The 955,000-nt window shown below is 51.9% G+C and overlaps 4 protein-coding genes, 2 long non-coding RNA genes and 1 other non-coding gene across 7 annotated transcripts; 4 read left to right on the top strand and 3 right to left on the bottom strand.

The window, feature by feature from the left end:
• Positions 1–26,562: 26,562 nt before the first annotated feature.
• Positions 26,563–49,067, bottom strand: Slc15a4 (solute carrier family 15 member 4). Its single transcript, XM_026408046.2, has 8 exons — positions 48,519–49,067; positions 42,480–42,772; positions 38,341–38,509; positions 37,839–37,916; positions 37,312–37,480; positions 31,856–32,011; positions 30,329–30,487; positions 26,563–27,102 (listed from the first exon to the last, which is right to left on the bottom strand). The coding sequence occupies exons 1-8, from the start codon at positions 49,065–49,067 to the stop codon at positions 26,954–26,956; spliced, it is 1,722 nt and encodes a 573-aa protein (XP_026263831.1). The 3' UTR covers positions 26,563–26,953.
• A 10,722-nt stretch (positions 49,068–59,789) lies between these two features.
• On the top strand, positions 59,790–59,862 carry Trnav-uac (transfer RNA valine (anticodon UAC)). Its single transcript has one exon. It is a non-coding gene; the product is annotated as a tRNA-Val (tRNA).
• A 1,355-nt stretch (positions 59,863–61,217) lies between these two features.
• Positions 61,218–130,395, top strand: Glt1d1 (glycosyltransferase 1 domain containing 1). The gene is made up of 12 exons (XM_026408048.2): positions 61,218–61,285; positions 71,847–71,995; positions 80,357–80,462; positions 84,775–84,826; positions 95,272–95,308; positions 96,829–96,885; positions 102,531–102,626; positions 103,256–103,305; positions 113,337–113,380; positions 114,431–114,551; positions 117,461–117,559; positions 130,234–130,395. Exons 1-12 carry the CDS (start codon positions 61,218–61,220, stop codon positions 130,393–130,395), a joined length of 1,041 nt encoding a protein of 346 aa, XP_026263833.2.
• A 50,411-nt stretch (positions 130,396–180,806) lies between these two features.
• On the bottom strand, positions 180,807–678,541 carry Tmem132d (transmembrane protein 132D). The gene is made up of 9 exons (XM_026408042.2): positions 678,463–678,541; positions 558,200–559,085; positions 452,595–452,741; positions 332,968–333,151; positions 250,710–250,853; positions 187,658–187,863; positions 186,483–186,756; positions 184,310–184,501; positions 180,807–181,991 (listed from the first exon to the last, which is right to left on the bottom strand). The coding sequence occupies exons 1-9, from the start codon at positions 678,539–678,541 to the stop codon at positions 180,807–180,809; spliced, it is 3,297 nt and encodes a 1,098-aa protein (XP_026263827.2).
• LOC113196256 (uncharacterized) lies at positions 214,488–215,973 on the top strand. The gene is made up of 3 exons (XR_003302534.2): positions 214,488–214,554; positions 214,909–215,003; positions 215,753–215,973. It is a non-coding gene; the product is annotated as an uncharacterized LOC113196256 (long non-coding RNA).
• Positions 678,542–816,662: 138,121 nt separating the features above from the next.
• On the bottom strand, positions 816,663–830,898 carry LOC144253517 (uncharacterized). The gene is made up of 3 exons (XR_013343299.1): positions 830,789–830,898; positions 817,294–817,439; positions 816,663–816,790 (listed from the first exon to the last, which is right to left on the bottom strand). It is a non-coding gene; the product is annotated as an uncharacterized LOC144253517 (long non-coding RNA).
• A 4,207-nt stretch (positions 830,899–835,105) lies between these two features.
• Positions 835,106–838,266, top strand: Fzd10 (frizzled class receptor 10). Its single transcript, XM_026408047.2, has one exon. The coding sequence runs from the start codon at positions 835,489–835,491 to the stop codon at positions 837,232–837,234; it is 1,746 nt and encodes a 581-aa protein (XP_026263832.1). The 5' UTR covers positions 835,106–835,488; the 3' UTR covers positions 837,235–838,266.
• Positions 838,267–955,000: the final 116,734 nt, after the last annotated feature.

The raw sequence follows: 955,000 nt of genomic DNA, 5'->3' as shown, positions 1-955,000 counted from the left end.
GGCTCCCCCGGGGCTCAGCCAGGGCTTTCTGTTACAGGAGGGGAGGGGGTGGAAAACTGAGGGGTCTTCACGTCCATCCAGCAGGACGTTCCTTAACTGCACGATGGCCAGGAACATTCAGGAATCCACCAGACCAGAAGGCTCCAGACTTATACTTCAGTTTCAAGGAACAAAAAATTCAGTGAGAAAGAAGACCCCTACCCCCACCCCCCCAAACACACACACCCATGGAAGCACAGACTTAGGGTAAGTAGTCAACCTCGGGGAGCTAGCAAAGATAAAACCAGTCCCAGACCACGGGCCCTTCAGCCCATGCCCGTCCATCTGAGGACCCTGGTTTTCAGAAGGACCTTTTGGTGCCTACACAGGTGGCCTCACTGAGCAACAGCTTTGTCCAGATCAGTTTCCTGTGACTTCATTTTAGTGCTGTTTGATGACACCGGTGCTCGTGCATCCATGTGGCTCTGTGACTTGATCATCCTGATGCGACTAGGAGCCCAGGGCAAGAGAAAACAGGTGAGAAGAGCAAAATGAGAGGGTGAATGAAACTAGGAAAGGAGAAAACATGGAGACCAGGAGAGAAAACAGTATTATATGATTTCTGCATGAAGTAGGACTCTTTTGGTTCTAAAAGATAAAATAATAATAATAATAATAATAATAATAATTCTCGAGATGGCTTTAGGGGAAAAAAAGTTGGGAGTACCAGGAGAGGCTAGCTGAAATTAAAAGTTCGGGGAGCTTCAGGTACAGCTGGATTCAGGTGATTATACCAGGTCCCAACTATGTCTCCCTGTCTGTCTCCTGGCTCTAGTTTTTCTCTGCATTAACTCTGTTCCCAGGCAGGCAGGAAAGTGACTAATCAGGAGGCAGTTTCCAAACCTCTCAGTACCTCCAGGGACAGAATCATTTTCCCCCTAACCACTCAAACAAAAGACTTGGGATTGAGTCTCTTTGGGTCAATCCATGCAGATTGCTTGGTCCGATGTCTACCTCCAGAGTCAAGAGAAAACCTCGAGGACTGAAAGTGAGGCAAATCTACTGCCCAAAACATGATACGTCTTTGTCACCTAAGAAGACAAGATGGATACAGGACCGGGAAGAGAAGAGATCAAGAGGGCACAGCTTTTCCAGACGACTTCACATGCGGGGAGTGGGGGCTTTCAGAGCCCCCAACGTGGCTCCCTGGTGCACACCCACCCGGCACACGTGCTCTCCTGATTCGAAGACCCCAGGGCAGGGAAGGTGAGCGTGGCACCCATCTACCCTGGCACTGCACACACACACTCCGAGGATGCCGCACGCTTGCTGAGAGGTTCAAGCAGGGAGCAGAACCCAGCACGGCCCTGACTCTGTTCCCGGCCCTGGTCAGGTCTCCATGATTGACAGGTAATCCTGAAGAACCTGGCAGGTCCCTCCCCCTCCTCCCTCTTTCCCTCTTCTGTGCACACCCAAGGTGCTTGGAAGAGATAAGGAGTCTCTAAGAGCATAGAAGTCCCCGGCTGTGCAGGTGGGCAGCTCCAGGGTGCTGTGGGATCGGGGAGGTGAAGGACATGCAGCTTTTGAAGCAGCACTGAGCCCTCGTCAGAGCAGATAACTGTCTGTCCAGACAGAAAGCAAATCAATAGCCGGTGAGGCCTGGGCTTCCCATCAGGCAGGTGCTGCCCACGCCAAGGTCCTCGCGGGCTCCCTGTTGCACTTCTGCTGAGGGAAGGGTGAGGTAGAAAAGAGCCAGAGACACGAGCATGGGAGGGGGTCTGCAGCGGGGCTTTGGGACCCATTTTATGCCACATCGTCAGGAATGAGCACAGGTTAAGACCCAGCAGCCTCCTGGGTGCGGGGGAGGTCCTTCGATGCCCAGGTCCCAGAGAGCTCAGGCTGCAGCCACAGATAAACCAACTGCTCGAGAGTAAACAAAAGAGGCCACAGCAGCTTAAGAGCGACACTCCTGGTCTCCTGTGTCAGAGTTGACCAGCTGCTGAGCTCAAGGACAGTTTCAAGGACACAGGGACCCTTGGTCCAGCTGGGACCCAACACCAAAGCCATTTCCAGAATCACACAGTAGCCCTGGCCAATGGGGAGTCCCACAGCTCTCCTGACCCATCCAGCAGGGACGGCCCCAGGGAGAAGGTGGCCTCCTCCCGCCCGTGGTGCCACCTGGGCACGTGAGCGGGACCACGCATTCACTGAGGAAGATCCGAGACGGGTGTCAGGCTGGGCTCCTTCTCTGATTCTCACCTGGAAACCAAGACACACCCAGGTGTCCAGCGAGCAGGTCCAGGCCTCACTGTGGGAAGAGGGGTCACAGGGGCCCGAGCATCCTGCCGCAGGACCTGGCCCAACAGGCAGTCCTTTCTGCAGATGACCTTGTAGGTGGCTGGGAAGGTCATGGTGCTCTTGGAGCACCAGCTGGGTGTGTGTGCACCCCAGGGCAGGGACCCCCACTGCTCTGCTGCACTGAGGCACTGGCCCTCGCCCTGGGCTCCCGCTGTGGTGCAGCTCACTGTGTGTGTGGCCGCCAGCAGGGCCCCTGTGCCGTGCATGTGGCTGCACAGGAGGCCTCTGGGAGGGGTAGTTACCAAGACAATCACCGTGTGGAAGTGTACCCCACAGTAATTTGCATGGGTTACAGTTCAACTGCATGTTAGTCATTCCATCGTTCTCGACTTTCTGTATTTGTGTTATATTCAATATAAAAAAATTTTAAAACACATAAGCATTTAGGGCTTCGGTGCCACGTTCTCCCTGTTCCTGTGCCCCACGTGAGTGGCCAGTGCCTTGCTCTGGTATGTTCAGCCTTAGGGTCAACCTGAGGTAGCCGTGGAGTCGGGGGTCCTCCGCTGGGTGCCGCACGGCTGGTGTGGGAGTCTTGGTGCGCCTCTTTTCCTGCAGGAGGGCAGGGTCCTCCCTGACAGCCAGCCCCCTCTCAGCAAGGCAGGGCTGGGCCCTGACTCCTAGGATGGGAAAGAGAGACTTCCCTGGGGGAGAAGGAGTGAGGACATACAGGTCCCAAGTCTGGAATCTGTGACTGCGTTACCTCCATGGCCAAAGGAACTTTATCCTCGTGATAGAGCTAGGAGCATCCTGGATTAGCCAGGTGGGCCCAGCATGATCACAGGGTCCCCAGGGTAGGGGCAGTGGGAGGGGAGGACATAACTACCGTGGAGAGGCCCAAGAGATGCAGCATTCCTGGCCGGGAGGATGGATGAGGGGCCAGGAGCCACAGGGTGCTGGAGTCTTTTAAAGCCAAGAATAGGGATTCTACCCAAAGCTTCTAGAAGGAATGACACCTTCATTACAAGCCCGCTCATTTCAGACTCTGACCCACAGTCTGATAAAATAATAAATCTGTGTTGCCTGAAGCCACTTATGTTTGTGGTAATTTGTTACAGCAGCAATAGGAAACTAATACACGCTCTCAATTTAAAAGACTATTTCCAAGTTAACATGTGAACCCAAAAAGGGCCAGACAGAACAGGCACAGGGCCTGCTGTGCAGCAAAGGGTGGCGCCTCCGCTTTGCAAGGCATCCTCACCTGGCTGCAGAGAGAAGCATGGGAGGAGATCAGGTAAGGAGACTCTGTCCTGGGTCCCAGCCTGAGCTTTCTCCTACAGCTCTGAGCTCTTTCAACATGACCTGGACATGGTAGGCAATGGCCTCCAGCCCAGCCCTGTGCTTGCACACTGCACGGCCCCTATCTGCCTTCCAGGCTCTCAAAGAAGCCCTCTGGGGACTTGGCTGGACAAACCAAAACCCTCCTTACACAAAGATGCTGGGGGGTGGGAGACAACACCAGACCACTTCACCTGGAGAAGCGGCAAGAGCAGTCACTTGGTAGTTTTAAGGCGTATTTTGCATTAAGTTGGTCGCATTGAAAAAAAATTAAAGAAAACCTCAAAATATTATTACTGCATGCTTAGGAGACAAAATTAAGTGAGGCTCAGGAAGGAGAGGGATTCCACTGAAAATGTGTTGGGCTGTCAAGGTGAGCTGTCCTGACAGATGTGGGCACGCTGTTCCCACCACCAGCTGAGAACAGGCCTTCCTGGGCCCGGCCCCCACCCCCACAGGCCTACAGTTGGGCCTCTGGACACAGTTTTAGAACTCAGGTAGGAATAGAGGGTGGCCTGGGACAGAATGGCAGAGGGTTCTGGAGCCTAGCACCTTGTTCCATGGGGTTCCCAAGTCTCCTGCTGTATCAAGTACTGATGTGCGTCGTCGTTACATGAATCTAAAAGAAAATAGACTGGAGAACTCAATTATTAACAAAATTTAAAATAATGTGAAACGCTTGTGTGGAGAATTCATCAGCAGTCACATAAACTTAAGAGTTGTGGAACAAAGTCCCTTGTGACCAGGACGCGGCCAAGGGACACATTATGGTGCCATATTTTACCTGGTGGACAGAATTAGCCCCAACACTGTCAGGAACATCTCCAATTAAGTGTCGAATCAGAGCCAGGACTTTGGAACTGCACGTCTCCCCAGGGAGTGACATTCTGGATCCTAATGCCTTATAAATCCTCATCGCGGAACGGCGAGTGGCCGAGAAACACTTGAAGAGATTCTCAGTGGCACTAAGGATGGGGGACAGAAAGGAAAGTTAAGCAGAACATTTGGGGCTTCTCAAGTTGGCGGGAGAAAGCGTGATCTTGTTAAAGAGCCTCAGTGAGCTCGCAGGGCCTGAATCCCCCTCCACCCCTGCCAGAGTGTCGAGAGCTGGGGCGGGTGTGGGGGCCTGGGTGAGGGCTGAGCCCGCTGGGGATGAGCACAGTGACCACAGGGTCTGTTCCAGAAAGGGAGTGTGTACTCACCTCCCTCCTGCCATGTTATGATACAGCCAGAAGGCTCCCCAGACCTGCACCCCGGGCTTCTAGACTTCCTGGCCTCCAGAACCATGGGCCAAATGAACTCCTATTGTTTATAAATCACCAGGCCTCGGGTATTCTGTGATAGTAGTGTAAAATCAACTAAGAAGACAGAGAAACATGCTGACAAGTGAAAGACGCCACACGTATGTCATTCCACCCACAGGGAGGCCAATCCACCAGAAGTAGGAAGGTAACCGGCACCACCAGGGCTGGGCAGGGAGGGGTCTCCTCCTAGGGTGGTCCACGCTCACTGATTGGGGTGGGGGCAGCTCTGAGAGCCTACGAATGGCACCCGCTGCCGTGTGATGAGGAACTGCGAGCTCTGTGACTCTGACCTCACTGAAGCTGCTGGAGAGAAACCACAGACCTGCAAGGAGTCCGCAGAGTAACAGAGGACACCCGAGGGCTGGCTTCCCAGAGACGGAGGGCAGAGGGCAAGAGCAGGGTGGGGCTGCAGGGGGCAGGGTAGCAGCGGGGTCAGTCTCCAGGGCACAGGGTAGCAGCAGGGCCTGGCTCGCTCTGCAGGGAGACTGTTAAAATGGGTCGGGGGCAGACCCAGGGACACGGAACACACTCCTCCCTACTTTTGTGCATCAATGTTTCCAGAATTTCTGAAAAGTGAGGTGCGGCAGATAAAACGATCAGGGCAGAGTGTTGCTGACTGTAGACGTAGAGGACACACGGTGAACGACCTGGTACCCGTCCCTCCACTTCTGTGTAATTGAAGAGCGTTTGGTTTTGCAGAGGCTTTGAGGTATGGCAGAGAGCAAGGGGTGATTATCTCCTGTTTCACGTGAGATGACGGGAGGCACACTGTGCCCAGGGCAGTAAACACAGACCTGCATTGGGCTAAGTGCAGCAGAGACAGACAGTGACCTGGGCTTCCTCCTGATGCACGGGGTGGAGTGAATTCCATTTTCCACGTAGCGTACTTTTTAATTGCTTGAATTTTTACAGCAAGCAGGTGTTGTTTGCAAACACAAAATAAAAATAGAAAAAAAAAAACGTAATCCCACAAATAAAGCAAAGCATTGAGGGAGACGTAGGAGGGCGTGGGCAGCCAGGGCAGGAGGGCGAAGGTGGAGGGCAGGCAGGGCCAGAACAAAGGAGCCCGGGGAGGGTCTTCTGGTGAGGTCAGCACTGGTCTTGTGGACACAGGTGGGGACCCAATCACACAGACACTTCCGAACAACTAAGCAATAGAAAAACTCAGACAGACGCGTGGACCAGGAGACCAACATATAATAGTGAGGAGCGCGGGGACAGGGGGAGATGAGGAGAGGAGGAAATTCCAGAGACCACAAAAAGAACAGGCCAGGACTCCTCGGGATTCCGGCTCCAGTCCCCTGCTCCTCAGAGAAGTCTGTCTCTGTGTCTGTCACTTTGCCCTGAGCCTGCTGCTTGCCTGCCGTCTCTGTGTCCTGCTCTTCACTCCTTTGCTGAATGGAGACTTCGAACCCAACACCCCTGGATGGTAACAGAGGGATGTGGGTGTGGGCACTCCTGGGCCCAGTGTCCATAGCTGGACTCCACTGATCAGCAAACCCGATCCCCCCCACTTGGCTAAGAGGCTGCCCAGCTGCGGCGACTACACCCACCGCAGCCCCTCATCTGGGAGGTTTGCATCAGGCCTCTCTCTTCCCCAGCCCGACAAGACAGAATAAAGCCACCACAGACTTTTCCAGTCCCACGGGAGAGATAGCAGCAGTGCCCGCCATGGCCACAGAGACTTTGAGAGAAAATGACATTTTTTTTCTTTAAATGAAAGCCTTTGTCAGGGTTTGTGGAGACACTGGTTTAAATAACCTTGTAATTCATTCCCACCGGGAGGAAGCCTGGGATTGGAGTGAATCACAGACAGGCAGCAAGGAGCGGGCCCCCCCTTGTCCTGTCCATGTGCTTGGATAGACACTGGGGTGTGAGCTGGGGAGGCATCTCACATCTGAGGCGAGGCTGGTCACCTTGCCAGGAAAGTCCTTGTCCACATGGGTTTTGCCAGGGGCAAAAGAGGACATATTTCTGTCATTATGCAACAGCGAGGAGAGCGTCGCGATGCCAGGACCTGGAACCCAACGTGCCCGGCTAGAGAATGCAGCATCGGGTGGGGTCAAGGCTTGGTGGAGGCACAGCAGAGGCCTGCGGGGGTGGGGCTGGTCTAGCAGCCAGTTGGTCATCCACATCTGTGGACACCCTGTGATGTGCCCAGTGTCCTCACCTAAAGTGACTGAGCTGGTCACACACACCCTCGTTCCCCTGAGAAGAGCTCTGTGTGCAACGCTCACTCTGGTATGGGGGAGGCTGCCGGTCATGGGCCTCGGATCTTGCCTTTTTCCTAGGGAGAAAACTAAGAACCGAATAGGTAACCAGCACTACTAGGAAACACAGATTGCTCTGCAGTGGTGTGGAAGAAATGTGAAGACATGAAAAGAAACCTGTCCCCCCCCCAAAAAAAATAGATATAACACGTTTAAAATCATATTGGGAGATTCCATTCATATGAAATGTCCAAGAGGCAAATCCGCCCAGACGGAGCCTCCCTTGGTGACTTCCCGGGCCTGTCATCGGGTAGAAACAGGGTGTGGTCCATAGTGAGAAACGGGTTTCTCTCTTAAGTGGTGCAAATGCTCTGAAGTTGATTGACAGATGGAGCCCAAATCTAAATGCACCTAGAACACTCATCAGAGTGACCCGTGGTGCCCATGGGCTGTGTCTCAGTGAGGCTGCTGAGCCAGGGTGTGTTGGGATCCATACAGTCACATGCTGTCCCAGGCACAATGGCCAGCAACCCACGCTGATGACTGACCCTGAGTGGGTGGGTAGGTCGGGGGGCTCCGCTGACCTTGGCTGGTTGCTCAGGTCATCTGGAGGGCAGCTGAGGGTGAGCAATCCGGACGAGCTTGCTCACATGTCCTGCAGCTGTCTCACTGCCTGCTGGGGCCATGGCAACCTCTCTGTGCCCTCTTCCACCAGATTAGGCTGTGCTTGCACCACATGTGTCAGTAGGACCCTGAGGAATGGCCTCACGGGTAAGGTTCTGGACAGCTCAGAACTGGTAGAGGGCCACTTCTGCCTCTCCTTCAGGCACAGTGAGCCACAAAGCCAGCTGGGAATCCAACGGTGTCCATCACTGTTGAACAGCTTTATTAAGGTAGAATTCACACACCATCCAACCCACCCGCTCCAAGTGTGCATGTGAACAGCTGTCAGTATATTCACGGTGCTGTGTTCCTGTCACTGAGCTCCAGCGTAGAATTTTCTCATTACCCACCCCCCAGAAAAGCCTGTCGTCCCTGGCCGCCAATCTCCCTTCTGTCTCTGTGGATTTACCCTCTTTGCACCTCACACAAATGGACCCATCCATGCCCAAATCCTTGTCGGCTGGCTTCCTTCAGGGAGCATGACGCTCTCAAGACTGTGCCTGTATCCGCACCATGGCACCTACGGTGCTTTGTGTTTTCCTTGCTATACAATATTCCATTGCACAGACAACTCCCGCAGAAGGCGAGTATTCTCTTGAGAGGGAGCCCGTCTCTTTCTGGAGGAGCTGTGAAGCCATCTTGCTAGGAACACAGAAGCAGGAAGCGGGGATTGAGGCTACTTTTGCAAACAGCCTGCTTGGAATTTATTTGTTTATCCCTTTTCCTTGGCATCAACCTGCAGAGCTAGCAATGTGCCCAGTCCCATGGCGAGTCGTGCATGTGCAAGCCGCATGGGCCAATCGCCTTCCTTTGGCCAGTAGCTGGCCAGTGGGGCCATGGGACTCAGTGCTGGTCAATGAGATGAAAGGGGCTTCTGCTGGAGTCTCTGAGAATTTCCTCCCTCATGAAGAAAAAGGTACCCAAGAAGACCTTTTATTCTCTCTCCAGAAGGTTGCTTTTCCTCCCTTTTCTTATTTTTTCATTCATTTATTTATTTGTGGCACTGGAGATGGAGACCCAGGGGTGCTCAACACTGAGCCACACCTCCAGCCTTTTCAGTTTTTATTTTGAGACAGGATCTCTCTAAGTTGCCCAGGCTGGCCTCAAACTTGTCATCCTCCTAACTCAGCCTCCAGAGTAGCTGAGATTATAGGCGTGGCCACCCTGTCCTGTGCCCCAAAGGGGCTTTCAGGTCATTCGAGCTGTGCATAACTTGGGCTTCATACAACCTCTAAGAACCATCACTACAGGTACTCCTCTGGACCACGGACACTCTTCTCCTATCCACTCAGAATCCAGGAAGTGAACTTAGGAGAATCAGACCTTTACAGATAAGATCACATTCCAGTGAAGCGGTCCTCTACTGGGGTGATCCTGACCGAGTGGTTGATGTCCTTGTAAGAAGAGGGAGGGTCACATGCCGTGTAAAGGCCGAGACAGAGCCTGGCATGATGTGTCCACAAGCCAAGGGACACAGAGGACGCTAGCAGCTGCCTGCTGGAGCCCTGAGCTCCAGCTTCCCCTCCAGGACGGTGAGAAATCGCATTCCAGATGTTTAAAACCCATCATTTCAGTATTTGAGAAATAGTCCGATTCTTTACAACAAGCCACCTGACTGGTCTCCAGGGAGGAAAGCAGCTCCCCGGCCTGTTTGGACACTGCGGCGGGAAGAGACCGAGGCCGTGGGAAGAGCAGGAGGGGGACAGATGGGACAGATGAAGGGTGACTAAAGGAGGAGCCAGGAGGTGGCCAGAGGACAGGCTCACCTGCAAGGTCATGCCACAGGGTGTCCATGGAGGTGATGATCACCTGGCTCCGTGTCCTTGGCCTCAGCATCTGGCAGCTGACCTGAGTGACCTGCCAGTCAGAACAGGCTGCAGTTAGGACGTCCCCCAGCCTTGGACACAACGCTGACCCACCCCCCTCTGAGAAGCCTCCCAGCCCTTGCCCTGGTTCTGTGGACCCGAATTGCAGGTCTTAGTTTTCGGAATCAAGGTGACTTCCACAGGCCTTGTGGTCCATCTTGCTTTTAACCAACCCAGGTGAGGCCGGGGAGGAGCACAACCAGGGCTTTGGAGACCATCCCCTGAAGCCCTCCAGGCCTCGCGGTCCTTGGATCCCAGACCCAGAGCCCCCACGACCAGCTCTGCCCTGCAGGACATCATCCTTCTTCCCCAGCAAACAAGTGACCTTCACGTGGAGACCCCAGGGAAGGCAGTGGCTCACTGCTCTCTCTTCGCAGAGCCAGACTTTTATTGCTAGAAAGAAAATATATGATTTCTCATTTTAAAGGATTATGGGCCATTGAGGCTGCTTCCATAAGTTAAGAGCAAATCAAATGACTGAGGGAAGAAGGAAGGGAACGGCTCGAGGTCTGCTCACCACGATACAGTAATTTTCTTCTTATTATGAAGCAGTTTGGTTGGAGGTGACAAAAAGATATCAAGATGGGCGGGTCAGCCTTTGGTCAAGGACGGTGGCCTTGCTGGGCCTCTCGCTGAGGCCGTCAGATGCTGTTCAGGTAAGGAATCACATGTCACATACCAGGCAATGGCAGTACCCTGAGTCTGGTCCCCAAGGCTGCTACTTAGTGATTCATGCACAGGTGCCTGCACACTCACATGCACACGCAAACACACAAGCACACACACAAGTGTCCAGAGACATCTGGGTGCACACACACACACACACAGGCACCTGCATACACATGCATAATACATGAACACATGTGCACACTTAGCATGCACAGAGACACACAGGGTCTCGTGCATAATGCACAAGAACCCTGTCACATCCACGTTCACATGGTACACACACACACACGAGAACACCAGGGCACACTGGGCACACAGAAGTGCACGCAGACACACACAGGTGTCCCTCCTTCCCACACCTCCTGGTCTCATTCAATAGGCACGGGTACTGTGATTGTGGGCTGTGGAGGGCAAGGGGTGCCTGGGGGCCTCGGAGGCTGCCCCCTGGAGAAGGTGTCTGCTTGCCTCCCAGCAGGGACCACCCTAGGAGATAGACTCACTCAGCCCTGTGGCAATGACTTCCATGACTGTCCCCTCATGGTCAGTATCTCTTCCTGCCATGATAGGGCCCTCAAAATGCCCACCTGACCTGCGGCTACCACCTCCATCTGACTCCGAGAAGTTTTTCCACTTTTAGAAGAAAAGCTGTACCCACTAAGCCAGAGGATGGCAGCCCCAGGCTCTGAGTCTTCCACTTGAGACTCCAGACATCCATGAACCAGTGACAAGCTGTCCCTGTGCTGTCCCTCCTGAAGACCCACAAGTCTGAGAACACAGCAGGGGTTGTTCAGAACGGCTTTCAGGGTGATGTGGGTAAGGTGCTGTGCGGCTAGTGAGATGGCCGTCAGACCTGGGCACCACTGGGTGTAGAGGGCATGCTGGAGAAGGTGGGGGACTCCAGGACCCCAGCTCCGAGGGGCTTTCAGCTGAGAAAAATGAGGACGCACACCCTCCATCAGGCCAACCTGGTCGCCACAGCTGGGGTACAGAGGACAGCGCCCCTCCAGAAAGCCAGCACACTCCGCTTCCTCCATGGTCACCCAACTCAACATGGCTGAGCCCCAGGAGGATGGATTCCCTTCTATAACCACGCTCCGGGCATGGAAGTTTCCAGGGTGTTGACCCAATCGGGAGCTCCTCTGCTGCCCCAGGGTGTAGGCTTCTGCCCTGGGAGCCCCCCTCCTGGCCCCAGAGGGCAGCCAGAGCTCCAGACCGCACCCAGGGATCCCCCACCAGGAGGCTGCTCCTCCCCTGCGTCCCCCAGGAGCAGGGGCACTTCCCAGGTGCCTCCCCTGCCTTCCTGTGGCTGGAGCTGTTTCACAGGCTGTTCTAAACCAGTGGGACCCATGGCCATGCCTTTGTAGAGGGCAGGAGATTGCCCTGTAAGGTCCGGGCTCCTTTGGAGGAGGACCTCAGAGGGCTTTTGAGGATGACTCTGAGCAGGTTCCCCACTGCTGTGAGGAGAGGGGAAGGCTGCAGTGTGGCGGAGCCCGTCCCTGGAGGGTGCGGTGCACCTCACTGTGCAGGAAACCTGGAGAAGGAACCAGACCCAGCTTGGTCCTCCTGAGACTCCTCAGGCTGAACCTCCTGAACCTTCTGCCTCGACCTGTGGGCCTGAGTCACTTCTCCTGGCTGATGGACATCTCCAGATGTTGGGCTGTGGTCAGCCTTTTACCTCTTTGATCAGATGTCCACAGGCATCTCGGCTGTTTAGCTTAAGATCACAAACAGTGACAGGTTCCTGTCCCCCCAAGCCCTTAGTGGGGCTGGATGTGTGAATCAGATTGGATTTTCCATCAGCCTAGAGCTTAACCTTAGCAGCAACCAGCTCTCGGGGACAGGAATCAATGGAGAGGTAATTAAGGATCATGTCGTATTGGGGAAATAATTGCAGGGGGAGGAGGAACCCAGCCGTTCTCAGAAGCCACGGCCAAGAACTGCACCAGCCAGCCATGAAGCGGGGCTCCGAGGGAGGACCTCAGAGGTGTGGCTGCAGCAACGGTGGTCAGACGTCAATAGAGCGAGCACAACCACGGTGCTCAGGAGGCCTGGGCTTCCCTTGCAAGTGCAGGGCAGGGGCGCTGGTCTGGAGGAGCGGGTGGGTGGATTTTAAAATATCCCAGTCTGTAGGAAAAAAATCCCCCCATGCCTAGGGCCTGTCCCCCGTCTCTAGAGGGAAGTTGAATTTGACCCCCACTCCTGCTGAATGTTTTATCCCAGCCCTGGCCTGTCCCCCAGCTCTGTCCTCCCCAAGCCCTCTGCTTAGGTTAATCCACACAGGTGGCCTCTTGGATACTAAAGATGGTGGCATCGCCAGGAGGGGTCAGAGAGCACAGGACAGCACAAATCTCGGGGGCCTCCCACCAGGTGGATGGGCTTCCCACTCATGTTTCCATTCAGGGCCGGTCAGGAAGTCTTCCTTGCAGTGATGACTCAAGTATGTGACCTCTTTGTGACTCTGAGACCATCCCAGCAGAACAGCTGGGGATAATGGCCCTCTAAGTGTGTCATCGTTCGAACCTGGGACCTGTAAACATGTCCCTGCATGTGGCGAAAGGGACTTTGCAGGCGTCATTGGGGCAAAGACCCCCACTGGGGAGAGGATCCTGCACTGTCCCTGGTGGGGTTGGGGTGCCGGTCACAGGGGTCCTCATAAGAGGAGAGTCTGCTTTCTTTTGACACCCTCTGTCTTGCTCTGGACAGTCACCTTTCTTCAGGAAACAGCTTGGTGGCATTTTGGTCACAGCCCTCCTCCTACTCAAGGGAGGGCCCCTGACCTGTGCCACTCAACGCTGCACACCTTCTCTGCAGTCTCTGTCCCCAGTCCTCCCACTGGGTCCCTGAGAGGCCCCAATTCCCTTTCCCAAGCCTGGTCTCTGCTTCTTAAGGTACATGAACTACCTACCCCACGTCACCCCAACAACAGTGAGAACTGTCCAGCCAGAGCAGGTTTCTGTTTCTTGGACCTAAAGGATGTCATTGGACACGTGCTTTAAGAGTGATGCCAGGATCCCAGACAGCACTACTTTGTAAGAATACCTGGGAAGGCCCCAGGGGAGAGGGAAGGACATGGGGGAGAGGGAAGGACCCGGGGGAGAGGGAAGGACCCGGAGCAGTGTGGGTGGGGCCGAGGCCCTGGAGGCAGGGAGGTTGGGTGAGAGAGGTGAGGAGGAGAGGAGACAGGGGGAGGCCCCAGTGGCACGGTGTGCCCCTCTGCTGAGGGCCATTACCAAGTAGGTATGACGCATCAAAATCTCCTTGCCAGCGTACCCCATGCTGCTTAGGACATTCGATGGGACATTGCATGTATGCTTTAGTAAGATGACCCTGCTCAAGGTGATCGAGGGTGGATCCAGGTTTGAGGAAGTATCCTGCAGGTTTGAGGAAGTATCCCAGTCCTTGGGTTTAGGGTGTTCCTGGTTTAAGGTGTTTCCCGGTTTAAGAATATGGGTTTTAGGGAATTTGAGGTTGAAGATTATGGCTGCTGGGATTAGGGTGTTCCTGCGTCTTGTTGAGTTCTCTTGAGATTAAAATGGGATTTGGGAAAAGCCTCGTGGAGTAGGTGAATTGTGAGGGAGAACGAGACTGCCCCTGAAGGTGTGTGGAAGCTGGTGTGAGATCCGGAATAAAGAATTGCTGTTTGAACCTACAAAGCTGTGGTGCCTCCTGATTCTGGTGCCCCCCAAGACATCGGCACCCCTCCACGGAGTGGCCCCTCCTACAGCTGGCCACGTGCCGCAAACTGCCCGGCCCCGGGCCGGCTGAGTCCCGCTCCTGCTGCCGAGCACTGCCTGCGGCACCCCTGCTGAGCGATTCCCTGCTGAGCTGTCAGTGCACGCGGGCTTGCAATCTTGCAACCCGGTTGGGCACAAAAACACAAGCCAGTCAAACTGAGACAAAGTTTTATTTAGAGAGAGGCCGTGTGCGTCCCCTAACAGGTGGGTCCGCCACGTGTGTGTTCTACCTGAGCCGGGCGGTTTCCCCTTCCCCCGGAACACCCTCCTACCATCCTTTCCCAACCAATGGGAACTCTCCCATTACAAGAGTGACATGAGTAACCTGAGTCCTGAAAATGGGCCCAGCTAGACAGCATGAGTCCAATTACCATATGAATGTGAATTGCTGGCTGGCAGTCATAAAATCCAAAGGTGCCTGTATCAATATTTTTGCTGTGGCTCCTAACAGCCACGGCCATGCAATGGGCCCTGGGGTGTATCTGTGCAATTAGTTCAGGAGAAAGCATCACAGGAACGTGTGTCCCCTCCTCTCTTTGTTAGTTTTCTGTGTCTTCTGTCACAAATCATCAGGAGCTTGGAGGCTTAAAACAGCACAAGTTTCTTTTTTTGTTGTTTTTTTTCCCACTGCTGGAGGCCAGGAGTCCAAAAGGAGTCATGGCAAGTGTTAGGGGTGAACTGCGTCCCTTCAGGTTCACAGGTTGGCGTTCTAGCCCCCAGTCCCTCAGAGTACGGCCTTACGAGGAAATGGGGTCACTGCAGCTGTCACTGTTCACGAGGTCATTAGGGCAGGGCCATGTCCAGCACCACAGTGTCCTCAGAAGAAGAGCAGATGTGGCCCAGCAGCATGCACACCAGGAGGATGAGGAGGAGACCTGGGAAGAGGACAGAGCCACTGCCCGCCAGGAGCGAGGCCTGGGCAGGGGGAGCCCCAAGCCAACCCTCGAGGGGGGACTTCTGGCTTCAGGATTGGGAGACAGTGAAGTGGTGTGGTTGCTGCTCAGCTGGAGCGACAGCAGCCCAGGGACACACACATCTTAACATCCCTGGGTCAGCAGGCCGCTGCTTCTGAACCTCCAGGAGGGCTGTCCCTTCCTCGTCCCCTCTGCTGCTGCTGGCATTCCTTGGCCCAGGGCCACCTCTCCCACATCTGCTTCTGAGGTCCTTCTCCTCCCTCTCTCAGACACCCCAGTGTCATCAGGAAAGGGCAGGAGGAGGACGCAGCCTCTGCCCTTCCCGTGGGGGCCTTAGGTTTTCTTCTTAGGAGTCCAGCGGCCATCACAGGGATGTGATCAGACCCTCCAGGCAAGGATGAGGCCTGCTTAATGTGTGAGTGATGGTTCCCGTCGTTTCTCACCTTGGATGGACTCGCTTTGCCCGTCCCCCATGGACAACTGACTCGGGGTCTGGTGTGGGCAGAAACATCTCAGTTTCGGGGCCTTGGGACTCTGGGTGTGGTGAGGGCTGCGGGCTGGCTGTCAGGATGCAGCACTGTGGCTGGCACCTGGGCGGCAGGGGGCTGCAGGAGATGGGAGGGGCCAGGGGACGGTGCAGGCGACCCATCAAGCACACCTGGCACAGAGCCCACTGTCTGCCAGCTGTGTGCCCCAGCAAGTTAGGCCGACTCCCTGGGCTCTGTCCCCGACACAGTGGCGGTGAGGACTGCCACGCAGCCTGTCCCGCCAAGTGTCAGGGGCAGGAGGAGCAGGAATACTCCAGAGTAGACAGTGGCCGCTGCTTGAGGAGAGGGGTAGACGTCACATAGAGCAGGACCACGTGACTGAAGGCCCAACACTCTGGGGGACACGAGGGGCCTCCAGTGGTCAACCTTGAGCCCCTCCCCACTGTCCACGGAGAAGGCCTTCGAGCCAGGCTACGCCCCGTCCTGTGGCATCAGGCAATGATTGCCTGTCCCAGTCCACAGGGTTATGGGACAAGCCCATCCTGCCCTCCCCCAGGAGGGGAGGGAGCCAGGGCGCCACAGCCTCCTCCCCAGCCCCGGGCTCCTCCCTGTGGCCCTGCTCCTCCGGGGCTGAAGCTGTGACTGACAGGGCACCGTGGTCTTATCTGTGCCAAGGGTCGTGTGGCCTTCCTGTGGGGCTCCCTCGTAGGAAGCCACTGGCAGTGGGAGTGCGTTCTGATCTGGTCAGCCCTGCCCAGTCCCCCAGCCTCTGTTCTCCAGCTAGAAGGAGGACGTGGTACTGCCCCACCTGTCACGAAGAACACACCAGCTCCAAGCAGCACCGAGTGTAGGTCCCACGGTCCCCCCTGCCGTGGGACAGGCCGGTGTGAGTATATCTCAGGAACGCTGGCTTTGCAAAACCCTGTGAAAGGTCAACACTCCTCACAGCCCAGCCACCTGGAGCCCTGGCCTGGAAATTCAGGGTCTCCACAGTCCCTTTCTCCAGTGGCTCCAAGGTACCTGCTCTGGAGTGAGGGAGAGGCCCAGCCCCAGGCCAGACTGTCACTCTCCAGCTTGGTCACCAGGGAAGCTGCCCAAGCCACAGTCTCTTCCTCTGTAAAGTAGGGACAGTAACAGGTCCTCCCCCTAGGGCTGCCACAGGACCAGCAGGACTATGCATTGAGTTGGAGCCACAAACACTCCTGGGTCCCTCCTGGTGAACTTCAATGCTCCCACAGGAGCTCCCCAAAGAAAGACGTTCAATCTTTTTACTGAACACAGGCTTGGGAGAATGTGAGGCTCAGGGTGTGGTTCACTTTCTACACTGTGACAAAATACCTGATTAATATAACTTAAAGGGAAGAAAGGTTCATGTTGGCTCCTGGTGTCACCATCCATCATGGCAGAAGGAGGGGGGCAGTTGCTCACCTCAAGGTGTCAAGGAAGCAAAAAGAGAGAGGAAGGGGCTGGAGTTCCCACCTTCCTTGAAGGGCACCCCCTGCTGACCGGACTTCCTCCCATTGGCCCCACCTCCCAGTAGCCCTGGGCCTGTGACCATGTCTGGTGCGTGGCTTGGGTGGGTGCTAGAGTGCCCTCACAGCAGAGTGAGCATCTTGGGAGCCCACAAGACTCCAACAGAGAAGAGGGGAGGAGAGCAGAAGCTTGTCCGACAGAACGTGGTGTGGGTCGTGGGTTTGCTGGGTAGAGCATGCGTCCTTAACCTGAGGTGCCCTGGAGGAGGGATCTGGAGGTCAGGGAGAGGTGGATGTGTCCCTCAAGCACACGGGGTTTGGAGGGAGTCATACTACAGAGATGGGTCGGTGCGCGAAACACCGGGAGTCAACTGAAACGGGGCAGGGCCGGGCTTCTCATGGCCCCGCGGAGGAGCTGCTGGTCTTAGTTGAATTTTCTCGGTGGGAAGGTGGGTGTTGTGGAGTCTCCCAAAGCGCTCATCCTGCAAGACCCATATGAAACATTCCCAGACCACATGAAGCCACGCTTGGGATCTGCTCCAGAGTTGGTGTGTGAAGGAGGAGAAGGGGGTGGGAGTGAATGGTACTATCCGTGAATCGGCCCTCACGGAAGCCAGACCTGGAGTTCATTGGGATTTTATTTTAACAATGTATAGATTTGAACATGTTCTATAATGCAAAATCTAAGTGATGCATTGCGATTCAAACGTTGACTCATCAAGGGAAGATCGACGCACGGAGATGCAGCAGGAGTGTCTGTCTGTATTTCATGGCAAGCGATGGCCTTGCTGTTTGATCAAAGGACTGCTCTCCAAGGAAGTGGGTTCCCCCTTGGTTTTCTCAGGCACGTGGAGACACTGACGGGAGGCAGCAGCTCCACCAGCCAAGAAAGAGCTCCAGGGACCTGGCTTCGTATGTGACACTTCACGTGAAACAGCAGCTGCCACAGTATTCAAACAAAGGGGGCCTCATGGACCTCGGTTTCTGGAACTTTCAGCAGGTTGCAATCACTCAAAGAAACAAAACAAATCTGGAATGGAGAAGGACATTGAGGTGGAGCCTACGGAAGCCAAGGAGGAAGGACCCGTTACACAATGGGGCCACGAGCTGGCAGGACTTGGTTCAAAACCACAGGACAGGGGGGCCTTCTGGGAGGCTGCCCCTGTAATGACACAGATCTGCTTCTGTGTCAGGCAGAGGGGAGCCGAGACAGCTCACATCTGGCTGCAAAGGACCCCAAAAGGCCTCCAGAGATGTCCTTTGACAGGTTTTGTGATGTAGGACTATTGCCAAGGAAAGGGGCCTCTGGATGGGGACAAAAGGCCCCTGCCCGTGACAGTCCTCACACTGTGTGTGTGTGCCACATCATGAACTGTCCTGAGCACGTGATGAAACTAATCAGCTCTTTGAAGAATCACGGTTGGCTGGGTGGAGAACTGGCTCTAAGTTATGGTGGTGTCACCCGAGCTCCAGGCACCTCTCACGCCTCTCACGAGGGCCCAGGATGCTCCGGGGGGGAGGAGAGCCAGCAGGGACTGGGGCTGTGGGAAAAGCTGCAGAGCGGGCCAAGGGGATGTGATGGTGGGCAGCGCGGGGGCGACCACCTACACACACGTGGAGCTCAGGATGTACTGGCCCTGGTCTAGACACTCAGCACGTGACGACTCCCTCAGTCCCCAGTGACACCGGGACAGTGATCACCTTGGGGACTTGCTCAGGCAGGGGAGGGGGACCTGAGCCTGCGTGCAGTCCCTCTGGAGGGACGTGATAACCCTCCACTGTGCTTGGTAGGCTTCATTTGGAGAGCGAGGCCTGCTGGGAGAGGCGACCGTGTGCCTAGGACACCGCCAATGCCCCGGACGTGGCCTGCTCTTTGGGCACAGTCTCTGCTGCTGCCCCAGTGAGAGCTGAGAGATGCCTTCTGGGCGGAGCCTAGAGCTGCCAAGGGAAAGGCGGGTGCCCTCATTGCTTGGCTGGAGAGAATAGTGCAGGAGACTTGGCCAGCTCTTCTGCAGTCTTGCTGCGACAGAAGAAGCCTGCGATGACCCAGGAGCCCGCCCGGGCACTAGAGAGAGAAACGGTGGTGCATTTACACAGCACAAGATCAGAGGGAGGGGGAGAGGCCTGGGCACCCACCTGCACCTCCACGGCCAAATCTCAGTCTGAAATGCCGTGTCCATAAAGAGCAGCAGGCTTGTGTGTGGACAGCTGCAGTGCACACCCATGTGCTCACACATGCATGGGGAGCCAGCCGGGATCAGCCTGCAGTCCACGGGTGGGCAGGGGCATGGCAGGCTGTGGGCTGCCTCAGGGTGCTGCCGCTTTCGTGGGGGCCTGTGCAGCTCACTGTATTCTTCCGTTCAGGACGTTGGTCACGCGTATGGTTTTCAGTATGGAATTTTGCACAATCTGTTAAAAATGGGCCATCTGTGTTGGAAACGGACACAAAGGGTGACACCCAAGAGCATGAACCACTGGACAACATGACCCACACAGGCAGCCGCGGGGTCTCCACCTCCTGGACCCTCCCCCTGCTGGACCAGGGGCCATCCTGACCTCGCGCGCTTGGGCCCTGGGTGTGGCCTCCGCAGGACAGAGCTGAAACTCAGAGACAGAGGGTAAGGCTGGCCTTGGGGTCAGTGTGTGCTCCTGCACATGTGTCTGCAAGTGTGCCTGAGTGTTTGTGTGCATGTGTGTAAATGTGTACAGGCACATGTGGGTGAGTGTGCACTGTAGGACCTGCCTACACACGTACGTGTGGAGAGGACGTTGCTGCCTTGCCCTTGGTGGGCCCTACTCATTGCAGTCTGGAGACGAAGGGTGGCCGGCTCACGGGTACTGACGACTGGCACTGAGGGGGCTGAGTGGAGGGCCACAGACCAGTCAGTAGTCCACCTGGGTGAGGGGGACCCCTCTTTCCGTGGCAGTGGGGCATCTCCCTGAGAGAAGGCTGGGGAGGTCCTGGCATGCAGGCCCTGGGCCCCTGGCTGGAAGGAGGCTGGCTGTCACTCTGAGCTAGGGCTCACAGGCAGCAGCCCCCAGCACAGCCAACACTGGGCGCTGAAGGAAGGCCACTCGTGTTTCCACGGTGCAGGGAGGAGTGTCTCAGGGCACACACCAAGGCCACCAGGGGGAGTCCTGCCTGTGTGGCTATAGCACCTCCAGGTACTGGTCGCCTCTCAGGGTGTGGCTGAGCTTGGCTGCTTTTGGCTTTTGTGCGTGATCCTGGCTTGTTCAGGGCAGTGATGGCTTTCTGCTCAAATAATAGGATAACAGGTGCTGTTCTCCTCCTTAGGCAGACATGGTGCAGAGATGAAGCAATTCCCCGAAAGTCCTCAGCTTCAAGCAGAGGAGCCACGGCTGGTCTCCAGGGACCTGCTCTGTGCTGTTTCGGATCCAGGTTAGGGGAAAAAACAAGCCAAAGAAAAATAGAGAAAGTAGTCCCAACAGCTATGCCCAAATCCTAACCCTGCTGCCTGGGCCATGATCCTGCTGGAGGAGGGTCTCGGCACAGGTCCCTGGTTGAGGAGAAGGCACAGGGTGGGTGTACTGAAAAAGGACAGAGGAAACGCAGAGACCTCGAGGAGAAGGGCGCAGAGCCGGGGTGAGTGACAGGTCTGCGGCCAGAGCCACAGGAACAGGAACAGGGGAGAAGCCCCTGTCCCCATCCACCCTCCAGAGGGAGGGGGCCCCACTGGTGACCCGATTCAGACTCCTGACCCCAGCACTGTGCCTTCAGGTGGTAGGAACCACGGTGCACCTGATCTGAGCGTGGCTCTGGCCCTCTTGGACCACCTCACTGTGAGGACCTCCTCTGCCTGCTCTCCACTGGCCAAGGTGCACACCCCACCATCTCAGGGTCTCAGGCTGGTGCCCCATGACCTCGTTGTTCCCCTGTGACCTCACTGTTCCCTGGCGTGTGCTTCTCCATTTTTGGACTCTCACCACTTCTACAGGACCCGGTCCCTGTGCAAAGACCACCACCAAGCCAACATCCAAGCCAAGGGTCAGTGCCCAAGACCGACTCTCTGAGTGTGAGGTCAATGGACTTCCATGGGGAGCCCAAGGCCCTGCCAAGCACTAGGCGGGCACCCGGCATGTTGATACAAAATTGGGCTTCACCCTGCAGTGGCTGTGGGATGGACAGGGCCATGGTGCTCGGTGATCTTGCTCAGGAAGGTGGCCGACACACAGGCAAGACTGCTGTTAGGCTAGACTCAGGCTGAGGGGAGACTCAGAGGGTCCCCAGGCAGGGTGGGCTGCCGCCCTGGCAGCAGACACCCGTTGGCTTGTTTAAAGCTGCTCCTCCTCTTGTGAGGACAGGCACCCCACGATCCCCCAGAGAGCCGTCCCCTGTCTACCCATGTGGTCTGAGAGCTGGTCCTGTGTGACCCAGCCCTGCCAACTGGAAAACTGCACCTTCCTGGCCATGGTGACAGGCAGGTGCCTGTGATCCTACCAGTTAGAACCGGAAAGATCAATTCTAAGACTACTATTAGAACTTTTGGGAAAGAGAAACCCAATTTTCACAGGATTTAATGCAGACAGAATGGAAGGGTGGGGTTCCTGGGGGTCAGGGGCTCCTGTGGTTTTGTGGGTAAAGACAGACTGAGGCCAACACAGACATGACCACATCTAAAGACAGGAGAGACTGAGTTCTGACAGCAGGAGGCAGGCTGCTGGAACCAGCCATAACTGACACCCATGGGTCAGCCTTGTTTAAGCTGATTCTGTTGTGTGTAAGCTCTTGGGTTGGATTTCTGTTGCTTATAGCCTATGACTATAGACAAAGCTTGCCCAGTGCTGACTTTGTAGACTAGAGAACTGGACGCCTTTTCACACAGGCAAGAGAAGGCTATGGACAGTAGAGTCTGGGGACCTCTCCCCGAGGTCGGAGCCACCTGGGCTGATGCCTTTGGGAGTAATGGCATCACTTAAGTGACATAGGCTTCTATAATGCGAATCGCCTGCGAGGCAGAGCAGCCCAGGGAGGTTATGCTCCAACCTGTGACCTCACAAAACATCAGCCTGTGAATCAGGACATGTGAATCAGCTCCATCTAGCAGCTCCAGAAGTCCTCTAAATTCCTACACATAGCACCCCAACTAGAGGCGAGTGTAGTCATGTCCCCCTATTTCCTCTTCATTTTTGGTCCAGGATATACCATAAATCAACATGCTGTATATGGTGAGATATATATATATATAGAATTGGAGAACAAACTCAAGGTTTGGTGCCTGTTACCAAGAAACAAGGTGCTTTAGGAGGAGGCCAGCTCAGGTGCAGGTCCCTGGGCCACCCCACTCAGGGTACTGGCCAGGGGCTATAAGCATTTCCTCAGTGCAGAAGGGAACTCCCAGGGGGTGACAGATCCTCCTGGGTGGGACAGCGACAGTGCTGGGAACCAAGGAGAAGGCGGGCCACCACCACGGTGGGCCCTGCAGAGGCCTCGCAGCGCAGACCTTTCTCCCTCAGCACCTTCCGTTTTAAAGGTACACTCACTGAGCGACGGCCCTAGCGCTTCTTCTCCGATTTGCAGTGGGAATGGGGACAGCAGCTACAGAGTAGCCATCTGGGGATGGCCCCTCATTGGAGCAGATGGTAACTGCTACACAATCGCCCTCATAAGCCATGCTGTGTTGGACTTTCAACGGACACTGGCCTGCGCGTTTTCCCGGACTACTGGAGCACATTACTTGTGTTCAGGAGGTAGAAAAATTAAAGTTCTGGACCAAAAATGAAGAGGAAATAGGGGGACATGACTACACTCGCCTCTGGTCGAGGTGCTATGCGTAGGCATTTGGAGGACTTCACGGTGCCACAGGTCCTAATTTAGTTTCCTTAAATTGATATTCTTGCTCAAGCCAGTATCTGTGCTGAGAAAGTGAATTTATGCAGTGGTACAAAGCATAAGACTTCATGTCTGGATCTGTCAAGGAGATTTTAATTTTGTTGGCTATTAGCACTGCCGGTCCTGGAGTATCGGCTGCATTTCTACCGACTTTGTGGGGAAGACAGGATTTATTTAGGGACTGCTCCTGAGCCTCTGCAGCATAGAACGGTGCCCCCAGGACATCCCCAACTCCCAGTCTGTGGGGAGGCTGGGACCCAGGGCCGCGGGGGCTGGCTCCCCTGTGACCCAGGTCTGTAGGATGCTGGTTCCCCTGTGCTCCAGGGCTATTGCGGGGCCTGGCTCCTCTGTACAGAGAACCAACCTACAAGTGAGCTGACACAGATCCAGCTGGGCCCACATAATCACAAGGTCCTTGTGGTGCAAGAGGGAGGCAGAGTGATGAGAGATGACAAGAAAGTCACTGCCACAGTTCTGGGGTGGGGAGAACGCAGGGGCTCGCGGCTGCCTGGGCTGGACCATGGATTCTCCCTGCCCCCTCCAGAAGCAGCCCTGCTGATGCTGTTATCCTGGTACAGAGAGGCTGTCCTGGATCCCCAACGCACAGCAGAGGGGATTTATATGCTCCTAGGTCACCTCTCAGGACACACACCCCAGCTTCCGCAGCACCTGCACAGAGCCTTCTCCTGAGCCTCTGCCCAGGTTTCCCTCTTATGAGGACATGGCTCACGTTGGCAACGACATCAGAGGCTGGAACTCAGCTCACCCTGGCCAGCCATGTCCAGTTCCCACGTGGCTAGAACCCTGGAAAGCCTTTTTCATTTCTCTAATCTTCAAAAGAGGTGAAAATCACCTGCCCTGCGGCACCCCTCCTTCTGATTCCTCAGGACAGCCTGACTCTCCAGTGCTGCTGACCTCTGTCACGGGCCCATGAGGACCAGAATCAGGTCAGACCCCCGCTCAACCGCAGCTCGGCGCCTGGCCATGAGCGCACACAAACCCAGGATGGGTGTCAGTGACACACAGGATCCAATTCATGCCTCCCAGTGACTGTCCCCAAAAACCCCTGAGGCAGAATCCAATGATTACCCAGAGAACACTGGGAAAAAGGAACACAAAGTTTTTCAAAAAACCCAAGAGGACAGCTCTGACCTAGGGAACTGCAGTCGCCGTGCCAGTCTCAGTTCCACGTGGACGAGGTGGCCGCCCTGCAACTGCCCAGCTCCTCCTCAGGCTCTGCTGCCATGGGAGGCAGTGCACACAGAAGGGCAGAGTGGCTGGGCCCAGCCTGGCCCTCCAGCCGTGGTGCAGGTGTCCGCTCAGAGTCTGGGCTCGCCTCCCTCAGCCCACACACTCCTCCCACCAGGCCTCCCTCAGCCCACACACTCCTCCCACCAGGTGACCTGAGCACCATCCAGCTAGGGATGGATCCACCAACGCCAGTACTCCCATTACCCAGCTTCCCACCACTGGGATTCCCAGCTTCCTGCCCTTCAGATCTCCTTGCTCACGTGTTTAATATGCTCAACAAACCAGTTCTCATTCATCATTTGCCTTAAAAGAACCTGTCTAAAAGGTATTGGAGCATTTTAACACAGCCACTCAGGTGACTTTGTCCATTTGAATGGCAGTGAGTCACCACTGCCCATAACGTCACCAATTCACCAGCTCCCACTCTGCTGACCTGCTCTGATTTTCAGAGAGGGGCCGCTGTGCCAAGTGGAACCCCGTGGCAACACTGAAGACCGGTCCTGGGCGTCCAGGTAACTGAGGGGATGCAGTACTGTGCAATCCGCCCTGCGAAAATCAGGCCACCTCAACCAGGCACCAGTGGGCAAGAGGCCCCGGATGGGCAGAATCTTGCAGCAGGTGAAGAACAGGGCACAGGACCAGGCCTGCTCCCTTAACTGACTGCAGACTGAGAACCACCCACACCTGCAAAGGTGCCTCCTAGTACCAACACCGCCTGAGACCTCCCTACCTCCCTGTAGAGCAGGGACTGCATCTGGAGGGACACTCACTGAGGACAGGAGGGACAGCCGGCTTCGGGCAAGCCAGCTCCAACACCTCCCGCACAGCACAGGGGTGCTCAGTGGGCTTCCCCTCACTCTTGGGGCGCTGGGGAGTGAGCCTGGTGCCCACCCTCCACTCTTTGCTCACAGTCCAAAAACCAGGGACTGGAGTGGCTCCAGAGCTCAGGGAGACACTGAGGTTTGCCCACTGCCTATAAAGGATATCCCAAGGACACAGATGACCAGCCCAAGAGAAGAGACCCTCAGGGCAAGTTGTATGGGCAGGGCGAAGAGCTCCAGGGCCCTCAGGTGGCCACACTCCAGCCTCCTGCGGGCAGCAGCCAGGGAGGCTCCACAGCCTGCTCTGGGGTTTTAGGAAGACCCAGAGGCAGGACAGCAGAGGTGCCCACAACTTCCCCTCCTGCTGCACCCCTTCCCAGGGCAGCAGGCAGGGTGACTTCACCAGGCACCAGCTCCCACCCCAAGGTGGCCTCATCAGGACAAGAGGCTCTAGCACCCCAGAAAACACCAAGTCAAAGGCCACATACAGGAAGAAGAGTCCAGGATTTCAGGAGGTTGGTGCCAGGAGTGGAGCAGAGCCTTGTGTGCACTTATCACGATATCACAAGTGCCACCCGGTTCTGGGGAGAGCCCCCACCCAGTGGCCAGTGTGCACCATGTGGGCAGATGAGATGAGGCCGAGGGCAGGGGTGGGGGCCATGGGGTCCCACACAGGGGATCTGCAGTAGCACAGGCAGAAAGGGCTGGGTCCGCACATCTGCTCTGCTCTTGCCCTACGCGGCGAGTCCCCGGGAGGGAACCTGGCTCTGCCAGCACAGGGCAGTGAGCTGGGGCACACAGCATGCCCCAAAGACACCACCACACCTCTGCAGAGCAGACTCTTCCTGAAACACTTCCCTTTCCTTCCCTCCTTCCCCAGCAGGCTCGCACCTCCAGCCCCATGAGAACCATGGCCGCCCGCTTGCCGGCCAGTCCCAGGTCACATCCCCAGGGCTCCTTCTACGGCTCTTGTCCACTCTGTCCAACAGCGAGCGCCTCACCATTGCCTTCAGGTTTGCTGCCAGGGGCTTCACGGCAGAGACTCCCGCTGGAAATGGAAAGGCTGTGCCAGGCAGCACCACACCAGGGCTCCTCATCTGACACTGCCTCATAGGAATCGAGAATCCTCACAGAATCTCTATGTCAAGGCTGGACCAGGGCCGACGTGGACAAACCACTCAGAGAACTCATCTGGGTCTCATGTTTGAGATGCTTTTATAATAAAATTATACCAAAAACACAGCGACACACAGTGAATAGCTTAGTGGACAAACTCAGAACCCCAGCTAGGTCAGCAACATAGGAGTCGGCCACCAGCCCCGCAGCTCAAGTTCACGGTGAGTGTTTAATTATTTGTTACACTAATTCTGTTCACAAGAGCGCTCTCCCCCAGCCACCCACAACCAGCCTTCAGTCTCACGCAGACCCAAAATAAAACTAGAGATTAGGACTGTCTAGGCAGGATCCAAAACACCCCACAAGTTGTTCTGCAGCTCGAGATAGGACACGTGGCCATAAATAATTACTGACACATGTTCCTGCTTAAAAACAAGTCACGTCAAAAGTTTAAGAAATGTTTCTTGAAGCAGCAGATGAAATATGCACTACGACTTGCCAAGGACGTGGCGATGGCAGGACGGTAGCTCAGGGAGAACCACGAACAGGACTCCATGAACCCCACCCCCACCCCGCACTTGGCCTTGCTCTTAAAGACCCCACCCCCTCCTCAGAAGTAAACGCTATTAGTTTTTCAAAAGGGCGCTCACAGGGTTGTGGGAGGGGATGAAGTATGGGAAAGCGGGCTCCAGCACCGCGGCCTCAGGCCCCGGGGTCTTAGTCTGCATGTTCTGGGGACCAAGAGTCCTCCTCTCAGGACCAAGAGCCCTTGGAGACAGTGCCACATGCTTACACCTGCTTTTTGCTCCGGGAGCTGGGTGCCAGGAGGCAGAGCTCAGGAAGGCACTCACCAGCTCGAGGGGCAGAGGGAAGGGGAAGGGTGTAGACGGCACGCGAGCACAGAAGGCCAGTGGCCAGCCCACAAGCCCACCCAGGCCTGCCCACTGTCCCACACTCAGTCCAGGGCCACAGCGGCTCTCAGATCAGGCCCGGGCACTGGCAGGGGTCCCATCTGCTCTGGATCGTTGCCGGTCATACTTCACAGAGACGATGAGGAAGAGCAGGAGGGTGGCCCCCTGGACAGCGGCCAGCAGGAAGAAGTAGTAGTTCAGGTGACAGCCGTTGATGTTGCCTGGAGGGAGGGAGGGAGGGAGGGAGGGCATGAGATTTCCACACCTGGTCCCTGCATGGGGCTATGGGCTTCCACCCCACAGGCACCAAGAAATGGCAGAATCCGTGTCCCCAACACAGAAAGCCTACCCCTCTGCATTCAAGCCCCTAGGGAAGTCCCCACAGTGGTCCCCACCACCCAGGGCTCTGCACCCTTGTGTTCCTCCTGTCCCACCCACCTCCGACCCTGATGACACAGGTGGGGGGATGCCTGGCTGAGGGACGCAGCGGCAACCCAGAGGTGACCCAGAGCTGGCTGCAGCTCCCTGGTACCAGGGACTGCCACCCCAGGCTGAGCAGGTGAAAAGGCAAGGGTGAGGCAAAGCCGTCAGTCATAGCCAGCCTCTGAGAGCCAGCAGGAGGTAAGGGGGCCCTTATTAATTTTCTTTTCCTCTAAATCAAAATTTGACTGAAGTATAAAACATCGGCTTCCTCTGCCTCGCCCCCAGAAGCATTTGCTCCAGCCTTCTTCCAAGGGCTCTTCTGTCGCTATGAAACAACTTAGAAGCCTCTACGTTCTGCCCAAGACCAACATGGAGATGGCGTTCTACTGAAGAGTGCCTGGTTGCTCCCACACCAAGCCTGGGCCGCCACCTGTGCACTTCTCAACACAAAGAGCCAGGAGTTGGCTGCTCAGGCCCACGTGCTCTAGACCATTGCCAGGTCCCTGGGAAACCCCTAACGTGCACCCTTGGTAAGCCGGGCAGATACAGCAACGAAATTCCAAACACCATAGGGACACCAAGTTTGTTTCCAGAACTTCCTCAACACTTTCAGGTTTTAGTGCCTGCAAGCTGACACTCTGCTGGTAAATCTGCATCCCTGACGCTAGTGTTAGCGCCCACTGGTACGCTGACTACCGGCTTTGTCCCAGGCCATGTGGCTTTTAAAACAGTGCTGAACTCCCAACAAGTACCAAGAAGACAGGACCGTGCAGAAGAGAGGACCACACAGGTCCAGAACCCCCGATTCTGTGGACCCGCAGTCACCCCTTGAAGAACTTGCAGACCCCTGGCTAATGCACCCACAGAGAAGTGGCAGGACATTGGCTTGGCACAGCCGCATGGCAAGGGGCACTCGAGCCTCAGTCTGTGCCACCAGGGCAGCACTGCCTGTCCCCACAAGCCTGCAGGGTACGCAGCAATTCCCAAAGAGACAGGGAAACAGGCATGCACGGCCACTGAGGCCGTGAGGACACAGCTGCCTGCAGAGTAAACTGCTTCGCTTTCCAACAGACTCACAAGCACAGACTGATTTACTGACTGAAAAGCGAGACTCCTCCCTTCCCAAAGGCCTGTGTTGGGTGATCCTGAGACTCCTCCTTCTGCTCTCTGAACAGTTCACGAGGACCCCAGGCCTAACAGTGCAGTGATCAAGTTAACATGATGCATAGGGACAGCGGGACAGCATGCGTGTTTACGTAAGTGCTGATCCACAGTTTGAGGAAACCAGAGTTTCCCGAGTGTGAACTGCTAACTCTTTAGATTTCTGACAGACACAGTGCTATTCGACAGGCGCTATGCAGTATGGCCTGAGCCCCTGCCATAGCCCAGGCTTCACCATGGGCACCTGTAGACGGAGCCTCGCCCACCTGCTGGGGCCTGGCACTTGCTCAGTCCTAATCCAGGAGCAGCACTGATGCTGCCTCCACCAGGAAGGTCGAAACACCAACGAAGTCACTGATGTGCCAGTTCTGAAGTATGAATCTTCCCAAAATGCTTCTAGAGCTCAAAGCTGACAGGCCAAGCCGAATGTGCTTGTGTCAGCCTCTGTGTGGGGACGTCAGAGCCTATGGCAGAGTTCACACCAAGCCGTGCCAGGACCAGCCTCATTCTGGATCATGCCAGGCCCTCAGTGATGCACCCAACATCTAAGAAGCAGTGCCACCACCCCCAGCCCCAGAAGCATGGAGGACACAGGGAACCCTGGCCCTGTGGTGGTGGGTGGCTATGTGCAGCTGCTGCCCCTTCTAGGAACGAAGTCTCTCCAAGGGGGTGCACTGCATCTTGCTCTCTCCAAGGGGAGGAAAAAGCAGCAGAGTCAGGCCCAGGACCCACAGGCCACGCCACAGACTGACCTAAACTCCCACAGGCAGAAAAACAAGAAGCACCCGTGAGAGCTGAGAGCAGCCAGAAGGGGTCAGAGAGCCAGAAACCAAGGGAAGGACAACACATTCTACTCTCTAGGACACAAAAATAAACAGCGGCACAGAGACTGCGCCTTAGGACCCAGAGCCTGGTCCCCAGGAAGCCTTTGCAGGAAGTCTCCCACGTGCTCCAATCACAGCACCTGGAGCCTGGGGCCACAGGCCTCACGTAGGAGCGGCACCGGCCACCAAGGGCTGCTCACGCTCCAGGAACTGAGAGGGAGAGAAAAGCCCCAGGTCTGCCCACTACTCTCAGAACCAATGCATAGCACTGGACAGTCGGCATCTGTGACCACTGAGACGACAGCAGCTTGGACTTCTGGACACTTCGCCAGGACCTCACAGGAAGGAGTTTCAGTTCCACTTCTGGAGGGCTTTGGGGCTCTGCAACTAACAGAGAAAAGTCCCTGAACTGCCATCGATTTCCAGGGGATGAACAAACCACAGTGGGTAGCACCACTGAAACAGAGCAAGCACTCAAGCAGGAGGGAAGGCAGGAGGCTAGGTGCAAACAGCACATTGAAAACACAGGAGAAGAGGGAGTCTTCACCCCCACATCTATTATGAATCTGGAGAAAGCCAAACTCTGACTTTTGAGTGATTTTGTTCAAAACCCAAGATGCCACCTACTGGCATTAATTGCAAAATCCTATTATGATTGATCACGAATAATGTGTTTATTAAGAAACAAAAAGCAACTTAACTACCCTCGTCTTTTTAGTATCAGAAAACAAAAGTATTTGTCAAGAAAAGGAAAAAAAGTACATAAGATCAAGTTAAATAACGAGAACTTGTGACACGGATTTCACTTCCCCCAGAAGCAGTTACAGACAACAGGGACCCTCAGTCAAGGACCCTCCCAGCAGCAGCAGCTCAGCAGGGTGTGGCTAGGTGGCTGCAGTGAGGAGAGGCTCCTGAGGGCAAGTGGGCCCCTGTGTCCTGAGAAACATTGCCAGCCCACCCACCCATGTGCAGACCACCCGGCTCACCCACAGGTAGCCAGACTGCAGGGACTCCCCACACCACAGGAGCTGGCTCTTACCAAAGTCAGTGTGGCTGCTCATCCATCCGATGGCTTTGAGGGACACCAGGGCCAACAGCCCTGAGCCCACGAAGGACCCGACACCAGAGAAGAAGAAGAAGAGGCCCATGATGGCACTCTGCATGGACCTGGGGGCGGCCGAGTAGGCGAACTCCAGACCTGGGGGGAGGGGAGGGCTTCGGGTCAGGGGCACCTGACACCTGGGGGCGCCCTGCCCCTCCTGGTGCAGGAAGGCAACTCTGCTCGGATGGGAGCCCAGGAGGTGACCACTTCCTTCCTGCAGCAGTGGCTGCTCGGCCCACATGACAGCTCCTGAAGCATCAGGAAGCACAAAACCAGCCCCACCTCAGACACACTGCGGAAGGCTTGCTCCCAGAAGGTAACTACTCCCAGAACTTGTCAGAGAAACAACTCCCCCATGCCCAAGAGCTTTTTTCTTATTTATTTATTTTTAATATTTATTTTTTTGAGTTGTCATTGGACACAACACTTTTATCTATTTATTTATATGTGGTGCTGAGGATTGAACCCAGGGCCTCGCACGTGCTAGGCGAACATTCTACTGCTGAGCCAAAACCCCAGCCCATCAAGGGCTTTTTATTAAAAAATATTTTTTTAGCTGTAGGTGGACACAACACCTTTATTTTATTTTTATGTGGTGCTGAGGGTCGAACCCAGGGCCTCACATGTGCAAGGCAGGTGCTGCACCACTGAGCCCCAGCCTCAGCCCAAGGAAAGGGGACTCTCTTTCAGGATCCCTTGTCTTTGTTCCTAAGGTTTTGGACGGAACCCAGGGCCTCACACATGTTAGTCAAGTGCTCCACCACGGAGCTACAGGCCCAGCTCATTGACAGACCTTACAGGACCTCACTAAGGTACCCAGGCTGGGCTGGGACTTGTCATCGTCCTGCCTCAGGCTCCTGAGTCACTGGGATTAATGGCGTATGCCACTGTACCTGGCCAGGATTCCATTTCCATAAGTTTTAAACGACTTCAGCAGGCCCAGCTGTAAACTAAGATGCTTACAGCAGCAGGACTGAGAGGCGGGAACAGAAGGCCACTCTGCAGTGATGTACCCCTCACAGAGCCATCAGCCAGTGCTGCATGAGCCCCTCAGAGGTAAAGACCTCCGCTGCCCCCCAACCCTGGCCAGTGCTCCAGATTCTGGGAGTCACCGATTCCCACTTCCATCCAGTGGCCAGAATACAGAACATCCCTGACAGGGACACAGAGGCCTGTGAGCCAGACCTGCCACTTTACGCAAATCTGCGCCAACCACATGGAGCAGCAAGTGTGGCTTTCGTCCTCAGGATAAGGGGCACTCTGCAAACACCAGACCCAGAAGAAGCGATTTTCCCTCTCCACTCTGTGGCACCTAGAGGGGAGGCAGTGAGTGTCCATGCACCCTTGCTGCAGCTTCAGCACAAGCTCAGCAGCCATGTTCTAACCCACAGCTCCCTACAGGTGACACAGGAGCTCCTCAATTAGTAGAAACACCAAGTACTTCGGACACACATGAAGCTGTACCTGCTATGCTTGCAAATATCTCGCTGATGCCGATCAGCACATACTGTGGAACCTGCCACCAAATGGGCAAGTCCGCGGCATGGTACACCACTTTGCCGATGGTCTGATTGATGGTTTTCTCTTTAACAAGGTCCAGCCTTTTGCTTTCCAGAATTCCTAGAATTTATAAATGGGTTAGTGCAGCATCATTTATCAACATTTGTGATCAAACTAAAACTCTGCTTGCCAGACAGCTCTAGATGGTTCTGAAAAGCACCGGGAGGATGGCGCCCACCCAGCCACAGTGCCCGTGATTGAGGGGGCTGCAGCTTTCAGCTCCCCGGCAGGTTCCGAGTCCCCCTTCCCAACCCTGTCCACTGGTGCTTCTACAGCATCCTACACAAACAGGTTCTGCTCACTCATCCTCAAACACCTGACTGCTCGTGCACATTCTTGTGTCTGTTTTTAAAAGGAAGTGAGGGAATTCGCAGTTGTCCTGTTGGTGAAAAGACAGGACTTGAGGTGTCTTCCCCACCAGTGACAGCCTTTAGGTGACTCCGACACATTACCATCGTTATTACAACTGCTCATAGTGACACCCTCTTCCCTGCAGAGGCCAACTCAACTGAAACGCACAATCCACCTCTGCCCGCCCAGGACTGGGCCCAACTCAGGGGCAGACTAACTGGCCAGCACAGGCCAGCACACAAGAGCAGAGTGGCCACTCTTCTCGTGTCCGGGTGAGGGGAACATCAACTGGTAGTCACGGCCTTCTGTAAGAATCTCACCCACTTTCTTTTTTTTTTTTTTTATTTAAGAACTTCTAATTGCAAATAAAATGGACCCCCACTATCCAATGTTAATATAGAGATCTACTTATTTAAAAACACTATATGAGGGAGGGCAAGAGACTGGGAAGAAGGCAATGCAATGGATACACTAAAATCACTCCTTTTAAAGTGTGAGCAGGAGAAAGGACCAGAACACAATTTCCAGGGAGATAATGAATAAATTCCGGGATCTATGCTCCAAAATGTGCTCAGTTCGCTTCTCAACTGCACTGTCCCAGCAGAAACATCCTCCACATCCAGGCAGAGGCCTCCCGGCTAGGCCCAGCAGCTCCTCCATCAGGAAGCCCTGTGTGAGTGCTAAGATCACCAACAGCCTTCCTGAGATCCGAGAGCACCATGTTCCCATCAAGTCCATCAAGTCAGAAACCTGCAACAGCCCAGACAAGGACATACACCCTAGGCCACGTGGCCTGAAGGTCATCAGCAGAAGAGGCCAGCCATACTGTCCCAGGCAGGCATCATCGGGAAGAGGAGTAGGGGAAACGACGGGGCAAGAACCTGCTGCCAACCACAGGCGGGCACATGGAGGCCCTGGAGCTGGTGCAGTGAGCTGCAGTCAGAGATACCTCAAGTCTCAGTTGACCCGCAGAACCAAGCTGGGTCAGTCCTCCTTGCCAAGAGCCATCTTGCCACAAATGCTGCGTGCACTCCACAGAGAAAACATGAATCCCATATTCTTAAGACAAGCAAAGGACCTTGGAGCTGCTAGAAACACAGAGAATCTGCTGGAAACGCACCTGACCCATCCTCTCAGAACAAGCAGTCAATAAAAAGTAAGGCTTTCCTTGGTAAGAGGGTTGCAAATCAGACCCACATGCACAGCCAGGTGCAGATCTGAAGACAAGAAAGGATGCCTGGGGTCTCCACGCAGACAGCTCACAGTATCAAACAGCACGGCCCTGTCATCACCGCCTTGTTGTAACACACAGACATCATTAAGCCTGTGCTGCACCTTAGATTGCTGGCCAGGACCTGTGCCCCTGGTCGCCACAGACCCACTGGCTTACACTTGGCCTGCACCTCATCTGGGGAACCCCAAGGCCTGCAACTTAGGACTCCTGCTGTTAAAGCTGTGACTGGGCTGGGGAAGCAGCTCAGTTGTCAAGGTCCCGGGTTCCATCCCCAACGTGGCAGGAAGGCCTCAGAATATGACAACAGATAAATCACTTATTCAGCACCTGACTAAAGAGTTTTTAGAATGTCCATCAGGCCATAAAGGAAGTCTCAAAACCTCAAGACAGGACTTAAGAAAGCCACGATCTCACCAAACTCCCCAATAAAATGAACCATCATTTACAAAAGTATAGGTAAAAATATCAGTAAAAGTAAATGAAAAAATTCTCTGGAATTGTTCTTGGATCAAAAAGAAAACCACGGAACTGGAGATCATCTGGTAAGTGAAATAAGCCAGACCTAGAAAGTCAAAGGTTGAGCATTTTCTGAGACCTACATGGAAGCTAGTCCAAATAAGGGGGGGAGGGGAATGGGGCGGGGGAAATGCCATCAAAATAAAAGAAAGATCAGTGGACAGAAGAAGGAGACTGAGGGGGAGGAAAAGGGATGAGATAGGAAAAAACAGTGACCTGAATCTGACCTCGCTTTCCTATGCACACGTATGTCCACACCACAGGGAATCTTACCATCACGAATTTCCACAAGTCACTAAAAATAAGGGCAAGTGGGGGTGGGGGTGGGGGTGGAGGGTGGTGGTCCTGAGGACTGAATTAGAGCAAATCCTATTCTAAGATTTGGTAATTATGTCAAAATGAACCTTAATGTTATGTGTAACTATTATGAACCAATAAAAAATGGGGGGAAAAAGAAATCAAAATCAAGTTTCAACATTCACAGAAAATAAGAGACCAAAATAACAAATCAAAGTATACAATATCTGATTAAAGCAGTAATAACAGGCAAATTCTTAGCTTAAAATGTTTGCACTAATAAACAGAAAAAAATAAATAAAAGTGAACAAGGAATTTAACTTAATAAATGAGAAAAAAATACCAGAAACAAACCCAATGGAAAGTACTTCAACTAGAAGACACAGAGCCCAGAGAAACCACCTCCAAATCAGAGCACCTCTGACTCTCTGAAATCCTGCCAATGCCTCTCCTCTATTGTCTACACCTAAAACCTAATAAAACGATGTCAGTGCCTTAAACGAAGGTAAACATAGAAACAGGTAAACTGATAATCCAAGATACACTTGTAAGGAAATACAAAAGGCATACAAGTCTGGCAAGATGAACAAAGAGAGTATGTAAATACACGAGTCTGGAAATGAGGAAGGAAGCAACAGATTTACTTAAAAGACTATTTCTATCTCTTACACATTTTCCTAAAACTCAAGAAAATGCATGATTTAGTAGAGACTATTTTTAAAAAATTAGTGAATCATGAGAAAAAAAAATTGCATAAAATCAGAAAAGATTTTTTTAAAAAGTTACCAAACAAATGACCTCTTAGAGAGGAGATGGGCTCAGATGAATACTTTAGGCAAATATCTGAGGGACAACACAGAGGGAGAGCTCTCATGGCAGTCAACTATTCTAGGCCACAGGAAGGGACCTACCAACTGCTCAGTGACACATGGTCCAGACACTCCACCGGACAAAGCCACACAGACTCTGGCCAGGATGGAAGCAGACAGGCTGCACTGAAGGACATGCGGCCGATTCAGCCCTCTCAGCAAATGGCCTGCTCCAGAACTGCTCCAAGTGCTGACCACAGGAAGTGAGCACAGAATGACAGCAGCCCCAGTGAGACAGGAAGGAGAGATTCTCCTGCACCCCCCACCACCACCACCAGAGAATGATCCAGCACTCACTCCTGCCAAAAACCCCCAGTGAACCCGGGATGGAGGTTCTTGGTTTGCCACCACCAGAAATGCCACTGGAAACTCAGCAGCGAGCTGAAACCCGACTAGTAACATATGTTAAAACAATAATAAAACATTTTTTAATCCTTCAGGTAAGGAAAAAATAACAGAAGAAAACAATCAATACTGGCAAGAGAGCCATAAACCAGAATCTTAGACACAGCACTCACCCCTTCACATGATTCAACCCAAGGACATGCATGGGTAGGGTGAGCACACCACCTGTGTGGATAACCTCGGACCAACCATCATAGAAGGGAACACATTTTTAAATGACATAACATTAAAAATGGAATACACTAAAAGCATAATTTGAACATGTCATTGCTGACATGAAAAAATAGCTAAGTATATAATACATAAAAATGACACTATGAGCTTCGTGAATATCTTGTCCCTTTCTGCCCTGCAAAAGCAATTCAGTTATACACAGAAAGTGTTCTAGGACAATACAGATGCAGTGGACATGCTTAGATGGCAAAGATTATGGATTAATCTATTTCTAAAAACCGTGATTTGACTATATAACAACTTCAAAACCTTGCTACAGATTAGTGGTTAAATCTCTTCTAATGAAGGCTACGGCCAGAGAAGGCATTCAGAAGACTCTGCCTCAGATTCAGGATGCTTTCCCAGTCCAGAGCCCACCAGGGGAGTCCCGGGAACAGCAAGGGCTGGTGGCACCATGTGACGGTAGGTAAGAGACCAGCCTGCATAGGCTGGTCCACCAGGCCAGGTCCACACCCAGGGGACACACCCCAGCCAGGGAGAAAGGAGCTGAGGCCAGAACTGGGTCCCTACAGACAGCCGACAGACAAGCCTGCTCCTCCTCCAGATGACCCGTTAGTGATGCTGAAATTTACTCCGTATATCTCTTGTTTGCTTACATCACAGTTCTGAAGAGAAACTAACCTATAGAGAAAAACCTCACTCAGAGCACACTTTAATTATCTATTCACTCCAAAGATAAGGCAACTCTTCTAAAATGTCCTGGCTTCTTGAATACAGGCCTCCTAAGCCTCAGGACTAACTTCCTGACACCTGCTGAACACGGCTGCAGCTGTGCACTGCTGGCTTAGTAACACCAGCTTCCCTATCATGTAACTAAGTTATTTTATGGTTCAATGACCTTCAAGACTAATCAAGAAGGAACTTCAAAGCACATTTTAGGAGTCAGCAAAAGGCCAGCTTTATGAGCAAAGAGAAACAACATGTCAGAATGAGAACTAAAAAATGCAAAGGAGCCCTTCAAAAGAGCACTCCCTCCCTGGCACCTGCACATGTAGACATGAATTCCTGACATCTGGGAGCAGAAGCGTGACCTGAGCCTATAATAATTGATAAAGTCTTCCTCCCTAGGAAGATGCACAAAAATTTTCTATGAAAATTGGAAGGATTCTGGGGCCTTCTGAGGCTGACCCCTGCATGGAGATTCTCCTGCTGGAGAACCACAGAGCACTTCAGTTCAGCAGCACGCAGCCACACAGCAGCCGCTGCTCCAGACCAAACCAGGGGCAGAGGACGGCTCCTAAGAGCACACGTTTGGTTTCAGTTCTAGAAGGAAAGGAACAATGCATCTTGGAAGAAGATTGGAACTCTCATAGTGAAAAACTAGAAAATGGAGAACCATCCTAGGAAACGCTTGGTGGCCGACTTTCCCAGCACACACACTCCTGGGCCACATGCTGCAGAGCACACACCTGCACCACCTCAGCAGAGCAGTGGCAGGGGACAGAGGGGCTTACCTGCAGCGAAGGCAGAGCACATCACGAAGAACATGCCCACAGCGATCCTCTTCAGGGAGGACGGCAGCAGGCCGTGCCTCTTCAGGATGGGGTCCACCAGCTTATCCTTGAGCGGGATGAGCACCAGGATGAGCACAGCATCGAACATGGTGAGCCAGGCCGCTGGGAACTGCATTCAGAACACAGGGAGCGTCAGGCCCACAGCCCGAGCAGCCCTCCCTGACAGCCCAGAGGACAGTCCATCCCAACCCAGGGCACCCAGGGAAGCCACTCTCAGTTCGAAGACCTTGAACTGGGAACACTTATTTCTAAATGGATCTCTTGTTCTATGCTTGATAGGGGCCAGATAAAGATACTAATTGATGTGTGATTGCCATTGTCAATTCACTATGACAAATGGCCTGACCAATGGAAACATGTGCCGTGCGATGTGAAGGTTGAATCCCAGAAGAACGCTGTTAGTCTAGCGATGAATGGCAATGCATAAGACGTCCAAGTGTCCACCTCCGTCAGCCCAGTGGTCTTACCGTGTGAGGGTTGGTTGTGATGTTTGAGATCTCTGGAATCTTCAGATGAAGACTTTGTAAAACGTATGTGGTCTGCATCTGGGCACAGAAAGCAGCACTGTTACAAGTGAACCAGACATGGTGTCCAAGGACCGTGGCCATCTCCTCTCTAAACCAAGAGGGAGGCCTCATGGCAACTCTCAGAACAGATGGCGGTTCAAGTGAGAAGCAGAAAAGTCAACAATTTGTCACCGTAGGAGTCCTTGAGATGATTTTGGAAAAGAACTGCCAGTTATCCAAATTGAAACTAAGTTAACGGAGGGCCCAGAAAACCAGAAGCACATTACTTCTCAGCTTCTTTTCTGAAAAGGGTTTCAAAATATTTACAGCAGCCAAATGAGTCTATAACTAAAAACAAAAGCTCTTCAGAGATTCATGGGGAAAAAATCCCCTCAGTATTACACAGAACACATGAGGGCAGCGCGCCTGGGCAAGGGGCTGTCCAGCCGGCATGCACACCCACCTGGAAATACACTGTCCAGTAAGGGATCAGAGCCACGAACACAGGCACAATCTTGACGAGGGCTTTCACATCCTCCACTCTGTCCTCTGTGAACGGCCCTCCGCGAGACATCTTACATGAATCAAACAGACTTTGTTTAGAAGGTTGCTGAAAGACTCCAAGGCCTTCACTTTGGGAAACAAAATGAAGGAGTTAGTTTTCTTCCACCCCAGCAATCAAGTATTTGGTAACAATTTAAATTTGGGGTAGGAAACCAGCTCAGCACATGGATTCTGCTGTAGCTGTCCTATTACTAACTGTGCACACCACAATACAGCTACCAGAATTGTTTCTAAATGTGGCACAATGTGCTGGAGCAGCTGACAAAGGCCTTATGCTGGCCTGCCTACAGCTATAGCTGCTGTGACTGAGCAGGCCAGAGATGCAGCTGGACTGTAGTCCTAGGGCCCATCTAACCCAGCACTGGTCACCCTGCTCAGCAGGCTACTGTGCCAAGAGCCAGCAGTATCTACTCATCACTGAGTGGTGTTTAAAACAAACAAGCAACTGTGCTAGTCTTTTTTTTTAAAAAATATTTATTTTTTAGTTTTAGGTGTACACAAAATCTTTATTTTATTTTTACGTGGTGCTGAGAATCGAACCCAGTGCCTCGTGCATGCCAAGTGAGCGCGCTACCACTTCAGCCACATCCCCAGCCTCCTGTGTTTACTTTTCTCTTGCTGTGCGGGGGTCCAACCTGGGGCTTCTCACATGCTGGGCATGTGCTCTCCCACTGAGATGCACCCCCAGGCCCAGGCTACTCAACATCAAGGCTGACAGCCGGTCTCATGTTCAGTATAGCCACACTGGCATCCTCTCCCAGATGAAGAGGAGGGAGGGGAGGGCAATGCCAGAGGAGGGCAAGGAGATGGAAAACAGGGAGGGCTTCTGTTCTTGGAGCCTTGAGCACTTGGCCACTCACCCTGACCATGAGCCTGAGAAGTACTACAGGATCTACTGACTCATTTCACAGAGGAACCTGGGGCACAGAGAGGGTAAGAAATGTGCCAGAGTCACAAGACTACAAGGCTTGGGGACTCGGTGCAAATCCAAGAAGCCTTGGCCATGGTAGACACCACTGCCCTCTGCTCTGACCTCCATGTCTCCCTCACACACGGGCACCACAGTCCAGCGCATGGCTGAGCATCTGGTCCTTACACCAGCACCTTTGTTTCCCCCTCTGGCTCTGATTTGTCCTTCATAACATGAACAGATCCCACCAGGCAGCTCCAGACTCCTTCCTATGCCCCAAGGCTGGGGGAGTAGGCGGGGAGGGGGACTGCACATTCTCGCTAATGCCAAAGATACCAGAAGACAGTCATCTTAAGAGCACCTTCTAATTCTGGGACTCAGAGAGAAATGGCAATCATCCACTTTCTAGTTTACAAACTCATGTCCCATTTTACTAAGTTACCCCTATTTAAAATTATTTTTAACTTATAAAGTTGATGTTTCATCTAGACATCCAGAATAGGGAAAAATAAAAAAGCTAAAAACTACAAATTAATATTTTAACCAAATTTATCAAAATCAATTCAATAAGTATTTTCTGAGTACCTACTATGCACCCAGGGCTGTTATGATGGGTGCTGGGACAATGGAACACTCTGAAGTCTTTAGGCACTAGTTAGATCCTACCAGAGATGGGCCACATCACGCTAAGTATGTTTCTCCAAAAACATTTAAATTCCAAACAACGAATGCCCTTTGCATGAAGAAGCTTCCATATGGGTTACTAACTGGCTGCACTGCTTCTGCTTTTTATCACTTAAACATTTTAAAAACTGCAAAGTCAACACGCACCAAAACCCCTAGCTCACACATAGTTGGTACACTATTCAGTGACCTACCATAAAGTCACAGTCACATGTAACATCAGAACACAGACAAGAGCCCATGGTTTCTCCCTGGAAGCCCAGGGGCACAGAGCATGCTCTGTGGTAGAGGGCCATCAGTTCTCATGGGCTCTCCACTCAAGAAGGAGCAGATCTCAAGGAAGCACTCAGGCCCTTTAAACAGACCCTCAGTTCTCATTTAAAGTAAGCATTACATCATCTTCGAAACAAGAGAACCTAGACCAGAAACTGGGATTGGCCCAGATGAAGTTAAGAGTCTCACATGGAAACTGTGCGCACCCTACTTCCCTGGGCTCAAGTTGGTAGCTGCTACTGACTGGCCCCATCAGGGACTGGGCATCACACCTCAGACCGCACTGGGCCTCTCAGTCCACCTCCACTATGCAAAAAGAGAAGGCCTAGCAAGGTCACTGACCCTCCAATGTCACACAGCCAGTTCACACAAACAGCACAGGTTGACAATTCTTTAAACCATCAACGTTTCTCCAAGTAGCCCTCTGTAATTACTTTTGCCCAGGAAGACTCCAAACACAAAAGCAGCTCTAACTCTCTTCCCTGTGCCAGCCGGGCCCACTCAGGCACAGGAGACAAGGAGGGCGGCCTGGAAAGGGCTGCCTATGGCCTGGATATCAGCTCACAGAATCAACATCTGTGGCCAAGACCTCACTTCTGCCTAATGGGAGTAAGGCCTACAAAATGCTGGCATCTCCGCCAGGTACTGTGGCGCACGCCTATGATCCCAGAGGCTGGGGAGGCCGAGGTAGGAGGACCTCACGTTCAAAGCCAGCCTCACAACTTACAGAGGCCCTGAACAACTCAGCAAAACACTGTCTCTAAATAAAATACAAAAAAGGGACGAGAGAGATGTTGCTCAGTGGAAAGTGCCCCTGGGTTCAATTCCTAGTAACACCCCCGCCACCCCACCCCCACCCCACCCACCTCCACCCACCCCGGGCCAAATGCTAGTGACTGCTGCTGAGCAGGGCAGCTCTGGTTTTAAAGAGTGCCTGAGTGTGCTCCCACTACTAGAAGGTTTGAATCAGGTGTCTGAAAACTGTGGTGACTCCCAGCATCCCCACCTGGCCTGCTGAGAAGAGCACACCTGTCACACACCACACAAGGGGCCTAGAAGCAACCTCAGACATTCTGCCTGCAGCAAAAAGGTTGGTACTGGGGCTTTTTTGGTGTAGCTTCAGAACGACCAGGGGCAGGAGTTCCAGTCAGACATGGCCACTGAGGCCCCAAGCACAGGAGAAGACAAACTGCAGGCACACGAGGTGGACATTCGGCCTTTACCAGGGGCATCCAGCAGTGAGGTACGCGGCCCCAAGGCCCAGTGAGAGACTGCTAGGCATCCCAGGCTGATGAAGAAATCCCTGGGGCTGACTGTAATGACCTGGGGACTCCTCTAGAGACAGAGTGTCCTACTTCTCGACTGTCCTGTCATGTCACAGAAACGCACAGCTTGAAGGGTACCACGTGAATGGCTAATGGGCAGCTCAACAAGTTAACAATGCAAAGATGACTGAGGTCTCTTCTTAAGCTAAGTTCCAGACTTTTCTTTATCAGCCTGCATTTGATGAGTACTTGTCACAGTATGAGGGGACATGGGGGGGGTTCCCGGGACACAGGACTTCCTGACTTAAGATGCCAGTTCCTGGAACACTCAGCACAAAGCTGAGGTGGTCTGGCTCCCTAAAATGCATCTCAAAACCCTGCTACTGGTCCTTCTGCTGGAGCAGCTGCCGCGGCCCCTGAAATTGGAACACCTGCTGACCTGACAGACTGCTTCTCTTGCCTCTGACAGAAAGAGACCAGCCAAGTAAACAGTGGCTTAGATGTTCATTAACGTATTTCAAGATGTTTCAACACGGAACATCAGGCATGCGGCATGTACTTGGTCTCTCTCTGCCCCGGGCTGCCCATCCTCACCTACAGGCTACACTAGACTGCTGGGGGCTTCCAGCTGCACTGGCAGTGGAATAAGTTGAACATGAGCTCCCCAGAGGCCCCACACCCTTTGCATGCCCGTCCCCGCCCCCAGATGAACACTAGAGACCAGACTCACTAGGGGACAGCAGGGAACAGTCCCTCAACACCCTGCCAAGCAGATGCAAGGCTAGAGACAGGACTCCCAAGTCACGCAGCCCCGTGCCCAGCACACACAACCACGTCATGTTAGCAGCTGTTCTGGTGACAGCAAGTGAACAGTCCCACAGCCCGAGAGGAGACTCAAGCACTTACCCGCTGCGGAGGCGCTCACCGCGCCTCTGGGAACAGCACGAGTATGTCAGTATCTTGAACATATCCGTGAAGGCGCTGCCGTCGGGGGGCTTGGTGATGAAAACACTCTGGCCACAGAGGAAGACCACGAATGCAATGGCAACGCAGACCGTGGGGATCAGGTACCCCGTGAAAAAGCTCATGTTCTGCTGAATGTAGGCAATGCCTCCTAGTGAAAGGATCGCTCCCAAGTTAATGCTCCAATAAAACCAATTAAAAAACCTCCTAGTGGCCTCTGGACCTCGATCTTTGACCTAAAATAACAGGAAGGAAAAAACACTTGAAAACAAGTGACAGTAACTTATTCCTTTATGTATCTTTTCTTTCTTTTCCTTCTTCTGAGTCAAGGTCTCACTGTGTTGCCCAGGCTGGCCTTGAACTCCAGGCTCAGGAGTCACCTTCCCAAGTAGCCAGGACCACAGTTGTGCCCATGGCAGCAGCAGGGCTGTAATAATCTTCACAGGTGAAAAAACAAGTATCATGAAATGCTTAAAATTACAGCTATCAACAACCTTTAAGAAATGCAACGCAATCAAAATGGTGCTTGCAGATACATTCAAGGGTCTCGTGACACTCACCTACTACCAACGCTGGGCTATCTAGGGTGGTTCCCCCAAATGCCAACAAATTCTACAGTACACTAAGTCTGTGGGTCACTTGCTGCAGGAACCCTGTAATGCTCCTAATGACAGAGGCACAGGACCACACTGCAGACCCCAAGTCACCTGGTCTGAGGCTGAGGTCTATGAGCCTGTGCTACAAGGCTGTGAGGTTCTTCTGCTCACAGGTAAGTTTCAGAAGTACTGCGCAGCTCATGCCTCACCCAGTTAAATGGCACAAAGCACCTGGCAAAGGCTTACCCCCTAGGGCTGGGCTGGGGCTCAGAGGAAGAGCACTTGCCTGGCATGTGTGAGGCACTGGGTTCCTTTCTCAGCACCACATTTAAAAAATAAATAAATAAAATAAAGGTTTTGTATCCACTTATAACTAAAAAATAAATAATAAAAAAAAGAAAAGAAAAAAAAAAAACGCTCACCTCCAAACACACTCCAGATAAATCCAAACACCCCTGCATTCTCCTGCCTTGGTGACTCTCCTGCCTCAATGTCTTGAGTGGCTGGATTACAGGCAAGGCCACTCCCCCCCACTTGATGCAATATTTTAAGCACTACTTTGTTTTTGTTTTTAAAATATTTTTAGTTGTCAATGGACCTTTATTTTATTTATTCATATGTGGTGCTGAGAATCAAACCCAGTGCCTCACACATGCTAGGCAAGCGCTGAACCCCAGCCCCACTACTTTATTTTTTAAATTAAAGTAGAGATATAAAAGACATCATTAAAACAGAGTATTGGCCAAAATCCATTATTTTTAAGTCAAAATGGTTAAGCATACCTACCACACTGGCAGGTTGAATTAACTATATGGTTATATCATCTCAAATTAAAAACCTGCATTTTAAATAAGCCACATTCATTCTCAAGAGTTTAAACTTCCTCCTGTGCACATCAGAATAGAACAGAGGCTCTGAACCAAATTCAAGCATTGCCACTGAACAGTGTGGACTGAGAATTTCTTCCACAGGGGCACACTGCTTTTCCTGCCTTTAAATCTTATTGAACAGTTAGCATGATGTTATATTGGAGACTTACACAAAGAAAAATGTGAGCTGAAAAATGTGACCAAAAAAACCATAAGTGTTAAAAAAATAAAAAATAAAATAACCAGCTGGGCGTGGTGGCAGTGCTCGCCGGTGACCCCAGTGGCTTGGGAGGCTGAGGCGGGAGGATCATGAGTTCAAAGCCAACTTCAGCAATGGTGAGGTACTAAGCAACTCAGTGAGATCCTGCCTCTAAATAAATACAAAACAGTGCTGGGGGTGTGGCTCAGTGGTTGAGCACCTCTGAGTTCAATTTCGGTACCAAAAAAAAGAAAAAGTAAGCAACAAAAGGGAAGAGGCCAGTCCACACACCAAATCTAACACAGAGAACTGATCCAGAATGCACAGGGCTTTCCGAGTGCCCACCGTGGCTCTGCACACAACCACAGGAAGGTGCAGCCCGTCTCCACATGAAGCAAGAACAAACCAACATCAGTTAGCCTAGCAGAATCCTAGCCTTGATATTCCACCCATCCCTGTTTTCTGGATAAACTTGTGGTCAGTTCATTTCAAATTCTAAGGGCTATCTGCCCAAATCAACTCATAACCAAAGCCCGTTCTTGGGGCCAAGTCACCACATACCAGCCATTCTGGCAACAACGGGAGGCTGGGAGGCTGGCAGACGCCCTGGGCACATCACCAGCCTCCTGCATCCGCTGACAGGCCACAGCCCCTACTTCCTACCAGCCATGCTGTGTCAACAAGTGTGCAACTGCCACCTACCCTGCCAGGGTAAGGCTTTTCAAAAGACTGGTCAAAGGACACCATCAAAATCAATTTGGAGAAGCTCAAAAGATGGAACTGAGCATCAGGTTAAATGGCTGGCTGACTTGGAAAAATCCCTTCAAATGCAGAGGAGGGCAATTTTCTCTACCAAAAAAAAAAAAAAAAAGAGCATTATTTGCTGTCTTCATCTTTCTGCACAATAAGATCTTCCTCCTTCAGACAACTACTCAATTACTGGATTCCCCCATCAAGAATGACCCCGACTTTGAAAAGGGGTAAACAACAGGGAAACGTAGGGCTGGCGGGATGTATATCAAAATAGTTCACCCCCTTGGACTCCCAGCTTACACACTCACTTTCAAAACCACCAGCCTGTCTCAAAGCCACACAGCCTGACCCCATTCACCTCTCCAATCAGAAGGTTTCTCAGGGGCCTATGTGGAAACCAACAGTCAGGAGAGAAAAAATACCTTAAAATGCAAGCAGGTTCCCTCCACATGAGAGGGCCTCCTGAATCCCACCAGGAACAGCAGGGACTGGCAGGGAACAAAGGCCCTGGCCTCAGGGTACTAATCCCAACATCTTCTGTGGAGGTACCATTTACATAAAATTTACCCCTTAAAAGCCTGGTCCAGGTGGGCAGTACAAACCACCACAACTACCCAGTGGGTCACACTTCCTTCACACTGCCAGCCCCTCCTTCAGCACCACTCCCAGGCCCCTTCAAGGCCATGGGCAACCACTGGCCCAACACTTCCTGTGCTAGATTTCCACATGAATGGGTATACATGGAATCCAGTGTCTGGCTTCCTCCAGATAATTAGTGTCATGTTGAGATTAATTAGCACTGCACTTCTTTTTTATGGCCCAATAATATTCCTCTGGCTTCCTCCAGATAATTAGTGTCATGTTGATATTAACCAGCACTTCACTTCTTTTTTTTTTTTAAAGATAGAGTGAGAGAGGAGAGAGAGAGAGAATTTTTAATATTTATTTTTTAGTTCTCGGCAGACACAACATCTTTGTTGGTATGTGGTGCTGAGGATTGAACCCGGGCCGCACGCATGCCAGGCGAGCGCGCTACCGCTTGAGCCACATCCCCAGCCCACTTCACTTCTTTTTTATGACCCAATAATATTCCTCTTTATGGCTATGCTGCATTTAGCTTATCCTTTCATTAGTTGACAGACATCCTCCTAACTTTTCAACTTACAGAAAAGTTTGGAAAAATCATAAAATGGACTCCTCTATACGCATCATATAGTTAACTTTTTTTTTCTAATGAAACCAGAATATTTCTGCCTGAACTATTTAGAAATAAGTTGTAGCACCATGAGTTCACCCACAAGATTCCATCACCCGTCTCCCAAAGCAAGGACATTCTTCTACACAATCGCAATGCCATCAGCACACCCAGAACTGTAACATCAAAGCATAAACCACCTGATGTGTGGTCGGTCAGCAGTCTAACATCTCATGTGCCCAGAAAGCACAGCTTCAGGAGACCCTCAGAAGCCCATCACTTTGACCTGGCAACCCCATAGCCTGTGTCAGTCCTTCTACCCAGGATGGTTCCTTTCTCACAGAGTGCTACATGGGAAGAGGTGAGCCAGGTGGCTTTGGATGAGACATCTCCACAAGTAACTATGGGTCAAAATAGTGCTGGTTCTTCCAGACCACTCAGGACAAGCTCCTCAGGACCACTCAGGCGTTCTTTTAAGAAACACCAATCACTGATCCGCGGAGTAAATGGAGAGCACAACCTTCTAATTCAGACTATGTTCAAAACCTGTGGCCCTGTGCACTCGCTGAGCAGTGAGAGGGACAGGACTACAGTGTGCACACCACAAGCTGTGGGGCTTGGGTAAGACATGGGCAGCACACACAGGAAGAGGCATCGATAACCAGTCATGCTGCGCTTGCCAGGTGTGAAGAGAAGGGTAAAGGTGCTCCTGGCTCCGTCCTACACCTTTGCCTGGGGCTGGGAGATGATGGTACCAGGGCCAACGCCATGAACCCAGACCTAGAAGCAGCTTGGGTGCCATGGCCAAATTAAAGGTTAGGAAATCAGTGCTGGATGCCAGGATGAAAGCCTGACTTGACCACTCCCTACCTTGCACAAGAAAACCTTGTGCCTCCACTTCCCCATCTGTAAGATGAATTTAAGACTCCCATGCAGCTTAAAGCACATCACTGTACAAATAGTAACTTCAAAATTCAGTATGTCAGGCAGCTACCGTCTCATTCCCCTAGGAAGCGTCTCCTTTGTGTATGGACAACCTCACACAGATGCAGTCAAAGCTCAGACTCAAGGGCAAGCTCCTGAACCGGGGCTCGGCTAGGTATTAGCTGGGAAACTTTAGGTAAATGATTCAACCTCTCTGGCCTCAGCTTCCTCATTTATGAACTGGGCACTTTACCAGCAGGGAGTCACGTGGACTAAGTGAGTACTCAGAAAATGGCCTGGGCACAGTAAGCACTCATGAATGTCAGCAAGGGACACTTGCAGAGCCACTGAGAACAGACCCTAGAAGTCGTCTTCCCCACTGCAGGGGGCACTCATCAGCACTCCCTACCCACCCCAAACTTCTAACTCCTTTTCCCCTGTTTCCATTCTAGTTCAGGCATCTCCCACTGGCCAGCTATAGCAGACTTGGAACTGGAACCCTCCTGATACCACTGCCCACTATGCAGCAGACTCCTGGAATCTGTTTCTGAGACAGAGCAAGTAGGTGCTGGAAGCATCATCTTCATAACTACTACTCAATTCTGTCACTGCAGGGAATGAGAGCAGGAATGGGGAGGTCTGTGTTTTAATAAAACTTTATTAACAAAATACTCTTTCCAACCACTTAAAGATGTAATAACCATTCTTAGCAAACAAGTCCTCAAAAACAAGGAAGTAGGCCTGATTTGGCACCCAGGCCATTTGCTAGCACTTCCTTTCTCACCCAAAGCTCTGCATGACTGACTCCAACCTCAACTTTGGGCAGGAATGATTCACAGCAGCAGCTGGATGTGAACTCAAAAACTCTTCCCCTGGCCTTTCCTACCAAGCCCACCCCAAATCCTTTAAAAAAACAAGGATGTTCACCCAGACCATTTATTTGTAAATGAAGCCCAGCAATAACGGGGACTTTCCCTTGCTTTCTGGTCCCAGGGTCTTTGCACTTGTTGACCTCACTGTAGGGAAACCTTCAACAGCAGCGACCATTTCTATCCTTCAAGTCTCAAAGAGTGGCACCACAGAGAGAAGTCCTTTCTCTTTTAGACCACCCTGGCTATCACTTTATGCATGGATCCCAACCCGCTTTCCTAGCACCCACCACACCTGTCTATACTGCTTTCTCCTTGATCCTCCTTACACTAGAAGAAGCTCCCCTGTTCCTACAGTCCCTTCCACACGGGGCAGGGGCTGGTAGGTGAGGCAGTGGGGTGGGCCACGGCTCTCTGCTTTCGAGCTCTCTTCTCCAAGGCAGAGGAACCCCGCCTGGCCGCTGGGTCCCGTCCCGTCCCGTCCGCGCCAGGTGCACGGCAAGGCGGGGGTGCCCAGCCACCGGCTCGCGGGCTCCGCCAGCACCAGAACGCAGGTGCAGGGACGCGGCGCGCTCACCTGGTCCGCGCCAAAGGGCGTGATGTTGGCCTTGACGGTGGCCACACCCAGGCCCACGAGCACCAGCCCCGCGAAGGTGGCGGGCGCGCAGCGGCGGGCGGCGGCGTCGGGGCAGGCGTCACTGCCGTTGGCCGGCAGCGCCGAGCAGTTGAGCACCCGCGTCGGGCGCGGGGTCCCGCAGAGCGCGGCGCGAGCGGCGGGCGCGGCCAGCAGCGGGAAGGCCAGCATCCCCAGCAAGTAAAGCGCCAGGCTGAGAAGGATGGCGCGCGCCCGGCCGAGCCGCGCGTCGGCCAGCCAGCCGCCGAAGGGCGAGCCCAGGTAGGTGAGGCCCATGAAGAGCAGCAGCGCCTGGCTGGCCTGCGCGCCCTCCCAGCCGAAGGGCGAGCCGTTCAGGAACAGCACCAGGTTGGACGTGACGCCGTAGAAGGCGGCGCGCTCCAGCAGCTCGGTCAAAAGCACGGCCCCACACGCCGCGCGCCGGCCTGCGAACGCCCCGGCCGCCGCCCGCCGCGCGCCCAGCAGCGGCGCCCGCTCTCCCGCACCCTCCATGCGTCGCGCCGCTCCGGCCGCCGGCGGCTCCCGAGAAGCCCCGCGCCACCCCGGTTAGAGACCTCCGGGTCGCACCGCCCCATTGGGCGGGGTCGCTTCCGGTCCCGCCCCGGAAGTCGCGGAGGCGAACTGCGGAGCGTGCGCCGAAGTGCGGGGCCGGCTGGGCGGGGCGTGGGGAGAGCTGGTCCCGCTTCCCTGGCATGCTTGGTGCCACAGCCTGGCAGATTCTCGCGGGGCGGCGGGGAACCGCGACTGGCCGCGTCCTCCGGGCGCTCCCTGGACTCGCCATGCGCCTGATGTCAGCTTCACCCCGCCGCCCCAGGCTGTGCAGCAGAAGACGACTCCGACGTCGCCCCAGCACCCCTGAGCGGCGACTCGCCCCACGGAGAGCCACCGCTCCACCTGTTTCAGATCTTCCCGGAGACTGCCCCATACCACCCTGTCACTGCCCCAGACCATCCCTGTCACGCTCCCACTCGTCCGGATCGGTAGTTCCCGAGAAGCCCGCGCAGGCCATCCCATCCCATCACCCTTTCCCTATAGAACCTGCTGCACGTATTTCCCACAGGCCCAGGCGGCAGAGATCTTAGCTCTTGCTCCTGTTCCCAGGCCCTCGCATCTGGGAAAGTAGCACCTGGTGGAGTGGCAGCGTGTCCTTCAAAAGCAACCCCAAGCATGGCTTGGGAATTGGGACCCAGAGCTGCAGTGATTCAAATGGTGTGGGTAAGACCACTTCCCCATCCTTAATCCTTACCTTCAGGAAGGCTAGGATGGAGCCATTACCTGGAAATGGGCTCCTCAGTAGTCATCAGGGCTAGGTAATCCTGCCATTTAGGTAGCATGCATTGTCTTTAGTTATTAGTTATTTTAGTTATTTTAATGTCACAGCAGGCAATGACTATCTGAGCCTTTTTTTTTTTTTTTTTTTTTTTTGTGGTGGTGGGGATTGAACCCAGGGCCTTAATGCATGCAAGGCAAGCACTCTGCCAACTCAGTTACATCCCCAGCGCCCAGAACTGAGCCTTTTCCAACTGTTAGTACTAATTTGTTTTTCAGTAGTCAGCTCAAATGTCACTTACCCAATTCTCCAGACTACATCAACTGTCCCTTTTTTATGTCATTTGTGCTCCCTGTACTTTTTTTTAATAACTCAAGAGTATTTATTTATTTTATGAAACCACTTAGGTCTGTTTTTGAAACTGGGTGGATTGGGATCTTGGTGATTTTGTTCCCTGTCATATTCCTGGAGTTTGTAGCACCTGCCAATAATAAATGTGTTTGGAGTTAACTGAATGAATGATAATTTGTTGAATTGCAAAAGATGAATGAACACCTTATGTTCACATTAGTACCCAAGCCCACTAATGATAAAAGCAAAACCCTCAAGATTTCTCTCCAGGGTCACATATTTAGTAGGTAAAGGAACTCTGGCTTAAGGAAAAGGCTTATTTTTAACCAATTCTTAGTCCCAGTACTTCTTCCAAGTTCCATCTAGTAGATGGACAGAATCTTTGAGGATTTGTTCTCAGTCTGATAGTCCTTACATGCTCAAACAAAGTTGAGAACTGAGTTAACATTAAACATGGAATAAAAGTGAAGTAATCTGATTTAATTATTTCCCAGTTAAAGATGTACATTTTGGATGGTAGCAGATAACCTGGTTGGGTTATTCATTTGAGAAATATAACACTAAGAAAAAAATGGTGGGGAGCAGTCTCCAGGTTCAGTGTATACTGAGGCATTGTGAGCAGTGTTCTGAGGTCCTATAGTTGGTACCTTGAGGTTGCAAAACAAATCCAGCATGTAAAAATATTTTGTTTTGATTGCAATGTTTAGGGTGAGGAGTGAGCAAAGAAGACATACTGCAAGATCCTGTTTATTTATTTATTTTTGGTACCAGGGAATGAACCCAGGGGCACATAGTCACTGTGCTACATCCCTAGCCCTTTATTAAAAAAAAATGTATATTTTATTTAGAGACAGATTCTCACTAAGTTGCTTAGGGCTTTACAATACTGCTGAGTCTGATTGTGAACTTGGGATCCTCCTACCTCATCCTCCCCATCTGTCACCATGCCCAGCTTCAAGATCCCGTTTATATGAAATGTGTGGAGCAGGCAAATATATAGAGATGAAATGCAGATTAGTGCTATGGTTGGCACATTGGTGGGCGGTAAGATTGGGGAGTGATTGATAAAGAGCATGGTGGGTTTTTTTAGGGTGATGAAAATGTTCTAAGATTGATTGTGGTGATGGTAGCACAACTTTGACTAAGAGCCATTGAGTTGTGTCCTTTAAATGGACAAATTGTGTAATACATGAATCTTGTCTCAATGAAGCTGTTACCAAAGAAAGTGAACTAAAAGTTAATGGAGAGGTTTCACATATAAATTTGGATATTCTGTTGCCCTTATGGGTTAAAATGGGAATTGAAGCAACACTGGGGCTTGTGGTTACCTGTTACTCTAGTGCCCCCACCCTGACCCCTGGGAACTATGTCTCATGGCATTCAAGTCTGCAGATGGTCCCCCTAGGTCACAGTGCCACATGGCTGAACCTGTGATCTGCTTTGACTAAGAGAATGCCACAGAAGAGTCCTAGACAGGTAGGAGCCTAAGCCTTGAGGAGGTCTGGCAGGGTCCGCTCTTGGGCCTTGTGCCCTGAGCCACTGTGCTAGAAGTCAGCCGGCTTGCTCCAGAGGTCCCACATTGAGGGAAATCCACAGCATCTGGGAGGAGGTCTTTGTCCCAGCATCCCAGCTAACTGCCAGGTGTATGCAGCCATATGGGTAGCTCCCAGGAAGCCTCAACCCAGAGTGCAGAACTATGAACAAGACGATTATCATTTAACCACCACGGTTTGGGAGCTTGTGTTGTTACATTGCAACAGAAGATGGAATGTACCTGCCTTCTTGTTTGACCACAGTCCATTGGCACCAGGTCTCAGCCACTGTGAGGAATTATTTTCCATATCTGCACAGTCCAATGAAGTAGCCACTAGCCACGCATGGCTGGCTACCTAAACTTAAATCAGTTGAAATTAAATAAAATGAAAAATTATCTTCCTCGGTCACACTGGCCATGCTTCACTGTCTGGGTACATGTGACTAATGGTGACCACAGTGGCCAACATAGCAGCTGTTGGCCACTGTGGGTGTGACTGATTACTTACTACTTATCAACACCCACTTTCTTACTCCAGAAAGAATCCAGATTCCATTCAGGTATTTATTCTAACCTCCTCACTACCCCTTCACACCAGCTAGTCCTGTAACTCAGAAGAAACTCACCTTTGCCCATGGTCTGACTGGTCAGTAGCAGTGCTCAGCCCTGTGCCTTTACCATGACTGGTTCAGAACCCAGGCTCTGACCACTCAGGACAAGGCACTTCCTTGCTTGCATTGTGGCCTGTCATTGGACACATGTCATACCTGGTTGGACTGTGACAAGAATTACTGCTCCGTTACAGCAAGGGATGCTGCTTCCAGGGTGGAGGTGAACTAGAAGGCCTGTGACCCTAATAGCTCTTGGCAGGTGTTGGACAACTGTCTGTGCAATAAGCCGGGAAGGATGAAACCAACTCAGTGGACAGCACTGTGAAGAATCTGGGAATAGCTGGATAATAAGAGATAATAAATGTACGTTGTTTCAGCCACTGTGTTGGGGTTTTTTTCTTCTTTGTAGCCAAAAGCCACCTACCAAGATTCTGTCCTAAAATGGGAAAAATAAGAGGACGAGAGAGGGCAGTCTGACTTTTTGTCACTAATGTCTGGTGCAGTTCATGGAATTTTCTACCTGGTCCTTGTAAGCACTGAGTTTGCGACTCATGTCCTTGGCCCCTGGGATCGGATCACTGAAGACTTCACCCTTTGTTGGGTGTACTTGCAATATACTTGCAGTTTATTGGAGAGTAATCGTGTGGGTGCCTTGCAACTAAAATAATCAAATAAGCGACCTACTGGAACAGCAGGCAGCATTGTCTTGAAAGCATGCTGTGGTAGGTGGCTGCTCATCTCCAGGACCTGCAAAGTACACTGAAATTGGAAATGCACTGTTGGCTCTAGAATGCACAGCCTTTCATTTTTCTGATGGCAACTGTCTTGTTCCTGATCCTTGTCTTTTGCAGATCTCAAAAGGATGCTGTTTGCTGTGATGAATTCAAGAACCCATTAGGGTTTGCCTAACTCTGACTTCTTCATGACATCTGTGCTTGTTGCTTCACGTTCTGGTTGATTGCACATCCCTAGCTGCCGGTCAGTTGCATCCCCTGATTCACAGTTTCGACTTCCTCAAAGCTCTGGTTCCAGAGCAGCCATCAGGGATCCTGTACCACCCATCCGCTGAACTCCTACCCAGAAGTCATGTCTGAGGGCTCAACCGCAGCCCAGCACTTCTGCCTGCCTGGATTTCCCAGTTGCTGGGGAGCAGCGCAGACAGGTCCAGCTCATCTTCCCCAATCAGGACAGCACACAGTCATGGGCCACGTAGAAGCAGAAAAATGCCAGAGTGAAGTAAGTCAAGAAACCAAGCAGTGGAGGGGAGCCGGTCTCACATCTTGGGCCCAGTCAGGGCCACGTGAAGCTGTGTGTGTTGATTCAGTGCTCAGGATGCCTTGGGCTTGCTTGTACAGAGGATATGAGACTGTCTGTTCAAGGAGATGGATTCTGATTGACATTTTGTGTATGGGGTGCACTAATTTTGGGCCTGTGAGTAGAAACGTCTACTTCTTGGGTACTTTTTCTCCTGAGTTTTAAAAACCCACAAGACATCAGCACATATCAGGCATTCACCACTGCGGGGGCAGTGGTAGAAGGGAGAGCAAGAGAGTAAGTGAAAGAAAAGGAACTCATGCTTCTATAGCAAGGAGGCAACCCGTTAACAAGTGTGCACCACACCTGCCCACCCTGACTAACTTCCGCTTTAAACTTCTCAGTCACCTTAGTCTATATTGTAATCATAAAACAGATCAAGCTGTAAACACACTCATTCTGTGGGTTTGGCCTACAGGAGCGATCAGGGTGATGGATACAGTGGACAAGGCTGGAGCAAGAGCTTGGGATAACTCAGCCCACGATGATAAAGGGGTTTCAGATCCCTGGGGAAAGAACGAATTGTTTAGTAAATTCTGTTGGAAAAAATAACTGAATGTATAGGATAAATAGGCTTCATAATTTATTCCAACATAATTCCAAATGGATTAAATACTAAAAGGAAGAAACCAAAAACAAGCATTAGGAGAAAAGGTTGGCAAATGTAAAATCTTAGGAAGGAAAATGCTTTTTAAAGCCTAACACTAATGTTAGAAGCTGTAAAGGGAAAGTTAATAGATTTGACTACTCAAAGACTAACATTTATGTATATAAAAAATCAGTGCAGGACTGGGATTGTGCTCAGAGGCAGGGTGCTCACCTAGCATGTGTGAGGCACTGGATTCGCTCATCAGCACCATATAAAAATAAAATAAAGGTATTGTGTCCACCTACAACTAAAAAAATAAATGTTTAAAAAAATCAATGCAGGGGCTGAGATTGTGGCTCAGTGGTAGAGTGTTTGCCTGGCATGTGTGAGGCCCTGGGTTCAATTCTCAGCACCACATACAAATAAATAAATAAAGGTCCATCAATGACTAAAAACATTTAAAAAAAATCAATGCAGTTAATGGCAAATAAACTGAAAAACTACTTGAAGTGTACATGACAGAGTTAATGTCCTGATTTCTTAAGAAACTTGTAAGCATCCAGTAAATAAAATTGGCATCGTGAATGGCCAGGCCCTTCAAAGGAAAGCTGCCTTGGGACCTATCAGCATCGTCCCTCTCTGGGGACCGCACCTTGGCTTTCCTTGGTTCATCAAGGCTGCCTGTGGTGAAAGTGGGCCTGGCTATACCCCCATATCCAGAAGAGTGCGTGTGACCCAAGCCTGTCCAACCAGCACTAAGCCATCTGTTGAACTGAAGGAATTAGTTCACAGATGGGTTCATGACGCAGGCTAGTCAGAGCTAACCAGGGCTTACTCTGTAATGAGAAGGAAGAGATTCTGCTTTCTTCTGGGACTGAAGATTTTAACAATATCTGCCTGGAGTTGCCTGGGACCATCTTGTAAAACTCAAGAATTAAGCAACCCAAAAGAATCTGGTAGAAATGAAAGACTTTTGTTTCAAAATGACAACATGTGGGTCTTGGTTCTGGTCATAGCTGAAAGATAATTCAATTATAAGCCCATACATTTTCCTTTTAGTTAAGCAAATGTGACTTTCTGTGATTTGTAATTGAAAACATCCAGGTACATACACATTCATGCACACACAGCAGATAAGGATACAGATGCCCTTCAAGGAACCAAATCAAAATACAACAGTAATCTAAACATGTGAAAAGAGGAGACATGTTTTGTCACTGACTTGAAAGTAATCAGTGTTGGCAATGTTTTGGAAAGCAGGTGAGTTCATAAAGGGCCACTGGAAAGATAAAGTGGTACAACTTTATGTGGGGTGCAATTTGTCATTTGTACCAAAACCATAATTGCCCACATTTTAAATGTGCAATTCCACATCAGGAATTGAAGAATGTATGCACTTAGCTGTAAAATACTCATTGCAGTGTTGATGAAAATAGCCCAAAGCTTGAAGAGGGCAAAGATGTCCAATAAGAAGGCATTGGTGAATTATGGTGCAGGCAGACATTGGGATACTATGCAATGATTCAGATCATACTGTAGATGCAGGACAAGGAGTTAGAAATGTGTTCATGATGTACTGCAATGATAGTTTTTCATTGCTGTGTCACAAATTACCACTTCAATGCTTAAAACAGCATCCATCTGTTAGTTCAAAGATCTGCAGGTCAGAAGTCTGAGTGTTGGCACAACCATCTCCTCTGCCCCAGCCTCACACAACTGAAGTCCAGTTGATGGCCAGGTAGACACTTCTGGAGTTCAGGGCCCTCTGTCCCCAGTGCTTGTGGTGGTGGCAGCATGTAGTCCCTTGAGATATGGCTGGACTGCCCATTTCCCTGCTGCCATCAGCTGGGGGCCTGGTCCCAGCCCAACTAAAGCCCACCAATGTTCCTCACCACATTGCCCCATCCTGGTCAGAGTTGGCAACAGAGACTCCCTCTCACACTTCAGTCATTCTGCTGTCAGAAAATGTTCAGTCTCTTTAAAAGGATGCTTATTAGGTGAGACCCAGCCTGCACTATCTTCCTATTCTAAGGTCAACTAACTTGGAAATCAAATCACATCTTCAAACTCTCTTCACCTCTGCTGCCTCTTCCCAAAAGCCCCTGGACTGGCACTTGATTGAATAACTCAGAGAAGTTGTGTGCACACCAGGAGATGGCAACTCTTGGGCCATGTTAGAACTTGCCTGCCATAATTAGGAAGTAACAAAGAGCATATTACCAGGAAAAGTGTAAAGTGTTCCTATTTTTGTAACAACAATGACAAAAAAAAAAACTGAACAAAAGTAAATAAAAAAAAAATGCAGGTTCCTGAGGAGCCATGGGAGATTGAAGCTCACAGGTGAAGAATAAAGACTCACGTATGAGATCTTGAAGACAAATAGCTGGGATCAGGTGGAGCGCTGCTCTTTGATGGAGAAGCAGGTCTAAAGAACTACATCAGCAATCTTTATTATATATGGCTCATTGATCAGATTAAATACTATGCAAGCATTATTCTTTGAAACCATGAAAGTTACAGAGTTAGCAACAGTATGCAGTTATTCCTTAGTTACATTCTCCAATTGCACTGTGCAATGTTAGGAGTATTGTGCAGCTCAAGAAAGTCTATTGTTTAAAGTTACTATCGTGCAGGCAGGTTCAGGAGCAGCAGAGGTGGTGAAACATTTTGGTTGTCTCAGAAAAGAGAATTCCTTCATTCCCAGGAGCTGTGAACCTGAGAGCAAGGTCGAGGCTGATAAGACTCTAGCACAGCCTCCCCATAGATGGCATTACTCTAGCAACCAGGCATCCTGCACCTTTTCACAGAAACTTTCCCAAGCACCAAGCATGTCACAGCCATGAAGTCATCAGGGACTCCATCTCAGACACTGGACTCCCATTCACTGTCACCACTCTCCATAACAATCCGGTATCCATGTAGCAGAGTCATAGAAACATAATGAAGAGTCCACTACCTTGGGGATATCTCAGGTGTGCCAGATACTGAAGCTCACAGGTGAAGTGCTAAGAGCTGCAGAATCTGCAGCTGAGGACTGGGGGCATTCTCTGAAGAGCAGGGACAGAGCTTAGATAGCTGTTAGGCACGTGGTCACAACCCAATGATTAGAATGTCATTGTGACGATATATATGAAAAGCCTGGAAAATGTGAAGTATTAATACTGTATCTCAGGGCAGTGGGATTTTGTGTGATTTTTTTTACCATTTTTTTTCCTGCTTACCTGTATTTAGCCTACTTAATACAAATAAACTAAAATGTCAAAAGATTAAAGAAGGACCTCCACCTCCACAGGTTGTTACTGGGCTCAGGTCAGATGAACCTCTGTCTTCCCCACAGTAAGCCTCTAGCAAGCACTGGACACAGGTCCTCTGATCTAGCCACAGCTCTAACCTGATTGGTACAGGAATCCTGGCAGCCGTGCCACATGTGGCCAGGCCTGCTTGTGGCAGCTGGAAGGGAGGGGAGTCTTTGGGAGAAGTATCTCTGGCTGAAAAATCTAGAGGCTGTCTGCCCAGTCTTCAGCAGTGTGGGGATGAAAGCCCTGATTTCACTCCCGTGCTCGTGGAAGAGCCACTCATTCCTCATGAACTTCATGTTCAGGGAGCAAAACCAGCAGGAAGGAGTTTCTCTCAGACTAACACTTTTTTTTGTTTTGCATTTGATCACTTCGGAAATCTGTCAATGGAAGTAAGGAAAAGGAAACTAACCAGGGCTGTCCCTGTCCTTTCCTTCTCTCTCATTTTCCCTCCATGTCTCTCTCATTTTCCCTGTGAATTTTTTCACAGGGAAAAGTTTACAAATCAAGGTTCCCGAGAAAAGCCTAAGCAACAAGAAATGTTTATCCCGCAGTTAATAATTTACACTAAGACCCCCGTTGTAAAGGTACAACCTGTGCAACAGACCCTCCTTTGCCTTACACAGGAATTGATGATGAGAATGGGAAACACATGGTTAATATTGATGGCAAATGGGTTGAGATGCAGAGTCTGCCCTTTAGTTAAAGATTATAAAGATATAATTGGTGTACTTTGACCAAGGATCAAAGAAACTCTTTAAGAAGGCAGTTAAAGAGGAAATTACCTTGGAAATTAAAAATTAATGTAAAATTAGTAGATATATTTTAGAGACACTTCAGAGTAATAGGCTTTCACTATTTTAAGTGTGTTTTGCTGGAACTTTAGAACTAAGAAAGCTTACCAATAATTATAGATATGCTTTAATGTTAAAGGTTAATGAAATAAGGTTGGGGATGTGGCTCAAGCGGTAGCCCTCTCGCCTGGCATGCGAGCGGCCCGGGTTCGATCCTCAGCACCACATACCAACAAAGATGTTGTGTCCGCCGAGAACTAAAAAATAAATATTAAAAAATTCTCTCTCTCTCTCTCTCTCTCTCTCTCTCTCTCTCTCTCTCTCTCTCTCCTCTCTCTCTTTATAAAAAAAAGGTTAATGAAATAATTATAGATATGCTTTAAAGTTAAAAGTTAATAGGTCAGGAGACATGTGGTCTAGTTTCGTAGTCTAGAACCTAGTGGTTGAGGTAAAAATATAAAAGGTTAATGGTGATTGGCAAGGGTTACAGGAAAAAATTTTAAACTATTTATTCAATATCTTAGGTAATCAATATATTTCAGAAAAGATTTTAACTCTTGAAAATTATGTAAATCAAAGAAGTTTCCGGCTTTGAGGCTATCCATTAACCACTTCAAAAAATAACTGCAAAAAAAGGTATAAAAATAAAGGCCCCTCTAGGGGCAGCAGATTTCTTTTGAAGGCTGCTTATAACTTGCAACCTGTCATCTCTTCTTTTGCCCACTCCACTCATCCTTCAGGATCCCCGTATCCCTGCTAGGGCTGGACCCCAGCATTCAGTACTACAGGGAGGAACAATGGGGCACAGACAAAACCTTTTGTAGGAACGAACACAGGAGCGCCTTGCTTCTCATTACTGTGAAGAGGGGAAAGATGTCAATTGTTGATTTCTATCACAGAGCTATTTCTAAAGCCAGCAGACCCACAGTGCTCTCCCTTGAAAATGCTATCATTTTTATACAGGGCAGATAATAAAGTTCCATTTTCCCTGGTGTTAGGAACTAGAAAAATAGTCAAGTAAATACTATGATCAGAGAGAAAACAGATTTTGCTTTACATGTATTTTAAGACCCTTACATTGAAAGCATCTGGGGAAGCTTCATGAGAGGTACCAACAACCTTTTCTGTTCCACTGACCCTCCCCCAGTAGTGATTTCTACCTACTCCACAGCAACACACTTGCCTTTGTACATTTTCTATTACCTATATGGGTGAATCATACAAGACTTCATGAAAATGAACTAATTAACTATGATATGATATTGTTTTTAGGTTTTTTCATCTTACAAATGAGTAAACTGAAGCAATGAAGGTTAAGTAATGTACCCTAAAAGGCACTTCAGAATCTCTCCCCCAATGAATCAGGGGTAGGTGGAAAAATCGCATGTAAGTTTCAGTCTGCAAACCCTCTTCTAGCATTTTCTAGCACTGACTCCCATTAAGAATCAGGAATGAGGGGATATAGCTCAGTTGGTAGAGTGCTTGCCTTACAAGCACAAGGACCTGGGTTCAATCCCCAGCATCACCACCCCCTCAAAAAAAGAATCAGGAATGATTTCTCACAGGATAGAACCTCACAACAGCGCATGACCCATGATTCATCTGAATTAAGCAAGCCTTTACTGAATGGGCTGGCCATGCCTGATGTTGCCCTGGGCACGCAGAGCTCACAGAGTGTCTTAGCTTTCAGGGAGGTCATGACTCAGTTGAGGGCAAAGGACTCTTATAAAGCAGGACTAAGAGGATGAAGGTTAGCCAGGGAATATTGAGAAGGTCCCAGATGAGGGGATTGGGGACCTCATAAATGCAGACATCTCCCAGATGGGGTTTTGTGGTGGGCTGAATGGCGGTAGACATCCTCATCCCAGAAGCCTATGAGTGGGGCTGCTCTCATCCATTTGTGCTGCTGTAACAAAATACCGTGGACTGAGTAATTTATACATAACAGAAATTTATTCCTCACAACTCTCGTGGCAGGAAAGCTCAAGACCCAGGAGGCAGCAGATTTGGTGAAGGGTGATGCAACTTTCCTGCTGGTTGTGGAGGAGCCTGGGTAGTGAGCACCCTGTTCTCACAAGACAGGAGGGGGAAGGGTGAAACGACTGCCCTTCCAGACCTTTCCAAAGGACCTATTCCATCCGCCAGGGCAGGGTCCCTCTGGCTCACCACTCTTAAAGGCCCTGTCCCCTCTAGGCACTAAAGTCAGGCAGGTTGTGGAAACCGAGGCTCAGATCCCTTTCCACATCTGTGGGCCTGGCCCCGTGGAGAGGGCTGCAACCACTCCTGCGCCTGGGTGAGCCCACTCATGGTCACTGCTCTTCTCCTCGGGAGGCGACGCAGACCACCAGTGGTCCTGATCTCCGTGAGACTGGACCTGCCCTCAACTCCACAGAGCTGCCTGAAATCCTCTTATCTGGCTCTCCTTCCCTTCCAGGGGGACCCCTTCCTGGCCCAGGGCCGCCACCTGCTCGCTCATCCTTCCTCTACAGCCTCCTCCTCACGGACTCCTACCCTTTGCTCCTCGCTGTCCCCTCGGGGTCCCGCGCACCACTCCCCGCGGACCCCGCCCCTCCCTTATCCGCTGACACCTCCCCTCCCTTCCAGTCCCCGCTGACCCTTCTCCTTCTCTCCCCTCCCCTCCCCACAGTCCCCTCCCCTCCCCTCCCCTCCCCTCCCCACAGTCCCCTCCCCACAGTCCCCTCCCCTCCCCTCTCCCTGGTCCCCTCCCCGCTCGCGTCCCCTCTGGGTGCCGGAGCCAGCGGGCGCGGACTAGGCCTGGGGAGCTTCCGGCGGGAGCGACCGAGCGCCGCCTCCGGGCCCGCGGTGGCTGCAGAACAGGTCTATGGCCAGGGCGGCGGCGGCGGCGGCGGCGGCGGCGGCGGCATGCGGCTGCTGTTCCTGGCGGTGCTGCGGCCGCACACCGGCAACGCGGTGACGGCCGAGCGTGTCCGGTAGGTGCGGGCCGCGCCGGGCCTGAGCATCCTGAGTTCCAACGGCAGCGCGCCCAGCTTGGCGCAGGTGGACCGCGCGGCGGTGGGACCCCGCGCAAGGTGTGAGGCTGCTCGCGGCCACGCGCGGAGTGCTGGCGGCCGGCGGCGGCAGCTGGTGGGTTGCACGGCCCAGCTCCTCCTCGCTGTGTTTCGAGCCACTGGGCCGGGGACGCAGCGCAGGGTCCGGAGAGATGCCATGCGGGTGCGGTGCCTGTGAATGGAGGCTCAGAGCGGGCCTCCCTGCTGAGGGAGCTCTGGGCACAACCAGGGGGACCAGGCGGCTCTGGTGGGCCAGATTCCGGGCAGAGGGTTTAGCACTAGCGAAGACTCTGCCCCTGTCTCAGGTCTGATTCCAAACAGTCCTGGCTCCCCCATCTGCATGGCTGCCCCAGTTTCCCTCCTGCACCCTCTATTCCCATCTTCCTCATGCTCTGTCTGGTTATCTTCTTAATACTCACCTTTTCTGCAACTATCTTGCTGTGTATTTTACCTCTTTGTCTTCCGGTCACTGGATCGCAAGCTTGGAGCCAAGAGGACAGGGAGGGGCGTTTTCATGGATACCTCTGGCCTAGTCCTGGCCCGCGCTGGGCTGTCTCAACTGGATGAAGGAACCAGGGCTGGGCTGAGGATGGTGGAGGACTGGCTGGGGTTGGACACAGGACCAGTGGAAGGGCACTGTTCTTCCCCTGTCCCTTTGCAGCAAACTATCTTGGTTCATGAAACTTCCCAATTTACTTCCCCTCTGTGGGTTCCTTTCCTCATCCTCAAAATGAGCAGTTGGGGCTCCATCAACTCTTGTGAGTACCTTTTAGCTAAAAAAAAAAAAAAAACGTTATAGTTCTCCTAAAGAAGAAAGTGGAAAGAACACATGGAAGATGAATCTGGGGAATTTACAATTAGGGATTTTATTGTATGAGTTTATCCTAAACTTAATTCAGGGAAATTCCATTCACTCCTTGGGCTGATCTGGGAGAAAGCCCCCAAGGATCTCTGTTGAATGGAGCACTGGGGAACAGACCCAGGGAAGGAAACAGAAGTAAAGGAAGGACCCCCAGGTGATTGGCGTCATTAAGAAAACAGAACAGGGTAACTTAAAGGCTGGGGGCCACTTTAGATAATGGGGTCCAGGAGGATCTCTGAGGAGGTTACAGTCAAGCTAAAAACCAGAATGAGGTAAACACTCTGAGACCTGAACGGAGGGTCCCAGGAAGGGGCAACTGCGGGAACACAGACCTGAGATGCCTGGCCAGAACCGTGAAGGCAGGTCACTGAAGGCAGCTGGGGACAAGAGCCAGGAATGAGGTCAGAGAGAGAGGCCAGGCCCAGCTGAGTCCTGGTGGAGAACAGATGGTGCTTTAGGAATTCAGACAGTGAGTGCCTGTCAATTAACATCTGGCCCTCTGGACACAGAGGGAAGGCTTCCTTCACCCTCGGAAGGTTCCCTAGGATGACTGGACAACAGACAGAGAGGAGAGACACATGGATGTGCAAAGAGGCAGAGTGTGACTACCCTCCAGGCCAGTGTGATCCGGAGTGTGTACAACCCTTTCCACAGGGGAGGAGGTGAACAGGCCATGGAGAAAATTGTGGTTTTTAAGTGTCTTCAGTGGGCTTGGCAGGACATACAATGACATGGGACAGAGCCATTGGCCCACAGTACAGACAATGGATTGTAATGATTGCCTTTGGAATACTGAATATAGTCCAAATAGAAGACAATGGTGTGTGCAGAAGTGTGTCCAGCATAGTGATAAACTTCAGGCTTTCTGCCTGCGACAAGAGCCTAGTTGATGAAAACTCGGGGAATGATCAGAAGGAATCGTTTTCCTCCTTGACAGTCTGAGCTTCTAGCTGACAAGATCTCCAGATAAGGCCTCTCTTGGCATCTGCTGCTCTCAGGTTCCTTAATTTAATACAATCAACATGAGGGCGCCGCATTTTGAGGTGACAGTCTCTGCACTCCTTCAACTCCTGTCTAGAATTATAAACCCACATCTTCTAAGGATCTATACTCAAACCCACCCAAAAGGCCACTCCTTACTTTTGTTCCAGTCACGAGATAAAGTAGAAAGCTACTGGTCCTCCCTAGAGCCGTCCATTCATTCCTTGATTCTTTCAAACGACAGGTTTGCCATGCCCCTGTGATGTTGCCCGTCTCGGAGGCCTTGGGGATGTGGAGGCAGACAAGGCAGGCTGCAGCTAACTTTTGTTCAGCCTGCTCCGCAACTAATAAGATTGAAGCCCCAAACACCCAGGTGAATTGTCCATTTCATGCATAGGCTGCACAAAGCATGGGCCAGCCATGGAGAGATACAAGTGGACAAAGGCTGTGCTCTCATAGTACCAGACCTAGTGGGGAAGCCAGCAAGGCCTGTCCTCTCAGGTCCCTCTTAGCCTCTGGGCAGCATTCCCTTCCCAGGCACAAGGCAGGACATCCTTCCGGGATGGGGTCTTACAGGCTTCCATCAGATGAGGCAGATGGAAGAATTTTTTTTGTATGTTCTTTTTAATTATACAAGGCGATAGAATGCATTTGCCATATTGCACACAGGGAGTACAACTTCCCATCCTTCTGGTTGAACATCATGTGGGATTATCATTATGTCGTGAATTCACATATGAATGTAGGAATGGAAGGCTTTCTTTATGGCCAGTTCAAGAGAGGGAGATTAATATTTTAGGCTTTATGGCTTTCTTGGAGAAATAAAATTCTAGATTTTTAGGACCTGCTGTGGGGCACAAAAATTCTAGTTTTCATAGCTGCTTTGAGGGGAAAAAGCCGGGAGGAGACAGGAGGACGGAGGTCAGAGAAAGACTGGAGTCTGAAGCTGCTTCTGAGGCTCGCTTCCGAGTGTGGTTTTCTGAGCCTCTGTGTTGGTGGTGCTGAGTCTGATCAGCCTGCTCCAGGTGGGGCCAGGAGATGCAACTGGAAAGGCAGCCAGGACCTCCTTCTCACAGGACCAGAAATAGCAGCCCTGAAAGGCCATGGGAGGTCTGCACGGGAAGGTTACGGTGACTGCAGATGGAGGGTGAGAAGGTGGGGACCCGAGGACACTTTTGGGTTTGGCATATTTAAGAATCAAGATGAACAGGGCTCAGGATTGAATGTGGGGAGTGAAGGGCAGATGCTGGGAGCAAGTAGGGGCACTCCTGGGTGCCCAGGCTCTCAGCAGGAAGCTCAGGCCTCCACTGCCTAGCCACTGTTTAGAAGATGTAGGTGACAGAGATGAAAATTGCATTCTGGGTAAAAAGTCTGGGATTGAAAACAGATCAATGTTGTAAGGTCTCCTCTCTCTATGTACACTTTGGGGTGAGCTAGCTGTGTGCAGGCTGTCTGAGCTACTGTTAGGTTACAGCTGATGGCTGGGTGTCAGCACTGTAGATGCATTGGATTGGCACCTACTCTGCAGAGGGGTCTCCTAAGCCCTGTGAATTAGGAACCCACATCTGAAGAGCAAAGCATCTCAGTAATAATTAGGGGCATCAAAGATATGGGTTCTTCTGGGAAGATGATGTGGGCCTTGAACAGGAAGTCAGAGACACACTCCTGCAGAACAGCCCTTGTGGTGACAGACAGCTGTAGTGGCTTTCTTCCCACTGTATGTAGACATATCCTGTGACCCAACTAGAAGGCAGGCCCAGGCTTCCAAGTGTGATTTGACACTGCTGGCCTGGCAGTCACCTGCACCCACATATTAGGCTGTAACCATTTGCAGTTGGATTTGGGCTAAGAATCTCATTCATTGTTTGGCACACTTGGTGGCCAGGTTGTAGGGGGACATATGGGTCCCACCTATAACTGACTGAGGCTGTCAGTAACTGCCAGAGGAGCCTGACACTCTCCCATGGAGCTGGGTGAATTCATCTAGAACAGCTCCTAACCTCAAAGTTAAAAATTAAAGAAGAACAAAGTTAAAAGCTAAAATTTACTCTGGTTTGCTAAAAAATAGAGTAGAACCCTGGAGAAAAAAGAATGGCACAGGTAATGGGTGTAAAAACATGTTCACACTCTGGCTTGGGCTTTGTTGGGTTGGTGATGGGTGAATCCATAGTCCCCAAGGCTGCCTCTTGTCCTGCTAGAGTAGAAGGCTGTCTTCAGAAACCTTGAAATGCGGTTAACAACCTTTCTAAACCAACTGTGACCCCTACTGCCTGGGCTCCACCTGGACCATAGCATGCAAGTGTTTTCATTTGAATGTGAATTGCTTTCCACAGCAGGAGCACACAGTGGAGCAGGGAGAGCAGGAGAAGGGCAGAGCAGTGCACAGGGCAGTACACCAGGCTTTCCCTTCCAACCCAGCTGCCTTCTGCTACTGCCATTCTGATTTCTGACCGGGTCACCAAGCCCTGGGGAACTAGGCAAAAGGCAGGAGGAAAGTTCTCCGGTTTCCTGGTTTTTCTTTAGAGCAGTAATAAGAAATTGTGGATGTCCAGTAAGTGGAGGGAAAGAGGCTACTTCATTTCCCTCTTAAGTAAAAGGTGTTGGAAGTCATTTCACGTTTTCATTTAGCAAATGTCTGCGGAGCGTCTGTCTCTAAGGGCGAAGTGGGTTCATCACATGGAGGAGCTTGCGAGGCAGCCCTCAGCCCTCAGCTCTGTGCTAAGCCCACCCGGAGGAAGTTTTTAGCACTCCAGCACAGAACACACACAATGCAGATAATTATACATAGGGCTGGGGCGGCACAGGGTGACCTCAGTCCATATGGAGGCAGGCCTCTCTCAGGGCTATGGGACAGCTCCCCCCCCAAAACAGCCGTCTCTTTCACATCACATAAAACTTATCCTTTTAAAGTGTACAATTTCCAGTATGTTCATAAAGTCATGCAAACATTACTACTATTCAATTCTGGGACATTTTCCTCACCTCCACAGCAGCCCTGAACCCATCCCCAGACCCTGGCCACCACTTATCTGCTTCCTGTCTCCATGGATTTGCCTGTCCTGATCATCTCATACACATGGAAATATACCCCATGTGGTCCTTTTCTAGGACTTTGCATGATCTATTAGTACTTCTTCATTCCTTTCTGTTGCGTGGACACAGTTTCACTCGCGTCTTCATCAGCCCAGGAGTGACGGGCATTTGGGTCACTTCCACTTTGCGCTGTTATGAATCTGCTGCACTGGGCATTTGTGTATGTGAAGCGACTTTAAAAAAAAAAAAAAACAGGTGTTAAAGGTTAGTGAAGTGGAGAGGGAGAGGGGCTGGGGGCAGCATCGGTGGCCAAAGGAGCTGTACATATGGGGGCCCCAGGGAGGAGGAGGCTGCCCTGCTGTGAGAGAGCATGGGAAGCAAAGGGTGAGCTGGGTGCTGTCCCTGTCACGTTGAGGCTCCTAGATTTGAAGCCACAGGCTTAAAGCGTGAGAGGTGGAGGTTGATGCCTTGGGAACAAATAAGAGAGCAGAAGAGAGCGCAGAGGGAGGAGGGAGGAGGGAAGAGGGTACAGAGATCTCCAGGTGTCTGGATGCTCTCTTAATGGAGACCCTGAAAGCGCCCTTCAAGGGGGTGAGAGGAGCTGTCCAGGTTCAGTGTGAGGTGCAGGCCACCTGTTCAACAAGGAGTGAGAAGGGACAGTGGGCATTGGCTCCAAGAGGTCGGCGGCTGTGCTCTCTGGCCTTGCTCTGGGGGAGCAACAGGGGATGGAGGCCCAGGAATGAGCAAGATTGAGAAGCAGAGTTGGGAAATGCAGGGGCCCTTGCATGGAGTTCTTCTGCCAAAGGAAGGGAGCAGAGAACCCGGTTAACTGGAGGTGGAGGAGGCAGGTTGCTGGAGAAGCCCTTGAAGGGCCTGGAGCTTATTTGCTGCTGCTGGGAAGGGAAGAGGAACCCCTGAAAGAATGGGGCTACATGGTGGGAAGCTCTCGAGGAGTCAGGGGCCTGGCTGCGGGGGGTGTGGTTGCTGGGTTAGGGTCTCAGGCTACTGGGAGGGGTTCAGAGGCTGGCAGGTGCAGGACAGGTGGGCCTGGTGGTTGAAGGCAGACCCCTCCCTGCCTCTTTCTCCCTTAACAATTTACAGAACATTCTCACAGATAAATAACATCCAGGTAATGCAATGTTCTGCAGATGGGTTGCTGTTATCTTACTTGATCCTCAGGAGGGAAAGGGCAGCCTTCGCTCCCCTTTGCTCTCTGAACAGCTTGAGGGCTTGCCCACATTGACACAGCGATTTTTCTCATCGAAGACCAGCACAATTTCTTTTACACATCCTCATTTCTTGAAGTGCTGTTCAGAGAACCACATGGTCCAGTCCAGCACAGCCGGCTTCCTCGTCTGCAGCACGAAGATCATTCTTGCTCCAGGCAGCTGCAGATGAGGGTGTGCACTGCCCAGCAGGAGCTGTGGGAAGCCAGCCAGGTGCTCATACATGCAGGCCACAGAGCAGGGAGGACTGCCATAGGACAGCCAGGTCCCTGTCTCCCATCTCAGGGTCTTCCAGGGCACAGGGAGCTGGAATGGGCTGCAGCTGGTGCTCCCTGCCCCAGTGGGATTGTTCTTGTTATTTTGTAAAAAATCAGACCTGGAGATTTGTGGGAATTCCCCTAAGGCAAACACTGAAACTAAGCTTCACTGTGACTCAGATGGGAGATGGAGGCAGGTGGGGGGACTGTCGGATTTCCAGCCAGGGATGCGCAAATCATTTCTTCTCTTCCTGCAACTGACAAGTAAATTCTCAAAGTCTCTTAATTTTTTTTTGGAGATACCTTCTTTCTCAAAAAAGCTTCCTTTTTAGGAAAAAAAGAAATAGAATTCTTTGGGCATAATAGGTGCTTCATGAATTTATTAGCTGAACTAAATTATTACTTGACAGAAGAAATAAAGATAGAGCAACTTAAAGGTGTTATATGTCAACTAGAAATGAAGGTAAAACGTTAATCCATAGAGGATTAAGATGAAAAAATTATTTACAGTATTTATGAGGTCATAAAGTCAGTGTCAAAATGCTGCTTAAAATAGGTCTCACAGATCAGGAAGGACGCATTATCATGAATCTCATCCCCTCCTAAGGCTGCCTTCCTGTTCTCTTCTGTATCGATTCTGCAGAGGTCATAAATCTCTCAAGAATGGATTCTCTGAGAAGAATTCAAACCCTTTTCCAATTATCAATACATTTTCTCAGCTGCTCATTTCTCAGAGCTTTAAGAAGATGGAATAGCAATTATTCCCTTCTGCTCATAAACATGTTAGATTCTTACCTTCGCATGATAACAATTTCTAGGCCCAAGTGGGCAGTAGCTGCATGGGCAGCAGGCCTTTCTCCAGCCTGCGGGTCAGTTATCATCTACATCTTCGAAGGCTGCAAAGTCTGGGGGAGAGGGACAGTGTTGCTGAACATCAATGACAGGATCAAATTCAACTGTGAAAATGAGAAAATCAAGATATACCACATACCTCAACAGCATAAGCCAATTTCAGTCCTAAGACCTAAGTTTTTCTTCATTTGCATGCTGCTGTTAGACCACTGGGTATTCAATTTACATTGTAGAAAGGAATCAGCAGGAAAGTTATCCTTCCTCTACAAGTGAGTAGGGCGGAATCTTGTCGCATGCCCACAGTGGATGCAAGCTTCAGGACTTGGATCTGCTGTTTTTCCCAAGTCCTTTGTTCCTATGTGGCTCCCAAATGCAAAGTCCTTGGCCGTGTTATGATCTGAACGAGTTCATGCTTTGAAACTGTGATGAAATACCTGAGGCTGGATAACTTTGTAAAGAAGAGGTTTGTTTAACTCACACCAGGTTCAAGGTTGAGGGGTTGATGACCTTCTCCCAGGCAGAGTCTCAAGGTGGCTCAGGGCATCACATGGCAAGAGACAGGGAACACACGTCGTGTGTCCCTTGTGCTCTCTCCCTCTTTGTGTAATTTTCCGGTACTCTATCATGAGGGCTGTACCTCATGGTGTTAGGTAATCTGCTGGCCTCCCAGAGTCCTTTCTAAACACCTGAGTAAGTTTCCACCTTAGTACTTCACAGTCAGGATTGAATTTCAGCAATGAGCCTAGGGGGTCACCCTGAAACCACAACCAAACAGTGCCCAAGAGTCAAGATAACCTCCTCCTCTTCCTCTTCCCCCTCTTCCTCCTCCTGCTCTTACACCCGTTACTGTTTCTCCTCTTCCTCCTGCTCTGCACATCCTTCCCCTCCTCCTCTTCTCCCACTGCATTTCCTTCTGACCTCTCTCCTCCTCGCATCTCTCCTTTCTCTCTTTCCTCAGTTCCCTCCTCCTCTTTCTTTGACTCTAACTCTTAGGATTTTGTGAAATATTTCTCCTCCACATCAGGAGGCCAATTCGTTTGTTTGAATAAGGACATAATGATCCCGCTGGTGGAGCTGAAGTAAAAAGGGCTCTGTTGGGCTTGCATCTCAGACTCTCAGGCTGTCTGGGTGATTTAGGAGAATTCTCAAGGGACATTTTAAGTGTATTTGATTATCATCTATTTGCTCATTTTGTTACCAGAGCCCCAACTTGTGACTTCACCATTCATGTAACTGTAGCACAGAGGGTGTAAGTGCGGCGGGGGGAGTGTGGCAGGGATACAGAGGGGGAGACCCAGAGCAGAGAGTGGGAGGAGGGTTGTCAACATTCATGGGCAGGAGGTGGGGCCAGGTGGCTGGCTAGTAATCTGTCCTGTGGGTGGAAGGCAGGGCTGGCCATGGGTGGCATCAGCTTGGGCTGTGGCGGGAGGTGGGGCCTGCCTGAGCTGGGCTGGGGTGTTTGGACTTTGCAGTGGGGACATGCTCAGCGGTCAGGTTATTCATTAACAAGACCAAGAGGGACCTCATTTTCATGTGGTTTAGTTGAACTGACTACTGTGAGCTGTTGGAGGTTTTAATCAGGGCAAAGACGTGGCTCTGAGTGTCACCTGCACATATACACACACATCTCAAATAATTATGAATTATAATGCATGCACACAGCAAAAAATCCCCAAGAGGATAAGGAATGTAGTGGGAAGTCCCCCTCCTGCTTCCATGTCCTGTTGGGACAGATTGTTACCATGCCTTTCTGGGTTTCCTTCAAGGTGCTCTGTGCAACACAGAATCTACACAGGCTTTCTCTGCTTTGCTCACCATGAGTCTGGAGCTCATTTGGAGTCGCTTTGTGGTGACCCACTCACTGCCTTGTCTTAGTGGCTGAAGATCAGGTTGGATGGTGGTTTTCAGTCCTGCTCTTTCAAACATAGTGGCGGTGCTATTCCTGGCTGCCCGTTTCTGCATAGAATTTAAATGTACCTCTGGAGTAAGTCCCTGGACATGGAGTTGTGGCCAGAAGGCTTGTGTGCTTTGGATTTGCTACTTGTTCCTGTACCACCCATCAAAGAGGTTGGACTAATCTACTTTCACAAATAGTGTGCAGGAGGGTTTATTTCATGAAGTCGTAGGAAGACTTCTTGGTCTTTATAGATATTTTACATTAAAAGGTGACAAAATTGAGTTCCATTTCCTTCATTTAAAATCCCAGTTGTTGGGGCTGGGGTTGTGGCTCAGAGGTAGAGCGCTCGCCAATCATGCATGAGGCACCAGGTTGGATCCTCAGCACCACATAAAAATAAAGATATTGTGTCCACCTATAACTAAAAAAATAAATTAATAAATTAAAAAATAAAATAAAATCCCAGTTGCTTTTGTTTTTCTGTGAATTGCAATGTTATGCCCAACTATATTTTTTCTATTGGATTATTAGGCTTTTTCTTATTGATTTATAAAAGTTCTTTATATATAAAGAAAATTAGCTTTTTCTCTTTTGTATGTGTTGTAAATGGTAGTTTTTTCCCAGTTTCTCATTTGTGCTGTTGGTATCATCCTGAACAGTTCTTTTCTGCATGTGTGACTTATGTTACCAGGAATTGAGTTAAAATGGGAAGAAGGAAGAGATGTGTTTGAAAGGGATTCTTTCTGAAGGTAGAAGGGAAGGGCCAGGAAGTAGTTTTTGAAGTCATGGTAATCGGTGACTTTTGAAGTCCTTTTTTTTTTTAAAATATTTATTTCTTAGTTCTCGGCGGACACAACATCTTTGTTGGTATGTGGTGCTGGGGATCGAACCCGGGCCGCACACATGCCAGACGAGCGCGCTACCGCATGAGCCACATTCCCAGCCCCTTGAAGTCCTTTTTAAGAAGTGACTAACAGCGGCCTGAAGACAGATTTGGGGTACAACCCACAATAAAGGGGCAAGAGAAAAAAGTGACACGTGGAGTCAAAGAAACAGAGAAGGAACTCTCTTGTTCAGCACATGTCACTGGAGATGGCAGAGTGGATTCCACGTCTGAAGTCTGCCAAGCCAGCCTGAATTAGCCATGGCCCTCTGACCATTATCCTGGCCGCAGTCTGTTGTGTCAGAGACTGGTGGACAAATGCTGCTGTCCTCGATGCTGAGCTGCCTTCTCGATTTCAAAGCAGATTTCCTCTAAAGGGCAATTCAGAAATAAAAATTACTCGTAGAATTGACTTAAACTCCCCATCACAGGAGTGAGCTGTGGCATGTCCGCATTCCTTCATCTTCCCCCATCTCTCTGTTTTTGACACAGGGACCATCTAGAAGCCGCAGGACACGTGTGCATTCTGAAAGACGCCTTTGACTTTGAAAGCCCGTCTGAAATCTCAGACCTCATTGTGGCTGAGAACTTGGAGGCAGCTCTGGCTCTTCACCTCTACAGGGGAGGCCGACTCTTACAAGGTAACCCTCCTGCTCTTTGTGGGGGTTTAGCTGTGAGCTATCCCCCAAGAGCTCATGTGTGACCATTCATGAAAGTTCTGAGGTGAAATGATTCAGTTATGAAAGTTTTGACCCAGTCAGTGAACTAATCCACCTGAATGGATTAGCTGGGAGGTAACTGTAGGCAGATGGGATGTGGCTGGAGGAGTGGGTCACATGGTGGGGGCCTGCCTTAGGGTTTATATTTTGTCCCTTGTGAGAGGAGCTCTCTGCTTCCTGGTTGCCCTGTCCTGAGCAGCTTTCCCCTGCCCCCAGTGCACTCTTTCTCACTCAGGCCCAGAGCAGTGGATTTGGCTGGCCATAGACTGAGTCCTCTCAAACCGTGAGCTCAGAGCCAACTTCCTCTACATTGTTCTTTATAAGTCTTTTGGTCACAGCAATGAAAAAGCTGACAAATACACTCTTCCAAAGTAAAACAGTGGGAATGCTGAAAACCCAGAGCACCCGGAACCTCCAAAATGCGCACAGTGGTGTACCCTGTTTATCCAGAACACAAGTGGAAGGAGTTCAAGGAGCTCTTCACTTTGTTTTTCTTCTGAGCAATTTTCCAAAATGTGGTCACTGTGTCCACACAGAACAAGTGGATGCTGAAACTGTCTTTACTGTGAAGAGGGCTATCCTATCTCCATGTGTACTTCCTATTTCAAAGTGTACCTTTCAGAAGCTAAACATGGGACTCTTTTCTACAGATGAGTCCTTATGACAGATTTTAATTCAGCTTAATGAGGAAAATGCTATGGCGCTAAAGCTAATTTAGACCACTTGTGAGAGTTGGGTTGAAACAGGCAATTCAGGAAATAATGTCATAATAAGATCACTAGGTTAACTGCAAAAGGAATGAAGGTCCAGTGGGTCATGGGGCCCTTGGCTTTGGGACTCTTTTGTACTGGACAGAAGTGATCGATATCTCTGCCTGATGCAGAGTGACAGATGGTTAACCTGATGGCAGAGGATGAGCTCTCAGACCAATGAGGTCAACAGCAGGACGTCCCTACAGAGACTGCTGCCCGCTCGGGAGCCCAGCAGGCTGCTTCCTGGGATACCCAGAGGAGGTGCACATTGTCCTTCTTTTCTCCTGTTTCAGTCTTGATCTTATTGCAGATGGTGGGTTTTGTAACATGCCCAGCCCGTCTGGCTTCCCTGAGAGCATAGCCCCGAGTTGGGGCAGGACAGGTGTTCTGTGTTAGCTGAGCCAGGAAGGACTTTCTTGAATTGGTGGCCTGGTGAAGGTGCCGTTTATGCTGTATGTTTCAGGGGACAGCAGTCACTTGTAGACCACCATTATCTACGGCACTCATGCTGGGATCACTTTTTGGTCACAAAATATGTGAAGCTTCCTCAGTGTTCGGAAGTTTCACTGTCAAGGGTGAGGTGAGGTTCTCCTCACTTCTGCAGTTGAGCCTCTTGGGACACTGTCTCCACACATGGGGACATTTGCTCTCATGCTCTTTTTTATTTGCATGGCAAAACATTCCCCCAGCTAGGAGTAAGGCCTGACTCCAGGGTGTGGCATGAAAAGGGATCTTTTGCCTGCCTCTTGTCCCCTATGCCTCATTTGACCTCCCCAGAGGCAGCCAGCTAGTATTTTTTCATGTAGATTCTTCTAGAAATATATCTACTGCATTAGTGACCTACTATTGCATAACCTCCAAACTTAGCTGCTCTCAGCGACACGCTTGCCAGCAACCTGGCTGGACATTCTGTCCTAGGGGCTCTCGTGTGCTCTGGTCAACCTGGGCGCTGGGTCAACCCGGGCTGTTGGAGGGTCATATCCATGTTTGCAGCTCAGTCAACTGTGGGCAGGAGATGAGGCTTCTCCACAGACATGTGAGTGTCCTCAGACGTGGTGGCCAGCTTCTCCCAGAGAGAAGAACCCAAGAGAGAGGAAATGCAAAGTCACTTTGTCTTCTACCACCCAGCCTCAGAAGCCGCCCAACACGAGTCCCGTTGGTTACCTGGCACTATATGGCATGGGTCCTAGCCAGAACGTATACAATTACTGTAAGAATGCACATATTTATTGAAGTCTGAGTTTTGCTGTTTTGAAGACTGGCCACCACGAAGGCCTTTGCCCGTTTGCGTAGATGCCCCTCCTTCAAGCCACACAGTTGAGGCATCTCCACCCATGGGAGCCCTAGCAACTCTACCTTGGAAGTGCCACGATTTGAAATATTCAATTTATAGACCTTAAATTGTCTTTGAATTTTTCTACTTCAGCCCCTGCAGTGCATGTCTTGGTATGGGCATCGTAGCTCATGAACCTGTAAGAGTGTACCTGCTGTCCTGTTTCTGGGACAGAAATCACTTCTGACAGAAATCACTGTCAGAAGTGATTTCTTTCCAGAAGCGGGGACCCTACTTCTGAAAGTGTTATTCCCAGAGAGTGCTTTTCTGTGAACAGCATAGGACCCCAAATCTCTTCTAAGTGACATAGGATGTAGCAGAGTCTGAGGTTTATCCCAGAATGTGCCAGGGTAACCTTCCTCCTGGAGCCAGAGAGAGGCCTGTGCTGGCTCTGGCTCACAGGTGCATGGGAGTCTATCGCCGATGGATAGCTGCAGCTGCCCCTCAGCCTAGTCTGGAGTCCTCCTAGCTACAAGAGGTATTGTCTATGTCGTCTATACCTGGTGTTTCTTTCAAATTGTTTCTCCTGCAATGTGGAATATATTTTATTCCTACAAGTCGGGCTATTCTGTATATTTCCTTATGTACCTTCCCCACTTGCGTAACTATTGTCAGCCTCCCCTCAGTGGCTGCCTGGTACAGGTTGAGTATTCCTATTCTGAAATGCTTGGGACAGAGTGTTTGTGATTTTATGTTTTTTTTTTTTTTAATTGTAGAGTATTTGCATATATATAATGAAATATTTGGGGAATGGGTCCCAAGTCTAAAAAGTCACTTATATTTCCTATACACCTTATTTCCTGGCCTGAAGGTAGTTCTATAGAGTATTGTAGTATGCCTGCCTTTTGTTGGTGACCTGTTATGTAAGGTCAGAATTGGAAATTTCCAGCTTGTGACTTCATGTCAGTCTTCAAAAAGCTTCCAATTTTGGAACATTTCCTATTTTGGATTTTTGGATTAGGCTTACTCAACCTGAATTTTACTGTAAGAATGCACATATTTATTGAAGTCTGAGTTTTGCTGTTCTAAGCAATGTTGAAGTACCTTTGATTATATGTCTTAACTTCATTATGAGAGCTATCAGTAGTACTAATTCCTAGGTAAACTTGTAGGCCAGGGGATAGTATTAGTATTATTATTATTTTAAATTTTGATTGACACTGACAAATTGCTACCCAGAAAGGTTATTCCAGTTTACATTCCACGCAGATGAGCAAGGACCTATTCCCCTCACTTTAGTCAAAAATGCTTTTTTTCTTTGAACCTGGGTTCTTTTCAGTTTTCCCATTCTTGACCTCTGTTTCAACAAACATGAAGACATCTGAAATTAGGTTTGCGTCTCTTCTCTTAAGAGTTGTGGTGCTCAAGCCCCCCATCCCCAGACAACCCTGAGGAAAAATCAATTAACCAATTTTATTGTACCACCTAACAAATTTCAAGGCCAGAGGCAGCACCCCTCAGAGTAAATTTGGCTCTGCTTTTATTTGTTTGTCTGTTGCTCATCTTTTCATTATGGAAATCAAATATCATCCTTCCCAAGGGCTATCTTTTAAAAAGTAAAACCGGGTATCTTGACCTGTGAAAAGCAACGGAAGCCCTGCCGGTGAGAAGCCTATTGCTGGGCCATGTGGTTTTCACCAGGCAAGGTACCCAGTACTCATGAGCCAGTTCTGCACATCAGCAGGTGCTACACTGTTACTAACTGCCTGGACTGCAGTTCTACTCCATGTACCATGAAACTTTTATAGTCTTTTATTAAATATATACATTCACTGATTTCTGAAATTACATTAGTAGGTGATTTGGAAACTACATAAAAAGGCAAGGAAGAAACTATGGCACCTGTGATTTTAGGCAGAAAGGACCAGACTCTGTGTGTGATTTGGTTTCATTTGTTTCACATTTTTATTCAAAAATTAAGTTTGCAAAAAAAGATACATTCTTATAATCTAAACTTGCAACTACCTTCAGAAGATGTTTGTCGGCTGCTGAGTAGGGGCTAAGCAGATATGAAATACTCAAAATGCTGCTCAGGTTTCTCACCATATTGCACAGTGTATATGTTTTAATTGTAGTCATATAGTACTTTTAGTTTAGTTACTTATTTTTACCTAACAATATTATCAGAACATTGCCTCTGTTGTCGAAGGATTGCATCTTATTTCCCCCTCAGTTATAAATAGTGTATTGATGAACAGACGTTTACATATTCTTTTGGAAAAAATTTCATCTCACTTACTTTAGAATTTTCTAGAAGTGATCTTAGGGTGTAGGCATTTCTAAACTTCTGATACATATTGCTGGAGGAAAACAAGCCATGGGTGTGTGGCTGTGTGTATTCAACATAAGCAAGACCTTAACCTGGACAAGTGCAAGTTCACTTTTTGTTTGTTTTTCCCTTGCGGTGCTGGGGATTGAACCCAGGGCCTTGCGCATGAGAGATAAGTACTCTATCAACTGAGCTCCATTCCCAGCTCACTTTTCTTTTTAAAATTAGTATTTGCTGAGGGCATGATTAAGTAAGAAAGTTGCTAGAACAAATATGCAGACAAAGGGCTAGCACCTTAGCAACATTGGTCTGCCTTGCAGATATACTGCAGTAATAGTGGGAGTATTTCAGAAAACAGTACAAATGTGAACTTTGAAATGGCACATTCATTACTCCCTCTGGGCCTGTCCACACTGCAGTCAGTCTCTGGAGTGTTTAATAAGGGACCCTTGTAGCTGTTCTCATTCGGGCTGTGACACCTGCCACCCTGCAGCTGGCTTTCTGGCCTCCTTTCAGGGGCCTTAACCAACGTGTGAGAGACAACTTTCCAGGACATTTGATGCTGGCAGTCCCCTGTGTGAATGAAGCCCTCCTGTGTTTCTTGTTGAAAATATGCTCAGGCTTGAACCTAACAGGGCAGCCGACAGGCTCAGGTGACTGATCAAGAAGGAGTCTAACCACTTGCTGTGCAGAGGAAACAGAATTGGTGATTTCCGAAAGTGAAACCCGGCATCCGGCTAGCTCTCTTCCTCCAGCCCACCCTCCAGCTCTCACTCTGCAGATTGTGGGTGTTTTTAAAATTGCAGTCATGTCATAATTCAGTTATCTATTTTTACCTAACACAATGTTTAGACCATTCCTTCTGTCCTTGAGTGGTCTTCCACAGTATGGTTGGCTAGGAAAGATTGTGTCTATTTCCATTTTCCCCTCCACTGTAAGCAATACTGGTGAGTAGACCACTGCATACATTTTTGGAGAGGGTCTCCCCTGCGTTCCTTAGGACATCTGCACCCCACATTCACTGAAGCATTGTTCACAACAGTTAAGATGGGGAATTGACCTCACTGTCCATCCATAGATGGGTGGATAAAGAAAATGGGTATATATACATGTGGGATTCTAGCTTTGAAAATCCTCTCATTTGCAAATACCTGGATGAATCAGAAGGATATTCTGTTAAGAGAAATAAGCCAGACACAGAAAGACAGATCCCCAGGAGCCCACTTACTGTGGAATCTCAGGATCCCTAGAAGCAGAGGCTGAAACCATGGTTCCAGAAGCTGCTGTGGGGTCACTGGGGAGCCGTTGGTAAAGACTCTAGCTTCAGTTAGTCAGAATGAGGAGACTGGAGATCTGTTGTGCAGCATGCTGACTGTCCTTAACAGAAATGAATTGCATCTTGAATATTGCTGGAGAATAGTTTTTATGTCCTTACCACAGAATGAACAGTCTGAGAGGTAATGTGTGTATTAATGAGCTTGTTCTAGCCATCCTACAATGTGCACATATTTCAAAACACCATAAATATGTACACTAATAAAAATAGCTTTGCAAATGCACTCTCCACATATCATGCTGCAGAAAAAGTCCAAAAGGGCTTCTAGAACTTATCAATTACAATTATGGTGAGTTTTTTTAAAAAAGTCTTGTGATTAAGACTAACGTGCGACTTATTTAGGACTTCCTTTTCTTAACTATAAAATGAGAACTGAAAAAATAAGTAGGTGAAATAGCTCACGTTCCATTCTTCTAAGTGCTAATGTAATTCAGAGAATTTCTGGACTGGTGTATTCGAGTGTCTTTGGTGTAAAGCAGCATGTGGCGTCTGCTGGGAACCTGGCATGTTGTGCACAGTCTCTTCTAAGATCTCAGAAATCAGTCAGTTAACCAGCTAATTAGTACCATCCCTGTTTCTGGGGAGAGGGCAAGGATCAGAGCAATGAGCACCTTGCCCTAAGTCACGTCTTCCAGGCGTAGCTGGTTGGAGCCCAGGGCGGACTGGAGCCCAAATCTGGCGCCTCCCCCACCGCGGCAGGGTCTCTTTGTGTCAATCAGACCTGGGGCCTTGTTTGCCTCTGAAGCAGCGTTTTAGGTGCTGAGAAAGGCTTTCCCTCTCTCCTCCTTTGCCTTCTTCACCAGCAGTCTTTGCCAAGGGCACTTCCTTGATGGCTTAGGCTGCATTGGCTGCCTAATGCTGCATGACAAGGTACCACAGGACCCATTCATTGTCCCACAGTTCTGGGGACCTGTGGATCTAGAGGTCCTAAGCTCAGGGGCTCAGCAGGTGGTGCTCACCCCCAGAGGCTCCTGGGTCAGTTCTCATCTTGCCCCACGGCCCCTCCTGCAGCTCCAAGCCCTCCATGGCTGTCTCCCTGTGTGACCCACACCTGCCTCCCTCCTGACCCTCAGGATGGACCACTGGGATAGCCCAGGGTGGTCTCCCCTGTCTGCAGGCAGCTTCTAGCAACCTCAGTTCTACTGGCTGCCCTACTGCCCCCAGAGATCTGCTAGTCCCCAGAGAGTCACGTCCTCCCACATGGGGTGAGCATCTGCCCATCCCAGCATCTTCAGGACCTAAGCCTGCTGCTCGGGGAACCAGGTTCACTGCGTACCTGTTCTGTCTGTGTATCTTGGGAAAGTTCATACAGGTCCACAATCAGGAATTCCAACAGCATAAAGCATCAGAGAGTGAACCTCAGTGTTACCTAGGACCTGGGGCCTGGTGGGTCTTCCCAGAGGCCGCGGCAGTTTGTTTCGAGTGTCTTTGCACAGATGTTAGATGTGTAGAGAAACATATTTATCACAGCCACACACACATTGTGTTGACCAACACGTGCTTGTTTTCCTCACTTAGCAGTAGATTTTGCAGTTTTTCTGAGTACACACACACACACTCACACACACCCCTCCTAAAACAAGGCTTGTCTCCACCAGTGATCAGCTAGATTGTGTCTCAGATTCTCCCTCTTCTAGCACCTTTATCGCACGCACTTGCATTACAGCTCTGCTCAGTATCTTGAGGCTGAATTCTTGGCAGTGACATTCTAGGGTGAGCGCAATCTAGATAGACAGAGAAGGATGGAATCTATTAATTTCCATGATGAAAAGAATTCCTTTGATTTAAAGGAAAGTTCAATATCTCTCCCTTACACACTCAAAGGGGTCATCTTGTGTGGGAAACCCCAGGATGACTCTGGTTGGACTTGACCTGTTGCAGGTTTGCAGGCCGTAGAGCCTTTGGAGACTCTAGTTGACCTTTGGAAGTCCTTTCAGGGAGCAGGGGAGTCGCTCGTGATGAGCACATCATTGAACTTGATCTGTGCACCTTGGTGCCCATGACTTGGTTCCTGAGTGAGCCGGGGACAGCCTCGCCCTGTGCTTCCCTCAACCTGGGCCTCCCCTGGGAATCTGCGTCTGCCCTCTCAGGGTCCCTCCTGCTGCAGTGCTCAGCACTGTGGGTACCTGGTTCCCACTGCAGCCCTGTGGCTATGATTTATCCCTCCTGCTGTGATGCATACTGCTTGGGGACTTGGTTGGGATCATGTCTCTTACACCCCCTCAGCCGCTGGCTGGCATGATGACAAACGACAGCTCTAAGCTGGGAGGCCCCTTTCTCTGTCACAAACCTCGATGGTCACAGATGAGCTTGTTTCCCAGAAATGATAAACTTGGCTTTGGTAGATGGTAGCTACCAATATTTTTCATCTGATAAAATTGAAAGCAAATTAATTGAAAAAAAAAAAGCCAGTCATGGACACAGCAGTTGGCATCTCCAGTGACGGATCTCAGAGCTGCCGCTGTGGGCTGAGACCCACTCCTCGCTCCGTACAGCACCTTGCTCTGAAATGGCAGCTTTCCATTCATCCTCTGGTGCGGGTTGCTGGGGACGTTTCCAAAGCTAAATCCTGTTTCCTGTCACCGGTTCCCAGGTCATCAAATTCCTTTTGGAATCATCTTCGGGGGAACGGATTTAAACGAGGATGCCAACCACAGGGAAAAAAACGAAGTGATGGGGAGAGTGCTCGAGGAAGCCAGGTAACCCCCGAGAAGCTCCCGGGTCCCACACTGAACCCACTTGCATGGGATTCACTGAAAGACTGAGCAGAGTGGTTGTTAGGCAGTTCCCATCTACCCACAGGCAACCAGCTTCCCGGCACCTCTCCCCTCATGTGCCACGGTGGTGTGTGGCCATGAATCCTCAGAGTACCCGACTCCGGGCCCTTGGCCTCCACTTAATACTGGGTGGGTTCTTATAGACTGTCCCCGTGGCAGAAAAGACAGCTGCTGCCTTCTCAGATGACACAGGGAACTCTTGCTTTATCAGCCCATGAATGAGGTGCACCTTGACTCAGGTTCGTCCCAGCTGTGGCTCCCTGCAGGGCTCCTGCCTGTCACTTCCTGAGCTCTACACATCCTTTGCAAGACAGGCCACCTGCTGGATCCCTAAACCACAGCTCAGTCTTTTGCTCAGTCATGCCACTCCCAGCCATGCCGTGAGTACAAGGAATATAAGTCTGTCCGCTGCTGTGGGGTGCTGCTCAAAGGTGGCACTACGAGCACCTGGGACCAGGAATCCCATATCCTATGGGGTTGGGGGACAAGCCCCTGACCCCAGATGCTGAATGTGGATAGCAGCTCCATCACTGCAGCCACCAGTATGCCTGCATGTGTTTCTACCCCCAGGTGGGGAGGTCAGAACTTCAGCTGGAATCACTTCCAGAGCTTTCCTGCCCAGGTGTTCAAAAGAGCACATTTGGTACAGTTCTTTTTTTGGTGCTGGGGATTGAACCCAGGGGTGCTTTACCACTGAGCCATGTCCCCAGCCCTTTTTATTTTTTAACTTGAGACAGGGTCTCACTAAGTTGCTTAGAGTCTCACTAAGTTGCTGAGGGCCTTTCCCATCTGTCAAGCTGACTGACCCCACCCAGCTCATCAGAACGCTCGCCCTGTTTACGGAGGCATTTCTGATCCTAGAATCTAACTAAAGCACAATATTTAAATTGGTTGTGATTTTGATTTTTAACAAGGCATACTTAGAAAATGGTTGTATTGTCAGCTTTTTTCATCACTGACCAAAAGTCTTGATGGAAAACACTTAAAGGAGGAAAGATGTACTCTGGCTCACAGTTTCAGAGGCCTCAGTCCGGCTGGCTGGCACCATGCTCTGGGCGTGAGGGAGGGCAGAAGAATATCTTGGTGGAAGAGCATATGGCTGAGGAAAGCTGCTCAGCTTTGGGCAGCCAGGAAGCAAGGGATGGCAGAGGGAGGACCAGCCAGGCACAAGATGAAGTCCTTAAGGGCATGCCCCCAGAATCAACTCCTTCAGCTGGGTCCCTTCAGCTGCTCCTGCGGTTTCTACCTGATCCCAGGAGTCCATTCAGATTACGAATCCATCGATGGATGAACTACCAGTGGGGTCAGAGCCCTCATCCACTCACTGCCCCATACTCCCCCTCTGGATATGGCTACATTAGGGAGAGGTCTTCAACACATAAGTCTTGGGGACACTTCGTATTGAAACCCTAGCGGTAATCGTATTTGTACGGCAGCCTGGAGTAAGTTGGACCCTACTGCCTAATGAATGCTACAGAGCTATACGAGAAGCCAGACCTAGAGCAGCAATAGGTGCCCTCCACTGTTCCATGCCAACTTGGAAGAAAGAGGAGGTTGATTGAAAGAAGTGAATGTGCACATGTACCCAAAATAGAGGGCTAAGCTAACGACACATTTCGAGGCGAGTGGCAGGCTTTGTGGGGTCCAGGAGGCCGGGCCTGTGCCGTTAGGCCTCCCTGGCACCCACTGGCTGCCCTGAGAAAGGCTCACCTCTGTAGAGCAACCCCATATCCAGGGACTGCCCGTGGGTCCTTTCCACTGTTTTTAATCTTCGTGTCACTGTAAAAGCAAAAGAAAACTCAACCGGATAATCGGTTTTTAGCCTGCTAAATCACCAGTTGTCAGTTTTCTGTAGCTCATCATTACGTCTGCTGGCTGTCAAGCCCTGGGGAGGTTGGAATGCTTGTGTGTTTATGTAGCTGGGTCACCCCCAACCCCCCAGGGCAGCCTATTTGTGTAACGTGGGTGCAGTCTTTGGAAACCCGTTGGGCCAGGGAATGCCGGGACCCTGTTATTCTTGAGGACTTGCTGAGCCCAAGTGGGTGGAAATGCAGCCTGTTGAAAATGGAGACCCACATTCTGAGTGCATGCTCATGTGTACCCCCAGTGGACAAAGGTGCTGACCCTTGGGGACCGCCTTGAAGGGCAGCCGTCCTACAGGGTTTCTCTGTGGTAATCTCACCCTCCAAACACTTATTACCTCTAGAATCATGTGATTTTTAACACACAGTTTTAAAGAAGAAAAATAATTCTGTTTACTAGAACAAATACTGAGCGAATCCATCTTAATGGTATTATCATTAGTATTATTCATTGCATTGTTATTAAAACAATTTTGATTTTTATTTGGGGGTCATTGATTGAGGTTAATGGGCAAGAAATTTGCAGGCATCAAACAGGTCTTGGCTGACACCAGAGTCCCTGTTCTATAAAGCAAAGCCTGGACCTTGCCTAACTCTGTGGTGTCTCATCTTCCATCAAAAAATTCTTAAATCAGTGCATTTTTTTCTATAGGGAATAGCTCAAACATTTTATTTCATATGTTAGCCTTTTTTTCTATATAGTATAGTGTCCAATTTTAATTTAGTATCAATCTTCAGCTTGTAAATATTATAATATAGTAATAATTTGGCAATTATTTTATAAATATCAAAATTAAATTAAAAGTATCCGCAAAATTGTGGAAATCATTTCATGGAGCATCATTCAGACAGCCATTGGGGAAAATATTGTTAAATCAATGATCCAGAGAGGGTTGACATAAAATGAAGAGGCATAAAAGTCATTTCATGATTAGAAAACTTCACCTCCTAGGTTAATGCCGTGGCTCTGCTGTTTGGTAGGTCAGCACTAGCTAAATACCGGTAATTCCATCTGTAGTTTTCTGAGCTGTAGTCTTGACTACTGATGTTTTCAACAAACAGAATCACAAGGCAAAGTGGGTAAACCCAATATTCAACCAAGGTGCAAGGGTCCTCGTTGGACACCTTTCACAAGAGGGCTGCTGTCTTCAAGTTCCTTCCTGGCCCAGGGTCTTAGGGCTCCACACTCTAGAGCGTTCTCTCTGAGGAGGGCAGAAACAGGGCGCCCTCGGAGAGGGCACACTGCCTGCTTGCTTGGAATAGTGATGCTGTTGGGCAGGAATGATGGACGGCCTCCAGTGCCCACCATGGTCTCCCGAGCCTTTGACTCAAGGTGCCCTCTGGGATGAAGCCCTCTAGGACTTCTTTTTTTTTTTTTTTATTGGTCGTTCATAACATTACATAGTTCTTAATACATCATATTACACGGTTGATTCACGTGGATTATGAACTCCCGCTTTTGGTCATGCGACAGCCTTCCTTGAATCCCTGTTCCCTGGGTGAACAGCAGTAGCTGGCAATGGGCCAGGATGCCCTTTGCACTGCTATTGAATTCTCATCTCACTTGGTGAACAGGAACATCTTCATATCCTTCCCACCTAGGAATGTGGTATTCATTTCCATTAAGAGGTATCTGTTAATATTTCTGTACTTCATGACAAACAAGAACTTCATGAATACCTTATCTTCTCATTCTTAGCTTGAGAGCCCCTTGAACATTTGCTGAAGGAGTATTTAACTGTATCAAAATGTAGATGTGCCGGGCATGATGGTGCATATCTTCGATCCCAGTGACTTGGGAGGCAGAGGCAGGAGGATCACAAGTTTGAGACCAACCAACCTCCGCAGCTTAGCAAGGCCCTGCTTCACAATTAAAAAAAAAAAAAAAAAAAAAAATTAAAAGGGCTGGGATGTGGTTCAGTGGTAGAGCACCTCAGGGTTCAATCTCTGGTTAAAAAAAAAGTAAATAAACAAATGCACAAATCCAATAAAATAACACATAGGTGTTCCTGTCCATCTGGTGAATCCCCACAGCCCTGGAGTTTCAGGGAGGCTTTAGCCAAGTGCCCTGCTTCTCTCCTGCACCTGGCTTGCTGGCTTTAATTCTACCCCTGCTTCTCTGACCTTGCATGGAATTAACACGAAAAATAGGAAGTTTTGAGCATCATTTGGTTTACTTCTTCCATAAGCAACTTTTTTGATGTGAGTGGAGTGTGAACCTAATGGTCAGTGACCACAAGTAATAAAGATTGATTGCACTTTAAATTCAGTGCCTTACCCTGTCTCTCATCATTTGTTCCGAGGAGCTGTTTCACAGTTTTGTTAATTGAATTCTGGCCTAATTGTCTCCATTATTTTTGTTCATTTACTAGATTTGCTGTCGCCTTCACGGAGTCGATGAAGGAGATGGCACAGACGCAGTGGGTACGTGTTTATCTGGTGTTGTCTTTGGTTGTGTGGGTGAGTCGCAGCCTTGGGGGGCTGGAATGCAGTCTGATTGGAGTTGACAGGGTCCTCTTGATGGTGCCTCGGGGCTCACAACAGTGCATTATGTTTCCCATACATTGATTTTTTTTTTTTTTTTACGTGCAGATCCTCTCAAAACTTCACTGATTTTTTTTATGTTATCATCAAATGACAAAACAGCCCAGTAGTCAAATCTTTTAATGTTTTGTCTATTTTATTTTATGATCTCAGATTGGGAGATTTACAGGCTGCACTCTAAATGTTGCGGCAGCCTCGTATACCTGAGTAACAACCTTAGGTGCAGAGGGAGCCTCCCAGGGCTACTGATTCGGAGAGCTTTAAAGAGTCAGAACTGTGCAGATCTGCAGGTTAATTTACTTATTGACTTCGTATTCTTTCTGACTTGGGGCAGGTGAAGTGAGTTGGGGGGAGTCTGGCAGAGTCCTTAGTAGGGAAGGAAAGGCAGCAGAGATGGGTGCCTGCAGAGCTAAAAAGAAGGCCATGCGCAGTCTCCTCTAGTGGGCAGGGCTGTTCCCTGGTGGTGGGCCAGCAGCCAGCCCCTGTCCCAGCCTGGGGTTTGCACAGGGCCCACGCCCTTCCCATGGGCAGGTGCAACCCCCTCTGGTAGGACTCTCGGGCTTCTGCCCATCCTTACACAACTCCAGTTCTCAAAACCCAGGCCCTGGAGAGGGCTGCCCAGGGGCCAGGACAGAGCCCTTGTCACCACACCCCCTGGGCCAGGACTCAGGCTGCACTTTTTCATGCAGATTCATTAATTGTCAAGCACAGAATTAGCAACAAAAACAGATGAACCCTGCAGCTGGTGAATCCCCGCAGCCCTGGAGTCTCCGGAGGCTTTAGCCAAGTGCCCTGGCTGTTAGCTTATTATCCTGTCCCTGGTTGACATTCACTCAGCCTCCTTAAGCTAGTCACCCCCAGATGGGGTCAATCCTGCTCTCCGATAATGCTAAGGGATCTTTGGCCTTCTGTACTGTGGGGACAGCAAGGTGAGTGGGGACAGCAAGGTGAGTCACCACCACCCACTTACCCAGCATCACATAATTCCTCACTGAAGCGATTCTGAGGACAACCTTGAAGCACCAACCCTTGTTTGCAAGTCTTGGGATGAAAGAGAACGCATGTCCACAGCACCCCTGAGGCCTCCTGAGGGCGTGTGACACTGCACTCAGAGGAGGCCCTTCCTGGCTGGCTGAGTTGCAAACTGAGTTTGCTGCCTCTGAGCCCGCCTTTCCCTGGGGAGACTGACTGGGGATGAACCACAGCTGCTCAGATGTTCCCCAGACACTTTCTCAACGCCCAGCAGATTGTCCCTTCCAGAAAAACGAGTGGCAGGCAGTATTGGTTGCCAACGACAAATGTGAATTTTCAAGCAAAGATTAGAATTGAAGCCAGCCACCTTTATTAAGGAGAAGGCGACATCTCGGAGTTCAGCGAACCCTTCCCCAACAGGGACAGTCAGCCCCGCCACGCCTGCTGCAATCCTTGGGGGAGCCTCCACCAAGCACAGGGCACACACTTGAAGACGCACCCAGAAGGTAGCAAATGTCGTGGATGAGGATGCAAGAGGCACTACACTATTGCCCGTCAGAAAAGGGATTAATTTGTGTCTGTGACTTAAAGCGGCAGGCTTATTAAATTTGAATGTGAAGCTGTTTTTTGATATACCTTTTTGTGGGTGGGTGGATTGTTTGATACAACTCAGCTCAATACCTTTATTTGATTATTTTTGTCAGTAATTAATTGTAGAATTAATATAAAGGTTTCTTATTCAATGATACAGATTTTGATCCATTCACTTATGCTCTTCGGTGCAGAATTGCCTGCTTTGGGTTTTAATTTTGTATTCTATCTCAGTGAGCAGGCTGGGCTCGGGTTGCAGTTTCGTTGATCTTACCTAGTTATCATCAAACCAGAATTGAATTTCAGTAAGCCCAGATTAGAAAAACTTATGGCATTTGTTCTTATTTCTTTTTGTGATTTCAGAAGAGAGAATGATCGTGTGTGTAGAGTTTATGTAGGTAATTGTAGTTCTGGGCATTAAAATCTAGGGTAAAACTCATATTTTCTCAATTGGCACTTAAAAAGGTCATTAAATGAAGGCACCCAGCAACACGGGTGCTGTTGGTACCAGTCCTGTTGGACAGACACGCGGTGCTGCCAGAGGTGTGATTGAAAACTCTCCAGTAGCTGCATTTAAAAAGCAACCAGACAGGTGTCACCTTAATCTTGGTGCTTCTGTCTTGTTGCTGCCCGCAAGCCACACTGCTCCTCACTGCCCAGAGCCTTCAGTCTCCAAGGCTGGCCTCCCTCCTCACACCAGTGGCAGGAAGGCGCGATGGGACACGTGGAGTGGGGCAATCCAGGATGCTCACCTGAGTTCACTGTCCCCAGTTTCACTGGGCCTTCTTCATGTGGGCAAGACGGACTGCCCCTTGCCCCTTGTTTGGACTCAGTCTCCAGACTGACTGACAGCACTCGACGTAAGTCCTCACTTGAAATCACCACGTCAGCCTTTCTGCAATGGCCAGCCCCAACCCCGGGACTACTGGGTGTGGCCAGCCCCATTCAGATCCAGCGTGGGGCCCCCCCACCCTAAACAAAGACAGTCCTCAGCTCTCAGGTGTCCTTGCCCAGCAGCTGAGGGCAAGGCCAGTGCTCTGTTTGGTCTGGGCCAAATTCTTTACTCCCCCGATCCGTGTCTAGAACCTCATCACAATGTGGAATCAGAACAGAGAAGACTGGGATACCTTCGCCCTTGTCTGGTACAGAGCCCTGGGGGCCAGTGCGTTTGTACTTACTGCACACCAGGGCTCTGGCCAGCTCCACCTCAGAGTGAGCACCACAGGTGGTGTGGCCCTGTGCCCACCAGCGCAGCTCCATGACGCAGGGGTGGAGCGGCCTCCAGCTTCTGGAACACTCAGACACAGTGTCTGATGGGGATGCCCGTGGACAGACTGTCCAGCCGGAGCGTGTCAGGTCACAGGTCCATGTCAGCCTCTGAGAGCTGGAGTGGCCTCGTGGGGACCGGATTTTGGAGGCTGTGTTTGTAATCTGTTGACAGCTGGCTCTACACAAACTTTGATAGGATTTCCACAAAGAGGGTTTTCTCTGTCTTAGTTTGAGATGCCTTTGTCTAGGCTCAGGTTGTCAATTTGACATCATGTGTGCTGTGTCCCCATGGGCCCCTCGCCAGGGTGGCAGGCCATGCAGCTGTGAGTCTCTCCTGCCCGGCCTTGGTCCTGTTTTGTGGTCTTTTGCTCCTGACTCAGCATTTTTGAGAATCTGATTCACTAGGTGCTTCCAACTGTGAGCTGTCTACTGTGAACATTGTAGAAATATCCTGTACGGGATTTTGACTTCTTGCTGCAGAACGTAATACCTGCAGAAGCAAATCTGGCTGATAGTTCTCATTCAAGTTTAGGATGTTTTTTTTTTCTCAAGACTTTCACCAGAAAAATGTAAACATTGATGTATAGGAACATGTTTGATTTGTGGGTATTGATTTTATATCCGCTAAGTTGCTGAATTTATTTATTCTAGAAGTTTTCTGATGGAATTTTTTAGGTCTTCTAAGTGTAGAATCATATCATCAGCAAATAGTGATAGTTTGAGTTCTTCTTTTTCTATTCTCATCCCTTTAATTTCTTTCATCTGTCTGGTTGCTTTGGCTAGAGTTTCAAGGGCTGTTGAAAGAGGGCATCCCTGTCTCCCTGTCTTGTTCCAGTTTTTAGAGGGAATGCCTTCAATTTTTCTCCATTTAGAATGATCTTACCTTGGCTTAGCATAGACAACTTTTACAATGTTGAGGTGCATTCCTATTATCCTAGTTTTTCTAGTGTTTTCAGCATGAAGTGTTGTGATTTTGTCAAATGCTTTTTCTGCATCTATTGAGATGATTATATGATTCTGGTCTTTAAATCCATTGATGTGGTGAATTATGTTCCTATATATCAGTGATGAATCCACTGAAAGAGAAATTAGGAAAACTACTCCATTCACAGTGGCCTCAGAAAATAAAATCAAATACTTGGGAATCAATCAAACAAAAGAGGAGAAAGACCTCTATAAAGAAAACTACAGAACACTAAAGAAAGAAATTGAAGAAGACCTTAGAAGATGGAGATATCTCCCTTGCTCTTGGATAAGCAGAATTAATATTGTCAAAATGGCCATACTACTCAAAGCACTATACAGATTTAATGCAATTCCTATTAAAATCCCAATGAGGGCTGGGGCTGTAGCTCAGTGGCAGAGCACTTGCCTTGCATGTGTGAAGCCCTGGGTTCAATCCTCAGCACCACATAAAAATAAATAAACAAAATAAAGGTATTGTGTCCAACTAAAAAATAAATATTAAAAAAAAATCCCAATGACATTCTTCATAGAACTAGAAAAGGCAATCATCAAATTCATATGTAAAAGTAAGAGGCCCAAAATAGCCAAAGCAATCCTTAATGAGAAAAGTAATGCAGGAGGCATCACAATACCAGACCTTAAACTATACTACAGAGCTATAGTAATAAAAAGGGCATGGTATTGGCACCAAAATAGACATGTAGACCAGTGGTGCAGTATGGAGGGCACAGAGACTAACCCACATAAATACAGTTATCTCATACTTGACAAAGGCACCATACACATACACTGGAGAAAAGAGAGCTTATTCAGAACAAATGGTACTGGGAAAACTGGAAAACCACATGTAGCAAAATGAAATTAAAACCCTATCTCTCACCCTGCACAAAACTCAAAGTAGATCAAAGACTTAGGCACTAGAATAGAGACCCTGCACCTAATAGAAGAAAAAGTAGGCCCAAATTTTCATCATGTCAGCCTAGGATCTGACTATCTTAACAAGACTCCTAAAGCACAAGAATTAATATTAAGAATCAAATTAAAAAGCTTCTGCTCAGCAAAGGAAGCAATAATATGAAGAAAGAGCCTATAAAATGGGAGAAAATTGATACCACATGCACCTCACATAGAGCACTAATCTCCACGATATATAAAGAGCTCAAAAACCTCAACACCAAAGAAATAAACAACCTAATCAATAAATGGGCTAAGGAAATGAATAGACAGTTCACAGAAGAAGAAATATAATTGATCAACAAACATATAAAAAAATGTTCAACATCTCTAGCAATTAGAGAAATGCAAACCAAAATTACACTGAGATTTTATCCCACTCCTGTCAGAATGGCAATCTTCAAGAATACAGGCAACAATAAATGTTGGTGAGGATGTGGGGGAAAAAGGCACACTCCTACACTGCTGGTGGAACTGCAAATTGGTGCAGCCACTATGGAAAGCAGTATGGAGACTTCTTAGAAAACTTGGAATGGAACCCTCATTTGACCCAGCTATCCCACTCCTCGGTTTAATACTCAAAGGACTTACAATCAGCATACAACAGTGATGCAGCCACATCAATATTTATAGCAGCTCAAATCATAATAGCCAAACTATAGAACCTATCTAGATGCCATTCAACAGATGAATGGACAAAGAAACTATGGTATCAGTCTGGGTTTGTGGCTCAGTGATAGAGCACTTGCCTAGCACATGTGAAGCACTGGGTGTGATCCTCAGCACCAAATAAAAATAAATAAATAAAATAAAAGGCATTGTGTTCATCTACAACTGAAAAAAATATTTAAAAAAAGAAACTGGTATATATGCACAATGGAATATTATTCAGCCTTAAAGAAGAATGAAATTATGGCATTTGAAGGTAAATGAATGGAGCTGGAGAACATCATGCTAAGTGAAATAAGCCAATCCCCTAAAACCAAAGGCTGACTGTTTTCTCTGATACGAAGATGCTAATTCACAATACGAAGTCCAGGGGTCGGGGTACTTTGGATTATGTAGAGGGGAGTGAAGGGAGGGGAGGGGCTCTGGGGGTAGGAAGGGTAGTAGGATGAATCAGAAATTCTTGCCCTGTGTACATCTATGATCACACAACTGGTGTGATTCTACATCATGTACAACCAGAGGAATGACAAGTTATATTCCACTTATGTGTGATGGATCAAAATGCATTCTACTGTCATAAATAACTAATAGGAAAAAAAATTTTTTTAAATCTTTAAAAATGTAAACATTTCACCAAAAACAAATTAGAAATTGATATCTAGCTCAGCGGCACCTCTTGCCCCTGCAGAAGCAATGATGATGTTTTGACATGTCTCCCTGGGTCTCGAGACCCTCATGCCTGTGGTCACACTCTGACCAATAATTATTCTAAGAGGACATTAAATCCCAGAATTTATTTATGCACTCCTTGTAAAAACCTTGTGTCTGAGAAAGCATGGCATTGTAATAGGCACGGTGACGGCAGGGTGGCCCCGGGGTGCAGTTGGCTGCGCTCAGCATGCAGCTGAGCTTCCTGGTGCTGTCACCTTTTTAGTGATGTGTGTGGCCATTTGAAAACTTTTGAGTCACCACCTCTGGGGCTTAATTCTCTTCCTTGCCTTGTAACCAAGATCTCTGTCCTCCAAGTCGTCGTGGTGGGCAGTAGCTCAAGTGCCATTTTACTTTCAGCCTGTACCTAAACTCATCAAGATTCTTTTGGAAACTAGAATGCAGAAAGCGAGGCAGATCTCAGGGACTGTCACACATATGGTTCATGTCACAGGTGAGCCCAAACGTCTCTGTGGGCATCCACACTGACCTAACCTGGGCCAGCTGCCTATTAACTAGTACTGACGTACGCAGCGAGTGCTTGCTGTCTCTGTGCTTGGTACTCCTCCTCTCCCCGCATGGCCACTGCTCTGTGCGCTGCTGCCTCTAAACGTTGCCTGGATAGTGTCTGAGCTACTGCCCACTCCTGCTGTGGTCCCGACCACCGAGGACACCTGAAATTGCCCACCTGGTGGGTGTCATCTCCTGGCTACCTACGGGTGGGCTGCCCTCTACACAGGGCTCCATGCGAGGCCCTCCAGGGATCAATGGCATCTTGGAAGCTGATCACTCCAAAAACTTGTGTTAAGATCGCCTTTCCTCAGAGAGTTCTTGAAGGAGGGCACATGTTTCTTTCACCTCCTGCCGTGTATGAATGGCTCCGGAATGAGAAGCTTCAAGGGAACCCAGCAGCAAGGGGCGAGCTCCTGGACTCTGGAGAACAGATCTGGAGCTGACCTGTTGTGTGACCTGGGCTCCGGCAGGTGGGAGGTGGGAGGTGGGAGCACCACTTCTCCTGGGCCAGGTAGCTGAGGAGGGCGGATGCTTCTGAGCACTCCGTCAGCAGTGGTTCTGAGTGTCGCTCCCAGAGATGTCACTGCTGGGAAAGCAAAAGTTCTCTGGCTTTTCCTGCCCATGGTTCCTATGCTTGACCTACTTCTGCCTTGGATGGGACACCCCCACTCCCCAGCTGTTGTGCAGGATCGTGGGTCCTTCTGGCTCTGTTTCTCCTGGTTCCTCCATGATTGGATAGGATGGTGTCCCCAGCTCACCTGGGTTGGAAGCCAGGGCCCCGGGCATGCTGGGGAAGTGCACCATCACCAAGCCACCATCCCAGCTGTTTCCTTTGCTTGGAGAGTATCTCTGCAGTTCAGTTTCGGGAGTTCAGCAGCAAGACTGTGTCCTTTGCACTCCCTTTTTAAAAAATATTATTTTCTTTTCTGGCTTGGAAAGAGATTTTCAATGGAAAAGAGTTAAGAAGGACAAGAAAACAAAACACCACATCCCCCCAGGGAAGTGCCCAATTTATGTGTTTGAGGCACAGACATATTTTCTGGAATGTCGTGAGCCACGGTGCTGGGGATGGAACCCAGGCCCTCGCATGCTGGGCAAGTGCCCTACCACTGAGCTGCAGCCGCAGCCCATGCAGACGTTTGATAAAGTCACAATCAGAAGCTGTATTGTAATTTCAAAATAAAAATTATTTTTGCCTCTTGAAGAGGATTTAATTATGCATACATTACAAGATTAATATTTATTGTAGTTTTCACATGCAGAAGGCTTCACTTCAGAAGATTAGCCTCGTGTTGCATTAGCTAAAGAATGGGGAGTCTCTCTGTGATTGCTGTTATTCCATTACCAAAAGTCACCAATGAGCATTTGCTTCTGTTACACCTATTTACATGCCTGTCTTTCATGTCTGTCAGGACACTGACTTTCTGTGTCTAGTCAGTGACAGGCTCAATTAAGCAACAGTTCCTCACAGATACTGAAATGGAGAGTCTTTTCCATCACACTCTTGTGTAGACCCAGTCCTTTTTATTTGACTTTATAAATAAAATAAAATGCATAGATGAGCTAATCTGGCAAGACAAGTGATACACAAGGACTTTGACTCATCGTAGGGCAAATGAAGCAATAAATATTGAACAAAGAAAACTAATTTGTATTTGTACCATTTTAATACAGAAAATGTTTTTCAAAATCAGTATAAGCCAATTGGCCTTTGCCGGATTTCTTTTAGCGCAATGATTACAAATAGCCCAGGTCCAGATATCTTTTATACTGTAGCTCTATTTTCTTGATTTGCTTTAGATCACATCTCAAAATATCATTGTTGATGTGTTGTAGAGGTCTGTACTAGACTGTTCATTTACTTACCTTTTCAGGCTTTCAATGGGTTTTGGAGAAATGATATTCAAAGAGTTATAAACACCAGTGGTTGAATCTAGGAGTCTCCATGCACATCAGTTCCTTCTGATTGTAGAGTTGACATAGCAGTTAAATGAGGTTTTTGGTAGAAAAGAGAACTTTCTAAGGGAACATTTTGCAAAGCGCATTTCATGCAGGGAGAGGCAAGACTATAAACTCTATTTTTCCTCTCCTTCATGAATCCGATTTACCCAGGATTATATGGACCCTGTTATCGTCACATGTGTGCACCAACACTGGCTGAGCTGCTGTCCAACGTGCTTTTAGCAGAACTTCGGCCTCCTCTGGCCGAGGTTCTGAGCCTCTGCTGCAGAGGTGTCCTAAGGCAGAACCCTCAGCCTCCACGGTCCAGCTGAGTTTTCTACAGCTCCCCAGTGAGGTTATGATCCAACCAAAGGAGGTTTTGGGGGCTCCCACCTTCAGTTCTCAGTTTCAACAGTTGCGTTATTTGGCTTTTCCCTGGAAGCTAGTGACTTCTTTAGCCAGGAGAGAAGGGAGCTTTGAAATGCCATCTCCTTGGGCTTAGATCATGTGCCTCTGCTGCCTGGTGAACAGAGAGGGCACTCAAGACCCCTGGAGGCCTAGGGTCTCACGGTTAAACACAACCTGGCATGCTCATGACCAACCAGACCCTTAGAGCTGCCAGGCTGGAGCTGGGCTGTCCCCCCACAGGAGGCCCGCCTTTCCCATGGGGGTGCTGCTCCAATGCCCACTCCTCGAATTGCAGGCTGGGTTGGGGGCACCAGCCAGCACACCCATACAGGGCCAGGGCCATATTACTTCAGGGACTGCACCTGCCCCTAGACAGACAGACACACACACACACACACACACACACACACACACACACGAGGACAGGGCTGTGACTCCTGTGACCTCCAGACATCTAGCTGGCTTGGTCATTTCATCCATTCATCTGGAAAATTTAGGTCACAGGGCCAAAAGTCACACATTTTGGACATTTGCCCCTGGAAACGTGTATATTTGGACCACTAAAAGAACGGTGGTGTCTGTGGGGGGGCCCCTCATTGGGTCCACAGTGGATGTCTCTCCACTCCCACTCCCGCCTTGCTGCTGACCTTGAGTTACAGACGACTTCTGCCACTGTTTCCCAATGAACTGGAAATAGATTATTTTTGCTAGTGGTTTTGTGCAGTTTCTCCAGAAAATACCACAAGGAATAGTCAGTACCTTGGCATAAACGCCAGGGTCACCCATGGAAGGGCCTGCAGGCCTGGGGCCCGGGAGCCCTGGGTCTGAGGTCCACCTGTCCTGGCCTGTGGGAGGAATCTGCCCCACATATGCGTCCCCTCCCTCCCCTTCTTACTTCCTCTCCTCTTTTTCTCTTTCTTTCTCCTGTCTTCTTTTGTCCTGGGGGAGGGGGATGGATCTCCCACTGGAGGGTGTGTGGCCCCAACCATACTCCCCAGGCTCCCCTCCGCTCCGGACAGCAGCAGCTGGGGCACTGGGAGCGCCATCGCGGCATGTTCTCCGCTGAGCGCCAGTAACTTCTGCTAACATAGTAACTGTGCAATCATGAAACTGCACTAACCCTAATCCCAGGGACTTCTTTTATGCTTCTTGCCTTATAGACGCTGTCATTTAATGGCCACACCCATTAAAAGTGGAGGTAACCCTGTGGGCAGCCGAGGGGGCGATGCCTAGAGATGTTTTCCAAAAGGATTTAAAATGGCTTTTATTTTGTTTGTAAAGTGTACACAATGGACTACCAAATTTACTTTTTTCTTTCTTCCTCTTTTCAAAAGCCACACGCTAAGGACAAGATCTATGTCCAAAGTCAAGGTAAGAGTCTTTAAAATACACATATTATGTTTTGAAAGAAGGTGTCCTTTAGAGAGACACACTGGGATGTTTTGGATGAGAGAATATGATTCTGATGTTTACTTAATGAGCAGGATGAACACAGTTTCATTGTTTTGTATCAGAATAAGAAATGAATAGAACACCTAGGGGAAATGACGAAAGAGTCCTTGAGGCTGCAGCCTTCCCCACACTTTCCGGCAGTGGGAGTGCAATCAACCTCACCCAGGGTGCGTGTACAACAGGGGCTGAGCAACCAGGTTGACTGAGTTGGGACTTGCCCCCCATCATGCACCCCACCCTCTTGACCTCACCCAGACTGTCCGGTGGTGGCATCTGGAGCCCTCAGCCCAACCCTGTGGGCTGTAATCACTCCTGCAAAACACTGTCGTGTGCAACCTGGAGTGGAAAGAGGGGATTCAAGGGAGGGCAGGTGACCTGACCCAGGCCAGGACAGGACAGGCAGAGGCCCAGGATGAATGCAAGGACTTCGTGGCTGGGACATCCCCTGGTGCTGCTCATCTCACGGCACATGCCTGAAGACCCTTCTCATTGTGTCACCATGGAAACATTGCTCCTGTGTCTCAGTGTTGTGTTTAGCATCAGGACTATTTTCACATATGCTCCTTTCTGGAGTGTGCACCATGAGCAGGTGTGCCGCCTGGCCTGCGAGGGAGGCTGCGTGGGCACAGGGCCAGGGGCCGGGTGGCAGGGAGGCTGGGGGTCTCCCTCGATTACAGCTGGGAGATGCTGGAGCAGGGAGGAAGCAGTGTGGGTGTGGATGCAGCTCCACGCTGACAAGCCGTGCCATCTCCGTGTCCAGCCAGAGAGGCCGGAGGAACCAACTTGGCGTGCAGATCTTAGGAGTATGGACAGTGGGTGGAGGCACTGCCCCTCCCCCTCCCCCTCCCCCCAAGGTCCCTGGCAGAGGGCTCCAGTGTGTTATATGAGCCAACCATGATTGCTAAAGTGGGTTCTAGAAGTGGTCAGATGACTTGATCGACGTGTTATAAAACTTCCAAGCTTCCTTCCCATCGTCAAAAATTCTGCTGAGTGTTGCTCTTGAATTTAGTCTAAATCTTACAGGTTTGCTTTTTAAGAAAAAATGTAAACTTAGCAAATCTGTTTGAGGAAATGTTACCCAGACTTTAGATGATTGGACACAAATTGGTGAGGTTGAGATGAGGAATTTTAAATAAAGATAAGATGGTACATGGGCCTGTTAGGGCTCAGTTCTGTTGTGTGGGAAACCTTCTACAGGGTTCCTAAGGAACCTGAGATCTGCATGACCCAGAGGCAGTTTGACCTGGCCACGGACGGGGCCAGAGGCCGGCTGTCCTGGTGGAACCTGGGGCTGCCCTTCCACCTCCCTTGCTGGAGGGTCGATGGGCCCAGTGGGGACTGGGCTGAGTGGGTTCCTAAGAACCAAAAAGTCCACAAGCTGCCATGTCTCCCAACCTCATCCATGCCCATGTTCTCTTTTTCTGTTTTCTTCGACCCAGGAATTGCAACAATACCGAACGCCGCTTTTAACTGGAACAGCTTTCTTCAGCGCTCAGGTAAGCTGAGGTGCCTTCTCCCAGAACTTGGATGCAAGTCCTCAGGGGCAGCTCCTGTCCCTTTCGTGGGCTCTGAAGGAGAGCTTGCCCAGCCCAGAGGTTGACTGGCTCGGGTGGGGCAGGACTAGGAAGCAAGACACTGGCACAAGGCCAGGAAGATGCGGAGAGCCCATGGGACATTTATTGGTCTTATTTATCTTCACAAGGGCTTGTATAGAGTGTTCATGCCTTTTAAAAAGTTCTCTTATGTATTTTATTGCTTCTGATGCAACTATAAACTTAAAAAATGTATTCTCAAAATGTCTGCTGCCCGTATGTATATATATATAAATTAATTGATTTTTGCGTGTCGATGTAACCTGTGGTTTCATGGTTGCCAACACTACAAACTGGCTTGACTGAACCTTTCAATGGGGCACTGGGGTTTTGTAGCCCCGTGGTGAGCAGTCAGGAGAGTGCCTTCACGTACCTGGCCCTTCTTTTCTTAGGAGGGTTCCCACCATAGGCTGTGCTAGACCACGCACCTGCTGGAGCTCCTGCCTCTAGAGAGATGCCTCCTGGAAAGGAGTCCACCCGAGATGCAGAGAGGGGCTTCTTCCCTGCCTGAGAGCAGAGCAGATGAACATGGCCATGATGTTCCTGCAGGATATTGCTGCACAGTGTCCTTAGTACAGGGCGCGTGGTGGTCCGCGGGAGAGGCACCCGGGGCATGGCCTGGGAGGAAAGCTTCCTCTCGGGCTGCCAGTCCAGCACTGCTGGGTGAAGGAGGGAGAAGAGGTGAAGTTGGATGCCGTGTGCAGTTGGAAGTCCAAGGATTCTTCTGCTTTAGTGGAGACGTGTTTTCCCCAGAGGGGACAGTGTAGGAGTGCTGTCTAGACGGACCCACCTGCAGGTGAAGTGGAGTTGAAATCACAGGTCTACGGGGAAGCTGAGAAGCGCCGTCCTCCCTTAGCCAACACCGAGGCTGGCCCATTTCACCCCAGATCCTCATGCAAAACCGTACCCACCACAAACTGTGTGTCAGTACTGGTTTCCCTGGAGAAAAAGAATCTCCAAACGTTTTATTAGAAATAATTTCTGGAGTGTGCTCCTGCATCCAAGTGACAGCAGCAGGGCCGCACTCAGCATTACCAATGCAGCTGCGCCGTCGGGCCACTTCATCACCTCGGCCAGGGTGCCATTATTCAGAACTGGTGGGCCCCTCTAAATGGCCTGTCGTGAGGTTATTTCATCTTCAGGGAATCCTGGGATGTGGTGATGGCATGACTGAGATTCATAATTCCTAAAGGAGGAGGATGCATCCTAGGTGCTGTGGCCTCCTGGCTGGTGTCTGGTGTTGCTACGGGGTGACCACAGAACACCCCGAGGGTCCAATGCTCCCTAGCAGACCTGTCTTCTGCGCCCTGCATGGCAGCAGTGTCCTCGTGGTGTGTGCGACTAGAAGCTTCCAGGTCCTTGGAACCCTCCGCCTGGGGAGTCTGGGAGTAGCTGGATGACTGCAAGATGGTGACCTCGGGTGGCTGGAATGGACCTGTGCCTGGGTTACCTGGCCAGGCGTCCGCTGGTCTGGGCCACCGTCTTTGTCCTATTCCAGGCTCTGAGGACAGACTGTCTTTGTCATCTCTCTTCCATCCTACCTTGGTCTCTGGGGCCTTTGGCACCTGTGGCTGTTTTGTCCCCTCCACTGAGCTTCAGTGAGGACAGAAGGTACACAGATTTGGGGCAGCTGTTATAGCCCAAACCCCTTTTGAATTCTCATGAGCTATTCCTCTGTAGAGCTTGGTGGGTGGGGGGGCCTCTCTGACCCCCTTCTACACAGCTGGCATCTGCTTGGTCACAAAGGCTGGTGGCGGGATAGTAGGCTTCTGCAGCGTTGGAGGACAACCTTTTATTTTTATTTTTTGGTACCAGGTATTGAAGCCAGGGACACTTAACCACTGAGCCACAACCCCAGTCCTTTTTAATATTTAATTATTTAGACACAGGGTCCGGCTGAGTTGCTTAGGGCCCTGCTAATTTGCTGAGGCTGGCTTTGAACTCTCCATCCTCCTGCCTCAGCCTCCTGAGCCACTAGGATTACAGGCGTGTGCCACTGCACCCTGCCTGAGGTGAGTCTTACCACGTGTTCTCCTCTGTCAGGTTCCCAGACAGTGTGACTTCTCTCAGCCATAGCTAACAAAGTAACTAGTCTCCTTGGTTGAAAACACTAAACCAGCTTGATGCTAGCAAGATCCATGTTTGCACATTTCAACTAAGAAGAATTTAACAGGCTACGTAGGGTACGGGCTTCTCTAGTTCCTCATGTGGTGTTTGTGGCAGCCATTCTGATCAAAAGATACGGGGCAGACCCCAGGTGAGTGAGCTGGTTGTAGGGTTCTGGGCACTGCCAGGTACATTCAGTGTAATGTCCATGGTATTTGCTCCTATGCCCAAGCTAACACCTCTGAAGCCAGAGTTCCTCAAAAGCTGGGCCACCAAACCCCCAAACTAGGATCAGAACTGATCCAGTCCTCTCCTTCCTATTTCTTTGTTTTTCATTTAATTTTTACTCCTATTGCTTATTTATTTTAGTCCCCCACCCTCAACACTTTGTATTTCTGAATGGAGCCCCTAAGATGCCTCACTCACACGTGGTCTTTTTCTTTCCCGGGCTATTCCTAAGAAAGCTGGCTTGTTTTTGATATGGAAAATTGGTATTACTAGATCTCTTTATTCTCACACAGCCACAAAATCAGATTTTTCAGTTGAAATTCAGTAAGCCTAATGTGCTTGGCTGAAGTTCTTGAGTTCTTTTCTCCTAATAATAACCATAAAATGTAGAGGGGGATGTTGAGCTCAGACAGGGTGGGCGCGGGGCTCAGCCCGTTGGTGCTGGTGTGGGTGCCAGACCATGCAAACAGCATGATTCTGTTCTGAAGACAAAAATATCACCCTGCAGGAAACGGTCCTGGCGGGAAGACGGGTGAATATGTGCATTTTTCAGTGAGGAGCTCACACCTGACTCATGCCTACCCTGGGTATCGCAGGAAACTCAGCAGTAAAAGTACCTCTGAGTTAAAACCAGGAAACACAATGCTCTGAGACTCACCCAGCTCGCAGGCCTCCTGCCTTAGGTGTCTTTTAAAACCTAGGCAGGAGCCGTCCTAGGCTGCAGGGAGCTGTGGCCGCTGTCTGGCTGATGCTTGAGTCAAGCAAGGACTTGAACTCTGGCAGAGGGGCAGGACTTTCCAGCTGTTGTCTTCATTTCCTTGAAAATGACACTTTCTGTGCGAGAGAAGTTCACACGAGACAGTCACATCTGAATGTTGTCTCCATGACTCATGTTCAGCATCCGAGGACAAGATGGAGCACTTAGTCTTTTGTTCTGCCACCTCTGACTTAGTTCCCCCAATTCCCTTGACATTTAGTCTCCACCTCACAACGAAGATGGGGAAGAGGTGGGGAGCGCCGGCTTCACTCCGACCCCTCCAGGGTCTTTGTCAGGAGTCTCAAAATCAATCCAGTGGGTCAGGAACAAGCACCTTAAAAAATGGAAGTGAAGCCAAATGGGACATACAGAGTGCCTCGTGTGGACAGGGCGGAAGGATTTCTTGCAGTTTCACGTGGGCTACTGGTGTGCATGGCACACGCCTGACCCCGAGTGTGCACACCTCGTGGTGAGCGGCACTCTCACCCGGGCTCTGCGTTGTGGGTCACCCTGCTCAGGGCCAGCTTTCCAAGGACCTGGGCCAGGGGACATGCAGGCCAGACTCCCTTTCCTGACCTGGCCAGGGGCCAAGAGGCCTTCAAACTGGTATTTGAGCTGCTGACAGCGGTGCTGGTGAGGGAGGGTGTCCTGCCCCCATCCATCTCTGGGGCAGCCTCGAGGGCTGTCTGTTCTGCATCTGTATTTCCCCCAGAACCACTGGTACTGATCTCTATGAATGCTGCATTTGGAGCACAGGGTTCCAGGGCTTCCTCTGTGGTTGGCTGGCTCCACTGCTTTCAGGCCTGTGGTGAAGCTGAACATGGTATGGAAGTGGAGGGAGCTTGGCCACCTCTTGGCAGCTGGAAAGCACAGACCCAGAGGAGGGGTGGAGTCCAATGCCCCCTCCCAGGGAAAGCCCCAACCTCAGGTCCTCTGACCTTCAGTTCAGGCTGTGCATCTATTTTGCAGCTCAGACTTCAAACAAGTGCTAAGGTTTATGTTCTAAGGTCATTGAGGATATTCAGAGTACTGGGGAGGTATTTTTATAAAACCCTCAACATCTCAATGACAGTTTCTACAGTTCAGAGATAGCAATAACTTTATTGTTTTCTTTTGTGGTGTAGAGGATTGAGCCCAGGGCCCTAGGCATGCTAGGCAAGTTCCCCACCGCCAGGGTCTAGCCCAGCTCAGGTGAGAACTTTTGAGGCTTTTTAGAGAGAATTTAGCCTGTGGGTAAAGTTTGTCTTCAGATTTAGATACACATTGCTTTTCTTAGGGTCTGGGAGTTCTGTTCACTGGCGTCCATAGTTAGACTCGTTGCATTTCTGTTCAAGACTCAGAAAAACAGCAGGTCGGAAATTGTTTGCATTGAATAATGGACAAATGCCCATCTTGGGAAAGATGACCTGGCAGGAGTTTATGGCCAGTTGTACTGGTTGCAAATGCCAGAGTGTCAGGTGGCCTGTATTGAGGCTGTCCGTTGCCAGGAGTCAGTCCTCTGCTGAGTGCAATCTAAGAGGTGCCAGGGTGCCCTGCTTGAGGGGCCACCTGAGAATCTCTCTTGCTTTTGTGGGTGGGCATCGTCATTTTGTGGCTGCTCCTGTCTGCTCCTTGGAGTCTGTGGGGCTCACTCACTGTGTGCAGTTGGCTGAGGTTCAGGGGGTCCTGCCTGGCCTTGCCACAGGTCTGGGGTCTCACTCAGCAGGCATGCACCTCTCCTCACAGTCTCATTCCCAACTCGGTTGCTGGGCCCCATTACTAGGCCCCCAGATGTGCCAGGCAGTGGGTGTGTGGGCTCCACAAAGCTCCTACGGCCAATGCGTGGAGGTCTCTGCAGCCTCCCTCACTGTGAGGCCAGCCCGAGGTCAGGGAAGGAAGTGGGCACCACTTCATGGGAATAGCTGCAAACTCACACCACAGCTCTCCACCTGGCAAACCCAATCCTTTTAAAAATCCTACGAACATATTCTTTTATTTTGAAACCCTTTCCAGCTTTATGGAGACATAATTGACAAATCAGAATTGTAATCTGAACGGTGCACAGTGTGAGGAATTGATGTACCCATGTGTTCTCTCACGGGCCTGTGGGCATGTGCACTTAGATGTGCAACCCTCTCCCTGCCTGGTTGTGTATTAAGCATACTTTAATATAGAAGCCTCTTTCCTAGCGTCACCAAGCAGAGTCCTCCCAGATGGAATCGGGTCCAAGTATTCTCTGGGCTGCTGGTCCCCTCTCTGCGGTTGGGTCAGCTCCCTTGGCCCGGCCCTTCCTCATTGCAGCAGAGGTTAGCATGCTGCAGAGGCTGAGGTGAGCCCAGGTGGACCCCCAGAGGGGGCTGAGGACGTTGAAGAAAGACCAGGGAGGAGGCTTCTGTCTTCCCAGCTGCCCAAGAGGCGACAGGGCTGTGGCGGCTCCAGGGGCGTGCTCTCCACTGAAGTGTCCCCCCTTGTGTTGCAGAGATTAACCAAAATGCTGACAACCTGCACGTGTTCCTTCTGATCTGCGGGCTCAGGCAGGTCAAAGACCCGCTCTACCTGGTGGATGCCTTTTCAGGTATGTTCCCTGCGGGGCCTGCGAGTGTCAGGACATTGAACGCGCCCGTCAGAGCTCTGACCCTGTCCTCTCTCTGTCCTCGTGCTCTGAACGTGAGCAGAACCGTTTCCAGATTGTTACAGCAGAAACCACGGGAAACATGGCTGAGGGGCTTAAGGGAGGGGTGGTGACTTCAGCCCAGTTTCCTGCTTTCCTCTGTCCTCAGAGCCAAGGAACTCATCAAATCACAGCTGATCAGGAGGCTACAAATTTTTATCTGGAAACTATTCCATACATGCCTATTTGCACAACAGGTTTACCACTGTATTTTGTTGTTGGAATTGATCTATTTACGATTGAGTTCATTCTAAACTCCATATTGGGTTTTGGTGGCATATTGGTCCTAGTTCTCTGGTAAATTAGAAATATGGATAATGTACAACATAGTGGGGAAAAAATCTTATTTAAAAACATAAACTGTCACATGTATAAATTCTCAAGAAATATTATTTACAATGGCTAATATTATGATTGGTAGTATAAGAATAAGAAATTATTTATATTTTGCAGTAATCATATTAAATTTAATTGTACAGCTGTGATTTAAAGCCATTTTAAAAAAATCTTTTTTCTTCTTTTTCCTTCTCAAGAATGGCATCAAGAAGAACCCAACGTTTACATGGTAATTGTGGGCCCTGAAGTAAGTCCATGTTCTGTGAACGTTTAGTTCATCTCTGTTTTCTTCTTTGTAATCTTTTATGTATTTTATAAAAATTAGTTTACATTACTCTCCTAACCAGCAGGACTTTTTTTCTCTTTTTAACTAAGTGAAATCAGTTTGCCTTTTAAAAATGAAAACTAGAGCAAGTTTAAAGATCATCACAACTGCAATTAATCTTTACAGTTAAGTTATTGCAGAAGTCATTACAATTAATCTTTACAACCACCTTTTTGCTGCAAAGGATAGCATACTTAAATTCTTATACAAATACAGATGGGTCATACAAAGAGAAAATTATTTAAAGTCGTATAAAGCGGAGGTTAGTCTAAATCAACATTGTGCACAGCCCACTTTGTCTCTAGAACTCTCTTACATTGTTCAAGAAGGGAACTCAGTGCTGTTTCTTCAACCCAGCCTCACACTGAGTTATCGGCCGTTGTTGAGAGGCCTTGTGTGGAGTGTGCTTGTGTGTAAGCAAAAGGAACTCAGGGGTGGGGAGATGTCCACAAGTGACCATGGCGACCCTTGCCAGGGAAGAGTCCAGTGGAGTCCTTGGAGCTGTCCCTCCTGTCCCCCACTGTCCAGGATGGTCAGTCACCTGCTCTGTCTCACACTCAGTTTTCGGTGCTCAGGACCCAGAGAACCTGTGGCCGCCCTGGCCGTCTCGTAAATAGGAGCTGACCCAGCAGTTGCTTCCAGCAATTTGGTATTTCTGGCCAGGAGGACACAATGTCGAAGCAACAAGTCCATTTCTTCCTGGGGTTTCTGGGCCAGGGTTGTTACTGGGGTCTGAATGCTGCGTCCCACCCCCATTCCTATGCGTAGTCCTGCCCCAGCATGCCAGGGTGTCTGGAGGTGGAGCATTTGGCTTCAGGGGATGGAGCCCTGGTGATGGGATTAGTGCCTCATCAAAGGTCCCAGAGAGCTGCTCTCTATCATTCTCAAGTGAGGACATAGGAAGAAGTCACCAGCTATGAGGCAGAAAGCGGACCTTGCCTGACTCCAAGTCCTCTGGCACCGTGACCTTGGACTTCCAAACTGCAGAATCGTGAGCAGCACGTTCCTGTTCTTTCATAGTCCTCAGTACATGGTGCGATGCTGCAGCGACCGGAACAACCAAGACAGTTAAGTCTGTGCCGTGCTGTGCTGGGTCCTGGGAACCACTTCTGCTCCCACCTTGCTGCCTTTGTGCGGGTGGAGACCCAGAGTTGTGATGGTACACAGGCTCCACCCTCTCTACATAGGAGCAACTCTAGCCAAGAACTCCAACTCCAGAGAAGGGACACCACACAAGTTCCCTGAGGCTTGTCCTTCTTCCTCAGCCGGTTTTTCTGGTTTTCTCAGGGACTGTAGCACTGTATACTTGCTTCATTACTCCCAAGGGCTTTTGGAAACAATTTGTTTTCCTACAAAGAGTCCAGAGAAGCTAGGCATCTGTGCAGCTGCGCTGCGTGCCACCTAGGAGAGGACCCCCATCCATGCCATGTGCTTGGTACAGCACACACTCTCACACCTCTGCACACATGCACACAGAGTGCTGGCTTTGGGTGGTAACAGATGATTCCTGGTGCACTAATTACACTTCAGTCCCACAGTGGGAAAGTTACTATTATTTTAAAAATCCTCCTTCCAGCCTTCTGTTTGAAGGACATGATTAGAAGAAAAAGTTTGATGCTGCAATTCTTGTTAGCCCAGGAGAAGCTTTCAGGCTTGGACTGTGGACTAGCAATGACAGCACCCAGAGAACTTAGTAAGGTGACTTTCTTGCTGGGCACAGTGACACATGCCTGTGACCCCAGTGGCTCAGGAGGCTGAGGCATGAGGATTGCAAGTTCAAAGCCAACCTCAGCATCTTAGCAAGATCCTAAGCAACTCAGCAAGACCCTTTTTATTTATAAAAAGGGCTGTGGATGTGGCTCAGTGGTAAAGTGGGCCAGGGTTGTTACAGGGTTGTTACTGGTTCAACCCCCAGTACTGGAAAAAAAAGACCCCCCAAAACAAGCAAAAAAATACTTTTGTTTTTCAACGTTTACATTTTCCTGATGCTATTCTACTTAGAGTACGTGGAACTGGTTTTCCGAATAGAATGATTTCCTTTAAACATAAAACAAATTGACTTCAGGAAAAGTCCTCAAGAAGCAATGGTACAGATGACACGCAGGCACGACAAATCGTGAGGACCCGTGCAAACAGCTGAGTCAGGTGTGGGTGTGCAGCGGGAGAAGAGGCCAGCACAACATGGGCGTGGGGCCCAAGTGGTCTTGGCTCCATATGTGTCCTCTTCAGGAAACCTGCGGGCCAAGTGAGCTGGGCCTGGTGGATAGTGCCACTGTGCGGGAGAAACCCTCCTGGGTCCCCACTGGGCTCCACCACAGCACCCCTCTATCACAGCCCTTCAGGGGGCACATCATCGCTTCTGTGCTCCTATGACACATGCCTTTTCTCCCCGTCTTTCTGGAATGCCTCTCCTCTTGCCAACCTTTGCCTGCTTTGTGAAGGAACCATCAGTGTGAAACGAGCTTCTCTTTCCTTCCCAGTGGGCAGTGAGGTCCACTGTCCCTGAGGTGGGGCGGCCGTGGTGAGCTGGGAGGGCTGCATCCAGCTGCAGCAGGGTTGTGGGGCTTGGAAGGTGCAGGACTCTGTGCCACCTTGTGAGAGCTATGTGTGTCTGGAGGCCTCATGGGTGTGTGTGTGGGTCACTGTTGCCCAGGATGATGGCGTGAGCTGCCTTCATTTCTAAGTGCCCACGCTGCGAGCCCTCACACACACCCCATCGCCCACGGAGGACCTGCACAGTGCGCTTCTCTTTTCTCCTCTGCTGTGGAAGGATGTAATCACTAACTGGTTTTGAGCAAAGACTGTGACAGCTTTGCCTGATGAGGTGTTGACCGGGGTTTGACGATCCAGGATTAGGGAGCAGAGGGTGGTTTGGGGCAGGTTGAAGGCCATGGTGGAGGGGCCTGTCTCAGCCATTGCCAGAGGCCCTACAGCCCCATTTCCAAGTGGATCTAACACCACTGCAGCTTCCCCGACCACAGGGTGCTTACCAGGCAAGCTAGGTACAGGGAAAGTCCCTGGGTCCCCACTCCCACTAGACCACCCCACCCAGGTCCCCTGGGACTGTTGTGGGGCTTTATCTGCAGCCCCACAGGTTAGTTCCCTGGGGTGGGGCAGAGGACACAGGCCATGAGAGCAGTCGCCAGGCAGCTCTTCAGCCGGGCTCTGGGACTCGGCGTGAAGCCTTCCCAGCTGAGAGTGCTTCAGCTCCTTGCCTGAGTCCCTCATGGCTCTGAAGCACCTCTCCCACGAGACACTTCACTATCTGTAATTAAAACCCCTCTGGGAAATGGAGCTGCATCTTCGGTTGTGCATTTGTTGCTGCGCAGAGCAGCCTCAGCACCAGGCTGGTGCGGGTCCGTGTTGCCCAGAGTTCTCCTGGGACTTGCCAGCTTCTTCTGCGATGGCAGGTGACACCGAATCTTCCAGGTCTGACTCTGGTTGCAGAAAGGTAGTGTCTCTGGGCTGTTTGGCAGAATCCAGGCTCTGTCCTGCCTTCTGAAAGATCTTTCTCACATCTCAGGTGGACACCCGACAGCCCCACAGACCTGCGCACCACCTCACAGAGCAGCTAGAGCGCCTGCACCCCAAGGCAGCTGAGGCCCTGTAGTTATGACCCTCCAGCCACCTGTGTCCTTCCTGTTGCTGTCTGTCCTTAGACATTTCTTTCTGGTACTGGGGATTGAACCCAGGGATGCACTACCACTGAGCCACTGTCCCTTTTATTTGAGGATAGTTCCTTGCTAAGCTGACCAGGTCAGCCTTGCACTTGAGATCCTCCTGCCTCAGCCTGCCAAGTTGCTGGGGTTACAGGCGTGTGCCACCATGCCTGGCTTGTCTTTAAGACTTAGCATTTTTTTTTTTGGATCCTTTGGCAATTCAGATGGGCTTGAGCCTCCACATTTTGTCTATGTTTTAGCCGTGGCCAATGGTAGTGCCGCAGACACTCAACCACCAGCTGTCTGCGGCAGGGCCCATTTGTGGAAAACCCTATTTGGCCTTCCATGGTGTAAGTGCTTTCACGGTGCTCAGTCCCAAGTTTCCAAGCTGATATCACTGAAGGCAGCCTTGAGAGGAGATGGGATGGGCACCAGCAGCTGTCACCAGCAGGCAGAGCCACCCCAACACATGCTATGTGGCAATGTGCTACACACACACACACACACACACACACACACACACGGGACTCACCTGCCACATGCACACACTGGAACGGAAAGGGTCAGCTAAACAACATTTACTTCTTGCAGTTCCTGCACTCTGATAGTTTAAAGAAACTTTTGGGGTCCCAGGTTCTGGCCTAGCAAGCACCCTGCTGTCAGGTACACCCCAGGTGCACTAGGCCTGCTTAGAAATGGGCCCAGGGGCCTTGGCAACCGTGACAAAGCTTCCAGAACAGGCCCTTCCACGTCCCTTTACAAAGTGCTGTTTCCACCTCAAATTTACTTACACGATTTGCTGTGTGGTCTGGGTGGCTTGAGCCATGCAGTGTGGCAGGTGTCTGTTTGTGCCAGACCCCACTGGACATTGCCTGTGTGAAGGCACACTTGCTGCTTCCTTGTGAGACTCCCCCTGGCTCACCTGGCTCCCAAGGGACCCTCTCAGGTGCACTCCCCTGAGCTCTCAGCTCCAACCCACCCCCTGTCGCTGCAGAACTCTGAATCCTCCAAGTCAGGCCTTCAGTTTGACATCATGTCTGGATCCAGAGCGAAGGAGACGGACATCATCTTACACTTGAGTTTGGACACGTACCACAGCATCAGGGGCCCACATGCTCATGATCTGGAGGCAGACAGAGAAGGGGCAAGAGGTCAATTCTAGGGACGCCTTAAATTCTTAGTTTAGTGACTGGCCTTCACAGATGGGACCTCTGAAGTGCACAGTTATCTGGGGCATCTGAGGTGGTGCACCCTCATTCTCCTCTGGTCCGCGTGCTTCTGCGTCAGCCGTGGCGCTCAGTGAGGGAGGAGCTCTTAAGACATGAGCTAGGTTCTTGGCGGGCCTCACCCTCCCAGGTCACGTCCAGTGCCTCTGTGCAGAAGCATTAGACCCTGTGTCATGAAGAGGAGCCCAGCCTGTTAGGGGGATGACTGCCGTGACCCGGGGTCCTGTCGGTCCTTATGCGGAGCCCATGTGAGCCGACCCCCTTGAAGAAATTGTACAGCTCACTCAAATGGCTTCGCCACGGGCACCAGAAATGAGCAGCCTCTTGCCCAAGGTCAGCAAAAGGGCATTGTGAGAATACAGGAGCTTGTTAAGGAGCGCTGGGGTGCTGAGGAACTGGCTTGGGTGTAGGCAGCAACCCCCAAATCGGAGGGGCACGGTGTCTGGTGGTGAAGAGCCTGGCTCAAGGCTGCACCCGGGACACCATTCCATCTGCTTCCTGCTCTCCAGGGTTCAGGGTCCAGGAAGAGGGCATCAGAATGTCCCAGCTCTGGTCACACAGCCTGCCCCATGGAAGGAGAGGACCAGCACCTGATGCTCCTCCCACTAGGCCCTCTCCATTGGGAAGAGGCGAGGAAGAATGCTGAGGCGGCCGGGCACCGGCCAGAGGGGCGGCAGGAACACGGAGCAGCGGAAGCAAAAAGGAAAGAAACTCCCACATGTGCACAGGTGTCTGTTCTCATCAAGAATCAAAGACAAGGACTGGGTACTTTTCTAGGTCAACTATGGCATCCTGTGGCTGTTTCACTTCTCCATCGGGGAGTTGGAAAGATCACGTCCTCAGCAGTGACCTGGGCAGGCAGCGGGGAAACCTCCGTGGCACTCTCTCTCCTGCAGCCGCCACCTCCAGGGGCACGCCCACCACATGGAGGCCCAGAGGAGGCTGGGGGAGGCTGGGTTTCTTTGTGTGCTTCCTGGTCCTGTGCTGTTGTGACCACGTCCCCATCCCGGTCTACAGCTCTCTCTGTAGGTCTGGGTCTAGGTCGGGGGATCTAGGTCATTTAACATCCACAGCTATGTTGAGGGCTTGCCCAGGAGTGAGTGCCTCTTCCAGGCCCCTGACGTATCCCGGTGGGCAGGATGGACCTGCTGTCTGTCTGCCTGCAGCCCACACTAGTTGGGAGAGACCTAAGCAGGCAGGACCAGCTGCAGGAAGCTCGCCGAGGGCAGTCTGGGGCTGGAGCCTGTTCCCTGGGCCTCTCACCCACCTTTCCTGTGCAGCCCAGAGGCAGTCACCCGGGCTCCACGGCGCTCGTTTGAATATCGTCACTCAGTCTGTCGTTGGCTTTTATCTACTCGACCAGCTCTTCTTACAAAATTGCAACCTGAGTGTTTCTTGATTGCTTTAAAAAAATCACCAATGCCATGTATTTTATTTTTTAGAGCTTTCTTACATGGGTTTATTTCTGTGGATTTCTTAGCAAGAGCTTTCCGGAAAGCTGGGTCCTAGTATCATATCAGCTGATGCATGAGCCGCTGCTACCTCTAGGGCAGCGCTCCTCAGTGGTGAGCATTACGGCTAGTAGAGGGTCACAGGCACGTCGCAGCACCCGGAACCTGGGGGCTCGTGACTTAACTGCCCTGTGCCTCTGTCTCCCTGTCTACAAATCGAGGATGACCAGGACAGCAGTATCTGCTCTCCATCTGTTGCGAGGTCCCAGTGAGGGAGACTGAGGCAGCGGCTGGTGCATGGTGGTCAAGTCCAAGCCAGTTGGTGCCCACGTTCCCTTTCTGCTCTGGGGGCCGAGGTGCAGCTCTGGACGCAGGATGCTCTGAGCTCGGCTTGGGTTTCCCATTAACGCGCCTTTGATCTCAGTTCACCCGTTTCCGCAGAGCGTGCGGCTCCGGCTCGCAGGGGCACCTTGTGTGGGTGCGTTCCTGGGCTCTTTGATGAGGAGTGCAGGGAGCACACTTGGTCTGGGCATGACAGCTTAATGACTTTCCACAATAACTTCTCATATCAAAGATTATTTCCCTGAAGCCCGGGAGCTGAAACAATATATTTTTGCTAGGAAATAAACAAACTTGGAAGAAGGAAATGAGAATTTTCTCTGCTGCTTGCAACAATTTGCCTTTAAAAATTTCATAACATGTGCTTTCATTAAATAAAAATATCCACCCTTCCTTTCCTTTTTATCTTGTGTTTTGTTCCACTTGGCTTCCCTAAGAGATTTGAAAATGAACTGATGTGGAAGATAAACCCAGAAAAACTCAATGCAGTTTGTAGCTTCATCTTCAGCGATGTTGTTAGACTTTCAGCGAAATTCTAGTTAAAGCACCAGGTACTTGGAGGCCGTACAAGCCTGGAGTTGTTTCCTTGACAAATCATCTTTCCCTGAATGTGTGATCTTGAGAGCCGAAGCGTGCTAGTAGAATTAAAAAGAGCGATTTCTAGCTAAAAGTCATCACAAGTAAAATATGAATGTGAAAGTTAGTCTGTGGGCCAGGAGGGCGTTCATAGGTGGTTTGCTGTGTCTCTGCGGGAGGCTGGGGTCACAGTGTCCTCATCTGAACAAAGGAAGCAGGATGGGTGCTGGACAGTAGGGCGAGCTGGGGCTGGTTCACCTGGAGGATGTCCCCAGGCACAGAGGGTGTGCAGACACTGCATGGCCTGGGGAGGGCCAGGAGGCTCCAGGGGGAGGGAAGGAGCCCCAGCCTGGCAGTGACAGGAGGACGGGGACCTGCCTTAGAGAGGTGGTGCAGGCTGCGTCTCGGAGACTGAGTAGGTCACGGGCACGGGGTGACGTTGCTGGGGAGATTGGGACTTAGATGGGTACAGAGGGCGAACCGTGGGTGAGTAGGGAGGTGTTCCTGGGACCACATGAGGTTTCTATGAGCTGTTTGATGAAGCACTTGGAGCAGAAGCCGGAGAGGCAGGAGATGCAGGAGAGCTTGGTTTTAAGGATCCAGGTGTCAGAGTCACTGCCTGAATTTGCATACCGGCCCGGTGTCCTTCCAGCAGCTGTGTGATCCTGGTGAGGTTACACGACCTCTCTGAGCATTAGTGTCCTCATGTGTAGAAAGGGACAATGATAGCGGGATTATGGCAAGGACTGAGTTATTGTGTGTGGCGGGCTCAGCATGGGGCTCAGCCCAGGTCTGGCACCTAGTGAGAGGCAGAGCATCGACTATAACATGTACAGTGGCGGAAAACACCAAGTTGCTCATGAGTTTTTCTAGGAATGATGTCAAATTTCTTCTGCATCCTTACGCATCCACCCCTGAGGCAGGCCGGCACAGTGGTTCCCAGTGGTGTGGTGCTTGGCCAGGGCTGCCCTGGCCCAGCACACTGTTCACCCCCCAGGGAGAAGCTGGAGGACTTGCTGGGGAGGTCTGGCCACTGTACTGCTCCTGTGAGCTCCTATACTCATGTGACTCCAGGATATGATGCAGGGCTGTGTGAGCAGGGCCATGTAGGATGGGCTGCGTGCCCCCTGCACAGCTAGGGTGGCTCTGTTAAGGTCTTCTCCCAAGGACTGCAGGAAAGGGGAGTAGCCAGCCCCCTGCCCATTTCCCTCCTGACCACACTCTTTAGAGACCTGCTATGTCACTGTGAGCTTCCTGACACCGATTGGTGTCGAGCCCAACACGTAAGGACGCCAGAGGTGTCAATAAACCTAACGTTACTTACCCTTGTGGGGAGCCCGGCAGCCCAGAGTGGTTCAGTGGAATACCTGGGGTCCAGCACACACACGAAGCATTTTCTTACCAGAGGATAGTGCACACACGATTCTAGGAAGCAGCATGGTGTCAGCCAGAGGGACAGCCTCCAGTCTTCAGAGCTGCCTGGCCTCCGTTCGCCCCTCCCACTGGAGGTGTAAATGGGAACAGAACTTGGTTCTGCCGGCTCCCAGCGCCTCCGAGCCCCAGGGAGACGCAGACGCTTCGTGCTCTGCTCACGCCCTCGTCGGCCTGTGATCTGAGACCATGTCGAGGATTCTGTGACAGCTTTGCATAAACTTAAGATGTTTTCAGTTATTTTAAAGTCGTGCTGTTGACCACTCATGGAGGGACAGTCAGGGCAGGACGGCAGCCTCCAGGTGGGTTGGGAAGAGCTTGTGGTTAGGTGGGGCGGATGTGGTGAGGAAGGACGTCCTGCCGCCTCGTGCTGAGTGGGCTGATGGGCGAGGAGGGCCCTCTGGCAGCTGCACTGAGCCCACCCACCCTCACAGCTCATCGCACTCAGCATCACAGGGGTTCTGGTCAGGAATGGGGTGCTGGCTCCCTTGGCACAGTGATCCCTTGGCCACCCCGGTGGCTTCCTTTCCTCTTCAGTCCCAGGTACTCGGGGTCCCCATCCCTGGGAAGGACACTTTTTGATTTAGCTTATCCACATGCTCCTTGACTTACACTGGGGCTGCTCCCTGCAAACCGTCGTAAGTGGGAAATACCGTTAAGTCAAAATTGCGCCAAGTCTACCTGCTCCGTGGCCAGCCCTGACTGTGCTCAGAGCACTTGCCTCTGGCCACACTGGGCAGGTCACTTAGCACAAAGCCTCATTGCAGAAAGTCCTGCCCACTCATGTGGTGTCTTAAACACTGTCCTGGAGGTGGTCACATGGGTGCTTGTGCCCTTCCCAACCTAGAGAATCCAAGTGGAGCCCTGGTGAGCCTGCACGCCTGTGTTTCCAGAGGGCTCCTGGACCCCCTGGATGCCCTGCCCTAGGCCTGCTCAGGGTGTTGAGGACAATTTCCACGTGCACTGATAGCAAGCAGCCTCACTGCAGGGCTTGGGGTACCACTGCTGCTCCTCCCAGGACCTCAGGTCACCCAAGGGCTCCCATCTCTGCCCATGGGTCTGCCTCCTGCAGGAGATGCATAACAGCCCCCCTCCTCTCCTGGGGTCCCTTCTGCCGCCATGTTTACTGGCCGCCATGTTTACTGCTTCATCACCAGACTCAGGACATAGTTTCCTTTATTGTTTTCCTTTCGGGATAATGGAGTCTGGCTGTGTTGCCACCACCTGATTCTCTGGGACCGGCACTCATTGGTCTGTCTCTCTCTTTTCAGGTCGACCCCGTGTTCACCAGGGAAGTGAAAGCCAGGGTCAAGAGGTAAGGGAGGGGAAAAGGCACTTTGCACGAGGGGCCCAAGTGGCCAGTGAAAGGCACAGTTCTCTCCCCCGAAGTCCCAGGCACTGCGCCAAGCACCTTGCTGCTGTCACGCCTTTTAATCCTCCCGTGATCCTATGAGATCCTGTTTTTGGCTTCCTTGTCCAGGCAAGGAAACTGATAGGCCAAGAACCTAAGACGCCCGTCTTACTGGTCTTCAGGGAATGGCCAGGGAGATCCCTTGGGAATCTCATTGGAAAACTTGAAAAGAGTTTGGAGGAATGCAGGGAAACGGCACAGTGTGGAAGGGGAGAGAGAAGCTTCAAGACGGTGGTTGTGGGGTGACAACCCCGCATATGAGGATGGAGGTGACAATTGGTCAGAAAACAGACCAAGACTACAAGCTGTGTGTCTCTTTCACTACGTCTCTCTTTTAATATTTCCACTTATAATCTTTTTTTAATATTTTTTAAGAGAGAGAGAGAGAGAGAGAGAGAGAGAGAGAGAGAGAGAATTTTAATATTTATTTTTTAGTTCTCGGCGGACACAACGTCTCTGTTTGTATGTGCTGAGGATCCAACCCGGGGGGCACGCATGCCAGGCGAGCGCGCTACCGCTTGAGCCATATCCCCAGCCCAATTATCTTCTTATATACAATTATTTAATTATCTTGTAGTATTTAATGATCTTTTAATATTTCTGCTATTTATTGCTATTCATTTTTCCCTCATTAGTGTTCATAAAGTCATTTGGGGAAAGGTTGAATTATTAGAGAGGTGTTGTTTTCCTGGTCCTACCCAGGAAAGGGCAAAAGCCGTCTGACTCTCTGTGTTTGAGAGCGTGTATCTCCCTCATGAAGCTGGTCCTAAATGGAAGCCCGAGTTTCAGTCCCTTGTCACCCAGGTGTGGCCCAATGTGCCTCCTCACCCCAGGGTGGCCTTCCCAAAGCCTCCACCAGCACCACCAGCGTTGACCCACATGTCCCTCCTCGGGGGCCGGGGCCTGCAGCCCCTCCTGGGCCAGCTGGATGCAGCCCCTCCTGCTCTGTTTCAGGGCCTCCGGGGTCCGGCTGATGGGGGAGATGCAGCGGGAGGACCTGCATGCGGCCTTGAGGAACTGCTTCGCTCTGGTGAACAGCTCTGTCTCCGAGGGCATGTCGGCCGCCATTCTGGAGGTAACCCTGTGAGGGGTCTCAGCGTGGGGTGAGACGGTCCCTCCGTCCCCCACTTGTGACAGTGATGTCTTGGTCAGTAACACTCTCCAAGCTGAAAGACCAAAGCAGCACGACCTGCGGAGTTTAAAGCCCCCTTGCAGTTCAGTCTGGGCCTCCAAAATGTCACCCCATTGCCCACAGCCACTGCCCTCACCAGCTGCAGAGACAAATAGATGCGGCCTGTGTTGTCCCCCGACCCTCTGGGTCGCTTCCCAGGAAGGCCACGGAGCTGTTCGAAAGCAGCCTGTTTTATGCCACCTCTCTTCTGGCTGCTCTGTCTTGAGCAGAAGAGTTGCACCCTGTCCCTGAAGGGAAGGGGACGGTGGTGCGGTGGACGCCGGTTGGCTCTGTCCTCTGTCTAGTGTTGGGGACACGCCATGGCCCCGCGTGCATCTCCAGCACAGCTCTGCAGGCAGCAGCCAGAGCTGCCTGTGTTTGCTGGGCTGAGACCACTGCAGGAAGGCTCTGCTCAGGAAGTCCTGGTGGGCTCTGCTGGGCAGTACGTGCACTGTGAGAGGGCATCAGTCTACTGTCTACTTTGTAACCTGACCCCCTAAAGCATCCCTTCTCACTGGAGAGCTTTCTGGGAAAGGGAATGTGACCAGAGCCGCTTAACTACTTCACTCTGAGTCCCCAAGATGGCTCTGGCACACGCCCACCGCACAGGCTTTCCCTTCTCTGGTGCCAAGTCTGGTTCCCCACATCTAGGGACCCTGCAGGGTGCGCTCCTGTGTGATCCCACAGCCGGCCACCGTCTTAGTGTCCTGTCCATAGTGCATGTGCTTTGGCCTGCACCAAACTTACTGACAAAAGGTACGATTTTCAAAGTTAGGGTTTCAGACAACATGATAAAGTAGGACAAGAAAATACTCTCCCTAAATTTAAGAAATGATTAGAGTTAATGTTTTCTTCTAATCTGGCATCATTTGGGAAGAAACACTCGGGAGCCAGTAGAAGCTAAATGCCGAGAACAGGAATCGGCACTGGGAGGCTTTGAGAGCACAGAGTGAGAACCTGCAGTGGCTTCTCTCCTGCCAGGTGTCCACGCCCAGGTCTGTGCCTGCCGATCACACCAGCACCACTGGGCTCTCAGCCGCAGCATGGGGACAACACTGTCCACCCTTCCTTTTAGCTTTGAATATGTACATTCTTAGAATGCACCCTTACAGCGGCTGCTGAGTCGCTCCTTTGTATGGAAATACACACTTTTTTCAACTTCTTAAGAAAAGGTAAAGCGGAGCCGGGGAATGATTTTATAACTAGCACACACAGCACTTCATCGCAGATGAATTGCTGTCAAACCTCGTTTACTTCAAAGGAAAGGCAGCTGTTGGCAATTCTGCCTGCCTTAAAATGTTGATGTTGTGTTCCTTTTGAAAAGTCCAAAATAACCTTTGGACGAAGGGTTCTGAATGGAACTGATTGTGGAGGCTGAATAGGGGTGCGCTTCATTAGGGGCAATTCAAGTAGCCCAGCGGCTCATCACCGAGTGGGCATGTTGCATCTGAAGGAAGTGATCTTTGACCTGTCAGAATCTGCTTGCTTCCCCATGGAAGCATGTGAGAGTGCCACTTGCTAAAGCACGTTCCTCCCCGACAGTGGGCTGGGTGCACAGCAGCAGGGTGAATAGTCCTGAAACCATAGCTCCTTCCAAGTTTGAGCTGAGTCCAGTCCCAAGTTCTGTGTAGAATTGCATTAAAAGAACACCAAGAACCATTTTCTATCCCTGTCTTCCTAATTCACACACTGCTTCTTCTCTGTGTCTGCCCCCTTCTCTCTCTCTCTCTCTCCTGTCCAGCACAGTTTGCCACCTGGGAGGAGGGAGGGAGGCTCAGTTCCACAGACAGAGGCAGCAAGGGCTCAACCCCTGACCTTGAGCCTGCAGGCTCTAGTGAGGGAACGTCTCCAAGACAACTGTGGCTGTGGCAGTTTGACTGACAGGTCTCAAAGTGCGAATGTTCGTGTGTACATGTGTGGCAGGATTATGCCCTGCCCACTTTGGAAAATGATGGGTCTCTTGAGTAGTCACAGCTAGGTTTACGTAACTGGCACGTGTTTAGGGTGCAGGGAGCTGTGGGAAGAGGGGTATTTTTCAAGGCACTGGGTAGTTCTTGCATCAAAGAATTACACCCCAAATGCCCCTGCATACCCAGGAGAGGCTCTCATAGCTCAGTGATGTAAGATCCGACATGCTGAGCATGTGTCAGTGGTGTGCTCAGACCAAGCCATGATCATTGGCTCAGTGCAACGTGTCGAGGGACTAGGGATGGCACTGGAGCTGCTCACAAGTTCAGCCATTCATCCACACGGGTGCCACATCTGCCCCTCTGTACTTGGGCTTCCTTTGTTCCCAGGCAGCCCTGGTCACTGAGTTTCCTTGGACTGGCCCTGAAGTACAGGCAGTCTCTCTGCGAGCAGCAGCCATACTGCTGAAAGAGGTGACTGCGGCAGAGGGTTCAGAAGGGTTGATGTGAAGCCTCCATCCACCTGTGAGGTGGGAGAGCTCTAGGGAAACTGGACCCAAGTGGGTTCAGAGGCAAAGAGGTATTGGGCGTGTCTGTCACGACTCACGTGTTTGTCCAGAGTCAAGTCCCTGGCACCAGGACTTAACCATTTACTGTCTCTAACTCCTAGCTGGCTCTGTGACGTTGGAATAGTGATTGTGTCAGATGTGATTGTGACAGCGTGCCATTTCCCAGGGCTTCTGAAAGTTTAGATGTAGTTTGAAAGTGCAGGCTGCAATGGGGTGTCTTTTTGGCAGGCAGGTCCATACTGTGCCCATGGCCAGCGACTTGGCTAACCTGAGAAGTTACTCTCCCTCAACCGCCCAACTCTCAAGATGTGCCCTGTGTCTCCTCCTGTCTCCCCAGGCGATGGATCTGGAGGTCCCTGTGTTGGCCAGGAACATCCCTGGGAATGCTGCCCTGGTGAAGCACGGAGTCACTGGGCTGCTGTTCTCTGATCCCCAGGTAAAGCCATTGCCTTGCATCGATCAGCTCTACACAGTTTCCATGCACGTTTGTGGAGAGTGGCTCTTGATTCTGTGTCTGCGGGAGCTCGGTGTCCCTGGCATGGTCAGGAGGGGCCCTGTGTGCAACGTGGCTTCTCCTGTTTCCATCAGAGCAGCTGCGGGGACGTGACTGGAGGGAATAAAGGAGGCTCAAGCAGTGGGCCCACTGGGTTCCATTTCTGGCTCAGCCACCACGTGGCTAGACTGGGCTTGTGCTGGCCAGCTCACTCTCAGTGCTCCTGGTTTCTGTGGTACTGAGCTAGGCATTCTTCAGGCACCTCGTACTGGTGGAGCCCCATGGCTTTCAGAAGGTGGCCGGGTGCCCTCACTTATAGTCCCTTGAAACAAAAGTAAATGCAGGCAGGATGCTTACATGCTTGCTCAAAAACACGTATGCAAGGTGCTTACACGTGTGATCACACACACGTATGCACCGGAAAACAAAGCCAAGCTGTGCAGCCGACGGAGGGCACAGTGGGCTGACCTGTGACTGCTGGGGTGCAGGCACGTTCCGCCACCCGGGAGGTGTGCGAGGGCTTTGCCCAGGCGTTGCTGCTGGGTCCGCAAGTAAGCCCTGGGGGTCACCTGCCTGCCGACCCTGGGTTCCTGTGCAGGCCTGGGACTCTGGCCGCGTGGCCCAACTCTCCAAGAACCACTTTCTCTTTGGGACCAGTGAAACGGAGGACAACGCCTGCCTCTTAGAGTTGTGGCAGGGCCCAGGGAGGTGACACATGGGGCCTGGAGCAGGGTCAGAGCCTGGCAGGCTTAGGCATGGGGGGAAGGGAGGGATTTGCAGTCTGGGGGGAAATGGATGCAAGCTTCGTTCTTTAAATCTGTGCTTTTAAAAACCAGGTGCTGCTCCTGACTGTCAAAGCACATGCTAGTTTCAGAAAAATAGGAAGTTGTTCTAGAAGTGACAATAACTTAAGGAAATTCGTTTTTTCCAAGTATCTTGTTGCAGGGTCTGGTCCCAGATAGCTAACCCTTTCTCTAACACCAGATCTTGTCCCCAGATCCCGCTTCTTGCCCCCAGCATGCAGGGTCACAGGCTCCAGCACAAACTGGCAACCAATGAGCTTCAGGGCTAAAGAACTGCAGGGCCAGGAGCCCTCTGGTGCCTAGTGGAGGGGACGCCATGGCTGTGTTCGGGGTGGGGGACACAGCAGGTGGGGGGTCCTGGCCTGCCTGACAGGCATGAGTGTGCTGGGCTCCTCCCTCTCAGCGGTAACAACTAGGGGCTGGTCAGGGGTGGAGTGTGGCCTGCGCTCGCCTGTCCATGCCACAGACACAGGCTTGCTGCTTTTTACCACAGCCCAGTTCTCCCGAAACCAGCCGAGGCCCAGCACTGCATGCTGGCAAACTGACCACCCCCATCTTCCAAAATAACAGTGCCCAGTTCCTCTATAGTGCCACTTTAAACTCTCCCAAGTGGAAGCCGGGTGGAGCAGGGGCAGGAGGCAGTGGCCCTGGAGAGGCTGGGCCTTGTGAGGGCTGCTGGTGACCTTGTGAGTGCTTTGTATATATAATTATAAATATATATAATTTGTATAATATAAATAGTAACATATACAGCCATACATGCTCTTTAGACTCTTGCTAAATCTAGAGTTACAGGTTCCGCTTTAGCTTTTATGCCTTGATCAAGAATATAAAGGAGACTCACCTCTAAGTGCGGGTCTAGAGGTCAGAGCAGGAGTTGGGAGGGACTAGGAGGGCCAGGGCCTGTGAGAGCCCATGGAGAGGAGCCCTGGGCAGCCTCTAGGAGCCAGGAGCAGCTCCTAGTCGACAGCCAGCAAGAGCAAGCTTGTCCGTCCCACAGCCAGGAGCTGCACCCTGCCGACAGCCTGTGGGCTCGAGGGCCTGCTCCTCCAGGGATGGAGCCAACTCCTTGGTTTCAGTCCCGTGAGGCCAGGAGCTGAGGCTGGCTCAGCCACGGCTGCACCTTGACCTTCAGAAACCTCGAGGCCACAAGTGCGTGTCATGTGAAGCTCTCCTTCGCATCAGCTTGTCCTGCTGTGCTGGAGAAGGGGCCCAGGAGGCAGGCTTGGGAACAGCGTGTGTCATGCCAGGGCAGCAGGCTACAAGCAAGGAAGAATGTGGTCCTGCCTATAGGGCTGGACTCCAAGAAAGGACGGTGACCATGCGGGACCCCAGAAAGAGCTTCAAGGAAGAACACGGGCCTCCTTGGAGGTGAGGGAGATCACTGGGGGTGCCACGGGGCCCTGCTGGAGACAAGCCACATATTTCCTTTCCCGTGAAGCCCCTCTGGACCCTCGCTTGCTCTAGGAACTGCTGGAGATCTGAGTGTGAGCTGTGTGGGGAGGGGAGTCGACTACCTAAAGCTGAGAGGTGCAGATGGAGGGTGTTCCTGCCTGGGGTGCCCTTAGGTGTCCTGCTGCCCTTGGAGAATGTCCACACATTTGGCAGCAGTCAGCAAGCTGCCCTGGGCAGCCCTGCCTGCCACTCTGCCCTCCAGGGCCTCCCCCGCTCTCCCTTCTGCAGCCCCCAGGGCTCCTTCTGCACCTGCACCGTGGGGGAAGGTACCCCTTCAGGGTGTTCTGGGTCTGCCTCTCGAGACAGGCCGGCACCAGCGCAGGACCTGGCACACAGTGTGTTAACAGTGACCTGTTCCAGCCAGAACCCAAGAGCCCCCCTGGGTGGCAGCTATTGGCATGAAGATAAAGGGAATCAGGAAGGAGGGAAGTGGGCTTTGGGCGCTCCAGAGAAACTAAAAAAATTTTAAAACAATTGATGGTTAGACAAAATCAAGTGTGGCAAGAATAGAATGGTCTCTATTTTACACCCCTCACCCCTGGAAAACTTCAGTATGAGCTAAGCCTTCCAAACCTATTCAACATTGATTTTCCATTACTGCAACAATCCTGTGATTTTGCCTTTTAAAAGAAAAGAGTTGCACTATTTCCCTGTGTGTTTTTTTTTTTTAAATAGCTTCAAAATTAAAATCCATTTGACATTTAATAGAAACTGTGAATCCATATTCTCTGGGCCAGAACCTAGATGGGTAGCTCAAGCTTATTTTACAGGGATATTCTGTTTGTGTTTTAGACAAGAGTAGAAAAACTGGGGATAGTCATGAAGCAGAGACTGACGTTCATGGAGTACGTGCCTGCTGTGTCCCAGCCACTGTCCTTACTGCTCTCCGTGATGTGAGATTTTAGTAGAGATAATTTCTTTTTCCTTTAAACAGACAGTGGCTCAGTGTTTGGAAAACGTGAGGCATGTTGGACAGATAGCCTCAAACTCTCCACCAGGCTGAGCCGGCCTCAGGACTGGAGTTTCCTGCTTGAGATCTGAATGATCCCTGAAGCCCTTTTTATTCTGTGCTCGTCCCCTCGTCTGGAAGATGGAGACTATGACCCGTCTTGAAGGGATAACAGGAAACACATGCTGTAGAGGCTCAACCTTTCCTTGAGGGGAACCACAGGGACCAGAGGCCATCTTCTGCAGCACAGTTGAGCCTGGTGCTGAGCAGCAGGGGACATGGCCAGCTTGTGCTCAGTGCAGTCAGAACATCTAGGCTGTGTTCTATGAGAGGCAGGTGCCAGCCCGAGAATGTCCCATGTCACGTTCATATCACAGTGTCCCTGGGGGACTGGGTGGAGGTCAGCCAACATTACATAACATAGGACTTCCTTCTTGCGTCTGTTAACTCTTAAGCTAACATGTAATTCTCAGAAGTTAAATGCTGCGCTGATAAGGAGGCACCCTTCCAGTGCCTGGACCTGATGGGACCTCATCAGGGTAAAACCCGGATGTGGTGGTCTCCAAGATGTGGATGGCATCTCCACTGAAACCCAAAAAGAAGCTCCGGACAACGTGGCCCACGCTGGAAGTTAATCCAAAACGCGTTTGCATGGATTTGCAAGTCCGATGGCCATATTGCTTCTTGAGTAAACCCAGCAAGCTCGAGAGTGGAAAGGACAGCTGGACTTGACCCATGGGTGGGGAGCCTGCCTGGAGTGTGCAATCAGGTGCTGGGCCAGTGGCATGAGTGGTCCGTCCAGTGGACAAGAGGGCAGCCAAGGACACCAGTCACGTTTTTATAGTAGCCATATTTAAGAAAAAATAAAGAAAAAGAAGAATTCTATTTTCGTAATACACTTGATTTAACTCAGCCTATTTGAACTTGCATCATCTCAGCTAGAAGTGACATCAACACTATTAGAACCCGCATTCTTTGTTCCCACTAAGCCTCTGCAGTGCTGTGCATGCTTGGCACTCCATTACAGCTCAATTTGGAGATTAGGTTCTTATTGAAAACTTGGTCTGCATCTAGCTCGGGAGGATCTATGCCTAAAAAATAGATTTGCCTCTCCAGGTTGTTCCAAATGCATAAAATTTTTGAGTAACTGAATAAGTACAGGTTTAAAATTTTAAATCTGTTAAAAATAATGAGGAAGAGTGCCCTTCCTCCGGCACACAGGCCACCTCCCAGGTGTTCAGAAGCCCTGGCTGGTGATGAGCGGCAACTGCAGTGTCGCACAGAGGGGCTCCAGGGCCGTCTGGGCAGGGGCCGCAGCTGGCCTTCCTGTGTGCTGGCCCCTTGCCAGCATGCTGCCTTGTCTTCACGACAGCCAGAGAGGGCAAGTCCCGAGCCCTGGGCCACTGTCCTAGAGCCGCCCACCCAGCCCAGCCCCCAGGAGTTTGATTCCAGAGCCGCACTCGGCCACCTGGAGCAGCCCACTGTCCCCACCCTGCCTGCCCTCTGTGGCTCGGCCTCAGCCTCTCCCTTTCCTTCTGCCTTTTCCTGAGTCCATTCCTTGGTCTCTTCCTCAGTTTCTCTGTATCGCTCTGCCTCCTCCTTCCCCTACCCTCCACTTCTCTCTCTGTCTCTCTCTCCCGTGTTCTCCACCTCCCTCCTCCTCCCCTCTCCTTTAGGTAGGAGAGGTGGCACTTTTCCACCCAAGAGTCCTCAAAGCGGATCCTCTCACTGCTTGCTTGTCTTCATTCTCAGGAGAAGGGACTTGTCCTTTCTAAGTCCCTGTCTTTTGCTTGTCCCTCTGATGGTCCTTGAGGCGAAGCTGTAACAGGGCTGAGCCACCAGGTGGGGCTCTTGCCCCAGTGAAGGGAGGCTGCGCCCCACTGTGAGTTGAGCAGGGGCCTGGCCCTGTGTGGCCAGTGCGAGGCCTGGAGCTGCATGTGGCCCTGGCCCTCCGGGTGAGGCAGGGGAACCCTGCTTCTCTGCAGTGCTCTTGACCTCAAGGGAGAGAGGAAGTGTGTTCCTCCCACTGAGGACACCCGGGGCCTCCGCCCCCCTCCCCACTCCGCGGCTGCAGGGCAGCTCCCCCAGACTGGCTGAGCCCCTGCTCTGAGCATGGCCAGTGCATTCAGCTGGACTTGTGACTTGAGGAGCAGCTGGCTGAGACCCAGAGTGATCCAAAAAGCTCCACAGGTCCCTCAGTAGCCCCCAAGCACACCCAGGCCAGCAGGACATCCTCTCCTTCCACCTGCTGGAATCACAGCCCCATGGGCTGCCTGTGGACCAGCCCAGCAGGCTTGCCCTGACTCCTGGACTTCAGAAAGAAGGACCTCAACTGCTAGCACTTGAGGAAGTTGGGCAGGCGGCCTGAGAGGACGCCCTGGGCTGCAGCCAGGGTGATGCTGCTGGAGACGGTGGGGCCAGCCAGCAGCCCTGGGTACTGTCCAGGGCCTCCCACCCTCCACCTGCCTCTTCCCCTCTGGCCCCACTTCTTGCTGGTTTTGTCTCCAAAATCAAGTGGGCTCTATCTCTCCAGTGTCCCCCCCACACACACTCCAAGTCACTGCCCAGTCTCATCTGGGCTCCTTCAGCAGCCTCCTCCATCCCAGCCCATGCAGGGTCCCCAGCAGCCGAAGGCCCTATACCCTCTGGGCTTTCCAGGGCACTGAGGAGGCAGTGAGCCTCCTAGATGGGCTCCCATGTGGCCCTGCTTCTCCCTCCTCTGCTCAGGACCTCAGCTATCCTGCCCTGTGGTCCCCAAGCTGGCTCCCTCTTGGCCCTATTGCAGCGGGCCCCACCCCGTTCCTCATGGTACTATGTTCCCTCTCCCACTGTGACCATTTGGGACTGTGCTCGTGCTTCTCCCTGGGCCCCGCCTCCTGGCAGATCTGGGCTCCCAAGGGCAGGCCCTTGCTCACTGTCCCCGGGCAGGGACTCTGGCAGATCTGTGCAGCTGTCCCAATGCCCAGGAGGAGGCGATGGCGCCTGGGTGTCAAAGCCACCCTGTGGGCAGGAGGGCTGTTGCTGAGCTTGGTGGTGGCCATGCAGTGTGCACACAAATGCAGCTTAACTGCTTGCTTTTCAAAGGAGCGGATGGCAGCAGGCATTTTGCCCCTGGCCCCTGTTGGGTCTGGTCACCATGCCTGACCAGCTCTGTTTGAAGTTGCATCCTGATCACAGGCGCCTGTGCTAGATGAGGCCAGCACCCCTGAGGGAACCTCACCGGTACTTAGACTGTCAGCAGAAATGTCAGCCCACCCCCTCCCTCCTCCTCCTCCCCTTCCTCATCCTCCTAGTGGGTACCCTGCCCTCCTCCCCTCTCCTCCTTGGGAGCCAAGCCCTCCTCAGAGCTGGGGTGGAAGAGCCGCTCCTCTTACCTCTACAGAGGCCCAGCCGCTGTCCTCATTTCCCACCCACCAGCCCACCTGAGGGCGTCACGTGTGGCCTGTGGGCAGGTTCTCTGGAAGTCTGAGGCAGAGGGCGGCCAGACAGGTGAAGTAAGCTCATGACCATTAGGGTGGCCATCGAGCCATGACACCCTGTGAGTGTGACCTGGGAGCACAGCTGGTGGCTGTGTCAGGGAGAGTGAGAGTTCCTTGTGCCGTCCATCCATCTGCGAGCAAGGTTGATGGCCAGCAGCAGGACAGGGGCTGTGGGTGGCTCCATGCTGGCCTGTGGGCTGTGACCACCTCCCTTGGCCTTACAGCAGGGAGACGCCCCTCAGGAGCCTGCCAGGACAGGGTGGCTGCCACGCGCTTGGCCCAGCCCCTCTGCCTCTGTTCTTTCCAGGCCTAGCTGAAGCCCCCTGCCACTCCCCAAGACTCCCACTGCAGGCCTCCCTCCCCCTGCTTCAACCCTGCTGCCTCCTCTCCCTGCATTCCCTCACCCTCTCCTCTTCCCTCCCCACCTGTCCCCTTCCTGGCTGAGCACTCTGGAGCGGCACCAGGGACGTCATGGCTGGCACATCTGGAGCAGGAGCGCATGACAAGCACAGAGGCAGAACTGTCCTGTTTAGTGCACCCTCTGGTCCCTGGTTCCACCACTGAGCAGTGGCTACGCCGACTCTGCTCCCCGCTCAGAGGCAGCAGGGGTTGGAGGGTGTCCCAGCTTCTGCCACTTGGTGACCACCGTTACCGGTGGCAGGTGCGTCTGTCTCTGTTGGGGGTCCTAGGAACAGCACCGCGCTTCCCAGGCTGCCGCCTGTGATACCAGATCCAAAGGCACCGAGAAAACGTTTGACTTTAGCGCCTCTGGGGCCAGTGCTCACTGGCACGACTCTGGCTGAGCTGATGTGACCGTGTGTGGCCGTTGCTTCTAGGGACTGCCCATGCATCAGGTTCAGCAATGCGGACAGCTGTCCTGGGGCTGCCCTGGAGCCTGCTGGAGATGGCGCGAGAGAGGCGCGTACACACCACACCCTTCAGATGCCCACACCTGCCTCCAGAACATGGTCTCACAGGTCCAGGGCCCCGCAGTGGCTGGTTGTTGTTACTAGGTTCTGGCTGGACACTCCCCCCACCCAAGGCCTGTGCTCTCCGTTAGAGAAGTGCTAAGAAGCTTTGCTACACTGAGGTAGACAGTGAGTGAGGCGGACCAGTCCTCTCCCCAGGGCTCCTTCCCTGCCTCCTCGCCTCCTCTCAGCAGCCAGGATCCTGCACATCCATCACTCCTGCTACTGCCCCATCCAGGCACCAGGGCTGTGTGATGCCCTGTTGGATACAAGCTCAGCATTCTCCCATGAAGGGCCTGAGCCCAAAGTTTCCAGCTCAGTGTGAGCAGGCAGGGCCCACTGCAGCCTCCCTAGTGGTCAGGCATGGGGTCCGCAGTGGGATAGCCACGGGGACGTCCTGGTGGGTCCAGAGCCTCCCACTTCTCAGACTCCACCTTGCACTTGGGGTGAGAGGGACAGCGCATGCAGGGGCGGGCTGGCTTCTTTGACTCAGACACCTACAGGGACCCTAGCAGCTGTTTTGATGTAACCATGGTATGGGGGTCACCAAACATCAGCTGTCCCCAACCTGCCCATTACTGCTGCCCCCTGAGAGATGACTGGGAGGCTTATGCTGAATCATCCAGGGGATGGCCACATGGAGTCCTTGTGGGAACGGCCCAGGCACTCTGACAGTTGGGAATCAGATGTGTTCTTTCCACTCCTGGTTGCTGTTAATGGTGGCCATTTGGTCAGTGTCATAAACGTGACCAAGAGGATGGTTTCAGGTATAGGAAAAGTGGTTCAGGCAAAAACATGTCCCTCTCCTAGAGTGCCAATTCTTGGAGTACCAGTTTCATCACTTGCAGCTTCCAAAAAATAAAGCTATTTTTATGGCCAAATAATTTTGAGGAAATAAGACAGGTCATCTGCTGCCTGAGTGACTTGCTCAGGATCGCTGGGGGTAGCTCTCAGCACAAGTGTTCAGGACCTCCCCCACCTGTCCAGTCAGAACATGGGGGCTGGGTTGGGGGGGGCACAGAGCTTAGGAACCAAGGCCACTGACTAAGCCTCTGCTTACTCTGTGTGAAACCAGTCCTGTTTGTCCTCCCTGGATCCTGGCAAAGGCTGGGGGATGGGGCAGTGGACAGGGTTTGGTGAGGAATTTACCCACTAGCAGCCGAGGACTGCTCAGGAAGGTCAGCTCCTAATTGGGTGGTTATTTCTGCATGGTTTCCAACCTGGCACATGTGTTACCTGAGCCAGGGTTTGCACACTAGGGCTCGGTGTGGCCCACACTTGGGTTTTGTTGGGCCTGGTGTGTTCTTTAATTTGAATTACTTGCTGGATTTGACATGGGGTACTTTTCATAAATATCCAGAATTTAGACTTTTCTTGGCAAAAAGCCAGGGTAACTGGCCAGAAGCCAGGCCCATGTCCACTCAGCAGGTGGGTTGGCGTGGCCCTCTTCACCTGTGCTCTTGGGGGCAGTTGAGTTCCCAGTGCTAATCTGGAACAGTGTCCACAGCTTTCTCTCTTCAGAGCTAGAATTTGCATGTTTAGTTTTGATTGTAATTGTTCCAGTTTGTGCACCTTGGTTGCTTATAGCTGATTTTTATAAGTGAATTTCAGGTGTGGTCATTATACAGCCTCTGGTCTCAGTAAGCGCCTGTCAGTCAGTGAATCGGCTCTGGGGCAAGCTCCATGCTGGAGCTTCCGTGACCCATAGGAGTAGACTTCTCCATGCAAGTTTTCTGCTCTTGTGAAGTGCCTTGGTCTATTCCATGAGGCATTCTGCATTAGAGCCCAGATGGGCAGCCAGCCTGATGTCTCGTGTCAGCCGAGTCTGTCTCTGAGTGTCCCAGCCTGGCCTTCACAGTGTGGCCTCTTCCTCCAGTGGGGAGACTGGCCGATCGGGGCAGCCTGAATGCACCAGAGGTAAGGGGCACAGTGTCCCCAGGGTCTTCTTAGAACCAGGCAGCATTTCCCAGAGGCAGGTGGGGCCTCTTGGCTCAGTGCCTGAATACGCTGCATCCGCCCTAGGCAGACTGGACAGGATCACTGTAGGCTGATGGCTACAGCTGCCTGCTCTGCTCTCTCAGCTCCTGGGGCGGGCCTGGGCTTGCTGCTCAGGATGTCCTGTCTCATGAAGCCGTCCCCAGGCTGCCTCCAGCCTGAGCCTCTGGCTGAGGTGGATTTGGTTTCTGATTGCAGGGCTGAGTTGGCCAGTCCCTAGCTGGCTGCTGGGTGGGGACTGCTCTCAGCTCTGAGAAGGGCTCAGGAAGCCCCTCCCCAGCCAGTGTAGGGAGGGTCCTTCCTGTGCAGCCCAGCCCTGGCAAGGGGTTGAAGCCCCAACCTTGGCCAGTATCTCTTGGTTGGAAGCAAGTCTCAGGCCCCACCATGTTCCAGTCATGGGGTGGGTTGTTTGGAGACCACAACAGCACAGTTGGGAGTTGGGGTCAGGGCTTCTCACCAGACCACATCACAGAGAGGCAGCATCGAAAATAACCTTGTTATTTTCCTCTAAGAAGAAGGAGGGCTGATTGATTCTTGTGTAGCCAAGAAACTGCACAGCCTGGTGACTTAGGCCTGCCACACCTCATCATCTCACAGCCACACGATGAGCCGTCTGGGCTGGACTCCACGGGTGGCTCTTGGCTGGTCTGGCCTGGGCCACTCGCCCAGGGACAGTCCCGAGCAGCTGCCTGGGACTGGATGGTCTAGGATGGCACCCCAACGCCTTCCTTGGTCTTTGGTGTTGGCCGTGGCCAGTATCTGTCCATGGGGTGCTCACCCTCATGGTTCTCCCCAGGGCACCCCGAGGGTTGGGGTGGAGGCTGGATGCTTTCCCAAAGCTTTTCTTGGAGCTGGATGCATCGCTCCTGGCACTGTGGGTGGCACTGAGGATGGGCAGAGGTCCCTCACTCACCTGTCTTCATGGGGAGGAGAAGCAGACCCTCAGTGGACACAAGGGACAGTCTGAGTCCAGGGAGTCTCTCACTGTCCACCGGCTGGGTTTGGAGGGCCTCCTGCTGTCAGTGTGACACCTTTGGAGTAGGCAGGGCCACCCACGCTCAGCCGGCCTCCCCTGTCCCCGACCTCTCCCCTGCCTTCCCTCCTCCTCCTCCAGGGCTTTATGGGGCCAATCCAGGATCTCTCCTGCTCTGGTAAAGTCGTCTTTCCAGGCTTGCTTGCTAAAAAAAAAAAAAAAAAAAAAAAAAAGAAGTATTTTATTGCAACTTTACCCTGGAAACTGTTGTTCAGATGCTGTTGTAAAGTGGCCTCACATTCTGCAGCCATGATAAGCAGGGGGTGGGTTTCAGCCCAAGATAAATCAAAGCTACGAGCTGCATTGTAAGTGGTGTTCCAGCCATGGCAAAAGCCCCGTCCACTGCCTCAGACTACCGGGCAGGAAGGACTCCCTTGTGTTTTATTGTGAGGAGAATACCAATTTACCATAAAGCGTCGATATCATATACAAGAATATGATTCTGCTCTTGTCTATACTGCTGTTTATTTGCTGGCTATCAGAGGCCTTCGATGTTTAATTAACAATAATTTTGAGACTACGTGGACACTTATTTTAGAAGCGAAGCATTGAAGGTTCATCTCAGTCACTGTGGCCTCAGGGGGGTGAGGAGAGTGACTCGTTTAGTCTTCTTAGAGCCCTGGCCGGAGACTCTGCCATCCCCTCATCTGTAGGTGGGTACTGAGATGTGGAGGTGGCATATGGCATGTGGCATGTGGTGTCTCCTGGCTCGAGAGCTGTGCCAGTGATTTACATGCAAGTGTAATAAATAACAAGCCTTCCCCTCCTCTGTGGGGATCCTCTTTAACGCCAGAGTAACCCTGACTGCGAGTCCTGAGGGCTTTGACGGGAAGGCTGAGCCACAGGAGCCCTTCCATCCCCACATAGGCCTGTGAGCTGCACGAGTAACAAGCCTGAGCATACGTGTGGCCTAAACCAAAGCAGACTTGGCCCCGCAGGATCCTCTGGGTTCTGCTTCTCCCTGCCTTCCTCATGCAGCCGGTGTGGCCCATCCCGTGTCCTGTGTCTCTTCACAGATAAGCCACAGTGTGGGACTCAGAGAGGTGAACCAGCATGCCCAAGCCACACAGCAGGGAGAAGCTGTGCAGAATTTGAACCCAGATCTGGCCTTGAACCTTAGAGCTCCCTTGCACCAGGTGCCACTGACCCTTGGTGGGAAGACACTGTCTGAGCCCAGGGGAGCCCCCGGGGCCTGAGACACAAGCAGGGCAGCAACCTGGAGGTTCTGTGTCCAGTGTGTGCAGCTCGGAGCCTGGGAAGGCCACGTTTGTATGGCAGGCTGAGCTCAGGTGGGTGTCACGGCTCCTGAGACCTCAGGGAGAGCAGCAGGTTTCACTGGTTTGGGGAAGAAAGGGACGAAGCGTAGCCCATGCTCCAGCATTTCCTGGGACTCTCACCTTGGCACGGATGTGTGCATGCGTGTGTGTGTGCAGGTGGGTGCATAGGTGTATGTAGACCTGTGTCCCTGCACATGTTGCACACATGTGTGTAATATGTATGCATGTGCATGTCTGCAGGCATTTTATACAGATAGGTGTGTACACATTTCTTCCTTTTTTGGGGGGGACTAGGGATTGAACCCAGGGGTGCTTAACCACTGAGCCACATGCCCAGCACTTTTGATGTTTTATTTTCAGACGGGGTCTCACTGAGTTGTTCAGGGCCTCACTAAGTTGCTGAGGCTGGCTTTGAACTTGCAATCCTCCTGCCTCAGCCTCCCAGTCACTGGGATTACAGGTGTGTGCCTCTGTGCCCAGCACACATTTTTTCCCTTAATCCAAATGCTTGGCATTAACTCCGGTCCTTCCTGAAGGTCTTTTTCTCCAGGGTGGGGTGGCAGGTGGGAGGGAGAACTGGAGCGAAAGCAGCGTGGGCACCTTCGTGAAACCCCCTCACCATGGCTCCCGCCCTTCTTCCCCACTTCCTTTTCTGCAGGAGTTTGTGCAGCTGGCGAAGAGACTCATCCGTGATCCTGCACTGGAGAGAGAGATCGTGGCCCAGGGGCGGGCACACGTGCAGAGGTACCACTCCTGGCAGGCAGAGAGGGAGACCTACCAGCACCTGGTGGGGAAACTCCAGGGGCCCCTGGAGGGCTGAGGGCCCGTGCCCGCCGTGCCCGCTGTGGCCACTGTGCCCACCACACCCACCATGCACCGCCATCCACACCTCAGTCCGTGCCCCTGGTGGGCACCCAGCAGGCCAGGCCAGGGCCCATTGGCCCTCTCATGGACTCGCAGGGTCTCCAGTGACCCCATGCCCAGGTGCGTCCACCTGGATCAGCCGCTGGAGGTGCATAGTGACTGCCAGGCTGGGGCTTCAGGAACTTGTCAAGAGAATTTGATCAGCAGCTTTGGGACTTTCTCGTGGAGGGCAGAGGCTTCCTCTGAAGTGCTCACAGTGCAGACCCCGGCCCCTCCTCTGAGTGACCTGTGCTCATCCCAGCCCTCACAGGCCCGTGGGGCTGGGCCGAAGCCATCCACGGGTGAGCCCTGGAGATTGCCGCCAGAACTCACAGCCTGAACTTTCCACCCTTCAGAAATGGTGCAGGGGAAGGCAGACTGTGTTGCTAGAAGAGGCCCGGCTGCCGTCCAGGCCCTGCCTACCTCTGCTGCTGCCCACACATGGCCTGGACAATATTTGGGTGGCCCTGAGTTGGAGGCCTCTGTCCCTGGGTCCAGTTGGGGCCCCTTCTTCCCCTCCCAGCATCAGGGAGCTGAGGCTGAGTGTCAGATGAGTCAGGAACCTCCAGCCCACGGCAGGACTGGGACTGTAGATCAGTATGAGTGCACAGCAGACCAGTCCAGTGGTCACTGTAACGGTAGCCTCCCTGGGTTTGCATAGCCTCTCTTGAAATAGTCTCCACTGACCTTCAGCTGCTGGGAAAACCAGCCTGGGAAGGCTTCCGCTGAGCACTGACATCATGGCCACCCAGTGGACATCCCTTACCTTCAGCGGGGGGTGAACTTACCTGTTGCCCTTCAAGAGTTGGAAGCTGGCAGCTTGAAGAGAAGAGGACACAGAGTAGTGACCAGGGTGCCCTCCTGGAAAGCGCTGATGAGGAGGCCACCTGGGCTCTGGTGGAGGCAGAGAGGGGAGGGACCAACACTGCACTTCTCCAAGTTCAAGGGCACGTCCCGGATGTCTTGCTGCTCACCACCATGTTCTTGAGGACAGCAGAGCCAGGATCTTGTTTTCAGAAGGAGCAGCCTCCAATCAGCACCAACCCGATGTCCTGGAGTGGACACCAGCCTGCTCTGTTTCCACACGGTGCCATTTGGCCTTTCACCCTGCACCTGGGTCATGGAAGAGCTGCTCTCCAGGGAGGCAGTGGATGGAGAGAGCAGGGCTCTTGCTCCTCTGGCTTTGCATCAGTAGCTGGCCAAGCAAGCATCGCTGGTTTCCCCTGGGCCCACATGGGTGCCAGGACACACTTCCACGCCTGGGCACAGGGAGAGGGAGGGAGACCAGGCTTGAGCCCCGAGTCTGGAGGGAGCAGTGCCACCCTAAGGGAAGGTACGGTTGGGGCAGGTCACTCAGTCACCACCCACACTGCTGCTATTTACCCGGTGCTGTTGGTCCTGAAGCGCAACTGTCCCCTCCCTGAGTGACCTGGACCGGGCCTGGCCTCCACCAGCCATCACCACAGAGCTACGTCTTGCCCAGCGCATGGTGAGGAGGGGCAGGTTTTAAGTTAATAAAGTGTGTCACCATCTGTGGTACAAACACAGCCACCGTTCATTCATCCTGTGAGCAACCTTTGGCAGGAACAGGTCTCCCTGCCCCAGGCCTTGCACCTTAACCGGAAGGACTGACACCCCGACATCTAATCTAGAGGAGTTGGAAATGCAGCCAGGTGTTTGCACCACCGCGTGTCCATCAGCCTTCCTCCACTGTAATCAGTGCCAAGAGGAAAACTTTATAAAGAGAAAAATGTTTATTTCAGTCACAGTTTTGGAGGTCCCGGTCCAAGGTGTATGTGGAAGACCACTCTCCCTTGTACAGTTTGGGTAGAATTTTGAGAACATCTGAATTCTCAGCAGGTGTTTTGGCTTCAAGTGGTCATACCCCTGTGTTGGGCTCTGTAGTAATACTAGCACAGCTATGTAACCTTTTCCCATGGAGGGTTCTTGATGGCTAAACCTGCCTCACCTGCCACATATCTGCAGCTCCCTACAAGGCAGGGACAGCGTCTTGCTTTGCCTTCTGCTGCAGCAGAAGGCCCTGGGATGCCTATTGTGTAATGCATAGAGACCTATTGGCTCCCAGGTCTGAAGGCTGCAAGTCCAAGGAGCTGCCACTGTCACCTGTGGTGGAAGGGCACAGCAGGGAGGGTGGGGGAGAGGGACCTGAACTTGGCCTTTTTGGGACTTCTGATAATGACCCCACTCCCTCAATGGGGGCATTAGCCAATTCATGAGGGGGTGGCCCCATGACCAAGTATCTCTGGTTAGGCGCCCACCTGACCCTACTGCATCCAGGATCAGGACTCCAACACAGGACCTGTGTGGCAAGCTGGCTCTCACCGGGGTTCCAGGACCCCCTCCCTCCTTCCTGGTTTTCCTCACTTCACCTCTTTGATCCTGATGTCCTTTTAGAGTGTCAGGGGGCTGATGGGGGAGGACCACACAGGAGGACATTCCCGCCCAACACTAGCCCTTACCAGAAGGCCCACTCAAATGGCAGTGCCTAGCCTTGGCTTCATGGAATCTGGGTGGTCAGCGGCCCCCTGGACCAAGCACCTCAGGTTGCCAGGGCAGGCCAGGCCGAGGCTCCCCAGAGGTCCAGTGTGCAATCCCCGTGGCAACTGCAGGATCATGCTATCCATGTAACTAGGAAGCAGAATTTCATGCAAAACAGGGATGTTCTAAGAAAAGCCCAGACTGGAATCCCCAGATTAATAAAACAGGTGAAATCTGTCCATGTTTAACCAGATGTAGAAGGATTTCCCGTGGCCCAGCCAAGAAGAAAGGAGCGACACACCAGGGCCTGTGGTGTCCCCGAACCTCGCTCTCCTTTGGTGTCTGGTGTCCTGCCCCGCATTCTGTCAGCCCAGCTGCTCACCTCCTTCATTCTACCCGGCCTCACGCTGCGCAAGCCTTGCAGGCCTGCCGTTCCAGTGCCAGTAGCCTTCATCCTCCACTGTGTTAGGGTCAGAAACTCCGGTGTCCTCGGCAACATTGGTGATTTCAGTTTCCAGAGCACTTACACCGTGTTGCGTTTTAACATTGAAAGCATCTGTAACCATCATAAGGACCAACTCGGCCTTGGTAGGGTGTGGGAGGGCTCAGGTAGGATTGCCGTTGGTCATGGCAGACAGGACATTACAAAATAGAGACTTAGCAAGAGACAAGGGCACCTTCTCTTGACTAGAAAGATTCACTGAGCGGGTGTGGTCTTCCTGGGATTAGAGACCCACCCTGCTTCTATTCTCTTCTTCCTACATCCTCAACAGGTGGCCATCCCTATCTCATGGTGTAACATGACTGCCTAAGTTCCATCATTGGGCCCGAATTCCAGGCAGGAAGATGGGAAGCAGGGACCCAGACACCTCTCCTCCCTTTTGGGAGAGTTTCCACTTTCATTTAATTGCCTGGCCCCACCCTGCAGCAGGGAGTCTTGGGTTCTGCTGGGAATTAGGGATCTATAACTGGGAAAGAGGGGGAGGGTATGGACTTCATGGGTAGCTGTCAGTGTAGCAGCCATGGAGATAAATGAGTGAGATTCCCGCAGCAGGTGCAGGAACCCTGGTTTGCATTAATCACAGAATACCTTTCAATGCCGAGAAGGGTTTCCATGGGGCTATCATTTGGCCTTTAAGGCCACACGACGCAGCTTGCATTTTCTTCCCAGGATGCTCATTTGTAACACGAGTTCTCTGCCAGCTGCAGGTATCGATTAGTACCTCAGACTTTGCAGTTTCTAAATTAAAAACCCAGTGTCAAGAGTACATCACCTTAAATGTCCTTTGTGTCAGGTGGAGCACAGTGCTGGATGGCACAGTGAAATCAAAGCTCTTGACCGTGGGTAGAATTCTGTTCCCTCTGAGTGCTCCTGAGGCGTCCTGAAGGAGGAAGCCCACCATTGTCTGAGTGGGTGGGTCTGGCCATATCAGAGTCTGTTCCGAAGGGATTCACGAGTCAGAAGTCCACTGACAGAAATCACTAATTTACATTAAAAATGGACACCGTGGAGTTCCATGATGCACAGAGTTTAGGTTCTAAACAGTATATAAAGCTAAAACCTTTCAAATCACAATTGTCCCTTCACTGCCCCTGGGCCTGGCATGTCTGATTGGACTCACGTAGCCCTGCAAAAATTTTGTCACCCCACACTTGATAGTTCAGGAGCCCCTGAGCTCTGGTGGAGAAAGATGTCCCAGGGCTTGGCCTTTCGAGCTGCTCTGTCCTGGGTTACAGAGTCCCTGCCTTCTGGGGGTGTGCTCCCTTCCATGTCCTCACAGGCACTCCTAAGGTCAATAGATGGGCACATGTGGCAGGGCCGGGCCACACACCAGCTGTGGGGCTACAGATACATCAGTGACGAAACCAGCTGCCCCCCTGGCAGGGCCACCTCCCAGGTCACAGCACGGCAAGACGATGCTCCACAATGGTGTTCAGTCCGAGGGCAGGTGACCTCTGTCTAAGAGTTGGGGTCAAGGGCCAGGAGAGCAGAGCACCATTTCTCAGAGTGCAGACTCCGTCCAAGATACCACGCAGAATTCTGAAGGGACTCTTCGGGCTCTCAAGAGCTTCTATCCATATGAACACAAAGGCAGGGGCAGCTGAAGGGAATGCTTTCATGTGTGCTCATGGCCGCAATCTGCCTTAGATTATTTTACAGTCCACCTGTCCTTTCAGACCCATAAATAGTCCCTGAGAGTCCAGCAGGAGGGAAGTGTCTTTCCACAGAATCATTCAGCTCTGCCCGATGGCACAGGCTTTCTCCTTAGCGGAGAAAAAAGAGCAGCCCCTTCCCGGGAGGCCCTGAAGTCACCCCGAGCATGGCAGAGCGCTTCACTAACACAGAAGACTCCCCTGGGCATCAGTGTTCTCAATGAAGCATCTGCATTAGGTGGGGTTGAGTCTTTCTCCAAGTCAGAAGGTTCGCAGCTGGACGTTTGAAACCAAAAATCTAGAGAGTGAGGCCCCGGGTGCTAGACTAGCCTTCTCCTTGGTATTTGGTGCAAATACCTCGATTTTAGAGCTGTCTGGAAACAACAGCTTACAAATCTAAAGCTCTGCAGGATCTGGGGTGGCTCAGAGAGCTTCCTGCCTTCTGTTTCCCCAGCCCGCCTCTCCTGGTGTCTTGTGAGTTTAAAAGCCGTGGTCAGTAGCATGTGAACAGCCTTCATGGACGGAGCAACTTACAGGGCTGCGTGTGTGTCTGGCACTTTGTTGAACGGGGCCGTCGCCCCAGTTTTGTCCAAAGTAAATGTGAACTGAACACCTACTGGGTGCCAGGTGTGGTGTGCAGAGTTGGCAGCACTAAACATTACTCGCGCCCTGGAAAATATTGGAGGTTCTGAAATGCCCCCATCCTTCTGCAAAGGCTGGCTCCAAGGACCCCCGCCCTGGACAGCTTGGCTGAGCTCAGACTCCCCTGCCCACGACTGCCTGTGGCAAGGTCTGACCCACCTTCCTTCACCTCATCAGAGATGAGCTGAACTGCTGTCCCCAGGGCTCAGTCAGAGCAAAACACACGTCAACCACACTGTCCAGGCTGCTCTGTGCTCGGACCCTAGAATTCCGCCTGCCTGAGCCATAGGCTCACTGTGGTGTCCACTGTTGGAGCCACACTCCTCAGGAAGTGCCCTGGGCCATGCAGCTGCCCTGGCCTCACGTGCATGCCCACTTTCAGGTAAAGCCTGCCTGGTCTGGCCTCGGGCAGGCTGCAGGTCCCCTGGTCAGAGCACTCTAGATGGTCTCTCCTTGGAACCATCTCTCCTTGTGGAACCTGGATTTGGTTTTTGTTCAAGAGCTGGGATACCTTGATTGGTCAAGGACTCCACGGGTGCTCAAGTAGCTCTGGAGAGGTCCTGAGGCGCCGGTGGGTCAGCGCTGGAGCAGGAGGCACAGGGAGCCGGAGGGTGGCAGCTGGGTGGTTGCTGGTCTCTGTCCCTCTTCCCTCTCACACTGGGATTAGACAGACCCTCCAGCAAGTCACAGGGCCATCGGTCTTAATATCTGCACATTTATTTTGAGTAAGTTGCATGGCCCAGAGGTTACTGATGGAAGTAGCCTAAGAAGGATTTTAAGTATTAAATACAATAAGACCATTTGTTTTAGACCGTTTGTAGTACCCTGGAAATGACCACTTTTTGGATAACCTCATCAACTATCATACGCAAAATCTGTCCACTTGGCGATGTCAAGCAAGCTCCCACGGGTTAGGTGCTGGTCTTCTCTGCAGGCAACACAAGAGACACATGCAGATAATTCACTGTGAAAATCCAATCTTCCTGAGCCTGTTGCTTTGGAGGGTGGAGGTGGGTGTTGCTGTGACCATGTTGGGATGACAAAGATTCCAATGTCTGGCCTTGGGTTTTGGAGGAGGCTTTTGAATGTCAGGAGAGAGAACAACAATTGACCCTGAAAACCAAAATCTTGCGCATTGCAGAGCAGGGGGATGGAGAGCAGAAGGTCTAGTGGCAAGGTCTAGTGGCGTCTGGGGTCCCCAGGGCTGGCATCTGTGCTCGCACACTGCAAAGGAAACCAAGGGGAGTCGGGTTAGCTGGGCCCTCAGTGCCGCCCAGGCTTGGGGGGGCAGGCAGGATGCCTGGAGCCCCGTGCTCCTTGCTGCCCTGCTGGGACAGTGACTAGAGGAGGTCTGGGGACAGAGGGCACAGCGTCTTCCCCCCTGGAGCTTTGGGAGGGTGGGCCCAGCAACATTGATGCAGAACAGGGAGGGGTGGTAAACATCCAGTCTGTTCTGAAGTACAAGTACGCTGGATCAGGAGTTTATTGGAGGCATCATGAGGCAGAGACCAGGGACAATTGCCATTCAATGGCAGTTTGTGACTCCCAGTTCCCAAGAGGGGGGATCAAGCAGGCCCCACAGGGCCCCACAGGGAGGAGAGGCAGGCATCAGGCTCTATGTGGCTTCTAGGGAAGGAACGGGCAAGGCAGATCCAGCAGGCTTAGGATTGACAGGTCTGGACGATTCTAACCAGCACTGAGCACAGGGGCTGTCCCTGGCTGTACAGCCCCTGGGCCTGGGGTATACAGTGGCCCTGGAAGTATTATGTTACCTAAAGCTCGGTCCTTGTCCCTTATGCCCGATCTTAAGGAAAAAGAAAAAGAAGGTTTATTGCTTTGCTCACAAAGGAGAAGCACTGGGGACTCCTGTCCCAGAGGCTGTGATTCTGCCCCTAAGCAGTAACAGGGGGCTTTTAAAGAGGTGATTCAGAGGCCATATTCCATGTGCACTCTGTCAGAGTTGCCATTCACTTGTTAATTTGAGAGACAGTCATTTCTGAGATCTTCTGGTGCCATCCCCAAGTCTGGATGATTTCATTCCTGTGGTGGGTGTGTGCTCAGGGACAGATACACCTGCCTGAAACAGGGAAGAAAGGTGACCCCTTTTCCTGAGAGTAGAGAGGGAGAGAGACTAGGGAGAAGCCTGGAGAGAGGAAGAGAAAGAAACATGTTCTTTCAAAAATAAATTGCAGAGGTGGAGCAGCAAGGGCCACATTCAAAGCAGAAAGTTGACATTATTATAGTTAGGGCAGGTGTGCAGCGGCCTGGGGGTGAATGGGCAGGTGTACAGAGGCCTTGGGGTGAATGGACAGGTGTGCAGCAGCCTGGGGGTGATTGGGCAGGTGTGCAGTGGCCTGGGGGTGATGGGGGCAGGTGCTAGGTGGCCTACAGGTGATAGGGACAGGTGCTAGTGGCTTGCCGGTGATGGGGCAGGCATGTGGGTGCCTGGGGTGATTTGTGGCAGGTGTGTGGTGTTCTGGGGCTGTGAGGGCAGGTGTGTGAGGCCCTCCCTGCTGGGCAGGGAGCTGTGGCCTGGGCGCTGTCTTGGTGAGTGGCATCTCAGAGTCCAGGGAGGCGGGAGGTGGAGGGGAGGGGACCCAGGCACACTGCTGGCCTGTGCAGAGCCAGGAGTGTGTGACACACGCAGAAACATGGGTGACACAGTGTCGGGGCCCTGGGTGGGGGAAGTCCAGCCTGCCGTGAGGGCTGCTGATGGCCATGAGGGCAGCCCTTCCCCCGGAGATGGCACTGTCCTGCTCTGTATCACACAGGAGGAAGGAAGGCAGGGAGAGGTGAGGAAACCGCAGGGACGTGGTGTCTTCTGGGGACTCTCCAGCAGAATGAGGCTGGGTGCAGTTCCCGCCCACCTAGTGCCATGGCCTCTGCAAGGGCTGCTCGGATCCTGCCTGGAGGGAGGACATGTCTGTCTTCCACCCCCTGAGAAGGACATAGGGTGGGCAGCCCTCCTGCTGCCCCCACCCCCGGTGGAGGTCAGAGGCATAAATCCAGGCCCCGCTTGCCCGCTGGCCCCCTCACTGGGATTCCCACCCCACGGCCTGCACTACAGTCCTGGGAGCACAGATGCATCTGTTGGGGACGGTGTCTGCAGCCCTGTTGGTCCATTGCCACCCTTGTCTAATGATTGTCCCCAATCCACAGGGGTGCTGCAGTGTAATGTCACAGATAGAATTTCAAAATGCCAAAAACAATCCTACAAATGATTAACAAGGCAACCGGCAGGGAAACCAAGCTGGTTTAAGAAAGGGAGAGGAGCCACTGATCTCTGCTTGGGGCAGCAGCTTTAGGAGATGACCACACAAGGGCGGGGTGGGGGTGTGTCCCGGCCACAGTCATGTGGCTGCCACTGGCAGTGAGGTGCAGGCCTCAGAGAGACAAAGTGTCATGCTGAGATCTACCTGCAGAATTTGAAAGCCGTCTGGCCATGATGGAGAACAGATAGGTGTATCCAGATACGGAGAGGACAGACACAGCCCATGCTCAGGACCTTGCTCTTGCCACACCTGTTGGTCCAGCTGAACAGCTGACCCAAGACAACAATCAGAGCCTTTCCCTGACAACTGGGAGCTGGGCAGAGAGAAAAAGTGTAATAAATGTGCAGAAAGGAGAACAATGAGAGAGACTCAGAGATGGGACGGGGAGAGAGAGGGAGAGAGAGGAAGGGAGAGAGGGAAAGAAAGGGAGAAACTACAGAAACCCCCAGAAACCACAGTCCAGCAAGCCCCATGCATTCTCTCAAGGGAGTCCCTGGGGCAGACACAGTTCACAGAAGCAGAGGATGGAAGCCCTCTGATCCCTGCCCCTAACTGCTCCCTGTGTCTGTCTCCTCCACTCCATCTTGGGAGGACAGTCCTCCTGCTGCAGAACCACCCAGAGGGTGGTTCCAGATCCCCACCTTCCTTACGTCTTCAAAGACACCAGGTTCAAACCACCCATGCTTAGGTCTTGGGTGGCCACCTTTTGGGGGCCGCGATTCAACCCTTGACCAGCACATACACTTCTGAGTCAGGTCAAGACCTTTTGTTTGCATGCCAACCAGGCCCAGAGGTTGAGACTAATGCTGGCTCCCCTGCAGCTCTTGGGGCACAGGAACCACCTGCTCTTTGGTGGGCTGTGGAGCCCATGAACCTCAGTTATTGTGGGGGTGCAGGCTTGAAGGGAGGGAGGGGTGCTCACGTTGAATCCTGAGGGACAGAGCCACAGCACTTGCTTTCTGCCATGTGGAATTAGAAGGCAGGACCCTCTGAAGACACAGGACCCACGAAGGATGTGAGCACTCGGGAGTCACCTTGCTCCTACGTGCAGTAGGGAGGGGGCAACCTGCAATTTGGGGTGGTGAACTGCAGCCAGAGCACAGCCTCTGTCTGAGGTAGCGTACATGCGTTGGGCACTGTCCAATGATACAAAGGATAGCTATAAAACACATAAATAGATGAACATTTAAACTTACACGAAGCTGTATATTTAGTAAATATAATTTATAATAGCACAGGATGACTTGTGAACTCATAAATATTAAAATGATAATATTTACAAAATTATAAAATATACTTGTAAATGTATATTATAAATAATGAATACAAATAATAAAAATTTAAATATACATATGGATAACCCAATACATGCATCCTCAAAAAGCCTTAAAAATTTAAAACCTTTAATGTGACCATTTCATTTCTAGGAATTTATCCTCAGGATGTAATCAGGGGTGATTTAAAAGATTTATGTTGAAAACAAATGCATCACAGCATTAGCTGTAAAGCCAAAGATTTCAAATAACACAAATATTTGGAAATAACAGATTAGTTAATCAAGTAATGCATGGTTATAAAGTGGAATTGCCAGCAGCCCTCCAAAGCTCTTTAGCCAGGTCAAGATAGATGCTCTGCTTGATGAGGATGGACAGCTGCCTGCCAAGCCATTGGTCCTGGTGAGATGGTGGCTGCCTGGGTTGGGAGTCAGCTGGCCCCACATACGTAGGAGGGCCACAGGGCTAGGGGTGGTTTTCATTTTCTTACCCATTGTTTCCCAAGTTTTCTGAAATGAGCATTTATTTTCGTGGGCCAAACCATGACATATTTAGGTGTAATTAAGGAAACACGGTGACTTCCTCATTGGTGAGTTCTGTCACCCCGGAGGACTATTTCCCAAGTTCCCACCAGGTTGGAGTGCTGGTGAGAATGGGCAGGGAGGTGTCCTGGGGTGCACTCATAGACAGCGTGGCAGAGACACAGGACGTCACCCACCCCCCTCTTTTCCTTAGGTGTCCTCTGGAGAAGCCTGGGAGTCCTCACTGGAGCCAAGATCCGGCTTCCTTCAGGGGCTCCTGGGGCTCCTGCTGAGACGGCTGTGCCTTCTCAGAAGTACCTAGCAGAACATGAGTTGAGCATCAAAACAGGGACATGCCCCAAATTCAGTGCCCCAGGTTGAAAAGTGGAGTGTTCAGCGACTGCCCAGCCCAGCATGTGACTTCAGCCCCCAGCTGAGAGGGAGATTTGGAGTAACTTCCACTCAGATGCACACAGTTAATGGATCAGTGTAGCCAATATGGTTCTTAACCCAGCTGAAGCGAGCGGCTCTGAGACTGTCCCTTTACCAGCATGTCAAGTCCTTGCAAGACTCTGCCCAGGCTCCGTGGATTCGTGGCAGACATGTGGTTGACCTGAATACCTGACCACCAGCCCTGGGGCACCAAAGTAGCCAAATGTGGATTATTTCTGAGCTCCCAGAGCTCAACCCTCCTTTTATCATCTAGTAACCTGGGTTACTAGGATTTCAAACTCGGCAGAGGAGGCTATGCCTCTCCTCCCGGACCAGGTGGGGGTGAACCATGCTGGAGCAAGCAAGCAGCTCTTCCTGTAGAAGTGAGCTGTCCCTCAGCCTGACTGAGAACCGTGTAATCAACCGCTCGGGATCATCAGAAGTGAAAGCATATCTGTCTTGAACCTTCTGTCCTTTTACCCACAGATGAGTCTCCCCCGATGGGGGCGAGGCCCAAAGGCTGAGAGGCTCAAAGGCAAGGCTACAGTGAGGAAGTCTCTGGCTAAGTTTTTCTCCATCCATAATGTTTCCGGGAAAGGTAAAGACGCAGTTTCTCAAGGGTTTCTCACAAGCGGTGAAGGTTTCCGTGCGGAGATCCACCGTTTATGCCTCAGTGGGAACCGGGGATGTCTCATCAAGTTGTCCAGTGTGATTTCGTTGTGCCACGGATGATTTAGTCTTCTCTGTCTTTCCAGTGGCTGGATGTGGTCAACTCTCTCTGCTGCCCCTGCAGAGGTCAGGCAGTGTCTGGGGCACATTCCAAATGCATCATCTGCACCTGTGCCCTGCGTGGCTCTGGGGTGTGTCTGTTGCACAGTTTGTTCTTTCCCAGTGGTGAGTGGTTACTGTCCCACCCTCCAACCGCCACCCGTCTGGTCTTGCCAGCTTTGCCGAGACACCTTCCAGGTGGCAGGCTCATTCTAGGCACCAAGGGGACCCACCCTCAGTATGGCACGGGCAGGAGCCGCTGGGTGCTCGGGGCAGTGGGGGAGCGCCTGCACTGAGGTGGGAACCCAGGAAGGTGAGGAGAGATGGACAGCGATGCGCAGAGCTGGCCAGAGGGGAGAGGAAGCGCAGAGCCCTGCGATGGAAGGAGACCTGGGTGTTGGAGGGACAGGTGGGGAAGGTGTAGGGTGGCTTAGGAGCCGAGGGAGGGGGCGTGGAGGTGACTCAGATCTTGGATCTCATGGATCTCACGGGGCTCAGGAAGGGAGACCTGGAGCTCAGGGTTTCCCCTTGAGAGGGAGGGGACACTGCTGCAGAGCAGGAAGTGGGGAGTGACAGGGTCAGACTTTGCCACTGCGAGGAGAGTGGGTGACAGGATAGCAAGAGCAGGCTCAGGAGGGAGCAGGTGACCATGGTGGCTTGTGCAGGGCAGCATTGAGACGGCATAGAAGTGGACGGACTTGGGGTGTATTAAGAGGTAGGACAGAGGGGACGTGCACTTAGGGTAGATGTGGAAGATGGTGGAAGTGAGCCATCGGGGGCACAGGCTGTGGTTTTGGCTCGAGCAGCTGGGTAGTGGGGGCATGGCGCCATTGTTAAGCGGGGGAAGATGGTGGTGGAGTCAAGATTGCTGGTGGCCAGGGGATGTCCCCTCATCTAGACCCTGGCTTCACTGGGGTGGAAACTGCTCAGACAGAGGCAGTGCAGAGCCGGCTTCCTCGGGGTCAGGCTGACCATGTGGCTAAGTCCTGGCCCAGCAGATCAAAGCAGCATCTTTGGAGGAACTTCCAGGAGGGTCTCTTGAAGGACTCTGACTCAGTAAAGGGGGATCCTTTTCCCTTTTCTCCTTCTTGTTTCCTGGACTGTTCATGTGATGACTGGAGCCCGAGGGGACACGGGGTGACCTTGAGGCAGCAGGAGCCTGGGTCTCTGATGGCTTTGCGGTCTCCACATCAGCCTGTTCTGTGAGCAGGGTCTGTGGTGTTCACGTGGTTGTTATTTCGGGGTTCTGTCCTATGTGGTCAAACTTACTCTGAAGGAGACAAACAAAATGGTAACAAAAATGCCCTGAGTCTGGGAGGTTAGGATGAGCTCAAGGAGGCTTTAGAGTCCCTGTGACGATGTCAAATAAAGATCCAAATGCACATTACAGGGGCGTGCAGTTAATTGCTAAATGAATTATTAATCCTGATGCTGCACAATAGGAAATTAGTCTTCTCTTTTGTGTCTACAGGAAAATCACTATTCTCATTAGCTTTGCAAAAACCAAAGTACAAGGACTGTCCTTCAAGAGATGCTCCAAACCAAGCACATTGGTACCACGCTGGCTGGGGACAATTTCCCTTCCCTCTACACAGTGCTGGCCATGCTGTAGGTGACGGCTCAGGAGAAGAGGCCAGAGGGGAACCTAAGAGCACTGGGTGGCGGGGGGGTGCTCTTGTAGGGTCTAAGCAAACACACTTCTCTTGGGACACAAGGAGAGACAGCAGTTGGGAGCAAGGTGTGTTTTCAAATGCTCCTGGGTTCAGCAGGGCTCCAGGATCCTATGTGATGTCGACCCCTTCATGTAAAAAACAGTTTCACCTTGTAATCACCTCCTTGGATCAAGGTGGCTTATCATTTTGATCAGGCTTCAACCTACATCCAGGGGGGTCTGAATCGAATCTCAGAGAGGCCCGAGTTGTTACTGAGGTCCTGGGGCAGTGAAACAAGAAGGAACGACTTTCATTTAACTTAAGTGGTCCATCTGGCCCCCACTGTATGCATGCGTGCCAACATCTCAGGCTGGCACGGGGGACTCTGCTCCCGGGATTGGGGAAGCCAAGCCATCCCCTGCTGTCCCTGGGTTTGTTTGGCAGTGGAACGTGCAAACCACCAGCTCCTGTGTGTTCTAAAATTAGTTGGAAGTCCCTGGGCCTTGGGGCATGTCCTCCATCCATAAGGTCAATCCTGCTTTTCTTTCGAGCCTGGGAAACTGGAAACACGTTCCGCATGTTCACTTGCTTTCTCCTCCTGTCAATTATGAGGTGTGACCTGTTACGAGGCCCGCTGTGTAGACCAGAGAGCCGAGGCACGTCCCTGGGAGAAGTCGCCGGAGAGCCGAGCTTCGCCCCGGGCTGGCTGGCTCGGGCTGGCTCTGGTGGCCGGGCTTCAGCCGTGCTCTTCCTCCTGGGATTGCAGAGGTAGATGAGAGCCGGTCCAGCCTGTGCCCCTCATGGCCATCTGCATTTATTTCCTACTGCTGCTGAAACGCACCCCCGGGAGGTGGGTGGCGTAACCTGGCACATTTCTCAGCAGACAGTTCCAGCGGTCAGGAGACCTGAAACCAAGGTGATGGCTGGCAGTGCCCCAGTGACAGCTCTAGGGGACAGTCCAGGTCCTGGCCTTCTGCACGCTTGAGGCTGTTCAGTTCCTGGTTCCCGGTCTCTGCCTCCATCCTCAGAGCCAGAAGCAGGGCATCTTCCTTGGCTCTCTCTCCTTCTCTGACCTCTGCTGTCGTCCTCACATCCCCTCTGGCTCTGGCATTCCATCTCCCCGTCATAAATCCTTTGATTATCTGGATGGTCCAGGATCTCCCGCCCACCTCGGGATCTGTAACTTCCCTGTGGACAGCACACAGGAAGGGACGTGCACAGATGTGCTGCCATATTCTACCTACCGAGCCGGCTGAGGGCCGTGGGGGAGGGGAATGGGACGTTTCTCCAGTCCCCATCTCAGCTTCTGCAAACCCGCTCCCTCAAGCCCCCGCTGCGAGTGCGCCTGGCAGAGCCCAGGGACAGCTGTTACCCTGCAGCCCACAGGGCAGAGTCTCGAGTTAGGAGGGTCTCTTCCCTTGTTCCAGGCTTTGCTCTCCATGGGGCAGTGCGTGGCGGTGGCCCAGGTGCATGTGCGGGGTGGGCAGCCTCCTAGGGAGGGCTCTGCATTCGCACGTTGCTGAACCTTGTTCAGCTGAGCTCCGTGTCTCTCTCCTCCGCGAGGCTGCCATCTCGAGGACCAGCTCCCCTCGTGGCCAGGCTTATGGTTCCAGCGTATCTTAGGTGACGGATTCGGTGGGAACAGCAGCAAAGATTAACGTTGGGCCTGAATGGCTTGAATTTGTCAGGTGTCAAAGAATAATTCCACTTAATGGCTCTTTTGAAAGTCTAATTGCTCTTCCCACACTTTGGGTTTAATTACAGCAATCTGCAAAGTCCTGGGAGCAGAGCTGGGCAGAGGAGGTGCCATGGCAGCAGAGAGAAGGTGGTGGCCAGGCAGGGGGCCGTGTTTGTAGCCAGGCTACCGCCTCTGCCTGGGCTCTGCTGTTTTGAGTCATCATCCATGTCCCTGTCCCTGGGTGGGACAGATGGTCTCACCTTGGCAATAGAAAGCTGTAGGGCCAGGGTCTGCCAGCTCTGGAGTCCTGCATGCCCAGATGCCTCCTTGAAAACCTGGACACCCTCATGGGCCCATGTGACCAGGCCAGGCCAGATGCTGGAGGACAAAGCCTTTGTGGAGCACAGAGGACTCATCCAGCTGAGGCCAGCCCAGGCCACACAGCTGGCCACAGACACCTGAGGAAGTCCAGCACCATCAGCTGGGCGTGACTCCAGCCAACAGAACAAAGGAGCATGAGCAATAATTGTGATAATGACAAGCCACTGTAATGAATTATAACCAATCAGCTCTGCTGCACTGCAATTTATGACCTGATGTTGTAAACGACAGCAGGAAGGGGACCACTTCCTTTTGAGGTCCCTGGGATTTGGTGTGGTTTTGCTACAAAATAATAGGCAAGAGAGGGTGTGGTGGGGGAAAGCAGCTCAGGACGTGGCACCAGGAAGCAGAGAACACTCCTCTCCCTATGGACAAACTATAACCCCCAAATGCCCACCCCCAGTGACCCACCTCCTCCAGTCACACCCTACCTGTCCACAGTCACCACCCAGTTAATCCTTATCAGTGGACTAATCCAATGATCAGGTTAAAGATCTCACAACTAGTCCTTTATTTGGTACCAGGGATTAAACCCAGGGACACTTAACCACGAAGCCACACTCCAACCCTTTATTATTATTATTTATTTGGGGACAGTGTCTGGCTGGGCACAATTCAGGAGCCACTTGTCAAAAGAAACGAACTTTATTTTTAGAACACACACACCACACCACACAGCTCCTCAGGAAAAACCCTCAGAGCCCAACTGCCACCACAGGCTTCCCACAAGCCTCTCAACCTCCCCCACTCCTCCTGTTCTTGAGGCCGATTGGCTGGGTCACGTGGGCGGAGCCAAAAAAGTCCCCCAATGAGTAGCTCCGTGGTCTGAAAGGGCAGGGAAACAGCCCAATGAGCATCACTGCAGAGGAGCCAATCAGTTGGCAGCTAGAAGTTTGCTGGGGCCGCTGTGAGCCAATCATCAACTGGCAGCTGGAAGTTTGCTGGGGCCCCTTCGGCTGTGGGTCTCAACAGCTAAGTTGCTTAGAACCTCACTAAGTTGTTGAGGCTGGCTTTGATGATCCTCCTCCCTGAGCCCCTGGGATTACAGGCAGGGCATCTCATATCTAAACTTTAATAGTGTCCCTTCCCGTCCCCATCCCCATAGAGCCCTCTGTGCTCACCTGTACCCACATGGGCTGAATACCTGCAGTTTTGTAACAAACATTATGACTGACAGAGTTTCCACCAAGGTCCTCAATGGTGCCAAATTCTGGTACCCTTACCACTGGGCAGGTCTTGGCCAGGCTGATTGGGCCAACCGTGTCACCAGTAGGTTACTATGGCATTGATGCAATGACAGCCAGTCCACCTGCAGCTCTCTCTCAGGCCCTCTGCTCTGGGAGAAGGCTCCCAGCACTCCAGGGAGAGGTCCACACGAACATGAGCTGAGGCCTTTGCCCACAGCCAGCCAGGAACAGAGGCCCTTCCACAGCCCTGAGTGACCTGAAGCCTTACCAAACCATGGGCCTCATGAGTGATCCTGAGCAGGACCAGGGGCAAAGCTGGTGCAGGTCCTTGACCTGCAGGGCCGGAGCGTTTGTTGTATCAGGGGACAGTTGGGGGCAGGGCGTGATGTAGATGTATCGGTTACTTATTGCTGCATAACAAATGTCCCCAAACAGCAGCTGGAAGCAGTTAGAGCCCATTCTCTCCAGGTTGAGGTGTGGGTCTGGGAGAATGTCATTTTCTCACAGTTTAGGAGGCTAGAAGCCTGAGATCAAGGCCACAGAAGGGTTGTGTTTGGCTGGGGCTCGCTTCCTGACTTGCAGGTGGTCTAGATTGCTGCCTTCTTGCTGGGTGCTCACATGGTAGAGAGAAGAGAGAGAGAGGGGGGGGGGTGCCTATGAGCCCTATCCTCTCTCCTTTGTCTCAAAAGGGCACTGGTCCTATTGGATTAAGAGTGACATTCTTAATCATTATCTCTTTAATGATTCTGTTTCCAGATATACGCATGCCCAGGGTTAGGGCATCAACATAGGAGTTTTGTAGAGGGGACATGATTAAGGTCATAATGGAAGTTATAGTCTTTTTATAACCTAATCTCCCCCAACTGACCTGCCATTGTTTCTGCCTCATTTCATCTGTGAGAAGGGAATCAGTGTGCTTGGGGCCCACAGCAGGGGAGGGGTCACACGGGGCTGAGGTACAATGTTGTGGAACAGATTTGTTCAGCCGACCGACCCCATCCTGTACTTTTAGAAGCACACAAAAATGTACCATGGCTAACAAACCAGCGTGACTTTCTTTTTAACTTTACTCCCTTGAATAAGCAATGCATTCACATGGTCAAAAAGTAGCATCTAGCTTCCTCTTTCTCCTGACACCTTTAGGAATTACCTATGTATCATGATAGCAAAACTTCCTGCAATCTGAAGCAACTACCATACTTATTTGATGTTCCCCACTCTTTTACACCCATAGTGGCCTGCTGTAATACTGTATTGAAACTTGCTGTTTTTTTTTTTTCCTCCCACCGAAACGTGTCTCTTTCTGAGTCAGCACACAGAGGGATCATTTGTTTTTGTATGTATGCAGAGCATCTCATTATACCTTCCAGTGGATGGGACAGCACGGTTCTTCAGCTGGTTTCCTACTGATGAACATATGGGTGATTTTCCATCTCTTGCTGCGACATAAAATTCTGCAATAAATACCCGCGTACACACACATTCCACGTGTGTGAGTGTGTGGGAAGGGCGGATTCCCAGGCGTCGGGTAGGAGGGTCAGAGGTGTGTGCGTTAGCGATCGTGATGTCTGTTGCCAGACCGATCCATATGGAGCTTGCGTCAGTTTATATTTCCACCAGCTATGTGTGAGGCCTGGCTTCCCACAGCTTCACCAACACGGCCCGCTTCTCCGCCTTGGGAATTGGGCCAATCTGCTAGGTTAAAAAATGGTATTTCAGCCTACTTTTAATTTATACTTCTGATATTGTGGCGTCAGGTTGAACCTCTCCCCATATGTCTAAGTGTTCCTCGCTCCCCTCTGGGTACCCTCTATTCCTGTGGAAATGGCATTGCTGAGTCTCTCGGGTTTTCCCGAGAAAACTAGAACACCTGGTCCTCTCCTTGACCTGACACATCATATTGTCAACCGAGGCCACTGTTCACTAGGATGCCAGGATCTGGCACAGCTCTTGAGAGTTACAGTGCCCCACAGCATCAGACTGTCCCCTAAAACGACAGGTGGAAGGATGCAGGGTGGGCCAGGAGCGGTCAGGGGGACAGAGCTTCCCGCTCCCAGCCTCAGCGTGTGGCCACATGTGTGGGCTGTTCTCGGCAGAGAAACTCACCCAGCCTTGGCGTCCAGCCTTCAGTGGATGTTGGTCCTGTAGACGTGGCTGACCACCCTTGTGGCTGACCTTCCTCCAGCATCTCCTTAGGTGGAACCCATAACTACATGGCCCAAGGACTCTGCCATGAATCCTATAGGCTACAGAGTATGGGTAAAGGGTCCCAGGATTAAAAAAAAAAAAAAAAAGACACTCTTATTAGGACGTCCAGGCAGCTTCCCAGGGCTGTCCTGCAAGATGAATCCTTTACTGCCCAAATACACATCGAGGCTCTGCCCCTGCTTTCAGGCTGGGCAGCAAAGTTCCTCCTGCATGAAACCTTGCTGGAATTCATTCAGCGAGAATGACGAAGAATCAATGTCCCATGTCCAGCACCCTAAAGCATGTTCATGACCCTCTATAACAGTCGTTGTCCTTGGATACTACTTTGAAGTGCCCATTATCAGGGTCATCTTGTAGATTTTTACATCACCAAAGGAGTCTACCCACCACACTCTCAGGGTCAAACACCTCAGGCCATGATCTCCGCCCCGATCGGTGCAGCTCATTCCCCTTGTTCTTCAATTTCAATGGTACTTTGACTGCCCCAGGACCTGCAGCCCACCGTCCACCTCCAACTCTCTGTCCTGCAGCCCTCCTCTGGGAGCAGGGAAGATCGGTCAAACTCAAACACCACCTTCATCCCTGTCCCCACTCTGCTCAGGCACACCACAGCCCTCTGCTCTCTTGGCCATCTCCCTGTCCATCCGATTCCCACGTCACAGCACCGGCCCTCGTAAAATACAATTCATTTATTTCACACCTGCACCCAGACAGCTGGGGAGAACACCCACCCACTCCCTCTGGTCTCCCTCTAAATTTCTGACCATTAACCGTGATGGATCCTCAGTGCAGCCCAGCAATCCCTTGATGGCTCCCTGGGCTCTTTGCTTCCTGTTCACTAAGAAAAATAGAAGCAGTAAGAAGAGGGTTTGTAGGCTCCCAGGGCCACATCCATCAGCCTGCAGAGACGTCCCATCTGATCCCTGTGGCTGTATTTCTGTGTTCTGACTGAAGGCAAATCCCTCTTCCTGGACACAGTGTCCCATCTATCAGTCACTTGAGAACACAGACATCGCAGAAGCTGTTCCTAACAACCCTTGCAGTATTACTTTCCTTCTCTCTACTGGACTGGCCATATTGCATGTGCCATATATAACTTTTAGGAAGACTTCAATGCCACCTTTCCTCTGGACTGTCCTTTTGCAACAACATCCCCAAGGAAAGTGCCCCTGGCAACTGCCTCTCTCCAGACCCTGGACTGAGCTTCTCCTCTGCTCCCAGCCCACCAGGTCCATCCACATCACCAACCATCCCCCTGTTGCTGAATTCTCCGCTTAACTCTGTCTCCCCCTTAGTCTTCAATAAACAGATGACATGGTCAACCACTGATTGCTTCTGGAAACAACTTCTCCCTTGGGCTCCCAGGACCCGACTCCCTCCCGTCTTTCGCCTTCTTTCATGGTCACCCCCTTCCCTCTTCCCAGACTCGCCCCTAATTCTTTTCTCAAACAGATCCCTCTTTCCTTCCCTCTCCACTCTCTTCCTTCGCTGTACAGAAGATCTGTGGGCCGCCCACCCTAATCTGCATCTCCTGCCTGGACGCCCACCCTGGACTCACATTTGCATGTCCGGCGTCTCTCTTGGATCTGTCCTCACGTAGCTAACACACATCTTGATTTAGCGAGTTTGAAATAGAACTCACGAGTGGGCTTGCTCCCTCTGCTGTCTGTCCCACCCGCCGGTGGCAGCTCTGGTTGTCAGATGCTCAGGCTAAAGCCTTCCAGCTACTGGCCCTCCTCCCCCCATCTTGCTGTACGGTAGGTCCATCCTCAAACCCTCCAGGTCTGTCAGGAACCGAAGACTGCTTCCCACCCTGCCTCTTGCTGGGGTTATTGCACCTCTTTTCCCTCCATCCACTCTCACTCTGCTATGGAGGAATCCATGGAAAACAAGTCACATCCCACGGCTCCCCTGCTGAAATCCTTCCAGGGTCCCTGAAAGGGTCTCCTAACTGGCTTCCCTTCTTCCACTCTTGAATGCCCTTAGCGCGAGGAGGACACCATCTGAGTCCTGCTTCTCTTCAGAAGGCTCCTGTGCTCCCCTCCCTCTCAGAGAGGTGAAAACATCCCACAAGACCTGAGACCATCCTCAACCAAGACCCTCTTGAATGTCGCTTTCCACCCTCTCCTCCTGCTCACTCGTTCCAGCCCCCAGCCTCCAATGGACCTTGGCCCTGGCTAGTCCCTGAGGCCTCGCTCTGCTCGAGGGGTCTTCTGCACCACTTCCTCCAGATCTCTTCTCCTATACCCCCAACTGCCCCAGGTACTAAAGCCCCTGCTATCAGGGAACAGGAGAACTCTAGTCCCCCTTTTTGTTTTATCTTATGGCACTTGTACTAATACACACGCACACACACGCACACACACACACACACACACACACACGTGTCCATACACACGTGCATAACGTGCATCTGTTGTGTCTGTCTTGCTCCTCTGGCCTGTGAGTCTCAGGAGGAAGGGCTTCTTATTTCTTTGTCCATCTCTTTCCCACTAGCAGCTTGGACAGTCCCTGGCACACAGCACTGTCCAGTATATTTTCTTTTCCTTGTCTTTGCTCTTCACATTCTTTCAAAATGGCCAGATCTTTTTTTTTTTTAAAGGAACTGACTACCATGTAATCAGAAAGCAAGGGCAGCAGGAAACGGTCCTGCATCAGAAGCCCCTGGTGTGGGAAAGCGCAGGGCCACCAGCAATGATGCTTCCTCTGCTGGGGGAGGGAGGGGTGGGGCACCTTGCACCTGGGAGGGAGCAGGAGCCCCTGGTACCTTCCATTTCCCGGAGTCCCAGGGCAGCTGGCTCAGTGCCCGACTTTCCTTCACATCCCGCCTAGAGACAGCCATGGAGAGGCTGCAGCGTGAGCCCAAGACAGCCTCTCGTTCCACGTGGGACCACAGATCACAGCACCCAGGATGCTCAGCAGAGCCGTTTATGAAACAGAAGCTCCTCATTCCAGGCTCAAACAGGCTTAGGAACAAACAAACAAACCAGCAAACAAAAACTTACAGCAGGTACGTGGAAAGTTGCTTACTGCTAGTCGTCAGAGACGTGCAGATCAAAACCACGGTGAGGTCACCCGGCCACTGTTAGAAGGCCAGAGGGGGAGTTGGAGGTGTGCAGAAAGGGACCCCCATGCATTGTTGGCAGGATGCAGTTTGGTATAGCTATGTCAGAAAACAGTTTCGAGAGCCCTCAAAAAAATTCCAAATAGAAGTACAAGAGGCCCACCAATCTCACTCCCGGGTGTACAGCCAAGTCTGTATGTCGGGGACGTCTGGTCCCGAGTTCAGTGCAGACACCTCACAAGAGCCAAGAAGTGGGATCAGCCCAGGAGGCCACCAGTGGGTACTCACACAAAGAAAATGCCACACACGTACTCATACCAAACACACACACACACACACACACTCACACCACACAAACATGTACACTCACACACATACACACTCTCTCTCACACACACACACACTCACACATCCACACACACTCACACATGCACACACTCACATTCACACATGCACACACCCACATGCACACACTCACACACTTACATTCACACTCACACTCACACCCCACACACTCATACTCTCACACATCATATACTCACATACACACCATACACTCACACACATGCATGCACACACATACACATACTCACACATTCATGCACTCACACACACACTCACACACACATCAAATGCACTCACATACACACCACACACACACACACACACACACACTCACAGGAACATTATCCAGGCTTTTAAAAGCCTTAAGAAGGAGATTCTGCTATTTGTAACAATATGGATGAACCTGTTCACTGAAATAAGCCAGGTACAGAAAGAAAAATACTATGCCGTCTCAGTTGTTGGAATCTATAAAGTTGAACTCACAGAGACAATGGAAGGGTGGTGGCCAGGGGTTGGGAGTGGGGGAAATGGGGACACGTTCATTAAAGTGTACAGACTTGTAGTTATAAGATGTATAACTAACTTGTAGTTATAAGGTGAACGTGTTCTTGGGACCCCACACAAAGGCTGGTGACTATAGTTACTAATGACCTATGCTTGGAATTTGCTAAGAGAGAGAAGCATTCCCAACACACACACACACACACACACACACACACACACACAGAGACTGTGAGGTTATGTTGAGGATATGATTTTCACAATGTATACATGCATCAAAATATCACACTGTCCACTTTGAATATGTGCAATTTTTATTTGAAAATTATACCTCCATTAAGCTGAGAAAAAAAGAGAGGATAAAATCAATGGAAGGGACATTTGAATTGGGGACTAAATGGTCAGGTGCATCACCCCTGGTAGAATCTGAGTTGGAGACAGCACTGCAGCTCCTGGGAGGGATGGAAACTGGTTTTGTACATGCCAGCTGCACCTACTCCATCGCTGTGTCTTGCACCCTGGGTGGCCCAAGGGCTGCAAGCACCCACAGCCTTGCAGAATGGAGGCTCACATCCCTGTGTAGTGGTCTGGGCTGGAGGAGCTTCTCAGTTTAGGCACTTCAGCACTCTCGGGTGGCTCAGAGCACCAGGCCAGGGCTGCTGCGTGGGCCGGCCAGGCACCCTGATGCATATGGGCACCATGCTGCCTTTCTAACTCATGCAGCAGTTCAGTCCAGCAGGTGCATAGAGGACAGCCTTGTCCAGGGTGACCAGGGACCCAGGTTCTCTTCCCCGTGCCCCACCCTCCTCTGGGCTTCCTCCTTCAGCTGGGGGGTGGGGACATGGAGAGATGGTGACCAGACGGCCTTCCTCGACACCCGTCACCTCCACCACAGTCCGCAGGCCAGATCTTGTGCTTGGCTGTACTTCACTGCAAGGGATTCTGGGAATTTTAGTTGAGCTGGGCTCCCGAGAGGGAAAGATGCTGGGTTTTGGGGAATGCTCGGCAGACAAGTGGAGCTTCACAGTTTGTCTCCTTACTCTCTTCCCTGCCTGTGGGGTAGGAGCGAGGTCATGGCCACTTGCTGGCATCACAGGCAGCAATGTGAGGGCCAGCAGGACATTGATAGGGAAGGAATGGAGACACATCAGAGAGGGAGTGGATGGCGGCTGTCAGGCTTGCCCAGTGAACCACAGTGGCTGGCCCTGGCGTCCGTATCGGATCACCTGTTAAGTGGACTCCTTGCAGCGTAAACTGTGGCTAAGTATTTTTAGCAAGGCCAAAAGTTCCCTTAAGCACTGTAATTATCTTGGTTGGAGATGTCAGGAGAGTGTACAGCTAAGGAAGAAGGCTGCCTGGTGCAGACTGATAATACCGTGCCCTCGGGCGGCTTCTCAGCCTCTGCCTGGCGCTGCCTCTGCAGCTGCCTTTACATATGGACTGGGGATGTGATTCTTGGAGGAGCCGTAGAGGTGTGATTTCCCTGCAGTAGAAGGAGGGGAGGTATTCTGACCCACACTGCTCACCCTCAGCAGGGAGGAAAACCCATCAGCAGTCCACAGTCTTCCCTGCTGCTGGCTCTGATGAGCCTCGCGGGTAGCTCTGGTGGCAGGCTGACTTCTGCAGGCAGGAGAATCCCAAGGCCCAGCCGAGCGCTTCTTCAGGATCTGGGGTGGTCTGGAGGGAAATAGATCCTGGGAGCTGGCATCTTCCTGGGGCGGGGAAGTCATCTTGGAATCCAGTGGTTTGAGTGACATCAAGGGTGACGGGCAAGAGAGTATTTGGGGGCTGAGATTTCCCCACCGTGAGGTCAGGCACCCCAACAGCTGACGTTCTTTGGCCTGTCTGTGGTTTGGTTACCTCTTCCTGTAGTAGAAAAAAAGGATGTGGATCATCCCACAGTCCCCAGGAAGCAGCGACCATCCCCTCTGCTCACATTTGTGCACAGAGCAGTCCCATGGCCACATCTGATGTCCTTGGGGCAGCGATGAGTGATTCTCCACAGGCCTGTCCTCCAGGGAAGAGGTATTTTAAACCATCATTCAATCGATCAGAGCCCTGCATCCTTCAGCAAAAGCTCTGGTGCTCAATGAGCTTTAAGGTTTATAGACTTTCAGGTTTTATATGCACACTCACGATGTGTCCCTCTGTATGCAGCAGCCTCCCCCGACCCCTTATCCACTGTAGGTGTGTTCCCAGACCTAGGGAACACCTTTCAGATTGTGGAGCCCTACATATGCTCTGCTTCTTCATGGATAAGCATTTCCTCTGCTGTATCCCTTTATTTTTCAAACACAGAAACAACTCATCCCAAATTTTCTTGGTATCTGCAACCAAGGCCAGCCTGAATTCAAGAGAGGAAGTGAACTGATCTTATAAGCACAGCTGATCAGGCCATAGTTACAGATTATGGTGAATGGGACTTGTGAGGAGGAGAGACGGTGCCCCGAAACTCACCTGAGCGACAGATGGCAAATTCATTGTCTAAGAGGTGACCCAAGTCGCTCTGCAGAAAGAGCAAGGTCTCCTTCTGTGGCATGCCTAGGTTAGAAGATGTCACTCGGTGCCAGGGCTGGTTAAATGATTCAGAAGGAGGTTGTGCTGTTCTGGGCAGGGAAGCCACTGGGGTGGAGACACGTGGAGTAGTGCAGAGCTGAAGGGACATCTGTGGACAGACAGGTACAGGGTGGCACCCAGGGCTGAAAGCAAAGCGAGTGCCCTTGAGGAGCTTCCTGGCCGCAGAGCCCGTGCTTGGGTCCTTGGACAGCCTTCTGTTTGTGAAGCTCACAGTTTGTAGGAGCTCAGACTAAATGTCATGGCATTGATACACTCTGGCTATCCTTGGAACTGGATGCATGCGTGTGTGTGTGTGTGTGTGTGTGTGTGTGTGTGTGCACGCATCATGTCCAAGGTGGTCTGTGGAAAGACACAACACAGGAGGGACCAGAAGGCAGTCACAGATCCCAACAAAGACCTGGATTCTTGTGGATAAGGTCTATTTGGAGTGGATCTGACCGCCACACCCAGTTCTCAAATCACCTTCCCAGGTGTGCTCTCCCATCTCCCACCAGGGGTGCACGCTGGCTCTCCTGGCTGCCAGGCAGGGGACAGGGACAGGAGACCATCCCTGCCTTAGCCATCCGTGTGCTTCCAGCCCAGACTGCCCATCGAGGGTGATGGAGCAGGGGGCAGCAGGGCTGTCTTAGCTGTGGTTGGGGGCACCTCAGAGTGGAGGCAAGAGATGAGGTCATCTGAGAACTGTTCCTGGCTGCCCCACCCAGGTCTCCTTGACCCCTCACCTGTTTCCTTTTATCTTTCTTTAAATCGACTCAAGTCAGTTTCTGTTGCTTGTCCTTAAGAACAGCAACTGGCTGACCTGTTGGCAAACATCACGCTTCTGTTCCCCATTTCATCACATTCCATTAATTTTGATAAATTCTGAGGTGTCATGGGCATGACATCACATTTGTTATTTTAGCCGTGCCTGCGTGCGATCGCTCACGGTGCTGCCCGTCCCCACCCCCGTCCCCAGAGGCTGCGTCACCCAGGGAGACTGGCACCTCCTCCTTCCTGTCCTGCCATCCGGGGAGCCTGTGTTCCGGTTCTGTCCTCCGATTTGGCCCAGCGTCCTAGAATGCTCTGGGCACCTGGTGTAAGCGAGCCGTCCAACGTCTGCCCTTCTGCCCATGGTATGTTCTGCGTGAAGCAGCGATTTCAAGGCCCGTCCACAGGTCACACATCCAGTCCCACCTGTCTGTGGAACCCCTTAGGGGGAGTGAGCTGTCCGTCCACGGGCTGCTGGGGGACACGAGTGGCTGCCTTGTTTGGCCGTTGTGAACAAAGGTGCCGTGGACACGGTGGGCACCACTGCTTGGACCTCTGCTGTGTTCCCTCCAGCATCCTCTGGCCCACCTCACAAAGGTGCCTTGGGGAGCCCGATGTGATTGTCTTTCTGTAGAGAAAATCAATCTCTCTCTCTCTGTCTCTCTCTCTCTCTCTCTCTCTCTCTCTCTCTCTCTCTCCCTCCCTCTCTCTCCTTCTCCCTCCCTCCCTCCCTCTTATTTCTTTCAGACTACAGGGGTTCATTATATCATAGTCTCCTCCACTTTGCTTTTGGGTTCTTTGGAACCGTCAGCTTTTCCACAAAGCCCCTTTGCCTTGGCTGCTGGGCCTCGCCCTCTCTGGCAGCTGAGGCCCCCACGGGTTCCCTCCTGCTCCCTTTCTGGCCCCCTATGCCGCCTCCCTAGGGCTTGCTGGACAGTGATACCAATCTGATTGAGCCATGTCAGAAATAATGGCTTAAAGTCCCTCTTGCAGGTCCGGCTGTGTCTTCACCAGGATCTGGGATGTCTGGTGGAAGGGGTCTGCGGCAGGACTTCCCACGCTGGCCGCCTGGGAGGCCGGGTGATGTGCCTCTAGGACTCTTCTGGCCAGCAAGCCGCCCATGTTCGTTCCACCATTGGGATCCTCGGCTTTGCGTGTGCAGCCAGCCTCGGAGGCCACCCCCCTCTGTGGCCCTGGTTGGCTTAGCCATGCTCTGCCAGAGCTCCAGGGACCAAGGGCAAAGCAATTTCTCACAGCCCTGCTCCCCTGTGAATAAGCCGAAAATCCACTCACGGGTGATTTTTGTTCTTGAATGATGTGACATTTTTCAGTTGGGTAATAACAAAGTGGAGACTGGCTCTTACAGGTTTGGGGGCTTGGATCAGCCCAAGACATGGGGCTCCTGTTTGCCTTTCTGTGTGGGTGACAGAGAAGAAGCGCTGCTCCTGCCCAGCCCACGCCCCGCCTGCTTCTGGGCCATGGGGCAGTCAGTCCTTGGCTGGGGCTTCACCAGGAACAGGAGACCTGGCCTTCCTCTGTTTAGCTGTCATGGTGCTTCCTATGGAGGGCAGCATGTGCTGGACACAGCGGTCACATTCTCCTTCTCTCAAAGGTCCTACTTGCTTAGGACCTCACTGAGTTGCCCTCTGCTGTCCCCTTCCTTCCTCATGGCACTGAGAGTAGCCTGCAGCAGCTGCACACAGATCCTGGCCACCCACGAGCCTCTTCCCAACCCTTGTCACAGATGCCGAGGCCCCGGCCACCTGGTCCTGCCCAGGCCTCATTCTCCTTCCCCAGGACTGCCTTCACTGCCCTTTCCTTCTCTGTCACTGGCCTTCCCCTGTCCCCTGGACACCTGCTGCTGGGCCCTGGAAAATCTGTTTTCCTGTGATACCCTGACCCCCTCTATTCACAAGGCTGGCTCCAAGGTGGCAACCCCTGTGTGTGACACAGAGCTCTGTCCTGCCACCTGGTGGTACCACTTCTCCAGCAGGGTCACTGTCTGTCTCCTTTCCCACCCCTCAGTGAGCGTCAGTGAAAGCCCCACTCTGCTCTTGGCCGCTGGGTCCCACCCAGTGAGGGCTTCCTGGCCCTTAGCAGGCTCTCAGCCATTTGGAAGAATCAGTGAGGGCTGGGGGTGCAGCTCAGGGGCAGAGCACTTGCCCAGCTTGTGCCAGGCCCTGGGAGGCCTGGGGTAATGAAGGGGTTAGTGAGGGCCTGGCAGCTCCCGGAGCTGGTTGGGATTTCCATGAGCAGAGCCCCTTGAAGCTCCGCTGGGCTTGGGGAAAGCCACTCCATCATTGCCCTCATCCCCATCGTCCTCGTTAATAAGAGGTTTAATCAGGAGGAAGAACCTTCAATCTATGGCCTCCAGGTCCAACCTATTCCACAGATTATTTGGATATTAGTATGTTTGGATGATTTTTTTTTAAATGGAGTCAATCTGAAAGGATAGGATCTGGGTTTTCCAGGATTTCAGGATGATTTATAGAGTCAATGATAATTATTATTATTATTATTTTGGTACTGGGGATTGAATCCAGGGCCACTCGACTACTGAGTCACATTCTAGCCCTTTTTATTTCTTATTTTGAGACAGGGTCTCGCTTACTTGCTTAGGACCTCGCTGAGTTGCTTAGGAGCTTGCTAAATTGCTGAGACTGGCTTTGAACTTGCCATCCTCCTGCCTTGGCCTTCTGAGCCACTGGGATTAGAGGCGTGTGCCACCACACCGGGCTCAATGATAATTTTAGTGTCCATCAACACCAAATCAGAAAATCCATGGGTTTGGACTGGTGTTCCACATTGTGACCCCTGGCTGCTGGCTCCCGTAGGGGGGTTCTAGCCCACCCTTGACTACTCCTTTTCACCTGGCCCTGAAAGCAATGGACTTTTTCTTCCACCCCAGTGAGCACCTGCATGGGTAACGTGAAGGGCACATGGAGACGGAGGCAGGCATTAGATTCCTAGGGTCTTTGTTTCTGATGCACAGATGGGAGGGGCGTCTCAGCAGCACAGATGTCTCTCTGGACCTCTTAGCTCCAGGGTCTGGACTATAAAGCTGCAGTCTCTGGGGTTTCCCCTCCTGGCAACAGGGTACAGTGGATATGGCTGGTACATCTGTGGGCAGTACTGGCTGGTGCCTGCCCCTGGCCTTCTGCACCCACTGTGCTAGTGAGAAGGAGTCCACTATTTCTGTAAATCCTCCTCTTCTTCCAGCTCACAGCCGCCTGGGAGTCTCGATGCTGTTGATGAGGTAGCAGCCCACGCTGACATCCGGTGCCCCGCAGTCAGCCTGGAGAAGGACAGAGACAAATGGGCATGGGTGTGCTGGCAGAGAGTTACCCAGAAGCTCTTGAGTGCTGCTGCTCCCCGGCATTGAGGGCCAGGACTTGTCACCCCCTCCAATCAATGAATAACGAAGACCGCCATCCTCAGCTCCCAGTCTGCAGAGCTGCCCCAGCTCTCACCTGCACACGACGGGCAAGCCAGCCTCGAACTGGACCGCCAAAGGATCTGGTGGCCTTCCTCACACACACATGATTTATGGTCCCTGCAATAGCTTAGCAGAGGGCGCCTTCTGAGCAGGAGTGGGCTGCGGAGCAGTTAGAATGAACGAGCATCCTGGCTGCTGGAGACTAGAAGCTGTCTGTGCTGTCACACGGGGAAACCTATGCTGCTGCAGGGTGCTGGTTCCAATGGCTGGTCAAGGGGCTCACCTATTGATGCGGGAGGGTCGCAGAGTCCTGGAGAATTCTCCCTGGTCTGTGGAAACCAGGGAGGGAAGGATGGCTACAGACATGCCCATACTCACAACCCATCTTTTGAGGGCTCATTGTGATAATTAAACTGGCACAATAATCAAAGGCTGATGGTTGAGCTGGATGTTTTGCAGATGCAGCCCGCGGAAGCCTTGCCCAGTAAGGAGCTTTCTCTGGAGCTGCACAGGGTACTGCAGGAGGGAGGGTGTTCTCAGATTTTGCCCCAACACCAAGAGCGAAGGTGACTGCGTGGCACCCGCCAGTGCTCTAAGGCATGCTGATCCTCTGTGGCCCCCACTCTCTGTTTCTTAATGCACTTCTTGCACAAGAGGCAAAGCATGGACGTGCATGTGTGTGTACTGAGTGTGGGTCCTCTTGGCAACAGACATTGCTGAGAAGGCCACTTGTCATCAAGATATCTAGTGTCCATGAAGATGCAAAATGAGGGATTTTGTTTTAGTTTCAGACTTTAGTTTGCTTGTTTTTTTTTTGTGTGTGTGTGTTTTTTTTTTTTTTTTTTTGAGCTGAAATACCACCCAGAACATGGGTAGAGAGATGCGGAAAGATTCGTAATTTGTCCTGTCCCTCCCCCGTCTCTCTTGTCTCCTGCTGGGGTTGTCCCTGTCTGTGGTGGGTTGAAGACTGTCCACCCAGAAGTCATGTCTACCTAGAACCTTAGAATACGACCTTATTTGAAGGCAGGTCTTGGCAGACTAACAAGTCGGGGATCTGGAGATGAAATCGTCTTGGATTCTGAGTGCGTCCCACCCCCCCGCCCGTGCAACAGCTTGGGGTCCTGGTAGAGAGGATTGGATTCTGCAAGGAGGAGGACCTGTGGTGCCCAGGCACAGCCTGGGGGGGTGCAGCCTTAATCCACCAGGAGCTGAACAGGCAGAGATGCTCCCGACATCCTTGGGAGGGGATGTGGCTCTGCTCACAGCTTGGTGTCAGACCTCTGGGCTGCAGCACTTGAAGGAGTAAGCTTCTGTCATTTCAAGTTGTCCCTTGGTAGCATTTGGCTGTGGTCTCCCAGGAAGCCAGCACACTGACCCGGATCTGAGGCTCTGAGGGCACGTTGGGGCTGGGTTCTGATCACCTGCAAAGCTTGCTGAAGGAGTCATCGAGTCAGGGGGTGAGAGAGGGTGGGTGGGAGCAGGAACCTGCTGCCCGAGGGCACTGTGCTTGCTGGGTCTCCAAGGTCCAACCTCAGCCCACCCCTCACTTTGGGTTAAGAACAAACAGGGAAGAGGAACATCACCTGCAGAGCCTTGTTCCCAGAATGGAAGTGTCAGATGTGTAAGGCTCATCCTTGGACACAAATGCCCAGGGCAATGCCTCGAGGGCACTTAGAAGAAGGAACATTGCCTGTGGAAATCGTGGAAAGCAAGCCATGTGTAAATGTGCCTCTTATCTGAGAAACCTGGTCTGCCCTCCAAAGCAGCCACCTAGTCGCCGTGACAAAATCCATCCTGTCCTGGTCCCGTCCTCCCCCAAGGCTGACATTTCTAAAGCTGTGATCACTCCATTTCATTACCCGGCACACACCAGGTATGCCTGGGCTTCTTCAGCTCAGGATTGTTCGATGAGGACACGTTTTGGAAGAGAGAGGAAGACAGAAGAGTTGGCCCAAGGGGAGAGGGGCTGGCAGGTAGGTGGGAAGGGGATAGCAAGGAGGTGCCTCACTGTCAGTTGGTATGAGAATGCAACCCAGCTGGTAAAGCAAGCAGAAAGCCTGCTCCAACTTTGCAGATTTAAAATCCCATTTGCTTCAGTGTACTGTTCATAGGGGATGAAGGAACTCCTCTGACAAAATAATGTTTATTTCCCCAACTTAAAAGAATTCTTTATAAATGAAGAAAAGACAATTGCTAATAAGCCAGTTTGGAAAAGATCCACAGACCTCCTTCTTCCTGTGCAGAGAGCCCCATGGACATCTGAATTTGCCCCTCTCCTGGTCATGGCATCCTGGCTGTCCTTCCAGGAAGCTGCCCTCTTCCACCAGGTCCCTGCGGGAGATGGCCCGCTGAGGATGGGGAGGGCGCTTCCTCCTTGACCAATCAGAAGATCCCATTTTAATGGCCCCATTCATTGGGCTCAAGGATGTGCATGTGATCCAGTCAGCCAATGAGAAGTGAGCCTGACACATGATGTGGGTCACCCTGTGGAAAGAGACTGCTGAGAACCATGCTAGACATTTCAGAGGAGAGCTGAGCCCAAGGACAAAGAGAACCCAGGTCCTGCTCTGTGCCATCCAGGCGCCAGTCTGTGTGTCTGTATGTCTGTCTGTCTTACTGGTGCCTCTGAATTCTCTTCTCTACTTGAAACAATCTGAGCCAGGTTTCTTTCACTTACAACCAAGTCTTGATAAATGTAGGCATCAGGACAGTCATGATGGACTTAAGGGCTGGTTCACCAGGACACAGGACAGAGGCCCGTGGACAGAGTGCCCATGCACAAGCTGTGGAACATATGCTTAATTAAACAAGCAACAGTTTCCTGCCCTACTCTGGGTATTCATTGGCCTCTTCCCAAAGCTTGCCCTGACTTGTTGCGGCAGGCCAGGCATCTCCTGGGTAGGAGTTCCCACCCTGACTGGCCCCTCCCCATTCTCTATGCAGAGGCACCTCAACCTCATCAAGACCTCGTCTTCACTCCTTCTCCTCCATGATGGTTACTGCAGGGGACTTTCCTTCAGAGGGCGGATCCCATCTGTGGAGCATGGCTTGCTGTTGGCACCTCCTAGATTGACATTTCTAAAAAATCCGGGGACTCATATTTGGGGGTTCATCCAAGATTCTTTGGTTGCCCAGGACAGAGGAACTGAAAGTTGGGTTTGAGGAACTGAAAGAATGATGGATGTTATTAAAAGGCTTTTGAGTATTTTATAAAATAAAGAAAGTAGAATGAAAATTAGACTAAAATGGACAGGAAGGACCCTAGCTGCAGGAGAGGTTGGGTCACAAAAATTGGAGGCGGCTCCCCTAAGGCACCAGGTAGATATCCCTTGAGCAGAAGAGACTAAGACATCTTTGTTGACAGTGTGACCAGACTGCATCCTGGGGGAAGTAGCTCCTCCAAAGCAAATGTGGGCTTCTACTGCCCAGAAAAGGACAGAACCTTTGCCAACAGCAATGCAGCAGGTAAGTGCCGCACCCTCTTTGACCGGCTTTCTTGATGGGCACAGGCTGTATGACCAACCTGTCAGGATGTACCAGCTATGAGGCCCTGCTGCTGCCCTAGCTGACCCTCAGCCCCAACTACAGGTTCACGTAATTTCACTTCGATTTTTTTTTTCTTTTTCTGAATGCTGGAGAAGAACAAATATCCCACACCGCTTCTTGCTCACGGTGCCTTTCCTACCTGGGTATTCATCTCTGCGTGATTTTAGGACCAGTGTGTCTAATGGGAAGAAAGCTGAGCTGGGAGTTCTGAGGCACTGTCACTACAACTCATCTTCAAAGATTGGGGGCCCCATTGTTTTATCTCAGTCTCAGTTTTTACCTTGTCAACGTGGGGCTTTGGACCTTTCAATTCAATTGAATTCAAGGACGCCCGGTTTTTAAGAGTCTCTCCGCCTAGCGGCTCATAGCTATGCAGCCAGTGACAAGTTCATTGACTGCAAAAAAAAGGCACCATCTCTGAATAGGACAGCCCCTCCTCTTCTGGCTGCTTCCTTAGACCGAGACACAAGACTTCCTGGAACTTGGAGACTTTGTCTCTCACATAGCATTTCCGCCAGCAGAGCTGGCACGAGCTGGATGAAACTCCTCCCAAGAACACCCAGTGTCTCTTCATCTTGGAGAACAATAGCTTAATTGCTTCAGCCATTTAGGAACCCAATGCATTGATATGCTCACTAATGAAGTGTTGCCTGCTACTTGGAGTCTTTCAGAGGAGAAGGAAGAAAAGGCCAACCATGATCTATAAATCAAGCTAAATCATTCCTGTTCCTTTCTACAGGAAACTTCTTTTTCACCCTCTGTGTGTTCTATTATCTGTATGAAACAGATACCAGCAAAGCAAAAAATGACAGGACATTCTAAGCAAATTCAATGAAGTAGCTCCAAATATTATATCAAAATAAATGAAGTGCATGATGCCGGGTGCCCATCCCTGGGCTTCTCTCTGCAACAGTAGCCATTGTGTGAGCCACACACCAGAGACCCTTCAGCAGGTGGCTGAGTTTACACCTTACATCCCAGCAGACAAGAACGAAATTGCTGTATTAAATTTCAGTAAATCTGTGAGTCCAGGCACTGGAAAGGAATAGGAGAGGAGAGAAGAAGAAAAATTGCAACCCTTCTGAGTCCAAGTTTTGCTTTAAGTGTGATTGGGTAGCAGCGGGCAGGTCCTGGGGTCTTAGCTCTCCGAGGCCTGTTGGTGAGCTCCAGTCACGGGAGGAAGGTTGCAGGAGCTTATGGAAGACTATTCTGAGGACAGCATGTGAGATCTAGGAGCCATGGCTCTCTGGAAGTCATTTTTGAAACCAAGAAAGGTGGTCGCTATAACACACCACTTCACAGCTCTTTTGGCAAAAGCTCAACTCAGGGTGTAGGGCTGGGTTCCCTGAGGTCCTGAACGTGGAGACACCAACACAACCCTTTCCCATGGGGACTTTGGAGTCTTTGCTGAAGGTCCTTCTGACCAAGCCTCTTAAACTTTTCCCAAAACTACATCCTTTGTGTTTATTCAAGACTGTAAATTCTGTAAGATTCATGTGTCAAAGAGCTTTCGTGGAAAGTTAATTTCAATTTTAAAAACCCAGCCTTGGGCTCCATTCTCCTGGGGTCACTTGGGCTTGTCCTGCTAACGTTAACAGCCTGGTCACATTCACCCTGACCTGGCAGATGGGAGTCTTGATCCTCAACTCCTCCTTCTGCAGCCGGGGAAGGATCACCACCCCCGCTTCTGTGTGGGCACTAGTCAACCAGCACCATGGTCAGCTCCACGGTCACTGTGCCTCCTGTATTAGTGACCAGATGAACCGGTGCTGGGCTTAGACTTGGTGTCCTAAATGCAGGATCACCAACTGGCCAGGGCCAGTTGGCAGACCAAAAAGCAGTAATAAATACAATGACTTTTCACACAGACATTCCACCCACAGATGTAAATGTCAGAGATTGTGCCTTGTTTTAAGCTACAGGAAGCTCAACTGAATTCAGAAAAGTCGTGACCTCACTGGAATAGCTGAATGCTTTATTAAAAAACAAACAAATAAATTAAAAAAAACAGAATTAAGTGAGACCTGTCCGCAGCAGACCTGTGCAGTGATGGGCTGGGTGTGCCCCTTGAGTGTGTGTGAGTGTGTATGTGCACCTCACCCAGGTCTACAGCCCCAGGCTCTGGAGCCAGCCTCATTTTCGATCCCAGGTCTGCTGCTGATGAGCTGTGTGACCTTGGGAAGTCTCATGCCCTCTCTGATTCTTGATTTTTCCCATTTACTGCATAGGGATAGCCGAAGGGTCATCTAGGGAGGTGTCTTCGAGAAGGAAATATAAGGACTACCCCTGGCCAGCATTCAGCATGTGGTCAATAAATCATTCATTTTTCTAGTTTCCCTGTTTGTCAGAATATAGTGGTTTATAGTTTCTATCATTTCTGTGACTACTGTATGGATTAAGGTATCGTTTAATACGGAAATTCAGAAACCTACAAATTTCTGCATCTGTGACCTCCACTCAGATCGGGCACCTGGCGCCCTTGGTGCTCCTGGACGTTCCCTGATGTCCTTTTGTTCAGTCTCATGTGCAAGTGGCCACTCTCTGGCATGGTCACCGTGTATTATTGTCCTCAGTGGCTGGGCTTCTCTAATGTGAAGCCTCCTCTGCTTCACAGTGTGTTCAGATACTCACTCTCTTTAATTTTTTATTATTTTAAGCCACTGTCCAGGGGTATATCCCCCCTTATGAATTATTTCCCATAATCCTAACATTTTTGTTAAGCAGCTCCTAAGTATCCCATACCTGGGGATTTCACGTAAATGTCCAACTTCCCTGATCCTTCTGAAAAGTCAAAAGACTGAAAACGTTGGACTTGCATCTGCGCCAGCTTCATGTGGGGGTGGTGGCCTCCTCTAAGGGCTTGGACCCAGTCCCTAGCCCTTCTTCTCCCTCCTGGCACTGGCCCTGGTCATCAGTGGGAGTGTCAATGGTCAGTGTTTTCTGTGTTTCTTGAATAATGGTGAAGAGAGTGGTTATCTGTCCAGGTCACGATCCTGCATAGCTGTTGACAATGCAGAGTATGAAGTGCTGTGTTGAAGGAAATGCAGTTGGTGTGACGGCTGGGCACCCACTCCTTGCCTGGTTTCCTTAGGCACTTGAGTTTTCTACCAGGGGGTAGTGGGTAGAGAGAGCAGAGCCATCCAGAGCCCAGACTCGTCTTTGCCACATACTCCTGTCAGTGTAGCCCAGACAGAGACGTCCCATTGAAAGAGGGGGATGAACCACCTTATGATCTGCTCTGAGGACGGAGGGATCATTTATCTCATGTAACCAGGTACATGTGCAAGGTGACAGTCCCAGCCAGGTGTCCAGGTGCCTTGGGTCAGAGACAGCTGTGTCTGTCTTCTGCATCTTCGTTGGCCCACCTGGACCTGGGCAGGCGACTCGTCAGCAGCTGCACATTCACAACTGTCTGCCAGACGCTTTCTAGTTGAGAGGTTTCATCAGGTGTATTTCCCACGGCTGTGTCAGACTGACGCTATAATTTCCCTGTTTACAGATGGGAGCGAGGGGCGCAGAGGCCTAACACTGTCGTTAAGGGTTCACGAGCTGCTGGGCGAGGATGTGAGCTCAGACACACTTCGGCTGCATGTTTTAAACCACCATGAAGAGGATGCAGTCTGCACCTGTGCTCCTGGGGCATTTCCAGGATTCTGAGGACTGAGGACTTCAAATGCCCAGAGGCTACCCCATGGACACTGTAGTCATGGGAGGCTAAGCCCTAAGGGGGAGTTGCATGGACCCTACAGAGATAAGGGTCCACGACAGCCCTAAAGGAGAATGTCAGCTCGCTATTAACGCAGAGTGTAAAACCCAAATCCAGCCATTTCAACTAATGGGCCTCGCAGACTGTGCCCTGGCTGGACAGCTCTGGTCTTGGCTGGGCTTACTGTTGTTCTGTGGTCATTAGTGGGTTAAGTTTTAGGTCCATTTGGCAGGTTTGGGCTGAGGGCTCTCATGCCTGAGCCCCCTCAAGGGCTTCTGCTCTGCCTGCCTGAAGCTTTGGCGAGCTGGCCTGGGCCTGCTGACATGAAGGCAGAATGTTCTAGAAAGGAGCAGGGGCTTGCAGAAGCTCTTGACACTTAGGGATGGAACTGTCACAATGTCCCTTCTACCATATTTGTATGGACTGAAGCCAGCCCAGATTCAAAGGGCAGGGAGCTGTGCTGCAGGTCACGAGAGGAAGGGTGGACCCTGAGGGCCACAGCATAGGGCACACACGAGTCAGCCCATCACAGTGCTGGCCTGGGATGTAAGCAATCTGTATATGTCAATTAAATATTTTGATTTTTTAAAAAAGAAAGAAATAGTGTATACAGGGGTAGAAGATTTGGAGCCCCAACTTGTGATCAATCCATTACCTAGTCTACACCGTTGGATTGTGGGGTCCACACCGACCAGAAGCTTGGAGGCACTCAGGGGACCTATGAAGGCCTGGCAGAGCCCGTGCCAGCCCTCGAGGGCCTTGGTCAGAACCCTGGACAGCCCAAGGCCCAGGGCCCCCTCACTGGCTTCCTGCTGCAGGTCTTTTGTTCCTTCCAAAGTTTTGTCACCACAGAGCAATGAGCTGTTCCAGAAATGACAGCAGGCCTCAATCTGTGTAGGCACAGCCGTGTGATTGTAGGGTGAACAGCCCAGCATCCTCCAAAGGAGGATCCCAGACTTTCCCTGGGGGTCGTGGTGGGGCGTCTCAGCAGCTGCACACAGGCTCTGGGTAGAAGCCTGCTCAGCCATCCCTGGAGGCAGCAGCGTCCAGGATGGGGGCTGGCCTCCCCGCTGCCTCCGACTCAGCCCTCCATGTCTTTCCCATTGGATGTGCTCCTCTTTCCCTTCTCCAGGCACCGGAAGCAGGGGCCGCGCTCCATCAAGCTGCAGCCACCTGATTCCATGAGGCAGAAGTCCGCAGCTCCGTGGTATTGTTGGAGCAGCCTCTGTGCCCAGCTTGACCTTGAGAGCCCACCAGCTCACGCAGAGCCATGCCAAGTGTGGAGGCAGAGCTATTGATCAGGACTGGAAGGAGGAAGGACGAGGGAGAGTCCTAATGATTATTAATGGCTGGAGAAGGGACTGCTGGGGCTTCTGGCATGGAGATAAAAGGGCAGAGTGAAAACTGGAATGTAGCACTTGAGAGTTGGAAGACCTTTCCCCAGCCCAGCGTCTGCCAGAGTCAATGGAGGGCCGCTTTGAAAATACCAGCTCCCAAGCCTGTCCCCAGCTCCCTCAGCTCAAGACACCTGGGAGGTGGCCTTCCAACCACGTGCTGTGCAGGCTCCCCAGGCCCATCTTAGGAACCAGAGACACTGTCTAATGCGGTGACCATTCTCAACACCCATGAGTCAGCCTGGCAGTGTTCACCAGGGTGAGGAAAGGCTGTGTCCAGGCTGCACACACCACTCCAAAGCCCTGGGGCAGATGTGTGGTCATTCCTCCTTAGTACGTGGTAACTGAGGTTTGGAGGTCACTGCAAAGGGCACCAGCCAGAAGGAGGCACAGCGCACCCCAACACCACCCAGCCTGGGTCCTTCCAGGTCTTGGTTGCTTCCTGTGCAGAGTGGGTGGCTGTGGCAGCCAGCTCCGAGGCTCTTCCCTGGGACCCTACAGCCGACGCTCTGAACCCACTGCCTCAGTGCAGGACCCACTGAAGCTAACTGCCCCGTCCTTGCAGCTCTGCTGCTCCAGGCCCTGTCCCTGTGGACCGGCAAGAAGAGATGGTGAGTGCGATGGACTGTGTATCTCTCTCTCAAAACAGAGTGCAGATTCACGTGCCTGCGTGTGCTGCGCATCTGCGTACGGGGGATCATACGTGTATGCTCTGTTTAATGTGCTGGGAATCTGTGTGTCTCACACCTGTGCTGTGTGTACACACAAGGGCAGCATTTCTCTGCTGAGTCAGTTACCATGGTCAGCAGCAGCCTGGACACCCCCCATGGGAGGGGCAGCTGTAGCCTGGACACGCCCTGTGGGAGGGGCGGCTGCAGCTGGACATGCCCCATGGGAGGGGAGCTTCAGCCTGGACACGCCCTGTGGGAGGGGCAGCTGCAGCCTGGGCACACTCTGTGGAAGGGGCAGCTGCAGCCTGGACATGCCCTGTAGGAGGGGCAGCTGCAGCCTGGACACGCCCCATGGGAGAGGGAGCTGCAGCCTGGGCACGCCCTGTGGGAGGGGCAGCTGCAGCCCCTGGTGCTGCTGCTGGTTTGCCTCCCTCTCCTGATCCGGAGGGATCTGTGTCATCCCACGTCTCAGGGACAGGGAGGTTGAGCACAGCACAAGGACAGGTTTTGAGAACAGCGAGACCATGTCTTCACAACCTTTACTCCAGGGCAGTTTGGACCCTTGGCGTTATCAGCTGTCATAGTCCCTCACCTTCCTCATAGGACTTCACCTTCCTCACCGTATGTCACACAAGGGAGAGAAATCACACACAGGCTAAAGGCTGCCTGCGGCTTCTGTGGACGAGGGGCTGCTGCACGTGGATCCGTGTGCACCTGGTGGTGTTAGGCGCATGCCTTGTCACACATATCACACATACACGTCTCACGCACAAACGCCATCTCTCCATGCACATCCTGCTGGGCACCTTGCACCCACCGGCCTTCCTGCACTGCCCTGGGGGACGCCTGCCCATGGGTCTCTACAGTCAGGCCCCTGGCAGAGAATGCTTTTGTCCCCAGAACTCATTCCCCAGCCTCCTTTTTAGTGAAGGGAACCCCCGCTCAGCGAGCATCTCTGGTTGAAATGTTACCTGGCCTCTCTTATAGCAGGGATCAGGGGACAAGCTGGCTCTAAAGTGTGTGGCAGAGGGGCCAGGCCCTCCTGAAAGGACGCCACGACTCTGCTTCTGTGCCTCCTGCCCTTTCCTGCTGTGGGCTGGGGCACGGCTTGGCTACAGGGAGAGGAGCGGGCTACTGGCTGCGGGTGGTGTCTGGAGTGCAGCTAGCTGTGCTACAGTTCAGACAGCCGCCCTGCAGCAGGGCCGAGGATGACCAGGATGCAGGTGAGGGCCACAGCCTGGGGAGTGTCAGGGTGGAAGGGCAGCGTTCCCTCATGAGCCAAGAGCAGAGCCAGGGCCGTTCTCCCACCGTTTCTTTCTAAACTACTGCTGGAGACAGAAATAAGCCCCTCCATCTCCTTCTCCCTGGAAGTGTAGTTTGCACCCTATCCGAGTTAGGGCCTTATCAAAATGCCAGGCTTCAGAGATCCCCATCTGACCGTGGCCTGGGTGTCACGCGGGAGAACGGAATGAGCTTTCGTTATCAGGCAGTGGCCAGTAGAAAGACAAGTGGAATCAGATAAGACGTGGGGTTGCAAGCAAGAATCGGACTCTCATCACCACAAGTAAGATGGCACTTTCCAGAAGGCCACTGAAACTCAGCACTGCCGGGAAGGGAGGGGCAGAGCGGGAGCAGGTGGCTCCTAGAGAGAAGGGAAAAACTGGAGAACTGGTCCACGCAGGAGCTCCTGAGGGTGAATGTGCTTCATCTGTTCTTATCTCTGGGTCCTAAGGTTGGGGGCACATGGCCCAGGAAAGAGCGTCTACCTGGCGGATGAGCTTAGGCCACATGCCTCCTGCTGGGCAGGCTCTGAGGTGGGACAGGAAGGTCTGAGTGGAGGAGCTTCCAGTTGACCCCTCCTATAGCACAGGGCCAGCCACATGCCTGCCCTCTCCACCAGGAACACAAACCGCGGGCACTGCAATTGCCGGAGGAACTTGGGGTGTTAGCAGGAAAGGGCTTGGATGTTGTGGGGTCTGAAACCAATGACCCGTGACCATGGCATTCGCTATCCACATAGCTCTGGAAAAATCCCTTTGCATTTTTTGGGGCCTGAAGATCAAGACAGGAATCAGTAATGACCTGTGTCCTCCCTTGGGAAGTGGCTGAGATCCACTCGGGCAGGCGTATCAGATGATTAATAGTTGCTGGTAACAGATTATCTCCCTTGCCAAGATCTATATATTGATAGGCTATTTGTCAATCCAATTCTACCTCAACAAATGGGAAATTTTAATTGTGCTTATTGATTGTGTCTCTGTGATGTGAGGAGGGCCAGCAAGATGGACTGGGGATGATTTTCAGAACCTTCCTGTGCTTTGAAGCATCTCAGAAGTTGGGAGAAACAGAAGGGTGGGCCATCCTGCAGTAACCATCTCCCCCTCTGGGGGCAGTGCTGTCTCCTGAATTTTAACCATGTAGGCTCACTGGCCTCGTGCCTGAGAGTGGGCCACTGACCTGCCGCAGTTCATCCCCAGTGGGCCTCCTACCTACTGTGGGGCAGACCTGCAGACAAATAGCTCATGACCAGCCCACTCCACGTCCAGCCAACTCTTGCTTGCCCATGGAGAGGTGGCATGGCTGAGGGGAGAATGCAGGCCTAAGGCTGATAGTGGCCAATCTCACCTGCTCCTCATCCCCCTTTCTTATGGAAATAGGAAAGGCCAAATTTCCCAGGGGGAAGTGCCATCCTCCACCTCAATCCAGGGGACTTGGGTAATTCTACCCCACTGCTGGACAAGTGGGCCCAGGGGCACAGCCACAGATGTCCCCTGTCCCCTGTGAATGTGGGTCAAGGAGGACCTCAAACTCAGGATTTTGTTGGAAACATTTGGGAGATGTTGCTCCTTTCCTCAGGGGTTTGCTGGGTGTTGGGTGTCACCTGTCACCTGGGGAAGGCTGTCACCTGGGGAAGGCTACAGACTGTGGGTGTCAGCCTACAAGATGGCATCCATGTGCGTGACCCACTGTGTTTAGGCCCTGTGTGTCCCTCCCACAGTCTATAAGACTAATCTGTGCAACTAGCAGAGTATCTGGGAGGTTTGTGATGCGTAATTTCCAGAGTTCAGTCGTACAGGGCATCGTGGCTTCTGCTTGTGGTCTCTGGGGTCAGCTATGCTGGGGAAGCTGGCTGCCATGTTCTGAGGATTGCTCCAGTAACCTGCAGAAGTCAAGTCCCAAAGCCTCCTTTGAGGACAAACACTAACTTCCTAGGTGTACAAGTGAGCTACCTGGGGAGTGTATTTTCTAGCTCAAATCAAACTTTCAGAGGATGTTAGCCCCAGCCGACCTCCAGCCCACCACAAATCATGAGAGACTCTCAGCCAGAGCCACCAGCTAGGCCACTCCTAGGTTCTGGCCCGCAGAAGGTGAGGGAGGTGGGAACTGCTCCCTGTTCTTCTCTGTAGGCATGGGTAGAGAACAGCATGGAGTCCCCACACATAGGGCTGCTCAGGCCAGAGGAGCGCCCAGGAGCCGCCTGGGAGTTTCAAAGCATTGAGGGACATTGCCCTGAAGGTGGAGGCTCCCTCTCCTGCCGTCCCTGCCTGGCCAGGTTTCCTTCTCTACCTCTGTGGAGGGGCAGTGGCCTTCCGCTCTCTGACCCACCATTGGAGGGATTCTCCAGGCCCCGGACTCAGAAGGTTTTTATCCTTGCTGCTTTTAAACCACACTGATTTTCAAATGCTTAAGGAATAACTGTGCCTTTTGCATATTCCTCGAGGCTTTTTATAACTGGTAGGATTTAGATTGTGTTTATTTATTCATGGAGAAAAATGTAACTTGGGAAGTTTCTCTCTTGCAGGTCCCCGAGTGATGCTCCAGGGGCCCTTCAGGCTCGGTGACTCTCCTCCCTGTGGTACAATGCAAGTGACAGTGTTGGCCAAGAACCTGCCCCTTGGTAATACACAGCCCCAGGACTCTGTCTACCCGCTGGGAGGACAAAACTGTCTGCTTTTCTGGGATGTGGCACTCACCACCTGTTCTAATGCTGAAAGACCACCATCCTGTGGTAAAAGGTATGGGGTTCAAGCTGGTACCTGGCCAGAGACTGTGAACTACATACTCCCACCGTCTGAGGCTGGAGGGCTGATCAAGGGCAGAAGGAGACCCAGCCAGGCTAGAAGCCAAAGAAGACTCCATATCACATCACCCTGCAGGCCCAATTCAGGAGGGCCACCCTCACCGAAGGCTGCTGGCTGTTGTCTTAACAGCTCTTCCTGTGTCCACACTACCTGATGACTGTCCTGTGATGAGCTGTGAGGGCTCTGGTCATCATAATGGGGTGGCCTGGTCTGCTGGCATGATAAGGCTCATCTGATCTGACCCAACCCTGGATCAGAGGCACAGACTCACACTTGGGGCTTAGCTGGGGTCACAGAAGTGGAAACCAAGAAAAACTAACCAACCAACAAAATAGCGTTGGTCCTAGAGATGGGGCGTCATAAAGGGCAGCTCAGCTTCCAGATACTCACAGGGCTGGGTGCACGGGGTCCCTCAGCCAGAGCCTCTGCTGTGCTGCCAAAGCACGCTGCACTTTTCCACTTCCAGGACCTTCTCCAGGGGTCCCCTGGCCAGGGGATCGTCTGCATATTACAAGCAATGAATTCAAGGCTCAGAGAGATGAAATGGTTCGTTCTGGCCTCCCATCGGTTACAGAATCAGGTCTCAGCCTCAGAAAGCACTGCTCAGCCAGCAGGAGCATGAAGACTGTGCAACCCTCATCTTCTCTGAGCAGCTGGGCCTCGCTGAGGGTCGAGCTGGAAGGCTGCCCAATATCTGCCACTCTCAGAAGGAGTGGGTCCTGCTGTTAGCTGACCTTAAGCAGCTTGGCATGTCTAGGGAGGCAGGACTGGGGCAGGGAGGTACAACCAGGCAAAACCTGTTTTTCCAGAGCTGTAGCCGCTCATCAGACAGGTAATTCTCTGCTAACTAATGAGCCCACTCTGGCCACGAGAGAGGAGCCAGTGAGTCCCACCATTGTAGGTACTAAGAATCGCAATTAGACCTCAGGGGACCTCTCTTCCCTCGAGATGACGCCTGCGTTCTGCTTCACAGGACAAGTCTGCATTGATGTCCAGGTCCTGCAGATCCTTAAAAGAAAAAATAAAAAGCTTGGCATGAATCTGGTGCCCTCCTGCACACCCGCGTCTTACTTTGACAGGAAGGTCTGCTCTCAGGGATTCAGCCACTCAATAGACCAAACAGCATCTCATCAATAACGATCGTGTTAATCAGTCAGGGTAGGTGTTGCTATAGCAACAAACCACCCAAAACAGGGGTGAGACAGAGTGAAGGTCCGTGCCTTGTCAAACAGTGACGGAGGAGGGGGCTCTCCCCCCCGGGGCCGGGCTCCTTTTGTGGTGACTCAGGGATCCTCTTGTGATGCCGCGTGTCATGGCATGGAGAGCTCACACTGGATCTTAACTGGAGTGTCCCCAGCCATGGCGGTCCACAGTTGCTGCTCAGAGTTAGCTGGGAGCTCTGACGTGAGCTGCAAGGCAGGCCGGGTTCTTGGGGTCTACAAAGGAAGAAGGAGCCCCCTTCCTTCCTCTGGGATATGAACATCCAAGGCCAAGCCCACCTGCTGTAGCCAGAAGATGCTGGTTGTCAGGAGCATGGGTGGAATCCACAGGGAGGCTGCGGCTGGCCTGGGAGGAGAGGATGCCTCCTCACATTCTGCAAAGCACCCTGAAAATAAGCCAGCGAGGTTCCCATGGAAGGAGATGAGAGGGAGCTTTATCTTCTAGGTGTCTCTTGGGGAGGGGGTGCATAGGACTGATGTGTGTCTCCTCTGAAGTGATTGATTCAGGGACAACAAAGGCTTATTTATTGGCTCAGCACCACGTCCGTATGGCAGAAGGCATGCGATCAGCTCTCTGGCAGCAGATCAGCTTCCTGCGTCCCACTAGGTGGTTGGCTGCACTTATCTGACGGAACTCTCGATGCCTGTGTTCTGTAGACCACTGCCCACTTGTCCATACATCCACTCAGCCCTCCATCTGTCACCCACTATTTATTTATCCACTTAGCCCTTCATCATCCATTATCTAATCATCTATCTACGATCATTTATCCATTTGTTCATCCATCCATCCACTTATCCATCCATTTACGTATCCATCCATCACCCACTCCTCCATGCATGCATGTATTCATCCATCAACTCATCCACCCACCCACCAACCCACAAGTTCATCTATCTGTCCATCCACCCACCCACCCATTCATATTCATATGTGCATACATACATCTACCCATCTATTCACCATCCATATATTCAAACCTTCAACCATTCATCCAAAAAAAATGTTTTTGATTGCTGACTCTTGCTAGGCCATCCAACAGCCACAAAATGATATAAACGGCTTTAGTCATGGGATATGTGGAAGAGAACAGATTGGACTGAATCCATCTCTTCTGAAAGCTTATATTCAACTAGGGAAGACCAGAACAAAGAAGAAAGCAAATACTTCAGAAGGACCATTCCAGAATGCTTTAAGAGCTATGAATTAGATAAGATGGGATGGTCAGCGTAGGAGGAACCGGGGTGTGAGACCCCTCTAGGAGTTCTCCAAGGGGGGTGAAGAATGCCGAGGAGGAGTCAGACCTGTGAAAATCTTGGGAACAGAGATCCAGAAAGAAGCAGCAATTAGGAAAAGGCCCTGGTTGGTGATGAGCTTGTGACGTCGGAGGACAAAGGGAGGAGCTCTGTGAGGGGAGCTGGAAGGTGGGTGGTGGGAGGTGAGGTGAATGATGGGCACCCCTGCATGTGACCTTTCAGCCATGGTTGGGAGTCTGGATTCTAGTCTGGGAATGATGGGCATCTCTTGGTGCTAGGCCAGGAATGGCGTGACCTGACCGTGGTTTAGCAGGCTGTCCTGTTAATTCTCACTTAGCAACACTGACTGTGTAATTGGTAGATTCATCTAATAGCCATGAAATGTTCTGTGTGTGCGTGAAGCAAACAAGAGTGAGACAGAAGCTTTTGAAGTCATAAAGAAACTTCTGCCCAAGGGCCTCGAGGCCATTAGCAGGACAGTTGGGTGAGGCTTGTTTTATCATCAGGAAAACAGCTCAGAGAAATTCAAAACCTGGCTGTCCAAGAAGAAGGGCCCTGCAGAGAGAGTGCTGGCTTTCCCCTCTTGTGGGGGGATCCAGCCAGGGAGTGAAGGGATTCTTCAGTGGAGGGGGTCTTGCTCCCATTTGTCAGCCTGGCCCTCCATATTCTGGGGTCCCACACATTTGTTTCAGAGTCTTTCCAATTATGTAGAGAGCAGAGCTCATAGGAACGTATTCTGGCGGGAGCTGAGAGAAGTGAATCCGTTTTCCCATTTCGGTGTCCTGAGCCTGCCGTGGGAATCTGCCCCCTCTCCATTCTGAGGCCCCAGGCTGTGGGTTAGGTCAGGATTGCCTCTCTTTTCCCTGGGCTCTAGGGCTGGAATAAGACTGCACAGCACTTCCCCGTGTGCACACCCTGCAGGGGCTGAGGTAAGGCAGGTGTGTTGCAGCTGTGAGGGGGCCTGCAAGCTGGGCCAGGAAGCCTCTGAGCCAAGTCCAGCTGCCTCTGAGGCTCTTGGCAGCATTGTCCCCTGCACACCACCTGGAGCATCATCCAGGTGGTAGGAGGCCCAGGATGGAGGATACATGTGTCCTGGGAGAGCATCCTTGGCTACCCACACCCCTGCCCCAACATCATCTGCTGCTGCCACAGCCACTGCAAGGGGGCAGGAGCTGAAGATGGTCCAGGAAGTGCCACAGAAGTGATTAGCTCAGCTCAGAGCTGTCCCAAGGCCCCTGGGCACACCACTCCCTTGCACTCCCAGGGTGGTTCACCTTCATTGGCAGAATGTGTGTGAAATGGGGTGAAGCTGGGCTTTGGTGACATAGTCCCAGAAGGCCCAGGCTGGTGCTGGAAGTAGCCAGCTGCCCAGGACCTCCCTGCCAAAGGCCAGCACATGGCTTAAATCCACCCCCCCCATGAGGGACCACACTTAATTTTGGACTGAGGATGAGCTAGTCCCCAGGATGTGAATGTGGCCTTATTTAGATATAGTGCTTGCAGATGCAATTAGTTAAGACGGGGCCACATGGGTGTAACTGGGGCCTGATCCAACATGCCTGGTGAAGCGGGACCTTTGGACACAGATCCACACAGGGAGGAGGCCAGGTGAAGATGGCAGGAGATGCAGGCTGATGTTCTACAAGGCTGGGAACAGCAGAGCTAGCCAGGAAACCACAGGAACTGGGAGAGAAGCGGGGAACGGACGCCCCTCAACACCCTTAGGACCATCTCTAACACCTTCAGGCTCCAGCTCTGCAAGATGTGTTTCTACTGCTCACATTTCCCAGGTTGTAGTCCTGTTAGGACCACATTCCTGCATGGGAACCTGAGAAGCAGAGAGCAGGTGCCTCCCCAGAAGGCCAGGTGGCAAGGGGAGGCTGGCTCTGCGCTTGCTCGGGCCTCCAGCACAAGATGGGAGACTCTCTGCTTGGCAGCCCACAGGGGGCGTAAGTGAGCTGGCAGCCAGGTGTGAGAAACAGCAGTGTCACTTTATTCACATCCCAAAAGATGCCCTGTAGGGACTTCAGCTCATTAAGACCTTTGCACATGGCCGTCTGGAAGTCTGGGCACATAGATCACATTAGGGAACTTGTCACAGTGGCACCTTCCTGTTGTTTTGAGGCAACGACCTCCCGTGTTGGCTTGGGAGGTGCTAAAGTGATACTCTGCTAATGGTCTTGGGAGCACAGGGTCTCTCTGGCTCTATCCGCTCTCCCCTCTTTGGGGTGGAGACAAGCTGGGGAGAAACGTTTCTCTAGGACAAGAAGAGCCGCAAGATGGGCACCCACGAGACTGCCATTCACAGCCAGGAAGACCTGGGTGGGGAGACCCCTACCCCTGCTCTGTCCAAGTCCAACCAGAAGCCCTTTCGCCCAGGTCTGGATCAGCAAGGGAGAGTAGAAATCTAGGTCATTTTAGGTGAAAGGGGCAAGATTTTTAAAAGTTAGCTCAACCTTTCTCTATTCTGAAACCTGTTTTATTGCCTTCTGTAAAACTATGGCTCTGCAAAAGATGTTTGTCATTAGTGCCCGCCCCACAAGTGGGTGAGGTCCTTGAGAGGGGCTGTAGCCACCTCTGCTCTATGTCCGGTGCTCACAGTTCCTCCTGGCACACAGCTGCTCAGGAAGTGCTGGTGGAATAATGGAGGATCCCGCCTGCTGTGTGCCTCTGGGACTCCATCAGCTTCTCTGTGTGATTGTCAGGCTGCAGGTGAGACAGGGTCTAACTTTAAGCCTTTGAACTCAGCCCAGTGTTACTGTGAGTGAGGACCAAGGCTGGAGAAGGACAGGGCACCCTCCTGGCTCCCGCTCGGAGCGAGGCTGCGCTGTGGCTCCTGAACAGCTCCAGCTTTCCACCATCCATCGCTCAGCGTGCTTTTAGGAGGGAATTACACGTGTGATTTATTTGCAAATCCTTTCCGGTCCTGGAGGAGAGATGCTTAGCACACAATGCAGTTTGTCATCAGATGTCAACATCCCCTCCATGCAGACAGCAGCATTACACGATGTCAGGGTGTAATTGGATTGTGCTGGATCCTCAAATCTGCATTTTCATTTACCAAAAGCCACTGCACCCGGAGAGCCATTTGCAACCGATGCCAGCCCCTGGGAGGGGTCAGCGCGCAGGGAGACAAAGATCAGCCATGACACTGCTGAATGCACGTTTTATATTTACAGTAGGCAAGTTTATAAATATATATTACATTCTTACAATCTACAATACATTCTACACAGAGATGGACTTGGGAGTGGGCAGTGGCTTCAGGAGTCAACGGAATGTCTCAGGGGAAGAATGGTGAGAAACAGGAGCAGGGGCAGAAAGCAAAGGACTGTCATGGGAAAGAGGTGACACTGAGTCACCCAACTAAACAAGGCGAGAAAACTGGGGACAGGAGCAGGTGACATACTGGCTGCAGGGATCCCAGTGTCAGAGCTGTTAGCACCACGGTTGGAGGGAGAGTGCCAGGGCTGGAAGGGTGGCCTGCTGGGACCGACACACGTGTCACACCACGGGAGTTCGACTACGTGGCAGGGAGAGAGAAAAAGAGGAGGCCAAGGAGAGGAAGGAAATAGAGACCCATAGAGGAAAGCGGCAGGAGGAGAGGAAGAAGAGAGTGCAGAGGACCAGAAAGGGAGTTTGGAAAAGAGCTGAAGAACAGAGAGAGAGAGAGAGGGGGCGGGGAGAGGGAGGAAATCGCACAGTTGAAAACACAGAGAGCCAGAGCTGGCTCCACAGCCTCTGCTCTATGTCTCTGCTCTATGGCCTCTGCTGCCACCTCCCCTCCACCTTCTCAGGTCCTGCCCCCCTGGGTGCATCCAGCCTGCCACTCTGCCTCCATGTGGGATGGGGTGAGGCTCACTCCACCCTCCCAGGTCTTTTATCTGAGGGTCTTCCCAGAGCCCTTTGGACGTTAAGCAAGGGTAAGCCTCCCAGGGCCACCTGGAGGACCGCGACCTAGTGCCGCCTCCTCCTCCCCTGCACTCCAGGCCTCCCTCTGCCTCTCCTGGGGAGGAAGCCCGCGGCCTGACCAGGCCCATGCAGGCCCACCTGCCTGCTGCCTCCTCTCACAGCCGGTCCTGCTCTGCACACCCTGCTTATGACACTCGGACCCCAGAGCTCTATTAATGGCCTGATGGCAAGTGGCTGGTGGAAGATCAAGGTGAACAGCATGGGCCCATCACAGAAGGGTCCCCTCTTCTTTCTAGCTAAGCAGCGAGAGGAACCCACCTCCTTTGGTGTTGAATTCACTGGATTCACTGCCCACTCCCCAGGGACCAGTCTCCCCCAGGTGAAGCATGTCCCGGGCTGCTCTGCTGAACGTCACCGGGAGTTGACACAAAACCCCAGGGAGGGGACTGAGCACATGCTGGAAGCTGCCCACCCCTACCCCAGATGCAGGTGACCAGCAGCTTCTGAAGGTGGAGACGCAGTGAGGAGCAAGATCTACAGAACAGACTTGTGAAGAGAGCCTCGTTTCTCGACCCTGAAATTCTGTGCCCAGTATCCTCGGTTTACCCAACGATGATGGCTCTGGAGTGCTGGGAAGAGCGGTGGTGTTTGTCTTGGCAAGTTGTTACAAAGGTATCTGTGGCCTATAAACCTCTGGTTGCCTTTCTGTCCTAGTCAGCACCTGCCTGGGTCTGTCAATAACCCAGGCAGCTTCAACCTGGCCCTTGGGAGGTGGCCACTCACAGCCGTGCCTGCTGTAGCTGCCAGGCACTTGATGGTGCCCATCGTCACGCTCACAGCCAGGCAGCTGCACCCGTGGGAGCACACACTTCTCCCATTGATTTGGGCACGTACAACCTGAACCTGGCTTTACTTCTGCTGTCCGTCATGTGGAATTTTACGAAATCCAAATTGCTTCCATTAAACAGAGACACTGGTTTTTGCTGGAAATGCTCAGAAGCTCCGTGATTCACAGTCCTTTTTGCTCCAAGTTTAGAGAATCTTCCCCTGAGCAAGACCTGGTGGGCCGTGACGTGAGCCTCAATGCTGGCCGGGCCTCCCCAGCCAACTGGGGCATTTTCTGGACGGTGCCAACCTTCTCCTGTCCTGCCCCCTCCCTTCTTCTGGGTGCCCTCATTCAAGGCTATAAGCATTGGACCAGCTCACACGTCTTCATGGAGCCTCTCCATGTACTCCTGCAGCTCCTTGCAGCCCCCGGGGTCCAGGTCCTGACAGACCCACTTGATGTCGTCCTCCCTGCTCATCACGGTGGAGCTCCCCGCGGGGCACCCGTCATCGGGGGAGAGGGCTGTGAAGGTTGTAAAGGTCACTCTTTTCCTTTTTGAGGTAGGGGATGTTGGGGGCTCACTTTTCTGGTCTTTCCCGGCCGTGAGCACCGCTCCTGCGGGTGTGAGCAGCTGCCCATTGATGCTTTTGTGAGAGCGCGTGCCCAGGAGGTACTTGCTCTCCTCCATGTCCAGCTCCCGGTCCACGGCAGTGATCTGCTCCTCCTGGGAGGATGCAAAGTTCATGTGGTTCTCCAGCAGCTCTGCCCGGTTGCTCAGCCCCACCCAGTCGTGGGCGTGGCTCATGCCCTCCTGCTCCTCGAAGGGCACCTGTTTGTGCCTGTACTTCAGCGCGAAGGCCACACAGTTGATTAGGAAGACCAGGATGGCCAGGCAGAAGACGCCCAGCAAGGCATACATCCCGATCTCCAGGTCGCTCAGCCCTTTGGATGCCTGAGCCGGGTCATTCTCCTCCGTCTCCACATTGCTTCGGGGGAGGTCCGCAGGGTCTGGGAAACTGGTGATGTCCACAGGGATGGTCTGCAGGCGGCTGTCACCATCTGGTGGGTTTCCCTGGCCGTCCTTCTTCGGGAAGGTGGACCTCTCGGTGGTGCTTCCTCTTCCCTCCATGAGTCCCATGGAAGAGCTGCCCAGGTACTGGCCTTCAGGGCTCCCCCATTCCTGCAGGGGTGCTTTGGACCTCCGATCCCCAATGTCACTTTCCAGGTGGACCCCTGTCCCCATGGGTCTGCCATCGCTGACATTGGGGTTAGCATCGTTCTGACCAAACTTAACTTTGATGTTTGCCGTTCCCACAGCGAGCACGCTTTTCCGCTTGGATTTCTGGCACGACTCACTAATGACCATCTCCACCTTGACCAGTGCTCCTTGTCCTTCCGATTCTGCAGCGATTATCGGCCACTTGAACCTGGGGTCTTGGTGGATGGAGACCACCTTTTCATCCAAGGACGTGGCCAGCAAGGAGAAGTCCTTCCCATCATAGATATCCAAGGGTGTGACTGAGCCGTCACTGAACTGGACCCAGCAACTGATGGCCGCTTCCTGTTGAGTAAAACAGGTGAATCAGAATGGGCTGGAAGCTCGCTGGCGGGTCCCAGAAAGGGAAACAGCAGCCGAAGGGGTGCTATGGAGCAGAGGAAACTGCTGGAGTGGTGTAGCAAGAGGTCAGAGGTAGCCAGGGCACGTAGGATTCATCCCCCCAAAGACTCACAATCAAAACAACAAAATGGCACCCGGCTGGAGTGCAGCATTGTGCACCAAGGTATGCTTCCCTGGGACGTTGGAGGGAAGATAGGCTGGTGGCTGCTCACTCCTGCACAACAAAGTCAATGGGGTGTCAGAGGGTGTCACTGGTTAGTGGGAGGGCTTACGAGGGTGGCCTGTGTAAGTGGAAGATATTCATTCTGTTATGTTTACATTGCCTTAAGGTGAGCCACCAGACTAAAGCCGAGCAGGAGGAGCGCTTCTAGAATCAGGGAGAGAAGCTTGACTTGGGGACAATCAGGGTGGATCCCAGATCCTGGGGCCATCCCTCCTTGCCTTGGGCACAGAGAGAGCTAACCACCTGCGAGTGCCTCTAGGAAATGATGAGGGTCCACTTCTGAACACGGAGGGAGCTTGTTCCACTTGCAAGGCCCATAAACAGCCCTCTGTGGAAACCCTTGTGTCAGCACACAGCCACACACACCCTCAGCTCACACACACAGCCACACACAACCTCAGCTCACACACACAGCCACACACACCCCTCAGCACACACACACAGCCACACACACCCTCAGCACACACACAGCCACACCAACCCTTAGCACACACACAGCCACACACATCCTCAGCTCACACACACAGCCACACACACCCCTCAGCTTACACACACAGCCACACACACCCCTCAGCACACACACACAGCCACACACACCCCTCAGCTCACACACACAGCCACACACACCCCTCAGCTCACACACACAGCTACACACCCTCAGCTCACACACACAGCCACACACAACCCTCAGCACGCACACCCAGCCACACACACACCCTCAGCATGCACACACAGCCACACACCCCTCAGCTCACACACAGCCACACACAACGCTCAGCTCACGCACACAGCCACACACACCCCTCAGCTCACACACACAGCCACACACACCCTCAGCACACACACACAGCCACACACAACCCTCAGCACACACACAGCCACACATACCCTCAGCTCACACACACAGCCACACACAACCCTCAGCACACACACACAGACACACACACACACCCTCAGCTCACACACACAGCCACACATACCCTCAGCACACACACACACAGCAACACACACCCCTCAGCTCACACACAGCTACACACCCTCAGCTCAAACACACAGCCACACACAACCCTCAGCACGCACACACAGCCACTCACACACCCTCAGCACGCACACATAGCCACACACACCCTCAGCATGCACACTTAGCCACACACCCTCAGCTCACAAACACATAGCCACACACACCCCTCAGCACACACACAGCCACACACACCCTCAGCACGCACACATAGCCACACACACCCTCAGCTCGCACCATAGCCACACACAACCCTCAGCTCATACACACATAGCCACACACACCCTCAGCTCGCACACACAGCCACACACAACCCTCAGCTCGCACACATAGGCACACACAACCATCAGCATGCACACATAGCCACACACACCCTCAGCTCACACACAACCACATGCAAACATAAGGTGCCTTCACAACACACAGCATACCCAACACACTCGACACAAATAGACACACATACACAAACACACACATGCGTTCACTCAGACAACAAACACACAGCCCACACCCTGTTATCACACAAGGAAGAAAATCACCAAGGGTGCCATCTTGCTTGTCCCCTTCTCCTGGAGCTAAACAACTAACTGGGGGTACAACCCCTGTCTCCTTCCCAGTCCCCAGACCTGGTGCCCGGCTCTGTGCAGGGCCTTGGTGCAGACTGTGATGATTCCCAAGGCTGCCCCTGCCCCTGTCCCTCCATGGCTGGTGAGGTCCCACATGTCTAGTCAGGACTGTTTGGACAGAGCAGGAATGGGCATGTGAGACAGCAGGTGACACTGTGACGTAGGTGGACCAAGGGCTCCCCGTTTGCTTTTGTGTCCTGGTGGCTCTCAGTTTCACCTGCTGAAATCTTTTCTGTCTTGGTTAGAGGGAGCTGGGGGGACCCAGGGGGAACAGCCACCTGCTGTGTGTCCCCCTCTTCTGGGAAGCCCTCCTGCAGTGGACATGAACTGTTTGGCCAGGTGTCCACCTGGTGCAAAACCCACCTGACCTGGGAGGAGCCTGACATCTGCTCACCTGTTTGGGCCTCTGCAAAAGTTCCTGAGCCACTGCGGTGGCAAAGATGGCTCTGTTGCTCCCAGGGCTGAGCTGCAGGGACAGTGACAGTCCTGTCACCAGCTGCACCCCCAGGTCTGTGATGGTCACCTTCTCATCCAGCACGGTGATGGTCTTTTCAGCCAGGATGGCATCCGACAGCGGGGACAGGATCTAAAGGGCAGAAGCAGCATCGTCAGAAAGGGCTCCGTGTGGTCCCAGGGACTTGTCCCCTGGCACAAGGATGCTCCACACAGGGTGGGAACCAGGACAGGAGAATGAGGAGTGGGAGGTGGGCCTCTCCCACGGGGCCTTGTTCTAGAACAGATCTCTTGGTCCAGTTTCCAGGCATCAGCGATCAATGGTCAGGTCTTTCAAGACCTTTGTCTTTGGTGGGAGTTGGAAGCTCTTGCCACGGGGAAGATGTCTGTCTGACATAAGTCATACTTGACGGTGGGATTAGTGGCCATTATTATTATTTTTTAAACCCAGAAGGTTTTATATAAAAGTGGAGATTTCTGGTTCCTGGAAACACTGCATTGAAAGGTGGCTCTGGGCCGGCAGCTCCTCCTGATGTCCCCTGCCACAGTCCTCTGTGCTCCCTATTGTCTGCCCAACCCTAAGCTCCCCACTGTTTCAACAAGCACACCTGGCCTGCTGCCCTCACTGATGACACTTTCTAGAGATCGTTGTGCATGTCAGTTCACAGCCCAAATCCATCTACAGCTCCCACGTCCCCAGCTCTGCATCAGATTCAACCGACGGTGATCAGCTGGGTGTAAACTGCACATGGGAGGACCCGTCCTTCTCTGCGTTCCCTGAACTACACACAGAATGGCACTGAGTTCCACAGCATCTGCACCACATTAAGGACTAGGAGTGAACCAGAGATGGCAGAGAGAGTGGCAGGGTGCCCACAGGGTATAGGCACATACTCTGCTGTGTGACGTGAGGACTGAGCCGGGGGGAGTCTTGTACCCTCAGAAACCAACCCCTGTGATTACCTCCTTGGATAAACTGATCTCTTTACCAGTCCATTTTGCAGAGTGGTTGAGTCTCAAATGTTCCATGTTCCAGTACCGCTGCAGCTCCAGGGTGTCCCCGGGCAGCGCTGATTTGGAAGCCTCAGATTGCCTGGGGTGCTCCCCTCTCCTACACGGGGCACTGTTAGGGGATGAACTCATCCTTTGTTCCCAGCTGGGGGGTAAATGACCAAACCTGCAGAAGCCTCCCGGTATGGTCTCCCGCCCCGGCCACTTGTACAAGCGTTTCTTCCAATCCCCCCGGAGCCACTGGGGCTTGAACCAAGGACTCAGAACTTGGTAGGCCAGTGCTCCTCCACTGGGCTACGAGGTCCTGGGCTCAATCCCCAATGCTGCAAACCCAAAATAAACTTAAAAATAAAGAGCAAATAAAGGATGGCTGCGTGGAGGGATCGGACATCCTAAATCCACAGGGAGGCCGGTGCAGAAGAGGGAGGAGGGAAGAGAGGAGGGGAGGAAAAATGGTGCGAGCTCAACAAAATCATGTTATGTGCACTTGTGTACCACAGGGGTCGCACCTTCCTGGATCTGTGGAAAGCACCAGTGAAAACAGATAGATAGAGGAGCACGAGGAAGGTCAGGGGGTAGAGGAGGGAGGAAGGGCGGGCGGGGTGGGGGAGGTGGACAGGAATCCATGTGCTCATGTGTGATTTTGTCAGTGTGGACCCACTACCCTGCACAACCATGGCGCTGCACTGTTTAAACCACCAGCATTGCCTGCGGGCCTCTCTGTGCCCCATTCCCCACAGCGGGCACCTGCCCACAAGGCCAATGGCGTGATAGCCCCCTGCCATCCCCACACCCCTGGGATGTTCAGGTGCCATCGGGTCAGAGGTGGGACTTGGCCAAGGTGGCAAAGACGTCATGGAGAAACATGAAGCTTAGGCGAGGACGTCGGAAGGTGGAGGGTGGAGGCCAGCGCGGGCCTGGCAGGTGCTCAGGGGAGGGCCACTCAGACCAGAGAGTATTTCCCAAGATCCAAGGCCAGTGTGACCCATGGAGCCCTTGCTTGTCAATGTCATTAAGGTCACCCCCAGAATGGAGTTTGCTCTGAGGAACAACAGACAGCTGAGGCAGGGACACAGAAGCCCTTGCCTCTGGGGACGTCCTACCTGAATGGTGGTCATCCCCAGCTCCTGCCCGGCCAGGACCAGCCCTCCCTGCAGCTTGGCGATCCTGGGCTCCTCCACCTGCATGAAGCCGCTTATGAGCTCCGTGATGTCCACTTGCCAGTCTGAGCCCAGCAGGTAGGCCAGGTGGCCCCCGGGGCTGGCCGCCTCGGCCACAAACTGTGTCAGGACGCGCACCATGGCATGCTGGTACTGCAGGGTGCAGCCGCGGCCCCGCCTCTCCTCGTCCTCCTCCTCCTCACTGTCCCGAGCTGGCCTGTCAGAGAGCCAGTCAGTCCATCGGATACTTACTGGGGGCCAACTGCTTATGGCTGGAAATGTGACCCCCACCCCACCCTTGAGGGGTTCACCGCTGGCTGTGAGGCTCAGACGCACACAGGGTGAGACTGAGACTGGGCCATCGGGATGGCCTGGGTGGCAAGCAGGCTCAGAGGTTCCCGCAGGTGGGGCGCCCAGTGGCAGGTGGGGCGTCCAGTGGCAGGCGAAGCCAACAGGAGGCTCTTGGAGCAGAGACTGGCAGCCCTGTCCTGCACATACCACAGGGAACCTTGGGTCCTGTCCTGCTGCACTGAGCTGCCCCTGCCCTTTCCCTCTGAGCCTAATCGCACTCAACATGGGTCTGCATTAGGGAGTCTGTCTCTCACCCAGGCATACACACACACACACACACTCACACACACACAGAGGCATACACACACACAGGCACACACACATAGGTGCACACACACAGGCACATGAACACACACACAGGCATACACAGGCACATACACAGAGGCACACGCACACACACACAGGCACACACACGCACACAGGCACATACACATAGGTGCACACACAGGCACATGAACACACACACAGGCATACACAGGCACATACACAGAGGCACATGCACACACACACAGGCACATACACACAGGCACATGCACATGCACACACATACAGAGGCAGACCCACACACCAGCACACACACACACACACACACACACACAGGCACACACACTCGAGAGGACTGCTCAGGTACACACACACACATACAGAGGCATATACAGAGGCACACGCACGCACATAGAGGCACACGCACAGGCACACACATAGTTACACACACAGGTACACTCACACACAGACACACACACGTGCACACGCACTCACTCACACACCTTTTGTTGGAGACGATGGGGACTCTCCAGCCCTTGATCTGGTTGAGCTCGGTGTCTGAGACCTCAATCTGCAGCGGGAGCCGGGGCACCCACACGGTCACCTCCAGAGGACTGCTCAGGTGCTGGTAGGTGAAGCTGACTACCGCGTTTACCTTGCCTTTCATCTCCTTCCCGTTGACGAAGATGTAGTCACACCTGTCGGAGACCTGGGAGGGCATGGGGAGAGACAGCGGGGGCCAGTGAGCCTCCGCAGGACCTGTGGCGCGGAGCACAGGCAGGCAAGAGGTTGTCGGGGACCGCCCTGGGAGGAGCAAGTTCCTGTGCAGGACAGGCACAGGCTGCTGCTTTTGCCAGCATGTGGCAGACGCTCTGACGAGGATGTGGTGTGGGCCATTGTGGATGTGACCAGCTAAGGACCTTCTATCCTCAGCTCCACTGGCAAATGAGCAATTAGCAAATGAAATCACCTAACATCACATGTACGTAAAGGGTACGACCTGATATCCTGGTAAAGAGGTGACCGTGAAATGGTGTCACAACCCAGCTAATTCACACCACCACCTCACAGCGACCTCTGGGTGTGTGTGTATGAGGACATTTATTACCTACTCTCTTGGGGAACTTCAGGCACACAATACGGTGTTGTTAAGGACCATCACCCTGTGGTACCTGCTGGGCCGTTGGGTCCCCATAATGCCACGTAGCTGGAGTCTGTGCCTGACCCAGGCGCCCACTCCCCTCTGCCCAGCCCTGGCAGCCTCACTTGTACCCTCTGCTTCATGAGGTCGACTGTGAAGCAGACTCCACGTGTGAGTGAGTGGGTGGGTGAGACCCTGTGGTGCCTGCCCTGGGTCTGGCTTATCCACTCGAGGTCCCCCGGGCTCATCCAGATGATCCCCGATGCTGGGGTGTCCCTCCTCAGTGGGCTGAGCCACATGTGCCCTGCTGCTTCTTCAGTCCCCTCAGTGGGCGCTGAGGCTGCTCCACGCCCTGGCCGCTGTGCAAGGTTCAGGATCTTGAGATGGGGACTCCCTGGAGTATTGGGGTGGCCCTAATCATCACGCAGCTGCTCCTGGGGGGGGGGGAGATTTGGTGCCAGCTGCAGAGGGGTGCTGTGGCCCTGGGCAGGTTGTCTCTGGCCAGCTGGAAGGTGGAGGGAGGGTCCAGGGAAGAAGCTGGGGAACCCTGGGGCCTCACAGGGAGCAGAGACAGACACCACCACCCTGACCCTGGGAAAGCCATGTCTGCCTTTGGCCTTGGAATGACAAGGTCAGGGTTTTTGGCGGCCCCAGGAGCTAACCTAGGGAGGGAGGGGGCTGGGCCAAGGGAGGAGCCAGGAGAGCATCCGTCCCAGGCTGGCTGGCCGGGCGAGGAGCGGGAGGGGAAGAGTCAGCGAGACCCTGAGGAGACCTAGGTGTAGAGCACCTGGCAGAGGACAGGGTTCTGGGCATCCTCCCTCCTGATGCTCATTGGGCCCAGGACACACATCTCACAGACGGTGAACCGGAGGCCTGAGACATGACGCCCCTTCTCTACATGCTGGAAAGAGGCAGAGAAGCACCAGGCCCAGGTCAGCCTCGGCCTGTCTGCCCCGCCCTGGCACATCCTTCTACCCAAATACCTTCTGGGTTCCCATTTTTTAAAGGATGGGAACCTCTTTTGGCACTTAAAGGGGCATGAACAAAAGCAGAGCAGCAATTATTGGGTTGTTCCAACATCACAGAAAGCATTTCCTGTGAAGGCCTTTCATCTGGGCACCAGGCATGGACTCCATATGCACAGGGGGCCAGGAGCTCGGCCTCTGGGTGGTGACCGATGCCTCAGAGAAGGTGGGACAGCTCCACTGTGAGGTGCAGGAGTTTGCCACCCTCAGTCCCTGCCCAAAGCAGAATGACTTCAGTCGGATTGCAAAGCACATGCACAAGGCTGTCTATAATCTGGGGCCTGGCCATGGTCCCTGCTCCTGACCCAGGTCACTTCCCTTCCATCTCCACCCCAGGCTGAACCGTCACAGAGGAGCAGATTTCTTGAAAGAAATAAAGACGGAAGGGAGAGAGGGAGGGAGAGGGAGAAAGAGAGAGGGAGGGAGACAGAGAGAAGAGAGAGTTGAGTGACAGGTGTTGTTTCCTTGCTGGTCCAAGGAGGGACCATCAGGAGCTTTGCCTTCTCCTCACCATGGTATCTGCCTGGTGTTTAAGGTGATGGTGGCCATCCGTCTAGATTCTCAGAGCCTGGGGTACCCTGAGCCTCCCTACAAGGCCATGAGGGTCAGGGTCCAAATGCGAGGTCCACCTTCCTCCTGCCTAGTAACTGGGACTTTGTTGGGGTTGTTTGTCACCAGCCCATTGTGACTGATACACCAGGCATAGACCTATTGTGAGGGCTGTACTAATAAAAATAGAATGGGCCAAATTAGTGGGTTTAGGAGGTGAGGGAGACCTCCTAAGTGAGTGAGTAAGGTGCATGAAGACAGAGGAGGCAATGTGGAGCTGGCTTCCAAGATTCTAGTTGTTGCAAACTCCGAACAAGCGTGGAGTCCACAGCGTGGGGCAGAGGTCTCCGTCATAAACACATCATCGCTGAGGCCGGGGTGATGGGAGCCGCCCTCCTCATGCTAAGGACTTTCTGCTGAGTGACAGAGCCCAGGACCCACGTCCATAGTAGTGGGGAGGAGAGTGGCAGCCTCTGCATGGCCTGGTGAGGTGGGGAGGCTGGGAAGAGCCCGAGGGGAGGTGGAGGTCAGGGAGGCGCAGGGAGGCTTGGTGGTAACGGGCAGCAGCGTCTCTGAGCTGTGCACCTGGGAAGGTGAGGACACGTGCCTGGGGACACCTGGATCATGTTTTTAAAAAAATTTGAATATTATTTATTTATAACTCACAAGCATTTCATCTTTAATGACATTGGTATTCCATGTGTTTATCAATGTATTTCACTGTTTGCTTTTTCAACGTGAACTTGTTTTACTCAGTAGCACGTTCGACACTTGGGCACCGGTGTGGGACACAGTGGCATGCCAGCCCGCGCCCTCTCCCCTTCACCTCCTGCACACATAGCAAGAGATAAGGCTGAAATCACAGAGCTGGCCTCAGAATGAGATGGCTTTATACAAACACTGAATGAACTCGACATAAACGTGGCTGTGATGAAGTCTAAGGAGGAGGGTCCTCTCCCCAGGTGACGAGGACCAGCCGTCCTGGAAGGGAGAGGGTACATGGTCAGAGCAGCTTAAGGTTCGCCCACGTGGACCAGCGGAACCTGTGCACCCTGCCTGGGTCTGGAAACCGACTTCACCCAGCAGAGGTTCAGAAAAGCCACAGGGAAGCCCCAAGCTGAGCCGTGATGGGTGACAGCCCTGGGGAACTTCACAGGTGAGAGAAGGGAGGCCGTGGATGGAGAGGGAGGGGGAAAGTGAACTTTTAAACATGAATCTCACTGTGCATACTCCAGGCACACCGCGTGCCTGGGGACTGGTGGGAGAACAAGGCACAGGCCACGTCTGCCCTCACAGAGGCACCAGGCTCTTGCTGTCCCTGTGGTGGGAGCTCAAGTCCACTCATGGAGTGGGTATCTGAGTGCAGCTCCATCGCCCTACAGTGCTCAGGGTGGACCCCAGGTGTCCAGTCTGTTCTCCCCCATATCTGCCCTTTGTGTCTCTAACTCCTGGCCCTGAACCCCCCCACCCCCCGCAGCCTTAGCCCCCTCCCTGCCTCTGGTCTCTGAGCCCCTCAGGGAGCCGAGCGCACGCGCTTCTGCCAGACCCACAGACACAGCACTGCGGATGAGCAGAGGAGACCTGTCCATCACATCTGGTTAGAACAGGGCTGGTGGTACCTGTCAGTAACTTATTAACTGCCACTTTCCAGTGCTGACAATGTGAAGGGATGATCTATGAAAGCTCTGGGCCCCCTTTGTACTCTGTGCCCGGCCAGCCGCCCTGTTCCGGGACGGAGTTAGAGTTAATATTTCCAACTCGTGTGCATAATCCGGCACTTATGTGAATTTAATGCCATTTCCTTCATTTGGGTTTAAATGCTGGATGAATTTAAATCTTAGTTAAATATCACCCATATTCATGGTACAATTTATGTTCTTCTGATATTTTTCTCTCTCCGCTTTTTTTTTTTTTTCCCAAGTGCAGAAGCTAAGGATATGGAAATTCCTCTTTCACCCTCAGGCTTGACAGCAGTATCACCCCCAGGGAGGCCAGTGTCCAGTCTGGCCCTGGTGGCCCCTCTTGTGGATGGTCTTCATCCTGGACTGAGACGGAGCATTGATAACGCGGTGGCAGTGAGCGCGGCAGCAGCTGATGACGCAACGTCCCGGGTGGACAATAATTTCCACTTTGCTAAGTCCCCACAGCACGCCAACTAGACAGGTGCTATTGCCCTGTGTCCCGATGGGGAAACCGAGGCTCAGGGCTAAGCAGTCACGAGGACCTGATCTCCTGGGCTAATTAATCAGAAGAGAAGTCTGGCTCGCTCTTCCCGGTGAGCTTTTTGGGAAAAGGTTTCACTGCACTCAGTGGCTTCTGATAGAGGACAGGAAACTCTCTGCCCAGGGAGACGTGCTGTAGAGAAGATGCTGGGCCAGGAGGATCTCTGGGAGCAGGCAGAGACAGGCTGCAGATGTGAGGCCAGCCCTTGGGGTCAGTGGACACCACAGAGGGAGTGAGAGCCAACTTGAGCCTGGAGTGACCCTAGAACGGTCTGAATCGGGTCCCCCCTCTCCCACGCTCGTATGCTGAAGCCCGGGCCCCCAGTTCCTCAGGATGCAACTCCACTTGGAGGAAGGTCTTTTAGGAACAGAGTGAGTTAAAATGGGCCACTGCCCTGGGTTCCGGTTCAGTCTGACGGGTGTCCTTACAGAGAAGAGGTTAGAAAACACAGAGACATCAGGTTTGCACACAGTGAGAGGGGCCGTACCCCACCAAGGAGGGTCCTCAGAGAAACCAGCCCTGCCTGCCCTCAGACTGAGTCTTCAGCCTTGGGAGTGGGATGGGAGGATGGGTTTCTATTGCCTGAGGCGCCAGTCTGCTGCCGGGTGCTGCTGTGGCAGCCCTGCAATCCAGGCAGCGGAGGCCACAGAAGAGCCTTCTTTGGCTCTGTCTTTGCGGCTGTTTGCCGTTTCAGGAGAACTTGCCAGCAGCGTGGAGAGGAGGCTGGCTGGGGCCTCCTCGGGGTGGCAGTGTTGGTGGAGTCTGGCTTCGGGGACGTGGCTCTCTGGAAACCTGGCAAGAGCCCACGTGTGGCCCCTCGGTTGGTTCTTGTGGTAGCAGATGAGGTAGGGGATCCTCCGACACCCACTGTACGGGTGAGACACGGGCATCCTGAGATGAGGTTGTGTGCTCAAGTTCACAAGGCTGCACATTGGGCCTGGGTGTGGTCCAGTCCAGGCCCCTGCTGGCCCTGGCTGACCTTGTAGGTGCTGCAGTGAGATTGTGGTGTCTGCTGGGTTGCAGGGCCCAGAGAGAAGGTCATTAGGTGGCAACTTCTATGAAGGACAAAAGGAAAGAGGTGGCCGTGCCAGGAGCCTTAATCTTCTGCAGGTGGCCACAGCTGACCACTGGGAGGGAGGCACAAGGGCCCAGGACCTCCCCACTGGGGCCCCTGCTCCCACCTCCCTGCGCCGAGCAGGAGACTGCCTGGGAGGAGGCTGGGTGGCTTCTTTTATCTGCTGTGACATACTCTTCATGAGACATGGAGGAGACGTCGGCGTCTTTGGGATCATCTTACTGGAAAGCCTATTTTCCTCCAGTCATAGATCCGTGTTCCCGGGAAGCTCCGGTATTTCCAGTGAGCTTCAGCCAGCAGGAGGCGTGTTCAGTGCACGTCTCTGCTCTCAACCTCGTGGTCATGGGGCACGGTCGCCTCCCACACGGTGCTCCCACAGGAGACCATTTCACCAGCCACGGAGCAGCTCTGACCACGGGCAGGCACTGCTCCAGACCAGGCTTTCTTGGCCTCAGCCACATCTATATTTGATGTCTCCTACTGACCTGGGCACAGCAGGACGTGGAGCAGCGTCCCTGGCCTCCTCCCTGCAGAGGCCAGCAGCAGCTCAAATCCAGTCCGTAACAATCGAAAGGACCCTGAGCAGCAGCAGCCTCTCCAGAGGAGGACCGCCATGCCGGGGTGGGTTCTGAATCTGGTCATTTAAGCCCCATAGCCTGCCTCTGCTTTGGACAGTGGACTCCAGATCCGTGGAGGCTTCCTGACACACGGCTTTACCCACCCACAGCGGGAGACTCTTTGCAGTCCCTCCTCAGGCTCAGTCGCTGTGTCTCCAGGTCTGTGCTGACACACGGCCCGTCTGTCCTTCCCATCATCCTGGAGGTTGGGGGACTCCATCCCCTTTATCTTCATGGAGAACTTTGGGACTCAGGGCCATGGACGTATGTGGCAGAAGGCGTTTCCCAGGAAGACCTGGCCACCTGTCCTGCCACTGACTTCCTCCTCTCCAGAGTGCCCTTCTCACAGCTCTGCTGGACAGCACAGTCCAGCCCCTGGTCTTGGTTCTGGGCTGGCCTCAGGGACCTGCTGACCAGCAGGATTTGGTGTAAGTGCTGCTGACCTGAGATCTCTCTTCTCTCTCAAATGGGATGGACCTGGGAAGAAGCCAGGCCCAGGATGGCGGAGGGCCTGACAGAGACCGAGAGGACCCTGCTTGGGGCTTTGGGTCCCTCCTCCCTGCACTCTGGACCCTGCCCTCATCCCCAAGGAGCAGGAAGGAGAGAAGCAAGCTGGATATGGGAGCTGGGCTCCACGAGTGACCAGCACATGCAGACTGGCCCTCCTCTCTCTCAGTTGCTGGGGAAACACGGTCACCATCAATGTCCCTCGCACACACGCATGCACACATAGGTACCAACACAGATACAAAGAGGGAAATTGGAACCCTCCAGAGAACCCTGAATAAGCTGACTTCTTCCTGCTCCCAGATGTTGATGTTTCCCCACGTGGCGGAGCCTTTTCTGGAATACCTTTTCTTCCTCTTTGAAGATGAAGCGTCACTCTTGTCAAAGCAATTACGTTTTTAAAAAGCATTTGAATTGGCACCTAATAATTGCACACATTTATGGGATACCCTGAGATAATTCGGTAACCGTACAATGTGCCATGGATAAAATCAGGGTGGAGATGTGTCCATCGCCTCAAGCATCTATTGTTTCTTTGTGTTAGAAATCCCTGGCTCCTTTCTTCTGCTTCTTTACAGGACAATTTATTGTGAGCCAGAGCCACCCTCCCCATGGTGCTATGGACACTAGAAATCGCTCTTCCTATTTTAGTTTCCTGAATGACTTTCAATAGTCGCTACTGACAAACCACAGGCTACCTCCGAGGCTGCTGCATGTGGTCATGCAGCGCTGTCGCTCTGAGGAAGCAAGTGAGGGTGCAGTTGGTGGAGAAGCGAGGACAGAGGGATCGGCTGCTTCCTATTGGCCCAAATGTCCACGTCCTATTTATGGATAAGCAATGTTTGTGCAAGTGCATTCTGTGTGCTGAGTTCCTCAGCACGCTGGAAGCGCTCTCAAGAGGAGCGTCAGCCAGCAATCGCTGGGTTCTGCTTCATGGAAATGAGACGCCCCGGATGTGACGACCTGAGGAGGGCAGCTGCTGTATCGGAGTTCCGAGCCCTCCTCCATGCCCTGTCTGACTTGCCCACTGTCCCTGCTCAGGGATTTCTGGGGGACGGCTGGAAGGACACTCCTGGGCTGGAGGACGGAGGGATTGTCCCCGCCCTTCTTCTCCTTGGGCTCCCGGCCTCCCCGCTGCTCCCTCGAGCACCCCCAGCAACACCTCCGGTTTCTCCAGCCTGCTCAGACCCAGCCTCATCTCTCCCCTGAGAGCAAGGGCACCAGCCAGCAGGCCCTCCTCAGGAGCTGACTCCACCTCCAGGGCTCCCTCTGCGCCAGCTGCTCAGCCAAGTCCCCTTGGAGGCTCCCAGGCCTGCAGGACATCTCACACCTAGCTGTGTTAGTTCATCACCAATCTGCCCACCTTCCAGCTCTCTGCCCATCTGCTGTTATGGTCCATTTCAAAGAAGCTGCCCACCCTTGCCTGCTTTGCCCCTGCAGGTTTCAGGCTGCTGTTAGCTTGGCACTACTACCAGAAGGGGAAGCGTTGTTGCCGGGCTGAGTTTAACTCCTCTTAAGCAGAGGGGCAGGAGCACCCGGGCAGCCCTGGTCCACATGGGCTAGGTTAGTCCCTGACCCCTCACTGCCCACCCCGTGGCCTGGGTGGGACCCCATCCCTGCCGCGGCTTCCTCATCTGTGAAACAGGATGATGCTAACAGTGCCCACGTCACCAGGAAAGGCTGGGCAGATACTTGGGCAGTGGCTGGACCTCGGCCTGCCCACAGTGGGCACTGGGTAAATGCAGTCCTGTGGTCCCTACCTGGACCCAGCATGTCACCCAAGGTGGTAGGCGGGAGGAGGGCCACTCCCCTCCTTCTCAAGAACCTAAATATGGGAAAACCCCCTGAGGTGCCTCCTGCCCTCCTTCCACATCCCGGAGCTGTGACCAGCATCCCGTTTGCTGGCCCTGCTGTTCCTCTCCGTCCCCTCTCTCCTTCACCCTGTCTTTTAACCTTGGGGGCCTTCCACTCTGCCTCCTGAAGTCACAATCCCCCCAGGGTCCCGAACGTTGTGACCTGAGATCCAGGTGAAGGGAGGTGAACACAGACCCCACGCCTGCCCTGACCCACCAGTCACAACAGTTCTGACCTTCAGACCCTTCAGACCACGAGGCTTTTGGTCCCCACGCATGGCGCAGCTGGGGACCCGAAGGTCTCGGCCCAGGGGGTGTCCCTCACCCCCTGTGTGGACGCCTGGCAGGTGCCGAGGTGGCAGGGCCACCACCAGAACTGTGGACTTCATTTCTGACACCACATGGCTCCCAGCCTCGTCCCCGTCCATACCTTTCATTGCCCTTTTAATAAACTGGACGAATCCCCTTCAGCACCAGCCAGCCCCCAACAGTGCTCTGTGGCTTGCAAAAGAGAATTCTGAGGGGGACAAGGACTGGGCACAGCAGGGAGGGCTGAGCCCAGGGATGAGTGTGCAGAGGTGGGGAACCCAAGAGGAGTCCATGGGTTTTAGATCCCAGGTGGGAGCCAGGACCCGGGACAGAGCTGCCCACCAAGTGGCCACCAGTGCCATGTGGACTCTGGGTGCAAATTAACTGTGATGAAAGAGAATGGAAAGCTGAGCTCTGCCTTGCAGGAGCCCCAGGAGGAGAGCTCAGAGCTTCGCGAGATGCAGCAGACATGGGGAGCAGGGGCTCCTGCTCCCTGCTGGCACAAAGCAAACCGGCAGCCACTTTGGGAGACAGCAGGGCAGCTCTCACCATTTGGTCCAACCTGACGCTCGTTGGTGTTGACCCAAATGAGTTTGCATCCACACAAAAGCCCGCATGTGGAGTTTACAGTAGCTTTATCCATAATTGCTGAAAATTGGAGGCAACCGCAGTGTCCATAGACAGGGGATGGATGAATCCACGTGGCACCTCCATGCTGGGAAATACTATATATCGATGAACAGGAACCAGCTGCCAAGCCAGGCAAGACGAGGAGGAAACTTGAACATGCACTGTTAAAAGAAGCCCGTCTGAAATGGCTGCATCCTGTAGGATTCTATTTATAGGCCATTTGGAAAAAGGCTGAACCACACCATCCTGATTAGGGTCAGTGGTGCAAGTGTCCCTGGGGTGGACGCTGAGGACTCGTGGGCAGAGAACAGGCACCTGGGACAGGGACTGCATTCTGGGTTACCATGGGGGAGTTCTGTCATCGTTTGTCAAGATGCACACAATGCCAGCCCAGAGGAAGCCCCTACAGGAGAGTGGGCCTGGTAAACAAGGAATCGGCCCAGGCTCACACAGAAGGCCGTCTTTACCACACTCCAGACTCTGACTCCAGGGCTTCACTCATGTTGAGTCACTGCGTCTTCACAAACCCCAGAGCAGAGCCATCTTATCACGCCTGCTCAAGAGGGAGGCCACCAGGCACTGCGAACCCAGGGAATGGCCTCTGGTCAGGGCTGAACCCAAGCAGGGGTGCCCGCCAGAGCTCAGGAGGGTCAGGCTGGGCAGGGCCCTGCAGAGCCGCGAGGCATCTCGAACTGTGAGCCTGCGACTTCTCCCAAGGACTTGTTTTCTGTGAGTCTCAAAGCGTTGTCATACTTACAAGTGCTTCACACTGGCTTTGAAAGTCTGAATACCTCATCGGAGATTTTCTTTTCAATTGTGTATTAATTTTTGTCATAAAAATGGGAAGTTGATACTGGCAAATGATTAAAAGTGTCAAAGCAAACAGAAAGAGGCACTTGCAGGCAGATCCAAGCCGCCCTGAGCCCGTCCGCCGTCCCTGAGGGCCGCTGTTGCACGAGCATTCCACGTGGTTTCCTCTTGTCCTCGGGAGTGGCCAGTTCCCCTCATTCTGTGACTTTCCTTCAGGATAACAGCTGAGTGTGTCCACCACCCCTCAGGAGCTTCGCTTCCAGGGTTCAGAAGCCTCAGAATCAAAGCCGCACTTCTGAGACGATGGCCAGGTAAATGGACGACGGCCCAGTGTCCCTTTAAGCACAGGGAGCAGGGGTGGCTGTGAACTTCCACCCAGCGTCTCCAGCAGTTGGGAGCCCCGTGGCTGCAGCGTGGCCTCCTGGTGGCTCTGGAGCCCTGGGACTCGGCCACAGTGCGTGCCCCTCCCCACCTCAGGCCCCCAGGAAGCGGGGAGCGCACCCCCATCCTTAGCACTTCTGCAGTGCTGGACTCTAGGGACAGGCCCCGAGGGCTGTGGTTCCCAGTGACACATGGACACGGGGACGTCCAGCGGTCCAGCTGGAGCTGCTTCTATGCTGAATGACACCTGCGGTCAGCCCTCAGCCCACGGCCTGTTAGAGGTCCCCATCAGAGCAAGCCAGCTGGCACTGCCGTTTTGATAGCAAAACAGATCCTTGTGACATGCCCCTGAAAGAAGCAGCCAGGAGACACAGGGAGCGTCCCGGCCATGGCGGGCCAGGGTCCAACCCACGGAGCTGTCTCTGCAGTAAGAACCTGGGGTGGCACGTGCTGATGCTGGGGGCTCAGGAAGGGACCCCAGTGGGAGGAAGGAAGCCGGGCTCAACTGCTCAGGAGCCCCCTCCCCTCTCTCCAGCCATCCTCCCCCCCCCCACAGTGCTGGACAAGCAGCCCCAGGGGCCCCCCGGGGAGCCGCAGTGGAGTCCACTCTGGCCTCCCTTCCAGCATGTCCCATTGGCTGTGCAGAGACTGGAGGGTGCCGAGTGCCGACCCTGAGCACTGAGTCCATGGAGGAGGAGGACAAGATGTCCAGGAGGAGTCCAGCTGGGGGAGCGTCCTTCTTCCTCTCTGCCTCCCTCCCTCTCTCCTTCCTTCCTTCTTGATGGGGTACATTTATTTATTCAGTTTAAAGTTTATCATTAATGTTAATTCTGATTAACAGACACTAATTTTGCCAATTTGTGGGGTACGACGGGGCGTTTCCACACACCACATCGTGGTGTGGTCAACATCTCTACGAGGTAGTGGTATTGCCGGGCTGGACTTTAGATCAGGGCGCTAGGATTAGGAGGCTCCTGGGAAGAGACCAGGGAAACTGGATTCAGGGTGTGGGACCCTTCTGCACCAGCACTGAGGGGATCCAGGGAGAGCACTGCCCTTGGGGGAGAGGCCTCGCTCACCACTGCCCGGAAGCCCCAGGGTCCTGAGGAATGCAGTGGTGGCCATGTGTCTGACTTCAGAAGCTGGCGGTATGGGGCCAGCTCACAGATGGGAACGTGGCTGGCTCTCGGGAACAGGCAATAAAGCAACGAGCTTCTCCAGAAGCTCGAGGGAGGCTGGGCATCGGGGGAGAGGACAGGGGAGGGAGGATCTATTTTAACCTCCACAGAAACTTCAGACCCAGGAGATGCAGGAGCTGAATGCAGGCAGGTCCTGGACTGGATCCTCCCACAGGGAGAGGAGATGAAGGGAACACCTGGCCTGTGTGTGTTGCACAGCATGCGGATACATCAATATGGTGTCGATATTATTGTCCTGGTTTGATGATCACACAATTGTTGGGGAACAAGGGAAAACGTGTACACAACACTAAAAAGCCTAATCATCTGCAAGAAAGTCCCCTAGAGGGGTGCAATGGCTTCTCAAAGATGCCCCTGCCCAGGACCCTGGAGCCTGAGGACCTGCAAGGTCACCTGTTGAAAAAGAACCAAGGACGGGGACAGAACTGGATTTTTCCAGTCAGGGGGACTTCAGTGGGGGCTTTTCTGAGGTTATGCAGGTGGGGTGGGGGTCCTTAAAATTGGAAAGAGGCTGCAGAGTGAGTCAGAGGAGATGTGAACGGAGCAGAGGCGGCGAAGGTGTGAGGACCCAGACCCCTGTTGGCTTGAGAGGGAGGGTGGGCGGATCAGGTGCCAGTGCTCTGGAAGCTGGGACAGATGAACAGATGGCTGTCCATTGGCCTCCAAAAGGAAATGCATTGGTGGGGTCACAGATGTGGCCCCATGCCTGCCCAGTCAGCCTCTCTCCACCATGACCAAAGGACCGGGCAAGAGCAACAGAGGGGAGGAGAAGTTTATTTTGGATCACGGTTTCAGAGGTTCAGTCCACAGCCAACCGACTTTGTTGCTCTGGGTCCGAGTGGGGTGGACCGTCATGGAGAGAGGGACTTATGGAGGAGAGCAGCTCAGGACATGGCACCAGGAAGCGGAGAGAACTCTGCTCACCAGGGAGGACAGATAAACCCCACAGACATACCCCCAGGGACTCCCTCCTCCAGCCACACCCTACCTGTCTTCAGTGACCACTGAATCCGTGGAAGTGGATTAGGCTACACCTCGCCTCTGAATATTCTGGCATGGTCTCACACATGAACTTCTGAGGGACACCTCATAGGGAAACCTGAACAGTGCCCCACTCTGACCTCTGTCACACACAGACACAGAAACTGACAAGGAAGAACAGCCCTGCTCCGTAAATCTTCTGCGAGCATTCAGGACAGATCTGTGCTGGTGATTGGTACACGGGGGGCGGGGGGGGCATTTGACGTTAAATAAATTTGCTATGTTTAGAGATGATGTCAGCCAAAATGGCGGGTGGATGAGCTATCGTGGGTGAGGGACAGGAGGGTTCTGCACGGAGCCTCTGACTTTCAGCTTTAGGAACTGGGTGGACACGGCTGAGGGAGCCGAGGGACATGCGCAGGTGGGAGAAGCAGCCATTTCTGTCCCTGGTCCCCACAGGAGGCCCTGGAGTGTGGTCTCCTATCTCTGGTCCTCATCACTACCACAGGAGATGCTGGGTGACCCGCCAGTGTGATTCCATGCAGCTGTCCCCAGGTCTGGATGGTTTTGGCTAAATCCCCCCCGCCCCCACTGTAGATTTAACATTTGGGTCTCATGGTGTCTGCCTCTCCAGAGCCAGCAGTCCACCTTCCCTGAGCTGAAAGTTGAGCCTCATCGTGGAGCATGTTGTTCATACCTGACACGCAGGTGCTGAGCGGGAAGGAAAGAGGGGGTCATGGACGGAGAGAGAGGAGGCTTAAAGAGGTGGTCCTGCTCTGGCTGGCCAAGGAGGATGCACTGGCGATGTCCAGGGAGTGAGATGCGGCCCTCAAGACCTGGCACCCCATCTGGTCTTGGAACCTGTGAGTTCCTGGCCAGGTGGCCTAAGAGCCTGGTGTTCAGGGATCCTGCTGGATTTATCTCCCTCTAGGACTCGCCCCTTTATGGCAAGAGAAATTCAATATATTTCCATCAAATGATCAAGTCAAATCTTAACACCGCAGAAACGGTTTAAGATTCCCGTGGTTCGAATGTGAAAAAGACCGAGCAAAAGACCCCTTGGAGCTTGGCCTACATGGTGGTGTGTAAACAAGTAGGCACTGGGGCTGGTCAAGCTGGTGACTCCCGCCCCAGGGACCTGGGCTTTCCAACCCCAGGTGGGAAACGAACCTTCTTGGTTGCCCCAGGGACACTGGATGGTTAATCTCTGTGTCTCCTCCATGGGCTCAGGGAGGCCCAAGTAGCCCTGATGCTACTTCTGTGTGTGTCTGTGAGGCTGTAGGTGGGTGAGCGTTTGAATCCATAAAGGAGATCCACCTTCCCAGTGTGGATAGGCCTCCTAAACTCCGTTGAGGCCCAAATTCAACTAAAAGGCAGGGGAATAGCAAATTCCTGAGTCAAGTCACCCATCTTGTCCAGCCCTTGGATTGCAGAGCTCCTGGTTCTCAGAGTGCTGGTCCAGAGTGCGGGTGACCCAGACCTCGGGCCTCAGGCTGGGCTTGAGCTGCTCACCTGGGTCTGCAGCTTGCAGGCAGCTTCTTGGGGCTTCTCAGCCTCTGTAACCAGGTGAGCTCATTCCTGAGGTCCATCTCCTCCTGCATGTGTCTCTGGATTTGCTATTGGGTGTTTCTTTAGAGGACAACCACAGACATCCTTGCAGTACCTTTTCCGTGCACTGTTGAATTTCTTGCAGATTTCAAGGTCGCGTGTCTTCTCACCTCTTACCTCTGCCTCTTTCCCCATGACAGGCATGGTACCTCGCTCATGAGCTCAGTCCCATACCCCCAGGGCCCCAACTCTATGCAGAGGAGCTCCTGTTTCCAAAATAACTGAGCTAAGCCTTAATACCCCCAAGTGCCCAAATCTAGATTGTTCAACGTGGTGCAGGTCCACGGGTGTCCCTGTGTAGCCCTCTGTGAGGTCACCCGTGGCAAGGACGCCCCTATAGTCTCCCAGGGTCCACCACAGCTGACCATCTTCTCCACGTCTCCTTTCCTAGGCCAGGTCTGCCTGTGTAGAGCCACTCCGGGAAACCAGGCAGCACATGCCCCTCTGCCGTCTGCTCCCCTTCTCCGGCCTGGGAGAGGTGTTGATGCCTTTGCACCCAACTTCAGCTCTGTCTCTCAGATGCCAGTTTCATCTCATTGTCCCAGGACACTGATGCCCCTGGGGATGGGCGTCCAGGTCATTCCCAGAGTTTGGCTGTTGTCCACGTGGCTCTCTGAGCTCTCCTGGACATAGCTCTTGGTGACGGTGCACTCTTATATCTGTCGTGATGGAATAACTTGGTCTTTGGGTAACATGTGCGTCATCCTGGCCCTGTATAGGGCCCCTTCCTCTCTGCCAATGAATGTGTGCTCCTCAGGGGGTGCTGGGGAGCTTGGCCATAATTATATCTCCACCCACACAATGAGGAGCCTAAGCTGCCTGTGGAGCTAGTTCTGAGCAGAGGGGAGGACAGGGTGTGTTCTCCTCTGGGATGAAGCGCGTTCTGACAAGGGAAGTGGGGGGACTCTCATTAGTGATGCTCCAAGCTGTTCTGGGGACCCACAGAGGCTTGATAGGAGCACGGCCCCGCTGTGCTGTGCTCCCGGAGATTCTGGTTTCCAGAGGAGTCACACATGTGGATGTGTGGAAATCTACACCAGCTCTTAAACACACTTCCGAGACACTGTCTGCTCACAGGAACTGTTCGTGATCAGCGAAGAGACGGGAAAGAGACGTCTGGGTTCCTTGTACCTCTCAGAAGGCGGCAGAGTGGACTCAACAGGACACAGAACACAGTCCACCATGTAGACTTCCTAACCTCCCTCGATGGAGAAAGCTGTATTTTTTATTCTGAAGTCTGAAGCCAGGAGGATCACAGGTTCAAGGCCAGCATAGGCAACATAGCAAGACCCTGTCTCAATGTAAAATATCAAAAGGGCTGGGGATGTAGCTCAGAGGTAGAGCACCCCTGGGATCAACCCCAGCACTCCCCACCCCCGTGCACACAAGTTGATATTTTAAAAAAATTCCGACCTAGCACACACTATCACTTTCACAGAATACGATAAAAATATGTGTTTGGATGAGGGGCGGTGCCTGATTGCTGGTGCCATTTCTCAGTGCTCGCTCTTGACTTCTGTACCCATCCAGGTGAGGACCAGAGATGATGTGCGTGACCTAGGCTGGTGCACCGAGTGTCCTTTGCCCAGCATTAGCGGGTGGCCCTTCCCTGACCTGAGTCCCTTCTGCAACACTCTGCCCATCTCCCCAGGCAGCAGCACATGGAAGCAGGCACCTGCCAGAGAAGGTACCAGGAGGTTTGGGCCCAGCCAAAGCCAGCACACCTCTGTGAGACTAGGGGCTTGGGCCCGGGCCCGAGGCTTCTCCACCTGGCTTCCCCCAGGGCTTTGCTTTACTTCTGCTCAATGTGCCACTCAAGGGGCAGGTCTTTAATATTAGCCCTGGAAAAACGTACGGGGGTCAGATCCACGTTACTCTCTGCACGTGCATTTCTGCCTGTCTCCACACTCGTGTCCTCACTGGGGCGTCTTCCAAAGCCTGCCAAATGTCCTGGTGGCTCTGTGACCCCCGGGGTCACCACTCCCCTCCCTTAGTTTACTTTCCTGATACTGGTTGTTTGCATTCCTGGGCTCCTGGGGCCTCCCAGCCATTGCTGAGGATGGGGGGAAGGGACAGATGTCATGAGCCATGGAGGGAATGGGACAGGCTGCTGGCTCCGTGTTTTTCTAATTGGTGCTGGTGACATCTCAGGTGCAGACCCACCCCGGGCGGCAAGCCTCCATCTGCGGCTTAGGATTCAGCTAACTCAAGAGCAGGATCATGGCGGCCCGTCGGAGGGAGGGGGAGGATTACAGGATGGTTAGGTTGGTATGCGCTGGGCAGGACTCGTGTTAGGTATTGAATTCCCTGAATTCAAACAGGAGGCTGGTTTCCAGAGTCCGACAGGACGATCTATAACAGGCAGTTTTCATCCATCTTAGTAGCACAAGATTTTTAAATGAACAAGGAACTTTTCTCCTCATTATGAGCATGAGGCTATTGCAAATGAGGACCTTGCTGCACATGAAAGGAAATGTCATTAGTGCTAACAGCCCTGTCACTGGGACACTGAGAAGCCTGGAGGGAAAGAAGGCAGTCGGGTCTCCAGGGATGTGGGCTGAGAGGCTCTGCAGTGGAGGACACCCCACGGGAAAGCCTGCTTCCCCACCAACGTGTCTTCCCTTCATTAGGGGCAACGGCTTAGTGACGAGGAATGACCGTCCTGCTGTCAGTCACGAAGGCCGAGAGAGACACAGATACTCACAAAGCCACCTGACGCACAGGCTCCCGGCCTTCCCATCACACGGATGCTCAGTGTACCAGAGCACATTTCCTCGAGGGTTTTCGATATTCCCAGTCACTCACATCCAAAGAGCTCCTCTCTCCTGTGCACCAGCCCAGGTCACGCACGTCATTGAGGGTCCTCACCTAGACAGGTACAGAAGTCAAGAGCAAACCCAGGGAACCCAGCACACTTCTCACCCAGGCTCTGGGCGGGGAGGAAGGAGAAGGTCTCCTACACATTCCTTAGAGCAAAAGACCAAGGGACGAGTCTGCCAGGGCCCCCTGGATGCTGGCCTAGATGGTGCACCTAGCTTCCGACTGCCAGAGGAGTGGCCACGCCACCAGGGACACCTCTCCTCTCCTGCTTCATCTCCTGCCCACCCGCCTTCTGATGGTGCACACCATTGCCAGAGCCAGCTGCTGCAGGTATGGCCTGCCAGCCCGTCACCCCTGCTGCCTCCAGTGTTGTGGAGGCTCCTGTGCAGGTCACAGGGGATGTGGGGGGCCTGCTTGGACTATGAGCGACTGTCCTGGGTGGCCAGGGCCCGCAGGGCTTCCTGAGATGTGAAACTTCAATGCTGAAACCAGGTCCACTCTGGGTCCCCACTGTGGACCACCAGGGCCACACCCCTCCCTGGTGTCTTGGGCAGGATTGGAGGGGTTCCTACACTCCTGCTCTGAGGTCCTCAGCAGGGCTGTGACTGACGGATGGAAGGCGGGTAGAAAGCGGGAGCAGGACTGGCACAAGCACCTTCTGGGGGTACCAGGCTCTGAGCACCAGAAAGTCTGGACCTATAGTAGCACCGCTGCAGATCATAGGAACAGGCAGGCCCAGGTCCCCTGCAGGCTGCAATGGATGCACACTTAGATTCCTGCTGAAAATGAGAGTGTGGGTGGCAAAGCCCGCAAATGTGCTTCTCCACCCGTTCAAACCAGATGCGGGACTGTCACAGTGCCCACTCCCAGGACTCTCGCAGAGACCCTGATGGCACTGGGCTCTGGCCTGGGTGTCCTGTGCTCCTGAGCTGTTTCTCTGGGTGGCCTAATTGATACCAGTGACCTGAGCACTTGCCCAGTGGACTGTGTACAAGACCATGCCCTGCAGACCACAAGGGTTTCTGAAGGAAAGCCCAGGAACAGAGCAGTCCCGGGGTGTACCCATGTGTCACATAGTCATGTGCATCACATGCACGTATGTGTAAGTATGTTACACACACAGCGTGCAAAAGTCCAGAGCATGTTCCTTGTTTTTGGGATCTTAAGATGCCTGTCATTGGAGGGAAATTATCCTAAAAATGCTCACAATACTGTCAGGACTGGGAATTGAGCACACTCAACTAATACTGAGTAAAGTGTGAAAAAAAAAATAGTAATGAAACTGGTAAAAACTGGCCAGCACAGGAGGCTGCCTGCTTCAGAACCAGCATGTTCTGCAACTCAGGATTTTAGTGGCACCGCTAGACCCCGTTCACTCATTCTGGTAATTGAATTCCTAACAGGAGCACACGGTCTTTGCTCTTGGAAACATTAAATGAAATACCAAAATTAAAAGCAAATATTTTCTTAATATCTTCCAAACTTTTACAGGAGTACACGCACGCTGAACTTCTAGCGAGGCTTCACTTGAGCGATTTTTAAATTTAGCCATCCTAAATTGTTGAGATCAACTCTGCAAAGAGGCAATGGGGCAAAGCAATTACCCTAGCCTCTCCTTACAAAAGAGCTGGTTCAAAGCTTTCTCCTGCACCTCATTGTCATTTTTATTTGCAATAAGTAATTTAAAAAGCATTTTAAAGGAAAGAATAATTGGTGCAATCAACGGCTCTAAAAAGAAAAAAAAACATTTTCTTTTAAATTTGTTTACCAGTAACTTATCTGTGCAGAAGGAGGGCCTATCATCTGTCATCTACCTACCTATCATCTGTCTGTCTGTCTGTCTAATTATCTATCTGTCATCCACCAATCTTCTATCATCTTAAATTCCTAAATGCCTAGGGAAGATTCTGGCTGAAGGAAATGGGAATGCAGTCCGTATACCTACTAGAATATTGAAATGGTTACATTGTGAGAGATTGTTTCTTTGGCAAGTTCAAAGCCACAGTCGCATTTCCAGAGATCTCTGGTGAAGAGGTTGGTCTCTATGATCTCTGGGGGTGCAGATGGGCAGTGGTCATTTGAGAACGTGGGCAGGATTCTCTTGTGTACACACTGGACAGCTGTCTCAGCACATTTCAAGAACTCCATGGTGTTACCAGCTGCAGCCACCATGCTGTGGATTCAGCCTCCACGCTCTGTTTTATAACTGCCCAGCACACGCCCTCTCACCAACCCTCACCCCGTGCCCTCCCACCCCACACACACCCTTCTGCTGTTTCTGTGAGTTCCACCTGAGGCTGTGTGGGCTGGTGACTACGTTCATGACTGATCATGGTGACCTTTTCAAGTGCATAGGAGGTCAATGCATCGTGCATCTTAAATCTACACAACTTTTGTAAATGTTCGAACTGGAAAAAAAGGGTTTCATGGATCCCAGGCTAGAGGTCTCAGTCTGTGGTGGCCACAGAGAGTCACAGGGCAGGTGTCCCGCCAAGAGAACCTGCTGCTGGGGCTGAGGAGGCTCTGGTGTCTCTGGGTGCTCTCACCTGGGATCCCAGCCTGCACCCGTGGCCATCCACGCCAAGAACACGCCCTCCTCCAAGGTCAAGGCAGGCCTGCGAGCACCGCCTCTCTATCCTCAGCCTTGGCTGGGTTACCCCTTGGGTCTGCTGAGCCTCCTGGGCCAGCTCTGCAGGCAAGGTTCCCCCATCCTCTTCCTCGCTCCCCAGGCGCCTTTGCCAGGCACCCAACATGCAGGGTTCTTTTTGAGAAGAGTAGCAGGGATTGAACTCCGGAGCGCTCGGCCACTGAGCCACGTCCCCAGCCCTATGTTGTATTTTATTTAGAGACAGGGTCTCAGTGAGTTGCTCAGCACCTTGCTTTTGCTGAGGCTGGCTTTGAACTCATGATCCTATTGCCTCAGTCTCCTGAGCCGCTGGGATTAGAGGCGTGGGCCATGGCGCCGGCCATTTTTTTTTTTTTAAATGTGGTAAAAATGCCCGGTGAGAGCTTTCCCTCGACACAGTTTCTGCACACAATGCAGTATTGTTAGCTAAGGCTGCGATGCTGCTTGGCAAATCGCCACGCTGTCTCATCTTTTTCCATGGGAACGTTGCACAGCTGGACAAGTCCCCATGCCCCAGTGTCCACTGGGGAATGAATAGAAAGGCAAGATGTGTTCTGTGCACACAGCGGAACATTACTGGGCCTCAGAAAAGAAGAAGGCACTGCTGCTGTTCACAGCGCCGTGGGGACTCTGGGGACATGATTCTGCCTCTGGATCCAGGTGCGGGCCTGAATCCTGTCTCCTCCCTGTTGTTGGACATCCTCGTGGGTCTTGGTGCCTGCTGCCCGGAGGTCCACGGCTGGCTCTGGTCATAACAGTAGAACGCCCGTCGCCTTGGTCTCTTAGCACCTGCCCCGCTCTCTCTTCAGACCCTCTGCTTCCCCACCCCTTAGTCTGAGAAGTTAGAGTGAGGAGGACCCTCCGTCCCCCTGTGTGGGCACTTGGGTCAGGTCTTCTGGAGCAGAGGACATCTCTTTCAACTCCCCAAGCAGTTCAGCGTTGGGCTGCAACGTACTTGGGGCACTGTGAGTTACATCCTGGACATTTGATGGAGCAGTGTGGACACCGGCACTCTCCCCTCTAGGTCATCACATGGAGAGAGCATGGCTGGAATCTGCTGGAGATGATTCTTGTCTCCTGGGGAAAGCCCACCTGAGGAAGAAGATGACATCTAGAGGAGATGGGTGGAGATTTCTGGGGCCGGTGCCTGAGCCCCTGGGTCTTGCAGTGCCTGAAGCTCCTAGATTTTGGAATCCATAGGAACCGGCCCAGTACTTTTGTTTGTGTGGAGTTGGAGTTTTTGCAACTTAGAAAGGAAAAGAGTTCTGAAAACCCAAGTTTCTGACAACAACATTCCATGTGACCTTGGGTTTTCTTTACCCTCCTTTGGAGAAGTTCCTCTTCCTCAAGGACACGGTTACAGAGAAGCTGCATGGTGGTGCAGGATTACTGTTCCGCCTCTGCCCACGCTGGGGCTCAGACTTCTTTTCTTCCTAGTGTCAATATCTTCACTGAAGAGCCTTCTTTCCCCTGACCCGGGCGACGGGGGTGGGATGATTTGGCGTCCCCGATCTCTGCAAGGCATCCTTCCAAGGGCCTCGTATGTATTATCTCAGAGAAGCCAGTTGCTCAGCGTAGGAGACAATTTATATTATTCTTTCCATTTAATAATTAAAACTCTGAGGCTCCAAGAGGGCATCTTGTCCAGTGTTACTCAGAGAGTAATGGAGGAGTCCAGCCTCAGCAGGCAGAACAGGTTGGGTATCTTGGTAGAGGGGCATGCGGTGCTCAGCCAGGCCTGGATGCTTGCTCTCTGGGCTGTGTCTGATAATCCTGCTTCTTCAGGAGTAACCTCATTCCCGAGCCGCAGAGCTGCCTGTCACAGGCAGGGCCAAGCACAGTGCCTGACCTTGAGGACTGGCCAAGCTGTGCCCAATCCCAGGCTTGTCCCTGCTGTTTGGTTCAGCTCTTGTCTCTGAGGAGACACACCGTCCTCTCTGTTCTTGGACACACAGAGGAGATCATTGGAGGTGCTCAGGCTGTGCTGCAGACCCCAGGGGAGCAGGCGGTGGGCTGTGGGGTGGTGGCCTTCAGGGGAGCGTGGACGGGAGAGAGCAGCCAGGGTGAGACGTGGGATGCAGCCGTGGAGGCGTCTGTGGCTCAGCCACTGGGGCTCAGGTCCAGAGCCGAGCTCCTGTCTGCAGCTCAAACATTTGAGCCAATCACTCCCTCTTTTTTTTTTTCTTTGTCATTCAAAGTCCTGAGTGACATGGAATGATGGCCAAGGGCTCAGAGGAGTCATAGACTCAAAGGTGACCATCAGATGGAGTTAGGTTCTACCCAGGAAACACGAGGGGTCCCTGGGGTTGATTCCAGCACAGGCATTTCAGGGTGTTGTGGTTTGGAGGTGAAGTGTCCCCAAAAGATCACGTGTGAGACAGTCAAGGAGGTTCAGAGGAGAAATGAGGTAGTGAGAGCCTTAATCCCATCAGTGAGCTAATCCTCTGCTGGTACCTGGGAGGCAGGTGGGTTGTGGCTGGAGGAGGTGGGCATTGGGGACGTGGCTTTGGGGAGTACATTTTGTATCTGGAGAGTGGAGTCTTTCTCTGCTTCCTGAACATGATGTGAGCCACTTCCCTCCTCCCTGCCCTCCCACCATGATGTCCAGCCTCACCTGAAGCCCCAGGGAATGAGTCAGCTGTCTGTGGACTGAGACCTCTGAAACTGTGAGCCCCCCGAATAAACGTTTCCTCCTCGAATTGTTCTTGTGGGTTTTTTAGTCACAGCAGTGAAAAAACTGACTAGACACAGGGCAGTGGAGGGGAGAGGTGCAGGGAGATGGCCTCTGCTCCCTGATCTCAGGTCACACGGACAGTCACCACAGCTGGACAGCACACATTTTATCTGAGCTTAACCCTGTTGCTCAGAGTGTCAACTGTCTAAGGATTGGCAAGGAGTGAGTGTTTGTTCCCTGGGCTGCTGTGACACAGTGCCACCCTCTAGGTCCTTAGGACAAAGAACTTCACTGCCTCATACTCTGGAGGCTGGAGATCTGTGGCCTCCATGTGCCAGGTATGTCCTTTAGAGGGTGTGAGGCAGAGCTGGCCCGGGGCCTCTCCTGGCTTCTGGGGGTTGCCGGTGATCTTCAGGCTCCTTGGCTTATAGACTGATATGGGTTAGATTTGAAATGTTCCCCAAATACCTCTGTGTGGGAGGCTTGGTCCCCAGGGCAGCAGTGTCCAGAGATATTCTTGGGGAGTGTTTGGTTCAGGAGGCCCTGACCTCATCAGTGGGTTAATCCACTGAGAGATCCCCACGTGATGGCATTATTGGGGGACCTAGATGAAGGATGGAGACCACAAGGGGTGCCCTGGCAGTGTTGAACTCTCTCTCTGTCCCCATCCACCATGATGCTCTGCTTCCCCTCAGGCCCAAAGCAATGACACTGGCCCACCATGGACTGAGACCTCCGAAACCATGAGCCACGGTGAGTAATTTTAGGCGTCCAGGGAGTTGCAAAGATAGTCTAGAACTACTAGAACTAATAAATGAATTCAGCAAAGTGGCAGGATATAAAATCAACACGCATAAATCAAAGGCATTTCTGTATATCAGCGACAAAACTTCTGAAATGGAAATGAGGAAAAACACTCCATTCACAATATCCTCAAAAAAAAATATTTGGAAATCAACCTAACAAAAGAGGTGAAAGATTTATACAATGAAAACTACAGAACCCTAAAGAGAGAAGTAGAAGAAGATCTTAGAAGATGGAAAAATATACCACGTTCATGGATAGGCAGAACTAACATTATCAAAATGGTGATATTACCAAAAGTTCTCTATAGGTTTAATGCAAAGCCAATCAAAATCCCAACGGCATTTCTTGTAGAAATAGATAAAGCAATCATGAAATTCATATGGAAAAATAAAAGACCCAGAATAGCAAAAGCAATTCTAAGCAGGAAGTGTGAATCAGGCGGTATAGCGATACCAGATTTCAAACTATATTACAGAGCAATAGTGACAAAAACAGCATGGTACTGGTACCAAAACAGGCAGGTGGACCAATGGTATAGAATAGAGGACACAGAGACTAATCCACAAAGTTACAACTATCTTATATTTGATAAAGGGGCTAAAAGCATGCAATGGAGGAAGGATAGCATCTTCAACAAATGGTGTTGGGAAAACTGGAAATCCATATGCAACAAAATGAAGCTGAACCCCTTTCTCTTGCCATGCACAAAAGTTAACTCAAAATGGATCAAGGAGCTTGATATCAAATCAGAGACTCTGCGTCTGATAGAAGAAAAAGTTGGCTCCGATCTACATATTGTGGGGTCGGGCTCCAAATTCCTTAATAGGACACCCATAGCACAAGAGTTAATAACAAGAATAAACAAATGGGACTTACTTAAACTAAAAAGTTTTTTCTCAGCAAGAGAAACAATAAGAGAGGTAAATAGGGAGCCTACATCCTGGGAACAAATTTTTACTCCTCACACTTCAGATAGAGCCCTAATATCCAGAATATACAAAGAACTCAAAAAATTAGACAATAAGATAACAAATAACCCAATCAACAAATGGGCCAAGGACCTGAACAGACACTTCTCAGAGGAGGATATACAAGCAATCAACAAGTACATGAAAAAAATGCTCACCATCTCTAGCAGTCAGAGAAATGCAAATCAAAACCACCCTAAGATACCATCTCACTCCAGTAAGATTGGCAGCCACTATGAAGTCAAACAACAACAAGTGCTGGCGAGGATGTGGAGAAAAGGGTACACTTGTACATTGTTGGTGGGACTGCAAATTGGTGCGGCCAAGTTGGAAAGCAGTATGGAGATTCCTGGGAAAGCTGGAAATGGAACCACCATTTGACCCTGCTATTGCCCTTCTCGGATTATTCCCTGAAGACCTTAAAAGAGCATGCTACAGGGATACTGCCACATCGATGTTCATAGCAGCACAATTCACAATAGCTAGACTGTGGAACCAACCCAGATGCCCTTCAATAGATGAATGGATAAAAAAATGTGGCATTTATACACCATGGAATATTACACAGCACTTAAAAATGACAAAATCATGGAATTTGCAGGGAAATGGATGGCACTAGAGCAGATTATGCTTAGTGAAGCTAGCCAATTCCTAAAAAACAAATACCAAATGTCTTCTTGGGTATAATGAGAACAACTATGAACAGAGCAGGGAGGAAGAGCAGGAAGAAAAGATTAACATTAAACAGAGACATGAGATGGGAGGGAAAGGGAGAGAAAAGGGAAATTGCATGGAAATGGAGGGAGACCCTCATTGCTATACAAAATTACATATAAGAGGTTGTGAGGGGAATGGGAAAATAAACAAGGAGAGAAATGAATTACAGTAGATGGGGTAGAGAGAGAAGATGTGAGGGAAGGGGAGGGGGGATAGTAGGGGATAGGAAAGGTAGCAGAATACAACAGTTACTAATAGGGCATTATGTAAAATTGTGGATGTGTAACCGACGTGATTCTGCAATCTGCATTTGGGGTAAAATTGAGAGTTCATAACCCACTTCAATCTAATGTATGAAATATGATATGTCAAGAGCTTTGTAATGTTGTGAACAACCAAAAAAAAAAAAAAGAAACCCCTCTTTAAAAGCCCATAGTTCCCATTTATGAAAACCTATCCTCATGATCATCAGTACCACCACTGTCTCCATCAACATTACCCTCATCATCACCACTATCACCACCATCACCACCATCTCCATCACATCACCACTATCATCACCACCATCACCACCACCATCACCACCATCATCACCACCATCACCACCACCACCACCATTACCACCATCTCCATCATCATCATCATGATCATCATGACCACCATCACTGCCATCTCCATCATCATTACCATGATCATCACCACCATCATCACCATCACGACCATCTTCATCATTTCCATCATCATCACCATCACCACCATCTCCATCATCATCACGATGATCATCATCACCATCATCACCACCATCTCCATCATTACCATCATCATCCCCATCACCACCACCACCTCCATCATCATCATCATGATCATCATCACCATCATCACTACCATCACCATCATCACCACTATCATCACCCTTACCACCATCATCACCACCATCACCACCATCACCACCATCAACACCATCAACACCATCTCCATCATCATCACGATGATCATCATCACCATCACCACCACCATCAGCACCATCATCACCATCACCACTATTATCTGTCATTATCACCACCACCACCACCATCATCATCATTGCCATGATCCTCATCACCACCACTATCTCCACCTTCATCATGATCATCACCATCTCCATCATCACCATATCACCATCATCACCAACATCACCCCACCATCATCAGTGTTTTCTTTACAATTTTCAATCACATACCAGGTGCTGTGCAGGTGACTTCACAGTCATAAACTCAATGGAACCTATGAAAATCTTACAGGACAGGTACTCCTACTACCCCCATTTACCGAGTAAGAGACTGAGAGTCAGGAAGTCATGTACTCAAGGACATGCTGGTGGCAACTGGCCGCACATGGTTAAGATAGAACTCATGCACACACTTTCATGACTGAAAGTCCTATGTTTCATTCACCCTTCTTTATTCCTGGTGCTATAATTTTCCTACCTTGACAACCCTGTGAAGGTGGTGGTGAATACTATCTGGGGAGTGGGAAATAAGCTTATGGTTTCTGAGATTATTTTTCATTCCTGTTGTAGTCTCTGTCCCCTCTTGCTTTATTTTTCATGCTTCAGACCTGTGGCTGGAGGCATAGCAGCTAACATGCAATCATGAGGCATCCAGCATCCTGAAGGAACCCAGATGGCCCTGAAGAGAGAAGAAAGAGTCTGGCTCTTTATCTACACCGCTGAGCAGCCACAGTGGCCCTGGATGCCAGGTGCTGAGTTGTCAATCAAATCTTGGTTATTTTTGCTTTGTTTATGTTACTATTTTCAGATATTCCAACACATGTTCTGTAATTTCCGTGCTGTGTGGTCCTAATTGGGCTATAAAGACAAATCTAGCTCCTTTATGTTTAAGGTAAGAGAATTTATGAGATTTTTCTTAAATTTTGGCTTAGTTTGGGGGCCATAAACTCAAATAACCACAGAGAAAAAAAGAGCTCTCCGAGGCTAAAGGAGGGTGCTTCTGGGTCACCCCATGGGGCCTGGATAAAGCTGTGTGCCCCCAGACAGTCATTTCCCCAGAGAAGTCGTACCTCCTATTTTAATATGAATTCTAATATAACAGTTTCAGACTTTTAAAAGTTGGCCGCTGTCCAAAATCTTTACAGCCAAACACACTATGTGTGTTGGCTGAATGTGACCCAAAGACCTTCAATCTGCAACCTCTGACTCAGACAAAAAGCTAATTTCATGATATTATTTATTTTAGGTCCATAAGAGCAGGAAGGTGTTACCAGAGAGTGGCCTGGAACATTTTGTGTTTGACTTGGAGATCAAGATGCAGCCCAGCAAGCTGAGCAACAGGCCACCCACACTGCCCTCATGTATCCCTGGGGGCTCCCTGGGAACCATGGGGATGGGGCCCTCGTTGGTCCAGCTTTGGCAGTCCCTCTCACCCCTGCCCCACCAGCGACCCCTGACTCTGGTGGCAGGGGCCCCTTGCACTCAACCCTGGCCTGGGACCATGGCCCTGGGAGCAGCTGCCCCTGATGCTACTCCAGGCAGCCATCGAAGTCCTCCCGCCCCAGCCACGGAGTGGGCTTGCAGGGTACCTTCAGGAGGTGGGAAGAGTGAGTGGGGGTACAGGAAGGACAGAGGGAGGGCACCCCAGAGTCCTGGGCCAGCATGTCTGGCCTTGCCTGGTGCCCATGGGGGCTTCCTGGCCCCCAAATTCTTTCTCTTTCTGGTGGAAAGTTGCTAACCTCAGAGGTCAGGGGTGTGTGTGGGTCTGATGTCTTTCCATTGTCACACGTAGTGCAGAGTTTCCAGATATTCAGCCAGCAAGGCAGCAGTCTGTTGGAACGGCCATCTAATGGTCAGTGCAGCAAAGGAATCTGCTTGACGGTGTCCTCAGCCACAGGTCATGGGGCTGGTCCAGGGGATGCAGCAGGGCAACGGGCCTGCTCACCCTCAGGTCTCACGCTCCACTGATGAGCAACCACAGGCAAAGTCTCAGCTCTGGGTGGACCCTCCCCTGGCCTGTCAGCTGCCCTGCTCTGCTGTCCTCACAGGATGCTCGACACTATTCTAAGTTTCCTTTTCTTTTTTCTTAGTTGACAAGTGCAAACATCCCCGCTCACTCACAGGCCACCGAGTGAGGCCTTCACATGGGTCTACCCTGTGGGATGATCAGGGTGCACTCAGGACAAATCCGCCACGTCGCGTGCTTGGCATCTGGGATGGAAATGTTTGACATCTACTGTTGGTGGCAATTTTGCCACATGTAGGACTAGTACAAAGTGTGATGAGATGTTTTGGTGTGTGGAGTGATTGAATAAAGGTGATGAACACATTAGTCACCATACATGAGTATTGTTTGTGTGTTGGTGGAAACACTTGACGTCTACCCTCCCAGCCACCCTGAAGTATGCATTACACTATCACTCACCACAGTTGTCACCTGTTCTGCTGGTATTTAAAGTCTTCAGGGGAACATGCATTTTCTAATCACCCCCCAACTTTCCCCTTTTGTTTATGAGAATGTAGTTCAACAATCTTTTTTTTTTTTTTAGTGTTTTTTAGTTGTCAATGGACCTTTATTTTATTTATTTCTATGTGGTGCTGAGAACCGAACCCAGTGCCTCACCCAAGCCAGGCAAGTGCTTTGCCACTGAGCCCCAGCCCTAGCCCTAGTTCAACAATCTTAAGCGCACACTTTAATTCATTTTGGTGACTGCCCACCATCTCACCACCTTCACCACCGTCACTATCACCAATTGCATCAGGTAATGAGATCGAGCTGGGAGTGGACTTCAGTTGCTCTAAACTCACAAAAAGGAACTATGGACAGAGGTGGCTCTACTGCTTTGCTGGATGGTGACAATCACTTCTCAAAGGTCTATAGATACAGAAGACGTCCCCCCATAGGTTCCCTGGGCCCCTCCAGCCTGGCTCTGTCTCCGCTCCTGACCCGGCAGCTGAGGCGGTGGGTTCCTCTGTTCCTAACTGTTCACACTCATAATCCCTGGCAGTGTCCAGGCTCTTGTGTTGGGCTCCCTTCATGCAGCCCCTGCTTTTGAGATCCCTCCCGGTCACTGTGTCCACCACCGTCCTTTCCTTCAGATGGAGAAGCGGCATCCCTCTGAGCACCTGCACCCTGATCAACCCGGGCTACATGGCCATCCCTCAACTAATCACTGTTATAGAAAAGTCGCAGGCCTTGAGCCAGAGAGGGTTGAGTGGGTCCATCCAAGGCGTGAGCTCTCACATCAGGTTTCTCTGAAGAGGGCCGGGCTGGCAGGGCCAAGCCCCATATCATGTGGACTGCAGGCTCTGATTTCTTGGCAGTGTGCATGGCCATCTCCCTCACCTGCTGGGCACACATTCCAAGCCCCCGAGGGCCTGAACCCACTGATTGTTCCAAACCCCTTATGTTGTATTTTTTCTGCACATACATACCTATTATGTGGACCAACTCATAACTTAGGGACAATAAGTGATCACCAACAAGAGTCAACCAGGACAATTAGAAAATGCACAGTAACAAAAGTTACGTGAAACGTGTGAGTCATTTATTTCTGGAATTCTCCATCTACGTGGGTAACTGTGGGTAACTGAGGCTGCAGAGAATGGAACCACAGGGCCAGGGACATGGGGCAGGGGGGCCTCTGGTTGGGTTCCCAGTGCCGGAGCTGTTGTTGGCTCCCCTGGAGGTCGAGGAGGCTGAGGACCTGCCCACTTTTGAGCCCCGGGACCACTCTGTGGGTGTTTAGCCTTGCAAACACCAAGCTGCTGCCTGGCCTCCTGGGAGCATTTCTGGAGCTGGAGCCAGACCCGCTCCTGCTCAGACCACCCCTCCCACCCGACTCCAAGCTCAGCGGTTTACAGACCTTGTGCTCATGAAGGAGCTGGGGAGAAAGGGGCAGAAGGGAGAGACGCACAGGGCGAAGGGCGAGCTCACAACCCGACCCAGGTGACGGGGAAACTGACCCAAGGAGGGATGTGCAGAGCTGAGTGCCCGAGACTCACGGCTGTCCTCCAGAGGGGATCCTGCCTGCTTCCTGCCTGTGCTGCTCTGGGCTCGCTGCACAGGTGCCTCCTCTGTCTTGGCCACAGGACATCAGCAAGCACGTGGCTCACAGGCTGGATAAGAGCTTGTCCTTCAGGGGCCAGGTGCCATGGTGGAGTCCAGGAGGGGAGCCCAGCCATTCCCCGAGCCAGGCCTGAGATTGGAGCCTCAGGGCCATCCATACAGGCTTGGCTTCCCGGTGGCAGCCACCAGAGTGACCCAGGAGGGAGCAGCCCAAATCCAAGGATTGTAAGTACATGAGTGACAGCTGTTTTGGGTCACTTTGGGGGTGTTTTTCCACGTGGTACTTTATAACCAATACATATTAGCAACAATTAGCAACAATTGAGCATATATATAGTCATCTTTGTCCTTTCTTTCTCTCTGACTGGGGATTGAACACAAGGGTGCTCTACCACAGAGCCACATCCCCAGCTCTTTTAAATTTTATTTTGAGACAGGGTCTCACTAAGTTGCTGAGGCTGGCCTCGAATTTGTTATCGTCCTGCCATAGCCTCCCAGGTCGTTGGGATAACAGGTGTGCACCCAGCACCTTTGTGTGTTTTCTGTTGGCCAGAACATGTACACAGATACTCACATGCATTTATAATGTCATGTGTTTATGATTCACAGCCTACACGACTATAAACACACCCAACCAAAGTCACAAAAAATGCCAAGACTGAGTGCACATGATGCGCGGTCCTACTTTGTCCTCTCTTGTGCCCCCCCCCCCGCCACTCCTCTGGTGAACGGTTCCTGAAGCTACCTGCAGCTGACTGCTGGCTCCTAAGTACAGCCTGAGAATTCCCCATCACAGGTTGTGCTGCCAGGGAGAGGTTCAGGGAGGAGCCCAGGGAGTTGCTGCTGAGGTTGGGCGCGGGGTGACAGGCGCCTCCTCTGGAGAGGACCTCGGACGTGGGAGAGGTAGAGAGCCAGCCGCTCTCCTCTCTGCCCTGGTGGTGGCTCTATGGTCCCCAGATCACATCTCTCCGCTAGTGACCCTGAGTCTCCATCTCCTGCTGCGGTCCTTTACCTGTGCACTGGATACACAGCCAGCAGCCACTGGATCCCAGAAGCAGCCCAAACTGCCCAGTTTCCCAAGCCTTTTCATCTGCTCTGCCTTCCTCTTCCTAAGTCAGAAGCCTGGGGAGCTTTACTAAGGCAACTGGCGAACCCATCAAGGGCCCTGCTGTGGTGCGTGTGCCTTGTGAAGTGATAAACAGGACCGTGGACATGCCACCACTCAGTGACCGCCATGCGTGTGATGATGACACTGAGGATCCACCCTCCGGGCACCTCCCGGGGCTCAGCCCCACGTAACTACAGCCCAGGACTGTGCAGGAGATGCCCAGCACAGTCCCCTCCATTCTCGGTGGCTCCTTGCTGCTGCCCACCTGAGCTGATCCAGCTCATTCTACCTACCAGACACCCCCGACCCCATGCCACTCTCTGCAACTTCCCAGGTCGGGTCCCCCCAAGGCTCCCCTGGGTCATCACCGGAGCTTCCCTTCTGGTCTCCTCAACTGCAGCTCTGATTTGTCAGTTGCACGGCAACCATGACAGCAAGAAGTCTCCTGGAAAATGGCCAGTGTGGCCACATGGCTCACCGTTGGAACTAGCTCTGATCACCCCAACATCACTCACACAGCAGGAGAACAAGGGCCAAAGACTCGTGGCACAGGCAAGAGGCGCCTCACGGTTTGTCCAGCCCCCGGTCATGGGTCCAGCTCAGCTCGTGCCTGGTCCTGTCCCTCACGAGTTCCCTGGACGTGCACAAGATCAAATCTCTGCCCACTATCCTACAACGTCACCCCAGATGGCGAAGTCCCCATTCCCCACGGCGGCCTAGGTCTCACCCTTGCTGGGAGCAACCTCAAGCAGGGCCATGCTGGGACAGGCCTCTCCCAAGGGCTTCCCAGGAGTTAATTTACCTTCAACAGCCCCACGAGACAGACGCTGCTGGCTGTCCTCACCTTACAGATGGGAAAGGAGCTCAGAGGGGTTGAAGGCTGGCCAGAGATCACATAGCTCTCGAAGGGACACTGCTGATATTCAGACCCAGCCACCTGGCTCCAGGACCCCCTTCGTCAGAGTCAGAATGGAGTCGCCTGTGTCATCGCCAACCAAAGCCTTCAATAAAGCCAAGAGTTTCAGGGAGCACCCTCGTGCACACTCGCCTGGGATGGGGCTCTGGGGGCGCTGACCCTCCTGTGCCTGTAGCCAGAATTTTGCCACAGAGTTTGCAGACTGCAGCTTGCTGTGGGAGCCATGAAGACCACTGGGAAGACACACAGGCTTCACCAGTGGGCTGATGTCTGCCTGCCACGGCCCCCGTGACCAATGCTACTTTTGCTTCAAAACATCTCATGTGCGTTTGATTCTTCTGCCTTTAGAAGCTTCCGTTCTTCAGCCTCCCCAGACAGGACCACCGTCTCCACAGCACGCACACCCCGGACCACAATGCTCTATAACCCGATTAAACTCAGGACCCTGGACCCTTTCCCTCAGTCTCTCTCTCTCTCTCTCTCTCTCTCTCTCTCTCTCTCTCTCTCTCTCTCTCTCTCTCTCTCATTTATGTTGAAAGCTCAAATAACATTTTTTTAATTTGCAAATAATTTCATACTCATGGGAAAGTTCCAGTCAGAAGACAAAGAAGACCTGTGTGCTTTTGACTGGGATGTGCTTTGGGTTTGTATTTTGCTGCTTTGTTTTGCTTTGTCATTGTCCTCTCTCCCCCTCTGTGTGTGTGTCATATAAACACGTTTCTGAGCCATTTGAGAGTAAATTGCACACATCTTGGTCCTCTCTCCTCAGCCAGGACTTCAGCATAAGGACAAGCTTCTGTAAACACAGGCTCTCACTCTCTTACGTAACCAAGAATAAGGACACTGATTGCATAACCATCACCACGGCGCAGTTGTAAATTCAGGAAACAAGACATTTTATTTGAACTTATCTACCCCCCCCCATCTATATTTTAATTTTGCCAATGGAGCCCATACAGTCTGAATACCCCTGTTCTTCTCGGTTCGAGACCCCGTCTCAGCCTGGGTGTTGCAGGGGTAGCTGTCAGGCTTCCCCTTCAACCTGGGCGCTCTCGGGTCCCCTCTTCTCCCTCGCAGCACTGCCATGCGGGGCTCCTGCTCCCCCACAGCTTCCCAGCGGCAGGTCCCCACTTGGGGCGAGTCTGTGGTTTCCTCATGATGAGACAAGGTTTTGTGTCCCCAGCTGGGTCACTAGAGGGGACTCACCATCCTTCTTAGGCATCACCTTGTAGGACTCTGGACAGCGCTTGGTCCTCATTAGTTCTGTTATTTTTGACCCTGGTCAAGTTGTTTTCTGACTTGTCCAATCTTTAGTTTTATTTTCTTGCAAGTAACAAGCTTTCTGGAGGGGACAATTAGACTATGTCACTGTCCTCCTCCAGCCCATTTCCTTTCCAGCCCTGGACTTGGCTCCGACTGGCCATTCCTGTCTGAATCGCCTTCAGGGCAATGGCTGCCCTGGGGCCCTCTCCACATTCACACTGCCCCCTGCACAGCCATGCCTCGGACAGGACACCTGGCTGCCTTCAGCCTTGCCCACGCCCCTCACCACCACGGTGGCAGGTAGTGGCTCTGACAGTGTCCTGTCCACCTTGGTCTTTCTCCACTGAACCAGTGGGCTCAGAGGACAAAGCTCCATCTTGTTCTTGTTCCTGTGTGGCTTGTTCTTAGACAGGTCCCCAGTCTTGGCTCCAGAGTGAGACAAGATCTGTAAGGTGGTGCGTTGGGTGGAACAACAGCCCCTGTTCGGATCCCTGGAATCGGGGCTCTTCCTCACACAGCACAGGGGACTTGAGAGATGCAAATGCAGCAAGGATCTTGAGAGGGGCAGGGGCCCTGGACCACTGGGTGACCCAGTGCCATCACCAGGGTCCTTAGGGGAGGGAGGCAGGAGGCCAGTCAGGGACTGTGAGGCCAACACTGCCCATGCTAGAGGTGGGGACCAGGAGCCTGGGAAGGTGGGCAGTGCCAGAGGCTGGAGAAGGCCGGACCATCCAGCCCAGTGCCTCCAAGGGGGCACTGCCCGCCCGTGCCTTGACTTCCCCACCAGGATCCATTTGAGAACATCTGACTTCCAGAATGGTAAGATGATGCGCTCTCCAGGGGTTGGAATCCACTGTGATTGTGGTCATCAGCTCCACAGGGACAGGAAGTGAGTGCACCTGCCTGGGTGTGGAAGGCAGGGCCCCTCCCGCGGGGGCTGCTGCCCTCCAGTGGCTGACCACCAGGCTCCTCACGTGCACAGGGTCTCCCCTTGCCCAGTTCCCTCGCACTCTGCCCACGAGGGATTTCTACCCTCCAGGTCATCTTGCAAAACCCCAGGTCCCAGCTTGGGCAGCCACAGATGTGGCCGGATCCCCCGTCTTCAGAGGAAAGTGTCCTCTAGTGTGGGTCTCTCCAGCCGTGCAGGAAGATGATTCAGAGAGGTACCGCCTCTGCACGAGCACAGGAGGTGCTCTTGCCTAAAATGAAGGCAGGGAGATGCTCGCCCCCAAATTCCTGTGACTGCTTGGGTCACAGCTGGGGAAGACTACAAGCCAGCCAGGCATTGCCAGGGAAAGTGCAAGGGCTGTTCCTTTGTCCCGCAGGTGCAGAGGCAGAGCCCAGACTCTGGGGTCCCTGTGCATTTGCTGGACTTGCAGGATAAAGCCAAGGCAATGGGACAAGGGTGACGGCGTGGCTGCAGCAGCCCCTTCTCATCTGCCTGCCTCACCCCACATACAAAGCCCTGCTCCCTTTGATTCCAGGTACAGGGAGGACCCCTGCGGGCCTTGCAGGCCTACTTTGGTGTCTGACAGGGTGCAAGACAGAGAATGCCCATGGGCAGGAGACCAGGCCCAGCCCATGAGTGGCGCTGACCTCTGCTCCTGCAGCAGCCATTGGGTTCTCCAGTTTATGATGCTTTTATGTTCATTTTTTCTTTTTTTTTTTTTCTGGGAATAGCTTACTCTCTTTGTTAACAACCTACTGTGTGCCCAGGGGTAGAGAGGAATGACTCCTGAGCTGTGCACTTCATGTTCCCACAGGCACAAAACAAAGCTGGCCGTGGGTAGGAGGCAGTTATCCCAGGGAGGAGGGTCCTCTGCCTGTGGACAGCAGGGGCCAGACAAGCCACAGGACTCTGGCCCTGGGTTCATCCCAGCTGGCCTTGCACGTGCCCTGTGACTCGCACAAGACCCTGGCTGCTCTGCATGTGACTGGAGGCCATCCCAGCATGGTGTGGTGCTCAGTGCCGTCTCCTCTGCTCCCCACAGCAACTTGTGGCATTGGCAGCCCTCTTCTTATGTAAAGATGAAGACGTTGGCCTTGGGAAGGGAGCAGCAGTCCAGGTGACAGGGTCAGTAGGTGACAGCACTCAGAGCCCAGTGTCCAGGTGACAGGGTCAGTAGGTGACAGAGCCCAGAGTGCTGACAGGTGCTGTGGTGGAGAGAAAGGTGCCCAGGAGCTGTTCCTTGTGGCTGGACTCCACTGTGAGGTGGCGTGTGAACTGTGATCCTCAGGCTGCCAAGGAGAGGGTTTGGGGATGGTGCCCAGAGGGAAAGCATGCTCTCAAGTCCTTATGTGTCCCTAGAGGGGAGGGAATTTTATTGCACTGCTGGGGGAAACATTTGGGAGGAGCATCTCCTGTGTCTCTGGGGTGCATCTCGATCAGGAGAGGTGGGAATGGGTTACTCAACTGAGAGGGTTAGAGGAAGGCAGAAGAGAGGAAGCCCAGTGGAACTCCATCTTGGAGAACAATGCACCCCCCAGTCCCTCCCAGGGTTCAATCTGTGCGGTGTGCTGGAAACTCGACTGTGAGCAGAAGTGGGAGGTGTCACTCCAAGGCTGGAGCAGGCAGGGGCTGAAGCACCTCCTTTGTTCTTGGGGACCTTGAAACTCCTTCCAAGCCCTTAAGCTGCCTGAGCTTCTGAGTAACCAGATGGAGTAGAAGCACTATTTTGCCAGCCTACAGTGAATTTTGCAGAAGCAAGAGATAGATGCTTAGTGCCAGGGCCCTGGGATTCCAGGGCTTACTTGTCGGGGAGGAGCAGCACAACCTATCCTGACTGATACGCCCAGTGCCATTGCTGCAAACAGCCTTAGAGAGGATGACACTGATCATTTTGATTTCTGTTATTCTTCTGCCTGATTCTCATTTGTTTCAGCTGATTCTAATTTCATTCTGAAGAGCAAGGCAGAGGTATTACTTTTGCCTTTGCTTTCTCAGTTCAATACCCAGACCTCTACCTGACTCGTTATGGACCTCATGAGCTCTTACAGGCCCGTCTTCCCTCTGGAGCTGTGTGAATTTGGGATGACATAAGATGGAAGGCATTTCACAAACAAATCTTCCTCATATACATTCAATGCTGGGGGAGCTCAGTCCAGAACGCACTGGACCTGGGCAGGGTCACTCCTGGTTCCAGGATTCCCGGGGACACACAGCACAGCCAGGCAGGGGGCTGATGCTATCCGATGGCTCCTACAGTGTGCTCAGTTATGCCAAGTACTTGGCACTGTGCCTCCAAATTATTTTTATCACCTACTTTCATTTTCATTATAAAATATTTGCATTGTTTAATAAAATAGCTATATTATTATAATTACTTTATAAATTATTATTATACACTATCTCATTTAGTCTTCAGAAAAAAAACCAGGGATGGGCTCTTTATTGGCCCGTTCTGTTGAAGAGGAAACTGAGGCTTGGTGAGGACAGGGAACATGCTGACGTTCCACGGGTGGTCGGCAGGTGGCACCCAGAGCCGGCAGGCTGTTCCCAGCGCTGGACTCCCACCCAGGCCTGCACCTGCTGAGGCCGCTGACCCTGGAGGCCAAGGGCTGGGCCTCAGAGGGCTGGCAGGTCTCAGCTGGAGCTTGTGGACAGGGCTTTTTACTTTGCTTCAGAATCCCAGCTGCTGGCATCTGTCCCTTAGAGGGACCTGGTGACAGAATCCCAGAGCTGCTCCCTGGGACACAGTCCCATCCCTTTTCAGGCTTGTAGGGAGCTCCCCTCCTCTCTCACCACACAAAGGAATCTCAGGAGCAGCTGCAATCCCCTCGAGGGAAGATGGCCTGGCCTGGCCTGGGGACACCACTGCACTAGCTGACATGGGGCACGTGCCCTAGCTTGTTATTAAAGACTGCACAAGGACATGAAACACTGTGCCTCAGTCACTGCTGTTTGCTGGAACTGTCCCCTTCTGGGTGAGCAGCCAATGGGCACTGAGAGAGACCGAAGATGGAGGCCAGCTGAGGGCTGGGGGTCAGCAGAACTCCAGCCTCTCTGGTCCTGTCACGCTCCCTCCTGCCTGGCTGACACGTGTCATTTCCTAGACACTGTCACTTGCGAGCTGCCGTCACGAGGCTCATAATACCCTGGAGTGACATTCAGCTGCTAAATGCCAGCATCGTGGTGACAGTTATAAACACTCTGGAATATTTCTGTATTGACTGGCAGGCAGGCCAGCCGTCCAGCTCCCCAGGACTCCACCCACCTCTGCAGCTTCGCCAGACCCTTGCCCTGGACGTCTTTCTCACCCAGCAACCAAGGAGGAGCAGGGGCAAGCGAGCTGCTCCTGGGCGGCAGCCTGTGCTCCTCTGGAACCTTCTTTAAATATGTGAAGATCATCGTGACAGATCCCTATGCCATTAGCACTGTCACTTAGCTAACATGTACCTGGTGATAGCTGTGAATCAATGTGCTTTTAAATCCACTCACTTAAAAGCCAACAGCCGACAGGCTCCAGGTTTCCTTGGAATGAGACCAGCCGTGTCTCAGCCACGCAGGGCCCCAAATCCACCTCATCTCCAGTGTGTTTTTCCAACAGTGTTGGGGAGGACAGAGAGGGCCAATGTAACTTGCTAGCTCACGACTCTCTAAGCTCTGGGCTCAACAAGTCCCAGCACCAAATGCTGCTAGAGAATCCCCTGGACTTGACCTGGAGAGACCTGGGTCATGTCCACAGGCATTTTAGTTAGGAGCGGGTAGCCTTGGCTGAGGGCATTTCCATAACTTCCACATACTTTTGCAGGGTAATTGCTCACCAGAAGGTGATCCAGGGCTCCCGGAAAGGGGGGCCAGGGAACAATCCTGGGAAGAATCAGCATTCCGGGGCAGAGGCTCACTCAGCCCTTTGGCAAGCAGCAGCATTTCCTGGGAACTTGCGTGCAGGTCACTTGCCCTCCGTACTTTTTCTACCTCCCCAGGTCGGCCCCATCACAGGCTCTGCAAACCACCTCCACGGCCTCCTCACCCACTGGCCTCCAGGGAGGTCCAGCCAGCAGGTGGCGCTGGTGGGAGGTTGGAAGTAGGAGGAGCAGGACGCTAGGGAGTCCCCTACTTCTTTTTTTCAGAGCTTTGGACAGTGTCCCTCAGGGCTGAGTCCTCCATGGTCAAGGCTCCTGCCCAGTTTCCTGGGCTCTGACCTAACTCATCCTCCTCACTTATCTTACAGCCCTGGTGAGGAGTGGCCCTCTGCCTATTAAACTCCTCCTGGGATCTCCTGGCCCTGGCTCCTGTCCAGCTGTTGGTCTGTGCATACCGTGTCCACTTGGCATGCAACTGTGTGCCAGGCACGAAGGAGCACATTAGGTGCCCATGAGCGGGATCTGCATGTGGGCTACTCGGAGGCCTGGGGCTGACCGAGTAGGGATGTAATTGTGCTCTTGCTCTCGAGACATGCAGCCTGTGAGTGGCAGGACAGGAGATGGAGGCCTGAACACCTGAAGCAAATAAAAGCTGGGAGGCTAGGCCAGGGCGCGTGGGAGGCTAGCCAATGTCAGTGCGCTCCATGCTGTGCCGGGAGGGTGCAGGGAGAGCTCTGCACCCTGATTATTTCCACCCACTGTGTCTTGGGGCCTGATGATGGAGGCCCATCTCACAAGGTGTCTCACCCTCCACAGCAAACACAGAGCACTCCACCAGCAGGGTCCAGCTCCTGATTACACTTTCATTGTCCAGATCTTCTGTGGACATCACAATCAGCCTTGTAGTTAAGGTTGGGGATACATCACCTTGACTTTGGGGGCTGAGCACAGCTTGACAGGAGGACACTGGTCCACAGGCCACTCTGAGATACCCTGAGGCTCCAGAGAGGCCGAGGGAAACAGATAAGGGACCTCTGTGGGACTCGGTGGAGCAGGCAGAGAGCGAGGAGAGGAGATGGCGAGGAGAGAGGTGGCCAGCAGAGCCAGAAAGCAGCGACTCTGCAGCCACTCACGTCAAGGATTCTGCCTCCACCAGAAACCGTGAAAAACGCGGTTAAGTCTCGTGAATTTTGCAATTTATATTAGGGTCTGTGATGAGATGACATTGGTTTATTCATGAAATCAACAAGTATTGACTCCTAAGCACCCAGCACGGTGCATGACTGACAGGCTTGTATGAAAGATGGCCCCCTGCTTGTGGGTGCTGTTTGACATTGGCACCCTCAGATCATCCAGTGGGTGTTTGCTGATTGGGGTACAAGTCACGGGTTCATAAATAAAACATGCACCTTAAAACTTCAGAATAATGATACTTATATTATAAGAGGGATCCTACGTCCGTGCCATCTCCCCAGCACCCATTGCTGACTCAGTGGGAGCTGGCTGGTGCCCTCAGCCATCTTCCTCACCCACTGCTTCTTTTTCTTCCTCGTTCTTTGTATTTTTAACTTAGACTCATTAGAGAAGGCGGCTAGAGCGTGTTGGCTCTAACAGTTCTGGATGTTTGGAATGTCCCCAGATGCAGAACATTCGGGTGGCTTTTATTGCCAACTGCTTTCTCTGAGTTATGTAATCTAATCACTGCCCATGTCTCCATGTCCCCCACTGAACCAGGACACCTTTGAGCATATTCACTCTTTCCAAGAGCAGGACACACATCACTGACCACAAGAGCAGGACTCAGGGTCATCTGTGTCTCCTCCTCATGCACACACAGTGCATGTGCACACCTAGAGCCATTTTGTACACAGCACACCCATCAAAGGCTCCTTACAACTGCACAACGAGGTATTTGCAGGAATGTGCAGGTACAGACCATCACGTTCCATACCGAGCATGTCTGCTACAGGAGCTTACCGATGCCAGCCGCCCTTTCCCTCCGGCGTGGGGGCAGCCCGCTTGCACCTGACCTTGCAGGCTTTGGACTGCAGGCAGTGTCCTCTCTTGGGATAGGAGGAGCACACAGATTGTGACATCGAGGATGCAGCCTTGCTCTCCTTACCTTTAGCCGCGATTTGCGTTTGGTGCGGAAGGCTTTGCTTTGCTTTCCCTCCATCACTGGGCCCCGGGCATCGCGATATATGCACCAAATTCATCCACCACTGCGTTCATGCCATCAGTCTAGATACACCAGCTTAATTACTGGATTTTACACTTCAATTAATCTGTGTTAAGTCACTGATGCATTTTTATGAATTGGGAACATAATGCCAACACTATAGAAACCACGGCTACCGAAAAATACAAACGAAACATAGAGGGTTTATAAAAATACATTGGCCGATATGAATTCCACCCTAAAAACTGAATGTTAGCTGAAAATAAAGCCCCAAACCATCTGGTCGTCCCAATGTCTGCATAACTTTCAAATGGTAATGATTATTAAGAACATAATGTACTTTCTCAGATAATCATAATTAATCTTGGATTTAAATGTATGATATATAATTTCATGGCTTCTCCTCCGCAGCTGTCCAAGTACCTGCTGTCTGGCTGGATGTCCTCTAGCCGGGAGCGGGGTCCTGGGTGCAGAGGGAAAGCTGGAAGCAGAGTTCAGTTGGCTGGAGAAATTGAATTTGATGGGGTGGTAGCAAGCTCAGGGTCCTGAGGCTCCTCGGGATTCGGAGAGCGGAAAGTGGGGCTTATAGTTTTGGGGAAAAGTCAGAGTGTAGGATGATCTGAAGAGGGTAACTGGAGACCAACAAAGTCCCCAGGGAGCCATAGACACTCGCCTGGGAGGAGATGGTGCTTAGATTGGTGGTAGAAAGGGGGAAGAGAGGAGGAAATTACATGTGGGGACTTCATTATCAACTATTTGCATAAACACGAGAGTCTGTGGCAGAAGGTAGCAGGAAAAGTTTAAAAGAGGGACAAATTAGGAATGATTTGTTACAGATAGGTACCGAGGAGTGGGACAGCCTGGTCACATGGAGAGTCCATTCCTAGACTCTGAGAAATCTCTATGCTGCTTCCCAGGGTGGTTGTACTAATTTGTAGTCCCACAAATGGAGGAGTGTACCTGTCCCCCAACATCCTCACCTGCACTTTTTATTATTTGCATTCATGATAGTTGCCATTCTGACTGCAGCAAGATGAAATCCCGATGGAGTTTTGATTCCTAGTTCCCTGATGGCTAGCGACGTCGGACACTTTTTCATGTATTCTGTTGACTGTCAGTATTGCTTCTTTTGAGAAAAGTCTGTGTAGTTCTTTTGCCCATCCACTTATTATGGTATTTGTATCCCACTCCTTGGAATTTACACACAAGGTCTAAAATCAGCACACTATAAGGACACAGCCACGTGGAGAATTATGGCAGCTCTGAATAGAACGGCCAAGGACTGAACCAGCCTAGGTACCCACCCACCAAAGGTGAAGAGATAAAGAGAATGGGGTAGATACACACCATCCTGTGTATCCTACATAATTCCACATCCCCAGTGGAGTATTACTCAGCCATAAAGAAGCGTGAAATAATGAAACTGGAGTATATCATGCTGAGTTTATTTAACTCAGAAATTAGAAATTAGTCAAGGTCTGAATGTTTGCCCTCATATGAGGAAGCTGGGGCAAAGTAAGGGGAGGAAGAGGAGAATCCCATGGAGATAGCAGGGAGACCAGTGGAGGGATGGAGGGAGGGGATGGAAGGGGAGGGAGGAGGGTCGGGAAAAGGGAGAAAGAGTGGGGTGAAATTGACCACATCGTGCCCTGTGCATATAGGAACCCCACCTTTATGTGCATCTATAAAGCACCAATCAAAAAATGATTAATAAATAAAATGAATACCAGGAGAATAGAGGAAGGGGAACCGGAGAGGGAAGGGTGGAGGAAGAGGAAGCTCTGGGACTGAAATAGAGCCAATAGTATTCCATGCACGTGTGACTCTGTCAAGATGAACCTCACTATTATGTAATAATTACAATGCCCTAACGAATCCCACTATTATATAATAATTACAATGCCCTAATGAACCCCACTATTATATAATAATTATAATGCCCTAGTGAACCCCACTATTGTGTAATAATTACAATGCCCTAGTGAACAAGTGAAGGTCAACTATCTAAGAACTTAAACATTGGCAACTAATTTGATATTAACGCGGTGTACACTGGCCCAGGTTGCATGATTACTAAGCACAGAAGCAAAACCAAAAATTAATGTGTTTTTAAGTAGAACATGGAGCTGAAGTTCTGTGGGAACTACTACACACACTTACGGGCCACCCCAGGAACCGCTGCCAACTCCAGAGAGTGTGCTTGCTCCTCCAGAGACCAAGGCCATGCGGATGGGGAGTGAGCCAAGCTCAGGGACACAAGCCTTGCTGGCCATCTGCAGCTCAGGGCCTGCTGGCCCTGGTAGGAGAGGCAGCTGCTCCCCTTTACCCTCTGTCTCTAGTTACTGGCTGATAACTTCCCCAGATGGCTCCCATAAACACCTGGCATCCAAGACCAGTGGCAAGTGGCTTTCACACCTGTAGCAGCACTCAGGAGTGGTGTCCCTCCTTGGCATCCAGTCCACAGTTGGCCCAGCATGTCTCTCCTTGTAGTGGTGAGGGGCCAGGAGCTTTACCCCCGTGAAAGCCCACTTCCTCGCACATCCCTCTGACATTGTGGAATTTATTTTTACCCACTTTGCACAATGCTGGGCATGACGGATCTACAGATCCATGTCTCTTAAACACTGAAGTCGTCTAATTTGGAGTTCAAATAGCAGATTGTCCTCTGACAGCTGGCCCAGCCCCCGGTTGTGTTTCCAAGTAGGGGACCTCTCTGAAGTGCAAAGAACTAGCTTTATCCAGAATACGGAGGGAGACGGTGGTCATCAGAAGAGGTGGCATGCGGCTGCTGGTCCCCAGATACTTGTGGGTGGAAGGAGTGAGCCCTCCTGAAGAGAGGTGTTGGAAACGAGTCTTTTTCCTCTGCTCTGAGTGGTCTCCAAAACAATCAAGGCTTTTGCAAAAGGTGGGCACTACAGCTGTATTCACCGAGATGAAACGACAGACTGAGAGTCCGTAGGAGGAAAGTCGTGATTATTCTTGAAAAGTGTGTTCCCTGGGGAACAAGCTCAGTTATAGCCCAGGTTTTCTGAGAGCTGGGACAGTGGTTTCCACTAAAGAGTATTCTGTTCAGCTCTTCAATCCAACTCTTTTTTTTTTTTTTAACACTAAAGACTCAGGGAGATATAATCCACCTCCATAAAGATCAGGTGCTCAGTGGGTGAGCTTTAGTACCTGAGGAGTCTGTAGCCCTCACCACTCCCTGATCCCCCCAGCCCTCAAAGAAGCCCATGCCCATCAGCTGCCACTCTGTTCTCACCCCCAGAAACCACGGATCCTCCCCCAGGCTCTCGGGGCTCTCTGAGTCTAGACGTCTCTCCCGTGTGTGCCGTCACACAGGAAGGTGGCTCTATGTCTGGCCTCTGTGACTGGGCACGATTTCAGTTTGTGTGTTGGGGAGACTCCCAGAGCTGGGCTGTGCCTTCAAGCTCATCTAACCCAGAGGCCCCCAACCCTGTGGGAGTGTTGGGCTGGGGAAGTCTTTGCTTTGTGTCTGTCCTCTATAGCAAAGGCTGCTCAGTGCCACCCAGTCCTTTACCCTCCAGAGACTGGTAGCATGACCTGCTTTAGATACAACCACAGAAGAGTCTAGATATTGCCGATAACTCTAGTGGGGAACTGCTGTTGTTTGAGACCCACTGAACTACATGAACCTCTTCTCAAGCCATGCCCACTCCCATCACTGTAGCTTGTGTCCAAGAGAGAAGCCAGGGCCCTAGCCCTCGACCCTGCTTTCTGTCTGCAGTCCAAATTCATCTTGGCTGAAAACTGGCTGCTTTTATCCAAGTAGCATTTTCTGCAAGCAGTGGTTTTTAAAGCTCAACATGTAAAGGAGTCATCTGAAGGGCTTTGCTGGGCCTCAGCCCCAGAGATTTTGATTCAGTAGCTATGGGGCAGGGTATGGCTACCAGTTTCCCAGGAGATACTGGTCTGGAGGCTCTACTTTGAGAACTGCTGTCTGAGAGGACACTCATCCTACACTTGGCTACGCACCGAGAGTTTTGAACACAATATCCACTGCAGCCAGGAGGCAACCTAACTGTGAGACCTGATGGTAGGAGGACGTTGTGATACAGAGTCAAGGGGGTGTCTGGGAAACTGGCCTGGAGCCCTGACAGCATGCAGCTGCGATGTAGCCTCGTCTAGAGCTGCCAATGTCTGAACCTGATGTCATGCAGACTGGATTGTAACCTTTTCTATTAACACGTTTAGTCTGATCCACTGACGTCCTCAGATACTATCCCGAATGACACGTCCATCTCTTAGAACACAAAGTAAAGAGCTCCTTCCTCTGTTTTGCTCACTTCTGTACTTCTGTAGTCTTAGAAGTGGGGTCGACATAGAGGGGTTTCCAGAAACACTTGTCGAACGAAGCAAAGCGTTTTCAGCTGCAGGAATTCCAGGTTAGTCACCAGCATATACCAGGTTCTTGTTCTGCCTGCTGGGTCTCAACACCCCGCCACCCTTGCAAATCTTCTTCTAAGGAAAATATTTGCAATCCTAATTTTGATGTGTTACTTATATATTTTTTGACACATTGTTTAAATACGCAAATATTGTATCTCAGGAAGATCCATTTACCACCTACGATCTTCCTGCTTGCCACGGGGTGCTCGTGTGCAGACTTCGGGGCGCCACACTGGACCACAGCCAGTTCTTAATAGGGTCCAGGGTGGTCTGACTTTTCCATGAATAATCATGAATTCTCCTAAGCCTTTCTCATTTAGAGCTGCTCCTTCCAGGTCAGGGGTGAGGCAAAGAGGGACGCTGCTCCCAAAGCCCTTGCCATATGCAAACTGTGAATAAATAAAAGATGAGTTCCTCGCAGCATCAACTGATTCACCACCAGACTTGGGTGTGGATGGCAGCGTGGGGTGTGAACAAATGAGCTGGCAGCGACTTGTGGGTAGATTAATCAGGGATGGCTCCAACAAGTCTTCGAAATGGACTGTTTTAAGAAAAACGACTGTTGAGATGAAGGGCATGATACTTTCTGCTCCCAGATGTATTTCTTGTATTGCACCTAAAATTCATAAGCCCGGATCTTCCCAGCTGATGGGTTATTTCTCATATCAGCTAACTCCTTTTGTTCGGAGCCAGGATTTTTCTCACCAAAGATTTCCAGCCTGAGGGATCCTTCATCTGATGAGTGGATGGTCTTTTTAGCACCTTCAGCTTTGGACGCGCATACTGCATTAAGCCAATCTTCTTTTGTGATTTATATTTATGCTGGTGTTCAATCCTGTCACCTCCTTTCCGAAGTCTCAATTTCCTCTCGGATCGCTTGTCTCGATCATATCATTTCTGCCACTAATTCATAGACTGTCACTTCCCTTTAGGAACCGAGACACAAATGTCCATGATTATTTTTATGAATGTCCACAATGACGAATGCATTTATTGGCTCTTTAGGAGAGAGATTTAACTGCTCCCTAATGGACTTGTCCACCCTTGCAAATGCCCGGCTCTTTCTACAGTCTGCATTGCTGAGGATGGGAGGAAAAGTTATAATTTTTTTTTCAATCGTCCTGAAGAAAGGCAAGACCATCTCCATATTGCTTGAAGTCTGGAGTAACTATATAAGTTGTGGTTCAAAACAAGAAGGAAATACTTATAAATGCATTTTATTAAACATTATCCTGGCTTTATAAACAATTACCCAGAGTCATACCTGGGCCTCATGAAGGGATGGATGGTGTCCCTGCTTGTTGGAGCAAGAGGAGCTTAATGTCAACAGCGGGGTTCTGACGCCGTACTACACTGCTCACACGGTAATGCCATTTAACAGCACGCACCCCAATTCCTTCCTCTGGGAGAAAGCCATGTGGGCACAGGCAGGGTGCTGGGAGAGTGATGTCCTCGGCTGGCAGTGCCATCCTCCTGCTGCTCCGACCGGCTTCCCAAATCCTCTCTGTTTCGAAGGCCATGTCTGGGTCCACTGAGCTTCCTGTTGCTAGTTTATCTAGCTCTTGAATTAATGGTTCCATCTGACAAAACTTGCCCATCCTCATGGTGCCCAGTCTGGTGCTTTGACATCTGCAGAGCTAATGGAAGGGCTGGACAGGGCCGTCACGGGTGTCACCCCACAAACTTAGCATTTTTGAGTGTGTGGTGAGAACACTGGAAATGCTCTTAGTGATTTTCAAACAAGCAGCACATTATTAATGGCAGCTGCTACATTGTTTAGTACATTCTTGAACTTCCTCCTCCCAGCTGGACCCTTGGGTCTTTGGTGGGGGGTCCCCCACCCCCAGCCCCTGTAGCTGTTGTTCTGCTTGCTGCTTCTGTGAATCTGACACTTAGATCTTTGTGCACGGCTGACCATGCAGTAGGCTTCCTGTGCCTGCTTTTCCATCTGGCCTCACATCCTCGAGGCCACCCTCTGCTGCTCACCGTCAGCCTCTGACCTCTGGGTGTGGCTGAATGGCACTCCCCGGTAGATGGGCAGCACACTTGCCTTAGCCATTCATCGGCTCAGGGGCATTTGGGCTGTCCCCATCTCTTGGCTGCTGTGGTTAGTGCTGCAATGACCCAAGACAGCAGACGTCTCCTAGATGTGCTGATCTCATTTCCTGTGGACTTACACTGGGCAGTGGGCTTGCTGGCCGGCATGGTAATTCCAGTTTTAACTGTGTGGCAGCTCCATGCTGTGTCCACAGTGACATTGCCTCCGGGGTGTTCAGGGGCCCTTCCCCCAGGTCCTCACTGGCACTTGTCTTTCTGATGATAGCTGCTCTCCCTGGGGTGACTTTCATGTCCCTGTTGGTCAGCGATAACTGGTCCTTAGGTTCAAGATTTGTAGTTCCCATGCCCAGAACACTTCTGGGTGCAGTGGAGGCGAATCTCATGTACAGGTCAGGATATGAGGCACTTCTTACAGCTCACAGTCTCCAAGGGATGACATCATACTGAAGCTGGACCATCCCCATGATTCCAGCATGGTCCTGCTGCCTCCCATCCTGGGGCCTGGTTGGTTCTTTTGGTTGAACATGAGATCCTTGGACAGGGATCGTGCTCTGGTCACTTGGTATGAACCTAGTGATCTTCAAATAGCCAGTGCTGTACCAACGGGCATCTGGGAAGGGACATGGTCAGGGAGAATGACTCTAGCTCCCCGCTGGCCTATGCCCAGGTGGTGCCCCAGCATGTGAGCGGTGGACGAACCCCCTACCTATTTGATCCTTGCCTCTCTGTGCCTATTTCCCCCTTCAAGATCACATAGCAGTGGGTTCCCATGACGAAGTCACACTCAGCGTGACTCTACCACCCTGTTCTGTACAGAGGGGGTGACTGTTTTGTAGAAGAATGATTTTTGGGACCCAGAACTCTGACCCCTGACATCTCAGGACACCTTCCCTCCAACCAGCCCAGGCCGTGCTAAAGTTGTTCCTTGGGAGGAGGGGCCGGAACACCAGGAACACGCTCTCCCGGTCCCCGCTCTAGAGAGGGGTCCCTGCCTCCCGGGATGGGCAAGGCTCTGCCACTTGACTCTAGTGACTCTCCAGCACACAGCACGGCAGAGAACACATTTCCTTCCATTAGAGGGAATTGGAATCCATTCAGAGACTCTGCCACCGCCTCTGAGAGCATGTGAGACTCTTGGGTGCATGGCGCTCCCTTGGAGGCAGGAGGGCGGTGTGTGTGCCCTTGTGGTGGCCATGTGGGAGTCGGGGAAGCAGAGGGGGAGGGAAGAGGACCTGCTCCAGAGACCCCGGCTGGTGCAGTCTGCGGGCCCTGGTGACTGACTGGCGTTTGGAGGGGAGGAGGAACTCCAGTGCTCTTGGTGATCGCCTTGCGGAGGGCAGCAGGGGAGCCTGAGCAGCTCTGCACAGGGGCAAGATCAGCAATGAGCCACAGAAACAGCACCAGGGCCCTTGACCCACATGGCTGGCCTGGCACACCCCACTGTCAGGAAGCAGAGTGACAACACAGGGTTGTGTCCAGCCTGTGACTGGAAGCTGCCATCTGGGCAGCCCCTGCTGAGCACGCTGGAGGGGACACACCCACACAGCCAGGGAAGGCCTTCCGTGGTGTGGTTGAGATGCACTGGAGCCTCCTTGTCAGTGTGGTGCTGGGCTGGGGACCCCTGCCCCTGCTCATGTCTAGGTTTCAGGAGATGAGGAATATATGGGGCAAAAGGAAAAAATGACTGTAAATCCTTTCAGTGGGATTACAGGTAGGACTATCTCATTCTTATTTGTAAGTTCCCCAGCCAATGCACTCATTCATTGAAAATACCCCCGTGTTCGCCAAGGGCCTCCTGAGCGCCTCCTGGGATAGAGCCCACAGGGCTGTGCCAGCCAGTAAGCCCAACACAGGCTGCCATTCTCAAAGGGCATGAATTCTACTGAGACACCGAGAGCTGGAAACAGTCTGTATAATAAGTAGTTTACGTCGTACATTGGAAAATGGCAAATGGTCTGGAATAAATGGGGTACGGGATTGAGAGTGATGTTGGAAAGCACATCAGACTTTCAGCAAGACGAACGGCAGAGGACGGTTTCAGGTGACATTTAAACAAGACTCGAAGAGGGTGAAGAAGGAGTGCAGTCAACATCGCTGCTGAAAGTCCCCTCGGTACCTTCTACAAACAATTCCTGTATGCACGGTGTGGCTGGCTGTGACACGGCCACAGATCCCCCAGGCTGTGTCACACGCACTTTCAATGACAGGAGGGCATCGCTGACCCTCCCACCCAGAGGTAAATTCTGCATCTCCCTCCCTGACCTCAGGTTTGGTCAGGGGTCTGGGTTGGCCGATGGGCCACTAGCAGACGTGACCCAAGCAGAGGTTATGAAGCACCTGTGCCCTGGGACCCTCTCTCTGGCTTTTCCTGGAACTCTGGGACACGCTGGCCTTTTGGATGACCGGAGATACCCTACAAATCCACCCACACCCCAGCTGGCGTTGAGCCAAATGTTCTCAGTGAACAAGGAGACCACATTCACATGCAGGGGACAGGCACTGCAGACGGAAAAGGGAGCAGAGTCCCAAGTCCCTCCCCTGTCCCCCGGCTCATCTTCATGTCCTCCACCTGCAGCGTCCTCTGCGGGCAGCTTATGGGCAAGAAGGACACCTGGGGCAGGACTCCTTGGTTTTGGTGTAGGCTGTCACAGTGGTGCTACTGGCTATGCTGCAGGGTTCCTGTACTGGCCAGGCCAGGGGGCAGGTATGGTGGGTCCAGCTGGGGCCATCAGCTCTCCATGGCTGTGGCAATGGGAGACTGAGTTCACTGGCCTCGTGAACAGGCCCCTCTGAGGTGGGAGAACCTGCCCTTTGGTGCCTGGGCTGCCCTCTCCTCCAGCTCCCTGATGTCCTGGACACTGAGGGGGCTGGGCACACCTTGTCTTTCCTATGCAATCTTCAGAGACGTGGTAGGGTAACTGCAGGGACACAGGACAAGAGCTTGGGGGAGGTGGGGGGGGAGTGTGCTTTTGCTTCAGGCTCTGAAATGAGGAACTGCAGCCCTGAGCTGACCAGGAGCCGAGGCCCACGAGGCAGAGACGGGACTAATTTGCCAGACAAACCACACTGCACTGAAGTGGAAATCATCGCACTGAATTTCAAGTCTAAAGCCAATTAACCTGAGCCGGGTTGAACCTGGGCTGAACCTATTTGTTTTTTAAATTACTGCATATTCTCTGAATTGATCTTGAAGCTGAACTTTGAGCGTAGAATTCCCACTTCTACTTCTGAGGAGAGAAGCTCCAGGGCCCATTTGTGCTACGGCACAGAAGCACGGAGGAGGTTAGCCGGCTGCCCAGGGCGCTGAGGACCTTGCACACGTGAAGAGCATTTCTAAGGCTCTGTTTCCTGTCCTCACCAGAGTCAAGAGGGCAGCACAAAGAATCACGTTTCAATTCAAAAGGATTTCTGAACACAAACGGAAATGAAACAGAACCCGTGAAACAAGAGGACCCGGATAGCTGCCTGATTCAGTGGTCCGCACAGGAGGTGAGTGTTTACCCAGTTGGTTTCACAGTGAAAAGCAGAAAATCCAGCATTTCAGTGTTCTCAACTGGCTACTAAAAATTGGTTGTTTTCCTTAACAACTTAAAGTTGCTTCAAGTTTACCTCCATATTGACATCTATCATCTATCATCTATTTACCTACCATGCGCCTGATCACCTGTGTCTATCATCCATCATCTACCTGTTCATTCCAGTTCATCAGCTGTCTATCCTCCACCCATTGTCCATGTTTCTTTATCACTGATTCTAAGCCACTTTGCTCTGGAGTTTGGTGCACACAGATCTAAGGAAGCGTTCTTGTTTTTGAGAGGTTATTTCGCCGACAGCCCTCTGGAAAACTTCTAAATTGAGCTGCCTTGACCATAATTCCTCAGAGCCGCCGGGAAGCTGCACTGGAGCTGCAGACTGGGCACTGAGTGGCTGACCTGCTGCCGTGGAGCTGAGGGGTTTGAAATGTGCCAGAGCTTTCTGCAGGAGTCTCGGGATGCTCCGTGGGGGCCTCCACCCGGGAGGATGGGCATGCTGCCTGCCCACCTGTGGGACATGCAGAAGCCTGCTGACTTAAAAGGGGGCTAGCCCAAGGCTGCCCTGTGCATCTCCCACTTAAGCCTTGTCTCTCAGGTTCACTGGGCTCTAGCTCGGCCTCACCTCCTTCCCTGCCCCTTGGGCAGGAACTCTGACCCTCATTCTCCCAGCCACCTGGCTCAGGCGAGCCCCAGTGGAAAGGGGTCCAGATGTCCTCCAAGGACAAGGGCTCTGGGCTTTTGTCCCTGCGACTCCCCAGGGCATGGACCCCTGCATCCTTCAGGCAGTCTGCTTTCACCGCCATCCCCCCCCTCCTTCCTTTATCTCCACCTCCATCAAGAGTCTCGCTGATTTGCCCTGAGCCAGACTGCCTGGGCGCATGCCTAATCTCTCTGTACCTCAGTGTCCTCATCTGTCATGTAGAACTGGGCCGGGACCAGAATAGCCACCGAGTGGGAATTAGTGCTCTTATCGTTACTCGCAATCACAATAGCCCTGGCAAACCCAGTCAAAAATAGACAGTTTCATTTATCCAGACTTAATTTTCTATAATACTAACATTTTATGAATGTTCAGAATTCATAAAATTAAAGTAAAACTAAACTCTAAGACATTCTAGGTATTTCACATATTATAAAAGGAGGGAAATCAAAGCATAGACCATAGTTCACACTGAGTGACAAGTGTCATGTTAGTATCAACCGCCTGCCGCTCCAGGCTCCCTGCTCTCTTCTCTCCAATCCCTCCCTCCCAGGTAAGCAAGACCACACATGTTCCAGCCACTGGGATGCCAGCAGAAGGACCCCACCCTCAGGCCTAGTCATCGAACCCCATATGCCTTCCACCCTGTCCCACCTCCCCTCTCTGGCCACAGCAGAGCCCAAGGAAGTAGTGCCACCAGCTCAGGGAAACCAGATCCTTGCGTCGTCCCATGGAAGAAGATGAGGACTGCAGGTGCTGGACTGTCAAGCAAGAGAAACCTATTCTTATTGTCAGGCCACACCAGATGGTGGGCAGGAATTCTCACTGCAGCAGCAAACATCAGCCTAATACACACTCAGGGTCCAGACAGGAGCCCAGAGCAAACGAGGCTGGGAGGGCTGGCCCGAGGGAGCCCAGGTGGGGTGCTGCTGCAGCAGGGAAGCACCCACATCTGGATATTATCACTTAAAGGTCACTCTAGCACAGTGTGGTGGTGTTGCTCAGGACAGAGCACATGCTTAGCAAGTGCAAGGCCCGAGCACCGAAAACAAGACAAAGCAACACGAGAATCCTCACAGCTGCTGACCTGCGCCACAGACATAGGCCACTGCTGATTCACATGGTCAGAGGTGCAGCCGTGTCCAGGGACACAGCTTCCAGCGCATGGTCACAGAAGTGATGTCACTTCCATCCTCCTGGGAGCTGCATGGCCATCCTGTGGCACCTGCACTCTCTTTCCCTTTGCTGGGGTTGGCTCTACCTGGCATGAAACCCAGCCTCCCACGTTTCTCCAGAGAGGCCCCTGCCTCCCTGCTGGTGGTGACACCCCCCACTTTTACAATGTCACATGGGAAAGCAGTACTTCCTGGTGGCTCCTGTGAGACCTCAATGCATGTCACCCCGTCCATGCGGCACCTGCATTTCTGTTTACAATCAGGTTTTTCTTTACATCTTCTTTACACCAACTGCTCTTGGAGTGTTGTCTGGTCCTAAGAAAAAATACCCATGAAATCACAGCTGGGTTTGCCAGGTACGTGTTGTTCTAATAAACATGCCAACGAACACAAAGCTGCTAATAGTGGCACCCTCTCATTATCTAACTGCAGTGTGGCCTGGGCCTTAGAAACCACCACCTCTGAGAGTCCAGGATGCAGCCTTTCCTCAGAACCTCATGGCTCCACTCTGTGGGCAGCCTGGGCCTCCAGAGCCCCTGCTATGTCCCCTCTAAGTGTACCTTGGGGGTCAATTCTCCTTTGAAAACAGGATCATGGACAGGCTCTGATTCAGCAGGACACTGCTGCAGGGTCCATGACCATAGAGGACATACCGAGGCTTGCTGCTGAGGTCCTGTGTGTGCCAGCGCCCCCACCCCCTGCCCAGACCTCTGCTGCCCGTGAGGCAGGTCCTCCCTGGCTGTTCGTGGGAGGCGCACATCCTGGTTTGCTCAGGCTAGGGCAGGTTTGCACAATGATCGCTAATAACCTCTTCTCTGAATCTCAAAAGTGGCCCAGGGCGAACAGTACACTGTTCTCCTACCTGTAGGTCACAGCGCAGCTGTCCCCCCAACTGCGTTTACTCTCTCTGCACCAGAGCCCTCGGGCTTCAGCGTGTCTGGCTTGAATGTTGCTGGTCCTCATCCCTTACACACCTGCTATGTCCGTGTTCTGGAGGATGGACCACTTTCCACTCTCCAGGGAGTGGGTGTCACCCATAGGTCCTGCTGTGTCCTCTCTAGGCCCAGCCTTGGCCACTGGGTTGAGCTGGTGACTGGCATCCACTGACTCTCTCCACAGTGGCTCACAATGGCCTCCCCTGTCCAAGCCCGGCTTCCTGAGTAGTTTAGGACTCATCATCTCTTGCCTGCCATTATCTGAGCAGCCTCCTTGATGCCTACCCCCTCCACAGCCTGTTCTCTGCTGTGGCCAGCCAGGTCTCCAACTGCACACGTAGACCCTGGTGCTCACCAGGATGTAAGCCCAGCCCAGCGCCTGTGGGATGAGCCCCAGACGTGTGGCCGGGTATGTAGGGTCACTGGTGGCCAGAGCAGCCGCCCTGCCAGCCACCCCTCCCCAGGCTCTTCACAACGTGACTGAGTGGCTTCTCTCACCACAAGGTGGTCTGCTTCCTGCCCCTGGAACTGGTGGGACGACCTTTGGCCAATCAGCCCAACAAGTGGGTTGGTGCTGAGAGCAGGCCTTGGTGGGTTTGGGGCCCTTTGGACCCTTCTCTTAGGACTCCACCACTGCCGTATGAACAAGTCTGGGCTGGCCCTTTTGAAGAGTGGCACTCAGGGGGCCAATCACCTCTGAGCTCAGCCTGCCAGCTAGCGGAATGAAGGAGGTCATTCTAGACCAGCCAGCACTGGGCCTGCTCTCCAGCTCACTGTGGATGCGTGAAGGCACCCAGCTGGGTGAGCTGCGACCAGAAGGCACACCCAGATGACCGCAGACCCCCTGGTGAAGTATGCGCCTGCTGCTCTGAGCTGTGGGGCCTCGAGATCTTTGTTCTGCAGCATGACCAAGGCCACAGGTAAAGCTACGCACAGGCAGCACAGAGCACTAGTGTCACAAGCTCCGTCCGGTCACATCGCCTGCCCAGTGGCTCCCCCCTGGGGCCGACTCTGGTCTATAGAGGACAAGTGTCTGGAGATGCCTGCTAACTGGCACAACCAGAGCTGGGGTGGTTGCCACAGGCACCTAGTTGGGAGGACAGGGATGCTGGTGACCACTCTAAGAGGCCCAGAACAACCCTTTCCACCCCAGTAAAGTGTCAATCAAATTGAGTTGTGCTGCTGCAGACATGCCAGGTTCTCAGTACCACTGTCCTCTCGCACTCCCATTCCTCTGTTTGAGGTCCCCTCCTCTCACATCTCCCCATCCAGGCATATGGCCATCTTCTGTGAGCCCCCCGGCCCTCCTGGGACATAATCTGTGTGACTTCCAGTGCTGAGCTTCTGGGCCTGGGCCGTCTATTACCCAGGGCACTAGCAAAGGAGACAGGGAGGTGAGAGACGGATAGATGATAGTAGTCGATTGACAGATGGGTAGGTGACGGATGACCAAGAGCTGCCACGTAATAGATAACAGGTAGATAGACCACAGGTAGCTGGCTGATGAACAGAGAGTTGATAGAGGGATAGATGACGGATGATTGATAGGTGGATAGGAAGGTAGATAAGAAAAGGTAATAGATAGACAGTAGCTGATTGGTAGATGGTGGATTGATTGACAGATCAGCAGATGATGGGAGGCTGGTAGAGGAGGGTGACAGAGAGATCAGCAGGAGTGGTAGTGCTGTGGGTGTTCACGGGGACGCCATAGGCACTGTGATGATGACGAGGGTGTTGGCTCCTGCACACCATTTGAAATCCCAAGACTCCACTCACCTTCCAGAAGGCCTGGGTGTCATTCAGTTATGGCAGAGCCAACACTATCCCCTCTGCTGGTGGGTAGGGAGGAGGGCTTGTGGGATAGGGAGGCTGATTCTGTGGGGAAGGAAGAGTCTGAGGGAGGCTGGGGCAGATCTGGTTTCTGGGAATGTCCTGCAGCTGTGTTACCCACTGAGCCGTTGGAAGGAGCCAGCGGGCCACTCCCAGCAGTTGGAAGTGTCCACACCAGCACCCTTCCAGGGGACAGTCCATCTCTAATCTGCAAGTTTGGGACCCAGACTAACAAAGGACCTGATGCTGCTTGCAGATGCCGTGAGAGGGGACAAACAATGGTTTCTGGTGAAAAGCGTCCAGTTTCCAGGTGAAGTAGGGCTGCTCCAGAATCAGGGCAGAGAGCAGGCGACACTGGGGGCTGTGTGCCTGCTGGAGACCGTCACAGCGTGAGGAAGGAGACACCCACGAGCTGGCAACACCTCCCTCTGGCGACTGGGAGATGTGCGATGGTCTGTCTAGAGGGGGACATCACTCCTCGGGAAGCCTCCGACTGTGACCAGGTCTGACTCCTCTGCCCTGTTTAGTCACTTTGGAATCGGAGAAGGTGTGCCAAGCCCTGCAGGTGACCCTCTGGGGAATGTCAGCAGGCCTGGTCTTCTGAGGTGCGACTCGCTAGACTCCTGGCTTGGGTTACACTGCAAAGCCGGCTTAGGGTCATGGATGGAGCAAGGGCTGCTGCCACCCGATGGACACAAGGTCAGCAGTTACCTTGGGATGTTCAGGAAGGTCAGTGTCATCAAACAGCCCTGACATGTGGAAGAGGGGACAGAAAAGAATGTGGGGGACAATGACGAGGTGAGATGGCCAGAGGCACATGGCTCTGGCAATGCAGGGGACATGAGCCAGGGAAGGTGGGCACCTCTGTAGCTGGAAGAGACAAGCAACAGCCTCCCCTGGACCATCTGAGAGCACCCACAGCTCCTCTGCCAGCCAGATGGTGCTGGGTGCCCACCTGCAGAGCCAAGATGCCACCATCTGCAGATGGTCTCACAGCAGCAAGAGGAAGCTGGTTCAGTTTTGGAGGGGGTTCAGGACCAGGGGGTTTGTGACCAGCAGGCCATGCAGCAGAGCAGCCCAAGCACCAGCCCTGCCTCTGTCAGACTGCGCCAGCCCTCAGCGTGGCCCTGGGTGTGGCCCGAGAGCTCCCCGCATCCCGCTCACTCACCCTCAGCCCGTGGCAGCCCAACCTGCCGCCATCCACAGCTCTCCAGCTACTCTGGGCGTGTGGCTACTCACATACGCCAGGATTCCCCGCCTCAGGGACTCTCACTGATTTTCTACCTCCGGAGCTGTTCTCTCTGACATTCACAGATCCACTCACTAATGCCAATTAGACCTGCTTTCAACATCAGCGTGAGTAAGGAAACACCACGAGTAAGGAAAACACACAGACGTGTGTGCACATACACGCCTCCCCGAGGAGCCAGCAGAGAGTGGGGTGTGTACTGACCCAGGGTACACGACCATCACATACGATGTAGGATTCACATGCGTAAAGTGGCATCTGTACAAGTACACATACAGAACACACATTAGACATGATACACGTGAGAATGTCTCCTTTCCTCTCTATGGGGGAGACTGAAATTACATGTATGAAATTATAGGATTTACCTATGGGAAAAGATAGGTAAGAAATAGGATACACACACACACACACACACACACACATATACATTACTAAATGTGTGCTGCACAAGATGAGCTATGCATGTGCATGTGCGTGTGTGTTTATATCTGTGCATGTCTTCTCTGCTCCTCCTCCACAAAGGGAGCTTCGGATCTGAGCTATATCACAGGACACCAGGAGCCAAGTGTGTGCAGGAAGCTCTGCTTCCCTAGTTGGAAACTTGAGATCAGGGGTGTTTCTGCTCATGGCTGATTCTGTAGCACATGAGAATTCCAGTGACATCTGTTGAATGTCTCATGTTCCTACTTTAGGCTTCAGGACCCTGGCTGGGTATGTGAGGGTGGGCCCTTCACCTTCTGCACTGGGTCTCCAGTCTTACTTGTAGAAAGGACATCTCCCAGCACTTTCCCCAGGGCCGGGCTGTGCCTTGGCTCTTCACCAAAGCTCCATCCTGCCTGGGGTGGCCACTGGTCCCTACTGGCCGACTCGAGCTGAGGCCTCAATGCCCCTGGGCCTGCCCTCCTGGACATTTTGTCAAGAGAAACATTGCTCAGGATCTTGAGGCTCTGAGGAGGAATGTGCAGTTGGGAATTGGGAACTCATCCCCGCCCACACCCCCTGTGGACTCCATGGCTCTCCTGCAGACAATCTGTCCTCCCTAGCTCCACCGGAAAGGGCCTGAAGCACAGTCTTCATCTCAGTCACAAACACTCATTACATCTTCTAGCACTTTCTCTCTCTGGATCAAAGACCGTTCCCTGGGGGAAGATCTAAGAATAGTCTATAAGTCACCCTGAAATTGAAATGGAGACTCCGAGGCGAACTCTCGCAACAGAAACCACAGATGCAGAAAGGCCAAGAATGGAGGAACCCTCTGGAAACGGAGGCACCCTCTGAAAATGGAGGCACCCTCTGGAAACGGAGGCACCCTCTGAAAATGGAGGCACCCTCTGGAAACGAAGGGACCCTCTGGAGTGAGTGACACTTGTGCAGGGCTTCATGCACACCCGTTTGCTTCTGATTCTCCTGATGGATCTAAACCCTGCCGTATCAGGGTTCAGGAACATGCCTCTGGCTGGCCACTAATTAGGCACCACTGTCTCAATGAGTGAGGTTTCCTGATGTAAGTGGGGGTTGCAGTCGCAGCAGACACACACAGATCCAAGTTCAGTGCGACGTGGAGACAAGGGCTCAGCAGTGGAGAGCTGACTTCTAAATCACTCACAGCATGACTTTCCGAGGTTGGACGCCAAAGGAAAATACCACAGCTTTGTGCCAATTACATGTTTTTTTGCTGGTGATACAGGGTTTAATTTCCTGCATATTTAGAGGTTTTGGAATGACTACGGCATCTATCACATGCCTTAACGTACCTGCTGTCAATGTTTTTCCTCTCCACACAGCAATTGCTTTTTAGTCACAGAGCTAGACATCAAATAAATACTTTCCATCACAGCAATGAAGGAGAATCAGTAAGGATCACCCTCATGGCTGTCAGGAACCTGGAAGGCGCTGGCCACCACCCACAAGGATGCCCTTGACCCACTGTGAGTAGCTGGCTCCCTGCATCCAAGCACACAGCAAATAACACGCCTCCAAACTGATTCCACCCAAGTAGCCCGTTCAACCCAAAGTGTGTGTTTTGACCAAGTCAGTTGAACCAGGAGCACTATGGAGAGGAAACGGAGGGTCTGACACTTTTAAATTAGTAGATGTTCATCAACTCTTGACATAAATGAGATCGCTGTGAAGTTCCCTGGAACAGATGCTCTTGGCCCTGTAACCACTGGGCTTACAGACTGACTCTGTGCCTTGCAGCCTGGGGCCCTGGAAGTGGAGATGCACAGTGGCTCTCTGCTCTGCTGGCTACCTGCCTCCTGCCGCTCCCAGGAGCCCCTGCTGCGGAGCCTCTTGTCCCCACTGGAGCTCCCAAGGATCCTAACTGCCGTCCTGCATTTCTCTGTCTAGGGAGAAGACGGCCACCATGGGGAGGAAGTGTGGGCTGCGTCCTTCCTTCCTGTCCTTGTCTTGACCTGCCCCTGTCCGTGCAGGACACCATCTGCGGGCTCACCTGCTCTTACTCTCCTGAGTGGGACTAATGTTGCCCACCAGTTCAGCTCTTGAAACTCTGCAGGTCGTCCTTGGCCCATCCTGGACTTGTCCCTCCTTTGCACATGAGGCCCTGGGAAATCCCTGCCCCAGGGCCCAGCGTCCCTTCCCCGCCTGAGGAACACGTGGCTCTGAGCCCTTTGTGTGTCTTGTGTGTTAGATACGCGTCCCCCTCCTAGTCATCAGAGTCCTCTGTGACAGCCTGTGACCTGGCCCCCTCCATCCTCCTTTCCTGGAGTTCTTGGCTGGACACTTTCCCAAGAAATGCCTCCAAAAGGCCACTGGGGAGCAGCCCGGGGGGATGGGTCACACACCAGGCGTCCTCACCTGGCAGACAATGGGCACACACAGCCCAGAGTGGCCTGAGGTTTCTGTGGCTGTTCTAGGAAGAAGCACAAAGCAAGGAGGAGCCATGGTCTTGCTGTCCAGGCTGTGGGGAGCTGAGTCACGGGCTGGAGGCAGCAAGGCAGAGAGCTCAACAGGGCCACGGGAGAGAGGAGGGTGCAGGGAGGGCCTGGAGCAGGAGGGGCTGGGGGCCTGGGCAGGGCCATGGGGGTGGGAAGCGGGAGGGAGATGGAGGGGCCTTAGAGGCCTCTGAGGGAGGCAGGGAGACCGGAAGGACTTGATGTGTGACTCTGTACCTTGTGGCCCTTGTTTTCAAAGCATCTCTGTGACTCCTGGGCTGAGAATGGAGTTGGGGGTAGGCGAGGTCCTAAGCTGCCTAGGCTCAAGAAGCTGCATGGGATCTAAACAGGCACACCTAGGAGGGATTGGTGCTGGTGCCCCTGGAGTGAGGAGCTGGCCCACAGCAGATTCCTACCTGGGAGTGAATGTCTGCATGGCCGCAGTGACTCTCAGAGATGTTCCCCACACCGTGCAGAGGCAGAACCGTCACAGCCTCCATGTCTATTTACAATGCAAGGAGTCAGAGCTGCTGTCCATCAGGCAGGGTTCCCCCTGGGCAGTGCAACTCGGAGCTGCACTCCCCAGCCCGGCTCTTCCCATCTGCCCTCCCCCTGGGGTCAGCAGCCTGCACCTTCAGGTGGGTGGGGCCGGAGGTTTGTGGCTACCCTGCGTCCTGTGGTCTTTACTCCTTTAAATGAACTCTGGCTTTATCTTCTGGGCTTGTGGTGCCCGGTCTGTATGTTCTCTGGGATTCTTTGTGTAAATTCTAGATGAGGGGTGGCCTGGGACCCGTGGGGTTTCTTTCTTTCTAGGTCTTAGATGACAGAGGTTTCACGTGGGACGTTCATGGCTGGTGGTGCTGAGGCCTGTCACACCCGCCTCTGAGTGCCATAGGAACGTGCTCTCTGCTGCCCAGGGCATGGGGCCCGGTGAAGTGGATTCAGTCCTCAGCCAGTCCAGGACACAGGGCAAGGCCGGTCCCTCTCTGACCTGTTTTGTCCCATTTTCCAGACCTCTCCACTTCCTCAGGGGCTGAAATCCCCGCTTGTCTTGATTTCGACATCCAGGAGAACAATCTAAGCACTGTGTTCCGACACACATCCACAGGAGTGGACAGACACAGCTCATGCTCCTTCAACAAGCACAGTGACGAGGGACGGTGCTTATCCCCAGGACTGAGAGTCTGCAGGCATCTGCAGGACAGTGGGGTCCCCAAGCAGACGTACCCTGGGGGGAATCGGCCCCTCAGAGTCCCCCAGTGGGGGCTCTGGATAACCCCCTGCATTAAGAACAGGTGGCCCTCTCCCTGCGAGGCCATCTTACCTCCCTCCTACTTCTCAGCTCTGCACAGTCTCGACTGTGGCTCTGACAACCTGCCCATGAATCAGCCAGGCTGCCGTCCAGGGGAAACGCATGGACACTGAGCCCTGAATTCCACCTGGTTGTCAATGCTGTCCTCCTTGCACAAGAGCCACATGGGTGCCCTGGGGTTCCACGGAAGCCAAGTTTGCCAACCATGTTCCAGGGGGAAGTGATGGAGGCAGAGGGGACTGGCTTGGGGATGAGACTGAGGATGAGACTGAGGACGTGTCAACACTCAGCTTCCTCACTCCGAAAGTAAGGGTGATGACAGTAAGGACGTCACAGGGTGGCTGTGGAGTCAAGTGGCCTGGGCCTTCCTGTTGGCAGGTGTTGGGTGCAACCGCTGCCCTTAGGACCATGGCTGCCCCTTGGCCTCCCCGAGTCAAGTGCCCAACTAGCCGTTCTGAGACCACCCTGGAGGTCCAGCAACGGGCGGACGGCACAGGGGAGAGGAGCGAGGAGGAGCCAGGTGGGGGGGGAGAAGAAATGTGCTATCCTGTCCACTGAAACTTTGACTCCAGCCACACATAACGCAGCTCCTGCATTAGGACATCAAGTCCTGATGTCTGAATAAAACGCTGCTGCTGAGCATCACAGTGCCAGGGGCCACGGGGGTTCCTGCAGCCTGGTTACCCTTCCTCCCTTAGCCCCCCAGGATGCCTGGGTCTCCCCTGCACAGAAGGCTGATGAGCACCCTGCAGGCCAGCAGGTGCCCTGCCCATTCTACAGCCACAGATCCATCCTCTAGAGCAGTGGGCGGCCTGAGCCACACACCCTGACCTCACGGGGCAGGTGGAAGGTCCAGAAAGGAGAGTCAGACAATGAATAGATAAATGCGAAGATGCACAGGTGCACCCGGGAAGAAACAGGCCAACAGCAGGCACCTGAGCAGGTAGGCGGAGGCACAGCACGCAGCATCCCTGAGGTGTGCACGTGGCACTCAGGAGGGGCCAGCTGAGAGGGGGACTGAGGGAGCAGGCTGCCCACACACCTCGGGGAGAGGCCAGGCAGAGGCTGGAGGGGTGCCCACCCTGTGGAGCAATTCGAAGATGGCAGCACAGCAGGAAAGAGAGACAGGAGGGGCGAGGTGGGAGTGAGGCCCAGCAGCAGGCAGCATGCAGCCTCCATGGGCTTAGCCTGGGCTGTGGGAACTGGGCTTCTCCGCGGAGGTGGGAGGGAAGCAGGGAGGAGATCTGAGCTGAGGAGCATCGTGACGGATTTGCACTTTGCACCCTGGCTGCTGCGTTCACAGTGGCTGTGGAGAGGAGGCAGGTGGGCAAGGAAGGCCTGGGAGGCTAGCAAGGAGGCCATCACCTTGATCTAGGGGAGATGTGGTGCCCTGGACTGGGGAAGGAGGGTTGGATCCTAGATGCATTTTAAAGCATGAGCAACAGGACTTGCTGAGGGATTGGACATGAGAGAAAGAGAAATCGAGGATGAACCAGGATATTGTCCAGAGCATCTGGAAGGAGCTACCACCTCTCGACGAGAAGAAGATTCCGGAACATGTGGGCGGGAGTGGTGGATCATGGAAGGCCTCCCAGGGTCTTGCTTTTTCCTACACCCTTGACTTCTTGCCGAGCTTGTAACGACAGGATTGTGCCTCTGGTTTTGTGGTCCTAACATCTAGCCAGGGCCCAGCATGTGGTGTGGACTCAGCTTGCGTTTGCCAACTGCTTTCTAGGGGGGACAGGAGCTCCCTCCCTGGCCGCCTCCTGCCATGCAGAGAGGTGAGGTTCCTCCCGTTCAGAGGAGCGGAGCTGCCTACTGTGGGGCTGCTGGTGGGGGCCTGGCTCCCTGTGCTTTGGGGTGCTCACTCCAAGGAGGTGCTACTGCTTTGGTCAGCCAGCTGGGCTCTGGACTGGGCAGTGGTAGCTCCACAAATCCATTTTCCTCTGCTGCCTGGAAGCCTGCTACAAGGTTCCCGGCAGAGCCAGACTGAGTCTCCTGCCTCATCCATCTCCCTGTGCCTTTATCTTGAATCACTTGTGCATTTAATTTAAAAAGAGAAAGGAGGCTGCGAGGAAGGAAGGGATCAATGGAATTTAAAGGAGGGGTGAGGGCCGTCCCTCCCCATCTCTCACTCTCTCGGGTAGATACTTGTGGGTTGGGCAGGGAACCAGGAACAGAGGGAGTTCCTCGTCTCCCTTGGCCAGTGTTGCAAACCAGAGCTGGGCGAAATTGCGGACTTACATCTCCATTGACTTCACACAAATGCTCGGCTGTAAGATCATTCTGGGCTGCGGGCCATCAGTCCAGCCCCTGGGCTCCTCTTTCCTGCCCCTTGCAGCCCTGATGAAGCCACCAAGAGGGCAGTGGTCCCGGCATCCCACCACCACACCCCCAGGGGCTGGGAAGAGGCCCAAAGCACTTGGAAAACAGAAAGGGTTAGGAGGGAGCCTGGCCCAGAGGTGACCTCCAGGGCAGCCTTGATCCTGCTCTGTGTGGGGCCCGGGAGGATCCCGGATGTGACGGGCAGGATTCCCAGAGGTGATGGGAGGGCCAGCGCTGTCAGGCCCCAGAGGGTGGGCCAAGCTGCTGGGACAGGGGGCAACTCGCCTTGAGCACGTCTTCATCGGAGGACCTGCACTCCACGGACTCCAGCAGCCCCGTCACGGTGCCGTCCTCCTCCACGGAGACCACCTTCACGGGGACGGCCACCGTCTTCCCAGTGAGGATGGCTGTGTTGAGGATCTCCGCCTCCTGGAAGAGGAAACACAGAGCCGTCACCCTGGCTCCCACGTGGCCCAGCCCTCACCTGTGCTCGCGGCCGCTGACCAGCCCTCCACCCAAGTTCAGCACTCCTGTTGTGGCACCAGCCCAGGGCCGAGGTGGCCAAAGGACCATTTCTATCCTCCCCTGGATTTCTGCAGGGAGGACATGGCAGGGAAGGAGTGTGGAGCCAGTCAAGTTAACAGGGCAAACACTTCTCAAATCTCACCATGCTCCAGGTTTCCATGCTTTACAAAGGCCCACCCTGCAATTATCCCAGCATCCTGTTCTATAACTAGCACAGAGGAGTTTTGTAACTTGCCCCAAACCACACAGCTAGATAATAATGAAGGTGGAATTTGAACCCAGGAATTTGGGCTCCTGAGTGGACGCATTAGAGAGCCCATTACATATGTCTGAACTTGAACACAGAGGTTCCGACTTGAGCGCTCCACTATCAGCCAGAGGCAAGGCGAGGGGGTCCGGAGCCTAGAGACTGATGCCACCTCACACACATAGGAATCTGACACTCTGGCTTCCTTCACTTTCTGCAGTTCTCCACACTTGGGGTCCTGGCCTCTGTCATGGCTGCAGGGACACCCCCACAGGGACACACACCCTCACATGGGCGTGCGTTTTGTCCCTGAGCTCTCCCTTCAGGGTGAGCCATGCTCAGGGCTGCCCGCTGCCCAGCTGCTTGCTTTCAGAGCTGGAACACCACGACCTCTCCCCCTGGTGCAGCTGTCCAACTCCAAGGCATTGGGTCCCCTTGTCTCTCCAGGAGGCTGGGCTCCCGGGTGGCTGTCTCTGCTCCCACAGGGGGCCTGAGTGCCCAGGGCTCTCTTAGGGCTCCAAGGTGAGCACTTGGCCTTCCCCTGCTCGTGGCCTGTGGATGCCCCAGGCCCTGGGGCGTCCATCTCCACCTCCCTCCCCAAGACCAGGGAGTACACTCCCACCTTCTCTCACACACAGATCCAGGACCCAATGTCCCCCAAATCTCTGTGCTGCCACCACCTCCGAGCCCTTCCCCCGACATCAGTCCCAGCTCAACGGTATCCCCAAGTGGCCTCCACCAACACACACACACAGCTGCTCTCCTGTGACTCTGCATCTGCCTGGCCCTTGTACAGTGGCCGCAGAATGTCAGCATGTAGTGTGGGCTGGCCAGGGAGCCCCAAGGGGTTAGGGCTGACCTTCTTCAAAGCTATCTGGTTAGTCTGACCCTGCTCTAGGCAGAGCTGCAGAGGCTGGGCCTGCAGAGTCCCGGGCATCCCGTCTCCCGTGAACCCGAGAGCCTGTGGGGAGCAGCCTGCAGGTTGAATGGCTCATCACACTGGGCTGACATCACAGCGCCCTTCTGTCGACTTTCTGTTTCTTTTGATTTTAACTGTAAGAGACTGGGCTCCAACTGGAGCACTCCTGAGTTTCAGAGACGGCCTCAGCTGAATATGCGTAGGCCCCCTGGCCCCTGGCCCCTGGCCCCCTGGCCCCTGGCCCCAGGCCCCCTGGCCCCGTCCAACGCCACACCTTCTGCTTCCCCTCCTGAGTTCCCAGTGTGATTTTATTTTATTTTGGGTAAAACCTGTAAAAAATGATGGGCAAACTCCAAATATAATGTTCCTTTCTGCTGCCTCTGGGAGGGGAAAGCCCCCTGTACTTTTTCCACTCCAAGGGGACAGAGTGGAAGAAGCTGGAGCTCTGGCCAGCTGACTTTGTGTTCCTGCCAACACCGGGCACACCCTGATCCCAGGAGATAGGAGTGCAGATCCTACAGCACACACTCCATCCTTCCTGCCCGCAAGCCGCCATGCTCTGGGTCACTGCAGGGTTGTCTGTGTGCTCCGTGGCATTCCTGGGTCTCTGGCAACACCACAACATGACTCTGGGCTCCTGAGAGGCTTAGAACAGCATAGGAGGGATGGGGTGCATCCCTGAGGTGGGTCTGGGCCCTACAGAGAAGCCATGTGCACTTTTCTCGAGTCTCACACAGCATTGTCTAGCACAGAGAAAGAGCACCTCTCCCAATTTTGCTGGGGTAACGATGGCCCATGTCTAGTGTGGTCCCCTGGAAACAGATCCTAGGAAGAGGCCCCAGAGCAATTCATCTGAGGGGTTCGGGGAACTTCAGGAACGGGTGGTGGGGATGTAGGAAGCAGAGGCAGCCAATTTACCACTGGCCAGGTGCTCAGTCCTGCAGTCCTGCAGAGAGTGACGTACACCATGAAATATGTTACTTTCTCTGTGTATATAAATGCACGCACCTTTCAATGCACTGAGGTCTAATAGAATTCCCCGGCAGGTAAATGTTATAAAATACTCTCCTAGGAGCACTTCCACTGCGGCTGTTTACTGAGGAGCCGAGGTATCGATTCACCAACTCCAGGAGCGGCTCGGGGATGGCCACCTGCGCCCAGCCTGCTGTGTGAGGGTGAAGCCCACGGCTCCTGTTTCAGATAACGCCGCAGATGGAGGATGACTCTCAGGATGGGGAGGAGCTCTCTGCCCTGATGGGGGGTGGGGAGCGCCCAGGGCACCGCAAACTCTGCTTCCACACAGGGTGGAGCAGCTCATCACACAGCTCTCTGGCAGAGAGGAACCGAGTCAGAGCGTTGGCCCATTTTGTGTTAATTTCCTCGTGTGTCTGGTGTCCTGGCTTTCCACGTCAAGTACCAGCACTGTCATTTATGCATGTTCACCCTTAAAACTAATTTTAAACAGAGCAGAGGACTGGGTTTGTGGCTCGGTGGTATAGCACTCGCCTAGCATGCATGAGGCACTGGGTTTGATCCTCAGCACCATATAGAAATAAAATAAAGATATTGTGTCCACCTAAAATTAAAAAAGAAATATTAAAAAAATATCTTCCTTAAAAAAAAAAAGAGAAGAGAAAAAGCATGGAGAGAGAGAAGCACATTGGAGGGACGTCTTCAGTCCTGGAGAGCTTGCTGTTCATGCTCTGCAGTTTGGGTGTCCAGTGCTCCAAGGCCCAGGTGCTGAAGGCTTGGCCCTCAGGGTGGTGCTATTGGGAGGTAGTGGGCTTTAAGAGGCGGGGCCTGGAGGGAGTCTTTAGGCCATTGGGGGTGTGTCCTGGAAGGATGTGTCCTGGAACCCCGGCTCCTTCCTCTTCCTCTTTTTGCTTCCTGGTTGTGAGATGAGCAGAGGCTTTGCTCCTTCATGTGATTCACCAAGATGTGTTGCCTCCCCACAGGCCCAGAGAAGCAGGGTCAACTCCTCGTAGACTGGAACCTCCAAACCTGGGAAGCAAAGTGGACCTTTCCTCTTCACGTGTTGATGCCCTGGGGTGTTTTGTTATAGTGATGGAAAGTGACTGACATAGTGCAGAGATGGCTAGCTGCTGGGTAGTGGCTATTCTGCTCACTTCCTGCCTGACACCTTGGCAGGAAGATGCCCAGACATGACTTTCAGCAGCCTCTGCCTGTGACATGGTTCTGGCTTATGAGACATAAAGGAAGTCCCTTGGTGAGCTGCCAGAAACAGAAAGAAACCCAGCTGGCTCTGGAGGTTGTCTTCCCTGCTGCTATGCACTGGCACAGGGCAGGCTGGTGACAGGTTGGTGATAGCCACAGGTGACAGGGTGGGAGAGCCCAGGTCCAGTGCAGGGTAGAGGTGAGACTAGGCGCCTGTCTTGGGACTTTCTGGCTGTGAGTCCCTGCTCTGACACAGCCACTGGGTGACGCTGGGCGAGGGACCCTCTTGGTGCCTAAGCCCTGCAGCTCTAACATGAGGACAATGACAGTCTGCCTCATAGGCTTGCCCCAGGAGTTAGCATGAGAATGGTACCTGGCACTGTCCCAAAGTTTGACACATAAAGCAACGTGAATGATGACCATATGGGTGGACCACAAAGCTCATGTGCACTTGGACTTTGGAAGGTGACCTTGAATGGACAGAGGGTCCTTGTGGATCAAATTGGTCAAGAGGAGCTCCTACTGCATCGGCGTGGGTCTGACCCAACAACTTAGATAGGAAACACAAGAGGCCACTCGTGGATGGAGGGCGGCTGAGGTTTGGGGCTGTAGTTGAGGAAGGTCAAGGACCGTCCACAACCAGTGGAAGCCAGAGGAGGCAGGAAGGAGCTCCCGAGGCGTCAGAGGGGGCACAGCCTTGAAGATACCTTGATTTCCAGCCTCTGTCCTCTAGACCTGCCATGGGGACATTTCTGCTAAGCCACCAAGCTGGGGAGCTTCGTTATGATGACCCTTGGGAAACTGAGGCAGAGGGCCCCGGGTGCAGGAACCTGGGCACGGGATGCCTTGTCACATGACTTGACCTATTTCCCATGGGCTCTGCAGACTCCGTCCGGGTCTTCCCACTGTCACCGCTGCTTTGTGCTTCAGTGACCCACAGACGCTCAACAGTCTCCCACCTCTAGCTACAGCGACCAAAAAAGGAAGCTGTCCTTGGTCCCCACCAGGCCTGGCTCATGTGAACAAATCGGGTCACCTCACTCTTCCTACTAAGAAAGCGGTCAGAGGATTTTCTCCCTTCCTTTCCTCTCCTTTCTTCTGGCCTCCAGTGTCACCACAGCTATTCTGGAGGTGGCCTGCCATTTTGAGCCTGGGCTCTGAATTGACCTGTACATGTTAGTGTAGAAAATAAGGTCTCAAAAATGAACCTTCGAGCATCCCGTTAAGGGTGGGCCAGCATTCCCGGGAGCCAGTGAGAGGGTGCATGGCCGCTGCCCTTCTTCCTGGCCACGTGGGGAGCCTGGCCCAGCCCGCAGCCGCCTCCTGAGCCTGAGCTGCACGTTCTCATCACCCAAGTCTGCAGAGACAAAACTGAGAATGGGTGCTTTGAGGAGACGGACCTCAAGTGACCTGGCATAGGCAACTGTGCTCGGAAGAGGTACGCCAAGGGGTGTTTTCCAGAGGGGGTGCTGGAGAGCTCCTGGAGAGTGGGGTCAGCCCTGAACAAGCGGAACTTTAGTTCTGAATTGAGAAGAATTTCCCCGCAACTTATTTTGGCATGTTTTAAGGAGAGCAGTGCTTCTTAGAGAGAGAAAGCCTATGGATATTGCTTCGGGAAACTTCCCTCTCCTTGCATAAGGCCTGCTGGGACACTGGCCGAGCGCTAGGCAGGCGTGTGGGACCCTCTCCCTATGAGTTTCACTCCAGGGTAGTGGAGCAGAGTGGACAATGGGAGCATCTCCTTTGGCCCCGAGCAGTCTGCAGATACCCTGGGACCCACTCTGGCTCTTCCTGGTCCCTGCCTTCCTGGGCCTGCTGGTCGGCTCCCTCCCTCATTCCCTGGAGCGCCCACCCGCATCCTTCCAATAAGCGCCTTTTTCAGAAACTTAACGGGACTCGGTTTCTTTGGCTTGCAAAGTACCCTAATTAGTGAAGCTGACCTGGAGTGTAATTGGATGAAGGCGAGTGGTTGGTGAGGTTCCCTCCAAGCTCTCATTGAGATGCAGACGTTGTACTCCTTAACCATGTTCAATCTCAGTTCTTGCTTAACAATTATCAGTCTCATTGTTGAACTTGCGAATTGAATGTTGCCTTTGTTTGAATTCCTGGGACCAGGGCTGTGAAGCAGTGAGTCCATGTGCAGGGGACCGGGGAGGGAGTGAGCAGTGGGGACAGGGCAGGGGGAAGGCCAGGGCCAGGGTGTGTGTAACAGTGGCCCCCGCAGGCTCCATTCTGCAGAGGTTTCACCTCCCAGAACCGTCTGACCAATGCTTCAGCTTCTACTCCTGAGCTGTGGGTCCCCAGGTCTGTAAGCACCACACTTGGGCACAACTTCCAGTAAGCCAGGGAAGTCCAGGAGCACATGTGGACGGTTATGTGGAGTGACCTGAGGTGGGGATAGGTCTTCGCTCACAGGAGTGTCCAGCAGGAAGGAGGCTGAGGGGGTTGACAGACCAGAGACCTGGGCTCCAGAAACATGATGCCATCTACTGTGCAGACAGACACATTCCCCAGGAGAGCAAGGCATCGGGCAAGTGTGTTTTGGAAAAGAAACCCACCTGGGAACTCTCATTTTCATGCTGGCATGTGGCTGGCATTTAGAGGAATCACACAACAGGGCTCAGAAGCAAAGCTCTCCTTGCTGCCTGAAGCCGGGAGGGCTGGCCAGCTCTCCTGAGGAGCCCACACCTCCTGCTTCAGGGAATCAGGAGGAACGTGCTGGTGCTGACCCTGAAGGCCTCAGAGGTGGGCTGCACTCTCCCTGACCCAGGCCCACGATGTCCACCTGACGCTGTCTGGGAAGCCAGACTCTAGGCTTTGGGGACACAGTTGAGATCTGACTACGCTTTGAAGCTTTTTGATTTTCTTCTGATGCTTTGGCAACATCTCCCTGCTTTCTTGTTTATGAAAACAAACACAAAAGAAATAACAAATAAACGGTAAATAAAACATGCCTCTGTTTCTCGCCATGTTTGCCTACCCTTCGAAAGGTCTTGGAAGCAGCGTGGAGTTTCAGGACATGCAGGATTGAAGGATCTAGTTGCAGACTACAGAATCCACTCCAAATTGTTTCAGCAGAAAGGGATATATCAGGGAAAACCCAAGGGGCTGAGGACACAGATTCCAGCCAAGGCCCATGTTGGAACCACAGAGCGGGGCTGCTGTGGACCTGCTGAGTCTGTCAGACCTGCAGAGCTTACGGATCAGACGATTGATTCTAGAACCTCATTGTCTCTCTGGCGCCTGAGCCAGGAAAGCGCAGGCTTCCCTGGGTGGAAGCTAAATATGGCGCAGGTGCATCCAGTGGACGGGGTCAGCCACCGTGCCACACCTTCAAGGCTTCCACTCCTTCTCAGGGAAAATGGAGCAAAGTGGATTCTGGAACTTTCCCAGGAAAGAGGAGCTTTGTGCAGTGGGGGCTGTCGTGAGGAATCCTGGGCAGTGGCCAACAGTAGTTTCCCTCCACACATATGCTTCTGCCTGGGGTTAAGTACAGAAAGCCATGTTCTTTTAAGTCTATTAATTCTCTGACATCAAAATTGCGTAATATTGCAATTATTCACCCTCACGCTCAACCCTACCTCCCAACACCATGAAGCCATGGAAATATAAGAGTTTTTGTCCGCAGAAGAATAAACTCTAGGACACTAAATATGACAGGGACACAAAAGTGAGAACTTAGGTTTCTTGGGAAAATCAATATGCTACTTGGCTTAAGAAAGTTGCCTAGATCATACAAGAAAGAGTTTTCTCCTCCTATCATGGATAAATTATTCACAGATCCTATACTAAAATAAAAAACTAAAACAAAAAACAGCATGTGATATGACAGCTACTGAAGTTCAGAAGTGAAGTCTGGCCACAACCCTGGCCCCCTGAGGGTACCAGGAAGGGAGGCCAGCTCTTGGTGACCTCCTGCAAATATGCCACTCAGCCCTCCATGCTTCCCAGGTCTATGCAGTCAGGTAGAGTCGGGTGGCTCTTGTAGCCAATAAAATGTGGGGGTTGCATTGTTTCTTCTGGGTTGAGGCTGTAAAGCTTTCCCACTCAATTGCCCCTCCAGTCTCAATATGCCCCCCCCCGGGTGACTGAGAAACCTGGTTGGTCCAGGTGGGGCAAGATGGCCCCAACAGCCTGGGTACCTGAGTCACCATGTGGAGGGCACTCCCCATGGGCCGGCCTAGGGCGGGTGGCAGGAGCAGCAGTACAGCGTCTCTCATCACACGTCAACGTGGCGGGGAGATTCTCGTCATGGCCACGTGAGTGAACACACCTCAATGAGCACATGACCCTGTCCAGCTTCAGAAAGACACACGTGCAGTGAACTCTTACGACCCCCCCAGCCTGGCTGGATTGCTCAGGCACCTCCATGTGCTGGGTGGCTGGCCCTTCTGGTTGGCTACCCTGACTTCCTGTAACGAGCGTGTCTGGAGACCTGGTGTCCCCTGGTGTCCCCTGGCGTCCCCTGGTGTCCCCTGGCGTCCTCTGCAGGGCCTTAACTCACCATGGTGCTTTCTCAGGTCTTTCAGTTCATTTCCCAGCGGAGGTCGATGACCTAATAGCAGAGTGACGCACCTGCCACCTGCTCTTGCCCTGAGTGTCTGGCCACATGCTGTTTCTCCACTCTCCCGCTGTGCAGAGGCTGCCCGATGAGTTGGTGGACAGCACACTGGACAGAGGCACTGGTGGCCGACCAGGGAAATCTCCACCTCTGAGCAATCTCGCCATGCCGCCATAAACACCCTGGGCACCTCTTTTGACAAACGGAAACCACGGGGCAGTTTGGCCCCTGTGTCCCATGCAGAAGTGTTCACGGCTCTGCTGCTTAAAGTCCATCAGCACCTGGGCCTAGTGGCCTACAGCGGGGGGCAGCTGCTGCCTTTCACAGTCACACTGGAATCACAAAATAAGCTCCTCCCACCTGAGGGAAGCCACCAGACCTCACCCCTGGCAGGGTCAGTTCACTCACCTCCCACGTGGGCTGGCTGCTCCTGCCCCAGGAGTACACCCATGGGGCTTTTCTGTCCTTTTAAAAAATGAAAAAATGCAAATGTAACAGTGTCACCAAGGTTGCCTGTGCTTGTTGCTGAAACACTACATTTGCCAAGGAGTCTCCACCAGAGGCCACAGAGGGCAGCCTTTCCCCAGGCCCATTCTCCATCCCTCGGTCACCCCCTTGGGCTCTCCTGGCATGAGGGTGGCATCCGGCTCTGTGGACACTTTAGCACCTCTGGTGTGGGGGGGCCTTCCCTGATGCCTCCGATTTCCTCTCCTTACTCAACACGCATGTTCTGGGTTAGCTTCCTCTGCTGGTTATATTTACAATTTCAAGGAAACACTTCTAATCAGGAGACCATGTCACCAGAAAGACAAATGCTACAAGGCCTCATGGACACGTGGGGTCTAATGAAGAACTCCCAGCAGGAAGGAGAAGGTGGCTGTGGGTGCTGGGGGCTGGGAGATGGGGGATTTGGGTCAAAGGGCCCAAACTTGTAGCAGTGAGATGGAAGTTCCAGGAATCTAGTGAGCAGGCTGGGGGTGTAGTTAGTAAGAATGTCCGAAACAGACTGCATGCTAGAACTTTGTAAAGAGAGTAGATCTTAGATGCTCTCACTTCTAAAATGCATGAGGTGATGTGCGTGTTAATTAGCGTGATAGTGGCAATCATTTCACTGTATAATCAAAACACCACGTTGGACACTTTAAATAAAATCTCTATTTGTCAATTATACCTCAATAAAACTGGGGGGAGGAGACAACATCTTGATCCCCGAGAAGCCAGAGTGCCTGCCTCTCAGGGGTGCCTGGGAGCCCAGCCTAGTGAGCGTGAGCCCTGGAGGCACACACGCTAGTGAAGTCAGCCGGGCCAAAGGGAGTCTCACTCTCATCCTGAGAGTAGGTGACACCCAGCACGCCCAGTCTGTGTCAGCCTGCAGGCTCTGGCTGCAGCACCTGCCTTCAGCCCCCAGCTTTAACCCCTCCTGGCCACAGGATTTCGCAATCCCTGCCTCTCAGTGTCCTGGTCTGGGAAGCAGGTTTCAAACAGTGTCTGGCCTGCGAATCTCCTGCTGGGAGGCGGGGAGCTGAGCCCCAAGGCCTGGTGAGAGCATTGACATTGGTGATTTTTCAGTAGGGTTGGGTATTATTAGTAGTATCATAATGCAGGCAATGACTTATATGGATTCAATCTGTTCTTGGCTAGAGGAAGAGGCAGGAGGGGAGAGAAGGAGGCGGGGAGAGGGAGAGACGGGGAGCAACTGCAGCGCCCTCTCTGGACTCACGGAGGCACAGCCCAGGCCCTGGGGCTCCCAGCATGAGCACCCTGCTGCAGGAGAGCACCCCTGGGGTTGTGGACACGCCCACCCCACACACTGTGCCCCCAGCACAGGCAACAAGGGCACCCAGTGTGGGATTCAGGAGCACTGATCCTCCACACCAGAGGGAAGCTCGGAGTCTGGAGCCTCAGACTGTGTTCACAGCTGGCCTGAGGGACTTTCAAGGGTGATGTTGACTGCGTGTTAGGTAGGCATCAAGAGCTCGAAATGGAACCCAATCTCTGCAGAGGACTGGGCTCTGCTGTCCTGTACGGTAAGCACTAGTTTCAGGGGCAGTGGGAGCTCCTGGCAAAAACAGCTACAGGAAAACTAAGCAGGAACTCCTGGCCACCTCCACGTCCTGCAGATCCACCTCAGGTCTGTCTCTGGACAGAGCCACGGGGACCCAGGTGGGCAGGGGGACTGCAACATTCTCATAAGATTTGCCCGTGATGATGACCTGTGTCAAGGGATCCAACTCTATCCTCACCCTAGACCTGGAGGTGGTGACAGTCCCCTGGTGGGCAGGATGGCATCCAGATCCACAGTGGGCAGTTTCAGCTCCAGCAACCGCTGACTTTAGAACAGGGTGCCCATATCTTAATTCCTCCAGAGGAGCCAAGAATCACTGTTTCAGGGGGAGTTGCTGACTTGACCTTTGGCCTGCCTTTCATGAGAGCCAAGGGAAGGCTGAACAGAGAACTTCATGGGTCTGGCTGGCCTCTGGGGGTCAGCTAGCCAGTCTCCCTGGGAGCCGAGGCTCCTCTGTCCCTCAGTCGGGGGGCGGTGAACTTTCGCCTGGTCGTCTGCGCTTGGCAAGAGGAGTATTTTCCCAGGACCCAGCCCTTCCTCTGGCTCACCGTCAGCCTCTGCTCTCTGGGAATAAGGTTTCTTTATCCTGTGCTGCTCGAGGAAATCTCAGTGTCACAAAAGCACGTCTTGGTTTTGCATGACTAATTTCAAATCTTACTTAGCATCTAGCATCAGAATTAAGAAGCTAAGTGACAGCTGTTTAATTAACTCCTTAAGCTGATTAGATGGCATTACTGAAATCCCCTCAAGAAGGAATCTCGAGCTGCGGGGGAGCCCGCCTGCTGCTTCTGCTTGGATTTAGAAAGATGCTCCATGGCTGGGCCACACCCTCCGGAGGGCCTTGAGGACAGGGCCAGTGTGGCCTCTTGTTTATTGCATTAGCTGGGAGGAAGTTGCAAAGTGGTAGTGAGAAGAACTTTAGTTCTTCTAGGAAGACAGGCTGGGCTTAGCCCAGCCCATGGCACCGAGGGGCCTCCTCAAGAGGCTCTGCATTGTGTACACAAATCCCCGCATGGTGTATTATATCAGGAAAGGGGCTCGGATTAACCTTCACCCCCCCACATAATGGTTGCATAGCCTCCTTCCCACTAATAAGACAAAGGCACATTAAGGAGTGTAAGACTTTAAGCCAATTTCATCCTTGAGATTTCTGTTTTCAATTGGAATTTCCAAAGAGGAGGGGAAATCTCAATATTTGCCTCTTCTTAAATGTGAGACTGAGGCTGGCTAGACACCCCGAGAGAGCTGTGCTGGAGAAAGCACAGGGAGATGGGGTTTCTTCCCTGTTAGTCTTCAGGCGGCTACATGGGGCGTGGGAATGTCAAAAAGGAAGGCGTGGTGTGGACTGCACCAGAGGCCCCGATTTCAGAAACCCAACATAATTTTAGTTTTTAGCCGGGGTTTCCAGGGGCGGAGGTGAGCTAAGTGACACCCACAGATTTGGGGGCTGATTTTGTGTGCTAAAAACTTCAGCTTTACACTCAAGATGTAGAGGGTTTCTGTTCTTGGTCTCTTTGGGGGACAGCTTTATTGAGATGGTTCATATCTTACACAATTCACTCATGTAAAATATGTGGTCCATTGATTTTTAACACGTTCAGATACCTACAGCCTCACCCCAGTTAATTATAGAGACTTTCCCCTCCTTTTTATCTTGTAAAGAAATTCAGTAGCCTGGAGCCACGTGGCACCCAACAGCCTCCGTCCCAGATGGCCACTGGTCACATGTCCGAACCTTGTGTGCCCTGCATCCTGCCATTCGGGGGCCTCTGTGCCTGGCTTGCTTCATGCTGCACAGGGCACCAGCTTCAGGTGTGCCCAGTCTGTATGGGTGCCTCTTTCTTTCATGGGGCACGGGTGATCCTCACGGCTGGACTCAAGTGCCTTCCATGGAGGGAACGGCTTCTTCCCGTGCTGATGAAATCGGAGTTTATAACCCAAGCAACTGAGCTACAGACTGAACACAGCCCATGGATATGTCTTGCTTGGAATAAACAGATTCAATTCTTCTTCAGTGGATCACCACATTTAAAAACTAGGAAATGGGCAAAAACCTAGGTTCTTGGTTTGTTTTCGGAGAAGCATTCTAGGGCAGGAGTCAGTTGGGGGCACAGCAGTCTTTCTGCAATGCTTGGAGGTCCAGTCCCCTCTGAATGGAGGGCAGAGTCCAGATTCTGCAGGAGTTTTCTGGTGTAGAGGCTTCTGGATTGGTGGCACCTAGGATGAGCAGCAAGCAAACTGTCCGATACCGACAGCTAAAGTCCAGAGGAATCGCCGAGGCCCGGGGTTAGCTTGTCTTGTAACCTTGGTTTCTTAAAGCAGGGTGCACCGCATGTGCTGGAAGCTCTCAATCTAGAGGGTCGCCGGCTTCGCTGAGAAGCCTGAGGATCCGACAGGATGCGCTGGGAGCTCGGCACACATTACCGACTGACAACCGCGGGTGTCCTCCACGCTGCTCCCGAGAGAAACTTCTTCATTCACAGCTTCCCAGCAGCCGCCCTGGGAGACGCGACATGAATGTTTAACCAGGTCTGTTGATAGACCTCGTCTGATGGCATGAAGTGCTACTCTTTGAAACTAGGTGAAGTTTTGCCTGTAGCCTTTAACTAAATGGGCTCTGATCCCTCGTCTCTCCCTACAGAAAGATGCATGTCAAATTGTCAAAGGCGGCAGAATTCTCCGTGGGCGGAGAGAAGCCTATCAGCTTCACGGTACATGAAACTAAGGAATTAATTCGATTGATACGGAAGGGACTGAGAAAATTAATAAACATCAAAGGGCTGCCCCGGACCCGTGGAAGTAAACGGGTGGTCCTCCAAGAGGATTTCCTGTAGAGTCTCTGTCCTTTTCTGACCTGTGACTCCCAGGGGTGTCAAGACCTCCAGGGGGGTCGGCCATCCCTGCACTGATGGGTAGGCTGGCTGAGCCTAGTCTGGAAGTCCTTTCCAGAGTGGCCTGAACACACCCCTCACCTGACAAGCCTTCACGGTTTTCCTTAGGCTAATGTAAAAATGAACTGAATGTCCTTGGCCCACACTAACGGGAAGAGGACGGGTGCCATGAGGATCACTCTGGGAGGCAGAGCGAGATCACTCTGGGTTTTTAAGCTGGTCACAGTCACCCATGCACTGATCAGGCCTGAGATGCTGACCAAGGGTCACCTTCCCAGTCTCCAGCAGGGGTGGCCTTTGGGAGGAACAAGCTCAATATTTTTCACTACTCCCCAGCCTTGACCATCACGTTGCTCCATTCCCATTGCCATAGGCCCTCTGAAGACACCAGGTGGCCGGAAGGCCCTAAGGAACACGGGGCCCCTCTCTAATGTGAAGCTCTGTTGTCAGTGGACAGGAGCTCTGGCCCCCCTGTAACCTGTCAAGCAAACACCCTGACAGTGAGCTAGATCCCCAGCTGTTTTTATTTTATTTTGAGAATGGGTCTCACTAAGTTCCCTAGGCTGGCCTCAAAGTTGTAGTCCTCTAGCCTCAGCCTCCTGAGTGGCTGGGATCACAGGAGTGAGCCACCCGTGCCCAGCTTTAAGACACATCCCACACCCGGTCTTCTGTCTGTGTGCCTGGCTGAGAAGATGGTACTGATAGCCAGCTGGTGGCTCAGGCCCACACCAGGAGCCATGCTGCTCATCCTGCCTCATCCTTCAGTACTCCCAAGTGCTCTGGTCTGCATGGTGAGCCTGCTGCTCCCTGTACCCAGTGTACACACCAGCAAGCAGTCCCCAGGATGTGCAGCCGGGGCTGTGAGAGAGCCCAGAATCCTCCACCACGTCAGCATGCACCGTGGTATTTGGCACTCTCAGGAGCACCCATTTCTCCTATTAATTTGCTGCTCACCTGGACACCAAAACACCATCCAGAAGGCAAGTCCTTCCTGGTGTCCAGCACCAAGCCCAGGGCTGAGCTGGGAGGCCCACGCAGCGCTCCTGGCCCGCCAGGCCTTCGCACACCTCTCATTCTGCTCCAGGCTGTCCAAGCCAGTGCCAGTCCACGCTGAGGTCCTTCTTACTCAGTTTCCGTGTTCAACAGATCCTTTGCATTATGCTTATTTTCTCATTGAGATTTTGGTCCTTGTTGGAAGCTAAATATAGTTGGTGGGTCCTGGAAGCTAGCTCTAGGTCTTCACATCTCTCTGCTGGAATTGGGAGGTTTTGTCACACTTACAAAGCTCGAGATGACATGACGGCCACGGTTTACAGGGCCAGACTTCACGTCCTTTCCAAGGAAGGACAGGGGCTATTTGTCACTTGCTGGGAGACCCTCTTCTCCTGATTTGTGTCCCATCCTTATTTGTTTGTTTATTTTACTTAATTAAATCAGACTTTGGCAGGAGCATTGCAGCCACGTGCAACCACGGAGGCAGCAGCCACGGGATAGTTCAACTGGTGGCAGATGAGTGGCAATGAGCCCAAGGTCACAGTTCAGTCCCCCCTGGCTGCATGTTGCTCAGATTGAGCAGGCTGAGTTGGGGACCCTAGCTCCTTCCAACAGCCTAATAATCACCTAAGAAAGCATGGACATTGCAGAGCTGAATGATGCTCGTCTTTGAGGTCCTGGACCCCTGTGGAGTGATTCTCAAGCCAGACTGGGACTCTGGCTCACATGGAGGTATGATACCACGTCAGTGCCCTTGTTCAGACCCAGTGTGGCAGAACCTATGGGAAGGGGGACACGGGCATCGGTAATTTGTTATATCTCGGTGCAGTTCCGGAAGCTCTTACATCCTATCTCTTTATGGGATGCATTGAGTTATAACATACACTTCCTGGTATGTTGGAGACTCAGAAAGTAGCAGGGTGGCAAAAGCGAAGTGGACTTCAGAAACCCACACCTTAATGTGTCCTGATGGATCCTATTTCCCAGCGTCAGAGAATTCAAATTAAAAAAGGAAAGTCCATAGATTTTACAAACCACATTATTGGAGTGAGCATCCTTGGCAAAACAGAAAGAAAATCTCACTGGATGTAAAAGTAAGATATCACTTTCAAATCAGATATCTTAATAAGGATTGCAAAGATTTTTTTTTTTTCTCTGCCACGGAATCAGATATGTGCAGAAACAGAGGTTTTGAAATGTAGAACTCCTGGAAGTGACAGGACATGACTTTAGAAGCTGAATCAGCTGGAGGACTTATAGACAGGTTTGCAGGACGGGTGCGGCTCCATGGTAGAGCACTGGCCCAGCCTGCAAAGGGCCTTGGGGGAAAAGAACTGCAGAAAAATAAGAAATAAACAGCACGACTTCTATCCTGCAGTGTAGGAAGGGTGCTCAGAAACCAAAGAATGGAAATTAAAGTAAGGGAGCGGGCATGTGGAATGTGCTGCTTGGTCATTTGCAAACCCAGTGTGGGTTGAAAGGGTGGAAGCTGAGAAGCCATTATGGAGAGACGTGACCCGTCTTGTCACATATTCTTAGAGCAACATGCAAGTCAGGGCTGCCCAACCTTTCTCCTGAGGCTCTGCAGCAACTACTAAAAAGTTAATCTTTTCAGACTGGTTCCAGGAGAATTTATGTTAATGCCTGCTCTGTACTCCAGAAAATAAATCTGGACTTGACTTTGGCTTTCAAATCTTGTGCCTTCCCAAAGTTGCATTTCTCCAAAATCTGACTTATGATGACCTGCAGACTTGTTCTCACCAGCCCCAAATACAGTACCAAGATATATATTTTGGTGAACATCTTTCCCCAAATAAAGTGCATTTCCTACTTTGTCTAAATCTCTTTAAAATATTATAAGCACACAGAATCATAAATCCATAAAGAAGACCAACAATAATGACATGCATGTTAATTGGGTAGATTTTTACAAATTGATAGAAATGTAAGTACTATCATTGTGGAGACCATAGTGATGGTTATTCACAAAGGCAATCTAAGCGAGTGAAATCCATTATCTTAAAAGTATTTCGATAAGGATAAATCTATGCAGAAAGGACTATGCATCTCATATGCAGTTGTTAAACTCCATTAAACATGCTTAATAATTAGTTGGCCAAGGAATCTCATCAGATGTACATTAAATGTGTATTTAAGCCATATTTGAGATACTTCATTAAGAGCAGCAGGGTGAGCTTTATGGCCTAATTTTAATAAAAATTCCAATCAACTAAAAACTTGAATTTATGTCACTCTCCTCCATCTTTGAGAAGAGACTGGAGAATTGTCCTCCCACCCCCAAAAGACCAGCCCCTGCGTGTTATGCATTTCATGACTGCTTTATTTAGGGTTTTATTTACATGCAATAAGTTCACCCATTTATAATGTATAGCTCAATGAGATTTGTTAAATTCATACAATTGGGAAAATATCACCAGTGCCCAGTTTTAGAATATGCCCTCACCCCACAGAGCCGCCCTCAGATGCAACCGAGGCTTCTGCACTCCAGTTTTTCATTTTCTGAAAATTTCACATCTATGTGATCGTACAATATATAGCCTTTTATGACAGTCTGCTTCCCTAAGCATAATGGTTTTGAGAGTGACCTCTGTTGTATCAGTAGTCTTTTATTTGCTAAGCAATATTTCATTTGTGGATATCTCACGATTTGATTTTGCATTCAATCTCTTAAAAGACATTGGGCTGTTTCATTTGGGGCTATTTTAAACCATGTTGATTTGAATGCTCGTCTATGTGGCTTTGTATGGATTTACATCTCTACTTCTTTCAGAGAGTGAAATTGCTGGGTCCTATGGATGTTGGTGGAACTTTCAGTCCCGTCAGCTGTGAGGCATGGAGGTGCATCTGGAATGATTCTTTGGCTCAAGATTGCCTTGAGTATCTGGGGTCTTTGTGGTTCCACATGAATTCTAGGATTACTTTGAATATTCCTATGAAAAGACCATTGAAATTTTGTTAGTGATTGCATTGAATCTGTAGATGCCTGTGGGCATTATGGACATTTTAACAATGCTAACGGCTTCGATCCATGAACATGGGCTACCTTTGCATTTATTTGTGTCACCTTCAATTCTTTTATCAGTGCCTTAGATTTCATAGTGTGCGGATTTTTTACCTGGTTAAGTTTATTCCAAAATATTTTACTTGTTTTCATGCTATGGTAAATAAGAATGTTTTCCTTCTTAATTTTTGAGATTTTTCATAGTTTGTTTATAGAAATGCAACTGATTTTTGTATATTGGTTTCTATCCTGTGATATTAGTGAATTTATTACTTCTAGCTATCTTTTGGTGGCATCTTTAGAGTTTTCATATATAGAGTTATGTTATTTGCAAACAGAGACAATTTTACTTCTTTCTTTTTGTTTTGGATGTGAGTTTGTGTCCTGTCTTGCTCCTTATCTCAGAGGAAAACTTTTAGCTTGCCACAATTGAGTATGTGCTTAGTTGTGGATTTAGTTTGCTGGTCTTAGGGTTTGCCACACACACACACACACACACATGCACACACACGTTTGTAAAATAAAACCAATCCTACTTAAAGTGCATAATTTAAAAGTTATAAATCTATACCTGTATATAACCATCAGTATGATCAGTATACTAAACACATTCATTGATTTTAAATTTTTCCTGTGACCCTTGGTAATTTAACATTTCGTATTTCCTTGCTGATCTTCTCTCAGTCATCATAGTCTGCATTTTCTAGATATTTATATACAGAGAATAATTTATGATTCACTGTTTCTGGATGCTTTATTTTTAACATAATTGCTTTGAAACTCCACCATCTTTTTGTGCATATCAATACTTCATTCCTTTTTATTGCTGGGTAGTATTCTATTTGGAGAACCAACCTTGCATCCCTGAGTTGATTCTCACTTGATCATGGTGAATACCTTTTAACCTGTTATTGGATTCTGTTTAAGAGGATTTTGTGGAGGATTTTTGCATCCAGGTTCATCAAGATCATTGATTTAAAAATGTATTTTTAATTAAATACATATAGCATAGAACTCACCATATTAATCTTTTAATGTACAGCTTCTTTTTCCCTTTCTTTCTAATTCCTGGTGACCAGCATTCTACCTTCTGCTGTCATCATTTTAACTATGCTAGGCCCTTCATGTAAGTGGAAATGTACAGCGGTGTGTGTGTGTGTGTGTGTGTGTGTGAGAGAGAGAGAGAGAGAGAGAGAGAGAGAGAGAGAGGGAGGGAGGGAGAGAGAAGGAGGAACTTATTTCCTGTAGCATAAGATCTACTTCATGTACCTGAGTCCATCCATATTGAAGTGATATCCACATTTCCTTTTTTTTTTTTGAAGGCCAGACACTATTCCACTTTATGCATTTACCACATTTTGCTCATCCACTCACCTGTTGATAGACACTTAGGTTGCTTCCACCTTCTGGCTGATTTGCATGATATATGGATAGAAGTATCTTGAAGACCTTGTTTTAGCTCTTGGATAAGCAGCCAGGAGTGGGCTGCTGGATCAGGAGCCACTCTGTCTTCATTACTTGATGAGCCCCCACACGGCTTTCCACAGCCGCCACTCAATCCTCCATTCCCACCAAGGTCATCTGCTTTCTCCAGTTTCTCCACATCCTTACCAACACTTCTCAAACTTTTCTGTTTCCATGGGGCCACTGAGACGGGTGTAGAGGGACATTCTTGTGGTTGTAGTTTGTGCTTCCCCAGTGATCAGTTGAGTATCTTGTTACCTACTTCCTGGCTGTATTTCAGCTCTTTCTTGGGACAATGCCTATCCAATTTCTTTGCCCATTTTTAAAATTGATTTTTTTTATAGTTGAGTGGTAATTATAGGAGTTGTTTATATATTTTGGATATTGATACAGGCTTGGTTAATTTTATGTCTCTAAGAAATTCTTGCCAAATTCAATGCCATGAAGCTTTTCTCCTGTTTTCTTCTAAGTCTTGTAGAGTTTTAGATCCTATTTAGGTCCTTAAGCCACATCAACTTTCATCTGCATATGGCATAATATGATGGTCCAATTCCATTCTTTAGCATATAAATACCTGGTTTTTACAATGACGTTTATTTATACAATATTTTTGATTTTTTTTTTCAGTTTTATATTTGTTTTCTTAGAGTAAATCCTCCTTCCTGCTCTTAAGTAGAAGTCTAGATCTTTCTGGGGAATTCTCTCAGTGAAAATGCCTTCCTACAACTCTACCAGGTCTATAGACTAGTAAGAGGCTAGTTCCAAACCTGTTTTTGTTGGCTTGATTATTATGTGTTTTAACATAAGGCATCAAGTTTGAGGTCAGAGGTGGCACAGTTGTTTATGGGGGTACAATTCACCAGAGTCACGTTGTTGACATCCCAGGTGCTTGTCAATAGATGAATGAGTAAAGAAAATGTGAGACACACACACACACACACACACACACACACACACACACACACACAGAGCGGAGTTTTATTTAACCATAAAGAAGAATGAACTTCTGTTATTTGCAGGAAAACTGTGGAGCTGGGAAGCACTGTTAAGTGAAATAAGCCCAGCTCAGAAAACTATGGCTGAGCCCTATGTTTTGTCTCATGTGTGGAAAGCTAGAGAGGACAAAGGAATGAAAAGTGCTGGGCTTTCATGACATAGAAGGGAGACTAGTAGAGTAGAGGAAGGAAACCCGGCAGAGGGAGGAGAGGACCTACCAGGAAAACAAAACTGGCCAAGTTATGTTCTGTGCACGTATGAATGTGTCACGATGAATTCCTTCACTATCTATGACCATAATGCACCCCATAAAACTCAATTTAAAAAGCGGAGGCAAGGTGAGTGAACTCAGCACGTCTTTAGGAACCAGTTGCTGTTCTTCTTGATCTCTGTCCTCTTCACTGTCTCACTCAACTTCTGGGCCCCGTGGTCACAAGATGGCTGCTGGGGTTCCTGATGCTTATCTTCGCAGAGCCACACAAAAAAATGGAAACTCCAGGGATATCTCCTCCTTCAACCTGATCTTTGTTGAGAGGAAATGATCCTATGGTGGCACCATTGTGTACATTACAATGTGTGCCCCTCCACGTAGATACAGTGTCCACAGGGCCAGTAGAGTTGGGCAGGACCTGCACCTCTTTGTACACTCAGATACTTCCTAATTTCCTCTTCCTGGAGGAGGCAGCCTCCTAACAGGACTCCCTCCAGACCTCACCACCCTATGTGGCTGTCCAGGACCTTTCCCAGGAGTTTCCAAAATTCCCGCTGAGGTCCCATTAGTCAGGAGAGGGTCAAAGTCCCAGCTCCCTCTGCAACACACCAAGGACAGACAGGATGACAACCGGGCAGGCCCCAGCTCTTGTCATCACTCGAGCAGAGTTGACCAAATGTCCGTGCTTACCCTGTACCCAGTGTGGACCCAGGAAGAAAATCCGAATCCAGGGTCAGGCCCCAGGGTCCCGTGTTTCAGAGGAGTCCCAGCTGGTTCTTAGGTGCCACCCGGCTCAGGGGCTGGCTCTCTAACCGGAGAAGCCCCTGGATTTCAGACCTGGCCACACACTGGAGCCCCCTGAGGAACCCAATGACGACTGGGCCTTCTGTTCCGTCTGCTGGTTCTGATGGCGGTGGTCCGGGGGGCCCCTGGACACTGGCATCTTAGGACTCTCTGGGTGATTGTAAAATGCAGCTGGGTTGGGTAGGGCCTGGCTGCGGTCAAGCTGCGCTCCCACAGGGAGAGTCAAGCCCAACCCCAAGGCCTGACTGTGACCTTCCTCCCAACAGCCTCTGTGCAGAGGTCAGCCAGTTAAGATCCTTATCCAGTGACCGGTGTCCTTGTCAAGACACAGAGACTTGGAGACAGACAGAGACAGGGAGAATGTTGTACAACTGCAGCGGCAAAGAGTCGAGAGGTCCCTTCATGCCCGGGACTGCTGGCTGGGAAAAGGCAAAGAAATACCAGTCCCCAGAGGTTTGGGGATCAGATCCAGGTCCTGCTGGCACCTTGGTTTTAGACATTACTTCTGGAAATGCAAGAGGAAAAACAATGTGTTGTTTCAAGCCATCCAGGTTTGTGGGGATTTGCTACAGCCCCCCCTCAGATATGGATGCCTTGGGCTCAGGACAGTTGTGATGTTAGTCCCTGGTTCTGGGCCTAGATTTTCTGATCATCTCCCGTGCAATATCTGAGCCAAAGCAGTCTTCCCTTAGCAAAGCAAGTCAATCCAAGGGCTGTCAAGTTGTCAGTCATTGACATTTGCCTCCAAGACCAAATAGAGCGCCATTTTCTTGCTTTAGGGATAAAAGATGAACCTGGTTGATGGCAGACCATTTAGGAAATTTGTGTAAACATAAAGAAGAAGCAGAGTTGAGTGGGGATCCCAGTACACAGACACAACCACGGTTAAAATTGCACTCAGCATACTCTGGGTCTTTTACACCTGTGTGTGTGTGTGTTTGATGGATAAACTGACTCCCTGCTTTCCTTCTGGGTCACCATGGATACCTCCCACTTCCCATCCTAGTGATAATTGAAGTTTGTGCAGTGCTAGTCCTGAGTTGCCGTAAATTGGTTTGAATTCCCCCCCGGGGGGCAAGAGTTATGATACAGGCAGTGACACTACTTCAAAGGCAGACTGAGTGGCTGGAATGCAGTTGAGTTCTCAGAACTCAGTAGAATGAATAAGAAATTCAGAATTGGCCCCAAAGCTAATGTGTCAACTCAGACCGGATATTGTTCCCAGACTCTAATACCACGCAGCCGAAGCATGAGGGGGTTCGTAGGGTCAGCTTGCAGGATGATTTCTTTGTGTGTGTGTGTGCAACTTAAAAACCCTCAAAAAGCTTTGCGATTTGGAATACAAAATCCACCTGTGTCATTGTTATCTTTTCACAGATATTTTCCCTGCCAAATATCACGACTCTTCAAGTTCAAGGTGCTGCAACGTGTTTACCTTTGCCCATGCTGCGTGGTTCTAAGGTAGTCGACATACCTCCCCGTCCAAGGGGGTGATGGTCTGCAGCCAGCTGGGCCCATCCATTTTGCTTTCATTTTTTTGTCTTGGAGAAAGACAACACCTTCTACCCACGAGTTCAGGGCCCACTTAGCAGGGTGCTTCCCATGTCCTTGACCTTCCTCTCCATCCAGAGTCTGGTGACGCCTCCCTTCCCAGGAGAAGGCCCCTTCCCCTTGGCTGGGCCAGCCCTTCTGGGCAGCCCCGGGTTGCGGTGGCTTTCCTGCAGAGCACGGCCCACAGATAGCATTTTATGTTTATTTGTGTAATTATTTGATTCAGATATGTGCTCCCTGAAGGTGGGAGAACTGTGTTTTGTTTATGTCTTATTTTTATTTTAGTAAAGCACGTGGAGAAGAGTAGATGGCCCAAATTATTTTCCAAATGGAAGGCACATACGAGGGCTCATAATTGCAAAATGAATGCTTGAAACAGAGACCAAACTCCATTTAAGCAGACCCCCACCCCAGCCTTACTGTAAAGACTCCTGCAGCAGATTCCCTGAAGACTGGCCCACTGAGCCTGGACTTTTGGCAAAGGACCATTAGTGATGACCGTTCCAAGAGTCCACCAGTGAACATGCCATTCCAAAATGGCGTTTGGCCTGTTTCTTGGGACTCCAGGAGGATGTGGTTTATGGCTTCTCCCACTGACCACTTCTGCAGCCCTCTTCCTTCTGTCTAATAAAGTTACTTTCCAAACAAAGAGTCGCATTCCAGAAGCATATTACTCGTGGTTAAATATTTATGTACGCGGAGTGTAAAGAACGCTTGTATATGGATGGATAGCGCCAAGGCTGGGGTGACCGTTTTGATGTTTTCTCATACTTTTTGCTTTAAAGCCTATTTCCTTTGATGGTTATAGATCCACACCAACTTCCTGTAGGTTAGGGTTTGTTGAGTATGTGATTTTCCAACCTTTTATTTCCGTTTTTTTCGTGTCCCTATTTTTCAGGTCATTTTTTCCTGACAATAGGGGTCTGCGGACTGCAGAACTCACCGTCCACTGGTTGTCCTCCCTGTATATTTGAATTCATTTCTTTTGAGCTTTATGTGCTTTGCTTTCTATTTGCCGGGGCTTTCAGAGCTCCTTTTACTCCTCTTCCCTGGCTGTTGATGAACCACTCCTCCCTTCTCTCAGATTCCCTTTCTCTTCTGTCTTTAGAAGCTATAACTGCTCCCCCTCTTTTCGGAAATGGTTTTAGAGATTTTCTTTTTAAGGACCAGCTCCTAGATCATTTAATTATTACTGGGTGTGACAGGTTTCAGGATCTGGGATTATGAAGAAGAACCACACGGCATGCTTGAAGATGCTCCAGGCCAGCCAGAGGCAGGGCTTCCAAACCAGGGTCTGCATCCCAGCAGGGCCACCCATCCCCAGCTTCCCACAGAAGATGCATTCAATGGATCCAATATAGCTGCAAAGTCTCGGCCTAGTTCCCCAACCCTGCTCATGAACAGGAGCTGGGGCTGTGGTCCCGCTACACGATAGAGCAGGCAAATGCACCCAAACCCACAGGCCCACACGCCCAGGCACATGCACACACAGACACACACACACACACCCACAGGCAAACACAGGCACACACACACACACACACACACACACACACACCCAGGCACACTTGCAAGTACATGCACACACACACACTTGTGCTTTCTCAGGTCAAACTAGATTACAGTACAAACCACTCAAGTCCTGTACGGACGCCAAGCAGGCAAGCAGGCCCTTCTCTCCATCATGATTAGAAACCCTTTATCACGGTCACCTGCGGTTGTAGTATTTCTGATTCCATTTTATAGATGAGAAACTTCCCATTTGTACTGATGAAAATTGGAACTTGGATTTGTGAACAAGTCCAGTATTTTTTGTAATTACAGGCCAAACATATTTTGCATGCCCCACGTACGTAGGTGATGTTTGTGTAGACGTGTGTGGGCTCTGAATTCTGGGGTGGGGAGTGTTGCTGATGATAAATACACACTCGACTATGGAACAAATATATTTTTGCAAACCAGATTAGATCTACTGTGGAGTTTGGCCTTTGGCTTATTCCCTTCCTAAGCACAGGGCTTCATCTCCACAGTTAATTTGCTAGTTTCACTATTATGATCTGGCAAGATTTGATTTCAATTCTTGTAAAGGTGAGTGTAATGCAAAGTAAATTAGATTCTTTAATGGGATTTCCTTTAGCGTGAATGAGAAATATAAAATGCCAATATCAAATAGCAAATGATTCTTGATTAATTTTTATGGGTTTGGCTAATAACTGATTGAATACCCCTTAGGTAATCTCCTCCATTAATGCTGCATCTTGAAATTTTAATTAAGGGTTCAAGTGTTCTCATTTAGATCGGTTTTGTTTTCTTAAGTAATCAAAGTAAGTGCCTGGCCTGGGTTTACACCTGCAATCTCAGCACCTCTCAGGTAGGAGGTGATTCGGAAACTTGCTCTGAGGACTCCAATAGCAATGAGCCAGAGAGTGGCCACGATGCCAGGGACCCACATTTTGCATGTCTTGGTGAGTCCTGAGTCAAGGGTGGAGAAATCAGCAAAGAGCGAGTGAATGAACAGGAAATGAGAGACCTGGAGGGGGACCTCAGACTCTCAGGATTTGACTGCTGTTCCTTAAGAACAAGGTCACTCCTCTGCTTGTTCTTCTGGAAAACAGAGCATCCAGTGGCTCCAGGAAGTTTTCAGTTATCATCCCACAAAGCAAGTCCCCACCTGCAAAGAGAAGCCACCCTAATGCGAGACCAGAAGCCGGATATTGCCAGTACCTGGACCCACAGGGTAGGGCGTGAGCTCTCCTCAGACGTGTGCCACGGTCAAGCCAAGCTTTGAGGGTCTTATCAGACACAGACACCAGAGAAGAAGTGAGGAGCAGACCAAGACCTGACGTACTTAAAGGACAAGTCATGAGAGTGGCCACCTGAGGAGTGAGAGGGACATCAGAGAGGCTCTTCTGTGAGCCCCAAGGGCCCTAAGCTGGTGGAAAAGAGACACTGAAACCAAGGGAAAGAAATGGACCAGGGCTCCAGGAGGCCACGGGAGGATCCAAGCCCAGGGGACACGAGGGTTCCCACAGGGCCCATACCTGCTGTGGCCCCAGGGAGAGCTACAAGCCAAGGAGCACCGCTCTCCAGTACCTGCCAGGTCTGTCTGGTTCCTGGAACTGAAGGACCTTTTCAAGGTCCGTAGTGAATTATGGCCTCATCCAACCAACTTGTTCTGCTCACTAAGCTGATACCAAAGACATGACAACCGTCCAAGCTGGAATATGGATTTTCTTGTTATGTCTCTTCCTCCTTAATCGAAAAAATATATAGAAAGCCTTCTCAGTAGCTCATTTATTTTCTCTAAAGACATATATTAGAAAATTGCTAAGGTGAAAAATCTGGAAGCCAACATACCTGTTTTCTTTGGGAAATGTACAGATTGCTACCAATTTATATCTCGCTACCTCTTCAGATGTGGGGTTCCTCGGAGTCCCATTTTCGGCCTCTTGGTTTGCATCCAGTGAGGGTAGGGATCTATTTTTAAATGATGACATTATAAGGGACATCTGGGCCTAATTCCAACTTCCCTAACTCTGGCCTTTGGAGTTCTCAGTGTGCACTAATCTACCCACCTTGGGAATGCTGTTAAGGCATATCATGCGCTGAATTTTGGTGGCCACGTGACATTTGCCAGCATGTAGATGACCACGGAAGCCCAGTTCACAAGAGCGTTCTTGGCCCAGACCCTTCTCTGGCTTCTCAGTCTGTCTTCACAAAGACAGAAGCTAGATTGTAATGTCTGTTATCCTGGTAAGATCCACAGGCCTTGGAATGAAGGTAGACGTGGCACGGCCTGAAATAATGACATCACCTCTGGGGCATGGGCAGGTCCCCACCCAAGCACTGTGCTGTCCCTTCTCCTCATATAGGTGGCTGCAGTCAAGGTAAGGGGTCATCTCAGGGGGACAGGAAGTAACAGCCCTGCATCCCTTAACTCTGCCTGGCTGGGAAGGTGTCTTGCACCTTGATAGGGACAGGAGATGGCAGAGTAAATATTTACAAGCCTTCAGCATCAAAACTGAGTCAAATAAAAAATCATTCTCCATCTTGATGTCATGAATTCCTACCTGGGTCTTTCTGCAAGAAAAAAGGCAAAGGACATTCCCGTCACATCAAAACGTGCAATAATTCTGGGCCCTTGCAACCTTCAATTTGGAGGTCAAGAATGATGGCAGAGGGGTCCGTATTGGCTGAAAGATTTGCTGAAGGAAATAGTGTTTGTTCTGGTGATGCTGAGGAAGGTCCTGGGTGGCTGGTTCCCCCATCAACGTGGTGATAATGAACTTAAGGTGACCTGCTGATCCCACGCTAATTAACTCAACTATCATGAAAGGACCGTGGGTTCTCCGTGGATTAGAAGATGGCAGGGGCGTTTGGCAGAGGCCAAATCCATTCTACAAATAAAATAAAGGTGACGCTAATGAATTAGCCTTAAAATGCTGAGCAGAATCTCCACAGCACATAGATGGCTGAGGGTGCTGGATGAGAACCGGTCATTGCTCTTCAGCGCCACAGAAAGGACCTGAAACTGGTGAGAAGAGGGGTTGGTTTTTCAGTAGACTTTCAGTTTTGAAACTGATTTTCAGAGGATTGGGTTGTCACAGAGGGTATCTCATCCTGCCAGACCCCATGATGCTGTGACAGAGAGTATTAGGTCATGAGGACATCCCCTGGGGACCCACCTGCTGCCTGATCCATAGTAGGTGCTTTGTAGTGTTCAGGAATGGCGATTGGGCACTGAATTGCAAGTGAAAATAAACCATGCTTACAGTTGGCACTTCCTGGGGGACGCCCTGAATGCATTTCCACCCTTCCTGGGCTGCCTGTCCTGGAGCCCCCAGTCTTCCCAGCACCTGCAGCTATCTCAGTGACCATGCTGTGATCCAGTCCCTCATGCTCTGTCCTGCCCCATCCAGAAGGCTCACACAGAAGGGGCTGCAGAGGGGTACAGGTCATGGGCACCTGGGGGGATGGCGGTGTTGTCCTGCTGAGGGTGCTGGGCAGCTTGGCTGAGGCTGTGGTTCTCGCTGCCCATCTTCCTTAGCTGCCCCTGCTGGCCTTCTGCCAACCACACTCCCAGATGGGCGGCCCCTGGCTCAGCCCCTCTGGTCAGTGACTTGCATGATCTACAGCAGAGAGTCCTTGTCTGTTGGCTTCAGCAATGGGAAGGGACACAGGAGAGCAGGTGGGGGAACACAGGTGGCTGGTGCCTTGTACCAGGCCCACACCTGCTGGACTTCCCTAATGGCTCCACCTGGACGCTAGGCTCCTGTCCTGGCCACACCCTGCTAATACCTCTGCCAGAGTCTCTGTTAAATCCTCTCGAGTGCATGGCCTTCCGCTTTCAGCAGCCACACAGACGGGTCCCCTCTGCAGTCCCAGATGTGCTGCTCAGATGTTCTTGGTGGCTCTGAGCCTTGTGGTATCTTTTCAGTTCAGTTCCTTCTCTGTCAGCCAGGTGCACATCTGTGACCAGAGACCCTGACAGACACTGTGACAGGTGACCTCCATGAGGGCAGGACCCTGCCTGTGCTCCTGTACCCATGGTGAGGGAGGCCCTGCAGGGCTCAGTGTGCTTTTGCTGAGTGAATCATGAGTGACGTGTGTCAGTCTCACACCTTCACAGCTGTCCCTCTGGAAGTGCATCTATTTATGTCATTCCTCAAAAGACTCTTGGAAGCTCTTCTTTCGTTTTACCTGCAGAGCAAAATGGTCCATGCTGTGTGAATTGTGTGGACACAGCTCTCACTTCAATTCGGGGTGGGTGGGTGGATCAGCCTTCTCTAACCTGATCCCCTGGCTTTTCTGACAAGAATCTGGGTGACAGAACTCGGGGCCCTCATGGGAGCCATGTGTGCCCTGAGCTGCCGTCCCTCTCAGATGAAGTGCCCATGCAGGTGTGATGCTGAGTCATCTGTCCATGCCCTCTGTGGGGTAACTAATGTGCCTTAGTGACAGAGTGGCCCAGATTTCCCAAGAAATGCGTGGGCCTGGAGGAAGAATGACCTGGGGAGGATGGTCAAGAACACAGCCTGACCAGAGTAAGCCGCTCTCATGCTCCTACACCAAGAGTCCCACCGCCCCTGGCTTAGATTTCTCCCCCATCTCCCAGCATAGAGGAGTGAGAGTTCACGCAATGGTGATGGCAGCAGGCGCAGAATCACTTAGAGTCAACATTAGTTTTGAGAGTCGGCTTCATGGCCTGTGAATGTCAGCCTATAGGGTTTAGTGAGCACGTCCTGCTCGGCCCTCAGAGCATCAGAAAAGAGGACACCGCACTATGGAGGCTCCTGGCGTTGAAATGCTCCTGCTCTACGGTGACCAACCGCCCTGCTGGTGAGAAGGAGGCTGGATTAGGAGTTCTGAAGCTCTGCTCTCTCCACTGCAATCTCCTCTGAGTGTAAGTCTCCAAACTGCAAACCTATTCAAATGCTCCTTTTCAAAGACCAAGTAAGATAAGCAGGTGGCATGCAGCATCAAGGTATCCAGGGCAGGTCTGCAGGGCCTGTGCTCCCCCTCTCTCTCTCCCAGCCTGACCTCACTCCTGGGAGGCCATGGGGCTGGCCAGGGGCCATGCAGGACCATGAGCTCTCCTTCTGGACAGGAGCGTTCAGGGGGCTCCCTTCTACCTTGCTTTGAGGACCACTGGGCCACCAGACACAACAGGGGACGGTGGGTCCCAAGTGGGAGGGAATTTGGGCCTCCAAACCAGCCGTGGATGGGACAGCTTGGGACCCGGCACCCACCCTGTACTTCATGCATGTGAGAAATAAATTTCTATTGTGCTTGAATCGTTGCGTTGTTGGGCTCGTTTGTTAAAGTTTAATTTACTACAAGTAATAAAGATGCACTCAAGTCGCCACCATATTCAGTAATTATCTGAGTAGCTTGGAGCCTTTCTGACCTGTCTGTTTTCAATTTGCAGAACTTGAGAACTTGGAGGATTTTCTCTTTAGAGGAGGAGTTGGCCGTAGCCATAGAATCTCAGCCCACTAAAGAAGGGGAATCAGGATCCAGACACACGTCCTGTCTAGAAGCGGGGACTGGAGTGGCCCTGACCGTCCTCTTGCACTGGAGGAACAACTTCCCAGATGTTAGAGGATGGAGAGCAGAACCTGATGTCCCCTCGAGTGTCCTGCTGACGCTGAGGGGACGCCAAGAACCCAGAGAAGGGGCTGGTGGAGAAGCTGCGGTCAAGGCCTGATCCTCCCCGGGAGAGGCCAGGCTCCCCTGCATGGCCAGTTCGCCGAGCTAGAGCCCCCATCAGCCCAACGGGTTGATGGCCCAGGGCCAGGACGGCCCCCCTGTCAAGGCCAGCCCCGCAAACTCTTCTCTGACCTCAGAAACAAAGAGAGACTGAGGTTAATTTCCCTGCCAAACTATAAAAAATGGGGTCTTGGAAAAGTAATTAAGTTGAGTTACAGAAAAACAAAGAAATAAATATTTCCAGACTAATGGTGCCGTCAGCTGAGATTGATAGCTGTACAGCCAGTCCTCTGCCGTCTCGCAGAAGACGATCCTCGAGCCTGGTGGCCGGAGGGAGTGCACACCTGTGTGGCAGGTGCCCCCATGGCAAGGCCATGGGGGAGATCCGGGGGGTCCCGCCTTGGTCTTCACTGTCTCTCAAAGACCCTAACTCAGCCCACACACTGCTGGTCTGTGGGATCTGGGGAGTCTGCCCATGGGAACAATTAATTGTGAAAAATTAATTTCCTACTGAAGTCGTTTGAATCACAACACCTCTGTGAAAGGAACTATAAGTCAACAGGAGAACTAAACACTCAAAGAAAAGAAAAGAAAAACTTAGAAGCAGAAGACATTGGTGTTTGGATGTGGACCCCACCTCGGCCTGATCTCTGCTGGATGACGCATCCCAGGGACCCTCTGCGTTCACTGTGAAGAACACAAGGCGGCAAGGAGACCTGTTCTCCAGCCACGGGGGAGCAGGCGGAAACCCACAGGCTGGGAGCTGCTGAGGGGCTTCAGGACGACCCCAGAAGGGCACAGAGGCCAAGTCGGGGTGGAGCCAGAGCCTGGGCTTAATCCCGCTCTGCCTCTTACCAGGACCTCGGCAAGTTCTTTAATCTCTCTAAAGCCTCAGATCCCCCTGTAATCAAATGGGATAGGAAGAGTATCTAAATTATAGATTTCGGGTGAGGATTAAATGAGATTATGCCTGTAAGGAGCTCAGCACAGCGTGTGTGGGGGGGCTGTGCAAGGACACGCGGATGTTAGCAGATGAGCTCGTGGATCAGTCGGGGGGTTCTGGCTCTTCCTACCACACCAAGAGGGCTCCTGAGTGCCCTTCTCTTTGCTCCCTACCACTGACCACTCCTCTCTGGGTTATATATGTTTTTGTACACGTTGGCCAGGTTGCTACCCTGTCCTGTTGACCTTGAACCCTCCCCCCTCCCCCCAGGCTGTCCATGCCCAATTGTCAGTGTTGTTTTCCTTGGGAGCCACAAAAATCTCACACTGAAACTGAAATGGGGGGGGGGTATTTTCCCTTAGGTGTATGTGATGTGATGTGTTCAAACTGGGTCACCCCGGAGGGAGCCGATTTCTCTCCACTTCACAGCTCTGCCTTCCAGAGCAACAGGTTAGAGTTTTGCCAACTGAGGAAATAAAAACACAAGATATCCCGTTGGATTTCAGATGAACAGCAGACTGTTTTTCGTATAATCATGGTGCCAAATTGCACGGGGTGTATGTGTTGTCTCTGTATTTGTATCTGGAAATCTGTGGCTCACTGTGCTCCTGACACAGCTCAAGCCTGCTCCAGGGCAGCCGCAGACCCGAGTCTCAAACACAGGCACAGGGCTGCCCTCTTCAGAAGCTCTGCCAGTGGCTTCCTGCTTTGCGCCTGCCCTGACTGGGGAAGTGCCATCGAGCGCCAGCGTTCTGTCCTGGGCTGTGAAGTGCTCAGGTCAGCTGGCTCTGCCCCTGTGCTGGGAGTGGGGTCACGGGGCTGCTGAGGGTGGGGTGCTCTTCCCTAAGGAGGGAGAGGTGCTGGGCAGTGGTAGAACACACCCAGGACCCTGGGTCCTGTCTGCTCCATGTGGTTCAGTTCTCAGCAGGGATCTTGGCTCTGAGGCTGGCTGGAGTCCTAGGGGCCACTTGTAGGCCGTGTCATGGACACTCTCCCAGGGCTCCTCTGAAGTTTCAGCAACAGGCCAGAAAGCCCAGTGGCACCCGGCCTCCTGCCTGGTTGGCCAGGCGTCCACTCACAAGGTACTCGGAGCTCACCTGTGTGGGGGGAGCCCTTGGAGCCCAGGAAACACCTGTAAGCTGCTGGGGTCACCACCTGCCCCCCTTTTTTCTGCTAAGGGCACCTGGGTTTGGTGTTGAGGACATGGTTCCTCGTCCCTTGGTCTAGAAGGTGGGGGCATGTGACAGGGCCTGGCAGCTCGGGCTTTTTATTCTCATGGGCCCAGGGATGGGTCTAGGGTGGATATGTGTCCTGTGAAGATATAAAAGGAAACAGGTGCCATCAGGGTCCCTAGAAATTGCAGTGACTTTAGGAGGACGTGAGCTTGACCTTCTGCAGCATCTCAGTGCCCTGAGAACAGAGCCAACTCTGAGGATGGAGAGAGCGCAGACCCCAGTGACACTGCTTGAGCTCCTGGATCCAGCCACACCTGAAGTCAGACACTCCCTGGACAGTACTGCTTCATGTAAATCTCTATAAGGTATGCAATCCTATGAGCCTTTTCTGTCTGAGCATTTTGGGTCAGGTCACTTTCCTCTTGCAATGAACAAAAGTGTTCCCAAGCAACAATTCGGAGGGGGATGAGCAACTCTACCACTCCCTGTCTAACTAGGGCACATTTGCTAATAAAACTAGACACATGTGCTTGAATTACTGACTAATCCCTGCTGGCTGGCTGATTTTGGGCAAGTCATTCAAACTCTCTGAGCTTCAGTACCCTCATTTGTAGAACTGGGCTACCTGCCACTTAATTTACAGGGTGGTTTTAAGGATTAAGTAAGTCTGTGTAGAGCAGATGGTACGTAGATGAGCTGTAGTCAGACTCTCTATCAAAGGTTATCCCTGTTATCGTCACTATTAATAGCACACGCACACTGGGATGACACTATTCTTGATCTTTCCTGCAAAAATAGAAAAGTCATGATCCAAGCCTAGAAGTTTCTTATCCTGGAATTGAGGACCAAATACCTGCTAATCCATCCACCTTGACTAATGAAAACCCTTGGGGAGAGATGGTTTCTAGGTGGGGAAGTTATGCAACGGTCCTGAATGAGCTCAGATTGACATCTGCCCAGGGAAGGGCCAGGCCCTGCGTGCACGGTTCACGGTCCATCCTGCTGACGGGCCCTCGCTATGGCCACCCAGATGTGCTGCCTGCTCTCTGTGGTCTGCCCCAGTCCCTTGTTTTCTCACATATAATTTTGGGGTCCGGGTCCATGCACACCACATACTGCTGGGCTAGGCTTGTAGGGCGTTGAACATGTGTCTCCAGCTTTCAAAGGACTTACAGTGAAAGGAGAGGGAGGAAATGAGCAAACCAAGAAGTCTATCTGGAAGGTTCCCATAAAGGAGGATACTGTAGCGCAGGTCTTTAAAATCTGCAGAGACGCGTCCCAGCAGAGGGAGGGACCCCTGCGGAGGCCTTGGGGTGAAGCAGGCTGGGTGCACTGGGGAAGCAAAGGAAGTCCAATCACCAACCCGGAGCCCCAGGGCAGCCAGGTGCAGCGGATGAGGGAGGGGAGGGTCCCGTCCTGGTCGCCTCAGCCCTGTGGTGGCCAGGGCTTGTTCCTTTTTCACTTTAGTGTGCGAGTGGCATGAGCTGACTTTCATGTTTAAGGAACACTCTGAATTTTGGAGTCGAGCAGATGTAGCCAACAGGACCAAGGAGTGTCCTGCAGGTGGAGATGGGAAGCAGGAGGTGAGGACCCAGGACCTGTGGCAGTGTTAGAGGGTGCCCCGGGCACCCTGGTGACAGAGCAGAGCAGCAGCCCACGCTCAGCCACCTGGATGTCGATGGTGGCCATGAGAAGGGCCGAGCCACTGGTTAGGCGAGGAGGACAGCCCACCCAACTGCAGCAAAGGCAGTAGGAGTGCTGAGCTGGGGCTGGGGACATTTGTTTAATCTGTTCATAGAACAGGGCTGCAGAAAGGGCAGGTCTGAGGGAGGCTGTTCCTTGTCTCTGAGAAGGGCCAGGGGTCAGGGACAGCTACAGGACAAACACCACAGACGTGTGACTGCAGCACTGAAACCTGGAGTCCACAGAGCCAGGCTGACCTCTAAGACCAAGGTGGCGGCAGGCTGGTCCTGCCCAGGCCCCTTTCTCGGCTGGATGGCGTCTTCCCCCATGCCCCATATGGTGGTCCCTCTATGCATCTGCCTGCTCTTCTCTAGAGACACCAGTGTCTTGGGTTAGAGCAACCCCAGTGGCCTTTCTCCATCCACCACCTCTTACAGGTCTCAGGTCCAGCACAGCCGTATTCTGAGGCACCAGAGCTTGGGGCTTCATCTTGGGAGGATCTTCGGTTGGGTTTCCTGAATCGCAGAGAGGGAGAAGTGCAGGGTCCAGCAGAGAGGGGGAGATTTCAGCTGGGTGTATCCGCGGGCAGGGAGGGGAGGGCGCAGGGTCTTCCCCACGGGGTCCCTGTCCGTGTCCCAGGGTGGAACTTGGCTCTGCAGAGCCTGCCCTGTGTGGCGCCGTGTGTCGTGGCTGCTCGCGTAATATTTGTTGAAAGGATGAACCAGTAAAGCAGAGCATCAGCTAATTTCTTATGGTAATATCCTTGATCAAGGCAAAAAGCCTTAATTGTATAAGCAATTAGCTTTGAAAATATTAGTGCGTGCAAAAGCATAACAAATGAATTTTCTAATTGTTCCTCCCCGCCGGGACATGAGTGGCTTGGTCTTGGGAGTAATATCATAACCCCGACAGGCACATCGTTAACTCACTCAGCAACCCCTGAGCTTCAGGCACTTGAGAGGTGTAGGCAGGTGTCCCCAACTCAAGTGCCCCTGAGCCGGGAAGGCAGAGAGGACCCACAGAGAGCAGGATGAGAGCCGCGGAGTCGGAAGCACAAGTGTGTCAAGCATCAGCCACGTGACCCAGGGCCATAAGGCCGGGCTATCCACCCTGTTCCTCAGGGAAGTCCCCAACTCCACTCATATGAAATCTCCTCAGATATGAATGTCGACCTGTAAATCAACCCCTTGAAAAGGCAGCACGGCCCCACAAAACACGACCACTCGCTGTGGGGACCCTGGGGTATCAGTGGGCTGCTGGCTCTGTCCTGGGGCTTCCCCTCCTGCCAGGGCCTGGAGAGCAGGTGGAGGTGAGTGTAGGTGGTCAGTAGGGCACCAGCTGAAGGCCACCGATTGGTGGAAGCCACTATGCAGGAGGAGGGAGAACCTGTTCTCACTTGGATCCAAAGGTCAGGGGAGGGGAAGCTTCTGGCTGCAGGAGCCAAAGCCCCCGTGAGGCCCTCAGCCTCAGCCCTCTCCTGCCTGGGGCAGGCCTGGGTTCCTGGCCGCACTGTCCCTGTAGGACATCTTGGTGGGAAAAGAGCTCTCTCTCCTGACAGCACCAACATTACCCAGGAATCACCTCTGAACTCCCAGGTGGCATCCCAAGTTCATCCCTTGACCAATCCTGACGGCCAAAGGGAAAACAGACCCTCACTGGCCAGGCCAGGGTCATGTGACCACCCATGAGCTGGGAGTGGAGGTTGTCCCACAGAGCCATATGGACTGAGGGTGGGGAGGGTAGTGCTGCAAAAATAATTTGGTTGAAAGCCATGCCACCGACAGGACAGACACCCAGCACAGAGCAGGGGACGGTTGCAGGGCTCAGGTCTCCCCGTCACCAGGAGGCTGTACTCTGACTTTTGCATAACTGGCTCTTCCCATCACTCGGATCTTCCAGCTTGTAGGTTTTTCTTTGGAGAAAACTTTCAGACCTCACAGCCTAAGTGGGTCCTTCCTGCCTCATTACCCGATGTTATTTCCTGGAGGTCTCAGTCTGATATTTCCTCCTTCTCTTCCTCCTCCTCCTTCCTTCCGGCTCCCCAGTTATGTTGCCAGTTCCAAAGGAACAGGAGTTTGGACAGCCTTGAGTTTGGTTTCATTTCTAGCCCTATAGTGGTGCTGGGCACATCATAGAAACTCAATAAATATTTGTTGAATCAAGAAAGCAATGATGTAGTTCATTGTTGAAGGTCAGTCATTCATGGAGACCTTAGTAGTCAGATATGAATTCGGTGGTGGCTACCAGGACAGGATGACCCCTGTCCAGCCTGGAGACCTCACACCTGACGCAGATCCTGAGAACGCCCTGGGTACCTGCTTGGGTCTGCTTTGCCTCTGCTCTCCCTCACCGTCTGCAGCGGGCTCTGTGGGCCTCATTATTTGGCCAGGTTTAGTTGGGGTGCGCGGGGAGCAGGGATGGGATCTAATTGTTCATGTTGTATGCAGAACCTGGCATCTTGTTAGCAAAAATCTCTGCAGCAACAGGGCTCCGGTTACTGCCCCTCAGTGATGGATAGAGGTGTGACTTAGGTCCCCGGAGGGAAGGCAGTGACAGGAGCCAGGCGGTGGCTGCATCTGGTGAGGGAGTGACAGCGATGGCCAGATCAGAACAGGAAAATCAAACCAGCCCCTGGGGGAAAGCCAGGTGCCGAGGAGGAAGAGGGTCTCAGGGGTATCTGATAAGCTCAGGCTTTTCAGAGTGGCAATTTGTTAAGTCCAGTTGCTGGCATTGGAGCCAGTGTCCTGTATGCAGATAAGATCCTTCCAGGTCCCCCAGTGGTCTCTTCTCATTTTTCTTTTCTAGCAGTGATTTATTCCCCGTGTCTCTGCTAGAATGGTAGGTGTTGTTGGGGACTGGTCCTCTAACCAAAGCGAAGCTGCTACCCCAGGACCAGAAGCCTTGCTCTCACCAGGATGGCCCGTTGCCATGGAAACCCCGTGGCACATAGGGCACCGTTGGAGCTTAAATTCTCAGACTTGGGCGTCAGATGTGACTCCTGGAAGATGAAGGCCTGTGGACAGTTTGCTGGGGAGCTGACTGACCATGTAGTAGGAGAGTGTTAGTGGGTGCGGTCCTCTCAGCACAGTACCCTTGAAGACAGCTCCAGTGCCACTGAATCACGTCTAGACACGTCTCCATCAAGTGACAGACGTGATGCCCTTGCATGTTGAGAGGGTTCCCTTTGATCTCGGGGAGTGAAGTGCATCCTTCACATATAAAATCCAGTGTGTGGGGGAGAGGGCATGAGCGGATGGGTACCTCACAGCTTGCAGTTCAAGTCCAGGCAGACAAACACAGGCCTTGGGGATCCCTGAGCACCTGGCGTTCTGCCATCCTCCAGTGACAAGGGGCTGAGGTGCTCTCAGATTACTGCTCATCCTCAAACATGGTCACATGTCCAGACACTGGCATCCCCTTAGAATTCATCACAGACAATCGCAGCCACAGGAGTAACTTGTGTTGTTTGAGAAACAGTTTGAGCATCTTGCAGTCCTCTTGGGTTTTGCTTTCTGATAGGCAGGGGTACTGCAGCCACAGTGGTACTTATGCCACCTCCAAGACTTCACTGATAAGAGCCAAGCAAAAAACAAAAAAACAAAACAAAACAAAAACAGTATCTGACAATACCTCGGATGGACACATTAAGATTTTTACTTATTTATTTTTATTTTTGAAAATGCACTTTCTCCAAAGCAGTAGATTTTAAGTAACATTTGTGAATTTGATTTGGAGAAAACGTGAACGTGCGGTTGTTTTGCCAGGATGGAGTGATATTGTAGGGGCGGGAGGAGGAGAGACTTCCAGACACGCTGCTCTGGAGACAGGGTGGCAATCTTCATGGGTTAACAAGCAGATTGCTATTCTCAGTTCTGTAACCCAAAGCTACATGCAGGAACGCTGTCCTGTAATGATCTGACTGCCAATCTTGGACCCTTCCTTCTCAGGAGAGACCCCAGGGAATTTTTTAAAGTGGGGGGAGGGTTGAAGGTGAGAAATCCTCCCCAAAGTGACCGTACAAGGAAGAACAGTGGGCCACTCCACTGTGTCAGGGATGGCCCTGGGACCACCTCCCTGGGAGACGACTAGACATGCAGAGGCCAGGCCCTGCAGACCTGCTTGGACAGAAACTGCTCCTGCCAGAGCCCCAGGTAATTTGCATGCACATCTGACCTGGGAATTACTCCTCTGGCAGGCCAGCCGAGGAGGCCGTCAATAAGCCTTGATTGTAATTTGGGAGGATCAACTACAAGCTTCATCAGCGGTATTCATTGGAAACATAATTAATTAAGTTCCTAATCTGAAGCTCCACCAGTTTTAACAATGTGGTCCCAGGAGGCCCTTAACAAATTGGGTGTTTCTTTGTTCTCAAGACACAACCCTATCACAAGAGTGTTTGCCTCCGCCTTCTAACTCAGGACCAGAAATGATTTTATATTTAAAGATTAAAGATACACACAAAAAAAGCCCTAATTTAGACGTACTCTGCTCTTACGGAGGCACAGAAGGCCTCTGCTCCCCGCCAGGAGGCCCATGGTTGTGGCTGGCGGAGGAGACTGAACTTGAAATGACCACAGTTCCCCTGGGAGATGGGAAGCTGCCAAGGTGCCAGCAGGCTCGTGGGCACGGGGGTTTAGGAGTCAGCCTCCATCCCTTTCTGTCCACCCTGCAGGGACACTACTGCCTCTGAATCTTCCTCCCCTCAACAGGAGGGAAGCAGGGCGTCTGCTCCAGTATGTAGCATCCCTGCTAGCGGCTGCTTGGGTCTGGACTTTCTCAAAAGAGAGGCTCAGGAGTGGTTTGGGTTTAGCTTGTGGTTGTCATCTTCGCCTCCAGTGACAAGGCAGATGTCCCCTGCAGTCCTCCAGCGGCGCTCTGCTCCTTTGCTAAAACCATGCCAACTTGGTGCCAGGATGACCTCACCATCCTCCCAACACTGCCAATCAACCTGCCTGTTTCTATTTTCCAAAGAGTGACAGCGGCTCCTGGAAGGAAAGGGCTTGGCCATTGTCTGTTTTACTATGTTCTCATCTTCCCTTCCCTGCCCCTCCTTAGAGCTTTGCAGTTATGCATAGGGTTGGCTTCATCCAACAAACTCACTCATGCGTGGAATTCAGTTTCCCTCTTTCCCCTCCCTCCTGCCTTCTCTCTCCCCTTCTCCTTCCCCTACGAGCCTCTTTAGTGCATCTATTTATTTGTATTTGGTTGGTTCTTCCTACCTATGCATAAAGGCAGAGTTCCCTGGGGTCTGTTTATTTATGCCCCCCATGTTATTTTAAGGATTCATTCTGCATCGCCTCCCGCACCCACCCCTCCACTCGGCCCTGGCTCTCCTTCTTCTACACCACTGGCCTTCCCTTTATCTTTATGATATCCTATCCTTACCTCCCCCTTTCCTTTATTTCACTCTAGCTTTTTGCATATGAGAGAAAACATTCAACCTTGGAGTTTCTGAGTCTGGCTCATTTCACGTAACATACTCTCTCCCCTTCCATCCATTTACTAGCAATTGCCATAATTTCATTCTTCTTTAGGGCTGAGAAGGACTCCATTGTACATGTATACCACGATTTCTTAGTCCCTTCTATCCTCGGGCACCTGGGTTGATTCCATCACTTAGCTAATGTGAATTGGGCTGCTATAAACATCAGTGTGGCTGAATCACTGTAGTATACAGATCTGAGGTATTTAGGGAAAATGGCAAGGAGTGGGATAGCTGGGTCTTATGGTGGTCCCATCCCTAGTTTGTGGGGAATCTCTGTCCTGCTTTCTGCAGTCTCTCAGCAGTGTAGGAGCGGACCTCTCCCCGACGTTCCAGCCCTGGTTACGGCTCATAGTCTTGATTACTGCCATTCTGACCGGAGCAAGATGGCAATAAAAGTGATACACAGTATCTCTAGAAATGTATTTAATAACTGAAAAGTCGATTCCACTTCAAGAAGAACATTAGGCCTAGAGCAGAAGTAGGAACCGAGAATCACCCAAAAGACAAACGAAGAGAGGAACTGGGATGGGACGACGCTTTGGGGACAAAGCACTGGCCTGTGACTCCACCACCCAGTAGAGGCTTGCTTCTGTGCCATTTGCCAAATCGGAAAGGAAGCTAGGATTTAAACCCAGAGCCCTGGGGATGCCAGCTGTGTGGCACAGGCCGTGCACTTAGAAGACTTAGCTCTCCCTGGAGTCGGGATTCACAAGTGGATCATTTGGGACCACACCAGGCAGCAGACCCCCAGGAGTCGGGGAAGGTAGGAGGAGGAGACCAAGGAGGTCAAGGTCAGTGTGGCTTGTGCTCTATGTCATCAGAACTGGTTTTCTGGCCCCTTCCAGGTCCCCTGCAGGTTGCTAAAGCCCAGTCTGAAAGCAGGGGTCCTCCTCCCTGTTCTGGAAGGGAGGGCTGGAACACCCCAGAAAAGAGAGGGAACAGGGCAGCTCTGTATGGGGTCCTGAAGTTCTTGGGACCCTTTTGGGATTGCCTTGCAAGCCAGCCAAGGGGGCTGGAGTTTAAACCCAGAGCCCCGGGGATGCCAGCTGTGTGGCCCAGGGGCAGCCTCAGCTGGCTGAGTGGCACTTAGTCCCTCGTTCCCTGCTGGGCCATCCCTGCAAGGTGAAGCTCCTGGTTCCCTGGGAGACAGAGCCCCTCTCCAGCACGAGCACTGGACAGCCAGATTCTTTCCCCAAACTAGAGCATATTCCAATCTCCCTAGACCCCAAGAGGCGCTTTCAAAGTTGCCCACTCAGGAGAATCACATTGATGTCCCTTGTCACCCTCCTTCCCTGCAAGATTCCTTTTGGGACTGTTGCCCAAAGATAAACCGTGCATTACTCAAGGCGCCATTGTGTCGAATTGCAGCTTTTAGGGGAGTGATTATCCGCAACTCTGAAAACTATACCGTCCAACAGAGGAAAGCCGGCAAATTTTTTTTTCTCTTTTTTTTTTTTTAAGATAGCTTTCAAGGACACTTATGATAAATCCGTGAAAAGAGAGCTACTTACAAGCCAGGGATTTATGGAATTTGCCAGTTATTTGTGTCCCTTCTTTTGTCAATAGCATTAAGATTTGCTGTTTGTATGGAATTATCCACTGACCTAAATCCTAGTGAGCTATCAAAATCTGTTCCCCAGATAAAGTTGTGCAGGCATGTGACACATTTATCAGTCCCAGGCATGCAGTCACTGTGGAGGTGGCTTTTTGCATTTTCCTCTCAGCACCAGACAAAGGTGGGAACATATAAATGAATCACAGCCCACTGGCACCCATAGTTTTAAACAGTCAACTAAGTGCTTATTGTTTAAAAATGTACTCAGAGAGAGCCCCCGCTTCCCGGTTTCCTGCAGACTTTTGAAGTATGATGACATTCGAGTTGTTTACCTAATGCACTGCCCTGAGAATTAATGACAAGACCCAAATGATGTATTGTTCTCACATTATGCAAACCACTCTGGGTAGATCATGCTTCATTATGCAAAATCAAAACCATTGCTATTCACTTGAGGGAGTCTGGATGTGTCAGCGCCAGGTGACTGGCGGCGGTGGTGTTTGTCAATTCTCCCACTGTCTGAGACTTGAAAGCCAGAAAGTGACTCAAGTACAAAGTCTTGCAGGAAGAGATGCTAATTTGGCCCAAGGGCTAAGGATGCCTAGGCTGGCAGGCCAGGACCACTGCCAAGGAGCTTCCACAATAAAAAAGGTGAGCTTCAGGGTCTTCGAACATGCACAGGAGGGAGCAGCAGAGGGTTGCAGATCTCCCGAAACAGCCTGGCCAGCTCCCTTGATTTTGTTTTATTTTCTCAGCTAGAGGGATTTTTCTTGCATACCCACTTGTCTCTGGAGGAGGAGAAATTTATTCTCCCGCATCATAAGATCCAAACTCAAGAGATATTTCTGTCAGAGTAGGGCTTCTTCATTATTTTGAAATGTTTGATATGGTAAAGTTCTATTTGGTTAGAGATCTATCTACTCCTGCTATCACCAGAAATCCCAACATTAAATTTGTCAAGGAAAGAAAAGGATCTGGTTTCCTCAGTTGACATGTTCGAATGCTTGTAAAAAACGATTTAAAAAGTTCTTCACGGCCTATTCATGGATGCCATCAAGAATTGAAAAGGACCATTTAAAAAAAATTTTTTTTTTTGATGTGGCCATTTCAAGGGTAAAAACCAATATTTAAAGCCATGGCCAGGCATGCAAACTAAAGTTTCTCACAAAACCCTTTTTTAAAAAGATTGGATTGGGAAATCATAAACACATTCAATATTCCACAGTCCTCTTCCTTGCTGTTACTGTGTGTTTCTGTATCGTTATCATATGATCTGAAGAAATAATGTTTTGGGAAGCCCCTGGCATGGATACTGCTCTGGAAGCCCCTGGTATGGACACTGCTGCCACTCACACTTTGAAATGTGTGAAGATTGGGAAGCACTGGCCCAGAAAATGGCCTTGGGGCTACGAAGACCACTTGTTCAGGAATGCCAAGTAAACCCCAAGCTCCTTGTAAGAGAAGTGTGTCCAGCCCTGGGCGGCCATCAGTTTTTGAGTTGTCCATCTTCCATTTGCAATGAGAGATCCCATTCTGGTTAGAAGTCAGGGAGCCAGCAGCAGGCCAGGGTCAGCCGGAAGGGGCTGGGCATGGGATGCATCCTCCTGAAGACAGAGCTGTCCCGATCATAGCCACATCAGTGCTGGGAGGGGATCCAGGGGCAGGTGTTTCTTAGCCACGATGGCTCAATGACTACTAGGGGACACATATGGCCCCTTGGCTGCAGGTCAGGCAGCTGAAACTGCTAGGGATCTAGAAAGTCAGTGGGAAGTTTAGAAAGGAATTCTCCAAAGAAGAGAAGGGATTGGTCAGAAGGGAACAAGAACAGTCTCACCTCAAGCCAAGCACTCCAAGACTCCATCTCAGCCCCGACTTCTGTTTGAGTCTCGGCTGTGCTTGGCTTCAGGAGAGGACAAAACCTGTTGACCATCCAGGGTCAAGCGGCTACTCAACGGCAGCTGAACTCCTCTTTAAGAAGCCCGAGAACCTGTGGCTTCAAGAGGCACCAGAGACATTAAGGGTTTTCCTTCTGGGAGGGATAAAGAGAATGTTGCTTTAAGAAAATCATGCATATTTTATGAGGTAACTTTAAAATATGTCATGAAACATTGAACTTATAAGTGGCAATTAGAATTTAATACCGTGAATTAGCCATAATGATTTATGCACATCTTATTAAAGTCTGAATATCCGTTTCTAATCTTCTCCTCACAACATCTTTGACAAACACAAAGATTAAAAAATAAACACTTTCCTGGAAATTTCTTCAAATCAAAAACCTTCAAAGAAATCCACTAAGTGGCCCTAATTGCCAGCTCCAGATTACCCAGAACCCCAGGCAGATGCAGAGAGATCAGCAGCTGGCCGGACCTGCGACACGGGCGTTAGCGAGCGGCTCCACCCCGGAGGACACTGAGTCAGCAGGCCCTGTTGACCCTGTTGAGAACAGAGACACACACACTGGACAGGCCCCAACCAGCCACCGGGGTAGATCCTGAGAACAACTGAAACCAACGGGGGCCGGCATTCTACCCACATCAAACCTCAGGTGATGCTTGGGACACCCAGAACCCAGTGGGAACCTCCTGTCATCTGGTTGGTGTTTAAGAGCAGGCACATGGAAACAGGGTGCTCTTGCAGACCTATGGTCAGGGCCTGAAAGGGAGTGCAGTGGGGACGCCTTAGGTAGGTGTCACTCCACTCCAATGGGTGCTGGCCAGGTAAGAACCGCTGTGGAAAGGACAGCTGCTCCACTTCCTATGCTCCTGAAGATTTCTTTTTAGGGATGGGGACTTCTTATTCATTTAGGAGAAAACTGAACCAAGGGTCCTGAGGAGGTGTGAAGAAGCATCCTTGCTAAACTGTAAACCTGAGAGAGAAGAGGACCTGCACGCTCCGTGCTCCTTGCCAAAGCGGGTTGAGGACCCTCTAAGGGCTATGCTCGATTTTTCAGGGGTAGAAAATCCAAACCTGGGATCTTTACCCGTGGAGAGGTTGAACAATGAATCAGGGTGAATCCTTCACGGGCTCACGCTCACCAGGAGTCCCACTCATGAGATCTTAGTCTCATGAGTGAAAATAGGGAAAAGAAGGTCCCATTGTCCCCTCTTCCCCGCACCACTGCTCCCCTTAGAAACATCGGGAGCAGCCCGAGATGATCTCATTTTTTACCCGGCTGCGTGCAATTCACTTCTAAATGACACCTCATAAAGGACAGAGTCGATCAGTCCATTGTATCTGAAGTTAAGTGCGTTAATGTAGCCTGAATTAATTTTCCTGGTGTTAAAGTGCAAACGAGCCTAATAAAAGTGACACATTGACTTTTCCCGAGAATGATGTTCGGTGTATGAGGAATGGCAGCCTAAATGAAAATTAGCCTCCAGACAATGTTAATTACACTTTCTCCATTAGTAGGAGGCTAATTGAACCACTCGTTTCACGGCAAAGAAAACCCTGCTGGCTTCGTGAAGGGAAACGATAGTATTTAATGTTCTAATTACGGCCTCACAACCAGGAAGAGAGGAACACATGGTATAGGCGAGACGCAAACCGGGGGCCTGTGTTGGTCCCTTTATCATTATCCTCCCTGTTTATGGGGAGAGATTTCACACAGGCACTAGAAACAGGTGGGACCGCAGTGGCACAAAGGCCATGATCTGTCACACATCGAAATACTCACCACCCTGACCCTGGGGACCCTCGGAGCTGCCTTGGTACCACAAATACAATGCAAAAAATGTGATTATCAGTAGCAAGTACCGGGGCTTCGAAACACAGGATTCGCTCCAGACGAAGAAACAAAATCAGGTTCTGGGCTTTTCCCCACAGCAGCCTGTTCCTTGGGTCGTTTCCTAAGTCAGGAGCAGGCCCCACCCTCCATAAGGAGACAGAGGCTGAAAACATGGCTGCTCTTCCCAGAGGCCTGGTCCAAGGTGCTGTGGAAGGGCAGGCATTGCTTACTCTCCTTGGGGCGATGAGCTTCATCTGGATGGTGCCCTCACTGAGAGCAGAAGGCGCCTGTTGGTGGCTGGGAGCGCGTGTCCAGTTACCCTCTTACTGGACCCGCAGACAACCCTCTGGCCCAGTCTGCACCCATGGTGAGGTTTGGAGGCGGGCATCAACGAGCTCACCTATGGCCTGCAGGAGCGGCCTCTGCTGTATTATCTGGAGGTTGTCCCCAGGCCACCCCAGGCCTCCAATGCCTGGAGGGTGGGAGAACAGAGTAGCCTTGGTGCCCAGGCTCAGCTCAGCAGCACTGTCCAGGGAACAGAGTCCCTGGGTCAGCGGAGCCTGGGTTTCATACAAGCCCCTCTTTGTACGAAACCCAACCAAAGACAGAGCCCACCTGCAGGGCCCTCCCAGGGATTCCACGCAAACAGGAAGGTCACTGAGGACGACACAGCTGCAACTCAAGGCTCCCTGGGTGGAACCGACTGCTGCCACTGGGAACAAACAGCAGAGGGAACCTTTCACCGCTGAGCTCCATCCCAAGCAGCGGCTGAGGCAGACTGAGCCCATGGTACCCCAGAACCCCTGCAGAAGGCAGCAGGAGCAGAAAGAGTATCTGCAGGAAAACCAACTTGGAGCCACCACCCCGTAATGTCCTGCAGCTCCAGGTGATATTTGTGGGCAAGTCCCAGGAGTGTGTGGCTCAGAGCTGATGTGTCACAGATGCCTGTGGTCCTGAGGAGTAGCTGTGATCTGGAGTGAAGAATGACCTCATGGCACCCTCCCCGGGCCCAGTGTGTGGCTTGGCAATAAGAAGGGAGCTTAGACACCACCCTGGGGGCCCACGAGCCCATCCCCCAGCCAAGAGAGAGGTGGGGGATGGAGGGAAATGACAGTTAGGGTGGAAATCAGGGAACTAGAGAGAGGTGCATTTCCTGCTTCTCTGAGTTACTGAGAGGACGGGTGCACCAGGAGACTGAAGAGCATGCCAGACCATCCTGCACGGCTCTGAAGCAGGGACTCAGCCTAGGGACTCGGATCCCTGTGCCTCTCTCACCTGTGAGGCCAGAGGAGAGCACCCTGGTCCAAATACCACGGGCGTGCATCTGCTTGTCTGGTCACCTATGCCAGAGCATGTGGCTTCCCTGGATACAGCAGCACAAAGAGCCCTGATTCCCAAGACCACTGGGAGGACTGGCCAGGCGGGAGCTGTAAATCGCTCATTCCCGTATTTACTCAGGAATCCAGGAGTTGAGCAAACCCCATGTATTGAGCACCTACTGTCAACCACGCAATCTCCTCGGTCTGGGCATTCAGCCGTGAAGGAACCAGAAGACTTTCCCTCTCACAGAGGCCACAGCCTGGTGGAGAAGAGAAACAATGATTGCAGAGACCACAGCACACAGTGCGTCCCAGTCGCTGACCCTCTCACCAGGCCTCACTCCCCGAGTCCCTGTGACAGTTCTCGCTGGGCGCTGAAACTGCACAGTGTCAGATTCTGGAGGAGAGTCCAGGGACCCCACCCAGGGCACAGTCAGAGCATGGTGCTTGGCCTTCATTCAGCCTGGACAGCCCGGTGTCATGCCACCTGACCACGTCACTGTGCCGACGGGGTGCCACAGATGGCCTTGCCACCACTGTAAACAGCAAAACAGGGCAGTGTGACAGGGACACTGGAGTCAATGGCAGGGGTGGGGCTTTTTCAGATGGAAGCTTGGGGACAGGCTTTCCATGGAGATGACCTTTGATCTGAGAGCTGATTAATGAGAAGGATGAAATCAGGGGAAATTATTCCAGGCAGAGAGACGACGAAGTCTAAAGTTCTAAAGAGGGATGAGCTGGCATCTCAGCAGGACAAGAGGAAGGACTTCCCACCAGCCAGTCCTCCTTCCCGGATATGCTAAAGCCTCCGTTGGGGGAGTCTCAGGCACAAGTCCCTCCCTCCACCCAGTGCATCCTGCTGGAGTGTGACTGAGGTCACGTGCTCAGGGGTGGCCAGAGAACCTGGCACCCCAAGCACGTTCCTCCTTCCTAAAGACGAGTTTCCACATTCATGTGAGTATGATAAAGTGCCTTAGTAGAGAAACCGTTCCCAAAGTATTGAGTGATTTTCAAACCAACTCTTGGAACACGGAATTGCCCTGTTTTCCTGACAGGGATAGGAGAGATGAGCAGGGGTGTCAGCCTGCCTCCACGCTCCCAGACGCCTGGTCCACCACGGGCTGTGGGAAAGTCTGTTCCTGCAACACAGAGGCGACCTGTCCAACAGACTCCAGAGATGGCCGTGCCAGCCTACTCTCTGGACACCCATTTCTCCTTCCCTTTTGACACTCCTTCTAGGGTGCCCCGAGGCCATCCCTGTCCCCGAGGCCACCCAGGAGAATTCATGGAGGCTCCAGGTCACCCCCCGACAGCCACCAAGGGCAGCCAGCATCTGGTGTGAGACCCTGACACTACCATGGACAGTCCACCTAATCCAGCCCCCAGGTGGCTGAAGCCCCACGTACCACATCACTTGGGGCCCAGCTTATCCCAGTGGATCCAGAGTCAGGTGAGGGAATGAAACGGTGTTTCTAGGCCCTCCACGGTGAAGAGCGGAATGGACCATTCAGTCTCAGGGGTCTCTCTGCACAGACTGGTGGACTAGTGGTCTCTGACCAAGAAGACCACGGCCTCCCCCTTCGGGCCTTCGGCGTGAGTTGAGTGGAACCAGAATTGCCATTTGGCCCTGCAGTGCCACTCTGAGTTAAAGGCCTCAAATGACAGCAAACAGGCGTTTGAACAAATACGTGTGCACACACGTCCGTGGTAGCACTATTGACAAAAGCCATGGTGAAAACAAACAGGTTGTCCATCAATAGATGGATGGAGTAAGAAAATAGAGACTTAGGTATCAAGCCCTGACACTCCACCACGGACGGACCTCGAAGGCGACATGCTCAGTGGTGGAAGTCAGAGGCGAAGGCTGCCCACTGTGGGATTCCACTGACACGAGATGCTACACAAGGCGAAGGCACAGAGACAGAGCCGAGTGGAAGGTGCTGGGGGTTGGCAGAGGGGACAGCAGACGCTAGGGATGGCTTCTCTTTGGAGTGATGGGTGGTTCTGGAACTAGGCACCAGAGCTGTTTGCACAGCACTGTGGATGTACTCAACACCTCCCTGTGGGTCCCTTCCATGCTAACTATTATTTGAATTCCACCCAATTGATTTTTGGAGGGGGTACTGGGTATTGAACCCAGGGGCACTGGACCACCGAGTCACATCCTCAGCCCTATTTGGTATTTTATTTAGAGATGGGGGTCTCACTGAGTTGCTTAGCAACTCGCTGTTGCTGAGGCTGGTTTTGTACTCTCGATCCTCCTGCCTCAGCCTCCTGAGCTGCTGGGATTATAGGCATGCACCACCGCACCTGGCTTCAATTGATTATTTTTAAAAGCGATGGAGTCTGTCCCTCTGGCACTGAGGCCACATCCCTGAGAGGGGCAGGGCCCTGTGCAGGAGGGACATACTAGTGTGCAAGTCCAAGGCAGAGCTCCAGCAGGAGGGACGGAAGCTGCCATCCCTGTACTCCCAGGCCCTGTGATGGATGTGTCACATCCTTTGATGAAAGTGGGGGCACGAGATGCTTTTTCACCACGATTCGCTGCAGTCCAAGTTTATATCTTAATACGGTGCAGGCATTTACATTGAAATCAAGGTGCCTAAAATGTAGGTATGGGAGTCGTTCCTTTCTTCTCCCATCTCTGTACAAGATGTAATTGCAGTCACCCGGTTCCTTTCTTCCCTCCCAGTGTCCCCTCTGTCCCCACACAGTCTGTCAGGACCGGCACAGAGAAGAGAGTCCCAGCCTCGGTATCCTCTGGCCACCGTTCGTAGAAGTGAAATTAATTTATCTGGTACTTGGTCCAGCCTCATATTTCTATTGATTCAGTTAAGAGGCTTAAAGAAAATCATGCTTCCATGACTCTTTTTCTTGCTAACAAGAAAGATTTATTTTAAGTGGACAGTTTGTAGAAGGCTGTGGAAAACAGCCTCCTCAGAGCCCAATTCTGGAGAGAAAGTTGCTCTGGTTTTAGGTTCATTAGGAAGGAAGTGAGACTAAAAATAAGCTGACTTGGAGCTGAGCTGCAGACTTGCCAGGCCGTGCGACCTGCGTTCCATCCTTACACGGGAAAAATAGCTGCTGGCACATCCCGAAGGCTTGCAGAGCCCGAGCCTGCGTGGGCCCTGCGTGTGGGGCCTGCTGGTTCACAAAGGCTGCTCTGGCCCTCGAGTGGTTGAGCCGAGGCCTTTGTGGGCACCACGGGGTGGGTAGCCAGTCCACTGGGCCGGAGGCCAAGGAGATGGGTCCAAGCCTGAGGCTGAAGCTCGGCCTGTGGCTGCATCGACAAAGAAAGGTGCACCTGGGTCTGCTGGGCAGGGTGTTCTGACTTCCACCCCTCTCACCTCTTCTGGGGACCTTGGAGAAGAAGACTTGTCACCCCCCTTGTTCCCAGGCAGGGGGCATGTTGTGGTGCCGGTGATCAGAAATGTGGGCAGGGCCTAGATCTGTTAGGAGCCAGTGTGTGCCCTTAGCATCCAGGACCTGAGCCCAAATGACCTTTTGCAATAAAGGAAGACACGGCTCCTTGGAGAAATGATTGATCCTGGTGAGGGGCAGAAGACGTACGTGATGAGCCAGGATCTCTTGAGGCAGAAAATAAATGCTTAGAAGAGGTTGGTGTGTGGGGGGTTGTTGAGTGGGCAGGATGGTCAGCTTGAAAAGTGGCAAATGGACATGTCTGACATACTTGAAGCCAGGAAATAAAATACCATAGCAATGGATCGAAATCCATAGGATAAGACAAGTGACCTCAGATTCACAGCTGATACAAATACGTGACTGAATGCAAAAATTAATTCCTAAGAGGCAGAGAGGGAAGGAAACAGAAAATCACCATCGGCCAACACCTTGATGAGGGCTGCTTCCAAGCATGAGTAGATGCTGAACTCAGTGGGCGAATGGCCAGTACGGGGTAAGTAAGCTGTCTCAAAGTGACCCATGCTGTGTAGTGCATGGGGATGCAGAGCCCTGGTGGACAAATCTGGAGACTCCATCCTCAGCAAATGCCCACAGGACCCATGGACTCCAAACACCACCAGTTTCTCACGTGATGTCTTGTGAAGGACCTGGCACAATTCCCTTTATCCTCACGTCAAAAGGCACTGACTTCTGTTGGTCCAGGTTGCCCAGTACCTTCCATCAGAAAGGCCACTTTCCTCCATAGTGAATTTCGGGTGCCCCTTACCCACTGACCGTGGGCGCGGTCGACCTGGGCTCTGTGCTCTGTCCTGCAGGTCTCTGCCCATCTTTGTGTCAGGATGGTGCTTCTGCCGCCACTGGAGCTTCGAAACACGTCACGAGAACAGGAAGCTACTGGTTCCCAAGATTACTCCCTCCATTCAGCCCTTGCTGGCTCTGTGTGAATCTCCTAAAACGAGCTTCCACCGTCCAGAGAAAGGAACTGGGCTCTCATCTTACACCACACACAAAAATCAACCCGGAATGGATTCAAGATTTAATGTAACACTGAAAACTGCCAAACTCTCAGGGTAACATAGGGAGGAAAGTTCCCCGTGACCTTGGCCTAGACCATGATTTCGTGGACACAAAACCAGAGCTGCAGGCAACACAGCAAACACAGGCTGCCGGACTACAGGCTGCCGGACTGCGGCAGCCACGCTTTAGCATAGCCGGGGGAAAGTCGCAGCCCTGCTAATAGCTGTGTTCACTGCAAAGGAAGTGCTTGCACACCATATCGCCCACAAGGTCCATTTTAAAATATATGAGGACATTCCAACCTTCAATATCAAAGCCCAAAACTAACCACCCAGCAGAAACATAAAAGATAAGACCTCATCAAGAGCCTGACTGGTAATAGCCCGAGACTGGAATGCACGTTTCTCCAGAGAAGATGGACTCGTGCTCACCGGGATGCGAGAAGAGGCTCTCCACCACTCGTCAGGGAAGTGCAGATGAAACCACAAGGAGAGGTCACCTTGCACCTGTCCGGATGGCCGAGGTACCCCAAAGGCAGGAGACAGCACATCCGCCGGGCTGTGGAGAAACTGAACCCTTGGACACCCTTGGTAAGAAAGAAAAACTGCCCAGCCCAGATGCAAACCAGAGTGGCGATGCCTTTAAAATATCAGAACTGCCAGGAGTTTATCCACAACAACTGAAATCAGCTTCCGGAAGAGAAGATGGCACTGCCAGGTGTGACGAGGAATGTTCCTAACAGTCAGGATGCTGAAGCAGCCGAGATGTCGCTGATGAAGGAGGATGTGTCATACGACGGGCGAGACACCACACAGCCCGAAGGAGAAGGAAGTCCCGCCATGTGTAGGAACGGGGTGGACCCTGAGAGCAGGAAGCCAAGAGGAATAAGCTCACCCCGGAGGGTCCAGAGTGTGTGGCTCCTGAACACCAAACAGAAGCAGGGGCACCTTGGTGCCTGCCCAGGCTTGGGCTGGGGACACGGGAGTGTTGGATGGGCGGGAGGTCCCAGCAATCCTAGAGAAGTGCTGTGTGACATCAGGCCAACCAGGAGCAATGTGTGTGGGCTCTTGAAACTGTGTCCAGAGGGCAGACCGCAGGTTAATCATTCTTACCCCCATTCAGAACAATAATGGGAGCAAGAAAAGCACCATCTGAATTCGATCTCAAGAGATCATGAGCCAAATCAAGGTGGGGCGCAGTCTATGAATAACTGGCTGGTCCTCGTTTCCCCAAAACAAGGCCATGAACAATGAAGACAGCGTGAGGGAAGACCAGGGAGGTCAGGGAGAGAGGCCACCAAGGCAAAGCCTAGTCCTGGACTGCACTCTGCACCCAGGAAAGGGCATCAGGGGACAGGAGAGGAGTCTGCACAGGTAGGTGCTCATTAGTGGTGCAGATAAGGTTCACTTCCTGGTTTTGATCATCGTACTTTGGTTATGTAACATAAACATTTGGGGAAGCTTAGTAAAGGGACCGTGGGGATCTTTGCTCTTATTTTTGTAATATATACTTAAGTGTCAGCTTATTTTATCACGGTTAGTTAACAAAGAATAAGGAGTCCATGTGCTTTCTTGCCACTCCCCACCCAGGCTGATCCTTCTGTTGTGTTTCCAGGCAGGAGCACCCTGAAACACAAACCTGGATTCCGAGTCACTGTGTGGACCAGCACCCCTGCCTGTCTAAGGCCAACTGCATGTGAGGGGGAAATGAGTTTCTGCTGAGACAGACACTAAGGCATGTCCCAGCAGCATAGCCAGGGCCAACCTCAGGGACATAGCCATGCCACCGTCAATAGGAATAAGCTGGTCCTCAATGTGCAGAAGATCTCAAGAACTATTGTTGAGCAACAAACGGTAGGCCACACAGCAACCCCAGGCTGTAGCCACTGGTGTTGAAACAGAGTCACAGACATTCAGTGCAGGTTAGTGCATGTTTGTGTGTGCTAAAGCATAGAACCAGGTGTGGCAGGAAACCGTGTAGGAGGGTGTCCACCTTGAACAGACGTGGGCATCTCTCAGGGGGGCAGGCAGTCAGGAAGCGGGGAGGGAGCCTTCCGTGGACCCCTTCACACACCCTATCATGTTCAGGAGTCGGCTCTCTAATCAGAATCGGCAGTGAAAGTGGGCGGTCTGTCACGCTGTTGACTTCAGCTAAGTGCTCTGTAAACCCAGAGTCAAGCTGCATTCTGTGTGGTCCTCGCTGTGTCTGATGGGTCCAGGTTTTCTACCTATGGTGTAGCGAAGTTGCCTTTCCCAGGTGGAATCAGCGCAGAGCTAGAGGTAGAGACTGCCTGGGCGCTCTACTCTAAAAATGTTCCTGAAGTTGCACAGACAGTGACGAGCAGTGAGTTGCCCGTGGCCAACTTCAGCAAAGTGCTCTCCTGGATTGGAAAGCTCAAGGCCCGTCAGGTGGCACCCTGGTGACAGACTGGGAAAACTGGATGCGGGTATCTGCGGTAAATCCCTGGACTCCTCCGTTGACTCTGAGATCCCTGTCAGTCCCCAGGGCCCTGCTGGAGGAAGGAGTCTCCAGGATTGTTCTGGTTTGTTTTCATGTTATGCATCTCTAATCTTAATACCTGCTAATAGCTGTGTTCGTTATTGGAGGGATTAGGTCAGATAATGAAGTTTATCTTGCAGGGGTTGATTTCTAAAGGCCGCATGTAGGTTAAAGTAACCATGACAGACTTCACTCTGCGGGCCTTTCTGAACGAGGAGGGTCTTGTCTACGATCTTGCCCCTGGACCCTTCCTTACCACAATCTCACTGCTCTGTGTTCCTGTTCCAGATGCCTCTGTGCCTGGGTCTGACCTACCAAACTGAGACTAAGCCCGTCTCGTCCCTCCCCAGGACGGGCCGACCTTCAAGAGGCAAGCTCATTCCTTCCACTGCTGCACGCACACACAGGGGGTGGCAGAGGAGACACTAGAACTCAGGGCACAAACTACGGAGTCAGGATCCAGGCTCCCTGCTGAGAGCTTTCCACCACCTCATCAGCAGCTCATGGCCGCAGAGCTGGCCCTAGGCCCTCTGGGCTGGGAAGTAATGGCCATGGGGGTGGGGTGGGGAGGAAGTGTTTGGGGGATGGGCTTGAGGATGACTGGGGACAAAGTGGGCCAGGGAAATGAAGCTACTTCCTGAGCCTGGTGGAGGCAGGGAGGCCAGGGAAGGTCACACTGAGGGGAGAAGACAAAGGGCTTGTTGATGGACGAAGTGAAGGGGTTTGGAGAGAGGCCAGGACAGAAGCCAGGAGGCTGAGGGACGGGAGAGGAAGCTCTGTTCTGAGTCCAGGGAGGAAGAAGTGCAGGTGGGAATGAGGGTGAGACTCCCAGATGAGTTGGAACAGGAGGGTCAGCATCCACGTCGCCCGGCCCTCCTTAACCTCCGCCCTTTGATTCAGCAAAACAAAATCATCCTCATCGATAAGAAGACTCCCAAGTCCCCCCTCCTGTGGCGTTGATGAGAAGCTTGGGCTTCACGATGACACGTCTCCTAGTCCCCAAATGCAGCCCTAACGTGGTGGCAGAGAAACGGTGAGACCGCCCATGGCCTCTCCCCCCAGCCTGCCTGACTCCTGGATCCAGCCACCACTGACACCCAGTTCCAAAGACTACGGAGGGGGAGTCACACCAGGGCCCCTTCCTGATCAACCCGCTCCCACAGGGCGGACGGTGGACACACCCTTAGGAAGGGCCCTTTACCTAGAGGAGGACGAGGCCAGGCACCAGGGGATGCAGCCTGGCTCACTTCCAGCCTAGGTGTGGTGCCTCCGGTGCCTCCCAACCAGCCATTGTGAGAGCATGGATGGTGGGGATGGATGCCAGGGGGACCCCAGAAAGCCCAGCTGGCACCACTCAGGGTATAGAGGAATGGACTTGAACAACGTGGGACATTTATCAGGAAGAAGCTGCGGGTGTAGTGGGTCGGGAGGAGAGGCCAGGGAGTGGAGGGAAAGCAAGAGGACAGAAAAGGGACAGACCACAGGAGGAAAAGGGAAGAAAAAGACTAGAAATGTTGAGGCCCTGGTGAGTCCGGAGCAGCTGTTCAGCCTCCTCGGGGGGCCTCAGACTCCAGGGGAGGGCAGCAAGTGGGCAGCAGTGCTGTAGGGGTCTCTCCTCAGCCCCCACCAGGGGCAGCTGGGACTTGCAGGCACAGGACCCCATTATTTGCTCCTGGAGGATGGTTCCCAGGCTGTCGGGTCCCCAGAGATGGGGACTGGCTGCTGGCTCACACGGCCTTCGGTAGCACCTGCTCTCCTGTGCCCCAGGCAGTGCAGATGCAGTGGATGACACTCAGGAGGGACTTGGGTGCATCCAGAAGAGCTTCCAGGCCTGAAGCAACACGTGATGTGCAGGTGGGGTCAGAGGCCAGCTCCATGCTCCAGGGCCTCCCATGGTCCAGTGTGTAAGAGCCAGAGGGGCAATGGGAACCTCGGAGCGTGCGCACGGAGCAGTTGTACACTGTCACGTGTCCCCATCTCCATGTGCTTTGGAAGTGTGCTCTGGGGCTTCCAGGAACACTAGCACAACCCAAAAGGAAAAGGAGAGGGGAGGGGCCTGTCACTCACGGAGGTTGAGTTTCTACAAACCTGAAGGAATCTGGACACGTGAGACGTCGAGCTGTGCTATTGAAAAGTCACACAAATGTTAATCTTTCATCTTTGGAGAACCCTTCAGGCTTTTCAATGCCTTGGATATAAATCATGGGTACTGCTAATCCATGGCTGTAAATCAAGGTCATTAGATGAAATATTTTGTTAAGTGAAACCATGCAGTGCAGATTCTGATGAAGCCGTCAATGGCTGGCCCTTCTTGTCTTTATGATTTGGAGCTTTAACAAGAAATGCAGCCTGAGCGCAATCTCACCACCATGAGAAGCCCACCGGGGCAGCGCAGGGCCTCCCTGCCTCCCCGTGAGGAAGGCCCCAGGCCAGAGCTGCACACCCTCTCCAAGGCAGCAAACCTGCAGTCTGCAGTGAGGGTCTGGACAGACGTCTGGAGGCTAGGCTAGGGGCGGAGGGCAAGGGATCCACGCTGTGTTCCGGTTTCCAGCTCCACCCCACGCTGCAGATTGCCAGGATGCCCAGGGCCACCACGTTCCAAGCATTATTATTTTCTCTGCTTTTAATAAATGCACCGCCCTTCCTCAGCAGGTAGCCAGCTGGCTCTGCATTGTGTATTCAGACAATCCACCTTCCATCCTTCAAAACTGGGTTGAAATCTCTCATTGACTGTCTCTTTCCTTTTCTTCACATTGTTGGATTTTTGGAAAGCCACCCGACCCCTGTGAGGATCGTTTTACATATCAATTTGCCTGGGCCAAGAGGGTGCCCGGGTATTTGGCCAAACATTTTACTGGACATTTCTGGAAGGAGGATTTTTGGATGGGATACACAGTTAAATTGGTGAGATTGCCTCATGATGTGGGTGGCCCCATCCAATGTCTGATTAGAACAGAAAGACCAGCGTCCCCAGAGCAGGAGAGCATTCCAGCAGACTGACTTTGGACTTCTCAACACCTCTGGTTCTTCCTGATCCTGCAGAAGGTGGCCTCTCGACTCTGAAGATCCTCAGGGCCCTGCTGGAGGAAGGAGTCTCCAGGATTGTTCTGGAGTGTCAGCCCCCAGCATCTCCAGCCTGCTGGCCCACCTGTGGATTTGCTGGACTCCTAACTGTGCTAGCGGTTTCCTTGCTCTGAACCTCTCTTTGCACACAGTCCTGTGTGCTCTGGAGAACCCCAAACATAGCTGTAAATGGAAACCATCCACCTGTGAGCCCAGGCTCAAAGGCTCTCCTGTAGCTGTTATGTGTCGGGGACTCTGAATACATCTTCTCCCTTAAACCTCCCGATGGCCTTGCAAAGAGCTGCTCAGGGAGACTGAATGGCTTGCAGAACGGGAAATGGCAGAACAGGCGTTTTAATCTAAGGACAGAGTCTGTCCCCACGGGAGTTGTCTCCCTGGTCCTGTCTAAGTCATATTGCCTTTCCATCTAGAAGCAACCAGATGCTCTCTGGGCAGGAGGAGAGGAGCTCCTGAGTTTGGACGTGGCCTTTCTATTGTTCATGATCAGCAGAGGAGCGCTGTCTGCCACCAAGTCCATCCCTGGTGGCAGCACATCTGGGTAAAGCTGCACTGTGTTTTACTGAGTTCCCTGCACTGTCCTTCCCTGGGTTGAGAAGGCGGCCAGCTGTGTGGGGTGTACCAGGCGCCCACTTCTAAGCCAGGAGCAGTAGTTCAGCTTATCTCCCTGCCAAGGGAGCCGCATGCCAAGGTGGCTCTGCCTATGTGAGGGGTGCAGCCCCAGAGCCAGGGCGCGGGAGGAGAGTGAGGCAGGGGTGGAAACCATGAGAAGCCCAGTTTGCTGCCCTGGGTATCAGGCGGGAGAGGGGGCTGATTTTGCCCATCTGCTGGGAGACGGTAGAGGTGAGTCCTTGTCAGAAGCAGCCTCCTGGGGGACAGCCACACTGGTTTCAGTCTCTGCTGGCCAAGAGCTGTCCCTACAGGGTGCTGGTTCCTCCTTGCTTCTTGCAGCAAGGGCAACTCGACCAGAGATGTTTTGCCTCAGAGTGAACCAGGAAGCCCTGGGGAGGGGAACGAGGAGCTGGGGGAGGCTGGAGAATCATGGAGCCCAGAAACCAGGTGGGGCCAAGAGTGCCAGAAAAGTGCAGAGGGGTATAAGTTCTCCAGTCCAGTTTTCCAAAGTCCACCCAGGTGACTTGTTCTGTCTGAGGCTCACAGTGGGTGGGGGGCCAGGCATTGTTGGAAGCAGAGGAAAGTGAGTCTGAGTAATTTACTCAAAGCAGGGATTTGTAGGGAAGATACCGGGGTAGAGTCGGCATCAAAAGAGCAGCAGAGGAAGCAGGTCTCCAGAGGGTGTGATGGGGCAGAAGGGCACCAGAGTGGCTGGCTCATGCCACTGCCATTAGCAAGAACCACCTTCAAAGGACTGCAGGCCCCTGTCAAGCCTGGAAGTCTTGGGAGGGACATGGACAGTCCAGCTTGCACGGCAGGTGGGGTGCTGTGCCTGGATCCCATAGCAGAGGCTGGGCGCAGCATGGCAGCGGAGGGAAGAGGCTCCCTGGGAGCTCTGCAGGAGTGGGAACAAGGTCACGCCCTGGAAGCACAGCTCCCCCCTTGCCCAGAGCTTGCCCAGGCTGTGGTTCTCCCTCAAGCAACTTCCCGTCTCACTCCACATCCAGGACACAGGCTGTGGAGGCAGCCAGCAGCTTGGATGTCATTTGACACTGAGCCAAGGGAACCCCTCGGGAGGATCCAGGCGTCTGACTCCACCTAACCCCCAGGGAAACAGGAAGGACCATCTCCCTGGGTTTCTGGGAGTGGGAGAAACGAACTCCTTCAGCAGACAGCACGGAGCAGAACTGTCAGTACCCAGGGGCTGCAGATTGTCTCCCTGGGGAAGAAGAAGGAAGGATGTGCAGGGCAGACACAGCGGCCAGTGTCTACTGTGAAGGCTGGAGGAGGTCCGGGACCTCAGAACCTTACAGCCCAAGCAGAGCAGCCATATTCCAAGTCACAGACCTGCCTTCCACGAGACAGAGTCCACGAAGGAGAACGGTCACCTGGTGGAGGAATGGCAGAGCTGGGACTAGCCCTGAGATGCCCAGGGAGGGGCCTCTTTCCTGTGGAGCTCACAGTCAAGGGCTCCCGTCCACCCCATCTTAGCTGGGGGCTGAAGAAGATGACCCACCTCAAGGACATTGGCCGACACTTTGCCATTCCCACAATTTCTTCAAACTTTGAGATGGGAACCCCCACCTCCCCCAAGGTACTCAGTCACTTTCAGGCTAAGTGCTGGAAAAAAATTTCCAGACTTGGATGTGATTTGGATTTGGCTTCTCAGAGTCAATAGGGTGCAGAAATGACAAAGGTATTATTAGTCCATGGCAGCCTGTGATGGGCCAGGAGATGTTGGCCGAGTTCCAGGGGGTTGACAAAGCAACATACAGTAGGCACCAGAGCTAAAATGTAAAGAGCACAGAAATGGCCCTTATGATACAGTGGGAACTCCTGGATCAAGCCAAACCTGAAGTGGCAGACTTTTTATTCTTAAAAAAGTCAATACGTATCTCCTTTTCTGTCTCATACCATTGCACTGGAATTTCTGTCATTTGCAACAAAAAGTTTAAAATGTTTTACATTTGCTTGCTTTTCTCCTTGAACAATTGGTCCTGGAACAATTTTGAAGAATCATTTACAGATAGCTAAGGCAGCTCAGACAATGTTCTGTAGGTGCCAACTCTTGGCAGTCTCCAACTCACCTCTCATCAAACCAGTGAATCGTCAACTTTTTTAGCTCTCGGAATGCGTGAACGCTATTAATAATAAAATGTCATTTTCACTGCTTCAGTGGTATTAGATTTAATTCACTGCTGAGCAGAAAGAAAGGGACATTACTCGGTGTCCCAGAGCCCCCCAGGACGCTCTCCCTGTGGAGCTGAAGAGGAGGAAGCTGTCTTAGCAGCCTTTTGTGAAGTCTCGGTCTCTCCAGCAGCCACCTGCCCTGACTGCTTTCGCCCGTGATCATCTTCATACACAAACTTCAAACCTCAGCACCTTTCTTGGGTCTTTAAAATGTGAAATTAGCCATACACACAGATATCTTTAGTACTTAAAAGGTTGACAAAAAAGGTGCAAAAAAAAAGTGGAAATAAAACCTCACACCTTTTCTTTTGTGAGCGTCTGCACATTTGGAGTCCTTGGAATGAGGACCGCTCCGAGGAGCCTCTCAAAATGCACCAGGAGCCACAGCTGGAGGAGTCTCCGAGCACCCGGCCAAGTGCATGGTGAAGAGGCAGGGTGCAGGGTCTGAACCTCACATCTGCGAGGCCGGCCAGGCATGAGGAAGTTCTTAGTCTGCAGAACAAAGTAAGAGGCCAAAGGGTCCCCAGGAAGGACAGAATCCAGACTCAACCACTGGGGTAAAAGACACTCGAGGTGAGCTCAGTCTTGGGCACTGAGGTGTGGAGAACATGACCGACGTGATCCCTGGGGACTGCCTAATTTAAGATCTCTTGCACATACCGCGTGGGGTATTTCAGCAAGGGGGACCTTGAGTGTCAGTCCTTCCAAGGTTCTGAAGCAGAAGGGGCACATGCTGAAGCTACTCCATGTCGGGAGGGCCTCTTCCGAGTCCCGTCTGGTCCCTGTCATAGACGTCTGAATCACCCCTCAGGTCCCCTTGAGGGCAGGCTCACCCCTGTGCAGTGTGGGGTTCGGTGCTGGGTTTCCTCGCTGATGCTCCCCGTGTTCCTAAAGGTTGAGCAAGGACTCACGGGGGATGTCGGGAGAAAAGAGGCCTACAGGGGAACTCTGGGTTGTTACTGCCTCATCCATCCTGCTTCAAAACCACAGTCGCCATTATTACTTTGCACACCTAACGAGGACCTACCCATTCGCTGTCACCAGCTGCAAGAGTGACTGCAATAAACACAGCCATGGCCCAGGAGCAACCACCACCACAGAGCGGAGCTGCCCCATGATGAACTCACTGCACAAGATACCTGTGCAGGAGACGTCATCTGCCAACCAATGAAATGCACCTGTCTCCCCAAGCCCAAGGGGAGGTGATGCTGCTTCCTCAATGGGAAGGAAGCTAGGTTTACAGAAGTCATCAAAATGCCTGACACCAGGATCTAGTCTGCGGTAATGCAGGACGCGGCTTTGGCATGTTGCACACTCCATATTATGCTGTTTCAGGTGATGGTGTCACTGGGAGGGGACATGGTACCTGAAGGCAGATGCATTCTGTGCCTCTCTCTTAATATCTATAGCCTTTGTCAAAAGGACTGAATTCACAGTCTCAGCGAATCCCAGTGGTTTTCTGCTTATGAAGAGCAAGAGCCGGGCTTCCGAGTATCGAGCAGCCCGGCCAGCTGGGCTTCCTAGGGGAACAGGCAGCGGGTGCTCTGCATCAGTGAGCAGCTGACCTGGGACACCAAGGGCTTGTTCCCTGCACCAGCAGTGGGTCAGCTGGGAGGCTCTGCTTCAAGCTGGGTATGCAGTCCAGGGGCTCAGTAGGTGGGCATCTGTCTCAGGCTCAGTCCAGGTCCACTCAGGTCTATTGCTCAGGACCCTCATTCTCCTGGGAGGAGCAGGTCTGGGGAGTGTTCACAGCTGGCAGGAGCACAGGGGACAACCCAGCCCAGCAGGCCTCCCTCTTCTAATATCCCCTTGGACAATGTGACTCACAAGGCTGAGCTTCAGCTCAAGGTCAAGGACAGAAGAAGAAGCCCCACTCAACCTGAGACCAAGGCAAGCGTGCCTATGTAGGGCAAGGGACAGCAGGCCTTTTGCCCCAAGTGTGACTGCAGCAGGCTGGGCACTGCCAGCCTGGCCTTCCTAGCTGGCCCCGACACCTGCATCTGTGTGGATAGAAGAAGAACTGAGGAGCAAGCCCCAGCACCCTGCTCCACACACCAGCCTTGGTCCTCTGCCTGATACTTACCCAGCCCTTACCAACTGCAGACGGCCCCACTGCCCACACGTCCACAGGTGGATGCCCCCCATCTCCATCCCAGCCTCCGGTACCCTGCAGAGCCTTGGAGAGCCCTAGGCCAGCAGGATGGGTGGACAAAAAGAAGAGGGATGGATGAGTAGATGGGTGGATAGAGAGACAGAGACATAGGCAAACAGAGATTTATTATGGGTGTGGGCTCCTGTGGTGAAGGGGGCTAGGTGGTCCTGTGATCTGCTATCTGTGAGCTGGAGACCCAGGATGCTTGGTCGTGTAATTTAGTCCAAGGCTGAAGGTCTGGGACTTGGGCACAGGGAGCTGCTGGTCTAAGTCTCAGCATCTCAAAGCTCAAGAAACAGAAGCTCTGACACTGGCTCAAGGAGGGAATGGGGGGTGCAGATTCACCTTCCTCTGCCCTACTGCTCTGCTGGGGCCTCAAGGGTTGAGGGTGCCACCGTCACCTGCACTGGGGAGGAGGATCTTCTATACTCAGCCCACGGGTTCAAATGCTCGTCTCCTCTGGAGACATCTCTCACAATATACCCCCAAATAATGTCCCCAGCTTCCTGGCATCCCTGAGCCTAGTGTGTGCCACAGGAAACTGACCATCATGGACCTCAACAGGGGTGTGGCCTCCACACCTCCAGCTGGCCTCTACCCAGAGACTTGCACCATCTTTTAGAAAGTAACTCTCTATCTGACAATTGTACACATTCTATATCATGAGCTAAAAAGTCCCCCGTGCTCACAGCCCAACCCACCTGACTTCATCTTGTAGCAGCCCCCCTCTGTACCCTGGGACAATAGACTGGCTGTGGTTGGGCTTGCTGGTGTGCCCTGACCCCAGACTTCAAACTTTCTTGTCTTCCAGATCTCATCGCCACTGGTGAGACCTTGGCCAACCACCCTGCCTGCAGGACAGGGCATCCATACCACAGCTGCCCAGGGCCAGCCCCTCCTATGGGACAAACTTCAGCAAACAGCAGAGACTTTACCAGTATAGTCCCCCTGGTTCCCCTACTATGATGGTGACCACAGTGCCAGCTGCTGTTAATGGCTCCTGAAGTATTTATTGAATTAAAAAAAATAATCAGAGACCTCAAGTGCTCTCTGGAAAGTTGGAGAGAGATGTCCCATGGCCGAGGGCCATGGCTCCCACCACAAGCAGCTCCTCAGCTCCACGTGCCCCAGTGCATGCTTCTGACATGTGGGAAGTGTAAGCCTGGTCATCCACCAGGATCCCTGTGCCTCTGACAGAGCCTCATGTGACCTTCAGAGTAGGACATCAGACCTGAACGTACCTCTGGCTAGGGACAACTCACGTGGCATCTCACCATGTGGGCAGGAGGCACTGTGGGAGGGTCGGCGGTCTGCAGCTGCACTGCCCCAGTTAGACCGTGGATGCCTTTCACAGTCTCTCTGAACCTCAGTGACTCCACCATTAAAGTGGCAATAATAGTAGTCAGAGCCCACAGGTTATTATGAAGACTATAAATGGTGAGTTCCTGCAAAAGTCTTTTGTGAGCCGTGCGTGGTCCAGAGTGAGAATCCATCTGGGTTGGCTATTATTAATACAAATAAATATTAATTTGGATGAAATTATAGATACAAGGCAGAGAGAGAGAGTTAGCAAGCGAGAATCACAATTAGGGCCACTAAATGAGACTTGTTACCATCTCCCTGGATGCCTTCTCAAAATAAGGCTTCTGCAAATGCAGCCTCAGATCTTGGAGCACAGCGACTCACCCACCAGCCAGCTGTCGAGAGACATGTAACTCTGGGAAGTTCTGCGCAGCAGTCCCAGGGCCACCCTGTGGAAGAGCTCCCCTGACTCTTGTACCCTGGGGTAAAGCAAGCTGGCGTTGGTACAACACCTCGGCTACCAAAAGCCCAGAAGCACATCTGCACTTACGTCTATTTTCACAACATCTGTGCAGAAGCAAGAGAATTCCATAATAGTACCCCATTCGTAGATGAAGAGATAAAAAGAAACCCTCCCTCTGACTTAGCATGGAAACCTCATAGGCAAAAAGAGGCCAGAGGACCAGCCCTGTGGGACAAGGCTCCCTGGTCCACCTGACATTACGTTTTAGTCCCTGCTTGCAGTGCCTTTTTCCTTGGCCAAAAAAGGGGCTGGCGTTAGAATCCACAGGCCCCGTCCACCACCCTGGAATGCAATCCCTGAGCAATCACTGATGCCGATGACTGTGGCTCTGAAAATTAAGAATCCCACTGGAAAGAGGATTCCATGACAAAGAAAGCTGTGGCTCACGGTGTGCAGTCCCCTCCTGCAGAAAAAGAGAATTATTTATGGCTCTGAGCGGGCCACCGCACACTAGCCCGCTGCTTTGGTTGACCCAGCATTTCATGTTCTCGCAAAAGCACTTTCTTAAATACAAAATCGATGATACTCAGAGTGCCAGTGTTCCATGGCTCACCCATCTGGGAAATGCTGACCTGGAGAAATTACGGTGCAGAGTAAAATCAGACAATAAGACTCATTTCTTCTGCATCTGCACCCAGGGCTGGTTAGTGCAGATTGGCAGGCTGCAGACGTGGCGCAGGTACCCTTCTGGCCTTGCAAAGGCTGGGATTCGGGCAGCTACGGGAACCAGGTAGGTAGGGAGACAGTTTTCAGGGACTGGATGAGTCTTGAGCTCAAACTCCTCCAGCTATGTAAGGATTTGACATCAAGAAGCAATATAGGACAATGATCAAAAGACTATTTTTTTCTTTTTCTTTCTTTTTTTTTGGCCTAAGCAAATTTAGTCGTTCCAAATCTAACTCATGATTTTCTTAGAGGTACTATTCAAATTCATTTTAAAATTAGTGCTACTAGTTTCCAAAGTCGTGTATGTTCATGCAGAAAGACTTTTAAGAGTTTCTAGGAGACCTAGAAACTAGAACACACCATGGAAACTAGGGGTCCATATCATCTGCAGACCCTACAGCACCTGTCCACTGACAGGGGGAGGCCACCCACTGTCCTGGTCATCAGCTGTCATTCTATGATTGTGGCTATGTTTGCAGCACACTGGACACACCACAAATACCACAACTTGAGCATTAACCCCGTTGTTGGTTGCTAACTCAAGCCTAGAGATTTGGGGAGCAGTGAACCTAGGATTTAAGTGACGTTCAGGAAGGAAATGACACCATCTGCCACCATAGAGATAAACCCAGAGGACAGAACTCCAAGTACAAGTGTCACCCACAGGAAGCCCAGGACTGTGCATTGTTCCCACATCTCACAGGCCGACGCAGAGAGCAGAAGGGGATTCCCAAGCTGGGTGGGTGGGGGAACGATGGTCAAAGGGCAGTGATTTAGGGAAACCAAGGGTGAGATTAGAGATGGAAAAGGAAAATAGGTCCAAGTCAGTGTGCGATGGACATGCGGCACACTCTGGGGACACCCCTACAGAAATGCGGCAAGGGATGGGTCACAGGTAACCCTTTGGCCATTTCTCAGCCTTCTCAGAATCCACCTGAAACCAAGTGCTCCATCTCCCCTGGAAGCCATTCCACCCACCTCTCCCTCCGCATCTCCATTTTTTTTGGATTCAGAGATAAACCAATTTGCTGGAGATCTGTGTCCCCAGGACCTCCCAAGGGCGAGTCCCCAGCACTCCCTGTTCCTACACAAGCCGTGCTCTGCTTTCTGTGTGGTGTTTCTCCCCAACTCTAACTCTCCTGCTACCTGTAGTTCATGCTCAGCTCACCGAGGCCTGAACACCCTGAACTGTGCTTCTTCCTCATCTTCTGGTGGACACGCCTGGTTCTAGTCATCAGCCTCGGGAAAATGCCAGGACTCCTCAGGACTCCTGCAGACAGGCTTCCCTAGCACGCTACATTCTGGTCACACTGGCTGCGTAGGGTTCGTTCTCTCCTCAGAGCCCACCGATGGCAGGACATTCCCTCCATTGCCACGTCCGGGTCCCCTGCTTCACGTGACGGATGCTTCTTTTGTCCGTCAAGTCCTTGCATGCCAACTCCACAACAGGACACCCACCTCTGATTTATTTACCAAGCCTCCCTCCACCCAGTATAGAGGCCCAGCCTGATTTATGTATTTGCAGAAGATCCGCGTGAACGAATGAGAACTCTACAAAGGGTTCTTTAAATGGAAACAACGTAATTTGAATTTATGATAACGCTATGTAGATAATTTCCAAACCATCCATGAGAGGACGATTTGCTGATTAATCCCCTTCCATTTCTCTGCCACGGAAACCACTTTGGACAACATATCAAAGCACAAGGCAGCACTTGCTTACCAAGCCTTGCCTTTAAAATGATCAGTGACCCGCTGCCTTGTTTAGAAATCATAAATTGAATATAGTGGCAAAATAAATTGATCCTTCAGGAAGAGCAGAATGCCTCTTAGTTAATTCTCAGATGAATAATAAAGCACAGTCCACGGATCCACCACTTAGAGGTTGGATGGATTTATTAGCCCGAGGTTGGGTGCAGAAGAGCAGCCGTAACTAGGCTTTCTTGCTGGGCTATTCTGGGACACACGTGTGCAGATCATCTGACAGAAGGAAAGTGTCCCGGGAAGAGGTCTTCATCTGTCTGGAAGAGGTAATGGCTGGCTGCAGCAGATATTGATTAACACACACCATTTTATCTGTTACCCTGCTGAAAGGGAAGCAGGTAACTAACTGTAGCTTTTAGTTAAAATTTGCAAGGGAGCATCCTGAGGATCAGCTGGGGACATTGGGTGGAGAACAGAGACCTGAGGCTTCAGGACACTGAGGGGCAATGCCTTGGCTGCTGGTCACTCAGCAGTAGGAAAACAATCTGGAGCTCTCTGTGTATCACGTTGCTCCTGCCTGAGCAGTCATACCCCAAAGCTCTGGTGCAGGCTAGTTCACCCAATGATGCTCCTAGATCTGTCCTCTTCCGGGGGCCACTCTTAGGGCCTGAGTCGCACACTCCCCCTGGTTCTTTCTGGAAGGTTGGTTGCTCTTTTGTGTTATTGGTAGGTTGTGGATAATCATTTTTTTTGTTGTTAGTAAGTATGGAGGGAAGCAAATATCAGGTCATTTACGTAATGACTGGTTCAGTAATTACATTATCATCTCGCTGACACCAGATTCTCTAGATAGCTTTTGTTGTGAGATGGTCTTTACAATCCCAGTGGATTTGACTCTTTAACACCCATCTGGCCTTTTTCCTCACATTAACTTGCTCAGGATGGGTGGGTGGAGTCACTGGAACAGAGCTGCCTCGGGATGTCACCAACCGGCTTGTACCTGGCTTCAAGATCCGGGTCGCTAACCACATAGGACCTGGGTGTCCAGTAGAGGAACCTAAGCAGCCCAGGGTGGACCTGCAGAGACGGAGCCAGGAAGGTGAGCCCTGACCTCAGTCTCCTCCGCCCTTGGGACACCCAGAGGCTCCTTTGGTCAACGCTCACTGGAAGCCAGGGGAGATTCAAGTCCTTTCAAGTGGAGGATGTGAGAAGAGTAAAGAGTGGATCTGTAGAGGCCAGAGAAGAGGCCCAGCAACCCAGGAAAAGGAAGGCTGAGGCCCCGCAGCACCCACCCCCGGGCCCCGCATCCCTGGTCACTTTGCCAGAGTCACTGGCCTAGAGAAGGTGCTGGTTAGGAAGGAATTTGGCAAAACATTGTCAATTCACCTTTTTAATGGCTTGGAAGCCACCTGGTGGGACAGACCTATGAGGAGGAACAAGGAGGGCAGACCAGGACAAGAGCTCAGAGAGGTGGGGACACTAGCGTGCATGCCGTCTCAGAAGCTTCGGGTTCCCCAGAGGGTGCTGTCCGCGCTGGCTGTGTTCAGAACAGCAGTTAGTGACTCATGCTGACAGAATGCGTCACGTGTGTCTCAGTCACATGTGGCTCAGAGTGCCCCTTGCACACGCAGGGTCCTTGAATATTTCAAGACCACAGTGACGGTGGACTGTGCCTCATGTGATTCTGTTTTAGAGAGCAGTGCTGAATTTAGCTTCCAGGCTCAATGCCCCCACTGCAAGAGAACAATCACCATGAAGATGCAGATGAGGACCTGCAGGTCACAAAGACAACGAGACGTCGGCAGCGGACAGTCAACGGTGCAGCGCGGCTTCCCGCAAAGAAACTCCGCAGGCTGGCAGCATCAAGGAAAATGCCATCCCAATATGAGATCTGAAGGTCCTTTTGTCAACCCACACATGGGACACGACTACCAATAGACCTGGGGTCCCCAGCTGAGACCTATGAGCAACGGGGAGCTGGACCCTCACCCCAGGAGCTTGTTAACCCAACAGTCTGGAGAGGACCATCTGAGCAGCAGTGCCTTCAGAACCAGGAGGTTCAGACCTGAAGAGCGCTGTGAGGGCACTGCTGGTGCTGGCTGAACCCCATGCTCCTCAGTCAGCAGGGGACCACCCTCCCCAGCCACTGTGCAGTGAGGAGGGGCTGGGCACAGATGCTGCCTGCACACGCTGCAGCACTGGGGGGTCGGTTCATACTGTGGGTCTCTATGGCAGATGGGTGTCCTGCAAGAGCAAAAGAAGTCACTGATGTGTGACTTGAAATCGGAGACAACAGCACCCTCCTGGCCGGCTCTCAGGGATCCCTATCTGTGGTGCAGAGGAGAGCGTAGAGGAATGGAGAGGATAAAATGTTCACAATGACTTAGACTCACTCTGGGGGCAGCGTGGAGGAGCACAGTTGTGGCCAAGGACCCAGGGAGAGAAGTGAGTTTGGAAACCAGGTATGAGGCCAAACCAAAATGAAAACGGTCACTGCAAACGAACGGTTTAACCTACAGGAGGTGGTATTGGGTTGGATATTAGGACAAAGGAATGAGGGGCCCCAAGAATGAGTTGAGCAGGGAATAAGATGGGAGAAAGCTATGCACTATACATTGGGCATTGTAAATCTGCCAGTCATCTGTATTCCTATCATCTATCCATCCTATCATCTACCCAACCATCTGTCACCTGTCCTTCCATCTCATCTTCCTAGGCAGCAAGTGCAGTGGTTACCTATCATCCATACCCACCACGGGCTTCCTGTACCTTCACCTGTATCCGCTATTTCCACATACACAGAGGCGTGGGTTACCTAGGAGGAGCTACATCACTGTGGCCCAGGAAAAAGCAGTAAGAGGCTGGACCATCCCCTCCTAGAGGTGCCCTAGCGGGCATGGCACCACAGTGTGGACAGCTCTCAGCTGTGTCAGAACGCACAAGTGCTGATCTTCTAACCAAATGTCAAGAATTCCATGAAACGATGGGTTGGTGTGGCGCCGTTTCTAGAAGAGACAGGCAGACACCACACCGTGCCAGTGCTGGTGGACACACACGCAGATTGTCCTCTGTGGGTCTCAGTGTCTTCTCCCTCACCCAGGCCGCTCCCGACACCACACGCCCACCACCCATCTGTGGGAGAGACCTGCCCTGTCCTCTTCCGCTTTGGAGATCAGTCTATCCAGGAGAACTGCAGGAGGGCAGGGCCAATGCCCTCCACCCACTGCTCCCCAGGTGCCCGCGTGGTCTCTGCCACAACATGTGTCCTTGGGCTGCGTGTCTCCCTGGGCTGGCTGCACACTTACACCCCGGTGGTTTAAAAACATCAGCTTTGGAGTCACACAGACACTCTCCAGTCGGGTGACCTTCAGTAACTTCTTGATTTTTCTACAAGGACCTCGGTTTTCCTCAGTGGTGGAGTCAGGACATTTTGCAAAGGTCTGCAGAGGAAGCAGGTGGCTAAGCTCAGTGCCCACTGAGGCTCTCAGGAAGGATCTTCTGCTGACTCCCTAGTGTTGTTGAATCCTTCCTCAGAAGCTGAGTCTGTTCTTGGACACCAGCTTCATCAAAGCAATTCCTTTAAGTCCAGGACGGACTGCGTAGGAAGACAAGGGTCCTGCCTTCCATCACAGTGCCCAGGTTTACGCTTTAGGAGGTTGAATTCGCCACTGTTTCCCATCTCAGAAACATCCTATCCCTCCTTTTTAAGGACGCATCTGTTACCTACTGTAAGGGGTGCACAATCCCTAGGATCCATGTTGAGTAAATAATCAACCAGCTACCCACGTACATTACCAAAATAGAAATAAAAGATTTACAAATAGACCCTCAGATCTCTGTTACCCTAATTTGCAAAATACATTTCTTGATGATCTGTTGCTTTTCCATGTGCTGGCTTGCGCACATGCACATAACCACAGATTTCTAAGGACTGGTGGCCTCCGTGCCCACCTTGAAATTACCAGGAGACGGACCCACATAGGACACACAGCACTTTAAACACCTTCTTGCGACTTCTGCTGTGGGTGGTTGAAGGAAATGAGCTCTGTAGCCAGCAGCTCTGAGCAGTGACCCCACCCCTCGACCCATTCCTCAAATGTAATGAGGAACCCACTGGGCAGGTGTCCTGTGGCTTGGGCACAGCTGCCCCAGGCGTGGAGTCCCCTCCCTGTGTTCCTGCTTGTGTTGCTCATGTTTTTATAATTAAAACGCCTTAGGAAGCAAGTTTTGCTTCTTTCCAGATGTGGTCATGATGCCCCCTGACACCCAGGATCATTTCATCAGAAAAGTGGACAGCTCCCTGTTCACATGCCGCCTGCCATTTTGAATTTTCAATCACCTTTTTTGCAGGAAAGGTTTTAGGATTTATTTGGTAGAGAATGGAAAGGCAGATCACTTCTTCACCTGACACTCTATGTGGTCCCAGCTGTCCTAGAATTTTCCGCTGAGAATTCCCAGAGAGCCTCCTTCCCCTCCCTCTAGCAACCCGCTTGTCCTCAGATCCTTGGGCACCCACTCTTCCCCAACCACTGTGCTTCACAGGATGCCGAGGCCAAATCCTCGCAGCTGGCCTTGGAGACACCATCCTGTCGGCTCTGATGGGTTCAGGAAAACTGCCTTAGACTGAGGCAGCTGTGACTGTTACCAGACCAGGGCTGGGGACGCCTGGTGTGGCCCAGAGTGATGGAGGCCTGAGCTCCCCCAAGGGTGGAGGAGGGCGTCCTGCCTTTCTCTGGCTGAAGGTGAGCATGGCACCATCTTGCTCCAGGTGTTTGCTTAGACCATGAAGGGAGGTCTCAGTGTAGGGTGAGAGGGAGCCGTGGTCAGCAGTTTCAGGGACCCTCAGCCCTGGACTCAGTGCACCTGGAGTCCATGCCCTTGGGACATGTCACTGTGCCAGGTGAGCCATCTGCTTTGCATGTGAGCATGTGGTGGGGGCTCCTGCCTTGTGTACTTTGAAAGCATGGTGGCTGAGCCACACTGACACTGAGTCAGGAAGAGGATGCTCAGGACTGGTAGGGGATGAGAGCAGGGGGCGGAGGGGAGGGAGGAGTCTGGGGAAGGAAGCAGGAGAAGAGCAGGGGAGCAGGGGATGACAATCCCTTCCACCAGGTAGGGGAGAGACGTGTCCTCACGTTCACATTCATTGTCTCCTCCTTGAAGCAAAGGGAAAGTTGGGGTTGAGGATAAGACGGTCCCTTTTGTTCAGGATAAGGGTAATGGGGGACTTGGTGGCACCCTGGAAAGTCTGGTTCATATAAACTGAAGACACAGCCGCTTCAGTGTTTGTGATTTGCCCCCATTGAAAAGCAGCATGTCCACCAGTTGTCAAGCAGAGATTAATAAAAAGTTTATGGAATGAATTACCTCCTGCATTCTTGCTTTAATGGTATCCAAGGTCATATTTAGCATCCCCTGAAATTTCTAGAGTTCTTAGCTTTTGTCAAGAAAAGAATACCTCGTGCTGAGAACTTTGGTGTTCAAGATATATAGATAAGTCCCATATGACAACGCCACCATTTTGTGAAAACATTTATTTAATATATTAGTTTCAAACTGTTTTAAAATCAATTGTTTCTCTTATTAGGAAGCCCTTGGGACTTTTTGATCAAGGTGGAATCGCCAATGCATTTATACACGCGGGCCGGCATCCTGTTCCTGTGGGACTTGGAGCCCTCTGCACTCTTCCGTACTGTGCACCCCTTTGTGGAGAATGCCGAGGGACTTCCCATGTAATGTGAGCATGCAAAGGGAAAAGCGGACATCTGCGTTTGGCCTTCACAAGCTATCCTGTTGCAGGACATCTGCCTCTGGAGTCCTGGCTCTCATTAAAGAATGCAGATATGCATGCTCCTGCTGAAAGTGCCCCTGGGTTGGTGGAGGCTTGGGATTCTGCTCAGGCTCATGGTCACCCTTGGGAACCCCGTCTTGCCCGACTGGCTTCATCGGGAGGAGGAGGTATGTATCTTTGCAGAGTGAGTCTTCGAAACCTATGTCCACTCATCTCTACCAGGCAAAGGGCAGCCGCAGAGTGGGTTCTCTTCCTCCTCCCATTAACGGTCACAGATGATATCTCTTTGGGGGCTACTTCTTCTCTTCTGGCTTTAGAGAAATGGATGAGGTTTGACAGGTGATAGCATTTTCCACCAAGAGGAGGATGGACCTGAGGGTGACTCTGATTCCTGTATGGCTGGGGATGAGGGACTTGGGGAAGTGTCTTGCTCCTTGTTTGCTCTCACGTGACTCCCAGGAGTAAAGCAGCAAGCAGCCAGTCTTGGGGACTTGCAGGTAGGTGCATGTGTCTGGCAGATGTGCTGATGACCTCCAAGCTCTGCCCTGCCCCTGTCCTTAGTGACCGGGCCTCATCTTAGCCTTCCCATAGCCCTGGAGGCCTGCAGCTCACAGCCCTCTGTAGGGGTGGCCTCTGGACTCAGCTCAGAGAACTCACTGCGTATCCACTGATGGCTAGTGGCAGAGGGCTGAGGAGGCACATGCAAGCAGCATGTCACCTGAGATTTCCAGGATACTTACAGGGGCTCACTCTGTGACCATGTGACTTTTTGTGTTTTTCTTCCTTTCCTTCAAACTTTTAACTCAGACACGATGGCTAGAGCTTCAACATACAATCTGCATCATGAGGTTTTTTTTTTTTTTTTTTGAGAATATAGTAGTCATGTGGTAGAGAGAGACACCCACCTCGATCCTGGGTCCCTTAGGACAAGGAAGCCACCTGTTAGTCTCAGAGAACCTATCTCTGGACTTGTTTTAAATGAAAAAGAAACCTCCATTGTCATTAAAAATATTGATTTGAGGCATCAAATTTTATGTATCCAAATGAATCTAATCATATATAATATATCAATAAATTCTGATTTTTGCATAAGCCAGTTGGGATTGAATTTGAAAACATCCTAATGGAGACTCACCCTCGCCATTTCACATGTGCCTAGCAGCAGGGTCAAGTCTGCATATTTAGAATATGGCTTCTTTACTTACTACCTAAAATACTCTCCAGTTAGTCTTTTTATCCCTAGAGGACATTCAAAGTTTACTTTTTCTTTCTTTTCTCAGAAAACTTGTAGAAGGAAGTAATAGCTGCCTCTACATTTTTGTGCTAATACCATAAATGTTCCCTTTGCTAACATTATTGTTAACAGCGGGACATTGCTATGAGTATATTCCTCACATGTTAGTATATTATCACCAGTAATCCCATATCATCAGTAGTAAGGGCAATGTCAGTCACCATAAGTGAGATTAGTGAGAGTATTTATTGTACAGTGGCCGAGTGCCTGTCCCTGAGCTTCATGTGTCAGCTCTACTCTCACCAAACCTCTACACCCCCCTCTGGAATGGAAGGGCTGTCACTGTCCCCTGAATTGCCACAATGAACTCTCAGGCCAGGGCTGTGGATTCAGCTTCTCCCGACTCACTCCACAGGCCCCGAGTGGTGACTGCCCTTCTGCTGTGGGCTGGCTGGGGTCCCACGGCTGCAGAACTCAGCTGACCAAGCCCTTTCACTGGGTGCTCGTGAGCAAGACAGAACCAACAGGAGGCTTGCTAGCATACAGAACCGGAGGTGAGGACGGCACAGCAGGAGGAGGCCGAGACTGGCCCTGTGCCCCAGGGTCCCCACGCACCACAGAACATCATCTGCAAATCTACCCCCACACAAGCTGGCTGGAGCCAGACGGTATCTTGCAGTTATGTAGATCCAGAGGTTTTCCAAAATTTTGAGTTTGGGTTCAGATGGTGTCTCTTGTGCCCAGTACAATTTTCACAGGTAGAAGAGATGATGGTGGGCGTGGCTGGCGGTGTGAATACCTGAAACACACATGGTCCTCCCTGCCAGCCAGCTTTTCTGAAAGTCTTTTCAGCTTTCGGTAGTTTCTGTTAAGATTCTGGACACGGGCTTCTAGAAAGCAATTCAGAAAGCCAGGCAACTTGGGCCCTGAGCAAGCGGAAGCTGGGGATCACTGTCGTCCCTTGTCATCTGCAGGGACCGGGACCAGGATCCCGAGGATGTTCAAGTCCCTTGTCTAACATCATGCCGTGATTGCATCCAGCCTGTGCACACCCACCATGTCCTTTAACAAGCTAGACGGCTTATTCTACCTGGTACTGTGCCAGCGCTCTGTAACCGTGTCACCCTGGACTGCTTAGGAGATAATGACAAGAAACCTAAGTCTCCACATATTTTACACAGTTTCATTTTTAAAGAGTATTTTCTGTCTGCAGTTGGTTGGTTGCCTCTAAGGATGCAAGCCCCAGGTGGGAGGGCCGCTGTAGGGGGGTCTCCCTCTGGCTGACAGCCCTCCTTTCTGCAGAGCCTTCCATCCTGGTCACTGCCCCTGGGACAGCAAGCAGGTTCTGACACAGTCCAGTGGACACTATCAAGGAGGAAGGCCATGAGGCTAACCCAAGATTGTGAGGGACGTGGAGACGGGTTTGGGATGGACAAGCGCCATGTGTGAGGGAGGCCACCCAGGGCCACAAAGAGGGGGCATTCAGTGACTTAAGAGTCACACATGGGTAGGGCTCGCTCATGCGGGGAATCACAATCTCCAGGCTGAGTCACAAACCTGCGAAGGCTAAAGAAGGTGGAGGGAGATGGGAGAAGGGGGACTCAGGCCACCTGCCTGGTAAGCCCATGTCCCTGCAGAAGCCACAGAATGGACTGGGTGGAAATTCTCCAGTGTTTGCTGTAGAAAATACACTTTTCTCATGACAACGACCCCTATTGTTAGTGGGCTTTTTTTCAAGGAGATCAGATGTTATGTCCCACATGAGTCGTGTAGGGACATTTCCACCTCAGCAGGAGGACACAGAGTGGCTGAGCCCGTTACACATACATTAGGTGCGGGGGCAAAGCGGAGCCCGCCAGCTGCAGTCCTGTGAGGCACACAACTAAGGATGACCTTCACATTTTTCTGTGATCAAACAAATCAAAGCAGCACACTATTTTGTGACATTTGAAAGTCACATGAAATTCGAACTTCAGTGCCCATGCATGACGTCCTTGGACTCAGTGGCACTGATTTGCTCACACATGGCTGTCAGGGGCCACAGAGGCAGGGCTCTGCTGCTATACAGGGGTTGTGTGCCCACGAGACTGAAAATGAACACCACCTGTCCCTTCGCAGAGAGCGACTGTCAACCCTATTGCTTCCAACCGCGTTTGAGTGACAGCTCCCTTTATAAAACAAACATCTATGTAAGAAAGTAGCACTCCTTTGTTGCTCTGAAATAAGAGCCATACTGTAATCTACCTGTGCACATGCTGGAAAAAATCCATATGATATTTTATCTGAAGTACAAATGAAAGCAAACCATTGATGATAAAATAATAAGCATCTGAATACATGCATTTTGAGACAGGAGCACTCATAAGACAACTGTGCTTAGACACCTGCACCACTCCACGGAGGGGGGTGAGTGGGAGAACACATGGGTAGATGGATGCAGGTGCTTTATCTGAAGCTCAGTGTCTCAGGGTATTGCTACTGGGGTTCAAAGGGGGCTGGCTGACAGTAGCTGGTACTTTGAGGAGCACATGGTAACCGACCAGTGGTGGCCTGCAAGAGAGGAGCTTCCATCTGCTCTCCTCCTATTCTCCTCTCATCTTGGCTGAACTCAGGCCCAAGCCAATGGGCAGGCAATCAGTTGAGTGCCAACCAGGAAGGATAGACTGCAGGGGTGTGGTGCAGGGTGAACAGGAGTGGACAATGGATCCGCAGAGCAGATGGTAGTGTACAGGCTGACACCTCAACAAATATATGATCTCCCCTGAGTTCCCATGACAAAAGTCCAGAACTGTACCATCTAAACTGATAGCCATTAGCACCAAGGGCTACTGAAGTTTATGTCACTCTTCAAGTTTATGTTACTTCTCATGTTACTCTTTAGTCACACTCTTTGCATTTCTAGAACTCGGGAACCATGTATGGCCACGGCTGTCATATGGGATGGCTCAGGTCACAGGACAGGATTTCAGCTTAGACAGTCCTATCGGGTGGTGTGGTCTGCTCTAGACTCAGCTGATCTTTCCTGGTCAAGCGAGCTCCTGTCCATTTTTATGTCTGGATACCAGGTGTCCCCCAAAGGCTCAGAGGAGAGATGATCGTACTGTGAGAGCTGCAGCCTCATCAGGCCACCCAGTTTGAATGGACTGGGTGGTGACTATGAGCAGGTGGGGTGGGGCTGGAGGAGGCAGGTCACTGGGGGCTGCCCTGAAGAGGTCATCTTCCCTGTGGACTGCCCCCTGCTTCCTGACCCCACCATGAGCTGAGCAGATTCCCTCTTCTGGGTGCTGCCCCATGACGTTCTGCCTCACCTGGGCCCAGAGCAGAACTGGGCTGAGACCTCTAAAGCCACAAGACCCGGCTTTCCCCATCTAAGTTGTCCCCATCAGGTATTTTGGTCACAGTGATGCAGAAGCTGACCAGTGCATCCAATCAGAAACAAGTTCTGCTGTCCCCAGGCAGTACATCGAGACCTTCCGTCTACCTTCACCAGGTCCACCGTCGTCACCCTTTGTATGTGGACTTGGAAATTAGCCTCCAACCTGACCTTCCCATTTCCACCACCCCTTAGTGTATTCCTCACAGCCTTCAGAGAGACATGTGTGAACGAGTTCACAAATTAGATCAGGGTGAGACGCCTGGAATCAGTGATTGCCCAGCTCGTGCCCTGGCTGATGAGGGCTTGTACCCAGCACCTGCAGCTCTGCAGCCTCCCACTGCTGCCCCTGGACTCAGCATCCCCAGCTCCTGGGGCCTTTCCCCAGTGAAAGCGCTTCGAGCTGGCCATGGCTGGGCTTCAGCCTCCATGTTTCCTTCTGCTTGGACAACGGGCTCTTCTCACGTCTTCCCAGGCTGGATGCTTGTGGCACAGATGTCCCCTCTGCACTGACCACCTCATCTGAGGGAGCTGGCCTGCTTGGCGGCTCCCTGTTCAGCTGGCCCAAGCACACACAGATTCTGAAATCATCTTGGTCAGTCATTTCTCACTCGCCACCTCACTAAACCAAACCTGTCCCCCGCTAGACTCCAAGCCCAGAGGCCAGCGCCCGGCACACAGCGGGGCTTGTAGACATTCCCTGAGTGTGCGGTGTCTCTGTTGCGCCTACAAAATGAGTCACATCACGATCATTTGTTCACTGCGAGCAACTGGCTGTGCGCAGCTGTGCTGTAAGAGCCACGCGGCAGACAGCAAGAGCAAGAGTGCCGGGTGCTGGTGACAGCACTGAGACCCAGCCACTGCTGCTGCCACTCATTATAAATCACCTCTGGAGAGGAGGCTCATTAGGGAGCTCACAGGCATCGGGGGGGCTGGAAAGGGAAGGCAGTGGCTTTGCGCATAATAAATAATTCATTTTCAGATGATTTCCTTATTTCAATGAGACTTCTCCGTTTCCATTTGGTGAGCGCGAGTCGTTGCATTTGCATTTTCCAAGGATCTTTCTGCACACTGCACAGATCAACAGCCCACACCCTCCGCTCTGGCTTGCAAAAGCTGCCTGGTGGACGGGGGGTGAGCATGGACTGTGGAGCCCATCCAAGTGGAGCCAATGTCTTAGCTGGGCAGCATGGAGCCCGGATACAAGGTGGGTGTCTCCTCCATCTGTGGGGCAGGACAGGAGTGGTACCCAGGCTCTGGGCCACCCTGGGGTTCCAGGAGCTCAGGGAGATTAGTGAGCCCCACCTGGTGTATGGTGAGTGCTGAGCGTGCTGTGGTCACCCAGCGCTGTGTGGGCAGCACTGGCCACTCAACAGCACACAAAGAAAGCAGGCGCCTTCGAGCAGGAAGATTTTTCTCAAGGGCTGTCACAGCATCTTAATTTGCACTTGGTTGAGGACGTCTGAAAAGGAAAGTGGCCGTGTGCTTGCAGCCCGACTGAATTTTCAAAAAGTCGGAGTGAAACAACAGAGGAATCTGGCATATTAATTAACAGGCTGACACGGGAGAGAACGCCAGGAAAAGTCACACAGAAAGAGCCCAGAGCCCGCTTTTATGCTAAAAATAAAGAGAATTTTCACGATTAGGAGCCAGGAAAGAAGGTTCCTTCTGTGACTTGGGGATATTTCCCACGTCCTGATCTCCACAGGTGACTGTCACAGCACATTACCTGTGCCGACTTCAAATTGCCGGGCGATAAGGATCCAGCCGCCCTCTCTCTGGAGATGTCTGTACTCCTGGGGGACACTGTCTGCAGGCATTTATCAGCAGTCGGCCCTGGGTCAGCGCTGTGCTTCCTGCAGGGCGTGCAGACAGCAGGAGGCCAGGGCAGGGCCAGAAGCCCGGAAGCAGGGAGCTCAAAGCTGTGCTCCGTGTCCGGACACGAGGTTCTGAGGATGAGGAGGAGGTGTGGTTGGTGAAAGGACGGCTCCCCTCACTTAAGGAGAGAAATGCACTCCCTCCAGCACAGCTCGGAAACTATGTCATCAGAAGTTGATGACGTCACGATCACGTGGTCATAAAAGTGAGGGGAAGTTTGTCTGCTAGGTTTACAGAGATGGGCCATTGGTCCTGGTCATAGGCGGAGGAGGACACTGACCAGAAAGACTCAGGAAGACGTAGTGAGTTAAGGAGGGAAGAGGGTAACTCCACTGTCACCAGGAGCTGTTCAAGGAAGGGACTCGGTGTTCAGGGGAGCCAGCTCAGGTGGGCTAGACTGAAGAGCCCAGCTCCCATTGGGGTCGGGACTGCAGAGCCCCAGCTCCTGCTAAGGAGCAGCACAGAAGGCCAAGGTGGTGCCCAGGAGCCCGGCTGCTTCTGTGGGCAGGAGCTTGGGTTTGGGTGAAGATCAAAGGATAAAACGAAACGATGAAGGACCGAGATACATCAAAGTGGCTTCCCTGGCACACAGGGTCGGCTGCCAGGCTCCGTGGCTCCCAGTGGCAGGGTCTCAACCAGCAGAGGAGCCTGTCATCCTCCCTGTGTGCAGGGAAGCAGCAGGGCCACCCCAGGTCCCACCTGGCCACGAGGACCAAGAAAGGGCGCTGGGAGCAGGTGGCCTGGGAGGTGGGCCAGGAAGCAGGGGCCAGGGTCTGCTGGTGGCACGGTGGAGGTGCCTGTCACTAGGAGGAACCCGTGGCCCGTCCTCGGCTGGGTGTTTGTCTAGGACCCTGTGGCCTCCCTGGGAGTGTGCAGGGCTGGGCTGGCAAACACACCCGTCCCCTTCTGTCATTGTAAATCCTGTCAAGTCACTTCAGGGTCACAGCTCCCCTCTGCTGACTATCAAGGGCAACTCAGAGGCAGTCTGTCCTGACCTCACCTCCAGACTGACTTGTAGCTGAAGTCCCAGCCCAAGGGCAGCAGCCGAAGAGTGGTCGTCACAGCTGAGGCACGAGACAAAACCAGCACCTGTGGGGACCCAAGATGCAACGAGCACCTGTGGGGACCCGCTGCAGGAGGGCCAGGTCCTGACCTCCCAAACGTCCTCCACCTCCTTTTCCTGAACTGACAGCAACATCCATGTTAGCAGCCCCCAAAGACTCTTCCTGAAAGGAGTGAAAATGCGTTTGCTGGATTTGGAAATGAAGGGCCTTATGACCAAGTTTTAAAGGACTTGCCGGTGCCATGGGACCCGCTGACGTGGGTCTCAGCATGGCTGCCTGGGAGCCTGGCCAAGCTCCAGACCCATGTGGCAGCCACAAGCCAGGCGCCTCCACGGAGCTCAGGACCTCTCTCCTCAGAACGACTGTGGCTCCAAGGAGGACTCCCACTCTTCAGAGAAGGGCAACCTGGGCCCAGGGTGAGACAGGGACGTGAGGTGGACAGTGTTCACTGAGGTCAAAAACGCATTTTACCTAGAGCATAGTCCAGGTGGATTTCCCAAACTGGAAAAAATGCAAGGAAGTTCACAAAAATTAATGACTGGGTAAGAGAATGCAAAAGCCCTCACAGCCCTGGACACCAGGGTAGCTATGTCCCAGCTCCAAGTTTCCCAGAGGTGAAATCACACATCCACCAAGAAGGGGAGGCCGTGGGCTTTGCCCCAGGTTGGCCTCCCGTCCTCCACCCTGCAGAACTCTCCAATGCGTCTGCCTTTGGCTTCACTTCCCAAGGCTGCATTTCGGCTTGCCTGTGTGTATGTGAGCCGTGTTCAGATATTTTAATAGTTGGAGATTTTTATAAACAAATAAAACAGGTCCATCTTTCCTCTTGGAAGTAATTAGAGGGAGATGGGGGATTTCTGTATGGAAAAGATCAGTGGATTTGAACACACACACACTCACACACACACACACACACACACACATACACACACAATCAGACAAGCAAAACTTTCTGCACATCAAAAAAAAATGTAACCTGTGAAGTTGGCAGGTGAATAGTAAACTGGAAAGGCAGTGGGTGCTATGTCAATCAGACGGCTGGCACCACAGATGTAGAAAAGTGTTTCCCATGTCGGAGGAGGAGGGGGAAGTGTTTTAGTTCTGCAAGATGGAGAAGTCCTAGAGATCCAGGGAGCAGCAACGTGATCACATCTAAAGCCAACCAACTACGTGTAGAGAGGCCCAGATAGAATCCTCATCAAAAAAAGTGAAGCAGGAGGCATCAAAATACCAGACCTTAAACTATACTACCAAGCTATAGTAACAGAAACGGCATGGTGTTGGCACCAGAACAGACGTGAAGATCAATGGCACAGAATAGAAGGCAGAGACAAACCCACATGAATACAGTTGTCTCATACTAGACAAAGGCACCATCAACATGCACTAGAGGAAAGATAGACTCTTCAACAAAGGTGCTGGGAAAACTGGAAATCCATATGCAACACAATGAAATTAAACCCCCATCTCTCGCCATGCACAAAACTCAACTTAAAGTGGATCAAGGAACTAGGAATTAAATCAAAGACCCTGCATCTACTAGAAGAAAAAGCAGGCCCAATTCTCCATCATGTTGATTTAGGAACCAAATTCTGCAATAAGACTCCTAAAGCACAAGAAATAAAGTTAAAAATCGATAGATGAGATTTTTGTTAAACTAAAAAGCTTCTTTACAGCAGAGGAAATAATCAAAAACAGGAAGAGAGAGCCTACAGAAAGGGAGAAAATCTTTGCCACTTGCTCCTCAGATACAGCATTAATCTCCAAGATATATAAAGAACTCAAAAAACTTACACACACACACACACACAAACACACACACACACACACATACACATAACCCAATCAATAAATGGGCAAAGGAACTGAACAGACACTTCCCAGAAGAAATATGAATGGTCAACAAATATATGAAAAAATGTTCAAAATCACTCACAATTAGAGAAATACAAATTAAAACTTCACTGAGATTTCATCTCACTCTAATAAGAATGGCAATTATCAAAAATATAAGTAGCAATAAATGTTGGAGAGAATGTGGGGCAAAAGGTACACTCACATATTTCTGGAGGGACTGCAAATTGGTGAACTCACTCTGGAAAGCAGCATAGCAATCTCTCAGAAAACTTAGAATGGAACCATCATTTGACCCAGTTATCCCACTCCTCAGCATTATACTCAGAGGACTTAAAATTAGCTTACGATAGTGACATGGCCACATCAATGTTTATACCAGCTCAATTCACAATTGCAAAGTTATGGAACCAACCTAGATGCCCTTGAACAGATGAATGAATTAAAAAAAATGTGATACATATACACAATAGGATATTACTCAGCCATGAAGAAGAGTGAAATTATGGCATTTGCAGGTGAATGAATGAAACTGGAGAGTATCATGCTAAGTGAAATAAGTCAATTCCAAAAAAACCAAAGGCCGAATATGTTCTGTCATATAGGCAGGAGGGAGGGAAGAGTGGAGGTTCACCTGATTGGGCAAGGGAGGGTAAAAGGGAATGGGAAAGACAGTAAAATCAACTAGACATCACTTTCCTATGTTCATATATGAATACATGAGCAGTGTCGCTCCACATCATGTATCACCACAAGGAGCGGAAATCATACTCCATGTATGTATGGTATGTCAAAACACACTCTACCGTCATGTGTAACTAAAAAAAAAACAAGTTTAAAAAAATTTCAAAAACGAAAGTTCAAGATGGTAAATTCAATATCATGTGGGGTTTTTTCCACTTTAAAAGAAGATTTATGACAAAGTAATAATAAGGAGTTGCATTCCCACTAAGAAAATAAAACAGGCAACGAGCAAATGTTTAATAAGGAAATAAAAAAAATGTAACCCAAAGAGGACAAATTAAGGCAACACTGAGATATAATTTTTGCTTAATAAATTCTCTGTTTTAAATTTTAATATTCTGTGTTGGTGAAGTTGTTGGGATGTGGGTGTCATCATACACAGCAGGTGGAACTGTAAATTAGTTAAACTTTCCAGAAGGCAATTTGGCAACCATTGAAAAAACTACTAAAAAATGCATATCCTTTGATTCATATTTCTAAAAGTTTACCTCAAGGAATCAATCAGAGATGTATGCAAAGGATTCCATACCCCAAATATAAGCCACAGTGTATTTTATGATAGAAAAGTCTCTAGCATTGTAAGTTTGTGTGGTGGTGTCAGGGAGCTATCAGGGGAATTTTTTTTGGAGTTATCCTTTATTCCCAAATTTCTTCCACACAGATTTCCAGTGCTTGGGAAAGTCCTGCCATCCACACACTGGGGTGTGGCCAATAGGATGGGAGCAGAGGTGGGGCACTGAGCAAGAGATTGTGTCCGCCCTTGTCTCCTTCAGCCTCTTCTTGCTGCTGCAGTGTGGACATGTTTGTCATTAATTTGGGATCATGGAGACAAGGACAATATCTCTGGGGTCACTCAGCCATAGGATGCTGTTCCCTAAGCCTCTGAAGCCATCATATAAACCTGGGCTAATCCCAAACAGGGGCTAGAACCACATAGACTCACCGGCCCTGAGACTGCACTAGGAGGTCTCCTTCAGAGATGCCGGAGTCGTGTTGCTCAGCTCTCTCAGAGGTCCTCTGGCCCTGAATTCATCTCCACATGCAGCCAGAGTGCTTCCTAAAGACACCATTAGGCCACCTGTCTCCTGACCACACCCGGTAGCCTCTGGTTTCTTTAGACAACCCAGCCCCACCTCTGTCCTCACCTGGCCCAGGGGAGCCAGCCGGCGCTCCTCTTTCTCTAGTGATTCTGGGATTTGCATCTGATTTCTTACAAATATCCCTCAACGAACATCAGAGTAACAAAGTCAAAGTAAGGTACTGAGGGTGACGGCCACCACTCTTCCATGACAAGCCGGCTCTTCACTCTCGAGCCACGGGCAGCCGCCCTGCCAGCACGGCTGGAGTCTTACCAGACCAAAGTGTGGGAACCAGTTCATCAATGCGGTTCAAGAACCAGCCGCGCCCGCAGGCTGCCCCGCACTCTGATGGCCCCTTCCAGAAAGAGCTCCATCTCATTGCTGGGAGCTGTTCAGTAACAAAGGAGGCCTGCTGCAGAATCAGCTCACCTGCTGGCACAACCCGTGCTCCTCTGGTTTCCCGCAACAGAACCTAAGCCATGTGCCATGCTCAGGGACAACAGCCTCAGCCCTGCTCACAACCAGGCACGGCCACCCGACACTCCACGCCTTTGCCCTGCAGAGCTGCACATGAACAGACTCCGCACAGGATCTACATCATATGCCACGCAGATATCAAATCAGCAATCATTTTCATACAAAGACAGACCCAATTTTAATACCTGGAGTTAAGAGTGCACATTTCTAGAGTTGGCGGATGTGGTCAACTTCACAGCCTCTTCTCCCCCTACCCTGGTTCTCGCTCACTGACATTCCCCACCAAACCTGGGTCACAGCGTGGCACCTTCCCTGTCCCGGAGTTCGGTACAAAGAGCCCGAGGCAGGCACTCTTACCATGGCCAGCGGGATAACTCCAATCAAGTCCTTCTGGCTCACGTAGATCTTGGACACTCCCAGGTCCGACGTGATCTCTCCTGGGTACTCCACCTGCCACGTGACCAGCTGTGTGGTGGGCGGGTCACTGGACTCCTCGACTTCCACGTCGATCTGCATGACTTCATAGGAGGTGCCATCCACACTGGAGAGGAGGAGAGAGCAACTGTGAAGGACTAAGCAGGGCACCGGCTGCAGGTGTGCAGCCATGGGAATTTCCGCATTAGTCACCCACACAGGGCTTTAGGAAGGACACACCATTGACAGTGGGCTTTGCAGTGTTTGCTGGACTCACACAGCAATACTCGATGGCCCCAACTCTCCGATTCTGTGAGCTGTACATCATCCCCAGGGCAGGTGAGGGGGATCATCACGGCCAACTGCAATTCCACTTCCTAAGTGCTTTCTGACCCGTCTCCATAGGGGAGGACTCCCTCTCCTGCTCAGTTCTGTCTTGCAAAGGATGGCCAGTTAGAGGTGGGTGGACAACTCCTTGGGCATCTGAGGGTGCTGTGGCTTTGTTTTCTAGCTGGTGAGAGAATTGCAGAGGAACAGAGGCAAGGCATGGGAAGAGCTCAGACCAAGGGGTCCATGCTGATGAGCATGGCAACATGGACAGATGCTACCTGGACACAGGAGTTATTGTGACAAACATTAGCTTTTCGGCAGCTTGGATTCCTATAGGCATGCATCTAGAAAGGAATAAAAGATTACTAGGATTAGATCAGCAACTCTTAATGTTAGTTTAATTAGTTGGCTACCTCTTGTACCTTTTTATAGTCTGCTTTTTATATAATGTCTGCCATTTTATGTGTCAGGTTAAAAAAACAAGTAGTATCGTGCCAGCCCCTCCCAGAAGAGGAAATGAAGACTGTCGGGGAGAGTCCACAGAGAGAGGTGCGAAGCCTCGGGGGCCAAAGCATGCTGCATCCATCAGATCCAACCTGAAGACTCAAGTAAGTCTTGAGTTTGCAAGAGGGTCACTCAGGAGTCTCAGAGGCACCCTCCCTACAGGTGACAGAGCCATGGAACCTCTTATCTCTCCACCCAACTGTATGGATGCTCAGGGATATGGGGGTCTTCTCAGGAGCAGCCTTCCTCCTCGGCATAAGGGCACAGGTGGAGTGCTGTGTATGGGGGGCTCAGTAATGAAGGGAGAAAGAGGGAGGAAGAGAGAGAAAGATGAGCAGGAGGAAGAGGAGGGTGGAGAAATGGCATCGGAAGACCTAAGACTCCACTGCAGGGATGCTCCAGCAGCATCTCCCACAGGGACAGGAGGAGCTGTCCTGGACGGGAGCAATGGCAGGGAAGATGGCACCTGCTGGGGAGTCCTGCAGGCTCTCAGTCCTCGGCTCCCACGGGAAGGAGGTTTGATCTGGGAAGCAGAAGATGGGGTGGGCCTGGAGACCATGCACCCCTGCCCAGGGGCCCTTCCTCTCCCCTTCCTTTTTATTTCTTTCATGGATAAATGTGCACATGGAAAATCTCATTTTCCTTTTCTTCTTTAAAATGAATGTCATTGTGCCTGTTCACAGTGGCTAACGTGCTCTGAATCACGTGGTTTTAGGAAAGTGGTTTTGGTGAAGTGAATCAGCCTCCCTCCCCTCACATGGGCTCACGGTTGTTGGTGTAGCCAGGGGATCCCGCATCAGCTTGTCCCACAGGAGACACGTGCACAGCCCACCCCAGCACTGTGGCCTCTCTGGGCATCAGACCCTAGATGGCTCATCCCACACGCTGCTGCTCTAACTCCTCTGCCCCCGTCACAGCTGGCCCTGGCGCTCCCTGTCCCATTCTCTGTCTACTCCCTTTGGTTGCTCTTGTTTCTTTAATATTCCACGTGGACATGAGCGCCTGCACTGTTTTCTTTCTCTGTCAGGCTTGTTTCACTAGCACGATGTCCGCCAGAATCATCCACATGAGGCCAAGGGCTGGTACCTTTGAACTGGCTGAATGTTATTCCATGCCATGCATGTGCACACACTCACACACCCCTTGCTTTTCATAAGCCAATCACGGCTGTCTTTTTGGAGCGCTAAGTGGACTTCACTATTCACCAATAGAAGAAAGGTGGGATCCAGGTCCTGGAGAACACTCCCGTGTCTTTATATTTATAAGAGTTGTGGTATGGCTTCCCCGTGGATGAAATGGGATCATCTCTATGAGGGCTGTGCTGGGCCCACCTTGCCATGTTGGTCACAGGAAAGTTGCATTTGTGGGGCCCAATGAGCAAAAGTTATGCTGAGGGCTGGGGCCCTTCCAGCAGCCTCCTGGCCTGTGACCCTGCAACCTGACCTGTGTGACCCCATGGCCTGAGCTGTGTGACGCCCACGGCCTGACCTGACACCTCCAGTGGTGCTCAGTCCTGTACCCTTCCGGGTGCCCTCATCTCAAACACCATGGAACAGTCCTGCCCAGTGGGCACACAGGGCTTCTCTTAGCCCCACACCCTCTCCTTGTCTCTGCAGCTCACTGTGACATACCTACCCATTCACCTCTCCATGTGTTGAAGCTTTGTCCAAAGACCCGCCTACGACTCCACCGCCACCCGTGAGCTAGCCAGCGCTGTTCACTTCACCTAATGCTCCTCCTCCTGGAGTCTGATGTGGAGGGTCCCTGCCATGAGATCCCCTTCTCCCTTAGATCTCTCTGCTGGCCCAGATATACCAGCAGCCAGGTCTCCTTTGAGCTGAGTGTCCTCTCTCTGATGTGGTGAGGAAGCGCTCCAACCTGGGAATTATCCTGGGACAGCACAAACTTCAAAAAGCCCGTTCCCCTGAACTTCAGGCAGAACTTTGCAAGTATGTGTGTCTTCTCATGAAGGCCCAGCAGGTTGGGCGGGCTTCCTGGAGGGTCTGCTGCACTGGGGCTGTGAACTGAGCGCCTGACAGTTTCCTTTACACGTTCTGCACATGCTGATCCGGCTTGGAATAACTCATCGTGTATATCTGGCATATCAGTGGAAGTTTGAATACCCTGTTGTAAACGTACGGCACTGGAGAGCTTCCAGAAGCCTTGCATATTCGGCAGTAATTATCACTTTGTCATGCTGAACTCTGAGGGGAAGGACCGGGATCCTGGAGTCTGTGTGTGTGTGTGTGTGTGTGTGTGTGTGTGTGTGTGTGTCCTGAGAGGCATGGTCATGCTCATCTTTGAATCCGAGCTCACCATGGAGTCCAGTTACTGGTTTTCATCAGAAGGTCACCTACAGATGAATACGGTAGGCAGAGTGGAAGTTTAGAATGAGCCTGCTCAGCACCATGACTGTCCACCTGGCCCCTGCATTAGGACTGCCTGGACTGACCAGCCACCAGCCCTGCAGAGATATGGTTGTTCTTGGGTCTAGCCAGGTGTCATTTTCCTCCTTCTGCCCTCCCTCTTCACTCTCTTTCTCTGCCTTTCTGACTTTACTGTTTGGAGTTTCTAACATACAACTGGAATTGTGAACCACTGAGCAGAGGCTTATGACGGTCTGTGTGGGTAGCCATGCCCTGGGATGTATTGGCTCTAGAAGGAGAGCATGAAGTTCATGAACTATCAGGACATGATGGGTCAAACTGCCAAGGCACAGCAAACAAGGGAGAAGAAAGTTTCTGCATTGAAGTCATCCTTGAGTGTAAGTCAGGAGGAAGGTGGCACCAGATGAGGGACACGGGGGTAAACCAGGACTGCTCAGACATCACTTCTCCAGGACAGAACCCCCCAGTTCCCTCCATTCCTCTCCCATAGATGAGTCCAATAACCTGCAACATGGTGGCACAGTGGTGCCCCCCCCCCCATGATCCCAGCTACCCAGGAGGCTGAGGCAAGAGGACTGAAAGGTTGAGGCCAGCCCGGGCAACTTAGTGAGACTCTGTCTTAGAATCAAACAAAAAGGGATGGGGGTGTATCTCAGTGGTAGAGTGCCTGGGATTCAATCCCAGTGCAGCAAGACAAAACAGGACAAAAACAACAATAAAAAGCTCTGCAACGCAGCGGGATCTGGGTATCAGCCTAGGAGGCAGCATCACTAAGGACTTTGGCGGGTTCACATGGAGGACAGCATGCATTCACCTGGGAACAGCCCCGGTGTGGTCAGATGTGTGCACTTGAAAGCAGCTGTATGTGGAGATCACTGTAGTTTCAGCTTCTCACACTGGTGTGGTCACTACCAGTGATGGAATTTTAAGGCCAAGTCCACCCCCATCCCCTGACTTGCTGCAATCTTTCACTACACGGAGGACAACCAGATGGAAGTGGCGTGCGGTAGCCTCATACCCACCTCAGACTCCTCGTCCCGAGTGTAGACACGGAGGAATCTGCTACCAGCCTAGTTCTCTTGCACAGGACGATGAAGAATATCCCTTAACATGGATAGCTCTTCTCATGTCCCAACAACTGTTGCTGATGTGGGCCCCACTGGACATTGGATTAAAATCCAATCCAAGTCTTTTCACTAGAAAGGGCTTCATTTAAGAGACAAATTTGAACATGCTGAATAGAAGGACACAGCCCTTTTGAAGACAGGACCCTGGGTCTATACAGGTGCAGATAGGTACCATGCCCTCCAGGGCCCCAGCTCACAGCTCAAAGACACAGACAGACAGCAGGCTTCCCAGGGCACCTCCACAGGTTGCAAGGCCAGAAGAGGATACATGTCCTCAAATCAAATTTTAATATACTCATGCCTCTATTTTGGGGGTAGTGCAACAATCAGCTTTTCCTGGGTATTCTCTCATGTGCACTTGGTTTTAAGAGCTCTCTGTGTCTTATCTCGTGATCTTCAGAGTATTCCAATGCACAGGATGATATTATGATTCTCCATTTATAGGTGAGACACCTAAACTCCAAGAAGACCAGTGTTGGTGCAGGTCTCTAGCTAGGAGTGAGGAGCCGGCGCAATCACAGCACGACACCCCCTCCTGGTCCCTGTCCCATCCTCCCATCCTCTCTCCAGTGAGCACAAAAACCAGAGAGCAACTTCCATCTCCCCTAGGAACACAGGTCCGTGTGTTCTACGGGGCTTGCTCGAAACCCGGAAACCGAATCTGAATGCATCAAAACAACTCAGCACAAGCAAAGCAGGAACGTTTTTGATACAAGACACTTTGAAATTAACTTTGCCTTTAGTGTTCTCTGCCAGCTCCTTCAGTCCTGTGATGTTTCTGTAAATCAAAGTGGAAATGTGGAGAATAGTGCCTTAGATAGGAAAGCTTTACCATTCGTTGGAGAGATCAAAAACCAAGTCAACATCTGTTTGAACTGTTTACGGCGGAGCATTCCAGATGCCAGTCAGCGCATCTCAAAGCTACCTGTGTTTTCTTACAGGTTAGAATCCAGTGTAGGATGGTAGGTCCTTGAAAAGCATGTGGAAGATCAGACTTCACTCTGCTGCCGCCCACATGGGCGACAGGCTCCCTGTGCCTGTGAGCGCTGCGGGTAGCGTGCAGAGTGGGTGGGGAAAGCAGAGAGTGCAATTGCATTTCCCACCCAGGTTTCTCCAGATGGAACTCTCAAGCAGAAACCAGAGAGCTAATTTAGGTGGGAATTTCCCTTGGAAAATAGTCTGAGAAGTGCCCCAGATAATCCAGGACACTTTCTAAAGGACATCGGAGTGAGAGACCTACATCGTGTGCACTGAATATTCCTGTGGACAGTGTTGGGTGGAACCAACTCTCCTGTCCCTTCCGTCACTCCCAAGCACACCAACCCTGGACTCTGAGCTCTGCCTTAGCACATGCAGCTGTCCTCCTGTGGCTCCTTCTGAGATTTCTGAGCTGCCTTGTCCGCCAGTGCACAGAAGCCCTGGAGAGTTTGTGTTCCCACAGGTCCCTTGAAGCAGAGTCCGCTGGTGCAGGTGTCTGAGAGCCTAGGGTGGAGGTCAAGGTCACTGCCTGCAGTTCCCAGGCCCCGTGGGATCACCTGAAGCCAGGCTTTGCTGAGATAGTATTACTGGTCCCTTCCCTCTGGACCTGACTGTGGTCTCCAGGGAGCGGGCCCTTCATACTTCTTTGCCCATACCCAAGTCTTTGTCCCTGCCTGTGCTTGTAAGGGAACTGTACAGTAAGGATGGTGCCCTGGACAGGTCAAAAATGCTGTGTGAGAGATCCTGGGCACAGGAGGCAAGAGGGTGAAGATGTGAAGAGGCAGTATTTCAGGTTCCTGGCTATGCTGGCTCTGCCTTAGAAGGACCACACGTGTGTCCCTGTGGTATTCATTGCAATGGAAATTTGGAAATTTGCATCAGACTCTGGCTACCTGACGTCTCCCACAGGAAGAACTGCTGTCCTCCCCCACCAGCCTTCACATCTCATTTTCAAGATTAAAATGAGGATATTACTCAAACAAATTGTTTCTTCTTGGACATTATCACACTATTAAAGTTTTCCATTACTGACATATTTTTTTCTAACTTTTTCATTAGCATCTTCAGTATAAAACCTTTTATTACGAAGTAAAATATGCATGACTCCCTTAATGTATGTACTTTATAATGAGATTTTTGTCACCATAAATTTGTCTTTTCATGTATTCTCTGGTGACCACAGTCATTTTGGGAAAAGAAAATGGGGAAGTTGGAGCAATGCTGTTCTGCATTTTTCCCTTACCCACCTGAGTTTCTCTGATGTCCGTCCCAATATTGGCTCCAGTCAATCAATCAATGAATCCATCAATCAAGTGGCAATTGGCATGGTGTTCTGGAACTCTTGCTATGTGTGGGCATCTGCTCTGGGCGATGGAGGTTTAGTGTTCAGGCTGGCTAGGGAGGATCACAGACCTGGGTGGCCTGGGTGGCCCTGCTGTGTCCATCCAGGCTCACGTGCAACAGCAGCCCTTAGCCAGCCAGACAAGGGCCAGGCAGGAGCATTTACACTATGGAAAATGGGAGGTGGCTTAATCAGCCCTGAACCCCAGAGAGTCCCCTACAGACGCCACCTTTCTGGAGTTCACAGGCAGCGGGGAGGATGGGGGCGCGTGAGCAAGCACACTCACGAGGGGCGTCTGGAAACCATGAGCAGAGAGGTCTCTGGTAGACCACAGCCTGCTCCAGAGGACAAGTGTCATCAGGGAGGTCGAGCACAGTTTCCCCAGGGAAGCCAGCATCCCAGGAGGGCAGGTGGGAAGCAGAGTGCCTGGCAGGCGCGGGACCTGCTGGGGGCTGCCAGGTGCTTCGTGGAGGGGAGACCAGGGGGACCTGCAAACAACGAAGCCCCCCACCTGTGGAGTATGCAGACTACCTGGCCCTGAGGCGTGAGGCATGGCTGAGCGGTGGGCAGGGGAAGCACACACGTGGCTTTAAAGCAGTGACCTGCAGCCTCCAGAACTGAGCCTGCCTTGGGGACACACCGTTTCTAAGCTGAAATGGGTTTTGTATTTTTAACTTTTTATTTTTAAAAAAGATATAATGCAGCATAGAAAGTCCACAGTAGACAAAGCCTGACATATGACTGTGTCACCTTACAGGGAAAGTTGGCCGACTCCTGGTCTCTATCATAAGAGAAATGGGAAATTACTAAACCTTTGCACATAATAAAATGGTGCTTATTTCAGTGCGTAAATATTTCACTGGAAGACATTACAAGGCAGGCAAATAGTTTTTCGCCCCTGATAATGAGCAGGCTTGGATTTAAGAGTTGACCTGAGACTATTCTGGGTAAGAAGAAGAGGAAAAGGCCCAAGTTTGCCTTTTGGAATTGGATTGGGATGGGAACTGCCATCGGGGTGAAGCCAGCTCACGTGCAGAGGATATAAAATGTACAAATGGTCTTAATTGAAATAGCAACCACAGGCCGAGCCAAGGGCGTTCTTCAGATGAGTGACGGGACCTCCACAGATCCCTTCGTGGCACGGAACGCCAGATGCAGCAGGCTAACTCTTCCTCACGTGGGACCAGCCCCCGCACCACGGAGCATCTGTCACAAGCCCCACTTCTACTGCAGCTGAGCCATGTCCCTCGCCTTCCAAGAGGTGCTGCATGGCATCAAGGCTGGGATCACTGGGTTTCCTGGCTGCCCCTGGACCTTCTCTGGACAGAGCAAGTCCTTGTTAGAGGTGGCCCTGCCCTTTCTGTCTTCCAGCTGCTCTCTCTACTTGTCTTGCACTGAGATCTTCTATGCAACTTCCATCCCGTGGGTTCCCCAAGGACAGAAGAGGGCAGGAGTCTTCCTGAGGTCAGCTGTGCTCCTTTTTATATCTCCTTCTTAAAAATGGGTGTCAATTATCTATAAAGAATGCGGGTTTCATGGAGGCATATTTGTATAGACAGGAAAAGGTAATTTGATCAATTTTGAGTGTGTTCTTAAGGGGAAGAGGAGCAGGCAGGGACCATCTGCCATTTTAACAGTGGACAGGAGCCACATGACCTCAGCACCTTTCATCTGACAAGGGCGTGGTGAATGGGTTTGCACTGGGGATGGTGACTGAGGACTTTCCTGGTCAGACCACAGAGGGCAGAGGCTCAGGAGAGGGTGCCATTGCAAAGCCCATTCCAACAAGGGGTGGGACAAGGCTTCCCCTGGACATGGTCACTGTCTTCTTAGCCCAGCAACCCTGTCCTCCCCTGGCTGCCCCTGCTGTGTAGTCCTGCCTCTTTCCTTCCGTGGCCTGTTGGCAAAAATAGCTCATGGAGCCTGTGCTTCCTGGACAGCCCACAGGCAGGGTCTGATTGGCAGGTCCTGGACTATAAGGTGCGGCCTGCTGTCAATCCACGAGCAGGAGAGCCTCGTCCATGGACTCAGGTGCAGCTCCCTGTGCTCAGAGCATCCTGGGTGCACAGGTCACCCCACCTGCAGGAGCAGGCCGAGGCTCTCCACACTGCTTCCCAAGTCCTCCGAATGGCTTTGGGCCAAGGATTTCCATATGAAAACATCGCTGGGATTGAGTGTGAAGAGTGGACCAGAGGCAAGCCAGAGAGGACGACTGGGGAGGACAGTGAAGGGTGCAGGCTGCAGGGAGACAGAGTGAGCTGCACAGGCTGGGGCCTAGCAGGACTGGTGCTAGGTGTGTCTGCACGAGATTCTGTTCTGCTTGGTGATGCTGCCGTCCCCCTGCCCACTGAGCACATCCAAGGGCTACTGCCCACTGCAGACCTGCAACAGGAGAGACCCCTACAGATGTGCCCCCTGTGCCTGGTGACCACAAAGCTGCTGGGCACAAGCAGGCCAGCTGCTTCTGTGAAGAAAGGGTAAACAGCCGCACTGGAGCCCAGGAGGAGCTTGAGCAGATCCTGGTGTTCCTTGTGTCAGGTCATGTGCCGCCATGAAGTTTGACCCTGCTGGCTGGGCACCACTGGGCACCAGCACCCTGCCTGTCCATCGTAAATGTCCCTGGGCATTGTGGTTTGTCTGTGCACCACACCACTCCCACACGCGGTGCCAAACAGACCTGCTGCCAGGGACACCGGCAGTCTTTTAAAGATCCCATACTTAACAGCGTGAGTGAGTAGGACTCTGGAGAACCTGCTGTTCCTTGACCCACACATACAAGGGTGGACAAGGGCAGGTAGATAGACTTATCTGTGACGGAGAATCAGCCCCGGTAGTGAGGAATTAGGCTCTTAGGAACCCACGATGTGGCGGCAGCATGAGGTGTGCCTTTGGTGGGGGGCTCATGAGGACACAGGCCACTCTCAAAACTGACCAAGTGAAAGTGCACTGGGCTTACTTCTGAGAGACTCCCTCTCCCACCCAACCAGGTTGGTTGAGTCTCTGAGAATACACCACCGATCTGATCATCACTTTGAAGTATTTTAGATGAAATAACCTCATCTTCTTGGCTGTAAGCTTTATTTTTTAAAAGTTCCCAATCCAACCTTGCTTATTCCCATATTTATTATGACTGTGTCCACCTCAAGTGACCTAAATCTTTACAGGGCACCGGCTGTCCTCAGCTGGGGGGCTCCCCAGACACTGGAGGGGAGGGACGGGGGATCAGAAGCCGCACCCGGAAGGCAAGATCCTGCCTGAGAGCAAGTGTCCCGGAGATCCTCAGAACCGCCCCCGCCCACCACCATCTGAAAGCGTTCCCACAGGAGCTGGAATCTCTGCTACTGACACAGACAGAAAATGAGGCTGGGCCTTTCATTTCCACCTCGTGATATTTTCTTAAACATATTCACTTGGAGAGAAAAAGAGACTTTATTTTTGTACCCTTTTTTTTGGGGGGGGGCAGTGTTTTTCCTAAAAAAAAAAAAAAATCAATGATTTGTATGCTGCAGACACATGAGTGTCCCTGCCAGGCTGCAGGCTGCTGGGATGGCTTCTCGTCCTGGTGCACAGGTACAGGACACCTTGAACTCTGCTCAGTGTCCAGGGTGGGAAATCCAAGATCTGAGCAGGTGGAGCTGGAAGGAAGGCAGCAGCCCTGCTCCTCAGGCGGCTCCCACACGTCCTAACCTCGTCCCCAGGCCCAGAGGGCTCTGTCTCTGCAGTGCCAGCTCTCCATGGCTCCTCCAGCTGCGCCCTGGGACCCATGAGTGGGACGCGGGGTTTCCGTAGATGTGGCTCTTGAGAGTTTTCAATTAAAGCTGTGGCCTTGGCGGTGTCTGGTGATGGTGTTTCTGAGACCCCATCCAACTTCATTTATTGATGTTTTTAAGCAGGGTTCTCTCTGCACGTCATCTAAGCAGGTGCCATCAGGCAGGTCAGAGAGCCAGGGGTGTGATGGCCACAGTCTCACCAGGATGCTCGGCCGCCCACAGGAGAAGCATGGCCCACAGGGGTAGCCACTGACCCTCTTCCACTGGGAAAGAAGTCTGTCCCCAGCTCCTGGGCTCCACGGCCACATCGCATGTGATACTCAAAGCACAGGCAACCTAACAGCAGGACAAGCAAGGAGCTGAGGCCTCTTCCTTTCCCTACCTCCACTCCGCCTGTGTGCGTCTCTGGAGTAGACGGGCAGGCTCTGCTCTCCTTCGGAAGTCGAGAGGGATTAACTAATTGCTAGCGGTGATGAGCACTGCATCTGTGAGGGGTTTCCTCGATTCCTCTCTGACATGAAAAATGGAGATGCCGAGAGGCTCAGATGTTGTATTCTTTTGTGATAAAAATAATTCAAATATGTATCTAACGGATTCTTCCTGTGAAAGAGGATTCTGCCTCTTTACACTCCCATGTGACCCTGGCACGCACACGTCCTGTGATCAATACATAATTGTGTTCCAGCCTTCAAGTGCTCAGGGTCTGAGGCTGAGCAATTAATTTGCTGGTTGAGGTTAATAGAATGTCAATTAATTTCTTGGTATAAATGTCAATACATTCAGCTAAGCCTTGTGATTTAAATATAATTAGAGATCAACGGTGAATCGATGTTGCCTTTGGTTTTGGGGTATGATAGGTGATTTACAGAAAACTCACAGGCACAGGAGAGCAGAATTGGAGAACTTGCTTTTCTCATGAAACCATCAGGAATGTTCACAGGTCCCATGTGAAGGTCAGAGAATCAGCTGCGTCAAAGATGAAGCCCATCCACCAACCCCAGTGGCTCGCGCCGCTCACCCAGAGTTCTTGCATTGGGGAGGGTCACTCACCAGGTGACACAGGTGACACAGCCACCACAGGAGGGGAACAGAGGCAGGCAGGGTGGCCTGGGAGAGAATTATGCTCAGAACAGGGTCCTGTCTACGGTACTGGTTATGGAACACTTAACTCTTTAACCCTTAGCCTTTAAACTATAACACAGTCCAAGATTGGAACTGTCTCTTTGAGTGACTTTCTGGGCTGTGCATATGGTGTGCAGATGGTCATTGAATAACTCTAGGAGACATTGGTCGTGTAGCTAGCATGGTCCACTTTAAATTGCACAATGCCCAACCTGCCCAGCTGTTCGAGGCCTTGCTAGCCCTGGCACTGAGAATGAAGTAAGATGATTTATACCAAGTATTTAGCACCGTGCCTACGTGAAGGCAGAAAAGTCTGCAGGAGATCCCCGGGCACTCTGACACTGCCATTAGGTGTTGTTTAGGGATTAGGAGGGCTGGAAAGAGGGTAATTGCCTCTCCCAGGAAAAGCCTTGCTTTGATTTATCTGCATTCTAGCACTGAATTCTAGCTCTTCCCTCGCCGTGGGCACATGCAAGAATGCAGGTTTCTTCATCCTCAAAGCCAGTTCTTCATTCCACCTGTAGCACTGTGAGTGCCATTCAAGGTGCTATAGTGACCACAAGAGACAGAGGCCTCTGCTCCCAGGGAGACCTCACACCTGTGGTTACAGGTGAGCAGGAAAGATGGACTGACGATGGGAATCAGTTTGCCTGGGATGGCCCCTGCTCCCGCACTTCTCTCCCTAAGACTCAAGTGGTCAGCTGGATAATGACCACAGAGATGTCCACATCCTGACCCACAGAGAAGAAGGGACTCACAGATGGGACCACGTTGAGGATCTTGGTGGGGAGCAGAGCCTGGAGTATGGGCAGCCCTAAACCCAATCAGGACTTTGCTTAGCCTCCTGGGGAGCTTCCCTACGGGAGAGGGAGGCCATGCATCGTGGAAGAAGCCAAGGCCAGAGCAGAGGTGGGGAGATGCTTTGACCCTGGAGGAGGCCACCAGCCACGGAGCACAGGCAGCAGCTGCAGCAGGTAAGGAGAGAATGGCCACAAAGCAGCACTAGAGTGACCTGGCCCTGGCGCAGGGCCCCCACGGGTCTTCACAGTGGCATGCAGCCCTGCCCTCACCCTCTGTTCCGGGAGCTTGCCTGGCAGGGCGGCTCTACTTCCTCAGTCAGTTCTGCCACAGCAAACTCAACACTTTACATGAAAAGAGATGATTAATCACATCAAATACATTGTGCTCAACCTTACAATAATCCAATAAACGCTTCAGTTCCCTAATGAGTAAACCCAAGGCACTTTACAGTCAGTGCAGTCGAGAGATATCAGGGTTCAGGCTAAACATCTGTGGGTGTGTCTACACCACAGCAGAACTGGTGCTGATTCAGGAGGGTGACAGACAGTGTTACCAGGCAATACTGATGTCAGGGTCCCACCCCAGAACGTGACAGAACCGGCCCAGGGTGCTCGATGGCTGTGTGCTCCACGTGGTAAATGATTCCCCTCCTGATTCCAACATGGAGCCTCAATTGAGAGCCACTGGCTCTGAACTGCAAAGAAACCAAGCTGCAGGGGACAGGGAATTATAACAGATTGGGGACGAAACGTGGAGAACATGCCTCTGAGGAGCTGCCTGGTGCAGGCACAGTGGGCTCGCCTGGCAGCTGTGACTACAACAGCTGAGTCTCAGGACTGACCCCACTGGGCCAGATGCTCCCGGGCACCTGGATTCTTAAGTTGTCCCTGTGATGGCCACGTGGCCTCCTTGGTTCACCTGGCATATTAGGGTCACGTGAGAGCCTCACAAACTGATGTCAAGTTGCCGTCCCCAAGTTCCCTTGCTGAATTAACCTGGGTCTGCCTGGCATCATCCTTCTGAAGCCACCTGGGCACTGCCCAGCATGCAGAGCTAGAGTGCTGTGGCTTGGACAGAGGGTAGAGATCCATGCCCATCTGGGAAGAGGGTGGGAATGTGATGTTCACGTTCAAGGGATAATTGTGAGCCTGGGGACCCTGGGGCAGCTGAAAGTTTGCGGGGAGGCCGGGGGGGGGGGAACGGAACAGTCCCGTTTTGAATGGGGGCGGTGCTACAGGTATTGTGGGTCCCTCCTGAATGTATATGCTGAACATGGAGCGCCTGCACCTCCAATGTGAGTGCTCAGAGATGAGGCTTTTGAAGACACAATGAAGGCAGACACCAGGGTAGGGACAGGAACCAGGGTCTGACACAGTCTGATAAAGTGGACGCTGGGCCACTAGGACCCCTGGGCCGACAGAGCCACTCGGGCTTCACAAGTGACCTTGCTTAATTCGCAAACAAAACTCGGGTCATTTCTTGTCAATATGTTCATCAAAGAAAAACATAATCGTGGCTCAGCCCCAGAAGCAGCCAAGGGGCTAGAACAGCTCAGCTAGAGACTTTCCCACAGGATGGACCCCGTCAGGCCACCGTGTAGCTGTGAGAAAGCAGATTATTTTCTGGTTCGATCCAACGTTTTCTTTGCTTGGCTTCTGTGGGCACCACTGGAGTCTTCCTGGTGTTCTCTTGCAGAGCGCCCAGCCTGGCTGGAAGCTGACCCACTCAAGAATCACTCAAGGGTTTTTAAAATTGTGCCTCAGTTTACCTTTTTAGAAGGTCCTGATCCACGTGACCTGTGGTGATGTATAAGAAGGGGAGAGGAGGACACAGGCATACAAGAGGAAAGATCATGTGAAGTCAGAGAAAGAAGACCGCTACAGATGGCTGAGAGTCTCGCCCCTGGAAGGGGGAGGGAATCACCTCCTGTGGCTCAGGTCCCCAGGGTCCATGGCACATAGCGGTGGAAGGTCACCTACCAAGACTTTCCTGGGGCCAGGACATCTTGAAGGTGTGATAATTTAGGGCCATGTGGGCCAAAGGACATCTGAGAAAACAGGACTCCAGGACACCAAGAAAGAGACTTGGGTCCATCTTCTCCCCAGCAGACCCCACATGGTGTGGTTTCTACTCTGAATCCTGACTTGGTTTTTCTAGTTTCCCTCCACCTTGTCCTTCCACATGCACTCTCTTAGTTAATTATCCTTCTTTCCTGTGTCTAAACATGGTCATCAAAGTCACTTGAAGTTATTGATGGAAAGAAGTAGGGTCTAGATGAACTATGAGATACTGTCTTTGATGCTTTCGACCTATGATCATCATCGATGGACAAAACCAGCACATCACATCATTGGATGACCTTGTCCGTTTCTGTTTTGGCTGTCCTGAAAGATTGGCAAATATCCCACTTAAAGATATTTAACAACAACAGCCTCTGTTCTCTCTTCAGACCACATTGAAATAATCATTTTCTCAAAGTGAAATTCAGGAATCATTGGAGAAAAATTAAGTGCCCCATGCCTCAAAGGAGAATATAATTAAAACATGTAAGGGTGCATTAAGGGTGGGAATGTGTGGCCCCCGGCCCAGCCTGGAGGTCAATCAACTCCCATGGCTTCTGAGGCTGTTTCAGGTTGATCAAACCAATGTCCTTTCCAGCGGCCCAGCTCTCCGGGACTTGTTTTGCCATGTGACCCTCCTAAAACCAACTGCAGGCTGTGTACTGACGCAAGGACACTCCTGAAATTCCCAAATGCAAGGAGCAGTTTTCTTGGGAGCTAATCAAAGGTTTAGAGGGAACTTGAGACGATGACTTGAGAGGTAGTTGAAAGATGGAGAGCTTTGGCTAAAACAGAAGATTAAATAATGGGGTCCCTTCATACCTCACTAGTTCCTTCTCAGGACTGTCTGCCCTACAGCAAACCTGGTCACAGCTCTCAAGGGCTCTGAATGGAAGAGCCGCCCCGTTCTCTACGCGGCCACCAGCAGTCCTCTGTCCACCAGCGGTGGAGGCTAGCCATGGGGCAGAGTAGAGCCACTGTCAAATGCAACGCTGTCTTTTCCAATGGAACTCACATGCCACCAACAGCTCAGGCAGTATGAGCAGCAGGGGCTGAGGCCAACCCTTTCCAATAGGCCTCCCGCAGCATCAGAGACTCACACAGCCAGCACAAGCTCCCAGAGTTATTTTCCATCACAAGGTGTCTTTGGATGCTGGTGGGGCGTAATCACCCAGGAAGGTTGGTGCTCATCATCAGGTAGGTCTCCTGAGATGGCACTGCTAATGGCACCAGTGGATTTCATTTAATGAGCCTGATTACGGGCGATAAACAAGGGGAGCTCGTTATCCTGGGGAAGGCCCGTGCTTCCGTTTCGTCAATCCCTCATCTGGAAGAAGCCACTGCTCTGCCGTCAACCACACACACGGGCTGGACACAGCCTGGGAGATGACCCTCTGTAAGACAGGAAGAAGGGAGGGCCCTGGTCAGTGCTCCCCCACACCTGTCCTCAGCCAGCAGTCCCCAAAGGAAAATGGAGGTTGAGGCTGGGATACAGCGCCTCCTTCACCAGACTCCACATTGACAGGAGCTGGACACACCTCTGCATCTGAGCCAGCCAGGGAGCATGGTGACCCAGACTGTGCCCAGCCCTCACCTGCCACAGCCAGTTCTCTGGGAGAAGCTGGGAGGAACCAGGTGAGGCTGGGAAGGGACAGCGTCATCCCTAGACTCTGCACAGACCCTTATCTTACTCCACTTCAGCTGCCACCACAAAGCACCCAGACGGTGGCTCCTAACAGCATGAGATCATGTTTCACTCTCTGGGGGCTTGAAGGCCCCGGCAGACCCCAGCCAGCTGAGCGATGCTCGCTGGTTCACCTCCTCTCCCTGCCTCAGTGGTGGAAGGGGCAAGGTGGCTCACTGGCCTCTTACAAGGGTCCTAATGCCATGAAGGGGGCACCAGCCTCATGTCCTGGTCACCTCCTTCAGGCGACCACTCAGGGCCGACACCTTGAGGGCAAGGATTCTACACATGACACCTCACAGCCCCAGCTGAGCCATCCAGGCCACTCCATCACAGTTCGAGTGCAAACCCCAGCTGGCCTACCCGGGCAGCCATGCCCATTTCTATACCATGCCCCGGGCCTCCAGAAAGGTATGGCTTCCAGGGGGGAGGCCCTGGGGCCCCATCCCATCACGGTGTTTTCTTCTTTTATATTTTGACCCCACTAGAAAGGGCGTGGTGAGCTCATCTTTGCACATGGGTGGGCTGGCTAGTTTCTATGGTGATGTGATTGGGAAACAGCACCCTGGACACTGCCAGCAACCGTTCACTTGGAGGAGCAGCCATGCATTTCCTGGCTACAGATGGAAGAACTTCCATTGGCACCCACAGGAACCAAGAGTGTGCCACAGTTTAACTGGTAAACAGGGTGGCCACAGCCAGGAGGTCCTCAGGAGCTACCTCATGAAACCCTTTTCCTGTTGTCTCACCTGCCCTCCGCCTCCCACTCCAGTGCCCAGTCCTGGCAACCCTGACCCCCTTCTTCATACCAAAACCTTCACATTTGCAAAATGTCCTGTGAATGGAGTGATGCAGGAAGCACTTCCAAAGCTGGGCTCCTTCCCGTTGCAGGCCATGACCTTCTGGAGAATTCTCCAAGCGGTTCCTACACCAATTGTCTACTACTTGTTGCCAAGTGAAGCATTTTTACAGAAATAAAGCAGCTGCTGCATCGTTCGGGATTTGCTGAATGGCCATATAGGTAAGTGTGAAGAACGTCACTCGAGTGTCTCCCTACCTAGTAGATGGAACCACCTGTCACAGGGCTCCTGGGAGGAGAGGAAGGGGCCAAGGGACAGTGGGCACACAGGTTGCAACCCAAGCCCCCTGGCCTCAATTCCATCCTTCCACACATCCTGTGTGCTCTTCCTGAGCCCAAGCTGTTCCTGAGAGCCACTGTGCCCAGGCATCTGACTGCGTGCTCCTTTCATCCCATGAGTCGGAGGTGCACAGTGAAGGGGTGCCAAAGGAAGGATCCCGGGAGGGAGGCTGGGACCCAAAGACTCCCACAAGGGTCCCTGCCTCTGGGAATCCTGCAAGGCTTTTCCCTCCTTCCACTTATCTGACCAGCCTAATTCCAAATTTGCTTACAAAGAAGCTGCAGCACCGCAGGGTCACTGGTTCCCAGGCCCCGCAGCCAGTGAGAAGCCAGTATTGAACTCCTGCCAGTCTGACTCCAGGGCTGCTCTCTCCTCCCTACTCTTCACAGGTCACATAAGGATGCAATGCCTACACCCACGGGGCACCCATGCTGCATGCACAGCCTGGACAGAGTCTCATGACACAAATTCCTCTGGATTCAGCATCTGGATCAAGTGACAGGAGAATAATGCATCCCAGAGATTCCTGCCCAATGACCACCCTGTCCACACTAACAACTGCTCTGGCCTCTCAGGGCTGTCCTGCCTTTTCGGGTTCTTCATGGAGGAGGCTTGCAGGGACCCTCCACCTCATGTCCAGTGTGTGTACCACAGTGGGCTCCATTGTCTCCTGGACAAGCACTTGCAGGGTTCACCATGTGGGCTCTGTTCTGTGGCGTTCCAGAACATGCCTTTTGCACCCATCTATGCACCCCTGTCTTCTGAGTCTTGCCGAGTGTAACTGCTGTGCTCTTAAATATGAGCAAATTCATGGAAAAACTGCTAATGGTACAAGTATTGTGAAAACCTATTAAATTCCAGTAGCAATCGAAATTTCCATTTTGCTACCAAAAGTGAACTTAAATTCAGCAATCCATTTAAACATCAAGTCCTCCCACTTCTCTCCGGTAATCAAACATAAACTCAGGAGCTGGTTTACAAGGCTCTTTCTTTAAAATTTACCACCTTTCAAGCTGCAGCCATTTTAATCAAGATTAGAACATCTGATCACAGTTTTTTGAGCACTGAAATTCCTTCCAGCCCATTACGTTGACGAGGGGTACTCAATTACCACGCATCACTATCATCATCTCTGGAAAAGCACCTCTGGGCAATACAAACAACTGACACAATTGGTCCCGCAGGCAGTAATTCTTATTTGCCCGTCATACTGAAAGATGGTGCAGGCCCCCGAGCTGTCCACCAGGGTGGCCCACAGGTGACTTGCAAAGCAGAGAAGCTCAGCTACTGCCCATCCTGATGGCCTGCTAACAGATGCACCCAAGAACTGGTCTCAAGTGTAAAGGACATGTTGACTCCATGGAACCAGCCAAAAGACAAGAGGTGCGTAGTTACTAGGCTGAGAAAGTGCTCACAGCTGGAGATCAGTACTCTCCTGAGCATGTGTGTCCTCTTCTGGTACAAACAATATCACAGACGCCAACTTCACACCACCATAGGTCACGTTTTTTTGGCCCTTCAAGGAAGTTAGAGAACTGGCCTCTTATCAGAGAGACGGATGAGAGGTGGGTAGACGGAGGCCCATGCTCCCGAGGGCCAAGGGAGCAAGGACAGATCCAGCTCTCCTTCTGGCTGTCAGGCAGGCTGCAGTCTGTTTCCCCCGTTCCTTTGGAGGTGTGAGGTGGCTGCAGGTCTGGGCTCAGTTCTGAGGGATACTTGGTTCATTTTAGGGGAATGATTGGGTGCGGGATCACTAGGAGTGGGAGAGGCCGACTCCACGCTGAGCCTCCAGCTTCTAGGAATAACTGCTGAAGCCAGCCCACAGATCTGAGCCAACCCGGAGTTCCTGCCCCTGCCCAGGCCATGATGGGGCTCAGCAGGCTGCCCAGCAACTCGGCCACCATGAGAGCTGCCGGCCCCAGCAGACGCAGATGCCCTGGGGCCTCTCTCCCCAGAGGACTTGTTCCAAGACCAAATTTGCACATCTGATGGAGAAAACCTATATCATACCATGAAATCCTCCCCAAGAGGGGCTCTGGGAAGTGTTGCTCCCAGCCACTTAGAGGAAGGACAGAACACCATGCCCACCAGCCCACAGCACGTAGTTTAGAAGCACTGACGATGGAGATGCCGTAATGCCCAGTTTATCACTCACGCAAACCCTGTACCTTTACGCGGTAAGTAAACGCTGTAGGTAGGGTTTGTTGAAGGCATGATTTCCATGTGTCAGCATAGCGATTCTCTGTCTTTACTGTGCATCAGATTCACATGCAGAACTTAAAAAATACAGAGTCCCAGAATCTGATTGACTAGCTGCTCCCAGCAGACCCTACCATCAGGGAGGAGCCCTGGGTTAGAAGTTGCTGTGGTCACCCAGCAACTGCCATCTTCTGAAAGCCACAGTCTTGTGCAAAAGACCCTCACCAAAATCAGGACCAAATTGCAAAATACATAACATGCAAGGAAGGAGACTCAAGACTGTGCTGCAGAAGCTCTTTCAACACACCCATCAGGAGCAGAGAGAAGATGCAGGTCAAGATCTGCACTCTGCATCTTGGGGGATGTCTCTGAATCTTATGTATGGAAAGGGGAGGGGCATTATCTAGCTGTCAGGTCCAGGACCGAAACTTCAGATGCTTACTGAAACTTCAAGAGTGGATTCAATAAGACCAAGAGCTCAACTCCAACAAGAGACAACCAGTCCCGAATGGCACTACCCTGGGGACCCTGGAGAGCTGCTAGGTAACTCTGAAAGGAACTGACACACGGAGGATGCCTAGAGATTTAGGCCATGTCTTCACCTCCTCTGCAGAGGAAATGGCTCAAAACTCAGTTACTCCACAGGCTGTTGGAGAATAAAGGGATGACAAGCTCATGCACTTGAACTCGATTTACGGGTGAGGAGGAGGAGCAGCAGACTTTGCACCCAAGCCTCCACTGTGGAAGGAGGAAAGGAAGGTCCACTCTACTTCTTCTTCAAGTGCAGACCCTGGCTACACAATGTGTGGTCCACAGCCAGTGTCACAAAAGGCCACTGAGAAGCACAGACTCTCAGGCCCGCCCCAGACCTGCTGAGGCCAGGTGGGCCTTCCAACAGGATCTCCAGGCCTCACAAGCACAGGGCCACCCTTCTCTGTGTACCCTTCTTGTTTAGACTGCAGGTGTGCATGCTTCAGGTTAAAATGCAACATCCCATTTCAGAGTTTTTGAGGATATAAAAAGGAATCAGCATTCTGGCTAACTGGAGCGGAACCCAGCACCCTCCATGGCAGGATGCATTGGAGACCACAGGGTCTGAAGCAGTTCTGTTCAACTCAAATTGTCTATAATACATAAACATCCTCCAAAACTACAGCTTCGTCCATCCCACCATCCTAACAAGCATCTTAAACTCTGAAAGTGCTGCTTAAGTGCATGGGATTACAGATTTACTCGGACATTAAGGGAAAACCACTTTTGCAACCTGGTTATTCCCAGTGACCTGAAAACAAGCAGCCTGCTCATTTACCTCCCATCCGCCCACAGGCCTTGTAATTGCTATCTGACCGACTGGGTGATTTTTAAGAGAACAAGACTGAGACCTCCTTCTCCCTTTAAATATGCAGCAAGAATGAGCTGGAAACACAAATCAAATCTCCCATGTTCTGACAAGGGAATAAGGAAGACAAGATTAACTGCTAGAACGTCTCTCCATCTTATCTTTAGTTTTAATAATTTAGAGTTTGAATTGTTTGCACAGAAAGCAAACAATATCTCCTGCTACATATTTTATGACTGCTTTTTAGAGAGCAGCAAGCCACAGTCAACTGCCGGTGCGGACATAGCCGCTCTTCAGAAAGAGCCACAAGGGAAGAGCTGGGATCCTCAGTGACATCCCACACGGGGACTCAGAGGGACCAGTGCCTGTGAGTGAGCCTCAGACCTTCCTACTGGGCTGCCCTGGGGACAGGGCACTTTGCAAGGTGCAGTTCTTCCACAGTGCCTACTTCTGACATTCTTTGACAAACCGGCCAGTCGGGAGGAACACTCATAAAAACTCATTGCTACACAGTCCAGTGTTGACAGCTGGCTGATGGAACTCACACTTCCTGGATCCTGTTTATACCAGGACCTTTGACACTTGGATGGAACCAAGAACATTCTCTAGGCCAATTAGTGGAAATGGTGCCTGCTGCCACAGTACCATGTAATGAAAGCCGGGAGATTGTGTAGTTCTCAGTCTGGGAGAATACTAATACACCAACACCTCCACCAACAATAACACCCACACTAATACCAACATAATGAACACTAGTACCAACACTCATACCAACAATAATATCAACACCAGCCAACATCAATGACACACAACACCGATACTACCAACCATTAATACCAATATCAGCGCTGACACCAACACCAACAATCCACTAACAGCAACACCCACACTACCACCAACACTAGTACCAACACTAATACCAGCACCAGTCACAACAACACCAATAGCAACCCCAGCAATAAGACTAACACCAACACTGATAGCAGCACAAGTACCACCAACAACACCAATAGCAACTCTAGCACTTGCAGCACCAGGAATAAGCTCAACAACTACACCAAATATAACACTGTTATGGGGTCTGGATTTCCCCCAGAAACTCCTGTGATGAAGGCTTGGTCCCCAATGCACAAGGTTCAGAGATGGGACTTGCAGGCTATGGTTGGGTCATGGGGTTCTGACCACATCAGTGGATTAATGCACGTGGTGGGTCAATCCACCGATAGCTGCATGGACTCCTGGGAGGAGAGTCCTGGTTGGAGGAAGCAGGTCACGGGAGGCGGGAGGTGTACCCTGAAAGGCTTTATTTCTTCCTGATCCCTTCTCTCTCTCTCTTTCCCTCTATCTGCTCTCTGGCCACCTTGAGCAGAGCAGCTCTCCTCCCCATGCTCTTCCTCCATAATGTTCTGCCTCCCTCAGGCCCAGAGCCATGGAGCCAGCCGACCACGGGCTGAAATTCTGAAACCATGAGTCAAAACGAATTCGTTGTCCTATGAGTGTTGCTAGTCAGGTATTTTGGTCGGATGATGTGAAATTGACCAGTGCACATCAGCACCAACAGCACCACTGAGATCAACACTAGCAGGAACACTAAGCCTGACACTGGTGCTGATGCCAGGGCTGGAATGTTAGTACTAGGTCCAGGGCCAGCAAACACTGGTACTCATGCTAATGCCACCACAGACGCTCACACCAGTGCTGCACTAACTAAAACAACAGCTGGCCTAGACCAGGCATTTTCTGGGTCCTCAGCAATTTAAGGCATTTGTTAGTTTAGTTCCTAAACTGCTCCTTGAAGTGAAGCCTGCTGCTGTCCCAAGAACGGACAAAGCAGCTCAGGCAGAGTGGGCAAGATTCTGTCCAAGGTCCAATGGCTGATGAACAGAGGACAGAGATTTGAAGACAGGTAGTCTGACCACACCACGGAAGCATCCTTCCTCTTCCATGATTCTGATGGTCTCTGGTCTCTGGGAGATGCTGCCGTTTGATCATCCCTGTCCCTGAGCCTGGCCATTGCTCTATGGCTTCCAGTTCCAAACCCGTCCACAGGTCACAGTGGTGGGGGCTGAGCTGGCAGGAGAAAGGCCGTGTGGCAGGGACCCCACCTTGGTAACAGGCTCCACTTGTCCTCACACTCCCCTCGGTGCACCCCTGGACTTTTCCAGAGCTCAGTAAATGCTGCAGATCCAGACCCCATGGGGCCCCTGTCTGATTCTATACATAAAGGTCTGCTGGCCATGTCTGGTGACCTTTCCTTGGTCTACACTGTCTTCTTCTCCTGGCTCCCTGCTATCAGTGGGGGTCGGGCCAGTGAGTTAAATTTCCCCTTGTCTTGGTTTATTTGTCTATAAAGTCTGTGTTTTAGTATGGTCTACCCCTAGGGTTCATGTGAGACTTAAGTGACTGGGAATGAGCCAATCCAAACAAGCGAACATGCATCTAGCACACAGGACCTACCCCGTACCTGTGAGCACCACCTCTGCTCACTCACAATTTCTTACCCTTTCCTTTCCTTGAGGTAGGACCTCATGACGGTGCCCAGTTCGGCCTCCCTGGACACCCTGGGCTCAACTGGTCCTCTGCCTCCGCCTCCCTCAGCTGGGGTGGCAGGTGCACACTGCCGTTCTGTTCCTCTTAGGGCTGCTTCCCTGGTCTAATGACATCTTCGTAAGGTTCTGTCACTAATGCTCTTGGAATGTCACGCTTTCCTCAGGTGAAGTACTTCACCCCCAAGGCCTCATCCTTACATGGTGAGGACAAGGAGGTCACCATCATCGCCACGCAATCATGCCCAGGTAGGATGGGGTGGTGCGAGCTCGCCCTGCCTGTCCTAAACCCCTGGGGGTGAGGCCTAATTGGAGTGCCACAGCATACTGGGACATGAAGTGACCATGTAGGAAGAGACACCAGGACAGGCTGGGAAGGTCAAGGAGCTCTACCCGGGTACCCGTAGGAGGAGTGAAGGCTACAGAAGTGGGTCTCAGGGGTGGATACTGTGCCCATCTGCAGCTGCCCAGGGCTCCTGCTGCAGGGCAGCCCCAGCCCGAGATCTGCACTCGCTCTCTCCTGCTGCCTGTGGCAGGGGACTTGTCTTCTGTCTTCCCCAAACCCAGCAGTCCTCCTCCCACCTGCACAGGACGCACATTAAAATCCCCAGGGATGTAGTTTTTAATAGCCGCCCTGACCCCCACTGGAAGCCAACTGCTGCACTGACCTGGGAATGGAGCCTGCAGCCCCTGTCCCCCGACCTGGTGCATTGTGAGCACACAGAGTCTGAAGACCCTTGGGGTGTGATACCCTCCCCATGTGCCAACACCTGCCCTCCACCCCACATGGCCAACTCAAATGCCTGCTGGGACCACGCGGCCAGGTAATCCTAGTGAGTGGGCACAGCCAGGTGTAAGGAAAAATAATGAGACAAGGTCCATGATAAGTGGTACCTGGCAACTCCATGGCATTGAGGTGATAAGTCTGAATGAAAGGAAGTAAACTCAGAGGGTAGGCATCCCACCTGCATGGGCGACTACCACTCACCTCCAGTCTGAACAGGGCCTGGGAGGAGATCGATCGATCGATCTATCTATGATTTTTTTTCCAGATGCCAGAAGCCCAGATTTTTTTTAGGTGAAAATCCCTGATTTTTCAAACAACACGTGTTTAACATTATTATAAACACAGTTCACAATGGGCCAGTCAAAGCACTAACTGTGCAACACTTTCGGCCCATGGCTCTGAGTTTCTAAACTGACCCAAGCTCCTTGGAGACAGGCACCATGTCCTACTATGTGGAGGCTCAGAGTATGTGCCCATTGGATGAATGAGCAAGAGAGTGCATGAACAAATGAGCCCCCACCTGCACTGCCTGGTGTCTGTTACAGGGCCACTAGGGGCTGGGGTGTGGCCTGGCGTGGAGCACTGTGGTGTGCAGGAGCTATGGGTTCAATCACCAGCACCGCAAACAACTCTAAAGATCTCACTTGTGTCTGGTGGAGCAAGGGTATAATGCTCGGGGGCAGACGCTGTGGCTTCAGGGGATGCACTGTTTCCTTCAGGGACAGGAGGGTCTGTGTTGGCTTCAGGGCTCAGCGTGTGCAGAGGACCTTGCAGAGGACTCACTCACCAGCCTTAGTTTGGAGTCTGCAGCCCTTTGGGGTTTTCTTTCCAAAGGGAGCAAAGTAGACGTAATTGCCTGGAGCTGTGCACACACTCAGTACCAGAGAAACTTCGCAGCCTCCCTTGAGGAGGCCTAGCGATTCCCCTTCTGGAAGGTGTGGACACTAGTGGCTTCGTGCCTAAGCGAGCACCTCCTGCCAAGCGGGCTGCTCCCTTTTGAGTGACACCCATTACTCAAAAATGCTCGCCCCAGCCCAGCAACAGCAGGACCAATGAATGCCATCTCAGCACCAACACCAACTTCGCTGGAATGTCAGTGCTCCCCCGGACTCAGCCGCTAATCCACCAGGCTCTCCAGAGAGACGCCCGGCCTCTCCCAAACAGAAAGATTGATAGTCGTTTAAAATTAATATTTTAAAAAGTAACCATGTTTTTCATCGTCAACACTTCCTGTTTAACAGGGAGGAATTACAATTTGAATTAAACGGCTTCATTGTCGAAGTGGGTTGGTGGCGTCGTATCCAGTGTAGAATGCGGAGCCAGGGACCAAGCTGTACAGTTCCCAGGACGAGGGGTGGGAGAGGGAAGCTGGCCTCCCAGCCTCCAGCCGGAGCTATTACTGTTGATGACATCTCTGCTCAGAAACATGGAGAGGGTCTCCCCAGCTGCTGCTTTCCCTTGTAGGACCTGGGGACACAAACCTGGAATGTGAGAGCCCCGGGGGTCGCCAGCCTCCGCTTCAGCAAGACGCTGCCCTGGGCTCCAGTACTTGACCCAATTGCTCACCTGAGGTCAGCTGGGGTGGAAAGGCCCATAAGTGCTTTTCTCACTAATCCTACCAAGGAAACGGAGGAAAGGCCCCAAAGTCCCATGTGAGGTTCTGGAGGAGGCGTGCTGAAGGACAACACCTGAATGCCAGCCATCCCATGCCTGGAGGAGACAGGAGGGACATTGAAGGGGTAGGACCCAAGGAGCGGGGTGTGCAAGACAGACGGTCTGGCCTGGTGTGCTCAACCCTGCCTCGCACGTGTGTGATGGCACGTGGCACCGCACCAGCAGGTAATAGCACAGGGACCTTGGAAACCCCTGCAGCACGCTGCCCTTGGAGTGTGACGGACAGTGAATTAGACATCAGTGCAGCGCTGGTGATGGCAACAAGGCCGACATGCCAGCCATCCACGGGGCCCTACACAAACCTCCCCTGGGGGCCAGAAACACAATCATCTCAAACTCCACCACAGGGAGTGGAAATGGAAAGGGCTTTATTAGGGGAGTTAAAGGTATCCGTGGGTCAGTAGAGCCACAACATTTGACAATTTTGAGGCAGCAGGAACAAGGACTAGCTAATATCAGACGGGTGGGTTGGAGCTTCTAAAGCCACTGGGGAGAGGAGGTCGCTGGCTGGGGAGGACAGAGCGCTCCTGACCTGGAGCCCAGGGGCTCTAGGCACATTTGTGCATGTCCAAGAGAAGCTGGTCAACATACTCTTGGGAATGTGCACAGGGAGCCCCTCTCTGAGCCAGCGAGCCACCGAGCATCCAGACAGGCGAAGGGGTAAAAAACAAGTAAGACACATTTATAAAATGAAATACTACTGTGTGTGTACAGATATGCCTCCAAAACAAATTCAACAGAAGAACAAGGAAGAAGAAAATCATATGCACTCTTATTATGTTTGTAAAATTAAAATAGTGGGCATTTATGCAAAAGTAAAAGATATACACCAACTGAGGGCAGAGGACCCCAGGCAGCAGTGGGCATGGGATGGGGCTGAGATGGACCTGCCAGGGACTCTGGGTGGCCCCTTCCCTCCTGTCCTCCTGTTCACCACTGAAGCCCCACTCTGCCTGGTGCATGCCCATGTGGGTGGGGCTCAGGGTCACTGGTCTGGCCCCAGGACTATGACAGCACTAAGGTCGAGATCATGTAGAGAAGGTCTCTGAGTCCCTGCTGATTCTCTTCCCCTCCTGCTGATGCTTGATGGAGCTGGACCATGCCTGTAGCGAGGGCAGGACACGGGAGACTGGGACATGGGAGACTGTGGACACCGCCTGTGCTTCTATGATCTGGAGGTGAACTTCTATGTCCTTTGCTCATTGCTAAGGACTCATCCGTAAAGCACCTAAGCCCAGCTGTGAGGTGTTTAATGATGACTCGACACTGAACATGGTTTATTCTCAAAACAATCCAAGAGCAAATAGGTGGCAAGTAAATTCTCACTAATTTTGTGGAGGTGAGATGTGTCTATAGATGTGTTACTATCACTATATTGTTTTATACTTTCCTGAAACTTTAATATTTACCCAAAGAAAGATCAAGGGCAGTCACACTGTTTGCCTGCCTCAAACTATGATTTAGGATTTTCTTGTAACAGACACATGCCACTTATCGGTTTATGGGTGAATCTATTTAATATCTCATATCTTCTCCCAAGCCCCAAGCAGAAAAACAATCCTGATCCTCGCCTTAAAAATATATTGACAGCCTCGCATGGCACATCTCAGAAGAGGAAGCTCAATAGACATTTAGGAACCCCTTCCCAGGGTCTGCCAATAGTGCCTCTTGGCCCTGGGAGTTTTGCAGAGTCCCACTCATCTGGGAGACAGAGTTTCTGTTGTCACTGGGTCAGAACTAGCCTCCTGTGCTCTCGCGCACAGGGGTCTCTGAACTTGGCTATTCTGAGTCATGTTCTGCATTAACCTTTCCAACTAATTCCCTAACCCTTAGCGAAATGCAGCCCTGGGGTTACCAGAGTGGTGTCCATCAAACACCTAAAGGTCTCTCTCTCTTTGGTCCACAAGATCACACGAAACCCACCTTTGGGAAGGAGATCAGCAGAGACAGAGGGGAGCTTGGGATTCAGGTAGATGAGGACAATGTCCCTTTGTGGAAGTTCCTCAGGACCTGGGAGGTGTCTGACACAGGAGGGATCTTAACTGGTTGGGTGAATTGTCCTTGACCTGCTAAAGCCAGAGCAAGGAGCTACATCCAGGTTGGAGAATTCCCAGTTGCTTTAGCCACGTAATGCTGTGCTTTGGTTGCTCCCTGAGCACAGAGTAAAGGCTTCCAAGGCACTAAAAGCTAGCGAGTGGAGAGTGACATCAGCCTCTGCATCCAGGAATTTTATTTAAAATAAGAGAAAGCATGAGAAATGGGGGTTTAAGTCACAGAGGCATTTGTTGTTTTAAAACACAAACAACAAAACTGGAGATTCATGGTCCCAGAGTGATAGCCTCCCAGAATCCAGGTTCCCTTCCTCCTGAACTGCCATCTTCAGTGCCTTATGGTATGTCCCCAAAGCTTGTCACTTCATCATTGCAAGATGGCTGCATGAACTCCAGCCATCACTTCCTCACTTGATTCCGTCCAAATCAATAGTCAATAAAGCAAGGAAAGCTCTCCTGTGGGAGCCTCTTCCTGTGTAGAGAAAGCAAGAGTTGTCCATGAAGCACCGGGAACTTGATCATGAGGGACAGTGGAACAAGTTCATGGGAGCTTGTATCACAGGGGATGGCGGAAAAGGGTCTGTCGGGCATTTCTGGGAGAAGGCAGGCAACGAGGGGTGGTGGTGTCCATGGAGTGTCACCTAGTAGGATGGGGACCTACCCTCACCTTGGGAAAAGTCACAGGGCATTTGAATGACAGGTGTGGATGTCCAGCTGGATGAGCACCCTCCTGGGGAGTATAAGGGTATCTTTCTGTGTTGCTGGCCAGCCCCTGACACCCATGCCACCTGGAATCCCCAGCCACACAGCACACCACCTGAGAGCCATCCTGCTCTCCCCCGGGGACTCCTCTTAGGAAACTCCCATCTCTGCCAATCCTCTGTCTTCCCCAGCTGCTCTTCCCTCCACCACCCACCGAGAACCCTGTCTAGATCTAAAAAGGGGTTCAAGCTCCCCCCAAATTCCAGTAAGCTTTTATGAGAAATTTGAAAAGAATTATTATAAACTTATTTACACAGAAAAAGAAAGGTGCACAGGTAAAGATGCCGATTTGGAAAGCAGAGACCAGGGAGGGAGAGACGAAGGTGCCAAAGTCACCGTGGGTGAAACCACAGGCACCCAGGAGCAGGGCAGAGGGTCTGCAGGGAGGCAGATGGAGCAGAGAAGCTCAGGATGTCATGGAGGGCAGCATCCAGCCCCTCGGGCACAGAGTGGAGCAGCGTTTGTGAGGACAGAGTCCTGTAGGAGAAAACTAAAGGGCCACTTCCAAGCTGTGTGCAACAAGGACTCTGGGCAGGGGACATGGGGGCTCAGTGTGTTCCAAGAACAGGGTCAGAGCAGTAGGTGGCCCTGAGGGCTCAGTCCAAGTTCCAGGAGCTTAGAACCGAGCTCAAAATGCAGAAGGGATGAGGGCCACACTGAGGGTGGGGACAGGTCACCACATAGACACACAGGTCGGGAGCATGTTCCAGAGCCTGAGTTCCAAGCAGGTGCCCATGCCCATCCTGGCTCCCCCGCAGCTGGCCAGTAGGGCACCATGGATCATGCCTCACTTGGAAGGAGAGAGGGCCTGGGCTGGTCTGACCACGAGACCTGCTGTTCATCTCAGAGGTCCAAGAGACGAACCTCAGGGTCCAGGCTGGCCAACAGGGAGCTTTCAGACCCGGGGGCTGGAAAGGGAGCCATAGCATTCATACTGACTTGGAAGAAAAGTTCCTGGGGAAAATAGATACTCTTTATGCCAAGTTTTATATATATGATATTTTTTTTTAATTCACTGTACGTTGTTCCATTTGAGTGGGAAAGCTACCAATATCTTTGTGGGAAAGTGTGATTCATGTTGTGTTGGTCATTTGGTGAATAGTCAGGGAAAAAAAATATGTGGTGGAATTTATCTGGGTCTGGCTGCACGAAACGGAGATCAGCTGGGTGCCGAGGACCAAGGCCTCGTAGGCTGTTCTCTATGGTGGCCCTGGGCTGGAGATTCTCCTGCCTGCAGTACCCACCGATGTGTCACTGATTGCCACTGTCCACCCACGAAGCTGCATGATTAGGGTCACAGTACAGAACCCACCATTGGGACCCCATTGCTGCTCAAGCCCCACGGCTCCTAAATGTAGCAGCCGCCCGGCCCACCCACAGCTCACTGTCCGCAGTTTCAGCGTGGTCAGAAAACTGTGAATGAAAATTCCAGAAACAATCAACCCACAAGTCTGAAACTGTATTCTGAGTGGCATGATGGACCCCCATGCCGCTGTCCTGCTGGGACACAGGCCATCCCTCTGTCCAGTGTATCCATGCCACAGGCACAGCTCGCCCGTTCAGGAGTGTGGGGGGTCAACAGAGTGGCTGTTCACATCCCTGCGTGGGCTGTCTAAAGACCTCACGTTAGTTGTGGACAGTCCGCATGCAAGGCCAGTGGCACAGGCAGCACCGGGCAGAAATCTCACAAGGACAGACTGACCCTGGCCCTGAGCAGCACAGCTGCAGAGCACAGAGCAGACCGTGGACACAGGGCTTGGTCCTATCTGCGGCTTCAGGCTTCCCAGGGGGGCCTGGAACGTACCCCTGGGACAAGCAGGCACTGTCCCCACCATGCAGAAGCTGGGGCAGCTGCATGGACTGTGGGCACACACAGACTTTCAGCCCACAACCATCAGTCATCGGGAAGTGGACAGGCATGAGGACCCCTCTGGTTCCAATGGGGAGGTCAGGTCTCAGGGCCAAGGACAGAGCTAGGAGGCTGCTGTGTGGCCCAGGAACCAGCAAAGGGGTTGATGGGTGGCTGGATTCAGGAGCTCTCCCCAAGATCAGAACAGACAGGACAGGCTGCGGGCCCAGGCAGAGGACAGGGGTTGGGCAACGCCTCGGATCCTACGTTCCTTTAAGGAGAAGTGTCCAGCTCCCACCCTCAGCCCACCGCCCTGGGACTAGTAGAAAGCACGTGAGTTCCCTTGACCCTTAATAAGAAGGGGAAGGAGGTTTCCTGAAAGACCCCAGGTATTGTCCATGGTCATTTTCTTTGTGATCTTCACAGAAATCCGATTCTCAGTCATCGTTTAAAAAATAAATACTGAGACTCTCAAACTTTTATGAGGGAAAATTTGTCAATTTACTCAGAAATCTCCTGAAAACAAAAATAGAAGTGTCCTTCCTTCATAAACATGCGCTCACTTCCTCCAAACCTGGGCACAGGTGGAATGTCCCCCATGTCGAGGGCTCAGCATCTGTGTGATTTGGCTTCCACTTCCCGACCCATGTGCCTGGGAAGAGCCTGTGCCTATTCAAGGGCTTTGACTGACAGCGGATTGAAACAGGCTTTTCAAGCAGGCTTCATCTATAGCTACCCTTGCACAAACAGGGCACCACTGTTTACAGTGTGTGCCCATTAAGTGTGTACAGATGTATACAAGCACCACACCTTCGGCATGCACACTTCCTGTGCCTCCCAGCCTGTGACTTAGACTTGGGTGTGATGGGCAGCTGCGCCTACCACCTGAGCCATACCCACACACAAGGTGCTGTGGCCGCTCTCTCAGGAGCTGAGCTCCTATGCAGGGGCACACAGCCTCAGGGTCCTGCCTCAGCCCCCAGGTGCTCCTGCCTGTTCCTCCAGCCCATCCTGCCTACTAACAGCAGATCTGTCTCCCTCCAACCACTGATCCTGCTACACAAGGCAGGAGCTCTTGACTGCAGGGCAAAGCACGCAGGGAAAGGCTGCTGGGATGGGGCTTCCCACACCAGGCTGATCTTCCAAATCGACAGTGGAAAGGCACATTTACCGTGAGCACAAATCATTCCACTAGTTACATCATGTTACGTCCAGTCAGCAACACCCAGGTCCCAGCTGCAGCCACGGCCTCACTTACCAAGGTACCAGGACGCGCCTGGCCCAGCCTCCAGCTAATACAAGCAACAGAGAATAAAAGTGTTACTTGTCACCAGTCAGCCTTTAACATAGAACCAGCATTCATGGTCTATTTGGGATATTTCTTTGTTTGTAGAAATTCTGGTATCCTTAAGATTTCTATTTAAATTTATTTATGTTATTAGGAATGAATAGAAAAATACCTAAATAGCCTCCATGGAATAATGTTCAATGCGGCATTACTAGAAGCTAAACGATCAAGTACCTGGGTCCTTTGTGGCTCTCTAGCACCTGGACCGATGGAAACCCCTCCGTGGCCGGGCGTCCTAACCGCGCGCTGCCTCGCCCTGGTCTCCACTCTCTTCCCTGCTCACCTCTCCTGCGTTCCATCTGCTCAATGCCAGCACCCAGAACGGTGCCTGAACCCTCCAGCCTCCCCATTGGGGCTCAGGCCCCCCCAGCTTGGACAGCCAGTAGCTTTATAAATTACTCGTTAGACATGTTTTCCTCCATTACATCTTCAAATTAGTTGGGTTATTTTAAGCATTTGTCCTTTAAATGGATTCTAGAATGACTTACTTTTCTAAACACACTATTAGAATGTTCTGGTAAGAAGGCTTGGAGGCTGGGTTTCAATGAGCATGGAGTTTCCCCTGCAGGTTGCTTGGTGGCGCATCGGCCACTCTGACACAAGCTCTCCAATCACAGGGGAGGTGGGATGCCAGTCCAATGCCTGCCTCACCCCTCAGCCCCTTGGCAGAGTTTGGGAGCCTTCTCCATATTATCCGAACCATGGCTCCCGAGTTCCTTCCTGGGTGCCTGCAACTTTCACACCACACAGCCAATCAGGGGAAAAATGACATCTCTAAGTTGATGGCTCCTAGATTTCCTGTCACCATACTCTTTGAGGACAAGAATTCATGGCACTAAAGATAGCTCTGTACAGGTAAAGTCCATATGCCCATGTGTGTACACATGTGTGCGCAAACCCACCTGGAGGGTTGTGTGCTGGGCCACAGCTTGCGCACCTCATGCCTGTCCACGGGGCGCGAGCTGGGCATGCCCGTCACAGTACTTCTCAGGCACGTCCAGAGGTCAGGTTGCTTTATGCAGAGGGATCTTTATTCAGGGCTGCCTGTGTCCGGTCTGGCCTGCTTGTGTCTCCCAGGAATAAACACAGAGCAAGACAGAGGGGAAAGGGAAGGCATGGGTCAGCCTGACCCGCAGGGCATCACACTCCCACAGAAGACCACAGGACACTGACACGTGAGGAGAGCATCAGCGGACACTCTGGGAGAACATCCAGAGAATGTGCAAGCATTTCTAAGTTCTCAGTCATTCCCATCCCGACAAGAACACCATGGGGGACGTCCTCCTCATGGGACAAGGAGCCCAGGACGAGTCGTGCAGGTGAGGGTGGGCTGCCACAGCCGCACTGGGAGGTGGTGAGTGGCCAGCGTTTGAAGCTCTCCTTCACTCTTCACACGTCACATCCACAACTAGTAGACACACACGGTTCATTCTGTGCTGCTTTGTTTCCACATCATGCGGCTCACGCTGTGGAGCTTAATAAAGCATGTGAAAGGGTAAACATCATTCCGGCGGCGGCGACTGTGCGTGCTCCCCGAGAAGCGGCTCAGACGCCCCAGGGCCCTGAGGCTGGAGCATGTTTGCCATGGCAGACAGACCTGCAGCCAGGCGTCTGCAGCCCTGCGAATGCCGGGAGCCCGATGCATTTTCAAAAGACATTTTTGTTTTGTATACATTCTTAATTTTGAAATACTTTTATCCTGAGCACAAATAATTAAAAAAAAAATCACAATCAGAAAAAGCAAAGCAGTTATTTGCCTTAAAGGAGAAAAGGCAAACTCTCCACAAAGGGTAGAGTCATTGGCCCGGCTAGAGGATTCTGGAGAGGTCTGCAGGCAACCGTATCATTACCAGCATGCTTCTCACGGGGATCCACCTGGATCCCAGTGGGGCCTGTCCCCAGGGGACACCTGTGATATAGGGGGCTACCAGCCTCCCACACACCTTCAGACCCACAGAGCAGAGCAGCGATCCAAATCCAAGTCCAGCCTGAGTGAAGCCACACCTGAAGGACTGATGGCTTGGACTCAGATGTGGGAGCACTGTGCTGGGAGCTCACAAGGCATGGGGACCATCCTTGACATCCCAGGGCTCACTCTTTATGGGGATTCCCTGTCCTCTAACCCTTCAATCACTGTCTTCGAGGGCACTGTCACCCTGGATGGGATGCTGAGGTGTGGAGAGCCCAAGCAACTCACCCAAATACAGTGATTTTTCCCATTTCCCATTGAGAATACATCTCCAATTCATCGTTCACCAAACTGCACATAGAAGCCCTTAGGGACATAAACAAACGCCATCAAACATTCAACTTGACAATTGCTCAGCGATATTCAGAACATACACACTGCACCACGAACAAGGAAGACATTGTGCTCTAGCAATACTTCATTCCCCCTCGTTCTCACGCTCCCTGAGCTGCTCTGAGCAAGCCCCACCCCTGCCTCTCCAACGTGACTCTCTTCCTCACGGCCCCGCTGAAGGCTGTCACAGAACGTGCATATCACCACAGGAGCGGAGACACATGTGCCACAAGTGACCTTGGCACAGCAGTTCACACCCAGCCCAGACACCTCCCCCAGGAACATCCGCAGAGCTGACTGGTCTCTAAAGTTTGTCCTCTAAGTCTGTCTGCACGGCTTTTAAAACCATTTACACTGCGTTGCTGTTTTGATTGGCACTTGCAGCTCCTGCTTAGTTATGAGGTCACTCCCTTAAGAACCAAGCCTAAGTGCTTGGTATATTTACACATCTCACTTGGTTTAAAACCTGTTCCTTTTAAGCTCTGTAAATAGTTGAAATGAGCCTGGATTGGAGGAGGCAGAGCCACGGTGTCTCCCACAAGGGAATCGGGGTGAATAAACCCCCCCGTTACTGTGGCTGGGACTCCACTGGGAAGAGTTTCCTCTAAAGACCTGAATTTTTACAGAGTGATGTCATGTTCCCCAAGCACGCAGGGTGACATCATGTTCCATAGGCCACTACACTGGCATTCTGGTAAGCCTTGCTGTCCCTCTCACGGCTGTCTTAAAGGTTCTAGACTTTGTGAAATTGTAATTTGGGTGTGTGTTCCACATAAAATGTCAACTTCTCGGGAATTTGAAAATAAGGATTCTACCTCTTTCCTGAAGAACATTGTTGGTGGAAATTCACCTCGTATCAGTTCGTGTAAATGTCGTAGACAGGAGTTTGTCATAGACGTTTTACTCCAAATGTGTGTTTCCCTCATACACCAAAGGAAGGAAATAACAAAGCACCCTGCCGGTACAAGACCATCCCACCTAGAATCCCAGATTCCTCCTGTTACTCAGCGCTGTGGGAATTTAAAGCAGCCCCCACTGCTCATCCTGTGAACGATGCACACATGTGTTTGATTTGCAAGGCCTCCCAGGACACTGTGTGACAGCACAAAGGCTTCTGTCTGCTGACGGGACATGTTCAAGTATTGGAGTCTCAGTGTTCCTGGGAGAGCCACGGGCAGGCTCAGGGGCTTCCTTAGAGAACTCCCCTCCTCTGCCTGAGGGCAGAGTCTTCTGTTCTTCCTGGGACACCTGTGCCTAATAGATGTCTCACAGGGACGCTCGGCTCCTGTGCTGTTCACACGGCAGCAGGGGCCAGGTGTGGAGAAGGAAGATGTGGGGAGCCCACGGAGGAGCTGACCTCCTCAGCCTATTTAAGGGACATAGCCACAGGTGGCCAGGGGCTTCTTCACCTGGCAACGCAGCACAGGGTCTAGTGCAGGCGGCAAGAGGGGCAGGGTGGCCGGTTAGCAGAGGAAGCTCCAGCCCCTCCCCCGGCTCCCCTCCCCTCCCTGGGGAGCTCTCTCTCTTTCTGGTTGTGCCATCTGCACAACTGCGTGGCTCATGAGGCCTTTGCCTGCGCAGGACATAGCCATCAGAGCCCGTCGTGGTGGGACCTGTGCCACTCAGTGCCAGCCAGAGGTTGTCCTGAGCTGGCGAACCCCTGGGCTCGTGCTCCTCTCTCTCCTATCTCCGTACACCCTGCTGATGGACACAGACGGACGCTACTAATAACCACAGCACTCGGCCTTCTGCAAAGTGACCCAAGCCGGCCTTTTCAAACCGCCTAGCAGAGCCTACGGTTCGCCCTTGGGACTCATATTGATACATCTTCTTCTCCGGTGCAATAGATTTGCCTTCTGATCAATACTTCCCTTTAATATAGGGTTTGGGGAAATTATTATCCTATCTCTGTGGAAATAAGCCAGATGAAGACTTACTATCTTGTAAATCCTTGGTATTTGCACCGTTTCCACTAGTGATTTCAAATGCTCCTGAGCAGTGTTGATCTGATACTGACCAGTGACTTCGAGGGTGGCTGGCAGGCGCCCTGGGAGATAACCCACGCATGCCATGGCTCCTGAGAAGACTGCACTCTTCCCATGTCTATTTACACAGTGATCACCACAAACATACTTGTGTTTCCTTGTAAGATATTCCTGCATGCAACTACTTCAATTAAATGCCAATGCTAATGATCATTAAAGGACTGAAAAATACAAGGAAATGGGATATATTTCTGCAGCCAGAAATAGAAGTCAAATCATGCTAAAAGGAAAGCATTTGAAGAGTTTTAAAACTAGAAGAACAGATTCTGTATTTATTTTTCCATTTAATTAGCAAGAGCTGAATATCTACTGTGTTTCTGTGTGCCTCTGTTTTGACAATTTTTGTTGACTAGACTTATTTGATAACTGCCCTTTCTCTTTTTTTTACTAAATATACGGCTGTAATATATTTTTGGATGTAATGACCTGAAGGCAGATAAGAACCTGATGTCGTTTTCAAATATGAAAGAAAAAATTAAATTAGAGATCGTGAAGCTCTTTAATTTCACACTTTCATCTTGAATCATGGCTTATATGGTTACGACATAAGTAATAATTAAAGGTTAAAAAGAAAAATAACACCTCCTCCCATTCTCCGTCTTGGTGCCAACAACAGTCAATTTTACTCCTTTTAGCTACTTCCTGATTTTGCTTCCATATTTGGTTGAATCTTAAAACTTTCTTCTTTTTCATTTTTCATGCACCTTCTCTGTCTGCCCATGTGTCTGTGGGGCCACTGCCCTAATCCCTCGAACAGTGCGGGTGCCCTGAAGGTGGTCTCAGGTTGGGGGCCTGCCTCCTGTTTTGTCCCTCTTGGGCTGTTTTACCTCCCACACATGTTCATTTACACCATCCTACTTACCTCGCTCTGCTTTTCTGAATCTGGAGTCACAGTGGGATGTAGAATGTGTTCTTCACTCTCAGAGTGGAGAGGAACCCACTTTCTCACCAGCCCTGGGTTGGTCATTTTGCTCCGTCCCCCTCACTCTTTCTAGAGAAGGAAGGACAGGGGGTGTGGCTCAGGGGTGCAGCCCTGGCCTGGGGGCTCCCTCACGCCAGCCTGTGGAGGGCCAGAGGCATTCTCTCTGGGTCTCGAGTTCTCTGTTGCAAACAGAATAACAAACTCTGACCTTGAACTGGGGCAGTCTACACTCTGTCTGCTCACGAAGGCCAACATCAAACAACACGGAGGACCCCATGGTAGAGGTTTGGACAGTGAGTTGTTGAAGTACGCAGAGGGAGTGATGATTTCTCTCATGAAAAATCACATGGATTAGTATTAGAAGCACCTTAGCTGCCCCTGAATGAATACTGTCATCACTCACAGGGACTCACACAAGATTTTCTAAATGGACTCACAATGCTGGGTCCTTTCCTGGGGCCAGAACACACCCTGCAGGTGCCTCTGAGGACAGGGGCACCCTGGTGCTTCCCTATGAGGAGTGACAGGTCTCCCAGGTGCGTTCCTCTGATGGCTCCTGCCTGCTCAGCTGCCACCCCAGAGCCCCTGTGACCGTGTGTGACGTGGGATGCCTCCATGATCCCTCCGGGTTCCTGCCACAATCTCCTCTCACCCTCTCTCACCCTTGATTACAATTTGAAGTTGCACATTGGATTTTGTAGTCATTGCCCCATTAACAGTGAAACCCTTGTGATGGAGCAGGGTGGGTCCTGGTGGGTCCTGATTTGTAAGCGCCCTCAGCAGGAGTCCTCAGCCGCAGGTTGGAGTCAGGAGTGGCCTCCAGTGTGGCTGCCTGTCTGCCACCACCATGCACTTCACTGGGAAGCCGCTGCTGCCCAGGCAACCAGAAGGCCCGATGCCACACAGAGGCCCTTGGCTCAGCTTGGCTCAAGCACAATCGCCGGATTGAAGCTGCACATCTCCAGTGTGCCCCTGGGGTTTCCGTGTACCCACCCTTCCAGTGGAGCTGACTGTGTCCTTCAAATACTCATGTCTACTTGGGACCTTAGAAAGCCACCTTATAGCTATAATTAGCAGGTAGGCGAGGTCATGATGGATCAGTGGTCTAGAGTACAGGACTGTTCCTGTGGTCACGACACTGTGCAGGGGGATACCAGGGCTCCTTCTCCTGCCTGACTGTGGCTGGCACCTCCATCGCCCCTCCCCTGTTATCCCAGCCTCTGGCAATGTGGTCAGCTCCTGAGGCCGGCTCTGGCTAGGGGGAAGACTGGGACAGCGGTAGTGTCATCCCTGGAGGGGAGCATAGCACAGTGGTGGTCCCTGAGGTTTATGTCCTGTAAGTGTCACAAGCAGCATTCTGAAGCTCACCTCAGTTCATTCCACTTTCTCTTTCCATGACCCTGGCCACTGCCATTTGCAAAAATAATTGCCATCATACTCTGCACACAACCCTCCTCCACTGGGCTCCACGCTGGTTATAAATGAGTGCTGTCCACTCCCAAGCCATCTTCAAAAGAGTGAGGCATAGTTTCTCATATAGAGCATCACTGAGGACCTGTCTGATACATAACGAAAATAATGGGGGAGAAATTCAAGCCAACAGGATGGCACCACAAGCCAGGGGCGCCATCTCTTTGGAAGACCTGAAGAAAGCAAATGGTGACCTGCTGCTGGGCTCTGTGGTGCACAGCCCTTACCCAGCAGGTGACAAAGTCCTGGTAGAGGCTCTCATTTTCCTCCTCCTCTAAGTCTGTTTCCAACTAAAATCACCCAAACTTAACTGCACCCCCCAATGCTCCTCGGGGTATCGGCACAGAATGCCCAGCGCTCGTGTTCTAACCAGAGCATCCCAGGACTGTGTTCCCAGGTGCGTCTCCTTGGTGGGCATGGGGTTTGAAGCAGGACATTGGTGTGTGGTCTCCAGCTGGTGAGTTCCTCTCTGTCCCAACTGGTCCAACAGCCTACGCAGTTTGCATATGCATTTAACAATGGAGGAAGCCACTTTGCATTTTATGGGGTGCTCTTCCTCCACACTCACTGAGATGATCACCATCTCAGCTACTTTGCCTATCAACCATCTGACCGCACAGTTCTCCTAGGGGAATACTCCCCTGGTGATACTGGTAGTGTCTGGAGACTTGTCTCATGCTGAGACAGGGCACCATGGCCCCCAGTGGTGGAGCCCAGGGCTGCTGCCCACCCAGGCTCCCAGGACAACCCCTCCCCAGCACCTGCATTAAAGAAGCCCCTCTTCCCAAACACCACACAGCAGGGGCCAGGAATCCTGCGTCCACAGAGCTGCTAACAGTGATGTGATGGTCAGGAGCTGAACTCTTTCCAAGCTGTCTTCCAGGGTAAACTCGGGTGGGCTGGATTTCTAATGCTCTGCTGAATCTGATTTACTAATCTGTTATGTGTGGTTTTTAGATCTGCGTTTAGCAAAACTTTTTCTTTATTTTTGAACTGGTATCGTTTTGTCACTAAGGTAAAGCTAGAGTCAGAATAGTGTGAATCCTCTAAAATTTACTAATTTTACTTTTTTGGGGGGTGGGGATATTAGAGATGGAACCCTCCAGTGCTTAACCACTGAACAATGTCCCCAGCCCTTTTTATTTTTTATTTTGAGATAGAATCTTGCTAAGTTATTCAGGGTCTTGCTAAGTTTCTGAGACTGGCCTTGAACTTGTGATCCTCCCGCTTCAGCCTCCCAAGTGGCTGGGATTACAGGCATGCACCACCATGCCCAGCAGTAATCCTGCTTTTAAATGAATATGCAGTAGAAGGCACTCTTTGGTGTGTAGTGTCATGGTTTTTCACAAATACAGAGTCAAGTGACTACAACAAGCAAGATACAGAACAGGTCCATGAACCCCCCCACCCCCAAAAAATTCCCTTTTGCCTGCCCCTTCATGATCAAATCCTCACAGTTTTTTCTTTTTATTAAACTATATTTCTTCCTTTTTTTCTTTTTCTTTCTTTTTGCTACCTGGGATTGAACCCAGGGGTGCTTAAACACTGAGCACCCTTTTTATTTTCTTATTGTGAGACAGGGTTTCAAAATAAGAAATAATTTGCTTAGGGCCTCACTACATTGCTGAGGCTGGCCTTGAACTTGCAATCCTCCTGCCTCAGCCTCCCAAGCCACTGGGATTATAGGCATGTACCACTGTGCCCAACTAAACTGTATTTTTAACTATAAAATCAGCTCATGCCCCATTGCAATTAATTGAGCATAGGCAATGCAAAAATATGCTTCTCTTCTTTCCCCTCTTCCCACCTCCCACTGGCTCTGATGCTCATTTGCAGAGGATGTGTACAAATCCGGGTGTGAGGGAACTTCTTAAGCAGGAGAATAAAAGGCAAGTCCATATCACTCGAAAATTCTTTGGTTGGTGGAAAATACCACAAAGAAACCAGAAGATAAATAGGCTGTTGCAGTTCTGATGTCAGGAGGATGTCACTATGATGGGGAGGGAGACCAGCCACATGATGAGAGAGGCCAACAGCCACAGGCAGACACCAGGAAGGGTGGCCATGAGCTCTAGGAAATGCTAAAGGCCAGCAGACACCTGGGGAGGCCCTTCCACATCAGTGGACCACAAGGACCACGTCCCTGTTAGATTGCAAGAATTGGATCAACATCTGGGGCAGGGAGGACTGGGGTAAGTCGGTGCCTTTGCAAATATTGTTGGCAAAGAGATTGCTGTAGCCCTCTGGAGATTAATCTGGTCACTTGCGTCAACCTCAAAAATTCACATATTCGTTGAGCCATAAATCTCACTTGGGAATTCATCTACAGAAATAAAATCACCCGTAGGAAGGACAGGTGCAAAACATTTACTGATGAAAATATCAGGAAGAGGTTACCTGTCGATAAAAATCCTCTGTTGACTCTTATGTAGATATTTTTAAAAGAATCCAATCTCTCCATATTCATCTGGAAGAATTTGCAAGACTGTTTTAAAGTGATAAAAGTAAGTTAATCCATTCCTTTAGATGAGCGCGTGACATTTTAAGTGTGAATTTACTGTTTGATAATGTCCTTATTTTTTTTTTCCTGCACATAAGCATGGGTAGCACTCTGCACACGAGAGTCAAGCCTGGGAGAAAAGAAGCCACAGTGAAGTAACACAGCTGCCTAAGGTATGGCCCTGCATGTCCCCTGCTGGCCACACATAGAGGTCCACACTGACCCTCAGGGAAAGCCATATGTGGGCCATGCTCTCAGTGGGGTGCCTGGTTCCTCCCGCATGGGGCGAGCAAGTGGGCCTCACTTCAGGAGCAGCTTCTGTGGGTTGGTGGTGGTGGCTGGAGGGAAAGGAGGCTGTCTCCTTTTTGAGACAGGGTTGCAAAATATTTCTTATTTGGCACCAGGCACCAGTGTCCTCATTCTCAGGGATGCTCAACAGGCAACTGCAGCAGGAGGGAGGCCGGCACACGGCATGGCCAGATCCCTGCCACCTGACTTCACTAACACCAGCTTCCAGCCAGCTCATGGTGGTGGCCACCAACCTGAAGAAGTGTGTTGCAGCTTTTACAAGGAAAGCTGACACCCACTGTGTCGAGGTTTTAAAAATTATATTTTCCAATCGGAGCGATTTAGGGCATGGCGGCGGGCAACTTGTCAAACACAGACAGACCCTAGGTCTGAAATTCCTTCATTTCCTAACAGCTCCATGGGGCAGGTCTCCTGGGCACCTTGGCTGAGAAAGTACCTGACAATTTTAGCACATGACACAAAGTAATTTAGGCCATTGGTTGTCCTTTCTGCAAAGAGGTATTTAATATTCTGGGTAAGTGAATCTGTAGGATAGTGAAGATGGTTGACTAGTCACACTTGGTTTTTCATATTATGATGATAATTATTTGAATGAATACTAACAATTCTAATGAGATGTAGAAGCATTTCTGTGTGTGGACAGTTTACTTTCCAAGAAGTCATTTGTAAATCTTTTTTGCTTATGATGAAGAAGTATCTATGACAAATCTTCCATGTGCAGGAGTTGGGCAGCCTTGACATCAAGTTACCTGGGCATTCAACCAGGACCCCGCACGTCCACACCAGGACACCACATGTCCACACTAGGACTGCACTCTGAAGAAGAGGTCAGGAGGCCCCACATAGGCTCCAGAGCGGGACCCAGCAGTGGGCAGATGAGGCTCCCTGTGCCCCTGTTCTTTCTGGCTTGGGGCCACCATAAGCGTCCCTGCTGGGGCGTCCCTATGTGAGTTCTCTTCTTGCTGGGATACAGGGGCAGGCTTCCTCTGCAGAGTGAGAGGGCCGGGGGACCCCCAGGGTAAAAAGGGCTGCACTGCACGAGGCTGTCTGTGCCTGATGTTTTAAGAAGCTGCCGGAGTTCTCCGGAGGTGCAGCCCCCTCGCCGCCCTCCTCTCCACACTGGGCTCTTGCACTCTGAGCTCTGTTTCTGATTCCTCCTTTTGATCAGTGGCCATGGAAGCTTCTCTATTCTTGCTGGTTCTACACCAGTGGGCATCACGGGCCTCACACTTCAGAAAGACCTTGGGGATGCGACACACATGTGCAGTGCCGATCCGAGGCTCGCCCAAGCATCTCCCCTGGTCCTCTGACTCTGCAGGGAAGCCTGCTCCTGTCCATCACAGTCCATCCATGGAGGACAGTCCCTGACCTACCATGGCGACAGTGGCGGGCACTCAGCTGGAATTTACCAAGCACTTGCCCTGAGCAGACTCCTGAGTCCATGAAGACCAGGTGAAGTGGCTGCATGTTCCCCACCCACAGACCTGGAGATGCCAGGCGAGGTGGGTGCAGTGCCCTGTGCTACCAGGCCTGGGCATGGGGCCAACGGGAGAGAAGCACTGTCTTTCCCCAGAGCTCGGGTGGGAGGAAGGATGGGACATTGCTCTGTGTGCTGCCCAGGCTTACAGGGACCTCCAAGGGGGCAGCAGGATGGAAATGCTTCCCCAGACAGGGGCACTGAAGGCACAATTGTGACAGAGGTCAGCTGCCTCCCCAAAACCAGAGGGCAGAGACTTGGTCCTCAGGGTGGTGCAACTGGGAAGTGGCAGAGCCATTGGGGGCTGGGGCTTGAGGAGGTCCTTAGGCCCTTGTGGGTGCCCTTGAGGATTCCCCCCACCTCTGCTTCCTGGTTCGAAATGCAGTCACTTGCTCTGACAGGCATTCTCCCCCATTGTCACCTGCCATCTGCGCTGAGATCCTCTCCATAAATTGCCAGTGCAGGAGCCATGCCCTTGAAGCTCCAGAACTGGGGCCTGACCTCACAGTTAAACCTCTTTCCTTTATAAAATTACCTGCCTCAGTTATCCTGTAGTAATCCAGAGCTGACTAGATCATCAGTGCAGGCCACTTTTGCTGCCATGTTTATCACCCACGTGGGTTGAGTTTGGGGGAATGAACAAAGACACATGGCTGGCAAGGGCCAGGGGTCCTGGAAGAGCAGGCTCAAGCAGGGCAGGTTGTTAATGAACGCACCACCCTTTCTCAGAACTTGAAGCCCAATATTAAGGAAGCATCAAGTCAGTCCTGCCAGGCCATTTTGAGGCACTGTGCACCCCAGTTTCTGTGGGAAAAAAGGTAAAATTAAAGTGCGCTTTTATAGACAAAGCATTTGTATTCATAGAAGAAAGTGAATCCTGTCAATTTCCTAAGGAAGGGAAAATGAAATAAAGGGTCTCACAGGGTCCTGCAATGCAATAGGTGCTAAGACTTTGATTTTACTTCAAGGGACGGTGTGGCTTTAATTGCTGTGTTAACAGCTTCTGCAGGTACTAAGTCCTGCTGAGCAGATCCAGGACACCCCTCCCAGCTGTCCCCTGCAGTTGCTGGTGTCTGCAGTCCTCTGGAGGATTGACGGAAGCTTCTCGATGGGACAATTACACTTCTATAGGAATCTATTATAATAAGTGATTTCATCTATTTGATTTAAAAAAAAAGAGAAAAGTGAAAATAAACAGAGGTACAAACAGCAAACAAACCAAAACAGGAAACAAAACCAGGAAGAAGATGGAGGGTGGTGGGGGGGAGCATCCACGCTGCCGCCTGAGGACAAGAGGGCGCCTGCGCATTCGAGCGTTCATAGATCCATTTTTAAGTGGGGTGATCTCTGAATCATTGTTTAATTTGGTAATTCAGCATCCAGGTGTGTGCTTTGCAAATACGTCACCACACAATGGCCTCTTATTTCTAGAACATTCCGTCCACTGTTTCTTTACCAAGAGCAACAGGAACAAGCAACAAAAGCCTTCGAGGCCAGGTGTGAAATGGAAAAGCTGGATGCCCAGGGCCTCTCCATCTGCATCCTGCTCCATGGCTCTGTCGCCAACAAGCAGCCTTGAGGTGCCTAAAGTCCCTTATCACCAGGCGGGCGGGCGAGGGACGCCATTGTTTCCATACGCCAGAGTAACCCACACGGAAACTTTGCTTCATATTTATATATTTGGTTTTTTGCCCTGGGACAACGTATAGCTCTCCTGGGCAGAGGAACACATTAGCTACGGTCAGTGCCCAGCATTTCAGGTGTACAACAGCTTCAGTCCACCAGCACTGGATGTCTTGAGGCATTGGATTTTATGTAAATGCAGGGCTTGGGCATTTTCTCAAGGGAAAAGCTGTTTCTTTTCATTACCTTGATCTTCCTCTGTAAGAAAACATTTGATAATAACAGGAAGTTATCACCACTGTGACGGAGAAGCCACGGGGATTGCTTTAGTCTCACTTGGATGGTTCCCAGATTCGGTCTGGACCTCGCTGCAGATGTCTCCTCTGAAAACACGACTCTGGGAAGTGGTGAAGAAGCGTGGACCTCACCACCCTCTTGCACCAAGCTGTGCAAATGGGCCAGAGCCCCAATCCTGCAAGGCAGTCTGACCCAGGCATCGGGGACCTGTCTTGTGTGCTGCTGCAGATCCTGGGTTTGGAGGAGCCTGGTGGAGTCTGTCCAGGTGAAGCCAGATTTAAAATTAGGTAGTCAGTGTAGTTAGGTAAATCGGGTCAAATATCAAGTGAAATCTAAAATGGAGGCCATGCTGAGAATGACTCAGGGAAAACACAGGACAACTCATGGAATGTTAATGAAATCCCGAAAAGGCCCTAGGCCAAAGTTCACCTCGAAGGAGTATTAATGAATAGCCCCCAACAGATTTGGAGATAGCCCATCCCAGAGAAGTGATAAGCCCATCCCAAAAGTCCTTCCTGCCCTTTTGGCCCACCTGTGTCCCACCCCTCGGGGCCCTCCAACCTACATTCCATCACCAAACCTATAAAAAGGGGAATACATTTGCCGGCCAACTGGATTCCACCTCTTGGGTCCCTTTCTTCCTCTGGGAGAAGTCTTTTCTGCTGTCCTTTAATAAACTTCTAACCTCTACTCTGACCTTGCCTGGGCGTGCTTCTTTGGTGTTATTCTTCAACATCGGGGAAGCAAGGACTCCTCACCAGTCAACAGCGGTAACACAGGCATAGCTGCCATTCAAGATGCCTCAAATTAACAAGGGGATGGCTTTACAAAGTCCACCTGGGGTGAAGCAGTGGGCTGGAGGTTGGGGTGAAGGAATGACTTCCAGAGCAACCCTGCAGAGGGGCTGCTGCCCTGGTGACCAAGGAGGCTGGGAGGTGGGAAGCCAGTGTCCCACAATGGCTCCAGACACCCTCAGGACATCTGGGACGTGACCCCGGAGCTGTCAGGTCCAGAGCCACACCAGCCAAGGCATCTGTGTGCACGCTCACCTCCACCTTCTGGCTTCACGCTCGGATGGTGCAGGAGAGCGGGGGATCTGCAGGTCCTTCCTCACCTCTAGACTTCTGGACCTCTGGCTGCAGGCAGGTGTGGAGGTGCCCATCCAGCCTGTAAGCCTTCACAGTTCCAGGGGATAGTAGCTTTCGCCACTTGCACCACATCTGGGGTTTGGTCCAGTTCTGCTTCCTGACCAGCTGTGTACCATCTGGAACCCCCCTCACCCCAGCTTTCTCCTCTGTTAAATGGAGATAAGGTCACCTTCTCTTGGGGTTGATTGTGAGAGTTACATAATCCCAATCAAGTCCCTGACAAACACAGGCCAACGCTGAGTCCCCTGCCCCTTAGTGCAGTTCTCCAGCTACTGCCGGTTGTAGCTGGTGCAATGGAGACCTGCAGAGAGGAAAATGTGCTCATAGACAAGAGCTCAGCAGAGCTGGGGAGGTGGGCACGGTTCTCAGGCAAAGCAACAGAGTCCCTGGGTTCCCTCGGGCTGCCTCGGGGTGCGTGCTGCTGGAGGGAACCTGGTCTGCTACTGAGAGCCAGGAGACCCAACAGGTCAAAGGGTGCAGGAAAAGGCTCAGCCTCACTGGTCATTGCTCACTCCAGAGAAGACACTGTCTCCAGGAAGACAAGAGGTGACAGGAGCTGGCGCTGTGGAGGGAATGCAGCCTACCACACGGCAGGGGGAGGCCCAAGGTGCCACCGTCATGGAGACACAGGAGCTTCCTCTAAGGGTTAAGGACAACCACGCTGCCTCTGGCAGTCCCACTTGGAGCGTGTTTCCAAAGGACACAAATGAGCATCTCCCTGGGGCACTCTGCACAATGTCCAGGGAATGGAAACAGCCCCAGTGCCACCTGCAGATGGCTGGGTAAAGACAGCGCCGTGCACACTACCATGGAATGTTCCCTTCCGTAGCAAGGTGATGTCCTGCCATCCGTGACAGTGTGAAAGAAGCTGGAGGCCACTGTGCTAGGTGGAATAAGCCCGCATACAGGGGAACACACTGCCTGAGCTCACTCAGGTGGGAGGGCTGACCTCGAGCTGCTGAGAATAGCAGGGGGTGAGTGAAGGCCAGACAGAGCAGGGTGGGAAGCAAGGTGACCCATGGACACTCATTGCAGTGGAGAAGACGAAGAAGCCACAGAGCAATGATGCACTGTCCACCTCAAACAGCCAGAAGGAAGGATTTTTGAAAGTTTTCAAGGAACGATCGATAGATGGTCAAGATGGGTATGCCCGACCTGGCTTGGACGTTGCAGTGTGTGCAACTGTCAAGCATCACAACCATTGAGCATCACTGATACATAAAAACATAAAAACGGCCCATGTCATGGGCCCATAACGTTTTTCTGTATCAGTTAAAATTTTTTAAAGTTAAATTTAAACAGAAGACAAGATGTGTTGTCTGAGGACCCAGTGTGCAGGGTCACTGAGCCGCATGTTGTGTAGAAGCCCTTTGGTGATGGAAGTTTGGACATCAACACTGGCAACCCTGAGATGGTAAGATAACACAGCGAGGCTTCAGAGAACAGGAACACATCAACCATGGTGGCTGAGAGCTGCTGGGTGCCAACCGGAGCCCAGACCCATGTGATGCCACCTTGCTTGGAGCTCCGGGAAGGGGTGGGAACCAGGCTGGGCATTACTACTGCCATGTCCCCTATTAGTGGATGAAGAAACTGAAGAGACCCAGCTGTCCACTGATGGACATCTGAGATGGGTTCAGCTATGGCTACCATGAACACCGGAGTGCAGGCGTCTCTTTGAGGTGCTAACTTCACCTCCTTTGGGGGTGTCGGGGTCACACAACAGTTCTGTTTTCATTTTCCATATTTTGTATAGGTGGCCATACCCAATTCCCAGCCCCACCCCAGGTGCAAGCATTCCATTTTCTGCACATGGCCACCCACTTCTGCCACCTAGGCCACTGCGGCCTGAATCTCTGGAGTACAAGGGCAGAGCTTCTCTTCGTTCTCTACCTGCAGGTAGAAGTGAGGGCCAAGGGAAGGGGTGTCTCCAGTGACTGCTTCTCCTTTGCACTGGAGAAATCGTTCCCATGTTTTGGTAACAGATGTCAACAAAGGACCCCCTGACACCACAGGGTGTGGGCTGAGGAGTACACGACACGTGCAACCACTTTGGAGTGACGTTTGGCAGGACCGGAGCTGAGCATACCGATATGGCAGAGTACCCCACTCCTGAGACACATGCTTGGAAGGGCACACTCACATCCACCGAAGCACACGTGGGGACGTTCTCTGGAGCCTCGTCCCCAACAGTTCTGAGCTGGAGACAACCCGGACACCCCTCAGCAGAAAGAACACATTAGGGTTGACGTGTTCACACAGTGGACTCCAACTCGACACCACGTCACACAGAGCACAGGTATGTGGCACAGGCACAAGAGCACGCATCGCCGGCTCTGCCAACATGAAGGTCAATATCAGGAAACAGCAATGTCAGGTTGAAGAGGTCAGAGTAACCATCTCCATGGGCAGGGTCCAGGTGGGCTTGCAAGGGCCTGGGGCACGGGCAGGGCAAGGGGGGTGTTCTGAACTTGGATCTGGTTGGAGGGGACGTGACTGCAGAAATCTGAGATTCACGACCCTGTGCACTCAGGGCTGCACTCTGTTCTGTCCAACTCAGTGGTGAACAATGTCCAGAAGTGTCCCCACATCGCCAGTCACTTAGGTTTTGGGAGAAGACAGCTCTAATGAGAGGGGAAAGGATCAACTCTGACAGCACCTCGTGGAGCACCCAGAGGTGGGCAGCCCCAGGCAGCTCACAGGACCGAGTCTACAAAAGCCCCTTCCTGCGGTGCTCAGCGGATTCGCCTCCATGGAGGCTGCTGGCCACTGCTTCCTCCTGTCATCTTCAGGCTGATACCTGGCACAGGACTAAAAATAGACCACTAGTGGCAGGAGTCCCATGTCCTGCAGGGTTTTCTCACACAAACAGGCTGCAGGAGTTAGATGGAAAGGAAAATGAGGCAGGATGTGGGCTGTGGATTACTGGATGAATGAGTGCTAAGGACCTCACGCGGAAGGTGACGGGGCTGACCAGCGTTGTGACCACCTCCTATGGGGCTCTGGGAAGCAGCAGAGAGCCTGGGTTTGGGCTCGAGGTCCCACGTGCTAACAGCAAACCCACCAAAAGCAAGTTCAGTCCCAAGGTTTAACCTGCAGTTCACACTGAGCCGAAGCGTCCAGCGCTGCCCACCCGTCCTTCTCACTTCCAGCAGAGGCTACTCTTCTATTCTTTTTGAACATTTGTTTCTAATTTTATTTTTTCTGGCCTGTTCTAGTCTGGCCTGTTCTACCTTCAGCATAAGGTTAACGGTTGTGAATTGCTTTCCAAACCCTGGAATTGTAGAGCATGTGGTAGATTGGATGGTCATGTTCCAAATAGGTGCTGGCCCTTGTCTGAAGTATCATACCTTCCTAACTTGTGATGTCAGATGTGGACAGGTGCTAGCCCTCCAGGTCTGAGCAGAGGTGAAAGCAAGTGCTTGGGTTGCCCTGTGGCTCTTGCGCCCTGTCCCCATGTCCCTGGCGGTTGGAGCTGCTTTGGCTTAAGCCCAGAAAGGGAAGATGGTGTGGTGCAGCTACGTGGCCAAGTCCGGAGGTGCACCAAGGTCCAGGGCAGGCTTCCACTGTCAGGAGCCCTGGGAATCCAGGGTCAGTGGCCGTTTACGGCTCACTGCCACAAGCCTCGTCATGAGAGGTCACACAAGGATGCACATACACAGAAGTGATGGGCGAAGCACCCGTGACCGTGTCAGAGTGGCCATCCTGCTCCCAGGATGGAAACGCTCCCTCTGGGGGGCAGAGGTGGCTACTGAAGGAAAGCCAGGGAGGACACAGGCTGTGAGCGTGGACTTCGGGGCCAGTCCTATCTCCCTGTCTCGAGGAGAGGAAGTCAGAGGCCATGAGAGATTCAGAGAGAGGAGATGGGGAGATGCCTGTGCAGAGAGCCAGGCCAGGAAGGGCTCCCACACCGTGTGGGTGTCCCCAAGGTCTGTGACAGGAAAACAGACTTCTCCTGTGTCCCTTGAGAGCGAGGACGTGTCTCAGGTTGTTGGATTTTGAGGCGACTTATTGATGGAAATAATTCGTGGTGCAGAAAACCCTGGACATGCCCATGACTCAAGCCCAGGCAGGAGTCAGACATGGTAGCAGATGAAAGCTGGTGCACCCCAGCCAAACCCAGGTCCCCGCCACCCTCCCCCCACCCTGGGCAACGGCAGGCCACTCCAAACTCATAGACAATTATGCCAGCAGGCTGGGTGGCTGACTTGGCAGCAGGAGTGTGTGATTTGATTGACAGGATGTGTGTCCAACCAATGGAGTGGGTCTGACATGGATATGAAGAACTCTGTAGAAAAACAATGTGAACTCTGTGCTCATGAGTTTTAGGTTGAGATTTGTATCCGTCACCATTTACCAATTATCTCTGAGGTCTTCGTTGGTCTAGCTTTGATGAGCACTTTTACAGACTCAATGACCTAGGAGCCAGCATCCACTCAGGAAAACAGAGCTGTGGTCTGGAGCTTAATGGAGTGAATTTAAAGCGGTACGCCAGTTTAAAAGATGTTCATTACGATGGACAAAAGCATGTGTGGTTATCTGTAAAAATAATATGGTTCAGTGAGAACTTCCAAAGGTAGTGGAAGAACTAGAAGTCATCAGAGGGCTTGGATCAATGACCACAGAAAACAACTACATCTCTGGAGCTGGAGGCAACCATGGGGAGATCGTCTCTCCCGAATCAGAGACCAGAGCCACCTGCTAGGAGCTGGATCATGGCAGAGACTGTTTGGTGGGAACTTGAGGTACAGAGGAGGCAAGACCATGGCGTGCACTGCTGCCTCAGGCAGAGGGAGACAGATGAGGGGACAAGGGAGACAGGGAGAGAGCCACTCTGTGACTTGGCTTCTCTCCCCGCCCTCAAAACTCCTGTCCTTGTTTATTATTGACCAAACTTTCCAGCTTCCACTGGGCAAAGGACTGAGAAATGAAGTTTGCAGCCACCGATCCCAATGTTCCCTGGTGATGCAGAGCACAGTGGAGAAGGTGTGGACAACCCATGAGCCAGCAACCCTCCCAAAACTCTGGTCTGCATCCGCCAGATAATCCGTGGGGCCATTCTTGGGAAAAATCCCATGCCTGCATGGTGAGATAGAAATGATCTCAGGGTGTGAACTTTCCTCTTACAACTGCCTAGCCACTGTCCTGGAGATTTTGATGTGTGTATCTATATTCTTAATTGTTTCTTACAGTTTTTTTAAAAATTTCTCTCCTCATGTAAAATAATATTATTTAATCTCCTGGGGTTAAAATGGTTTCTGTTTTTTATATTGTCATTGATTTCTAATTTCATTCCCCTATGATTTGATACAATGCAAAAAAAAATCATCTCTGTTCTTTTTTTGTATTTGCTAAAATTTGCTTTGTGCCCTAAAATATGGTCTATTTTAGAGACAGTTCTGTGTGCTCCTGAGAAGTGAATTCAGTTGTCAATGGATGAAATATTCTATAGATGTCTGTTCAGCCCATTTGATTAACAATATTTTTCAGTTCTAAAGAATCTTTACTTGGTTTATGTCTAGATGACCGATCTAGTAGTGAGAGAGGTGTGTTAAAATTGCTCAGTATTAAAGTATTGAACAAATTCAAAATCTTTTGCATACCAAAGAAAATGATTAATAATGTGAAGAGAAAGCCTAAAGAATGGGAGAAAATCTTTATATCAAGAAGAGTTTGCTCTATGTAATGTAAGTGCACTAATGTTTGGGGCATAAATACTTACAATCATTATTATCTTCTTGGATGATATACTTAACCAGTCTGAAGGGAACATCTTTGTCTCTTATGATTAATTTTGGCTTGAAGCTACTTTGTCTGATACAAGAGTAGCTACCCCTCCGTATTCGTAGTACCCCTTTGTCTATCCCTTCATCTTTAGCCTGTGAAAGTCTTTGTCTGTGATGTGAGTCTCCTGTTAAAAACCATATGGCTGGATCTTATTTTTTTAAATCCAACTGAGTTCCACCTTAAAGAAGAAAACCAAGCCTCCTCAAATTATTCTACGAAATAGAAAAGAGGGAACACTGTCAAATTCATTCTATGAAGTTAGTATAACCCTGATACCAAAACCAGACACATCAAGGAAAGAAAACTTCAGACCGATGTCCCTGATAAACATAGATGCAAAAATCCTTAACATAATATTAGCAAAACCACATTCAAAAACACATCAAAAAGATAGTGCACCATAATCAAGAAGATTTAATCCCAGGAATGCAAAATAGATTAAACATACATAAATCAATAAATATAATTCACCATCCCAGGTAGAATCAAATACAATAATAATATGGTTATCTCAATACATGCAGAAAAGGCCTTTTCTAAAACCCAGTGCTATTCATGTTTTTAAAAATATGCTGGAGAAACTAGAAGCAGAAAGAATTTATCTCAACATTTTAAAGGCTGTAGATGAAGACCCAAAGCCAACATCATACTGAATAGAGGAAAAACTGAAAGCATTTCCTCTAAAATCAGGAACAAAACAAGGATGTCCACTCTCACCTCTCCTCTTCAATATGGTTCTTGAAACTCCGGCCAAAGCAATCAGACAAGAGAAAGAAATTAAAGGGGATAAAAATTGGAAAAGATGAAGTCAAACTATCACTATTTGTTGATGACAGGATCCTATATCTAGAAGGCCCTCAAAAAACAAACAAACAAAAACTCCATAACAATACTTGTGGAGCTAATAAATGAATTCAGCAAAGTAGCAGAATACAAGGTCAACATTCATAAATAAATAGCTTTCCTATTCTAACAGCGATTCTGCTGAGAAAGAAATCAGGAAAAGCATCTTACACAATAACCTCCATAAAATAAAATAATAAATAAAATAAAATGAAATAAAATGCTAATAAAAAAATCTAACCAAGGAAGTGAAAGACCTCTACAAAGAAAACTGTAGAACAATGAAGAAAGAAATTGAAGATTTTAGAAGATGGAAAAACCTGCCATGTTCTTGAATAGGCATAATTAATATTGTCAAAATGGCCATTGTACCAAAAGCAAAATACAGATTTCATAATTCTACATTAAAATACCAATGACATTCTTAACAGAACTGGAAAAAACAGTCCTAAAAATTATGTGAAAGAAGAAGAGACCTAGAAGAGCCCAGGCAGTTCTGAGCAAGAAGAGCAGTGCAAGAGGCCTCACAAGACCCAATCTTAAGTCACACTACAGAGCTACAGCAAGAAAAACGGCACGGTACTGACATCAAAGCAGACACAAAGCCCAATGGAATAGAACAGAAGACCCAAAGACAAACCCACATGGATATGGTTACCTGGTACTTAACAAATATGCCAAAATATACAGTGGAGAAAACCGCCTTTTAAATGATGCTGGAACACTGAATATCTATATGTTGAAGAATAAACTAGATTCCCACATTACACCCTGCAGAAAAGTTCACTCAAAGTGGGTCAAAGACCTAGGAAACTTTGCAACTACTACTAGAAAACAGGGTCAACATACCATCATATTGACACAGGCACCAACTTCCTTAACAAGACTCTTATAGCCAGGCGCAGTGGCACACACCTGTAATCTCAGTGGCTTGGGAGGCTGAGGCAGGAGGATCTTGAGTTCAAAGCCAGCCTCAGTAACAGAGAGGCACTAAGCAACTCAGTGAGACCCTGTCTCTAAATAAAATACAGAATAGGGTTGGGGATGTGGCTTGTGGTTGAGTGACACTGAGTTCAATCCCTGGTACCCCCCCGCCCCCCACTGCAAAGACAAGACTCATAAAGCTCAAAAAATAAAACAAAGAATTAATAAGTGGAACACCTATGAATTTAAAAAAATGATTCTTCACATCAAAGAAAATGATTAATATTGTGGAGAGAAAGTGTACAGAATGGGAGAAAATCTTTTCCAGCTACTTCTCTGATAGGGGATTAATATTAAGAATACATGAAGAACTGAAAAATCTTAATGGAAAAAAGCAAATAATTCAATCAATCAATGGGCAAAAGAACTAAACAGGCATTTCTCAAAGAAAAAAATTACAAATGGCCAACAATTACATGAAAAAAATGTTCAGCATCTCTAGTAATCAGGGAAATGCAAATTAGAACTACAGTAAGATTGCATCTCATTCACCTAGAATTGCAGTTATGAAGAATACAAATAATAATAAATGTTGGAGAAGATTTGAGGAAAAAGACACCCTCTCATACATTGCCAGTAGAACTGCAAATTAATACGACCACTCTGGAAAGCAGTATGGAGATTCCTCAAAAGACTAGACATGGAACCAACCTGTGACCCAGCTGTCCCACTCCTTGGTATTTATTAAAAAAAAAAAAAAAAAGAAAACAACCCACAACAGTGATACAGCTACATGCATGCTTACAGCAGCACAGTTCACAATAGCCAAGGTATGGTACCAACCGAGGTGCCCTTCTGCAGATAAATGCATGAAGTAAATGTGGCACCGTGGAGTTTTACTCAGCCCTGGTGAAGAGTGAAATGATGGCATTTGCTGGTAAATGGGTGGAAATGGAGAGCGTCAAGCTGAGTGAAATACGCTAGGCTGAGATAGTCCAGGGTTGGATGTTCTCTCTCTTCCTGTGGAAGCTACAGCAAAATAAGGAAAAGGGGATCATGTGAAATCAGAAATCAGTGGGGTAGAGGGAGGGTTGGGCGGGGCCAGAATGAAGGAGCAGGTAAGACAAGAACTGTGCAATAAAATGGACCAAATTATGTGATGTCTGTATACACGACAGTGAACTTCACCCTTCGGCATATTATATAACTCTAATATTAAAAAAAAAATAAAAACTATAAGCAAATAGGAGGGAGACCAGGAGAGTAGAGAAAAGAGAACAGGAGGAAGAAGGAGAAGAGAAGAGGGCAAGGGGAAGGACCGGGGACTGCAGTGGAGTGAGTTATTTTAAGCACGTAGAATTATGTTGTGCAGCCTCACCTCGAGCCCCGAGGAATGGAACGGGCTGTCTATGGACTGAGACCTCTGAAACCGTGAGCCCTGAAATAAACTTTTCCTCTTCTAAACTTATTCTGGTCAAGTCCTTTAGTCACAGCAGAAAAAAAAAAATAAATTAAAAAAGCTGACTAAAACAAGAATTCTACTCACCAATAAAAAATAAACTGTTCCAACATGAAAAAAAAAAAATTGGATCACTGGGTTGCAAGAGAGTGCCAAGATTCTTCTCTCTTCTAGTGGCACCATCTGGGGGGGAGTCCCTCCAACATCCCACCTGTCAAGGGATGAGGTGCATGTGCTAGAGGGCAGGTAAAGGACTCAGGAAACTGCCAGGCAGAGGTGGGCGCATTGAGTATGCACCTTAGTCTCCTGCCCTCCTGCCCTGGTGTCTTGGGTACAGTTCACATGGAGGTGGGTCCAGGAAGTGGCTGAAGTGTCAAGGCACAGCCCACATCTGCACTCACAGGTTACTGATGGATAGGGCTAGAACCCATTACCAACCCCCACAAGTCTCATTGGATAAGGCTGCAGTCAAGAGTACTTTGCTTATGACCCCAAGTCCCTCCAATGCCTTTCCTTTGCTCCCCTTGCTGTGTTCCAGGGCACACTGCAGTGTCCTGTGTGTGCTGCCCAGGCCAGCCCTCCAGGGTGGAGTCAAACAGTGCCCAGCTACTCAGGTATCAGTCCAGAAAATCTCTGGAAATGGTCCCAGCTGGAGGAAGCCACTTCACCCAGGGCCTTGCTCCCTCTCAGGGGAAGGGCTCATCCAACAACCCTCGTCAGTGTGGGGTTAAAGGCTGGCACCTACCCCAGAGCAGAGCCTTTTACACCCCTGCCCCTGTCCACGGCTCCCCTGGGAACAGCCGAGGCATTTGCTGAACCACACTGGAACTCTTCGTCCTGCTGGGTCCCATGCGCTCCCAGGGAGGACACCTGCCCTCACTCAGACCTGCTGCCTGGGGACAAGGGTGCTCAAGGTGATCGCCCACTGGCCAGTTCCCGTGCCTCAAGGTCTGTGTGAACCTCTGGGCACTGCAGAGCTCTAGGATTTGAACGGTTAAGTCCTCCTCCAATATCGTCAAAAACTGCTTTCCACGCACTCTCATCTGATGATAAATAGGAGGAGATAAAAGCCCGTGAGCAGTGACTCATCCCCAAGGAGCTCAAGCTCAAGGGCGTCAGGACACCAGCTCTCATGGGTATCCCCTCTGCCTCGCTGACCTGCCCGCCCCCTCCTTCCCCCACCTGGTCACCTTCATCCCCTCTTCTCCTAGGTCCTCTAGCCTTTTCTCCCCCCCCCCACCGTGTCCCTTTCCTGTCCTTCCTCCACCCTGCCCTCCTGCGGGTGCCCCAAGCCTTCCTGTGGAGACACAGGGACGAGCCTGCAGGCTAGGCCTGGCCACCACCTGCTTGGCCTTCCTCATCCCCACCAACTACGTGCAGTCTCACCACGTGGCTGCATCATCTAAGTTGCAGTTTTCTTCTAAGCTGACGAGGAAAATATTCTTTTAGAATCAGAGATGTTTGTAATGCATTCTGCGGTCATATGTAAATTAAGAAAAAACAACAACAACAAAAAAAAACTTTTAGGAAAATGAAGGTTTTAGCCCTAAATAAAGTTAGGCAGTGGATCCAAATACATTTAAATATAAATTTTTATTTACAAGCAAATCATTATTTGACCCTACTATAAAATTACTTGGAAATACAGCCCTGAAGCCATACCGTACACCGAACACCGAATTATTCAACTATCTTCTCAAATCTAGAAGAGGCTGACCTGCAGCGGTGAAACCCACTGATGACCAGGGTCCCTGGGGCTAGCCTGCCCTTCACATGCCTGGATAGAAGTCACCCCAGAGGAAAAGTGGGGACAGAGGTAGCTGTCTGAAGCTGTCCCTCTGCAATTTTCAGTTAGATGTCAGAGTACCTTGTGGACACACAGAAGGGGGAGACACAGAAGGGGGTGACCTCAGGGAGGGAATGGTTTGACTGGCTCAGCCTGCACCTCTGTGCCCAGGACCTTCAGCACCCCTGCAGAGCACCGGGGTCCGGCCCGGCTCAGCTCCACTCTCGGGGGCCGTGCGTCACTCTCTGCAGACGGTGCCTCTTAGCTTCCCTGCTAAGCTCTGTGTAGAGACAGCTTGTCCAGCCACTGAATGGGATTTCATGAGAAGATGGTGTCCTGGAGCAAAGGTCTGCGGTGAGTGGGCAGGAGTCCTCCTTTCTAGGGACTTAGTCATTAAGTCAGCACCCACGTAACCCACGTTTGTGAATTGATACTTAATGTCCCTTGTTTTATGGGAACATCCCTCAAACCTGTGCTCTGGAAGATCTCCACGCTCCCTGCCTCCTGAGCGATGATGAGCAGTGAAATTACCCATAGCATCACTGTCTCATATGCGGCGGAGAAAGCAGGTGCCCCGTGAAACTGATTAAGAGTGGGAAATTAAAAGCTGCTGTCAACAATATATTTCAGACTTTGGTTTTTCGCAATTTCTCCTTCTGTTACTTAACGGAGGAAAAAATGCTGCGGTGGTGATTTCTTTATTAGGAACAGCGATCGAGCCTGCCAAGTTTTAATCAACTCGTCTGGCCGTGAGACCCGGCTGGCAGTAACTGTCTTAGGAAGTCAATGCCTCTGATATTGAGCACCCTATTAGCACACAGCCAAGCCCCTGTGTGGACAGCACATCACATTATTCAAATATCTTCCCAAATCTAAAAGAGGCTGATCTACAGCAGTGAAATCCACTGATAACTAGGGTCCCTGGTGCTAGCCTGCCTTTCAATGCCCAGCACCAGCTCTATCCTGTCTCTCCTCTCATCCCCCAAGGTCAGAAAAGTGACCTTGGGCAGAAGGAAGCCCTGGGTCACATGCTCAGTTTGCATTTCCAGCACTATTCAAAATCCAGCCAGCTATCCCATTTTATTTTTTCTTTTGAGCGTCTTTATCTCAGGAAGCAGTCAGGGCTGGGCCTCCTGCCTGGTCTCCCTGGTGTCTGAGGTCTGATCCACCTGCACGCCACTGGCACTTTTATGCAAATGTCATGCTTGCATTAACGCGACTTGCTTTCTTTACTTACATACATAATCTTGAAAGGAAGCTTTATGGCACCACCGATAAGTGAAAACTGGCATGGGGAGCCTTAACAAGGACGCAGCTGCAAACAGAACCCAGAAGAAAAAAGAAGCGCGGTTATCAACCTGGCTGCACCCCGCGGCTGCCAATGGCTCTGCAGCTGGCCTGGCTCTCCTGCGGAAAGTGAGCAGCGATCAGAGTGTAAAGACATCCTGAGACCCCATGCTCCCGAGGCAACCGCCGTGGCCAGAGTGGAACTGAACAGAGAACCTTTCTCACCCAGAGACCCACTGGCCCACAGCCCAGGCTGTATGCTGCCCCGCCAGCCGGCTTCCTTCTGGGGCCACAGGGTGGATGAAGCCTTCCTAGGTCTACAGTAAGACAAACGCACGGTTGTGCTGCCAGCCTTAGGGTCCAGAGACCTTGCCTGGTGCGGACTCTCCCCCTTGGCCCCTGGCTGATCCCTTCACCACGTGGTCCCCTCGTCCCTATCTGTGACCATCTGTGGGTGTCTTCCAGCCCTCAGCAAACCATGAGCGCCATGAAGACAAGAGTTCTGCCTCATTTACCCATCCCAGGGATAAGGTGGTAACTCTTGCACGATGCAATGCCTGTTGCTGCAGGTGCGCAGCAGATGGGAGCGGAACCGGGGCATAAACGCATAAACACATAAAGCGCTTTGCTCTGTGCTGGGTGCTTCCGTGTTTTATTCTTTATGGTTGCACAGGAGGTGTGCCTGATGTTTGTTTCACAGAGGAGGATAGAATGTCTTCCTCAGAGCACATAATAATAAATGGCAAGGTGTTCTAAAAGACTTCTTCAGAACATCAAGCCTCCAGGAAGCAGAGAGAGAGATGTTCTGAGCACGGGCAACTCACTTAGAAACGTGGAATTTCCCATCTCTGCCTCATCTGGTCTCCAAGGCTGACTTATTGGAAGTAACACATGTGATAGGTTTATTGATATTAATTCCTATTAACTGGCTTGGCCCAATGCCAGTCGCACATCACAAAACAAACATTTTGGCACAATCAGAATTATAAACGACATGCATCCTGGCTCTGACCACAGCTGCCCTGGCATCCAAGAGTAGGCGGTGAATGTCCTGCTGCCCACCCATGCTGGCTGTCCTGACTACTGTCTTCTGATGTCGTGAGACCCTGGCCTGCAACAGGGATGGTGCTGCAGGGAGGACAGGGTGGACTCAGGGGTCCTGGGAGACCCAGGGAACATTCCTGCACCATCTGCTGCCCCAGGCTCTGACCGGGGAGAGCCATGTGAGCTCCAGAATCCTCACCTTTTCAGCAGCTGTGATTAAGAATGGTCGTCCTCACAGGGAGCTTGAGAAGAGCTGGGTGCTCTCTGTGATGGCCTTGACCCTGCTGGTATTAAGGAACGAATACCATCCCGGCCAACCCCTGATCACCACATGGAAGGATTTAAGACTGCCGTGGGGGCTTCTTTCACATGCAACAGGACCCAAGGCCCAGGAGGAGGGGTGCCGTGCGCTTCTCTCTGTGAACTCCACAGGCTCCCAAGCCACTTGGGTCAGCCGCACACGGACTGCAGGTATCCGCACGAGGGTCCACCTACACAAATGCAGATTCCAGAGCAGGTGCTGCTGACCTCCAGCCTGACCGTCCTTCTATGGCTGTTGGCACCTTGGAGTGGTGTGAGATGGACGCCGTGGAGTTTCCATTTCCAAGCCTTTTACGGAGAGGGAGCTCTCAGCACACCAAACGTGACAGCAGGACTTGAAAGCTTGGGGGCTTCTTACACCGTGCCCCCCCCCCCACCTTGTGAGTGTTGAGTACTTTCTCGGGCGCTTACACCTCTGAAAGAGAAACGATGATTGGCTCCGCGCAGCAGGACAAACGGTGTGTGTGTTATTATTGGAAGTGGGTGCACTGGTCTCGTGGTAAGGGATTTTCAACAATAATTTTGACTAAATGAGTTTCAACGATGTTTTGATTTCACTGTCTAATCTGCATGTAAACAAAGCTAATAACCCTTGTGGGATTTTTAAATGGGGTGAAAGGCACTCCATTTTAGAAGTGAGAAGGAAGCAATGCTGCGTTCTGAAACAGAGAGAGCACTAATGCCATGGTGGTGGGTGGTGTAGTGGGCGGCTGGGATGGCAAGTTGGTTTGCATCTCTAGGATGGGCACGCATCTCTTGTCAAAGAAATCAAACAATGTCCAGACGGGCGTGTCAGCCAGGCGAGGTAAAACCTCTTCTCCATCCTTCTGGGACTCTAGCAAGTGTGGTCTTTGCTTCCTGATGCGCTGAAGTCTGCTGCTGCTGCACACAGCTGGGCCCCTCACGCAGCCACACTCCACGGGCTTCCTACCAGACACCAGAGCTCCCGGTGTGGGCAAGGGAATGAGGGTGCTCAGGCTGGAGAAGGAGGTTCTCATAGCAATACACCAAAGAACCTGCCAGAACCCACCCAGCTGGCCACACAGGCGTGTGATGAGCAGCTGGTGATCATGGTGGCTGCGTCACCAAGTCAGACCTGCTCACCATGCAGCTGAAGCAGCCACGCATCTCGCCCTACTGCATGAACACGTGCTGTCGCCTGTGGACCGAGCCTCAGTTACAGTTACCAGAGGCGTGGCAGCCTTAGTATTAATTAATGGCAATCTCAGGGAAATCAATCATGTAAATTAACGAGTGTTATGAAGCAGGCAAACTAGCAAATTGATAACCAAGAGAAAGTTTATGCTAAAACATGTAAAGCCAATGATAGAACTTTGGTAATAAAACAGAGGTAAAGTGGATTCATTAAATGTGACAAAAATCAGGAATCTGTGCACAGAGGCATGCTCAGGGCTTCTTTACACGTAACAAGACCCAGAGAGAGAACCTCTGGGAGCAGTAGAGCAGCTTCCTGAAGCCACTAGAGCCCAGGGAGGGGGTGGAGGGTAAAGGCTTAGAAATACTCAGCTTCTAGAAGGTGTCCCCAGAAAATTCCACCTGCACTTCATGGGCAGGAACAGTTGCCCGGCTAGTGCACCTGCACAGGAGTCAGGGAGGGTGGTTTCACTGGGGCACTGCAACCTCAGATGGCTGGCAAGGCTGACGTGCATATGGGCACCAGGTGAGTACAGAGCACCTGCCTTGGTGACATGGGGCCTGGATGCACCACCTTCTTGAGTCTGGGCTCCCAGAGGGCTGGTGACAGAGATTCACTGCTGACCCTGAGCCCTGGTGTATCCGCCCCGGCTCCTCATCTCCTCGGTGACACAAAGAAGGAGTTGTGATAGAGGACACATCCAGCATTCCACTTGGCTCACATGCCAAGCAGAGAGGAGAATGAGTGGGTCTTGCCTGGGAAAGGGGTGGCTCATCAAGACACTTGTCTTAGAAGCAGTGAACAGTTGCGGGTGTCAGAGAAGATAAGTCTCTGCCAACTTCCAGGACAGCCAGACCCAGACTCAGAGCCAGAGCCAGACCGAGTTTGACAGATGGGGAAGGGAACAGCAGCTTTTCCTTCTAGCCTGTGGGTAACTTGGGAGTGGACCTGGGAGGTGGGTGCTGCCCTCCTTTGGTCCAGGGAGCCATCCTGGTTATGTGCCTTGCCCCAACTGTCAGTGAATGCTGCCTGCCTCCGCTAAGACTCTGAGCCCACGTCATGAGTCATAATGACACTTGGGTTGTGATGGGTTCTGGGTCTCAGCTGCAGTCCCCTTCAGCGTCCAGGTAGAGGTAAGGTCTCCAGCCAGTGGGATAGATTCTCAATGGAAACACCCTGAAATCAGAAGTCTATGGTTCTTCTTTCCAACCCCTTTGTTGACCCATGGCTTCTGATATTTTTTAAAGAAAGGAGGTTTCAGGGAAAGAGGGAAGGAAAGATGGAAATAAAGGTAGAGGGAAGGCAGGAGGCAGGACGGAAGGGCGAGAACTGGCCTCCTCAGCCAAGTTGAGTCCCGGGACTCCCTCCCTCCGACCTCCCCTTGTGCAGACGTTAACTGGGGAGCAGTGAGGGCTCCTCCCTGGCAGCCCATGAGCACGGGCTCCCACCCGCAGCCGACCCCAGGTATTCCCACAGAGGTCTGGGCAGGCTTGTCCACCACGTCCTCCTGTTGTCTCTGCCCATGGCTTTGGCTCATGGCTTCCTGGGCCTGGGCTGCCTCTCCAAGCCCCTTCCCTTCTACACCCCGTTATGCTCAGAGGGAGCTTTGACTAGCAGGACCTTTTCTACTCATGTTATGAAAAGACTCAGGTTATGAAAGACGGAGACCTCGAACTCACTGAAGCCAGAACAATGTAGACAAGAGTTTGTTGACGTGGTGACAAAGTCTAGCAGTGGTTGGACCCAGGGTGTGTCCTGTCCCAAGTCTCATCGCCTCTCCTTGCTGCCTTGGGCTGACTGCTGTCATCCATGTGTATGTGTGAACATTGTATGTGTCATGTGTGTTGTGCATGTTAACATGTGTGCCGTGTCATGCATACTGTTGTGTATATTGTGTGTTCTGTACATATGTTATACGGGTACTGTGCTGTGTATGTCGAATGTGTACCGTGTTGTGTTTCATGTGTGCATGCGTGATGCTTTGTATGCCATGTGGGTTGTATGATGTGTGTAATGTGCTGTTGGTTATGTTTCATTCATGTGTTATGTGTATTGTGTTGGGTGTTGTGTGAATACTGTGTTGTGTGTTGCATGTTGTATATTATATGTATACTGTGTTGTGTATGTTGTATGCTGTGCTGTTGTTTTGTGTGTACATGTGCTGATTTATCTTACTCCATGGGTGTTGTGTGTGCTGTGCTGCTTGAATGTTGTATGTTGTTTGTGTGTTATGTATGTGCTGTGTTGCATGTTTTACTGTGTGTTGTGTGTGTGTTGTGTTGCCTGTGCTGTTCATGTGTATTGTACCATGTGTTGTGCACACATGCATTGGGGATTGTGTGCTGCATGGACTGTGTTGTGCGTGCTTGTTGCCCCCTTGCCTTTCCCCTGGCTAGGGTCTCTGTCCAGTTGGATTGTCCCTCAGGTGGGAACAGAATTCCCTGAGGTTAGGTTCTGTGTCTGTGGAGCTACTACTTCCTGCTGATGCTGAGGGCAGAATAGTGACCTGCAGGTGGCTCCCGTCACAGGCCAGGCCAAGTGACCTGCAGGTGGCTCCTGAGCACAGCTGGAGACGCCTGCCCTCTGACTCTCAGGGTGAGCTCACTGGTGGTGGTGCATCAGGCAGGGATGGTGTGTCCACCACGGCCGAATACAGATGGTGCTTGTGTGTGACCCAAAGCTGACGGGGCTCAGCAGTGATCCTGGACAATGTCTTGGAGGAAAACTGTGCTGAGGGGCAAGCAGGTCCTAAGTCCTGCCAGGTCCCGGGACCACACTGGCACAGAGCTGTACAAGGTCAGGGCCTTGAGCGTGGAATGACCCTGGAGAGCAGTGGGAGGGGTCAGCCCTGGGAGGCGGGGGGGGGGGCTCCATCCCAGGATTTTCACTCCTGTGCTGCCCCCCCCCCGGGGCACTGAGCCTCTGGCCTCCATCCCTCAACTGTACTGGAGGATGATCAAAGGTGGTGTTGAGGCCGACCAAGTGGTGTTTATAAAGTGAGTTCCTGTTTAGGAGGCCCAGGTGCAGGGGGACCAGGTATCTACAGGGTGACTGCCGAGCATTTTGATGACCAGCAAGGACAGCAGGAAGAGGGAGGGGGCAGGAAGCTTGGCGGGATGGGGACGTGTCTGTGGGAAGTGTGCCTTGTCAGTGGATGTGGAGTGACCAGGCGGGCTCCACGGCAAGGACAGGCAGAAGTCACAGCACATGCAGAGGCGCTGTGGCTGGGAAATGCTGCGTGACCTGGCGGCAGCTGGGGACAGCTGGGGTTCAGAGAGTGCGGAGCAGTGTCTGGAGACGTGGCGGCCTCAGAGGCTTAGACCCCGTGGCGAGGACCTGCAGGAGGTGAAAAGGAGCCTGGACATCAGCTGCTGGGGCCAGGGAGGTCATTAGTTACGTGCTGACCGACTCCTCTTCACGGAGGATGGACTCCAGTGGTGGGACAGAGGAGGCAGGGGCTTATTCAGAGGTCACTGCAGTGAGGGACCAAGGTGGAGGTGAAGGGCCAACTGAGAAACTGAAGTGACTCCTTTTTGAGAAACCAGCCTCTACCTCAGAACAAAGCCTGTCCAAGGAAGGGGGCATGGCCCTTGTCCTTGTAAAGACCCACAGAGCACTCCTAGGTACATACCCACCCTGCTGAGTGGTTTGTCTGCAAATAACAGGAGAGATCTGTTGCGCCAGGTGTCCCTGACTCAGTTAGGCTAGGTGAGGATCCATAGCAACCCCCAGCAACCACCAATCAGCATGAGACAGGGAAAATACCTGGGATGCCAGATGACCCCCCAGTAGTTTATGGTGGTTGATAACGTGTTGGGAAACCATGTAGTTCAGCACATACACCCCTCGGGGCTCAACCGATCAGTTCAAACGAACCCCCTCTTGTACTAACCAATCACCCCTACCCAACTAGTTCCCGCCAGTGAATGTGCTAATCAATGTTAAGAGTTGTTGTTTGACTTTCCCGCGGTGTGTGATGATTTGCTGTGTGATGTTGTGATGCATAGAGTATCCCCCAAAACCTATAAAGTCTCACTGAACAAAGGACCGGGGCTCACTCCCTGGGACTGCTGCATCAGGAACGGTTTGTGAGTCCAGGCTCAAGCTTGCAATAAATACTCTTGTGTGATTGCGTTGGATTTGGCTCCTGGAGGTCTAAGGGGGTCCCACGAATCTGGCATAACAGACTCCCATTACAGGTAAGGAGAGCCAAGCTGGTGTCAGCCCGCGCAGGCCACAGAGCCACGTGACTTAGCCAGTTCTGACTCCACAGCTGGGCCCTCCACAGCAGGAACCCTGAGACAGAGGGAGAGAGAAGAGAGCTCAGCAACAGAGGCAGAGTGGGCCTCTGGAGAGCCACAGGAGGTGCTTCCGGCTCTGATCCTCATGTTCTCAGCGGAGAGATGGGGGAAGGAAGCTTCCAGGGGGTGCTTTGCATGGGGAGAGAGGCAGCGTTAGCTGGAGGATGTCGAGAGAAACAACCCAGAGAAGGAAAGGTAGATGGTGGCCCATGGAGGTTTAGATGGTGGTCAGCCGGCTCCATTGCTCTGAGTCTGAGGTGAGGCAGAACGTCATGGTGGATGGGTGTGGGAGAGGACAGCAGCTCAGCTCATGGCAGCTGGAAAGCAGAGAGCAGGGCTCAGGGACAAGACACACCCTTCCAGGACATGTGCCAGGACATGCTAACTGGGCCCCACCACCTACATCATGGCCTCCCAACGATGTCACCCAGCTAGTGCTCCATCAATGGATTCATCCACTCCCTTCCCAAACCCCACCTTTGAACCTTGCTGCCCTAGGGATCAAGTGTCCAATGCAGGAGCCTTTGGGTACATTCCAGACCCAAAACATGACAGAGAGGACCTAAGAGAGGAGAACGGCTTGACTTCATCTGAGACAGGAGTTCGAGGCGTTGGATGCACCACAGGCCAAGATGGAAAAAGTAGAACCCCAATCTGAGCTTCGGGTTCTCTTCTGTAAGGCAGGAATCACGTGGGGCTTAGGGCAGGGTCTCGCCTCTGCCCTGGACAGGAGCCGTTGCTGAAGCTGCATGGCCAGAGGACCCCACATGGCCATTTCAGCCCTCTGAATACTGCAGGGTGGGAGCACAACACACCCGGTCAGTTTTACAGTGGCGCTCAAGAGTGCTCTTGTTAAACAGATGTTTAACAAACACGGGCCTGCAGCTACCTTGGGATATGGTAAGAAGAATTACTGTGTCCAGCTAATGATTTCAGATTGATTATGCTCAGGACTTTGAGAACGGGAGGCCCCAGCGATGGAGGATTAACCCACCGATGCCAAGCCCCGGTGGAATGAGATGTGGCTCTGAGCTCAGGCCAGCTTTGGGTTTTCCTGCTTTTGGGAAGCAGGCTCTGCTGCCTTTGGTTTGGGGAACTTGTCCAGGAGTTCTCAGAACCCACAACAAACCCCAGAAATCTCAGACAAACAGCCAGAATCCTTAATTTAGAAAATCTGTTCCAATAGACCCAAAAAGGAAAGCCGATGTTGGCCATCTCGCTTCCCAGCAGCCCACAGACTGCCCTGGATGAGTGCGCTGCACTGCTGCCCTCTGGGCCCACGCCCCTCTTAGGCCTCTGGGCAAGCCATCCATTGGGGGGCTGATGGACTCAAAAGGTTATGTGACTCCCCTTAGCCTCTCTCCCCCATTTTTAAAACAGGGATGTTTGTGGTGTGCATGCCACAGGATCAGCTAAAGAGTGCTTGACACAACAAGAGTGTTGGGTCACATAGCCCCAGCACACGGCCAGCCCTGGACATATGATAGTAATCATTGCTGATGATGCTTTGTTATTATCACCACTTTCTGCAGGACATGCATGTCCCCAGAGAGTGGGTGTGGCAATGAGGATCCCTGTGACAGTGGCCCCTAGGGGAGATGCTTCATTTCTATGGATGGCTGTTAGGGTCACTCACCATCTGCAGCACAGGCTGGTCACTCACTGACCCTGCCCTCAACAGTGTCTATTATGCACGTTCCCTGGGAGCACCTTTCTTGAGGAGCACTGGTGGTCAATTGGGAGCCTGGAACTGTCCTCTGGCCATGTGTCCAGCAACCCAAGTTCATCGCACTCACCCTCCACTGTTCCTTAGTCTACTGCTCATGCTGCCTGTCCCTCTGGCTTGGTGGGGACTCCTGGTCACCTTTCAACACTTATTTTAAACAACACCATCTTCAGGAATCCTGCTCAGAGAGACCGGGATTGCAGGAACCAGAGAGGTTCTCCAAAGTGTCTACGGAGCTACTTTGCACTGCTGCAAATATTTACCCCTCCCTTTAATTTGGGGTTAACTGATGAGTCATCCTGAAGGGGCAGGAGCCACCCCTCTTTGCTGGATATGGGATCTGACCCATAATAGGTGCTCAAGAACAATGTCTGCTAAATGGATAACTGAGAATACAATCTAAAATGTGTGTGTAATTATAATCTATCAAGAACATAAATGATGCTTTTTAAAACTATTTTGAAGGAATAGCAATAACATAGCTCTGGCTTAGACAGGAACATGATTATTGGATCCCATTACCGGGAAATTAATGGGGGTCTGGACCTGGGCATGCCTGCATGCAAGGTTTAGCCTCTGTCTCTGGGAAGTGCTCTTAGGCGATGCCACCAGCCCCACATCCTCTCTGCAAAGAGAAGCTTCCTGATGCTCCAGCCAACATGCCTGGATGAAACCTTGCTGGCCACGCCTGAGGCGCATGACCATTCACAACCAAGGACTTCAGCCCAGATGTTGGGCATTCTGATTGGCCCAGTTGAGTCACATGCTTGCATGACTGGGGTGGGGCAGGGAGGTGGGAGAAGAGATTGACAGGGGGAGCTTCCCTGGCATCCTCAGGATGGAGTTATCAGAAGAGGAAGGTTGCTGGGTGCACACAAAAGTGGGTGCTGCTTTCAGAACCCTGGGAAGAAAATGGAGATGGAATCACTGGCATTTGAAAGGACAACAGAGCAGGTATGTAAAGGTCAGGGCATTAGAACTTGAAAACCAGGGGGAATTCAGGCATGCCAAGGGGACTGGGAAGGCACGGGAGTCGGGTTTTGTGCTGTAATAGCTGACGTGCGCTAAATGTTTGGAGGTGCAGGTTGGAGGTGCCCCCAAGGTATTGACTACTACCTCCACCAGGAAGGCAAAGGAAGACCCCCAAGCTTTCCCTAGGAAGGAAGTAGGAGTAGAGCTGTGCCACAGAGAGCCCAGCCAGGCCACTGTGTGCGAGGCAGGCTGGGAGGCGGAGAGCGCCGTTCAGTAGCCCAGGAGCTGATGAGGAAGCCTGGGTGCTCCAGAACGGAGCCTACACCGGCCCTTCCAGGAGCAGCTGGGGATAGAATCGATGCTCCTGATTTTTTGTTTGTTTGTTTTCCTACTCAGCCCTTCTCTTCCCCTTCAGCCACTCTGCTTCTGGGACTGGCCTTCAAGAGACAAAGCTGAGGCTTTCTCAAGAGCTGTCCTTACCAGACATTTACAAAACTGCATTTTTTTTCCTGCCTTCTGAGAGCTTGCTTCTTTCTTTTGCAGGGAGAAGAGGGGCAGGGAGGGGAGGAAGGGGGCTCCCCCTCTGTGTGGACGCTGACTAGACACTGAGGGAGAAGACCCCAGCCCGACTGCCCTCCCAGCCCACACTTAGCAGTGGTCATTATTGCAAAGGAACCCTGGAGACACTATGGCCTGCATCCCCAGGAGACTATCACGGAAACAAACAGAACCTTGCCCACCTCTGGCCTTGCAGAGGCCCCTCGGGTGGCCTGGTCCCTGGAGATCTAAGTTGATAGGTTTCTTTTGTTTGTTTTTATCTTTTTGCATTTTCAGACTGGAAGTTGTAAGACATTAATCAAAACTGCAAGTTGATCCCTAAATAGTTCCCCAATTTTATCTCCGTGTTCAGGCCTCTTCACGTTGCCCTCAGCCGCCGCCTCCCTCTCTCCCCACTTCATCAAACAGTATTTTCCATAAGATACTTCACCAGCTACTCTCCCCCGACAATTGTTCACTCCTAATTACTGCAAGCCCAGCGCGATGCTGCACAAGACTCTGCTTTATCTTACGATCAGATCAATCGATTGTCATGTCACGCCTTGAAAATCCAGCTTCTTCATGGTGGAAGAAACGTTTGCCTTCCCAGTGTTGCTGCTTCATGGGGCATTCTCTGAAGGTAGCCCAGGTGGTCACAGCAGTCAGTCCTACCTTGTGCCACCGACCCGAGTCAACTCAGTTGCAGCAACTCAGGTGACTGCAAGAGCAAGACTTTCTCCACCTCAGTGGAGAGAACTGGCCCATAAAGAAGAGACCAAGGACCAAAGATAAAGAACACTGCTCTGTGCCCCAAGGACGCGTCCATCTGCCTCGTCCGTCCAGATGGCTGCCTTCTTCCACTCCTCAAAATCCAGAGAATAAAATTACCTCCCTTTTGTTGGTTCCCATAATGCTAGATATTTTTTACTTTTGATAAAGTACACACTCTTGAACAATTAAGAACATACCAACTATATGACAGCAGTTCTCAGGAAAAAGGAGGGGGGGCTCCAGGGGAACCCCCAGCATCACCTGGCAGCTTCTTAGAAACGCAAATCCTCCAATCCTGTTGCATGGGAAGTCCTGGGGGCGGGGCCCAGCAATCTGTCCTAACAAGCCCTCCAAGTGACTCCAGTGACTGCTGAATTGGAGAACTGTTGCCATAGGGTAGCTGGGAATGTAAAAATCTGAATAGTCATCGTGCCCATCACTTAAGCAGCCACCGAGCACCAATCATGTCCAACAAGCGTGGCAATGACCACCTCCGGCACCAAGGGACCCCAGCAGTTATGGCTCCTCATCCTGCTGCTTGGCCCTGTCTGCAGCTGCAGGACAGCCCAGCATCCTGCTGGAACACAAAGCCTTCCTTGGCCCACAGCCAAAAGCCCGGCTTCCCACTGGGGCCATCAGGTGTAAGGGGACACAGGATTTCTGCAGGCCGATGGGCAAACTTTGGCTGGGGTGTTACATCCTTTCAATTTTGTCCTTTGCTGTTTCGGCTGAAGGTCCACATCACAGAAGCCCACCACAAGCAGACTCATAGGAAAGGGCTTGCTATGTGGTGCTCAGAAACGGGAAATGCAAGCCCCAGGTGTCTGTTGGAAGCAAAGTCAACCTCTGTAAGTCACTTGCTCCCGCGAGAGTCTTTCTACTGGGGTCACATTCCCCTTCAGGTCTTATAAGATGCGCTGAGCGGAAAAGGGTATTGACTATGTGATTCTGCAGAGGGACGGAGCAAGGCAGCCCAGCCTATGTATGGTATGTGAATCAACCTAGAATCTATATGTGGGGTGATATTAGGCTGATCAATCTTTATTCCCAGGCAATCAAGCAGGGAGCTTCTCCAGGTCTCTCTATAGACAGCTCATAAAATGGGGGTATTGATCCCCGGGTCTAAATTTGTAGTTTTGACTATAAAAGCAATTTGTTTGTGGGGAATGGTCATATAAGATGAATGCATTTGGATTATTAACTCCAAAGACAATTCCGCTGGGTGTGCTGGATTTTGTAGCAGGTTCCTTTGTGAAGTTACCAACGCAGTTTCTAAGGGTTTTATTTATTTTTTTAATGCATTTTCAGCAACTGGGGGACCTATAAGTGCATCTGGAAATACGGTTTTCTAGAAGGTACTTTGGGGTCCTCTTGATGGTAATGGCAATCACTCCATTTATTAAGTCCTCTCTTCCGAGTGCCAGGTCATACGTACTGGGTATTACTTGTGTGGTGGGTCATTGTTGCCCTATTTTTAAAGTGAGTAATTGCTGTTCACAGATGTAAACTGGCTGGCCCAAGGTCACACAGACAAAAATCCCAAATGGAGGGCATGCCTGGCCAAGGAGCCTCTGCACTGGGAGGGGGGGCAAGCCCTGCAGATGCTGACAGAAGGAGTGTTCCCGTCACATGACAAAGGGCATAATTTGTACAATTCTAAAAATGATCTCTGTGTCCATCAGACATTAATGTTTACTGAACAGGTTTCTCCTCCAGGGCATACAAATGGCCTCCAGCTGATACAGTACCTGGAAAGCAGGTTACCATTTGTGGTGAGAATTTTGAGATCATCACAACGGGCTACCAGGACTTCAAGGAGTGATCAGAGAAACTGGTCTGCAGAGCAAGAAGGAAGTAGAGTGGATCAAAAAGACATGGTGAGAGCCCAGGTGGGCAGCGATGGGTGGAACCAGGGACCGAGGTCACGGGCCATGAGAGCAAACCGTCGGCTCTGCTCTGTCCATTCCCTAGTCTGCCCTGTGGGTCCGTGGAGACAGAAGGCACTTGAGTTTCTCCATCCCGAGTCACAGGCTACCTGGCAGGGGCCACCAGCCCCTGAGCTAAGGGAGCCAGGTGTTGAGACTTCTTCACAGACCACTGTACCCATATGCCCAGCACAAGGCTTGGCATACACTAAGTGCTCACAAAAAGCACTTGTGAATGAATTAGCTCCTTAAACCCCTACAGATGGAAACCACGTCCATATACCATCAATGCAGACAGCTCAGCCTGGAGTCCTGCCTCACTTAGTCTGGGAAGGCCAGCAATGGCACCTGGGCTTTAAAAAAATGCTGAGATTGCATTAATGTACATCCCCACCAATGACCCAGCTGCACCACCCCTGGGTATTTGCCCAAAGGAACCATGTCCCCTGCTATGGAGACGCCAATATGGCCCGATTCATCACCTAGCTAGGGAACCTGCCTAATGCCCACCAACGGATGAGTGAATAAAGGAAATGTGGGGCAGATACACAGCAGGTGTTATTCAGCTGTAAAGGAGAAGGAAATCATGCCATTCACAGGAAGCCGGATGGAGCCCAGAGCATCATGTTAAGTGAAAAAGCCAGAAAGACAAGGATTGCGTTTCCTCTCATGTATGAAATCTGGGTACACAAACAAGGAAAGAGGGTGTGGAAGTAGAGAGGGGACATTCGGAAGAGAGACCAGGAGGTGGGCTGTGCATCAGGGAGAATCGGGGAGGGTGGGTCCGTCCAGCCACTGCACACAGTGTGTGAAGTTCTCACGGTGCACCCCCAACCCCTGCACAACTAAAATGCAACAGCAAGTGTCATAAACATGAAGTAGGAAGGAGGCATACTACTCATCACCTCCTACATTTTCCTCTGAAAACCTTCCTTCCCCTTGAAAAGGTCCAATGCTCATATCAATCCAGGTAGACCTGGCTTGGCTGCTTCGTGGACACTCACTGATTCTTGTAATGGCATCTGCATTATAATAGGGGACCAGGACACCCACCCAAGGCCGCTGTCTCACTATTGCTAAGCACGGTGTGCTCAGGGTCTCTCTTGACCTGTCCATGGCTCCCAGTATTCTGGGGGTGCCCGGAAACAGCACTCTAACAACCTCAATGCACTTGATCATCTCACATCAGCCATCGGGAGTAAAGGGAGTGCAATTATTCTCAGTTCAGTGCCAAAGGGACAGAAGCTCACAGGTGAGAGAGTTTGCTAAACTTCAAAAGCAGTGGATTGGCCCACTCCAAGGAGGCTGCTAGCACGGAGGTCCTGATCAGGCCTGCAGGGTGATTTCCTGCTCACCAGGACCCCAGAGGAGGTTGAACGTGCTCTGTCTCTACAGGTTTGAGAGGACAATGAGACCTGCCGGAGGCCTGGGCTTTGCACCAGCTACTGCCATCCCCCTGTGCCCTGTGAGACAGCAAGGTAGCAGCTGAGCTTGCAGAGGTGCCTGACCTGGAGGAGGCCAACAGAATGTCCACAGGCAGGACATGCACACACAGGACAACCTGAGCAACGGCTGCTGAGTGGCTGTTGAGACAGTGACGATGACGGTGGGGTAGCCCGCAGCTAGGGGATGGGCAAAGGGCATGTGTAAACTGAGGCATGAAGGACAAGCCAGACTCTGCTGAAGACAGGGTGGAGGGCACAGAATGGAAACAGCTGGGGTCCTGGAGGCACAGAGAGGCCCTGGGCAGCAGGGGGCGGACACTGATGTGGACATCCCTGGTCCTGTGCACCCATGGCTCCTGTCCAGTAGTATCAATAAACGGCGGGTGGGGGGGGCTGTCTCCAAAACCTGCTTCCTCCATTCAGGGGAGGTAGGAAGGAAAGTTCTCAGAGAGAGAGAGATGTAAAATAGTGAAGTCAGGTCTTGAAAATGAATTTTGTTTTCAATCTAAAATTTCTTAAACTAGTGGAATCCAATGCCACCTTTTTATGACAGACACGTTGTCTTGACCTCTTTTATCTCTAAAATGAAATTCCTGGGCAACATAATTATCTGTGTACATAATTCAAAAGAAATAGAAGGATGCCAGTGGACAGAGTGAACAAGTGAGAGAGAACTGATTCAAGGCGCACCCCCACAGGCCCGTGGGGGACAGGGCCACCCCTCAAGGTGGGATGTGCTTGCGGAGGTGGCCTGGGCCCAGACCTCAGGAACACGGCTGCTGGGAAGAGCTGGGGTTTTCTGGAAAGATGAAAATGTTTTGAAAGGTTATAGATGAAGCAAAACATGCCTTCCTTTAATTTAACCACAGATTGCCGTCCTTGGAAATTCCGTCTGTGGAAACACTGTGCAAAAATTCTTCATATTTATACATGAATGATGTCGGTGTTGAGAACCAACTATCTATCAGCAGGTTCTTCTCCTTCAGGGATGTGCTGGAGGGCATTTGAGAATTCTGAGGGCATAGGACATATTCATTGTCCTACATACACAGGGCTTTTAGCCCCTTGGGTCCCTGTCCACTCAATACCAGTGATAATGGTGTGGAAGGACAAAAATACTTTATCCATTAGTAAGATGCCCCTGGGCGTGTGCATGTCCAAGTTGTGTATAGGGAGGGAGGGTGGGGCTGGAGTCAGGAGTCTGAGAAGTGCCCTTGTCATTGGTCACAGTGGGGAAGGGTACTGGGACACCTTCCCAGGTTTCATCCAACCAGGTGACCCACAGCCAGAGGATACACGATTGTGGGTCCATTGCAAGAGTTCCGGAACCCACTCCAGGCTTCATCTCTGACTCTGGGCTGTTCACCTTGCCTAGGGATGGTGTGCAGACCCAGGGCCAGGTCCCTCTGGCCGTGATCTTCCCTTTGTTACTTGGGATGGGTGGATGTCACCTGCTGCTCAGTCCTGTGCTGAAGCCAATGTCCCCTCAGTTAAGGGAGCCCAGATACTGAGGCATCTAGGTGTGCTGCATGGGAATGCAGCAAGCATCTCCTCACTGTGACATAGTTGGCTGCAGGGGCTGGAGTGCGTGGTCACATGTTCAAATGGGGGGAAATGGAGGCACAAGGAGCTCCCAAGCAGACACAGGCAGGCCAAGCCAGTGACACTTCACCTGTGCAGACACAGGCTGGCCAAGCCGGTAACACTTTGTCTGACTGGTACCTCGAATGCAAGAGAAGCACACCTTGGGCTGTGCCTTGTAAATGCCTCTGGTGGTAACACACAAAGCCCAAGTCTCCTCCCCAAAAAGCACAGGGTGATCACTTTTGGCTAATCCTTGTGATCTCAAGTCTCTGTGACAATCAATCATTGCTGCCTCATTTTTTGGTAGAAGGTTCCTTCCCCCTGCATTAAAGGAAGTAGGATGGGCTTGTATCAAGAGGAAAAGCTTGGATGGAAAGAAGGAAGGAAGGAAGGAAGGAAAGAAGGAAGGAAGGAAGGAGAGAAGGAGGGAGGGAAGGAAAAAGCATTTCCCTTCCAATGCAAGGCCCCAGGCTCTTGCTGAAGTACCTTCACTCCATTACTGGCTGAGTGCCCTGAGGGAAGACGGTGACCTGGGTTCTGGAAGTTGGGCCCTGAGGGGACACACTGACTTCACTCCCTTGTAAATATTTCCCAAGCTCCAGTGGGCCAGGCTCTGTGCTCAGCTCTGAGGTTGCAGGAGTGAGATAAACAGCAAGAAGTAAAATAGAAGGAGGTCAAGCCAAGGCCTTCTCTGGAGCACATCCCGTGGGCTGCAGCAGAGGACACACTCTGTGAATCCCGTGGTGGGTGAGGAGCCGATAAGGTCCCGGGACAAGAAGAGTAGGTCCCAGGGTTTGAGGAACCTGGGGTGTGATCACAAGATGGTGGCCCAGAAAGTTCTCAGCATGGACTGGACATTTGAGCCAGTGTCATGGCAGAGGGAACACCAAGGGTCATAAACAACCAACCAGCCGCACAGAAAGGCAAGCCTGTCTCAAAGCACAGCCCGGGAGAAGACCAGGAAACGACAAGGGTTGGGACCATCCCAGGTCCAGGATTGCAGAACAGGGGGCACCTCTTGAAGCTGAATCTAAGGCAGATTTCAACATACAGAAAGATCCCCTGAGCTGTACAACAAACAGCCCTATAAACAGAGAAAACGACATAAAGCAGAGGAATTATAATTTATCAAAACATGCATGTGAAAAGATTTTCGATCTTACTAATGGTAAGGGAAATGAGAATTCAAAAGATCATTTTCAGCTATGATATTGTCAAATTTACAGAATTAACATTTACAATGAACATTGATGTAGAAAATGAGCTTTTTCCTACTTTACTGGTGATAATGTTAATTGCCACAACCTTTTGGGAAAATAACTTGGCAGTGTTTATACAAATGACAACTCTGCACATGTCCTCTGACCAAGGAAGCCTTTCTTTGCTCTTTTGGTGAACCCAATGAATCTCGCCTCCTGGTAGTGGTACCATAGTGGCCCCCTACACACACACACACACACACACACACAGTGGCACTGGGTTTGCCGATGTGACTTGCTCTGGCCAGTGGGATTTTGGCAAGCATGGTGGCAGAGGCTTGATTAGAGTTTGCACGTTGTCCTCCCCTGTCCCCTTGCACTTGGAAAACTGAGACTGCCATGATGTTAGGCCGTCCAAACTAGCCATGTGGCAAGACCATCTGTTGGAGAACCGAGGGTCCCCCTGACAGTCAGAACAAGGTCCCTGACATATGGCCCTCGTTGAGCTGGTTCAGCCAGCCTCAGCCATGCAAGCAATGCCAGCTAAGCCCTCAGCCATCCAGGGGCAGAGTGAAGCCATTTCCACAGGCAGAGCACATCCTTGTGTGCAGAACAATGAAAAACTGGAGGCAATCCGAATGTCCATCAATCAAGGAATGACCATGTCAGTAGTGCTGCCCCTGCTCTGAGGATGTGTGTGAGAAATACAGGGAGAGAAATCTCCTGTCCACCAGTCTGAAGGCACCACCATGACACTGGAAGTGGATAAAGTCCCTACGGCATCAGGGAAGAGTCCATGTTTCTAGAAACGTGATTCAATGCAGAAATAAAGCCAGCATTTCCAGGAGCCTTGGAAACACTGGAAGATGAGGACTTCGGGAGAGCAGAAGACAAGCGTGGTCAGGTGATGTTTGAATATTAAATGAGTTTGTAAGGCAATCCACCCAGTATCTGTAATGCACTGGTAATTAAAGAAATCTGAATGGAGAAAACAGTACGGCCAAGTAGCTGTTTTAAAAGATCAACATCTGAATACTCATCTATCCGTTTCAAACCAACTCTGAGAATAAGTCTTGGGTACATGCCAGATGTTCTTACTAATATTAAATGTAACATCATTTCTTTTTTTGTCATCTTAGATTGTGGTCAATTTTGTGAAAAGCTTCAGTAGCCTCTCCTCCCCCCAAGACTCCATGACTCATTGAATATGGCTACTTGGCTGTGTTCCTAGCACGCTCCACCAAAGAGGGCAGATAGCTGGCTTTATCTCTGAGAACAGGTGTGCTGTGTGTGTGTGTGTGTGTGTGTGTGCGCACATGCACAAGTGTGAGTGTGTGCACGGTGTGAGAATATGCTAAATGATCAAACCTTCAAAAATTCCCTTACTCTGAAATTCAAATGAACCGAAAGTTTTTTTTTAAAAAAAAAGGGGTATTGTTTTCATTCTCATTAAATAAATGACAAAAAATAAAAGCTGCTGTCAGCTACCTGTCACCATGCTCCTTCTGTAGAGGAACAGTCCGCATGTAAAACAGATTCTGGACAGATCAGTGTCAAGGTGCATGACTGTTCTTTTCTTTTATCCAAGACTGTGGTTCTAGACGTTTCCTTTTCCTTCTGATCTTCCACAAGACTGAGCAACACAGAAGATGTGGCCCCTCCCCAGAAACTGTCTCGTCTGGATGCAACCGGGTCCACTTGTGGTTGAGAACCACTGGTCTCTGATAAATATGCATAAGAATATCCTCAGTGAACTCTTAAAAATATTCAAATCTTGCGACATTTGAATCAATGACAGAATAATGTTTTGCATGATTTTAATACTAACTACATTTCATTGAAGTTGTGTCATTTGAAAATTTGTTTTAAAAAAATCCAGTTAAAGTGAACACTCAGTTAATTCAGAACATCATTCTGAGAGAGCACAAACACTGTGAGCAAGAGGCTTTTCTTGGGTTCGGTGCATGTGGCTCCTGCCAAATGTCCATGTCAACACAGCACTTCATGTTGACACAAAGTATCAGCTGGGGCCCCAGGGCTCCAATGTTGCAGCACTTCAGGGCTCCCTTGGGATGTTCTGGATGGTTGGGAGGCTCACTCACAAGCATCCTGCCACAGGGTGGTTCTTAATGGAAACATCTACACATATCTGCAATTCTCTAGTGTGCATCTGCCAACACACATGGGCCAACTCTTCAACACCTTGAACTTGCCCTGAGAGGATCTGTGTTCAGTTCCTGGGTTTTCAGAGACTGCCTGGGTACCTGCTTTGGGCATCACTGCCCCCTGCCACAGAGTCCTCAGGGACGGCAACCGCAAGTTCTCCCCGGAGCAGGGCACACAGCAGGAGTCCCCCGTCAGCCTCCTTCAATGACACTTTGGCTCTATCATTTCATTTGCTATAAAATATCATCTCATGTGCTAGAAAGGTAGCAGAGGGTCCGGCTTATCTGAGGAAAAGCCATTGAATTCTCCAGGGGCGTGACCAGTAGGTGTGGACGCATCTGGGGTGACACCGATTCATTGTGTTGCTGTCCTCATGAGGCCAACCATGGAAAGAAAGGGGTCTTCTCCTCTCCTGTCTGTCTCACCTCTGGGAAGGTTCGAGGCAGACTGGCACTCGGAGCTCATCCAGGGACATTATGAACTACCACCAGGTCTAAACACTGCTTCCTCCTATTTGTTAGAGTCAGTCGGCTCACAGGAGAAAGAAGAAAGGTAATTATTCCAAAGTCCTCTTCTTCTGTAAGTGACAATAATTACAGCACATGTACCATTTATTGGGTTCTTGCTAAGTGGCAGGTGGTGCTTCCCTGGGCCAGGCCTGCATTTAGGGGACCTGCCCAGTTCCATGTGGCATCGTTGGGGCCAAAGGGACACAGTCACCTGAAGCCCGCTGCCCCTTCTGGGCAATTCCAGGTGCCCAGGTATGCTCATACCACGAGGCGAGCATGGGAGGGAGAGCTTGAAGGGAGGGAAATATGCCAGGAAATGGTGAGCTGCTGAGGGCAGGGGACAGCTGTGGGTGGCTGGGCCCCATGTCCCCAGGGGTCTCCAGGGGGTGGTGTAGAGACTGCACAGAAAACTCAAGAAAAGCGTGGGTGAGGGGCAGGGTATTCATTCCCCCCAGCCCTGTCCACCACAGCTGAAGGAGGCTCCCAGGGCCAGTAGCTCCCCAAAGGTCCCTGAGGAGCTGAAGGGACCCTGGCCAGAGCACAAGCCCCAGGAGAGTGGCAGGCACTTGCATTGTGCCCTAGAGGCCAGGGCTTGGGCTACAGTGAGTGCTGGGTATTGAATACCCCAGGCCCTAAAGTGTGCTGACCAGGGGGTCCAACCATCCTCCATTCTGTGCATCCTGTGCCCTGGTCCATCCTCCTGAGTCTGAGTCACCAGCCCATGTGTACTGCTGCACCCGGGCAGGCTGGGCACTGCTTGCAGGGTGCCCTGGAGCTCACCCACAAGGGAGCTCTGGAGGCTTGCATGCCCCCCACGGCTGGGTGGAGGTGAGGCTGGAGAGAAGAGGCTGGTCCTTACTGCCATCCCAACCTGGGACAGGCAGGTGGCCAGGCAGGATCTGGGAAGGCGAGTCCAAGAATTCCGCATCCTCATCTGGCGTCCCAGGTAGCTCTGAAGGTGTGATTGTCTGCGTGGGAGGCCGGAACATTTTTTATTTATCAGTTTGGTGATTTGATTTATAACTTTGGACTACTTAGACAAATGCTGTGTGTGGCAGATGCTACTGCCGCCCCTCCACGGGCCTTCCCTGCACCCAGCTGGGCTTCCTGCTGCGCTCCCCAGCTCTCTGCCTCAGGGCTTCTTGCGGTTGCTGGGAATGACTCTGCGGCCAGAGCAGCAGGTGCAGACGGGCAATGGATCTGAGCTTAGTGGAGGTGGTGGATGTTGGGGTCCATGTAACCAACTTTCTCCCCCACCCAGGGGCAGCCCACAGTCTCCCTGGGGGTGAAGCGAGCAAGTTGCTGGAAACACCCCTTTGTTTTCTCCATCCTGGACCCAGTATTTGCTCCTCCCACAGGTGTTTTCCTGCATCTCCACAAAAAAAACATATTTCCTCCCAAATGCCCGTCTCAGGGCTGCTTCTGGGAGAGGCCACATGTGCTGCCCGTGCACCACTGTCTATGCACACATCCCAGGTCCCAGAGACCACAGCTGGCCAGATAGGGCACTTTTTCTCAGTCCTCCACTCCCCAGTACTTCAAATGAAGAGGGCGGTGTGACGATCCCCACTTGACACCAAGTCTTTGAATTCTAAAGACTTGCCCAAGTCCCAAGCTCATAAGTAAGACAGTCACAGTAACTGGTAACGCAAGGATTCCCAAAGTGCGAATCTTGGCTCTGCCCCTGCCTTATTGGCAGAGTGTCCTTGGGGCAGGTACATCTGACAGGTTCCTCTGCATCATGGGGACAGTTGGGTGCACATCACACCTGAGCTGTTTCCTGGGGTACTGCACAGGTTCCACACGAGGATTTTAATATGAGGTCCTGGGCACTCCAATCACAGCATGGATGGAGGAACACGGTGGCCTTACTGCTGCAGCCCAGGCTGTGGAGGTGGGCCCTCCCTTGTGTGCCAGGGATTCTGCAGTTGCTCATCAGTTCTTGTCTCATACTTCCCCAACCTTAACCCTAACCCTGACCCTGACTCTGACCCTCTCTAACCCTAACCCTGACCCTGACCCTCTGTAACCCTAACCCTAACCCTTTCTCCTTTTCCCGCTTCCCTGCACCTCCTCCTTTTCTTTATACCTCCTTTCTTTCATTTCCTCCATCACTAAGCACAGGGATATTAAGCACCTACTATGTGCCAGGTGCTGTTCTAGGTGATACGGATGCAGCACGGTAGAAGACACACAGCTAAACAAGTGCTCACCAACATGGCATATACCCTGGTGAGGACACACCAAGATACACCCAAGAATAAATAAGAAAGTTAATGAATGTCCAGAAGGAAAGGAGCCCCGTGCTGCAGAGCAGCTGGCAAGTGACATGTGTGAGAGAAGATTTTGATGCCATCTCCAAGTGCGACCCTCCAGCCAAGCCTGGATGGCAAGGAGCCAGCCCAGCCAAGGGAGGCCTGTGACATGCACTTCAGAGTAAAGGGCACGGGCAGAACACGCCCGTTGTGTAAGAACAAGAGAGAAACAAGGGGACCTGGGGCTCAGAGGGCGAGAGAAGCAGCAGGTGACCTTGCAGAGATGGCAGGGCCAGACCCCGAGGGCCTCACACTGCGGAGAAGAGCGTAGCCTCCATGCCAAGTGGGTGGGCATCAGGAGGAATCAAGGGCCAAGTTGTAACTTGGGTTCTGTCAGCTTCTCTGACTGCTGCTTCCATGTGCCAAGGCACATGTCTGTCTTGGAGATCGGTGACACTGCGGCCCCCCAGCCATCAGCCGACCTTCCTGTCTGTGCTTTGCTGAGTGACAGCATCTGGAATTTCAGAACCTGGTGAAGCAACGTGCTGGGGTTGGATGTGTCCCTCCAAGCCTGATGCTGAAACTGAGTCCCCACTGTAGGGACAACGCAGGGGCTCTGGAGCAGTGCCTCACAAAGGAGGCTTTGGGAGGGCGGCCCCTGTCAGCTCTTCCATTGGCCCCAAGGAGGACACAGCCAGGAGGTGCCACCCTGAAAGCAGAGACCAGCCTCACCAGACAGCAGGGTGGCACCCTCATCTCCTGGCCCCAGACCTGTAGTCAGTAAGTTCTTTTCTTGATCGGTCACCCCATCTATGGCATTTCGTCACAGCACTAGGAAGCACAAAGGCCCCATCATTCATGGCCTCCCTAGGCTCACTCTGCCAGCTCTGGAAGCTCTCCAGGACACTTGGGTTCCAAAGGCCACATGCCATGGTAGCATCATTTAACACCACCATCTCCCCAAAGCGCTCTGTGCCCTCCTGGCTCCTTGCCAGGGCCTGCCTGGTGGCCCATCGTCAGGCCTCCTTAATCCTGGGGCAGCAGCCCCTCCTGGGTCTGGTGGAAGACGGAGGGCATCCTGTCACCAGCACACTCAGCAGGCGTTGGCATCCTCAGTGTCCCTGGTCACCACAGCTAACAGCCACCAACAGCAATAACACCAAAGGCAAACCTGAAGAAATACTGGCCAAAGCCCAAGGACACAGGGATTGGTGGCTGGGAGTTCTCTTTACATTCCATGAAAATCAAAAGAATCAAAAGTAGTCAGGGGCGGTTTCTCTTCTAGGTGAGGTTAAGAGTCGGCGCACATGTGTCTGCTCAGAGTCTCGTCTTCCTCTGTCACCTCAGTTGGGCACACACCGTGGTGTGCACTCTGGGCTCAGAGTATTGGGACCTGGGAACTACCTGACCTGGGTATCCCTCCTCCGGAAGGAGCTGTAGGTCTGGGGGATACAGGTCGTCCGTAACCCAAGGGAACTGGGTGTGGCACAGCACACCAGGCACAAAGCCTCCGCCTCTCCCTGGGTCAGGACTTGGAGATGCTGCACACCCTAATGGGGGCAGAGAAGGGTGGGGAGAAGAGGAGAGTGGGGTATCAGGGAGTAAAAAGGAGCAAATATTGTTTTTACACATGTGTGACCAGGTCCCAGTGAAACCCCCTTTCTGTATAATTGAGATGTACCACTAATAAAAATACAACCCAAATTGTTAAGAATTCTTACGCATGGTAAGTGACACGCATTTACTGGGCCCTACTGGCAACTGCAGATGGAAATGATATTTGGCCTTGGTCTTCTAAATAATGCCAACTTTCTCTGTTTTATTCCTGGGAGACCATTACAGGGACATGGAAATCATTACAGTAGAATATAATTGTCTTTTAAAAACTTTTATTATTTTCTCAATTATACAAAAAGAGCTCCTAAACAGTAGGATCTGTGCATAATTACAAATAGCAAGTGGAAAAGAAAAATTGCCATTATAAAAACCCCCACTCAGAGATTATCACAGGAACTTTGGACCAGGTCCTTCTAGCTTCTCCTACCTATGATACGAGGTAGGACAACTAATTATTAGACAAGTAATTGACTCACCAGCAGGACAGAGACCATGTCCTCCTCCTGCCCCTGTATATTGCTCAATTGGAGAGAGATGCGGTAGGGGGTGAGTCTGTACCAGGGCCCTTGGGGACAGAGATCAAGTCCATTTGCCTCACCAGAGTATATCAGTATGCTCTGTATGAAAAGGATTTGGTTTTCGTACATACAAAGTATCTTCTTAAGTCCATTATCTTATCTAATGGTCACATAGTCTTCTGTTAAATGTAGGTACTATAATTCTTTCAGTCAATTCTATATTACTAGATATTTTATTTTTTTGTACTGAGCTACTATATACAATACTCAAAATAAATAATCTTCTACTCCGCTCCAGTTCACTGGACATAATTTGCAAAACCCTTGGGGACAGGTCTCTGCAGAGCTGCCTGGGTTTATAATACATACCAACAATTCGTTATTCAAAATCTGAGCTAGAGTTTGCAAACAGAAGATCCACAGGTGTTTTTGGATTGGCCTTGATGCTGTTATTTGAGGAGGTTTAGCTTGGTGGTGGAGAGCTTGCCTCACATCCATGAGACCCTGGGTTTATCTTCAGCATGGATGGATAGATAGATAGATACATAGATAGATAGATAGATAGATAGATAGATAGATAGATAGATACATACATACATACATACATACATACATAGATGATAGATACAAACATACATAGATACATAGACAGATAGGTGATAGACATATAGACAAATAGATACATAAGCATATAGATAGATGATAAGCATATAGATAAATACATAAATGGATAGATGATAGATACATAGATTCATAGATCTATCATCTATCTATGTATATATAGATACATAGATAGATGATAGATACATAGATAGATGATAGATACATAGATAGATGTTAGGTAGATGATACATGGATGCATAGATACATAGATGGATGATAGTAAGGTGATAGATACATAGATAGGTAGATGGATGATACGTAGATGATAGGTCATAGATACATAGACACAGATAGGTAGATGATAGATTCATAGAAAGATATAAACATATATAGAAAGAGAAAAGAAAGAGAGAGAGAGAGAGAGAGAGAGAGAGAGAGAGAGAAAACTTTCACCTGATTCTCTGAGTTTTGTTCTCCTGAAAGAGCACCTCTGGTACTCTTTGGCCCCCACTGCCAAAGAACAACCACTGGCAGGACCAGCATCTCGGCTCCGGTTCGATCCAAGCTGGCTGCCCCATGCTGCTCCCTGCAGCCTCAGTCAGTATGTCGGCCCACATCCATCTCCTGCCTTCCCAGCAAATGCGTTTCACTGTGTGACCCTTCTTGGTCACTTAAGAACAACCTTATGTCAGGCTTTGAACCCTAGGCTCTAGGCCAAAACATGAGGTCCCAACTCTAAATTTATTGTATGTGAAACTTCAAGCCACTCAGTCACCTTGAGACTGGATTTCCCTTCTACTGTCCTCACTGTGGGACTCACCAGCATGATGCTTGTGACAAGAGTGCAGGTCAAGAATCCTGTGAGTTCTTCAAGTCCATAACACATACACGTGTGGTACCCCTCAGCCCACGGGAGAATCTTCCTGCTCATCAATGGGCACCATCGCATATGATGCACATGCTAATGTCACAATCTATGTGTTCCCATCGCAGGCTGGCTGTGACCAAAACCCATTTTCTTTATTGATGGCAAAGAGCTAGACCACACGTCCTGCATTCCTTGCAGTAGAGGTGAGATCTGGCCAGTGGAGTTGAAGGAACAATCCATGCCATCTCCAGACCTGTCCCAACGAACTGCCCCTTGCTCCCCCATTTCCCCATGGACGTTCTTGCCTTTGATAACCATGGACACCAGGTGCTACAGACAACAGGACCAATATTTGAAGGAGATTGTGACTTAAATCTTCGCTGGGTGGACGGCAATCGGTAAGCAATACCTGCTTGGATTTTATGTGCAGTAGAGAGGACCTTCTCCAGTCCATGGGCCACAATCAACGTGAGGTTTGTTGATGCGGCCGTTGTTACTAAACTCATTGTGATGTCTAAGAAAATGTCAAGTTAAAAAAACTTCCTGGATTTAGCTGTAGTGTCTCTTTTCTTTGTCTCTTATCTCTTCTTTCTCTTTGGAGTTAAAATTAGTACTGAAAATTAGCAAATGTCAGTTTCAAGCCAATTAAGACGGGTTTGGTTTCAAATGCAGTCCTTGGAAACTGACTGATTATAAAGCACTTCCTGGGAGACACATCAGCTAGCTCATGGAGTTCTCTGAAAGGCAATTAATTTTTATTTTAAGGAAACATGAGAGAGCTTTTCAGCACAAAACAAGGAAATCAAGAAAGAGATTTGTCTATAAAGTGATGGAACATAAGTACCCTTAATCTATAGCAGAGAGAATAACTAATTACACATGGTATCACTGTAATATACTGATTGGGGCACAAGTACACCCCACACAGCCTCACACTGCATGCCCCACCCCTGCCCCAGGCCTAAGGACATCTGAGAGTTTTATCTTGGCTGCTTTCTCAAAGGTCCAGAGGGAATACAGTGTGCCTTCGGTCAAAGTTGGCTCCAGGAGGCTCCTCTTGGTTGAGTTTTGATGATGCACTTTTGGGGGACAAGGGCAAGGTTTATATTTCTACTCTCAGGTTCACGTAGAGCTGCACTGCCCTTGAGCCATGCAGGTCAACCCATGAGCAGAGCTTGGACACGGGGCATTTTCCATACTCTGAGTGGGATGTATGTTCCAGACAGGATCGGAGAGATGCGGGCCTGGAATCTCGGTGGCATTGCCGTGAAATAGCCTGCCCTGGTCTGGAGGCCACTCTCTAGGACAGGCCTATGTTGCCTCACCAACCCCATGGGAAGCTAATTTGAGAAATGCAGAGCCCAGAAGTGGAGAAGCCACATCCCCACACCCAGCCATGCACCTGAAGACCTGAAGCTAAACATACTTGGGCACTTTTCAGATCCTTGAGCCAATAAAATCCTTGTCTCTCTTTGTTTCTCCCTCTCCTGATTAATTTTGTTTGACGTGAGATCCTATAACTTACAACTAAAGAGTCCAAGTTAATGGAAAACAAATCTTGTAGCTACTGCTGTTGGGTATATCATATGTCAGGCACCACACACGGAGATTAAAACAGCACACTTTAATACCTAAGGTAACACTGAGTGTGATATCAGTGAACATCTAGCTGTTAGGAGTCTGCTGGACACAATGCCCCAGGCGATGAACACGGCAATAACACATACATGTTGTAACTAAATTCAAGCAGTACAAGGTGACATACGTCTTCGCTCTGCCTGACCTCATTCCCCATCCACAGCCAGCTCCGCTGTGTTCTTGTAGAAATATTCTATATGTGTTAAAATGCACAGCAGGGGAGCGCAGATGCACCTGTATGTGTTCATTGTCGACACAATACTGCAGGGGTCAACTGTGTGGTCATCATGGGAGTGACACAAGGCCACCCGTGGTACCCCCTTCCCTGTGAGGAAGGTAATCGTGGGAGGAAGCTGGGGTTGGGATGCACACAGGTCTGGGAAACAAACCCCAAGGGCCCCCCTTTAGGGCACCACTTGCTGACACCAAATCTCCTCCCTTGACACATCAGGGATTGAAAAGTAACATCCCATGTTCTCCCTGGGTGGGCGAGAAATTGAGACAGAGATACAAGAAGCACAGGGGAAGCTCAAAATGTCCTGCAGTGTCTCAGGGCTGGACCACAGGTGTCTCAGGAGATGGAGGAGGGGCCAACGAGTCCCTTCTCTTCAGCATCCTTCACACCATCCAACTGGGAGTAGGGGAAGACAGGACGGCAGGTGAGAGCCCACTGTCCTGCTCCTCCCACCATGCAGGGTGGACAGGGGAACTAGGAGAGGAACCCCCACGGTTGGGGCATCTAATCTGAAACAAGGACCAGTGTACGGACATCACCCACCACACAATCAGAGAGCAGGTGTTGCTCTCGCACCTCTGTCTTTAGTTTATGAGGAATTCAGGATCATAGGAGTTGGGAGGTAAAGAAGCCCAGGGCCAAGAGGAGGAAGGGACCGACCTCTGGCTCCAGAACGCTTGTGCCCCCTGAGACCCAGAAATGTGCTGTGTTTGAAACCGGGGGCCCCCGTAGGCGAACTTCTTGATTTTGGCATGAGGCATGCATCTGATTTCCTTAACATCACAAGCATATGCCAGCCGTGTTGACAGGATATGTAAATCTAACATTTCCATATTAAGAAACACACAGAGCCATACCAACCAGCTTATGTATAACAGGTATTTCAGCTTGGATCACTGGCATTGCCCCCAATGCCATTCCTGGTCCTCTATGACTTGCTGTTATTCTACTCCAGAATGGCTGCTCCCTCCCATGACTGTGACCAGGGCTCCCTGCCACAGATACCAGGAGGGGAGGGAGGAGCTGGACAGAGTGGCCCAAGGCACCTGCCCTCTCTCTTCCCTGGGTATCTCCACCACGCTCCTCAGATAGGGGAGAGAGCCATGCATGAGGCCTTGCTTTGTTAACCTGACGGACAGAGCGTCACCAAGGGCTTACAGGTGAGACCCTCAGCCTGCTTGGTTGGGAGGCCTCCAACCACTGGCCAAGGGAAGGTACCATGGAAGCCCTCGTGGTGACAGCTGGGTCCTCTGACTATACTGCATTAGACCCTGGGGTTAGAACATGGCACCCAGATAGTAGCCAACTCAGTAAGCTGGGGGCCGAGGAGCCCAGTAGGAACAGGAGGAGGATCAGACATACATAGCTTTCTGGGTGGGGAGAGATCTGCCTGGAAGCCCCATGCAGGAAAGGTCCACTGCCTTCCTGCCCTGCTGTGTCACATTTAGCACAGGACCCCCACGGCCCAGGCTGACTTGATGTCTCGGCTGAGAGATCACCTGAGAATTCAGAGCAAAGCCCACTGAGCCACTTGAGAACGCGAGCCATCCCAGGGAGAAGTGGGCATGAGGCAGGGTGGTCTAAGGTGCCTGTGCACCTGGAAAGGTACTCAGCCCGGTGGGAGAAGCCTACAAGCCAGGTGGGCCCCCTGGGCTGGTTTCAGGGAACAGCCAGAACGGAGCACCCAGGGCCTCCGCCAGCTCGCCGAAGGAGCCGTTTGCCAGCCAGGTGTGTGAGGAGTCAGAGTTTAGGAGGCCACACAGGAGGGGATGACAGTAGTCAGTGTGGGATGTGACTGGGGCAGCAGTACCCGTCAAGGTCAGGATGGACGGTGGACACCCTCTGAGGTGGTCAAGCAAACCATGTGATTATTTTCAATTTCTGTCTCTTAGATTTGTCAGCCATCCTCTCCTGCACCCAAGTAAGTCCCTGAAGACAACGTTGCTGGGTCACCCCAAGGGGCCTCCCAACTGGACTCTGCCATGGGAGCTCCCAAGAGAACAGAGCAGGCAGGTTTTGTCCCCGACTGGCCACTGTCCTACCCTGCTGCTGGTGGCTGCTTCTTTCCGCCACAGCCTTGGTTAGAAGCCCTTCCTGGGCCTGTGACACTGCTTCTGTCCCTTGGCCTTCCAGCCTGGAGACAGGAGTGGCTTCCTAGTGCTGTTCGTCTCCTGGGGCATATGCATGGCTATTTTCCCCCTGAACCTCTCACATGTTCTCTTCATTAAGGTCACATGTGATCTGCAGATGGCAAACGTCTGTCCGAGGCTGGACCTTGCCTGGTGGCTTTGGCAGAACGTCATAGAACGATCCTGCTATTTGAGGATCTTTTTGTTCTTATTTAGTCTCAGAACATTGACGTACCTCCCAGCTGTTGTTTGTTCCCCTTGAAGCAGTGAAAATTTAAGAGAAAAAGTAGCCACACTAAGGCCACCTGCCCACAGCTCACCTTCCCAGGAGAACCCAGAGAATGCACAGTCTAGAGGGGACACAGACAACATGCTCCATGACTTTTCCACAAGACAAGCATCTCCAGGCATGGTGGGTCATCCTGCTGTTGGAAATGAGAGCTGAAGCGATGCTGACTGTGATTCCGCATATCTTTCTTTCTCTCAGAACTCCACCGCTGCAGTGGGGCCAGAACGCACAGTTTGGGGGGCATGCACGCAATCCAAGTACACTTTGGGGTAAATAGAACATCTCAAGGCATTAGGTCCATGTATCTGTTAAGGTCCTCCTGCATTCCTTCCTCAGTTGACCACTGTTGTTGGCTAATAAGAAAATTATCTTCAAAGTTGCTCAGGAGGAAGGAAGTCTCCCATGGAATGCAGGGCCACCCCGAGGGCTCCTTGAGGGAACACCGGGGGAACCCAGGAAGAATACAATATGCTCTAAATGTCCAGACCTCTCTCTCCTCCTCTCTTCCCCTGGGAATCGCTCCACTTCTCTCTCTCTCTCTCTCTCCCCCAGGTTCTCCTAGTATTGGACCTTAGAACAACATGCCAGCCAAATACAGCAAAGTGCCAACTTGCCTCTGTGTCTTTGATCATCTGAAAACACTTGTGGATTCCCTTTCACATGCATGTGCAGTTCCTAGAGCTACACATGGTTCATGGGAAGGAAAGGGAAGATCCAAGATCCCTGCCCTCATGAGGTTTATCTTCTAACAGAGGAGCCGAGCTGTACTAAGGAAACGGTGCATCTCGGATACGTCACGTTTCATTTAATTTTCTACCACACAAAAAACAACTCCATAAAATCACCAAGAAGAATGTTTTAAGTTTTATGTGGCAAGGATGCTCTGCCTTTGTCAAACCAACTTCCCTGGAAAGAGGGGATGGATGGCTCTGATCCAAGCAGACATATATTGGACTCGAGGGCTGGACACAGCAGGTTCAGTGACAAGCATCCAAATGCAAAGTGACAGACGTGACGCTGAGTGTGACTCAGGAACCCTCTACCCTTCAACATGGAAAGACAGAGTTCTGCAGTGGATTTGGGCAGTGGGATAAATGACAAGGCACAGGCAGGTGAGGAGGAGGCACAGTCTTTAACTTCCTGTAGCCACAGGAACAGGTAGGCTGAGCCCAGGGCAGCCGCCACTCCATCTTCCCATGACCCACCTCTTCCCCTGTTGGTGACGTCACAGGAAAACATAATGAAACAGAAGGTAGCCATCAGGTATCCTGTGAGGCTGGAATCAGGATTAGGGGCTCTCTGCTTCGGAGGAGGCATTGGGGTGAACCTGGAGGAGGCTGGGGGAGAGAGTGAAGGAAAGACTTCATTGGGAAAAGCCGTGTGGCCTCGGAGTCATCTTGGCCAGGACAATGGTGCTTGATGCTTCTTTTTCCTAGAGGAAGCCACAACCAAACGCTGGAGCCAGGAGGCACTCCGCACCATGTCCTCTGTCCCCCACTGCCCTGTGTGCCTTAGAGCTTGCCCGCACCTGCAGGAAGCAGCTCTCCTGCTGGTGGCTTCTGGGGGGACATCTGTGGCTGGCACTCTGCACTCTCTTACGCTCTTGCACTACCTTCTGCTGCGGCCATGAGGGCTGTACCTCCCTGGGGGGAGCTGGGTGGTCTGCTCTAGACGGAGTGTGACAGGAAGGTGCCCGATTCAACCCTTGATGAACAAAACTCCAACAGACGACCCACCTTCCCACCAACTCTTCCTAATGGACAAAGAGAAGTCTCACCGTGGAACACCAAGAAGGTGCCTAATTGCTGGGTTTCTCTCTGAAAACCATCAAACTGGACATTCAGCTCCTGCACAGCCACAGTGACCCGGCAGCCCAATGTGTTTGTGTTCCTGTGCCCTTCCCTTTCTGCCTCGATGACCCATCCTCGGTAGGTACTTGATGGAACATCACATGCGCTGGTGCCAAGCTGTGACCGATGCCAATGAATGACAAGAAAACTGGGCAGATAAAGGTATTCAGCTGGGAAACACTGAGATCTCCGTTTGAGAGCCTCTGCTTCGGTCCTGTTCTCTCTGAAATCTCCTCTGTGAGTGAGGGTGCAGTTTGAGCACCTTTTGTCTACCCCCAAAGCACAGAACCATACATAAAGAACAGAACCGCAGCGTTAGGCCAAATTAAATTCCCAGGCTATAGCGAAAAGCCCAAAATGAAATAAAGCTTCCAGGATTACAGGGAAATTCACACTTAAAATGACAACCGGAGTGGAAACCATTTCAAAGAGATTGAAGGACTCAAGACCCATCTCCTCCGATCAGAAAGAAGAGGCAGGAGGGAAGCAAAGGAGGTTTACTCAGACAGTCCTGAAATACAACCTCATGTCTCATGATTTCTGAGGCTGCCAAGGAAAGTAGCTTGGGGAGCCACCCCGCAATTTTTCTTGGGGAAAAAAAAAAAAAGAAAGAAACCTGATTATATCAGAGAGATGAGCTCATTTCTCATTTAAAAACTTTCTAAAACCTTCAGAGTTCCAGAATATCCTCAAAGGAATGTATGGAAAGAACCATAAAACTTTAGCAGCAGGCTTTATTTTGTTGGCTTTACTTTTTTTTTTCTTTTCCTAGGACCAGGGATTGAACCCAGGAGCACTTAACCACTGAGCTACATCCCCAGCCCTTTTTTTTTTTTTTTATTTTGAGACAGGGTCTTGCTAGGTTGCTTACAGTATCAGCCTCACTAAGTTGTTGAGGCTGGATCTGAATCTGCAATCCTCCTGCCTCAGCCTCCTGAGCCTCTGGGATTACAGACATGTGCCACTGCACCCAGTCACCACATTTGCATCTCTCAAAGGCACAGGTTTACTTGGTGCAAGGGTCAGATCTTGGTGCTCAGCATATCCATCTCCTCAAACACTTCCTGCTTCTCTGTGGGGAAGACATTGACAGCCTGCTCTTCCTGCTGTTCTGAGTCATTCACTGTGTAACTGTGGTGATACCCACCCTCCTGTGCCATGGAGCACAAGCATGGGGAGCCAAGATGTGGCACCTACCTAGAGAGCCCATCTGTGGATGACGGGCAAGGAGAGTGAGGTGGAGGTACCCCAGGAGCATGACTCAGCTCCAAGGAGAATGGAATCCCGACACTGCTGCAGCACAGATGGGCGACACTACAGAGAGACAAATGCCATATGATCTCACGTGGTCCCACCCAAGGGACTGTGAAATCCCAAAGATCCCATCTCATAGAAGTGGGGGAAGAATACAGGTTCCCAGGTGATGGTGGGGTAATGGGCAGAGGTTAGCGGCACAAGATCTTAAATTCGACACGTTTGGGGTCATCATTGCCTTGGATGTCACATGAACTGGCTTTTAACAATCTAGGTGCAGAATGAAATCCTCAGTAAGTTACAAACTCAGCTTTTCCTGCTATACAATACACATCTGTCTTGGACCTTACCATCCCGGAGACTCTCAATTTCTGTGATTTTTCTCACCCCAAGTGACAATGGGCGGCCTGCTGACTGGACATTAGATGAACAGCCTGTCAGTCAGGCACAAGAAGCGAGAGCATGGAACAGCAAGGGCAAGAATATTCTCCACTTGGAGACACAGGTCAAGGGAAAAGCTGCTGTCCCCCCAGGGAAGAGCACAAGGCCTACAGCCTGCAGAAGGTACCAATGGTGCTCCTGCTAGTGACTGCAGCCAGGCACTCTGGTCCTTGGACTCCATGCTCCATACTGTGACATGGGCTATGAAAAAAATTGAAGACTCCGTGATAATGACCTAGTTCCTAGAATTGTATCCTGTACAGGGCAGTCTGTAAGTGGAAGAAAACCAGCATCAAGTGGTTTACACAGATAGATATTATATGATTAAGTAAGCGAAGAGTGTAGAAAAAGATTAACTCCAGGTACAGCTAGATTCAGGTGTATACACACGGCCCCAGGATTCTGAGTCTCTCCTTCTTTCCCCTGGGAATAATGTTCCTAGGCAGAGCTGTGCTGATTTATGGTAAATTCATTGCTAGCATATCCAAGCTGACATCTTACCAGCTGTTGGTAGAAAGAGCAAAAAGAAATAGTTTATTTTCTGAACAAGACCCAGTGTAGAAGAAATTCGCTGGACTTACAAATACCACCCATCCATCTATAGAACAATCCTCATGGCCCAGGAATTGGCTATCTTGGGATCAGGCTACCCCCTCCCTGGAGCCAGAAGACAGAAGGAACATAAATGACCTGATGTCTGGGGAGGGTTCCTCTCAATTTCTTTTCACACCAGAATATAAGATCACCAAGGCAGGAACCCTGTGTCCTGTTTATTCCTCTGTCCCTGGTAATGACTCTGCAGCAAAGCACATAAGAGCTTCCCCCAAAATACACGATAAATAAAATAAAATGTGGAACGGGCTGTGGTCAGCCCCAAGCAGCAGAGGCCCAGGACTAGAAGACATTGATTTTATAATCTGGTTGCATTCAACATTCTTCAAAGGCAGCAGAGTCTCAACGAGAGCCATTCTCTATTATTCAGTGTTTCCTAGCTGCCTTGAATACTTCTGTGTCACACATAAGGAGCTCACAGAGGCACTCAAAGAAGCCAGGAGCCTCCAGAGGGAGATACGATCCAAAGGAGCCAACAGATAGGGGCAGAGTGCTTGGGAGCAGACAGGAAGGCCAGATCCTTCTGTCTCTGTGTGCGGCTGGGGGTGAGGATTCCCAAGTTAAATAATACAGACAGGGAGTGTTTCCAGAGGGACATTTTAACAATCTTAAAATATCTTATTCACAAATTTCAATAGGTTTCCTCTCAGGGCAATGTCCCTTAGATCCCGCAGGCCACTGACTGACCCCCCCGCCCATGACACCCACAGTAACCTGCACTTTTAAACATATTTACGTAATCACACACTACAGAGGGGCCGAGCTGGGGTGGAGGGAGACGGGAGGCAGGCACCCGCTGACCCGGTTTCCCTCTGGCTTCAGGAGTGTCTGGGTCCATTCTTCTTTGAAACCTGATTCCCAGATTCTTCTCTTCTTGCCTTTTCTTCTTTCTCCTTCTCTTCCTTTACTCCTCCCCCACTTTCTCCTCCTCTTTGTTCTATTTCCCTTCCTCTTTTCCCTCCCCTTGTCCCTCATCTGACCCTTCTCTCATGTCCTCTGTCCTCCCTCCCGCCATATCACCTGTAAGTCCATTGATTCTAACTCTCCACCACTGCCTGGCCCTTGCAGGAATTGCGTTCTGTCCACTGTCCAGTCAGCCTCGGGGCTTCTGCGTGGGCTCTCCCGGTGTGCTCCTGAGTGTGGACTCCAGCCACCTGACCCAAGGCCACCCAGCTTTTCCTGCTGTTTCACACATGGAACAGGCAAAGCAGAGCCCGGGAGCCAACACGCAGTGGAGCAAGAGCAGGAGGGTGGTCAAGGTTATGGTATAGTTCAACTGCTGTCAGGCAAGGTCAGGGTCACGGCCAAGTTCAATTGCTGTCTGGCAAAGCTCTTTTCAGTGTCTACAACACATTGAATGCTTTAGAATTTTTTTCAAGGGCCAGCATGAAGGGAACAAAGAAACGTAATGTTTGGAAAGGAAACCAGTTTGGCTCCACAGCAACACCAGCAACAATGAAGCACTGACTGTGTGCCAGAGGAAGCACTAGAAAGTCTGGCGCAGGAGAGCACAAAGGAGACAGACAATGACAATCAGCCTTATTCTTTAAATAATTGCCCTCTCCTCTGTTCTCCTCCTTCTGCTGGCCCATAGGAAGGACTGCAGGGGAAAGAGACTGAACTCTAGATTCAGGACTTGCTGGCTAAGCACCTTTGGGAAAGTTACTTCATCTCTGGACCTTGTGTTTACTCCCCTGAGAGAAGGAAATAAGGACACCTGTGTTGGAGGACTGGGATGAAAATTAAAGGAGATGCTGCCCGTAGCAAAGCACCTGCGAACACCAGCCCCCACCCACACCCCAGGGAACCAGGAAGCTCAGCTGCATTGCAAGGAGTGATCTGGGATTGAGACGAGCGATGGACAAGCACACTAATGCCAGCAGGATGCAGTCCCCACAAAGGGCACTGCTCCATCCCAGCGGTGGCTGCTAGAGCCCGACCCCCACCCCCAGCACTGTAAGCCTCATCATTTTGAATGAGAAGGCGGAAGTCAACACGGGCATGGGAAGGGTCCTGGTCCTAAAACCCAGCGTGGGAGAAATGAAACAGGTCCCCAGGCCTGCTCCATCTCCCAGTTTACCATGTTGCAACTGGTGATTACACAGATTGCTTCCTGGACCCACCACTTTGAGCAATCAAGCCCATTGAAGACTGGAACGCCTCTGCTCGCTCTGGAAACACAGGGAGCCGTGCCTGCCAATATGCTCCCAGGCCACTTTTAGCAGGACTGTGCCCATCTAGTATCCTGGAGCTCAACAAGGCCATCGTTAAATATTAACTTATTCATAAATCAAATCATTGAATCACAACTTACTTATTGAAAGTGCACCCATCTTGCGCACGCCGTGGAGGTGACTCTTGATAAATGTGGACAGTTGTGTAAATGCAACCACAATTAAGCTCTGGGACATGTCCGCCCATCCACTGTGGCCCTCCTGCACCTGCTGCTTCAAGGTCCACCTCTTCTGGGTAGCTGCCCACCTGCTCCTGTCACTTCTGGTGACATTCACAGGAGGAGAGTGTGACCACGGGTATCTGGCATCTTACACTCAGCAACGTCTTTCTTTCCTTGTGGTCCCTCTATGTCCCGTGTACTGTACCTCACTCTTGTTAATTTTTCAGTCTATTCGATTTGGGGCTCCTCAGTTCACCCGATAGTGATTGTGAATAAAACCGATATGAATATGTGCATCCATCTTTGCTGGTCTTTTCCAATTCAGCATTCTCGTGGCCTTGGTAGTGTGCTGGGATCTCCTGGTTTGAACTGGTGTTTCTGACACCTCATGGTCTTGTCATTTCCCCACATACTTTGATGTGACCTCTGTTCCAGCATGTGGTCCATGTTTTTTTAAAAAAAATCCTGGGTCATTTGTCATCTATTATGGATGCTGCTCCTTGGTCAGCAGTAGGATTTGCAGGTCTTTTCTCTTGGTTTTAATACTGAAAACAGTGGCTTATGCAGTGTTTCCACACCTATCTCCTCATTCTGCCCTTAGACAGCAGGAGAGAGGAGATATATTAATGCTTCAGATGAGGAAAATAAGGCTCAGAAGACAGTTGTCCGTTTGACGCCACATGGCTGAGCTATCCAAGGACAGAGGTGGGACGAAGCGCTGGATACACAGTGCTGTAGCCCATTCCTGCTCGCTGCATGCGAGCCATAGGGGACAGAAATATTCTGTGGTCATCCATATTCCCTGAGGTACACCCGGGACTTATCCCTGTGCCTGACATGTAGAAGCCACTCCAATAATTGCTGAGATCCCTCTTTCTTTTAGTAGAACTGTGGAGCATGCCCCTGCATGTAGGTGGCTCTGATATTACTCCTGGCCATGGTGATATCCAGGGAGAGGCCCAAGGTCCAGGCTGGGGTAGCAGAGCATGCCCCAGGATTTCCAGAGAGATTGCTGGACAGAGACTCAGAGTGTCTCCTCTACTGGACTTGAGAAGGGTGTGAGCCAATCTTGCAGAGTTGTGAGCAATTTATCATCCAGAGGGTGAGTCCTTCTGAGAATGTAGCCAGCTCAAGCCAGAGCCTGGTGGCAGAGATGTTGGGCACAGATGACATCTGCTCAGCTCCAGCTGTGTCATGGTGAGACAAAGCAACAGCAACACGAGCTGCCCTCATGGTCTGAGGCTCAGGCGTTGTGAACCGAGAGGGTTTGGCTTGGGTCCCTCCTTCATGCATCCGCAGCTGCTCTGGGGCTGGGGCTCTGTCTCCTGGGAGGCTGGGAAGTGGGTGCCTGCTGTGGCTGTAGACCTCTGTGCATCCCAGAGGGCCTTCCACAGCTCCCGGGTGTCCCCAGCCATGGCAGCTGCTTGTCCCCAAGTGAGAGGTAGAAATGGACCTTGTGAATGAGCCCAGGCGTGTGGAGGGCCACGTGCCCTCCGTTGCTGCCACCCTACACGTACATAGAGGCAAGTACCTAGGTCTGACCATCTCCACGAGCACAGTAATCAGACGCCACCTCTGAAAGCAAGAGGCCAGAGGCTTCCAGACTACCTTGAAATGACCGCGTCACCAGGTGTGAGGGTCCACTTCAAGACTTGTGTCTCAGAAGCCAATTATTCTACCTCCACCACCATCTCCATCAAACCTCTTTCTTTATTTCCCCTTCTTTCTCTCAAACAATTGGAGCCAGGTTTTCTGTCACTTTCAGCAGACAGAATCCCAACCGATACAGAAATAAAGAATATGGCTTTTTGCTATGAGCACAGTGTTCCTTCTGACTCACCGCGGTTGTCAAATTATGGTCTGATTCCCAACACTGAAGGGCTATGTTGATTGTGGAACATGGGGGCTTCTGAGAAAATCAGCGGTGAGTGCCCACGCCTCTCATTGTGCTCCCCTGGGTGAGATGAAGTGATTTATCTGGGCACGGGTGGCAGGAACATGCAGGATGGCTTCATTCCTCTCTGTATCCTGAGTACCTAAGGAAGTGCCTGGTGTCAATTAGACCCCTCCTGTGCCATGTCTGAATGGGACCTCTCTGCTGTGGCTCCACCACTCCAGGTGGGGGCAGGTTTAAGATGGCTGGAATGGGCTTCTAGAACATTCTTTTGATGGCTAGGATCTGTTTGAAGCTGGAGCCCTCTGCCCTCCAATTGCAGCACTGCTCCTGTAGGACAACGTGCTCTGGGATCAGTGATTCCCCTCCATGGAAAGCCCGGCGGTTCCTAACAGCACCGTTCCTTGGTCACTTGGAGAGATGCGTTTCATCAGAGCTTCTGGCATCAATGGCTGCTCTGCGGCATGAGGGACCTTAGGCAAGACCATTACCACAGTGTTTCCCAGAGCCCCAACTACTCATTCTCACTCAATACTTGCTCCCTAAGTACTGCAGGTGCAAACTACTCACTTGATGTCACTTATCTCTTAACCTGCACACCGATTGATTCTCCCAGGAGGAAATCAGGAGCCCACCTGCCCGATGCCCCTGGGGGTCGAAATGCTGGATCTCATGACTCTCCAGCCCTTTCTGGTCCTTTGAATTCATTTCAGGAAACATTTGTTATACAAAAACCTCCCCCAACATGGTCCTTACAGACCAAGTCACAAGGGCATCCAGGGCGCTGGCATTGTGACCAGAACCTGACCTTCCAACCGCTCGGGCTTCAAAAAGCTTTAGAGCGGCTTCTATCACTGGGTGTGGTCATAGTGCTGGAGCCCAGAACGAGATGTTCCAAGAGGGGCCACCAGGCCCTGAGGGACAGAATCCAGAAGGCCACCCTGACCTTCCTGCCTTCCCCCCGAGCACTGTCACGAAGACAGCTCTCACACCCCCCTCCTAAAACTAGGCCAGGAAATTCTCCCTCCAGAGGTGCTCTGCCTATGCCCAGCAGCCCAGCAGGGTCCACCCAGCTGGATTGCCCAGTTCTGTCCCATGGATAGCCACCAGATCATCTCTGCTAGGTACAATCATGTCTACACTGCCCATTCTCCACAAATCTGAGCCTAAAAGTGTAGGTTCCCTGGGCTTGGGGTCTTCATTTCTGAAGGCTCCCGTGTCACGGGCACCTTCCGTTAAGTGAACCTGCTTCGCCATTCTCTTATTAATCTATCTTTGGTGATAGGGGTGACAGTCACAGACCCTGCCGCTGAGGACAAGGGAAAGTGTGACCTTTTCTCACTGTGATGACCTTGACAGTGAGATGAGAGCCTGCAGAGCCCTCCTGAGCTCTGGCTTCTGCATCCTGGATGGCTTCTGGTGTGTGCCCTGCGAGGTGACTTGGTGCACACAGACAGGGAAGGTCAGGAGGCCGCATAGCCTTGGCCAGTGACGGCTGGGAGCAAGCCAGGCTGCAGTGTGACCCAGATTCTGTCCCCATCCCAGTCACCTCCCTGCCAGCAGGTGATCCCACCTGAGTCCAGAGGCTCCTTAGCACAGCCTGGTGACAGGAACTAGGCTCTGGGCTCACCTCCCTGGGGCCTGACACCTAGTTCTCCCATTCCTGCAAGAGGAACCAGGGACACACACAGCTCCTGGGGCTACGGTGCAGATTGCCAGGAGTGTCACAACTTAAACCATCACAGATTCACCTGTCCCTGTCCAAAAGGGCCTCAAGTCTGAAATCCAGGTGTTAGCTGGGTACGGTCCCTCTGGAGGCCTCAGAGGAGAAGCCACTGCCTGGCCCTCATCTTCAGAGGCCACCTGCCCTCCTCAGCTTCAGGCCCTCCCTCAGATCCGCCTGTCATGTCTCCTGCTTCTGCAGTGAGATCTTCCTCCGCCCCTCTCATGAGCACTGCTGGGATTTCACTAGCCACTGCTCACATCTGCTCACACCTGCTCACACCTGCTCACACCTCTGTTCTCGGGGAGGAACTTACTCAGAGGCTGCAGGATCCAGAACAGAGGCCTCTTTGGGGTGCAGTGGGAGTGGGACAGGAGGCATTCTCCAGCCCACCACGGGGGGCAGTGTCAGGTACCTACATATTGCTGGGCCTCAGTTCCATGTTCTGTAACACCCGGGTGATGTTTTTGCCAAAGGAGCTAGATATAGAGCAAGCAGAGGTAGAACACTTAGAGAGCCTGTCTCAGTGTGTCCAACAGCACATGCGAGACACGAGCAGGAGAAAACTCATTGGTACAGTATTACAACGTGAGAGATTAACTCCAGTTCCCCACTGAGGGCTCTGGAGGAGCTTATGATACTTTAACAAAGAGAGAAAGTCTGAAGGGAGAGGAAGAAGGCTCAGCCGTCAGTAGGGACCGGGAAGAAACACTGCAGGTTTGTCCCCTGGGCCAGCAACCAGCCACCCAAGAGGACCAGCTTCCAGGGTGTCGGGCCGTTTCACTGACCCACGTTAAAACAGCACTTGACAATAAATACTAAATGAAATTTCCCTCCCCATGCAAAATTCAATTCACATCTTCCCATAAATCCTGCCTGAGGCTTCTGATACAATTTCTGAGGCTTATAACCCCATCACAAGGTCACTCCAAAATTAGTTTGGAGGCAGCTAGCTGTGTGGCAGGCACGGTGGACCAGGGAACAGGGAAATCACGCACGGCTTCTTTTGGATGATATTTATGCTTCCCAAGTTAATCCAACTTCTCATGCCATCAACCACCTCAAAATGCATTGACTGCCTTTCTTCTTGGCATGATTTAATATATCTCCCAAGCTAACCACATAATAGAATAGATGCATTCAACGTACCTTGCAAAGGGTCGTCAGTCCCTGTATGTTGTAGCTTATGAGAATTTCAGATATTTCTTCCTCCAAAGCAAAGAGAAATTAGCACTGTGCTCCTAATGTCAACCAAAATGTTTTGATGTATTCCATTGTGTGATCGCCAGAATGTAATAATTTCCAAAGAAAGCTCTTTTTCCACGGAGAGCCAACAGCTCATTCCTAATACCTCGATGGTTACCATCACACCCATCCTAATTTCACACTTGAAAGAAGGGCTTATGTTTCTCCAAGGAAATAATTGAAGAATTAAAACTTTAGTACATGCCTTTTGTGATTGGGAAAGTAACGCATGCTTATTGTAGAAGACTTGGAGACTGTCAATCATGGAAGGAAGAGGTTCCACAATGTACTGTACAGGTGGGCTTTGGCTTTATTTGACCTTGCTCTTCTCAGGGGATGATTTGAGTTTAGGAGAAAAAATATCACTCACAATCTCACTGTCATTAAAGTTGTGCTATATTTCATTTTTAGTCTTGTGCGTGCCTGTGTGTGTGTGTGTGTGTGTGCGCCCCCCTAAATATGTCCATGTGTGTGTTTTACATTGTGGTTATTAACTTGCCAACTTGCTAATCTATACATTATGTTTTATGCCTTTTTCACACACTAGTAATTGACAGCATCTACTCATGCCAGGAAATTTTCTCCAACACCATTTTATCAGCTCTGTTACATTTTGCTATGTAAATTTGCTAAGGACGCTAATCATTCCTCTTTTCCTAGCAGTGAAGGGATTGCCAGTTTTTCTGTTATTAATGCCAATGTGGAAAGCATGCTATTTCTGACTATTGATTGAAGATAAATTCCTAGAACAGAACATCTAAAGATTAACAAACACTTCAATGGATCTCAGCACCTGTGGACATACGGCTCCTCCTCTTCTTTTTACTTTATCTGATTGATTGATTAATTGATCGACTGATTTATTGTGGTGCTGAGAATTGAACCCTGAGACCCACACATGCTGGGCAAGACTTACTGCTCTTTGGCACAGGAAGTTCTGTGGAGTTTCCTGCTGTTTACGGTTACATTCATGAAGCTTTAACACATTGACACTCTCAGCTGTGGCCTCAGAAAGCTTAGGCTTCCACGTGGTAAAGATGTGATTGCTTTATTGTATGTTTCACCCCAGTTTAAGACACTGGGGCTTCTTTAAGGGAAAGGTTACTAATCTGGCATGTACAGATTTAGAGTCAGGGGTCTATGAACTTGTATGAGAAAAAAAAATGCATCCTTATTTTCTTTAGCCTCAAATTGAAACCAGCACATCCTTCAAAAATGAATGTCATGGCCAGGGCTGTGGGGATGGTGGCTTTTCACCCAAAAAGCCATAGGGTCTCTGTACCACGCTGCCCAGTAACAGGTGTTTCCCATCACCCGTCCCCTGACACACACGGGACATGTTTCCAAGGTTTCATTCAGGCTGCAGTAGAATACACCACGTCACAATTTTCAATATATTTTGAAAACTGCTTTTCAATATATTAGAATTCCTCAGTCTACGAATTGTGTTTTATGAAATTAAAAACATTATTCTGAGAAAAGATTCACAGGCAACCCAGAACTGTTGTTGAAATCCAGGGCACCAGAAAAATAAGGGCCCTTGTTTCAGAGGCCACCATGAGCAACTGGGAGGAAACACAGATTTGCAGGTGCAAAGCAGTTTGCAAGTTGTTAGGGGTTCTAGGAATGTAAGAGATAGGGAGGGAGGGAGGTGGGCAGGTACTTAGGTAGGTAGGTGGATAGATAGATAGATGATAGATGATGATCGATTGATAGATAAGGTGGGCACCTCTCCCCTGCATGCCCCCCCACTTGCTGGGCGTGTTTCCACCAATAGACATTCATAACTGCAGGCCCCAGCTACCTGCTTCTTTGTCTGGTTCAGAGAGCAGAGTGGCTTGACCACTGGTCGCTGGGCAGACCACATGCTTTCCCCTGCAGTCTTAGACCCCTGCCAGGGTATAGATGATGCCAGGTGGCTATCCCAACTGATGAAGCTGTCAGGTTGTTGCCCCAGCTCTAACAGATCACACATGTTGCTGAAATGCATAAATGAGACCTGGCCCTGAGCCAAGGTTCCTAATCAGTCACAGTGACTCTGCACCCGGCCCTCTCACCCAGGACACCTGGGTAGCTCCCTGCAGTCCCCAAAGCACCCCACATATAAATATTCCTGAGAACTGCCTCAGGCTGGTCACCCTGCTGTTCGGTGCTTCTGTCTTTGGGACCCCAACTGGCCCCCACCCAGGGACAGTTTGGGGCAGTCCCTGGTGGGAACACCTCTGTTGGCATTTTTGGGGTGATTCAAGCCATAGTTAAGTAAAGCACCTAACACCTTGCCCTTGACCCCAACCCTCCACCTCCCCAAGACTCAGTCTGGAGCAAAGACTTTAGTCTGGGCAGACCTGCTGCCCCACAGGTGCCACCTGCCCTCAGGAGACTCAACCTGCAACTCCATGAAACTAATCTCCTCTGCTGTAAGATTTCTGCAGTTAACTAAATCCAGAGCAACCTATTCTTTAGTTTTGTGAATAAATAAACTTCCTTTTACTTGCATCCAAATATCAAAGGACTTAAAGGAACAGGTGATCTTGATGTCGATATAGTGAACACCATGAAAGCATGCTACTGTCAGAGCTCTGGGAGAACTAGACCAATCCCAGCCATTTGCATTCCATAAAACCTCCATCTTTTGAAGATTCCAGGAAATCGATGTGCACACCATAAGGCTACATATATTGAAACACATCTTCACGTCTCAATCATCCTCTCACGTGGCTGCCACAGGCACACAAAGGGGTCCCCTTTCCTTCAGTGGCTCCATGCAGGTTTTCTCCCTGTGGATCTGTTACAAGAAGGACCTACAAATGAAATAAAATGCTGCTCCAGCTCACACGCATCATGTGCCTCCATGAGGGTATTCAGAATGCACTTAGCAAGTCCCCCAGGCACAGACATTGTGCAGGGACAATGCTAAGTGGCTGCAGACAAAGAAGCCCCAGACCCGATGTCCACTGAGCCTAGAGGAGGACTCTTATGCACAGTCTCAGCTGAGTTTCTCTGCACATTTCAAAATCGATCCTGATACAATTACATCTTCTATTGGTATTCTGTCCACAAAGGAGAAACTCGTCTTCTCCAGGGTATTTTAACATTCACATTACAGCAAAGGAGGTCACTGGCTTTGCCATGGGCAGCGAAGTCATCCCAGCCTCTTAATTCCACAGCAGAAAAACTGGGTCTGCCTATAAGACAAAGATTAAGTACCCAGAGCCGTCTGCATTTACTGATTGGAATCTTTAGTTTAAAGAAACAAACCTCTTCAAAACAGTGAGATGAAAAAGCTCTTACTGCCACCTATAATTAGGATGGCTGGCTAATGGACCACTTCTCCTGCCTCTGATCACAAAGCATTTAAACTGAAGCTAAGGGTTCCTTTTAGAAAAAGTTTTAAAAAACTTGCAGAAGAGTAAGGTTACATTTTTAAAAAGGAAAATAAATGGGTGACTCAGAAAAAAAATGAAATGAAAGTAGCCAGGTGCTCAATAACTCAGTGGATCCCTGCGGGAAGTGAAAACCAGTTGACTCAGAATGAGATCTGGGGACTGACTCTTGCGGCCTGCCCCGAGGCTACAGAAGGCGTGGCGCCGCAGAGAAGTGATTAATTAGCAAGCAGGGAGATTAGAGACTGCCATTAGGTGGAATCCCGCCAGCCAAGCCCACACTGATCCTTGGGCCGAGCACGGGATCTCAGAAGGGGAAGGAAGCGGTACAGTCCCATCCCCCACAGCGGACACTCCACCGAGGCAGTCAGCGGCCACCATCCGGTAAAGCTGAAGGATACACCGCCACTCTCCCACAGAGTGCAACATCAAAACAGGTTTGTGTCAATCAGCTCACCCCCCAGACATAGGGAATTTGCATAAAATCTCTCCTAGGCTTGCCGGGAGAGGGAGTATCAAGCTGAGCCTCCATAAAGACTAGGGGGAAACTAGAGACACCTGACCTCCAACCCCTCCTTCCAGTAACAGCCAAAACGAAACCTGGCTAGCCAGCGCTGGGGGAGGGGCAAGCAGAAAAAATCAAAGTGATCCTCCTTCCTGTGGAGCACAGATAACTCAAGGAGAATAGGAAGGTGGCGGCGAAGGGAGTGCATCACCCCAGGGCGCCGCGTCACTAAGTGGGAGAAAGACGATGCAAAACGGCTGAAGGATATCTTTGGGAAGTTCCAGTGAAATTGAGGTGCTCCAGAATCTAGTGGACAGATTTCCATCGTGAGAAGTTCGGCTCTGAGAGCTCCATTTCCCCGCACGGAGGGTCGCATAGCCTGACAGGCGATCACCCGGAGGCTGGAGTCTGTGGCGCGTGCCCAGGGTGCTGGAGCGGGGGAACAGCGATACGGATCCGGGGGGGCTCCCGCCAGTGGTACATCGGAGCCCTTAGTGCTGAGTTCCGGCTTTGAAACAGAGGAGAGAAGCGGCCCAGTTTGGTTCCAGACACCGGTCGGACCACAGTGGAGGACAGCAGCCGCCATTTCGGAGAGATGATGTAATCATCCCCGTGTTCTACTGATCTCAGCCCATTCAACTACGGAACAGGTGATATCAGGCTGGTATTTGCCTGCGTCTAGCAGACAGATTTCTTGCTCAGGCTCGGGGCGGGGGTTCTTGTGGAGAATATTCCTAGAGGCGCGTGCTGGGCAAGGCATGCGCCGGGCACTGAGCAGCTGGATTCTGGTTCCCGGGGCTAACCTGGCCCAGGTCTGAGGAAACTGCGGAGACTGCCGGTGGAGGCCAGCTCCAAGTGGAGCGTGCGCTGAGCTTGGGGCAATTTGGTTCTGACTCCCTGAACAGTTTTGGCCTGGGGCTGGGGAACCCGTGGGGGTCGCTCCCTGGAGCCAGCTCCCAGCGGAGAGTGTATCAGATCGGAGAGGCGGGGTTCCTGCTACCTAAGCTGCTTTGGCCCAAGGCTAGGGAACCGGCGGTGACTGCTTCTCAATCAGGGTCCGGCGGGGTGCTGTAGGGGCAGAGTGGAGCTTTCACCTGCGCCCAGAGCAGGCCAAGTGACCCGCCGGCGTGGTACCATGACACCCCAAACGCAGCTGGGGCTGAAGAGAGCAGCTGCCCACGCCTAGAATAGGACCAGCGATTCCGCGGCTCGGTAGCCAAGTAACCTCATTTGGAGTAGAGGCTGTGCAGAGCTGACATCCGAGCAAGCAGGGCAGGCAGACCTGCTGCCAACTGGCAAGACAGGCCAGGTAGCTTGCCAGCGTGGTGGACACGTAACACCGAGGCAGTCTCGTCACACTGGTTGGAGTGGGGGTGGAGCAGGGTCACCGCCCGGGTCCGGAGGGGGCTCAGCGACCCGTTGGAGAGGTAGTCAGGTACCCCCATTGGGAATGGGGGCTGTGCAGAACTGCGACCCACCGGCCTAGAGGTCTGCCAGCGCGGTAGACTCGTCACACCAATTGGAGTGGGGGCCCAGCAGAGCCGCCACCCACATCCAGATCAGGACCAACGACCCCAGGGCGTGGTAGTTACGTTACCACAATTGGAGTGGGGGCAGAGCAAAGCCACCACCCGTGCCCGCAGCGGGGGCAGACCTGCAACCGATCAGCGGGGTAGACAGACCACCATAATTAGAGGAGGAGCACAGCCAATACCCACCCTGCAAGGGAGATTTCCCAACTATACAAGAGCAACATAAATAAATAGGGGGTAAATTTCAAAAACACAACAGTTGCACCAAGCAGAAAGAAACGCGAGCAGTATGAAAAGACAAGGAAAGAAAGGACCACAAGCAATGCAGGTCAACTCAACTTTAGAAGAGGTAATAGCTGCAACAGATGGAATGTCTGATAAAGAGATCAGGATTTATATGCTTCAGATGATCTGGAGTCTCAAGGAAGACATGAGACAGCAAAATCAGACAATGAAAGATCACATTGACAAACAAATCCAGGAAGTAAAAGATCAATTTCACAGGGAGATAGAGGTAATAAAAAACAAACAAATAGAAATTCTAGAAATGCAGGAAACAATAAACCAACTTAAAAACTCAATTGAGAATACTACCAGCAGAGTAGATCACTTAGAAGAGAGAACATCAGACAATGAAGACAAAGTATTTCAACTGGAAAAGAACATAGACAGCTCAGCAAGTCTGCTAAGAAACCATGAGCAGAACATCCAAGAATTATGGGATAATATCAAAAGACCAAATTTAAGAGTCATTGGGATACAGGAAGGCACAGAGCTCCAAACCAAAGGAATAAAAAGTCTATTCAGAGAAATAATATGAGAAAACTTCCCAGACTTGAAGAATGAGACAGATTCCCAAATCCTAGAAGCCTACAGGACGCCGAATGTGCAAAATCATAAGAGATCCACACCTAGACACATTATAATGAAAATGTCCAACATACAGAATAAGGAGAGAATTTTAAAAGCTGCAAGAGAAAGAAAGCAGATTACATTTAGGGGTAAACCAATCAGGATAACAGCTGATCTCTCAACACAGACTCTGAAAGCTAGAAGATCCTGGAATAACATATTTCAAACACTGAAAGAAAATGGGTTCCAACCAAGAATCGTGTATCCGGCAAAATTAAGCTTCAGATTAGAAGATGAAATTAAAACCTTCCACGATAAACAAAAGTTAAAAGAATTCGCAGCTAGAAAACCATCTCTTCAAAAAATCCTTGGCAAAACATTATAGGAAGAGGAAATGGAAAATAACATTGAAAACCAACAATGGGAGATAGGACAGTAAAGGGGGGAAAGTAGTCAAAGAGGATAACAAATCAGGTTTAGTAACATCAATAAACAAATATGGATAGAAGAACAAACCATATCTCAATAATAACCCTAAATGTTAATGGCTTAAACTCACCAATTAAGAGATACAGGCTAGTAGAATGGATCACAAAACAAGACCCAACAATATGCTGTCTACAGGAGACGCATCTGATAGGAAAAGATATTCATAGACTGAAGGTGAAAGGCTGGGAAAAATCATACCACTCATATGGACTGCGGAAACAAGCAGGAGTGTCCATACTCATATCTAATAAAATAGATTTCAAGCCAAAGTTAATCAAAAGGGACAAAGAAGGACACTTCATACTGCTCAAGGGAACCATACACCAACAAGACATAACAATCATAAATATATATGCCCCAAATAATGGTGCAGCTGTGTTCATCAAGCAAACTCTTCTCAAGTTCAAGAGTCTAATAGACCACCATACAATAATCATGGGAGACTTCAACACACCTCTCTCACCACTGGACAGATCTTCCAAACAAAAGTTAAATAAGGAAACTATAGAACTCAATAACACAATTAACAACCTAGACTTAATTGACATATATAGACTATACCACCCAACATCAAGTAGTTACACTTTTTTCTCAGCAGCACATGGAACCTTCTCAAAAATAGACCATATATTATGTCACAGGGCAACTCTTAGACAATATAAAGGGGTAGAGATAATACCATGCATCTTATCTGATCATAATGGAATGAAACTGAAAATCAATGATAAAGGAAGGAAGGAAAAATCAAGCATCACTTGGAGAATGAACAATAGGTTGCTGAGTGATCAATGGGTTTTAGAAGACATTAAGGAGGAAATTAAAAACTTCCTGGAGTTAAATGAAAACACAGACACAACATATCGGAATCTATGGGACACATTGAAAGCAGTGCTAAGAGGAAAATTCATTGCTTGGAGTTCATTCCTCAAAAAAAGAAAAAAACCAACAAATAAATGATCTCATACTTCATCTCAAAATCCTAGAAAAAGAAGAGCAAAACAACAGCAAAAGAAGTAGAAGGCAAGAAATAATTAAAATCAGAGCTGAAATTAATGAAATTGAAACAAAAGAAACAATTGAAAAAATTGACAAAACTAAAAGCTGGTTCTTTGAAAAAATAAATAAAATTGACAGACCCTTAGCCATGCTAACGAAGAGAAGAAGAGAGAGAACCCAAATTACTAGCATAAGGGATGAAAAAGGCAATATCACAACAGACACTTCAGAAATACAGAAGATAATCAGAAATTATTTTGAATCCTTATACTCCAATAAAATAGAAGATAGTGAAGGCATAGATAAATTCCTTAAGTCTTATGATCTGCCCAGATTGAGTCAGGAGGATATTGACAACCTAAACAGACCAATAACAATAGAGGAAATAGAAGAAACCATCAAAAGACTACCAACTAAGAAAAGCCCAGGACCGGATGGGTATACAGCAGAGTTTTACAAAACCTTTAAAGAGGAACTAACACCAATACTTTTCAAGCTATTTCAGGAAATAGAAAAAGAGGGAGAACTTCCAAATTCATTCTACGAGGCCAACATCACCCTGATTCCGAAACCAGACAAAGACACTTCAAAGAAAGAAAACTACAGACCAATATCTCTAATGAACCTTGACGCAAAAATCCTCAATAAAATTCTGGCGAATCGGATTCAAATACATATCAAAAAAATTATACACCATGATCAAGTAGGATTCATCCCTGGCATGCAAGGCTGGTTCAATATACGGAAATCAATAAATGTTATTCACCACATCAATAGACTTAAAAATAAAAACCATATGATCATCTCAATAGATGCAGAAAAAGCATTCGACAAAGTACAGCATCCCTTTATGTTCAAACTCTAGAAAAATTAGGGATAACAGGATCATATCTCAACATTGTAAAAGCAATCTATGATAAGCCACAGGCCAGCATCATTCTGAATGGAGAAAAATTGAAGGCATTCCCTCTAAGATCTGGTACAAGACAGGGATGCCCTCTCTCACCACTTCTGTTCAACATAGTCCTCGAAACACTGGCCAGAGCAATTAGACAGACGAAAGAAATTAAAGGCATAAAAATAGGAAAAGAAGAACTTAAATTATCACTATTTGCAGATGATATGATTCTATATCTAGCAGACCCAAAAGGGTCTACAAAGAAGCTATTAGAGCTAATAAATGAATTCAGCAAAGTGGCCAGATATAAGATCAACAAGCATAAATCAAAGGCATTCCTGTATATCAGCGACAAATCCTCTGAAACGGAAATGAGGAAAACTACTCCGTTCACAATATCCCCCCAAAAAATAAAATACTTGGGAATCAACCTAACAAAAGAGGTGAAAGATTTATACAATGAAAATTACAGAACACTAAAGAAAGATATAGAAGAAGACCTTAGAAGATGGAAAAATATACCCTGCTCATGGATAGGCAGAACCAACATCATCAAAATGGCGATATTACCAAAAGTTCTCTATAAGTTCAATGCAATGCCAATCAAAATCCCAACAGCATTTCTTGTAGAAATAGATAAAAGAATCATGAAATTCATATGGAATAATAAAAGACCCAGAATAGCAAAAACAATGCTAAGCAGGAAGTGTGAATCAGGTGGTATAGCGATTCCAGACTTCAAACTATACTACAGAGCAATAGTTACAAAAACAGCATGGTACTGGTACCAAAACAGGCGGGTGGACCAATGGTACAGAATAGAGGACACAGTAACCAATCCACAAAACTACAACTATCTTATATTTGATAAAGGGGCTAAAAGCATGCAATGGAGGAAGGATAGCATCTTCAACAAATGGTGCTGGGAAAACTGGAAATCCATTTGCATCAAAAAGAAGCTGAATCCCTATCTCTCACCATGCACAAAAGTTAACTCAAAATGGATCAAGGAGCTTGATATTAAATCAGAGACACGGCATCTGATAGAAAAAAAAGTTGGTTATGATCTACATACTGTGGGATCGGGCCCCAAATTCCTCAATAGGACACCCATAGCGCAAGAGTTAACAACTAGAATCAACAAATGGGACTTACTCAAACTAAAAAGTTTTTTCTCAGCAAAAGAAACAATAAGAGAGATAAACAGGGAGCCTACATCCTGGGAACAAATCTTTATTCCACACACTTCAGATAGAGCCCTAATAACCAGAATATACAAAGAACTCAAAAAATTAGACAATAAGATTACAAATAACCCAATCAATAAATGGGCCAAGGACCTGAACAGACACTTCTCAGAGGAGGACATGCAATCAATCAATAAGTACATGAAAAAATGCTCACCATCTCTAGCAGTCAGAGAAATGCAAATCAAAACTACCCTAAGATACCATCTCACTCCAGTAAGATTGGCAGCCATTAGGAAGTCAAACAACAATAAGTGCTGGAGAGGATGCGGGGAAAAGGGCACTCTTGTTCATTGCTGGTGGGACTGCAAATTGGTGCATCCAATTTGGAAAGCAGTATGGAGATTTCTTGGAAAGCTGGGAATGGAACCACCATTTGACCCAGCTATTCCCCTTCTCGGTCTATTCCCTAAAGACCTAATAAGAGCATGCTACAGGGACACTGCTACATCGATGTTCATAGCAGCTCAATTCACGATAGCAAGACTGTGGAACCAGCCTAGATGCTCTTCAATAGATGAATGGATAAAAAAATGTGGCATTTATACACAATGGAGTATTACTCTGCATTTAAAAATGACAAAATCATAGAATTTGGAGGGAAATGGATGGCATTAGAGCAAATTATGCTAAGTGAAGCTAGTCAATCTTTAAAAAACAAATACCAAATGACCCCTTTGATATAAGGGGAGTAAACAAGGACAGGGTAGGGACGAAGAGCTTGAGAAGAAGATGTACATTAAACAGGGATGAGAGGTGGGAGGGAAAGGGAGTGAGAAGGGAAATCGCATGGAAATGGAAGGCGATCCTCAGGGTTATACATAAGGACATATAAGAGGAAAGGAGGGGTAAGACAAGATAATACAAATCGAAGAAATGATTTACAGTAGAAGGGGTAGAGAGAGAAAAGGGGAGGGGAGGGGAGGGGAGGGGAGGGGGGATAGTAGAGAATAGGACAGACAGCAGAATACATCAGACACTAGAAAGGCAATTTGTCAATCAATGGAAGGGAAACTGATGTGATTCAGCAATCTCTATATGGGGTATAATTGGGAGTTCATAACCCACTTGAATCAAATTGTGAAATATGATGTATTAAGAACTATGTAATGTTTTGAACGACCAACAATAAAAAAAAATAAAATAAAAGAATAAATTTGTTAAAAAAAAAAAAAAAAGAATGAGATCTGGGAACCAGGAAAACGCAGCCCTGACCCATGCCATCGCGAGAATCTGCCTTCTGTGGCTCAGCACAATGTTTTTGAGGCTTTTCTGTGATTTTAATGAACCACGGGCCTGCTCCTTTTCATTTCTGAGCAGCCTCCAGGGCTTGAATATGCCACAGTTGTTTATGCCCTCAGCAGGTGACGGACACTGGGGAGTATCCCGTTTGGGGCTATTATGGAAAAGGCAAAATTATATTGACAGAAAAGAGGCCACGCTTGCCTGGAGTTGGGATAGAAACAGGAATTCAGTACAAAGGGGCCAAAGGAGAGCGGTTCTGGGGCAGAGGTGTTGGAGAAAAGGACTTCAGTGAAGGTGAGCCCCTGAGCACACCTCCTGTTCTCCCTGAGTGTGAGCTGGGGCCATGGTAATTGCAAGGTTGTGCATTTTATACTCAGAACTAAAGAAAAGGCTCCGGGTAGGCACACCACACAAAGTCCCTGCCCTCATGGCTGGATTCTCCAGCGGGTGTTACATTGAACAGGGTTAAAAGACTCAGAAGTCCCAGGGACTGGCCCCAACCTGATGGCTCACGTCTGGATGTCGAAAGCTGTCAGAAGAAAAACCTCTTGAAGAGCTGACATAAGTCCCAACCTCTGTATGTAAGCAATAAGGTAGGCAAGACTGTCCAAGGGAACAGTCACGATGAAATTTCTAGAACATTCAAAGCCAGATGGTATTTTTCACAGCGGGATGGTAAGTAAGGCCTCTCAGGATGGATCCTATGATCTTTCTTTTGTTTCTTTCTCTAATGTTCCATAAAACACCATTATCCTCTAAGCTGCAACCCAGACCATCAAGAACAGATCCCCCAAACACACCATCTGCTCCATCAAGCTGGGCCACCAGAAAACCAGGGCCAGCCCAGCACTTGTCAGGAAGCTCAGAGCACAGAGGCTCACCTGAAGTTCTGGGGAGCCCCAAACCACCAAAGGAACCCTCCTAAGCCAAGCACATGTCCCCTCCCTGAGAAACAGCTGCGGTGCTCAGGCGGAGCGCAGTGTACCCACCTCTTTACAAGGAACACTTCAGAACCCCTGTGACTACAGATCTTCCCAACCCTCAGCACATAAAAGAATATGCTCATGTTTTGTACAGTGCATGCCTTTTACCTGAACCATATGGATGACCTATAGGTAGGCTATGGGAAAACAGAGGTAGGTCTATAGACATGCACTCGTAGATATTGACAGGGCACACATGTGGATATTGATGTATTTTTTTTCTCTATAGGGTGGTTGCTGAAGATTTCCACCCTTTAAAGGGCCATGAAGGTCTGTGCCTATGAGAGACCCCCTGCCCCATCCGACACACACTCCAAAGTTCAAGTTCAGAAACGTGCATGAGAAAGAACAGCAGCACAGATGCCGTTAAACGTAGAACACTGAGTGTCATGCTGGACGCTTCTGCCACCCCGGACAGCTTTGGTGATTCCAATGAATGGCAAGTTTTTTTTCTTTCCTTGAAGCAATAGCAGGTTTGTCGTCTCTGCTCAGTGACAACCCCACAGCAACCCAACATTAGCGGCGACCTCCTGCGAGCGGGTACCTCCATGAAGCATCAGCAAGCAGCCTAATAGAATCATTGCTGCTATTGGGTTATTACTTATGCTGCATTTGAAACTCCAGCCGAAAAAGCAGCCCGTGTTTCTGTCTCAGGGTGTTCCACAGATCCTGTCCAACACCAACAGCAGTTTCCCCACAAAGACCCGCAGCAGTAACTCACCGCTGTTTCCCACGGAACCGGGATGTTAAATAATTTAATTCTAGATTGGTTTCCCTACTTGGAAATGGGAGCTATTAAATAGCAAATATATGGATGTAATAAAAGTGGAGCAAGGGTAAATTAAGGCAAGCCGCACACTCCCCGGTGTGGCTGAGGAACGAGCTTGATCGAATGTCAGGGAGGGGTGATTAGCCCAGGCTGGGGCATAATTCCACAGAGGGCTGGGCTCTTAACTCCCCTTAGCTAGAGTGCCACTGCGGTATGTGTTGCTGGGGCTCCACTCCCAGAGGAGCCAGTGCCTACAGCTTGCACGGAGGGGCTGACTCGGGGCCACCTGCACAAGACCCACGGTTCTGTCCTTGCCACGCCCAGAGCATCCTGCATCTGAAGCTGTGTTTCCCAGGCTGATCTCCCCAGGAAGGCCTCGGCTCCCCTCCCCTCCCCTGCATTCATTCAGTGCTTCTCTCTGAAGTGGCACATTTCTGTGGGGCTCTTTAAGTAGCTGTGTGAGTGGTCACGCTGTCCATGTTCTTATTTGAGTTTTCCCTGCCCTCTTCTCAGAGTCCCACTCTCAGGTCAAGGTAATGTGGATGCTCACAGAGGCAGGTTGTTCTCCACTGTGGTGCGTAAGGCTCACAAATGAACCTTTTTTAAAACCAATTCATCTCCTAGGGGACGCTTAGGTTGGTTTTTACTGTTGGGCATTTTTAAAAAATGCTACAAGGAGCACCCACATACATGCCCCCTAAAGCCACGGCTGGGCATTTATCTGGAGCAGATGTCCCCAGAACTGCAGTCGCAGGGCCATATGGAGGCACGTTTTCGATTTCATTAGCCAGATAATGACAAATACATCGTCACAGTGGGCAACGCATCTTACAATTCCTCCAGCAGTGTCTGAGAATGCTGTTCTCCCACATCCTCAGAAAAAAAAAATGTTCTTATTATTTTCATCTCCTTTTTGGCCAATATAAATAAGAGAAGGGAACAACCCTCAGATTTCTGTGCCCCTGAGGTAGATGTTATGCCAACAGGGCTCAAAGGAAGGGCTCCGGCAGCTTCTGAGTTCAAACACACGGGGAAACGCCGCCCATCCATCAAAGGCCCTCATACCGTGGGGCTTCCAATTTAGACCCTGAAGACAGAAGCATCAACCACCACGGTCCATGAGGACTCAGGAGTGAGTACGGCTCACAGCGTACAGGCAGGCTCACAACCCAGGGGAAGCGCCAGGTCCTCTCGGGTGCTCTGCACTAGTTCACAGCGTGTGCATGTGATGCACTTGGTCTCCAACAGAGCAGGAAGGACGCTCCTCTTGTGGCAGCCAGAGAGGCCCGGATTGTCCCTCTGCTGACCTGCCATCCCGCCCTGGAGTGAGCAGAAGAAATGTGAGAACAAGCCCTAGATTCCCTGAGTCTCAGTCCACATGCCTGTCCTCTCCTTCAAGAAATCCCCAACACCATAGAGCAAGTGTATTCTTGATAGCCCAGCGACGAGGACACTGCAGGTGTTGAAGGGATCGAAAGGCCACAGTTGCCCAAGAGGAAAGACAAGCCACCCGACAGCTTGAGGCACTGATTCAGGCTTGTTTCTGGGTTTGGGTTTTTGCTTTCTGGATGTCAAAAGGGTTGCAGTGTCTTGACAGGTCGCTGGAAAGTGATCTCTAAACAGAGACTTATGATAATTAGGAAAAGAAACCCCGGGGACCTTCACTTCCCACTTCCAGCCTGCCATCTGGCAGCTCTTGAGCAGCAGTGGACAGGAATCGTGGAGACTACCTTCTCCAGCAGCCGAATGTGTTTGAGTGACCAGTAACGCCTCCATTATAAGCAATTCTTGCCTGAGACGAAAAGAGGTCCAGCTCTCTGGCTTCAGATCTGGGCGAGCCACCAGACGGAGCCAGCGTGACCCAGCCCAGTCTCCCCTCCCATCTTCCAATCAGCCATCAAAACACGAATGCTCAGAACCCCAGAAACCATTCCCACGGCCATGGTGCATGGCAACTTTTTAATTTTTTTTTCATCTTTTTCTAACTCAAAAACAATCTCTGCTTACTAAGGAAATTTTCAAAGACACACACTGAACTAACAAAGGGAGACAAGATCCTCAGCTAACACTGCCACTCCTCAGCATTTGCACCCACGCCTTGGCCACTGCCCTGCCCTGGGGTTATTTTATCAGCAACACTGGTACCACCCAGCCATCCCTTTTGTAATCAAGGGCTTTGTTATCCTGGCTTGAAGATGTAATTCATGTTGCATGCGGGAAAAGTCACCAACTTAAAGTGCATAATTCAGTGGATTTCAGTTTGTTGGGAGTTGTGTGTCCATCACCATTATCTGATCTTAGAGTATTTTTATTTCCCCCAAAGAAAACCCACATCCTTCAGCGGTCACATCTGTCTCCATCTCTGTGATTCTGTCTATTCCAGACGTGTGGTCTAGACAGACTCATGCATGTGTGGTCCTTTGTGTCTGGTTTAATGCCCGTGGCGCGTCTTCAAGGTCCTCTGTGTTGCAGCAAGATCCATGCTTTTCCCTTTTAACTGCTGCCTAATACTCCATCCTATGGTCACTGCTGTGTCCTTCAGGCTGGGGTCATGTGCACCTCCTGGTCATCGTGGTGAGAGCTGCAGGCATATCTGTATGCACACACTCTGTGGGGACGCTTGCCTGCAGGCCTCTGTGTGCGCTGGCTAGTGGGACTGCAGGGCCTCCGGTAGCGCTGTCACGTCCAGTCCTTCCTGCTGTTGCTCCTTTGCTTTCCTCGCATCTTGTCCAGCGGGCCCAGGGACTGACCTCTCTAACTTTCTTCTTCATCTTCTTTTTCAAGCTTCTCCTTCTCCTCCAGTTTCCATTCCACAACTCTGACCTGGTTTTCTGGAGTGGCGAATCCAGCAGCCAGGGGTGGTCCAGCTTCTCATCTCCATTCCCATCTCCAGCACTGCTGCAGCTGACCACGGGTGACCCTTGAAGGAACATGGCTGAGTCTGAATCTGAGAAGACGGACGAGGTTCTGAAATCTTCTCTAGTTCACACAGGAATCCCTGCCTTGGACTATGAGGTTGTGAGGTTTCCAACTTATTTCTCAGGGGGAATCGCCATCTATCTCTGGGTCCTGCCAGGAGCCAGCCTAGAGGTACACTGGGGTCCCTGGCACCTGTGCAGATGGAGACCTGCTGGCTTGGACAGGCTCGCGGCCACCTGCGGCTCCTCCCACTGCCTGTGTTAGGAGATGGTCGTGATCCCATGCCCAGGTCCCCGCCCACACTCACATCCTGTGGATCACAAAGGCAGAGCTGAGGTGACTTCTCCCCCCCTGCGTGGGAACCTCCACAAACACTCCTCTGCAGTTCCAGTGTCGGCTACCGTGGGTTTCCATGGGAACCTGGGAGCGGGCGGCTGTCCGAGGTACTGCGAACACTCCTCCATCTTCCTATAGCAACCCTGCTGCCTTTGGTCCCTACGGGTTGTACTGAAACAGACCTTGGTGGCTTCCCAGCACGTCCCATCAGTCTTTTGTCTGTGGGGCAGGACGCTGGTTCTGAATTGGGCTCACAGCCTGCACAAGTGGTTTCCCAAGTCCTTCTGCAGTCGAGTGTAGAAAGGTGGTCACATTCTGACCAATGAGGAGCAAGAGAGAAAGCGGGGGTCAGCAGGAAGGTCATTTAGGAAGAGTTGTCCCCACAAAGACCTTTCTAGTCACTTTTCTTTGGCCTGAAATGCAGATGTGATGATTGGCGCCCTCACAGCCATCTTATCTATGAGGATGTCAGCCATACCTTAGCACATCAGGTGCCTGGGACCCTAAGGGTACCGGGGAACCGCTTTACCAGCCCTGGCCCGCCTGTGTTGTGGCTTCTTTTATGTGAAAGAGAAATTTCTATCTTATTTATGCCATTCTTATTGGGTTTTTTTAAAAAATTAAACAAATGATCCTAAATGATCCTGACAAATATAGTTTGAGGCTTGTTTAGCATGGCTAATCATCCTAACATGATATAGTCAAGATTTCAATCCTATCTGGCCAGATCTGAAATACCGATTAAACATCAATTACTCTTTATTTACGACAGCTCATTCTATTACTTAAAACACATTTGTTTTAAAACAAAGCACATTACCTACAGTAAATGGAAAGTCAGTACTGCCTGGAATAGGCAGATGATGATTAGAGAGAGAGATTAAACTGTAGCTGTTCAGTCCTCCTGTCTGCAAGCTATCTGCAAGGAACGGAGGCTTTGGAGACATATGGTACTCTGGGGGAGATGGATTTCCTCCACTCCACAGCCTTGCTAGAGACTGAGCATAAGCTTCTGTCACTTTTCAGGTCTGTGTGCCACCTGACATCACCCAATATCTGCTGAAGGTGAGCCTGGGAGACAATTGTGTTGAAGACCAGGCAAAACCCAGATGCCTCGTGACCTATCACCTGAGCAGAGGCAGGGTCAGGGTGAGCAAGAGTCTGAGAGGCACCATGGGATTCAAGGGACAGAGTATAATGATTATCTGCTTCTTTTCCAGAATGGGAGCCAATGCTGCTTAGTCAAGACAGATCTAAGCGCTGCGATAACATTCACATCAGTCCTGTTAGGATGAGAGGCCCACAGCCCACGTCTTCAAACAGGGAAGGTGTGTTGCAGTGCAGATAAGGATCTGCAGAACTTGTCACTTCCACTAAAGTGTCTCCTTAATCCACAAAATTACACCTGCCACAGGGACTTAACTTCATTAACGCTACTCCCTGATCCGCAGTGGATTATCACAACACAGAGCTTCCTGTGCATCCCAGTGACCACGCTGCCACCAAGAAGAACAGCAAAGCAGGCAGGAAAGTTAAAGGACCTAGAGAGCCAAGCAGTTCCTGCGGTTAAAACAGTCCCTGGATGATGCGCTTCCCAGTTGTCATTACGGAAAGAGTGTCCCCTCCCTGCCCTTGGCCCCTGGCTGTCATGGTGCAAGGCTTCCCTCACGGAATTATCTATAGCTGAGAAGTTCCAAGTGAGGACAATTGGTGAACATATCAATCAATGTATTCAAAGTCTCCATTTTCATCCTGTATGTTTTATGAAATAGCAAAATCCTCAGGCAGCCCCATGGCTCCCTGCAGACAGTCATTACCCACCAGCCTTCCCCAGCTTCCTGCTTGCTCCTCAGGAGGGCCACCTATTGTGCGTCCCTCTCAGGACACTGTCTGCTCACAACAGAGCCCTTCTCTGTGGCCCGGATAGAGTCTTAATGCATGTGCTCTAGACACCTTCTTATTTCAAACAGGTAGATTAGAGGCCATTCAGTACGGGTGTGCACGGATGTTATCCCACTACACACACTAGCAGAGACATGGTCTCCCTCCAACACTTCTTCAAGGAACATTTGTAGACAGCCCTTTGTGTACCCAACATGCCATTAGGCTTGGCACCCAGCTGCAAACCAGCCTTGATTCCTAAACCCAAAGAGCTTCCAGCTTAGATTTCCCTCATCAAGCAATGCCTGCTGGATGTAATGCAATGTGTCCCTCAGCAAGTATGTCATGTGACTTACATGTCACATACAACATGTGCATGTAGGAGCATGCTTAGATGGATGTGGCCATATCTATGTGCACACATGATACCTTTTCTGAGCACATACACAGAAGGCACTACACATACAATCATACGTGTGTGTACAAACTTGCTTTTTCTATTTCCTGCTCTGAGGTCAAGTTTCCAATCGTGGCATTGGAAATGGTGAGTGATGAAGAAGTTTCCCTAGGCAGATGGTGCAGGGATACCAAGCCTCTGGAGGCACCTGAATGTCCCACCAGGGCCTTGTCTCTCAGAGAAGACACTGACTTGGATGAAAGAAGAGCCAGAGGCAGCAAATCCATGTGCATTTAGAGGGTGAGAATCTGGAAATCCACAGAAGAGCAGCTTCACCTCCATGGTAGCTGCCACCCTCCACCCTCGGAGGGTTCTAGTCTTCCCCTCTGTGCCCAAGAGAGATTCAATTATAATCAAAAAGTCAAAAGAAATAAGTTTAAAAAAATGCTTAGTAATGGTTCAAATCCTTTCACAATTCATAGAAAACATTACAAATGCCAATTCTAATAACTCAAGACAGTAGATAGCAAAAAGAGATCACAATAAAAAATAAAAGAGCATGGGTTGAGACCCTTTCCCCCAAACTTACCTTCCTCTTCTGGTAAAGAACAAATTATCCATCCATTATCCATCCATTCATCCATCCATCCATCCATCCATCCATCAATCTACCCATTTTTTCATCCATCTACCCAACTGTCCTAATTTTTGCAGCTGTCAACACACACACACACACAAAAAAAAACTTCTGCAGAGAGAGCACCTCGTGTCACACGGCAAGCTGCGGACACTAACCATGCACATGTGTGGGGTCATCCAACCCACCCATGTAGCCACTATAACTGCATAAACACCAGGAAGGAACTCAAAACTCAAATACACACTTCCTCTTTCTCCTCTCATTGGCTCCACAAGTGAATCTTCAGGGGGAAAAAAAACATCTTCAAACACTGGTCACAAGAGGAAGAGGACAAGCTATCGCTGCAGACGACCCAGATTCTCAGCTCCCACATTGAGCAAAGGGCACAGAAGGGAATTCAAATCGAATCACCCCCGAATTGGGTTCCAATGCTCCTTGGTAATGAACCACGGGGAAAAAAAAGTAATAACTGTCAACCGAGATTCATTACCTCTGTATTATAATAAATAATGGAAAATGAATACATTTTCCAAACATGGAGCTATGAAGTTTAAAACTTCATTCCAGAAATAATGGCCTACATACCCAGATTCCTCCTTTCATTATTGTTCAGATTTTCAGCAATATGAAAAGCAAAAAAGAAACCTAAAAGTGACAAAAATGTGACCAGACTAGGAATTCTCCAGAGCCGCAATGAGATTCTGAGAAAGTGGAATAAATCAGAAATTACCGAGTCTCCAAGTCTCTCTCTGCCCAGCTGTGAACTGATTGTTTCTAATTTGGTGGGTATCAGAGACAGATTCGGGTTTTAATTTCTCCCCAGAGTGATTCACAATTCCCTGTAATTCCACAGCCAATAGTTCCCTGATCCATCAGAATATGCCTGCACACAAACACCATCACACTGGGCAATGTGGGAGGCTCCCCGTGCACAGGGAGGATTGCACTCCGGCCTTTGACGCTTGCAAAATGGGCCATGTTGCAAGATGCCCAGACTCTGGGCTCACCTAATGCTGTGAGCTAGCAGGAGGTCATGGGGAAGTGCAGCCTGGTCTGCAGATCACTCCACCTGCGTGGAGTAGTCCTCACAGGTGCCAGAGCTGTGCTGTGGTTTGACAGGTCCACTGTGAACTAGAGTGCATTGTTCCCAGCAGAAGGAATCAGTCCGTCCTGCTGCAGGCACTAATAACAACCCACCGAACACAGTCGCCGTGCAGACAGCGCTCAGCGATTATGGGGAAAGGCTGCCATCACCACCACAGTAGATGGACACAGGTTGAAGCCCGGGTGTGACTCACCTGTTTTCTGAGCTGCCAGACTTCTTCTGACAGATGATGACAGCTGGCGCGTACCTCCCCGTGTACTCCGTGCTCTCCTGGACATCCCAGATGGAAGGGCTGCTGGCTCGCACGCCCACGATGTTCACACCCTTCTTCACCTTTGCCCTGTTGGAGACAGGAAGCCATGTCTGAGACGCTCTGAGGCCCTGGGTCCTGCTGGTGGGAGCAGGCCGTGAGCTCATTCACATGCTGCCGCCTTGAAGTTCGGAGCTCACAAGCAGTAGCAGTTAAATACGAGTTTGCCACCGCCTCCTGCCCCCCTGTTCTTCCCAGGTACCCCTAACTTTAATAAAGGAGCTGCGGTAATACACTGGCCTGGAGCAAACCAGACACAGGGGGAAACAGAGGATCTTCTTGCTGCTTTATGCCTTTAATTAAAACACCATGGGCGCGTGCACACACACGCACACGCACACGCACACGCACATGTACACGTACATACCTGCCTGAAAACCTTTACATTGGGAAAACTAAATGGAAACAGGAAATGAGCTAAGCATGCAAAAGTACAGGTTCTAATAAGGATACACCTTCCCCAAGAGCCCCCTGCTGTGTACCAGCAAGTGAGGTACCTAATTTCCCCCAACAGCGCTCATGTTCGCAATAGGATGCTAAAGTTGAGACAGGAGGGAACACAGGTGGCCCTAGGCACCTGTGGGCACCGATCTTATCTGCATAGGTCTTCTGGGCTTCTCAGTTTCTGCTCTTTCTAGGTCCTCATCACCGCTGCCATCACGGTCCCCATGATCGCCCTGTCCACCACGTCATCTCACTCATAGTTATGGAGGGCTCACCACACCCTGGATGCACAGCTAAGTTCACCACGAGCTTTTTTCCTTCCATTTCACAAATTCACTCTGCAGTCAGGAACAGTTTAATTTTTGCCAAGCAGGTTTAATTTTTGCCATGGCCAGGTGCAGGATCTGACCTGCAGGCACCTGATGTCTGCTGCCTCCCAGTGAGCTCACCAGAGCTGGGCTGGTGGACCCCACTCTATTCTCGCCCTCTGCTACACAACTTTTGTGACCGTGGCCATGCCATCCGATGTCTAGGCACACCTCATTCAAGTGCAAACTTCCCAGAGTCCCCTGACAGTGCACACTGGCCATGTCCCCCTCTGACCAGGGAGGGGTAGGCAATGTGCCCACAAGTATTCCTCCAAGGCACCAGGGACTCTGTTCCCTGGAGGAAGGAGAAGAAGGGAGCCCAGAGCTGGTGGCCTCAAATGTTCCTAATCTTCCCTAAGAAACCTCAAAGGAAAGTGCGCATGCGACAGTGAGCATATGGAGACAGGATACCACAGTCATCTGCTGCCGGATTCCTAAGCTGCCTCTGTGCTTGAAGAAACCGTGATTCCCACGTGTCTTCTCTTTCTTGTCCCTTGTGGATAGCAAAGATTTTGGAAGCCTGGTCACTGAGGTGACTGGTAGGAGGCAGCACAAGGTGGACTGACCCCACGTTCCAGGTATCCAGACAGCAGGGTGTGAACCTTGAACCCTGGCTGTTATCATCAGAGGAGGCAAGTGAGGCCCCTGCTCCCGGGAAGGAGAGTTGGCAAAGTTGGAAGAAGGTGACATTCCCAGGACTGGAGCCTGCAAAAAAATTGAGACATGACTGCCCCCAACTAAGGACACTTTCAGGAAAGGCTCCCCACAGCAGACCTGAGGCAGCCCCCTCCTCACAGCAGGGCTGGCACCTAGGAGCTGGGGTCCAGGAAGTCCCTCCAGAGCCTCCTTGGTAATGGTGAAGGCTTTGGGCTCAGATGTGCAGACAGTGGAGCCCGCACTGACCTGTCCCCAGTGTGGCCTTGATTCCCAGGCTCAGGGTATATGGGCCACCAGTCCCCAGGGGGGCCCTGACTCCAGGCTCAGGGTGTATAGATGAATGGTCCCCAATGGGGCCCTGACTCTCAGGCTCAAGTGAGCTTCCTGAGGGGACAGCCCTTAGTGTTGTCACTGCAGGACATTCTGTGACAGCAGCTGGAGAGGACGCTGGGTGCTGGCTGCAGGTCTCCCTGCACTCAGTTCTGTGACTTGTCCCCCTGCAAATTATTCTTTGCATCCCCTCGTGGTAATAATTCTTAGCAGTGAGTGTGACTCGATGTTGAGTCCTGTGAGTCTAACAACTTGTTGACCTTGGGGGTGATATGGGGTCTCCAGCACGTGCACTGATTTGCCCTTGAGTCATGATGCCTGCTTTGCTGAAACTCAGTCATATTGTTGACAACGAAGACTTGCTAGTTAAAAAAAAAAAATTCAATTCACTGGGACAGTGACTATTACAACAAGATGAATTCTAAGGGCTTTTCCAATTACTGTGCCCTGGAACTTTATTGAATCACATTTGCTTGAAACAAATAGGTTACTGGCCAGATTTTTGGAAAGCGTTTTGTTACATGGGAGATATCAATACATGGGACTTTCCTGACATATAATGGGTTTATATTTTTTCTTAAATTTTGTTTCTACAGTAGGTCATTTGGGGTTAGGATAAAGTTTCTCCAATGAAATGTTTTCAAGTTCTTGAGATGAGACAGGCTGCTTATTTAACCTGGGCAGTACCAACATTTGTTGCTATTACTATGTTGAAGCTACCTGGAGCTCTCCTGGAGGGTAGTGTCTCTAAGAGCCAATTCTTTCTGAGATTTAGAGCAGGATGTGGGAATTGCCATTCATAAGTAAGGGACATCATCCTAAAAGAAGGCATGTTGCCAGGGTGTGCTCTGGGTGACCTGGCGAAGGCTGGTTTCCAGAGAGGGGTCCGTGCACCATGGGTAGTTATTGATCATGAACTACGCCAGCTACTGAAACTCACTCCTCAGGGAACCAGCCCCAGAGCTCACCAAGCACGTCTGCGTGGTGTTAATAATTTTGAAACACTTATCTCAGAGCTGCAAGTGGCAGTGTTTGGAACGTTACAACAGTTCTTAGAACTCATGCGGATTGGCTCCACTGGGTCTGAACCAAATGCTAATTTCTTCTTTGTTTATGACAACTGAGTTACTTACAGTCATTAATGGAAGTTTTATAACCTACTTGTGGTTCAATAAATACAGGTTACATTGACAGCCTCATTACACAGAGATAAACATAGTGCTTTATTTCCGAAGACGCTTTGCTGCAGATTTATATTTAATAATATATCTACCATGGTGATGGGGGGAAGGCCATAATTTTCCCCAAAGCTCTCACATGCAGGGTGGATTGCCACAGCACACCCTGCTTGGGCTGGGGGGAATGCCATGTTTATAAAGCACACTGAAGCTCTACTCTATGTGCAGAATACATATGAGCTCAAGCATGTATTAAGTATGATATTGATATTATGGACATAGTGTGCCTACAACATACACACACTATCCCAAGTAGCCAGGCACATGATTGACACAGCCAGGAATAGCTGGGAACCTGGATATAGAAGGGATTGCAAGATTCGTACTTTTGCCCCTCCCTGACCCACCCCTCCCATTCCAGGTAGCAGTAGCCTATTACATGTTCTGCCCTCGGTCAACCTGCACCCCGATGATGAAATTGCCATTCCAGGGCTTCAAGCCTTCACCCTGGGCAAGAGGTGGACAGGTGACCCAAGCCAGCCCAACCAAAAGCTGTCTCCCTGGAATTTGATCATAAGAAAGAGACGCAGCAGAAGAGAAAGGAGCAGGAAATCCATTCGGCACTGTGGCCCCTGACGCCCCTGTGCTCCACCTCCCTCTCTCTCTCTGGTCCCCTAGGATTGACACATGCAAGTGTTTCTGAACCTGGCTTGTCCACTGTCCTTTAGCCAATGAGATGCTTTCCACCCTCCCTCCTTATGTGAGCCAGGCCTGACTCTTTCCATTTGCCATTTTATGACAAGCAGAGGCTCAGCTGCTGTGACAGTGCTCCCAAGGTTTGCTCACTTCAGAATCGAGGAGTGGGATCTTGTCCTCTGTGGAAAGGCACGGCTGGGATCTCAGGTCAGTGGGCCGTTCTGCTCCACTCACTCAGGGATCAAGGGGTCAGGTGGCTATGTTAGTCACCCCTGCATCACTGTAACCAAAATCCCTGACAAAAGCAACTGAGAGGAGGAAAAGTCTACTTTGAGCTCATGATTTCAGAGGTTCAGTTCATGGTCAGCCAACCCCCTTGCTCGGGGCCTAAGGTGAGGAGAGCACCATGGTGGAAGGGCCGGGTGGAGAGAGGCTGCTTAGATCCCAGCTGCTGGGAGGTGAGAAGTTCACTTCCTGTGGAGCTGGAAGCATGGTGGACTGTGTGGGCACAGCAATGAGTCCACCTTGAGATCACCTGTGTGGGAGGCTGCTCCTGGCTAAGCAGAGATTAGTTGGCTATGCTGCCTTTAAGCAATGACCCCCACCCCCACATATTTCAAGGGAATTTGAAGAAGGAAGGTAAGAAGAGATCCCAAGCATCTCCAGTTCCAGGAGGAAAGGATGCCTGTGAGCTTCTCCCCAGAGATGCCAATGGGCACCTTTTTCCAGGGCCCGGTCTTCAGTAGACCACGCCAGCTCACTCCCCTCACCTCTGACCTACATTCCATAGGAGAATTTTTGTTGTTGTTGTTTTAGTGAACTTTTCCATCACTGTGACCAAAATACCTGACGAGAACAATCTAGAGGAGGAAAGGTTTGTTTTGGCTCATGGATTCAGGGGTTCTATCCATGATCAGCCCACTCTGTTGCTCTGAACCCAATATCACGGCAGGAGGGTGAGGTGGAGGAAAGCAGCTCAGGACACAGCAACCAGGAAGCAGGAGAGAGCAAGCTCCACTCACCAGGACAAAACAGAAACCCTAAAGACAGCCCCCACCTACCCACCTCCTCCAGCCACACCCTGCCTCCTGCAGTACCCCCCAGTTAAGCCACCTCAATGGATCAATGCAATGATCAGGTTATAACTCTTGTAATCTAATCCTTTCACCTCTGAATGTTCTTGCATTGTCTCACACATGAGCCTTTGGGGACCTTACATCTAAACCATAACACTATTCAGTGACACACAGTGCCCATCCTCCACCTATACCAACTGAGGATTTGGTAACGGCATCCTTCCTGGTTAACTGATGGAGACATTGGGCAAATGGTTTGCCCAATGGTTCAAAGTCAAGCAAAAACCCTTTGGGGGTTACAACAAAACTTTCTAAAATTATTCTCTGTCTCCTCACTTATTTTCTGTCATTAATTGTGGCAAAGAAAAAAATAAGCCCCATTTTCTTAGATGTAGTAGTTGAATTACTATATTTGCAATCTTGGCTTCTAATTTCTACTTGACCAGAAAAAAAAACATTTTTATGGCAATATCATTTGCTACCAGATCCACATGCATCATAGCTTGTCACATGTCACTCATTTTCAGAGCCCATTTCAGTCCCAGCTTGCGTCTTGGCCTTGGCCAACAAGTCTATGAGTGCACTTGCTCAGAGATCACTTCAGTCCTGCTGGACCGTGCCCCCTGCTGCCTTGGTGTAGCACTGGCCTTTCTGTGTCCCTGAATACCATTGCTAAGGTTCCTTGTCCTGGCTCAGCACTGCTGCAACACACACAGGCAGCTAGACCACAAGGGAGACCTGAGATGAGTGCAAGCACGATCTACCAGCTCAGATGCCCACTTTTTAATCATGCACCCTACCAGTAAATGCACTTTGACATGCTATTTTGATAGAGGCCTGTGTATTTACAAACTTTGTACTTGGCCTGTTGAAATTATGTGTGCTGCAAAGCATAACGAAAGTAGAAAATGAAAGTATCGAGATAAAACCATAAACATGCTGAGAAATCCTGATGCTGCTCCTCGCCGTGTCAGTCACTGGGCGCACTCTAGCGCACACACCCCTGGTGAAAGGAGAGAGTGCATGGAGACCTCTCCCCTGCGGACTAAATAAAGCACATCTGGCCCTCCGCAGAGTGGACCCTGCACTGTGGCTTCCGGTTCAAGTCTGCAGGAGCGCAGGTGAATCTGTGGGCACTGCCATGTTTGGGTAGAGGTCAAGGTGGAACTAAGGCAGTCACGTGCAACTAGTTCTGACCACCTGCTGTCAGTGAGTTGCTACTAGGACCCGAGGCACCACCCAGCTGCTGGACAGTGGGTCTGTGGGAGATGAAAGAGGAAGAGCCACTCCAGGTGCCCCTCCACAGCCAGGGGAGCCTCAAGCCCGCTGCCTGGGCAGGAGGTCGTGGGCGTGGCCTTTGGAGGGCGGGACCTCCAGGGGCGTGGCCTCTGGGAGGGCATGGCTAGGTGGGGCCTCCGAGAGGGTGTGGCTTAGGAAGAGTTGGCTTCGTGAAAGGGTGAGGTCTCAGGGAACTGGCGTGGTCTCTCAGTGGCAGCATGGAGAAGGGTGGACTAGCAAAACACTAAAGGGCCTGGATGCCATCTGTTAGAAAGCACAGCCCACACCAAGAGCAGCTGCTGAGAACGTGGGAACAGGCCTTCTCTCCAGGGCAGCAGTGCCCCCTCTCCCCCCAGTCCTGGCTGCCTTCAGGCTGGGAGTGGCCATCATCTTCCATGATGGAGGGAGATCAGAACTCCATCATTAATCACTTCTGAGAGTTGTGTTAGGGGACCTTGGCAGGGTGAACAGGTGGGTTGATGGAACAATGGATGCTCCTGAAGCCATAAGAGAAGAGACCACCCAAACGCCCACCACTCTAAACCTAAACTACCAATGATTTAGTGATCATTCTCCCAAGTGCTTCTACGTGCACACCCAGTCTACACTTGCACATAAGCAGGATCCTGCCCAGGACTGCTGTACACTACACAACTTGTCCACTGACCAACCCCAGGGGGTCCACTCATGTATATTATAATACAAATCAGACCTCCCAGAGTTAGGTGGTGCACAACCTATACAACTGACTGTGACAGCTCTGATCATCTAAAGCATACTGTTTCTTTCATAGATCATTCTGATCTCTCTTCTCTATCTGCTCCAAAGACAAAATAGCCTGAAGCAGAAAACATGGAGAGTCCAGTGAGAGTAAAGCTAAAGCCACAGAGCGTTGCATCTGGGCCCAAGGCATGAGCCCATGTGCTGTCTCCCACAAAGCTGGCTGCTGGCTCTAGGGATCCCCAGTTCCTCCTGGCATAGATGAGCCCATCCTTTTTGCCCCACTGACCTGTGGCTCTCTTTACCAGCACCCACAGGTGCTCACTGGCTTTTAAATGCCATCTGGAGCTAAAAGCTTCCTGCACACAATCTTCAGTCTTCTGAGCACTGGGTTCCTCCTGACGCTCTGTGCACGGGAAGGGTCAGTTTTCCCTGCAGGGAAAAGGGACAGCTGGAACTGCACCCTAGCCGGGAGGCTTTGGAGGGAGCCATGCTGCCCATGGAGAGAAGCCCTGTCTATGGAGGCCTGAAACAGGGTTGGCAGCACGGCTGCTTATTCCTTCACTGATCCCCACCACAGAGTCCTGTGCCCAGTACAGTTAAGATGAGATCACACGGGCATCCTCCCGCCATGGCGCTGAGAGTCTGGGGGAGAGGCAGCACAAGAGACTTGGACACACAGACTTGCATGCGGTGCCTATGTGGACAAGTCTGTGAAGGAGGAGTGAGGAGAGCACCAAACCCTGCGTAGGCAGCGGCTCTTACAACCACTGGCCGCATTTTACTACCCACATTCCTGCTGAAGGCAAAGCCAGTCACTGGAGCATGTGGGCAGGAAGAAGGGAAAGATGCACAGTGTACAAAGACGTCTCTGAAATCCTGTTTACTCCTTGCCCCACAGGAGTGGGAACACACACTTTCTTCATTCCTGCTGAGCATTGACCCTACCCGGCAGTCCAGGATGATGTGCTAATATGTTCCTGCTTATCACATGAGAGCAGTGCTGAGGGGCTCACAGGGCGCAGGTGACTCCAGGAACACCAATGTTTCTCATTCCGAAAGACACAACCTCTATATGGACCTGCGTCCCTCCACACAGGCTTTCAGGAAATGGACTCTGCAGGGGAGGATAGAGGTCAGAGGGGGCCACACCACTCCATCACTGTTTCCTACTGGACAAGTCATTCGTGCTAAACCACCAAATGACACACAGCCTGAGCCACCCACATGAATGATCACAGTGGAATGGCCTTCTCTCTATGTCACTGAATCTCACATCGCACAGTCATCAAACTCAACAGCAGAGATGTGAAGAGGAGTCTGATTCTGCTGGACCTGAGTGGGGTCTCAGCAGGGGGTCTCGGCCCAGCACTGGCAGAACTCAGATTTTGGCTATTGTTATCACCATCATTTCCCTCATTACGCAGAACCCTGGACACCTCGTAATTTGAACTAACGTTCACCCTCTTTCCATCTCACCTGGACAATAACCACCAGCCAGAGCTCTGGTGTATTTGAAGAAACAGCAGAATCAGCCACTATCCTTGAGCTCCAATGGCAGATCTGAGTGACAGATCGAGAGAGCAAGTGGGTCTCAGAGTGATCAGAGTGAGCCACATCAATGCCCTCAGCACAGGGAGCAGGATACCTGTTTGCAGAGAAACAGCTCCAAGTGGCCTTCCCAGCTGCCAGGGCTTCAGAACACTGGACGCTGCTCCATTCCCAGGGCACAGCCGTTCACAGGGTGATATGTGTCTGGTTCCAGGGTTTGGAAGAAGACATAACTTCACTGTTAGGAGCCCTAACCCTCTGATTTCCCCACCCATGGGCTGGAACTGCTTGCTGCTGTCTCCTGCCTGTGGTCACCAGAGTTCCAGGGGAATGGCTCAAGTACACTTCTTTAATGAGGGAAATATCCTAAATACAAAGCAGCACTAGGGTTAGCAAACTGGATTGTTATGTATTATACATATGTATAGTATGTACATATAGTGCACGTATACAACGTATATGTATTATATGTGTGTATATATATATAGAGAGAGCACACATACAATGTATTATTGCAAGTGTGTATATGTAGTGCACACATACATGTTATTGCATATGTGTATGGTATATGTGGTACACACAATGTACATGCATTACATGTGTGTATAGTACATGCAGAGCACGCACATGCTACATGCATGCATTACGGGGCTGTTGGTATATACATAGTGCACGAGTTGTAAGCGTTTTTAGATCCTGGAACCTTCGTGCATATGGTCCATTGCTACAGAACCTCTAAATGGCCATTTGGGGAGATGCTCCCCATTTGCACATTCACAGACACTGATGGTGCCTTCAAAGGGGCTTTTTCTTGCCTTTTTGGTCTTTTGGGGTCTGATAAGTGAGCACAGTATTTTCGTAAGCACCAGTAATACTGAGCGTCTGTCCACACGTTTATATTTGATCTCCTTTCTCCTTAAATGCTTTCTCACATCCTCTGTCCATTTCTCGGTTGTCCTGTTTGTCCTGCGTTCATGGTTTATTAGGAAGCTGATGTTGACAGAGGTCAACCCCTGGAATCTTCTGGAATTCACTGTAGTTTGAGAAGTGAAATAGAGATCGAATTTTATTCCCCTGTGCGGTTCTCATCAGACCATTTGTTAGATGATCCCTCCGTTCAGTACTCGTTGATTTAAGATGCCGTTCTTAATCCATAATAAATCTGTATGTTTACGGCTTGTATGTGGCCTCTGTGCTAGCTCTTATTGATCTGTCTGCCTTCTCACGTACCAGTTCCTAATGTTTTCAACCCCATAGCTTTTGACATATTTTAATACCTGTTGGGGCAATTTCCTTCCTTTTGCTTTTCTTCCAGGGGTGTCTGGGTGTCTCATATTTCAACAAGAACCGTTTCTGTGAGCACCTTTTCAAAGGCAGGCTTTCAGTTTGAAGAAAAAGAGAAGAAAGAAAAGAAGAAACATAAAGAGTTAGCACACAGGGGGCCATGAAATGGAGCTTCCAGATCCAGAGAGCACCCCCTGGACGTGTTTCATTGTAGCCCTCAGGTCAGTTATGGGATGGTGGTCCCAGCTCTGGTCTCCTCGAGAGGTACCAGGGGAAGTGTAGGGACCCATGTGACCTCCAAGTCAGAAGCCTACCCTGCTGCCTTGCATAGCGTTCTTTATGACACCTTAGCTCTGCGGTGGCCTGCGGTCTGCCTTGATGTCACTCCACTTCCTTGGGCCTTGGTTACATGTACCCAGCAAGGATGACCTCAGACCAGCAGCCTTCTCCTTCTTCTGATCACAGTCATTGGGTCACACTGATGAAGCTCAGGAATTCCCAGGACCCTGTACCCCATCACCTTCCTCATCCCTGACCTGCTGGGAGCCTTAAGGGGTGTGGGATCCGAGGATTTCACCACAAATCAACTGAGCTTGAAGTGAGCCTGTGGGAAGGCAAAGGAATCAAGCCCTGCTGGCATTGAGCCCTGATCCAACCATGCCTGAAGCAAGCGAAATGTATGCCTATCATATATGTTAGGTGAAGGATCTCATTCCTTATGGGCCTCCCTTTATAATTTTTATTGCAATCATTTTGCATTATTTTTTAAAATTTTTATTCTTATTTACTTGTTTCATTATGGTAAGAGCACTCTAGAGTTGGAGGCGCCCCTGAAGTTCCTGTGATAGAAATTCAACCCCCAATACAATAGCGTTGAGAGGGGACCTCTAGGAGGTGGGTGGGCCAGGAGGGCTCTGTGCTCAGGAAAGGCTTAATGTCATGATCTTGGCAGTGGGTTCCTTATCACTGGAGTGGGCTCCCGAAAAAGGGGGGTGTTCAGCCTTCTTCCTCTGGCTCCTGCCTGGGCTCCTGCCCTCCTGCCTTCCTCCATGGGATGATGCAGCCCTGGACCTTGAACATCCAGCTCCATCCAGAACTGTAAGAAACGAAACGAGTCTGCTTCACATCCATGACCCAGTCTCAGGTGTGCTGAGATGGCAGCACAAAGCAGACAAACACTTGATGTGAGATCTATTGGGTGACAACTTTTTAAGCACACAACGCAGTATTGTCAGCTGCCCACACAATGCTGGGGCACAGAGAAGTAGGTCTTCTTCTTGCGTAACTGAAACTTTACACCCTCGACTGGTATCTCCCCTCTCCTTCCCTCGTTCCCCAGCAACCACCCTTCCACTCTGCTTCTAGGAGATGGGCCACTCTCTGTCCCCAGCAGCTTCATCATGATGGGTAGGGCAAGGTGACGTCCTCCTGTCTCCTTCTCTCGCAGCCCCCATTTCACAGTGGAGTGGGAACAAAGCCAACCACAGGCCCAGGTGGGTTGTCTATCCTGGGCCAGGCACTCCGTGTGGCTGCTCCGGTGACAGAATCTCTCAGCCCTGCCTCTGCTGCTCCCCGGGAAGGGCACCAGGAGCGGGAGCAAAGGCCCCAGCCACAGGCATCTGCTACTCTGCTGAGCATCAGCCGTCTGATGTGAGGTGTGACAGGGACTCGGCTGGGTCCTCCTGCTGCAACCAGTGGTAGGGATAACTGGGGATTCATTGGTACCCAGAGACCCCTGAGTTGGTTTAGGACTCTCATTGACCTGGCCTCTCCCATGCTCGGTCCTGCAACTGTGAATCATGGGTTTATAAAAAAAAAAAAAAAATCTACTTATGCTTTCTTAGATGAGACAACTGACAACCTTAATTAATTCCTAAAACCCTACTGCTAAATGAAATGCTGTTAAATATATACATATATTTAAATAAACATATTCAATGTAATATTATTAATTTTAATGGGAAAAATTATGATGATTTCCATTCCAAATAAGCGACTCCCTAGACGGTAAAAGCTTGCATCCATTTTGAGTACATGTCAATCCACGCGTGCAGCCCCCTCCGCCCAGAGTGAGCAGAGAGACTCATGGCCAGGCTGGGATTTAGGTTTGCGAAGCAGGCTGTGGACAGGGTATGTGGCACTGAAGGAGAATTCCGAAGCCTTATGAAAAGACACCTTTGCAAGCAGTTTATGGCCCTTATTTTCATACAGCGCATTGATATGCTAATTAGAATCTATGCTGCTCTATGAGCTTCCTAGCGCCATGGAAACCAATGGCCACAAACTGGATAGCTTAAGGGCTTCAGAAATTGATTGTCTCACAATCCTGAGGCCAGAGTGCAAAAGCAGTGTCTTTAGCAGTACCACAGAGCAGAACCTGCTTCCCAGGGTCACCAGCAACACAGGGTGGCCCTTGACTGGTGGCGGCCTCAGCGCCTCTCTCTGGGTTCCTGGAGTCTTCCTCCCACCATATCTGTCTTCCCATGGCTTGTTATTGAAGTCACTAGACACTGGATTTAGGGCCCACTCTATAATCCAGTGGGACCTCATCTTAAGTAAATCTGCAAATAAGGTCAGATTCACAGGGCAAGGATGAGAGCACAGCAGGGCACAGCTCAGCCCACAGCAAGGTCATGTCCGGGGGTCTCCATGTGCAACCTGCAGATGCAGTTTCCACCCAAACATGGTGCCTGATCAAAATCTATATGACATTCTCTAATAAGAAAGAGGCAGACAAGTAGGTTGGTGAATGTGTCAGCTTGAATCTGTGAGGTTGAAATACCGCTTCCCACAGTGTGTGTCTGGGGATGAAAAATCATTACACCACATCAAGAAGTCTTGTCTAAAAACTTTTGTAACTCTGAAATAGCTGCTATGGGATGAAGTTTTACCCCCATGTTACAGAGCCACTTCTCTGAAGCACAGAGAAGGTGATTAACGTGCTTAAGATCATACAGCTAAGAGATCTGCTCTCATGCGCTCTGTTGTGGGCCCACTTTCCTGCCCCTGTGGAGTTTCTGGGCAAATTTTCATGGGGACTTGGTACACAGAGACATCTAGGTCATCCTCATGCCAATGTGCCTGCAGCTGGCTTTGGGTTGTGGATGTCCCACCCTGAGTGAAGGGATGCCTAAGGCTAAGAGGTGCATCACTCATCCAAAGGCTCAGATAGCATATTATTTCAGACAGTGACCACCTTTCTCATTTTGCAAATGAAAACCAAGATTGGACAGAGGTTACCAACCTGGACACTTCATCACCTGAGTGAACTGTTGGGCTCGCTGAGAAAGAGGCCCTTGAAGAATTGAGCATCACCCTGAGTGTATTGTCCCTGGGGATTCTTTCTCCATCTCGTCCAGGCACAGGGCAGGACTTGCTTCTCCTCCCCCTTTGATACTGGGCATGTTTGACCACTGGTATGGTCATGTGACCTGACTGGCCAATGTGAGCTGGAGGGACACGCATCCCACCTGCAGAAGCCAGGAGATGTCAGGCACAATTTGAGGTCTGCACCCAGGGGCTGAATGCACGTTCTAGAAGTTGGCAATTTCATTTGCCTGGATCCTGGATGGGGACCAACGAAGGCGGCAACAGACCTAGAACCTGGTGGCTTCAGGGCATCAAGTCTCTGGTTGCTTGTTACTGCAGCATGACCTGCACTCTACTGTCTCTTAGGGACAACTTTCCCTGCTCTTTTCCCAGTAGGCCATGAGCACGTCACCAAAAGCTGGAGTGAGGATCTGCAGCTATTTACCCATCCTGGTAACAGGGGACAGACTGACCCAGCTCTGGCTGCGAAGGCTGACTTTTTAAGCAGAAAAGAAGTAAATGTCTAGATTTGTCAGTATTGGATGAAGGAAAAAAAAACAGAGAACACTTCTTACTTTAACAAATGAATTTTATCCCACTCTGTTATTTTTTCCTCTATTTTCATATTCAAATCCACTGCTGGGGGAAGTTCTGGGGCTGCAGGGGAGAATTCTTCCTCTGGCTCCATCTAGGAGTGCCTGCTCAACCCTCTCTCCAACGACCCCTGGCGGCGGGCTCTCCTGCGCAGTCCCCAGCCTCCCAACCAACAGTGAGCACCTCAGAGCTGAGCTCTGCCCACTTCCAGGAAGCCTCCCTGGCCACACAGGGCACTTAGAGGCCATGTGCTGCCCGCTGCTCAGCAGCCAGCTGTTGCACTTTCCACAACACTTAAGTAACAATTTCACAGCCATTACCAGTCTGTAGTAATGAGGCCAGCTGAAAGCTAAGTGCAGAGCAGGTTGTAAACTAAAGAGAACCCACGGTGAAGACAGACACTTTGATAAATACCAGGGGATGGCTTGTCTATTTTCATTGATTGACTCGCCTCCCCACTTGGCCTCCCTGTCCTCTCTGAGTCCTCCTGCTGCTCTGCAGCCTTGGTGCACTTTCCAGAGGTGACTGCAGCGGCACGCCTCTCCCATCCTTCCCTCGGGGTCTTCCTCCCACCAGGAAGGGAAAGGCTTGTGGCCAGGGTGGATGTGGTGCTGAGCCCCAGGAGCTAGGTGGTGACCACTGGATCAACCTCCTTGCCCCTCTTGTGGCACTTGCCTTGGGAGATTGGAGCCACCACATGAGAAGTTCAAGGCCACCAGAGGGTGAGGAAGCCCCACCATCAACTCAAACAAATAATTAAGACTTTTTTGTTTTAATCCAGGTTGTGGCTGGCCTTGGAACCGTAGCTGTTGGCTTGGCTAGATAACAGCATCAATAGCTGCACTGCCACCTCTAAACAGCACCTGAGTGCTTCACTTTGCCCCAGTCCCCGCCATCCCCTAGCCGTCTCCAAACACAGTTATCTTTCTTGCACATGCTCTGACCTAATCCTGTCCACTTTACCACCTGCCTGTCCCCTGAAGGAGTTCTGCATTTGCTCTTAATAAAGGGCCTAAGTCACTGTTGAGTCAGTGTCCACATTTCTGGTAGAGTAACCATCACCCCAGGACTCAGGAAATACAGAGGACTCCACAGCCTGCCATACTTTGGTTGAAGAAAACATCACTGAGAATATGGCAGCTAACACACAGGCAGGAATGGGAGTCCTCCCAAGGCTGGGAAGTCCTCATATGTACACTGCCAAGTCTCTCTCCTCCTCGAAGTTCCTTCCTGTAGGACTGGGAGAGAGCAGGTCTACTGAGGCCTGAGAATAACATTGTTTAGGAAGAATCATGATAGAGAAATAAGCGGTGTGCATTCCGTCCTAGCTGCACAATTCCAGTTTGAACTTTGAAACACAAGTAGGTTGGAAACATTGCCACCCAGATGTTGCAAGAAGGAAGCAACATTGTAACTCTTTTTCCACATTAACATCCATCCATCCTGTCATCCATCCATTCATTCATTTATGTATCTATCAATCCATATTTATTATCTCTTCTCTATAATCTATCATATATATGTCTGTATAATCTAGTTATCCAGATATATATCTACATATACTTGATCATCTATCTAGGTGTACCTATGTAGCATCTAACTTTCTACCTCTCTATCCATCATCTGTAGAAATTAGCTATTTCCACACGTATAAAATCTCACCTCCTGGGCTGTGGCTGTGGCTTAGTGTGGAGCTCTTGCTTAGCCCATGTGAGGCATTGGGCTATGATCTTCAGCATCACATAAAAATAAGTGAATAAAATAAAGGCATAGTGTCCAACTACAACTAAAAATATTTTAAGACACCTCTTGACTTTGGCATCAGGGTCACCCCAGTCCAGACCCTACAGGCCACACACAGCTGGGAGTCTGAGCCTCAGGACAGAGTGAAGCTGCTCTAACACCTGCCTGGTGCTTGCAGGTTTGATGCCCCCACTGAGTGGCCTCACCATGGCAGCCTCTTAGGGTTGGGTCCCTCCCCTTGATAAATCTCTTGGGGTCCACTCAGGCTGCGTAACTGCTGGTGGCCCCAACATGCCCCTGTCAGTACCATCACCACTACCCTCCTTGCTTCTGGGATCTGCACTCTGCTCTCTGGTCACGTGAACCAGCGCTGGACCACCACGCGCCCCTCCTGCTGGCTGCTGCCCCCTGTCCCTATGTCCCTCCTCTCTGCTTGGCTCGGGCTTCTGTGCTGAGTGCTCTTGGTTCCCTCAAAGAGAAACCACCACATGGTCACTCAGAAACCTTTCCCAGGGCACTGCCGTCCCCAGAGTGGACTGGGAGGTGCTCTGCAGCTGGGTGGGGCTGACCATGGGCTCATCTACAGCTGCTGCCAATGTCCTCGGGTCCACGGCTTCCTGCGGCTGTTCAAGTGTCCTGTGGGGTTGGGAGGGTACACGCGGAGTCTCTCCCAGGCCCCAGCAAGCCAAGGGCACTCGTCTCCCTCTCTCCTGCGTCTACAGGTGAGCCACCTTCTGTGCAGCCCTCCTCATCTCCACATCCTTGGTTGTCGTTTATGCTGGGTCCCCATCACAGATTCTTTATCCACAAGGGTCCTCAAGCCCCAGGCTTCAGTGAGCACAGGCAGGAGGCGGTGGGAGCAGAAGCCTTGCTCGGCTCCACGATTTCCACATGTCCCAGAGCAGACCTCCTCTCAACAGAGGGCCCCAAACTTCCCAGGTCCCAGCACAAGTGATTTTCCTTCCACTTGGATGCCAATGTCCTTCTGCACCTGCTGGATGTATCTCTCTGTCCCCTAGACTATTAGGGGTTGTAGTTCCTATCCTTCCAAACCTGAGTGCTGGCATGTCCCTTCCACAGCCCTGCTGCATAAACAGCCCCACCCCCAGCTCTCGATCCCCCAGCCCGGGGCTCACACTCCAGTGCTTTAGGCCTTGGGCACTTTGAACCAAGATCAGGGATCTGATCCAGGATCCTCCCCCTGACCTGGCTGATGGCCTGGGGTCTCTAATGACACACCTTAAGTGTTGAGTTATATTTTCCTCTCCTAATCAAAAGGCACTTGGGATGGGTGGTGGTGGTTCTAGAGAAACTTCATGCAATGCTCCACCTTGGGTGGCCAACCACTTGCAGGCTGAGGTTTAGAGAAAGGTAGGGAGAGAAGATGGGGCAGAGATGCTGTCCAAGAAAGAAAATCAACAGGCCCCTCTGTGCCTAAGGACACCACAGTACCTTCCCGTGGCTCCCTGAGGCCTCACATGTAGCCGAGTTCAGTAGTGAACACCACATGACTTGCCTCAGCTGCTCGGGTCTCTTGCAGCCCCTCTTTCCTCATCCCTTGCTCAGACAGTACCACCTTGCCTCCACTGTTCCCCCTCAGGCAAAGAAATATGGTCCTCTGTGGAGTCTTCTTCACTGAGAGCTGGAGCTGGAGACCGGCCTGGGGGAGGCCCATCAGCTCCTCTGCAACTTGCAGGCCAGAAGATCCCGGTGAACCTGCAGGGTGAGACCGGAGCCCAGCTCCCTGCCGTTTCTCAGTGACATGGGTGCCAGCTGGACTGGACCTGCTGGTCCCCAAGCCCATGTTTCTGGGAAATTGAAGACCCGGTAAGCTCTTCTCTGGTGCATCCTCTCTGCCCCTGATCCAGCTCCATTCACTGGAGTAATTCTCTCCTCTACCCCACTGTGGCCTGAACTCCCAGCCTTCCAAACAGCATATTCTCCCAGCTATTTCACTGTCTCTCTCTCTTTCTTTCCAAGACACCAATATCCTGCCAATTCTCAGGCTGTCAGTAAAAACAATGGCAATAAGAAGAAGTGCAGTAACTTGCTAAATCCACTGCTGAGGCTTCTTTTCCAGACCGGAAAGCCAAGCTGATTACACAGAATTCAGTTTCGTCTTTGATGGGCGCTCAGCAACCCAGCAGTACTCATCTGGAGCCGGCTGCCTCCTGCCCAGGCTGGACGTGTGCAAGTGCCCCTCATTGTCAAACCCTGACCCAGGTCACCCACGATGGACACATCTGGGTCTGAGGACATTTGGGGCAAGAGGAAGCTCTGCTCTGGGTGGTAGCGCTGAAAGACAGAGGATGGGAGTCCAGGTGCAGAGTGACCCCTCAGGACCTCCTGGCCACAAGGTGCCCTAGCAGAGCCTGCCTTGAGCAGAGCATGCATCATGTTCCAGTACCCAGGGAGCACACACTGCACTTCCAAGGCTTGATGTTGAAACAGCCATTAGAGGGTCGTCAGAGGAAGAAAGGACCGTTCAGACATCCTAAAACTTTCTTCCTAGTTCACATGTTGCTGTTGGTATTTTAAACTAAATGAGAAGAAGGGGATGTGACATGCTCATCAGCATGCAGGCCTCTCTCCTCCTGGGCCCACTCATCCATTGCAAATCCCCTGCAACCCGGAAAGATGGAAAACAAAGAGTAAAAATAGAGAGAAATTATAGCTTATGATGCACATTTAAGGGAGAAGATTTCCTGACACTTCAGGTTTGTTTATCTCTCTCTCCAGGGATGAAACAGGAAGAAAAATTTTAAAAAAATAGAGACCTGCCTGAGGAGCTGCCCAGACATCTCAGAATTCCACAGTCCATCTCAGGTAATGGGGTACGTACGGAGGGTCTGACCCCAGTCTGTCCTAAAGTGCACACACCGTCCCCTGAGGCACCGCACAGCTGGTGCAACGTGGAGGTTCCGTCCTCTGCTTGGCCTTCATTGTAGGCACATCATCTGGGTTGCCTTTGCTGGCTGGAAAACAGTGCAGGGCACTGGAAAGAGCACTCGTGCTATTCTGGGATGTGGTTTTCCACTGATACAAATCCTCTGGGCCACCATCCTGCTCTGCAGCCATACAAACCCTCTGGGCCACCATCCTGCTCTGCAGCCGTCCATGCACCAGGACTGCAGGAATAGTGCTCCTTCGGCCCTGGCCACCACTCATGCCAGCACCCATCACCTGTGTCAGCTCTGGGCAGAGGAGGGCCCATGGATGGTCCATCAGTCCAAGTTCAGGCCAAGGCCTTGGTGACATCTCTCACATCTTCCTATGGCAACAGAGAGCTTCATCCTCTAGAAGTGCTCAGTGAGACCCGCAGCGTTGTCTTAATGGTGGTTGAAATCAGCAGAAAATGTGTCCAACGTTACTGTAATAGGTTGTCCTCCTTTTAAAGCAGTGAATGGAAAAAATGTTTCAATTTTACTGGGACCTCTTTTATACCTGATGGTCCCACCACCTACTCGCCTTTCTTGCACACACCTAGGAAAAGCACAGCTCAAGGCTCCCGTGCCTGGCCCCATGGACCTACTCAAATTTAAATTAGTTACAATGAGACAAAGTCAATTCAGCTCCTCGGTTGCATAGCAACCGTTGAGGAACCCAGAGCCTCACATGGATGGGGACCAGGGCATTGGACGGCTCCAATGGAGCTTATTTCCATCATCATAGAAAACCCCATTGGACAGCCATGCTCTAGAATGATTTTGACAAAACTCTGTATCCCCAGGCATATTTTGAAGCTGACATTTAAAATTCTCCCTTTTAAGCAGCAAAGGTTGGAATTTTCAGTATATTGTAACTATTGACATTTTAAAATTAAACTGTTATATCTTTTGCTTAAAAGTATTCACTAGAAGCTAAATACCATGGTGATTTGATACCCACCATTATTCACTTTGAAAAAAGTACACAATCTCTTCTTCACCACAGTTAAATTTTATACTGGCTCTTTTTTTTTTTCTCCTTGAACTTCTGTTCCTGTTTTCTGTCTTTCACGGTGTTTTACCCTGTTTTCTACTTTATGTTTCTAGGTCTTTTATGGCTGACTGTCATTCTCTGCAATGGAAAGTTGTACATCGGTTCAGATTTGCTCTTCCTGATGTCCATCAGCCTCCAAATGCTTAACTCAGAAACAGGGAGCAGAATGGCAGTTGCCAGGGTGGAGAGGAGGGGACCTGGGGAGATGGGCCAAGGGTGCAAATTTCTCCTCCCACCAGTTCTGGGGCCCCAAGGTGCAGTGCAGATGGGGAAGGAGGTGCTAACTTGGCTCCAGCCTTCACTCAAACCTGGGTCCACATCAAATCATTCTGTCACGTGCCTTGAAGATATGCCATCCGTGTTTGTCCATTAGGGGTTTCAAAACTAAAAAATATATCATTCCATGTTGAGATTTCATCACAATTATATTAAGCACACACTTAAGCAAAAATAAAGTAAATCATAGCTTTATGGAGTAATTATTCTACACAAAACATCAAAATATTATCAGAAATGCATTGATCACTAAGAGGAGTGGAGTTGCGGAGTCAGGTCAGTTTGCACTAGGAGCCCAAGCCCTACTGACTTACAACAGCAAAGAGTTAGGTTTTGCTCAGTGGTGAGGTCCTGGGAGGAGAGGTGGGAACTAGGCTGGGGGAGCCTGTCCAGGAGGCTGCTGGCGCTACCAGGTGCTGGGAATGGAGGAGGTACGACATCTCAGCAATGGCTCCTTGCAGGTGACACACGTCATTTCGCCACAGCAAGTTACATGGCCACAGGTCACTTCATAGGGCCAGGAGAGTGTAACACTCTCATAGGGTCCTATCTGGACAAAAAAACTAAAGCAGTTCTAGAACATTCTCAGTTGAGGGTGTTTCCGATGAGGCATCAGCAGCCAGCTGGGAGTTGGGTTAGGAAGCCCCCGCCCACCGCGCCCTCTCCCTGCACTAGAAGTCTCCAGCTCTGGAGCTTCACAGGTAAAGCTGCAAGGCGCAGGGCTTCTCTGTATTGCAAAGTCCCATGCCCCTCATTGGCAGACCCTGACCCAGGACCGCACAGTAAAAGGGAGTCTGGTTTCAGGTTGCTCCTCTGAGGTGCAGAAGAAAAGGTGAGAGGGTGCTGATCACGGTGACCTGACAGCGGATGTCCTCTCTCAGGGGCTTTCTTCCCCCATCAGGACATGAGTTAGTGGGCCAGGGGAGTCAAGGGAGACAGGATCCACCTCCACCGACCCATGCAGTTCAGCTTTATGGATGGATTTCTGAGAAACACTGAACTAAGCGCATGCTGTTATTGCAACATCACTCAATTCCTAGAACTCCGTATGTGACAAATTACATTGTGATACACCCCCAGAAGTGATGATTAAGAAAGTAACAATTGTATCAGTTCCTCCTTCTTCACTAAAAGCAAACTAGAGATGGTGGCTTGCAAAAAGCCCCGTTTTCCCGCATAAGAGAAATCTGCTTTCTCAGAGACCATAATGTTGCTCAGTGGTCTACAGGGCCGTTGGGACCATAGGCTCTGCAGTCCAGGGGAGTCATCTTGAGGAGACCCTGGGTGGGTGAGCAGGATGTCCCCTCCCTCCCTCCCTTCCTTTCTCTCCCTTTCCCCCTCCCCCTTCTCTCTCTCTTTCTTCCTAATAAAGGGAAATAGGAAGCCAAGCATTTCCTTAGGCAGGTCAATTTTAAGAATTGGAATATCTGAAAATAAATACATAAATAGCCACAGATGCCCATATACCCGTGGCTGGTCTGGCAGGACACGGGGCACATCCATGCTCAGGCCTGAAGACCTCTGCTGTTCTAGAACACCCTCTAGGGCCACAGGGAGACCAGAAGTCTGGTAGATGAATACCCACAGCACAGCTGCCACACAAACCCCAAGATGCCAGCCTCTGCTTCCCGTGGGTAGAAAGAGGGCATGTCCTCGTCACACAGGACACTTGGCACACCCAGGCAGTGTCCTGCCACAGGGTCTGAGGCCACCTACCAGTGGTAAATCTGTCTGAATTTCCTTCCTCTTCCTCTACCAAAGCTGTGAAGACTTAGCCTGGAATTCTTCTCACTCCCTGATCAAAACTGCTTATTGCAAGTCTTTCTGCCTTGGTCTCTGAGCTGGAAGATGCCCAAAAGGGGACAGCTGGGCTGAGTCTCCAAACTGAGTTCACCTTAAAGGCTCCATTGTTTTTACAATAGTTTTTTTTTTTTTTTTTTTGGTACCAAGAATTAAACTTGGGGAAGCTTAACTGGTGAGCCACATCTCCAGCCATTTTTTAATATTTTATTTTGAGACAGGGTCTTGCTCTGTTGCTTACAGCCTCACTAAGTTGCTGATGCTGGCTTCAAACTTGCAATCCTCTTGCCTCAGCCTCCCAAGTCGCTGGGATTGCAGGCATGCACCACCATGCCTGGCCTCAAAAAAGTTTTAGATGTGCAAAGAATAAGTGCACCTTTGCTCTCTGTCATGTGGATCTCATCTAAGTCCAATGGTATAGGGACGTTTCATGCTAAACATCAACAGGCAAAATCAGGTAACACACAGGGCAAAGCTGGGTGCTGGCTTCAAATAAAAAGAAGATGGTCAAGTGTGCTGGATGCCTTGGGAAACAGGGTGCAGAGGCCAGAGCCACATGGAGGGTTGTGGCACTCCATGCAGCTGGAGTCGGCAGACACGGGAACAGTTGGGGCAGTGTGCAGAGGTCCAAGAGTGCGCTCAGCTGCCCGTTGATGAGCACTGTGCAGGGAGGCAGGGGCATTTCCTAAAACAGAGGAGCATGTTCACTGTGTATCTCCTGCGTAGTTGCTGGAGATGTGGGTGTGGACACCATGGTCCTCATGACCCCCTCACAGAGCTGATTGGCCAGGTGGGCATGGCTAGGCAGGTGTGGGAAAAAAAATACCCACCCACCAAATAAATGGAGAGGGTGTCCTTCCCACTTCTCCCTGCTCACCAAGTTCAGTGGCTTCCTCAAGGCCGAGGGTGGTTCCACCACTGGGAAGGTCACCAGGCCCCTCCCCTGGAGGAGAGATGGGACCCCGCGAGCCTCTCACACTGACTGTTCCATACAAACAGCCCAACATCAAGGTGAAAAGAGTCACCCCTTCCCTGCCTCGTGGGTGTTAGAGGATGGCCAAAGCAGGGACTTCCACAGCAAGGACGGCCACAGTAGGAGGCATACTGGATCTCATGAGGATGGGTGGTGCTCAGTAGAGCAAAAGGTTCAAGATGCCAGGAGTGGGGAACAGAGGCTGCGGCTTGGCCTGGGGCTCAGGGACACCTCTCTGGGGAGGGCCACTGCATCGGGAGGTATAAGCTCATGGACGCGAGGCTGTGGCGACCTTCCTTCCTATCTGAGGCTAACTCAGGATGAGCACCCTAAACCATGCCCCAAACAACACCTGCACCCATGAGGTGCAGGTCATCCCCACAGCCTGTGCACAGAAGCCCCATGGTCTCATCCACCCTGACACCTGCTTTTCTCCTGGTGGCAGGAGCAAGCCTGGTTTCTCCAGGCCGGGTCCTGCACACGGATGCCAGGCGTGGAAGAAGTGCCTTCGCACAGGAGGCCTGAGCTTCTTCATGTCACACTAATAGTTTCCCTGATTGAAAATCTGAAGCAGACAAGTGTTGGGAGCCCCTGAGATAGTGCTGGAGTCAGAATAATTCATGGAGAGCAGTCTAGCACTACACAAGCTATTTAAAGCTGCATAATATACCCACAAACTCTTATTAAGGGCTGTGGTTTCCAATCCTGTGAGACAGAAACCAGTTATCATTATGCCTCGCCATGAAAGCAGATTAAAATTAAATCAATTTGTTTATCTCTGGGTTCTCTGCCCAATTAGCATTTCAGAAAGAAAAGCATTCTGTTTCCATAAGAGGACAAGCCTCCTTCAAATAGAGATATTAAAAATATAAATCTCAGGAGGTTTTCAGAAATAAATTTAATTATCCAAAGGGCGGCAGCCCAGTTGGTCCGGGCCTAGGAGCTGCGTGTTCTGTGTTAGTGTCGGCTTCCTGGACACCGTCCACGGCACTGAAGCGAGGCATAAAGCTCCCCCGTAAATTAACCCAAAGACGAGTCGCTTTCTCTCCAGATACAGGGCTGTCAATTCATCTCATGGTTTTCTTATTTTAAAAAACCTTCTTAAGAAGTATTTTATGGCGAAACAGCGGGATATCTTGTATACTTCACGCTATGCATTTATTAATTTGTAAAATTCATGTAGTCCTTGGCTTCAACAGACCAAAAATATTTTCAAAATCTCAGGGAGTTGGCCCAAATGCACCTGCCTCTGAGTGTGGGTAATCTGCTTGACCTTGATGACCAACTGGACAATTGAGGTCGAGTAATATCGGAGTCCCAGATTCTGTATTTGGAAAGTGGCATTGAGGTTGTCAACTCCTCCATCACAGCACAAAATAGATTTGAAGCACCCTCTGCCCCTCCTGAGGGAGAGGATGCTGAGGAACAGCCCACGCAGTCAGAGGACCTTGCCCCACCGGCAAGCAGCCTCACCTCCCACCCAGTTAATCACAAGGAACAGATGCATCCTGAGCCCCTGAGGAGGAGAAGCCCACCCGCCCTGACAGAGGGAGACCTTAGGGTCCAGTGGCACAGAGCCAGGGAACGCCAGGTCTGCCCCTGCAGCTTCTGACATGAGGGGTGGTAACAAAATGCTCAGTCCAACCAAAGGGTCATCATGGGGTGACTAAAACTACATGTGAGCAAGGCCTCGACCACCATGCTCCCCACCACCTGCTGCCCCTGTCCTCCTCCACACACAGCAAGGTGACTGCTCATGCCATCCCTTGGTCTGGCACGACTTCCAACCTCTTTATAAACCCCAGGGTTCAGTGCAGACTCAGCTTATATAAAGCCCTCCTGGGCACTCCCCCTCAAGCAACCCTCCTTTGGTCCAACCAGCTAAACATGCCCTGTGCTTCAATCTTCAGTTGTATCTGTGGATTCTTCAACTGGGGCTCCTGCCTCCTTGGCTCCCGATGACACGTGACCAGTGCAATTCATCACATGCCCCTACAAACTCCTTATCCGTGCTGTTTCGTGGATGCAGCCTTGGCCTCTAGCTGGGCTTGTGCATGGCAGGTGCTCAACAAGTGGGCCCGGCCACCACATTTGTGTCAATTCTTAGGAGGTGGCTTGCCGTGGGGATGCTTGAATTAGGCCCCAGGGAATAGCCACAGGCTCTGACTCTGCCACATGACACCCAGGCAGAGGATGCTCGGTCCTCTCTTGTGCATCTCCATAACACCTTCAAGCCTTGCTCAAGGGCCCCAGGGACACAGATGACTGTCTCTCTAGAGTGCGTAGAGATGTTGTTTGCTCTGTGAGGTGTTTTTGACCCTTGGTGCTCTGGGACTGGGGACTGTGCATTTGTGAGTGGTTGGAAATACATAGGGCTGTCTTCTCTCCTCCTCCTCTTCTAAGTCCTCTCCCAGTCCTCCTAGAAGGGGAGGAGGAGGACTTGCACAGAGAGAAGGAGTCGGACACCAGAACAGCACACTGCACTTGACCTATGGGAAGGTTACAGAAAAAAACACTAGAGAGACCTATTTTTCTGGTTGACATTTTATTCTGAAACATCTGAAGTACCGATGGCCTCCTTCTGCACTGAGCTTCAAAGGTCAGATAAAGGTGTCCTTTCCAGATGGGTTCCAGACCCTGGGGAAAGGGCAGCCCAGCTGGAAAAAGGCCGGGTGTGTGGGGAGAGAGGGAGGGTCAAGCAGAAACCGTAGACCCCCAGGGAGTGATCATCTGGGATGGTCTCACTCTTGCACGTAATACTTAACCACTGGCATGTCATAGGAACTGCAGGACAGCTGTGCACATATGTGACAGGACCAGTGTGTGCCAAGTAAGTACCAGTCCTGACCTGGGACCGCCTAGAGGGTGACAGGAGGGACACCAAGGAGAGAAGCAATGCCCAGCAGGCAGGATGGGCCTTGGTCGCAGGACGGGCAACCGCTGCTTTTACACAGTGGAAAGATTTCAGGTGTAATGTGCGTTTCACAGGATTTTCACTTATTTCTCCCCGTGAATCTGGCATGCAACCATTTCAGCCATCACCTCCTCATGACCTGCCTCATTTAACACATGAGAAAACTCTGACCGGAAAAGCTGATGATGCGCCTGAGGTCAAAAAGTCAAAATGTTCTTCTGTGGCCACTCTGGCCTGGGAATCCAGGTCTCTTTGCCTGGTTGAATTTATTAAAATAAAGGCAGGCAGTTTCTGATAGGTCACATGGCCTAGCTCCGATGAGACATGAGCAAGAGCGTCACAGTGGCCTCCGCATCTGACAGAGTCCACAAACTGAAGGGAACTTGAAGTGACAACCTGGTTGGTTGTGGCAGAGAGCCACTGAGCCATCCACGACCAGGCCTGTGCCCTCCACATCCGTGGGGCACGTGTGGCTGAAGAGCCCTGCCTCCTTGGACAGCATGTGTGACAGTCCCCTATCACGTCCCCCCACTTTCCGAGGCCTTTTCACAGGATGAAGCTCACTTTCCCTTCCGTCTGCTCAGGTGCCCCGTGGCCCCATGGGAACCACCTCCCCTTAGCCACCAGGGGTTCCTGATGGCCTAAGTGTAGGGTCCCCCAAGGACCGTCTGTGAATCCCAGGGGTCCCTGAGGCACTGTCAGTATTGCTGAAAAGCCACAGTATTTCTAAAATAAAGCCTGGATGTCAACTGAATTGGTCACTGTTTACTTTTGCATTAACAATGGACCGCCGTCCCCTGGGTGTGAGTCATTGCTGTGAGAGACTGCGTTTCCAGCAGCTGGAATCAAACATCCTCCAGGGCACGTCCAGCCTGAGAAGTGCACCTCACTTGCAAATGCCCACGAGGAAGCAGAAAAATGACCATTTTGCTAAACATCTGCCCTAGAACACACATCACCTTCACCGTCTGAGTGACAAGATGCCCATGTCACCTGCACCATGAGATGACCTCCATGGCTGACGGACGGCCAGGTGGACACCCCACTGCCTCATCTGGCTAGTTTCCCCAGGGCACCACCTTCCGTGGGAAGATGACCAGAAAAGGATGGTTGGTCTGAGTGGGAATTTGACAAGTTATCTCAGAAATGAGCAAACAAAACTGAGTCAACCATGTTGAGAAATCAACGGTGAGTCTTTGTTACACATGACTGCAGTGTTGCTTTTAAGCAAAAGTTGGAATTTTGAAAAATTGGTATCTGCCACTGGGATGTCCCTTGGGGGCTTATATTTTCTCCCTGGCTATCATGTCCTGAGCAGCTTTCCCACACCATGCCCTTCCCACATGAAGTTCTGCCTCACCCTGGGACCAGAGCCATGGAGTCAACAGACCATGCACTGAACCTCTGAAACCGTGAGCCAAAATAAACTTTGCCTCCTCTAACTATTCTTGCCAGGTCTTTGGTCACACCCAGAAAAAGCTCACTGAAACAAGGAGCCAGGGACCACAGTTTGAGAACCACTGGTCTAAGCCATCAGCATCACTCGGTGTCTGGTGATTTAGGGAGGAATCCGTAACCCAATGAGAACAGGGGTCAAGGACATGCTGGATGCTATTGCGAAGCGGAAGTAATGGTTTATTTCCTCTCCCACTAGGGCCTGGATGAGGTGTCTATTCCTGGAACTCTGAGGAGGAGCAGCTTGTCCAGGGCGGCATCCTCAGGACCCTGTTGGAGAGGCTGGCGAGGTTCTGGCCGCCCTCGAGCCCTGGGCTCTCCAGTCCTCTGAGGCACACATTCCCCTGATGCCAGTGAGCATGTGTCCTACCTGTTTCCCCAGAAACTTAACTTCCAGTGCCTCGGGCCAATGTCCCAGCACCAATACCCAGGATTCAGCACATTGACACACTAACCCAGTCTGTCTGGAACCCAGGAGATGGTACTGTATGGGAGGCAGATGTGCCCCAGGGGACCCAGGGAGCACAGCTCTATGACATGATCTTCTCTGGTTGCTTCTACACATTCACTTTGATCATGTCATCATTGCTATGTGTCAATACACCCATTGTTTTAAGAAATCTCAAAGAATAGGGTTCTCTTCCCTAAGGAGCCCTTCCTGCAAATACCTGGGAAGGTAGGTCATTCCCTAAGAAGATTGTTTCTAAGGAAAAAAAAAAAAAGAAATTGAAGCATTCTTGAGTCCTAAAAATTTCCATGTGTGTTTCCTTATTTTATTGCATGTTACTTCATTTTATGTGGTCTTATCTGCATCTCTAATTCATTATAGGAACGAAATCTGGAATGTTGACGGGTTCAACAGGAAAGGAAAGAACAAGGATGCTCCCTGTGCCCCAGATCTCCATAGTGATGGGGCCCCATCAGGGAATGTCTTGGTATAAACAGGGGGCAATGCATCCGCTCTTAAAGCAGAGCTTCTCAACCCTGGTAGGCAGACAGTCGCCAGAGTCATTGAACCCCAGAAAGATGGGTGTCACCTTCAGAGTTCCTGCATTAGGAACTCTGGGTAGGGAGGGAGGATTTGCATGTCTAACAAGCACTGCCAGCCCAGGGTCCAGACTTTGAGATCACCTGGTAGCTGTTACTGCTATAGGTCTTGCAATCTTTCCAAGATTTGGAAAGACTGGAATGGCAAAATGATTTGACCTGGGGGATGCAGAGAAAGGGCCTGGACTCAACAACCTGTTTCCCCAGTTTGGTTTGCAAGGGGTTCTCTTTTGCCACACTGAAAGTGCTAACTGCCCAGGGAAAACAAAGGTGGAGAATTAGTGGTGAATTTGGTCACAGGACAGAGTTACACTACCCAGGTACAAAAATCCAGTAGGGTCTCCATGCTATCATTGCAGCAAGGCCCAGCTTTCCGATTAGACCTGTGGCTTAAGTACTCATTGAGACCACATCGTGTGCCAGATACTACAAGAAGTGGGGGAGACAGAGGAGAAGAAGTGAGGTACATTTCTCTGGATCCCACTGTAGAACGAAGACATCATACTATAGAAATGGTAAACACAAGTTTATTTGGATTTCCAAATTCACAAGAGGTGTAAGCACAAGAAAAATGTAGTGCTCAAGGTTATAGGACATGCTGATTTATGTGACACCCTCGAAAGCTGACCCTGTAGCTTTATGAAGCAATTCTAATGAAATCGAAAGCCTCATTTAGAGAGCTCTGCTGTGAGATGCTGGCTGCTGAAGTCAGAGCTAGGGACAAGTGCCCAGGCAGAGCTCGTCCAGTTGCCCTTTGTGGTGTGGGGGAGAGTATGCACACACACGGCAGGTGCCTGACAAGTCGCACTGGCTGTTTTTAATTAAAGTGGATGAATCCCACTTCAACCCTAACTGTCTGTTCGGCAGCAGCATGGGACTTTATAGGGTGGCCAATGAGCCAGCTGTCTCTTAACTCTAAAGAAGGATTTTTAGAAAAGGTGTGGAGTGACAGAATAAATTGTAAATATTTTGCTGTTGATTCAATGAAGTCACGCAGAAATGACTTAGTGGGTTCAGTGGCAGGATCAAGAAGACCAAAGTAAATATCATGGATCAGTCAGGATGACTTTGGCCGGAAATAGTAAGAAATCATCTAGAAGTTACTTAAATAAAGCATTCCTCTTCTCACAAACCACAGACCCCGAGACAGAACAGCATCGGGACTGGCCACCTCCACCCAGCAACATGACTCTGCCTCTGCCACTCAAGCCTGCACAAGACACCTATTGTAGTTCCAAGCGTCTCCCAGTGACACAAGGCCTCTGCTGTACCATGAGCCTCCTTTAGTCTTTACCCTGAGACAGGGAATCAGGGGCAGAGAGAGCTTTATTAAAAAGTGAATCCAAGACTCACTGCTAAAGATAAGAGCAATAAGGAGACCTGGAAGGAGAAATCAGTAACTTTGGGGGAGAAGCAGGTGGGCTGCCCTGTGGGTACTGGAGGCCACACCCACTGGGAGCACCTGTGACCCACACTTTGCAATCACCCCACCAAGGGGACGAGGACATCCATAACTACCGTGGAGGCTGGATGAAGGCTGCTCCCAGGGCGGATGATGCTTCAGCCCCCAGAGTGCAGGCAGAGGGCACCCAGGTGAGGTCCAGGAGGTGCTGCTCCTGGTGCCTAGAGGTGCCCTTGTGTGGTGTTGGTGGCCATGGTGAGCCAGGATAGAGCACAGCCTCCTGCTGGTGTCCACCCAAACAAGCTGGCAGTGGGAAACCCACTGTCAACCCACAAGTGGTTCTCAAGGGCCAGCACCCTCCCAAGAACGCCATCGCCCAACGCCAGGGAGGGCAGGATCCTGACCGATGGCTCACCTCACTGACACTGACCCACCCTCCGTGCCTCTCACCTCTGGGGTTCACCAGAGCCCTCCCTCTCACATGCCAAGTCAGAGGCAGCTGAGTGCTTCCCCGTCCTGAGAGGCCCGTCAGAAACAACGTCCTCTTCTGCAACTTCCCCATGACCCGTACAGGACATGCTGTCCCGTGGGGTCCCTTCCAGTCTGGCCTACAGAGAACCCTGAGGAGGACAGAACTCGAAGTATCCAGGCCAGCAGCACCTTAGATGCAGGACTGGTTAAGAGTGAGGGGTGCTAACTGTGAAATGACCACCAAAGACTGAGAGAATTGAGGGCCTTGGAGGACACAATGTTCCAGTCAAGGCCCAAGGCTTGTTCCGAGGCCCACCACCCTGGAGAGCCTTACCACCCTCTGTGGGGCATCGGAGGAGGTGGAGCTGAGCTGGCCTCCCACCTGCCAATTGCTCACCCTTCACCAAAGGCCGCAGACCCTGGAGCCACAGCACGGGCTCATGATGGCTAGCAGGGAACCCTTGCTGGTGTTTGGAACACTAACAAATGAAGAAGGAGCAACCTTTCCCAGCAAGCACTCCGCTCACTCACCCTCAGCAGAACCAGACCTGGATGTGACGACAAGGTCTCCAAGACACTTGGAGAGCTATACTCACTCAATGAGGTCACCCAGGAGGGGGTCACCTTCCCCCTTGCAGGACCACAGAGGATGCTCCCTGTGAGTCACCAAAGGTCAGGGAACCAGCCATGCTTGCTCTAATGAGACCTGTGTGAATGGGGCCGGAGGCTTGTCCTCTTTCCTGTCCCCAGATGGACACTCTTGGCTAGAATTGAATCTCATTCTTACTACAGAGTGACCATGGAATCTCGGTGAACGTTAGGTGTTATCCGCAGGTTACTCTTCGTGATCTAATTATAGATCCATTTAAAATGTGCCTGGAGAACAGAGGGAGAGGGGACATGGACAACGGAGGAGGCCGATGTGGGCATTCTGGGGCCACCTGAAAGATGGGCACCGCCAAAGCCAAGGATCATTTCTGAATCCATGGGGTAGTCAATTAGAAACATACCAACCGCACTCTCAATCCCCCACTCCCAGGGGAAGAGAAGAAAGATGTCACACTCGGCCCCATAGGAGGCGGTGACTCAGGACCGGTTTAGAAGCAGACACGTATAAATAAGGACAACCTAAGAAAACGTCACCTCTGATGAGGGGCCAGACTATCCCAGGGACCCCAGATGGTGAGGGCCAGCTGTCAGGGGCCACAGGTGAGGCAGCAAAGTGCTCTGAGGAGACCCAGATGAGGAGCGTCCCTGGGCTGCCCAGGCTCGGGACCGAGGCCAACTCCTCGCAGCTCCAGGCCTGGCTGTGGGATGTCCACTGCCTGCTCCTCCCTGGACACTCCAATTCAGGCAGTGGGGCCACACCTGCATTTCCCAAGGAGCAGACCCCTGTGTGTCGGACATAGGGGACATGCAGAGTGTAGAGGCTCTGCTCTGTGGAGCAGCTGCACTGACTTGAGGTGACGTGCCATGTGTGGTCGGCCACCCGAGCAGGACTGCCCTGAGCTATGGGATGCAGTGTCCCAACAGTGTCTGAGGCTGGGGATTTAGGGACAGGTGCGCTGACATCAGAGGGCTCTGCACCTGGCCATTGGACTTCCCTATGGGGATGTAGGCCTCCATCAGTGTCCTTGGAGACTGGTTCCAGGACAACTCCATAGACCCCAACCCATGTGCTCAAGCCCTCAAGCAAACTGGTGTGGTATTTATACCTGTGCACATCCCCCGTACTGTCCTTATCTCTTATGAAGGATGGTACCTAACAACATGCACCTGCCATGTGAACAGCTCTTCACGGTGTTGCTTAGGGAAGAGTGACAAGAACCGAGGCCTGCAGGTGTCTGGTGCAGAAACTTTTTAAAAACATTTTCAATCCACAGTGGGCTGAACCCACAGGTGGGGAGCCCCAGACCTGGAATTACTCCTCAGATTATTTTACTTGGGTTCTGCGGAAAGCTGATTTAGGTGCAGTTGAAGTACTTGTTTTTTTCATTTTAAGTTAGTCTGATGGGAAACAGTGTAAAATTAAGTTGAATTAATTTTTAAAAGATGAATGATGTTGGGGGATGATCCCACACTTGGCTGAGCATGGGGTTGTCTGAGGGAGTGGATGGGACATACTCAAGATTAACAGGCACATTTGTACAAGACGACTCTTAGAATACTTATTATACACTGTGAAACATAAAATAAAAGCAAATCAGTCAGTCTGGCTTCGGATGGAGGTCCTGAGGTCACACACATCATGTGGCAGCCATGGAGGTATGTGCCTCTACGAAGTCAGGGCTCAGGGGGCTCCTGTTCCAGCCTGTAGGCCCGACTCCTCTGTGTGAAGATCCACAATGTGGCAGGTGTAAGAAGAAAAAGAGCAAAGGGCACCAAGGAGGGGCACCCAGCGCCAACCCCAGAGACCTAGCACTAAACTGTCCCAATCTCCCACAGATGAGAGGGGACCCATTGCAGAAACAGGTGAGCTGGCTTCATCTCTGACAGGCAGAGCTCCTGACACCTGTCATGCAGCCCTGGGGGCCTGCCTAGCCCCCACCACGTGCAATTCAGAAGACAGGACAGGCACTCGCCTGCTCTCCAGCATCAGTGAGGGGAGGTGGGATTCGCCCGTGGGGCTCTCCGACTCCAAGGCTCCAGTCCAAATTCTCCACTGCTGCTTTATAAAATAAAACTATGCCTCACGGTTATTTGGTCTATCTGTGTGTAGATATTTTTTGTTCAAATAATCATGGTGACTTTTATTTATGATGGATCAAGGCAGGAAGTGGCCTGGGGTGGACAAGGGGAAAGCAGATAAATGGTTGCTGATGTATGTATGCACGTGGTGAAAAGTGACTAGCAATGGAAGGGAAGGGGCCCCTGATGCACGCCACTGCATGGACAGGTCTCACATCATTCCACGTGAAAGAGCTGACGTGTGTGACTCCATGTATAAGACACTAGAAAAGGGAGATCTAACCACTCTAGAAAAGGGAGATCTAACCACTCTAGAAAAGGGAGATCTGATCTGTGCTGGGAGGAATAGAGCAAGGATTTCCTCTGGGGGCAGTAAGTATGGGCAGTGACTGGGGAGGGGCATCAGGATTTCTCAGGGCCCTGGAATGATCTGTCTCAGGAGGGCTATGGATTTGTCATAACCCCTCAACTATGCACTTCATATCTCTGCATTCTATTTTGTGCAAAGTCTGATATTAAAAAGAACTACAGGCAGCTGTTAAGCTCTGGTCAATGATTGCATGCTGACATAGTCAGGCGAAGTTAGGTTTGCAACTTAAAGTGCCTCAAGACAAGATGAATTAATAGGTGCAAAGAAGGTGAGTAGATTGATGGGTGATGAAGCAGAGGAGTGAAATGTTAATTGCAGAATCTGGAGATGCAAACATGGATGCTAAGTCTAGACTTTGATCAACATGACTGTGTGTCTACAGTTTCATTAATAAAACAACATTGGGGGAGATCGACATGCCAGGTCTCCACTATTCTGAATCAAAATCTTTGCAAATAGTAATGCCTTATAAACTAAGAAAATATTGCAATAAAACAATCACAAACACGATGTGCACTCTTATGTGGGTTTATTTTCATCAGAGGGAGCAAAAAGGGACATTAGCAGGAGTGGCCATCATGTAGAATCCTAGGGCACTCAGTCTGCTTTCACAGGACTGTCTGACAGTGAGCAGGAGCCGGGCTCCGAGGTCAGGAAGGCTCTTCTGAGTGGGAGGGGCTGAGGCTCAGAGAAGGCAGGGATGTGTCCACATGCACATGGCCAGTCAGCCTCAGAGCCAGAGGACAACCCACGAATCCAGTCCCTGATGTCACCGTGGGTGCTGACATGAGCAATTTGGGAATCTGAGGTTCATAGGCCCTCGTGTCCTCAGATACCAAATGACAGATGAGGAACACAGAGTAAAGAAAATGAGAAAGACCTCCAACCAGGGGAGCCAGTGGGTCACAGTGACAGGGCTGTGAAGCCTGACACCAGAGGAGACGAGATGCAGGTGCTCCATGTGCAGCAGCTACTGTAGACACGGCCAGAGAACGCCAGCAGCACTTCCCAGAGCAGAGCCGCCGCTGGCTGTCCCCTCTGCTGGGCGCCGCAGGCTCAGCCCTGCCTCACTGAGGAGGCTCTCAGGATCACAATGCACGGGGCCTCGATGCCCAGGCCTTCTCCTCGCGCAGGTCTGCTCCACATATGACGGCTCGAGCATCCTCATGCTTATTCCAGTGTCCAGCTGAACAAGGCCATGTGCTCATCCACAGGCAGAAACCTCTCCCTAAACAGTGTGGAGGTCATGCTTCACTGCAAGGGTCAAACCAAAGGCATGGCAGGGGCTGGTTGGAGATGAAAATGAGCTGGGCATTCACGGAACACGGGGAAGTTGGGGATGGAAGTGGACAGGGCACTGATGAACACAGGGAGCAGGGGGATCTGTGACAATCCAAAGCCACTGGCATTGCTAACAGCTGCAAATGTTGGAAAGCCATGTCCATCTGCTACCGAGTGGCTAGGTGGAACCTATGCCATGAGATATGATTTTTCAGTAAAACATGAAAATCCAGGTTTCTTGAATGAGATCTGTACATTTTGGGGGGATTGCATCAGTTATCCACATGTAAAGACACACTCTAGATATTCTGTAGGCCAGCCCTCATGCTGCTGAGCCAATTTCAGGCCAGGGCCTTCATGTACCACCTCTGCTTCCCGCTCTCGGCGGTGACATGCCAGCCTTAGGTCAGCAGCTGCATCCACCATGATCCTAACACTCACTCAAAACTCGGGGGGTGGGGGGATGCAGCCCCTTCTTCTGAATGTTGCCTGGGGCATCCTTCACTGTGATTTCTAACACCTAGCAATGATCTGGATTTATAATTGATGTAGATTCACAGAAGAGAGTGCTCCATGCAAATGGGCATCACACCAGTCAGGGTTCCCCAGAGTCAAGGGACACACACACAGGATGGCTGGTGCTGTGTGTCTGCGTGGCTGGGCTGAGAGGCAGCTTGCAGACATTACCTCCAGCGGTGTCTGTGAGGTTGTTTCCAGACAGACATCAGCACTGGAATCCATGTACAGTGTACAGAAGAGCTGTCCATCTGCCCATCATGTAGATGGGCACATCCCTGAGATCTCAGGAAAAAAATGTAGAGGAAGGGTGATTCTCTCCCTCTCTCTTCTTGACCTAGGACATCTGTCTTCTCCTGTCCTTGGATCCCAGAGTCCCTGGAAACTACACCAGCAGTTCCCAGGTGTTCAGGCCTTTGCTCTGGACTGGGAGGTACACCTCTTCTCCCTGTCGCTCAGACCTTTAGGATTAGGTGGAAGTACTGCAGATGGTTTGGTGTGCAACTGTCTGGCCCCAGAGTTGCATGAGCTAATGCCTACAATAAATCTCTTCCTGTATCACCTTTCCATCTGTGTACCCATCTACTGTCCATTATCCATGCACCACTGATCTATCTGTCCATCTGTCCATCTATCATGTATTCACCCAGTTGGTCAGCTTCTCTGGAGACTCTAACACAATGTACATGCAGGAGAGGATTTATTAGAAGGAGTTGGCTCCCACAGTTATGGAGGCCAGAGGTCCCACTCTCTGCCACCTACAAACTAGATACCAGGAAAGCCTGGTGGTACTTGAAAACTGAGAGCCAGGGAGTTGATGGTTCCATTCTGATCTGAAGGTCTGAGAACCACCAATGTGGAGGCAGGAGAATCTTGCAGCCACTGTAGCAGCAAGACAGAACCCGCCCCCATTCCTGTCCCTTCTACATGTCCTGGAGGACGGGACAATGGACACCAAGGAGGCCAGCTGTTATCAGAGAGCCCGGGCGAATGCTCATGTCCTCCCAGAACATCCTCAGGGACACACCCAGAGGAGAGGTCTCATCAGGGTTGGGGTGCCAGTGGCCCAGTCTCAGTGACACACACAGTTACCAACACAGGGACTCTGTCCTGTTGCCACCATGGACCCATCATGCACGGAAGCTTCGTGGTGGTGTTGAATATCTGCTGAAGGAATACACGAATGAATGCCTCTCTAACATTAAATAGCATTTGTCGAGAAAACTGTGTTAACCATGAATTCTGATCCCGCCCTCTTGTTTGCTGCCTTAAAGAGAGAAACCCTGCATTAATATTGACTGTATCACCACAAAAACAAACTGCAACGATTTCAATTAAATTTGCTTTCTTTCATATGCTACAAAAATTCGCAGGGAATTTTTTTTTCCTTTTTTCCAACTGGAGACATCTTAGCCTGGAGGCTTCCTTTGGGGCTTTTGCCCAAGACAGTGACCAAGATGAGTAGTTTACTTAGAAAGGTGCAGGAGGAGACACAAGATCTGTGATCTATGGACTATTAAAAGAGGCAAGCATTGCCTGAGTGGCACGCCTCCCTAGGGGGCTGACGAGTCCCTGCAGGGCCCTGAGGAAGGGAGGGGAGGGTTTTCTGGGGATTCCCGATGCCCTGCTGGCCAGGGATGCTTCAAGAGGTGCCTTTACCTTCTTGGCCTTTCTGCAATGCACACACTTGAATGCCAGTACTGTCTTCAAGGCAAGGAAAGTCCTGGAAGGAGATGAGTCACAGCATGTGGAACTGAACTGTGAACTGGTCTGTTCACACTTGCCCAGTCTAGCCAACCTGATAGACCACATCTGTGCTGGGACCAATGGAGCTTGACCATTTGCCACAGGGCCTTAGAGCCACCTAGCCCAGAATGTCCGGTGCTCTCCAGGAGTCCTCAGGGGACTGCTGGGGAGTTTCCTGGAGGTAGGGTCAGCCTTGTTTTGCAGGATATGTTCAATACCTTTGAGCATCACCTTAAAACCTAGAAATGCAAATGCTGAGATTCCTTCAAAACAGTTCATCTGAATCTTTTTCTCAAAGATACCAATTATATTGACACAGTCTCACATTGAGCTTTATAAATTTCAAATCATGGACAGGATCCTGGCATGAAACCTTCAAATTGACACCAGGCAGACAGTAAGGAAAGATTTGCAGTGGTAATTTTTTTTAAACTTCCTGATTTAGGTCATGCTTTGATGTCTCGTGACATTTGTGGCTAAAACACAAACTTGGTAACATCCTTTGCAAGCTGTCCACTTACGAGAACACCATCCCTGGCCACAGTGCATCTGCTTTGACAGAAGGGCACCCATGAGACTGAGCGAGCACCCAGCAGACTTTGGGCTCAGCCACGTGGCTTGCCTGGGCCAGTGGAAGAGGAGCAGATGCGGCCCATACCAGCCTGGACCAGGACTTTCTCTGTTGTCCCCATCGTGGCCTAGCCTACTGGCTTAAGGAGGTGGGACAAACCACCTGGCCTAGGTTGGGCGCCATGCTCCAAGCTGTAACCACAGCATGATGTCAAACATCAGCCTTCATCTCAGAGTGAAGTGGTGAGGGATGGTACCAAAGAGGTCTAGGCCTTCCCCAGGTATTCAACAACGTGGGAGAAAGTAACCAGCAGGGAAGAGCAAGAGTAGCTCTCAGCATGTGCAGCAGCTATGCAAAGAGAGGGACCCTTTGTGGCATAGGGACAGAGAGTGGCAGTGGCTCTACATCTGAGCAATATTGGGAAATTCATGTGAACTTCACTGGGCTGGGTTTCTTCAACTGCACATTAAAGAAAACGATGCTAACCGGACAGGATGGATTTGGAGGTTACTAAATGCATGTAAATAAAGCAGAAAGACGCTGGCACACAGCACCTGCTCAATAAAACAACCTCTTTATTATCATTATTGATTAAAGAGAGGAGCTCCATCTGTATGAAAGAAGCAAATGCAACTGTCTGAATGACAGAAGGCATATGTGTGTTTTAATAAGGTGAAGAATAGGCCTATCTGCTGCTAATGTGAGCAGAACACTGCTAACAAAACCCTGGCCCTTCTACAGGAAAGCACCCTGACTATCACACACACTGTGGAGCCCATGTTACACAGAGGGGATGAGGCTTTTCTAGGAAGAAAATGAACGACCATGCTCTCAACTCCAACTGTAGGTCTGGGGCCACAATTCAGAGCTGTGCAAAAAATATCAGGGACTTCTCAGAACCTCTGACCATACTGCAGTCACACAGCGGGCGGAGCTCTGCCATTCCTTGCTGTGCATGCCACGCCCCTGTGCAGGGTTGATGTTGACCGTGGCACTTGGCTGCGATTACTGACACACTGAGGGCTGTCTCTAGTGATTCTGCCAATGCATTGGGGTCCCATGAGTGGTGGGGTTTGCTGACATGGATTTACAAGCTCAAGTTTTATTTTTGCTTTCATTAAATAATTTTTATCACATTAAATGTTCCTGGAATTATTTGAAAGGGGCTTCAAATTAGCCTTGTGGCTATTTTCTTTGTTTCTGATGCATCTAGCAAAGAGCGTGAATAATATGCAAATATTGATGCTTCTGTGCAACGAAAGTATAAGTACAATGTATTGCCAATCAAAATGCCAATGGGATTTGTGTGTGAGGCAGTACATCTTCACAATTTAAAAATTACTTTGCATGAGGGAAGACAGGACTACTGGGTGGGGGGGAGAGATGTAATAGAGAAATAGGCACCTTACTCTATGTCAAAATGGGCTGCAAAATTATAATAATAGTAATTAAAACAAAATTGTCCTGGAATAAGAATACATACAGAGTTCTCTGGAATGCAATCCAATCTAGGAGCACAGCCCTGTGCCTGCGGTCCCATGGCAGAGGTTGGGCTGGGTGGTCACACAGTGCTTCTTGTCTCCACACATGCCATGAGGAGTGTTCCAGCCTCCCTTGCAATTAGGCTGGGGACATCGAGTGAGATTTGTCTCCACAATGTGCTGAGAGTCATATAAGTCACAGGCAGCCCTACCTTCAAAGTCATGCCTTTCACCCCATGGTCCTCTCTGTCCAGTGCTGGCCACCTTCCCTGGCAGACCACTGGTGCAGATAGACTATTGTCCTACCTTGGCTGTGCTCTGTGTAAACAATAGGAGACCCCCACCCCCGTAGATCCTTCCCCTGGGGGTGGATGACTGGAACCCATGACACGTGCCAGAGGGAATTCCCCACATCCACAGGTGAGCACAGGCTTCCAGCTCTGCATCTCAGTGTCTCGTTCCTCAGACCCCAGTCTGGACCCCCACACAGTTAACTAACACCACGGAGGAAGAACACCAACCGGGTAACACACAGTTCTGGGACAGCTGGCTGGTTTCCCTTGGACACCTGCCTGATTCCTTGTGGGCAGGTGGCCCAAAGCCGATCTTCACAGATGGTTTGTAAACCCAGCACACCGTCCCTCCGCGAGCAGAGCTACTGCACCGGGACACAAGAGCATTCATTCCGTTCTCACCAAGAGGATCCGGCAGCTCTTCCCAGACTTTGAGGACACCTCTCTTTTCTGACGTGGGTGTTTTTGGCCGTTGCCTGTGAGATGGCACTGAACAGCCCTTGGGTCTCGGCTGCTTCTAATCTCAAGTGCGCTCGGCTCTGTTCCCCCTTAGTTGCCACTTAGCCAGGACGTACATACATATTTAGTTCCTATCATCTCTCTTCATAAATCACTTCCTGCAGTACCATTGTGTTGCTTTTTATTTTTTCATTTTTTTCTTCCCCTGTAAGCCCCTTCCATTTTTCTGAGTCTCCCTGGTAATGAGCACTTTGCTGAGATGCATTTCTCCAGGTCACATCTCACTTGGGAGGCCCAGATGAGCAGCCCCTCCCCCACAGCTTCCCTCAGCTCCGCAAGCACCAAGGGTCAGGATGGTCACTTTAGGACCCAGCCACGGAGAGGCGGACCTTTCAGTGCCCTTGCCTCCACAAAGTGTCTTGACACTGTCACCAGGAAAGGTCCCTCTTCCCACACCTGCCCACTCCTCACTGTCCTCCCAAGTACATTGTCAGGTTGCATACTCCTCCAAATGCTAGTTCACATTCTGCGCCTTTTCTGGTGGGTCTTTTCTGGCAGCCCGTTTGGAGAATGGGATAAAGAACTCTGCTCAGTTCTTCACTGGGTAGGTGACAGGCAAGGCGCAGATCATTTGGATAAAGGCTAAAAATAATAATAGCTTAAATAAGATAGCAGCTTGTTTTTCATAAGGCTGTCAGGTGCCTCCGCCCAGTGCTTGTAAGCCGTAGGTCTGGTCTTATATTCTGCTTCCCCAGCCTTGCTGGTCGGTCCTTCCAGGATGGCTCATGCCACACCCATCCTAACTGGCATGGCAGAGGGAGAGTCCTGAGCTCAGCCAAGTGACATCATGGGGTGATGGTGATGGAGAAGAACAGGCAATAGGACTGAGCATTTCAAAAATCCACAAGATGGCTGAGCGGAAGACACCTCCAAACCAAAGGGAAGGGATACCTGGGTCCAAGGTCAAGAGCAGGCAGACCCTGGGGGCAAGGGGTGAAGGAATAGGCCATTGTTCACGTCAGCGAGCAGCAGATGATGCGCTCTCATTAGCCTATACATGGCCAGGTGGTGGTGGCCACATCCCCAAGGCAGCAATCATGCTTATCACAGAACGTTGATACACATCAGCACATCTTGGCTCCAAGGGATACTAGCCTTTGAAAGAGGTTTCTAAGGAAATGAAAATGGGTGCTTCACCTTGCAGTGGGTGGAAGTTTCCTCCCCCTTCCTGAAAATTGAATTCAAACCAAACAGAATTGACTGCCCCACTCCACCCACACCCTGAGTGGGCTTGCTTTTGTGCTCGACACTCTCCACCAAGTGTCTGCTCTGAGCCTGTCCCTGAAGGTACAGTGAGAGTCCAAAGAAATCCCTCCACTCCTGAATATTTTAAAATATTATTTGCCAAATAATTCAGTTAGAATTTATTCCAAGAAAAAAGAGAAAGGCTGAGATATGAGAGCTTTGGGATAAAGAGTGAAAGATGTGTTGCACCTTCAATGATTCTGACTGCTTCAAAAACAAATACAAGTGTTAGTAGAATATATATAGATATATAGATATATAGATTTGAAAATCATCTCTTTCCTTAAGATGTTGAAGATGATTTAGATAAAGTTAGATTTCCACATTGACCTTGAAATCTAGCATCAACAATAAAACTTGTTGAGAAAAACAAACCCGGGTCCAAGGTCATTGTTATGTCCAAGGTCATTGTTATGTCCAAGGTCATAAGTTATTGACCTGGAGATTTTGCACCTACTAAACTGAAAATTTGTCTAAATCACATACTTGAAAAGAGACTAAGAAAGGTTTCTATTATTTCTAAAGTAAAATTATTTACTTCCCACTAGAAAAAGTGCCATCTTTTGCGAGCATCCTGATGGAAAGCAATTCCAGTGTCCCCTGATTGCAGGGCAACACTGGGGGTTAAGCCCACCTGAGTCCAGGCAGCAAGGAGGCGCTGACTCCGGATTGGTAGCACATAGTTTTCTGATCCCAGGTTCTGCTGACCAGCTTTCTAGATGGACCACGATGCAGTGAAGGAGACCCAGAGGCATTCCCAAATTACAGGCTGCTGCTGAAATAGTACTTTTGCCTTGCTTAGGAATGATGAAATTATTGTCACTTTTGAAACCTTCCATTTCACAAGATCATCTGATGTTCCTCTGGAATCCAGCAGTATCTTTCCTTCCTTCATCCCAGCATCTAAGCATTAGGCAGATACATTTCCATATGTATGAAACTATGTATGCACAGATATTTTAACAGGATTATATGAAATAAAGATCGGGAGGAAGCTAAAAATATCCTATGAGTGGATTGCTCGAATAAGCAATGGTTTCTATACCCAGTAAAATGCCCATTAAAAGGAATCAGCCAGCTCCACAGGATCTAATGTGGAAATACCAGGGAAGATATATTCTTAATGGACCCAGAGCAGGACACAGAACCCCCTGTATATGTTGTGCTAATGCTGCTAAGGTAGAGCAAGTGGTATTGAGGTCTTTGTAGTCAAAGGCTTGTCTTTGACAAGGATGGAGAAAAGATGGAGAGACCTTAGAAATAGGTCTCTCCATCTTCTTTGTGTTCCCTACCAATGGACTGCTTTACCTGTCTAAATCTGCACACTTTGTATTCAGTGACCGCGAGGAGGAGCAGGAGGAGGAGCAAGAGCAGGAGGAAGGATAGCAGATGGGGAGAGCTGGATAAATCCTAAGCCTAGGGCCCTCGGAGCTTCACGCCTTCCAAAAGTCAAAGTATGCATTTTGCAAAGCCAATCGCTATGAGAAATGCTAACTGTTCAGAGACAAGGGCACGCCATAGTCAAGGAAGCTCGATGGTTGGAGACTTTCTCTTTCTGACTTGCAAGCTCAGAGCTGCTCAAATCCTGGACCATTTCTTTCTTTTCTTTTTCTCTTCCTTGCACCACTGTGGCAAAGCAAACTTGCTTTAATGGGCTGCTGGTAAAATTATACCAACTCAAGGAAACAGAAGATGGAGAGTGCTACATGACCCCAGATGTTTTATTACACCATAAAAATCCCATGACCAGCTTGGGAGAAGCGAAGGAACCCTGATCAAGTACATTGTTTGGGTCCAGTGTGACCTAACAATCAATGAAATAAATGAGGTTTCAGACCCTGGCAACAGGAAAGGTTTGGGAAGATTTAAATGTGCTGGAAACGGGTGTGTGGCAGGAGGCAGAGAAGGGGAAGGAAGGGTTAACAGAAAAAAAAACATGGATGAGAAACAAAATATTGCAGTATTTTGGCTTTGGGGGAAGACCAGTGATTTTTGGCAAGGAATTCAGTCCAGCTTCTGAGTGGGAGATGCTTTTCCTCTCCCTGCTCAATATACAATATTTTCGGCTAAGGACCATTAACGTGGTGTGAAAGTGAAGTCCGTGCTACACACCACTGAGCACTAGGAAAGCCCTTCCCATCACCTGTATTTTGCTAAAATAAAATAGTAAGTTCCTTGAGACGTCCTGAGTCTTTAAAGGTCATGTGATTTCACTTGCAATCCCCACTGGCTTGTCTTGGCACATTTGCAGTCTCATCCCAGCACCAAGTGACCCTCTGCTGTGTGTTCGTTAGTGTGGGTCTTAAGGCCCTGCAGGTCCCACTATGACGGACTGCCAAGACTTTCTAACAAGCAAGGGGCTTGCTCTGGGGCTCCTGTTGTTGTCCTTTAAGCCAAGAGCATGTGAGCCCAGGTCACATCCACTGGAACACAAAGAAGATGGAGAAAGATAAACCCCACAAGCACAGGGCACATCCTAGAAGCCCCCCAGGTTTCTGAGAGTGCACCCTGAAAGTGTTTACAAGCTGATTCTGCTTAGAACCCCAGAAGCCATCCGCCCTCCTCTGGGACAGTACCCGGCCTCTGTGTGATTTGTACAGTTGTCAAAGTGACTTCCACACACACCTGCCTTCTAAATGAAACTGCCCAGTGTGGCCTCCAAGTCCAGGGCAATTTCGGGCTGTTCTGGGGCTGTCAGGAGGCACCGTCACTGAGACCCTCAGCAAGCTGCCTCCGCATCTGTTGGTGTCAATATGAACAGGAATGTGTTGCATGCCATACATTGAGCCAACATGGAGAGAGTGCTTGAAAGAATGGCCTCCGATCAGGACGTGGTCAAAATGACTTTCCACTAAAACTGGAGAATACATACAGCCAGAAACAACCACAGCAGGCATATTTAGTGCTGAACTGACAGGCTTGGAGCTCACTAGGCAGTGTTTCTCTTCATGCTTAGGCCTCACATTTGCTGTTCTTGCAAGCTGCTTGCTGCAGAGCCCCGACTCCTCTTCTATTCTGTACCCACTTCTGTCTATAACATGGCATATGTGCAGAGCAGGAACCTAATTGACACTTGTCAAAAAGGCTTAGGATAACTGGGACTGTTGCTCACTTTGTGGACGTAGTACTCCCCCTGGCATGCAGGAACAAAAGCAATGCCAATTTACTATGTGCCACAGACTTGGGGTTTATCATCACAGACAGGCAAGGCTGAGAGCAAAGTGTAAATTTATATGGCTACCGGCTTTGTTTAACAAAAGAAGAAATGAGAGAGAGAGAAGGAACTCACTCTGAGACACGGATAAAGTTAAGAGCAGGTCCTGACTGGGAAGCTGATCTCCTAATTATGAAATCAGATAATATGCAAAATCTAATGCGGGACAAGCTGGCGTTTAAACCTGCAATATGTGTGATAGTTTGTGTGGACTTAAGGCCCTGCAGTGACACTATGAGTGTCAGTCTTGCACCTGCTTCAGACCTTGAGGGGACAAAGACAGTGCACATACAAACCAGATAACTAAGGAATGTGGAGATGCCATGCAGTGCCCTTGACAGGATGCTAGTTTAGGACAGGGGACAACTTCCGTGAGGAGTCACAAGCAATCCAACAACTGAATGAGAAGATGACAGGCTAGGGGTGGGAAGTAGACATATAAGACCCAGTTAGACTTTGCAGTTCCTCCTCCAAAAGGGACAGGAGACATTTCTCCAACACTAGCCCTGAACTGAGCTCATGGGACATGCTTTGATCAACAGAGTGGGGCAGGTATGACTTGAAGCCCATTCTCAGGAAGTCGTGTGCATTTGCACATGAGCCCTTGCACTTTGGCTACCTTCATGAAGACACTTGTGTGCAAAGCCCCTTCTCCCAGGAGAGAGACAGAGGCATGTGGAGCAAAGCCACTGAGAAGAGCCAATGACCTGGATGAGAGAGAGAGAGAGAGCTTAGTGGAGACCAGAAGAGCCACCTGGCTGAGCCCAGCCTGCCCTAGCCACTAGCCACTCAGTCACCCAGAGACTCGCAGGCTGCACAAATGCCAATGGTGTATGCTTAACGTGTTCTGTGAATGCTATTCTGCAGCAGTTTTGGCTATCATTCACTGATACCCTTGGGAATAATCTGGAAAAAGGTGCTCCATGAAAAGGGAACAGTAATTGCTAAAACCCCAAAGATTGTACAGGTCAGACTTTAAGGGAGAGAAGAAAGACCAGAGCTGCTGGTTGAATGTGACAGCGTGACAGGGCCTGGCAGGCATGGAGGCAGGGGATGGGGATGGCCCTGAAGAGTCTATCATGGGCTCAAGGGAGAGACCTGGAGACATTGAGACAAGGGGTGGCAGGATCTGTTCATAGATAACTGTCTGCTCTGTGGAATGCGAGACCCTGGCAGGCAGAATGGACACAGCTAGATGAAAGGAGGCCACTGTAATAGTTCTGGAATATCCTTCTTCAGGCCCTGAAGAGGATAGCATGTGGATGTGCACGTACATGTGATCAGAGGCATCATATCCACTACCTGTACATGATCCAGACAACAGACAACAGTTGGGCCAACTCATGGCTGGATATGAATAAAAACTGTGATGTACACCGGCTTGATTCATTTGCCTACTTTGGTGACCAGAAAGTCACAAAATAGTTTCCTGACCAGTGTTAAAAAGGCACTTTCAAATATGATGTAGCCTAATCTTCTATAATGAGCATCTGGTATTTGCATAAGCAGAGCCATGGCACTTCCCAGGGTGGTGGTAAAATGACTGTAAAGTCAAGGATTCTGTTAGGGTCTGTTAGGGTTCCCCAGAAGCAAGCACCATGCCATGCAGCTGGGGTGGAGAGCCCTGAGGAGGGAGTGTGACCTTTCAACCCCTTATACAAGCACCTGCCCTCAGGCAGCCTGAGGATAAGATGCCTTCTCCTAACCAAACACAGAAGAAAACCTTTTAGAAATAAAAATCCTAATATTACATTCACATTCTCACTGGCCACAATGGCCTGAGCTGTCCTCTGCAGATCACCAAATGTCCCAGAGCATGCATTCCTGGCCATGGTCCAGAGGAGATGGTTGCCCATCTGGCTTGGGCCACTTGAGGATCTCAGAGAAGCACAAAATTTCCTACAGAGTTCAGGCTGGGTGCTGTGTTTAGAAGAGCTTTATTGGGTGTATTTAAACATGAATTTTTAAAATTCTATCTGAAATGATGTCAGAGACAAATGAAATTCAATCTGACATAAAACGTAGGGAATATAGGAAAGAATTCAACAGTAGGGATCAGCTGTTGGAGAAAGGAAAAGGAAAGAGGGAGAAGAGCGAGAATGGAAGGGAAAGAAGAAAGGAAGGGAGTGAGGGAAGGGAAACCTTGAGTTCAACCACAGACACCTCCCACTGGAAGGAGCAGGATCCTGGCACCTGTCACGAGCCTGATCCTGGGACTGAATCTCCCGAGGCACAGGCTGGTTTTCACCCCAGGGCCCCACGTGGAAGGCCACTGTGCATGCTCTTTGTCCCTCCAGATGGTCGAGGAGCACATGCATGCTGAGGGACTCAGGCTTCCTTGGGGGCTGCACACAGGCAAGCTGCAGGTCCCGCCCAGCCATGCCCATCCCGCAGGCTGGCCTCTGATGGACATGCCCAGTGACAGGGAGGGCAGTCTGGTCCCCTCTGGCTTTCTCCTACCCCGGAACAGAACCGCTGCCTCCCTCTGCCCATCAGCTCCCCACCTTCGCTGCACAAGCAGGGACAGATTCCGTGTGTTTGTGTTTTCTGTGATTGTTGCCATAGTTCTGAGTCCTTTTTGGCAACAGTGGCAGAAAATAAACAGGAAATGCTGCAATCGTGATAAATGTGAGCCAAAGAAGTAGCACCCCGAGGGGAAATAAGGCAAACACCTGTACAAAGGCCACCCCTCGCGGACACAGGACACATGCCCGGCATTTTGGTCGTGGGTCCTGGACCATACTCTTCCTGCTTTCCATGAACTCTTTCATCTCTCCCTCTCTGCATGTCCACCTCTTCTACACCCAGAGCCCATATGTGCAGCCAGGTAGATCCCACTCCAAGACAAGGTGGGTGTTTGATTGGGTGTGGCCAATCAGACTCTCCCATGGCATCTGATCATAACTGGCTCAGAGATGGACACCTGAAGCAACCAATCCAGTCAGTGGGAACCTCAGACTTTAGAAAGGGCCTAGGGAGAATCTCTGTCCCCTGAGATGGCTGGGGACAGGATGCAGGCGTGGGGTGCTGGCAGCCATATTTTCACCAGAGAAGACGTCCAGCTGATGGTGGAGATAGGAAGCCAGGCTGAGAAGAGGAAAATAATTTATTGCCATAGCTCAGCTTAAATCCCCAAACCAGTCAACCTTGCAGGCAGGGCCACCCCTGGCGTTCCCAGTGTTACCAACCCATCAATTCTCCACTCTGCCTAACCTAGTGTGAGCAGGGGCCTGTCACTGAGGACGAACACATCCACCACTCACACAACTTGGGGTGGATATTAACAATCCTTGTTTGTAATCTAAGGCAGAAGTAATAATCAATATGACTTCAAAAGACAGAAGCTTTAAATAGCAGTGGCTATACACTCTGCATGCACAAAATATCCTTCTAGAATAAAAAAAAAAAAAGAAAATAGAATTCCAATCCAAAGCATGATGCCTGACCTCACACGACCTGTGTCATCCGTCAGCATGTGTAATTGGTCTGAAGCTGTCACATTTTAAGCCCAACCTCAAAAACATAAAAATGTCCACCATCATGAATTAGTCGAGTGCAAGTGTTTTATAACTCCTATGTGTCAAACGTGCTGCCGGGACCTGTGTGTTCATTGTCCCCTCCACTGAATGGGACTGTCATTGTTTCTGTTCCCTTAGTGGAGTCGACTCACTCCCGCCTTCGGCAGAGTCTGGCAGGGCCGGTGCTTGGTCAGCATGGCCGCTGTGGGGCCACTGCCAGATCTGAATGCCATCAGGGAGAATGCAGAGGGGAAAGCTGGAGGCCAGGGTCCGGGGACAATGGTCACATCCCAGGTCATGGACACACACACATCCACCCCTACTCAGCCTCTCACCTTTCCCACAATAGTGCACCTTGAAACTAACGTTGATAGAAGGGGACAGAAATAACAGCACAGCCGCTGACGATTTTAGGACATTTGGTTTGAAAGTAGGCAGAAGAATCCCCGGCAGCCTAGTCTTACTCAAACCATGGAGCAGAGAGAACGGGAAAATGGAAAGTAGGGGAGAGACCATCAAAGAGGGGAAAGACAAATAGCGATGGGGAAAGGGGCGGCAGGAGGACCAGGAAGTACAGGTACAGCATGGGTGGCTTATGCCGCCACCTCCGAGTCTGTGACACAAAGGTGACCTGAGTTATTACCACTCTGTCTGCCGCTGGTTTGAGTTGCATGATCATGTGATGTTTTAAAAATAGAGCCTGTGTTTGAGAGTAGTTTATACGTAACGTTCATAGCAAAATTGAGCAAAGGACACACCCACAACTCCTGCACCCAGGCAGCCTCACACAGGCCACACACCATCCACATGGCCACCCATTTAGTGGGCTTTGAGCAACGAGGAATGGTGTGTATCTGCTACCCCAGGGTCCAGAAGGTTCCTGCAGGATGTGCCACCATCCTAAAAGCCTCTGGGCTCCACCTGTGAGCCAGTCCCACCCTCTCCCCTGGCCACAGCTGCCTCCACTGTTGTGACAAGTGCCTTCTCCAGGGTCACCATCAGGAGCGGGCAGGATGCAGCCTCCTCACAGGGGTGTTATGTTCACGATTTCCTGGTCTGACAGCTGCTGTCTTCTCAGAGCTGAATAATGCTCCATTGTCTACAAGTCCCACCGCTTCTTTATCCGTCACCTACTGAAGGACATCTTGGTTGCTTCCAAGCTTTGGCAACCATGAATAAACCTGCTACAAACATCCACATGCAGGACTCTTGGTGGAAATGTGCTTTTAGGGATCAGGGCTGCTGCAGAGTGTGGGGGCTTGTGCCTATTATTTTTTTTTTTAAATTCAGAACACCACTGGTATCCTTGTGTCCAGACCGCCTCCTCCTTCCAGACTTCGTAATTGTTTTCAGTGGAATTAGGTGTGAATCATCATAATGCACCTCACCAATCAGAAGTGACACCGAGGGAGGAAAACACCATCTCTGGTGCCTGGAGCCACATCCTGCTCAGATGCTGAGGCCTGGGACTTAATTGTCCTCATCATTATCTCAGCCTGAGTAGCTGCAAACGAATTCCAAGTTCCAGATGGCCAGCCAAGGCACAAAATTGAGATGCTGTTGGCTGACCTTGCGTTGAACAACACAAATTCATACCTTCAGAAGAAAATCGCTCTGACGGCAGCCGCCCGGGCCTTGGAGGAGGGTGGCAAGCAAGAGATACACAAAATGGATTTAGAAAAAACACTTGTCCCCTTTTGTAACTCAATAGCTTGTTACCTTTCATATTTTTTCTCTTCATAGCATTTATATTTTTAAAAAGTTTTATTTTAAATTTTTATTATATTTTAATTATTTATTTTTTTATAAAAATAAATCACTTACCCTTAAAAATACGATAGCAATATAAATCTCGGCCTTGATGTGGCTGGCTCACTTTAAATGCTTTTCTTTTTTTTTTAATGTCTTTATTTATTTTTATGTGGTGCCAGGGATCAAACCTAGGGCCTTGCCCATGCTAGGCGAGCACTCTACTGCTGAGCCACAACCCCAGCCCCCTCACTCTAAATGTTCTGATCAACATTCTACTTTTGGGTTCTCTCTCACACATTCTGTAGCGGGTGTTCTGTCGTGTGGCCCAGGGTACACCAGGACATGTGACTGAGCACCTTTGAACACAGAGAGCATGGTTAAAAACTTGATGTGCCCTCATGAGCACATGGCTTTTTATCATGGAATTTCGAATTTCCTTTATTACTGATTTAACTCCAAAAGTAAGAGGCCAGCTCCTTCCTGGAGGTCACCAGCGCACCCCACTTTAAATCTCCAACATTACCTGGAGATAATCATCTGTCCCACACCCAGGGAAGAAAGGACCTGTGTGATCTAATATTCTCCTACCTGGGCTTGTGGCTCTCAGCCCCAGAATGTCCTCTTGGTCCCTTGTAATGACTCCAGGTCTCCAAAGCAGCCTTTAACCTCCAGTGGGAACCTCGGGGTTGGCACACAATTGTAGGTGAGGAGAGGGTGCTGCTCAGCGAACATTCACTGGGAAGCCCCGCAGTCCGAGTTCCCAATGTGAATCACAAGCTGCCACAGGATTTTAAGCCCTGCTCTCGTAGGGGTCGAGAGCCTTGGTTGCAGTCAACAGTCGTAATGAATCTGCGAGGTCCAGGAAACAAGCTCTGATGATACGCAGCCAGAAACAGCAAGCCCAGGACACAGAGCCAAGATGCTGACCCACAGGCCCCAGAGCCGCTCCAGCAGCAGAGACAGCTGTTGCCAGGACCTCCTGCTGTGGCCCCTACTGGTGGCTACCCAGCCTGGGAAGGGCCAGACTCCTCAGCCACGTGCCGGCTGAAGACGCCTGTCTCCCTGCCGGGCACCCTGCGCCTGGACGGAGCTCCGGCTCCCCAAGGCCTTAGGAAGCGTCTTCATGGCGAAAGCTAGCGCCCGGGCTGTCCCTCGGCAGTCTTTGGAGAACTCCCTTGAGTTTCCCCTGTGTGTGTAGAGGAAAGCTGGGGGTGTCGACCGAGCAGCCTGCAGACTGTTCTGCAGACATCCTTGAGCATGGTTCAGGGAGCTGGAATGGAAAATGTACCAGGGCAACCAGAGGCCTGTCATGAACAGGAGCCTGGTCACAGCCTCAGACAGTCCCTGAGCCATGGGGGAAAGTAGCTAAGACCCCCACATTTCTGGGACAGTGTGAATCAGCTCAATGAGAGAGGGACCTGGCCATTCTCTGAGATGACACTGGGTGATATGGGCAGATGGACAGCTGTGGACCAGATTGGACAAAATGCACAAATGACCACACCAAAGTCCTCCTGCATCCTCCAGTTGGATGGCAATAACCAAGACATGGAAGCTACTTCTGGGAAAAGAGGAGGAAAACTCAGGACTGACTAACAGAAATTGACCAAACTACCTGTGACTGACTGAGACGAAGTTTCCGCCACTTGAATAGAAAGTGGGAGAATAAAGAAGAGAAATTAAATTAAATTTGGGTAATAAAAATTACCTGTTTTACACACCTGTGCATATCCTCTAATTCAACCACCCTCTACAACAGCACCTGTTGTGAACAGAAACATCAGGAAAAGAACCTCATTCCAAGACGCCACTGTCCGTCGAAGGGCCCGAGAGGCAGTCAGTGTGCTGTCCTGCCCTGTGGCTGCCGGAGTGTTTCTTATCCTCCACCTTTGTGACTTTCCTGGTCTGTCTTAGAGGTAGGGGAATGAAAGGTGCGCCCATCTCTGTGTCTCTGTTATAGCTCGGTGGCTGACTTTTTTGAGCAGTCACTGCAGTTGGGGGTCCCCAAGTCACCCCGTTCAACAACCTAACAGAAGTCACTGAACTCACCAAGGCAGGTATACCACACCACAGGTTGTTAGAGAAAGGACACTGGTTACAATCAGCAATGGGAAAGGTGCACGGGGAGGGCCCAGGGGAGATGGATGGGGAAGTTCCAGGTGTCTTTCCCAAGGGAGTCTCCCAGAGAGTTCTTATTGCTCCCAGCAGAGATGTGTGAGCTCATTTGTGCAGAGGACGGCCAACCAGGGAAGCTGACCTAATGCACGATGTTCACAGTTTTATTGGGGTGCTATAGTCACGGTGACCAACTGCACAGTGACTTGGCACTCATGGTCATGGTAACCATCTGCCTGGTGACTTGATATTCCATAGTCATGCTGACCACCTCCTGCATGATGACTTGGCATCCTGTGGTCATAAAGACTGCTTTCATGGTGACTGGGCATCTATAGTCATGCTGACCACCTCCTGCATGATGACTTGGCATCCTGTAGTCATGGTGATCACTTGCATGGTGACTTGGTGTCTTATAGTCATGGTGACCACCTGCATGGTGACTTAGCATCCATAATCATGGTGACCATATTCATGGTGACTTGGCATCCTATGGCCATGGTGATTTGCCATCATAGTTATGGTGACCACCTGCATGGTGATTTGTACTATTGTAGTCATGGTGACCACCTGCATGGTGACTTGGCATCTTGTAGACATGGTGACCACCTACACGATGACTTGGCATCTTGTAGTCATGGTTACCACCTACATGGTGACTTGGCATCCATGGTCATGATGACCACCTGCATGATGACTCGATAGTAACTACCCTCATGGTGATTTGGAGTCCTATAGTCATAGGGACCACCTGCATAGCTGATGACAGTCTCCAACTCCTCCAGCAAAGAAATGAACATTGTGTGAGTCAAAGCCTCCACCAAAAACCACATGGTAATAGGGACTACTGGCATGACAGCCACTCTTACCAGGAAGGACTTTCCCAGGTCTCAGAGGTTACCCCTCAGGAACGAGGGTACAAAGGCCAAAATTTCCTTCTATTCTTGTGAGGTTGATCCTTTACTGTGCCCAAGTGCTCCTCAAATAAACAAATGTCTGACTTCCAAATGAATGAATGAACAGGGACCATCTCCAAAATAACTCAAATACTTGACTCTGCTCTTCCTTTCCCACGTTTGTGAGTACCTGTCAACATCCCAGATCCCTACTACAGCCTCTAAGGATGTCGAGGTTGCTACTGAGTGTCTCGTGGCCTGGGTCCAGCTTCAATGCACCAATCGACTCATCCTTTTCAAGGCCAGAGTCGCCGCTGCTCAAGTGCACCCCAGCAGATAATGATACCAGCCCCAGCAAACGTGCTGACAGTGGTGGGGAGGAGCCGACAGATGCTCGCTGTTTGTGCTAGAGTCTGTGAAATATTGATTGCTGAGGGGAAAAACAGATAGCATGTCGCAAGGAGAACAGAATAATCACCCACGACTCCCTGGCTTTTAAACTAAAATCACGGTGAAGGAACAGTGAAGTATGTTCCAAAGAGTTTTAATTCAGCTCTTCACCCTGAAGCAGAAGAAATAAGAACTCTGATGTTTATTCACTTGTGATACGCTGCCTTTTCAATTAACAGAGCGTTGGAGCTTGCAAAGACTATTAAAATATCAAATTCTCTGCAGGGAGTGGGTTCCATGTCCAGCTATGGAGACATCCTGTGCAAGCCCATCTTAATTCTGCCCAGGCCCAGAGTGGCCTTCCTCTGCCAAGATGGAGCATGGGCACAGAGATGTTGGACGAAGGCTCATCTGTCACTAGAAAGGTAAGAAAGCTCCTAGGTAAGACAAGTCTCACACCACCAAAGCCACATTTGACAGATTACTGATGTAGTTAATGAGATCAGCTTGGTGGCTGGATAGAAATGCAATCAATTTTCCCTTGAAAACTGTAAAGATTTTTTTCCACTGAGCCTGAAAAAAAAATTATGCTGAGTTTACAGAGAAGAGAAGCGCAGGTTGCCTCTGTTAATGGATACACCTGGAATATCAAAATGGATCGCCTAGGCCACCAACCACTCTCCCAGTCCTCATTGACGCCACCCAGTGCTTCCAGATCTACACCAAGCAAACCTCCTCCAAGTTTGGCTCAAATGTACAAATTACAATGTGGTCCTTGAAGCCCAGGTCCATGCCAATCTCCTGGGCCCCTTGCTGAGACAGACCGTGGGACCCACCACCAGATTTTGAAATCTAGTGAGTCCAAGGTAGGTCCCCAAATCATTCCTAAGTTCCCAGGTGATGCAAATCCTTGTGGTTCAGAGCCACCCTTGGTGAACCGCTGTGTAGAGATCCCTGTCCCTCCCTAGAAGGAGCACCCATGCCTTCTTGGGCCAGGGTATAGTGGTACGGGTCAGAGCAAGGCAGAAAGGCAGAAGGAAGAGCAGCTGGTCTTCCCAGGAGTCTTGTGAAGGACTCAGCCCACCCCCTCCCCCTCCACGGTTGGCCTCCGTGATCCCTTCTGGAGAGGTTCAGGAAGCTGACAGCAATACTGTGCTCAGGGCAGTCGGCCATGGTGGCCCAGCACCCTCAGTCAAAGCTCAAGGGAAGGAGCTGACGCTTCCCAGCCACTGTTCTGGGCTACGGGAGAGGGCTCCAATCGAGGGTCTGCCACCTGACATGGTTGTTGTGCTCTGGCCACAGGTCACACTGGAGGGGCATCTGAGGCTCCTCTCCCTGCCCGCAGGTTGGGCCTTTTGCCAGTCTGCTGTGTCCTGCTCCAGCTCTCTGTGCTGCCCTAGAAGCAGGGGTAACAGGCGCCAAGCGCCTGTTACGGCAGGGAGCTGACAGTCGATAGAGATGAAAGACATAGCCAGGTCCCCAGGGCCCACTTCCAGCGGGTCCTGTCCCTCAGTCTGCTCTGGAGAGGCACTTGGATGGGGACAGCTGGTGAGGGCACTGCAGGCCCCTTCTCTTCAGGAACCATGCAGAGTCAGAGAGGGGGAGCCTCCATGCGGTGCATGAGCACATGCTCTGTGTCGCCTGTCTTCAGCCCGTACCCCAGGCTCCCCAACAGCTGCGACCCCTCCCTCTTGCCTTCCAGCTCCTGCCCCAACCCTGCGGCTCCTCATCTACCCTCTCCACCCAATCCCACAGCACTTCAGGGAGACTCAGAGACCCGAGTCTCTCTCTAGAAGTCTGTCCCCTAGGGAGGCGGGGGGGGGGGGGTGGCTCCTATCCTGTCAGCTGGACCAGGGCAGAGAGTCCGCGGCTTCAGTCCACAGGAGCGTGTCCACACTTCTGAGCAAGCCGGTAAGTAATCGATGATGGTAACAGAGAAGAACGATTAGAAGGCTGCTCTGTTCTCCCATAAGTGAATTACGGACTTGTTCCAGGGACGTATTAGGAGGTAAACAGCATATAATCGCAGGATTTACAGGGCAATTAGGTTAAGTGCTGACAAAAGTGCATTAGTCCAACACCACAAAACATGCAGGTGGAGAGGACGGAGGCCTGGTCCAGCCGCTCCCAGGAGGGCTACACTGACCCTCAGTCCCCTGCCCACGGTCTCGGCTGTACCTGGGAGTGCCCCAAATCCACAGCGGACTTCAAACTAGGCTGGCTTGACGATACCTGGGGTTTACTTATTTTTCTTAGCCTTTACCATAGGTTAGAGGTGGTGCAAGACTGATTGTATGTGCTGTTCTTACCCTTCCAAGGCCTGTGAGAGGGACACTTGTATTATCTAGAATGCACCTTTAGGAAATGGGCTCAGAGAGGCCACAAGTCCCCAAGACCACACAGTTGGCACAGGTTTCCCGGCGCTCGATGCTGGCTGCCTGCACAGGGTGTGCCCTGAGTCTGTGTCCAGTAGGGACCCTTGTCCACAGCCTCCATGGCCTTGGGTCTGGTTTCTAGCACGGCCTCCTTTTCTGTCATTTCAGCATCTGGAGTGGCTGTCGAGGACCTGAATAGTCACCTAACATCCCTGGCCTGGTCCTCTCTTACCTTTGGTAACCTGCCCAACATAAAATACTAACGCTCTGATATCCAACCTCATCCCCAGAGCTGCAGGCAGCTGGGCACCTCTCCCACATCCTTTCAGGGCTGGTTTAACCAGCCTTTGCCTCTGAGGGACAAAGTCTTGGCCAGCATCCCTCCTCAGTTTCCCGCCCCTGATAGTCGGCTCTATGTCACTGCATGGTCTAGGGTTTGTGTTGGCTGCACCTGATCTCTGTTCCCAGTCCACAAATTAGCCTGAGAAGTTTGACTCAAGTACTGTAAGAGAGAAACACCACACTCCCACACTAATGAACAGGTCTGATGAGGGTTAAGGAAGCCCCACTGTCCATTCACTTGGGGACCTGCTCCATCCCTGTGTCAACCAAGGGTCACAGCAGACACCTGCACCTGAGAGGGGCTGGGGAGACAGGCTGGGGGGAATGCCAATGCCTAGGCACCCTGGGCCAGACTCTAGCTACCAGAACCTCATCAGCTGAGCCCAACTTACATTACCAAGGGGCTGGAAGGTGGAGGGAGCATTAGCAGGTGGGGGCAGGGGCCACAGCTGTCTCTACACATCTGGGAAAGAGAACCCAGAAGCCCTGGCTCCAGAACCAGAACTCTAGAGCACCAAGTCCATCAGGAGTGCTGAGTGGCAAACAGCAGCCCCTGACCACAGTCACCTACCCAGGAAAGGATTCGCTTTTCCCACTTGAGTCAAGGTTCCCCAGAGCAGGCTATTTCTGAGTGGCTCTGATGATGCCATCTCTGCTGATCTTGCCAGGCAAGAGGCTGGGAGGGTGGATGGGTGCTTCACCTGCGACCCCAGTCAACCACATTGAGTTCAAAGGAAGGAGACAACACACTGGCTGGAACCCGATGGGGTCGAGAACAAGCCCTCTGCCCGCTCCTAGCTCACCAGGGCTAGTCCCCAGCTAAATTACAAGAGTATTTCTCTAAAATACCTCTGCCATTGTGAAGGATTGAACAAGGCTCTGCTGGAAACAGGAGCCGGACAGAATCCAGCTGTTGCAAACGCAAACGTCTCGATGCCTCAGAGTCTGGAGAGGTGGAAGAGGGGAGCAAGCACAAGCTGCACGAGGAGACGGCTTAGAAGGAATCCATACACGTGTGCTCCATCAGACCTGGCGGAGGCTCTCAGTTTGGGCAGGTCATACCGCGCAAACCCGGGAATTCCAGATATCCTGGGGGGTAAAACACTATTGGAAGTGAGGATGTTATGTGACACGTCCTGATTTGAAGTAGTTGCTGACTTTTCATGTGTAGACCCATGTTGGGTCTGAGAACCTTCAGACGAGACCAGCCCCACAGACCTTGCATCACTTGGAATCAGACGCACGTCTGCACAAACGTAATGGATGTGATGGAAGTTCGCTTTATTTGCTCGATGGTGCTGTTGAAAGGCTCACCATATGACAACACAACAGGGACGGTGAGGCTGGACCTACTGTCCATCATCACACAGCACTAACACACATAACAGAGAAATATGGATGCTGTCCAGGAACAGAATCCTGCAGTGTTCCAGTGCAGGGAAGGCTGAGGGTCTCCAGGGCTTCCTCATCTGGCATCTGGCCTGCTGCGCCACGAGAGAGACAGGGGACAGGGGCCGGGCAAGGGGCTGCAAAGGGTGGCGGGCAGCACCAGCCCCAGAGGAGGTGGGCTCTCCACCTGCAGCCCAGGGCCATGACACAGGTTCAGGTTGCACCTCCCCTGCCTATACCCAGCCACCCTCGATGGGATGGTGCCAATCTGTTCAGACTGCTTTGGTAGCTGGGCGGCTTCCTGTAGACGGGTGGCTTTGTTCATCTCTCAGTGCTGGCGACTGGAAGTCCAGGGACTCAGTGCATGGAATAAGGTAAGGAGAGGGCCTCGTCCTGGTTCACACAGAGAACGTCCCCCATGTCCTCAGGTCGGGGAGGAGGCAGGTGCACTCCTTCACACCCCTTCTGTAAGGACACTGATCCCATCCATGGACCCCATGACGGATCACCCCCTGACGCCATCACCTGGGGGTAAGAATACACAGACATTCAGGCCGTGGGGATGGGGATGTGGCTTTGGAGGCAGACTGGCTTTTTTCCAGATATCAAGTCGGACACTTTCTGATGCTTCTCAGCCCTGTGGCCTTGGGCCAGTTTCCTGAGCCTCACGTTCCCAGTCTGTGAACTGGGGAAAGCTACAATTGATGCAGTTCATCCCTGGCCCCACGCTACTGAGGTTTTGTGTGTGTGTGTGTGTTTTTTTTTAATAAACCATTTTCAAAAAAAAACTCTAAAATGATTTTAAAATTACTAACACAAAGACAAATCAAATAATCATGCGAGCAAAGTCCCATCAGAGATGGCGACCCAAGCTCCCTTCCTGACAAATGTAGGGAAGCTCCCATTTCCCGCCTCTGCTCTGCACCTGCTCTGTGCGGGCAGCCTCCCGCCGGCTCTCACAGTCCTTCCCCAGGACCAGCCGGACAGGAAGATATTTTGCTTTGTGTGCTACATGGTCTCTCCAACTCAATTCTGCTCAGGCCGACCTACAGTCACCCTCAACAGTGAGTTTCAGATTCCTTTAAAGTTTCACATCCTTCTGCTAATGAAAGGCACCATGGATTTAAACTATTTGAAACACATCCGTATACACACATTTGCCCATGTGCATCCTGGAACACAATGCCCCTACCTTCCTGTTAACTTGGTTTAGGAGCACAGTGTCTTACAAGGGACGAGTCCCACCTGCTGGGATTTGTCTGTGGTACTAGACCCTTGCATGAGGTACCTGCACCTCCCCTGAGTTCTAGCCTCACCTGTGGCACTGGCCCCTCACCTAGGATCTCTACAGGAACAAAACAAAAACAAACAAACAAAACCCCACAACAGTCTGGGCATTTGATTATTATCTAATTAAGTATAAAGACTTCTAGGTCCCTAAGACTAGCTAATTTCCAGTGTCCCACTCCATGGTAGTTATTTGTCCGGGCCATCCACCAGCTCCCCTACCACCCTCTGATTGTTCAACTTCAGTCAAAATTGCATTCATTTAAACTCAATTGACTTTCAGAAGAAAAGGTGTCTCTGCAATCCCATCTGCTCACCTACATTCTCACAATGTCCCCGATACAGATTCCTGTTTTTGGTGTTTTAAACATAAAGATCCGCTGACATTTGGTTTAAAGGTCTCAATCAGTAGTGCTAATGAAACTCACTTAACAGGTTTCTTTGAGGCAAGCTGAGTTTCAGTAATTATTTTCCTCTGAATTTAAGCACCATATGGAATTTTTTTAAAAGGACATTTTATCTTAAAATTGAGAGCATTACCCTTGCAGAACAGCAGCAACCCGGCATCACAACCTGGGCTCTAGAAGGCACCCAGACTCACCTGCATCAGAATTCTGGACCCCAAGAACAGCTCAAGGCCACCCACGTGGGCCATGCCATGGGTCCAAACCACACAAATCCATGTCTGCTTTTGTCCCCAAACCTACTCAGCCATCTGCCCCATGTTACCACCAGATCCTTGGGGTCACCTTTGATTTTGCTGGTCCTGAAACCCACAGCTCAGCTGCGAGGCTCACCACCAGCCACCTGTACTGCCACCACTGCGGCTGCCCATTCAGCCCTGTGCCCTGCTCTGGCTGGGGTCTGTGCCACTCTTCACTGCCCTCTGCCCCAGCTCTCGCCCATTCCAGTGCCCCCTCTAGGAACAGCCAGACATATCCTTGAACTGTGTCAGGCCACAGCATGCCTGATCCACGCCCACAGAGGCTTCCAAATCACCCCAGTGAGGGTCGACCTCCCTCCTGTGGCCTCTGTGGCCCTCCCCCTTGTCCCTTGATCCTTACTCCAGTCCTTCCAGATGCGCCCAGCACCCCGGGCCCCATGGGCCTTTCCAGCAGCTCCCTCTGCCACAGTGTCCCCTATCCCCAGCCCCTGCTGCCTTCCTGTGACATTCCTCACAGGGGCTTTCCTGCCCCCACAGGGACAAGTGTCTGTCCCACCTTCCACCACCTACCCTGTCATCCTCCTGTTCTTCCCCCCAGGTGCTCAGAACCCTGGGCCACCTGCATTCACATCTGCATCCTCCCTCCACTGAAGGCATGTGGTCACTGAGTCATGCTGTACCCCACTGGCCGTCAGGAGTGACCATGTGATGTGCAGTGGCCATCCGTGGTCCATTTTCAATTGCCCTGGTGATTGGTTCAGATTTGGGCACAAGGCCCAGTCAAGGGTGCAAGGACTCTGCCTCAGCTGCTGGGATGAACCTGGCTCTGGCTAAAGGCCAAATAGAGCCCAATCAGGAGGCGGGCATCTTCCTGGCCACAGGCAGGTAGGTGCGTTCCTCAGCAGAGGAAGAAAAGAGAATGGGGGTGGGGGCTGTGTTTCGTGACTTGATCCTGAGTTTTCTACAACAGTTTTATGTCATCGGGTTCTCTCTGGCTAGATTCTGGGCTTCTTAAAAGGCAAGAATTCACAGTACAAGTTCTGTCCTTGCCCCCCACACAGCACCCGGTCCTGCCTGCCCGACTGCTACAGAAAATATCGGGTTGGATGAGCTCATGGGAGAATGCCCCCTTCTCGTCTCCTCTCCTTCATTGCTTGAAAAATGATTCAGGCAAGATGGTGTCCCAGAGCTCACTGCCCCCTAGATGACCCTGTCCAGAGGGACAGTATGGTCACTTCCACTCCTTCACCACTGCAGCACTGTGGTGAATGTCTTCCTTCCTGTCTTTTAGGGTTCCAGAGCACAGTCTCTGTTTAGTGAAGAATGGGGTCGAGGGCTGCAGGACCTGGCAGGAAACACCTCAAACAACTGGAACCATTAAGAAGAGTCGATGAAAAACCTGTTCCTAAAGATGAAGGGAGGCCAGTGTTCCATGTGAATCATGCCGAGGCCGGAGCTCTGCAGAGCCCTGCGGGACACAGGGGAGAGCTGTGGCTGAGCCCAGCAAAACCAGCTGGGCAGCAAGGCTTCCAGGACACACCCATGGCTAGGCCACTGGGAGTCAGAAGGCGGGCAGGAAGTCACGCAACATACACCCCGCTCTGCCTGTGGCTCCTGGAACGCACCCAGGGGCCAAGAGCCCAGACCCAGAGAGCAAGCACACCCAGGGGTGCGCACCACCGAGGACGGCCTGCCAGGGCACAGGGCTCGGGGAAAGTGAGGCAGGGGGACTGAGTACCACAGTATGGTAGCTTTTCTGGGGACACCAAAGTACCTGTCAAGAACAGCTTAGAGGAGGAAACGGTTATTTGGGCTCATGGTTTCAGAGGTGTCCAAGCTTGGCCACCTAACACTCTGGGCCTGAGATGATGCAGAAAGAACATCATGGCGGGAGGGCGTGGGAGAGGAAATCCCCCTCAACTCATGGCAGCCAGGAAGCAGAGAGAGAGAGAAGACAGGAACAAATATAATCCCCACGGCCCCTCCCCCCGTGGCCTAGTTTCTCCCGCCACACTCCACCTATCCACCTTATCGCCCAGTAATCCACTCAGATCACTAATCCATCCAGCAGATTAATCCACTGATGAGGTCACAGCTCTCACGATCTCATCACTTCACCTCTGAACGCTGCTGCATCGCCTAACACATGGGCTTTTCTGGGGACATCCCTTGTCCAGCCATAACACACAGGCTGCCACGGGGACACCCCAGCACCGCTCTCTAGCTGTGTGTGGTTCCCTCCGCTCCACACCTCTGGACACTGGGCACTGCTGCCTCACCCCACTCGGGGTCTTGCCGGTGTGAACAGAGGTCCTCCTAACTAGGAGCTAGCCTGATGGACAATCCTGCCTCAGGGTCCCTGGCTTCTCCCACATAGGCTGGCCGTCTTTTCATATTCTGATTGCTGTTGGCCTGTCCTCTCTCCCCCTGCCCACTCACGCCCATATCCATTGTTTTTTTTCCCAGCATTTTCACTTTTCCCACTGCTGAGTCTTTTTATTTCCTTGATACTCCTTAGCCTTCTTGACGTCATCCACTTATGGCACAGGGACACACATTTGTTTACAGTTCCAAGAAAAATACAGAAGAAACACTTTCCCAAATCATGTAGCAACAGCCTCAACCTGTTTCCCCTGGTTTCCATCATTGGTGTCTACACCTGTCAACTCCCAGGGAACCCCAGGAGTGAGACAACGGCTCCCCAGGCCTGAGCTGTGTCCCCGGCACCCACTCTGGCCACAAGCCCTTTTCCAGAAGGATAGCACTCACTGCCTCAACCTGGCATCACCCTGTGGGTTCTGCAGATTGCTTCAGCCCACGGACCCGCAAGGCAACGGTTGTGTCTCCACAGGCCCAGGTGGATGTGAACCATGAATGCCTTCGAAATCCTAGACAAAGGGATATGTCAAAGACAGCCCCACGCAGTAGCTGCATTATTTAGAGGCAGGATTTATTTGCTTCGACGCAATTAGTTACTTTACACCCACAGGTTTTTTTTACCCCCTCAACCTGTGTGATTGAATGTAAATCTCACCCACTCCGAGGCGGTATTTGAAGTCTCTATCTGAGGTGTTTAGAGCTGATTGCTGTGGTGGAGAATTGCATAAATAATTCTGTCTGACTTTAAGCAACTGAACTTGGAGATCTCCTCCTCCAATTAAGGCCGGGAAGTCTAGCTCCTTGGCAGCAGTAAGCGCCGTGTGACTCTTACGAACCCATCAGAAGCCGGCTGTTTTCCTGTCGTCTCCCAGAACACTGGCTCCTAATGGAATTTTAATCAGTGGTAAATGAAAAACAAAAAAAAAGGCATCACGGTCTATTAATTAAAAAAAAAAAAAAAAAAAACACTGGTTAAAGAAAGCTAAGCCGAGCTCTAGCCTGCTCCACTTCGGGGGTCTTGATTGGTCCAGGGCTTTGCTACAAGAGATGCAGGATGCAGTGTTCTCCGAACTGACGTGACAGTTCTGGAGATGTTCGATACCCAAGAGCAAAATCAAAGAAACAGTGCCAAATGCTCCAGCATTTAGGAATACAATGCATAGACCACGTTGCAGGCGATTCTGGAGGAAATGGGGACCTTCAGTAGGTTTACATGTCTCTACTACCATGTTCCTCACACAGACTTCCTCCTGCTTTTAAGAGCAAGCTTGTTCACAGCCACTGTTACACTGGCTAATTCTGGCTATTTTTTTTAACTTTTAATGGTTTTTTTTTATCAGGGAACAGGATTCATTAGGGTAACTTCCAAGCATTTTTGTGCACTCAAAAACCACCTGTTTAAAATAACAGAAACCAGCACATGGAGAATGGGGTAAGGAAGCAACGTGATTGATATTGCAAGTGTTATGGTCTGAACTTAATCAATATAGATTACAGATTACAAATTATATATTATAGGTCCTGAAAAACTAATAAGTAGGATAACAGGATTATGTGATACGTGTTATAAAATAAATAATGTTAAGCTGTTTCTAAGATGATAAACAATTGTCTTTCTGCACTTTGCATACCCACCTGTACTTTATGTGCCCACAACTGCAAAGTTCCCAGGATGCGGGGGTCTGTATTCATTCTGTTAACTGCGTCCTCAGCCTCTGTACTGGGCATGCTTGCAATTTGCGAAATTCCATAGGGTGTGCTTTTCTTCCTTAAATATTTGGACCACAAACAGCCTGAGGCACTTCTTTCAGAGAGCCACTCGGACTCTGTCAGAAGCGTCCCTGGCCAGGAAAAGATAGATAAAATAAAATTCTTTGATTTGTTTCAAATTTGGATTTAGCTTGTTTTCTGAGCAGTTGCCCCATAACACAAGGTTCCAGTAGTGAAGGAAAAGTGGGCAACGATGTCACCACAGCGTCCAAGCCACTACCACCTCCAGATTGGACAAGAGCCAGCAGGGAAGATGCTCAGAGGCCACCAGGACCATCCAGAGCCCAGGGAGCCCTGCTCCTCAGCAGCAGAAGGGAGAACACTCATCTCTCATGACAATAAAAGTGATTAATACCAGACAAAGGTGGTATTTTTTCCCTGATGAAAAGAGGAGTGACACATTATTATTGGCAAACTCTAGGACTGAGCCATGTTTTTCGGCGATGATTCCTGGCCTGACACATTCCAGCAGAAATGGTTTGGTAAATGAGACAGAGTTTCAAGGAAGCGGGTGTTCGCCAAAATGTAATTAACAATCTAAATGTGTCCCAAGAGGATTGTGGGGAGATGGTGATTTCAGAGCACCAACATTCAGCCGTTTCAGGAAAGTTGGATCCTAAAGGCACCAAGGCACTGGCTACGCTGATCCTGCCTACGTCCTGGGCTGAGATGGCGAAGTGCAGATACGAGGTACAGCCCCTCACGCGGGAGGACAGAGCCCCCAGATGTCACCTCCCTCTCCCTGTAGGTGCCACACTGAGCGTTCCCTGTGTGCTGTGCGGGGCGGTGCTGCACTGTGGGGATTCGGCAGGGAAGGAGGGACATGGGGTCTGACCAGACAAGCGGGTAGTTGGCAGGAGGCAGGTGAGCCCAGGACCTTGGAAAGTGCTTCCATGAGCAGCACCAGAGAGGACACTCAGCAGTCGCAGCTCCTGCTCTCCCCTCCTGATGCTTCCAGACAAAGCCAAAGTTCCTTTCCACCACCAGCAAGGCCCTGGTGGCCCTGCGCCCGCCAGCTGTGTCCTCGTCCGTGTCCCCTGCCTCGCCCTTCTCCCTCCTACTCTCGGACTCTATGGGCTCTGGTTTTCCTCCGTCTCTGTCTCTCCCTTTCTCCCTTTCATCTCTCCCTCTGTCTCTCAATTCCTGCTGACTCTGTGTCTGTCCCTGTTTCTCTCCCCGTCCTCTGTCTCTCCTTCCCCCTCCTCTGTCCCTCCCTCTCCCCCCTGTACCCTTCAGCCACACCAGCCTTCAATGCCTCTGGCCTCTCGGTGCTCTCCACGTGGGCCTTGTCCTCCCCTTTTGGATCATGGCCACAGCATCTCTACCACAGCAGGAAGAGTCCCTGCCCAGCCCCTCCTCCAACCCCTGACCTTCTCTGCTTAAGGACCACTGCTCCCCGGTGGCACTTCCCAGAAGAATAATTCATATTTATTCCCACGATTTCTCTTCACCACATTCCCTCTGGTCACGTTGCAGTGCTCAACCGAGGGGTCACCGCTGAGTCCTGAAAAGCCCGGTGTGTCCCCTGAGAGATCACCTCTGACCCACAAGACACCTTCCTGACACTATCAGCTCACCTCTGCCCGGAGCATGATAGAGTGGGCCACGTGCTCCCGCGGGGTTGGGTGCTCCTGGTGCCCTTCCTACCACTTGTCTCAGTGCTGCTTTTCACTGAGCTAGAAGCTCAGGCAACACACCAGGAAGAAAATAATTACACAATCCAACAATCACCAGGGTTAAGTTGTGAAGGGAAGCGTGCACCTGGGACAGTCCCAGGTCTTGGACTTGGCGTTTGTGTCTCTCTGGATTTCAGAGTGTGAGGAAGAGCTGGGCATGGCAGATTTAACATGTGTTTTCTGGGCTGATAGTTAGAGGTCTGAACGAGGGGTGTGTTTGGAGTCACAAACAGCAAGCACAGAAGCGCTTGCGTTTGACCTGGGCATGAAAACCCTCCCAATGTCCCGAGGGCTTCCTGGGAGCACCGCTCTCTCCCTGGTGTGCTGTGGATGAATGGGTGCTGTCCAGTTTTCATTCCAGCGTGCTCCAGTTGGAAACATACATTACCTGAAGTGTGAGTTCAGGGCAGCTGGACACGGAGGAAGAGACAGTAAAGCCACAGCACACAGGTGGGCACCTCACCACCAGATGGGGGCCCGAACAGCAGGATGACTGAGACAATGGGGTGCTTGCATTCCAAGACTGAAAAACCAAGGGGCGCAGGCTCGTCCACGTCTTATAGAAGTGAGCCTCCCGGGGAAGGAGGGAAGCAAACAGAGCCAGGAACAGGGAGTCTCGCCCAGCCACTGCCACAAAAGCTGTTCTTCTGTTTTGTGACAGTAATTGATAGCAGCTGACATTTTCTGAATGTCCACGAGGTGCTAGGCAACGTGGAAAGTCCACTGGGTGAACCACCCCTGTGACCCTCAGGATGATCCTCGGGGGTGGAACATGGTAGTTATCATCACTGTTCCTATTGTCTAACAGAGGAGAATAGCAGGCTGCAGAGGCGTCATTAGCTCCCCAAAAGCCTCCCCAGTGGAAGGGAGAAAGGCTGGGATTCAACCCAGAGCTGTCAGACAGCTACCGTGTACCCAACTCCCAAATGCTTGCAGCTAGTAGGTGCAGCTTGGGGGCCTCTGCGCAGAGCACACACTGAGTTTGCTGGCCAGGCCCGTCTCACAGGCAGGTTAAGGAAGCAGACTACACAGCTGTCAGTGGTAAGGGTTAGGACCAGCCCAGACCAAGGGCCAGGAAGGACCCCAGGATGCTCCCACCCCCACAGAGAGATGGAGCAGGTACAGCTACAGAGATAAGCCACATGCTAACAAAGCTAGTATGAGAATTATTGGGGGAGGGGGGCGAAAATCCCAAACATCCAAACCAAGGTATTCATTTTCTCACCTACTTAAGGGGGTAAGGAATGGAGGGGAGGGAGAATGTGATTGATGATCTCTGGTGAGTGTCTAGCAAACTTGTAGCTGGGAAAGGATCACCTGGAGACAAAATGAGACGTCGTCGTCGGGTTCTGAAGTCTTGCCTCCCAGCCAGATGAAGGCATCCCTGGACAGCTGCAGTTGCACCCATCATCCTGACTGACAGCCAGAGGGGTGCGAATTTGGCATCCTAAAAGATGCCTCATTTTTGTTTTCTGGGCTTTTCCCCTTGGCTTCCATTTCTCAAAAAAAAAATTGTAAAGTGACAATTCATAATTGCATAAATTTTGGGGTATGAACTTATGTGATGATCTATGAATATAAGGTGTCATAATTAAATCAAGTTAATTAGTATATCCCCTTAATCATTTTAATGATGAAAACACTTGAAAATTTCTGTCTTAGCAATTTTGAGATGTAGAAAGCAGTTATTAATCGTTCATTGCAGCAATGTTCACAACGGCCAAGTGTCCACCGACAGAAGTGTGGTGAATACACACGACGGAATACCATTCAGCCTTTAAAAAGAAGAAAATTCTTTCATTTTGTCACCAATGGAAGTGAAGAAGGACGTGATATGAAGTGAAATCAGCCAAGCACCACGTCCTTGTTCCCATTTCTATGTGACAGCTAAAATGATTTAAAAATGAAGAAAGAAAGAAAAAGTAAAGAAAACCCATTGTAAGCATGACTGTAAAACTCAACCGATCCTCCAAGTTACCGCGTCAGGGCCCCATTACCAACTGCCAACTCTCAGATGCACACACAGAGACAGTGCAGGAAGATGTTCGCAGCGGCTTCAGCACAGCAAGAGGACGTTCTGAGCACAGGACGATCTGTGACTGCCTAGAGGCTGGGCTTGGTGCCTGCTCATTAAGATCATTAAAGGGCTTGAACATAATAATTAGGGATGAAATTTAGCCCTTGGGCAAGGCCTCTGTACAAACTGAAAAGCTGGACATGTTTGTGTTAAACTGTGACTCGGTAAAAACGTCTCGTCCTGGGGGCAAAAATGGAAAGAGACACAGCGGGAGCGCACAGAGTTAGTTTGGGTGTGAAATCGGGATTGGGGTTTTATTTTCTCCTGAATATTTTCGGGTGTAAAAACAAGCAGGAAACGTTAGGCCTGGTTCTGATGAGACTAGCTCTTGGTTCCATAACCACTCATGATCTTGTTTCTCCCTCTTCCTACCGGACTGGCTCCCAGCTCCCCAGCTAAGCCCTCAGACCACGTGATCGGGATCCAGCTCCCCTGGTTCCCAAGTCCTCCTCCTCCTGGCTGAGTGTGGTGCACCTGGGGCACCAGCCCCGTGGATGGGAGTCTCCACTCCGGGTACTTTGCCAGGGCCCCTTTACAGCTACCTCGGCTTTAGCGGGAGGGATTTTGCCAGAACATTCAGGATGTCTCAAGCCTTCTTCCACAGAGCAGGACAATGCTCCTGCCTTGGGTCCCTTCCCACAACCTCCCCTTTCCTGCAGCCAGGACCCTGGCTGCCTTGCTTGACAGTAGGTGCCATTACCATGTCTTGGCCACGTGGACACCACGCAGTTTTCTCTCCTCCCTGATTTCCCCTGCAAATTGGCCCATGGAGATCACAAGCTCATTTTGGGACATGGTCACATCTGCTTCACTGTGAACCCCGCATAGGGGCAAGTAGGGAGCTGGGCTTGTGATATTCTTCTGCACTTGATATGACCGAGGTTTTAATTCCAACACAGCCATCATCTTTTCTCCAAATGACACAACAGCCCGCATTTTACCACCATGTGACAAAGCAAAATGGTGTGTAGCAGGATATGAACGTCACCCTGCAGACTGGGGCTCACTTTCCCTGAGTCTTTTCCCTGGTTTCATAACTCTTATGCATTATGGATAAACCGTCTCTGGACTCGTTAAAAAACAGTCAAGTCTAAAGTTTGCAAAAGTTATACAGTTTCCGATTCTTACACAGAACTTTTATCTATTTAAATCCTGGAAACAATATAAACCCCCTGATTCCAGTCTTGTCTAAATTAGGTAAATATTGAAGAAGGGCAGGGAAAGCTGATCTGTGAATCTCTGGGCCAATGCGGAGGCAGGTAGAAAACTCGTTATGGCTTTAATATTTGTCACCTGGGAACACGCAGGCCCAGAAATAGAACTGTATTGCTCAAGACTCCTAGCCCTGGAGGCCCAGCAAGGACAGATTGTATTTCCTCATCTGCATTAATACCCTTAGAAGCCAAGGGGCCCCCAGTCTGGGCCCTGAGCTTTCCCCAATTGGATTCATTTTTATCAGCTCTTTGGGAATTTAAGTACATCGGAATGACACCCTGTGCCTGGTGCAATTGTGATGGATGGCAGGAGGGTCCCGCGCACAAGTATGCCTGTGAGCTGTCAGGGCCCATCGCGCGCCCCATCCATCTCCCACTCACCAGCCTGACCTGACAGCCTTCTTTCACATTGTTTCATTTTCTTACTGCCAAAGAGCCACCAACATGCTCTTCACAGGGAACACAGGAACAATAGGAAAAGGAACACGGGGACTATGGAAGCTTCTGGCCCAACCTTAAAAGTATTCATCCCACAGAGGCTCAGCCAATAACTTCTGAGACTTGGTTTCCACATAAGTTAATAGGATGAAATTAAAAAAAAAAAAAAAAAAAAGACATTCTCTCCCAAGAGCCTGGCTGAGATGACGGTCAGGATTCTGCACAGGTCTGCTCAGGAAGTTCCTGTGGGTTCCCACAGGGGGCACCTACCCTCACACTCACTTAAGCACCTGGCACAGAGCAGGTGTTCACGAACCACCCATACAGAGCAATTTAAGGCTCTGGATTTATCAGCTCCTCTATAGGGTCCCCATTCCCTCCAAATCTTAGAGATAAACACGATGCTTTTAGGTCACTTTTGGACTGCAAATTACTCATGAGATCAATCACTTAGGGTCCAAATTAAAATGTCAGAGACAAGGAAAACAGAATCCCGGCCCGTCTGAGTCTGAATTCTTCATGTAAGGATGTATGCTGAAGCATTTTGTCTTATAGAGAAGACTGCCGCTTTGGCCTTCCTACACTTCTCCGGGCTCACACATTAGCGTCAGGAAAAGGGTTTTGCCTCTTTTTAAAATCTGCCTGGTGGTTTCACTAACACCTAAGAGATTAAAAAAATGCATAATCTTAGAGTACCCATCTCCGCTTTGCCGTTTTCTTATTTTAAAACACGACGCTGCTTCTAGGAGCTAAAACCCAATCATATAAGAAATGTTCCCTTCTGGGCTTCCTACCCCACTTCTGGATGAAGGAGTTGGAGCTTCCAAAGCAACAACAAGTTTAATAAGCACTTCCCCATCAGAATCCATGCTGGGTATTTACATGTACTTATAAAGACAGTGTCCCCCGAGGAGGTGTCTGCTGCCGCAGCCCCCCCCTTGCTGTCCCAGCAGCCACGCGCTCTGACCACCTCCCCCCGGGTGCTCTCAGAGGCCTTTGAGCCCGAGATCTTCAGTAACGATGGGAACTGAGGGCCACATGTCCTCGCCTTCTCCTCCTTCCCTGGCTCTTGTCCCTTGGTCTTTTCTTTCCCTTTTCCCCCCTTGACGTCTACAGTGGTCTCTGCTGCTGTCCCTAGAGTGGTCAGTTTTCACATCACACACATGTACAGATCAGCAGAGAGCCACAGAGCAAAGGAGAGACACTCAGAGAGGCCGGGGAGAGCCCAGAAGGAGCAGAGAGGGAGACATACAGATGGAGACGGAGACGGACAGGCATCAAAAGGCTCCTCTGCACCTCCCTTCAGTGAGAAAGAATTTTCTGGCAACTGAAGACCACGGTGACATTTAGGTGAGAGGTTCCTCAGTGAGAAGAGCGACTGGTATTCATAGAGCGCTCATTAGGTAGAATGATGTTAAACGATGTCCAAGTCGTAACAGACACAGAACTGCACGCTCTCAATCCCCAATACGACACGGTGCAGGACACCACTGCAGACTTCCTCAGGGTGGACGGGAAGCAAGCACCTCTCCAAAGGGAGGCCACTCGGGTGTAGAAGCCATGGTACTTTAGATAAAATCCCATGTCACTCTACAAATGAATGTCTCTTCTTCACTTTTCTTCTTCCTTTTTTTAGAAGTATTCTCCCTTGAATGTGATCTACTTTCTTAAAAGTTTTTGTCTCTTAAAAATTAAAAACTAAGTGCCTTTTAAAATGTCAACCTTTAGGTATAAACCAAGGAGTGGGATAGCTGGTCAAAAGGTGGTTTCATTCCCAGTTTTCCAAGGAATCTCCATACTGCTTTCCATAGTGATTGCACCAATTTGCAGCCCCACCAGCAATGTATGAATGCATCTTTTTCCCCACATCCTCGTCAACATTTATTGTTGTTGGTCTTCATATTAGCTGACCTTCTGATTGGAGTGAGATGAAATCTTAGAGTACTTTTGATTTGCATTTGTCTAATTGCTAGAGATGTTGAACACTTTTTCATATATTTGTTGATCAATTGTATTTCTTCTGTGAACTGTCTGCTCAGTTCCTTAGCCCATTTATTGATTGGGTTATTTGGTTTTTTGGTGTTAAGTTGTTTGAGTTTTTTATAAATCCTGGAGATTAATGCTCTGAGGTGCATGTAGTAAAGATTTTCTCCCAGTAGGTAGGCTCTCTCCTCACATCATTGATCATTTCCTTTGCTGAAAACAAGCTTTTTAATTTAAATCCATCCCATTTACAGCAATTCAATTCACAATAGCTAAACTATGGAACCAACCTAGGTGTCCTCTGAGAGATGAATGGATAAAGAAAATGTGGTGTATATGTATATACAATGGAATATTACTCAGCTTTAAAGAAGAATAAAATTATGGCATTTGTCAGTAAATGGATGGAGTTAGAGAATATCATGCTAAATGAAATAAGACAATCCCCCCAAACCAAAGGCTGAATGTTTTCTCTAATATGAAGATGCTAATTCACAATTGGGGAGAGACACTAGAGAAGAATAGCATTACCTTAGATGAGGTAGAGCAAAGTGAAGGGAGGGGAAAGGAGGGCATGTGGGGATAAAAAAGATAGTAGAATGAAACAGACATTATTACTTTATGTATATGTGTGACTGCATGACCAATGTGATTCTGCAACAGGTACACTCAGAAAAATGAAAAATTATATCCCATGTATGCATGATATATCAAAGTGCATAAATGCATTCTACTGTCATGTATAATTAATTAAAACAAATTAACAAATTAAAAAAAATGATACAAAAATAATGTCAACCTTATTCCCTAGTAAACAAGGAATCTTTTCAGTCACACTATATTCAAATCTATATCCTATTTCCAAAGTTTACCCTGAAAAGTAAACTTGTGAATCTGGCTTTTGCCTTGAACTTCCATAAATGAAATGGTTTGAATTTCATGGGAAGATACTGAGGAGCTTTTCCAGCCTCTCAGGGTGGGGACCTGGCCCCAAGCTGTAAAACTTCCTCTTCTGCAAGGTCACAGGAAAGTCTGCCTCTCCTCTGGGAGGGACTTCTTCTCTTGCTCTCCTACCCTGGTTTCCCTGGACTGGAGCTAGGCTGAGTCCCGGCCTCTCTCCCCTGTAGCAATAGCCTGCAATAAAGCCTTTCTTGCTGCTCACTCTAACCCTGCAGTGTTTCTGCTGCACACCTGCAGTCCTTCCCTAATGCTCACAACAAACCTGTGAGGTCAGTACTGTAACTGGCCCATTTTATAGACAAGGTTAATATACCAGGGTCCCACAGAGGCAAATGAGTACCCGGGACCCAAGTCCAGACCAAGGCTCAAACTCCACAGCACCCTTCCTGGCCCCGCAGACCCCAGCAAGGCACGTGGTCCTCCACCCACACCTCAGACCTGCTGTATTTCTTTAGTCTCATGCCTGGCCAAAACCCTTCACTGTCAACGCTGTGGCCGCTTCTCTTCATTTTCAAAATTGGAGGTCAAAAATTAACATGAGCCATGGAGCTTGTGTGCTTCTTTTTACAAGGACCTAGAGCAACACCCTGGCAGTGATATTTCTTGGAAAACTTCTCTGTCATGGAAACAGTGCAGGAAGAGTCCTCCAGCCGGGATCTGGAAGACATTTCCTATTACTGCTCATAGAAATTTCCAAGTGACAGGACTGACGGAGCAGAAGGAGTACCTGCAGCCACGCCCCCTTCCTTGTTTTGTTAATTCCAGCCCTTGCGCCATCTTGATTTCAGAACTGGGGAGAACCTTGCATGAAACACCCCACTGAATGAGCCACAGTGGGGCTGGGGGGTTCTCTGAAACTTCTGGTTCTCACTGATCCCTGTTAATGAGCTCCACAGAGCGGCAGCTGTTTCAGAGTCTGACGCATCATTTGGGTTTGTGGACAATTTCTCCTACGACCACACAGACATAAACATGAGCCCGACAGGAAGCCCAGTCCAGAAAGCCCAGTTTCACAGATAATGGAATCACCTTGAGCTTTGTCCCCATGAATTAGAAGACATTGGGCAGGAAGGGCCTGTTCTAGCTTCTACCCCACTGCCTGAATGAGTCTATCCATAAACAGGAAGCAAAAGCCACACCTGAAAATTTAGAATTGCATTTCCTTTTTCACCGCCAAATATTTGTTATAAAACAAATTTTTTTCCAGGACTCTCAGAGGTTACAGGGAGAAAGGAAGGAGGGGATTCTTGGATATTGTTGAGTTCTCGTTGTACACAGTCCTCAGGCTGGGCAGGGAGCAGCCCTGCACAGGTGTGGTGTGCCTGAGCCAGGCTCCCACTGGGTGGCGTGGGATAAGCACTTGCTGCAATTACCATCTAAGTGGTAATTAGCGTGGAAGGTGTCCACGGTGCGTTCCCACCTAGAGTGCAAGTGCGGGGACACATTAGACCCAGCAGAGATTCGCGAGGACCTGGAAGGCTGGCACTTTCCAATGGCAAACACAAACCCAGAGGGTGGAGTGTCGGAGAGAGCTCCCGTCCATCAGTCAGTACGACAGAAAGGCAGTGGGACCCACGTCTGTGTGGGATGGCAGGTTTCAACTCGTTGAGAAAAGTATTAAGTGTGAGAGATTAAATCAGGAAACATGTCTTTAAATAGGGTTTTAATAGGGACATGCACAGGATGTCCTTCTGGTCTCCGGCCCATTGATGGCCATCTCTGTGGGGCTTCCCATTGTCTTCCTTCCTTCCTTTTCTTTCTTTCTAGTGCTGGGAATTGAGCCAGGGCCTCCGGCATGCTAGGTGCACACTATGTCACTGAGGTGCCCCAGCCAGTTTTGCTTCTCGATGATTCTCCATCCAGCTCATTGTCTTGGAGGCCTCCCCCGGGAGGAGTCTGCATCTGTACCCGAGTGCTCTGCAGACCTTTTCTGCACAGCTCACACCAGGCAGAGCCTCCAACTGTGGGTCGGACCTCGGGTCTCCCTTCTCAAGACCTCCAGGGGCTTCTCACCCGTGGTCAGCAGTATCCAGATGACATCCCCACGATGGTCCCCAGGAGAACCTGGGTCCAGAAGTCTGGTTTGAACCTCCCTCTCTTCAGAGTGACTTTCTCTATTTTTCAGACAACAGAAGACCATGTCAAGATTTGAAGTAAGGGGATCCGACACAGTAGTAATATGCATTTATAAAATATTTGTAATAAAGAAAACTGCAAGTGCCACATACCAAATGCTCATGATCCACATAATATAGCTGCTGCCACCCTCGTTCCTCTGCATGAAATAGGAGCAATGGACGTGAACGCACCCGTGCGCACACACGTGTGGAATTCCCAAAGCAAAGTGGCCCTTGTGGCCACCACCTTCCTTTCAAATGGCCCTTCTGCCACCCCACCTCCCTCATGCCTTCCTGGAGACAAAGCTCCCCAATCTCCTGCCCATGTCCCATGGGTGACTCCTCATTATTCCAAAGGTAGTTCCCAGTCACCTCCTCCTGACAGTATTGTCCCACCATGGTCACTCTGGGTGTCACAGCAAGCTGCTGTGGAAAGAACCATGGGAGCTGCAGTGAGGGTGACAGTCACCCTGGGCCTGGAGACCAGCAGAGACTGAAGAGGTGGCCACCCCCAGTCAGCCTGCACCTTTCCCCAGAGCCACATGCAGTTGGTCATTCCTAAGGGAGCCACCACAAGAAGGCCATCAGGAGGCTCTGCTCTGCCCGACATTAGGACCTCAGCGCTCCTGACTGCCACACCCACTGCACCTTCATGGCTCATCCTCCCTACCCAGAGGCCATGCTCCCCCAGGGCAGCTCCCTGTTGTGTCGTCTGACCCACCTCCACATCTCCAGTCCGGGGTTTGCCTGTGCCAACTCTCTGTGCACACTGAATGAGCCACGGACTCTGCAAGCAGTGGAGGCTGGCCTCTGAGGAGACCAAGAGATGCCCAGGTGCCACCCATGCATCTGCACAGCTCTCAAAGCTGGGCCAGGCCATGTCCTGCATTTCCTGTGACCTCCAGTGAGCCTGCTTCCTTGAGACCCCACAGGAAGTGCCCCTGTTTTCCTCTGGTTCAGGTTAGATCCATCCAGACCACCCTGACCTATGCCATCCCTCTCTCCAGAGCCCCTGCTTTGCTTTGCCTGGGCTGAGTGACAAGAGGCCCCATAACTCCCGAGCTGCCACAGGGCCTCACCAGCAGTGGAGACTGAGCTCCACTCCAGAGCACCCCCAGGTGAGCTGGGCAGCTTGGAAGAAGCTTCCCTCTTTCAACAGCAGCGCCGGTCGCGGTACATCTTAAGGAGACATTATTCTATTTTCAGATTCTAACAGTGCAAATGTCTCCTAAGGGCTCATTTTGTGGCTTAGTGAGCTGTGCTACATCATGAAAATTCTCCAGGTACACACTGAACTTGTCTCAGAGAGCACCCTCACAGGACACCCAGGGGCAGGGAGGGTGGCAGCTCTGGTAGCAGGTGGAGGGGCCCCAGCAGCAGAGGGCGGCTGCTACCTCTCTGGGGATTAATTGAGGAATGGGTCTGAACTGAAGGGCTCTGTTTCTGAGAGGGAGAGAGAGTGTGTTAATAGAAAGGAGAGGTTTTATCTTAATCTTCGAACAGCTACAAGAACAAAATGCACTCACTTGCCTCTTCAAACAAAACAAAATATCCCAAATTCCCCTTTCTGTGGTTGCTGAAAAATCTACGCATCAGACCCCTAGCAGAAGAGGGTGAGGGCTGTGGTGGAGTCCATGTGGTACTAGAGCCCCAGTGAGCTGAGAGGCTGTGTGGGGTCCACACACTCCCAGGGCAGAGCCAGGCAAGTGGTCCCGTCCCACCTCCCGCTCCTGTGTTTCCATGGTGACCAGCATCCTTCTCCTCCTGACTTCTCTAACCACCCAGATGCAGGCCCGAGTCCTTCTTGCCTTTGAGCTGTGTAGCTCCACGACCTGGGACAGACCACTGAACTCAGGGCTTCTCTTTCTCATCTACCATAAAATATGGACATTGAACCAGGGCAGTGTTTTCTAAATCTCAGATCTCAAGTAGACTCTTCCTGATATGGGAATCCATTCATTTTGAAAAGAAACCTCATATCCACGCCACACAGTGAAACTCCATAACATTGTAAGGAAGGTCTTACCTGGGCGACATAGGTTCTTACCCCTATCTTTGCTAAAATTGGAAATGATCAAGAATCCAAGAAATGTTAAATACCCTCTGACGACAATCAAGAATTTCTCCAAGATATAGCCCAGGAGACCAACAAATAGCTTTCAAAGGGGCTTTGACATTTAACTTTGGGCTTTGACATTATTTATCATGCGCTGCACCACCTACAGTCAGGGGACATCCCCCAGGGGCAGGGTTGAGCAAAGTGGAGACCACTCCCCAGTTGCAGGGCCAGGTTTCCTGCTTTCCTGAACACAGCTGTGGGGAGCACAGCCCCGTCCTTTGCTCATGTGTTTCTCTACACAGCAGCAGGGTTGGCTGGTCAGGGAGGGGCACCACAGCCCCCAGGGCCAAGAATATTCATTACCTGTCCCTTTCCAGAAAGTGTCTGCTGGCCTGTGCGAATGGACGGACACAGTTCTAAGCAATCTTTCTTTACCTTGTCCACATTTCCATCATGGTCTCTCTTGGCCATAATCCTTTGTCCCAGAACAAACAGACAAGCAGCTCTGCAAGGGCCACACAATACAGAGATGGAATGACTGTGGGCACCAGAGAGAACTCGGCACAGACTCGGTGCCCACCTGGGGTGCTCCTCAGCTCCCTGTCGCCAGTAGGAATCACAGCACTCACTGGAGGACTGTTGGGACCATGGGAGCCTGTTATATCTAAGCCCCAGGCCCATCACGCCACACTCCAAGGGCGTTCTGGGGACTAGAAACAAACCAACCGGTGTATCCTGACACCCGCTGATTCCTCCTCCATGCTGTGCTCAGCACCCTTAGAAACAGCTGTGATTTTAATCTTCATTGCCACATTCTCTAGGGCTCCATGCCCCAAATGGCAGCCTAGAGCCACACAGGGCCACAGAGCACTGGACCCATGACTGGTCTTCATGGAGGCACAAGCCCCGGAGCTCAAAGGTTTCATACAAAGAAATAAATGTGTCATGACTGTGTCCTATTGGTTCCCTGTCTGAGTCGTCATCATTCAGATATGCTGGGGACATCACACATATTAAAGTTATCTGCCCATTTGCTGTTACCCTTGCTGTGTTTGTGTGGTGTGGCTCTTGGGAATGCAACGCTGATCTCTGCTTCAGAGATGGCCCAGCCCCTTCTCACTGTATCTTTTAGTGTCCACAGCCACCTGGGGCAGGTATTACTTGACCCACTTTGCCGAGGGGGATGCTGAGGGTTCAGTAGGATAAGGATGGTCAACGTGGCCATCTGGGATGCCCACTCACCCCTCTCCATGACCCAGCACGTATCTCTAGTTATGATGGCAGCACTTCCTGTGCCCCTGCCAGGTTGCCTCTTGGAGCTCGTCAAGGTAAGGAGGTGCAAAGGCTCCGCAGCAGGATGTTTCAGGGACACAAAAATATACAGAGCAGCACAAGGAAGCATGTCCACACCACTCAGTTTGAAATGGTCTTCCCAGACCCCACTGTGTCCTCCCAAAGTGGCCACAATGTAATCTAGTGTTCACTATTCCTGTTGTGTTGTCACACAAATGCATGTGAATACATGTGTGTATAGCACACACCCCACACATACACATGTAGGTACACGTACACACATGCATGCATAGAACATATGAATACATTATACTATCACCATCATAAACATGTTATGAAAACATGCATATATTTTAATAATAATTACACATATACACACACAGAGCATCGTCTTGTGTGTTTTTGAAATGGTGGTATTGTCGAGACATGATTTTCCTGAAGTTTGCTTTATTTGCTGTATCTCTACCTTGCGTTATTTGCTGTAACTCTACCTTGTTTTTTACAATTGCACATTTGGCTGTGGCAACTCCAGTTTATTTAACTCATGCCTGCTGCTCCACTGTATGCACATGGGCTGGCAATATTTCCCTGTTACAATCAGTAAAGGCTTTGTAGTTATCTCTGATTTCAGATGCAAGGCGTCTTCTGGGGAGTGCATTTAGCAGAAGAATTGCTGGTTATGAAGGAAGCACATCTTCTGCTTAGCTGGATGTTGCCAAATTGCTGTCTAAAATAGTTAGACCCATCTGCACTCCCACCTGCAGAGTCTGAGAGTTCCCATTACCCCACTTCCTGTCAGGTGCTACCTTTTTGCCAATATGATAAATGTAGGACCTCGGCTCAGGTTTTGTGTTTCTTTGATTACCGGAGACATCGAATCTTTTCATGTATTTATTGGCATCTTCCCCTGTGAAGTGCTTGTCTATGTCCTGGGCTAATTGTTTTACTGTGTTTGTAGCTTTTTCTCATTGATTTGTACAAGGTCTTCTGCTCTCCAGCTGCTAATTTCTTGTTCTCTCAGGCGCTGCCTGTTTTAGCTTCTCGAGTCATGTACATGGCAGGTAGCACTGTACCAAGCACACAGCCTGTGATTGAGAACTACTTAGTGGTCAATAATTGGATTCACCCTGGAGGATGTATCTAGTTATGGTCAGCTGTGATATCAGTCAATTTTATTTGCAACAAATTGCCAAGGTCATGCCTGGACATATTTCATTAATATAGGTTCTGATTTCAATAACAACACAGCCAGCAAATGGGAAACTCAAGTGGAGCTTCACAGGATGTGCGGATTCACTCAAGTACCATGGACAGCGGAATTCTGCTTCACAAAGAAGTGCATATGCAGGAAATTAAGACCTAAAGATGAACACGGAATGCAAACCAAAGTGGGCAAGTCTTCCAAGTTTCACACAGTACAACCAGGGGTTCCAGGAGATGGGAGAAAACTGCCTACTGCAAACAGAATAATTCCAGGTGCTCCTGGTGCGCTCTTCCATTTAAATGTCTCAAGAATCCTGTAAAGTTGATATTATCTGTCCATGAGAAAACTGACATTCAGAGAGAATGAGAAAGCTTTGTAGGTTATAGCATGTGAGGTGGAGCCAGGATCCTATCCATGCCTCTCATTTCTCATTCGACAAGGTCTTGTGAGCAGTATGCCAGGTGCTGGCTTCCAGCAGCCAAGACAAACGAGGCATCATCACCAAACTGGCTTCCAAATCTTTACCTGTCTCTTAGAGATCCATCTCCAGCTGGAAGATGGATAAAATACAGAATTGCACTACTATGTACAAAATGCTTCCCCAAGTCCCATGTGGAGCTGAACACAGAGGTTAGCATCGGGAAGCACCAGAAATGTTTAAAAAGCATAAAATGAGGTGGAGACCGTCTTCCTCATGTGATAGGAAACACTCTACCATCTGCACAAAAGGATGATAATCATTGGGAGCATCTTTCCTGATGTCCAGGGACTTCTTAACTCTAAAAAAATGTTGATTTCATTTAAACTCTTTTTAGATTTTCAGAATATTTCAGACACACAACAGGTATAGAAATATATATATATGTGTATATATATATACATATATAAATACACACACATATATATATAAATGCATGTAAAATAAAGTGAGGCATAGACTATAGTATTATGTATGATGAGATATGTACACACGTGTGTGTGTCTGTATATATATATTATATATATATATTTATATATATGCATATATGAAATGAACACCCCTAACCCTAACACACAAATGCAATGGAATATAAACTATTACAAATCCAGTCAGAGCCCTGATGGCTTGTGAAAATACCCTGAGGTATTTTCTATCCTAAACTCTGTTGACATTTATGCTGATATAATTATATTTTCAACAATGCATGTATATCTAAACATGTATAATTTTCAAGTTTTAAATACTGAGAAGAATATCACATTATATGCACCAACTTGTATTTTTATATTTATGATGTCACCGCAGCGGCTGTTCATTCTTTTTATTTTATTTATTTATTTTTTGCTGCAGAATATACATTGAGTGAACATTTCACTATTTATGCATTTTTTATCAGTAGCAAGTTGTTTCCAATGTTTTACTATTTTAAATTGCTTTTTGGAATGGTCTCTTGTCTAACCTGTATTATATGAACAAGAGCTTCCTCTGGAATAAGAAACTAGGAAGCCACTGGGTCCTTTGGCATGGGCATCTTTAAATCTGCTCGCTGCCAGATGGCTCTTAAGGTGACTGCAGCATCCATCCTGGATGATGGCGAGAGCCCTTCCTCCCTCATTTCACACCATGGTGGGTGTGTCCAGTGGGTGTGTCCATAGGTGTGACATGGCACCTTGTCTGGTCTAAATCTCCATTTCCACAGTTTGACTTCTGCTTGTGCAGCTGGATGTCCCTTCTTAGGGCTACTGACAGCACAGGCTGGTACTTCTGTGCACCGCCTGCCTTTCCACACTCTGCCATCTTCGGCTGAACCCTCCTTGCACAGGCAGCTGTGCCTCCAACACCATAAGCTAGGTTCCTGCTCCCTCACCAGCAGTTGTCTGTTGACTGCTGGGGGAGAGGAGGTTAGAGGTCAGCCCACGCTGACCCGCAGGACTCTCACATTGCTGCCTTCCCTCCATGGCTATGGGAAACAGCCACACCCCAAGCACATGCCAGGCTTTGGCTATGGCACTCCTCAGTCATAGGCAGTGAATGGACGCCTAGCCAGTCACTACGTTCCTGGAAGGATGTGCCAGCATGTCTGTTATCATCTTGGATAATTAACCCCTCACCAGCCCTGGAGCCACCAGCAGCCATGATGCAGAAACACGGACTTACTCTCCTGATTCAAAAACCTAACACCCCTATGGAACGGAGTTCTCTCTCCAGGTCTCTATGAACCATTCTCAGGACCACTGAGCAGGGGAGTTACATGAGAACAGTGTCCATCTGTGGTTCCCCATTTATTGTAAACTTTGGCTCACTCAGGTAAAAACAAAAGGTCCCCCTTAGCCTGTTCCCCCTGCATCTCCCACTCTCCACCAGGAGGAGGAGGGGTACCAAACCAGTCATGAGCCAAAACTAGGGGAATGGTCAGTTCACACACAGCAAGACAGACACCAAACACTGAGACTTAAACCATGCAAGTCTGCAAATGCCAGGAGTGGGAGTTAGAAGCCACAGAAGAAGAGGTTTCCCCAGCATCACAACCTCTCCGGGGTTAAACAACCCCAAACAAACCAGGCTGGTGAGGTGGATGGCAAAATTAGTTCAGCGGCTCATCATTGAGAAACCAAAACCTGCAACAACTGAAAGCTGCAGACCACTCAAGCTGCCCACCTCCCACCACTCCCTGGGCATGGTGGTCAACAGCAGGAGCTGTGCCAGCCCCAGCCAGCTCCAGCAAAGTGGGCTTAGCAGGGCAACAGGCCCTCAGCAAATCACAACCCAGCACCGATCTATTTAGACTGCCTCCTGCGACCTCGCCTACAGTTGTCTGTTGGGGTCTCTGAATTCCAACAGTCTGTACCTTCAAAGGTCACTTGGTGGAGTGCTAGCTGGTAGCCTTTGGTGTCAGGTGAACATGGAGTCCATGGGAATGCCCATCAGTTACCCCGAGAACAAAGGAAGGATGGTGCTGCTCTCAGATCAGCCAGGAGGTGGCACGCGTCTTCCTCAACATTGTCGGGAGCATGGTGATGAACCCCAGCAACATGCCTCCTCTTTCAATGGAGAAGGAGCTGCACATAGCTCCCAGGCTCTCTCCACAAAGAAGAGTGAACAGCACCTGCTCCTTATTTTCTGCAAAACTCAGTAGGTGACCGTGGGCCCCGCTCCGTCCAAGACCTTCTGTTGTAGAACACCCATTCAGTCACTTACCCATTCAACAGTTTTGCTCTGACCACTGGTGGCAGGCAGGGAACTGGTCCCCAAGAAGTCCATGTCTAGGCCCTGGGGACCTGTGAGCACCTGTGACCTGGCAAAGGAGAACAAGGCTGCAGATGGAGTTCAGGCCACAGATCTGCCGATGTCACGAGGAGTTTGTCCTGGGTTATCTGAGTGGGTCCACTGTGATCCTGAGGGGCTTTAAATGTTGGGCGGGAGACAGTCAGTGTCAGAGGCAGGTGAAGATGCTGTGCTGCTGGGTTCTAATGAGGAAGGGCCTCACCCAGGAGGCCAGGTCCCTAGAAGCTGGGAAGGGTAAGGGAGGGTCTTCCCTCTGAACTCAGTCCCGCCCACATCCCACTTCACCAGTGAGATCCGCCTCAGACGTCTGACCTTGCCACTCTAAGAGAAGAAACCATGTGGCTCTGAGCCACCAAGTTGTGGCAGTTTGTCACACACACCATAGGGTGCTAACACAAGTGCCACCTGCCTGGCGTGTGCTAAGGGCTGGGTAGTAAGGGCCCCAATGGTCTGCTCCGGGGGCCTCTGCCCATACCCCACGTCCCACCCAGTCATAGGAGGCAGGTGGCCAAGCCACAAGCCAGGTTCACAACTGCCCCAGGGTGTGGAAGGAGGCAAGGCTGGTGTCTGGTTGGGGAATGGAGCAAGTGCAGCCCCTTAAGAAGACGGTCAGGGAAGCTTTATGGGCCGAGGCCGGCTCAACCCTGGACAGGATCTTGAGAAGAGAAGGAGATGAGTTCCAGCCAAGTCACCATGTGCAAAGTCCTGATGCCCAACGTGCCTGATGACCAGGAAGGTGGTCATGGGTTTGGGCACTCCAGGGGGACAGCAGCCAAGCTCAGTGGGCAAGGCAGAATCCTGCCACGCCTATCTGGTCATCATCTCAGCCAGGGCTTTGTCTGAGCAGAAGCCACTGGAACAGTCTAGCATGGCGGGCAACCAGAGTGTGGATGGTCAAGGATGTATTGGGAGAGGTCCCATCAGTGCAAGATGCCTCAAGTTAGCTTGCCGTCCACTCTGCTACAGTACTTGTTCTTTGAAACTAATGGACAGGGAGAAATAGAGACCAGGTCATCTGGACAAAATAATTCACATCAGAAAATCAGCAGCAACCTCAGGACGAGGTCTCCTTGCCACCAAGGAGGCCCCCAACTGAGCAGCCGTTCCCTGGATCTCTACCTGCCTCCGTGTCCCCACCCCCCGGTGTTTCCATTTTCACTCCCTATGGAGCCTTTTTAAAAAAAAATGTTTTGTTTTAGAAGAGTCTTGGGTTCACAGAAAAATTGCCAATGCAGTGCAGAACATGCCACACTCCAGGCACAGCCCTGCCACACGGATGTCACAGGAGAACAGCGCGTCTGTCACGGTGAAGGAAGCGAGGCCAGTGCGGCATTACCAACGGAGTCTGCCGCCATTCAAGGAGGCTGTTCTTCTCCAGTCTCCTCTGGCACTCCAGGAGATGCTGGACCCCACTTCATATTTGGTCCTCGTGTCCCTGAGGGTCCTGTGGGCTGTTCCTTGGGCTTCCCTTTCCTTTGATGGTCCCAGCAGTTTTAAGGAGAGTTGGCCAGAGGTTGCAGAAGGCGCTACAGCTGGGTCTGTCTAACATGCTGCTGATGATTATGAGCCTTTGGGGGCAAGACCCAGGAGACAAACTGGCATCCCCATGTCACATCGGGACAGCATCCAGCCTCGTGTGTTGGGAGGGCCTTCAGGTGGCACCTGCGTCTGGCAGGGCCAGTGCCATGTGTATTCTGGGCACTTCCTTAGCTTCTGGCCCTGCAGACGCTCCTGGTTTAAGGTGTGTTTCCATAACTGTGTTTCTCCTAATCGCTCTTCCTCCAGCTGCACTGGGCATCAGTGTGGTCCCTCAAACACACCTATGCTACCTGCAGGAAGGAGGATGTTTTGTCCCCTAAGAACCTATGTTATGACTTTGGCAATAATTCCAGCCCCCCTGAGAGTGCATGAACTCTGCAGTTTCCATCAGAGGTCCAATACACTGACACCAGCAGGTCCCTGCAGAGCTCTGAGCCAGCTTGCTAAGACCCTCCTCTTGCGGTGAGTGCACCACATCCCTGGACCAGGGGCATGTGCTCAACTCTGGCCAATTCATTTTCTTTCTTTTTATTCCCCCAAGAGCTGTTTGAGGACTGAGGGCCTTTGACATCTCATAGGGGGAAAAATGTCTCTTTGAGAAAGGTGGAAGGGGGCCAGGGAAGAGGAGGGGGGCCTGCAGCACGCAGCCGGCCCATGGGCACCTCACTATCCCAAACACACTGCTCCACGTTCCTTGTCTCAGCTCCTTGTGTTCTTCCCATCCATCCTGCAGCGGGAGGGCTCTGGATTCTCACCCTCCTTAAGGACACCAAGAACGGCCGTGCCACCATGGGTAGCATGGTCTCTGTGACTCTGCTGTCCCCCACAGCAGAGTCTGCCCCTGCTCTGCCATCCTATCTGCTGGAAGCTACCATCCAGCTGCAATCTGCTGAACTGGAACACAGCCTCGCCTTCCCAGAGCCACTTAGGGAATGGGCTGGGTGCAGTCCTTCTGTGATGAAGCAGTAATCTGAATGGGACCCAAGCACTCGGGAGGAAAGGGAAACCTGGGGCCACCTGTGTTCCAACCTCCCTGGAGCCATCACATCAGGCCACCTTACCTCCAGCACTGTATGCCCTCCTGTTAATAGGTGCAAGACTCACCATGGGTCACTCAAAAGGCCAGCAACTAAGTTTCCCAAATCTTGCCTGCGGGTGAGGTTATCCAGTGCAGCAGAAGGTTGGGCTTGGAGGCCCACCCAGCCCCAGAATCAAATCTGTGGCAGAAGCCGGTGGTCACTGAATAGCCACTCTCGGAGTTGGAGTAGATGTTCACAGGGGTGGGGACCTGCAGCCAATGGGTCTCAGAACGCAGAGCTGCTGGGTGGAGCAGGGACACGCGCTCCAGGCGCCTGGCTCACCCACACCAGGTGGGTCCACATTGGGGGTCAGGCAGGTATGATTCCACAGAGGGGTGGCCAGATGGATGCAGAGCAGGAGTCCATCCACCTAAGGCAGGCCCCTGCTCCTCAGCTCCAGATGTTCATTCCCATGTGGAACTGGGGGAGCCTGGGGTTCACAAGTGGTGGTGTGAGCATGAGCCGCACTCCTCGCATCTTTTTCTTTTGCGTATGAATCCATTGTGTATTCAACCACCCATGTGAGACCGGTGCGGTGGTTACAAGGTCAGGGGCCAGCGTGGGTTGGCAAATCCCCTGTCAGTGTCCCCAGCTCAGACTCAGATTCAGGTGCCCCGGCCATCTGGCCCAGAATCTGTGTTCCTAACCACTGCACTACACTGTCTCTTTGACAACTTCTTGAGAAGTCAGAAATCTCTTTTTTTAAGGGTAGAATTTTAAATATTTACCATCAAGGGAATGTAAGACGTAGGACAAACACCAGCATGCATCCCGGAATTGATGGTGTTAACAGTTTGCAACCTCCTCTTTAGCCTCTGGGGGTTTGAGTCCAGTCCGTCCTTCATCCAGAAGAGGACTCTTCTCAGCGACAGTGCTCACAGCCTTCCAACCATGTGGGCCACATCCCTACACCTAGTGGTGTCTCCACTGTGGCCGCCCCTGGCACCTCCCCACAGGGGGAGTCAGCCCTGGAAGCCTACGCTGAATAGAGATGGCTACTTCAGATCCATTAGGTGGCAGCGATGGGCAGAGCAGAGCTGGGCCCACGTTCCCAGCACCCAAGGGGAAATAACGATTATAAGCAGCCCTGTAACCATCAGTGAGGTTAAAATAAATGCTGAAGGTCATTTACCATTTCAGAGGGCAGCGTCCCCTTGAAGCGACTACCTGCTCTGCAGTAAGAGACGGCAGATGCGACCGGCGTTCACCTTGCTCTCATCTGAAAAAGCACTGGGCACCCGGTCATGGAGAGCAATGTTCTTCAGGCAGACTGCTGTGGCCAAAGGGAAGAATCCTGTCCAGGGGCGTCCTCACTAGACACTGGTTGTTTAACACAGGCACTGGGAAGAGTGATGTGCTGTGCTTCTAGATGAATCGCACTGGTTTCTAAAAAGGAGGCCCGGGACCCATGTTATTTTATGTGTCAGATATTGATTCAGAGCATGGTCATGACATTGCTGGTCCTCACCAGCCCAGGCCTGGGCTCTGGTGCCCACCAGCAGTGTGGGACAGTCACTGCAATCACAGGCCTGACAGGGATGCAGCGTGTGGTAGCAGTGAGTCTGGGGAGGGTGGTCATTGGGAGCATGAGGAGCTGACCTGTAGAATGGGACCTACTGGGGAGGAAGTGCAGGCTGCAATGACATTAGGGAGTGAACATATCAGGAGAAGGAAATGGCCCAGTGACCTAGGAGCTCCTTAGTCAGAAAGTCACAGCTGCTGAGCAATTTACACACCAAAAACTTTCAAGTCAATGAGAAGGGCTTGGAATTTCCTTCTGCATTTCTCCCACAAAATTTCAACAAACCCCCTTGGCCTCCCGTTCCTCATCATCAGTACGCACCTACAGGCCATGTCCCTATCCCCCAAACGCCTTCCTTAGCCTCAGGCCTTTGCAGACCAGGAGCACTGACCGTCAGGACTGGGACTTGGCACACGCCTGTCCGGGAGAGACGCCTTCCACTGTGTTTTCTCAACAGGACAACACGGTTCAGAACATCAGAACATCAGGCACCCAGGTGTTGGACTCACCACACCAAGTGTGTGCTGCACCAGTCGCTCCTCCAGTCCTCCCAGATGCTCCCCAAGTTTGCCAGGTTCTGAAAGCCACAGCAAGGTGCTCTCGGGCAGCTGTCCTAGGCCCGTGCACTCTCACAGAAATGAGGCTGCCAGGGCCACTGGGAGGACTCCTGTCCCTTAGCAGCTCTCAGAGTTAACAAATAGAGAGAAACTTGCGGAAGGCCTGATTTTCACAGATTGAGGAACACATTTCAGAAATGGAAAAGGAAAGGCATAACGGTTATTCGGAGTCTGCAAATGCTGCGCTTTGGCAATGCACTAGCCTATTAGCGCCTGCAGCCCCATTAGACAGGAGAATGAGCCTCCTCTTTATTATACGGTCATAAAGGCTAAACTGCTGCCCACGGACAAACAACTGAAGGGCAATTTGATGAATATGACACACTCTGCTCACTGGGCAAGCTCCACCGAGCCTGCCCTCAAAGCATGCTCTCCAAGGGCCTCGCTCCTCCGTGTTACATGTGACCTGGGCACTAGGGCCAGCAGAATCAGGATTCAAAGCCAAATGCTTGCTTGTGTATCCATGTACAGAGAAAGAAGCCACCATCCCACAGGGGACCTCCCTAGATCCAAAGCCTCCAGGCCATGGCTGCAACCAAGGATGGAACTGAACCATTTGTGTTCATTTTTTCCTCTATGTGTCTACCTGTGATAAAGTTTGATTATAAATAGCCATGGCAAGAGATTAGCAACAGTAACTAGTAAACTAGGACAGTTGTAACAATATACTGTAAGAAAAGTCCTGTGAACATGGTTTCTCTCTCTCCCTCCAAATACCTCCAGGCACCTCCCCCTTTTCACTAAGGGAAGCACTCTCAGCTCCTCTTTGGCACCCTGAATTGTCAGTGTCCCCACTCTTGCGCCCTGGGGCATTAATGAGTAAAGTAAGGGTCCCTGAAACACAGGCCATGGGACAGCATGACTGTCCCCCTCATAACAAGATATTGGCCGTGACCAACAGGTGGCTGTGTGTACAGGCTGGATTCTCTGGACAAAGTCACATCCTGGCAGGGACAGACCAAGACGGTATAAGACTCAGTCCTGCTGCTCAGAATCATGTGCGATTTAAAACTTGTGCACTGTTTATTTCTGGGATTTTTTTTTATTTCATATTTTCAGACCACAGTGGGCCACAGGTGAGGGGGCTGCTGTACAGGCAGGTTTAGCACACTCAAGACGACGCACTTTGTTTTGTAGTGGCACCTCCTTCCCACTGAAAATCTTAATTAAGCTTCTCCAGAAACGCTCACCATAATTGTTTTTAGACTTTCGGCAAAATTTCTCCCAAAGAATTTTCAGGCAGGGGGCATGCTTGCAGAAGCAGAGTCCCATAAATAGACCAACCCAAGGCCTTCACGGAGGCGTTTGCCTTTCAAAGGACAATAGTCAGGTCCTGTAAAGCCAGTTGGCAGGAAGAAAGGGGAAGGGAACTCTCCTTCCTGGGTGCTGATTTTCCCAGGGAGTGTCCTTGATTTTGTATCCAGGCCAGAACAGTGGAAAGAGCTGCCTTTGTGTGGACTTCTGAGCCCCTCCCCCTACACACTGGGTATAAACTTCTGAAACTTTCTGAACTCAGGGTTCAGAGGGATGGATTGGTTTAGACAAATGCTCTTCTGGACCTGGCTGCCACCAATAAATTCACTAATTCCTCGGTGTCTAGCCTCATGGGTCCTGCAACATTTTAAGCAAGACCTGCATTCATCTACGACAATGCCGGCGTGTAGTCTTCAACAGCAAGGAGAGGAGCCAGTGACAGTCACCCAGTGAAGACCCAGCTGGCACTAGGTCTCTTTCCATTTCAAAACATGTACCTTTTGATTAACAAAATAATAAGATGCAGCACCCATGTTGTGTGGCCCCCTCAAGCAGTATAAAATGTACTTGACCCTTGTCCCCTTCTGGGACTCCATCAGACAGCAGGGACATGGGGTTAGAATCTGGGAAACAGAAACGTGGTCAGAGGAGCAGACCCACCCGGTCCCTGCGGGGCGAGGTTGGCGTGGGCAGCTGACGCAGAGCCAGCCTTCACGTTCAGTGGGAGCTGCAGGCTGCCCTGGGCGGGCGATGGCTCCATTTCTCTGCTCCCTTAGAGATGGAGCACAGCTAACCCTGGGCCTCAGCTCACTGGTGGGTTTCAGAGGGAAGAATGTGCATTTCTGCTACAGGTGAGGACCTGTGTGGGTGGAATCCATGATCTTGGCTTGGGGGCCAAGCTCCAATCAGTTCACCTAAGGGACAGGGAGAAATGTGGGACCTTCACAACCAGGCTTGCCTCAGGCTGCAAGTTCGAGACCAAACAGTGGCTTGATGGCACAATGACTTATTTTTCTCATGTCAAAGAAACCCATAGATAGATGAGTAGGTGCGCTCCCTGAGCAGATCCCTCAGGGATCTGAACCCCCTTTAGGCTCTTGGCTTCCCACTCAGCCATACAGGGAACACCCAGGAATCACAGTGGAGCACCAGGTCCTCAGCCATGCCATGCTTGCAGGGCTCTGGAGCTACAGGAGAGCAGGAAACCAGGGCACTGGTGAAAGAGAGCAGGGAGAGTGGGTAAAGGTGGCATCCTGGCAAGAGGAGAGAGGCCATAGGAACTTCCTACTCTTCCAGTCACAAAAGCATTTTAATTTTTTACTTGAAATACCGATATCTTTAACATATCATTACTTGTTAAGCAATTGCAAACAGTTCAAGAATGTTTCTAGACTTTGCAATGAGACAATAAATATCTTCAAGGGTAGAGACTCGCTATTTCATCTTCTCCTACCTATCACACATATAGATCGTCACTTTTTCTGATATACATAACACGTATTTCATACACACCAACAGACACACAGCGGATGCTCAGATACATTTTTATTTATTTGTTGCCTAGTAATTAAGAACATCCAAGTGTTAGCCTATTGTAACTCATTTTAAGAAAATCCACAACACTAAAATTCACTGCCTTTTTCTTTATTGGCAACTGAGAACCACCAAGGTTGCAGGTGAGGAGTTTGGAGGGACACTGAGTCACCTTCTCTCCTTATATGAGGTCAGTCCCACTGTGACGCTCAGAGCAGCTCTCTGAAGACCTAGACCTCAGTTCTGATGCAGGCTTGCCTCTGAAGCAGCACCTGCAGCCCTCCTTGAAATGGCACCAGACATCTCTGCAGAGCTCCCAGCCTGAGGGAGCCTGTGCTCAGGGAGTACTGGGGAGAAGCTTATTTACAGTTGGCAGCCGTTTGCATGAGATTTCTTCACCGTTTGCAAAAGCAAAAGGAGGAGAAAAAACCCTACATTTGGAAGCTTTTATTAAAAAATCCTGGAAATATTTCTAAAGTTCCTTTCTTGGGCTGAAGAGTCACTGAGAATGTCTCTTGGCAAGAGAAAGAGAGAAAAGAAACATGGTAAATATTGAGAGAATATATAAAAATATTGTTTCATTATATTCCTACCAAAGACAATAGGCAAGTGCAGTTGCACAGCCAGAGGACAGAAGCCACAACAGAGACTCTGCAGATTTGGGGGAGCTCACTGGGTTCAGAGGTGAGACGCACCATAGGAGCTGCAGGCATCTCTTGCTTCATGGGCTAGTCAGTCTTCCTTCTGTAAGTGATGAGGTGGTGGCATTAGTCCCCACCCTAGCAGGGATGGCTCTGAGGGCAGCGCTGCCTGGATCCAGAGAAGGAAGAGCAAGGGCTGAAGCAGGGCACGATGGCCCTGTGGGGAAGGCAGGAACTCACTTCATTGTTCAGACAATGGGGAGCAAGCTGGGCTGCAGCAGGAAGTGGGGGGCAGGGTGAGGGAGCAGGGAGGGGAGGGAGCCCCTCAGGAAAAAGCACCTGCCAAGGGGACATGTTGACCAAAAGGAGGCCACAGGGCAAGAGAAGAGCCTTTGGAAGCATAGTTGGTTTGCACATCTGGGAGGAACCTACTTCATCAGAGCTCCAGGGGAGGCCCGCAAGAAAGCAAGGTCACGCAGAGCAGCCTGGTGAAGGGCTTGTCTTCCTGAGAGTCCCAGGCCTGAGGGAGACAGCTGCACTGCAGAATCAGCCCCCCCAGGAAGAAGTGTCCACACACAGGGATGTCAGGGCTAGGCCTCCCACATCAGTGTCCCTGGTGCTCCAGAGCAGAATCCCCCCCCCCCCATCCAGGATACAGCAACACACACGTGAGGTCTGGGTGATAGAGGCTGAGCATGGACTCCTTCCACCTGCCTTTGGAGGCCCAGCATCCAGTCCTGAGGATGGACAAGAGATTCCATGTACAAGTCCATCTTGTCCCTCCTGACCCAGCCCTCCCATCTCCATGGTCCTCCTGTCACTCTAGCCAGGTGACCACCTTGGGCCCAGGGCTAGGAAAAAGCGATACATTCCTAGGACTGTAGCTACTTCCCCGTCACCCTCTGACTCTCACTTCCTGTCTGCTGGTCAGAGAGAAAGGACTTTGAGTCCTATGGGCTGGCAGAGGCTGGGGGTGACCTAGGCCTGCCTCACCCATGGCCAGTTTCCTGGCAGCATTGAACTTGGTGTGAGCAGGAAGCACACATTTACTGTGTCGGACTCTCAAGTTCAGGGGTGCATATGTTAATACAGCTGGTCTTTGCTTCTCTGACTCTTAAAGTCAGTAACTTAAGTGAACCTGAGCCTGTCTATTTGAGAAAAGACAGAAGAGGTGGCCTACAGGTCCGATCATTGAGAGGTGATAAAAGATGGGTCCCAGCCCTGCATGGTTTTGTATAAGTAGGCTTGTGAATTTTCAGGTTTTCTGGATTTCTGGCAATTTTACAGCCTCCTGTGATGATGTGATCTGCATATGTGCACATACGTAAGGATAGATGGAGTCATGCCAATTTGGTGGACACCTGTCTGCATTTAAGACCTGTTGATATCTGTAACCATTGGCACAGTCAGGATACAATGCAGTTTTACCACCCAGAAGCTTTCTCTCTTGTCCCCCTTTGTAATGAAGCATCTCTCCTGCCCTGTTATGGTTTAGATATGAGGTGACCCCCAAAAGCTCATGTGTGGGCAATGTAAGAATTTTCAGAGTTGAAATGATTGTAAGCACCTTAACCTACCCATGGATTAATCCACTTGAATGGATTAACTGGGTGCTATATACTGGATATACGGGCAGAGGTATATGGCTGGAGGAATGAAGGAAGTGGGTCACTGCAGAGTGCCTTTGGGTTTGTATTTTGTCCCTGGTGAGCAGAGCTCTCTCTGCATCCTGGCTCCACATCCTGAGCTTCTTTCCTCCTCTTAGCTTTTGGTATGATGTGCCACCTCACTGGCCCACAGGAATGGTTCGGCCAACATGAACCGAACCTCTGAAACTTCGAGCCCCAAATGAACTTTTCCTCACTTAAAATTCTTCTTCTCAGGTCTTTTAGTCACAGCAGCAAAAAAATGGGACTAAAACTTGCCTTAATCCCCACCCCTAGCAGCCATGGGGTGGTTCTCCACTGTCCTTTAACTTTGTGGAATGACACATAGATAGAATCCCTGCTGTGCCAACCGGAGAGCCTGGCTGCTTTCATTCAGCTGCAGGTCTTCCAAGTTCATCTAAGGAGGGCATCAGTGGGGAGGGATAAAGACACCAAACTGACAGAAGTCAGTAAGTAACTGTTGGGTCGGAGTGATGGCACCTGGGACCCATTATCTATCCTCTCTCCAGATGTTTTGAAGTTTTCAATACTAGAAAGCTTTCCAAATTTAGAAAAATATCACTTTTGTTTCTCGCATAAGCAATGTGCAGACTAGAAGAGATTGCAGCTTGACAGAATTACAGATCAGAGAAGATTGCTTCTCGGTCCCAAAGAAACTGAGGCCCCAGGACAGGGAACAGCCGCAGCAGAGCTCCTGGAGCTGGAGAGGCACCAGGGACAGGACACTGGCCACTGTGCTGGCTACCTGCTTCTGCACTCCTACGGTCTGGAGCTGCCCTGCCTGATGGGACAAGGGCCAAGTCCTACTTCTTCAGCAAAACCCAGCAGCAAACCTCTGCTCTTCACCAATCTGAGTCCTAAAGAGTCAGATCAACAGCTCAATGTCACAGAAATAGGCCAGTGGGTCCTATAAAATGGACCTCATCTAACCTGAGGGCACCTACAACAAAGAAGGGGGGTTGCCCGTTTCTCTGTGAGGAGAGGGGACCTAACTCTAGGCACAGGCTCAGGGGTCCATCAGCTGGGCACTCAGACGCCTGCTGACTGTCCACAGGTGACAGTGGAAGAGGGAAATGAGGTCTCTTCTCCGTGTGCACTTGTTTGAAATGCAACCCCTCTGAGCTTCCTGACTGTAAAGTGGTCAAAATTTGGAAAGCAGAATTATAATAGATCTTCCTCAAGCCATGGAAAAGGGCAGCAGGGGCTAATTTTGGAGGCCTCAAAGGTTTGGAGCAGGCTACTGAAAGAAAGGGTTTCTGAGCAGGGTGCTAGAGGTCCCGGCAGGCTGCAGCGGTGGTCCTTCCGGCAAAGAGAAAGGATCATTTCACCTCACACAGGCTTTACTGCAGGAGAGTGACAGAAACGTCATTCCTCCTGAGAAGGGCAGCCTGTCCTCAGACCCCTTCATCCCACAGATCATGTTCATCACAGCAAAATGATTCTCTTCTTTGTGTCGCTGCTCTTGGTGTAAAGTCATGCTCAGACTAAGCTCCAACACCACGCGTTCTGTTTCAACATCAGAGTGAGGACTTCCCTCCTGGAGCTGCACTTAGCAGACCAGCCCTGGGCTCCTCTGCTATGGTGGTGGCTTCCGGGTGCAGGGTCAGTCCCTGGACACACAGTTCTCTCTGGTTCCTTCACTTTCCCTCTGTAGCATCTGGAAGGAGGGACCTGCTTGTCTCGGGAGCCACAGGAGGCTTTGCACAGTAAGGAAGAGAAATACCTGGAGGACCCGGTGGGCTGGGGATGAGCAGAGGCATTCAGGAACTCCACGGGACCCGGGACCCAGCAAGGTTTCATTCCATGACAAGACCAGAAGGTTCCATGGCTGTGGTGTCCACGGAGAGTGACTGGGCCCCGGCACACCTTGGCACAACCTGGGGACAGGTTGGGCTGCCACAGGTAAGTAGAGGAGCCAGCAGAGCCTCCAGGGATGCTTCAGGGACACTCTCACGACACAGCCGAGACTCTTCCAGACCAGGCTACTGGAGAGGCTGAGGGCCAGCAAACCTGCCCCGGGCAAAATGGCTGGAAAAAACTGAACCAGAGGTCTGAGGGGTCTGTTGGTCACTGTGGCCTGGAGGATGCACAGGAAAGAAAAGGACCCTGATCACAGGGAGGAGAGCAAGGGTCAGCCCAGGAGGCAGCCAGCAGCTGAGTTTCAGAAAATGGCAATTTCCACAAGAAACGAACCCAAGCCAGACACGGGCAGAGCAAGCAGCCCCTGGAGACGTGGCCTAGGGAAGACCACCCGCCCCCCCCCCGCAAGGCAATGACATGGCCTAGGGAAGACCTCCTGGCCTGGCTCCCCCGAGGCAGGGGAAACACTGTCTTGTCCTGTGCCGCTTTCTGCTGCCCCTAGGACTCTGCAAAGTCTTTTTCTTCTATTTCATCTTATTTGTCGTGTCTTCTGATTGGCTGAACTCCACCTGCGACTGTGTATGGCCCTCCTCCTCGGCCCTCAGCTTGGACTGGCAGGACTGAGAGGCCCCGGTGACCCTCTGAGCTGCTGTTTCATTTCCATAGAACAATCTCCCAAACTGCTCCCTAGGGGTCAAGCTCAGGAGCAGCACCCTCCCTGGTAACTGGCCTCCCCCGGGGCACCCAGCGTGGCATGGGTCACAGAGGGTTGAGACTGCTGGGAGAACTGGAGGCAGGCATGTGACTCACGTTGACAAGCCAGGAAGGGCCCAAGACCGAGCAAGGAGGCCGCAGCAAGGGCCATTGGGCACTGGAGTCACCAGTGCAGCGGCAGTGAGGGCCGGCTACAATGGAGAGCCTCACACAGGTCTCCCTCTGCCACACACAGGTCTCCCACCAGGGTCTCCCAATGACCACACCCAGGCAGAAACCAGAGCCAGGAGAGGCAGGGAATCAGATCTGCAGAGGGCAGGTGTGTCCACCTGAGAAGCACAGCCAGGGGAAGGTGGGGGGGAGGTGGGGCAGCAAACAGACCGTGAGCTCGGCACCTGCTCTCACCCGACCTCTGGCCAGCGGGGCTGGTTGGTGCCATTTTACATGACTCTAATTTACCACTGCAGTTAACTGTCAGTACTGCTGCTTAACCAGCTGTCCACGAACTCAGTGGCTTGCAATATGGTTTTATTATAGATCATCATTTTGCACATCGGGAAGGAGGACAGGGCTCAGCTGGCCCTCCTTCTGCTCTACACGGCTGGGGTCCTTGGCTGTCTAGTCTAGGGGATCCAAGACAGCCTCTCTCTGTGTCTGGGGGCACCTCAGGAGGTCTCCCAGGACCACTGGACACCTCCACAGTGGCCCGGGGCTCCAGGGCCAAGTGTGGCTGGGGATTCTGGTGGAAGGCCAGGCTTCTTGTGACCAGCCCCAGGAATTTCACACTGTGGTGTCTACACCAAGGCCTTGCCATTCAGGAGTGGGGGATTCGGCCTCAGTGCTCAGTGGGGAGACTGTCACTGAGTACATGGCCACTCGCCACCCACCACACCTTCATCTGCCCTTGGACGAGGCCTGAGGGAGAGTGGAATCCACAACCATGATGAGATGCCCTGAGTTGATCCGGGAAGCCACTGTCCCACCCTCCACGTCTGCTTGTTGACATTGGAGTTTGCTTTGCTTTTATTTTCTCTTTCTTTATTTCCTCCTCCTCCTCCTCCTCCTCCTCCTCCTCCTCCTCCTCCTCCTCCTCCTTCTTCTTCTTTCTCTCTCTCTCTCTCTCTCTCTCTCTCTCTCTCTCTCTCTGTCCTAGGTATTGAACTCAGTAGCACACTACCCCTGAGCTACCCCCCAGCCCCATTTGACTTTTCTTCTGAGACAGAGTCTCTCTAAGTTGCTGAGGCTGGCCTTGAGCTTGCAATGCTCCTGCCTCGGCCTTGCAAGTAGCTGGAATTAAAGGTGCGCATCACTGACCCAGCCTTATTGCTTTAAAAAAAAAAAAAAAAAACAATTTGCTTTTCATACCTAACGTTTGGGGTGGGGGAAGTTGACTCATGGCTTACACCAGAATGTGCTGTGGCAGACATGTCCCTATGTTCCCAAAGAAGATCCTGCGAAGCAGCATTGAACATGTTCCTTCTTTATTTATTCTTTTTAATTTAAGTCAGAGGTAACCTTCTAGGTGTGTATGTATCAGCCCTCTTTCAAAAATGAATTGCCACTGCTAACTTCAAAGTGACCTAAGCAATCCGTTTGCATTTTCACCGATCCTGACATATTTCTTGGTTGTCTACATGGATCTGAATTTGGTGCAAAGTGTACTCAAGGCTCACCGTGCTCTTTGTAAACTTCCATGACGGAGGCCAGAAGGCCACCCCCAGCCCCGGATGCCCTCTCCCTTGAGCCCATGTGGTCCCCACTGTGCAGACACAGGTCTGAGAGTTTGAAGTGCCATTCCCCTGGACGTTATTAGCACAAAGTGCCTGGAGAGGCCCCTGCCGGGTCTGATGTCTCTAGAGCACCGTGGCTGGGGGCCCAGGTTGACTTGCATGTTCTGGTGATGGGCAGGCAGCTCACCTTACCTGAGCCACTCTGAAGCACTGAATGGGGTGGAGCCGTGCCCACCCATGGAAGGCACATCCTGTTGTCACATGCCATCCCTGGGGAGGTGCCGGACAGTGTCCTTCACTTCCTGTTACATTCCCAGCACCAAGCTTCATGCTCAACAAATCTAAGTCAAATTAGGGGACATTTTAGGTAGTTCAGTATCTTTGGTGCTTTTGTTTCAGATGGCCTTTCGGTCTCTGTGGCCGCACCCTCTGTCCCACATAGAAGCACAAACTTCCAGGGGCCCGTGTGCTGGGCCGTGGTGAGTCAGCAGGTAGCCAGGACGGCCCCTAGGATCTAAATTCAATGGTGACATGAGCCACAGGGCCCTGGCCTGTTCTCTACCCTCTGAACTTTGGGTTCTTCTTCTGACAAATGTAGGAATAACAGAACCTACCTCCAGAACAGCGCTGAGGGTTGAATGTGTGTAAAGAATTCAGTGCCCAGAACAAGAGCCCTTCAGAGCCTCGGCCATCTCAATGCAGTCAGAAGCCTGCACATCCTGGGGGCCCAGCACTCTGCTCCCATGAACAGCTGCCCAGGAGTACTCCATGGAGGGATCAGGGGAAGGAGAGGAAGACTCTGGACAGCCTGGCGGGCATCCCCAGGAGACTCATGGGGACAGCTGGCACTTGGGACGACGCCCACCCCAGTCTGCTTTGACTTAGATGGCACTGCACCATCCCAACCCCAGCATGTGGCTTGTCCCCTGGGTGGGGTGGGAAGGAGAACAGAGTGCCCTAGATGAGTCTTCTCACCTATGAAGGTCTACTGGCGCCCACCCAAGTGCAGGCCAGGCTTCCGCCAGCAAGAGAGGGCACAGTCGAATGCCGTGAGGACATGAAAACCCGCCAAAGCCTGTTTCCTTTCATTCCCTGCAGTGGCTGAGAAAAAGACGACCAGGTGGATCTAAAGGGGGGGGGGGACTACAGTGAGGGACTGGACACCCAGGAAGGTCAGTGCAAGGTTACGGAGCATAATATCCATGACGGGACACAAGCATGGCCAAGGTCACCACAAACTTCAGTCGCAAAACAGCCAGTCTGTCTCTCGACCCCTAAAATATTAATAATAACAGCAATAATCCTATGTCATCCAGATTAGAAAGCTAAACATACTAAAGATCACTTTCACAGAAACTAGCCTGGTGCCCACGGGCAGAGGAGACAGGAACATTCTCAGGGGAGCAGCCAAAACCAAACCCCACACCACCCTCCCCAGAAGACCCCCCGGGCCTGGGTGAGGAAGGGCTGACCCCCTTCCCACCACTGGCTCACCATCCTTCCTCTTCCTAATGCCTGGAGGCTACATCAAGAGCCACACCCTTGCACAGACCCCAGGTGTCCCAGAGGTGCCATCTGCTGTCCTACCCCTACCTGCCCAGGAACCAGAGGATGTGGACTGAAAGTCTCAACCCCATGGGCGCAGGGTCCTTCCCTTCCCCTCTGCCCCAGGCAGGAGAAGAAAACAGATCCTTTGCAAATATTTATCTCAGAGTCCTCAGGGGACATCCTGAAGGGTTTCTGTGTCATTCCTGGATTCCCAGGGGACTCAAGAAAGCCCAACAAGTGCCGATGGCCTCTTCTGAACCTGCAAGTGTCACAGCACGAGAACAGTGGGGCCTCCGGGACTCTCAGGTGACACTTCCCAAAGAAGGAAAAGAGGATCCTGGGGTCAGAGGCACCTGGGGTCAAACTCAAGGTCTGCTGCCATGGGGGACAGCCTAAGGCCCATCTCTTCTCAGGCAGCCTGCAGCAGGCATCTGTCCTGATGGGTTTCCCAGGTCACTGGGGAGGGGTATGGAAAGCTACTTGTACCACACGTGCCCTCCGGCGTCCACTCCCTCCCCTGGACAGCACACTGGATTCCCTAGGAGGTCAGTCTGTCCTGCATGGGACTGACCAGGGTGGTCAACACAGAGGCTACCTCTTACTGGGCCACTGGAGGCGTCAGATCTTCTTCTCTCTGGCACAGTCAGGGCTGGAAGTGTGTCCTTCAGGCCCCCAAACAACCCTCGTCCTGGGACTTGCAGCCAGAGCTAGTGACAAACAGAGCATCTACCCCTGCAGGAGAAGCTTCCTGTCACAGACCATTTGCTGCTGCACGCATCCCAGCCCCCAGTGTGGTTCTGGGCCCTGCTGAGTTCCAGGTCCCCCACCCAGGCCCTCCCCTGGCTTCTGGAACCTTCCACCGCCTGCTGGTTGAGCTCTCATTTCTGATTCCAACTGCGTTGTTTCTGTAATGTCCACCGAGGGCTCTGAAGAAGCACTGTCCTGAGGGAACAGGGTCAGCTGTGACGTGCAGAGGCTGCGGCTCCACTCCTGTCCTCAGAGGGCAGGCCCTCCAAGTGAGAAGCAGCCCACAGCGCTGCCCCAGATCCAGAGGCAGCCCTCGGGGGGGGGGGGGGGAGCCCAAGGAAGGGGCCATAGCCTGTTTTATTTTCCATCTTAACGGATCAGAAGGGAGTGTTTGTGTGACCCAGGACTCAGGAGGCCAAGGCAGGAGGAGCCCACGTTCCAGGCCAGGCTCGGAAACTCAGTGAGACCCCATCTCAGAGTAAAAACTAGAAAGGCTCACATGGGGCTCAGTGGTACAGCACCCAGGACCAAAAGAGAACAAGAAAGAAAGAAAAAGATATTATTTGTTTAACCCTGTAAGTTCCAAGTTTTCAACTCTGTGATTATTTCTGCAAATTGGACACAGGTGCATTAAAATAAATTGAAAATCACCATCTAGAGCTTGTGTATACTTTATGTACTTTCTCATATATATAAATATGTATTTTTTTCAAATGCTCTATTCACTCACCTGTTACTTTCTCAAAGACCTCTAGAAACATAATAATGATTACAGCTTACCTTAAGTCGTATGTGTGTTGATCAATTCAAGTTTTTACAGGTTTCCATGTATGAGGTGATGGAACAGAATGATTTAAAGCAAAATTAGTAATAACTGATGTCATAAAGGCCAAGAGGAGAAACTGGGAAAGTGTGTTTTAAGCTACCTGCACCACACACAGTGTTAAGAAACTGGGCTCTGACTTGTTAAAAAACATAGATTGAAAAGTCTATAGAAACAACTAATTTTTAAAGTATAATTGATACACTAAGAGAGGAGATAAAATGCCATCATATAAATTAATGACACCAGAGATGGTGAGAAAAGGGGAGGGAGCCAAAGAATCATAGAAAACAGTTAAAAACATGCTCAATATCAATCTGACTACATCAACATTCTTTAAATGTTAATGGAGTAACAAACCAATTTAAAAAGAAGAGATCATCAAAGTGGATTTAAAAATGAGATTAGGCCTGGAACATTTATCAAACACTCACTGATACTATGAAGAGACTTATTAGGTAAAAGTAATGGAGGAATGTAGAAAGAAATTCCATGACAACAATAATCCCAGGAAAAATGAAAAGCTCAATGCTTAATCATTTTCAGACTGATTAATGAGACTTTAGTCCCCAGGGGTAAAGAGGAGACACCACATGATGACAAAAGCTTAATTATCTCAAAGTTAGAATGCTCCTAAATATGTGCTTCTAGTAATATCCATGAAAACATCCAGGAAGTCTCTGGTAAAACTGAAAGGAGAACTAGCCAGCCCTCCAGACAGATGGAAGCTTCTACCCGCTCCAACAGTAATGGGCAGAGCATGCAGAAAACCTGCCAGCACATAGAGGAACTGGCTACCAAGGCGACCACCTTCCAGGCCACATAACCCTGAATTGAAAAGAATAGAACCCTGCAAGTGTTGTGCTCAGAACACAGTAGAAATCTAGTAGCCATCAGTACTGAAAAGAGATCTGGTAACCCCAACAGGTAAATTAACAAACACATCTCTCAACATTCCTTCATCAAAGAATAAGACTCAGGACAAATTCAAATATGTCTTAAATTCAAATCAAAGCATAACATCAAAAATTGTGGGGTGCAGCAAAGCAGTGTTGAGAGGAATATGTAGAACATTTAATAATGCACATATTAGGAAAGAGGAAAGACCAACTCGGGTATGGGGGCGCATGCCTGTAATCTCAGTGGCTTGGGAGGCTGAGGCAGGCGGATCTCAGGTTCAAAGCTAGTCTTAGCAACTTAGTGAGGCCCTAAGCAACTCAGCGAGACCCTGTCTGTAAATAAAATATGAAAAAGGGCTGTGGATATGGGTTCAATCTCCATTACCTCCCCCCCTACACACCATAAAAGAAAAGAAGATGAAAAATGATAGCCTAATTTAAAATCAATAGCTTTCACCTTGGTAGACCAAAGCAAGAAGAGCAAATGACACATGACACAGCCTGAGGAAAGGAGATGACATAAATTAGAGAGGAAATCACTGAAATAGACAACAGGGAAACAACAGAGAAAATCAGCAAGACTAGAATATGGTTCTTGAATGGATCAATCACAGTGACGGACGTCTCCCCAGGCCTACCCCAAAGGAGAGGGAGGAGGCTCAACTCAACAGGCAGCGACAGAGGGTCCTCACTACCCACCCCAGGGATGTCCAAGGATGAGACCTTTTACTTCCTCCGAGAGGTGTTACGCAGTGTGAGGGATGTCAATAACAACATAACCTACATTGCAAAATCGCTATGGGCAAAATTCTCAAGTTCTCACCATGAGACATGATAAATATTCCAGGTGATAGATACATTAAGTAGCTTGAGTTAATTAGGCCACACGGTATTCATGAATCGGAATTTCACACTCCATAAACATATATAACATACATATTCCAACGTCTGATCAAAAACGAAATCAAATCAGAAAAAGGAACCGTAAGCCACAAACAAGTGGATTCCCCTGCAGGCACACATGGCTGGTTTAACATCCAGAAGTTAATCAGGGTGAGTCACCACGTCCACAGGCCAGAGGAGAAAACGTGTGAACATCTCCATTGGCACAGAACAAAAACTTGACAAAATCCAAGAGCAATTACGATTCTTTCAGTGAGCGTTTCCTTGCTGTGACCAAAAGACTTGACAAGAACAACGTAGAGGAGGAGAAGTTCATTTTAGCTCAGATTGAGTCCAAGGTCAGCCAACACCACTGCCCGGGCCTGAGGTGTGGCAGAACATCATGGCAGAAGGGCGTGGTGAAGGGAGGCAGCTCAGGACATGGCAGCCAGGCAGCAGAGAGAGCTCCAGTCACCAGGGTCAAAATACAAACCCCAAAGGCACACCCCCCAGTGACCTGCCTCCTATGGCCATATCCCACCTGCCCACAGTTACCAACCCAGTTAATCCACTCAAGTGGATTAATGCACCAATTGGGATATACCTTTCATAATCTAATTGTCTCGCCTCTGAACTTTCTTGCGTCATCTCACACGTGAGCTTTTGGGGACACCTCACGGCTAAACCACAATAATGACCAAAAAAAAAAAAAAAAGGAAAGAAAGAATAAAGATAATCCCCCGCCCCCAGCAAAGGAGCACCATCTCAATGGGATAGTTGGAGGAGCAGGCCTGCAGGGGGCGTCAGACCACCAGGCCCCAGAGGATGCCGGTCAGCAAGGTCAGCGCAGGCAGCCCCTCTCGCCACCTCTATCCCACATCCCTCTGGAGCCAGTGAGGCAGCCCCTAATGGCCAAGTGGGAAGAGCTGAGCAAAGAATTACACAAGACAACACTGGATCATGGCCCAGTGGGTAACCTGGGCCCAGAGGTCACAGGTGCCCTCACTGGATGAGAGCCTCAGGAATAAATACGCAATAAGTAAGGTCTAGGAGTGTCACCTGCTGTCCACAGTGACTTACACAGAAGGACCCCCTCAAGGATAGGACCCAGGGCCACTTCCTGCAAGCCTGAGGTTGTAACTACTTCCTTCCAAAGAGAGCCCTATGGGGAGCAGAGAGAAAGCAGACAGCCCCGGGAGGCTGGGGGCCAGCCTTGGCCAGGCCACAGGGTCAGCGTGAATGCCAGGACCTGCTGCTTTAGGTGTCCTCTGCAGGCTCTGGAAGAAGTGTCCCTGAGCCACTGTGATCTTCCTCCCCAAAGCCCTTCCCTATCTGACCATGAGAAGAACCTTGGGCAAATCGCAGAGGGAGACAATCCCAGAGGCCCTGACCAACAAGTGTCCAAACTGTCCAGGACGTCAAAACCCAAGAAGGTCTAAGAACAGGCAAATCCAGAGGAATGCAGGAGCCAGGATGCCCAAGTGCCACTCAGAGCTCCCACCAGACCCCGAAGAGCACATGGGCCATCCATGAAAGCCAGGGCAATGTGAATAAGGCCCAGGTTCAGTGACAGTAATGTCCAGCACCAGGCACCGACTGTCCCTCACTACCCATGTGAAATGTGAACAGGCCCTCCCTGCCGGGGCGTGGGAACACTCTGGTCCCACTTCCCAGTTCCTCTGTGAAGCCATATCCGCTTGAAAACAAAGGATTCACTAAGAAAAGACGGGTGGACGGTGGACGGACCTGTCTCACTACCCAGGGACTCCCACAGCCCCGCTGGAAGCCAGAGGGATGTCCAGCCCACACGGCCCAGAGGTCATAGGGCACCTGTGGGGCGGAGATACCCCAGGATCCCCCTCTTCAAAACTGCACCCCAGAATCACAAGAGGGCAGCACCTCATCCCCTGGACTGTGTCCTTGTGCAAGGTACCTAGGAAGCCACCTCTCCAGGAAGCCATGCCAGTCCCTCTCCCACCTGGCATGGCCAACAGCAAGTGTGTGGGCCAGAGGCCACTCCTTAGGCTCTAGTGAGTACAGCAAGATGGGGACGGCTGCAGGGGTTCAGGGTGTCCATGTCTCAGGGTGACAGGCTGTGGACCTGGCCCACATCCACCCGCAACCAGCACCCACACTGTGGGACCAACCCCACTTTAGTTAATCCCAGAGACACGTGGTCTTCATTCCATAAACACCTTAATCATTTTTTCCCCTTAAATTAGCCAGAGTGGGATTTATGGCCTCAAATCAGAACCCTGGCTGGGTTCCCCAGGGTTCATTTTACCTGAGCGGGGTGATAAGATCCTGTTTGGGGTCAGCAGACACAAGGACACATCACTCACATGATTCAGGCTCTGGGTCAGCCTCAGACCACCATGTGAGTTCCATCAAAGTCTCCTGTAAAGCCACCTGTCCACCAGAGAGCCTCTGAGCCTCCTCCACCCCAGGCTCACTGCCCCCTTGCCAACCCCCTCCTTCTGCCCTTCCTGCTCTCTACCCCACACAGCTCAGCTTTGCGAAGAAACCCCCCTGCTGGTGAGGCCTTATTCTGAGCTGTCTCAAATCTGAGCACAGTTGTGGGTTCAAGGCACTCAACAGCTTCCAGGGCATGTAGCATTTACAACTATGAGGACCTCAGCAAAGCAAATGCATTCCATAAGGATGAGGGTTCCGTCCATTCTTCAGTCAATGAGCTTAAGGATGCCCCTGGCTTGAGAGAGCCCTTCTCATCTGAGTCGGGTGTCCCAGGCTCCAGGTCTCACACCCGAGGTTTTGGGCTGCTAGTTAACCAAGCTGATGCCAAGCAACTGTTTGGCTCCAGCCTCTCATTCAGATCTGAGGACCAGAGCTCCTTTGAAAGTGACTCCCTGTTGGAAAAGGAACAGAGGGGTGGCTGGTGTAGACGGGAAAGAAAGAGCCCCGTCCTCACCATCCCCCAGAACCAAAGAGGTGTGCTCAGAGATCTGGGTGCTTCTGAACCATGCACTCTTGGGGGAGGGAAACGGAGGGGGATTGGCCCATGAGAAGGTGGGAGAAGGGCTGAGGGCAGTGGGACGCCTCAGTTGTTCACCAGAAGGAAAATATTTTCCGAAATTAAAAGGGATCCTTAGATGTCGAAGAAATGAAAGCGTTTTGCTTTTCCCCTGCGAATGTCAGCTTAGGAACAGGAGTGGAAAGGTAGAACAGACTTTATTAGATGACAAGCAGTCCCATCCAGGGCTTCTCATCCTCAAAGGGACACGCATGTACACACACACACACACACACACACACTCACACACACACATACTTAAACACTCACACACACTCTCTCTCTCTCTCTCTCTCTCACACACACACACACACACACACACACACACACATACACACACAGAGCAATTCATTTTAAAAACTGCCTTTATTTACAATGTGGTTCCTAGAACAGAAGCCAGCCTTCTGTGTGCCAGTCATGCATCCCCCCTGAGACCATAGCCACACAAACAGCTAGGGAGCTGTGCAGAGATGGTCAGTCATCGTCAACAGAGTCCAAAGTGCACGCACACCATCAGCCCTACATTCGGAAATGTGGACGGGTCCCCTCTAGCAGGTGGCAGTCGACTTGGTCCCCTCTCTACTCAGCCATCCTCCAGTGGCAAAGGATGACCTAACAAAGCTCCCTCTGAACCTTGTCAGTCCCATCATCCACAGAGACACCTGGATACACAGGTTGCAATTCCACAAAAAACAGTTGGGAGAACTCAGTGGGATCCTGCAGGGTGGTTTATAGCCAAGGGCCAGGGGAGGGGATCTGACTAGCTCTAAACATTGGAAAGCTATGCTAAATGAGTGCCAAACTGACTTCATCTAAAAAGGTAGGTGGTGTATCCTTTTCTAATTTTGGAATTCAAACTAAAGGCTAATAGCATTGCCAGGTCCAAATTCACCTCTTGCTGTTCCATAGAGAAGATTCATTCACAATTAGAGCATCTTAATATCAGCAGGTGCTGTGGGAGACAGGGTATCCTCTTACCAAGTAAAACACACCTCGGGAAGTACTTGTCTGTCATCTGGAAACTGACTCATTGCCATGCATCCATAGTCCCGGGCTCTGAACCACCACACTTTGGCTCCACAGTCAGAACTGTGCAACTGTGACCTCTACGTGGGGCCCCTGAAGCTTCAAATGTCTTTGTTTCTGAAATTGCAAAGGTCCAGGTCCCCTAGATGGTGGCCCTGCAAAGTGAATTTCTCTTGGTTTTGTTAGATTGCCAAGGCAAAGCAGCCTCTGGGCTCCAGGGGACGTGTTTACTGTGCAGTAAGCTGGGACACAGAGCTCTCTGTGAATGCAGAGATATACTTACAACTGTTTCCTACAGAGCCTGGAGGAGGACTGCAGCTCCTGAAATCCAAAGCTTCCAAGCTGCAGGCCACCCCTAGACCCAACAACCAGCATGAAGGACAGAAGGGGCGGCAGAATGGAGGAAGACAGGGCTCCCTTTATACAAAGCATTTGGTTTTCTATTATACTTCTCTCTAGACCAGCAGTTCTGCAAAGATCAACAAGCTACACTTGAACTTGGGAAAGGAAAACACCTAGCCAGCAGCCCAGGGCAGGGCCTGTGACCAGCTGCAACTCCATCTCCAAAGAGGGACAGAGGAATACCCAAAGAAGCCTCAGCCCCCCAGAGGTCCTCACACCCCCTAAGTCCTTGTGGCCAGTCCCCACATGCAGGTCAGCCTGAGCCAGAGGTCTTACCTCCCAGGCTGAGCCACATGCATTCATTATACTAATGCTCTTCAGGGTCTGTCCCTGCAGTTAAAATCAAAAAGCAGTTCCTGATACTAGCTCACAGTCCACTGCACTTCAACATGCAGGGTACGAGCAGGAAGAAGTGGCGATTCGTTTCCTTAAACTCACCCACCACTGAACAGAACATGAAGAAAGAAGCCGCTCCACAGCCCAGATGGAGGGGGATGAGAAAATAGATCCATGTTGGATGAACTTTTAAAACCCACATATAAAATGTGTCTCGGAGGCAGCCGCGCTCCTATTTTCAGGGTTCGTAACACACACTTTATGGCGCTGCTCGGCAGGTCAGGTCACTGCGCTTTGCAGCAATGTTCGGAGGCTTTAGGCGGCCGACGCTCACTCTAAATAGCTGTTCTGGCCAAGCATAGCCACACTTAAAACCACACTCTTTAATGGAAATGGAATCTATCCACGGCAAGCAGCGCAGTCCAGAGAGAGAGATGGAGGGTGCTTTCTAAAGCCCACGGTGCCCAGGCTCAGAGCCTCATCCTGGGTATCAATGTACATAAGATATGCCAAAAATCCCCCCGTGCCTCCTCCCCTTGCCATGCCCTCTTAGTTCTTGAACACTGAGCTCTATTTCCAGGGAAAGATGAAATGACAGCCTCGAGGTTGAAGCCACGGTATACTTAGAACTCGGCTTTGGGAATAGACTGAGCTGGCAGCACCGTCTTCTCCACCCTCTCCGACTACACTGCGGCCTCATTTCAACAGAGGCATTCAGCTACCCGATGGTGAGGTGGCTGCTGGCTCGTGGATGGACCCCCAGGGGGAGGCCAGGGCCTCACACCAGCATCCCCTGGCTGCCTGGGGGTGGCCGGGGAAAGCTGTACTCCGGATTTTCACAGCCCGATTGCCAACCCAGAAAGATCAAACCAGCCTCTGCTTTACCAGCAGGACACAGCGTGCACAGACCTGTAGACGGGCTACGCTTTAGACACATACTGCTCAGACTCCCCAAAGCAGTGTCCACCTCCGCACTGGGCAGAGGACGCAGCTACCCGGCTTACCTCAGCGTGAAGCGGTCCTCGGTGGAGTTTCTGGAAATGGAGATGGGGAAAGTCAGTACGGCTCCTTGTCGAACCGTGGTTGGGACATAGTGAACGGCCACATTGCTGTCCAAACGCAGCTCCCTCAGGGCCGGGGAGCTGTGGGTCTGGTAGAGGAAGACACTCCCAATCCTGTGCAAGGGGGGCGCAGACTCGTCCATGTCATTGTGGCCAGTCCGAGCGCCATTGCTGTTTCTGGAATCCTCTCGGGTGCAGTCCCCTCTCTCGCCCCCAGGCTGCACGGTGTAGTAGAGCTCCACAGGACTCCCCTCGGGCTGCTCTGCGGGCTTCCGCCTCCCCACCACTGTCGGGGGGCTGAACCAGCTGGCCGGGAGCTCCAGTTCTGCCACACACAGCCCCAGGTCCCCGCCCAGCTGGCAGCTGCCCCTCACCTCCCGGGTCTCTCGGAAAGCGAAGACCCGCAGGCAGGGCAGCCTCTCCGCCTCCCGGTGGTCGTCCCAGTCTCTGCCCACGATGTAGAAGAGGATTTGCACCTTGGGTCGGTTCAGGTAGATCTTGTCCCGCAGGATGTAGGACTTCAGTTTCCAGTTAAGGGAGAACTTGCTGGTGAACCCGAAGGGGTTGGAGGGCAGCAGCAGGTCCTGGGGCACCACCTGCTCCATGGAGAAGGGCCCGTAGCTGGCGTTGAGCACCGGCAGCCCCTTGGACTTGTAGACGAGGAAGGACTCCACCCGGGACTGCAGGCTGGAGTTGCGCATGATGTCCTGGTTGGCCTCCTTCAGGAAGAAGGAGACGTCCGCGTGGTGGATGTGGTAGGTCACGGGCAGATAGGTGGGCAGCAGCGAGAACCTCTGGGTGCTCTCCAGGATCCCTCGGCCTTCCGTCACTGTTGGAAGGGAACCGGAGCCTAGGGTTAGTCACCCCCGTCCTGCAGACCTGCACACCCCCGCCAGAGCTGGCCGCCCTGTGTCTATGCCAACTTATTCACCCAGCGTTTCTTATCCACTTGCTACTCAATACACGCGGCGCCTACCTATTCATGTTAGAAGGAATGAAGGTCTCTAAGCGGAAAACCACAGCCATTTGCCACCCGCGGGAGCTGAGCATGCTGCTGACCAAGGTTCAAGCAAAAGGATCTTCTTAAATTTCAACTGGGGATCACGTTGCCTCCAGGAGGTCAGGTCTGCAACCTGCTCTCTTCTTGTTACAAGGGTGGATAGCAAGGGTCGGGAAGGCAGTGACATCGCCAGCAGAGAGCCCTCCCCGTGGCACCACCAGATGGCCGAGATGGAAGCAGGAATAAGTTTCCCACGGCAGGTGAAGGCCACGTCCATTACCCACGGATGGCACTTCATGTCCACCATTTACACAGGCCGCATGAAGGACACCGTGTAAAGGGGAATGGTGAAGGACCAGGGTGAAAATAAATTAGCTGGAGGCAATCACTACCCCCTGGCACTGTCCTGTCCTTGGGTGAAGCTGAGGAATGCAGAATGCGGGAGGGTGCTTTGGAAGGAGCACTCAGAAGCAGATGAGATGCCTGACCTCACCCGCTCCACGCCCTCGGGCCCACCAGGACACCAGAGCCCTCCAAGGGACAGCGTCTCCCTCCCAGGAGGTCCACACCCCATGGAGACCACCTGTCATCAATGAACAAAACCCTTCTTTCTTTTTGCCTCACTGTGCATATCCCTCCCCCATGAGAAAAAAAATCCCAAATGCCATTTTTTATAGTTTGCTTTACATTCTGTAAGAAAAACACAGAAATTACATAATATACAAAGAACGGATTTAGCGAGTTTTTGAAATGGAAATCACTGGCTCTGCCAAGCTTATGTCTAGGCGAAACTCCGCCAGCCACACACTGGGGGTGCCAACTTGCCCCTGGCCAACCTGCACCACAGCTACCCCAGCCCGAGGTCTCCATGTCGCCTGTCTCAGAGACCCTTGGGGACACGCTCTGCCAAGGGAGACACCCCAAGTCTGCAGGAGGGGACAGCAGAGAACTCGGAGAGGGGCCTGTGCCCGGCTTTGCACACCGCTGTGGGCAAGTCATGGACCCCCTTGGCCTGTCTGGGTTTGAAAGCGGCACGAGGCCTGACCCCACACTGAAGCTACAGGGCACCTCGGACACTGCAGGGTGCCCAGGGGCCTCCGAGCTAACTGCTAGCCTGGAAGCCATGTGGCCAGCTCGTCAGGGGAATCTCAGTCCAACGTCCACCAAACCCAGGGTGGCTGAGCCCTGACTTCACCACCAAGGCTTGTGCCCTGCTGAGCTCTAGGCATTCTGGACCGGCCCGAACCCTAGTAAAGATGGGTTTCTATCAGAAATCAGAACACCACAGCTACAGTAAGAAGCTTCGTGCCTCAGGAGGATGACACACTTCAGCTTTCTGGAAGTCACTCCTGAGACTCCCTCTGAACTCTCCCCACATGCTTTTAGTGAAAGGAGAGGACGGGGTGAACGTCCCAACCAAGCACTGGGTGGAGGCTTTGGGCTGCCTCTTCTCCAGGGCCCCACGTTGGCCTGGTCACGCTCCTGTGCCCACTTCCCCCTGCCTGGAACCCGTTCCTAGACTGTGTGTCTCTGGTCCTGGTCCCCACCTGGGTCCTTCCACTGTAACCGCACTTCCCTGTCAGAGCTGAATGCTTGCTGGTGACTCCACACACACGGGGCCCCCGCACAGCGATGGGCACGGGCACGGGGGCTTTCTCTCCATGGTACTCGCTGGGTGTCCTCGGCACAGGGCCCGGCAAACATCAGGCACTCCATAAACGTTTAATAAGCAAACGAATGAATGAATGAGTCTACAAATAGATTATGTTTTTTAAGTTTCCAAGCGCAGATTACATTTTCCATTAGGACGGTATTTGCTGTCCTCCCCGCTGCATTACTGTGATCAGAATCTCTGATCCTTTTATCCCCTAGGGGCTCCGTGTAATCCAACCGCCAGGGAACTAAGGAGTCCCTGTGTGGCGAGATTGCTAAAGGGCCTCTGTCCATCACACAGCACCCCATGTTAAAGCAGGTGGACATAGACACGAACCCCAGGGCCGTGAACTTCCCTGCTGAGGGTCCGAACCCTAACGCTGAGGACACAAAGTTGATTTGCTACTAATGACACAGTCCCAGGCCAACAGTGTCAGGTCCTCTGACTTGATTCAGGAAAGCGGGAAGGAGTGAGAGGTCACTGTGAATGTCATTTGAGGGGCACTAACTCTGCAGCTTTGTTCTACAGTCAGCCTGTCCTTTTTTGTGCCTGGTATCTGACCGCCATGGTTAGAGCATCCACATGCTGCCTGCCCAGTGCCACTCCCCTCGTTCATTCCCTCGGTTTTTACCAAGCTACAGAAATAACAGCCGTCACTCTGCACCACGCGGGAACGGCTGAGGGGACTGTCCCTGGCAGCAGACTCCCGCGGGGCGGCGGCCAGAACCCAAGAACACCATCTGCATGCCACATAAAAACGTGTGGAGTGTCAAGTGGTAAAGGCAGCTACGCACAATTAATCTCAATTAGCCACCATCAAGAAACACGATCACGTGCAATCCTGCAACCATGGCTGTAAACGCGGAGCTGAAGGAAAGTGGCGCGTTCAGGTCTCTGAGCAGCTTGGAGGCCTCACAGAGGTTTTATAGGAGCCATGTGACATGTCTGAGCACACACTTCTTCCCTGAGAAACTGAGTCGCTGGCCATCTGCACACAGGACCTTACCCCCTGTGTGGACCCAACGGGAATGACCACAGGAACATGACAACAGCTAAAAGTCCACGTCTGAGCTGCAGCCCACCCGTCCTGGCTCCAGAATTCTGAGGCATCACCTGGTACTCAGGCAGAAGACTGCTGGGCCAGGGCTTCCAGGGGAACCCTGGGAACCCGCTGCCATTGGATTCCCAGTAAACAGAAATATTCCAGAGGCCACACTTAGCATAAAACATAAACTCAGTACCAAACTCTGGTTGTTTTGCTGGAATTCAAAGTCACTGAGCACCTTGGATTTTGATTTTCCAAGTCTGACCACCCTGGGCTTAGAGTCATGGAGAGAGAGCAGCAGTGAGCCTGTCATGCTGCCTGGTCTTGGTCAGAGCTGACTGGATCACACGACGGCCCCCGCTGGGAAGGGAGGGAGCCCTCGTATCCACGGGGTCTGCTCCAGACTCAACCAGTGCAGATCAAAACAGGCAGGGACGGCTCCTCTTGCCACTATGCCCTGCATATCTGGGCTCATGGCTCTTCCGGAAGCACTGACATCGTGCCTGGCATGACGAGGGACCTGGGCAGACGTAAAGCGCCCAGTAGGGTGCACGTGTCACGTGGTTCTGAGCTGCCGACGCATCCTGTTATATTAGGGACTGGAGCACCCACAAGCTGTGACCAATCCCATGGACACTGGGGAATGAGAGGATTCCGCATACCAGGTGCCAACAACTTCTGAATTGCAACCAGCAGGATCGAGGGTGAGCCAGCCACACAGAACAGATGGCCACACAGGTCAGGCTCCTGCTGATGTGCCCCCCTGATAGAGCAGGGTGCAGGACAGCAGGTGGCAGGGCCACCCTGAGCTCTCAGAATGAGTCCAGGCCTAACCTCAAACCATGACAGAATCCAGTCCCCAGGTATCAGTGTCACCAAACCCTTAGGAGCCGTTGCCAGCAGTGGGTCTCTTGGGGATTCCAGTCCCATGGGGATGGCATATGGTGAAGTGCAGGGCGGCCCCACCCAGAGAGATCTGAGAGCAAGGGAAAGCCCATGGAAACCAGGAGACCCCACTAGGCAGTCGACACTTTCAGCTCCCAGGTGACCCTTACACTGAAGACAGTCTACCTGGAAGAGCAAGAAGCAGAGAACAGGAGACGAGGACTCACAGTGACAGTACAGGGCACCAGGAGGAAGATCAGGAGGGGCAGCGCTCACGATTTCCCCCTCAGCCTCACACTGCCCAGGATTGTGCCACCTCCCTTCCCAGCCTCAGGACGCTGCTCCACTGTTCCTGACCTCATCTTCAGGCCACAGTAAGCCTCTGTCCACACCCAGGTGCGACCCCTACCTTCCTACACTGCTGCCTTGGCCCTCGGGGTCACAAGGCTGTCCCTTGTTCAGGTCTCCAGCAGGAATATGGCCTCCCCTTCTAGACCACTGCCCATCAGGCCCCCACTCCGGGAGGTTCTCCCGTCTGCAGGGAACTCTGCGTCCATGCGGTGGCTGGATTGCCTTTCTACTCGGGTGTGCAGCAAATGACACTTTGTTCCTAAGTTTGTTTTCTTCTCATCACCAAATTCCTTCCAGAGTAATGACACGTTTGCTGGAACACCGCCCCTGTGCTACAGTGATGTGGGAGCCTGTCCCATAGCACCCTCGTGCTCAGCACAGGGGGGACCCTGAGACAGAGAGGGCCAGGGACCAACCATGATGGCTGGGCTCCTTGACCACTCATCAGGAGACCCTCACAAGGCATTTAAGCATCAGGTTCCTTTTGTTGTCTTTTGTGTTTTAAGTCACGTTTCTCCCAAAGAATATCAACCCACGATGTTGTGTGGTCCCCAGGGGTGTGCATACAAATGCATGCATGCACACGCACACGCACACACACGATTGCAGAGTGGAACACGTTCACTTTATACACTCCGTTCTTCATTCGCTTCTAAAACACTGAGTTTATTGTAGAAAATATTCCAGAAGAGAACATGTCCTCAACCCCGAGTGACTCAGGGAGCCCATGTGCACAGCACCTTCCAAAGGTGCTAACACAGGGCAGTGGGTCTTCTCAGGGAGCTCGCCACGCATGGGGAAGCCGTGACCTTACCTTGAGAACAGCGCGGCTTCTGGTCCTGCTCACTCGGGCCATTTGTGACAGACACTTGTGCCAGGCACTGGAGAGACAGGGCTCCCTCAGAAACCGGATCTGCAGACTCAGGAGGCTGAGGTCTCAAGTTTAAGTAGAAACATAAACACAGGCAAGGTGGCCACACACAGGGGAGCCCCCAGGGGAGCCCAGCAGGGTGGGGAAAGCCCTGTGGCCAGTTAAGTCATTCTTTGGTCTGAGACAGGGGAGGGAGTGAGGGCAGCCGGGCTGCCCCAGATGTGAACTCTGAGTCTTCCCATGACCCCAGCCGACTCCAGAAGCGTGGAAACCTAAGGAAACTCAGACCCTCTGGACGTCAGCAAGGCAGGCGATGCTGTGCTGGGCTGTCCTGTAGCTGACAGGCCCTCATCAGCCTCCTTGACCTCACTCCGCCAGACACTAGGAGGACGCACAGCCCAGTCCTAACACACACAGAGGTCTCTGGGCATCTGAAAGGTCCTTTCAAGGCAGAGATGCCCGGTAGACACAGAGCAGGCATCTAAGTGACTGTGAGAACAACAGCCTGCCCGGATAGCGGAAGTATCTTCAGACGTTGCACACAGAGCCGCTGTCCATCTCAAAGTCACGTGTGCTGGACACACTGCTTTTCTGTTTGCTACTGCTGATAGCCCTGTAGTGGACCCTCTTTCTCCACAGAAAAGACTTAACTGGGCTTTTCCAGAAATCTCCACCATGGCTGATTTTAGGACTGTCAGCAAGAGTCTGCAAAAGAGTTCAATGTCGATAAACTTCCTATTTTCCTGTCGCCCTGTTTTATTTGGCCACTGGCCAAGAAGATACCAGCACTCCAGGTGCTGGACACCCCCTTACTAGTTTTCACAAAATATCAAGTATAGTACTTTGAAGAAATGTGCAAACAAGGCCTCTGGCCTTGAGCTGGGCTTCACAGAGATGTCTACGTTTTTAAGGTAAGTTACAATTGGGCTCCATGGTAACAGCTGGCAGGGGGAGGAAAGAAAGGGAAGAAGAAGCTCCCCCCTTCTCAGATGTTGTCCTTGAAGAGTTAACTTGCCCAGAACAGTGAAAGAAAAAGCTGCTTTTATGTGAACTTCTGCAGACTGTGAACTTCTGAGCCCCTCCCCTTCCATGCTGGGTATAAAACTCTGAAACTCCCTGAACTCGGGGTTCAGGGGATTAATTGATTATAGCAAAGGCTGTATCCTCTGAGCATGGCTGCAGCCAAATAAACCTGCTTCCTGCCATCTTCGGTGCCTTGCCTCGTTTGTCCCTACAACAGCCCCTCCAGGGGAACACAATCACTCCAGCATGAGAGCAAGACACCAGCCTCAGGAAGAAGCAGATTGTCCGTGTGCAGCGACTCATTCTGACACACATCTGTGCATTTTTTTTCTTTTCAAAACTGACAAAATTTTATTTTAATTGCAGTAAATAAAGCTGCCAAGAGCTGAGGCCCAGGATGTGACCACAGAGCTTGAGGGGTGCAGGTTGGGCTGGAGTTTCTGGGAGATGAGTTGAGGATGGCTGCCGTCCCCTCCTTGGACTCGTTCCTGCTCATCCAGGGCTGCGCTGAGAAAGCGCAGGGACTCTCAGGGGAGAGCACAGGAGCGAAGGACACTCAGGTCAGCACCGGCAGAAAGTGGGGAGGTTACACACACGCACACACACACGTGCGTGATGATTCAGATCACACGTGATGACTGAAAATGTGGAACTCGCACGCAAAGGCTGATCTGACCATTTGGAGCAATGGCCCGGACGGTGTCCACGAGAGGCCAGGGCTTCCTGAAACGCCGAGCTGCAGCCTTATTTGACCCGCTGGCAGAGCAGCCCAGAGGGTGTTCTGCACCCAGCTTCCCTCCCATTAGAAATGCAGCCGCGCTGCAGGGAGGAAGGCCAGGAATCCAGGGGCCTCCCGGGGTCCAGTCCTGCCAAGGAGCTGCCCCACTCTCTGACACCCTCTCCCCTGCCTGCCTCCCTCCACCTCACACCTTCCTCTCAGGTGCCCTGCTCACTCCTGCCCCAGGCCCTTTGCAGAGCCAGCTCCTGCTCCCCAGCACCTGCCACGGCGGTGGCCTGAAGCTGCCTCCCACCACCAAGTGCCCGTTTAGTGTCCTCACGGCTATCACTGCAGGGCCCAGAGGGCTGGGCTGGGCCATGTGGGGCTTGACTCGGGAGTCTGTTGGGGGGCATGGCCAGCCGTGCAGGATGAGCGCTCCTGCAGACCCAGCATGGAGGCTGAGACACCAGGCGCTCTCCCAACCACGTGCCGCCATCTGATGACAGCAGGACCCCGTGTTCCCAGCACTCATGTCACAGCAGTGGTGAGGTGAAGGCCATGTCACTTGGTTTGATCCTATTTATCCAAACGCCACGCTGTCCACCATGAATAGTCACAATTTCTGTCACTTGAGGAGCCATTGCTGCCAACGGGCCAGAGGATGCCAGGACCAAGTGCAGTGGACAGCGGGTGCGGGGGCTGCTCTGGGGCCCAGAGCTCTGATGTCCCTCGTGATTTCTCTTCTCCCAGTGCCTCTGAGCCACCCCACACCACAGGCGCTCACTGTGCGCAAAACACACCTCATCAGGTGCTTTATGTCAAAATTAGTAGAGTGTCAAGTCCCATAAGTTTTTAAATTGCTTATATGTCTAATTCATTCTAGGATCAAAGAGCTCAAAAAGCGCGACTTTTCTCCTTCCCCTGTGCTGAGGGCCACGTCACTTGGCAGGGTCTGGTCCATTCAGAAGGAGGATGGGACACGGAAGGAGGATGAGGGGGCTGGGGGGCAGGCACAGCTGGAAGGGGCTGGACACACCTGAGTCTCTGCAGAACGGGCACCCTCTCCTGCTGCTCTTCCTGCTCTGGGCCAGGGCAGCTATCCCGCCACGCTGTAGAAGACTGGCAATAATCCCCCATCATTGCTGGCCTCAGTGGAGGATGACCTCCCCTCCTGGAGGCCAGGGCCTGAGGCTCACACACATGACCAATGCTCCTGTGCTGCTCAGAACCTGTGCTTGTTTGACTGGTCCTCTGAGGAGGTCGTAACACGGGCTGAGGTCCTCCCAACTAGTGGGTGAAGCAAATTGTTAACACTGTCCATATTATACCTGCTTGTGGGTCACGATTTTACCTTTCTGAGAAAATCAGCCGTGCAGAGGGAGAGGGCCTTCCTAATGGTCTAGGATCCAGTCTGTGGGACGGGGGACTCTGAGCCTTGTTTAGCTCTCTCCTAGGGGCCACATTGGCACCCTGAGTTACCCAGCTCTGCATAGGGAAGAGCAGCTATGGCCCCACAGGGAATCAAACAGGGACGGGGCCATAAGCCCCGGGATGGCCGGAAGCCCTGAGCGTGGCACAGGAGGAGTGGGAGAGGTCGGCTCTAGGACGCCCACGTTCCTACAAGTTTCCAGATGAAACCGCAGCTCGTCTTGTATTCCATGTGCTGGGTCCCACGGCTTCCTCCTTACAGACCAGGAAGCCCAGCAGGCCAGCAGATGAGGCAGCTTCCAGCACAGTTTCCAGGAGAGCTTCGCTATCCCGGCGGCTATAGGCCTGCAGTCAGGAGTATGGTTTGAATGTGATTTTTAAAAGATGAGACTCGGACAGTCCAAAGTGGCCCGTCTCCATGTGGCAGGGGAACCCAAAGCCCTGGAGAGCCTAGCAAGCGTGCTGACTCAGATGCCTGGAGAGTCCAGGAGGCCCTGAGGCCACCGTGCCTGCAGACAGGGCTCCACATGCCACGTGAGCCAGCAGGGAAGCCCAGGATGGCACCGGCGATGCTGAGCTGGCAGCTAAACTGGAGCACGCATCTCTCTGGAAACCACTGCTGAGGTGCAAGGGCCTGAGCCAGAAACTGAGACACCAACGTGCTCCCGATTACGCCACTCAACCTCCCCAGGAGTGGTGAGGTCGGCAATGCCCACCCCCAAAATGTCCACACCCTGGTTCCTGGAACCTATGGACACACTGCGTGGTCACACTGGGTGGCATAGCAAGTAGACTTTGCAGATGTGGTCCAGAGTCACAGAGTGGGGGGCTTCTCTTGGAGCAGCTGGGTGGGCCCAGTGTGATCATCCGGGGGGCCTTAGAAGCGGGAAAACCGAAGCAGAGGGGCAGCCCGGAGCTGGTCAACTGGGAGCTGATAAGGTGGTGCTGAGCCGCTATGTTTGTGGTGACTCATTACAGAAGCAATAGAAAAGTAATGCAGGGGCAGCTCTAAAGAATGGCACTGCCCTGCAAGGTCCTGGGACTTGCTTTTGGGGGCATTCAGCATCTGCAGGTGGGACTGCAGCAGGCAACACTTGAGTGCAATTCTGTCAAACCTGCAGCTGGCACACAAGATAGCTTGAGTCATTGGAAATGTGTCCTGCTTTCCCAGACAGTGCAGTCCCATGGCAGCCAGCACTACCCAAGTGGAACACGGACAGCCTTCATCTCCATTAATCCCTGCCAAGGAGCACTGACACAGTTCACAGCCTGACCAACCATACATGGAGGCCCTGGGAGGGGAGCACGTGGCTCCCATTAGGAAGGCCCTGTCCCTCCGCACAGATGAGGAAAGTGGCTCTGCCTGCAGTCTCCGGAGCAGGAGGCACCTTCTGCTTCTGGTGTGTTATGGAACCTGTCACTCTGCGCCTCCTGAGAGATTGCTCTGTAGCCTGCTGTATTTTACACATGTACGCTTTATGTTTCAATTTAAAAGTCTGCTCACCAGTGAGAGGATTGACATCCCAGCGTCTGTAAGTGTTGCCTTCGTAAGAACTGTCACTCTAGGAACATAAACAAAGTAGGTCTATTTACTCTCAAACCTAACAGGCCCAGAGGTGCCATGGAGGGAACAGCACTCCTCCCAAAGTCCTGTGGAGGTGGCGCCTTCCTGCTGCAAGCCCCCGCAGCCCAGGTGCAGCCCATCCCTGCCAGGATCCAGGGCAGTGCCTGGGGTCCACGCTCATGAGGCCACATGGGGCCTGGGCTCCTGGCAAAGCCAGCCACAGTGGTCAGGGAAATGGAACCTGCTGAGCCACCCACCCGAGTCCCCACCAGCCCCCAGGGATGGATTCAGCCCACTGCACCCTGAGCTGAGAGCAGGCCAGGGAGGGAAGGGTTGGGCCTGGAGTCCTGTGAGCACACGCTCCACCCCCACAGGGTCAATGTGACTCCTCCTGACACTGCCATCCTGCTGGCCCGCTCTGACGCGCGGCTTCACATTTCTGCATTTGGATTTTTTTTTAAACGGGCTTACATATAAGTGTGTTTTATAGGAGAAATTAGGAGGAAAAGAAGGAAAGTAATATCTTTAGCCTTCAAAGTCGTCCGTAGCACTGTGGTAAGCACTGTGACCCCCCCATCCCTTTCCCAGGAAGGAATGGCCCTGGGCCAGACACCCCTCTCTCGCCAATCTGGTTCCACGCGGCCCATTTCCATCCGCCATGTGGGGCGGCACGTGCACTGCCTCAGTTATAGGGATAGCGGTAAGGGCTGGCCCACGGACGGCTCTGCACACAGGAGCCCACGCTCTGCTCACATTAACGTTTGCAGAAGGGGCTTCCTAAGAACCCCCCAAAGCTACTGCACCTTCTGGATGTGCCTAAAAATGAAAGGCAGCAGAATGATCAGATCCGTGTCCAATCAATAATGGGAAAAAAAAAAAAAAACAACTTTCTCAAGTAGAAAACAAGCTGCTCTGGAACCCACACGTCCCAAACCTTCAGCGGCGGCTGAAGGTTCCGCATAACAGAACAGCTGGCCTTTCTACAGGCCCCGCTCTGAAGTGCTGAGCCTGCGTGAGCAACAGACGTGGGGAATCCTAATGGTTTATTATTAGGGTGAGATGCTTATTCCCAGAGGACCACCCACTTTTGAGAGCCTTGGGAAGACGCTCGTACCCCCTCTGGAAGGCAGCCCTGTGACTCGGGTCCCATGACACCACGTGGCTGGGACCTTGGGAAGTGCATACTGAATCCCACTCCCTGGGAAGCGCCTGTCAGGAACCCGATCCAGCAATGGAGTGGGCCTGACACAGAAGCCAGGGCCACTCTGAGCTGCTGTCTCTGCCACAAGTTCACCTCACCCTGGCATAGGAAGTACCCGGCTCCAAGCCCATGAGTCTGAAACGAGGAGTTGGTGTTCGCTTGCCTTCTGCCTCCGCAAAGCCGTTCCACGGCGGCTGGAAGTGGCCAGTCAGCTCTGGCACTGGCAAACTCATGCCTTATCCAACCAAAAAGGAAAAGCGTCACCAGTGGGCTAACAGAATCGAGACCCAGGACACGGTGCATGTTCCAGGAGAGCTAAGTCTCGGAGCTGCCCAGGTGTGGAGAGGTTCCACATAGATGACACCTTACATGTCACCACGATGTCCTAAATTTAAGTGACAGAATGATTCAGCAGGGTCCTGCTGACTCTCATGGAAGACAAGGGGATGCACTATTCTTATAAACTCTGTGTTTGAAACATTAGCTGGGAGACGCAGGGAGGAGCACAAAATGCACATCTTGGTTAACTGTGCTGTGCTGCGCTGGCAGCTGTGTTTCTGGATAGTCAACACTGACACAGACTCGAGGTCCTAGAGCCAGCTTGGTGTTGCTCGGCTGGGACATTTTCTTGGATGAACGCTACAAACCGAGGACCATCACTTATACTGAACAATCTGACAGACGTTTAAAGGTGAAAACATCATCTGACCACATTACTGTCAGAGACAGCCTGTCCATCATTTTGTGGACTATGAGATACTGGGAGGTGACCAAAGGCTGTGGCTTTGCCTTCCTCTGGCCCAGGTATGCAGCTATCCCAGCCCAGGCACCCGGCACACCACACCAGCTGCCCGAGTCAGAAAGGTGCTCTGAACAGCAGATGCATCCCTTTTGTCTTAACCTCATTAAGTTTAAGACACACCTGTGTGTGGCGGGAATGCAGGTGCAGAGAGGACCCCAGGAAACCTGGGCTGGAGGTGGCTGCTGGCACCCAGTGGGGTACGGTGGGTGTTGGGGAGGCATTCAGATGGTGATGGGTGAGGATGAGTGTAGATACGGGGACACAGGACAGTCAGGGAACTCGAGGACATACTTCTTGGTCCCAAGTATACATGGGGACTCAGGAGCCCACCTGAGCTGCCAGCACAACTCCTCTCTCATTGCCAAGCCATGAAGCCAAACCCAGGACCGCTCTGTCTATAGGAGGATCCCCAACAGGAGAGCCACCCGCAGGAGGGCCACCCCCAGGAGGGCCGGGTCTGGATCACACTAGCACTGACTCTGATGGGGCACAAAAGGAGGGCAGATATCTTGCCACTGTCTCTCTAAATCCCCAGGACTATCCATATGTCACTGCAGTTAAAGCAAGAACCCCTTTAGGGTCCTGCCCTAGAAAGTGGAGGGATCGTCCTCTCCCACAAGTCCTAAACCCAGGACGGGGCCTGACAAGGGGCCTCAGTGGGCAGCAGTGTATCTGGAGTTCCTGGAGGGCTTGGCTCAGCCTGTTCACCTGGGACTTCTGGGACTTCCTCTAGAGCCCAGGGCTCAGGTCAGCCACTGGGAGCTCCAGGAACAGAGTAAAGGGAGGGGCAGGCTGCAGAGCCCTGGAGCAGTGCACAGCCTGCACAGATGGACCAGGTACAGGGCCCAGGAGAGCACTGATGCACCTCCCCAGAAAACCATGTCATCAGGCACGCCATCTGCCCCGCCAACTTCAGCCACACCTCCTGCGCTGGAGGTGAGGGACTCCCTTCACCAGCTGGGTCCCAGGAAACCTCATTGTCTTAATCTCTCCCTAACACAACTTAATTGCTTATGTAAATCCTTCCTGCTGCACGGCACAAACTTAATTCCCCTCCAGTCAGAGTGCTCTCCACTGTTCCCGATGTGGCACGCAGGTTCCAGTGTGTGTGTGTGTGTGTGTGTGTGTGTTTACAGATGGTGGTGCACCCAGGACCCAGGGGACTGACAGCCCACGTACATCCCTTGCTGCTGTTCCTGTGCAGACTGATCTGGTCAATTTCCCCCTTCGCCTTATCAATGACCTGTTCATTTCCTAATTCCTCCTTCCTAAGAGAAATGGAGAGAGCCTGAAGGGCACCCAGGAGAAACCCCAGAGTGGTCAGAAGCCCTGGGGAGGCCACCTGGGGGAGCCTCGGCTCAGCTGCAGCTGCTGGGAGAGTCAGGATGAAGTGCTCTCACTCTTCCCAGCGGCTGCCACAGGGACCTGAAGCCCTGTGAGCACCTACAGGAGGCCTGTCCACATCTCCCTCGGCCACACACTGGACGTGAGAGGCCACTTCTGCATGTCATGCTCAGGCCCCTTTCTGGGTTGGGCGCCCCACTCCACAACAGTCCCAGCCCTTCCTCAGGTTGGGTTAGAAACTGGCTTCATCCCAGCTCCGAGATCGTTAGCATCAGGCTGCTGGGTCCCCAGGGTGAAGACGGTGTGGCTCTGAGAATCACAGGCAGCTGCAGAACTGAGGGACAGCTGTACCTCCAGGTGTTTGCACAGAGCTCGGCTACTCCCACTGATCCCCTGCGCGGCGTACGCAAGGAGGAAACAGCATTTACCGACATGGCGCTGCTGGAAAGAAAGGAGGACAAAACCCTCTGCCATCACCGTTAAGGGGAATGTCACACTTAGTGCCCATACGTCTTCAGTGCTCCCTGGACACGGGCTGATCGCTCCATTCACTCAGAGGCGAAGCTCAGCATCTCCTGTGGACGCCGCTCTCCACAGCGTCTTGGTGACTGGCTATTCTTCACCCTCCTCAGGCCCTCGTGCACCCTCGCCACGCTGCCCTGCCCCGGGAGCTGCCCTCTGGATTCTGGTGCAGTGTGGCCGCCCCGGGGCTAGAGGACAGGGGCTCGCTGTGGCTGCATGGCTCCATGACCTTGGTTGCTACCCACGTCCCTCCTCTCTGGCTCCTGTTCTCACTGGAGTCTGCTGACATGGCCCCTGTTCCTGCCCCTGTTCACAGGGACAGCTCCCCACTGCTGGTCTCTGGACCTCCTGATGCCCCCTCCTTCTCTAGTCCTGCCCAAGTCTCTCCAAGTGTCTCTGCAGAGGGCTGTAGCCATTTCTGGGAGCCGTCAACGTCTGGCAGATCCCCAGAGCCTTGGACCTTCCTCTCCTGGCTCAGCAGCTGAGTGAACCCCAGGAGTGGCAGCTGCCACGCAGCCCCAGGGGCCAGCAGGGGTGAGGACATTCTGAGTTGGGGTGGACTTAGGTGGTCTGGACGGTTCCAGAGGCTCCCAGGGTTCCCACAGTGGGAAGCAGCTGGGTCAGTGGAGGACAGAGGAAGGAAGATGGAGTAGGAGTTGCAGAGAGCAGGGAGACGGGACGGCTTGTGTGGCCAGCCTGGAGGATGGAGCCAGGGCCACAGGGCAGCACTCGGAGATGGAAGACAGAAGAAGGACATGGCCCAGGACTCCTGACTTTACCAAGAGGCTTACTTTGGGCTTCTGTTCTCCAGAACATAGATAATAAATGAGCATTGTTTGAAGTGACCCACTTGGTGGCAATTTGTCACAGCATGGCTAGGACCCGAGTCCACCCAGGCACACAGGAGAGCAGCCATTATTTGAAGGTTCCCCTCCAGGAGTTTGGACCTGATGCCTGACTTCTAATCCACACACAGCTCATGGCTTCCAGGCCAGCAGGGACCCTGGGGACCCCAGTTGTCCCTCGCCTACCCCAGGAGCCATGGAGACCACATGTGAGGCCCCTGACAAGGACAGAGGAGGCTTCCTGACCAGGTCCCAAGTGTTCCTGTGGATCCGGGGCAGGAGCTACACAGCGTGAGATCCATGTGCCCCTCACTGGTGGTGACACAGGTGCTCTCTGAGACCGAGTAAAGCTCAAATAAAGTCCCTTTGCAAACAAAAGGAAAGTCACCAGCAGGCAAGAATCCCGCCAATCAGTCCATGAAGCATTTGTTACATGCTTGCAGTCACACTGGGAAGGCTGCTGCCCAGCAAGGCAGAGGATGACACAGCCCCAGGTGTGGTGTGTGCCCACCGCTATGGTGCACACACGCTTCCTGGGACTGGTTTCAACGGTGCCAGCAACATCCCTGAACTTGAATGTGGCAGGAGGTGCGCATGGTCAGCTCTGGAGCCTGCCTGTCTGTCAGGAGACGAGCTGGCCTCGCATATCTCCAGGTGCGGGGAACTGTGAAAGCAGCTGCTGCCCGCCTGAGCTCCCCCTGGGGAGAAGGTGCTTCTAAAGTGCGGGTAGGTGAGTGTGCATCCACACCCGTGTGCACACACCCACACGGACATGCCCACACACCTGCGGTGGGATGCATGTGAGGAAGGGGCAGAGGAGATGAGGGGCACGAGGCTACTGTCTGGGTGAGGGTGGGCAGGGACCAGGACGCTGCCCCACTCAGCAAGGACCCTCAGGGTTGGCCACAGCCAGTGAAGGGGCCGTGGTGGAAAACGGTCCTACACCAAGGTTTTCCCCAAGGGTTTGTAATGGCTCCCTGGGCTTAGGGGCCTTGGCACATGCTTTAGGGCACCTACTTTGCTCCTGGGAGCTAGATTTGGGTGCCAGGCAGAAGTGCCCATGTGCCCAGCACCTCCAAGCCCTGGGCCTGAGTCTCTGTGAACCTCCCTGTCAGGTGACCCTTCACATGTGCTGTCACAGCTGGAGCAGTGACGTATGCCCCACGTGATGCCATAGAGAGGGGGCTCTGGAAGCTTCCACTGGGGTCCCTTTGCTGATTTGCTCCATCTTTCTCCATAATAAACTTTGGCCCCAAGGAAGACCCCAGACCAGGCCCTGGTGAGCTCACAGCACTGCGCAGGTGGTGTGTGTTGGACACCCCTTACAGCAGGTGGTGTCCTTCCACGCTGCTGGACATGCTTCCTGCTGGGGGCAGCCTCGGATCCAGGCACAGAGCCCAGTGTGGCTGACGGGGAGAGAAGCGAGGCAGAGCTGAGCAGGGGAGGCGTAGCCAGGAGGACGGAAAGAGGGCTGGGCTAGCCCAGCCCTCATCCTAAGCAGAGGTCAAAGCCCTGGTCTGTCTGGAGCTGGGAATGGTGGGACAGGATCTGCTATTTGGAGGGCAGCTCAGGGGTGAGGGAGGCAGCATCTGGCTAGGAGGTGCCACTGTCCCTGATACAGCTCATGCTGAGCTGTGTCTGACATGGTGGTGGTGTCTGACATGGTGGCTTGTGTCCCAAGGGGCAGCCAGGTCACAAGGGCCCTGACCTCACGGGTGGTCAGGCCCATCACCCAGAATGTGGGACCTGGTAAAGGCAAGCTCAGCTTGCTCTGCCTGGTGTCTACTTGAGCCCTGGGACACCCTCCACCAGGCTGGGACAGAGCACGGGGCTGCCCTCCAGCCTGGACTTCTAGCCTGTAGTGCCACGGGCCAACCAGAGTTCCAGTGTTCATAGATGTTCCTGTCTGTGGCCCTCTCATACCTACAGAACGAATCAGGACAGGAGACAACTGGGATATTGGACCCCAGAGTCGCAGGCAGCTCGGGCTATGGGGGGCAGTGGTGGCGATGAGTCCAGAGGGAGCTTCGGACCCTCTGAGCCACCCCTCTGCTGAGAGCAGGGTTCCACTCCCAGCTCTGCCCCCAGCTCTATCAAACGCCAGGACGGGCTGCAGGAGGGAGTCTCAGCAGAGGCCGCCTGTGGGGCAGTTTCAGTAAGTATCAGTGACCCCATGGATCATGTGGTTTGCTTGGTACAGATGGGACACAAACGTCAGAATTTTCACAAATTCACAGGTGATGCCCAAATGCAGCCAGGACAGGCAGCTCCCAGAGCTAAATGACCTCAACGCTCCCATCAAGATCATTTATTGCAACAGTCTGATCGTCCTGTTCTGGTGCCTTGAAGACAAAGCCTGAAAACACAAAATCAAGTGAAGGAGATACATCTCGGGTCATGGAGGGAGGGAGAGAGACAATGGCATGAACGAGGGTCCTGCTTCCCCAGCTGCCCCATGGCAATCCTCCACGACATGACCTGGAGCCTGGCATGAGACATCGCCTTCTGGAACGACTTGCGATCAGAGTGAGGATTCAAATGCACAATGTTAAGGGTGGGTGGATCCCTAGGTATCTGGGAGTGAGTAAAAGGTATCCTAGGTATCACCGTGGGAGCATCTGAACCAGCAACCGAAAACCCTGGCATGTATTTTGAACGGATGGGACAAAAAACAAACAGCTAAGCTTGCTGGCTAAAGGCAGGGACCCCACCAAGACCCAGCAGTGACCCTGCTTACGCCAACAGCTTCTCCTCTGCCACCTCTTCCGGTTGGGAAATTGTGTTCTCTTCTGATCACGGGCTGCACCCAGTTTGTGAGCACTTCCCTCCTCGGTCTGATATGCTGTCTCTGTTTCTGCATCTCTTTGTAAAGCATAGGATGTGAAAAGTAATTCAAAAGACAGAGTAAAAAACACGAAGGTTGTGACCTGTTGCAGGTACTGAGTGGGGGGCAAGGAGGGGTGTACCCCTCTCACCCCCAGAGCAGAAGAGCACAGATGCGGCGTTTAAGAACCTGAAATGCTAAGATGCCCAGGGAGGAGCCTGCCCGAGCAGCAGGATCTTGAAACCAGGACAGAGCACAATAAACTGCATTTTATTTAGAGTGTAATCAATGGCAGGAATTCACGGGCTACTTTCCCTTGTATCCTAATTCATTTGCCACGAATTTAGGTTTCTGAATGAGAGCTGCATTTTTTTTTTCTCGATCGTATGAGAAGCTATAATTAATGGGCAATCCACTCAGTTTCGCTTGAAATTCTTCCTGCTACAGCAATCAGCCACGTTTTCTTGGAAGAACTCAGGAAGCCTGACTCGGCACAGTGATGGTGGCCGTGAACTGGAAACCCTAGGCAGATCCCATGCACCTTGCTAGGCTGGGTGCTCATGGAGAGGGTCTAAGGACGGAGACGTCAGGCCCTTTTAACTCTCCGAGTACATTCTGTTTCCCTGTTCAGGTTCTAGCCATGTGGAAGGGACAGGAGCCCATTTCGATCTTTCTTCACCTTCACATTCTCATTGTTCAAGTCCAAGGTGTCCTTGCCTTGGCCAAGGGGGTCCTATAGCTCCCGAGAGGGCAGTTGGTTCCCCAAACTCGATGCTTAGGAGAAAGTCCTGGAGGACTGAGGCGATGTTAGCCCCACAGGTCATCAAGCTCCTCCTCTGCAGCCCTCCCCACTGTCCACGGCAGGCGGCACACACCAAAGTCTCAGAGCTGACTCTGGCTCCAAAGCTTAATTTACTCAATCTTGCAAATAAAAACACAAAAACAGCTAAGCTTGCTGAGCAGAAGCAAGGTGTTATTTAAATGCATAATTAGTTTTTAATGCCAGTATTTATAAAACAGAAGATTTCACATAAAAATCTTGATTTAGGCTTTTCTCTAGACGTTTGCAAGATGGGACGAATCTGTGACTCTTGGTACCGAACTCACAGTGGGCAGTTGTGCAGTCAGGTGGAGAGTGGTGCGCTAGTGTGCCCCCACCCCATCCAGCCCTGTGCCTCATTTTCAGCCCATGATCTATGACGGGCATTCTGAAAACTCTTGCTTTTAAACATGTTTAAAACATGAACTGGCATGTTTAAGACAATGGGGAACCGGTGGGGACAGAGAAGGAAGGTGAAGTGGGTGGATGGTCAGGAGGTGGTCACGATGATCCTGGTGAGAAGATGGTGAGCCAGAGTGGCTGCCCGGGTGAGAAGGGTCCTCGAGCTGCATGGTTGTCTTGGGGACACCCAGAGCAGGCCTGGAAGCCGGACCTGCTCTGCGTGTACATGGCTGAGCCCCCTTTTCCCAGCTTTACCTTGCAGACCGTTATCCTGACTATTCGTCCTTTTGCTGCAGAGAACAGAGAAGCATCAGAGGGCAGGGAGTGCAGCACCCCTTAGCTCTGCCAGGCCAATGTCAGAGGCCAGAGAACACACCACAAGAACTCGCTACTAAGAACGTGGCTCACTCATGGCTGAACGGCACAGTCCTAGAGCCAGGTGAGACCAGCACCAGCTCCCTGGCTGGACGTGGAAGGGCACTCAGTGGACATCTTCCCCTTCCAGTCACACAGCCCTAGAAGGAAGATCTCAGACCAAGAGAACTTTCCAGAAGCCCAGGTGGCAACCAGTGCCCCTGCGCCCCCACTGGGAGTTCCAGCCACTTGCAATGCCCCTCGCCCTGGTTACCCTGGAGAGCCAGGCCAAGGGCCACCTCCCCCAGCACCACCCCCATCTTAAACCCCAGTGTCCCCCAAACTCTATAGTAATTATCACTTGTCCAGCTCTCTGTGCAATCACCACAGGGTTCCCTGGGTCGTTCTGCTACCACCACAGAGTTGCTATCTAGATTCCTAATTATTAGGAGCAGCACCGTACTTTATCAACTCTGTAACCCCATGAATTCAGTCTCAATCAAGTTTGCCCCGACAGTGACCCTATATTAGTTGGACACACTGATTACAATTAAAAAAAAAACTTATGCATTTTAACAAAAAAAATGGAAATTGCTTTAACTTAGAAGTTAATTTATAGAGAGGAATTTAGACATAAATAATATTTATTATGTCTATATAAAAAACACAACTGATGTTCATATAAACGTATATATGTGCATGAATTTATCTATATGAATAAATTTATGTATTTATATAAGTATGTGTATCCAAGGATTCAGCTCTAAAGTATTGGAGAAGTTGTTTTTTAATGGCTGAAAGGTGATTAGCAGCATGAAGAATCTTGTTTCTCAGTGGTCACGGCACACAAAGATCAGGGGACAGTTGAATAACAAAGACTCACCAAAATGATGAGTCCAATAGCTATCGATAGCATAAACAGGAAGTTTGTTAAAATGGTCTACAATTTCAAATGGTGGATGAGAGGACAGAGGTAGCATAGTGCATGATGGTTCTTGAGGGAGGAAGAGAAAAGCTAGAAGTAAAATACTAGAAGTCAGCTCACCTACTAATCATAGACAGAAAGTGCGAGATTCAGTGCTGTTGCCCAGTCAGGCCCTAGGACATTAGACACTGGAGTAGACATGAACCTGCCACACAACCTCCCCACCCAGCACCAAAGGCAACAGAAGCCTCCATGTAGAAGGACTGGACAGTGCACAACTCAAATCCTGAAACTGAGAAAGAGACACATACAATTCCCAGCAGTTGTGCGGACACTACCTAATTACACAGCATCGAGGAACCAATTAATGTAACTGTTAGGTCCCCTGTGGTCCACTCTGACCAGCTGCATTATCTCCTACTTAATTACCTAAGCTGCGCCCCAGGAGGTCTGCAGCTTCCCCCTGCCTCACTCAGGGCTCAATCCAGCCAAGGACCTTTAAAAGGCCCTCCTGTGATGTGTACTTGCCCCACATAAAACACAATACTGATGCAAAGAAGGCAGCCATCTGAAGGATACCTTAGAATACAACCACACCAGGCAAGGGAATGCTTTATATTTTATATATACAGTGCAACATCCATCGCATAGTGTGAGCTTTAGAGGATATCGTATATAATGTTACATGACATATGCATAATATTATTGTTTATTTGCGCATATACATAAAACACCTTGTATAAAAACCATTATCATAGAATTGCTATCAAATACTTTCCAAGTGTGCAAATACACAATAATATTACCTCTTTGGAAACAAAAATGTAGGACTCTGTATATCTATGCAAATAAACATGGCTAAGGAAATAAGAGCAGAATTAAAAACAGGGCAAATACTCTACCGCTGAGCTTCATCCAGCCTTATTTATCTATTTATAGACAGATTCTTGCTAAGTTGCCCAAACTGCCCTTGACCTTGAGATCCCCCTGCCTCAGTCTCCTGAGAAGCTGGTATCACAGGGATGTGCCACCGTGCAGAACCATACAAACTTAGCATATGATACGAGACATCACTTACATCAAATTCACAAACTGGCAAAGCAGATGGATGTTCAGGATGGTGGTCCCATTGGGAATCAAGGGCACTAACTGGGAGGGGTGAGGGAGGACCCTGGGACAGCAAGGACATGTCATCTCTTGATCTCAAATATGTTACATTGTATCCATTGATCTGTGCTGTTTTCTTTATGGGCTACATTTCAGTTGATACATTTATTATAGATATGGGTTCTCACTGGGTATAGACTTTATGGTTGCTGATTTTCTTATCCTTGTTCATTTTATTTTCTGTTTTCTGGAGTAACCTAATATTGCCTTTATAATACCTTCATGATATTACGATGTATTTTTGTTTGTTTTTTTTTAATTTTATTTGTTTTAATTAGTTAAACATGACAGTAGAATGTATTCATGTACTTTGGTGTATAATTCATAAATGGGATGTAATTTCTCATTTTTCTAGTGTACATGTTACAGAATCACATTGGTCATGCAGTCACCTATATACAATATAGTAATAACGTCTGTCTCATTCTATTATACTTCCTATCCCGACCTCCCCTGCCCTCCCTTCCCCTCCCCTCCCATCACTTCCCTCTATCTAATCCAACACTATTCTTCCCTAGTGCCCTCTGCCTTATTGTGAATTAGCATCTACATATTAGAGAAAACATTTGGCTTTTGGTTTTTCGAGATTAGCTTATTTAGCTTAGCATGATATTCTCCAACTTCATAATTTCACTGTTCTTTAAAGCTGAGTAATATTCCATTGAATATATATATACTAAATTTTCTTTATCCATTCATCTATTGAAGGACACCTCTTCATCTTTACTGGTGAGAACAATATCAACAGCACCCAGTGTACACAATGCACAGCCTTAAACCTAAAGCTCCCACTAAGGTGTCTACTGCTTTCTCGCATTAAACCAAAATGATGAGTTCAATAGCTATCCATAGTATAAACAGAAAGTTTGTTAAAATGGTCTATAATTTCAAATGGTAGGGGAGAGAACAGAGGTGGTATAGTATGTGATGTTCTTGAGGGAGGAAGAGAGAAGCTAGAAGTAAAAATTCACAGTAAGAGTGGAAGAGGAGCCCACAGAGATCAGCTGTTGGCTGGAGAAAAGTTGGAAAGAAAATCCAAAGACGAGAGAGGAAGAATACTAAGAAATAGCAAAGATTAAAGACATAAGAATACAATAGAAATGCAAAAGGAGACCATTCATAGATCATTGTCCTCCATACACTGACTCGTAGAAAACATCCTGTTCCAAATATGGTAGAGATATTAGCGAATGGAAAAATAAAATAAAATAAATCTCGCTGGAAAGTCGAACTGCCTCTGTCAGCGTTCAACAGATCCTCAGCCCTGTCTCTGACATCTCTCAGGATCGCTTAACCCAGATCAGCCCTCGCAAACCCAGTCTCTGTCCCACTGATCTGGGCTTCAGATACCTCAGGCTCGGCCACACTGCAGTCCCAAGATTCCAGGGCCGCTCCTACTTGCAGAGAGACCACCAGGGACACACTCATGTCAAGGAGCAACCCCGAGATGCACCAGCAAGACAAGAGCCACCAGAATTCTCAGCAGGAAGACCCCAGGCTCCTCCAGACTCTCAGGCACCCCCACACTGGACCTGCAGGTCCCAGCTGGAGTCCCCAGACAGAGGCTCTTGTGATGGTCAACCTGCTGGCACCCAGGCCCCGGGCCCTGGCTGGTATCCCCAAATGGGTGCAGCCACATGCACCAAACCTGGAGTCTCCCCCGCAGCAGTCCTCTGGGCCGTGTGTAGTGGCAAGGGAAGTGGCAGTGGTTGTTGGCAGCAGGCAGCTGGTCAGTAATAGCGGCAGCTGCAACTGCAGCGGTAGAGGCAGCGTGACCAGGTGATCTCCAGGGGTCAGCAGCGCTGCCAGCGTCACTTGTATCTGGGGCAGCGGTGTCTTCTGGGCAGCAGCACCAGAAAGAAGACCTCCAGGTGATCCCAGGGTGGCTGCAGCGTCACCAGAGGCACAGCGATGGCGGTCTGCGTTTTTGTTTGAACTAGAGGATTCGAGATCACCAAGGGTTCCCCAGGGATCGTGTATCAGGAAAGACACAGAACACTCAAGTCAGTTGCTCTCCAGAGTCTGAGGCAGCAATGTCTCCCAGAGTCCAGGAGGATTCTCAGGCCAGCCCCAAGGAGGCTATTAGGTGTTGCAAGACAAGTGCTAAGAAAGCTCCTGTCACCCTAGCAGGGTCCCCTGGGATGCTCAGAGGAATAAACAGCATCCCCACAAGTCATCCTCCTGACCCTCTAAACAGGGTAGACATGGAATGTGCCCACCATCTGAAACCCCTGCCTGCTCCGTGAAGCCATGTCTGACCCCAGGAGTCCAGCCCATCACACACCCCTGTCCTCGTCCCCCTTCACAGCGTCACCATCCTATCTGGGGATACCCACACTATGCCTGCGGGGTTCTTAGCCTTGCACTATTTCCTTTCTTTCTGGTAACAGACCATCTTAAAAACCAATTGTATTTATTGCTGTTTCTCTAAAGAGAAATGTGCCCTACAAAAGTCACCTCCTTTATAGATTTCTCATTTATAACAGTGTGATACTTCTTTTTTATGGTACATGGGAACTACTTTCCCTTGATGTTGGTTTCACATAAGCAGAAATAAATATTACTGTTCTAGCTCTAGAAATACAACTTACACAGAGAAAAATGCATTGGGTGTCTGAAATATTGCTTTCCCCAACTATTTTCATAAGCACTTTACACATTACATAAAATGCCGGATAATTTTGGAACAAATACGCTGCGCGGTGTTCCAGGGTTGCGGAGGGACCACAGTGAAAGGGGAGCGTGCCGTCTGAGACCCTGAGTGAGAGAGAGGAGGCGCAGTCGGAAGTGGACTCAGGCTGCCTGAGCAGGAGGACCGGCAACAGCCCAGCGCAGCACTCACACAGCTGAGGGTAAAACCTGGAGAGACAATGGTTGTCCTTGCTTCTCGGCTTCATGTAAACAGAGCCTCAAGCACGAGGAGGTGGCCATGCTCCAGGGGCTGGGGCCCAGGCATTAAATCCAGCTGCAGCCCTTGGCTCTCTGGGCTGGCTCACTCTGCTGCGGGGCCACCCCTACACCCTGGCCTTTGCCCACCCGATGGCACTCGCAGCCCCTCCAGCTGTGACAGCCAGAAGTGTCTCCAGACATCGCCAGATGTCCTGGAGAGAAAACAGCACTAGACTGACAACCGTTGCCCCAGAGAGGCCTTGCTTAGTCTCCAGTGCTGGGTCACAGGGCCTCCCACTGTCCCTCCTAGCATACGCCTGCCTGTCTCATCCTACATATTTCGGCATGTTATTTCGCCATCACTTGATTCTTATAACTGTGGACAGCTTGTGGAGGTTTGTGCACACACGTATGCACACACATGTAGATGTTTCAATTTGCAGCGTCCACTCTGCATGCAGAGAATCCAGCAATTTCTGCTATGAATTAAGTAAGTAGTGTTTTGGAAAATAAAATCGAAAGAGCAATAAAGGGAATTACCTAAAGATCAACAGTGAAAACACTCCTCACAGTGCCCCTGAGGCCCAGGACAGCTTCCAGGACAGCTTCCCACCCTCTGATTTCTAGGGTGTAATTGGCACCACAGTTTCAGCAGAAGTTCCTTTCTCTGGTCTGTCGCCATTGCGAGAGTGTCACTGAGGCTCACTTTCCATCCAGAAAACGGAAATGCAAACTGTTGCCCCCTGACGATCTCCCAAGGTGATCCATCACGCAACCAAGTGGACAGCATTTCTATAGCCAATAATGCACCGTATTGATCGGCTATTACTGAACAAGTTAAGTAGATTAAACGATGCCTCCATTCATTTTTAAGAATCTTATTTAAATCGTCCCAGCCATAATGCTCCACCAAATACCAGGGAAAATCAATGAGATTAGAAATCTTGCTGCTAAACCTAAGTGGCCATGTTATTTCTCGCCGGGTAATGAATGGAATTGAAATAACCATTATCCGCCCCCTTCACTCATCCCCTCACCAAGCGCAGACAAAACGGAGGGAAGGGAGGAGAGGAGGGAGAGGGAGGAGAGGGGAGAGGATGAATAAAGAGACTAGTAGGAGACAAGGGAGGAGGACAGGGAGGGAGGAAGGGAAGGGGAATGAGAGAGAGAAGGAGTGGGTGGGGCAAAGTTGGCTCTGGGGAGTGACCACAGCATCCAGCTCTGATACACAAGTTCACAGTAAAGACTCCAGAGACACAAAAGGAAGAAAGAGACCTCCACCCCAGGGTGGCAAGATGTGAATATGTGCCCGAGCAGGACACATCGCACACCCTCCCCTTCTGGTGGAGGGGCAACTAGAAACCAGAAGACCTCTACTGGGACAGGGCACCGCCCATCCTAAACCAGACCACTTTCCCTGGGTTGGGGACTCTGCAGCAGAGGCATGCAGGGCACAGAGTGGCTGCCTGCACTGGAGCCTGCTGCCATTGTGCAGGCTGCCCCATCTGTAAGGACAGTACCTAGGCTACAGGGCCCGGCTTAGCTGATCCAGGAGCAAGAAAGGACAGCCAGGCTGGCGAGAGACTCCATGGGGTCACCAGAGGCTGCTTCTGGACCTTGGACCTCTCTTTCTGTGAGTAAAATTAATAATAATCTTTTCTTTATAACTCACCCAGCCTGTGGTATTGTGTTATGGAAACAGAATAAAATTTAAAAAAAAATAATGCAACAATAAAAAAAAAAAAAAACAGAGAAGCACACGAGTACAGAACAGTAACAGGAAGAGTCAGCCCATGCAGGTCCTCCTGGGCACACTGCACACATTCCCCACAACGGAGACAAGGCCGGGGTACAGGCAAAGCACAGGCTCAGCCCTACCCTGCCACCCTGAGGAACAAGCTCAGGAACATCACGGAGTCGTGTGGCAGAGGTTGTGTGCCGTGCCCAGTCTGTGGAGCTGTGCCACCCAGCTCCCATCCTGGCCACAGCCCTCGTTCACTCTGTCAACCTTCCACAAGGTCCCTTGAATTCTCTCCTTTGCAGCTGCCAATTGTGAGGACAAAGAGCAACTGTTCCCTGGGGCTGTTGTGCGGGATGTGTTGATCCATGAAAATTAGCACCTGGCACATTATGTATTTGTCTTCGAAGAACAAAAGCTATTATCATTGAAGATTTTTTTTTTTTTAAAAAAGGACGCATTCTTCACCCACCTGCTTCTTGTGTGGGAAGGAAGAGTCATGGGAGGAGAGGAGATCTTTTCCGAGTCTCAGAGACCCAAGAGCATTAGCCCATAGGTGCAGGGTGGCCTCTGGACAGCAAGGGGATGAAAGGGAGGCAGCGGGCCCAACTGTCCTTCAGCAAGTCAGTCCTGTAAGGTGCACCCCTGCTGGAGGATCACCAGGGCAATTAAGGTCCAGTGTCTTTGCCAAGGTCACTGAATTGGAGATGAGGAAACGCAACTTTAAGTTCTGTGCTTGACTTTGGGTGAGACTCACACAGCTTATTTACAAAGCAAGGACAGTCCTCGGAATGCAAAAGCCCAGGATGTCTAAGATGTTGCTTTCTGGAGATGATGGCAGTGGCCCCCGCTGACCCAGACATCCTCCAGGGAAAGCCCATTTCAGGACGACGACTGGGGCCCTTGTTTGTTCTCAAACCAGCCTCCCCATGTCACTGTCTCAGAGGGTGTGGGCTGCAGACCTGAGCAGAGGAGGGTCAGTGAGCTTCTGGATTTAATCCACAGAGGTGGGTAGGATGTAGCAGGGACACTGGAATGACCACCAACAAATAAGTTTTTGAGGGTCAAGTGCTGTAGAGTTTCACTGCTGGCCATCAAGAGGGCAGCTCCGAAGGTGACATGTCTCCCTGGCCCTTACTGATGAAGGTCTGCTCCCTGCAGTGTGGGATGGAGCACTGCAAGGGCCATGTCCTGCTGACTGTGAGCAGCCCTCCCTGGGGACTCTCTAGGAGGGTCTGTTCCCTGTGTCACCTGACACAGGATGGGGTCTTCCGCTTTGTAGTGCTGCATGGGCTCCAGCCCTGTGGTTGGGAGCGGGGAGAGCTGCTCCTGAGATGGGGGCCAATGCAAGAATCCTGTGCGTTCCTTCTGCCTTCCGGCTTCCAGGGCAGAGACCCCTGGGAGGGGAGACTGGTTCACTGGACAGCAAGACCTGCAGGACCTGCAATGACCTCGCACCTTTGCTTCAAGTTGCTGAAAACCCAGTGGAAGCCACACCACAAGAGCCTTCCGGGGAAAGGTTTTCGAAGGACCACTGACTCCAGGGTAGAACTGCCCTGGTGACCAAGTTTCCACCCGACACCTCTGAGCCAGAGGCCACTTTCATGTCCTCCAAAGCCTTCCTGCGCCCTCACAGCCTCAGGCCCACGCTGGGAAGTCCTGCATGTTCTTAGGGATCGTGGTAGATGGAGTGATGTCCTGAAGTCCAGGAAAGACTCAGTGACTAAAGGGACTTTGCAGATGATGTCAAGTTGAGAGTCACCAGATCAGAGGTGACCCTCGTGTTGGGTGGGCTCAGTGGGGCACAGGGTTCCATGAAGGCAGAGGCAGCAGCAGACAGAGAATAGAAAGCGGGGTGAGACGGATGCACCTGGAAGATGGTGAAGGGAGCCCTGGGCAGGGAGCAGGGGCGGCTCCTAGAAGCTGGCCAAGGCCAGGGGCCTTTCCCCGGGGGGCCTCCAGGAGGAAGCAGCTGCCCCACGAGACTTCAGCTCAGGGAGGCCAGTCCAGGCTCCTGACCTCCAGAACTGTCGGTAAGAGAGAAGGAGAGCGCGCTTCCTAAAGCCACTAAGCCAGTGGGGTTGGTGACGGCAGCCGCAAGAAAGAGACGGAGGTATCTGCAGGTGTGCGGCCAGGCTGGCGTGGACCCCATGGTGACCCTTCCTCAAGGTGTGCAAAGTGACAACTTCCTCCTTTTGAAAGCGGGGTTATAGTCACTATTCTGAGTTATTTTAACCGTTGTCACCCTTAAAACCATGCCCAGCACCTGCCAGGGAGGAGGTGAAAGTCAGCCATTACCAGGAGATGAGCATCTCTGTTCACTCCTTCCCGTCGCAAAGGAGACATGGCCCAGATAGCGGCAGGAAGGGACTCTCCTCAGCTCTACAGGGGGACGTGATTGTCACGGTAGTCTCCACTCCAAAATTTCTTGTGCCTGAATGACTCCTATCTAATTATAGAAGGTGGGTGAGCAGGGAGACCTCATATTGCCCCCAGCAAGAAGAAACATGCTGAAATTAACGCACATGATAAATAAGTGTCCCTGGGAATCGCAGCAAACAGCTCCACGTGTGGAGATGATGTCCTCTGCAGCCCTGCAAGCTGTCCAGGCATCTAGCATGGGTTAGTGAGGGGTCAGGGCTCTCTCAGGTGCTGACCTTGGCCTGCTGGACCTGGAGAGTGAGTGCCCCTCAGCCTCTGTGTCCTGTGTACTGCCCTGGACTCGCCCAGTCATGTCCTATGCAGACAGATGAGTACAAAAGCCTTCCGCCTGGACAGTGGCAAAGTCTCCAGGGCAGTCAGTGGACACGACAGCATCAGCAGGAAAACCACGGGATCCTGCGCCAGGCCCCCTTCAGAACAGCCCCCGAGGCCGGCAGGCAGTGTGAGGGCAGCTATGTGCCATTCCATGGAACTTGCTCCTCTTTAAACCATTCCTTGTGCTGCTGCCTTTTCCAAAATTGACAGCCACCAAGGCAGACCTGGCCCTTGGTACAGGACACCAACGAGGGGTTACAGAGCTCGGGGGAGTGATGGGTCCCCTGGCCTTGGTACCTCTCGGATTGCCCATCCTGTAGCCGACTCCCACAAGTTTTCTGGCTTGCTGCTGGGAGCTGAGGGAGTAGGAGACCCAGCTCCAAGCCCAAAGGCACAGCTCCAACCCCCACTCTCACATTCTCTTCATTTTAAATGGAAAGCACCTCGGCACCCTCTCACAGGGCCGGTAAATTAAATGAGATAATGTCTCAGTCCCAGGTTGAGGACAGGGTCAGGCTCATGAATAAGGGCTCTTAAGGGTCAGCCATTAGCATTATCATAAAGAATATTCTCCATTTTCTTCCTGCCTGGAGGTCCCAAAACTTGAGGGACCAACTTCCAAAGGGCACAAGTGACATACAGAGCTCACCTGTGTGGGTGCAGAGCTCTGCTGCGGCTTTGTCCTTTCTAGCGTGCAAACTGACCAACCAACCCTGTGGGTGAGGACCCGAGGGAAGCTCTGTGGTGACAGGCCCGGCTCTGGGGAGGTCTCTCAGGGACCTTCACCCAGGACCTGGGCCATAAGACAAGCTAGAACCAGGCAGAAGCTCCCCAGGACCCCATTCAGAGGGGTCAAGAAGCCCCTTGCAGGCAGTTGATCTTATAAAGCCCTGGGCAACCAAAGGCATCAACCGTCCAACTCAAGAAGCCGAGCAAAGGGAGCCCAGGGTCACCCTGGAGAGGGAGCAGGGAGCAGGTCCAGCCCAGCAAGACCTCTAGACCTGGGCTCTGTGTCTCAACTGCACTGGGCAGTCACCCGAGGGCTCGGGCCTGGAGACAGGTGGGAAGGTCAGAGGGAAGGGCTGGGAGGAGCCTGGAGCAAACCTAGGGTCCCAGGAGGACAACAGTGAGGAGCAAGATCACGTGTGCCAGCCCAGGGAGGAACTGGAGATGGGAAGGTGTCATCGGACCCAAAATACATCAGGGAGAGCTGAGGACGTGGAAGGGCATGGTGTGGGTGGTGGGCAGTGGGCAGCTCTGGACAAGGCATTTCTTCTCCTTTGTAAAGAAACACTAGTTTCGCACACATTAAGCTATGCTTGGTGGGAAAGAGACAGCACCAGGTGAGCAAGCCTCTCTTAAGGCTTAAGGAGCCCCATGTATGTGGTGAAGGGGGCGAGCTATTGCCCGTCCTCAAGGAACCAAGCATGGGCTGGGCTGTGCGGGATGTCCACCTGCGCCGCTGGGCGCCAGTCCCTCTCCTCCCACCTGGAGTGCTCTCCTTCCACCACGCTCAGGACCACCCGACTCTGCTCCTGCACCTCGCAGTCCCCAGGGCTCCACCTTTCCCCCAAAGCCACCAATACCACTTCTCCCCACATGGTGCCTCAGCATCTGCCCATCCCCTGCAGGGTCAGAGTAACAGTGAGTCCTGGCCATGGCCTTCCTGGGGTCTGTTCAGTGGCTGTGCTCCACACTCCATCCCTTGGCCCCACTGGCCTCCCAGGAACTCCAGAAGGCCGGCTGCTGGCCCAGCATGGGTCTGGGCACTTGCCTTCCCTGGCCTGCAGCAGGCTCCCAGGGGTCTATGTAGCCATGCCAGGGCCCCCCAGGAGGGGGTGCCACCCACCACTTCTCACCATCATAAGTTTTCACACACATGCACACACATGCATACACATGCACACGCACACGCATACACATGCACATGCACACGCACACAAGCACACACACGCACACAAGCACACACACGCCCATGCACACACACGCACACATATACCCCTCCCTGCTCCATTTTCCTACCCAGCACATAGGGCCACCTGACAGACTATGTAGATAGGTGCGTCCTCCGCATACACATCTGACCCCTCCTTACAACGTCACTCAATAACGGCAGGAGCCCCAGTGCCTGCCCCGAACCTGTACAGGGGCTCAGCCAATGGCATCTGCTGATGAACAAAGGCCTGTCCAGAAGGAACAGCTGCAGTGGCAGAGGCCAGGAGGCTCCCCAGGAGCCGGAGCACTGACACCCCTGCCTGTGGGATGGCAGGGTGGGGCCACAGGTCACCAGGGCCTAAAGAGAGGGTGAGAATTTTTCCAGTGGTCAGAAGGAAGGTCCCCTGTGAGGGGTAAGGACTATCAAGAGCAGGAGGACAGCCCAGCGTCTGCTCTGAACCACGGCAACCCCCACGCCAGTCGGGAGAGCACTGCAGGGGTCAGCTAAGTGGTGACAGTGACCACACAGGCTCTGACGACTCCCAAAACTGGAGGGTACACAGGGATCCCTGGGAGCTTGAGCTCACAGCCTGGGGCTGGCGATGTGGACAGGGACAGGGCTGAGTGACAGCAGCAGGGCTCACAGGGGCATAGAGTGAGCCCAGTTTGAGCTAAAGGATCTGGTGACTTTCCCACCATGATGTCCAGCGTGGACCTGGGAAGGGGGCCACAGGGCTCAGGGGTGTGGCTGGCCCTGCTGTGGTTGGCATCTGAAGCCAAGGCCCAGGTGAGGAAAGGCTTGGTCCCTAGCGCAGCGCCATTAGGAGGTAGCAGAACCTTAGAAGGTGGGCCCTGGTGAGAAAAGGTTAGGTTCATGGGGTGTGCCCTTGAAGGGAGCTGGGGGATGCCCACCCCTTCTTCTTCTCACTTATGACCACCTCGAGGTGAGCAACTAGCTCCACACTCTCCCACTGTGACGGGCTGTCATAAGCCATAAACAATAGGGACAACCAGGCATGAACCTGAATAAACCTTTGCTCCTCATCAGGCGGTTATGTTGGGTGCTTCATCACAGGCCTGGAACACTGACTCACACCTAATGAGGAACACAGAGAGTGTGAGAAGCCACCAAGGCCCCGTGGGGCTGCAAGCCACACTCTGTGCCCAGAGGGTGGCAGAGGAGCACCTTCTCCTTCAGTGCCGCTCAGAGGATATGAATATGGACAAGTGTCCATGGCAAGACTAGGAGACAAAAGTGGGTCCTTCGCCAGGGAGTTTAGAAGCTGACTCTTCCCCGAACTCTTGATCTGCTGTCTGTGCCTTCAAGCACCTGCCAGACTCAGGCTTTCCACTGATGACTCTAGGCTAAGGAAAGACACTGATGAGGGGCTAAGGAGGGAGACAGAGAGGGAGTGACCACCTGGGGACAGCAGCAGACAGGAGGCAGGAAGAGGGCAGGATGCCCGTCTAGGTGGCCGTCATTACTGCCCCACTATTACGACTGTACTGATCTTATCTCTGGGAGTGTTGGCAGAGTGCCCTCACACACACACACGCAGTCAGTCCAGCCGTAAATGACGCCTCTAGTGCAGAGATGGCAGAGCCTGAGCTCACCCCTCAGAGCCCAGAGCCTGCGTCCTCATGGGAGCTGCATGCAGGGCCTCACACTGACCCGTGGACATGGGCTCTGACCCTAATCACAGACAGCACAGCTGCTGGGCAGCCGCACCAACGGAAGCCCACGTCAGGTGGGCACAGGCAAGCCTCCGAGTTTCTATTGACCACAGGTCCGAGAGACTCTCCCTTCCCAGAGTCTGAGCTTGCTCCCTGCGGACAGCATGTGAGCCTGACTCAGTGTTTGCAGGTGCTCAGGGACCTCCTGCTTACACGGTTGTCACTTGCTCACAAAGTCAGCTTGAGGCTACTTTGCGACCTACTTTTGCCTTTTCTTATTTCTCTTCCTCAGTGCACTGGTCAAGTTGAGGCCAAGAGGAGCGAAGTGGCCTCCTGCCCCTGCTCCCATCTTGGACAGAGTGTGCTATCTGTCACCACGAGGACCAGGGCTGCTGCCCTTCAGGATATGCCCTTCCGCGTGTTGAGAAGGGCCCTCTCTCCTGGCTCTGGGAGGCCTGTGGTCACAGCCGCTATTCCGGGTATCAGCCCAGGACCCTGCCTTGACCTGTGGGTGAGGTCTGAAGACCCCCAGCCAAGGCTGTCCCTGTCACCCTGGTGATCTGCTGCAGAGAACTGCCACCTTCCCGTGTTGAATGCGGGCCTGACGAGGAGGCCCAGTCTGAGAGGCTGAGCAGGTTTGAGACCACTCCCAACACCAGCAGGGCTACCATTGCTCGGTCTTTGAGGACCAGTCCATCAGCTGTAGCATGGATTGGTCCAGTCTGGCTTCCAGAAGCGCCCGCCTCCTGGCTGGGAGAAGGGGCCTTACTTGACATTTCCACCAAGACTTCATACAAAGGAGGCAGGGTGGTCCCCACAGCAGCTTTGGCAAGAGGGTGTTGGAAGAAGGGGGCTCGATGGCTGTTAGAGAAAGTCACGGACATCCACTCTCTTGTGCTAACAACATGGTGTGTAAGGGCCGCTGAGGGCAGGTAAATTGAACCACCACCTTCCAAAAACCTGGAGGCCTTGTTTAAACATGAGAGTCTCTGTAAACCCAGATGCACCAGGGCTGCGACTGGAGGTCAAGTACAGCACCCCCTCTGGTTCCCTTGGAGCTCACAATCCACTGTCCTGGGGCCTTGCTGCCACCATCCATGGGAACAGAGCCCAAGGGGTTGCAGGGTCAGGAAAGTTACACCCACAGTGTGACATGTGGAATCCTTTGTGCATTACACAGAAAGTGTCTCTGCCTAAACTTAATCCAATGGACTGAGGTAAGAATCGTGTGCACAGGCCTTCCAACGCTCTCCAAATCACAGAGAGATTCTAGTGAAAACAGTTCATACCAAGCCCTGGACTCTCACAAGGCAGTAGGCACATTTATTCCCATAATTTAGAGGGTTTTTAAAAAATTCCCTGAAAATAAGAGTGGACAGACAAGTTCATTAAAAGGAGACACTGGAAACCAGGCACTTAAACCCCGTCCACTCCAATGAAAGGAAATGGAAACGCACATTCCCAGCTCCTGACATAAGAAACATCTGCCCACTCAGCAGCTGCAATGAGGCTCCTGCGTGGAGCCCCACATGGGTGGGCCGGGGAGTCCTCTCAAGACCATGCACGGTCCCCCTGCAATTCTTAGTGCACAGGGAAGCCAAAACCTTTCATTTTTATTCCTGCTGCCCCCTGATGTGCCCCAGTCTCAAACGCCCCTCACTTCACAGAGCAAATTTCAAGGACAAAGGCAAACGCTGGACTTCCGATACTTAAAAGTCGAAGGCCACCCAGGCTCACATGACAGATTTCAACACCATGTGCATCATCCCAACTTTGGAGACGGTCCAAGGCCCTCCACATCCTCAGGCTTCCAACAGGCAGATTCAACCAAACTCCAATCAAAAATGTTTGGGGAGAAAATTTCCAGGAATTTCTAAAAAGCAGAACTTGAATTCCTATAATGCTGAATCTACAGAAGGAAGTGCTGGCGGGCAGATGCCCCCACCCTCCTCACCACGGGTCCTCGACCCCCTCGGCACCCCTTCAAGCCTCCTCCTGATGGTAACTGTGTGAGCGTGGACAGATTCTTCCTCCTGGTTACTCCCTGAACATCAGAGCACACCCACTATCTACACGGCGCTCGCCTTGTTTCAGGTATTATAAGTCATCCAGAGATGACTCATGTACATGGGAGGGACGATGTGTGTAGGTTTCATGCAAATACCACGCCATTTTTTGGACACGGATTTTGATACCCACAGGAGGATCCTAGACCCCCACCCCCTGGGGGTACTGTGGATGACTGTAATTCTCTGGAGGGAAGAAGAGGAAGAAATAGGAAAAGAATAAGAAAAATCAATGCCCGAAAGAGCAACTGGGAAGGGGCAGCTCCCCGGCCTGCTCACCCAGCAACCTCCACGGGAAGTTTGAGCAGAGAAGAGACAGAATCATCCCTCCTTGCCACCAACCTGGATGTGCTGGGAGCCCCAGAGCAGCACCTGTGCCCTAAATTTTCATGGAGAATCTAAGGACAGGAAACCTATCCAAGTGCCCCCTTTCCACCATGGCAAGAAACAGTCGGTACATCCTGCTGCCAAGTCAGGAACCGTGAGAAACACAGGCAATGCCCCTCCGAGCCCGAGGCCCCTGAGGAAGAAAGGAGAGCTGTTGACCAGAGAGCTGCTGCTCTGGTGGGGCCTGGTGAGGAGACCACGGGGCAAGGAGGTCTGGACCACTCAGCTGGGCAGCCGAGAAGACAGGCCCCAGAAGATGCACAGTGGCCACAGCTGAGGCCCACCTAGAGCAAAGCAAAGGAGGCATTGTCCCCTGAGCTGAGGCCAGACACCTCCCAAGGTACCCCAGAGGAAAAAGAGGTGGCCAAAAGTCCCAAAAGACTAAAGCTCTTGCCTACTTAAGTGGCCTGCATCATCACAGGGACGGCCACTCTGCCCTGGACGGCAGCTGGTCTGCACCAAGACTTAGAGAGGCATTTTAGCTGTGCTTGTGTGGGGACCAGAGGCTGCGGGTGATGTGTTTAGGAAGTGAGCAAAATGAGTTGGGAATGCTTCCACCCCAGGGCACAGTCACCTGGAGCCATTTTCCTGGAGCAATAGCATCCAGGAAGAAATTCTAACTTGAACTTGACAACAAGGGTGACTCCGGTCCTCCAGGCTCATCTGGAGCAGGCTCCACCGAGGAGGGTGCCGTAACTATCTCAGCGATCACCTGGGCTGGACTTGAGCACTGGCTTGGGGTCACGCACAGGGAAGCCACGTGCTCACTAACAGTCACGGCTCAACATCCCAGCCAGTTTGCTGCAGACCCAGCAGGCTCCATCCAACTCTCCTCTAGCACTGGCTCTCACATACCCCGCTCCACAAAGTCTCTGAGCAGCCTTGGCACCTTTCTGGGCCCCTCATTCATAAAAGGCACAGCAGGTGTCAACACATGTTCAAGTTGCACTTTGGTAAAAATCATGCTGTTACACTTTTGAAAATGAGACTCTGACACCCCCCTGGGGGACGTTTCCAGGCCAGTCTGTGGTAGGACCAGCTGCTAGGAGGACTGCCCTGGGCCCACCAGGGCTGGCAGAGCCAGGAGCAGGAGCCCCACATGACCAACACTCTTGGACGGTTTCAGAGGTCAAGAAAGCGCGTTGGCGTCACCAACGCTCACGGTTTACCTCCAAGTATTAGTTATCTTCTGCCTTTTAGCAGAGAGAAAAGGGAGCAGACTGTTTCTCTAGCACCCTGTCTTTAGCTTATGAGTTTGAATTTTTTAAAAAAGAAAGAGAGTCAGGACCCAGTGCATTGTTCTCAGGACCCCATCCTGCCTGCCTGGTGCCCCCAAACATGGGGGAAATCCCACAGCACACCTAGACTCACCCACTGAGGGAGATGCAGGGGGCGTAGGCAGCCAGGGCAGGGGCCAGGCCAGGGTTTTTGCAGGGGGAACACAGGAGCACGGGGAGGGGCTCTGGTGTGCTCAGCTTCCTGGTTGGCAAAAGTGCCCGTGGACACAAGTGGGGACCTGTCACACAGACACTTCTGTAAACGGGGGACCCAATGGAAAAACTAAGACAGACGTGTGGACCTGGGGGTCCAACCGATAATAGTGAGGAGCCCGGGGGCAGGGGAGGAGATAAGGAGAGGAGACAGTTCCAGAGACCACACAAAGAACAGGCCAGGACTCCCCTGGGGACTCCAGCTCCAGTCCCCTGCTCCTCAGAGAAGTCTGTCTCTGTGTCTGTCACTTTGCCCTGAGCCTGCTGCTTGCCTGCCGTCTCTGCATCCTGCTCTTCACTCCTTTGCTGAACGGAGACTTCAAACCCAGCACCCCTGGACGGTAACACTATGACCCCAAATACCTTAATTTGCAGTCTGACTACAATCAAGAACAAGCACTGCATGTGTCCATCTGCACAGGTTTATGTCATTCAGCTTAGTGACAGCTTTGGCAGGATCCCAAAAACGTGTGGTCTCTCATATAGACTCACGAAGGCAGAGAGTGGGAGGCAGTGGCAGGGGTGCAGGGCAGCGGGAGCCACAGTCCCCAGGGGTCCAGGGTCTGTGTGCAGAATGTGAGGTCTGCCACTCGTCCTGGTGCCCACGGTCAATACCAGGCACTGTCCATCTGGAGACCCGATGGTGCTCACGTCTCATGCCAGGGGTCCTTGCCCCGAAAAATCAAAAACAAACCCCATCGGGGCAAATCAACCCAAGGAGTATTAGTCAACGTTAACAAGGAAGAAAATTCCAACACCAGCTAAACCCGGGTGAGCCTTGAGGGCATGATCCTCAGTGAAAGGAGCCAGTCTCACAGGGACCCACACTGCGCGGCCGCCCCTTCCCTATGCGAGATCTCTGAAGGGTTCAAAGTCACACAGAGGAACTGAGGTCCGTCACTGTCTCTCCCTCTCTGGGCCCAGCTCTACCACTTGTCCCCCCACAGCTGTTCCTCCACTGGGTCCCACGATTGCAGACATGAATTCAAAAGTAAAAGTCTGGTGCAGTCATTATGAAAATGAGGAGCAGAGCCCCCTCTGATGTTGTATCCAATCCATCCTTTGTGATGATAAAACAGCCTTCAAGTTTTAACACCAGAAACGAGCTTAAGATGATGGACCCTGGGTCACAGCATGCTGAGACTGTCATCGTTTCCAAGGTTAACAGCACCGTGGGACGATGGAACCCCGGTATGAAGGAGGAACCCACTGGGAAGTGTCTTCCCTCGTTTGAATCGGACGCCTTTAGAGGGCTCTTTGCTGAAAGGTTGCCAAGTTTGTTCTGTCGAGGTATGAGTGGCTTCAAATGCCATCTATATGCCAGTGACTCAAAAATTCAGATCCTCAGCCAAAATCCTGCCACCGAGCTCCGGACCCTTGGATATGGCTGCCTACGTGCCAGCTCCACGTGGACATCTTGCTGGCTTCCCAAGGCCACCCATGAGCTGCACCTGCTCCTTCTCCAGTATTCACTTAGTCGAGGGTGGAAATCTGGGGCTCATCCCGGCCACCCCCTTTCCTCTCAACAGTGGGGTCCATCCACTGCTGAGCCAGCCCTCTTCCATCTGCCTGCTCCTCCCCACACTGCCCAGGTCACCTCTTGGTGTCCCTCCAGGTCCTCCTGGAAACTGTTCAATGCAACAGTGAATTTTTGTTTCTTCTAATTGCAAATACAGTCGTGTCTGCTCTGCTGGGAAGCCCTCGAAAACATTCAGCTTCCCCAGCTCGGAAGAAATCCAAAAAGCATTCAGTGGACCCTGATGACCTTCCATACGCCTCTCACTCAGCCTTCCGCAGTCCACCATGTCATTTTGACTCATTTCTCTTTCCAGTGACACCCAGCTCCTTCCTACCCCAGACCTTTTGCACATGCTATTTCTGGGCCTGCTGCGACATTTCACCTTCCTCTTCAATTCACAGGATTCCTACTCTTTCCCTAAGACTCCATGTACAGGGACTTTCCTCAGGGAGAGGGTCCCCTTTCCTCAAGACTGCAGTAGATTCCGCTCTCCTAAGCTTTAAGGCAATTTTGACTGTTCCTTAATACAGTTGAAATGAACTATTAATGCACATATCTAACTGGATATCTGTTTCCAGTAGTAGAATAAAGTCATGGAGAGTGTCGACGTTTCTATCCCGTCTGCATCCCCAGAGCAACCCAGGTGCCTGCAGTGGACGCTCCTGGTAGGTGTTAGCCGTCAGTGAGGGGAGGCGCGTCTGTGCGGTGTGTCCCCGGTGGTGCTGCACACACTTGGCAGCACCTTGTTTAAAACCCTTCCAACCTGTTTTCTAAAGTAGTGGGGTGCTCATGCCTTGGGCTTCTACCTGCTTTTGTAGGACACTTCTTTGACTCAAACCAGTACCACTTGACTCCCCGAATACAGGACCACGGAGGAGAGGCGCCAAGTCCACAGACTACACACTGAGCAACAGAGGGCGGTCAGGTCTCAGCAACCCTCAGCTCTGTGCTCCTTCCTGAACTCTAGCCCTGAGCTCCATCACCACAGGGTGACTGTGGACAAAACAATGAAACCACTTTGCTGCAGTTTGTCCCCAGTCTCCTTTACAGGCTGTTGATAGAAGTGACACCGAACACACTCGTGGTAGGCAGAGCTGCCTCTGAGATCCCAGTGCCTTTGAATAACCACTGGCAGCGGGCTCTGCTCTCAGAGCATGAGACCTGGGCTGGACCAGGCCCTGGACCTCTGCGTGGACCTGGGTAGGTCCTCTTCTGCGGAAGGAGACCCTACAGCCCCTTGCTCGTTCAGCAGACAGGGTGTAGACGTCACTGTTCAAGACATGACTGTAATTCAACAAACCGTGGCTATGCACTTATCATACCCACATCTAGGAATCTGTCCTACGGGGAGAGCTGGAGGAGGTGATGTCCATGTGCACCAGGGAGACTTCTGATGCCCTAGAGCAGATACACCTCTAAAGTGGTCCTTCTCAGTGAGTAAAGCAACATGAGAATACATGGAAGACCACACCATCCACCTCCCAGCACAGGTCTCTGGAGTTAGTGTGGCTGCCACCTCTACCAGGTCCACCTTTTGGAATCTCAGCAAGTTGACCTTTTTCTGTGCCTCCCTCAGATTAGGTGAGGTCATGTGACAAGTTTCAGTCAATGAAATGGACAGGGGTGGTAAGAGCCGCCTCCTCTCTAGCCCTTGAAATTGTCTGCCTGTGACTCTTCCACATTTCCCTCCCATGCTGACCTCAGAAGCAACCTGCTCTCAATGAAGACCACACAACTCATGCAGCCCAGGCAGACACAGGGTCCGAGCTCAGAGGAATTCCTCTCCAGAGTCCCCACCAGGAACTTACACACAAAACCTGCATGATCAAGACATTCATGTTTGAGGCATGAAGCTACGAACATTGGGGTTTATTTGTGACTGCAGCACAACCTGACCTATACTGACTAAAGTCACATCAAAATGCTCAGATTAAGACAGCCAGTGAGTAAGTAGTTAAGATGCCAGATAACTAAAAAGCCACAATCAGCATTTAACAAGAGACAGAACAGTGTTCCCCTTGCTGCATCTGACTCGTGAAACACCAATGAATCCTCTCTTAGTTTTTGTAGATCACAGCAATTGTTTCTCATGCTTTCACAAGCAAATCATATTTAATTCCAAAGTAAATTTAAAAAGTAATAAAAACACATAAAGTCAGACCCAGCCAAAGCCACCCTGGAGCCTGAGCTTCTGGCCCTGAAGCCATGTCACTGTGCTGTTGGTTGTACCCTGGAGAGCCCTGCAGGGGACATGATTATGGGGTGGGGGAAAACAGACTCTGTGAATACAGGATCAGTCTGTACCTGATGCCCACCCAACTCTAATGTTTCCATTATGTGTACCAACAAATTCCTTCTCCTACGCCCATTCCAGTTTTCTGTTATTTGCAAACAAAACATCCCGAAGGTTTGAATAGACGTGAAGGCCTGTGGTAGTTCAGAACCGGGTTCCCAGGTTCTCCTGTTGGAAGCAGGAGCTGGGGACGTTTGCTGACTTAAGAAGGGTACACTGCCTGGTTGTTTACTTTTTGAATGAACTGGTACTTTTCTGGAAGATTGTTTTTTAACCCCCGAAGGGGGCCATATTGTAGCATCTGTCCCTCAGGCAGAGTGTCATTCCGTGATAGCTAAAGTCCCTGTGTGGAGGGGTGATTTGGCTCTGCCTTCCTCCCCCTCTGCAGCCGCAGCGCCTGGCTGTACTAAGTGCAGCATTAGCATCCTGCCTCAGGAGCAGGCAGGTGACACAGACAGTACTGATGGCTCCAGATGCGTCATCAAAGCTGCACACTCCAGGGGCTTTCTGTCACGCATAACTTCTCCTGACATGGAGCCTGGCCCCATTCGCCGGAGCCAGCCCGTCTGTTTCTGAGCCTTTAGCCATTTATTGTGCAAATCAACTGTTTTATCCCTGTTTGGGGAGATGGATTGAAAGCTGTTGTCACCAGAGCAGTTCCATGCAGCAAGCAGCTGAGCAAGCTGTGCGCTATGCTTTTTGTGACACCCGAGCGCATACACGGGGTGGGTGGAAATACATCCTCTGAACTCCACAGCGGTTCTGCTCACACCTTGTTGGAATGTACAGAGGTACAGCCGCTAGCGCCCAGCATGGGGCTCGCAGCTACAGCACGCACGTGGAAGAAGAGGCAGGTGTCTGGGCTCTGACCAGAGGTTGCAACCGTCCAGCATTGGCAAGAGCCTGACGATGGCTTTGTTATTGACTGTATTAGATTTCAACTTCTAAACCTTGAGGGACCATAGGGAAGACCGCAGATCTCTGGCTTTTCATCTTAACATAGAAATGTCAGCCACTTTAGGCTCCGTACTGACACCGTGCGTCCAGCCCCACCTCCAGGCAGCCTGAGCGGCTTGCCCACACCTGGGGTAGCTGCCTGCTGCTCCTCCCTGGACAGCGCCCTCTTTAAAAGCCAGTTCTGCTGCACTTCTGCAGCCGATGGGAGGTTGAGCCATGTGCCTGCACAGGAGAGTCCCCCCACATGGTGCTGCCGTTCTTAGAAGTGCACAGCCAACAGGGACCTCACTCCACAGGTGAGCCGCAATCCCCCTCCTGCTCCTTCTCCTTTCTTTTCCCCTGAAGACTTGCAGGCACTGAGAAGCCCTGGGGCATCTTCTTGCCTCCCAAATTCACCTGAGAACTCACCTGCAGGGGCCAGAGGAGCTGGAAAGCAAAGTCACATGCACACGACAGAAACCGTTTACCAGGACCTTCAGGATCACGGGCTTCTCTCCTTGGGGTCTCCCACAGGATGTCAACAGGCGTGCAACAGCCAGTTTCTAAGAAATCACATCACATCCCCAGTAGGACATGGTAATATGTACGCTCACACGTGTGGGTGTGCACGAGTGTGTGATGTGGTGATGTAGTATGTGCGTGTGATAAGGTGACGTAGCCTGCATGTGCTGACATGATGAGCTGCGGTAGCCTCTGCTGGCTCCCCATAGCCAGCCCTGTTTGCTCAACTATGGTGAAGTCTCTGTCCCCAAGGGCAGCTATCCTGAGCAGCCCAGGGCTGCAGTCCTGGGTCTCCATGTTCATGGGCCCCCTCGTCCTGGCCGGTGATGGCCTACAGCTGGCCACGTGACCTGGTTCAGCCTGCAGGGATCCTTTATGCTCCAAGGGGAAAGGGCACATCGTCAGGCTCCAGGGCTCTTCTGCTCTCTGATTATGAGGAAGCAATTTCACGACGCTGAAAGTCAAGATAATTGGAAGCCATGCACTAATTCCCCTCTGTAGACACACAACCCTGCCCTGTCCTGCAGAGGTCCATGGACCTCCCACCTCGCTCACCTCTCCCCGTTCCAATATCCACATGCACCCATGCTGGCTCCTTAGATTTTCTTCTGGTTGGAACTGCTCCCTGCTGTCCTCATGAACTCAATCAAATCTTAACACATGCTCATTTTCCAGATTTTTAATTGACAGATAATTGTGCATATCCGTGGGATGCAGAGTGATATCTTGATACATGTGGGCATCGTGTGACCATCAGATCAGTGTAACTGGCACACTTCACCTTCCTCCTGGTGGGGAAATCTGAGGCCTTTCCTCCTGCCTCCTCCGTGTAAGAAGTCGTTGTAAGCTGTCTTCGCCCACTGGGCCGCAGGACGCTCGGACTTGCTCCCGGCCAGCTGCATTCCAGGGCCCATCCCCACACACCACAGCCTCAGGTGATGATGGCTCTGCTTCTCTGAGATCAACCTCTCAGCGTCCACACGAGGGCGAGGAGCAGTGCTTGTCTTCCTGGGTCCACTTACATCACTGGACGTGATGTCCTCTAGTTCCACCCCTGTCCTGCCAGTGACAGAATTCCGTGCCTTTCTGTCTGTGGCCAGGTGGCATGTTGCATTTACAGTCACCCCTCAGTGGCTTCACTGATCACCAGGGAATGCAAGTCAAAGCCACAGTGAGATGTCACCTCACTCCTGTTAGAAGGACTATCCTCAGAAGATGACCATTCGCACACCTGTGAGGAGAAGGTGCTCCGTGCACTGTTGGTGGGAATGTGTGTTACACAACCACTGTGGAAAAGGCTGGGGGGCTTCTTCAAAGACAAAAGCTGGGACACCCAGGACCCCGCATCTGCCACTGGGTGCACATCCACCTCCAGGGAGCAGCCTGTCCAAGGGACCGCTGAGCACTTGCGTGTCCTGCAGCAGGAGTGTGAGTGCATCTCATCCTTCCTCATGGTTTCTAAAATTGTGTTAAAATACAACACAAAACTCACCTTCTCGACTGCTTCCGAGCACTCCATTCCCCAGGCTGGAACAATGTCCCCACTGAACACCCTCCCCTGTACCCCATCCCCACCGTCTAGCCACTCCAGGGCCCTTGTGTCTGTGGGATCCTGCAGGATCTGCCTGGTGTGATTGGCATCTCTCACCAGCACATGGTCCCAGGCCGGGCATGTTGCAGCTGTGTGCAAACCTCCTTCCTTTTCAAGGCTGGGTCGTACTCCACCCTGTGGACAAATAGGCTCATCCCCTCTCCCATCAGGGGATGCCTGGGCTGCTGTGAGCAGCACTGTGGGAAGCACAGGGGCACCAATGTCCCTGGAACGCTGTTTCCCATGCCTTTGGAAACATTCACAGGAGTGGAATCGCTGGGTTAAAGGTCATGCTGTTTTCACATGCTGAGAAGCGGCCCTGCTCTCCATGTGGGCGGGGCCGCTTTACCTCCCCACAGTGTGGCACAGGACGTCCCTGGGCAACACTCCTGCTGCTGTATGGACTGCTGGTCCCGAGGGGTGGGGGGCGTCGTCTCACTGTAGTCAGGAGAACGAACACGTCCTGCTCGCTTGCTGGATGGAGCACACCAAAGAGGGCGGAGCCATGACAGGGACAGAGCTGGGGACCTGGTGGCCCTGCAGCAGCTGCACAGACACGGGCCACTGCACCCCCAGACTTCCTGTAAGGCCCCGACTTGTGCCCAACTCCAAGCCACAACAGAGTGCACTTTCTGCTCCTTTTAGCTCAAAGCCGTCTTCGCAGAGGGGGTGTCACAGAAGGGGTGATACAGAGGGGGTGACATAGAGGGTGTGACACAGACAGGGCAGCTGCCCACCTGGGTGAGCTGCACCCTAGGTCGGCAGTCGGCTTCCTAAGTGACCAGGTGAGGGGGATGGCACAGTTTCCAATGACCTCTGCCAACTTCTCCCACAGGCAGGGAGAGCAGCACAGCGGGTGAGGGAGCCGCCACCCTGTTCCTCCATCTTGGAGAGCAAGGCACACACGGCCTGGAAGTTTCCATCAGAAAAAGATCAGCACTGCTGGGGGGGGGCACCCCAGCTGGAGGCTGCTGCCTGTCCCCAGGCCCCTGGGCATCAGTTAACTACCCCCTACCCCTGGGCAGGCTGGGAGGAAAGGGCGAGGCCACACACTTGAGGGGTCATGTGCTCAGCCGCCAGGAGCCCATGTGTCTCTGGAGGGGCATTGGGGATCTGCCCTGGAAGGCAGTCACCAAGGAGCCTCTAGGGTGCTAGGCCTGGGCTCTCAGAACAGGCAGCAGATCTGCTGAGGACACGGCCGACGTCCTGTGCCGGCCACACAGCTGGCTGGACACACACTGTCCTTGGTCAGCAAGGAAATGGAATGCAGAGCCCGTGAGTCATCCTCTCAGGGTTAATTCAGGGGCCTCGCATCTCACTGTGACCCGAGGCCCCCAGGACACTGCCTACCCTGCTCCCTGGGTAGGGCACTGATGTGTGGTTGCCCCACCCAGGACATGCGACTGTGGCATTTAGGAACGTGGCGCTCATAAAGGACAGCTCTGCCCTGGCTCTCCAGGTCCCCAGTCAGATAGCGAGGCCTCGCTCTTGTGAGGACTGCTCCTGAGATGCAGCACAGGGTGGTGTTGGGAACCCAGCTCTGAGGCTGCCTGCTGGGTGGCTGGGTTAGCTTACGGCTCTGCTCCTCAATGTCCTCATCTGGGAAGTGGGGAAAGCTACCTGCCTTCCGCTGGGGCTCTCCGTGTCAACCATGTCCCCTGATAACACACACTGGTCTGATGGCACCAGGTGTGACAGGAGGCGGGGAGCCGGCGATGACGGTGTAGTGTTGGCACTGTCCCTAGGGTGGCCACACACACCATACCGGCAGCAGTTCATCCTGCCACTCTCACTGGCCTACTGCAAAACGAGGCCGAATACCTGCTTCAGCATCATTTCAAGAGCTTGTTATGCCACTGTCACTAGCTTCCTTGATACCAAGAGGTCTCAAGAGCAAGAAGAAAATCAACTTCCTCTGTGATCTCTGGTACTCAGCACCATACCCAGAGCACTGCTCCAGGGTAACCCCACAGGCAAAAAGTTTCCTCCGGCTCCACGTGGAGCGTGCAGGAATCAGGATGAACCTGTCAATCACAGTCACACTCAGGCCACCTCAAAGTGCAGCAGAGCTCTCCACACGGGGTGAACCTGACCTCAGCCATCTGCTCAATTTTATGGGTGGGACGATCCTCGTTCTATAGACTAGGAAATGGAGGCACAGGAACTTAACCCGCCTGCGTGACAAACATCCAAGGTCCCTCCTGAAGGCAGAGTTTCTATCAGTAGCAGCCGGGGAGAGCCTGTCTGAAATGGACACCTACCACCCCCTGGACTGTGTTTAATAGGTGCACCGGCCTTTCGCCATGTGACCATTCCCAGGATCTGCTGAGTGATTTCACGCCCATACAATTCACATCTGTGAGCACAGGCATCAAGAATTCAATTTGTCTAATTTGAGATTTTTACAGTAAGGAAGGACAACCTTCCTGAGAAAACAAACTGTCATTTTTTTTCCATGTAATTAATTGGATTCCATCTATAGCATGGAGCTTGGGGCTTTTCTTTGGAGGGAAAAACAAGTCCGTGGCTCGTAGAGGAGACCACCCTGCATATTTTAAGCCAACTCAATGTACACTTTCATTCCGGCCTCTACATCCCGCTGCCCGGGCGGAAAGGGCTCCCAACCACAACGTCACATTTGCATCTGGGCTCTCCAGAGCCATAAATCCAGGGCCCCATCTGCGGAGACTCCTGGACGCACGGCTCTCCCGCCCATGCCTGGCGACAGGCCCATGAGCCGTTGCCTGTGCCGCTGTTTGGCTGTTGCCCCTGATAACAGAGGGCAGATGTCTCTGAGAGCAGCACAAGAGGTGCCGGGCACATCCCTCCTGAAGGGGACCCTGGAAGGGCTGGAGAGGTGTAGCCTGGTGCCACGGTGCCCACTCTCCCAGGGCCCACCCAGCCCAGGTCCCAGGGCCCTGCCAGGGCGGAAGTGCCTCGCGTGAAGCTGGGCGTCTCTGAGGCTACCCTCTGCCTCATTCATCTCTCTCAGCACCTCGGAAGAGTGGAGGGGACACAGGCGCTGACAGAGCGCACAAGATTCATTGCCCATCCCCGGAGGAAGGAAGAAGTGGGAACAGGACTCTTTTCATCCCAGTGGGGCGGAGAAGCAGGAGGAAGCCAGGGGTCTGTGAGAGCAAACGGGGGTGGGGGGGGGACGGGCTGCTTCTCTGGACACCGGCCACTTCCACACTCCCACATCTCAGAGACAAGTGTCCTCTGAGCTAAGCTAGCCCACTCCTAGGGGATCTGTCTTCATGGAATTAAAAAGGTACAGTCATCACCCAATCTAGCGTCCCACCTGGAAAGCCTCCTGTGTGCCACGGGACGGATCCCTGGGGGGTGGGCTCAGAACAGCCCTCCTCAGAGGAGAGATGGGAGTTGAGGGCTGTGAGTCGGGATGTGGATGGAGCAGAAGGTTCTAGGCATAGAAGGAGCTGGTGCAAAGGCCCTGAGGTGGAGACCAGCTAACTTCTCCCTGCCACATGAAGACGGTTCCTGTGGCTGCAGGGTACAAACCTAAAGCTATTCCCCTAAAGCAGGTCAGAGTAGAATCAGCTCGACCAAGGAAGCACGATCAGAAGCCATAGGAACGTCTGAATGCTGAAACTGCAAAGAGGTGATAAATGTGGGCAAGTCAAAGAAGATAAGGGAAAAGTCAGACTCGGCCTGTGGCTGGCTCGGCCTCCAGAGGGAGCCTCTCAGCAGGGCAGCTGAGTGGTCGCTGAGCCTCGGTTTCCCCACCTGAAGAATGGGGGCAGCAACAGCACTCTGCAGAGAGCTCTGGGGACAACATGGATGCCTAGGGTGGAGGAGGCACAGGGCTGGGCGGGCAGGGAAAGGCTATGGCCAGTCGGCCACTCTCGTCGGAGAGTTTAAAAAACAACCCAAAGTGCAATCTCCATGAGCACCTCGACCTGACCACAGAAGCCAAGCCACCTGCCCTGCAGAGGGCCACTCCCAGCTGCTGAGGTTGAAGGCGTGGCCCATGATTCTAACCGTTATCTGTGGGTTCGAGGGACCCTCCGTCTTCACCGCCCTCCTGGCCCGCATGGCTGCGCCCAGGGCCTTGAGAACAACCACCACCTAAAATCCACTGTGGGGGCCAAAGGTCACGGCAGCGAGACACGCGCTCACAAGCAGCTGGCAGGTGTGGGCATCTGGTGCTCAGAGAACCAGGCAGGCCGGGAAGCCACCAGCAGCCTGAGGGACCTCTTAGACCCTGCAGAGGCTCACACAGCGCCCTGCAGGCTGGCCAGCCTGGCTGCAGGATCATCAGGGCTGTCCCACTTCTGTATCCTTTAGCATTTCTGTGACGGACATGGAGGCCGATTAACAAAGGGATGGGGAGTAGCCAGCACAGGCGGGGAAGCAGAGGGGGATCAGGGAGAGCACCAACTACAGCAGAAGGTCACACGGGCCACACCCCTGCCTGCGCGTCCCAGGTCGGCACGGTGGGTACCAGCGAACCCGCGCGCACACGGCCGGCACAATTCCACAGTCGGGTTCCGGTGAGAGGGTGAGCTCTCTGTCTGCCAGGTTCAGCCTGAGCCCTCATCACCTGCAGCCCATGCGTCAGCCCTTAGAACCATCACAAAGCCTTTCTCCCATCACGACTCCCCCAGGTTTTCTCTCACCCACCCGTCAGGCATCCGATGGCGTGTCTGGAAAGTGCCCATCCCTCCACCTGCCTGCCCACCTGCCCAGGTGCCCACCTTTTTGGTGGTCAGTGCCCTTGTCTAAGTAGCTTCCACAGCGAAAAACGAAACTTCTCCTCTTTCTTGGTAAGAGACCAAGATCCAGCAACTAATGAGCCTTAAAATTGAGCTGTGATGAATCCTATGCTCGGCTGGTGATTGGAACAGAATAATCCCGGGAAGGCCGGGCAGTGGGGATGTGTTGAACCCTTTGCTGGATTAAGGGGACCCTTGGGAAGAAGTGGGTGGGACAGACCTGGTTGCCACACTGTGAGTGGCTGGGCCCCGTCCTCAGTGATCCCAGCCTGCTGACTTAAACCCCAGAGTGCCCGAGAGCAGGCTCCGGGCCACTGTGTCACCTCTCTGCCAGGTGAATGGTTCAAGGACTGTCACCTAGGAGGCACTGTGAAGGTGCTGTGAAGGCCTTCAGGAGTCTCGGGGCTGTGATTGACAGCCCTTATTTGGATGATATTGATAGTCTCCCACTTCCTCCCACTCTCCCAACCCGTCTCTTGGTTGGCTTTTTCTCAAGGACCGGTGACTGACCTCAGTGGGCCAGTTGTCCACAGGGTACTTCCAAGACCCCAGTGGACACCTGCAACTGCAGACAGAGCCGACATGTCTTTTTCCACAGGCCCACAGCACAGCACACAACACAGTCACTCTGCCCTTCCCTGTTCAGTGTCTGAGGCCTCCTTCATGTGATTGTCATGCAGTTAGGGCCACTGTTAGTCAAATGAGGGGGACTTGAACACAGGACTGTGATACGGTGAGAGCCACTCTGACAACTGAGACAGCTACAGAGCCCTAACAGGCGGGTAGCTTATACAGGGCAGACACCCTGATCAACGGGATGATTCACACTCCAGGCAGGACGGAGCAGATGATGCAAGCTTTCAAGACACGGCTCAGAATGAGGTGCAACTGGAAACTTCTAAATTGTTTGTTTTGGGAATTTTCCACTTACAATTTTCAGACCCTGCTGACTGCAGGGAGCTGGAAGAACAGAAATCAAAAGTGGGGATGAGGGAGGACCACTGTCCCCAAAAGGAAAGACATTCTCCCCTTATTCCTTCTGCACCATAGAGAAAGGACAGCCCTGCCTTGCTGCCTGGATTTCATTAGCTATTTTGTGTTTTAAAAAAAATGCTTAATCCCTTTTTTTTCAAGCAGTGTCATACTTGGTGATAAACATATTTAAATTGGATACTTAAGAAGCAAAAGACTGTGTTCCTTAATCATTTATGCAAGTCCTTGCTTCTTAACTAGGGAAGAAGTAACCAGGATGACACGTCAGGTCTGTAGCTACATTTCTTAGATAATAGGCTTCAGAAAAAAATGTCCCTCCTTCCAAGGAGGAAAAACAGACGTCCACCTTCCTTGGCTGCCCCTCATCGGTACCAACGCTCTGGATCAGGAAAACAGACCCACACCTCTGGAAACCCGCAGTTCCACAGCCTCACAGGCTCCATCTCCTGTGTTAGCTGAGCTGCTCTCAATCTCGGAGCCACGTGCACTTGGTCTGGCTGCTTTGGAAAGCCAACCCTGGGATCGGCTGAGAATCGTCACTGGGGGAGACTACTGCACCTTCCCAGGTCACAGTGCCATCTGTGAGGCTTGTTACTGTTATTTCATGTGACATTCATTTCAGCAGGATGGGGAGCTAGGACGTGCCTCACGTAGAGAGTGTGGAGAATGAACACCTCAGCGTGTCTCAGGCCAGGCCGGGCTCAGCCCTGGTCATGACTGAGATTGGGGACACTTTCTACGTGATTCACAGAGAACTGCAAATTGCCAATTAATTCAAACTTACACAGAACCTGGTGTGGGGCAGGTGAGAGCACCTGTGAGCTCCTTCACCTGCAGCCAGCTCCCCACCTGTGATTGACAGCCCTGCCCCCCCAGCCCTGCCCCCCACCTGTGATTGACAGCCCTGCCCCCCACCTGTGATTGACAGCCTTGCCCCCCACCTGTGATTGACAGCATCCACTCTGGACCAGTGAAGCCCAGCCTGGCTCTTCCCAGCTCAGGAGCAGCAGACCTGAGAGCCTGCGTCCCTGTAGGTCTTCATGAAACTGCTTCAGGGAAACTTTCCTCTCCTCCTGTGACATGCCAACATCTTGACAGCCTCTTATGAAATATGAGTGTCATCAATTAGTGCCAAGAGCTTTCCAAATCCAACAGAAAACCTCAGACACAGCCTGACACAGCAGTGCCTGACTGATCCCAGAATCCAGGGAGGCTGAGGCAGGAGGATGGCAGGTTCCAGGGCAGCCCCAGCAACTCAGGGAGACCCGGCCTCTAAATAAAATGTAAAGGGCAGGGGATGTGGCTCAGTGGAAGAGTGCTGACTTGCTTGGCATTGGGACACCCTGGACTCAAAACCTAGCACGGGGAGGAAGGAAGGAATAAAGAGAGAGAGTAAAGAAAATTCTAGACACAGACTTATTTTTGATTTGATGCAAAAAAAAAAAAAAAAAAGAATGACAGGTTAAAAAATCACTGTATTATACAATTTTTAACAAAGATTAAAAACACAATCAGCCAAGAAGACACACCAACAAAAACCTTTTCTCTTTTCCTCCTACTCTTAAAAAGAAAATTCCCAGGAATTGCCATCGGAACTTCAAAAAGTTCTCCCGACCAGCTGCAAGCCAGCAAGCCAGCACGTCCCCAGCCACCTGAACGAGTCACTTCAAGCCTGACACTCAACACCCAGGGTGGCCTCTGCACTCAGTCCCACGGAGACGCGATGACCTGCAGCCCACATGGGGACAAGTGTCTGGGGAACCTGCCAGTGCTTGTTTCCAGCCACCGCTGGCTCCAGGAGGCTGATCAGAGCAGCTGGCCCACTGGGCCCGGGTCAGTGTGGCTGTCACACAGCTGGGCCCGAGATTTGGGAGCAGAAGATGCTCCAGGAAATGGCTCCCAAGTCACTGCTCCACCGAGTGGAATTGGTGACTATGAGACAGCTGCTCAACTCTGAGCTAGATACGAGCCACAGGGACCTGACGCCACCCATGGCTCCCATCCCCAGCCTTAGCCTCCATGTGCAACACAGTAGCTGCTGCAGCTCTGGACATCACATCCCAAACCCAGCCAGCTAGACAGACAGAACACCAAAGAAAGATATTGTCTTTTTAAGGACAGTTCTCTCACGTCCCCTTGCAGCGTCCAGTGGCTTCATCTAGCAACAGGAAATAGCAGGAAACACAGCCTGTGTTCCAGGTGGCCGGGTGCTCTGATTACACTGGGATCTTGTTTAAGGAAGGAGAAGAGATGTTGGCGGAGACGATCAGAGGCCTCTGCCTAGGAGGGGTCCCAGCGGCTGCAGTCCTAGCTCTGGTGCCTGCAGGCCCCAGACTGAAGGTCCTTACCAGTGGGGTTTACCTCCGTGGGCTCCAGGGATCCTCACCGCCACCCTCCATGGTGACAATCGGCCCTGCTTCGTCGGCCAGGAGTAGCCGGCCCAGGAGGCAGCCCAAGGTGGACACAAGTCACTCTCCCTGGGTGAGAGCTGCTGCCCCAGGGGCTCCCTCTCTGTCCTTCCTCTCCTCTGCCCCTCGTGTCCAGCCCCTGCCCAGGCCAGGGTCCACCCTGGACCTCCACAGCAGCCACTCTCCCCCGTAAGATACAGCTGGACTCGTCAAATAAAGACTCGGTCCTACTGTGCGCAGGGCACTGAGCAGGGACCTCTTGCCCTGGGCACTGGCCGTGTAGCAGAAAGGTCTCAAAGAGGAGCCCAGGGGCTTAACTGAGCTCACTGGTTGGTTATTTATTTGGCCCCCAGTGGTGACAATGCTGCAGTTAGGGCCCCTGCAGGCTCCAGGGTGGCTGAGTTGGTGGGAGGTCACAGCTGTGCTGCTCCCCCTGGTCTACGGCAGAGGGGTGCTGCTGACACGCTCCCGGGTGGGAGCTGATTAACGAGGCACTCAGCATCCCAGCAGCCCCCATCCGGGTGCTCACAGAGAGCACCATCCAGCAGCCCCCACAAGCACCACGGCCACTCGTCCTGGCAAGCAGAGGCAGCTTGAGCTCCGTGGGCCCCAGGAACATCCTGGGGTGCAAGTGAATGACAAGCAGATTTGGGAGAGATTTGGATGACAGTTGGCTTTGGGCAGATTTCTGGAAGTATTAGTTGAGGTACCAAAAAACAAGTGACTCTAATCTACTTCAAAACATCATGTCTTATCCAAAAAAACACATAAAATTTTGTCAATTAAAGATCGTTTTGAAAAGCGTGGGCTAATATGGCAGCTCTGAAACTCTCAACGTGTGCCTTCCAACTCTGGACCCAAAGTGGCTGCTTCAGTCCCCACCATCACATCTATAATGTCAGCCAGTGGAAAGTGAACTTCTGGGAGCACACGCTTAGTTACTGTATAGGAAAGGCCTGGGAGCTATGTACATGGTTTCTCCTCTCACATCGGGTCAGGTAGGCAAGAGCTCACTTACTTGTCCTCACTGAAATGCGACAGGGCCTGCGACCAACTGCCCAGTGGGAACTCAAGAGTTATCTTATTGAAGAGGGAAAGTAAGAAAGGACCCTAGGGAGGAGGTGCAGTCACACCCACATGGGGAAGGGGTTCTTCCTGCGTCTTCACCAACACCCTGGGAAAGCTCCCGCTCTTTCTGAGCACAGCCTTGTATGAAACGCTCTGGCCACGTGACCCCGAGGAGAGGAATTCGAGGACCTGCAGCCTCGGCTCCCACCCCTGGCTCCCATAGGAAACCTGCCTCTCCCTCAAGCCTCTCCCCCTGCCTCTCCCCCCTGCCTCTCCCTCAGGCCTCTCCCCCAGGCCTCTGCAGCTTCTCCCAGACATATTCCTTGTCCTTCCTGAACCTCTGCAGAAATGGTATGTGGAGGGATCGTGCCTGGCTCAGGGGACCTGTGGCAGGTAAATGGCATGGTGTCTGCAAAGGTCCTAAGACCCACCAGCCTGGTGCCCGTGTCCTGCAGGAAGAGTGAGGCCAGGGGAAGCCACGTGCTCCTCAGGAGACCCCGCCGCCTCTGTGCAGATCTAATTCCCTAGCCTCACCTCACAGCGGGGAGGCCGAGCGTGGAGTCCTGGCCTCTCTTCACCCTCCTCTCCCTCCCTTGCACGGGCTGTCCACCCACCGTGGGTTCAGTTCACATTCGCGATGGCGCTCTCGCGATCTTTCCAGAGCCAGGTTCCTCTGGAGTGTCTGTGATTTTGCAGCAGATGCAGCAGGTGGGGCGATCTTGGTTAGTACTGCCCTGATGCAGGTCAGGTTCGAGTTCAAACCAGGTTCCCCTGCTTCAAGTCAGCACTTGGAAGTCCATGAAGATGGTCTGATCTCCACTCAGGTCACAGGTGAGTGACCGCGGCAGGAAAGCTCTCATGTTCAGAGCCACAGATGACCCATGACAGGGTGCGAACACATCTTAACTCTGCAGAGAAGCTCGCTGTTAATAAACCGCCTTCCTACAATCACCCCACGCGCTCTTGGCACCGCCCTGTCGAGGGACGGGTGAGGAATGACCTCTGCCTCACAGGATTTCTGTGCCAGCAGAGACATGTACGGGGTTTACTCCTTCTCATCGCAGGGATGTGGTGTCTAGAGGAAGCCTGGAGACACGGCAGCTGGGAGAGGAGGTCTTCTTAGGGCCTGGTCTGTTCCCCCGAGACCAGGGCCAGCAGTGTCCTCACTTTGAATTTTGTCTGGAGTCTGAATCCGTATTTGAGATGAATGGCACAGGAAGTCAGCAGGAGGCCCTGAGGCCACCCTGCCCACCTCAGGGCCACCAGCACCGTGGAGACGTCCCACTCACTCCTGAGGACTGCCACCTTGGGAGACCACCTTGTCCTGTGGTCGCCTCCGTCCACACCTGTGCTTGCTCTTCTGGAAGGTGGGGCCGGCTGCTGAGGCTCCAGGGAAGCCACCAGGCCCGCGGGACCCACTCTCCCGAGGTCACTTACCTAGGAACATTATGTGGGAACCCGATTTCAACAGAGAGAGAAAGGCCCAGGCTGTCCTACTCTGGGCCCCGTGGGGGCTGGTGGCTGGAAATCCCCCTTTTCTAAAACCTTCTTCCTCTCCTTAATTTTTGAATTATCTTTTTAAAAATCCATTTATTTTTCACTAATGGTTTCCGGAATTATTTATTCTCATAGGAATGGCCAGTAGAGGACAGTGGGTGCTTTCTTGGTCCCCTGGGGCTGAGGGAGTCCTCTCCAGCCTGTGCAGGCAGCGCTGCCCCTGACCCTGGGATGTCTCTCATCTTTGCTTTGTCCCTCGCCTTCCTTCTGAATGCACGCATTTAAAGCCAGTGAAGGTGAAGTGTGGGACTTGGTCCCCTCCTAGGTGCAGGGGACAATCTCCAGTAACTTGAAGGCCAGCCTTGGCCCTCTCTTCCCAGTGGGATTCTTGCCTGGCCTGGGCACTGGTAGCCGGTCACCAGTGCTCAGTTGTCACGCCACCTACCAGGGCCTTTCTCTGAGGGCTGGTCGGTAGCCTCCCTTCTAACCCTCAAGGTCGAGGACGAGGCGGAGGATGTTAAAACAAAGGCTGAAACTGGGCTGTGCACCTCCAGAGGCCACGGCTCTGTGTGAACCCTGTGGCTGGCCTGCTTTTGCTGCGGCCGACACCCCACAAGCTTCCTAGCCAAGAGCTTTCACGTTGAGATCCAATGTCTTAATTCCAAAGTCTCTTAATCTCTCACGCTGGATGACAGCCTTGTGTCCCTGCCCAGTGTCCACGGCCCACAGGACAGCCTTGGCTCAGGCACCCTGATTGACCTGCAGGGCTCTGGGTCTCCAGCTCAGTCTGGACTCCAGGGTGGCCCTGGGCATGGGTGTGGGGGGAGCTCTCAGGGTGGCCACCAGGTGGGGGCGGGAGCCACCCAGGCACGTCAGGAGGAGGGAGAGCACCTGGTGACGAGGACAGGAAGGGCTGCAGGTCTGTCTGCACTGGGCAAGCCGTGCATTCTCTCCTGTAGTCGTGACCTGTGGTCCCTGTGTGCTCCACCAACTCAGGAATAAAGCAAAGTCTCCCTTCCTTGGTTTTCCCCACAGACACCTCCAGCCGCATGCCGATCACTGCTCTCCACAGAGCTACAGGAGCCAGGAGACCCTGTCTGCCTGTCCCCTCCACCTATGGGTTCTGAGCTTCACCACTGATGGGTCAACTGCAGAGGCTGGCAGGAGCCGCAGGCCGGGCAGATGTGCCCTATTCTGTTACCAGGGTGAGCCTTCAGCCTGAGGCCATTCCTCCCCCTCACTCTAGGCCAGCACACGTCCTAATGCCCCTGGGATCTCACCTTGCTCTATAACATTAAAAAAAGTAAAGGGGAGTGGCGAAGTCCTCGCCATGTCATCTGAGTGTGAGGAGGAATCAGCAGGACAGGCCCTGGGTGGGCAGGCAGCGGGCTGGGCAGAAGGGTACATGGGACAACAGGGTTGAGGACGGACGGCACTGCAGGTGGCCAGGCCAACCTTCCCTCCCAGCCCAGGTGAATGTCAACCAAGCAAATGTCCCCACCTAGGATTTCTCCAGCTGCAAGGCCCTCCCCACTGCACAGCGGGCACCAGCAGGTCTCTGGATCTAGACCAGCTCAGCCAGGGACGAGGCCTGTGGCCTTAAGAACATCTTCTCTTCTCTGAGCCCCAGTGTCCCCCGTTAAACGGACAAGCTGTACCGAGATGGTCTCCAAAACCCCGTCGTCTAATCCGAGGGCCTGAAAGAGTGGCGTGTCCTTGTCCCAACGGACCAGAAAGTAGAAGGAACCACATTCGATTCCTTTCCCACAAAGTCCATCCCGTCCATTTCAACAAGGGCAGCTTCCCTCCAGAGAAGGAACCCACCAACTGCCCGAGGCACCTGGGGGACCCAAGGGTTTGTCTCTACTCCCTCCCGAGCCCTGGGCAGGCCACAGAGCCAGAGAGGAGGCAGAAGCCACCAAGGCATAGAGCACACATCTCTTTGGGAAGAGAACACACCGTGAGCAGGACAACTGGGTGTTCAGGGCACAGGGCAGCCTGTGCCCCGCAGAGAAAGGGGGTGTGGGGGACAGAGAGAACGACCCTGGCCACTCCAGAAAGACCAGCTCCGAACATCAGGATCCAGGGAGGGTGAGGCAAGAAGGAAGAGAGAAGGTGAGCATTGCTCAGGACAACCCGGACCCCACCAAGCTGCAGTGGGCAGCCCTGGTGGCAGCAGCCACCAGAGGGGACAGGGAGCCCACACACCTGAGATGGAGGGAGACCCGGGCCTCTGGATGGTGCAGCTCAGGATTCGGCAACAGGCGCTGCGAAGCCAGGCTGCTGGACATGGGTGTTTTCCCTCTCACTTTGTCCAGATGCCCTGCAGTGGGTCCTTCCTGAAGCCGCCCTATGGGGGGTCAGCTGCAGAATCCCCAGCTCAGCCCAGCCCTCCCTGTGAGCTGACTGATGCCCTTGAGCCTTCCCCAGTGTCGGAGCGGAGGTTGTGAGAGTGAAGGTTCTCTTCCACGCCTCCATCCCCAGGAGCCCAGAGGAATCGAGAGAGCAGGTCAAAGAGCCTCATGACCACCCTGCTGGTTTTCAAAGGAAATAACCATTATGATTCAGAAGAATGAAGATAACAGATACAGTCCCCAAACATGGTAGAAGGAAGCCACGGTGGACACGGATCAGAGACTGGACCCAAAATGCCTAAGCAAGATATCATTAAGCTCAGCAGGAAAAGTCTGCACTGTGGCATGGACTGGGTCACTCACCCATAGGACACCTGGGCACTGGGCCACATACCGTGCTGGGTGTCGATGTCCTCCAAGGGAAGACCCTCACAGGGCTCTGCCCCGCTAGAGCCAAAGCACCTTTGGAGAACTTGGTGTTGACACAAACAGCCAGGAGCCTGGCCTGGGAGGACAGGGCCAACGGTCTTCCAAGCAGATGGAGGCCAAGACAGGATCTTGACGCTCACAGGGAACAGAGAGAGAAGGCAGGGAGGTGGGGACATCACAAGGGTGCTGGAAAGACAGACATCAGAGAGGGAGATGGAGATGTGTTTGCAGAGAGCCCAGCAAGGGTTCTGCAGGGTCTAAGCTGCTGTGCACCAGGGCTTTGCTCAAGTCAGGGACCTTCTGACTTCTATGTTTGAAAGATCTTCTTAGCCACAAATGGAGAGGACTGCAGGGGGCCAGCGTGCCTGCCCAGAGGCCAGCCGGGACCCTGCAGGAGGATGACGGCTGGGTGAGAGCGGGCATGGAGCCAGGACAGAGAGAAGCCCATGGCCTGCAGTGTGTGGAGAAGAATGATATCGGCCTCCACTTCTCACACGAGCCTTTATCCCTGGACACCAAGGTCCAGTCCTTCTAAATGTGCTGAGAAACAATATGGCCTTTCTGCCCAGGGCCATGCTGTGTGCAAACTCCCTGAGTCAGCACTGGACGCCTTCCTGTGCTGGCCACAGCACCCGGGTCATCACCCTCTTCGCACCCTCCACAGTAAGCAGGTGTCTGACCGGAAAGGTGTCAGAAGGGCTGTATCTGAACGGTGTTCAAGGATTTCCATCTACAAAACCCTGCATTTGCTTTCAACGGAAGGAAATTCTCAGGCCGGCAATTGTCACGGAGTCCAAAGTGGTAAGCTTCTGGATATTCCCCTTCTGACATCTGTATTCCGGTGACATCTCTATTCCAATCGCTACTGGAGGTGTTGTAAGTGGAATATGATGGCATACGTTTCTTTAATTTCAATGGCTGGCACGGCGGCTGCCCAGCAAGACATAGTCAAATTAGGAGTGTCTGGTCGGGAAGGCAGGGTGGAGGAGGGGGACCCGGGCAGCGCCCCATCTCATTAGAGTCACCCAAGCCTGCGTTTCCATAAGAGCTGCTTCAGGAACCAGGTCTGAAATGTATTGATCAAATGTAAAGTGAGAAGAGAACTCATGGAAATCCACCTGCAGTCTGAGAATAAGAGAGAGCTGGGCTTCAACAATCACGTGGTGCACTTAATCTATGCCTGTGAGGTCCAGAGTGCAAAATTACAGAATCTGTTTTATCTCCTTAAAAATTAAATATTGCTTCTAGAACAAAGTGGTGGGGAGAAAGGGAGCCATTCATTCTGACTCACTGTCAGGGAGCAGGCGGTAAGACATTTCAAATGGCTTACAGACTGCCGTCGCCGTGAACTCTGGCCACTTTAAAATACAAAAGAAACATATTTTAATTTAGAATTTTCCCCCTCCAACCACAAACACCCTACTCCGGGGAAGGAATGGACCGAATTAACCTCCACAGTCACCGATCGGTGCCTCCTCACACATTTCCTAGAACCAAGGTTATGATTTCTCAAAATCTAATTACCAAATGAATCTCTCAATTTCAGCCCAGCTCTGAGTTTCTTCGCCATCCATGACTGGAAAGTTGGCTCTAAAAAAATCAATTTGAAAAGCAAACATGCTAACGGCCAGCAGCAGTTAGATGATCCACAGACCCGACCCTCCGAAGCTGGTCAACACCCCCTGGCCACTGCTGAACAGGGGCAGGGGACAAAAGAGGCCATGGGGCCAGCCCCCTCCACAACGCCCTCCCCAGTGCATACCTGCCATCTTACAGTCACGGGGACCCCTGTGTTGACCTCTCAGGGTGCTGGTCAGACTCCAGAGCAAATGTTGGAACCACTCTGGGTGGACAGCAAGAGTGACTTCCCAAATCTTGCAAGGAAGTCTGCCTGACGCCTGCAAGTCCTGCCTTTACTGCCGTCATCCTCCTGCCCACTCCTGGCTGGCCTCCGGGAAGGCACACTGGCCCTCTGCAGTCCTCTCCATCTGTGGCTAAGAAGATCTTTCAAACATAGAAGTCAGAAGGTCCTTGACAAGATTCCCCAGACCGTTGTTCACCATCAATGGCCTCTGAGAGTCCTCCTCTCGTTAGCTTCCTGTGCTAGTGTTGATATCAGCTGACCATGAAGCCACCCCATGTGCTAGGATGTCCAGCAAGTGTCACCCTAGGTGATAGTTTTGCTTCTGACCAGGCTGTTTTAAATATACGGAAACAATTCTGTCTGTAAGCAAAAAGTATCAAGATTTTTAAAAGGTATTTTTTATTCACAGATATTTAAAATATAAATATATATATAAAATATATATTTTATATATATGTGTGTATATATATGTATGTGTATGTATGTGTGTGTGTGTGTGTATACATAAATACGTACCCAAAGATATTCTATCTCTTTCCACCAAACTCTTCGTTCTTGGGTCTATACTGCTATATTTCAATTTTTTATGGTGTATTTAAATAGCCTCCAGGGCAGGCACTTAGTGTTATTCTTACTTTAAATGTCTACCTTACTAAACTTATTCATTTATACTCCTAGATAAACTTTAGGGTCATTTTGTCAATTTACCCTTAAAGAAACACTGCTATGAGGATACGAAAGGTGAAATCATAGATTAACTTCAGAAACCTAAATGATGTTGTAGGGAGCCTTCCAATAGTTTGTAGTTTGTATGTGTTCTCTCTCTCTCTCTCCCTTTTTTTTGTTTTTGCTTTCTTTTATGTTTTATAGATTTGAGTTTTGTTCACCAGTTCCCTTCGATTTTGTGAATTTTTATTAGGTTACTGCTAGATTGTTAATGGTTTTGTTATTCATGAGTAGAATACTTTGTCCCATATTATCTGCAAAATTATTGTAGCTATTATTGGGAAAATTAACATGGACCATGGCATTTTCCTGCGAATGTTTGATGTTCTTATCTAGAAAGAGAATCTATCATCTCTAACGGTTTCCTCTTATGTAAATAAGAAAGAATGCATACACATATCCGCATCCCTGAAGATGTTTAAATAACTTTAAAATGTGCTACATGGGATAGACAGGCTAGTGGGAAGTGGCTTTGGATCCTCATTTGATTATCCTCTTTCAAGGTCTGAAAGAGAGGATACTGCATAGAGAACGGTGCTTGATCAGAGTAAATGCTTGAAGTAGTAAACAGAGGCAGCTCAAACAGGCAGGAAGAGTAAAGAGGATCAAGAGTTAAAGCAGCCAAGACAGAACGCATCCCTTGGCGACCGTCTCCTGAGCCCCTCGTACACCAGGCTCTGGGCTGGACGCCCTGGAGACCCTTGCTTCCCCGCATGGAGGCTGGGATATAAATCCGGACAGTGACCTTGGAATTGCCTTTGTTCATGAGACCTAGCAGGACCAGAGGGCACTGCAAGTCTGCAGTGGGGGGGTCACCTGCCCAGAGGAGCAAGGAGTGGCCTGCCTCCCTCATCTCAGGATAACTGGAACATGCTTTGGCCTGAGGCCAAAGGTTTTTATTTAAAATAATTGCCAAGTAAAAAGGGGGAAAGAGATGAGATGAATACACAGATTTCTGAATTCCCTTTCAGTCTGCACCAAAGACCGAACGCTGGACACCCCCTCAGCCTCCCTCAGCCCGCGCCAGCCGGCTCCCAAGGCACAGGCCCCTGTGCACACTCTGAGCCCTGTGCAGGCCCTGTTTCCACCCTGCTTCACAAGGGTCCATGAGCTTGTTCGGCCCAGCACGATGGCTCCCCAGCTGGCCTCTCTGGAGAGGTCACAGGCACGTGAGTCCTCCCACAGAGGCCCAGCTGCAGCAGCCCTGTCCAAGCCCCTCTGCTGAATGTGGAAGCACAGGGTTCTTTCTCAGCAACCACAGCCTGTGGCTCTCCTTCCACCTGGCCCAGCTGTGCTGGATTTTGCACTATTTCTGTGAAGGGGGGATTTGCCTGAGGATGGGGTCACCACACCTTTTCTTCTGCTGCCCCCTGTCCTCTGCCTGACAGTGAGTCCCCTGGAGTGATGGGGCTGGGCCAATTCTGACCGGCTTGGGCCAGGTGAAAAGGGCTCCATCTGATGGGGATCCAGGGGCCACTGATAAACAGCCCACAGCCCCTGCTCAGTGCTGCATTATCACTCCTTTTCGAGCAATCTCCACTCTGAGATAAGGCCAGCTGGTCCTCAGCACCACACGAGGTTCCACCTGAGGGCGCGGACTCAGACTGAACAATGAGCTCCCAAGCAGTACGAAGTCTTGGGAATTAGCATAAGAAAAACATAAAAAATGTAATTATTTTTGCTAACACAACTCCTCTGTCGGTCTTGGCTTCTTACTTAATGCCGCGTCATTACAAAATACAGGGCTCTATTTAGGAGACGGTGCCTTGGATTCTCAGCTGAAAGGAGCCAGGCGTGAGCCGAACGATTGCCCATCACAAAGGAAATTTAAATGGCACGGATATGGCAGGCCAGAGCTTAATCTCGCATGGACACCACTCCGCCTGCCCCTTCTGCCTCGCTAGCTGTGATCCCGATCCAGTCATGGCCATGGCAGGGTCCGCACAGTCCAGTCGGGTCTAGAAAGCAGACGCAGAATAAAAATGGGGACCCCAGGTTGCCATGGCACACTTTTTTTTTTTGACTTTTTACTAAAAAGATAACACTCTCAGGTCGGTTGAGAAACAGTCTTCCCCTCCAGGAAGCTGGGAGAGGGTGAGGCTGGGTACCAGTGTGTCAGGAATGCGCAGGGGTCACGAGAGTGACCTAAGGAGAGGCTGAAGATAGAGGCCCGCGAGAGACCCGTCTGCCTCTGTCCACCAAGAGTCAAATGTCTGAGAAGACACAGTGACCGGCTTCCCAAGGGCGTCCAAGGGCGTCCAAGGGTGTCCAGGCTTAGGGCGGCAACACCTGAAGCACAGGCTGATGGGGAGGGAAGGAAGGAGACCCTGGGCAGACCCCACGGAGGTGAGAAGCCCTTAACATGGAGCCAGAGGGGAGGAGGAGGAGGGGAGGAGCAGCAGCCAGGAGGCCACGGAGAACCTGGATAATGTGGGTAATAAAGGTGAGTTAACAGCTTTCTCTACACTTAAAACAAAAATACACAGCGGATAGACTCTTTCAGATGTCTAAATACATTCAGAAAAAATTGGCCACAGGAAATAGCAATAAATCCCTGAAGAAAAATTGGAATAGAATAAATTTTTGGACCATAATCTAGTAAAATAAGTTACTGAAAAATAGGAGAAAATCACAGTGTCAGTCTGATTGTTTAGAGACTGCTGGCCTCTCCAAGCACATGCTGGTCATGCCAGAAAGCAGACACTGCAGGCTGCTGGTGTGGCTTGGAGCAAGGGGGACACAGGGCCTCGGCAGAGGGCAGGGGCCTAGCTGGGAGGCTGCCTTCGGTCACCCTGCTCCTCAGGAAGCAGGGCCAGTTTTCTCTAGAGTCTGTGTCACAGTGAACCATGGCCACCAACACCAGTTCCTCTGCTTCTCAGACTCCGCTGACCTCCACTTAGCTCATCCAGAGAGTGGACGTGAGGCTCTGGGGAAATGCCAGAGGCTACTCATGTCTTTGAAGGAAACAAAAGAGAGTCCTTTAAAAAAAGACCAGTAATACACGGGCACTGTGGTGCACGCCTGTAGTCCCAGGGGCTCAGGAGGCTGAGGCGGGAGGATCGCAGGTTCAAAGCCAGCCTCAGCAATTTAATGAGGCCCTTAGCAACTCAGTGAGACCCTGCCTCTAATAAAATATTTTTAAAAAGGGTTGGGGATGTGGGTTAGTGTTTGAGCACCCCTGGGTATAAACCCTGATACGGAAAAAAAAAAAAAAAGACCTTCACCCTAATCTAGGAAATATCAGCAGAAAATGTAAGTGAGGCCGGTAAATAGATGTGAAACTTGTGCTGATAAAATTGAAAATCAGGAGGAAAGGGAAGCATCCAGGAAATAGAGTACATAAAAAATGGACTATAAAAAAGATACAATTACAAAATAGAAGAGCAAACATCTAGTAAACGATGAGATGGTCAGGTGGGTCCCTCAGGAAAGGCTTGCAGCTACCCAGCCCTGGAGGGCTCTGCTCAGCCTGGAACCTGCAGGACCTGGGGCAGATGCACCAGCCAGAGTGGGAGCACTGGGTGCTGGCTTCTCAGAAGGGTGGGAGCACTAGGCACTGGCTTCTCAGGAGGGAGCTGCCGGCCACGGGCACACGCTGCACCCAAGGGTGAGAGAAGGGCGGGAAGCCAGGGAAATGTGTCAGACCCTGGATTCCCACAAAGAAAAAGCGTCATTATTGGCAGACAAAATGGTTTTTGATATTTTTTTTAAATCTAAGACGCTCTACTAACAAATCTGAAATTGCATTTAAAATTAAAAAAAAGACAAAGATCACAAAATGTTGCCATTTCTTTCATTTGGATCGTCACTGAGTAAGCGATGGTGACATTGTTTTTGGTCACCTGTGTGTGACATTTACACAAGGGGCATGAGGGTGGGTTCCTGGGGTTCCATTCTTTGAGAACCTCTCCCTGCAGGCCCTGCTGGGCCTGCCCCCAGCACATGCAGCCAAAGCTGTCCCACACTCTGTGTGCAAAGTGACCTCAGAATCAAATAATAAAATCCAAATAATACAGTTTTGTGGTGTTTTGAGACGACGGTGTCATTCTGTGAATAAAGAGACACTAAAACATGTATCGATTTTTCATTCAACATGTTGAGAGATCGGAGAAACAAACCTATAATGAATGACCTTGAGCAATATCCAAATACCCACGTAAACAAAATCAAAATTATTCCTAAGGAAAAGTTAAGTCCCAAGCAATGAAAAAAAAAATCAGTACCGTAAAGAGGGAAAATAGAGATTGTTACTGGCCATCAAAGGCGCTGCTGTCTAGAAAACCCACCCAAACAACAGAAAACTGGGAAAGTGAGCCCTTTCAGCCAGGAAGCTGTCAACCCAAAACAGAATCAAGGACAACCAGTCACACAGGAGTCCATCTACAGTATTCAAAGAACACACAGAATCCGTGAATCGAGTCAGCGAGAAGTTCGTGTCACCTTTTAAAGCATGCCCATGCTCTGCCCTCACCTGGATACCCACCAAGGGCACCTCCAAACAGCCAGCTCTTGGGTGCATTGTTTCTCTTTTGCAGGGTGCAGAATTAGGACTCAGGAAATCCCTAACCTAACTCCAGAGACAGGAGATGGTGAGCACGGGGGACACGGTATCTGTGAATGTGCCTGTTATGGGGCGAAGCCCACCATGCTGAAGCCATGAGGTGGCTGATGAACTGCCCTGAGATGAGGGTGATCGTGCTGGCTCATCTGGGGGACCCAATGTCATCACAGGAGCCAAAGACGAAGCCACATAGATGGGAGATGTGATCCTAGGACCAGAACAAGGGCTTCTTGTAGCAGTGACCCCTGCTGACAGCCAGCCAGGCGGCCAGGACCCCAGTCCTACAACTCCAAGAAACTGGATTCCTCCAAAGGCCAGACAGAGCCTGGAAGCAGATTCTCTCCCGGGGCCTTGGGACAGGAGCCAGCCCAGCTAGATGCTTGGTTTGGCCCTGGAGACCCTGGGTGGAGATCCCGGCTGAGCACACCAACTCCCCACCAGCTGACGGGGAGGCAGAGGGCATCCCTGTCCCTCTGCTAGGCCGGTGGGCAGGGGTGCCACAGCAGCAGATGCCAGCACACTGGTACAGAGTCCCATACATAGCTGTCCACTCCCACAGGTCCACCCTAGAACCACATCACCGCCACAGACCTAAACCCAATTGCCCACAGCCTCAACAGGAAATCCACTCCCAACTGGTCCTCTCCCCACCTCCTGCTCCCCGTTCCCCATCAGTGGAACTGTCACTAAAGGAGATGCTGTAGGACCACACAGTTTCAGCACAAGGACTCCAGCCCCCAGCCCAAGCTCTCTGAGCTACATGAGGTCCTCTCTAGAAAGCTTTTCTGGGCTTCAGCTGGTCAGGATGCAGTGTCTTATGGTCATCTAAGAACTGACATAGCCATGGCCTGGTATTTTGCACCTTTAAAATCTCCATTCCCTGCTGGGCGTGGTGGTGCACACCTATAATCCCAGCAGCTCAGGAGGCTGAGGCAGGAGGATCTTGAGTTCAAAGCCAGCCTCAGAAACTTAGTCGGGCCCTAAGCAACTCAATGAGACCTCATCTCTACATAAAATAAGAAACAGAGCTGGGGATGTGGCTCAGTGGTCAAGTGTCCCTGAGTTCAATCCACGGTATCCCCCCCACACACACAAAAAAAGAATCCATTTCCATTTTTCTACAGTCATTCTCTGATCCTCTGCTTCCTCAAGGACCCTCCTGAAAGCTGTCTCTATCTCCTCATCCTTCTCCAGTTTCCCAATCCGCTCTGTCCACACCATGGCCCTGGCTGCCCTCGCCAGGATCACCCGCCATCTGTCTGCAGGCAGAGTGTCAGTGTCCCCTGTACGGACACACCTTCTCCCTGGGATCCCGGTGCCAGGAGCTCTGGGTTTCCCTTTAGCCCCCACCCTTTCCCTCTCAGGCTGCTGTCCATATCACATTCTGCAGGGCAACCAAGGCTGGTCCCTCCCACTTCCCCTCGCCCTGGGACAGCTCTCCCCCCCTTGGTCCTCAGTAGCACCTGCAGAAGCACCTTACCTCCTAGAGGCATGTCTCTGATGGGCAATTCCACCCACTTGAGTGTCACCCAAGGTACTCAGGCGACCAGAGCAAAGTTTGGCCTGTCCTGCTAGTCTGTGCCCTCGTCCACCTCATCCCGTTTCAGGACCTGGCACATCAGAGCTACGCTGGCTCAGAACAGAACCACTGGAGTCCCTCTTGATGTCCTTGGCCCACAGTCCCACTTCATCTGTCACTAGACCTTACACATTTATTTCACCTGCTAAATACCCCTCCAGCCGGCCCCACCAGGCAAATCCACAGGGAACACACTAGCCCAATTTTGTCAACCGTTGAGATAATATGTCACTGGTTCCTAAGTCCCCCCCTTACCTCTATCCAGTTCCTGCATCTATGGCCGCCAGTGTGAACTTGACAGAAGGCCTGAGTGGGATCGCCTCCCTTGTCTGTGTAGAGCCCTTTGCTGGCTGCCAATTTCCCTGTAGCAGCATCTAATGTTTCCCTGGGGACATTCTGAAGTTCCTGGCACAGGAGTCCCAGGCAACGTGCTGACATCTGCTAGCTTTTCCTCCACCCCTTGGCCAGACCCTCCCTACTGAGCAGCCTCCACTGCTGTGCCTCCTTCATCCCACAGACATGCTGAGCACCACCTCCACCCAGCAGTGCCAGGCTGTTCTCCTGCCACTCACTGCCACCTGCTCAACCCCCTGGCTGGGCATGGCTGTCACCTGCCTGGGGACCTCTCCAGACCATCCCATCCTAAGCCCCTTCACCACGTTATTCCCGACCAATTCGTCTTTCCACTTCCTTCAATTTGCCGTGACCTTTTCTCTAAATGTGCTTGTCACCCATCCCCCCACCCCAGCCAGTCCAAGACTCCTCAAGGCTGGAATCTGCTCCCAGACGTTTTAGGTGCTTGATGAATATTTGTTGTAAAAATATGTTAAGACGTACACAGGGAGGTTAACCACGGTACCGTAATTAACCTCGAGGGCATTTGTTAAATAAAGGTTAATGCGTACATGTGCTGGGTTAATACACAGCCATTCAGGGAATGATTTAGCTCTTACTTCTGCCAAAAAGAAAAAAGAGCCACCGACAATGCCACTGGGTGAGAGCAGCCTCCACAGCAAGGGGCATGAGGCTCTCCAGGCCCTGTGGGGAGGCTCCTCTGGGACCCCACCAGCCAGCCAGCCCCCAGTGCTCCTCAAAGATGCAGCACCTCATAGACACAACCCATTCTCCACCCACGGAGAACGGCCTGCATGCACAGGCCAGCCAGCCTGGCCCAGCCCACAGCTGCACAGCCAACCAGCCCTGCAGGCCCCTCAGCATCTCCAAAAGACCATGGGGTCAATATTCTCAGTGTGTTCACCACAGGCACATCTTTCAAATTAGATGCACATGCAATAGCGGCCAAGGAGTTGTATGTCTGTTCATAAGGTGTGCGCCCACCTGTCTGTAACAATTCAAAAGGAAGGCTTCCCCCCAGAGAGCTTTTACTTGGTCTTATCTCTCTGGGTGGTGGGGTTCTCAGTACTATTTATTTTCTGATTTTGAATTACCTGCATTGTTTCAATAGTCTTCCATGACATATTCTTAATTATTAGAAATTAAAGCTACTTTCCTTTGGAAAATAGGTGCAGAGATCACACCGTTGGTTGAACCTAGAACGTGTCAGGAGGGCTTAGCTACTGTCTAGTCCACACAGCCAAAGGAACAGCAGCTCACAGCAGATCCTCAGTGGCATGTGGCGTGTCTCTGCGTCTCCCTCCCGTCACCCAGGGGGGCGGACCCGCTCCCAAGGCGCCCTCCCCTGCCCGTCACTCCAAAAGAGAACCTTGCCAAGCAGGTACCTGGGCCCAGCTGTTTTTTAAAAAACTGCCCCAGTTTCATGTCAACACTGCAAAAATGTGTTTTCTAGGGCCATTTCTGTCTGTTTTGAGATGTAGAAAAACATGTCAGGATGTAAATATTTGTGCACATGCGACTACGACAAAAATTCTAGCGTTTGGTTATGATTTTCACTTATTACGATGTGGAAGTGTGTCTGTTATTCAGGTCCTAAATCTGGACGGGGTGGAAGGGGGAGAAGTACTGGCTCGGCTCCCGGTGGGGAGACTAAGCCTCCCACCCCTCAGGTGTGCCCCCTGCCCCTTGCGGGCTCAGGGGGCTACTCACTGCCAGGGACCTGTGTGCCTGTCCATCTTGCTTGTCCTGGAGAAAGTCTAAAGCTTAGCTAGAGGAAAACGGAAGTACAATAAATACACAAATAGGAGAGTCAAGTAAGAGACAAGCTGATTCTATCTTTGAGGCTATAAAGACAAGGTAAAGTTGGTGCAAACTACAGTCGAGGTGAAGAGCAGCAGGAGGTCTATTTCCCAGCCTCACAGCCTCCGGAGCAGGTGGCAGGTGGCAGATCACTGCCAACTCCCTGCCCCCAGAAGCTGATATCATTCTCCCGGAGACCCCGTCACAGCATTTGCTAAGAGGAACGCCGATGATGGATATTTCTAAAGTACTGACATAGTTCCACCAAAGACAAAAAATTCTGGAATATCATCCCAAACAGAAACATAAAGAGATGCCCTATTTTCCCAATCAAATGATGACTCAGCTCTTATCTCAGCCACCCAATTGTTCCAAGAATAGCACTTGGCTGACAGGAGCTGCTGAATAGCAGAGCTGATGTTCAGGAGAACAGAAATGATGACGGGGGCATTGTTTACGACTGCAGGGGAACCGCTAAGCCTGAAGGGGGTGGGGGGTGGGAGGGGTGCCTGGAAACGGAGCTCAAGTCCCTTCCTCTTCAATATGCACGTCAACGCTTCATAGCACCTTGGTGTTTCCATGTTTCAAGTATTTTTTGAAGACCTACTAAGCATCAGGCATGTGTTAGGTTTTCACGCACCTGTTCTCTGCATTTGGCAGCCTGGGGAGGTCAAGGTGGGTCTTAGCCGGGAGCACGGTGGCCCCTTACTCTCCACCTGTCTAGGCAGCCTCCAAGCCTGCTCATCCCATTCCCACTTTGAGACCCCCCAGGGGTAAATGTCATGAACACAGATTGGAGGGACCAAGGCACAGAGCACAGATGAGACGGTGTGTGACCAGATGTGCATCTTCTCCAACATGGTGGCTGCCTTCCGTGGGAAGGCTGTGTGCACGAGTGTGAGCCCTCAGTCGTGGAAACCACACTTAGGGCAGAACATGGAGGCATCTTTGTTCTGAAGGAGCCACTGAGACTTACACAAGAGCCCGTCTCCCTCTTCCTCTCCTGCCCAGTGACTGGTGGCCCCTGTCTCCTGGAGGAAGCCTTGGAAGAGAATGAAAACGGGTTCCCGCCATCAAACACAAGGACTCTGCCTTAGATACAAATCCCTTAAAGACAAGGACAGTCATTTCACACATTTTCACGTACCCCCACCCTCGCAGTGCCAAAACCGTCATTAGCTTGCCACATATGAAGAGAAAATGGATGAAAGGGGATCAAAAGAGCTGGGAGGAGGGCTGGGGCTGGTTTCATCTCTCCCTGACATTATAAAATAATTGGATAAATGAATATGTAAAAACACTAAGATCATGGCCAGTGAGTCAGAGCTGGTGGGGAGAATTCCAGCTCTTTGGATCCCACAAGGCCAGATCAGTCCTCGAGCCTTCTGTGCAGAGGCCCAAGTGACCCGCAGTGTTTCCTGGGGCACTTGTGGTCTTTCCTCCTGCCTGTGTAGGTGCTACTGGCTGTGTAGACAGAGGAGCACACCATCATATCTCCACTCAGGGAAGGGGTTTAGAAGAGCCCTGATTGTTACTAAAAGGTCTAACATGGTCTGCACCATACTGGGCACAGTACAAGGGAATCATGAGATAGTCAGCTGTCATTATTGCTGTTACCACCATGGCCACCCTCTGCATCGTAGGTACTGCTCCGGCCCATCTCCTCCTGTGGTTCTCTGCAGGCCACCGTGCTGGACGGGAAGAAGTCCCACCCACCGCATGCCCAGTGTGCTGGCAGTGCCTGGTGAAACTGGGGGGTGGGGTCCGAAGCCACCTTGGGTCCCGGGCCGCACCAGCTCCCCCACACTCTGTAGAACCTCCCCATGGCACGAAACCATCTTCCACAAGAAGCCCTGCTCCTTCTCGCTCCTCTCCCCCCTGGTCCTTTCCAAGCCAAAGCCCACTACTTTCCTCCCACCGGGCAGCTTTGCTCTGTCTCAGGAGGGTGGCCACAGCAGAGACCAGGCGCTGAATGCTCCCAGAGGAGTCTGAGCTTCTCCAAGATGGCTTTCCCTCTCCTGGAAATGCGGGCCAGCTGTGGGAAATCAGCGTCTCCACCCCAGAGGTCTCTGCGAAACCCTTTCCTCCATCATCCCATGTGCACCTCCCAGCAGCTCTATGGGACCAGCATGGGCCACCAATGGCTTTGTGCAGGCACAACCATGGGGTCAGTGAGGTAAGCAGAGCTCAGACACACACCTACAGTGGCAGTCAGCTTTTCATCTCTGTGACCAAAATACCTGACATGAGAAACCTGGGGAGAAAAGGCTTATTTGGGGCACACTGTCTCAGAGTCCCTTGCTCTGAGTCTGAAGTGAGGCAGACCATCATGGCGGAAGGGCGAGGCAGAGGCGGGTGGCTCTACTCCTGGCTGCCAGGGAGCAGAAACAGAGGGAGGAGCTGGGGCACAAGGCATCGTCCCAGGGGCTCACACCATGCCCCACTCTCTCCAGTCACTGCCTACAGTCTCCACCCAGAGCATCCATCCATCCATCTATCTACTAGATTAACCCACTGAGGACTTTACAGCCCTAATCGCTCCCTAAAAGCCCACCTAGGAATCTGACTGCATTGTGGATCATGAGCTTTGGGGGGAGACTTTTCTAGATCCGAACCCTAACACGTAGCATGGGTCTGCTCTGCAGCATTTCACCAGGCATTATAAATATCTCAAGCTCCGAGGTGGCCACAAGTTTCTAGAATGTCGTGTGCTTATTTAATGGCAGACAGACCAGAAACCCATTTATTTCAAAATACTCTCCTTAGGTTTCACGCCCAGTACCTTCAGTAGTACTCTGGGTGCTTCACCTGCAAAATATATGCCATGTCTCCACCATGAATGGGCTGATATTTGGAGTGTAAAGACACCATTAATATGCACACAAAACCTAGAGGAAGAGGCGAGATTGGATAAAGTACCCTTGAATTTTAATTAATAAGCTGAAAGGAGCTCCAGAAGGTTCAGGTCAAGCTCTGATAAATCTGGCAAGGATCAGAGACGATCCTGGCCTCGAGGTCTGGCCCTGGCCACCTCTCTCTCCTTCCTTCCGGGCTGTGCTCCTGCCCCACCCCCTCCTAAAGCTGTTTCAAGGATGGATTTGGAATTAACCACGTGGAAGGGGCCTTTCTGATTCTGATTTCTTGATTCCACAGTAAAAGCATCCCATGGTCAAAAATGCTTGAGAAATACCAAGTTCACAGAGGGGAGACAGACTTTCTCACCGTGGGACTTGTTAGATCCTTGGGCATGGGGACAAAGGTATAAATTCACATCTCTCAAATGTGTCCAGCTGCAGAGAGCTTGATGGCCCTGAGAACTTCACAGGTGGGTTTTCTGTGGAGCGTACAGACCAGAAGCCACCTAGGGGAGGTGGAGCTGGAGGACTCGAGAGAGGGGACTTCCAGGTGACCTGAACTCTCACGGGTGGCAAAGCACCTTAAAGATGCTGCAGGGCTACCCAGAGACACCCAAGGGACTCCTCCAGCCCACGACTTGGGAATGTGGCATCTGCCATCACTGCCAAAGAAGGTGCCTGAGAGGTCCAGCCGGGACAGGGACTCCGGGCTGCCAGGGGTCTGAGCAACCTGCCTGGTTTGAAGAAAGATACCAGCACTGGGACAGGGTTGTAGGCAGGGGCCAGATGTGAACAAAACCATGCAGCCAGATCCCCGGGGCCCTGGGGCAGCCCACCCCCCCCGGCCACCGGGGTTCTCACTATACTGCAGATGCGGCTCCACCCTGGGAATGGGGGACAGGGGAGTGTTTCCATTTCTTTTTTTTTTTAAAGGATTTTTTTTTTTTTAGAGAGAGTTGAGAGAGGAGAGAGAGAGAGAATTTTTAATATTTATTTTTTAGTTCTCGGCGGACACAACATCTTTGTTGGTATGTGGTGCTGAGGTTCGAACCCGGGCCGCACGCATGCCAGGCGAGTGCGCTGACGCTTGAGCCACATCCCCAGCCCCGTGTTTCCATTTCTAACACCCCCAGAGGGTGTGGTCACCGGCTACATGTGGGCATCAAAGACCCAGGGGGAAACAGCACCCACTGCCTTTGGAAGAGTGTACGTGAGCTGCTGTGGGTAAAGGATCAGGAGAAGCCGGTTTTGATCACCGCCCACATCCCAGGACCACACCAGGGGCCAGGGAGGTGACATGCTCCAGACAGATGTGATCTTTGTACTTGTGGAGCCGAGTCAGCGGGGGAGACAGGAAACAGGCACATCAGAGAAAGGAGACAAAGCCAGGTGACACATCAGAGGACACTGGGGGGGGGGGGTGTCCCACAGCCAGGGAAGGGGCTTCTGGGACATCCCCTGAGCCTGGGCAAAAGGAGTGGCCCCAAGAGGAGCTGAGAGCAGGGTAGGGTCTTCAAGACCCCCCAGGTCCCAAGCCAGGCTCAGAGGATTCAGGATGCAGCACATGGCCACACTGTGACTGCCACTCACTGAAGTGAAAGGAGAGAGAGTGGACTCCAGAGAGGGGACCACACGTAGAGCCGGGTATAGAGGACAGCAGACATGGGCCCTGGAGCTCCGAGGACAGTAGACACAGCCCCTAGAGCCCAGAGGACCCCAGGCGCCAGAGGACAGCGGACACAGCTCCCTGTTCCTCTCCCAGGACAGCAGGATACATGGGTGGGCAGGACAAAGTGTAGTCCACTGTGGTCATTGGGGTAGCACACAGGGATTCTTGCAGGCACACACTGTACAGTGAGGGTGGTCACGTGACCTGTGCATCAGCAGAGTGCCACAAGCCACGCAGGGGTAGAAGTTTCAAGAGCCAGCATGTGGCTCCTCGTGACCATGGGAGCTGGTGCCACAACGGAGCCTCCAGTGGCTAGAGTTCCTGAGCAGCCAAGAGAAAAGCCCTCACAATGGCTGAGGGCAGTGGACCCTCCATGGGGGAAGCCTTCCCATGGGAGCCCACGTGGATCCTTGCTGCCGGGTAACCAGCGAGTTCCTCCTGGGGTAGCAGCAGGGGGACGCAGGAGGCTCAGGAACGAGGACTCCACTGGAAGGCCACCTCCGGGGCTTCTGAGCCTCCCACATTTCTGGGTGGTGGAGGCACAGAGCGTCTACCTGTCTATGCCCTGGAGGCCACAGGCATGTCCACCTGGAGGGAAGCTGACTTTGTGAACCTCACTTCGTCCTAGTGCAGGGCTGAGTCCCTTCTCTGGGATGACCACTCGTCAGGAGCACTGTCCAGCTGTCCTGCATGGTCACCTCCTATAGTCATGTTTAAAGGCCATTCAGGGGCTGAGCACTATGACACACACCTGTGATCCTAGAGGCTCAGGAGACAGGAGGATCGCAAGTTCAAGGTCAGCCTCAGCAACTTAGCGAGACCCTGTGACACTTGGCCAGACGCTGTCTCTAAATAAAAAGGGCTGGGGATGTGGCCCGTGTCAGGCACGCCTGGGTTCAACCCTAGCACCGAAAAATAAAACAAACATCCCACAGGGGATCTGACCAGCTCTTGTGGGCACACAGAAAGGTGGCAGGGGACAGTGTGGGTTGAAGGGAGCAGCAGGAGACATGCAGGGGCTGTGGGTGGGCAGTGGGTACAGCAGAACGGTTCATGTTCTGCTCATGAACTGACCGAGGCTTGAAGAAGTGAAGCCACTGGCCCAACAGCACCCAGGGAAGAGAGAGCAGGGCCCAAGCTCTCAGCCCCAAGCCCGCAGTGCATCATTGTTGGGCTGTGGCTGTGGTGTCCTGGGACACTGGCTGAAAGGGCAAGAGCAGCCACATACATTCTGGCTCACTCCTCCTTGGCCTGGCTCTCACAGGAGCAAGGAACAGAACTCGCAAACACGAACAGATGCTGCTTTAGCTTTGTGGTTCATTAGGCTGAGTCCAGGGTAATTTCTGTCCTTCCTAATTATCAGTTGTTAGGACCACGTTCTAAGCAGGTACCTCCAAGAAAACCCAGCATGCTTTGCCTCCTGCTGTGACATTTCGCTAAATTAAATTTTAAAGCATTCTGTGCCTGCCACAGACAGAGCCGTCCTTAGGAAGCAGATCACAGCAAGTCCCAGGTGTAAAACGCGTCTGAGGAGGCTCTTGTTTGTCAGTGAAGGAGAAAAGTTAATTTTTTAAACCCCTCTCACCTCAATTAAGTGCATTCTGAGCTAACAGATGCAAAGTGCTACCAATGATGTTTTTAATGTGAGTGCGGAAACTGAGAAAGCACATCCATTAAAAAATAAAATATGTATAAGCCGCCTGCTACATTCACTAAGTGATTAAAAACGTAATCTTCCTGAAGAAATGTGCCATGTATTTGTTTATATTAATGTTAATAACTTGCTAACTAATGATAAATGTATGATAATTTATTCTAAGTGAAATGAAGTGTGCCCTAAAGACAGACTCCGTAAATGAAAGCTTATGCTCACCCGTGTTTGCAAGGGGAGCATTAATAACTATATTCTCCTACTGCAAGAAAATAATTGTATGCAAATTATCTGCAAAGGTGCCCACAGTAGCCACGCAGGATGAGCAGGATCTGGGAGGTGTGAGTCCGAGGCAAGGTCCCCTAGAGTGACCCTGCCCTCCTCAGTGGGCCTCAGGGACCCTTTCTCAGGACAAGAGAGTTTTCTATAACTTGCTCTTCGAGCATATCTAAGATTCAGGATTCTCAGTCTTGCTTCTCCATACACAAATAGAATTAATAAAAGCTGCCTAATGTCCTATTACGTGCATTTAGAAATCATTAAGCCAAACTATTTCTGTGAATTTAGAAATTATGTAATTATTATCTTTATAAATAATGTTAACAATTCTAATTTATCCAAGCAGATAGGCCCAAAATATCTATTAGCATTCAGGGCAGCCATCTGTCCCTCCTGACACCACTGCCATCTCCCGTGTGTTGGTGGATGGGAGCCCGCCAAACTGAACTCCGCAAACTGCAGGCTCAGTTGGTTGGCTCCTGGGAGAGCTGTGTCCTCCCTGGGGATGATGGAGAGGGCAGAGGGAGGGAGGAGGGAAGGAGGGAGGCAGAGAGGGAGGAGAGAGGGCAGAGGGAGGAAGGAGGGAGGGAAGGAGGGAGGAAATGGGAGGGAGGTGGGGGGGAAGAGAGGGAGGAAGGGAGAGGGAGGAAGGGAGGGAGGCAAGGAGGAAGGAGGGAGGAAATGGGAGGGAAGTGGGAGGGAGGAAATGGGAGGGAGGGAGGAAATGGGAGGGAGGGAGGGGGAGGGAGTCGGGGAGTCATCCTCTGGGGAAAAGAGCCTTCTTCCCTGATAAGAGAGAAATGTGCAGGATTCTCCAACAGTGTTACTCTCTGTTTCTCGCCTCTAAGGGGCAGGAGGACAGGAAGCCTATGTTCAATAGAAGTGGCCAAGGGAAATGCAGACAGGCCACTGAGTCCCCAGCACCCTGTGCTCCTAAGCCAGGGAAGGAAGGACTGAGGGGCATAGTGGGGAAGGGGGGAGGCAGGCTCTGGACTCTGGTCTGAAATGGCCAAAAGCAAGAGGGCAAAGGAACTGGCCGTCACTGTGAGAAATCCAGGGCCCTCACTGTCAGAGAGAAGGTGCCCACCAACACTAGAACTCAGACTCCTGCACCAAGCAAGGCTCAGTCCCCCACTAAGCCTGGACTTTGAGAATGTCACCTTTTGAGTCATGATGAGAAGGCAGCTGGAGAGTGGCCTCACTGGGTAGCAGCCTGCCAGGCACCAAGTGGTCAGTGTGGGCTCCCAGCCATCTTACACAGGGCTTCCCAATGCTCTGAAGAGGGGCAGAGGGGACTGTCCCATCAGCAGAGGGGGTTGCAGGAAAGTGCCCCCTGTTACACGCCTTGCTCCAGTGAGCTTCCCGTCACCCAGTTCCTTCAGCGTGTCAAGTCCGCCAATGCAAGTCTCTCAGGATATTCTCCTCCAACACGTCCAGTCATTGGATGGACGCATGGGTGGATGGACAGATGATAGATGATAGATCACAGATGATAGGTGGATGACAGATAGATGGTAGGAGATAGATAGATGGTGGGTGATAGATGATTGATAGGTGATAGATAATAGAAAGATAGATGATTGATAGAGAGCTACATGAGAGATAACAGGTGAGGGGCATGAAAGCCGGGTCTCGGAGGCCCGGGGAGTGTGGCTGGGTGGGCTCTGGTTGGACCCTGGATGGGCCCAGCCGTCTATCAAGAGTACAGCAGAACTGACTCCAGGCAGACGGTGCGTGCCTCCAGGACACAGCTGAGGTCTCCTTCATTTTTATTCTGTGTTCTGGGAGGTATGCAGATGGCTCAGTGCCAGCTCCTGTTTGCCCCTTCAGTAGGAAACCATGCCACTGTCAGAGCCAAGGGACCCCACTTCAGGTCTCAGCTCTGTCCCACCCGCTGAAACCCAGGCAACCCTTAACCAGGACCTCGAACCTCAGCCTCTAGCCAGTCTCCAGGCCGCTCAGGCAGGGCCCAGAGCCCCGGGGTGAGGGTTCTTCAAGGGCCAGGAGGAGGAGGAGGGAAACATGTAAGGGAGACTAGCTGTGGCTAGGAGCACACACATATGCATGTGTGTTCATAGATACACCGACACAGACGAGGGCTCGTAAGCATAAAAGTCATGTGTCCACCATCCAGCCCTGGACAACAAGTTCACTGCCCTGCACTCAGTCAGGGCAGCCCATTTGCAGATGATGGAGGATCTTCACAGCACTGCTGGGAACATCAAGCAGGACCAGAAAGCGGGTCGTGGAGCTCCAGGCAGAGCCCGGCTCAGCATGGTGGAGTCCTGGGGTCCCCTAGCACCACCAGGAAAAACCACCACCACAAGGCACAATGTGTGGAAGCGTGTCTACGGCTCCTGCTCCTGGAGAAACACACACCTGCCGTGCGTGCCCTTGGGCCTGGCACATGCCCCTGCAGGAGAAGGGCCAAGCTGAGTGGGCAGCTGGCTCCTGTACCTGTCACTGTGGCTCCCAGGCCTGCCGCCAGTCCTCCAGGAGAGATCCTGAATCCTGCAAGCCCATCCAGTGTGACATACCAGGAACCCCAACTTCCCCTCAGGCAGCCCTTCCCCGTTCTCACTTCCATCCCGAGAGGCACCAGTACTCCAGGCCTCTGGGACTCCACCTCCCCTCTGTACCCCAGGTAGTCATTAGCAGAAATCACCCCTGATACATTGAATCCCTCACCTCGGCGTCTCTTGCAAAGGACAAACAGCCCTGGCAGCTTCAAGGCCTTGATATTAAGGACCCTCATGCTGGAGAGCAGGAGATCCTGGGGTCAGATGTGTGTTCCAAGCACAGCCCAGCAGGACCCTGCAGACTTGTCCAATTGGACTGTCATAGCGCTGACGTGTGACTTTGACAATTGAGCTGTTTTCAGCAGGGACCCCAGGTAAACCACACTCAGGCACACAGACCATTTTCTCCTGCTCCTCCACTAAAGACTATCTCTCCTGTCACTCATTTATGTGTGTAATGTGATCTGTGCTTTATACAGAGAACAAAACTCTGGGGATGGGAAGTCCCCACCCCTCCCCACAGACGTGTCCCCAGCCACGGCCTGGTTTGCACTTCTCTCCCGTGGGCATTTAGTCATTTGGTGTGTGCCTACAACAAATGCTTCTCAACCAAATAAAATAACTAGTTCCTGAATTTCAACTGTCGTTCCCAAATGTCGGCACAGCTAAACATAGCACTGGAGCTACAGACGGAGCCTGTGCACGGGGAAGCTGAGGCCAGTACGGTGCGTAAAGCAGCTTGAATCCAACCATCCAAAGTGGGAACTGCAAGCTCCCTTCTCACAATCTGTGCCCTGGGCCACATTACTCCACAGGAACTGGAGCCCAGGGTAGAACCCATGAGCTGTGCGGTGTCCTGCCGGAACTGAGAAGAATGGCCAATGCACGGTATGGAAAACAAACAGCCAGACCGTCCTCTGAGCTAAGTGGAGATGAAGCAAGGACAGAGTATCACCCCTAAAACACAGGAACACCTGCTGAACAACAGTCGCTCATGCCACCAGGACACACGCACACCCAAGGCTCAATATCAAATGCAACCGAATAGATGTCATGGGCTAGAAGAGGCAGACCACGGCTGGGAGATCAGGGAAAGGTAGGAAGCAAAGCAAGAAGGAGCCTCCCCGAGGCTCGTGAGGTCGGTCCTCACACTGTTAGGTTAACTCCACGCTTTGCATGCGAGGTTTTTAATAAGTCATTTAAAAAGATTGCAGTGCAAAAAGCAATTGTGTTGGTTGGAAAAGGCAAAATCCTTGAAATATACATCTGTTGATCAAACGTGGCAGGGACACTTACTGTGTACCAAATTTCCACATGCGTTCCTGAATTTTCTCAGCGCCTTCACAGTGATGTAAACCGTCAGTCAGGGACAAAGGCAGAGACAGCCAGGCCCCCTAGTTGCTGAAGCACTTCACAGTCCACCAGGACCCTACAGGGGCACGGAGGCCTAATGACATAGCCACTACAAACTCGAGATGCCCCAGTCCCCATCAGCCTGGGGCCTCTGCCATCCTGTGCCAAGCACGCCCATCCCCACATCCTCAATGTACCACGCTGAGTCTGAGACCCTGGTGCTCAGCATGCCTGATACTCCCAGCTCCTGAAAGCTATGTTGACACGTCGCCTGCAAATCAAGGCACCTGCTGAGTAGTTACCCATCAATCATATTTAATGTGAGGCCTGAGCACATTGCACATATTCAATAAGGCTGTGCCGGAGCCTCTCTAAGTAAGGATATGAGCCTCACCAAGTCCTTAAAAGAGCCCCGACTTCCCGGGTGATCATCTCTCATCTGCCTTCGCTTACTGGTCCAGCAGGCGTCCCTCATCTCTGCAGGCATCTGGGCACATAACTCATGACCTCAGGGTCCCTAAGGCAGGAGAGAGTTTTCTATCCACAGGGTCTGGGTACTCAGACATGGTTTTCATATTACCAGTGGAAGACTTGCTTGCTAACTAAAGCGTTCTTAAAATTAAACTAACCGCTGTGTGTGCTGGATGGATACTGTGCATGTGTGTGTGTGTGTGTGTGTGTGTGTGTGTGTGTCTGTGAGTGAGAGAGAGAGAGAGAGAGAGAGAGACAGACACACATACAGACAGACACAGGACTAAGGAATAATAATTGGGCGGATGAGATTGTACCCAAAGTGCAGCCTGTGTATCAGGGCTTCATCAAGCAAAAATAATGCTTACACAACAACATATCAGCACTGTTCTCCTCCTCTGTACATCAGATAAAACACTTTCCATGAATCATTAGAATCATAAAAAGTGTCCCCAACACCATGCAAAGAGATGAAGTACAGCTAGGAAACCACCCCATCCGTTGATGTGACTCACTTACTCATTCCCCTTGTATAGCTACAAACTTAAAAGATATGGGCAGTTTGTAAGAAAAATACTTTGTAGCTACAGCTATTAACAGACTAATTAAGGCAACCATTAACAAATCTATTCCCTAATTGATTCCAAATTTTGCAAAGCAGACAAAAGCATCTGAAAAAGGGGAAGTGTATTCTTAACCCCAGGAAAAGGGAACTGGGTTTGAAGATGCTCCCTAAGGAACAGACACCATGACTCTCATTTTTCTTAATGGTCCATGAACAGCACTGCCTGAGACCACAGTGTTGCTTAAAGGAATATACTGGAAAGAAATTATGTAACTTATCAGCAACAAACATGCTGCCCAAATCTAATAGCTGTGTTTATTTATTTTTTTTTTAAATAGATGCTGCTTGCTTTATTTGGAATATGCACATTTGTAGCAAATACTTTCTGGCAATTTTTTCATTTGACATCTCCCCCAAAGAATTATTTTCAACAATATTATTTTTAAAGGGAAATAAACCTGGAAGACTGAAATGTGGGTCCTGGGTGTTATTTACACAGTTGGGGGTGGGAGGTGTCCTGTTCTACAGAAGTCCCAGGTGCGACTTGTTAATTTGCTGGGTTTACCCACACAATGCTTTTTTTTTAACACTTTCTATGGTAGAATCCTGTGAAAGAAAAGGAAAGTGCCTTTGTGTGACCCTCCTCCTGAGGCAAATTCCCCTGCAGACACATACTCAGGCCCTGGTGGAGGAAGAGAAGCAGCTGAGGGGACACGGTCCTGCAGGGTCCTTCTAGATCTGCAGAGCAGCTCCCTCCACCAAAGGAGAAGTGCTTGAGGTCTTTGATTTGCTGTTAATATTTTTATCCCCAAACATAAACACTCCCAGTTCACTTCCCAACCGCACGCCCGCGTCTCCCTCAGAATGAATGGGTAACAACATCCTGGTGGTTCTTGGACTTCCTGCCTCTTCCAGCCCATGAAATATACATGAAATGGTTTCATGCCACCTGCAAATGAAAAAGTCAAGTAAAATGTAGAGAGCGGGGGTGGAATTCCAAAAGCCCTGGGGAGCTCATCCAGGACACCCGTCACATGCCATTCCACACACTGTGGGATCCAAGGCATCTCTTTTTGTTTTTCCTCTCTTCGGATTAAAAATAAAGCAATTGCCCCAACTTGGAATCAAACGGCCGTCCCACCAAAGAAAGATATTAACCTGGGACACTTTTATGTGCCAATAAAATCTGATCACTTGACGTGCCTTTCAGGAAGGGTTGCTCTCCTCATTATGGAAATTGCTATACCGGATTCCTGGTCTGAAACAGTGGTCGTAAATCAGGATTAAAAGCCACGGGTGAGCTGCTATTAGCTCAGATGTCAATACTTATCTTTCCTAAATCACTCATCAGCTCAGGTGAAAGTCAGTAAGCAGGACCGGCCCAACGTGGGCCTGAGGACAGGACGCCCCGCCCCACCTTGCTCCTGGAAGTCTGGGGGCAGAGACTGCGCGCTGTCCAGATGCAACTGGAGGAAGTCCAGCGGCTCCCCTCTGGACAGAGAGAGGCTCAGCCTCACAGACCACTCTCTGTCAGATGGCATGCAAATGCAGGAGTCCTTCCCTGGGCCATGCCCCAGCAGCTCAGATTTCAAACCAACCTCCCCTGTCACTCCACTGAATTCAAAGGAAGAGGAAAAAGCAAGGGCAGGCTGGATACAAATGTGGCCTTGTGATTGTTTGCGAAACTGGTGAAAAGTCTCTGCCTTGTTTGACAGAGGTTGTCCTCAATGGAAAATGAACTCGTAGACATTCATCAAATGGATGAACATCCCAACGTTCAAAGGAAGACATTAGGAGAGGGTGATTCTCAAAAGGGAAAACACAAACAAGCAAGCAAGCTAACTGCTGAGCCTAATAGAACCGAAGTCCTGCAAACGAAAGGAGTGAAGAGCTTTTGCTTCTTTCATCATAAAACCTACTGTTGGCAGGAATCACAACCGATATCCTCACACTGGGGCTAACAGGGTAAACTGCCGTCACTCCCGGAGGTCGTTTTAGAGTGAGATTTTCTAAATTTAAAACTAGAAGTACCCATCTGTGGCCCCAGAAATCCCTTCTCTGAGAATACGCCTTTAAAGAACCATGAGGCGCATTATTCTAGAATACAGATCTGATATGTGCAGACCAATGACGACACTGTGAATCCTCAGCAGCCAAGCATGGAACCAGCCCAGGTTGATCAACAGAGGAGCCGACCAAGGGAACGCCCAAGAATGCAGAAACACATCCAAGGCCCCCCGGTGAAAGACAATGACCAGGAGGAAGACCAGGGCAGCTGGGTCAGGGAGAGAAGGGTGGAGAGGGAAAGCAGAAGATGGGAGGTTGAGATGCAAAATTATGTTTACACGCATTTATGAGCAAGCCAGAGCGAACCCCCTCGTATGTCACCCTGGGCACTAAGAGCGTTTTTAATGGGGACACAATGAGAGTCACCACTGCACATGTTGGGCCAAATCATGGCGGGTCACTTGGAAGACCAGAAGCAGGGGGAGCGGGGGCTTGCAAAGAGTTCTGGGCCCCCAAAATCCCCACTGGTCTTGTCTGAGGCCATCCTGGGAAGAAGGAAGCCTCAAGGGCCTGGGACGGAGGCCAGTCAAGCCCAACTCCCTGGACAGGGCCGCTCAAGCCTGTGCCCTGACCAATGGCTCCACTCCCCAATACTGGAATCACATGCAGACGATCAGTCAAAAATAGTCTAACCCTCCAGACATACACACTTGCTTGCTGACAAGTGGACTGGAGCACACACTGCTGTGCTGAGGGTGACTGCGCTATAAAATGTAACCCCAAAGTTTAAAAAAGTTTTTATTAAAATTTATACTGTGTAAATCAGAGCTCTCTCCCTTCCTCATTCCCAGGTGTCCCACCCACTTTGAGGCCAGGGCTCAGAAGGGCTCATCTCCCTCCTTGTTGGAAGCCGAGTCCTGCAGAGTGGCAGGTTCGAAGTGACGGGAATGAAACTGACCAGGTCATCTGGTGACCCTGGGCAGCCCCAGCCCCAGAACCTGGGACCTTCCTGCACCAAGGCCTGGAAACAGCCTTCACAGGCCTGCTTGAGGACCACGCCATCACAGGCCAAGACTGGGGCATCTGCAATGGACACCTGGACCTGAATGCCTGTCCAGCAGCTATTCACTGCACATAGAGGACAAGAACCAGCCAAGTCAATCCAGGAAGTGAATTACACCTAGAGAATGTGACATTAGGTGTATTTTTAAATATCTTATACATTTATTTGCTTTTTGTATTTATTTGCTTTTTTATCCTTCTGGATAATCCAGACCTTTCAAAGTGCAGAAATGGAAAGAAAATTCCAGTTCAACTGGTTGTGCGACTTGCTGGTGGCTTCCTGGAGCCCCAGCAGAGCAGCCACCAGGCCAAGCTCCCTGGCCACTGCAGACAGCCTTCAGCTCGACCTCCCCCCTCCAGGGAAAGCTTCTGAAAGGGTTAGTGCCTCCAGTTCTCCTCTACCAGGCAAGGGCCACAAAGGCACCCACACAGTGGGGCTGTGTAAAAATTAACCAAGATAGCCCTCCAGCACAGCAGCTGACAGGCACCTGCTATGGTCACAGTGGTCACTATGGTCACTAAATGCAAGAGTACGCATTAACAGAACATGCTATTGGGTTGTAAGATTATAGGAGTTCACACAATAGCTCAGGCTCAGTTTATTCAACTTTATCCCAATGCAAAGAAAGAGGTTCAAATATGAACACTGATGTACATTTACAGTGTATATGTGTCTATTCATAAATATGCACATGTACTCATGCTACGGCATAGCACAACACGCATGATACCTGCACACGCATGTGTGGGCTCAAATATTTGCACGTTTTGGAATTATATAGCAAGCAGTACACATAATGTATGCATGCACACACACGAGCACATACCTACACATGTCATCGTGAGGTTACACAGCACACAAGATATATGCATACACACATGTGGGCACATGTCTTCAAAATTTCAGTAACGCAGTCACCAAAAGTTTTCAAGGAAAACATTAAGCTTGCCTTCTTTGGAGGGCATCGAATCGCAATTCAAAAAAAAAAAAAAGAAAAAACTATTCACATACTTCTTGAAATCCATTTCTAAGATTGAAAACAGAAGAGTCGCTGGCACAGGGGGTGGGGGTTCTAAGCCCACCGAGGTTGCCTAATTAGATCCCGCGACTTTTCATTTCACTCCTTCAGGGCTGGGAGATGATCAAGTCCCAGTTTAATCAACCCTTGGCCCAAACGCTCCTCAGAGAGAACATTTTCCTCAAAACCATGAACTTCAGCCAGGAATCTGTTAATTTTGCCTTTTATATTTCTTTCTCCCTCTATCATAATAATGAGGTACCTGGAAATGTTAATGTTATTTGGGATTTTCATTTAAACTATTTCTTAAACTCTCGCCCTCTGATCTCTCCTTTCAACAGACGGAGTTTCCCTGAGTGAGCGGCACAGGGGAAGTAGCAGAGGTGACCAGGCTGAGCAGGTGGACTCACCAGTACTGAAGTACTAACTGCATTTAAATGAGAACCCCCACCCCCACCCAAATTCCCCAAGCTACTGAATATAAGAGTCCCTGGTCTCTTTATTCAAATTAAAACAATGTGTAAGAACATTAAGTCCTAATAATAATAATAATGGCCAATATTCATTAGCTCCTCTTCCCTCTGCCCCTCCTCCCCAGCACCACTGCACTCAACAGTGGCTCAGCTAGTGTCCCTAGCATCCTAGGGACCCCAGAGGGCATGCACAGAGATGTGGGAGGAACAGGCAGGTGCTAAGTGCTGCCTCCAGGACACGTTGGTGTCAATCCACAGATCTGTCCAGGAGGAAGCCTGCGCTCTGTGCTCCTGTATCACCCTCTTCTACCACTCCCAGGCTGTCTGTGGAAGTGGACACAGAGCAGGACACAGGACACAGTACCCAGGGAGAGGAGGGCAACCTGCCCATATTCTTGGGTTCAGGTTTCACCCACCAGGTCTCCTAAGTCAGGGGCTTCCCCTTCGTAACATAAAATTCTGCTATAAAATTTTCTTTTGTTGTTGAAACGTGTCTCATCAAAAAAGAGAGCAATTAGTGAACTCTGGGATCACTGGTTCCAGATGCAGCAAACACGTGAGGCCAAAGCACAAACACCCAATGCAGGGATCTTCAGTGCCCCAGAGCACAGCAGTTCTCCAAGGCACAGGGACCCTCCAAATCACTGCCTGTCATGGCTGCTTCAGCTCCTTCAAATCCCAGCCTGCAGAACCTCTTCTTTGAGGAGACTCTCCCAAGACTTGTCCACCAGCGTCCCTTCATCAATCCACAAGAGAGTCTTTCAGAATAAGAAAAAGCAAAAACACTTGAATCAAAAAAGAATATAACCACTTAACAGATTTAAATGTCTCAGAAGGCTCATGGAAGATCCGAAATACTTCCTCATAAATACTTTGTTTTTTCAAATAATGACTGCATTATTATTCTCATGCAATATTTTTAAATTATGACTTAATTCCAGGCCAAAGATCGTCACAACTGTGGGAGAAGTGCAAGATACAAATGGAACACGCAGAAGGTAAGATGGCAGCACAGAGGTTCAGGGAAATCACCAAGTGCTGAAATGAAGGCTGTGCGTCACTCATCTATACCATCAGAAGGAAAGGGTCACAAGGACCAGCAGGCACAACAGGAGAAGTCTGGGGGAGAGAGCAGGGAGCCATGGTGGAGGCCCTGCTGGGCTGTACAGTCACCAGTGCCAGTCAGTGGATACCAGACAAGAGGCACTGGCCATGGGCAGCCAGCATGGTCACTTCTGTGTCCTTCTATGTTCTCAGACAGCACGGTGCAGAGATACTGCTTTTGTCACCAAAAACAGGACACAAGCAATTCAAGGGGCAGACATGACCATCTCCCTAATGTCACCTGAATCCACCAGAACCCATAGAGTCCCACAGAGCGGGCACTGGCTATGTTTTTAAACTTGACTGTGCATTCCACCATATCCAAAAATGAGAAAACCCTCACAAACTGACATTGGATCTGTGACGAAGTAACAAACCAACTCAACCTGATGTGCTTGTCAAGTTGAGGGGTGGAAGGGAGGTGGGGACACAGAGAAGCCAACGATGGAGGACGCAGGTCACCTGCCATAGGAGCACCGTGCTGCAGTGCGTGTAGATGGGTCACATACCCACCCATCCCTCAGCTGCCCGGAGCCCCTAACTTCTCCTAACACTATCATCCATTTCCCAGTGCTCAGGGAAATCATGGAAATCATTTACTGTTATGACTGTGCTGGGAGAGCTGCAGCCTCATCAGGCCAGCCAGCTTGAATGGACTGGCCAGGCGGTGACTGTGGGCAGGTGGGTCACTGGGGCTGCCCTGGAGGGGACATCTTCCCTGTAGCCCCTTCCTCCCTCCTTCTCTGCTTCCCGACCCCACCATGGAGCTGAGCAGTTTCCCCCTGCTGGCCCCTTGCCCCATGACGTTCTGCCTCACCTTGACCTAGAGCAATGGAGTCTGCCATCTATGGACTGAGACCTCTGAAGCCATGAGCCCAAATACACTTTCCTTCTAAATTGTTCTGGTCACAGCAATGCAAAAACTGACTTCAGCATTTCCCATTATAAAAAAAAGTCCAGCAATTCCACAGGAATTGGAGAAACAGGGGCCTTTGCCATCTCTGAAAGGAAACCTTGCCACACTGGGTCCTGGGGGAGGTATGTGAGCCCCAGATGCCCCTCCAGGTAGCGTTGTACTTCCAAAACCTCCGCAGTCTACACGGTTGCCTAAGGCTACAGCGCAGCTACAGCACCAGCATCAATGATTACAATTCAACTGAGTCCTGGAATTCATCATCCTTCAAGGACCCATCACAACAGGATTGTGAGTCATAATGTCCTTCTCATCTCAGCTTTAAGCAGTGGAAGTCACATAAGCACTATCCATTTGAAAAAAAGACAGTCATCTCATTCATGGGACAGAAGGGACACGGAAGTGCTTGGCTACTGTTGTACCCTGTAATCGCCGTTCCGCATGGAAGCTCAGGGCCTGGAGAAAACCTCCCATGGAAGCAGCTAGTGAAATCAATAACGTGCCTCCTACCCCTGTGTTCCCAGAACAGATTCACTCTTGGTGCCCAGAGAGCTGGGGAGAGCAGCCGCTTTCCACAGTCATCATATTTCAGTACCTAAGAAGGAAGATGGATGGAAACTACTCAAGGGAAATACACAGGAAATTGAAATACATCCATGTTTAAAATATGCATGCAAAGTAAATCTGCTGTGGCCGACAGCCCAGGAACCGCTAATCACCGAACACCTCCTCCTGGTTGGGAGGTCCAGGTGCAAATTGCAGTTGCTAAAGATGACCTAGCCTAAGAGGGGTTCCCCAAACAGAGGACTCTTCAACATCTTCCTGGTACCACTGCTGTTAAGAGAAACATGCCCTCCATCCCCTGGAGATAAATAACAGCCACACCAGCTGGGAACTGTCCCCAAGAGTAGTCCTGCCTGCACTCATGGCTCTTGCCATCCATCCTCCTGGATTTAACTCTGGGTCCATCAGATCTTAGATTCCACCTAACAAAAGCTATCTACCATCCCTCTGTCTGTCTCAGAACATAGCAACAATTTCATATGATATTTGACCCACATTGAAAGATTCTCAAAAGCAAAGTCACCGTGCTACAAATGGTTTTCAGCAAAATTCAACTCAAGTGAGCGTACAAGGTCTGTGGAGTCTTCAGTCTGTGAGATGCACTTGCATGTGGCTCACCCCGTGCTCAGCTGGCTCTCTGTTTCCTCCTACACCCCATGCTCTCTTCTGGGATTATTTTCTTCCTACTTGAAAATCACCATTTCATGTTTTTCCACTAAATTGTCTGGTATGATAAATTCTCTCCAATTTTTCTTGTCAGAAAATATCATTATTTAATTCTTCATTTTTGAAGAGTATACTTGCTAAAATAGAACACAACATTGGGGAGGATTTTTTTTCCATGTTAAATGTCATTCCATTGTCTTCCAGATTTTATAATTTCTTTTGAAAAGTCAGTCGTCTTATCATCGCTCCTTTGCACTGACATTTCCTTCAGCCAGGTATGATTTCCTTTGAACTTATCCTGTGAGACATCATAGTGCTGCTTCAGCCTGTGGCTTGATGTTGTTGACCTATCTGGAAACTTCTTTCCCTTCTCTGTCTCTCTCTCCTCTTTACTCTTCAGAATATTTCCTACTGATTTCTAGTCCAGTTATCTAACCCTAATTTGTTCATAAGCCAATGTTTTATAGTCTTAATTTCAGTTATTCCATTATTCAGTTCTAGAATTTTTGTTTGATTCTTTGCATATATTTTGATTTCTGCTGGTCTTGCCATCCATTTTCTTGAATATATTTATTAGAATTATTTGTAAATCTGTTGAAAATTCTGGTGACTGGCTCATCCATAAGTCTATTTCTGATCCCATTACTGGATCTGGGATTTGGTAGTGCCTGGTAATTTTTGATGGGACTCCAGACAATGTACATAAGTCACTGCAAACACTCTGGGTTATGCTAACTTCCCTTAGAGAGGATTTATTTTGCTTTAAACTGACAATTAGAGCAAGAGGCCGATGATCATAATTCAGTATATGCTTGAACTGTCCCAAAGTGGGTTTTGAGACTCTGTGGGGATTGATCCATTTTGGCTCATCCTTCTTTCTAGACCCAGCTAAGATCCAGGATGTTCAGGGGTCCATCCTCTCCAGCAGGTCCTGAGCTTTCTGCCCCTTCTAAATATCTGTATGGCAAGACCGCTGAGTCCTCTTGCCTGGATTCTCAGCCTCTCCGCTGATACTTTCTGTCCAATTCATCAGATTCTCAAATGCTGCTATGAATTAGCAAATAGTTCAAGAGAAACAGGAGAGCAGGATGTGGGGCTCGGCTCCATGCTTTCTCCTCCTTGCTGGCTTTTAACCTCAAGCAGGCATGGCTGCCTTTGCAACCTTAAGCTACAATCTTGGTCTTCTCAGTCCTGACAGATCTGTAACAGCCTTGAGCTGCTTCACTCTCTCTTTTCCAGGATTTGAAATCAGCAGGTGTATTGGGGCCCAAAGTGGCTCTCCACACAGGCACACTCAGCGCATGCACCCTCTCTGGTGGACTATGCAACCTGCACGTCCTCTGCCCTCCAGTCTGGGCAGCTCTACCACCTACAGAGCATGACTGAGTGATGCTCTGCTGGGCTCCAGCTCAAGCCTTCAGACACCAACCGCTTCCACTTCCTGTCTCTCAGAAGTCTTGCCCAGGAGAAGAGGGTGTCATGGAAGGGATCTGACTACCCTACAACTACTGTGCCATGAGGAAGCCTAAGACACCCCTGCAGGGACACGGCATGGCGTCCTTCAGCCAAGAAGCCAGACCTGAGAGCAGAGAAGCTTCTGGATGACTCCAACTGCTCCACCATCCGCCATGGGACCAAGGACCCTGTGAAGGAGTGACTTTCCTGAGTTCTTCACTTCCAAGAACCACGAGGGGTGATGACAGGACATAGTTTTCAATACTTTAACTTTGGGGGTAGATTTTTTTTTTTTGTATAATAGGTAAACATGACACCCTGTTTCCTCAGTTTTCCACTGCTTGGTTGCATCTCCAGTGAGTGTGTGTGTGTGTGTGTGTGTGTGTGTGTGTGTGTGTATGTCAGAGAGAGAGAGAGAGAGACCTCAGCTAGACATGGAATTCAGGTGTCTTCCAAGCCCTAGCATCAATGATCTGGGTGCTGAGTGCCGAGGACAGATGCTATGCTATCTCTGGCCGCTCTTCATCAGCTCTGCCCAGGGCCAGCTCACACCATCCAGTCTCCTGCCTCTGTCCAGCACCGTGTTCCCCCATGTTCCCTGTTCTCCCACCTGCTGATGTCCTTTAGAGTTTACGGCACTGTGACATTACGTGTCTGCATTTCTCCCCTCTGCAGTGTAAAGACCTTTGCAATACCCAGTTCTCTCTCCTTTTGGACACATGCTAGGAATCTACTTCTCTTCCTTGGGGAATGAGCTCATGCATGGCCACGTGGGCCATGAGAAGGGAGGGAAAGTGGCATATGTCGCACCTCCTTGCTACCCACACTTTTCCTCTGCCACATGACCAAGAATGTTCTAAATGATGTGTGTCCCCTCCAGCAGGCTGAGTTCCCACGTGAGTGACACCTGCCAAAACCTGCAGCTGAAATTCAGTGGATACAGAGAGGGAATGGCATGAAACTCTGCCATTGGGAGCTCTAGATACTCAGGGCTCCTGTCCCTAACACACCATAGCCCATCCCAACTGTGCAGGCAGAACTTTGTGTGCGTGGTCCTTGGTGCACAGGGCTGGCGCTCTAGAAGCAACTGGTCAGTGCTGAGCCATATACGTGAGTTTTCATTCCAGCATCTTGACAAAGCAACAAGTTTTAGGGATGACAGATACACTAGAACCTATAAACAGAAGTCATTGAAATTTATTTATCTCCAGGTGTGCTAAAATTTCATAAAATTATAAATAATATTCCAAATCAGAAATTCTCTCCAAAGCAAGCTCCCCTTCAGTTACCTACACAACTGTTTTCCATAGGGCAGAATGAATGGAGTCTGAATCTATGGACACACACTGGAAGACCCATGGCTCCGTTGTGACTGCACAGCCTGTGGGTCCCTCTGTTCCATTAGTGCAGATGAGTGAGCGCTAACCCTCTGGGAGACCCTGGGAGTCACTCTATTTCCTCAGGGTCTTTCCCTGGAGCTGCGGGCCTTTCCTTTATATTTTGACATCTGAAATACTCAAAGACAATCTCTGGATGGCCCCTTTGAAGTTCATCATAGAGATTTTGTAAAGATTTCAGGTGCAAATGGTCCCTGAAGGATCTTCCCTGAAATAAAACGAGGAGCAACTGGGACATGGAAGTGACAACTTTTGTTCCTTGATATATAACGAGAACTGTCTCCCGGCACATAAATACTTTAGCTTAGTCCTGAGATAAAAATGTCTTGTTTTGATAAGTTGGTCCTAGTGGTAAGATGTGAAAATCAAAAAGATTCTTTTTTCCTTTGGGGAAAAGTAGAGAGATGTCTTGAGAAGAGTCCACGTGACTCTGAACAAGGACCACAGTGTTGGGGTGGAGAGTCATTCACACGTCCAACATTTCCTTTCCAGCCCAATTCTGGCACTTTGGTCCCTCCTCTGGCCTTGTCTCTTGGGATGAGTCACTTCAATTTCTCCTGTTTCTCATCATGAATCATGAACATTAAAAACAATTTTGAGAGGACATGTTAATCACTCCCAAAGAGGCCATGACTCTTGGGGGGTCCTGAGCTCTAGGAGGAGCAGCTCTGAGACCCCCGAGGCTCAGCACTTCTGGAGGGAAGGAGGCCACCCTGAGGAGGGAGGCTCCTGCTGCTTCCCCTCAGCCACTGTCACCCCACAGCCCTGCTCAGGGCCTCTCTGTTGACCCCTGCCAGTGCCCTCCCCATCCTGCCTCTCCCATAATTGCAAATTGTCATTTGAAGGCTGGTTGTCCATTCACTCATGGACTAGAGTGTGCACCCATGATTAAAAGGGAAGGCCACTGGGTGCAGCCATGGGCCCCGGGACCTCAGCCCCCTGGATCTCCAGCTACGCCTCATGGAGCCTCAACCCCCAGCCCCATGGTGCAGTCCCGGACCGGCTGTCACCTTCTAAGCCCACGCATTCTATTTTGATGCTTTTCAGTATAAATGTGCAGTCGTTCTAAACATTAATTTTAAGAATATGAACAAGCCCTTCTAAGATGCAGAACTGAAAAACCAAACAAATACAGGCAGAAAACCAGGACTGCTGTTTTTTTTCCTAGGGAAAAAGCAAATCTCCTGAGTTTGAATCATTCAGCCAAAAACAGAAACAAAAACCTTGGGGTGCACTTTCCTTGGACTCCTCAGAGAGTGAATTCCTTTGTTTACAGGTGTCACAAGTGGATGTGAACCTGCCAGGGTTACATGAATGCTGCCGTAGGTGACAGACGTGAATCATAAATCCCAACACAATGATGTAAAGGAAAACAGGCTCCATATGGCTCCATTGCTCACAAATACCAGCTGGTCACTGTGTGGCCGCCGCGGGTCAGAGAGGCTAAGAGGCAAAGCAGGGAGGAGTGGGCGGCTCAGAGGGCAGCTCTTGGCAGGCACAGGCTGGCCTCTCGTTCCCATTTCCTCCCTGTGACTACGTGAGTGCGCCCCATGAACCACATAGGGGCCTGAATCAGACAGTGTGGCTGGCTGCCGACCCCTCCCCAGAACACACAGGCTATGCACGGGGCTCCTCTCTGGCCAGCGCCTGCACCAGCTGCTGTAGCTCCCACCTGACTGTGGGTGTGAAGACCTGAGTGCAGACCCAGCCCCTGCGGGTATGGGGACTGCAGAGGGAGCCACGGGCCCCTGTCTGGAAAAAGTGGTGGGTCTCCCTGCTCACGCTAATCTCAGCAGAGGCAGGGTTGGGGAGGACAGTGTACATGTGACCCAGAGATGCAGGAATAGCAGAGAGGCCTCCTGATTCTGGGTGGAGGCCACTCTACAGTGTCCCTGAATAAGAACTCAGCCCTCAACTCCACAGAGGATCTGCCTTCGAACAGCGAGGCCTGCCCCAGGGGCTCTGCACCAGACACTTATTTTTAAGCTCGAAGGGACTCCCCCCATGTGAAGACGAAACTCCTGGAGGGTGGGCCAACAGCACCCCTAGGCCCCGTGAAGGTTCCTGCAATTCCAAGGGCCCTCCAGGGGTTGGGGCTGGGGTGGCTCCTGCCTGTCTGTGTTGCTCTGACTTGGGCCTGGGTGGGGACTGCGCTGCTTCCTAGACTGTTTCCCAGACCGGAAGGAAGAGTCTGGGTCATGTGATCAGGAAAGTCTCCGCAGATGCCCCAAGTCTTCAAGGGAAGCCCAGGCCATTACCCCAAGGTCTCTGATGTAGGGTGGTCACAGGGAAGGTCTGTGCCCTGGACGAGGCTGCAAGAGGCCCCCAGGCTGAAGCACTGGTGCCTGTGCGGCCCCAGCCATGATTAAAGTCAAAACAAAGAAAATGTAGAGAACGTCTCAAACCGTTCTCAACTATGAGTTACCTGCGTTCATGCTCAGCCACACAGGCAGAGGGCTTCTTCACATGAAGACACACAATAAATACTTTTCTTAATTATATTATTTTAAGAAAAAGCTTGTCCAGAAATAGCGGCAGCCGGGTGTTTTCATGGTTCTAGCACATTCCACTGGGGTCCTGGCAAATACTGGTGCACCCACCAGCACGGATCCAAGCACTGAGGTCAGGTGGAGCACGGTCACCACCTGATCCAGGGGGAACGACATCTCCAGACTCATGCAAGGGTTGGTTCAGTGTCCAAACCCAGCACAGGTGTAGACCAGGCAGAGGGGGCTACCCGTGGGGGAACTGGCTCATAGAGTCTGATTTGCATATATCACTAATCCAAGCACGAGGAGAGCTTTATTTGTCTCCATGTTGAATCGTTTCCCAATTATTTGGGAATTAGTTGACTTGCTTTTCACATTTAGAATTTAAAAACCTCCTGACTCATTATGGACTCTTTTTAACCAGTCAGAACAGATTTCTTTCTTCTCTGAGGCTGCCATCATCAATATTACGCTGAAAAATTGTTCATTTACCACAAGTCGCTACATTGTTGATTAAATTGTGCACATGCCAGCATTAACACCACTCTCAATGGGAGATAATTGTAACTTTAGTAATATACAGAAGGCTGTGTGAAGGTACAAAGATGTTTATTGCAGCATTGTTGGTAATCGTGAAAAATTGGAGACAAACAAAATGCCAGCAGTGATGAAGTAAATTACAGTGATAGCATTCATTTTTCAAAATATCTGTTCGTATGTACACAGTACTGCTTCTGCACAGCTGTGCATGATGCACACTGCAAAACTCCAGTGGACACATTCACACCACAGTCTGTCAGGGGCTAAACAATTATTTAAGTAAAGGGCCAGAGAAGCCAATATTTTAAGGTTTGTAAACCACTGAGCCTTGGATCTTGGCCACAACTACCCAACTCTGCCACTGTAGCAAACAGAAGCCAAACACACAAATTCATGAATGTGGGTGGCTGTGGTTCATATAATTTTGTACTTGCCCAGCAACTTTGGAGGCTGAGGAAGGAGGATTGCAACTTCAAGGCCAGACTTGGCAACTTAACAAGATCTCATGTCAAAATAAAAATAAAAAGGGCTGGGGACACAGCTTAGTGATAGAGAGCTCCTGCGTTTAGTCCCCAGTACCAAAAGAAAAAGAAAACTTTGAACTTACACATCAAAATTGGAAGTTCACATAATTTTCACACCATAAAAAATTCTTATATGGAGCTTCTTAATCATCTAAAAAATATTGAAACTATTCTTAATTCATGAGCCAGATGAAAACAGGTGGCAGATTGAAATTGACCCACAACCCTCGATTGTGCCCCAACAGGTGGAGGGCGGAGAGAACCACGGTGAATGTGTGATACACGCGCACACACGCGTGCGCGCGCGCACACACACACACACACACACACACACACGGCACAACCCTGGAGAAGGGAGCCCCACCATTTGCCATGGCGTGGGTGAACTGGGAGCACCTCAAGCCAAGTGAAATAAACCAAACGAGGAAAGTGACTACTGCGTGGCCTCCCATCTACACGGAATCTAGGACAGCTGAACTCGGAATAGACACGCTCTGGAATGGAATTTGCCAAGGGCCAGGGGTTGGGCGGAGGGGACGTTGGTCAGGGGTTCAAATTATGTGAGATCAATAAATCCTAGAGATCTAATGTGCATGACATTTTGTATTTGGAGTTTTCTAAGAGGGTTGCTTTTCAGTGTTTTCGCCACCACCTCCCCAAAAAAATAAAGAAAGAAATGGGAGCCACGTGAGGTGATGGGTCGGTGACCAGCTGGTCATGATGGTCAGTCACAAAGCACAGACACCAAATCGCCACGCCAATGACCTTAAATATATACAATACACACAACTGTGAAGTGTCAATCATACCTCGTTAAGGTTGGAAAATTAAAATAAAAAGGTATACATTGAAGACAAAATGAAGCTATAATAGCAACAACAGTTGCCTAGGGTCAGAGGTGGGATGGGGGTGACCACAGAGGGCAGAAGGCACTTTGAGGACAATGAAGGGGGCATCTATAAATGTATAATGGAGTCTGCACATTACTTTATACGTCTTTCAAAAGTCACTAAGCGAACCCAGGTACAAGGCACCCATGCAAACATTGCCCTGCGTAAGACAGACCTGGACTGCAGCTGAATGTCCCGTGCACGTGTGGCGAACACCTTATTTCGTCTTGTGCAAGTGCGTTCTACATGCACAATGGTGAGCGACCTCGTAGTCCCCAGGTGGCCTTCCAGAGAGCATCTCTGGAGAAAAGCCACCTCACCAGACTTCATGCAAAGGAAGCATCTGAGTGACCTGCCCCTCCACCTCAACAGGTGCCATCTGCACACCCAGGTGACCTAACAAAACCAGGCAGGAGTGTCAAAAGTGGGGACTATGGAGACGTGTTCTAGGGCTGGAAGGAGCCCACCTCCCAGGGGCCTTTGGCCCAGCTGCTCAGGAAGCAATGATGTACCTCCTCCTGTGCCCAGGGCTTTGGCTACCTTGTGGCAGAAGACATGAGGTCAGAGCCACCTCATCTACAAGTGGAGAGACAGGGACAGGGCAGGGCAGACAGACACCCCATGGCAGGGTGGCCAGCATTCCACAGAAGACACCACCGGAGCCACAGACGGTGTGACAGCTCTCCCTGACCTGGGGCAGGGAACTGGCTGCTCACGCACGTTCAGCCCTTGGAGCTGCTTCCTGGGCCAGTGGGGTGTTTTGCCTAGATTACTTTTGTCTTTTTTTTTTTTTTGTACTGAGGATTAAACTCAGGGCCACTCAACCACCAAGCTCTATTTATATGATACAGCCCTATTTTGTATTATATTTAAAGACAGGGTCTCACGGAGTTGCTTAGCGCCTTGCTGTTGCTGAGGCTGGCTTTGATCCTCCTACCTCAGCCTCCTGAGACACTAGGATTACAGGCATGTGCCATGATGCCCACCTGGATTTTTTTTAATGTGAATGTGCTGGGCAGGCACAACCCTCTGGTCCCTCTGTGCCCACCTGACCGTCCAGTTCCCATATCACACCACCTGCTCCAAGTCTAAATCTGGTGGAGATTGTGGGCTTTGGGTCAGACAAGGCATGTTCCTCCCCCTTGAGCAAAGCTTCCCGGCACCTGCCGAAAACTCACAGGTGTGGAGCCACCTGGGCTTTCCAGCCTCATTAAGTAAACAGAGAGAAAAAAAAAAAAAAAAAGCAATGACTTCTTTGGAACAGGCATGAAACATCCTGTTTGTGTGAGCAGCGACCTCAGCTCTGCAGAATCAGGCGGGGACCGAGAAGAGGCTCTGGGGTCTGTTGCCATCACTCCTGCCTCAGGGTTCTACTGCCATGAACGCATGTGCACAGCCTCACCCTCCTCCACAGCCACCCCACCCAGACACGGCATGACACCTCTGTCCTTTGCCCCCGGGTCCTGACACAGAGCTCTGAGCACCCCTGCCATTCCCTGGGCCCCTGGCCACGCTGGGTTATGCCATGACAGTGACCCATGGACAGGTCTTGGAACCTTCAGCCCACCCCAGTCTCCAGGGAGGAGAGTGGGGTAAAACTGGGCTCAGCAAAGCTTCCTGCACGCGTCTGTGCTGGGACAGTGGTGTCCCCAGACTCCACGAGGAGAGGGCACGAAGCTCCGCCTTCCTCCCCAGGCCCAGAACCAACCTTCTATGTCCCCCTGTGTGACTGTTCCCTGTTTTAAACTTTCTGATTGTACACTAGTCACCAGAAGGATGGTGCTTCTGGAGAGTTCCGAGTTGTTTGGGAGAAGCGTTGAACCTGAAGGGGGCTCGGGGGAAGTCCCAAATTTGTAGCCAAGTCAGAAGTGTTGGCAAGTGGTGTGAGAAGAGAAAGGAGCTCTGTTGGGGACCTTGTCCCTGGGCCTTGCGGTCCGCTCCAGCTCTGGGGCCAGTGTCAGAACTGAACCAAACTGTGGGACAGCTGCCCAGTGATAGCTGGTGTTGGAAGCCCACAGAGAGACACACTGGCACTGGGACCCTGTTCACAGCACCCTGCCCCTCTGAGGCACACTGTCCACTATGAATCAGCCTGCTGGCCAGCAGTAGGGGGGCTCCAGCTTCTGCCACTTCAATGAGAGTCTTAGGCCCAGGTGCATTGCCATGGGCCCAAGTGGCAATCAGCCCATGCTGTGCTCAGGTCCACCTCTAATCCCTGCACAGAGCCCAGGCTCTCTGGACACCCTGGGAGAAGTGTCCTCTCTCTTTCCTGCCCATGCTATGGGAGGACAGCACACCAACCTGGAGCTAAGGGTCATCTCAGTGCCGTGAGGGCAGGTCCACCAAGGAACGGAACCAACACCAGATGAAACCGTCAGGTAGCGACAAGCATGAGAGCCACAGGTGTCCAGCTGGACACCCCTGGCCTTTGGTCATAGCAGTCCGGATGTCCCATTCCATTCCAGCCAGAGTGTGCTGGACTTTCTGTCACCTGTCTCTGCACAGCACCTGAGACACATCCCAGATAGAGCCCACTCTAGTTCTTGCAACACAGGAAGGCTCAGAGCTGGGCTGTCCTGGGGTGTGCTGGACCCAACTCACAATGGCCTGAACGCACCAACTGTTAAATGTGGCAAGTCAGCCTTTAATCTCTTGGTAGCTCACACTCAGCCATGTGGCATGAAGGCCAGGCACCAAGGGTGGTAGCTCCTGGACCAGAAAGTGATCTTCTGAGGGCACAGCGAGTTCAAGGCCAGTCCTCCAGCCCTACTGGAATTCTCCTGGTCCCCCACTTGGAAGTGTCCTTCCACAGGCAGGGCTCATGAGCTGAAGGGGACCTGAGCGGCTCTACCTTCTACAGCGGGCCAATAGCCTCAACTCCAAGACACCCACTCCAAAGGTAATCCAATCCTTTAGTGCTTCCAGAACATTCCCTGTCCAGAGCCTGAAGCAACTTCAATCAAAGTCCAAACCAGATCACTTTCTCAGTTGGTGACTTCAGTGTTGACAAAGTCCCATGAACATGATTGAATCCATCCACCAGAGCGCTCTACGCCATCTCCCTCCCCTGCATGAGGACTTCTCCCTGGAGGAAGGAGACCAGCGGTCCTGGTCCAGGGTGCACAGAAGGCAGTAAAGCAGCAGGGATTCCCAGCTCCAGGAGGCGAGTTTCCCGGCCCCCAGAGGACCACCACAATCGCAGCCACGGTGCACCGTCTCTGCCGCATTGCTGTTGGGGACGGCATCTGGGACCTGAGCCCCTGCGGGACATGTCTTCCCCACAGGCAGAGACTTAAAGGTCAGGTTGCTCCCACAGGGAGACACCAGGGGCGTGGTTCAGAAGCACTCTGCTGTTGGTGTGCACGCTTCTGCAGGCCACAGGATGAATTTTCAGAGAAAGTCCATAAGCCACCCTCAGAGCACCAATTCCCAACACCTCTGTGTCCTCTTCTCTGAGCAACCTCAGACCAAAGGCTTGAGGTTAAGTGGCACCTTGGCCGTCCATGCTGGAGTGGGTAGGGTAATTTCCACCATGTCAACCACAGACACTAAGCAAAGGGCATGTCCGGCCACGGATCTTCCCACTAGGAAAAGGACGCAGGGAACCATGAGTGGCAGTCGATGCGGAGGAGATGCTGTTTTGATGGAAGAGACTGCACTGCATGGTCGTTTTTTCTTTAATTTGTGCCTCAGACACACGCAAAGCCGTTCGTCTTCCAGGCTGGGTCTGGAGCCCACAAGCTGGCAGAGGAGGGGCCCAGAGTAACACATCTTTCTGACTGCGATTAACCAAATGGAGACCAAGACGGCTGGCGAGAGGTCAGGAGCTGCCTGGCACCATCACCAGGCCCTCTCCCTGATTTACTGCAACTGGAGTAAGGGCAGAAATGAAGACAATTAAAGAGCAGCAGACTGCTGTCACCGCACTGTTGGGAAAACAAACAATGGGGGTTGACAACCATCCGTCAGAAGCAGCAGGGGTTTCAGCAACGGAACTGCTGAAGTCTCAGCTCTGCAGAAGGACTTTGTGACCTTGTGGCTCTGAACCGGGTGAATCCTGTGGGAAGACAGCGCATGTCCTGTTGGGACTCCACTGCCATGGTTCAGACGGCCACTTCCAGAGACCGAAGGTGCAGAGGAGCTGAGGTCAAACCCACTCGCAGTACCCGCGAGGCCTAGGTGGATGGCAAGACGCCGCCCTTCATATCCAGTATCTGTGCATGAAAAAAGAGTCTCTTTGTTGAGCATAAATTTCACAAAATTTGCAAGAGATAAGTACTCTTGGCCACAGGGAGCATGAACTAGAGGTGGATCTTAACAATGTGGACTGAATCCACCGCTCTGCTGTCTAAGACCTTCCCTGGCCCTCACTTCCCCTGTCCCCATACCACCAGCAGCCATATTCTCTCTTTTATACCATATATTTTTATTTTTAATCAACACACAGTAACGGTGTAGTGTGACATTTCAACACACATATGCAACGTGCAGTGACCAGATCGGGGCAGTGGACACATCTGTCGCCTCAGATAGCTCATTTCTTTGGGCTGGGAACAAACCAGATCTCCTCAACTAGGTATCCTGCAATGTTCCATGGACTGTTGACAACCATAGCTGTCCCTGTGTTCCAGGACACTAGCGGTCACCCTCCTGCCCCCTGTACCCTGGACATGTCAACCACGCTCTCTCTGCCCCTTGCTGCGTGCTCTCTCCTGGACCTGGGATCCACCCCTCTGTCCTCTGCTTCTGTGAGGTCAGCTTGGCCTCCTGGGGACAGTGAGAACATGCACGCTCCCCCTCAACTTGCTGGAGCCCAGTCACCTGCCAAAATCAGGGCAGGGTCAAGGGGCACAAACCCTCACTCAGAGGACGAAGGAGGTCTGAGGCACCAAGGCCCACATGGTGGCCACAGCTGCTTACACTGGGCCAGGCACTTATAGTCTGCTAGAGGGCAGAGTGCACCATCCTCCTTACCAGGAAGAGACAGGGGCACGTGAAGCCAAGTCACTGAAGAGCCTGAGATGGTCATCGCACGGCACAGTGAGCACCCACCCATCCGAAACCCCATGCTGGTCACTATCCACACAGAAGTCGTCTTACGGGCCAGCTGAATGCACCATGAATGAAACCCTGATGGTACCATGACGGACATGTTAGCTTCATGACAGTCTCACAAGACACACGTGTGTTAAAGCACATGGCACACTTTACATGACATGATTTTGTTTGTCACTTGTACTTCCAGAAAGCTGAACAAAGAAGAATGAGGATCAGAAAACTGTGGCTCCTAGATCGGATCCAGACCAGGGTTGTTTCCATACAGGCTACAAAGTGGAAAAACATCATTTTCACATCATTAAATGGCTGGAAAATTCAAAAGGAGATGGTTCAGCGTCATTGTTGTTGAATACAGTGCTCCTGGCACAGGAGCAGGGCATGTGCTTGCACACAGCAGCCACCCTGCAGGTCACAGAGCTGGGTACCTGGTGAAAAGATGCCACAGCCCTCAACACCCACGGCACATGCTCCTGAGCAGTCCACAGGGAGCTGTGCCTGACTAGGGTCCAGACATGAGCCCCTCACAATGGAATGCCATCAACAGCCCAGCCATAGACTGAGCTCCTTGAGGAAAGAGAACATCCAAAGCCACAAAACTCAACGGACAGGACTGGAAGCCAAGACCATGCATGTCAGACCTCACTGTCTGTCCCAGGAAATGCTGCCAGGAGCACAGCACTGTGAAATAATAAGGGATCTCACCAGTGGCTTCAAGAAATGCCCCACAATGTATCTAAACAGCAGATCGTGCATCTGGGCTAAAAGCAGCCTTGTAAAGCAACCGCATTTCAAGGGCCACCTTAAGTTCCTCTCTTAGCCATGTCTACGGGCCACACATTTTAAAAGTTGGGCTTTCAACCACCTGGGGTGGGACCCTAACACTCTATAAGCACCCTCTGACCTCCCTTCCTGGCACCCAAGGAGGGTCAGACAGCAGCTTGTAAATGCAGAGAACTTAGCTCTGCCTCTTTAAGGAGCTTTTTACTACTGTCCTGCAGGGGCGCTTCCAGCCATGGGAGCGCGGCCCTGGGGCATCCACTGTGCTCTGCACTCTGGGTGGCCTGGGCCCTGTGGGAGGCATTCCAGAGTCTGTATCTCCAGGCTTTTGGCTGGGAGGGACCCATGGCAGCCATTGGCAGGAGTCCAAGGGCAAAGAGAGGGGCCTGGGTTGTGATCCCCAGCCCTGGTGCTATGCCTAGGGCAAGATCTCAGGGACCAGCTCCATCTTTTCCTTGGAAGCTCCTTGTGTTGACCGCTGGCCATCTCCTCTGGTCCTGCCAGGAGCAGTGGATTCCTGAGTAGCTACCTCTGGCCTCCTCACCCTGCCCCACAATCAGCTCCTGCATCGGCACAACTGATTTTACTAAATATTATGTGATGCAAAATATGAAACACTTCCTGTTTTCCAGGTTTGATCCCAAGGGGTATATAAAATAACTTCAGTAAGGAAAATGAATATTACCAAATAAATCCCAAACTCCAGGGTTCAAGCCCCAGCCCAACATCCCTGGCACAACTGCCCACAAAGCCTGTCCCTCATCCTTGAGTTAGAGTCACCTGGAGAACTATAGAGATGGACCCGGGCCCACCTCAAATGAAACGAATCAGACTGTCTTTGTCTGCCACCTGCAATGGTGTTTTAAAAAGTTTTTCCTGATGCTGGGTGTGATGGAACATTCCCACAATCCCAATGACTCAGGAGGCTGAAGCAGAAGGATTGCACTTCAAGCAACTCAGTGAAGCCCTAAGCAACTAGGTGAGACCCTGTCTCAAAATAAAATAATTTTAAAAGGGCTCGGGGTGTAGCTTAGTGGTTAAACACCCCAGGGTTCAGATCTCTGGAACCAAAAAAAAAATATATATATGTATATATATATATATTCTTTTTCCTACGATGCAGAGAGCAGGAAGATGTATTGCTCCAACTGTAACACAGCACTAGAAGAAGTGGCCACACTGCAGGACAATGAGGCCAGGACCACATCAAAGAGCTGAAGTCACAGAGAAGCCAATCAGCCTGAACTCAAGGAGAGACAGGCAGATACCTGCAGGGCAGGAAGAGCTCAGCTGCTCACCTGCTGGGAACACACAAGGCTACGCAGCAGCCCAGGGTGGGGACGGGGGCAACCTGGTGCCCAGATGGGGAACTTGGCAAAGGGAGGGAACTACCAAATGGGAATCCTAGAAATGAGATAATAAGGAAAACTCTAGCAGTGAGCAACCAAGCCACCTCCCAGGGCTGACCTGCATGCCGACTAAAAATGGCCAAAGAAGCATCTGTGAGATGAAAACACGGCAACAGAAACTACCGAAATAGAAAAGACTGGAGAAAAAACAAACCCAGCCGAGGACCAAGACTCTTCGGAACAGTGTGGCAGCCAGGTAACGGAATCCCACAAAGAAGACAGCAGGAACGGGAAAGAGGAGGGAAGGAGGGCAACTCTCCAAAAATGACGAGAGACATCAAGTCTCAGACCCATGAAACAGAGACTCCCATGAAGAAGAGGCTCACTAGAGAGAGCTCTGATGGAAAGAAACAGATTCCTCGGTCCATTCAAGGAGAGCGCCCAGCGGGCCAAGGGAAGTGGCACGGCAGACTTCCCATCAGAGACGACATCAGCCAGAAGACGATGGGACCTCTCCAAGGAATGAAGAGGGTCTGACGCCCTGGGGAGGCAGCTTTCAAAAGTGAGCGTGGAGTGAAAACGCTTTCAGAAAAGTTTAAAAGCTGGGAATGCGTTACCATCAGACCCCTGGTACTGGGAATGCCGAGGGTCCTTCGGGGGGAAGAATGTGGGGCCACAAGAGGACCCTTATCTCCAGAAAGAACTGAAGACTGCTGGAAATGACTGAGGGTAAGTAGACCCAAAAATCCATTGTTTTTCTCATTTTCAATTGCACTAAAAAAAATTTACTACATTAACCAAAAAAAAAGAGAAAGAGAGAGAGAGAGAGAGAACTAATGGTATTTAGTGTATATGGTACATATGAAAAATAAATGGGACCAATAAACCTAAAAGTGAGAGAAAGGAATTAGGAACACACTTCTGCAGGTTCTTACCTAACACCTGAAGAGGTCCCAGTGTTCAAAAGTTAGATCATGATAAGTTAAAGTCTGTATGGAACATCTCGGGGAAACCATTGTAGTGATTTTTAAATGTATAAATAATAAATCAGTAGCAAGGATAAAACAGAATTATGAACTATGCTCCATTAACTGAAAAGTGTTAAGAGAAAGGCGAGGAACACAAAGAACAGCAGAGGCAAGGGAAATGTAATTCGGACGACGGCAGATTCAATTTCCACTGCACATAAGACCACATGAAATGTAAATTGTTTGAGCACTTTTGGAAGGATGGAGAAAATATACCACTTGAACATCACTTTATAAAACTGAGGAATTTTTGTTTTTTAAAATACAGAGGTGTTTTGAATATCACTTTAAAACACTGAGGTCTATAACAACACGAGGAAACAAAACTTCTCTAGGAGCAAGACCCAGGGGAAAGGCACTTGAGGCATTCACAGAGAAATCCCTCTGCCCAGAATGCTGATAATCCTAAATGCACACACACACCCATGGAGCAAAGATGCACAGAATTTTGAGAAGAAACATTAAGATCCATAATTATAGTTGCAAATGCCAGTCTCCTCCCTCAGTAACATAAAGTCTGAGCAGAACATCAGTGAAGATGTAGGATTCTTGGACAGCCACCAACCACGGAGGCTCATAGGAACCTGTGAACACTGCTCCCAACAGGGGCCACACGGCCTCTCCTCAAGAGCACAATGAGCATGTAGCGAGGCAGACCCTATCTTGGAATGTCAGAAAACACTCAAAAATTGTCAATTCATTCACATCTTACAAGGTATATTATTTGACCAAAAATGGAGCCAACTAGGCATTGATATCAGGAAGGTATCTGGGAAATCCCCAAATACTTCAAAGTAAATCACAAACGTGTGACTCATATCTCGGTCAAAAGCAAGTCACAAGGGACATTAGGAAAAGCAAGCATCAATATCTGAAAATAAAAGCTCACCGTGAAAGTTGAGGGACAGCAAACAGGGCACCCAAAAGAGACTTACAACCTGGAGCACTGTGTTGGCAAAGAAGAGTCTCCACCATGGCCCGGCTGACGTGCACAGGGCTGGATGGACAGGAGGAAGTCAAACAAGAGCCCAGAAGGAAATGAGAAACGTCAGAGCCCGTGTGTCAACAGAACTGGAGAACAGAAAAGTAGTAAATAAGATCAGAGAAATGGAAACCTGGTTCTTGGGAAGGATGGAGTGGCTTCCATAGCCTCCAGGCAGACTGACCAAGAAAGAGACAGAGAGAAGGAACATATTACTCAAAGCACAAATGAAAATGGAGACATCACTATGGGTCAGAAAGGCATGGAAATGCCAATAAACAATATTAGAACAATTTCCAACATTTGACAATTTAGATGAATTAAACCCTTTTGCATTAAAAAGCACAAAATACCAAAGTCAACCCACTATGAAACAGATGCTTGGAATAGTCCTAATAGCAAAAGAATTGAATTTGCAACTTTAAAGCATTTGAATAACATTCCCAGGCCCAAATGGATTCTCCAGACAACTGAAACCAAATATTTGTAGGATTAGTAGCTCCAATGCAGTATCTTCCTGAAAGCCAAACAGGAGGGGCAGGAATACTCTTCCTTGTGTTTTATGAAGCCCAGTTTTACTGTGGCACCGAAAGCAAAGACAGTGCTTCTATAAATTTATGGAAAATATCTTTCCTGAATTTAGACACCAACACCTTCTATAAAATATCATCAAATCAAGTACAGCTACATATAAAGAGAATTCTATATCATGACTAAGTTGAGTTTGTAACAAAGTATAAGGGTAGTTCAATACTTGAAAAGAAATAAATGAAATACACCATATCCACAACCAAAAAAAAAAAAAGAATCCCATGATCATCATAACTGAGGCAATAAAAGAATTTGGTGAAATTCAATGCCATGTAATAAAACCTCTCAGTAAATCAAAAACATCCCAACTTCATCTTCACAAACAGCTTAAACAAGGAGCTTCAACTAATATACTTCCTGTGTCCAGTGGAAAGCTGATGTTGGGAACAGGGCAAGGACGGGCACTCTCTCACTCTTAGTTAACATCATACCAGTCCTGGCCAGTGCCACAGACAGGAGGAATAGGGAGGGGACAAAGGTACCACAAATGACCTGATAATCCAGAGTAAGTATTCCCAAGTGCCCAGCAAAAACAATTTGCTAAAATATATGCATTTAGTATACAAAGTCAATATAGGGGCTGGGGTTTTAGCTCAGTGGTACAGTGTTAGCCTAGCACATGTGAGGCACTCGGTTTGATTATCATCACCACATAAAAATAAATAAAATAAAGACACTGTGTCCATCCACAATTAAAAAAAATTTTTTAAAAAGTCAAAATAAAAAGATCAACTATATTTCTACATAAGCACAGAAATATAAATTCAGATTTTTTAAATGATATATTCTCAACAGCACCTAAAAATCTGGAACACTTTGACATACATCTAAAAAAGCCTGTGCAACATCTATATGCTGAGAAGTATAAAACAGTGATGAAAATCAAAGAAAATCTAAATAAACTCCAGGCATACCATGTTCGTGGACTAGAGAACTCATGAAGATGGCAGTTTTCATTATTCCAAGGTGGGGGTTTTGCACGTTCAATGCAATTTCAATCAAATCCCAGCACAGCATTTTTTCTTGAGAAATTGGCATGCGAGCGTCAATATTCATATTTCAAATCAGAACACAGTCACAACATTTTTGAAAAGGAATAAAATTAGAAGATTCACATTATCTAGTTTCAAGATGTATTGTCAAGAACATTTATCAAGACAGCATGGTATTAGTTGGAAGGCTGCATGGGGAGAGCTGAGGGGCACAAACTAGAGTCCAGAATGTACCATGTATGTTCAAAGAATTCCAACAGAAATATAAGCCAATTCAAAAGAGAAATGACAGTCTTTACAATAAGTCACCCTGGAATAATTTTTCATTCCTGTGCCCAAAAATAGATCTTGACCCATATTGATCCATACTCCCAAATTAGCATAAAACAGATTGTAAACTTCCATGAAAGACCTATAATTATTAAACTTCTAGAAGAACACAGAAGAGAAAACCTGTATGACCTTTGATAGGCAAAGCCATCGAACACACAACAACAAAAGCAATTTCATAAGAGGAGAAGAAAAGTCGAGTTGGACTTTGTCATATCGGAAGTCTGCTTTGCAAGGGCATGTTCAATAAATGAGATGATATACTGAGAAAAATGTCCTCCAATCACACACAGGATAAAACAATCAAAACACACAATTCTCAAAATTCAACAGTAAGGCAACCCAGCTCAGTTGCCAGTTCTGAAACAGCAGAGAATTCCAACAGACACTTTCCCAGGGAAGATCTACAGATGGCAAATAAGCCCACTGGAAGCTTCTTAACGCCATTAGTAATTAGGGAAATGCAAATCAAAGCCACAATGAGGAGCCATGACACGTGTACCAGGATGACTAACGCCAAATTCCAGTGTGAAAATACCAAGTGGCGGCGAGGCGGAGCAGCAGCTGGAGCACACATAGTGCCGAACGCATGTGCCAAATGGCCCAGCGTTTGCAAAACAGTTTGGTGGTTCTTCTAATGTGGAACACACACTTCCCATATGACCCAGCAGTCTCCTCCCTAGGTATTTACCCACAAAGAAATAAAAACATATGCTCCCGCCAAACCCATGCAGTGGCTTCGTCTGCAACAGCCGAAGCCGAAGCCGTTCACGACTCCAGCACCTCTCATCTGGCAAGTGGATGGACTCACGCTGGGACTGCCACATCGTGGAGTGCTGCTCAGCAATGAGGATGAACCAGGCTGCTGCATCCACCACCTGGAAGAGTGCTGACCATGCGAGGCCAGATGAGAGCAGCCACCTCAACAGGCTGAGAACAGGACACCATCCCTACAGCGTCCGGGAGAAGCGAGATGAAAGGAAGATGGGGAGACACTATGCAGGATGGAGGTGGCTACCGTTGTTTGAGTCACCTACAGGAACAGCATAGAGGAAGAAAGGTTTGTTTGGGCTCATGGTTCCCGAGGCTCAGTCCATGGTCCTTTGCCAACTCCTTTGCTGTGGGCCCAAGATGAGGTGGATCGTGGCAGAAGGAAAAGCAGTATTGCTGCAGGCTTCTCGGCCCCGGGCTGTCAGTGCACGCCGGCTTGCAATCTTGCAACCCGGTTGGGCACAAAAACACAAGCCAGTCAAACTGAGACAAAGTTTTATTTTGTGAGAGGCCGTGTGCGTCCCCTAACAAGTGGGTCCACCACGTGTGTTCTACCCTGGGGGGCGGGGGGCTCCACTTCCCCCGGAACACCCTCCTACCATCCTTTCCCAACCAATGGGAACTCTCCCATTACAAGAGTGACATGAGTAACCTGAGTCCCGAAACGGGCCCAGGTAAACAGCAGGAGACAATTACCATAATGTAACTTAACATAATCATAATCTGAATGGCTGGTTGGCAGTCACTAAACCCAAAGGTGCCTGTATCAATATTTTTGCTGTGGCTCCTAGCAAGTATGTCAACAGGAAGCAGTGGGAGAGCCCAATCACCAGGGACAAAGTAGAAACCCCAAGACACACCCCGACCAGTGACCACCTCCTCCAGCCACACCCTACCTGCCTCCAAACATTCTTGTATCATCTCTCACATGAGCTTTTGAGGGGCACCTCACATCTGAACCTTAACACACAGGGCAAGAGGAACCAGTGATGGAAATGCTCTGTATCTTGTTGCAACACAGTTACAAGATTATACAAATCTGTGGAACCCCTACAGCAAAAAGGTGACCTCACACTCTCCCCCGAAAGCCTTCTCACGTGACTCTGTGGCAGTGGGAGCTCACAGCCTCTGCTGCAGTCCCACAAACAGGTGGCTTCCTTTGATGGCTGGGCTGTCACTCTTCAGTCAGGAGCACATGGTTCAAAACCACTGATGCTCAAGGTGCCCTGAGCATCCCCAGTCCATCGTTCACAGCTGTGTCGTGGGCCGGGCAAGGTGGAAAGACTCCACAGGTGATCTGAATATGTAACCAAGGCTATGAACATCGATCTTCCAACGTTATTCCCCCTGTACCTCTGAAAATGGAACTTTTTAAATAATGTACCCACTTGCACATTTTAAATGTGATTTCTAATATTTTTCATCATCATTTCAATAGTTGCTAAGGATAAAGTTTCTCGTGTATTGTAAATCTTGACATTTTAAAATTTAGCTGTTACATCACTCTTTTAAATGTATCTATTGGAATATAAATAACAGAATGGCTGACACCCACAACCATCCATTTATAAAATCCACAAGAAAGTCTTCATTAACAATCAGAAATGTTACTTGTTCTTTTTCTCCTGGAACTCCTCTTTCCCTTCCTCTTCTCCCATAGAACTTCATCCTCACATAACGTGCTTTTAATCTGGAAAGTAACATACTCATCATGCTATTAAATCATCTTACAATATCTTCTGTGTGTTCACATGTTGAACTTCAACTTTTTGAAGTTCCCCTCCCTGTGAGTCTTAGTATTCCAAAATTTCAAGTAGGCATGATTGTAATTGATTGCTACACAAAGAAAATGCAAAACAGCATCAATGTATCAAATAAACAATGTATTTGTTTATTCAAACAAATGTCTTTTTTTTTTTTAAATAAAAACTACCTTTGTTGTAAAGGTACCTCCAAATGGGCCACAGGATAAAGTCTGCTTCCTCAAGGTCAGGAAGCAGTGAGGGGTACCAGCTGGAAGAGGGGCGTCCTCTCACTTTAAAGTCAAACAAGTGGTGTGTGTGTGAGAGGGAGAACGGACAGGTGGAAGTTGACCAGATGGGTTCTCTTCCAGACCCAGCACACAAAGGAATTCACAATTTGGAAACTGAGTGCCTTTAAAACCTCCCCCTCCACACACCCCTCAGAAAGTCTGCACCATCCCTCATTCTTCTCCCCAGGACCAGAGTGCGGTGATCTACACATAACAGCAAAACGGCACTAACCATAATCCAGCCCTTCCTGGGAATCACAGGTAAGCCTCGCGCAACAGGTATATGTGACCTGGAAGGCACAGCGGGTGTGCATGTCACCAGGCTCAGGAAGGCAATCCAAGAGAGCCACCCCTGGGCAGGACACCCGCACTCGTCTGCGTTTCCCCACTTTTGAAGGAGCCCTGAGTACAGAGAAGTGTTCCTCTGCTACAGGAAGCACAGAGGCCCAAGCCTGGAGCCTGCGGTAACTATGGAGAGGACAGCGGCCACAGGAGCCACAATGCAGACCTGCCCAGAGAAGGAGCAGCCACTTGGATGCAGCCTGGGCGTGACATACCAGCCCCTGCCACTCACAACTCAAGAGAAGCAGGAAAGCCCACATTTTAGTGACAATCTCCTGACTTCAAAATACAAGGCATTCACAGGGAAGACATGAAGGTATCTGCCGACCACGGTGTGCACCACCTGGAATGGCTGGTCAATGTCAGCGGAAGGCCGCCCCTCCAACTGTTCTTTTCTACTGATGACATGTCACTCCGCAGGTCCCCAGCCCTGCTGCTCATCTGTTTCACATCCTTTCAATTCACACGTTGTGCTTTTAAATTGAAAAAGAATAATAATGATAGTGTCCTTTTCCTATCCAAAAAAAAAAAAAAAATCTGTGTAACACATGCAAAACAATTCTGGGAAAATCACTGGCAGACAGCAAAAACGTGACACTTGGCCCAGAGCACGGTGCTCGCTTTGTCCTTTCCAAGTTGAAGTGCCAGGCTATCTGTAACACCAGAATGTCTTAGAAACTATATTTCTCACTATTCCGAGGTTACATTTTTCTGAACCACAGGCAAAAATCAGCTCCCCAGTGTGCACCGCCTAATTAAGGACATCAAGCAAGACACTGTATTGGAAGCAGACGTGCAGAACTGGGAGCGATAAGGCAGGACTCATTTGCAGGCTGCTTTTACGCCACCACACATCAAAACCATGGGCTTTCCCTCCTATGGTTGACGCCACTCCCCTGAAAATATAAATAACATGATGTAAGCAGCTCGCTCTCCCCTTCCATACAGTTCTCAGCAGTTCCACGGATCTTACATTTCAAAATATTGAAGGCTTGTAAAACAAGCGATTGTGTGTGTTGATGCTTGCTTTTAACAGCACATAATGCAAATATTTATTCACAACAGTAATCTCCATTGTGCATAGTTTTCACATCTAATTAAGGACTCTGAAAAATTACCATCATTGGAAACAAAAGCTTACATTACATTTAAATGAGCATCAAAGGATGGAGGAGCTTCTCCACAAGGGGGAACTGCCACACTGGAATCACCCTGAGGCAGCCACGTGGCATTCCCTTGAAGGCTGAAAATCAGGGGAAGTTTGAGTATCTGGGTCTTTGGCTCAACATTACAGCAGCCTTGAGAGAGGGACACCCTGCTTGGCTAATCAGACAGCATCTATTGCCCCTCTGTCCACGGCACCACACCAAAATGCCCATAGAGGCCCCCTCCCCACATCTATACGAGTGACCTACGTGGTGTCCCATGCCAGGCTCCCATCAGTGCCCGTCCTTTCCAGTGACCTTCTTGGACTGAAGGAGCCAGGGCCTGATGTGCAGGCTTCTCTGGAGGCCAGGGCTCTCCACCTGCAGTAGCCATTGCAAGTCAGAGCACATGACCAACATAAGGCCGCAGACAAGCCTGAGGTCATGTGTACTGTCCACGCCTCAGTTTCTCCCACCTCATGGTGACCTTGTCAGGGAGGAGCTGAATACGTACGTCTGAGCTCCAAGCCTAACTCACTGTGTTCACAACAGGTGCATAAACAGAGGAACCCTCTTAGTTACCTGTGACTTCCTCTGTGAAGATGAAAAACTAGAACTAAGTAGGTCCTGGGGCTGAGCCTGACTGTTTTATGGATGTATCCAAGCATCAGGGCCTCTCGGGTTCTGAGAACGTCACACAAGGTCCCAGGGAAGAGCCTCCATTCCAAGTTAAAACACACACCTGTTGCTTTGATTCCGCTCCACCACAGTGATACCGATTGGCAGGTCCCAGAGGCAGGGTCGCCTTCCCAGTCACCAACCTGCATTTCCTACTGCACCTGCGGCGCATTCTCTGATCCTGCCAAGCCTCAAAGCCCAGCCTGCTCTCCGCACCTCCTGCCCACTAATGCTCCCACGTGGTCCGCTCGCTGAGCACTCCTCGGGAGGAACTCCGGGTTTCCCTCCAGTCCTTTGAACCCTCACCCTTCAGGAGCCCTTGTCAGGCCCAGGGACCACATTTTGGGTGAACCAGAGTTTCAGGACAAGGAGCATCGGAGAGCAGCCACCTCCACTGGAGGATGCTGAGGGGCTGGAGGAGGCGAGGGAGGTGGGTGGTTTCTCTCCACCTCTCATTTCAAATAATTTGAAGTAGATTGAAAACAATAAATGCAGTGGGATACAATGAACAGAGCAGGAAGCAGACAGGAGGGAGAACAGGTGCAGGAAAACACGGAGCCAAGGCCAAAGCCTGCTCATGAGAAACCCCCGAACCCCTTCGCCCAGCCCACGGCCAGGAGGGCAAAGGTCGGCACAGGGCCACCTGGAAGCAGCCCTCCCAGGGTGAAGTGTAAGCGGCTTCTCAGGACAGACAGAGTTTCCCAGGTTCTAAGGCCTAAGAAATCTCCTTCAGTTCACACTGAAAGGAAAAGCTGTGCTTTTAATAAAGTTCCTAAACGTCCCCACAAATGTTTACTGAATGCCTCTCAGTGTGCTCAGACCTCAGAACAAGCCGAATTCAATCTAAAGAGCTGTTCGAGGCTCTGTGAACTTGACATGAGTGACCGACAGCTGGGTGATGGTTCTCCCTCCCTCCTGGCCCATCCTCCTCCACAGCCTCCTCCTCTCCTCCTCCTCCTGTCCTCGCCCTCCTCCTCCTCCCTTCACCCTCCTCCTCTCCTCCTCCTGTCCTCCCCTCCTCCTCCCCCTTTCACCCTCCTCCTCCCCACTTCACCCTCCTCCTCTCCTCCTCCTGTCCTCCCCTCCTCCTCCCCCCTTCATCCTTCTCCTCCTCCCTTCACCCTCCTCCCCTCCTCCTCCTGTCCTCCCCTCCTCCTCCTCCCTTCATCCTTCTCCTCCTCCCTTCATCCTACTCCTCTCCTCCTCCTGCCCTCCCCTCCTCCTCCTGCCCTCCCCTCCTCCTCCTCTCCTCCTCCTGTCCTCCCCCTCCTCCTCCTCTCTTCTCTCATTCTCCTCCTCTCTTCCTCTTTTCCCCTTCCTCCTCCTTTCTTCTTCCTCTTCCTCTTCTCTTCCTCATCCTCCCCTCCTACTCTTCCTCCTCCTTCCTACCTCCTTCTCCTCTCCTCCTCCTCTCTTCCCCTCCTTCTCCTCCTCCTCCCTTCCTCCCTTCCTTCCCCTCCTCTCCTCCTCCCTCCTTCCTCCTCCTTCCTTCCTCCCTTCCTCCTCCTCCCTTCTTCCTCCTCCCTTCCTCCTCTTCTCCTCCTCCTCCTGTTCTCTTTCCTGCCTACATTTGTGGGCAATCCATAACTTCCGACACTGCCCTGTGCCATTGTATCATTTGGATGAAATTTTCCCCATGGAGCAAATGAACAGTTTAATGAAAACACAAAACTGATGCTCTCGCTTGTGCTCAGGCTCCAGCCCCACCCACTTCCCTCTCTGGAAGCCAAAGCCGCCCTTGGGCCTGGGGTGTCCCAGGGCCCAGAACACTGGGGCCTGTGGCTCCCACTCCCCTCATCCTTAGACCCTGCTGCTCACCATACAGAAGGTCTTGCAGCCTCTGCTTGACATTCAACACTATGTGAGTGTTAAGACTTCTGATCTGTTGTCATACAACTGTGCTCTAAAAACAAAGATACCCTCCTGTTGGCGAGGGCTCCCACCCAAGGCCTGTGCCTCCATGCTCCCCTCTGAGTGCAGGGGCCGTGCTCCAGCTGTATGAGTGCTCCAGGAGGGCACCAGAAGCCTACCTGCAGCAAACGAACCAAAGTACAGCTGTTCTGAGGGAGATGCATTCCCGGAGGATCCCGCTTCCCCATGGGGTGCACCTCTGGTGCTCTGCCCAGGTCTTCTCTGCCCACCCTCTGAAGCTGCAGACACAGGGCCAGTCCTTCCTTAGAGTGGCCTCCTGCAGGTCAAAGCAGCCACTCTTTCTCCAAGTCAGATTCTCGGAGCTTCTTCAACCTGCTTCGTATCAGAGCTAAACTGCCCTCGCTCCTTGCTCCTGCACTGCCAGCCATGGCCAGGACCTGAGCCCAGGCTCACCCACAGCTCTAACCTTGGTCCTGCGGGTTACAATCCTGCCCCAGAGCACCTCAGACCCAAAGGCTCATCTGGAAAGGGCTGGGAGGAGACCCAGGAGGGTCTCGAGGGTGACCATCTGCCAGCGCGCCAGCTCCATAGCCCAGCTGGGCACAGTGCCCCCCGGCATGTCTCAAGCCTGGCACAGCACCACCAACATGTCTCAAAATCACTGGGGTGAGCACAGATCTTGGGCTCCAACATCGGTGGGCACAATACACATCTCTCCATTTTTACGTAACAGACTATATTTCTATTTTCACTCATCCAATCGCAGAGGGAAGGCTCTGGGGAGACCATGCCCCAGCAAGTCCAGGGACGGGATCTCAGTTCTCAGAGAGGCCACCACACTGAGGAGCCTGCTGGTTCCCTCGGCCACGAGAGCATCTGGGGCTCCGAGCGCACACTGGAGCCCCTGCCCGTCACCTCCTATACACATGTCCCTTGCCTCTTCTCGGGTGATGCGGGTAGGCTTCTTCCAAGTGTGTTTGGGTAATGGATCTAACACCTCTTGACCTCCCTATTTGTCAGGAAGGGACACAGAGCAGCCCAAAGACCTCCATGCTCCCTTCTAGAGGCTCCACACCCATCTCCATCCCCAGAAAGAAGAGAGGGGCCAAGGAAGCCCATGAACATTCCCTTCCAAGTCCTGCTCTGGGCTCCGGGCAGCTTCTGAAATCAGCATTCTGATGCTCATGTCCTATGCTTTCCACCACAGTGAAAGGCAGTGGCTGTCACCTGGTGCATGTGCCTAGAGAGAAGGCCTACAGGGACACAAGATGGGGGCAAGTAAGGTATCATGGGCAGGCAGGGGCAAGAGCAATGTCCCAAGAGGTGTCACATACCCTCTGAAGCCCCTCTAACTAGGACAACTTCTGGGCTCCCCCCTCCACCACCCACACAGCTGTCCTGGTCCATGATTTCAGCAGAAATGAGGAGCAGTGAAATCTAACTGACCGCTGCCTTGAGGAGGGAGTGCCGAGAGTCCCATCAACACGAGAACTTAATGCCACTCTCATGAAAAAATAATGCCGCCAAGAACTCCCTGCAACCGCCCGTCCTCGCAAATGGACGCCCAAGTCTCTTTCCATTTATATACTTGAGACGGAGACAGGCAGGCAGAGAGGGGCGGAGTGGATAATTAAATCCTCTTTCCAAGATGGTCTTTACCTCCGCCGCTCTCACCCCCCGTGTTCTGAAAACACACTCTGGAATCTGGTCGCCCACATCTGCCACAGTGTCTGTGTTCAGTCCCAGGACCTTCCTCCAGGCTGACCCTCAGCTTCTGGGCAGCAGGGGGCAGAGCCTGGGCATTATGGGCACATGAACGGACCCCGCACGCCAGCCTTCAAGACGCCTGGTGTCTCGCTGCTGGATCCTCCTTTATTTCTTGCTACAGCAGATTTTTGAAATGACAAAGTCACATAAAAATATTCTGAGTCCTTGGCCTCATTTCACAACAACTCCAAGCTGGTTTCCCTTCTCTCGCTAGAACCCCCACAGTCTTCTTCTCATAAGTCCCTCAGGCTGGCCGTCTGGCATCCAGAGCCGAGCTCCGTGTGTTCACAGGACCCGCGTTCTCCTCTGCCAGTCGGAGTCACACTTCCCTGTCTTCACTCACCACCTTCCCCCCCCGCCTCCTTCACGATTTCCCAGTGGCCACTGAAGAGCCAGCTACTCTTTTACTCCTGGGGGCCACCTCTTGTCTTGAGCTGCCCAAGACCCCTGAGTGTCAGTGAAGTGTGTGGATAAATATACCCACGAGCTGCCGTTCATCAGGCACATCTGCAAATCCTTCAAGTGGCCTGGCCCAGGAGACCCCAAACACATCCCACACTGTCAGGTGAACGCATAGCATCCCTGGAATTAAAATCTGTATTTTAGTCCCTTTCAGGTGTTAGTCCAGTTCCTGCTGAGAAAATCAAACAGGAAATCTGCGGACCCCCTGGCCCACCCATACTGAGTGTCTCCACCACTGGGCTCTGAGCGGACTCTAAGTGGGAGACCCATCTTCTCCACCCTCAGCAGGCCGGGCTCCATGGACTCTTGCCTGGCAAATGGGTACCCTTAGATATGACACCATCGCCACTGTGTGCAGCCTGGCTAACAGGTGAGTTGTGGTGCCCAGGCTCAGCCTCCACCCTCCTCAGGTCTTGGACGAGGTACGCAGTTTCTCTGAGCCTCAACCTCGCTGTCCCACTGGTTTATCTGCACACTCAAAAAACTCATCTGCATAAATCTCTCCGCACAGTGCCTGACATGCAATAACCACTCAAAAAATTAGCTGTTATTATCATGGAGCAAAGCATCTCCTGCCGCACTAGGAATTACGGGAAAAGACAGCATTAGGCCATTTTCCTGTCAGGCAGACATTCTTCAGGCAATATGTTACACTCTTAAGCACACTTGAAATTTTTATTGTACCTTTGCAATGTCCAAAGTGCTATGCTAAATAGAAAGAATCAAAGATAGGAAGGAAAATAAACATCAGTTGCCTCGAGGTGAACTGGAAATTTTGGAGAACATTTACAAAGTAGTTTGAAAATGTTACCCCTGGGGGTGGCTGGAAAATGCCCCTTACCTCCAAAGGATGCTCTCATGTGAGTCACAGGAAACCATGAGTGTCCCTGACCTTGTTTGGAAGTGAAAATTAGGACTAACTGAAGAAGGGACTAACTGGACAAGGGGACTGCCCAATGGTGTGAATTGGTTCTAACTGCAATCCACCCAGCCTCCCCAAAGGCCAGAGAAGACGCACACACAGCGGCACTCAGAGGGGCAGGGAGACCGCAGAGCAGCCCTGCAGGTAGACTGACTGGCCACAAGCCAAGGAATGCTGGCAGCTGCCAGAGCTGCAGGAGGCAGGAAAGATCCCCCTCCCACAGACGACTTGGGCTCAGCCCAGTGTCGGGAAGTGGGCCCACTGGCCTCCAGAACTTGTGTTGTTTTAAGTCCTCGTGTCTGTGGCCATTTGCTGTAGCAGCATGGGAAACTTATGTACCCTCTGATTTAAAGTCACTCTGTCCTGTTTCTATTACTTAACACAGACCTAGCTGCTCACAAAGCCCATGAAGCAGTGACCACCACATTTATCATCTAGCTGGACAATTCTAAGGAAGCAGTGGGTGCTGACCCCTGTCCACCCCATCTCTAGCCACCTCTGGTCCTCTCCCTCACGCAACAGCCCCCCCTCAACTCCTTCAGCCCAGCCACCCGGACAGGCACCTGTTCTCATCCTCTTTGTACATCCCCCACTGACCACTGCACCTCCCTCTCCCTGTCCTCCAGGTAATGCCCCTGTCTTTCCCTGATGTTCCAGTCAAACACTGGCAGTCCTGCCTCCAGAGATGCTCTGCCACTCTAAGCACACAGCACAGGGGTCAGCACACCTCTCCTCTCTTGTGCACATGACATTTTTCTGTCTCCTCCACAGACTGCAAGCTCTGTGAGGGTGGTAACCATACCTTTTTGGATTTTCTCCTCATTACTATATTCTCTGTGCTCAGCACAGCATAGGGGCACATTGTGGTCAGAAGGGAGGGGTCATTATAAAATAGCAAAGGGAGATGGAACCAGAAGAGAAAAGAAAGAGGGGACTGCTGAACATGGAACCACCCAGGTTTGTGCTTACAACTTACAACAGTGGAGCAATGACTTGTGGCACTTTGAAATCCAGACAATTGACTATGTAGAGCTTCCCCAGCCAGTGGGGCCCTGGACAGCCAGACCCCATGTCTTCAAAACACCTGAAGGTAATTTCTGCCTTTTCTGTGGTCTCTGAAAACACACAACCTTCCATACTGGATGGATGGATGGATGGATGGATGGATGGATGGATGGATGGATGGACAAATGGATGGATGAATGGATGGATGGAGGAATGGATGTGTAAGTGGGTGGGTGGATGGATGAATGTATGGATGAGTGGGTGGGTGGATAGATGGATGGATAGGTGGGTGGGTGAGTGGGTGGATGGATGGATGAATGGATGAGTGGGTAGATGGATGGATGGATGATGGATAGATGGATGGATGGACAGGTGGGTGTGTAGGTGGATGGATGGATGAATGGATGAGTGGGTGGATGGGTGGATGGATGGATGGGTGAGTGGGTGGGTGGATGGATGGATGGATGGATGAGTGGGTAGGTGGATAGATGGATGAATGGGTGGGTGGGTAGGTAGATGAGTATATGGATGCATAGATGAGAAGATGGATATATGATTCATAAATTGGAAATACATGCAATGTAAGATTCTACAATAATATATTTTTGGAATATTTGTTTTGTTTATTCATTTTTTTCCTTGGGTCTTGAAAGTAGAACTCAATTAAACATCTCAAACTTGGAATTCTTCATTTCTGTGCATATAAGTACTTTCAATAAAGTGATATTTTTAACTCCTTAATTCACAAAAGCTGAATTTAGCGGTCTCTCCATTCCCCAGCCTTTTAATTTTGACAGGGTATGAATGTGAGCAATGAAGTTGCACATATGTGCATGCGCACACGCACGTGCACGCACACACACACACACACACACACACACTTCCTCCTGGTATTTTTTGCTGCCCTAAAAAGTCCTGAACCCTAGTAAAGGTGCCAGTATAAGCTGAAGCTCTCTCTGTCCCCTCTCTGTGGGAGAATTATGCAAGTGGACCCAGGAGAGAAGCTCTGTGCACAGAAGCCCTCGGCACAGGATGAGAAGTCCCTGCCCAGGAGGCCTGGAACAGGTGCCACAACTTTTTTCCCTGATTGCAGGTCCATGAGCTTCTGCTTGTCACTAGAATTTGGCTGAGAAGGGTGCATGCAGGGAAGATGGCCACGGCAGCCTAAGGTGACGACCTTCCTGCTCTGTGTCTAAATACCACTTTGCTCTCTGCTCATCTCCATCTTCCCACTGAACCTTCTTCTTAGTTCACCCTCCTGTCACCTGCCTCTACCCAGGAAGCCCACAGAGAAGCACTAACCATCTGCCACCTGCACATCCGAGATCTACAGCAACTCCCAACACCAACCAGCACTTGAAGTGAGACGCAAGCTCCCAGCAACTTAATCAACGGCTGTTCTCCACATGAGTTTGGGGCCACGTGACAAGGGGTTGGTAAAACTTTCTTTTTCATACCACTGCTCCTAGGTCCCAAGGAGATAGAAGTACAAGAAATGACATTTTATCTGTATTTGTATTTTTAAAACAGCTAGATGAGTGTAGGTTTGCTCTATGACTAATCATTTTCTGCTCATGGAATTTAAGCAGCCATCAAATCCAAGGGTGCTAGCCTGGTGTCCAAATGCACACTCTGTTTTACCCAAGAATTCTTATTTGGAATGCACAGAGACACAGGGGTAAAACTGGTATCATGCAGGAGCATGTGTTTAATAACTGACAACAGCAATCCCTACCTTTCATCCAGTGCCAGATGAATTAGGTGTTTTAGAGTGTGTGCATTTACTTCTGACCAGAACCCTGTTAAATATGGCCAACACTTGATTTCAGGCTGGTCAGAGCTCTCAAGTGGCCACATAATCTCAGAGGGGAAGGAATCTGAACGTGCTGGGGAAGGACTGGCCTACCCTGGTTTGATGAGCCATGCCTGCACCGTGAAGTTCCATGTTACCCAATTTCACAATATTAACTTGCCCGTGTTCTCTGGCACCGTGTACATGATCACTGAATTCCTACCATGTGCTTGGCTGCGCTGAGCACAGTGGGAAGTCCCAACACAACAGAGTCACTCTTGAACTGTCTGGCTGAGTTGAGTTCTCTACAATCAACAGACGGAAGTTGTCATCTGCTGCGTTTATACTGTCACCCAGAAGCTGATTTCTGGCCATTTAGAAAAAAGGCTTCCACGTTTACAGAAAATCATCACTTGGGGAAGTTTTCAGCGCTTCCACTTGGAAAAGTTCAGACGTATCCGGGAAATTCAGCTCTCTCACACTGCCTGGTCTAATCGATCTGTAAGGGAACTGCGTAACAACACAGTTGACAGGTCATCTTTGCAAAGCTACCCTGTGCCTTTCTTCACAAAACCTTGTTACTGCAGCATGAAAGCAGAGACACCTATTCTTATTATAAAACCCAGTGACCACCAGTAAAGAACTTGCCTCCTGGCCATTCTTGCCAGCCAGGCTGTGGCATGGGGAGGGGTATTTTAAGCCTCATGTCAGCCTGGATTGGATTCATGGAATTCACCAACCTCTCCTCTAGTTTCTTGTGTACAGCATAACTCTCACTAGCTCTGGTCATCAGGATTGTTCTAACACATAATTGAGAGACCCGAGTCCATTTCAGCTGCACTTGAGAAGACAGTGGAGTGGATGAACATATGATGTTCTTTCTTAATGGGAGCAGCACAAAAGCCCAGCGGGTGAACTGTCTAGATCTACCTGATCCAAAGCCACAGAGCCTCCTGATACTGGGAAAACCCAGGGAACAGAAAATTCATGTAATTGAAACACTCAATGTGTGGTAACTGACTCTGAAGTTTCTAAGAGAGATCTTACCCTGAAAATAATCATAGAAAAACATGTTTACAGGGTTTTTTCAGATCACGCTTTAGACTGCTAAATATCTCCACTTTCTCCCAATATGTGCCTCTGTAGGAAAGGGGCACTTGAAGGGGCAAACCTCACACAGACAGAGTCCCAATCAGTAAGAAAAAAAATTGCTGGTCCTCTCTACAATCTGCTCTGAGTATCAAACAATTTCTCTGCAAACAATTAAGGTCCCGAGGTTTCAAACTCACAGTCAGGGATGCTGAGAGCCGAGAGAGATGGATGGGTCAGGCCCTGCTGGGAACTCGGGACCCAGGTTGCAGTTAACCTCTCCCTGGATGCTGCTCCCCAGGCACCCCAGGAAGGTGCCTGTGGGGACCTGGTACTGAAACCTCTGTGTGGGCTGGGCAGAGGAACTCCAGACCCTTTCTTCAGAGCTGACCCTAAGCCCTATTTTTAGCAGCCTCAGGTGTACTAAATGGAATTCCCATATGATAAGACTTTTCCAAAATTATTTCTAAACAGGTGCCAGCAGAGAAGTCAACTCCAGATCCCAGGATCTTCCAGGTCATTTCAGTCCCCCTTTCCTGTCCTGGGGTCAGCACTCTGGCAGCCACCTTCTCTATCAAGAGCCTTACAACCCCCTGTCTTACTGTCCTCCGGCAACAACCTTCAATTCCCTCGGGTTCCTTTGCAGTCTCCCCCATGGTATCCTAGCCAGGTCCTCCAGGGGAAGGACCTGCAGCCGCCGAGGGACCGCTGAGCATGACCCCTGCAACACGCCTGCACACACACACCGCGCACATCCACGCCCTCGCTCCCTGCCACCCACAGCCCCGCACTCTCCCACATGCACTCCAGGCAAAGTTAGTCCCGGGCCCAAGGTGGAGGGGTCCTCACCTTTGGAGAAAAGGGCGGTCAGGCTGATGAGCACGGGGGACCAAAGGTGCCACAGCATTCCCATCTCACTGGGGCACATCCTGGAGCCCCGGAATGAAGATTTTCAGCTTCCCTGACACCGTCTAGGTAAGAACAGACGTCGCCAAACCCCTGGAGGACCGGAGCCGGGCTGGATGGCGAAAAGCAGGCGGCTAGGGTCTGGAGCAGCCCCGGCGCCCTGCGCCCTCCTCCTGATTGTCCATCTCCTGGCCGGGAGGCGACCACCGCGCGGGCTCTGGAGTTGCTCTCCGGAGTCCAACACCCGCAGGAAGCCCCACCCCCTCTTTCACCCCACCGGGATTTATTTTTTTTAATGTTTAATCCACCAGGGGTTTTTCCTTTCCTGTTTACCCAAGTGAAGAGGGGCTGCCGGTGGCCCAGGCAGGGCGCCTCCCGGCGCAGGGCTGTCAGAGGACCGGCTGGTGGCCCCCGGCTGGCTAGCAGCCGCGGGGGCGGTGGTCCCGGCAGCCGGGCTGAAGAGCCCTGGGTTCAGGCAGAAGAGGCACGGAGGCCCCGGGGCGGGTGGCCCTGTGCGCGGGGCGGCTGGGGGCGCCCTGGCACGCAGCCCCCATCCTGGGCGGCCGCCGCGCCCCGGGGCTCGTGCTGCGCGCCCTCGCGCCCAAAGTTTGGTGGATGCAGCTGCCCCCGAGCCGCCCCTCGGCCCGGCAGCCGCCCCGCCGGGCCCGGGCTTGCGGGGCTCTACGCGCGCCGAGCACACGGCCGACTCCACAGACGCGCGGCTCCAGCCGGCGACCGGGGGAGGCGCGCCAGATGTGCGCGGAGGAGGAACCGCTGGCTCGGGGACGCGGCTGTGAGCCGCAGCTGCCGCCCGCCAGCAGGCGCGGTGGCCCCGCTCCACAAAGACTGCATCCGGAGCGCTGGCGATCGCGACAGTGCCCGGTGCGTGTTGGGGGTTTTGCCTTAAAAATTTGTCTTTTTTTTAAAAAGCCCCACCCTTTCAGAGTGACAGCTGTGAGCCCCAATCCGCAAAGTAAGTCCCACCTCCCGTGGTCCCCGCCCCCGCCCTCTGTCGCCCTCGCTGCGTGTGCAAACAGGAGAGGGTTGTTGGGAGGTGGTGGACACCCCGCGGAAGGCAAGGAGAGAGCCGCCCCCTCCTCAATGCAGGTTCTAGAAGGTCCATGGCTCAGCTTCTTCCCAGAACCTGGGGTTGCCAGAACGTCCCTGGCCTGTGGGAAGCTGCTGACCCTCGCTAGGCATGAGCACGTGGATGGCTGGAGGGGCCCTCGCCAGGCCCTAGATGTCTCCCAGTGATCTCTGCATGAGGAAGCCTGTGACCCCTGAGGTCACCATCCTAGAATGAACTGGAGTCAGCGTCCCTAGAAGAATTCCATCCTGACCCCCAAGCTGGCCCACTGGGAGCAGGGACCAGAAAGTGGGGAGGAGGCTGCCCCAGGAGAGGAAAGACATGGTGGTTCCCTGATCCCTTCCTGAATGACTCAGACACCCAATCCAAGATCCCTAGGCACCCTCTTATGACTTCCAGCCTGAGGACTGCTCTGCTTGGTGGGAGCCTTGGAATTAAACAGAGCAGTAATCAGAGAGAGCAGAGGAAAGCTCTGTGGATCTCTAAAGACTCTTAAACCAGCCAAGTCAAACCAGATCCAGGTAAAACTGGGTCACCACAGCTGGACACTGGCACAGGATTGTTACCCCTGCTACTCAGGAGGCTGAGGCAGGAGGACCCAGGCTAGCCTGGGCAACTTAGTGCGACCCTGTCTCAAGATAAAAAAATAAAGGGAAGGAGGGAACAGGGTCACCACCATCAGGCTAAGGGAGAAACAGACATTTGATTGTACGTGCCTCGGTTGCAAAAATATACCAAAGCTTTAAGAGGTTTTAGCTTTCAGAGTTTCAAGGAGGATCAGAGAAGCCAGGGCTGTTCTTCAGATATTGTCTTTCTGAGTGTCTCCCTTTGAGATGTGCACGGCTCCTTACCCTACATGTATTTTTCTGAATGTCTGTCTGTCTCTTTTGTTTAGTTCTTGAACTTGCTTTTTAATTTGTCTTTCTCCTATAACATTCGGGAGACCTGAGACTTCAGAGACCCTCAGAGGTTGTCTGTTTGGTGGTTTCTGACATTTGAGCCAGCATCAGCAGCTTGTTAAAACTGGGCCTGCTGGGCCCATCCCCAGCCCTGACACGGGGGCCCAGGTGAGACTCAAAGCCGTGCTCTTGACAGGTCCATGCAGTGTGGCTGCTTATGTCAGGACGGGATCTGGGAACCAGAAGCTTTGGCCCTCGTGGGGATCTTCTCCCCCACCTCTTCCACCTGACTAAGGGAATCTGAGGTTTGTTTCCTGCGTCATTTCACCAGGGCTCTGGGTGGCAGAGCCTATGTGCCCCGCATGCCTAATCCAGGTCCTGTATTTTTCACTGTGTACCTAAGTCTCTTTTAAGGCATTTCTCAGATTTATTGATTAGAAATTAATGGCCCCTGTGCTTTATTAAAAATAATGTTTTTATAAATCAAACTGTGTCGTTTGTCCTGAATGTCATCATGCCTTTTTCTTTTCCAGTTGGTTGCCACACAGGATTTCTCAATGTCCTTAAGATAAAAAGTGACTGCCTGATTCTAGCTCCAAACTGTTAGACTGCCTAAACTGTTAGACTATTTCTTCATTATGCATCGTTGACGAGACAGAAGTTTTCTCTACTTTTTGGTGTGGAAACTTTTTTGGGAAGCCGCTACTCTGGATACCTGATCTGTGGCTAAAATAAGATATAAGAATTGCTCCCCACTCCCTGGGCTTGCACGGCCAATCCTCTTTGGGTAATTAGCATGACTAATTGTAGGTCAGGCCGTTCCTTAGAAAGAACTGGAGAAGTTTTGAGGCCCATGAAGTTCTTGGCTGCAGCCCCCGACTCTGAGACAACTTCCCAACAGAATCACCTGCCTTGTCTCGCTCAAGTTAATTGCAAGAAATTTGCCTTCCTCCACGAATATGCACTTCATCTGCAGGGCCATAAATCAATTTGTGAGCCTAATTTTGTCGGTAATTAAATAGCACTAATTGTTCATGCTGTGTGGATGGGCCTTTACACCAGACAGTTTTATTGTTGTTTTCCAATCAGATAAAAATATTCTCCGTAGCAGTTTCAAGAGATACCAACTTTGTTCAGGAGCTGGTGCAGATTGCCAAGGGGCCTGTGTCCCTGTGCCTCTACTGGGACTCACAAGTGGAAAAGTGCACCACTGGTGGGCTCCCAGATGCTCCTAGGTGCTCACAGGTGGAGCGCTGTGTAAACCCACCCATCCTCTCCCTGTCTTCCCAACTGCACCCGGGAGAGGCCCAACCCACCGTGAGCAATTTTTGAACAAGTGCAAAATCCTTGTTTTTAAAACCAAAAGGTAGCACTTCCTGTGCCGACTGCCTAGCTAGGATTCATGGGCGTTTCACTGATTCTTCACATTCTGTGCATTTGCACCCCCCTTACTCCAGTGGTGTCCCTTTCTGAATCAGGCGTGTGCTTTCCTGAGACATGGGGCGTGCTCAGTCTCTCTGGCACAGGTGCTCACCATGTTCTCTCCACGACATGACGATAGGATGAGAAATGGAGTTTTGGGAAACATTGGGCTGGGTGAGCCCTGCCAGCAGAGTCCCCCTGAGGACACAGGAGGGCATTTTTTCACACTCCCTTTCTTCTCAATGTCCCAAATTTCTTGAAATGGCCAGGAAGTACACAGCCCAGATCAAACATCTCTCGTGGAGAGTGGGAGCTGCATTCTGACGTCAGTGTACTGTGGCTAGCAGAGACGCCACACGCCTTTCTAGTAAGACCAGGAGACACAGGATTATCCCTCCAGAGACAGTACCTCGGGGTCCACCCAACACCTTGAGTGACCATGCAGACGGTCTCCCCAGCAGCTGCCGTTCTCTCCCGAGCACTGGAAGGACTGTACTTGGCCAACCAAATGTGAGAAAAATGGGGAGGGTCACTTTGAAGGTGGGCAGTGAAAAGCCACCTGAGTGTCTCCACTCTATCTGTCCCTGCCCTGGGAGCCAAGCCAACCATGTGTTCAAGATGGCGCAGCTGCTGTAGGTTGGTGGTGCCCCTCAGCCCACAGCCAGCCCATGTGTGTAGGGCAAAGCCCCTGCCAGTCCACGCAGGACATGCTCAGGGGAAATTCATTCTGACTGTGCTGTCACTAAACTTCTGGGTCACCACACTCTAAGCCAGACCATTCTTTTAACCTCTTCCATCTTCCCTGCCTCCCAGAATGCCAGGTTACTCGCCGTTTCCCAGGGGCCCCAGGTGACCCTGGAGAAACACTGTCCTTCACAAAGATCAACAGGCTGCCTGCCCTCGTTGCTGGGTGGTGGATCAATGTGGAAGGTCCAGCGGATGGTGAGGGGTCTTCTTTGAAGCTCTCCCCTGGGCCTCCTCAGACACCCCTGCTCCTTGGCCTCTGGCCCATCTGTCCACTGTGTTCCACAGCCAGGGGTGGGGATGCCCTGGGAGGTCTGGACACACTGCCTGCAAGGAGCGTTCCTGGGGGTCTTACTCGATGCTCTGGGGGAGCCTGGGCTCCCTGGACCCACTTCTCTGCCTGCTAGGAACAGCCAGGCTGCACCCTGGCTTCTGGCATTGAAGGGGTCATGGTTTGGTTGTGGCCAAGAGAATGTGGGTGGGCATGGCCCTCCAAGCTCTCCTGTCCACATTTGCCAGCAGCCATCACCAATACAGGGGAACACCAGGCCCTCCCGCATGGCAGAGGGGCAGCAGGAAGGGGTCCCTCCGACAGGAGGAACTTCTTCTGCACTGGTCTTTGGGATAGCAAGAAATAAGATGGTATGAAGGTGAGAAGGGTGGGGTTTGTGACAAGGAATACCTTCACCACCCAGCATCTGTCCATCTCCCCACTGCTCCATGGGAAGTAGGGCTGGGATAGAACTAAGGTGTGAACCCCACACACACACCCAAGACTGGAGCTCAGGGAGGCACCTGCAGCCCTCATAGGAGGGTGGTTTGTGCTGCCAAGAGGGCTCTACAGCAGCCACCACCCACTGAGAGCTGGCCAAGTGCTCTGGCTACCCTGGTGGCATGGAGTGAAGGGTGTGGAACACTTGGTGCCCTTCAAGAGCTTGTACTGACTTATTGGGGTCTTTAAAGTACATTGTGTGAGTGAAACCTGGAGCCTCAAGAAGAGAGCACGTCTGAAGTCCAGGGAGCCAAGCAGGGTGCGAGTCCAGACAGGGGCCTTGGCAGGAGGCAGAAGACGCAGGGCCTCCTCCAGGCTCAGGAAGCCAGAAGAAAGCTTCAAGCAGGGGGTCAGAGGAGTGTCTGACATTTTAGAAGCGCCCTTAAAGGTCCAAGTTCCATTCGTGCCTTGGAGGCAGGGCAAACATGAGCTCATCTGGAGCAGACCTCCCACACTGGGACCCCTGCTCCTGCTGTCTCCAGGGCCACCAACAGGCCTCTGTGTGCACGGCTAGGTGAGGGTAGCTGCTGTGCTAGTGGTCAGCCCCAGAGCCTCCACCAGAGATGGCCGTGAGTGCCCAGAGCAGCCTGTCCACGTCCCAGGCTTAGTCTTCTCTTGGCCCATTCTGCCCTCTAACCTCTGACCTTTCTGCCTTAAGACCACTTCTGCTCGTGCCTCATCTAAAGCACCAATCATGTACCCTCTGCCCGTGCCCCATATGAGAGGCTGTTGGTGCTGGGGACATGGAAAATGAGATGGTGGGCGGCCAGCACAGACGTCCAGGCTAGACCCATTTGGCAACATGTCCTTGTGCTCTCAAGCCGGGCCTGCCCGTTTAGAGAGCTCACCTCTGTTGTGACGGAGGGGGGCACTTTGCAGTTGGTGGTCAGCACACAGTGGGGACAAAAGAGGAGCAGTTCGCCATGGGTCTGCTTCCCAGAAGATCCAGAGTCTCACCCTTCAACAACTGGACCTGGGAGAACACAGCCGCATGTGCAGCCCGAGCCACCATCGGCCAAGAGTGCGGCATCTGACATCAGTCGGAAGGATCAATTCACTTCTGTGAGCTGAGCATCAAATGGCTTGATTTCTTCTGTCCATTTAAAATCAAATTTTCTAATGGACCTGAGGGGCTGAGTTCTTGGATTAGAGAGGCCTTTGTCAGAAAATGAATTACCCATCGCATAGATCTTCCGATCAGATGCGCTCAGCCTACTATTATGATTGAATAGCTCCCTTACTCTTGTCCAAAAAAAAAAAAAAAAAACTTGATGACACAGATGCACAGAGAGCTGATCCTGCCCTCGAGGAGCACTCAGCGGCTACTGAGGGAAAGGCTTTAGCTGGCCCTTTGCTGAGTTGCCCACATCAAAGTCCAGGCCCATGAGTCCTGGTGACTTGTCAACATGGAACAGCTTCAAAGCTGAAATCCAGGGTGTTTTCAATGGCATAATCTAGAAGAGACGAAAGGGTGCTTTGGGGAATAAACAAATTGAAATAATGGGGTTGGAATATTCCTGGCGTAGGTGAATGCCAGCTCCTCTCTTGGTAAAAGCCCTCCAAGTTCACCAAGGAAATAATGTGGGCACGCGGGTTTCTCTATGAACCTAACCTCCCCACGCAGTGTGGAGCTCTGTGCACGAGATCCGGCGAGAGGAGAACCCAACATAGTTACCTGTCGCCAATTACTTGTGAACTGATTTATGACTTATTACACGAGAGATGTCAGTCTCAAGTGATTCCATCATCTCAGTGAGTCCTGAGGGTCTGAAATGGGCAGGAGCAGGTGGGGTGCTATTGCCTATTTGGGGAGGGGAGGGGTGGGCCCAAAAGAGCATTTCAAATTACGCTGAAACAGTAAAATATGCATCATGAGATTATTTTTAATGAGCCCTAAGGGTTGTAAAGGGGCCCAGGAGACAGGACTGTCACAGTCAGCTACGGGCAGGAACACAGATGCTGGCCGAGCAGCCTGGGCCTCCCCACATTGGTGGACCTGCAGTGCCCCCTAGTGTCTGGAGATGGCAGCTCGGGCACCAGCATTCCCCTCCTGGACAGGTGTCTCTGCTCCCTGGTGACAGGCACACCCTGTAGCGTCTTTCCTTAGTCAGATTTTGTGTTTGTGAAAGCTGCATCGTCTCTTCCCAGCATGTTTTGAGAAAAGAAGGTGGCCAGGCCCAGGCAGCCTCACCTTCAAGGAAAGCGTCTGGGTGCCTGGCCACACCTGTACCTCCTGTGCTGCTCAAGTCGCAGATGAAGACGTGCTGGAATTGACCAGCGTTATGTCTGTATCACGAGGCCCCTCGCTGCCCTGCGCTTCAGTTGTCCTTCCAGATCTGCCCCCAGCTGATGGTTCTGCAGGGGCCCAGGCACCCAGCACCCTGTTCTGAGTTGCTCCCTGCAAAGCAATCATTTCCCAAGGAGAGGCTGCTGCCAGGAGCCTCCACCTACTTAACCTGGAGGCAGCTCTCCGGGGTCTCCCCTGAGGGCACTCACCCCACTGATGAGGGCACCTCCCCTTGGCCTCTTCACCTCCTAGCAGCCCACTCCTCAGACCCTCACACTGGGGTGGGATTTCCATGTGGGGCTCTTGGGGTGCAAGGACGGTCAGTCCACAGCGCCTGCTCTCTGCACCACATGGGCTCTCCAGGAAGGGGAGAACCCTGTTGCCCAGGGCCTGGCATAGGGAAGGAAGGCCGCCAGGAATGGCCAGGTCCTGCCCTGGGTCCATGTGGTTTTCCCATGAGTTAGAGAAGATGGGCTTTGTCAGGGGCATGGGCTCCTGCCAGGGCTGACAGTGGCAAGGACCAGTGAGAACAGAGGCACTGAGCCTTGGAGCACCCTGTCGCCACCTAGACCAGGAGGCAGGGAGCCCCGGACCTGGACCTGCCTGCCGCTCAGTGCTTCAGGAGAACTGGAATCCAAGCAGCTGGGTTTGCTGTTCTTGTTTTTTTTTTTTTTTGTTCTCGTCTCTTTCTTTCACTCTGGCATCCCTGTCCTGGAACTGCTTTGGAAAGAACTTCTGGAAAATCCATTATGAGAAATCTGTGCCTAAAACAACGTATTTGTCAAATATTCCGAGATACTTTCCAAAATTAATCTGCAAAATATTACAGTTTGACTGAACAGTCTGTGCTCGCAACGTCAGGGTGACTCCCTCGGGCGAGGTTGGTGAGTGAGGGGCGGCTCTCGGGTCACCTCGCCACACCTGCTGGAACCCCGGGTCTCCAGTGTGAGGCTCTGTGACCAGGATGACAGGGCAGACCTGGGGCAGCCCTGCCCAGGACCTGCACACGAGGGCGGAGAGGGAAGAGTCACCTGAGCACGGGTTAGACCTGGAAGTGGCAGACCAGGTCCCCACCAGGGGGCAGAGCAGACGCAGGTGGAGAGCCGGTCGGCCTTGGAGTACTCGGCTCTCCTCACCTCTGGGGGCCCCGAGCCACCTCCGGAGCCCACTCTTGGCACAACTTGTCTGCACCTGGTCAGTTCTTCACACAGAGGTCCCCCTGTCTGTGCCTCTGCTCCACCTTCTGCTGCGTTAAGTCTTGGAGAAATATAAATGGCATCTGGTCATGCTGAGGTCTGACCCTCCCTGGCTCTCATCATACTCAGTGGAAGCTGAAGTCCTTAGAGCTGCCTCCCCATCCACAGCCTGCACAGCCTGCTCCCCGTCCTGGCCAGCCTGCTGCCCCTTCCCGAGTGGTTCCTGACACAGGGCCTTTGCACAGCTATTCTCTGTGCTTGAGAAGTCCTTGCATTGCACACCACTATGGCTTATGCCCTTGCTTCTTGCTGCAGGGGCTTCTGGGCCGTGATGTTTAAATGGCCACCCCTGACCCTTTCTGCTCTTTGCAGGCTGATAATCAGCCCTGAACACACTAATTGACATGCTCCTCCCAGATCTCCACCCGGCTCCCTGGGAAACATGGCTCTTCTGTTTTGTGCATAGCTCCACTCTCCCTGCTCAGAACCCTGCCGGTTGATGAGGTGCCCTATAAATGTCTAAAACAAAAGAACGATTGGACCACCTACCCCCCCCCCAAGATCTTGCCCCTCCCAATCCAAGAGAAAGTATCCCCCTCCTGTGGAGAGGAGGCTCCTCACCTCCTATCTGTTGGCAGAGCAACTGTCCAAAATGATGAGCACAAAAGTCAAGCTGTAGTTCAGTTACCCAGACCAGCTGTTCCCCTGAGGGAAACTGAGGCAGGGAGAAGCAGTGTGGCTTGTCTTTGCTGGTAGTTGTTTCCCTCCCGGAGAGTTCCTCACGAGGACCCATGGCTTCCCAGTTCTCCTTTCACCCAGGGCAATTCTCTGCAGGGTAGTAAGAATGAAGCCCCTCCTGGGGTTTGAATGGAGAGCTGTGTGACCTCGATTGAGTTACTTAGCCTCTCTGAGTCTCCGCTTATCTTTTAAAAGAAAATGTAGCATATACTATCACAGAACTTGCTGGGCCAGCTTAGAATTAATTGAGTATGTCCACATGAGGTCCCTGAGTGGTCCCTGAGAGGAGTTAGCATTCAGAAAGACCTATCATTACCATGATGTAGAAAACTGCATTTTTCTACAAATACATCTTAAAATACATATTTTTTGTAAAATATATTGTACAAAAGCTGTGTTTTTCCTTGTTCGAGCCCCTGTTCAACTATCCATATGATTCATTAGGCTTCTGAAGGGTCAAGACCAAGTACAGATTTTCTTCACAGGGTGTCACCTTGTCTCTGTGGGACCAGACTCAAAAGCCAAAGTCTTGTAGGCATCATGTTCACATCAGCCTCCAAAACGTCAGTACGCAAGAAGTCAGCGCGACCGTTCCTACCAACTAACTTCACTCACCCTGGAGCTTAAAATAAGAACTTCGCTCTTTTCTGCTCAAGTTTTCCTTTCCTGTGTAAAAAGCACCAAGGCTTAGAGAGAGAGGGAGAGCGAGAGCCCAGGTGACTGCCCGCCTCCCGTGCCGTGGGCCTGCATGTGCGTGCTGTTGGTGGATCTTTCATGTCTGCACACACGTCGGGAGAAAATGCTGACGGGACACAAACAGCTGCCACATTCTCGGGGTTTGTACTTGAATTGTTGCACCTCCAAGTTCAAGTTGAGTGTCAGACTTACCATTTTGAAACGGTGTTGCTGCTGTGTTTCTGTCACTGTCGCAGGAAGAGTGGCGCTCACCTGGCTGGGAGGGGCCCTCTCGGAGCAGCTGGACTCCTGACGGGTCCCTGACCCAGCACCAAAGGCAGAGGCATCTCCACTCTGTTCCCCTCCACACCAGTGAGCTGCCCTCTCCCGTCCTCCCCCAAGGCAGGCTTCCTGCAGGGCAAGGGGACCAGGCCACCGCTGCTCATTCCCAAGATCCACCCGCTGAGCCCCGTGGCCCCTCCCCTTCCCAAGCCACGTTCCCCACAGACCTGCTGTAGCAGGTGGGGGTCTCCAGGAACGTGGGCCAACCTGTGAGGAGTTGGGGTTGTTGGTCACCTTGAATCCACACAGACCGGCTCACACGTAACCACAGGCCAGGCAGCAGGGACAAGGGCAACTTCTGAGGTTCAGTCTGAGCAGGGTCCATCTTGCTTGCTGGAGGCAGCAGGAGAATGGCCCTGGGCAGAGCAGACGAGCCATGTGCAGGTGTCACAAGCAGCAGTCCAGGTCGTAAGCCCCTCTGCTGAGACCCCAAACTCGGGAGCCCTGAGGCTTTGTGAGTCTCCAGGGTGCTTTGGTTCCGGTCACCAGGTGACCACTGCGTGCAAGCCCCAGGCCCTGTGGAGGGGTCAGCCCATCCCCGTGGGCGAATTCCTGAACCACAACTTCTGCAACCCTAATAAGAAGTGCGAGGTTCTTATTTTAAGCTCCAGGATGAGTGAAGTTAGTTGGTAGGAACGGTCGCGCTGACTTCTTGCGTACTGACGTTTTGGAGGCTGATGTGAACACGATGCCTACAAGACTTTGGCTTTGGAGTCTGGTCCCCACAAGACATCAGCCTGGCCCTGCACTGGGAGGAGGTCCAGAGGCCTGTGGTTAAGTGATCCCTGTGCCCAGGTTTGGGGGGTTATATGGGCGAATTAGATGGGTCACAGGTTAAACCCACCCACAGCACAGGTGCCATGGGTAGGGAGGGCGCTTCACCAAGAAAAGCCACAGCGTGTGGTGTCCAGTGACGACAAAGGTCCTGGAGGTAAGAGCACCAGGTGACCACGGGCACTGCAAACCTCTAGGGACACCCTGAGGATCAAGATCCAGGACACAGACCTTCAACGACAAGGACAGGCAGCACAGCACCTCCTGAGCAAAGCCAGGAGGAGAGGCAGCCCCAAGGCCAGGGCCGGTGCTGGTTCTGGGCTCCGCTGCTCCCTAAGGGGCCACGCACTTCACACAGCACTGACCTGTGCTCCAGGCGGAGGGCACTTGGGTTCATGGTCACTGCTCCTGGTCCTGCTGAAGGGGTAATGAGCTGGAAGAAAGGTCTGTTAGCTCCTTCTGGGGACAGACGTGTCCAAATCATGCAGATGGCTTGAGTCCCCGTCCCTGTTAGAGGAGCAAGGACCAGGGGCAAGCATCAGCCCGGGTGTGCCTCAGTACACAAGCAGAGCTTGGAGGTGGGAGGCGTCTGGCCTGGGCACATGGCTGGGTCCAGGGATGTGTGAGACACTAGTATTTGCACACACAGGCTCATGTGCTTGACTCGGTGTCTTCTGAGCAAGGCCCTGGTCATCCAGGCAGGAAGCTGGCTGCCCAGGGCTGGGATAGGCAAGTCCTCCCACAGCCCCTGCCCTGCCACTGGATTGGCCGTGAGTTCTGTGTTTGAACCCTCACATGAGCTCACCCCCTGCCCTGGGCTGGGTGAGGGGTCCACCAGGAGTGTCAGAGGCAGAAGCCTTGTTGTTTCACTAAGAATATACAGGACTCCAGCAAGTAGGTCCCCGCCTGCTGAGCAGTGAGGGCAGCGTGAGCTGATTCCAGGGGAACGCGCTCTGGCTGCAGGTCCAGGCTTGGGCTTCAAGGTTACCATGTAAGGCAGTGAATTGCTGTTCTGCTGTGGCCACCCCGAGCTGGAGTTCCACCAGTGTGGTGTCCCCTCCACCCACGCCAGAGAGGAGTCCTAGGGAGAGGGTTGGGGACAGGGATGCAGGGCTAACAGCAGAGAGCTGGAAGGGTCAGACAGAGTCCAGGGCGACCCTCCTGGGACCAGTGCAGCCTAAGTGACAAGGGTGGGTGGCTGGAGGACAGGAAGTGTGCACTCATTCCAGGCGTGAGACGAGCCGTGTGGCTGAGTGGACACTTGGCGTCAGTAAACCGAGCTCCTTCAACGGGCAGCCACACACCCTGGGCTCCGAAGCCTGCAGTGCTAACTATAAAAAATACTACTCAGTTTTGATTGCTTATTTGCCATTAATCCATAAGTGTGGCCATTGTCCAATCTTCCTAAGCAGGGTCATTGGTTAATTGGTCATGGGGCACAAGTAATTATTTGTGCTTAATCGTTGGACCTACAGTGGCTGTTGACAACGTCTTTCATCTGCCAATACTAAATAGATTTTCCCTTCCTGACTCACAGCAATCTGTCTCCTCCCCATTTGTCTATAGGAACCATGTCCCACGATGTCACGAGCAGCCAGCTGTGAATCTCAAGGGCGGGTTTAACTTCACATCTGCCTGGTTTCTCTGTACCCATTGTCACCGCCCACTTTGCTCCCAGGGCTGGAGACCCTGGTCTTGTAACGGGGTACCTTTTCCTTTTAGGATACCTCCTTAGTTAACGTGTGTTTGTCTCCTTGCCTTCTAAGTGTCTTCTAGCAGCACATTCTTTCTACACACATTCCTTGGCCTCTGATCGATGCCAGGATTTCAACCACAGACCACCAAGACCTGGCTGCGTACCTGCCCAAGGAATTGCTCTCGAGCTCCAGGCTGGATTCTCTGCTGCCTATAGGACACCTTCAGGCAACGGAGATTGATACTTTCTATCATGTTACCAAAAACATGTCCTCTTCCCTCCCGCTATAGCCCCCACATCTGCCAGTGGTCTTACAAGTGCCCCCGCTGCTTCTGCTTTCCAAAATCCTCCCCAAGTGCTTCCCTGCCCCCACCCTTCAAGTAAGTTCCCAGAAAGTCACACACTGACCTCTGTCTGCTGGGCCCTGGCTCCTGCACGCCACTGCTGCTCTCACCTGGACACTGCAGGGACGTCGCAGTGGCCTCTCACCTGCCTGTCCCCTTAGCTCCCACACAATCACCCCAGTGATGCTTTAAAATACAAACTCTGTGTGCTTTTTCCCACCTGCACTCCTCTGTGGTTCTTGGGGACCCTCTGGGTGGTGCCTGGGCATCACTTGAGCCTGTCTCCTCTCTAGTTCAGCTTGCCTCGTGTTCAGGGTTCCAAATAATGCTGGGGGGGGGGGGGGCTTGGACTGTCCAGCTCTTTCTCAACCCACTCCCATGTGCCTCCTCTGCACTTTGGTGGAAGGAGAGCCCTTCCCTGCTGCCTGGTGCAGCCCCTGAGGACCAAGGGGAAATGCCATGTGTCCCAGAAGCCTCTCTGGCTTCCCCAGCAGGACCAGCACTCAGCACCTGGGCAGCCACAACACTCTCTGCAGCACTGAGCATGGTGGCATTCTTCTCCAGAGCATGAGCCCCCTCATCCTGCAGTCTCCATGCCTTCCACGGTTAATGGTCACTTAACAGCTGCTCAGTAAATATGCAGTGGATGAATTAATGCAGAACCAAATCGACTAATCCTGGCATTTTCTGGTTTAGAGACTGCGCTCTGGTGTTGGTCTGCTACCCGACTCTGTAAGCGTCTGTTTTCTGGACACTTCTCTGTTCCAACGGGCTCATGCCCTCTGTGCTCTTTTGCTCCCCACTCCCTTCACTGTGCTTTGAGAATATTCAAGCATGTACTGCTCAGAGTCCTGCGGCCACCTGGCAGCAAGAAGACGAAGCCGGGAGGATGACAGCAGCACCAGCCCTGCTACCTCTGAACTGCAGGACCACAGCCCTGACGTGATGGGCCAAGTGCGACATCCACAGTCCAGGGGAGAGATAAAGAATGTCCCTGCGCTCTGCCCTTGTCAATGCTTTATTCACTCAAATCACTCAATGAAAATCACTCTATAGGTTCTTCATCAAGGATTGACAATCCTTAATGCTGGGCGGTGCAATAGACAAAATCAATCCACAGCAAACAGTTCTAAGTTAACTCTAAGCACTGCAAACACTCTTAGTCATGATGGACCTATTACAGACATTCCCTCTGCCTGCTAAGCTCAAGTGCAAGATTTAAAGTCTTTAGTCTTAGGTCTCAAGTCCAGCAGATGCCCACTCACTCAGACCACAGCAACCAAGTCAGGAACCGATGCAGGCTTCTCCTGGGGTGGAGCTGACGGCTGGCTGAGGAGAGGGTCCTAAGGAGATGTCCTTTTCTCACCAGAATCAAGAGGCTACTGCAGAGTTTGAGAGCAGCAAGGACGACCCAGAGGACCAGGCAGATGAGAAGAGCTGGGAGGTCAGTCCAGGTCCTCATCAGGCTCTCAGGCTGTGTGTACCAGTGTCGGCTGGCTGAGTGTCTGTTCGTTCGCTCCAATATTTATATTAAATTTGGGGAGCTTCTGCCCACCCTCTGGGTCCCTATCAGCTGTTACCAGGTTTCTTAGTGACATCTTCCATTCTTAGAGTCAGGACAGGTGGTTTGGTGATTTCCGCCCCAATATCACACTTCTGACTCTTATCAGGATTACAACAAAGGACGTGTGACTTCACCCTGACTGTTATCCGGGTTGTGGAAAGTGACTTGCCTTTATCAGACTATGCCTGATGACCATACTGGAGGGCTCCTTAAGTGCACCTGGTGGAGACTGCAGTTTTATTTCAAAATGGAGTTGCTTAGGCGAAGGCCCTTCTTAGGTTAGGGTCATCCTTACAAGCCCCAACTTCCCTCCTCCAGAGAGCTTAGTGCATAAAAGAGAAGGCTCTCTGCTAAGCTTGGGGGCTGTTTCTTTCAGCTGAAGCTAGTGTTGTCAATACCAACCCAAAACGGCTGATGTTCCAGACGAACTTGGTGGAATCTGTAGGCCCAGGAACCCTAGAGAGGAGAGTTCGGGGCAGACAGAGCCAGGGGTGATGGATCAAACCCCTGTGTGCTGGAGGGCTTCTCACCAGACACATGCTTGCTTACGGATCAGCACATGTGGTGGAGAATGGAAATTATCCCAGTAATAATTCATGGATGAGTGTTAAACTTCTGCCCAATCCTAACCCCGTCCCATCTCCCATTGACTATACTTCCAAACATACAATTCACTCCATCCCACCCAAGCCACCTTTCCTCCTGCTTGGGGTGACGTGGGGACCCCCCCTCCCCGGGGAAGGCGCATTTCATGTTGAGAACGGCAATTGACCACCTGTATTTTTGTGGCTTCCTTCTCTTGGCTTTAACTTTTAATCAGTCTGGAATTTATTGTGCTGCGTGGTGTGCGGTAAGGACATCGGTCATTCTCCCCTCCTGTGGGAATGACCAATTGCTCTACTACCAAAGATTCTGAAGAGATCACCACGGTGTTTATTGGGTCATGAGCTAATGGCTCTGAATAGAGGCAGCAAGTCTCAAATTTCATCATACATCTTAATCATTAAAATCATAATTATGGACTATGTGAGCATATTCCATCTATAAATTTTACTCCACATGAATGATCCAGGGTTAGAGCCAATCCAAACCCAAGTGAATCTTTTCTGTCCCCTTGCCCTAGAAGTAGCCTAAGCTTCCTGTAGGAAGTAGCTGCTTGCTCTTTGCTGCCATAAAGCCTGGGTGAATAACAATAAATTATTTTTGTATTTCATGGAAATTTAACCAAAGTCATTTTATGTGCTATGGCAGAAATAGAGCTATTTCTTCTCGATCCCCCTTGGAAGTTTAACGGTTGCATTTAGTCTGACAAGTAGTAATCCTACAAATTGACAGGTGTCACTGGGAGCACTGTGGGTCTGGATGCAGCCTTCCGGTTTTCACACTGATTGGACACACAGATGGTAAAGGCTACAATAAATAGCTTTCATTAAAACACGTAGGCAGCTCACAAGGTAAACTGGGTGCTATTGCCATTTTTATTTTATTTATTATGCATTTATGTTTCCAAGTACATTTATTTATTCCTTGTTCCCTGGCAAGTAAGAAGGAGGTAATGTTTGCTTCAGAAGAAAAGTGGCTTCTCTCCCTGGAAGCTCTTAGTCCTTATGGAGAATTCTGGAAACAGTGGTTTATGAGAGCAGCCATCGTTCACAAGCTGGCCCTGGGAGCCTCATGAAGAGTGGGCTCTTCTCACTCCCATCTCAGGATGCTAATGGGCACAGCGGGGGGGGGGGGGGGGGGGGGCTCTGCCTCTGTCCTGTCAGCTGAGGACGATCCCCAGGATATGCCTCAGTCCCCACCCTACACTCCCACCTCCTGTGCCCCTCCCAGCTCTGTTGGCCTAAGAGCAAGATTCCTGCCCCTGCTCCTTCCATGGGGGGCTCCTGGCAGCCTGTCTGCCTTCCTTTGGTCACTGTTGGGGGGATCACTAGTGGGCAACTATCCTAAGCTGGACCTAGAGCGTGAAGCTTCTGGGATTTGGAATTGGATCCTCAAGAGGCTGCGTCTTAGGAACTGCAGACAGCTTCCCCATCTGTTATACGAACTGAGCAGCAAAAGGGGAGATTTCAGCAAAAACAGGCTAACTGACACACAGAGACCAGTACACAATGCCCCAACCCCAGGCCCTGCACCCAAGGGAGCCTGCAGGGGTGGGCTTCAGGAGGGGGTCCTGGGGATGGCGGATAGGTGGACAGACAGACAGACAGAAGACAGGTATCTCGAGGTTTCTATCACTTCCAACCTGACACACAGAACTCTTCCCATGCTAACAAGACCAATCTGGCCTGCGTACTTATAGGGTGACGTTAGGGTGATAGAGGAAGAGGGTCGGAGGGTGGCATCAGACTTCTTGTGTCTATTCTGCTGTCCTGCAAAGAGAGAGCCTGTGGTGTCTGGATGAGCGTGTACGGAGAGATGTGGCTCCACTTGGAAAACGCACAGCACTGGAGACAGAAAACTAAATACTAGATTTAAATCAGGTCCAAGGCCGAATTGAGTGAATGCAATTTAAAATACCAAGAAATAACAGGTGGGGTGGGAAACCAGGCCAGGCTGGGGAGCAATCCAGTGGGGGCCTCTGGCACTCAGGGTGAGCTTCTGAAACCCTCAGCGGCTCCACCAGGAGGGAAGTGGGACACTCACTGCAGCCTGGAAAGACCTTGCCAGTGCCAAGCGCCCAGAGCCAGGCACAAAAGCCACATGTTGCAGGAGCCGTCGACCAAGTGTTCAGAATGCTCAACTCCATGGAAACAGAGGTAGATTCATGGCCACGGGGCTGAGCGGAGGGGACTGAGCGGAGGGGACGTGGAGGCCACTGCTAATGGGTATGGGGTTGCTTTGTTATAGAATTACCCAGTGGGGGTGATTGCGCAACCCTCTAAATGTACTAAAAAGCCCTGCATTGTACACTTTAAAACACCGAGTTCTATTTTATGTAAATTAAATGTCCATTACAGAAAATAAGAAAGGAAAAAATACTGGAAAGAAAATCAAGTGCTGTGTGCCCTCTGGGCAACTAGCCCTGCCCTGGCGCCTCCTGCTGCTCCCACGCACCCCACCCAGGAAGCAGGTTTATTAGGCTGTAGCCAGGTTGGTACAGCCTTTGCTGTAATCCATCAATCCCCTGAACCCCAAATTCAGGGAGTTTCAGAGTTTTTATACCCAGTGTGTAAGGGGAGGGGCTCAGAAGTTCACAGTCTGAAAAAGTTCACATAAAAGCAGCTTTTTCTTTCACTGTTCTGCGCAAGTTAACTCTTCAAGGACAACACCTGAGAAGGGGAGAGCTTCTTCTCCCCTCTCTTTCCACCCCCTGCCAGCTGTTACCATGGAGCCCAATTGTAACTTATCTTAAAAATGTGGACATCTCTGTGAAGCCCAGCTCAAGGCCAGAGGCCTTGTTTGCACATTTCTACAAACTACTATACTGGGTACGTTTGTGAAAAACTAGTAAGGGTTGTCTGTCAGATCAGGCGGGGGAGGCTTTATTGAGATATCACTCCCGGGCGGAACTGGATCAGACCCACAGAGGGGACAGGGGAAGGGTCTGAGGAGAAACCTCATGGAAGCTCGACTGGACTGGACTTTTATGGGGCTTGTAGCAGGAAGGGAAGGGCTTGGGACAGGAAAAGCTGTTTCTAGGGTCCCTTGTCCCCTTGGAGTTGGTCAGGGGAGTTGGCTGAACTCCAGGATTGGCCAGGGGGTCCTGCTGATTGACAGGCGTTAGTCAGGAGATCTGGCTGATTGACAGGCATTTCCTCCGGCATCTGATTGATGTTCTTTTCCTGCGTGGACTGCTTTGTTCTAAGCTGCCAATAAGTCGCCACCAAGTCGCCGCCACCAACCTAACAGTGTCCAGCACCTGGAGTGCTGATTTCTTCCTGGCCAGTGGCCAAATCAAACAGGGCAACATGAAAATAGGAAGTTTATCTACATTGAACTCTTTTGCAGAGACTTTTGCTGACCGTCCTAAAATCAGCCATGGTGGAGACTTCTGGAGAGGCCCAGTTCAGACTTTCTGTGGAGGAGGGGGTGCCACTACAGACCACCCACCTATTGACCCACTGACCCTTTAATGAAGGCCAAAAACGGCTCTCTGCTGTGAAGAGGGCAGGCGAGGCTGAGGCAGAGTCAGGCAGTTTCCTTGGCAGTCAGGGGCCAACCCAGAGAAAAACCGGGTCTTTGGCTGGCAGTGGAGAAAAGGAACAGGAAATGGGCTTCTCACAGACCAGATGGATGGTGCTCAGGAGGGAGAAGGGGGCTGAGACGGAGCCAGGTGTCCAAACCAAGGAATCTGTGAGGTGATCTGCAGCGTCGGCAGCTGCCTGCTGGGCAGGGGCTGTATCCTCACCCCAGAGCACCCTGGCCGAGGCCTTCTGTGTGCACACTGGACTGGGAAAGGCTGCATTGGTGTCCCCCTGGAAAGGAGGGAGAATAAAGGATGCACCTGGCTCTGTAACCCAGACTCCCAGGCCAGGAGGTAGATCCAGCATCTCAGATGGCCCTCCCACCATCGTGAGGGGACATGCCACCTCCAGGAGGAGAAAACTCAGAAGAACTGAGACTTCGGAGATGGAGCGAGAGCAATCCACGTCCTGAGCACCTGTATCCAGCCCCACCTGAACCCCACACTTCCCATCAAAGAGGTGGTTATTTCAGTCATGCTGCTCCTTTTGTTTACGTCAGTCTGAACTGAGCTTCTGTCATTCGCAACCAAGAGTCCTAACTAAAATGTCATCCAACGGTCCACAGGCATGGAAAGCAAACTGGACTTTGGTGACCGTGGCACACCCGGGAGCAGCTCTGGAACTCACCTGCACCACTGTTCTCCTCTCAGTCACAAAATCAGGTTCACCTGGTAACGGTGACTGCTAGTCACTGGCTGTGCTAGATTCAGGGGAGGTTGAAAATGGGTGACGGGGCATGTAGTGGCCACAACCAACTGGTGCGACTGTGACCTCGCGCACCTCCTTCCTGATGCCTGAGTCGCAATCCCATGATTGGGGTCTGATCAGGCCCTATTCATACATCGGCCAGCAGGGCGACTCGCCCAATGTACACCCCTCAAGTGGGGACCAGTGTCTTCCAGAGTTGGAGCCTGGTCCCTGCCCTCAAGCGCTTCCTGTCTAGGAAGCTTCTCTCCAAGAAACAATCTCATGGTCATCTTTCATTGACTAAAAAGGCCATGCGTGGATTATACAGCATCGGTAAAGTCGCCTTTGTAAGAGCTATTCCTATAAACGAAAAGGAATCCAGAAAACGCAAACGTTAAACCAAAGGGTGACGAGGTATCTGCCGTGTTCCTGCAGGGCCTGTGATGGACTCCCAGTAGTCCTAACAGAGGAGCAGAGAATAGCACTCAGCCTCAACCCAACCAGATACCCCGCAAGTAAAGCCACCCCTGAATAAGTCACTCTCAAATCTGCTTAAAAGGAGCAAAACTGGAAAACAAAAGTCTGATTCCCAAGTGATATCAGCCATGCACAGAAAGCTCCTGAGACATCAAGTTAAATAAGCACCATTAATAAATAATCCAAATTGCTGTGCCTAATGTGTTGGATAAACAACATTTGCATCCCAACATTCAGGGCCTTCAGGTAATGAGAAAAGAAGGATATTCAGGTTCCAGGGACAGGGACATTGTTGATATTTTAGTAATCTGGGACCACAGACACATTTTCTTTTTCTATTTAATTATCGCATAACAATGGTACTAACCAGATTTCTAAAGTACTCTTTTCTTTATTGCTTCCTTTCTGCCACTCTCTGATTTTGAAGCAGAGGCATGAACTCGAGCCTCCGGGGCCCTGGTGTGTGTGTGTCCCCCTCCGGTCCCCTCTGCAGTGCTGCCCCGGACCCACACAGCAAGGCCCCTCACTTGTTCCCTTTGCCAGGATTCCGGGGCCCTGGTTCCTGCCAGGGTGGCCCACAGGGGGCTGGGGAGGACAGAGATGGGAGGCAAGCCCTCTGTGGGGAGTGCCCGCAGCTGAGGTCACACCAGGCAGCCCCACCATCTGGGCCCCCAGGGTCCCCTCCAGCTCCAGGGAGGCAGCTCCTCGGGGCTTCTGCTCCACCGTGTTTGGCTCTCTGTCCTTCCAGCATCTTCAGTGACCGTCAGCCTCCCTAAGGCACCTGCATGGGCCTGGAGCACAGAGACGCACCTTTGCTGCGCACGCTCCCTCCCCAGCAGCCCACCATAGAGACTCTCAAGGCCGTCCTCCACCAACCGCCCAGGCTGGGGCCCCTGCACCCCCTCCTGCTCAGACTGAACCCTTGGACTGTCCTGGTCTTCTTCAGGGTGACCTTCAACACGGTCCAGCATCACTGAGAACCATCCCGCTCCCCCATCACCTCCACCGCTGCACTGAGACAGCTCCCCGTGGGAGGATGCGTGGACGGCTGCCCTCTCCTCCTCTCACTCTCCCATGCCGCGGTGGGCACAGGCGGCGGCTTCACAGCTGGGCCGCTGAGCAGACATGTGATCTCAGTTGAGCTACTTAACATCTCCGAGCCGTCCCCTCTTCTGGCACCAAATCGTCTTTGAAGTCCTACAACATCCAGGGGAAATAGTAGTGAGTGGCCTTCCATAAATGGTGCCTTGCTACAATAATATTCCTGCAGGGAGATGAGTGCTGATAATAAAGTGTACTTATGATGCCATTAATTACCTAATTATTACTGTGATCATTAGTACAGGGAGAAACACAAGAGCATATCACAGGGGGAATGAGATGCGATAGTTCCTTCTAAAGCCACCTCCTACTCCCTTGGGTCTTGAAAAATCAAGCTTATTGCCACAGATTATTAATAAGAGTGGAAAACTCAGGTCCCTGTGCTGCTGCTTTGGGCTGAATGTTGTTTCCTCTAAACAAAGAGCTGCCCTTAAGCAGTCCTATGGCGAAGACTTCAAAGGGCAAAAGCCCTTCCCATAATTTTAAAATGCTTCATCAGAGCAATTTAAAAATAAAAATTTTAAACCATCTTAAGCTGCTATAAACATTGATGTGGCTGTTTTACTATAGTATGCTGATTTTAAGTCCTTTGGGTACAAACAAAGGAGTGGGAGAGTTGGGTCAAATGCTGGTTCCATTCCCAGTTTTCTCTCCATACTGCTTTCCAGATTGGTTGCACCAATTTCAGCCCCACCAGCAATGTATGAGTGTGACTTTTCCCCACATCCTCACCAACACTTACTGTTTGTATTCTTGATGACTGCCATTCTGCTTGGGGTGAGTGAATTCTTAGTTTTGATTTGCATTTCTCTAATTGCTAGAGATGTTGAACATTTTTCATTTGTTGATTGATTGTATTTCTTCTTCTGAGAAGTGTCTGTTCAGTTCCTTAGCCCACTTATTGATTAGGTTTATTTTTTTGAGGTGTTAAGTTTTCTGAGTTTTTATATATCCTGAATATTAATGTTCTGAGGTGCATGTGGTAAAGATTTTCTCCCAATCTGTAAGCTCTCTCTTCATGTTATTGATTATGTATTGAGAAGAATCTCTTTAGTTGAACCAATCCCATTTATTGATTCTTGATTTTACTTCTTGCACTTAGGAGTCTTCTTAAGGAAGTCAGATCTTAAGGGACATGGGGAAGATTTGGGCCTACTTTTTCTTCTATTAGGTGCAAGTTCTCTGGTCTAATGCCACCTGGAGTTGAGTTTCATGCATAGTGAGAGATAAGGGTTTAGTTTCACATAAATGTTTATAGCAGCTCAACTCACAATGGCTAAACTATGGAATCGACTTAGGTGTCCTTCAACAGATGAATAGATAAAGAAAATGTGGTATATATACACATGGAAAATTACTCAGCCTTAAAGAAGAATGAAATTATAGCATTTGGTGATAAATGAATGGAGCTGGAGAATATCTTGTTAAGTGAAATAAGCAAATCCCAAAAAACCAAAGGCCGAATGTTTTCTCTGATATTCAGATACTAATTCACAATAAGTGGGGAAGGCTAGGGAAGAGTACAGTTACTTTGGATTAAGAAGAGGGGATGAAGGGCGGGGAGGGGAGGGGGTCTGGGGGTAGGAAGGAGAGTAGAAAACAATGAACCTGCCCCAGTTCTTACAGATTCTGGAGCCTCCCAGTTTATGGTGGGAGGCAGGAAGGGAGAAACAGTGTGAAATAAGCGAAACTAAACTTGAGTTTCATGAGTGTATACTTATCTCCAAGCTCACCGAGTTGTTCACATGAACCATGAACAGGCTTCCGTGTGTCCATCAAGCCTCAATAAAACAGTTTTTAAAATAAGTTCTAAGCTATAAGCAAGGGAAATTTTTTGATAAGCTACATCGTATTTTCCCTAAGGAAACTATCAGCTTGCTAGGGCTACTCAGGGTGAGGGTGGTTAATAAATGGGTTCACTTTGGGGGGTCGCAGGGGACTCGGAGATGCACACCCTTGGCAGGACCAGGGAGCTGTGAGGTTGGAGCCTGTGTGAGCAGCTGCCTGAGCCCATGGCCAGCTTGCCTCCTGTTCCTTCTCCAAAGCTCTCTTCTCCCTGGAAGAAACCCACTCCCCACCTCAAGTGGCTTTGGTAAGCATTGGCTCAGGAAGTCCATCAGGTTGTCTCCACCAGGAACGTGAGCCTCTAAAGAAAAGAGGGCTGTGGTGGGCGTGGGTCCATACCCGGGGAGGAGGTCAAGTCCGGGCAGCTGTGAGCCCTTCAGGGCTCCCTCTCTGACTTCTCAGCTCTTTGGAGCTGTCATTCACATACCATAAGTTTCAGCCATTGCATGTGCCCTTCTCCCTGGTTAACGGGCAGAATGTGTCACCAGGGCCACCAGCCAGATGAGGACCCTTCCATGACATTTGCCCAGGTCCATTCACAGGCCAGCCCCACTCCAGCCCCAGGGGCCCTGACTGGCTTCCTGTCTCCCTCACTGGGTCTTTCCTGGTGTCTCACATACACTCAGTCCTGGAGCGTACAGATCTTCATGTCTTGTGTCACTCAGGCCGTGTTTAATGTCGCCAGTGTCTGTATCTCGTTCCCTGTGGCAGTGATTAGGATCCTTGTGGGATGAACCACATGGGGTTGATTCCTTCCCGGGTGCCAGGTGTGGACGGTGTCTGGCGCTTGCCTGTTGTGAATAATGCTACTATAAACATTTGCGTCCACCTTTGTGAGGGACGTATGTTCCTTCTGTCCCGGGTGGCTCTTAGGAACGGAATCACTGACTGGTAAGGTCAGTGTCTTAAACCAGATTATGGGGGGCTTTGAGTGGCATTGTGGGAACCCAGGCCACATGGATAAGCGCTTTGATTGCGTTACGGTAGCGGGGGTCAGTTTCCTATGGCTGGCAGCCAGAGCCCAGGACCAAGGTGAGAAGAAGAGAGAGAGAAAAGCCACCTGAATGCCTGATGCACGTGCAGGGAGGAATCCTAAGCAAGAAGCACATGTGGGAAAGGGGGAACAAGTCGTCGTCTCAGGAAAGGGGTGCATGGGGTGGGTAAGATACCCAGTGTCAGGGCCATGGACAAGAGGCAAACAGGGGGGCGGGTGTGCTTCACTGAGGTTCCAACCGGGAGCCCAAAAAACAACCCAACCGAGGAGACATTTTACCCCTCAACTGCCTGAGAAGAGAAGCAAGATGGCGGATGCCCTGAGGCTTGAGGAGAGCCAGGTGGGAACAGAGCCCTTAGACCTGAGGTGACACCAGACCCAGCAGTCGGAGGAACAGGGGTCTGCAAGCTGAGCCACTCTCCCTCCACCCCGTACCCTGGGTCCTAAGACAGTTAGGAACTGTCGGCTGGCCACCTGGCCCTCCTGGGGGCTGCTCTGTGGGACCCTGAGGAGTGGCCCTTCTTCCTCTGTCTCTTTCCTGCTCTGTCAGGGCAGGTGACTGAGGGCTCGCTGGCACTTACAGGGGGTTCATTTTCCTAACTGACATCTGGTCACTGAGCAAGCCCCCATCCCATGGTGGACGTGTCCTGCTCCTGCTACTTAGGGCTGCCAGGAAGGGTGTGCTGGCCACTGGGCTTCAGACCAGGCAACAGGAGCTGTGGGGTGCTCAGCAGGGAGCCTGGGGACACATCCTCTGGAGGGACACCTCAAGGATCCAGGAGCTGAAGATACATGATCATCTCTCTGGAACTTTCCGGAACGGGTGGACTCCCTCTTCTCTTGGCTGTTTGGCCGGTGTTTGTGATTTGAATTCCAGGAAAGGAGCATGGCTGTCTCCCAGTGTTCTTGAGAGAACAGGTTGTCTAGAAAATTGGGGAATTGGCTTAAAAGTTGGAAAAGGGTTATTTCTCAACAAGAAAATAAGGCTGCTGTTTTCAAAAGGAGACGCAGGACGCTGAGCTGAGACGTCTCCCTGCAGTAAGACACTGACGGGAAAAACTCCAGCCCTGGAAGGGCCCCTCCGCCTGGGACTGTACCCCACAGCCTGTCCCTTTGGAGCGTGGAATGAGTGAATGGGGACCCAGGTGGAGGGAGAAGACTGGGGTCGACGGGAAGAGGAAAGAGCCCCTGGGTTGAAGAGGTCAGGGAGCAGGGCTCACACGCCTCTGTCCCCCCGCCTTGCCTTCTGGGAACCTCACTCTGCATGCCCTCCTGCCTGACTCCCACCTCCTTCCCAACAGTGTCCTTAGCTGCAGGCAGAGGTCTCCATGGCTGGCCCACGCAGCCTGTCCCTTCTCCCACACACCGGACTCAGCATCCTGTGGCATGAGGGAGGGGTTCTGTGCCCCTCCTCAGGGGACAGCAGGCCTGGATGCTGCAGGGATCCACACTCACATGTTGCCACCCAAGCACTTGTGACTATGCTGCCTCTCTTCCTAAACAGGTGTCCCACCTGTACCTTGACCCAGGCAGGGCCCACTGTGGGGTCAAGTGAACCTGGTCTGTGCCCAATTCCCAACACTCACTGACCACATGACCCTGAGCAAGTCTGGAAGGTCCTCTAGGCACAGGATTCCTGAGACAGGAAGCCGGGTGGGGGACAGCTACTTCCTGAAGAGCTCAGGAGGATTCAGTGATGACCACGAGTTGAATCAGTAGCATCCAGTGTTCAACAGGAAGTGTCCGTGGCAGGTGACGCATCGGTCAACCATACAGCAGTACAGTAAAATAGCCCACCACCTGTGTGGCTTTCAAGAAACCATCGGGTTCCCAGCAGAGAACTCAGAAGACCATGAGGGTCAGCAGGGAACTTGCCAGGTGGCCACCACGTAGTCTCAGCCTCGCGGGCTAGCTGTAGAAAGCGCTCTGTAGCCGTCCCGGGCTGTAGCTTCGTGGACAGCAGATTTCAGTGAGGATCCAGTAACACGTCAACAAAGACCAGAGGTTCTAGGCTAGGAAAGCGAGAGACCCCCATGTTGCCCAAGTTGGCAAAAGATTTATGTTGGAACCAGCAAAAATGTCTGTAAACCAAACACAAACCCCCACACAGACGTCCCCACCGCACGCCGCAGACTGCTACTGGGGAAGATAATTCATCATCATCAAAACAAACATCCATTTTACACTTGCACGGCGATGAGGGTGTTCTTATTTGCATAATGATGGTGATTTGCATATGATGAAAATTTGCCTGAGACTCGAGCTCAAAATACATTCAAATAGGAGAGCATTGGCACAATTTTCTCAAGGATCCCAATTTAATACTATTTATCTAATGAGAGGAGAAAAATAAATATTGGTTGCAACGGCCCATTAGGTGTGAGAGTGGGTTTTAAACTACACTTGAGTGCAGGGAGTGAGTGGGTGGGCTCTGCCTGTCCTTAGGGTCCAGGGGAGAAAGCAGAGCATCGCCTGTACCTGGGAATCTCTCCACTGTGATGGTGGCCAGAAAGGCACGTCTCCAGCCACGGGCATGAAGAGTCATCTGCAGGGTGTGCTTGGTCCACAGACGCTGGGCTTCTGTCCTAAGGGAGGCAGAAGCCAAGAGCAGAGCTGGCTGTCTGGGAGGCAGGAGCTCCTCCCCGAAAATGGGAAAGGAAAGAAAGTCACCCTCCAGGTGGGTGACAGGGCACATTACTCCCAAATCTTCATCAGAGGCAGAAGCCACAGTGTGCTTGCAGGGTCCATGTAGAGAGAGAGCAGGTCGCTGGGTATGACTGTCCTTCTAGCTCAGCAGAATCCACAAATGCAGCCAGGACCTCTTTGGGCCTGATCGTGCCTGACCTGTTTTCCACGTGGCTGTCTGAAACGTGCTCATTGACCCTTTGCTTCCTCCTTCTGCCTGGGGAAGGTAGTGGGGGGTGGGTGGGCATGGCCTGTTTTAAGCTCCTATTCAAAGGGAGGGTCCTGGCGCATTCAAAGACAGAAGAGCACATTTGGGGGCCCCCTGAGAGGAGCCGTCTCCATCACTGTCCTTCACAGGGCAGGGTGTTGCTGATGCAGACCCTGGCTGTGCAGCTGGGGCCGGGGCTGAGTCAGGGAAGGAGCCCCGGGAGCCCTTGCACAGGACAGGGCTGCAGCCCAGCAAGACATGCGGTTGCCATTGCCACCGAGGGCACACACACATCACCTCCGTGCACACACAACCCCAGCTGGAAGCAGCCCTGGAGGGCAGCCCTTGTGACTGTGTGTGGCACCTGGCATCTTCCACCCGGCCCGTCCTCCTCATCCTGTGCACAGTCAGCTCTGCTGTGGCACGCCACGCCAAGCCACGCTGCTCTCTCATCTGTTTCCATGTGTTGAAGGATCATATAAGATCTTCTAGCCTGAAGGGAAAATTTCTTCAAGAGAAATATGAAAACCGCCCTCCTCCCCGACGAGAGAGGAGCCTGCCTCTGACAGGTGGACGCGGTGCCTGCAGAGCTCCAGCCTTTTAAGTTCCGTGTTTAACAGTGGTCAGCTTGGGAGTGGATTTTTGCTGCAAGTTCTCTCACAAATCACACAATGTATCTTGCTGGTGTGTTTATAGTATGCCTACTGTGGCCAGTGACCACAAACTTGGTGGTTAGAACACCACCACAGTATTTTATTTTTATACGTATATACTAGAGATTGAACCTAGAGCCACTTCACCCCTAAGCAAATCTCCATTCCTTTTCTTTTTTTTTTAAGTTTCTTTTCAGACAGGGTCTTGTTAAGTTGCTGAGGCTGGCCTTGACCTTGCGATCCTCCTGCCTCGGCCTCTCAGGTTGCTGGGATTACAGGTTGCCATTGTGCCCGGTACCACCAGTGTCTTCTGCACCAGTGTCTTCTGAAGTTGTGTGGCCAGAAGTTCCAAGTGGGCATCACTGCACGTCAGCAGGCCTGGCTCCTCCCTCCCTGGGCACCTGGACCCATTTCCGTGCCCTTCCAGCTCCTAGAGGCCATCAGCATTCCTGGGTTTGGGATCCCCCTCCATCGCTACAGTCTCTTGCTCCTGTGGCCACCTTGTCTGCTTCTGCCGCACCCTCCCTCAGCCTCCCTCAGCCTCCCTCAGCCTCCCTCAGCCTCCCTCCCACAAGGGACTTGGAAGGCTTTCCAGGCCCATCCAGAGAATCCAGGATCTTCTCCTCATCCCAGGGCCCTAACACACCTCTGTAGGTGGCTTGGCAGGTTCTGGGGAGGAGCACGAGCCCCATCCATCCGGCCGCCCTGCAGCCTCCACGGTGGGTTCCTCCTGAAGGGCAAAAGCCTGTTCCCACGGCTGGGGTTTCCGATGCAGATGAAGGGACAGTAGCTGAGTTCTGATGAGAGCCACATGGCTGGCACAGGGACCTGGGGACAAGGCTCGATGGAGAAGAGGAAGACAGAGCTCCAGGGCATGTCAAGGACACCGTTTGAAACAAGAGGGCCCCGTGTTCATCCTGAGCTTAAGTGTCACTGGAGCCATCACCAGGCCCCCGCCATAGCTGTCCTGAAGGGACCACAGCGTTTGGCTAAGTGCTCACCTCTGACACCTTCACTTCGACTCTGTCTCCACTGTCTTCCAATCACACGCTGTGGATCCCAGAGCCATAGAATTCCCGTCCGTGCCATTCAACTTCTCCAGAACAGACCTGGGTTCTTCCCCCGGCTGCTGTCCGTGCCCAAGAGTAGAAACAGCTGTCAGAGAGCTTGCCGGGAAAAGCGGTTATGTGTAATAGAAATATTTGATAGGAATATGGGCTTTTTGACTAGGGCCCCCAAAGAGAAATCATAAAAGAAGAAAATGCTGGCAGGTTGGATTGAACTGCAGCTCCCATTTCCCGAGCACTAAGCCCCGCAACACGTGAACGGTCTCTCAATGCACATGCTCGGTGGAGGCAAAGGAAACCTGGGGCATCTGGGCCTGCGACAGAGGAGTTGAATTTCAACATATAAAGAGTGTTTTCATCTCAATAGGCAAAAGACAGGATCAGATGCCTGGGGTCCCCATCCTCAGGAAGGAGGTGCTGTCATCCACACCCTCGCTGGCTGTGGTCCCCAAGACCAACATTCTTGTTCAGGCATCTCCGTGGTGACTGGTTTAACTGCTGACAGTTTGCTTTTCTTGCTGAGTTTGACAACTTCCCCACGTGCATGAAAGTGTCCCTGAAAGTGCCTCTGCTTTCTGACGGGTGATCCACATTCCCTTGTGATTCATTGTCCACCCCCACTGGTCAAACTAAGTCCCCTACAATACGAATTCTCAGCCCCAAATCCGCCTACTCAGTTGGATTTGACAGCATCTCTCTGTGCTCTCTAAGTACCAGTCAGCGTATTGCCACAAGCTGAGCACGAGGAGGTAATGCAAAGAGTCTTTAAGGTTCTAGGTTGTGCTAACGGCAAGTCACCTACGATCCTGTGAGGCAGGGGTGGGATCATGTGACACACTCCACCCTGTGACTCTGGAGAGCTGGAGGACAGGGAGTGAGGGAACTTCCCAGAGTCACACAGAAGAAAGTGTTGGCATGAGCCCCAGGTGGGCCAGCCTGGCTGGCTCGTCCACCCCTCCCAGGGCACACCTGGCTGATGCGCAGCAGGTGCGTGAAGTCAGGGACGTGGCTGCTCTTGGACTGGCCTCGGAGCTCCCGCTCTGTCAAAGAGAAGCCCTGGGTGGGTCACCTGCTCACCTGGCCTCCACCTCGGTGGGACCTTCGAGAATGAGTCAGAGACCCTGCTGCTGCTCTCCACCCGCTCCCGGGCAGCCTACTACAGCTCCCCTGGTGGACGGTCAGGTTCCTTCCTGGAAAGCAATGTCCCGAGTGCCCCTGCATCCTACTCAGATCTCAGCACCCACAAGAGTCCTACGGGCCAGGCCATCGGGTCCTGGCAGCTGGTTATACCTCAGCCTCCCTGGCCTCCCTGCCTCCCTTCCATAAACAACAAAGGGGCCCCAGGACAGAGAGCTTCTCCTTGTCACCCCCTGCCCTGGTGGCCCATAATTATGAGCATCAGTCCTCCTTGAGGTCCCCTGGAACTCTTCCCCGGGGGCTTGCATGTCCATAGAAAGGACCCCTCAGCTCCCTGGATCTGCATACCCCGGGTTCGTCACCAGGCAAGAGCTGCCCCAGGCTTATTAGCAGGAAGAGAGCACCAGCTGAGAGCCACGGGCCATCTGGAAGGAAGTCGGTGTCTCCACGCTCGCGCCAGATGGGAGCCTCCTCAACCAAACCGGCTGTACGTGTCTTTCTCAGGGACGTGCCAACAGTGTGCTGGACCCGCCAGGTCTTCTGTCATTACTGACCAACTTAGCTAACAGTGGCTGTGAGCAGGGGGCCAGTCACAGGGAATTCAGAGAGCAGCCCGTGACAGGAAGGGCCACCGCCATCTCAGGAAGGTGCGATTTCTGGATCCTGCCCTGAGCTTCCCTAAACAAAGGGACATTGTGCAGATGTGAGGGTCTTCCTGGCCCTCCCTGGGGCCCCCCAGAGCTCAGGTTGTTTGTCGAGATACTGACCTGGATGCATTATCAATCTCACCTGCTTCAATGAAGCTCACACAAGTGTCCATGAGCTTGGCTTGTGGACAGTCCTATGTCTGTTCTATGCACCAAGCACCATCCATGGATGGTATTGCTGGCCAGTGGGGTGCTGCTGGTTTCCAACAGCTAGGCCTGGGCCCCTGTGTGGGTGGTGGTCTTCTCTCTGCAGAAGCATCACGTGATCAGGTCTGGTCTGTCAAAGTGTCACCTTCCTAGGCACAAAGGCTGGAGTCCTGTTGCACAATCCTGGGACAGCCAGTGAAATGTGTGCCACACTCAAGGGGGAGAGCGTGCGGGGCCTGTGGCTCTGCAGCCATCTTGCATCATGAGGAGTGCCTGGGGAACCATGCCCTGAGGGCATCTTGCACAGGCTCCCAGCTCCAACCATGCCTACGATGAAGGGGATCCCTGTGATTTTTAGATCTTGAACCAAAATCCTCCTTTCTGCTTCTGCCTGTTTGAGTCAGGTCTCTGGTGCCCTGGGAAGTCTTCATCAGCACAGAGCTCACAGTTCCTATCAGCACAAGGAACCCTGAGACTAATGGATGATGCCCAGAGTCAAAGGAAAAAAAATTATCCTGACACTTGTTAAAAATGGCTAGGGAGCTGTTATTCAAGGCCACTGCAACAGAGGAGAGAGCCGAGCTCAACTCCAGCAGCAGAGGCAGCTGGAGATTTATAGCCCAGAGCAGAGTGAGGGGTCAGTGGAGGACATGATTTAGAGAGTTGACCACATGTCAAGGGCAGGACTTTGGCTACTCCAGCTTAACAGACCTTGATAATGGCCAGCCAGCCGAGGAGTCCACGTAGGCTGGGGGAGCCGGGCTCTCACTGAAGGGACTCAGCAGACCAGGGAAGGGCCCTGGCCAGGTGAGACCTCCTCGACAGGAGCACAGGGCAGGGGATGCTGAGGAGGCAGGGACAGAAGGGACCGGCCACCTGTCCAGGCACTAAGAGCCTGTTTAGCAGGAGCCCTGGCTCACGCAGTCCCTGAATGTTCTGATGGATACTCTGAAGCTGGTTTGAGAAGGAACAGTTTTATTATTTATAGGTGACTGCACAACAGGTCTTAAAGGTTTCGCAAGTGGAAAGTGCACTCGAGACGCAGGTCCAGCCTGACTTTGCAGAGGGCAGGTAGATAGGACCCCTCGGCCCTCTCTCCCAGGTTGTCAGATCCTTCACCTGGCCGGGGCGGGGGGGGGGGGGGCTGCCCTGCCCTGGCTCATTCCACAGTGTGCCGAGGACCTGATCTCACACCCCCAGCGCCTCGGCTGCAGCTGGCGGCAGAATCCTGGCTGTGATTCCCAGGACCAGTCGCCTCACAACCCGACTCCCAGAGGCTCAGCCAGAAGGACATGACCTCCCAGGTCCGGCCTGTGGCCTCCACACTGGATTCAAGCACTGACAGTGACTGGCTGGGCCCCAGCCCAGGACAAGGACCAGTAGTGGTGACCAGGTGACTGAGCCTGGCCCTTTGTCAGAGGCGCTTCTGGGGGGTGGTGCTCCTCTCCCTAATGTTGAGGTTCACAAGATGGCAGTAATCCACCCACCCAGAGGCCGAAGTGATCGCTCCTACCACCCTAAGGGAGGTCCTTCCTGGCACACTGCCCCAGAGGAGAGCAGGACCGAGAAGCAGGGGACAGAGCTCCAGCCAGGTCCCCTGAGAGCGCGTGTGTGGACCCAGCCAGCCCCAAGAACAGCTGCTCTCTCTGGGCTTCCGGGTAGGTACAGAATGGACATCTTTATTGAGCATAGTAGAGTCCCTCTGCTCCCACGGGGAAGAGGAGAGCTCACTTGCTGACACAGGCCTGTTCTGACAACCCGAGCCTCATTTAGATCTAGGATGATCAACCAGGCTGGCTTGTTCCTGAATCTTCTACCTGTCCTGGGAAATCCCAGGAAAACTCGGCTATTGGGATAGTTGGTCCCCATTGATCAGCCTCTGAAACAAAATCAAAAAAGCAGGTCTCCACTTGGTCCCAGAGCGCATGGGAGTTGGCTTCTGTTTGTGAGGCACTTACTCTGCAGCAGGGGTCCTGCCCAGGGCCTCTCCTGTGCCCTTCCAGACAGGACCCACCAGCCCAGAGTAGACCTCAGTGCTAGTCCCATTTCACAGATGCACAAACTGAGGACAGAGATGCAGAGGACCTTCCCCAAGGAGGCACTACTTATCCTCTCTGTCAACAGCTGGTCTCTAGAACAGGAGAGAGGCAGAGGATGAGATAGCCCTGGTGCTAGTGCTGGGAACCCATAAAATGCTGACCTCATGGGGGAGTCCTGAGGACCAGGGAGGACCAGGGAGGACCAGGGAGGACCAGGGAGGACTGGGAGGACTGAGGAAGGGGCCTGTGCAGAGGGGGTTTGCCGCATCGCTTGGACTGAGAGACAAACACTGGCATACCCACGTGGGCCCAGCACTCCTCCTTGACCAGCTGGACAGCAGGCAATCCATTCTGTATACCAAGCACTGGGTTTTCGTTTTTTCCAGCCATAGGATTACAGCAACTTCTGCTTTTTTCTGAAATTTTCTGTTTTGCAGATTCAGGTTGAAGGAAATGTCTTTAGACAAGGAAAAAGGAAATGCATGTTCCAATAAAAGTGGCCATGAAGGATTTGCAATGGCACAGAAGGGACTTCACAAGGCCAGACGTTAGAAGTCCTTGACCCACGGAGTCCTGTGAAGATGACAAAGCATTATGTACTTTTTTACTGCAAGAAACGGGATTCTGCTCAAATTGGATCAGCAAACGGGAACTGTGGGCTTCAGGTGGTCCCAGGAGACACTACTTGGAAAAGAACGGCGTCTGCCGCAGCCCCATAGGTGAGACGCAGAGACAGCAGGCTCAGCCCCTGCTGGTCTCCGGCTCATCTAAGGGGGATGCTAAGCAGAACCACCTTAGATCACTAAGCCCACAGCCCTCCAGGAGGAGTGCCAGGCACTTACCTAGATAGACTGATTTCCAGAGAGCCTGGCCATCCCTGTGACATGGGGAAAAACTCAAAAATTGAAACGGGAGTGTCACCTCTTAGGGTTGACACTGCCATTGTCTCCACACACTCTTATATTTGGTTCTGTGACTTGTAACAGCAGTATTAACTGGATTTCAATTGTATCAGGAATGCATCCAGGGGGGTGAGTCCCTGGAAAGACACTGAAGCTCAAGCTAACGTGCTCGTCAACTGCTCCTGGAAACAAACGTCCTCCCCACAGACACCACTGGGTCCCTGCTGGCCTTGAATCCTCTGGGACCTGACAGACTGGCCTAACTTATCAGAGCAGAAAGCATGAGACCTTTAGGCTTGCCATGTGTGTCCTGAAAAGCCAATACACTCTAGGTATTATTATTCGACTCTTTAATTCAATGATATACCTTGGAAATATCACACGTCATTGCCACCGGGGGCACCTCATTATTTCCTGCTACGGTTCTCCGCTCACTGGTGAACACGCAAGCTGTCCTCAGTTCCTGCATGAACCTGTGCTGAACGGCCCGAGTGGGGCAGCTGGCAACTCCGGGAGATGAGACGCTTCTGAGAGGTGAACTGGCGTCTGCTTTTAAAACTCCCATCGGCGCTCCCTTCAGCAGTGTAAAGATGCCTGTTTCCTGGACACTTCCAGCACTTGAGGCTCATGGTCCTTTTAACTTTTATTGCTGTTTTCTCAAGTGGTGTTTTTGAGAACCAAAACGTGACCCAGGAATGCTGGGAGGAGCGGTTAATTGGCACCTGCGAGATACAGGGACAGTCTGAGGAAAGCCGACTTCTAAAGTCAGGTGACCTGCTGTCGGTGAGACTTCAGCCTCTGGCTCATTCCAGGTCATCTGTAAAACCAGCAGCCTCTTCGAGCTGTGACAAATGACAGGTGCTTAGGTTTCAAGAGTCATGCAACTAGGAGCTTTGCTCTTGCTTAGGGAACAGCGGCTGCTGCTTGGCCCATTTTTAAATGTTGCAAAATTGAAGTCAGAGCAGCTTCATGGGGCCATTCTGCAGTGGGTGGAGCTTTGGCTGTGTGGGTCGGGTGGAAAAGGAGGCTGAAGGAAGTTGGGTGTCCTCCCCAACTCAGAGCCAGCGTGTCTGCGACCCCTTTGGTGATTCTTAATCTTAAGGACGGTCCCTTAATTTGAGGAGTACTAATTTTTTCCCGCCACCTGCCCAGCACTGGTCCAGATGTTGGGAAGGGAATGGAAATGGGAGCATGGGCCAGGGGTGGTACCAGCCCTCACTGAGCATCCCTCCAACAAAAGAACCCAGCAGGGCATCCAGCAAAGCCAAGACCGTGGCAGAGATGGGCAGAGATAGGCAAACCGCTGATTGCGGTGGACGGGGCTAGACTGCCGGTTGGATCCCAGAGGCTGAAGGAGGGAGGACTGTGACACCCTGAGATGAGGTCTGCAGGTGCCTCTGGTGCTTGGTGCCTGCCAGTTTGGAGGATGGGGAGACCCGGAGCTCTCTGGGGCATAGGAGGAGCATTCCTCAGCCTCACGGAAGGCAGGTGTGAAGGAGCGGCTCCTTTGGGGTCATTAGCTTGGTAGGGGCTCTGGAAGGACCTTTAATTCTAGTCTTCAGGAGTGACAGTGGAGGAGCTGGACCAGGGACGAGCTGTCGGTTTGACCCCTGGCTTTGCCAGCTTCCTGTACCTCAGTGACCCTACCTGGAAAGTCCTCCTGGACTCTGGAAAAGCATTTACTGGCTGCATATGGGGGTCTCGTGCCTGCACAGGAAGCCTCGGTAGGTGCCAGCCACCTGTCTCACGTGGTCCTCCCCTTCGTCCAGCTTGGTGGCCAGGCTCCTTGGAGGAATTGTATAGTGGGACACCAGGCCCAGTTGTTCTCTGGTCTTGTGTCCTAAAAGCTTTGCCTCTCAGATGGCCACTGAGCTGGAGAGCATCTCCTCCCTGCCCTTCCTCAGGACACGGGGACTTTGCAGGGTCTGCTGGTGGTGCTGTCTCCCAGGCACAGCTTGCTCTGGGATTTTGGCCCTCCATACCAATGCCAAGATGTCCACGTGGCCCTTGACCCCTGGAGAAGCCCCTCCAGGATGACTCCCTCCTGAGACATTATGGACCTTGACAAATCCAAGAAGTTTCCTGTTTGCTTTCTTCTCCTGTCCGAGGTGGGGAACGTGCAGTGGACTTTCTGCTGGAAGGGGAGTCAGAGGAAGAGGGAAGATGGATGCAGGGAGGCGTGTCAAGGAGACCAGGAAGCTGCAGAAGGGATATGACCAGGCAGCTGCTAGGGCTGAGAGGAAACTGCTCAGGGTGCAGCTGTGCACAGACAGCCTGCTCCAAAGAGTTGACAAAGGGACAGTGACAGAGGCAGAGGCAAGACCACAGGAGCCAGCAAAAGACAGGCAAGCCAGAGTCCAGCCTGGGACCCAGCGGGTGGGAGCTTCTTGATGCAGCCCTCAGGGACTCCCTGGGGACAGATCCTGTGGAGTAAATCTGACAGCCCCCACCCCCGCATCCTGCCCTCCGTCTCCTGCCAGAGCACATCCTGGGACAATTCCAACCAAAAGAAAATCAAGCCTGGTGGATGCTGTTTGTAAAACTGGGCCCTAGGCATGGCGCAGTGGAGAGGGGCAAGCAGGAAATGGCCAGTGTGACGATTTGTGCTCTAACCCGAAATGACAACGCTGCAGGACCCTCTGCAGGGAAGAGTTTCGGTCACAATTCATGGGACCTACAGGCTGGAGGAACCCACCCAGTCCAGAATCTGTGTGGCCTTGGCGCTGTGGTCAGAAAGCTGAGCAATGAACAAAATGTGTCCAGAGGGGCTGGAGCAGTGGCTCAGCGACACAGCGCCTGCCTCCCACGCGCAAGGCCCTGGGTTCGATTCTCAGCACATAAAAAAAATAAATATCTTGTGTCCTCCTACAACTAAAAAATAATTTTAAAAAAAATGTGTCTAAGGAGAAAACCAACCTGTGACAAGGGTCCTCACCCCGGGTATAGCAGAGCAAGAAGCAGCCGTGGCAAAGTGAACTCGGCTGGAGCCTCGGGACACTGAGAGATGGCTTTCCACTCTCAGGGAGAATCACATTTTATCATGAGCTACTGTCCATCACGTCCATAAATTATCCCAGTGTACTTAAGAGTCGGGCTCATTGATTTATATTATGGTCCATTTATAAAAACCAAGTTTATTTCACAGGTGACAGCAGCTGCTCGAAATGCTCTTTAAAATGAAGGTGGCCCACAAATTATCCAGACTTCTCCTCTGAAACAGAGTATTTATGGGAATGCTGTGTCCACCGAGAGCCCAGCAAGGGCCGTCTAGGGGCCCTTCAGTGTCTGATCTCAGTTCAGCTCTTCAGGCTGGAGACCTGAGTGAGAGGGGCCAGGGGACAGCAAGGACAGCAGGGCCATGTGTGCGAGGAGGATCCAGCATGGCTTGTAGTCTTAGAAACATCCGGGGCCAGACAACATGGTAGGTTGGCTATTGCCACAGTGGAGGTCACAACAGACTTAGCTTCTTAGAAACACCTGGCTTGAAACCTCCTCCATGTGGGCAGGGACCTGGGCATGACTTCACTGACTCCTGGGAACTGTGCTGAGTGTCCACAGGGCTGAGGATGCATCTGAAGACTCAGTGGGGAAGGGGCTGCTTCCAAGCCCAGGACACAGGTGGCAGCTCTTGCCTCCCGGACCCCACGTGACCCCTGGTTTCATGAAGCCAACAGTCATGCCAGGTGGATGGTACACTGTTACACCATGGGAACATATGCTTCTCCTCACTTCTGACATCTTCACTGGTGAGAAGCAAGCCAGGCCTACCCACTCACTCAGAGGCCACACCCAATCATTCCGAAGCCACACCCACTTAAGTCAAAGGCCCCACCCTTTGTATCAGAGGCAACGCCCAGCCGGTCTGATGCTCCACCCCCTAAGCCAGAGGCCCCACCCACTCACTCAGAGGCCCTGCCTACTATTGCCAGTGATTTGCCCCATTCAGGGGGCGATCACACAGGCCTTGACTACCAAGAGTGGCAATCTTGGGGCCACAGGAAAACAATCTTGGGGAAGGGAAGGAGGCAGAAAAGAGGAAAGGAGAATGACCAACACAAAGATGGAAGAGAACACTTAATAGTTGCAAGAGAGTGGCTCAGAGACATGTGCTGTTCCTGGACATCTGAGCTTTAGGTGGAAAGGAATGACCCTTACTCTGAACATAAGCCAATAGAAATGCTCAGCCCCCTCTTTGCAGCTGAAGCCAACGCCGAGTGTGCAGCAGCTAAGTCCCCACTGACCTCTCCTCCAGGGAAACCCAGATAGACACCATTCCCTGCTTGGCTACCTGGCGTCTCAGATTTGGAGGGCACCCGTGCTGTGCTGAATGAGCCTGTCCCTCTGACTTGTGCAGTACCTGGATGTCTCACCTCCAGGGGGCCCTAGGAAGCACCAGGCCAGGTGTGGGGGGAAGGTTTTAATGGAGTTGTTGAGAAGGAGGTTGAGCCCTGCCCAGGAGTCTACAGCAGTCAGACTGGCTGCTGACAGCAGATGGGGAGAGAAATGGTTCTGTAAATGTCTCTGAGAGCCCAGTGCGTCCCGGAGACCTTGGGCATGCCTGCCTTGCTGCTTCAAAGGGGATCCAGGGCGGACTCCCCTCAGCTTCCACGGCAGCCTTCTACCCACCGCACCGGCCTCCCTGACTCCTGCCCGCCCAGCAGCTCCTACTGCCAAGGCAGACCCTTGTTCTGAGGGAGCTTTATTTCTGCACAGAGCTCAGTGATTGGCTTTCGTCTGACTATTCCCAGACTGAAACGCCCACCAGAAAACGGCGCTCACTGCCCAGGAAACTGCAGCTTGATGTTTCCTTAGACGTGGAGTTCTTCTTAATCTATAGAAAATGTCGTTTGGATGGTTTGGATATGAAAGAGACACTGAGGTGTGTGCTCCTCCTGATCATGAGCCTGCAGGCCCGACTTGGAGGAATGGCTGGGGTCCAGGTGCACCCGGGGGGCTGGACTGTAAGGTGATATCACAGCCAGGGAAGCCTGGGATGGGGTCCTTCCAGTGACGGAGGGTGACCTCCATGGGAAGACGCTGATTGGTCACCTTGGCTAGGCTGCAGGAGATGGGGAGGGAAACTGGTGTCTAGTTTTGTTTTATTCATCGTGAGATACGAGAAGTCAAATATTGAGCTTCTTTCAGAGAGACTAGCCGTTCCTCTTTGAAATATGGATTATGCCAAGAGCGGAAGATCCAAACACGAGTGAAATCTCAGCATCTGGAAGTATGTTCTTTGTGTGCTTCTTTTCTAGAAATTGAAAGGAAGGGGGACAGGGATGGTGTGTGTGGGGGGGCTGTGCTGCTGCAGATCACTGTGTTCCCAAAGACCCATTGCCAGGGCGTCCCACAAACCCAACCGAGCCGGAGTCGAGCATCCTCAGAAAAAAAAAAAAAGCCTCAGAATGTGGGACGAACAGGAGAACACCGGCTCCTCCTTACTAAACGGCTGAGCCCCACCACCCCAGGACGGGAGGCTGCTGCATCCAGCTCTCCACAGACCTGGTGAGCAAAGGAATAGTCTATCTGTGGTACGTGGAGGTGGCCATTTTGTTTTCTGAAAAAGTGCAGTAAAGATAAAAAAGAAAACGGTCTCTAAGGAAAGTCCCCTCAGTTGGACCCTTTGCTCCCTGGGTCCAGGTAGAGCTCATGTGTGGAGCATGTTGTCTGTCCTGGGTTTGGGGAACAACTGGCCACCTTGAACAGGTGACTATGAAGCTCAGAATCCATCCCAGAAATAAGAGATGGCGAAAGAGGAGACAAACTGTTCTATGGAAAATTTTGTTTCATCCACCCGAGAGCCATTTTCCAGGTGCACCACATTCCCAGGCCTCTCTGCCCACTGGGGGAGAAGTGGTACCCCAGGGAGGAAGGCTACCATCTCAAGGAGGACATCCAAAGCTAACAGGATGCGCTGGTGCTGTGTTCAAGGTGACGAGTGCTACATAGGAAACCTGTGGGAAAAGGGACAGTGTGGAGGGGCAGGGGTGGCAGGTCCAGATGAGACCGCCCAGGAGCGGCCCTTGAGAAGGGGACATTCAACAAGACCAACAGGTGCAGAAGAGCAGGTGGAAGTCAGAGGGACAGGCACACGCAGGTGCGCCTCTGGAGCATGCCCTCCTGTGCATGAAGACACTCCACAGCATCCTGGCTTCTACCCACCAGGGATCACTAGCACCACCCCCCGCCCCGTGACAAAGATGGCTCCCGGGTTGCCAAAGGTCCCTCGCCCTTAGCTGAGACCCTGCAGTAGAGGAAATGGGAGAGACAGTCGGGAGCTGGAAACATAGGTGGGGATTCTAGGGGCAGCTGGGAGGCTAGGGTGCCCAAACAGTGTGCACGACCTCCTCTGGCAGAGGACCCAGCACCAGGCCCTGAGGGACAGGAGGTCAGAGAGGGCAGGACCCCAGCACCAGGCCCTGAGGGACAGGAGGTCAGAGAGGGCAGGACCCAGGTCCAGGCCCTGAGGGACAGGAGGTCAGAGAGGGCAGGCCCCCAGCACCAGGCCCTGTGGGATGGGAGGTCAGAGAAGGCAGAGGACCCATGCCTGAGGCCCCAGGAGAGAGGGTGTCAGATATGATAGGGGACCTGCACAAGGCCCTGTGGCCATGGAAATGTTGGCTTCTGTTCTGCAAGGTGGCAGGCACAGCGGCAGGCACTGGGAGGCTCTTGGCTCCCTTAGCTGCACGTGCTGTACATCGCTGTCCCCAGGCCCTTCCCCACTCTTCTCCACCTGCTCTGAACCATTATGAGCTGGTCAGTGGCTCCTGTGGACTCTGCCTTCCTGTTAGTTTGGCCACTGGCAGCCAATGGGGAGGGGGATGGCATGTGCACAGGGACCTATGGCTGATCCACTCCCTGCTGGTCACCATGGGCCACCTGTGTTGCTGCACCAAAGGCCGCAGCCCTGTGAGTGCTTCTCCCACAGTGTCCTCTCCCGTTCTGGGAAACCACTTCCCTCCCTGTCCCTTCGGGTATGCAGAGGGCACTGGCACCCCAGGGTCAACAACTCCACTCCTGGCTCACGCTGGCTTCTCTCAATGCTCCCTACTTGGTGAGTGTTGACCTTGGTCTCTCGTGCCGTCCACTTCCTTCCAGGACCTGACGGATGCCAACCTCAGGAGCAACCTGGGAATAGGGGAAACCCGCTGAAGTGGCACTCCTTTCTCCACAGAAAAGCCCTCTTCACCATGGCTGATTTTAGGGCTGTCAGCAAAAGAGGCTCTGAGAAAGAGTTCAATGTAGATAAACTTCCTATTTTCGTGTCGCCCTGTTTTACTTGGCTACTGGCCGGGAAGATACCAGCTCTCCAGATGCTGGACACCCCCTACTAGTTTTTCACAAATATATCCAGTACAGTACTTTGAAGAAATGTGCAAACAAGGCCTCTGGCCTTGAGCTGGGCTTCACAGAGGTGTCTACATTTTTAAGATAAGTTACAATTGGGCTCCATGGTAACAGCTGGCAGGAGGAAGAAAGAAAGGGGAGAAGAAGCTCTCCCCTTCTCAGGTGTTATCCTTGAAGAGTTAACTTGTCCAAACAGTGAAAGAAAAAGCTGCTTTTATGTGAACTTTTTCAGACTGTGAACTTCTGAGCCCCTCCCCTTCCATGCTGGGTATAAAACTCTGAAACTCCCTGAATTTGGGGTTCAGGGGATTGATTGATTACAGCAAAAGCTGTGACCTCTGAACCTGGCTGCAGCCAAATAAAACTGTTTCCTGCCATCTTCGGTGCCTTGCCTCGTTTGTCCCTACAACATTTTTGGCCACCGCAGCTCACTCCAGGCTTCGTCCAGAAGGCGGCCGTGGCAGGCCACCCCCCGTCCTAGATGCCTCCAATCAGAGTCATCTCGAGGCAGCCAACAGAAGCACAACAAAGGAACACATTTGGCTTTAAAAATAAACCTTGTTAAATAAAAAGGCTGCAAACAGGCTTCGAGCTGGAGGCGTTGTGCCGTCTTCGCAGGCACCAGGAGCGCTGCGGCAGCTGTTTCTAAAGTCCGCAGCCTCCAAACGCACACTCAGCTGCTGGGTTGTGGCTGCTCATCCTCAGCCTGGGACAGGCAGAGTCTCCCTCCCAAAGGCCACCAGAGCAGCCTGCAGGGTGAAGGCAAGGTGGCCTCACTCTGGCAGTGCTGGGGCAGCAGAGAGTCAGTCCAGTGCAGCTGGGGACACAACCTGGAGGTCACCTGCCACTGAGGCACTGCCGAGGGTGCACCTCTTCCCCACGTGACGGCAAGTCAGTTACAAAGCAGGGGAAGGACAGGCATCTGCCAGGACATCAGTGGTGATGGTCCGGGAGAGGGGACCATTCGTAGCTCCTGGGGTTTTCCGAATGTCAGAATTCTAGGCTTCACTTCTGGAAAGACGGAGCAGATACACTTCTCCCCGTTCCTCCTGTTAAGTGCTGCTGACTTCCTGGGGTCTGCGTGTGAAGCAAACAGGGGAGGGCTCTGAGGGGGAGCACCGAGGGGACAGACAGGAGGGACACCAGGAGACCCACAAGCAACGGGACAGTGAGGTCCATTGGGTGGGTCTCAGATTGGGTGCAGGGAAGGTAACAACCCAGAGATGCCATGTGTGCTGTCAGAGATGGCCCCAAGGGAAATGGCTGTCTTCAGCCAGCATCCAGGAAAGGGGCAGCCTCACAGGAAAAAGCTGAGATAACCGTCTTGCCCTCAAGTCACAGGAGTTGTGACCCCCACTTCCCTGCAGCCAGGCTGTGGGCAGTGGACCTTCACCCTTACCCTGCTGGGCTGAGGGTCCTCCTCAGTGCCATGTGGGGTCAGAGGAGTCTGAGCAGGGAGGCTGCCTTGTCCTCACTCGTAGGGAAAAGAGGCTGCCCACATGCGGAGCAGCACCGAGACCCACAGACCCTCCTGGAAAGGGCTGCATCGGGTAAGTGGAGTCCCCGGCTCTCACTGTCACCCAGCAGTACGGAGGGGCTGGGTCCCAGAGGAGACCTGGCGAGAAGCCCAACAGCCACAAGCAGCTGTTGTCCCCCACCCTCCACACTGGAGTGGCTTTTGAAAGCCCTCCAAGCAGCAAGTGCTGTGCAGAGCTCCACAGGTGACACCTGAGGTGAGCAGGTCTCAGCTAGAAAGTCATCGTGCTGAACGTCATGCGGAGCCATCTCAGAAAGCACTCAAAGTCCAAAGTCAAACAAAAAGGAGCTTTATTGACCCTCCAGGGACTGCCTCCCTGCTCTGTGGGAGAAGAGCAACTTCCTGGCCTGTGTCTTGGAAATTTAAGGACAACAACCACAACTCGGGCTCTTCTCCGCGTCATGCAAGTAAGCAAGTCACAGAGGATAAAAGAAGCCGTTGGCTTAACGGCATCTCGGGTCCGAGCAAGTGTTGGACAACTGTACCCTGCATTTCAGCTAAGCAGGGCGATAATCTATTTTAAACTCGTGTAGACCCATAAATGTACCCAAACCCAGCATGTAGCTCACCACGGCCACCACCATGTCCTGAGCTGGGTACGTTCTGTGGGGCACAGGAAAACAATTTTCATAAGAAGACAGCTTTCACTTCAGTTTCTCAGAAACAGCTCTTGTAACAGTGTTTCACAGAAGGCAGCGGATGGAGTGAGCCTGTCGATGACCATTCTTGCTCTACAGTTGTCTTATCTCACTGATCAAAATCTTCTACCTCTAATCTATATTTTAACTGATCTATAACCTATAACTTGCACTCTTGCTGATTTTATTGATTACACCACCACACTGAATGAGAACAGCACCTACTGACGCCGATACGTGATTCAAAGAGTGTTTGAGGCAGATGATAACAAGGTCAGCAGAGAACTGGAAGGCTGGGGACTCCAGAGGGGGCCTGGAGAGAACCAGGCCGACACTTAGAGGTGAAAAGTAGGACACCTGGGATAAGCGGCTCAGTGCTGGCTCCGAGCAGGACCCCGGGAACAGAGGAGACTCAAGACAGGTATTGCAGTATAAGATCAGAAAAGAGAAAGTACCCAAGCTGACCAAACACAGAATGGACTTGAAAAACACACAAACAAACAAAAAAAAAGGAGCCCCAGGAATATGTTGGGTCTCCAACAAGAGAGTCCTGGAGTCCACCTTTGTTTGAACAGACTCCAGGAGGGGAGAGAAACACTGGGGTCGCAGGAGCCATCCTGGAAATCACAGTTGGGCATTCCCCAAATCGGGCAAAAAAAAAAAAAAGAAAGAAAGAAAGAATAAAGAAAGAAAGAAAGAAAGAAAGAAAGGAAACACCTACAGACTTGAGGCTGATGTAACCCAAAATCTACAGAATTCCACCCCAGGAAGTAATAATCTCCAAACTTTTGAAAGCTAACGACGATGAAAAAAATCCAGAGAGCGTTGAAAAAGAAATGGTGCCCCCATTATGGGGAGAGAGCCCCTGAACGGGAACAAATTACTCATCCGAAACCGTGAAGGGCAGAAGGAAAAGGCTGGATATTTTCCAAGAAGCTGGAAGAAAGGAACTGTCAGGTCGGAGTTCTGACTCCATTGAAAGTAGCTCTCACAAAGGAGGCGAAATCAAGGTGCTCTCAGAGGATGCAGCCAGGAGGAGCAGCCAGGAGAGTATTCTGGAGGTTGACCAAGGGAACCTCCAACAGAAAGGTCACAGAAGGGGAGGGTCTCGGAACATGGAAGGAGGGGACAATGGAGAGGGAGCGCTTGGGAAGGTCCGCAGGTTGCCCCCCGCCCCACTTTTCTAAATCGCGCTGACAAGCGAGGCTGAAGCACAGCACTGACTCGTGTTCGCTGCACGGAGAGGAGGTGTTAAGATGACTATGTCATGGGAAGGGCTTGTAAAAGGACCCCAAGAACTGAAGGGCAGCAGGGTCTGTGAAACCAGCAGACCATGGAAAGTTTGTTTGTTTTACATAAAAATGAAACATCTGGAACAACTGGTAAAATTCCACACCAAGTGACACACTCAGAATCACCGTGCCTAGGTCACCATGGAGCTCCAGGGAGCGCTCACAGGATCCACAGGCAGGCAGGAAAAGGGAGAAGGAAATAACAGAAGAGTCAAATGGAGGAGGTGAGCCGGAGGCATCAAATGCTAAATAACCAACCAAGACAGACAGGCAGATGGACTTGGAAAAACGACCTAATTGTATGATGTCGGTAAGAAGCTCATTTGAAATATAACTACACGGTAGGTCGAAGGTCAAGGATGGAAAGAGACATGTCAAAGAAACCATCCAAAGGAAGCAGGTGTGACTATGACAAATCATATGAACCGGACAATAAGTTCCCAAGGGACAGAAAGGGACACTGTGAAGTAATGAGAGCAAATTCAACCCGAGTGAGTGGGACCTGAGGATACAGCACTCCTAAATCTGTGTGCACCATGCAGATGAGTCAGAAATGCAGAGGACCCAGGAAACACAGTTAGGTTGGAGAATTCAATGTGCCCAGCCCCTGGGTGAGACACCAGGCAGCCAACCAGCCGAGACCCAGAAGAACCTGAACTTCTGAAACCATAGCGAACCCAACAGCACCGTCTACCAAATGGAACTGTGGACAGGTACAGAACACCCTTCCCAAGAGCAGCTCCCTTCCACCTTCTTTACAAAAGCCCACTGCGCTAATTCCAAGGCAGACCATTTCCTGGACCTGAATGAACCTCATCGAGTTTGAAAGATCTGGAATCACCCCGAGTGTGCTTTCTGAGCAGAGAGGACTCGAGCCAGAAGTCAGTGAGCGAAGACGGCAGGAGAATCTCTGAACACTTGGAATAAACTCTTCCAAATGATCTTTCTGAGACAGTCTCAAAAGTTATAAAAACACACTGTTGTGTGAAGTAGAAATACAACCTATCAGAATTCGTGGGGTGCGGCTAAAGAGGGCCGAGAGCAAAACTCATAGCACTGCTGAGAGAGAAGTCTCCGATCACCAACCGTCCCTCGGTAACCTGGAAAACGCAAGAGGGTAAAACTAAACCACGCAGAAAGAGGAAATCAAAGAGCAGAAAATTGAAAACAAAAACAATCATGAGAATCAATGAAACTGAGAGCTGGTTCTCTGGGAGAAAATCAATGCACCGACACACATCTAGCAAGAATGGAAAAGGAGAGAGAAGACATAGGTGACCCCTGTCAGCAATGGAACTGGGAGTGCCTCCACGGATCCCGAGGGTTCCGAGGGTGAGCCTTGCGTGGTGGTGCACACCGTGACCCAGCAACCTGGAAGGCTGAGGCAGGAGAAGTTCAAGGCCAGCCTGGGCACGAGAGGCCCTTTCTCAAATTAAAAAAAAAAAAAAAAAAAAAAAAAAAACATAAAGGGCTGGAGATGCAGCTCAGTAAAGTACCCAGATTCAATCTCCAGCACAGAGAGAGAGAGAAAAACAGAGGACTTGGAGGTGACAGGGGGGCACACAGCCACCTGCACATGTAAGTTTGCAGCTTGCAGAAGGGCACCTAAGCCAGGAGTGAGCTGGCTGACTCACGGGGACATTGAAGGCAAGGGCCAGCATTTGCTGAATAGGCCTCCCTTCCCGTGGGAAGACCCCAGGCTCTGTGTAGGCTCCCTGGGGCTGCCTGGACTGCCCCTGACCAGCCCCGGGCTGTGATACAAGCTGGGGAGAAGCTCCTTCGGGCTCTCGTGCTGGGCAGATCCCCAGTGGATCCTGCTCTTCACCAGGAGTCTAGGTTAGCTGGAGTCACCACTGGAGTCATGTTCTGTCCCACCCACCCCTGGCTAGGACCCAGCGTGGTGGACCAAGGCTCTTCAGCTCTCGGCCACAGGCCTCACCCTCCATCCCCGATCACGAGGACTGTCCTCATTCTGGCCCTCCCACGGCCCCGTGCTGGCTCCTGCCTCGGGGGTCTCCTCCTCCTGCACTCCTCCTCCCCCTCCGTCCCCCACATCCAAGGCCCCTTTCTCAGGAAATCTGCCTGGCTCCAGGGCACGGGCCAGTCGTCGCCCTGCTGCCAGCCTGGTGCACCTGGGTGCTTTGCCAGTGGGTGTCCCGTGGGGTTGGGTGTGGGGGGCTGGCTCTTGCTAGACTAGGCAGTGAGCACCTGGGTGGGAAACGTCCATCTTGATGAGCAGGGCACCCAGGGGGAGGGGAAAGGCAGGGATGAGGAGACACACCAGGGGAAGAAAGCCGCCAATGCCAGGCCGACCAGGACCTCAGCGTGCAGCCCAGGGGACAGTGCTGAAACCCGTGGGGAGACGGGTCCAGGACTGTGGGGGACATGTGGGTCACCATCAGGAAGAAGTCAGAGGACAGCTCTGTTTGGGGACATATGCATCACCATCAGGAAGCAGTCAGAGGACAGCTCTGTTTAGGGACATATGCATCACCATCAGGAAGCAGTCAGAGGACAGGTCTGTTTGAGGACATGTGGGTTACCATCAGGAGGAGGTCAGAGGACAGGGTTGTTGGGACATGTGGGGATCCCTAGGAGTTGGGGTGCTCTCTTAGGCTTAGCAGGCCCTTGGAGAGGGGGAAGGAGACGCAGTCAACTTTTCAAGCTGCACAACCTGGCTGCTGTGAAATCTGGACTGGGGGACACTGGTGGAAGGAGGCCAGATGTTGGCCCAGGCAAGGGAAGGCTGTGAAGAGGGCGAGCTTAAGTGACTCAGGTCATGTGAGAGAGGCTCAGCCTCGAGGCTGGCTGGCCTGGGTGCTGGACTACAAAGCAAGGGTCTCAGAGCCGTTCTATCGACCCTTGGACCAGGGAGAGTTCACAGAGGTGCCTGGGGAAGGGCTGTCCAGGTGCAACTGTGTCCCCCCTCCCAGATTCATGAGCAAAGCCCCACAGGGAGGAGATTGTGGTCACAGGAGGGACTAAGGGTGGGTCTAATCCACATCGCAGAATCCTTCTAGGACAGAGGAACCCGTGCACAGAGGACAGGCTGAGAGAGGACAGCAAGAGCTGGATGCGTCAGGCAGGGAGAGACCCTCAGGAAAATCAAACCTGCCAATAACTGGCCTTACACCTCCAGCCTCCTGAAGGGCGAGAAAGTTAATATCTGCCGTGTCCACACCCAGGATCAACGTGCCGTTGTGGCCGCCAAGGGAACCCATGAACTGATGATAGAGGAGAGGTTGAGTCTGTGTGAATGTATTTCATGCAAAAACATTTTTGATAATCTAGTGGAGGTGATCACAATATCAGTACAATGCTTAGAGAAAGGTCAGGACTGCAAACACTAGGTGCTCAATGAATGCAGGTTGAGTGAATAAATAAATGAATCTCTACTGAAAAGCCTAGAGTGGCAGAGGATGCTTCCTGCCACTGAGCATGAGTTCCCAATGGACCAGGACCTTGTAACAGCCGAGGGAAGAAGAGAAGAGGGACCATCAGGATACATCCACACATCTTCCCACGAGGTGGGCGCTCAGAATGCCAGATGTAAAAACCAGCCAGAGGGCTTCCTGCAGCGCCAGCACCTGGACAGCACCCGGGCACCTGCAGGAGCCCAGCAGCTTCAACTGAGTCACACCCAGCATGCTCTGACCCACACAGGGAGCAGGATGGGCCAGTCAGATGCATGGTTTATTCTCAAAGTCAAGCAACTCCACTTGTCCACACCAAGGATGTGAAAAACTCCACCAACCCTCATTCTGCAGTGTAAACCATGGGTTAAGTGGGTTAACTGAAGCAAGGAGAGAACATACAAAGAGATAAAGTTGCATCCGGTTAAAAACCTCCAGATCACATTCTCACAGGGCTCAGAGCCCGAGGAAACTTCAGATCAGGGCAGCGTCCTTCCACGGCCAGCGTGTTGGGCTGCCTCCTTGGGAGTCCCTGCCTTGGTGGGAGTGAGTCAGCTCAATGGCGGCTCCTGCACTATACTGCAGACCCAAAGTGCAGCAAGGGAGAGTTAAAGAGAGAAGAACTCTCTTATGCTGGGGTCTGTCGGGGAGGCTGGGACCTTTGGCCAACAGTGCCCCCCACCCCAGGAACACATGCAATATGGAAAACTCCTTCTCCAAAAGAGAAATTGGAGTGCCCCAAAGCCGTTCTTCACTCAGGAGAGGGAAGGACACTGGTGGGCAACACTGAGCTGTCCATACCAGCCAGGGGACATGGAAACAGGACCCCCTGCCCTTTCTGTAAATCGTGAACTTTCCCTCTATAAGGCTCCACCTCGGAGCTCACCAGACAAAGGTTCTTGCTGCTGTAGCTCTTTCCACAGCTGAGTGACAGCTCGGTTAAGGTTTGGTTCAGAAAATAATTACATGCTAGCTGCGACCCCATGACCTCCAGGCTCAGTGTGGCAGGCTTCCTGGCCCCATGGGCTGCCAGTCCCCTTGCTTTTGTCCCCTCTGGAGTCAGTCCCTCAGCCAGCCAAACACACTGCCACGTCACTGGGCTGGCATCAGACAGGCTTGGAGAAGGCGGACAAAGCAGCCTCTCATCCTGCCCGATTGTGGGGGAGAGCTGCACGGCAACGTCCGTGCCCAGCCAGCCGCGCTCTGTTCCTTGGCCTCTGCTTCCAGCATGTTCCATCATGGTGCAGAGGGTGGGCTGAGCCATCAGCTGGGGTGAGGGAACCGATTCATCTTCTCCCGGGAGCTGAAATTGAGGTCAGCCTGGATATGACGGGGCTAATTAGAAAGAGCCCAGCTTCTAAAGACCCGCAACTGGAGGTGTGGGCAGCTCCCAGGAAGTGCAAGGTTGCAGGCTGCTGTGGGGCGCCACCAGCCCCGTCCCTCCCAGCGGTTCACTAGGACACTTTCCTTCTAAGCTGGGCACTTGGCTCAGCGCAGAGGAGAGGCTTCCGTCAGGCAAAGCAGGCTCTACTGTCCAATCCAGTCCCATGACCCTGCGACCACTGTGCGGCTCAGCCACCTTAACAAATTGGATGACAGGGATCAGAACAGGAGGGGGAGGGTCATGTAGAGATGAGAACAAAACCCAAGCCTCACTCGTCCCCCCCACCCCGAGTATCCTGAACATTGCAGAAATGTGTTTTTGCGGAGGCCTGAGGGGCAGGTGTGGACACTCCTCCAGCCACTTGCAATCCAAAGCACCTGGCCCTCCAGCCCCTAAGAGCCTAGAGCCGAGCACAGCTACCTGCTGAAAAAGGCGGCAGGTATTTAGGGAAGAAAGGATCTCACACCCAGATCCACACCCAACAGAACACCTGGGCTCTGGGGGCAGATTGGATGCAGCAGCACCTGGTAGGGAGGAGGTCCCCAGGTTCCACTGCTCCAAAGCTTCCTGCAAAGCTTGTGATGAAGGGGATGGATGGAGAGTCGAAATGACACTACTTCACTTGCTAGAAACAGACGTCAGTCAATAGCCCGGCACCTGCTGGTGACTGGACTGTCTCAGGCTTCCTTCCCTCCCCAGCCAATTGAAGACCCAACTCATTAACTAATAAATACTAAAGTGCATTTAAGTTAAGGCTGCTGCCATCTCAGTGGGCTTTTCTGATTTTGGCAGCACCCTCGTCCCTCTGCCCGACAGTCCCACAGCTGTTCACAGGCCACACTGAAGACAAGCTTGCTTCCAGGTGCCTTTTGCTATGTTGATCTTTATTTCCGAACGAACCTGTAAAATAGTTATTTCACACCTACCACCACCGAGGCCCAGGCTCTCTGAATATTCCCAAGTGTGGAGCAGTTTTAAAATTACATAATGCTTTTATTGCTGGATACTCCTGACTACTTTTGGCAAGGTCACCTTGAAATTTCACTCATTCTTGAGAAGGCAAAACCTAGTACCGCACAACCTCACCACCCTGTTCATGATCACAGGGCAGGATTTCGTCCCCAGGGCCTGCAGCATGGGCACCTTTTGGCAGAGCTGGAGACACCACAAAGCCAAGGAGCCAAGAGGCTTGGACAGGTGGCTCCAGAGTGAGCTACTCTCTCAGTTCTAGATTACACACCAAAGCAGCCTCCTCCTGAGGCCGCAAGTGCTGGGCTGCCCTCCCTCCGGAGCCTCTGCTGCCTGTTCCAGAGCAGTGCACAGAAATCCCTCATTAATCTCCGTGAAAGGTGCACTGCCCGAATCGTAGCTACAGCTAGTTAGCGTGTTTACTTCCAAAGCCTTGAAGGCTATTAACAAGTCTGCCCACAGGAAGAGCCACCACCAACACCAACTAGACTAACAGCAGCAGAAAGTCCCCATTGCCCAGGGCGCGGCTTCTGAAAGAAACAGAGGGTGAGGGCAGAGCGTGCCCTCCTGTAGTGGACCTCTCCTGAGTGACCTGGGGGGCTCCATGCCAGGACCTCCCTCTGGAGTCCACTGCAGTTGAGAGAATCCCCGGGGGCTGGGAGTTAGGGCCACAGGGAAGCCACAGGCTGGTCATATAGAAGATGCTTCTAGAACCTCTTCAATGGAAGCAGGAGGAGGTGGAAAAGTCAAGGCTCCTGTTCTGAGTTGGGAAGGGCTTAGGAGAGGGCAGCGCACATCAGCTAGAGCCATGAAAGCAGAGGTACGGGGAGCCATGGGAAATGTGCTCACAATCAGGGGAACAGGGAATGAAGTGGGCCTCTGGGAAAAGGCAACAGATCGTGGAAGTGACCAGACATGCCCACTGGATCCCAGAAGCCCAGGCACCGCTGGGTCTACCTTGCAGAGAGGGCCACACATCCCCTCCCAGGAGCTCTTCCCCAGGCCTCCTGACAAGGGGTGGAGGCTCTCTGTCCCTGTGGACTAGCAGGGTGTTTCACTGCGGTCACTACAGAACCCACCAGAACAACTGTAGGGAGGAAAGGCATAGTTGGGGGCTCACCGTTTCAGAGGTCCCAGTCCACAGAGAGCTGGCTCCATGCCCCGGGCTCCAGGTGAGGCAGGACATGATGGCGGAAGAGTGTGACGGAGGGAAGCGGCCGGCATGATGACCAGGAAGCAGAGGGGCACTCCACTGGCCAGATACAAGTACATACCCCAGAGCCATGCCCCATGCCCACCTCCTCCAGCCACATCCCACTGCCCACCTGGGATTAACTCACTGACAGGATTAAGGCTCTCACAACCCACTCATTTCTCCTCTGAACTTCTTACACTGTCTCACACGTGAGTTTTGGGGGATACCTCATCTCCAAACCAATAGATGGGGTTCTAACTCTACAGTGGAGGTGATGCTGGGACTTCCCAGCCTGGGCTTCTCAAAGGGCCATTTGTCCAAACACTCACACTTGGTGCTCTGTGTGGGGAGGCACCTGCAGCAGCTTCCTCCAATGGAGTCCAGCCCGGTGCTTTAGCCCAGGTCCTCCAGTGACCAACACGAGGGTGGACAAGCCTTCCACTATTTGGCAACTGCACTGCCTCTCCAGAGTCTCCCCGGGAGAGGCCCTGGGGAGTCACTGCACAAACCATAGCATAATAAAAAGACATTCTGAGGTGCTGAGTGCAGTGGTAACTTTGCAGAACAGTCAAGGCCGTAGAGTCAGGTATTGCCCTAAGGGAAGGAGGGTTGTTCAGAGGAACTTCATCCCATCTTTATACCAGAACAGCAGCTCATAAACTCACCATGCTGATGGAAGGATCCAGAATGTGTCCAAGGACATTCCTAGCACCCTAAGGGATCATTGAATATGTGGGAGAAATGTGAACATGAACTGGGTATTAGGAAATATGAAATTAGTCATGGTGGTAACGAGCAGGGCTGTCGTGGGGTCACACGTGCAGATGGCTTTGTTTCACCTGCAAAGGGCCAAGGCCAACAGTGGAGGACAGGCCTCGGGGCCCGGAAGTTGGTGGCACACTCGGGGGAAGAGCATGGTATGGAAGAGCGTGGCTGGTTTCGACTCTGGACAGATAGGGCAGGCTGTTCAGTGTAGGGCTCCCTCAACATTCTCCCTACCAAAATAAACAGTGGAGGAGGACGGAAGAGGGAGAGGAGAGATGAATGTCTTCGTAAGAGAAGAAAAGAACTTACTTGACCTTCCGGGATTGTGAGAAGTGAGAGTTTGATAAAAGAGAAGACCGACCGAGGCGCTCATAGAATTCCTCCGTCCGGGCCAATATGCTGATCAGTCTATTTGTAAACAAGATGACAGGCAACGCGCTCTATTGATAACACCAGAAATTTAGAAAAATGGGCAATTAGTTGGGTAATAGTGATCAAAACAAGCTGAGCATATGGCTGCGTCTCCCACTGAGCATTTGTAAGTGGACCTAATGAGTTCTCGTCTTTAAAAGCAGATACCAGGCCCTGTTGTGATAAATAGGCAGCCTTTGCTGTATCTCTCCTGCATTTTATTCTCTTCACTTCCTAAAGCTGCTGTGCAGAGCCACTGGGGCCTTGGGCACTGACTGGGAAGAGGCCTCCTCCACCACTGTCCACGCAGCTCACCTGAGACCCCCAGAAGCTGCCTCTGCACAGCTCACAGCTCCTTCCTGTTCCCTGCTGCCCCTTCTTCCTGGGCCCTGTGCCCACCCTTGGGTCTGCAGCCCCTGACTCTGGAGCAGCCCTGGGGACCCGCCTCCCCAGGGCTTCTCAGGGCAGGGCCTGCACCTGCGGCCTTGGGCTATGGCTGCTGCCCAGCATAGCCCCAGTGCACAGCCGAAGACATGCCCCCTGGTGAACAATGGCACAAAGCCAGGGGAGGAGGGGAGGGATGCACCTCGTTTGTCCTCCAGCACCCTGGACATGGCAGGCGCACACACACATGCACACGTGCACACAAACACGTGTGCACGCACACATACCTGCACACAAATACACACATGCACACATACACATGCATACACATACGCACACTCACACACATACATGCACACACACACACACATACACACACACACACACACACACACACATGCACACGCCTCTTCCCTCAGATCCTGGTTCTCATCAGCAAGAAGAGCAGGGCCACTCTTGCTGTGCACACAAGTCAAGATGCAGGTAGGTGGGCTGCCTGGGGAGGACCCGCTGGGCCACCTTCCCATGCCTCGCCCTGCCTCCTGGTGTGGGCAGGCAGCAGGTCCCTCGTCCCCTTGAAGCCTAGACATTCTCTTTAGTCCTGTTTTGAGGAAGTGTGTCAGGAAGTACTCATGGTTGCCAGCTTGAAGGTGGTCAGCCAGCGGCAGAGGCTCTGCAGCCATCCTAAGTGTCCCCAGTGCAGTCTCCTAGCCCTTCCCCTGGCCTCGTCAGCCATCAACGTCTGGCCCCAGCCTGAGCTCCACCCGCTCGTTTCACGATGATGGAGGGGTTTTGATATTGGCAATGACAGGTGGCCACGCACACTAATGTGCTGGCTGATTTCCCAGCAGAGCCTGGGCAGGGCTCATGGCCTGTGACACCTAGTGACTGTGTCCAGCCTCAAACAGGGAATGCCAGCGGCTAGCTCCTCCTGGGGCAGGAGCTGGCAAACTCCCTCTGTAAATCCAGACAGGCCGGGCACACGGGCACACGTCAGGAACTCCAGCAGCTCAGGAGGCTGAGACAGGAGAATTTTAAGTTCAAAGCCAGCCTGGGCTACTTGGGCTACTTGGCTAGGTCCTAAGTAACCCAGTGAACCTCTGTCTCTATATATACAGAGAGAGAGAGCAGGGCATGTGGGCATGTGGCTCAGTGGTTAAGAGTTCCTGTGCTCAACCCTTAATACCAAAAAAAAAAAAAAAAAAAAAAAAAAAAAAGGACCAGACAGCTTTTCATGGCTGTGAGGTCTCTGTAGAGACTCCTGGGTCAGCTGTAGGTGACCCCCAACAGCGGAGGTCATTAGGTCATTGTGGTCCAGCTGAGCGTTCATAAAGCCACAACCTGGCTCATCTGTGTCATAGCTGCATGTCTGCCAGGGTGCTGCCCCTCAGGGTGGGCAGTGGTCCTAGGCTGCCCTGGTACCTGGCACACTCACACTCTCCAGACTCCCCCAGCTGAAGAGAGTCACTGTGGCTGACCGCAGAGGAGCAGGGGTGGAGCTCCTCCCACAGGGAGCAGGGAGAATGCTTGGAGGAAAAAGTAGTCCCATTATCCTCTTTTCTTTACCGATTTTTGTCTATAAATTCACATTTTGAAGGGACCTATACTCTGAAAGTCTCCAGGAAAAAATGTAAATCATTCATTTGCCCCTGGCAGAGCCAATGTCCTCCAAATCAGAGTGCAAAAGTCATGGATGCCTAAGCTACAGGTCCACACCCCAGGTGGAGGCCCAGCCCACACTCCTGGGGCACAGGTGATGCTCCATCCTGTGCCAGGCCCAGGCTGCCCTCCCAGGAGAAAGGCTGCATCCTCCCAGCAGGAGGCACCCAGCCCAGCTTAAGCTACTCCCACTGTGACACGCAGGACATCCTCAAAGGAGGGTGGCCAGGAAACAGCAGCACGGCTTTTTTGGTGTATCTTGCTTATTTTATAAAATTAGTCCTCTCTGTGCCTGTGTGTGTCACACCATAAGACAGCTATTCACAGGAGAAAAATTGTCACTTTTCATAATTCAGCGGCTAGAATGCTTGCACTGTTCCTCCAAAAGATGAATATTCCCCGCCATTAGAAAAGCATAATAGCATTTGACAGATGCACTGGGAATGCCTAGCAGCCAAAGAGCCATTTGTCACTGCTGGCATTTGGACCATCAGAGGGGGGCGTTCTGAAGGACCTGAGTGCTTTGCTTCTGATTAGAAACAATCAAATGCAGAGCAGAGAGATGCAAAAGGCACAGGTGGCCATGGAAACGGATGTTCCCTCCCTTCCAAAACCCTACCAGGGTGGCACACACGTGAGGCTCTCCCTGCCTGTGGGAGGGCCCCAGCTGGGGGGTCTGTACCCTGAAGCCCCTGAACACCCTGTTCTCAGCTCCTCCAGGGTCAGGTCAGCTGCACTTTAGACTCTAACCAATGAGCTCAGGAAAGGTCTCTGTACTGCAGAAGTCGCACTCGGGATCGGGATCCGGGGCTCAAGAAAGCCCTGCTGTGTCTTCAGGTGCTCAGAGAACTCTTTGAGAAGGTTCAGGAGGAGGAGGAAGAGGCAGCAAGGGGGTCACTTGAAGGACTTGGACTGAGCTCCACACAATTGGAATCCAGAATTATTCTTTTATTTTCTATTTTTTGACCCCAAGCTTATATTTTACCAAGCTTCTGTATTCTCATTTTGGAGGCAGAGGATATAAAAGTATTTAAACATCTACAGTAGATGGACCTCCATGTTGTCCTGTGACCTAAGGAGAGCTGTGAGGGAGGGAAGAGGTGTCCAGGGATTTGGTGACAGAAGTGCTGCTACTAGCAACAGGCTAGGAGCAGAAGTTCATCATCATCTCCCTCATTAGCTTTATCTTCATAATGCTCATCTCAGTCTCCACCACCATCATCACCATCACTGTGACCATCATCACCATCACTACCACCCTCACCAATACCACATCCCCAACACCATCATCATCCTCACCAATGTCACCATCATCATTATCACCTTCACCATCATCACCATCACTACCACCATCACCATCATCACCATCACCATGACCCTCATCACCATCACTACCACCCTCATCAATTCCAATCCCCATCACCATCACCTTCACCATCCTCACCAATGTCACCATCATCACCATCACTACCACCATCACCATCATCACCATCACCATGACCCTCATCACCATCACTACCACCCTCATCAATTCCAATCCCCATCACCATCACCTTCACCATCCTCACCAATGTCACCATCATCACCATCACCTTCACCATCATCACCATAACTACCACCATCACCTTCACCATCACTGTCCTCATCATTATCACTACCATCATCACGATCATCATCACCATCACCATGACCATCATCACCATCACTACCACCCTCACCAATACCACATCCCCATCACCAATACCAACATCACCATCATCACTATTACTACCACCATACTGCCATCCTCATTACCATCACCTTCACCACCATTACCATCACTATCATCATCATCATCATCACCATCACTACCACTATACTACCAACATCACCACAACTATCATCACCATCACCACCACCACCACCATCACCATCATCATCACCATCATCAACCTCACCATCACCATCTCATTACTGCACCACCTTCATTGTCTGTGCCCTCACCGAGGCAGAGAAAGAGCAAGAAAATGAATATTTTCTCATAAATACCCTTTATCCCAGAAGTAGTTCATGTTTAAGTCCTCACTGTACATAAACAAGTACCATAGACCAGTTCCAGCTCATAAACTTATTCTATTTGCTCCACACGATGTAGTCACTCTGTTTTTATTTGCCATATTTTTAAAGTGAGAGATTTCACATTAAAGCCCTAGGTTCTCTCACAGACTGAAAGATGGAGCCATGCTAGGTTCTTCCACTAGCAACAGTGGGCTGCACCGAGGAAACATCGCCCCCTTCTGGAGATGCTCTCTATCTCATTCTCCACAGTCCCCACCACTCCCTATTGCCGAAGCCCTGTCAGTCTCAATGATTTATCTTACCCGATTTGTTCTTATAGGACTATGAGTCTGCTACCCTGGATGTCAAAAGTATTTGATTTAAATTTCTTTCTAATATCCCATTGCTCCCTTATATGGAGTCTGTACTATGAATATGAACAACACTTAAGACTTTTTAAAGTTTCCAACTCAATCTGTCCAAATACTGAAAGGATATTTTTTTTTCCTGAGCAGCATTCAAAATTCAAGGTTTCTGTCCTTTCCTTTTCCTCACAGAGGTGGGAATCTATCCCTCTAAGCCAAAGTAGCAATAATATTTAGAAGACATATTTCTCAATAATGGTGTGGGAATAATTGAGTATCCATATGGGAAATAAACAAAGCTGTGTGCAGTGGCTGTCCTGTGTCCCAAAGCAGAAAAGCCCTTTCTGGTTTAGACAGATGAATTTAACTGGCAATGCAGACAGCATTGAGAGGCAAATGGTGAAACAGGGAAAAGGTTATGTTTTGTAAACACAGAAATAAGATGACGTTTTCCACATATGAATATCTCCCACAAACCACTAAGGCCCAAACGCCCAACCAGACTGTCCATAGTGACCCCCTACTGGGGACCACAGGGGCCCTCAGGACTGCATACCAGACAGGCGTCTGAATCCACTGGGACTCACGTGGCTTTCCCTGGGTCCAGAGGACCTTGCACAGGCTGGGCATGACGGGGGACGTCTGTGCCTTGGCCTGTCTGGCTGCTTCCTGGGACGGCTGATCTCGCAGATGGAAAATTCTCGTCCTGAGACCACAGAGAAATCCAGACGCCAGAGCTGGGGTCTAGCATTGCCAGCACCAGCCGAGCTGTTGATCATCCACAATGCACACGGGCTCCACGGACGAGTCTCTTGACAGACAGCGCTGGAGGGCTGGACGCTGTGATGGACCGAGCCTTCGCATGGTGGGCAGAGACAAGTTGGCCAGCTGCAGCCAGCCACGTCACTGCCAGCATCAAAGACAAACCAGGACCTGGCGAGGAGTGCTGGGAAGGGCTGGAGGTGTCCTGAGAGCCCCCGCCCCACAGTGCCAGACAACGCAGGACGTAAACGGTCAGTCTCCCGGCTCCCATCCCACTGAGTAAAAACCATGAGCACCAAAACCAAACCCTGCCCAGGGCATGCATCGTGAGTATCCTGTGTCCTTCTCACAGGGCTCCTGCAGGTGGCTGTGCTTGTTACCCCCCTTTCCATGAGCAAGCTCCAGGAGAAGCAGTATCTGAGCCGCACTCTGCAATTGCATAGCCCAGATGCACAGCATTGCCTGGGACCAGAGCAACGTAGCCCTCCTCCCGCGTGCGCCTGCCACCTGTGGCTCCTCCCCACCCCACAGAGTGAGGTCCTCCTGGTGGCATTTCACACGTGGAGACTAATGTTCAAGCTAAGGATGCCCCTCTACCCACGGTGGTACAGACCGGCCCCTACACACGCAGAAGGAGGACGTGGCAAACCAGGGAGTCTTCTCCCTGAATGATGATCCCTCCAATGCTGGTCTCAGTGCAGTTAATGCTGCCACCACAGACAAGGGACTTAACACACAGGACCTGTACTGGGCACTCACATTATAACCTAGTGCACGTCCCACGTCTTGGGAGCAGAGGTCCTCCCATCAGGCCCTGGTCCAAGCTGTTTCCTGCAGAGTGCCCAGCTCCCAAGTTTCTAAGATGTACCAACAGTGAGAAAAGGGGAGGAAGGACTTCCAAAGTGTCCTGGAGGCCAGCCCTGGAAGGGATCACATCACGTCCCCCCAATCTCATTGGACAGAATCCGTCCTGTGCGCTCACCTGGGAGTGCAGAGACCTGCTTGGGCCTGGACGGTTGGTGTCTGTTTCTTCACTTGCAGGGGGTGGGTGGGGTGGGTGGGTGTTAATCCAAGATTCTTACTGGGGAATATGCATCAAAGTGACCCAGATAGCTTTTCAGGATTCAGATTACAGGCAATCAAAAGAATGGGATCAAAGTCCCCAGGGCTGGATGCCATGAGCCACCGCTTCTCGGGCATGGCTGAGGCTGAGCACAACTGAACTGAGCCGTTTCTAGTCCTTCTCCATCTTCTCTGTCCCTTAATTCTGTGGTTTCCCTTCTTAATGCACAGGCAAAAAATCACAGAGGGGATTCTTGCCCAGAGGTAGGGGCAGCTACTTCTCACCATCAGACCCCCAAGGATGCAAGGATGCGGGTGGGTCTTAGGACCCAGGACTGGTCACTGAAAGTCCAGGTCAGATCCCTTGGGAAGCAGCCCCTTCACAGGCTCTGCCTTTTCATTCACCCAAATCCACCCAGGGCCTCCCGGCCAGCATCTGAGCTGCAAAACCAGCACCCCACACTCAGGTCCTGCTAGGACCTGAGATTAACCTGATCCCGTCCCTTTGAACAGCTCCACAATGATCACTATGCATTTTAAAACATGGGAATGTCAATAGCGCCCGGCTCTGTAAGGCGCGGGAGTACTTTCCTATTATGGGGGCTCGTAAAACCAAACCCGAGTTGATGGAAAACTGTCATAAAGAGGACACCGTGGCTGTGCTGAGTCAGCGAATGGCGATTCTTATATTGACCTGAAACTTTCTTCCTTCTCCAGGAGGTGGCCTGTCCTCTTGGACATTTCTTTCATGACACTGTGAGGAATAAATAAGTGACGGGAAAAGAGATGGAGTGGGGGGGGGGCAGGAGGGAAGCCCAGGGATCCGCCGCTATTTAACAAGAGGCCGCCTGTCCCTGGGCCTAGGAAGCTCTCTGGGAAGTCCAACCAGAGCCCAGGAGGGGAAGAGCTCAGGAAGGAGAGAGGGCTTGAGGGGAAGCCCACGGGTCCCTGCAGCCAAGGAAGCCCCCAGGGTGGGGACCTGTTGTCACAGCATGGTGTGGGGGCGTCATGATGCCAGAGCTGTACTGGGCGGCAGCGGGGACAGGAACAGGTTGGTGCAGTCGGCCCCCAAACCTTGGGCACAGCGTCCCCCACTGGGGTGCTGGGCAAAGTCCCCACATCCTGTGCGAGGAGGGTCCTCTCGTGTTCACCCCGTCCGTCAGTGCCCTGCCTCACTCCCCACAGACTCCACGGTGTGGATCGTGTTTTGTCCTTAGTGTGGGCTTCAGGGCCTCTGCACCCTGCCTGTGTCCCTCCCAACATTCTAGTGGAGTGACCCTCATGGACCCCATGGCTGCCTGCCTTGTTGGCCTCCTGGCCACGCACACACGTGGACAGACACTGCTCCCTCTGCACAGGGCTTCCCTGGAATCGGCTCTGGGAAGGAGGCAGCAGCCCTCACCTGCTGGCCAGCCTGATGGAATCAAGATGTGAAGGCTCAGAAAGGCGCCTGGGAATGGGGAAGAGGGAACCAGAGCCAGGGCTGACGAGGAGCGGAGCAGCCCAGGAGTTTCCAAAGATGCGCTCGCCCCCTTGCCTAAGGAGACAACGAACATCAGATGGAGGGGCTTCAACAGCAGCCACTTACTATCTGAACCCTGGAGGCCAGAAGTCCAAGGTGCAATATGGGCAGAGCTGCTTCCTTCTGAGGGGGACAGTCTGGCCCAGGGGCGACCTGGAGTCTGGTCTGGCAGAGCACCCCAGCTTGAGGATGTGTCCTGCCCGTATCTTCAGGTCATCTCCTGTCCACCCGTCTCTGTGGCCAGCTCTCCCCACACTGTGAGGACAGCAGTGATACCGAATGGGGGCCACCCCGCCCACCTCATCTCAACTCGGGGACTTCCACACAGACCCTGTTTGCTTCAGGCCTGTTCACAGACACCAGGTATGTGGACAGGACATATTGGGGGGTCAGGGACACAGTTCGACCCCTGAGAGGTGGAAGGAGGCTTAGCCATGTGTGCATATGAATGGGAAGGTGTGGAGGAGGATGGCTGAAGACAGCTAGTGCCGCAAACTGCCCGGCCCCGGGTCGGCTGAGTCCCGCTCCTGCTGCCGAGCACTGCCTGCGGCACCCCTGCTGAGCGATCCCCTGCTGAGCTGTCAGTGCACGCGGGCTTGCAATCTTGCAACCCGGTTGGGCACAAAAACACAAGCCAGTCAAACTGAGACAAAGTTTTATTTAGAGAGAGGCCGTGTGCGTCCCCTAACAGGTGGGTCCGCCACGTGTGTCTTCTACCTGAGCCGGGGGGTTTCCCCTTCCCCCGGAACACCCTCCTACCATCCTTTCCCAACCAATGGGAACTCTCCCATTACAAGAGTGACATGAGTAACCTGAGTCCTGAAAATGGGCCCGCTAGACAGCATGAGTCCAATTACCATATGAATGTGAATTGCTGGCTGGCAGTCATAAAATCCAAAGGTGCCTGTATCAATATTTTTGCTGTGGCTCCTAACAAGCTAGGAGGTGATGGCCACCGTCACAGAGCCCAGCCCTGGTCAGGAGGTGTGCCTGCAGGGAGAGAGCCCAGGCCCCAGGAAGGTGGAAGAGGACGGGGCTTGCAGGGTGTGGGTGCCACGGGGCCCACCTGGCACGGCTCAGTCTCTCTGTGAAGGAGAAGGAGCCCCTCAAAGATGCTGAGAGGGCTGCACCCTGAACACCCTTAATGGGAATCGCTGAAGGTTAGGGCAAGCCGGGGGGTGGGGGGGCAGAGGTCTGTATGAGGTAAATGGAGATGAGAAGAGGTGACGGGTCCTCCCCACCCTCATCTGAGCCCCGTGGAGGCGACATGAGCGGAGACGGAGAAGCAACCTCCTGCGGGCTGCATTTCCCACCTGGGGCAGCTCTGGAGCTCTGGAGAGGGTGAGGGGCATTTGGCATCCAGAGAAAACCAGGGGCTACTGCTAAACCTGCAGTCAGGACCATGCCAGAGGCAGAGTGCCCACTGGGCAGTGTTCCTTTCCCAGCCAATGCCCCGAACCTGCCCCTCTGTCCAGAGGCTTCACCCCAGGAAAGCCAGAGCCATGGCACACACAATCGGAACCCGTCCTGCAAAGTCCATGAGCTTCGGACGTTGGGGGACCCCAGTGTGGCAGCCCAGGAGGGGCCTATGAAGCTACCCACCTAAATCATCTCCTCTGACAGAGACTCAGGGGCGCCCCAGGCCAGTGCAAAGATGGTGGGTGGGTGGTGGGGTTGGCAGACTCCTGTGGCTGGAGGGGGCTGCTCCACTTAGAGTGGAGGCAAGGACACCAGGGAGGCACTTCGTGGCAAGGAGCCCTCACCTCCAGGGATGCTCGTGGCTGCAGGAGACACTCAGTACAAATGGCGAACGAAAAGGAGCGCAGCCCCCTGAGCCCAGAGCAGCCCACCACAGAGCAGGCGAGGCTCAGCCAACCCACAGCTATAGTGACCTCCAGGACTCCTGCTCGTCATGATGACCACTCCATTGCCAGGGGGAGGGGGTGAGCACTCCCTTCATTTAGCATCACCCACGGTCACACAAGAGCAGCTGCAACCCCAGTTCATGTCCCCAGGCAGAAGACGCTGGGGCTGCCTCATCCCCACCTGCCCTGGGGAAGCTCAGGCCCTCTCACACCTCATCGCTCAGGACCTGTCGGTTCCGCCCTGGTGGGCTCAGCTTCGAGCTCCCGAGCTGGACAACCCACCACCCACCCAGAGCCTTTCTGATTAAGTGAGGCTTTTTTGTCTCTGACAAAGTTGGACCAAAGCACTTAAATATCAAATTAACATCATTAAATATTAAAATTCATACCATTTTGATTAAACTTCTTAATTTATCTTATACATAGAGTCTGGGAGTTATATCAATTTTTTAATTGCATATCTAAAAATAGGTTTGAAAGCCATCAGAGAATCCATCCACGCACGTCCTTATAGATCAAGAGGCTGCCTCTGGGTTGGGTTGTGCCTTTATGGACGCCAGCAATGACCATGAACTGTCCCAGTGAGGTTCAAACACTTCTAGGTGCTTCCAGGTGACGGACGGCACCACTGTGCCTCTCCAGCCATGACATGTCAGAGACGGTGACACCAGACAGGATATAAACCACACTGCTGCGTCTCTCTGCCCTAGACCATTCCTTGCCCTTCTGCACCCACTGGGCCCCTGGGAAGCTGCGTTCTCAGCTGAAGGCCCTGGACTCCCTGGCTCTCTGGCTTCTGGTCAAGGTAAGCCAACAGAATTGCCAGCATGGTCCCCACAAAGCCCCGTCTCTCAAGGCTCTCCTGTGCCTCATGGCTCCAAGTCCCACGCCTGTGCGGACCCTGCAGAGGGATTTACGGCTCGGCCCCCAGGGCCCTCCTTGAGAGCCTTTTGATACAGCTGAATCAATGCTGAAGATCAAAATGGAAATTTTCAGATAAATGATCAGAGAAATCAGCAATCTACCATCTGCTCCCCTCCCCCCTCCACACACGTACGCACACGCACACATACACACACGCACATGTACATCCCCACACACGCACACATATGCACTTATACACACAAACACACACACTCACACAAACACCTTGCTCTTCTAGGCCTGGATCATTATGCAGGCGACGGAGACATTTTATAAAGATACATTTAAAGGAAGACGACACATTAGGATTCAGACAGACTAGAAACTGGACGTACCTGGAGAGTGGCTGAATGGACACCAGAGAGAAACTGACTTCCGTGAGCTCCATTCCTGCGTCTGTTGAAAAGTCCAGTAAAACCACTTCCAGGATTGTCCCCAAGTGTACAGGTGATAAGAGGTCCAGATTCAGGCAGGCAGAAGATGCTCAGCGTGAACTAGCAAACCTCTGAAAAGAGCTGAATAATTAGAATAGTTTTTGTTACTTAGATATAAAGACTGAAAACAGTTCAAACTCCATTAGACCTATCATGGAAAACTCTAGGGAAAGCTGCCTTCAGGAGCTGTTTGATCCAAAGCACCCACAGTGTCACAAAGATTCAGCCTTGTCCATCTTCAGCCCTCCTGTCCCCACATGTCCTTCATTTCAAGATCTCTACATGGTGGCAAGATGGCGGCCAACAGCTCCAACCCCGAAGCCATCCAGCTCAAGTCTGGGAGAGGTGTGTGCTGTGTGGTAAGAAAGGCCAGACTATGTGTTTCTATAGGAGTAAGACAAACAAGTCCACTCGCTGTCGGTGGTTCTGATGGAGGGCAGGCCTGCTCCTGAACTGCTGTCCTTGGAGGAATGGAGTGCTCTAACTGATAAGGCTGCGTCACGTGACCACTCTCGGAACAGAGTGTGTGGAACTGAGTGAGTCCACTGAACAAACAAGGCCTCCTTGCAGGGTGTGCAAGTCAGGCAACTGCAGTCCGCCATCACCTGCCACCACAAAGCACCCTGCCCCACAGAAGGTGCCACCGCCCACCTGGAGTCGGCCAGCCCTGGAATGGAGACCTCCTCCCTGCCTGAGCCTCATCTGGTGCCCCAGGCTGGTGGAGCTGAGGCCTGCAGAGCTGGGGAACGTGGGGAAGGGCCGCCTGTCCATCACTGCCCACAGGCAGACTCTTCACCCCTGGCCTCTGCCTTCCGTCGCGTTCCCCCAGTGGTCCATGAGTGCAGATGCCGGGTGACAGTTTGGGTGGTCTGATTTCTGCCTTGGCCTCGTGCTGATCATGTGGCCGAAGCTTCCCCATCTTCAGTCTGTGAGAAGATGCATCTAACACCATGGAGCAGGGCGGGACGCATACTCCAAGGTCTCCTCTGGGCAGCAGGCATCATTGTGGACAGTGCCCCAGCCTGGCTGGGCACAGTGACGTGCAGAGTGGGCTATGCGAGGCATGAGACCGCAGGGCTTCACTGTGGACACTGCATCAAGCTGCTTGGTGTCAGTCCCAAAGACATGACCACCAAGCAAGGCCGTGGGTCACCACCCTACACCCCTGAGAGGCTTGTAAGTGAGGCTGAGCGTGGGTCCTGCCTCCTGGGCTTCGAGGCTCAGCTGTGGTGCTGGGGTAGCTGGGAGGAGGGAGAGACCTGCGTCCTTGTCCACGCTCCCCTCCCCAGGGCAGCACCACTGACTGGCCCTGCGGAGAAGGCCACTCCTCTGCAGGGCAGCTCTCTCCATGTGACTAGAACAGCCTCCCCTCTGCGGCCCAAGCCCAAGCCCAGCTGGTAATGGCTCCCTTCTCTCTGTGGCCACCAGGGACCCTGCCCTACCCCTGTCTTGTGCAGAGGCTCAAGTGCCCTTTGAATATGCAGTTCCTGACAGTGTCCCAGTGTGCTGACCTTCTCCTCCCACGGCACCATCTCCACTGCCCACTCACACAGCGTCATTTTCTATGGCCCCTGGAGGCCACCTGTCTCCCTGCTTCCCCATGTGATGCGGGGTCTTCTCCTGCCACGTGTCCACTTCTCCTTCACGGCTGTTCATGGGGCAGCCCAGTAGACACAGCACTGTTGGAGAAGCCTCACTAGGCCAAGATGCGACTGAGAAGGGCCAGGGCCACACGTCTCAGGTCACAGGGACCAGGGGTGGGGGTAGGGGGTAGGGGGAGGAGACACACTGAACCAAGCAGGAGCACAGGGAAACGGGACATCTCAGGACCACCCACAGCCTGGGGAGGAGTCTCAGGTGACAGATGGGGGTGACACAGAGTGCCCGGGGAAGGCAAGGTGGGTCCTGTGCCCAGCACCTCAGAAACATTTTCAGAGGCAGCTGGACTAGTGTCACTGAGGGCCATGTCTTGTGATGCTGGCAGCCACCCGCTCTGCTCCTTTGAAGAGCTGAGAAAGCGCCCTCTGGTTCCGCACGAGGGGCCCCCTCGGGATCCCTCAGAAGCATCATGAAGGAGCGAAGCCCTGGCCACTGTGGAAGGCCCTGGGGCCCTGGCTCACCTCACACAGCAGAACAAAGATTCAAAATGCCCTTTGCTGGTTCCACTGAGAGAGGGGCTGGGCTGGCAGAAGGCAGGCGTGGGCTGCCCTGGACCACTCTGGGGAGAGTTCCCATGTTGTCCACAGACTGGCACCAGCTGGGACCCTCAAGACCCCACCCCACAGAGTGGCCCCTGTTAGAGAACTGGAACCTGCAGCCATCTGCGCACAGTGTCTGGAGACTCCTGGGGCTGAAGGTCCCTGGGCATTAGGGAGCCAGCATGCTGTCAGCCGGCGTCCCCGATCCTGGTCACTGGCACCAAGACCGATGGCCACACGCCTGGAACCCCACAGGTGCTGGAAAGTCCCCGAGGGCCCCCTGGGGGCTGCTATCACATCATCCTGGCTGTCCTGCAAATGGGTGCTGGGACTGAGGGGCTGCACTCCCGCCCACCTGCACCTTCTGTCCCCCTGGTTCCAGGACCACTCCTGGGCCTCTCAGAAGTAGGGGGTTGGGGTAGACCATTTGCCATCCCCCCTTGACATTGGAGCCCCGGTTTCCCTTAGGAGGCAGTGACCCCTGAGCTGCTGTGAGGCATGCACAGTCCTGGCTCAATCCTGTCCACCGGCCACTGCAGTATGTGTGAAGAGGCCACCCTGGATGGTGGCCAGCAGAGGAGACTGGCCAAGGGGATCAGTGGACTTGACCCCTACAGGCAGCGCTGCCTCATGCCATTGTACCCGGGCCCTTTCTGGGTTGCACCACTGAACCCAGTGGTATTGTCTAAGCCAGTTTGATTTTTGCTTCTGAAACAGAGAATCTCATAGTGGGCAGCTGTGGGGAGGACCCAAGCCAATACCTCCACCCCAAGGTACACAGGGCCTCCCCAGGTGTCACGAGCTTGAAGCACCCAGGCCACAAGACCTCATGGGAATGGGGGCCAGCTCTGCCTTGGGGTCCCTCACCCCACCCGCATACCCCTGTGGGACCGTTGATCACACAGGCTGCTCGAAGCCCACCGATGCATGGCCAAGCTGGCCCCATACCCCTGTGGGACCGTTGATCACACAGGCTGCTCGAAGCCCACCGATGCATGGCCAAGCTGGCCCCATCCCCCTGTGCTCACCAGGCTGCTCAGAGCTCGGCAACAGCACTTGCCGTCCACAGACAGCCCAATCAGCGCCCTTTCTTGAGGAAGAAAGCTTCATTTTCTGCCTTTGTAGGGCTGAGATCCTCCCCAACGGCCCCCTTCACAGCTAAGCACGTCACCACAGTGTGACTTCCTGCATCGGTGAGTGATAAATAGGGCTGAGCACAGTGGCCTGCTGACCAGCAGTCGCCGCCCTCCGGAGCCCAGGACACCAGCAGGCTGTCCGTCTGCCAGAGGCCCATGGCGGGTCTGGACCAGGCAAGCCACTGTCCTGCAATCACCCATGAGGCCCAGGCTCATAACAGGCTATCAGCAGCCCTTCCTGGGAGGTGGCCCTGACTTGTGCTTAGTAGGTAGGTGGCCTATTTCATAGGGTTTAAAACGTATCAAGCGAAGCGTCACTGGATGCGTTGATGAACATCACTTGACAAGGTCAATAGAGAACTTCAAAGCATTCATCCAAGATATGGATCCTGAGTCAATACGCTATGGACCCAAGACATGGAAGACACCTTCCCAAACTGTCCCCAACCAGCGCTGCAGGAGGGCTGAGGAAGGACACTTCACAAAGCACAGGAAAAACGCCCGAGTGCTCCCCGCTTCACGGCCGCACCTCGCCCCACGTGCTCAGGGGACCCTGGACAGCTAAGGATGGCTCTGTTTGGAAAGCGGCTCCCACTGCAGTAGCCAGTCACAAGACCAGCACCTGGAGAGCCTCCATGGCCCTGATGGAAAGGGCAGATTATGAAGAGAAACAGTCTGGGTGGGGCAGAGACCCAGAAGGTGGCTACCCCCCAAGCTCTGACCTTGAGCCTGGCCCCCCCCCCAGGCTTCTCATCCCTGGGCTTCTCTGCCTTCCTCCCGGCCCCGCCCTCCCAGAGCACCCGTATGCTGTTGGTGAGGAGCCGTGGAATGGGCAGCGGGCTCCACTACAGCCAGTCGCCCCGTGGGCCCAGCTCCCACCTGTGCATGATTCACTGAAATCAACCTGAACTTCTACAGAGACCTCCTCCGTGCAGGTCTGTTCAACGTGACATGACCCCTCAGTTCCAGTGGCAAAGGTGGGTTTTCCAATGGGGAGCCCACGGCTGAGCTTCCTGACACCTCGGGTTGCTGTCAGGAAAGTAGCAGTGTTCCTTTGTCCACAAGGGCTCCGCAGAGAGGGACACCAAGAGGACTCATGTGGTGTGAGAGAGAGAAGGGGGTGACAAGCTAGGTGATGACTGACAGGTACCAATACAGTATAGATGGCTGGTGACTGACAGACAGGTGACAGAGGTGGAAAGGTCAGGGGAGACAGGAACTGACCCCGGAGCGGAACATCCCACCACGGGCTGACACACCCACCAAGGGGCAGACTGTGGTCTAAAAGCCAGGGCAGGAGTCCTAGGTCCAGCACATCCTGAGGCAGACTCCTCCCTGGGGAGCCTCAACTTGGTTCTTAAGGCCTTCGATGACCACACCCCGCCATCGAGGGCGATCTCTTTTCTTAAGCCCATTGGTTGTAACTGAGTCACACTACAGAGAGACACCTTCAGATCTGGCACAGCGTTTCACTAAAGGACTGGGCCCTGGCTCAGCCTGGCTGCCATGTGGGATCCACCTCACGGCAGGTGGGCCACCTGAATCTGTCCTGGCACAAACCATATAAAAACCAGCAAGCAGGGGGGTGAGCTGATGCTGTCCAGCCTGGCTCCTGGGAGGGACATGCAGGATCAGGACACGACGGGCAGGCTGAGCGGTGCTGAGCAGGCTCCACGGTCAGCCACGGGCTGGATACAGGTCCCTGAGAGAAGGGCTGACCTGCTGGACTCTGCCAGCAGGTCCTGGTGTCTGTGTCCCTCAGACCCTGAGATGAACTGTCCAGGCTGTGGCTGGGACCACGAAATGAGGGAAAGAAGGGGCAAGAATGTACTTTGAAGGACCGGAACACTTCAAGGTCAGGCCAAGGCAAAGGACCTTGGGAAAGAAGGCGAGCGGGCCCTGCACAGAGGTGGGGCCAGCGCACTGGAGGCAAGGGCCGTGGTGCAATGCTGCCCCCGCGTGGCCTTGGAGAATACTGCAGCCGCCCGCCAGCCACTTCAAGCTCCCAGGCCCTTCAGTCCTTCAGACCTGCTCTGCAAACAGCCCTCTGGGCAGGGCAAGGAGACACACAGACCACAACTGTGAGGACCAAGTAACAATCGAGGCAGCAATAAAGAGACCATCAAGGTTACACGTCATGTCCTTCTTCCATGGCAGCTCTTCACTGAGCGCAGGTACACACCACCCCACGACTTCAGAAGCCACCTGCTTCACACAGCAGTCCTGGGACAGGGTCATGACAGCCCCTCTAAAAGTGGCGAGACAGAGCTCAGAGACCCTAGACCACGCACCTAGGCTGCAGTGAGCACGCAGCCTGCCACCAACACCCTGCCGCTCTGGTGGAGACCAGCGCCCTCTGATGGAAATATAAACAAGCTGCATATTTGGTAGCAATTTTCCATCACCAGCATTTGCAAACGTAAATATATATATAAACAGGAGAAAGTAATCTTAATTGAGCGCTTTTTTAACCTGATAAATGCCAAGTACGATCATCTTGCCATGTAACTGACCTTAAGCACTCCTGGAGGTGTTCCCATCCGTTCTGAGCTAAGTCTCCCAGGTCTGAGCTTTAGTCTCACATATGAGCTTTAGTCTCACGTGTGGCCTGGCTGCACATGGCCAGGGCTGACATGGAACAAACCCTTCCTGGTGCTCTCAGTGTGTTGGGTACATTGTGAACACCGTGCTCATGTCAAGGCATTGAGTCTGACTGTAGCACAGTGAGGTGAGGTGACACTATTGTCCCCATTACACAGATGAGCTGAAGCTCAGAGAGGCTAATGACCTGCCAAGGGTCACCCAGAGGACCAAGAACATGAACCCAGGACCAGACATGTGCACGTCTCCACTCTGTCTTGAGCCTCTTTGTTAGAAGGTGCCTGTCCGGTTCTGTGTGCCCTGTGACCACAGCCAATAGCCAAAAGCACTGGCTGAGGAAGCCCGTGGAGGCTGTGGGCAACCTTGATGCAGACAAGATGGGCTTATCCCATGTTATCGTAAAGACAAGTGGGACAGCAAAACACCGCATCTCTGAGTGCCCCTCTCTTTCCCCAAAACCCAGACCCCAGCCAGGTTAAGGGGGCAATGAGCGAGTCTGGCCAGAGTGTCCAGATCACATCGTCTCAAGGACACTGGCTCTCTCGCAGGCTGGGGACCAGGGCGCGGCTGTGTGGGTGTGCGATGCTGCTTTCTCCCCTGCTCAGGTGGACAGCTGGTCCCGGGGTGCTGCTCAGGCAGGAGCAGAGCAAACCTAGCAAATGGCCAGTGCCGCTGCCTTCCAGCCTAACTTCTCAACCCTCTCCACTCAGGGACACTGGGACTGGTGCACCATAGAGAGGGACCTGCTCCTGCAGCTGCCCAGGTGGGTGCGGGAGGGCCAGAAGGCACTCCTTCTGTGAGGCACTGGGGGTTACGCAGAGCAGGGGGCACCTGTCCAGCCTGTTGCCCTTGGAACACCTGGTGAAGCGTCAGTCTAGCCCGTCACCAGTGGATCTGAATCTACCTGAGAGCTGACACTGTTGCCCCCGCTACACAGAAAAGTGGAAGCTCAGAGAGGTTTCTCAATAGCCTCATATATCACTTCCCTTCTCCGGAGTCTTCCCTGGTGGCTTGGCAACCGGCCCCACTGCCTGGCACAGGTCCTGACCACATTTCCTTCCACACTTCTTACACTGACCACATTATGTGACCCACAGGTCAGCTTGGACATCAGTGCAGTCTGGAAAACCATCCATCTAAAGATGACTGCTGCTCCTGGAAACTGTCTGTTCTTCCAATCAAAGAAGACGATACCTAACATGGGCTCCACACCAAGAAAGCCACATGTCAATGGAGCAAATAGGTCACACTGTAGCAATACCAAGGAAAACCATAGGACAGACACAGAGTTCCTGTAAGATCTTTACCACCATCGTCACCGACACCACCATTACCATCATTGTTATCACTATCGTCACTATTATCAAATCACATTATCACTATCATCACCACTATCACTAATATCATGATCACTCTCATCAGAATAACCACCACCACCATCATCATCACTATTATTACATCATCACCATCACCACCACCATCACTATAATCACTATCATAATCACATCATCACCACCACAATCACTATCATCACCATCATCACCACCATCATCATGATCATGATAGTCACCTTATCACCACCACCACCACCACCATCATCATCAACATCACCATCACCATCATGATTACTATAACCACCATTCTATCACCATCATAATCACTATCATCACCACCATCGCCATCACTATAATCACCATCACCACCACCACCATCATCATCATCACCATCTCCATCATCATTATCATCACTAGTATTGCATCATCACCATCACCACCACCATCACTATAATCACCATCATTGCCATCACCATCACCATCGTTGCCATCACCATCATGATCACTATAGTCACCATGATAATCCCCACCACCATCACCGTCATCATCACTATCATCACCCCCATCATCACTGTCATCACCACCATCACTCTAATCACCATCATCACCACCACCACCATCATGGCCATCACCATCATCACCACGATCACCATTGTCATCACCACGATCACCATCACCATCATCATCATCACCATCACCATCATCATCATCGCCATCACCATCCCTTGTGATGGTTTCCCCTCAGCTTGTCCTACCACGGTTGCTCCAGATCTTGACGGTCAGCATCAGTGATTGCCGGGTTATCCATCTCGATTGTCAGGTGTGGCTTTGCCAGTGGTTCAGCGTTTCAGAGTGTCTCCAGCTAAGATGAAATTTGTCCTCAAAGGCTGATAAACCTTAAATTGCCTTCCCACTCTTTCCCTCTTCCAAAGCCGCTCCTTTCCATTAGTGATTAAGTTAAAAGATTCGTGGGGAGACTGAGAAAGGAGGGTGCCCACAGGGCCAGGCAAGCAATGTAAGGTAGCCAAGGACCAGGCAGTCTTCTCTGCACACAGACAACTGGGGTTGCACGTGAGACACAGAGGACAGGCTCCCTTGCTCAAAGAGCCTTCTGGGGTTCCTTTACCTCGTGGCACCTGGCTCTTGGCCAGCACCTTTCTCAGTTGTGATGGAGTCACAATGTAAAAAGTCTTCATCCTAGGGGTGTAAGGGACACCCAGTGATGAACACTGAGCCTGGGCCTGGATTCCAGAGAGACACTTGGCACCGTGGGCCTGGGTCATGCTCACGGAGCCGCTGAGACCCAGCTTCTTGCAGCAATGTGTGTACACTGCCAGATCATCTCAATTCTCAAAGAAGCTAGAAATTGATTTTCAGCTGAAAATCCTCTGATTTTCAAATATTGGCATGGAAATTGCCTAAACACCATGTGAGCCAAGCAAACCCATCTGCACCATGGACCCAGCACATGTCCCACTGGTTGGGACCTTGTCTGGGGGCTTCCTGGGGGTGGCTCACATCCCAGATGCCAGACTCAATGACCTTGGGCTACAAAGAAACAGTTCAGCTTCCGAGGGTCTTGCTGAGAACCACAGACCGTCTCGTGCAGACTTGGTGAGGACTGAGAGGATGGACACCAGGTCCATGAGAGTCTGCTTGTCTGCCAGAGCCTGTCCAGGTACAGTCAAACCGCAGGGAGCACCAGGCTCTCTGGGAGATTCTGGAAGAAGCAAGGAGAGTGTGTCACTTCCTCACGTGACCAGCACCAGACCACAGTGCTGTGCCTCAAGGTGGTCGTGAGGTATTGTAAGTCATTCCACCCTGTGACAGGGGCCTGCCCAGAGGGACGACGAGATGCACCAGCTGAGAGGGAAGGGAGGGGAGGGACTCCCCAGCGCAGCAGCCAGCAGAGAGTGGGGTCTGGGCTGGGGTCTTCCCCTGAGGTCCACCTGAGGAGCCGCTGCTATCCCTGGAGTGTGCTCCAAAGCGGGTGCCCTGCACAGGTGAAGAGCGGCGATCACAGCCTCTCGGTCAGCTGTGGTCACCAGCCATGGCTGCCATCCCAATGTTTCAGTTAGGTCCTGGTAACAGACAGGGACTCTGGGAACGTAACTAAGGACAGTCCAGGAAGGATTTGGAGAGTCACAAATTGGTGGGATACCCAAGGAGCCGGGCTTCAGAATGCCCTGAGGCAAGAATAGAGGCTGCTGGTCCTGTGGCTATGTGACCAGGGCTACCCCAGCAGCCTCCTAGCCACCTGAGGCCCTGACGCCTCCCTGTGCTCATGCAAGATCCACAGGAGCGCCCGTCTGGGGACTGCCTTGCTGGCCTCCTGGGGGCAAGGAGGGAGAATCCAGCTCCCGGGATGACCAGAGGGGCACATGGTTAGCAAGAAAGCCACAGAGCCATACACGATGGTGGAGCCCCCAGTCATAGGAGTGGGTGAAGGCAGGGCACCAGGGACCCCAGTGTCATTGGCCACGGAGATCAGACTTCAGGGTCGCCCAGGAAAATGTGCCCTGGGAACGGCCTCTCAGCCAGAGCTCTTTCCCATGCTCCCAGTTCAGAGACACGACTGGAGAACATGTCACCGGCTCTGTGGTCAAAGCATAAAGACTAATTTTTGTTGATCAATAAAAAATCAGTGAGGGGAGGGGGTGTGGCTCAGTGGAGAGCACTTGCTGAGCATGCATGAGGCGTGCATGAGGCATGCATGAGGCACTGGGTAGATCCCCGGCACCACATAAAAAGTAAAATAAAATAAAGGTATGGTGTTCATCTACAATTTTAAAAGTCTTTTAAAAATAAATAAACAAATAGAAAGGAATATACATTTTTTTAAAGATGCAACAATCAATTTCATGGCATTACAGAGGACACCCGCTCTTGGGAAATGAAAGTCTCCAACTAATTTGCATGGAACAAAATTTTGTAAATTGTCATTTGACCCAGGACACAAAACACAATTTCAACTTTAAGACCTTAACATAGATTTAACAAATTTTGTCTCGGAGAGTAAATATCCAGGGGCAAGATGAGAGGAAATTTTCTTCTAGAAACTGGTGCAACCCGTTGTGTAAAAACAGTCTGTTTGAACAGTGGACGGGGAGAGGAAGTCACTCCTCCCCAGTGGTCTGTCTCCTGCTCTCGGAACAACTCAAGCTCCCAGCGTCTACGGAGACCCTCAAACGTCCTGGGCCTGGTAAGTCATGGGTGCACACGGCTCCCTTTCCCCAAGTCAGCTCACTGCACACAACTTCATGGGCTGTGTTGACTGGACGGTGTTTCCTGGAGGATCTGTGAGCTCGGGACCATGGTCTGTCCTCTGTCACTGCAGCGCTGAGCCCCAAGGCACACGTGCACCATTATTTGGTCTCCACTGATGGATGTTTGGGGGATTTCCAATATTGTGCTACCTTGAGCAAAGCTGCAGAGAACATCCCTGTTCCTATGCCCATGATCATTTTCAAAGCTATTCGTAATACAGATTCCTAGGAGTAGGAAGGACTTCTGGGACAACAGTGTAAAATCGGTCTTTGAAAACGTTGTGCCCGCTGAGGACCTTGACAAACTACCCACTTTTCTGCACCCTGCAGCCCAGTATCTTACTGACCTTTGCATGGTGAAAGGTTGATGGGCAAAGAGAACAGATTCTCCATGACAGTCCTCCACAGGAAGGAGGGTGAAAAGGCCTCATCTCAACATCCCAGATCCCTCTCCCACGCCCTGTGGCTCAGCTTCCTGCTCACAAAGCCAGGTGGAGAGGCTCAGAGACTGACTCTGCATAAGTCCAGACAGGAGGAGCCCTGTTGTAGGAGGAACAGGTGCTGCTGTGTCCCCAAAAGAATCCCCCAATATTCCTGAAGATACCAGGTCAGCGTCCCAGAGTGGTGAGTTCAAGTTCTCAAGGAAGAAAGACGAAATGGAGTAATGCACAGGGAACAAGCCGGGCACACCCTAGCCGTGACCACTCAGCCACAGGGTATCTACAGGGCAAAGGGGTGAGCTGAGCAGGGCTGGCTGCGGTGGTCCTCATCCACAGGAGCCCATCATACGAGCAAGGGACAGTGGGCATTTCCGGAGACAGTTTTAGTCATTGCCAGTTAGGTAGGATTTGCCATCTGCACAAGAATCATGAGGACCAAATGTCAATCGTGCTGGGTGAGGAGCCCTGGCTTAGACCCAGAGTGATGTGGGGTCATGCTGGGGCCTGGCATGGACAGAGATCTTACTAGTTTTCTTTCCAGAGTGGGCACCCTGGCAAGGAGAGGGTCAGATGGGTTAGAGGAACCAGAGGACAGGCGCATACACACACAGTTCTGTTTCTAATATTATAATAGATAATATTTGTTCTCAGTTGGGATGAAACAAATAGAGATGTTGATTTCATTGACTGAGCTCCCGTGGAATGGAAGGAAGGAGGGAAGAGGGACAAAAGAGGAAAGAGTGAAGGAGGGGGGAGGGAGGGGGGAGGGAGGGGGAGGGAGGGGAAGGACAGAAAGCTGGCCAACCAGCGAGGCGCTTTCCAAGGCACTAGGGAATAAAACCAAATCACACTCGTCCTGCACTAAACAAATCAGATGAGCACTGCCTGCTCGGGCAAGGGGCAGGCTGGCATCTCAGAGGAAGGGAGCTGGAGGAAACAGAGGCTGCCTCCCCCTTCTGCCTTTGCCCTCTGCAGCCTGAGCTTCCGGAGCCCTGCCCACCTGTGTCCACAAGGCCAGGGGCTGTTCCTGCGGGGTCAGGGAAGCCTCCAACATGGGCAGGATCCAGGGGCTGCAGTGTCTCCGTGCTCCATGGCCCTCCCAGACACACAGACATGAAAGACCAAGGATGACCGAGTGGTAAGTCGATGGCTGTCCTCGGTCTCCAGGTAGAGCGCTCCAGACAGAGATGAGAGGCTGCACCCACCTGGGCTGCGCGTGGGCGAAGAGGAGACTGGAATCCAGGGAAGAGGACAAGGAGTCCCCTACCCGTGGAGGTGTGGCCTCAGGCCCAGGGGAGGTGGTGGTGCAGGGGTCATCCCCAGCCACCAGGCCTCCTTGCGCACCTGCGGCTGCCACTTCCTGATGCAGACAGGAGGGGAATCCAAGTTCACCCGCGAGTTAGAGTTGTGTCCATGGCGTGAAAGTGCTTTTTTAGCCTTAGGAAGATTTATAATTAAACGCGGAACAGATGAGATGATCAGAACCAGAGTATTAGGTTTGTGCTACTCATAAGAATGGCTGTGTGTGGGGCCCAGTGGCTCCCCTCCTCAGACTCAGTCCCTGCTGAAAATGTGGGCTTTGATCTCGAGCTCCCAGGGTTTAAAAACATGTGACGTTTAACCTAGTTACATGAGTTGGGGCGCTTGGGAGAGCTTGAGATGTGTTCCTCTGTGGAGACTTCAGAACTCAGGTGCTTATGTCTGCTAGACACCCAGAAAACAGTCGTCTCTAAACGTGAGACTCTAACTGTGCCACGTGAACAGCTCCTGAAAGGTAATTAATAAAATTGCAAATATTTAAAGCACAATGTGCCCAGTTTGCAAGATTCACATACAAAACCTAACAATGTTAAGAAGAACTTGTAAGCTCAACACTGTACATTTTGTTTTTTATTTATAACATAAAAGAAATCACAGGCTCTCACAGAGATACCACCCCAGCGGCAGGCTTGGGCATCGTCACACCTACCCCCCAGGAAAGCCCTCTGTTCTGCTGTCACTAAGGTAACATGGGCAGGGAGGGTCCAGGGAGAAGCAGGTCCTGTTCCTGCTCCGGTGGCCCAGCTGGTCCCCTCAGGGCTTCCTGCAGCCCCTCCGGGCCCCTCGATCTCCTTCAGCTTTCTGTGACATCCTTCCACAGGTTTAAAGTAGAGTCATCTCTTTCACTGCCTGATCATCGCCACCAAATCAACGTAGGTTCACACATATTCCAGGCATCCCAATCTTGTACCAGTTTAGTAATAAGTGATTTTTAAATAATAGCCACACAATTTTTAAAATGCTTCACAGAATGGTCACGCTCCACATCTTTGCAAAAATAAAAATGTTTTATAGTGTAAAATCCATGATTATGCAGTGAACTATGGTGTCATTTCCTTGACCTATGATGTCCTGGGGATTCCACTAAGTTTATAGATCAGTGCAAGGTGGAGGTTGGATCTTCTGCCCATGCAAACCACAGCAGGAGACGAAAGATAAACATGATTTCAGGTGACAGTTCTCATCCTTCCAGGGCAGTGCATCTTTGGGGGCTAAGCATTTAGGCTGTGGCTGGGGTGCATGGTTCTCCATCACTGTTCACCCTGTCAATCAATTCAGTGTGGGTGACCCAGGGCCAGAACCCACCCTGCAGAAGCCAGGGTTTCAGATCTGCTCATCTCCACCTTTCATAACAACTACTCCAAGCAGTTTGGCCCCTGGGTGTCATCTCTCAGCCTGAGACTTGACAATGCAGCCCTCGTTCAATAAGCCACCTGAAAGAGAAGTGGGTGGGGAGTCATCTAGTCAGAGCAGGTGGGCTGGGCACCTGACACTTATCATCCTTCCTGCAGAGCTCGTCTCTGGAGCTCGGGGGATGTCCAAGTTCAGAAATGTCAGGGCAATCCATCAGTCTGAGATGTTGACTCCAAGTGAAGTAACATCCTAAGCTTACAAAAGATGGGACCTTGTTTCCCCATATCTGCCAATCTGATTTGCAGGTGGTTCAGCCCCACGACCTGAGGAAGTTAGAGTGACTGCTTCAGGCCTGCACTCCCAGGGCAGCAAATGCACTGGACACTCAGCACAGCAGAGAGCTTTTCCAGGTGGAGAGTGCCCTCTAGCAGACACTGCGGAGGCAGCTCAGGAGCTGGCCGAGGGTCACTGCCTGCAGCAGGTCCACAGTGAAGATTGACAGGCAGCCCACGAGCTTCACCTTCAAGAGGCCTCCCAGGTAGGACAGTACCAAGGTCCTTCACTCCAAGCACCTCTGGCACAGGAAGAAGTCACGACAACCAACACTGACCAGCTCAAGGCCTTTCTCAGAGCAAAAGAGGCCAGACCAAAAAAAAAAAAAAAAAAAAAAAATCACAGGTTAATTGATTCCCAAAATGTAAACAGCTGCAAAAGGAAGATCCAGTCCACAGGGCAGAGAACAGAGTGGAGAATCCGCAGCAGAACAGGGTCTGTGGGTTGGGGCAAAGAAGGTGGGCGAGGCTCCCCTAGTCCTTTATGTTGCCACAGTTACTCAGGAGCATGTACTAATCAAAACTCACACACCTGAAATGGGTGCAGGCAGGCTGCTCACCGGTAAGCCAGGAAGCCAAAAGTTGGGCTGTCACAGAACCCCCAGGCAAGTTGCCACACAGGAGAAGGCTGTGGATGGGCACATGTGGCTGGGTACCGCCACCAGGTTTCTCAGCCAACCACCTAGAGACGCTCCAGGCAGGTCACAGCTGCTTGCCCCTCTGCATTCCTGGGCCACTCAGGGACCTCCTCTCCCCTGGAGAGGACTCTGTGGCCTCCTCTGGCCACGCCTCTCTTTTCTGCTCACTCCCTGCTCCCAGGAGAGCTGTTACAAGGCCAGCACTGCCTTCCACAAACTCAGCACTTCATGGGGATTCGTGTATCTAACACTAACCCTCTGATCGCCATGGAGGGGAATGTGCTGCCCTGACTGCCCTCCTCTGCCTGAGGGTCCTCCAGGCCCTGACTGGACCATTATCCTCTGCCCGGGAGGGTCCTCCAGGTCCCTGACTGGACCGCCACCATCTCTCAGGTACTGTAACTCTCTAATTTGATGAAATCTGCAGCATTGTGAAAGAAATGTTTCGAGATTTGCAGATTCCATGAGGGACAGACGGTCCAGGGAGGCAACTGTCTGCTAGAGGCCAGTTGGCTCTGACCCCTGGGGTCACTCAGCAGTGCCTCTGCTTGAACTTTCACATCCCTCTTCTGGATCTGTGAGTGTCCATGTCTGGTCTCTCCTGCCGGCTGGTGGTGACCCCTTCCTCGTCTCCCTCGGGACAGGATAGAACAGGCAGGCCCACATGTTCTGGTCCTCACGTCCCTGGGACACTGTGACTTCACTGTTCTGAGGATTCCCCCTCAGCACCTGATATTCAGGAACACCAGTAACTGGTGGGGTGGGAGGTCGCTGATGGCCCTTGCCACAGGGAGATGGCAAACAGCTCCCTTTGTCTGAATTAGGGACCTCCCACCACTGTGGAGCTGCCATCCTAGAGCCTAGCCCCTGGGGTGAATGCCCCTGGCTTGTGATTGTGTGACACACGGGGTGGGTGGGCATAGAGAGCGATACCTCTGGATTCACACTGATGGATGTCACTCCCAAATCCTGACCCATGCCAGGGAGGATGGCTGACATGGTGTCTCTGTGCCGGTACTCGACATTGCCCGACGGAGGCTGGGCAGGTCCCCCGAGTCATGCATGCAGAGATCCAGGGCATCATTCCAAAGGAGCTCAGCAGCCTCTGCAGCTGGCTCACGCTGGCCTCTGCGGGGCACCACTGTCCCCTTGTTGTCACCTCAGGGCCTTCCTCCCCACAACCCGGGGAGCGTCCTTGCCGGGGATAGGGGCTGCTGTGGCTGCTTCTCCCCCTCCTTCCTTAATGTCCCTGTGACCGGAGCCTGGGCTCAGGTCAGTCCCACCCTCCTTTCCCCTCTGCACTTTTCTGGGTCTTCCTCTTCCAGCTGCGTGTAGGGGAAGGGAAGTGGAGACCGTCAGGCAGCCTCCTCCACAAGGGTACAGCAATGTGTCCCACCCGGGCACACCTGTCAGTTCTTCCTTGGGTACTGCACCTCCAGTCACAGAGCTGCGAGGCCAGCGAGCATCCTGAGGCGGAAGGGTCTGGTTAAGCCACCGACTCTTGGACCACTGGGAAGGAGGCCGCCCTGCAGTGCCTGAGGCGTGGCCTGCAGGGGAGCTCTAGTTAACAGCCGGGGTTCTCCAGAGAACCCGAATAGAGAGAGAGGGGAGGGGAGAGCGGGGACGGTGAGGGGCTGTTCGAGCCTCTGTGGAGGCCCTGGGAAGGCCTGTGTTTTCCAAGCCCGAGGCCTGAGACTCCCAGGAGCCATGGTATGGATTCCAGTCTGCAGCCTGGTAAGATGAGACAGGATGCCCAGCCCCGGCAGTCAGGGGGAAAGTGCCCTCCGTCCTCTCCCTGCCTTTGGTCCACTGGGGCTCCCAGTGGTGGGACGGAATCTGCCAGCCTGAGTCCCCCGACTCCAAGCAACCGGCTCTGGGAATGCCTCTCAGGCACCAACTGTCACCCCATGACCCAGTCAAGCTGTCAGAGTGAGCCACCACCCCTGTCTTGGGGTCCTGGCTGATGAGAAATTCAGAGGAAGAGCCGCCATGGACCCGGAGACCAGGGTGGCAGGGGCCCTCCAGCCCGAGACCCAGGACTTGGGGGAGGGTGTAAGCCAGGCTGGCCCCACTTGGAAGCTTGGAGATGTGTGTGCCAGGCCTCCGAGCCCCTTCCCATCTGGCCCTTCCCACCCAGCAGCCCTAAAGATGGTTCTAAAGTTCGTGTGATATTTAATCACTTTCCTGCCCAGAATTCTTCATGGTTCCCCCAACACCGGGACAAAACCTGCGACCCAGCCCTGCCTTTGCCAACCTCCTTCCTGCAGTGCTCGTTCCCCCTCCTGCTTGAGCAGGTGGGCACCCCAGGGACCTGGAACCTGCTGTTCTGACAGAGGCCACCTCCATCTTTCAGTTCTCCCCAAGGTGGCCACCCACACACTTGCCCTCACAAAACTAGCTCTGCTGATCACCTCCTCCAACTGCCCACCTGGGTGCCCACCCTCCTCTGCACCACCCTGGCAGCTGCAGCTTCTTCATACAACCACCCCACCCCAGTCACAGGCTCTTCTCTCAGAGAAGGGCCCACCTGTGTCCAGGATCCTGCAGCAAGGGTGCCAGGGAGCCGCTCCCAGAGACAGCGGGAGGTGCCCGCGGGTGACAAGGATCGGCAGGGCCCAGGGCTCAACCATCACCTACAGCCTGGCCCAGCACGGAGATCGTGCCCCTCCCTGTTTCCGAGACCTGCTCTGCGCCCACTCTGCAGTAGAAAGCTCATAGCCAACAGGAAAAATAGTCCCTCTCCCACCAAGGGTGGCGTCCCCAGCATGGGCCCTGCAGCAAGGGGAGGGTTTCAAGCCCTGTGTACGGTCTTTCTTCGGAGAAGGAATAGGCTGCAGACCCCGCCGCACAGCGGGACTGGAGCCGGGCTGCCTGCACCTCGCATCCTGTGTTTGAATCACCACCGCACCAAGCAGGGCTCACGGGCAACAGAGTGCCTGCTCTTGTGGTAAGCGAAATGAGTTCAGCTTACTGCTGTGGAAGACCAGGGCGACAGCACAACATTTCCGTCCACCTCCCGCCTGAAAATGAGCCTGTCCTGCGGGAGAAGCGCGTCAAGCACCGCGCGGTGGGGCACCAAGTCTGCGCACGCGGGCTGGTGCTGCCCTCTGGTGGCCGTCCTCGGAATCGTAGCGCAGGTGCAAGTTCTTAGACCAAATGCAGTAAATACCTTGTAGGTGGCCTCCATCAGGCGCAGGTTAAAACTGTTGGCCACGAGTTTCTAATTAAGAGAATCAAGGAGCCGACATAGGCACTTGGAAAAAAGTGCCCCCTCCTAAGGGTTAGGAGGATGGTTGGTCAATATTTGCATAACCTTTGAAGTTCTTAGATTTGTGTCATCAAAACTGATCTAAGACCAAGAAACATCACCTCCTCTTGGAGAATTGTCTTAATTGTCCCATGTGGACTGTGACCTTGATCTCAGTGCTGTGATTTTGCCTGCAGCAAAGGAAATCGAGGTGCCCTACACACACATTTTTTTTAATAGCTATTTTTTTCTGGGACATTAAAGCAGTTGAAGATATTGCAAAGGGGAAGAGAAGGTGTAGGAAAATTTGTATCTGAAGTTTGAACATTTTAATTATGCCAGATTTTTACAGGGTCCATTATCATTTTACTTCACTCAGATCAAATGAAAACCACTCAAAACCATTGCTGGGTTGGGGGAGGATGCCAAGCCCGGGTGTTCTCTCCCGTGACGGGGAGCTGGCAGAGCAGTGGGCTTTGGACGAGCTTCCTCTCCTGTGGCTCCGCACTGCTCTTGGGGGCAGCAGCCTCTTTCTCCAACTTGGCATTCTGTGTATCGTGAATTTCTTTGCACCCAGGCTGAGTTTTGTCCCTGTGGTGAGGGGCTTCCTCACTTCAACCCCAGGTCCCTGAACTCTGAAATCTTCGCCTATAAGGTTGTGCTGCGTGCAATGATTGTTATAGAAAACTCTACCTGGTCACTCAAGGTGACCACCAGCCTGTGCCTCTAACCTGTGGGCAGCGACCTCCCTGAACTAACCTCTGCCAGGCAGGAGCCATGTGGGCATGGCGGGAGCCAGGGACCCATGTGAGGCACTCCTCCCTGGAAAGACAATAATGAGAGACTCTAACAAAGGGCTTTGAAGGACCATAGCCACCTGGGTTTGTCCTCGATGGCAGGTGTGAGTCTACTACAACAGAGCCCCAAATCGGGTCTCCTGAGGATGGCAGACAGGTGCTGGACGATTCTGCTGTCATCTTAGATTAAACCTTTACAGAGCCTGGCTCTCACAGAACCTGAAACCCACATGCCTTTCTTTGGGCTCTGCACCTCCAGGCTTTATTCTTGGTTAGCAGATTAACTGACAGATTATAGCACACAGGCTTCCTACTAAGTCATAGAGCACAACACCCTCAGTCTGCAGAAATGTTTCCCTGGCAATCCATTTTTAAAAGACCTTGAGGCAAAGGAAATCGAGGTGCCCTACACACACAGTTTTTTTAATAGCTATTAAACTGAAGGGACTCAGTTTTGTTTTCCGCAATGTTTCTGATGGACCCAGATCCACTGGCAATAGCTGGCTTTGGGCCTACAGGCTGTCAGGCCGCGGTGGCCTAGGAGCACCTGAGTGGCCTTGGCAGCCCCATGCCGTTCCCAGGAGGCCTGGGGCCACACGGCACTGGAGGGCTCTGTCCTGAACCGAAATACATTGGTGCACTTCCTAACCCTAGTGGATCGAGGACTCCTGATGATTTTTAGAGTGTTTTTGTTCTGACCTGATATTCCAGCCACTTTGGAGCTTCAGAATTGCATACAAGTACCTGTCTTTCCAGGGGCCTCTCCATACCAGACCTGCCGCTCAGAGTCCTTGATAAAATGGCTAGAGGGAACAGGGCAGGTGCATTGTGACGTCTCTGCCGCAGAGTGTGTGTCTTCAGTGAGCGTCCCTGGCTCATCTCAAACACCGTCTCTCTCCTGATAAAACCAGATGCATAGGGCCGACATGTTCTCTGATAAGAAACTCCTCTCCAGAAGGAGGTCAGATGGGCCTCAGTTTTCAATCTTGCTGTCAAAGCACGTGGATGTCATCTTTCAGGGCTCACAACCAGGTATCTACTTCTCCCCATGAGCCAAGGACAGTTCAGCTGCAAGAGAGAGAAAGCACATACACCTGCTCAAGTAAACAGGAAGATTGAGGACCATGTAAGTGAAAGTCCAGTGGGTATTGGCCTCAGGTATGGCTGGATCAAGGTGCTCAGATAGTCACCAGGACCCAGGTGCCCTTAAGATTTTGTTTACTGGCTTTGTTCCTAGGCAGCGCCACCCTATCTGGAAGCGAGACCCACCTCCCTGTCCCTACCTGGTGTCTCCAAGCGTGATCATATCTGCTCGAACTCCAGTGAGAAAGTGGCTTTAAATCTCAGAGGATAGGCTCTCTATGGCCTGGCTGCCCAGCTGGCATCGACAGTCCACTCCTGGACCAGTCACCACCCCACCGTGGCAAGATCTGAGGGGGGCAGGCCTGGGGCCCGTGTCACTGCTGTGGTTGAGGTGGAGTCAAGTTGCTGATCCAGAGGGACAGCACCCAGTCCACACCTGCCCTCAGAGGGGGCACATCAGCCCTCCTGTGTCCTCTGCTGCTGGCCCTTCCCGAAGTGACCCAGACGTGTGCCCAGCCTCCTGGTCCACGGGCCAGCACCTCCAACACCTGGCCTTGCCTTGAGCCTCCACAGCGCCCTGCTCCCTCTGGCCATCCACTCTGAGGCCCTCCCGTCCCCTGTTGGCTCATCTGTTAATTGTCCTCAGGTGACACGCGTCCCCAACGTCTCCATTACGAAGTTGCCGTTCTAAAGAGGAGATGCTCACGAGGAGCCGCCATCTGGATAGCAGTCCTTGCCTTGACTGTCCCTCTCCACTGCACTTGGACAGCACACCCAGGAGGACCTCCTCCCCCAGTGTCTCGAGGGCCATCGTCTTCACGGGAGGTCACGCTCTGTGTCGGGAGGCAGCTGCACCCTGCCCTGGCCCTGCCCGGAGCCTCCCAGCGCGTGACGGGCGTCCTGGTTGGATGAGCTGGGCCTCCTGTCCGCACCAGCGGGCCTGTGAGGATGGTCCTCAGCTGGACAAGCCACCAGCCACCACTGCCTCCCAGGACTCTCTGATGGCTCTCTCTTTTATTGGAGAGACAGCGGCCTTCCTGGTGCCTCAGAGGTGTGGATATGCTGTCGTGCGATTGGAGACTTGGAGGTGACTTCTGAAAGGTCCAGCAGAGGCCCAGGTGCTGAAGACCCTATCCCCAGGGTGGCACTGTTGGGAGCTGGTGGAGCCTGGAAGAGGCAGGGTCTGGAGGGAGTCTTTAGGTCCCTGGGGGTGCCCTTAAGGGGGACTGTGGGGCCCCGTTCCCTCCCCTTTCTCTCTTCCTGGTGCTGAGGGGAGGCATACGCAGAGAGCGGAATAGCACTTAGCACAGTATGAGCTTCCCGCAAGCCCAGGAGAGCAGAGAACAAGAGGAACCAAAGCAAACACAGCCCCGGTGTGGAGCAGAGTGAGGCCCGAGAAGCCCCCGGTGCTGGGACACTGTGGGGCACAGGGCCATGGGGTGGATGGGCCCGCTCCCGCAGGGAGGCATCAGGGCTGCCTGTGCACAGGCGGGTGGCCTGGATCCAGCCCTGTCCTGCGGGAGAGAACCTGGTTGGGATGAGGCAGGAAGAGCGCTTGTGAGATGGACCTGCAGAGTGGAGCTGGCCTCTGCTGACATCTCGCCATGCCTGCCCGGCCAGCCTGGGCAGCGAGGAGGGCCTTCCCCTCGGGAGGCAGAGCCAGGTAATGACCCAGGGCCTGGCTGGGCCTTTCATCTCAGCATTTCAGGGCACTTAGCAATATCAGCGCTGTAATGAGTGTCCCAGACGCGTGGGCCTTCAGGGCCGGGAGGTATCTCAGATCCCCATCTGGGAACTGGCTCGATGAGGCCCAGGGTAATGAAAGCTGCCGGGAAGGTGTCATTAGACGGCACCGCAGGTCCGGCCATGAGTGGGGCCAGGCGGGCAGCAAGGCCCTCCCTTTCCTGGGACTCTGTGGAGCCCTGGGAGGGGCTCGGGAGCCTGGGGCCACGGTGGAGTGGGGGACTCGGAGGACTCGGGTCACAGGCTGCTGTCTGTGGACCTTCCATCCGTGGCCGAGGCAGCTCACTCCCGCCACAGAGCGTGGGCCTTCGGGCCACATGGGCCTGTCAGAAGCAGGCAGCAGGCTCCCCAGCAAGTGTCAGCGCCCGGGGGAGGGACCCAGGCATCCAGACACCAGAGGTCCCGCACAGCCAGCGCTGGGTACTGGAAGGGCACAGTGACCCCTGACACCCACCTTGTGGCCCAGAGCAGAAAAGGAGCTAATGCCAGGGGGAGGAAGCCCTGCGGGCCATGCCACACCCTCCCTGTCCTGTCTAATGAGGGAAGGAGGACTAGGGGACTTGGCCGGGGTGGGGGTCCCTGGCACAGATTGTGTTGGGGCCAAAGTCTAATTCCAGAGGAGGCTACCTGTGAGGAAAGGTTGGCCAGGCAGGTGGCACAGAATGTTCAAAGGTCCCGTGGTTGAAAGGAGTTTGGAAAACTCAAAGAACCAAAGGAGAGAGGGGTGAGACTGGGGGCTGTGGCCTGGGGAACAGGAAAAGGGCATGGCTGGCCTTTAAGCCAGGTGGCCACCAGCTGTGGACAGTTGGGTCCTCCCCAGAGAGGAGGGTCAGCTCCCCCAGGAAAATGGACAGCAGCTGCAGTGAGCCACCTCCCTCCCTGGGGTTGAGTCCGTCCACCCACAGAAAAGCTTCTGAACTTGCCTCCTGGGTGCCCACCACTCTGGGGGAACTGACAGCCTGCGTACCTGCAGCCTTTGAGCCAAAGGGATCGTCAAATTGGCCCCCAGTGTCGACTCATTAAGAGCCCAAGGAGGAAGGGCAGCAGAGGGAGATGAGGCAGTGGAGGCAGGGCTGGGTGCTGGCCGTCCCGAGGTCCCCAGCTTCCCCAGGATGGGTCCCCGGCAGCCCATAAAGCACAAGCCTCCTCCCTGCCGGAAGTGGTGTCCTGGGCCGGTCTGCAGGAGCAGCCTGCAGAGGCCTGCCCAAGGGTCACCTTGCTGCTGAACCTAAGGGGACCCCACCGCTGTCATCCCAGGCAACACCCACCCATCGCCCCTAAGGCTGGCTGAGGACGCGGGAGCTGAGCAAAGCACAGGACGGCTCCCAGAGCTGACAGGATGGTTGCTACCTTGGGTCATTCTCCGAGCCGCGCAGCCCTTGTGCCAGCACATGGGTCACATTCGTGTAGACAGGTCTTGTGTGTGTGTGTGGATCTGTCTGTTTCACATGCAGGCCCCAGAGAGCCAGTTATCAAAAATTTTCCAGCAACACTGTGAGATGAGACCCCAGGCTCTGGGATCCCCATTCTTGGCCATCCTCCTGGGCGAGCAGCATCGGGCAATGGAGGAAATTCAGGCCGAGAGAGAAGTGTCCCGAGTGAGCCTGACAGAGCGGGGCAGGCTGCGGGGCAGGATGCCTGGGCTCAGGCTTGCGGGCACCACCTCCTGACCACCCCGCCCAGCCGCAGCTCAGCAAGGCTCAGCTTGTCCACCTGTAGACTAGGGCCACGGGAGGGTCTGGGAGCCTGGCCCTGCACCAAGCACTCCCCACAGAGGCACCCTCAGACCTGTGCCCAGCTGCTGTAAGAGTCCCCAACCCGTCCACGCAGCTGATGCTGGTAGACACTCTTGCCCTGGAGACAGGCCTGTGCACTCGCCTGGGCACTAAGTCCCCAAAACCACAAACGCACAGGTAGGTGTGGGTCAGGGACTTTCCAAGAAGCTGTGCCAGTCCCCAGGGAAAGCGCCTGGCACAGACCCATGATTCTCCCAGCTGACCCCGAGGAGAGACTTCCCCTGGGCTCACTGGCAGTGTCCTCATGCAGCCACCAGGGGGCGGCATTTGCACTAAGTACACGGAAGCCTGGGAAAGGCAAGCAGGAGGCAGGGGGCCCCCGCTACAGAGCCCGCTACAGAGACCTCCAGGCCCCCCCACTCCCTGCTCTCCCTGGCCCGGCTTCCGGCTTCCTCAGGCAGAATACCCGCCCCGCTGTGCCCGTGAGAGCCCCTGCAAGCTCCTCTGGTCTTTGTGTCCCCGCTGGTTCCTCCCTCAAAGGCCCCTCTTCTCCCAGCCTCCCCCAGCTCCCTTCAGTCCCCCTCACTGCACAGGTGCTGCCCAGGAAAGATGGGGTCCTCCTCCCAGGAGGGTGCAGCAGGAGGATCCTCTGCACAAGGCCATGCAGGCCTGGAAACAGGCCTGCAAGGAGACATCGCACACACCCCCCCACACACACGTGCACACACGTGCACACACGTGCATGCACACACGTACACAACACAGGCAGGCAACATAATGCACAACAAGAATGCACACGTAAGTAGGCCTGTGTGAGGGTGCACACACACGTACCTGCATACACACACAACATCTGCACATTCACACACACAGGCACCTATACACGCCCAGGTTCATGCATGTGCAAGCACACTTGCAGACCCAGGTGCTCAGAGGCGCACACACACCTCAGTGGTACTGAAGGGGTGGAAGAGCAGAGCCAGGGGGCGCCCTCCCTCCCCGGGTGGAGCCCTCCCAGCTGTTTCCCCGGTGTCTCTCCTGGCTTGACTCTGCTCGTGCTGAATGCACTGAATGCTGCACCTGGCCCTTCAGGACAGCCTGGCCGGCAGGTGTGTCACATGGTCCTCCGCCTGTTAGGAAACAGCCAAGCCGCCAACATTTAAAACCGAGGACTGCAGATTCCCACAAACCCCGCGGCCTGCCAGGTGTCCAGTGCAGGGTGGCCACAGCTCAACCGAGGTCCCTCCCCTCTGGACAGGAGCGCCACTCCCCAGGCCCAGATGCTCCAGCATCTGCTGGGCTTCCTGACCCCTCACCTGCACGGAGCTGTAGGCCTTAGAACGTGCGGCCTCTGACCTCCAACCTGCTTCCTCCTCCAGGGAGCCCCCTGGAGGGCATTTATGACAGCAGGCTGGGGGCCCTTGGCATGTTTATGCCCTGCTCACACCTGTGGTCAACCTGCACGTGGCACACTGCAGGTCCTAAAGCTGCTGGTGGCACTGTGAATGCACACAGAAGGCCTTCTGTGGGAAACCAAGCTGAGCTTTAAAGGCAGATTTGACTTTGTGAGCCAAGAAGGCAGGAGGAGGCTGGAGGAGGCTGGAGAGGCTGGAGGAGGCTGGAGAGGCTGGAGGAGACTGGAGAGGCTGGGGGAGGCTGGAGAGGCCGGAGGAGGCTGGAGAAGGCTGAAGAAAGCTGGAGGAGGCTGAAGGAAGCTCAAGGAGGCTGCAGAAGGCTGGAGGAGGCTGGAGAGACTGGTGGAGGCTGCAGAAGCCTAAAGAAGGCTGGAGGAGGCTGGAGAGACTGGTAGAGGCTGCAGAAGCCTAAAGAAGGCTGGAGGAGGCTGGAGAGACTGGTGGAGGCTGCAGAAGCCTAAAGAAGGCTGGAGGAGGCTGGAGAGACTGGTGGAGGCTGCAGAAGCCTAAAGAAGGCTGGAGGAGGCTGGGGAAGGCTGGAGGAGGCTGAAGGAGGCTGCAGAAGGCTGGGGAAGGCTGGAGGAGGCTGGAGGAGGCTGGAGGAGGCTGCAGATGGCCCGGGATGTGAGAAGGAATGTGTCAGGGAAACGACAGACCACCTGGAGTCTGGCAGCCAGTGTGCGCTGTGAAGAGCAGGGAGGCTGTTGAGGAAGCTCTGGGGCTCAGCGGCCAGGGTGGGCTCTGGAGGCAGAGCAGGGCTGAATCCTGGCTGGGCCACGTCTGACCACCTGTCTAGAGACCACCTCTGTCGGCTGAGCTGTGTCTCCCAATTTCAAGGCTGAAGCCCACCCAGCACCTCAGAACGTGAGGGCATTTGGACGCAGGGTCTTTGGAGAGGTGGCTATCAAGGTGTACCCCACCTAGGATGGCCTGTCCTGAGAGGCAAGGGTGAGACACCAGGGACATCTGTGTTTGTGCAGAGGGAAACCAAGGGAGAACACAGGAGGCGGCCACCATCTCTGTTGCTTAAGCAACCAGGTCTGTAGGACCAGAGGTGAAGGAGGCAGCAGCCTGGGAGACACAGGAGACCTGAGCGTGTGTTCGGCAAGGCCACGTCCACCCCCCCAGGAGCGTACTGCCCGCTGACTGCAGGGTGCTCCTTGCCCCTCTGCAGGGTGCTCCTTGCCCCTCTGTGGCCAGAGGTGGAAAAGTGAAGGACAGTCCCTTCAGGTTAGTGTCAGGTGGCCTGGAGGGAGGAGTGGGTCAGGCCAGGGGGCAGGAAAGGAGAGCAGCCCTGGGGCCAGCTCCAGGAATGAAAGAGAGGGGCCAGCAGCAGCTGAGCAGGCCCTGCTCCAGGAGGGTCAGGGCCTCCCATGCCGCCTGCTCCCAGAGTGGGCAGAAGCCTCCATCCCACAGCAAGGCAGGAAGCCCAGGATCCTTGTAATGAGTTTACTCAGCCTTTGGAATATCAAGCATTTGTTTTCCTAAGACTGGACAGCAAGGGTCAACAGCAAGGCCCCCTCCTGGGAAGCACAGCTGGCTTGTCCTCAGTTTGTTTGGGCCCCCAAAGAGCTGGTGTTTATCAAAGGCCTCTCGCACCTGAGGCCCTGGTACCCAAAGGCTGGGGTAATCCGCTCAAATCCCCATGCCAAACAGCCGGCCGCAGATCTGCCCAGAGTCCCTTTGAACTTCACTCCCCGGAGGCTTTTTGGCCTGAGCAGGACAGTCTTTGAAAATCGAGTTTCTCTCAGTCCTGGTCCCTGTTGGTGGAGAGAAGAAGTTGCTGATGTGCCTGCCTGCCCCTGCCCCGGGTGGGCACCCAGGCCACCAGCACCACCCCTGCCCACCCTCCCTGCCACAGGCCCTGGAAGACCGCTCTTCCCAGGCTGGACCACAGACAGTGGGCAGTCAGCCCAGGTTTACTCTTCGCTTAGAAAACCAAGCTGTTTCGTTTTTTGTTTGCTTGTAAGGTTTTTGTGCTTTCAGATTTACAGAAAATTTGCAAGAACAGTGCAGAGAACTTCTGGATGAGCAGCATTTAGATTCCCCAGAGGTTCACCCTCTCCCTCCCTCCCCTGCTGTGATTCACACACATACACACACACACACACACACACACACACACACACACTCACTCACATGGGGCGGGGGAGGGAGAGAGAAATGGAGGGAGAGAGAGAGAGACTGAGGGGGAGAGAGGGAGGGAAGGAAGAAGAGAGGGAGGGGGAGGGAGAGGGGGAGGGGGAGGGAGAGAGGGGGGGAGGGAGAGAGGGAGGGAGGAAGAGAGAGGGAGGAGAAGGGAAAGAGGGAGGGAGGGGGAGAGAGGGGTAAATTCCCCTTCAGCTTGTTGGAAGTTAACCCCTAGTGACAGAACTGACCCCCTCTCCTGTGGAGAGCTGACCTTTGCAGGCCATGGTAGCATCAGCTGGAGCACAGCCCATAAGCCCTGGCTCCCACCCTGCAGGAGTGTCCCCTCCTGGTTCCACCTGCATGTGGCCCTGGAGCGGCATAGCACGCGGCTCTCCTGCTGGACCCACCCCCCCAATCCTAGTGGCTGGCCTTCTAGCACCCCAGCCTGTCCTGATGCATCCCAAAACATGCCCCTTCACCCCACAGTTTATCTCCACGATCTCGCCAAACTGGTAGGTGCCATCTACATCACTCTTTAAATTGGTGCCATTTAAGAAAACTTTTCTCTGCCCATCAGATTGGCAGGAGCATTAAAGGGTGATGATGTCAAGTCGGGGAGCAGAACACTCACACTGTGGGAGGGGGAATCGCTAGAGCCACTTTGGGGCAATTTGGCGCAGCTATTAAAACTCAAAGTGAGCCTGTGGGGGAACCAGCAGCCCCGGAGCCTCCCCACACTTGGGCAGCTGCACCACACCGGGCCCTGCTCCAGTAGGGGCTACCAGGGGACACTGCAGCCCTCACTGCCCCTTGTCCCTGGCTGGACAAGAGTTTCACATGGTCACTTTAAAGCATCACTGGTACCCATGCCACCTCCCCATAGTATATTTTTTATCCATTTGGTTTGGGGTGAAATCCCCAAAGTGGCCTTTGGATTCTACGTGTCACCTGAGCCCTAGTCTTCCCCCACCCCCTGTGGTGGGGCAGAAATGGTTCCCAAATGACCTCCTCACGGATGTGCAGCTTCCCAAGTGGCCTGCAGGGGGAGCGGGAGAGCAAGGTTTGGGTTTGAAAAGAGAAAGAGACCCTGGGTCACTTCACTGCCCAGGGCGTTCCTCGGACTGGGAGCTGTGCAGACCCCTGGGTGGAGCGCAGAAGCCCACGGACCACAGCACAGTGCGGAGCCCTCTGGCCCCTGGCCTCCCCGTAGCCCCTCCAGCCTCCTCACAAGGGGACGCTGCACCTGAGCTGGCCGGGTGACACCCTATCTGGGCTACTTCCTGTGTGCCATTAGGCGTGGTGGGACAGGAATCCCAGCCCCTGCCACAGCACCCCACCCACCCCTACTACTGCTGAGGGCAGAGCCTGCTCCCACGGCTGTCCCCAGACAACTCGGGCTGCGGTGACCTGCACCACACCGCACAGGAGCCCAGCACTTCGAGGAAGATGGCCTCAGGCCCCGCACGTCCCTGCCTTGGGTCACCTGGATGGCTACTCAGCACGGGAAACTGCTCACTGAAGTTCCTTTTGGCCTCAGCACCTTCTGAGACGCTGGACTGGGCAGGCCCGGTCCTCACATCTCAATCCTTCCTGCCAAGCTATGTCCCTCCCCTGATGTGGTTCCAATATGCAGGAGAAGAAGACCCAGCTGAGGGACACTGAAGCCACAGAAGGTCGTCAGCCTCTCCAGAACCAAGAGGGTGAGATCACTTCTATGAAGACCTGCACACCAGGGCAGACGCTGTCTCAGCCCCCAGGCTCACAGCCCTGCGCTGTGCTGTGTCCTCCTGCGTCCCCCCGCCCCCCGAAGGTCTGCCCCTCCCTGCCAGCCCTCAGCAGGCTTCTGCGGGACTGTCCTGTTCCGCCCTGTTGGCCTTGCCCCCTCTGTCCCTACTCTGCCCAATCTTCCCGGGCCATCCTTCCAGATGGCCTCCGTCTTTCCTCCTTAGCTGGGATCCCAGGACCATGAGGCCCAAGCGAGTTCAGCCTTCCACAGTACCCAGTAACCAGCTCCCGTCCTGGGCACCCGAGGGGTACTGCCTGGCCCACTGGCCCGTGTCCATGTTTAGATGGCAGCCGCAGTTCACAGTCTGACCTTGCAACCCCACAGGGTCATGCTGCCTGCTCCCTGCCCCCCGGGGCGCAGCACAGCCCACGGGCAGCCCTGGCACTTCAACGCAGGGCAGCTGGGTCGCGGGACCAGGGCACACGGCCTATGGATCAGCCAGGGGCAGCTGGAGCCCAGGCAGGGCCGCCAGCCCCCTGGGAAAGGCTGCACTCAGACAGCGCCTCTGGGCCAGGACCCGGAGCTCACAGCCCAGTGCTTGCCTGGCAGGTGCAGGGCCCTGGCTCCATCCCTGGCTCTGTGACAATCCAGAGATAGGCTTTAATGGAGTCACACACCAGGGAGGCACTCAGGGGGGTGGCACTGTGGTATCCCTGGGGAGCCCGACTCAGCCTTGGGTGAGGAAGGGTGTTTCCCCTGGACTCACGGTCAATACCATCTGCATCCTGTGGCTCCAGGCCATGTGTGTCCCCAGGTAAACTCGTCCTCTGCCCCTGCGACCTCCTCCCCCCACACCTGTCCCCAGCCTTCTAGCAGCACTGCCCCAACCGCAGAATCACCAATGGCCTCTGGGCTCTCCTCACGTGGAGGACACTCCCGGCTGCCCCCTGGCCTTCCCATCCCTGGCTGTGCAGCTGCGGAGTCTCTGCCCTGGGCTCCGGCCCCCACTGGCCCACCCGCTCAGTCCACATGCAGCAGCCACAGGGACCCTGCTTGAACCCACCTGGGAAAACGTGGCCTTTCTACCCCAAATGCTCCGACACTCAGGCATATGCCCAGCAGGCACGAGGGACACGGCCCAGGGACAGATGCACAGGACGCGGCCACCCAGAGGGCGCTGTGGGTCATAAGCAGGCAGGCTGTGTGGGCGCGGGCTGCCAGGGGACAGACCTCTGGCCACCACGAGGGAGAAGAGCCAGGCACAGAAGGCCAGGTGTCTTTCGGCCCACCCATGGGCAGTGTCCCCATAGGAAGTCCCTGAGACAAGTGGAGGGTGTCAAGGAGGACTCGGGGCACTGCTGCCCCGGGCCCGGCTGCCCTGGGCTGAACATGTTGGAACTAGACAGAGGCGAGGGTTGGGCGGGCTGCATCGGGCACGTGCCGGACACCAATGAGTCGCTCGCCTTCCAGTGGTTGGCTCTATGTGACTCGCACCTTAGGAAACCGCTTTTCCAAAGCTCTGAGGTCACTATCCTCTTAAAGCCAGTGGCTACCTTGCAGGGCTGGCGCATCTCTCCCATCTCCAGGAAAGTGTCTCTGCAAGGTCTGAATTTGTGACCCGTCCAGGGCCCCCGTGGGGCTCTACTGACCACTGACTTTGAATTGTGACTTCCTGTGGCGGTGACCAGCCCTGCAGCTCACCTTCCCCACGCTGCCTCTGTGTGGCTTGCCCTCTGTCCCCAGCCTGACTTAGCTCCTCTGAGGCCAGACAGCTCCTCCTGGTGTCAGGATTCTTCCGCTTTCATGTTTTCTCCAGTGTCCCCTAGGTCCCCTAGGTCCCCAGGTCCCCTAGCACCTAGGTCAGGGTCACATGCCCCCATCAGGGCTCCAGTGGCCGACACCTTGGGTCATGCAGCCTGCATGGCCTCTGCTGGACTGCTCTGCTCCTGTGTGGCCAGCACAGCCACACACATATCCAAGCACTGGAGCAAGGCCACGTCACACGAAGCCTCAATGGACACTGGAATGTGGACATTTCTGCATCTCCTGGGTCGTGATGATCTTCTCCTCTACAGACATGTCCCCAAGCAGGGAGATCTGCCAGGACAGATGGCCTGCTGCGCTCGGCGCCAGCCTGTGTGCTGAGACCCTGTCAGCACTCAGCACCTGCTGCAGGGGAGAGTGGACAGGCCAGGGGCCTGGGGGTCTCACACGAGATGACCGCGTTCACTAGAAGCTGAAGGAAAGGACGGGGAGTCGGGGAGAACCTGAGACCAAGGCCCAGGGAGACAGCAACGCAGCTCCTCCAGGACAGGAGGGCATCCCTAGGGCAGAGCACCAACAGCACCTTGGCCGCTCTTCTACCATGGCCATCTCCAAGGGCACTGGGGGTGGACCAGAACCAGCTGTGCAGGCAGCTGTCCCCCTTCCTCCATGATCCCGCACCCTTCCAACTCTCCTTCAGGTAGGTGCCCTGATCAACCTCAGTCGGCACATGGAGAAATGGAGTCACAGACAGGTTAGGAAACCTCCCCAGGGTCACTCAACTCGGAAGTGGCCACATTTGAATACACAGAAAACATGAACCCAGGACTCCTGGTTCCATGTGGACTCCTGGGAGGGCCGCGGGACACAGAAGGCCACTCAGAGTGTGCCCTGGGCTGTGCCTGCTGAGCCAGACGCTGGTGTCCTCCATATGTCTCTATGGAGGACACCACTGTCCGCTTCTCCCAGGTCTGTCTGCAGAGGCTCAGGATGTCATCTAGAGGCCTTATCCTGAGCCACAGAGAGCCAGGACAGAGGAGGGGCAGGCCTGCCATCTGTGGGCAGGCAGCATCTAACCAGGGCGCAGGAAGCTGTGGCGGTAAGAGATGGGCACGGGGCTCTCCAAGGACAGGGAGATGCCTCCTTGCCTCTTCCCTCTGCACCCCAAACCCTCAGGGCTCCCCTTCCCGGCAGCACTCAGGGGTCACGCTGGTCTTCCCGGGAAGACAGGCGCCTCCTGAAGCAAAGCGTCTGCTGAAGAATCTCTCAGTCCACTCTGAACCCACCCTAAAGGAGAAATCAGTCCAGACCAAGAACTGCCAACGGCACCAGGAAGGGGCCGGAGCTGCCCAGGAAGCCCTGGGACACTGTGAGGCCCAGACAAGTGGCCTGTGGGGAAGCCAGGCTCACACCTCCAAGCTGAGACAGACAAGGGAGAGGGGGCACCAGCACACGAGGAGGCTCACGCCTGTCAGTGCCAACTGGGTGTGACCCTGTGGTTACAGTGCGCCGGACCTTCCATTTCTCAGTTCAAGTTGGAAATCTGTATTTTTTAAAAAACCGTAAATTCCTCTAAATTTTACATGTTGTCAACAGTGTTTTGAAAAGAAATCTGATACCACACGGGCAAACAGCGAACATCTGTGGGACAGGCTGGGCCAGCTAGCCTGGGACTCCTCTCTAATTACCCTGCCATTCACTCGGAGAGCCACACCTGTAGCTCCAAAGTAGGGCATGAGGAGCCATGGAGATGCTGTGGAGGACCACACACACCTGCACACGCCTGAACTGGCACACACCTGCACACACCTGTACTGGCACACACCTGTACACACTTATACCTGCACACATCTGTACTGGCACACACCTGTACCTGAACATACCTGCACACAGCTTTACCTGCACATACCTTTACACACCTGTACCTGCACATACCTGCACCTGCACACAAATCTGTGGACATGCACATACCTGCACATGCCTGTACCTGCACACACCTACAGCCCATCCATGCGTACACCTGCACACGCCTGCAGACATACACACCTACCCACACTTAGGGATGTGAAGTCAGACAGTGGACATTTTATCCCAGTGTCCTGATGGCCACGTAGCTACACCAGCAAGTGCGCTGGCCACTAGTGCTTACTTTGTACTGAAGACCCACCTCATCTGACACTAGCCCCAATAGGACATGCTGTTGTTAGAAGGTTCTTTCTAGGTGGGGACACTGAGGCACTGGATGGTCCAGCACTGGAAGGTCAGAGAACTGCTCAAAGGCACAGCTGGGATTGAACCAGGTGTACTGGCCCCGCAACTGTGTGACGACAGCAAGTAAATGATGGATATCCCTCTAAATTCAAGTCCACCAGAACCTGTGGATATAGCCTGGTCTGGAGATGGAGACGGTCTTTGCAGGTGTGATGAGTTGAAGATCCCTGGATAAAGTTGTTGATAAGACTGGTCCCTAAATCCAAGGACACATGTCATTATGAGGGAGATGAGGAGGAGATGTGGACCTGGAGAGACCAAGGAGAACAGAGGTAGAGGCCTGAGCCTCCAGCTACACATGAGGACTAGGAGCCCAGAAGCTGCAGGGGGCAGGGAGGAGCCTCCCCACAGCCCCTGCAGGGAGCACGGCCTGCCTTGCTGTGGCTTCACACCTCCCTTCCACAACCATGGGAGGTAGGTGTCCTTGTAAGCCACCAGCTTCCTGGGGGTTTCTGGCAGCAGCCCTTGGAACAAGAACGTCTCCTCAGCCTGCACCTATGTGGTTCTGACCAGGACCCTCTGCTGTCTCTCCCTGTTTCTCCTCCCACTTCCACCTGCTCTGTCCTGCAGAGGAGGTCCAGGTGCGCTCTGTCCCAGGCAGGACCCGGGCAGACAGGGCCAGATCCTGACTCCACCACGTAGGAGCTGCCTGGTCCTGGGCCACTGCCTCCCTCCTAGAAGACAGTCCCCAGCTGCAGGGACTGTCTGGAGGGAGGCATAAGACATGGTAGGTCCTGAGCAGAGGGGGTGTGCAGCACAGGGCAGGTGCTTTAAGGATGAGAGCTGCAGATGGGGGCTCCCCCGAGCCCCTCTGCAGAGGCAATGCCGGCCTGGGGTGGTCCTGCTCCACCGCCTGGCTCCTCGCCTCAGGAGTGTAAGAGGAGTGGATTGGGGGGCCCTGAGCAGTGCCCAGGAGGCTACACTGGGGACTCCAGGCCCCTGGTCTCCTGGCAGTGAGGCTGCTCCCACCAGGGCAGGCCTGGCCATGTGCCCTCTCAGGTCTCCAGTGCCTCTGCCAGCTGGCAGTGCCAACCAGCCTGGGGCCTGCCCAGGTTTTCAGGTCCAGCAGAAGCAAGCATGGGATTCAGGCTGGGGTGTACCTTTGCAAACCCACAGAAGGGGACACCGACTCCAGCCAGCCTCATGTGGTGTTACCTGCCTGGGGCGCTCAGAAGTGCTGCCAAAGTCTCCAGGAAGCCAAGTGCTGTTCCGGGGAACACGTGGCCAGCCGCAGCCCAGCTCTCCGCTTCCAGCCACTGGTGTCCAGCTCCCTCGTGGGCAGAGCCCAGAGGTGGCTGAGCAGGAAGCTCCAGCAGGGTCTAGAGAGCTTAGCCCCTCCAGCGTAGACAGATGGACACCAGGCCGTCGTCCCTCCTGCCCTCCCACAGCTGTTGGCCTCTGGCACCCCTCTCCCCCCGCAGCATCAAGGTGGGCTTCCACACAACAAGTGGAGCAGCTGCAGTGGACACAGGGCCAGCGCCTTCCTGCCTTTACCCCGCCACACCGATTTTGAGGCTCTATTGGGGACTCAGGGTGGCACCCGCCTGGCCTGGCAGAGAGCTGAGGGACAAAGAGAGGGGGAGTGCTGCTCTCCTGGGGTGTTGAGGGACAGCGCCACGAGGGCTCAGGGAGCTCGACCCAGGGACTACGTGGAGGCACGCTGGTGGGGATGACATGAGAGCCAACAGCCCGCCTGCCCACACTGAGCACACGGAGAGCCTCCGGGGCGCCAGGCACCAGGGCTTCTGAGGAGGAGGCAGGTCAGAGCTCTGCTTAGGACCCACTTCTGCAGGGAGCACGATCAGCCCCAGTGCCGTGGCCACATGAGTAAAGCTGGCACTCAGAGCACACGTGAAAGCAGCACAGAGAGAGACCATCCCCAGGGTCCCTGGGGCTCAGGTAGGCAGGACCGTCAGAGCAGCTGGGCTGCGCAGAGGTGCCAAGCTGGCATCTGGGCAGAGGGATGGCAGGCTTTTGGCTGGTCTTGTTTCTTACTGCCCTGGGCGCGGGGGTACTGGACACAAGAGCTCTGCCTAATGAATTCTCCAGCGCACAAGGAAGATTCGCTGACCGTAAGGACCGTGGACATTGTATCTGAACTACCTTTTTGTTACATAGATAATTATTCCTTAAGAATTGAATTTGAGTATCAAGAATATGGTAAGGCTTGTGGCCTTGCTGCAGAGAGAAGGTGACCAGCTCAAGCCATATTGTTAGGATCCAAGTGACAATGTCCAGTCCTCAGGACAGGCCACCTATGGAGCTGACACCAGAAATCAGTGAAAGTTGCCTGTCCCTGGAGATGAGTGAGACAGAAGAAAAACCACTCACATCTGAGGAAAAACTATTTGCGTCTGAGGAACAGATAGGGAGAAAGGACAGATGCACATGTCAGGAGGATAGAAAGGCTATAATGAATTTTTGTTGTTCCATTTTTATTGGATTCTGTCTCAGTTTTGTTTGGTATTATCTTGTTGGGTTGTATTATAGTAGAAATACGGGATCAGCAATAAGTAAAAAAACAAACCGAAAGACTTAAGTAAATTGTTAGAGGAAGGAGGCATCTCAGTAAAATCAAGAACAGTCAGGGCATACTTTGATACAATACAAAAATATAGCCCATGGCTTTTTAAGGAGGAGTTGTTAAATATATCACAGTGGGACCATCATGGTGAAGATTTAAAAAGAATAGAAAAGAACAACCCAGAGACTCTGCCAGTTGGCACATTGCCATTGTGGATGTTCGTATCTGGTTTGCTTAGTCCAAAGCCTTCAGTTCAGACAAAGGTAGAGGAAGGAGAAGACATATTGATTCAAGTAAAAGAGAAGGTCTCTCAAGTTAGTCAGAAAGAGGAAAAGATTCAAGTACAAGAGAAGGTCTTTCGAGCTAGTGAGACAGAGGAAGGAAGTTTAGAGCAGAAAAAGCCATCAGAGGAAAAGTTACAACAGGAGACTGCTAATAACACCTTTCTTTCAGAGAGCGTAAGTGTCCAACCAACAGCACCACCTCTACAGGAGACTGCTACTAACAGCATTCTATCACCAGAGGGCATAAGTGTCCAATCAACAGCACCACCTCCATATGCTAGGAGACTCCCAACACCCTTAGTTGATACTTGGGATCCTGAGACAGGATCTCAAGTATGCCCTGTATTTGAGGTAGGAGGGCAGCGAATTTACCAGGGTTTAATTTTCAAAACAGTGAAGGAGCTAAAAGAGGCTGTAACAACCTATGGTCCTCAAGCACCCTTCACTGTAAGCTTGGTCGAATCCATTAACAACTTGAACATGATGCCAGCAGATTGGGCTAAAATGTGTAAAGCTGTGCTAAATGGAGGTTAATACCTGTTATGGAAGGTTGCCAATGAGGAATTTTGCAAGGAGACGGCTAGGCGAAATGCAGAAGCTGGTTATCCTCAGAGAAATCTAAATATGTTGTTAGGAAAGGGACCTTATGAGGATCAGCAGCAACAAATTGCATATGATCCTGGCATATACGCACAAATTGCTGTAGAGGCGATTAGGGCATGGAAGACTTTACAAGGACATGGAGGTTTACAAGGTCAATTATCTAAGGTAATACAAGGAGCTAATGAACCTTATGCTGAATTTGTAGATAGGCTTATTCAAACAGCTACCAAAATTTTGGGGAATACAGAACAAGCAATGCCATTAATAAAACAACTGGCTTATGACCAAGCGAATCGTTGGTGCAGAGATATCATTAGACCATGGAAATAGGAAGATTTAAACACATATTAATGTGTTTAAATTAATGAACAAGAGCAAGTCATGGCAGCTGCAGTAAAACAGGCTTTAGATGCCAGAGACATTAATGAACAAGGGCAAATTGTGGCAGCTGCAGTAAAACAGGTTTTATATGCCAGGCCAAGAACATGCTACAATTGTCAACAAACAGGACATTTTAAAAGGAATTGCCCCATAGGAGGAGGGTTTAACAAAACTAGGTATCAAAGGAGTAGAATACCGGGTATTTGCCCACGATGCCGTAGAGAGAGACATTGGGCTAATGAATGCCGTTCTCAAACCACCAGAGGGTACTCCATTACATTGGGCTAATGAATGCCATTCTCAAACCACCATAGAGGGTACTCCATTATCAAAAAACGAACAAGGACAAGGTGTTTATCCACAATATCGTGGACAAAGGCATCGGGCTCTGTTGCCAAAAAATGGACAGGGGGCCCCAATGCTCCTGGGCCCCAAACCACAAATATACGGAGCACTGGAGGAACCCAGCAACCCCAGCAACCCCATCAGGGTAGTGCCCAGGACACATTGTCCATCAGATCCCTCATCAGACAAACCAGAGGGAGCGCAGGGTTGGACATCTGCACCTCCGCCAGATCAGTACTAACTCCAGAGATGGGAGTTCAAATCATTCCCACAGGGGTGAAAGGACCTCTTCCCAAAGGAACAGGAGGCTTATTATTGGGACGCAGCTCTTCTACTCTAAAAGGACTTTTGATAAGTCCTGGGGTAATTGATCCCGATTATGAAGGTGAAATAAAAATTATAGCCAGTTCTCCAAAGGGTATATCAGTAATTTTACCAGGAGATAGAATAGCACAGTTACTAATAATACCAAGCCTACATGATAAATTTTCCAGTCATGCTGTAGAAAGAGGTTCCAAGGGATTAGGCTCCACAGGTGTAGATTGGGCTATGCTTTCTTTAAATTTAGATTCTCGCCCCATGCTAAAACTAAATATTCAAGGACATGAATTTAATGGGCTACTGGATACAGGTGCAGACCTTAGCATCATCTCTCGTCAAGAATGGCCAAAACATTGGCCATTACAACAAGCCACTCAAACGCTTCGAGGCCTAGGAGTGGCGACTAATCCCGATAGAAGTGCAATGGTATTAGATTGGAAGGATCCTGAAGGATGTGAAGGAACTATACAGCCATATGTATTGGATCATCTTCCCGTAAATTTATGGGGACGAGATGTCTTAGATCAATTAGGTTTGACATTAACAAATAATATCAATCAAAATGCACCCACTATTATGGCTAGACAAGGTTTTAGGAAAGGAAAAAGATTAGAAAAACAAGAACGAGGTATAGCAGCACCAATACAAATAGATCAAGGAACAGACAGACATGGGTTGGATTTTCACAAAGGGCCACTGAGACAATAAAAATTACATGGAAATCAGAAAGACCAGTATGGGTTCCTCAGTGGCCCTTGACTAAAGAAAAGATACAAGTAGCCCATGATCTGGTCAAACAACAATTAGCGGAAGGACATATACAACCTTCTGTATCTCCCCATAATACTCCCATTTTTGTCATAAAAAAGAAATCTGGTAAATGGAGATTATTGCAAGATTTAAGAGCCATTAATAATGAAATGGTCATTGTGGGACCTGCTCAATTGGGGACTCCTCAATTGTCTGCTTTGCCAAAAACTTGGTATGTTTTAGTTATAGATATTAAAGATTGTTTTTTTTCAATTCCAATTCATCCTGAGGATAGTCCACGTTTTGCATTTACTATCCCTGCACTAAATCATGAAGGTCCTGATCAGAGATATGAATGGAAAGTACTCCCTCAAGGGATGGCTAACAGCCCAACTATGTGTCAAAAATATGTTAACAAAGTAATCCAGCCACTAAGAAATCAAAATCCTGAACTACAAATATTTCATTATATGGATGATGTATTATTAGCGCACAAAGCTAAAAACACATTGCTAGAATGTTATGCCACACTTACAAATTTATTAAAAAATTATAATCTAGAGATAGCAATAGATAAAGTACAATTAAATTTTCCAATTAATTATTTAGGAGTTCTATTATCCTCAACCATGGTCCGTCCACCAAAAATTCAAGTACGAGTAGATCAACTCAAATCACTTAACGACTTTCAAAAGTTATTAGGAGACATAAATTGGATAAGGCCTTATCTAGGTATTCCAACAGGAGAATTGGGACCTTTATTTGAAATCCTAAAAGGTCCATCAGATCCAAATTCACACCACATGTTAACGCCTGAAGCAAGAAAGGCATTAAAAATCATTGAAACATATATGGAAAATATGCATTTGGATGGAATTCATATAAGTTTGCCTTTATTATTTATTGTACTACCAACAAAAAATATTCCTACAGGAGTATTTTGGCAAGAAGGTCCATTATTATGGATACATTTATCTTATTCTCCTAACACTATTCTTTCTAGGTATCCTGAGGCTGTAGGACAATTAATACTCAAAGGAATAAAAACAGCAAAGGCAGTGTTTGGAATTTCTCCCAATAAAATTATTACTCCATATACTATGAATCAAATTGATGAATTAGCTAATGAATTAAATACTTGGGCAATAATCATGTGCAAATCTAATGTTTCATTTGATAACCACTTACCATCTAATCCTTTATTGTCTTTTTGGTCATTGCATCCTGTAATTTTTCCAAAAATGACAAGAAAAACACCTATTATGAATGCTCCAAATATATTCACTGATGGGTCAAATAATGGTACAGCAGCAATAGTTACCCCTGATCAAACTTTTACATTTTTAGTACCCAAACAATCAGCTCAAAAGGTAGAGCTTAATGCAGTATTACAAGCTTTTGTGATGTTTAAAGATTCTGTATTTAATTTATTTTCTGATAGTCAGTATATAGTTAATGCTGTAGTATCCCTTGAAGATGCTGGTAGGATTTCCCCTTCCTCTACTGTTTTCTCTTTGTTTTCCACTATACAAAGTCTAATCTGGGACAGAAAAGATCCATTATTTATAGGACATATCAGGGCACATACAGGATTGCCTGGAGCCCTTAGTTTGGGCAATGATTTAGCAGATAAAACTACACATGACATACATATTTTCTCCACAATAGAAGAAGCTATAAATTTTCATAAAAGGTTCCATGTCAATGCTAATACTTTAAAAAAGCGTTTTAAAATAACTAAGGAACAAGCTAGACAAATAATAAAACAATGTCAAAATTGTGTGACCTTTTTACCACAAGTTAATCTTGGAGTCAATCCTAGAGGATTGATACCTAACCATATTTGGCAGATGAACGTCACACACTTGCCAGAATTTGGAAAATTAAAATATTTGCATGTTACAGTTGATACTCCTTCTGGATTTTTGATGGGCTCCCTTCATGCCGGAGAAAAAGCTAAAGATGTTATAGCTCATTGCTTACAAAATTTTGCCACTGTGGGTGTTCCTGAACAGTTAAAAACTGATAACGGTCCTGGTTACACCTCCAAGTCTTTTAAACAATTTTGCTCATCATTTGGCATTACTCATATAACAGGAATCCCATACAACCCACAGGGACAAGGCATAGTTGAAAGAGCTCATCAAACTATTAAAATGTACTTATTAAATCAAAAAGACGGAATTGGGAAGGGGTATATATTCCCCAAAGATAAACTTAAAATAACCCTTTTTACTCTAAACTTTTAAAATTTGAATTCATCAGGACTTAGTGCTGCAGAAAGGCATATGTGTCCAAAAAATGTACATAAGCCCAAGGTACTTTGGAAAGATATTCTAACAGGACAATGGAAAGGTCCTGACCCAGTAATTGTCTGGAGTCAGGGGTCTGTTTGTGTGTTTCCACAGGAAGAACAGCAGCCGATTTGGATTCCAGAGAGATTAACCAAGGTCCTGACCCAGTGATTGTCTGGAGTCAGGGGCCTGTTTGTGTGTTTCCACAGGGAGAACAGCAGCCGATTTGGATTCCAGAGAGATTAACTAAAGCGATTTCTACAGACCAAAAAGAAGATGATTTGGCTCAAATCCATAACAGCTGATATCCAAAACTCCAATTTGGCTATCCTTACATCTGCGACAGAACCAGGATGCTTTTTTCAATATCTGTTTTATTATTGCCCTTTCCCATATCATGAAGTTCTATTTTGTTTTTTGAGCTCATACAGACCTAGGTTAATGTTTTGCTGATCAGTTTTATTTTTGTTTTTTGACTATAGAGTTTTTAAACATTGCAATGGAGATTTCACCTGTAAAAAGTTATAAGGCCTTTACTATTATGTTATGTGTTGTATGTATTATATTATGTGTACACACTTGTGTTTTGTGTTATATGTTGAATGTACGTAGGTCCATATATCATATATGATGAGCGCTCATGAAAAAATGGATCCAAATATTTTTTTTATTCACGTGATTTAAATGGTTTAATTTAAATTGGGTAAATAACTGTTAAGAATTGTTTTAATATGTAAACAAAAAAGGAGGTTAACAGATCTGTTTGTTTACTTTCACCTTTTCTTTTCATTATATTTAATAATTCTCTTCAAGATAATGTAAATTGTTAAGAAAATTGTTTTCTTTTAGTGCCTTCTGGAATGTTACATAATTTTTTCTTTAGCCATTATTGCCAGAATTCCTATCTTCATCCCAGTGCCGGTGAAGACAAAGATAAAACTAATCTACAGCTTCTGCAATAGTCATCACTGAACTGCTTGCAGAACTTGCCTAGACTATGTGTCACTTATATGCATTGTGAACTCACTTGTATGCATTGTGAACTATCTGTTGGTGCAGCAACTTGTGGTAGTGTTGGGGTATTTTTGCTGATGATGTCATCGGTGGTACAATTTTTCCAACAAGAGCCGTCAATTGGCTTGGTGTATCTTCCTCCCTTCTGCTTGTCATGATCGTTTAGCTAAAATTTGGGGGCCAACAGAGGTGAGGCAAAGAACCTCACCCCCCCCCCCGCTGGTACAAAGACCTCTCCACAGGTGTGGCTGTATACTGGACCAGTAGTCAATGACAGGTAAGATCCAATTACAGTGGTACCAACCTAAGACAGGAGGCTGACGCCCTGAGGTCAGCTCATCCAAAGACAGGTAAGGACCATATGTAGTATTGGACAACCTAAGGCAGGCACGGTCCCCAAGCCACATGCTTATTGTTTAAACAGAGAGGGGGAGATGTTGAGAGCCACAGCCAAAGGGGCCCCAGCAAACTTCCAGCTGCCAGCAAACTTCCAGCTGCCAGCTGATGATTGGCTCACAGCGGCCCTAGCAACATCTAGCTGATTGGCTCCTCTGCGGTGATGTTCATTGGGCTGTTTCCCTGCCCTTCAGACTGTCAGCTGATGATTGGCTTACAGCAGCCCCAGCAACATCTAGCTGATTGGCTCCTCCACGGAGCTGCTCATTGGGGGACTTCTTTGGCTCCGCCCACGAAACCCAGCCAATCGGCCTCAAGAGCAGGAGGACTGTGGGAGGTGGAGAGGTTGGTGTGGGGATGAGAGGCGTGTGGGAAGCCAGTGGTGGCAGTTGGGCTCTAAGGGTTTTTTCCTGAGGAGCTGTTTTGCTTGGCGTTTGTAGTTCTAAAAATAAAGTTAGTTTCTTTTGACAAGTGGCTCCTGAATTGTGCCCAGCCAGACTGCGGCACCAGAAATCAGTGCAGGACAGGAGACCGCGGCCACGTGTGTCCCTGCTGAGCCCTTACCTGCAGACAGTGTGGACGGCTAGCCCCAGTCCTCGCCACCCCCCTGGGACGATGCTGTTGTGACCTGCGTTCTGCGGAGGTGGACACTGCGGCAGAGGAAGGTGGCAACTTGCCCAGGAGTCAACTGCTTGTGACGGAACCAGGCCTGGAGCCAAGGGCCCAGCTGGCACACCGCGCCCGCCTCCTGGCTGAGTCCAGCCTGAGCCCCAGCTTCCCATGGTGCACACCACCCAGCGTCTTTAAAACGTGGTACATAACAAGTGACAGTCCCTGGGAGCACTGGCACAGTTGTCACAGGGGCCAAATCTAACAGCGGCTCTGAGTTCAACCCCAGATTTGCAGCTCCTGTCACGCAAAGCTCCCACATCTCCCTGTCCCCCTCTGATCCGAGGTGCCTGCCACCCTAAGCCTGGTCCTGGCTATTAAAGGCCACCCCACTTCATCAGCGGCTGCGTGGGCGCCTCCCAGACACGGGCCAGGGCTGCAGCTGGAGACAGCACAGAAACCCCCAAACAGCTCAGGGCAGGAAGCAGAGGAGAGCAAGCAGCCCACAGGGCAGCAGGAGCCCCGGCTGTCCCAGCACGGCGTCTCCCGTGGTGGGAGGCAGAGGAGAGGTGGCGGCTAAAAGAGCTCTGATGAACGGCATAGGCCACTACTCACCTCCATCCCAGGACCCTGCCCTGCACACCCATCCCCACGTGGACTCAGACATGTCGTGGCATGCCTGAGGAAATCCCCAAGGAGCGCAAGTCCTCACGGAATCGGGGAGACACGAGGGTGAAGATGAGCCTCTACGAGGTGCCCAGCGGGGAGGCCAGCACCGAGCTCCTCCCTGGAGGTGGCTGGGGACCTCAGTATGAGCGCTGGAGTGTGGCTGTGGGGACTGGAGGAGCTCGGCCCCTGGTGCCTACACAACCTGGGGCCACCTGGGGGCCGGCCCTGGTGTGACAGGTCAGTCACCGCGACCTGCTGGGTGTTGTGCTGAGTGCTGTTGTGATGCCTTCCTCACCACCGCCCAGTGGCTGTCATCATCCCCACTGTAGTGGCAAAGGACCCAGGGGGCAAAGCCATGTGGTGGGCACAGCAAGGCAGGCGCGTCAGGAGGGTGATCAGTCACTAACGTGGGTGTCCAGACAGTGGACATCTTGTGTGGATTTCTGCTCTAGTTACACTTGGGTGCCCCAAAGCTGGGGGACAGGTCTCCCTCGTGAATCAGGGACCTGGGAGTCACATAGCTGGGTGGGAGCTCGGTTCTGGACCTGCGTCTCCTGTGACATTGGCCAAGCCTGGGACCCAGCAGGGACCTCTCTCTGTCACAGAGGACCTGTCTCCAAGGTGGTGCACTCATATGGCTGTGGCCAGGAGGCACCTTGCCACCTGGCCCTCTCCAAGGACCTGCCAGAACATCCTCATGAAGTGGCACTTGGCTTCTTCCCAGTAAGGGATCCAAGACAGAGAGCAAGGTCTCTGTCCCTCAGCGTTGATGGCCTGGTCTGAGATGCCACACACCACCCCTTCCACCCAGGCCAGCCCACGCTGAAGGGAGAGGAGTTTCTTTCCACTCTTGAGAGTGGCAGAGGAAAACCTCCAGCTGTGCCTGAAAAGCACCAGAGTCCGCTCTGGGGAGTGGGAGTTGTGTCAGCCAGAGGGACTGAGAGCTGCAAGACCCCCACGGGACACTGCAGGCCAGGTGGGGCAGGGGCTGGGGAACCCGTGGGATGCACATGGGGCACATCTGCTCCTGCAGATGGCTGTCGCCCTCTGTGCTATAAACAGTTTCTGATTCTTTTGCAAGTCATTGTCCACCTCTCTCCCCTTAGAAATGTGGGAACAAACCACCCTGTCACAGCAGCCCAGTGCCTCCGACGTCAGAGAACCTTGGACAGAAAACACGGAGGGCCTGCAGGGGGGCAGCATGAGCGTGGAGGGGCACCTTCAGGGCCGGTGACTGCCACAGGGGCCACACAGGGAGAGCCAAGCTCTAGGAATGCTGAAGGGTACTCACTGTTGCAGTGTCAACCAAGGGCAACACAGTGAGACGGGCGAGGGTCGGCCGCATTCCCTGGCATATTCTGGGCACGCTCTGTGAGTAGAAGCAGCACAGTGTCACATTTGTGTCACTTTGAAAAGGGGCTGCAGTGGATGGTCAGCCCAGGAATGGACAAGGTGCCTCGGAGCCTCTGACTTCCCAAAAACCCCAGACATCCCGCACGCCCCAGGGAATGGATGTAGTTTGCAAGTACCTCTTGCCTTGTTCCTGCTTGTGAAGGGGCCATGTCCTCCTTCCAGGAATCTTTGCTGGAGACAGCCTTGTCCATTTCCTTCTGGTCACCTTTTCCTCAAAAGTTCAGACGTGCTTGTTTGTGTGTAACTGAAGGCTCCCTGTGGCTCACGTCCGGTGGAATGCCACAGCTGGCCTTCCTGCACACTGAGGGAGCACCGGGTCCTGGCTGCACACAGATGGCAGTCCCCAGAGCCTCTGAAACTGGAAGTCCTGCTCCGCTGGCCCCACAGCTTTGCTCCTGCGCGGACACATCCGTCTGCTTTTCCCCTTTGGCCTGGGAGATTGTACCACCCGCCTTGGCTTCGGCTGTTGTTTCAGGCTGTGCTGAGCGGTCTCCAGGCTTCCTGTGGACTGTTTGCTTTCTAAACCTCTGGTCCATTTGTCCTACCCCTGGACTAAATGGGTCTGGACGATACTTTCAACAGACTCTCCCCACTGACTCTTATTCAGGGGAAGCTAGATCTGTGGTGCAAACTAGAGAGTAAAGGGGGGACCGTGACAGTGGTGACGGTAGACCCCTGGGAAACACAGCTGTACTCCTGGTGCAGGGTCCAGGGTGTGTCCACACTCTGTCACTAGCACTTGTCATGATCCCTGTTGCCTCATGAGTAGACTGGGGCTATTTCTGTGAAGTCATACAGGCGGGAAGACCAGAACCAAGAGCCAGTGCCCACCTCTGCACTTCAGTGATGGTGCTCCCAGTCACTGGTAAAGAGTCCCTTCAGCAGGTGAAGAGAAAAGAAAACACGGGGGTAGGTACACGTCAACAGAGACAATGGCAGAGACGCCCGGGCGTGGGCTGCCAGGACACACGCGAGGATGTGTCTGTGCAACAAGGCAGACCAGCTCCAGGAGCAAGGACTCCCACACTGCCCTCACACGGGAGAGCGGGCAGAGGGCACAAGTCAGCTGGGCATATGGCCGAGGCCCGGTGACCCTGCAGCTGCAGCTACCAGAAGGAAGAGGCGAGGGCTGGGGAAAGGTGCAGGTCAAGCAGGGGTGCTGGAGCCCTGATGGCAGGCCTGTGGCTCTTTGGCCCTCCTGTCATTGATGGGGCCATCATCTCCCACCCTTGAGCCACGAGCTTGTGACTTCTCCTTACAGAGGGCAGCACAGGCGGCCAGGGCACCTCCGAGCCTGGTCAAAACAGCCATGCAGCTCCCGCCTCATTCCAGAGCATGTCCTGTTGGAGGCGCAGCAGAGCCTGGCTTCCAGCTAGAGGTTCCAGACAAGGAGTGCGTTCTGGCTCACAGCACCCTGATGACCGCCTGGCCTCTAACAGTCCCTCCTGCAGGACTATCTCCCTAGGGAGCTGGGCTCGGGCGGGAGGAAGAGGTTTGGCTGGCGCTGAGCACTAGATACTGTGACCTGATGGCTCAGGAGCCACTCTTCCAGCTTAGCTTCTACGGGTTGGATGGCTTCTCCTTCTGACACTGGGCTCACTTGTGCCTCTGTCCTCAAGATTAGGAGATGACTGAACACTGCCACCAGGTGTCAGAAGTCAAAGTCCAAGGTCAAAGGCACATTGATGGGCCTACACCAAGGGAAGTGGCCCCACCCAATCATCCATCTCATTGGTTGGCGATAGGACACATGACCCCTCCAAGGCCATCTAGGCAACAGTACCCCAGGCAACAGTCCACTCCCAAGCTATATGGCTTCTGCTGGAGGAGGACGGTGTCCTCAGATGTCATTCCACTAGCTGTCCTGCTGGAATTGGACCATGGGCACGCAGCTCAGGCTTCCTGCCTGCTGCTCTGTGGGTGGGAGTGCCCGCTCCCTGCCAGTCCAGCCAACATTTGCTGCTCTTGGTCAAGGGACCTGGCACAAAGGCTGCTGGTGGTCAGGACCCCACAGTCAGGAGAGCCAGAGGCAGGATCCCAGGCTGGAAGGAGGGGAGGGGCAGCCTGGGCCCTGGCTCTGAAGCACAGGAAGTATAAACAGCAATAGCCAATGCGCCATGGCTGCAGGGCCAGAAGCCAGCTCAGGTCAGACGGCAACAGGTCCAGAGAACAAACTCACTCGGCTTCCAACACTCATTTAAAGGAATCAGAGAAATGATTCCTTAAATGGAATGGGGAAAGGACCCCAGGAGCCTCCACGAGGCCTTCTGTGGGGCGAATGCTGGTTCCACGTCAGCTGCGCATCCCAGGCTGGTGGCAGTGTGCTGCTGTGGCCAACTTCACAGGCTAACTGATTTTGCTCCTGGGAAAATTATCCCAACATTCAGCCTAAATCCACCTTTCTTTCATCCCTGTGCCACTCACTGTGCCTCCTAGGATCAGCCTGAGAATCAGCACCCTCCCTGATGCTTATCTAGTGGTGGGCAGCACTAGCCCTGGTCCTCGACAGCCCATTGCAGGACACAGACCTGCCCAAGGTTGGCAAGCCTTCCCCACAGGTGGGTGGGTGGGTGGGTGGGCGGCGGGAGAGGGCTGGGAAGCTCATTACAAACAATTTGGGCCCAGGTAGTAATTACGCCCAGCTACGCTCTTCCCAGCCTCCCCTGCACTCGTGAACAGAGACCCAAAAGACCCAGGTGAGCCTCAAGGCCAGAAGTAGGTAAGGCAGATTCAGCTGGTGTCTGGGGTTCACATGTACCCCATCTCCCACAGACTCAAAGCCCCCCACTAGGGACCCAGTGCGAATTCCCCCAGGGCTGACCCTGTCACGCAAATGAGCATATAGGTGGGACTGTTTGCAGAGGACCCTGTCCCCAGCCTCTGCCAGGACTTGCTCTAAGACAGCAGCTGGCAAAGTGGCACCTCAGATTGCTGGGGTTGGGGGAGAGGGGACAGAAAGTCAGAATGTTTGCTTGAAACTTCTTGGGTTTTTAAAATTCAACATTTTTTTTTTCAAAATTCCAAAGCTTGCAAGCCAAACACTCTGAGGACAAATCTGATTCCCACCAGCAGCAGCTGGCAGCCCCCAGATATCTGGCCACCTCTTGCCCACACTGACCTAGCTGGCAGTTACCCTGGGATGTCTGTCCACTTCAGAACTGACTGTATGCTTTGTCCTAATTTCCAAGTCCTGACTGACCATTGTATTTGTTTCCTACTGGTTTTATTTTGAAGTAAGAATATCTTGCTCTGGTGCTTTCTAAGATGTTGGAATCTCTTTTGTCATGCTCCCTCTCCACAGAATTGTAGGGGCCATCTTTCACCAAGCAGACACAGCCACTTCAGGAACGTGGGTTACACCTGATCCCTGCATCTTCCATGTCCAAAGCCACAGATTCTGTCTACCCTGGGAAAACTCAGCAACCTACAAACACTCTCCCAAGTCACCAAAGAATGCCAACAAAAAAGGCCCAGAGGGCACTTGGGGGTGACGCGTGAGGTGTGGCTGTGGCCCGTTTCTGCTGGCATGACATTTCTCCAAGTGGGTCAGCCCAGATCCCTGAGTTCAGCCCCTTGTCAGGGAGCATTCCTTGCTTGCTGCTCATAGCAACATCTTTGTCTAATTAAACCTGGAAGCTCATCGACTGGAGCTGTATGAGAGCTCCCCTAACGGGCGGGGGACTGGCGAGGACAAAGGTGTCTCCCGGGGGTCTCTGTAGCAGCAAGCACTCCAAGGTCTCATCTACTGTCCCTGGGAATAATCTGCTTAAATCCCTGTTATTTTAATCTGTCCAGGCAAATGCCACTCAAATTTAAAAGTCATGGGAAAAGGAGTCGGTTTGGCCAGGGTTGAATCACATGCCCACGCCTTGGTTCGAGGAGGCAGGGCAGCCTGACATGTAGACTCACAGGGATTGAACGCTGTGGGGGAATTCCTGAAGAGATTGCTCTCTGAAATCCTTCCCGCCTCCTCTTGCCTTGTAGACAGCTGGTCTGCATTTCCTGGCCTCCTTTGCAATTTGATGCAAATTAGCTGCTCCTGAGCCCTGGACAGTAGAAAGTGGACAGAACTGGCCCACTGAGCACCCCTTGAACTTTCTCATGCTCTGTTCATGTTTCTGCTGCCTGGAACGTGGATGTCCAGGGGGATCTTGCTAAACATGGATGAGCCTTGCTTAGCCTGGGTCCCCGAGTGACCACATGGAACAGAGTACCCCACTTCCTGCTGCCTTGGACTATTGCATGAAGGAGACACAAACTTCAGAGGTGGGCAACTGATTCTGTGGTCTGGTTGTTACAGCAGCTTGATCTATCTTATCTCCTATAAGGAGCTATTACTAAAACGTGGGTGAGCAGTTTCTTGGGGAACTGAATACAGGTGTCCTCTCCATCCACACTCAGAAATGAACATGAATCTTTAGGCTCACTTGCATCAAGGTGATACTCAATGTGTGAGGAAGAGTTTGAACAACTTGGAGATGCCAGGATTGTTTGTGGCGGGCCACATGCAATGTAACAGGGACCCCTGAGTTGTCCTTTCACATGCTCTCCTCTTCCCCAGCTGGTCCTGAATACTAGAATATCCCAGTGAGCAGGGCCATTAACTGCTGAGCATTCTGCTTTTCCTCTCCTCCCCTAGGCCCCTGATTTTACTGAATCCAGTGATAACAGAGGCCAAAGGACTTGCACACCTTTTCCCTTGCCCTTGAGGCTCCCCAAAACAAACATTCTGGAAACTTGGCTCTACTGGGGAGTTCATGGCGACACAGAGACACAGGGTCTGTTTGGAAATGTGTGGGAAAATCAGAGAGGGGAGCGGCTGGCCTGCTGGCATTCCAAGCCCAAATGCAATAATGAATTTTGCACACATCACTGGGCTCTGACTCCAGTGCCAATCAAACCCTCCGTGGGGGTACAGAGCACTTCATCTTCCCTGCCAAAGACACAATCCCCCAGATGCCATAGGGACAGGCCAGGGCAGTGGAAACTGCATACAAAGGGAATCCAAGGCCTTCCCACCTTCCTAAGTTTTTCTAATTCTTCTTGGGTCGGCTCCTGGCTGGCTGGGCCATGGTGAGGAGTGACCATCCTCAGAAGGCCCATCCACCCATGGTCAGAAGTGGGCGTCTGTGTTGGAAGTAAAGAGCCACTGCCCCAGGATTGTGCTCCTGCATAGCAGGACTTGGTAGGGGCTACTGGAGGGTAACACAGGGGACAGGAGTCGTGAAGTGTGACGTGAAACTGACAGTAATGTCATTCAGATGTGGAAGGTGAATAATGGGTTTCCTTTCATTTTACATTTTTAAAAAACAGAACCTTCAAAGTGTTGATAAAATGATGATTAGAAAAAAAATTTTTAAATGCAGCTTTAAAAATGTGCTGGCCTTGAGCTTGGTCCCCACATGCAGCGTGAGGCCTGTGGACAGCAAGGACAGTCCCTGCCTGAAGAGAGGGCACCTGGGCTGGTCTCAAGCCTGCCTGGCAGCCAACCTCTACCCTGGCAAAGCCCTGGCTGCCTCAGAGCCTCAGGCTTCTAGTCTGTAAGACACAGCAAGTCAGGACTCTGTGACGCCTCTGGCGCACAGTAGGGCCTATTGCCTGTGAGCACCCTTGTCACCAACACGGAAGCTCAGATGGGCCCACACCTTGTTTCCTGAGAGCCTCATCAACTGCTTTGGCTCTTAGAGAAAGGTCTTGGCTGACCTGGCCAAGCCTGGCAGGCAGGACCATATTCACAGTGCCTGTGCAGGGTGGCTGTTCACACGTGCAGGGAATTCCATAATTAGTGTAAGCCTCTAATTTCAACCCCACGAGATTGGTAAAATAAGTATCTTCTCTATTTTCTCTTTGCAGAGGAGAAAATTGATTAATGTATCATGCATTATGCACATATACTTAATATATTACGTTATACACATTACAGCCAGTCTTGTGCAAAACATTTTACATAGCATGCATGTGCTTACATGTATGAATGTATGGTGTGTGTGTATATGAAAATAAGGTGTGTGGGCACTCATGTGCTGCCTGGGTATGTGTGAGTTACACACATGTCCGTGTGAACACATGTGGGTTTTCGTGAGGTGGTGTGCGTGTCTGTGACAGCATCCAGCGGGGCTAGTCTGTGGGGAACGTGGCTTTGTGGGATGCCTCCTAAGGAGCTGTGGAGCCACATTTGAGGAGCGTCCCATGCCCTGGAGACGACCCCTTTGTCATTGACCTCCGTGTGCAGTCCAGCTCCCCAACAGCAGGGCAGAGAGCACTCGGGGGCCTTGGTGGGCGGTGGTGGTGGGCACTCTACTCTCAGGTGAGCAGCTGGTCCTGCTGCCATGGGCAAGGCAAAGCTGGAGGACACAGGGTTGAAGACCCAGGAGCCACACAGGCCAGGGAGGAAGGGCCAGGAAGGCGGGGGAGATGGTGGGCGCACTGTGGGCTTCTCGGCCCCTCAACACCTAGGTTTCCCAGCTCCAGCACCAGAGGCCCCTGCTGGCCAGGCGAGTAGCAAGCTGTTACTGACATGAGGCTCAGGAACCCAAATAGCCACAGGCCGGAAAGCCAGGCCTGAGCTAACCTTCCCAGAAAGACGCCTGGGGCCACCCAGAGCATCAACATCTACCTGGGGCTGGGGGCACTGGGAACCCTGGTCCCACAGCACTATCCCAGGGTTTCTGACCAACCCTGTCACTCCTCAAGGGGTGCATTGGCGGGTTCATCGTGGGAATTCCAAAGGCTGAGGCTCTGTCCAGGGGAGATGAGACTTGTCGATTGGAGATCTTCCAAACACAGTATGCAAGGGCCCAAGGGGGCGGGTGGCCAGAAAGCATGGCAAGTGTCCCCCCGACCACCGAGGTGCTGAATTCAGGTAAGAGATCATCGACTTCCATGGGAAATGACGAAAGTGGTTCTGGCCCCCAGAGCCTGGGGAGACCTGGGCAAGGCTCCTCGGAGGCACACATCACTGGGGGCAAGCTCTGGTCCTGCGCTCTGCAGTGTGCAGCACAGGGTAGCGGGCACCATGCTGGATGACTCTTCAGAGAGCAAGGGGCTGAGGGCACCTGCGCCTGCCGTCCTCCTGAGTCTAGGTGTGGGCAGGTGCTGCCCACCCTGGGAGCAGTCCTCCTCCTGTGACTCTAAGCCAGATTGAGGGTACCTGTTCTGGCCCCTCGCCTCTTAGCTGTGTGGCCCAAGGTTCTTTCACAAATCATAAAGCCTTCCACTGTGAAATGGGCATGGACTGCGCCTCTCCTGCAGCTGCCACAGGGAGAGCAGGGTCTGCCCAGAATAGCCGGCACTGAGCCCCTGGGCCCCGAGTACCAGTTGGTCAGCTTCTCAGAGAGGGGCCAAGTGGGAGAGAAAGCAAGGGGCAAAAGGAGCCTCTGCTCTCCTACACAGGCAGTTTCTGCCCTTGGTTACCTACAATGTCCCCTCCCATTCCCTTCTAGGAGCAAATGAGAATGTGGGGAAGCTGGGAGCACATGACACGGAGCCCCGAGTCTGGGATGTCACCAGCTTGGAGGTTTGGTGGGGGCCAGCCGCTCGCCCCAGGGGGCTCTGCAGAGGGTCTGGGTGTGTTTGGGGCAGCCTCGGCCACCTGTGCCTGGCTTGGACACTGTTGGCTCAGCAGTGAGAAGAAAGTGCCCTTGGGTGGGACTGGGACCCACCGCAGATCTCCAGCCCTGCAGAGAAACAGAGGCACATCAGACCACTACTCCAGGCCAAGAAGCAGAGCGTGGGCATGAGGGGAGGGGGGCCAAGGCCCAATGTCACCCTGGGGGTCTCCGGTGTTCCTGCTCCTCTGCTGTTTCTCACATGCCCACATCTGCAGGCCCCTCATCCCCTGGACCCGGAGCTTCCTGTCATTACATTGCTAAGGGCTGGGAAAGGACCCTACTTCCTCCCTCCCTGTGAAGGGACCACGGTGTTTGCAGCCAGGCCAGAGTCCGGGCATTCCCGTCTCATCTGGGAAAGGACAGGGAAGGAAATCTTGCAGGAAGGCAATGGCACGCAGCAGCCAGGCTGGAGCTGGGAGCTCACGCGCAGGCCTGCTTCCTGCTCTGCTGGCACTCGCTGTCTGTGTCTTTCATGTCCCCACTGTAGAGATCCCCAAGGGCAGATTGGAGCTTTCCTCGAGGTGAGATCAAAGCCCTGGAGAGGTGGCTTGTCCTTCCTACTGCCTGCCGTAGGCACATCCGGCTGCTCCCTGGCAGGAAGCTATCAGGGTGCTGCGGAAGCCCGACTACTTTCCAGGAGCCATCCTCAGTCCCTGCCTGATGGAACCACATACTGCAGGAGCCTGGAGGCCCAGAGACCAGGAAGCTGAAGACCAGCTGGGCTCTTGTGTCTGCATGAAGGGCCTGCATGTCTGCACATGTGGACTTGACTGGCTGTGTTCAGATCACAGCAGGGTGCACGCGCACTTCCTTAACTCTGCTGAGCTTTCCTGTGTTATCTGCACAGAGTGAAGAATTCTCACAGGTGAACCCACCAGGGGACCAGCACTCCGAATACCACCGGCCCCTTGAAGGCTACCTGCTGGCTCACCAGGTTTAGGTAGAAAATTGTTGACTGATGCCCTTAGGACTGAAAGGCAGGGTCAGTGTGCCCCATTTTTATTCCCTAGAGCACTGAGTCCATCCCCGGATTGTTCTAGAGCTGAGAAGGAGAGTGTGTCCAGCAAGGAAGTGATCCCTGCTTCCGTTTCTGAGCTGAGGACCCTGCAGAAGGCAGGTGGCTGTTTGAATCAAAACCAAGCCCCTGGTGTCCTGTTCCTGCTTTCCCCACCCAGCAGGCCAGTCTCCCGCAGGAAGGAGGACAAGTTGGAGGCAGTGCTTAGCACCTTCTCTTTCAACTTCCTGTAGCTCCTGAGCATCCCTGGACTCCACCTTTGATCTGGGCAGTGGCACCTGATCACAGCCCACAGAGCTACAGTACATGGAGCTGAACTGTTAGAGACCCAGGCCCCAGAGGCCTCCCCCAAGTACATGCCCCCTCCCATCAGGAGCCGGATTTACAAGGACCCATGAGGTGCATATCCCAGCTTCCAAAACTGCTATCCTGAGCCCAGGCCTGCAAAGGAGACCTTATAACATGGCCCAGAGTTTCCACCAAAGATCTGCAGTGGTACAAAGAGAAGTGTTTGGCCACACATCAACCAGGCAGCTGGCACTACAAGTGCCGGCTCTCAAGGGAACCGCCTCATTTGCCCTCATAATAATCCTGCAGTGGAGTGGGGGGAATGGTATCTCTGCAAACATGACCAGAACCTTGAGGCTCCGAGAGGTGAAGGGACCTGGTCAAGGCTGCACAGCTGACACCTGGCCTGTGAAGAGCTGCTTCACATCATTAGTCACCAGAGAACAGCAAATTAAAAGGCAGTGTCTCCTCACAGCAACCAAAGGGGACCAACCAACTGCACTGGGCTGCAAGAGGACCAGACGCACATTTGATCTAGTTTCCAGAATGAGCAAGTCTACAAGCAGCAGCCTGGGCTGCAGGGGCTAGGCCTCTGGGAGTGGAACTGCTGAGCAGGCGCCAGGCTCCTTTTGGGGTGAATGTCTTAGAACCACACAGTACATTTCTTTATGGTTAATTTCCTGTGATGCGAAATTTCCCCCAAATATCATCACAAACCGAAAAGAAAGGAAAAGGAGCCACAGTGAGGCCCCCTGGCTAGGACAAAGACTGGGCACCTGCGTGGACAGCAGATGGCTGGGACCACTGGGCACATGGCACCAGAGCAGCCAGAGCCCTGGGGCTCCCACACACCAGGGTCAGGAGTGTGAGGCAGAGTCCACAGTGCTAGTCAGCCAGGGCTGCTATAGCGAGACCCCCGGACGGGGCTGAAGGACAGTGCTGGAGGCTGAAGTCCAGGTCCCAGGGGCCATCAGCCAGCTCCTCCCAAGGCCTCCCAGGAATCCCTGTGTCTGCCCCTGAGTGTCTGAGTCCGAATCTCCTTGTTGGATATGGGCATGTCAGATAGGGTCAGGACCAAGTGCAAAACTGTTGGTGTACTTTGACTGATTCTGTAAAGACCTATCGCCCGGTGTTCACACTCCGAGGTGCTGGGAATTAGGGTGCCCACATAAGAATATGGGGGAGGACACCATGTAGCCCACAGAAGTCACTTTGAGAAAGTGCTTGCCAACTCTTGAAAAGTTGAATTTAGCAGATGTTCTTTAAAAGTTAAACAAACCCAACTACACAAGCTCTTGGTTCCCCTCCTGGGTGTGGACCCCAAGAGAAATGGAAACCCACCCCCACAGACTTACACGGGAATGCCTAGAGCAGAACCATGGGGGTCCCAAACTGAACAGGGGACAGAGGTGCCTCCCCTGAACAGGGAAATGGGAGTTCTGACATGATGAGCATGGTCTTCACCTGTGGGACAAAAGGGTCATGAGGATGTTTATGAAGCTTCAGACTCACTGGATTCCACACCTCATAAAAATCACCTGCATATGAATATACATCCCGCCTTCCTGAAAGTCAGACCTCGTAATGTGTGGCTCTCTGTGCCGGTGAGAGCAGAGGGGACAGAGGCGATCCACTTTCTCCCAGAAAGTCCAGGGTCCAGCAATCCAGAAGGGACTCTCAAGGGGACGGGCTGCTGATGTCAAAAGGGTGCTATTGAAGACACTGTCATGTTCACTGTCATGGATCATCAAGGGGTGGCGACGGTGTCCCCAGGAGAGAAGAGCCAGTGGGGTTCTTTCCTCCCAGTGTGAGCTGGTGACGTGGGGAACAGTCTCCCAGCCGGGGCAGGAGGCTCTCTTCTGAGCCCAGGCCCTCTGGGAATACCAGTTTCATCACTTTTATTGCTGGATTCTGGTGGCTAGTGACAGGAGGCAGTCGCTGCATGGTTGTAACCCAGTACTGGGTGGGGACAGAGAAACTGCCTCCTGGGGTCATGTGCGACAAGGCCCAGGACCATGTTGATGAGCAGGTCTAGAGGTGGCCACTTTCTTGTGAAAGGCTGGGTGGTCATGACAGCTGGGGGTACCCTGAGACAAACCCCCTCCCCATCTCCTGGGCCCTCCGTGAGGTTCTTCCTGCACCCTGCTGTGGGCCCAGGCTGGGTGCCTGCCTCCCCCTCCCCACGTCTGCATTCCTTGAATCCTGCTGTGGCTCTGGAGCTCCATTGTGTTCCTGGAAGGCCACACAGGAAGCCAGGGACAGCTCTGGCCCTCAAGCGTCTCTATATCCCACACTTTATTTTAATCTGAACTGTTTGCCAACATTTTATTTATTTATTTATTTTTTTAAACATTTTTACCTTAGTTCTCGGCAGACACAACATCTTTATTGGTATATGGTGCTGAGGATCGAACCCGGGCCGCACGCATGCCAGGCGAGCGCGCTACCGCTGAGCCACATCCCCAGCGCCAAACATTTTAAAATTAGGGAATTTCATGTAAAATTGCAGAGTTCCAGTTTCTCTTAAAAATGTGGAAGGCCTGGCACAGGCAGAGGGCCTGGCTGAGCAGCCTTACAGCCTTGCTGGCCGTGGCCCCCACAACCCTTGACACCCAGCACTACTGAAGTACCCCTTCCTGGTGGAGGACAGAAAGGCAAGGGTGGCTCAGAGCGTGTTCAACCACCGTGCCCCTTGCAGTACACGGGCTCTGAACCCAGGTGGCCCAGGGCCCACACCCCACAGGCTGTCCCAGGAGGGGAGGGTCTGTTCTTATGCCTCCAGCAGAGGGTGGGGGCAGTAACCTGGAAGCAAACAGAGGACAATGCCTAAAAACAGAACCACGGGACCCAGGGATTCCAGGGCTGGGTCTGTGCCCAATAGAGTGAGGGTGAAGATTTGGGCGGGCATCTGTGTGGCCACATTCACAGCAGCAGGGGTGTGCTCGTGACACTGGGCACTATTCAGTAAGAGGATGGAGGTTCTAGCCTCAGCCACCACCGTGATGGACCTTGGCAACACTACAGTCAGTGAAATAAGTGAGTCGTAAAGAGACTGTGTTGTCCATTCCACACACAAGGCACCTGCTATAGTCAGGTCATAGACAGGAAGTAGAAGGGGGTCCCAGGGCTTAGAGGGAGAAGAAAATGGCTTCAATTCTGAGGGATGCCAGAGCTCTGGAGACAGTAGAGGGGGAGGCTGCACACCGTGAGTACATTTTAACACCTCTGCACAGTGGACTGGAATGATCGAGATGGCAAGCTTTATGCTTAAAAAGTAGGGTGGCAAAAAGTGGTTCAAAAAGTCCACGAGTTTCAGTACAAATGGAAGAGAAATGTGTACGGTTCATAGGCATCTAATCGGGGAACAACCCTTTCAGTTTTCTTTACAAAGTACATCAGTGATGAGTACACCCTCTTGCTACCCTGGCCCCTTGGGCATGGGAGTCCAGCCACCGAGGAGGGAGAAGGGAGAACAGATATGTGAGTGGGACACCCATGAGCAGGGGCCTCTGGGGACATGGCACGGAAGGAAAGCCAGAGCTCTGACCATGAGCCTGGCGGTCCCGGCTCCCAGGTCCATGTGAAGGGTTTCCACCGCTGCCCGGTCAGAGCCATAACTGCAGTCTGCTCTACAGACTCATCAGACAGGCTGCAGGATGGAGCTCCCATTTGCCCAGAGGTCACAGGAGGCCGTTCTGCCCCAGGGAAGACCATGGAGAGTCACAGGGGTGTTGAGTGAGGCCAAGACTTACAGTCCTCTCCAGTAGGTGATTCAGATGATCAGAGAAGACATGCTTCTACTCATCTGACCCCTCAGCCAAACCCCATTTGCAAGTGAACGCCAAGCCAGTGTTCACAATTCCAGTTATGGTGATCTCCGGGCATCGTAAGTGCAGCATGAGAGGAGGGGGGCCAGTAGCCTGTTGTCCAGGGTCAGTCCCACTGGGGACCCGCCTCCTCTGTGCTGACGCTGTGGGTGGCACTGCTTTGTGGGGGATATCACCTAAAATGTGGCGGACGTTGCCAGCTGGGATGCTGAAGTTCCATCTGATGGCCAGGCTTTCAATGATGCTCACGAATTCTCCCGCCCCGCCCCAGCACCTACCCCAGTCCTGCCCCGGGTCCAGGGTGAAGGTGCAAGCCACCCTGCTTGCTCAGAACATTAAGTGCACCTTCAAGTTTTCTTTTCGAACTATACAAGGAGCCCTTTCACTCACTGGGTAGCAGCTGTTCTGCGAGTCCCTGTGGACACACCAGGAAGCCTCTAGGTGGGGAGGGACAGGTGATGCCCTGGAGAAATCAGGTCCTCGATGTGCCTTGTTGGAATTTGATGGTGCCTTTGACATCTCACCCCAGATGGGCTCAGGGAGAGGCATCTTAGGAGGGTCAGTGTGTCCTCGTGAGCTCTGGCCTGGGAGCCCTGGGTCCAAGTAGCAGAAGAGCCAAGGGTGGGAATGCACTGCCCCCTGCCTCTGAGTGCCACTCTCTCCTTCCACCTGGACAGAGGACCAGGACGGGCAGGGACCCTGGATTATGAGTCAGCAACGGGGACTGAGCAGGAGAAAGTCTTGGCTGCTGGTAACTTGGCTTCTGGAGGCTCCTCGCCTGATCCCCAGGCTTGTTGGGGTGAGGAAACGCTCAGGCCTGGGGTGGGCCTGCAGGGCGACTGGCTGGCCTCAGGAGAACACCCTGGGCTTGGTGCAGGCCTAGAGCTCACGGGCTGCCCAGACATGGAGCCAGAAGTGCCAGGACGAGGGGCTGGTTTTCCAGAAGTCAGGGGAGGGCTGTGCCAATCTTAAACCACTGGAGGGTGACTAACTGCATCACTAGCAGTTCCACAGTCACCTGCAGCTCTGGGTCTTTTGAGGTGTTGCACCTCACACTGCACTGGGCCCACCTGCCCATGTGAGAGCAGCCGGGGGACTGCGAGACTCCCCTTCTGTTGGCGTAGCGCTCAGCCCCCCCAGCTGCAGCCCCCAGCCCATGCTGTCCCCTCGAGTCACCGTCTGCACCCAGAAGCCTGTGCGCTTGCGATCTCTGGCCTAAAGGTGGTTAGATTCCTGCTTCCCTGAGAACAGTGCCCCAGAGGCCTGCACCTAGCTAAACTCACCCCACACCAGGGCACTTGGCTAGTTCAGGTGAAGACTTCTCAGAGAGCAGCCGTCACAGTGGCTGCTCTGCCAGCAGGCTCTGTAGCTTGGCCAGGGCAGCGAGGAGGAGCCTGGGGTCCAGTCTGTATCTCCACACTGGCTTTGGAGATGATGCAGTGCTGCTGAGCTGGCGCCTGGGGTGCTGGTCTATAGGGGCCTGTCCTGCTCCCAGGGCAACTGTGAGATGGGTGACACGACACTTGGGAAAGGATGGGCTCTTGGGGCAGTGGCTCTGGAGGAGGTCTAGCTAGCAAAACTGTGCACATTAGCAGCAAAACAGAGTGCTGCTTTGGGGCCTGAATCAGCACAGCATCAGGAAGGACCACAGTCAGGACCCATGAATGAGCCGCACAAACAACCTCTGAACCACAGACTGCACAGGGCTCAGACGGTGAGGGGCCAGCGACTGCCCAGGGCTTGGATGGTGAGGGGCCACCCACTGCCCAGGGCTTGGATGGTGAGGGCCACCCACTGCCCAGGGCTTGGACGGTGAGGGGCCATCGACTGCTCAGGGATCAGACAGTAAGTGGCCACCGACTGCCTGGGGCTTGGATGGGGAGGGGTTTACAAGGTAATTAGAGACTGCTGCAAGGTTCTGATGGTAGGATGGGGTAAAAGTCTGTAATTTGCCCTAATTGGCCCAGAGCGTTGGCAGTGCCCTCGGTAGCTTGTTTGGGCTCTTGTTGTCCCTGTTGGCGCCCCATAAAACACCCAAATGGCTTTTGCACCTGGAGTTGGCCAAGCCCTTCTTGAAGGCACCAACTCCAGAAAGCAGGGCTCCCTCAGGCCTGAGGTGGAACCAGCTCAGGTGGCAACCTGGGTCCCCGTGCCCCCTCCAGGCTCCACAGCCTCAGGGAGTCCCAGACTCTCCTGAACATGGCTGCCCCTGCTAAGCAGGGGTCATCCAGGTGGCCCCCAGGGGAAGAAATAAGAAGCACCGCAGTGAACGGCCCGCTGATACTGAGGAGCGTTTGTCCAGGGGCAGGAGAGGGCAGAGCCTGGGCTCCAGGGAGGCCGTCCAAATATCCCCGGGTACCCCTGGGCTGGGCAGCCTTGGTCCAGGCACTCTGACAAGGCCTCCCCGGGTAGCCAGGGTGCTCACAAAGGAGACAGTTCCCCCAGACCTGGGCTAAAACCAGATAAGGGTGGAGCCTGGGAGTTATGCCACCTGCAGGTGGCAGACAGCAGTGTTCTCGCCTGGCAGGAGGAGCTGGGGCTCCCTGGGGCCCCTTGTCTAAGGGTGCTGATCCCATGGACAAGGGCACCAGCCTCATGACCTACCAAAGTCCAAAGGCTCCACCTCCTAATGCCTCCCTTGGGGTAAGGACCTCACCCTCTGGTGTGGCACCCAATCTGTGGCACCACACCGGTAGTTACAGAAGCTACCTTGTTTAAGATTGTCAAATAGAAGTCCCCCAACCACACGTGAAGGCCAGATGCTGCAGGGGACTAAGTAAGAGTTACTACAAAGAGAGTCCTCCATGCGAACACTTGGAGAGCCTGGGGAGAAGGCAGGGATTGGGCCACGCCTGACTGTGGTTCACAGATTGGAAACCGCACTGCCAACCTACCCAGAACACCTACTGTGCACCCCAAACCTGTGTGCACAGGGCACTGCTGTCACCATGGACAGGGACAAGTGTGTGTTTTAAGTGAACACTGACTGGAAGCTCTCGCAGCAGGGGCGGGCCTCTGCAGCTCTAGACTTGCACTTAGAAAATTTAAAGATCCTTCCCAACTCGCCTCCAGGCCAAACGGCCCAGGGAGAAAAGCTACTGAGGGACTGCCCCTTGCCCCTCCCACTCCACCCACCCTTCAAAGGCCACACATTCTTAAAGACACCCCCCCCAGATGGTTTCTGGCTGCCTGGATATACCCCCACTGGTCCCAGTGACTTTTCAGGCATGCAGCCAGACGTGGCTCCCATGGCAACCCTGTGCACAAGTAAACTTTTAATTACCCCACGCCACCCCAGGAGTTCTTGGGCCATCTCCGTGCTCCCTTTTAGTGCAAATACAACTCTGGATCCCGTGGGCGGGCTTGCTTTTTAAAACCTCTGGGTGTTCAAAGCAGGCTGATCAGGAGGCCTCATCTCTAAGTGCCTTAATGGAGAGTTTGCATCTTGCGTGTTTCAAAGTCCCCCAAAGAGAACCTTTCATATTCAAGAGCAAAGTAACCAAATTCAAAACTTTTATTAATAATGTAAAAGGCTTGTGCGACACAGAAGCTAGAAAAATGCAAAGAAATCAGAGGAGACTTTGCTTTATCAAAGAGCAGGGGGAAATGAAGGCGGCGCAGGGTTCTGGGACGGGGCGGGAGCATGCTGCTGGGGCGCAGGTCAGTGGCTCCCCCAACACAGGTTCCGGCAGGACCTGACGCTCAGGACCACACACTTGGCCCTGGGCACCCGTGTGGGTTTTACACAAATGCTTCTGGGTGCTGGTTTCCAATCCTGGGGCAGGGTGGCTGCCGTTCCCCAGTGTGGCCCTAGGCTTACACCCCGAGGAACCACCCCAGGTGCTGACCCCTGAAGCAGCCCTTGGGTCTTAGCCTGGCGGCTGGCTGAGAGCTCAGTCCAGTGCCCCTCCAGCTTCAGCCTCAGCTTTCACTGGATGGGAAAATGCAAGGCCTTTGATTCTACAGGGTATTCTCCCAGGTACAGCTCAGCTCGTGACCAGTTACCTTAGATTGCTTTCCACTTTTATCATAATCTGGTCACTAATCATTTAAATTTCAAAGATTTTTAAAAAGTCTTTGCAAATAAAAGGTAAAAAAAGAAACACGTAACACCCACAAAATACCCAACTTGATAATTCTGTTGTGCACTTTATTTCGTTTTCCCAACTGAAGACAGTAACATTGTGTTTTGAATCTGGTACTACAGCATTCGTCATAAGAAATTCCTCACTTTGGTCTTTTTTGAAGAATATCTAATTTCAGTGGGTACTAGATGACCGGCTGAGCTAGGGCTGCTGGCAGAGGCCCTGTCCTCTGCTCCTGTGTTGCCAAGCAGGATGGTGGAAGCCAGCTCAGATCTTGGCACCTTTATTTTTGACTTTTGATTAAAGTGTGTCAAACAGAGATGTGTAGAGATTGTGAATGTGCCATTTCTCAGAGGTCTCCTTGAAGCCCTGCATCCGCAGACCCACAGCAATGCCCAGACAGAGCGCTCCTCTAGCCCTGCCAGGCTGCCTAGCACCCAGACCACCACGCCCACAAGGTCACCTCTGGCACCCTCCCCCAGCATGGACGTCAGCAGAGCCTCCCAGTGTGCTTTCCAGCTCCCCTGCCTGCACAGGAGACAGCCCCGCACCAGCCTTGGCCACAGGAGTGCAGGCCGACCCCTCCCAAGGGGGCTTCCTGCAGACCCTGGGTGTAGCGGCCCCACCCCAGTGTTTACTGCTACCTCTGGGATGAACCTGTGTGGTTGTTCTAATAGTGAAAAACCAAAACCAAACACCACCAGCCCTATCTACAACACCCTGAAATAAAAACCCATGGAGAGATCATTTGGGAACAGCAGAGCACTGTGGTGGGGACAGCAGGAGCCAGGCTGAACTGTGGGCATTGGAGTCAGAGGCCAGGAGGTCCACTCAGAGGCCACCTGCACCCCAGGCTGGGTGTCCTTATGCAGGTGCTGGACTGCTGACAACCCTTCCCTCACTTCCCACTTTCTCTGTATCTCTGTCCGAGCTGATAGGAGTGGCTCCCCATGGATTCCACAGCCTCACATCTCCTGCTCACTTCTGCTCCGAGGTCGCCGACTTTCACTAGCATCTTTCTCACCCCAGAGTCCCATGGGGAGCTGGCACCGCCTCTGGCCTTCTGGCCACCTCTCTCGGGTCATTCTCGCACCTTCCCAGGCTTACATACCTCGAGTGCATTGTGGAAGTGCTGGTTGGACGCCCCAGCTTCTCTCCCGGGGCCAGTGGGCCTAAAGGATTGGACTGGGCTTCGGAGAAGTCGGGACGAGCCCTTCTCTGGATCATGTGGGAGGGCTTGGCACCTCCTGGCTCCCTGTGGTGGACACTGAGTTCTCCTGGGTTAGCTGTGCCTACTAGGGGTCCCCACCAGCCCCTGCTTTTTCAGAATGCTGTGGGAAGTGTGGCCAAGCCCGCCCACACTGGGCTTGGGGACAGACAGGGGCTGGCTCTGCTGCACCTCCTGCAGGGGACTGTCCTCAGAGCCAGGGCAGAGAGGCCAAGGCGACCTCACAGCTGTGTTTTGGTGAACACAGCGAGTCCCAGATGCAGCTAAGCACTGAGGGAAGCTACCCGTTCCCTGAGACTCCTTCCTCGCAGCCAGGTGGCTGAGCAGAGGCCATAGGCATCAGCATTGTCGGGGGCACAGAGGAAACCAGGACCCCCTAAGCTGGGACCCTGCTTCGACCTTTGCCCATGACTGACCTTGGGAGAGTCCCTCACTTCCATGGCCACTTCTGGGGTGGCCAAGCGAGGACTGCAAGGCTGCCTGCCTGCGTGAAAAGCACCTTTGATGATTGATTAGCTAATGCTTGGAAACAGCTCCGGCACCAGAAGCCAGATCCCCAGAAAGCGCTAAGCGGTGTTATTAAGGGATCAAACAGGAAGGCCTTTGTGCGGGACGCCAAGAGGATTTCGTTACATTATGAAACTTGCTTTGATAAACTGCCTGGAGGTGCCATCTGTGACATGCTTAATGTTTTCCCCCCACTTCCCTGAGCTTATTGAATTATTTGTACACAATTTATTTTACTTGCATAGGGCATTAAATTGCTCTGAGACCTTGAGATATTTTACAGCCGATTCAAGGCATCTGGATGCTGTCAGGAGTTTCGGATGGATTCTGTCTTTAGATAAAATGGGGCAGGGGCGTTCTGTAAGTTCAGGGGTGACCGTGGCACATAAGGTAGCTTTCAGTGGTTCAATGTGGGCCAGCTACTGAATTGCTTCTGTGCAGCAGATGAAGGCGTCAGACACATTTAATCATCTATCTCTGTGCTTTCACCAGGAACACTGAAGTTCCTACTATGGAAAATTTAAAATAGATTCCAAAGAGAGAAGAACACCACAAATCCTGTGTGTCCATGACACAGCTCTGCGGCCACCAAGGCAGGCATAGCCTCTGACCTCTGCCCGCTGACGCCATCAAGCCAGGTTACTTTGAACCAATTCCAGACGCTGTAGCATTGCATTTGTGAACAGGAAATTTATTTTTAGTAGCACAAGTGCTGCAGCCACTTCCACCTGGGACAAGCCTGTCAGTGCTGTTGGGGACCAGGCTGCTGGTTGCCCTGGTGGCTGCTGGAGAAGGGCCAGCCATGGCCTGAGGGTAGACTGTCGACCCTCCCAGGTGCCTCTGCCCTCCATGCTCACCTGAGGGGCAAAGTCCCCTGACACTGGGCCAGCCCACCTCAATCCTGGGGGAGCGAGCACAGGTGTCATTCCTGGCTCTGTATGACATCAAAGAGGTGGCGAGTCGCGGGTCCCCCTGAGGGACTGTGCTGGTGTGTGCACGTCCTGTTGGCCGCCTCTCTGCAGGAGAAGGCTGCCCAGCAGAGAGGTGTCTATTTTCATAAAGGAGACCAAACACACCTACACGGATCTGACATGCATATCACGTGCATGTCTTCACAGACACTTCTTGCCTGTGTTGGCACCCAGTCCTATTTAAACACATACATGCCTCAAACATCTCCACAAAATACAAGCAAAGGAAGTGGCATCCAGTTGCTTCTGAGGAGGGTCTGGCTGGGCTGGTAAGAGAGGACGGAGCTCTCACTGTGCATTCCTTGGTGCAGGTGGATCTTGTACCAGTGCAGGTAGTCCCTTTTCCAAGAGGTGATTTGTTTAGTCCTGCTGCCAGCAGCCTGCTCCAGACCCCCTGTCACCATGGCCACACCTGCAGCTCAGGCCTCCACAGGAGCACTCTGGCTCTGGCCCCCGACATGCTCCAGTGCTGCTACAGTGTGTGCACAAAGAAAGGTCTCAGCAAGTGGCTACTCTATCTCCTGACTACCCATGAGTTGGAGGGCAGGGCTGATGGCACACTTCTGTGAGGGGACAGACAGAGACTTGGATATATTCACCTCACCAAACGCCAAAGAGTGTGGCCAGTGCTACAGCTCAATCCCTGGCCATGCGGTAGGTGACAGCTGGTGGTTCCCTCCCGTGAGAGAAGCAGTGAGATGCCCCTTCCCCTGAATATGAGCCGGCATTGGTGACTGGCTTGGCAGCACAGGCAGACAAGAAACCCACAGCTTTACCTGGGCCTCTTGCTTTGCCACCAGAGCCATGGAGCTCAGCAGAGAGGCCTGTGCAGGGAGCCTCTAGCAGCAGCCCAGTTGAGCTCCCAACCAGCAGGCACTGCCAGCACACGTCCCAATGAGGGTGTCAGGGTGGATCCCCCAGGGTCGGGATCAGCAGCCAATGCTGCACAAAGCTGAGAGGGGCAAACCCTACCAGTCCCACCATGCTGTGGGTGCTTGGAAAAAACTAATGACTGCTGTCACTTGGTGCCACCAAGTTCTGCAGTAGGTTGTTATTGAATGATAGATAACCGGAAGACTCTCTGCACACAGGACACTCCTACCCAGCTGCTCACAATGACCCTCTTCATTCTGAGGGTGAGTGGGTACTACCATGTGGGATTGTGCCACACGCAGCCTCCCCAACAGGCATTCCCACAAACACCATAAGGTAGGCATTGCCCTGTGAGTCCAGCTCCAGAGTGGACCATGATGGGCTCCTGGACACAGCTGTCACAAAGACGCCCCGCCCAGAGACCCCAGCAGATGCCCCTGGTAGCACTGTGGTTGGAGGGGGCTGCTCCTTCTGCTGCCCCCGCACAGGCAGAGCTCTGGCCACGCTGTCCAGAGCAGCTGTGCCTCTGCCCCAGCTGGACCTGCAGAGAGCTCCCTCCCGCTCCCCACAAGCCCTGCTGAGCTCCACCCCCCACGCTGACCCACGGCTTCTCCCCCTGTGAGAGGCTGGCAGCTTCAAAGAACCCAGCATGGCTGGGCTGCCTCCCCGCACCTCCCAGGCCAGGGAGAGCGGGCTCACCTGCTGGGCTGGCCCACAGGCCAGGGCAGCCCTCAAGCCGCCTGCGGGGGGCTGCTGACCTGAAGCAGAAGCCCCGGGAGGGCCTTGGCCCTGCTTCCACCCCGCTGGCACCTCAGGGCTATGCGGAGGGGCAGGAGCCCCTGAGGTCTAAGACACGCTATGGGAAGCCAGGAGGCCAGACGCTTCCTCTCTGAAGTCCACCGCAGTCCACTAGAAACTGAAGTGGGGAACGGGAGGGGGGGTTTCACACCCATCATGCTTTACTCCCTTGAACTGAGGACGGGCAGGGCTTTGAACCACCTCGGCCAACACAGGGCATCGGGATTTCTCCAGAACTGGTCCTTACTGAGAAGGTGGTGCCAATCTGGGGACAGGAGCCACCGGCTGTGTGTGATCTGATTACAGAGCATTAGCCCCCCAAGAACGCCACCCACCCCATGTCCCTCTCAGTGGCACTGCGCTGGGGATAAGGCAGCCGTGAATCTGCTTAGGAAGTCCCCACCCCAGGAGGCCAAGGGCAAGCAGCCTGGCCCTGGGGGTCTTCTGCTCTGTCCAGGGCAGCCTCCTCTAGACAGGGGTCTTTTCTTGCATGAGGCTGGTGGCAGGTTGGGGACAGGAAGGGGAGGGAGGGGCTCTGAACCAGCCCAGCCAGGGGTCCTGGTCTCCAGGCTACAGGGAACTTTCCAGAAGGGCTGGGGCACTGCTGGCCTCAGGCAGAGCGCAGTGGGGGCTGCGGCAGGCCTTCCCCCGAATCAGCCACAGAGGGATTCCCAGGGGGCTGCTGGCACGTCTGGGTACAGCACTGAGGGCCAGGCCCTCCATGAGCCTCACGAGCCCCAGGACGGTGGCCCTGCCACCCTGGGCCTTTGCTCACCCGGCGGGTGTGTCTTCTGTTTCCCAAGCCCCCTCAGGTCCAGCCAGGGGCTTTCCCCTCTGGGAGGGAGGTGTGGGCACTGCAGAAGCCTCCACCCCGTGAAGCCGTACCCTGTGGGCACCCTGAAGAGACCACCCTTGCAGACAGCGTCCCCTGAAAACAGGCCTTGTGGCGACCCAGGACTGCCCAGGCTGGGGCAGACACCGGCTCCTCAGCCACCAGCCTTGGCCTGGACATCCACGGCTACCCCAACCAAGGCTATGGAATCACCTGGGGGCAAGGTCCTGCTGAAGGAAGTGTCCCCTTTCTGGCGGGCCATAGCCCTGAGGTTTTGAGTCCATAGTCCCCATCCTAGTACTGAGGAGCCAGGATCACGTGGCCTTGCATGGCACAGGGGACTTTGCAGGTGGCTAAGTGCGGATGGGAGATTTTCTTGGACTCTGTCATCATGGAAGCAGGAGGTCAGTGTGGTCGAGGAAGGAGTCATACCAGGACCCCAGAGGAACCTGCCCTGCCTCCAGGTTCATTCCAGCTGGGAAGGAAGTATGCCTAAAATGGAATACCTAAAACGGCATGCACTGTGTGGTTGTTTTTGCAGCAGACAGGAGACACTGGTCCAGAGAGCAACCTCCTCCCCTGGTCATGATACTGGTCAGAAGCTGGGCGTGGAGGTCCTGCCTTCTGTGGAAAGTGGGCAGTGGGTTCTGCCGCTGGACTCTGCAGATGGGAACCACTGTGCGGGGAACCCCGACCCTGTGCCAGGCCATCCAGACAGAAGCCCATGCATACTGTGTGCCGACACGCTGCCCACAACCTGCTTCTCACTCGTCCTCACAGTCCTGGCTGGCGACTCCAGCAGCACCCCTAGACGTGCCACCCGCAGCGCTGATGGAGAGGACGCCAGGCGGGGGAGACAAGTCCAGCCCTCGAGGGTGAAGCCCGAGGAAAGTCCCTGACCCCAGCGCCCGTACCTCCCTTTGATTGTTTTATGTTTTTGAAAAGTTTCTTCACCACAGTTTCTGGATACATCGTCCTGGCAGCTCCCACAGCAAGTTTTGGCAAAAACCAGTGTCTTATTCCTCACTTGGCGGGAGGAAATGAGAGCAATCGCCCCAGATGCACAAAGGAATCAACCACCCAAGGCAGCTGAGGAGGAGGTGAGGGGATGAGAGGAATTCCAGGCTGCTGACAAACTACTTCTCATTTTCACGTAAAAAGTCACAAGACAGAACCTGCCATCCCATGACTGCAGGGAGTGCAGGCCAGGGCTCAGAATGTGGCCAAAGGCTCCAGGCCTGAGGGGCCCCCAAGCCAACCCTCCACGTGGCTCTTAGGCCCTGCAGTCCACTCAGGAGGGACACGTGGGCATCCTTCACCCCAGAGAAGCACTGCTCATAAGATGCGTGTGGAGAACAGGCTGCGCCCGCCCCGGGGACTCCATGGTGACAGAGCAGCTGTTCTCAGGCTGGGCCTGACCTTACTCACACAATTTTGTGAAGGAGAAGTTTTCCATGAGCGACTCCATCTTAGTCTGTACCCATGAACCACCACCACCTAGAGGCCCAGCCCCACCACAAGGCACCAGCTGATAAATGCCTTATTCATGCCCAGGAACACCTGGACATTTGGGGATCCCAAATTATTTCAGAAGCATCAGCAGCAGAAGCTTATTGACCTCACCAGATGAAACCCCTCACCTAAGACCCTTGAAAGGAGGAGCCTCCCAAGGCGGGCATGGCAGCACCCTGAGCCTGTCACCTGGTCATTCATCACAACCTTGCCCTGGAAAATTTTCACAGAGAGGAGCCTCCAACTCTATCCCTGAGCTCCAGCTCAGAGTGGCTTCTCCTGCCCTTGACAACACGTGCCACAGCACCCATTCCCCACTGACCACCAGCCTTGGCCTGGACATCCACAGCTGCCCCAACCAAGGCCATGGAATCACCTGGGGGCAGGTTCCCACTGAAGGAAGTGTTCCCTTTCTGGTGGGCTATTGTCCTCTGACACTGGTGTCCATCCAGACCCTGGCCTTGACAACTCTGCAGAATGGGGTCTTGAAACCTTTCTCTGCTACCTACAGTGACTCCCTGACTTGCCATGGACTCCGATTCTGCCTGAGCTCTCAGCCCAAAATCTGTAGCCCTGCTGCCCTTTCCCCCTTTTTTAGTCTCTCTGTGACCCATTTATCTGTCATCATGTCAAGTATGGTGTGTGACTTGAACATTATAGATACTAAACTAAGACTAGAAGGAAACAGAAGAACTAGTGATCACCTGGGTGAAGGCACCAGGGGACCCACGGGTACTGTGGAGAACTGTAACTAATGAAGGTGATGGTGCTTGTGAAACAACTGTGGTTCCCACACCCTCTGTGAGAGGACTGTGTTGACGGATGGCTCCTCATGACAGTCGGGCCCAGGACCCCCAGCCTTCCTCTCTCAAACCCCAGCCCTGCCATGTTCTGTCTCTGCAGTGCCGTCTCAGATGTGCCTCCTCCCTGGCACCTATGGACCTGGGAGCCCAGCCCAGAATAAGTTACCACTGACCTCAGCCCTGGAGCCTGGGACAAGCGGGTCACACGGGGCAGGACCTGATACTGCAGCTGTTCCTGAGGCACGATGCTATTCTCAGGGCACAGGGGCCTGCTGGGTGGCCTGGGCCTCTGCAGGCTGCAGATGCCTCTCGGGACCTGTCTTGGGTTCACCAGCCGGTCCCACAGTCAGCAGGGAGAATGGGAACAGGATTCCCCAAACCTGGGTGAACCCAATCCCCCTTGGGGATGGGGTGAGAAAGAAGGTCTGCAGAGGGCCCCCGAACCCAGAGCTGTTCTGATCTCCCTCCTTACAAGTGATGTCTGTGCAGCAGGGAGGGACAGATGGACACAGATGCAGTGTGTCCAGTCATGGGAAGAAACTAAGGACAGTTCATGCAGAAGGCAGTGAACCTCCAGAGCATGAAGGAAAGGCCACTCGTTCTGCAGCTTCCTCTGCGTGGAGTCCACAGCCAAGGAACCTTCCTGAGCCCCAGGCCAGGAAGGCAGCAGAGGAGCCCACCACTGAGCACGTGGGCTGCAGGTCCACAGAACTGGTTCTATGCCCACCCATTTCATCTCCACCTTAAAACAGAAGAAAACCTCTAACTTTATAAATCTATATATCAGTCCGTATTCCAAGGAACACCTTCGGAATACACCACGGGGAGGCAACTGACTGATGGGGCCAAACTGGAGAGTGGAGAGCTTCTGCCCAAAGTAGAAATGTCTCAGCTTGGGCATCAATGAGTGGGGTCTGCTTGTAAAACTGGACCGGACTTTGTGACCACAGCCTTTGTGGTCATACGTTAAACAAAGGGAAAGAGAGTTATAAATCAGAGTTTTATCTGAATGGGGATAATAAAACCCCAAATTCTGACACGAGTCTATTAAGATAAAATTCTGCAGCCGCCTTTCCCAGTGGGACATGGTTGAGGGGCATTCAGTCTGCTCCAACCCAGAGGAGGCAAAGCTGGCCGCCCAGGAGATTGGCAGCCATGGAAAATAACTTGGGGAATAAGCCGGCTCTCCAACCACAGCCAAGCCACACACGAGGGCTCCCTGTGTGTTTTCACAGTGGACCTCTGGGTATCTGGAATTGAGTGGTAGAGTAAAGAACTACCATTAATAATAATAACCTCAATAATAATAACTTCAATCACCATGACAGTGCCCCCACCAGGTACTGTCATGTGTGTCCTCTCCTGTCACCTCTGTGGGTCTGCCTCTGCACATCAGGACAAATCCGAGTGCCTACTCTTTATGCTGTCATAAATAGCAAATTAAGGCTCAACTACAAACACTCCACTTTCTAACAGGAAGTTCAACTTACGTTTATTGGCAAGCTTTCACGACACCTGGGTCCAGGTTCACCATGCCAGCAGAGCCATCCCTTATACTCAAATAACACTGTGTGTGCTTCCAGAATGATCCCCTTGCACTGGGCCAGGTGAAGGTTACTCAGTAGTCTGAAGAAGTCTGCAAAGTTGTTGAGGAGTCTGGGCTCTTGAGCTTGAGTAACTGGAGAAATATGCAAAATGAATACGATGACGGACCATCATGGAAAAGAATCTAACTCTAACTTGGTCCAGAGAAGGCCATTTCTACCTTACTCTCCAAGCTGAGCTTAAAAACATCTACTGAAGGTAGAAACGAGAGCAGGGGAAGCAGGGTGGGTGAGAACCAGGAGATAAGACAGAACAGGGAGGAGGCCCTCCCTGGCCCTCAGGGGACCAGAGCTGAGCCTGAGTCTGTCTAGGTGCTTACAAGAACTCCCAGAGGCTGGGTGGCTGGAAAGAACAGACCTATCTGCACAGTGTTGGAGGCTGGGGGGTCTCAGACCAGGCTGGATTGTTGTCTGCTGAGGGCCCACTTTCATAATTGGCACCTTGTCACTGAGTCCTTGCCAGGTGGAAGGGGCAAGGCCGCTCTCTGCAGTCCTTTTCACAAGGGCATCAATTCCACCCAGGTGGCTCCACCCTCAGGACTTTATTACCTCCCCAAGTCCCTACCTCCTGGGACCCCCACCTTAGGATGATGATTTCAACATGCAGGGTTTGAGGGACACAGACATTCTGACCATAGTACTGTGCCCTCTGCAGACCTGGATGAGATCATGAAGAGCCCCCTGGGCAGAAAGGCACCTGGGCAGAGCTCCTGACCAGCCTCACCCAGGACAGTTCATCTTGGATGGGAAACACCCATGGAGAAGTGCAGAGTGGCCTGTGTCTGTCACCAGGACCTACACTTTCTGCACCTATGGGGTTCCAGGCACAGGGCAAAGGCCTGTGGCACCTTCCCCTCTCCTTCCACAGCCCCAGGGAGCAAGTGCGATGGTCACCTCATCTGGCCGAGGAGAAAACAGAGGCCCAAACAGGTGAACTATGAGCCCAGATCAGACGTGGCGGGGTGGGGTGGGGGGTGGGGGTGCACCATGGCCATGGTAGGTGCTCTATGGGAGGCCAATCTTACAGGTGACTGAGTTATACTCCCCAGCTGGGTGCTGAGGTGCTCAGTCACAGAAATGAGTGTGCCTTGCTACAGCCCCATGGGTGAAGCTATGCTCACCTGTTCCTTTGTAATATAACCCCTTGTCCTGTTTAGGATAGAATCTTCCATGGAAGTGCCTTGTGTGTGTCCCCTCCTCTTATTGTGCCCTGGGGTGTGGCCTACCCAGGTGTCGGTCAACCTGCTGACAGTGGACATCATGAAGATAGACTCAGCCCCCTGAAACCTGACCCCTTGCCTCATTTGAATAGCTTCTCCTCAATAAAAGGGGTCAGCGCGTGCTCTCTCTCTCTTTCTGCAGACCCTTAAGGTCAGAGGAGCCGTCACAGCAACCCCAAAGAAAAAGGTATTTTGTCTCTTGTGTGGTTATTTCGTGCAGCCCAGTTAGCCCAGTTTAACTAGAGTGACCCCTGAGCCTTTTAGTCGCGAGAACAGAAACCCGGCAGTGCACAACAACAGGCCTGTGGGAGGGTGCCCGCCTGTCCAGGGCTCCTCCAGGGATCATCGTGTATGTGAATCTTTGGACTCCGGCATGCAAATTCTAAACTAGAATTATTCTTCACTAATTCTATGCCACAATCTTTGTATTTTAACATCTCTCAAACTGGGGTGTCCTGTCATGGTTTAGTCTGGGGTGACGTGGAATAAAGAAATAGAGGGGTCTCAGACTCAGTGAGAAGCGAGAGTCCAAGTTCCTAGAACCAATACTCTCCCTTTGACAGCCGGCTCCAGGTATGCTGCTGTTGCTACTGGGGTTATAAAGGAAGGCCAGGCACAGTGGCACACACCTTTAATCCCAGTAGCTTGGGAGGCTGAGACAGGAGGATCCTGAGTTCAAAGCCAACCTCAGCAACAGGGAGGCCCAAAGCAACTCAGTGAGAACCTGTCTAAATAAAATACAAAACAGGGCTGGGGAAGTGGCTCAGTGGTTGAGTGCCCTTGAGTTCAGTCCCCAATACACTTCCAAAAAAAAAGAAAAATCCCAGCAACTCCTGACTTACTACATGCACATGCACACACGCACACATGTCACACATACATCTATGTAACACCTCAGGTGCAGATTATCTGTTGATGTGAACAAATGACCACCAAATTCAGCAGCTTAGAACAAGCATTGCCCCATCTTGCCTTTCTAGCTCCTGCTGGAGGGGCAGGACTCACCTTTGGGAAGGTCTTTTCTGCAGGCCAGGTGGCCTCTCTCACATCTGGGAGGGGAAGGCTGGGAGGTGGCTCTGCTAGGATCACAGGTCCCGTGCCTCACAGGTGACCTCTCTGCCATGCTGGCCTCAGAGGGGACATCCTCTGTGGGGTCCAAAGCTCTGAAAGCAGAGCTCAGTCTTGGAGCTGCCACCCTGGACATGCTGGCCTTGGGAGTTGCAGAGAGCATCACCTCTGGGCATCTCAGGCCCCTTCCTCCTTCACAAGTTGGGCTGGGCCTGGCTGGCTGGGCCTGGCTGGCTGGGCAGTCGCTGGACACCTGCTGTCTGTGGAACACTGTCCTCAGACCAGACCAGAGACAGCATCCTGTTGTCCTTGGGGCAGTGACACTGCAGTGGACTGGGATGGAGGCAGACAAGGAGCTCTGGTTTTGGCTGCCACCAGGAGCTCAAGGCCACCAGGAGCAGGCAAGCACTTGGAGGGGGGGAGGTCAATGTGGGACCTCCACAAAGCCAACACTTGCATCCAGCTTTCTTAAATATTACTTTTTACCAACAGGCTAAGAGCTCTCCACCAATGGCACAGTACACAGTACACAGCAGACGCCTGCTGATTAATCCCAGGACTGCAGCAGGCAGGTAGCCATCCTCCTTCCCTGGAAGCGGCGCTGTCTCCTGACCCAGCGCTCTGCACCCTGACCTACAGGCTCGGCCACCCAGCCATGGGTCAGGCCACAGAATCGCTTTAAGGTGGAGAGCCAATCCCAGCGGAGGCCACCAGGAGAGGCAAGGACAGAGATGGGACCGACCGGGTGTCTCTGAGGCTGGAAGACGGGGTGAGGTCAGGGCTGCCTGGGGCCTATGGAGGCTGCGAGGCCAGCAAACCTAGCTAGGCGCATGCAGTGGCCCCTGAGCTCGGCAGGCACGCGTGCGGGCAGGGCCGCTGCCTTCGGTGCCTCGAGGTGGCGGTAAAGAGGGCAACCCTCGGGACCAGGCTCCCGCGGGAGGTGGAAGGGGGTGTTCTCCTCCCTTGGTCCCTCGACCCAACCCCGAGAGAAACAGCGTCCTCCTCACCTGAATGAACCAAGGCATCTCCCGATGGCTATTGGCCAGGATTGGGTCACGTGTCCATCCCTGAACCAATCACTGTGACCCAGAAAGTACAGCGCTCTGATTGGCCAGGCCTGGCACACGTGACCATCCCTGCAGCTAGTGATAGAAATCAGCGGGAGAGAAGTTTCCTCCAGACATTTAGAATCCTATTGCTGGAAGACCGGAAAAGGACTCCAGGGTCAGAGGGCGCTCCTGCCACAAGAGTAATGGAAGAGCATTTCTCTTCAGAGGCCAGTGCTCTAGCGCCCTGGGCCCTGCTGCTTAGTGCCCTCCTGAGACCTGGATTTCTGGCTCCCCGGGTCCGGGCGCAAGCTCTCTACCCTCCAGACTCCATGCTGGGGCTGTCCTCTTGGAACCCCTTCTGATTGCTCTCTGTCCTGCTGGGACTGGGAACATTGGCTCTTGTGTTTGTTTTCCTAGAGTTTGCAAACCCGGGTCTTGGCCTTAAACCAGGGAAATAATCAGCTTTTTCCATCCGCCCACTGCCATCCCCACTGGCTGCTGGAAAGGCCCTGAAACACAGTGGGTAGGGCCTCTGAAGGGTAGGGGATGGGGGTCCCAGGCAAGGCTCACAGCTAGTGAGGCTGGCCCCTCACCCCTTGGCACCCACCTCCACAGTCGGTTCCGACTGTCACTCAGGCCAAATCCCTCCTTCTTGTGATGGGTGACTAACACTCACCAGCCACCCTGGGGCCTTATTCAGATGCCCAGAATTGGCTCCAAAGGTGCAGAGCCCTGAGGGACTCAGAGCCAGGGCCCAGCCCCCAAGCCATCTTTCCCAGAGCTCAAAGGCACCACCCCCATCTTCAGGTCAGATCCCGCAGAACTGAGGGCCACAGGCACACCAGGGGACATGGTCCTTCAGTGCAAAGCAGAAAGTGACTCATGTCAGATTCTGCTGAGGGGACATAGCCCTGGCACAGCTCATGACAGCACTCCTGGCTAATTCATTTGGCAAGAGCATGAAAGTCCAAAGAGGACTGAGTCCAAGTTTCCTCCTCTTTTAAAAATAAAATAAAACAGAAAGAAAACACATGGTGGCATGAGGAGGACCAAAGCTCTGACCACACCCGGGCCCTGCGTTCACTGGAAGGGGGCACCACAGGGCGGCTGTGCCTGGTCTGCCCACCCCTGCCTCCTGGCCTCCCTGCCTCTCACCAAGAGCATGGGGTCTGGCACACTGCAGGGTTCAGCCCCTGCACTAGGAAAGGAAGCACGGCAACTTAATGTAAGAAGATGACCATCTTACGATGTCCATGGGCTCCCTGTGGGCAAGGAGTTGGACAGGGCATGGCCAGGTTGGATTGTCACCAGAGTGACTCAGTGGCTGGCAGCTGGATCCCATGGAGGTTCTGACTCACGTGTCTGGTGGTTGCTGTTGACTTTCTGTGGGCTAGGCCTTAGCTGGCTGTGGACCATAACACCTTCCTGTGGCCTCTCCCCGTGGCCTCTCCACGTGAGCTGGCTTGGGCTTCCTCACAGCATGGCGAGAAGATTCCAGGACGAGCACCTGACCAGGAGGAAGCTGCTTCACTGTTTTTGCCTTATCCTCAGACGCCTGGCAATATCACTTCCTTCAGGCACCAGCCCCCTCGAATTCAAGGACCACAAGCCCCTCCTCTTAACAGGAGGGTCACACTTTGAAAAGCATGTGAGGGGAGTGGTGGTGTGGCAGCTATTTTGTGACATTCACTTGCCTCAGACGAGAGTGGATGAGACCCAGATAAGACCTGAAATCAAAGCACCTGTGGGGAGACCGGCTCCACCCCATGGAAGGTTTTCTACAGTCGCTTTCTGCATAATGGGCGTCAGTGAACGCAGACAGGTTGACCTCAGACTCAGGATCGGAACAAAGCTGCCTTTCTGAAGGACACGGCAGGCCAGTGTGGTGCCATGGGGAGAAGAGGAGCAGGAGCAGCTCAGCAGCATTGCAGCTCTGCCCACAGACGGTGTCATCGTGGAAACTAGACAAGGTCGGGGGGGTCTGTATTATTTTGTATGATCTGAAATTACCTCCAGATTTTCCTACGAGAAGAATATGGAGTCAGGCTTGTGGGATTTCGATCTCTGCTCTGCCACCGACCAGCTGAGGCCCACAATATCATCTCTCTATGCCTCCACCAAGTCCTTCCAGCCAGGAGGAAACACATGCATGGTCCCTGAAGATCAGAACGTGGACATTTTTGAGGTTCATTAATCTATGCATGATAGAAAGTTCCAGAACCCTCAGTTTCCTTGTTATTATGAGTCAGAAAAAAAGCAAAACGACATTCCCCAGTTCACCCTGCCTAGGAGTACTCAGCCCACCAGAAGCTCTGAGTTCCTTTTGGTTACCAAGATACAAGAGCAGGGTTGCCTCACTCCTGGTCCAGCTTCCGTGAGAAAAGCCCCAGCTCTCTGTTGCACCAACTGGCTGCCACTCAAGGCCTGGACCCTCTCCCATCTCTGTCCCAGAGTGGAGGCAGCTGTCACTTATCAGCATGTGTTTCCTTTTCTAAGTGTCTCCTGATGGTGAAGACAGGCTTGCGCCTCCTAGCGGGGCCGAATATGAGGAGGGGCCATGGAGGGCCCAGGGCGTTCCCTGCCATCTGCTTCCAGCTGGGCTGGGCAGATGTCATGGCCCAGGACCCATCTTATCCAAGTTTTCCATTGGAACAAGAAGCTGCTTTTGTCACCCCTGGGATGAGACATGGTTGAGTGTTGTGAGCTGAACTCTGTGCCTTGGTTGAAGTCCTAAAACAGGCCCACAGGGCATGACTTTGCAGAGAAGTCATTGCAGACATTGTTGGGAGGCGCTTGTGCCAATCACAAGAGAAGTGAGGGAGACACAGGGAGAGGCCAGTGCAGGCAGCGACAGGAGCGATGGGAGCGCCACCGCCAGCCAGATGAGGAAGAGGCAAAAGGAGCTCCTTCCAAGGCTTCAGAAGGAGCTGACCCTGCCCACACTTCCTGACTGTCCTCTGCATGCTGTGAGAGGGCACTTCTGTCTTAGGCCAGCTACTGGGTGGTGGTTTGTACAGCAGCCCAAGAAAACTAATGCATTTGGCAAGTAAAATTAGGGAGGTTTCTCTACCTGACCAAAAAGGATCCTTAGCTCTGAAGAGACACTGTGCATTTGCCTCAAAATGGACTTGGTGTGAACAGCACTGCTCGGCCCTCTTCCATTTCCATGAAGCCTTTGGGCCCTTCTGCTAAGTCAGATGCACAAAATCTCCTACTGGCAGAGATCTACAGGCAGCTAGGAGCAGCTCACCAGGAGCAAGGTGCCTGCTGCAAATCCCTGAGGGGCCACCCTTGGGTGTCAGCAAGTGAAGAGTCTATGAGCCAGGGAACAGCTGTGCCTGGAGAGAGCCTCCCAGTGTGGAACCTGTGACCTCCCAGGTAGGGCTGGCAGCCAAGTAGTGACAGTGACCTGACACAGGGCAGCAGTGTTCAAAATATGCAGTTATACCTTGAAGAAATGCAGTGTTCGCTCTTAGCCTGGCCTCCTGGCACACAGCAAGCCATTCCCAAGAGCTTACCGGCACACCCCGCTCTGAAAACCAGCTTTTCTTGGGCCAGGTGCCAGGTCCAGGACAATGCAGAACCCGGGGACAGAGGTGTTTTCTGTGGGTGACTCACATGCTCCACAGCCCCGGCCATTAGTCATCAGAGGTGTAGAGTAGGTAAGCCATTGGCAGGCCCGGGCACCAGGAGACGCACGGGGTCCGAGGCCCCTGGGCCCCAGCCTGGGCATCTATGGACTGGGGTGGTGCTGGGTGGGAGACAGGACCTGTGAGGGTCTTGGAGAAACAGGGCTTGCTGGACACTTGGTACCCAGCCGTCCACTCTGCTCTGACCTCTCCCAGAGTGGGCATGAAAGTGGAGAGTAGACAGAAGGGCAAGCTGCAGAGCTTACTGCAGGGCGGATGCACCCTGCCACCTGGATAGCTGTGTTTGAGGGGTTCCTCCTGCCCAGAGCTCCGCTTCAGAACCTAGTGTGGCTGATCAAGGAGGAAAAGAAGTTTAAACATGTTTCTGATTTACCCTGAGCAGTCACCCTCATCACTGTCATTTACCAAAGGCTCCCAGTGCTGGACACCATGCTGGGCACTCACACAGAGTGACTCACTGATCCGAACTACCACCTGCCTGTCAGGCAGGGCTCTCCAGAACGACCACCAGGGCGGACATGCAGGCGATGCAGTGTGTGTGGAGACGTATAGACATGCAGGTGGGCAGGTGGGGACGTGTACAGGCAGATGATCCTAGGTCGGTAGAGAGGGAAATAGAGATACAGGGAAATCACAGATATGTCGACAGATAGGTAGCTATCAGGACCAATAGATGATGGGTAGGTAGAAAGAGAGGTGCATCGAGAAATGATGAATAGATAGGCAGGTAGATATGGATGGACGATTGGTACTAGATATGTAGGTAAATTGTAGGTAGATGTGTAGACAGAAATGTGGATAGAAAGACAGCTATGCAGATACGTGGACAGATATGTGGATAGGCACATAGATTGATAGCTAACAGATCGTGTGTAGATGGGTAGGTAGATGATAGATGATGGATGGTTGACAGATGGACAGATGTTGGCCTGTTGGGGGACCTGGCGCCCCCCCCCCCGGGTGCATGCAGGCTTTGCAGGCTTTCAGTGTGGCAGCCTTTCTCCTCGGACACCTGGCTTTTCCCTGGACAGACTGTCCATCACCAGGGCCACCTCCTCCACTTGCCAACCTGATTGCATCTGGAATAGGCTGAATGGCAGCCGGAGGCCAGGGTATGCTCACCCTACAGCACCACAGCTGGCCAAGTGGGCGCACAGCTGTCCTTGTGCTCTGGTCATGAGGTGAGAGGGTGGAAAGGCTGTCCAGCTTGCCCAGGTTGTGAAGCCGGGAGCAGATCACGCAGCAGAGTTCATCCAGCCTTGGGGCTGGCTCCGAATGTCAGAGGGACGCGGGCTGCAATGGAGAAGGGTGACCCCATCCTGAGCCTCTGTGGCCGAGCAGGCCCCAGGGTCCAGCACCACTGACATCCCTGGCCCTCTTGAGTAGTACCTCCACGTGGGCAGCAGTACCAGCCCTGCACCTCTGGCGCTTCCCAGCCCTGTCCCAGCATTCAGACCACCCAGAAAGCCCTTCTGGGCCCATCCATCACGCCTGACCCAGCCCAGGGTAACCGATAGGTGCAGAAAGGGAAGTCTTCCACAAACAGCCTTGTAATTCTCATGAGAAGGAACAGCAAGAAAACAACTGTCCCTGCACTTCGACCCCACATCAGGGCCTCTGCATGAAAATGGAGGCAGAGCCTTCAGAGCAGAGCCCTCCATGTCCTCTGCAACCTTCTCCGGGTGCAGACGGGAATGAGAGAATGTCAGGTCCTCCCTCCAGGGAAACCTTAAAGCCTGCAAAGCATCAGCTACAGATGGAAAGGAAGGACTCTCTGCAGGCAGGGCGAGCACTCCCACAAAACTCCAGACACACCTAGAGGGAGGAGCTGCAGGTCAGAGGCCTGGCTGAGGCCTGTCACAGATGAGCCTGTGGTGGTGGGCGGGGGAGCTTCTGGCACACTGTACTGTGTACCTTTGGGTAAGTGTCTCCACCTCTCTGTTCCACCTCACAGCACCTCTGGAAACCTGTCCATCCAGATGGAACTGTGGTGGTATGGAACCCACCCTCTCCCACATCCTGAGCCCAACCCAAAACTGGACAAACAGCCGTCTGCATTCCGCACCCTAGCCTAGACTTGGAATGAGGATTTTTTGGGTGTGCAACAAGCCAGAACCGACAGTCAACCTCCTGCTCCATGACCAGGAGCCTCAGCAGCCCTGCATCACAGGAGAACAAAACCCAAACCAAAGCTAGACGGCTTTCCTAAGACGTCCCGTGATGGGGACAACAGAAAATGAAACTAAGAAGCCCCCCCCCCAAAAAAAAAGTCATTGGAAATTATTCAAATGTCCAATGACAGGGGCCCATTAGGGTCTATGATGCACACGGGGACGTTGAGGGCCACCACAAGCACCTCCTTACAGAGCTTTCCAGGCAGCAGAGTCCCACGACTCCCGAGGTGAAGAGCTAGCAGGCGGTTGCAAGCGCACCTGCTGTACCCACTTCAGTCTGCCTGCTCGTGTCTGGGGTCTCCTGCTTCCCTCTGATGAGATGAGCGCACATGTCCCCTGTGGTCAGAGGAAGGCGAGTGCCCGGAGCCTTGGAGCCTCGTCTGTGCCTGCTGACCCAGGAGACCCGGAGCAGGACCCCTGATAAGCGCTCACGTCATCAGACGCCCATGCAGAGGTCCACAGAGCAGGGGCCAGAGGTGACAGACCTGTAACAGTCTCCCTGGGCACCCTTGGTCCAGCTCCTGCTGGCATCCTCAGACCCTCAGTGTGACCAGGTGACCTGGTGACAGTGGCTGGTGCCCTGAAGCCTCTCACCAGTGAAGCCACTTCCACCTGCTGAGGACCAGGCAGCCCCAGGCGTCAGAGGTGGGGAAGCTGTCCACTCCTTCCTGGGCACACATGGGCCCCCAAGGGCCCTGAGAGCCCAGTTCATGGTCCCCGAGGAGACAGAGCCATTCAGGTCAGGGCATCTGTGAGGCCCAGTGAATGCTCACGTGCTCAGCCACTGCTCACACCACCCTTGCTCCTGCTGCCCGCAGCTGCCACAGAAGGCCAGACCCTGCCTGGCTCTCCAACGACTCCTCCTGCCCCTGGGAGCCCAGCACGTGACAGGCAGCCCTGGAGATGTCACACAGGCTGCTCCCACCCTGACCTGAGCAGAAGTTTAGCAGCTCAGCCTCTCCGTCCTCAGTCTTCTGGGCTGTCAGATGGGCAATGGTCGTGGGGCCCACCCCCTGGGGTGGTAGGGCTGGGGGAAGTGGTGCTCAAGAGGTGAGCAGCCCAGCCCGGGGCCCTTGGAGCCGAGCTATTTGCAAACCAACTGACCGGGGCTGTGCTCACTGTGCCCATGCCCCACGGGCCATTGGTTCTGTGACTACCCAGCACAGGCCTGGCTACAGAGATGCCAGCACCTCCAGAAGGACCAGGAAAGAAAGGCACTTGTCTGTGCCTTGGAACCACTGCCCTGCCCAGCCACCTGCGGCAGGTCCTGCTTCTGCCCTCTGGCCTTGGTCTCAGCCTGCGGTCCTTGGAGTTCTCTGGATGGAGGCAGGGAGATTGGCCAGCCTCCCTCTGTGGTGAGCGGGCTCTCCAGTCCCTTCTCTGCTCCACCTGTTTTGGGCCACGCTGGTCTCAGGCACAGGGACAGGGTTAGCTTCAGGACACCCCAGCCCCACAAGCTGTCCAGAAGGCTCTGGCGAAAGCAGGCCAGCAGCAGGCCAGGAGTGGAGGAAGAGGCCATCCTGGCTTCCCACTCTGCCCTCAAAAGCAGCAGTGCCCAGGGGAACTGCCAGGGCAGCCTAGGCTCCCGCTGGGGCTTCCTCCCCTCATAGTCAGACTCACCTGGACAGGCCCATCCCTCCCTGGAGGGAGCTGAGTGGCTCTGGGTCCACAGGACCCCATTTGGCCTCTGGCAATGCTGGGTCCACAGGACCCCATTTGGCCTCTGGCAATGCTGGGTCCCTGAGCCTGGTGGGGGAGCTACCAGGCCTCCTTCTTCCACTCCTCAGCTTCCTGGGGTAACACTCAGGCATGGCACATTCCCTGGGCCCATCAGAGCCAGGCAGGCCAGCTCCTCGCAGGCAGGGCTGCTTCCGATACCTCGTGGCACACACCCTCAGCCAGGGGGCCGGCTGCTTTCCTCTGGGGCAGGAGGCAGGGCAGAGGGGGAGAACCCGGCTCCGGCTGCGGGAGGCGTCTTCCCAGGCTTGACATGAGCCATTAAGCCTCCGACTCCTGCAGTGCACATATAATTATGCTGGCTTCACGCACAGGGAGACCAAGGCCTTCTCAAGGTGGTGATGGGGTCCCCGCCCCAGTGACCTTGCCCTGGCACAAGACCACCTGCAGGGTGGCCCCGAATGACCTGAGAAGTTCCTACAGCCAGACACTGGATCTGACATGGCCCTCTCTATACGCAGAGGCCACGCAGGAGGAAACAGGGAGGAGGACAGCAGCAAGACCAGGCAGAGCTGGGGGCAGAAGTCCAGCACCGGGCACCCCACTGGCCTGCAGCCAGGCCCCGGGCCAGATGTTGAGGTTTTTTAAGAACCCCATAGCTCTGGTTTTTATGTGGAACATGGGCTGGTTTAAAGTTCCTGTTCCTTTAAAACACTGCACAAAGCAAAGAAAATGTGGGAGGAGAAACAAACCTGAGCCCGGTATCTTAATTGGCACCATCCAGGAAAAATCCAAAGTGAGACTCAGGTGTGATTTGAAGTGTTCTTGCTTTTTTGGAACTGGAGGTTGAACCCAGGGTCACACAACTACTGAACTGCATCCCCAGCCCTTTTTGGTATTTTATTTAGAGACAGGGGCTCACTGAGGTGCTTAGGGCCTAAGTTGCTGAGGCTGGCTTTGAACTCGAAATCCTCCTGACCCAGACTCCTGAGCCGTTGAGATTACAGGCGTGTGTACCACACCTGGCCTTGCAGTAACTTTTTTAAAAAACAAAGAGAAATATGTAAAAGAATGGTGATAACTACTTTATCTAACCCTATAATCCTATAATCCAAAATAATAATAATTTTAATGTTTAAACAGGAAAAAAAAAAAGATTATTACGGAGCGCTGTCTCCAAAACCCAGGCACATCTCTGTAGTGCGGGCCAGTTTCAGATGCACAGGGGCCCTGGGGCTGTGGCCATCTTGGTGGGGTGGCCCCTCAGACCCCAGCCCTCTGCACCTGTGCTCAGGCCACCCAGTCCCCAGTCTCCTCCGCAGCAGGAGGACGGTCCCAGTGAGCATCCCTTTGTCTCCATGGCCTTTTGTCCTCCCCGGCCCTTCAAAGGTCACCACCCTCTCTCTCTTGCCTGAGTGGTGGAGGCAGGCAATGGGCTACCAGGAAGCCACCACTTGGTAACCACAGGCTGTGGACAGAGCTGTTTGCTGGGGTCAGTTGCTGCTAGGAGGATGTGACTGAAACCAGAGCTAGGAGGTTGCAAAGGAGCAGCCTGGTATCCACCTGCTGAGACCCTGTAAGGGCACAGAGGTCCCTGCTCCAGCTCCAAGGTGGGGGCTGGAACCCAAGCCAGTGGGCAGGGACTTGGGAGTCAGGCCTCAGGTCCTTCGGCAGGGCACTGTCCTTCGCTGTTTGGGCGGCTTGTGTGTGTATCCACTGGGCCCCGGGAGTGGTCCACCCTTGGCAGCATATTTCACAAGGCTTCTGAGTGGCTCACAGGCTGCAAGGCCTTGGTGAGGCATGGCACGTCCCACTTTGCACGCTTGACGTTCCACGTGGAAGGAGAAGCAGCGTGACTGCTGAGGACCCCCCTGTGTAGGCAGCGACCATGTCTTCTGCTCCCTCCTCCTGCTGCCTGAGGGGTCAGGTCTACATCGCCCCAGGATTTGCCCTTCCAGCAGTAGCAGCTCCTGGAGAGGAGGACTGCAGGACCTCAGGAGGCGCTCGGGATGCCATCCTGGACCTGACTCTGTGGCCAAGCTTGTGGCCCCCACCTGCGGTGAGCAGCACACTCTCCCATCAGGGGCCAGAGCCTGGGTGTTGTCTGTGCTCTGACCTGGGTCACAGGGCCCAGAAGACCCACAGAGCATCTTGCTCCCGGTCGCTGGTGGCCCTGGGCGGCCAGTTAGGTGAGCGCACCCATGGGAGGCCCTTTTGCACCCCTACATGACCAGAACCAGAGTGACAACCTGGCCGACCAAGGTGATGATAACCACCTGCACTTACCTGCTTCACTCCCAGGGGCACAGGTCTCCGGCCAGCTGCCCTCTGTGCCCCTGGGGATTGGTTTAGCTGCAGTTGTTGCTGGACTCAAGCCTCCCAGAAGCCAGAGGGGGCCTGATGTAAAGGTTTCCTGGACTCTGCCACTCAGGTTTCTGTCCTACGTATCTTAACTTGGGTGGGCCCCTGTGAGGAATGTCAGTCCAGACCCCAATCTGGGCAGTGGATTCAAAACTTGCATTAATACTGAAATACATGACTATTTACTGATGCAGGGGATCGTGATGGCAACAGTGTTTTCCATAAAATTCCTTTCCTCCTCCTAGTAACATAGCCCCTCATCCTTCCTAGACATTCCACAGGGTGCGGATTAGGTTCAGTGCAGGTCCCCCTCACACGCACACACACCCCAACCCCAAGTTGCCAAGTTGTGGGGAAGGCTTGGAGAAGACACATGGAGGAAGCAGGCAGACGCTCACGCGATGTCTGGATCCAGCCTTGCCTGATGCTTCACCCCTTATACTCCCAGACACAGTTTGAATTGGGTTTTGTCACTTACTAACAAGATCCCTAACTAATACGTCAATAATAAACAATAATAGAAGCAGAGACTAGAAGAGCGAGTATCGCTGGGAAGGCAGGGGAGAGGGAAGAGGAACGGGTAACCACATTACAATCAGATGGGAAGAATTGGTGCTGATGTTCTATTACACAGTAGTTGACTATAGTTGAAAATAATGTCAAATATGTTTCAAAACCGAATAGGGGTTCTGAGTGGTCTTATCACAGAAGTGGTGAGCATTCTATGTGATGGAAATGCTAACTGCACCAGTTTCATCACTGCATGATTGACACCTGAAGCATCAAGTTGGACCTTATACACACGCACAATTATCATGTGCCAGCTGAAAAACATGCAGAGTACCACCAAGTGCCACCAGTCATGGGGGCCCAGAGCAGACTGCGGCATGCTCTTGCTGGGAATGCTCTCTCAGTAATTCACCAAGGATACACACAGCTCCTGTCTCACTTACGGGGAACATGCTCAAGAAGACCCAACGGAGCCCACACGGCCATCCACATGGAGTGGGGGCTTTGTGCGGAGGGGAACAGTACCCTCTCAGCAGAACCTTCTGAGGGCTACACAGTGCAGTAGAACTGGGTGTCACAGTTTTGTGCCAATTAGAAGATGGCCATTTCAGGAGAGGGCCAGGTGCAGGGTTCAGGAGCAGCCACATCCTCACTCCTTGTAGTGGGCACTTTGTGCAGGTCACATCACCCCCACACACTGAACAGGGAACCTGACCACTCTGCTGTGCACTGCACATCTGTGCCTAGAACCCCGCCCACCTCACCCCAGCTCTTGACCCTCTGTCAATGAGGGTCCATCCACAGGCAGAAGCTGTGGGGGACACACAGTATGACCACTGAGCTCTCGGGGTGGCTAGGCAGGTCTCAAGTCCTGGCAGTCCACAGGGGCGACCTCCTGCTCCCCTAGAGGCCTAGCTCTGCTCCCAGGGCCTCCCAACTCGCTGGCACTCACAGTTTCAAGGATGGTCTCCTGTATGTAAGGCCAGCCAGCTGGAGAAGTTTGTCCCAGGGGCACCCACAGGCATGTTTCATCGAAGGCCTGGGGACCGTGGCCTGGTCGAGCTGACACCTAATGCGGATGGTCACACCACTCAGATTCCTGCCCAGCGGCTTTTCCCACTGAGGCTCCCCGCATCTCTGTTCCCATCTTCTGCTCCAGGCCATGGCCCAGACTTGCCCAGCAGGTCCTGGCTCAGCTTCTGCCCTCGTGAACTCAGCTGCCCCATTATACTTAGGAGGAGCCAGTGTTATGGGGTACATTATCACAGGTGTGGGCCTCCCTCACCCCAGAACTGCCCCACCTGCCCTGCCCGGTTGCCATCGTCCAGCAACTGGGTGCTGGATGCAGCAGGAGCAGCTTCAAGGGTCTGCTGGAGCTCTAGCCCTGTCCACCAAGCAGGGTTCCCTAACTCAACCACCTCAGCTTCCTTGTGTATGGCGTGGGGTGGTGAAGGCCCCCACAGCACAGGGTGGAGCAAGGATCTGGGCCAGCGCCTGCCCTGCCTGAGCCAGAGCCTGAGCGAGAGCCAGAGCCGAGCAGGAGGCAGCTCTGTGATCCGATCCGGGCACCCCTGGAGCTCCCACCTCCCGGCTTCCGGCCACCCACTGGCACCTGCCAGCCATGTGCCCTCATGACAGGACCCCCAGAACCTTCCAAGTGTCAAAGGAATCCTGGACACCACCCTGCATGCTGCCCACAGCTGAGGGCACAGAGGAAGCCCTCCCTGGGCTGAGCCTTGAGCTCAATGCCACCCTGTGTCCCTTCATGGAACGGAACAGGTCGGAGTGCACAGTACACCTCCCAGCCAGCCTTGGTGTTCGACCAGCGCAGAGAAAGTCCTTTACTGGACTTGAAGGAGTGGGAGTGGAGTGCCACTAGGTTTTTGGTGCTAGGAACAGAGGCTGGAGTTGGGTCCCCTCTCAGAAAGACCATGCTGTGACTGGAGAAGCAGAGGAACTAGAGACCTTAGTGCCACTCTGCAGCCTGAGCCCTCGGCATAGACAGTGGGGGCCCAGGTCACTTCGGGCCTACACCTGGACAGGGCCAGCAGAGGAAATGTGTTCTCTCATGCTTCCAAAGAAACCTAACACCAGGGTGCCCGCAGGGCAGCTCCCTCTGACACCCCAGGGGTCCCTGGGGTCCTCTTGCCCCTTGAGCCCCATCACCCCTGGCTCTCCACATGGACTCTCCTCAGATCTCCTTCCACCTTCTGTCACGGTAATTCTTGTCTTCAGATTCAGGGCTCACCCAGATAATATAAAGTGATGTCATCCCAAGGTCCTCAACATGCAGACACCTAACTTGGCTCTTTTTCCAAATAAGATCACCTCTAGGAGCCCTGAGGCTCAAATCTGGGGCAGCACTTGGAGTGCAGAGCTGGGAGCTCTGACGGTGGCAGCTCTCAGCCTCTGTGTCCCTGTGCAGGGAGAAGCTTCAGTGTTCAGCAAACCCTAAGCCTCCCCAAACCCAGCAGAGGTCTGTCCTGGCTGGAAGTCCAAAGTCGACCGCATGAAGCCACTGCAGGTCTGGGTGGAAGGATGCCAGAGCTGCCCGCTGGGGAGAAGGTGGTGGGCATGCCTTATCTCCAGGGAACCGGCAGGATGGAGCAAAGGAGTGAGTGGGAATTGGGCGCAGGGCCTCTCCAAGCCTCCTTCCACCTCTCGAGCACCAAGGTGTCCCTCACTGGCTCTCATGTGTGTCCCCCCACTGCCACCCATCCTCAACAGCTGCCAGAGTGGTCCTGGGAAGACCCAAGTCAGATTGTAGCCCACATCTTCAGAACGCTGCCTGGCTCCCCGAGTCATTCAGAGTAAGTGCGGCTGCCAGGCCTGTTGGGCTTCTCTCCCGCGCCACTCTTAACATCCTCCACCACCAGCCTCCGCACACCGTCCTTCCTCAAGCTGCCCACCTCCGGCATTCTGCACCTGAGGGCTGGGCTCTGGAGACACTGGCCTGGCAGCCCCCCTCCAGCGGCTCGAATACCTGCCCTCGCTGCTCTCTCCCCTACGCCACCTTCTAGTGGGTGCCCCCGCCAGCCCTGATGCGGCCCCTGCATCACAGATGCCCTCCTCCGCTCCCGTCGCAGAGCCTGCGGTGCCCTGCGCCACCTCTCGCCAGAGCATGAACTGCGGCCAGGGCCCCCTGTCCCTGCTCTGCCCGCAGGCACTCCCTAGGAGAGGGTGGTTGGGGACACGCTGGAGGAGCAGCAGATGTAAACACGCAATAAATGCAGAGTAATCCGAGGGCATCAAACGTGCCCCGAGTTGCCTTGGAGCAGTGGCGGCGGATGGCCAGCGATGCTGGGAGGATGAGGCGCGGGTGTGGGAGAGCAGGCCCACACTGTCCTCCTCTCCCCTCCGCAGGGAGCTGCGGTCACGCATGTGCTGCGCATGCGCGCCCAGAGCGCACAGAGAGGGAGGCTGAGCCTGACCCACAGAGCAGTGCTCCTTCCAGCCACGATAGTCCAGCCTGGGGCAAGGGCAGGAGCCCAGGCCTGCTCTAGGCCTGCTCTGTGACATGACTGCCCTTCCAACTTGGGCTTGCTGCTGGGAAAACTCAGAACGGAGCAGAGGGCCACCTAGATGGGGCTTCCCTCCAGTGAGGAACTTTGAAGCAGAGATGTGCCTGGGGCAGTTCCAGGCCTGAGCTGGAGGATAGGCCAAGGCCAGTGAAGGGCCCTGCAGGGGCTGCAGCTGACTCCTGTAGACCCTGCGGTGGGGCTGTGGATGGAAGGAAAAAACTGCTAGTGACACTGTGAAGAATGTAAGAAGAAAAAGCAACCAGTGTGCAGACCAGTCACTGCCAGGTAGTGAGCGACTGTGGTTCTAAGCACTGAGCATGAGTTATCTCACTTCTACCCCAAACTCAAAAAGGAGGTGCTATTATCCTTATCGTACAGCAGAAGAAACAGAAAGGTTAGGTGACTTATGTGAGGTCACGCAGCTGAGGCCCCGGGTAAACCAACACACCTTTCCCCACTATGCCTGATGCTGAAAGGTCCTTTCCAAACACGACAGTGACAGAAGCATCCCAGCCCAGGAGGATGGAGGGAGGGGAGGACATGACCACGGCTTGACCCTGCTGGCTACTGACTGGTCACCCAAACAGGACCCTTTCTGAAGTCCAGGCTGTCTGCAAATGTCCCCTGTGCCTCTGCAGGCGAGAGGCAGGCAGTGCGGAGAGAAGCTGGGAGCCCTGGCCCACCTTAGTTAGCCCTGGGCCTGGGGCTGCAGCCGGCACCTGGGGCCTGGGTTCCCGTCCCAATGGGACCTTCCCTCAGCCTGCTTCAAGGCCCTGTGGGTCAGGGTCCTCATATCATGGCAGAGCTCAGACAGCCTGGCCTGTGTCACTGCCCGGTCCCCCTGCCTTGCTGTTACTCTCCACACTGGGAGGGACGTCAGCTTCTGTCCCTGGGGCCTAACACTGCCGCCTCCCCACCCCCTGCCCACACAGCCCCCTCCCCCTTCCCAGTGGAGCAGCTACTCCAAGAGCTCCAGGGTGTGCCCCACTGTTCAAAGGTCTCCTGTGTGTCCCCTGAAGTGTCCTTGACTTGCCCGGTGAGATTGGGGCACAGCTGGTCTCATTTTCAGGTGAAATCACTGAGGCACACACAGCAGGAGTAGCCCAGCAGAGATCACGTGACTGTGGGAGAGACGCCACCTAACCAGCACCAGACCCAGGTCCCCCTCACTCTCCAGGGTGGGGCTGCCCGCTGTTGAGCCCGAAGGCCAGGCGCAGGAGATAGGTTCCTTCTGCCTGAGGCAGGGCCAGGCTGTGGAGGCCATCCCTGCACTGTCCCTACAGTGTCCCTGTCTAATGCTGGCCTCCTCTGTCACTGTGCAGGGGCCCAGGTCTGGTGGATCTGTTCCCTCCCCTGGTGACCCACATCTGAGGACAGGCAAAGAAAGGACCCCAGAGCCCAGGAGTAAAGCAGAAACAAACAGATGGGATGCTGGGCAGAGAACCCAACAGCTGAGGAGGGACAGAGCAGGACAATGGCGTCCAAGAGGGAAGCTCAAATGCAGATGATGGGCATCTACGTCTGTGGAACTGTGTCCTGTGTGCTTCCATAGCCCAGCTCTGCCCAGGTTGGGGGTCCATTTATGTGTTTGTGTTTCAGAGCCAGCACCCACCTGGTCTTCCTGTGTTAAACAGATAACCTCCTTGTGGTTGAAGGCACTCAGTCCGGAGCGCTTTGTCCCTTTCTTTTTCTTTTCTTTTTTTCTTTTCTCAGTCGTGTTCGCTCTTGTGGCAATGGCTGCTGAGACAGAAAAGAAGCGCTGTGTCTTTAAACGAGGAGGAGCTGAACAGCGCAGCTCAGGCAGTAAAAAGGCTAATGCACTGTGGAAGAGAAGGAGTTTAATCTAATTTAGTTGGAGGGTGTCTGTCTGCGGTGTTGTTTTTTGGAGTGTGGGAATAGAGGAGAGAAGCTGCCCCCTTGAATGGTCCCTTCTGCGCCAGAAGCAGTAGGGAGCCCGTGGACGCCTGCGATCCAAGGCCGGGCCTTGAAAGAGGATTAAACAAATGCTCTGATTTGCAATTCACACTGATGCACCCCGTGGAACCTTTGGTAATATTTCAATCCACATTTCAAGGGAAGTGGCCTTAAAATAGCAGCCTAAATTGTTCTGCAGCAGCCTGGGCGGCTCTGCTCATCCATTTTACCATGCGATACGGGGGCTTGTTTGTTTCTTACTCTCCTCCCCCAAAACATCTTACCAGGAGCGTTTTTTTTTTTAGGTGTGATTAAAACTTGTGCCTGTTGAATCCAATGTGGCCTGCATGGCCTTTCTGGTGGATTTCCGCCAAGTCCCACTTCCATGCAGCACAACCCCAAGGAGGTGGGGGAGGGAGCAGCATTTGAATTTTCCACCCATGTTTCCTGATAAGTTTCTGAAAAACTTAACATGCGGTCAGGGAAGATGCCCGCTCCCCTCAGGGCCCTGCGTGCCAGGCAATCCTTTAGCCCACACATCACTGCCCTTCTCTTTTAAGGCACAGGGGCAAAGATACCTGCCAAAAGACAACACAACGTTGAGGGCCCGAGACAAACCAATGGCCACGTCAAAATGTGCCTAGAGGGCCACGTCAAAATGTGCCTAGAGGCCTTTTAAGCAGGGGCTGCTGGGAAAAGCACCTTCTCCATTTTATTTCTTTTTATAACCTCTGCTCAAAACCCGAGAGTTCACTCCTGCAATTAGCTTGTACCATGCTAAGCTCATGGTTTAATTCCTCTTTATTGCTGAATGTCCCAGTACTTTTTATCTTAAAGAGATTATTGGGGTTTTCTCTAATCCCATTTTAGAAAACCTCAGGCAGGGCTTATAATTTCCATTGACTATTACAGAGTGAGAAAAGATACAACTTTGATTGTTGGGAATATCCATGTCCAAGTACTTTATACTTTTGACTTTGCTAGTTTAAACGGAATGAATCTAGGCCTCTCTTCCACTTCCAAAAACATGTCGCTCTTGTTCAAGATACTGCCTGAAATATTCTCTTTCAAAAGTCTCACACTTTCCCTGGTGAACATTTGCAAAAACTTAAAAGTAGATAATGCTTGTGAGTAGCTTTCTTATATATATATATATATATATATATATATATATATATATATATATATATATTTTTTTTTTTTTAAAGAGGATTGGAGCAAAAGATATTCCTTGTCCCTGCACATTATTTGAAATCGTGTTTAATTATAAAGTTTCATTAAAAACCTTTGCTCAAAATTTTAGAGGCCTAATAAGATTTCCATTAATTTAAACATATCACTATTCCCACGACAGCCCCCAATGCTTTCTTTCCCCTCTTTCATCCATGGTTAAATATGTAAATAAAATGTCTAAAGTCATTCTTCAAAGAAGACAAAAGAAAAAAGAGCTGAGGGGAAAGACAGCCATAAAATTCCTCCCAATTCTCCATAACAGTTGCCAGAGGGGGGCCGGTAGCAGCCAGGGCTGAGCAGCAGGGGACCCGGCTGCTCCGCAGAGTCACACATCTCAAATCCCACACACAGGAAAAAAAAAATAAAATAAAATATCTTTTCAGCTGGAGCCATCAAAAGGCCCTTTTCATTTATTAGTTACAGAGTTATCTCCCAGTTGCTGATTTCTCAGAGTCCCCATTTTTCGATAATAATGTCTATTTTGTTGGTTTCCATCTCTGCTGGGCAGAACCAAGAGCTTCTATAGACATTTTTATAAAACAGAAGAGAAGAAAGCAATCCGAGTGGCTAAAATAATGGGTCTGAACATGGTGGGATAAAAATAGCACATAAAGGATCAATTAGGAGGCACTCGCACAAATGGCTGCACCAGGCTCACAGGACTTGGCTCTTCTCCTCCAACCGGGGCAGGAAGAACCTTTGCAAGGAAAATCCTAGAAAAGCCAAGTGTTGCCTAAAGAATCTTTTCTAACTTAAAAGTGCTAAAACTAGCTCACTACTAAATAAAGAAGCAAACTATCGTCATAAAATGGCAGTCTTTGGAACACATGCGCTCTTTCGGGGGAGCCCACACAGTGGGAAAAGATAGTTGCCAGGCACTGGCTTCTACCTTCTCGGCCACTGCCCCCTCACCCCAGTACCCCCAGCACCTCCTTGAGATCAGGGCATGGGGTCAAGGACTCGGCGATGGGGCATGAACACCTGCCTGTCATTCTGGGACCCTTGGCAAGCCACAGCCCCGCACGTCAGACGAATGAATGAGAGCGCCCAAGTTTCCTGCATACGCACAAGTGCACGCCTTGTTTTAATTAGGAGCCAATCCTCTCGGAGGAAGTGTCCGGGTCCTGCCACTGCTGACAGGCTGGGCTGGCAGGAGGGGTGCCTGGCGGCCCCTGCGCCCTCCCGGGCGCTTCCTGGAGACAGCTGGCGGAATCGCAACGACCCCCGCGGGGTCCGCCCACCCAGCTCCTCCCACGCTGCGGAGAGCTGCAGGATCAGCCGCGGGCACGGGTTCCCAGCCGCGATTGCGCACACCCCAGACTGCCCGAGTGAGCCTGGGGTGCGCGGGAGGGACAGAAGGCGGAATGCGCCTCCGCCGCGTCCTCCAGCTGCCCCTCTCCCGGTGGCGCTGGACTGAATCCTGGTTGGGGAGGGGTTTCGGAAGCACTTCAAAGACTGGACCTCGAGGGTTAGGGGAGAGAGCCGGCCACCCCCCGGGAGATGTCTATCCAGGGGTTAGTGCAGAAAGAGAAGCATCTCGCGTACTCTTGGGCACCGTGGGGCTTGGGGTGGGTGCCCATCTCTCACGTCCTATGCGGGGGAACAGGGCCCTTGGGTCCGGAACGGCCTTAGCACAAACTGGCCCAAACCAGAGGGCAGGAAGGCAGAAGCGGGAGGAGGGGACCACGCTTCTCCTCTCTCTGGAGAGCCAGCCCTGCGCCTCCGCCTTTGGCTCTGAACGCCGGGTCCCGGCCGGAACCCGCCCGGCACAGCTCACCGGCCAGTCGCTTGACGTCTCTTGAGGCCGCCGAACCACTCACCAAATAATATAAATACCGAGGAACGAATGACTTCCTATAATAAATAAACTCAGCGAGCCCTGCTCGGATCGAGGCCCCCAACTCTGCAGCCCAGGCGGGCGGGTCACTGTGAGTCAAGTCCCACTGCCCTGGCTGGGGGGTGAAAGGCCTGGGAGCCTCCCCTCCCGCCTTCTTTGAGGAGACCTCGGATGAGCGGCCCTAAAATCTGGATTCCCAGGTCCCCTCCCCCGCCCCTTCCCTCACCTCTTAGAAATTTCAAAGCAAACCCCTCCCCGGAGCCGAAGTCCCGCGCCCCAGGCTGGCAACCCCCGGCCTCCTGAAGATGCGGGCAGGTTTACAAGCCAAGGGGCCGTTTTATAGCCAAAGCCATAAAACGCAAATCCCACCTCTCTTTGAAAGCTCCCTCGGCCTGGGACCCACCATAAAAGTAGGGGAAGATGCACCCCTGGCCCCCTGCCGCGGACCACCCCCACCCCGGCTCCCGCCAGTCCCCGAACTTCCCGTAACCTCGACAGTCCTTGGGGTGCGGGGGACAATCCGGAGGACCCATCCCCCCGCCCCGGGGAAAGGGGACACTGGCAGAGAACGCCGCGGGAGGCAAAGTTGGAAGCCAGGCGGAGAGAGGGCGGAGAGCGGGCGGGACCTCCGGGCAGGGCGGCGGCGCGCAGGGCCCCGCGCGCCTGGCGGGGTGCGCCGGGCGGGCGCAGCGGCTGGGGGCTCGGCCCCCGCGGGGCCGGGGCGGGCGGCGGGGCGGCGCGCGGAGGCTGCCCGGGGCGCTCGGCTTTCTCATGCAAAGCAGTGGAGGGGCGGGGCGGCGGCCTGGGGGCGGGGCCTGTCACCGCTCGGCTTTTTTCCCCTTTGCCTTTTTGCCAGTCTTCTCATCCCGGGACACAAACCTCACAACAGCTGCTAGCTGGGCCCGGCGAGGCCGGCGCAGGGAGGGAGGAGCCGCTGGGCCGCAGGGCGCCGCGAGCTGGCCGGGCCTCTGTGCGCCCGCGCCGCCCGCCCTCTCCCGACGCGCGGGCCCGGCGCGCCAAGAAGAGGCCAAAGTTTGCCGCGGCAGTGAGTTGAAGCCCGCGCGGGGCGGCGGCGCTGAGAGCTCCAGCGGCTTCGCTCGCTTCCCGGTATTGTTTGCAAACTTTGCTCCCCTCCCCCGCCGACCCGGCTCGGCGGAGGCCAGGAGCTGAGAGCAGGGCCGGGGGCGCTGTGCGCAGCGCTCGGGCAGGCTGGGCGGGCATGGGCGGGAGCCCGAGCAGGGGCGCGGAGCCCAGGCCAGCAGCCCGTGCCCCGGAGCGGCGGCTCTGAGGGGCGCGGACCTCCCTGCGAGGGCACCTCGGACGTCACCATGCAGCGCCCGGGTCCCTGCCTGTGGCTGGTGCTGCAGGTGATGGGTTCGTGCGCCGCCATCAGCTCCATGGACATGGAGCGACCTGGTGACGGCAAGTGCCAGCCTATAGAGATCCCGATGTGCAAGGACATTGGCTACAACATGACCCGCATGCCCAACCTGATGGGCCATGAAAACCAGCGCGAGGCCGCCATCCAGCTGCACGAGTTTGCGCCGCTGGTGGAGTACGGCTGCCATGGCCACCTCCGCTTCTTCCTGTGCTCGCTGTACGCTCCGATGTGCACCGAGCAGGTCTCCACGCCCATTCCTGCCTGCCGGGTCATGTGCGAGCAGGCCCGGCTCAAGTGCTCGCCCATCATGGAGCAGTTCAACTTCAAGTGGCCCGACTCCCTGGACTGCAGTAAGCTCCCCAACAAGAATGACCCCAACTACCTGTGCATGGAGGCGCCCAACAACGGCTCAGAGGAGCCCAGCCGGGGCTCAGGCATGTTCCCGCCGCTCTTCAGGCCACAGCGGCCCCACAGCGCGCAGGAGCACCACCTGAAAGACGGGAGCTCTGGGCGCGCCGGCTGCGACAACCCCGGCAAGTTCCATCACGTGGAGAAGAGCGCGTCGTGCGCTCCGCTCTGCACGCCGGGCGTGGACGTGTACTGGAGCCGCGCCGACAAGCGCTTCGCGGTGGTCTGGCTGGCCGTCTGGTCCGTGCTGTGCTTCTTCTCCAGTGCCTTCACCGTGCTCACCTTCCTCATCGACCCGGCTCGCTTCCGGTACCCCGAGCGCCCCATCATCTTCCTCTCCATGTGCTACTGCGTCTACTCCGTGGGCTACATCATCCGCCTCTTTGCAGGCGCGGAGAGCATCGCCTGCGACCGGGACAGCGGTCAGCTCTACGTGATTCAGGAGGGACTGGAGAGCACCGGCTGCACCCTTGTCTTCCTGGTGCTGTACTACTTCGGCATGGCCAGCTCGCTGTGGTGGGTGGTCCTGACGCTCACCTGGTTCCTGGCAGCTGGCAAGAAGTGGGGACACGAGGCCATTGAGGCCCACAGCAGCTACTTCCACCTGGCGGCCTGGGCCATCCCGGCGGTGAAGACCATCCTGATCCTGGTGATGCGTAGGGTGGCCGGGGATGAGCTCACGGGAGTGTGCTACGTGGGCAGCATGGACGTCAACGCCCTCACGGGCTTCGTGCTGGTCCCCCTGGCTTGCTACCTCATCATCGGCACTTCCTTCATCCTCTCGGGCTTCGTGGCTTTGTTCCACATCCGGAGGGTGATGAAGACCGGCGGGGAGAACACAGACAAGCTGGAGAAGCTCATGGTGCGCATCGGGGTCTTCTCCGTGCTCTACACCGTGCCGGCCACCTGTGTGATCGCCTGTTACTTATACGAGCGCCTCAACATGGACTACTGGAAGATGCTGGCCTCACAGCACAAGTGCAGGGTCAACAACCAGACCAAGGCGCTGGACTGCCTGATGGCCGCCTCCATCCCCGCTGTGGAGATCTTCATGGTGAAGGTCTCCATGCTGCTGGTGGTGGGCATTACCAGTGGCGTGTGGATCTGGACTTCCAAGACCCTGCAGTCTTGGCAGCAGGTCTGCAGCCGCAGGTTAAAGAGGAAAAGCCGCCGGAAACCCGCCAGCGTCATCGCCAGCGGTGGGATTTACAAAAAAGCGCAGCATCCCCAGAAACCTCATCTTGGGAAATACGAGATCCCGCCCCAGCCTCCTGCCTGTGTGTGAAGGGCCAGGAGGGAAGGACCTGGTGGGCAGGCGGGCAGGGCCCAAACAGAGTGCAGTTCCTGGCTTTGGCTGGTTGGTTTTTTAAATAAAAGGGTTTTTTTAAAAAATGCAAATAAATGGAAAGTTTTTACCCCGAAATTCAGAATACCATGATACGCTGAAAGTAAGAATGTACTTCAAGGGTTTTGTTTTGTGCTGTTCCTCAGTGAAGGGCCGCTCCGCAGTTCAGTAGTCTCCGGTGTAACTAATTGGTGGTAAAGTCATTGATTCAGCCCTCAGAGAACTTTTGTTCAGACCCTTCCACAAATGCACATCTGTGTGCTGGAGTTGGCTTTGCGACCCACTTATAAATGAGAGGCCAGACCACTATTTTCGCAGATTAAAGAGCCCCCCTTGGGGTGGCAAAAGAAGCCATCCAGGGGGCCTACCCCAAGCAAGGTCGGAGGTCGCTGTGTGGGACACAAGACCTGTGCAGAGAGGAAGGACCCTGACCAGTCTTTATCCTTGGGTGGCTTTGGAGTCCCTTAAAATAGACTCCAGTCTCCAGCTTCATGGAAGGTCTTTTTCCAAGACCAAAACCTCCCGAAACCTAATCTAACCGTGTGGAACCAAAGATGTGCAATAAGTTTGTTTCTCTCTCCATGAAAATAAAAAGAAAAACAAGTATTTTGCTCTGTTCATAAAGACAACAAAAGAAATCTCCTAACAAAAGAACTGAGGGGCCGGCCCTGGAAACGCTTGAGCATTACATTCTGTGGCTTTTTAATGGAAACCAAGCCAATGTTATACACATTTGGGCTAATTTGTGGAAAGGAGGGGGGAGGAGGAGTAGGATCTTTCAAAAGTACCCAAAGGGCTTATTGACTCTTTCTATTGTTAAACAAATGATTCCCATGAATAGATCAAGCTGCACTGGGCAGCAAAGACAAACTTTGTCTAGTGCTTTCTCTTTACCCAGTTAGGGAAGGGGGGTTCCTGCCGGTGTATATCTGTAATATATGAGATTTTTCATGCTCCACTATTTTATTAAAAAATAAAAGACGTTCTTTAGTTTGCTGCTAGTAATCCCTGTGCCTGGTGAGCTTTGCCTTCTCTGTGGGGAGAGAACAGAAGACTCTCTCCCTCTGCTTCTTAGCCAAATTCTGGGTGTGCACTGAGAGCTGGAGAGTTCCGGATATCTCCGGGTTTGACAGAATCGCTCAGGCCTGAGTTGCAGAAGCTTTTCATGCAGGCAGGTTGGTTGCTGTGGAGCCTGGTAGCTGGACCTGGGGGCTTCATTGTGACACAGGTCCTCAAGGACAGCCTTGGCGGCCAAGCTCTGATGTGCCCATGAGCCTAGACTGGCCTCCCAGGGGGTCTTTGCCACCAATTCAGAGGACGAAGTCAATGCTGTTCAACTGATCTGCTGTGTACCTCAGTCTGAAGCGGGCCACCTCACAGCAGCAGCTCTGGGCTGTGGGGACAGGGTGGCCTGCCAGAGGGGAGTTGTGGGGCAGCTTGAGCCCTTCCCCATGGTCAGTTCTTATAGTGTTCACCAGGGCAGCTGAAGAGCGGCCACAGGCCTGGGTTCTGCTGGGCAGGGCATGGCTGGACCCAAGTTCTCACCAGAAGGACCCAAGGGCACAGTCCAGCCCCAGTGCGGTGGAGGAGCCACAGAATAGTCTGAGCTGTCCACGGCTCATGTCTTGCTCAGATCTTGGACTTGGGCAACGGCTCCTAAGATCTTTGAGCCCTAACTAAGCATGTTAAGGCTGGGCAGAAGCTGACGCCGGCCTTGGCCAAGTCCTCAAGTGTGTTCAGGAATCAAGCTGGTGACAGAGACCACCTGTCTCCCATCAGCGAGGCCAGGGTGGAGGGAAGGCCCAGGCAGGGTGGGAGCTGCTCAGGAGGATGCAGGAGCAGGTGATGTGGGTGGCTTGGGGTCCAGTTCCAGAAACTGGAATGCCCACCAGGTAGGCACAGCGAATGCCTACAAAACCTAGAGTGGCTTCCAGGGCACTGAGAGTGAAACAGGTTTTAAAAACGTCCACGAGTAAAAACCTGTTGATTGTTCCCAGCCTGACCCCCAAAACATGACTTCCCATACATGAATGTTTCTGCGAGTGCGTGCAAATAATTTTCCTTTTTAGTGGCTCTCAGGGGAAAGTAACGCGCAGGCTGCAGGACTTTCACCACGTCCAGAAAGATAACCTATCTAGGTGCTGCTCGGTGCCCACAGGCGAGACAGGACTCCAAAGGCACTGGGTTCTGAAATTACAGGGTCCCCGGTCACTTCAGATCTTCCCACGTTCAGGTGTGCAGGCTTTCAACCCCGTCCCCAGGGAGACCACTGGGCAGCTCTAGGGAGACCACTGGGCAGCTCTGGGAAGACCTTGATGGTTCAGCCCCAGGTGCCTGTAGGGCGGCTCCACCCCGGAAAGAAGGTGGTCTTGTTTACAGATGTCAGAGGACACTAACCTGGGGCTGATCTAAGCGGGGACAGGGAAGTGGGCAGCGGAAACACTTCAAAGCCCTGCTTCCAGCTCTCTCCCCCTCCTCTGGGCTGAGCTGAGCTGAAATCTGACCCTAGATCACACCAGACCCTGCATTTGAAGAGAAGCCTCACCAGCATCTGGAGGCTTGAAAGTTAGAAAACCAAAAACAACAACACACACACACTCTGTCCTCAGACTGAACTCAGCCTTTGGAGCCTTCCCAAAGGGACACAATTGCTGTTTGGGGTGGCAGATATTAGTGGTGATATCAGAAGCAGCCCAGAGGAGGTGATCACCTGAGGTCACACAGCCGTCTGCAGCACTCACGCCTTCTCTTCATCTGGCATGCTGCCAACACCTTGACCGTGCCAGGGCTGGGAACAGTGGCCCCAAGGACTGGCAGCCTGGTAAAGGGCCTAAACAGCATACCCTCTGTTGACCTCTGTGTCAGGGAAGGCGTCCCAAAGAGGAAGCATTTCCACTGTGGCCGGGAATGAGGTGAGCATGGCATGCCCTCGTGGCACCTCATGGCGAGGCCAGGCTGCAGGCCTTACGAGCTACAGCAGGGCTATGGCAGGAATCTGGCCACCACGGTGGACGAGGCCTGGCTCCTGAGCCCCACACCTAGTAGAGCAGGTTGCTTGTGCTAGGGGTGTAGTCACAGTGAAAGCAGCAGTGATCACAGAGCAGCCGAAGCACAGCTCTATGCTCACGCTCTCCTCTCAGCTCTCTGTACATGCAAAGACCCTGATGCACAGAGAGGTTAAGTAAATCCCCAGGGTCACACAGCAAGTCAAAGTGAGAGCCAGGATGGCCGCCGGGACCCTCTGGCTGTAGATCCAGAACCACTGGTTCATCAAGTGATTTCCAAGAAACGATCAGCAAATGTGCTGCTCACTCCATCCTCTGGCCAAGGCTGGTGGTGCTCCTCTTCCCTCCTGATAGAGATGGGGAGTTTGGAGCACATGAAGTGCAGCCTCTTTGCCCAAGGTCACAGGGCAGCAGACAGGGAGCCCAGGATGTCCACCCTGGCCTGGCAGTGCTGAACCTTGCCTCTGACCTCCCAGTTCCCCGGGCTCTGCTGGAGCCTGATGTGGATCGGGTCATCTCATTTTGTAGCAGCACTGCCCTTGCTCCTCAAGGGCATGTGGCCAGGGACAGAGGCCACACAGCCAGGGCTAGAAGGGGCTGTGCTGCTCTCTCCCCAGGAGGGCAGCAGGAGACCAGCAGGCAGAGGAGCAGGCTGAGGGGGCCTGGCCTAGAGAGGAGCAGGCAGGCGGGAGGCCAGGCAAAGGCCAGTGCATGGCTCTGGAGGACTCTGGAGCCAGATCCCTCCGGGTTGAGAGAGCTGGCCTGCAGGTGGGCCTGGGCATGAGACAAGATCAAGGCCGGAGGAGGGGTCCCCCAGGCACAGGTGCCAGGAAAGCAGACCCTGACCACCTGGGCTCCTGTCTCACTTGTGCATCAGGAGCATAGAGGAAGATGGTGTCCAGGTCTCCTCTGAAGTCGAAAGACCTGACCCAGATGGACCCACGGGAGGCAACCTGGTGTGGTGGAGGGAGGGAGAAGGACTCTCCCTTCTGCCCTCCACACCCGGACATCTGTAGCCCTGCCCTGGGTGGCTGAGCCAAGCTGAGGCCAGCTCCCGGGCTGCTGTAGGGGCCTGGACCAGCACCCTGCAGAGGCGGCTCCCACACAAGAAGAAGAGGAAGACGTGGTGCCAGCAATATGCTGTGCTTTCTGGATTATTGTCATGATCACTGTTATTCTGATTAGCAGGCAGGGAAGGACACACAGACACAGTCACAGACTGTGTCCCAGCTGCCATCGCACATGTAAAGGATACTGGGAAGGAATGTAGGTCAGGCCCGAAGGACCGACTGTCTCACCTGCCTGAGGCCCCAGGGCAGGGTGGATCCGGGGCTGCGGGTCTTCTGGTGGGCAAGCCCTGGCACGCTCCTGCCGGGCTATGAAGGGGGCGTGGCCGTGCCTCTGCCTGCTGGGCTGGCACTGGGGACGATGACTGCACGCCCAGTTGTCCTCAGTGCCCTGTACCCGTCACCCCAGCCCCCACGCAGCCCTCGTGTCATGAGACTGAGTGACGTCACCTGTGTAAAGCTTGGGGCAGCCGCCTGGTGTAAAGCACATGATCAATACATTTTAGCTTCTCTTCTGTTTATCGTCCCCCCCACCCCGCCCCCAGAAAGTCAAGCCCACCACGCTAATGAGGCCCCATCTCTAAAGAGACTGTTTTTTTTCTGACAGAAACACTTTTTCCGCCGCCGTGTTCAGGTTTCAGAGAATGCCCACTGGTCTTTCAAGTCTAAAAGGCAGGCATCGCCTCCACGGCGGGAAACACCCTCCGTCTTTCCCTTTGAACACGATCACATCACAGCCGACTTCCTGGGAAGTCAGACCTCACGTGCCGCCGCCTCTCCACGCAAACCACGGACGGAGCCGCTGTAATATGGAGATGAGGGGAAGCGGTCAGACTTCAGCAAGCCGGGGACCCGCTCGGGCGACATGGTGCGGGGGCTTTTTAATGTTTTATTAAGAGTCTGAAGGCCAAGCTGGGGGGAGGAGGGAAGGAGGCGTTTGAAATCGGCGAAGAACAAGTTTCAGTTGCCGAGGCGAGCTGCCGTAATTGGGGACATCCCTAGGAAAATGACAGCGCTGGTGCCGCACAACGTCCCCGCAGCCCGGAGTTGTGCCTTGTTATTGTGAGATGTTTTAATTAAAAAAAAAAAAAATACCCGAGGTGGGCACCAGGCTCTTCTCCAGGGGCCGAGTCCTCAGGGAAGCACTCGGGATGACGATGCTGCCCCACGCCCACCTCTGTCCCCAAAGCCAGGGCTCGGGCTGCTGCAGATGGGCGGACGCCCTCTGCCCTCTCCTGGGCACACATCTGCAGAGGGACCTTTTGTACTGAGAGGGGAAGAACCTTGACGTTTTCCCCCTGTCGTGTGTTCAGTGCTGTAGGCAGCAGCTCAGGGCTGTTGCCCGAGAGGCGCTGCTCACGGTGGGCAGTGGAGCTTGGGGCCAGGGGAGCAGCGCCTGCCCACCTCCATGGCAGGCACTGGGTCCCCTCTCCGACAGCCCTTGGGCTTGGCTGACTTTGAGCAGACACTGTCTGTAACACCGTCCCACGGGGAGGGGCCCGTCCCTGAGGCCTTGCGCTGAGCACGTGGCAGGAGGCTGACAGGAGAAGCTCAGCCTCAGTGGAGCTTTTCTCAAAGGGACACTGTCAGGAAGGTCAGCACCGCCTCCTCCTCCAACGCCGCAGTGGGCAGAGGAACCACGAGGTGGGAAGAGTCGGGGACCCCAGTTGTCGTCCTCCTGCAGGTCCAAATGGACCCGACACAGGCAGCCCAAGGGCACAGCTCTTCTCTGGTGGGGTCATGATTGCAGGACCCTATGCTGCCGCAGAGTGTTGGTCACTTCTCTTGGGTGAGCAGAGAACATAGGGAGAAGAATCAGGAGAGAGGAAGAAGGCCTCAGGCAAAGCTGGACATGTACTGTTTTTATTTTCCAGCCACCTCTGCCTTCTGAAGGCTTTATTCTTTCCAAGCCAAAAACTTTGCAAATGTCCTAGAGAGAAACAAAACAAAAGAAACAAAAAAAAACATACCAAGCAAGATGATCTTTGGATGAGGGATGCACATGTCCCTCAATCTCGTCAATGAGGTGGGAGGTGATTTCTCCTGGGTAGGAGGGACAGAAGATTGGGGCTGAACATGTGGGAGGAGGGAAGGTCCAGGAAAACACGGATGTGAGAAAGATTGTCTTCTCCCTAAGTGCAATGTGAAAGTCATCTGTGGAGCTGCTGCAACTATTTTGTGATCATGAGGCAATAATCCCAATCTTAAAGCCAGAGCTCTGAGAAGAAAGTTTCAAATCAGGAAACTGCAACTTCATAGTGACTCCATTAAGCTTTTGCACCTCCAGGCTTTTTGTTATGCAAGGTAATTATCTGCTTGTATTTCCTGAGTGTCAGCAAGTTAGGTGTCCCGTGATGCTTAGGAAAGTATATCTGACACAGTCAACTAATCCAGTGCTCTCCAAGGTTCACTGTGCATGTGAATCATCTGGGACTCTTGCTAAAGTGCACATGGTCTGGGTGGGATTCGAGAGTCTGCGTTTGTCACAGGCTCCCAGGAGCCTCCTGTGCTGCAGTTTCTCCTGGCCCTGGGTGGAGGAGCAATGATCTAACTGACCACCCACCTGAAGGTGAGAACTCCCCTGCCTTGATCGTAATTACATGGGCTTGTCTCGGGCCCCATGTGGACGTCCAGTAGTGTCCTGGCTCTCAATTAAAAAACACCTTTCTTGCACTGAGTTGGAATCTGCTCCCTGTGACTGTTTTCTGTTTGGTCCCTTCCCAAGCCCCTTGTGTGTCTGAAGTTGAGGATGATGAACTTCCTGGGTCTTCCTTGATTCTTAAAACCGTTGCCCCAATAACTTGGTGTCATCCTGCTGATGTGCCCAGGGCAGGCTGCCTGGGGCTCAGTTCTTGCAGGGAAGGGACTGCAGGTGGCTGCAGTTCTCCAGGGATGTCCACCAAGGATGTCATCCTAGGGACCCTGGACAGCCAGGCCAACACTGCTAGACCAAAAAGCAAGAGAAAAGCGCACTTGAGGCCTCTGGGAGCCCGTGCTTTGCAGCTGGGAGCGAGAGGATTAGCTGAGAATAACGATGATGAGCTTTGATAAGAACACCCGGGCGAAATTAGCAGGCTCTGTTTAGAATTTGGAAATATGAAGAAAACAACAGACCGCATTTGTAGTTCCCACAAGAAGCATAAACAACCTAGAAACCAACCGGACAGCCGTGGAGAGCATGGAGAGCGTGGAGAGTCGTGGACAGGCATGGAGAACTATGGAGAGGCGTGGAGAGCGTGGAGAGCCATGGAGAGCATGGAGAGCCGTAGAGAGCCATGGAGGGCCGTGGAGAACCGCGGAGAGCCGTGGAGAGCCGTGCGGGCCCTTCCCGAGCCCATGTTACCATGTCCCTGAGCAGCCTGAGTGATTGGCTCAAATGGCTGGGAAATCACACCACGTATCTGGGAATAGGTCCCTGGTGTCCTGATTAGTCCTAAGTGTGGTGAGTTCCTGCAGAAGTTGGGGTGTTGGGGGAGGTCCACGAAAGGGTCTTAAATCCATCAAATTTTATCAAATAGCACAAAATCCCATCACTGTAATAAGAAAGGACATATGTGTGGGACAGTAGAGGGAACGGTCTACCTGCAGCCACTCAAGCGTTCAAACAGGCAGGGAAAGGCCCACAGCAAAACGTCGAATCCAGAAAGGGTCCAGGAGCATTTGAAGGCCACTTGGATTAATTAAGGTCGAGTGAATGATTGGATCAGAGTGTTGAGGGTGTCTTCAGGATAAAGGAGGGTTAAATTAGATCCCTACCTGGGTCTTCCATCCAGATGCACTTTGCACTGTTAAGTCATTGAAATTAAAAATTGCAGCACCCCATTAGGGAAAAGTGTATCTCAGTATTTTCATCCAATCCGATGAAATTGCTGGTGAGTGTTTTGGGAAGCTTGTTGGGGAGAGTCTGCTTTGCCAAGCCACTCTGAGAAATTCAGGATCTGACAACAAAAAGGTAAAATTCTGTAAGGCCTAAAATTAATTAATTGAAAGTAAAAAGGCATTCTGTCCATGAAGAAAATTAAAAGGCAAAATTGTAGTTTCTCGTCATGGTCTATGAACAGGAATCCCAGGAAAGCCTAGTGACCATCACCCTGCGGAGGTCAGCCCCGCCCCTTTGATCGCCAAAGGCCCCTGTGTGCAAACACAGTTGCTTCTGCCCAGCCCATGAGCACTTGGTCCTCTCAGTTGATGATGCTGAATTGGTTCCAGTGTGGGTGCACCTAATGCCCTTTATGGCAAGGGTGACCTTGGGCCAGCAATCCCAATTTCCCACATGGAAAATGCACACCAGTGAGCTGCCTGTCCACACGATGGCTGAGTCTTACAGCAGCACAGGGCACGGCAATCAGTATCAGGATACTGTCATAAACCAGGGGCATGGGCCACACCACCCTGCACCCTGCTGAATGAAGAATCCTTGGTAAAATAAATGACAGATGACTATATAGGTAGAGAGATGGGAGACACTGGTCACTACTGCCCAGCCAAGAAGCAGTGGTCTAACCACCCACTCCACTGGCCATCAGGCAGATTTGAATGCCCCTGGGGCTACGGAGACAGGGAAGGAGGGGTTTCCTGAGAGAAAATAAACAAGGTGGGCCTGAGGATGGGAGAGTCCCTGTGCCATGCAGGGTCCCCTCGAGGGGCACCCTCTGCTGACCTCCCGCCGTGGCTGCCGTGGCAGGTGCAGGTCAGAATGGGCAGGCCGGCTGGTTGTTCAAGGTAAACCAGAAACCTTTCCTTTGGAGGAGGTGAGAGTGGCAGTAGATGTAGACCACCACCTAAAATGTGCTGAAACGCTGTGTTCCACTCACACCCTCTCCTCTGCCCTCCCTCAGGACTCTGTCTAGGAGCCTCAGAGGCACCGTGTGCTCTGGGTGGCCCTGGGTGTGAGCCCAGCGAGTCCCCCGGGCTGCTCCTCCCACCACCTGTGAAGCCCAGGGACTCCTTCTGTTTTCCACCCCAGGGGACAGCCGCTATGCCCCCCGGCTTCCCTGCTCACTGTCCCCCATCCGGTCCACCCCTAGTGGTTCTCCTGTGGGAGCTGGGTCCTGGGCTCTGCCTGGTGCCCGTTCCTGGTTTCTGACCTGTCAATTACTCTTCCCGAGTCTCTGCCATCCTAAATTGAATAGGTGTATTTTGGGGTCTCTGGGCTTAATAAATTCATCTGTCCTCCCAGCCGTGTCCCTTCCCCGAAGCATGTGGGGAATGAGGGAACAGGGGTCAGCAGAGCCCTAGAGCACTTGCCTGGCAGGAGACCTTGGGCTCAATCCCCTGCTCTTCAAAACAAAGGAAAGAAAATCCAAACCAAGCCATGGTGCCATCGTGAACTGGGAGGCCAGTGTGCCCTATGGTAGCTACTGTGCTTCCTGTCCCACGGCCCTTCCTGGGGACAGCATTGTAGGGTTCCTCTTCATTGCAGCCCACGGGGGCAGGGATACAGTTGCAGGACCTTCCCTGGGGGCCAGGACTTTGCCCAGGGTGTCCTGCTGATCTGTGCCACCACAGAGCGAGCATGGGAAACACAGCGGCGTACCCCGGGCCTGTGTCCACCATGTGCCTTTGACACGGCAGAGTCAGGCCCACCTAGGTTCCATCAGAGGAGTGGAAAGATCTGCAGGGAAAGGTCCTGTGGGAAGATCCCCCGGGGCGGGTGCCCGCCAGCTTTCCAGATAGGGCAGAGGGAGGGCTTCCTCTCTTTCTCACCCCGACACCCCGTTTTCTTTTCCCAGGAAATGCACCTGAGGGTTACCCAGGAGCGACACAGCACTCCCTCCCGCCAGGACGCCTGGGCCGCCCTCGGCCATGTGCTGGTTTCCCACGAGAGGACCTTGTCTTCCAGGAGGCTGCTTGGAGCCATCTCAGCAGATGGGCTGACAGGCTGGGAGCCGGGCGGAGGCGCAAGGTCTGGTGTCCAGGCCGCAGGACAGATGAGGGGCACTTTCTGTGGGCTGCGGTTGTTTACTCCTGGAAAAACCTGGCTTCCTGTTTCCAAGGGGAGCAGGTTTAAAGGGCCTCATAAAAGAGGACTCAAAGGGCCGCACATCAAGGGCTCTCGCGGGGTGACCCCAAGTGAGTTCAGTGTGAAGGGATCAGAAACATAAGGGTTAGATTTCCCCGCAGACCCTCGGAGGCTGCACTGAAGGGGGTGGCCTCGTGTCAGGACACGTCTTGGCATCTGGCCAGCACTGGAATCGTTTGAAAAAGGACTCGGAGCTGGCTGACGTACCTGGTCCTCTCCGGGTGCCCTCTCCCTGCTTTGGGAGATTTATTTAATTTTAAAAGAAGCGGCAGCGGAATTGCAGACAGGGTGGTTCTAATTTAAGGTTCCAAGTTTCTTTCTTTTACTTTTTTTTTTTTTTTTTCAATTTTCTCTCTGGGAGATGGTCCTGAATGGAGACGCTGCACGACTCTGGTTTTGGGTTGGTTTTAATTGAGATTTCAAAGCCAGGACTGTGGTTTCCGAGGCTCTCGGTATGTTTCTTATTTAGATGAAGAGTCCAAGAACCATGAGACTCGTTCCGTCCGGGGCCCTGTCATGGTACAGCACAGACTTTCTTTCACCTGTCCCAGCCATGGTGGCAGTGGTGGCCTCCACCCATCCCAGACAGGGACAGCAGGGTCTCACATGGCCTCTGGACCCAGGAGACACACAGAAATCCAGGAGGTGCATGGACATGAAACCAGAGATGTGGCGACTCCTGCTTGGGTCGGCCTCCCGGGAACTGCTGAGTGATCTGGGACAAGGAGGAAGGAAGCACTCTCGCCTTTCTCTCAAGATTTCCACTAAGAAATGCTGTTAAGATCCCATTGTTTTTGCAGATGGGCTCCCCAGAGCCGTGGGGAAAAGAGGTCAGGAGGACCACGGTCTCAGTGTGCTTTGTGGTCCCCTGAGTCACAGAAGGATGGCGGGTTGAGCAGCAGCAGAACCCCCCGAGGAGCTGCACCAGACATCCATTTTCACCTTTGGACAGTGGCACTGGACACAGGGACGCGTTCCCGGCAATGCCACCTTCTAGGTACATGGCAGCTCCCCTGACCACAGCAGAGGTGGGCCACTAGGCTTCTATCCCTCTGAACCACCTTCCATGGCAGAGCAGCCAGAGGTGGACAGCACAGAGGGGACCTGGAGGAGGAGGTGACCAGGCCATGAGGGCTCTGTGCTCATGAATGCATCGATGCCACTGTCACTGGAGTGAGCTTGGTATTCCAGGAATGGGCTTGTCACCAAAGCAGGGACTTGCTCTCTCAGCCTCTCCCTCGGGTCTCCTGCCCTGTCGGAGGCTGGCATTGATCGTGGACCCCGTCTGCAGAACCGTGAGCCACTGAGCGACTGTTTATGGCATTCCTTACAGCGGTGCCAGCACAGCAGGCACCAGGTGAGGGTGCAGAAGGCTCAGCCAGGCGGTTGACATGGCAGGCGATTATTTAGTACCAACTGGATGCCCCTGTGTTCATGCTGTGAGTGTAAAAAGAAAGGGGGGCCAGGTCCATCACAAACGGACCTCCACCATTGGCTCCGGGAGATGAAGGGAGCGTGTGCAGCTCCTCCTTGTGCCCTCCAGGGTGCACTTTTCCCTTTCTGCCCACCCCAGGAGGCCCACCTGTGCATCTCCAGGGTCCTTAGACCTCTGGCTTGGGTCAGCTTGGCTGACAGGAGGACCCAGTGGCAGGAGACGGGAGGTGGGCAGGGAGTACTTCAGGGTGCAAGGGCGACCCTGCCTCTGGGTTCTCCTCCCCAGAGCCCAGCTCCTGGCTGTCTACTGTTCTTTTAGCAGGGGGCTGGCCTCTGTCACCATCCCTTCCTGAGCACCACAGATTGACACCTGGCCATGCTTTCCAGCTCCCCGTCCACATGGGCTCTGTGGACTCCACCACACCTCCTTCAAGAACTTCTGGTTTGGTCCTCTCCAGGTGAACCCTCTGTCTTGGTCCACTCAGGCTGCTGTAGTGGATGGGCTCCTCAGGGTCCCTGGGCTGGGTCCAGGTGCTGGTGCTGTATGACTCACACCTGGGGCCCACCCCCTGCCTTTCCTCCTGAGGACACTCTCCCTTCACGGATCCCACAGCCCGTCTAACCCTCAGCTCCTCCCCACAGTGCCTGCCTCGGGGACCATCCCCTCAGTGTGGGTCTTGGGAGGGGAAGATGGATCCTGCAGATGCGTTACAGTTTGTGAGCATTTGATAAACAGGATCTCCTGCCTTCCCAGGAATTCTGTATCCCATTTTAGAGGAGAGGGGAAGTGTCACCGAGCAGTGACAGCAGGGCAGATCTCCCTGGCATTGGGAATCGAGCAGGTATTTTTATTAGACAGCAACACCCATACTCAGCGGGAGGAACAGAACCTAGGGGACCAAGGTACAGGGGACCAAAGTACAGGGGACCTGCCTGGGGCTGTCAGCTTTTCCCAGCTGTTACACGCAGGCATCGGCCCTGGAGCTGGGGACGGTCTCTACCGAGAGGCCCGGGCTCCCCCTGAGCCTTGCCTGCGGGGCCAGGCACCATTCTTGGCCTTTGTGATTTCGTAGAGTAGTGCAGAAGTCACCACTGTCCATCCCAGAGCATTCTTAGGATCCAGAAGTGGACCTCCTGCCTTTCCAGGTGATCCCACCCCTTCGGAGTCCCTCCAGGCCACCTCTGACCATTGTCTTTGTGGAGATTTGTGATTCTACCTGAACCCCACCACACAGAGCCTCCTTGGGGCTGGCTCCTTTAGCCTGCCATGATGTCTTCGGTATTCCCCACGTCGCAGCATGTGAGGAGCCCCTACGACCCATGGCTGAGTGCTGTCCATTGTGGGTAGTCCTGGCCCTGAGTCCCAGCTCTGTACTGGGCACCTGGGGTTGGGCCTGCAGAGAAGATGGCAGCAGGTGAGCAGGTTTCCTGTAGCCCTCCCGTCCTCTCCCCTCCCCTCTCCTCTCCCCTCCTCTCCTCCTCTCCTCTCCCCTCCTCTCCTCCCCTCCCCTCTCCTCCTCTCCTCTCCCCTCCTCTCCTCCCCTCCCCTCTCCTCTCTCCTCCCCTCCCTCTCCTCCTCTCCTCTCTCCTCTCCTCTCTCCTCCTCTCTCCTCCTCTCCCCTCCTCTCCCTCCTCTCCTCTCTCCTCCTCTCCCCTCCTCTCCTCTCTCCTCCTCTCCCCTCCTTTCTCCTCCTCTCCCCTCCTCTCCTCCCCTCCCCTCTCCTCCTCTCCCCTCTCCTCTCCTCCTCTCCTCTCTCCTCCCCTCTCCTCCTCTCCTCTCTCCTCCTCTCCCCTCCTCTCCCCTCCTCTCCTCTCTCCTCCTCTCTCCTCCTCTCCCCTCCCCTCTCCTCCTCTCCTCTCTCCTCCCCTCCCCTCCTCTCCCCTCCTCTCCTCTCTCCTCCTCTCCCCTCCTCTCTCCTCCTCTCTTCTCTTCAGGATGGTGCTTCCATTGGGTGGGTGGTAGGCCTGGTCAGCCAAGAGCAGTATCAGTGCAGACTTTCCCAGAAGGTCATGAAGAGGAGGGAAACACTTCTCCTCTGGGACAGTGGCCCTGGAGGGAAGTCAGGCTCTCCCCCATCGCTGTCCCTCTGCCCCACAGGTCAGCCTCGCTTTTCCCAGTGGTGTCCTCCGGAAGACAAGTCGCACACCTCCCCCAGGGGCGTGGGGCCCAGGGCTCTTCCTCACCCCCTGGAACCCCAGCTGCTCTCTACGCTCAGGCCCCTCCCCCCAGCCTGCACCCCGCTCCCCCTACTCTAGCCTGAGGCAAACCCCTCAGATCCCAGCACCTCCTGGGTTTCTCTTGACTCATTTTTTCTTTCTGCGAAACTCTGTGGGTGGGGTGGGTGGTGCCCCAGAGCTATGCCCCAGGACCAAACCCTGGCCCTCTGGACATGCCCAGGCCCCACCAAGCCCTGTGGAAGTGCCCTTTCTGGTTTGGAAATAGGATCTTTGCAGCTATCTAGGGGAAGGATCCTGGATGGTAATCCTCCGGATGGGCTGGGCACTCCAGCCAGGATGGAGAGGAGGGTTCACACGCAGGGAAGAGGGCAGGGAGAAGGAGGCGGAGACGGGCATGCCAAGCTACGAGCCAAGGAGCACTGGCAGCTACTGCGGACCCCTTGGTTTCCAGCTCTAGTGCCCAGGACTGTGAGAGGATGAATCTCTGTTGTGTCAAGCCACCCAACTTATGGTCCTTTGTCACAACAGCTCAAGACTCTCATAGATCCCCCCACCACCCAATAATGCATGCTTTAGGTGGTGGCTAGGGGTGGACTCTCAGCAGCAGGAACTGGGCCCACAGGCTTCCTCTGGGCATCCCATGGCCTCCGGCAGGTTGAAGAGCAGCCCTCAGGCTCAACGGTAACAGGACTCCAGGGGGACCAGCCCTCAGGCTGTGGGGCCACAAGAGGCCACGAGTGTCTGTGAGAGCAGAGCCTCAGCCCACTGCTGGTAGCCACTTTCAGCCCTGAGTCACCCCTACTCCCAATCCAAGGGGTGCCGCCTTCTAAACTCACACCTGCACCTCTCAGTCCCTCCTCTCCCTTGGTCCTTGTACCCGAGGAGGCCGCTGTGATGCCGTCATACTGCTCCTCACTCTGCTGCTCCAGTCTCTCCCCAGGCCACAGGCTGACCTCTTGCCATCTCATCTGGACCCACGAGCTTGCCTGGCACTGGCCCCCGCTGGCCAGGGGTGTCCCCTGATCCTCTGCCCAGGCCAGAAGTTGCATGCTCAGATCCCATGAGGTTCTGTGAGGGCTTCTCTGGGTCCTGCTCCCCTGGGGGGACCACACCTCCACTGGCTTAGGAGGGGCTCACTCTGTGGGCACGGCTCCCTGAATGGAGAAGACGGGGGAACATGGCCTGCTCTCCACGGGCAGCAGGCACTGTGGAGTGTGGGTTCGCCCAAGTGCAGATGCCCCGGGGCAGATGCCCCCAGCTTCTCTGCAGTGCCTGGGTGGCCCTGGGGCCAGTGCCTCCCCCCGCACCCTGAAAGATACGCCAATGAGGCCGGGCCTTGCTGTGTCAGCAGCAGCCTCTTCAGGGACTTGGAGGAAGCCGGGCAAAGGGTGGGGACCCACTGGGTCCAGAGAGTGCTCCCAGAGCCACTGGCTACTCCACACTGCTACACCCAGTCCCTCTGTGGCCCCCCGTGGGGCCCGGAGAGTCCCCAAGGTGCTGTGTGGGGTCAGCACAGGACAGTGAAGCCTTTCCAGCTTGGGCCCAAGCTCTGGGAGGCAGGCTGAGCACTGCCCTGTGTTGGGGTTGTCTCCCATCAAGTCCTCCGGAGGCGCCTGGCCCGACCAGGCCATTTTTCCCAGTGTGGCCTGCAGGCAGGCTGGGCAGAGACAGACCAGCCTGCTGAAGGGTGCAGATGGGCAGCTTCCCCCTCCTTCTATGCAGGGCAAGCCCCTGGCTGCGGCTGGCCATCAAGGAGCACCGGCATGGCAGGAGGGCCAGGCTAGTGATAAGGGCAGAACTTTCTTTCCTTGGCATCCTGGAAGTGGGCTGACTCTTTGACAGCCAGGGATGGCCCCCAGCCCCTCCCGGGCTTCCCTCCAGTGCTGACTCGGGTGTCCAGGACAGACGGAAGCAGCTGTGCCTGTCCCTGTTGGAACACTGACCTCAGATCCCAGCAACAGCTCTCCGGACTTGTCTGCCGGCCCCTGCGTCCTCTCTGCTCTGGGTCCAGAACCTTCACTGCCCACGCCTGTGGTGGCTATGGAGCAGTCCCAGAACACACCTGGGTCATCCCGAGCCCAGGAAACTAGGGGCAGGGTCGCAAAGACAAGGACGGCCCTGCCTTGTACTGACAGGTTGGGAGTGCTTCAGAGGAAGGACCGTCCAGCCATCTTTAGCCAAGGGGAAGCTCGGGGAGGAGGACAGCATGATGCTGGGGTCCAGACTGGAAATGGGACCAGGCAAAGTCCCCGCCCACGCTCCATGGCCTGTGTGCGGCATAAGTTCCACTGCCCTCTGTCCCTTGTGTCCATGTCTTAGGAATCACACTGTAGGCCAAGCCAAGGCCACGCCTCGAAGGCTGAGCCGGGAAGACAGCAAACTCCTGGGGTCTCTTTAGAAGGAAGCAGGGCTCCTTCCTGGGGCAAGCACAGTGGATGGTCCCCCAAAGGCTGGCTGCTATTTTCTTAGGAAGAGAAGGCACATGAGTCCCCCAGAAGGACCAGCACAGCACTGTGGGATACATGGGAGTCCCCGGGAAAACGCCTGGCTGGGACCCAGTCAGTACAGTGGGCACCAGGAGCCCTGTGTGGTCTACCCATCTAAGGTGCCTCCCCTCCCCTCACACCTCCCCGGCTGTATTCAAGGGCCTCCTCAGAGGGCAGCCAAGGTCAAAAGCTGGGGCTCCAGGGTGGAGCTCGAGGTGTGAACCTGGGTCTGTTATCCACATCTGGTTAGAGAGTCTCCACAAGACACCAGAATCCAGGCAAGCCAGTCCCTGTGCCGGGGGCTACTCTTGGTGCCAGCTGGGGTGGCACCTGAGCCAGGACAAGCAGAGGGCTTTGACCTTGAGGCAGCCCTCAGGAGTGCAGGGCAGGACTCCAGAGCCCAGCTCTAGGCCAGGCCAGGCTGTGTGAGGCACAGGAGAGGTTTCCTCTGATGGGACTGTCACACGATAGGCCAGCTGGTAACGGCTTAGAATGCCGGAAGAGCACAGTTGCCAGAAATCTATTTTTAAGAATTGGTATTTCCAAAGCAGCATCCAAGAGAAGTCTCATGGCCCAGCCGGGCACCGGCTGGAGCGCCCAGCTCATCTGACACTTCAGAAGTGATTTCATTTTGAGGGTTTTGCAAGGGCGGGGCTAGCACGTGTGATCTCCTTTCCAAGAGCTCTGAAAGTCACTGTCGTGGGCAGACTGTTTCATCAAAAGAGAGGCCAGGGACCTGTCTGGGCCACCAGCAGTTGTGCATTTGCTTTCTCTTCTTTTTTTGGGGAAAATGTTAAAATTGCCTTCTATGCCCTGCACTGCTGACGATTCACCTGTGTGCACCTCCAGGGCTGCTTGCTTGGTCTTTCTGCAGCAGATGCCACCCGATGGTTTGGACCTGTGGCTTGTCAGTGTGGTCCTGGGCCAGCTCGGGACCTGGTTAGCACCTCAGCCCACTGGGCTGCAGGGCCGGCTCCCTGGGTGGGGACGATCACCTATTTAGCAAGCACTTGAAGATGCTGAGCCATGGCTCAGTGTGAGAACCACCGATTTAGATTAAAGGGAAGTGAGAATCAGATAGCTGTCTGTGTCCCGGAAGGTCGGTGGGCACCCACCCGGGCACCCCATCGCTTTCCCTGGGAGCCAAATGGACAGTCCAGTGGCCCCATCTTGAGTCTTCAATTAACTGACCCTGTGTAAGTCTGACAGCCACTCACCTCACCTGCGTCTGTGCCTTTATTTCTGTTGGGGGGAGAAAGAGGAGAGAGAAGAGGAGAAAAGGAGAGGGGAGGGGAGGAGAGAGGAGGGGAGGAGAGAGGAGGGAAGGAGAGGGGAGGAAGGGAAGGGAAACCATTAGGCAAAATTAAAGGACAGAATTCTTTGAAATGCATGTGAAGCTACTTGTACTGCAGGGTTTTATTCCATAGAAAGCAATTTTTTAAATGTAGGTAAGAGAAAAGAAAACCGCAAAAATCCCCCAACTTCTTTCCCCCAAAGATAATCATCCTTCCATTTCTGTGTCTGTTTGCCCTGCTCACAATTTTTAAAAATGAAATCGTAGTTTCCCTCCTTGTGCATGAGGGGCCCTTCCTGCTCACCCCTGATTCTTTCCTTGGGTGGGATTCTTGTAAGCACAATTCCCGGGCTGTAGGTTTTTCTTGAAAGGCTGACTTTGGATCGGGTCGAGTCTCATCTGCCTGCCGGAGAGGCTGAGGCACCTTCCCGCCTTCCGCCAGCACCCTCTGCCTGTGCAGAGGACTTAGCCCCGAGCACTAGGCTCTGCTCTCTGCATGCTGTCAGGCCCATCCAAGGGAGGGAAGCACTGATTGCAGGCTTTTCAGGTGCCCAGGGCCCAGCAGAACCTAGGTGATGTTCCCCAGAGCCGTCCCTGCTCCAGGATCTCACCCAAGACAAGGGGTGAGAAGGGAAGGTGTTTGTTTCCCTCTCTCCTTCCAGTTGGAAATGCAGGGCGGTGCACAGAAAATCCTGCAGAAAGCCCGCCCGTCACCTGGGGCCACCTTGACATGCTGGACAGATACACAGCTGACTGCTTTAGCACTCTGGGATCTTATTAGCATTCTCTTTGACAAGTGCCCACTTGATACTATATATCACGAACACTATTTTGTGCCAACTACTGAGGGCTCAAACAGCATTAGTTTAAATGGCTTCCACAGTTCCCTCTGAGCTCTCCCGTCCTTCATCAAGTCAGCCCTCACTGGAAGACGCTTGCTGCTTTCGGTTGGTCATTTCACTTAGTTTTTCTCCAGCCACGAAGCTGTCATGAGCCTGTGGGATGGTTCCCAGGGGCGTTGCGTGGTCCTGGGGTCTGAGCACCAGCAGTACTGTCAGGTGCCTGCAGAACCCACTTGGCCGTGCAGTCCCCCCACGAGACTGCCCTGCGCCTCCTCCTGGCAGTGCCACTGGCTCCTGCCACCATTCCCTCCACTCTTCCTAGAGTCGGTGGCATCTCAGTTTGCAAGGCTTTGCTCAATGAGGAGGACCTGGCATGTGCTGGGCAAGCGTTCCACCACCGAGTGACATCTCAGCCCTGTCTGAGGCTTTTCACAGAGAACATACTTTAATTTAAATTTTCGTGAACCCATCCGTGTGTTCCTATGTCCATATGTAAAATCCCGTGGTGCCCCAATGGTTTTCTAATACTTTAACAATTTCATTTTTTACCTTTGGTTTTTTTTTTTTTTTTTTTTTTTAGAGAGAGAGACAGACAGAGAGAGAGAGAGAGAGAGAGAGAGAGAGAGAGAGAAATAGAGAGAGAGAGAATTTTTTTAATACTTATTTTTTAGTTTTCGGTGGACACAACATCTTTGTTTGAATGTGGTGCTGAGGATCGAACCCTGGGCCGCACTTGTGCCAGGCGAGCGCACTACCATTTGAGCCACGTCCCCAGCCCTGGAATATTTTTTGAAAGATCTTTTGTTGTAGTCCTAGCAAATACAATTCAAATTTTCTCCAAATAATTAGTCTATTATTTGGACATTATTCTCCCAAATAGTTTGAAATTTTATGCACGTAGATAAATGTGTTTATAACTGAGTCACTTTTTGGATTTTCTTCTGGATGCCTGTAATCTCTCCATTGCGGCATGGATAATGCAGTCTTAGTGAGGGCGGTTTTGCAGAAGGTGCCTATTGTGCTGACTCAGCTTCTCTTTCATTCACTCAGCAACCTTTGCCGGGCCCCTACTCTGTCCTGGACTCTGGAGGAGACCCTGGGAAAAGTGAGGGCGCTTGTCCTCATGGCTGCTCTCCTTTTCCTCATTTCTGTCATCTGTGGGCAGGCATTTGAAGGTGAACACTTCGTCAGCAATGATCCCATGGGGATTTCTATTAAAGTGTGTTGCATTTATTAGTTTGTTTGGACAGTGCTAGGCATTTCGGTGTACTGATTCTTCCTAAAGAACATATAAATCTCGAGTTCTTTTTCATGTGACTCAAAGAAATGTTTTAGATTTCCTCCTGGTTTAATATGTTATTTGAAAAACACAGATGAGTGCCCATGTTTGTTAAATATACTTACAAATCTTTCTGCTTCTTTTCTTCAGTGATTTGTTTCTATCCCTTCAATTTCCCTTTTCTGCTTTATTTTGAACCTGCATTTGCCCTGCGCTTATCACATAACATATACTCCATGTTCCTCGGAGATGTGCGCACATGTGTGTCCATTCTGTTAGGCCACTTGCTACCCTGGCTCAGTTCTGGATTTAATTGTCTCTTTTTCGTTGTTTCTCTTTCCCCCAAGCCTTGTGATCTGCTTTCAGGCAGAGACCCTTCCTAGGTCAGCCTCTTTGTGGACACCCAGTAAGTTTTAATTCTCAGCATTTTTGTGTCTTACAGCTGTTGTTGAAACGTCTATTTCTGCATTATTTGGGAGATATTTGGAAGCTGAGTTTTACTATCACACAACCAAGTTGTTCACTTAAACTTTCCCAGTGAGTCCTGTGCTCTGCTTCTGGAGAGCACGGCGCCCCGGCGTGGCTCAGAGATACCTGGTTCCTGTAGGTGACTTCCTGGTGACGGCTGTGGATGGTGGGTTGGGCTTGGGGGCTTTCTTTGCTCCATCTTCTTGTTTAAGTAGGGGGTCTGGAGGGTCCTGGGGCTGCGACATTGAACACGAGGCTGGGCACAGGCATGCAGAGGTGTCTGCTACTGGGTGGTCTCCACGGCTCACCTTGACGGAAGTGGGACCAGGAACAGGTGTTAATGGGGCACACGGGTCTGCTTAGAGTAGCTGTGTCATTGAAGTGCCTGCACGTGAGATGTCGTCACGGGGTGCTGACTTCACCAGTGAGGCTAGCGCTGCTGTCTACCTGTGGCACTGTATGGGACCCTCTGGGCAAGAGACCACCACCTGCGGTAGGGGAGGCCAGGGAGAACCAATCCTGCACATGTGTTCCTGTGTGTGTGTGTGTGTGTGTGTCTATGAGTGTGTGTTTGTGTGTCTCTCTGTGTGAGTGCATGTGGGGAGGCAGAGTCAGCAGAGGACAGAGAGTCCAGTGCTCCCTGGGTCCTCTTAGGGAAGCACTAGTCTCAGCCATTGCTGGGGACCCCAGGAAACTTTCCTTCATGTTGGCTACATCACGTATCTGGAGAGAAATTAACACTTACGGTTTTAAGAATTATCGCCATCCAACCGAGCTGGCGACCTGTGCTGGGTTCACAACTCCGACCACTTCAACAACTAAGAGATCAGTGAGAGAAGTACGCAATACGAAGAAGTACCTTTTCAAAATCCGGAGGGCTCTCCGACCTTAGGGGTCCATGGAAAGAGAGCCACTGGAAGACTTTATTCTTATACAGGGGACACACAAGGGAGGTTCGGAGGAACATTCTATCCCCAAAAGGGCAAAGGGGTAGGATTACAAAGGAACAGGTGAGTGTAACTCGACCCTACCGGGTGACACCTACTCCTGGAGCCACACCTTGTTATTGGAGCGGGGGTTAAGTCCAATGTATTGCGGGGTGCAATAACTGTTAAGCACCCCTATACTAAGGACTTAAAGGTGTGTGCATAGCTACTGTCTAGAGCCACTCCTGACAAATATTTGTTTAGAAATTAATAACATCATTGCATGCTAACATAACATTTTACAATATAAAATAATGATATTTCCAAAAAGAAAATGTCTGTGTGGAGCCTGGTTCTGAAGTCTCGCAATCCCTGACCCTCTGGCTTAACAGGAGGCAGCTGCAGGGTTCCTTCCTCCTCTGGTTCGCCTGCTGGACACTGTGCTCCTGGGAGGGAGAGAACGAAAACAGGCCTGGCCTCCCCCTGGCCTGGGGCTCAAGGGGTCTGAGTTCACTATTGGAGAGCTTTTCATTTTTACTTAAAAGCATTTTAAAGTTTCCCTGGGTCTCATTTTGATGCAGTTACGGGACAAGGAAGGCCCAACCACCAGCAGTCTTCATGGGAACAGGAGTTTCCTCCATGAGCCAGGGCTCGGCCTTGCCTGCCACACAGCAGGTGACCCTGCTGCTCCCTATCATTTCCCACGTTCTAGGGACTCTTGTTTTAATTATCCGAAGTTCTAGGGGGCTGGGCTTGGTGCATATTAGGCAAACATGCTACCTCTGAGCTATGTCTCAGCCCTTAAGGTGGCTGACTATTGGGAGTAATTAGCAAAAACTGGCTTATCTGGTAAAACAAACACCATCTAGAAGTTTCATTCATGGACAAGAGGATTCCTATTTGGTCGGCTTGGCTTGACCCATCTGGATCTCCCTATTTGGTCTCTGGGAGCTTGGGACTAGTGTATCTCAAAGACTCTGGTGCAGTCAGCTTCTTATACACCAGGTCAGAGTCACCATTGCCATTTTAAAAGTGAGGCAAAGGGGAGCCCAGACCCTGCAGAACCACAGTTGGAGCCCAAGCCTGGTCTGGCTGTCATGAGAGTGAGAGCAGCCCTGCGGTGCCAGCTGCTCCTCAGAGCTATTTCTGTCACAATGAGTCCGCGGGGTGCACAGCACTCCATCCTGACCCACTTCCTGGGCCCCTCCCAGGTGCGCTCACAGAGAGCCCTGGAGTTGGCAGATTTCCATTAGCACCCCACTGGCTTCCCCCTCTGCCCGCGTGGGGTCTGGGAGGAAGAAGCCACGGGTATATCTGGCCTGTGGCTGGCCTTCTAAGCAGGAGAAGCTGGAGGCCCATCCTGCCTCACTGGGTGCTGGGAAGTCAGGCGGCACTGTGAGCCCCTGAGTGGAGCTTTCCGAAGGGAAAGGCAGCTTCAGTAGGCGAGATGCAGGCCCCTGTGCACAGAGAGAGGGGACGGAACACAGGAGAAAGGAAAGCTCCGGAGTGGCATGGGCCTGCTGTATAGCAGAGGGACCTGAGCAGGCACCTGGGACCTGGGCACAAGGCAGAAACCTGACACCAATAGAAAACCACAGGACACTCTGGAGGCCATGCCGCTCTTTCTTTGCATGCTCCTGCTGCCTCCCCAGCCTCTGATACTCAAGGGCATCAGGGCTGTGCTGCAGCTTTGGAGACCCTGGGTGGCAAGTTATTTCAAGTACCTTTTTTCCCTTGTCCAGTTTCTGTTCCCAGTGTCACAAGAGACCTCCTGAGTCCCCAGGTCCCTGTGCTAGCTACCTCTAAACTTTTCTGATCAAAACCCCTCCCTACTTCATGCTGCCATTAAAAATAACTCTCTGTGGTGGGAAGGCTGAGGCTTTGATTATGTACACCCTTAATTAAATATCACAGATGACTCACGACAGCGCTGGAACCATGCAAATTATTATCTCTCAGATCATCAATGATAAGATTACAGGGGTGGATTCGAATTCCACCTGAAGGACCCGCATGCTCCCCCGAAGACACCTGGAGCCATCTGGTAGGGATTATCAAGCAGAGCCACGCCCATAGGACCGCAGGTCCTGCATCTCCAGGAATCACTCTGTGCATGAAGGTGAGAGCACGAGGCTGACCTTCACTGTGCCAAGGTAAAAAGGAACCTGGTGCGCACACGCAGCATCGTACCGCTGCTCGTGATGAAATACCACAGAGAATCCTGAAAACCACAAAGGCACTGTGGACCCACACAGAGAAGTCCCAAGACACTCACCGAGTGGCAAGGAGCAGAGCTGTGAAGAGCTGGGTTTTACCTGCACGATTAGCGTGTGCGTTCATTTCTGGTGTGAATATTTGGTGCTAAAGAAATGGGAAAGCGCAGGGAGTCTTGGTAAAGGTTGCAGCACAGCTGGGGAAAGGGAGCCCACCCACCTCCAGGAGGAGTTGGGGGGTCAGGGGTCGGGGGCCCATCTGGGTGATGAATCTGTATTTGCTTTTGAATATCACTTTTTTTTTCTTTTTTTCTTTCGGTACTGGGCATTGAACCCAAGGGTGCTCTATCACTGAGCTGTATCCTTGACCATTTTTATATTTAGAGTCTTGCTAAGGTGCTCAGGCTGGCTTTGAACTTGAGATCTGCTTGTTTCCGAGTTGCTGGAATTACAGGTGTGCCCTGGGATTACAGATGTGCATTGGGATACAGATTTGCGCTGGGGATTGCAGGTGTGCCCGGGATCCCAGGTACACTCTGGGGTTACAGGTGTGTGTTACTGCAACGGATTGCATATCATTTTTGTAATGCAAAAATAAAGTTATAAATGAGGGGAAAAGCCAATTGCACTTTACCAAAAAACAAAATTAAACAAACTTCCGAGGCAATTAAGGAAAATTGAACACAGGCAATTATGAGAAAATGATGAATTATTGATGCACTTTGGGCCTGACAATGGCATTGGGTGTGCTTCAAAGAGCCTTCCTGTGTCATAGTCACGTACTGAAACACGTATAAGTAAAGTGATACCATGTGTCTTTCAAACCTATGAGAGCATGCCTAAAATTTTTTTAAATTAAATAAGCAACTTTTCTTTTAAATTAAATAAGCAACTTTCAAGATGAGCAAATGAAAAAACAAACAAACAAACAAACAAAAAACTGTAGTTTTTTTATGAGAAGAAGGAGAAATTCAGAAGCCTGCAGGAGCCTGGCAGATGTCAAAGGCAGGGTGTATGAAGTGAGGGGCCGCGGACAGTGGAGTCCCCCCCTCCTGTAGGGTGCTGGCTCCACACACTGAAGCTCCCATGTTCCCACAGGAAGCCAGGGATCCCAGCAGGGTTCTTCAGTGTGGCGAGTGGAGCCGGGCTGTGAAAGGGGAGGGGATGCCTCTCCAGGGATACCTTGCCTGGCAGACCCTCCCTGAAGGTCCTCCTGCCTCCTGCCTGTCCTTCCATGAGTCAGACCTACGGGTTATTTATCTTCTGATGTTAGAGGAGACTAATACTGTTCTGTGTGAGTGTGCCTGTGTGTGAGTGTGTGTGTGTGTGTGTGTGTGTGTGTGTGTGTGAGGTCTGACCTGTAAGAGCCCCTGGAAAGGGACCTCACCCACCTGCCAGGAATGAAACCCAGCAGAGGCTCAGGGCCACCGAGGTGGCATACAGACCTGATGACCCTAAAGCAAGAGGCCGGGGGAAAATCACCTGGGATGACACACACACAGATTCCAACTCCCTTTGAACGAGTGCTTTTCCTGTAAATCTGTCTTGGCAGATAGTGAGTCCTGCTCCCATGGGGGCACCTGCTCCATCCAAGCCCTGGTGTAGACCTGCCTGAGTGGTTCAAGCACAATGCTGGAGGCACCCCCTGTGGTGCTTGGGTAGCCTCAGGCTGGGAGCACCTGCACCTTGCCTGTGCTGAGCCTGGGGCAGAGCTGCAGGGAGAACCATCCAGGGGACCTGAAAAACCCGAGATGCAGCGGGAGGTGCACAGAGTCTGACCTCAGGTGGGGGCCACAGCTGGCCCTGCACAGTTAGCTGCTCACATTCATGTGCATCTGGGATGCGGGGTCAGCTGTGGCCCTCCCTGCAGGACTGGAGAGGCAGTGTCCACTGCTCTGAGACACAGGCCCCAGCTTGAGAGTCCTCAGTACTCCAAGGGGCCTGGTAAAAGCAGGATGCTGAGGTCTGAGTCTCAGGGCCTTGAGGTGTGCAGCAAGAGAGCCCACGCAGGGCCAGCACTGCAGATGTGGCCACACTTTGAGAAACGCTGGCCTTAGGCATTCATCCCTATGTCAACTGCCCAGGTACACAGCAGTAACTTAAAGCTCTGGGGAGGAGTGAAGTTTGGGTCCCCTGGCTTTCATTACATGCACAGCATCTTTAACATCAGAGTTTTTCTTAATGATGGTAAAAATGTGTGTCATATAAAATTTACCCTGTTGATTATGTTCTGTGAGCTGCTCAGCAGGTGGACACATTCACACTGCAGCCACTGGCCACCTCCTGTTGGCCTTGTTCAGCGAGCAGCTCAGCAGGGTGGACACTGCAGCCACGGGCCACCCTGCGACCTCTTCTCCTGCAACACTGAAGCTCAACACCTTGGTGCTCCTGCCCATCCCACCTCTGCCCTCAGCCCACCGGCCACTGCCTGCTTCCTGAGGTGTGGACAAAGACTCTAAGTTCCCATGCCCGCAGCGGGGGAAAGCAGGTGGGCTTGGGTGGGGGGGGCTCAGCCGGGAGGTCTCCCTCTTTAACTGCAGGCTGGGAAAACGCTGTGGGCGGAGCCACCCGGAAGGTGGCAGCCTTTTACCCTCAGGATTCTCAGTCTGAGGTCCCCGCTGCGGCACTTGAAAGCCAGGAGACACGTCTGGTTTTATAACAGGCTCTTGAAGTGTTCATTCATAATCCTAAAGGGATTTTCAAAGGCAGAGAGGGTGGGAGACGGCTGCCAGCTCAGGTGTGGGAAGGGTCTCTGTGAGTGCCGCCGGTGCAGCGGCGGCGTGATAGGCCTGTGGGAAGAGGAAGCCCATGACCTGCACCCCAAAAACTCCCTGGTGCTTAACTCAGTGCCTACCCACTGCCTGTGACGCACCGAGAGGGAAGGAAACTCCCTGAGACGCCCAGGCTGAGCCGTGGTCTGAGTTGAGATGCAGAGCAGCTTCTATTCCCCATGAGCGTGTGTGGACGCCCCAGTGTGCATGGGACTCTCTACTGGACACAGGTGCCCCCGCACTTCCTCTTGGGCAGCAGAGAGGCAGGGGCAGAGGGGTAGAGATGGCCACCTGTTGGAGAGGGCTCTGAGGCCAGGTCTGCTCACCTTCCATCCCCTGGACCTGCGATCCCAGAAGCGCTGCCTTCAAGAGGGGCAGGATACCAGCAAGTGATGAGGGACCGCAGGGCCTGGGCTTTCTGGTCCAGGCGGGGGTGAGGGGGGCTGGAACCAGGGGCGGCTGCTCAGCAGAGAAGAGGAGGAGAGAGAGCAAAGGATGGAAAGGAGGAGGAGAGAGACTCGGGAATCCACTCCACACGCTTTCACTCCAGGGCACCCGGCATCTAACACACGCCAGGCCCAGTGGACCTGGGAGTGGTGAGCAAAGCCTGGCATCATGAAGCCTGCCCCTTGGGGAGTGTGTATAGTGAACAGGATACACCACGCTAGTGGCACCTGCCCATTCTACCTGGAGGAGGCCAGAGAGGGCAGGTGCATGTGAAGAAGTCGGGAGGGCAGTGGTAGCCCCACTGCAGAGCCAGGTTTGGCTGGTGACAGCCATGCAAAGGTCCAGGGGTGCCTCTGAAGAAGGCTGCTTTCACTCCAGCCAAGGTGTTGTGTGTGGTGAGACCTGCCATGGTTTGTGTTCTCAGAAGGGACACTCATGATGGTCTGAAGGGACATTCATGCGGATGCACCCTATGGTCAGATCCTGTTCCCTCATTGGTTTGTGTTCACACCAGTGGCCAACACGGTAAAGGAGCTCTCCTGGCTTAGAAACTGGGATCACAGATCTCTTCCCATGGAGGAAAGAAAACAGACAAAACGCATGGGCCGGGGGTCTGCCAATGTCTGCACAGGCCCACTCCTGGCACGTTCTGAAGGGAGGTCGTCAGCGCCCAGGCTCCCCATGCACTGTGGTGGTGTGGGAGGGGCTCCCTTCTTGATTCTACACCGTGGTCCCTGCTCCTTCCAACCCACCAGGCGCAGCTCTGCAGAGTTAGAGCTCAGGAGCACCCAGCTCCAGGAGTGGCAAGGGTGTCACAATTGCCCCGGGACAAGGCCAATGGAGCCTGAGGCCAGGAATGTTGGACCGGAACCCTTCAGAGCCCGTGGACAGGGTGGGTCTGCGCCATTAGTCCAGAACATCACCAAGGTGGAGCGGGCTTACACTTGGGACTGAATAAATAGGCCCGTGCTTTCCAAGGTGAGCTTACCCTGGGCACCGTGAAGGCCAAGGTGTCCCCACGTGCAGGACCAGGGGAAGCAAAGGCCATGGCCAGTGGAGTCGAGGGGCGGGAGTGCCAGGCTGGGGCTGAGGGCCACCCCTGGATGTGTCTGGCTCCTAGGATTACAGCCAGCCACGGGACCTAGAGCGTACCAGTCACCTGCGGATGCTGTAACGAGGCACAGCAACCTGGACGCTCACACAGCAGCATCCCCTCCTCCCACAGGATGGAGGCCCAGGTCTTCCCACATGTGGGCAGGTCCGCTCCTCCTGGAGGCTCCTTGGTTCGCAGACCTTTGCAGACTGCCTTGGCCTCCGAGTCCCTTCTCGGCTATGTGTCTCTGTCTCCTCTCCACTTCTGTAAAAGGACCAGCACGTTGGAGTTAGGGTCCACCTGATCCTGTATGACCTCATCTTCATTTACCTAACGACATCTACAAAAACCATCTTCAAATAAGACCATGTTCTGAGGCTACGGATGGACATGAGACTGCATTCTGAGGCTACAGGTGGACATGAGTTTGGGGGAGACAATTGAATACAGTACAGATGGGAAGATGGTGCCAGCTCCTCCGGTTACCAGTGGTGGGGAGGGCCTGAGTGGGGGTAGGCAGACCACGGGAGAGAAGAAATCATACCGCATGGCTGTGTGGGCCAGGTGCTGGGAGGTTGTGGGGCTGGGTGACCTCCTGGATCCTTCAAACACTCCTGCTCCCCCCTTTCCATCACCTTCCCGTTCCCCCCTTCCATCACCAGGGAAACCTCGTGGCACCTGCAGCCTTGGTGTGTGCTTGTCCCCTGCCACCCCAGTAGCCAGGCCAGTCCCAGCCCTCTGCCCCTCCAACAGATTTGGTGTCTCTGGGACCATCCCTGGTAGGACACAGCTGCGGTCCAGCTTCCCTTTGGCAGAGCCCCAGGCACAGTCACTGTCCCAGATAGAAAATCAAACATCAAAGGACTCTGGAATTTCACACGCAGGCAGAAGAGCAGCAGAGACCCTGGGAAAGCCTAAAGCCCAAAGCTGGACTGGGAGTCGGGAGAAGTGACCGTGTGTGACAACTTGGGGGATGACCTCACCTCCGGAGCCGCACCTGTGGCCCTGCCAGCTCAGGGCAGGCTGGGGAGAGCAGCTGCAGGGCACCTTCAGACACCAGCGGCTGGGGAGGCGGGAGGAGGCACCCATCACCTCCCCTGTCCTCACAGAAGTTGACCCCCACTGTGGCCCACTGCGGCTTCTGTGCTCCACCCTGTGTGCTGAGGTCTGGGACCTCCCGCTAACCCTAGCTGTAGGCTTTTACGTGCTCTGGAAAGAGACAGCAACAGCAGCACATGCACTGCGAGGGTCGCCTGTGCTCAGCTGCTGGTCTCACACTGGCATCACTGGAGAACTCGACGCTGTGGTCAGCAGAACAGTGAGAGAGCAGCCCTCATGGGTGACCACAGAACAGAACCTGGGAACCTCGGGTCACGCCGCAAAGGGGAATTGAGGCTACAGGCAAAACTGAGGGGGTGAATGATCTGACCTAACAGAGTCATTGTCCTGGGTTAGCTGGGTGGTCCACTGTGATCCCAGGGTCCTTCCTTGGAATAGAGGCAGAGAGACCCGGAGAGCTGGAAGAGGTGGAACCGCAGAGACTTGATGAAGAATGGTGGCTGAGCTGGGGCAGAGAGCATGACCCAAAGCATTCCACGTGTCTCCAGAAGCTGGGAAGGCCAAGGAGAATCTCCTCCAGACTCCCCAGGAGGAGAGGCAGACACAGGAGCCCTGGTTTTAGCCCTACACAGCCTGCCTTGGACGGCCAGCCTGCAGCTCTGTTGGCCGCTTACTTGGTAAACGTTCCTGAGCACCCACCCGGGTCCCGGGACGTGCCACTGAGAAGGATACACAGCTCACCTTCCAGGGCCCTGGCCTTGTTCAGACTCACCCGAACTCTAACTAAATGCAGGGCAGGGGTGGGCAGGTGCAGGGAGGCCAACAGACTCCATATCGCAGGGCTACAGCCAGGGCCTGGGCACACAGCTCAGTGGCACAGCGTGAGTGGCACGCGCAAGGCTGTGGGTTGGGTCCCACCACCTAAATATCAGACAAAAACCCCAAACAGAACTGACGAGAGCCTTTCCCCAGAGGTCACAGAGAGCCCCCTCCTCGTAGCTCATGGCTGGTAGCTGAGTCCAGGGACACCACTGGTCAGCTCCTGCCACAGGAGGGAGCAGGTGCGACCTTGTCTGGCCCAGTGGCCACATCTGAAAGAGAGAGGGCTGAGGCCACTGAACCACGTGGACAGCTGTACTAGGGCTTTGGGCTACAGGTACCGCAGGTGAGTTGTGAGCCAGCTGCAGTTGGGAGGAGGATGTTCTGGGGCCTGCAGAGTCATGATAATGAACAATTAGGGAAAATTTCCACCTACTCAATGTCTTATCTGGTCAGGACAGGATTCTCAGCTAGGTTTTGCCCTTGTCAGTCTCACCGAGAGTGGCAAGGCTGTGGTGCTCCGCGGGGCCCCACTCCCAGGCCCACTCCTGGCTGACAGACAGGAAGAGTAGGTCTGGGCCCTGACTCAGCTTCGGCTCCTGGGACGTCCCTTCTCCCACCCAACGTGCCCTAGGCTGCAGAGTCAGGGTGATGAAAGAAAGCTGTCTGGCAAAGGTGCGGGCTGCCAGGCTGGCTTGCAGAGGGAGGCATTTCTCCGTGGGCAGGAATGAAGCTGTATTTGTCCTCCACGTTGTGCAGGGCACTGGATGGAACCCAGGGCCTCATACGGGCTGAGCAAGCCGCTGCCACTGACCCGCCCCCGGGCCTGGCATGGCGTAGCTCAGGTGTCTCCCGAGCACAGTTCCATTCTGCAGAGGAGGCTGCTATTTCCAAGCTCATAGGACAGGACCCAGCCCCTAATGAATGCTGTGTAAGTGCTGGGTAATTAAAAGGCTTTAAGATCTTAATGCTTATTAAGTGTTGAGGGTGGCCTCCTGGAATCTGACAGTGAGGCAGCGTAGAGGGGCAGGGTGAGTTCTATTGGAGGCATGCTGGGGACCGACCCACAGAGAAGAGGACGGGATAGGAAGCGGGCAGAGGGAGAAGCCTCCGCCAAGCCCACAGGGAGATTTGGAGCTGCATTTGTCCCTCATGGGATGAATCACATGGGTCTTTGGAGTCCCTCATGGATGGGCCCCAGGATCCAAGGATGTGGGCTGCTCTGGGGCCAGCAAGGGGCCCTCCTGTGAAGGGCCCCTGAGCAGCACATCCCAGGATCTACCCCAGCACCTGTAGGGTGCCACGTGGGCCGTTTATTTTCATGGGGGAAAAGCAGCATACAGCAGCAGAATTGCAGAGGTGGACGCTTTAGTGGCCACATGTTGGGTGACTAACCAGCACCCAATCTCCCTTCACTACGTGTGGAGTAAGGGGTGTGACTTCCAAAGTGAGGCCACACAGTGCATCTTGAGCTTTGTGCTTGGGAGACTCAGCAGCCACATGGAGAGGACACTCAGAGCCCCTTGAGGTCCACACAGCCAGGGCAAGTCCACCTGCCAAGAGCCCCTTGAGGAGCCATCCTGGAGCAGATTCCCAGGCTTCAGCCTTCAGCATGCAGCCCTGACCAGGGTGGGCTGAGGCAGGGGTGCTCCCAGCTGCAGTCACTAGGCTCCAAATTACTTTGCAATAGAAACTGCAAGGAATAAATGTTTTAAGGTAATTTGTTAATCAACAATAGATTTGCTCAATAGCCTGCCTCATGTCAATTCATCCTTTTATTCTTTTAGTTTGGGAGTAGGATCGATTTAGTTGTGCCACATGATTCTTTAATGCACTGATGGGTGTAGTTTGCTGGTTGTGAAGTTTGGATGTTACATATTGTTATTTGCAAAATTGAGTAAGCTTTCTTAGTATTTCTTAAACAGTTTGTCAAGCACCATGATTCTGTTAGTTAATTGGAGCCCTGACAAAGGTAATTCCTTCACTCCCTCTGGGAAGCACCACATCCTAAATCCCCCTCTTGCAGGTTTACAGTCATTAGCATTCTCCGTGGGTAGGAATGCTTCTACCTGAACCAAAATTACCTGGGCTATTTATCAAATTCAGATTCTCAGGCTTTGTTAGATCAAATTTATGGAATACTTCTGGAGGCAGACATTTTAGCAAGCTTCCCCAGGGATTCTGAGGTGCTCGAAAGCTTTTGGAACTCTCTGTTTTAATAAATTAAAGGCACTGGGAAATCCAAATATTAAAAACACCCAGCCTAACAATAAGCAAATACATTTTCAAACGGAAAGGTTTTTTTCTCTATTAATTAAATTTTCAATAATAGTAGCTAGGATTTATATTTTTATTTTAAAAAATATACATGTTGCTATATTTATCAGGTTTAGGTGCCAGGATTGTGTAAACCTTGAAGAATATACTAGAAAGTTTTCTAGTTTCTTCCCCTAGGCTTCAGATAGTCACATAGCACTTACCTGTTTCTAGAGGGGTTGGTGGTGAGTTTTTGACATCCTTTTATTTGTTGCCATATCATTACTATCTATTCAGATTTTCTACCTTTTCATTATGGGTTCCTTTATATTTTTTTTAAAAAGTTACATATAACATTAAATTCATTTTGACATAATTATGAAAGTATAGGATATAATCAGCTCTAATTCAGTCCCTAGTACAGTATTGTCCCATCCCCATCTCCCTTTTCTCTGGTCCACAAATCTTTCTGCTATTTTCTTATAGTTTTTTTTTTTTTTTTAAATTTGTGTCTTGTGGCTGAACATGATGGTGAGATTCACTGTGGTATATATAAACCCCTTGGCAAACCAGAGAGAGAGGAAAATATCAAATTTTTCAGTGATGGAATAAGAAAAAAAAACACTTAGAGATATGGAAGAGATTTTAAAAGCTTAGTGAGCAATGACCTCTTCCTGTCCGCAGATGCTTGAGAGCCAATATGTGTGTGTAGGAGAGTTAGGTCACCCCACTGCTGGCACTTAACATGGGCTTCACCAAGATGACAAGCATCTGTAGGCAGGAAGAGGTCATTGCTCACTAAGCTTTTAAAATCTCTTCCATATCTCTAAGTGTTTTTTTTTCCTTCTTTGATTTCTGAAAAAATTTGATATTTTCTCTTTCTATCTGGTTTGCCAAGGTGTTTATCTACCTTATCACTTCTATCCAAATATATAGTTCTTTGTCAATTCAATCTCTTAATTTTTTTTCTATCCAATGAGCCTCTTTTTACCTTTTTTTTTTTTTTTTGGTACTAGGAATTGAATCCAGGGTTGCTCTACCACTGAGCCACAACCCCAGCCCTTTTTATTTTTAATTTTTTTTTTTTTTTTGAGACAGGGTCTTGCTAAGTTGTTGAGGCTGGCTTTGAACTTGAGATCCTTCTGCCTCAGCCTCCCAAGCTGCTGGGATTACAAGCGTGTGCCACGGTGCCTGGCTTTTGTTTTATTCATTGATTTCTTGGATTTCTATTGGCTTATTAATTCAAATATTTAATATATTTGTTTCACCCACTTTATTGATAAAAGCATTTGCAGGCTAGGAATTCTCTGATTACAGACTTAGCCACATTTTTATTTTTCTTTGTTATTCCTATTGCTTTTATAAGTCTTCATTCAAAGTGAAGTTTGAAGTTGCATAAACCATACATATAATTTACAGTATCCAGTGCTTATAATTTAAAAAATTATATTTTCTGTGCCATTTATCATATACCTGCTCCATGACTACACATTGAATTATTTTAGCTACTTCTTCTAGTCTATTTCATTTTTAAAACTTGTCTTAGCATTTCTCGATGTGTCAGTGTTAGATACTATCTGTTAATTTGCTGTTTAAAAAAAAAGATCATAAGTCTTGGGGCTGGGGCTAGGGCTCAGGGGTAGAGTGCTTGCCTAGCATGTGTGAGGCACTGGGTTTGATCCCCAGCATGACACAGAATAAATAAATAAAATAAAGTTATGGTGTCCATCTACAACTAAAAAAATAAAAGTCTCCCTCTCCCTCATAGGGTCCTACCTCTTTTCTGCAATTTTTTCAATATAACTGTTAGATCATTCTAACAGTTCAGTCACCTATCAGGGTTTGTAATGGGAATTTCTTTTTTTAATATTTTTTTTTTAGTTGTAGATGAACACAATGCTTTGTTTTTATTTTTATTTATTTATTTATTTTTTTATGTGGTGCCGGAGATCGACCCCATTGCCTCATGCATGCTAGGCAAGAGTTCTACCACTAAGCCACAACCCTGACCCTGGGGACTTCTTAACTTGCCAGCATTTCCCAGAAAGAAGAAGACTTTCCAATAAACATGGCTGGACCTGGGCTTTCCCCCCACCATCCCTCCAGTGTGAATCAAAGCCCTCCTGAACTCCATTGATGGGCAAGGACGATCCACATTGGGTTCCAGCCCCACCTACGACTCGAGAGTCTGTTTGGAGATTTCCACTTGGAAAAACGAAGTATCTTTTAATTAGTTTATTTTTATTTATTGGAGAACATTTTAATTTAGGAAAGTGGGCAGAAGGGTACAATGAAAGCCTCAGCTTCAGAGAGAAGGAAAGATCAGAGATAAGATAAAATGATGAATCATGCAGCCTCAAGAATGATGGACTTGGGGCTGGGGGTGGAGCTCTGTTCATTTGCCTGGTGCAGGAAATCCCAACACTGAAGAAAAAAAAAAGATCAGTTATTGTTCTGGGCCAGGCTACATGGGCAACAACCAAACAGACTCCATCTTACCCTGAGATCTCCCGTGGGAAGCCCTGCCTCTGTGCCCATCCACAGTGGCTTAGCTCAGAAGGTTTGGCAACACAAAGTGGCAATTCTTATCCAGTGTTAAAGTGTTCTCTTTGGTTCCCATTTTTCCAGGACAATGTACCCTGTCAGAGAGTGATCGTACAGATGTTAGTAACCATTCTGTAACTTGTACTCAACTAGGACGTTTTGACCCACTCCCTTTTCTGCTTGTGATTTTAGATCTCATGATGTTTGTTTATGGTTTTGAATCATAGCAACAGCCACTTACGATTAATGTGGGTTTGGACCATAAAAGGTCTACTGAAACCCCAGGAGGGGGTCGAAGGGTACAGACTTGCAGCCTGCCCTTCGGCCCACCAGCTGGTGGATTGGGACCACTGGCTGGTGGATTAAGTTTCCATCTCCTGCTTTGAGATCGACTCAGTGATTTACCACAATCTTGCCTTAACGTTATCAGCTCAGGGCCCAACTTGCTATACCTCATCCTCTTCCCCATCCCCGAGTTACGTTGAAGTATTAGTATGACCCTAGACATCGCATTGTTTCATCCATAAGCTTTTAGCACACGTCCCTTTAGAAATACATCGTGCTTAATTCAACCACAACACTTCATCCTGCAACAATAATGCCTAAGTATCATCAGACGTTCAGTCACCGTTGAAACCTCGGGGGGGGGGGGCCTTGCAGAAGCGGCTGCAATCACATGGCATCTCTGTGGTCTGACCTTTTAATTTCACACTCATTGGGCGGAATTAGGAGCAACCAGAGTCCTGGGCTCAGAGATGGGCTGTGCTGCTTCAGGGTCTGTTCCCCATGGGACTCCCTTCTCTTTTCTTTGGCATTTGTGGGGGAAGACAGGTCCTTGAGTCCCAGGGCGTCTCCTGGGCATGCCTTTAGAGGGGCCATTTAATGCTTTTCTCCATGTCTTTGTTAAACTGGAAGCTGGATTATGGGCTTCATGGGACTCAATTTGGCCTTTGTGAGAAGGTATTAGTATTGTGTCCTGTACTGCTTCTCGCTGGCCCCATGGGATAGCTCTATGAAGGGAGGCTCCCCGTGACCGTGGCTTGTAGAACACACTCAATCCTTTTAGGTTTTTCTCCTGTGGTTAACAAATACGCACACACACACACACACACACACACAGGATTTGCCGTGTGTGTGCAGCCTGGGCCTGGGCACTGCTGGAGACTGGTTGGGCTTCCTTAAGAGATGCACCACAGCATCCTTGATTACATCCTGGACAACACTGTTGCCAGAACAATCCACTCCCAGCCATGGGCAGCATGGTGTGCCCTGTGACTGTGTTCTGGGCAAGGCTACTTCTATGAGGCCTTCTTTGAAGGCAAGTTTTATAGTCTCTCTGCCTTTTCCTCATGGGTGGAAGGCATGGAATGCAGAAGGGGTGGCTGGAGGTCTTGTAGCCTTATAGAACCGGGAAGTTAAAGTTCACTCCCTAGGAATGGCCAACATCCAAGCCATGGACTCCATGGGTCCCTGAGACTCTGTGTGCCTTACTAGTCCAGAGCTGTTCACCTGCAGATTGCTTTTACAGGAGAGAGACACAGATTTGTGTCGTGGTTAAGAGAGTGTATTTGTGGAGTGATAGATGTAGTTATATTTATCTTGATGGATGCTACCTCTGTGGCTACTGCATCCTCCCAGATGAAACAGCGGTTCTCTTCCATTTGCAAACCCTGGGGACCTGCCTCAGTCTCTTGAAGTGGCTTGGAGAGGAGACGAGGGGAATGGTAGGCCATACTCTCCTTTTGTCCACTGGACCCCTCACCGTCCTTGAGTTCTGGTAAAGAATGATCTCGCACACTCTGCCCCCCGGGGCAACCTGCTTCGACTGCTTTGGCCTCTGCCTCACCTCTTCCCAATATAAGGGAGTGCCAAATGCCCACAGCCTGGCACTGAAGTTGGAGAGTGTGCCATCTCCCGTTTCCAGGACCTGGGGTCTTATGGCATTAGGCTCGACTTTTCCCCCTCGAAATAGAAATGTGCGAGGTTCCCTATGGTGGTTGTACTGCAGGAGTTCTCAGTACCCAGAAATCTACAGCAAGAGCAAAAAATGCCACCTACTAAAACTGAGACCCAGGAGCCCACAGAGAGAGGCACCGCTCTGACACAGACCTGCTTGGTTTTCCTGGTGCACGACAGGTGGTGGGCATGTTGGCGATGCTGCCTTGGGGGCCTGGCGTGTGCAGCTTCTGTGTTCGGGGACCGTGTAAAAAAAAACCCCAAAACACAAGGAGAGGCCACAGTAAGTGTGTGTGTCAAAGAAGGGAGTGACTTGGCCTCAGGCCTGAGCTTACCAACCTAGCTATCATCCGGTCCACAGTGCCGACCTGGGAACAGCTAGCGAGTGGTAACACAGTGTGATTCAGTCCCGTGTGCTTCCGGAGCCCCACTTCTTTCCCTGCCGCTTCCTGCTGTGGGTTCTAGGGCTGCTACTGAATTCATAGGCAGGAAGTTGCTCCAGGTGAGTGTGGAGGTGGAGAGGGGACGCCTCTTGGAGGTGTGTTTGCAGTCAGGTGGGGACGATTGTGGAGTGGGAATGCCGAGATGATCGGGGCTAACGCCCCTGAATGGCAGACCCCAACCCCTGCACCTTGAAGGAACACGTTCACCACGTAGGCTCGACTTTTCCCCCTCGGAATAGAAATGTGCGACGAAATGCTCTGACCAAGGCAGAGCCAGCCACGGTCGTCCTGTTCCTGCCCTGATCCGGGGCTTGCAGGGCTGCAGGCTTTAGTCAATATGCTCTTCTTTAACCTGTTACAAGTTGACACATGAAACCGCAGGGAAGGCTTTGAATCTTTTGAGCAGCATTCCCCAACTTAATATATTCTGAAGTTGAAAGAATGCTCTTAAGAGGCTGTGTCCCCGGGGCTCCAGCCTTGGCCTCATTCCGTAACTGCGCCCTGGCCTCTTCCCCCGGGGCTCAGCTTCATGTCTCTGAGCTCCCCACCTGGATGTCCTGCAGGCACCGCGGCCGACAAGTCTGATCGGGGCCCCTCGCCCTCCTGCACGCCCATGGGGGCTGGCACCCCTGCTGCCATGCACCTGGGCCGACCCGGGGTCCCCAGTCCCCCCTCCCCTCCTTCTACCAGTTCAAAGCAGCAAGGTCCTCGCCCAGCCTGGATGAAGTGCACTTGCCTGGCTTGTTGGCGGTGGGTTCACCTGCCGGGGCATCTGTGTAGCCCCAGGGGAGAGGCCTGGGCATCTGTTTTCCCAGCCTGACTGTGAGCCCCCCCAGGGCGGAGGGAAAGACCAATCTCATCTTTCAATCCACACTGCCTGGCAGCACCCACTAGACCTCGTGAAGGCTCGTTGGCTGGCATCGTTGAGTGGCTGGTAGATGCACAGAGCTGCCCCTGTTTGGGAGGCATGTGTGCAGAGAATCCGGGAGGTGTTCCTACTGATTGTGCTGGTCCAGGAGCACATGGGGCCCAGGGAGGACGGGAGGGAGACCACACGACCACGGCATGGGACCGCGTTCCCAAGGACCACCGGCACCCTCTGAGATGAGCAGTGCAGGACAGGCTGCTGTGGCAGGGCCTCACAGCGGTCTGTTCTCTGCAGGGTGCCTGGGAACAGCCTCCCTGAGGAAGCGCGTTAAAGCTGCCAGAGGAGAAGATGCCAAAATGTTCTGGAAAGTTCTATTCCAGGGGAGTGGGTGAGATGTCCTTCTTGGGGAGGCAGCTGTGCTACATAACCAGGTGACAGGCTCCTGGATGGCAGCAGAGGGGAGCAATGGGAGGTGAGGGGCAGCCTGGGGCCCAGCCTTGTGAGCACAGTCGGGAAGAGGGAGACTCCTCAGGAGGCTATGACTGTGGAGTCCAGCAGGAGATGGTGGAGGCCCCGACTCAGCGGCCACAGAGGCAGAGTACGTAGCAGGTCCCATATCAGGAAGAGCGCAGGGATGGGGCTGGAGAGGTGCTCAGGACACACAAATGCCACTGGATCACCAGCCTTGTCACCAGAGTGATAGAAGGACCTGAGAAACCAGGCGGGGCCAGCAAGGCACAGGGCACAGGGCCACCAGGAGGCAGGGAAATTGGGGCAGCTGGCATTCAAGGAGGAGGATATCCTTGGAGCACCTGAAATGTCAGTGGACTCCCAACAGAAATGCAGACTCAGGGGTGACCACTGGGTTGGGCATTATGGGAGTGACCAGTGTCCTGAGATAGGCTGGATGTGCAGCCAGATGAGTGGACAGAAGGGGAGACGGGCCTGGCGGACCCTGTGCAGAGAAACAGGGCTAAGGCGGTAGTGGCAGGCACACAGTATGAAGGACAGTCTGTGGCTGGACAATCCCCAAGGGCTCCGTCACGGGAGAGGAGAAGGTGCAAAGGAGGAGGGGTGGAGCCTGTGGGCCGAGAGAGGCCTGCTCTGAATGTCTGGTGCAGAGGGCTGGAAGTAGAGGAAGGGTGTCCTCTCTGTCCTGCAGAGGAAGCAGGGAGGGGGACGATGTCAGGACTTGGTGACAGGTAGCCGAGGTGTCCATCTGTGCAAGGAAAGGTGAGGCCAGCACTCAGGGTGAGCGGGATCTTCTAGTCCACCAGGGACTCCCTGGCATCTTCCAAAGGCCCCCGGGATGCAGAACTGGGACCAGAACAAGAAGTGTCTGATTGCCCTGGGCCAAGGAGGCGGGACGTCTGGTGCAGTAAGAGGGCATCTGAATGGAGTCCATCCACTGGCTGTCCTGGGTCGTGCAGTGGGCTCTGGGCAGTTGGCACGTATTTCACACCTCTTCCAGGTGAGAAGACTCAGGCTGCTGAGCTCTGCTCTGGGAAGGAAGGCGTCCCTCAGCAGCCAGAACCACACCAGCCATGCGCCCCAGGGCTTCCTGTACAGAGAGAAGTACAAGCCCCTCCCTCAATTTCCGCACTATCTGACCATTTCCAGTGACTTCCTCATGCTCACTGCGCTGGGCTTTGGCTGGGGGCCCTTTGGTGTGTTCCAGGAACATCCCAGCCCTGGCATTTCCCGGCCTCCTCCCTTGTCTTGAATACTTGGGCCCCAGAGCTTCTGGGGAAGCCTGAGTCTTGTCATCCGGGCCCAGGTACCAGGGGCACCTCCTCCAGGAAGCCCTCCTGCTACCGCCCCCCCCCCCCCGGGAATGATCCCACCCCCTCGTTTTTGCTTGTCTATGGGAAGAGCTTTCAGGGGTGTCTTGTGGCTGTCTTGCTTAATATCCACCTGCCCTCTAAGTGGCCCTGTGAAAATCCACTCAATGAATGGCTGAGTCAGAAATGATTTATCTGGCGGGTAGTGAGGCCAGGAGAAGGGAGGCAGGAAGATTGGATTAAATAAACCGGGGCGTGCACTCACACGCCCCCCTGCCCTCGTGGCACCCCGAGGGGTAGACACAGACACACTTGGTGGAGTGGGTGGGGTGCTGGAGCAGGAGGGGCCGCGTGGGCCAAGACAAGCACTTCCCATTTCTCCTCCTACTCTCTAACCCAGCCTCTCCCAGCTCTCCCTTCTTCCTGATTTCAATGCCACCCAGCCTGGTTCCAGAAACCAGCCTCCGGGGCTTTCTCCCCAACTGCCTCTACCACGCTGCCCCCCTTTCCTGCCCCACAAGCCATGCCGGCTGTGAACGCCTTCCCCCACCTACCCCCCACCCCCGCCATAGCCTCACCTGGCTCTGTTCCCTCCCTCCCTCCCACACCCTGTGCTAGCTATGTGGACGCCAGTCTCAGCCTTAAGCAGCTTTGCCTGGGTCTAGGGAATCCCGTCAGCCCTTCTCTCCCCTTTCAAATAGGCTTTATCCTTTTTTTTTTTTAAGGTTCACAGAAAAATTGAGGGGAAGGGACAGAGATTGCGGGAGCATGCACACAGCCTCCTGCTGCCCACGTGCGGGCAGAGGCAAGTGCATGCTATCTGTGAACCCCCACCACCGCCACACAGTCACCCAGGTCCCCGGCTTGCAGGGGGGCCAGCTCATGGTGGGTTTGTGCAAGTGTATGTCACACGCCCACCTTTGAGACTGTAGGCTCCACCTGTGCACCTGTCCCTCCCCAGCCTCTGACAACTGCTGAGCCCACACTGCTCCACAGATGGGTCTTCTCCAGCACGTCACAGACTCGGGATCTCAGCGTGTGGCCTCTACAGCCTGGCTTCTCTCCCTCGGTTACACCCATCCCCGCTTCCCCACGTGGTCCATCCCGTGCCATCTTTCCCACCCCTGCTCTGTCTGCTCAGAAGCAAGGGGTGGATGAGCGACAGGAACCCGAGTCCAAGCCTCCAAGGGACGTTTCCGGAACCTCACCCCCTCGCAGGCCTCTCGAACAGCAGGAGGCCGGCCTTCCCAAGCTCCCTGTCCTCCACCCCCGCCAGCCAGCCCCATCAAGTCCCATGGAAATATCAAACAAGAAAGTAAATCTCTTCCTGTTTTTCAAAAGCAAAACTTTAGCGCACGGTCTTTGATCCACAAATGTAATTAGCATCAGAATTGGAGATGGAACGGATATTTGTCTAAAAGCATTAATTTAAATCCTGGCCCAGTTTTCCCCTTATCAGTGCTCCAATTCTAACAGTGCCCGTGGCAGAATCAGAAATCCGAGGGAAGAGCAAGTGGGTGTTGGAGCAGCCGGGGTGCCGGGGAACAGGCTGGAACACCTTCCCACCTGGGCGCGTGCTCCAGGGCAGCGGGGCCTTGCGCCCGCCCCACCTTGCAGCAAGGCAGAGATGGTCGGGTGCTGTCACGGCCTGGGAGGTTCCTGAGACCCAGAGCAGGTGAACCCAGGAACAGGAGCTCCCTGCTGGTCCCCTAGGGCCTTGCAGGTTTCTGTCCCTAGAGGTGCCAGAGCTGCCTTGGTCTGTCCTGGACTGCGCGTCAGCGATTACTTTACACCCAAAGTGGACAAGCTAAATGAGGGTCCTGAGGATGAAAGGTCCTGTATATTTTTAAAATGGAAGAGACTTTTGAATTTAAATTCTCCTGGCCACCTGCCGAGTCTGCCACAGTGAAGCCCCACAGGCCCAGCAGTTCTGACAACAGAAACCCATTTTCCCATGGTTGGGAGACAGGGAGTCACAGGGCTGGCTCCTCCTGAGGGCCGCGCCTTGTCATGTGTCTCCTCCCGTCTCCTCAGGGGGCCTTCTTCCTGTGGGTCTGTGCCCTGGCCTCCCTTCTTACAGGGACACAGATCTACTGGAGCAGGGCCACCCTGATGACCCCACTTGACCTTATTTCCCTATTCAGAAGCCTAATCTGCAAAAATTGCTCATGGGCCTCCTAGGGGCTGGGCCTCTGGCACTTGAGTGAAGGACACCACCCAGCCCCAGCACCTGCCCTGCCAGGCTCCCTGGATGGCCACCTCTTGTCTGCCCAGCAGGAAATCTTCTGGTCCTTCCCAATTCAGAAGCCCCACCACGACCCTGCCCCCTTCCAGGCCCCGACAAGCTGGGTTCCATGCCCCAGTCCCCATAAAGGCCTTTGTTCCCGGGAACCATCCGGAGCCCTGGCCCCTCCCTGGCCGTCCTGCATCTCTCGCTGGGTTAATAACTTGTTGGTGTCCCCTCGCCTGGTCGGTGTGTCTCCTCCACTGTTCTTCATTTCCTAAGGAGGAAAATAACTTTGGTGGAACAAAGGCCGGGTGACTGTGCCCACGGCAGCCCTCAGAACCTTATCAAAGCCACCGAGAAGTGGGAATAATTACTGACTCTCAGCTGGGGGCGTCAGTAACACCATCTGAGCACTGGATCATTCACTCCTTTCAAGGAGGAAAATTAAAAAGAAAACACAGGAGAAATTCTGGGGAGAGACCCGTGACTCAGGACGAGCGGACACGGTGGCTGCCCTCCGCCTGGAGCCCGCCGCTGGTGCCACTCAGAGGGGAAGGCAGCGCCCCTTCTAAACGGTTCTGAAGCCCTAGCAGGAGGACAGGAGAGACAGGATCTTTGTGAGATTAGAAAAAAATAAAATTGGCTGCCGAGGAAATCACGATGGTTAGTTGAAGGACTTTCTTTTACTTAATAATTTATTAGGCTGCTCTTCAGAAACGTCAGTTCTGATTCAATCTTTTATTTAAAACACAGATTAAACCACCTAAGAGGGCAGCTGGCAGCTCCCTTTGGACCCTGATGGCCCAGCCTCCAGTGTCTAGGCCAAGATCCCCTCGAGGGTCAGTTATGTCTCTAAAATGGAATGTGAACAGAAGGGATGGTTCCTGGTCAGTGCCACTGCCCAGTGACTCTCCCAGTCCACTGCACCCCAGAAGAGCGGGAGGTGGGGCGGGAACCCTCAGATCAAGACGAGAACAGTCAAGGTTAGGAGCGTGTGTGTGCGTGCCTGTGTGTGTGTGCCCGTGTGTGTGTGTGCCCATATGTGTGTGCCCATGTGGGTGTGCCCATGTGGGTGGGTGAGTGTGGGGAGGTGCATGTGAAGGCAGGGTCTGTGCCCTGTGCGTGTGTGTACACAAGTGCACATGAAAGATAAGTATGTGCATGTGTGAGAGTTGTGTGCAGGTGTGACATGCATGTGTACACGTGCCTGTGTGTGTACAGCATGTGTATCAGTGGCGTGTGCATAGGACTGCGGGTGTGTGTGTGTGAGTGCTGAGGACAGAGTGCAGGGGTCTCTCGCCTCCTTGAGCGCCCAGTCCTCCCTGACTGCACCACAAATCCACCCTCCCGCCTGCTCTGCTAACGGCCACCGCCACCGTGCAGCTAGTGACAGACAGTGAGATCTCTCTTCTGGTCCCTTGACTCTTCAGGTCACATCTTCACACAGTTTGTAGAAATGAGAGTCTCCTGCCTGCGGGATCTCCCTCTTTCAGAGGTCACAAAATATGACTAGGGGCCACGCACAGAGGCGGAGCACGAGGAGAAGAGCAAGGGAGACTCCAGGCCAGCTCGTCTGACTCCCCAGCAACATGGGCTGCTGCCTGCCCCGTGAGCACATTGCTAGTCACACGGTTGCTCACCATGTGTGCCCACTGACCTGCAGAGAAAGCCCAGCAGTGGCCACCAGGAGGACCACACATGGGTAGCTTGGAACTAGCCCTGCGAACCCAGGCCCAGGAGGGGGACTGGGTTGCCCTTCAGCAGAGAGGGCTGCGGCCCCAGGGGAGGCTCTGGGCAAATGCTGGACCCTGCACAGTGGCCACCCATTCAGCTCTTCTTTAAATCTCCAGGAGGACCCTCTAACACCCAGCTGTCTAACTCATCATCATTAGCAAAAGCCTTGCCATCTGTAGCAGGTGCGTCTGGTCTTGAGATTGGTGAGAGGTGAAGGAGGGGCAGCGAGGTGGTCAGCTGGGAAAGGGGCTCTTGTGCTTTCAACCTTTGCCCTTTGCATGAGAGGTAGACAAGACCCCAGCCAAGACTGCGTGTGTGCCTGAATGAGGAGGCCCAGAAGCCCCTGCGTCAACCACAGCCCTGGCACACCTCGGGGTCTCCAGGCACTACGGGTCTGGGTGGCCAGCCAGAGTGGGCTGGGTGAGACAAGTGGAGCTGCAGGCTGCAGGCCCTCGTGGGGGAAGCGGGACTCTCGGGAATCCACAGCAGATGGGTGCTCTTCCCTGGGCTCCTCACCTGCGCCCGCTGCCACGCTGCCTGAGTTGTATGGGGAGAGCAGCCTGCCGGTGGGGGACTGGCCACACAGCCTGCTCACAATGGGTTGAGCACCTGGGGAAAATGCTCTCCATTGTCAGAAAGAAATGGTTGCTGGGCTTTGATTTTTTTTTTCTCTTTAAAAAAAAGCAGCAGCTAGTTTCAAAGTCAGGAGAGAATTTTTTTTTTTAACACAAAGAAAGAAATAACAGCAGCAGGATGTTGCCATGCTCTGTCTGTGCCCTTTAAAACTCTGGCTTCGGGAGATGCTATTAATTTTCTCCTTTCTCACTGGCACCAGGTTCTGAAAAATACCCCTCATGTGCAAAGCTCTGGGAGGATCATTGAAGAACGCTTCCACTTGGGGTGTGGAATGGGTGGGAATCCCTCACCCACCACCGGCCCATTCCCACCCCAGCAGTCACTGGTGACCACAGGGCCAAAGCCCTGTGGGCTCCCCAGGCCTGTCTGCCTGTAATACAGGGACCACAGGCCCGACAGCTATTGTGGGCAGGTCAAAGTGCTGCAGGTCAATAGGCTCCTTCCTGAGCTCTGCCCCGCCCCCCCCAGCCACGCTGTCAGCCCTGGGAGGTGGCCTCCCCTCTCCCTCAGGGCACGGGCCTGCTCCCACTTCAAAGGACACTCTTCTCGTGGAAAATGTGGAAAAGGCTTGACGAGGAGAAAGTGGCCACGGCTGCACATCCCTTCAGAAACCCCGCATGGTGTTTAACGGAGGGCAGATGCCCTGGCTCAAGTGTGGAGGGCTTCAGGATCAAGAGCTAAATCCCAGGGTCAGAAACAAGATGGTCAGAGGCAGGATCACCCCTGCACAGGGGGCCACTCTTCGCTCCTGGAAACAGCGTTAAAGAAGGGACAGGCTGCCACTCACCATGTTCAAACAAAGGTCACCGAGTCCTGTGCTCATGAAGCCAGTTGTTTTCTGTTTTGTTCGTTTTTTTGAAAGCACTTTGTCCTGAGGGTCATTTTATAGCCCTTCCACCAGGAGCCGACCAGGAATGTCAGCTGTGCCAGGTTGAGTGCCGCCGGCCTCCCTGTGCCTGGATTTCCTCCTGAATCCTGCATCGCGGCCCTTCCCCTGACCCAGCCGTGACAGCAGGGTGCTGTGTGTGGCCTGGCCAGTGGCACTGAGCAATGGGCATTCCCAGAGGCTGGGGAGCCTGGGAGGCCAGAGGAAGAGAACAGCATGGGAGGGCAGGATGGACCCCACTTACCACTCAGTCACATCTCAGACCACCTGGGAAATGAGGCTGTGACCAGGACACAGACACAATAGCACACGGTCCAGAAGGGGGCCCTTGGCCCCCTAAGGGGTACACTTAGTACACTACCCATCTGGACAGAAATGACTCCCCTCCGGAGGGAAGAGCAGGCCCTATGCATAGGAGGGTCAAGTGTCCCTTGATTTTGGAACATGAAGCCACTGGTCATCCAGAGGAATGGCAGATCAGAATGTGCTATACATGTCCCCAAAGGCCCAGGCTGGCCTCTGCTGTCTGCCGGGTCCACTGCCGACTCTGGGTCCCAGGGCGGAGGGACAGACTGATCTTTGATGCTCCAAAAGCCTGTCTCAGCCCTGCATCTCCCTGGGAGGTCCTGCAGGCCCTGGTGTCCCTGTGTACATGGACAGCTCACACACACAGACCTGATGGCTGGAGCCATGGAGAGAGGTGCCTGGCCCCATGGCCGAGCAAGCCTCTGCAAGGCCAGGCCTGTCACGGCATCCCCACCCAGTGGGGCAGTGTTCCGTGACCAGTGTTCCGTGAGGTGACCCACTGTCCAGGAGGAAAGGTAGTTGGGCTCAGAGTTTCTCAGAGGCTCCAATCCACAGTCAAGGTGGTCAGTGCCTTCGGGCCTCTTGCTGGGGCTGCTGGGTAGTATGGGTGGGGGGTTAATTGTGAAGCAAAACTGCTCCCTCCATGGCCAGAAAGCAAGAGAGAGGAAGAGGACAGGCCTGGGGTCCCCCGGTCCCCTCCAAGGCACCCCTTCCACAAGGCCCCACCTCCACGCAGCTCCACCACCTCAGGAGACCAAGCCTTCAGCACCTGGGCTTCTGAGGGACACTTCAGATCCAAACTCGAGCATGCTTCCATCTGCTCTGTCCCCACAACTAAAATTGCCATTGCTTGAGGCGACCAATGGCCTCATATTCCAAATCCAAAGAAAGCATCACCCTCCCTCTTCCTAGATTGGTTCACACCTCTCCTGCTCCAAGGTCATCGTGATGTGCCCACAGCCACGGCACAGGGGCAGGACTCTCCGGAGAGTCATCCTCATCTCAGTGAAGGGCCTCCGGGTGGATGGTCCTCAGCCAGGTCCTCCAGAGCTCCCCCAACAGAGCACCCACCACCACAGCAGGCAGAGCCACGCCTCCTTCCCTGGACCCAGCAGCCAAGTTCTAACAGTCTCCTCAGCACCAGCAAGATTCACCTTATCTAGTTGCCACACGATGGCCAGAGAGGACTTCCCTTATCGGAGCTGTTAAAGTCATGACATGTTCATGGAGTAAAAAAAGTCACCCTGTCACACAGCATTAGGACAGCTACCGTAACGGAAGGAAACAGAGTGCAGGCGCGGAGAAGGGGAAGCCTATGCCCCATGGTGAGCAGGACTGATTAGAGGAGCTGCTAGAAACAGTGTGACAGCACCTCAAAAAGTCGGAAACAGAGTCACCATCCTACCCAGCAAGTCCACTCCTGGGTACATTCCCATGAGTATTAAAAGCAGAGTCCCAAGAGAGATTTGTGCACCCGTGTTACAGTGGGATGACTTGCAATGGTCTCAAGGTGAAAGGCACCCGCACGTCTCTGGACTGATGAACGGATCCGACAGACGGGCTTCACTGGTGATGTGGTCCTTCTCCTCCCCTGTCACATCCCCACCCCACTCTCTAGCGTGGTTCTGCAGCTCCTTGGGCCTCCCACTACTGAACAGGAAATCCTAAATAGGGGAGGTCTGTAAAGTAGCTTTGTTGAGTGCTGCCCTACTGCTGTGGCCGGCAGAGCCCACAGGGAACCCAGCTGTGCAGGGGGTTGCAGACCCTGAGCCACAGAGAGAAGGGCTCAGGACCCAGCCCCCCGCTCATCTCTCAGCCACTCTGACCTGCACCAGAGTCCTCAGGTTTTCCTCTTCTAGACTTGTTGTTAAGTGTTTATTTCAGAAAATTTTAGTTTTCTAATTATTCCTTTCTCCCAATAGTAACCTCGAACACTTTCCCAGAGTCTTTCTTTGCCCAGGTAATGCCAACCCAAGCTTTCTCCTAAAATTCCATTCCTTTTTGTTCCCAAAGGATATACCTCTGATAAACTCTCTCCAAGGACCAAGGGGACCGACTTTTCTTTATTCATAGTGGCAGATTAAAAGGAAACTTCATCAAACTGGGCATGAAGGTACCCGCCTGTAATCACAGCAACTTGGGAGGCTGAGGCAGGAAGACCCCAAGTTCTTGACCAGTGAGATCCTGTCTCAAAATGCAAAAGAGACTGGGGATGGAGCTCAGTGGTAAAGCATCCCTGGGTTCCATGCCCAGCGCCAAAAGCAAAATAAAACAACAAAAGAACTATAGCACACGTATGTCTCTCTATCTACTTAGAGTGTGCATACATATATACACACTTCTGTACACAGGTACCTGTCTGCATCCATTTACCTGTCTGAATCATTTATCCACATATCATCTAATCATCTATCTTCCAAAATATTCTTAAAAAAAAATAAGACAAAAGGAAAAATATAACTCAACATTAGAAAAATTCAGAATGAGATGGTAGAATGCAGGAAATGATACAAAGGAAAGTTATTTTTATCTTAGCAATGAAAAGCACATGGGAAGAAACACGAGAGTGAATAAATACAACTGGAAATCTTAATAGAGAAGTTGAAAAAGAAGACGTTTTTTAAATGAAGGAATAAAATTCAAAAAACGAGTTTGGAGAAAGTGACAAATTTGGAAGGTGGGCAGAACAGACGTAATAAGCTAAAATTGAAATCCCCGAGGAAGGGAAGAGAATAAGCACTAAAATTATAATCCATTCACATTTTCTGAGATTAAAAAGTGAAGCCATCTATTGGAGGGATATGTCATATGCTTCATAAAGCTGAAACAGAACAACTAACAATAAGAAATACTCTCCTAAAGAGCGCACATTTTTAAAGAATTAAAATACTTTGAGAATGAAGCCACCAAAATGAAGCCACTTATAAAAAAAATGGTCATAAAACTTTGAAATTCGAACACTTCTTCTATTCAAGAACAGAATATGTGGCCCAGGGATTTTATATCCAGCTCAATTGACTTCTAAACCAGCTCGTAAGAAATCCAGGGACATTGCTCCTGGGGGACGCTCCTGGGAATCTGGTCAGGAACCTCACACAAGCAGAACCACCAGAGACCACCTGCTGAGGGATGGGGGCCGCTCTGCACATGGGCCATCTGCAGGAGAGGCTGGGTATGTGTCCAGGAGGTCAGCATGGCAGGTGATCCCTGAAGGTCCTGACACAGCGGAGGACAGCTACCCAAAGCGAGAGCTGACAGAATGTCACAGGCAAAGCTCAAGACGGTATCTGTCAGTATTGTCACTCTAGAACGGTTCAACTGTTCTGGTGTGGCGTGGAAAAGCAGACACAGGGTGGCAATCCCACGTCTGCAGGGCTGTCACACTAGGACCCAGAGCCACAGTGGCGTCAGCAAGGGGGACCAGTGACACCAGGGCAGGGTGGAAAACGTCCGTCCCTGTGATCTAAATGTGGACCGGAAGGAGCGCTGTGCCCTGCAAGGTGCTTCTCTTTACAGTTCTCCATTCGGAAAGGCGTATCTTAGCTGTGCCCACTGGAAAGGTCTAGAATTCACAGCCAACACCAGGAAGGGGCGGCCCCAGCATGCAGACTGTGACTGGTACTATTCCCAGCTAAGATCAGAAAAAGGAAACACAGAAACAAGGATGTTTTCCTTTTTTTTTTTTTTTTTTTGAGAAACAGCTGTTGGCTGGTTCCAGGTCTGGGTTTGGGGGTGTGCAGGACGGGCCTGGAGCCCATCACACCTCCAGAGTTGGTAGGAAACCTGCTGAGCCAGTGGCCGGGGCTCCCACTGGCCAGATGAGAGAAGCTGGGCATCAGTAAGAGCGAGGACCTCCATGAACAGAAGCAGGCAGGACATATGTCAACCTGAGGTCACCAGGATGGTCCCCCAAGACTGTTCCCTTTGAATGCTGAACCACAAATTACTCTGAATGTCAGTAGCCACGAGACAGGGCTGGAGGCACTACTGTGCGTGAACTGCAGCTAGGCGATCAAATGAAAGACGGAGAGGGCACCCCAAAGGAACCCCAGTCTACAAGGAAAGCTGAGAGGATCACACACCATCCCCCCAACTTCTCCCAGGTTAGCAGCCGAGGACGGAGAGCCACTGGGGCAGACATCAAGGCAAAGGAGCTCAGGAGCCTGCCACGCTCCAAGGAGCCCACACCACACCACCGAGGATGCAACCTGGCTGAGAACGTGTTGCCCTTGAACCCGGTCAGGTCCACGCAACCAGCTGCCACCCCACAGGAAGTGGAAGAGCTCAGGAACAGGGTCAGGGCACCCAGGGATGCTTTCAGGAAATCATTTCCACCCCAGCTTGCCCAGGGACCTTGCAGGCCAAACATCTTTCTCAACAAATTATATAGAAAAGGAAAAGGGGTAAGGCTGGAGTCGATCAGTTGAAAGTCTCTTTACAATGGACGGAACCAAACCACCGTGTTGAGAGACTGCACACTTGGGTGATAAAACTACAAAGGGCAGCCAGGAAGCCATTATCACAAGACCTTGCTGTGATTTCCAGAGTGGGGGCAGGGCTGCGCCTGGCCGCCAGACACCTGGACAGGGGGGGAAAGGGACAGGAAGGGCCTTTTCCTCCATCTGATGCAGCTGCAGGTTTGGGTTATGATTTCCGTTATGCAATACATTGTCTTCATGTAATTTTCTGTGCCTGGATCATTGCTGTACAATGACCTACATACAAGAAAGTCATGTAAAATACATATGGCAAATGCAGCGTTGTGATCTCAGGTGAGCAGGATTGTGATTCCTTATTGTGTATCAGTATACAGCACCCTGAGAATGTTTACGCCTCAGTCAGCAGAGATGGGGAAGAGGGCACCCACCCACTGCACACCAATAGAGATGCACACAGTGCAGTGGTGCAGGGAGAGGTGTGTGACACGTGTGCACGTGTGTGCCTGAGCATGAATGTGTGCGGTGTGTGTGTCTGCATGAGTGTGTGTGTGTGAGGGTGTGTGTGTGTGTCGTGTACATCACATATGCATGTGTGTGTGAGATGTGTGTATGCATAGGTGTGTATGCTTGTGGATGTGTGAGCATGTGCGGTGCATACCACATGTGAGTATGTGTGCATGCCTGAGCACGTGTGGCCCTTCTGGCAACATCCCGCAACAGCAGAGAACTGCTTTCTGCCGTGCTGCCGGTGTTCCTGGTCTCCAGACAGTTTATTTATTTAGGGTGTTTTGTCTTGATCAGAAGCCCCATCACAGGAACACATTGGATGAGCCTGGTTTCCTGGTGCACAGGGCAAGAGCTGTTAATATCAAATACAAATGTAAAATTTAAACAGCTCCATCAGTAAAGGAAGAATCCTTCCTTTAAATCAATATACAAACAGCTCTGGGAATAGAAGTATAAATAGAAACACAATCTGTGAATGTAAATAAGTAAGAATGGAGAAATGCCTGAATAGTAATGGGCCTTTCTGGTACTGGCTGAGGGCCCTGGGCAAACCGTTTCCCTCGTCTTAGCACAAAATGGGAGGGTTCTGGCACAGATGTGAATGGAGAAGGGCTTCTGGAGTGCCTGGTTGAAGGGCAGGGTAGCTTGAAGCCCAAGAAGGGAAGGTGACCTAGGGGACTCACCTGGCTCCTCAAGGGACACATGGGCTGTGTGAATGAAGTACAAGGACAGACGTACTGGGATGATGGTGGGGGGATGCCAGGGTGAGGGCTTTGCTTCTCTCCCTAGGAGAGATGGGCATCCTTAGAGATTAGCTTGTAGCAAAGGGTGTGGAGTGGGGCCGTTTGATGACCATGCTCCCCTTGTGGGGCAAAGATCAGGAATGATGGATTTTGTAGGTGGGAACCTCTGAGGTCCAATGAAGCCACCCAGACAAACCTCGGAGTCTGCTGGAGAGCTCCCCAGGTTCTCAGGGTCAGGCTGTGGCCCCGGGTGTCTTTTGCCTTCAGGCTGGGGACACCTTTCAGGAATTCTGGCTGAAACCGTCTTAGAAAACCAGCCTCAGGCACATCCCATGTCTGAAGGCAAGCATCACCAAAGGAAGAGAAGGGCAGAGCCTCGTGGACAGGCTGATCGCTGGACACTTGGATGTGGAAAATATTTTGGAGCGGGATTTTTCCTCTCGGCCCTCCTAAGAGGTAATAGACGGATCTGAAACTCTCCTCCATCCTCTGGAACCAGGTTGAACTGCTTTTATCCTTATTGGATTGTGGCTGGGTTAACAAAGCAAGCACTGCGGTTCTGTGTGTGTGTATGTCTGCATGCACGCCTGTGTGTTCCTGTCTGTGCATGTGTGTCTGTGCCTGTGTGTGTCTGTGTGTCTGTGTCTGTGTGTCTGCATGCATGCCTGTGTGTCTTGCGTGTGTGAGGGCATGTCTTTCTGTGCCTGTGTGCATGTCTGTGCCTGTGCCTGTGTGTGTGTGTGTGTGTGTGTGTGTGTGTCTGTGTGTCTGTGTGCTTGTGTGGGGGTGGGTTCACTATTCTTTCTCTCTTTGGAGATAGCACAGGGCCCAGCTTTATTCTCCATTAAACATTTTGCCTCATCCATTAACTTTGGTGGTAAAATGTTTTCAAAGTTCAGAAGCCAGAAGGACACAGGCTCTCCTCTGCCTGCTTAGCCTGCAATGTTCTTCTCCTCCCAACCTGGCCCCTCCAGCTAGGGTGTCTGGGGAAGAGCCGTGCCTTTCCACCCACATGCACCCCATATGCACCCCACATCCACCCCATGGCTGGTTTCTGTTGGATCAACTTCTGAGAAGGCACGGGAAAGACTCAGTGCCCCACAGAAAGAGGAGAGTTGAAACTTGAGTCAGAAGAGAGGAAGGGCCCCAGGGCCACAAGGCGAGAGGGCAGCTGAGGACCACCCTGCAGTTTCACAGAGCACACCTGGATGAGAACAAGAGGCCCAGCACCAGGAGACCCCTGCCACGTTCCGCAAAAACCAAGGGGTGTAGAAGGAGTCGGGAAGGAGATGAGCCCTTCCTGCTCAGGCCACCCTGCAGATACACCCAGTGTGAGGAGATCTCATTTATAACCAAACCCCAGACCACATTTGTACCAAATGGGGGAAGTATTGGGGGCTCAGGATGCCTGGGCTGGCTGTAGTCTCCCTTGTTTCATATTCCATCTGCATAGCGTCTCTCCATACATGCAAACTGTGTGGATGATGTTGGAGGGCCTGGGGTGAGAACTAAACAGTCTAGGAGTCCTTGTTTGAAAACATGGGGTGTTTAATATAGAACGAGCCAGGCCCAGAGAGATGAAGAACACATGAGCTCACTCACGTGGAACAGAATAAAAATAAATTCTGAAAGCAGAATGTTGGTTATCACAGACTGGGAAGAGTGGACAGCAGGGGGAGAGATGATGTATTAGTCAGCCTGTGTTGCTATAACAAAATGCTCAGGCGACCGACTTGTAAAGAAAAAAGGTTACATTCTGCTCACAGCCCTGAGGGCATCAGTATAGTCCTGGCCAGTCCCTGCTGCTCTGGGCCTTTAGCTGGAACACATGGTGAGTGAATACCTATATCACCAGCCAGGGATAAAAAGGGACTGGACCAGAGGGTCCCACCATGTACCTTAAGGACACACCCCACATGACCTGAGGACCTCCTACAATGCCTCACCTCCCTGGCAGCACCAGGCCTTCCACCCAGAGGCCTCAGGCAGACACTGACTCAAGCCATAACAGGGGGGAGAGGTTGATTGACAGGCCCCGAGTTCCAGGTGGCTAGGAGGGACAAATGCCAGTGGCCTGCAGCACTGTAAGTGATGATGGTCAGCAACGAGGTACTGAGTTTTCAAAACAGCTGGAAGAAAGGATTCTGAAAGTTCTCACCACAAAGAAAAGATAAACAAACGCTTGGGCCTGCTGGATTTGCTGACGGGCAGGATTTGTCCATCAGGCAGCACATGACTGTGTTAAGACCTCCGGCCATGGTCACATGTGCAGCGTGTTAGGACAAAGTCAAGACAGGGGTGATCACAGGGGTCCACCTGCACTGCTCCGTCTCAGAGGTGGCATGGCGGATCCCCACCAATGTCAGTCTGTGAGGAGGAGAGGTGAAAAGAATCCCAGGAGCTCACTGGCCTGGTCACTCCTGTGAGCCCGCAGGCCAAGGAATCCCAGCCCTTCTGGTGATTTCCTCATGAAGTGGGCAGTGGTCTCAGCCTGGGGCTAGAGTGAACATGGACATTAACATACACAGAAACGTGGGACACAGACACCTGTGGGGGACCCTTCAGGTCCTTGACCCCTTTCTCCTCCGGAATTAGGAGACAAAAGGTTTGCTGCAGAGGTCAGGGCCAGCGGATGTGCAGGGGACTTAGGGTGGCCCTGGGCTCAGAGGCAACTCTGGGAGGACCTCTGCTGTATGTCTTTTCAGTCCCTCTGGTCCTTAATCAATAAGCAGCTAGAAGCCCTCCCTCCCGTGAGCTGGGAGCACATACACGTGAACACGGTATGTACAACGCAGCTGCATGTTCAAATCACACACCGCATAACTGCCCTGACTGACCCCCACCCTGCCCGCCCTGCAACCCCAGGGCCCCTTTCTCTCCCTCTGCAGAAACCTGCCATGGGGCCTCATTGCTCCTTCTCTTACTGACCTCCCCACTGTGGCAGCTGCAGTAACCCCGTATATACCCCGGTCCCCTCCCGTCACTTGTCTGCTCCAACCTTTTCAGTAACTTTCCACTCGGCTCATCAAATGGCCAAGTCCTGGCAGGGTTCCCAGAACTTCCCCGTCTCCCGCCTGCCACCTCGGCCTCGTCTCCTTTCCTGTGCTGATTCTGGTCCCATCTCCATCCCTCCTTCCGGCCAGGTGGCCAGGGCCTCTGCCCAGAGTACTCTTCTCTGGAGCCCACCTGCTCCTGCCTTTTGCTTCTTGAACCCTCTGCTCCAGCCTCACCTTCCTGCAAAGTCTCTTCAGAATCCCACCTTGACCCCGCAAGCCCTGTCTCCCTTCCGCCTGGCCTGCTGTGCGCCCGCCCTGGATCTGGACTGGCATCTGTGTCCACCTGCTGGGAGGTCAGCTCAGGAAGGCAGGCTTCCGTGTCCTGCTCACGGTGTGTCCTTGGGGCCTGGCACAGTCTGTCATGGGGCAGGTGCTCAGTAAACATCTGCTGAAGGGATGAGCTTATAATGCATGAGTCGGATTTACCCACACGACGTGATGGTGGTGATGGATTAGAAGGTTTTTTTTTTTTTTTTTTTTTTAGGATGAAAGAAGAAATCATGGCATTCAGTGGACTTGTGTGAGCTGAGTGCCACAGTGGGCTAAAAGCATATAAAGGAGTGTCCTCGTTCCTCTGCATTCAGCCTGCGACAACATCTCGTCAGGAAGGTGTAACTCAGAGGAGGGGGAAAACCCGGGAGTCTTGGAGCCCTTTGATCACATCCATTCACTGATTTCCAAGACCAACTTGAGGTGAGGTCCTTGCTGTCTGATGGACCTGATTAGGAAGCAAAGTCTCTCCGCCTAAGCCTGGCTCCAAAGCCGGGGGTCCACCCAACCTCACAGAGGCACGTCCCAAGCATCCCCGGCTCATCCAGGAGCCGGCTTTGCTCCTTTTCAGGGAGGGTCGAAGACGCCCACTCAAACACACTCTTTATGGGCTTTGGGCTTCCACTCCCACCAGCTGGCTCTGACCACGGTCAGCCCTTCCCAGAAGCGGGAGTCTGAGAGTTTCTTGGATCTGTTCCTACAGGGAAAGGCCTCGCCTGGGTGCACGGGGCCAGACAGGTTCACAGGGGGGAGCAGCAGCCCTCCCCTCAGCCCCTGCTCTGTGTATTTCCTCTCCCTGGAGCTTGCCCCTCGCTGGTTACCTGCCTTACCTGCACAATGTCCTGACCCCCACACCCAGAAGGGTGACTCAGAGTCACATTAACTTATTGTAACTGCCCCAAACAGCAAACACAGGGGCGAAACCAAACACAGGGGACGCTTCTCATAACGTGAGAGTCACAGCCACAGCCACCTACCAGGGCCTCCCCCCGCAAGCCCCGCTCAGGCCGCCTCCCATCAAAGCCTCCCTATAGCAGGCAGAGGGGGAGGTCGCTCCTGCTTCCAGATCAGGACGCTGACACTCAGAACCCCCAGAGGTAGCCGAGACCCCCTGGCGTTAAGCAGGGGAGGCGATGGGGACCAGACTCTCACCCAGGCCTCGTGCTGGTCATCACTGCCCCCAGGCCCTGCTGCTCTGGGGGTCCTTGTCATGCTGCCTTGAACTGACCCTCGCAGCAATGCCTCCTGTGGGTGTTACTACCCTGTTAGTGTCCTAGGGTGGCTCAGCAAAGCGCCACAGACTTTGTGGCTGAAAGCAGACACCTGTTCTTGCAGTCACGGAGGCTCCAAGTCCAAAACCTCAGAGCCGCAGGCTGGTTTCTAAAGACAACCTCTGCAGCCTGGCTCCAGGGATGCCCTGGGTGTTCCTGGCTCCTGGACACATGACCTCTGCCTCCAGGGTCAGTGGGTCTCTGTGCCCAAACTTACCGCCTCTTACAAGGAAACCAGTTTGTGGAATAGGCCACCCCATCAGTGAGGCCTCAATTCCTTGACCTCTGATAAGGCCTCTTTCCTAATAAGACGTGGTCATTCCCGCATGGAGACCAGAGCATGGGAGGGGCTGGCTCTGGGACTAACATCTCCCATCCCATGGCCCACTCTTCCTCCTGTGGTTTCTCTTAGTGGTGGTGGCACTGCCAGGGCCTGTTTGGGCAAGTGGGCCCTGGGCAAAGCCGGCCCTGCCAATGAGGAGCTAAGATCCTGAGCAGCTTGCCCCTTGCTCTGGCGGGAACCAAACTCCATGGTGGGCCTTCTGCTCCTCCAAGCTGACGTGCACTTAAACCCCCGTCCAGCAACATACCCCCATCCCAGCACCTCCAAATCATAGCATCCTCGGGACCCATTGTCTCCCATGAAAATCAGTCCCAGAGTCCACTGCCTCATCTTCTAGCAGCTCCGTGGGGGCAATTTCTAGCACCCACTGTCTCCACTGAGGAAACAAGCAGGTCCCTCCATCAGGACACACAGATATTGGCTTTGAGCAACCGGGAACAACCAGGCTCTCACCCCTCGGTGTTCCCAGGTGTCCAAGAGGAATGTCTGCCCACTCCAGGCACCAATTCGCCCTTATGAACAGCCTCAGTGCTCCCTTGAGGCCAGACCCACAAAGTCCTCTTTCTTCATGCACAGAATCCCCCACAAGTGAATTCCCAGATGCCCCGACATTGGATGAGCAGCTGTGGTGCCATGACGGTGCCACCAGCTAACCCCGTGGAAGGCTGCCATCTCCCACAGCTGCTCTGGAACCCTCACAGCCCCATGAGCCGATGACGGTGACTATCCCCAATCTCCAGATGAGGGAGATAAGTTGAGAGAATTTAGCACGTGCATACGCTCAGGTGTTGAAAAGGTGCTGCAGCCCTTCAGGTGGGACTTTGTTTTAAATGAAACATCACCTTTAAAAGAAACCGTGGAGATGGCCGCTCAGCGGACACTGCGATGGTGGGTGTTTCAGGGAAGGATGGTCACGGCTGTTAACGTCAGTGGGGAAGGCTGGATGAGCACTGAGGGTTAGGGAGTCCCAAGAGTGCTCATTGCATCACAGGAAGCTGGCCAACCCACGAGGCTGGTTTTCCTCTCACCTGCATTTCCTACCCGCCTCGGAGGACGCGGAGCTGAACAGGAGACTCTCTTTGCCCCAGAACAGTCTAGAAGAGCAGCTGACCCTCTCCACATATCCTCTGGGCCAGGGGGTGTAAGGGGAGCCCCCTGCAGCAGTGTTGAGAGATTCAGAACTGTGCGTCAGGCGGGACTTGCCACCAACCAGTTGGCACAGCTACCACCTGGACACAAGTCCAGGGGTCAGGCATTTTCCCCGTGGAGACCTGAGCAAACAACCACCTCCCATCAAAACTGTCCTGCACAAGAGGGCTCCCACCCCAGCAAGGCTGGACATGAGAATCATGGGGACGGTATTGTATCTATTTCTGTGTCTGGAACTGGCCATAGTGTCCAGTGTCCCATGGAGACTCAGTGGACATTTTTGAATAAGCGGATCCCACAGGGTAACAATGCAGTCGTCAGATGTTACGCAGGGACAGAAAATGGCGCAGACCTAAGAGTCCAGCTGCTCCGTCTGGGTGTTAGATATCTAAGGTCCACTGCTAATAGTCTTTGTCCTCAGGTGACACTAGGGGAGGTGTGGTGAGAAGTCGCTAGGTCACAGTGCCCTCCAAGGGGACTGTGCTCTCTGGCATGGAATGTAAGCGCATTTGCTAAGCCGCATCCTCCTGCCTAGACAGGACACGCTGCCTGGACACAGCCCACAGCCACAGGGCCAGTTGGGCACCTCCAAGCCTGAGCCAGAGCAAATCCTTCCTCTTCATAAGCCAGTCCTTGCCCAGAGGGGTCTCCATGCAAGGGGTTAATGACCTAGCCCATAATTCCCTCATCTGCAAAACAGATTATAATACCTATGTTTTAGGTTCTCTATAAGAAATAAGTAGAGAGATGATTTAAATGTTGCTCCAACCAGCTGGGGGGTTCCAAGCAGGGTGCCTGAGGGGAAGAGGGTGTTGGCGGTCACTCCTCCCTCCCTTGAACCCCAGGAACTGCACTGGAAGATCCTTGTGCCTGTGTCAGACTCTAAGGTTGGTGGGAAGCCAGAATGGGGCCTCCAGTGGAAGAGAAAGGCCCAGAAACACCTAAGGACAGGAAGCCACTGTGACTGGCGTGGTGGGGCCCTGGTGGGGTCCAGGGCCGCAGGTGGCACACTAAGATGGTGGGGTTACTAAGGGCGGGCAGTGAGCTGACGTGTGGGGGACAGGAGAGAGCTCTCAGGTCCTCACTTTGTTGTGACTGTCAGACATTAGTAAAAACACAACATTGAATATGATGAGTAAACACATAAAGAAAGTTCTTCTCGAAAAGAATGACCAGCATGCATAATGCCCAAATATTTTTTTAAGTAAATGGAATAAATAAACCTTGCCTAGCTCGTTTTTTTTTTTTTTTAAAGAAGGTGGTATGGAAAACAAATCACAAAAAATAAAATGGAAAGTGTCCTAAGTAGGTAGTGACATTGTGATGTTATACTAGAGGTCAATTCCCCTAAAAAGTGTCCATTTCAAGAGTAGCTCAGCTCGGTGCTATTAACAAAAGACACATCAGTGAGAAGACTTTTGAAATAAAGGGTGTGAGAAGAAAGAAATATTAACAGTAGACCAATGAATTCAAAGCTAGAGGCCAAAGAATATTTCTGATTGCTATGGTATAATTAAGAAAATATGACAATCCCAAAGTCTTTTGCCCAAAAAAGTTATGAGCCAAACTTCCCTACAAATATAAATACAAATTTTGTAGACAAAATATTTGCAGGCTAAGTTCAGCAAAACATTAAAACAATAAATATATCATGTCAAAGTTGAATTTATACCAGAATGAAAATGATCAAATAAATAAAGGAAGGAATAGAAAACTATAAAAGAATAAAACACTTTGTTTTAGAAAATACAGATTTGTAAAAGAAACATGTAGGAATTCTAAGGTGAAAAGTTACAGTGATTGAAATCAGTTAGTGGACAGACTGAGGATCAGCTCAGACTGAAGGAAGAACCGTGAGTCGAGGAGAGGCCCGCCCGCCACCTCCCCTCCCTGTGCCCCCATCCCTGGACGCCTGGCCTGTCTTCCAGCAGGTCCCCCCCATTCACCTCACCACAGGACCTCTCAGTATACAGCTGGGGCGAACCGTACCAGCGTATTCTACGCATATCTGCCAAGCGTGGCCTACGTGGCCCGGGCACTACAGAGACAGACCAAGACAAAGTCCCTGTTCTCCTGGAGCTGGGGGAAGGTACAGATCATAAGTAAGATGAGTACTAGGAAGCAGACTTCATCTGTGGTAAGCACTATCAAGCACCCAGCTGGGGCGTTTCCCAGGCATCCTCTGTGGCCATCCGATGTAATGTGGCTCTGAGCTCTCTGACACACTGGCCTGTGGGTCAGGCCAGCTCTCCGAGAGCAGAGGCCATCTCTGCCTTGTTTGTGAGTAGGTCTTCAGTGCTGGGATTGGGGGACAAATGGCTCAAGTAAATAAATGATTCTAATGGCTTTGGACACACGTGTTGGCCTCCCACAGCTGTTATAAGCACAGGCCTCTCTCTGCCCTCCGCTGCTAGCTGGCCAGAGTTCAACAGCCAGCTATTCAGGGAAAGAGCAAACCCACCGAACCAGCTGCTAGCACTGGCCCTTTCCATGGTGCAAATGTCCCTACTGTGGGCCCAGCAAAGAGACACCTGCAGCCCCCTGTGGTGGTATTTCCTCCCCACGAACTTGGTGCCCTTAACCTCAAGGGAAGGGCATGTCATGGGAAGTGGGATAGGATAATCAGGAAGTGAGACTCTGTCTTTTCTTTTTTTCAACCTCAGTTTTTGGACACTTTATTAAATTGTACATTCATGTAACTTAATGTCCAGCCTGTTTAACACCTGACTTTACAAAGTCCCTGCAAACGCAGCCCTTGGCTTCCCGGCCCGTGTGCATCAACCGCAGTGCACTCTGCCCGGTGCTGAGTGTTGTCAGAGCTGGAGGCCAGCAGATGGGCCCTGTGGTCATCTGTGGCATGGCTTCACATGGGCAGGAAGCTTCTTCACTCTTTAGCACATGAAGATGTATCCAGGTCCAATGTATCCGGGTCCCTGTGACACTCACCCGGGAGCACTTCCCAGGGTGGGCCTGCCAGGCTCTCACGACATCAGAGAGGAATGGAGCCCACACTCCGGAGCCGAGCAGCCTGGGAACCGAGGCCCGGAGAGAGTCTCCATTTCCTCGCCCCAGGGGAGATGAACGAGAAAGATCACTTGTGGATTGTAATTGCCTAAAATGGGTTGTGATGTAAAAATCTAATCCCTTCTCCTCTTCCACAGTCAAGTTCTACAGACAGAGAAATTATGCTGAATGCCACTGTATTGAAGGTAAAAAGAAGATTCCATTCTCCCTTTGGGGGAAGAGGAAGGACATCTCTTTAGAGCTGTCAGAATTCACAAGCCATAATAAATTATTCTTTTTCATTACTGATTTATTAAGCTGGCTGCTTGGTGTAATGGCAGAAAATTTCGTTTAATTTTCATAGTATTAGACGACTATGATTCCTGATCTGAAATCAACTTGCGTTATTAAAGAAAGGAGTGTGTTAACACGGGCATCGGGGTGCATCTCACTAAACTCTTCCAAGTGCAGGCTGGAGCACGCACGTGCCATCCATTGTCTGGTGGGAAACGAGGTGACAGCCCTTTCTGGGGACAATTACCATAGGTGGACACACCCAAGACTCTTGTCCTGGAGTGATTGTCAGGCATGTCTGCTATGAAATACCAAAATGGGCCTGAAAATCTCAATCTGGAGTTACAGGAGCTGAAGGATTTGTGATTCAGCATTTTCATGGAATGAAGGGCTTTAAAAGAAAACCATCGACCAAGACAACAGGATCATGGATAAGGCTAGAATTTGGGCAAACTGAAGATGTTTCAGAAAACACTCCAACGCATCTTAGGCGCGTGATTACAGCTACGTGAGCAGCAGCTGCACTGACGCAGGAGCCGCATGGCTGTGCTCTGTCACCTGTGCATGTCTCCGCTGCTGAGATAGTGTCGCATGGAGTTGTGGAATTTCTTCTTTCCACTGGTGGATCTTCTGATGGATAGGCCTTCGCCACAATCTTAGGATGGGGCGATTAAGACTCTTTCTTAGTGCTAGAGGAGGATTTAAAACACTCTGGGGGAGACAGCTCTCTACAGAAGGTGCAAATGAAATAGGAAATGGACACGTGGGGAGAGCTCAGTACTACGCTGCTCTCCGTCCACCTGGGGGCCCTGGGCAGGGTTCACCAAGCAGGTGTGCTGCAGAGGCTGTGGGCTTTGCAGAACTTACCTGACGCCGAGATCATGAGTAAAGTCCTGGCTGCCTTGAGTAATGAGATATCACCGCATTGAATCCAGTAAGTGGCACCCAGTAAGTGGGTGCCAGTCTATTCTAAGTAGCATAATTTCTAGATTGTTCTAATGGGCCTCATCTAATGCCAACCTCTAAATATGCAGAAACTGGCCAGTTACAAACTAGATGTATGATCATGTTCAACTGGATGAACTTGGGACGTGTGATCACATGCAAAATATTTCCTTTAGGTTCTCATGTGGATATCCACGTTCCCTGACCCTATGACCCCACTGGCCAAATGGTTGAGACCATCTCTGGCAACCTCTGGGGCTCTGCTGTTGAAATGGAGTTTATAATAGGATGGTGCCTTATTATTAGAGCCACCAGGAAGGCAGACACCACTGGTCCTCTGTGAGCAGAGGGACGTTTTCCTGCCCCTGGTTGGTCATCACCACCCAGCAGCCTGCCTGGCACAGTGGACACTCAACACCAGTATGTGGACAAGACAGAGTGACCATTCTATGGGCTTGCCTTCCTGTAGGACTTGGATCCCACAAGCAAATACATTCAGATACAGATGAATGTTCTGAAGGAAAGAAAGTGGGGCACAGGGGGAGCAGTGATGTGGGCACAGGGGGAGCAGCGATGCAGGCCCCAGAGCTCAGATAGATGGTGGTGACCCTGGGGACCTCTGAGCTCACACGGGGCTGGATCCTGGGGAGGCTAAGGAGCAGAACCAGCATCATGCATGAGGGAGTGTCACAGTGGCCAGCCACATAGGACTCACAGGCCCGTGGGGAGTCAAGACTTTCTCCTAGGAGAACCAAGAAGCCATTGAGGGCATCAGACTCAAGTGGTGTGACCCTAATCTTAGAAAGGTCACAAGTGCTGCAGTCTGAAAAGGCAGGAGGACAGGACAAGAAGAAGGCAGAGAGGAGCTCCGGCCAAGCCTTGTCCCTGGGCACGGGAATGGATGTGAATGGAAGGCTCCTCTGTGGCTCGGGCTGGGGATGTTGGAAGCGCAGGTTTTGCTGAGGGCGTGAACGTGGGCGTGGGAGGGGCGCAGACTGGAATCGAAAACAGCGCCCATCTTTGGAGCAGGTACAATCAGAGTTGCCATTAAGTGGGTCCTGTAGGAAGGCCAGAGATAGCAGGCTCGGAGGGAGTGGGAGGAAAGGCCAAGGCTTCCCAGCCCACGTCCAAGGAGGGGCTGTGTTTGTTTAAACCCAGTGCCCCTGGCGGCCACCCAACTGCTCAGGCCGAGCCCCTCCTTGAGAGACACCTGGAGGGTTGGGACTCGTTGGCCCAGTTTGCAGATGGTGGTGAAGGGGTTGGAGTTGTATTCACAAAACCCACTGATCCAGAGAACCATTATAGGGAAGGATTTTCCATTTCAACAGGGGAGGGGGGTGGAAATTAAAGGGAAAAAAGGAGCAGAAACAAAAATAACAAGGCCATTAATCTTTCATTAAGTTAAAGGGATGAAAAGGAATCACTTAAAGTATCGTTCTTTCCTTGCACCACGAGCATGTGGCCCCCCGCCAACTTCAAAGGCTCCGAAGAGAAGCTGGTTAATATTGTTGGCACAGTACCAGGCTGCGGTTGACTTTTGCTTAAGTAGGATCTTTTTTTGCTTTTAAACAAAGAAAGCACGAGGGTCGGGTGCTCATTGATGGGGGACATGCATGCAACGTAAAAGATGCCCGTGTGTGGTGGTGCGGCCCTTGGAGACCTGCTCTGCCAGCACGCAGCGCTGTGGCCTGTTTGTCTCAGATTGGAACGGCCACAAAAAAGAAAAAAAAAAAGAAAAAAAGAAAAGAAAGAAAGAAAGAAAATCTGCCCCAGAGAGCGTGGAGAATAGGATCATTGTTCCTGTGCACTCTCCCCTCTCCTCCTCTGTGGAGTCAGGCCCCGTCCTGACGCGGCTCTGGGCTCCTGGCAGTCTCCGTAAAGATGGGGTTTGCAGGAAAGAAAGCAAACTGTCCCACCTTTCAGGCACGGTGCCCACGCCAAGGATCTCTCACCTGTTTGGGGTTCGGGGAGTGCCCTGTTGGGCTTTGAGAGGGTGAGTTTTCTTCAAGGGAGCCGCTGTTTATCCTGAAGCAAAGCTAATTGGTGGGAGTGGCAGGGCTCTGGGCTCCACGGGCTGGTGAGGCTGGAAGACCCATCTGGCAAGGGTGGAGGGCTGCGAGTGCTGGGCTCAACGAGGGCAGAATGGCAGGCTGTCCTCAGTGTCCTGCCACCTTAGGAGGAGGCTGTCAATCAAGGAAGGAGAGCGGAGCTGGGAGGTAGGGTCTGCCTTTCAAGAGACGGTGCCACATGCTTCTCCAAGTGGGGAGACTGCTTGTCCTTGCTAGTTGGGTCACATTTTCCACTCCTCCAGTCAGGGGCCAAGGGTCTATTTTTCCCACTGTCCCAGAATAACCCTGAGCCCATGGCCTCCACAGTCTGAGGCTTCTGTCCTCTGCATGCATCACTGCCCAGCCTGGAGAACTTGGTGGAGCCAGATCAGACGGACCTGGCTCAGGTGCTGCCCCGGGTGCTGAGCCTGGCAAGCTGCTTGGTGCTGAGGGTTACAGCTCCTGCCTGGTTAATGGGGACCATGACCATCTCTCAGGGCTACCCGAGGGCTAACGAGCACTGGGCATACAGAGGGCTCAATAAGTGCTGATGGTCGCTGTCATTGTCACTAACAGCCATTGCATCTGTTGAACACAGTGGATAAAGTGGCAGAATGGTAGCCTTTTCCGGCAAGTGTTTAGAAAGGGAGATGCTACAAGATTTGGTTAAATATCTCACAAACAGGCTTCGTGACTTTTCATAACAGCCTACCTCTATGTAGAGAACCAACAGGGCACCTCAGAGAAGCAGAAGAGGTCTGGAAAGAGGTCAGCATGGTGCAATGGTTGGTGCTTCCTGCAGGGTCCCCCCACACTGTGTGGGGCCGGGTGCTGGGACCCTCCAGGGCTGTTTTCCCAGAATGCCCCAGTAGACTCCTCACCGGTCCCTCTGCACCTGCAGGCCAATTCTAAGACAACAGGCAAGTCACACTAGGACGCTGCCCAAGCACACTGTCCACAGCTGCCCATGGCCTGCAGAGTAAAGATCTGTCCTGTGGATGGACCTGGGTCTGTGTGTCTGGCCACCCACTCCTTCTGCCCATCCCTAGTCCTTAAGGATCCTGCAACCTCCAGGCACTTCCTAGTCAGAGGCCCTGCATGCTCTGCCCCTTAGCTCCTCCCAGTGGCCATCGGTGAATGGATGAGTGAGTCAGGAAGTGGAGAAGCAAACACTGGTCATCACAGGCATTGAAACCTGGGCCATGTGGGATACAATTTTAAGAGTAAGGGTTACAAATGCAAAGTATTATTTCCTCTAAAGGAGGCCAGCAATTGTACCACATGAGAGTGAGTTTGGTGGAGAGGGGCTGAGTGTGCATGATACGTGGAACAGACTCCCAGCTGGAGACTATCCTCAGCTCTCTCTGCTGCCCTGGCCAGCTCTGCCCAGGACAGGAGAAATGGGTTCACTCCATATCACCTCTCTGGCCCCTGTGGAGAGAAACAGCTTTTTCCTTGCCTCTTGCTTGAGCCAACCCATCTTGTGGTCTCTTTGTTACAGCAGCAAAACCTTTACCTTAACACAGAGATCAGCCTTCGCATCAGAGTATTGATTGACAAGTGAGGGAGGTTGGATAGGAAAGCAAAAGTTTTCAGCTAAACAATTTCACTGAGAGTTGTTTTACCAAGCACACATATTTTTGGAGCAAGTGGGAGATCTTTCATGGTCGTGATATCAACAAAAGAAGACGACGGTTTTTAGAATGCAGCCTCTAAAGAGTTTAGTCTTAGTACGACTTTCCCCCTGCCTAGTTTTAGAGACTGGTCTAAGGTTTTGCATGAGAAAGTTTCTTGGAATGCAGAACAATGGAGAAGAATGCCTTTATCCTGGGGTTTATTAAGTTATAAATTCTTCTATTCACCCCATGGCCCATGTTTCTAAATAGAGATGGTTTTATTTTATTTTATTTTTTCCTTTTCACAGATAAGGAGGTCTGCAATTTGATTTGAAGTCCTATGTCCTATTCCCTGGTCTGGTCACTGTTCTAGAATCACATCCTGCCTGTGACAGAGAGGGTGTGGCAGTGAACGGGTTTCCTGGTAGAGAAGCCCTGCAGGTGAAGACCCTTCCTAGCCCAGGTACAGAGGAATCCAGTGGTGAAGGAGCAGGAGAGGGTGGGGCTTAAGAGAGCATCAGAAGAAGTGGTCTAGCATTTCAGAGGAACTCATACCTCAGCTCTTGGCCCATGGCTAGGGTGTGGCCGGCTCTGGACTCATGGCCGCTGGGTCCCCCAAGCGCGGCTCTCGCAGGGCTGAACGCGTTCTCTATCTAGTGACAGGCCTAGGAGCTCTCTGACACAGTGACTGTGCACAGACTCACCACTCTGTTCCCTGTGGATGGAAGCCAGGCCAGCCTGGGTGGCCACGGGGCTTCCCCACTCAGTCCTCCCCAGACCACAGGCACCGCACACCACGTGCCTTTTCAAGGAAATGATCATTAACTAAGCGACCAAACAGCCCACCTATCTTCCCTATAGAGCCTTATTTTCATGATTTTTAATGCCTGGAAAATGGGTGGGAAGAGGGTTCTTTTGTTTGTTTGGACTCTGCCAAGTACTTTCTCTAAATGGAGGAGAAGTCCTTTGTAAGCAGGGAGGCTAGCTTGCTCCTGCTGGGCCTTTGGAGAAGCTCGGTTGAGGTCCCAGGAAGTAGCTCTCCTGGGTGGAATCGCTTTCTCACGGTTTGCCAGGAGGACACTGTCGTGGAGTCCCAGGAAGTAGCTCTCCTGGGTGGAATCGCTTTCTCACGGTTTGCCAGGAGGACACTGTCGTGGAGTCCCGTTATGTGCTCCAAGAGAACACATCTGAAATGTACGGTCACAGAACAGAATCTCCTGCCGCTCTAAGGCTGAGTGAAGCGGCCCGGGCCAAGTTCATTCATATAAGGGACTAGTTTCAGGCCCCAACCCCGAAGTGTCTCCAAAGGTGGTCACCCCCTTGAGTACATGAAGCACAGGGCTGATGGTCAGCCGGCTGCCTGGAAATCCAAGCGTGGCTCTGGCTCTCATGGTCATTTGACAGGGGATTGCGCAGAATCTACCATGTGCCAGCCACGAAACTGTCCCTGTCCTCGCCAAGTTAGCAACCAAATGGGGCACATGGGAATGAATGGGCATAAAGGACAAGAGGGTCCTCTGTTAGGTTCTCTTGGGGAAGCTCCGGAAATCACAGGGCCAGCAGAGGGACCCCCATTAGGAGGGTGGGATGATTCACTGCAGCTGTCACGTGTAACCCGACCTGAGGACAGTGTTCAGCAGCGAGATGTCAGTAGAGCTCCCTGACTGAGAGACGAGGGGGTCAGGTAGTGAAGAATGGAGAATGTTCTGAAGGGCGGAGGCCTCCAGCCATGGAGATGTGCAAGGGTGGGGATGGACAGAGGGACTCCCATTGGCAGAGGGTGGCAGGGGAGCACGCCGGGTGCCTGGCAGATCCCTGGCACACACAGTGTAGCCATCCACTTTCCATTGCCAGTAACTCAAAACCACAGACCAAGTCAGTTATAAAGGAAAGAAGTTTATTTCAGCTCAGGGTTTGGGAGTCCACAGCCAGGGTGGGCTGCATTTGGCGACATCTTCTTGCTGGCGGAGTCCTGAGGGGGCCCAGGGCTTCATAGGAAATAAGGGGGTGCATGTGAGCATTTTGTAGCCTCTCTCTCTTCTTATAAAGCCATCGGGGGTCAGCCCTGGCTGCTTCCCCATTCCCCACCATCTTACCCAATGCCAAGGGAAAGGCCCCGCTGCTAAGCACCAGTGTCAGGTGAAGTTTCCACCCTCTTAACACCTGACATTGGGGACTGAATTCCAACACGTGACTCCTTGGGGACACCCTTGGTCCACCTCAAGCACAGCACCAAGCTGGGGAGCAGGGGGAGGGCGGGCCGGCAGGGAGAGGATTCCTGTCCAGGACAGCCAGAGACCTGGCGCCCACGAGAAAATGCACGGGGTTCAATGGACGGGTCCCTGAACCGCACCGTCACCAAAGGATGGTGTCTGAGGCTGTGGGAGGGGACGGGATCCTGCTGGCGTGCGGACAGAAGCAGACTCCGGTTCCCCATCATTTAAAGGCTGCCAGGAGAGGAGTGCCCAGAGGTGCAGAGACGGGCGGGTGCAGAACAGGGCAAGTGCGAACCCAGGAAGTCAGAGGCTGCCCTGCCGCAGAGGAAACCCATGAGCTCACAGACCTAGGGCAGATGGCCAATGCTGGCAGGACACCGTAGCTAGTGATGCCCTGTAGACCTGGAGACCAGCACCTGCAGAGGGTGGTCCCACATGGTGGAGCCACCAGGGTCCAGGAATGGGGGTCTGGGCCCCTGGGTTAGTGAGAGAGAGGGCCAAACTGGGCAGGAGCAGGGACTGCACAGGCAGGGCCCTGGGAGGTTGAAGAAAGACCCCATGCAGGAGCCTTCTGTTCTGAGATGGAAGGGGCTGCATTAAAGGTCCTTTTACTGGTCTCTGCAAGATCCCACGGGGCGAGGATCCCTGTTGGCCCTGTCTCAGGGCAGAAGTCCCTCTCTGTGGGCAGCATCCTAGGGCAGAGGACCCTCCCCATGGACTTTGTCCTAGGGCAGAGGCCACTCCCTGATGACCTAGGGCAGAAGACCCTCCCCGTGGACCAGTCCTAGGGCAGAGGTCCCTCCCTGTGGGCCATGTCCTGGGGCAGAGGACCCTCCACGTGCCACACCAGTGCATCTGCCCCTCGCATGGTGCAGCACATCCTCTTCAAGGATGGGCTTCCTACAACACCCAGCAGGGACTTCTGGGCCAGGAGCGCCTGTGGGCCGTGGTCCCCAGCAGGTGCTGCTGTTGGTTTCCTGTTCTGTTGGTCAGCTCCATACTTGGTCCACTCCCTGCTGGAACCATGGAAAGCCAGTGGAAACCTGTAGGAGGTGAAAGCTGACCACTACTCATAACTTTTTGCATCCTCAGTCAGAGGGCATCCCACCTTTGCCCAGAGAGCTCTAGGGACCAGGTGCTCATGGGCTCCAGGGGAAAACTGTCCCTCTGGGTACACTGCTGGCCTCCTGAAGCTCTCCGGTACAGAAGTCCCTGTGGCTTCCCCACAGTTTCTGGTTGGGGCAATGTGAACATGTTTCGAGATCAAACTTCCCAGTTCAAATTCTCATCAGGAACAGGTCACGAGACCTGGGAAAGCAACCGCTCCCTGGCACCTCAGTGCCCCTGTCTGCACAGTGGGCACCCTCCCAGACCATGCACCACAGCCACACCACCTGAGCACGAGCTGGGCGACATGGGGGGACATAGGCAGGGCCTGGAGTAGAGCGAGTGTCTCATGCTCACTTCCCATGGGCTTAGCTGCCTGCTCTCCGCCAGCGGTCAGATGGGGAAGCCCCAGAAACTCCAATGCTATGACAAGTTCCAGCCTTGTGGTTGCTTCCAGGGGATGTCAAGGGGGCCTGCGTCTTTCTCTTCTCAACACCATCAGTGTTTCACGGGGCTCATCTGACGCGACTTGAGACCCCTCCGCCTCCCACTCAGGCTGTCTCAGGCTCCGTTCTCTGTCCCTCCCTTCACTGAGCACTGGCAGAGGGTGCGTCCTGAGCAGAGCGGGCCTTCCACATGGCTTTGCTCCTTTGCACAGAAGCCCCGCAGGGACCCCACCGCTGCCTCAGCTCTGGCTGTCCTGTGGCCATGGCAGCCTGCTGAGGCACGTGGGACTCAGGGTGGTGGATTCTGAGGTCCCCAGGGCACACACAGGCTGCTTCCATCTGGGTGGCTTGGCCCTCTGCAGACAGGCTCCCTGGGTCGGGTCCCGCTCTAGCCCCCCTCTCTGTCCTACTCTCCTGTCTGCAAAGGGGTACCGTGACAATCTTCTACGGCTGTGAAGATGACCAAGATCTAGGAAATGCAGCTGCCTGGTGGGGAGCCAGCCGGGCGTGAGTCCATGCCACCTCCCCGCCTGCCAAGGGTTCTCCCTGCTCGAACGCAGTCGCTCTATGGAGCAACGCATAGAGCTCCGGATGAAACTCATGGTGGCCAAGGGGTGACTTCATCTGCAATAAAACCCTGGGTGACCACGGAAACTGCACTCAGCTGGACTCAGCAGCCACGGGAATCAGGACCCATGCGTGTGCCTGCCTCCGCCGGCTGCCAACGCCCTCTCACGGGTTGTGGGAGCTGAGCCGTGGCTCTGCAGCCCCTGTTCCGCTCTCCAACCCGCTCCAGGGCAGACCCCAGGGCTGGCTGCAGGTGAAAGTCCTGCTCACTGTGGAGTGAGGGCAGCTCTGGACCTCCCAGCACAAGCCAGACCACCGGCCTCCCCACAGGTTTCCGTCCCTTTGTACTACAGTTTCCGTCCCTTTGTACTGCGTCACTGGAGAAGGTTGGGGGCCGCGCCCCACCCCACGTTTTTTTCCCCTGAGCCCTGCCACTTCCACGGCAGGATTCTGCACCGCACATATGTCACGGCACAGCAGAGCCGGCTGTCATCGTCTCTGCTGAGTTTTGTAGTCACGGAATATTTAGATCCGCATTCTGTTATGACATTCGGTATGTCTAATCTTCATGTTACCCTAGAGTCTGATGGGAATGTAGCATTAAATATCAGGCCGCCGTCTAGGAGGAAGGCCGCGAGCCCTCCTTGCAGAACGAGGTGTGCTGGGGGAATCTCCAATCACACGGTCATTTCCTGGGCTCGTTCCTGTGCAGCCTCAGGAGCAGCAAGCTTTCCCCCTGTTGAAACCATGCCATGAGGGTACCCCGGGAGGCCTGGGGTGCAGGTGGCAAAAGGGCCCTTGTCCCATCTCACTCCCACGCTGGGTCAGTGGCTCTAGGATGAACCTGCAACCAAGATCCTGGCTACCTGCCTGTGTCCAGGCTCCTTCCCAGCTCCGTCCTCACTGTCCCTGCCATAGCAGGCTGGCTCTCAGGGCCTAGCAGTGAGCATTTGTGACCCTTAAGGACACCAGAGCTGCCACTGTCACCCCTCAGTGGCTCTGTAGGTTGGCAGCAGCATTAAGTCTTAAGACAGCTTTCCTAGTGCTGCCACCCACAAGCGGTTCTGGGTGGCTGGACCCCGGGGACAGGATGCTGGGCCCCAATGGCAGCTGCCCTGAGGGATGGTGACGTCTTTTGGGCTGGCAGAGTAAACTCGACAAACCCAAACCTGTAACGCCAGGGTGGACCCGGCTCCTGAGGCATCACAGCATCTTGCTTCCCCATCTGGGAACTGGGGACAGGACAAGTGAGCTAAAAGGTACAGAAAGTCCCTTCCTCACCCAGGACAGAAAATTGCCTTCCTCTCAGATCAGAATTTACGTCCTTTTCCAAGATGGCCCGTGTTCACAAGTGTGCGCAGGTGGCCTATGTGTGAGAGAGACGGATGGGGTGCCGTGGACGTGTCCAGTGGGGCCTTCTTCCCAGGGTGACTTGGGCTCCCTGTGGCACCTGGCACTGTCTGGACACATTCTTGATGTCACCACTGGGGAGCTGCAGGCTCTGGTGGGAAGAGGCCAGGGGTGCGGCGGACACCCTCCTATTTCCAGGCCTCCCCGCGGGGTGGTCCAGCCAGACGTCGGCAGCACGGAGAGCAAGTGCAAGTCGGTTGTTTCTGCGTTCGTCTGCTCCTGAGGTCATTTTGACAACTATCCCTCAAACATCTGGGCCACAGCTCTCCTTAGTGCAGGGAGGGAAGGAAATTGAAGATGCCAGAGAGCTGGAGCTCAGCGCTGTCCCCAGGTCCCCAGCACCTGTCGGGGCGCACGGCACTCAGGAGGCTCTGACCGCACTCCTGGTAGGGCCTTTGCTAGACCCTTTCCTTCCACTCTGAGCTGCCCAGTGGTCCAGTGGCAGGGATTGGAGCTGGGCTGCTACGGCCCACAGGCCACCCAGCACTGCCGTTCTCTGCTCCACTAGAATTCAGCTGCCTGAAGAGGCCCAGGTTGTCCACCTGCCCAGTCATTCAAGGAGCCAAAGCTGGCCCCGAGACGTGTGGGGCCAGCCAGTCAGAGTCGCCCTGCGTCAGAGCCGCACAGCCGGGAGGCCCAGGTGTTTCAACACCACCAAAAGCCTCGAAAAGGACAACGCGCTCAGTGTCGCACTCGCGGTAAGTTTTCCCGGTGTTTATTCTACATCAGAGCAGCGTACAAAGCCAACCCCCTCTACGGAACGCCTGGCGGGTAGCGATCCTGGAGATGACCTCCACCATTCTGGGCCGTACAGAGAGATTGCTTTTATAGGGAAAAAAATAGATCTCTTTAATCAGCTTTAAAAAAACATAGTGAACAGTCACTTCTCTTATTTAAAAGTTTAACTTTACTTTCATCAATTTATAATCAGAGTTCCTCTGGTATGTTTGATTCCTGACAAACAAGGATAAAAGTCTTGTGCCCCTATTGCTAATGAGATGATAAAACAGCAGGGATCAAGTTTTTAATTACTACAGGCGATGCGCTGGAGAGGTGCGGACGGTATTTTCTGTTGCATGTCTAAGTTGTAACTCCAGGCTCATGACAGTCCTGCTGGGTTCTTCTGCTTTGATGATCACTCATTTTGTCTCCTGAGAACATACAGAAATTTCTGAGCTGGAATCCTGGGGGGCCGGCAATTATTGGCGTAACCTGGTGCAGGTTCACCTCTCCCACCGTCCCGGCTCAGTACGGATCCAGGTTCTTAATGCCCACTATTATAGCAGAAGGGAAATTGGACTTTCAAAATGTCTGTGAACCCTTCTGCTCGAATGATACCCCTCCTCGTGCTGCCAGCGTGGGCTCACCATGAATAATAAGATACTTAATTGAACTGGGAGATTTCTGGTATATAATTTTCCATTTCTTTTCAAAGTCGTGCTTGAAATTTTTTTAAAAACCTTATTTCTATACACACTTAGAGGCATACATTATAGTATCACTCTAAGCTATTTAAACTTGATTCTCACACTATTCCCTTTGTGCTGGGGAAAGTTGATTGCTGGAATTTAGAAAGGCGCCATCTTGGGTCGCATAGAAAGGTCCTGAGCTCTTGTCCTGTTTGGAATGGACCCTGGGAGTGGGCTTCACAAACTCTCGTGCTCACAGCACACACACACACGGCCAGGGCACTCAACAAATGAGGTTTGCTTTAAAGGCTATTTTTAGTGATGAAAACCGGAGCAGAGTGTTAGTGCAATGTGTGGGCCATCGCCAAGCCAGTCCCAGCCGGCCACACAACTCATCGGCCCAACACAGGCTCTGACCACTCCAGCGACTGCTGGATCATGAAGCCACAGTGAAGCACAGCTGGGCTGAGGCTTCCCAATGGTGCCAATGCTCAGACTTTGGATCATGAATGTCAAAGTGCTCCCCAGCTGTGACCGGGGACCAGTCCACACGTGGGAAGAGACTAACAGATCACAAAGCCCCCTTCCTACCTCCACCCCTATCCAATCCAAGTTCACAGTGCCCATCCCGAATGCCCATGTTCAGCCACAGGGTTTATGGGCTTGAGCGATTCTCATGTTGGAGCCTGAAGGCCCAACCACGAGGCTGGGTCTTCTCACAGGGGGCATGAAGGGCTCTTCCCTGGCAATCTGGACCTGCAGGAGTCACATTACTGGTGCTGGGCAGGGAAGGGCAGCTGGCATGGACACAAGAATGCTCCCCATTCCTGGAGGTCCAGAGCAGGTAGGCTGCTGGGGCTTTGTCCCTGGATCTGCCCTAACGACCCACTGCTTGGACCCAGGGCCTTTGTCCGCAGGTAGAAGACTCTTCATCCACCTGACTTTCCAGGTCCTGCTGACGGCCCTGAAGGGCCCACTGGGAAGACCTGGGGCTCAGCAGCCTCCCCTGCATGTGGCTGTCTCACCCTGTGCAGTGAAACAGCCACGTGCAGGGGAGGCTGCTGAGCCAGACGTGTGGTGCCAACGTGGAGGAATTGGGCCCAGAAAGACGGGAATCAGCTGGATGAACCACCTGGGCAATCTTCATGCACTAATTAGAGAACACTCTTCTCCCATGAGACGCTTTCCTGTGGCCGAGATTCCATGGATACCTCCTCTCACCTCAGAGTCTTGGCAATTAGAGAAAGGCTGTTCCGCTTTATATACAGACTCACAAATATTAATGCCTTGCTGGAGGTGGAGCTGCTAAGAGCTAGAAGCTAGTTTCATTTCTCTTCTCCGTCCTCCTACATGACATGCTCACCTCGGTTTATGAAGTTGATTGTCCCAGGCAGCAGCTGTCAGAAAGCAAAGTCACACAGCAAATGGACAGTATCCAAAGACATTTACTCTTCTTCATTACATAACTGGGATAGGAAATTAACCATAGAGGACGAGTCACCTCAGCCACAGAAAGCCTTCTTGGCTTTAGTGATCACTCACGGAGGCAACTGGAAGTCTTTACACGATTTGGTAAAAGGTGTCCACAGAGAGAATCAGTGACCCCAGGCCTTGCAGCGATAGACCTTGAGGTTTGTTGACAGATCCTACTCTACCCGGGGAACATCAGTCTTAATCAGAGCATGACCACACTGCTTTGTTCTGGTGACAGTGGTAGGGTTAAAACCTTAGATTCTTTTCATGACAGAAAAGAGAGAAAATGAAAGAACAAGAAAAAGATACTTCAAGCAAAACAAAGGTCTAATATTATCAGCAAAATATATTGGTGCAGAGGAGCACACAGTGCAGGAGAAACACAAAAGGGCCCTTTTAAAAACTGTTTTCCCTTTAGGAGCACATAGATTAGAGCCCCCCAATTGGTCAAGTTACTCAGCTATGAGAAGTTTTAGAAAAACTGCTTAACAAATGGCTTGGATTCGGAGCACCCGTGTAAGAATACATAGCCTCTGGGTGGGTCATTTCAAAACTAGTGATGGACATTGATGGACCAGGGTGTAAGCACATCCACCTAGTGACACTAATAACCATAGATGCCGACTGATTCCTGCAGACTATCAGCCACCATGCTCAGAAACCCATATATAGTCCTTCCTCTGATCAGTTTTGCCAAGTATGGTTTCTATTATCCAAGGTCAGCCACAGTTTTAAAAGAGTAAATGGAAAATTCCAGAAATAAACAATCCATATGCTTTAAGTAGCACACCATTCTGCATTGCATGATGAAACTATGTGTCTTTCTTCTCTTTCCCACCCAGGATGTAAGCCCTCTTTGCCCAGTGTGTCCACACTGTGTATGCTACCCTCCCATCAGTAACTTGACAGCCACCTCAGTTACCAGATCTTTGTCTTGGTGTCACAGATCCTGTGTGCAGACAACTCTTAGGAGGTGGTCTAATGCTGCATCCTGATGCCAGGATCCTGGCCTCGCTTACCTCTCCTCGTAAGCCACATCCTCTCCCACCCCAAGAAGGGTGAGCACGAGCAGCGTGGTGCAGTGAGTGGAGAGGCTGATCAGAGCCTCCACTGCAGAATAGTGTTGGGGTCTCTGTTTCACCGTGGGTTTCTGCATTAATCTCCTGCTGCACCTGCTTTACAAGTCGAGCTGTGTCGCGGGTGTGCATGTACAGGAAAAACCCTAAAACACAGAGCCTGGTCATCGCTGGGGTCTTGGCTCATGTGCCCTGGTGGGAAGACTACTATGCCCATCTCGAGCCTGGGCTACACAGCGCAAGGTCAGGTGTCCACCTCTGCCCTTCCCTTCAGACCTGGAAAGGAGGTATGGCCTGTATTGAGGGGACCTGAAGCACCTGTCACTGGTCCTTCCTGGCTTTCTTTTTGACCAACAGGCTTCATTTCTGGATCACATCTTCATTTTAGCAAAGTCAAGAAGAAGATGCAGCAGGCACCAACGTGGCCCTGTGCCCACACACCAGCCTTCTCTTCCCTCACCTTACCCCAGGCTGGTGTGTTTGCTATGTCAGGTGACCTGCCTCCACATGTCCTCGCAGCGCAGAGACAGTCATGCACCACCGCAGGGTCGGGGACAGGTGCAGTGCATGTCTCCTCAGCCACACGGGGCAGCTTTACTGCTTGGGGTGGCACGGGTGCCCGGCTCACTCTGGCTGCTGGTTCGGTCGGCACGGGTCATTCGCTGACTCCCGATGCCAGCTGCTCCTGTCTCAGGGGAAACATCGATGCTATCCCGTTTCTCGCTGTGAGAAACACAGGCAAGACAGCTAAGAGCACCGGCACATCATGCTTGCCTGGTAACTGGGAACCCACTCCCTGGGCTACAACACTGTAGGCAAGTTGAGGGAGCCGGTTGGTGTAAATTCAGCAGAAAGATCACACAAACGGACTCAGAGAACCCTTGCCTGACAGGCAGCACCACGGCCCCCATGCTGAGTGTCCAGGTGTGGGGAAGAGGCCGGGAGACCCACCATGCCCTGAGGGGAAGACCTTGGGACAGAAAGCCACAGAGCTCCTTACCTCCCAGATCCACGTGGGTTGTGTTCTGAGAGCCGTGCGTCCTCAGGGTTTGAACAGGTGTATGAGGACTATCTTACCATCCCAGCATCAAGCAGATGGCTCCAATGTCCTGGAGGGTCTATTCTTAAAAGAAAGGTACATATAAATGATAAGGAATGGTGTCGACAGCCCTCACCTTGGGAGGAGGACCTGGTGTGGTCAGGGGAGGGTGGAGACAGAGCACTGGTCTTACACCCTGGTAAGAGTCAGAAACTTGACAAGCACTAGTTGCTGTACCACCCCTGCAAGGCTACAATTTCTAAAACTGAGCTTCAGAGTGCAGCTTGATAAAATCTGCAGGTGGAGCTGTGTGCTACCTGTCACATGCCACCATTGGAGTAACTTTTAAGGACATGGGTGCAGGCAGAGAGACAGCCAGGTGTCTTCTCGCGTAGATGAGATGGTCTCTGCAAGGAGTCCCCTGCGAGGCCTGGGGGTGACCGCTCTGGGGTGAAACTGCAGCTTGCTCCTTAACTGGAACCTTCTGGATTTGCTGCTGGTGCGGGCACAGCCTAAGACAGTCACTGTGTTTTAAGTGTCAAAATATAGAATAGAAAGAAGAAATGCAGACGCCCAGGTGATCAGCTCAAATATAGCAAATAAGCATAAACCACCTCATAGCCTCCCAGGCACGGTGAAGGCACCTGCGGCCTTTATGCCGTCTGCAGAAAATTGTGGGGTCTGGAAGTCAGGATGCAGCAGGTGGCAAGTAGGAGGTCCAGTGGGAGCACCCCCCTGGACCTGAGACACTGTGATTTCTCACTCTAGGACCAAGTAGAGACTGATTTTCCAGATTTAAACGTGGCATAGAGAAATGAAGAAAGCATCCCTCTGAGCAAAGCCAGTAAGTGCTCACCAGGGGGTCTACCAAGGACTGCATGCAGCCAGGGATGCTGCTGCTCTCTGTAGGGAAGGCCCAGCATTAGGTTGCAAGGTTCTGTGTGGCTCAGTGGCAGAGCCGATGCACAGAGGGCAAGAGGCCCTGGGTTTAAACTGCAGCACCTCCCTCCAAAAAAGAAACAACTGAGGTGTTTTGTGGAAAGCAGTAAATGTACAGGTAACACAGCAACCACGCCCCGTGGGAGCCTGGGAACCTCAGGACAGGAGGGGTGGCAGCAGAGGTCACTGCTTGGTGCCTCGGGGCCTCTGGATGTCATGCAGAGGCCTCCCGGACTGGCCCTAAGCCCCAAAGCGGGTCTGGTGGTCCTGTACTCCTCTGGACTGGCAAAGGGACCCATTCTACATTCTCTTCGGGGAACGGCAAAGGGTGAGAGAACACTGGCTTGCTCAGAATGGACCCAAGACCAGTGAATGGAAAACCCGAGCTGCAGTGGTGGCTGCCGTGTCCACACCTGAAATCCAGACCAAAGTGAGTTTGCTTCATGACAAAGAGATGGTCACATGGAACACCGAGCTGTTGACAAATAAAACCTTGGTTTCTGTACAGATGTGGCCAGTGATCTGCGGGATATTGGCACGTTCTGAGTGGCAAATTGCTCCACGAATTTTTAAAAATTAAATTATCGAGTAGAGCAAAGGTTCTGGCGTGCAGAGTGGTCCCCTGCCCGGGCCTGGGAGATGAAAGCATTTGCTGGCCATTTGTGGTAGAGCTAACACATCAGGACTGGGGTGCCCAGGACGGCCACACCCAGGAACGCTCAGAGACAAATGCAGGGCCACGTGACTCTCCCCTGCTATGCTAAAAATGCATTCCTATTTTTTTTCAAGCATGCTCCGATTAAAGAGGGCACATCTGTTTTAAGTCCCCTTTTATGAAAATTACTGAGCTTCCTCAGCGTGCTTATCTTTTAATTTCGAAATTCTTTGTAGCAATAACTTGAGATAATAACCAACCATATTTCTGGCCCCTTTAAAAAATAAAGGGGGGAGGAAGAAAGAAAGAACGAGTGAGATGTTTTAGAGCTTTGAACTCCCCTTCTAATCCTCCTGCTTTGGGCTGGGTGGAAAGGGCCCCTTCATTTGCGTTTAGAATGGCTGAGCCGCCTGGATTAGTGGCCTGGCCTCCCAGCCGCTGCAGACGGCCCAGCTTGAGGCTGGGGACTATTCATCAACTGCCCTGCAGGGGGGAGCCCTCCTCGCTCCCGGGCACAGCAGCGAGTGCGGGGCTTCCCTTTTCAAGTCCTCGCCCCACCCCAGCCCCTCCCCCAGGCTGCTCCCCCGCCCTGTCCCGGGTTGGCTGCCTCCGCCCCCAGCAGTTCTGTCTTGAATAGCACATAATGGGCAGGTTTTACTCCCCATCAGACTTTCTGCTTTTAAACTTGTTTAACGCTCAGGTTGTTCTCGGATGTAATCCAGGACTGAGCCCAGAGAAAAACTGGAGATTCCTTCTCTCGCATGGGCTCCTTCCTTGGGAGCAGCACCCACAGGAAAATGCTGGAAACTGGCCTGCTGGGGAGAAGGGGCGCAGATTCCAGAGGACACCCCCCACCCCCGGGGCAGAGGTTGGGGCTTCAGCTTGGTGACCTTCAGAGAGAGGCCTGTCCCCCAGAAAGTGAGAATAAGGACATTTCAACAGCTTTGAACATGGACTGCGGGGAGGGACTCCTCAGTGACCAGGATGTCTCCTGCACACTGCCTCAAGCCTAAAGATAAAGGGAGTGTCCAGGGCCGGCTGCCCGCTCCTCCTTGTGCCTGGGCACTCCTGGAAACACAGGTCCACATCCACACCCATGACATGAAGACCCCCGAAAAAGCACCACCAAGGGGGGGCTGACAATCCACCCCCAAGGAATTGTGTGGGGTGTGTTGCCCCATAGGCACAAAGCCAGGGCCGCTGTCCTCGCCTCCATGGGTTGGAACCCAGGAGAGGTTCCAGGTGTAGACCCCCAAGCACTTGCCACGGATCAACTGTGCCTAAATGGGATCAACTGTGCCTAAACGAGGCTAGGGGCGATGGCACTTCTCGGCCCCTCTCTCTGGCCCTGGAAGGGAGGGCCTGGGGCTTATTTGCTATGGAAAAATAACAAACTGACTTGAAAGATTTTGCCCCCTGTGCCCAGGCCAGCACGCACCCAGGATGGCTTGCTTCTGCAAGGAGGCTGCACAGCTGGTGGGCTCGAGAGAGAGGGTACAGGACGGGAAGGTACAGGCCTCTTTCCAGATGGCCCTGATTCACAGAGGGGTCGCGGGAGCCTCCTCCAGAGCCAGCCAACTGTTCTCGATGCCAGGACAGAGAGATAACCAGGACAGCACAGCCTCCACCCGGGAGGCCACAGAGAAGGCTGGAGGAGATGGAGGCAAATACACTCACAAACAGGTTGTTTCAGGCAGTGCTGCAAGCTACTCAGACAGCAGGGGGGGGGGACTGGAGGGGAGGAGCCCAGAGAGGAAGGCTCCGGCAGAGGCCAACTGGAGGACAGTTGGGAGGACGGGTCAGCGCTCTGAGGGTTTAGTACACAGGAATCGCTGGGACGTTGAGTGGAGGGTGTGGGGTTCCGCACTTCTGACAGGTGATGCAAGACTGGCACTCTGCACCACTCAGAGCAGCCAGGGTGAGTTGTGGAGCTGTGGCCTTAGCCTGGCCTCACTGGTCACCCAGCAAGGGTCCACTCCATCCTGGTGGCTGCAGTGTATACCAAGAGAGAGACCACGGAGGTAGCACGTGGCCATGGTAAGTGCTAAGGGTCCCCTCTACACTGCAGTGGGAAGGACGTGAGAGCCACCATCTGGCTTCAGAGGGGCCTTGCAGGGCAGGGCAGGGCGTGAACATGTCCTTGGTAGGTGTCAAGTGCAAAGAGAGCCCCTGAGGTGGGTGTCAGGCAGAAGCCAGGTTCCTCAGCTGTGGGCTGTTCACAGTTGTGGCCCACCGCTCTGCCCTGGGGGTTGTCCTCTGTGCTGTAGGAGGCCAGCAGCATCTCCAGCCCACCTGCCGGATGCCCATAAACCTGCCTCAGTTGTGACCACCCACGGGGTCTCCACAAATGGCCAGTTGTCACCTGGGAGGAAACGCTGGCCCCTGGGAACCACTGGCGTAAACAAAGATGAAGAACCAGCAAGCCAAACCCAGCCTCGGCCCTTCCCCTGTTCTGTGGCCAGCTACTCGGGCTCCAGTGGGGACGGGTCTCCCTCCCTGAAGGCCAAGGAAGCACAAGCTCAACATGGATTTTGACATTGATGTAAGGAGAAGGTCACTAAGCAATCTCCACAGGAAGAACCCGGGTTCTGTTTGCTCCCCAGCGTTATTTCACCCTGTTTTCTTTCCTTATTTAAAGGAGTGACTTCTGCTGTACTCGGCCAGTTGGGAAAGCTCAGCAGAGAAAGTGCTCAGTGCCCCATGTGTGGCGTTGGGAGCAGGTCAAGGATCTAGAATCTAGGAGCCAGATCTGGGCTCCCCTTGTGGGTGGAGACGCTGGCTTGGAGGGGGCTCACGGGAGCCTTCCAGTGCAGGAAGAATGGCCAGTGGGAACCAGGTGGTGTTACGGGCACGCACACCGATGCGGAAATGGGCACTGGGGACTTGAGACGTGTACATGTGACAAGCATCATACACAGTTAGAGGGGCCCTTTCTGCAGAGTTCCGTGTTCCCTGACCCTGGGCTGCCTGGGCTCTTCTGGCTGGATGATAAGGTCTGAGCTCTGGGTAGAAGTCTTACAGAGAAGCTGTAAGGCCAGGGTCACCACAGGGGACAGCCAAGTTCTTGGGGGGCCGAGTTGCTGTGGTCTGTCTGCCTGCCCTCTGAACAGGCCCCCAGGAGGCCTCCCTGAGAGGCAGCAGCTACAGTTCAATGAGCCCAGGCATCCAAAAAGTAGGATGAACTGACAGACAGATGGAGGGACAGGGAGGAGGCTCTGGTCCTGCCTCTGGAGGTGTTGACCACACCCTCTGCTAGCCTGCAGGTTTCTGTGAGTCGGGGAAGGTCTCCATAGCACAATGTTTGGGGGAAATCAGGCTATTTTCTTTGTTTCTGCAGAACAGAGGCTTCTGTTTCTCTGCAAAGCTCTGTGACTCTTTTTAACCCCTGTCCCTTGTTATGACCTCATCGATGATGAAGTTTTCATTTAGACATGGGTTCTACCACAAAAGGACCAGATAAGTTTCAGGAAGTAAATTCTTTAAAACATTGAGATGATTTTTCAAGGAAAGATTTTCTATATCTACTTGTGGACACGAGGTAGAATTCTTGACATGACCCATCTAGAAATTTCCCAGATCTCTTAGTGAAGGGGCCGGGGAAGGAAGGAGGGAGGGGGGTCGCTATCCTTGTTCAGCATTGCTGGGAACAGTAGGCCCTTGACCAGTGCTCTGCTGCGGCTGCCAGAGCCTGGGAGGCCATCAACTGGAGTGGACCGTCATGGCTGTCCTCAGGTGTCCCAATCCCTGGCCTCTGGGGAGAGGGGTGCCACAGAGCAGCACCTTTCAAAGACACGCTGTGTCTTCTGTGCTTTTCCCAAACACAGCCCCAGATGCAAACCCCCAAAAGCAAGAAACAGAAGATGTGAAAGCAGCCCTACAGCACCACAAGATAGACACACTAAGATACATGCAAATGTGTGTGTGTGTGTGTGTGTGTGTAAATGTTTCCTAGACTCTAAGAATTTCTAGGTAATAGTGGAGAGTGTTTGTGATTTAACCAACATTACCAAGCCACAGAAATAATGTAAAATATTTAGACTTAAGACTTCCTGATTTTTGAGCTGGGACTTAGTAGTCGAGCTCTTGCGTAGGGTGCCTAAGTCCCTGGGTTCAGGAAAACAAAGACAAAATTCCCATTTTTAGTGTTTACCAGAGGCTCTGGCAAAGCACTGTTTTGCAATTAGACAGTCCTATCTGTAAAGAATGTCCTCCAGTGATAACCGTCTTGTGTAAACAAGAGGCAAACTTGTCGGGCTGGCACAACCTGTTGGCAATTAGACTTTCCCAGGCACCGGGGCCACTAAGGTGGCCTGTTTCTCCAGAACCACCAGAGAACTCTGAAGGCCAGAGGGCGCTGGCTGGATTTCCAGGTCCCCGAGGTCACCACCCTCACTGTGACTGACATGAGTGAGGACATAATTTCAGAAGGCCACTGCTGGACGCACAAATGCCCCTGCGGAGCCATAGTGCACAAACCCCGCCCGTCACCAGGGATAAGAAACAGGGCGTGATTCTCAGGCGTGTTCAGGTGAGGTGCAGAGGGGAGGCTGGAGAGGAGGACCTAGGCTGGGCTGTTGTGTGTGTCCCTAAAAAAATAAAAGCCCGGCTAGTACTGCGGGCACCTTCCTGCACTTTCTCCCAGGTCAGCTCTGCCTCATGCTGAGCAGTGTCCATGACAGTGTCGCCAATCTTCCTGTGGAGGCCCTCGACCATGAAGCCAAGGCAGCACCCTGTGCTCAGGTGGCCACACGTCTCAGTGGGGTCACACGTGTGCACGCTGTGGCATGGGTACAGGACCATAAAACCCACTTCCTACTGTGCAAAGGACAGTTGCCAGTGCTGTTAGGATTTAGGCCAAGAGAGGACCGGGGCTGGGGAGAATTTCTACCAGATGATCATACTGCTGTCTGCTTCATGGATGGGGACACTGAGGCACTGGGAAGGTCGGTTACTGGCTCTTTGGTCACGTGGCTCGTGAGTGGTCACGTTGGGACTTGAACCCGGCCACTGGCTCAGCCACCACACTGTGCCACCTCTCATAGCCATTGCACCTCCTGAGCTGTCCTCACTGAGCCATTACGTCCACTCAGGCACAGAGGAACATACGTATCCGCGACTATGGAAAGAGTGGGAAGGAAACTGAAGACAAACCATAAGTAGCAGAGGCTCGGGGTCTCTCCACGTCTGTGTGCACGTCGTTCAAAGTATCCTTGGCCTCCGGGCCAGGTGAGCCCAGATGCACAGAGGCCACCTCGTCTGTGTGAACACCGTGAGCACATGTGCTGTCTGCTCCTGCAAGGGCCTGAGCCCCGGTCCTGCTCTAAGGGGCAGCCTGCATCCTGGAGCTGTCTGCAGGGCACTCCCATGCCTCGGCCTCCCATTTGTGAGAGGGGGCCATCCATGGGCGCCCGAGGGCTGTGATAAAACCCTACTAGCTTCCCCAAGGCCTGCAGGGCTGCACCTTGGAGGCGGGATTGTCTTCCTGGGCATTTGCCTTTACCCTGCTTCCTGGTCCCGGAGACAGGAAGGATGGAAGGGGAAGGAGGAATGGCACTCTGTACCCACTGCCCTCACCCATGACACAAGGGCAGCCTGTGGGTGCAGTGCCTCCATGACCCTGCCTCCAGGAGACACACCATAGACAGGTAGAGAAGGAGCTGTTGTAAGCACTCCACAATGGTGAGTCCTAAACCAGCCACCTGTCTTGAACTGTGTTCTCGTAAGAATGAGTGAGACCTGGTCTGCAAGGCTCATTCTGCCAGATCAACAGTGAGCACTATTGCCCTGTGAAGGTAGATACTGTGTCACAAAAACCCAGAGCAAGTCTTCACTGAAAACAATTTGACAGTCTCAAATCCTCTGCATCCTGATCTGGGAAGAAGATCGTTATAATGTTACCCTTATTGCTCCTGTGGAACACCACTTGAATCATCTGCAATAACGAGAAGTGACAAATTGCTCAGCTGACATTTCTTTATCAGTGAAAGATTATTCTTAGCAGTTTTCCAACCAAGGTGGAAGCTTAGACTGTATGTTCAGCAAACACTGTGATTCCTTTGGGCCCCTGCATCAGGCAAGATGGCCTATGTTTTGCTGCAGTAACAAATAAGCCCCAAATGTCAGTGGCTTAAAAGAATAATAGATTATATCTTATTTGTGTTTTGAGTTCATTGAGAATTAGCTGCAGGCCTTCGGGGAGCTGGTGGAGCAGCCTGAGTGGTTAGAGGGAAGAAAACCTAGGGAATCCATGCACTGACCTTATGCTCCCTGCCACAAGTTCTCCAGCCACCCCGCCTGTCCTTCACTGACCTCAGAGTGGGAGCCCACCCCACCCCGTGTGAGAATGGAGGTGGGAATGCTTGGCGCATAGTGCTGATGGTCACCATGGTCGAGTGCTGCCTCTGACCCCCTCTTAGCTCTGAGGGACGTCCACTTTATGTGGCAGGCCTCCTCTAGAGAGGCTGGCCATGCAGACCCTGGCGCTGGCTGCAGGCAGGCGACCCAGCTCCAACATGAAGAGGTGGCCCTGTGAGGTTCTGGCCTGTGGCTAGTGGTGCAACAGAGAGGTTCTGAGGTGGCTCCGAGTCCACCTGATGGACAGTGATGGGGCAGTGGCCTCTGAGGCAGAGTGGCTGGGATGAGCAGGCCCCTGAACATCTGGTCTTGCATCATGCTCTGCGGGTAGCACCAAGCCCACATGGCTGTCTTAGAAGCTTGACATCCATGCAGTCTTTTTATTTTAAGTTGTAGGAAAATACAGGTCATAAGGACTTTGCCACCTTGGCCATCTGGTGGCATCGAGCACATTCTTGCTGCTGTGCAGCTGATGCCACCATCTCCAACTCCTCTCACCCGTGGCCCTGGAGCTCTGTGCCCATTGGCACTCCCTCTCCTGCCTAGTTCTTGGTGATCACCCCTCTGCTTCCTTGGATTTGCCAATCTACTTTTTCTGCTTAAATTAGTAAATCCTTTCCACCTAGATCAGCCAGAGGGGCTTCCTGTTGCTTTCAACTAAGATGCCCAACTGATGCCAGGGAGGCGTCCCCTTTTGTGTGGACGTGATTAAAAGCCCTGCATCTCAAGCAAGTGACCATCGAGGACAGGAATAACCACTTCTATAGCAAACACGTTTGGGTTCTGCCCAGAGGATTAAAAAGAAAAATCCTTTTTTTTTTTTTTTTAAGAAAAGCAAAGGGAACAATTAATAATATTTAGGTTTTCCAAAGGGATGATGTGAGAAATAGAAAAATCTCTGCACCCACAGATGTGTCCATGCTTTTAAAGGACTTCACAATGAGTCCGTTCTGCAGGAGTCTTATGAGTGGGATGTGAGCATCTGGCCTGTCACGTCCCCTGCCCTGTGTCCAGTTCCACACTGGCTCCATAACTGACCATCTGCGGGGATCAGTCATTTGATCAGACACATCCTTCCCAAGAGTAGCCAGGATATCTAGAGACCCTATCCAACCACACAGGAGAACGTACCACCCCTAGACACCCCAAAAGGAAGAGAGAGCCTGCTGGGGACCCACTGCCCCCAAACGCCCATGTTGCAGCCCAGCCCCTGAGTTGGTGCCGGGGGGGGGGTAGCTCTGGGAGTCCACTAGTCTGGATGAGGTCACTAGGGTGGGGCCGTGGAGGGTTAGCAACCTCATCAGAAGAGACAAGAGACCCTCCCTGAGTGGGTGCACAGTGAGAGGTGTCTGCAAGCCAGCCCAGGGGACAGCCCTTCCTGGGGCAGAATCAGCTGGCACTCCAGACCTGAGGCAAAAATTGCATGTTGCTCTCGTGCCCTTCAACAATTAGAGGACAAGTCATCCAATTAAAAGATGGTCATAGGTTATGAGTAGACATTTCTTCAAAGAAGATATAAAAGTGGCCAATGAGCACATGGAATGACATTCAGCATCCTTAATCATTATGGAAATTTGTTCACCAGGGATGAAGTACAAACCCAAAAATATGCCACCAGCCCTCCCGTGACCTACTTCCTGCAGCTACACCCTACCTGCCTACCTGCCTGGGGGAAATGAAAGTCACACTCACAGTGAGACAAGAATTTATACCCACTAGACTGTAATAAAAATGCCCATCGATCAACATTGGCAGGCACGCAGAGAAATCAGAGCCCACACACATACATTGCTGGCAGGATGATAAAGTAGTGTGGCTACTTTGGAAAGCAGTGGGTCAGTTCCTGGAAACTTTGAACAGAGGTATGGCCTACCTCAGCAAGGGCTTCTCCAGGTCTGTGTTCTCAAGAGAACTGAAGATCTACGTCCACACGGACACTCAGACCCGAAGCAGACAGTGGCATTTATAACAACCAAGTGTGGAATGTGCCAGCGTCCACCACGAGGTGAACTGGACAACGGAGCAACATGGGGCATGTCCGAGCGACAGAGCACTGCTCAGCCGTGAGCAGGAGTGAGGCAGAGCTGGACGCTCTTCCCCTCTGTCTTAGTTAGACTTTTAACAGTGATCAAACGACCCCACAAGAACAACTTAGAGGAGAAAAAGATCATTACAGCTCAGGGTTTCAGAGGTCCAGTCCACGGTTGGCCAACTCCACAGCTCTGGGCCCAAGTGAGGCAGAACAGCATGGTGGAAGGTGTGGTGGAAGGCACGGTTCAGCTCATGGCAGCTGGGAAACTGAGAGCGCTCTGCTCATCAGGGACAAAATATAAACCCCTAAGACACGCCCCTGTGACCCACCTCCTCCAGCCACACCCCGCCTGCCCACAGTCACCACCCAGTTCATCCATATCAGTGGACTGACCCATCCCTGAGGTCACAGCTCTCACCACCTAATCATGCCACCTCTGAATGTTCTTGCATTGTCAGATGTGAGAGTTGGTGACATCTCATTTCTAAACCATGACACCCTCCAACCCCTGGAGATTACTTCTTACCTACTGAATCTATACATGTGTATTCTAGACATGTCTAGGAATGGAATCGCCCATGTGCATCTTCTTCCCCTGGTGCCATGTTCCCAAGGCTTGTCCCTGCTGCAGTGTCCAATGGGGACAGGCTTCTCTGAGGGACAACAAAAATGTATGGAAATTAGAGAGCAGTGATGGTGGTACCATCTTGGAAATATGCTGAGACTCAACTGGATTTACTGTTAAAAGGGTGAATTTATGTCATGTAAGTTATATATCAATATATTTTTAAGAAGAGGCAAGGACCCATGTCTCGACACTGAGTTCTGTGACAGCTTGGCCAGCAGAACATGCTGGGGTGACACTGCCACTCCCCTTCCTGTCTCTCTGGATGCTGCGTCTGCATCTCGGCCACCGTGCCCTCGGGAAGCTGAAGGAAGCTGCAAAGCCCCTCGTGGAAAGGCCAAGGCCCCGCTCCTGGCCTGGCTGAGCTGTCTTTATCCCAGAAGTCCTTCCAGCCCAGACAAGAGGCTCATCCTCCAAAATGGCCTTTTCCAAACACCTCTAACCACGGGGTGCAGTCAAGAAGTGCTTTACGTCACGACTCTGCCTGTGACAGGGAGCAAAGCCTCACGGGTGGTATGGGCTGCCATGAACTCTAATTTTCTGTTCTGTTTACTTCATTTCTTGTAAAAAGTGCTGGTTTTGACCCTCAAAATTAATTTCCTGGCTCTGCATGAGTCAGTCCCATGAGGCCTCTGAATCGGCTGCGATGGACCCACCCCCAAGGCCTCTGGGCTGTGATGCAGCTACTGGGAATCAGCTGCGCTTGGCTTGGCTGGGGTTTCTCCTCCCCGCCTCTCACAGTTCCTGGCTGTGTGGGACAGTTCTGTGGAGGTCTGCACCCGGTCACACAGCAGGCTCTGTCCAAGCCAAAGCAGAGTCCGTTTTCAAGCATTTCTCAGGACAGACGCCCAGCAGGCCCCTGGAGACCTCCCTCAGTGCCCCTTCCTCTGGGTTGGGCTCTAATCTTCCCAAGGAATGTGAACCAAGATCCCACTTCCCTTTCCATAGGTAGGCTGAGTTTTAGGTTTAAGAAAAGGCAAGTGACATGTGACAACCCCGGGCGCCCGGCTCTGCCTCCATTGCATATCTGTGCTGCCTGGACCCTGCGCCAGGATGCTGGTCCTAGACGAACCTCCTTGGCCACCATGGGAACAACTGGAGGTCTGGGTGCCTGCCATTTCCATGCCACTTCTACAAAAAGAACGTCTGATCCCTGCCCAGGTGTGCCAGGGAAGTGGGCCAGGTTGCAGACAGGCCAAGGAAAGTCCCTGGAGACAGCAGGAGAGACGTTCATTTTACTGGGGAAAGCTCACGAGAGATCAGGACTGCTCCGAGAAGAGCTCCTGGTGACAGCACCTCCTCTCTCTGGTGGGGCTCTGCCCAGAGGTGTCTAGCTGGAGGGGCGATCCTGTGCTTTCCACAGTGCCCTCTGCTCCGTGCCCCTCCCCACTCAGGGGTTTTATAGGTGGATAGCAGATGCAGGGACACTAGCAGCTTTAGCTTAGTTGGCTTGTCTGACCAGCATCTCAAGGAGCAGTTGTCCTGGTGCCAGTGCAGTAAAGGAGCTTTCCCCAGATAAGACCGTTCCGCCCAGCTCCCAGCATTGTGCTCAGAGACAGCCAGCGCCCGCCAAGACGGCACGTTTCTGGACCTGCCAGCCTGGGCCTGCTCCCACTGCTCCCTTAATGTGGCTGGGTTCTGGGGAACAGAGGGGGGCATTCAGGGATGTGGTGCCTTACTGCCCCCTTTGCTTTAGGGTGATACTCAGAGCCAGAGGACAGACCGTAGGACTCTGCTCAGCCCCAAGGTGGCAGAGCTTCAGGACAGAGGTGCCATATGGGGCCATAGGAGCTGTGTAGAGATGCCAGGCTGGCAACCCTGACGTGACACAGGCTTTGGGGACAGGAAGCCACCTGGAAGAGCTTTGCAGCCTCCCCACCCACTGGCCACAGTACAGTGGAGCTCCCCACCAAGCCCCCCAAGCCCCAGGCTCCTCCCCTGTCCCCAACCCCCACGGCAGCCCTGTCCCCAAGCCTCCCCAGGGCCTTTCTCCATTTCTGAACACACAGGGTGCTCAGCCTGGACGTCTTTGCTCTTTTCCCTGCTGGACTGTCCCCTTGTACCTCCTGCAGTCACGTGGCTTCTCAAAGCCCAGCAGGCCTTGCTCTGATGTCACCTCTGTGTTAACCTCCCTTGTCACGTCATCTAAAACCACAGAGTCCCGCCTGCCTCCCCTGGTCTCTATGTTCCCCCTAAACGCACGTCCTTGCTAATGCATGTGGCCTCCTGTCCCCTGCCAGGCCGTGAACTCTGTGCAGCAGCTCATGTGCCCAAAGCCTCGGATCCTGGACTGTGAATCATACCCCACCACAGCTGAACTCAGGCACCCACCACTTAGCACAGTGAGGACAGAAAGTGTGCCTTCTCCCACGGGGGTGCCCTGGAAGGTGGCAGATGGAAGCCCAGAGGGGTGGTGCCCACCAGCACCAGGGCTCCAGGGATTCAGAAGTATCAAAGTCAGGCTCCAGAGTGAGGCGGCCCCATTCTGGCCACCTCAACAATGACGGCAGATAAAACCCTGACAAGCTTTGAAACACACGACACTTCCAAACTCCTGAAGCCACCCATAGATATTTCTGCCTTTTAACTAACTTTGTGAGCTCCCTCTGCTGAGGGATGCAGCTTCAGGCATCCGAGCCCAGAGGAGAAAAGCGCCCATCGTGGGCTGGCTCTCCACCCTAAGTGAGCCGCGCATCTGTGAGACACACAGAGCTTTTTATTTTTAATTTATGCCCTTTTGACAAATAGCTATCTATGGTGACAAATATTCTACCCATCTCTTCCGAGCCACAGAGATCAAATCCTTATTACACCATGTGATGTTATAGATCACATCAGACTGATTGATTCCAAACCAGAGGTGTTAAAAAAAGATTTAAAGCGTGTGAGCCGCATAAAACTTTTTTTAAAAGAGCCTTTGATGTTTACAAACAAAAAATATTTTATTTCTTTGCTGAGAGGTGATAACAAGTCGAGACGTGAGGACAGAGTTAAAGAGGACAGAATCAGAAGTTGTCACTGGTTTCAAAACAATGCTTGCTGTGTTTCTATAAATATAAGATGAGGGAACGTCACCATAGTGTAGAAGGAATCCCCCTCCCGACAAGGGCACCCACGGGAATATCAGCACGAGCAACCCAACATTAAACATAACCCGCAAATCCAGCAACGGGATGCCGGTTGATTTTCATGGGAGATTCCAAGACCTTCAAGTGATTTCACTAAATTCAAAGATCTTGGCGAGATCACAAGGAAATAAGTTATTTTCAAGGGGCTGGAAGTTTTGGAATAAATCCATTGATCTACGCGTCTCATACAATAATGCATTTCATCCTTTGAATATCGGCAGCTCAGGGGTTTCCTGTGTCCACACCATCACCATTACCTCTTGAGGACTTGCTCACCATAGGCGCAGGGGTGCTGTGGAGCCCAGGGGTGCTGTGGAGCCCAGGCGTACCCCAGCTCTTCTGGACCCCAGGGGTTTCCTTGTTGAAGAGCCTCACATGAATGGGATCAGGCCACACGTGGTCTCTTGGGCCTGGCTTCCCACACGCTGTAGGTGGCTTTCAAAACCCATCCATTCTGTGGCATTTGCATTTCATTCCCTTTTGAAGCCAAATAATGACCGCTTGTGTCATATATCACTTCTGCCCATTCATTTGTCCTTGATGAACATTTGGGTTGTTTCCACTTTGGGGCTGCTGTGAACCTTCGGCACACATATTTAAGTGGCCATATGCCTTCTGTCCTCTTGGTGTGGAGCTAGGTGTCGAGATGCTGGGTCTTGCGGTTACAAAGCTCTCAGCAAGCTAACCAGCCATCTTCTCACCGTTTCACTGTCAGACGGATATGGAAAGGTTCCAGTCCCCAGCCTTGCCACCGCTTGTTATTGTCTGTCTTTTCCTTGGACACATTCTAGCAGGTTGAAGGGACACTGATTTTGGTTTTGGTTAGTGACTCATAATGCTGAGAATCTTTTAATTCACCTCTGGGCCTTGTATAGATCTTCTGTGGAGAAATGTCTGTTCAAATCCTTTGCTCCTTTTCAAAAGTTGGTTTTTTTATTGAAGACTTGTAAGAATACTCTCTGTGCCCTAGGTAGAATTCTTTTATCAGATCTAAGACTTACAAATGCAAACCTTCAGTTTTATGGATCAGCTTCCACTTTCTTTTGCAGTATATTTATTTTGAGGCACAACATCTTTTGAAATTTTTGGTGAAAACAGATTTATCTTACTTTCTTTTCCCCTTGTTCTTGTGTGACATAGCTAAGGAACCACGTGTGTCCAAAGGGATGAGGACTGTAGTTGAAATGAGTCTGTAGTTGTGTCTCTGGGCTTGTGTCTGAGCTCTGTTATTAGTTGTGTGTGGCATGGTGTGAGGTAGGGATCTGCTTCACTCTTCGCCATGTGTATGTCCAGTTGAACTGATCTGCATCCTGTGGAAAGCTCACTGACTTCACGTGTGATAGCTTGTATCTTGATTCTCAGTGCATTCCCTCCACGCCTTGCTGTTTTGATGACTGCAGCTTTGTAATAAGTTTGGAAATCAGGAGATGTGAGTCCTCTAAATAGGTTGTTCTTTTACAAGATTATGTTGGCTATTCTGGGTCCCTCACTGAAAGCCCTGGCCCCAGGGTTCCTGCTCCAGGATTGCTCCCTGCACTCCTTGTCCAAGTCCCACTCTTCCCTCCAATTCTTCCAGCTCCCATTTGGTTCCTCTTCCTTACATTGATCAGAGTTAGCAGCTGATACCCAAAGCCCATGTGAAGGAAACCATGCCACCTCCATTGATGCAGGGAGAGGACTTGCAGGCTGTCCTCCACCCCGCCTGCCCTCACTACAGAGCCCTCTGTATGCCTGAGAGGCTGACACCTGAGGCCCCAGGGCTGCTGAGACTGATTGCTGCAAACCAGGTGCAAACCAGAGCAGCAGGCGCTCATTCTCGCCCCCTGTAGAGGCCAGAGGTCTGGCCAAGGTGTTGGCAGGACTGGGCTCAGGCCCAGGTTCTGGGGAAGCCCCTCCTTCCCCTCTGACTATGAATGTGGCTCTGGCCATCCTTGGTGCCCCCACCTGGAGCTGCCCCACCCCAGCCTTTGTCCATTACCCCTTGGTGTGTCCCTGTGTGTCCCACCTCTGCTCCTGGGGAAGCCCGGTCTTGGGTGTAGGGCCTTGATATGCCCAGATATGACCCTCCTATCAGACAGGTGACTTACAGATGTGGTTTACAGGTACACCCTCCTGTTCTGTAGCTCGGCCCTAGGTTGAGGATGACCTCACCTAAAGATCCATGAAGACCTTACTTCTGAGAATGTGGGGACCCCAGCTTGGGGCAGATGCAGTTTCCTACCTCAGGCCCTTCGCAGCTCTGCCCCAGGTGGGTCAGTCCACGGGAAGTGGAAGGCAGGAGGACCCGGGTTGGGGTCTTCTTCCCATACCCTCCTTCAGTAGCACCCCATGGGGTCTGGCCTGCCCTCTGGTCAAGCATATCCAGGGCTACAGGCTTCCCTGCTGGTGACTCCTGTGATAGATGCTGCCCGCACGTCTCTGAGCAGGGAGCCCCGCTGCCATTCCAGAATAGACCTTGATTGGCCACCCTGCATTGTCTTTTCAGCAAAGCACTGAATTTGATTTTCTAGTATTTGTTGAGGATTTAGAGCTCCTAATTGCAAAGCAGAATCATCTCTATTTTCTTTCTTGAACTGTTAGGTTTTGGAATGAGGATTAGGCTGGCTTTGTAAAACAAGCTGGGAAGGATTCATCTTTTTCCATGTGTCTAATCTAACAGGTTTTCAAGTCCTGGTGAATTTCGAGCTCTGCAGTCTTCCTGTCTGTGCATCCCCCAGTCCCTCCACCTACCTGGATTCTGGACTGACCACAGAGCATCCTGACCAGTGTCTTGACCTGCAGTAGCAGTTCCTGGAAACCTTACAGCAGGAGAACCACTCCAACCGGAGGCTGGCCCAGGCCCGGTGCTCTCCATGGCTAGGCTGCAGTGGTTTCCCTCATGTTCTACAATGGCTTCCTGCTGCCCTGGAACAAGTCCTGGTCCTCCCGCTTGCTGTGTGACCGAAGCACATCATGTAGCCTCTCTGGACCTGTGAAGGGGCAGTGACAATCTCCTTAGATTAGATTCACAAACTCGGCAGCTTGAGAAAGGAGTTGTCCTGCAGCCTCGAGGCTGGAGTCCAAGACCAGGTATTGGCTGGGTGGTTCCCTCCAAGGGCTGGGAGGCACAGACTGTCCCAGGCCTCGCTCTGTCACTGGGGAGCTGGTCCATCACCTGGTCTCTGCTTTGTCTCACACTCACCCTGTGTGACTTCTTTAAGGATGCCGTGGGCTGGGTGAGGGGCCACCCTGATGACCTCATCTTAACTGATGACATCCACAAAGACCCTGATTTCAAATAAGGCCACATTCTGAACTACTGAGTCATGAGTTTGGCCTTGGACGAGACGGCTTCCATCCATAACACCTCTCCCAGGCAGGCGAGGGCACAGGGCTGAACTGTGCCAAGAGCAGAGCCTGGCACACGGGGGTCTCGGAAATACCGCGGCTGCCTCTGTGGTTATCCGAGGAGCCCACAGGAGGGACAGCCCTTCCTGAGAAGAAGCCGCCTGGTCCACGGTCCTCTATTGTAGTATCTATATTGCCCACGTCTCCCAGTCCACAGCCAGAGCCCAGCCGACACCCTCAGTGCTGTGCACACACACACACTCACACTCACACTCACTCACACTCAAGAGATGGAATCCACAGCTAGAGCCGAGCCGACACCCTCAATGCTGTGCATACACATGTGCACGCGCGCGCGCGCGCGCACACACACACACACACACACACACACACACGCTCATTTGAGAGATGGAATCACAGTTAGAGCCATCCCTCTACCCTCGTTGCTGTGCGCCTGCCCAGACTCATGTCATGAGCCAGAACATGCCCAACTCTCCATGAGCACCACAGGTCCTCTACCCGCACCCTACCCTGGTCCAAGTGGGGCCAGCTGAGTGGAGCCCTGGCTGATACCTTAGTATTTCCATCTGCCCACATTTTGGAGTCCTGTGCTTTCCTGGGCCACAGGATGAAGGCTTCCTGCTACTGGCCAGGGAGGACCCTGCACACCTGGACCAGCACCCCTGCCGGGCTCCTGAATGCACTCCTGGGTGAGCATGTGGGAACCCGGGGGGCCCTGACCAGCAAGCCAGCCTGCGCCTGCCCCAGGAGCACAGCCAGTGCACCCTCTCTGTTCCAGAGCCCAGCTGGCCAGGAGCTGTGCCACAGTCAGTGTGAGGATAGGGCCAGCCTTGTCACAGTCACCTTTAAGACCCATGGAAGGCAGGTTATGGGGCTGCCTTCACAGGGAGGAAGCCTCGAGCTCCTGGGGGTCTCCACAAGAGCCCAAGGCTCCGGGCCTGCCTCCTGCTATGGCCCTTGCTGGGATGTCCTTCCTGTGCCTTGAGGCCCTCCTCACGCTCATGCCCACTTGTCTTGCAGGTCTTTCCCCAGGTCCTGCTGGTCTAAGGCTCCTGCCCGCAGCTACCTGACACCTTACCCTGCTTCCTTCAGGGATCGGAGGAGCCCCTCCCTCCCCAGCTTCCAGGCCCCCTACAAGCCTTGAGAGAAGACGGGGTCCTCCCCTCCCTGCCCACACGCTCTGCCCATGCCCCCCAGTCCCGAGCCTGCATGTTGACCTCCAGGACAGGCGGGGCTGTGTTCCGAGCCAGCACAGGCCCCATGTTGGTTTCTGTCACTACAGGGTTAGTGACAGCCTTGTAACCTGCATCACCAGTTAACAAAACGTGGCCCCCACATCACGACTGGCGGTAAGCTGTAGCCGCTGGGAGGCAGCAGGACAGAGGTCAGGAGCAGCACCACCAAAGGTCAAAGGTTGCTGGAGCTGCTGGGCCTTCAGTGGTGCTGGCGCCTGCGCGGCTTCTACCCTCCCATCTCCTCCTCCCCCCAGCAGGTCAGCTGCCCTGTGCACAGCATGCTGAACACTGGTGTGCCCAGCACCTGAGTCCCCCTCACACCTGGACAGGGAGAGCAGCCCACTGGCAGAGAGCATGGAGACTCTCCCTGGATGGGTGGCCACAAGTGGGACCAGCCAGGTCCCGGTTCCCATGGAGGGGAGCATGGAGGCTCAGAAGGTGAATGAACCCCCAACAGCTCCGCTCTGTGGCACAGCATAGACCCAAGCCAAACGTGACTCCAATCTTGATGCGTCCCGCATTCTGACTCTGTCACACCCTTCCCAGGAGGCTGTGACTTTGGGGAGGGGACAGCTGATGTGAGACTTGTCCTGACGTTAGATCACACCCTCTCCTCCCTCGACCTGTCCCCCAAGCACAGGCTGCACTGGTCTGCTCACTGTGGGCTCATTCTCCCCCGTTAATCTCGAGCACCCCCTTTATTTTAAGTGAGGAGTGCCTGGGACCAACTGGTCCAGCTGCCCACAAGCAAAGCATCAGAATCACAGCAGCTAGGAGGCAGCCTTCAACCTTGTTGTGGGTCCCAAGGCACCTCCGTGGGTTTTGAAAATGACAAAACCATGCTTGGATTTGTCTCCAGCAGCAAGGTGGGTTCCCAGCAGGCGCCTGCCCGGGGTGGAAAGCGGGTCTCCACCTTGCGCTGATGCGGAGGAAACGCTCCAGCATCACAGTTTCCCTCCCAGGTAACCAGATGCCCTGCGCATCACGACTTTAAAGTGAGATCCAAGGTGTAGGCCAAGCTTTCGTCCTGACTGTGGCTTCGGGTACTTCCTGCTCTTCATGAGGAGGACTCCAAGCCAGCAGCTGCCCATTCAAGAGAAAGACCTTCGTTTGCTCCTGGGAACAGGGTCACGGCCCTGGAGGGGCTCAGCTCTGGCACTTTGGATCCAGCACTGGAGGAACACCTAACTTGGCCACCCACCTTACCCTGGGCTCTCCAGAGCGCTTCACGTCACACAAACACTGCAGGGGAGAAGGGGCATCTGGTGTCCTTCTTGTTGAGCATTTAGCGCCAGCTCCGGGTGTCTGAGGTGAACCCACTGTGGTCTCTGCCCAGCGAACTCCTCCACAGACCCCCACCTTGTTGTGTTCATGGGTCTGTCACCTGGGTTTTATGGCACAGCACACAGCATAAAATAAGATGGGGTGGGGATGGTCTAGAAGGCACAGCTGGCGCTGAGACAGTGGGCGAAGGTGCCACATGAAGCCTCCGTGGAACATGGGTACACCCACGAGGTCCCAGTTAGGGGTCTGTGACTCCCTGGCGTGTGGCCTTGAGTGAGTGACTAAACCTCTGTGGGCCCTCGGGTTGCCATCTGCTAGCTACTCACAGGCCACTGGTCCTGCAGAGGCTGAGGGCAGAGAGAGGGCAAAGGTGAGGGCCTGGCGTCCACGCCCAGCACCCAGGTGCACTCCTCACAGGCTCAAAGCCTCTTGGAACATACACAGCACCAGACTGTGGTCCCCTAGAAGAATCAGGGGCAGGACAGGGCCAAGGCTCCAACATCTCAGGGTGGCCCTGGCCCTGATGCAGGGACCAGGCTGCGTCAAGACGCCTCTTGATTCATTAACATGTAAAGACGCTGCAACTCCAAATTGTCACTTCCAGGCCCTTAGCTGCCCATGAGCCCAGGCCTCACAGCACACAGTCAGCTCACGGTGCGTCTCAGGTCTCTTCTGCAAATGCAGTCTACAGCCACAGGGAGGGCAGAGCCCCTGAGCCCCTCCTTTCCTGCACCCCCTTCACGGGTCCCCAGCCCTCTCAGTTGCCCAGCAGGGCAGCTCCCACCTCCCAGGCTCCACTTTGAAGGTGCCTTGGAAACACCCTGGTTTCTGTTGTCCTGCAGGCATTGTTCTGTCCACTCAGAGAGGACACGACCAACAGGGAAGTGGCTCCCTGCCACTCTGGGAGATGTTAGTAGGGGACCATGCTGAGCAACCCCCACACACCGAAAACCCAGGCTCCTGGAAGGCCTCAGAGGGAGGCTGGCAGACTCTGCTGGCCTCCACTCCCTGCAGGAGCCCACACGGTGAGTTGTGGACAGTCGAGGAAGTTCTACAAAACAGCAGGGGTCAGAAATTTTCTGGGGCTTCACCAGGAGTTCTGGATACCAAGCTGCTGAGAGCAGTCCACCCGCCCCTGCCAAGGTTCAGACTTGTGGGCTGCTGGGGGCTGACGGTGGCCTTAGGCACGTGTTCATGGCACGCACATGGGGGTGAGGTGCAGGATGGATGGTGAGGCCACTCAGCAGTGTCACATTCCCACCAAAGCTGCCCGGGCGAGTGTGACTGAAGTGAAGGGCTACTTGACATGTGGGCCATCCCCTCAAGGCATGGCTGCCCAGTGCAGGGACAGATGGCCACTGAGAGCAGAGGTCACGTGCTGCCCCCAGTCTGTGGTCCCCAAGGGGAGAGGCCCAGAGGAGACGCCCTCCAGTGGGCTCCAACAGAAGCCCTCCAAGCTGTAGCTGCCGGGCACCTCGGCCTCGCAGGCAGAGAAGCTGTTTTGGGCAGGTCTGGCTCTGATTAGCTGGCCTCCCCCACCCCCGCCCCATGGCAGGGCATTTAAATAACATGGTAAGAGGGCTTTGATAATCCTTCTGTTTATCTTTCCAACAAAGCTGAGCTCAGATGATTCTCAAATCATATTTCTGTTGCTTTAACCCCCTGACCCACTACAGGCTCCACGGGCCACCACATAATTAAACTCTCCACTGTGGGGAGAATGCCCGGGGCCAGCTCAGTGCCCCAGGAGGGTGCCCCTCACATCCTCACATCCACGTCCCTTCTGAGGGAGCACTCGTCTGTGGCTGCACTGGCGCGGGGGAAGTCAAGGTCGGACAGTCCTGTGTGCTCTAAGCGAGCTCTGCCTGGACAGGTCATTCCTTCAGAGGGTTTCGGAGGCCGTGACTTGCCGGGATGGCCCCTGCCCTTCACAAGGAAAACTGGACACCCGTGGAGCTTCTGGCCCACAGGCACCAACCTGTGTGGCAGGTGGAGCCCGTTTTTAAAGATGAAAGAGGCTCTTATTTTTTAAATCATTATAAAAGGAAAGTCTATCTACAGAAAATTCAAAGGATATAAAAATGCATGAAGGAAAAAATACTGAGTGATTAATATTGCCACAATCCAGAGCATCTGTCCTTTGGGGTCTGCAGACTCGTGTGCACTGTGATGGGAGCACACGCAGGCACACACAGGCTGTGCTTCCCAGCGTGAGCACAGAGACACAGTGAGCAGAAGGGGAGGAGGGAGAAGGCCGCAGAAAGCAGGAAGGGGAGGGCGGGACCCTCAAGTGCCATCCTGTGCCACCAGCTTGCAGGTAGCTTTTGACAACAGCCGTGGGTGTGTGCTTTTCTCTGATGATTGACACAGACTTGCAGGTGGTTCCTTGATGACCCGTGGAGGGCTCTGAGACACCAGGATTCAAGCCCACTTCCTCCTCCTGCTGGGAGCTCCAAGCTGCATCTGTCTGTCCCAAGGGCTGCTTCTTGTGGCTTTCACCTGGAGATGGAGGGACACACACTCAGCAGCCCTTGCAGCGAAGTAATAAGGGCCAAATTTGAGCAGCATTGTGAGTTACCTAACCTTCAGCTCTACCAGCCTAGCTTTTAGGAATATGTTTCCTCAATTGAACATAGTAAATCTTGGGAAACCAAAGGGTCAGCAAAGAAAAGAAATGCACCTGGCACAAGACACAGGGAGCTGTGGGAGGGTGAGGCCACCTTGGGAGCACCTGAGATCCCAGCAGGAGCTATGAGTGTAAGGATGGTGGGATTAGAATGTAGGAGACGGGCGGTTGTGCACATGGATGACCCTGATTCTTAGCAATGAGGCGTCACAGCCATCAAGTGTTTTAAAAACCTGTGCCAAAAGTCCTGCCATTTCTCCTGAGCACCAAGCAGCACACGTAGGTGGCGATGCACACCATGGGCACCAACAGACTCACAAAGACACACATCCCAACAATGAGACCAGAGCCGTAGGGCAGTCTTGATGCGCAGACGTGAGGTGCATGGAGTCGGGCAGAAGCAGCCACACAGCAGACTCTTTCAACTGGATCACTTAGAATCAGGAGCATGCACCCGAGGTACTCAGCAGCCAAGGCTCACACTGCGGGTTGCCAAGCATGTGCCCTCTGCAAGCTCCGGTCCGTCCCCTGTCAGGCAAGGAGATGGCATTGCTTCCTCTCAGGTGCATCAGGACTGCCTGAGGCCTAGAGCACTGGGCAGGCACCTGGTACACACAGGTGGGAGCACAGGGTGTGGGACGCGGAGACACCGAGGTCCAGGATCGCATCTTGAGCGTGAGCGCCGACGCTCAGGCAGGTCGGGGCTGAGCAAAGACTGTGGCTTACAGTCAGCCAGTGGTGTCACCAGGCTTGAGAGGAACTGGGGACAGCCAAGGGTCCCTGCAGAGGGAACAGTACTCACAACAGTCCTGAGGCAACAAAGAACAGGGTGATCAGGGAGCTGAGCCATGTTCCCCGAGCTGCAGGGATGCCGGGCAGTGACCAGAAAGGTGAGCAGAGGCCAGAACAGGGAGGGCCACGAGGAGCCAGAGGAAGGACCCTCCGACCAGCAGGGCAGGACCAAACGTGCTCGACCCACAGGAACAATGCACATTCTCCTGGGCGGAAAGGTGAAAACACACAAAGGTACTGCTTTTCCCAAACTCACATACACACACACATGGATACGTAGACATGTCACATACACACTCAGATACATAGACATGTCACACACGCGGATATGTAGACATGTCACATACATATACATGATACGTAGACATGTCACATACATATACATGATATGTAGACATGTCACATACACACACACATGGATACGTAGACATGTCACATATACACACACAGATACATAGACATGTCACATACACACAGATACATAGACATGTCACATACACACAGATACATAGACATGTCACATACACACACATGATACGTAGAATGTCACATACACACATGGAGACATAAACATGTCACATACACACACACATGGATACGTAGACATGTCACATACACACACACAGATACATAGACATGTTGTTGTTTGTTTAAGTTTTTGTGCAGGTGGGCAAATGTCCCCCGCAGAGGGGAGAACTTCCTAAGGCAATCGTGACCCAATGGTGTGGTGTGAGCACAAGCTATGTATGACCTGGAAACAATCACACACACACACACACACACACACATTAGTGTGTCATCACACAGTGGTGCCCTGACCAGCATCTGAGGTCCCCTTTCTCCTTTCTGACCCACTATTGCTGATCTCAGGGACAGCAAGTGCTGCCCCATTGCCTGAGAGTAAAGGTCAAATATACAATACAATCAATCCAGCATCACAGCAATTATATATATCTTAACTCAAATCATCATCTCAATGGTTCGCTGGCGTCACCTTTCAAACATTCCCTCTGGCTAATGCCAGGTGTCATTCTGACCGGCTCTCAACAATGCCCATGGCTGCTGGCGCCATCCTGTCGGGGTGCTTCCCGGGTCTGTGCACTCCCAGCTGTGGCGGATGCCCAGCTGACAGCCCACTTCTCCACTTTTCATAGGGTGGTCGTGATGTACAACTTCAATTTCCATTTTAATGACTTACACTATCACGTAGATTCACCCAAGGCTGAAAAGGTATCTGCTGGCTGGATCTTTACAGCCATCCTCGATTTCAGCTCAGCGTTGGAAACAACGCTGCCCATCACATGCAGCAGACAGCTCCTCCTTTTGGGAAATAGCTTGAGGATCAGCTCCCTGAAGCATGGCATGCAGTCCCAGGGAACATTCTGTTTTCATGGTTCTTTGTACAATGTAAATAGCTTTTGTAAAGAGTTGAGCTAATTCGCATTGCCGACGGCAAGTAAATGGGGCCCTTCCACAGCCTCCTGTCCCATACTGGGCATCATCCTTCATCAGGGAGGCGAGGACGGGGCAGAAATGAGACCAGCACAGGGAAGGGCCTGGGGCCAGACCAGAGCTGGTGGGAGGGAGGGCCACTCTTGCTGGGAAGAGGCTGTCTGAGTGTCCAGTCTTCTCAGTTATCTTACGCATGGAGGGCTGCTGCGATTAGATTTGATATTGGGGAGATATTAAAATTACCTTAATGCTTCCATGGAAAAGCAAATTATAACAGTTATAAAATAGGACAGTCACATCGCTGGGGGTTCCCTTCAGTGGGAACAAGGGAACTTTAAATAAGTGATGGCTGTAGCCAATGAGGGAGGCAGAGAGAAGCCACTGGTTTGACTTCCACTATGAGCCAAGTCCAACTTTTGGTGGGTTAATGATTCACATAAAAATAAAAATACACTTGAAGGAAACTTGGGAGATGATAGATGGAACTTACTGATCAAGTCAGTTTTTCTGAGTTAGAAAACCTACACACTACCCAAGAAAAGATGAATCAACTTAAAAACCTAAATCTGGAGTAAAAGCACCTTAAATAAAGCACACACAAAAGTCAGGCTTTGGGGCTGGATGTGTGCCACACCGAGGACAGGGTTCAGGCCTCCGACACATGAGCCCTTGCCACCCCACGGAGCAGGACAGGAGTTTCAGAAAGGATGGCAAAGATGGCCAGTGGGGTGGTAACCCGCCCCCCGGGCAGTCAGTGGGGCTCAGAGACGGTAGCATCAGGGGCAAAAAGAGGACCACAGGATGGACACAGCCTGGGAATCCTGAGCCCCCATCAGAGGACAGCGGACCATCCATGCTGCGGGAGCCAGGTGTCAGGGAAGGGACTCCCACCCCGATGACTGCCATCCAGCCTCATCCAGCACAGGATGGAGTAGAGACACCTGGAGACACAGGAGTCCGTCCCTCACCTCCCTTTCTCAGAAAGCTGGTTTAGGATGTCACACCAGACGAACTCAGGCACAGAGCCTCGGCCCAGGACACCAGCTAACAGATGCTCCCAGCGAAAGCCGAGGGTCTTGAGTGGTCAGACAGCAGCAAGCCTCCCTTCGTGCTGGTTGTCCTCGCACAAGCTAGTCACCAGCCATGGGCTAACATATCTCTGAGGATAACCAGCTGCTGCATTTCACCTAGCCGTCTCCATGCAAAATTCCTCATTGGCAACCTTCCATAACAGGTATTGTCCTCCATTTAGCACAGCTTTACACATATTAGCCCAATCTGCTGGCGTCATGTTCAAGTTGGTAATGGATTCGACCAAGCTTACAGTGAAGGGTGCTTGAGGACCACAGGTTGTTACAGCCTCTTTTAGCTGCTTCACTGTTTTGAAATCTAAAACATGGTGATTTCGCTGCCCTTCTGCCGCCTCAAATACAGGGCATGCTAATCTTTGAGGTCCTGTCTCAGGATCCCATCTATCAACTACAGGGGTTGAGGGCCACTCAGCATATGTTGTCTCCATAGGCGGAGCTGTTGGTTGGACACTTACGCCCTCTGGTGATAGAAAGGTGTTAGTAGCAGCCTCCTGTTGTAACTTTTCCCCTGATGGCTTTTTCTGCTCTAAACTTTCTTTCCCTTTCTGACTATCTCAAGAGGCCTTTTGTTTTTCCTGATCTAATATGTCTTCTACCATAATCTGAACTGAAAGGTTTGGACTAGGCAAACAAAATCAAATCGTATCATCATTCACAATGGCAATGTGCCAACTGGCAGAGTTCCTGGGCTTTTCTATTCTTTTTAAATCTTCACCATAATGGTCCCACTGTGATATATTTAACAACTCCTCCTTAAAAAGCCATGGGCTACATTTTTGTATTGTATCAATGTATGCCCTAACTCTTGTTGGTTTTACTGGGGTGCCTCCTTCCTCTAACAATATACTTAACATTCTTTTGGTTTGTTTTTTTGCTAATTTCTGACCCCATATTTCTGCTACAAGGATAACACAACTCAAACAGATAACTGAAAACAAAACCAAAGCAAAATGGAACAAAAAATCATTGTATCAACTTTCCTATTTTCTTGAAATGTATATTCGTGGTCTATCTCTATCTCTTCCTCAGGGCCGAAAAACTTCTAACCTTGAGTCAACCATTTTTCCCAGTTTGCCTGAGAAAGTTCTAGGGATAGGCAGCTTGAAACATGAACAAAACAAATCAAAACAAGAACACATTGTTTTTTGAAATGGTCAACCATTCTCTCGCCTTCCGTCAGGGGCAAGCAATTTCACTTACCTCCGAGCTTCAGGCATTCCCTGCACGGACCACCAAATGCTGCAGTCTGGCTGGGTACAAATAACCGAGCTGCCACAAAGCCTTGTAGGTTCAAACAGCAACTACTTTATTTCAACTCTTACTGGTACTGCACACGCGCTTTTCCGCCAACGCCACCCACTCGGCCTTCTCCCGGGACACACCACACACCAACTAGAAATCCCTCCTCCAGAAAACCCTCCTCCGGCACTTCCCCAACCAATGGGAACTCTCCGGGAATCCCCGTGAGAACTCCAAAGTAGTGTGAGAACTCCAAAGTAGTGGGCGCTGAATTTATAGATAGGCTTATTCAAACAGCTGCCAGAGTTTTTGGGGATACAGAGCAAGCAATGCCATTAATTAAACAGCTAGCCTTTGAACAAGCAAACAGATGGTGTAAGGAGGCCATTAGACCATGGAAACATGGAGATTTAAACACATATATCAAATTATGTAGAGACATTAATGAACAAGGGCAAGTCCTGGCAGCTGCAGTACAACAGGCTTTAGATGCCAGGCCGAAAACACGCTACAATTGTGAACAAACAGGACATTTTAAAAGGAGTTGCCCCATAGGAGAATGGTTTAACAAAGCTAGGTATCAAAGGAGTGGAATACCGGGTACTTGCCCACGATGCCGTAAAGGGAGACATTGGGCTAATGAATGCCATTCTCAAACCACCATAGAGGGTACTCTGTTATGAAAAAAAGGACAAGGACCAGGTGTTTACCCACAATATCATGGAGAAAAACATCGGGCTCCATTGCCAAAAAACGGACAGGGGGGCCCAATGCTCCAGGGCCCACAACCACAAATACTGGAGGAACCCAGCAACACCATCAGGGTAGTGCCCAGGACACATTATCCATTAGATCCCTCATCAGACAAACCAGAGAAGCGCAGGGTTGGACATCTCCACCTCCGCCAGAGCAGGACTAACTCCAGAGATGGGAGTTCAAATCATTCCCACAGGAGTAAAAGGACCTCTTCCCCAAGGAACAGTAGGCTTATTATTGGGACGCAGTTCTTCTACACTAAGAGGACTTATGATAAGTCCTGGGGTAATTGATCCCGATTAGGAAGGTGAAATAAAAATTATAGCTAGTTCTCCAAGAGGTATATCAGTAATTTCACCAGGAGATAGAATAGCACAGTTTTTAATAATACCCAGCCTGCATGATAAATTTTCCAGTCGTACTGTAGAAAGAGGTTCCAGGGGATTAGGCTCCACAGGTGTAGATTGGGCTATGCTGCCTTTAAATTTAGATTCTCGCCCAATGCTAAAACTAAATATTAAAGGACATGAATTTAATGGGCTACTTGATATAGGTGCAGACCTTAGCATCATATCTCGTCAAGAATGGCCAAAACATTAGCCGTTACAACAAGCCACTCAAACGCTTCAAGGCCTAGGAGTGACGACTAATCTCCATAGAAGTGCAATGGTATTAGATTGGAAGGATCCTGAAGGATGTGAAGGAACTATACAGCCATATGTATTGGATCATCTTCCTATAAAATTATGGGAACGAGATGTCCTAGATCAATTAGGTTTGACATTAACAAATAACATCAATCCAAATGCACCCAGTATTAGGGCTAGACAAGGTTTTAGGAAAGAAAAAAGATTAGGAGAACTAGAACAAGGTATAGCAGCACCAATTCAAATAGATCAAGGAATAAATAGACATGGATTGGGTTTTCAGAAGGGGTCACTAAGACAATCAAAATTACTTAGAAATCAGAAAGACCAGTATGGGTTCCTCAGTGGCCCTTGACTAAAGAAAAGATACAAGTAGCCCATGACCTGATCAAACAACAATTAGCAGAGGGACATATACAACCTTCCATATCTCCCCATAATACTCCCATTTTTGTCATCAAAAAGAAATCTGGTAAATGGAGATTATTGCAAGATTTAAGAGCCATTAATAGTGAGATGGTTATTATGGGACCTGCTCAATCGGGGATTCCCCAATTGTCTGCTTTGCCAAAAACCTGGTATGTTTTAGCTACAGATATTAAAGATTTTTTTTTCAATTCCAATTCATCCTGAGGATAGTCCACGTTTTGCATTTACTATCCCTGCACTAAATCATGAAGGTCCTGATCAGAGATATGAATGGAAAGTACTCCCTCAAGGGATGGCTAACAGCCCAACTATGTGTCAAAAATATGTTAACAAAGCAATCTAGCCACTTAGAAATCAAAATCCTGAACTACAAATATTTCACTATATGGATGATGTATTATTAGCACATAAAGATAAAAACACATTGCTAGAATGTTATGCCACACCTAAAAATTTATTAAAAAATTATAATCTAGAGATAGCAATAGATAAAGTATAATTAAATTTTCCAATTAATTATTTAGGAGTTCTATTATCCTCAACCATGGTCTGTCCACCAAAACTTCAAATACGAGTAGATCAACTCAAATCACTTAAAGACTTTCAAAAGTTATTAGGAGACATAAATTGGATAAGGCCTTATCTAGGCATACCAACAGGAGAGTTGGGACCTTTATTTGATATCCTAAAAGGTCCATCAGATCCAAATTCACCCCACATGTTAACGCCTGAAGCAAGAAAGGCATTAAAAATCATTGAAACATATATGGAAAATATGCATTTGGATAGAACTGATATAAGTTTGCCTTTATTATTTATTGTACTACCAACAAAAAAATATGCCTACAGGAGTATTTTGGCAGGAAGTTCCATTATTGTGGATACATTTATCTTATTCTCCTAACACAATTCTTACTAGGTATCCTGAGGCTGTAGGACAATTGATACTCAAAGGAATAAAAGCAGCAAAAGGAGTGTTTGGAATTTCTCCCAATAAAATTATTACTCCATGTACTATGAACCAAATTGATGAGTTAGCTAATGAGTTAAATACTTGGGCAATAATCATGTGTAAATCTAATGTTTCATTTGATAACCACTTACCATCTAACCCTTTGTTGTCTTTTTGGTCTTCTCATCCTATAGTTTTTCCAAAAATGACAAGAAAAACCCCTATCATGAATGTTCCAAATAATGGGTCAAATAATGGTACAGCAGCAGTAGTTACCCCTGATCAAACTTTTACATTTTTAGTACCCAAACAATCAGCTCAAAAGATAGAGCTTAATGCAGTATTACAAGCTTTTGTGATGTTTAAAGATTCTGTATTTAACTTATTTTCTGATAGTCCGTATATAGTTAATGCTATAGAATCCCTTGAAGATGCTGGTAGGATTTCCCCTTCCTCTACTGTTTTCTCTTTGTTTTCCACTATACAATATCTAATCTGGGACAGAAAAGATCCATTCTTTATAGGACATATCAGGGCACATACAGGATTGCCCAGAGCCCTTAGTTTGGGCAATGATTTAGCAGATAAAACTACACATGACATACATATTTTCTCTACAATAGAAGAAGCTATAAATTTTCATAAAAGGTTCCATGTCAATGCTAATACTTTACAAAAGCATTTTAAAATAACTAAGGAACAAGCTAGACAAATAATAAAACAATGTCAAAATTTTGTGACATTTTTACCACAAGTTAATCTTGGAGTCAATCCTAGAGGACTGATACCTAACCTTATTTGGCAGATGGACGTCACACACTTGCCAGAATTTGGAAAATTAAAATATTTGCATGTTACAGTTGATACTTCTTCTGGATTCTTGATGGGCTCCCTTCAAGGCTTTGTGGCGGCTCGGTTATTCGTGCCCAGCCAGACTGAGGCAGGGCATCGCTGGTTTCTTGAAATGATAGAGTTCTCCCTATTCCCAGATTTTTTATGGCATCATTATGAATTTTGACTATTTTAAAAAGCATGAAGTACTGATCAGGTTTGATTTTGGGGGAAAAAAAAAGATTTTGGGAATGTTTTCTCAAAGAAGCAATTTGACTAATCTCAAAACAGGAATAACTACTGACGAGCGAGCGTGCAAACAGGCCACCTCCGGCAGAGCGGTTCGGTTCACAAGCCAGTTATTTGCAAATGGGTTTTCTCTAAGTAGGTTAAACCTGTCTCTGCATTCTTGCTCAGTACATTGATTTGCATCTGAAACCCTCTTGAAGTTCAAAGATAAACTTCAACCCAATTAAGACTGCATTATCCTTTCTCATTAACCAAACTTAACCCAGTGAGAACTTCCCACGCAGCATCATCACTTACCAAACTAATGGAGTTTTGTGTTCCTTAGAACGAACACATCCAGAGTAACTTGACTTCATGTAAAACTCAGGTTTACAGACGTGTTCTTTGCTCCACGCTGGAGATGTATTGAGCACCTACTATGACCTTGGACCAGCTACAGGTGTCTTATGCATCCTGTCTCATTTAGCTTTTATGACAATCCCAGGTTGGAATTACTGATCCTCACACGGTGATAAGCCCCTGTGTCAGCGAGCTGCCCTGCTCACTGCAGCACACTCACAGATGAGCACCAGTCACTCAGCAGGAATTACAGGAGTCTCTGTTTTGTGTGAGGTAGCAACAGTAGTGGCCAGGGTGGGCGGGGGGACCTCAGCCCCCTCCATATCCCATCAGCCTGATGAAGTGCCACAGGGACTAAATCTCAGTGACCACTGTGTGCTTGCCCTGTGTCACCCCCTGAAGCTCCCCTGGGTCACCCCGGACATCTCTGTCCCACTTCCTGGACAGAAACACTAGAGGTGTCCCTGTGTCCAGGCTGCAAGCTTAGCAACAAAAACCCAGTGTGGCCATCCCAGTCTACTGCAGTCCACATCCAGGGCCAGTACCAGGGATTTCTGATAATATGGAGAAAACTGAGTTCATGTTCTCAAATACACGTTGCTCACACAGGGGCCTTGGGTCCACATCTCTTTGTCCCACTGTATTCATGTATTTTCATTGGTGCATTACAGTTAGGCATCGTGGTGGTGTTCCTTCTTACGCAGTCCTACATGCACATGGGATAACAGTACAATTTGGCCCATATTGTTCCCCAGAAGGCCCCCTTCCTCCCCGTCCTCCCTCCCCCATCCCTTTCTACTGATCTCCCTTCCATTTTCATGAGACCTCCCCTGTTTTTTCTTTTTCCTTTCTAGCTCCTACCTGTGAGAGGAAGCATACAATCCTTGACCTTCTGAGTTTTATTTCCCTTAACATAATGTTCTCATGTTTTATCCATTTTCCTGTTATAATTTCATTCTTCTTTATGGCAGAATAAAGTTCCACTGTATGTGTATATATATAACTTTTTCTTTATATCCATTCGTCCATTGGTGCACACCTAGCCTGGCTCCACAGTTTGGGTATGGTGGTTTGTGCTGCTGTAAACATGGGTGTGCATATACCTCTCCAGTAAGATGACTTCAATTCCTCAGGAGAAATACCGAGAAGTGGTACATCAGGGTCATATGGGGGCTCCTTTCCTGGTCTTTGAGGAGTCTCCATACTTGTTTCCACTGAGGTTGTACTAATTGACAGTCCCACCAGGAGTATAGAAGTGTCCCTTTACTTCACACCCTCTCCAGTATTGATTATCATCTGTATTCTTGGGGACTGCCACTCTGACTAGTGGAAGATGGTGTCTCAGTGTAATGTTGATTTGCATTTCCTTAATTGCTGAGGATGTTGAACATTTTTTCATATAATTCCTTGGTAACTTGCATTTCTTCTTTTGAGAAGTGTCTGTTTAGTTTGTTTGCCCATTTATTAATTGGGTTGTATTTTTTGGTTTTGCGTGTTAAGTTTCTTGTGTTCTCTATTTATGCTGGATGTTAATCCTCTCTCAGAAGAGTAGCTAGCAAAGATTTTTCTCCCAACTGGTAGTTTCTCTCTTCACATTGCTAATTGTTTCATTGGCTGTGTAGAAGCTTTTCAATTCAATGCCATTCTGATAGTTAACTCTTGGCATTATTTCCTGAATTTTAGGGGTCCTGTTGAGAAAGCCATTGCTGTACCTATATGCTAGAGTACTGACCCTAGGTTTTCTTCTAGGACTTGAAACGTTTCTCTTCTAATTCCTAGATCTTTGGTCCATTTCGAGTTGATTTTTGTGCAGGGTGAGAGGTAAGAATCTAATTTCATTCTTCTATATATGGATAACTAGTTTTCCCAGGATCATTTGTTAAAGAGACTGTCTTCTCTCCAATGTATACTTTGGGCACTGTTGTCAAGGATCAGATGACTGTAGATGTGTGGGTTTGTCTCTGTGTCTTCCATTTTGTCCACTGGTCTATGTGTCTGTTTTTATGCCACTACTATGCAGCTCTCATTACTATACCTCTATAACATAATTTTAATTCAGGTATTGTAATGCCTCCAGCATTGCTTTTTTGGCTTAGAATTGCTTTGATTATTCTGGGTCTTTTATTCTTCTAAATGAATTTTAGGACTGTATTTGTTGTTGTTGTTGCTCAAGTTCTGTGAAGAATGGTGTTTGTGGGTTGGGGATATAGCTCAGTTGGTAGAGTGCTTGCCGCAAGGCCCTGCGTTCAATCCCCAGCACCATATACATACACACACACAAAAAAAATGGCATTTGTATTTTGATGGGGATTGCCTTATATCTGAATATTGGTTTTGGTAATATGGCCATTTTAAGAATATTAATTCTGCCTATCCATTAACATGAGTGGTCTTTCAATCTTCTTGTGTCTTCTTCAATTATTTTTTAAATATTTTGTAAATTTCATTGTAGACCTCTTTCACCTTCTTGGTTAGATTTATTCCTAGGTACTTTATTTTGTTCAATGTTATTGTAAATAGAATTGTTTCCTGAATTCTTCCTCAGCAGATTCCTCATTGGTGTGTAGAAAAGCTATTGACTTTTGTATGTTGCTTTTGTAAACTGCAGCTTTGTGGAATTTGTTTATTAGCTTTAATAGTCTTCTGGTGGAGCTTTCTGAATCTTCTAAGTATAGGATCATATCATCTGCAAACAGTGATAGATGGATTTCTTCATTTCCTATTTTTATCTCTTTTCTTTCTTTCTCCTGAATAATTCTTTTGGCTAGAATTTTTAATACTATATTAAATAGGAGTGGTGAGAGTGGACATCCTTGTTTTGTTCCATAATCTAAAGGAAATGTTTTCAGTTTTCCCCCATTCACTTGGATGTTGGCTATGGATTTGTTGTATATAGCCTTTATGATATTGAGGTATATATTCTTTCTCCTCCTTGTATCTCCAGTGTTTTTATAATGAATGGGTGCTGAATTTTGTCAAAGGTTTTTTTCCTGCATCTATTGATATGATTGATTTTTATCTTTAATCCTACTTATGTGATGTATTACATTTATTGATTAGTGTATGTTTAATCATTCTTGCATGCCTGGGATAAAATCGACAGTCACGATGTACAATCTTCTTAATATAGTTTGTTTCATATGATTTGATAATATTTTAGTAAGGATTTCTGCATCTAAGTTCATTGGGGACATTGTCTCTAACTTTCTTTCCTTGATGGGTGCTTACCTGGTCTGGGTAGGAGTGTGATACTGACCTCATAGAATGAATTTGGAAGTGCTCCATGTCTTTATACTTCATGGAATACTTTGAGGAGCACTGGCATTAGTTCTTCTGTAAGAGTTTAGCAGAAAATCCATCTGGTCCTGGGCTTTACTTTGTTAGAAGACTTTTATTACTGCTTTTCTCTCATTGCTAGTTATTGGTCTGTTCAGGCTTTCTATGTCCCCTAGATTCCATTTTGGGAAGTTATCTATGTCTAGAAATGAATCCATTTCTGTTGAGAGCCACAGCCAAAGGGGCCCCAGCAAACTTCCAGCTGCCAGCAAACTTCCAGCTGCTGGCTGATGATTGGCTCACAGTGGCCCCAGCAACATCTAGCTGATTGGCTCCTCTGCGGTGATGTTCATTGGGCTGTTTCCCTGCCCTTCAGACTGCCAGCTGATGATTGGCTCACAGAGGCCCCAGCAACATCTAGCTGATTGGCTCCTCCACGGAGCTGCTCATTGGGCTGTTTCCCTGCCCTTTCAGACCACGGAGCTGCTCATTGGGGGACTTCTTTGGCTCCGCCCATGCGACCCAGCCAATCGGCCTCAAGAGCAGGAGGATGGTGGGAGGTGGTGAGTTTTGTGTGGGTGAGAGGCTTGTGGAAGCCAGTGGTGGCAGTTGGGCTCTGAGGGTTTTTTTTTCCTGAGGAGCTGTTTTGCTTGGCATTTGTAGTTCTAAAAATAAAGTTAGTTTCTTTTGACAAGTGGCTCCTGAATTGTGCCCAGCCAGACTGCGGCACATTTCTTCTTGGTTTCCCAATTTATCGGAGTATAAGTTTTCAAAATAGTCCCTATTGATCCTCTGGATTTCTGGGTGTCTGTGGTGATTTCTTCTATTTCATCTCTCATTTTATTAATTTGGTTCTTCTCTCCTTTTCTCTTGGTTAGTTTATCTAAGGGTTTATTAATCTTGCTTATCTTTTCAAAGAATCAACTCTATTTCATTGGTCCTTCATATTGTTTTTTATTCTCAATTTCTTTGACTTTGGTTCTAATCTTAATTATTTCCTTCTTCCTACTGGTTTTGGACGTGGTTTATTTTTTCTTCTCCCAGGAGCTTGAGATGCATCAATTGGTTGTTTATTTGAGATCTTCCTGATTTGCTTATGTAAGCACTCATCACTATAAACATTCCTCTTAGAACTGCCTTGTTAGTGATCCAGATATTCTGATACATTGTATCACTATTCTCACTTGATTCTAAGAATTTTTAAATTTCTCTCTAATTTCTTCTATTAACTATTCATCATTCAAAAACGTACTGTTCAATCTTCATGTGTTTAAATAGTTTCTATAGGATTTTTCAGTGTTGATTTATAATTTAATTCCATTATAATTATATCTTTTTTTGGTATTGGCTTACAGTTGCTTTCTGGCCTAAGATACGGTCTAAACATTTAAGAAGATTCCTTGAGCTGCTGAAAAAAAAAAGTGTATTCAACTGTTATTAGATGAAATATTCTATAGGTATCTATTAAATCCACTTGATTTATAATATTTCTCAGATTCAATAGCCTTTAATGAGATTATATCTGGATAACCTATCTGTTGGTGAGAGCAATGTGTTGATATCATCCAGGATTATTGTATTGGGATCTATCGGAGTCTTTAATCTGAGTAGAGTCTGTTTTATGTAATTATGTGCTCCAACAATTGGGGCATAAATATTAACTATCATTGCATCTTCTTCTTGGACTGTTCCCTTTACCAGTATAAAGTGATCTTCTGTGAGTTTTCTGTTTAATTTGGCTTGAAGTCTGGTTTCTTGGATTTGAGGATAGCTCCTACTGCTTGTTTTCAGGCTCTATTTGCTTGGTATATCAATTTCCATCCTTTCATTTTGAGCCTGTGACTTGTTTAGCCTGTGACTGGTTTTGCCAGTAAGATGCATCTCTTGCAAAAAACATATAGTTGAGTCCTGTTTTCAAATCCATTCTGCCAGCCTATGTCTTTTTTTTTAAAATTGGAGAGTTGAGACTATTTTCATCCAATGTTATTAAAAGAGAGAAGTTTTATAAATTCCTGCCATTTTGATTTATTTATAATGCTTAATTTGGTCCTGTTTTTCACTTGCTTAGCTACCTTTCAAATGAGATTTGCTCTTTTGTGAGTTTTGGTGTTTGCTTTTTATTTCCTCCATGTAAACTATTTTGTAAAGTATGTTTTATAGTGCTGGATCAGTAGTCATGAATTCTTTTCAGTTTCTGCTTATTTGCATGATTTTTATTTCACCTTTGATTTAAAATGTTAGCTTTGCTGGATATAGAAATCTTTGTTGACAGTTATTTTCTTTCAGGACTTGGAAAACATCATTCCAAGTCCTTCTGAAGTTTAGAATTTGTGCAGAAAAATCACAAGTAATTCTAATTGGCTTGCCTCTAAATGTGACCTGATATTTTTCTCTTGAGGCTTATAAATTTCTATCCTTGTTCTATATGTTAAGCATTTTAAATATGTGTCATGGAGAGGTTCTTTTTGCATCTTGTCTATTTGGGGTTCTGAATGTCTCCTGTATCCTCAATCTCATTTCTAAAAGAAAAATTTTTTTCTATAATTTCCCTTAAGAGATTATACATGCCATTAGCCTGTGTCTCATAACCTTCTTCAAATTCAGTGATTCTTAAATTTGTTCTCTTAATTCTGTTCCAGAGTTCTTGTATATTCTGGTCATGGTTACTTATTTCCTTTTCTTTAATATCATATTATTGTTCAAGGCTGGCCACTTTGTGTCCCTGCTCTGAGATTCTGTCTTCAGCATGGTCTACTCTATTAAAGAGAATTTCAACTGAACATTTTATATGATTTGTCTTTCTTTTCTAAGATTTCTGTTTGGTTATTTTTCAATATCTCTATCTCCTTGTTAAATTTCTCATTTATATCCCATACTGACTTTCTTAATTAATTATCTTGGAATTTGCTGGTTATTTTTATAATCATTCTTTTGAATTTTTTATCTGATATTTCATCCACTTCAATGTCTTTGGTGTTCATTGCTGGTGAATTATGAACTTTAGGAGGTATCATGTTACCTTTTTTCATATTTTTTGTAACCCTGTGTTAAGTTTTCTGCATCTGTTGAGATGGACTTCTCTTCCATTCTTATGTGTGAGCCTCTTTAGGGCAGTCTTCAGTTGATGAAGTTTCCTAGAGTGATCTGAGACCCCTCACAGGTGTGGGATCCATGGTCTTTCTGTAAATTCTGTTTTTGCTGAAGCAGTGGATGTCCATGAGTGGGATGAATGGGACTCCTCCTGCCACATGTTCCTACTCGGGGCCCGATTGCTAATTCAGGTTTTGTTTTGTTTTGTTTTTTTTCTCTCTCTCTTCTATTCTTTGTATTAAGGTAAAGTTAAAGTTTGGGAGTGTGTGGTTAGTTTGAATATAGACCAAGGTGCACTGTCCCTTGGTTGGGTTTAGCTCAGGAGCAGAGTCTCTACTTGTGAACTTGTAGTGCCCCTGTACGTTCCCAGAACCTCACATAAAAGGGGAAAAACAAACAAGAGCAACAATACACAGCATCATGATAAATACCCAGGGCCACAAAAACAGGAATGGTTACAAAAGTAAATAACTGTGAACTAGATATGCTGTTAAAGTAAAGAGAAGTGTCAACTATGCCATCCAGAGCAGTAGTAACCACAGTGGCATGAATGCTGGGGGCAGGAGTTATATAAACTTATTAGTTCTAAAAGATGGTAAAAATACAGTTCAATTCAAGGTTTATCTTATGCTAAATCTAAACTGCTCACCAAACCATGTGACCCCCTCCACTTCCAGGGTCAGTGCAGATCTCCAGTGCAATCGTCATACACACAGGAAGGACACCCTCTCCCCCAGGACAGAAACACAGCTCAGCAAACAGTTCAGCATTACCCTTGTGAGTTTGTGGTAAACAAAATCCAAGAATTTGACTTTTGCTTATTTTACTTCATATTTAAAGACCTGAAGATGGATGAAATTTCAAAGCAATCAATATGTAAATAATTAAACCATAATATAGACTAAATTGACACCTCATCACCCAAATCCTTTCTCTCCCTCATGCTGATCAATTTGCACACTCAACAATTTTCACAAGAGACATATTTTAGACCATTTAGAAATTAGTGCAACTAGGTTACCAAACCAGGGAGAAATGGAAATTTCTACAAATGGATTTAATCACCTGCACATGATTTTAAATTTGCCATTTTAAACAATAGTAACTTTATTTTGAGTGACAATTTTCCAAGTACACTCTCATTTGTTTCCTTTACATATTACACATACAGAAAGTTTGTGATAATTTCTACTAACACATAAAATAAATTGAATAGAGACAAAGATGCCACTTTGAACAGATTAAAGACCAGTAAGTGATGGATAAGAAATTTAAAAACATACTAATTTAGGGTACTTGTTTGCCTTAAAACAACTACCCTTGAAGTATACCAAGATCATCTGCAGGTTCATCCAAACTGGATGTGTCTCCCACCAAATTCTAAATTGCAGCTCTGTATCAGGGTGTGCTCCTCTGAAAGCACAGTTTGGCCATGTTTAGTACAGGTCCACTTGTTTAAGGTGGAGACATGGTGCCATGTGGATTCAGGTGTCAGGTACAGTCTCTTGGGTCCTGGAGCCCCAGGGTTAAACTGGCTCCCAGCAGGTTCTGGCCCACCCCCACAGGGAGTTCCACTGCCTCTGGGGGTCTTCAGCTGCAATGGTGGAAAGCCTGGCTGTTCCAACTTCCCTGCAGATCAGGATCTCTTCCACCCCGTAGCTGGCAGGTCCAGGCCTAGGTAGCACTCACTTCCACGTCCAGGGCAGGGAGGGACCGTCTTTTGTCTTGCCATCTCTTTTCCTAATGATCCAGACAACGTCCTCTTGTGTGCCTTGGCGGGAATTGTTTGCATGCTGATACTAGAACACACTATCCCAAAGGTTTGGGGACTGCTATGACTCTCCTAGGCTAGTTTAAATGTAACCCCTAAGTCATTAGTGAGAGAGGCAACCTACAAAACACTGGGTTCTGGGAGGAAGGAAGATCAAAAACCATTTCTAAGGACCAGAAAATGATGTTTAATTGAACTTTGAGGTGATGCAGCCTGTACCTAGTGCAACACTGTGAGGGAGATGAAGAAGGGCTTAGGCAGGCAGGGCAAGATGGCACATGAGGGGGTCGGGGCAGCATGGAGAGGGCTGGCCAACGTGATCAATTTCCTGCTTGACAAAAGTGCTCGTGAACACCAGCAGGGACCCAATCACCCAGACACTTCCCTACTTATGCTCCTAAGCAGGGGACCCAAGAGGAAAATTTAAATGAATGCATGGACAGAGGGGGCACCAATCAATAATAGTGAGGAACACGGGGTCTAGGGAAGACATAAAAAGAGGAGGAAATTCCGGTGACCAGAGAAAGAACTGGCCCAAATCCCCCACTGGACTCCCAGCTCTGGGGGCCCTTCTCTTTGGAGAAGTCTGTTCTCTTTTTCTTTTGCAATGAACTTGCTGCTTGCTTGCTATCTCTGTGTCCTTTTTCAAGTTTTTGCTGAACGGAGACAATGAACCTAGATGATAACAACAGTACGGCTCCCATAACCCATGGCTATGAAGAGAAAGAGTTCAGAGAGAAAGACCTATTTGTATGTGAAGGAGAAATGACACAAGTATTCAGGAGTTAAGTGTGCCAAAGGCTAGTGACTTGCACCCTTGGCCTGACTTTCGGAAAGCGCATGCAGGCGGACATGGCTGAATTGTTTGCAACAGGGAGCCTTCGAGTGACACTGCACGTGGTGGGATATGTTCCTTTCCTCAAGAGACCTTCCCAAGTCCCTTGGGGTGCCCAGAACCAGGAGGCGAGGTGGAGTGAGGCTAGGATTCCATCCTCAAGGTGCTTCTGAACACAAGGGGCAGCTGGTCCCCACTTATTGAGGACACTACACCTTAACCCAGGAGGAGGGAGCTGGTCCTGAGGGAAGGCACTTCCTGGATGGACACCAGGTGAGCAGCAGCATGGAGTGAAGACACCCAGTGCTCTGGGGAGGAGCTGAGCCACCAGGGGAGGCAGAGGGCGAGCCACACCCAGGAGGGGCCTCGCCTTCAGCCCTGGGGTTTCCAAAGGTTCCGGCCATGCACCCAGGAGTCTGGGTTTTGAGCATGTGCACCCTATAAGCACATTTATACTTATTGTGATGCATCACAATATATTTGCAATAGACAAAGAGTATTAAGGAAGCAAGATAGACTCCAAAATAGATGCTGAAAATAAAGTGAAGGTAAAGAAAATATCTAAATCATTTTCTGTGAGAGGCACTTTTCTCCCACAGTGCATGCTCGTGATGAACACTTTTCAGCTGCGCCACATCAGCTCCGAGTGGTGCAGCTGGGTCTGCAAGGGCTCCCAGGAGAAGCACTGTGGATGCTTCACCCGGCAGTTCCTATTCCCACGCCCAGGGCACACTGCAGGAACAGCGCCAAGCTGCCTGCCCCTGTGTAGCCTCTGCCATGTGGGTCACGCAGTCGGCTCTGCAGCAGGTCACAAATGAGCTGCACAGCTATGGAGAGTCCCCAGCCCGGCAGACTCTACCTCCACCTGGCCTCAGACCTGGAGGGTGCCTGGGCCTCCTATGGCCTACATGCAGTCCCTGCCTGGGGTGGGGTAGTCCCAGCACAGATTCAACTGTGGGTAGAAAATAATGGGGAAATCATATCTGTCATTATTCCCTAAACAGTACAATAGCATTTACATTGTATTAGGGGTTATAAGTCATCCAGAGACAATTTAAAGTCCATGGGGTGATTGCTCAGGTATATGCAGATTTTAAGCCACTGTATATAAGGGACCTTAGGATATTTATACTTATTTTGGTGTTTTTTTTTTTTGGCAGGGGGTGTTCGTGGAACCAATGCCCCACAATTCCTAGTGAGGACTGTATTCTTCAAGCTTAATTGTGTGTGTGTGTGTGTGTGCGCGTGCGCCCGCGGAGATTAAATCTAGGGCTTCCCACATACCAGGCTTGTGCCCTACCACTGAGTACACGTCCAGGCCATTTTTTTTTTTAACCTTGAGACAGGGCTCAATGAATTGTGAAGGCCAAGTTGCCATCCTCCTGCTTCAGCCTCCCAAGTAACCTGGATTATAAGTGAGCACCACCACGCCCAGCAAAAAAATCAGTGTTGTCCCCCCACCACGTGTTTTCATTTCTGTGCTGTCCCCAGCACCCAGTGCTGAGGTGGAACCCAGGGCTTTAGGAATGCTAGGAAAGCGCTCTACCTGTGAGCCATACACCCCACCTACCCCCTCTCCCCATGCCACCAAGTTATTCTCAGATAAAAGGAACTACAGGAAGCAAGGCAGGGCAGGGACTGCTGGCAGGCAACACCCAGAGGGAGTGTGAACTTCAGGACCCTGATGCTCAAGGGGCTGCTGGAAAAGGGTAGTAAGCCAGCCAGGCCAAGAAAAGGGAAGGCAGGCGGTAGGCTGGATTCTGCTCGCCGGACAGAAGGGACCTGGACCTCGGGACTCGTGGTTAGTGGAGAGCAGACCGCCTGGGCCATGGCCGGTTTCTACGCAATTGGTTATGGCTGGGGCCACGGGTTCCATGCTTCTGATGCTGCAGGTGCAGGAACCCCACCTCTGTCCCACCTGGTGCATGGACGTCGGGGAGAGCGCAGAAGCCGGTGGAACCTGGAAGGAGGCACCGAGCTGGAAGAAGGACCCCACACAGGAGGTGCAGGGCACGGCGGGACGGTGGAGTGGGCAGCCCTGTCAAATGGCCCAGCGGCCCAGGGGGAAAGGGTGGACCCCAGACCTGAAGACAGAAGGTTCTCGGTGTCCAGGAGGGCCTCTGCGGGAGTCAAGACCAGACTGTAGGAGGCCAAGACGTGAGGAGATGGGGCTTAGGAGACATTCTTTCCAGAAGAAATGCAAAGGAAAAGAGTAGTGAGAGGGGTTTATTTTTGTCTGTGCTTTTTACTTTTTTCTTATTGTA

Source organism: Urocitellus parryii, chromosome 3, assembly GCF_045843805.1.
Source record: "Urocitellus parryii isolate mUroPar1 chromosome 3, mUroPar1.hap1, whole genome shotgun sequence".
NCBI classification, from domain to species: domain Eukaryota; kingdom Metazoa; phylum Chordata; class Mammalia; order Rodentia; family Sciuridae; genus Urocitellus; species Urocitellus parryii.
Note: the sequence above shows the minus strand (reverse complement) of the source record. Positions and strands in the feature narration are given on the sequence as shown.

What these genes read in the sequence shown, in the direction of transcription:
- Slc15a4 (XM_026408046.2), bottom strand. Translation starts at nt 49,067, where the DNA reads ATGGAGGGTGCGGGAGAGCGGGCGCCGCTGCTGGGCGCGCGGCGGGCG. An exon ending in TCACAACCAACCCTCACACG is followed by an intron (nt 37,481 to 37,838) that starts GTAAGACCACTG and finishes TTCTGAATGCAG; the next exon opens with TTCCCAGCGGCCTGGCTCAC. An exon ending in GATATTTGCAAGCATAGCAG is followed by an intron (nt 30,488 to 31,855) that starts GTACAGCTTCAT and finishes CCCTCCCCCCAG; the next exon opens with GTCTGGAGTTCGCCTACTCG.
- Glt1d1 (XM_026408048.2), top strand. Translation starts at nt 61,218, where the DNA reads ATGCGGCTGCTGTTCCTGGCGGTGCTGCGGCCGCACACCGGCAACGCG. An exon ending in AGAGTGCTCGAGGAAGCCAG is followed by an intron (nt 80,463 to 84,774) that starts GTAACCCCCGAG and finishes TTCATTTACTAG; the next exon opens with ATTTGCTGTCGCCTTCACGG. An exon ending in TGTCGGCCGCCATTCTGGAG is followed by an intron (nt 114,552 to 117,460) that starts GTAACCCTGTGA and finishes CTGTCTCCCCAG; the next exon opens with GCGATGGATCTGGAGGTCCC.
- Tmem132d (XM_026408042.2), bottom strand. Translation starts at nt 678,541, where the DNA reads ATGTGCCCCAGTGAGATGGGAATGCTGTGGCACCTTTGGTCCCCCGTG. An exon ending in GAGGACCGCTTCACGCTGAG is followed by an intron (nt 452,742 to 558,199) that starts GTAAGCCGGGTA and finishes TGTCTCCAACAG; the next exon opens with GGCAAAGGTGAAGAAGGGTG. An exon ending in GAGTTATCCCGCTGGCCATG is followed by an intron (nt 250,854 to 332,967) that starts GTAAGAGTGCCT and finishes TTCCTCTTCCAG; the next exon opens with GAGGCGGAGATCCTCAACAC.
- Fzd10 (XM_026408047.2), top strand. Translation starts at nt 835,489, where the DNA reads ATGCAGCGCCCGGGTCCCTGCCTGTGGCTGGTGCTGCAGGTGATGGGT.